Source organism: Leucopleurus acutus (assembly GCF_964270905.1).
Source record: "Leucopleurus acutus genome assembly, chromosome: 13".
Classification (NCBI taxonomy): Eukaryota; Metazoa; Chordata; class Mammalia; order Artiodactyla; family Delphinidae; genus Leucopleurus; species Leucopleurus acutus.
This window is the reverse complement of record NC_139155.1, coordinates 68,483,391-69,624,467: the sequence shown is the minus strand read 5'-3', so window position 1 is coordinate 69,624,467 and position 1,141,077 is coordinate 68,483,391. Positions and strand designations below refer to the sequence as shown.

General features: G+C 43.3%; 7 protein-coding genes across 14 annotated transcripts; 2 read left to right on the top strand and 5 right to left on the bottom strand.

Moving 5' to 3' along the window:
* Window positions 1-204,738: 204,738 nt before the first annotated feature.
* Window positions 204,739-247,783, bottom strand: MN1 (MN1 proto-oncogene, transcriptional regulator; the record flags this gene model as incomplete). The annotated part of the gene is made up of 2 exons (XM_082853084.1): window positions 204,739-204,920; window positions 244,030-247,783. 2 exons carry the CDS (start codon window positions 247,781-247,783, stop codon window positions 204,739-204,741), a joined length of 3,936 nt encoding a protein of 1,311 aa, XP_082709210.1.
* Window positions 247,784-291,621: 43,838 nt separating this feature from the next.
* On the bottom strand, window positions 291,622-353,554 carry PITPNB (phosphatidylinositol transfer protein beta). Of its 2 annotated transcripts, XM_082853363.1 has the most exons (12): window positions 353,478-353,554; window positions 348,783-348,813; window positions 345,843-345,988; window positions 335,490-335,581; window positions 334,819-334,826; window positions 334,221-334,295; window positions 332,549-332,632; window positions 313,240-313,317; window positions 300,345-300,455; window positions 298,446-298,568; window positions 294,776-294,861; window positions 291,622-293,589 (listed from the first exon to the last, which is right to left on the bottom strand). In XM_082853363.1, exons 1-11 carry the CDS (start codon window positions 353,495-353,497, stop codon window positions 294,814-294,816), a joined length of 816 nt encoding a protein of 271 aa, XP_082709489.1. In that variant the 5' UTR covers window positions 353,498-353,554; the 3' UTR covers window positions 291,622-293,589; window positions 294,776-294,813. The 2 variants fall into 2 exon arrangements, with proteins under 2 accessions (XP_082709489.1, XP_082709488.1); XM_082853362.1 differs by lacking the exon at window positions 294,776-294,861.
* Window positions 353,555-396,205: 42,651 nt separating this feature from the next.
* Window positions 396,206-989,667, bottom strand: TTC28 (tetratricopeptide repeat domain 28). 2 transcript variants are annotated; one of them, XM_082853188.1, is made up of 22 exons: window positions 989,496-989,667; window positions 950,235-950,513; window positions 690,852-690,999; window positions 680,688-680,960; window positions 679,664-679,794; window positions 561,678-562,185; window positions 502,532-503,873; window positions 500,736-501,259; window positions 497,038-497,147; window positions 495,188-495,317; window positions 492,840-493,058; window positions 490,494-490,659; window positions 437,456-437,596; window positions 426,432-426,576; window positions 416,353-416,532; window positions 413,987-414,707; window positions 411,518-411,642; window positions 409,014-409,245; window positions 408,344-408,420; window positions 406,111-406,240; window positions 402,889-402,996; window positions 396,206-401,674 (listed from the first exon to the last, which is right to left on the bottom strand). In XM_082853188.1, exons 1-22 carry the CDS (start codon window positions 989,595-989,597, stop codon window positions 400,047-400,049), a joined length of 7,419 nt encoding a protein of 2,472 aa, XP_082709314.1. In that variant the 5' UTR covers window positions 989,598-989,667; the 3' UTR covers window positions 396,206-400,046. The 2 variants fall into 2 exon arrangements, with proteins under 2 accessions (XP_082709314.1, XP_082709315.1); XM_082853189.1 differs by lacking the exons at window positions 950,235-950,513; window positions 989,496-989,667 and adding an exon at window positions 803,649-804,602.
* Window positions 989,668-994,520: 4,853 nt separating this feature from the next.
* On the bottom strand, window positions 994,521-1,033,328 carry CHEK2 (checkpoint kinase 2; the record flags this gene model as incomplete). The annotated part of the gene is made up of 15 exons (XM_082853192.1): window positions 1,033,192-1,033,328; window positions 1,031,685-1,032,012; window positions 1,022,797-1,022,921; window positions 1,022,531-1,022,678; window positions 1,019,542-1,019,632; window positions 1,016,831-1,016,939; window positions 1,013,958-1,014,011; window positions 1,007,929-1,007,990; window positions 1,006,307-1,006,406; window positions 1,004,530-1,004,616; window positions 1,003,377-1,003,540; window positions 1,003,035-1,003,150; window positions 1,001,931-1,002,016; window positions 995,432-995,512; window positions 994,521-994,610 (listed from the first exon to the last, which is right to left on the bottom strand). The coding sequence occupies exons 2-15, from the start codon at window positions 1,032,004-1,032,006 to the stop codon at window positions 994,521-994,523; spliced, it is 1,635 nt and encodes a 544-aa protein (XP_082709318.1). The 5' UTR covers window positions 1,032,007-1,032,012; window positions 1,033,192-1,033,328.
* A 1,191-nt stretch (window positions 1,033,329-1,034,519) lies between these two features.
* Window positions 1,034,520-1,060,627, top strand: HSCB (HscB mitochondrial iron-sulfur cluster cochaperone). 6 transcript variants are annotated; one of them, XM_082852807.1, is made up of 6 exons: window positions 1,034,520-1,034,781; window positions 1,035,885-1,035,981; window positions 1,036,324-1,036,413; window positions 1,037,036-1,037,180; window positions 1,040,308-1,040,355; window positions 1,060,457-1,060,627. In XM_082852807.1, exons 1-6 carry the CDS (start codon window positions 1,034,546-1,034,548, stop codon window positions 1,060,513-1,060,515), a joined length of 675 nt encoding a protein of 224 aa, XP_082708933.1. In that variant the 5' UTR covers window positions 1,034,520-1,034,545; the 3' UTR covers window positions 1,060,516-1,060,627. The 6 variants fall into 6 exon arrangements, with proteins under 6 accessions (XP_082708933.1, XP_082708932.1, XP_082708934.1 ...); XM_082852806.1 differs by lacking the exon at window positions 1,060,457-1,060,627 and adding an exon at window positions 1,048,223-1,048,654; XM_082852808.1 differs by lacking the exons at window positions 1,036,324-1,036,413; window positions 1,060,457-1,060,627 and adding an exon at window positions 1,048,223-1,048,654.
* Window positions 1,060,628-1,069,689: 9,062 nt separating this feature from the next.
* CCDC117 (coiled-coil domain containing 117) lies at window positions 1,069,690-1,082,727 on the top strand. Its single transcript, XM_082853426.1, has 5 exons — window positions 1,069,690-1,069,971; window positions 1,070,648-1,070,698; window positions 1,076,606-1,076,830; window positions 1,077,305-1,077,442; window positions 1,079,708-1,082,727. Exons 1-5 carry the CDS (start codon window positions 1,069,790-1,069,792, stop codon window positions 1,079,943-1,079,945), a joined length of 834 nt encoding a protein of 277 aa, XP_082709552.1. The 5' UTR covers window positions 1,069,690-1,069,789; the 3' UTR covers window positions 1,079,946-1,082,727.
* A 778-nt stretch (window positions 1,082,728-1,083,505) lies between these two features.
* On the bottom strand, window positions 1,083,506-1,089,720 carry XBP1 (X-box binding protein 1). The gene is given in 6 exon segments (XM_082853025.1): window positions 1,083,506-1,086,055; window positions 1,086,362-1,086,469; window positions 1,086,472-1,086,507; window positions 1,087,324-1,087,452; window positions 1,088,281-1,088,377; window positions 1,089,457-1,089,720. Coding segments are annotated over 6 exon segments (1,164 nt in total). The 5' UTR covers window positions 1,089,693-1,089,720; the 3' UTR covers window positions 1,083,506-1,085,497.
* Between the last annotated feature and the right edge of the window lie 51,357 nt (window positions 1,089,721-1,141,077).

The window sequence follows — 1,141,077 nt, the reverse complement described above, 5'->3', positions numbered from 1 at the left end:
CCTTTATTGCTGTGTCTCAGTTTACAAACACGAATGGGGTCTCAGTGCCCCCCACCAACCTGGTCTCTGCCACCACGAGGCTTAAACGCCATCCGGCACGTATAGCTCTTCCCAAGGAGGCGGGGGAAGTGAGAGAGAGAGTAAGTATTCTTCATTGCAGCCAGCAGGTCCTTCCCCGTCTGGAGCATGGTGTCCCCGCCACGAAGAGGGGAGATGCAGAGGACACATGGAGCTCCGGGGCCGTCTCTGCTTGGAGGGAGAGTGCTGTGTCCTGGGAGCCACCCTGTTTCCACCCGTGAGGGTCTCCAGCTCTCATAAGGCCCAGCCAGACTCCCACAGGCGAATGGTCATTGGCCAGGGGCCCCCAGGGCCTTGACTTCTCAGGGAGAGTTGGGATGGGTGTTCATTGGGGCCTCACCTCGATGGGCTGGCTGCCAGCACACATGAGCAAGGGCACCCAGGAATGTGGCAGAAAAGAGACTGGGGCAGGAACACAAGCATTGTCGTTGGCTCCTGTGTTATGGCCGGCAAGACTCCATTCTGCTCTGGGCCTCAGTTTCCCCAATTCTCATCCCATGGAGAGGAGCACACCTACTCCAGCAGGCTGCTGTGAGGGTTCAATCCACAAGTAGATGCCTATCCTCAAAACAATAGGTATTCAACTGTGTGATTATTAGTCGCAACCAAACTATTCTACAGACAGGAAAGCGGAGGCCCAGAGAGGGCAGGTCATTGGCACAAGGTCACACAGCATGCGAGACCTAGCCCATGTCATCCATCTCAACCCCCATTCGAGGAAAGGAAAGAACCTGCTCCATGGGCATGGAGACCGTCAGCACGGGAACACCCCATTTCTGTCCTTCAACCACAGACGCCAAGCCCACCAGGCATTGAATTAACTCGTCCTTTTGCAAATGATCCCCGACAGAAAACTCCTCCAGAGACAAGGGAAAATATTTCCCTCAAACCTATTTACTTTTCAAATTTCAGTTGCCATAACAAGTCGGCACAACTATTTATGTGAAATCTTCGCCTTCCAAGTCTTTTCGAGCACCACGCTCTGCAAAGAGTTCAACTCGGCCCTTTCAATAACAACACATTTTTTCAATCAATTTGGGTCTGGGATTTTTTTCTCTATAAACACATAAAGTATGTTGTGCAAAACTTTTAAAAGCTAACAGGGAAATGCCGCGTTTTATAGACCCATTCTTCTCTGATGGCCCCCAATAGATCCTTTCTGAAGCATGATACTGACAGAAAGGACAGGCCAGCTTGGGTTTTTTTTTAAAAAACGTCTTTGAATTGTTTCCACTCTTGGTCATCCGCAGAGCACCTGGAGTCGGCGGGGATTCTGGTGAAGAGCCCTGAGCACCGGCTACAGCCCAGGCCCTGCCCCTAACAGACTGTATGTCCTTGGAAAAGTCAGTGCAGGTCTCTGGCCTGGAAAGGGGCACACTTGGTCGAGCTGGGCCCCCGCCCAAAACCGGGGGTGGAGGATCTCCCGGGGTGGCACCCTGTGTCTGAGGCATCCTGCAAATGTCCTGAGATGATGACAGCCACAGGTTTGCATTTTCCGAAACAATCCCAGCTTCAGATTTTCTGTTCCAGGCTCCTTGTGAGCCTTTGTACAAGCTGTTCCTTTTGCCTGGAATTTCCCCTTTGTCAACCTGTCAAGTTGACATGAAGGGGCCCGCGCTTGGTGTAATGCTCTGCTGTGGCTGTCTTGAAATTCTTAAGTATTTTTGAACAAGAGGCCCGGCATTTTCATTTTGCAACTGGCCCCTTGGATTCCATAGCAATTCCAGTCAGTCTTTATTCTAGTACATTGTGTGTATCAAATCATTTAATGCTGGACAACTCTTTAAAGCAGGCATTGCTGTGATATCTGTTTTACAGATGAGGAAACTGAGTCCCAAGAGGTCAGAGGTCTAAGATCATCATCATCCCTCCAGGTCCCAATGCGAGCTGTTATGCATTAGGCGCTATTCCAAGCACTTTTCCTGTGTTACCTCATCTGATCCTCTGTGAGCTCTGACAGAGCTCTGACAGAGCTCTGTGAGATGGAAACCATTATGATCCCCATTTTCCAGAGGCACAGAGAGGTTAGGTAATGTGCTCAACATCACACAGCAAGCAAGTGGAAAAGCCATGCTTTCCCTATGAGGCCCATTGGATCTCTCCCTTACACGGCAGCAGCAACTTCCTCAATGGGTCCTGGGCCCTGGGCTTACCCCTTCCAGCCCATCCTCAGGATAGTAACCAGAGCCATCCATCTCCCGTAACCTGACCTTCCATCATGCCACATTTTGGTTGCAAATCTTCCCACGGTCCCAGGGATCTCAAGAAACATCTAACCTCCTTAGCCTGACCATTGAGACCCTCAGTGATATGACCTCTGCTGACCTCCACAGCCTCAGTGTCCCCTGCAGCTCTCGTGCTCCTGCCATCCAGATTGCCTGCAGTTAGATCTCTGCACACATCAGACTGCTTCCTGAATTCTCAGGTTAGGGATCCTACCTGTCTGGTTTCCTACACAGAACCTGACACACAGGCACTCTAGAAAATTTTGCTGGACTGAAGCGACCTGTCTAGGTAGAGCCCATCAGGATAGAGCCCAGATCATATAGGGCTTCATACTTGACACTCCCAGAGCCAGGGATGGCTTCACCCGCAGAGCTCTTCACCCGCAGAGCCAGGAAGCTCACTCCTCGAGGCCCCTCCAGTCCAGCTCCTTCTCTCTGTCCCCTGCCAGCCCTCCGGCAAGGGCCGCCATTATTGCTTACACAGATGCCTGCCCCCCCCTTGCCCCCCATTTCTCTGCCTCCAGGCATGCCCCTTCCAGTCAGTTCTCCAAACTCCAGCTGGAGAAACATTTTTAAAACACAGATAGAACCATTTCATTCTCTGCTTTGCACCCAGCATTCTCAAAATGAAATCTGAAAAGCTAACGGGGCTGAGAGGCTTCCATATCTGCCCCTGCTGACGTCACAGGCCATGTGTCCACACCCCAGCCACCCCAGGCCACACGCAGCAGCTTCAGGCCTCTGGCTTCATAAGCCATTCCTCCTGGCTTGGCTGCCCCAACCCTGGTTTCTCCGTTTTGCCGCAGCTGAACAGTTTTTCTTCTGGAAGCTTTTCCTAACCGTTCCTCTTCCCTTCAAAGCAAAGTCAGGCTCCTCCTGGGCTCCTGCCACCCCCTGTCCTTCCCCATCAAAATATGTGTCACATTATTGTAAGCACTGGTCTGCATGTCTGCCCCCTGTCCCCACATTGAAGGTGAGCTTCCTGAGAGCAGAAGCCATATTTTGTTCCTCAATGTACCTTCCACGCTTGGAACATAGAATGTGCTCAGTAAATAGATGGATCGATGGTGGATGGGTAGATGGGTGGATGCGTGGATGGATAGAATGGTGGACAGATGGATGAGTGGATGGATGGATGGATGGTATGATGAATGGAATAACGGGTGAGTGAATAGATGCATGGATGGAAGGATGAATGGAATGGTGGATGGGTGGATGGGTGGCTGGATGGGTGGGAGGGTGAATAGATGGGTGGACAAATGTGCAGACAGATGAAAGAAAACCCCAGAAACCATCTTTTAATAGTTAATATTTGGATGGTAATGTACTCAAAGTTCTGAGCACATAGCAGGCCGGCAATAAATGTTTATTGAATTGATGGTTAAATGAATGTCCGAGGGCAGCTGGTCATCATCCCACCGTAAGCACCTGTTTTTCATCTTGTTTATTCCATTCTCTCCTACCTCCATCCTCAATCTCCCAGCCTCCCGTTGTTTCCAGCAGTTGTCATGTGACTCCCAGTGGCCAAGCTCCCCAGATCCATGCCTGCACATTAATTATTGAGTGATATAATCCAAATTTATCTAATGAATTAATAATAGGCCATAGGGGTATTTTAATAATGAAATATTTGGAGTTATGTTTTGATAATTGCAGGAGGCTTTCATAATTACCGCACGACCACGGAAATAAGATCAAAATCAATTAGGTGGTATGAAATGACACCCCAGGAGCACCCCCTCAAAGCTTTAATGGATAGACCTACCAGGATGAGGAAGATCAGTTGCTCTCTGAGCCAGCTAAGGCCTGGGGTCAAGGCCTTTGCAGGATGCTTGAGCTGGGGAGGGATTCCAGGAAGGACAAGGGAAGAAACATCACTGAAATACATCAGATGTTTGAGTCACAAAGTGCTTTAAAGGCCAACAGAACAAGCATCTGCTTTTACAGATGAAAAGACCAACGTTCAGAGAGGAACCCTGACTCACCAAGGCAGCCTCAAAATAGAGAGCCTGGACTGCATCTCCGGACTCCCAGTCCAGGGCTCTCTTGGCCCTGGACCACACGCTCTCCCTCTTCTGCCATGACACAGCCCTCAGTGGTTTGTCTGAGCCCTGGCCATGCCTCCAGTCTCAACCCCTGCGACTCCCCAAACCACCTAATGTTCATGAACTTCGATTTCTTCACACTTCTGTGCCTTTGCCTGTGCTGTGCCCTCTGGCCAGGGCGCCTTCCCTTCCCACACCCAACCTCTAGGTGTGCCTGGCAAAGCGCTCCCGGCGGGGGTCACTCCCTTCCTCCTGGCCTCAAGGGCCCCCACTACACGGTGACTGCTCATCTGTTTCCTCTGAAAAGACTGGGAACTCCTTTAAGCCAAGGGCAAGTTCGCTGTGTCTCCCTGGGACGTTAACACAGGGGCCTGACAAACAGTAAAGGCACAATATAGGTTTATTCAAAGCCAGATGGTGGACAGGGAGGGGGAAGAGAGACGCGAAAGAAGGGAAATAAACAAGGCAAGTTTGTTCTGGAGTTATTTCCACAATGTGTTTAGCCGAGGCCACCAAAAGGACATTTGGGCTTAAAAGTGCTAGTTTAAGGACATCTCACTGGATATTTAAGCAACAATAAAATTAGATACATGAAAGCAAGAGAAATCTTTTCAGGAGGACACAGAATGCTAATGATGGCAGATTGGTATTCTAAACCACCACCCTCCCCCTCAATCCCCCCACCAACCCCGCGCGCACACACACGCACAGTCAAGAAGCCTGGGCTATTGACCCTGAGGTCCTTCTCTAAGATGCGTCCTCAAGAAGCCACTTGAACTTGCTGCAGACACTGCCCAAAGCGGGTCTCCGGGCAGAGCTGACAAGCGGCAGCTGGGGCTGGAACGGGTGTGACTGTGATCTGTTTCTTCAGATGCCGTGCTGATCCCACCACCGGTAACCATGGAGCCCAGTTTGAACTGCAGGTGCCAGCCAGGTTTGGCCATCTTTATCATTTATGAGCCAACAGTCAGGTCTGGGGGAGGAGGAGTTTGGCAACATTAAAGCACCACCACCTCCCGCCCCCTTCCCCGCCCCATTTCCAAGCAGGATCTATTGACTCAAGCTCTGAGCTTTATTCTGAGAGGCACCATAGCACTGCCATTAAAAACACAGACTCTGGAGCCAGACTTTTAGGGTTCAAACTTCAGCACGGCCACTTACGAGCTGTGTGACCTTGGGTGAGTCTCTTAGCCTCTCTGTTACTTAGGGTCACTATGGGGAGTAATGAGCTGATTTACCTAAATGCTAGATTAGGGGGTGTCTCTGTTCTCACCTTCTCTGTTAAAAGCACCTTGATTTGCAATACCCTCCCTGACTCTCAATGTGGATTGGATGCTACGGGCCCCGCCCACCAGTGCAAGGACTTGGGCACATCCCCCATAACTAGCCAATCAGCAGAGTCCATTCCTCTGGCTACAAGGATTGGTCTGGATTAAGCCCTCGACTCAAGCCCACCAATCAGAACTAAGGAGGCTCTTCATCAAGGAATATTAGCTAGTACGGCTGTTATGTAATTGTGACAAAAGATGACTCTCCAAGTTGAGCCTCTCTAGAGGACGGGAAAGGCAAGGGAACTAAGAGGGTTGGGATCCTTATGCGGAGGACACCAGTGCCCTTCACGCCTGTTCTCCCCAGCAGGGCCAGGTTAGGAGGGCCCTTGCTAGCTCCTGTTCTAAGATGGAGTAAAACAAGTGATTCTGAGCATGGGCCTTGAGCCTGGCAGGCCTGGCCTGATCCCAACCCTCCCTTCCTAGATGTGGGACCCTCATCTCCCACCCCTCAGTTTCTTCACCTGGAAAATGGAGATGACCAAGAACCCTGACCCTGGGAAGGTCCTGAGATTTCAGGGAAGTCAGGCGTTGTCCAGGGCCTGGCACAAAGAAGGGTCTCGGGCAGCGAGGCTGGCCATTACTAACATGCCCATCCTGCCTTCTCTTGCAACCGGCTGTTACACATCTGTCTGCTGCCAGACTGGGCTCCTAAGGCAGGGCTGGCCTGGATGGTCACTGCACCCTCAGCATCCCGTGTGAGGCCAGGGATGGGGGGGGAGGGGATGAGTGAAGGAACAGAGGGAGGGAAGGAGGAAGGGAGGGAGAAAGGAAAAGCGCATGTGTCTTTATGACACTGAAAGCCCAGCTGCTCCAGAATCAGAGTATCTAGAATGGGAGACAGAAGACCAGTCTAAAGCCCTTTACTCTGCAGAGACAGAGCCCAGAGAGAGGCGGTGACCTCCCCAGGGTCACACAGCAGAGCCTGGCTGAATAGGCCCCAGCCAAGAGCGCCCCCCCAACTCCTGCAACCAGCCTCCAGCTCCCCGACATCCCGCCTCCTGTTTCCCCCAGCCCTCTCCCCCCTCACCTCTCCCCCCCCGGGCCAATCCCAACACGCAATGCCTCTTCCTGTCTGGAGAAGACACCGCCCCCAAGCCAGGTGCTCCCCTCAGGTGCCTCCTTCCCCAAATGGACTGGGCCCCAGAAAACATCCTGGAGCCTCCAGGCTTGAAGGAGCAAGGTGACTCAGAGCCAGGTAGGGGGAAGCTCAGGGAGAAAGAGGCTGGAGGCTCTGGGGGAGAGAGTTCTTTGTAAGTGAGTCAGGCAAACAAGCTTCTCTCCAAATAATATCAAGAATCTCTTGGCCTGAACTCAAGTATGCAGGACACGAATGTTAGTTTCCTGTAATTGAACTTGCAGGACCGAAGCCACACTAGCTAGGTTCTGATCTCACCTGCCATGTAACTCACATCATGGAGTGACCATGGCACACAGCCTCCGGCTTCACTCCTTTTCTGGCTGCCCAACCGGGGAAGCCTCTGTCTAGTTTGGGGTGAGGTGGGGCGTAGGTCACGGGTCACCAGTTCTTCCCAACCAATTGCTTGTATCTGAGGTTCTGACTTTTGAAGTTATCATTCCCTCCTCCAGGTGATAAACACAGAATGCTTCCCTACCACAACGGCTTGATGCAGGGAAAGAGAGGGGTTACAGGAATGCTAGAGGAAAAGCTTTGGGTCTTGTTTCAAAGGAGCATCCCCCTTTCCTGCCTGTCTAGTGTGTGCTGCCCCAGAAGCACACCTCCGACAAGCACAGCAGTGCAAAGGATGTAAGAGGGTCGGGAGTGAAGCGAGGAAGGGAAAGGTTCATTATCCAGCAAGATTCTGCTGTGAGCAGCTGGGGCTCCATCCCCCTGGGAACCTCTGGGAGACCTGTGGACTATGCCTGGAAGTGTCTCACCCAAGGAAGGATGGAGCTGGGGTATTTATCCTCCATCTCCCATAGGGCCTGCCATTGGCCAAAGGGTACTCCCCTGGTACATTAATCCCTGTCACTTCATCAGGGAAGGACTGGCGTTTGGAAAACATGGGGTGGGCCTGCATGGGGATGGTGAGAGCCAAGGGGTAATGGGTGAGCACCCCGGTGTCTGCTACACTCACACAACCAAGAAGAATAGCCCCTGGCCTGTGCACAGAGCTTTTAGCATCTGCACAGTACTCACCTGTAATTCCCCAGCATCACCTGCAGACATCGGTACCACCGCCATGTTACAAATGAGGGAGTTGAGGCCCGGACCAGGGAAATGCATCACCGATAAGAGGCCAAAAGGGGGCCACAAATCCAGGTATTTGGCCTCTAACCCCAAGAGAACCAGCTCCAGAGTTGGCCCAGGCCCCGGGTTCAAACCCTGGTCCACCTCTCTTGGCTTCACGATGCTGTGCTGAGCTGTAGACTTCACTTCCTTTTCACCTCTGTTTCATCATCTGCAAAATGGGGACAAGATCAGCCCCCCTCACAAAGCCAGTGTGAAGGTCCCCCAAGGGAACGTGTGCAGAAGGGCTGTGGACCGGACCCAGCGCACAGTAGGTGCTTGGTAGTCATTTCTCTTGGGGCCCCTTTTTGGCCCCATCTGCTTCCCGCCGAGTCACTCCGGGGCTGTGGGCCAGGCCACAGTTATTTCAGCGAACACTTACAGAGCCCCTGAGGTTGTGTTGTTCTCCTGCTGCTGTTGCCTGTGAACAAGACAGCCTGGGACTCCGCCCGCGAGGGAGGCAGGCAGGTAAAGAGAGAATTCAGTAACACCTGGAAGGCTGCATGTGCTGCACGGGAGGCTGGGGAAGGCCCAGGGAGGGTCAGGAAGCGTGGAGGGGGCTGGGGAGGAGTGAGCTCACAGCAAAGGCCAGGCCGCTGGGTCTGGAGGTAGGCTGGGGTGGGAGCAGCGTGGAGGTCTGAAAGCTAGAGGTGGCAGGATCAGGTTTTTAAACCCCCTCCGCTGCTACAAGGATGCTGGTCGGAGCTGACCAAGGAGGACCACCTCTTAACAGAGATGAGCAAACATGGCAGCCCGGCCTGGGTAGGGGGTGGGCAGGTGGGCAGAGGGGCTGTAGTTCCAGGGCTTGGTGGGTCCTTGGGGAGGCAGGGAGGGCAGTCAAGAGGCTTCAAAGACAGCCTTCATTTGGGAGCCTGAGCCCAGCTCATTGCAGGCCCTCGGCTGACCCTGCCTGGGCTGTCCCAAGACCCAAAGCACCACCCCTGTGGGCCCCCCACCCCTGCCTGCCCCTCAGGGCTGTGACTGTGGCCCACGGGCCCTTCCACCCCCCTCGGCTCCATAGTCACTAACTTGCTTGGGTCCCACGCATTTCTCCCATCATCAGATATGCAGACAACCCCCTCCAGGATGAGCTCTGAGACCCAGCTCCTGATGAGAGGAATCGGAGTCCAGCCGAGTAAACAGACCCAGGCAATGAACGCATGCCTGGGAAAAATGTAGATAAGTGATGGTGGGGAGGACTTGTTTTTGGAGATGCACCCACTCAGCCCCCAGGTTCTCTGGCAGGCACCTAGATCCATTTATCCATTGTCTGATTGTCAGAGGGATCTCCCCACTGGCTGTGTCTTTTCTCTCTCTCGAAATCCAAAAAAGAGGGGATATAGGTATACGCATAGCTGATTCACTTCGCTGTACAGTAGAAACCAACACAACATTGTAAAGCAACTATACTCCAATAAAAATTTATTTTAAAATAAAGAAGAAAAAAAAACCCAAAGAAACAAGGAACTTTGAATTCCTAACCAGTTTGAAGGCTTCTCAGCAGACCAACAGGAGACCCACTCAGTGGGTCTTAAGTGGGTCTGCAGGGATCCTTAAGTCAGAAAGTGGTTCCAGCGAAGAAAAACACATTGAGAGGTGGTTCCAAAAAGCACACGCTCACAGCAGGAGCGTTCAGATTAACCTTAGATGCTGTCCTTGCTTGCGTTGCGTTGTTTTGCTTTGCTCTGGTTTTTTGCAACTTGAACAAGGGGTGTTCCTTCACTTGCAGAACTTTTCCTGGGATGAGTGGATCTTCCAGGGATGGGATTCCTCCCCTGCCAGACACCACGTGGAGGCAAGGGCATTGCTGGGAGGCCGGATGCCCTGCTGACCCGTGACCTGATCCTGATATGAGTATGATGGAGACACCTGTCATGTGCCTGGAGCAAAGTCCAGGAAGGCAGGCTGGAGGGTCAGAGCCTGGAACGAACCACCAAGATCCTGGAGCGATGGGGAAGGAGGAGAGGAGGAAAAAAGCTGGTGCAGGGAGATAAACTGAGGCCCAAGGAGGTTGGGTGTCAGCCAGGAATTCAGGTTACTCGATTCTCACCTTTTCCCTACCATTCCTTCTTTCTTATTGTATTCGTTCATTCATTTATTTTGTAGTAGTCGATATGCTATCATGGTTCATAATTCAAAAGGTACAGAAGGATATACACTGAAGAGTCTGTCAGTACAGTTATCCCTCAGTATTTGCAGGGCATTGATTGGTTCCAGACTCCCATGGGTACCAAAATCCACAGACGCTCGAGTTCCTCATATAAAATGGCGGCAGTATTTGCCTATAACATACGCGCATCCTAGTCATCTCTAGATTTCTCATGATACCTAACACCATGTCAATGCTATGGAAATAGCTGTAAAGACAACGTAAATGCTGCATGAATAGTTGCCTTCGAACGGCAAATTCAAGTTTTGCTTCTTGGAACTTGCTGGAATTTTTTTCCTGAATATTTTCCATCCTAGGTTGCTTGAACCTGCAGGCAGATGCAGAACCCGCGTACACGTCAGGGGAATTGTATGGGAAGTGAGTTCTATCTCAATAAAGCCGCTGAAAAAAGAAAAAGTCTCCCTCCTCTTATCGCCTGGACACTGGTACCACTCTGTTTTCCTGGAGGCAAGCCCATGACCTATCCTTTTCTGCTCCGTCCGTTCCTTCTTTAGACTTTGGGTGGATCTGGGGTAAAAGAAAATTGATGCTGCCGAAATAAAAGCAATGAATCTCTCTCTCTCGCTCTCTCTCTCCCCCCTCTCCCCCCATCCTGACATTTAACAAGCACCTACTATGTGCAACCGTTCCAACATCCATCATCTGTTTCAAACTTCACCACCATTTACTGAAGCCGCGAAAGTTAGTTCCACTTGCCAGGTGAGGAGGGAAGTTGAGCAGAGATTTCCCTATTCTGGACATAGCATATAAAGAGAATAATAGAATACGTGGTCTTTTGTGTCTGACTTCTTTCACTTAGCATCATGTTTTCAAGGTTCATCCATATGTTGTAGCATGTGTCAGTGCTGTGTTCCTTTTCATGGCTGAATAATATTCCATTGGTGTGGCTGGACCCCCATTTGGGTTATCTGTTTCTCTGCTGATGGGCATAGGGGTTGTTTCTACCTTTTGGCTGTTGTGAATAATGCTGCGTTCATTTGCAATTTTTCGTGTGGGCATATGTTTTCATCTCTCTTGGGTGGACTCCTGGGAATGGAATTGCTGGATCATATGGTAACTCCAGGTGTCATTGTTTGAGGAACTGCTGAACTCTTTTCCTAAGCAGCTGCACCTTTTTTTCATTCCCCAAACTTTCAGAGGTACCATTTCTTGAGGCAGGGGCCCACGCAAATCATCTCACCACAAGCTGAATCCCCACCACGAGCTGTGGAGGAGGTAGACAGGACTTTCGCCCCATCTTCCAGATGAGGAAACTGAGGCTTGGAGAGGTGGATCCGCTGGCCCAGGTCACCCAGCCTGTGTCCAGGATTCCAGCTAACTGGCTGGCCCTAACCAAGCCACCAAGGAGTAATGTTTTGGAGGCTGACTTGAGAAATGCGGGTGGAGGAGATTCCAACTCCGAGGGGACCCTCCGTCAGGCCTGCCAGGTGATCCTGGAGCCATTTACCCTGGGGCTCAGCCAGCTAAGAGGGAAAGCCCTCGGGGGCTGTAACAGAAGAGGCCAGTCTTGGGGCTCTGCTGGGGCAGGTGGAAAAGCACAAAGGGTTCTTTGTCCTGCCCCATTGTTCAGACTCCCAGCCGGCCTCGCTGCTCCCCTCGGACCACCAAGGGACTCACTGGGTCTGCAGAGCAGCTGGGGTGTCTCGAGTTCTCCAGGGGGCCCCCTGGGATGGGCCCAAAGATTCATTAGGGGCTTGGGTATATTGGGGGATTAGTAAATACTCAGTGTATGGGAAAACATCCCCCCGATTTTTTTCAGTTGTCTTCTGCCCTTGATGTAAAGTTCCCAGACACACACGCTAACACAGAAAATGAAATAGCCCCAAGGACGTGGACACTCGGCCTCCCACCCTGAGCCCACAGCCATGTCCATAGCTCTTGTGTATCTTTCCAGAAAGTTGTCCTTGCTTGTAGACAAAATCATATGCGTGTGCGTGCGTGTGTGTGTACATGCTGGGTTATTTTTCATATCCACCTCATGTTTTTCTGCTGCTCTTTGCACCGGGAGATCATTCCATCCCCCCAAGAACAGCGTCTTCCTTCTTCTCAGTGGCTGTGGTACTCCATCTACAGAAGCAGTATCCTTTATTCAGTGAATCTGCATTTAAGTTTTCCCAATCTTTCCGCTACTCCAGCTGACCTGAATGTCTTGCACACGGACCTTTGCACATAAGTGTGAGAACGTCCTGTACACCTGTGAGATGGGCCATTGTTTTGCTCCCCTGTGGGGTGGCCCCATTACATCCTCCCCAGCGTGGCGTGGGAGCGCCCGTGTGCCCAGCATCCTGCCAGCACAGGACAGCATCAGCCCTTTTGTTCTTCTTTACTTTTTCCGTATAAAAGAGCACACCTGTCATCAGAGTCTGGCTCAGTGGATTTTCACAAAGTCAACACCCCTTATAACCAATGCCCAGATCAAGACCTAGAACATTCCAAGCCCCGGAAGCCTGCTTATCCTTCCCCTCTCAATATCACCCTGATCCTTGGTCAGTCCTTTCTGCTCATTAAAATCCCCCTTCCCTATCCAAGCTGCTTCGTCCACACTGGCCATGCCAGTGTCACCCCAAGCATAATCCAGAAAACTTAAAAACAAAAGTGGCCTTTTTTGTTTTTAAGGAAGAGTAAATTGGTAAGAACAAAGTTCAGCTAAAGCCAGTTCACAGCCCTTTTTTGCCCAGGCAGGAGATGCTGCAGCCTGGGCTCGGGCAAAGCAGCAAGGATGGGGAAGAGAAAATGAACTCGAACAAGTCTGGGGGTTACGCCAGCAGCCGTGATGGCTGAGGGATGTGCAGGCAGAAGGAGGGGAGGAGAGGAAGATACAGGAGCTATATGGGGGAAGCACTTACTAGCCTCCATCACCCCACGAATCATGTGATCCTGTGCATGGTGCAAGTGTCCAGAATGCATATAACCAAGGGAAGGAATTGAGGGAGAAGCAGCAATATTGTTGATGGCAGGAGGTGTGTATGAGGGGAGAGAAGACCCCGCATGACCGACAAGGGTGGTTATTTGTGTTTGGCACTACAGGAGAAACACCCAGGACATTTGAGAATCACCTGGCCCAGTTGTCCATCCAACTGAACAGAGAGTTGTTGTGTTAATATTGAACAGTGGCAATGGGATGTTTCTAGAGGTTTCTCCTGGCTTGGGGGTGGAGAGGGTGCACACAGGCTCCAGACTCAAAAGCCTGCAGGAGACTTCTGGCTGCATGACTCAGGAAACTTGGGTGAGTCTCTTCATCCCTCACAGCCTCAGTTTTCCCTTCTGTGAAATGGGACCATAATCTTGACCTTGTAGAAGTACCTCGAAGATGAAGGGAGACGTTTGTGTGTGAGATGCCCACCAATAGGAACCATGGGCCAAATGGCAGCCCCTTTGTGGGCTTCTGAAAAGTCTCTCTAGATCGGCAGCCAGGAGTTCTTCTAGTTTGTTGATTTGAAGAACTTTTCCCCAGAGGGTGACTCTGTGGGAACAGAGGGAGGCGTTCCAGGGTTGGGGAGACACATTTATGACTCTGAGTGATGCCACCTCCAAGTCTTATTGTCATAAAGAAAGTTATTCAAACACAATCAATTAGGCACCCGTATTAGCATATTTCTCATTGTAATACAGCCGCAAAGAGGAGATCCTAGAGGCTGTTTATTGCCGTACTGAGCTAATATTTGTTAAAGTGATTAATATGTTTTTCAAACATCTGGACAGGCGTGGCAGGCGTTATTTATCTCCACTGGCTGGAGCCTGAAAGGGTGCAGGGTGGGAGTCCTCAGAGAGGGGCACCAGGTAGGGGCCTCGGGGGGGCCGCTGAGGACAATGTCCACCTCTCCTTCCCTGCTCGGGCCTCACCCCTTCCATTGTCCCCTGCCCCCACCCCCCCAACCCCGCCTTGAACTTCCTGGTCTACTGACCATTCCCATCAGCATTCAAGGGCATCTCTCACTGTAACAAGTAAAGACCCTGGAACCCCTTCTCCACCAGCTCCTCTGACCTCCCCCCGCAACTCTTTTGCCATCTTCCTCCTTCTCTCCAAAGCCAAACACTTCCAAAGAACACTTCACCCTCCCTACTTCCTTATTAACCTTCCAGTCCCTGCTTTAAAAAAACTCATTCTGAAATATGAAAAGCATACAGAACTTTCTAGAACAGCACCGTCCGAAAGAACTTTCTGCAGTAATAAAAATGTTCTCTAGCTGCACCATCCACGTGGGAACCACTAGCCACATCTGGCTAATGCGCACTTGAAATGTGACTAGTGCGACTCAGCAATTTATTTAAGATGAAATTTCAAATTTTATTTACTTTTAATAAACTTATATTTACATTGAAGTCCCCATATTTGGTGAGAGGCAACCGCATGGAACCACTCAGCTCTAGAAAGTCACGTAATGAAAGCTGCATACCCATCGCCCATCAGCTTTATCAAATGTCTACATTTGGTCATATCTGCTTCCGATTTTTTTTAAGTAATTAGATGTTATGGATTTGTTTCCCCCTTTTCTCTAGTGAGTTAGTCAACTGTCTTGAATATTTATGTCTCAGTATTTATCCTTCCCATTCATGTTCTTATGCTTTTACTATATATGGATCCACTACATTGCAATAGTTTTCACGTTTTAATACTTTATATACACGGTAACCTATTCTGGGCATCATTCTGCAACTTGCTTGTTTTGTTTTCCAGATGGGCACAGCACTGGTTCATTTTCGCCAATGTATAGTATCCCACTGTACAAGCATCCTGCTGTTTAGTTCTCATCTTAAGGAGCATGTTACTAACAACACTGTAATGAACATTTTGGGACATATCCCTTTGGGCAACAGGCTAATGTTTCTAGAGAATATTCACCAAGAAACAATAGTTCGGTCAAGTTACAAAGATTTAACTTGACTAGATACTCCCAGATAGCCCTCCAGCCTGCTTGTGCCAACTCACGCTCCCACCAGCAGCAGAGGAGAGGCCCCGCTTCCCTGCAGGCTCATTGACACTTGGCATTCTCAACTTTTAAAATTTCTGTTAAGCAGATGGGTGGTATCTTGTGGTTCTTTCCCTTTGTATTTCCTGATTACTGGTGAGGTTAAACATCTTTCATGACTCAGTCATTTGGGTTTTCTCATTTGAGAACTGTCTGGTTGTACCCATTGTCTATTTTTCTACTGGGTGGTTGGTGTCATTCTTGTTGATTTGCAAGAGCTCTTTACATATTATGGATTCAATCCTCTCTCAGTTATATGCGCTCAGATACCTTTTTCTAGTTTTTGTCTTCTCTGTTAACTTATTTATGAAGACTCTGATTGAAAAGAAGTTTTTAATTTTAAGATAGTCAAACGTATCCATCTCTTTGTTTGGGGTTTAAGTTTTTTGTGCTATGATTAAGAAATCTCCCCCTAGCCCAGGGTTATACAGATTCCAGATTTCCATCTGGAATTTAAATTTTTTTTCCTTTTTGTATTTAGATCTTTACTGCATCTTGAATTCATTTGTTTGTGTGTATGTGTGCTATGTAGTTTGGAATCCAAAGTAATACTGTGTCTATTAATTGTCTACACTGCATAATAAAGTTACATACAAAATTGATTGTTTAAAAAACCACACATTTACTATCTCACAGTTTCTGTGGGTCAGCAGTCTGAGCACAGCTTAGCAAGAGCTTCTCCTTAGAGTCTGTCCCAATGCTATAGTCAAGGAGTCTGCTGGGGCTGAGTTCTCATCAGAGGCTTAACTGGGGAAGGATCCACTTTCAAACTCCTTGGATTATTGACAGAGTTCATTTCTTTGCAGCTGTAGGATTCATGGCAGCTTATTTCTTCAAAGCCAGCAATGGAAAGAAAGAGAGAGGGTGGGAGAGAGAGAGAAAGTTTAGGAGAGAGAGAGAGGGACTGCCAGCAAGACAGTCTTATATAATGTAAGGTGATCAAGAGAATGACATCCCATCCCCTTTGCCATATTCTATTGGTTAGAAGTAAGTTGCTGGTGCTGCCCACACTCAAGAGGAGCGGGCTGCACAAAGGCCTGAAAGTCAGGAGGTGGGATCAAGGCATCACCTGAAAGACTGTTTTTTGCATATTGACCATCATTTTCCAGTATTCTTTTTTAAAGACTTTATATCTTTAGAGCAATTTAGTTTCAAGCAAAACTCAGAGGAAAGTACAGAGATTTCTCATAAATATCCCCCCCCACATGCATAGCTTCCCCCATTATCAACATTCCCCCACCAGAGTGGGACATTTGTTACAATTGATGAAACTACACTGACACATCATTATCTACCAAGGTCCACAGTTTACACTCTAGCTCACTCTTGGTGTTGTACATTCTATTTGTTTGGACAAATGTGTAATGACATGTATCCATCATTATGGTATCATACAGAGTACTTCCACTGCCCTGAAAATCCTCTGTGCTCTGCCTGTTCATCCCTCCCTCCTCCAATTCCTGGCAACCACTGATCTTTTTACTGTCTCCATGGTTTTGCGTTTTCCAGAATGTCATATAGTTGGAATCATACAGTATGTAGCTTTTCAGATTGGCTTCTTTCACTTAGTCATATGCATTTAAGGTTCCTCCATGTCTTTTCGTGGTTTGATAGCTCATTTCTTTTTAGTGCTGGATAATATCCACCAGTATCCTTTTGTAGATGGCCCAATCTCTTCTCCACTGACCAGTAATGCTTTCTCCATCACGGATGAATTTTCCATAGGCGCAGAAGTCCGTTTCTGGTCTCTTTTATTATTGTTGGTTTTTTAGTGGGTTTCCTGCTCCTACCATCCCTCTGAATATGCTCTAGCTTGGGGTCACCAATGTTGTTGAATTGTACTGGGTCTTTCCAGACCTCACCCCACTAGACCCCTCAGAGGTATTGGGTACCATGGACATTTCTTCCCCTCTTGAATCATTCTTCCTAGGCTTAAGGTGCCTTGTCATGGGTCTCCTATGCCAGCTGTCCCTCCTACCTGACACGGGGGTCCTGGAGTCATTCACCCTTTGTTCACTCTCTCAGTAATCTCATCTGCTCGTGGAATTAAATGCCATCTTCGTGCTAAGGGGCTCAGTCCCAGGCTGGTGCTTCCCGGAACCCCACGTCTGTGTAGCCAGTGGCCTGTTAAACTCCACCTGGCAGATTCGTGGCCATGTCAGACAACATACCGCCCAGGATTGGGGCTTGATTCCACCACTCCCGACTTCCCTGGTGGTCCAGTGGTTAAGACCCGGAGCTTCCACTGCAGGGGGCACGGGTTCTATCCCCGGTCGTGGAACAAAGATCCCACAGGCCTCGCAGTGCAGCCAAAAAAAAAGAAAAAGACATATTGATTCCACCGCCCCCCACAAAAGGCCCCCATCCCTCATCTGCCTCTAGCAAGAGGTCGGTCCTCCATCCCCTCCCGCGGTCACCTCATCCTGGGTCCGACCACCTCCCTCCATCTTCCCAGCTGCCACCCTGCCCGAGCCACTGTCACCTCCCACGTGAGTGCCTTCAGTAGCCTCTCAGCTTCCACGCCTGCCCTCTTCAGTCAATTCTCCACACGGCGGTCAGAGCAATATTTTCAAAAACATAAATCATCTCACATCATCTCCCCACTTAAAATCCTTTCCAGAGCTTCCCACTGCTCTTGGAATGGGATCCAGATTCCTCAACATGCCCTCAATCAATAGTGGGCTGTCACCTCCTCTCCGACCCCATCCATCACCACCTGCCCCCCCATCCCCCCTCACCCCACCCCCGCTGGACTATGGAGATGATCTGATTATTTCTCTAAGGGGGAGATTTTGGGGGTGGTCCAAGGGGTCTGGAGGGAGAAGTGTCAAATTTCCCCTCTGAGTGGCAGGACCTGGGCAGGGCCACGTACCCCGAGGAGGTCAGGTTAAGCGGCACTATTTACTTTAGCCCTCTCCACAGTATGTTTTGGTGGTGGGAGAGAGTTATGAATAAGCTCTTAATTCCAGGGAGGGCGTGGGTCAGCTCTCCGACAGCGGCGTTTATTGACGTTCAAGTCTGCTCCTTTGCCCAGCGCCCCGAGACCGAGGGGCCTGTCTGTGGCAGGGCTGGTGGCCCCAGCTCACCTGGACAGGGACAGGCCTACCTGCCAGCTCTCTCCATAGTGACACCAGGGTCTCCGTTTTTCTACCAGGACCAAGCATCCGGGGTCCCAGGGAGTAAGCATCTGAGAAAACTGTCATGAGCAAGGAATGACCCACAGCCCCTGCCCAGGAGGGAGAGCCCCAAAATCAGCGCCGCCTGAAGAACCAGGTGGGCGGGAGGTCGATGGGGCTGTTTGAAGACCTGTCACCTGGTCAGGCTGTGTTTTCACTGGGCTGATGGAATCCTTGGGGCCAGAGAGGGAGTGAGCCCGGCTCGTAGGCCTGCTGGCTGTGTGGCTTGAGGCCAGTAGGTTTCCCCTGCTGGTCCTCAGTTTCCCCATCTGTTTCATTGCCCTTCTGTTCTGTGGACAGGGATGCAAGCACAGTTTACGGCATCCTGCAGCCCCATGGAGGACTGAGGCACTTTCAAAGGGGAATATTTGGGAATGGAAATCAAAAGTTCAGAGAGAACAATTTATATGGCATTCTTAAAATGACGAAACTACAGTGTTGGAGGACAGATGAGTGGTTGCCTGGGGACGGGGAGAAGTTCAGGATGGGCCCAACCCTAAAGAGGTCACACAAAGGAGCTTCCCCACGGGTGGAGCAGTGCTGCATCTTGACCATGGGGGTGGGGGCGGGGCTGGGTATCCATACGTGACAGCAAGTTGCATAGAACTCCACACACAGGTTCACGTACAAACTGATGAAAACACAGTAAGGTCCTGTGGTCTAGTTAAAAGCTTGTACTAAGGTCAATTTCCTGATTTCGATTTCGTGCTCCAGCTCTGTAAGATGTCCCCACTGGGGGAAGCTGGGGGAAGGGCCCACAGGACTCTCTGTATTATTTTCACAACTTCTCATTTCAAAATTAAGAGTTTTAAGAAAAAGTTCAGAGAGGTCATGGATGTGCCCAGGGCCACACAGCAAATTGAGAAAGAAGCTAGAGTTAATACCCAGGTGTCCTGACAGTCAGGTTCTTAATGATCTTCCCTAGAACAACAGGCATTCAGCAAAACAAAGATAGGTGAGTCACAGTGATGGCAGCATGAGAGAGGAACTAGAGGATGTGGTGATGATCGGAGTAGTGACCACAGTAGCAGCTTCCATTTAGTGAGGCCTGACCCCAGGCCAGGCATCTTGCAGGCAGCCTTACATATATGATTCCTGCTGCCCACCGTGGCCGTCCAAGGTCATGCTAACTAGGCTGAAACTTGAACCCAGCCCCTCGGGCCTGTCTCCTCTCCAAGTGAGGTCCTGGCTGACATAAAGGACAGCGGGAAGACCGATGACCCTGTCTGGGATCCTGAGCTGTCCAGGGGTGGCTTTGGCACTGAGTGGTCCCGCCCACCTCACCTTCATCCTCGAGCCATCCTGATGGAGGTCAAGGGCCAGGACAAGGAGGTGTCCAAATAAATAAACGAACAAGTAGCCATGTGACACTGCTGCTACAAGGCTGTGGATGCAGGAGGAATCACTGGCTGGGGAGCCCCAGGTCCTAGTCAGCCATGTGCCACCATGGGCTGGGTGCCTGGGAAGAGCACATCCCTCTCTGGCCTCAGTTTTCATCTCAGGAAGTTCTGGAGGAACTTCCCGCTCAGATCCCACATCTTCTCCAGGTGGGGATGTTTCCAGCTCCCCAGACGGCCTGACCCATCCACGTCGGTGTGGCTAGGATGACCCTCTCCTGCCGGGCGGGGCCCTGTATTCGTGTCTTGTAGCTGCTGCAACAAACAAACTGCGTGGCTTGCAATAATAAGAACTTATTCCCTCACAGTTCTGGAGGCCGGAAATCTGAAATCAAAGGGTTGTCCGGGCAGCGATCCCCTCACAGCCTCCGGGGGACCATGCCTCCTGGCCTCTTCCAGCTTCTGGTGGCTCCAGGCATTCCTTGGCTTGTGGCCACCTCCCTCTCCAACCTCTGCTTCCGTCTCCACGTGGCCTCCTCTTCTCGGTCTCTCCTCCAGCGTCTTTTATAAGGACATTTGTCATTGGATTTAGGGACCAGCCGGGTAATCCAGGATGATCTCATCTCAAGATCCTTAATTTAATTGCATCTGCAAAGACTCCTTTTCCAAATAAGGGCATGTTCACAGGTTCCGTAGGTTAGGGTGTGGACATATCTTTTGGGGGATTCTTCAACCCACTATAGACACTCTACATCAATCATGCCTGAGCCTAGGAGAGACCATGAGATCCTCCTGCTTCAACCCCAGAGGTCTCCCCACGCTGACCTGGCCTCCTGTGCCCCCTTGTGCCCTCCGCTGCTTCCACAGGGCCTTTGCACAGGCTATTTCCTCAGCCTGGGACTCTCCCTCCCCCACTTGTCACAGATTCCTGCCTGATCTCCTCTCTGCTCAGATGCAGCTTCCTTGGAGATGCTCCTCCATGTTGGGCCAAACTCCAGCTATAAGTCCTTATAAGACCCAGAACTTCTCCCCTGTAGACTCATCATGGTTGTAATTTTAGCTTCACTCGTGGGATTCTTTGCTTTGTGTCTGGCAGGTGGGCTGACGTCTCCATCAGGTGCAGGAGGCACAGTGCCTAGGGCCACAACTACATTTACAGGCCCATAAACATTCTCTCTTTTAAAATCAGAAGAAAAATATGAAGATAATCCAGCCTGGAAAACAACACAGTCGGAAAGTATACTTTTTTTCTGCTTGTTATTGGGGAAGGGGGCCATGAAGGCAAAGCCCCCAGGGCCCACAGAAGTCATCCTGCAGCTCTATGAGTGAGGCCCATGCGCCCATTGTTGGCACATCGCATGCACATAGTAGGTGCTCATTAAGTGTCCAAAAGGAGACGGGAGCACGAGAGGGTCCTGACACATCGGAGAGGGTGGGCTCAGAGACCTGGCTTCAAAACCCTATTTTCGTCCTCAGTTGCTCTTGGCCTGGGACAGGTCACCTCCCTTCTGGACTGGTTTGCCACCTATAAAATGAGAATAACCACACTCACCCCTCGACTTCTCACGCTCATTCGCTAGGCTCAAGAGAGACATGCGTTTGTGTCAGAGCCTGGCGTAGCGGCTGGCTGCATGAGCCTGGGTCATCGCTGGGATTTATCGAGTGCTGACAGTGCACCCAGTGCCATGTTCAGCTCTCACCACATCCTCTCCTGTAACTGATGCTCTGTGTCCCCTTTTTACAGATGAGAGACTGAGGCTCAGAGAAGGGAAGTACGCACGAGCAGCCACTCAGCTGGACAGTGGTCACGCACCCCGACACAGGTCACTCAGCTGGCGAGCGGACACTGAGATCCAGCAAGCGCTGGGCTGGGACTCAGAGGAGGTGTGGTCTCACTGCAGAGAATGTTCTCCAGCAGCAGCATGGAGAACGAGACGGGCTTCCTTGGGGCCTGGTTGGCGGTAGGTCCCCTGGAAACCACAGACGTCCATTCCCCACTTCTGAGGGGCAGTAGATGGTGCGGGGGGGTGGGGAATGAGTGTACTTGCCCTCTTCAAAAAACATCCATTTTGGGCTTCCCTGGTGGCGCAGTTGTTGAGAATCTGCCTGCCAATGCAGGGGACACGGGTTCGAGCCCTGGTCTGGGAAGATCCCACATGCCGTGGAGCAACTAAGCCTGTGTGCCACAACTACTGAGCCTGCGCTCTAGAGCCTGTGCTCTGCAACAAGAGAGGCCGTGATAGTGAGAGGCCCGTGCACTGCGATGAAGAGTGGCCCCCACTTGCCGCAACTAGAGAAAGCCCTCGCACAGAAACGAAGACCCAACACGGCCAAAAATAAATAAATAAAAATAAAGGAATTCCTTAAAAAAAAAAATCCATTTTGAAATAAGTATCTAGATCTTGGCTTTTGCTATAAGCAGTGGTAACCTGTGTGTAATACAGTCTACAGAAAAACGGGAAACTTGAATTGGCTTTGGAGAGAGGAGAGGGGAAAACAGCTCTCCCCAGCAAAAGAGCAGCATGGGGAAGGTCTAGTAGAGGCAGATATGCAGCTCAAGGAAAGAGAGAGGAGGCCAGGTTGACCTCACCCCAAAATGTGCCCAAAGCCCTGATTCATCCTCTGCACTGGACTGGCCACACAGTGGTCAGGGGAGGCAGCAAGGAAACCATGCAATGTTACCACAAACCCAGACATCCCAGCTCTGTTCCTTACTTGCTGTGTGGCCTCAGGCAAGCCACTTCTCTCTCTGAGCTTGGTTTCCTCATCTGTGAAGCGGGGTCAGTGTTGGACCTCCCTTTCTATGTCACCGGGAAGAGTGAATGAGGCCCTAGATGGACATGTGCTCAGTCAGAGGCCCAGCGTATGCCAAGGGACAAGTAAGAGGCAGGTTGTTGATCTGTTTTAATGAAAAGGCAAAGCTCTTTACCACCTGTCTTCACCCAGCTCTGTGGACAGTTAGACATTCTGGGCTATGATGGGAATGGACATATCAGAAGGGGCTCAGGAGGGTAATGTAGGAGTTTATAAAAAGGACGTCAAGTACTATGAGGAAAATAAGAGGGAGATTGGAGTGACTCGGGCAGTGAGGACAGGAGGAACTGTAGCTGGGGTGTCAGGAAAGCCTCGAATTGAGATCTGAGTGTTGAGAAGGAACCTGCCTAAGGGCAGCATGATCCAGCAGAGAGAACAGCTGGGTCAAAGGCCCCAAGGTGAGAAGGACCTGGGTGTTTCCAAGGAATAGAAGGAAGGTCAGTGTGGCTGCAGCACAGTGGACAGGACCGGTGAGGACTGAGGTTAGAGAGTCATCCAGAGGCTGGGTCATGAGGGCCTTACAGGCTGGCGTAGGGTGGGTTCTGTTCCAAGTCAAGGGGAGTTATTGGAGAGATTAGGCAGCCTGAGATCTATATTAAAAGCTCTTTGGTCCTAATGGTTTGGAAGGTAGCAGAGTGGAAGCTGGGAGACCAGTGAGAAGGCTGATGCCATAATGAAGGTGACAAATGAAGGTGTCTGGAAGTTGGGGGAAGAGCAGATTCCAGAGACTTCATGGAGGGACCTGGGATAGGATGTGCTGGTGGGTAGTGGTCCACTTGCCTACCATGTATAACAAACCACCCAAACCTTAGGGGCTTAAAACAGCAACCCTTTTACTGTTCATGACTGTGGGTCAGAAGTCCAGGCAGGCTCAGCGGCGACAGCTCGTCTCTGCTCCACATGGTGTCTCAGGGGCCCACTTGTACAGCTGCATTCAGCTGGGAGCTGGGCTGGGCTGGAAGGTCGGTCCCCCAAAACTCCACCCACATGCCTGAGGCTTTGGGGTTGGTTGTTGGCTGGAGCATCTCGGTTCCCACTAGGTGGTATGTCTCTCCAGCAGGATAGCTTGGGCTACCTTCCATGGCGGCTCAGGGCAGCACAAGAATGAAAGTGGAAACTGCTAGGCCTCTTGAGGCCCAAGCCAGAACCCACACAGAGTCACTTCCACCACATTCTATTGGCCACAGGGAGTCACAGGGCTGAACCCAACATCCAGGGCAGGGAAACAGATCCCACCTACTAATGGGAGGAACAGCATGCATGGACAGGCAGGGAGGAAACTGTGGCGGCCCTATGTGCCAAAGACTAGCCAGATGGGATGTGGATGGATGGGAGAACTCAGGACAACTCCTAGGAGTTCGGCTGAGCTGCTGGGAAGACGGTAGTGCCGTTAATCAAGATAAGGAAGATTGAGGGAGAAGAAGACTAATGGCAGGGAAGAGAGTCAGCAGTTCTGCTTGGGCTCTGCTGACACTGAGCTGCCAGGAGGCTACCTGGTCATCCAACCTAACAAACAGGGCTGCATGTAGAAGGGGAGGGAGCTCCTTCTGTTAGCTCCTTCTATGTGCAATGATGCTGAGAGTTAGCAATGATTAGCTCCATTTTAGAGATGAAAGAGTCTGAGGTTCAGAGAGGTGAAGTGTTTTACTCACAGTCACCCAGCAATTTGGTCTCAGATTTGGAATTCGAATCTTGGTTAAGAAACAGGAAACATTTTATCTAACTCCTGTTGCTCCCCATGGACCCAAGGGGCTGGATGGGACAGCTGCCTTTCTATTACAGATAAAAACAATAACCTAGTCTTTGTTTAGGTCTCGCCATGCACCAGGCATTGCTAAATTGTCATCCCAACAGCCAATCCTATAGAGTGGCTACTCTTATTGTCTGCATTTTATAAAGGAGGGAACTAGGGTTCAGAGAGGGAAAGTGACTGCCCAAGGTCACACAGCAGTCATGCCTCAGAGATAGAACTAGAACCCAGGCTTGCCTGATCCCACAGCCCAACTTTCAACTACTCACCTTGGCCTTCTACCATCTTTGACACAATCATACTCTCATTCTGGACTCATAACGTAGCCACTCCAAGGACCTTGACCCAAGAATCTACACCAGGGGTTGGCACACCACAGCCCACCATGGGCCAAAAACAGCCCGCCACCAGTTTTTGAAAATAAAGTTTTATTGGAACACAGCCACCCTCATTCCATTACATATTGTCTGTGACTCCTTCTGTGTTGTAGTGGCAGAGTTGAGTAGTATAGAGACTGCAAAACCTAACATTACAGATAAAAGTTTGCTGAGCCCTGATCTGGAGTTAAGGATGGTTGGATCCTGGCTTCTCATTATTGAAATTAGGAGAATGATGCCTAAAGGAGGGGATCCCCTTTGCTGAGGCCACACAGTGGCAGGGCAGAGATAAGAGCAGAGGCCTCATGACTCAGCCCCTTATCTATTTACCCCAAGAAACAGTGCTGAGATGTGGGCCCAGGACAGGTGTGAACTGGTGGGAAGGCAAGGGCAGCTGATGAAGACTCCTTTCCTGTTGAAGAAACGTCTCTCCTAGTCAAGGGGAAAAGCCCAGCCATCTCGGCTGCTCTGACTTTTCAATCCAGCTGGTTTCAGGCAACTCTCCCACCCTGTTCCTTCCTCTCCAGCTCCAAGGCTTCCGCACATTCTAGAAAATGTAGCCCCTGACCTTCTAAGTCACCAGGCCCCTCCAGCCCCCAAGGGAGTGCCAACTCGGCAGACAATGAAAAGTCGATGAGAAACCCAATCTGGGCTATCAGGTGGGCAGCTCGGCCAAGGGAGGGCCTCTCTCTCCCCCAGATGGGCCAGATCCCTTTCCCTCTCCCAGACAGCGCATTCCGAGCACCAGTTGGATCCTCCCAGCCGAAAAGAAAAGTCCTTCAAACGTTGCAGGGGTTCCGAAGACTTTTTTTTTTAATGTAACCCCCCAAACAGTGGCTTTTCGAGCCACACACAGACTGAATCAAGCTCCATTTGTTTCCAGAAGGCCGAGGGGCAGTGGTTTGGAAAAAAGAACCTTCTCTGAAACTCACGGGGAGGCGAAGCCGGGGTCAGAGGGCACATTCCGATTGCTAAGATGCATTGACAAGGGCCTAGGCCCCCCTCGGCCCTGCCCAGAGACCTGAGGAAGGGGAGGGGGCTGCTGTGGGGGTGAGAGGAGGGCTCAGGGGCCTCAGAAACGTTCCCCCGAGTGGGCCACAAAGAGTCGAAGGGTGACCCCTCCTCCCTTGCTGGCCCCCCACCTCCTGCAGATATGCCAAAAAAGAATCCCCAGGTCTGGAAGGAGCAGAGCAGGGAGGTTTAGCCATGGGACTTTTTTTTTTTCTTAATGGTTGGTTTAGTGAGTTGAGTTTTGCCCCCAAATTTTCAACTGGGAGGAGAAGTGATGAACCAGGGTGAAAGCTGGAAATTTTTCTTGCCATTTGCAACAGGGGAGCAGACGTGGACTGGGAGGTCTTGGTATGAGTCCAGGCTTGGCCATCGAGGGCTGGGTGACCTTGGACAGCTGTCTATACCTCTCTGGGCCTATTTCCTCAGTGTCAACTCACATCCGGTCCCTGGGTTTGGACCATCCACTAAGATGGTGACAAAAGGTGAGGCCACATGTGTGGTGACTGGCACACACAGAGCAGGTGCTCTGAAATGGTGAAGGTGGAGATGGGGCGACCGAGGGGCCAGGGGTGGGCAGATGAGGCCACAGTGGAGGCAGGGAAGCACCCAGACCCGGAAGGAAGGGTTAACCTTGTGCCATGGAATGGCTCAAATGGAAAGAAACTCAGAGAGCGGTTTGTTGAAATACCCTTTCCAGAGGGGAAACTGAGGCCTGGGGCACACATGGCACGTCGGTGAATGAACCCTTGGCATCACCTCATACCCAACCCATGGTGTTCTGGACTCACCTTGTCCAGGTGACACTTTGACCACATGCCTTGTTCCAGCCCTTTAAATCCTTCCACAACAGAAGAAAGGAGTGGGGGGGGGGGGTGCCTAAAAAATTAAGAAATGGGGATAGAAAGGTTGCCTTTCTCTCTACAGAGGGTAAGCATTCACAGCCCACATGTTCTGGCCTCAGCTGGGGCTAGTGGGATGCGTGGGAAGTATCGCAGAAGATGGTAGCCCACGATGCAAGGCGAATTCGCAGGGGTGCAGCTGTAGGGTCACGCCAGGTGGGGGCGGCCAGCGAAGCCTCAGGTCCTCATCCTCCACAGGCAGCCAATCCCGACAAGCGACTCCCGGGGGTGCAGGGGGACAAGGGGACAGAACACTGGGGAGAGGATGTGAGAGGCACTTCCTGCGTGTTGGGTCGTCTACCTGCTTGGGGCCATTTCATCATCCTAATAACCCTCCAGGCAGGCTGTTGATGCCGTGCCCTCCAGACCCAGGCTCTCAAACACTCTGTGATGGAGGCCACTCTCACCTTGATGAGCCATTTTCCCCATCAGCCTGTCCCAGGGGTCTACTGATAGTGCCACATCCCCTGGGAACAGCGCTGAGCTGGCAACAGCAACTACAATCCTCTCCCCCCTTGTCTGGGAGACACCTGAGTGCAGGTATGTGCACTCAGACCTGTGTCCAGGTCTCCTCCTGCTTCCTGCCTCACATAGAACCAGGTGACGCAGGACTTCCTCCAACAATTAGATGTTTGAAACTCATCTCTACTGACAAATACTCAAGAAGCAAGCTCGTGTACTTGAGGGGAAAACAGGATAGTGGCTCCTCCCAGGACTTGAGACCCCACAGGACAAACGCACCATCTTATTTCCTCCAGTGAAATTCTCAAGGTTGGAAATGATGGAAAGACCCGCAGAGGTCAGCCCTGGCCTGTGGCTCTTTCCTCGTATCGTGGCATGTGTGTTATCTCTGCCCCTGCACAGCGCCCGGGGCCTGGCCTGGCTCACTAACCGTGGGTACCCCCCTTCCAGTGCTTTTAGGGGAAACCTGTACCACCAGCCACCCCTCAGGCTCCTTGGACTCACCGCTCCTCCCCGCCCCCCAACAAACTTGTGTTCCTGGTCAAGCCAACCCACCTACTCCTGGACCAAAGCAACAGCCTCAGTTCCTACCTGTGTGTCCACCATCCCACCTGGAGCTCCTCCCACCGGGAGTTGTTGCTTTCCCAATGCTCTGGACTGCTCCTTCCTTGACAGTTTCCCCACCAGTCTCTTCTGGGACTCTGTCAGTGGGGACCATCACAGTTCCACATGGTGGGCTGGTGGGAAGATCCCGGGGCTGTGAAGCGGACCCTGCTCCCGGGTGGCTCTGGGGATCTGCACTGTGGAAAGGGTCCCCAGGACATTCTAATGCAGGCAGAGCGCCCCGGGGAGTGTGGAGGTAATACCCTGAAAACAGTCTCATGCACATGCAAATGAGCGGCAGAGCCCATCGTAGCCTGATCCACAGCCCTTCATGGTTTGCAGCATGCTTTCCCTTCCTTCATGAGAGCTCCCTGGCTCTACCAAGCAGCCTCCCAAGGCAGGGAAGACAGGGATTCTTATCCGCTCTCAACATAGGAGGCTCCTGAGGTCAGAGAGGACCAGGACTCAGCTGAGAAGGGCGTTGGGCAGGAGGCAGAGGCAGCTGGTGGAGGCCCTGACTCAGGGGAGCAAATCCTGGATCTGCTACAGATTAGCTGTGGGACATTCAGCAAGTGGCTTCATCTCTCTGTGCCTCGGTTTCCTCATCTGTCAAATGGGGATAATAAGTTCCTACCTCCTGCCATACCGTAAGGATTAAATGAGTCAATAAACATAAAGCACTCAGGGTCTAGCACATGGAAAACAGGACTACTAGTTCCTATCTTCATCAACATCATCATCACCAGCCCAGCCCCCAGCCAACCAGCAATGGGACCTCGGCTAAGTCCCCTTTCCTCTCTGGACCTCACAATGATCCTTGATGGTCTCTAGCAGCTCTGTGTGTCCACTGTTCCTGCTTCCACACCCAAAGCACAGGCCAGAAAGGGGGTGGAAAGCGGAGTTCACAGAAGCCCACAGAAGCCCACGTCTTCTTTTCTGGGTCTTGGTTTCTCCACCTACTAGGTGAGGAGTTGGGACAAGGAACTCCTGGAGAAGCACAGAGCCCAGTCCTTGCAATACAACCTCACCAGGGTCCCAGACACTTTGTGGAGCTCTGGGGGAAACTGAGTCACTGGCCTCAACTGCCTCTCGGTGGCGTCCTGGTCCCAAGGCCAGGACGGGGTGCAAGAGGTTAACCGCCCACAGGCCGGGTGAAGGGAGCCCCAGAAGTGCCGCCTCCAGACCCCAGTTTCAACTGCCAGAGCCCCGAGGAGAAGAGCCCCCGTGTTTGCATCGACAGCTGGGCCAGACTGTGAGAGCAACCGACGCTCGGCAGGACCTGGAAAAGTCGGCTCATCCCGCAGCCGAGCCAGGCCAGCCTCCTCGCTGGGGTCCCTGCTCCGCCACCCGCCGCCCCATTACCTAAGCCCCACACAGGACATGATCGCATGGCCCGGGGCGAGGGGCGCAGCCGCAGGCAGCCCAGACACGGTGGCCATTCATGGAGCCACCCCCACCCCGGCTCAGATGCAGCCCTGTGCACTCAGAGGCATGGGTGCCGGGCTTGGAGGACACCTGATGAGGGTGAGGGGCAGGGCAAACCCCAGAGCTCCTGGCCTGGGAGGAAGTGTGCTGTCATGGGGGGTGTGAGAAACAGGGTGAGTTAGGAGCAGGGAGAACTGCCCCTCCCTCGCCTGAGCCCCTGGAAAGGGGGCTTCACTGAGGGCCCCGGGGTGGGGGGCAGGAGGCTGAGCCCATTCGGGAGCTTATCCAGCTTTGGGGAGCATCACGGGTGGCTGCAGAGCCAGAGGGACATGTGACCTGGCTGTTGAAGGACAGAGAGGAGCTGATCCATCAGACAAAGAGGAAGGTCCTCCAGGTGGAGGGAACCACGTGCACAAAGGCATGGCCATGGGAGGCCTTACCTGGGGCATCACTTTTTTTGAGTGGGAGGGAGGTGGGGTAGGGGGAGGAGTTTTCCTGCAGGGCACTGGGGTCTGAGCCGCAGACTTGGGGTCAGGCCTGCTGGAGGTGAACCTCTGCTCCCCCCTCGCCATCCGTGAGACCTCAGGCAAGCCAGTCAGCCTTGCCTCGGTTTCTGCATCTGTAAAATGGGCACAATCAGCAGGTTGCAGAAAAGATGGACTGTTCCTGACTCACCGTAAGCCCTCACGAACGCTCAGGCCTCCCTCCTGTGAAATTCTGGGTCTCCATCCTGGCACCGAGTGGGGGTTAGGAGACCGGGCTCTTGTCCTGCCCCATGGAGCCACGTCTGAGGCCTCTCTGGCCCTCAGTTTCTCATCTCTGAGATGGGATTGTTCCCTTGCCCCTTATCATCCTCACTGATAAGCCTGGGATGGGAAATCAGAAGTTGCTTTGCCAGTAGATGAATTTCTATTATTACTGAGGCCCAAACTGGGGCTCTGGGTTGGAACCAGCCTGGGTTCAAGTCCTCACAGCAAGTAGTTTTGCCTCTCTGTGCTGAGAGTTTTCTCATCTGTAAGATCAAGGCCATTGCAGCATCTGTCCCACCAGGTTGTGTTGTGGGTTAAATGAACTGGACCAGAACTGGCCTACAGGTCTCCTCAGCCTATAGACAACTGGGCCCCAACCCCGGAGGGTTGTTGTTCAGTGATACTGATGTTGCTGGTCCAGGACCCACACTTTGAAAACCACTGGTCTTAATGCATGTAAAGGCCAGACATAATGCTGAAGACACGGTACATTTCTCTCCAAATTATAGCTCTGGTCATGCTACTAAAAAATAATAATAGTAATAATTGTCCTCTTTCAGTTAGAACTTCTGGCCATGCAGACCCTGGAATTTGACCCAAACCCTTGTGCCCAGGCCGAGGCCCCCAGGTCAGCAGGGATAGCCCCTGACCTTCCCAGGACTCCTCCGACCTGGCCTGCTATCGCTCCAGCTCTGACCTCTCAGGCAAGAAGGAGGTAAGACAATTAGCTGCTGGGGAGGTGTGAGCTGGTCTCAGGCCCCATCCCCTCCCACCCGCCTGCCCTCCACTCCCCCTCAACCCCCTACCACCCCACAGCCCAAAGACCTCTGAAAAGAAATCCTTTTTATCTCTCTTTCCCTTTGTCCTGCCCAGGGTGGGGCTGTCACTGGAGCCATCTTCTATCCCCGGACAGGCTCAGAGCCCATCCCTCCTTTCCCTAGGAAATGCGCCAACCAGTTAGGAGATTCAGACATTCATACTCCACTCCAGGGTGAAGACCAGCTTGCTGGCTGCACATGACATCCTGAGCCACAGGTAACAAACTCAGAAAGCTTAGGGCCAAACAAGGAAGGGAAATGCATAAAAAGAACAAATGCGAGACAGTAGGGAGTAGTGGTGACTACGGTCACCTGTAGAGCACCGGCCCTGCCTGTAGGGAGCTATTGCCATGCAGGGATGTGCACTCAGAATGCCCACTTCTTCTTAGTTCTTTGAGAGAAGCTGGAACTGCAGATTTTTTTTTTTTTTTTAAAGTAAGAGCTGCTGACCTTCCAAACCCTACATGAGCCAAATGAAAAATATCTGAGGGCTGGATATGGCCAGAAAGGCCATAGGTTCATGACCCTATTCCAAGCTAGTGTTTCCTGCAGACCAGGAATCCACAAAATGATCCCTGATTAAAGGGTTCCCTGGTCCCCTGGTCGATATTGCTGGGCAACAAGTCATTCTTAACCCCCTCTGGGAGTCCCAATGTGCATTAGCATATTAAAGGCTCTGAAAAGGTCTGCAGGAAATAGACCTGATTAACTTTGTGAGGCCCAGGAGAGCATTAATGCTCCACAGGGCCTGTCCTGAGACATAGCCCCTCCTAGAGCTGGGACTTCTGCAGTGTGCTCACCATTTCAAAGGTTCATGGGCCCCTGGGGTCCATCTGAGCCCGGAGTTAGGAAACTTCTTCTTTCATCGGCTGGCCCAACAATAGTCATGGAGACTGTTCTGGGCCAGGCGTGGTGTGACCTCCAGGGACACAATGGTGATGTCATAGGCATGTGTCCCTGCCCTGCCTCATGAGCCCACACCTAATGGCCCCTTTGTCCAGGTTGGTTCCTGCCAGCAACTCCAGCCTTCCCATCACACAGCATTCATGCACATATAAAGCCTTTGTCAGCCAAAAGCAGGGGCTGATGGAAAAGCCATCAAGACCTGGTTCTAGCCTAGGGCTGCTGTGGACACACTATGATACATCTGGACAACATTTAATCAACAGTACTGACTGAGCACCTACTAAGTCCAGGCAGTGAGCTCAGTGCCAGGGGCACAGCTGCAAATAAGAGAGATCTCAAGACTTGGCCCCTGCCATCATAAGGCCTGAAGTACAGAGAAGGAGAGGAAAAAACAAAGGAAGATGGGGAGACAGTGGGGAGGGAAAAAATACAATAATTCCAAGAAAATGTTTCAAGTTTCACAAAAGATATAAACAAGAGACTGAAAGAGAGAATGTAATGAGCTGGGAAACCTAATTTGATGGGGTGGTCAAGGGAAGTCTCTCTAAGGAGTTGGTATTTATACTGAGACTTAAAGGGTGGGAACAAGAGAACCACAAGAAAGTTTTCCAGGTGGAGGGCACTGCCTGGGCAAATCCTCTGAGGCAGAGCAGAGCAGAGCAATAATCACAGAGAAAAATGGCATAAGATGAGATTGGGAGGTCAGAAGGGCTCAAATCCTGTAGTGGCTGTGGGCTGTATCAGCTAGCTATGGCTGCATAACAAACAAGCCCCTAACTTGGTGCTGTATAAGAAGTACCATCTATTATTATAGCTCACACTCTGGGGGTCAGCTGGGGACGGGAGGTGCTCTGCTCTACATTGAACTTGGCTGAGTCACTTGAGCTGGAAAAGCCTTGCTCCTTATGCCCCTCATCCTCCTCCTTAGACCTGGAGGGCTAGCCTGGCTATGACCTTCTCACAGTGATGGCGGGAGCATAAGAGAACAAGTGGCAGCTGCAATGCTTCTTGGGGCTTGGACTTGGAACTGACGTGCTGTTACTTCTGCTTCATTCTATTGACCAAAGCAAGTCACCTTTCACGGCCACCTTTGTTGTGGGGGGGGGGGAATGACATCCCACTAATAGTGAGGATGGTGACCACCACGAGACGGAGAAAAGTAGATGAAGTCCAGAGCCATTTAAGGGCAGGATCAATGGGAATGTTGCTGATGGATTGGATATAAGGAGTAAGGAAAAGGGTAGAATCAAGTTTGGCTGCTGAATTTCTCCCACAGCGATGGGGTAGACTGTGGGAGGCAGGAAAGGCTAGTCACGGGGGCCCACCCCAGCCTGCTCTGGCCCCTGGCTTCCTCGTCTGCACCAGGAGAGGTCAGGGGAGCCCGCCAGCCAGCCCCACCCCAGCCAGAGCCCAAGCTTCCTGCACCCGTGTACAGTGAAGATCAGACGGCCCTGCTGTGATATATGACCCCCATAGCTCACAGCTGGGCTGCCGCTGGGATGATGTGTTGTTACCATCCATCACCTCCTGACGGGCACCCAGCGCCAGAATTCGGCAGCTGCCCTTCACCAGGACACTTAATTATAAAGGCCTGAAATTTTCCCCTGCCGGCCCGGGGAAATAAAGCCTTTGTTTACCAACTGCAAGTTGGGAGGCTCCCAGGGGAGAGCCGATATATCAGAGCAGCCTGGCCGAGGCAGTGCGAATCCTTTGACCTGGTGGGAGGGCCGGAGGCTTCTGGGGAGCTGTCACCTCGACCCCCACTGACCGCCAGCCCTGCTCTCCGGCTCTTCATGGGAATATTGATCCCAGAATTTCTATGTCCTCTCACCTGTGCTGCGTGTGAATTTGCTCAAAGCCAACTCAGTGCAATGTTCTGGGCCCCTCTTCTGGGCTTGCCAGCCTCTCCAAAAACCCTCGGAGTCTTGGGGGTAGCGAGAGGGTACAGCAGGACATCGAAGACAACATTCAGTGTCACTGCTCACAAGGATGTGAGTGCCCCTGGCCTAGTTCTCAAAGTGTGGTCCCCGGACCAGAAGCCTCCGCCTCTAAATGCACGCTGTCAAGGTTCATCCCTGACCTAATGAAGCAGCAGCTCGTTGCTGGGGGCTGATCCAGCAGTCTGTGTTTTCACAAGCTCTCCAGAGGATTCCGACACACGCCCGTTTGAGGACCACTGACTAGTTCACTCCCACCCTTCATTTTGCCTCTGGGTTGTCAAGTTTCTAGAGAAGGGGGCTTGGCTTGCCCCATATGACCCTGAAAACAGGGACAGTGGGGACACTGGAGCTAGGCTTCCACACTCCCCAGGTCCCTGTGTGCAGCCCCAGGCTAATGGATGAGAATTTCTGAGCCTCAGTTTTCTCTTCTGTAAAACGGAGGTAAGGATGCTAACCTTGTGATCTGTAGTCAGGGTTAAATGAGGAAAACCCCTGCTAACCCAGAGGTGCCAGGTGAAGGTAAGCCCTTCCCTGGATCTCCCCACACTCGGGGCATGGCCACTCCCTCCCACCCTCACAGAGGGGCCTCCCCAGCATTCCTGGAACCCACCTGCTGCAGGAAGGTGATCAGTCCTCCAGGGGACAGCGTCTGGAGCCCTAGCCTTCTTGCCTCCCAGCCCTACACACACACAGTTTTTTTCAGCCTTTTCTTCACATCAACACTGGAGCCAGGACTTGAACCCAGGTCCTTCTGGCTCCCTGATCTCTGGGGCTCTTTCTACCAAAGGGTTGAAGCTGGAGAAGAACAGATCTCCTCCAGGGAGAAGGAAGGTTGTTCCCCGCCCTGTCAGACCCTGGAACAGGTGCAGTGGGAGAAGGATGCAGGGGAAAGCTGAATTTGGTCCTTGCCAGGTGATCAGCCCAAGAAATGTCTTCCTGCAGATCTGATCTCCTCAGTGGAGACATCACTGTCAGAGAGGATCAGGGAGGGCTCTGCAAGCACCCAGGCCCCACCCAGCAGGGCTGAGCTTTTTGCACTGACATGGACCCCCTACACACACACACACACACACACACACACACACACCCTCCTGACTGTCCCCCGCCTCATTCCAGGGGACTGTGGGGCCTGCCCTGACGGGAGGAGGTGGTTTGTGGCTGAGGGACAGCCCACAGGGGTTGCAGGCCACTCCCCAGCACCATAAAGTAACATGTGGAGAAACCAAGTCACAGGGCCTGAAAGACATCCAGCCAGATGGGTGTGGATCACGGCCTCCTGGCCTCCAGTCTGCACTCCACAGCCCACTGGCTGTGTGTTTCTGGGCAAGTCACTTCACTCCTCTAAGCAGTGGAGTCTTTGTCTGCCACATGAGAATGACGACATTCCCCCATTGGGTTGATCCAAACCAGACCAGAATGGGGATGACCAACAATGACAGATTCCAGCCCTAATATTTGATGTGGGTCCCTTGTCGCATTTCAGGAATGTGGCTTGTTAGTGATCTCTGTTCTCCTTTCAAAGAAAATTTTTTTTTGGCCACATCACGCAGCTTGAGGGATCTTAGTTCCCCGACCAAGGATTGAACCTGGGCCACCGCAGTGGAAGCGCAGAGTCCTAACCACTGGACCACCAGGGAATTCCCTAAAAGAAAAATTTAACTAACTATTCCATTGTCTTTGGATTCTCCCAGAGGCAGGCCTCGAGATGAGTAGTTTACCTGGTACACGCACGGTAACCCTTGCTGAAGAGCAGAAGAATGAGTGAGAGAAGAAGACAGCTGTAAAGGATGTGTTATCACAGGCAGGCACCGCCATGGGCTCCAACCCACTGGGGAGAACTGGAGATTCTACAGACACACACCTCAGAGGTATCTCACCTAAAAAGGGAGGGAGCTGGGGTATTGATACACCAGCTCCTATCTGTTAGAGGCTGAGGGCTTCCCAGGGAGGGGGGTTATTAATTAACAGCCCCTTCTTGCCTGTCCCTTGAGAGGGCAGAGCAAACTCTGGTGGCCAGACAAACCCTCAGACAAAGAGCTTTTGGTGCTGGGCATTGGATGTGGCTGGTGTGCCCAGAAACACTTAGTGCCAAGGGATACAGGTAGGGCCCCAACAGTACAAGTCACACACTCCTTCCTGCTCCACGTGGAGAAACACTTTATCTATTTCAAGACCCAGCTCAGAGTACAACTTCCTCTGGGAAACCTTCTCCAAATACCCAAGGAGAACTGGAATGTGCCTTCTTGCAGCAACTTTGTCTTTCTACCACGAGCATTGCTTTCATTCATTTGCTAGATGTTTCTTCAAATGCATCTGGGTACCAGGCACTGCTCGGGCCTCTGAGCACACTGCACTATAACCCTTCTAGACTTGCCTCTGAGCACTAGACCATGAGTTCTCTGTAGGCGGGGCTGGGTCAGATTCATGTCGGCATCCCCAGCAATGAGCACACAGTAAACACTCAGTAAGTGCTGGCCGATCTGAACTTCAAGGGAAAAGCAAATCTGATGCTACATGAAAAGCACTTGGCTTGGTATAAAACCTGCTGAAAGAAAAGTTCTGAAGGAATAGCAATTAATGTTTGGGTACAAGCTGCGTGAGTCCCTCTGAAACACATCACCAGCCCAATCTGTACCCGCCTCGCCCCAGGTGCTCCAAAGGACAGAGCCTGCATCCCCTTGGGAGCCCCCAGCACAGGAGCCATCTGAAATTAGACCTGCCCTGTGGGCGCTTAAAATTAGAAGGACTTTGCATTCCAACCTGCATGCCAACAGGTGCCGAGCAGCAGTTCATGGACCAAAATAAATCTGGGACTTAAACACTGGGACTTAAAATTAGATGAAGCCTCTGGCTTCAAACTGCTGTCAGCATCGGGCAAGTTGTCTTCAATAAAGGATTGAGAGGAGGTAATCCAAACCCCTCAGTGTCTGAACTCTGGAGTCGAAGGGAATCCACAGGTACTGAATGAAAATCTACTTGTCGCCAAGTCTGTGCCAACAGTCTGGCTTGAGTTTTGCAGCTGATATACACAGTGGTGCTGGGAAACAGCACCATCCTTATTATTATGCCACCTGGCAAATGACACCACAGAGCTTCATTCCAGGGACTTGTTCAAAGGCCCCCAGATGACAGAGCAGGGTTTGAGCCTCTGCTTCTCCCTCTCTGCTCCTCGCTGGTTTCAGGGAGCCAGATCACCCTCACCCATTTCTAGGAGGATCCCCACCTACCAACCCTATTCTACTCCCTAAGTAGCCTTTGTTTGGGTCATGTCACCTGCCCTTGGCCACACTGATTGGGTAAATCGATGGCATCCACCCTAGAGTGAGCCACTCATTGGCTGGTCAGGGACTTATGGGGTCTGGCTGGGAAGGATGAACTGGACCGTTCAGGTGTCTCCTAGGAGAATGTGCGCTGAGCAAGTTTCCTAAGAGGAAAGGATGCAATAGACCCTACTGAGGTGAGAGAGGGACGGGCAGTGCGCAATGACTTCGGCTGATGTTACGGACCAGCGGGCCATGTCGCACTGCATCCTTAACTCATCCCTAGGAATTTCACCCCCTTTTACAGATGAAAGTAATTGCGTTTGGAGAGGTCACCAGGTGACCCCAGAGATAAAGACGAGGTCTGGGTTCCGAAGTCCTCCAGCCTAGGGGTGCCCATTTGCATGTGAGCGTGTGTGAGAGTGGGTGTGGGTGTGTGCACAAGGATGTGAGTGTCAGCCAGGGGGGAGGACACAGGGAGGACTGGGGATTCAGAGAAGGTGTGGCCCGCAATGCTGCTGCAGTGGGCACCCCACCCCTCTGGGAACCTCTACACGTTTCCTCTGTTTTCCAACAACTGGGCCAACTGGGCTCAACCGGAAATGCTGTTCGCTGCCTGGGCACCCTGGCCTGGCAGCTCTGCCGTCACCAGCTACTGGCCTGCCCTCCTGAACAAAATAATCAGTTTTTGGAAACAGCCCCCTCGACTCTCAAATCCTGGATCATCCACAGAATGACCCTGAGTCAGCTCTAACCTCCTTGAACCTCAGTTTCTCCGTCAATAATGTCGGAGAAATCATGGCTCCTTTTTATAGATTGCTCCTAAGAAATAAACATGTGAAGTCATTGCTCAGTAATTGTTGGTTTCTTTGATATCCTAAGATAAGCTTTGTACAAGGGATCCAGTAAGACTGGGTTCCACCTTTTCACTCAGCCACGGACACTCTGCATAACTTCTGGGAAGTCCCTTGTCCTCTGCGGACCATAGTTGTTCCCAGTTCTATAATAGAAGGGTAGCCCGAGTTCAATCATTCATTCCTACTATATACTATTGGGTCCTGCGCTCCACAGGATAGGTGCGTGGAAGAAGAGGCGTCTGGCTGACTCCTTTCTTTCTTGGGAGGTTGCAAGAATCTAAAGAGAAAAGGGGTCCACCTCGAGTGTTCCTGAGGTCTGTCTGTCAACTGGCTCATTGAATCCAGAGCCCACAAGTGTGTGCACATCTGCACGGGCCTGTGTAGACACGCAGAACACACACCCAGCAGAAGACAGGGTTTGACAGGCCCAGAGACGGTGTCTTGCGGAAAAGGATTAATTCGAGAGAAAACAGGAAGCAACTCCGAATGTTCAAGCCTCCCTGAACAACCCCATTCTTTTTCCACACTTTATGAAAATGAGATCGGACGGCGGAGGGCAGGGAGGCGTGTAATGCTCTGGCTATTTCCTGCCGTCCTTCCCAGTGCCCCAGAGGCCCAGACCGAGTGTAGTTATCTCCTCCCTGGCTGGGAGGGGGTTAGTTCAGAGCCAAAACCACCAAGATACGGGGAAGAAGCATGAAGAACGATACAAACAAGCCAGGCTCATGACTCCAGGCCAACAGGAACAGAGCCAGAAGCTCTCCCCAGCCCCAGCCCTGATCCAAATGCTGGCTGGTCCCCCAGCTGTTGGCTGCAGAGGTGATGGGGGTCCAGATTTGGGATCTGAGCCCTGCTTCTTGAGTGAGACTGATGGGGGAGCTTGTGTGGGAACCTGAGGAGAAGCAGGAGACGGGTGCATTGCTCTCTCTCTCTCTCTCTATCTCTCTCTCTCTTCTCTTGGGCGTCTCCAGCTCCGCCATGTAAGAGTCTCAGAACCTACCTTTATACCTGTGTCTCAGCATCTCTCATTACCTCCATCATGTCTGTCTCACTTCCCTGTCCGAGTGTGTGTGTGTGTGTGTGTGTGTGTGTGTGTGTGTGTGTGTGCATCCCCAGAATCTATCTTTGGGAGTCAGAATCTCTCTCTCCCAAACAAGTAGGGGTAAGCTGCCAGGATAGCTGGAAAATCCAACCCTATAAAAAAAAACTTGCTATGAAACACAAATTCAGATGAGACCCCCTCTTCTACCACATTGACAAAAATTGAAAGATCAACAATGTCCTTCATTCAGGATATTATAGTAAGGGCACAGCAAACAAGCACTCTCAAAAACTGTTGATGAGAGTAAAAACCGGTATTATTTTTTTGGTGGGTAATTTGGCAATATCTATAGAAATGTTAAATGCACACACCCACTGACCCAGCAAGCAATGTGCACAAAGAAGTATAAGGATGTACAAGGCTACGATAGCATTGTTTAAGCACCATTGTTTGTAATAGTAAAAAAATTGCAAATAATCTACAAATTATTTAATGAGGAATGGTCAAATAAGCCAAGGTGTAGCCATGCTGCGGAAGTTGTGGAATATTATGCAGATTTTAAAAAGAGTGAGCTCTATGTATGAGTCAGGGCAGGGAAAGATGTCCATAAAACAAACAAAGCTACATGATACATTAGTTGGCATAGGTCGGGCTATGCTGCAATAACAAATATGCCCCAGAACTTCAGGGGCTTAATACAAAAGAGGTTCATTTCTTACTCATACAAAGTCTGATGTAAGTTCAGTCCTTCTCCAGGGTAGCCACCCTCCATGCAGTGACTCAGGGATCCAGGGTGAGTCCACCGAGGGGCTCCACTCTCTCAATATCGGCCCCATGCTCACTACAGCAGGAATGGGCATAAAGGGTTCACAACCCCTCTAGCACACATCGCCCATTGGCTGCAGGTCACATGCTCTGCCTAATTGCAAGGAAATCGGGGGAGTACGTAGATATTAGGTGAACATTAAAGGCTCTGTCAAATATAATGATTACACCTAAAGTACAGTCTCATGTATGTGGAAAAGCTAAACCATGCTGGGGAGTGTGGGCGATAGATGAAAACACTTTTAAGAAAGATCTGGGGACACATAGTTTTTCAGGGCAGGAGCCCGCTGTGTCCCCCTTTGCCTGGCAAAGCAATAAAGCTATTCTTTTCTACTTAAAAAAAAAAAAAGATCTGGAAGGACATATCAAGGTATTGAATGAATTGATCTCTTGAGAGGGGAATAGAATTGGAATTAATGGGCTGGGGCATGATGGTCCCAATTTTACTCTGTGTTCATTCATATTGATTGATGCCAAAACAGCAGAAGCCTGGAGAGGCAGAGAAATGGAGCCCTTGTGACCCTAGTTGAACATCTGGATCAATCCATTCCTGAAGCTTATGCCAATGACTGTAGCCAGTGTTTTTTTACTCCCTACTCCCCCTGATCTTTTGTGTTTTTAATTTTTAAAATTTGTTTTGGTTTGTTTTGCTTGAGCCTCTTAGAGGATGGGGTTTTCACCTGGACTGCTAGATTCCGATGCCCACCCTCTTAACCCACCTATAAGGTACCCTGTCCTGGGCACTGGAGTCAGATGGGAACTTAGGTATTGTTTGCTCCAAACCCTTTCATTTCACAAATGAGGAGACCAAGATCCGAGGAAGCCAAGTGACTCACCTGAGGTCACAGAGAGGCCCACCTTGCATTGCTGTCTATACACCCCAGATCTTTCCACAAAGCCCCCCACGTTTACCTAACCTTGGTCCCTTGCGTGGCTCTGGGGCCCTGCAGATGTCAGCGTCACTTCTGATTTTTAGCACATGATGACTAAGGCCCACCCTGGTACCCTTGGCTGTGAACTATGTCCTGAACCATTTGTTGCCAATAGCAGTCCAAGTGCTGACACCGAAGACTGATTTCGTTCCTGTTTCTTTTCATTGAGTGTGGAATCTAATGACATCATCCTCCCTCCCTGGCCTTCCAGTGGATTTGTTCCAGTGGGAGAGAAAGGCAGAGAGTTGCCACTGACCCACTGCAAGAATTACAGGTGCCCCACAACCCAAATGTCCCGCCACTCAAGGCCTCCAAGCCTCAGGTCCCACGCCTATAAAACGACAGTAACCATAGCACCTGCCTCACAGGGTGTTGTCAGAATTAGAAGAAATTTCACGTGCGAGAGCTAAGCGTGCAGTGGTATGAATACCACTGTGTAAAGGCCAGTGAGCATCTTCCTCATCTTCCCTTGATGGGGCCCAGCCTGCTAGGGAGTAAGACTTTGGGCCTGAGATTTAGGAGACATGCAGGTTGGCCCCTGCTGTGTCACTCATTTCTCTGAGCCCTAGAAAATCCCCTCCATGCTGAGCCCCAGTTTCCCCAATCACAAAGTGAACCAAGGTTCTCTAAGGACCTTCCTGCCCTAATAACTGGACTGTCGGCTGGAGGAACAGCATTTAGCTGATTGCTCTGAGTCCCTGCACACCTGCTGGGTACCAGGTCTGCGCCAAGGTCCCTCCATCCATTAGCTCACCAGCTCTGGTGGGGTGGGTACTGTCGCCCCGATTTTCAGAGAAGGAAAGTGAAGCCAAAGAGACCCAGGAAGTCTCGCTTTGCCGTCCTGCCCCAAGGTTCCTTGACACGTTCCTAAGCGAGCATATTAGATTCTATTCCAAGCTGCAGCAGGCTCTTCAAGACGTATTCTGTTTCCTTGGATTGAGAGTCGTCCCCCACTTCCTGGTGGGGAGCCCCCAAGTCCAGAGATCTTGATGGCCTTGCCCAAAGCCATAGGTGAGGGGCACAGAACAGGAGTCCAGGGCGCCTGACTCCCGAGAAAGGATCCTTTCCCCCAGACCACGTCGTTTCTTTTGGATTAAGAAAGCCCTTGGCTCTCTCCAGCAGCAAAGCCATCAGAGCTGTTTTCAGAGGCAAGGAAAACTTTATGATTTTTGAGATCAGGAGGTGGGAAGAACTTGACTCTGAAATCCAGTCTCTCTTGAGCTTCGATAACTACCAGTGGTGACCTTGAGAATCACCCAAACTGAAGAAGAAAAGAAATCTGGAGTTGCCCTTCAGCCAGAGGCCCTTCTGTGTGATGACTCAGTCAACAAACTTTGACTCCACCCAACCCCGTGAAGAGCTGCTAAGAGGTCCTAGGGGCACCAGGAAGAACCCAAAATGGGTGATGCAGCTGTAGGAGTTACTAACCATCTAGCCCATCCCAGGCTCAAACCCGTGGCTTGGCCACAGATAGTGGGGCTGAACGGCAGCAACTTTCTGGGCCTCTGTTTGCTCATCCGTGAAATGCGGATGACAGGACCTAGCACGTAACAGGTACTCGGTAAATATTAGCTCTTGTCATTATAGCCCTGGGGCCTCGGTCACCTCCTTTCAGTCTAGTAATAAAAAAAAAAAAAATTTAAGATGTGGATAGAAACAAAATGACAGCCTTTGAAGGGTCTCCCAAGGAAGATATCTGAGAGGTGGCTGCTGGGGTCGCCCTCTCTCCGAGGGTGTCCAGGGGTGGAGGGTCCCCCCTTCCTGCACTCCTCCAAGCCCTTAGAGTCTGTGTTGCAATTTTTCTAGCTCCAAAGATTCACTGCAGAGGCTGAACTCCGGCCAAGTGTGGACAAAAGACACTTGGGAGTGGCTCAACCCCACAGAAGGGAGACGGGAGATGGGGGTGAGGATCCTCTGGGCCTCCAGCTGGACCCACGGCCACACCCCGGACTGGAGAAGGGGGTGGATTTTTTAAACCAGCCCCTGATGCCCAAGAGACATGAACTTGAATTCTGGCTCAGCCGCTTAACGGAGTGACCGAGGGCAAGTCCCTGCCACTCTCCAAGCCTCAGTTTCCCCATCCCGTGGAGGGCGTGGTGCAGGCTAGGGGAGAAAATGAGTGTGACTATGTGTCGGTGAGTGTGCACAGCACGGGCAGAGAGCTGAGCGGGTGTGAAGATCTGAGCAGGGTTGAGGGCCAGAGCAGGACTGGGGTGAGGCCAGCCAGGTGCCCAGGGCACAAGTTTTAAGGAGGCGCCTAGTCCCAGCCCTGGCGGGGGTCCTTGTTGCCATCACACCAACACCCCTTGGATTGCCAGGTATGAAAAATGAGCCGGAGCCTCCCGGCCTGGCCACCACCTGCCAGCAGCCAGCACTCTCCATCTCCATCCAGCCTCGGGCGCCCCCCTAGGCAGGAAGGAGTTAACTGGAGGCCCTTCCAAAGCAAACAGCCCAGAACTCAAAACACATGGGGACCCCACGCCCCTCCTCCCTCCCTCCCCTCCCCCAAGGCTGCCTTTGTGTAGCTTCCCTTCCCCTGCCCCTTCACCCTTGCCCCTGGCCACCAAGTCCTAGGGACTCTGCCTCCTCTGTTCCCCCTTCCCTCCTCCCAACCTTGTCATCCCCAATCTGTTACCACTGAGGGTGGAGGTACCAGGGCCACCAGCTGACCTGCTCTCTGTGCTTCCTGGACACTCTCAGCCTCCCCAGGCCCTGGCCCCCACCTGCGCGGGGAGCACCCATCCATAGACTGCTCCATCGCTCTGCTGTAGGAGCATCTCTTTCTGTGGTCATCTTTGCAGCCTCCGTTGACTCTGAGAGTGGAGGTGCCTTAAAATGCACACATCAAACTATCCATGTACCCCACCCTCCCCTGCCCAGGGGGAATCTGGCAAGAGCTGGGCTGACAGCAGCTGAGACGGGGTCTGCACCTCCTGACTGGGCAAGTGCAGCCCCTTCCTGGGACTGCGGTCCTCCTGGAAAGTGGAGTCTTGAATGCCCGGCCTTCCTCGGGGCCTCTGTGAGGATGGAGGGAGACCTGGGGTGGGCAGGGACGGACTGCAGGGGTCTTAGCATCTTGGTGTCTCTACTTTCAAGGTTTTTTGCTCAGATGACACTCTCCAAGAGGGAGGCTCTAGCTCTTAGAATCCCTGCCCCCCTAAAACAAGGTACTGATGATGATCTTTTAGTAACCGTGATCATATGAATATTTTATTGATCCACACTTGCACTCCAGTTCCTGGCTGAGCCCTTCCTAATCATTTTATTTATCTACACGACAACTCTGAAAGGCGGGTAATACTCTCCCTGTTTTACAGATGAGGAAGCTGAGGTTCGGAGAAGTTTATAAATGTGTCCAATTGCATTTCTCTTTAAAGAAGAGAAAGAGGACTCAGAAGTCCAGCTTGCTCTCTACCACCCTCATCATTTATTAGTTGCCAAAAACAAACCAACAAAATCCTTTTCTAGGGGTTAGAGAAGCTTCCAGTGTGCACCAAGGAGAGGGTGACCTGCAGGTACCGAGGTCAGGGCTGACAGCCCACACAGGTAACCAGGGGGGTCAGAGTCATTCATTTCCTTATTCATAAAAGTGTTTTAGGGCTTCCCTGGTGGCGCAGTGGTTGAGAGTCCGCCTGCCGATGCAGGGGACACGGGTTCGTGCCCCGGTCCGGGAAGATCCCACATGCCGCAGAGCGGCTGGGCCCGTGAGCCATGGCCGCTGAGCCTGCGCGTCCGGAGCCTGTGCTCCGCAACGGGAGAGGCCACAACAGTGAGAGGCCCGCGTACCGCAAAAAAAAAAAAAAAAAAAAAAAAAGTGTTTTAAAACTGATCTGGCCTGGGATGCTTTAGACTGCGCACAAGGCAGCGTGTCACCCTCACAGCCACTGGCAAGGTAGATTCGACCTGCCCATTTTACAGATGAGGAAGCTGAGACCTAGATCAGGGGAGGAACTTGCTTGAAGTCGCAAGGTGGTTATCTGAACCCAGAAGGAGCTCTCAGTTCCCTGACTCCCAGGCTGGGATCCCATAGTTCAGCAGAGACTGTCAACATCTATATCCCCTGCAAAGGCTCGTTACAACACAGACTGCTGGGGCCGCCCTCAGAGTTTCTGAGTCAGAAGGTCTAAGTGGACCCAAGAAATTGCATTTCTAACAAGTTCCCAGGTGAAGCCGATGTTGCTGTCCCAGGAACCCTGCTCTGAGAGTAAGTGACTGGAATGACAGCCTGTCAGGCATTTTGAGGAGTTCAAAAGGAGAGATTTGGGGTAGGAATGGTGGTACCCCCAAAATCATTCCACATAAGTTATTCCACCTAGCCAGTTGCAAATAGGTCCTCCCATTCTGCAGCTGGAAAAACTGAGGTTCAGAGAGGGAATGAGTGTGCCAGGCCCAAGGTGACATGGCTGAGGCTATAACTAGGCCCCCAGGAAAACATGGCTGCCTGATAGCTGGGCTCAGTGCAAAATGCAAACGCAGGACTCCTTGTTTGAAAATGTATTAAGAATTTCAAGACAGCAACAGCAGAGCGTGAAACAAAGTGTGGGGCCCTTCGGAGCATGGGATTCTGGGTAAGAGCAGAGGTCCAATGCCATGGACTGGCCTGTCCCCAGGTCTCCTGGCTGCACCCTATACTGAGTCCCCAGCTGAGAGTCTGCAGACACAATGGGGGTCACAAGATGCCCCCCAGATCCTGGCCGCAGCTGCTTTCCCAGGGAGCAGGCTGCACCATCCATCCACCAGGTGAAAAGAGCCCAAGGTAGCCGCCTGGACTGGATTTCAGTTTGTTTTCTTTAGGTGGAGAGACACCGCGCGGGAAGCCGACCTGGAGGAAATCCAACCCCTGAAGAATTTGGCCTGTCCCGCCCCGGCTCCCATGGGCCCCACAGGCCCCTCCCCTCCCACCCTCCCCCAAGTCTGCATCTTATTCTTAAGCATTTTAGAAAGCTTTGTGAGCCCGGGGTGGGGGGGCTGGGGGGTTGGGGGTGGGGGGGCAGCTGGACAAAAAAGGGGAGAAAATTATTTTAAAAGTCACTGACCAAGGAGATGTAGCCCTGAGGAATCACTGAAGAATGGAGTGGTTTTTATAGAAAGAAATGAGGGTTGAGTGATGCTTTCCTGAAATCCCCAGCACCGCACAGGTTGGGTTGGCATCATTCAAGGTCGTGGGGGGAGGGAGGAAAGGAGCAAAGGCCTCCCAGGAGAGGAGACCCTCCCCACTACCTTCCTGGCCCCCACCTGGTCCCCAGCTGCCACCAGGCCTCCTCCCCGCCCCCCCCCCCCCCCCCCCCCCCCCGCCAGGAGACACCTTTGCAGCCCAGATTCAGGTGACAGGGAGAATGTTCCAGGCTATGTATGGGCTGGGGCCTTGAACGAAGCCACCTCATCTCAGATTTCCAGGGGAGGATGTATAGAGATGCCACCTTCTTTCCAGGGACTGTGAAGGGAGGGGACAAAAGCCAGCTACAAGGCAAGACACCCAGCAGCATCTCCTTTGTGTCACCAGGCCACGTGTGCATGTGTCTGATGTGTGTGTAGGTTCATGACGACGGTCCATTGACCGTGGTTATCTGGGGAAGGGGTGGGAGAGAGGGTGATTTTTGTTTTTGGCACTAAACTCTCCCAACAGCTTGAATTTTTCTAAAGATACGTATGTTCTGGACCTTTATGTTAAATTGTTAAAATATTGTCCATTAACCAATGAATGGATAAATGGAGTACCATGCATTCATTCAGTGGAACATTATTCAGCCATAAAAAGGAGCAAAGTGCTGACACATGCTGCAACGTGGATAAACCTCCGAAACATGATGCTGAGTGAAATAGACCAGAAGCAAAAGGCCACACATTGTATGATTCCACTGATATGAAATAACAAAAGTAGGTAAATGCATAGAGACAGAAAGCAGACTGGTGGCTGCCAGGGGCTGGGCGGGGAGACAGAATGAGGAGTTTAATCTCCAGACTGCTTCACGGGTGCAGGGTTTATTTTTAGGGTGATCACAATGTTTTGGAACTAGAGGTGGTGGTTGTACAACACTGTGAATGTACTAAAGGCCACCAAAGTGTTCACTTTAACATGGTGAGTTTTACGTTATGTAAATTTCACGTCAACTTAAAAAAAAAATTGAACGTGAAAGGGGACCCTTGGTGCACCCCTTGAGGGGCTGCTCGGCGGGATCTAATGAAGCTGGACAGAAAGCGGCACGTGGGCCCCAGAGACCCACAGGAGGTTGCTGGCAGCGGGCTCTTCTTAATAACCCCAAACCAGAAACTACCCAGACGCCCATCAGTAATGGATGGAGCACAGACTCTGGAAGATTCGCAGAATGGAAAACTCCCCAGCCGTGAAATGAACAAACTACCAATAACCACAACCACAGGGGTGAATCTCAAAGATGCAGGGTGAGCAAAAGAAACCAAGGCATAAAGAACACACACGACTCCGCTCCAGTGAAGTCCAAGAACAAGGAACCTTCGAAGTCAAGGTACCGGTTACACCTGCTGGAGGCGGGGAGCGACTAGAAAGGGAGAATAATTCTCACAGATGGAGTGGTTTTGAGTGTTCCCTGCAGCCAGGCAACATGGCAAGCACTCTCTGTGCACTGAATCCTCAAATGTTTTTATACCCGTTTCACAGATGAGGAAACTGGGGCTCAGAGGGCTGAAGTCTTGTGCTCGAGGTCAAGCAAGGAGCGAAGTGGCAGGTTGAGGTTTGAATGCAGTTGTGCTCGGTTCTGGAGACTTAAACACTACGGGGACTAAAAGATTTATAACAGCCTTCAGATGGAACTTGGACCCTGGGTCTTTCTAAAACCAAAGCTCCATGCTCTTACCCCCAACTTCTAAGTTCAGGTGTATAAAATACTTAGCACATAGCAGGAGTTCAATCCATGTTGGTTATTATTATCAATAACAGTGGTAGGACTTCTGTAGCAAGAGGTATAGGCAAAGGACAGCCCAGTCTCATGATTAGTGGTGGGTTCAGCAGCGTACAGTCAGTCTAGGGACAGAGGCCCATAGCCTGAGAGACGGCAGGCCAAGGTGGGTTCCACACACCAGAGCCCAGACCCCTGGCGCCTGTCTTCCCAGAGCCCCCAGACTCTCTTTTCTTAGGTCTTCTTGACCAACTGGACCAACATGCACAGGCCACTCCAGGCCTGGGTCAGAAGGAGGCAGAGCGTGTATTTAGAGAGCCCAGCACGGAGCAGCTGTGGGGCTGGGACCAGTGCAGTGTGCTCTGAGCTACTCCACCATGAAATGTGCATTGAAAATACCTCCCGATCAATCAGAGGCCAGAGGTCAGTCTCCAGGGACAACGTGCATTCCCTGCATGCTCAGACGTCCCTAGCAATTTCACAAATGAAAATTGAGAACGCCTTGATTACCTCTCCTGGGACAGACAGGAAAGGGCTGCCCTGTGTCCCCTTCCAAGGCAAGTTTCTCAGGCTGATGATGGCCATCTCAGGCATGAAAGAGCTGGAGATTGCCTCAATCTCCAATGCCCCCATTCTACAGGTGCGGATACTGAGGCCCAGAGGGGGAAATGGACTTGCCCAAGGTCAAAGGGTGAGAATTGGAGGCAGAGTCAGGATTCAAAACCATGTTCCTTGACTCCCAGGCTATTTCTCTCTCGGCCAAAGTTCTCACTGTCCTACCTAGACGGTCTTTGAGTCATTCATTTCACAAACATTCACTGAATACTAACTATATACCAGGCTCCATGCTAGAAGCCAGGAAGACAGCAGTAAGCAAGCCCAGGCATGGTCCCTGCCTTCGGGGAGCTGATAGCCCAGGGTGATGGAGTTTCCAGCTGGTCACCTCAGTAAGCACACTCTCAGTCTTGGAAATTCAGTCACCTCAGCTTCATACACATTTATGGGGCCCTTCCTACATGCCCAGCACAGTCCCCAAAGTGGGGAATGCAAAGATGAAGAGGACACAGTTCAGGATCCTAGAAAATCCAATCCATTGGATACTGCCTGTATATCAATAATTATGAACTGATGAAAATGAGTGATGGCTGTTAAAACAGAGCCAGTGCGCCAGAGCTGGGAAGGTTAACCTTGGAAAAAAAAGGTTAACAAAGGCGTCTTGGAAAAACAGTCATCTCTGCTGGACAGGACGTGTCATGTCAACCTCAGCCAAAGGGTCTCATTTCAACCACCCTCTTCTGGTTCAAACCTCCAGTCTTAGGTTCCCCCCAGATCTGACCTCACTGGCTCCCCAGCTAAATCCACACTGCATTCTGGCTGATCTCTCAATTCCCCACCCCTAAATTCCTTCCTCTCTTGGGGGTTGGGTTGGCAGGAGCACACATCACGGGCCACCCGGAGACTCTCCTGAAATTGCAGGGCTGAGTCAGGTTGGGGCAACCCTGGGCACCCCACTTCCCAAGGCTGCCCTGCTCCCACGTGACTATCCAAATTAGGGCTTCTCTGCTAAGAAGTGATAGTGGTCCCCACCTCTGCGGGTCATGAAGCCCTTTTATGGCCCCATTGCATCACTTCCCAGAAACCAGCCTTCCTGAGTTGTTCTAGAATGTGCTTGCAGGAAGGGTCCCACTTCTGAGCACATCCTTACACAGGCACAGAACCTTACAATTTGCACATCACTCATGACCTCACCTCTCTTGGCCTCAGTTTTCCTCTTCTATAAAATGGGGGCAATCATAGTACTTACCTCATAAAACAGTGCATGAACAGGCGCCGTTCTAGTGGGGGGCGGGGGGAGTGCAAACAATACAAATGATAAATAAAATATCAGAGTTTGGCAGGAAGGGGGCGTGAAGGGGCATCTGGGGATGGTTACAGGGATGTGTTTGGTTTGCCAAAGTGTGCCAAGCAACGTTGACGGTGGGGGCACTTTTCTAAATGCACATGGCAATTACACTCCAATAAGCTTGAAAAATATACATTAGAGGTTAGGAACTGATAGGTGACATATTTTAAAAACAGAGCTAAGGGATAGCGAGTGCCAGGGTGGGTGGTGCAGGCTGCGACTTTAAATGGGGGTGGTGGAGAGGTCTCCAGGGTAAGGTGACATTCCAGCAAAGACATGAGGCAGGTGTGGGAACTAGCCTTTTGATTACCTGGGGGAGAGCGTTCCAGGCTGAGGGCAGGGCCAGTGCAGAGGCCAGCAGGCAGAAGGCAGCGAGGGGAAGCTCTTGATTTATTGATAGCGCGGTTTCTTCATTTTCCTCTTTGCTTTTCACATCAACAGCATGAAGGAGCAGAAAGGTATGCCCCCTTTTTATAAAGAGGAGACTGAGGCCCAAAGAGGGGGGGGCCTTGCCGTGATGTCACTCAGCAACTGATTGGCAGAGGTTGGACTCTGGGGCGGGTCATCTTACTCCATTCCAGCTGGTGAGGTGGGCAGGGAGCAGCTAGCAGCACCCCCAGTCTCAGGGCACAGCAAAGGAGGACGCCCCTCTCGCCACCCCCCACCACCTGCCCCAGAAGGCTGCCCGTCTCCACGAGCCCCGCCCTCCACCTCAGGCCCCGCCCCCATCCCCAGGCCACACTCTCCAGACCCGCCTGTGATCTCACTGCTGCTCTTGCCAAAGCAGCTGAAATCTTTCAGGTCTTGGCTTGGGTCTGCTGGGGAGGCTGGAAGTGGGGGCGGTGCTGGGGAAGGGGCTGGGGAGAAACAAAGCCTTCCTCCTGAGAGACAGTTTGTTCTCCCAATGGCTTGTTGAAAATGTGAGGCTTTCATGCTTCGGGCTCAGAAAGGAAAGAGGGGAGACAGCGGAAACGTTACTCTTGGACATCTGCGTCCCCAGAAGGAGGTGGTGCGGCAGGACGCGCACCTCCTGCGCCCTGCGGAGTCTGTGGGCAGCAGCGGCGGGAGCTGGGGGTCAGAGGGGATCCCAATCGTGTTGCATTCACAGCTCCACCATGAACTTCCCGCAGGTGACTCTGCCACTCTGGGCCTTGGTTTCCTCATCTGTAAAATGGACATGATAATAGTTCCTTTGTGGTGGGATAACAAGGACAGTTAGTGAAATCCCTCAAGCACTTAGCACAGAGCCAGGAACAAGCCTGTGCTCCGTATACGCAACTTATAGTAATTATTTGTGTACATGAGGTTATTGTTGTTGCAGTGATGCTTTGAGTTTAGGATGATCCAAATCAGGAGTTAGTCCCAGGGGGTTAAACGGCTTGTCCAAGGTCTCACAGGACCAGCTACATGATTGGGGGACTCAGTGCACAATGAAATGCGGGGCCCTGCGTTCAAAAATGATCAAGAATAGCAAGATAGCAACAGTGGTGCATTAAACGACGTGTAAGGCCCTCCTGCACGTGCGGCCTCATGTGGTTCTACAGGTATGAATACATCGGTACGTGGAGACATTTGTGTCCAGGATCAAGGTCTCAAAGAGCTGGAGTCTGGCCCTAGAGCGGGTCTCCACCACAATCACCTCTCTTCCTAACTCCTTCTCGGCCCAGCTCTTCTCTATGCACCCAGGACACCCAAAAGTCACTCCTTTGACTCTTTCCAGAGCCCATTGGCAAACATATTCTCGTGGGTGGCAGAATGGGGTTGCAGCTGAGAGCAGGCTCACAGTTCCTGGACGCTGGCTGTGGCAAAGGTAAGTTGGGACACCACAGCTAACGTGTGGCAGATCACATCCGCTAAATAGATGCTCACAGTGATGACCAGGCTCGTGTCACCTCTGAGTTAGGGAGGGCTCTATGGCAAGCATTCCACTGGACAGAGGGGACAGAGGGGACAGAGGGGCCAAGGGAAGCCCAGGAGGGTTGAGGTCAAGTCAGAACACCCACAGCAGGGTCAGAGCTGAGTCTGCCCTCCCCCAACCCCACCCCCGGGATTCTGAGTCACCCACTGGCCCATCCTTCCCTCTCCGCATACTTTTCCAAGGTCAGGGACTTGATCCGTCTTGCTCAATGTTTTAGCCTCCATGCCTGGTAGAGTGCAAGCTATCAGTAGGAACTAGCTGAATGAATGAATAAATGAATGAATGAATGAGCCACTGTGGCACCAGACTCTAGGGTGGCCCCCCAAGATCCTCACCTTTTGATATTTATGCTCCTGCATAGTCCCCTCCCCTGGAGTGAGAGTGGGACCCATCATTTACTTCTCACCCATAAAATACAGCAAAGTTGATGGGATGTATAGGATTAGCTACGTAAAATACAGCACCTGTCTTGCCGGAATCTCCAGGTCACAGACTGGCTTTGGATGAGCAAGCTGCCGTGGTGTAGGCTACCTGTGTTGGGAGGCCCACGCGGCAAGGGACTGTGGATGGTGTCTAGGAGCTGAAGGTGACCTTTGACCAACAACAGAAAGCTGAAGCCCTCAGTCCAACAGCCAGGAGGAAATGAATTCTGCCGCCAGCCTGAGTGATCTCGGAGGCAGATCTCTCCCCAGTTGATCCTCACATGAGACCACAGCCGAAGTCGGACACTTTGGTGGCAGCTTTCTGAGACGCTTAGCCGAGGACTCAACTAAGCCCTGTCGGGACTCCTGACTCACGGGAACCATGAAACACACAGAGGAGCTGTGACTCGCCCAGTGTCTCACAGCTGGAGAGGGGCCGAGCCAGGATTGGAACCAAGTCCTCTTGCCTCCAGAGTCTTTTCTCTGAAATGCTGCACCCAGGAGACTGGCTACCTAATTTGTGGGGCCCAGTGCCAAGTGAAAAGGCAGGGGCCCTTGTTCAAAATTTGTGAATTTCAAGTCAGTGACAGTAGAGCATTAAACTGAACACAGGGCGCTCTGTGATAGCACAAGTCACATGCCCATGAAGCTGGCCCTGGCTACACAGGTGACGTTAGCTGCCATTATTCTTATTACAATTTCCTGCTCCTATGTGCCTGGAAACTTCAAGTCAGGGAACAACGAAACAACTGAATTCTGGAGTCGCAAGAATCTTGGTGATGCCGTAAGTACAGAACAGTCCCCGTGCCCTCAGATCCTTGCTAGGTCAGGACCCAGAGGATCGGAAAGAATACAAAATATGTTGGCAAATACAGAGTGTTGGAGCTGGAAAAGGGCATTAAAGCAACCCATTTTACAGATGTGGAAGCTGAGCCCCAGAACGTGGGAGTAGCTTTCCTGGTACCCGGGACCCCTGGGTCCCCCTTCACTCCTGAAGACAGTTCTCTGGGTCCCAGGCTCTTCCCATTCAGCTGACAGGCCTCCCAACTTCCTCTGCCTCTAGTTCCCTGGGGCGATTCTTCATTCCATTGTCCTCCTCGCGGGCCCCTCTTCTCCCAAGCTGTGCGCCTCTCTTAGCTTGGTGCCCCAGGAGAACGGTACCAGCGGCTGCTTAACTCCAGTGATAACTTTCTTCTTTAGAAAGAACGAAGAGGGGAGAGGAGATGGAGGCAAACATCACCACTCTAAGGAGGCCCTCGTCAACCTGTTAAGAGTGAGGAGTTTGCTTTTTGTTAATATTTTTTCTGCATGGCGTGCTGCAAATAAGAACATTCAGAGAGCAAATTGGTGTCGTATTTATTGCTGTTGACGCTTCAGCAGCACTAAGCCAGTCACAACAGAGAGGCCACTTGACTACAAGCTCAATTCCGCCTGGTTAAAGAGATCAGGGTTCCGCTTGGGGGCTGGGTTTCATCAAGTCAGCGCAGCACGCAGCCCCCAGAACACCCAAGCTAATGGCGTAACAGGATTGAGCCTTCTGTATGCTCCCCACATCCCCGTGGGATGCTCGGGGCAGGCACTGAGCTCCATAGCTTCCAGTGCCCACCAGGCACCAACCCAGGCCCAGCAAGGTCTTGTGTCTCCCCTGCGCAGCCAAGCTGTGCTCTCAGCACTGCAAGATGCTGCCAGCTACCTGACTGGGGCTGCATGAAGTCTCAGAGAGGGGTCGTAACTTGTTCAGAGTTCCCAGATGAGAAGGGCCCGAGAGAGGGATCTGAACCAGGTCCAGAGTCCTTCCTCTTAATTGCTACACCCAAGGCTGCCTTCCTAATTGCGAAGCCCAGTGCAGGGTCCCTTGTAAGTCATGCACCAGAAGGACAGGGGTGCATCTTTGAGCAGAAGATTGGACAGACAAGATATCAAGGGGGCCACCTGGGTTCAAATCCCAGCACTGTCGTTCCTGGCTGGGTGGTCTTGGGCAAGTGGCTTATCCTCTCCATCCATACCTCTATTTCTTCATCTATCAAATGAGTAAAATAATGAGTACCTAACTCGTAGGATTATGAGAATTTAACTGAGGTAATACACAGGAAGCCCTTCAGACGGTCCCCGATCCATAGTGAGAACTAAACAAGCATGGACTGTATCGTGATTGGGAAGGTCACGGGTCTGGGACCTGCAGCCTGGACTTCGCATCTCGAGTGAAGTCGGGTGGGCCGCTTCAGCCCTGTATTCCTTATCTGTACTCAAATGTGGGGAACAGCTTATGCCTATGTTCAGGGGACTGCAAGGGTTAGCCAGGGTGGGGAATGTGAACGGGTTTTGGAAGCAGCTCTGCACAGATGCTATTATTGTGACCCCGACTTGGGGCTTCTTCAGAAACAGTGTCATATGCGGCTGGTGAGGGTGTGAACTGTCTTCACCATTTGGAAAACAATTTGGCGATATGGCAGCAAGGGAAAGAGGCACAGACCCTCTGACCCAGCAATTCCACTCCTAGAAATACACCCGAAAAGTGTCCTGGCCCTTGTGCTCCAGAAGATGCACACACACATGCTCAGAGCCGTGCTGGTCAAGAGAGCTCCAAACACCAAACTCAGAAAAAGAAATCAGGGATGTGGTTACCAGAAGCGGGCGTGAGGGGAGGAGGAATCAGAGGAAGGTGTAAACTTCCGGTTGTAAGATAAATAAGGACCAGGGATGTAATGTACAACAGGATGGCTAGAGTTACCACTGCTGTGTGATAAGTAGGAAAGTTAAGAGAGTAAGTAGCTCCTAAGAGTTCTCACTTTAAGAAGAATTATTTTTTCTTTTTATTGTATTTATATGAGATGATGGATGTTAACAGAACCTCTGGTGGTAATCGTTCACAATAGTTGTAAATCAGACCATCCTGCCGTGCACCTTAAACGCATACAGTGATGGGCGTCAGTTACTTCTCAATCAAAAATGAAAAAAAATTTGAATAAAATTTTCTTTTTTAAAATTTTTATTGGAATATAGTTGATTTACAATGTTGTGTTAGTTTCAGGGGTACAGCGAAGTGAATCAATTACACATATATCTACTCTTTTTTAGATACTTTTCCCATATATGTCATAACAGAGTATTGAGTAGAGTTCCCTGTGCTATACAGTAGGTCCTTATTAGTTATCTATTTTATATACAGTAGTGTGTATAGGTTAATCCCAATCTCCCAATTTATCCCTCCCCTCTTCCCCGCTCTGGTAGCCGTAAGTTTGTTTTCTATATCTGTTACCCTATTTCTGGTTTTTTTTTCTTTTTCTGTTTTGTAAATAAATTCATGTGTACCATTTTTTAGATTCCACATATAAGCGATATCATAAATTATTTTTTTTAAAAAAAGAGACCTTGAAGTCAGAAACCACCCGACTTCGACGCCCATGGACAGGAGAACAGACGAACCAATCGTGAGATAGTGGAGGGAGAGACTGCACCCAGCACTAAAACGGAGTGCATCACATTATGAAGGGGTAATGCCACAGAGTTCTTTGGTGGCGACAGAACAGTCTTATACCCCTGATTGGTATGGTGATCATTCAGATCTACACAAAACTTCACAGCACCATACACAAGAGGGGAAAAAATTTTAAAAGCACTTATAAAAACTGGCGACCTGGGGATAAGGCCTGTCCCTGAGTTAGGAGTATCGTAGCAACGTCAGTTTCCTGGTTTTGATCATCGTACTGAATAGGAACTGACCACTGGGGGAAGCTGGAGGAAGGGTACACGGGGACTCTCTGTATTATTTTTCCTACTTCTTGTGAGTGTTCAGCTATTTCGAAATAAAACCTTAAAATGATTAATGAATGAATCACAGCACAGGCAACGGCATGAAGGACTCTCAAAAACAGAGTGAGGAAAGAAGGAAGCACTCAGTACGATTCCATTTACACTGAGTTTTAAAAGGGCCACCCCTACCATATATTATTTCAGAATCTTCCACGTGTTGTAAGTCACTAGCTAAGCAAAGAGCCACACCTGAATGCAGAAGAGGGACTCACCTGGACAGCAGGTAGGGGACACGAATGGGGACGGGTCCGCAGGCCCTGGCAGCACGGGTAACATTCCATTTCTCAAGCTCAGGGGTGAGGAGGCTGTTTGTTTTGCTTTATATTGTCGTAGGCCGACGTTATACGTTTTATGCACATTAAAATATCTCGGTAAAAATAAATTTTTTAAAAAGAGTTTGATCATTGGGGTCAGGAAGGCCTGGGTCCAGTGCTAGCTTTGAGCCTCAGCAACCCAAAGTGACCTTGGCCAAGTCACTTCACCTCCTGGAGCCTCCTGAAACCCCATAGTGTTCCGGGGAAGCTCAAAATCAGATACGTGTGTGCTGGCTTAGCGCGGCCCCGGAGCGTAGCAAGGCATCAAATGGCCACTCAAGTACAGCTCCGGCAACTCCAGTTCGATTCCAAATCCCCAGGTCTCCAAGGGTCTTCCACGTGGAGCCTGACGGGCAGAAAGACAGATAACCCTGGGTGCCTTTCCTGCGGAAGTGCCCTCCTGGAGCTCCCGGTGTCTGGGCCTCTCTTTTCCATGGGGACTGGGCAAGGCCTGCGGTGACCATTTCATCCAATTACATGGCCCTGTGATGACCTCACCCGTGTCTCTGAAGTTTTATGCTGGGAAAGGGGACGTGCATGCTCTCTCAATACCACCCTTCCCCAGCTTGTCTCTTCCACCCAGAAGGAGGAGGCACCCTGAGTTGCTTAGACTTGGAGCAGAGGCTGAGCCAGGATTGCTAGTGGGCGGGGTCACTGGGACCCTCTTCTCTATTTCCCTTCCTCATGGAAGGGTCGGGGTCTCGTATTGCATGGAAACAGCCAAGCTGCCTTGTTTCCTCTCTCTTCTCTAATGTACCCACGTAGGTGCAGACCTTGTTGGCTTTCTCTCGTGTGTCTTCCTCCTTCACAGCAAACTAGTGCAAGGCCAGCTTCAGCATTTGACTTGGTCAGGCGATGAGCCCCTTAGACCCTACATGCAGATCCTGTGCCCCAGCCTAGCTGGATCAAACCTCACTAGCAGCCATATGAAATTCACCTTCCAATCTCCCTCTTCCCATCCATCTCTCCTTTAAACATCTTGTCATATTTATAGCATTGTACAATTTAATTCCACTCCTCAGAAGGGCAGACTTGGTTCTGTGTTGACTGAAAGCCCAAACACCAACTGAGGCAAGCTTGACCACTATTCACCTCTCTTCACCTGCTCTTACCACATGGTCAGAGGCTCAGTTATGAAACATTACTTCCATTTAGAATAATCCTCCATCTTTTTTCCCCTCCTGCTTTCAGCTCTCTAAATATGCGTGAATAGAAAATGTAAATACATGTAAATATAATTCTGTGGTCATTTGTGTTCAGGATTTAGAATTTCCTCCTAGAGGGAAAAGGCCGGAAAGGAAAGGCTTGTAAGCACAGGCTGTGCTTCATTAAGAAGCGTGTTTGGGGTGGCGATCACTTTTCTCTAACCTAGACGAGCCGGCTGGAAGCTGACCTCGGTACATCCTGAAATTTCATCAACTCCTTTCCCCCCCCCAGAGAGACCCCTCCCCCACCAAAACATAGCCCCTTCCTTCCTGCTTCCCCAAGGACCTCCAGGGGTCACAGGGACTGAGTGAAATAACGCTCCTCTGCTCCCATCCGCGGGGCTCTGAGCTTCCAGACGGCTTTAGATGCCTGGCAGTCTGCCCGCCCGGTACGTGATGGGGCCCTAGGTCACAAGCAGCGGGGCTGAGGCCTGACGCTGAGCCGCTGCCTGAATGGACAGAAAGGAACCCTTGTCTTCATTTCAGCAACAGACACACTCTGCATCATGAGCAAAACTGTTTCGGAATATTAACAAACAGGACACCAATAATAACGCCGATCAGCGCACCAGCTCTACACGCTTGCTCACTATGTCCAGGAAAGCTGAAAACCAGGGCAACTGTTTATTGGGTGTTTATTAGATGCTAACATTTTACAAACATGTGGGTATCCAATTCTCACAGCTGTCCTATTGAAGGAGGGTGGATTACTCTCCCCATTTTATGGATGAGAAAACTGAGGCTCAGAAGAGATGGGCTCCCTCATCCGAGGATACCCACACGGTACAGGGTGGTGCCTGGCATTGTACCTGGGGCTACACCTTTCTCTCTATTCCGAACATTCACTGCAGCGTGATGTCAAAATGATGTTTCTTCCTGGATTTAGCTCAACAAGGAGGCACCCCCAGAGCTGGAGCCTGTGGTGGGTGACCCAGGGACTCCCACCTGCCCTCCCAGCCCCTGGTGCGTTCATAAAATTCCAAGATTCCCAGTCAAGGTTCATCCCAGCAGAGCCCTGTTAGGAAGCTGTTGCCTGCCAAACCCCCGGCGTATGGGTCAGCCCAGCCCTTATAATATCAGAAATACGGAAACTAACTTGCAGACTCTCCCCCTGCCAGCCCCAAGGTCAGTGAGCTTGGGGCTGGCAGGGTACCCCCAACGCCCGGCTTTGTGCAGACATTCAGGGCCGCCATGATGGTTTCAGTTCTGGGCGGGCCCTGCAGGAGGCAGAACCTTCTGATGCTCTCGACTTAACCTCTCGGCCAGAGTCGGCCAGCCTTCAGGGCACTGGGCTGCTGGTGGAGGGTCCGTTTAACCTGAGCGGCAAAGCCCCCTTCAGCTGGCGGGACATCAAAACCCACACAAAATGCTTCCATGTGATGCCAGCCCTCGGCCTGTGTCCTTCACGTCGGATTAATCCCCGGGCTGCTCGGACAGACATGTCCTCCCAACTCCGCTTTCATGTTTGCCCACAATTTCAATGTCATCACACAAAATCAAGGCTAATTGTGAACAGACCTCCCCCACCCCCCTGCCCTGCCTCCCCTCCCCCCTCCGCCTTCCCCGTCCACATCTGGATCCCACAACCTCTCCGGGGGCCTCGGAGACCTGCTTAGGCTGCGAACTCTTAGAATCTAACTTGATCCCCCCCTCCTTCCCTTCTTCAACCTCCTAAATATAGATATTGGAAAGTTCTTTTCTTTCCTTTGCCATTGACTTGGTCATTTTCTGAGACCACCCTATGAATTCTCCACTTCTCTCTAAGTGAACAGCCGTGCTCTGGCAAAGCCAAGGGAAACCCACCTTCAGCTCAACCAGGAGAATCTACCCCCTCTGCCTGCCGGTCACATCCCACTCCCCAGACCCCCAATGCATTTTGCATGTGCGGGAGCCCATCATGATGCACTAATATACTCCCCCGCCCTTACCCCTCCCTGTGCCCATGCATGAGTGACACGTCGCCCACAGCAAAGGGGCATTTCCGGCTTGACAGGGCTTCCCAGACGGAGGGAAGGAATTTGACATAGAAGAAACAAAGGTGTTTGCCATCCTTGGAGAATTCCAGGGGAAGGAAATGTCTTTGATGTTTGCAGGTGACTTCTTTGGATGGGGATCTAGGGCGAGAGAATCTCCAGATTCTGAGAGCAACTCAGAGGTGGGGGGAGGTGCCCCCAGGCACCCAGGGTTCCACGGAGGGAAAGATCCCTGGGGACAGAAAGGTGGGGAAGGGGGTTCCAAGCACCGGTCAGGGTCAGCTGTGTGCGCCCAGGACCCCCAGGGCAATCCAAAGAGGAGATCCATGGTTGTAGTGACATCTATCCTCTCTACTGAAAAAAATCAGAGTTTCAGAGTCTGAAGTGTGCTCTGAGACCACCTGGGTGCCCATTGTGCAGAGGAGAAAGCTGAGGCCCAGAGAGAAGAGAAGGGCTTGCCCAAGGCTGGAGAACAGGGTGGTCCTTCGGACCCAGGAGGGTCTTTGCCTAATGTTGCTTTTGGGAAAAGATGGCGATGAGCACCACTGGTGACCGGTACTGGATACTGGGGCTCCCAGAGAAGGCAGCCCACCCCGGACAAGTCCAAGAGGAGACACAAAGAATCTGAGTTTGGATTTGTGCTTGGCAAACACTACTCAAGCACGGGCCCGATGGCCCAGGGCTGGGTCTGCAGGACCAGGCAACACGTGCACTAAGATTTAGCAGAAGAGCAGGGCAAAGGGAAGGAACGTGGGCTCCAGAACCAGATCCCCTGCGCTCAACCCCACCTGCTTGACACACTCGCCCACCGTGTGGCTGTGAGCAGCAACCTAACTTCTGTGGGACGGAGTACGTTTCCACCACCACCATCACAGCACCAGGCCCATCCTGCAAACCAAGTGTCTAACTCAAAGTAACCCATTTAGCTCTAGTGCAGTCCTGGGCTATCATCGTCCCATTTCCCAGATGCCGAAACTGAGGCTCTGGTGTACATAAGGACACACGAGAAGTCAGGATTCCAACAAAAAACACAAAGTGTAGCTTATTTTATACAACAGTTTGCACCTCTTACTCCCCTACCCCTATACCGCCCCTCCCCCCCTCCCCTCTCCCCACTGGTAACCACTAGTTTGTTCTCTATATTTGTGAGTCTGCTTCTTTTTTGCTATATTCAGTAGTTTGTATTTTTTAGTTTCCACAATAACTAGAGTATAAGCTTTAAAAATTGTGAATCACTATACTGTACACCTGTAACTTATATAATATTGTACATCAACTACACTTCAATAAAGAAACGTAGTTATAAACCAAAAACACCCAAAGTGATAAGGTAAGTGGATAGGATGCTGTGAATCATTTAATAAACCAATGAATTAATAGACAGGGGGATGCGTGATTGGATGGGTGCATGGACGATGAATATACATTTGCCCTTCTCCCAGGCTGTAAGGCACGTTTTGCTTTTTCCTCTTTGGGTGAAACTCGGTGCTCATGGTGGAGAAGTATTTCCACTTTATTTTCAAGGACCGCAGAAGGGAATTTAAACTCACACTCTCCCCTATCGCCCACATCTGCCAAGCATAGGGCCGAAGCTGCGCGGACAAATGAAATTCTGACAAAGTATGTCACGGGCTTGATGCCTCTGTCACTGAGGGGAAGAGGCGCACATTTGAATGTGGGAGATGTGCCCCAAGCTTTCGAATGACAATTGTGCAGTTCCCTCCAACTGTCCCTCTGACCTTCTGCCGGCACCGAAAGGCTCTCTCCTGTAAACATCCCCCAAATAGTCTATCTTAATAAAAGCGCCTGTAATGGAGACGGAGTTAATTTCAAATGGTTTCCTCACCGTTTGTCTTGTCGGCCAGTTGCTGGGCAATGGCTAGAGTCAATACTGTCTGTGCCCGGTGGGGTCCTGCAGGATTCATGTCCCCGGGTCAAGATAGCATGATGCTGTGTAATGAAGCTCTGAGGAGCCCAAGTGGACGATTTCAGCTGGCGCTGGACTTGACCTCAGCGCCCGCACTCTAACTTCTTTTCCCTGGGGTTCAACAGCAGAAGGGGGGGCAACTAGATGACCACTTTACAGATGTAGAAACTGAGGCACAGAAAGAGGAAACAGGAGCCTGTGCTCACCTAGAAAATTGTCTGGAGGCCCGGAAACTGTGTTTTCCTTTCCTGAGCACGCATGCCATCGCAAGCTGGTGGCTTGGCACTGCAGATGCAAAGTTCAATAAACTGCAGCGAGAACCCCCCCAGGGCTCCCTACACCCAGTGAGCAGAAAGAGTGAGGGCTTTGGGGACAGAAAGATCTGGGTTCAGATTCCATATTGGCTGCCTCCTGGTTGGAGGGCGTTGCTTAACTGTTCTGAGTCTCAACAAGAAAAGTCATAATATTTCACAGGAAAGTTTTGAGGGTCAGATGGCTTTGCATGGGGATATAAAGGCCTCACACAGTGCCTGCCGCAGAGGAGGCCTCACCAAGTGTAAATTCCCTCCCCCGATCCCTAATCCAGCGTCTTTTCACCCAAACCCCTCTGCCTCCCTGTTTTGTCCAGGCCTGAGCCTGCCTGCTGCCTGACCCCGAACCTTGCAGATGTGGCAAACGAGGAAAGCATTAGGATCACCGGCGATCGTCTGCGCGGCCGTGTTTATGTTTGCGATAAAAGCAAGCAGGTGCTGACAATTTAACTAATCAGGTACCATCCTGGCCCCAGACACCCGCCGTCGCTCCTCACTGTGGGCTAATCTCTGCTTGGCCTTCCCCGAGCCTGCAATTAGCCTGGTCCCCCGGCCCTGCACATGGCTCAGATTACCGCCACAGGATGGATGAATGGACAAACGGACAGACCCTCAGTGGTCCAAGACCGGCAGCGTGGAGCTGAGACCTTCTCAGACCCACATCAACAGTGACATCAAAACAGGCCACTTTCTTTCTCTGGATCCGTCTTTTGGAGTCAAGCCTGCTAAAGAGATGGGCTCTGACTGGGGTTTGCACGGGGGCAGATGAGCAACTTCTAGAAGTTGTACAGTCCCCAGGCCCTCAGACAAAACCAAGTCTGGGTGAGGCTATGTCCCCAGAATTCAGCTTGATCAACTTGGCCCTACTGAATCTGACAGAATGATCTTGAAACCCACAGCCCTTAGCACAGTACCAGGCACACCATCCAGGGACAGAAGTTCATCGTCCTGCTTGCCCGACCCTGCATATATTCCCTGTATGACTCCAGACACACCTTATCAGCCAGTCTGGGCCTCAGTCTCCTTATCTGTCTAATGGGTGGATTCGACTAGAGGAGGATTTCTTAACCTCAGCACTACGGACCATTGGGGCTGGATCTCTCTTTGTGGTGGGGCCAACCTGTGCAACACAGAATGTTTAGCAGCATCCCAGGCCTCTACCCACGAGATGCCAGCGGCAACGACCGCAAACGTCTCCAGACATCACCAAATGTCCCTTGGGTGGGGGTCGACATCCCCCCAGTTAAGACCACTGCAGTAGAGCAGGGTCTGTTCTCCACCCTGGCTGCATCTCAGAATATCTGGGGGACTTGGACAGGGAATGATGCCTTGCTTCCCTCCTCCAAGGAATGCAGCTGATTTGGGGTGGCCCTGGGCACCTGGGCTGTATTTTTTCAAGTTCCCAGGGTGATTCTAATGATCGAGTAGGTTTGAGACCAGCAGGTAGGGCTAAAAGAGCATGAAACTCCCCCTTTTCTGGGCAGAGTGCTCCCCGAGTCCAGCCCCACATCCCCCGAGAGGCATTGCAGGCCTCTTGGGACCACCCAGAACTACCCATCCCACCTCATGTGTGGCTCTTTTATGTTTCTTAGCAGACATTATTTAACCAATTCCGAGTTGACCAGAATCCAATAAAATGCAGGCCCTACAACACTTTCACAGCTAATTGGTTTGACTGGTACATTGTAAATGTGTGAAGCGACTTCAGTGAGGGACAGCAGGGACCTCGTTAACCTTTCCTTGGGACTCAGCTCGTTTGTGTGTCTCTCACAAGGTCCATCCCGCCCCTGGGGTGCATTTCTCCTTGGCCATAAAGGGGACTCCAGAGCTCCCAGCTCCCCTCCTGCATAGGGCGCCCCAGGACCACGGCCTCCTGGGTTCCGATCTCGTCCTCCTGAGGTGCAGTCCCACCGGCCTTCCTGACCCGGCCCCACCCTCCTCCCTCTGCCCCTCCTCGCTGCTCCGCCTCCTGCCATCTGACCAGCTCCTCCAGGGTCCAGGCTGTTCCTTGAACAGTCAGCTTCTCTCCCTTCTTGTAACCTCACCCATGTTGTTCACTTGGCTTAGAAATCTGTTCCCGGCACCTCTGCCAGCCTGATGGCTCTCCATCCCTCAGACTGCAGCTCAAACACCACTTTCCTGGGAAAGCTGTCCCTGCCACTGACTCAGTGCCAGCAATCCCCTGCAGGGGCTTGTCACCATCCGTAATTAGGGAAGTTGATCTGGGTTCCTCTGTCTCTCTGAATTCAGCTAGGGGCCCCTGGAGGGCAGGCAAAGGTCTGCCTGGTCAACCTGCCTTGGAGGAAGGTCACTGCGCCCGGCCAGGGGCTGGGCACCGGAGCAGAGAGCCAGGGAGCTCCAGCCTGTGAGCTCAGGGACTCCCATCGCATGCGGGGTCGAGTGAGCCCACAGTTGGCGCCAGGGAGCATCGTGGCTGGAAGTCTACTTTGCGTGCGGATCCCAACCTGGCTGCTTCCTGAAAACGTGTGGAAGCAACCCGCACCGTGTCTACTAGCAGTGGATTCGCTCTGGGAGTCAAAATGCTGCAGTGATGGTGGAGGCCATGTGAGCATTAAAACCAAAAGGCGAACCCCTGTGGGCTGCCGTGGGATGCTGGCTGACTTGGGCCTGCTTCTACCTAAGGACCTTGAAGACGATTTGAATAGTGTAGGCAGCTGTCCTTTTGAATATTAATCTCTGCAGAAGGGATTCAGGCACATAGGTTTAAAAAATCCAATGGCACTAAAAGGCTTTTGAGCCAAAACAGTGATCCCTGCCCTGGATCTGCTCACTCTCCACACTGCTCCCTGCAGGCAGCTACTCTCAACATTTTTTGCTGTTTCTTAACTCAGTATTTCTGAATATTGTGTATATTACGCGTCTTGCTATTTCAATTTTAGCTGTATAAAAATATTACATATACCTTTATTTTTCTTTTTAAGGAGAGGCTTTACAGTCCAACAAACATTGTGTGCGATGCCCCACTCCAATGCTTCCTCGCTGTGGTTGGTTTCTTGAGCTCTCTGAGCCTCAGTTTCCTCAGCTGTAAAATGGGGAGAAGGACGCCTATCTGGTTCGGTGGCTGGGATTTAAAACAGGATGATCGTGTAAACCTGGCACTCCAGGAGCGTATGATAAACTGCAGCAGTAGTTCACATTCACGTCTCAGATCCCAGATGAGTCATGGGGCCTGCTTCCTGCCCTCACCTCTTAGAAAACTAGGAGCTCCGTGCCTGGCACACTGAAGGCCTGAAAATGACAGTTCCCTTTCCCTATGCTCTCAAAGTACCAGAGAGGAGAGGACGGCAGAAAGTTCTCCTCCCCAGACCCCAATTCACTTGACAAATGTCTGCCTTTGACCTTGTCCTGAGCTTGCCCAAGCCCAGTTCAGAGCGCCCCTCCTCCACGAAGACGCCCATGATCCCCAGACTTCTTCCGCCTCCACAGCCTTGAGGACCCTCCAGCGAGGGCGTCGACCACCCTTGTCAGATGCAAGTTGTCCCATCCAGATCTGGTTTCGCCCCAGCATCATAAGCCCTTAAATACAGAGACCTCTACTATTCCCTCCTACTCAGGTCCCTTCAACAGAACAAACACACAGTAGGGCAGCAGCCAGAGGATGAACGTCCCATGTGGGATCCACGTGGGGCCAAATGCCTCTTCTGATATAGCCGCTCAGAACTCTGGCCACTTCTTTTTTCTATGTCTGCATTCCCTCTTCGGCCAGCCAAGTGTTTATTGAGCACCTACTATGTGCCTGTTTCTCTCCTGGGGGCTGGGGACAAAGCAGTCATTTATTCATTCATTCAGACACAAACATTTATTAAGCACCTACTATGTGCCGGGCAGCATGGTTGCAGTTGTTGCAGTGCAGACAAGGTTCCTGCTCTCTCAAAGATGCCTTCAGGGCTTCCCTGGTGGCACAGTGGTTGAGAGTCCGCCTGCCGATGCAGGGGACATGGGTTCGTGCCCCGGTCCGGGAGGATCCCACATGCCGCGGAGCGGCTGGGCACGTGAACCATGGCCGCTGAGCCTGCGCGTCCGGAGCCTGTGTTCCACAACGGGAGAGGCCACAACAGTGAGAGGCCCGCGTACCGCAAAAAAAAAAAAAAAAAAAAATGCCTTCAATCACATCTATGAAAGAAGGTCATGTGCTAGCACCCGGCACAGAGTGGGAGCTCGGGATACAGTTGCTGAATTGAATAGAAAGTCCTATTTCTACCTTGTGTAGATTATATCCACATGAACTGCTCATGGGTTTTCATTGAGAGCCAACTGGTGCATGGGCCCTGGACATGTATGATCCATGAGATAGGTACCCGCCTCCCCACTTTACAGGGAGGAAACCGAGGTTCAAGAAGGTGAATTATCCGAGGTGACCCAGGTAGAAATGAGACACAAAGTCAAGTCACTCTGAGTCTAGGTTCCTCCCTGCACGTCAGTTGTGACTCTTTTCTTTCTCTAGATTTTACTTTCTGTTTTGGGAAGTTGCTGTCAACTTCCTGGCTGCCCAGGGCAGTGAAACTCCTAGGTGATTGCGTGGATTCTTGGGTGAAGAGGATTTGGAGTTTTTGCCAGAAAAGTGAATCAGAGACTATGACAAAGCAACCCCTAGGTCTCCCTACAATTACAGGGACCATCCTGGAAAAGGAGACCGAGCATGTGGGATGGAAGTGAGTTCAAATAGAACAGACCGGTCTGTGTGGAAGTGAGTACCCTGTCATGAGAGGTATCCAAGCACTTGTTGAGGACTGCAGAGTGGAATTCCAGCAATATGAATTGGACTAACAGAAACAACTACATTTATTAATTATAATAAATTATATTGATTACATAACATCGAGCCAAGAAGGCATTATTATCTATCATTGGCAAACAGGGAAACTGAGGCTCAGAGAGGCCGAGTGTCTTAGCAAATTGCCGAGCTCCCAGCCCTGCCTGTCCAGCTCTAAAACCATGTTCTAAACATTCCATGTAACGTGACCCACGAAGTCTCTACCTGCCCTTAATGTTTGTGGTTACCTGCTTACTGTGGTGTGCGGGAAGGGAGACTCAGGTTCAAGGTGGGTTGAATGGAAGGCATCTAAGAGGTCTATCTGGCTGGACCACAGGGCCTTTGCAGAACCATGGCAGGAACTGGATATTGTAGACCCCAAAGGGCCATGAACCACAGAAAAAAATCAGTTCAACTCAGGCCCTGAAGGTTTCCCCTGCCCCTAGCTGAGTTCCTGGGGAGGGATGCGGTGATCAAGCTCCCCGTCCAGACAGGAGGGGCCTCCTGGGGGCATCGGCCTCCCTGTTCAGCTGGCCTAACGTTTTCTATTTAAATGCAAATTTTGACTTTTCACTTGGCAGCTAGCAAAAGTTTTTTGCGCTGGAATGAGGGTCACGATAATAATTTATCCACTGGCCTTTTTCTAACAATTATTATTTGTTCAAGGAAGAGGGCATAGGCCCCAGCGACTGGGGGAAGGGGCTCATTGCCAGCACACCGGGTGGCCTGCAGGTGTCAGGGGCAGAGGCTGAAGCTCTTTCCCTGGGGCACCAGAGGCAAGATGCAAGCAGAAGCAGCCCGCCCTGGGGACCCCAGCCCCTGGGGCATGCGGAAAGGAAACTGGTATTTACTCAGCCCTGAGCCCTGGGTTGAGGCCTGAGTAAGCCTGAGGACTTCTTGATAAGCAAAGGTTGGTTTCAGGGAGCTCCCAGTCTGATGATGGGGACAGAAAATGAAATAGACCATTGCAATACAGGGTGCCACAAACTTGGCACTGAGGCTGGGGCCCAGTTGAGGCTAATGAGCCAGCTGGAAGGTCTGGGAAGGCTTCCTGGAGGAGGTGACAGCTGTTCATAGTCTTAAATATGATGAGGGGTCAGCCAGACTATTTTCATATTCTGCTGGGGAGAGTGTCCATTGGTATCCTCTATGGGGGATAATTACATAAAATCTATCAATATCATAAACTGGCACTTTCAGATCTAAGAATTTATGCTAGACAGTTTCTCCCATATGCACACATAGATGTATAAGGCTATTCAATGAAGTATTTAAGTAACAGCAAAATAGTGGAAACAACCTAGATGCCCATCAGTAGGGGACTACATACATAGATGATGATGCAGTCACACTGTGGAATACTATGCAGCTGTGTAAAATGAACACAGGCACTCTTTGTTAACTAACATGGAAGATCTCCAAGTTATGGGGAGTGAAGAAAGACTCACTGAGTATAGCAGATTTTGCGGGAAAGGCAGCAGGTAGATAATCTTTTTAAGTATTTTCTTACATTTGCATAAAATGTCTCTGAAAGGACTTGTGCAAACCGAACACTGGTCTCCATAGACCAGGAGGTTTAAACAACAGGATTTTATTTTCTTCCAGTTCTGGAGGCTGGAAGTCCGAGATCAGGGTGCCAGTATGGTCGGGCTCTGGTGAGGGCTCTCTTCCTGGTTTGCACACGGCCACCTTCTCACTGTGTCCTTGCGTGGTGGAGGAACGGGTAGTGGTGAGGGAGCGGGGGAAGAGAGCTTTCTGGGGCCTCTTTTAAGGGCACTAATCCCATCAGACCACAGCCCTGCCCTCCTGATTTAATCACCTCTCAAAGGCCCCAAATACCACCACACTGGAGCTTAGGGCTTCAGCATATGAATTTGGAAGGGGTGGGGGACATGAACATTCAATCTCTAACATCCTGCCAGCAACTCCACTACAACAATGTCACCACCTCCAAGGGACAGTCTAGGTGACAGTGGCTCAGGGAACTGAACAGACTTGCCCAGAGTCTGCAGGAAGTGCATGGGAGAATCAAGATTCAAACCCAGGTCGAGGCTCCACCCTTACCCCAGTCTTAGCATCCCACATGGCCTCTGAACAGAACTGACTAGGGAAATTCCTCTGTCCGGCCTCCTGCATCCCAGCAGGCACAATGATGGCAAAACCCAGTCCATTGGTGTGAAGATGGGGCTGGATGGTTCTCAGGCTCCTCTGCCTTGGGAGCACCTGGAAAAAACAATTTGGGGCAAACGGTCTCCCCAGAGTCAGCAGGGGCCACCCTGACCTTTTCTGACACCTGACCCAGCTCAGGCAAAATCCCTGGTTTGCCGGTCTCTCTTCCAGCTGGAATCTCCCTGCCTGGGCACGTCGTTTGCCTTGTCCACGCCAGACTCCAGCACCCATCACAGCCCTCGGCACACAGCAGATGCTCAATTAATGTTTCGGTGCATGTCTGAATCCCAGGGTCAAGTCATGACCTGGTCTGTTGCCTCCTCCCTAGCAAGGAGAAAAGATCATCAAGCTTCCACTTTTTTACAAAACATAATAAAAATCCATCCATCTATCCCAGGGTTTCAGTAGCAGGGGCCGAGAGACCCGGCAGGTGAGCCAAGTTGTGCCAGGACAGGCTGCCCGCATCAACCCCACTGTGAGCCACTGATAAGAGGGGCTCGGCGGCCGAATCCAGACGGCTTGTCCATCAGCCTATTAAACACCATTCTTACAAGTTTTTTTTTTCCTTCTCCCTTTTCATTAATACGCAGGGTGAATAGAACATTGAATAAAAATCAGCCCTTTCCGCACAATTGCAGGATTGAAAGGTAACTGTCAACAGAAGGATTTGGGTGACAAAGGGACCGGTTTCGGCGCTTAGCAAATGATTTTCGGCTTGTCATTTCAATGGTCTGTGTTTTTCAGAGATTGTGGGGTGGGTTTTTCTCTTTTTTTCTTTTTTCTTTCTTTTTTTTTTGAATAGCATTTATTACCACGCTTTAAAAAAAATTTTGTGTTCTCTTTGCAGCCGCCTTTCCTTCACAGATGCTGTGTTTCCCCGCTTCCCAGGTCTTCTGCATGCTACTTCCTCCAAAAATGAAATAAGATAAAATAAGACACACAGCGGATCTGGGAGACCAAGGATAGGAGAAGACGTTTTGTGCGGAGCGGCTAGTGTGCAGGTGGGGAACAGAGGACAAGGGGCCGGGCGGAGGGAGGAGGGTACCGTTGGGGACTTCAATGCTGATCTGGGGCTCGGCCCGGCCAGCTGTGGCCTCAGACCTCACTGGTGGCCACCTTTCTCTCTCAGGGTGGAGATTAGTGACTCGCCCTTAGTCCTCTGTTCCTCTGGGGAGTCAACGTCCAGCAGCCCCATTGCTGGCCAGACCCCACCATCGTACACAGAGCAGCTTACAAGGGCTCCAGGGCTGTAAAGATTGTGAGTCACGTGCTGTGATACGACGGCCATCCAGCAAAGTTCTGCTATGACACTCATCCCTTTAGACACCTTGACCTCAGCTCTCCAAATAGGGAAAAATACAGACAGGATATATCACTGAAAGCGCACACCATCAGTTAGAATATCACAATAGTGCCTTCCACACCTCCCAGGAAAAGTAAGCATCCTTTTAAAGAACTTCTTTAAGAGGACGGGACCAGGAGTCAGGATGAAGCCTGAGAGGTCCAGCTGCAGCTGGGCAAGTCTGTTTCCATCCCTGGGACTCCGTTTTTCTCATCTGTGAAATGGGCCAGTGGGACCCAATAGAGGCTCAAAACGTTTTTTTAAACCCCAGAGCAAGAGATCATTAGCCATTAGGAAAATGCAAATTCAAACCACAATGAGATATCACCACTCACCTCTCTGAATGGCTAAAATAAAAAACAGCAACACCACCAAATGCCAGTGAGGATGAGGAGAAACTGGATCGCTCGTACACTGCTGGTGGAAAAGTCAAATGGGGAAAACAGACTGGCAGTTTCTTCCAAAAGTAAAGACTTCGCCATACAACCCAGCAGTAGCTCCCCTGGGCATTGATCCCAGAGAAATGAAGACTCAATTCTCACAAACAACCTACAGGAATGTTTATAGCAGCTTCATTCCTGATAGCCTCAAACTGGAAACAACCCAGATGTCCTTCTACAGGTGAAAGAATCAACAAATTGTGGTACGTCCACACCATGGAATACTACACAGCAGTGATAAGGAAAGAACTATGGTGACACACAACCTGGATGAATCTCTAGGGGGGTCTGTCAAGTCAAAAAAGCAAATCCCCAGCACTTCCCTGGTGGTGCAGTGGTAAAGAATCCGCCTTCCAATGCAGGGGACGCGGGTTCAATCCCTGGTTGGGGAACTAAGATCCCACATGCCACAGGGCAACTAACCCTGCGCGCCACAACTACTGATCTCATGTGTCTCAACTAGAGAGGAGCCCGCATGCCGCAGTGAAGACCCTGCATGCCACAACGAAGACCCAATGCAGCCATAAAAAAATTAATTAAAAAAAAAATTAAATACACAGCAATTTTTTTTAAAAAAGAAGCAAATCCCAAAAAGTTACATCCTGTAGGATTCCTTTCAGATGCCATGGTTAAGCTGCTAAAATTAAAGAAATGGAGAAGAGATGAGTGGCTGCCAGGGGCTAAGGAGGAGGTGGGGGTGGGAGGGAAGTGGGTGTGGCCATAAAGGGGCGACAGGAAGTATCCTCAGGGTGACGGAAATGTTCTGTATCCTGACTGTCAATGTCAGTATCTGAGTTGTGATGTTGCCCTAGAGCTTTGCAGGATGGCACCATCGGGGGAAAATGGGTAAAGGGGACATGGTATCTCTTTGCATTATTTCATACAACTACATGCGAATCTTCAGTGACCTCCAAATAAAAAGTTTAATTAAAAAATAAAGATTAAAAATCACAGAACCCATTTTACAAATAGAATGTTCTGCAGACCAAGATGTATGTCAGGTGGACGTGGAGATGCCCTGGTTGAATCGACGTCCTGGCCTGCAGCCTCCCTTCTGTCTTCCAGGGCATCCACAGCTTGAAAACCCATCAGCTGTAGGACCCCCCAAGGCATCCCCAGCTCTGGAATCCGCAGGTCATAGGAGGTGTCATTGATGGGCATGCCAGCCTCGGGTTCCTATACCTCACCAGTTTGAGCTCCGGAAGCCCCTTGTCCCTTTGGCTGGTGTGGCGACTCACCTTCTGGGCCCTGTGAGGGTTCCAGGCTGGAAGGGAGTGGACAAGACATGCGAGGCCCAGGCAGGGGTCACAACACAGTCCTGGAGCGCTGGGCTCTGTCCCCGCCCTCCTGTGTGTCTGGGCTCCCTGCCACTCCCCCACCACCCACCTCACGAGGGGGCTGTGCTGAGCCTGGCAGAGTGTGGGACCTCCCAGAACAGGGGCAGGAGGAGTGCCCACCGCGCTGGGAGTCAGCGCCTGTCTCCTCCCCTGGCTCACTGCACGGCTGGATAAGGGTGCGTCCCTTCTCTTGGGCCTCCTGCATCATCGTCTCTACCTGAGAACACACTAAGTCCCATCACCAGTGTTTACTGAGCACTGCTTCTGTGTGGGGCGCTGTTCCAGGTGCCGGAAGGGCCCCATGAACATGACAGGCTCAGCTCACTCTTCAGTGGAGAAGTTGGGTGTTAAACCAATAAACAAGTAAAGGAGGAAATCTCACAATAAAACAAGGTGATAGAGGTAGAGGGAGTGATTGTCAGTGGGGGGGTCAGGGGCGGGTGTTCTCTGTGGAGGGGAGGTTTGAGCAGGAGACAATCATAGGAAGGTCCGGGGTAAGGACTTTCCAGGGGCCAGGAGAGCACATGCAAAGGCCCTGAGATCCATGCAGGCTCTGCATGTTTCCGGAACAGAGACAAGGAAAGTGTCTCTGGGATGGTGGAGGTGAGGGCAGCACTGCAGGACCTGAGGGGTCTGGGGGCCAAGGGTGGGGAGGAATCCAGTTTTCCTTCTCAGGGCAGGGGGTAGGCATTGGAGGGGCTGAGCTCATGAATGCTTTGAAAGGATCACTGTCTGCGGTGCAAAGAGTCTAAGAAGGCATGGACAGGATGGGACGTCCCAGGCCAGGTTGAGCAGATCCCATGAGCACGTGAGGTGCTGTTAACACACACGACCTCTCGCCAGACCCTGACCAGCTCAGACTTGCCAGCCCGTTGGTTCAGCCCAGCTGATGCCAGTGGCCTGGACTCTCCAGGTGTCCTGAGGACAGTCATGACAGAAGCCCCTCGGGGTATCCCCAGTGGTCACGGCCCAGCCTCTGAGTAGGGTTAGGGCTCATCTTTCTGGATTTGGGGTCCCTCCCCCATGGAGGGCTCAGAGCCTCCTGACGTGCTGCCAGCTGCCGGTAGTGCTACCTCTGCCATCCCCCTGCACGTCCCAGCATGCTCTGCACCATACAGACTGGAACCACAACTACAACCCCAGGTCATCTCTGAGACAGGCTGCATATTATTAGTACTAGCAAGTCAAGTGCTGTGATTCCTGGGCCTCGGGAGGAACTGGCTCCACGTCCCACGCGTGTTGACAGGTAGAGTGGAACTACAGGCTGGTGAAGAGTTTGCCTGTTCGTTTCTGGGGTTGAAGCAAACTTCTGCCGGCCTCTCCCCACCCCACTCCTCACACACCCCGTCTTCCAGACGGAGCCTCTGCTGCCCAGCCCCGGGCCCCATGCTGGGTGGGAGACACCCCCTTGCCTCCTGTCTCTTGCTGGCAAGCTTAGACTAGAGCCCCCAGTGTGGTCCAGTCGTGGTGACTGATGGTCAGACCTGGCATGCTGTGGGCCTGGGAACAGCCCTAAGTTCCCTTCTGTTCCCCGGGGCATCACTCCTAATGATTACGATGGTTATTGCCTGCCACGTGTGTTAATTAACATTGGAGGAATAGAAGCATGGATGGATGGATGGGAAGGAGAGAGGGAGGGATGGAGGAAGGGAAGAAGGAAGGGCGGACAAGTAGATGGATAAATGAATGAATAGATAAGGGGATGGATGGATGGATTCTTTCAGAGCAAAACTCAGAACCCCACGAACTTATCTGTGTGATTTGCTCAAGTTACTTTCTGTCTTTGAGCCTCAGTTTCCTCAGCTGTAACCTGGGGGTGGTGATGTTAGTTTGCTGTGAGTCCTAAGAAAATCAGGCATATAAAGGGACTGGTCCAGTATTCGTCACGCCGTTCTCAGAGTCTCCTGGAGGTGGCTCATCTGACACATAGTAGGTCCTCAGGAAGCTTTGGGAAGGGGGTTCACTTTTAGGCCTAAGATCCCCTGGCTCTCTTTGGGGCTCTGAAAGCACTTTCCTCAGTGGACTCGGGGGAATTTCTGATGTTGACTCCCACCGGGGGGTGAGGGAAGCCAGGCTAGAGCACGGCCCCTGCTCACCTGAGGGTAAGGCAGACACCTGCCCCAAGTTTTGTCCTTCTCAGGAGTCCAAAGGCCTGGAGGGTCCCAGCCCAGCACACATCTACTAGCGGACATCCCCGCAGATGGGACCCAAGGAAGAAAGAGAAGCTGCAGCCCTCTTCCTCCATCCTCCACTCCAGGAATTAGAGAAGGGAAACTGCAGGAGCAGAAATACATCCATGCACTGACCTCTAGGGGACCAGGCACAAGCCCCCAGCCACCCCAACCACAGTGAAGGGGATATTTGGGAATCTGGGGAATTTTCCAAGCAATTTTCAAACCCACTCTGCTTGGGTCAAATTTAGGAAATTTTCCGGGGCTGGGTATCACCTAGAGAGGGGCGCTGCTTGGATAAGACCACGCTCGTGGTCATGTGAGTGAGCCGGGTAGATGAAAAGAAAGGCATGGAATCATTTTTCTCAGCTCTTCACCTGCTCTTAGCATGCTGTCAGGGGCTCTGCTAGAGAGACTGCCACATTCCAGGCTGAAGCTGCCCCATTCCAAACTCCCCAAAGGTTGCCCTATGAATGGTCCCAGCTCCTCCTATCCAACCCTTCCTTCCAGAATAAAGCAACAGAGGATTCTCTTCTCCCCAAAGATGCATCCTCTAACAGGGGCCCTGGAAAAGGCTCTCAGAGTAATTGAATAATCCCGACGAGTGTGAACAGCAGTGAAGGAGGCATATGGAGGAGGAACCCAAGGTGAAATTTATTTCTGTCAACTGGTGGTCTATTTCCCTGTTACTATTTCCTTGTATACAGATAAGGAGTTATCTTAAATGACCATGTCTTTTTCAATTTGTACTTAACAGTCAATCCCATTTTCCTTATATGATACTATCTCAGCTGGATGAAAAATGCATTCAATAATCCCTAAGGATCTTCATATATCAATATCAAATGGTCTGAAATTGACCTGTTATAAAATCCAGTCCTTCAAGCTAGCTAGAGACTAAATCAAAAAGAAGCAAATTTTAGCGCTCACGGTGTTTTCCGTAAACCAACTGCTCCAGCACGGAAGCTCACATTTCCCAGGGCTTTAATGAGAACAAATTCTCAACATCCATTAAAAACCAAAAAAACACCTGAAAGAAGTATCTGGATTATTGATACAACTGCCTGATGAATGGGGCTTCTCAGACAGATGGGCCTGGCAGGAATACTAAGGAGCAGAGGGTGGTCAACGAGATCCATCCAACAAAAGTTCTTAGGAACCTGAGGTTTGTGGCCCAAGAATGTCATGGACCCCACAGGGGAGGAGCTTGGGCTCAGGAGAGAAGGCTCAGACGCACACCTCGCGAAATTGTCTGTCCATGTGCCTTGATCGCTTCTCAGTACTAAGTACGTGATAGGCGTTCTTGCAAAGTTCCTCTGATGCCTAAACAAGAGTCACTGTTCACAGCTCTTCACCTGCTCTTAGCAAGTCATCAGGAGCTCTGCTAGGGAAAGCAAGTTTCCTCCTGGCCTCTTAAGTCTCCCAGATTCAGCCCATTAGTAGCTGAAATGAAAGAAATTTTTATATTCTATCTTATGGAATACTCAGATGGAAAAAGTGAGGCTCAGGGCAGAAAAGGGACTTGTCCAGGGCCACAAACCTAGTAGCAGAGCTAGGGTTCAAGTTCAGGCGCTCCTAACCCAGAGATTATACCCTTAACCATTGTACATTTTACCCCAGTAGATGCTTAATTCACATTTGCCACTTAGAGGAGGGGGAGGGAAGGAAAAGAGGAGAAGGATGGTGATACAAATGATGCTACAAAGGATCTGGGCTCTTTGGAGTCAGAGAGAGGTCCCTGTGATTGGGGCGATCAGGGCAGGCTTCCTGGGAGAGGTGGGTTAACCAGTGCACAAAAGGGGAAAGATGGCGGAGTGGATTCTGTTTGACAGCCTTATGAGATGCCTTTGCTACCAACTAGGAAATATGTGGGATCTGTAGGAAACCAGGATGGAGAAGACAGAGGTTCTGTCTTCAAGAAGGTCCAGGTCAGGACTGAGGTCACGACAGAGGGAGGAGAATACAAACCTCCAATTTAGATTATCCCTTCTATGAAAGGGGGGTGGGCAGGAGAATCCAACAAGCCTGGTGCAAATTCCAGTGTGATCAAGTCGGTGACCTTGGGCAACAGACTTTATACTTCTCCGAACCTCTCACGTTGGTATTTAGAAAGTGGGACAATAAAACCAACCCTGTGTGGTTACAAGCATGAAAACTGTGTCAAGAATTCCCCCCAACCCAGCAATCCCACTACTGGGCATATACCCAGAGAAAAACATAATTCAAAAAGACACATGCATCCCAACGTTCATTGCAGCACTATTTACAATAGCCAGGTCATGGAAGCAACCTAAATGCCCATTGACAGACTAATGGATAGAGAAGATGTGGTACGTATATGCAATGGAGTATTACTCAGCCATAAAAAGGAACGAAATTGGGTCATTTGTAGAGACGTGGATGGACCTAGAGACTGTCATACAGAGTGAAGTAAGTCAGAAAGAGAAAAACAAATATCATATATTAACACATATATGTGGAATCTAGAACCAGTTTGCAAGGCAGAAATAGAGGCACAGATGTAGAGAACAAATATATGGACACCAAGGGGGGAAAACAAGGCGGGAGGGAGGGGAGTGTTAGGATGAACTGAGAAATTGGGATTGACATGTATACATTAATATGTATAAAATAGATAACTAATAAGAACCTGCTGTATAAAAATTAATTAATTAATTAATTAAATTGAAAAGAAAAGAATTCCCAACACATCATAGGTGCTCACAAAATATTGGCTCCTTTTCCATCCTGGGTGGAAAGTCAGCTCTGTGAGGTCAGGGATAGCATCTACATTGTTCACTGTTGGGTCCTCAGTGCCAGAGAAAACAGTGCTCAGTGAATATTTGTCTAATGGATAGATAGATGACGGACAGATGGATATAGAGAGTACCAAGCTCTGGACACCAGGTCAGGGACTAAATATTCTGCAGCCCTGTCCCCTCCCAGGGGAAACATCATCCTGCTCTTTCAACCAGGGAATCAAGAGCCAGGAGTCATTGCTCCCCAGCCCCAGACCCTCTCCCTGCTCCTTCTGGATCTTTGACCATAAAGGTACCAGGATGCCATAAATCCCCACGTGGATCCCCAAAGTGTATGAGTGTATGTATGGGTGTATCCTGCTAGCATTAAATCTGAGAAATTAAAAGAACAGCCAGATAGCAAATCTAAACGCATCCCTAGCCAATCCTGGAGAGTTTGATCAGCCAAACTCCCGTCAGGGGTGGGGTGGTGGTAGGTGCAGTGGGGGCCGCCCCCCAAAAACCTTCATTCAATAAATAGCCTCTGGGCTTCCCCGGTGGCGCAGTGGTTGAGAACCTGCCTGCTAATGCAGGGGGCACGGGTTCAAGCCCTGGTCCGGGAGGATCCCACACGCCGCGGAGCAACTGGGCCCGTGAGCCACAACTACTGAGCCTGCGCGTCTGGAGCCTGTGCTCCGCAACAAGAGAGGCCGCGATAGTGAGAGGCCCGTGCACCGCGATGAAGAGTGGCCCCCGTTTGCCACAACTAGAGAAAGCCCTCGCACAGAAATGAAGACCCAACACAGCAAAAATAAATAAATTAATTAATAAACTCCTAGCCCTAACATCTTCTTAAAAAAAAAAAAAAATAGCCTCTGAGTATATAAGAAGTGCAGCCAGCCTAGTAGCATCATCGTGTACCAAGCACTTGGTGAGCAGTTTGTGGGCATCCACTTACCCAGGCACCACAGCAACCCACGCTGGCAAAGGCTGCTCTTTCTTACCACCCATTAGGGGAAAAAGAGGCACAGGGGCTTAAGGAGCCTTCTGAGGAGACATAGATGTAAGACAAAGTTCAGCCCCCACGGAGTCTGCCATCCAGCTAAATGGACATTGGCTACAATTCCACAAATGTTGGTGTATTGTGGTATATTCATGTATCCATCACAGATGCTTTGGTGGAGATGCCTATGAAGAAGCTGCTGGAGCAAAAGCAAGGAAGGCATCCTGGAAGAGATGGCATCTAAGGTCCAGTCGTATTCAATAGTAATGGCCACATTTACTGGAAGTTTCCCAGGAAATGGGTCAAATGATATTACTTTACCTGTGAAGATATTTGAGCCAAAGGATAATTGAGCTCTTTAACCTCTAACCATAACACCCTCCAGAAGCTCCCCATCAGACTCAGAATACAATCCAAACTCTGTAGCCTGTGTGTGGTCAGGCCCCTGACCATCCCATGCTCTCTGCCCTTCACCCACTCCACTCCAGCCACAGTGACCTTCTGCCCATGCCTTGAATACTCTTAGATCTTGTCTGACCCAGGACTTTTGTACGTGCTGTTCTCCCTGCTTGGAGTGGCTTTTCTCCACTTTTCATGTAACCAGCCTTCTCTCTTCTTTGGATCCTAAACTGAAAGTCCTGACCAGCCCTCCAACATAAAGTAGCTGTCCTCTCACTTTCCATCTCAGCCCCTTGTTTTTTCCCTCAGGGACACTTATAACTAGCAGGTATTTTACTCACTTGTCTCCTGGCTTGTCTGATCCGTCTCCCCCACTGGACTGTGGATTCCGTGGGAGCAGGTATAACCTCTGTCTCAGCCACGCGCTATACCCCCAGCCACCATCATACAGCAGGCGCTCAATAAGACTTTTCAAATGAATGAATGGATGAGTGAAACAACGGATTCCAAATTTGAAAGACTAGTATCAGGCGGAGGAATCAAACATCAGACATCCCTTGTGTGGCTCTAAAAGACTGAGCCAGAAAAGATGAGGGGGGTAGACACAGTATCGTTACAAGGGTGATCTAGCCTATGAGAGAGTGAGAGATGGCGTCCTGGAGACCAGGAGTGTGCTGGATCAAGGGAATAGCAGGCACGGAGTCTTTTCTCCACACCAGGTGTTTTTCAGAGTGGCCCCGAAAACACCCGCATCGGTATGTCTGGGAAGTGGAAACGTGTTAAAAATACAGATACCTGGGCCACCCTCCCAGCAGGCAGAATCAGAATCTCTGGGGCTGGGGCCTAGGCATCTGTATTCTCACCAGCTATTATAGGAGATTCTGAGCCCATCAGAGTTTGCGGAATGCTACATGTCTCAAAGTCAGCCAGAAATTCAGAACCAAACTGAGCCAAGAAGCAAGTCGCTTCCAACAACCTGGTGCTCCGGCATCTCTCGCTCCCAGGTCTCTCTACCCTTGAGCATCAGTGCATCTCAGGACAGCCCTTCCTCCCTCAGGTCAGTAACTCCCCACTTTCTGAGGACACCCTGACAACCCCGCCCTGTCTGGTTCAAACAGACTTGGGCTGCTCCCAGGTCTCCACGCTGAGCCTCAGGAACTTGCTAGATCAGGGAGAAAGATCTGCAAACATGATGCAAACATCACTCATCCTGTTTGGTGGCGGGAGAGCTTTTCTTTTGAAAGAGGGGGGAAAAAGTCTATGATGATTGACTGCATTTTTGCGTCTTCCAGCCATTTGTTGCCATGCGATATAGACATTTGCCTGTCAACAAAAACGCCGTCAGTTTTACAAACACACTTATTCCACTGGCTTCACTGGGGGGAGTGTTTTGACTGGCTTCACTTGTTGAGCATCTGTGCACTATTCTGCCCCGACCAGATGCAAGATAGAATCAGGCTGCCCCAAGTTTTCTCTTCCCAGCGTATCTCCATCCCTTCCGACCAGCAGAATCTGACCAACCTAGGGAGTGGGTCCATGAGAAATGGGTGGGATCAGGAAACCAGGCCCGGAATCATACCAGATCATCTCCAGGACTTGCATGAGTCACTTTCCTTCTCTAAGCCTCAATCTCCTCCTCTGTAAAATGGGAATCAGCCCCCAACATTCATTGTGAAGATTAAATGAGATCATTTATGTAAAGGAGGTAGTGCTGTGAGGTAGCCAGCCTCCAAGAAGGCCCCCAATAATCCTTGGCTTCTGCCACCATGCCTTTTTGTAGTTCCTTCCCACACGGAATTGAGCTAGCCAGCGTGACCAAGAGAACACGGTGGGCACGATGATGTGTGACTTTTGAGGCTAGGTCATAAAAGCCATCAGAGCTTCTTGCATCACTCCTTCTGGGGGAAGCCAACCACCATATTGCAAGGATGCTCAAGCGGCCCTGAGGATAGACCCATGTGGAGACCAGAGGTACTGAAGCCCCTGCCCACCAGCCAGCCATGAGTGAGCCACCTTGGAGTTAGACTTTCCAGTCCCAGTCAAGACCTGAGAGATGACAGCCTCAAACGTCTGACTGAAACAGCAAGAGAAATCCTGAGCCAGAAACACCTAACTCAGCAGCTCCCACTTTCCTGATCCACAGAAACTATGAAAGATAATAAATAATTATTATGGTTTTAAGCTACTGAATCTTGGGGGTGATTTATTACACAGCAATAGGTAACTGATACACACAGTAGCTGGCATGCATATATTATGGCTATACGTAAAGATAAATATTGCCAATGCTTATTGCTTCCTGTACGCCAGACATGCTGCTCAGTAATTTACATACATTTACATATCTCGTTCCAGCCTCACCCCACACCTGTGAGGTAGACTCCAGCATGAAGCTTGTTTTGGAGACAAGGCTCAGAGAGACAGAACGGCTTGCCCAAGATCACACAGCCTGAAAGTGGCAGAGCCGGGGTTTGAACCCAGGCCTTTCTGACTCGAGAACAAAATTCTGAATCAAATTCTTCATCATCATCTCACATTCCAGAGAGCAATATGAATTGTCATTAGATCACTATTATTGACTTTTAAAGAGATGTTTTTTCCCCATTGGGAGACTAAGAGAAAAAACAAATTATCTTTGAGCCCCCCCCCACGCAGTCCTCCATGGCAAATGGGACAAATCCCAGACTCCCCTGTCCTCAGGACATAAAGTCAGGTGGCCTCAGGTGACTGTTTGGAGGAGGCACAGAGATGGGTGGAGAGTCCCAGGGCCCCTCTATACCCCCACCCCCCGGTAGGGACAGCCCAGTCTGCTGCCTGCACGGCCTGCCTGCCAGGGCTGCAGGGGTTAAGGAGAACCGCTCGGCTGCAAGAAAATCTCTCCAATGGTGTTAGAGCAGGGGAAAAAGGCAAAATGATTGTAAATTCCGCCAGGGGAATTCTGCCATGCATCCGGCTCACCTTTCGTGGACCCCCCTGCCGCCCCCCGCCCCGCCTGAGAGGATAACTGACCTTTGGAGGGAAATAATGAAAAGAAGAAATTCCTTGGAGAAAATAATGTGTCCGGGCCCCAGTAATGAGATCGGCTCCTTTTATGTTGCCATGGTGACGGCAGTCATTTTATAATACAAAATACATGAATGGGTGCGGGCAGGGGCAGCCTCGACAACCGAGGGGGGCCCCTGGGCGGTGGGGGTGTTGGGTTAGCCTCTTGCAGGCTGTGGTCTGGGGGTCGGGCCACGGCTGGGGTCAGGGGCCACCGTGCCTCATTTCCCTGGAGAAGCAGGCCTGGCTCCGGGGGTCTTCTCAGGCTGGGGGCCTGGGGGGCGACATCAGCCTCCAGGACTGCAGGAAGTGATGGGGGGCAGCCAAGGCTCTGGCATATTAATAATATTGACAATAAGCCCCCTCTCCTCTGCATGTGTTTCTCTAGGACAAGGTTACTCTGTCCCTGCCTATGAGGGAGGAGACTGCAGCTCCATTGTACAGATCAGGAAACTGAGGCTCAGACAGGTGAAGCAGCTTGCTCAAAGTGACGCGATAGGGATTCCAGCCCAGGTATGGCCAGGGCCACAGTTCGGGGTTAAGACTGTGGACTCTGGGTGTCGGCTGTGAGGGGGCACAAGGGAACTTTCCAGGGTGTTGGTGACGTGCTATGTTTTGTCACGGGCCGCGTATGGATATAAAAATGCGTCGAGCTCTTGCTTAAACTTTGCGCATTTGATAGTTTGTAAGTTAAACCTTAATTTTTAAAACGTGTTTGTGGGGGGCAGGGGGGCACGCACATCTCACACAACACGAAGATGAAGTGTGTGCTCTCTGCTGTCAGCTAGACGGAAACTCAGACCCTAGCCCTAGCCCCAGCTTCTTCCTCTGGTCCCCCGTCCTTACCTGTAAAATGAGGCAATAACGTGCCCACCTCCTATGGTGTCGAAAGACGTTACACACAGGGTGGACTTAGCTCATGACCTGGGATATAAGGAAAGCCTGAAAGTGATGCTAAGTGTTTTCACTCTTCTGCTGTGTTTTCCATGTTATGATGACAATCACGACAGGAAGAACAGGTGGGGTCAGGAGACCTCCAGAGAAAGAACAGGAAGAGAGGAGGAAAGGGGAAAGGGAAAGGATAGGGAAGAGGAGAAAGGAAAAAAAATGCAGGAAGGGGAAGAGGAGAAAGTTAGGTAAGAGGAGAAGAGGCAGTGGGGCAGGGGGTGCAGAGCTGGGAGTCTAGAAGAACTGTTCACTCTTGTGCTGTGTGGCCTTGGGAAAAGTGCTGTCCCTCTCTGAGCTGTGGCTTCCTCGTGTGTGAAAGGATTATCAGGGAGGCCCAGGGTATACACAGTAGGTGTGCAGGCTGCTGAAGGAGGAGGGAGGGAGAAGAGGAAGGGCCAGGGTACCACCCTCCTCAGAGTGTGTTTACCCCCTGCCCCACTGCCCCAACCCTGGCCGCAGCTGCCACTGTCTGTCTCTCCCTCGTCCTTGAAAACCGGTTCTGAGCTGTCACCAACCATGGGAACCAGAGTCCAATTCCAGCAGGGACCCTCTGAGGGAAACACAGTGACAGCCCTTAAAATAACAGCCCGGTCAGCTTTTTATAGGTCTGTCTGAGCCTGAGCGAGTTGTACAGGGAACAACTACCGGGATCCTTGTCTGAGAAGAGATATTAGGAAAGGCAAGTGCGGTGTCTGCGGAGGACCTGAGGCCTGTTGTAGAGGGAAGGCCTGGAGGACAGCATCACACATCACCCAGTGGGCTGGCCTTCAGTCAGAGCCAAGTCGTGGGGCAGCCCGGCCCAGGCTCTGACCTGGCCGCTTGCCTCTCAGTGAAGCTGGGCTACCTTGGTGCACCCCTTTGTCTCTCTGGAAAATGGCCTTAACATCCAAGGGCCAAGAGTTTCCTGTACCAAAGTCTCTGAGCACCACGCATCTGTTATTTCTATTAAGTCTTGTGAAATGTGGTCAACCCCATCTTACAGATGAGAAAACCAAGGCTCAGAGAGATCAGGTGATGTGCCCCCAGGTCACCCAGCCGGTGCGAGGCTTGACGGGGATGTGGGCTCACCTCTGCCTTACTCAGGAGCCCACAGTCCTGAGACTGTGGTATTCTGCCTCCCAGGTGACTCCTTGTGAGGAGGGGGCCAGTCTCGCATGCGACACACAGTCCTGTCTGTACGCAGCTCTGTGGCCTTTGTGTCCTTGCCCTTGAAATCCCCACACTGGATGGGAGACCCTAGGATGAAATGGGGAGAAGCAAATGTTATATCAAGGGTGTTAACCTTGGGGCCAATTGAACGTTTCTGGGAGAAATTCCATCTTGCTGGTAAGTAATCCCTGAGAAAAATATCTTAGGGCAGAAAGGAAATGTCAGAAGAAGCCTGCTAGTGAGAAGACAGAACAATCTTTTCATTCCTGTGTTCTATTACATGTTGCTGCTGAAGGAGCTGGTTACTTTAAATATAAAAAGTTATCCAGCCGAGATTTGCAGGACCCAGTTTCTGAGCCCAGTCTTGCCACTTGCCTGGCAGCATGATCACGGGCCTCACTTTCGCCATCTGCAAACTGGGAACTAGGAGATCTTTGGGATTCCTTTCTTTTCTAAGTGTCAACAGTCCCCATAACACCCTTGTGCGGCCAAGCTGGCCGTGCTGTCCCCATTGCACGAATGTGGAAACTGAGGCTCAGAGAAAGCAGAGGGTCAGCCCCAAGTCGCACAGTGGCTTCAAGCTGGACTCAGCCTTAGGGATCCTACCTGGAGAGCAAAGCTTAGTCCCCTGGTCTTTGGTCCCTGCACGGTGAGAGCCTGGTGACCTTGCAGGGCAATGGGTCCCTTGTGGGTGCCTGGGTCCTCTAAACCTGGGGCTGGATGTGGTGTCACAGAGACATCTGGGGGTCACCTGGCAGCCCCCTCGGCCTCTGGGTCTCTGAGACCTCCTGGGGCGTCGTGCACATCTGGCTGGCTGGAGGGAGCCGCAGCAAACATCTGGGGGAGAGAAGGAGGAAGGGGCGGAAGGAAGCTGACGCTCCCAGGGTCTGAGGGACAGAGTCCTGGCCCTGATCCAGTGAGCCAGGTGAGCACTTTGGTTTCAGGTCTCGGAATGTGTGTATGAGTTAGTGCAAGTGTGAACATGTGTGCACATGTGTGCATGTGTCTGTGTACGTGCATGTACCGTGTCCGTGTGATTTTGTGTGTGTACAAGTGGGTGCGTGTGTGTCCAGGTGTGCATAACGGTGACTTAGACGTAAAGACTGGGCTCAAAAACCGGCTCCACCATTTCCTGGCTGTGTGACCCCAGGCCAGTTGCTACACTTCTCTGAGCCTCTACATCTGAGATGGTGGGCAGCCGATGTGAACAGCTACCTCCTCCAGCTCGTGACGTTTGTTGAGTTAGTGCACCGAGAACGAGCAACACCAGCCCACTGCAAAGGCTGCCTAACTGGCCACGATCATTCCTCTTTTTTTCCTGCCTGCTGTGTCTCCCTGTTGCTCGTGGGCCTGCCTGCCGCCCCTCTGTAAATTCAGGAACCGCCTGCCACAGGAATGCCGTATTTCTATCATCTCCCAGACAGCATCAGCCTTTTCAGAGCAGTTTCCCTTTGGCTCGCGGCCAGGTTTCAGAGTTTTACGAAAATTCCCAAGACCTTTTGCCGTCTGGACTTGAGAAGACGGGGCTGCTGGGGCCAGGGAGAAAACGCAAGGCTACCGAAGGCAGGAAACAAGCTACATTCCTGGTCCCAAGGAGGTACGGCTAGGCTGGCGGGAGGCTCCGAAAGGCCGGGACATTCTTCTCCGAGTTAAAAATATGCAGCACGTCAGTCGAGGCACAGGCCTCTGTGAACTAAATCCATTCCGGAAAGCAGCAAGGTACAGCAGCACCTACGCTTCAGCCTGAGAAGCAAAGGAGGTGGGTCGGCTCCAAACCCCCAGATGGCCTGTGTCCACAGTATCGATACTCCAGGAAGCAGCATCCCTTCTACTGGGTCCACGTATCCTCAGCCACTCTCTCTGCAGCACAACACCCATATCTGGGGTTCAAATCCCAGCTCCACTCCTTCCTTGCTGTGTGTCCTCTGAAGAGTTGCTTTACCTCTCTGAGCTCCAGTTCCCTTAGATTTATTGTTATTGTTTGTTTAAAGCTCTTCTTTTTTGGCTGTACCACATGGCTTGCAGGATCTTAGTTCCCCAACCAGGGATCGAACCTGTGCCCTCGGCAGTGAAAGCGTGGAGTCCTAACCACTGGACTGCCAGGGAAGTCCCTCCCTTAACTCTAAAATGGGACCAATAGATAATCAACAAGCACCTACTGTATAGCACAGGGAACTCTGCTCAATATTCTGTAATAACCTAAATGGGAAAAGAATTTGAAAAAAAATAGATACATGTATATGTATAACTGAATCTCTTTGCTGTACACCTGAAACTAACACAGCATTGTAAATCAACTATAGTCCAATATAAAATTAAAAAATGTTTTAAATGGGACCAAGAAGGCCTGCCTCCGAGGATAAACAGAGATAGTGTCTGTGAAGCTTGGCCTGCTCTCATTTCAGAGTTAGGCAGGGCCCATCCCTGGGGGAGCTTTGCCTCTCCTGATGCACACCTGTTTGAGCAGCAGGGGATGCCCCCAGACCTCCCAGACCTGGGAGGCAGGAGGCCTGAGCTGTGCTGGCTGTGTGGCTTTGGGCAAATCACTGACCTTCTCTGTGCCTCTCTCCATGAAATAAGATAGTTGAACTGGATCAGCAAGTCCCAAAAAGAGCTTTAAACATTGCAGTGGCCAAGACATGGTGATAGGTGACACGCAGGCAAAAAAAAAAAAAAACCAAAAACGAAACAAAAAAATCTTTTCTTTTTGTTTTTTGGTCATTCTCAAATATTTGTTTTAATATGTCTTAAAAATATCACCACTTTTGTCCTGGGAAGTCATGGAACTTGCTGCTAAGGCTGAGACTAACATCTTTTTTAAGTGACTTAATGTGAAGTTGATTTGAAACATGACATTGGATAAACAGTGGAGCAAAAAAACATCAGGGTGATCCAGGAAGGACCAAGGTTGGGGTCACACTCCCCAGATAGTCCGCAGAGGAGTTCAGTTCAAATTCTGGCTTCTTCCTTTCCCAGCTTCAAATCCAGGAGCAAATCACAGTGCCTCTGAGCCTCAGTTTGCCCCACAGTGTGGGCCCCAGCGGGCAACAGGTGTGGGTGTGCCCCCATGTGTACTGGGTGTGTGCCCAAGAGCTCACATGCCTGTGTGCTGCTGCGGGTACCGCACACGAGTGGGCCCCAGGGTGGACAGTGTGTGTGTGCCTGAACGTGTACCGTGCACATGTGTGAACAGTGGGGGTTACTTGGGTGGGTGTGGACAATCTCTGATAAGGTTTCATGCTCACCACCCCCGAGAACTCCCATCACATGTAGAAGAAAATCTGAACTCCACACCTGAGCCGCAGGACCCACTCTGTCCTACCATCTCCCCTCTCCTCACGACCTGTGTCCTTGAGGTCCTCTCTTCTGGAACATTCTGTCCCCCACCCCCCAATCTTCCCATGACCAGCTCCTTCTCATCCTTCATGATTTCAATAAGGCCTTGTATTGGGGGGAGGGTGTCTCCCTGACCTACTCCCTATCTAATGATAACCCCCCCACACTATCACAGACCTTCACCACCACACCCCTGGTTATGTCCACCATGGCCCTTCCCCCATATGAACGATTTTGTTCCGTGTGCTTTGTTTTAGATTCTTTGAAGAGTTTGCCTCCCCACCTTAGACTGGACGTTCCAGGAGGCTCTCATCTGCCTTTCTCAGAGGTGAGAAGAGGAGCATAGCATGACCTGCTCAAAATACAGTCACTGGGCTGAACTGGATTGAGAGTGTGTGTGTGTGTGTGTGTGTATGTGTGTGTGTGTGTGTGTGTGTGCGCGTTTAGGGCAGATTGCGTGCTCCCGTGCTGGTGTCTATGTCCTGTGTCTGTGTCCATCTCGACCCAGAGTTAGCCCGTGTATCTGAGAGAGTGAGTGTGTGTATCAGGGAAAGGTGTCACGGAACTAAATCCACTGGCCGGAGTCTGGGAGGTGCCTCCTTGCCTCCACCCTGTGCAGGTTCCCTGGTTCCATCAGGGAGCTGTGTGCAGAACCCCCAGGTGCAGGGGTAGAAAGGCACCCACCATGGCTGGGCCCCCATATCCTGGTGCCCGGACTCATTTTCCCTTCCCTGCTCCCTCCCAGGTGGGTCCCACGAGTCATCCCCAGCTTACAGAGGAGAACCCAGGGCTCCCTAGGGGAAGCCGTGCCCCCAGGCACCCACAGTTTGCAAGTGGGAGTCAGGATCCAAAGCTAGGCCCTGGGGTCTGAGCCCCCAGGGTCCTACTGCCCAGGCCAGAGTCTTCCAAGGAGATGAGGGGAGGTCCAGGGAGAGAACTTCCCCCTCTCCAGCCCCCACCCGGCGTATGGCGGCCCATCCCCACTCGTGACCACAGCACCGACACAGAGACGGGAGCAACAGCTGGTTGCTCAGCAACACCCGGATCCAGATGTAGGAGAGGCAGTCTCTCCCAAAAGACCCACCTTGTGAAGTCAGAAACCCTCCCAGTGTAAACAGAACGCGCTGCTCGCTGCTGGGAAGGGGCTCACTCATGACTCCGCCTGCTGTCCACCTGCCCCTCTGAGCTCACGAAGCCATTCACCTGCATAGAAACAATTACGCCTGTGGCTCTAAGCAGAGGACAGGAGCCCGAGGAAAGGGGACCAGGGAGAGGCAAGTTCTGATAGGATGGGGGCCTGGAGAGATGATTCTGAATCCTGCCTGCTCAGCCTCTTTCCTAGCCAGCCCCAACCCCTGCCTTTGCCTCCACGGAAGAATTTTCTAGATCCCCGCCTGTGTCCAGTCTGCCCCACTCCGGTTCATGCTGCCCACCTGACATTTCATCTTCCCTAAAATCACTGATCTGGTGGGAAACCGAGGCCTGGAGAGGGATGTGACCTATCTAAAGCTAAACAGTGAATTTTTAGTAAAGTTGGGAGGTGTTCGGGCCTCGTAAATCTGTCTCACTGAAGGTGGGGGAGGGGATGCAGGGTCCAGGAGGAAGAGGGGCTTTAGAAGGACAGGGCCTCTGGGAGGCCAGCCCCACTTCAGACACAGGGTAATGTGATGCACGGGAGAGGAATGACAGGGGCGCTGAGGGATCTCAGGGAATAAGTGTACCCATCAGTCACTATAGATGCCCAGCCTTCTGCCAGGAATCAAAAAGGAAACCTCTAGGGTGGGAGTGTCAGGGCAGGCACGGTGGGCTCTGTCCCCTCATCAGAGGGGACTCCCTCATCACCCAGGCCAGTCCAGTTTCCCTCAGAGAGGCAAAGGCTTTGTCATATTCAGGTTGGCGCAGAGAGGGTCCAGACACGCTGGGGCGGAGCATCTCCACGGGGAGGACTGAGGCACAGCCGATGGGGAGAGCCTGGGTTTTCACTCCACCCTACACAGCCGGGAGGAAGATCTCCGGCTGGTACTAGAGGGAAAACCCCAGAGCTCTGGTGGGCTCAGGGTTCTTGCAAACACCCACATTAATGGGCTTCCACCCAAGGGACCCGCCCAGACAGCAGACAGAAGCAGCTGCTGGGTCCAAAGAGCGTGGAAAGGGCCAAAAGTCCAAAAGTCGGTGGGCTCAGAGTGGGGCCCATATCCAGCGTTGCCCCAGCAACCCCAGACAATGGCCTCATAAACAGGACAGGCCCAGGAGGAAGCAGGCCGGGAGGGGGCCCTGCTGCGGGGGGGGTTTCTGGCAGAACCTGACAAGTTTGAGGAGCCAGAAGCCAGTGTGACGCTGGGAGTGAGGAAGCCTGAACACAAGTGGGCTCAGAGCCATCAGGCTTGGGGCAATTCCGTGGGAGGGGACCCTGGCCAGGGTCCAGTCAGCAGTGCCAGACACCCAGAGCTGGGAGGGGCCTTAAAAGTCCCTTGGTCAAACCCTTTCACTGGTGCCAGGAGCCATGTCAATGCTTTGTCTAGAATCTGCTTGCATGCCTCCAATGACAGGGACCTCACTCCCCATTTCAGGTACAGACAAATCTGTTGAATATTGAGCTTCATCAGCTCCATCCATCCATCCCTTGGACCACCCTGATCAAAGGCTAAAAAATGCTCAGGTCCCCCTTTTCTCTAAAAATAAATGTATTTATTTTATTTATTTTATTTATTTATTTTTGGCTGCGTTGGGTCTTTGTTGCTGCGCGCAGGCTTTTCTCTAGTTGCAGCGAGCGGGGGCTACTCTTTGTTATGGTGCACGAGCTTCTCATTGCGGTGGCTTCTCTTGTTGTGGAGCATGGGCTCTAGGTGCACGGTCTTCAGGAGTTGTGGCACGCAGGCTCAGTAGTTGTGGCTCGTGGGCTCAGTAGTTGTGGCTTGCAGGCTCTAGAGTGCAGGCTCAGTAGTTGTGGCTCATGGGCTCAGTTGCTCCATGGCATGTGGGATCTTCCCGGCCCAGGGCTTGAACCCATGTCCCCTGCACTGGCAGGCAGATTCTTAACCACTGCGCCACCAGGGACACCCTCAGGTTCCATCTTGAATGGAGCTGAGGTGACATGCCGCAGTGTGTAAGTCCAAGTTCCCACACTGGGCTGGTTCAGGAAAGAGTATTTACACAGGGCAGCCAATAGCAGTCAGAGAAGCAATGCTTGGGTGTCAAGACCAAGGGAAGACCAGGAGAAAAGCACAAAAGCAGGAGACAAGGTCAGGGGTCAGAATGATGGGAGCAGGTAGAGGTAAGGATGGGTTAGTGCATGGCCCAGGAGAAAGGCAGGGAGTAGAGTGGGGAGTCGTGGTCTCATTGTTATGTCCTGTAGGACCTTAGTAGGGGTGACCCTGAGGGCTTCACAGAGCCAGATTCGAAACCCTGCAGGGTGGGTGACAATGGCCCTCCGTGGGTTAGGTCAGGGATGACAATATTTCGCAGTCCCCCACAGCATCCTTGCAAGGGCAGATACAAACCCAGTTTGCAGATGGGGACACTGAGGCTAGGAAGTATCCGAGGCAAAAGTAGAATGTGGGTCTTCTCATTCCACGGCCACCCTTCCCCCATTACATTCCTCTAGAGGGCAGAGGAAGAGGCTGGAGCTGCCTGGCCCTTTGGGGACCATCTCTCGGGACTGCTAAATAGGTGGGCTGAGCCAGAATGTGAAGGATAGGAGTCCAAACTTGCTCCTGCAGAGGTGGGACTCCACTGGGGCAGGTCTTAGGAAGGTAGCAAAGAGCAGTGGAGAAAAGCAGTGGCTGAGGCTTGCTCAGCTCCTCACTTCCTCACTGTGTGACCTCAGAGCAGTGACCCAACCTCTCTGAGCCCCCGTCTCCTCATCTGTGACACAGCAGTAATGAGTAGCTGCCCGTGGGGTTGTTGTGGATGTGATGAGATGTGTGTAAGTGCTTGCACACAGTAAGTGCTCAATAAATAAATGTAGGTTCTCACATCTTGAGAAGAGGCATCTCTCCAGCCTGCAGCTGGGTCCTCCACCAGGAGCCTCATCTCTGACCCTCGACAGCCCTCCCTCTGCCATGGGCACAGGGGTCCAGTGAATCTCAAGCCAGCACCAGCAGGGCAAGGTGAACCAAATCCCTCTGGCCATAACCGCTATGATTTCTCACCAATTCTCTTCTCAGGGACACATTTTCCCAGCTCCCTGCCAACAGCCTGTCCTGCTGCCATTTCCTCAGTGTGAGGAGAGGAGCTGATAATTTACTAATTTTTTAAATTTATTCACACTCAGGGCTGAAGAAAGATGGAAGCCCCAGAAATCATGGCTTGCTCTCATCCATCCATCCATCCATCCATCTATCCATCTATCCATCCATCCATCCATCCATCCCTCCCTCCATCCATCTATCCATCTATCCATCCATCCATCTATCCATCATTCCACCCACCCTCCCATCTACTCACCTTTCCATTCACCCCCCTATCCACTTATCTCTCACCCTTTCACCCACCCACCCATGCACCTCCCCATCTACCCACCATCCACCCACCCCTCCTTTCTTACCCAGTGTTCATTGAGCCCTCCTCTGTGTGTCCCACTACTGAAAGATCCGCAGCTGAACAAGACAGACCAGGCTCTACCTTCATGGAGTTCACAATCTGGCAGATATCAATCAAATAATCAATTGAATCAGTGTATCTCGCCTCTAACCCATTCCCCCCTCTGAATCCAGAGAGAGCCTGGGAAAACCCAAATCCCTGCCCCCCCTCTACTAGACTGGGGAGAAAATACCTTCTCAGTCACCACTGCCAAAAATGTAAAGAGTTACAGCCTTTTAGAAAAGCAATCGTGCTACATTCCTGAAAATGTAAAAACTACCTTAGGGCCCAGCAAATCCCCCTCCTGGGAGTCTGTCCCACGGAAACAAATGCACAGCACTTAAGGCCGTGGGCTTGAGAATGTCTCCTGCAGGACAGTTCGTGGTGGCAAAAAATCAGAGAGGCAAACCAAACAAATGCCCTTCAGTCAGGGAAGGGTGAGGGCACGGGGTGCGTCTGTGCCACAGAACATTACACAGCCCTCGACAAGAGGGAGCAAAGCCAGCTCCAGAGGTGACCAGGAGACCTTCTGAGTGAGCGAAGCGAGGTGGAGAAAAGCGTTTGCAATGCGATCCCGTTACTGTAAAAGGAAATTGATCACAAAGCCTCACGTGTGTGTTTGCACGTGTCCGATTATAACGGTGGGAGCACTGGGGACACGTATGACCGTTGAGGCGGAGGGATTAAGACTAGGTTGTTAACTTGGGTGACCTGGTTGGGAGGAGGAGGGGGGAAGCCAAAGAAAAAGAAAAAAGGAAATAAAACTGTCAGCGCTAAAGAAACGCCTACACGACAGGACGTTCACGCAGGTATATAAAATTACACACGTGGGTAACGTATAAAGGAATTAAACACAAAGATTGGACAGACAGAAAACGCCAGTCTATTGGAGCCCCCCCTCCTCTGGCCTCCTCACCGCCTGCAGCGTGATGGATTCCCGACCACGCCCAGATTCTGCCGAAATCCAGACCTTCCTCATGCTGTTCTCTCTGCCCGGGATGCCCTTTCCTGCAGCTACGTCACAACGTGGCCTCTTTTTGAGGATCCTCAAGAGATGCTTCTCGAGCCTTGTCAAGGCCACGCTAGTGAGGGCCTATGGTTGACCAGCCGTAGGGTGGGCTTTGAGAGGGGACTTGCGGGCTTCGTCCCCACACGGCCCCGGCTCTGCTCTTCTCTGCTCCACTGAGCGTTGTTCTCTCCAAGTGTCGTCACCTCCATCCAAGTCTGACTCCCCTTCTAGACCCTCAGCCGCGTTTGATTCATACCATTTTACCGAGGAGGAAACTGAGGTTCAGAGAGGTAGGATAATATGCCCAGGATCACACGGATGGGGAGGCAGGATTTGAATCCAAGACCCTGAGCCTTAGGTCCGGCCTCCTTCCTGGGGAGCCGCTCCGGCCTCTCCTTGGAGAAAGAGGACAAGTTGTGAGTTTGGTTTAGGCAAAGTCGTATGAGGGTTGGTGTTGCCTATCTCAGGTGGTTCCTTGCTCAGACACATGCTCTGGAGTTCGGGGCTGGGGGTTGAAGCAGCCATCAGAGGCCCCAGACATGGTCGGGACCCCTCCCTCGTGCTTCCCAGCCAGGAGATGCCCTCCCCCCGCCCCCAGCCTGTGGCCATCACCCACTCACCTAATATTTACCTGCCTCATTAAACACCCTCTTTCCAGCACCTTCCTGGCCTCCCTGCCTCCCAAGCTGAAAAAGTACAAACGTCGTCGCCTTCAGGGCAGGTCCATAAATCACCCGGGTTTGGCAGGAACACTACTGTGTCCCTGTCACCTCTGGCTGGGAGGCAGAGGGCAGGCCCTGCCAGGTTTCAATCATATGCTCCTGTGCTTGGGCTCTGCCTGGTTATTGACACCAGAAGTTTCCCGAGAGCTTGGGGATAGAGGTTGCCTCAGCAAAGCCTTATCGTTAGGAACCTCGGCAAAACGGGCAGGCTCAGGGGCTATAAGCCATTGTAGGGCATCGTGGTCCACCAAGATCTCCAAGTGGGTGAGTCCCAGCCCAGAGAGGGGGAGAGCCTTGCCTGAGGCCACACAGCAATCTGACCAAAGCAATTCCCCAGTAACACAGGGGATGGCCACCTCAAAAACAAAAATCATCACCACCATCATCATCATCATCACCATCATCACAGCCACAGACCATCCTGGGGCCCTTGCTAAGCTCCCACATGATGCTCTTACACGAGCTTCCTTAGAACCTAACACACTTGGGCCATCTCCCCATTTCTGCCTCCCCCAAGTACCCCTCCTAACTATTTATTTTATTCATCTTTTTTAAAAATTACCTTGTTTGGGGCTTCCCTGGTGGCACAGTGGTTGAGAGTCCGCCTGCCGATGCAGGGGACACGGGTTCGTGCCCCGGTCTGGGAAGATCCCACATGCCGCGGAGCGGCTGGGCCCGTGAGCCATGGCCGCTGAGCCTGCGCGTCCGGAGCCTGTGCTCCGCAACGGGAGAGGCCACAACAGTGAGAGGCCCGCGTACCGCCAAAAAAAAAAAAAAAAAAAAAATTACCTTGTTTTTTCCAACTTCAGCCTCATCTGAAGCAACAATATCCATGAAACCACTGGTAAGATGTGCTCATTAGATTTGTGTCCAATATATATGAAAACGAATACATAAATATGAAAAATAGAAACTTCACTCATCTCCTGTCCTGCTTGCTGGTGAAAGGCAGACCACCCTCTGGCAAACGCTGCGTCCTTTTATTTAATCTTCACAATGATACTTTGTGGTTGGTAGACTGCCCATTTCACAGATGAGGCAAACTGAGGCTTGGAGGTAAACAAGGGCTTGGTTAACTGGCCCAGGAGAGGCAGAGCCAGGATTCAGATTAGGGCTTGTGTGAATCCAAGGGTAGGCTCAAAGCCCATCCCTCGGCTGCTTCTAGAAGTCAAGCATGCCAGGAGGCTTTTAGATCTACTCAGTAACCATGGATAATTGGAGGTGAAAGCAACGACCCCATCAGCCCAGCTCCCATTTCACAGATACAGAAACTGAGGGCTTGGTGGGCAGATCACCCATCCGCAGGCAGGCCCCGCCTCTTAGCCTCCTCCCCAACCCCCCACAGCCCCATGGGGTCTTCCCCAGGCTGTTTCTCCTCCTTGCACCCTGCCTGATGCCTACCTTTTGCTTCCTGTGCTATCTGTTTTGCTTCCTGAGACATTTGTCATATTCCGAGATATGACAGGGGCACAGAATTCATGGAACAGCCATGTCACCCCTTTGGAGCCTTGCAGTCCCAGCCTCGGCACAGGCTGCCCCTTCTCCTGGGGTGCTCCTCACCCCAAACTCACCCATGGCCGCTCAACCTAAACGCCCCTGCTCTGCAAGCTCCCCTGACCACCCCCTCCAGGTGGGACGCCCCGATTTTCTCTTTCGTCCCAGCCTTTCTCTTTATGTTTTCACTTTATCGCCATCCAGCACAATTTGGAATCGGGATTGCACTGGTGGGTTGATCTGATTAATGTCTCCCCCAGAACCAGGAGCTCCAGGAGGGTAAGAGGCCTGTCTGCCCCATGCCCTGCTGTTTGCCAGCTCCAGGCACCGTCGGCCCTGAATAAATATTTGTTGCATGAATGAATGTATGAATATATTGCCTCGAGGACTAGGACCCTTGTAAGTCTTACTGTACTCGGCACCCAACACAGTGTATGACACATAGGAATTCCAGGAGGGTCTGTAGAGAAAGCAGAAAAGAGAGAGGGAAGGAGGGGAAGGGAGGGGAGAAAAAAGAGAGAGAATGAATCCTCATATTTTAAAATAGGCTGAAGCCCAGAGAGGGAAAGAGATTTGCTCCAGATCACACAGCAAGGCAGCAGCCAAGTCGCCAGGTATCAGAGTCCCTCAACACAGCCCCATTAGTCTGCTCGCTCTCCCATCTTCTGCGCACACATCAGGACAGCCTGCAGCAGCCTTGCACTGGGAGATGGGGAGGCACCCTGGCCGGCAGCCGGCCAGAAGCCAGATAACACAAGCCCAGGCCTCCCAAGTCTCCCTCCCCTGAGCGACGCAGTCCCAGCTGGAAAGCCGTCTGGGAAATCGGCCCTCTTGTCACAGACAATTGAATTTCAACCAATTTATCTGTCAGGACAGCACTCACAGACCCAAATCCTGGAGCTTGTGACTGTAGTCAAAATACACCCCTGACGCCCTCCCCATATGAATTATGGGCCAATGTCACAGGCAAGAGGCTCCCGCTGACCTGCTTCCCTCTCTTTGCAGATAGGGAGGCTGCAGGCCGTGGCCAAGAGGGTCTTAACTCACTGTGGACGATCCCTCTCCAGCAGCTGGAGGGTTGGGCACTGGGGTGACACCTGGCTGGTCCCTGCTCAGGGGGCAAACATGCCCTATCATGTGCCAGGGTCTTTATCGATGCTACCTTCCTCCACCACTCTGAGAGCTGGCTCTAATGTCACCCTTCAGACAGATGGGAACACTGAGGCCCAGAGAGTTCCATATCTACCCAAAGCCACATAGCTAGAACGGGAAAGAGTCAGGATTCGAACACAGTTCCCTGTATTTTCTCATTCAGCCTCCTCTGCACCTGCAGGCCTGGGCTGGGGCAGTGTATGTGGCATCAAATCGTGCAGGTGTATGAGTGTGTACACGTAGTAGAGGAGCATGTGTGTGTGCACATATATGCATGTGCCCCATGAGTGTGTGTGTGAGCAGCCTGCAATGTGGACACATGTGTGTGAGGGGTCCTGGTGCATGTGCGTGTACATGTCAGTGTGCCTGCTGTGTACACTTGCGGGTGTTTGTACAAACGTCATGTGGACTAAGGCTGGTGGTGTACAGTCATAAACGGATGACTGGGTGCATCCCTGTGCATGTGTGTGTGGGCTTGTGTGTGCACGTAGGCATGACCGTGACGGGCGCATGTGTGTGTGCACCATACCTGGGTATGAGCGTGAGCTCACGTGTATGTGACAGTGCATCCCTCCACGTGTGTCCACATGCAGGCATGCCTGAGGTGTGTGCACGTGTGTGCAGTCATGAATGAGTGCTGTGGAGGGGACGTGCCCCTGTGCGCATCGCCATCCCGGGGCAGCCTCGGCCGCAATCCCCGGAGGCCAAAACACTGGGCCTCCCCTTTCCTTTCAACGCCTCTCAAGCAAAGGGCCGGGCTCCATCAATACTAGGAGGACTGGAATATGTTCAGGTAGTGATTTTCATATAAAAAAACGACAGCCTCATCCATCAGGCCGAAGCCAAGGTCATCACAGCCTCAGGATTAAACACACACAGTGGCTTGTTTTGGCATCAATCACATGCATTTGATTTGGTCCAGGCTGGGTGAGGGCAGGTTATGTAAGAGCAGCCCAAGCTGGTCACTCTCATCACTGCCCATGTCAGGCCTGGGGCAGGAGTCCTGCTCGGCAGGTCCCTGAGGGGCATGTGCTGGGGGGCTAGTGAAGCGGGGGTCAACAGATGACCAGAGGCCCGAGGAAGGCAGAGACTAAGGGAGGGAGAGACTCACGCCCCAGCCCTGCTGCTCCCTGCTGTGTGTCTTTGGGCAGGTCGTTTGACCTCTCTGAGCCTTAATCTATGGGGATACTGGTCTCACTTCACTGGGATGATAATGAGATTAGGTGAGATCACGCAACAAGGGCCTGGCTCTGCACAGGGCACAGAGTAGGAGCGCAGCCCTTGTTCCCTGTTCTTGTTGCTCTGGAAACCAGCTCAGATCTGGGGGGGAACCCCACCCTGGAGAGGGCACCTGTCTGGCCCAGCTCACTTTGTCTGAACCAACACTGCATCCCTGGAAGCCACAGCTTCATAAAAGTACTGCCTCCTAAGGCTTTTGTCTGGATTCAGTAAGATCACCCATGAAAAGCGCTTGCCGCGCGCACAGTGCTCAGAGAATGTCCAGCTGCTATTATTACCATCATCATCAACAGCATCATCGTCATATCTGTTGCTTATGGACGTAATTCCATCTGCTCTTCCTGTGAATTTAGTGCCAGCCTTTCCCACCCTTTTCCCCTCTTCCCTCTGTCTCCCCCTCTCTCCCCATCTTATTGGTGGCTTGCAGCTTCTGGGGCCCCACTAGGCAAGACGCAGGCTCTGGGAGCAAATGTTGACTGAGGTTCCTTGGAGGCACTGGCCACAGTGGCATTCAAACTCTCAGACCTCAAGCTGCACTTGGAGTGGGGACCCACAAGGGAGAGGGGTTGGCGAGGGCAGTGGGAAGGGGGTTCCTTCTGAACCAACCAAACAACATCCATCACCATGGGAAACCGGGAGCTGGAGCTCTCAGGCCCTGGAGGAAGCAAGAGGGCAGCCCTACATTCAGATTCCAACCTGCCCTCTCTGAGCCTCAGTTTCCTCATCTGTAAAATGGGGCTGGCGCTAGTACTCGGTCACAGCACTGGTTGTGAGTCGCCTTACGTGTTTGTGACCATTGGGGTAGGGGTGGTCTATTGACCATCTGCCACACACACCCCACTTCCCAAGCCCACAGGGCCTCAAGTGCCGACTTGGAGATTTGGACAGTGCCTCCTGGTGAGCTTGGAGCTCCGTCATGGAGACATGTGGCCAGAACTAAAGGCAGAATGTGTTTGGCTTTGCCTGGTACCCAGACCACACTGCCCATGGTGCCCTGCAAGTTCTTTTTTTTTTTTTTAATGAAGTAATTTTTCCCCGACAACCCCATCTCACTACCTCACAGCCTCTCTGCATTAGGAGCTGCACTTTGGTGAAGGTGAACATGTGAAAGGCACCTGGCCGCTTGTGACTCTGCAGCCCCCTCTGGTTGATAATACAGACCAGGAAGCTCAAATGGCCAAGGCAGCCGGGACCGGGCCTCCATCTCTTCTTGTCAGGCCCCATGCCCTCCGCCTCCTCCCAGGCTGGGGTCCTCAGGGGGCTGCAGCTCACTGCTCCCCATCTCTCACCCGCGGTGGGCTCCCCACTCCCCTTTCTCCTAACACAGAGCCCCCGTATGTGCCCTCTCCAGCCTCTATCTTTCCCTTTTGCTTTGGACCTGGAGCCTCAAGGCCATTTTGCAAATGGTTTTGCTGCTGCTTCTCGAACTCTCTCAACTGGGGTTGCCATGCCACGATTCTGTTTCTCTCTCCTCCTCTTCCTCTCTCCTCACCTCTGCGTGTCATCGCTCCCTCCCTCTCACTCTTCTCCTCTCCCAGATTCCCAGCCAGGTCTCCCCAAATGCAAGGCCTGGCCCATCCCAGACAGCCCTGGGTTCGAATCCCACCTACTCCTCTTCCCAGGGATAGACCTTACGTAGGCAAATGACTTCATCTCTCTGGGCCTCCTTCTCTCTAAACTCAGGATATTAAAAGTCTCTACCTTTTCCAATGGTTGAGAGAATTTCAAGAGAAAGTGTACCTGCACACAGCAGATGTGCTATACGTATTTACGGCTGTGGTTGTGACTGCTGGCTCTCCTGCCTTTATTATTGTTACTATTATTATTATTATTAATCTCAGGCAAGTATTATTATTACTATTACCCTCAGGCAAGTATTATTATTACTATTACCCTTAAGCAAGAAAAAGCTGGGAAGGGTGATCTGGGAAGATGGAACAGTGAGGTTAAAAGCCCCGAAAGGTAATATAACATGGCTCATAAGGTGGATTTGGGGGAAGAGACCATTTAGGCCTCTCAAAACTTGTAAGAATTATCAAAGTCCGCAGTGTGATGGGGAAAGATTGGTTTCTCCTGGGAAGCCGGGCCACATCTCTGTAAATCACCCCTGGCTAAAAGGAGCCAGGGGAGTTGGGAATTCCTTCTCAATTTCCACCAAGCAGCCTCCCAGGCCTCCCTCTTCAAAATAGAGCCCAGATTCCAGCGCTGGGAATGGTGAGGCCCAGCCAGCTCTGGAATGCAGGAAGTGGGGACCTGGGACCCCTCCTCGCCTCCTGCTTCAGACAGAAGGACGAGAAGCCTGGGGCACAGGCACCCGGGAAGACCAATTTCCCTTCCATAGTCTGTCCCATTCCCAGCCACCAGCCCCCAGTGGGCCCTGCTTCTCTCCTGCTCAAGAACACACCATGGTTGCCCACTGCCTGCCAACCACAGTCCAACTCTTCATGCTGACATTCGAGGCCCTTCCCAGGGGGCTTCCCTTTGCTTTTCCACCTCATTCCCTCAAACCTCCTCCCTCTCACCACCCACAAATCTCCTACTTTAGCCACAGCAGATTCTCCAGTCTTTCCCAAATGCCTTCCAGTCTCTACACCTCCAGGCCACCTGCATGGGCTGTTCCCTCTGCCTAGAATCCCATTCTTCCCCCTACCCTCTGGAGAACTCTTAGTAATCCTTCAAGATCCACTCCAAATGGTGCCTTCTCAGTGAAATTGACGCAGGGTCAGCCTCCTTCCTCTGCATGTGCCCTCCCCTAATTCATTCACCTCTGGACACACACCTATGGTATCACCCATGGAGACACAGGATGTCGCAGCTAAAAGGGCCCTTAGGAGTCAGCTGGTCCTAGTTCTTCTTTTTAGCAGCAGAATCCTTCATTCAAACAGAATTTTTCAATGGAATTCCAAAGTATAAAATGAATAAACATAGCTCGGCCCCAGTCGAAGTGGGATGAGAGACCACATTAGTTGGGACTCTTTGGGTAGTAAGTTACAGAAACGCAACTCAAAACTGCTGAAGCAAAAACAAGAAATGTATACGCTCATATACCTGAAAAGTCCCAGGACATCAGGTATGGCTGGATCCAGGAGTTGAAAAGATTACATTGGGAATCTGTTTTGTATTTTGGTTCTATTTTCCTTTGCATTGGCTTCATTCTCAGACAGGCTTTTCCCCAAATCGTGAACAAATGGCCCCCAAAGCTCTAGTCTCCCATCCCCCTGGCTCAGCCACCCCAAAGGAAAAAGAGTCTCATTCTGAAGTTCCAGCAAACGTACCAGGAAAAAGCTTCATTGGCTATGATTGGCGAGATTTGAGCCATGTGATTGCTCCAAACCGATCACGGTAGCCAGGTCAGTATGCTGCTCTCACTGGCCAATCCTGGGTCACTGGCTGCCCTCTCAAGCCAGGGGCTGGTTAACCTCTTCAGAACTATATGAACTGATGACAAAGAGGGAAGAGAGATTGTCCAAGGTAAAATCAGGGTGCTAGCATCCCCAAAAGGAATATGGACAGGCTCTCCCCAAATGATACCCACTCCACTGAAACAGCACCCATTCTCATCCATCTGCCTTTTTTATAGCCCCCAAGACATGTTCTGAAGCCCTAGGGCTTCTGCAGGACATGATTTGAAAACCACGTATCTAATACCATTTTATAGAAAAAAAAAATTGAAGGCCCAGAGAGGGAAAGTGGCTCCCCAAAAGTCACACAGCACTCTCCATCATCACATTCCCAATTCCTTGAATGTGCCTATGCCTCCTTGATGAGTCTCTTCCCCACTGGGTCTGTAGCATCTCCATTACCAAGTTTGGCTGAAAGGATTTGTCAGTTGTCGGCTTGCTTGTCTAACTAAATTAATGCTTTACATTTCTCCTCCAGTTTGCAAACTTTTTAAAAATTAATCCCATCATTTCAACAAGTGTAACAACTAAATTATCATCTTTACATGATTAAGGAGCCTGCCGCGTCTTCTCTTGGCAAACACTGCATGCACATAATTTTACTAAATGTAATAAACCAACCATAGAACTATTAATTTTGCCATGGTATTCATAACAATTAGAAACGCATGAACCTTAAAATGATAAAAACTGAATGGAATACTGAAATTGCAGGAAATCCCCAATCCTCCCTCTGCAGGCTGAAGATGATGTCACGAGATGCAGATTAGGGTCGAGAGACAGAAATTGAATGTCATTTGCCTCTTAGCTCCATTACAACACATCCAGAATGAGACAGGCCAGAGTGGGACCATCTGGCTAAATCGATGAAGCATTCCTCATAATCTAGACATCTATGAGGAACAACATATCAGGAAAAGTCCCTGCTTTTTCAGAGCATTAATAATCTCTAAGAGTGTCCAGTCCTGGAATAGCTAATACATGGCAAAGGTACCATCACCTCACTTCCCACACCCCTGGCAGACATTATTCATTGATCACAGCACTCTTTCCTGCCAAGTCTAGACAGCTGGGAATCTCAACACAGCACTCCAAGGCAGGCATTACCAATCAATCACAAGATGATCTTAATTTAGTCCAATCTCAAGAGTTTACAGGGAGAGAAACTAGGCTGCAGAGAGGGAAATGACTTGGTCAAAGTCAAATAGAGATTCAGGTAGAGTCTAAGATAGAAGCTGGGATGCTGTGGCTTTATTGCTATAGGTCAGGAGGCTGAGCCCTCGCTGACAAACTGCTCCTCTTTCAACCTCCTAAAGAGAAAGCTCTCCCTATAGACCACTAGTGGATCAAATATCCCATCATCCCCTCTCCTTTTCCTCCTCCCACAATTTTATCAAACCTATACTAACCCTTTTCTTTCCTGCATCATTGGTGGAACTTTCCTAGAGAACAGTTTGGCAGCCGGTGTTTCAAAAGGTTCAAACATCAAATAAGCTCTTGCTTGAAATTCCTAGAATTTATCCCAAGAACTTAGACAAATGCCCCAAAAGCATGCTCACCATGGTATTGTTTTAAATGGAATAAAATTGAAAAAAACTCATAATTTAAATTATTATTTTAAAAACATTTAAAATGAGATATTTGTTAACACTAAAGATAATCACAGTATGTTTGTAGTGAGAAATGCAGCTTTTCAAACAGCATATATCGTTTGGTGTCATTTCTATAAAGAATGAACACCAACAGACATATACATATCCAGGGTTGCCATACACAGTTGCCCAGATTGTACACTGGACAACTACAGTCACTCAGAACACAATATTAATGTTGCCCGCTGGAGTTGGGCAATGCCACATCCCTGCATATAGCTTAAAAAATATGACAGGTTATTTACCAAAATGGTAATAGTGGCTATTGGGGAGGGGAGATATTTAATCTTTGTTGTGGTTTTCTAGTATTTCTATAATGAACATGGCTCACTTGTGTAAAATGTATAAAATAATAACCCTTTCATAGCACTTTTGTGGCTTGTGATCCACTTATGAATTATCCTGGCTTATTTCATGACATAGCCTGGCTTACTTTGGGGGGTTCGTGTGTGTGTGTGTGTGTGTGTGTGTGTGTGTGTGTGTGTGTGTGTGTGTGTGTGTTTATTTTGCAATATTAAATAAGCATTGATGGAGGACCCATGAGGCCCAGGCATTGTGCTAAGGATGCAATCTCAGCTTTCCTGAATTTCAAATCTGATGGGAGGGGCAGACATCAAGCAAATGCCTGCAGATCGCTGTAGGCCAGAGCCAGGGTGGGGGGGTGGGGTACAGCTCCCTGCCCTGGTGTGCAGGGCCAAAGGCATCCTTGGGGGGGTGTTCTGTAAGTTATATTACAGGGCCGCCTTGCCTCCCCACTAGACCAAGCACCTGAGGGCACATACTGTGCCTCGTCAACATTCTTAGACCACAGAACCCAGAAGCCCAGACACACTCCAGTAGAAGCTGGGGCCGGCCAGCTTCTAACATGAACCCTCAGGTGCAACACTGAACCCAGGGCCTGGAACTCTCCGTAACACTCAGTTTCATACCACAGAGCTTTGCAACCAGCAGACCTGCCTGGGAGTGAATCCAGACAATGACTGAATCTCAGTTTCCTCATCTGTGAATTGGGGAGAATCACAGGTTCCTAACTCCTGAGGATTCAATGAAGTGAAACAGGCAACGTGGAATGAATGCAGGGCCTGGAGGAACTGTTCCATCGATGGTAGCTTTTATTATTTATTGTTACTATTATTATATCAGGGCCTCAGCTGATGAAAGGACCAGACACCAGCCCCCCCTCCACCCTTCGGGACAGGGCTAGAAGGGGATGAGAAAGAAAGCGCTTTCGCAACCTGTCTGTGGACAGAGGGCGGGGCGGCTGCTGGCAGGAGATGTGACCTAGATATTTCCAAGGTTCACCTCCCTTTGTGTCCCCTTCCTACCCATCCAGTTTCCAAGTTTTTGGCCCCAGACATTTTTCCCCATACACAGCAGCTCGTTTCCTCTGAGGAAATTGCCGTCTGTGCATCTGTGACCCCCACCCTTCAAGTAAAATTGAGGTGATCCGAACAGGTCTGCAAATTGGCTTTTCCCTCCCTGGCCCCAGATGCTTCTTTGACAGCCAAGAACCTCCCGTTTCCCTACTCAGAATGTATGGCAAGGCCGGTCCGAAATGAAAGGAGCTGGACTCAGTGTCGGGAGTCCGGCTCTCCACCCAGCTCTGCTGTAAGACCATGGCAGGTCCTCCCGTCTCTGAGTCTGCCTTTCTGATACTGTACTGGTCTTGGCTTCAGACAACCTCAGTGTTGGATACCTCCCTCCTCCCGGCTTGGAGCAATTTCCTTTTCAGGCCCCCATGCCTTTGCACAGGCTGCCACACCTTCCAAAGAATGCCTTCCCCAGGCAAGGTTCCCTGCCCTGTCCGCCAAACAAGATTATGCCCATCTTTGCCTGAGAATCTCCCCTGAACAACCATACACTCCCAGATGGTGAGCCCCACTTTATCCCTGGCCCCTAAGACCGTCTTTGCACAGGTAGGCCCCGCCACACCCCAGCCTGGATCTCCAGACCGCTGGGAACTACCACGTGCCTGGGCAAGCCCCACCCCCCGTGCCTGAGACCACCTTTTCTGAGGATTTGGTGGACCGGCAGCTGGAGTCATTCCATCCTTCAGTGAACACGCACCCAGTCCGAGTGTTGGGCTAAGGTGTGTGGTAGGTACCAGGGGTGCAAAATCGGGTAGAGCCCAGCCTAGTCTCCAAGGAGCTCCCAGCCTGGGGCAGGAGGACAGGAAAGCAGATCTTTCCAATATATCATGGCTTCCAGGGAGAAAGGGCAGCGTTGACAGGTAGAGGTACAAGAAAGAAGAGTGGGAGACTGAAGGCGGTTTGGTCATGAGGCTGGGACTCAAGTGAGTGATGGGGGCTGTGGAAGAGAGGTGGGGCCAGTGGGTGAGCGAGGTCCACACCCCAGAGCTCCTGAGAAACCTGCGGAAGGATGTGAAACAGGGAGTGAGCTGCATTTTGGAGAGACACCTCAGGCTGCCGTGTGGAAGACGGACCGCGGAGGCCAATGCAGCCGTCACAGAGAGAGAAGAGGGGGGCCTCGAGGGGCTGGTGGCCATGGGGTGTGGAGACGCAGTTGGAGTCGAGATACTCGGAAGGTAGAGGCTCCAGGCCTCGGGGATAGCTGTTAGAGTCTGGCGGAGAAGGGAAGGGAGGCGCCCAGGGGGCCTCCAGGACCCTCTATTCATGAGACAAACGGCGACCACAGAGGAGGTGGAGGAGAGAAGGGGAGGGCACAGTGGGTTCAGTATGGAACGTGTTGAATTCAAGACATCAACTGTCTACAGCTAAACACATCACATGCTCCAGAGCAAACAAAGCAGCTGACATCATGTTGATCAGATGACTCAGTACATGAAGGCCCGCAGAACGGGCGTACGCAGCAGGAAAGTGGAACAGGGTTACAGGCAGGTTCTGGACTCCGGTGCCTCTAAACCCCCAAGACTGGCCAGATGCCCTCTCAACCAGAGACCTCTGCTAAACAGAAGACCACATTCTGGGCACAGGGGCCTGGGAACCAGGAGACCTGGGCCTGTGTTGGGCTGATTGTGTCACCTTGAGCAAGTCCTTTTAGCTCTCTGAGCCTCCTGGGGTTGCTATGAGGATCAGAAATAAAACGGTGTGTGTGTGAGAGGGAAAAAGGGAACTTTCTCAGGGGGTCGTGGAAAATGCCAGGCGGCTCATGCTTGGTATTCTCATCAGTTTTATCAATGACCCCCCAGGTGCCAGGCCCGTGCCCACCCAGCGGGGGCTGCAGCCCCGCCGCCCCCCGGGGCCCAAGCATCCTTGGCTCTGCTCCACGAAGAGCCTTCTCCAGCCTCCCCGAAGACGACGCTCCCCAGAGATGCCCGAGCCTCCGTTTCTGAGGAATTGGAGGAAAATCTGTGCGAACAATGTAGTCAAAACAGTGTCGGCCGGCGTCAAGCCGGCCGGAGTGAACGTTACCGGGGACTCAATCGTGCTCCTTATCTGGTAGTTTGTCCTCAAAAGGGAGCTCTAGCCTCGCTGCGAACCCAATAAGTCTTTCAGTTTGACTTGAAACCTCACATTTTTCCTCTTTAGAAAATGTCACCGGCATTCCTCTGTTTCATTACTCTTGGTTGCCGAGGCCCTGGCCGCCGGGAAATTGCTAGCAGAGGGAGGGTGCCTGCACCCACTGTCATGGCTGGATCTGGCCCCAGCTGGCAGGCCTGCCTCTGCTGGACATGGCCTTCTTTACCGTGACTGGGACCCTTCCCAGGCTGGCACCCCCTACCTGGCTGGAGAGCCCTAGAGCCCGGAATCTGTCCTACTCCCATCTCCCCACAGTAAGCCCAGCGAAAGCCCCCAGAATCCTCCGCCTTCAGGCCAGTGGACCTCAGCTGCCCCTCTGCCAGGCGCTGACCATGTCTTGCCAAATCTGTCTCTCCATCTTTGCCTTTTATGTCTCCATCTCTGCCTCTTTTTTCATTCATCACTCCACTTGTGTGTTCAACAAATATACATTGAGCACCTACTATTTGCCAGACACTTTCCAGAAGCTGAGGATATCACAGTGAGTCAAGGTCCCTGTGCTCTTGAGACAGGTAGTAAGCAAGGAAGCAAATACATATATGCAGTAGATTATATTTTCCAAAGGTGGCCATACAATCTCTCCTGTCTACTCAGGAGGTGGAGCCATGTCCCCTTCTCCTTGAAACTGGGCAGGCCTTTGTGACAGCCTGACCAACAGAGCAGGGCTGAAGTGTTGCTCTGTTACTTCCAAGGCTGGGTCGTAGCAACCTCATGCACTTCCACCGAGCTCTTTGGGGAGACTCATCATGGAGCCCAGCCTCCATGCTATAAGGAAGCCCAAGCAGTTCGTGGAGGCACCCACATGGAGGGGAAGAGAAGTCCCCAGACAACGGCCATCTGGTCAGCCATGGGAGTGAGCAACCTTGGACGTGAATTTCCCAGTCTCCAAACCAACTGTTGTAGCCGACACCACATAGAGCAGAGAGGAGTCGTTTCTGCCGAGCCTTTCCCAATTGACAGACTCCTGAGTCAAATAAATGATTGCCGCTGTTTTAAACTACTAAGTTATGGGGTAGTTTGTTACACAGCTACAGATAGCTAGAACGGCCTATGAAATAATAAGGGGTGAGGGGTAATGATGAATGCTAGAAAGAAAAATCAAGCCAAGTGAGGAGAAAAGGAGAGTCAATGTGCGGAGCAGGGGGAGGTGAAGCATGGCAGAGATGGGCCTTCCACCTAGCCCCACCTGGTCCCAGGGGCCAAGATGTGTCCACCAACCCCATGGACATGCTGGGGACATGTCTGCTAAGGAAGGAGGAGCCTTACAAACAATCTCACTCCCAGAATGCAAATTCCAACCACAAGGCCCCCAGCCTCTGCTTGCATACTTCCAGAGATGGAGAGATCACTCCCTAACCAGGCAGCCCTGCTGGGACAGGCTGTGAGGACGAGCTTCCTTCCACTGAGGAAGGCCTGCCTCCCTGCACTGCCCTCTGGGGACTTGGGAACACAAGATAGGGACATGGGTCCCCCTGACCACCTCTAGCTCCAGCCACATCCATGGTAGCCCCTAGAGAAAAAGACCACTGGGACCCTATGAGCGTGTTCAGGAAGGGATCACACAGGGGTGGAGGACACGTGGCAGGAGTGTATGCAGAAGAGGGCTCCTTAGCCTCAACCACCACACCCCTGAAATTGTAGCAAAATCATGCCCACATGGTCACAAGCTCTTCTGAAGGAACAGTCCACCAAGGGGTTCCTGACCTCCACCCCACCCCACCCCCAAATGTGAACAACTCCCGAAATAAAGGTTTTGGAATCACAAAGACCTGAGCTTGAGTCCCTTCTAAGTGACACACACTTACTGTGTGGCCTCAGGCAAGTCACTGCCCCTCTCTGAGCGGTCAACGTCAAATCAACGAGCATGTATTTGTGGCCTCCAGCAGCTTTTCCAAACTCCACTGGTTTGTGTGCCTCCAGCATGATTTCTGACCTCTCCATCCTTCCTCTCTGTGGTGATCTACTTAGTATTTTTCTCTAAATTGACCTCCTTCTTTTGCTGAAATAAACTTATTTTTAAAGAAACTTTCAGTCACCACCTTAAATGGGAAATCAACATTAGATGCCATAAATAAAAAGCAACCCTAAAAATGAAGAAAAACAATGCCACTACTTAGAGACAAACACTGTTGCCCTCCCGGCCCCCCAAGTCTTTTCAATTAGCAAACCTTAGAAAGAAGTGTCAAAGACACATTAGCACCCAGGAGAGATGATCCCTGGTATTGCCGGAAGGTTGAAGGGAGCCACCTTCTCACCGCTGGTTTGGGAAGCAGCTGCAACCTTCCTGGCCCCGGGCAGGTGGTCCAGCCCTCAGGAAGCTCTGAGGTCCTTACCTACAGTGACCCAGGCAGGGAGAAGGTTATCTAAGGGGTCCCGATAATGGCTTTTTGTCCAAGCCCCCCACCAAGCCCCTCCTGCAGGGGCAGGAGGTCCCCAAACTGCAGAAATCAAGGATGGCTTTTTGGGGACAGTGGCAATGTGTCACCCTATGGACCGCCATAGGCCTCAGAGGCACTGTCCACCAGCCGGCATGGCTGCAGCCCAGCCCCAGAACATGTGGGCAGTGGAGGTTTGGGGGAGGGGCAAGCCTCCGGGACCCAGTGGGGCTGCCGCATCCTTTGCTGCGGGAGCCTGGCAAGCACCACCCATCCCTCACCCTCCACACAGGCACACACTGGGCCTTGGTTTGTCTAGCTCCTTTGTTAACAGGTTGTGTGTCCCTTAGCCTTGTTTGAGCCTCAGGTTTTCCCCCTCCATTTCCCTTCTGTACAGAACTAACTTATCCACCAGGCATGGTAGTCACAGAATCTAGGGCTCACGACAGTTTTAGGGGCTTTGAAAATGTTTTCATTTCTTTTAAAATCCCAAGGGAAGGGCTTCCCTGGTGGCGCAGTGGTTGAGAGTCCGCCTGCCGATGCAGGGGACACGGGTTCGTGCCCCGGTCTGGGAAGATCCCACATGTCGCGGAGCGGCTGGGCCCGTGAGCCATGGCCGCTGAGCCTGCACGTCCGGAGCCTGTGCTCCGCAACGGGAGAGGCTGCAGCGGTGAGATACCCGCGTACCGCAAAAAAAAAAAAAAAAATCCCAAGGGAAAAAAAAATCTTTCTGAAGATCACGTTTTAATGTCTAAAATTAATATTTTCATCTTTATACCAACTGTCATAAAATATAATGTTTAACATTTTTTAATGGAGAAAGAGGCCCACAAAAGCCATAATGTGGCCTCTGTAGAAAGGGGAAGAAAAAAAGCACCTGCGTGAAAAGCCTTTGGCCCGAGACCTGGCACCTGGTATGTATCCAACAAACCCTTTTATTGTTCTTCTTGCGTCGGTGTGGTTCTTAGAGGGATGAGCACTGGTTTAGAAGACAGGACGCGGGAACTGTTCTGGGCTCTGTCCCCTTCTGTGTGACCTTTGGAAGCTGTCCCCTGGCTGGCCTCATTTTCCCCAGCTGTTCAGTGAGGGTCCCGGAGTCAGGCATCCTCTTGCGACTCACTCTCTGCCTTTCTGCCTGGGGAAGCAAGAAGCCCCACCCCCGGGAGACAGACCAGCTGGCAGCAGCGGGACGGCCCACTCTTCAAAATCATCTCGTCCCCTAGTCAAGTAAATATTACAGTTTCAGACAATAATTGTGGCTTCTCTTTTTTGTTGTTTATTTTTTTAATTCCCGGATATTTGACTTGGCCGGGGCCTGGCTCCCTGTGTTTTCACTTGGCCATGTCTGATTCCCTCTCCCAGCACCAGAGTTCCCTGTAGGGATGGGCCACACGTCTTCCAGGGGGCTGGCAGGCACGGTGTGGGCCCCGGCAAAACTCCTGATGGAGTTTGCAGAGTGTAACCACGGTGACTGCTTAGTGAGCACCCACTCTGTGCCTGATGCTGTTCCAGGCCCTGGGACTCTGCTGCAACAATCAGAGGCATCTCTGGGGAGCTTCCTCCGCTCGCTCACGGGGCAGAGGGTAAGGCAGATACAGAACAAGGAAAGCACATGGGGTGGGGGTGGGGACCATGAGGGCCGGCCAGGGAAAGGGTGGAGGGGGGGAGGAAATTCCTAAGAAGACAAGTTCAGATGAGTCAGCAAAGGTCTCCACTAAAAGTAAGGGATGTTTAAACATCAAGGACACATGCATAGCTGTCAACTAGGAGGAGAGGGAGGGAAGGGCACCCTAGGCAAGTGCAACAGAATGTGCGAATATTAAGGTGCTTTCCGGCCCAATGAGGGAGGTCATCCCCATTCTCCAGGTGAGGAAACTGAGGCTCAGAGAGGTCACATAGCTGGTAATTGGCAGAGGCGTCACTTGAACCCAGGGCTGCCTGTTTCCAAAGCTGGTTTGTAACCGCTAGGCTATGCTATTCCCCTCCCCCCAACAGCCTCCATCCTTCCAACATCCCCACCCTCCGCTGGCCTCGCTGGAGGAAAAGGTCAGAACCCACATCATCTACTGGGATTGGTTTTGGGGTCTCCAGAGAGGCCATTACCTCTGTGTAAATGTAACTGCCAGGTCCTCAAATGCCACCATCAGAGCCATGAGGCCCGTTGCCTACAAAATGTGACGCCCCCTGCCCAAGGAGTCCAGTGGCCTAGTGCTCTCCAGGTGGGAAAACTGAGGCTCAGTCCACTGAAGGCTTTGCCCAAGGTCAGCCAGTGCCGGGGGGACAGAGACATGCAGCTCCAAGGCTAGGCCCCTGAGCCCCAGCCCTGGTCGTGGGCAGGACACCCCTTCCCCAGTTCCTCAGCTCGGGCCCCAGCCCCCTCCCTTCCCCCAGGACAATAGAGCCTTTCACAACCAGACAAAGGGAAAAAGTTTAAAAGGCGAGAATTTCGTTTCCACTAAGGCGAAGGGGGTGGGGCGGGGGAAGCGGAGGAGCCTGGCCTGGGGAGGAGCTGCGGCCGCCTCAGAAACACACCGGTGTGTATTTATTCATGTCTGACACAACACAATTTGATTTTCCACATAAAAGATCAAATAATATTTCAGTTACAGTTAATTACACAGCCCAAAAGCACATCAAAGAACGGTCCGCGTCAGCCCAGCCCTTGCTTCACTGCGCCGCGTGCGCCCAGATTTCACGCCCGGCTTCGAGGCGTCTGCAGCATGGAAGCTCCGCGGTTCACAGCCACATGGGCCTTTGAGGCTTGGCTGGGGTCGCCAAGGTGCCTCCTGGGCCCTCAGGCCCCTCGCTGGGCTCTCCGGACTGTCCCATTCCCAATTGATGCCTGGTCTCCCCACCAAAATAGTAGCCCTGGTGGCAGTGTTTCACAGGGCCAACTTTCCTGCAGAAGAGAATCACCCACAGTGACACCACCTCTCCCCCTGCAGGCGGGGGAGGGAGCAAGGTGGGCACCATTATCCCCATGGTGAGAGCTTGCTGGGAGCAGTGCCTGGGGGGTGGGGTGCAGAGACCAGGGCTGGGACCCCCAAGAGAAGGGGGACCTAGATCTGCTCAGATGGCAGCTCTGCCAGAAGAAGGGAAGACCCCCAAATGCAGGGCCTTCTCCCCCGACCCCAGACCCTGAAAGAGCCCTGGGCCTGGAGCTGGAAGCAGGGCCTCCCAGGGCCAGCCACTTCCCCTCTGTCAGCCTGTTTCCCTTCTGTGGGCTCAGGACCACTATAGGAGGCTCAGAGGACACAGCCTCGCTGGTGAAGTTTCCCAGCTGTGGGCACTGGGGGAACGGGGGTGAGAACGGCTGGCAGGGGCAGAGGGAAGGCAGGAACTATTCTGGGGCCCTCTCCCCCCCGCACCCATGCACCCGGGCTCAGACGGCAAACGACCATCCTGTTTGCCAGACAAAGATGTTTCCTGTGCTAGCTGCAGCCAGGCTGAACCCGTCCGGTGCCCACCGCAAGCTCTTCCCAGAAGCCTCTGCTTTTTGGCCACCTTGGAACTAGCCCCGGACACCCCACCTGGCTCCCACTGCACCCCTCAACAACCCCATCCCACCAGCCTCAGGTCCCTAGTGCCTAAACAAGGGTCAGAATACCCAGACTTCACAAGGCTGAGATGATCAATAAATTAGATCAACCAAGTAAGGCCAGGCACGTGGTAGGTTCATGCTTCAAATCAGTGGCTTTGACTGTAAGATGCTTCTCACATTTTCTGGCACACAGCAAGCCTCAGACAAAAAGGAGTATTAGAGCAATTGTGGATGACGATGGCCCCATTGCTGTATTTACCGTCCCATCCTCAGCACTCAGCAAGCTGTTCTGTGAACAGAGGGTGCCTTAGGGGTGTGTGCTGACCTTTTACCTTGTCACCATTTGTTTGTTTCCTTGAGGGCAGGGCTGTGTTTTATTTACCTTTGTGCCTTGCATATATGCAAATATTCACAAGTATTTATTGAATGGACGGTGGATGGAAGGATGGATGGATGGATGGACGGATGGATGGATGGATAGGAGAGTAGATGGATAGGTAGTTGGAAAGAAGGATGAGTGGATGAGGAACGGATGAGTGGATAAATAAAAAGAAACCAAGGGTGAAAAAATACTTTTTGGCTGTAGGACTCAGGAGTCCTAGGTTCACGTGTGCCACCTCTGAGGTCATCCTCTCTGAGCCTGTTTCCTCATTTGTCAAATGAGACTGGTGACTCTGCCCTGACAGTTCCCTGGGAGGTCTGGAAGATTTCTCATGAGGCTGGTGGAAATTACCTCCTAAACTGGAAAGTGCTCTGCCGTGGGCAGGTGGTGGCCAATCCTGAGTCTCTTAGGGTGGCAGGCAGAGAGGATGAGCCCTGAGGTGGGGCAGCCTGGCAGGTGCTGGAGGCATTGAGGGCTGACACCCTGGTGAGCTCTAATACCCCGTGGCTGCCCTGATGGGCAGAAGCTCTTGCTCTAGTAAAATTTTATGGCCTCTGAGAGCAGGCAGAGAGCTGCCAGCAGCAGTTCGCTGGAAATTTATGGCTGGCCTCCTCCCTCCTAGCCTGCCCTTCCTCAGCCCAACTCTCACCAAAACTCAGGTCCCACAGAGACCTGAGCCCTTCAGTGGGGCAGGGGAAGAGGGGCTGAATTAAGAGAGGTTAAAACATTGTGGTTAAAGGCAGGGTGGATGCGAGCTGAAAGACCTGGATCTGAGAAGCATTTACTTGGCAAGATTGTGCAAAAGACATCACGCTCTACATGAGGTTACAAACTGCCTGTTATCTAAGGTCCCTTTGGGGAAAACAGGAATGTGGCCACAGCAGCTGCAATTGTCTCTTGTAGTCCTCAAACACGTCTTTTCCCTCCCACCACAGGGCCTTTGCACATGCTGTTTCCTCTGGGGGGCGGGGAGGAACCTTCTCCCCAAACAATGATTTGCACAGTTAGCCAGGATGCACATGTAAAGCTGACACATGTAGCCACGTGTGCATGACGCATACGTGAATGAGTGGGTTCCTGAAGCCTATGTCCATGGCACACACGTGGGCACGTCTCTTGTACAGGAAAATCCGGGGGCCTGGGGCTGGGGTGGTGGCGATGTATACATGTGTTGCAAGGGCTGGGTATGGCCGCAGGTGGGATGGGAAAAGGGGCAGATCTTCCATTTCTGGGGGCTGGCAGGTCCCCAGCACTGCATAGCCTGTTTGTGCATTAGCCCATTAACCCAACATGGGGGTGGGCGGGCAGGTACTTGTATTATCTACATTTCATAGAGGCAGAAACCTAGGCATCCAAGATCTCGCTGGGGAATTTGAACCCTGACCCTAGAGGGGCTATAAGAATCCCCATCCAAAGCTGGGCTGGCGAGGGGCGAGTCCTGCAGGGGCTCCAACCCCCCCACCCCCACCCCAGGCACTGCAAGCGCGGAGGATGCACCTCGAGCAAGCAGGGAGTGGAGGGACCCACGGGGACCAGGCTGACAGTCGGGTGGGGAGACGGGGAGAGAGAAGGACCAGCGAACTAAGAGAGCCTGGGAGGGCGGCGGGCCGGGCTGAAGGGCGGCCCCGCCCCGGGCCTGCCCCGCCGCCCAGCGCCCCGTTGGCTTCCGAGGGTGGCGCTCTGGTGGCGCGAGGCCGGAATGGTCAGCAGCCGTCAGGCTGATTTACTGGCGCTCCCCGCCCGCCGCGCGCCGGCAATCAGCCGCTGCCGCCAGATCTATTATTGATGAACTTTCCGAGCCCCGCTAATTAACTGCGCGCAGCCTCGGCGTGGCGGCTGAAATACGGGCCTGGATGCTCCAGCCAATGTCACGGGCGCCGTGCCCCCTGGATGTGTCCAAGAACGGAGGGTGGACAGGGGGCCGCCCAGAGGAATCTCAGCTGGCTCAGACCCAGCCCCTCCCTGCCCCAGAGGCCCGCCAGGCTCAAGCCAGGACCGCCCCCCTCCTCCACCCCCCAGCAACCTGCTGTGTGACCTGGGGCATGACGCTTAACCTCTCTGATCCTCAGGCTCAGATCACCTACAACATGCAGCAGGGGACTGGACCTGAGAGCTCTTCAAATGGAAGGGGTATTATTATTCCTGTTAGTCGTGTGAAAAAAAAAAAAGACTGAAAGGACAGTACAGTAGTTAAGGTCACAAATTTGGAGCCACAGAGACCTGGGTTCAAATCCTGGCTCTGCTGCTTCCCAGCTGTGTGACCTTAAGCAAGTTCCTTCCTTCTCTGAGTCTCAGTTTCTGCATCTGTAAAATGGGTTGCAGCAGCCCTTGTCTGTGGTTTTTGAAGGTGTTAAGGATTGTGTGGCAGCTAGTGCACAGATGAGTAGACAGTAGGTGCTCAGTCATGCTGCCATGCTCCCTTCCCTCTGTGTTGAAAAACAGGCACATCTGGCCTCCCGCCACCGACAGCCGCTCCGGGGTTCCCAGCTCCCCCTCCGTCCTCTTGAAAACACCTGTGCAGACCCCCTTTCCGGCCTCGTGGAATGAAAATTACGTAAAGAGGCCCACACTTCTCCCTTGCAGACGAAGACTGAAAAATAAAAATTCCAAACTGTCCCAGGAGGCAGCTAGAGGTTCAGGAAAGACCCTAGCAGAGACGCCTCCCCCAGGGCATGAGGGCTGGTCCTCCGGGATCCCAGTTCATCCTCACAGCTGGTCGAGAGGCAGGCAGAGGTCCCAGGTAGGTACCCCATTTGCCAGAAGGGAAAACTGAGACGGTGAGGAGCCAGTCTGGCCCCCTAGACCCAGAATTGCCCCCTAGAGTGTGATGTAAGGATGCCGAGGGGTCACAGGAGTGACCAGAAGGGACCAGAAACGTGCTTAGCTCCTTCCTGGAGACCAGAAGGTTGTGGGCAGGGAAGCAGATGCCACAGAGTGGGCTGGCGGCTGTTCACAGACATCGAGACAAACGCCATTGAACGTCGGGATGCCACAAGCCTCGTGGTTCTCTTCCAAGTCTCCTGATATGGCACGGAAAGCCCCAGCTGGGGGCTGCTGAGTCTTAAACATCTAACAGAGGGAGTTGTCAACCTGGGCCCTCAGAACAAGCCACCACTGCCAGCTAGCATGAAATGCACTTGCATTTCTAAGTCAGTAGTTAGTTTTCCTTTATGGCAAATTGTCAATTCAAAATAGTGATCGAAAGTTTTGAATTGAAATGAAAAGGATATCCCTTTAAATACATAGTAAGTGAGAAACAGTCCAGATGAGGTGCAGAGAAGGGCAATATTGGGAAGGAGGGATGGCAGCTGGGAAGCGTGTTTTTTCTCAGCTCAATAGATGGGTAGCTTTTGGGCCTCCCCTTCCCCCAGGAGGGTGCCCACACGGGCCGTTCACCAGCCTTCAGCTAACATTTAGTAGGTACCCGCCACGTGCCCGGTGCTGGGCTGGTGGCTTGTGATACAGATATGGCCCTGCCCTCTGGAGCTCATGGTCCAGCAAGGAAACCAGTACATCAGATCCTCATGGATGGTAATGAATGTCCTGAGGACCCAAAGTTGTGCTAGAGAAATCAAAGGATGGGTGGGGGATGGATGGGGGGATGGACAGGAAGGCTTGCATACTTAAACACTTAAGCGGGACCCAAGGGACGAGAAGGTGCAGGCTTCGTTGAGAGCAAAGGGAACAGCAGGTGCAAAGGCCCTGAGGCAGGAAAAGGCCATCCCTGCCCCTTGGAAGAATTGAGGATGGAAAGGGGTGGGGCAGTGGGAGATGAGGTTAGGCAGACCTTGAAGGTTCTGGGGAAGATGTGGGGTTTTGTTCTGGGTACAATGGGGAGCCACTGGGTTGTTTTTATTTTGTTTGGTTTTTCTTAATCAGGAGAGTGACCTGCTCCAGTTTGAATTTTAAGCAGACACCCCCACCTCCAACCACTGTTTGGACGGTGGACGGAAACGGTCACCATGGAGGACGGGAGGTCAGGATGAGGGGGCTTCAACTGGGCTGGTGAAAGCAGGTACAGGAAAAGGGTCAGATCTGAGGGTTATACTGGAAGAAGGAGCAGCGGGACCGGGTGATTTGTGTGCCGCTAACAGATATGTATGAAGCACCTACTATGTGCCAGACCCCAGGCTGGGCACCAGGGAAACACTGAATGACACTGAGAAGGAATCCCGTCCTCGTGGGGCTGACTGTCCAGGGGGGGCCCACGTCACAGATACACCCACATCTGTGAGTGCCACACGCACGCACCTGCACACACCTATACAAGCTCACTCTCGCCCTCTCCCGGGCCCACGTGCACACACACATACACACGCCTCAGGCACCCGCATGCACACGCCTGGCCCTGATCACGTTTGCACACGCGCACACACGCACAAATTCATCAGCTTCGCTTATAAAAATAGCCTCGGTGATTACACTTCATCGGGCTGACGTTGCCAGGGAATAATTGAGATCCCCTCGCTCCTGCTTTACCAGGTGATTCATTGAGAATGCACTTCGCCCTCGCCTCGGCCCCGCTGAACGCTGCGAGCACTAAGAATACTTTCTTTTATTGTAACGAATGACATTTGAATTCATTTTCCTGCCCATTATGCGCCGAGACGCCAGAGACTGAGTGGTTATTACCTGCCCGCCATTATGTAACGTGACAGAAATCCGCCACGGCTCACTGCTGTCGGATGCCTCTGGGGCCCCCGACCCGCAGGTCTCCTGGATAAGAGGCGGCAGCATCGTTATGTGAGCTAGGTCCCCACGCGGCCACGGAATCGCCACGTGGCTTTGGGCGAGTCACTTTGTTGCTCAGGGTCTCAGTTTCCTCATCTGCTCAAAGAGGGTGAAAGGGATGAGCTAGATGACCTTTGAAGGGCTTTTCAACCCTCCTGCATGTGATCTGGGTTCAGACGAGGAGCTTGGTCTCCTCCTAAGCACCCCGTCCTTAGGGGGTGAGGGCGGTCTTTGTCAAGGTTGAGAGAGTAAATCCTCCCCTATGAGGCTCCCCTCAGACCCTGGGGGTCCCCTGGAGCCCCTCCAGCGCCCCTGGGGTGTGTGGATGGGAGGAAGCAGAGAGGGTTTCCAGGCTCCCTCCCCTCCCGGACACGGCAGCCCTGCTTCTCTGATCTCTGAGATCCTGGAAGATTTTGCTTGAACCACAGTATCACTGCTAAATAGAAAATATCAGAATAACAACCAAGCCAGGCAGAATAGAAGGAGAGGGGAGAGCAGGAAAGGAGATCAGTGTTTCTCCAAGGAAACGCAGTGCAGTCACAGCTGGCGTTTCAATGCGTCAAGGATGAATTTTCCAGTTCCTGAAGGGAAATCAGTAGTTGTTTTCTTCCATCATACAGGCGTCACCCCAAGAATACAGGCTCTGGCACTGCGGAAACTTGACAAGCAAATTGGGGGGCTGCTTCCTTCCCCATCCCCAGGGGTCAGAAGGGGGCCCAGCGCTGGGAGGGAAGGGTAAAGGGGGCCACTTGAACCCTGGCTGCAGAGGTGGGCACCACCTGGAGCACACTGGCTGAGCCCGGGACCTATGGCCCCACTGCGGGCCCAGAATTCCGGGGACTGCTGGGCGATGCCTGCGGGGTACCCAGGTATCCCTCCCGCAGGCTCTGGCTACGTGGGCACATCTATCCGGGGTTCTTCCTGAGGGCAGCCTGGCATTCCGGGCCCGGCCACACACACAGAGGTGACCTTCAGGCTTCCTCGAGTGCATCCCCAGCCCCAAATCACACTCTTCCCGTTCCACCCCCGCACTCGGGCCTCACCTCAAATTGTCACACTGTAATAATAAATGATGTCGCCCTCTGTGACCCTGTCACCGAGGACCCACAGGCTCACTGAGGGTCGTCATGAAGCCACGGTATGAGCACTGGAAGGCCTGGGAGGTTTTCCAGGGCCCCGGCCCTTTAGAAACAGGTGCTGGTTTCTAACATTGTTGTGAAGTGTCCGAGTGGCTGTCGAGGATTTCCTACGAAGGCCCGGTGATGGGACCCACGGGCAGTCCAGTGAAACCTGAGTCTGACAAGACACCACTGCAATTTCGACCTTAGTATATTCAGATCCCACGATGGGAGAGAAGCGTACAGAAAAAGAAAAGAATAAACAGGCAATGACAGGGATTTTTCCTACTTCTTAACAACTTCTAGTGTGTCTGGTGTAGTTGATTTTATCTGCAAATGGAGAAAACCTCCTTCACCTGGGATGGGGTCGGGGTATACTTCCCTCTCTCCTTCACCCCTACCCGCCCCCCCCTCCCTGCCTACAAAGACTTCCCCTCTCCCCTCCCCTTTGTGCCCTGATGTCTGAAAATCCTTTAACCAATATTGTTTGTTTGTTTACAAAGCTCCTTAGGTCATTATCAGGTCTAATACCCCCCCCCAGCCCCACCCCACTCCCCATCCCTCCTAACCCCTGAGCATCTTCTCCTATGGGTCCTGGGGGGCCCCTGAGGGCATCAGGGGACTTTGCCCCAATCCCAGCCTTTGGGGAAGCAGGGTTTGGCGGCAGAGAGAGGCTGTGCAGGCCAGGACCACGTGGATCCTGAATGCTCCATCCAGATGGGGGTGGCCGGGCTCCTTAATACTCAGAGTCCAGAATTTATTTCCACAGTGAAACAGGAGAAAATCTCCTGCTATGTCATGGATTAAAATTCCAGATTTGACATCTTGGTCATGGAGCTTTGAATTGATGGTTAAAGCATAACCCAGAGCTGGATAGTAAGAACCTGGGGCTCCTGGCACTTGAAACCACATGTTCTCAAGGAGTTGTGATCTCTGAGTTTTGGAAGATGTGAACTCTTCAAATTGGAGAACTTTGAATCTAGACAGTAGAGACCTTTCATCAAAAGGGTTGGAGGGCTGCCTGGTCATCATCCTATATGTGATTTCATAGTTTCACCAAGAAATAACGTGTGTTATTTCTTGTATCAGATATAATACATTTATTGAATAAATTTTAGAAAATACTTATAACTGTAAAGTCATGAAGGAAAACCACCTAAAATCAGCAAGTCTGGAAATCACCAAGCTAATCATTTTATTACCTTTAAATTTTTTCTCCATACACACATTAGGCATCTTTACACAAAATGGGATAACATGGATAATTTGACAACAGTAAAATGATCTTTCCATGTTGTTAAGCATTCATTCATGCACTCTCCTTGGACAAATTATTGAGCATCTACTGTATATCAGGCACTGTCCTAGATCCTGGAAATATAACAGTTTAAAAACGAATGGATGAACTAAATCCTTTCCCCCATGGAGCTGACGTTCTTCTGTTACATCCTGTTAACCAATGGGCTGGTTGTATGATATTCCATTGTGGGGATGTAGCATATTCATTTAACAAATCCCTTGTGGTTGAGCAGTTAGTTTACTTCTTCTCAACGTTTGCTGAGATGAACATGCTTTTATAGCTGAATCTTTATGAGACACTGTGATCATTAATTTCTTAAAGATGGAGCCCTAAAAGTGGAAGGGCTGAGCAGAGACATAAATAGATATTTATATACAATGCTTTGGATGTCTACTTCCAAATTGCCCTCCAAAATAAATTGTATCAATGTGGACTTTCCCGAACAAAGGAGGAGGGGACATGGTAGGACTGGGAGGAGAAAGTTAAGGAATTTCTTAGTCTTAAGAAGCAAAAGTATGTGATTGTTCCCAAGACGTTGAAAGCATGAGTTAAAGGCCGTTTTCTATGAGACAGGAGGCAGGAAGAGAAGTGAAGGATGAGGAAACCCCGTCAGTGCAACAGGGACACTTCCTTTCTCGCAGATGTCTTTGGAGATCCAAAGTCACTTGTGTGTTTCCAGAACACAACACCATGCTCTCCAAGATGTGCTCAGCCCAGAAGGATATCTATATATATATATCTTCCACGTCATATATAGTCAGGGATACCAAGTCTCAGAAAGATAAATTATGCGAAAAGAGATTTTTCATCCCAATTTTTGAAACGTCTTTGACAGTTCCCTCTCTGACTTCCTGACCTGTATTACATGGGATGCGGACCCAGAGGCCCACCCATCGCGGGACAGGGACAGGTCCTGGGGAAAATGCCAGGGAGTGCTTCCTTCCCCCGTGATGCTGTTTTCTTCATGGCAATGTGATTTCAAAGTACGTTTGGTAGGAGCCTCATACATGGGAAATTGGTATCGGTTGTCACAAAATAAAAGTAATCATAAAAATGAGTGCAGTAGCAACGTGTGACTAAGTTCCAGCCAGCTGCCTCTGCCTGCCACCTCTCTGGACTGCCGCCTGGTCCCTCTTGGTTCAAAAGGAAGATAAGCAAGTGTCAGGGAGGTGTGAAAGCTACCACGGCACCCAATTCAATGCTTGCTTCCACAGCAAGTCAGGACCAAACAGGAATTTACAAAGGGAATACATTTCTCACTGGGGTTTGATGCTCCTCATTGCCGTGTCCAATGTGCCATTTAACAGCAACCCTTGTCTCACCGGCAGCATACGTCCCTCGCTGTGAAATAAATACAGGCAGACCTCGTTTTACTGCGCTTTGCAGACAATGGTGGTTTTTTGGGTGGGCGGGGGTGGGGGGGGTGGTTAATTTTTAATTTTTTTTGCAAACTGAAGGCTTGTGGCAACCCTGGGTCGAGTGACGCCATTTTTCCAACAGTATTTGTTCACGTTGTGTCTCTGTGTCACATTCTGGTAGCTTCCACAATATTTCAAACTTTTTCATGATCATTATATTTGTTATGTGATTGGTGATCTTTGCTGTGACTGTCGCAAAAGGATTACGACTCACTGAAGTCTCAGGTGATGGTTAGCATTTTTTAAAAATAAAGTATTTTTTTAATTAAGGTATGTATATTTTTTTAGACATAATGCTATTACACACTTAATAGACAATAGTATAGTGTAAACATAACTTTTATATGCTCTGGGAAACCAAAAATTTCATGTGACGTGCTCTATTGCAATATTTGCTTTTTTGTGATGGTCTAGAACTGAACCCGCGATATCTCCAAGGTAAGCTTATGTGAGGATATCAGTGCTTCAAGGGGAGTTTCTTCTATGTCCTGCCCTGTTCCAAGCACTTCACTTCTATTAGCTTATTTAATTTCCCATTTTGCAGATGACAAAACTGAGGCTCAGAGAGATTAGATGACTTGCCTGAGGTCACACAGTGTGTGCAAAGCAAGAATGAGATTTGAACCCACCCAGGCAGTGTGGTGTCAGAGACCTCACTTATGATCACTAGATCATTCTTCCTTCCTGGTGAGTGGGGAGCAGGGGGTTTGGGGCCCATCCAGAAGTCCTGGGTCCCATTCCCTCCCAACACCTTCTAGCTGAGTGGCCCTGAGCAAGTCCCTTTCCTGCTCCTAGCCTTAGTTTTTCAGTCTGGGAACCAGGATAACACCTGCCATGGGTGCATGGTGGGTGGAAGGCCTCTGGGCTCTGCAGCCCTGAGAGGGTTAGGGAGGGAGGGCTCTCGTCAAACCCATCAGGGAGGGGAGAGAGAGGCCATCCTGGAAGGAGGGGGTCTAGGGCTGCAGGACTAGAGCATGGCTGGCTTGTTTTCTGGCTCTGAGTGGCTCTCAAAGAGGAACACTGGGCATGAGATGAGCACAGCTGCCCTTCATCAGAGTGAGAGCCCCACCCCTGGGACCACCTGGCAGGGTCCATAGTCACCTGATGCCCACATACAGGCCATTAGGTACATCCCAGAGCTGTGCCCTTCGGTCTAATATAAGAGGTCCTCTTCTTTTTTGATCCTGACAACCTTGCACCCTAGCGGTTTCGCATACCCTCTGAGCTCTCCCCTCCCGCCCCCGACCAACAACAAAAGGGAGCATTGGGTCTATGAGAACAGACGAGGCTGGTCAGGAGACCCAGGGTACAGTCCAGGGCCTGGCAACCTCACACTGTGCCACCTTCAGCAAATCCTCTCGGAGCTCAGTTTCCTCATCTGTGAAATGGGAACAGCCCAGGGTCGATTGCCTACTGGATGCCTCCCACCTTTGGGCCTGTGATTGCATTCGATTTTATCCTCAGAAGGGCCCTGGGAGGTGGATGTGTCCCACAGAAGGTGACTCAGTTACTCAAGGTCACACAGCCAGGAAATGGCAGAGTTAGGGGTCCCTCAAGACCCCAGTACCCACGCTTTTCGGAGGTGCTCTGAGTTAGGGCCCAGCTCATTCCCCAGCGAGGCAGGTCCGCTACCTTGCTCCCTCCCAGCATCTGAAGATGCTTCCAGCTGGGGCTGAGCAAGGTGCTGGGGAAGGAGGTTGTGGCTGGGTCCTCAGAACCCACTGAGGTTTTACAATAAAACAACCCAAGGAGACATCTGGCCACTCTGCCCTGGATAAACCTCACATCAACCCCGTGTGGAAAGGAGGACCATCTCCATTCCACAGGTGAGAAAACAGAGGCCCAGAGATTTTAAGCAATTCACCCAAGGCCGCTGTATTGTTTCCTGTTGCTGCTGTAACATATCACCACACATTTAGGTTGAGAAAAACACAAATGTATTATCTTACCGTTCTAGAGGTCAGCATCCCAAAATGAGTTTCATGATGCTAAAATCAAGGTGTCAGCAGGGCTACATTCTTCCTGGGCATTTTAGGAGAGGACTGGTGTCCTTACCTTGACCAGCTTCTACAGGTCTCCTGTATTCCTTGGCTCATGGCTCCTTCCTGCATCTGCAAAGCTCATCACTCTGACCTCTGCTGCTCTCATGATATCCCCTTCTCTGTCTGACCCTCCCCCCTTCCTCTGGTAAGGACCCTCATGATGACATTGGGCCCACCCAGATAATCCAGGATAATCTCCCGTCTCAAGATCCTTAACTTCACAGTCTCTTTTGCCATATAAGGTAGCAAGTTACAGTTTCCAGGGATTAAGACATGGATGTCTGGGGCAGGGGGTGGGGGGTGGGGGGCAGTGCACTATTCTGCCTTCCACAGCCACACAGGAAGAAAATACCCAAACCAGTTTGAACCCAAGCCTGACTGGCTCCAAAGTTTGTTTCCGCTCCTCCCAGACTCCACAAGTCCCTTAAGAATGGTAGACAGTGCTGTCAGATAAAATACAAAATTAATACATTTTGTACTATAAGTATATCCCCAACATTGTATGGGATATACTTATACTACATTTTATTTCTTGTTTATCTGAAATTCAAATTTCACTGGGCATCCAGTGTGTTTTTATTTACTAAATCTGACAACCCTAAAAGCCAAAAACTATCTCAGGAAGAAAAGAAGCACACGTATGGGAAGATCTGGGTCTAAGTCTTAGTTCCAGCCAGGGACTCCTTCATTTCCCTTCTCTGAGCCTCAGTTTGTCCATCTGTAAAGTGGGGATGTAATGGTACCCCCCCCAACACACCCCCCCCCCACAAACAGATGGCATGGATAGCACAAAGGAGAGAGTGTTTGCACACTGCAGAGAGCTGTGCCCACCCGAGGAGCCTGCTCTACCACTAGCGCCCCCCCCGCCCCCCCGCAACCAATCCACTGGGCAGGGAGAAGAGGTTATTCCCAGGGCCCAGCCCAGATGGGGCTTAAACTCCAGTCAGACAGGAGCCAATTTCCCCAGCTCATTATCCCCAACCAAATTAGGAGCAGCCTGGGCTGCGCCACTCCTGGCTTAATTGGGGCTCACAGATGCCCTTGCCCCTTGCCTTCTTTCTTTTCCCACTCCCCTGTCCCCAGCCAGGCCATGCCTTGAGGGAGCCAGAGGTGCCCAGGCCCTGCCACCTGGGCCCTTGCAGACGCCCTGGTGTAATCAATTAGAGCCAGGCCAGGCCGAGCGCATAATGGGGCACCGCTGGGCAGCTGGGCCCTGCATTGATCCCAGCCCCTGGTGACCTCCAGGGAGGCAAGGCAGCCAAGACAGCCCCGCAGATGGCGGTCTCCAGGGTCCTCTGTCCTCAGCCCGACCCAGGGCTGGCTGGTGGATGGATAGACAGGCCTCTGCTCCTGGTGGACCCCAGATGAGCCTGGGAGGCTGGACTTTGGTGTTTGATCCCCCAAAAGAATCAGAAATATTCCGGAAATACTGTCCTGCTGGGGTCCAAGTATCCCCCCCAACTGGAGCATCTTTCATCCCTCCAAGCCCCCGGATGCCCCCTGTGGCCCCTATTCTGACCAGGCCCGGCCCCCCGAGGGGAGCCACGGCAGAGGTTCTGAATGCAGCCGGGCAGAGGCAGACGGGAGCTTTCTTTGAAGAATCCACTCCCGGGGATTCCCCGGCTCCCTTCCCATCACAAAGATTGGTCAGACTGGCAGGGGGCACGGGGGAGGGGCCGGCGGTGGCCACCGGACTCCCATCTGGGGACCATGAGGAGGCCTGGGGTGCGGGCGGGGGGGCCTCTGCCTCGGTTGCCACCATAGATGCTGCCTGAGTCCCCACCCAACTCCCGTCGCCCCAGGAGGGAGGGGCGGAAGCTTTGGAACCTGAGAGAGTATGCGATTGTTTGTGTATGTGTGTATTTGCCTGTCCATGTGGCATTGTTTTCTTCCTCTGGGTGAGCCTGTGTATCTAAGAAAAGACCTGAGGGCTTTGCTTCCTGCCTGGGAGACTCCAGGCCCTGGAACACCCCAGCCGCCTGCTGTGGGAGCTTCCCTGCCCAAGAGCGGGTGAAATACAAATTTGGAAAGACAAAGTGATATAAAAAGAATAAAATAAAAATCACCTCTAGTGACACCACTTAGAAACGTGCCTGAGTGGAAGTGCTCACCTCACAGCCCTATGGGGCAGTTACTGACAAGAGCGCATTTTACAGATGAGCAGCGTGAGGCTGGGAGAAGCCAGGGGTCAGGGCTGAGGTGCCAAGTGGGGCTGCCGAGACCAGATAAAAGCAGGCATTGAGGAGAACGCTGCCCTGCAGACAGAAAGGAACTTAGGTTTCCCTTTGGGGCTGAATTTTTTAAGTCACATGCCCAGCGCAACAATGTTTGTGGAATTGAATTGAACCCAACCCAAGAAACTCTAGCAGGCTTTAAGTCTCACACCTGCCACCAACTGGCTGTGTGACCTTGGGCAAGTTCCTCACCCTCTCTGGTCTGTTTCCCCTCAGCACCACTTCTTCCAAAAGCTTAGATCTCAGGGAGGATCCATTCCATTCTCCTTCCTGATACAGGACTCACCCCCTTTCCCCTAATAACCAATGAGAGATCTGCCCAGCTGCTGCTTACACTCCTCCCCAGATGGGGAGCTCACACCCTCCACAAGCACCAGGTTGCCCTGTTGCCCAGTTGAGCCACACAGGAAGGGCATAGGGACTCAGAATCCAGACTGCCTGGGTTCTAGACTTGCCTCACGTCATAGTAGCTGTGCCTTACTAACCTAGCAGTGCCTCAGTTTTCCCATCTGTAAGATGGGGATATTTAATTCACAGGACTTTAGGTGATTACAAGAGATCCACTCTGCCTCAGTAGCTGCCTTTCATGCTACATGAAATGCTGTGCATCCTTCCTGCACCCACGCCCCCAAAAAAGGAAGCGTTGGAACCGAAGAAGGAGGGTGTGGGGATGGATAGTGCCGGCCACAGAGCGAGTACTATCGAAGTGCTCATTACTATTATCACTCATAGAACCCTTCCCCGTGTTCAGGTGCATCCTCCTCCTTGCCACTTCCACTTACTAGTCCTCAAGCAGGAATGGTCTCACCCACTTGACAGATGAGGAAATTGAGGCCAGAGGGAGAAAGCTACTGGCCCAGGTCACCCCTTGGCATCCTGAGCAGCAGGGTTGCCGCCCCTCTAGGGGCTGGTCCTGCACCGTGTCCGTCTTTCCTTGCCTGTCTGAGGCTGAGCGGGTATGGGCTGGGAGGCCAGAGAGAGGGGGTGGGGGCCGAAGCCCCACTCCCCAGTCAGGGACATGGTGCCGGGTGAGTGGGTTACAGTCCATCCACCAGGCACAGGCTGGCTAATTGCCGACGCGCAGCCGCTGCCCTGGACCATGACACAGGCCCCTGACAGACATGATTTATGAGGGTCCTCGGCAAAGCGGAACCCACTCAATTGCCTATTACCTCACTTAGCAGACACCTTGTCACCGCCAGAGAGCCGGGTGTTAAAAATATAAACCAGGCGGCCGGCAGGCCCTGCACACCGGCCCTCCACCTGCTCCGAGCCAGATAACTGCCCCCTCACCAACCCCCACTGGCCAGGAGGCCTGCTGATCTCCAGCCAGGCTGGGGTTTGGGAGAAGAGGATGAGGCAGGATTCGAGATGTGGATGTCATCGGGCATCAGCATCTGGGTGGGGAGCAGGACGGCCAGAGCAGGGATGGGGCTTGAATTTAGCGTCTGTGGGCCCAGCCCCCTCCATGCAGGAACCGTGGCTGACCCAGATGCCTGTGTTGTTGTCAGGGACAGAGAGGCCCTGAGTCAGAACCTGCCTCTACCCGCTACCAGTTCTCTGACCTCAAGAGACTCCCTCAGCCTCTCTGGGCCTCAGTTGCCTCATCTGTAAAATGGGTTATCCAGAGGATTAAATGAGTTAATACACAAAGTGCAATTAGGAGAGTGTCTGGCACATTGCAGACGCCCAGGAGTATTGTCTCTGTAATATTCTTTTTCTCCTCCTCCCAAGCTCTCAGCACTGGGCCGGGCACTCATGGGTTCTAATCAATCAATATACCACCATCATCACTATCATCTTCATCATCATCATTATCACCACCCTCAGCAGCAGCAGCGTCACCAACATCACTCAGGAAGATGGGTCAGGCCGTTCCTGGTAGTGGGAGCCATTCATCTTGACGATCACATTAACCCCTGACATTCACACAGGTTTGTAAAGCTACCAAGAGCTTACCCTGTTGCTGTCCCACTTCCTCCTCCTGGTTCTGAGGGGACATGGAAGCCCAGAATTCTCTCCAGCGTGGCTTTGAGGCCATACTCAGCAAACTCGCCCACTGCTTCTCCACCACTTGTTGTGTGACTTCTGTCCAGTTTGGTCCCTCTCTGAGCTCTGGGAGGGGTCAGCTCGGCTTCTGGGGGTGTCAGTGCAGCCCCAAGTCAAGGAACCACTGCTCAGTGGACAAATGGCCTGAGGTCCTGGGCTGGTGGCCGGCATTCCCAGACCTGACAGGACCTATCAAATTCCCTGCCCCAGAGCCACACCTGCTTCCGTCATGACTCACCCACCTCCCTGGGGCCCCAGCCCAGGTCCCTCAGCCACACCGGGGTTTCAAACCAACATAAAAAGAAGCCACAGTTGAGGTTTTTCAACAAGGTCATATTTTCATTCAGCAAATATTCCAGCTGAGATAGAGGCAACATGTCCTCTGCCTCAAGGAGCTCACACTTCAAGCAGTAGGATAGTGGCTTCAATTGGAGCAGGGGGCTCTGCAGGGACAGACAGGGACACTCACAGCAGAGGCACTGAAGCCGTGATGTGAAGGAGGCGGAGGGAAAAGGGGAACTAGCTATAGGGGAAGGGGGTCTCAGGTAGGAGGAACGGCACATACAAAGGCTTGGGGTCTGGAGAAAGTGCCAAGAACTCAGTGCAGCAGGACTGGAGCAAATCGAAAGAAGGGGAAGGTGGCAAGAGAGGGCAGCATTTCAAAATTTCCCACATTAGAGGGCAAAGCCAGGGAAGGATTCAGTCACGTGGGTCCTTCATTCATTCACCTTCTTGGTCATCCAGCAGTTACTGCTTACCTACTCCCTGCCAGGCCTTGTTGGGAGCTGGGGAGAGGGAGACAAACAAGGGATCACATGAGACAGGTGAGGGAAGTCCAGAGGTCACGGGTAGAGCCAGTGGGGAAGGCATCAGGGAAGACTGCCCGGAGGAGGGGGCCCCAAGCAATCTAGAAAACGCCTCCTCGCGCCTCTAAACTGAGCTCAGGTGTCAAGGGCAATATCGGTCCCAAAGTTCTCCCTGCTGTCAAGGGCAAGGAAAGTCCAGAATTCTCTGGTAAGCTGGATATTCACTCCTTCATTCATTGTCCCAAGCAGAATGACAGGCAGAGAAAACTCAGACCCAGCTCTGTGCTCAGAGTCCCCCAGTGCTGCTGGGAGGGAGACAGGCGAGAATAAACAAATGCAAATCGGTGTCAAGGGTGATAGAAGGTGGACACCCAATACTAGCTGGCAGAAGAATCACTTGGGAACCTTGAAACAAAAAGGCTTCCAGGCCCGGCCTCAAGCCGCTGACTCTGCCTCTTGGGATCAGGGCAGGGAATTTGGATCCTAAAAACCCACACTGGCTGGAGAGTGCTCAGCCTGGCACCAGCCTGCCGACTGTCATTTCAGAATCCGGCCGTGCCAGGAGCACCGAGTCCCTGAGTGTCTGGGCTGATCAGGTGGCAGCCAGGACTGGCTCCTGCTGACTTCGGGTCTTATTTTAGCCTCTGGTGTGTCCCCGGGAGGCCCGATGGGAGGAGACTGGGTATTTTATAAGGGGGATTTGCACGGGTATTTTCAGTCCCAATGGAGGGTCAGGTTGGCCCTAGCCGGCCGGCCCTGCAAGAGAAGAAGCCAGGTGCTGAAATAGAATATGACCCACCGCCCTTCACCCACCCTGGAGAAGCTGGTCCCCCTGGGCCCTGGGCTGGGGGCTTTGCAGTGAGAGATGGGCCAGAGAAGCCCACGTGGGCTGTGTCAGACCTGTCACCTGGTGGTTCCAAATAGCTTGCGACTCCATGGTCGCAAAAGAATGGCCAGGCAGGTGGCATCGTCCCCTTTGCACAGGTGCAGAAACTGAGGCTTGGAGAGGCCAAGGTCAGTGTCATAGACCAACTCAACACCAAGTCCTTGTGACAATGAACTAGACTTTTGCTTAAAAGGCAGCCTCAGTGTCTAACACCACACCAAGCTGGTGATTAATAATACTTGTGACAGGCAGCACTTACACGGCCTTGTACTAAGCACTGAATACATTTTATTACTACCTCATGTTCATCCTCATGACCACCTACAAAGCAGGTACTAATAGGGTCCCCATTTGATAGCTGAAATAAAGCCACTACCCAACTTGGGAGTCAGGCGGAGGGTCTGTGGAGCCCTGAGCTCCCAGTGACCCTTTCCCTCCCCAGACCACCTCCCCAGATCCTGCCAGCCCTAATTCCTGCTCTGACGGGCCCCTGAGGCAGAGGCCAGCAAGGGGGTTAACAAGATACAAGAGGCACAGCATCCTCTAGGCTTGGTTATACCTGCCAGGTGGAAGCCGGCAGTCTAGGGTTGATAGGCAAAGCCGGAAGCCTGGGTTCAAATTCCAGCTCTGCCCTAGCCTAGCTGTGGTTCCTTAGAAAGGTCTCCGGCCTTTCTGAGCCTCAGCTTCCCCTTCTGAGAAGTGGGAACATGTCTTCCCACCCAGTCTACCTCCCAGCATGGAGCATTGGGTCAAGTGAGCAGGAAAATGCTTCCCTGCATACCAGGAGGGGCTGGGAGATGCCCGAGGCCCCCCAGCTGGGCAGGGAGCAAATGGGCCCTTACGAATCATACACCACTGTCAGAGTGACCATTAAGGGGGAGCCAAGGACCAGTGGGGGCAAGTTAGCAGTGCCAAGAGGCAGCAGGCGAGAGCTTTTCTGACCCACGGGCTGGCTGTTCTCAACAACAGAAGCGGGGGAAGCACAGGGGCTGGAGTTGAATCCAGGCTCCTGCTAACCAGCTGGGTGACCCTGGGCTCATCACTAAGGCTTTCTGAACTCTCCTTTCTCCTCCTGGAAATGCGGACAATCATAGCAGGCTTGTCACGAGCACCCAGTGAGGCAGGGGGTGTGGAGTTGCCTTTTTACAGGGGAGGCACCAGAAACTCTGGTGGAGTGAAGGGACTTGCCCGAGATCACAGTGAGTTCCCGATGCCCCTACCCAGCCCACGGGTCTGAGGAGGGAGGGTCAGGGAGCATGGGGATCAGGGAAGGGTCCCCAGGAGCCTGGGCATTGGAAATTGCAGGATTGGCATTTGCAGGAATAGCCCAGAAGGGCACTCTGGGTGGAGGATACAGGCAAGGCAAAGGCCCGGAGGCTGGACAGCAGGGAGCATGCGTGGAGAACAGCAAGGCATCTGGGTGGCTGGAGCTCAGGATGAGTGAAGGTCTGCAAATAGGTGTGTGGAAGGTGGCTTTTCATCCGTGCATGTGTGTGTGCGCACGTGAGCGTGAGCGTGTTTTTTCTGCCATGGATCCCCCGTTAACGTGCCGGGTATTTGTTTGCTCAGTTCCGGCTCTCCCGAGCCCCCTGCTGCCTCCTTGCTCCCCGTTTGCCAGTCCGCTCTCTCTCCTTCTCACGGGGGCTCCATGGGTCACTGAAACTGAAACAAGCCCCTGCTCTGATCGTTAAACCAGATGCCCAGGCCCCACCCCGCCTGGGCCCCATCGCAGGTCAGAAGGAGCGATGGAGCGGCTGGCGAGGACTCGCCCCAGCAGCATCGGGCCATGGGGGGCCTCGGTTCCCAGAGGGACAGGGCCAGACGAGGGGAAACCCAATCCCTGACACATGGAGATCATTTGCAGAAGGAACAAAATCCACGACCAGCTCCAAATGGACGCAGTGGGGAGGGAAGGGGGGACTGGCTGGGGAGCACTGCGGCCAATGGGAGAGGGGCCGAGGCAAGCTGTGGCTGGTGCCAGACCAGGTTCCAAGGCTGGGAGACCCAGGCCAGGCTCCCACCCTCTCTGGGCCTCCAGGTCCCCCTCTCAGATATGGTGAGGACTAAGAGAGACAGCTCACAGCCGTACCTGACCCTGTGCCCAGCACACAGTCAGCCTCAGCAAACGGAGTTGATATATAGATGAGGCAACTGAGGCCCAGAGAGGTTGTGTGACTTGCCAAAGGGCACACAGCGAGTCAGCATAGGACCAGGACTGGAATCTCTCAGAAGGCTCTGGGGAAATGATATCTCCACAGGGAGGGGTCAGAGGCGGGTGGCCACCATTTGCCAGACTGGACACGGAGTGGCCTTTGTCCCCCCAAGAGCAGCTTCCCCTTCTACTCATTTCACTCGGAGCCCGAGGACCCCCAGAGTGGCTCCCACCTGTTTTGTTTTGTTTTTAATTTGCATGTGACACAATTTACCCATTTGAAGTGTAAACTCAAAGCGTTTTGGTATATTATATAATTAAACTTTTTAAATTGTGGTAAAATACATATAACATAAAGCTTGCCATTTTAAACAATTTTAAGTGGACAATTCAGCAGCATTAAGTACATTCATAACGTCATAATCTTGTGCAACCATCACCACTATTTTCAAAACTTTTTCATCACCCCAAACAGAAACTCTGTACCCATCAAGCAATGACCGCCCCCCCATTCCCTCATCCCCGCAGCCCCTGTTAACCTCTTTTCTACTTTCTGTCTCTATGAATGTGCCTATATAAGTGGAATCACACAATATTTGTCCTTTTGTGTCTGGCTTCTTTCACTTTGGGTTTTCAAAATTCATCCACATTGTAGCATGTGTCAGTATTTCTTTTTTTTTTTTTTTTTTTTGCGATACATGGGCGTGTCATTGTTGTGGCCTCTCCCGTTGCGGAGCACAGGCTCCGGACGCGCAGGCTCAGCGGCCATGGCTCACGGGCCCAGCCGCTCCGCGGCATGTGGGATCTTCCCGGACCGGGGCATGAACCCGTGTCCCCTGCTTTGGCAGGCGGACTCTCAACCACTTGCGCCACCAGGGAAGCCCTTTCATTCCTTTTTAAGGCTAAATAGTACTCCATTGGATGGATAGACCACATTTTGCTATTTTCATCTGCTATGGGCACTTGGGCTGTTTCCGCCTTTTGGCTGCTATGGGTGATGCTGCTGTGCACATGGGTGAGTAAGTATCTGCTGGAGTCCCTGTTTCCAAGTCCTCTGGTTGAGTGAGCGCCTAGGAGTGGAACTGTTGGGTCACAGGGTGACTCTATGTTAGCTTTTTTGAGGACCCGCCAAACTGCGACTGCACCAGGAACCTGTGGCCCCCTGGCTCGGAGTCCAGCCCGTGAGAAGATGTAGGGACCGTGTAGGGACCGTGTCCCAGCCCTGGTCACCTCTCACCTGAACCTTCCCGGGAGACTCCTTGCCGCCCCACCTCTGCCTCAGCTCCTCCAGCCTGGGGAGGTCATCTCCAAACTCTCGTGCCCCAAGGCTGAGCCATACATGGCTCCCCATCGCTCTCTGGATAAAATTCTCAGGCATGGTGCCCTCCACGGAGCCCTGCTGACTCCAGGCTGGGTAGGGGTCCCCCCAAGGTCCCACTGCTGCTCTGTCCACCCACCACAGCACTTATCTCGTACACTGGGCTTTCTACTGACTCACCTGTCCCCCTACTTGGTGGAGAGCTCCTCGAGGCTGGAGACCGTGTCTAATGTATGTCTCCTCGTGGTCCTGAATATAGGAGGTGCTCAATAAATAAGTGTATTTCATAGATGAAGAAATGGGGCTCAGAGGAGGAAATTAACCGCCCTGAGGACACAGAGCAGGGAAGCGAGGGAACCTGAAACAGGTTACCTTCCAACTCAAGAAGAAGGTGGGTGTCAAGTGCCTGGCACATAAGTGATGTTCAGAACATATTAAGTGCCAGTTCCTTCCCGTTCCTTGCCTTGGGGAGACTAAACGAACCTGCGTCCAGCCCAAGCCCTACCTCTAACTCGCTATGTGACCTTGAGCAGGGCTGTTGCCCTCCCTAGGCCTCAGTTTCCCATCTGCGATCTGGGGGCTGGAATTCGAGGCTCCTCCAGACAGCCACCACCCCCCACCTCCGAGCGGATTCCTAACAGCTCAGCTGGACCTCTCAGCCGGCCCCTCCTGCCCACAGGTAATTAGAGGAACTCAGTGGGGGTCGAGGGCAGGGGGAAGCCCCAGCAGGCAGCTCCTTCCTCAGAAAGGGGCCCCTCAACGCTGCCTGCCCAGCCCCTGCTGTGAGAACAAAAGGCCTTGTGGACGTTCAAAGCAAGGCACCGGGCGGGAGGCCAGCGTGGGCGGCCGCAGAGATGGCCACGGGGCTCGTGGCGGGGATGGCCGGCAACTGGAAGCTGTCCCCATCCATCAGTCAGCGGTGACAGCTCCCGGGGCCCTGCGGCCCCCTGCAGCCCAGCCAGCTGACCATCCCGGCTACAGCGGGCCCTCCCTCCCCCGCCTGGCGGCTGCAGCCTGCTGACCTGAATAATGGAGCTGCCTTGAGCCTCCAGCCACAGTGACAGACACCTCTCTGACCCAGGCCTCTCACACGCTGCCACTGAGGGTTACTTTCTCGGCCACAGCCCTGGCCACTGGCCCCCAATGTGGAGAGAGAGATGTGACATTCTGATGGGGCCGTGGAGCCTGGGGCAGTGTGGCCAGGGGTCTGGGTGTCCAGGAGATGACCAGAGCTTGGCCTTGCTTGCTGCCAACCTTCTGTGTGACCCTGGGCAAGACCTGGTGCCTCTCTGGGCCTCGGTTTCCCCTTTTGTGAAATGAAGGTGTTACATCCCAGCTCCAGTGTCTGCATTCTGTGATGCTCAAGTGTCCGGGGAGACAAGTAAAGGCAAGGGTGACGTGAGCCAGGCGGCCTGGTTTCAGATCTCGCCTCTGCTTGCCCTTGATGTGTGACCCCAGGCAGGTTACTCAATGCCTGTGAGCCACTTCTCCTTCTCTCCTGTAAAAGGAAGACTATCCCCTCACTTCAAGAGATAACTGTGAGGCTGAAATGAGATCACAGCCGTAAAGCACTCAGCGCAGGGCCTGGCATGGAACTTACAGACACAGACCATCAACCACGTGACTAGTTAATTATTGTGTCGTGAATGCTGGGAAGGAAAAAGAGTAAAGGGTCCAGGAAAGGGTACTGAGAGGCAGGGTGGGAGGTAAGGCTGGAAGAGCATTCTGGGCCGAAGGAACAGCTGGTGCAAATGCTCAGAGTTAGGACCAAGATGGGCAGTGTTTGAGGGATATGATGGAGGCTACTCTGGATGGAGGGGAGAGATGGAGGGAGGGGGACCAGGCAGTTTCGAGGGTCTGGGTTTGCTGGATGGCCTTGGGGAAACTGCCTGACCTCTCTGGTCTCCACAGCTGTGTCTGTTACACAAGCTCCATGCTGGGATCTGCCTCATGGAGTACGAGGAGGAAAAGGAGGCGATGGGCTAAAGTGCTTGGAAGAGCCCTGAATGAACTAAGCACTCAGGACCTGGAAGCTATTTTGTATCATCGTCATCCTCGCCATCGTGCAGCACATTGAGTAGTTTGACGGATATTATTGGCTTTCTGTCACCAGGTGCTTATCTTTTAGAGAACACTGGAGGCCAGGGGTGTCGATGGGTACAAGATAGTTCCTACAGCTTGGGTGGTAAGAGAAAAAAAAAATTGGAAACAACCTAAATGTCCATCAGCAAGAGGATGACTCAATGAGTCATGACATATTCATACTGTGCACGAGTCTATCGCAGTGACAGTGTGTCAACTGGAGCGTCACGTATCAACAAGGATCAGTCTCAAACGAGGATGTCGAGCCAAAAAAGCAATCATGGAAAACACATATGGGATGCTCGCATGTATAGAAAGTTTTAAAACATGCCAAGCCGTGCCACAGACCATGTGTGGATACACACGTAGGTGGTGGAAATGAAGACCGGGTGGAGGCAGTGATAGAAACCAGCTCAGAGAGTGGTTCTCCTGGGGGGACTGGCCACCCCAAGGCTCCCTTTCTGTTTCCTCCGCTTTAGTCTTATTATTATCTGACATATGTATTTTAACCTTTTTGTTTATCATTAGTGTTCCTTACAGGAATGTAAGCTCCATGAGGTTAGGGATCTTGTCCTGATTAGGTCTGTGCTGTGTCCCCAGCGCCTAGAATGGTGCCTGGAATAGAGTAGGCTCTCGGTAAATACGAACTGAATGGGAAGGAGGGAGGGAGGGGAAGAGGGAGGGAGGGAGGAAAGAAAAGATGCTTGAGAGGGAATAAATTAGCATTGCAGAGAGAAACACAAGGCCTCATTATATAAAAGAAAGCACCAGAACCCCAGGTGAAACCAGAGCGTGGCTTGAGAAAATGGAGAAAGACCACCCCCTCTATCACTTCTGCCCCGAGGGTCCCCGCTGCCCCACATCATGACTCAGGGATCCCCACGCACCTGACACCCTCCCTGGAGCTGGGACGGGACCCTGTGGTACGAGGGCAGCCCTTGCTCCCACCTATTGGGAAAGAAGGCAGGACACGGGGTCCATGAGGCCACGGGGAGTCCGCCTGCCTGGTATGAAAGAGGTTCGTCATCTCTGAGTCAGGGTAGCCCAAGAAGTACAAAGGCAGTGACACTGGGCCCAGAACAACTGTGTTCTTTACCATCATGGTCTCCTCCGATGGCCTGAGGTCAAGGTCACCCACCCGACATAGACCCACCAAGCCAGACACCGTCTGCCCGCAAGCCCAGGTCCTCTGGGTTCCCCCCTCCCACAATTTCCCAGGCACTTTTCTCATCCCTAGTCCCTGTCTCTCCCGGACCCTGCAGCAGCCTCAGGGCTCATCCCCCTAGGACCACTCTGACCACTCCCAACCCTCTCCTACAGCTGACCAGGCCCCTCTCCTGGCCCTGCCTCCACGGCCCCCATGACCCTGGGGCTGCGGTCTGTGCCACAGCCAGAGGCCCTGCCTCCTGCTTCCCAGAGTCACCCCTCCAGTCCCCCCCCGCCCCACGCTGCGGCAGTTGCTTCCTCAGAGGTCCCCTCCCTCTTTGCACACACTGTTACCTTCACTCCTTTTCCCCTCCCCCTCCCCCTTTGAACCCCCCAGCCACCAACCCTGGATGGTTCCTCCTTGTCCTTCAATAACTCAGCTTATATGTAAGTCCCCACACCACCACCACCACCAGGAAGCCTTCCTAGACTTCCCAGGCTAGGTCAAGTTTCTCCTGGGGGCTCTCCCAGCACCCTGGGTTTCCTGAGACAAAGCCTGTTGGGCTTGGAAGTGTGAGCTGCAGGGGGGCAGGAACCATGTTCTGTTCATAACTGTAACCGCAGTGCTGGGCCCAGGGCGGGGACTGGTTACATACCTGTTGAAGGAATGAATGAATGAAAAAACCACACCCATCACATCTGGATTTAAGTCCCAGGATCCTTTGGAAGGTCCAGACACAGGTATTTAAAGCCGTCTGAACTCAAGGCCTCCAGGGGTCTGCACAGCCCACAGCCCCTTCTTGCAGAGAATAAAGATGGAGGAAGTTTATCACCTATTCCGAGCACTCATCCACCCCGACCTGTAATTCCCCCGCCAAGTAAAGTGAGCATTACTAACCCTTTTAAGCCTTCAGCCCCACTGAAGCACCTACTTGAATTAATCCCTACAACAGCCCCAGGAGGAAAGTGTGTTCATCATGCCCCTGTTTCCAGATGGGGAAACTGAGGCTCAGAGAGGTCCGATGGTGTGCCCCGTGTCACACAGCTAACTAAGCAGAAGAGGCAGACTGAGACCAGCCTTGAGGATTTCAGTGGTATGGGGAGGGGAACTTTAAATAATAGCTTTTTCTTTTTCACCCTCTTTATATCCTTACAACTTCCTGCCTTTGGCAGCTCCAACACATGCCCACCCCCCTTCACAGCAAAGGGAGTGCAGACGTCGTGAGATCTCAAAGAGGCAGGGAACACCGTCAAGGCAGGTTTCTCATAGCAGCGTTTTCTTTCCATTGTGTTTATTTTTGAAGACACCTTCTGTTGACGGCCACTGATACTGATTTTCTGTTATGTTCAGCAATATAAAGCTTCCTTTTAAAAATCTCTTTGGGTGCTTAAAGTGAGTGACTTAAAGAAAATATTAGGTAAATAATACAGGTGGTAATGAGTCATCCCCCAAATCCACAGATATTACCTCTTCTTCTATCATATGTCAGTGTGATGTCATTGCCTCTGCCCTGAGGCAGAAGGCGGGAATTTTTGCCTGCTTACTTCATGGATTTATCCCAAGTGGCCTGGAACAGTGCTTGGCACATAGTAGGTGCTCAATAAATATATGCGAAATGAAGACGGTGGAGATACAGGAGTGGGGTATTGAAAACTTGTGGAGCCAGCCCCTTTCTCTGCGATTGTAAAATCCTCCAATCCAGATATTCTATTGTTGTCCAAGTTTCAACAGACCCTGATTCTGGAGTCCTAGCGTGCTGGGAACCCAGGATCTGGGCTCTGTGGTTCTCCAATGCCATCGTTCTCCGTTCCTAAGGCCCTCTGCGGCTCAGATGTGTACGCGGTCACTCTAAGACCCTAAGAACGTGGCTGTAATCGTGTGATGCTTGCTATGAGGCAGCCAGGACCAAGGCTGCAGAAGCAGGTCCTCTGGTGATGCTGAGAGAGTGAGGGGGATGGGGGGGTGAAGAGGAGGGGGCAGACACTCAGAGAGAAAGAGGAAGAGGAAAAAGCAGAGAGACAGAAAGACAGAGGATGGGAGTTGGAAAGACAGAGAGCAGAGAATTGACAGAAGAGAGAGAGAGAAGAGAGAATGGAGTGAGGGGAAGACAGAAAGGAGAGAAAGAGAGGTGGGGAGATCCGGAGAAAGAGAGAGAAGCCCCCACCTCCACACACACCTGGCCCCTCATGAACCTGCCCTTCCTGTCCTTCCCCAGAGGGAGGGGACAGGCTGACCTAGCCCACCCCTCCCTGCCAGCTGTGGGTCCTGGCTCTCCTCCCACAGGCGTGGTGATGTGTGGCCTTGCCCTCTAGGAACGAGCTTGCTGAAGGAAGAGGCGGCGGAACCCCAACAAGCATGCGGACTGGGGAAGAGGGATGTTCCTGTTTTCCAAATGCAGGTGCTACTGCCAGCGCTTCTGAGAGGGATGCTGCCTAAGCCCTTCCTCTGAGCCAGGCATGCCTTAGGCACCATGCAGGCATCAGCTCCTGTGATCCTCACAGCAGCCCCGAAAGGTAGGTATGTCGGTTCCATTCTAAAGAAAAGAGAACTGAGGTGCAACAAGATTCTACATCTTGGTCAGGTCAGTAAACAGAGCTTACTAAAGACTGGACGAATGGATGAGTGGATGGATGGATGGATGGATGGATGGACAGGTAAATGGGTGGATGGATAATGGAAGGATGGTTGGATGGATGGACAGGTAGATGGGTGGATGGACGGATAGAAGGATGGGTAGATGGATGAGTGAGTGGGTGGACGGAGGGAAGGGAAGGAGAGAGAGAGGATTGTTTAATGGATGACTACAGGACAAACAGCGCATCCTCATGAAGGGTGCCTCTGCCCTTTTCCAGAATCTTCCAGTCATCTACCACCTTCTTCATCCCGATCCTGTCCAAGACACATCCTTATAACGTAATATCAAGATAATGACTGCAAGGAAGAACTGTAAGGAAATAAGAACAAAGCTTCAAATACTGGTGAGACCTGCCAGACAAGAGGAAACCAGCCCCGAGAACGTAAAGAATGAACAGCTTAAGGAAAGGCCTGAAGTGGGAACCTAGTGGAACTGGGCGTATTTAAGGAGCAGGAAGAACTGAGGGCCGTGGGGCTGAGGCCTTGCAAGTAAGGAGAAGAAGAAGCCATCATGGGTGGAGTTTGCACTGGGTTTGAAGCCATGGGTTTCGGACAGAGGACTGACCTGACCACTGACACGGTGCCTGGCTCACCGTTTCTCCCAGGGGAGAAGGGGCAGGGATGGGAGTAAGAGACGGAGCAAGGCGAGAGAGGGTGGTGAGGCGGGGGGGCGTGGGCAGAGGGGGGGCTTGGGCACATCTGGAGGTGGAATTGTCAGGTCTTGGAGATGGGTGGCCTGTGGAGAGCGGGCCAGTGCAGGCAGCAAGGGTGAGGACGCTCAGGCTTCTGGATTTCAGCTCTGAGATCATGGTGGGAACGTAGATGGCGCTGGAGAAGCCTGTCCGGGATTTTAGGTGGCATGGCAAGTGCTCTCCCATTTATCCATCCATAGAGACACGCTCACGGGGCACCTACTATGTGCCTGGCCATGCACTGGACTCCCAAAGAATGTACCAACTTCCCCACCTCCCAGCCACCCAGCACAGCATGTACCCAACCGGGTTCCCACCAGCTCACCAAATCCCCTGGGAGTGACAGGGCCAAGTGTCCAGGGGTGTCAGATTCTCCCCCTCCTCCCCCCGAGACCAGCTGGCCCGATGTCCACGGCACTGGGCCTCCCAGGGGGCAGGCGGGCTCCTCGAGTGGCCAGTGCCCCTGGGTGCTAATCCCTCCCCCTCCTCCTGGACAGGCACACAGGGGACTTACACAATGGTGGCCCAAGTCACCCCCAGGGTCTGTGCCCTCATAGTGGAGACAAGAGCTACCAGCTGTGTGACCTTGGGCGGGCCACATTCCAGAAATTATCACCCCTAGAAGGCGTCATCTGTTGACCCCCATTCACACGGCACCTTCTGTGTGCCAAGCTCTGTGGGAACAAAAAAGACCCCTTTTTTTGGTCCCCCACCAACATCCTACCCAGCAACAGATTAATCAATGGAGATTTCTAGAGCTAGGGCTTCTGGAGAAACTCAAGAGAAGCTGTAGTTCATCACAGATCACAGACACCCTCACTTTGCACACCACCCTCAGGACAACCAGGGAGACGTGGGGAAGTTGAGGTCCATGGAGCTGAAATGTCCTTCCCAAGTTGCACAGGTATCATGCCAGCATCTTACGACTTCTAGCAAAGTGCCCATGTCTTGGCATCAGCTTTATCTGACCAAAAGAGAGGCAAGTGGCCACGTGGCCTGGAGGCTCTTGGACAGAGAGGAATGACTAAGAAATGGGATGTGTTCCAGGAGGTGTCCGACAGGGACTTGAGAGTCTCTTGCTCCTCTGATCCCCCTCCTGACCATTCCAATCCTATCCCTTCCAAAAAGGTTCTGAGAGGTCCCCAGATCCCACACGGGAGCCAGGTTGGAAAGATGAATCTGTCAGAGTTACACAAGGCTTTGCCTGTTGCTAAATTTAAAACTGCAATGTGAACCTCGGGACAGAGTAAAAACACTTGGGGGAAAAACTGGGGCCTAATGGAGAGCTTCAGACACCTCCCCAGGCCCTCTGAGTACGGCAGAGGGAGGTAGTTCCCAGGTGGACCCAGAGAGAGGCTCCCAAAGCCAGCCGTGCAGATAGCAGGAGAGTTACCAGCCCGCTTTGCAAGCCTGCCCTGGTTGCGTGAGATGCTCTCTGCTCTCTGGTTCCTGCCTGGAGGGCATTGTTCCTGATTCCAATATGGAAGGAGAGAGAGAGAAAGACCCTCCATACTGGCCCTTGAGGCAAATACTAATACTTTTTGCAGAAGGAGCAAGTTATTTTTCCCTATAAACACCTCCACACAAATGAAGGTATTAAGTTCATGAACACTGATATGAAATGTTTGGAGCCAGCACAAATCCATACCTTACAAATGTCTCTTGTCTACTAGGTTTGAACTACACATCGTGAACGTGCATTTCACATGGATGCACGCAAGTACATAAAATATGGGCATGTGTGTCTGCACATGTGTGTATAACACTCGCCCACATGGCATGTGTGAACATGCAAGTGCAATGAGCACAATACATGTGCTCGCATAAAATGCTGGACCCAATTCGCTGCACACATGCACACACGCTCCATCACCACCATAAGTAACTCATGTAGAGAGCTAACTGTGAGCCAAATACCATTCTCCATAGTTGTATATATGTTACTTATTCTATTCTCACAAGGTTAAGCACTATTATCATCCCCATTTTACAGAGGACACAACTGAGGCTCAGAGAAGGTAAGTGGTTTGCTAGAAGTCACACATCTGCTGAGTAGCAGAGTTGAGATTTGAACCCAGGCAAGCTGGCAGCAGAATCCATGTTCGTAACCATGGAGATACAAGGGCCCTTGCACATACATCAACACACACAGACATGCACTGAGCATGTTTCTTCAGCTCGTGGGATAGACACACACACACACACACACACACACACACACACACACTGAAATCAAATGTGTGAGAACAGGAGGGAGAAAGGCCCTAAGGTGTGGGGACCACAGGGCCTTTGCACCACATTCACTCATCCAAGAACCTGAAGGAGGAAGGAAATTTAGGGGTGTAGTGAGAAATGAGGGGCAGACAGTTTTAGAGGCAGGGTCAGGATCAGGGCTTGGGGGAATCACAAGGTCAGGGACAAACATTTGTGACCTTCCCCCACCCACAAGGCACTCCATCTTCTTGCCCACCGAGCCCCAGGCCCACCCTGCCTAAACAAAGGCTCCTCTGGGCAAGGCCCCCCTTGCTGAGAGAGGGCAACCCCAGCCCCCTGGCCCTTGGCACTGCCAGGGTACAACCCAGTCCCAGTCATGCACTGCAGGGGGGTCTAGTGGCTGCTCTGTGGGCAGGGAGGTGGCTGGAGTCCTTGCTTGTGAGGAGGGGAATGGGAGGGAAAATGGTTAAAGTCCTCCAGGAGGTGAGAGGTGTGCCTGCAGAGAGCACAGGCTGAGGCCTTGGTTTGGACCTCCACGACCTTGTCTGTAAGCTGGAGATCGTCCTAAAATACGGACCGCACCATGCTTAGGAGGATAAAGTGAGCAAACACGGGTACAAGGCTTGGCCCAGTGCTAAGTTCTCACCTATACACACTATTAATATTCAGTACCATAACCGTCATCACTATATACCTTGCCTCTTGACCTAAAGGGAGCCAGCCCTTGGGGGGAGAAACCCAAGGTGCAGAGAGGGGAAGGGGCAAGGCAGAGGGGAGGGGGCAGCAGCCAGCCCCACCGCAGAGCCCCCTCAGCCCCTTCACTTCCTGGGCTCTGCAGCAGGAATAAACGCGGAAGCAGGAGCTGGGGGGCTGTTACATGCCGGCAGGATCCACACGCTGGCGCGAGGCTGCCATTTCTCGGATGGGGAAACAGAGGCACGCGCCTCACAGTCACCTGCACAGGATGCCAGGGTCAAGTAAACAAGGAGGCTGGCGAGTCTAGCATCTCCTGCTCCAGCCAGCCCCCAGGCCCTGTGCCCCATTGCTCGCTTCCCCCTGGGTTCCAGCTCCAGACGGTGCCATTCTCTTCCGCTACCCAGATGGTGCCCATCTCCTTGTCTTGAGGGGTTTTCTCCCTTTTCTTTTTTCTCAGCTTCCTTTCCCCCCCCTCCTCCCCCAGTTCGAAGGATGAAGGAACAACTCCCTGGATGGCATGTGAAAACAAAAGTGGCTGCTGTCAGCCAGCCCTGCGGCGGCTGCGCCACCCAGAGCTGGGGGATATGGAAATGAGCTGATGGGTATGCAAATGAGGCTCCTGGGTGTTTTGCTTGGAAGCAGCCTGGGCGGGACCAAGGTGGAGCAGGTGGGAGAGGCTGCTGGGAAGCCCTCCTGGGGGTCCTTCCCCCAGGTACCAGGCTTCTCCAGGTCAGCCTCCCCCAGGGAAGTTTTCCCTCACTGCCCCGGCCTCTGCAGCACCAGATACCTGGACAGCTGTTGGGGTTTAATCATTTCTATTTGTGTAAATAAAATTAATTTTCTGTTTGTTATCTTATGGTGCAACCCTCGGCTAGTTGGATTTTTTTTTTTTAATCAAATTTGGAGTGTAAGTTTGGGATGACTTAACAAGATATTCCTGTGTGGCAGCTGAGTTAAGTGAGAACACCATGGTAAGGTGCCGTGGATGAAAGATGTCAAGGTGTCCCGTCAGAGCCCTGGGCTGAGTCCCAAGAGCAGGCTTTTTAATGCTGTGATGCAGGGTGAGGGTGCCAGGCAGGGCTGCAAAAACCCTCCCCAGCAGTGCCAGAGTGGGATGGATGGAGGAGAGGTGGGTAGAAGGCAGGATGGGGCAGAAGGATGGGTGGATAGGTGGAGGGAAGGAGGAAAGGAAAAGTAGAAAGGAGGAAGGGAGGAAGGATAATAGATGTATGGATGGATAATGGATGGATGGAAGGATGGATGGATGGGTGGATGGATAGGTGGATGGAAGAATGAAATGATGGAAAGATGGGTGGGTGGAAGGAAAGAAGGAAAAGAGGAAAGAAGGAAGGGGAAAGGGGAATGGAAGGTGTACTAGTTCTCTTGGGCTGCCATGACAAAATACTATAGAGTGGGAGGCTTAAACAACAGAAACGTATTTCCTCACCGTTCTGGAATCTAGAAGTCTAAGATCAAGGTTCTAACCAGTTCAGTTTCTGGTGAGCCCTTCCTTCCTGGCTTGTAGATACCTGCCTCTGCACTGTGGCTTCACAGGACCCTTCCTCTGTGCATACCTGGACAGAGAGAGAGAGAGAGCTCTCTGGGGTCTCATCTTTTAAGGACACCAATCCTATTGAATCAGGGCTCCATCCTTAGGATCTCATTTAACCTTCCTTAGAGACCCCACCTCCAAACACAGCCGTACTGGGGCTTAGATTTTCAATGTATGGATTTGGGAGGATACAAACATTCAGTCCACAGGTAGATGGGTGGATGGATTGGTGGATGGGGAAGCTTAACATCTTCCCTTTTTCCTCCATTTATCCAGCAAGCCATCCTGAAGCGTTTGCACTGAGGGTCAGTCTGGGTACTGGGGTTATAAAGGAGAAGGAGGCAGGCATGGTCCCCACCTTCACAAATCTCACAGAATAGCTGGACTCTCCCTCAGCAGAGGGCCTAGCAGAGAAGGGCCAGGCTTCAGGATCTGACCTGCCTTGAGGCTGTCACCGTTACTGGCTGAGTGACCTTGGGCTAGGACACCTTGTGGTTCACAGTGTTCAGAGGAAAGCATATATTACGGAGCCACCAATTCAGGAAGGTCACACTTCATCCCCGTGTCTGGTCGCCACCGCAGACAGATCCACCGTGTGGTCCTGGACACAGTCCCTCTCTGGGCTTCTGTTTCCTCCTCTATTAAGTGAGGAGCTGGACCATGTCTGGGTCCTTCCAGCTCCCTAGATTTCTCTTCCTCTTGCCATGCTCCCTTTACCACTGGGGAACTCAGCAGAAAATCTAGAAATTTTATTAGCCCACTATTTGATGTAGCCCAGGAGCATAGTACCATGCTTATGTCACAGCTGTCAGCCAACACCAAATCTGGCCACCATCGTGGCAGTCATTATCAAATACGGCCATCATCACTGAGACTACCATCATCATCATCTGAGGGTCCTTGTAGTAGGCTCAGAGGTCCTCGCTCCCTCCCCACACCTCCAGTGAGTACTCCTGAGCTCACAGCCTGCTCACAATGCTTCACAAAATGTGAACACAAACGCCCTGCCAGCACCATAAGCAGGGCGTCCTGGTGGTCACAGTGCCAGGCCTGTGGTAACCCATTTGAAAATCAATCTTTCCCAACTTTCTGCAAGGTGACCCATCCAAGAGAGCAAGGGAGCGCTGGACAGGGAGTCAGGCACCCCGAGAGACAGGCCCAGCTCTGTGGCAGGGCTACCCGTGATCCCCACCCCGTGCTCCAGTGCTCTGTCTAACCCCAGCTGTGCAGCCTGGGCACATCACACTAGGCCCTGGGGTTCATTTTCATCATCGGTTCAAGGGCTACAGAGCTTCTGAAGATCCACTGAGGCAACATCAAACAAGTTCCAGAGACGAACTGGGGGTGGGGTTAGAAGCCCCTAAGCTGAGCAGTGTCTCATCTCTGACTCGGAGATGCCAATCTTAATTCCAAGAGTGTAAGACTCTGGGGCCTAAATTTCCATCCTCTCTGCTAAATTCTTGTTTCATCCAAAACTGTTTCTCAGGAGTTGAAGCAGAGAGAAGGGCGGTTTCTGGTGAACCTCCTGGCGCTCTCAGCCCCCTTCAGCACCCCCAGACCCCCAGGGGCCAAGCTGCACCCTGGCCCTCCTCCAATGGTTGAGGCAGGTAGTGAGGCTGCAAAGGCCCAGGAGGCACACACAGGTGAGGAAACAGGTGACAGATCATTAGTTAGGCCTGCAGTGGGCAGAGAAAGGAGGCCCAGTGGCAGATCTCTCTTACTGCCTCAGGCCGGGGGAGGGCAGGAACAGAATGGGGCTGGAGAGAAGCCTGTTCTGCCCACCTGTGTTTCTGCCCCTCAAGATTTGGCCTCACCAGGATCCCCACCCTGAGAAGTCCCAGACACGCACCACCAAGGTGGTGGGGACAGAGAGCCTGCGTAGTGGTCAGCAGGTGAAGAAATCAATAATAATATCACTGTTGTTATTATATTAGCTAATGTAATCATGGCCAAGATGTAGTAAGGCTCACTTTGGATTCAGACAGCTCTGGGTTCAAACACAGTCCTGCTATTTAATGACCTTGAGGGCCTCTTTGCCCCGTGAGCCTCAGTTTTCTCATCTGCGAAATGGGTATAGAGATCATTCCCAATGGTGAGATGTGTTGAGACATTCCCACAGGCCCAGCAGCAGCCTGGAGAACACTGCTTCATTTGCCTTTCAGAACAACCCAAGGAGACTGGTTCCCACTTGGTTATTCCCACTTCAACACAAGGGGCCTGAGTGGTGAGACAGGAAATAACGGGCCCAGGATCACACAGGGCAAAGCTGGAATTCGAACTTGGGTCAGCCTGACTCTGAGTCCCAGCTGGTTACCACCACATCCCCGCCCATCTACCAAGCACCCCACTGGGTCCCAAGCAGAGCATATAGCACAGACCTTGGAGACAGAGATCCAGGAGTCCCAGAACTGGGCTCTGCTGGGTGGCTTTGGGGAGGTTCCTCAGCATGTCTGGGTCTCCTCTGCCTCATTCGTAAAATAGAAGAACTCGTTGTGCGTTGCAGGTTGGGTGCGAGAGTTAGGTAATTCACACGGAAACCCCCGTTCATACTTGGCAAAGAGCTGGCTTTCCCTCCGGTTCCTCATCTCTGCCCGCAGGCCCACCCCCCTCTGCCCACCATCCCAGCCCCCACTCCCTGGACCACTGCATCAGCGCACAGCGAAAGCCGCTGCCAAAACAACAGAACCCCATTCTCCCAGCGGCAGGTACCTCTTATCTACCGAACGCTCACGATGTGTGCAGCCCTCACCTCACATTAACCTGGGATGGCCTCGGGACAACCAATCACCACCTTACTGACGGGGACGGAGAACGCCAGCCGGGCCCACAGGACTCGCCACACACCTGGCGATGTGACCAGGCCTGCCACCCACACACGCCACGTGGCCTCCGTGACTGACCACTGCTGATGTTTAAGTGACCCTCCACATCAGGCAGAGGAAGATGGAAACTGGCCCTTAAAGAAGGTTCCACTGAGACCCCATTTTCTGGCATTGGGAACCGAGGCCTCCAGGTGCTCAGACATTTGGTGAGCTCTGTTTCTGTGTCAGGCGCTGGGGATCAGGAAAGCTGAAACACGGGAGGAGCCTTATTTTCAAGGTCACATATGGGGGGAGTAGGGACAGTCCAGGCTGCCTTAGCCTCCAGCCAGGATGAACAAGGTGTGTAGGCAGCCAGAATCCAGCTGCTCCAATCTCACCTCCTCCCCTTCCCAGGGGTGGATGGACACACGTTTCTTCCTTTGTCTCCGTCTCTGCCCAACCTGTATGCCATCAATCCTCCTGCCAGCCGTGGGACAGCCCAGCCACCTCCTGTCTCTGGCTGTGCCCGGTGAAGACAGTTATACTTCCGGGTGTAATTACTGCCCAGCCGTCTCCACTGGGTTCTTCAAATGGATTTCCCAGTGATTTAAGATCTTGTTCCTATTCTATCAATAAATGAAGTTCTCAGGCCCACATTTCGATGCAAGCAGTCCTGAGCCTCTGGAAGGCGAAAAAAATATCTCATCGCTAAAATGCAATGTCTCATCGAACAGGATTCTGTGACTTACAGTTCTCTCCTCTTCGCTGCACTTGAATATTAAATGTTGTATTAATAGCTCACTCTTAATTATCCATGAGTAATGTACTACGGCTCAGAAATTAATGAAGGGAAGGACCCAAACGAGAATATCTCCCACTCCTCTGGGTGCCGCAGGGTGGATGGGAGGGGATAGATTTGCATGTGATTTGCATAAGCTACAGTGGGGTTGGTGGTCCTGGCTGAGAGGGTGATAGGAAGACGTGGGCTCAAATGTGGGGGACTGTGCTGTGGACTCAGTCACTTTCCAGCACTTTCCAAAGAGAGAATTCACTTCTCTCACTCCCACCTCCCAGCTTTTACCCATATCATCCCCCTGCCAGGAATGCTCCACCCACATACCTCAATCAATAGGACAGAAACTATCACAATACCTACTATTTGAGGCCAATTCATCTCTCAGACACATATACAAATGTATTTATATACCTAACACGCATGTACAAATGCAAATGTCCATGCACACATATTCACACACACACACACACACACACACACACACACACACACACACATTTGCTACCATTCAAGACAAAGTTCAGAAAACAATCTGGTGGTTCCTCAAAAAGTTAAACCTAGATTTACCATATGACCCAGCAATTCCTCTCCTGGGCATCTATCCAAGAGAAATGAAAACACATGAACACAGAAAAATGTACATAAATGTTCATGGCAGCATTACTCATAATAGTCAAAAGGTGGAAACAATCCAAATGTCCATCAACAAATGAATAGTAAACAAAACGTGGTGTGTATTCATACAATGGAATATTATTCAGCCACGAAGAGGAATGACGTCCTGATGCATGCTACGATTTAGATGAACCAGGAAAACCTTATGCCGAGTAAAAGAAACCAGTCACAGAAGATCGTGTTGTATGGTTTCGTTTATATGAAATGTCCAGAATAGGCAAATCTATAGAGACAAAGTAGATTAGTGGTTGCCAGGGGCTGGGGGATGAAGGGAGAGCTAGGGGTACAGGGCTTCTTTTTGAGGTGGTGAAAATGTTCTAAAATTCATTGTGGTAATAATTGTACAGATCTTGAATATACTAAAAACAACTGAATTGAGCACTTCAAATGGGTGAACTGTATGTGTGTGAATCATATCTCAACAAAGAAGTTACAATAAAAACACCCACATATTTATATCCTGTCCTATCTAGGCCTTGGCATACGCTGTTCCCATTGGTGGGAACACCCTTCCCCATCTCCCTTCCTCTGACCAGTGGTGTCATCCCCCTGGGGGCTGAGAAGCAGAGCCATGGGTGGGGCACGTGGGGTCTGTGGAGACCCGTCAAGCAGGCCAGCTGCGCCCCTGCTGGGCTGTGTGATCCTGGGCAAGTGACTTCGTAGCCCCGCAGATATGTTGAGTCTGAGCGTGTGGGGCAAGTGAGAGGAAGGCACTTGGTCCAGGCTCTGGCCCCACCTGGGTGCCCAGTGAGCAGTGGTCATCAGGCGGACTCCTCCTGCCATGACACCGAGGTCAGAGGGTGACTGGGAGGCTGAGCAAAGCAGGGTACAGCCAGTCCAGCTCTGGGTGATGCCCGGAAGCGGGGGTGACACCGGGGCCTTGCAAAGCAGGCAGGCCTTTGGCCAGGTGAGGGAAGGGATTTGCTGTTCCCATCCCCCTGCCGTGGGGGCAGGCAGTCCCCCACTCCCACAGGTGCAAAGCACCCTTGGCCTGTGGCCCAGCTGATGGACCCACCCACTGTGCACTCCTCCCATGCCAGGGATGTCAGAGGTGTGGGAGTAGGGGAGCGTCCCTTCCCCAGGAGGCTAGACGTACAGGGCCATGGCAGACTGCCAGCCACGGCCCCACAGCAGTCAGTGACCTTTCAGAACGTGGATCCAGTCACATCCCTCCCCTGCTTAAACCCTCTGCTCACCTCTAACGGTGGCCTGTGTGCCCTGGTCCTGCCCGGCAATCTGACCCCATCTCCTCCTCGCTCAGCCAAGCCATCCTCCAGGCCGTCTCCCTTGCTGGTCCCCCCGGCCTTCTCACTCCTCCCATCCCTTCTGCCCCAGCTCAGAGGTCACCTCCCAGAGAGACCGTCTCTCCCTCCACTCCGTCTTCTCCACCTCACTCTGCCTTCAGCTCCCATCCCTCTAATCGCAAACTGCAACCGTTCAATCCTTCGCCTGATAACCAGGATTTTGCAACTGCCCTCGTGGAGCAGAAGTTTCAGGACAGCAGAGACTGAGTATGGTTCAGTGCTGATCCCGCAGGACCCAGCCCAGTTCCCGGCATACAGATGGTGCCCACTAATGATTAGCCAATGAACATGCGAGGCAGGCAGCCTGGGTTCCAGCCCTGGGGCTGCTCCTGATTTGTTGGGAGACATTGAACAAGTCACACCTCCTTTCTAGATGACAGGCCTGGCCTTTTTGAAGCAGAGGAATTCTCCTTTATGATGAAAATTTTGGGTGGCCCTGCAATATCTAAAGCAGCCCAGACACAGTTGCTCAGAGGGGAGGGTCTGGGATCCCAGGTGCCCAGTCCCTCCTTTGCCATCCTTCCCTGCAAAACTGTGGGGCTCCTCGGATGCCAGGGACTGGTCATCTTCCATCAGGGATCCCCACACTTGGAACATCCCAGTGTTGTGTTTATATCCACATGGACTTCTATCAACATGACATAAAACCAGCACTTCCAGGATGAGGCCAGCTGTGTAAAGAGAAATATGAGGGGTGCCAAACACACCCAAATGCCAACCTTGATTATTCTGATGGTAGAAATATAGGGGGGTGGGTTCTTCTCCTTCATATTTTGATCAATTTTCAAATTTTCCACAATGAATAGTTCTTTATTCATCAGAGATAAAAGATTACTTAAAGAAAAAACTCTAAAAATCATCTGAGAATGCAGGGCTAGATAATTTCTCAGGGCTCCTCCAGGTCTAGAAAAGGCAGTGAGGAGCTTGGACGAAAGAAGGCAGGAAGGACCCTGGTCGTTTTTGAAACAGATGAAGCGCAGATGGGGAAATTTCAGGGAGTACAGCAGCCTGGTGGGGCAGACACCAATATGTGTTCCTTTATTATTTCTCATTCAAGGTCCGCAGAACCCTCCCCTCATCTTGGCCACAGGCTTCTGATTTCATTCATTCATTCATTCACTCATTTTCTCCCTTAACTCACATGCACTGAGCTCCTCCTGACCTTAATGTTGCCATCTGAGAAATGGGTATAGTCCTAGAACCCACCTCTATGGTTCATTGTGAGAACTAAAGGAGTCTCCAGATGGATGCCAGGTACCTGGCACTGAAGAAACTCAAAATACACATGCTAATATGAAGAAGATGAAAAAGAGACATATAGCTTCACCATCAGGGACAAACCCAGACATTTTGGTTTAGTTCCTTCCAGATATGTTTTCTCTGCACAGGTTTATAGAGATAGAGATATACAATGAAGTTTTACAATGGGATCATGTGATAGTTCTATTTTGTAATCTGATCCTTTCATTTAATAGCCTGGACCTTGTAACATCAAATTCTCTTTGAAACCTGATGTCCATGGCTGAACTTTATTTCAGCATATAGCCATATCCTAACATATTCAAGCAATATTAGTAAAAATTAGTGAACAATAAGAAATAGTAAATAAACAGCAAATAAGCAACCATGGTTTATTTTTGTGTTGGTCTTTTAGTTTGTTTCTACTTGTTCAATATAAACAATGCTGCAGTGGGCATTCTTGCTGATAAATCTTTGTCCACAAAAAAGAAATGTTTTAGGATCTCCAAAGAAACGAATCCCCAAAGCTGAGACCATAAATAAGCTTCCCTGAGTGTTGTTGTCCCCATGATATGCTAATAGAGAAGCCGACCAACACTTTAGGAGCATTTCTTGAGTGGCAAGTGTTATCCTGTGCATTTGACCCAGTCACTGAGTCTCCACAATAACCTGCGAGATGGGTACTCTTACCCTTATTTTCCAGATTAGGAAACTGAGGCCCCAAAATTATAATATCACCTTGCACTTGTAAAGCCTTTTCATGTTTAGTTACTTTAATGGATATGCAAAATATTAGCTAACTGCTCCCCTGCCAGTTACACGTGATTAAGCCTATTTACCCCCACGGTTATCCATCGCCAACACTGGGTATTACAATTTGTGTCAGTTAGCTATTTCTGCGTAACAAACCACCACAAAACTCAATGGCTCAAAACATAAGCATTTTTTTTTTCCCATACATGGGCCGCTCACTGTTGTGGCCTCTCCCATTGTGGAGCACAGGCTCCGGACGCACAGGCTCAGTGGCCATGGCTCACGTGCCTAGCCGCTCCGCGGCATGTGGGATCTTCCCGGACCAGGGCAGGAACCCGTGTCCCCTGCATCGGCAGACGGACTCTCAACCACTGCGCCACCAGGGAAGCCCCATAAGCATTTCTTATTGCTTCTGTGTCTACAGGTCAGTTAGGCAGTTCTACCAGGCTCGCTTCTGCACCACTGGTTGGCTTTATTTGCTTTGAAGGGGCATTCTCATGTGTCTGGAGCTTGGCTCTGCACCACATGGTCCCTCATCCTCCAGCATCCTAGCCCAGGCTTGCTCACAGGGTGTCAGTAGGATTCCAAGAGAGCAAGCAGAAGCTGCAAGGCCTCTTGAGGCCAGGGCTCAGGACAGGCACAGCATCACATCTGCCACATTCCATTGACCAAAACAAGTCACATGACTGAGCCTGATACCAAGAGTGGGAAATAGACTCTATCTCTTGATGGGAAGAACTGCAAACCTCATTGCAAAGGGAATAGAAACAGGGAGGGCCAGAGAATTGAGAACATTTTTGTGACCAATTTATCGTATATTTTTTTAATCATTTAAATTGTTTTAAATTTTTACCAATTTTGTAACTTAAAAAAAATTTGTTTTAATGTGTATTTTTGGATCACCTATTACTGAGATCACCCTTTTCCCTCACATCTGCTTATTGGCCATTTGTCACTTGATTCCTTGCACCCAAACACTAGTCTTTACATCCGCCCTGACCACAGTCCCCTTGGAAGTCCTGCTCGTGCCCCTTCTGGAAGCTGGCCGTCAACCCCACACATCAACTCCTCCTTCCCATAATGAATAACCCAGGAGCCTGCAGGAGAGAGAGCCGTGCCCAACCCCCGGCCGCACTCCCCGCTGGGCAAGCCCCGTGATGACACCATCCATCACTGTCACCCTCGGTGGCTGGGCGCCCCAGGCCCAGCCAAGGAGGGGAGGAAATGCTGCCCACAGCTCAGTGGAGCCCTTAATGATTACGTCAAGTGGCAAGCCATTTATTAGTCTCCTTAGTGGCCAAAAAAAATAAGACCTGAGAAGCCGGCAAGAACATTGGGGGACTGTGGTTTAATTTTTTATGACGGCGTCAAGCCTCAAACACTGAAGGGGATACAGGCCTTGCTGGTGGGGGGTGGCGGGCAGGAGTTCTGGGCTCTAAGCCTGTCTCTGCCGATAGACTGTGGGCACAGAGAGTTCGTGTATCCTGTCCAAGGTCACACAGCTCCTAGGCCAGGTCTGCGTCTGTGTTAACAGTCCCTGTGTTTTACAGTAAACTTCCTCAGACCCCTTTTTGGAGTTTGGCGGGTGGAAATCAGCTGAGTGGACACAGGTGGGGAAAAATATAGGGTGCTCTGGAACGGGTGAGAATACCAGGGCTGTAGTCCCCGCCATGTCACTCCCCGGAGGCTCACTTTTTCTCATTTGTGAAATGGGCTCGACCAGATTTCGCTTTATGGACATGTGGTCTCTGCGGTCAGAAGGGCTCCACACCAGCTTTCACATTTTGCTGTTGTCTTCTCGATATTTGTAATAATTTTATTTGAATCTGTGTTTTGTAAATGAAGTCTGGTGGGATAATGGAGGGTGAACAGAGGACATAGGCAGAAAAAAGGGAAGGTTTTATATTTTAGTACCTTTATGGGGACGACTCCTGCTTTTTGAATAGGGAGCCCTGCATTTTTATTTTCCACGGGGCCCCGCAAATTACGTAGCCAGCCCTGGGCAAGACGACCCCTCCCTGGCTTCGCCTGGCACCTACAAAGCTCCCTGCTCCAGATCCCCCTTCCCCGCTCGGCTCCCACCTCCACTTGGACCTGGGGGAGGCATCCTGAGAGATGCCCCCTCTTACTCCTGCCACATCCAGATAAGCACCAAGTCCTTCCCTTCCTCCTCCTTCCCTTCCCTGCCGCTGCCTCTGCGCCAGCCCAGTCCCCCAGTATCGCCCCCCTGGATTGTTTCCACCTGACCTCCCCCAACCCCACACACTCGCCTGCCAGGGGCAAGTCAAACCACAGGACCCCTTCCCTGGTTCCCCAGGCTTCCCGACTGGACCACCACCTCCCACTCTGGGCTCCAGACGTTCCCCACCGACCACTGGCTGGCAGTTCCCAAGTTCCCAAGTCTTGTATTCCCCACACCCTCTTAACAACTCGTATTTATTGAGCATCTACCATGTACCAGGTCTCATGGATTATCTAAGCACCTTACGTGGATTATCTCATTGTCATCCCATGATATAAGCACCATGAATATCTTCAAATTACAGGTGAGGAAACGGAGGCACAGAGCAGTTCATCCACTTGCTTCAGGTCACACAGCAAGTGGCAGAGCCAGGATTTGACCCCACAGATCAGCTCCAACACCCACACCCTTAACCATCATAGGACTTCTCTCCTGTACCTTAGTATAAGCCAAGGCTTCCTCCAGGAATGCCCTTCCTGAAAGACTTAACCTGCCCCCACGTATTTGCCAAATTGGTGAGTGAGTAAGTGATTTTGCCCCTTTCTTGCTGTGTGGCTTTGGGTAAGTCACTGCTCGTCTCTGGGCTTCGATTTCCCCTCACATCCAAAGAGGGTGAGCCCAGACCCACTCACTGAGCAAAACTGAAGCTTCAGATTCACTGGGATTGGCCACAGCTGCTGGGAGGAAGCTACACAGAGGTAGCTGCCCCTGGGGCCAAGGTTATATCTGGGCCATGACTAAGCGTGCTCAGCCCTGCCCCATCTGTCTGTCCACGTCCGTCACTATGGGGAGGGGGTGGAGGGCCATGTCCCTGAGCTCCAGCCCCACATGACACCTCCTCCCAAGAGGGTAGAGCTGGGTGGCTCACCCTGCCTGCTTCTCCGTTCCACTGTCCTACTGCATGACTGCAGCCCCTCCAAGGCTCACATCCTTCCTTCCTGGGCAGGAAGAGCCAGGAGGAGCCCTGGGCTGATCCCAGCTCCCCCTCGGCCATGACCTTGAGAAAATCCTCTGTGCGGCCAGCAAGCAGATATCCATTGTCCCGCTAATCCTGCTACCTGGTGCCAGGACTCCGTTCACATTATCTCCTTGAACTTTCCCCACAAGCCTAGGACTTGTGTCCTCATATTGGATCCATGTCACAGAGGGGGAAACTGAGACATGCTGAGGGGTCGGGACCAGCCGGAGGTCAGACAGAGGCTGTGGCTGGAACCACTGGGCTTTCCTGCCCACCTTGTGCAGGCACTGGGGGCAGTGGTGACCCAGGGCAGACACAGCGCCCACCACCCTCATGAGGCTCCTAGGAGCCAGTGCACTCAGTGCAAGTGACACCTGTCACTCTTCCTCGTCAAGGCAAAGGGCCTGCCTCAGACCCAGCCCCTTGCAGATGGAGACAGACAGGTGCCCATCTCCCTGCCCAACCACCCATGGCGAGCACCTGACTTCTTCCCCCTTTCAAGGTCAAGCTGTGTGACCTTAGGCAAGTCACTCTGCCTCTCTGGGCTGCCCTTTTCGCCTTCATCAACAGGCGTTACAGATGCCATCAACCACGTGGCTCATCTGGGTGGAGCCTCAAACAATCCATAGAGGTTGGTGGGTGATTCCCATTATCCAGATGTGGAAACTGAGGCTCCGAGAAAAGGAAGCTACTTGCCCAAGGTCAGGAAGTACATTAAGGGCGCAGCAGAGGATGTGGGTGTCCACAGGGCATAGGTGCTTCCTGCCCAGAGCTGAGGCCAGGGCCAGCCAGAAGGGAGGGACAGTAACCCTTTCCTGGCCATGCTCCTCCCTCCCCCCATCCTCCCCCTCCCCCCTCCTGAGGCCTCCGAACAAAGCTGCCTTTATCCAGACTGTAGCTGCATTCCTCAGTGACACATGAGGACAAAGGCGGGGGCCACCGGCAGCGGCAGGAAAGCCCTACCGCCCCAAACCAGTCTGCAGCCTTCCCACGCCCTGCCCCCACCCGCAGGGCCTCCCCGGGGCCTCCAGCCCCGCCCAGGGGAGGTCTGGGAGGAAGCCTGTCCGGGCCTCGGGCCTTGCCTGCCCCCACTGGGCTGGGCTGTTCATCCTGGTGAGGAGGTGGGCTCATGCAGCTGAGGCCTGGGTCCCTCCACAAGTCTCCTCCTCTCTGGGCCTCTGTTTCCTGGTCTGTGAAATGGGGGTGGATGTCTGGGAGGGCTCAGTGAGATAATGCATACAGGGAAGGTGATTATTGCTGTTATTACTTGTTTCCCATCTGCAGCCATTTCTGAACTGGTTTCCGTCCACTCTCAGAGCTTTGCACATGCCGTTCCCTTCTACTCCTCCCCTGCTTAACTCCCACAGGTGTTTCCCTAAACACCCCCTCCTCCAGGCAGCCTGCCCTGACAGCCACCACCCGCAGCTGATTTAGGGGCCTCCTATGGGCTTCCGCATGCCCTGTGTGTCCCCATCACAGCCCCCAATGCCCTAAATTATCTTGTTTACGGACGTACTGTCACCCCCCACCAAGCTCAGAGTCCCTTAAGGGCAAAACCACAGCTGTTTTGCTCCCTGCTGTATCCCCCAGAGCCTGGCATGGGCCTGGCTTAGCCCTGCCAGTGCTTGTGAGGTAGATGGGTGTGTGTGGTGGATGGATGGGTGGATGGATGGATGGATGGATGAATAGGTAGATGAGTGAATGGGTGGATGAGTGGATGGATGCCTAGTTGAGTGGACGGACGGATGGGTGCGTGGATGGATGTGTGGGTGAAGTAACAGGTGAATGTGCAGGACCCTATTTTCTGGACGGAAGGAAGGAAGTAAAGTAGTGGGGTGAGGACCCTGGGTGGGAAGGAAGGGCAGGGATGGTTCTCTCTCCAGCCCACCAGAGGATTGTGGCAGTTTTGGGGGGGGGGGGTTCTCTGAAGCCAGAGCTGGCCCCTTAATCCCACCCCATCTCCATTTTGCCCTGCCAGTAGCAGAGGCTGAGGCTGCAGTGTTTCCATGAAAATAAGAAGTGCAGCAACCTCTCCCATTCCACCCCCTACCCTGGTGCAGCTCTACCAGGAGAATGAGCTCCATTCTGCCAGCCAGAGCCTTCCAACCAGATCTGTACAATTTGGGACCCAGACATTGCTAATGACCCACTCACCTCATCTCCACATTCCTTCTTGGAGCACCTTCTACGTATCAGGCAAGATAGAAAGATAGAACTGAGTCCAGGTTCCCCAGGAACTCACAACCTGGGTGGGTCTTTGAGAACAAGCCTTTGAGATGATCCAACCAGACCAGAGAGGGACAAATATTCACCCAAGGTCACACAGCAGGGTACTGCAAAGTGAGAATGAGGACCCAAGGTTCTAGACTCCTGGCCCGGTGCTCCTCTCTCTACAGCACAGGTCCTGGTGGGGAGAGAGGCTGGGTAATAGAGACCAAGAGAGATGGAGATGGAGCGGGACGAGAGAAGAAGAAATTCTGAGCTCCTACTGCGTGCCAGGCTGGTGTCAGGCATTTCTCTCCCATCCAGGGTGTTGGGACACCCCCCACCCCCACCAAACAGTCACGCTTGGAGACTGGCTTTATCATCCGCATTTAGTAGACAAGGAAGCTGAGGCGCTGCAGGAGGGGTGGGACTGGGATTCAAGCCCAAGTCTGCTGAGTTTCAGAGTCTGGTCTTTTAACAACCAAAGGTTGCCCGTGGATTATTTCACACAGAAAACAAAGGCACTGGCGCTGCAAGCACCTGGCTCATAGTAGGTGCTTAATACACGTGGTTAAAAGAAGGGAGGAAGAAGGGAGGGAGAGAAGGCTGCCCAAGTACTGCTCACAGTGGAGGGTGGAGGGAAGGATCTCACACAGGACAAGTCCAGGGCTGCCTCGATGCAGGAGCACGGGGTGTCCTCCCTGGGGTCCCAGAGTGACCACCTTTCAGTGCGAGCAGCCCCACCTGGGCCACCACGCCCAGCCAGCCCCGGCCTTGGGGTCAAGGTCCCCCAATCAGCAACCCCCAGCCCCGGGACAGTCTTCAGCCTGGCTCCAGCTTGGATGTGTGGCTCCAGGGAAGCCGGTGGCCTTTTAGCTGGACATAAAGGCTGTGTCTAAAAACAAACAAACGACTTCCGGAGCAGAGGGCAGGGAAGCGGTTCCAGTGGGGTGTTTGGGCAGCACATCGGCCATTCAGTCAGACCCGCTGGGCTGTGAGGGAAACGGCAGAGAATCAATCATGGGCCATGTGTGTTTGCTAAAGGACGTGTGTGGCTGTGACAGCAGCAGAAGCCCCCGGGGAGGCCCCCCAGGGACACGTGTCCACCACCTGGGCCGAGGCTGCTGAAATACAGATTCCCAGGCCCTGGACCACAGCCCTACTGCCAAATTGCCCGAGTTGCAGCCTAGGACGCTGTAGTTTCTTTGAGGGTCTCCCAGACACTTCTGGCGAGCAGCCACGCTTGGGAACCCCTGGGTCCCCCAGCAGTAGTTGGGGCCACCCCAACTCCGGCCGGGTTTTGGTTGCTCTATGGGGTCAGAAAGGAATGCTGGGGCTGAGGAGAAAGCCTGTGTGCTGGAGAAGCTGCCCCCTCCCTGCCCCAACCCTGAAGCCGTAAGCAAATTGCCTGAACCCAGGCTTCCATCTTGCAGAAGCGTGGCCTCTGTCTTCATTCCAGGCAATCCTTCCTCCCATCACCGTCCTCTTCTGCAGCCCTGGAACCCACCCCTGTCCAGCGCCACAAAAAGAAACCCACGGGACCAAGAGACCCACTGCACAGATGGGGAGAGTGGTGGAGAAGGGAACATTGGTCCAGAACCACCCAGAAAGTCTATGGCAGCCCTTACAACCTGGGTCGTGGGTGAGGGCAGCTTAGAACCCCAGACTCTCAAAGTGGCAGAGGGCACCCATTTTATTCAAGTCCGTGCCTCCCGCCATTTACAGATGAGGACACGAGACCCAGAAAGATGTGACTTGCCTGGGATCACATTAAGACCACAATTCAGGTTTTTTGACACAACCCTGTTGCTCCGGATGGTGTAGCGGGCATTGGAGTTAGCGGTGAAGAAGAGTCGGTTAATCAAGAGTTAAATCCTTCATATGCTTGGCCTTGAATCATACGTAAATTGTTAAATTTAATTGTTAAATTGAATTAAGTTCAATTTGGTTAAGGTGAACCTAACTAAACACATTGGCTACCCCCCTCCCAAGGGGGGAGGTTTATAGGATGAGGGATTCCTCACACCCCCGGCTTTGAGGTGTGTCTTCCCCAAGCCAAGACCTCACCTCCCATCCCACACGTCCCTCTGGGTGTGAGCACCGACAGTTCTAGCTCCTGTGACAGTCACAAACTTCTACTTCATCTGGAGTCTGACAGGAGAAATCGTAATCTGTCTCAACGTGGAAGGAAATACTGGCTACACTGGATTTATTGGGACATGGCAGTTGACTGTACGTGAATTTCCCCTTACACGCTTGTCCTCCCCATAAGATGTGATCCCATTGACTTACTGGCAATTAGAAAAGAAACAAGAGAACCGGCATTTTTTTATCTCTACCAAGGGATAGCCTATATGCATAGAAATGCACACGTCATGAGTGTACAGCTCAACAAAGGTTCACCAAGTGGACATACCCAGATAACCAGCCCCTGGAAGTCCCCCCACATCCCCTCCTAGTCACTATCCCTCAAGCATAAGCACTATCCTGACTTACCTCATCATAGATTACTTTCCCCTATTTCTGCACTTTTTGTATAAGTGGAATCATACAGTACACACTCTCCTTTGTTGAGCTTCTTTTGCTCTGCAAGGTATCTGAGATCCATCCATGTCCTGCGGAGCAGCAGTTCATTCATTCTCTATGCTGTACGTTATTCCATTGTGCAACTGTCCCACAATGTATCCATTTTACTCTTGACGATCAATGAGCTTTTGCTGTGTAACAAAGCATCCCAATGCTTAATGCCTTAAAACAACGGCCATTTATTTAGCACATGCTTCTGCTAGTTGATTTGGACTGGGCTCGGCTGGGTGGTTCTTCTGGGCTGGGCTGGGCTGGGCTGATCGCAGCTGGGCTTGCTCATGTGTCTTCCATCTGCAGCTGGGGCTGGAGGGTCTAGGATGATGTCAACTGGGAAAGCTTATCTCTGCTCCACCCGTCTCTCGTCCTCCAGCTGGCTAGTCTGGACTTTTCACATGGTGACCACAGAGCAAGGAGAAGTGTGTAAGGGCTCTGGAAGTCTGGCCTTGGAAGAAGCACACATCATTTCTGCCACATTCTATTGGCCACAACAATAGATTCAAGGGGAGAAGAAATAGACTCTGCCTCTTAATGAGATGGGCTGTAAAGAACTGGAGCTGTTTTGCAATCTACCAAGATGGGCATTTAGTAATTTCCAGTTTTCAGCCAAGATAAATAATTCTGTTGTGAACATTTTAGTGCATGTCTTCTGATGACAATGAGATTCATTTCTATTGGGGATTTTCTTAGGGGGCGGAGTTGCTGGGTTATCGAGAATGCTTTCACTCAGCCTACATAACTATTTGTCAGGATGAACAGAAGCTGCTACGAGATTTATCTTAAGGAAATCCCCCAGAGGGGCATGTGCACATTCTGAAGCCCCTCCCGCCTCCAGACAAGGCCCTCCTCATGCAAGACCTGCCCCATCACCCTCTGTATTCCATTGAATAATGCCCCCCTTCTCAAAATTCATGTCCACCCAGAACCTCAGAATGCAGCTCTATTCGGACATAGGGTCTTTGCATAACCACGTTAAGATGAAGCTCTTATTCGGTGATCAGTGTCCTGAGAAGAGAAAGGAGGGGAACATTTGGATACAGAGGCAGAGACACACCAGGAGAACGCCTGGTGAAGAAGGAAGCAGCGATTGGAGTGATGGGTCTATAAGCCAAGGAATAGCAAGGTTGAGGCAACCACCGGAAGCTAGAAAAAACAAGGAAGCATTCTCCACAAGAGCCTTCAGAGGGAGCACAGCCCAGTGAGCACCTTGATTTCAAACTTCTAGCCTGCAGAACTATAAGAGAATAAATTTCTGTTGTTTTATGGTACTTTGTTACAGCAGCCTTGGGAAACCATCTTCTTCCTGCTCTGTCTTCTGGTCCAGAGCAGGAGCAAAGGACAAGTTCCCTTTTGCCCCTTGTACTTGACCTTTTCATGCTGCTTGGTCCCCAGGGTCACACGTGTAAGCACGTTACTCAGAAGATTTATCCCAAAGCACGCACAGGGCACAGGCCCCGTGCAAACACTTGCTGCTGGTCTGCTGTGATTTACTCACAGATTATGCTCTGATGCCGGGGGGGGGGGGGGGGGGGGAGGGGGAGTGCAGCTGACGAGCCTCTTTCATATATCAAAAAGGAAATCCTGAAGACATCCCTATAAACGCAGCGGGGAGGAGAACCTCCCGACGCCATAAAGTTACACGATGCGGTGGAGTCAGATGGGCCATCTGCTTTGCTCCCCAATCCAGATGCTTACAGCAGAGTGGCTTGCTTCTGAGACGCCATGCATACCCCAGACACGCCGTTCTCCCACCTACTCTCTGCGCTATCAGCAGCAGGGCAGACCACAGGAGAAGCCCATCAGGGCATGGAGTGGATCTGAATTATAAAGCAGAGCATGTTCAAACCTTGGCCACGCCACTGCTGTGCCATGAATCCTGGGCTTGTGTCATGCCTTCTCTGAGTTTCAGCCATCCTATCTACAAAATGAGGATGCCCCCCAAGTTCACAGGGTTGAGGGGAAACTTGAATGAGAAAGTGTCCTGCCTGGCTCAGAACATGGCAACACCTCCCCTGCACTACTTACTGCTAGATGGCCTTACCAGGACTCCTGGTTGCAAGTAACAGAAACACAACTCATTGTAGCTTAAGAAAAACACAAATAAGAAGAATAATTTATTTTCTCACACGTATCTGAAAAATTCCTGAAACTACAACTTCAGGTATGGCTGGATCCAGGGTATCAACAATGCCCACAAGAAATTTCCTGTCTCTCTTTTTTCATTTCTTTTTTCTTTATTTTCCAAGTTTATTGAGATATAATTGACATATAACATTGTGTAAGTTGCTGCCTGTCTCTTTCAAGTCAACTTTCCTCCTGATGCACTTTGTTCTCAGGCAGGCTCCCCTTGGGGTAGCTAAGCAAACCCAGCAGAAGAGAGATCTCTCCAGTAGACCCTGGACTGACATGAGAAAATTCTGATTAGCAACAAGGATATTAGGAGGTGGGAACAAATGCCCAGACTCATGTAACAGGATATTTGTGAGATATTCACCACTGCTTTTTCACCCTAGTCAATCTTTGCCTCCTCTCCAAAGAAAACGTGCTCATCTACAGGCCCATGCCTTCTGCTTACTAGATGAGGTTCCCATTGTCTTCCATGGGGTACTGTCTCATCTCCCTCTGCCCCCAGCCCAGTTGCTGCCCTTTCTTCTGGGATGACAATAATCACCTTTGCCTGGACAGTCTTCTACATGGTCTATTATAGTCAGAATTTTGTGCCCTGGGTCCTTTAAGGCTTAGACTACTGAAGCTCTGAAGCCAGAGTCTAGCAACTTAAGACAGACTTTTGAAATCAAAACGCCACAAACTTAACTCTTTTTTATTCTTCTTTGTTGTTAACATCCATCCCAGGCCAGAAAATGTCCTGTGGCTGCCTGAAGTGGAGGAAGGATGGGTGGGAGCAAAGGAGACATTCGTTAATGTATTGAAGCGTCACCCTGACCCGCTCAGCACAGTTCCCACACGGAGCTGGGGCTCGCTCTGAGCCAAACTGCCTGACCACAGTCTCCTCTCAGGGAGGAGACCCCACCCCAACGCAGCTCACCTGGGTCTCTCTCTCTCTGCCCTCCAGTCAGTGGAAATACCTTTTCCTCCACGACGCCCTCCTTGGTTTGCCCAAGTGAGAATGATTCCTCTATTTCCTTCCTTCTCCATGCTTTAAGCAACCTGGCATTTACAATTTAGTGTTATAGCATGATAATAATATGTCATATGAAATCTGAATATATCTCACTTCTCCTAAAGACCCTGAGCTACTTGCCAGCAAGGGCCTGTTTTATTCTCCTTCGTGTCCCTGACACCTGGAACCCAGTAGCCACCCTGCTCCCATAAGACAGAGGGAGTGACTTCCTTATTTACTCCCAGAGCCACTGAGTGAAAGTGAAAGTCCCCAGGAAGCAACTTGAGGAAAGACTTTGAACCATCATAACTGCAGAGATGCAGCGGCCTGCCTCCTTAAAGGGTGAGCTCCCTGTCACTGGAGACAGACAAGCAAAGGCAGCCTGGCAGGGACACTTGAGAAAGGATTCAAGTATCAGATGGTCAGTAGGTTACCTAGAGTCTGAGCAGGAGAATTGGACAGCCAAATGAATGAAGGAAGGAATGAAGGATGGAAGGAAGGAAGGAAGTGATCTTTCACGTATCTTCCAGTTCAAGATCTCTCATAAGATTCCAAGTCCTGCTGGTCCAGGAAATCTGTCTGTTCTGTTTCATCCACACTGCCAGAATGACAGAAGGCCAGGGCTCCGGGCTGAAATGTGCAGCCCAAGGAACAGACAGACAGAGCTTCTGGGACCTCCTGGCCCTAGGTCAAGGCAACCCCAAAGATCTGGGCTTTCCCAAGAGGTGCTTACAAGGAGCAGCTCTCACCCCTGCAGAGCAAGGGAGAACTGAATCTATTTGCTGGGGGTGACCCCAGACTAGGCTCCACCTGGAATCCAGACAGCCTGGGGGTTTGGGGGGCAGCCCTGGGGGTCCCTTCAGGGCCCCCAAGGAGTTTAGCCCCAAAGGCATCAGGAAGCATTTGAAAGCCTTCCCTGTGCTAGTTACTTTCTGCAGGAGTCAGTCCAGGGAAGTGTTTGGAGGAGTGCCTGGTACACAGTGAGCGTTAAATAAATGTTTGCTGGCATTACCTTTGTCACCTTTGTCACCCTTCACGGTGACTCCATGCATCTGTTCATCCGCCTAACATTTATTACACGCCACTGCCCTGCACGATAATGAACAAGAGAGAGCCACATGGAGAGTTACAACAGACATCAACCTTGCCGGGCGGAGCTTCCAGTCTGGAGGGAGACCGACGTCACCCAGGAAAGACACCAACAGAAGAAATAATGCCAAGTCGTATGTGCTACGTACAAGGTGCCAGAGCTACTAGAGAGAGCCCGGGGGCTTGACCTGGCCTGTGGAGGGGCAGAGTCCGGAAAACACCCTCTGCCTCTTTCTCTCTGATTTTTCAGTCTGCTCTGGGGCGCACTTTCAGGGCAGAGGTTCCCCTAGATGAACCCTTCATCCTGGTGAGTATCCAGAAGCAGACTGAAGCTGGCAGTTCCAGCCTATTCCAGCGCCCACGGGCTGGTCCTCCCCTCCCCGGGGCTGCTGCAGCCACCCTGCAGTGGGGGGGGGGGGGGACTTGCTGAACTAGGAGAAGTCACCCCAGAGGGGTCCAGTGGCCGCAGGTCAGCGGGCAGAGTAGAAAGCAAGGCTGGTCTTGGCACTTCCTGGACCTGTAGCCCAAGATGGAATTGCCCAGTCCCCGGGCCACCTGAGGAAGCGTCCCGACCCCTATGTGTGTCTTGCTGTGCACACCAGTAGCTGAATCTCTTCCTGTGTACCTCTGCGTGCAAACCGTGTGGCTGTCTCAATTAGTTGGGGCCCTGGGTTCCCCAAAACCTCTCTCACTAGTCGCTGGTGCTCTGTGGACCTTTCTGCACGATTGGTTGACTATCACATCAACCTTGATTTTGTAAAGGCCTTAGAATGAATGAGGGGCGGGCATCTGGAAGGGTTGATCCGAGGGCTGAGAAGGGGGGATCTCGTAAACCTGGCATTTTTGAGACCCCCGAAGGAAACCCCATGGAATAGGCCAAAAGTGGCAAATCCCTCACCTCCATCGGCAGCTTACCTCATTGAAGGTCGTCTGGCTGTGTGCTCAACTGTTAGGAGATAGAACTAATGGAATTTTTCCATAACATTCTGGAAAGAAGGCTATCAGTGACTGCCTAAACATGGTCTCCTCGGGGATTTAATAACACAGTTTAGCTCTCTGGGGGTGAAATCCTCACTTTTTCTAACATACGAGCTTATCGCTCAATTTTCACACATTTGAATTCCATATCACGCACACACATCTGTAACATAAAATTGGGGTGTTGGAGGGAGCTGTGTCCTCAGCACAGGGCCTCCCCCAGGGCTTGCACAGTGCTGCCAAAAGCCCAGGGACCCTGGAGGTCTGGGAGGAGCTGGAATTGAGACCAGGGCCCAGCCCCCAGCCCCCAGAAAAGTCTCCTCAGGGAGAAGACCACCGGATCTGGAGGCCCTGAGTCCACCCCCAGGAACACAGGCCGGCCAGCCTCTACCTGCTGTCTGCATCCAGCCCCAGGAGCAGGTGCCGGGGGCATCTGTCCCTCCATGAGCCCCCAGAGGAACGAGGGAAGGGGTGGAGTCTATAAGGAGCCCGTCTTCCTCGGGAGGCCAAGGGCACCCGGGACGTGGAAATTAAAAAGGGGGAGGGGAGGCCCAGCATATTAACCTCCTTAATCTTTCATTTCTGACACAGATTGTGGTCCCTCATTTCAAAGAATTTCAAGCTAATGTCTGGAGGGCAGAAAAATCTATTTCCCAATATGCGGCTGCAGCTTTTTCACCAATCGACTGCCCTTCCTGGTACAATCAGCCGAGCATTGATTTTTTTTTTCTTTTTTTTTTTCCTTTCTCTCTCTCTCTCTATCTGTCTCTCTCTTTTAATCCTAGAGCATCATCCAAAAATCTATCAATACAAACAATATCTTTGGAGAAAATACCAGCAGTCCCAGGCTGCTTCTCCATTAACCCCAACGATTCTGGCCTGAGATGGTGGGGCCACTTCCGGGACACCCAACTCTGGGGTGTCCCTTCATTTGTGTCCCTTCTCAGAATGTTAGTCTCTCTGAGGATGTGTGGATGTTGGAATCTTTAGATTCCCTGGGTTGGACCCTTTAGCCCTGGAGCTACAAGAGGTGATTTCAATGTAAATTAATTTGCATTAGATTAAAAAATACAGCTTCTCAGTCAAATGACCTACATCTCAAGAGCTCAAAAGCCACGTGTGGCTCGTGGCTACCATATCAGATAGCATGGGCCTAGAATATTCCTAGAAAGTTCTGCTTTAGAACGGGTTTCAACACATTTTTTTCTCTACAGAATCAGATATTTTTTACTTTGTGGACCATACAGCCTCTGTCGTAGCCACTCACCTCTGCCGTCGCAGCACAAAAGCAGCCACGGACAATATGTAAACAGATGGTTGTGCTGCATCTCAATAAAACTTTATTTACCAAAACAGGCAGTGGGCCCGGAGTCCGGAGTCGGCCCACAGGCCAGACTTTGCTGATTCCTGCTTTAGCGGCTTTTTCAGAAAACTTAAGGATCTCAGAAAGTCAGAAAAATTTAGAACACTAGAAAGGGGCATGTAGGAGCTGTCAGGGGCTGGAAATATTTCTTATCTTGATTCAGGTGGTGGTTATACAGGGGAAACGTAATCTTTGTGCATTTTATTGTGCACAAATTGTCTCTCACTTTTAAAAAATCTTTAGAATGTTAGACTGTCTTAGGGGGATAGTATGCCTTGGGGATACGAGGCAGGACTTGGAGCCAGAACCCCTGGGGATAGGTTTGTGGGGGGTATGGGGCTGGGCACGGAGGTCTCTGGTACCCCAAGTCTCACTTTGGCCAGAGCGACTCCCATCTTCTGTATTTGCATATTGGGTTTCTGAGTAAGAATGTGACTGTGGAAGGTCCAGCTGCTTTTCAAGAGTTTGGTAACTTCTGCCTTTTGGTCTTGGAGTCAGAGTATTTTAGCTCAAAGCAAGCAGCCGAGTAGAGGGCTAAAAGCACAGACTCTGGAGCCAGAAGAAAGGTTTGAATCCCAGCTCCAGCTGTGTGACTTTGGGGCAGTCACTTCCCCTCTCTTTGCCTCAGTTTCCTCCTCTGTAAAATGGGTTTAATGATAGGACCCGAATTGCACGTTGCTACAAGAATAAAATGCATTCATGTTTGAACAGCACTTTGAACTGTGCTAAGCGTCTCATGTTTGCTAAAGAAAAAGGATGTTGGAGTCTGTCTAGGACCACCTCCTCATTCCTCAAAGATTCCCTTAACAATCTTTACTCACGGAGATGCCAGGCCTTGAGAAAGGGGAGTCCTGGGCAAGTCTAACAAACACTCCTCTCTCCTTACTCCCAGGTCCCACCCACTTCTCACCTTCCAGCTGCCCCACAACACAGGTCCCTGGAGCCAGTCCCGACAAAGATCAGCAGCTCAGCGGGACACTGAGCCCTCAGCAGGACGCTCAACCGGCCCTGCTCCAGGAGCTGCCAATGTCTGATGTCCCCTGGCTGAGCTGGAGAAAGGAGAGGTCACCCTGTCCCTGACCTGGACCTGGCTGCCTTCAGCATCCCTGCACCTGCCCTACTCCCTCTCCCAGGACTTGATCCTGCTCCCCGTTCCCTCACAGCTGGAGGAGGCCCCACTCCAGGGCACGCAGGTGGCCTGAGGCTCTGTTCCCGCAGACATTCACCTGCCCGTCCATCCTGGTGGCTTCTTGCCCCTGAGGATCCCTCACCCTCAGTCAGTCACTCACTGAACAACTATTTATAGAACACCTACTATGTACCAATTTGGCTCCCCAAGGCCACAGGGAAGAAGAGAAACACAGTCTGCCCTCATGGAGTTCGCATCTAGTGGGGGAGACAAGAAATAAACAAGTAGAGATCATTTCACCTGGAGATCAGTTCAGAGAAGAAAATAATCTGGGCAGATTGGGAATGGATGTGGTCAGGGAAGGCTTCCTGGAGGAGGTGATAATGACACAGACACCCAATGGAGGGGAAGGAGCCAGACATGCAGATCTATGTGAGGAGCATTCCAGGCAGAAGGAAAAGCACATGAGAACAGTGAGGGCCCTCAGCTCGCCTCTTTCCTGCCTGCTCAGCTGAAACTCTGTTTTGATCTGCAAATGAGCTACTAGCTACCATTCATAGACAGAGCCTGGTGGTTACCCTCTGAAGGCTACAGCTGCAGGGATCTGGGTTCAAATCCTGCTTCAATCACCTCCTAGCTGAGTGATCTCAGACAAGGCCCCTCCCGGGCCAAGACACAGTTTCCTCAGTGGAAAATGGAGAGGCTCCTGCCTCTGCCAGGGGCTTATAGTGAGGGTCAGACTGAGGGTGGAAAAGGGCTTAGCACAGTGCCTGTCGCAGAGTGAGTGCTCAGTCAACATGAGCCAAGACAGAAAATCCGTCACCCCTGACACCAGGCAAGGCCTAATTATAGATGCCCAGAGGTCACTTTTCAGCCCCTTGTGAGTCAGGACCAGGACCAAGGAAGCTTAGGCCACCCACCCGAGGGAGGTTCTCCCTCCGGTCACATGGTCTCTGCTCACAGGCTGGCCCACTCCCATTTGTTCCCAGCTCTGCAGGACCTGGACCACAAGAGGCAGCACCAGGCAGCTGACAGGGCAAGGGACAAGGAGCCCGGCAGGAGGGGAGTGCCTCAGTTTCCCTGTCTGCTAAGTGGCGCCGTCAACGGAGCCTACTCCCCAGAACTAAATGAGGATTCAGGGATCTAGCACCTAGGAGGGGCTCTGTCGACCTCCACAGCCCATAGCAACGCACACAGACATGAACGCCGTTGTCATTTGGATAGATTTTCCCTCGAGGCTTTCTTTTCTTTAATTCAGCAAATAGATGTCGAGCCTCTTGGTGTGTGTCTGGCTCCGGGTTAAGTGCTGGATGGACAAAAATGCCCACAACAGCCACCCAGGGGTTTGCAGAGCCGATGAAGAGGGTCCGCGAGGTTGCGGGGTCATGTTTAACCTGCTCAAAAAACAAACTAGAGGTTCCGGAATGAACAAGCTTTTTTCTTTGTTCATCTGCTGGTTTGTTTGTTCAGCCTCGTAGGAGCCAGGCCTTGTCCATCAAGCCTTGGTGTCTGAAACCTGCTGGGGGGTGGTGGAGGGTCCCCTTCCCCAGCCCAAAGTATGGGACCCTCTGCGTGACCCTGGCCTCCAAGATGACCGGATTCAACTCGAGATCTGAGTTCAAGTCCTGGGTCTTCCCCTGCCCCTCTGTGATACCTTGGGCAAGGCATGTAGCCATGCTGTGCCCCAGTTTTCTCATCTGTGGCATAGGTGATGGTACTAATAAAAATGCTCCGTTGGGGCTATTTAGGGGGTAGTTGTGCTCCGTGTCCTGCAGGCTCCAGTGGGAATCAATGGTCTCATTACTGTCTGTCTAGGGGATGATGGTGATTCCAGCTCCAACATCATCCCGGCTCAAGGAGGGGAGACATATCCCTACACAGCCCCCAGTTCCAGCCCACTGGATGACTTTGGGCAGGACTATCCCACTCTCAGGCCATTTCCAGGTCACCCTCTGGAAATGAGGGTGCGGGACTAAGTGGAGGTGACCACCAAGGAGTCTTGCTCTCTTTCCATATCATAGAGTTGTTGCTGGGAAGTGGCTGATCAGGCTGGGACTACAATTCCCAGCACCCCTGGCATATAGGTAGGGTCATGTGATTAGCTCTGGCCAATAGATGGCGAGAGGAAGTGGTGTGCATCACTTCAGGACTGATGTAGTTAACAAGTGGGTGTGTCTCCCCAACCTTTCTTCCCCATCTGCCAGCTGAAGAGGGTGGACTCCAAGCCACATGTTGAAGATGGTAGAGCCACAAGATAGAAAGAGCCTGGATGCCTGAATCACTGCATGCTGAGGGCCACCCACAGCAGTGGGCTGTGACATTAGCAAGAAATCAACTTTTATTGTGTTAAACTACGGAGGCATCGATTTTATCCCTTAATGCAGCCAGCATTGCCTTAACTATTACGTATACATTACACGTATATTTTTTCAGCTGTATATGCATTGTCTGCTTTAATACTCAGCAAACTTTTAAACTTAATTTGTGCCAAGTCTGGAACAATCTGGGCTAAGTCCTTTGCACATATTTTCTTCTTTGTCTTAACCACAATTCTATAAGGTGGACTCACAGGATTATTATTATTCCCACTTTATAGATGAGGAAACTGAGACTCAAAAACATTCAGAAGCCTGCCAGGGTCATCAGCTAATAAACAGAAATATCCGGATTAGAACCCAAAGTTTACATTCTTGGTTGCTACACTCCTCGTACCCCCCCCCCCCGCAACCCCACTGCCAGAGAACCCACTAAGGTAGCTATTACAAGCCCTGATTTACAGGTGAGGACGCCAAGTCTCACAGGAGGTCCATAACTTGGCCATGGCCACAGAACTAGTAAGAAGCAGTGACTGGCTTAGAACCCAGAGTTGTCTGGCTGCCAACCTAGTGTGCTTGCCTTACCCACACTGCTGCCTCGGCTGCCCTCTCCAGCGGGCATTTAAGCCCTGACCCCATTTTCACTCACCAGCATTACCGTGCCATGGCTGAAGGCAAACTTGGCAACCACAGAGCCTGTTATGATGCTAAATAAATTTTTCTCTTGGCAGCCTTGGCACTTATTAAGCACCTGAGAGGCTGTTAGTGCCTCGTGCTGTCCAAAACATTCTTAATTACTGCCTAATGAAGATATCTTTCATTGTAGAAAAGAAAATAAGACAGATGAGAAGGGGAAATGTTCGTGCATGCAACTTTCGGGTCCTTCATTGTGCATTTCCCCTAAGCCATCACATCCCCTGGATCTCGGTCAGGGAAGCGGGTAAAGAAAAGAAGATGGAGGGAAACTGTCACTGAAAGAGGCTTTGCTTTCCCCCAGCAATGCGACTTCCTGGACTTGATCTGGAGGTAAACTAGAATGAGTGAATGGTGAAGATGGACTTACATGGCTTCTGGTCACAGGAGTGTTGGTCATAACGAAAAACTGAAAACATCTGAAATGCCCACTGACAGGACATGGATTAAATAAACTCTGGTGTGTCCATGCAAGGGAGTCCTATGCAGCTATTAAAAAGAATGACCTGGAGGGCTTTGGGCTGATATGGGACGATCTGCAGAAAAAGCAAGATGCAGAACAATAAACTTCCTATGTTCCCACTTGGGTAAAAACAAAAGGACATTTGTTATCATTCCCAGCATCAAGGGCTTAATATACCACATTTATTGCTTCACTTAACCCTTTCAAGAATCCTATGATGGAGGAACTGTTACCATCCACAGATCAGGGGTGATGACATCGTGGCAAACCAGGCAGAATCAAATGCTAAACCTCCCCAGAGAGTACCAGACACACCCTCAGACACAGCACCCAGGATTTCCACAGATACAGCCATGCCAAAGATGAGCTCGCAATCCCAAATTATAAACCGTATGAGAAAGCAAACCACCACACAAACGCCTGGCAAGACACAGGAGGAACTGACGGTAGCTGTTGCCTTTGAAGAGCAGTAATGAACCAATGAAGTGGAGCCAGGCTGTGGCTTTTCACTTAATACACATCTAAGGCAGGTTGAGTCTCTTAAAGTAATGAGTTTATACTGCTTTCCTCTTTCCATTTTAAAATAAGAGATACCTGAGTTGAAAAGAAAAAAAAGGAAGGAATGCAGGAGAGTGATGGGGAAACAGGGAGGGAGAGCAGCTAGCTTTTTGTGCCCCCATCCCCCCTACAAGACCGCTCCCCGACTCCACCCTTGCCAACTGTGGCTGTAACCTCTGGTTTTACTGACGCTTCATAGGATAGGGCCGGGAACCTTCCTATTTGCCAATGATGTTTTCATACACAGTGATCAACCACTTTATCTAAAATCCATACTTGGGGTCCATGCCCCCAGATTGCCTCCAACAGAAGGGAAGCCCTTTTTAACTCCTCTGCTGGCATCCATCCATCACCAAGCTCCTTCTTTCTACCTCTGAAATATTCCTCAAGCCCCACCACCTTTCTCCTTCCCCAATCTCTCCTCTGTCCAGAAACCATCTCAGGCCTTGCTGAGAACACTGTTCTCCCAGCTCTTCTGCTGACCCCACTAGCCCACCCTCCAACCAGCAGCCCGAGTGATCTTCCCAAGATACAAATCAGATTACCCCCTGCTTGAATTGTTCCATCGGTTTCCCTCATGCTCAGAATAAACTACAAGTCCCTGGGTGACCTGCTCCCCACTGGCCAGTCCTATGTCATCACCTACTTTGCCCCTTCTACCCACCTCCACTCACTCTGCTCCGTTCACACTGGCCTCGTGTCAGGTCTACGATGACATCAGCTCAGGCCACATGAACAGAGGCATGTTCACTGCCCAGTCACCTTTCCCTACAAGGAATCTCCTTTTCATCTTTTAGATTCAGCCTAAATGCCCTTGCCCTTGGAAGGCCTCCCTGCACCCACCTACAGGTGCTACGGTTACCTGTGATAAATAGAATAAAACGGCCCCCAGAGATGTCTGTGTCCTAATCCCCAGCGACTGGGAATATGTGACCTTACCTGGCAATAGGTTCTTTTATTTTTCAATTTAATTTATTTATTTTTGGCTGCATTGCATCTTCATTGCTGCACGCAGCCTTTCTCTAGTTGCAGCGAGCGGGGGCTACTCTTCGTTGTAGTGCACGGGCTTCTCATTGCAGTGGCTTCTCTTGTTGCAGAGCACGGGCTCTAGGCTCACAGGCTTCAGTAGTTGTGGCTCGCAGGCTCTAGAGCACATGCTCAGTAGTTGTGGCACACGGGCTTAGCTGCTCTGCGGCATGGGGGCTCTTCCGGGACCAGGGCTTGAACCCGTGTCCCCTGCATTGGCAGGAGGATTCTAAGCCACTGCGCCACCAGGGAAGCCCTAGCAATAGGTTCTTTGCAGATGTGATTAAGATAAAGGTCTTGAGATGGGAAGATAATCCTGGATTAACTGAATGGTTCAATGTCATCACGTGGGTCCTTATTAGAGGAAGACAGGAGGGTCAGAATCAAAAAAGGTGATGTGATGACAGATGGAGGATGGAGCCATGAGCCAAGGAATGCAGGTAGCTTCTAAAGTAGAAAAGGCAAAGACATGGATTCTCTCCCTGGAGCTTCCAGCAGAAACCATCTCTACTGTTAAAAATAAGACACCAGACCCCAAATGAAATCTCTGATGCTAAGCCCCGTATCACCAAACCTAGATTAACGTAATTACAGTTTCAGCTCTACCAGAAATGGAATCTTAAACCAGTCAATCAGGAATCACCTGATCAGCACTAGTTAGGTTATCTGCCTGATAGACTCCATGCCCTAAAGGAAGGTAAGCTTGCAATAACCAACTTGCGTTTTTGTCCAGGACAACTTCTTTGTTCCTGCTCCTTTCTACCTGTAAACATCTTCTATTCACAGCTCTTCAAAGCTCCTCTCTACTGCTACACCAGAAGCTGCCCGATTCATGAATCACTGAATAAAGCCAGTAAGATATTTACAATTTTACTCAGTTGAATTTTGTTCCTTAACACTGCTGACATCTTGATTTTAGAACCTCTGACCTCCAGAACTATAAGGGGATAAATGAGTGTTACTTCAAGCCACTAAGTTCATGATAATTTGTTACAGCAGCAACAGGAAACAAATACAGTGCCCCCCTGTATTCCTCAGACCTGACCCTCTCCGTATTCTCCAGGAACGTCCAGCTGCCAGTCCCAGCATCACTTATCTGAGGGTTTTCCAGACCTGCAGAAGGCACAGCGGAAGTGCTGGGAAACTAACGTGTCTGGGAGCTGGTATATAAACACCCCAACTCCCACTCCCTGAAGGGGACACACCTCTGAGGGGCTCTACATGCCCCCCCATGGGTCCTCCCATGCTGGAACTTCACTTGCCCATATGGTAACTGGCTCAACTCACCCACCCTCTATGAGCTGTCTTCCCCTTCCTGTCTCACTGCCTCATTCCTCTTTATGTGCTCTCTAAAATCATCTCTCAAATAAATCACTTGCCCAAACCAAACCAAGTCCCTTCCTGACCCATTTTCTCTCTCATCACCCCCTCCTCTGCCCTCCCAGCGCCTAACACAACTGTAATCCCGTGTCTTCCGGCTGGGAACGTCAGCCCCATGGAGGCAAGGCTGTGCGCCTCTCCTTTACCATGTGTCGCTGGAGCCTGGCACAGGGCCTGGTGTGCTGGGCACCCTGGATAAATGTTTGTCGAGTGGCTGAAAATAAATCAGCTTTTTAGATAAAGCGGAGCATCCTCCGGAAACCACAAGGCACTCACACTGCCAGCAGCCTCCTAACTAGTCCTTGGGGGCTGCTTTAATGGAGCCCAAGTTCCTGCTACAATTAGCGGCCTCCATTTGCATGCAAATAACGGAGAGGCCAAAATACTCCAGGGAGTTTGTTCTCCTAAATGGATTAAATGTGCCCCCTGCAACTAGTACCTGCTAGTACAAACCAGGCTTCCTGACCTCTGTGGGTAGTACTAAGCCCCCCGGGCAGGGTCACCAACTCCTGACGAGGGGCTCCCAGAAAGGTCTCTCCTCTCAGCCAAACTCTCTGGCCTGCCCTCCAGGGCTTTTCATGGCTTTGCTCCTGCTGAGCTTGCTTGCCTCGACTTCCTTGTCCCAACTTTCCCTCCTCATTCCAGCTTCACCAGACCAGTCAACAGTTCCGCTTTAGCCTCTGCACCTTTGCACATACTGATCCCTCTGCCTGCAACATCATTCCTCTCTTTCTGACCCTGGAAAATTTATGCTCAATACTCAGCTAAAATGTCTCCTCCTCCAGGCAGTCCCTCTGTCCTGAGTCTGTCTCTGGTTCCAACCTGTCATTCTGGGTCCACCTCTGTCATCGGCCTGGGAGGTTCTTGAGGGTGGGGACTGTGTCTGACACCCTCATGGTCGGCCAGCACCCAGTACCGGGAAGTCCTTTGGAGCCTCACACTTTAAAGTCCTGAGCCTCGGTTTCCTCAACTGGAGAATGGGATCATCACGCAAACCTCTCAGCACCGTGGGGAGGAGGAAATGAACGAGGTACGTGAAACCCCCCATGGAAGATGCACAGGTCAGGAGAAGCCACTGGCCACCCCTCCCCGCAGCCTGGGAGGCCGAGCAGGGCTAGACCCCACCTGGGGTAGGGGTGAAGGTGACACCTGTGTGCATCAGACTCCTGCTGGGAAAAAAGGCAACAAGTACAAGTGCAGACCATTTACTCCTCCGGGCCACCTTCCTCTTCCATCCTCCCCGTGACCCTGCCAAGCCGTCCCTGCCAGGTTAACACTCGCTGGCCTCATACCACACCGGGCAAGAGACCAAAAGGAGAACTTGTCCCCAACCCGGGGCCAGCTGTCCTCACAGACGTCACAAGGCTGGGCACAGGTGAAAACTGAGCCCAAGAGTCACTGAGGCTCCTGCCTCCTGCCTGAGACCTGGCCAAGACCGAGACAGAAGCAGGCAGGGCACCCCCAGTTCCTGAGGGCCTCCTGGAGCCATGAGCTTCCCAAACGCCGGCCCAGTGAGGTGTGTACCCACTCTACAGATGGGGAAACCAAGGCTGAGTGTCGAGTGATGTGCCTAAGCTTTCACTGATAGCAAGTGGGGGAGTCAGAATGTGAGCCCGTGTCTGTAGGACATCCCGACCCTCCATGCTTCCTAAACTTGGCAATTTCTACTGGTGGTGTGTTCAGCCAGGGAACACCCTCCCCAACCCCCATGTTCGCACTTTTGTTCTGTGTGTACAGCCAGGAGGCCTGGGAGGAATGGCAAATAAAGATGTGGGTTCTCACTCAAGGCCCCTGGGGAACGTCTGTCTCCACCAAGGGTCCGAGGGCTCCTCCTCTCAGGACCCCAGCTGAGCTGCCCCTCTAACTCACAAATGGAGGGGACTTGTGCCAGAGGTTGAGCCCCAGTTGACCCAGCTGCTGCCTGGGGAGGGTCAGGATGAGGCCCAAATCTACCCTCCCACCCATGACCTGCATTTATTGAGTACCTACTGCGTTCGCCGCCCAGGGCATGGCTTTCTGTCACTTCCTTGCATGTGCCCTTCATGATCCCACCTCCCAGACTTTGCACTCGCATATCCTCCCTCATCCTCTCAGCGCACATCCATTGATCCTTAGGACAGAACAGGGCAGAAGATGGACACAGTCCTTGCTCAATCGCCACATAGAGGAGGCAGACAATACACAGGTAAGCGAACCAATTGCTAAATAAGTAAATGTTGGGTGAGGCATGGGAGAAGTGACCTGGGCACCGTGTAGAGAGCACAGCCCATGGGGAAGTCAGGGAGGGCTGCCTGGAGGAGGAGGCTCCCGAGTTGAGAGCTCAGAAATGAGAAGGAGCTGCCATGCAAAGTTCATGGGTGAGAGGAATAGAGTGAAAGAAGGATTTGCCTAGCCCCTGCTCCATCAGTGTCAATCTTAGTGTCTGCCTGGCTCTCCACTATGTGACCATACCATCCTTCAGCTGCTGATCTCATACTGCAAAGCCCTTCATAGTTTACAAGGCACGTTCCTACTCAGGACCTTTTTAGCTCCTCACATCTGCCCTGAGGAGCATAGATGAGGAAACTGATGCTCAGAGAGGAAAATGTCAGCCAAGGTCACACAGCCAGGTGTCCCCCTCCTGGTCCAAGCCCCTACCCCTCTCCACCTGCCTCTCCACCTTCTCCAGAGGGCAGTGGCTGGAGGACCCTTGCCCACACCCCTCCCAAGCCCACCAGCCTCCCGGGAGGGGAGGCGGTTCTGCACCAGCCCATATATAACCCACTCCACGTGCCTTCTCTGCATTAATAAATGGGGAACCAAAGGGTTATAAATCCTGGGGCTGCCAATGTCCCTGGGACCAGCTCTTTCTCTGGCCACGCACTAGTACTTTTTACAACCCATTAATTAGTCCCTCTAATAAAGTTTGACAAAATGATAACTTGCCCATAAAAAGTGTTGTAATAAATACATTTTCCCTAACTTTCAGCCATTCAAGCATGGCCACGTCATAAACCCTCTGCCTTATTGTCTCTCTATATTTCTCCATCACCATGGAAGTTCAGCACCTGGGGCCTCATGGACCCCGGATAAGCCTGGGCCTGACTACAGGTCCCTGGCATCTCCAGGGAGACAGTCATGGGCAGCCCCACCCCTGCTCCCAGAGCTGCAGTAGCTCCCACCGCCCAGGACAACGGTCCCCAAACTCCAGTCCCGCCTTCCTGAGTCCTGCTTCATCCACGGGGCACCTGAAGGAATAGTGTCTGGACATTATTTTTTCTTCAAATTGATTCCCTTACATAAATCTATTTTGCAAGAAAACTTTATATCATCATTAGAGGAAACTGGAAAAGCAGAATAACAGACCCTGAAGAGGAAATAAAGATAAATCCAATGAAACAAAAGGATGTCGCTAAGTCCCAGGCAACTAGTACTGCTTTTTGCTTCACACGCTGAGCCAGGGACCTGCCTGCTCTCTCTCTGAGGTAAGTGGAGGTCAGCCAGAGCTAGAGAGGCACCTCCACACATGGGCATCTCGTGGAGACGTTCTCCTCAGTGTAGACAGAGGGTCTGAAAGAGGATTTCAGGCACAACACCTTCTCCCTCGGAAAACCTCTGTGGTTGAACCCGGTATGCCACCCAAGAGGGGTTTCACAGCTCGGGTGGCACCCAGGTGGGCCTGGGGGTGGGAGGGGCTGGAGACCCGTCTGGAATCCCCAGGTGCATCGCCAGCCCACCGTGTTTCAGATCAGTAACATGAGACAGGGTCCTTCACATTTTACAGAAAGTGGACAGAACAGCCATCATTCATATGACAGAGTAAGAACCCCAAGGTGTGGTTTGTGGGGTGCAGCCTGGAAGAGTATCAACGTTCACTCTCAATCCCCCGAAATCATTTGTCCCTTCCCTCCTCCCCGTGGAGGAGAATTTAGGACTACTCCTAAGCTTGCCATCAGATCAGCACTGACCGCTGACCTGCCTGGGGTCCCCAGATTCCAGGCCCAGGATCTCTTAGACCTCCACCACCCCCCATACCATCCTGGCAGCAGGACCGGGTCACCATCCGCCTCCGGGCACCCAGCAATTCTCGCTCCTATCACCTAAGGTGAGGATTTGGACGTAGGGTTGCTATTCTGCATCTGTTTTTGCACCTGACCCTGCACGGAGGAGGGGCCCAGTCAGTGTTGCCTGAATGAGTGGCAGGGACAATTGGGGCGTCTGGTGATGAGTCATCCCCATTTCACAGATGAGCAAAGGAAGGCCCAAGAGTGGGAACGACGGGGCCAGGGCCCCAGTGAGCCTGGAGCAGAGCAGACACTGAAGCTGCCCCTGCCCCTGCCCGGTGCTGCTTCTCCTGTGGCCACAAAAACCAATCACTGTCCACATCTTGCGACCCAGCCCCCTTGAGCCCACCTGGACAGGCAGGGGCTTCCTACTTCCGTGCTAACCTCAGAAATTTGCAAATCCACCAAACCAGCACCCCTCATTGTTAAACTACACTTGCTGACACAGAGAGCCCAGCCTCAGGCCCAGGCCCTCACCCATCACAACAATGGCCTTGAGTTCTGTGAGCCACGTTGATGGCGGGCGCCCTGCCCACGCTTGGTCCAGTGCCCCAGGTGGGAACTGCCCATTTGTCACTGCTGAGCCTCTCAATAATCCTTCCCAGATGGGGTGACTCTGCCCATTTAACAGGTAGACAAACTAAGGCTCCAAGGGGTGAAGGCACAGCCCCAGCCCCAAACACATTGGTCCTCACCCCTGAAGGATAATCATCAGGGTTGGCCCTGTTCCGATAGTGTTGCACAGGAAGCATGACTTGTCTGCCACCCAATGACTAAAATCCCACCATTAGTCTCACCCATTTGGTATAAAGCAACGTATTGCCTGAAAGCCTCCTTGGCATAGCAGCAAGGGAGTCTAGTACAGTAGAAAGAGCCTTGGATTAGGAATTAAAAGAACCAGGTTCTAGTGGCAGTTTTTCTATCAACTCTGATCTCAGCTGAGTCTATCCCACCACCTATCCTGGCCTCAGTATTCCAGGAGTAGAAACAGGGGAGGGGGTTGGACGAGAGCGTGGTTTCCCATGGTGTGCCCTGAGAGATGATTTTAGGGAGACATGTGGACCCAGCGTTAAGAATTACCTAATGAAAACACTGTCTCCTTTCTGATCACTTCCCAGATTTCTAACAAGAAGAAAGTTTCAGTTTGGTGCTAATGTGTCTTTAACACCTCCCCTTCGGCTACCTCTCTTTTTAACAAAAACTCAGCAGGGCTGAGAGCCCTCTGCAGACTGCAACGCCTGGCTGGATTCTCAGAGAATTCGCTCTGCTCTGTTTTCATTGTATTTTGGTTTAAGGGTGCCCTCTATTTAGGGCAAGTGAAACGCACTTCCCGTTTACTACAGCAGTATAAAATGTCTTTTGTAAATACACTCCTTTGAGTTGAAAGAATGAATTGACATAAAGAAAAGCATTGAATAAATGGGAGCATTGGTGGATGTGAAATCGGGGAGACTGGCAAAGTGGCAGATGAGTGTGGATGTGGGGGAGACCCCGGTCCAGGGGCTCTGTCTGGGGCACATGGGGGCAGCTGCTACCTGGCCAGCTAGTCATGAGCAAGCCCTCGCGTGACAGCTTACAGAAGCCCAAGCATGGCTGTGGTTGATGCCGCCCATGCCTAGTGACCCCACTTTATAGGCCCTCGTCCACAGCCACATCCTGTAAGCACCCAGCTGTCAATCACAGGCTGTGATGGGCATCTTGCCGCCATCATTGAACTGTGCCTTACTCCTAGCCTGGGAGTGGGGGAGCACATGAACCCCACCTGCCAGAGGAGGAAACTGAGGCTCAGAGAGGCTGAAGGACTGGCCCAAAGTCATACCGCCATGTATTAGCGTCCTGTGGCTGCTCTAACAAGTGACCACACACTTGGTGGCTGGAGACAGCAGACCTCAATTCCCGCACGCTTCTGGAAGCCGGAAGTCTGAAATCGAGGTGTCAGCAGGCCCACAGGCTCTAGGGAGAAATTGCTTCTTGCCTCGTCCCGTTTCTGGTGGCTCCAGGGCTCCTTGGCTTGTGGCTGCATCACCCCAATCTCTGCTTCCATCTTCCTGCGGCCTCCTCCTCTGTGCTATTTCTTCTTCTTCTGAGGACACTTGTCATTGGATTTAGGGCCCACCTGAATCCAAGTTGATCACATCTGGAAATGCTTAACATAATTACGTCTACGAAGACTCTTTTTCTAAATAGTGCCATTCACTGTTCCCAAGGGCATCTTCTGGGGGGACTGCCATTCGATCCACTATAAGTGGGATCAGGATTGAGGCCTAGAATGAAGCCTCCTGGTTCCCTCCACTACACACACACACACACACACACACACACAAACACACACACACACGCACACACACCCCCCCCAGAGCCTCCCTCCCCTGCCCATGCCATCACGGGCTGCCTGTCCCTCCACCCTCATGCCCAGGGACAGGGGGCTCCGGGAGCAGCGGGGCCCAGCTCTCAGGTCAGCCTGGTCCTGCACAAGCCCATGTTCCTGTTTAATTAGGACAGAAGACTGAACTCTGCTCAATGATACCAGCGTCAACCCACCCACCTGCCTGGGGACCCACCTCTTTGAGGAAATTTGTGGCCATAATTTAGTGGGAAAATTCTGGCTACCAGCACCTGAGCTCTGACAATCACCCAGGCACATTAAACCCACCTGCTGATGCCCCTTGATGCCAGAGCCACCCTTACAGAGCCTGTAAAACAGGGGGTGGCAGAGAATGGGGGCCCTCGTGGGAGCCACTGAGCCCCCAGGACTGCAGCAGCCTCTGGAGCTGGGGACAGAGGCCTGGGTTTCCTCCCAGTGCTGCCTAGCTGGGTGAGCTGTGGTGGGCCCTGTGCCCATCCTGGGTGCCAGTGGCCTGGCGGCACCACGTGGTGGGGGGGCGTTGCATGGAGAAGCAGCAGCAGCATCTCGGAGATGGTTAGAGATGTAGGAACTCAGGACCCCACCCTGACGGCAGGCCCGTGTGAGCACAGTCATGTTGGAGAAGCATCAGCAGAAAGCACAGGTCAGAGCACAACCCACACAAGCGCAAAGCACCCAAGAATCCAGACACCCCCACGGCCCCCACCCAGCTCATAGCCCCGGCCACACGCGTGTGGCCTCCCCTGCACACAGAGACACACCACACTCTGCTCCCCACCTGGTGCACACACGCCCACCCATGTGCACTCCAGGCTGCCCACGCACAACACACACACACACATGCACCTGTGCGCAACCCGTGCCCCACGCCCAAACGTCTCCCTGATGGTGGAATTTCAGGCAACCGAGGAAGACGGTCTGAAGCTTCATTCACGTGCATTTGTTCATTCAGCAAATGTGTACTAGCCAATGACCAGATGCCAGGCACACACCAGGTGCCCTGTGCGGAACTGAATGTGGAGATGAGGAAGGAGTCCCTGGCCTCACTCATGGTCCCTTTGTGTCTGATCGATGCAATATCAGGTGGACATGCACAGTGATGGGGGGAGGGGAAAGGGAGGGGGAAGGAAGAGAAGAGGAGGGGAGGGGAGAAGGAGGGGAGGGGGAGGGGGTAATCAACCCCGCCTGTGGGGAGAACGTGGACCAGAGAGACTTTCCAGAAAAAGACACCAGAGCCGGATCTCAATGAATAAGTAGGAATGTCCTTGGCAGACAAAGTGAGGAAGAACATTCCTGGCAGAGGGAACAGCAGGAGCGAAGGCCTGGAGGCATAAGTAGATGGCTCAGTGCAGGCAAAGGTGCGGGGTGTGTGCCATGCCCTGATGGGAGTCAGCCTCCCAAATAAGACTCGAGCCCTCCCATCCTCTCCACCCTCTGCCACGTCACCCCCGCCTCTCCCTTGGACCCCAGCAGCAGCCCCTCCTGAGCTCTTTGCTGGACTCCAGTCTTACTCCCTCCAGACCCACTCACCTCCGTCGCAGAGGCAGGGAAATTCCTAATATGCAGATCTGATCATATCACCCTCTGCATAAGCTCTGCCTTTGTTGCCCAGTGCCCTCAGACTAAAGACCAAACTTTCCAGACCCCTCAAGTTCTGGCCTGGTCTTGTATTCAGTTGCATCTGCCATGCTGCTTCCACCTTCCACAGAGCACACCTTGTATGTGCTGTTCCTTCTGCTTGAGAAGCCCTCTCCCAACCCCTTTCTAGAGTTGTCAAACTCCTACTCATCCTGCAAAACCTATGCTGGCAAAGGTCTCCTCATCCACAACACCTTCCCTGACCTTTCAGCCTAAGAAATGCTTGGGAAAGGAGAAGTAATTAAGCCTTGGGGTCAGATCTTTAGTTGTTTCTCAGCAATTCAGACTCCAGGACAAGACAGGGACAGGAACGAGCACGAGAGCTAAGGTTCAAATACATGCACTAGGTGACTCCAAAACTTCTTGCAGTTTTTCTTTCTTCTTTATTTTTAAATTAGAGATTCATGTCTTAGAGGTTAAGAAGCTCAAAACGTTTTCAGTGATAACCTTTCTCAGTGCCATTAAGACTGCTACACTGATTTGACTTTTTATTTCCTCAGACATGAGCTTTTAAAAAGCTTAGGATAAATGAAATCCTATTTCACGAAGAAGATAAATATACAAAAGCCACTGCCCTGTGGCACTGACTAGATTGAGGACAGAGGTAAATAATACGCAAATAATAATAGGTAAATAACAGCAATAATGCTAACACAGGCTACAGTCTCCTTGAAGGGGTGTTGTGGACAAGGTCTCTGACCACAAGAGAGGTTACTCAGATCCTCATAAAACAACCTCAGACCACTGAGGCAGGAGGCCACAAGCTGAACTGGGATGTGGGGAGATTCCAGAGGCTGATGGAGGGGGCTGTGGCAATCTAGGAGGACTTCTTGGAGGAGGGAAGCCTCTCCTCCCCTACCTCAGTGACCTCCACTCCCTCCTATGACAACAGATAGGCCTTCTGTCTGCCCAGATGGGACCTGGGCCTGGGTTTGCTGGCTCCTGACCCACGTAAATCGCCCTCTGCAGCTAGTTCCAGTCTCCTGCGCTTGATCAAGGCAAAGATGCACTCAGAAGTGAAGTCCCAAATTAGGTTGTTTGGAATTCCTAACCAGTGCAATTAACAGATCCCAAACACTGTTAATTATGTTTCCCATGGCCAGTGTACACAGAGGCTGATTGATCCGCCCAACACTGCCAATTATGGAGGTATCAAGACTCCTGGGGGGGGCTCCGAGCAAGGCTTCAAGCAGACCCACCAGCATGCCTTTGGGGTGTGGCGACAGCAGGGTCAAGCTGGCCAGAGCTGGACACTCAGACCCAGAGAGCAGGAGGCCGTGAGACCATGTCACTTGAGAAGGAGCAAATGTCCTGATTTCTGTGTGCTCTACTGTGTGTGAGCATTAGAGTGTGCATGTGAGATGTGTGTGTGCAGGATACGTGACTGCAGGTTCACGTGTGCAAGTGTGTGCAGGGGCGTGACTGGAGGGATCTTTGAGGGCGTGAGTGTATGTGTTTGTGTTTGAGGACTAGATGTCACTGTGAGTGTGGGTGCTTGTAGGTGTTGCGGACCAGGCTGAGCGTGGGAATGTGTGTGATATGTGTGTGTGTGAGTGTGGGGCCCAACCAGGAGCTCACAGACTACTGGGACAGATAATGTTCGTGGAGTGTTTCAAAAGAGAGATGTATGGAGTGACGAGAGTGTGTATCCACTTTTTTAACTCTTCCTACTTAAAGAAAGTTCTTCCCACTTTCTTTATCTCCATAGTCCAGAGGCAAAGAACAAACCTCCCCCTGGAGAAACGAGCACAGAAAAGGGGGTGTTTTTAAAATCAACTTATTGGATGAATGAATGGGCCTTGGACATCCAATCCATGGATATCACTCAGGCACAAAACTGTCAATCCCATGCCCGTGGCAGACATCACTAATCAATCCCAGCATGCTTTGCCGTGGAGCATTGATTTGGTTTCTATATTCTCAAGTCAACAACCCAGCTAGCCACCTCCAATCAATATCGACACAGAAGAAGAAATGAGATTTAGTTGAACCTATCTATCTTGCAGATGAGGAAATAGAAACAAAAGGAAGTCCCGTGAGAAGTCCATATGGACCAGCTGGTGCCCTTTGGCTGCCTGATTCACCCAGCCTCTCTAGAAGCTCCAGAGAAGCCCTTGTCTAGCTGGACAGGCAGGGATGCCAGAGAGGAGCACAGCTGGGCAGCTGGCGTGGGCTCCTTGCAGCACTGCCCTGCACGTCCACGCTGTGATCGCCGCTCTGGCGACGTCCCTTCTGTTTTCTGTTGCCTGCTCCCCACAGCTGCTCTTTTGAAAGCCCTGCATGGGAAGCTGTTGATGTGTCTCTCTGTTCCCTTTTCAAACCATTGTCCCCTCATTGGCTCCAGCCGTGTTCTTCTCTTGGCCGCTTAATTAACAGTATTATTAATGCCAAGAGGAAAGAGTCACCCAGCTCCTTTCTCATAGCAACTCATGCCTGTGAGTACGAGCTGCAGGCAGACAGGAAACAGGGGCTGATGCCAAGAGATGCTCCCCTCCCTGCCTCTGGGGCCCTTCACTTGCCAATGCCCAGCTGGACCACTTGGCCCCACCTCCCAGGGGCAGCCATCGAGGGTCAGGGAGGAGATGGTTTGCAGCAAATCTGTCTAGAGGTGCCCATGCCTGGTTGATAAACCCTGCTCTGAGCAACGGGAGCAAGTTAAATCTTTGGGGAGAGGGGTTAGGGCCCCATCTCTGGGATGGGCTCAGAACCCAACAGTCATGCCTTCTACTTGTAGAGAAGAAGCAGAAGTAGATGGAAAACATGCACAGTAGCTGTGTGACCTTGGGCCAGTCCACCACTGTCTCTGTGCTCAATTTCTCCTGGGTAAAAAGTGTTTCCCACACACGTGGTCCTGGGTTAAGCCCCCTATGTGCATTATTATGTCACCTATTCCTGTTCCAGTAATCTACTGCTACATAACAGATCACCCCAAAATCAGTGCCTTAAAGCAATGACAATCATTTTGTCTGCTCATGAACCTGTAATTTGTGCAGGGCTCAACAGGTGTAGTTCACCTCTGCTCCACACAGCATCAGCTGAGACAACTCAACTATGGGGCGGAGGATCAACTTCCAAAAGGGTTCACTCACATGGCTGGCAGGTTGGTTCTAGCTGTTGGCTGGAAGCTCAGCTGGGAGGTCTCCATTCCTCTCTCCAGGCTGCTTGGGCTTCCTCACAACATGGTGGATGGGTTCTAAGGATAAACATCCCAAAAAAACCAGGCACAAGTATCGATAAATGACGTTTTGATGGCCTAGCCTTGGAAATCATACCATCACTTCCACTCTACTCTATTGGCTGAGGCAATCACAAATGCCCATCCAGGTCAGGGGCAGGGGACTTAGACTCCACCTCTTGCTGAGGGACTGGTGAGGTTCTCCAAGGGCATGAGAGATGGGAAATAATGTTGGGATCATCTCTGGAAAATATGGTCTGTCACGTCCTTCAAAACAGTTGTGAGGTAGGTAGGATTCTTATTCCCATTTTACAGATGAGGAAAAATGAGGTTCAGAGAAGTTAAGTAATTTGCCCAAAGTCACACAGCTAAGTGAGCTAGCAAAGATTTGAACATATGCAGCCTGACTTGAAAACTTAGGTTTTCAATCATTTTATTTTTCTCTTTAGCTGCAAAATGTTTCTTTCTAATAAAATCTTCTGGGGAAAGATCTGTGAAAGGGGGAGGAGGGAGGCAGTGAGGGGAGAGCTGTGATCACATTTGGTCTTTAGGAGGAGTCCTCTGGCCATGGTATGGGTGATGGATTTGGGGAGAGAGTGTGGCTGGACTGGAGGGGGTTTGGTCATCCTGGGGCTGAAAAGGACAGCACCATCAGCCCTTGGTGCTCAGTGGAGGCCAGGACTCCGGTTAGAGGATGGAGTGGAGGGTCCCTTGTCCTTAGGAAACTCCAACAAGACAGCCCCATGGATAGAAGAGATGTGAGGAAGAGCAGATGACTCATCAGAGCCCCACTCCAGGCTGCCAGCCGGGCTGCTCTGACGTCAGCCTGAGGCCTCTGTCCGCCCGATCATCACTTCCCAGGATGCCTGGGGTGCTCCTTACATGGTGGCTTTGACGTGAACATGTTTTAACTATAAAAAGAGGGGTTTAAAAATAGCCACCTTGTCACGAGGTGTAGGGAAGAGAGACACCCCCTCCCCACCCACAGGAGTGAGGTGGAAAGTCACCATCACGTGGCAGAGCTGTGCCCGTCACTGCCGCCCCCTCCTCACCACCCAGAGCTGCATCGAGGCAACTTTGCGGAGATTTACTGAAGCCCTGAGCTCGGGAATCTTCCTGCTGCTTTAGGCAAGTCATCCTGGGGATCAGTGATATGACGCCTGCCAGCTTCTTTCTCTCTCCTCTCAGGACTCAGCGAGGCTGAAAAGAAATGCCTGCAGTCATCAAGGGGCCAGCTGGTATCCAGGGGAGCCTGGGGGGTTGGGGGTGGCACTCATAGCCTGGCTCTGAACACCAGCGCACCTGGGTTCAAGTCCTCTCCCTCTCCCTTCCTTGCTAGGTGATCTTGCACAAGTGATTTGACCTCTCGGGGCCTTGGTTTTCACATCTGTAAAATGGGTCCCATAACACAAGGAGACCAGAGAGGCATTGGCAGAGGGGGGAAGGGGATGTGGAGGCACCTAGAAGGTTGGAACTGGAATTCCCCACATCCATCACGCAGGTCCAACGAGACCCTACTTCCCATCAAGATGCTCGGCAAAGAGCATGGCCCATGGGGACAGCCTGAGCGCCTTCATGCTGCTTGATTAACGTTCCATTTAGTGAAATAAACAATACAATTACTCAGCTCCTGCAAACTCCACTCTGAGTGGGGTGGACAGTCAGGACAGGCCTTCTGAGTCAAACCTGCTATTAATTAAGGCACTTAAGCACAGCTCTAGAAACCTGTGTCATACCTTCTCAGCTGTTGAAAGGGTGGGTGTGTGACGGGGGATGAAGACGGTGTCTCGTGATCCTTCATTATGGCGCCCGCAAAGAAGGCACAGCCAGAGCTGGCCTAAGAAAGATATTCTCCCCTTCTCCCCCACTGTTACTTCTTGTTCTCTTGGTCCCAATAAATCCATGGGACAAAAGAATGACAACCTCAGTGGCATCCAATGCTGGGCTGGGTTTCCTCTCTGGTCTGGAGCTCAGCTGGCTGTTGGCTGATCTAGTCTGGCCTCGGTGACTCAGTTCTGTTCCACGTGACTTTCATGCTCCAGAAGGCTAGCCCAGGCTTATTCTCATGGCAGCTGGGCAGGGGTCTGAGAAAGAGTAAAACCGACAAACCCTCTTTAAACCCAGCTTGGAACTGGCATAGGCCCATTTTTAACACATTCTGTTGGCTAACACAAGTCACACGGCCAAACCCAGATTCAAGGGATGGGAAGAGACTCCGCCTCTTGATGGAAGAAGATGCAAAGCCACATCAGAAAGAGGCATTGATAGAGGAAGGGGCCTGGATAAAGAACTGAGGTCTTTTTCAATCAATCTAACAGCACCACCCACCCCGCTATAGAATTTACGTGCACCCTCTTGGAATAGCACAGACATCCCGAGTCTGCCATTTTCACACCATGTGACATTTGGTAAGTTGCCAGCCTCGCTAAGCCTCTTTTCCTCATCTGCAAAATGGGGATAAAAATGGAATCTACCTCATGAGGTCATCATGAGAACTAAAAGACGTTGTATTTGAAGTGATGGCCACAGAGTATGTGCTCAGTAACTCTCTGCTCACCATCATCAACACCACCCTCACAGACCAGTAATAAGAGGGTTGAAAACTTGACCTGAGTTTGAATTCTGGCTCTGCCACTTGCCAGCTGTGTAAACTTGGGTGAGTCCCTTAACCCCTGTGCATCTCTATTTCCTTATCTGTAAAGTGGAGTTGTTAATAAATACTACCTCCAAGGGCAGGGTATAATGCAATAAAATGTTCCAGCTAGAGGCTTAGTTCAGTGGCTGATACAGCACTGAGTTCTTGGGAAATAGGAGTGATTATGATCATTAATATCTGTAAATAGGAATGTTAATACTTATCTCAGAGAGCGGCTCTGAGGAACAATGAGGGTAATGAACCATGGAGACACCTTGGAAGCCAGGAAAAGCTTGCATTTATCAACACTGTTTTAGTTTTATGGGACAGAAACACAAGTCCAATTAGCTTAAGCAAAGCAAAAGATGTTCTTGGCTCTTGTCACCAAAAATTCTGTGAGGACAGGTGTGAGGCAGACCTCCAGGATGCCAACCTCACCTGGACATTTCCTTTGTCTTCATCTGCTTCTCTCCTTACTGGTCACCTTCTTTCTTTCAGACCAAACTCTCCACAGAGCAGGGAACAGCTCCCTCTATGGAGGAAAAGGAGTTACCTTCACCCAGCCCAAGAGCAGAAATCCCAGGGAAGGCTCTGATTGGCCCAGTGTAGGTCACATGCCCATCTTTAGCCCAGTCACTGCAGTCAGAGGGTGGGATATTATGATTGGCAGCCCCCATCAAAAGCACGTGTTAAGAAGAGGAGGAACAGATGCCTGGAAGGAAAAGGAAGTTGGATAAAACCAGAATACTTGCTTTGGCTGTGCTTGGCACTCCCCAGTTCTGCCTGCCCCATTTCACAGAGAGAGCCCCTTAAGTTTAAACAAAGTCAAGGGACACAGGTCACACACTGGAAAAAAAACCCTCACTCCCGACACAGTGTGATACTGTGTTTCCCAGAGGGAAGAGTCTCTCATGTCTGAGCAGCCCTGCTCAGCACCTCACCCAGCCTGGCTGAATTCCCCTGCATCTTGGTCCCTGTCCATGTGTCCCTGGCACATTCACAGGATGAGCCGTGGCATTTGGTTCCTCATGTCTGGACCGGTTGCCACAGCCCAGTGCTGCCGGCCATTCTGCTGAGTCTTGGAGTTGTCAAACATCTCAGAAGCGACTGCCCACATATTTTAGGTCCAGCCAAGGCCGCCTGCCTTTGTCCAGCATCATTTGCTGTATATTCCAAGAGAAATTGGATCCACATGGACCAAATTCCTCTACACTCATCTCACATGGGCAAGGTTTTGGCACAAAAGAACTAAGGACTATGGAAAGGCTTCTTCTCCTTCCCTGGGGACCAGAGAACAGGCTCCAAAGCCAAGAGGATGACAAGCTCTCAGCCAAAGGTGCAGTCAATGCCTTCAAAGTCTAAACTCATGTGGTCAGAGAAGGACAAAGGCCACAGATGAGGGAAACCTGTTATCTCGGTGCCCGGGGCTGGGGGAAGGCTAGGGCACAGCCTCTCCGACCTACTGCCTGGAAGCAGGAGGCATGGAGTCCAGAGCTCAGTGCTCAGTTGTTAGGCCAGCCTGGCACCCCACCCCAACTCTGCCATTCTTTAGCTAGCTGGCCATGGGCAAGCCTCAGTTTCCTCATCTGAAAAATGGGGATAAAAATGATGTCAATCCCATACAATAGTGGTTTAATAATATCAATGAAGTGAGGAATATAAAAGTCAATGTCAGTTGATAGTAGTGTTTATGCTATTACCCCCACAATCACCACCACCATAACCAACACCATCATTACCACCATCAACATCATTACCATAATCACCATCATCACCATCATTACGATCATCACCATCATAATCATCGTAATCACCGGCACCACCAGCACCAGCACCACCACATTATCATCACCGTCTCATCATGACCATTATTGTCACCATATCATTACCATCATCAACACTATCTTCGTCACCATTACCATTAGGCAAAGCCTACTTGTCAGACCAGCTCTGCTATCTTCTTCCCCAAAGCCACCATCCTCCTCCAAGTCAATATCATTGTTAGACTGCCTACCTACCTCCAGTCTCACTCTGCCCAAAACCCCTGCTTCTGCTCAAAGCCCTTCCCCAACTCCCATCAGACAGAACAAATCCCAAGCCCTTTTGTATATGGTACTGGGGCCCTTCCCCCTCGAGACCCTTCCCACTTTTGTCACCCACACCCTACAGTCCTAGTCACATCAAATAGTACCCCTCTCTCCCAAATACGCCACACACCCCCAGGCGGCCAGGTCTATACCCCAGGTGTTCCCTCCACTCAGAATGCTTCTCCCTGTTCCCTGGCAAACTCCCAGTGACCTTTCTGGGATCAGCTCAGATGGTTCCTTCTTAACCAAACTGTCACTAAATTCTAGCCAGACAGCACTGCCTGCAGAAGGCTCTGGGCTTCTTTGTTAAAAAGGGAGATGAGTAAGAGGTGGAGAGAGATGTTAAAGACACATTCGCACCCGCAGGAGTCCTTCCCTGATGTCATGGAACTGGGAAGAAATAGCCGTCTCACTAGGGAATTCAAAATGCTTCATCACATGTCCCACTGAGGGGACTGCACCCCACCCTTCAAGACACAGTGGCAGCTGTGACGTGCCCCACAGATGCTTCATGCAGGACTCTATCTCCACAACATCCTCTGAGCAGAGCCAGTCCCACACTTTTAGAAGTTTCGCCTTATTTACGGCTGAAGTTACATCATTTACCCTTCTCCGAAGCAGACATTCCTAGTTTAAATCCCGACTCCGCCCTTTCCTGTCTATTTGAAGGACCTAGTCTCCTCAACTATACAAGGGTTGGTTGTAGCAAAGGACCTCAGGGAACCCTTCCTGTCCTGAACAGGGAGATGCAGGGTGTGAAGCTGGCAGACCTACCTGGCAGAGTTGCCCACCCTTAACATGAGAATAGGAGTTTCCCTGCCAGTTTGCTGGACGCGGCACGCTTTGACCTGTGTGGACAGCGGCCTCCACCCTGTGCCCAGCTCTCGTGGAGACTGAACAGTGCTTTTTGAACAAGGAGCCTGGCACGGGGGAGCCTCCACAAACACTAGCTGTGCATGACTCATGGCTCTTATCCCCTCTGCTCCAAGAGTGCAGCTGCCTTGGGCAGGAGAAGGGATTGGAGAGGGAGCCCAGTAAGGCTAGACGCCCAGAGGGGCCACACCCGATGCCCACTAGCTCCCCTGATGCTCCTTTAAAGCTGTAGCCTTCGTGACAGAGCATTTGGCTGGAACCGTAAAAAATAAATGATTTCAGAGAAAATGCAAATGACACAGGAAAATGAGCTGCAGATGGTGCCTGCCTCCCAAAAGAGTGCCTCCCTGGCCCTCTCTCGGGTCCTACATCAGCACCCCTCATGCTCCCCCCATCCAGCTGACCCACTGTGCCCCTCAGGAGGTGCCCCGAGGGGGCAGCCAAGTGGGGAGGGCCCAGCTGCCTTCCTGAGCAGAAGAGAGGAGGGAGGGGGCAGAGCTGCCTGTCACCTACCTGCTGACCACCTCCTAGTGTCAGGCCCTGCTCTGGAGACACCAGGAGGATTTAATCTGATCCCTCTGCTCCAGGAGGGAAGCAGAGACCCCAAAACCTCAGTGCCTCAGGGGACGACTCTATGTGAGGCTTGCCCATCTCATGGGCTCATCTCCAACCACCCTTTCTTCTCTCCTTCCAGTCTAACTGCCCTGGCCTCCTTGCTGTTCTCGCACACATCAAGCACTTCCTGCCTCAGGGCCTTTGCACCTGCCAGTTACTAGGCCTGAAAGGCACTTTCAAATCTCACCCCCTCAAAAGAACTTCTCTGATCACCTAGAGTAATCCCAACCTATCATTCTTTATTAAAGTACACAGTTCATGTCCTTCATACCTGTTTTCACAACTAGTAACAATGTATTGGTTTGTGCTTACTTCCTACTTACTTGACAGAACCAGGTAAGTTTATTCATCAGTGTTTCTCTAGGACCTGGCACCATGCCTGGAACATAGAGGAACTGAAATATTTGCAGGAGGGAGAAGTGGAATGTTCCCTGCTTGGGGGCTTAAAGACACAAAGAAAAGGCCCTTTGAGCAGGGTTCTGAAGAATGAGTAGGAGTTCAATAGGTGGAGGGAAAAGAGGTAAGGAGGCAAAAAGGGCAGGGAGATGGGAGCATGCAGGCCTGTGACAGTGTGGCCTGGCGGTTCCAGGCCCACAGGGGAGCACCAAGTGACCTGGGCTTAAACCCAGTTCCCCCATTCACAATGACTTTGGGGGAGTCACTTCAGCTCTCTGAGCTCAGACTTCTCATCTTTAAGGTGATGGGGTTCAGAGGATCTGGGGAGAAGACACACAGGCTTGGCCCAGCGCTTAACACACTGTCAGCTGGATAAGCAAAGTCACTGGTATTTTCGTGCAGGGACTCAGTGGAGGAACTTCTAGGCCCCAGGCCTGGGAAGGAAGGAAGGAAGAAAGGAAGAAAGGGAGGGAGGGAGGGAAGAGGGAAGGAAGGAATAAAGAAAAGAAAGAGAGAATAGAGAAAGAGAGAGAAAGAGGAAAGAAAGAAAGGAAAGAAAGAAAGGAAAGGAAAGAAAGAAAGAAAGAAAGAAAGAAAGAAAGAAAGAAAGAAAGAAAGAAAGAAAGAAAGAAAGAAAGAAAGAAAGAAAGAAAGAAAGAGAAAGAAAGAAAGGGAAAAAAAGATAGATCTGGCACATCTAGGCCATGAGCCAGGGTTGTCAGGGATCCTTCAGCTCTGTACAAAGAGCCAAGTTCCAAGGAGAAATCTTGGCTGGAGGCCTGGCCCAAGAATTGTCTGGGTGGGGGATGGGATTTAGAGTCACGTGACCCCTGAGGCTCTCCTTTGGGGTCTCTGGCTCAAACCTCCTTCTTTGCCTACACCTCTCCTCCTCAAGGTTCTAGGCTTTGAAAGTTTTCCCCTGAAACCCTTGCTAACCCCTAAGCCTTTGCCCGGGCCATGCCCTCTTACTGAAATGCCCTTTCTTTAGCTGTTGAAACGCTCAGCAAATTCGCAGCCTGTCCCCAGTGACACCTCAGTCAGATGCTGGCATTAATGTCCCACCCTCTGGCCACTTATCAAGGGGTGATCAGAGTTGTGGCCTCTGGTCTCAGGGTCTGGACAGGGTCTGGACTACACAGTGTCTCCAGGCTTGGAAGAAGGGCCCTGTCCCCAGATGGGAAGTTCCTCAGGGCTAGGATCAGCACATAGTAAATAGTCAGCCAACATAATGAAGAAATAAGCAAGGGTTTGAAGTGCAGCAGGCAGGAAGATTATTGTCCTCTGTAAACTCAGTCCACTTCTGTTCCTCACCAGCCCCCGTCCCCATGAGGCAAATCCCATCCAGCCATGAGGATGCTGAGGTACAGAGAGGTCCTAGTTTGGCTATCTATGACCTCATCTGGGTCCCTTCCCCTCTCAGGGCCTCAGTTTCCCCATCTGCAAGGGAAGCAGTGTCCCTGGAACAGGGCCAGCTTCACAAGCATGTGACGTGTACAGTCTACACACCCCACGCTCACCAGGGCCCCACGCTTGGGTTAATGTTTTGCTGTCGCCGTCTTAAAATTCTTCATAGTTTTATCTGCAAACGTGTTTTGTTAAGTGAAGTCCCATGGGACAAAGGAGAATGTGTGCAAGCAGATGAGACATATATAACGCATGTCCGCTGCTGTTTCTTGTTGCCCGGTACCCGCGTAGCTTTCACGATGCTCTGTGAGCACAGAACTTGGGCAGACACCCCTACATAATGGGAATTCAGTGAGAGACAAATCAAGTACAAGGTAAGCAGTTTGCATCTAAGATTGAGTAAGTGCAGGTGCCGCCAGCCCGGAGAAACGCCCCTTTCCACCAAACTTACTTCAAATACAGAAGGCACTAAGAAACACAGACAGCCAAGGAATACAATGGCATCCTTTCCAATTTGTGTTTACTGATGCCGAAAATGATGGCAAAGGAAAGAGAGAGTAACCCACAATTCCTCTTCATTTCAGTAAGCCTCTCTCCAAAGGGAGAGTCTTGGTAGAATGTGCGTGTATCAAGAAGTGAAATAAAAACAGTTGAGTTCCAAGAAAAAAAAAAAAAGACAGTTGAGTTCGTTTTCAGCAGCATTTCCACAGTTCTGGTTGAAACAAAGTACACATGCATGTACCAAGTACAAATACAAATTGTGTAATTTCGATGATTCCACACATGAACTGAACGCTCTTATATTTGTTCTTTGAACTGGCATTGCACAATATAAAGATGAGTGGTGAAATTCATGCTAATAATTCACAAGTTTAATTTTTCTTAACTTAGACCCACATTAAATAACAAATAAAAAACACCGGAAGTTGAGGGAGTCACCACGGAAGAAAGGGAGAAGCTCTGTATGTTAGTGCCTTTTTGTGTGGTTTTTTTCCTGCCTTTTGAAAAAGGGGCCCACGTTTTTATTCTGCACTGGGCCCCCCAAATTATGTAGCCAACCTATCCTGAATGGTCAAGAAGCCAGCCCAGCTGTGTCTGAGCTCGTGGTCCACAGCCCTTTGTCCTCTATCCCCATCCCAAGCTGGCCTGGCCACCCACTCTTCTCCCCACTACAAAGGGTCAGCTGTCACCAGGACCGAGCTGACCGAGCTGGGGGTGGGAGGTGCTCTCAACCTGAGGTTCACCACATGGCCCATAAGTCAGCATTTCAGACCCCACAACCAGAGGATCAGGTCAGAGCATCTGGATGGGGACCTGGGCCTCTGTAGCCTCTTATATGTCCCTCTGCCCTTGCTCCAGGTGGTACAGCTGCTCACTGAAGGGGGAAACCCTGTTCCAAACCCCAGAGACAAAAGCCACTTTGTTTCAGAGTTCGAGCTGCTACAGGCCTAAAGCATCCAGCTCAGTAATTCAGTTTCTGGAAGCCCTTCAAAGGAATCATTTAGCCCATTTTACAGCTGAGAAAACTGAGGCCCCAGAGGCAGCCTCTCCTGCCTAAGGTCACACAGCCAGCAGGAGGTCCGACAGGACTCAAACCCAAGTCCATCCAACACCCCAACATCCACACAGCACTCCTCCAGCCCCAAGTGGGGCCGGACTCTGGGGGCCACAGACCACTCAGGCCCTGCCTTGCCTGCCGTGAAGTCACTTCATGGCGGGCCTGTTCCCTCACCTTCAAGCTGACCATGACCATGGGGTCCACTTCAGAAGCCCATCACTATCCCATCCCCATGTCCACCTTTAACATGATACAGGGAAAAGATTCTAAGAAAATGTGAGTGTTCGGTGTGCCTAACACTGGCTTCCTCATCCGTAAACAAAGTGTGATGACCCCACAAACCTGCAGGTACCTGTAGACGCAGGCATAGCCATCACTCCCCCAGACCCCAGTGTGAACTCCATGGGGCAGGGGTTTGCTCTGTTCCCTCCTGGGTCCTCCAGACTTGAAGCGGTGTCTGGCACACAGCAGATGCTCAAATATTTGCAGAAAGAATGAATAAATGAATGAGTGAATGAATTATAGCAATAAACGATCACATTCTGTTATATGCAATCCTGAAATCCAAAAGGGCTCTAAAAACAGAAAGTCCTTGTCGAATTCTCATGCCTGGAGGTCCCACTAATCCCACTAATGAGACTATTCCAATGGTTTCTAACATTTGACTGCAGCCCCCCAGGCATGTCACTGAGCATGTGATATAGGTCCTACTTTATCCAAATTTTCTAAGTTCTCCCAAATTCTAGATTTGGAAACATAGCTGGTGCCAGGAGTTCCACACAAGATGGTAGGCTCAGTATCTATATCAACAACATTCAACCCCTTACATTATGAATATAACAGCTACAGGTAACAAGCAGCCACTGTGGACTCTCGGCACCTCCCAGTCACCCCATCTCACAGATGGGTAAATCGATGCTCCCAGAGGCAAGGTCTTCAAGGTCCTGCGGAGTTTGCGTGGCACAAGCAGCCTTGTCAGCCCTTGTCAGTGGCTCTGCCCTCCCCCTCCCCTCCCCCTCTGCCTGGCCTGGGAGCCTCAGTGAGCCCCTTGTCCTCCAAGGGGCTCAGAACTCTTGAGGGTTCCTCCACGGGACAAAGCCTGCTTGGGGTGGCTGGTGGGGCTCCGGAGGCACAGCCAGTAAGAATGTGCTCCCACGGGTGAGATTTCCATGGGGTCAGGCTCCCCCAACACGGCAGGAGGGGCTATAATGATGGGACCAAGGCTGCAGCCACAGTGCTTGGTGACAGTGATCCGCAGTCCCTGCGGCACCCCAGACCCCCACTCCAGCCCCCATCCCACTGGCCAGATCTGCCAGGCTCCAGCCCCAAGAGGAGGGAGTTCCCACCTCCCACAGGAAGGCAGGAGGGGAGGCTCCCACAGCCAGAGCCAGAGCAAGGGGAGGCATGAAAATCAGGAGGTTCCTCCACCCAAGCCTCTTCTCCTCACCTCCTGAGCCAACAGCAGTCAAAAGGATGGGAGATTTGACCAGGACCTGGCCTGGGCGGGGAACAGAGAGAGCACTGGTCCAGTGATTACTGCATGCAGGGCACAGAGCAGGGCAGGCAGAGCAAAAATGACCTGACGCCTTAAACCTGAAAGACCCAAATTGGGCCTGTGCTCTGTCACTGGCGGGCTGTGTACCCTCAGGTAAGTGGCTACACCTCTCTGAGCTTCATTGGTATCATCCATTAGGGGCTGGCCAATCCTGGCCCTACGCTGAGCAGGACTAGGCCCCAGGTTGGGGAGCTTGGCCCAGGTGACCTCGGCCAAGCGGCTTCACCTCTCTGTGTCTCAGCTTCCTTCTCTGGAAAAGGGGGCTCATAATAGAGCTGGCCTCCTAAGCTGTTATTATAACTCATCAGTGGAAGTAAAATGCTTCGATCAAGCCCTCGCACATAGCATCACACGAGTGTTTCCTATTATTGTTCATTATCACTACCTCCCTTTTGCAAAGGGAGAAACCAAGGCACATAATGTTTAATTCCACCACCAAGAGCAGCTGCCATGTACCGGATGCTTGCTCAGAGCAGCCCTGCGCAAAACGCTCTTACTGCATTTAATCCTTGCATCTCTGTGCAGTAGGCGCTAAAATCAGCCCCATTTTGCAGATGAGGAAACCGAGGCTCAGAGAGCAGCCGTCAGCCAGGGAGCAAGGTTTAGAGCTGACGGGCTGTCTGCCACCCAGCCCCTCCCTTCTCCCCGTTACCTCCCACATCATAGAATGAGGCTAACACCCCTATCTGAACAACAAAGGGGACAATGCCAGACCTGGGTTCCAGTTCCTCCTGGGTCCCCTAGAAAAATCCTCCCTAGAAAAACAAGGTAGTCATAGGACCTTGCAGGAAGGGGAAGGTTATTCCTGCTTGCTCAAATCCCTATAAAAAGTACAAATAGAAGAAGAGCCCCATCACCCCCACAGCCAGCCCCAAGCTCGGAGCTCGGAGTTTCCCAAATGTGCAGCCAGCCAGCCACTCACCCCCTGGGTGATCTCAGCCTGCAGACTGCAGGTCCCTAAACTTCACTCTCCCCATTTGTAAACTAGGAAGGATTCCAAGACCGCCTCTCACGTCTACCTGAGCATTGAATGTGCTGGGCGAGCACCTAGGCAGCACTTGGAATACCGCGGGCGATCAATAACCCTTGGCTGGTCAGGTTCTGATAACGGACAAGGGTGTTCCCCCAACTCCCACTGGAGTTCCCCATTTTCACCTTTCCCCCCTTTCTCTTTTGCTCTCAGGGAAGCCTTGCTTTGGGAGGTTCTGAGGCAGGTACTTGCTTAAGCCTATTTTTCAGATGGGGAAACTAAGGCCTGGAGAGGGGAACCTTGGCTGGTTAGGGGGGAATTCAGCACAGGCTTCCTTGCACCATCTGTTCAAAACACACCTCGTGCACCCTGCTGGACCAGGGCCTTCTGGTGGTTGCAGAGCAGCAGGCAGAATTGTGGATGGGGAGTCAGGCAGGCCTGGGTTAGAATCCCAGAAAATGGGGACAAGAAGCCTGGGCTTACGGTTGATGCCTGGGGAGTCCCCAGGCATGTGCTCAGTGAACGGCAGTCAGTATCAGCAGCAACAGCAGCAGTATTCGCAATTCCCTCTCCATCCCTGCAAGCCAGAAATTGTACTGAAACCCCAAACCATCAATACCTAAAGTTGAGCTCCCCGCTCAAGTCAAGGAGCATCACAGCCATTCCCTGGAACCTCCCCTTCCCTGCATCCCCAGACCCTGGTGCTGTCCCCTGGGGCCTGGCAACCTCTGCACACACAGATCTTTGTATCACTTCCATCAGCAAAATAAAGTGGGTTGAACGGCTGATAACCAGTGCCGTTTGAGTGGAGCCATAGACTCAGAGACCCTGGGACACAGGTCAGGCCCAGGTAATAAGGTAGCAAGTGGGGTCAGAAGCAAAACTCTGGAATCCCAGGAGAGAACGGTGAGAAAAAGAGGATGTTTATTTCAGTTCTTGTCTTTTAATGTACCAGAGGAAGAGATTCAGAGGACGGGGACTAGTTTCTGAAAGCCCCTTGCTGTTCTGCCTCTCTACAAACTCTCGGCCCATCAGAACATTATCATCCTGGCCACCTCACTCTTCCTCCAACGTGCCAGAGATACTCCCACCACAGGGCCTTTGCACGTGCTGTTCCCGCTGTCCTGATATCTGCTTGGCTCGCTCCCTGACTTTCTTTGTCTCTTCCCCTGACCTTCTTCAGGGAGGCATTCCTAAGCAATCCCTTGTCACCCTCTATCTCCTTCTCCTTCCTCTATCTTCCGTCTCATAACAGGAGTCATTTATCACCTGTTGTGGGTTTTGTGAGCACAGTCGTGAGTGGCCCCAGGAGTATACATCAGCCAGAGTCAAGAGTCTGAACAATCAGCTCCCACCCCCAGACACAAGCCCCATTCTCCACCTATTAACCCAACAGCAGCCAAAGGCGAGGAGGTCTTCGAGCAAAAAAGAGGGAACCACCAACAGCGCCTTTCATTCGACCCATATCTAGTGCGGTTCCACTGTGTGCCAGGCCCTGTGCTGGCTGCTGCAGATACTGAGGTGAACAAAACAAACTTCCTCCTGTGTGGAGCTGCCCTGACCTCCAGTTAGCTTGGGCCCAGGTCTTGGGACAAGGGACAGTTAGTGGCAGGAGGCAGGGAGGCAGGGTATTTGGTTCTGGCTCTGTTGCTGACCTGCTGCATGACCTTGAACTGGACATTCTGAGCCTCCGTTTCTTTGCGTATAAAATAGAGACACTGGGCTTCCCTGGTGGCACAGCGGTTGAGAGTCCGCCTGCCGATGCAGGGGACACGGGTTCGTGCCCCGGTCCGGGAAGATCCCACATGCCGCGGAGCAGCTGGGCCCGTGAGCCATGGCCGCTGGGCCTGTGTGTCCGGAGCCTGTGCTCCGCAACAGGAGAGGCCACAGCAGTGAGAGGCCCACGTACCGCAAAAAAAAAAAAAAAAATGGAGAGACTGAGCAATGTTTCTGGGAAGCCTGGGGCAGGATGGCACATGAGGTACCCAAATGCAGCCTTGAGCAATCCCCAGCCTCACAATGATGAAGTCACTCCTCTCTCAACTCTCTCCAAGCCTTTCCATTGGTGCAAGGAGTCTCAACATCTTTCAGTCTCCAACATCTTTCTCAGATGAGTTGACCTCATTTTCAAAAAAAAAAAAAAAACAAGTTCTCAGGCCAGGGGCCTTCATCAGGCAACAGTGACATTGTCATGTTTTCAAAGTGTTTATTTTAGAATTATGGTAGGACACACTGATCCCTTTCTTCTAGACTCCCTCTCTTGTCCATTCTTCAGAGAAAGCATACCAAAACTCCCATGTGACCCCCAGCTTAACATTTATCCATGTGGCAAAAGAGGGGCAGCTAAATCAATAGAACAGAGGGTCCAGAAATAACCCCCCACATATACAGTCAAATGATTTTCAGCAAGGGTGCCGAAACAGTCTAATGGAGGAATGGAAAATCTCTTCAACCAATGATGCTGGGACAATTGGATATTCTGGAAATACAGAACTCTTACCTTTGCCTCATGCCATATGCAAACCTCAATCAAAATGACTTCCCTAGTGGTCCAGTGGCTGGGGCTCCTCGCTGCCAATGCAGGGGGCTTGGGTTCAATCTCTGGTCGGGGAACTAGATCCCACATGCCGCAACTAGGAGTTCGCATGCAGCACCTGAGAAGCCGGTATGCCGCGACTAAAAATATCCCGCACCCAGCAGCAAAGATACTGCATGCCGCAACTAAGACCCGGCGCAGCCGAATAAATAAATAAATAAATAAATTTTTAAAATGTATCATAGAAAGCTCAACGTGAAAGCTACGTGTAAAACCATAAAGCTACTAGAAGAAAGCAGGACCCCAGGGAAGACACAAATGGCTCTCACCATAAAAGAAACTTGATAAAATGGACTTTGTGGAACTTGTGAAATTTTAAAACATTGGCACTTCAGAAGACACTAGGAGAAAAACCACAGACTGGGAGAAAATATTTGCAACACACAGAGAAGGGGTTTGTATCCAGAATATATAAAGAACTTTTAGAATTCAATAACAAAAAGACAAGCAACCGAATAAATAATTGGACAAAGGATTTGAACAGACATTTCACCAAAAAAGATATACAGAGAGCAAATAAACACATGAAAGTACATGAAACATCATTAGGGAAATAAAAATTACAACCACAATGAGATATCACTACACACACACACACACACACACACATACACACACACACACACACACACACACACTAGACTGGCTAAGTTAAACAGATAGATAGTAGCGAGTGTTGGCAAGGATGTTACAAGGAGCTGGAGCTCTCAGATGCTGCCAATGGGAATGCAAAGTGGCACAACCACTTTGAAAAATGGTTTGACAGTTTCTTAAGAAGGAAAACATGCACCTCCTATATGACTCAGCCAAAAAGTTGTACACAAGTCTTCATAGTAGTTTTATTCCTAGTAGCCCCAAACTGAAACCACTGACATGCATATCAACCGGTGAATGAATAAACAGTGTTATATCCATACAATTAAATACTACTCAGCAATAAAAAGGAATAAACCACTGACTCATGCAACCTCAAAAGCATTATACAGAGTGAAAGAAATCAGACCCCTAAGAGTGCAGGTTGTTTGATTCTATTTACAGGACATTCAAGATTAAAGAACAGGCAAAACAAAGCAATGGTGATAGAAATCCGATCCGTTGTTACTTTAGGGGTGGGTTGGTGACTGGAAAGGAGCAGGAGGGAACTTTCTGGGAAGTGTGTCATAGTGTATAATATTGATAGAGCTTTGGGTTACACAGGTGTAGACACGTGAGAACACATCAGATTACACACTGAGGATCTGTGCATTTCTTTGTACATAAATTATCCCTCAATTTTTTTAACTGTGAAAAAGGGCGAGTGGGGAACCCTGGTTAAGAAAACAAACCGAAACCTCCTTCCAAGCTGTAAAATGCTGTAGCTGCTGCAGCCAACAGTGTGACAGGTAAACACAGAGTTTCTATGACCAGGTAGTTCTGCTCCTAGGGAGATACCCAAGAGAATTGAAAAAGTACATCCACACAAAAACTTGTATGTGACTGTTCATAGCAGCGCTTCCTACAATAGCCAAAAAGTAAAGACAGCCCTAATTACCTTCAACTGGTGAATGGATAAACAAAATGCGGTATAGTCATACAATGGAATGTTATTTAGCCACAGAAAGCCGTGAACCTTGAAAATATTGTGCTAAGTAAAAGCAGTCTGACAAAAAGGCCACATATTATATGATTCCACTTATATGAAATGTCCAGAATAGGCAAAGCCACAGAGACAGAAAGTACATTAGTGGTTGCCAGGGGCTACCTAGGGTCATTGGGATTGACTGCAAATGGGTATGAGGCTTCTCTTTGGGGTGATAAGAATGTTCTAGAATTGGACAGCAATGATGGTTGCATGACATTGTGAATATACTAAAAGCTACTGAATTATACAGGTTAAAATCATTAAAATGGTGAGTTTTGTGTTATACAAATTTTTATCTCAACAAAAAATTTTTTCCAAGGTTCCTGGGATACCTCATCAGACTATATTATAATTGCCATATTAGGGTCTTATCCCCATTCTATGATACTTTGTTATAAATGCAGAATTGGGTATTCACTCCCAATCACTTCCAGGTCAGGTCAGCCCAGTCTGGTGACAAAAGCTTGGCATCTCTCACACCTTCTATCTCCTTTACAGTGCAGTTGTGGTGCCCCAAGTGGGGTCCTTCCTGCTAATTCCCTCGTCAGTTAGGGAAATCATGTTTTACTCTGGTCTTGGGATCCTTTTCCAATCTTTTTAAAAAGAAAGTGGGATGGGGTATCTTTTTTGTACCACCTCCCAGCTCTGGAAGGGCTGAGGGCCACCTTCCACCTGACTGCTCCTTCATCATCCCCTGTGAGACAGCCCCTCAGCCCTCTGGAATTGTCACGGCTTGGTGGAGGAGACAACCATTCCTCCAACCTGCAAGACACACCAGCCTGAAGCTGGAGTCCCACCCTGCCCTCCCCAGGGCCAACACACACCCCAGTGTTGCAGCCCCATCCGTGTCACATGATTCCCCCCACCAACAATACACCAGTCCGTGGTCCTTTTGGTTCACGAGCCCTCTGAGACATGAATCCCTTCACTCATTCATTCATTTCACACCAGCCTGAAGGTTCCCAAATGCCCACCCCCAGTGGTCACCATTCTGTCACTTTTCTTCCTTTCCTTGGGTACTGAACACCGTCACATACCACTGTCACTTTGAGCGGAGACCTTTAAAATTTGAAGAGATTTTTAAGCTCCTCCAAATTACAGTGAATATAGACGCCATGTCCTTAAAACTTTATATTCTAACAAATAAGCTGTTGACTCTTGAACAATGAGGGGTTTTGGGGTGCTGACCTGTCCTCAGCCGAAAATCCGCATATAATTTACAGTCGGTTTTCTTTATATGTGTTTCCTCCATATCTGCGGCTCTGCATCCATGGATTCTACCAGTTCTGATCGTGTAGCTCTGTAGTGTTTACTATTGAAAAAAATCTGCATGTAAGTGGACCCGCACACATCAAACTCACATTGTTCATGGGTCAACTGTATAAAGAAAACTTTAGGGACTTCCCTGGTGGTCCAGTGCCTAAGGCTCTGCACTCCCAATGCAGGGGGCCCGGGTTCAATCCCTGGTCAGGGAACTAGATCCCACATGCTGCATCTAAGAGTTCACATGGTGCAACTAAGAACCCATGTGCCACAACTAAGATCCAGTGAAGCCAAAATAAATAAATAATATTTTAGAAAAAGAAAACTTTAGAAACTGAAGGGAAGAAATTCAACAAAATTTCTGCCAAATTAGGGTCCATTGTATGTTCAGATGAATAAGGTGAACTCCTATTCATCCTTCAAAATCCTACCTGGGCATGACCTGCTGGAGGAAGCCTTACCTATGCCTCTTACATGGGGTTCATGGATCTCTCAGAGTGACATTCATCCCTTGTACCACCATGGGTTATCGGGCATATCCCCCTCACAGTTACCTGTCAATTTACTCATCTTGTTTATCTCCTCCCTACCACAGTTCCCCCCCGCCCCGTAGACTAAGGTTGTGCAATGACCTAAGTCTGAGTCTACAGTTGCCAGAGTGAAGTTGCTGCCCAAAGAGTGGCCCATAGGACAGCCAGAGCTTTTACAGGGCCTGTGAGCTAGTGCTCATAGTAACCTTCAAGCTAGATGTGATTTGCTCCATTGTAGACAAGAAAATGGAGGTGGGTTAAACCACTTGCCCATAGCCCACGGCTGTAAGCCGAGGAAGCAGCATCCAACACAGAACAGCCCACCTCCAAAACACTGTCAGCTGCGCCGTGAGCTGATCATGGCATGACGTTAACAGTTTATGCATATAGAGCCCTCCCACGGGCTGCGTCCACACAAACCGTCTCCTATAACGACTCCATGAGTTACTCATTTCACAGATGAGGAAAAGCAGGAGCTGAGAGCCTACGAAACTTGCAAGAGGTAACAGAGCTTACTGGGATCTGAACGCCGGGACCCAAAAGAATAACCATCACACAGCACAGCCATCTGGATGGCTTCCCCCCCCTTGCCCCTCCCCTCCCTCCTGCACCAGTGGTTCTCAGCCCCAGGGGTCATGCCCCGCACAGGACATGGGCAATGTTTGGAGACATTTGGGGTTGTCCCAGGGAGGGGGGAGGAGAAGAGATGTTACTGGCATCTAGTGGGTAGAGACCAGGGATGCTGCTAAACATCCTACAGTGCACAAGGCAGCGGCCCCTCCCCCACTACAAAGAGTTATGCAGCCCAAAGATCAATAGTGCAAACTAGAGAAATTCTGAGATGACCCAATTTAGAACAGCATCAACACACACGTGCGCGCGCGCGCACACACACACACACACACACACACACTACATCATCCAGACCCCCATGGAATTTGAAGAGACCCATGGAAGAAGGGGAGGGGGTGGAGAAAAAATGAAGCAAGCCCCGCCCACAAATGTACCACAGTCACCATTAACGTCATATTTATTGTTATTTAGCTGCTCAGGAAAACATATACAGGTATATACAATATGCATGAATACAGAAGACTGCACTTTACATATTTTTTTTAAAAAAGAAAGAAAAAAATAACACTCAATTTCATGAGCTATTGTCACAGTCTTCCAACCAAGCATTTCAGAAATGAATTTCTTTTAAGAGTCAAAAAGATTACAGGATTGCCTAACACACAGCAGAGTTAAGTTTTCATATTTTACATGTGCAATAACGTTTTCATATTCTTTCCCGAAGAGTTTTGCTATGCAGTACCGATTACCAGTGTTTGTGGAGTCTCGTGGGTTGGGTGTGTTTTTAATCTGCTTTTATTCTTTCCATTAAACCAAATTTAATGAAATAACATCCTTTTGCTTAAGGCTATTTTTAAAGCTGTTCAATTCTGGGGTCGTGGGGAGCGAGAAAATTTAAAACTTCAGGGGTTTCCGAGGTTGCTAGGACCATGAGACGATGGCCATATGCTGATGGACTCAACACAGGGCAAGTCAAAGACAGAAGTCAAGACACTTGGCTCCCCGGCCTTAAGCAATTAAGGAGAAATCATGCCTGTTTAAGAAATAAAAGGATGAAGCTCTCCAACAGCTGTACGTTGTGGAATCAGAGGGGTCGTGGAGTTTCGCTCAGACTATGGCTGGCTCTCCTGCAGCCCGTGGCGGCGGGGTGGGGGGGTGCTTTTCCTCACCTTTTCTCTCCTTTGGTGGCAGAACCCGGGGCTGAGTCAGCTCCCACTTTCTTCTCACTGATCAGTTCACACCACCTGTTTCTGCCTGCCCTCTGTGGGGACCGGGGTCAACCCTGGTCAGACTGCCGGTGTAAGAACCTCGGACCGTCCAGACTCAGACCCGAGCCGAAAAAGCCAGCCCAAGGAAAGACAGGAGCGGGGAATGGAAAGAGACAGATTTTTCTGTACGCTCTTCTCCCTTTGCTGAAAAGTTCTTTGAAATAAACAACGTGAGTGTTGTATGGTGAGCCCAAAGCCTTCAGGTCACTTGCTAAAAAAAGCCGGGTCTGCAAATTCTGGGGACGTGGGGCGGGGGGAGGATGGAAGGGGCGCAAGGCTCAAAATGCCACATTTAGCAAGATGCTTGTTCACAGAAACTGAAATCGACTACAAGAGTTACTGATTTGGGTGAAGTGATATCAGTCACTTCTTGTCTGGCCCACCCTGGAATCTGGGTGCCTCCCACCACCCCCATGAGTCACACAAGCCCTTGGGAGTCATCAACAGCACCCAAAGTTGCCCCCCCCCCCCCGCCAACACTGGGCCTCCACTCACCACCGCCCTGGGAGGACCAGGTGACAGGCCTCAGCTGGGTCCAGGGGCCCTGCTTTCTGCTGCCCTGCTCACCCAGCTGCTCCCTCACCTCTGCTCAAAGAAGTTATTCCTTCATGAGATGCACAGGACGTGGCCCTGGTTTTGCAACAGGCTGAGATTAAATAAAAAAGGGGAGGGAGGATTCCTGGGTTTAAAAAAAGACCCAAGAATCAAAGTCACTAGTTCCGGTTCCTTTCTCCCTCCTCTAGCCCTCAGGAGTCTGCAAACCCCTGCAGAGAATACACACAGGCTTGGAGGAGGGGGGCTTGGTAGGCAGAGCCTGGGGGCTCCTTCACTCAACAAGCCCCTCGAAAAGTGCCGGCGAAAGCCTGGTCCTTCCCAGGGATGGGGGGCTGCCCAGGTTGGAGATGGAACGGGAGAAGTGGGGGAAATAACCCAGTCCTGTTCCTTCTTCCCCCAGTGCCTGGTTGGGAACAGATGTCAGGAAAGGTCAGGGCTAAGAATTGATCCTCAACTCCAGCACCCAAGACCCAGCTGACCTGGCCGTAGCAGAGCCGGGAGCCTGCAGCCTCTAGAGGCTCTGCAAGCTGGACAGGCACCATCCCCACGCGGACGAGGGCTGCTCGGCACAGCGTGAAAATTCAGAGCCTGGGCATTTGTACAGAGGCCCAGAAAAGGAGAGAAAACACCACTGTTGAACATTCCGGCTCCTTCCCACAGAGCGGACTGGATACGTCATCACCTCCATGGCAGTGAAAGGCAGCTTCCAGCAGAAGAGAGAACGGAGCTGAAGGCTGAGGGTGTGTTTGTGGGAACGAAAATATATCTCTCTATTTTCTTAGGGAACAGACAAAACAAAATCCCAGGCGGAATACCTAAGGGGGGCATTAATTGTTTGGCTCCAGCCTGACTGATGACAGTTGGGTGTCAATATATAATATTGTGATGACAATTTGACTCTCACCCGGCAATATTCCAGAACTACTAGTCTCCAGGATTTCCATTTTAATAAGCAGTGAACAAAGCAAAAAGGAAAAAAAAAAACAAAACAGGCAGTGGGGAGGGAGGTGGGGAGGAACAAGACTAAAAGAGAATAAAAAAGGAAAGCAACTCTTGTCTTATTATGAAATAACAATACTTGGACATACAGCAGCACGAAAATAAAACGAGGAAAGAGGTCATCTAAAAAACGTATGCCAAGATTACAGAAAAATGGGAATTATCTAGCAGGAAAAAGGCTTCAGCAAAAGTTTGCTAACTGCAGAAGGGTTAACACTGGTAACATACCGTGGCAGACAAATTCCTTTTTTAAAAAAATTTTTTGAGGTTTTTTTTTTTTCCCTTTAAATTAACCCTTTCCGGTCCATATGCCACTAAGCAGGTACCAACCTAGAAAAAAAATCATCCACTCAGCAATAGTGGCCCTTTCAAATTAACAGGGCGGGTAGGGGTGGGGTCAGGTGGAGGGGAGAGAGGAGAGAAAAGGGGGAGGGAAGGGCCTGGTGGGGGAGGGGGTATTTCTTGTCAATTCAAGTTAGGGCGGCCACGAATGTCCCGAATCTGTTGGAAATGTCGGAGTGCAGGGACCGCCAGGTGGGCACGGAGGCTCGGGCCTTGGCATCGCCCACGTCGTCTGTGCAGTGGACAGACAGGCACTGCAAGTGGCTGCCGGGCTGGGTTGCCGAGGCCTTGTTCGGAGGGAGGTCGTGGGCTGCAGAGAAAGGAGGAAGAGAGGATGTTAGCTGTGTGCTCGACTTGCAGGAGGCCCTAATGGGGGTAAAGTGGCAGAAGCAGAAGAGAGGCCATGTCCAGGCCCTCTTTTCATGCCTAAAGATGGTCTAAGGAGATCTAAGATGTTTGGTTCGAATCCTCCTGCCGTCACCCCTGACTTGGGCTGTGAGACCTTAGCTAAGGGAAGACCTCCTGTTGGGTTTGTTTTTCCCCTCCCCCTTGGGAAATAGGAGAGTTAGGCCGGATAAACTCAGGGTTTGCCCATCTCTGATGGACTAGAGTTCCCAAAAGATTAACTGGACCTGAAGTTAGCTGGGAAGGCTTCCTGGAAGAGACACATCCAAACTGGGCACTGAAGGATGTGTAGGAGTTCATCAGATGCAGTGAAACGGAGGAGGGGAGGATTGTCCAGGTCTCGAATACAGCCCATTCTGTTGTCATCCTCCAGACAGACATTTGCTAAGGGCCTGCTACGTGCTGGTAACTTCCTTACACAGTGCCAAACTGCTCAGAGCCACAGAGACTAAGAGTGTGGACTCCCCAACCACACCAGTGCCCTTTGCCCCTCCCCAGCTGCTGCATGAAAGGACTTTAGGTGATAAGGGTGAGGGAGTCTATTCCTCTCCTACACCCTCAATGAAAATCCCCTAAATTTCCTTCTCATTCAGTCACACAGCACCAGAAACAGCACAGACCATAGTAATGTTTGGATTAGACTCACTTGACAGGAAAGAAATTTGACAACCATTCACACCTTAGCACGAATTATATTAGAAGAGAACAAGGAATCGGGAGTCCTGAGGCAGGGAAGGAATGGAGCAGTCATTTCAGAGGACTTCTAATTTACTGCTGCCCAGTGACCAATAGTTCTGTTCTGAGGCCTACTGAATCATGATTATTCTCATTATTCCTTTTTCGGGCCCTGACTCTCAGAGAGGCAAGGTGACCTGCCCAAGGTCACACAGCCAGGATGGGACAGAGCTGGGTTTGAAGATGGGCTGACGGTGAACTTCTGACTCAGCAGAAATGAGAAAAGCTGGAATTGGCGGTGGGGGCTCAGCTCCGGCCGAGGGAGCACACCCAGATACTGAACTCCATGACTGGCCTGCCCTCCTCAGCACACTGTGCAGGCCCAGCCAGGGCCTGGTGCCAAGCAGGAGTCACCCCGCCCATCCCGTCCTCTGGGATCCGCCTTGAGGCTTCCCCCAAGAGCTGAGCCATGGCCTGCAGAGAAAATCCTCTCAGAGGGATGGGCCCAGGCAACCAAGGCCAGGTGTGACTAACTGGGTTTGGGGTCCCCACCCTGGAGCCCCAGAGACACCCAGCTTTGGGACCTGCATTCTTGGGAGGAGCTGGGGCTGGGAGGGAAGATTCTCTCCTTTGCCTCTTCCTTCCTTCATTCAATTAATAAGCTGAGTCCCTACTGTGTGCCAGGCGTGGTGTAAGCCTGCAGATTCCAGCAGGAAACAAGGCACAGTCTTCCTCCTCCTCCTGCATCTGACGGTGAAGCTGGGAGACAGTATCGTAGCACAGTCATCTTAGAGTCACAGACCGCGGCTTGAATCCAAGCCCCACCACTGTGTGGATGGGATCCAACAATCTCCCTCTCTGAGCCTCAGTTCTATTCACTGGCAAAGTGGGGGTGATGCTGAATCCCTTGGGGTCTTGTAACAGATGTCCTGGCATACAGAGACAACCCCAGACAGGGCTGCTGGGACTGTCATTCATGTCTGAGGTAGGGGAGGGGAGTCAGGAGGTGAGGGGTCCTTGCAACCATCTAGAAGCCTCCAAGCCTTGTCCCTTCCTTGAGACTGGCCAGCTGGGCATGTTCCTGCCCATAAAACTGCAGTCTTTGTACCCATTTCATGGACGGGGAAGCTGAGGTTCTGAGCCTGAGGTTCCCAAGTTGGTTAGAGGTGGTGGAGCTGGGATGCTGTGACCCCAGCTAGCTAGAGATACCAGACTCAGGGTCCCCTCACCCACAGTGGGCCCTGGACTCCAGCCATGCTGATGCACAGCCCGCACACCTCTGCTCCTGAGCCCACGCTTGCCTTGCTCCCAGTGACACCCTGCTGCTTAACACCTGCAAAAGGAATTTTGTTCTGAACATTGCGAGATCTAGATTGGGGGAAGGAGTAGCATCTGTCAGAGAGAGAGAGAGATTCTGAAAGGAGTTCCTTATTTCACTTTACACACATTATTTCAAGGAGCCAACGCAACAACGCTTGTGCCCATTTTACAGGTAGGAAACCGAGGCCCCTTGCCAAAGTTTGCAAGAGCTAAACAAAGACAAGACCCACACGTGAGCTCCTGACACCCGGCTCCCTTGCTCTGTGGCTGAAGCACCAGGAAGGTAGACACTGGAGGACTAAGACACTCATGGGAGCTGGGTTTGCTCAGCAGCGGCTCCAGACTGCTCCAAATGGCCACATTTCCTAAAGATGTTTTATTCCCAAGTTACAGACGACTCAAAGGCATGCCGCGCGCCAAAACCACAGACAGCTGCTCTTCTTACTTGGGGTGGATTTAATGAGGGCATCGCAGGCACACAGTTGGACACTTCCGTGTATTATCTAATTCCATCCCCCAGCAAGCCCGGCAGCTGGGTGACCCTTCTCCCCACTTTAGAGCGGGTACCTGGGGCTCAGAGAGGGTGAGGGCCTTGCCCCACATCACAAAGCATGGGCACAGGATTCCCCAGCCTCTGCCTGGAACAAACAAGCAAGTCTGGTATCCATGGGGAATGTTTTTAGGAGAGAATATGACTCTTCAGTTCTTGACAACCCAAGCATGACCAAACTCATCCTCCCGCAGGATTCATTCCAGCTGGGGGAACCCAACACACCCTAGGACTGCGGCTCCCCTGGGCTGCCGAGTGGCTGCCGATAAATCAGTCCCACGGGAGCCGCCTCAAGTCAGGGCCTGCCCCGGCCTGGCCCAGGAGAGGCCCTCCATCCCCACTGCTCAGGGCAGCAGGCATGCCGGCCCCCACACCAGGACCCGGAGATAAAACCGCCCCCTCGCCCAGCTCCCAGGGCTGGGGAGACCCTGGAGGTTCTCAGCGCCCGGCACTGGCAGACACCACAGAACCTGATGGGTGTTGTCCTGTTTTCCACTGTTGGCTGTCAGCCTCCCCTATCAGACTGTGGCTATGTGGGGGAGGGGCAGATTTGGCCTGTTCAGCTCAGCTGGGGCCTGTGCATTGACTGTGAAGGGCCGCTCAGCCCTATTTGACAGATGGGAAGACTGAGACCCCAAGGGACAGGGAGCTGCCCAGGGGTCACCCGAGGCCAGGTCACCAGCTTTGGGACCGGCCCTCTCCTGTTAGCCCAGGATTCCTCGCAGGTCAGGCCGAGGTGGAATCCCGGGTCCCCCAACCTCGGCAGCTGGCCCCCATTTCCTCATCTGTAACTTGGGGATGGTGATTCCCATGGGCCTGGCTCAAGGCAGCTGGGGGAGACCATACAAGAGAAAGAGCTGATGACGGCCTGCCTGTGGGTGGTCAGTTCCTGAGGCAGTGGTGACATTGACTCAAAATGTATAACCATGAGGTGCCTCACCCCGGGCAGCACAGGAGCTGAGATGAGAGGCTTCCTGGCGTGCCTGCCCAGCAAGGAAGGACCATGGGACTGTTTTTAAGGTCATCCCCCTACTGGCCAGAACAGACCACCTGAGTCCCCACGCACAGGGGCGGGGCCTGGAGCTGGGATACCTCGCTCTCACTCCCCACAGAGTCTCTCCCCGCCCTTTCTCCACGTGCACAAGCCCTGGCTGACCCATCCAGCCCCTTCCCAGAAGCCCCTCGCTGAACGCTGCAGACTTGGTATCATGCTATCCAGGTACCGGCTGCTTTGGGCTCACCCTGCCACCAACATGAGACCACATCAGATTTTGTCTTCAGTGCTTCCCTATCCACAAAGGGGATAGTAAATTCCACAAAGGAAAGGAAAGAACCTTGAGCCAGTGCCCAAAAAGTGACCGCGTGGATAACGGATGGAATTCCACTCCTACGGGTTCCACAATGATCATGCCTACCGTCTGGGGAGCACGGACTTCCGTGCATCACTTCAGCTCTCAGAACCTCAGTCCTAGGAAATGGGGGAAATAATAGGACTGGCCGTCATGGAGGCAGTTACGAGGATTAAGTGAAATGATCCATGTAAAGTGCTTAGCACACAGTGCACTCCCACCAGCACCAAGAGGACTGCCTTGTGCGGTTGTCGACCAGCCTGCAGGGACCAGCAGGGCTGGGACGGCTGGCTGGAGTGCTAACTGGGACGGCTGATTGACCCTTTGGCTGGCCACGGCTGAGGTAAAGGGAGAAGGGAAAAGATGTGCATGTCTTTACCTGGGGACATCTCATTGTTAATTTCATTTCTGGAGGTGCCGCCCATGGAGGGGGCTGAGTTTTTTTTAAAGTCAGCAAAACAGGCCTTGTCACTGCCTTGCCCTGCACTCAGTATCCCCGGGAATGGGTTCCAGTTTGGGTGGGCCACATGCTCAGGCATCCTCAGCTCCAGCGGGGGAGGGGGTTGGGGTAGCTGCCGCCCCCCACTCCAGTAGCTGAAGTGCTGCCTTGGTGGTACGCACAGCCACCACTCTGTCCCCAAACCTTCAGAAAGGGGACTTCTGCCGGGCCACCTCCTGTCCCTCTGCCCCCCAGAGGGAAGGCCAGATTATGGGGGTCAAATGTGGGCTCCAAGTTGCACCCAGGTCAGGGGCTCCCTGGGTGCGAATCCAGGGTATAACCTAAGCAAGGTGTTAACCTGGGCTGTAAGATGGGAACCTACTTCACGGGCTTGGAGGACGATGAAGTGAGATCACATGGGTGAAAACTTCAGCACACGATGAGCCTTCAGAAGAGGTTAGCCGCTCTCAGGATTCTTATAGTTACTATACTTTAACAGCCCAGGGCTTTGGAGGCAGGCAGAGCTAATACTGCCGCACACCCGCCTTGTGCGTGGGGCAGTTTCTTCATTTCCTTGGGTGCCAGGGGCCTGCCCCACCCCCTGCCCTCCGAGGCTGGGAGGCCCCCCGGGGTGCGATCCCAGGCAGAGAGGAATTAGAATTCCGTGAGTATTTTTAACCTGAAGCTTATGTAAGGAGCAGTGTGGGCCCCAGAACACAATAGCGAATGACTCTCACAGGCTCACCCTCGCCAGATTCCGACAAAGGGAAATGTATTTTGGTTTTTCCTTTATTTGGACCTGGCAGGGGGTGTAGGGGGGAAGACGCTGGTGTCTGTGACAGCTGCCACTCAGCTGGGGGCTGGGCCACTGGGCCCGGAAGCAGAGGCAGGCCGGCCGGCCTGGAAACCACAGGGCTGAGCCACCTGTTCTCGGCACCTCTGTCCTGCAGCCCGGGAGTCCCTTAGGGCCCCCAGACACATCCATGTCCCCCCAGAAGCTCCTACCTCCTAGCCTCCATCTCCAGGAAAGGCCGGGCCATCACACCCAGGCTGGCTCTGGGCATCACGCTTCCCCAAGCCTAGAGTCGAGCACCAGGGAGGGGAGAGCCTGCCTCCAAAATTCATCCACTGCTCTCCCAGCCCGTTGCCCCTACCCTGGTCCAGGCCCCCACTCCCGCCTGCAGCAACAACCTTGCTGCTCTCTCTGCTTCTACGCTGACCCACACGCCCATCTTCCACTGTGAGCCGGGTGAGAAACTCTGAAGCACCAACCAGAGCAGGCCCCTCTCCTGCTTAAAACTTCCATGGCTCCCCAGTGCCCCCAAGATAAAGTCTCCAGCTTCCCATGACGTGGCCTGCTTCCATCTTGGGCCTCCAGCCTCACCTCTCAGCTATACCGTCTCTCAAAGTATATCGAGATCCTTCCCACCTCCTGATGTTTCTTCCGCCTAGAACACACTCCTCACCTCTGCTGACTCCTACCATCTATCTACCTGGCTGTCAGCCTCATGGTGATGTTTCTCCAACACCCCCCGCTTGCAAATGGCACCCCACCACCAGCCACCATAATAGTAATGATGCCACCAGCGATGGCCTCACTGGCTACAGGGAAGTGCTGACACATCTCCCCGGGCAGAGGGGGAATCCTGAGTTCCGAACCCCTTAGCAACAGGCCACCAAAGATGGAAGACATCATGGGGAGACTTTGGAGTCAGATGACCGAAGCCTGTAACTTGGTCCCTGGCACTTTTCCCAGCAGGGCGACTTTGGGCAAGTCACTTTTCCTCCTTGAGACTCAGCTTCTTTCCCTACGAAATAGGATAAGGTCAGCACCCGGGTCCTCACCGAGTTCCGTCAGGTTCTATCAGGTAAAGGCCACAGCAATCAGAGCAGGAGTAGAGAGTCTTGTCGGTGGCTAACAAAGTCCAAGGCTTTTTTAAGGCAACACAAAGGCCCATCTTCAAGAACCCGCCCCTGGGGATGTGGGGGACCCAACCCTAGTGGAACTGGTCCCCATACCCCAACTGGAACTCTTCTGAAGAGCCTCACAACCCCAAGGAGGACCCCACCTTGGCTGCCTGTCCATGTTCAGTCCCTGGGTCGTGTCCCCTCCTTCAGAGAGCTAGACAGGGTCTGGGGGACTCACCGGCTCTAGCCTCAGAGGCAGGAACAGCGACTCTAAGCCAGATGTCAGGTGGCACAAAGATGGTCTATAATGCCACCAACCGTGCAGGAAGACGGCACACCCAAATTCCCACCCCTCTCCTTCCCCATACCCGGCAGCTTTGGCATGTTCAGAAACCTGGACTCAAATCCTCCCTCCTCCCTCTGAGTCTCAACTCTGCGCTTCACCAGCTCCATGACCTTGGGCAAGCTCAGCTTGCTGAGCCTCAGTTTCCCCACCTGTAGAAGCGGATAACATTCCCACCAGTAAAGATCACACAGGCCTGGCCTGGATGGAGACCCTGAGAGCAGACACGCCCATGGGGCTCTCCAAGGTCTCTCCGGCCCTGGCATGCGGTAGGCACAAATATGTGGATGAAGACTCACACTCTCATCCCAGCTCTCCACCTGCTTGCCGTGTGACCTTGGGTTAGTCACTCCCCCTCTCCAGGCCTATCGGGTCCTCTCAGAAATGAATAGTGGTGAGTAAATGCACAAGCCCCCTGAATCTTTCTATCCCTTTGGGGTGACTGGATTTTACATTCAAAGAAGGCAGGAGGCTAAGGCAGGTGCCCTCCCAAAACAAGGGACCGTAAGATACACTGACCTCAGGCTCCCTAGGGGGCCGGGCCTTGGCCGATCTCATTGGACCAACACAACACCCACGCAGAGAGGGCATTTTACAGGGGAGGAAAACGAGGTTCAGAGAGGGGACGTCACTGGCTCACAGTCACACAGCCGGCCTGTGGCAGAGCCAGGGTAACTCCCAGGTCTGTCTGATGCCAAAGTCACAGGAAAAAGTAAAATGTCGCAGCCAAATGGCAGGTACACCCAGTCCCTCCTCCTCTCTCCAGCTCTCTCGTTCCCACCCCCCTCGCCTTCTTGCTCAGCCTCTCTTTCTCTTGTTCTCTCCCTCCCTCTTTATCTTTTCCTCTCTTCCTCCCCCTCCCCCGCCCTCCCTCCCACCCTCTCTCTCTGGATCAACACTCCTGCTTTTGGGGAAAGGGCCCTAAAGCACACAGATGGGGTGAGAAGGACCCCGGGTGACACAGCAGCCGAGGACAAACCCCGAGGCCCCGTTCAGTGCTTTCCATGGACGCTGCCCGAGCATTTCCACATTGGCCCCATCAGATGGGGGGCAGCACACGGCACACATGGGGGCTCCTGAGGGGCTGGTAGGGCCCCCACCAACCATCGGGAGGCCCCCTGAGGGTGAGGAAGGGGCCTCGCTGCAGCCGCTGGGGTAGCTCAGCCTGGGGAGAGGCTCAGCCGGGCCCCCGAACGCCTTCGGAAATTAATTGGAGTTGACTTGGCTGAGGGCAGCTGTCACTTAGATTGAGAACTGGCTGAGGGCTCCGCTGAGGCGAAGCAGCAAGGGCATCACCGGGACCAGGCTGCTGAGAGCTGGGGGCCGGACCGGGACTGGGGCGGGGGGCTGAATTCCAGGGATCCTCCCCAGCCCCAAAGGAGGAGGCACTGGGGTGGTGTTTGAGGACCAGAGCCCAGGCCCCTCTCCCTGGCCTGAGCGCCTCCAGCAGGCTCCTTCTCCTGGTGCCTGCGGCCACGTGGCCAATGACCTGTGACAGATGCAGCCCTGTGCACCCCCCGAGCCACTCCCCGCCTGCCTGCTGCCGAGACGTGACAGGCTGGGGGGCCGTGAGCCGACCCCTCAGCCTGCACCTTCCTTCCGACAGTGTCCACAGGGGTGCATCAAGGGTGCTTGTGCAGGGGGAGCTCTGCACCGCACGTCCAGAGCACCAGGCTTCAGGACTGGCTTTGGGGATGTTAACTCCTCCCAGCCTCAGTTTTCTCACCCATGAAATAGGGCTGGAGACGGTATTATTCTCATAGGGCTGTTGGGAAGAGTCCAGGGATAATGCAAGCAAAGCGCTTAACACACTGCCAGGCACCAAGGCTGCCCAAGAAATAGTAGCTGCTATTAGTATTTCTAGTATGATTATTATATTGGAGATTCTCTCCAGCTCTGTCTCCAGCAGAGCCCTTCCCACTCTGTTTTCTTGCCTTCTCACCCACAGTTCACCCCCATGACATTGGGCCCAGTGCTGTGTGGCCCTGGGCAGGACACTGTCCCTCTCTGAGCCCCAGTATCCCACCCCTACACTGGGGGCAACTTTATAGAAGGGCCAACACCTCACCGAGCTCCCCACTCTGCCGGCTGTGCGGTAAGCCATTCAACCATTATCTTTATAAAACAAGACAAATATACACATGTATTTCTATAGGATTAGAACCGCATTCCTTTTAGCCCATTGGGGAAAAAAAAAAACAGATTCAGTGACAAGTCTGAATTTTAAAAAGTATGTTTTCGAAGCACTGATGCTTTGGGGGAGGGTCTTGGGGGCATCTGCCCTGGTCACCCATCCACTGGGCTGTGGAAGCTTTGTGCTATTTCCATGGCAGGGAGGCAAGTGGCCCGTAGGCCCAGGTAACTTCCCATAGCGCCCCTGCGTCTCGAGGAAGTGCTCTGCGTGGGGGTCAGTCATGGGACAGTCATGCGCTTAGGAGACAGAAGCTTAGGCTCAAATGCAAACCCTGTCGCTGCCGGGCTATTTGACCCACGATCAGCTGCTTTTGACTCCCCGAGTCTCCATTCCTTCACCTAAAAAGTGATTTTGGTCGTTGCTGCTTTGCGGAGAGGCGGATGAAATGCCTGGTGCCCAGGGGATGCTCGATATCCAGTTACCGTAATCATTTCCCCAAACTCGGGCCTGGGGCAGCCTGTAAGAGGGAATCCTCGAGACGGTGATAAGAGCTAAAGCGTCACAAGCAAACATGTGCTCCCAGCTGTGTGCTGGGCGCTGGGCTCAGGGAGCCCCCAGCCTGGTGGACAGATGTTCTGATAAACACGGAACTGCCGAACAGAGACAATCCCCGTCGGAGCAAAGTGGACCCAGGGGACGGGTGGGGATCCGGGAAAACTTTGTAGAGGAGAGGACACACTAGGGGGACTTAAGGATGAGGATAAAGCTCTGCATCAAGAGAAGCGAGAGGGGGCGCTCCAAGCTCTGCTGTGACTGTTTCAGAAGAGCCAGAGGCCTGCCCAGGGACCCCGATTTAGGGCCTGGGGGACCCAGAGGGAGAGGAGGCAGCAAAGCTCAAATGGAGTCAGTCATGGAGGACTGGAAGCGTTGGGCTTTGTTCCTGCAAAGAGGAGACAAAAAGGTTTTCAAGCAGGGGAGGGGCATCAGGAATCTGTCAGAATTAACAAGAGGCTTGCACCTCATCCATTCCGGCCCTGGCATAGGACACCCGACGTACAAATACACCCCCTTATTGGGGACAAGGTCCCTTGCTCCCCAACTCTAAGCAAGTGGGAGGATTTGATTGCAGCCCCATGAGAATGGTACTCTGACAGAGCTCTGGTCCAGCAGGACCTGCCGTTCCTCCCTGGCAGCTTCTGAGTCAGACGCCTGTAACCCACGTCTCCAAGAAATCCAGGTTGGGTCCTAATCCCAGCCCTGCCACGTCTCAGCTGGCGGCCCAAAAGACTCCACCTCTCTGTGCCTCCACGTCTCCTCCGCACAATGGATGAGATCATCATGCCCTGTGTTTTTACATCAGTGAATCCTCTCTGAGGATACAAGTGGGGAAATTGGGGCACAAAGGGGGCAAGATTGCATCCCAGGTCATCTATTAATGAGTAGAAGGGTTGAGGGCAAGTCACTTGATCCCTCTGCTTCTCAGTTTCCCTACCTGTGAAATAAGACCATACACCAACTGGGCAGTGCTGCTGGGAGATTGGCATTTGATAGAATTAACCAAAAGACAAGAACTAATTAGCACCTATCACGTGTTTGTTCTTTTAAACTCACTCCTTCCTCACCATAACTCTGGACGGCAGCTTCTATTCTCTTAGCCCCATTTCATGAAGAGCCAGCCAGGGTCAGCACACTACAGCCCACAGGGTATGTCCAGCCCACAGGGTATGTCCAGCCCACCGTCTGTCTTTATAAATAAAGTTTTATTGGAACACAGCTATGCTCAAATGTTTACATTTTGTCTATGGCTGCTTTTATGCTACAGTGGCAGAGCTGAGTCATTGTGACAGAGGTTGTATAACCTACAAACCTTAAATACTTACTATCAGGCCCTTTACAGAGAAAGTTTGCCAACCCCTGAACCTGAGGCTTAGAGAGGTGATATCACTTGTCTAAGTTCACACAAGTAGAAAGGAGCAGCCAGGCACCCAGTAGGTGCTCAATACATGCTCCTGAGAAAGGTGTTTGTATGTAAACAACTCTGATCTGTGAGGACTTGCATGGTGACCCTTCGGGAATCAGAAATGTCCTCCCCATTCATGTGGCCCTGGTCTTCCTTCTCTGGCTATAGTGGAAACCGTCCTGCCTTCCTGCTTAAAAATTAATAAAACAGTAAAATGCTGCTTGTAGAGGAGAGGGGTTGTTGTAAAAAAAAGAAGTTTTTTTTAATCATTCAAAAGCACATCCATAAATGCAATGAAAGAGGAGAAAGGTGAGCTCTCTGCAGAAATGTGAGTCGCCCACATCAGGCGGGAGGAGATGGGCAGCCACCCAGCACTCAGCCCCTGAGTACACCCTCTCAGCTCAGCCTCGACTCAGGGAAGGACAGAGCGATGCGTAAAGTGGACGGTGAGAGGCCAGGCAGGCAGAGCATCCACCCCGGGGCTGGGCCAGGACCTTCTCACTGGCTGATCTCATCTATCACCTCAACAGCCCCATGAGGACCAAGGTCACACAGCTAGAAAGTGGAGAGCTGGAATCTAAACCCAGGTCTGTGTGAGTCCAGAGTCTGTATTCTTTTAACCACCCCGTGGCATCTGCTTGGGCTGGGAAGGGAGACGGGTGGAGCAGTAGAAGCTGGTCTGGGCTTGGAAGAAGCTGGTTGGTCACTCCCATCCAAACAACAGGGACCAAAGTTCCTGGGGCGCCCGGCCTGGCACACCCACCCAGGGGTTCCAATAGGTCCGGACTCGGGCTTTCTGGGTTAGAGGTGTGTCTGCCAAAAACAAACCCCAACCTGCTTTCCCTCCACACTGGGCTTTCCTCCCCTACTCCAGGAAGACAAACACCAGCCCTACCTGCAGCTAGCTGTGTGACTTCAGGTGCGTCGCTTGCCCTCTCTGGGCTGCCACTGTAAGTGTCAGGAGTCCCGGCTGCCAGGCCTGTAACTCTATGACCTAAAGAAGCCACCCAAGGGACTTCCCTGGTGGCGCAGTGGTTAAGAATCTGCCTGCCAATTCAGGGGACACAGGTTCGAGTCCTGGTCTGGGAAGATCCCACATGCCGCAGAGCAACGAAGCCCGTGCGCCACAACCACTGAGCCTGTGCTCTAGAGCCACAACTACTGAGCCCCCGTGTCACAACTACTGAAGCTCGTGCGCCTAGAGCTTGTGCTCCACAAGAGAAGCCACCGCAATGAGAAGCACGTGCACCACAACACAGAGTAGCCCCCGCTCACTGCAACTAGAGAAAGCCCACGCACAGCAATGAAGACCCAACGCAGCCAGAGATTAATTAATTAATTAAAAAAGAAAAAAGCCACCCAACTAGGTGCTCCCTACCCTAAATTATACTCTAGACTGATGGGAAATGCTAGCTAACCTCTACCTTGGAATGGCGGAGGGGACAGGCTCGGCCCTGTGTGTTCCTGCTGGGCATGCAACACACACAGTGTGTCTCTGAGGTCAACCTGGGAAGGCGGGGGCCGCTGCATTCCTTCCAGACAGGGAGTGTGGGAAGAGGCAGGCACAAGGGTGGGGGTTAGGTGACTAAGCCGACCCCAGTCTCGCCTGCTGTCACATTTTCCCAGGACCAGACACATTTTGCAACACCTGTACCCCACCTCTTGGAAGGATTTTCTAGATTTGGCCTATGTCTAAGGTATGGAGAAGCAGGATTAAGACTCAGTGCCTCTCCTCCCGTGGCAGAGGTCACAGACCTTTGTCCCTGTGATCTGAGGAAAGCAGAACTGGATCCTAGGAAGACTGGGCTGGCTGGTGCTATACACTGGGGAAACTGAGGCCAGAGAAGGTTAAGTTGGGGGAAGAAGTGTGACCAAATCAGAGGATTCTGGCCTGCCTGCCGAAGCCAGCACTCAGCTGTCTCCTCATTCAGAAGGTTTCACAGTGGAGTTTGCAGTACGCTGTCACCAAGTGGTGGCAATGCTACTCTTGCCAGCTCTCTCCTCTTCCTGGACCACTACTGTCACTTCTCCCTTCACCTAACTAACAAGTCCACTTTCTCCTTACTCAGGTAGGTCTCTCCAAGCCTCTCAGTGGGCTCCAATGCCCACCAGGCTGTAACATCTGGTGCTAACCCCAACTTCTCATAATTGTCCTGTTCTTCGCTACTGCCTCTAGAAGGTGAGTTCCATGAAATCAGGAGCCTTGTCTCTCCTATTCACCACCGTGGCCCTGGCACCTGGCACATAGAAAGCTCTCGACCGATATGTGCTGACTGTACCAATTCCTGGGGGCAGGAACAAACCCTAAAGAATCATTAAAATAAGGAAGATTCAAACCACATCACCTGGGCCTCCAGACAGACCTAAATAGGAACTTTTCAAGGCTTCCTGGGTGCCAATGAAGCAAGACCTCATTAGGAGGTTTGCCCACTGCCCCTCCCCAAAATCTACCGAGGAGGGCCACCCCCTCCAGACTACCCAGAAACGGAGGAACTGCCCCCACTTACTCTCCAGATCCCCAACCCAGCCAACAGACTTCCTTCACAGTCCGAGGTTAGAATTCTCCCCTTTTATTTTAGACCCCACTGGTGTGCGAAGACGGCACAAGAAGCAGGTGCCTTTAATGGAGAGGAAAACGCGAAGGGTCAGCTGACAAATGCCAGCAATTTCCTCCTGCTGGAGGACGATGACACAGGGAGTCCCGGCCACCACCCTCGCTCGGCCACCCTTCCTGCCTACAGACCCTGAGCCTGAACCTGCTGGGATAACCTCTGAGATGAGCTTTAAGTTGACACCAGGCATGGGAATCAGTTAAATTACCCTCCAGGGAAAGGAACCACACCCCAGACACCATTCTACACATTTCTTGCATATCACTGCATGGGGTCCTCTTGTTAAACTTTGGAGGGCGGAGCTGTTATTCCTTTTTTTTTTTTTTTTTCAGTGTTTGCCCTTGGGTTTGGTTTGGCTCATTGTGTGTACACGTGTTATTCCTTTTAGAGGATGTAGAAACAGGTTCAGAGAGGCAGGGTGACTTGCCCAACATCACACAGCTAGGGAGTGACCAAGGCAGGGTGAAGCCAAGTCAGTTTCCAAAGACTTTCTCCTTTTGCCCCACGCCAGAAAGAGAGGGAGAGGGAGGGAGGAAGAGAGAAGGGAAGGAAAGAGTAAACAATGACTCTCATTCTCCTAAAGGCCATCACCTGGCCTTCCCTCTCGGCCCATCCACTCTGTGTCTGGAAACACCTGCCTGTTTCCTGGGGTACCACAGGATGAGGAGATGCTGGCCTCCATGTCATGACCTGACGGGGGGATCTGATCCAGACCAGGCCTTGCCCACTGCAGGGTCTGAGTCCTGGGGAACCAGGCCCCCTGGGGAGGCGAGCGGAGCAGAAGGGAAAAGCATTTATCGTCCTGTGCAGAGCTCACCCACCTGAGCAAAGCTCTTGCAGAGGTGGTTTCCAGCTGCCTGGGGGCAGGTGGCTGCTGCTAAGCAACGGGCTTTCACCCAACGACTTATCCAGAGTTCATGGCACGCTTGGGGTGTAACAAGCTGATGATCTTGGGGGCCGCTACGAATTCAGGGGCTCTAGGACTCAAGAAGTAGGCTGTCCAATATGGTAGCCACTAGCCACATGAATTGTTTTAAATTTAAATAAAATTTAAACATCAATTCCTCATTCACAACTAACCACATTTCAAGTGTTTGACAGCTGTCTGTGGCTAGCGGTTACCGTACTGGACAGTGCAGATAGAGGACGTCTCCATCACTGCAGAAGGTTCTATTGGACAGCGCTGGTCCAGAATTATCATCTACAAAGTCTCTCCTAATCTGCGTCAGCGGCTGCCGTGACTACTAGTTTTCTTACAAAAGGAAAGCCCTATCGTCTTTCAGATAGGAAGCTTCCATAGACTGAGGTAAATTTTGGGCCGGAAGGAGCCACAAGGGTCATGTTTTCCAGGATCATCGACCACCTGGGACTCACACCGAAACTTATTTCCTCTTGAGCTCACGGTAGACATTGCTCATCAGCCTTGGCACTCCCTCCCATGGAACCCAGATACAGCCTCAGAGTCTTTCTCAACACAATGCTCTAGGCAGCCAGAACCAATCCATCCAGATTAGCACTTGACATTGAATCTGTAAATCTGACCTAGTCCAATCACAGAGGGGAAGAAAGTGAGGCCCAGTGAAATAAAGTGACTTCCCTGAGGTCAGACGATGGGTCAAGGTCAGGCTAGGATTAAAACTCACACCTCCTGGGCTTCCCTGGTGGCGCAGTGGTTGAGAGTCCGCCTGCCGATGCAGGGGACATGGGTTCATGCCCCAGTCCGGGAATATCCCACATGGCACGGAGCGGCTGGGCCCATGAGCCATAGCCGCTGAGCCTGCGCGTCCGGAGCCTGTGCTCCGCAACGGGAGAGGCCACAACAGTGAGAGGCCCGCGTAGCGCAAAAAAAAAAAACAACTCACACCTCCTGCTTCCTGTTCTCTCCGTCACATCTCCCCCATGAAAGCTCTGGATAGTCCAAGTTCACAGTCCTCAAAAAAGAGGCCAGGAAATGCAGTGACTAAAGACTAAGAAGAGTGATGGTAATATTAGCGATAATAGTGACGACGCCAGGTTCTTGATCACCTGCTCTGACCCCAAGCCTCACTTCTCACCAGTACCTTCCATTATTCTCATGACAACCTATAATGTACACATCATTATTCCCGTTTTCCAGATGATGAGTAAAGGGAGACTGGAAGACCCACAGGGACCCACCCAAGGTCACATCATCACTAAGTGACAATCACAATCTGATATTGATAACTGGCATTCAGGGCACTCAGCACTGATCGTGCACAGTTCCATAGTCCTCACTCCAACCCAAGACAATCACTGGTTTCATCTTACAAGACACTCCCCCAAGTCCTCTCTGGCCAGCACAGCAGACGGATCCCACAATCCCCCACATTAATTCATGGAATGATCAAAATTGCCCCCATTTTACAGATGAGAAAAACTGAGGTTCAGAGAAAGAAGGTGTTTTGGCCAAAGTCCTAGAGCTGGGAAGTGGTGTTGCTGGGCTTTGAACCCTGGGGAGAAAACACTAAACCTCGGATTCCGTTTCTGGAGGTCAACTATTGGGATCTTCCAGAGAGGTTTGCAGGACAGGACGCATGGAAAAATGCATCTGGAAAAACCAAGGCCGGTACTGCTTGCTGAGGCTCCTCAGATATAAAATATGGGGAAAGGGGCTGCTTGTGTCCTCCTGCTCAGGCCTCGCCAGCACTCTCTACCTTGGGGAGAAATCACCACTGCGGGTTTAAGTCCTGGTGCCGAGCACCTTCGGGGGCAGCTCACACCCAGCCACCAACAAGCCCAGCACCCCAATGCTTCACCACCTCTTGGTATAGAAATTGCATCCAAGACGAATTGTAAGTAATATTTAATTTTATCAAGGATAATTACATGAAATTAATTCAGCTTTACCTGGAAGCACTTTGTTATCATTTGCTTTCCGAGGGAGCTGGGGTGAGTACTGAGGCCCCCCCAGGAGCAACCACGGGAGGGGGGAAGGGAGAGGCTGCTGAGATTGGGACTGAACAAGCAACAGGCATCACAAAGTAATCGAGTGAAGATAACGGCTAGCACTTCAGTGAGTGCCAACTGTATGCTTGTGTGAAATGCTCCTCGTATGATGTCACTTTAACTCAGGACACTCCTGTAGGTGGGCATGTTAGAACACACCCCCCGTGCCCTCCATTTACAGAAGAGGCCACTGGATCCCAAAGTAATAGGAGCAGACATCTATGCGCCATCAAGGAGAGAGCCTGGTTGAAGCCCTGCCTGGCTACTTCCTAGCGGTATGATCTTGGACAAGCCAGCTTGGGCCTCAGTTTCCTCATCTGTCAAATGGGAATAAGGACAGTAAACTGCCCCAGTGGTTCTGGAGAGTCAATAAGATAGTGCAGACGACACACTTAACACAAGGGGCGCTCAGCAGATGCTCAAAGGATGCTGCTGGCACGTTCATCATCGTCATCACACAGCAGCGCTGCATGCAGGCTGGGGCCTCCTGCCTCCACGGGCCCCCGTTTGAGGCTGGGTTGGGGGAGGATCAGGAGAAGAATCTGAAGAAAGCCTAGCTTTCTCGGCCTCCCCACGGAGGCCTCACACACAGAACCTCTGAGCCAAGAAGTACAAATGAGGCCCCGAACAGGCTGGGAAACCCAGCCCGCCCCTCCCCAGGCTCCAGCCCCCAACCTGGCCCTCCAGGAGCCCCCATTTGGGGGCACAGGCTCCCCCGGGCACCAAGAAGAAAAGGGGGCCCCCTCTCCCACAGCTGCTATCGTTGCCAGCCTCCCCAAGGCCCGAGGGGGGTCTGGAGCTGCTCTGAAAGGGCGCCGGGCGCCGGGGGTTCATTCAGCTGTTTTCGGGTGGCTCCAATGAGTTCATTTTACCGCGGTGGAATATTAAACAGCTCCTGGGGAAACAGATGCTGGGCTTTGGCTTCAGAGGGAGGGAGGAAGGGAGGCCACAGGCCGGCAAGGAGAGAATTCAAGTTCCGCTTCAGGCGGCTCCAAAGACCTTTCCAGGCTCGGCTCGGCCTGAGTCGTCACGCTGACCGGTGCCTGGGGACCAAGTGCAGGGCATCATGTGGGAGGCCAGGGTGACACCTTGAATTCCTCACTTCACTTAGGCCTCACAACCACCACCCTAGGAAATAGGAGCTCTACCATGCCCACTTCACAGATGAGAAAACTGAGGCACAGGGTAGCAAAATGACTCACTCAAGGCCACACAACAAAAGAGGGCACCGAGATTCAAACTCAGGCCCCCAAACATCATCTTGATCCTTTTATCTACATAACTACCATTCACCACCCTCAAGGTACCCTCTCAGGGGCACATACCAAGCAAACGGACCCCTGAACAGATGTGGAGCTGCTGGGTGCTGTGCCTCCCCTGTGCTCAGGTTTCCCGCCGCTCTGCAGAGAACGATCCCACCTCCTATTATTCTAATAATCCCTGACATCTGAGCAGCTTTCTTGGCGGCTGCCAAACACGTCTGGGTATATCACTTCCTCGAAGCTTCATAGCAGCTTCCCCATTCCAGATGGGGAAACTGAGGCCCAGCCAGCAGGGTGGATCACAAAGCCGCTGCCCAATTAAAGGCAAAGTGATGAAGCAACCCTCCTATGCTCCCCCTGCAGACTCAAGGTCCAGATTCATCCCACCGCCCACCAAGGAAGTTGGCACTCCCTCCTCACCACGGGAGCACAGAGAGGTGAGGTGACTTGCCCAGAGCCACAGAGCTGGGTTCCAAGGTCAACCCCTAGAACTGGGCTGGGTCAGAGCCCCCCACTCCCAACTCTCACTGGCTCCTGGCTATCGGAAGAGGTGCTGAGCATAACATGGGGCTTCTTCCCTTTGGGATTTCATCAGTGCCTACATTTCTTTTCCTCCGTGATTAGGAATAAATAATGATAATAACAACAAGTAACATGTATTGAAGCTTACCAGGTACAAATCACTGATCGTAAGGCTTAATGGGTATGGATGGGTATAGCCCCCCCACAGAACCCCACGAGGTCGACACTGCCATCATCCTCACTTCACAGATGAAGAACCGAGGCTCGGGGATCAACACCATGTGGTCTCGCCATTGCCCTTGGGCAACTCCATGGGTGATGGAGACCAAGTGGTCTCGAGGCACGAGCTCTGTACTGTTTTTCCTGTTTCCATGGACTGTCAGTGTCCCCATGCTTAGGGGCAGCCTGGCCCAATGGGCAGAAAGATGGGTGTTGGGGTGGGGGCAGATCTGGCTACACCACCTGCCGGCCACACCCACAAGCAGGTCCTTTTCCTCTCTGCACCTCACCCTTCTCGTCTGTAAAATGGGTCAACAGAAGTAGCTGCTTCATGGTGGGGTGAGGATGCCATGGGTGGCTCACAGGAGGCACTGGCACAAGCTCGGCTCTCAAACTGCCCCCCCTGCCCTTTCAATGGCTGCAGAGTGATTAAGGAATCCAAACGCCATCCCTGAGTCAGGCTTCTCCTTTTACTGGACCCTAGAGGTTTGAGGGGGGGTGAACTCCAGTAAATAGGAATCAAAGGTTCAGAACAAAAAGAGCTGGGCCCCAATCCCAGCCCCACCTGTTATCAGCTGGGAGACTCAGTGTGTCACCACGCCTCCTGGGCCTCAGTTTTCCCATCTGTGAAGTAGGATGCCACCTGGGATGCTGACGGGGTTAGAGCAGTGAATTTGGGAGTCACACTGTGACTCCCCTTTCCCCCAACACCATGGGAGTAGTTTTCAGCCCAAAACCCTAAAAACGAAGTCTCAGTGACAAAGTCCCCTGACTCTAGTGAAAAAGAGTAGGAGGAAGCTCCCAGAACCCACAGGCAGGGGCTGGGCTCCAAAGGGTTAAGCTCAGCTCTGATTTCTCCCGAACGGCAAAGACAGCAGCTGAGGCTGCCCCCCTGCTCCCCGCTGCATGAAGCCTGACCCCTGACATTTCCACTCCCAGCCGCACTTGTATTTAAAAAAGGGAAGGAAAAAAATTTAACCATCCACACAGACAAACAGTTTGGGTAGGCAAGGAAGGAGGGGGGATGCTGCAGATTTCCTTTAACTGAGTTCAGTTCACCCCCAAAAACATTTTTTTAAAGAAAGACCTAGAAGGGAGGCAGAAGGGGGAACAGAAGAATGAAAAGGTGGCAGACAAGTTCTCTGGAATCACCGGGTACCACTACATTTTCTGATTAATTAACCCTGAAAGGGGCCTCTCTCCCAGCGCTTCCTGGGGGAGGTTCTGGCTGGCAGAGCCCCGTTTTCAGAGCGGGGCAGCCTCTCTGGGGGGGATTCACTTAGAGGTCCCGGGGGAGCTCAATCCCCTCTCCAGGCCATGCTGCAGTTAAAGCCAAGGATGATAAGGAATTTATCAAATGAGATTTACACAGGGAAACCCTAATTAAGAGGTTAGTCTCCAGTTTAATTGCCTTCAAACCTAGGCAGGCAGGCCCAGGCAGATGGATTTTCAGTCTGACCTCATTAAAAATTAATAATAACCAAATAGAATACAGAGGAAAATCTGAAGTCCACAATGTGGCTAACAAGTAGAGGGGGGCAGGGGGTATGAAGGGCCGGGGACTGGCCTGACCCAGAATGCGCTGGCTTGTGCCCCCTGGGCTGGCCTCAGACCCTGAGCTTGTGGTCCTTCTCTCTCCTCTCTTGCAATCTGGTAGTTCTGGGCTCTCTGCTCCTTGAAGGCTTTTCTCCCCCAGCCCCTGCTCCCCTTGAAGCTGGCAAGCCGAATATAAATTGGAAGCATGCATCTAACCCCAACCCCAGGCGGACGCCACATACCAGACAAAATGACTACAGGCCTTGGTCATCTGGGGTTAAGAATGGTTTTTGTTTCTGGCAGGGAATGTGGAGGAGCCCAAAGGAACTGGCCCGGACAATTGTTCCAGGAATGAAAGGCAGAGAAGGAAAAAGAAGGAGGAGGGGGGAGACGGCAGAGAGGGAGATGGGGCAAACACCTGGGGAACCACAGCTGGAGATGTTTTTCTGTCCCTCGGGGAATGGCCTGCAAAGCTTTTGCACCAGTCTTTAAAACACAAGGGGGACGTGGATGTACCCCACTCTGGGCAGGTAGGATTTTGCTCTTTTATGTACCCTTTTCACTGCCCCCCACCCCACCCAGCTTTGTTTGATTAAACTATAAATTAATGCTTGAGGCAGAGAATCAGAAGAGATTTCTTTCCAAGAGCAAAATCTAGGAAAAAGTCTCCAGCGAGCAGACTTACTCATTGTCACGTGGATCTGGGGAGAAACACAAGCAAGAAGCAAAGTCCTACAGGGTACGGGTCACTTCTGTCCCAAGCCGTTGACCCAGGCCGATGACAAAGTAGCAGGTCAGAGTCATGGGTGCTTCCTCCCAGCCAGGCACAGTTTTGAAGGGTGACTCATGGTTTGTCTTGTACACGTCACCATCCACATACAGTGCGATTAATACGCTTTACATGTTATTAGCATTGCTACTGTGATTTTTCGAAGTTTCCTAACATTAGCAAGGGACTGATTTTCCAAACCTTACACAAACAGAGATGCTAAGAAGTGGGTATGCAGGTCCAGGGTATTGAAAACCCTAAGGGGCTTCAGAAAATGCACGACTTTTATCTCAGAGCTGTTTCTCACTGACTTGCATTCTAAAACATCTAGCCTGCTGTCTGGGGAATTTCTGCCAGCTGCAGTGGCCACCATCGCTACCATCCATGGCACCCAAGATCATCCTCCAAAACTCTGCAGGCAGATTTCCCAGGGTTCACAGGAAAGGAGTGATGCTGTCAAGGGGCCCCCGCTCCCCTACTTTCTGCAGTGTGCCACCTCTTCCCCTTGCAGGTTCTCAATTCCTCTTGCATCTTACTTACACCAGGGTTTAGTGACCACTGTGATGTGCCAATACTGGACTAAGTGCTCCTCCCTGTTTCCCCTGATCCTCACCAAGACCCTGTTTAACCCAAAAAACAGATGAGGAGACTGAGGCCCAGGGCAGGCGGTGAAGGGATAGATGCAGGGAGATGCCGGGCTGCTACAGCGGCAGCACTGACTTCCTGCACTGTCCTCCTCCCCAAGGCCTGGGATGCAAAAGCCAGTTCCAATGGCCAGTGGTCAGGTGACTAACGGAGGACATTCCAGCCTCCTCTCACAGCCCACCAGGGTCAGTCAGGCCCTGATGTCTCTAACAAGCCTTGGCTGGGACAGGGGCTATATCCTGGGCCCCTGGGTCTCGGGCAAGCAGAGCCCATGGAAGGGGGGGATGGTGAGGACCAGTGTTGGGGATGGAGAGAGGGGGCAAGTGAAGTGGGGCTGAGGAATTCCGATGCCCATGGCTCCCTCCCTTTCCTCCTCACCCCTGCAGAGACGGGGGCTGGGACCTTGACCCTGGACCAGCTCCTCTGGAGGAAACCCCCACCATCCCTGCTAGGCCTCAGGAGAATTCGGGGGGCACTGACTCCCAGCCCTGGGACCACATAAGAATGCACCCCAACCGCTGACAAAGCCCCTTCCTTCATTCATCCAATCACTGGGCATCTACTGGCCATGGAGCCAACGCCAGGTCCTGGGGGAAAAATGCTGCTTCGTCTTCATTTTCCACTCCCACATCAGAGCCCCCTGCTCTCCTGGCTAATGGGCCCACCCCAGACCCTCTCTCCTTACACTGGCCAATTTCCTGTGGGTCATTAATGCAACTGTCCTTTTTCTCTATCTATTTACTGGGTAATTCCCTCTCTCAACAGGCGTGGCGTCTGTTTTGTTCACAGCACCGATTCCAGCACGGTGCAGGGTGCAGAGAAAGAACGTGACCGATACACAGGCAGATGCTCCCTGCTCGCGGGGCTCTGACTACTGGGGATTCCAGAATTGACCCACTTGACAGGCACGCTGAGGCTCAGCAAGGTAGCACAGCCTTGCCCCCATCACACCAAGCCACCTCCTGGCCCCCAGGCCTGGGGCTCTGACTGCTGCCCCTTCACCCATGGGGAACAGATGGTGAAGATTTGGATAATCAGTGACATGACTGACAGCTGTCAGGAGGACAGTGTGCAAGACCGGGAGCTGGTCTTTGGTTTGGTTTTGGTGTTTGGTTTTTTTGGCCAGTCTCTGTTTTTATTTTTTATTTATTTATTTTATTGAAGTATAGCTGATTTGCAATATTGTGTTACTTTCGGGTGGGGAGCAAAGTGATGTTTTCAAGCTTCTGTCGGTGAGAAATCAGCTTCTCAGCTCATCCTTAGTGGTTCTGAGCACGGGCTCCCAAGTCAGACAGGCCCAGGCGTGAATCCGCCCTCTGCTCCCCACTTCCCAGTTGGGTGACCTCAGGAAGGTCACCTTCCCTCTCTGAGCCTCAGTTTTCTCAACTATAAAATGGGGCTTGGTGTGATTGGCACTCAGTGACTGCAGCCTGTTAGGATTCCTCTGCAACTCAGAGTCAGGGAGGAAAGCAAAAGAAAACCCTCCAGAAGGTGGACGCCAGGCCAGGGTCACCCGGAGGCTCAGTCTGGCTGGTCCTGTGCCTTCCTGTCCGGTGACCTCTGTCGGGCCTGGAGAACAATGCCTAGGAAAAGAAGGAAACAGTCTCCCTGGGCTCAGACGTGAACCATGCCCTGCCCAGATCAGGGGGAGGACAGACATCCCGCAAGACCCCCACCTGTGGCAGGCTGAGTGCTCCCCTGGGGCCTGAGTCCCCTGTCCTTGGGGAGGGTGCGGACACGCCCTACCCTAACCTGTGGCCCGGCCCGGGTGCTGCCAAACTATTGGAAGAGAGTTTCTGCCTCCTCAGAAGGGGCCAGGCAGGAAGGAAGAGAAGGGAAACACATTTCTCAGCTACTCTGGGCTCAGATGCAACCACCATTAGTCACCATTAATCACACATCTACTGTGTGCCGTGAGGTCCCATCCCTCTTGTGCCCAAGGCCCTCCCCTGCGCCCCCATCAAACCCACCCTCCTGACTTGAGTGTGATGACAAGCCCTGAGTGGTCCGGCCCCTCCTGCTTGGACAGGCTCTCCCCCCACACAACCCCTTCCTGTTTCTGGAACTTGCCAGCTCAGTCCTGCCTCAGGGCTCCTGCTCTCCCCTTGTCTGGAACACCCTTCCTGCAGAGCTGGACCAGACTGGCTCCAGGGTGTGGGAACCTATTGTTAAATATTCAGGAATTCTGCAAGCCGGCTGACAGCTGACATTACAGCTTGACATGGGCCATGGTGGGAGTATTTACACCACGGGAATCGGCAAATGCTCTAAGCCGAACTTTCCCCTCCCTGGAGAGCCAGTTGTTGAACGGCTAGCAGCACACCACTGACTGACTCCTCATGATTCAGGGCTCAGCTTAACCATCACCACCTCACAGAGGCCTCCCTGGTGGCCCCGTCTAGAACCTCTCATGCCCATCCCCTTCTGATTCTCTGTTTGCAGCCCTGCTCACCCTGTGGCATTCTTCTTGTTTGTTGTTTGTCTGTCGGTCTGTCCCCTCCCCTAGAATGCAAGCTCCGTGAGGGCAGGAGCTTGTGCCTATCTGGTTGCCCACTGCATCTCGGCACCTAGAACAGCATTGCCGCATGGTAAGTGCTTGATACGCGTTTGTTGAATGAATAAATATGCCGGGCATTTTGCATTCAGACTTTACTACCATGCTTTCAGTATTATTTTGAACCTCACCTCAATCCCTCACTGTAGTTCAGGGATTCTCAGCCTTGGCACTTTTGGCATTTGGGGCTGGATAATTCTTCGTCGGGGAGGAGGTGGAGTGAGGACGGCCCCTGTGTGCTATAGGATGTTTAGCAGCAACCCTGGACTCTACCCTAATGCCAGTAGTGCCCTCCTTCCCTGCAGCTGTGGCAACCAAAAATGTCTCTAGACACTGGCAAGCATCCTCTGGGAGGGTACATCACCCCAGGGTAAGGACCACGGCCAGGGCCCTCAGGAAGCAGTGTTACTCTCCCCAGTTTGCCACTGAAGAAACTGAGGCTGGGAGAGGTGCTGGGACGTGGCTGAGGGTCCCCTGTGGGAACAAAGAACGACTCCCCTCCAGCTGATTCCAAAGCCCTCGCTCTCACCAACCTACCCTGCTGCTTGCTGCCCCTAGGGCACAGGGCTCAGCAAACCTCTGAGAGGGACACAGGGATTACACCTGTGTTGTGGGTCCTGTAACCTGTGATTCACCTGCCCAAGGTCACACAGCACCCAAGTAGCAGAGCTGGGATTTGAACCCAGGCCTGTGTGACAGCTAAGCCCTCCCACCCTCACCTGGAGCAGGGACCTCGCTTACTCACTCCCTGGCACATTCTCTCTCTCTCTCTCTCTCCCTCTTTCTCTCATGATTGCTCTCTTCCTGTTTAGCCCGAGCCTGCCAGGTTCCTGAGGCCCCACCCGAGGTGCCAGACATGGGGGTCTAACTTCTTTATTGCCAGCTCCCAGACTGTTTATGGCTGGCACAGGCTCCTATCAAAGTGCTCGGGGCCGTGGGTCAGCTCATTTCACAGATTCCTTCCACGAGAAGGCTGACCCTTCCTCATGTGTATCAGAAAACTGTTCCTTCAGAGCCTAGGAGAGCTGTCAAGTGAAAGAAAAATACCAGAGCATTGCTATCCCACCACCAGGGACCCGGGCCTCACCATGGCTGCCCACACCAGGCTGGGGCCAGCTCACCAAGGTCCACACGCAGTCTGACTGCCCCCCACAAGGACAGGGTCTGACGGTGAGGCCTCAGACAGCTGCTGCAGAAGCAGCAGGTTCCAGCCCAGCCCTGCCCTAGGCCATGTGACATGTACTGAGCATGGCCCCAGGTGCCGGGCCCCGTGCTAAGGGCCTGATGTACAGACTGGCGTGGCTCCCCTCCAGCCGGCATGACTCCATAGCCCAGGACAGGTCACATGGCCTCTCTGCTATTCATTTCCTAGCCTTTAAGACAGGACAAATGCTAGCAGCAACACCATCTTGCACTTCGAAGGGTCTTATGACACTACAAATGAAACACCGGGCATACAGCAGGAGGTTAATAAAAGCTGGTGCTGGCACAGCGCTTCCTCATTGTTGGACAGTCTTCTGAGCATCTACTCAGGCATATATTAACTCACCGAATCCTCCCCCACCCCCGCCCCACCCATGAGGTATGAACTATTATCCTCTTTCCCTGATGAGGAAATGGAGGCACAGAGAAGTTCAGTAGCCTACCCAAGGTCACACAGCTGGGAAGTGGAGTTGCTTGGGTTTGAACCCAAGTAATCTGCCAGAGCCTGTGCTCTTAACCACATCATTATAATCATCCTATTATTTAGCTAAAGTCATCCCATTTAGTCTTCATAATACTTCCATGAGATATGCACTATTTTTTTTTTTCCTTTTTTCAATTTTATGAGGAAACCAAGCTGGAAGCACTGAAGAGGTGATAGTCACATAGCTCAGAAGAGTCAAAGAGCCAGGCCTGAAATCTAGGCCACCCATCTGGCAGGATCTGGTGCTACTGTGGCTTCCCCAAGGTCAAGAATCATCTCCTATACAGCCTATACCTCCTGTAGCTCTGAAAGAGGAAGGGGAACAGTGCTGCTGTCATCAGGAATGTGTGTCCTCCATTGGTGCTTCCTACAAAAGGTTTGGAAACTTCTGGTTTAAGAAGACCTGGACTCTGGTTTGCACAGGCTCAGCAAAATCAGATCCTAGCTCCCAGGTGAGGGGTCAAGAGGCAGTAAGGCAAGGTCAAGGCTGAAGTTCAGCTATAGTGCAATCCTTGCTGTGCAGCTGTGCTGTGTGACCTTGGCTGAGTTGCTTGCCCTCTCTGGGCCTCGGATCTCTCGGTTGGAAAACGTTGTGGAGAAGGGGCACAAAAATGAGAAAAGTATTTTTCCCATTCTATAATTTTGCCTAAACGTTCACCTTCGTGCTATTTCAATAGTGAAAATTACAAGCATATTTTCCAGGATATCCATCTACCATGACACTGCAGCTTCACCCTCCGTCATGTCTGGACATCTCAGTTGCCAACACAAATCTACCCAGTATCTCCACATACGCACACCCTGGCAGGAAAAATTGGGTCAGCAGACAGTGGCCCATGGCAGCCGGCAAAATAAGCTCTCAAACACTTTCCACAGCAATGCTGCCGCAAAGATCTGCTGGAATGGACAAAGTAGGCCTTCTAAGAAGTTCTGAACTTCCACTCCTCCCAAAATGGCCACAGAGGCCCTGGCAGAGAGCTGACCCACAGAACCGCCCCTTGGTGGGTGCTCTGGGGCTAAAAGCATCCTCTTTCACAGCTGTCACATAAAGGGGAGCAGGCAGTGAGCACCCAGGCTTCCTCTGAAGCATTGAAAAAGCAGGGGAGAAAGGGACGCACCAAGAGGATGATGGGGAATTCCCTGGGGCAAGAGAGGTGAGCCTCCTACCCAGGGAAGGTGAGGGGTTGAGGGGCACCAAACACAGACAGTTCAAGTTTCAAGACCAGTTTCTCTATCTGTGGAAACCATCAAACCCTCCCAAACGCACCCCAGGAAGAAGGACGAAAAAAACCAAAATGTGGGTGAACCCAGCCCCTCTCCCTGTTCTCAGCCTGAACGTGGACAGGGAAGAGACAGAATCACCATTCCATCCTCTGCAGGTTCTAACTTCAAAAATCTTGCGCACAGAGTAGGGAGGCAAGGGGCCTACTGAAAACTGGGACACCAGTTTTTGCAGGCTTAAAAACAGATCAATTTTACTCTAAAGTTTAAAATGAAACATGTTCCTGTTTGGGAAAAGAATTTCATTAGGAGGAAAATATAATATAAAAATACCCATTTAGAAAGAATATGCTATTAATTCTTAGCACTCTATGCAGAAAGGAAAATTGCATTTTTATCTAAATGGTTTTTCTGCATAAGCCATTTACAATATTCTTTGCCTCTCTATAATAGGCCCTGCTACCATTAGTAGTGGGACGACCAGGCTGAGGACTGAAATCGCCCTCAAACACGTTTAATACATAACCCCTGAAAATCTATTCCAACAGGGACCTCAGCAAACAGGCCCAGCATTCCTTTTTTTAAGGAAGAAATAAATATTGCTGAGGGGGTTGGGAGTGGTGTGCTGATGGGAGAGGAAGGGACAAGATGGTTTAAGTTAAAAGCAAGCGCTCTGGGTCCCTTTAGCCAGCTTTAAAATTGCAACCGATTTTTGGCTGCATGATTGCAACCATTTGACTGCCTGCGTGTGTATCCACCCCAAACACACACACACACACACACACACACACACACACACACACACTCACGGGTTTCCATCAAACAAGCAAACAAGGAAAGGATGAAATTCAGGATACGAAAACAAACTATTTTTAAACACTAAAGCAAACACACCAAGATAGCAATACTGCTATTTTCCCATTAAACTAAGTTTCTCTCAATTTGAAAAGTGAGAATAATCTAAACAATACTTCCAAACAAACTGCAGGGAGCTTGGGTGTTGCGGCCTCCGACGGCTTTAACAATGGAAAAATCCCCTCCGTAGAGAAGCAAAAACACAGGCGGGGATGGGGCCGGTCGGTTTTGCCACGTCCTGCCACGTCCCACCAAACGGGTTCCCCCAACATGCCTGAATGCCCAGTGGTCTCCAACTTCAAAATGCAATACTTTTTCTTTTTTCCAAAAAGTTGTTTTTTGCTTTTTGTTTTTTTAAAAAAAGTCTTCGAGCTCTTTCTCTCTTGGATTTCCAAAATAACTACTTACTTAATACCAAATGTCGGGAAGCTAAATTAATTCATTAAGGAAATGCAAGGGCTGTGATGGACACGGAGCGTGGGGCCCCCTGTGATTTCGCTGCCATGAGCCAGAACGTCTTGGGCTGCTCTCTTCCGGCAAAGCTCAGTCCATAAATTCTCCCTTTCAAACCAGGAGCCCAGAAATGTCATAATTATAGCTGATACAGGTAACAGGTGTGCCCCTCTGTTCCTCCCACCTCTGCCACCGCCTTCCAGACAAGCTGCTGGAAGATTTAGTGGTCTAGTCAGGGGTGTCGTAATTACCGGAAACAATTCTGGTTTTAAGGGTTAGATAAAGACCCTCTCCAAATTTAAGGCCAGACCGATGTCCATTAGACTTTAACGGGCCCACATAAAAAAAGAAATTGTATCCTCATCTCTCCAAATGCCTGTTTTCCCAGCGCCTCAAGTTCATTTCAGGCTGGCCCAGCGCCGAAAATACTCCTGTCCAGCCCTCGCTCTGCAAAGGCAAGGACTCAGTAGAAACTGACGTTCAAGGAATTAAGCAACTGGGGAGGGGAGGGTGGCTCAGGAAACCCATTTGCTCTACAACTGTTAAGCCAAAATCTGTCGTTTAAAAAATAATAATAAAAGTGGAATTTTAACCCATCATCCAGAGATAGAGAGACAGGAAGGCTGGAGGGAGCCCAGGAAGAAAGGGAGGGGGTGTACCCAGCGATGCCTGGCTAAAGAGCCCGCCATCAAGAATGACACACTCTCCCCTTCTGAGACTCGGTGTTCGGAAAGGCCAAAGCTGCAGGCTGTTTTGCTCTGGTTTTCTTTTTCCCAGCTTTCGAGACTTACGCATACTTTTTCTTCCTTCTTTGGAAGTCAAACCACGCGTTTCCTTAAAAGTTACACACACACACACACACACACACACACACACACACGCACGCACGCACGCACGCACAAACACCCAGCACCACCGTTTGTCAAGGAGCAGCATGGAAGGTGCCCCAGAGAGGTTTAAGATTCTTTACTCTTCTCCACGTCTGTGCTCAGCTCCCAGTCAATTAAGAATTAATGCTTGAAAACTTTCCGGGGACCAAGACACCAGAAGGAAGCCGATGGATGTTCTTTGGCCGTGTCCAAGGCTCTGGGGGGCTGAGTTTGTTGGATTGGGCTTTTCCTCCCTCCTCCCAGACAAGTGATGCTTGGAGGGGCCTCGCCCTCCCTTCCTGTCCTGAGGAAGTGGTGGGAACCTCAACTGGGGGCCTTTATTCCGTGACGGCCAAGGGGGCCCATTAGTGCACACAGTCACACACACACACATACACACACACACTTCTAATCCCGGCAAAATGCTTCACACACACTGAGCACAAAATAAATGCTTATTAACTAAACTGACCCCAAATGGTGAAATGCACAAGTAAATTAATCACGCCTCTCCTGGAGGCCTAACAGGATTACAAATTCGGCAAAAATTGACCACACGGAGATCAATAAGCTTCTACTTAAAATTGAACAGGGCCAAAACTTTGCATGAGCTGCTTCTTGGGGAAAAAATTAATTTATTTTTTCGTTTCTTATTAAGACTTCTCAGGCCTGTGTGTGCTCATGTGTGTGTGTGTGCACTCATGTGTATACTCGAGTAGGGGTGCGCATGCCTGCGTGCACAAGCAGAAACCGGCAAAAGGCATCCAGAGCTTTATGCCCAGACAATTTAGAAATAGTCACGGCATAAGGATCGTGAAATTGCTCCTGTTTAAAAAAGCCAAATTTTGGTCCACAGCCTCCCTTCCCTCAAATACTAAACAACCACCAAAAGTTACATCGCAGGAGATGAAAATGGTCAATTTGCTTTGAGCCAATTAGGCCTGCTGATGGCTGGACCGTGGGTCCCCTGAAGGGGAGGAAAGTGAACCTCTAATTCATCCAGCTCCTTTCCACACTCGGCTTATCTCGAGTCAGGGAAATCTTCCTCTTGCTGAATTTGTCATCTACTTGCCTTCCCTTTTTGCCTACTATTCAGAAAATGGAAAAAAATGTATGTATTGTGTGGGAGGGCACTGCTTGCGTTTTAAGACAGTGGGACCTGCCTGCAAGGTCTGTAATAGGCAAGATTATCCCTAAAGAGGCTCAGAGCTGGGAGAGAAGCATCAGTGGTCACTTTACGGGGTCATCAGGGAAAAGGTCACTCCTTTTTCCCACCCCCATCGTCCCTCTTTTATGGAAAGATCTGGGTGCATCTGTGAAACTCTATGCTTCTGCAGCAGGCCTCGTGGGACCAGCTTCTCTGCAGGAAAAGTTAGCCACAGCCACATCACGAGGCTCGATCCACCCAGGGCCCAACTGGGTCTTCATCCCCGCGCCCCACGCCCCGGCACCGCATGGCTAGCTTGGCCACTAACTACACAGAAAGGTCTCTCTGCTAAGAGACCCATGACGTGGTCATCCGCCCCAGGCTGGGTTCCCCACATCTATTTCCCCCATACATCTGCGGTCACGTGGAAGCCCCAGGCCCAGCAGGGAGAGCTGAGCCAAGAACTTTCTGTCCTTTATGATGGCCAACACCAGCCCCCAAGCAATTCCCTCACTCCCAGCCTCGCCCAGGAGGTGTTACTATAAATGACTTCCACACTTACAAATTATTTTCCACTCCTAAACCCTGTGTCGGTAAATATTTCGACTCATAGGGACACACTTCTCCCCTCTCCATCCATCCCTTGATCACCTGCCCCCGCCCCCGGAGAAAATAAACTGCACCCCCATCTCCATCCAGTCTTCCTAACTGGGGCTGTTTCTCTCTCTGCCTTCCGGCTCAGAGGAAAGGACAGAGTGTCCACATCAGGACTCAGGCCCTTGAATTTCAAGGACTTTTCCAACAGCCCATGCGGTCAGGGTAGAACCCGCTTACTTCCCAGTGAACACTCAACCAAGCCTGGCTTTCTCTGGAAGGCTGAGCTCTGGGGATTTCAAAGCAGGCTATGTTTTCTGCCGACTTCCCCAGCCCTTCTCTGATCATAAGATGGTCCCTCAGAAGTATTTTATTCCTGGTGGTTGTTGCCAATCACTCGACAATATTTGTGTTCCCAGATCCAAGGGCATCTGAAAAACACTGCTTCATGGTAACTTTGAAGGGTCATATCTTTTCCGCATCTCACCCTGCCCTGGATGATTGGACGAACAGGGGGCAGGGTGTGTGTGTGTGTGTGTGTGTGTGTGTGTGTGTACAAGTGCGTGTGTGTGTGTGTGTCTCCTCTCATTGCAGGAGCTCCCAAATATGACCAGGGGCACCACCAATGGGTCTCTCAAACTGGGGACAGACAGAGTCCTCCAGTCATACCAGGCAAAGCCAGCTGGGTCAGAAAGGCCCAAGCCCACCCCATTCCAGTGAAAGTGTTGACCCAAGCTCTGAGAGCAAATGAAACCTTCGTGCCCAAACACTCTTTAAATTATCATCAGCAGTTAGAAGGGAAAACTTATTTTAAGTCCTCAGATTGCATCTCCGGGCCACTTAGTTCTCACAAGATGGTCTGCTGGAAGAGAGAGCAGGGTGGGGTAAGGCCCAGAAGGGTCTCAGCACCCAGGTTAGTCCGCATCTCCTCTGAAGGCATGACAATGTCGTCTATTTCTGAGTCTCCCTGGAGCGGGGTTTTGACACGTGCAGGATAAAAACAAGAGCCGGTTCCCTCCAACTTTCCAAACACCATCCGCGTCAGTGGGCCCCAAAGATGCCTTCACAGAAGGGTCTCCTTGTTTTCCTAAATCATTTTCCAACACACCTGATTCACTTAAACTGCACACTAGCAGAGGTAAGTCATACTGAGACCCAGAAAATCAGAGATCTCTCCTAAGAATCGGAATCCCAGGGCCAATTGTTCCATGAAGAATCCAAGATCTTCCACAGAGACGTCAAAGACAGGAAGAAGACAGAGCCTTTGGGTCACACAATCCATCCTACCGGCTACAGAGGAAGTGGGGCGAGCTGAGTTCGCTGGACCCCTGAGCTTTAATGATCAGAACGTAAAAACCTGCTTTCCCCCTACCATGTGAGTTTGTGTTGGGATGTTTATTGGAGGTTCCCCCTCTTGGGGGAAAAGTCTATCCCACATAAGATGCTCCATCTGGGACATTCAGAGAGCCAGTTTGTTATCATGAATGCGCTAAGCCCTCCAAACTGTTAAATTCAATTGCCGCTATGTTTAAAGGGCATCTGGGTCCTTATGATGATGCATGAATTGTGAAAGGATCAGCACACGACCACTATAAAGTTCTCCCTCTGATCCTGCTTGGCGAGGATGCGGAGGTGATGAAAACCTACCAGCTTTCTCAGCCAAGAAGGAAAATGAGAATTTGGGATGCTGGGGCTACGATGGACCCCCCCCCCCCAGCAGCAGGTATCAGAGATGCCAGTTCGAAGTGGCCTTGCGGGGCCAAAACTTGAAGCTATCAGGGCCCACAAAGAGCCCCTTGGATTTCATGATGCTGGGAAGCCTCTCCGCCACTCCGCACCCCATGTCCTTTCTGGGCAAACATCATGTTGGGAGCAGACCCTCCACTTGCTTCCCAAACCTCAGAGGCCACTGATTAAAATGCAAGCCAGCAAACAAAGCAGGCCTCGGAGTCCCGCAATAATTACCCCCCGTGAGAATGATGGCTCTCAAACGCCCCTCCTCGTTCAAGTATATCAAACTTAACTCTGCTTTTCCATCCCGGTCACAAAATAAGTTGGGGGTTCTGGGCCCCTGAAGTGCACATCCGTGGGGTAGCTTCTTACCCACACCCTGAAGTCACTGATGGCCCCGTGAGGCTGCGTGCGGATGTGTGTTGCCCTGTCACTGGAAGATGGCAGAAAATGATCAGGGCCGCCTCGGCACTGGGCGACCCGTCCAGCAAAACGTGATGTGCGAGGGTCCCAGAACCATCTCTTCCTTCCGGTCCCATTCATGAGTTGAGGAGACCATTGGCTGAGCTGTTGTGCACCAGGACACAGAGGGTCCCTGAAGGCAAAGCTGTGACTAATTCAAAAGCCCACCGTCCTCTCCGCCAAGTCGTTGGTACCAAAAGATTACAATAAAGGAGAGGAATTTCCATAAATGAGAAGCAGCGCCCGCTTCCCACAACTGGGAGGGGGTGTGGGGGAGGGGTGGGTGGGCACCGATTCAAAGATTCCTCTCGCGGCTGGAGTGGTGTTAGCTGAACTCAGACAGAGAGACACCTCCACGCGCAAAACTCAGCAAGGGGCGACGTACGTCTGCTACCGAAATACTCCAGATCAAAGTCACCCCCAGCCCAGGAGGCCCGGGAGGCCGAGATTTCATAATTAGGATCTTCAAAATCCTCCTCTATTTTTAGGACTTGCGCTCATTCAGTCCTTTACAGAATCAGAACCTGTCAGCTAAGGCCAAAGAGACTGAAGGTTTAGTTTCTCTCCCTGCCACCGCGCGCCCCCCAACTCTGCTTTTGGAAAGCAGATTAACGGTAAACTAAAGGAGTGGCTGGATGATTTGATGGAAATACACTTGGCCATACATATGTATATGTGCGTACGCTGGGGTGGGGTGAGGGGTTTGGGGGTGGGGGGCTCCTTCCCACGCTGAATTGCATGGGCCCTGCTCTCCTCCTGTGGGCTGCAGATAGACCCAGACCGGACGTGGCACCTCAGCCACACCCTTTCAAGCCAGCCCCCAGACCACTTTGCTGGGCCCCAGGGTGTACCAGAAGGCAAGGAAACTTGAAAATTGTTCCCCAAATGTCTCTCTTCTCAATCATGCACTCATGTATGTATCAACATGTCCGCCACTAGCAATCAAAACCCACACTCAAATCTGTCCACCCAAGACACGCCTAAAAATAGACATCATCCTAAAACAAACACATCACTGGGCAAGTCAAAATCTGACTTGAGTCAAAACGATGAAGCTGGGTTATTCCTTCCCTTCCAGACTGAAGACTTGGGTGGAACAAGCAGAAGGGCATCGAGGGAAGAATACAAGGTGCACCCACTAGTTACAGGGGACCCCCCCCAATAGATTCAGGTCCCCTCTGGCACAAGAGGTTTGGTGTTTTTATATTGCAGTGTGCTTGGGAGGCCTACTTGCCCTTACACACTCCCCGGACATTTGATCCTATTGCATAAAGCTATCGACTTTTAATCTCTAAAATTAACCAAACCGAGGCAAATACAGTATTCCTAACTAGAAATATTTATCTCCTAAATGCTTTCGGCAAAGCATATCACTCCCTGGGCAAAGAACACGACCCAAGGTTATTGTCACTCAAGTGGACAGAAAGGTGATTTTGCTAAAGCTTCCAGCATGGAGTGAGTTCAGGAGATCCTGTGAAATCCCAAGGATACACTCAAGTTTGCCCTTCCAGAGTGGGAAGAATTTCCCTCCTCTAATTTCACCTGGTCCTCCTGGACTGTTTATTAAAGATGTATATTTTATATCAGCAGAGAGTAGCAAGGAACTTCCTGGCAAGGGCAGCCATATTTTCAGGACCTATTAAGATTTTCTTTGGAAATTTAAATACCTCTGTCAGGCAAACAAAATCATATAAGGAATCACAGAATTTCATTTCTAGAAAGAGAAATTAGATTAACCAACCCTCACTCCTTTCCTAGAAATCTCAATAAAATAGAAGTACATTGCAACAGTCTCTTACTTCCGGTCTGAAGGGGCCTCACAAGAAATCTAATTGAATTTAGATTTAAATTAAGAAAGCTAAAGAAAGCAATCCTGAGAAAAGCCTTCAATCTATAAATATTGTATAGATATATATATAGGAGAATATATAAGTATATATTACATATTAGAAGGCAGAGACTATTTAAAATCAAAACAGCCAGAAAAATCCAGTGGCAGGAACCATAAGTTCAACACCAATAAGCTTCAGGCCCTTAGAAATCCTTGTCCTTTATTAATATTTAGTAGAAATGTATAATTGCAGATGTGTGCTAGGTGGGGATTTTATGTCAGGATGCGGGCAAAGAAGACTGGTTTATTACAACCATGAAATATTGAACAAGCACCAAAGAAGAGTAGTAGTATGTCCCAGACTAGCCAGGGAGCAGGCAGACCCAGACCGTCAGCTGCACAAAGGGGGCTATCTGTTTACATTACCCCTGATTAACACCTGCGAAGTTTTGGGTTACATCTTCCGGATGCTGCAAAAGTCACATGAAGGCATGCAACCCGTGCTGGGTGATTTTTGGGGGAAACAGGAGTGCGAGGCTCCATGACTTCCCAAAACCACTTGGAGGGAGCCTTAAAAATTCTCTCCACGGTGTAAGGAGTGAGGGAAATGACTCAGAACAAGAGCACTAGGAGCCCTCCGGCTCTTACCCCAAGCCTGCCCCATGTCTAAGGAAATTCAATGTTCAAATCCTGCCTGACTAGTATTTCTTAGCACTGCTTACTGTGTTCCGACTGGAACACTGAGAGAAGCATGAAATTCCAAAAATTTCTCCCGCATCACTGTAAAAATATCATACCTCCAAAAAGGGCAGAATTGCATGCAGAAGTGTATACAGAGACCTCTCCCGTTTCACGGTGTGTGAAAGAGCGTTTCTAGACATCTCCGGATTTCAAGATAGAGAACAACCAACGGACTAGAAGTTTGGCAATGGTAAACTTATTACGGGAATACAGTTAATTCAAGTTTTGAAAATTGTAAGGGGCTGGGGGGGGCGGGGGACATACTTTTTTAAGCTTAATATCCTTTATCTACAAACTATCATTATTTCTCCTTCCCTGTTTTGAAATTCCTCCATAGCCACACAGCTATTACAAAGATAGGTGGATGATTTTGCAAACTAATTTCAAATTTATGTGATCCTCACTGATTTAATAGATGTCTGAATAGGCCCAAACTCAGGCTGCTTTTTTTTGTTGTTGTTGTTTTCCCTTTGCACAACCTCACCCTTCCCCCACCCCAACTTTGTGCAAACAGAATCTCATGATGAGACGTAGAGTTTTATGATATAAGAGTTGTTTGGCGGGTTAGGAAGTCAGAGGAAGCATAATTTGGAGAGGATTACTTTCCTGGTTAAAAAAAAAAATCATCATCACATGTGATCCTGGCCTAGACTTTGTGAGAAGTGTTACTTGCCAGTAGAGTTCCCTCCCCTCCAAAGGACATCTAAACCCCATAAGACAATCTGGGCACGTCCCAGTGGCTACACAGCTTGTGCAGTTCTAAAGACTTATTCGTTCTCTCCAACCTGAGCACGATCATTTTGTTAAAGACCGACTAGTATTTTGTCATCGGAGCGAAGAATTTCAGAAACAGTGTTAATATTTAATCACATTAGTACTGGCGTGTTTTATGGCGTGGCAAAATAAAATATCATTACAAAATTGGGCTTTGCCTGAAAGGCGGGGGGCAGGCGGTCAAAGAAAGTGCTCGCTGGGGCTGGAACCTGGAAAAGGTATATTCAAAGCTGCTTCATGGCTGATGGGACCCTGGGCATGTGTTTACGGAAAAGCAGGACGCTTTCCTTTCAATTCTTTTTTTTTTCAACTCTATTTCAAAGTGGTGCACTTCACTCTGATTTTCAGCCAGGGCACTCGGGGGCCCGTTGAAGGCTCTGTGTACCTATTTATACAACATATGCAGATGGAGCTGCAGGGTGTTATCATAATGAAAAGTTTAATCATCCTTATTTACTACCAGTAAGGGAGCAGGAATCATATGCAGATACCTTATAAAGCCGTAACTAGCAGCCCCAAGGCTGTAGAAGCTGCGAGTGACCTCAATTCGGGGCTTTATCTAGGAAACTGTCCTTCCCACATCACAGAGTGGAAAACAAAGGAGGTCAAGTGGGTGTCCCTGCCGAGGCTTCTAAGGCGGCCAGCCCTGAAGCGGGTCCCTGGAGGAAGTTTCCGTCTCCCGCATGCAGGGGAGGGCTGAGTTTAGTATACAGGGGAAATCAACCCCAAAGTGACTAGCATCTGTTTCCAAAAAAATATTTTCCTTCGTCTGACTGTAATAATGAAACAAACAAAACAAAACATTTCTTTAACGACATTTCTTCATTCACAGTCTGCATTTTTTTTCTGCAAAGGACATTAGTCAGACTGGGAAGGGAACAGTGCAACACCTTAAAAAAAATCTCGTTAAAACCACCCAATTCCTCTGCACCTAAGGCCCTTCAAACGACTTGCAAGCAAAGCGTTACTGGTTTTTCTTTATTAATTCTCTAAATCGTGGGGTTTCTTTTTTCTTTTTAACTCTTCTCACCCCATTTTGGCCAATGTGGTCTTAATTACTGTGGGGGCGGGGGGGGGGGGGGAGTGTGAGAAGGGGGAGGGGGAGGGGCAGCCAGACCAAGCCAGGTAGAAGTGACAGGGGCTGGGATTTGTGCTAACCAGTTATTGATCGGCAGGCCCGAGATGTTGTGTACAAGAAAATAAAAGAGAAGCGGGGCAGAGCAAACAGGATGCTGGGTCCAACTCCATTTTAAAAAGGAGGGAGGGGGGAAAAAGGGAGAGGCAGCGGAGGGTCCCAAACTAACCAATTTATGGCCTTGCCTGGGAGAAGCCTGGAGAATGCTGATGCTGGCCGCAGCGTCTGCTGTGCATGCTAAACACCCAGCTTCAAATGAGAGAGCGGCGTCCCGGGCTGGGCAGTAGGCGAACAAAGAGAAAAGCAGCAAGGCCGCATTCATGAATTAGAAAACCCAAGCGGGAAAGCTACCCGGGACAGGCGGGCGTGAAAGCCCGGAGTTCTGAGCCACCCAACTCCTGCCGCACTTCCCCTCCCCCTCCTCCCGCCCCCATCCCCTTCTCCTAAAACCTACCATCACCTTAAACCCTGGGTCAAGAGATGGCAAGATGCAGGATGTGGACTAGGAAAACTAAGGCAGAGGAAAAGAACCTTAAGAGAAGGCGAGGATGGGGGATGTATTTTTTTAAGACACGGTTAAATCGCCAGCTACTGACTCCATGGTAACATTCAGCCTGGTGAAACCAAGGAAATCCAGTGAGTAGGTAGGCATTGTGGGGGTGGGGGTGGGGGGTGAGGTAGGAAATGATGTTATGTGAAAAGTCCCCATTAAAAAATAAAATGGATAGCTACCGCAGCCCAGTCGTGTTTGGGTTAAAAAAACCCACTATTATTATTTTATCGGCAATGGTGGTCCATTTACTGACCCCCACCCCACCCACCTTAAAGGCCTCCAGGCCTGGTGGGGAAAGAGTGCTTAGAATGCAAAGGAGAACCGGGACCGGACATCTGTCACCAAAGCCAGGCGAGATATTGACAAACGCGGGTCCTTTGTGTCTTAAGAATATATATCCATATCCCCATACACAAACGAAGCCCTGGCCGATTGGTCTGGTCTCTGCCAAAGTGGACCCCACTCCAGCCCAGGCCCCCCCATCAAATGTCAGGGAGGTGCACTCTGAAGACTGCCTGCCTCCTACCATCCCGACAGGTCTCCAGTTTTTCAATGAAACTCTAATAGTTAAGAAGAGACAAAACAGTTATTCATTAGGAACAAAGGTCAAATTAGGCGTTGCCTCTGAATGATGCTGCAGACACCAGAACTGGTCACTTTTTTTTCCCAAAGACGCTGGCACACAGAAGGGAACTCAGGCTGAAGGTTGGCTGACTAGGAAAAGGTGGGGAGGCATTAACACAGCTTCCCAGGTGTCCTGCCAGGAGGTGGGGGGGGCGGGTGGCAAACAACTCCTGAAAAGTGGAACGAGCCTGAATGTTGAAGGTGAGAAGGGGGTCTGAGTGTGAAAGGGAAGGGGCCTAGTGCTCTGGGCACCCAGTAACTCAGCTAAAACTTGAGGGGCTGGGGCTCTACAATAATCCCCAAAGGGCTTCCGCCTAAGTTGTTACCACCCTCTGGAACCAGAATCTACCTGGCAGCACCTGGGGGGAGGGAAGGGGTCTGCCCACAGAGCCCTAGGTGTAACCAAAGGAAGGGTACCCAGCTCTGAACTGGGCATTAGGAAGGCCCTGCACCCTCCTGACCCCAAGGGACACCACCCTTTCATGGAGCCTTCAAGGCAGAAGCTAAGGCCTGCAATGGGGGTGGGGCGGGTATCCACCAGCTGAGAAAGGAGCAGGGAATGAGTGCATATACCTTCTTTGCTGTTGGGGTTCTGGGGTTTGGCCTTCTCCCAGGGTGCCAGCGTCTTGTCCTCATCTGCGCCGTCCACCAAAGCCTTGTCGGCCGGCAGGTACCAGGTGGCGCTGTGCTCTGCCATCAACGAGTCCAGATCGATGGTGCTCATGGCGCTTTTGACGGCCTCGGAGCAGCAGCTGCCCAGCTCGCTGTCACCATTCTGCGCACCAGAAGCCCCCACAGCACACTCACCCTTCTTGCCACCTTTGAGCCCCAGGGGCTGGTCCTCAGAGATGCTGAACTGCTGCCTCTGCAGCTGGATCTGTGCCTGGAGGATCTCCAGGGGGTGGATCTCGTCAGGCGGCGGTGCGCCGCTGCTGCTCGTTGGGGTCCGGACCTGCTCCAGGCCCGGTGTGCCGGGATGGCCCGTGCCCCCGCCGCCGTAGCTGTCGGGGGTGGAGGTAGAGGTAGACAAGATGCCCAGGCCAAGCGGGGCTGGGGGCGCCTTCGGTCCATGTTCCCCGGCGCCCAACCCGCGGGGAGGGAGTTTGGGCGAGCCTGTCACCAGAGGGCTCCTACTCGCTTTGGCCAGGGCTGGGGGGTTGTCGGAGCTGGATGACACCTCGTCCTCGTTGGCGTAGCTCGTGCTCACCTCGTCGGAGGCGAACTCGCCCGCGTGCGGGGAACTACCGTCCGACTTTGCCCCACCGTCCAGGGACGCCATGAGGTCCGGCTGGTCCCCCAGGAGCAACTCGGCCCCCTTCCCCCACGAAGGCGACGTGAGCGCCTTCTCATGAGGCGTAGGCGCCCCGCGCGCCTCGCCTGTGGAGCTTCCCCCGACGGCTGCGCCTGGCGCCTGCTGTTGCCCTGGGCTCACTCCAGGCGCGCCCCCGCTGTCCGGCGCTGCCGAGTACTTGTCGAAGAAGGTCCCGGGGCTCACGTGACCACTGTCCCTTTTTCTGCGACCCCGTCCCCGGCCGCCGCCCCCGGGAACCGGCTTGCCGTCGTTCCCCGACGTTGATTCCAGGGTGTAGTTGGGGGAGAGGCTGGTGCCATCTCCCTGGGCTGGCGGATTGGGCGGCCCAGAGGCTTTGGAGCCGCTGCTACTGGTCCCCGACTGGCCTCCGGGCCCTGCGGCCCCAGGAGCAGTCCCTCCTGGGAAGTAATCCGAGCCCGGGTTGCTGGCCATGGCCGCGCCGTCGGTCTCGTTCTGGCTCAGTTTCCTCTTGCCCTCGGGCGGGTTCTTCTTGTTGAAGGTAACGTTGAGGTTGGGGGCTCCAAGGCTGGCGATCATGTTCTGGCAGGCTGTGGAGAGTGCAGCCAGGCAACTCTGGCCGAACAGGTTGTCCTTGGAGCTGGGCTTGTTGAAGGAGCCCAGCGAGAGCGCGCCCAGCTTACTGGCCGAGGTGCGCTGGCTGGGCTGGAAATCAGGCTGCTGCGGGTATGCGCCCCCGCCGCCGCCGCCGCCCGTGCTGCCGCCGCCCCCGCCCGCGCTCGGGGGCGAGTTCACGCCTGGGCCGCTGTGCGGCGTGGCCTGCCGGTTCGCTGCGCCGAACGGGAAGCCAGGCTGGCCCCCGAGCGCTGGCGCTGTGAAATCGGGCGGCTGGGGCCGGCGCTCGGAGGGAGCGCTGGGCAGCCCCACCCCAGCCCCGGGCGACTGCAGCTGCCCCAGGCTGGCCAGACTGCCCCCGAACTGCAGGCCAGGGGAGGGCAGCGCGGGCACGTGGCCCTCTCCGGGCATCCTCAGCGGCTCCTGCAGAGAGCCCCGGAACAGTACCCCCGAGCCACCGGGCGGAGGGGGCGGCGCCAGTCCGGGGTCGTGCGGGCCGCAGTCAGCGGGCAGGCCTGAACCTCCCATCCTGCGGGGCAGCAAGTCACCCGGCGGCGGGTGCGGACCGGGGAACCATGCACTCTCCTGCGCCAAGTGCTGAGCCTGCTGCTCGAACGTGCCCAGGCGCCCGGCGCCCGCGCCGCCGCTTTCGCGCTCAAAGTTCGGCTGGGCCAAGCCGCCCACTGGGCCGCTGTGCACCAGGCCGCCCTGGCCCACGTCCCCGGGGTGGCCTAGCTGGGCCAGGTTGGGCTGGCGCAGCCGCTGCTGCTGATTCCGCGACGCCATCTGCTTGATCATGAGGGCCGCGTTTTGGCGTTGCTGCTGCTGTTGCTGCTGCTGCTGCTGCTGCTGCTGCTGTTGCTGCTGCTGCTGCTGCTGCTGCAGGGACTGGTGGTCCGGGGCCGGATGCTGCAGGGGTGGCCCCGAGGGGAAGCTGTCGGGCACAGGCGGCGTGAACTCGCCGGGTAGGCCAGAATAGGCTGAGGGCGAGAGGTGGTTGTCCAGAGCGCCGTTGTGCATGCTGCCGTTCCACGAAGCGCAGCGATCCACTCCCGCGCTGCCCGGGAAGTCAAAGCGCGGCCTCTTGGCCACATTCATGTAGGGGGGTGCGTCGAAATGCTGCAGCCGCTGGTTGGGCGTCTGCTGCGGAGGAGGGTGCTGCATGTTGAATACAGGCTCAGAATAAGGGTGCATGCTCCGGTTCTCCAGCCGGTGGATGGGGTACTCGAACTGCGCGTGTTGGCTGGGCAGCATGGGGCCCCCGTCCTGCAGGCTGCCGCTGGGCGTGCCCGCCTCGCCCTGCTGGGGACGCGGGAGCGCAGGCGGACACGAATTTTGCCGGACCAGAAGCCCAGGCGGCGGCGGCGGCGGCGGCGGCGGCGGCTGTTGCTGCTGCGGAGGCGGCGGCGGCGGCTGCTGCGGGGGCTGCTGCGGAGGCGGCGGCGGGGCCTGCTGGGGAGGCTGCATTAACGGGTGCCTGGAGCCTACTGCAGGCTCCAGACCCACGGGCATCTTGCGGGTCCCGCCGAACCTCTCGAAGAACACTCCGTGCTGCTGCTGCTGCTGCTGCTGGGCGTGCATTTTGGACAAGCCCACCATGCCTGCAGCTCTAGGCATGGCCGAGGCACCCGGGAAAGAGCCCCCGGGAACCTGACGACCCGCTGCATAATGAGGCAGCTGCCCCTCAGAATCAGAGGGGGAAAACATGTCGAAATGTCCCGAGGGCGGCTCGCCCGGGTAATTGTATTCCAGCGAGTCGACGGCTCCTTGGTTCGCCACCCTCCGGGGCTCCAGACTGTGGGAATCGGAGCCACTGGAGGCGGATAGGCCATGGAAGGAGGCGGCTCGGTTAGGGCTCTGGTCCAGCGGCAAGCATGGGGCAGGCACGGCGTGGCCTGAGGCGCCCGAACTGTGGAAGTCCGGGAGGTTCCCAGGTCGCTGCGGGCCGAAGCTCTCCGGCCCCTGGCTCTCCGCCAGGTGATCATAACCCTCGGCGAAGGGCGGCTGGCTGCCCAGGCCGCCGGCCGCGCCGCCGTAGCCGAGCAGACGACCCCCGTGCAGGCACGAGGCCCCAGGATCCGACCCGCCGAAGTTGCCCCCGAAGTGGGGGTGATGCTGGTGGGGGTGGTGGCCTCCCGGGTGGCCGTGGTGCGGCTGTTGGCCTCCAAAGAATCCGTGCACCGGCTGCGCCTGCAGCCCCCCCGCGTGCAACTCCGAGTGGCCGCGCGCGTGAAAGCCATAAGGCTCCATGTTCATGCCCAAGATCGGGGATTCGCCCAGCCCGCTCATGGCAGGGTCCACGGGGCCAGGGGGTCCCCCCGCGTGGAAAGTCGGGGCCTTAAAGTGGGCGTTCATGCTTAGTCCGGCCTCGTTAAAGTTCCTCTCGCCCTGGCCAGCGTTCCTGCTGTTGATCTGGGGCTCGAATTGGTCCAGCCCAAACATACTTGGCGGGGGGCGGGGAGATCAATAGGGCATGACAGCCTGATCTCCGCGGCGCGCCTCCGGCCAGCTACTCGTTCCGGCCCTGGGTTGGGCGCTCCGGGACGCTCAGCAGCGCAGGGACGCAGCGCGCACCGCCACCTCGCCCGGCTTGTGAAGGCTGGGGGTTATCAGCTCCTCTCCCGAAGCTCTCGCTCTGCCCGACGCGGGCCTCTCACATCTTGCGGCGCCGCGGGGCCTCCAGGAGCCGTGTTGGGGGGCCCATGCCCTGGGACGTTAGCACGGCCGCGGGTGGGTTTGCGGGGAGGGGACGGAGCTGCGGGTGACTGAAGACAAAAAGTTAAGTGGGGGGAAGGAGGCGGGAAGGAGGGAGGGAAAGCAGAGCAATCACCTTCTTAAGTCCGATCGGTTTGGGTGGGGAGCCCCTGGACGCTGCCTGAAGCCTCCCGGAGTCCGTGGCGGAGTTGCTAAGGGGCCAAGCAGAGAGACCCTTCAAAGCCGTGGCTGGCGCCGGGGCAAAGACCGAGCGGTCCCTCCCCCCTCCCCCCGGAGTCCCCGCGCTCCGCAGCCCGAGCCTCAGCCAAGCAGGATCCGCTCGCACAGTCCCCGTCGGCCCGAGCAAGCGGCTACTGCTTCTTCAGGGAGTCGGAGGACTGGAGGCTCCGCTCTGCATCACCGGTGCCGGTCCCAGAGCCGAGAGCTCAGCGGGGCTGAGGAGGAGGCGGGTGCCCGGGGTTGAAACCGAGGGTTGGTGGAAGGCGCGGCTCCCCTGTTCCGCGGCGGGTGCGCTGCACCCCGGCGCGCCGCTTCGCGGCCACGTCCGCCGCCTGACGCTTCTGTCCTCCGCTGTTAGGTCTCTGAGTTCGCAGGGATCTCCGCGCCCCGTTCCAGGCGCGGGCGGGCAGCAAAACGAGGGGTTGGGTCGCTCCAAGGCTAGGGTTCCCTGCCTCCCCGCCGAGGTGCTTCGCAAGTCGCCCTCGGACCCAGGGAGGGGGGTGTACGCTGGTTGGGGGCCACGCTGGGCTAGCAGGCTAAGGTTTTCCGGCTGCGCTCTCGGAGCCCGGAATGGGAGGGAGGCGGGGGCAGCTCTGGGGGGTCCGCGCACCCCTCTCCTGGCTGGCGGGGGGGCTCTGCGTGGGGCGTTCCGAGGGTCTCGGCTCCCCTCTCTGTGTCTGCCTCTCGCCCAGAGCCCGGAGAAGCAGCAACAAGTTTTGCATTTCAGCAATCAATTTCAGCCATTACATTTGCACCAATCAGCGCAGCCCGAGCTCCGGGTCCGGGGCGGGGCCCGCTTTTAAGGTGGTCCTGGGTGCTGACTGCTGAGGCCCCCACCACGAACCCGCACTTCGCCAGCTCGGGGGTCCCCAGCGCCGGTCAGCCTCGGGGTCCGGTGCCAGTGCGCTGCGGGCGCACCCTAGCCTCCTCGCGCATCGGTCTGGAGAGGGCGCAGGCAGAGAATGGCGGGAGCTTGGCTTTGTTCACCCCCCTTCCCATTCACCACAGTTCCCAACTCCCCACCCCCAACTGAAGTGAGACCTGCGGTGTGAGTAAGGGGCGGGGAGGTGGGCGGTAAGCGGTGCGGGGCGCTCAGACAATGGGGTCGCCAGGCAAAGATCCTGGACTCACCGCGGAAAGTCGCTAAGTGTCGACTGCGCTTCAGCTGGAGCGAACCCTCGGCTCTCCACCGCTGTCTGATTACTTGTCGCACCCAAGTTAGCCGGACCTCGGATTTCCCTGGAGGTGAAAGCAGACGGGGAACCCCGAAGTTAGGGATCGCCTCCCTCACTAGGGCGCGCACAATTGTTTCCTATCCCCACTGTCTAGGGTTCCCGGTTCTCAATGGCCGGCTTCCGCCTGGAGGAACCATAACCACTGGGCCACTTTATGGGGGGCATATCGGAGGAGCCCAGCGCGCAGAGCCCAGCGCCCCGAGAAGACCAGCGCGCAGAGGGCCACACTGGCCGGCCGGAGCACCCTAGTTCAGGCACCCCGGTCAAGGCCCAGGCCCTCTTGGGGCGCGAGGTTGGCCTCCTTAAGAGATCAATTAAACTGAAGAGCCCAAAGAACGGAATTGGGTTGTGATACTAAAATCAATAGGAGTAATTTAATATCTGCCCTGCTCTTTATGAAATATTTATCCCAATAATCTTAGTTAAAATGTTTAGATCTTCCTGATCCCCACTGAGTGTGCAATCTATCTTGCAATTAGAAGTTGGGAGTTAGAGGTGATGGAGGGTAGAGGAAGTATTTATTCTCTGTGCCTGCATGTGTGTATTTTCCTCCCTAAAGCGTTTGTACGGGAGGAAGGGGGAGCAGGCTTTTAATTTTCCTTGCCATAAAATAGCACGAGGCGATTTTGCTAGCAGACCAGCATTCTTAGGAGAAGGGGAGAAAAGGGAACTTTCTTTGAAGTGCCCCTGATATCGCTATTAAATCTAAATAAAATTAAGCATGGTGTATAAAAATGCCTTTTCCCCCCAACAAAAGAAAGTGTTTATCGCCCAAGACTGCCTAGCGTTTGCTAAATTGCGCATGAAATCTGAAATGAAATAAACGTTATAATAAAACCAACCCCTGAGCCCTTTTTATTTAAAAACCTCAGATTGCACTTCACCGTCGCGGGGCGGGGAGTTAAAAAGTTACCAGGACGAGCGTGCGGATTCATCGCTCCCCAGAGTTACTGCTGGGAAGGCAGACGCTAGGTGTTCCAGAACCGAAAATGCCAAGAAAATGGGCTCAATTTAGACAGAGGGGAGGAAGAAGCAGGGTCTTCAGGGACTCCGGGAGAAAATAACACCCCCCCCCTTCGATAAGAATAAAAATAAAAGCAAACAATAAAAACCTGCAACTTTAAAACTCAGAGAGCAGAAGCAAGCTCAGATCCAAGGCCCTTCGTGGGACCTCCCTGTTGTGGATGTCTACAGATATTTTTTTCCTTTTTGAAATTAAAAATGAAAATTACCCCCACCAAAAATTAAGTCCATAAATAAGCATCCGGGAAGAAGTATTTGTACAGGGAGGTGGAGTTTTAAAAGGATTTTTCTGCAGGATCAGGTTGTTGGTCTGTGATTAAATATTGATTTTGTGTAATTAGTTTTCATGTGAACTATCCTCTTGCTGATAGCTTAGAGGTTTCAGAACTAGAAAAGAAATGGAATTGGACATGGAAATTATTACTTAGCAAAGTGACAGGGAAGTGAGAGCCGAAGAAAAGACTGAGGCTTGGCTGATTTCGGCACAAAGAAATAAAGGGCGTGGGTAAGCCTCCAGTGACCTCCCCACCCCCACCCTGGGGCCCCAGGCCAGAGCCGGGGAGACCCAGAGCCTCCTGGGCAGGAAGGAGACCAGTAGAAGGAATGACTGCCAGAAGGAGGACCCTGCATGGGCAAAGACCTATGCAAAACCCATGACATCTGGTCACATACCTGGTCCAGAGTGGTGGGTTCTGGGTTCTGGGTGCCTCAGGAGGCACCGTTTAAGGGCTTTATGTCTCTGTGTGTCTGGAGAGAACAGGGGCAGTTGGGGCCTGTCTGGAGCCCTGGGTGGGCCAGGTCGGTGGGGAAAATGACCCGCAGACCTGCAGGTCTGGGGAGACCCCGGTTGGGGTGTGCTGTTGGCTGAGGCATGACTTCACACGGGGCTGGGAGAGGGTCCCCTGAACACCTGGGCAGGATTCCTGTGGAATAATTCTGTGGGTTCCAGGGAGGGGTGGTGTGGGAGTATTTTTCTGGGACTGTTTCCAAGAGTTAAGTCTACAAGGTGTGTGAGTGTCTGAAAGCAGAGTGTGTTTGGGCCCGGCTGTGTTTCTGTTCAGAATGTGTGTCTGGGTCACCTTTCCTTAACACTAAAGAATGTTGTGCGGGTGTGTGGCTTGTGCCTGCATTTGTGTCTTGGCCCGTGTGTGCCGGTGCAGGGCACCTGCGCGTGTTTGTGTCCATGCCTGTGTGTGCCCACGTTCCTGTGTCTCTGGGTGTCTCCGTGAGCGTCCCTGTCTGCCCCCCAGACCCATGCTCCTCTCTGTGGATGCCTCTGTGTTTGTACCTCTGTGTGTGTGGCTGCCTCACACCTTGCGTGCCTGCATCTCTGCTCACGTGTATCTGTTTTCTCTGCGAGTGTGAGAGGCCGTGCCCCTGCCTGTGCCCATCTGTGCCGGTGGACGTGCTGGCGTGTGCGCCTCCACGGTGTGGGCGCCCCTGCGTGTGCCTGTGTGTGCATTCTGCCTGTACCGGCCCGCAGCTTCTTTGAAACAGACACATTGCCCCCTAGTGCTCAGACACATTCAAAGTTCCCGCCCGCCGGTGCAGAGCCTGGAGCAACAGGAGCAGCAGGGGTTCCAACCCCGGGGCCTTTCCCTCCTCTTCCCCTTCCTTCGTCCTTTCCCTCGAGGGGCGCTGAGTGTGCTGGCACCAGTCAGAAGGGGTCTCCCGGGGAAGGAAAGGAGGAGACACAGCTGGACTGGGGCCCCAGAGCTGAAGAGGGATGCTCCCAGCTGGTGACAAGTGGGGAGCTGCCCCGAATGGCCCCAGGAGCCCCAGTCCCAAAGGGGACTGCAACTAGTGAGCCCCCCACTCCACAAAAAAGCACAAAACACCCCACACTCAACACCCTTTCCTCAGTAGGCACACAGCCTTCACCCTTGCCCATCAGGCCCCCAAAACCAATGCAGGCACACGCACTCACAGACACACTCACACATACCTCCATAGTGGACAGATCAGCACACTGGCTGCTGGCTATTGAAGCCTCCCTGCTTTACATCCAGGGTCCCATTTCATCCTTGTAGCAGCCCTTCAAGGTTGGGACTCTGAACCTGTTTTACAGATGAGGACATAGAACCTCAGACTGGGCAAATGGCTTTCCCAAAGTCAAAGAGTGGCAGAGCTGGGATTCCAAACCAATCTGCCAGACCCTGACCCCTGGCTCTTAACCACCACCTGTTCTACCTGAATGTACTAGTTCAGGTAAAGCGATTAGCACAGTACGGGGAACGTGGTAAGTGCCAAGAAATGTTGGCTACTTTTATCACTACTGCCATTATGATCATCATTAATATTATTGTGATGATGATTAGCACTATTCTCTGGGTGTCTCTCTACCCCACCACTGTGAGAAATTAGTGCACGTGCATGTGTGTGCAAGCGCACACACACACACACACACACACACACTTTTGTTCTCAGCCCGCTCCCCACTAACCCCCATCCCCTTTAGAGCTTGGAAGCTCACAGGAATCACAGCAGACCTAGTCTCTCTTGCAGGCAAAGTCCCCAGGAGGCCTGGAGGGGAACCTGCTTCCACTGACACCTCTCTCTCCTGAGTCAGTGGTGGAAAGCATGTGAGCTTTGGCATTGCACACCCAGATTCAGATCTTGGCTTCACCACTTCTCATCTGTGTGACCTTGGACACAATACTTTCCTCTTCTGAGCCTCAGTTTCCCCTGCTGGGAAGGGGACTCATAGCCAGTTCAGATGGAGCATAAGGATTGGCTCATAAGGAGACAAGGTTTTAAAAGTGGCACAGAGCATGGCAGATGGCGGGCATTCATTAGATGGTAGCCTCTTATTACCATTAGTATCATTATTATTTCTTCTGTGTTTGGATCCAGGGAGGTGAAAAGCAGAACAAGGATGCCAGAGAAATTGGGTTTATTTAACAAATCAGCCTTGCCTCACCAGCCAGTCTTTGAGAGAAAGAATGACTCTCTTAGGTGGTCACCTCAAACTCTCTCACCCCCGACTGTGCTGGCGTAAGCGGGTGCAGGCTCAGCATCTGTTCAGGGAGCATCCAGGGCTGAAGCCTTTGGGGAAGGTCCAGCTATGGCCAGGATAGAGGATATGGTAGCTGGCTAGAGGTTAGAAGGCATGAGACCTTCATGTAGCCACAGGCTGCCAGTTGCTAGGCAACAGTATCCCCTCCCTCTCTCTATGCATGATGCCTGATATCTTTTGGGGTCTCTTCTCCATTGAATAAATACATATTGAATGCCTACTGAATGTCAGGGTTCAGCCTAGGAACTTGGGGGAAAAGTAGAAGATCCAGTCCCAGCCAGATCAAAGGAAACCTCGTATTCTATGCAAAAGAGACTACATTACACACTATAAGGGATAAAATAACTGTCTTAGGAGAGATGGATAATTGAGAAGTGTTCCCAGAGGTGGGTTTTGAAGGTAGACTAGGAGTTTAACAACCCAACCAGGGTCAAAAGACTTCCCAAGCAGGGGAATCAGATTAGAAGGAGTGTGGGAAGTTTTAGGCAGCACTTCGTTTAGAGTAGGACAAGGGAGGGGTAGGGTCTGAAGCCCAAGATGTCAACAGGAACCAAGATCAGGAGGACCACAAAGGCAGATGGGACATTTTGGACATGGTTCTGGGGAGCCAGCCATGAAAGGGTTTTAAGCAAAGCCAAGTGACATAATCAGAGGCGAGTTTCAAAAGGACCTCAGGATCTCCCTTTTCTTTGCCTTCAAGGTAACCCCAGAAGCCATCTTCACTGGTTTCCCAGAAAACAAGGCCTGGGAGAGGGAAAGTCCCAAGTTTGTCCCCAAGCAGCCAGCACAGATCAAGGCAATACCTGCTGGCTCTCCCACCCCAGGGCTGCTTGCACAGACAAGGGTCCCCTCCTGCCTCAGGGATGACAGATGCTGCTTCCTGCTGAGTAGGACTTCCCACCCTCAGCTGGGGGAGGCCAAGGGGCATTTCCAAGAGAGACATTCTAGGTTCAAAGCCCAGTTCCGCCACACACACAGTTCTGACCACATGACCCTGGGCAAGCCCTGGACTGGAGCTCCATTTTCTGGATCTATAGTAATGCCTGTGTCCCAGGGTGTCCGGAAGGCTAAAAGTGTGGGAAAGCACCCAGCCTACACTCTGTAACATGTACCATATACAATAGATATTCTCACAGTGTATTATATATTCTATTATTATATTATATAGCTACGCTGTGAGGTGGGGTTTGTTAGTTTTCCCATTTTACAAAGGAGGAAGCTGAAGCACAGAGAGGTGAAGGGATTTGGCCCAGGTCATCCAGCAAGTGAAAGGCAGAGTGGGACTCACACCAGCCCCAGTGTGACCCCACCATCAGCCTGCAAACCAGTCCACAGTCTAAACAACTTGGGTCCAGGTCTGAGTCCCAGAGTTTGGGGCTAGGGAGGGGCATGGGAAGGGCCTAAGAAACGCCCCCTCCTCTGCCCCAGGAGTGCCCAGCCTGGGGAGGGATACCCCTCTTCTGCTTCTTCCTGTACCTCCCTGCTTCCCAGAGGCCCCCGGGGCCTGACACAGAGTTTCAATACAAGGGAGCCACTGACCTTCCCCTTGAACAATAGCTGGACAAGAAGTGGCTGTTTCCCAGCTCACCTGGCCGAGTAGGGCCACCTGCACAGGACGAGAGCTCTGGCCACCATAAGGCATTTCGACTTCCCAGGGAACCAGACACACAGGGGCCTGCTTCCAGCATCAAACCCTCCCTGACAACCTAGCCTTCCCTCAGACACACTCCCTTTCCAGGATCTAGCTCAGAGCCAGCATGGACATCCAAACTGCAGGGCAACATGCCTAGCTGTGACCTGGAGGATCAGAAACAGGGCCACTGCCTGGAAGTATGAATAGCAACCTTGATAAGAGCTGCCCCTTATCTGAGCACAGAAGCTCTCCCAGACCTCGTTTAATCTTGAAAGCACTTCCAGGAGGACAGAATCTCCGTTATCCTTGGGAACTTTCTGGAGGCCACGAGGCTTGTCCATGGCAGGGCCCAGTCTCAAGCCCGGCCCATAGGATCCTGAGGCAATTCAGCGGACCTCCCCATCTATGAGGATTTCTCTTCCCCAGATGGCATCCAGCTATGAGCTTCTATTTTCCATTCTCTAAGCGGAGTGCACTGAACCCAGGCCCTGGTCCCAAAATAACTCAAACCAGCCCCACGAGCTGGAACTGAGGCCCCTGGCGACTCCAGAGCCCAGTCCAGCCTCCCCTTGAAAAAGTTCCCATTCAGCAAAAAAAAAAAAACAACAAACAGGCATCATACATAAAGCATCACGCACCACACAATTAGTCAGAAAATGGGAAGTTCGGGAGGGTTCGTGATTATCCAACAAACCTATTTAGCTCGATCCCCCCCACCCCTACGTTTTCTCTCCCTGCAGCAATCAGCAATGTGGGCTCATTACCACCGAGAATCTAGCTGGCAAACCAGCTTCATAAATGGAACCAAACAAGCATACATGATGGGAAAACTTTGGACCAGCCAGTCATTAGCCAAAGCTTTTCAAGTCACGTCTCTGTTGCTCCCCCATCCCCACCCCTCCCCTGCTGGGGAAGGCTGCTGCACGCGATGTCTTCATGGGGCTGGGACGGGGGCTGGGAGAATCACCCCCAAGGCAAGGGGAAGGTCACCCAGACTTGGTCCCGCCGTGCCCAGGGCCAAGGACTTGTCTCCCAGAAGGGACCCACTCTGTGTAGCAGCAGCAGCAGCAGCCACAGCTGCCAGGGTGGCCAGGTAGGTCCCTATTTGCTCAGCACTGTCCCATCCCTCTTTGCTTTCCGTCACCGAGGGGCAGGCTGGTGTGGCTCACAGCATCACACAGATCTGAGATCTGTGACCTGAAACAGGTCATTCCCTTCCCTGTGCCTCAGTTTCCTCATCTGGAAAAGCAGTTGTCAAAGGGCACTTGTGAGGATAGATTAAGTGTCACAGTCTCGCATTTCCCCTAGGAGGTAAGTGGAGGGGTTATAAGGACACGGAGGTGTCCTCTATAGGGCTTCCTGGAAGTGTGAACCCCCGTGTAGGAAATGTACCCCCTCCTCCAATGACTCACAGTAAGAGGGAAGTGGTCTCCAGTCTTGACGGTGTGCTGAGTTCCATGCGGAGTCCTTGCCATAAGGTTATTTCTAATTCCCACAGCAACCTTACAACAGGGTCCTTTGTGTGTGCCCATTTTGCAGAAGGGAATGTAGAGGAATGCACACCGCTTTGGGAAGGAGCGGGGGAGAGTTCCTCCGAAAACAAAGCCCACACCTGTCACCCAAAGGGCCCCAGCAGGAATCAAACAGAACTCCCCAGGGAAGCCTCAGACTCCCCCCGACCCAACCCCCAACCCTGGCACTGAGGCTGTGAAGCAGACCCGGGACCAGTGGGCTTTGAATGCCCTTCCCACTCTGACGAGGAAATAGAGTCCAGAGAGAGTAAGTAATGTGCTTATTTGAGTCAGATCCTTGGAAAAGTTCACAAATTCTCACTGTTTGGTCCGTGACAGTACGAACAGATCTTCTTCTGAACGTTGTTTTTGCGTGTAACCAGGAGGACAGTACCGCCTAGGAGTGAATGGGGTCAACCTCAAGCTCGGCCACGTATAGCGGCTTATAGTGGCCTTCCCTCTCAGAGCCTCAGTTTCCCCATTTGTCCAAGGGGGGAATGATAGCTCCTAGGGTTGTCAGGGAGAGGGGATCCAGCAGAGAGAGCACTTAGCACACAGTTAACACTCAATAAACAGCAGTGCTACTGCACGGAGCAAGGCCCCTGCCGGGCGGGCCGGCTCCCACAGGGCGGCCCTGAGATGGATTGATGAGGTGCCGGTGTCACACTTTTGCTCCCTCTCAGACCCTGGCTGTGCGGTCCCAAGGCTCCCAGCTTGCATCCAGAGGCCTCGCAATGCCAACACGCTGCCAGCTCCGAGGAGGGGCGGCGCTCCGGTGACTCCACCCTGGGTTCTCCAGGCTAGGCCGCAGCTGTGCGAGGCCCACCCTCCCCTGGCTGCCGCCTCCCCAGCTGAGGCCCAGCAGCCTCTGACATTTGCCACCGGGCCACCTGGTAAGCTCCGGGTGGGTTCCAGGCGCCAGCTGCCCCCCCACCCCGATCTCTGGCTCTGATGAGCTCATCTGGGTTTGGTAACTTCCAAAGCAGCCAGGAATGTTTGCTCAAATGTTCCAGGCCTAGCGAGCAAAAGAGCAAAACTCTGCCCTCCACCCCCCTCGAACACGCAGAAAGCAATCTGCTATAACTCAGACAGGCTGGCTTCACCAGGCCCGGGAGATGAATGCGGCGTTATGGAATCTATATCACCCCAAAGGAAAATGCCTCTTAAATCACAGGGAGCCGGGAGAGCACAGGGGCAGGAGGAGCAGTGTTGCTCCAAATGTGGGTCCGTGAGGGAGAGACTGTTACCGGGCACCAGACATCCTCCCACCATTGGTCACGGCCGCCCCTCCTTCGGAGGAGTCTCAGGTGGAGGGACGAGGGCCTGGAGGTGCTTGTCCAACGTGGACGCTCACCGGGGTGTGTGGACCTGCACATACACACACAAACACACACACACATGCACGTGCATGGGCACACTGATCCTATCCCTCCCCACCTGGACAAGAGCCAGGATCTAAATCTGATCAAATCCAGTCACACCTGTCCCTCCTCCGGCTCCACCTACAACGTTAAAACAGCCAATGGATCCCATCGTTTGGGAATAAAGATCAAATTCCTTGCCACAGTCTGCCCAGCCCTGGAGACCTCACTGTGCCCACCCCAGTCTCCCCAGTGGAGTCACACTGGCCCTTACTCTGTCCTTCTTTCTTTCCCCCTTCACAGGACTTTGCAGGTGCTGTGCCCAAGGCTGGAGAGCTCCTTCCTGCCCACACCCCCTTTGCCCAGGTAAGAAGGCACAGCCATCCCTCTGCTTAGCTGCCACATCCTTCGGGAAATCTTCCCAGCCACTTCTGCCAATCAGCCGACTTCGGGATGCTCTCCCAGCCTGAGGAGCAGGGAGTGTGACATCCAGTAAGTAGCATTACCTCTTGGGATCGTTTAATGAATCTCTGTCCACCCCACTCAGTAGCCGGTGCCCGGTGGGCAGGGACTCTGCCTGTTTCTGGGTCCCTGCTGTTTGCTGGTACCATATAGGTACTCCATAGGCATTTGCTGAATGAATGAATGAATGAAATGAGACACTTTCTCTGGGCCAGACAGAGAAAGTGACAAGGTTAGGTCCAGAGCAGCATATCTAAGACTTATTAGGTCAAACCCAACAGATTTGCCGGCCAAGAAGGGCCCTTACATTCCAGTTTTCCCTGTTCAGCCCCATCCCCTCTGTGGCCTTTTTCTCTGGTCTCACTGTTACTTTCCCTTCCAGGCCCAATAAACTCCTATTCACCCTGCAAGGGTCCACTCCGTGCTTGTCGAACTGCAGGTTGTGAACAGTCCGTAGATTAAAAATCATTTAGGGAGTGTGGTATATACATACAATGGAATATTAACCATAGAAAGAAGTGAGATTCTGGGGGCTTCCCTGGTGGCACAGTGGTTGAGAATCCGCCTGCTGATGCAGGGGACACGGGTTCGTGCCCCGGTCCGGGAAGATCCCACATGCCGCGGAGCGACTGGGCCCGTGAGCCATGCCCGCTGAGCCTGCACAACCGGAGCCTGTGCTCCGCAATGGGAGAGGCCACAGCGGTGAGAGGCCCGCGTACCGCAAAAAAAAAAAAAAAAAATAGAAGTGAAATTCTGGTACATGCTACAACATGGAAATACCTTGAAAACATTATGCTAAGTGAAATAAGCCAGACACAAAAGGACAAATATTGTGTGATTCTGCTTACATGAGGTAATTAGAATCAGCAAACTTGTAGACAGAAAGCAGAACAGAGATTACCAGGGGCTGGAGGAAGGGGGCAATGGAGAGTTATTGTTTAATGGGGACAGAGTTTCTGTTTGGAATAATGAAAAAGTTCTAGAAATGGACAGTGGTGATAGCTGCACAACATTGTGAATGTACTTAATGCCACTGAACTGCACGCTTGAAAATGGTTAAAGTAGTAAATTTTATGTTATATATATTCTACCACAATAAAAAAAAAACCATTAAGCTAGCCAAGTAAGTACACAAGTAAGAATTATCTGGTGAAACTTTTGTTTCGTGTGTGTGTTTGTGTAAAATATATTTCCAACGTAAGGTCAAGGTCAAATAATTTTGGAAAACATTGCACTCAGGGGTCACGGATCCTCAGAAGCCTGCCCTGACCTCGGGCAGAGTGACGTTCTGCCCCCTCTGTTCCCAGTCCCCTTTGTGCTGGCTCTCAGCACTCGGCAAGCTTCCCCTTGTGGTCTAATCTCACGTTTATCTGTTGGGCACAAGAACTGGACCACAAGCTCATCAGGGCCAAGGACTATGTCTTATTGCTCTCTGTGCCCTCGAGATGCCAAGTTCAGTGCCTGGCACATAGTAGGTACTCAGCATTTTTTAGAAATGATCAGGGTGTAGGTGAGTACAGCAGTCCCAGCTTCGGATTCACTGTGATGCCAAGTCCCAGCTCTGCCACTGATATGCTGTGTGAGCTCAGACGAGTCACTTCACCTCTCTGGGCCTCCATTTCCCATTAATAATAATAATATTACCTACTATATTTTATTGAGCACTTACTATATGCAAGGCTAAGTGTTTTATAAACATTGACTCATTCATTCAACAGATGCTCGAGCACCTACTACAGGCAGCCCTGGAGATTAAAAGGTGAGCAAGACAAGCAGGTCTTGGATCTTTATCTTTATGGAGCTTTATCTTAGCAAATCCTCCCAGCACCCATTATACAGACAAGAAAACTGAGGCCAGGAATTTTTGTCTGACTCTGAGCCCGGCCTCTTTGCTGCCTCCATCTCCCTACGAGGGTCATGTGGTCACAGCCCCAGGACTAGAGAAGAATCAATTTCTTCCTCGTCCCACAAAGGCTTCATGAGCCCTACTGTGTGTCAGACCAGCCCTGCACTGGCTGGAGAGATAAACACATGAACGATCACTGATGCCTTTATGGGGGAAGCTCTGGGCCTGCAGGAGCACGGAGGAGACCCTGGAGGGGAAAGGGGGTCAGGGCAAGCCCCCTGGAGGAGGTGACACCCAAGCAGAGTGCTGTAGAAGCAGGAAGGGCATTCCAGGCAGTGGAACAGCAAGCCAACTGGGAGGAGCCCCAGATAAGCTCCCTGTTTCCTGCTTGGAGGGCTGGATGGCAAAGCTGGTCCTCGCTCTAGTTTGCGTGTGTGAGTGTGTATATGTGTGTGTGTGTGTGTGTGTGTGTCCTGGATGCACTGGCTGGTGGGGAGGCAGGAAGAAGCAGAGAAGAGGTAAGGGGAGGGATGGCGGCAGAGTGGAGGAGTGGAGGGAACTCAGCTGGAGGGGAGGCAGGAAGGCACCAGCCCTGCCTGGCCCCAGGGAACCCAGAATCTTCATTCAAGACACCCCCTGGCTGAATGAAAGAGCAGGAGAGATCCCTTCCATAGCCACGGCTTCTTTCCCTTGAGAGACAAGGTTAGGACTCCTACAAGAGGCAGTTCACTTCAACGGACTTTAATTGAATACCTACTATGTGCCGGGCACAAGGAATATGATGAATTCAAACAGGCATGGTTCCAGCCTTCAAGGGGCCCACGGTCCAGAGGGAAACAGGTATTAATGTGACAATGAGAAGAACAGCAGAGCATTACAGAACAGCAGAGCATTACAGAGAGGTCAGAGCCCTGAAGGCTCTGGAAGGAAACTGGACAATAAGAGCCCACAGCAAAAGACACTGACTAAACCTGGGGCACAGGGTGAACAAATAAGAGTTAACCAGGTTAGAGAGAGACAGAGACAGAAAGAGAAAGGGAAACAGTGCTCCTGGCAGAGAAAATGGCATACGCAAAGGTCCTGAGGCAGGAAGCAGGATGCAAAGTTCAAGAAATGATCAGAGGGGCCAGAGATGATGACAGGGTCCAGGCCTGCAGGACTCGTTGACCAAAGGCAGCCTTTGAAGATTAAGGGGCAGTGATACCTATTCATTTATTCATTCATTCATTCAACAAATCAATATGCATTCAGCATCTACTGTGGACCCCTCTTTGCTCAGCTCAGTTCTAGGCTCTGGAGATACAATGCTGACTAAAATTGACGAGGACCCAACACTCACAGAGCTGATCCTCTCGAGACCAGATCTGTGATATCACATAAGCCTTTCTTTCCCTCCTTCCTTCCCTTCCTTTCTTTTCTCTCCCTCCTTCCTCCCTCCCTCCCTCCCTCCCTTCCTTCCTTCCCTCCTTCCTTCCTTCCCTTTTCTTAACTTAAGCCATCCTTTCCCACCAATCTCAATGTTCTTATGTCATATCACCAGCTGGAGAAAAATCATCTTTAAGCAGCTGAACACGATGGGTGGTTACCCCATGTGTTAGTGTCCTAGACCTGCCATAACAGAGTACCACAAACCAAGTGGCTTCAAACAGCAGAAAGTTATTCTCTCAGTTCTAGAGGAAAGCAGTCCAAAGTCAAGGTGTTGGCAGGGCCATGCTCTCTCCGAAGGTTCTAGGGGAAGCCCCTTCCCTCCCTTGTCCAGCTTCTGGTGGCTCCCAGAAACCCTTGACATTCCTGGACTTGTAGACACAGCACTTCAGTCTCTGCCTCTATCTTAATGTGGCATTCTCCTTGCGTGTCTCTGTATTCAAATTTCCCTCTCCTTATAAGGACGTCACTCATATTGGCTGCAGGGCCCAGCCTATTCTAGTATGACTACATTTTAACTTGATGACATCTGCAAAGACCCTGTTTCCAAATAAGGTCACATTCACAGGCTCTGGGTGGACATGGATTTGGGGGGTACACTATTCAAATCAGTACACTCTGGTTCTTTTAAATCAACTAGAACGTTTTCCAGCAACACCAGCTTTTTTTCTGATACACACTGGAAAAAACTCACGGATAAAAATTTCATGCAATTGTGTCCAGATTCAGCATGTGTTATTCAATTAGGTGTTAAAATATCTTTTGTCGAGTAGCATCACAAAGCATTTCATTTCAGTCACAGTCAATCTGCATTTCATCTCATACAACATTTAATAGGTTTCACCCCCAATTAACAAAATTTTTTTAAAAAAAAATCTAACTGCAGACTGGTTAGTTTTGAGCAGCCTACACATTTATCATTCACTCAAGGCAGAGGAAAAGTTTGATCGTGATTCACCTCGTTATGGGATACAGTTCGCAAAATATATAGTTACAAACTATTTCATAGATAGTTGTTTTATACTTATAATCTTATAGTATTATAGGAAATGTTTTATAATATTTACTATAATATGTATAATCCATTTGTTATTTTGATCAATTGTATGCTAATAATTACTAAAATAGCTACAATGATAACTCAAGACAGAAAAAAGTACTGTATCTCTTAAAGCTTTACAGTCACAGAAAACGAGACAAATAGTAAAACTTAAAAAAAAATCTGTGTGCAATACTTTGACCTGGAGAGGACGAGGGCTGGGTCTGAGTGGTGACAATAATATTTCTATAGCACATGGCATGGGCTAAAAGAGCCGGCTGAGACCCACTCACCTTTCTGGATCCTTCTCATGCTTGGGCCAAGACATGGCACAGTGAGAAAGATGCAGGACTTCCAGGGATCACCAGCAACTCAGAAAGCACTCCCCACCTGGGCAAGAACCAGATCTCCTGACCCCTGATTGTGAAATTCTTTAGACCCAGAAAATCAGAACCCCCTTCCTGCAACCCCCAGAAGGAGAAATGTCAACACAACTCCTCCAACCAAAGACAACCGCCCAAGAAGTACTTGAAGTCCTGCAGAATCTAATTTTGACCTGGAGGTGACCAGAGCTCGGGGATTAGTTCTGCACACATGTGGGGAAGCCAGGGTTGGAAGAGTCAGAAGGGGCTGCTCTCCCTTGCACATCTCACTGCAGACGTGTCTCCACTGCACCTTGGACATCTGGAGAAACATGAATTCCCCAGGCACAGACGTTTGGGTATCTCCTGGCGGCCTGAGGCATAGTGAAGGCAGCTGATGAGTATGGCTCACCTTGCCCCATGGAAATATATTTCAGTAACAGCAGACCCTTCACCTTGGTTTGATGGGCTCCCTCCAGACCTCTCTGGGGTCCTCGTTGTTAAGACAGGTTCCTGACAGGACCCCACGCTCACCCTGACCTTGCACCATCGGGGGAACCATGTAGAGGGCTTGACACAAGCCCGGGGGGTGGGGAGGGGACACCATGCAAACCCCTTTCCAAGGCCACTGTAGGGGGCATGTGGAAGACAGGCCAGGACTGCCAGAAAACCACAGGCCAACCCCTGTACATCCAGCAAGCCTGGAATCCTCCCAGGACCTCTACTTTCTCACCTGTAAAATGGAGCTGCAGAAATCCTATCCTTCCAGAGTCACTGTGAGAGTCACATTTTTAAAAATGGGGGTGAAATTCCCATAACATGAAATTAACCATTTTAAAGAAAACAATTCAGTAGCAATTAGTACATTCACAATGTTGTGCAACCACCACCTCTATCAAGTTCCAAATGTTTCTATCACCTCAAAAGGAAATCCTGTATCCATATTACTCCTCATTCCTTCTCCCCCCACCCTTCCCCAGCCTCTGGCAACCACTAGTCTTCATTCTATCTCTCTGAATTTGCCTTTTCTGGGCGTTTCTTGTAAATGGAATCATTCAATAAATGACCTTTGTGCCAGGCTTCTTTCCCTTCGTATAATGTTTTTGAGGGTCATCCATTTTGTAGCCTGGGTCAGTACTTCTTTCCTTTTCATGGCTGAATAGTAGTCCATTGCACAGATAGACCACTTTTGTATAGCCATTCCTCCACTGATGGACACTTGGATTATTTCTGCCTTTTGGTTATTGTGAAGGGTGCTGCTATGAACACAAATGTACGTAATGTTGCTGCTTTTTGAAGCAATCTACTACGTGCCAGGCATGGTACTGGGCTCTGGAAAAGCAACAGGGAATAAGCTGGAAACATATCTGCTCCCTTGAGCTCTTTGCAACACAGCACGGGATGAAGTGTGTGAATTATAAAGTGGATTACCTGCTGGGCAGTTCCTCTTTTGGTTCTCCAGCTCCTGGCACAAATTAGGAGCTCAATAAATATTAGTTGAATGAATGAGTGAATGAATGGATGGATGGATGAACCAATGTCTTTGTCTTGTTCATTACTGGATCGCCAGTGCCTGGAACCCGGGCTACATGTAGTAGGTACTCAACATACAATTGCTAAATGATTGGATCTGAAACCCAATACGTAGTCCCACAGAGGCGCTCAGAGCTTTGTGTTCAGAACCGAACACAAATTCCAGCTGTGCCATTCACACGTTGGGTGACCTTGGCCAAGTCCTTCGCCAGCTCCTCATCTAGAAAGCAGGGATGAAGCTAGTGCTCCTTTCCCAGGCTACTGATGGATCACCAAGGCCGGGACACACCAGGGAAGGGGGTTGTCAAGCCCGGCAAGTTTAAGGCCCTGCCGTGTCACGTGGCTGGTTGCCCTTCTTACCACGACAAAAGGCCCAATTTAATCCAGCCGCCATCACTGCTGTGGCAGCTGGGGCACAATGCAGCAGGTTTGTGGCCAGCATCTGCCGATCAGGTTTCGAGTAATATCCCTGCCAGCCTGCCCAGCCCAGCAGACAAAGGTCTCTTTGTTGCAAATATATATTTTTTAAATCCCTAAAGATATTAGCAGTGCTGGGGAGCTCACACTGCAAGCTGGTTCAGAAATTGTTTAAGGAACATGTTTCAAATTTGGGGGTGATTGTTTAAATGGAATCTGCCCTGTGCTTTCTTATCAGGAACAAGATTAGCTCAGGGCAGACTTGGCCCTTGGACCTGGGCTGGGAAATCTCAGTGGCGAAATAATCCTAACAGCCATCATAACAACAAAGCCAGTTGTGATTTACAGAGCCCTGGACAGGTGCCAGCCCACCTATGCTTGTTACTTCCAATCCTCAGAAGTTCCTCAGTTACTTCCAATCTTCAGATTTAGACTTATGCTACCATTCTGTGGATGGGAAAACTGAGGTTTAGGGAAGTCTTGGCCCAAGTGACAGAGCCAGGCTTGAACTGGGTCTGTTGGATCTTCTAAACTGCTTCCCGTGTTCTTTCTTCATGCTGTTGATGGTCACAGACGTAAAGTACATCCCCACCTCTGAGCTTTGTCTCACTGGTCACCCAGGAGGACAGATGATGGCCACTTGACCCCATACGCACCTTATTCCTTCAAGTTCACACAGGAGTACCTCCCTCAAACCTCTCCTGCCAACTGGTCTCACCTCCTCTGAAGCAACTCCACTGGTTCCAGACCATGCCTACCCTTGAGTTTTTAATAAATGACAGTGACAGTTCTTCAGGGCTGTGTGGTAGGCTAAAGCATGCAGACGTTTCCATACCCCTCAGCATCGGGAGAGCACTTGGGTGAAGTACTTGGACCTGGATCAGAAACACCAGCTCTACCTAGATTTTCACAAGCTGTGTGACTGGGGGCAAATTAAAAGCGAATTCAGTTCCTCTATAGTTAAACTTAGAATCACCTTATGACCCAGCAATTCCACTCTTAGGTAGACACCCAAGAGAATTGAAAACAAGTGTTTCAACAAAACTTGGACATGAATGTTCACAGCAGCATTATTCATAATAGCCAAAAGGTAGAAACAATGTAATGCCCATCAATACAAGAATGGATAAGCAAAATGTGGTCCATTCATATAATGGAATATTATCCAGCAATAAAAAAGAATGAAATACTGATACAAGCTACAATATAGATGAACTTTGAAAACATAATGCTAAGTGAAAAAGCCAGACACAAAACGTCACAAATTATATGATTCCATCCATATGAAATGTTCAGAACAGGCAAATCCATAGAAACAGAAAACAGATTAATGATGGGCTCGTGCTAGGAGGAGAGGGGGATAGGGAGTGATTGCTCATGGGTACGGGGTTCCCTTTTGGGGTGATGAAGACATTTTGGAAATAAATAGAGGTGGTGTTTGTACACCATTGTGAATGGACTACATGCCACTGAATCATTCACTTTAAAACAGTTTAAATGGTGAATTTTATGATATGTGAATTTTACTATTTCTTAAAAACTTACTTACTGTCTCTGTGCCTGTTTCCCTTACTTTCACACACTATTGTGAGGATCCAGGAAGATCACATATTTAAAGAACTTGACACCAAGCGAGGGGCAGCAGCTCTTTTATTTTACTTTAATTCTCAGAACTGCTCTTTGGTCCCCTTTGTAGAGCAGGGAGCTAGTACTCAGGGGTGAGGTGCAGCAGACCCCGAAAGCTGCTCTGTCTGGACCTCAGCAGTGTCCGCCCTGTCATGGTTACGTCTCTGGAAAAGAGGACGTTCCGATTAAAAGATGCCATCAACGCCCCACTCTTCGTTGGGTACGTTACCACTGACTGATCTTTTCAGCACAAAGTCAAACCAGGACTTGAGACCCTGTGCCCAGTCTGGCCCTTGCTTCTGACTTTTCTCATCGAATCAGGGCTCTGTGCTTCGCAAGCATGTGAGAAGATTCTCCACGTTTATGTACTGAGAGATTACTCTGTGCCTGTATCAGCTGGGGTCCAGCAGGAGCTGAGAGTGGTGGGGGGATGTGATAGGTTTAATAGGAGGTCATTTGTAGGAGCAAGGGCCAGGGAACATGCCTGCAGAGGAAGTGTGTGCACCAAGCACTTCACACACACAGGTGCATGCACACACACGTGTGTGCACACACACACACACGCTCACCAGGAGGACCCAGGGGACAACACATGGAGGCCCCTCTCATTCTCTTAAAACTGGCCAGGATCCTCTCACTCAGACTACGATCAGTAACTGGTGTGGACACAGGCCATAATTTAAACTTTACCCATGATAAGCTTTGGACCAGTCCCTTCCCTTCTCAGGGCTTCGGTCTCTCCCTCTTTATAAAAGGGGGTGAGTTAGGGTGACAGAAAGCTCTCTCCAGCTTACAGGTCATTGCAATGCTGTCCCCTCTGCCTGGAATTCTCCTGCCATTCCTCTTCCCCAGCTGATGCCTCTCCCTCACCCGTCCCAGCTCACCTGGATGCCACCTCCTAGTTGAAGGCCCAATATCACACAGCTTAGTGCTTCCTCAGGGTACGCATCATATTCACGTGCTTCCCAGATGGTCCATGAGGATGAAGGACCCATCTGCCTAGGGAGCTGCTGCAGCCTCAGCCCCAACCGCAGTGGCTGGAATTTAACAGACGTCTGCAAACATTTATTGACCTTCAGGGGTGCACCCAACCTCTGGTGGCTCAACTTGAACCTGTAGGTTTCTTGATAAGTTTAACATAGTTACCCATAGGACCCAGCAATTCCATGCCTAGGAATATACCCAAAAGAATTGAAAACAGGTGTTCCAACAAAAATGTGTACATGAATGTTCATAGCAGCATTATTCACAATCGCCAAAAGTGGAAACTACCAATGTCCATCAACAGATGAATGCATAAACAAAACATGGTCTATCCATCCAGTGGCATATTATTCAGCCATGAAAGCAATGGAATACTAATACATGCGTGCTACAACAAGGATGAGCTTGAAATCATGCTATTGAAAGAAGTCAGTCACAAAGACCACATATTGTATGACTCCATTTATATGAAAAGTCCAGAAGAGGCAAATCTATAGAAACAGAAATAGATTAGTGGTTGCCAGGAGCTGGGAGAAGGGGAATAGGGAGTGGCTGTTAGTGGGTATAGGATTTCCTTTTGATGTGAAAATGTTCTAGAACTAGTTAGAGGTGATGGTTGCATAACATTGTAAATGTAATTAATGCCAATGAATCATTCACTTTAAAATGGTGAAAATGATTATTTTATGTTATGTGTGTTCTACCATTCACACACACACACACACACACGCACACACACACACACACCTGTATGTCAGTCCCCTTTCAGGAAAGAGGTGACCTGAGAGAACAAGGAAAAGAGCATCAGGAGACATAGGTCCCAGCTAAGCTCTGTCCAACATGCTGGGCGTCCTTGGGCAAGTCAGTGCACCTCTCTGAGCATCTTTGTTCTCCTCTGTGCATCAGGCCTGTTGCCCTTGGCCCTGCAGATCTCACAGGCTCAGGGCAAGCTCATGCAGGAGACCATATTGTTCAAAAAATTCATATCATGACGATGAGAGCAAACAGGAATAGAACCTTGGGCTCCACGCTAACATTGCTCAAGATTCCCTCCTTTTTCCAAAGGGCCCTACTTCACTTTGTTCTCACAAAATCCCTGGAAAGAAGGCAGGCCAGGGCTGAGGGGTGTTCTCCAAGCACAACCTACCAGCGCATCCACCCTGGCCAGCTTTCCAGAGCACACCCCATGGGTGTACCGAGGGGGGCCTTCAGATGCTTGTCTGTGCTGGTAGCTGCCCACCCATCTCACTGACAATATGCCTTGGCAAGTAAGGGCACGAAGTAGCAACAGGCACACCAGCCTCAGGCCCCCTGATGGCTCTGCATGTTCTTTCCCACCCCCAGGCCTTTGCATATGCTGTTGCCTCTGCCTGGAGCTCTCTTCCACAGTATTAGTTTCCTGTTGCTGCTGTAATGAATTACTACAAACTTAATGGCTTAAACCAATACAAATTTATTATTTCAGTTCTGGTGGTTAGAAGTCTTTCCAGTTCTGGAGGTTAGGGTCTCCCTGGGCTAAAATTAAGGCGTATCCTTCTGGAGGCTCTAGGAGAGATTCCGGTTTACTGCCTCTTTGAGCTTCTAGAAGCTGCTGCATTCCTTGGCTCACGGCCTTCTTCTTCCATCTTCAAAGCCAGCAGGATTGTACCTCTCCAAGCATTCTTCCATAGTAACATCTCCCTCTGAACAGAGTCCAGAAGGATTCCCCTTTTTGAAGGGCTCATACGATTACATTGCCCCAGATAATCCAGGATAATTCCCCCCATCTACAGATCCCGAATCTTAATCCCATCTGCAAAGACCCTTTTGCCATGCAAGGAAATGTAGTCCCGGGGTATAGGGATTAGGATGTGGGCTTCTTGGGAGGCTGTTATTCTGTCTGCCACAAGCACCTCCTCTTACCTTAACTAACTCCTACTTATTCAGTGATTCAATGCATACATTTTGTGTGCCTACAATGTCCCAGGCACCGTGCTGGGGAAACAGCAGTGACTAGGACAAATGCAACCTCTGCCGTCATGGATCTCTTAGACTGGCAGGTCTCAGCATAGACAATCACCGCCTCCAAGAAGCCTTCCCTGACTGTCCCAACTTCTCCTTTGGGCTCTCCTGGCCCCCTGTGTCACCCCCATCTCAATACCATCATCTTGTAAAGTGACTGGCCCCTCTCCTCAACTAGGTTCCTTAAGGCCAGGGAGTGTGTTTCATTCACCTGCATCTCATCAGGGCCCCCATCTAGCTCATAGTGAACACTCGGGAAACATTGGTTGAATGGGTGAACTTGGGTTCCATCCCAACTCCACTGCTTCTGGCCACGTGACCATGGGCAATCCCTTTCCTTCTCTGAGCCCAGTGTCACCAGCTCTAAAGTGGGTATATTCAGCAGCACCTGGCTTCAGAACTTCTTGCAAGAATTAAGCCAGACAAAGTCCATAATGCACATAGTAGGTGTTCAACCGAACAGCAGTTCTTTTATCTCTTTGACCTATTTCATGGAGGCAGATTCTGAGTTAAGCAAGCCTTTGGGGTTGATTCCAGGCCTCAGATTTCTCCATCAAAGATGTAGGTTATAGGAGCATTCTTCATAGGCCCAGCTGTCCAAGCCGCACAGTGTGGCTACAGGTGTCACCTTCCCGAACACAGCTTCCTCCTACGGAAACACCACATGCCACCTTGGGAGGACTGGTTAGAAACCTGGAGCTGTCTTGGTTGGATATTCAGCAAGAAAGCAACATGAAAGATGAGAACGTATCTATTTGCACACAGTAGGTGCTTCCATCCAGGATCAGGCAGTGGTGAAAGTCTGGACTTTGGAGTCAGGTAGAACTGGATTCAAATCACCGCTCTCCAGTAATCAATATACTGACCTTGGATAAGTCCCTTCCACTTATCTGAACTTGATTTTTCTCCAGCAAGATGGGGATAAGAAGAGGACCTGTGTGTGTGGAAGAAATAAGATAAGGAAGCACGGAGCACACAGTAAGGACCAGATCATTGTGAGTACAATGGTCAGAGAAAAAACCCATCACCGGCCAGGAGACAGGGCCCCTGGAAATTACACAAGGTTGGTCTCTGATTTCCTGTAACTTGGAGACTCCTACTCAACTCCTAACTTTGGAAAATATTCTCTTAGCGTTTGCAATTCTTGATCTGGGACCAACACTGAAATTATTGCAGCCCTTTTTTTTCTTCTTCTTCTTCTCTTCTCCTTTAGGGGAAACACACACACACACACACACACACACACACACACACACACACACACACACACACACACACACACACACACACACACACACACACACACACACCAAACAGCATCATTTTGCAGGACAAAATACCCCCTGTGCTCCAGAGCGGGCAGCCCAGGCCCCTCTCCACTGGCCTCACAAACACTTACTGTCACTGGTGGTTATGTAAGCGCGGTTTGGGCCTGCGAGGTTGGACGTGGCCTTGGGTTTTAAAAGGAGGCAGAGGAGTTTGGGTGAGGAGACGTTTGGCTCAAGATAAGTCCAGGAACTCAACGCAGAAAAAAAAATCCCCAAGACTCTAATGGAGGGAATATTTAGATGTATAGAACTCAGAAAAATCAAGCCAGAGTTTGGCCAACGTGACTTTCTCAGCCCCATCACGCACGTGGGTGAGGCTCAGAGGCCAAGGGAATGAGGGGTCGGGGGGAGGTTATAATGTGACCCCCTCAGGGGGATAAAGGGCAACATGCAGACCACATCACTCCTGGAAGGAAAACACCAATTCTTAATATTTTCAAAAACTGTGCTTTTGTTCACTGAGTTTCCAGCCCTTTCATTGGGGCCCCAGATTCAATGATTCCTACTGGCCAGTGGGACCAATGCAGGCAAGCAAGATATTTGATCTGGGGAGAAGAAAGCAAGAGATGCAGGGCGCCCAAATGCTCCAGATTTGCCTGAAACCTTCCCAGTTTTAAAACTAAAAGCCTCACATTCAAGGAAACCCCTCAGTCCAGGGTAGATGGGGGCAGTTGGTCACTCTACAAAATAGAGTAATAATGACAACCATCGTAACCATTATAGAGCATCTGCTAAGTGTCCCTTGTCATACTAGGGTTTATATAAATACTGTCACACTTCATTTCCCCAGCTACATTTTCATGTCGATTATGCTCATTCTACAGACCAGGCAACTGGGACTCAGAGAGGGAAGTCAAACAGCAGGGGAGCAGAGGACCATTGGGGGCCCCAACTCGGTAGTTGGGGACCTGCACTTATAACACACACTCCCAGTGATTCTATGAGCAAGTAATTTCAATGTGCAAAACTCAACCAAGCTCTGCTGGGAATGGCCTCGGAACTGAGCGTGGAAAGGCAAGTTCAGTGGGGACAGGCATTTGAGCTGGGGGAATAGCATGAGGACGGGCACAGAGTTGGTGGAGGCTGGTGAGAGTGTAGCTGAATATAACCCCCTCGAGGGACAGAGCAGAAGAGGAGGCTGCTGTTGACAAAGCCAGGTCTGGAGGGCTTGAACACCAGGCTAAGGAACTTTTAATTCATCCTGAGGGCAACTGGGGAGCTGTGGGAGGGTTTAAAGAGTAATGACAAGGTCAAATTTGTACTTTTGTAACCCACCCTCCCAAGTGGGTCCCCAACAAGGGTCTTTCTGCCCAGTGTCGTTTGAGCCAATAGAATGTGACGGAGTTTGGTTCAGAAGCAAAGGAAAGCTTTATTCTCCGATCAAAGAATGGAGGGATGTGAGCTTGAGCTCTACACTCCAGGGTCTCCCCAGCAGGCTCCCCGCCCCAGTGGGCGGGGCTGCTTTATAGGGTCAGCGGCGAGGGGGCGGAGTTCTGCACAGCGCTGCTCACGGCTCCAGATCGCCGTGCTGGGTGCAGCGTCTCTGAGCACAGCCGGCCGCCGCCATCTTGAATTGAGTGTCGCGTGCAGCGCTTCGGCGCACTGCGCGCCGAGCTGACGTGTCTGCGCAGCCGTTTTGCAACAGGAGTTCTGGTCTGAAGTGCCTGGTGCGAGGCCTCTGCACGCAGTCCCCTATGAGCGCGCGAAACTAAACTGACCACAGAGGAAAAGGAGAAAAAAGGTTAGACTTTATTATACCCGGATTCTATTTTTATTTCCCAGGAACTGTTAGTGGGCTTTGCCGGTGACTAACGCCTCCTCTGCCTTTTTCCTGCTACTCATTCTCCAGGGGCGCTGAGGGTGCAGTTCTGTCTTCTGTGACTGCTTCCTGCCGAGCGCGGGCCTCGTGGTGACCGGGTGGAGGAGCAGAACTGCTTCTCTGGCCGCCTTTAGATGTGTTTGGTGTTCACCCGTCCTCGGCCCTGACTGTCCGCATCCCTCAGCAACCCAAGGTGGCTAGAGTGTTACTGAAAGGCATGAGCCCCAGTTTGGGGCCTGTGGGGTGGCAAGTGCATCCCGGGAGTCTGTGTAAACATTTATGATCTTCCGTGTCCTGAGCTGGGGGGAGGGCTGTCAGCTCAGCCTTTAGGGGCGGAAGGCCCTGGGGGAGGCTTCATGCCTCTATGACTTGGGTTTGGGCGGTCACTGCGTGTCGCACCAGCCTTTTCCCTTCTCTCCGTCTGTGCATCCTTCCCCTTCTCTCTTGAATGTAAAGGTCAAGGGGTTTAGCTAAATCTGGAAGGGTCAGGGTGGGCCTGAAGTACAGTAATTGCTTTTTTGACTCTTGAAAGGCCCCTTTGCATTCTGAATTCATTCAAAAGGGTCATCATCCTTTCCTTTCAACGTTTCATTTGGAGGCCTAGGTATTAGATCATAGTTAGGAATCCAGATGTGGCAAAACCCAGCCATCCCCAGGAGACCCCTAAGCTGCAAATTACTTCTTTCCTGGGCTAGGCTTCTCTGACCTTCTGTGAGAAGGAAACCTAGGTAGGTCACCCTAGTTTGTGACACTTGAGCCTTGTATTTGGACACCTTATATCCTTTATCAGCTAGGTGGCTCAGGGTGGTTGCAGTATTTTATCAGAGGCCTCCTTGGTGGGACTGGTGATCAGAATGTTGTCTACGTGTTGGAGGAGGGTTCCCTCCTCCAGCTGTAGATCTTTTAGGTCTTTAGCTGAAGTTTCCCCAAAGATAGTGGGGAAATTTTTGAGCCATTGGGGCAAGGCTGTCCAGCAGTATTGTTGTTTGTGTTGTGTGTTTGGGTCCTGCCACTCAAAAGCAAAAATGTCTTGTGACTCAGGGGCTAACAGAATACAGAAGAAGGCATCTTTTAAATCTAACACAGAACATCAGGTCCTGGTGGATGGTAGAGTGACTGGCAAGGTGTAGGGATTAGAGAGCACCAGATGTATATCATTGATGGCTTCATTGGCTGCCCTGAGGTCCTGTGCCATCCAGTATTCCCCACTGGATTTTTTTTTTTCTTTTGGTCGCACTGCATGTCATGCGGGACTTAGTTCACCTACCAGGGATCAAACCCACGCCCCCTCCAGTGGAAGCATGAGTCTTAACCACCGGACTGCCAGGGAAGTCCCCCCACTGGGTTTCTTTACGGGGAGAATGGGAGTAAAGGCTGATTCTCCTGGTCTAATAAGGCCCTGGTCTATTAAGGTCTAATAAGGTCAGTTAAGCCCTGTATGACGGGGCAATGCCCAAGAAGGCCTCCTGACAGAGAAGGTACTGTTTTCTATTGGCTGTGTACGTTCCGGTTTTAGACGGACTATCAACAGGACTGGCTCCTGCAATTCGTCCCACCGGTCCCTGAGCCCAGCCTTCGGGATTTACTCCAGGGAGGTCGACTTGCCCTGTCCGGGGAGATTTGTCCTCAGCTATTAACGTTGTCATCTCTGCCCACTGTCTAGGGGACGCCAGTCTCCAGTTTGCCTCCCAATAGGTGGACAGCAACTCCCTGTTTATGTAACATATCCCTTCCTAGCAGGGGTATAGCGCATTCGGGGACGGATAGGGAGGAATGGAGTGTGTTCATCCAGTTTGCATTCTAATGGCTCTGTGAATGCTTGTTTTTGGGCCTTCCCACATATCCCCATAATTTTACAACTCTTGTGACCGAGTTTGCCTGATCTGGTGTTCAGAACCAAGAATAGACCATGAAGGGAAGGAGCGAAGTAGCCCAGCCTTGGGCTGGAACCCACCGGATTACCATTCCCCTTTGCCTGAAGTGGAAACAGAGAGGTGAAGTGACTGATGAAAGGTCACACAGCAACCCAAGGTCTCCAGACTTTATTCAGACAACTTTTAAGGCCAGCAGTCCACCTTGTGGGCCCTGCAGGGTAAGAGTTATGTACACTCCTTGAAAACAGCCTAGAGAAGCTGCCCATGGACTCTCAGAAGTTTAAGAAGTTTCTCTGAAAGCTGCCCTCCTGCACACTCAGTCTCAATATCCAATCATTCTGCAGGCATATGTTAAAAGGGCGGGAGCCTCAAGAAATCTCTGGTCTAGAGTCAGGATTGAACGGGTCCTGGAAGCCCCCAGGACAAATCACTTCCTGTGTGAGGCATGAAGAAAGGGCTGCAGGTCATGGAGCTGGGGTCCATGAAGCATGTGATACCACAGTGAACCGTCGCCAGGGCACAATTCATTCCGACATGCAGAGCTGTGTCTGCCTGGAGCGGAGGCTTCGCCGTGTGAGCAGGGGAATAAATAGCCCTGAGCAACACAGCACAGCACACGCTGCGAGGTCTCTGTCCTTTCTCTCTCTGTCTCCTTCCCAGGCTGTGAGTTCCAGGAAGGCGGGGGTCATGTTGCCTGTGTCCTCAGCACCTAACACAGGCCTAGCACACTGTGAGGCCTGACAAATAGTTGTGAGATCAATGAATGGCTGCCTCAGTTGTCTTGCACACCCCCAGGCACTGGAGGCTCACTGCCACCAAGATGGTCTGTCCCTTTGTTGAACAGCCCTGCTGGAAATGCTGTCCTTAATACCACCCCCCTCCAAATGGCAAAATGACAGAGCAAGACCCAGGGATCTCCCAATTTGAAATTCATCCTCAGGAGAGAATTTAAAAGTGGCAAAAACAAATTATCCATATGAAGGTGTTCATTCTAGTGTTGTCTACCATGGTGGAAATCTAGGAGCAGTCTGAACACCTCACAGGTGGCAAAGGTTGTATGTATGTGTATATTTGTGTATACATTGTGTGGATGTGGATGTGTGAGTGTTTGTGCTTTAGTTACTCCTGAGTCAACTATAATGGACAATTAAGCAACCATTAAAAATGCAAACCATAAGAACCATGTAGAAATGTGGGGAATTGTGATCTAACAAGGTTAGGAAAAGCAAAATGCATGCCATGCCTGCAGCCACATAAGCCAAGTGTGTGCAGACAGGACGGAGTGGGAACTTGCAAGGAAGCAAATAGCTGTGGGGTCAGAATGGCAGCACCTTGGGTTGTTTTTAAAGTTTCTTTCCAGTTTTATTCCCTCATCCTACAGATACTATTATTCCCATTTTAGGGATGAGGAAACTGAGGCTCAGGGAGGTGAAACCATTTGCATGTGGTGGCTTCTGGGATGAACCAGGCAGTTAGTTGGCTCTGAGCCCCCTTGTGATCCTATCCGCTGTCTCCACCTGGCCTGCAACTTCCGCAGCCCTCCTGGGACCTGAAGACAAAACTCTTGCCTCCAGGGCCTTCTCTCCTCCTCCTAGACTGTTCCTGCACCCTCACTGTCCCTGCTAAGACTTGGCCTCAAGTCCCCCATCGCAGACCAAGAGGGAGCAATGGCCGGAGAAGCCCCCACGACAGATAAGAATTGCCTGAAAAACATCCACATGGCCACAGCCTGACTTTTGTGTGAGTCTCGGAACAAAAGCCCCTGTGCCCACCGGAGCGGCACTGCCAGTCGGGCAAACAGAGCGATGTGTCACAGCCGCCCGGCGTGGCCATCTGCTCTTTAGAGCGCAATTAAATCTGACGCAGCAATTATGACTTCCCAGTAGGCGACGGCCTCAATAACCACAGCGCGTGCATCCCCAGGCTTCAGGCTCCAGGCTCTGCAGAGAATTCTAGAGCGTCACACGCTGGGTGAAAAGCCCCTTCTTTTAAGGCAAGTGGAAGAAGTAACTTGTGTCTACAGACAGAGCTGGCTGTGCTAGGCCAGGCTCTCATGTTAACTTATTTACTCTTCCTGAGATCTCATTAAGGTACATGTCTTCCTCCCTGTTTCACAGACAAGAAGCATGAAGGATGCTTGTCTGGCTCTGAATATGCCCCTGTCCTCCAGCCCAGGCAAGCAAATACAACTGTCTTCCCTCCCCTACCCCAGCCCCAGATTCTTTGCTTCTGAGTCACTCCTTCAGGAGTTTTCTTTAGACACAAGTCCCGTTTTCAGACATTCACTCAACAAACATTTATTGAGCATTGACTATATGCCAGAATCTGTGTCTGGAGGAAGGGAAGGTGTCATGAGCAAAAAAGACACAGCGCCTGCCCTCATGGAGCTTATAGACGAAAGAGAGAGGCTACATTCAACAGCGCAGGCAGCTATACAGTCTGAACAATGAAAGGAGGGGTACACGATACCATGAGAATGTGGGGGCCATGAAGGGCTTCTCCAAGGAAGTGCCACACGGGCTAAGAGCTGAAGGCAGGTAACAAAGCAAAGAAGTGGGGGGGGAGGGAACAGTAGTCCATGCAGCAGAAACAGCATGTGCAAAGGCCCTGTGGTGAGACCCAAAAAGGTCAATGTGACAGGAGCACAGATGTGTCCGGGGAATAAGATAAACGTTGATAAACTCCTGACGCAAGTGATTCCAGCTAACATTTGCCCTGTGGCCAACACATGCTGACTCTGAGCTTCTTGCACAAAATCTCTAAATCCAGTGCTTCCACGGTGAGGGTATTTCCTTAAAATGGTAGTTGACTGAGGGGGTGTCACACTGTGCCTGGCTCTGTGTGAAGCACTTTGCACACATTATTTCAGTGAGTCTGTGATCTGTGAAACAGGGACCTTTATTACACCCATCGTAGAGATGACCAAAAGTGAGGCTCAGGCAGGGCGTGTGACCCCTCCAAGGTCACAGAGCTTGGAAGCTGCAGAGCTGGGGTCTGAATCCCGGTGGGCTTGGCTCCAAGTCCAGGGCGGTTTCTACAGTATCAAAGTTGCACCAGCTTCAAAATGTTTGTTGGCTGAAGCCAGCCCCGCCCCTGTGCACAGACATGGGTGAGGGATTCGTGTTTGGCTCCACGTCTCTTTGCTGCTACGGCTTTACAGCTTCTGCAGATCCATGGGCTGAGCAACTTCCAGCTGATGAACTAGGTGCTCTCTCGGTGGCCAGTGCCATCTCGCTGTTGGTATCTCAGGGCCTGGCCCCCCCCACACATTATCACTTGATTCCTTCGACACTACCCCCCCAACCTTAGCAGGCATCTAGGCACACTCATTCTGGGTTCCCCTAAAAGCAGGCCCCAAGGAAAGGACTTGGAGGCAAGCACTTTGATTAGAAGGTGATACAGGAAGTAGAATGGGGAGCGAGGAAGTGAGACGGGGGAGAGCCATTGAGGATGCATTCAGGAGTAGGTTTCCACTGTGGGCAACTGGGGCACATTCCTGTTGGGACCTCTGGGAGAATGCGTTGCCCCCACCCACCTAAGTTGCCCCACCCACCTGAGGGGTGAGGGAGTTGGGGTATTTATCCCTCAAAGCCCATCCTGCTATGGCTGAAGGCTGTTTCTGGGGTGGGTGTTTACTCTCCAGGGCTTCTAGCCAGCCTGCCCACTCCTCTGGCCAGAGAGCACAGAGGCTGTCTGCAGGTGACCTCCAGGGTGGGCCGGGAGACATGGCTGGGGCATCGATTACAGGAAGTTTGTCCATCCATGCAGTCTGGCAGGCAGCAAACCTTTCTTGAGGCCCCAGGTGCCTGGTGGTGCTAAGCTCTGAACAGAGACAGCCTGGAAGGGTAGAACAAATGAGCACCTACTGTGCATCAGCTGAAAACTTAAATCCATAGTCTTTTTAAAAACCATGTCACCAGACTTTGCATCCTCTACTCACTGGCTGTGGAACCTAGGGCATGGGAATCACCCTGGAAACCTCGGTCTTTCCATCCACAAAATGGGCGTGACAGTATTCGTTTCAGAATTCGTTTCAGAAAGTTGTTGAGAGGATTAAACTGCAAAGTTCTTAGAAATGGTACCTGGCATGGAGTAAGCATTCTATAGACGGTAGTGATTCTTGTATTTTTCTCTTCTTATCACCATATGTCACAAATCTAAGACACCACATCCCAATTTTAGAGATATTAAAATGCGAGAGAGAAAAACATAACTTTTTAGAATTGATGGAATACAGCATAATTCCTGTTGCCCAGATTGAGGCGTGGAGGCTTGGGGCAGGGATATAATTTGCCTGTTTTTCCCCCTATGTTCCCTGCTTCTGGCCCCCGGACAGGGTCTTCACCAGGTCATTCTGGTGTCAGGTTCAGTCAGACTTTGCTGTTAATGCCATGTTGCAAGAGGAGATTCAGCCCTTTTTGAGCCATGGATTAACTTATTTTACTGCGTGTCAAAGAGAAGCAGAAGTCGGGAGCAATTATGCTGATGGCGGCCCCACCCACCCAACACCCTCCTCCCGGCCTCTGCCAAGATGACTCAGCCCAAATTATCCTGCTAATTGTATCAACCTGTGTGGACTCCCAGCTGAGGCCCTCCTTCCCCCAAACAAGTATTACTGGATACTGCAGGGCTGCAGGCAGGTGGAGAGAGCCCCTTTCTCTGAAATGGACTTTGGACTTTCAGGCCCTTCCACCATTCCTCATAAACCCAGTTCCCACTGCCCGCCCTCCTCTGCACGCATGCCCTGTTGTTGATGACATTTTTGAAAGTTCCTGCTTGGAACAGAGAATCTCTTTCTTTGGTCATCCCTGTTTCTCTCTCTACCCCTGGCCTTGCCCTGTGCTTGTTGACCTGCCTGGGGAAGGAGAGGTATTGAATTTGAAGTCCCATGAGAAAAGGAACTATCTTGCTTTGACATCTGAATCCCACCCAGCTGAGTTTATGGCACAGAGAAGCTCTTTAAGACAAGTGGGTTGAATAAAAGAGAAGAAAGGAAAAAGAACCAAAGAAGAACTTTGGTTATGGAAGAGAAAAGAAGGCCGCCAAGGAAGGGGATGCTATGGCTGAATCAAACTCCTGTAGTGAGAATAAGCAGACAGCAAAACAAAATGGATACAACAGCAAGAACAAGCAGACATACCAATGTTCCATGCAAATCAGGGGATCAATAGAATCTCACAGGGAGAGAGGAGAATGCACTAAGTGGTGGATTTTCACATTTAGGGTTCAATAAAGGATCTTTTGTTGGCTGAGAAAATGCTCCTAGTATATCGGTTTTATGAAGGCAGGAGTCCCATGAATTGAACAGATATTTATTAAAGACCCACTGAGAAGGCAGACTGAGGCTCCAGGGACCCAGGCCCAGGCTGTGCCACCATAGGCTGGGAGATGCTGGGAGCCTGATTTACTTACTTTTAATTGGCAGATGCACAGGGATGAACTGATTCCCTCAAGGACACTCATCTGTGAGCAGCTCAATATCATCATCAGTCTAGACAGACCCTCCCCCCGCAGTCTGTTCCCTCCTTGCTACCATAGACATGGGCATAACATATTTAATGTAACTTCCAACTTCCAGGATGCTTGCCACCCCTTTACGGACATTGCCTTGGGTAGGTGGTTTTAAAATGAATGTAAGTGATAACGTCCTCTGTGGTTCATTTGCAATTTTCTTTTCTTTGTCAGTATAAATTTTCAAGGTTCATCCTTGCCCACTCCTTTTAGCTACTATATAATACTCCATTTTATGAACAGCCCTTATTTTATCTGTCCGTTCCCCCACAATGTAAGTTATTTCTAACCCTACCCTACCAGACACCTCATTTCCTTTTATGAAAATGAGGTACCACAGATGACTTCCAAGTTTCCACAAGCTGGCTGCCTAAAATGCAGAACTCACCCCCAGGAAGTTCACAGTCCGGTTGGAAAAGTCAACGATTTGTACAAACGAGGGATTTCACTACTTGCCTGAACTGGGCGCCAAATATATGTCTTAATTTTCGTCTCTGTTTTTGGCCCCTCTCACCCTGAGGATGCTTTGCAGAGCGCCTGGCACTCCTGAGTGAGGCCAGCAAGTGATCTGGCATGCGGGATGGGGGTGGCGGGGGAGGGGGTGCAGCTCCACTGATTCCGTAAGGGGGCCCAGTCTCGTCCATCAATAGCAGCCCGAGCTGGGCAGCTTCCTGCCCCAGACCAGCAGGACGCACCTCACGTCACGCAGCAGGAATCCTCTCGCTGTTATTTATGTTGGCTGCAAAATCCAGGAAATCGCCACTGGATATATAGCCCAGTGTCTCAGGATTAAATCTTGTTAGCATGAATCTCATTCCCCAGTATTCCCCTGTGATCCAGACCATGGGGCCCACCCGATGGTGCATCCAGGTTGTTGTTACGGGGAAAAAGAAAGAAACCAGAGCCCACTTCGGGGAAGCTCAGAATCAGATCTATGGGCTGGTGGAAACACTGCCATATGCTTAATTGTACTCCAATTACACAGATTCCTCCAGAATCGCTGCTCTGGGGTGGAGAGACGCTAATGGCCATCATTACATTTGGACAGCCCTGTTCGGTTATGCTGTGATCTTTGTATCTACCATGTGGTTCACTGAGAGTCACCAGCCTCCTCTCACATGGGAGAAACGCCAGAGTTACTCATTTGCAAATACTTACTGAGCACCTAGTACAGATCCCACAGGGTTCCAGGCACGGAGGGCAGCGCAAAATTGGCTCTCATGGAACTTCTAGTCCAGTGGGAAGAGACAAGCAATACACACACACAACACACACCATGCAGGTAGTGATAAGTGCTATGAAGGATAAAGAGCTATGACAGATGCGGGGAGAGCTGTTTTGTATAAGGTGGCCTGGGAAGGCCCTCCTGGACATTAGAGCATCTGAGTGAGGCAGGAGAGGGAACTGGGAGGGGCTCTCGTGGAAGTGTTCCAGACAGTGGGAGCAGCCAGTGCAAAGGCCCTGGAGGGGACTCGCCTGTTGTTTTGGAGAACTGGCCCGCAGGAGGCCAGTGTGGCTGGAGTGGAGCGAGGGAGAGGAGGAGCAGGGGCCGGTAGGGACAGAGAGGCGTCTGGCGGGTCACTGTCAGCTACGCAGGGGCACTCTGAGCAGAGGGGGGCACAACTTGTTTGATACTTAAAAGAACCACTCTGGCTTCTCTATGGGAAGAGAAGGGGCCAGTTAGGAACGTCTTGAGCAACAGTCCAGGGAGAGAAGATGGAGGCTGGGCTGGGTTACGGTCACTGTGGGTGTGGTGAGAAGGGTCGGAGTCTGGATGCGTGTTCAAGGTGGAGCCCATAGGAACCAATGCAGGGATGTGGGGTGGGAGAGGCGCACTTGACCCAGTCGGTGGGGACGTGGGGGGCTGGGAGGGGGGAGATGGAGGGGGGAGTGGAGGCACATCTGCTCAGCTGTGCCCCAGGCTCCCTCCACTGCAGCCTGTCACCGGGCTTTGCTTTATCCACTTGAACAAGCATGCTGACAGCCACCAAGCCCAGTGAGTTCAAGCCAGCGGGCGTGACCCCTGTTAAGGTGATCCCTGGGCTCCCTTTTACCTTCGCAGACTCTACTCCTCGTGTGCACTCCCTCTTACCAACGGGATTATCATGAACAGGGTTTGGGACTAGGACCCTGGGTCAACCTCAGTGTTTTCACAGACACGTAAAACCCATACAAATAATCCTTTATGTTGCACCCACTTTAAAGCCATAACCAGGGAAGAGTCTTTCCATCTTTATTGAAAAGACAAGGAAACTACATTAGGAAGCAGCAGGATCTGCTGCCTGAGGCAACTCAGTTAAGCTGGGGGTTGCACTCCGGTGATGGGGAGACCGCCATGACCTGGCTGAGCCCTGTCCAGGCTGAGGGGTGAAGGATTGTGATGCTGGGATCCTGCCAGGGTCAGACACTGGCTCCTACTCCTTCCCCTCAGCTTAGCATGTTTTCTGGGCTCCCTGATCCCCACTGCTCAGCCCGGAGACCTCACACTTGAGTCCGTCTTCATGCACAGCTGTGATTATTTGAGGAGCTGCAGACTTTAAACATTTGAAAGCACTAAGGGATGCTAGGCTTTGATAATCAGGTACGAGGCATATGGCCTCTTGTTCTCTCTGCCTGCAGAAGCTCCCATGACGATTAAGGAAGAAAACAATTCTGTCTTAGGACGTTCACGGTTCCAGTCCATTCCATTTTAGAATTTCTTAGATCTAATTGCTTATTTGTTCCATCTTGGAACGTTCAAGGTTTTCACTCCCTTAAAAAAATATCCTAGATCCAATTCCTGCTCTACTAGAATTTCCTTGATCTAATTTCTAATCGAGTCCACCCTAGAACTTTGGAAAAGTACGTGGGAAACAGGTCTGGGTCACTTTCCCCGGCATGGATATTTGCTTGTATCCAATTATTTCTTCTGTCGGTCTGTTCTGAGTGTCGACTGTGGGCCAGACACAGAGCTGGGAACTGAAGGCAAAAGCGAACTGGGCTGATCCCTTCCCTTGAGGATCTCACAGTGAGGGAATCAAACACTCTACCAAAGAAAGTGATGAGGGTATCGTGTGCTACATTCATGCAAAGTGAGAGAACATGGGCCCTGAGGGTACCTGTGGTTCCAAGCTTCTCAGAATCACCCATGGGAACTGATCAAAACTAGATCCCTAGGCCTGAGCCCTCAGAGGTTCTCATTCTGGGGTCTGGGGTAGGGCCCAAGTAGGGTGACCAACCGTCCTGGTTTGCCCAGATCTGGTGGGGTTTTCCAGGACACAGGACTCTCAGTACTAAAACTAGGATAGTACTGAGCAAACTGGGACAGTTTCTCTCCCTCAATCCAGGCGTGTGCATTTTTAACATCCTCTGGTAATTCAAATGTAGGTGGTTCCCAGGGACCTGGGCGGGTACAGAGAGGAGGCCCTGAGTCCCAGTCTTCCCCAGGGTAGATGGGGAAACATGGCTGGGCTGGGAAGTCCAGGGTGAGTTTGCAAGGGCAAGGTGGCTGGCGGGGGTGCGTAATCTCGGCAGATCAGGCAGTCAAGACTCCCGGGAGTGGAAACACAATTGAGACTTAAGCCCCCGAATCTGCTGACCTAGATCTCTTTCAGAGCATCCCATCCCCCGGCGTGGCGGGCCAGTGTGGGCAGAAATAAAAGTAAAAACGGATTGATTAACCCAACCGGGTGGAGATGTCCAAGCTTGTTGATACCACTGGGCCAAACTTCCCAGCAGCCCCCAGCTGGGCACAGCTGAGCTACGGCTTCCGTGAGCGGCAGGATATTTGGAATCAAGGCTCAACCTTGAAGAAGTATTAATGAAAATGTCACAGGCACTAAAGTCAAAGCAGATGTGAAGCCGGCTACATGGGCAGACATAGCTGATAAGAAACAGCCCAAGAGAGAACAAAATCTCTTGAGATTAGGTCACGGGCAGACCAGAAAAAAAAAAAAAAATAATGACATCAGGGGTCCCCCATGAAAACTCAGAGGAACACTGTCGCTCCTGTGGACAAGCCAGCATTTTTTGTGCTGCTGCGTTATATACTGACATCCCGACGGGGCAGCATTTGGAGGCTTCCACATCAGCAAATAAATATTACGTCTCCATCTTCAGCTAAGCAGAGCTGTGGTGCATTCCTATTACTTCATGTGGATTAACCATCTGGAAGTTGAATCAAGCCACAGAGTAAAGAATGGGATCCAATTTTGCATTCACCAAAATAAGCCGTACTAGTCTCAATTTATGGCAGATGGTTATGCAGTCTCAGCGGGCCAAAAAATCTCTCTGCAAAAGAATAAAGTTTATGCCAATTACTGTAATAGGAACCAGCACAACAACTGTGTGGGTTGACTAAGATCGCAGATATCGCTGTACAGCTCATAAACCGCAGGGGGCCGCGGGAACGATGGGGACCCAGTTAATTCATTAAGATAACGCGAGAGAAATGAGGAGCAGAGTTAGTCATAAAACAGAAATATTTCCTCGCAAATGATGGGAGGGGAGCGAGGTGGGGTGGCTGTTACTGGGATGTGGCCTCGGCTGGGCTGCAGGCAGGGTCAGGGGAATGGTTAACAGGTAATGATGGAGAGAGACTGCCTGCTGCTCGGTGGGAAAGGCGTGGGAGGAGAGGGGTTAAATTTGGGGCTTCTCGGCTCCATTCATTCAAAACAGATCTGTGGAGTGTGGATGACTCCGAGGCAGGCCCTGAGCCTACGCTGGTGAGTGCCGCTAGTGCTCCTGGTACCCGCCTTTATGGCGCTCCCGGCTTGGCTGAGATGGCAGCACCCAGTAGGGATGCTGGCCTATTCGGGAGGTCAGGGGAGGCATCTTGGAGGATGGGGCCCCTGGGCTGAGGTTGAAGGATGAACAGGGGAGGGAAGGGGGCTCCAGGCCTAGAGGGCACCGTGGGCTTTGGTCTCAGAACCTGGAATGAGGCACATGTGGCTGAAGCCTGGAGGTGAGGGTGAGGATGGAGAGGGTTCCGGGCCAACACACAGCGAGGAGGTTGGTCTCTGTCCTGGAAGCAAAGATGGAATGACCTGACCCACCTGCTTTGGGAGAGAGGCCTTGACTGCAGGAAGTACAGCCTCTTTTTAGCCGAGGACAGCTTCTTGACCTATGGGAAGTATGAGAACTTCCTGTTCCCCAGGATGGTGTCAGGGTGAACCTGTGAGCTGGAGCAGAGGAGGCCTGGGTGGAGAAGGGATTTGCTCCGTCCTTGATGAGTCACCCCACCTGAGGAAAGCACTTCCAGGCCCTCCTGGCCAGCACCTCCTCGGGCTGGAGAGAGAGAGGCAGTTAGTTAGTTTGGGGCACATCAGGCTACAAAACAAGTCTGTTTCCTATACAATTTGGGTTCAGTTTATTTATTTGTTTCTAAGTGAAAGCTGTTCGCTTCAAGAATCTTGACATTTGGGGCTAAAAATAAGGTGACCAATGGTCTTAATTTGCCCAGGACTGTCTTGGTTGTAGCAGCCAAAGTTCCATCCTGGGCGAACCAGGATGGCTGGTCACCCTAGCTGATTAGTAGAGCAACCCAGGGGCAAATCCAGTGCTGGAGAGATTTTCACACACTACTTACACATTTGTGTCTCCTGGCCACGTTCCATGTTGGTATTGTTACCCCAACCTTCACTGGCAGGACAGTGAGGCTCAGAGGGGCCAAGACTTATTTGCTGGCCCGTTGCTCAGTAAGTGGACGTGGCAGGCTTGGAATGCAGGCGGCGGATGGCAAAGCCCCCATGTCCAGCGGGGCCTCTCCGGGAGAGTCAGCGGCAGTGACCATTAGTAAACCCCATGGCAGTGGTCATGGTTGCCGACCTCCACATTCTCTCGTGGGTTGACAAGGAAGGGATGGAGCTCTTTGCAAGCAACAGTAATCCCACTGTTCCTCTCCTGGCTAGAGGACTCTTCCGTACTCACTCTCAGGCCTGAGCAAACGCAGGGGCTGCATCTCAGCCTGGTGGCCCAGAGCCAGAGCTGGGTCAGGCTGTTCCCAGTCTCCGATGGAGCCTCCCCACCCCATGGGTGGCAAGCAGGATGGAGAGGGCCAACTAGGGGAGTGAATTCCAGGGCAAATGAGAGAAGCCCCTGCCTAAGGCCTGGCACTAGCATATGTGGGGAGCTTGCCAGCCAGAATGCAGGCACTGACCTCAGTCACACAAGTGGAAAATCTGAGCCTGTTGGGTTGGGAGGTGCCAGGAGGAATCGTGAAATCCCCCCCCGACGGCTTTCTGGCACGCACCTAGGAAGAGGAGTGAGCTCATGGGCCACCAGATGCTGAACTGAAAATTCTTAGCCCCAGTGATAGAAGGCACGACTGGGCATTCACATATGGGGAAGTGCTCTCAAGGTCTCGTGCGTTACAAAAATAGTTTCAAGGAAGAGTCTCTTGTAAAGTGAAATACTGAGGACAATTCTTGGAGGAAAAAACTACCCACAAGCCCGCAAAGCTAACAAAACAACCCTGGTGGCTCCCCTCCAGGTAGTCACAGGCCTCGAGATTTCCTGCAGCTGAAGAGTGATTGCAGTTCTTCTGATTTCTCACCTCAATGGAACAGACGTTGTGTTTCTACATACATCAGAATCATCACTAAACCTTTCCCCCCAAGGAGTTTGAGGGAACTTACCTAGCAGTCGTGGACACAGGAGAACCACAAACCCTCAAATTTCACAGCACCGTCACAGAATTCAAGTATGAGGGGTGGCAAGGGGGACTGGGTGGGTGGGGGTGGAGTGATGCCAGGAAGCCTGCCTAAAGAGGTTGCCTCAGTTGCACATAAAATGCAACATGGGAGTTTCCTGACACGAAGACTGGGGGGGAAATTCAACACTGTTGAGGAAGTTTTCTTGGCTCTGAGCTCTGGGAAGAATCGGTCATGGAATTTTGCTCCTAAGTGGTGGTTAAGAACACAGAGTGTCCTCAGTAGAATTTTTATCGTGATGGCTGCTCCTTATGTTGGCCTTAGTATATGCCACAGGCATGGAAACTTGCAGCTGTCAGACACAGGGAGACGGGACGATGGGCAGTGGTTGTGCGTGACTCCGGAAAGGTCCCTGGATTATATCCCTGGCTCCCCTGCTTTCTGTAATAATACCTAGCAAAACTGCACTTACCTGGGTCTCAGTTTCCTCATCTGTAAAAAGGGGTGATAACAGCAGTTACTTCATAGCGTGGGAGTGAAGATTAAAGGAGGCCATTTACATGTTGTGCTTATTAGAACGATGCCTGACATACACTACTAAGTGTTGGCCGCTTTGGCCGGAAAGAATCTAAAGTAGAGCTCGGAAAACTAGGGCCCTGGGGCTAAATCCAGCCCACCACCTGTTTGTGTAAATGAAGTCTTATTGGAACACAACCCCACCCATTCATTTACACAACATCTGAGGCTGCTTTTAAGCTACAAAGGCAGAGCTGAGTAGCTGCAACAGAAACTGTATGGCCCACAAAGCCCCAAATATTTACTATATGGCCCTTTATAGAAAGAGTTTGCCACCCTCTGATCTAAATGAACGAATGGCTGTTCTGGGCTTGGTCCTAAGCCTCCCTCCAGACTTACTTGAGAGAAGTCTCAGCCTACACAGTGTCTCTCTGGGAACATTTCTGGAGTGACGGCTACGGAACACCCTGGATGGGAAGCACTCACAGCACCTCTTGGCAAGCTGAGTCGTTTCAGGCCTTCCAGGGCCATGGGAAAGTCGAGGCGGCTCTGAGAGAACATGCCATCAGTATTCCAGGCTGCAGGGAGCCGGCGTGCAACGGGATGCCCAGAGGCGAGGCTTTTGTTTAGCACATACATTAATAAACACCGTAAGCCACTCCTCCGTTCCACTTCATGAAGCTCCCTCAGTCTGGAGTGCAAGGCAATTCTGCTATCGGCTGATTAGCAGGTGGTGTCAGAATATATAAGGGATCAACGAGGCGGAGACATGTCAGTGCTTTACTGCTTCTCAGAAATCCAAGGAGTAAACAGATCCGACCCAAAGTTGAGTGTCACTGACTCAGGGAAACTCCGGGCTGCTTTTCTAGGCAAAGGCCTAACCTTACCATGCCCAGTCAGGAGCCACGGAGCCAAGCTCAGGTTAACACGTTGGCAGTGGTATCTAAGGAGCCAGATTTTAACTGTGGAAAATGTATAGGGCATCTGTGAGCTTTCCCATGAGAATAGCATTTTAGTTTAACAGCCACAGATGGTATTTTCTGGACAACAGACATACAGCGATATAAAATATGCCAATCGAGAAGAGTTTAGCTAACCAGCATTATCTTCATTGTATTTTATACATCAACAGCTTTTGTTAGCACACCACAGCTCTACCCTTCAACTTCCGGTTGGGTATTGGCTGGGAATCAGATGGCAAACAGCAGCAACTGTCTTCCTCAGCTTGGAGCCTTTCTAGGGACAGCATCCATGCCGGGGCAGCGGAAATCTGCTCAGTCCCTTTCACCCATCCAACGGCCATGAGGTGGATGAACGTCACTGGCTCCACTTTACAGACAGCAGAGTGAGGCTCTCGCTGGTCACTGGCCTTGACTGCACTGGTCTCTTGGGCCTCACGGAGCCATGCAGGTGTTCAAGCAGGGGTGTAGCACCATCAGGGGCGTTCCAGAAAGTCACCTCTGGCAGAGACTGATTAAGGCTTTCCATGCTCTAGACCAGGTCTTGGCAGCTACGGCCTCACCAGCCAAATCTGGCCCACTGCCTGTTTGTGTAAATAAAGTTTTATCGGAACAGACACACTTACTTTACATATTGTCTACAGCCGTTTTTGCATTGCAAGGGCAGAGTTGAATAGCTGTGACAGACCATGTGGTCTGTAAAGCCTAACATATTTACTGTGTTTGCGGACCCCTGCCCTAGATGAGAGGACAACCCATCGGAGCATGGCTTGGACCAGGATATTCAAGAGGAGCAGGATTTCACAAGCGTTTGGGGGCCCTTTTAAGACTCGGTGGCCAGCTAGGATTTCTAGCTTGGGCAGCACAACCAGTGACACAGTTAACTGATGGGAGAAAGAAGTACATTTAGGGGAAAGAGGAAAGACTTAAGAGTTTGGTCTTAGACTTCTTCAGTTTGAAGAGTCTACCAAAGGTCCTGTTAATGTCTGGAAAAGTGAGGAGGGAATGCGGACCTGGAGCTCCCTCGTCTGTTCTCTCAACGTACTTAGTAGTACCCTGAGCTACCAGAACTGCTACCTCCTGCTGCAGCTGGCTGTCAGGATTTGATTCTCTGAGGGCAGAAATCTGATCTTACTGAATTTTTCATCATACTCCCCTCCACTCTAACCCCAGGACTCAAAGGGGGCCTTGCACAGCATAGGCAGGAATCTGTTGTGGACAAAAGGATCAGTTTCAGAGTCAAACTTTCCATCGGGAGAGGTGATTCTGGGGTACAACTGTGACTCCTGCCCATGAGGAGTTCCTGAGCTCACTTGGGAAGCAAAACATACAGATGTATTAACCAAGGCGGCAGTCTGTTAAGAGCCAAGGGAGGGGTGTAGACTGCTAGAGGTCACTCCAGGTTAAGAAAGGCTGCCCTGGGCTTTGAAGAATGGGCAGGAGTCTGATTACTTGGAGAGAAGGTCTTCTCGATGATCTTCCAGGAGCAGGAATTCTCTAAGCTCTCTCCCTGGCCTTTGAAAACGGGGCACACTGAACCCAAGCCATAGAAAGGCAACTGGTGGGCAACGGTATTTTTAAAGGCTCCCCCCATGATTCTAAGTGGAGCCAATGTTGAGAACCTCTGATTGACACATGCTGAATTTTTTTTGAACCAGTAGCCCTAGCATAACAGAACACTCAAAATTTTCTACTTTCCCTAATCCAATCTGGTTTAAGAACTGGTTTTGAAGGGATCGCTGTTGTTTAATATTTCCAAGTCAGAAGACATAACCCCAAGTGATGCTGGCAGGGTTCCTAGGAAGCACACCCTGTAGATGCTCCAGGGTCAGTAGGACGACCTTTAAGCTATCCCCCAGCACCTACCCTCCCTCCCTCCAATCACGTGCAGTCCCAAACTCTAAAGCTGACAGTGAGGGCAGCATTGAAAGAAATCAAATTTTGGACTCACTGACCTCTACCTCCTAACATTCAGTGGCTCTCAGTGGTATCAGGTGTGAGGGTCTAACAACAGTCAGAACATTCTCCTTCCAAATCGTCAGGAACAGGGAATTCTATGCCGACCTCTTGTCAACTCGACTGCTGAGGGGAAATGGACAAAACAACTGTTAATAAATGTCTCTTACTTCCTCAGAGACAAGATCTGAGGGGGAGGTGGGGCTGTGAAACTTTACAGCTTAGCGGGTTGAAAAGGGGAGAGAAAAGTGAGCTATTTAAAAGCCAGGTGTTAGGTCCACAGTGATTTTTAGATCAACCAGGAGGCAGTTTGGTAAATGGATAGAACAGGAGGGGAGAAATCACACTGAAGAGGACACAACACATGCTAGAGGATACAGTGCCTCAGCCGACCCTGAACACTACAGGGTACCAGGGCCCCAGTGACAGAAAAGGAGTCCAAGACTCGGCGAGGGGCGAGGAGGGGGGCTCCAAGGGTCCCCACTGCCAAGCTGCCTTTGGCCTGGACTTTTGGTTTCTCATCTGTACGATGTGGATGACATCTTAAGATCTCTCTCCACCAATTCTCTACTGTCAAACGACTACTTAATCAGACTGAGCTGTCATCTACCTCTTAACACGCCTGTCTCCCACCCTGGACTCTGCACTGCTGCTCATTCTGGCACCTCCAGGGGACCCGAGTACTGGGCGTGGAAGAGCTCAGCTCACACTGCTGAACGCACAAATGACGGGCCACGTGAATGCAAACACCCTCTGAGATAAAACACTAAGAAAATCACTTCAGAAAGCAAACACAAGAACACCCTGGAAATAAAACATTTTATTAAATCTATCCAGATACCTGGCCACCTCTCTGAAGGTTGAACCGCTCTAGAATGTAAGTTGGCACCACAAGAAAATAGTTGTTACGTGTCCAAAACTGGAAGATTGGAAGTGACCAAGTCCTAAAAGAGGAGATGTAAAACATGGCCCCAAACCAAAAAGCCACGATCTTGAAATGAGCAGAATCTAACAGCAAAATGCTTACTGAGTACTTTAAAAAATACTGTGGATTTTCCTTATTTTTCCCCTTTAAGAATAGTTTTTAAAACCCCCTGAGACTAATATATAACCCTTCTTTACTGCTCAGATTTTAAGGACAAATTAAAAAAAATTTTTTTCCCAGAGTGGTAGTGCTGCAAATTAGAGAATTCTTGAAAAAACAGCAGAGAAGTCGTCCACAGCGTTCTAAACCAGACGTGGCATCAGGGAAACAACCACTCAGGCACACAAGTGGCATTTTGTGATCAAATTTATTTTTTGTTTAAATTTCATTTACTTTGTTTTACTGTAATTTACACAAGAGACTGCCAAGTAAACTAGATATTTTACATTCACCACACATTCCCTCAAATCTCCACAGTTGTTAGAAAAACATTAAAATCCATGCGCTGGGCTCTCATTTCCGTGTGCGTCTAAGCTCCCAATGATGCTACAGACGCCAGCGAGAGTTAAGTTCATTAAAAGGAGAAGGCTAGACTCTTTATTTCACAAAATTAGCAATAATCTTCCTGGCATCACTTTGCAGACAATGATTATGCTTTGACAAAACCTATCCTACAACGGTGCCCAGAGAGTAAACATCAGTCTTGATCCTGAGTACACAGAGGACATGTGCGACGTGGGGTCTGCAGCTGAGGATAAAGGGTATCACAGCGCAGGAGTGATCCTAAACATCCTTGTCTAAGTCACTGTGATCACTTCAGTGGGGACACAGGTCGTGGGAAAATAAGGAGCAGGGAGGGCAGGACTGTCAGCAAATCAGATTACTAATGTGATATGACCACGTAGGGGCTTGTGTGCTGTAGGAGGGACGGGAGGTTAAAGAAGATGGTTTGTGACTTGAAGGCTTCAACAATACCACTCTATTCAAGCTCCCAGGACTGACAGGAGAAAAACTGGATTTGGACAGAGAAAGATAATAAAAATCTTACCTAGCTATTGTTCCTTTCTTTAAAAAAAAAGGAAAAAAGAAAGAAAAAAGGGGCAGCAGCTTCTAACCGTCATTTTCATGATGCTTTTTCAGGATATGTTCTAATGACATCCTACTTGAGAGCACATCCCAACGGGTGGAACTGCGCTGGCCCCTGGCAGGGCCTCCTAACCATGTGCAGACAAGCCTCATGCTGCCTCTGAACCTCTTCTTATCTCAAAGGCAGCATCTCCCCCTTAAAGTATATTTCAACATGAAAAGAGCAAAATGTCATCACTATCTATATTCTACCGTGTAAGCTGTGAGGAATCTAGATCCTTTGCATAGTTTCCAAGCTGTAATTTCAGAAAGCAGTCATTTCAGAAACAAGACTCCATGGAAGTGCTGTACGTCCAATTTTTCTAAACAGCCTACAATCCTATTAATTTCTTTATCAATTTCTTTCTTTGCCTAACAGAAGCCTGAAAATTGTATAGTGTTTGTTATAAATCACAGACTGTCATTTCCATTTTTGCTAGACTTGATGTAGAAAAATACTTGAAATTCAACATACAAAAATCCAATAAAAAATGGAATTTTTTTAAAAGGATCTTTTCCTTGGGGCAAACAAGTAAAAATTGGTCTGTAACTCTACTACTTACTAATAGATATTATCCAGTTTGGCTGTATGATAATGAAAATCCAGAAATAAATGATTATAAATACATTCAGAGTTACATTCCAAATTCCTTGGAATACCAAAAGATTTCTAATAAATTTTTCTGTGGGAGTCTGTTGATTATGGCACTAAAATTAAAATTTATAAGAGACTGATTTAAAAGAACAGAAAAGTAATAAAAGGCTACATATATATATATTGGTCCACAACTTGCCATTTATGAAACATACCAGCTAGTATTACACTGCAGTCAATTTGTCCATTAATGGTATTACTCTGATAATTATTAAAATCTGTTCCAGGTATATATATTGAAAATATTTTCTTTTGCATTCTTGCTGAAGATAGGTACAGTACTTTGGAGAAATTGTACTAATCCCTTCAGTATGTATGTACATATATACACTAGTGTGTGTATTTTGATCTGCAGCTCTACATGCGTTTTATATACAGCTACAGATAGACACACATATATACACACGTGGTTGGGACCTGTGCCTGTGGGCACATAACCACAAGCACACGTCTGGGAAACGTCAACACTGCGAGACATGGTCAGATTCTTCTTCACTCATCACTGGCTGCACTTGTTCCCCTTACTTGACCTTGATTACGTAACTGTAAGGAAAGCGAGACAGTGCAATGTGTTAAAATACAGAGAGACGCAAAAAATGTTAGACTGCAGCTTGTCACAAACATTCTCTTGGAAAAAAATCCTCAGTGTAACAAAACTTCTGGCAGACAATGCACCCCAACTACTGCATTTTTAACGTTTAATCTCTCGATTCTGGTCTTACTAAGGGCATAATATTTTGTTTCATCAGAGGGAAAATAAATTAGAAGCAGAAATAAATCATAGAAACTCAGAAGACCTTAGTGAAAGTAATAATAAATTTTTTAAAAAATTGTAAATGAACACTAAATTTTAAGAAAAGGGCTTTGGAGGAATCCTGGCAGAGTTCATCCATTCTTATTTGGTATTTTTCTTCAGGACTGAACATTTCGTTTCTCCGGTGTTCAATAATTAAAGAGCAGGTAGCACACGTCAGGGGGCAGCCAAGAAACAGTGGGGTAAGAAGTGTGTTCTGTCTTGTCATTTGTCTCAATAAACATCATAGCTCAATATTAACAAATGACGACAGTGTACTGCCGATTTTTGTTTTTCATCCTGGTTTCAATATGTGGGGTAGATTTTGAGGCTCTTTTTTTCCCCTCTAGGAAAATCTCTTATCTAGGCATGTAAATCTGTGTGAAAGAAATAAGACCATAGAAATATTTTACACTGTAAACAAAAAACAGTGCATTTACACATATTAAAGCTAAATATAAAGACTGAACAGTCAACATGAAGGAAGACTTCCTGATATTCAAAAATTGTCAACTAAAATGAATGATTGAGATTGGCCCTTATGGCATGGGATGAAGGATCTTTGACTTTAAATGCTTTTACATATTTCCTTACTAACCACAAATGGTCCTAGTGAGAAATAGGTCAATTAACTGGCTATGGATGAAAACTCAGCTGGTTTCTAGGACAGTGCTGCATGGTGAGTAAGCGTACTTGGCAGCTGGATTCTAACCCATAACACTAAGAACTAACTTAGATTACTAAATTCAATCTCTTCCACAGATAAAATTCTTACAGAATAACTCAGGTGTTCACTGTCGATGTCTGAAATATATACCTCTTACATTCTAAAAATTAAACCATACTTAATATGTTGTCTCCACTCAGCAAGTTAACTACCCATTACCAAAAAGGTATTGGTTTTTAAACATTCTTTTTACCCAGGTCTTCACTTACACAGTTTGATATTGTCTCTGACCCTACAGGGGACTCATCTAGACATCAGCAGCCGACGTGCCTCGGACGGAACCCTTCTTACGCATCTAAACGTAAAATAAAATCATGAGCTGCTGAAATCACAGACTCTAAATTGGGTTAGTAAGCAAGGGGAGAAAAAAGATCTAGAAGAGATTGTGAAGTGACTGCTGCCTATTTACAAGCATATCCACATTAAAAATGAAGTTCCAGGGCTTCCCTGGTGGCGCAGTGATTGAGAGTCCACCTGCCGATGCAGGGGACACGGGTTCGTGCCCCGGTCCGGGAAGATCCCACATGCCGCGGAGCGGCTAGGCCCGTGCCTGCGCGTCCGGAGCCTGTGCTCCGCAACGGGAGAGGCCACAACATTGAGAGGCCTGCGTACCGCAAAAAAAAAAAAAAAAAAAAGTTCCGAGGCCCTTCTGTAGTTACCTTGATCTAAAGTAAATCTTGCAAAAGGCTTTTCTTACCACAGCACAAAAAATGTATCTATTCTCTAATCTAGGAAACAAAAGCCTGCAGACTGATGATGTGAAATTATCAAAGATAGCCAGGGTAAATGAACTGTTCACTAATACAGTGTGAGAAAATGCCCCGATGGTCTGGTTCACCTTTTCATAGTCCCTGGACCAGACAGGAAGCCATGAGGTGTGGCCACCTCTGGCTTCTGAGACCAGTGTCCCTCAAAGGAGTTCTTTACAGGAAGTTTATTAAAAAGAGGGAGGACAAAAGGAAGAACAAGCGAACACAGGAACAATGTATGAGAAACAATGGACACAAGGACAGGCATCAGAAAAGACAGGCATTCACAACAACGGCCTAGAGAAAATTCAATGAGAAAATTAGAAAAGAATGGACAGAAAAGGAACACACGTAATAAACACGTTTCTGAAGCTCAACCCTTCCCCCCTCTCCCGATCCCTCCTGAAGGTCCAGTTGAGAACAGGCATAACGTTGCCCTAAGTACTCCTTCAGTTGCTGGGCCTAACCCCAGTATTCCTCTTCAGGATTACAGGCAGGGGCATTCCTCTCATGCCTAACCTCTTGAGGTGCTACGCCTTCTCTCCAGGGCCAAAACCCATTTGAAAGAAATCCAATTCTTCAGATATTTGTGAGTTAAGAAGAGAATTATAACACATCACATTCTATCATCAGGTGTCAGGGAAACAGGACCTCAAGAAAAGGGGAAATTCCTCCGTGGTGAAGAGGACTTGAAAATGTTACGCCTCTTCAGGAGGCAGGTGTTTTCTGGGTAGGCATTTTGGCCTGTGGGCATGATGCTGCCCAGACTGAGATGCTCACTAACCAACTGTTAGGACTCAGAGCAGCAGCAATGGGCTGTGGAATAAAGCACTCCCCAGTGACCTAGAACAAAATAAATGGGCTTTAACATTAAGATGATCAGCATTTAACCCTGCAATCTGACCTGAAGTATTTTTGAAATATTTAACAAAGATACTGCCATGGATTCCCAGCCCTGAATCAATGACAGATTTCTACCAACTTCATGAGGGAATTTGTCAGTTTAAGCCATGTGGATACAATAATGATGCTTTCTAATAAACTGGGCTTCTGTGTAACACTTCTTACACCTTCTTTTCGAGTGTGATTCCCAACTCACAAGTAACAGATGTGCATGGAGAAGCAGCTGAGCCTGCAGGCCCTCTGCCACAGGTGGCAGCCACAGTCACCACCTCCTGTCAGGGCTCTCCCGTTGGCGCTGTGTTCAGACACCTTGAGACTAAAAACTTGTGAGGGAAGTAAGCACTCCCCTGGGGGAAGACAAGGCCTCGGCCAAGTTCCGTCCGAGGGGTCCAGAGCCCAAACCAGGGAGGGCTCCATTCGTTACCCCTTCAGCCATCACCACTCTTCCTCATGCTATGGATGGGCCTTCAGCATAGAAATCAAAACCAAATGAAAACCTCCTTCCTGAGAGTTCGAATCAATAAATATAAGTCCATTTTCTGTTTCTTCTTGGTGTTGGCAAATCGTTTTTTGGAGATGCCAAGGCTGTACCATAAGCTTAGTGGGAATGAGTGTGTAATCCTGCTGCTTTCTTCTTGATGTTCAGCTGACACCGGCTGCTTGGAGGGGTTGGAGGCAGAGGTGGCAGCTATTACTGGAGCCTGGAGCACCTGGAAGGAGCAAAACCAGGCAAGGCAGGAGGAAAGAGACTAAGACTGGGTGGTGGTGAGGGGTGCTGCTCAGAGAAGGGAACCTGACTCTTGAGAAAGGGAAGACAAAAGTGGGAGAGAGGCATTGGAAGGAAGGTAGCAAGTACCCACGACTTACTCTTGTCCGTTTAAATATTTTGCCTGGGGCCAGCCTAAAAATAAGGGTGTAAGGGATGGTCTTCCATGCTTGCCATCCTATCACCTTACTCCCAAGATCTAGAACTCAGAGCCATACTATTAGTATGAGAAATTGAGGTCAGAGAGGCCTCTATTGTCTGGCCTGCAAACCAAACCCCAATTTATAATGTTGTCACTATGGGAAAACATGTTCCAAATCTCAAAAACTGAACTTAAAAACATTTGGAACAAAATCCATTCATAAGCTGGAGGCTGCTTAAAGTTTACTTTATGTATAAGATAAGGTTAAAACATTTTATTGCCTTATAAAGAAAATATGTCCTGGTCCTCTCAGAAGGTTTGTATAAAGCTAATTAGAAGCAGATCTGCTGTAATCACCAAAAGTAAGCAATTTTAAACACAGATTCTTTACAATGCTATGTGCCAGACAAATAGATTTCCTTCTGTGCCAAAGAACCTGATTTGTTGCCATTCTCCTGTGATTAAATGGAGTTCCTGCCTCACACACAGGCGTTCGTCAAACACTCCCGCCCGCCCACGGGGCTTCCCAAACTGGGACTGCTGGCAGGACTCTGGATGCCTGCATGGAAACCACAGCCTACCCTGGACATTCCTCGGGTTTACTTCCCCCGTGGGGCCTCACTTCCAACAGAAAAGAAGCGCAGCCCAGAGCAAAAGCAAAACCAGACGCATGCAAGAGTAAGTCGGGGAAGAAACCACTCTGGGAGAAAGGGGGTGCTCTTGAGCTGCAGGGCCGGCTCTCTGGTGCGGGAGGAGCTGGGGTGGGCTTAACTTTGAGAAACGGCATGCAGACCTCCAGCCCAAGGATCACCTGAATTTCTGCCTAAAGCTTGTAAGAAATAAGGAGACACTGCTAGTTGTGGGATGGGAGGAGGCACTTCTGCAATCAATGACAATACTACTAGCCTTAATCTTATCTACAGAATAGCGAACTAGGACTTACTGTGCTAGCATTAATAACTTACTGCGATAACAAAATGACAAAGGCAACTTGGCCTGATAAAGTGAATGCCTAAAAGGACTGCGAACCAGGCACCAGCATGGACAACCAATGCATGAAAAAGAATACAAGACCACTGAACATTTTACACGTAACGAATTCTGGATCAACAAAGTTCTAATTTACTTTCACGAAAGATGCTCAACAAAAGAGAAATCAGAATAAAAGGATATTAGTGTCTAAGAAGCTGGGTTTTGAGGATACAGAGATTAAGAAATGGCTTTCAATAACACTTTTCCTAATTTTAAGTCTATACTTATTAAGCACACAGTTTTAGAAAGGGGAAAGTAGAGAATTGCCCCAGAATGGGAAGTCTTACTGTTTCTAGTTCTTTCTGAGTTTCATCTTCCATTCTCCTAATATCTTCCATTGTCAGATCAATCCACTTGTCAATCCAACAAAAAAGCTGGCGATGAAAGTTTGTAAATATCCTTTTTTCTTGCTTTTAAAACAAAGAAGAAAATGATTGTAAGACGGCAAAACTCTAACATAACATATTAACTTTATGTGCCCCAATTAACCCATGAAATCTACATATTCTTGGTTTGAAAAGACCACTATTTCAATTAGTGAAAATCTTAATTCCATCCTATTAACATTTTGTAAAACAAAATAAAAAGAAAAATCTCCCTTTGAAATGTGAAACAATCCTCCTTGCAAAAGCAGAATGATTTACCAGAAACTGAAAACAAATGTGGTGGGCATTCTGATCCAACACGAACTCCTGCTAGACCCGACTTAGTTTTACCTTTTTCTAATGTCAGTGACTAAAGGTCAACTTGATTTCTTCTGCTATAAAATCATACACTGTCATTCTTAACTTCTCTGCAATTCAAAGAAATATTGTGATGTAGAATACAACATGTACTTAAAGAAGAGAGTTCTGGGTTCTTTAGAATAAAATGTTTTATTAAATTAAGAATTCTTATATACTCTCCATTAATTTTTCTGCTCTATTGTTATTAGGTACATACACACACATATATATATATTTAGTGGCTTTAACATATATAATGAGTGGCTTTAATTGCTGGATTATTTAAGTTTTACTACACTTTCCCAAGAAGCGAGAAAAGTGCAATAAACAGTGAATACTTTAGTACGTTTGGACAATCGACTTAAATTTTTTTTTCCATGAACAGGATGGACTTTATCAATTACATGTGTACCTTCTATTTATCAGAACTGGATTGTTAATCTATTATTGTGATCCAAGAGGAAGAAAAGAAGCCAGTATTTACAGAGTGCCTACTGTGGCCAACAGCAAGCAGGCCCAAGAATAATGAAAGTTTCCAGCACTTTAAGATCCTTTTTTTTTTTAAACATCTTTATTGGAGTATAATTGCTTTACAATGTTGTGTTAGTTTCTGCTGTATAACAAAGTGAATCAGCTATATGTGTAACATCCTTTTTTAAAAAATATGTTAGAGCAGTTACAGTTTAAAAGTAGAAAAGTTACAGTGAAACTCAGATGCAACTAGTTGTGGGAAGTTCAGAGATATAACAGGGGCCTCTATATAATGATAATGGAATGAACTATTCACCCTATAGGAAAATTAAATACCAAAGAAACTTTCCATGTTCCTCACACGTTTACAACCATGTGTTTCTATGCAACTGCAATTCTCCCCTCTTTCTACATCAAAATACTTGTGTTACTTTCAGTTGAATAAAGAAGACATAAAAAAGAGGTAATTAGAATCTGGATCCTCAGATTATGTCACCCTAGGTTCAGCGTAACTATTCTCAGTGAGGATCTCTGAAGAAGACATCCCACCAGAAGGTGGAAAGTGCACAGGGCACAGAAAGTGTGTGTCAGGAGAGACCTGTGTGCAGGGGCTATCAGCCGAGCTGGGACAGAGGAGCCTCAACATCAAGGCATGGCCTCTCCCTCCAGCCAGTGCCAGGACCCTGGGTACCCTTGGAGACATGCTGGACGTGGAAAGGGCGCTCTACAGAAGAGCTGGGCAAACCATCAGAAAAGCACTTTGCACCAAAAACCGCTATGCTTTTCTCCAAAGAAAGCCCCTTAAAAGCTCTGCTGGCATCTGTTTTTGCTGTTTGTAGGCAGAAAAAGGAGGGCAGAGAGGAATTACACAGAGGGGCAATAATTTCATCTAAACAAGAAGGAAAAAGTGGCAAAAGAGAAAATATACCATTAATAGCTACTTCAACTCTTAACCTAAATTTAAGTCACCATCCTCTGAACAGACTTTACCTTCTGAATGAAGTTTTCTACTTTGCTTTGCAGTCCCCACCACTTGAATTTGATGGTCACCAGCTTATAGGCACACATCTGAGGACAGTCAGGGTTGCTTGCCAGCTCCTTCTGCATGAGGAAAATTGAAAATGGGCAATCATGACTTAAAATTGACTGTTGTGTAACAACATCACAGACGTACATGAAGAAAATTACAATCTCATATGTGTTTAATTCAGGTATTTGGAAATTTGAAATCGTTTTAGCAAAAGCAGCAGTATTCCCCTGCTGCAAACCCTCCTTCCACAGACCAAGTTACTTCCTGGCTCTACAATTTAATAGGCACAGTGCTCCGCCTCAAATTACACTATTCATATTTCAGATTAAACACCAAATTCAATTCACAGCATATCAATAGTGAGCCTTTAATAGTAAAGGTTCTCGTAACACCATTATCGCACTCCCACCGTGGATGTGGTGAGGTCTCATCCATTTTATTGAGCTTCAATAAAAAAACCATGAGGAAGATTAGTCGTCTTCTTGTCTTCAAACACTGGCAAGTGGAGGGGCACTGTTTTTTGTGTTTTTTAAAAAATTTATTTATTTTTGGCTGTGTTGGGTCTTCATTGCTGCGGGCCTTCTCTAGTTGCAGTGAGCAGGGGCTACTCTTCATTGCAGTGCACAGGCTTCTCATTGCGGTGGCTTCTCTTGTTGCAGAGCACGGGCTCTAGGTGCGTGGGCTTCAGTAGTTGTGGCTCGCGGGCTCTAGAGCGCAGGCGCACAGGCTCAGTAGTTGTGGTGCACAGGCTTAGTTGCTCCGCAGCATGTGGGATCTTCCCGGACCAGGGCTTGAACCCGTGTCCCCTGCATTGGCAGGCAGATTCTTAACCACTGCACCACCAGGGAAGTCTGGGGCACTGTTTATTAACTGAGGTATTTTTCAACCGAAAGCGGGGACATTTAAAGGGATGTAGCAGCAAAAGTGATCTATAATTATCAAGTATTTGAAGGCAAATCCCATACATCCGGACTTTAACTTCCATAAATCATTACAACTCATAGTTTAAATGTAGTAGAGAATCAAATCAAGAGTTAGGGTGAAAAAGGAAAAATATTAAAAAAAAAAAAGCAAGGGAGAGAGAGGGGGGACTATGTGGACAGAAAAAAACAAAATAAAATGTTCGCAGTTTACTTTCATAAGAAAACATGAAAAAGCAATTAGAATTTGGATCCTTAAAACATGTCACCCTAGGCCCAGAGTATAAAAACTTACTCTGGATTTTTAGGTTCAGCATAAATAAATAAATAAGTAAATAAACAGGTAGAGAGAAGGAGAGAGAGGAGGCAGAAAAGGGAGAAGAGGAGGGAAAAAACAAATACGGCAAAGTGCTAACAACTGTCCAGTCTAGATGGAGGTGCTTACTGTTCTATTCTTTCGGTTTTTATGGCTGCTTCTGAAAATTTTCATTATAAAAACTGGGTGGGGGGGGATTGCAAGCTATAGTATTGCTGATGATTTCTGTGAAACTTAGTGCAGGCTACTGTCCTAGTAAGCACAATATACTAGCATGTTTACTTGGGGGAGAGGGGTGAGTGGTGGGGGAGGGGTGAACCAGGAATTCACCACACACATCAGTGTCTTCACCATGGACCCACTTAGCACCACTGTTCTCCCAAGGTGGTATATGTGGGAGACCGATCCGCTCCCGAGCTGACCAAGAAGAGAGCCTGGGACGGGCCCAGAGCAAAGGCAGCCACCAACCTGCCTCTGGAGCTCCCAGTCTAGCATGGAAGGCAGGTATGGTTCAAAGAATCCCAGGTGGCAGAGGCGGACTGCAGGTATGGTCTAGGGGAAGGGCCATCCAGTAAACTCTCAGCCCCAGTTCTGGTGTAATTCCAAGAAGAAAGCTATGTCTCAGGACTGTTATAAAGACTAAATAAGGCAGAGTATGCTCCGTGCTTAGTTGGTGGGACTCGGAGCTTAAAACAGATTAGTTCTCCCTCCCTTATTCTTTCACAGAGTTGTACCTACCACCTTGAATTTGCAAAACAATTTTAAAATAAAGTTTCTCAAAAGAGTAGAAAGTTACGGGGACCCTTTTTATAAAAACTAAATTAGAGTGAAAAGATTAAGCAGCCTTTTACAAGCGTTCTTCCCTTTTTCACCACTGTTCTTAGCTTCACACAGCACTCAAATTGCAGAGCTGGCGTCAGTCACACTGTGTGCCACTATCACTTCTTGTCAGCTTGCACTCATACACACCCCCCACTTTCAGTAAGTTCGTTGTGTGTGAACAAATATTACTTCCATTCAGCCACACGTACATAAAATTTTAAAATTATGAACTTCTAGGTCTTATTCTAAAACCTCAAGATTATTCTTCATTTACACAATCATAGCAACCAGACCACATTTCCCCCCCAAACTCTCAATAATGTTCCAGTGTCAAGTGAATTCTATGATACAATATGTGAAAAAATTCTATTTTGGTATTATTAATAGGACTCAAAGCCTGTAGAGTCCTGCATGACTGATCAACTTTTCTCAGAAAATGTCTTCTGTAATAACATTTCATCTTCTGAATAATGACCTGGTACATGGATTAAATCAATGAGGCAACATCACAAGCATTTAAATACAAACATTACATACAGCAGACAGTCCTTCTGTAGGTGAGTTCTATGTCAACAGAAGGACTTGGCTAGCTCAGCTCTAATTTTCCAGTTTCCTTCCCATTAAACAGAGTACCAATGTGAAAATTCAGCATGGATGTGTACGTGTGCACATGCGTGCACACACACATACCCATACTTTATGAACAAGTTTAATTCAGCAAGTATTAAGTGGGCACCATTTACAATCCCATTTGTGCTAGGTGGTATTAGAGGACACACATGTGGCTGGTAGAGAGGAGAGTGACTATGTATAAAAATAATGATGAAACCACTATCCTTGAACGAACAATCCCTATCAGAAGGGACACACCTCTGAAGTGGACACTGTGGCCCCAGACTAAAATCACATATTTGTAACTCCCCATCCCGTCCCTGACCTGCAGACCCAGCACTTAAGCTGGGCTCTGGTATCTCTAAGAGCAGTCCACAGCCTTCCCCAGGATGTAGCGAGCTTCTCAGTACCCAGCCTTGTTGAAATAATGACAAGGTTGGCCTTTTACAGATCATTTTTTCAATAAGCAGTGAGCCAGATTGGAGGTACTCTCTAATCCAATAAGTGTCACTGACATGAAAATTTCACATGAAATACAATTTGGGTGTATGTAGAATAAGGCACTTAAAACTGTGAGGTACACCTGCCAAACGGTAGTGCTAGACTCGGAGTAAGGGGACTTGGGTTGCAGTTCCCATTATGCAAAGTAACTTCCCATGTAACGTGGGCAGGATCCTTTACCTCCCCAGGCCTTAACTTCTCTGTCAGTAAAAGCAAAGGCTGGGCTCCACTAGAGCTTTTCATCTTCCACTGACGTGCCACTAAAAGCAGGGGTGAAGGAGTTGAGTGTGAGGGTTGGGGTTGGCCCAGGGCTGCAGTGGGTAAGCTCATGTCCCTGACATTCAATGGCTTGTCTTACAACTTCCTATAATTTTGCATTTTATTCTGTAATATGCTTAGGCTTAACAAAATATCCTCCTGCCCACCTACTCAGGCTGAAATTTCCTCTTGACTGAGAACCTCTGATGCACTACTGATTAGTCCTAAGATACCTTCCAGATGGAACATTCCAAGGTCCTATTAATTACGGGCTACTGAGAGCTTCGTTCTCAAACTCCAAATCATTGGACACCTTGTGCTAAATGAAAACCCTGGGTGTTTCTAAAACACCAACTCTTCAGAATTTCCCCACCATTTTATAAAAACAGCAGGATGAAGCATGGCTCTCATTAAAGAGTAAGCTAAATTTAATACACACATGCCTATACCAAACTGGGGCTCCAAGAACAAAGCACACACGCGTGACTTCAATAATTACCCAAGTTTGTTTCTCACATTCTTTCTAGTGACTTTGGCAAGCTGCTCAAACTAATTAAAGTACTACTGGTAATTTACAAAGTAACACTGGTCTATAGCATTTAGTTTAAAAACTGTAAGTGATGGGACAACAAGAACCAGTTCTCTGAGCTATCTTCCATGGATCTAAAATGTACATTCAGTCTCAATTTGATTTTTCTTTTCCATCCAATTTACAATTATTAAAAAAAAAACTGCAGCGAAGAATATGTAAACCAATTAAAAAAATAAACCAGTGAACAAACAGCCTGCTGCCTTTATTTCTTGGCCTAATTCTCCACAGTATCAATACTCTAGTGTGAGGTACAGAAGGTGACTTACAGAAACACAATCTCAAAGATCCCCGGGAGAAAGATGAGAACATAGAAACTATATATTTTCATCAGCTATCATTATTAATATGTATGTGATATTTAAGGTCTCACCCCAATTCTAAAAATGACTTATGCAATTCACTTCTTAATCTGTGCTGTGGTCTTAAAACTAGTGATTAAATTAAGAAAATAGCTTTAAAAGTCTCTTTTGGGACTTCCCTGGTGGTGCAGTGGTTGAGAGTCAGCCTGCCAAAGCAGGAGACGCCGGTTCGATCCCTGGTCCAGGAGGATCCCACATGCCGCAGAGCAACTGAGCCCATGCGCCACAACTACTAGGCCTGCGCTCTAGGGCCCACGAGCCACAACTACTGAGCCCGTGCGCCTAGAGCCCATGCTCCGCAACAAGAAAAGCCATTGCACTGAGAAGCCCATGCACCGCAACAAAGAGTAGCCCCCACTCGCCACAACTGGAGAAAGCCCGGGCACATCAACGAAGACCCGACACAGCCATAAATAAATAAATAAACAGACAAACAAATAAATAAAAGTCTCTTTAATGATGACACAGAAAATAGTAAACTTGACTACATGTGGTAAATAAAAGGTAAAAGAATCCTTCTGGCATAATCTTTCTGGGGTGGGGTCTGACACTATGTAGTTAAAAAGTTTTAAAGCTGCTCGTATCCTATATATACCATACACCCTTTAACTTGATAATTCCACTTTCAGAAATGCATCCCAATTCATCAGGTAAGAAAATAACACTAGATTTTTTCAGAACAGCGAAACCTTGGACTTACTAAACACCCACTGAAAGAGAGTTGGTGAAATACCTCATAGTTCTTCCAAGCAATCGGCTACTATGCATACAGCCATTAAAAACCATCTTTTCAAAGAATGTGAAGAAAAAGAAATCATAATACCAATATAAATAGGTATCTATGTATAATATAAACATCTACAGCAAAATAAACTGTGAATTAAGAAATATAACAAATAGCGGTAATTAAATGCTGAGACTACAACTGACTTTTATTTTCAAAACTTCATAAATATGTATTATTTTATAATCAAAAAAAAAATTAACACGCTTGAAAAACAGACTCTAAAAAAGTTTTTGCCTTCAGCTGAGTATTTTAGGACAAAGATTTACTTCACCCTAAATTATCTGGGTACTATTTTAAATCTTCATTCATCTTTGACTATAAACAATCTAAATATTTTCCTGCTTCTTTTCTTTTTGATGTTTCATAAATCAAAGCTAAATAAAATCAAGCTAAAAGCTGAATTAAGATCTTTAATACGTAACTTTAGGTCAGCCCACATTTAATTTTTCCTCATCTTAAACTTCTAAAGCAAAAACAAGGTATACATGTAAAGTATTATCAGCTTCAGAGTTATCAGAAGTATTCTTGTGAAAAAATGTGTAACCTTTAAAAAAATGTGAAAAATCTCAATGGGACAAGTATTTGCGACCCCGCATTCAGAGCCGTGTTTTAGAATCCAGAGAACCCAAAGGAGTTTCAGCCTTCAGGGAGCTTGCTGCTGGCGCAAAGCAAAGTTTCCTCTTTGGCCTTAAACAATACAAATGTTTTCTGATTCTTTCCTCCTCCATCATTTGAAAAAATAACCCCAAAGCAAATAAAGGCAAAATCTGAATTCAGATCATTCACACCTAATTCCAATCCAGCCCAAACCTAACACTTCCTAACCTAATGTAGCAGTAAATAAAATTATTCTGCTAATGAAAATACAAGTTTTATACAGATTATAGCATGAAAATTTAAAAAAAACAATCGAAAATAAAAGGTAAAGAATGGTTGGTCACCAAAAGATAAGAATCAGAAGTTCTATAAAAAATAAAGTCATGGGCTAACATAAGAACCCAAAATGATCACCCATCTCTACACGATTTTAAATTTCATCTGTAATACTAGCTCGCTGTGAAATGTTTCCAAAATTGTATTTAAATAGTTTGTGTATTCACTGAATTCCTTACATTTCACTTTTCTAACTATAAATGAAACCCCTAAGCTCAAATCATGTTTTTAATTTAACGACACATATTAGGTTACTCTGAGGTATGTGGATGAGGCCTAAGGGAGAGTAATGTATACTGAAGCTACACAATGTAACTAAACAAAACGCAGGGTGTTTAATTGGAACGGTGAGCAATCAGCCCATGCTCTCCACAAGAACTACTTCCTCGTATCTGTGACAAACAAATACACACAAATGCAAAAGAGGGGGAAAAAACCACCCAAAGGCATTCTGCAAACTCATTTCCTAAAAATGTAGTCCTCTCACAGCTTCATCCTACATGTCAACTGCACATACACTTTTTCCTATTTAAAATGTGTTGGGATAAAGACAGAATAGGTATAAGTTACATCTAACCAGCGTTAATATTTTGCAAGGACACAGCAGTTTTTATAAGGCTCATGCTCCCTTCATATTTCAATTTTTCAATTTTAGGCAATCTGAACGCTCAATTTCAGCTGCTGATTTCGTAATGTTAAGTTTCCAACCCAGAGTTCACTAAGAAAGTTAAAAATAAATGCACTGCTGTGGCTGTTGCCAGCGCCCCCATCAGTAAATATCAACACACGATTACAGAATGTATGTGGAGTATGCGTACCGAAATTTCAAGCAAAGCCTGATGCTACAATTCACAGCCATTCCCTCAATTTGGTTTAGATTTTGGTAGCCATTTGGACAGACCAACACTGGACATTATATTCTCTGTAAGTACATGGCAAGTCCAACACTGATTTTTATTTGGTTTAAGATAGTTAACTTGAATTCAGCAAATACTTACTAAGTATCTGTAAGTATCTACTATGAGCAAACCCCGTGCTCAGCACTGCACATACCAAGTGAGCCGGACACAAAGCCTACGGCTGAGAGTTCAGAGAGTGACGGGGGGACGAGGAGGTGGGGGAAGGAAGGGAGTATGAACCCGTGAACCGCCACCCTGACGCAGGACACACCAAGTTCCATGAGCAGGTCATCAACAAAGGACTCGGAAGGGTTCAGGGCAGGAGATTCCTAACTGGTTGGGCAAGTGCTAACTGTTAAATGGAAGAAGTAAACGTGGGATAAAGTTCAAAAGATTGAACTAATCGTAGGTTAAACTAATTTCACAAAAATAGACAGTAAAGCTTACTGCCTGTGAGAGAATGACCAGTCACATTTTCCATGCCTCCAAACTTAGTATTTTTGTAGCTCGCACCCATTTTACTAATCAGAACTTTACTGAGCATGTGCTTCATGCTTGTGTCCAATTACTCCAGGAGTGACACCAAATACAACTGAAATCACAAATTCACGCTTCAAGTGAAACTCATGAAAACTTTATGGCCCTGACTGTCAGGAAGACACTCCGCAAGAGGCCCACCCTGTCAAATCACTCCTTGAACCTGAGTGAGACATCCCATCCATCCACGCCTAGTCCTTCGGCTCTGCCTGAGAACAGAGGCATTCGGTACCCGAGATAAAGCTAGAACTAATCATGTACCGCTCCTGGGGCACTTAGCTTCTGGAAGACACAGAACGGCTTTTTTGGGTCCTCTTAGGAGTTGCATAATTGATACATACTAAGGGCAAAATGCCTATTTTTTATACTGAATTAAAAACCTAGTTGCCAAACCAAGTACTCAAAAAAAAATGAGCCACGTTCTAAGGTCTGCTTTAGTATACATAAGCCACAGTGTGGTCCACTAGAAACTAATTATTAAGCCTCTTTATACCACCCACTATGGGGTTTCAAACGTGAGATTACAGGGAGGGAGCACGTTTAAAATGCCTTCACATCCCTCCTGGACTCAGAGCCAGGTCTAGATGAAGACACAGGAGAGCGCCCTCAGCCCTCCTCCTCCTCGGGCGGCTCAGTAAGAGACAGTGCTCGTTAGCCTCTAGAGGACGAGGATGGATGATCTGGGCTGCCTTCCTGCCAGTCTCTACCTCAGAGAGATTTCCACTGAGGGGTTTCAAATTCTCCCTCATCCCCTACTTCCATTCTTCCCATCCCCAGCCAACAGAACCTTGTGGTATCTCTACTTTAGGCCACAGACAACCAAAACTGCCTTCTTTTCACAGGTGTGGGGGGAGAAGAGAAAGGAGTCTTGGCAGCACAGCAGGAAACCAATCAGCATCCCCATAACCCAGAGATGGCTGCCCTCCAGAGGCTTGGAGAATCCAGAACGGCCTCCGCCATAAGTCCAAAAGGAATCTAAAGCGTGACCGCGCAGGTGAACTGTACAACAAACTGCTCTGCAAGGCCAAGCTCCAACTGCCAGAGCTTTTACATAAAATTGAATTAACTGACACAGAAGACAAACTGCACGTGTCTTTATGATTAGAAAGAGAATATTTACATAAAGATATATAAAAAGATAATACAAAAGCCACCACAATTTCTGCATCAACTTCTTTACTCCACCTGATCCCCTAATACCCCAATGTTCAGACACATGTCAAGCACTGTAAGGGCTCTGCAGATGCTTCGGCAAAGCCTCTTACAAAGACCTTTATAGGCCTAATTATTAACTATCATATATATGTAGACGTAGAGGCTGAAGTCTTCATGAGGCATCTGGATTAAATGAAGAAAAAAATGAGACCTTGCCATAATCTTCAAAAGTGTTGTTTCAGTTGGTTAAAATGACAACTCCTCACCTCATCAGAGAAGGCAAACTGGAGAGCTAAAGGAATCCACATGCAAATGGGTAAACCATTGGTACTGGTAGTCATACCAACATCACAACCCCTGAAACATAAAATGAACCAAAACATGGACACGTGCACACACACACACACGCACACACACAGACACACACACGTGCATGTGTGGTGCTACACAGAGACGTTTACATCCATGAGAAATGCACAATTTTGCCTTGAAGCAAAAATCTTTATAGGTCATAAATCACTCTCCTATTACTATGCAGAGTCACTTAATCAAGTGTTGAACCCTAAATAACAAAATGTAATTCACATGCTCAGATTTTAAAAATTCTTTTTTTAGAGGGAAAATGAATACGTATACAACTAAGGTCTGCACCTCTGGGTTTGTAGTTTTCAAAAAATAATGTATCATACCATAAACTAAAAAAAAGTCTGTACTCCTAACACATACAGGTAATATGAAAATCTATTCCCTGGCAATCCCGTGATCCCCTGCTAGCAAAGGCTCTCTAAACTGTGTGGCCTCTGCTTTATGGCTGACCCGAGTCAAGCACTCATTAAGCACTCATAACCACGAGGGGTAAGGACAGGTGAACCAGGACGTGTTCGGCAATCCCCAGACACCAGAACCAAGGGAACCCTGGACACTAGACGAAGAAAAGGAATAACTGTGTCGTAAATAGGGTAGCATATTCACTGACCTCATTAACCCCAGGAGATGATAGAGGATTTTTATTTCCAAAGACAAAAGCATGACAACAATGATAAAAGCTACCATTTATTGTGCACTTCCTCTCTGCTGGGATTATAACATTCATTATTTAGTCCTCACACAAACCTTCTGAGGCAGTTACTAATATCATTCCCATTTTAGAGGTGTGGAAACCGAGGTTCAGAGTTAGGGTTAAGTTATTTAAGTCACAACTTGTGATAGATTCACGATGGGTTTTTAATGGATCTCCCTTAGTGCCACTGTCACCTAACAGATTCCCTGACCACTGGAAACGTATGACAGGTATTAAGAGAAGAATCAAATTCTGGAAAATACCATGAATAAGAGAGCCACACAACTGCCATGATGCAGGAGGGCAAAACGGTGCAGACTGGTGAGCCGGGATCTCTGGATTAAGAGCCAGAATCTGCTATGTCTCCATGCCTTCCTTACACATCTCTGTGACTAGCACTGAATCAGGTGCTACAGAAATGGCAGACGCTTCTCCTGTAACTATTATCCATATTTCTCTGGCCAAGTTTCTAATCTATAAAGTGAAGCAGCTGTATTTACCCCACAGGAAGGTTGTGAAGATTGAATACAACCTTGTCTAATGCCTGGCACCAAAAAAAAGCTTCTTTTCCCTCAGCCAGTCTGGTGCAGACAAGCATTAAATACTGCAATGATTCAGAAGGAAAATATCACTGTGGGATAAGTAAGGGAAAGTTTCAAAGCGATCACGGGGTGTGCACTTAGCTGTGACTACCCTTTGGAATGTGTGCTGGTAAGGTGAGTCTCCGCTGAGGGGTATGGAGGGCCTCTGGAGCGGCAGAGGAACCACCAGGCAGCACTTGGACTGGAGCATTCTTCTATACGATCCTGGGTGAGTGGGACCAGAACAGGGTTTCTTCTTCCTTTTTGCCTTAAGTACCATGTATTTCTTCCCTATTCTCATATTTCAGAAGTATAGAAACCTTCAACTATTATCCTTCCCTGGTGCTCCCTTTGGTGCCAGGCAAATAGGGCCTGCTGAACAGCTGCAGGAGATGCTGATAAGAGCAAGTCAGTCCACAGGTTCCTGTTTTTCTGTATGTTGTATCATCAGCTAGTCAATCCTTCTTACTCTTTAGTTTCTATCTCAGCAGTAAGTGATGCTTTTAAGGCCAGTGTTAAATCTCAGAGAAAGACTTCTCCTCTGACTTACTCTTGACTCCCTGAGTTATTTCTGAGATCACAGTAACTCACTGAAATTCAGTTAAACAGTAACCCAACTTAATGAGAGTAGCTGCACCTACCATCTTTTGGCTCAAGTCAACAACCGACAGGCAAATAGGTAGAATGGTATCACTACCAGCCAGCGCTCTCCCTGAGAAATAAGCTATTGTTTAACCCCCTCACCACACACACACACACACACACACACACACACACACACACACACAAAATGGGGGCAATAATTTGCTATACTGCAACCTGAAAAAATGCAAAATTTCACAATTTCTAAAAACGAAACCTATTCTAGAATTTTAAGTAACCATTAATGGATAATAAAAGACAAAGCAATGTTAGTTAAAAAGGTAAAAATCATAAATAAAAAAGCAGTAAAACTCATATTCCAAGTTCCTAAAGGTTGGAAATCAGGTAAAAGTCATAGTGTCAAACTACCCTTGCTGCCTGTTATAAAACTGGTTAGGAGGTCCTACAGGAAAGATGTGCACCCAGACACAATAGCCCACCACATAATATAGCATCACCTTTTCAAGTTTATACCTGAAAAATTGACAATTTGAAGAAAATTCAACATTTAATCCACCTCCAAGTCTCAATTTCATGGCCCTCTATTCCCTGAAAACTATCATCAGCTAAAGAGCTGGTACTTATTGGGGCCAGAAGACCTTTGAGAAGATATGGCAACCTTAGAAGCAGACACCTGCTCTAGCACAGCACTCTCTTTTAAGGCCCGTGTTAAATCTCAGAGAAAGGCTTCTCCTCTGACTCAGGGTGAGTTCTAAAGTTCACAGTGAGAAATCTTGAAAAGGGGTGGGGAATTTTTTTTTTTAAATCCATGAGAGTAAATTTAGAACATGCATACTGAACTTGTTCCTTAATTTTTTTTTTTAAGTGACATATATCACTTTCTGGGTATTAAAAGTCTCTAGTCATGGCCATTGAACTGAGAGAATCTTGAACCAAACTCTATCCAGAGAACAAATGTGAAAATAATTATGAATCATTTCTTATAGAAGAAAGTCAGACTCATTCTTCATTTTAATTGATGTGCAAGACTGTCCAAAATAGTCCAACACCCATGGAGAACCACTCACTGGGTTCTTCTTGTGGGGCTGTTACAGTAATCCCCTATCTGCAAGCAACGACTAACAGTATTTAGTTGTCGCTTGCAGATAGGGGACTACTGTAACAGTAATCCTAGACATCATTTATCGATGACCTGTGACTGGCTTCAGCATAAACAGATTGGTTACCAAGTAAAACGCTGTTGGCGGAAAATCTGCTCTGGGCATGTTTAGGTTTTTATGCTCCTCTTCTCCTGTCAAATTAGCTGTAATAACTTGCCATCAACACATTAAGCCTTCTCTAAGGGGCTGTCATTTAGTTTAGCGGATGTCTTTAAAATCCATTATATTTCTATAGCAATTTAAATTATTACCCTAACATTGCTTTTCTTACTTCCATGAATAAAGTAAGGATGTGCTTTTTATTAGAAAACAACTACTTGCCATCAAAATTGTTCTCTGGTACCCTGCTTTCCGAAATGTAACTATTAAAAGGCCAGGAACATGAGACCAGGGAAGGGGAACTTGTTCAGTTTTTACCAAGACTAAATTTAAACTATCAACCTTCACTTAACATGGATTTTTGTACTGCTTCAAGTCTCAAAAGAGAACATTACAATCCCCAAAGACTAAATCACTTGTCTCTTTTAAGAGTTATCAGAATAGCATTATGCTGAAAGTGACAGCCTGGCTCTGTTCTGTTTGTTAATGCAGCACAGACTTGCTGGCCAACTGCAACTGGCTGTGAGTCCTTATCACAAATAAAACTATTTTTGTGCCATTTCTGTTTTTCACTTAAACGTCACCAGCTCTTCCAGACTCAGGACCTGTCAAGTATTCTGTTGCCAAGACTCTGCCTGTCAGAAAGGTCAGCATCCAGTACCTTCCAGTTGGGTCCCAAAGGGCCTCTCTTGGTTTTGACTGACTGGAATAACGCTGGGTCTTCATCAGCTTTGTAGTCCTGCAAAGCAAAACAAAGTCAGAAGCAGAGAAGAAAACCAGAGAAAATTCTTTAACCTTGCCAGAACAGTCCTCTGCAGCTACTAAACACATGACAGAAACTGATGGGGCTTACTGTGCTTTGCATAAACGCAGGAAAATGTTTCTAAACGATATTAAGTTCTCAGTTTGGTTCTCTTTGCTTTAAGCTTTTACCTTGTAGCAAAACAACTACATAATAAAAAGTAATAAAAGTCCTGACTAACAGTCCACCATGACTGGTTGCTGGATAGCTATCTCTAAGAAATCTTCCAAAACTTTTCAACAGTTTCAGTACTTTGATATATTATATATTCAGTACTTTGATATACATATAATTACACTCAAGAAATAAAGCTGACCCATACCAGTTTTCACAACACCCCTAGATGAAGACACTGGCCTCTAATGCCTGCTGGAGAGCAACCCCCATGACTGCGAACACCGATCAGAACCACGGATGCTGTGGCATCCCCTTGAGCTCTGCCACGGCTGGGTCTGTGGCGGATGCCTCAGTTAGGAGGCCAGCCACTCCAAAGCCTTGTTCGTGGAGAGCCATGGGTACACAGGCAAACCTCCGGGACTACACTCATGTCAGCCCTGCAATGCCAAGTGAGGTGAGCGAGGGCTTTACGACTCTATATGGGACTCAGTTATATCATGCCATAGGGAACAGCCCTAAAATCTAGGTTTTATAGGAGGTTTTGGTGTGTAAATACTGTTTCCCTTAATATCCTCTTTCTGATAGAATGGAAAACATGAAAGGAGTAAACCTTTTTAATCCTATCTGCTTTACAAAAGTTCTTTGGTCATTACACACATACATACACACAATCTACAGATAGAAATTAAAAAACTACTTTTGAAGAGCTACCATCCAGATTTTAAAAAAGAAATGAGTTGTAACAGTAACAGTGAACAGAGGTCAGTTGAAAATACTACAAAAGGAGAGCCCCTTTCTTCTTGAGCAGAATTTTTAAACCAGGGGTCCTTCACAGCATTTATGTAGGGACCACATACTTTGAGAAAAATGCCCAGACAAGTCAATATGAAAAAAAATCATTGTTTTAGAGATAGGGGCAGTGCAAGCACTGAACACATGCCAAGGCATAATACAAACTTTCAAAATCAAAGAAAACATGCTGAGAAGCAGCCAATCAAGACTCAACAGTTATTCAGTAAATGCATATGACATGTTAATAATTCCTAAAGAGAAAGTTATAAATAAATTACGTGAGGAAGGAGAAGAGTGAGGTTCGGGTAGACAACAAAACTTTAAAGAAAGATAACTGGGCAAATGTGTGACCTTGAACTCCTAACCGCTGTCTTCTAAGAAGCTACAAAAAGGTCCCCCAGAGGGTTAAGATGATTACGCAGGCAAACTCGGCTGGCCATGCTGAGCCTTACTGCTAAAATACGCAACATGGCGCAGCTACAGGCACGAGGTCAGTCAGCACTGTCCAGGAATGACAAACTGGGATGAGCCAACTGCAAGGAGTCAGACAACTGGAGTTAGCTGGTGTGTCTGGGCACATCAGCAGAAAGTTCAATTACTGTCAGCTAACATGAATTCTTAAATTCCAATTTAGAACCCCACCCTAAAAATTAACAACTTCACTGCTGACTGAGAAAAGAATCAACTGTACAGGTGGTCTCAAGACCTGGATTCACAGTGAGAAATCAGCTGTCCTACTAGCAAATACTTGTAACCCCATTTTCTTCTAGGTCAGAGGCTTGGAAACCCAGAGATAAGCTCAGTTTCCTCCAAAACTGAAAATATTTAACATTATATCAAATAATCACTTTTGACATCCTCTCCCTCGATTCAAGGACTATTTATTGAACAGCCATCACAGAAAAGGTGCATTACATATGCACCATGCAGTGCACAGGATGCTAAGCTAAGAGGCAGTCTAAGGGATCTAAGGACACAAGGAGAGCCAACACCTGGTTCTGGCTCCTAGAAAATCAGTCTAGCTGGGAGCAAAGCAAGAGAGACAAAGAAACGGTAATCGAAACCCCAGGGGCTACATGTTGACTGCCAACAGAGAATGGAGAGGAGAGTTATAGAAAGAATTGAAACCAACCGACACCAGCCAAGGAAATGTATTTTTAAAATGAGTTTTAACATCATGTTTAAAAGTAGAAAAATCTTACTGCTAAAGAACACTGTGTTAAATTTTTTTATGATAAAATTTTAATTATCTGTATAATGCCCAGAGGTCTGACCAGTGTTTAACATTTAACAGTTCATCCCATTTGAAGGAAAAATACTTCCTTTTTTCTTTTTTACTAACTGGGGTGTGACCTTACTGGGGGCATGATGCTCAAGTTTTTGTTTTTTACAAAATTGAAGATATTATGGAGCCTGGCATGAGTTGAATAGTAAACACCACATTTCCTGAATCTAAGAGGCTGCCAGTTACAGGATGCTCCATTATTTTATGTACCATTAAGAAGGAAAACACTAAGCCAATAAAACATGCCACAACTGGAAGACAAATCTGACGAAATAGAGACTGCAGAACTATCTCTGAGGATGCTAAACTCACCAGCTCCAAGAGAAAGAAGAAGCAAAAGCCACAAAGCAAAGTGTACACACGTATCAGTAGGGCTGACAGTACACAGTAAGGGTAGCACATAAACCAAGGCAGAACTAATTTAAGAAAAGCGAGCTTGGTCTAAAAATTGTACCAGCATAAATTATTTTCATGTAGAGGTAAACTAATTAAGGGGTGACTCACCCCAGGAGCTGGGTCTAAGCATGATTACAGCACCAGTGAATGTGAAAATGTAAGCCGTTGGATTAGATGGACTTTTGGACAACACTCCTTTCTCCTTCCTAACCCCACCCAGCTCCATACCACGGCGACACCTTAAGGGATTTTCAATGCCTATCTGACATAGATTCATTAACTGAAGAACATGGAATAACACTTTAAAAGTTCTCCACTCTGGACCTAATATACTGATCCTGAAAGTTTATTTCCGAGCCTTCATTATTAGTGCTGTTCACTGGATAACTTTTCTGAACTACGGATTCACAAAATTATAGAGGTGAACTGCACCTTGAAGACCACCCAAGTCGCTTCAATTCACAAATGAGGAAACCACAGTCCAACAAGAAGGTGGCAATGGCTCCCCTACCTGAGGACTTGAACACAAGCCTTCTTACCCTCTGTCCTGGGCTCATTCTAGTCCAGCACACAGGAGGACAGCAGAAGGGTGTCCACAAAAGCCAGATAAGCAAAACACATTTCAAAAACACCAAGAAGCAGCAGCACCAGAGATACCAAAGTGGATTTTCCTATAAGGCATGAGTGTGTGCATATAAAATATCACACATACACATATATACATATATCTCCAAAGCTAAGTCTTCCCTCTCCGCTTTTTTCTCTTGAATACAAAGCAGCAAACATTAAGGATATACTGAAAATGCAACAAAACCCAATTATTAACAATAGCACCTTAACCTTGACAGATGAGGATAATGCATCTTGTCAAAACCTAGGAATTTTTTTGTGCTTTTTAATGTTAGTTTGAATACGTAAATGTTTAATCAGTTGAATTAAGTAGCAAGATATTAAAAAGCAGGAAGCAGGTGTGGTTTTAACAACCTCAGTTTTGTATCTCTATAACAAACATTTAATTTTTTGAACAGTATCTTTTTTGCTACAATTTTATTGTTGGGTAGCTAGTTTGGTCTTTCTGTATATGAAAACTGGCCAATTTATATCCGTACCACAATGAACAAATATATTCCTTCATGTATGACAGTTTCAGCATACAGAATGCAACCTCCGCTACCAATTATAGCTGCAAATGAGCAATAGTGTGGAATGAGACAGCCTGCTGGCTTTGTTAGTATTCTGTCTCCTTTGGGATCCCGTGGGGAAAGGGGAGGCTCTGATGAAGAGAAGCCCTTGGCTCATGGTTTATTGTGCTTGCCACCAGCTGCAGACTTCTCATCTCATTAGTTCTTTTAGAATACTGTGGGTGAAGACAGCTGTAGCCTACTTGAGTCTTCAGCTCCTGGGTATTCTGAAGGCTGAATTTGCTATGCACTTTCTGTAATCCTTGGGAAAAAAAAGAAAGCAAATTCACTAGGCCAAGGAAATGTATTTTTAAAATGAGTTTTAAAATCATGTTTAAAAGTAGAAAAATCTTATTGCTAAGGTGCACTGTGTTTAAAAATTTTTATGATCAAATTTTAATTGTCTGTATAATGCCCAGAGGCCTGGCCAGGATAAGGAAGGGTTTAGTAAAACCATCATTATCAAGTTAGGTGTAATGTCCCCAGACACAGCTTGCTCCACCAATGCTAGCGCCTGAACAACAGAAAAACACAATGGTATCAGCATAAGGTAGATTCAGATAAGTGTTAATACAGCTCTATTTAATTGAAAACTCTTATTTAAGTAAAAAAGGCAAGTCAAGACACCCTTTGGAGAACAAATAAAATATGGTAAATAAATGGGTTACTGAGACTCTATGCTAGAGCCATAGAATACATTAATTAAATTCTTATAAATAACTGTTTTCTGTCACTGGAATACAAAAGTTGGGCTACCTCTTGGGTGTACATCTGTTACTCACTACAGTTCTCAATAGAAACTCTCAACAGAAACCAGATTCATTTTGAAGACAAAGAATATTAGTTTTACGGGGCTTCCCTGGTGGCACAGTGGTTGAGAGTCTGCCTGCCAATGCAGGGGACACAGGTTTGTGCCCCGGTCCGGGAAGATCCCATATGCCGCGGAGCGGCTGGGCCCTGAGAGCCGTGGCCGCTGAGCCTGCGCGTCTGGAGCCTGTGCTCTGCGACGGGAGAGGCCACAACAGTGAGAGGCCCGCGTACCGCAAAAAAAAAAAAAAAAAAAAATTAGTTTTATGAAACTTTTAGCATAGTGGCTGTCCCCCAAAATGCAAGTAAAAAATCTGTGCTGAGCCAACCCAATGTCCTAGAGCCAGACTGAACTCATGATTATAAATGGGGGAGTGAGGAGGTGATGGGGGTAGGCTGGTAAGAGCTTCTTAACAGCTTGTGGAAAAATTGAGATGAGCTCCAGATACCAGAAACTGCTTAAAGAACCATGCCTGGTTACCACAGGTGAGGTTACAGTAAACTAAGGAAAGGAAAAGAGTGCCCAATCCACATGCACTAGCAACTCCTTGACACCTGCTCTCCCCAAAGAGAAACAATTCTACAGGGTAAACAAAAACTTGAGAGAGATATTAGGATCCTGCAGCCTGCTGTAAAATGCCTTCCTTTAGCACAAGATGATTAATTAGGTGTCTATTCAAATAGCTCAAAGATAATCATTAAGTCTAAAATGCACAGGTATTGCTGCTCAACTTAGCAAAGCTCATTTCTTCTAATCACATCCTAAAAGTAAAGACCAGGATGGGGGAAAGAGCTGAATTAAACATGTAGATAAACAAACATCATCATTTATTAGCACTGCCCTGTATTTTCCAGTACTGTGGCACTTAGAAAAAAGGAGTTCCCAGATCCTATCACCATTGACCCAGTGCATAGCTAACTGGAGCTGAGAAAACTCAAGCCAGACTCTAAAAGGGAAGTCCATTTAAAAAAAAAAAAAAAAAAAAAAAAGTTTGCATTAAATTTTGCAAGTAACAGAGGTGTAAAGAGAAAACATTTACTAACTTGTTTAAGAAACTCATTTCAACAGTTATTTTCAAATAAGCAGTTTTCTTTCCTATTTTTAATCACATCTCCCCAGTGACTCCTCACCCTTTCAGGTTCCCATAGAGTACCATTAATGTAGTATAAGTAAATCTCATTAATTCAGGTCCTACCACCTTGGAATTCATAATAATTCGGACAGGGGCTAGACTGAAGTTTATCTTTGTATGATCTATGAAAAAAAGATTCGCTACACAAATTAATAGAGTAACAAGATCTCAGGAGGGCTGTTTAAACAGTTCAGAAGTGTTTTAGAGCAATTCAGAAGCATTCATTTGCATATAATTATTATGCTAATTACAAATCATTCTTATCTATTCATTAAAGCAGATTCCCAAAGGACCACTAATTGTCAATAACTTGTTGGCCTAGTTTCTGTTACTGAATGTACCTCAGAGGAACAAAACTGCATTAAAAAATATTCTCTAATTCAACACTCTCATTAATCCTTACTGGCTTTCCACCAATGAATCTTTAAAGCTGAATTTTTAAACAACTGCCCTGAGAACTGAGAAATGCAGTCAAACCTACACACCCAAACAGAACACTTTCTTGTAATCTTTTCAATCTCATAGAGACGCTGCACAGAGACCTGGGGTGGGCGAGCTTGGCGGACAGGGGAGGAGGACAGACGCTGTCAGCAGAGCTCTGTGCTGAAAGGTGGCCACAGCCTAGAGCACTGCTGGGCTAGAGCACAGCTAGAGTAATCACCTCCTCCATTCCTTCTCATCTTGTCCGAATCACAGCCAGAGCCTGCCAACACTGTCATGTTTATGAAGGCAGACCCCCAAAGCCTTTGGAAGGTTGCAAATCGATAGAGAAAGAGAAAAAAACTCAGAATTTCAGTTACGAAAAGAAGTTACAACCAAAAGCCTGATGTGACAGTCTCCATCTCCTACAACCTGGCAGGGAAACTAAATAGTTGGGCTCCAGAGGCTGGGTTCCTGGAGAGCCCAGGGCTGGAGGGTACTCCCCAGCCCTCCTCTCAGGGGTCAGTAGGCTACTGGTTTGGATAAGCCTGTGTTTCATACACAAATATACAATATATTTGTTACTGTTACATTATATTTATTATTATATGTTTATATAGTATAGCCTTTAAAAATGAAGACATTTTAAACTCTTAAAACCAATGAAATAAGTTTCAACATACCAACAAGTCAGTTTTATTAAAGATGATTGTTAAATATATATTTTAAAATTAAACTGCGTATGCCTAAAACATAAACAATATGTTTAGGAAAGTTTTGCTTAACATAAATGCATTTACTTCCTTAAATGACAGTAGATCACAGAACGTATTACATCAAATTCCTTACACTAAAATGGGAATGTCCTTTTGAAAATTCACAGGGTGAGCCCTCTCCAGTAAAATGTCCATTTTGGTTCATGATTTGGGCTTCAGGCACAGCTGCATCTAAATCCCAGGACCCCATTAATTCCATTAGCACCAATTTAACAAACACTAAATGGGAAATAATTGCAGAAAAAATTTTAACTTTTTTTTTTTTTTTTAACAGCAAGAGCAAAATCTGATAAGCAGCATCATTCTTGCTACCATTTTAGGAAAACTTACTTATGTTCCAGGCACACACTTCCTACTAGTTAACCCTCACAACCTTGGAACAAAGTTACTAACATTGCCACTGGGGGTGAGGAAGTGAAGTTCCTTGCCCAAGTTCACGGTGGCTGAGCAGAGCCGGGACTCAGATGCTGCTCTGTGGACACCCAGGCACCACGAAACTTTACTGCAAAAATGTGATGTGATTTACACTTCATCACTTGATAAGACTCAAGTACCCTAAGGGATGTTTACTCCCACTCGGTCTAGAGAACCTCTCCTTGAGGGCTTTACACTGCTGAAAAGGGCTTTTATAAGGAACAGACTTTAAAAACTTGATTTGGAGCTGTTTATGCTAATTTCTTTAAAAATATCTGCCGTTAGCTGCTCAGAAAAAACCCATTTTCTAACTCTTACCAGACAATTTCTCCCCCCTAGGAACTACTTCACACCTGACCACCTCCACCACACCACCCTCCCTGCTTTTTTTTCTTTGAAATCATGGAAGAGATTAGAAGTAAATACCAATAACAGGTTCTAGTGGAAAAAGTATTTTCTGCAACATAAGCTTGTACACACAGAGTTTTCAGAGAAATTTAAAAATTCTTGCTAAGATTTAAGCAAGCATGAAATAAGCAATGTGCTCTTTTCCCACAAGAGGGCACTGCCATCCAACTATGCCTTCAAATACACAGGACATTCTCTAAATCCACCACTGGATGCAAATCTAAGTGTTCCAGAGTACTTGACCATGTAAGGCAGCAGAATAAAGTGGGAAACATTTTCACATTTCTTTTTAATAAGAACCATGCTTACACTTATTTATATCTTCTTTGAGAATGGAGAAAAGAAAAAACCCTCTGTAACTCACTACGAAAAGGATCTTGACAATGATTTGCTTCACAGCACAGCGAAGGGAGACGAGATAAGCCTTTGACAAGTGAAGTTTCTTAAGCAAAAGCAAAACCACCATTACCTCAAAACCTGTACTTGAGTTGTTCTGTTTTATTTTCCAGAGGTCAAGGATGCTACTACTACAAGTCAGGAGCTGGATCACAGCTCTCACCTCTTTATGATGCACGCACTTTAATAAAGAGCTTTTGGAGCTCTTGCACATATACCGGGGATAAGTTACACCCTTTCAAGATAGAAATGAGTGTCTAGGTTCATTCTAGTGGCAGAAGGGAGAGGTACTCTACTGGGTTGAGTGTCTGCTCATGCCAAGGAGACCTGAAGCATCTGGCAACCACAGGCTCCTCGCACTTGCTGGAGCCCGGCCACAGACTTCCAATAAACAAAGGCTCTCTTCACGGCTGAAGAATGGGGCAGCCACAGCTCTGGGAGGCAGAAAGCCCTTCTTAGGAAGTGAGAGGCAACAGCTGGAACAAAAGTAACATCTAAGATGCAGGCGCTCTGTGAAAGCTGTGGGCAACAATGAACTGGAGTGACGGTCAGCGCTGACCATTTAGGGTTATCAGCTACCAATGGTTAATTCTGAAGTCTATTAGATTGACCCCAAAAGTGTCACTTTTGTGGCTCAAAAGCTGACAAATATTAACAATTTCATATGGTCTGATCAAATATTTAACTTTTTCCAGCCGAATTTCATGTTTCTGATTTTAAAGAGAAAAAATTTTAATCTTATAAAGATTATTTAGAAAGCATATTTTGTGATTCTTACATTTCTTTAAAATTATGAAGTTTTTTTTTAAAGGCAGTGCAATAAAGCATATGTTGCCAAGACTATCTACTCAAATGTGTAACATCTGGGTACTGTCTCACAGAATGTCTGATCAAAAGAAAAGATATGCCCGAATCCTTCCTAGAGCGCAAGAAACAAGCACTGCTTAAAAGTGTGACCAAAACTTACATGCCTAAATAAATGAAACCAAGTTTCATCAGCTTTCCATGGCTGACATTTAGGAAAAAAGTATGTTTAAAACGAGCAGTAACTTTAAAACAATACATACTCATGGTTTAAAACAATTATGAAGTGCCAGATTGTTCAATACTCAAATAATGGAATGGCGTTCAAAGTGACAACAGCTAAGTGGGTGGAAAAGGCAAGTCTTACATGTTCATTTCCAAAGGCAACCAAGATTTCAGAAAATCAGATACAGCTTAGCGTACTTCTGCTCTCAACTAAAACGGGCCCACCAAAACATATTCGCCAAACAAATGGATCATAACCGGAGAACAAATGGTCAGTGCTGGAAAGAACAAGCAAAAAGCACAAACTTTAAAAGCCAATTCATTTTCCTGGAGACCACCATCACCACAGGACTCCTACAAGTGGCTTGGATGAGCCCAACAATCCCATTACTGCCTTTGGATACGCAATTAAACGGTGGGGGCTCTTCATTTAGTAAAGTACTAAACTCCAAATCTAACATCTTGTCAGCCTTTGAACCCGGCCTTTGCAGGCACCCTGGAGCCCAGCACTGGTCTCTATCAGTTGTGAGGAAAAAAGCTCTTTGGTGGAGGGCACTCGACACCACCAGACTACACAATCAGAAAAAATGAACTCCAAGTCACTTAGAAACACTTTTAACATGTTCACTGATTAAGAATCTTGCAGGCTCTTCAGACAGATACAATTATTAGTTTATCTGGAAAAATATTTACCACGCCAACACAGAGCAAATAGCAAGTTCCAATAAATGTTTGCTAAATGAACATGAATATATGAGTGGTGCTCACTGTAAGTACGCACACCAAAAGACATCTTAGGGTCTCCAATCCTTCTATTCTGTTGTATGTATACAAATTTCCAAATATGCCAGAGTTTAGCAGTTATGGATGGAGGTAACAAAGGCCACTGACGAAAGCTGCTATTTCGGGGGGCAAGAGAAGATGGATGGAAGAGCCAGCACTTGCTTGTTTTAAATACATTGAGAATGCTCTTAATCAACATAATGCAAAGGAAGGAACAGCATACAGTGAGATGTTCTAGAAAAATAAGTCAGCAGCCCTGCTTTTGAGTCCATTGGTAACGTGGCTTGTGGGAAAGTTACAGCACTTCCCTGAGCTGAAACTCCTGAACAGTAAAATTAGCGACTGGTGTGAATGTTTTGGGACCATGGCCTCCAATTGAGGTTCCTTCTGCTTCCAAAATCCTAGAAGGAGAGTGCCCCCTCTACAATGTTGACCAGAAACAGCATACTAGAGCACTTCCCAAGAGTGAGCAGAAATCACCTATAGAGCTGGACAGAGACAGCCCAGGGCCTGGAAGGCTCCGACCTGGGAGAAGGAGAATTTACATCTCTAACAAGCTGCCCACGGGCAGACCGTGCTTAAAAGGAAAGCGTTTTGGCCAAAGTCCTAGCTTAGGCCTTAGCCACAACGTTCCCCAGAGGGCCTCAGGGGCCCTAAAAAGAAGCTTGTAACCTCTAAAGAACGTTCAGAGAACTGGACCAGTGGGCAGATCCAGCCACAACTGAGATCCACACATGTACGGCCTTGTGGCCGTGGTGGGGGTGTTCTCCAAAGGAGCCCAAACAAGTGGGGAAACTACATAGGCTGGAACGGAGCAGAGGGGTTCCAGGCCCCGCGAGGGAGTGAACTTTATGAGCAGCCCTGGCCTCTCACCTGGGAGTTCCCGTGTCCCTTGGGGTAGCAAGGAAAGAAGCGGGACTAGTGAGGGGAGCCACACTTTGCTCCAGGAGCTCCTGTTGAAAAAGCTGCTCAGGAGAAGTTTTCTACTGGAAGGAGATGGCACAGAGCCGTCTGGAGTCCAACAGTGGCGACCCAAGGAGCACAGCCCAGGGAGGGAGGTTTGGCTACTGGGGGCAGGCATCAGGGCTGAAGGCATAGAGCTCTGAGTCCAGAGTGTGAGATACCTCCTTTCCACCACTTCCCGGGGCGCGGGGTGGGGGACAATCGCAAATGTGGAGAAAAAAAAAAAGGACTTGGGGTAAACACAACACGGCAACCAAGGCAATTATACTCATGAGCATGTAAGGATAAGGACCTGAAAGTAACAAATGGGACAGAGGGGGGTTAAAAAGGACAGAAGAAGGAAGAGATATGTATGAAATCTGAGCTTTATCTTAAGAGCACGAGCTTCCTGGGTCACTCACAATGAAAGTGCCCCTCTGAGCTCTTTGAGGAGTCTCCACTAAGGATCTGATCAATCAGACCACACCTTGCACATCCTTTCTGTGACCCAGAAACAATATGGGTTTCTACCTTGTGTGTCTCTTCCTTTTAGGAATACCATCTTCAGTGAAACAACACTAAGGTTAAAAACTGGGCAACTCTTGGCTTTGAAATGCCTCATTTGGGAAAAACCTTTCACCTTTAATTAATACACCCTAAGATGATGAAAAAGGGAAAAAAATTATTCTCTCTTTAAACCTGATGCATTTTAATTTGGCACAGATCTATATTTTTCAACTATATCTCCCAAACTTTTATGCCATTAATATTTGCTTATTACTGACATCTAAAAAGCAGATGTTCAGCTTTATCAATTTTAGACCTGTGAGCCTTAAAAATTTGAATTGAACATTTATTTCCACGAAAAAAAATTATAAATTATAAAAATAAAGTCCCATAGCATGTACTTCAGAGGAAGCATAGACTACAGAGGAAGGCTGATACAATCCTTTCCCGGTTACACATAAATACCTAAAATGTGGTTCCAATTTCTTTTTCTTTTCTTTTCTTTTTTTTAAATTGTGCTCATTTTCTTTCAAATTACTTCCAAAAACGAAGGTCTCTCTGATGTTAATCATGTGTACACTTCGGCTTACACTTTAAAGACTCTTCCTCTCCTGGGAAGTGACTTTTGTATACAAATCATGGAAAGCTACTTAGACAAAGTGCTGGAGATGATTAAAAGGGGCCAGATTCAAATTCATACCTTAAAAAAAAGCAGAAGCAGATGTCAACTGACTCATTTGTGTATATTTTGGAAATGAGTTGAAGATATGCATGTGCATTTCATCAGGACATTTAAAGAATTCTCAACTTTTTATTGTGGTTATGTATCAACAGCGACTTTAGAAATTAAAAATACTTTAAAACTTGTATTCTGGTGTTTTACGCTGGACACCTTGACTCCTTCTTACAATCTGATCTAACTGAAACACTTTTTAATCTGACAGAAAGGCATCTGCTCATTCAGAAAGGACACAGTTTTTAGAACTGAAGGCACATCACATATACTTCATGATCCAGAATTAGTAAAGAAGGAGCTAAAGTAGCATTTGTCCATTTAATATTTGAACAATAAAAACTTCATTTCCTCCAAACTGTCTCCCCATTGCCCTGCTTTTTTTTTTCACACCACAGAGGAAAAAATCTGCAAATTCTCTTTGACTGATCAAACCTTTACTGAAGAGCTCTCTGCATGTCAGGCGTTGAGCATCTTGTTAGGTCCTAGAAACACAGAGATGATCAGTACAGTCCAGGCCCCCAAGGGGCACCCAATTTACTGAGGAAGGCTTTTCAAGAGTGATAGCTGGGTTATATTTGAAATGGGGGAGGGGCAAGAAGCTGAGGGGAGGGGACGGAGGAGATGTGGGGGCAGGGAGTGTGTTCTGATGGAACGTGATTGTGCTCAGTGGCTGCTGCAATTACAAGCAGAAGGAGCCTTCCCTCTAAAAGGATATAACATCTTAATACTTCACTCCAATGCCTCTTTCCACTAAAACAAGAAATCCGTTTTGCATGGTAGCCAAAAGAAATTGGGTGGGGACATTTAAGCAGAAATCTCAGACTGCTCAGCTCGTTTCATTAGGCAGTGCTGTTATCTTCTAGAAAATACCAGAGAATGGTGGCTATAGTAACAGTCCTATGCAGACTTCCCATAAGTCATCAAGGAAAAAACCAAATAACCCATAAATTTAAATGTATATATGATTTCTGTAGCAAATTACTCTGTGACTCTGCATCACAGTGACAGTTTTTACAACTCCTTGTTCCTAGAGTTAGTTTGACAATGTCATCCTTCGATTATGTAAATATGTCAAAGCATCCACCCAAGTATTCAGTTACACTGTGGGTCTAATCACATCCCTTCTATGCATGGTGAAGTACAGTGCATAAGCATGACCAAAACCCAGCAAGTCTACAAGGAGAGCAGCACAGCAGAGAGAGTTAAACGCTAAAAGCAGTCAACAGTTACTCTCAACTAGAACAACGTTCAGGGCTCTGTTTGTATTAAATCCAGCTGCAGTGACAGAAACCCGCCACCAGGTGGAGTAAAAAGATTCAAGCTTCACTTCCAACTTCCTGGTTTCTTAACTCCCAACCATTTCACATTTGTCCTGATTTGGGAGAGTTGACTACTTATCCTCTCAAAATACTGTTTTTACTTCTTTTACTGTTTTACTTCTTTTACTGTTTTTACTTCTTCTTCGACTGTTTTTACTTCTTTTAAAGCAAGTAATATGCAGGACAGAAATTCAACCATTTCAGACGTTTTAAGAAAATTTAGCTCATTCAAGTAAAACCAGAGTTCATTAAAAACAAAATAAAAACCAAGGAATTAGACTGAGACTAAAACCTCCAGGAGTTAAGGTGCCAGGCTGAGCATGGAGAGGTGACTACACCTTCAGGTCTCCCTACTGAAAATCCACCTCGTTGGCCCATGCACAGTTAACCAAGCTCCCAATTCTAGCATCACTTTAATCCTTAAAGAGCAAACTTTAGGTACTAAAAATTGGCCACTGGTATGGCAGACGTATCCTAAGATGACCCTATTCCCCCAGTGAGTCACAATCTTGTGTAATCTCCTCCCCTGAGAACAGGTGGAAGCTGTGACTTGCTTCTAACCAAGAGACTATGGCAAAGGTGATGGGCTGTCATTTCTTTGATTAGGTTACATTACACGGCAACTCAGTTTGTGGTGATCTGTCACGTAGCAACAGAAAACTGAACACTGAGTGAGAACATCCCCCCCCAGTCCACTGGGCATGTCTCTGCCAGACCCTGACTCTTCTACCCCATCCCCCTGCCATCTCATCTAGCTGCTCCCGTTTGCTGAAGAATCACTGTCACCACCATCTTATACACACTTCTTGACCTCTATACGTAAGCAAGCAAATACATGCATATAGATATTATCTTTTTCCCTCCACATTATATTGGAAAGGATACCCTATCAGTACAAAAGATTCACTCCCTTCTGGTGACTACACTGAACTCCACCATACGGGTGGAACCACGTTTTTCATCAGCTCCCCATCGATGGAGAAACATTTAAGACTTCAGACTGTTTCCTTATAAAAATCTTATGCTTATACATTTGGTACTTCACATTGAGTAGGACCAATTCCTAGAAGTGGAATTTTGCTGGGGCAAAAGGCACGTGCATTTGCAATTCTGCAACAGAGGTTGTGCGACTTACACGCCCACAGGGAATGTATGTGAGTGCCTGATTCCTCACCCCCCGCCAACCCAGGTGTTACAGGTTAGTTTCTTCATTGCCCTCAAGCTCATCAGGTTCATCTGACACCTATTCACAAGTCACCACTCTGTGAAGAGGAGATGGGTTCCTGAACACAGAACAAGACACAGCAAAGAAATGAACAAGAGCTGAAACTCAGCACAGGGGAAGACTGATGCCAACGAAAGTGAAATCCCCCGGAGGCAGATCCTGCAGGACACACAGGCTTTGGACAGAGAGGAAGGTTCCCAGAAGGGAGGCCAGAACAAGAAGTGTGACGTGGCCAGCGGCAGACCAGCTTGAGGAGAGGAAGACAGTGCTCAAGTGGCAGCTTGAAAAGAGACAAAGCAGACAGGGCCTCTGCTCGGAAGGAGTCAAGTCAGTGGAAAGAATACTGGACTGAGTTAAAATTTCCACTTCAGGCATCAGCTCAACGACCTTGAGAAAAACGCAGTTTATCTGGCCTTAGTTTCCTTACTTGTACAATAGGACCTCCCTGTTTAGCCCTGAAACCAAACTATGTGTAGCTGCAGAACTGTGTTCAAAGTAAATCGTATGGTGAAGACTAGTGTAAGACATGCAGAACTGTGCTGGGAGAGGGGCAGAGGGAACTTCCCAGCCCCATGCTCTAGGCACTCATCCTAACAACCAGACTGGTTTCCAAGAAACTTAGGGCTCTGCAAAGCACAGTTTGAAAGCACTGAGGCCTAGGTAGCTAAGGTTCCCCCTTCAACTCTATTATTCCAACCTCTCCCTCAGCGTTGGATAACGCACCTGTACCTCTGCTTATATTCTGCTTGCCTGCAATTCACTCATTCATTCAACATACATTCACTGAGTACCTATTACAGCCCAGGCACTGTTCTAGGAGCTGGGGAAGCAAGGGTTAACAGTACAGTACAAAGATTCTTCCCTCTGGGGTTCAATTTCTATTTAGAAGGGAGAGAAAAAAACAAACAAACATACAACAGAGCAAGCTGGTAAGAGGGAAAACTGCAGTGAGAGTGGGGGTGGACCGCTCCACCCATCAAAACGCTACTCGTCGTCATATTATGACTCTTCCTCAGTCTTTTCAGACCTCTGTCCTCACAGATCATTCCTTTTCTCTGAAATCCTGATGCACTCTGGACCAAGCACACACCCCCACCATTTGTTAACTATTTCACTGTACAGGGTTTGTCTCACCCAGAGTGTAAGCCTCTTGAGGGTACTGTACCATCTTGAGGAGCTACCGGGGGCTATGCCAGCAGCACAGACTGAGCCCCACGATATAAGTTGACTGCTATGACAACATGGCCATTTCAGAAATGCAAGTGCGTTCTTAAAGCTTCCTTTGACACAGTGCGCTATAATTTCCAAGGAACATGAAAGTGCAGAATCAAAGGAACAAATTAATTCAACAGAAAATCAAACTGGATCTGGCAAGAAGTAAGGAGAGCCAGGTGGTCCAGGTGTTTGCAATAGGAGCTAATCCTAATGCAAACATTAACTAGTGGAGGCCAAGCAGATGGGGGTGGAACCTGAAGGGAGAGAGTGGGGCAACCATCTGTGCCAGCAGAGGGGAAGGAGGAGGCTGTGCAGAAGGCAGAGGCAGAGCCCGAGCCCCATGACTCCCCCTGCTCCGCCCACCTCAGCCTTCACATGCCCCCAGGCAGCTCAGTGCTCTGCCCCTCACCCCAAGCCCCAAACTTGCAAGGGCACCCTCACCTCCCACCACACAGAGTTCCCCTCTCTCCTTTTATAGCAGAAAATATGCATGTTAAGGTTCTTTCTTTCTTTTTTTAATGTCAAAAGGTTTTGAGAATCCCTACACGATATCATTTGTACTTGTAGTTTCCACAACTGAGAAAACACACAAACAAAAAGCTACTGTGCCACACATGTTCACAGTGGCACTATTTACAATCGCCAAAAGGTGGAAACAACCCAAATGTCCACCAACAGAATAATGCATAAACAGAACATGGTATTCATACACTGGACTATTCTTCATGCATGAAAAAGAATGACAAAATGACACATGCTACAAGGTGGATGAACCTTGAAAACATTATACCAAAGTAAAAGAAGCCACAAACAGAATGCCAGATATTGCTATGATTCCATCTATATAAAATATCCCAAACAGGTAAAACCATAGGGGCAGAAAACACTTAGTGGTAGCCAAAGGTTGGGGGGAGGGAGCAGTGAGGAGTGATGGGTAGAGGGTGTCCTTTCGGGGAGGTGAGAATGTTCTAGAACTAGATGGTGATGATGGTTGTACAACACTGTGAATGTATTAAACGCCACTGAGCTGCACGTTTAAAATGTGTGAAGTGGTAAATCTAATGTGTATTTTATTACAATAAAAAAAGGTACTGTGAATTCAGTAAACTTTAAACTAATCTTTAAGGTGTAACTTGGAAAACAGGAGCTATGAACGGTGAAAAACAAAACCACACATACATATGTGAACACTTATTCACTCCCCAAACAATGCTTGGTGTACAGATTCTCAGAACTCCTGCTAAGAATAATGACAATAATGGCGAACATTTATTAAAGCAGGCACTGCTCTAAGTGCTCAAATTTAATCCTGTGAGATAATCAGCCCCATTTTTCACAACATAAATCAGGAAGAGAGGTTAAGTAACTAAATAGCCAGTAGGTAGCAAGACCTCAGAATTTGAATCTGAAGCCCATCTAGTTTCAGAGTGTATGTTCTCAGTGACAGCGCCATGGACTCAACAATGCAGACCCCTCTCATCTGGGCCCAATCCATTCTCTCTCACTATCTATCCCCCCCACCCCACACACACATCCTTCCAAAAAGAGAGCCACCTGCTGAGCCTCTGCACTGTGGTGCCTTCCAGCCAGAGCCCCTGTGGCAATGCTGCTATCGTGCATCCCGGGCCAGCAGTGCCTTCCCTCCTCTCTGGAGGTGAGGCTGCGGTGGAAGGAAGGGAATGAGGGCCTCCAGGGCTCTTGCACAATCAGCCTGAACTGTTCTTTCCCCTTGCACTGTTGCCTGCAAACATTGTTTGGGAGCCCATTTTAGCCTGAGGACAGGAACAAAGAACTACTCTTGTGCCCCCGGCAAAATCAAAGGTGCCTTGTGCTCTGCTGGAGAACAAGGTGGAATGCAAACCTCTGAGCCACAAGACTGGACCGTTTTGCTTGGCCAGCACAACTTAGTCAAACACCCGCAATACGATCCGAGTGCCTTCACCCAATCCCGGTGGGCAGCACTGCTGCTCCAGGCATCTGAGCTACCCTGACCTAGCCATCAGTGACCCACTCCCAGTGATCTTTCACCCTATCACCACACTCTTTAACATACACGAACTCATGGCTGGAAGAGGTACCAAGAGAGATAAAGGGGCCAAACAGACACCTGAATATTGTTTTTAAAACAGAACATACATTCATTTCTAAGGATAAAGAAGTCCAATATAACTTCAGAGGTGGAAATATCACTAAAACGGAATAACTTCAAATCACAGCATGACTAAAATTTAAGAATTTCTATGACAAGAGTCCCTTATCGGTGCTCACACTTCTTATCAGGGAGGGGGCCCTAAACAGAACAGGACCTGGCCTAGCAGAGGGTCACTGCTGGCAGTCCCAACCCCAGTGATTTCTGAAAAAAGGTCGAACCTTTGTTTTTGAAAGCTTACCTTTCAATTTCAATGGCAAAACCAGACATTTACTATCTGGGTTATTTCTGTTCAGCTTACAACACTGCTCAAGTTCAGGGAATAAGCACAAAAATGAAATGGAAAGGGATCCTAACCTAATGTGCCATGCTTTGCCATGACAAACCAAGGGGTGCCACTCTTACTGCAAAGCTTTAGTTCTCCAGACTAGCAGGAAGAGGGCCACCGGTTATTTTAGCACGTAAAAAATCCACAACTGTACCCCACACACTACAAGAACTGAGTTCACATTTATAAACTGGGGCAAAGTAATAACAAGGGTCTTAATTGCTGGGGTTGGGGTGAGGACTAAGGGTCCTTACTTTTTGGGAAAAAAATTTTTTTTTAATTAAGTCAAAAGTCTATAGAGTACAAATAATTACATCTAGTAAGACTCAAAAGAGAAAGCTACACAACTGTTAGACTGGGATATTCTACCATCAACCATTTCCCACAAATGACAACTTTAGCCCTGAATTACTGAAAATTTGTATGTAAATTAAATTTTTGCTTTCTTAATCAGACTTTAAATGTATAAGGGACCCATAGTATTTAAAAAAGCTCAAGAGAAAATTCTTTTGTAAAATAATGTTATTTTTTTCCCCCCCAATGAAAACAAACTCCTATGTATATCCTGGGTATACTGGGATTTCTCAGAGGGATCACTTGTACAAAGGTGAAATCCACACGAAAAAACAAATCACCTTCTCTCTTATTCTCTGATCTCTTTTGCTGCTCTGATCTCTTTTTGGACCCAGACCTAAGTTCCATGCTTATTTCAGTGTAGAAAGGTAGGTCATACCAGAAAAAAAAATAAAACAATTTTTAGATGTAAAAGGCAACAGGTTAAAACGTCATCGAGTTGTACATCATACTTACTGCTGGTTCAACTTGACTTCGATCTGCAATATCTATGTGGACAACTTCAACAGTTTTCCATGTGTTCGGATCTAAACCGTGTACCTATATATGACAAAGAGAAAGGAAACAAAGCAAACTGTTAGGCAAAACTACTACACTTACATACATAATCTTTTATCTTTAGACTCTCGGAGTACATTATGAGGAATAAAAAAAATCCAAATTGCTATTTCATTAAATTAGTTGTCTGACGGCTGGAGGGATCTCAAAATCTTTTACCCCTGTAACCCCAAATAATAAGTGGGGGTGGGGGAGGGGCAGAGGGAAGGGGATAATGCCAAATTAACAGAAATCGGTCACCATTATTTTCTGGTAGCCCTTAGAGATGATTTATACAAAAAATGTACCTGACCTATGTTTAACCCAAATGGTACATGACAAAGTCCTTGTAACCTCTAAGTCCTAGACAAACAGAAGGTGACATTATAATTACATTTTAAGAGGCTGCACTGTATGGTCTAAATCCTCTCCTGTATTTGATTATCCTAAAGCTATTCAGTTTCAGTAGGATGTCAATTCCTCTATACCTCATGTTGTTCAATCATTTATTTCTGAAACTCCATCTATGAACCCATAAAGAACTGTTTAAAAACTGCCAAAGATACGCCCATTTGAAAACTAAAAATGGCAAATTAAATCATACAGACTAAAGCATACCAAAATATCTCATTTCGATTAAATTTTAGAGCTACTGTAAAAAAAAAAACGTGAAAAGTCAAATGATCATCTCGAAGAAAAACTCAAGTCAAATACTACAAATTATCATTAAAGTTCTACTGATTGGCACCAATAACATTAAACCACAGGGAGAAAAGAATCTACAACAATTACCATAAACTTACTTTCCCATAACAGCATATCATAAGGTTAGAACGGTAGTTCTCAAACTGGAATGCCCACCAGAAAATAGACTGCTGGACCCCATTTCCAGAGATTCTGATTCAGTGGGTATGCAGTGAGGCCTGAGCCGTCTGCATTTCTAACAAGTTCCCAGATGCTGCTGCTGGTCCAGAGGTCACACCTTTGAGAACCACTGGGCCAGGGCATCAACCTATACCAGATGCCCTCCCAAGTTCCCTGCCAAACCTTACAAGTTAATGACTACACTGAGTCTTAACTGAGTTTTTGGTAATTTACTTTAGGGGTAAATGTGCACCAATTTGTAAAAGGCAGGAGCTTGTCAACATTTCTGTAAATCAGTCAAAGTACCTTCTCCCTCCTGCCTTTTGGCCATTTCTCTGAAATCAACCCATATTCCAGCAAAATGGAATGGAGGTGAAAATTAAAGCAATCAATTTTGTTATGCAGAGCAGCTCTGGCAAATACACAGATGAAAAGATGAAAAAAATTATCTGTGAATTTTTATCTATGCTCTCCCTGTCCCAGGAAAAGAGAAGTGATGATAAAAACAGCAACCTCACCAAAGTCCACTCACACACCAGGGCAAGGGACTGACAAGGAAGGCCCGTTTGTTTCTGGCTGTGTGCTTGCCTCACGGCAATCTGACACACACCCCGGTGTGGCCAGGTGCTCATCTAAGGCAGGTGGCATCACTTTGGTGATGACAAAATGACTACAGTATTCCCATTTCCAGGGCCTTCTACACTGAAAGCCCAGAGTCAAAACTTACATTTTCTAATGTTCCCAAGTCTGGTTTGTGCCATGTTTCAATTTTAATGAAGAAGTCATCTTTCATATATTCATTCTGCAGAAAACACAACAGTAAAATGATAGTGATCTTCCACTGGTTCTTGGGGCTCATGTCTGCAGGAGCTTTCCCCAGCACAAGTATCCATGCTTTGACTCTATAGGAAGACTGACATAGGAACACTGGTCCTCAAGTGACAAAGAACCATTAGCTGCCTACTTTTACAGACTTGTCAGGCCAACCAATTGCTGCATGCTTTTAAATAATGTAAACAACCCTGCGTGTCATACAGCACACAGGGCTAATAGTAAAGAAGCTGTGAGGTTTGGCGAGTGAATCTGGCATTCAAAGGAAGTAGCAGAAGCAACATAAAGTGAATAGGGAGAGTTTTGAGGCAAGGTTGGAAAGAGCCCCTTAACAATGGAGCACGAGGTGGAGCGCGAGCTGCTGCCAGGAGCACCGAGGAGCAGCCATGCAGCAGTGGGCAGTTTTAAGAAAAGAGCAGGAAATAGTTGAAAATATTACTATGTAAAGCAAAGTTTATAGATGAAGAGTATGTGACACAAAGAGTTTTACTCACCGTTACAACTGAGGCATAACGAACAGGTAGGCGACAAAAGGGGAAAAATGTCAGAATATTAATTGGAGCCAAAATAGTCTGTCACAATATTTAATGTCACAAAGATTAAACTACCTGCCAACACAGAACATTTGGTTTATATCTGCAAAACACAACTTCTAAACAGTGACACTATAGGATACTTTAGATTGTGGAATCAATAATCTAATTTTAAAACAATGGTAAAAGAATAATGTCACAAAAGCAAAACATCGTTTATAAGTCTAACTTAGCAAACAACAGGAAACTGTTTGAGGAGTCTGTCCGTCATATTCTTCCTCTACTATGTGGCAATACAAGTAAAATACTGTTGAAACTACATCAAATGACACTTGTGCATGAGAATCACCTTTAAGGTTTCTGTATTCCTTTTATTTGCTCCCCGTGGAGCCTGCTTGGTCAACGGAGGACCTCAAGGTGCCTGTCATCTGGGAATGAACACGTGTCCCTCACTAGGGCCTGGGGGCAGGACCCAGCCCAGCTGCCTCTCTGCCAGTGCGTGCAGTGACTCCCCGACAACCCAAAGAAGGCCTTGCTTCGTGTTACCTTTCTCTAAGGCGCGGGCACCGCAGTCCCTTTCCTCATTAGCCGCAGGGTATAAGGGTGAAACGGTTTCTGGGAACCAGACTTACTTGTTCTACAGTAGGGGTATGCGTTCCAGGCTTTCTCGTGAAACACCAAGGAGCCCTCGGGAGCAATCATCCTCACGAATGCAGGGACTTTGCTTTGAGGAGAGAAATACTGGATATATTTTCAACAGCACCATTAATTCTTTGTTGGCTACTATCAGACTGCTTCAAAGAGTACTCAAATATAAAATTATTGTTTTTTAAAATAGAAGCAATTCTTTCTTATGGCTTTTGACCTACTCCCCTAATATGAGATCTAAGGGTTAACTGAAGCTATTCAACCTGCACATAATACAACACAGAAGTTCTCTCCTGCAGTTTAGGCTACACCACATTGTTTCTTAATGCAGTATATAGTTGCCAAAATAAGCTAACGACTCTGAATAAAAGTCCTTTAATACATTTTACAGAATAAACTTAAAGAAAAATGATAATGTGAAGGATCCATGTACAGAGTAAGATATTCAAATATGTTCAAGTATAACATTTTGTAGACTTGGAAAATGAATGTTAATTGCTGCCTCAAGTATGGTCAGAGTAGATGGGTTAAATATGTAATTAATACATGGTGAGTTTCTGCAAATTCATGATAATCAGGAAAGATTCCAACAGATAAATGGGCAAAGGACATCCACAGACACACCACAAACAGAAAACACAACTGGTTAACAAACATGGAAAATCAGTTTTATCAGTCTTCAAAGCAGTACAAATGAAATGACCATTTTACTGATCGGTACCTACAGTACAGAAAGCAGTTTTACATGCACAGGCTTTCCACAGGTTGGATTCAAATCCCAACGTCACCGCTTAGAAGTTGTGTGACCTAGGGCATATTACTTGGCGCTCTTAACTTCCTCCTGTGTTGAACGGACTTCATACTATCTACTCTGCAGGGTTATTGAGAGGATTCCATCAGACAGAATCTGTCATGTGTTTAGCAATGGTGCAGTGCAGTGAGAGCCCACTAAACGGTGGTTACTGCTTTTTAATTATAATTTGACATGCAGCTGGGTGCTTTCACGTGCCTTTCTTCACTTTAATCCCTCAATAACACTATGAGTTAAGCACTAATTCATTATTTCATGTAACCAGCATTTAAGTGGCTGAATAACTGTATGTCAAAATGATATCCTCCAACTTGAAGCCCTGCGTATATTTTTTCCATCAGAGCTGCTTTCTGACAACTTTCAAGCACAACTTAATTTCCTAAACTAAGAGAAAGAACAAACTAAAGATACATGAGACCCAGAGAGGACTGCTAGCCCCATAGTAAGATTGAGCAGTTGACCAAAGATATTCCTATGTTGAATTTGGGAGACTAAGCAAGGTAGATGGAATGAACTCCACACCAGCCAGAGAGCTGCACAGCTACAGTAGTGTGGACAGTCCTTTCCTTGCCTCTGCAGTACCAAGAACGGTACAGTTTAGGAATTCCCTACAGTTTAACTCACCTGATTTAATATGCATTTTAAAAAATGCCGTAACTCTTAAATGCCTTGTTTACAGACAGATGAAATAAATGTATTCCAACCAAAAAAAAAAAAAAACAAAAAAAGACAGGACACATGAAAATAATATCACATTAAAAGTCAAGGAAAAAAAAAAAAAGTCAAGGAATCTCTAAGCAGTCCAAATTATTTCTTCCATTGCTAAAAAACTGGAACCAAAACTCCTTTAAATGTAGGAGAGGTCTAATCAGGGTATAACATAATACATATGGGGAATGTTTTATAATACTAGCTACAAGATTACCTGTCATCTGAGAGAATGACGAACAGATTATATCAGTGGTTCACTTGGTCAACTTAGAAAAAGGCAGGAGAAAGTAGCTGTGTACCAGCTCAGAAACATACTCTGAACTATTCTATTTATTCCTATAGTGCCCAATATTCTAAAAACCTTAATATTCATCAAGTTTTAAAATTTGCTGACACAAACAAGAAAATTGGCAGTCAGTTACTGACGGCCAGCATGAGCCAAATCTGTAAGGAAGTTTTAGTGTTTCATCGTCTTGCTTCCAAATGCCTATTGTCTTATTTCCAGCATGCTTTTTCTACCATGCGAATTCCAATTCATTTTATGTTTTGACTTAGTTAAAAACGACCAAACCTTTGAGCTAGTTTTGTTTCAAATTTACTGGTTTTTTACGTTTAACATGAGAACATTAACATACATCTCTCCTCAATGAATCTGACTAAGTTTAGGGAAAATGTATAAATGGAGAAAATAAAACTGAATTTCACTTCTACTTTAAAGGAGAGGAATTTTCATTAATGGCAACTTTAATATATTCCTAACAAGGCAGGTCAAGTGTGCCATTCGTACACAACTGAAAGCACGTACCTTGTTTTCCACCTCAGTATCACTTAGGAAGTCACTCTAGTTAACATGCAGGAAACTCTGTTTTGGAAGCTTAGAGTCTCAGAAAAGGGACAAATATTAACCAAATTAACAAAATAGAGCTAGACCTTCAAAAACAAACAAATTAAAAAGGACATTCCTCCTCTTATTCCCCCAAACTAGTCACAAAATGTTGTCCTCATGATAAACCAACATGCATGACAGTGCTTACCTCAAGGTAAACACATCTCGATTTCAGAGTTTAAGAGTCAGCCATAGTATAATGTCCAGATGCACAAAGGTACTTTGCCAATACACGGCCCTTCCCCTACCCCATCTCTGAATACAAAATAAGAATACTTAACTTCAGGGTAAAATTCAGCTGAAGTGTTTTATCAGTTGTGTTATCAATATTAGGATCTAACCTCAATATACCAATGGTTGTGAACCTATCTGTTGTGCAGTAAGACAACTTCGTCATAGTTGCAGAAGAAAACAAAGGGCTTATATGATTTAAAAGATACATAATAAATGACCATTGTGTACACTGAACTTCTGATGTAGGAGCTTTTTAAAAAATCTTGTTCCTGAGATAAATAATACCTTGGCAAATCATTTCAAACTGCACTTTTTCCAATGAAATGTTTACATCTTCTTGTAGACAAAACAAACAAAACCATTCAAAGTTCCATTTTTCCATCCTTCTCCATCCTACTGTGGATAAACATCAAAATGTAGAAAAACATGGGGAAGAATTTGAAGACTACATTAATTTGTCATAAATAATCTTTCATTTTATAATCAACTAAAATATACCTTAAAGACACTGGAGACCTCATTCATTCATCCACTAAAGTATTTACTGCCTGTCCATTTTGCCAGGCACCATCTACATAATGGTGTACAAACGGGGACAATTCTTACCCAGAGCTCACCTTCCAGGGAGGGAAACAGAAAACAGGCCAGCAAACAACAAATGACAATGAAAATTACCTTTCCTGAAGGCTATGAGTTTTAAGGAACATAGCAGTGGGCAAGTGAGTACCTGCGGCAAGGGTACTCAGAAAGGCCTCCCTGAGGAAGTGACACTACAGTGGAGACTGGAGGGTGCAGAGGGCCAGCTACATGAAGAGACAGCGAACACCAGAGCAGGCAGAGGGACCAGCATGACCAAAGGTCCTAAGATAGCAAAAGATCTGGTCTGCTTGGGCCGCTCGGGAGGCCTCCAGCATGGTGAGACTGTAGTGAACAAAGAACAGAGGAATACAAGACAAGGATGATGAGGTGGGCAGGGTGCAGACAGATCACATGGGGCTCCTCTCACAGGCCTAAGAGTTTGGATTTTATTCTTTGTATGATGGGAAGCTACTGAAGGCTCTAAGGAGGGGAATGACACAATGTGATTTAAGTTTTAATATCATTCTGGCTTTGTGTGGAAAATTAAATGGAGTGGGCAAGAATGGATGGCAGCAAAAGTTAACTAAAAATGGATTAAAGAGCTAAATGAAAGAGCTGAACGTATAAAATTCTTAGAAAAAAACATAAATTGAATGTCAAAATTAGAAGCTTTTTAAGCCTCAAAGGATATAAAAAAATGAAAAAGACAACTCACAAATGGGGGAAAAATACTGCAAATCATGTATCTGATAGGAGACTAGTATCCGGAATATATGAAGAACTCTTACAATAAAAAGCCAACCCAGTTTAAAAATGGGTAAAAGATTTGAACAGATATTTCTCCAAGGATCTACAAATGATCAATAAGCATATGAGAAGATTCTCAACATCATTAATCAGCAGGGAAATGCAAATCAAAACTACAATGAGATACTACCTCACGCCCATTACTATGGCTGCCATTAAAAAAAAAAAATTCCAAAAATAACAAGTGTTGGCAGTGATGTGGAGAAAATGGAGCCTTCATACACTGTTGTTGGGAATGTAAGATGGTACAATCACTTCGGAAAAGTCTGGCACTTCTTCAAAAAGTGAGGAGTTACCGTATGCAATTCCAATTGTAGGTACATGTACATGTGTATGTACATACCCAAGAGAAATGAAAACATATGTTCACAGAGAAACCTGTACACAAATGTTTATAGCAGCATTATTTATAACAGTCAAAAGAATGAACAGCAAGAGATGAATGCAGGGAGGCAACTGGAGAAGTCTGAGAGACATGGAGCTTGCATTAACGCAGTGGTGCTAGAGATGGAAGAAAGGGAGAGATATAAGGGGGAAAAAATTAAAAACTGACTTAAAATTCCCCAATTTGTGGGAAAGGAATAAAATCGCCAGACACAAACTGAATAACTTCTGGAAGGTATAACAAGACTCTAAAATTCAAGAGAATTATAAAAAACAAAAGGAGAAAGAAGTATTTTTCACAGAACAAAAGGAAAGTAGGTATGAGAAATGAAATATACCATAAAGAAGAAACTACATTGGAAAATGTCTGACATTCTTCTGAAATAGGATCACTCCTGATGTAGAAAACTTTGAACTATTCAAATCTTAAGACTCAGGCCTATATACAGAGAAAAAAATTATGTGTTGACAGCTAATTCTCGACTAAAGAACGAATTACTCTACTTGGCTGATATTTATTAATTTCTTACTATACTTACTCAGTGATGCTCATATCTCTGTGAAACATCATATGTAATCAACCTTTGCATTCTCAGATGATTTAAACTTCTCATTTTTAAACACGAACGTAACTTAAGTTCCTGGCAAATGACTCTTGTTGCTACAAAAATGAGCTCTTAACTTGAACCACATGAAACTTTTAAACAATGATTTTCAATAAAACCTCTGCTTTGACCTTTGAGGAACGAGGCCATTTTGGAGCTGATAAATCTTTATGAATTCTCCATCATCCAGGACTGAATGAAGTTGGCTAGATTATAATGCTTATGGGGAATAAAAAACAGTAATGCTGATTTTCCCCAAGAAGGAAGAGAAAACAATAGCAAAAGGATTGGTCAGTGTGTCTGTATGAGGTCTCAGGACAGCTGCGAGTTTTTCTCTGAAATACCATCTTAAAAGCTGCACCACATTTCCTTGACCAGCTTCAAAATTCTTCAACCAATAAATTCTGTCTCACCTCCCTACCATCCACTATTAAGGGTATATTAAACAACCTTAGGAAACGTCCTCAAACTTTTTTGGCAAATGGGGTATACAACAAGACAAATATGTATGCATACAGAAATACCTGATTAGGTGTCAAATGGAGAAGTGACAAAATGTGATGGTGTTTAGGGAAGAAGGATCAATATGAATGAAAGTAGTCAAGGAATGCACGGGACAGATCTGAGCTGTGCTCAGGAAACCAAGCAGGTTATGAGCAACCTGACAGGGGCGGAACAGGTCACTTCTTGAGGACAATAAAGAGATGGGCTTGCTTAGAGCCAAGGGTTTTTACTTTGGACAGAGTTATAACAATTGGAGATACATGGGTAATCTTGAGTAAGTACCTTGTTAAGTTCAACTTTATTTTGGATAAAGACTGGCGACTTTAAAGACTTAGGAGAAAATGGGATGTGGTGAAATCCATGGTCTTGGAAGAAATTTCTCTGTAAACTCTTTTGGAGTTCACTTTAGGAAATGGAAAATTTCCCCCCACAGGGCTCAGCAGTAAAGAGAGCGATAAAGAGGAGCCACAACGCCTCCTGGGTTCCTGGGCTATCTCTGCTACCAAACAGCAGTGACATATCAGCCAGCTACTGAAATCTTAGTTACTGGACCTAGTTTCCTCACTAGCAAAGGTTGACATGGGGAATGAATGAGCTCCCACCTAGAGCACTTACAGTGACCAGAACACAGGAAGTACTAGATCCTCTGCTTAGAATCACAATGGGTGAACACTCACTATAAGTTATCAAAGGAAATGGAAAGAATATCATCCCATAAGAGGACTATTACCTGAGACTCAGGGAAACCAGACATTTGAAATGTCCCTTGCGATGATCACTAAATTTTGTATTTATTTTATTTTTATGTAGGAAAAATATACTACTCAACCTCTACTGTAAGGCTGGTAGCCCTGAGAACTCCTTCTTTAACGTAGCATGTTATGGATGTATTAAATTTTGAATTTTTTAATACTTCACCAAGATTGTTTCTCAATCTTCTGGCTGAGATTAAGTGTGTATATCTTACCATGAAGTGTTTTTTGCTGAAATGGGAAAGCATACTGACCAGGGAATTCAGAGACCTCGATAACACTTGGTAAAGCAGACCTCAGAATTCAAGTGTCCCAAATGTAAAGTAAGGTGCTGGCAGCCTCAGCCAACCAACTTACCCAGCAAGGTTTGCCAAGTCTGCAAGCCTGTCTATCAATGCTATACAGTGACAGTGCACAGAGCACTATAGGTTTCCCAATGGAATAAGTCCTGGAAAAGGGAACATATATTTCTGGACACAACTTTAACTTCCTCAGGGAGAGAGAACTCTAAAACTCTCTAGGGACTGTGGGTATGTCTTCAGCATGCTGAACGGATGCCCTTGCAGGACACTGAAGTCTGATGGGGCTGTACTGCCAGTCCTGGGCCATGCCTGTGGTCTTTCCTCCACAGGCAGGCCTGAGCACTTGCTGCTAAACGATTCTTTACCCTTCCATAACAGTTATCCTGGGGCTACTGTGCCTTCAGTATGACACTGATGACTTTGAGCGTGGACATCTGATTGCCCTTGCTCCATGACCTCCCCCACGGGACCACGGTGACAGTGGGTCCCTGTTTTGTCTTTATTAACAGACAGCTTTTTTATTGTTTTTCATTACCACCAGAGTGGCTATTATCTGCCACACTGCCTGAGATCCATTACTGCCACCTTCTTTCCTTCTTCCCTTTCCTGTCTCATGCCTCTCCACGCTTCCATCCAGAACTGCCATCTCAGTGTGACAAGGCCAGCCTTCTATGAGCATCAAATAGTCCTCACCATCCGATCAGACCCCATCTCACCCTTCTCATGGGACACCTGTGCTCATCAGTGCAGGCCCTTGAGACTGTGACTTGTGACCAAAAGAGCATGGGATTAGAAATCACAGAATCCAGGCTCAGTCTCCATCCCACCACTTACTACCTGTGTGACTTCGAGTAAATATGAAACTTAGTGCCTTCTTATGTATAATGTGTATACTGCCCATGTCTCAGGACTGCAATGAGGATTAAAGGAGTGCATGAAAGGGTGAAACCAAAGGGTACTGTGTGGAATGATTTCAGCTCCTTCTAGGAATGAAGAAGCAGCTCCAGAAGCCAGACTGTGCTGGGAGGGTGGCCTCCACAGCCAAGGTTTTCCTTTATTTAATTGCCTGAAAGGAATTCCAAACCTCATCCCAATAATCCCTCCAGAATAATAGTATCTCTTGCACTAACCATATTTATACAGCCCTCTTGAACTTAACAGATCCATTATGTATGGCTGGAGTGTCACCTAAATCAGATATTTCAAAATTAATATTTATCATTCTTTACTTTCTCATTAAACAAAAATACAGAAGAGTAAAATAAATTTAAATCACCCATAACTCCACCACCAAGGGAAAAACATTCTTAACATTTTAATGAATCTCTTTCTAGGCATTTTTCTGATTAACTTTTAAAATTATATACAACATATTATTTATGTACAAATTTAGCAACTGGTCTTTTCCATGTAATAATATATCAAACATTTTCTCAATATTCCAACTCTTAGTTTTCAAACGAAGGATATTTTGAATCTATTTCAAGTGTATATGGACATCACAGACCAACAGAAAATTTTACATATCCAATTTTTGGTTTATTTTAGATGCCCCAGAGAGTTGAATGTTTATAATAAAGGGAGTTTTTATATATTGGTAAAATTCAATTAATGAGTAAATATAAAATGCTAGAAAAGTAAGCTGAGTAAGCTGAGTAAACATAAGTAAATTCAATACTATAAATATTATATAGGTTATACCATCTAGAATGCTAAAATTCTCTCAAATGGCACATTTTTAGATATGCTTAAGGTGCTAACAAATTAACAGAAACCATGAATAACACAGTCTTTATGGATAACTGATTAATCAAAGTTACTGCCTTCATTCAAACCTGCATCAGAAACAAAGAAATGCTGTGTTCTAAGCGAAAATAAAACTAAAATTTAAGGTTCTACAAAGTGATGACCCACTTTATATTCATGTATCATTATAAATGAAGCAATAGCCTCAAACGGAGAAAATATGAAAAATACTAATAATCACAACTTATCTGCAATTTTAAAAACCTCTATAAAACCCTGGCATTAATCAACATGAAGAGAAGAAAGCCAAGAGCAGAGCAGATTCCCTCTTCTTTGATAAACGGAGGACACTACTGACAAAAAAAGACTCTTAAAAACCATTACTGATCTTTCGCCCTTGGATAAATATTGGTATGCATTTTCTATTTTAAAATATTTATGCCAAAGACAGAGATTAGACTGCCAAACTTAGGAGAATGTGCAAAAGAACCTCTGCAAACAAAAGAGATAAAAACAGTGAACAAAGGATTTGAAGGGTCAAGTCACACAGGAAATTCAAAAGGTCAAATTAATATGAAAAGACATTCAACTTCACTAAGAAAAGAAATGCAAATTTAAACAAGGGGCTATTTTTTTGTGTATCAAATTGACAAAAATTAAAAAGATAGAAAAATATGGGAAAACAAATGTTCTCAAACTCTTGGAAGGCAATCTGGCAATAATATCAAAATTTTAAAAGAGCATGGACTTCCAGCAATCCTACTGTAATGAATTTCTCCTAGAGAAATAGTAACCTAAGGCATAAAGACTTACAGAAATACTACCTGTAACAGACAAAAAGAAAAATACCTAAAACACCTAAATCAACCTACCATTTAGAGAATGGTTAAGTAAACTATGCTTATGTCCACACCAAGAAATTTTACTCAGCTTTAAAAAGAATGGAAAGGGCATTAAATAATAACAACATGAAAGGATGCTCATGATATATCACTGCATGAAAATTAATGCAAAGTGCATAACCATATGTATGGTATGATCCCATTTGCTGTGGGAAACAATAAATGATACAAGTGACATATTTCTATGTTTTTTATTAATTAATTTATCTATTTTTGGCTGTGTTGGGTCTTCGTTTCTGTGCGAGGGCTTTCTCTAGTTGTGGCAAGCGGGGGCCACTCTTCATTGCGGTGCGCGGGCCTCTCACTATCACGGCCTTTCTTGTTGCAGAGCACAGGCTCCAGAGGCACAGGCTCAGTAGTTGTGGCTCACGGGCCTAGCTGCTCCGCAGCCTGTGGGATCTTCCCAGATCAGGGCTTGAACCCATGTCCCCTGCACTGGCAGGCAGATTCTCAACCACTGCGCCACCAGGGAAGCCCTCTATGTTTTTTAAAAACTTATTTGAATACGTATAGAAAATGATCTGTAAGGATAAACTCTAGGCTGTTTCTAGTTTCTCTCTGGAGTTATGGGTGTGTGATGATGTGAGATGGGGACTAAGTTTTTAATTTATAATCTTCTGTTTGAATTTTTTAATAAGCAGACAGATCACTTTATAATTTAAAAATAACTAATAAAGGGCTTCCCTGGTGGCACAGTGGTTGAGAGTCCGCCTGCCGATGCAGGGGACACGGGTTCGTGCCCCAGTCCGGGAAGATCCCACATGCCGCGGAGCGGCTGGGCCCGTGAGCCATGGCCGCTGAGCCTGCACGTCCGAAGCCTGTGCTCTGCAACGAGAGAGGCCACAACAGTGAGAGGCCCGCGTACCGCAAAAAACAAACCAACAAACAAAAAAAACTAAGAAAGGGGGAGAAACACTCTCAAAAAATTAAAATGCAACATATTAGCACAATGAAAAAAAATTTTTTTTGGGGGGGGTCACATTACAATTTTTTAAAGCACCTCAGCACATCTACTAGTGAGTTAGGTAGTTACATACTGAATAAGTAGGCTGGGTAGTCAAAGCGTGATTGTTTAATATGATGACTAAGCACCAAATGTGAACACCCTACTTACCTCTTCAGGTGATAAATTTTGTGTGTATACTGTCCCTTTTCTCCATCCTTTTCATAAGGTTCATTCTTTAAGACTTCAATTCCTTCTCCACCACCAGTCTCATTCTTACTGGCTTCTGCAACAGAGTAAAGCTGCCCAACCTGATACTGAAATATCAAAGAGTACAGAATTTCAATAAGTCAGCATAAATGCAGGAACTTCCTGTGCTAAAATCTTATTGTAGATATAGAAAAGCACGTCCAAACCATTTAGCACATGTGTTCTATATGAAAACATGACTCAAATCAGAAATCAACATGTTTAGAGAGACAAACACCAGATGATCATACAGCTTCAAGAAACTATAATATTTTACAAGATTTCCATTATTTAAGAAAACTGTTGGTTACAAATATTCTGGTGCTTTAACATGTACTATCCACTTATCAAGACATCTTGACACTTGTTTCAGTTTTTTGAATAATAAATACACATTTGTATTTTCCAAAGCATTTTCATATCTATTATACCTCATTTAGTTTCACAAACTTCTAAAGAAGGTATGGAAGGAACATAATTGTTACTTCGCCAAATAAGAAAGCAGAGCAATCAGAATACCGTTCTCAATAATGAGGAGGGATATACAGTGTAACAATAAAAGCCTGCAAGTACAAAGAACCATTACAGTCTAAATTTTAGTACACCTCTGGGGTGTTCTTTTCCATGCTTATGTACATGACATGGCTGATTTGGCCCTTGCCCACCTAAACACAAACAGTACTGGGTATCCGGGGTCAGAACAGTTAATTGTGAAGTTCTCTAGTAAACAGAAACTGTTTTTAAAGTATTTATAAATATCCAAGTATTACCATAAAAGGCAAGAAATTGCTGATAGTGGTTTCTATTTCATTTTAAAGTGAATGAGAATTCTCAGTGGACTTCACCAATACCTGTAGGTGGGCAGTATTGTTCTATGCCAATCTGGAGTTTCTAACAGTTCCAACAAATGATAAAAAGCAAAGTTCTTGTGTTCTAATTTGTTCTAGTGACTCAATCACGGCATTATCTCCAGTCTCTACAAATTTGGCTAAATTTCTTCCTTCCAATGAAGACAGCCTTGAAGAAAGGTTTTTTTCTTTTTTAAGCATATTTTCAAAGAAAAGCTACCTCTCAAAAGTAATAATTCAAAACTAACATTTTATTTGAGGAATAAAAAAACAGGGGTGGTTGTAAGCTTAGTAAATATTCATATCTAAAAAGCCCATGGGAGTATGATGCTATCTTGCAGGTTAATTTACACACACACACACACACACACACACACACACACACACACACACACACACTCAATTTGGAAAGATTTCTTAAACGCATCAAAAAAGTTTTTGTAGAGATTTTAGACTGCAGAAAGGGCTTTTTTCTTTTGGTTTTCATGATACAACACCAGGGTTAGTCCAGTAATGCTACAATCCTTACGTCCTTCAAAATATACTTCTCAACACTGTGATATTTTGAAAACATGATTAAAATGTCTCTAAGCCAGAGGGTAAATTTGATCTTGGTCAGGAACAGAGTAACAAAAACTTACACAGGAAGGACAACAGTATCCAAAAATATGCTATTAATGGACTGATATTTTGCCACATGCTACTAGGCTCTCATTCTCATTTTTAAAGATAACTTAAAGACAAGAGGCATGTTTTATTAAGTCCAAATATAACAAAATGCTGAGATTATTCTGGGTGACAATACTAAGACTCAGAAACTAGCTGAAACCAAAAGAAAAAATGAACAGAAACAAATGTCAATTTCCACATTCAAGTTCAAACAATTGTACAAGTAAAGAACAGGGGTGCCTGGCTTGTCTCGAGTGTTCTAATTCACTTTAATACAGAAACCTCAGGCACTACTGAGGTACATGCGGCTATGTTCAAGTCTACATGAAACAGTGACACACAGCTACTCCTTTTAAGTTCCTGCATTTTATTTTTTTTCTGTCTGCCTTCTGTCAGCTGTCACGTCTTAGGTTATCAGTTTGTTTTGTCCCACTTCCAATTCACTGCTTCTAATCGAGTGTCAGCTCTAGGAAAACCAGATAACCTAAGAGTGCAAGCTGTGCGCAAGTTACAGAAGGACCCAAAGGCCTTTATGGGTTTTCCTACACGTATCTTGATTTCTCAGAAGCTGTCTCTGCTTTTATCCTCATTCCTGGCTATACTACAGAGAGCTACAACTGCAGGACATGCAAGTTCTGAATAGGTGATGCATTTCTGTACCGTGCAGATCAAGGGAGACAATGATCTCTCACGGTTCTGTGGTCAGACTGTGTTGGGAACACTTTTTCAGTTGGGAGCAACAACTACACCACGTGCAGTGAGCGGTGAGACGAGCTTGTGAGAAAGTCTGGAGATCACATTATATTAGGCCAAATGAATGTGCTGGGAATGTTCAACCTTGTGACCTCACGCAGAGAAGATGGAACAAAAGGGACAGGAGGAGGAGAGAGAATTGTCCAAAAACTACCCTGAAAGGTCACCATGTGCAAGACAGAACAGGCTTACTTCTCTTTGCTCAAGTGGAAGGAACTGTAAACAACAGGCAAACTTTATAGGAAAGCAGATTTTGGTTTAAAGTAATGACAAATGTTTAAAATATTTAACAGTAAAGTAGGCTGCTTCTCCAAGCAGCAAGTGACTTAACCCTAAAGTGCCTAAGTTGAGGCTGGAACCTTCTTTCTCTGGGATACTATAGATAGAACTCCTGCACCAGACAGGAAGTTAATCTACATTCTGAGATCCTTCCAAAACAAGGCAGTGTTAACAGAAATTCATTTACAATTAATTATCTCTAACACATCATAATTCACTCTGTCACATAAACTGCAAAGTAAAGGTAAATGAATACAATGAAAATATGTCTTTAGATTAGCGTATCAAAATAAACTGTGTAAGCAAGACTTACCTCCTGAACCGAACATGGCAAAACCACACGGCTAAAAAGACAAAAGAATAACAAATATGTTAAACATGAAATAGTTGGCTTTAAAACACAGATCTCCACGATTAAAGAGCTTTCGTTTTAAATCCAATGATAGCTTAGTACAAGATGTTGTTTATGGAAGAGGGTCTTTGCAATGACTACAGCTCTAAATAAGAGTTTTTAAATGGGGGAAATAAAACTACCCATTCCTGGCTCTCAACAATCACTTGCATTTAGCATCCTCATTATACCAGGACCCCAAAAACGCAGTTGTAGAGATTCTTGTGAGGAGTAAAGGAACAAGAGAAAACTCATCACTGAACATTGCAGGGTACAGGATATATTATTTGTAGACTGCCTGGTCAGGTTGTCCTTGTGAAACTTTAAGTATGGTTTCATTCTCCATCTATGTATTATGTATTTTGTTTTTATGATACTTTCTCCCAGAATACATGTCTTGAATCTCACGAATGAATGCCTCCAAAAATTGTTCCCCACTACCCAATTATTCCTCAATTTTATTGAGAAAAACAAGTAAAAGGTCCTTTAGACTTAGTAAGAAAAAACTTTACCATGGAAAATACATTGAACGTTATAAATATAACCCCTTTTCAATATAAGGTTTCTGTGTTTGATCTTGTCCAAGAGTTTGTTACTGTACATACAAAAGGACCAGTATAGAGGCATAATGCTCCTAAAGATGAATTCGAAAAAAGAATTCTATGATGTATTATTTTATATATCAGGATATTGCATTTTATCTCCAGATTTTTATAGGGAAGTACCCTCACACTTATTTCCACAATAAGCTCTGAAAACCAAGGCCATCCCTGAATATCAAATGTCTCATGATAGTAGCTGGTGTCCAAGATAGCAACTTTTTCTTTTTTGGCCTGGTCATTCTTAGACTTTTCCCTCCTAACCATCAAGCTACCATAGCAGTGCCATTTAAAATCTTATTTAACTCTTTCTACTATGAGGAGAGAAAAAAAAATATGGCATTCACCTCAATTTTCATTTTACAGAAAATTCCCAGTAGTTTTCCTCATTCCAACTTCTCTTCAGCTCATTTTTCACCTGTTTCTCTCTCCTTAGTCTCCTCAAACAACGATGCTTGAAAGCCCACATCACCTTAATCTCCAACACGTGTAAAACACGTCTCCTGTTATTCCCTCCTCCTTGACTACTGGGGGTCACTCATCACTCTGTCATTCTGATAATGGTCATCTAAAGACAACGAACATTCTCAAAGTCACAATGGTTACTAATTTTTATTCTCATCAAGAATAAACTTGTTATACAAAATCCTTCCAAACCTAATCATTTTAGCTGTCTCCTCAGGGTACACACTAACTTGCTCACTGCCTCAGTAACAGAAAATGAACTAGGGTGGAGGCAGGGGGAAGACTATGATACAGGCTGGGAGCATATTTTGGGAGATACAGACAAAGATACAGTTTGGGAGCATATTATCAGGGTCTGGAATACAATGGTAAGAAATCTATTAAATTTATTAGACAACAAGGAATCCTGGAAGGTTGTTCCAAAAGGTAAGTGACATAACTACAGCTAACCTGAAGGCGTCATCTGTAGGTGGTTAAAAACATTGAGAAGCAGGAAGGTGAGAAAAAGCCATCTTTTGGGAGACAGGGCAAGGATGTACAAAGGTCCAAATGAGGATGCTGGGATGCAGAGGAAATGGAAGGAAAGAACAGAAAGGAAACAGTTAAAGACTTCCCTAAAGTTTCACAAAACCAAAGAATCACTGCTGAGTAATTTTAACAACTACTCACTAGTAGGAAGATCCCTATTTTTATATACTAACACTTTCAGGGAAACTTACTTCACAAAATGAAAATGACTGATAAAGATATTATGAATGAATGATGAGTCAAGTAACTTCTTCAAGATTTGCTTAAGAAAAAGTAAAAGAGAAAAGAAACAGGCTTTGATTTTGTATTATTATTCTAAAAGCAGTATTCAACTTTTAGAGCAATTTGAAAATTTTCAAACTTCTCTGAAAATCCTTCTAAAATAATTTTCCAGATCGAACTACAAATAGTTCTTTAAAACCAGGACTTTTACACTAATGGCAATTTCATCTATTGCTTAAGCAACAACCTGAAGGGAACTCCCCAACCTGAGAAAGTTATTTCTAACCTTTTAATTCATGTCAAAAATAGATGGCATTTTTTAAGACAGCAAACATTTGCCAAAGTATATTACAGTTTACCAACATCTTCACATAGGAATGACCTATTCATTGCTCCTGACCAAAAACAATTTTAGAAAGTTGACGTGTGAGTAGGAAGAATCATTTTTTTTGTTAAACAACACTGAGTTCTTACAGTGTGCTAGACTAGATGCTGTGCGGTACCGGGAATACTTAAATAAAATAAGAAACAGCCTCTGACCTCAAAAAGTCTAGGAGGAAAATGGGAATTCCCTAGCGGCCCAGTGGTTAGGACTCCATGCTTTTACTGCCAAGGGACCAGGTTCAATTCCTGGTTGGGGAACTAAGATCCCACAAGCCACGCCTCAGCCAAAAAAAAAAACAAAAACTCTAGGAGGAAAAAAAAAGTCTAGGGGAGACATACATGAGGAGTGAACATTAAGAAATGTAATTGTATAACTCCTCCAGAAAAAGTATTACACCTTGAACACATTTCAACACTTGTTACCTCGGCACATTGAAATTTTTATAAAGAAAGTAATGATTCACAAAAAGCACAGCATGCAAATTCCCAATGAGAATTTCTTTCCATGATTTAGCCTGATACTACTCACATAACTGTCAAAGGGATCTACTGAACACTTAATTCACATTTTAGGAGGGAGGAAATAACTAAGAAAAATGACTAGATCTATGACCTAAAATCAGTTCTGCAATGCACTTGCTATGTGACTTGGGCCAAGTCAATTTCCTCCTGTCTTATTTCCTCCAGAAGTCTTAATATCTGCCACTTATCAGTTACAAAAACTTCGGAGTAATAAATGAGATAACACTTGCATGATACATTGTACAAACGACTTGGAAGAAAAATTTTTATAAATCCAAAGTTCAATACTATAAATAAGCTTTAACTGAAAATGTGTCTTTTCTCAGGATCCCTGTCACTGAATAAAGTTATAATTTTTCATTAATTTATTTAACAAATATTTATTGAACACTTACTATGTGCTGGAGACTATTCTATGAGCTGAGGATGTGAGAGTGAGCAAAACAGACAGATTCGTGGAGTTTACATGCAGTGAGAGAACACATCTAGTAAAATAAAAAAAATAATCATTGTGCTGCATGTTAGTGGTGATAACTGCTATGGAGAACAATAAAGCAGGGAAGGCAAACACCAAATGGGGGGGGTGCAATTAGATATTCAGAGAGGGATTCCCTAAGGTGATATTTAAGCAAAGACCTGAAAGGAGGTGAGTTAGTGAGATGAGGGAAGAGCTCTTCATGCAGAGGGAACAGCAAGCAGAAAGGCCCCGAACTGAACTTTTCCTGGAGTAGTGGAGGAACAGCAAGAAAACTTGTGAGCTTGGAAGGGACAAGGGAAGGGACGTAACTGAAATCACAGCACAAAACAGTGTTAAGACCTCCTAGGCTATAGTAAAGGCATTGGCTTTTATTCTCAGTGAGATAAGGAGTCTGAAGGATTTTAAGCAAAGAAGCAACAGGAGTGACTTTTTAAAAGAAGTTTGAGAACTAACACTAAAAATAAGCTGTCCGAAGTTAGCTAAATTAAGCCAAGAATTTTAAGAGTTTAAAATCAAAAGAGCATTTGAAAAACCCAAGAACGGGCCACACTCGAAATCCCTAGTTGCCCAAGGGATGCTGACAACACGAACCAGCTGTGACAGCTGAACATTCCCTACCAACCAGATTTCCTGTGATATTCACAATCCCTGCCGGTAGGAAATGCCATAACTTTTCAACAAAACCACTTCGCCGGTCTGATGCACCTGGAAACCCTTTTATCTGACCAACCACATGTTAACGCCTCATCTAAACCCCGGGAAGTACACGGAGCCCAGAGTGTCACCCCATCTTAAAGATGTAGAAACTGAGACTCAGAGCAGAAAGATGGCTCTCCCGTGAAGGGAGAGCTTCACTGCCCAGTGAAGAGCATGTTTTCCGGACTCCCGACTCCAGCATGAACTTCAGGGCACCTACGTCCCACCTCCAGCCCCGACACCAGGGCTACCTTTACCTGGCAAGCCCACCTCCCGCGGGTTACAGACAGGCTCCACCCCGGACGAAAACCCACAGACCCATCGCGTCTCCCCCACCCTTGGGCTTCGGCTGGGTCCCACCCGAGAGCCTGGGGATGGGCCCAGGTTCAGACTAGGGTGAGGGGTTAGGGAGAGAAGGCGGGTCCCAGCGGAAACTCCCGGCCGCGCCTTCCTGAGCCACGCGCTGCAGCTGAGACCCTGCCGCCTCCGCCCCTGGGTGGGGAGAGGGCAGCACTGTTACCACGACAACGCCAGGGGGGCCTGGGGGCGCGCCGCGGAGGGGCCTAGAGCGGGCCGGGGGCGCGGGCCGGGGGAGGGGGTGCGCGCAGGGAGCGGCCGGCCCGAGGCTCGCTCCTTCTTAGGAATATTCCGCCACTTCTCAATCAATGATTCTCCCACCACAGCCGTCCCGGAACCTCGCTCACGCCCACCGATCCTACTCACAATTCTTTAATCAGCACCATCTTCCCGGAACCCCTTCACAGCTGCCGCCACTACCTCTACCACCGCCGCCACCGCCGCTACCGCCTCTCACGGCGCCTGCGCGGCCCCGCCCCCTGCCTCCCGGGCCGCTGCGGCGCCTGCGCGTCCACACCCTTCCGCCACGACCCGTCACGTCAGCGCGCGAGAGGAGCCGCTCGGCCCCGCCCCAGTTCCGCGCCCCGCCCTGGGCGCGCGAGTCTTCTACTGCGGCTGTGCGGCTCAGCGCGCGCTAAGCGCGCGCTCGGTTGTCTCGCGTCGGCGATTCCGACCTTCAGTCAAGTTCTCTCGAGGTGGCTGTGCAGCCTACGCTCTCTGGTGAGTTTTCCAGTCGGTTCCCTCGAAGTCGTTTTCTGGTGACCAGAGCTAAACTTTCTCTCACTGCTCTTGAGAAGGAGGCCCGCCTTCTTCACAGACCCCTCACTTCAGAAGTCCGTGTTAAAGACTCGAGACGGGTCGGAGAGGGGTTGGACGGGTGGGCGGCTCGCGCGCCGGTTCCACGAGCCCAGAACCAAGCCGCGTACAGCTGTGGCTGCACGAGTTCCCAACGCCCACACCCCCTGCCCCCGAATCCGGAATCCCGCCGTGGCTGTGACCCGACCGCAGGGGCGTCCGACCCTCCCGACCAGCCCCCCGGGGGGAAAGGGGGTGCGCGCCCTTAGGTCCCGGAAAGGGGGCCTGTTGTGGGGAGACGCTAGCGGGTCCCGGTGAAGGCCCCACACGACTCGGGCGCCAGCCTGAAAGCCAGGAGGTGGCCTTAGGAGGAGTTGTAGCGCAGGGTCACTCGCTTGCTCTGTGCTAGTCTCAGGTCTAGGCCCTGGGATACACCTGGAAGCAAAATAGACACTGTCCGTGCCCTCACTTGGAAACAGAAGAGAGAATTTGGCGTAGTGGTGAGTGCTCTTCCATGAATACGGTAACAGGGTAGAGGCGAAGGCAGAGCAATCAAGGGAAGGACTCTGCGGAGGCCACGGTTGAGCCTGATGTTAGCCCAGCCTGTGAAGATGGGGGAGGCATCCCAATTAGAGGAAAATAGACCGGGAGGCTGAAATACGCTTAGAGTAGTAGTTGAGGAGCAGGTGGAGGCCAGGTGTGGCTAGGACGTCTTAAGTGTGCGGGGCAGTGGGGGAATAAGCAGGGACTAAGCAGCTAGGCCATAGTAAAGAGTTTGCGTTGTATGCTAAGAACCATGAGAAGTTGTTGAAAGGTTATTAAAGGAATTTTAAAAATCATTAAAACACTTCTACATAAATTTATATGGAATACACCCAGGGGAGTTAGGGCTGCCTCCAGAAAAAGTAATAGTAGTGAAATATTTGCCTAAAGCTGGAAACTTCTCCTAAGGCAGTCGCTGGGATCCACTGAGTTTCTTTGATGTGTGAAGCACTATGCTAGTTATTGTGATGGTGAAGATTCAAGGAAACACATGCTCTTACTTTCAGGGAGCTTAGAAACTAGGAGCAGCTTCTGTTGATTGGGAATCTGTTGTATGCCTTCTGTCAGTATGCTTACTGACTTTTTTCTAGATAAAAGTAGATAAAAAGTTGAGGCATGTAGACAATATTTAGGACAAATAATTGTTCTCAGTTATGGGAAGAAGGAGGTTATGGTCAAAACATAGAAGATACTTAAAGGTAAGAACAGACAATCTACAGGTTTGAATACTATACCAATGAATAAGAGCACTGGTAGATTTTAAGGTCCAAGGAGGCAATATTAGTTAAGTAGTCATTTTAGTGGTTTCTCCCCAGATGTTATGCAGGCTGAAGATATAAATAGCTTTAAAAACGTGAATAAAGTTGTGGTTGATGTGCTTAATTAGTCATTAAGAAAAATTAGAACGTTGCAGAACATTTCTGTAACTTCTGAAGTCTTCCCACAAGTGTTCACTAATTCCATTCTCTGCATAGTACAGGTGCTGCTCATAGTAACACTCCTATGTTTGTAAAGTAAATGAAGAGATAGTGTGCTGGGTGGAGCATAAGTCTGAACTAGTGTACAGCATGGACATTGTCTCCATTCCCCATGTAAAGATGCATAGTAAAACAGTCAATTGAAAACCACAAGATACAGACTTCCTTGGTGGTGCAGTGGTTAAGAATCCGCCTGCCGATGCAAGGGACAGGGGTTCGAGCACTGGTCCGGGAAGATCCCACATGCCGCGGAGCAGCTAAGCCCGAGCACCGCAGCTACTGAGCCTGCACTCTAGAGCCCACGAGCCACAACTACTGAAGCGCACACCTAGAGCATGTGCTCCACAACAAGAGAGGCCACTGCAATGTGAAGCCCAGGCACCGCAGCGAAGAGTAGCCTCCACTCGCCGCAACTAGAGAAAGCCCATGCGCAGCAACAAAGACCCGGTGCAGCCCAAAATAAATAAATTAATTTAAAAAAAAAGGATAAATTAGCCAGTTTAGGTGTATGTATTTGTGGGCAACAAAAGATACTAATTCAGAATTAACTAGGTTGATAGAAAATATGAAATCTGTATACCTAAATACCTGTACATCTGCTTAAGAGAAAAAAAGGCAGAATGAGGGAATATTGAAGAAGACTAGAGAGTAGGAAAGACGAACCATCACCCCAAAATGACAAAGAAGGAAATATAAAGCAAAAGATTATGACACATGAAAAAAAATAAGCTAATGGATTGTGTGGCATTTTCTTGTTTTAAAACTAAAGATGTTGAATCTTATGCATTTTTGCAAATATGGACATACGATGGGATATAACTTATTAGTAATTGTTTCTGGATGTGGAAAAGATCCACCCTCTTTTTTAAGCCTGATACCTGTTGTCCCTTGTTCTAACTTTCATTCTTCAGCAAAGGTAACCTTTACACACAAGATGTCTAATTGAATTTAATTCTACAAGCCTCATAGAACCACCAGTCTCATTACTTCTCGTATACAATTTGGAACAGAGCTCGTTACAGTAAGGATGATGGTAGATTTTACTGAGGCAAACCAATGAACACAAGCAATGTTTGGAACATTTATGCACTAGTTGATAAAGTACAACTCTGGTCAAAGAAATTTGGATGGTCCTTCAAATACTATAAGTGAATATGGCCTGTTTTTTCCCCCCTAAGGAGACGTTCTTAACCTGGATCCAAAGGCCTTTTTGTGTGTGTTCCCAGGGAATTTGTGAACCACTGAAATTATATACATAATTTCATGTCTATGCACATTTTTCTAGGGGAGATGTCTATAGCTTTTATTTGCCTTGCTTACTCTGCAGTTTGCCATCCTGTTTTCTTTATCTTCTCCCCATTCCAGAAATATCTTGATTGAGATACTTTGATGAAAACCAGAAATATTTCCAAGAATGCATTAATATTGTCAAACATTAGGGCATACGTCATAATATTGTACTGCTGTGGGAGAGACAGGATTGGACCTTGCAGTGGAAAGCCCTTGGCCTGAATCCTGGCTCTGCCACTAGCTGGCTCTGTACCTAAAGAGCTACTAATATCTACAACATAGATTTGTTGTGAGGAATAAAAGTATGAAGTGTCTCTTACACATTACCTGATATGTATTAGGTGTTCGGTGAATGGGTATCATTTTAAAACTTACAGCTTTCAGAGAGCAGAACTGTAATTTAAATTAAGATAGAATTAAGTTCCTCCCCTCTCCATCCCTAGGGGTAACTAATGTATGAATAGGAATGCATATATTGATATATGTACATACATTCATATATGTATTGATATATGGCTGTAATTTACTCTTTCACCTGCAGTGTATAGTGTAGATTTCTGTTCTTCTCTATTGCACCAACATTTGGTATTGTCACAGTTTTTCGTTTTTACCACTTAATTGGTTTAAAAATGCTGTCTCACTCACTTTGTATTTTTCTACAGGGAGAGGATCTTTTCATGTTTACTGGCCATGTTCTTAATCTTTGCTCATTTTCCTGTTGGTTTTGATTTTTCTTTTTGATTTGTAGAAGATATACACTATAGTCACTTTGGACTCGAAATTTCATGTTGATTATGTGCACTTTATATATTTTCTTTCCATATGTGGATTGTTGTGTCACTTTGTTTACAGCAAGATTTCTCAACCTCTGCAGTATTGACATTTTGGGTCAGATAATTCTTGGTTGTGAAGATTGTTGTGTACATTGTAGAATGTTCAGCAGCATCCCTGACCTCTATCCACTAGATGCCAGTAGCACCACTCCAGTCATGATGATCCAAAATGTCTCCAGACATTGCCCATTGTCCCTGGGAGCAAAATTGCCCCTGGTTGAGAACCACTGGTTTCTAGTGACTCTTGTGCAGAGTTATTTATCTTTAAGAAAACTTTATTCCACTAACATTTTTTGGGTTTATATTATACGGCAAGTCCTAAGTGTTTCATATGACCTAATGCTAACCTTAGCCCATTTACTAATCACAGCACATAGAAAATAGGTACTATTATTATCCCTGTTTTACAAAGGAGAAATCTTGCTTATGTCTTCTAATGTAGAGGAGATGTTAATCAACTTTACTGAGCTATAATTTACAGACAATAAAATGTATCCATTTTAAGTGTACAGCTTGAAGTGTTTTGTCAAATATTTATACTTCCGGTGATCCTTACCAAAAACAAGATATGTGACATTTCCATTGTTCTAAAAGGTTTCCTTAGGGACTTCCCTGGTGGTCCAGTGGTAAAGAATCCGCCATCCCTAGCAGGGGACTTGGGTTTAATCCCTGGTCAGGGAAGTAAGATCCCACATGCCGTGGGGCAACTAAGCCCGCACGCCACAACTACTGAGCTCGCGTGCCTCAACTAGAGAGAGAAAACCTGCACACCACAACTAGAGAGAAGCCCATGCACTACAATGAAGAGCCTGTGGGCCGTAACAAAAGATCCTGTGTGCCAAAACTAAGACCCGACGCAGCCAAAAAATAAAAAATTAAGATAAAATAAAAGGTTTCCTTGTGCCCCTTTCCATTCGGTTCCCCCACACTCCCAGCCCCAGGCATGCGCATAACTGCTTTCCATGACTCTAAATTAGACTTGCCTTTTCTAGAGTTTCATATCATTGAATGATATACAATTGACCCTTGAACAATGCAAGTTTGATCTGCGCGGGGCCATTTATACACAGATTTCTTTCAATAGTAAATATGGTATGATCCTGGTTGGTTGAATACACAGATGCGGAAATTCAGATATGCCAACTGTGGGACTTGAGCAGCCTCAGATTTTGTTATTCGCAGCCAGTCCTGGAACCAGTTCCCCGTGGTTACTGAGAAATGACTGTACCATGTCCTTTTTTGTTTCTGCCTTCTTACACTCAGCGTGTTTTTGAGATTCATTAATGTTGTGTGTAGTTCAGTCCTTTTTGTTGCTGAGTGATTCTCCTTTGTATGGATATATCAGATTTTGTTTATCCGTTTACTTGGTGATAGACTTTTGAGTTCTTCCCAGCATTTGGCCAGTATAAGTAAAGCTACTATGAATGTTTGTGTGGAAGTCTTTCTGTAGATATGTTTTCATTTCTCTTGGGAAAATTTCTGTTGAATTATGAGGGAAGTAGACATTTAACTCTAGGAGAAACTGCCAAGTAGATTTCCAAAGTGGTTGTGCCATTTTACATTCCCACCAGCAATGTATGAGAGTCCAGTTGCTTCACATCCCCTTCAAAACATTTTAGCCATTCTAGTGGATATGTTGTAATATCTCACTGCAGTTTAATTTGCATTCTCCTGAAGACTAATGATGTTAAGCACTTTTTCATTTGCTTATTGGTCATTTGTGCATCATTTGTGAAGTGTCTGTTCAAATCTTTTGACCATTTTAAAATTGGTTTTCTTTTTATTGAGTCATAACAGTTCTTTATATATTCTAGATATAAGTTCTTTCTCAGAGGTATCTGTTGTGAATATTCTCTCTCAGCAGCTTACCTTTTCACTTTCTTGATGGTATATTTCAAATAGCAGAAGTTTTAAATTCTAGGAAGTCTAAGTTATTTTTTCTTTTATGATTCATGCTTTTTGTGTCCTACCTAAGAAATCTCTGCCTACCTCAAAGTCACAAAAATCTTATTTTATAATGTTTTCTTCTAGAAGTTTTAAAGTTTTATCTTTTACATTTAAGTCTGCATTCTATTTCAAATAAGTTTCTTTTCCTCTTTTTTTAATTGTAAAATATACATAATTTATCATCTTAACCATCTTTAATTTTTAATTTCATAATGTTGTGAATCCATCTCCATAGCTCCTTTCACCTTGTAAAACTGAAACTCTCTGCCCATTAAACAATAACTCTCCATTCCCCCTCTCCCCAGCCCGTGGCAACCACCATTCTACTTTCTGTCTATATGATTTTGACTGCTGTAAATATTATATAAGTGGACTCTTTAAGTCTTATCCTTTTGTAACTGGCTTCTTATTTCACTTAGCATAATATCCTGAAGGTTCATATTGTAGCATGTGTCAGAATTTTCTTCCGTTTTAAGGCTGAATGATATTCCATTATATGTACATACACGTTTTCCTTATTCATTCATTGATGGACATGTGGGTTGCTTTCACCTTTTGGCTATTGAGAATACAGGCATACCTCTGAGATAATGCAGGTTTGGTTCCCAGCCACTGCAGTGTAAAGCGAATATCACAATAAATTAAGCCAAATGAATTTTTTGGTTTCCCAGTGGATTTAAAAGTTATACACTATACTATAGTCTATTAAGTGTACAATAACATTATGCCTAAAAACATGTACACACCTTAATTTAAAAATACTTTATTGATAAAAATGCTAACCATCACCTGAACCTTGAGTTTTAATCTTTTTGCTGGTGGAGGGTCTTGGCCTCGATGTTGACGGCTGCTGACTGATTAGGGTGCTGAAGGGTTGCTGAAGGCTGGACTGGCAGTGGCGATTTCTTAAAATAAAACGACAGTGAAGTTTGGCGCAACAATTGACTCTTCCTTTCACAAATGATTTGTCTGTAGCAGGCAATGCTGTTTGGTAGCATTTTACCCACGTTAGAACTTCTTTTAAAATTGGAGTCATCTTCTCAAACCCTGCTGCTGCTTTATCAACTAAGTTCACACTAAATCCTTTGCTGTCATTTCAATAATCTTCATAGCATCTTTGCCAGGTGTAGATTCTGGCTCAAGAAACCACTTTCTTTGCTCATCCATAAGAAGCAGCTCCTCATTCATTAAAGTTGTATCATGAGATTGCAGCAATTCAGTCACATCTTCAGGGTCCACTTCTATTTCTCTTGCTATTTCTACCACATCTGTAATTAATTCCTCCAGTGAAGTCTTGAACCCCTCAAAAATCATCCATGAAGTTTAGAATCAACTTCTTCCAAACCCCTGTTAATACTGATATATTGACCTCTTCCTCCGAATCACAAATATTCGTAGTGGCATCTAGAATGCTGAATCTTTTCCAGAGGTTTTCAGTTGACTTTGCCCAGATCCATCAGAAGAATCACTATCTATGGCAGGTATAGCCTTAAGAAATGTATTTCTTAGTAAGACTTGAAAATTGAAATGACTCCTTGATCCATGGGCTGCAGAGTGGATGTTGTGTTAGCAGGCATGATCGCAACGTTAATCTCTTTGTATATCTCCATCAGAGCTCCTTGGTGACCAGGTGCATTGTCAATGTCAGTAATATTTTGAAAGGAATCTTTTTCTGAGCAGTAGGTCTCAGTAAACCATGTTGTAACATGTGCTGTCATCCAGACTTTGTTGCTCAGTTTATACAGCACAGGCAGAGTTGATTTAGCATAATTTTTAAGGGTCCTAGGATTTATGGAAGGATAAATGAGCATTGCCTTCAACGTCAAGTCACCAGTCGTGTTAGCCCATAACAAGGGAGTCAGCCTGTCTTTTGAAGCTTTGAAGTCAGGCATTGACTTCTGCTCTCAAGCTATGAAAGTCCTAGAGGTGATAAAGATATTCTAAAGTTTTAAAGTTTCACATTTTACATTTGAGGCTTTAATCTACCCGGGCTTAGTTTTTGTGTATGGTGTGAGGTGTTGAGATCCTGTTCCCCCCCGCCACATGGATAACAAATAATCTTAGAATCATTTATTGAAAGAAATGTTTGTTATTGTTGAAGTGGATGTTTGATTTTCCCCATTTCGTACTTTATAGCAGAATGTGGCTTAACAAGGTAGCCAGTAGTATCATGAGATTCAGATAGTACTTTACAAAGAGGGGCAAATGATACTTAAAACAGTAGTTTGAGAAGTTTTTATTTTTATTTCTGCACAACTGTGCTGGGTTGAATAACTTCCATAATCCTGTGAATTTTTGGTTCTGTCAGGTGAGGCAGTGACCCTGCTGTATTTAAAGACCGTATAATTTTTGTTGTGTGCAAACATCTTTTAAAAGCTATTTGATGATCACCTGCATATATGCACGTGTGTTACCTTCCCCTCTGGATCACTTCTGTTAATGCCAGCATGTTACCATGGAAAGAATATTGGCTTTGGAGCCAGAAAAACTCTGGCTCACCATTTATGGTATCTGAATCCTATTTGTGATACAGTAATAATATATGATTTAAAGCATAAGATTAAGTTGAAGTTTTTTTTAAAGCATACATAATAGGCACTGTACAAAGACTGGTTTTCTGCTCATTTTCCTAGGCTCCATATCTGAAGAGATGTTAACTACTCCCACTTCCTCTACCTTCTAACTAGGATTTTCTTTGTCAAGTTTTCACATCTTTTTTCTTTTTTTTTCCTCACGTGGTTAACAATCTTAGCATCATTTACTGAAAGAAGTATTTGTGATTGTTGAAATGGATGTTTGATTTCCCCCATTTCACACTTTATAGCAGAATGTGGCTTAACAAGATAACTAGTAGTATCATGAGATTCAGATAGTACTTTACAAAGAGGGGCAAATGATACTTAAAACAGTAGATTGAGAAGTTCTTTATTTTTTTCTTTCAGGTGAATTGATACTCATATGTAATGTCCTTCTAGCAATGCTTTTACCTTTTATCTGATATTCATTTAGCTATACCAAGTTACTTTGGGTTAGTACTCTCCTGGGATATCATTTTGTCTTTTTAAACTTGTTTATTATTACAAAAGCAATTATATCATATGCAAAGTTGGAAGCATGTAATGAATTCCTGTGTGTCCATCACCTGTCTTCAACAATTATCAATTTGGCTTTCCTGTTTCATCTACTCTCCCTCCCCAGTTTATTTCTTTGGAGGGAATTTTTTTTTTTTGCGGTATGCGGGCCTCTCACTGCTGTGGCCTCTCCCATTGCGGAGCACAGGCTCCGGACGCGCAGGCTCAGCGGCCACGGCTCACGGGCCCAGCCGCTCCGCGGCACGTGGGATGTTCCCGGACCGGGGCACGAACCCGTGTCCCCTGCATCGGCAGGCGGACCCTCAACCACTGCGCCACCAGGGAAGCCCCCCTTTTCTCCATTTTGTTCGTCTATTTTTGGGGAACTTATATGCTTTTGTCTATTTCAATTATTATTCTAGCTTTTATAACATACATGTAAAGTATAAAAATAAGCAGTATTTTTACTCTCATTAATAATACAAGGAGTTTAGAATAGTCTAACTTTGAATACAAGTTTGAACAATACACTGGATTTTATATTGGTCCCATTCTGTTTTTCTCTTACAAATCAAACATTTTTTTGTACCATTTTATACAATCAGTATTTTATTTAGATTTGCCCATATTTTAATCAGTATATCTGCTCATCATTCCCTTTCACATCTCAGCCCTTCCATCTTAGATAATTTTACTTTTGCCTGAAATTTGTCTTCTAAAATTTACCTTAATAAGGGTCTATCAGTGGCAAATGATATTTTCTTTGTCTGAAAATGTCTATATTTTGTCTTCATTCATAAAAAACACTTTGATAGAGAATTCTTGGCTGAGATATGTTTTTTCTTGGCATATTTGAGATACTATTGCCCTGTCTTCTAGCTTTCATTGTTGAAGTAAAGAAATTAGTCATCTAATTCCTGGTCCTTTGTAGGTGATACATCTTTCCTTTCTAGCTTTTTAAGAAAAGGTTTATTGAAATATAACATACATACAGAAAAGTGAAAAAATCATAAATATATTGTTTGGTGGATTTTCAATAATAAAAACACTCACAAAACCACACGCAGAAATATAAAGATAGCATTACCAGAACCACAGAGGTCTCCCTTTGTAGCCCGTTCCAGTATTTACTATCTAAAAATGGTCCCTGTCTCACCTTATATCATGATAGGTTAGTTTTTTCTTATTTTGAACTTTTACATAAATGGAATAATGGGCTTTCTTTTGTGTCTGGCTGCTTTTGCTCAGCACTATGTGAAATTCTTCCACAACAGTTTGGTTCATTCTCATAGAATATTCCATGTTACTGTTACTAGTCATTTGAGCTGTTTCCAGTTGTTGACTGTTATGAATAGTGACACTAATCTTTTAGTGACATTTATACTAACTTCTATTGTGTATATACTTAGATGTGAAATTGCTTGTAGTAGGAACCTGCCTAATAGTTTTCAAAAGTGGTTATGTCATTTTATGCTCCCACCAGAAATATATGAAGGTTCTGATTGTGCCATAAACTCATCAGCTTTGGTGTTCTCAATCTTGTGGCTTTAATTTGAATTTCTTTGATGACTAATGTGCTTGTTGGCCATTTATATATCTTCATTTGTGAAATATCTGTTCAAATCTTTTACCCAGTTTTTAATTGAGATGTAATTGACATATAACATTAAATTAGTTTTGGGTGTAAAATAATGACTCGATATATGTATATATTGCAAAATGATCACCACAATAAGTCTAGCTAACATCCATCACCGTAGTTACAAATTTTTTTCTTGTGGTGAGAACTTTTAAGATTTACTCTCTTAGCAACTTCCAAATATGCAATACAGTATTATCAACTATGGTCTCCATGCTGTACATTATATCCCCAGGACTTATTTATTTTATAACTGGAAGTTTGTACCTTTTGACCCCCTTCACCCGTCTTGTGCAACGCTAACACCCCCTACCCCCCAACCCCTGCCTCTGGCGATCACCAAACTCTTCTCTGTATTTATGAGCTCTGTTTGTTTGTTTATTTAAGATTCTACATATAAGTGAGATTATGCTGTATTTGGCTTTCTCTGACTTATTTTACTTAGCATAATGCCCTCAAGGTCCATCCATGTTGTCCCACGTGGCCAGATTTCTTTTTATGGCTGAATGTTATTCCATTTTTAAAAATTTAAATATGTGTATGGCATTTTCTTTATCCATTCATCCATTGATGGACACTTAGGTTGCTTCCGTGTCTTGGCTGTTAGTCTAAACAATGCTGCAGTGAACATGCGGGTGTATATATCTTTTCAAATTAGTGTTTTCATTTTCTTCAGGTAAGTACCCAGAAGTGGAATGGCTGGATGATATGGTAATTCTATTTTTAATTTTTTGAGGGACTTCTATACTGTTTTCTACAGCGGCTGCACCAATTTATATTCCCATCAACAGTGCACAAGAGTTCCCTTTTCTTCACATCCTTGCCAACACTTGTTATTTCTTGTCTTTTTGATGGCAGCCATTCTAACAGGTGTGAGGTGATCTCTCATTGTGCTTTTGATTTGCATTTCCCTGATGACTAGTGATATTGAGCACCTTTTCATGGTATGTTGGCCATCTGTATATCTTCTTTGGAAAAATGTCTATTCAGATCCTCTGCCCATTTTTTAACTGGATAGCTTATGTTTTTTTGCTGTTGAGTTACATGAGTTCTTCATATATTTTGGATATTAACCCCTTATCAGATGTATGATTTGCAAATATTTTCTCCCATTTAGTACATTGCCTTTTCAATTTGTTCATGGTTTCCATTGCTGTGCAGAAGCTATTAAGTTTGATGTAGTCCCCCTTGTTTATTTTTGTTCTTGATGCCTTTGCTTTTGGTGTCAAATCCAAAAAAAATCATTGCCAAGACTCATGTCAAGGAGCTTACTGCCTGTGTTTTTCTTCCAGGAGTTTTAAGGTTTCAGGTCTTATGTTCAAGTTTTAATCCATTATTTTACCCATTTTTTAAATTGGATTATTTTTGTCTTGAGTTGAGAGTTGTTTTTTAAAAATATATCGTGGATATGGGTTCTTTGATATATGTATAATTTACTTAATGTATTGTTTACTAAATGGTGGGGTCTTTTTAAGGAGCAAAATTTTAAGTTTTAAATTCAGTTTATCAGTTTTTAAATGTTAGAGTTCATGCTTTTAGAGTCCTATCTTAAGTCTTTTCCTACCCCAAAGTTGCAAAGATTTTTCTCTTACATTTTCTTCTTAGAAGGTTTGGTCTTCCATCCTTTTCAAATTTTTGTCTGTGGTGTGAAGTAACGGTTGAGTAAGGGTTTACATTCATCTTTTTTTTTTTTTTTTTTTTTTTTTGCAATACGTGGGCTTGTCACTGTTGTGGCCTCTCCCGTTGTGGAGCACAGGCTCCGGATGCGCAGGCTCAGCGGCCATGGCTCACGGGCCCAGCCACTCCGCGGCATGTGGGATCTTCCCGGACCGGGGCACGAACCCGTGTCCCCTGCATCGGCAGGCGAACTCTCAACCACTGTGCCACCAGGGAAGCCCCACACTTTAATTTTTTAATGGTATGTCTTTTCTTTGATTTACATTCTGCATATTTGTGTCTTTTATTTAAAGTGTATCCCTCACAGACAGCATCTAGCTGAGTCTTTTTTATCCATTTTGACAACCTCTGCCTTTTGGAATGTTTAATCCACTAAAAATTAATGTAATTTTTGATATTGTTGTTTATTTCCTTTATTTTTTGTTTTTCTGTTTCTGCTTTTTAACTATTCCCCTTTGTATTTTTTTTTTTTTTTTTTTTTTTTTTGCGGTACGCGGGCCTCTCACTGTTGTGGCCTCTCCCGTTGCGGAGCACAGGCTCCGGACGCACAGGCTCAGCGGCCATGGCTCACGGGCCCAGCCGCTCCGCGGCATGTGGGATCTTCCCGGACCGGGGCACGAACCCGTGTCCCCTGCACCGGCAGGCGGACTCTCAACCACTGCGCCACCAGGGAAGCCCCCCCTTTGTACTTTTAAAAGTGGTTACTCTAGGAATTAAAATATATAAACTTTTTTTTTATAATTTACTTAGAGTTAAAATTTATGTACCACAGCATATAAAATATAAGAATCAGCCAGATAGGTTCATTTAATCCATTTCTTTGTAAAGGTCTGTTTCCATCTGGTATCCTTTACCTTCTGCCTAATGACTTCCTTTAGCATTTCTTATAATGCAGATCTGCTGACAATGAATTTTCTTAGTTTTCTTTTATCTAAAATTCTCTATTTCACCTTAACTGTTTTTTTTTTGGTTGCCTTGGGTCTTTGCTGCGCGCGGACTTTCTCTAGTTGTGGCGAGTGGGGGCTACTCTTCATTGCAGTGCACAGGCTTCTCATTATGATGGCTTTTCTTTGTTGCGGAGCAGGGTCTCTAGGTGCGTGGGCTCAGTAGTTGTGGCTTACGGTAGTTGCTTCACGGCATGTGGGATCTTCCCGGACCAGCGCTTGAACCCATGTCCCCTGCATTGGCAGGTGGATTCTTAACCACTGCACCACCAGGGAAGTCCCTCACCTTGAGATATTTTTACTGGATATAGAATTCTGGATTTATTATTTTTTATTCTTTTGGAACTTTAAAGATGTTGATCCATTGTTTCTTCTGGGCTTTATTGTTTCTGATGAGAAGTAAGCAGACATTTTGAATCATTCATTATTCCTTGCATGTAATGTGTTTTTTTCTTTTGGCTGCTTCAAGATTATTCTCGTTAATTTTGATTCTCATCATTTTGATTATGGCTGTGCCTAGGCATATTTTTCTTTGTGTTTGTTGGGGTTTGCTGAGCTTGCAAGTTTATATCTTGCATATTTAGTCAGCTTTTGGCCATTATTCATTCCTTCAGGTATTTTTTCTTTTGTATTTTCTCTCCTTCTAGGAATCCAGTTACATACATGTTATACTTTTTCATGTTGTCCCGTAGGTCCGTGAGGCTCTGGGTTTTTTAAAATATTTTTTCTCTCTAAATATTGTCTAATCTCTGTTGATGTCTCTTCAAGTTTCATATATCCTCCTGTTATCTTCATCTGCTGTTAGCTCATCCAGTGAAGTTTTCTGTTCAGATATTGTAATTTTCAAATCTAAAATGTCTAATTTATTCCTTTTATATAGTTTCTACTCTGCTGAGATTTTTTTTTTTTTTTCCTTTGCTGTATGCGGGCCCCTCACTGCTGCGGCCCCTCCCATCGCCGAGCACAGGCTCCGGACACGCAGGCCCAGCAGCCACGGCCCACGGGCCCAGCCGCTCCGCCGCACGCGGAACCCCCCCTGCCCCACGGACCAGGGCACGAACTCGCGCCCCCCGCATCGGCAGGCAGACCCCCAACCACTGCGCCACCAGGGAAGCCCCTCTGCTGAGTTTTTATCTTTCCATTCCTTACAAGCATATTCTCCTTGATGTCCTTGAACATAGCTGTCATAGCTGCTTTAAATTCCTTGTATGTAAAGTTCAACGTATGGGGTCCTCTCAGGGTCAGTCTCCACTGAATGTCTCTGAATATGGTTCACATTTTCCTGTTTCTGTTTATGTGGAGTACATTTGGATTGCATCCTAGACATTGTGAATGATATATTGTAATGACTTTGGATTCTGTTATGTTCCTAAGAGTACTGATTTTTTCTTTTTAAAAAACCAGACCATTAGGTTGGCTGAACTGAAACTGGAAACTCATCTCCTCCACAGTGGGCAGCAGGTGAAATTTTTCTTTAGTTCTTTTAACCTTTTAGGGCCACTTGGAGTCTGCTTTTCATATATGTGCTTCAGGGATTAGCTAGAGATTTGGGCACTGTTTATAAACACTTTGGGGATACTTATTTTTTGCTCCCTCCTTTGTAGCATTTTCCTCCTTAGGAAACGGCATTTTCCATTTGCCCTGAAATCTTTCCTCTGAGACAAGAAAGTAAGACTATCAAGTTTTTTATCTGAGCCTCTTGGCATGGCACGGATCGGGTCCTGCCCAGCTAGAAAATGGAAAGCTCAACCTCCACTACAGAATCTTTCTGCTTCTGATTGCTCTCCAGTGCTTTTAGGGAGTTGTTGGTGTTTTGTTTTGCTTCTGTCCAGATCTTATAGTTGTTATATGTAGAATTATTATTCCAATAAGAGTTACTCAGTCATGATTAGAAGCAAAATCTCTGGGCTCTTTGTAATGCATGAGCTTTATAGATGCTCATGTGAGGAGAGCAGTAGGCCTTCATGAGTACCTATTTTAAGAGATGAGTTACATGACAGGCAGACATAACATTAGCCGTGACTTTACTCCAGAGTTCGGCTGTTAGATTTGGCAGTAGTAACTGAACCAGGAACCCTTTATTAGAGTTAGTTAGATCAGGTTGTTAGGTCAGGTCAAAGTATTCCTCCAAACTGTATGTATTGAGAGCACTGCAAACTTATAGGGCAAGTAGTTGCAACAGCGTCCAATTTCATATTCATATAGAGTGCAGAAAGGCAAAAGCCCATTTCATCTGGTCAGTAAATGTTAAATCACTCTGATAAACAGCTTCAGTCCTTATAAATGATCCAAAAATAATATATAATATAGAATTGTGATGGATTGGAGTGTGCCCAAGGAAAAGAAAATTACCTACAATATTAGTAAGTTCAAGAAACATAACCATCTGTGGCTTGATGGAGGGGGAGTGTAACATAAAGATGTATGATGCCATTTGTAAAACTAATTTCTCTTTCCATTTAACCTCTTGTTGCCTAAGAAAATGCAGCTAGTAATTAAGATACCATTTTGGTCTTGCTTGTAAATGCTGTTGCCTTCATTAAATTTCACACTTGTGAAAAGGAGCTATTAAGAGACAGCCTAAGGTAACACTTTTTGAATAACTAACTTTGTTAAAAATACTTTTCCAGATTTCTTAACAATAAAATGTAATTGCATTTTCTGTTTTCACTCATGTGGAATCTTCTCACATGTTATCTGTTAGAGATAAGACTTGGTGATAGAGGGAATATTCTGTTAAGCCCAAGTAGTACAGTGACTTTGGAGTTCTCCTTTCCTTGCCATTTGTAATAAATAAAGTTTTCTGTTTTCTCTAATTTTTCTTACAATTCACTTCTCATAAGGTTTAGCTGGTGTCAGGGGAGAGATTCCAGAATATATACTATTTTGAAAGTGTCAAATTTTAAAAGATTTGTTATTGAATTAAAGTGGTTAGGAAGCAATCAGTAAATAATCATTGAGTCTGTATTGAAGTACTAGAGTACCTTGATAGCATACCTATAAAGTTCAAAACAAAACAGGGTGGGGGGAAGAAGAAAAGAAAGGAAAAAAATCTATATAGTCTTTTTATTGTTGATAGTAATACAATCATGGACAATGGAAACATGTTCTACCTTATAAAAATGGGTACATAGTAAAGTTGTTGCTGTTGTGTATGTGAACAGTGAACTTCGTGTATGACATGTCTTTGTTTCACGTGTTATGATTTTTTCCATTGGAATTCTAAGTCTTCACTTCTGTTACTGGTCTATCATGAGTATAGTTTAATAGATGAAAATGTTTTTAGATTAAACGGTAGTATAACCCTCAAGCATTCCTGTATCAGGTTACCTGAAGACAGATCTTAATTCAGATGTCTTTATTAGCATCTCTGTCATATAGGCGAAACAGAGAGTGCTTCTTTCTCTCCACTCATTTTAAGTACATTTCATGTTTTTAAAAAGTGACCATAGTAACATGCTCACTTCTGAAGTTCTTTCTCCAAACAGATACTGATATGAGCATTCTCCTCTGTTTGCATTAATTTTAACCTAAAAAGACCATCTTGAAGAAAAGATGTCTAGTTTTATCTTTTAGGTTTATTTTGTCCTTTACTTCTTTCTAGGATTATCAATAGAATGTGCTGTTAGTGTGGATGAATTTTGTGATGTGAATACTTGCTACAGAGAACAAGACCAAGACTCTAAACCTACTTTGAACTCAAATGTAACATGCTTTTGAATCCAACAATTTTTGATCTAGTTTGAAATCAAATTACTACGTTGTACAGTTGAAAGTGTTTTCTTCAGGTTAATACACAAAAATCTGTAACCTTTATGTATGTACAGTAACCACCTAGAAGATACACTGGCATAGAAATTCTCATTTTCAGTAGCAACAAAAAGAAACACTTAAGAATGAAGTTAATGCAAAGGTTTAAAAGCTATATGAAGATAACTTTAAGATAGTCCTAAAATATACAAATGTGGACTTGAACAAATTGAAAGATATTCTGTATTATTGAAAAGGATGTTTCAGTATCACAAAGTTGTCACTTTCTCCCCATGTTAAAAAATAAACACAATTCCAATAAAAAACTCAAGTTGTTTTCGTCAGGACACAGAAAGATTAATTATAAAATCTATATGGAAAAATAAACAAACAGGCATAGTCAGGAAATCCCTGAAAGAGAAGAGCAATAAGTTGCGTGTAGCTAGCCCCACCAAATATTGAAACATACTCTAACTATAAAGCCTCTAAAATTAGAAGACAGTGGTGTGGTAATACCATAGACAAATCAATGGAACAGGATAGAAACTCCAAACTAGACTTTCATACTTAAGGAGATTTGGTGTATGGATATCACCATCTCAAATCACTATGGAAAAGATGAACTTTTTAATAAGTAGTGTTGCGATCATTGGATAGCACTTTGGAAAAAAATAATATTGGATCTAAACCTCATACTGCACACCAAAATACATTCAGGTGGGTCAGAGATAAAACAGTTGACCCTTGAACAGCATTGGTTTGAATTGCAGTTGGTTGAATCCATAGATGGGGAACTGCCAATAGGGAAGGCCATTTGTAAAGTTACATGCAGGTTTTCGACTGCAGAGAGGGTCGGCACCCTTAACCCCCTCCTCACTGCCCCCCACCCTCCGCGCCATGTTCAAGGGTCAACTGTAATGTAAGAAATGAAACCATACAAGAGCTAGAAGAAAAAAAATGGATGAATTCCTTTATAACTTGGTAGTGTCAAAAGCCTTTCAAACTCTGACTTGATGACTACATAAAAATAGCATTTGCATACCAAAAATACTATCAAATCAATGGCAAACTGAGAAATAGTATTTGCAGACTCTGTCACAAGGGGCTAATCTCAATATACGAGGAGCTCTCAAAAAATGAGAGATCAGAAACCCAATACAACACTAGGCAGAAACTTGAATATTCCAGTTCATAGGAAAGAATGTCTGATGGCATTTGAACATATTTAAAGATGCTCAAACCCACTCATAATAAGTGAAGTTCAAATTAAAATCACTATGATGTGATATAGTGAAGTACTACTCAGCAATAAAAAGGAACAAACTGTTGATACCAAAATTATGCTATGGGAAAGATGCCAGACACAGAGGCTTCATACAGTGATTTCATTTATATGACATTCTGGAAAAGGCAAAACTGTAGGGACAGAAATGAGATATGTAGTGGTCAGGGGAGTAGGGGTGGTGGAATGGGACATGAGGGAACAGTTCAGAGTGATGAAAATGTCTTATACTTTGGCTGTAGTGTTACACGAATATATGTTCGTCAAAACTCATCAGACTGTAACCCAAAAAAGGTGGGTGTTATTTTGTGTAAGTTATACCTGAATTTAAAAACAATCAAATAAAAAACACACTATGGTATCATTTCTTACCAGTTTATTAAAAAAATCTAAAAGTGTTACGGTTGGAGATGCTGTGGAGAAACATTCTCATGCCTAGCTGGTGGTAGTGCAAAATGGTACCACCTTTATGTAGGGGAGTTGGTAACATCTAACAAAATCACATGTGCATTTATCCATTGGCCTGGCGGTTCCATTTCCAGGAGTCTACTTTCTTGCTGCATAGGTCCTATCTCATCAAACGATAAGAGACTGCTGTTGTTAGTTGCTTGTGTATGCTATGGAGATTTTATTTAATGCATATATATGCAAGTAGACATTAACATTTTGCCCCTTTCACACAGATTTCTGCCTCATTTACACACTGTTCCATACTTTATTTTCTTCACTTAAGATATCTCAGAGATCTTTATATATTAGTACATAAAGGGGAGCCTATTTGTAGGGTTTGGGAGTTTTGTTTTAAAAAAAGTATTAACAGCTTCAGAATATATTCCATTGGGTATGTAATTTATTATGTAACTACTCTTCTTCTGATGGGCATTAAGGTGTCTTTTTTTTTTTTTTTTTTTTGCAGTACCCAGGCCTCTCACTGTTGTGGCCTCTCCCGTTGCGGAGCACAGGCTCCGGACGCGCAGGCTCAGCGGCCATGGCTCACGGGCCCAGCCGCTCTGCGGCATGTGGGATCTTCCCGGACCGGGGCACGAACCCGTGTCCCCTGCATTGGCAGGCGGATTCTCAACCACTGCGCCACCAGGGAAGCCTCTGAGGTGTATTTTTTTTTTTTTAATACTGTCTTGATATTACAATGCTGCAAGGCAAAACCATTTCACATGTTTGCAATATATTTGTAGGATAAATTCCAAGAATTAGAATTGCTAGGTAAAATGAAAGGTACATGTTTAATTTTGAAGAGTATTAACAAATTGCCATCAGTAGGGATCATACCAATTTTCACTGTTACCACTGATGTATGAGAATGACTATTTCCCCTCAGCCACGCCAGCAGAGTTTGCTCCCAAGTCTTTGGATTTATCGTATTTTAGTTTTACCCTTTGGGTGGTTTTCTATTAAGTTGCCAACCTTATACATTAGAGAGATTAAATCTTTTGTGATATGAGTTACAGATATTTTCCCCACTTTGTCAGTTGTGCTTTGACTTTGCTTTTGGTGGGCTTTTTTTTCCTCCATATATAGAAGTTTCTTATTTTTATGACGTTAAATTTCTTTCATAGTTTGTGGATTTTTTATTTCTTTTTGAGGCCACATGCTTTTTTTATTTTTTAAGGAGGGGAAATTGGGTAATTAAATTTATTTCTAGTTTGATTTATTTTTTCCTTTTGGTTTTATTGAGTTATAATTGACATACAGTACTGTATAACTTTACAGCATAATGACTTACATATATTGTAAAGTGATGACCACAGTAAGTTTAGCTAACTTCCATCATCTTGTATAGATACCAAAAATAGAAGAAAAAAAATTTTTTTTCTTGTAATGCAAACTTTTAGGATCTTCTCTTTTAGTAACTTGCAAATACATCATATGGCAATGTTAATTATATCATCATGTAATACTTTACATCCCCAGTAGTTAGTTATCTTATAACTGGAAGTTTTGTACCTTTTGACCACCTTCATCCAGTACCCCTACCCCTACCCCTACCCTTCACTTCTGGTAACCACAAATCTGATCTCTTTTTCTATGGGTTTGGCTTTTTTGTTCTGGGTTTTTGGGAGTTTGTTTTGTTTTTTAGGTTCTATACATAAGTGAGATCATACAGTGTTTGTCTTTCTCTGACTTGTTTCACTTAGCTTAATGCCCTTGAGGTCCATCCATGTTGTCAGAATTGGCAGGATTTCCCTATTTTTATGGCTGAAAAATAATTCATTGTATATGTCTGTACCACATTTTCTTTATCCATTCATCTGTAGGTGGATGCTTAGTTTGTTTCCATGTCTTGGCTATTGTAAATAATGCTGCAGTGAACATGGAGGTGCAGATATCTCTTCAACATAGTGATTTCATTTCCTTTGGATATATACCCAGAAGTGGAATTGCTGGATCATGTGGCAGTTCTAGTTTTAATTTTTTGAGGAATCTCTATACTGTTTTCCGTAGTGGCTGCACCAATTTACATTCCCACCAGCAGTACACAAGGGTTCCTTTTTCCTATATTCTCACCAGGACTTGTTATCTCTCATCTTTTTGATGATAGTCATTCTAACAGCTGTGAAACCTCATTGTGGTTTTGACTTGTATTTCCCTAATGATTAGTGATGTTGAGCACCTTTTCATGTACCTGTTGGACATTTGAACATCATCTTTGGGAAAATGTCTATTCAAGTCCTTTGCCCCTGGGAATTCCCTGGCGGTCCAGTGGTTAGGACTAACTGCCAGGGCCTGGGTTCGATCCCTGGTCAGGGAACTAAGATCCCACAAGCCATGCAGCATGGCCAGAAAAAGAAAAATCATTTGCCCATTTAAAAAATCAGATTATTTGTTTTTCTGTTATTAAGTTGTATAAATTCTTTATATATTTTGGATATTTACCCCTTATCAGATACATGGTTTGCAAATATTTTCTCCCATTCCGTAGGTTTTCATTTTGTTCATCATTTCTTTTGCTGTGCAGAAGCTTTTTAGTCCCACGTATTTATTTTTTATTTTGTTCCTTGTGCTTTAGGTGTCATATCTAAAATATTGTTGCTCAGATGCACATCAAGGAGCTTTTTTCCTATGATTTCTTCTAGGAGTTTTATGGTTTCAGGTCTTACATTTAAGTCTTTCATCCATTTTGAATTAATTTTTGTGAGTGGTGTCAGATAGGGGTTTAGTTTCATTCTTTTACATGTAAATGTCCATTTTTCCCAGCCCTATTTAGTGAAGAGACACTCTTTTCTCCATTGAGTTTTCTTGGCTCCCTTGTCGAACGTTAGCTGGCTGTATATGCATGGGTTTCTTTCTAGTCTCTCGATTCTGCTCCACTGGTCTATATGTCTGTTTTTATGTCAGTGGTATACTGTTTTGACTACTATAGCTTTATAACATAGCTTAAAATCAGGAATTGTGATGCCTCCTGCTTTTTTCTTCTTTCTCAGGATTGCTTTGGCTCTTTGGGGGTCTTTTGTGGTTTCATATAGATTTTAGGATTGCTTTTTCTACTTTAAAAAATGCCATTGCAATCTTGATAGTGATTGGATTGAATCTAGACGGCTTTGGGTAGTATGGACATTTAAGAATATTAATTCTTCCAATCCATGAACACAGGATATCTTTCCATTTATTTTTGTCAGTTTGTGGATTTTGAGTTCAGTTAAAAAGGCCCTTCTCAGTCTAAAGTTATTAAATAACTTTACATTTTACTATTTGATTCATATGGAATATATTCTGGTGTATAGTGTTCTTGTTTTTTTAAATAGTGAGTTATATTAACAGTTTATTGAACAACCTATTTTCCTCCTAGTGATTTGAGATATCACCTTTACCACGTATTTGCTTTTCAAGTGTTAGTCTATTTCTGTTCTTTCTATTTTGCTTCATTGGCCTTCCTGTTACATGCTAGAACCACACTTCTTGAGGCTTTTACTATTTTATATGGCTTGTCCTGTTATTCACTTATTTGTTTTTTAAAAAATAATATATATATATATACACATTTTTCCCCCCTCAGAGTTTTACTACCTTTTATATTTCCAAATGAACTTTAAAGTCATCCTATCTAGTTGAACAGCAACAGAGCTCTCCAAAACAAAACTCAGTACTAACCAGAAGCTTATTTTTTTAGATATATTTTCTTCCTAAACAACACATAGCATACCATACACTTTGAATACTGGAATTTTTGGCTTTACATTTGAAGGATTAAAATACTCAAAATAACATTAAATAAAGCAGCAGTAGCTATAATAAATTGCTACTGTATCATAGTAGTGTCTCACAGCATCTATAAAAGCATTCACAATTATATTCACTAAGTTGCTTTTAGCAATTAGCAATGTCTCCCTCCTTGAGTATAACTGTTTACTTCTCTGAGTAGCCTGCATGTGTTCTCATGAAGCAAAGTTTCTTGTCATAAACATCCTTAAGTATTGGCTTGATGCTATGATAACAACTTTTAATCTCCTATTCCTATTGTGTTCCTCTATCCCTTATCATACCACTTACTTAGATCAAACTGCGTCCATTAAAACACAGTTTATAGGTATTTTGAAAATCCAAAAGAGTCAACTCAAAAAAACACAGAAACATAGCCAGATATAAGCAAATTTTTTAAAACTTAGTAGTTTTTTCTGTATGTTATATCAGAACTAACAGTTTAGAAACTATAATGGGAGAAAGACCTCATTTGCAGTAGCAACAGAACTATAAACTATCTAAGATTAATAAGTTTAACAAGAAATATGCAGAGATCTATTTGAAGAAAATTGTAAAATTTTAATAAAGAAAATGAAAAACATTTGAATAGATGGAAAAACATACTTGAATGGGAAAACAGTATTGTAACACTTTCCTAAATAATATTTATACTTAATGCAATTCCAACAAAAATGACAACAGAATCATTTGGAAGTTGAAGAGTTTATTTTAAGAATAAAACAGGATTTTTTACTTTAATAAGTTTATTTTAAAGTTCATCTAGAAGAAGAGAGCATGGAAAATTTTGAAGAAGCATGAGAAAGATATTCTCTGTAAATATTAGAATGCACTATAGAGCTGCAGTACTTTAAATAGTGCGAATATCTGGCAGAAACAGATTGGATTTTTTAAAAAAGAAGAAACCACTAAAGTACCAGAAGCAAATGGGGGGTTTTTCCAACCATTTTATTATGAAAAATTTCAAAATTCAGAAAAGTTGGAAGATTTTTAAAGCAAACACTTATATACTCAGCACTTAGATTTTTAGTGTTTTTGCTGTGTCACATACATATCCATCTATTCATCCCTCAATCAATCTAATTTTTTTATTCATTTCAAAGTAAACTTCAGATATCAGTATTCCACCTAAATATTTCAACATGTACAGTTGACCCTTGAACAACTTGAGGGTTAAGGGTGCAGACCCTCCAGATGGTCCAAAGTCCACATATAACTTTTATAGCCTGCCCTCCTTGGTTCCTTATCTGCAGATTCAACCAACCATGGATTGTGTAGTACTGTATTTATCATTGTGAGAAATCCACATGTAAGTGGACCTGCACACTTCAAACCTGTGTTGTTCAAGGGTCAACTGTATATTATTAACCAGAGTTCAAGAAAATGTGGCTTGCACATTTATAATTTTGGAATTGGGTCTACCCTTGTAAGCATATCATAAAATTTAAAATTTTAAAGGAAAAAACCAGCTATATTAATAAAAAAATGGAAGTTAATAAAATGCAATCAGATTGCCAAAGGTTAAGATTCAAAACATCGACAAAACCCAATCTGGTCACAAGATGGGGAACCAAGCAGCCTCAAGTGTTGTTTGTAAGAGTATGAATGAATTCAGCTTCTTTGAATAGCAGTTTGGTTACATATATCTACATATAAAATATATAAAACCTTTGACCTAGTAATCTCACTTAAATTTATTTCAAAGAAACAGATATACTAGGTTTTCTAAGCACTAGTTATAAGTGAAAATTGGAAATCCAAATATAAAATAGGGAACTGATAAAGTTAATTATGGTAATGTATACTGTAGTGTCTATGAATCCATTAATAATGATAATGGTGAGTCATAGAAAAAAAACAGAAAATTGGCAGATGTAAATCCAGCCATGTGTAATTACATTAAATATGAATGGAGGGACTTCCCTGGTGGTCCAGTGGTTAATACCCTGCGCTTCCAGTGCAGGGGGTGCAGGTTTGATCCCTGGTTGGGGAACTAAGATCCCACTTGCTGTGTGGCATGGCCAAAACTTTTTAAAAAATAAATAAATGTGAATGGAGTAAATAGTCCAACCTCAGACAAGGTTTGTTAAACTGCAAGATGCAAAATATATGCTATCTACAAGAGGCTTTAAATTCAAAAACACAAATATGTTGAATACAAAAGGGTAGAAAGGATACACAATGCAAACAACTGTAAAAGAGCTGGAGGAATTGTATTAATATCAAGCAAAATGGACTTTTTAAAATACTACTAGAAACAAAAGAGTAACATTTCATAATGATAGAAGAGCCAAAAATTCAGAAAGATTTAAAAAGTATAAATACACCTAACAACAGAGTCCTGAAATATATGAAGCAAAAACATAAAATTCAAAGGAAAAAGAGATAATTCAACAGAGTTGTAGCGTTCAATACTCTTCTCTTAGAAATGGAAATAAAAACAAAAAAAAACAAATGGGACCTAATGAAACTTCAAAGCTTTTGCACAGCAAAGGAAACCATAAACAAGACCAAAAGACAACCCTCAGAATGGGAGAAAATATTTGCAAATGAAGCAACTGACAAAGGATTAATCTTCAAAATTTATAAGCAGCTCATACAGCTCAATAACGAAAAAAAACCCAATCCAAAAATGGGCAGAAGACCTAAATAGACATTTCTTCAAAGAAGATATACAGGCTGCCAACAAACACATGAAAGAATGCTCAACATCATTAATCATTAGAGAAATGCAAATCAAAGCTACAATGAGATATCATCTCACACCAGTCAGAATGGCCATCATCAAAAAATCCAGAAAGAATAAATGCTGAAGAGGGTGTGGAGAAAAGGGAACACTCTTGCACTGCTGGTGGGAATGTGAATTGGTACAGCCACTATGGAGAACAGTATGGAGGTTCCTTAAAAAACTACAAATAGAACTACCATATGACCCACCAATCCCACTACTGGGCATATACCCTGAGAAAACCATAATTCAAAAAGAGTCATGTACCACAATGTTCATTGCAGCTCTATTTACAATAGCCAGGAGATGGAAGCAACCTAAGTGTCCATCATCGGATGAATAGATAAAGAAGATGTGGCACATGTATACAATGGAATATTACTCAGCCATAAAAAGAAATGAAATTGAGCTATTTGTAATGAGGTGGATGGACATAGAGTCTGTCATACAGAGTAAAGTAAGTCAGAGAAAGACAAATACTGTATGCTAACACATATATATGGAATCTAAGAAAAAAAATGTCATGAACCTTGGGGTAAGACAGGAATAAAGACACAGACCTACTAGAGAATGGACTTGAGAATATGGGGAGGGGGAAGGGTAAGCTGTGACAAAGCAAGAGAGTGGCATGGACATATATACACTACCAAACGTAAGGTAGATAGCTAGTGGGAAGCAGCCACATAGCACAGGGAGATCAGCTCCGTGCTTTGTGTCCGCCTGGAGGGGTGGGATAGGGAGGGTGGGAGGGAGGGAGACGCAAGAGGGAAGAGATACGGGAACATATGTATATGTGTAACTGATTCACTTTGTTATAAAGTAGAAACCAACACACCATTGTAAAGCAATTATACTCCAATAAAGATGTAAAAAAAAAAATACTCTTAGTAATTGGTAGTGAAACTAGACAGTGTCATCAAGGATGCAGAAAACTTGAGCAGCATTATCAACTAACTTGATCTAACTGAAATAGATCTCTACCCAACAGTGGTAGAATACACATTCTTATATAGTGCATATGGAGCACTATTATTAACAAATTTTTCAGGATTGAAATTACTCAAATTATGTACTTCAGTGCAAGAGAATTATATTTGAAATCAACAAATTATTATTTTCGATCACAACAGAATTAACAGTAGAAGGAAACTTGGGGAATCCCTTAATACTTGAATATCAATATACTTTTTTTGTTAGCAGATATTCATTTTTAATTATTATTTATTTATTTATTTAGTTTTGGCTGTGTTGGGTCTTCGTTTCTGTGTGAGGGCTTTCTTCAGTTGCGGCAAGCGGGGGCCACTCTTCATTGCGGTGCACGGGCCTCTCACTATCGTGGCCACTCTTGTTGCGGAGCACAGGCTCCAGACGCGCAGGCTCAGTAGTTGTGGCTCACGGGCCCAGTTGCTCCACGGCATGTGGGATCTTCCCAGACCAGGGCTCGAACCCGTGTCCCCTGCATGGGCAGGCAGATTCTCAACCACTGCGCCACCAGGGAAGCCCTCAATATACTTTTAAGTGATCCATGAGTCAAAGAAGAAATAACAAGGAATGTTATAGATTACTTGAACTGAGTTAAAATGAATATACAACATTAAAAATGTATGGATGCAGCAAAAATAGTGCTTAGAAAGTTATCGCTTTAAATACCTTGGTAAAAAAGAAAGATCCAAAAGTAATAACCTAAGCTTCCACCTGAAGTTAGGAACAGAGGATTAAATAAAGCTCATGTAAGGAAGGAAATAATTCAGAACAAAAGTCAGTGAAACAAAACAGAATCAAAAGAAGGGATTTCCCTGGTGGTCCAGTGGTTAAGAATCCACCTTGCAATGCAGGGGGCGCCAGTTCCATCCCTTGTCTGGGAACTAAGATCCCACATGCCGTGGGGCAACTAAGCCCGTGTGCACAACCAGAGAGCCCATGTGCCGCAACTACAGAGTCCACATGCTCTGGAGCCCATGCGCCACAACTAGAGAGAAGCCTGCACATGCACCACGATGAAGTGAAGAGCCCATGTGCCACAATGAAAGATCCTGCGTGCTGCAACTAAGACCCGATGCAGCCAAAAAATAAATATTTTTAAAAAATAAAAGCAAATCAATGAAACCAAATAATAGTTCTCAGAAAAGATTCTAAATATTGTCTTTTGCTATACTAACCAAGAAAAAAGAAGATACAAATTACCAAAATTGAGACTGAAAAGGGGACATGATTATAAACCCACATAAATTAAAAGAATTGGAATATTATGAACTTCTTTAAGTTCATAATAGACATTAGATAACTTAGATATCAGAAAAGACAACTTAGATGAAATAGACAAATTCTTAGGAAAACACAAATTACCATAACTAAGAAGAAATAGTAACTCTGAAAATATATATATTTAAGAAATTGAATTAGTACTTAAATATCTTTCAGCAAAGAAAAGCTCCAGTTCAGATGACATTACTGATGAATTCTACCAAACACTTAGAGAAGAATTAATACCAGTTCTTCACAAACTTTTCCCCAAAACTAGAAGGGGACACTTCACAATTTATTCTTTGAGGCCATTGCTACCCTAATACCAAAAACAGACATACATTACCGAAAAAGAAAACTATAGACCAACATCTCAAATACAAATGCAAAAATCCTCAACAAAATGCTAGCAAACCAAAGCCTGCAATATATATAAAGTATTAAACACCAAAAACAAGTGAGATTTATTGCAGGAATGCAAGGTTGGTTTTAACATCCCAAAATCAATTCTTATAGTGCTCCATATTAATAGAAGACAGGACAATAACACATGATCACTTCAGTAGATGCAGAAAAGGCATTTGACAAAAGTCAGCATAACTCGATGATAAAAAAATCACTCCAACAAACTAGGAATAGAAGGGAACTTCCTCTGTGGTAAAGGACATTTTAGAAAAACTATCATCATACTTAATGAGAGAGAGACTGAATGATTTCTCCCTAAGATCATGAGCAAGACAAGAATGTCTGTTCTCCCCACTTCTGTTCAATACTGTACTGGAGGTTGTAGCCAGGACAGTTAGCAAGAGAAGGAAATAAAAGACATCCAGACTGGACACGAAGGAGAAAACCATCTCTATTTGCAGATGTCATGGTCTTGAATATAGAAAATCCTAAGGAATATACTAAAAAACTATTAGAACTTAATAATCAAGTTCAACAAGACTACAGGATACAAGACCAGTATTCAGAAATCATTTGTATTTCTATTCACTTGCAATGAACAAACCAAAAATGAAGTTAAGAACATAATTCCGTTTATAGTAGCATTGAAAAGAGTAAAATACTAAGGAATAATTTTTTTTTATTTTATTTATTTTTGGCTGCGTTGGGTCTTTGTTGCCGCGTGTGGGCTTTCTCTAGTTGCGGCGAGCAGGCTTCTCATTGCAGTGGCTTCTTGTTGCACAGCACAGACTAGGCGTGCAGGCTTTAGTAGTTGTGGCGCGTGGGCTTCAGTAGTTGTAGCTCACAGGCTCTCGAGTACAGGCTCAGTAGTTGTGGTGCACGGGCTTAGTTGCTCCGCAGCTAGGAATAAATTTAACCAAAAAAGTGCAAATTATATTGTATTAACCTGCTAGGAGTAGTGTAACAAAGTACCACAAACTGGGTGGATTAAAAAACAAAATTTATTGTCTTATAGTTCTGGTGGCTAGAAGTCCAAAATCAGGGTTTCAGCAGGGTTGGTTCCTTCTCAGGGCTGTGATGGAGAATGTATTCCATGCCACTCTCCTAACTTGTGGTGGTTTGCTAGTAACGTTTGGCCTTCCTGACTTCTGCTGCAGCACCCTGATCTCATGGTGTTCTCCCTGTGAGTGTGTTCTGTCTCTGTGTCCAAATTTTCTTTTTTTATAAAGATACCAGTCATACTGAATTAGTGTCCACCCTAGTGATCTCATCTTAACTCATCTCCATTTCCAAATAAGATCGTATTTCCAGGTACTGGGGGGTAGCATTTCAACATCCTTTGCAGGGGACACAATTCAACCCATAACACTTAACACTCTGAAAGTACAAAACATAGAAGTTAAGGAAGACTTAGATATATGGAAAGACATTCCATGTTCATGGGTCAGAAGACTTAGTATTTTTGAGATGGTAATATTACGTAGATTGATGTACAAATTCAGTCAATCCTTATCAAAATCTCAACTGGCTTCTACACAAAGATTGACAGACTGGTCCAAAATTTATATGGAAGTACAAGGGACCCAAAATAGCCAAAACAATCTTGAAAAAGAACAGTGTTGAGGAGACTCGTATCCTGACTTCGAAACTTACTGCAAAGCTATAGTAATCAAGCAGTGTATTACTGGCAAAAGGGTAGGCATGTTGACTGTGAGATGTATATATATATCGGTTCCTGCCCCCAGTTCCTGGCACAGAGCTCCTAAAATCCTTGTAATTTTCTTTATAAGAGCCTAGGAACATCTTTTGTTCTAATATTTGGTCTTTGACCCCAGTTCCTGACAAAGGGCTCCTGAAACTCTTGGTTGATAGGAGTGTCTTTTGTTCTAATGAGGCAACTCTGGGTGCGCTCCTGGATGAGAGCTGGTTGCCAGAGAGACCAAGCCATGATTAGAAGCTTGGAATTTTCAGCTCCATCCACCATTCTCTTGAGAAGGGAGAAAGGCTAAAAATGGATTTAATGCCTACATGACGAAGCTCCCATAAAATCCCAATAGTATGGGGTTCAGAGAGCTTCCAGGTTGTGGAACACAACCATCCAGAAGGGTGATGCACCCCAACTCCACAGAGACAGAAGCTCCTACACTCGGGACCCTCTCATACCTGGCCCTATGTATCTCTTCATCTGGCTGTTCATCCATATCATCTGTACTCTTTACCATGTTGTTTAATGAACTGGTAAACATGAGTAAGTGTTTCCCTGAATTCTGTGAGCCAATCTAATGAATTAATCGAACCTGAGGAGGGGATTGTTGGAACCTCCCATCCAGGTGATAACCTGAGCTTGAGACTGGTGTCTGAAGTTGGGGTGGGAGGTGCAGCCTGGAGCCCTTACCTGTGGGATCTGATGCTGTCTATGGGTAGATAGTGTCAGAACTGAATTAATTTGTGGAATACCCAGCTGGTGTTGGAGATTTGCTTGTTGTTGTGGAGAAAAAAACCCACACTTTTGGTGACCAGAAGTATCAGAAGTGAAGTGTTCTGTGTGAATAGTAAAGGAGACTCACAGGAGAGAAACACAGTAGGGAAGAACTGAGTTTTTCCCTACATAGGAAGGAAAAAACTGAGATTTTCCACTATATAAACCAATGGAATATGATTGAGAGTCCGGAAATAAACTCACACATATGTGGTCAACTGTTTTTTGACAAGGTTGCGAAAACAAGGATGCAAAAGAATAGATTTGGACCCCCTATTATATACAAAAATTAACTGAAAATGGATTAAAGACCTAAATATTAGCTAAAACTATAAAACTCTTAGAAGAAAACATAGGCATAAAATCATTGTGACCTTGGATTAAGCAATAGTTTCTTAAGATATGGTACCAGAAGCACAGGTAACAAAAGAAAAAACGAATACAGCAGGTGCTTCCAAAGACACTGTCAAGAAAGTGAACAGCAACCTACAGAATTGGAGAAACTACAGGCAGACCTCATTTCATTGCACGTTGCTTTATTGAGCTTCACAGGTACTGCATTTTTTAAAATTGAGGGTTTGTTGCAACCCTGTCAAGCAAGTCTGTCGGCACCATTTTGCCAATAGCATTTGCTCACTTCAGTTCTCTGTGTCACATTTTGTAATTCTTGAAATATTTCAGACTTCTTCATCATTATATTTGTTATGACGATCTGTGATGTTTGATGTTACTATTGCCAAAAGATTATTACACACTGAAGGCTCAGATGATGGTTGGCATTTTTTAGCAATGAAGTATTCTTTAACTAGGGTATGAACATTGTTTTTAAAGACATAATGCTATAGCACACTTAACAGACAACAGTAAACATAACTTTCATCTGCCCCGGGAAACCATAACATTTGTGTGACTTGCTTTCTTGTAATGTTTGCTTTACTTTGGTGGTCTGGACCTGAACCTGCAATATCTCCAAGGTATACCTGTATTTGTAAATTATATTTGAAAACAGGTTTCTATCTAGAATATATAAAGCATTCCTACAACTCAGTAATAAAAAGACAACCCACATAAAAAATGGGCAGAGGATCCCAATAGATATTTTTCCAAGGGATACACAAATGTCAATAAGCATATGAAAATATGCTCCACATCATCAGCCATCGGGGAAATGCAGATCAAAGCCACACCCACTTCATACCCACTAGGATGGCCATAATCAAAGTGATAGATAATAGCAAGTGGTGGTGAAGATGGGAGAAATTGGAAACCTTATATACTGCTGCTGGGAATGTAAAATGGTGCAGCCACTTTGCTGCTTCATGTGAACTATGGAAACTAGGCCAGTGAATCCAGAGTGCTTCGCAAGTTAAGAAATTTAGAATATCCAGGATGTTTCCGTAAGTCATACTGAATGTTCTTGTTGGCAAATTATTCTATGATATAATGCTCTGAGAAGAGAATTCTAAGCTTATTTGGAAAATAAAAGTCGGGAAATGTTTATCTGTTAACCATATTCTAATCCTGATTAATTAAAATGTTTACTTTCATGATATTGTTTAAAGGTTCAGCTTAATTTTCAGAAAATGAGAAGTGGAGATACTATTCACTGACATTTTGCCCTTTAAAAAAACTTTTTAATACAAGATTAGCAAGATATTAGAGCTGTGGTTAATTGGATGTCTTTCAGGGAAATAAACCGTTAAAGTTTATGAGTCACGTTAACAGAAAGCCCTGTCAGTTCCACCATTTCCCTTTATCAGTTCATTCTACAATAAACATAAAATCCTCTGCCTGGAGTTCAGAGCACAGCAAGGGAAAGAGGAAAAAGCCAAAACAGAAAATCCAGAAAGTAGTAAGTAGGAAATGTTCAGTAACCTTATGATCCTCAAGCTCATGACAAGATGTCCAGTGCTTTAGTGCACTGCTGGGACCAGCAGAATTTGGCTGTGGTGAGACTCCTTCTCAGTGGCTTAGTAACTCATCTGTGGTCTTAAAGATTCAGGGATTCCCCAGATATGTTTTCTGGAAGGCGTCTCAAAGCCGTTTTAGTCATTCAAAAAAAAAGACGAAAGCAAGCAACAGCATCATTAAGGGCTTTGGCCCTTTGTGTGGAAGGAGTCACTTGATCGTTCCTAGGTGCCTGGGCAGCTAGTGGAAGCCTCAAGAAGGAACACAGTGTGGGACTCAGGCCCAGTCTCTGAGCACAGAGATTGGATGCCACTTGTTGCTAACATAGATTCAAAGAGAAGAGTGCCGTTGCAGCAACATGGATGGACCTAGAGATTATCATACTAAGCGAGTAAGTCAGAAGGAGAAAGGCAAATACTATATGATATCATTTATATGTGGAATCTAAAATACGACACAAATGAACATATCTATGAAACAGACTCACAGAGAACAGAATTGTGGTTGCCAAGGGGGAGAGGGTGTGGGGGAGGGTTAGATTGGGAGTTTGGGATTAGCAGATGCAAACTAGTATATAGAGAATGGATAAAAAACAAGGTCCTACTGTATAGCACAGGGAACCATAGTCAATATCCTGTGATAAACCATTAATGGAAAAGAATATGAAAAAATATATATGTGTAACTGAATCACTTTGCTGCACAACAGAAATTAACACAACATTGTAAATCAACTACACTTCAATTAAAAAAAAAAAAAGTGCCATGCAATGCTTGCTGCTCTGTACCATCCCTGCTTGGAGGAAACCTTGGGAGGAGGCTGTGTGAATGATCACAGACAACAAAACCCTCGTGTGTGTGTAATTCACTTATTTCCTTCCTCTGACCTCCTCATTACTTGACACTTATTTTTGCTTTTATGGATTCTGTGCTTTTATTTTGAGCTTCTCAAAACCTTTTTGGAAGTTGAAGAATATGTATGTATTTCTTAACACATTGTTGTAATAAAAATATACAAACTGATATACATAAAAACAGGTTCTTCATGATTTATGGAAAGCATTATGCAAATTATATTGCATGTGGGTTTTCTTTCAAAAGAATTCTTTGATTACAGATTTTCAAAGAAAAAATGTCATTGTTTGCAACTTATTCTTCAAAAAGAATATTCTAAATGCCAGATGCTCTTTTGTGGCCAGGAAGATGTATCAAAAACATATCCTTCTGTAGAAACCTCAGCATCCTTCTGTGAATTCTAAAAGTTTGAAAAGTCACATACACAATTCTGTATATGTCAGGATCTGGGTAAGAATAGGGGACAGAGAGCTGGGAATTGGGATGATCGCAGAAAGCAATCTGGCATCTACTCAGTCAGTTGTGAAGTCACTGGCATCTTTAGAATCCTGTACACAGAACCACTTTTACTGATTTAAAAAAAAAATAAAATCAAAGTAACCATTCTTTGGCCTCCATAGCCAACCTAAAGGAATTTTTCACTTCTCCAGCAGTTGTTTTTACCCAAAGACTAGGAAAAAAACAGCTCTACCCTGTAACCTCTGATAGAAAACTTTAGATGCCAAAATGTTCTCTTATCTTTTATACTCATCTGATGTGTGTGCATGACTCCTGAGTAAAAATACAATTCTTGGTTGGTAGGCTAGTTTTTTTTATGAAGTTGGATATATACAGCTGTCTTACTAGTCATTTCTGGATGACCATCCCACTCAGTCTTTCAAGAGGTATTAGAGCTTTATCAGTTACTCAAATCTGGACTAATTAACAACTTGGTCAGGTTCTAGATGAAGTTGATGACCTTGCTACCCTGTCAGAATCAGCTAAATTATCATCTGATATCACCTGCACAGAACTTTTTATGAGTACGTTTTTCAGATAACTGGTGGTATTCTAAAATAAAACATATTTTGGTTTTTATTTTAACCACTTTGGATGAAAATTTTTCTACTTAAATTAGTAAATTTTTTAATATAAAAGTTTCAGGTTTAAAGAATGGTAAATAGAATAACAATGAAAACCCATGTGCCTACCATCTATCCTAGGAAATAAAACATTATAAATAAAATTGAAACTGCTGGTATATTCCTCCCAGATTATATTGTCTCCGTTATAATTCCCATGCATATCTGTAATAGATTAATTTTACTCATTATTGTTGATGGGTTTTATCTGTGTTGGTGTGTGTAGCCCTAGTTCATTCTTTATATATATATATATATATTTTTTTTTTTTTTAATTTATTTTTGGCTGCGTTGGGTCTCCATTACCGTGCAGGCTTTTCTCTAGTTGTGGAGAGCCGGGGCTACTCTTCATTGCGTTGTGCAGGCTCCTTGAGGTGGCTTCTCTTGTTGGAGAGCATGGGCTCTAGGCGCGTGGACTTCAGTAGTTGTGGCACATGGGCTCAGTAGTTGTGGGTCGCAGGCTCTAGAGTGCAGGCTCAGTAGTTGTGGCGCACGGGCTTGTTGCCCCGCAGCGTGTCGGATCTTCCTGGACCAGGGCTCAAACCTGTGTCCCCTGCATTGGCAGGCATATTCTTAACCACTGTGCCATCAGGGAAGTCCTAGTTCATTCTTTTTCATTGCTCTACTTCATCATTTTCTTCTTGGTGGGTATTTAAGTTGCTTTTAACATTTTACTATAATAACACCCTGATGGACCTTCCCATAGGTCTATTCTTGTACACATGTATGAGTTTCTCTAGAATAGGTATTTAGGAGTTCAACTACTGAGTCATAGAGTAGAAATACCTTTCATAGTTATCAAGTTACTTTCTAAAATGTTTATGCAATTTACAAGCCAGTTGTAGAATGTCTTTCAGTTTGAATTTCTCTGATGTTTCCTCATGATTAGATTCAGGCTGTACATCTTTGGCAGGAGTATCACAGAAGTAATGCTGTACATCCAATGAGGACCTTTATAAAATGGCACATGATTCCAAATTGTCCCATTTCTGATGATGTTTATTTTGTTCACTCGATTAAAATGATGTCTGCTAAGCTTCTTTATGTAAAGTCATTCTTTTTCTCTTTGTAATTGGTAAATATTTTATGGAAAAGTATTTTGAAACAATGTAAAACATTCTGTTCTCCACATCCACCTCAAGCCATGATGGAATAACTGCATCCAGACTTACCACTACAGCTTAATAACAAAAAATCTGACAGAATATGGGAAACAGTTTCTTGACCTTGGATCCTAGGCCATGTGGATGTTGACCTCTCAGATGAGGTGAGCCCCATGACTGCCTCAGCTTGGTGCCCGGAGAGAGTTTCCAGGCCTTATCACAGGGAAGGGGAATTTATATAAGCTCAGAGGTCTCGGTAAGTGAGGCTGAGGATTTGGGGAGGTCGACATGGCTGGAATTCACAGGACAGTGTCAGAGAGCAGAGAGCAGCAGGGAGAGAGCTCTGGAGATCTGCAAAGGATTCTACTCGAGTCTTCAGCACCTTTGTGAGGCTGGGGATAGAACCACCATAATGAACAGAAAGGACAGTTTGTGGAGCTCACAGGGTTGGGAATACAGTAGTCCCCCCTTATCTGTGGTTTTGCTTTCTGTGATTTCATTTACCCACAGTTAACTGTAGTCTGAAAATATGAAATGGAAATTCTAGAAATAATAAGTTTTAAATTGCCTTGCTCTTCTGAGTAGCGTGATGAATCTCACTCCATCTGCCCAGGACGTGAATCATCCCTTTGGCATATCCACACTGTATATGCTACCTGCCTGTTAGTCACTTAGTAGCCCCTCTTGGTTATTAGATCGACTATCGCAGTATTGCAGTGCTTGTGTTCAGGTAACCCCTATTTTACTTAGTAATGGCCCTATTGACCTTTAAAGAAATTATTGACAGGAGACCTAGGAAAAAACATAGTGTATGTAGGGTTCGGTACTTTCCTTGGTTTCAGGCATCCACTGGGGGTCTTTGAATGTATCCCCCTCAGATAAGGGAGGACTACTGGAGTGATGTGATGCTATGTGGTTTGTACTGCATTACAGAGAACTAAGAATTGACCACTAGCTTTTGCAACATTTTGGATGTAGCTCCTAATCTTGTGTTGGGGACAAAAGCGTGATTTGAGGGGGTGGTTTAAGAGAGAAGAGGAAGAGTGGAAGTGGTGACACTGAGTATAGAGCAGTCGCTTTGTTCTGAAAGAAGCGGAGAAATGGCATGTTTGCAGGACGGGGATATGGGGCCACACGGGAGAGATCACAGCACGTTAATATGCTGATAGGAATGATTCACCTGAGAGGAAAAATCAGTGCGGGAGAGAGAGGGAGGATTATTGACACGCTGTCCTTCAGCGGGCAACCAAGAGCGGGTCTAAGCAAGTGGAGGTGTAGGCCCTGGAGAGGGGCCCAGATGTCTCCACCTACAGTGATGGAGGGGCAGGCTGAGCGTAAGCCACAGGAAGGGATGTGGGGCTTCTCTTCTGATTGATTCTATTGCTTTTTTTTTACATCCAAGCATCCAAGATCATAGAGGCCCCTCACTGGATGGCCTTAGACTTAATGTGTTCTTCCATTTCACGTGTGTTTCTTATTCCTTTGCTGTCGTTTCCGTCTTCAGTTTGCCTCCTCTACAGCCTTCCTTCCTGCTCTACTTCTGACTTGCTCCTTTTATACCATATGTTCAAACATCCACAGCTCAGGCCATTAAATCGAAAGGAAAAAAAAGTCCCATTTAAGTTAACCCAAGTGGGAAGTAACTGAACATTGAAGTGGAGAGCAGCCTGGAACTTAGCTACTTCAGGGACTTTGTCTCCCTCAAGGCGCCTTTGCATCTGCTCTTTTCTCCTTTCTCCACTGCTGGCTTCCTCTGCTCACTCAGTTTTTGCACCTTTGCACCTCTGGCCTGCACATGGCCATGCTGGCCACTGACCTCAGTTTACATCCCTACCTTTGACTTTGGCTTCAGCTGCAGAGACCTGATCTAGACCTGGACTGAAATCATGAGAAAAGGAATCTGGTCGCAGGGGTTTTTCCTAAGGTTCTGACCTCCCACAGGATTGGTGGCCCTGCTCAGGACTCATCAGCTGCAGCAGGAGAGTAGAGTCCTTCCACATAGAACACCTCTGCCTCCATATGCTGTCTCATCTCTCAGGCTGAGCCAAGGCACTTCTTAGCCGGGGCACTGGGTGGGGAGGCACAGTGATTGGCATTTTCATTCATCAAGCTGTTTGGACTATTTGTAATACAGGAGAGAACAGAATCTAATTAAGTGAAGTGTACAAAGTTTATTTTATGGACTTTTTAACATCTATTTTAACTTTCTGCTTGTTTATTTTTTATTGGCTACATTCTATTTATCACAACAAACCCTCAGCAAATATTTGTAGAATGAATGACTTTCGAAATGTTAGGTAAGAACTGCCTCTTTTTTCTTAATTACATTGCAATTTTATTTTATATTTGCATTTTTGGTTCAAAAAGAAAATGGCTACAACTTCAGAAAGATCTGGGGACTTCCCTGGTGGCGCAGTGGTTTAGAATCTGCCTGGCAGTGCAGCGGACATGGGTTTGAGCCCTGGTCCCGGAAGATCCCACATGCCGCGGAGCAACTAAGCCCGTGCGCCACAACTACTGAGTCTCTGCTCTACAGCCCACAAGCCACAACTGAGCCCGCATGCCACAACTACTGAAGGCTGCGCACCTAGAACCCGTGCTCTGTAACAAGAGAAGCCACCGCCATGAGAAGCCCGCGCAACGCAACAAAGAGTAGCCCCTGCTCGACGCAACCAGAGAAGGCCCGCGCACAGCAACGAAGACCCAACACAGCCAAAGATAAATAAATAAAATAAATTTATTTTAAAAAAAGAAAAAGCTCTGTATATGGGAAAAAAGTCAGACTTTTGGCAGAATGCTGCCAGACAGATCAGAATTCAAACTCATTTACCTGTCCGAATTAACTAAAAGGGCAGACTTTGAGCCCTACTATTGGGACTTAAAGTTATTTTAGAATTTTAGAACTTCTTATTTAATATAAATATATTGAGAATATTTATATATTTAAGAACATTTGTTCCCTTAAGCCCAAATGCACAATTGCTACAAATCTAATAAATATCTTGAGATTGGATGCAAATTCATTTGGGAGGCAAAATGTTTCCTCAATGCCAACATGTCCCTTTAATGTATTTGGATCCAGATGTTTCGGCCTTATTTGCTGGAGTGGATGCAGCATTAGACTGTCAGTTCCCTGTTTGCCATTATTTAGTATTAGAGGCTGTTAAGCATGCATACTCATTGGGAAAGTTGAAGAAAGGCTTTAAATTGAAAAAGGTACCAAGCTGTGGTCTTTGTCCAGACATCCTGAGGTTAAAAACAACAAAACAAAGTGACTATAAATAAAGCATTAGAATACTAATATTAAAAAGCACCACAGGGCTTCCCTGGTGGCGCAGTGGTTGGGAGTCCCCCTGCCGATGCAGGGGACGCGGGTTTGTGCCCCAGTCCGGGAGGATCCCACGTGCCGCAGAGCGGCTGGGCGCATGGGCCATGGCCGCTGGGCCTGCGCGTCCGGAGCCTGTGCTCCGCGGCGGGAGAGGCCACGGCAGTGAGAGGCCCGCGTACCGCAAAAAAAAAAAAAAAAAAAAAGCACCACAGTAGCTAAGAACAGTCTTGGTAGTACCTGTCTTTCATATTAGCTGTCAGTCAAGGTCCCCAGCACATAACTAGATCTTCACTAAGGGCCAGTCTCTCCTTCAGGGAAGCATCTAGCAAAGCATGTATTCCATAACTGAACATGCAAATTCTCGAACATTAACAGATAATATAAATTATATTTCCTAAGGTAATAAACACCACACGATTGTGCTAAAAAATCTTTGCATGGTGCTGTGTTAACCTTGCGTCCTTAGATCTACGCTACAGATTATTGTACTAAAGTCAATTTCTACTTTAACATTAATAGGGTATAGTTCTCACGTTGTTTCTTAAGAAATGATAGAACTGCTTGGAATTTCCCTTACATTTGCATACATATTTCATTGTTCTTATACTAGGAGTGTAATAGATTTGCTTCTTGTCTAATTACAATGTAAACTGTAGAATTCAGCACTCCAGTTCTCAGGATGGTAATGTGCTCTGTAGTTTCATGCTGATTGGTTTTACTTATATGAATGTGTTTATAGATGCTTCTTAGGGCCGGAGCTCTGGCCCTTAAGAATACCATGTGCGTGTTCATCAGTAAAGATAAGCACCAGTGACTAATAGATAGATCCGCTTTCAATCTATGTTTTCCTAGTTTTAAAAACACAAGGATTTAATGGCCAGTATTTTATTTCGGATTTTTATGTCTAGATTCATAAATGAAACGGGCCTATCCTTTTCTTATACTATCTATTGACCTTAGAATTAAGAATACCATCATGGAGTGATTTTAATATCTTTTATTTTTATATTTTCTTCAACAATTTGAAAATACAGAGTATCGCTGGTCCCTGAAAGTTTGGTGAAGTACATGTAAAACCATCTGGGCCTGTATATTTTGGAGAGTTGAATAAAGGACAAGGAGTTAGGATTACCATTTTAATTTTATGGGCTCTGGTTTTTTTAAGTTTTCTTTTCCTTCTTGCACTAGAGCTTTTAATAGTTTTTCTAAAGGTTTATATAATCTAATTTATTGTTGTATAGTTGCTAATAACATTTTTCACTCATTCTTAAATTCCTTATGAAATAGTTTGTATGTGTGAACAAGGAGATGTATGTTACAGTTCTTTGCAGTTGAAGTCACTTGCTTATCACTCCTGATTCTAGTTCCATTGCTTCCCTCCCCAAAGGTGGCACCACTCCTGCATCTGAGGTCCATCGTTCCCTGCATTTTTGGATTCCTCAACTACATATCTATGCCTAAAACATACTAGGTATTATTTTGCATTTTCACATATATTGGCATAAATGTATTCATAGTATTTTCTTATTGATTTTTGCTGCATCTTTAGCTGTAACCATTTATCCTTTGCTCTGTCTCAAATACACACACGTGTGCATGCATGCACACAGTCAGCCTTCCCAGGAATTGGTGTATTTTTTCTTTTTGGCAGACTTTACCCTTCTTGATCTTCTGTACTATCTTTTTTTAAATTAATTTCTGACTCTTGTTATTCCCTCCCTTCTTTTCTCTCTGGGTTTTTCCTTCTCTCTGGGTTTCTCTTGTTATTCCTTTGCTAACTTCTTGGATCAGTCACCTAGCTCAGTGGCATCATTCTTTATGCACTTGTACCACAGCACTGGCTATTTAGGATGGCATCCCTCCTCATTGGTTGGGGCTTAAACAGTTACATGTTTAAAATTAACCTTGAAAATAAACATTTAGGGCTATAATTTTTTTCTTTAAAATGCCACGTTAACTGCATCCCACTAATTTTTATGAAATTTTAAGTTAATTTTATTCTTAAGCTATTATATAATTTATATATTTCCTGAAAGTGGCATGTAAGCAGAAATAAAAATAAGTATATATATTTTACTTTATCAGGTGAAAATGAGATTGTTTGTAGTCTATTGTGCAAACTTCTGGTCTTGAGTAGAACAAATAAGAAATACCTCTGTCACTAGTAAAAGTAAACCCCAGAAACTCCCAAGGTGGCACTGGAGGCATCTATCTGTTTAGATACATAATATTTTCTCATTTCTATTATGAATTCCTCTATGGTTCATATGTTATTTAGTGCATTTTAAAATATCTAAGTGGTTGGCAACTTTTCGATTATCGTCTTGTTATTGATGCCTAACTGAATTGTATTCTCATTAGGTTGGTGGTAATGATATTGATTGCTAGAGGCCAGAACATGGTCTATTTTTCATGAAATATATTGTGTGTGCTTATGAAAAATGTTGATTCACTATCAGAAACTAGGTTCTCTCCAAGTCATAAGCCTGTTTGCTGATTGTTTAAACCCACCATATGTACTTTCTAAATATTTGTCTAATTAACCCATCAGGTACTGAGAGTAAAGAGTAATATCTCCCATTATAGTAGTGTAGTTTTCCAAACTTGTAGTTCTGCCAATTTTTACTTTATGAATTTTAAGGCTATAATGTTAGCTGCATACAAATTTAGAATTTTGCCTTTCTACTAAGTTTTTTTTTAACATTAGCAAATGGATCTTTGTTTTTATTAGTGCCTTTTACTTTAACATCTATTTTACTGATTCTTTACTGTCAGTCATTTGGGGCCCTTGTGCTTTGGTAGTTGGGTTTTTTCTTTTCAAACAGCATTTTTTTTTTAAAGAACATGTGGCATGTTGCCATCATCTGTCAGGCTCCTTTTTAATTAAGTTTAGTTCACTTACATTTTTAATGATTACTGATTATCACTGATTTTTAAAATTTATTTCATCTTTCTTTTCTCCTCCTTTTAAAATAGTTTTTGTTGTTGTTCCCTCTTTTTTCTTTTAAGTCAACTAAGTTTCTTAAAATTTATTTCTCCTCCACTAATTAGTTTGGTATAATCCTCTATTTCTTTTTTTTTTGTGTGGTTATGCATACTTAACATACTGTCTCTAAAAATCTACTTTTCTCTTCCCAAACAAATAACACTTTAACTTCCTTGTTTTAATTTTTTATTGCTACCCAAATGAGACATTACTCTTTTTATATAATCAATACTTGTTTTGATTTTTTTTCACATTCACCTAATTCTGTGTTCATTATTTCTTCTTGCTTCTCAGACTTTCACAGGTAGGACTGTTTTCCTTTCTGAAATACAGTTGTCCTTTGAACAACGTCTGGGCTGGGGCACCAAACCTTTGCACAGTAAAAATCTGCATATAACACATAGTCCGCGCTTCTCATATGTGGTTCCTCACGGCTACTCCATATCCGTGGCTCCACATCTGCACATTCAGCCAACAGTGGATCGTTTAATATTGTAGTATTTACTACTGAAAAAATTCCACATATACGTGGACCTGCGCACTTAAAACCTTGTTGTTTGAGGGTCAGCTGTACTTCCTTTGGAAGTTTCTTTTAGATACAGGGATCTAGTGGTAATGAACTCTGTCTACAACCATAGAATTTTCTGTCCTGCAACACAGAAGATCAGAAGCATTTAGCCATCTAAACCACTACCACCAACCGGTACCCAGCCCTCGGGGCCAGATGAGCTGCGTGCAGGTCCGCTCTGCTGTGCGCTTTCTCTGGCTCTGCTCCTGGCAGACGTGAGGCTACAGTGTGTTTATAAGGATAAACTCCAGACAGAAATACATGCTCATTAATGACACATGACCACTTTGTGTACTGCAAAGAAACCTAGGAAGTGTGGAAAATGCATAGAAAGTGATTCAGATACAGTACTTAAAACCAAAGGAACTCATGCTTTAATAGACACTGAAATCACAAAGGAAGGCCAAGTGCCTTAGCAATCTCAATAAAAATATGAAGTTCTTTTTACAGGGTAAATTTCATAATATAAAAAGTTTAATGCCATCTGGAAAACTGTAATTTACAAAAAAAAAGTCCACATAGGCCAAAGATGGCTAACACTGCATACAAGGGGCATGAGTGCCAAGTGGGGAAGGCGTCTGAGGAAGGGAGATGTGACCACGTGTGTCCTTACATGGAACATCTTTGAAGGGTCTGGCACAGACAAGGGCCCAGTTCACAAAGCACATGGACAGTTCTTTTAGGTAAAACAACAAAATATGTGATGAAAATTATACATTTTTCACATTCTGCCTACTTACTAAATGCAAACCAAATTATTGTGTGGCATTTTTTCCAGCCTGAACTGAAACTAACGAAGTGACTGTTCTCCTTGTGGTGGGGGTGGTGGCAGGACAGGCACTGAGCTGGGGACTTGCCGAGGTGACCGCCTACCGGGATTCACCAGGACAGACAAGCACAGCGAGGACAGCGTGTGCAGCAGCGCGTGGACCAGGGACCGTTTCAAGTGGATGGAGGTGAGAACTTCTTCATTTTACTACACACCAATACCAAAACGCATCAAAATGTAAGCTTGAGTAGCTAATTTCGTCTTGGTATATTGACTTAGTTAAAGATCACTGAAGTAGTTGCATGGTTCACTGGTGAGAAGTAAGACAGATTCGACTACCTTGCTTTGTGGTCATACCAAGGTTTCTAGGAGAGGGAGATTTTATTGCTTGTATTTGGTGTATTTGCATCTGATGGAGTAGAGTAGGGGCAGGGGTTCCAGTTTCCTGAGCTGAAAAAGAAATAATATCCAATGCTGTCTGCATACAGTGAGGAAAAATATTTTTGTAAATTTCACCCACACCCATCGACTCCTTCCAAGTGGGGCAAAGAGCCGAAGACTATGCAGGAGTCATTCGCTTCCATCCACATGGCTCAGGTTCCCACGCATTCCTATCAGTTTTATCCACAGCCTGACACTCACTTTCCCTAGATTGTAGAAACAAAACATTATGCTAATTGTGTTTTCTGTCATCTATACCAGGAGTCAGCAAACTTCTTCTTAAAAGGCTAGATATCTTAGTTTTTGTGGACCAAGAGGTAAAATCAAAAATATTATGTAGGTATTTATTTATATAAATATTTTAAAATGTGAAATCCATTCCTAGCTCATGGCTGTAAAAATCTGGGCCTCTGACCAGATTTAGCCTGTGGGTCATCATTTGCCAACCTCTGATCTGTACAAAGAATTTGCAAATTATACAATCTCACATAATTTTTAAGTGCATACTGTTTTCAAGGTAGCCTGAAAAATTCACCTTGATTTTACATCCATTTCACTTGTATAGAAAACACCAAGACTGACAGTAAACATAAAGAAGCGGCGACTCTACAGTGATTTTTAGATTGGTCCTATTATTTCATCATCTTTGCTTTTCTTCCTTGAAACTTGTATCTAGGACCAAAAAAAAATCATATATTCCATTTGGCTTTTCAACATGAAACCTACAACAACAAATGTATTTAGGACTAAAACCAGGTTAGGGTCCACGAGTCCTCCTCGCTGGCTTGGTAACCACGGGGAAGCCGTCTGGGTGGTGGAGGATGTGCGCTAGAGGGAGGCCTACAGAGTTGTGCCCTCGTCCTCAGGGATGGAGCAGAGACCCGGCCTTTCCTCCAGGGCTACTTGGCACTTGGGAAAGAGGCTGAGAGTTGCTGAGAAAGGAACAGCCCAACTATCTATATGTGGATTCAGAAATTTACTTTGAGGTTTATTTCTTGTTGTTGACGAGACCTGATTTTTCTATCTAAATGCACAGTGCTATAAACTTGGCTTTTATTTGCTACACTGGTACTTTTGTTACCATTTATAAAAGACATAAAGACAACCTCTTAGTTGCTTGCTTCTTTATAAAGTATTTTTCTTCCAGTGTTGGGATCAGGGTTAGAATGGGACATACTTTTGCTTTTGTCAACATGGCTGTTGGGTTAAACACAAAAAGCTTCTATGACATAGCTCAGGAGAGTAAGACAAATTGAATAAATATTATCTCTTCCTCTTTTCAGAGTACAGTGAGGAACAGGGCAACTAACTGGTCAGTGTATGTTTATAAAGTGAGATCCTATCCAGGGTTAAAAACTCCCTGGAGGTCTTGATGTTAGTGTCCCTCCTGCCAGGCCCCTCCTGTCCACTCCCTGTGTGGCTCGTGTCCTGGGACAAGAGGCTGCCCACCGTTGTATGATGGGCCCTCAAAGTGAGGATGGTAGGATTTCAATTTTAGAATTACCTAAAAGAGGCTTATGTAAATTCTCCAACTAAACTTAGGACTAACATGATTTTCAGCACTTCTTTTCTTTATTTAAATATGTTAATGGTTACCCCCACCTAGACTGTTCTTTTGTCTTGTCCCAGCTGGCAACAGTATCAGTGAACTGACATAGCTATAGGAAAAGTCCCTCTTTTTTTTTTTTTTTTTCCTATGACAACACTTTTAGGAATATCTCTTTCCCTGTTCAGCAGTAATTCAGATGTATATCCCAGCAGAAGGCCCCCTGCTTCTGAGGCTGTGGACATTAAAGTCTTCTGTGTGAGGGGGAGGGGATTTGTCCTTCGGACCACAGGAGCAAGGGGCACTGGTCACACTAAGATGAGGGTCCAAATGCAGCTCACAGATGTGAGGTGCTGGGATTGTGGGAACCTGGTGACAGATTTACACAGAAGGGGTTTTAGAAACCTGGCGTTGGGAAAAGATAATAAAATTAAGCAGGTAATAAAGGGAATAAGAGCTGGAAGGCTAGATTCTGGTTAAATCTAGTTAGCCATGGGATTTTTCTTTTGTTTTTTTGTTTGTTTGTTTTTTGGTTTTTTTTTTTTTTTTGCTTATAAGGAAGCTGAATAATTTCAAACTCCCCCCTCCAAACTTGATAATTGCTTATTGAAGACTATTCAAAATTTGACATTTTAAAAAACTTTTTGAGCTTTTAAAAATAATAGCTATAAATGCAAAGTACTGTTGATAATAAAACCAAGTTGTTTATCCACGTACAAAAAAGGTCAGTAATGTTTTAAAAGCACAAAGTTGCATTTTTAAATCACAATTGCATAGTTCTAAAATGCCTGCGTAAGAGTTACATAAATTTTTTTAAGAAAATTCAAGTTTGGTTGACAGTGGGGCCCCAGGGACATTTGTAGCCCTCAAAGAGCAGAGTTCAGGATGTGAATTATTGCCTTGTTACTCTGATGTTACAATATCATGAGACCAAAACTGCTACAATTTAATTATAAATCATTGGCATTTTTAAAACCAGTATCCTGTTTTTTGGCTACTATAACACTTTCATGTAGAACTCAACTTAGAGAGATTTTTATATACCCTACCCCCAACCAGCACCTGAAAGCCTTAAAAAAGCTCTGTTTGTATTTCTATGTATAAAAGGTACTGCATATATACCTCTTAGCAAAATATGTGCTCCCTTTCTCTCCCCACCCCAGAACCATGACCATTTTTGTACAAAAATTCTGTTGAAGAATCGCATCAAAGATGAGAAGCAGGGAGTTCCAAGGTAAACATTTGGTGATGTGTAGAAAATTCCATGAGCCTCCTGTACCAACCCCACAGAAGTCCTGGCTTTTGGTGAATCTGGCCCAGAGTCCCAGAGGGGCTACCAGTGTGTGTGTGTGGCATCTGGGAGTGGTGGCGCCCGCGCCCCGAGAGCACCCATGCTGGGGCGGCCACGTTCAGGAGCAGGCCAAGTGAGTGCGCAGAGCTGGGCTGTGGGCCGCTGTGCTCCAAGCCGGTGTTGGTGGGTATAAAAGATGTTTTAGCATTTAGAGGAAGGAAAAAATCTTCCTGGGGACAGAAACTTGTAGCCGTTTCCAGAAGGAAGTCTCAAAGGGCGCGTGGGCACTGCGGCAGGAGGGCCGGCGGGCAGCGGCAGCGTGCTCAGCGAGGTGGTCTCCGTATGCCAGTGTCCGTTGGGAGGGGCTTTTGGGGGTGTTTCCCCACATTGCTGCAAAGACAGCTCCTTAAGTTCCAGCTTGTCTGCTCCTTCCTCCTTCTTGCTGTGCCGAGGTGACAAGTTTAATAGACTGAGGACATCTCTCTTGGAAGTCATCGTTCCAGGGGTCCCCCGGAATATTTTCATTGGTCCCGTGGAATGCTGGGGTGTGCTCTGCCAAAACATCTTCAGGTTGTGTACAGCCTGCACCTTCTCGTCGATGGCTGCCATCTTCAGCTTGTCTATGTCGGGAGCGTCAGCTGGACTCGAGCGAGCGGAGCCAGCTGAGGAGTAGGAGAGAGCTGGGGACGGTGCACTTCCAGCAGGAGACTGGTGGCCTGAGCTCGGGGACATGTTCCTTGGTGATTTGGAAATGTGAGCACTGTAAGGAGAGCTGGGATACTTCAGCTTAAAGAGAGGCTGGTCGGTCAGGGAGGTCTGGGAGTCAGAGCCGGGCGACGGCCGGCCACTGTGCTGGCTCGGGCTGTCTTTGATGGACGCCTCTGAGGCGGTGGGGCTGCTGTATCCTGAACTCACCTTGGGTAGTGAAGAGCTTCTGGCTGGGGGCTTTGGTTTGATAGTAACTGGCGACGGCTGGCTCTTCTGGTGGGAGAGGGCAGGCCTGCTGAACGCACTTGTTTCTGACGCTCTGAAGACAGCAGCGCTGTTGGGCACGGAAATGCCATCTTCAGGATTAGTGCCCTTACCTTGACCACTACCCCTCTGAAGACGTTCCACCGCAATGAGATGGCTTTGTGTCTCCTCTAGAATCTTCTGGGCCAACTCCTGTGGATCGAGCTTTGGGTTGCTTTCTTCTTGGGATTTCACGGTACTATCTGTTTCTGTACTAGACTGGTCTGATTCTCCCGTATCTGAACTTGCTAGTTTTCCAACCTTCTGGAAGGGTGAGTTTGGGCTGGGAATCAGAGTCATTTTAACTGGAGAGTTTGGAGTGCTTATGCTCCCCTTGGAGCTTACCGAAACTTTCACACCGCCAGCTGTCCCGACGCGGGACTGTTTGTGATCTGGTGAGAAGCGAGTCTGTCTGTTTTCTTGGTAGGCCGCCAAAGGCTCAGTGCTGATGATGGAAAACCCTTCGTATTCTTCTTCGTCTTTGCTGTCTGCAGGGCGAGTCGGGGGGGACAGCTGGCTCCGAGGCAGGGTGGATCGCTGTGGGAAGGCGTTCTTGGACCGGTCGTAGTCCTGCCTTCCTCGAGGACCTCCGCCCTCTGACCCACCCTCAGGCTTGGAGACAAAGCTCATTGAGGAGGCGATGGAGCTCAGACTGTACACAGAGATGGCATCTGAGGCTATGCTCTCTGCACCGGTGGGAGAGAAAGGAGGGTGCTGGTAGCCCAAGGGCAGAGCATTGGAGACAGACTGGGCTGAGGCCAGAGACTCCAGGGAGGACGAGCTGTCAAGGCTGAGGCGCTTGGGCAGCTCAGTGGAATCTAAGACAAAACATAGGCGCCCAGAGGACAGTTAGAATTCTGTATGGTTCTTATTTTTCTTTCACAAGCATCTTTATATGCATAGAAGCTAGCAAAGCATTATGCAAGTGTTACTTATACACAACTTGAATTCATCTTATAAGCCTGAAACACACAGTCCTGTTGGAAAAAGTAAAGCTTACACTGGGGACAAAAACACCCCGAGAGTGCCCACAGCCCCGTGCGCTGCAGACCCCGCCATGTGCCCATCTCCACTCTGCTCCCTATCTCACGGGACCCCATGGCAGCCTCCTGCTCTGAATGGGGCGATCTGTGATGCCCCCTGTCCTAAACCCTCATGCGCCATCCCTTCCAGCTCCGGCCCCATCGCTCCACACCCCAGCAACCTCCTCTCCGCACGGCCTCTCCTCCCAGCTGCTCTTAACCCACTCCAGTCAGGCTTTCGTCCTCCCCAGTTCATGTAAAGGTTAACAGTGGCCACCAAATCTGGTATTCTGCACAGTCAATCACACCTGGCCCTCACGGACTGATCCTTCCCGGGCCCCTCCTTATCTCTGTGACCTCTGACCCCAGGAGCGCCCACAGGACACGGTCCTCTTCCCCTCGGACCTATGTGCACATTTATGTCTCCACACTGGACTCGTCTAACTAGCTGCCTATGAAGGTGTCCAAGAGGAAACTCAGACCCCTCCCATTCCTTCTGCCACTTTCAAGGTCTCAGCAAAGGCAGCCCCATTCTGGCAGCTGTTCCAAAGAACAGGGTATCACCTTTGGCCCTCTCTCTCTGAGCACATTTATCAGCAGGCCCTGCTGGTCGCCTTCAAGCCTTGGCCACCATCCGAGCCAGCATTTAGCCTCACTTGGCCTCTTGAGAATGGCAGGCAGGCTTGCCCCAGGGTCTGAAAAGTGCCTCGCAGGCCTGGCTCTGGGCACCACTGCTCCCTCATCATCTCTGCTGCGATGCCACCCTCACTTCCTTAGTCCCTTAATCTGCACATTTTCTGCAGAGCACATGGTGGCACCTCATCTAACATATACTACATGTATGCTCATCGTAAGTTGAGTTCCACGAGAGCAGAGAGTTTGTTTACTTGAACATTCCGTAACACACAAAAAGGTTCGTTCACTTAATTCTTCCTCTTCCCAAACCATAATCAGGGTCATGCCCGTGGCTCCTGGGGGCCACGTGGGGTGGCGCCACGTGGAGCTCTTACCGAAGAGCGCGAGCAGGGCTTGGAGCGCAAAGTGCATGGTCCGTCGATTGGCTTGTTTCCCGGTTTTCAGGATTACTTCCTCCTGACCAACCTCACAGAGATCAAAACCTATAGAAACAAAGAATATAAACACCTGCTTCCTTAGGGAAGATTCCATGTCTTAAAAAGGATTAGGGCTCCTCATACAGTCCCAGGGGAACCCCTGCAGACCCCTCAGAAAGCCCCGCCTGGGCCCCCCCACCTGCACGTCAATCATGTGAACGTCAAGTCATGTGAACGTCAAGTCACGTGAACCAACGGGGGCCAGCTCTGCGACCATCACACCTGCTCAGCGTGGCTCCCCCTTGCTGTGTGTGGACCTCTGTCCCTTTGTAGAGCGCTGAACTGCATTCTCCAGAGGAGAGGGTGGGAATTAGTAAGGCTCATTAACACTTGTCTCCATTCTTTTGCAGAAGAACAGTCCACTTAAAGAATACTGTCCAGGACAGACAATGGCCACTCCGTTCGGCATTAGGTCCAATATTTAAAGCTAGCGCAGGGGAAGGTGGAAGCTTCTCAAGGGCAAGGACAGTGTCTCCATGTGTGGTCAGTGTCTGCCACAAGGGCTCTGAGATGAGCTCTCTCTGATGCTGCAGAATCTGCTGTAGGCTGAACTGCCCTGCAGGCACTCCACTCCTCTCTGCCAGAGCCTAAGGGGCTGCTCCTGAGCCTAACAGTTCTAATGAGACACGGAGCTGGCACAGCCAAGGGCAGGAGCCTCCTGAGCAGGAGGCTGCCTAACGAGCTGTTGCCACGGCACTTAGACTCATCAGGGGCCGTTACAGAGGCAGCCAGCACGTCTCCCGGGAAGAATGTAGGAGGAAGAAGCCAAACAGACACCACAGCCAGTGCTGCGTCCATAGGCGGTGCCACGAGCAAGGAGTTAGGGCCTGGGAGCCTCAGCATGGAACGTCTTCACTCACCTCCTCAGCGGATCACTGAGCTCTGCCTGAAACAGTGCAGATGCTCGGTGCCAGCAGCCAGGGGGCAGGCCCTGTGATCCCAGGCCCTTCCCCTCCTCTGACCTCACAGTCTTCCCACAATAGGGACCCATGACACTTGATGGATGACGGAGAGCATCCGCCAAAGGAGAAATCTGTCTCTGCCTTTTTTATTCTTGTAACTCTGATATTGGTTCTGACACTACCATTCCTTTGGGAATTAGATTCAGTAGAGTAGCCACTCAGCATTCGGGTTGCTATGGGACATTTTCCTCTCTGAACTCAAAAATAAACAGTCCCTGAAAACAACAGGAAGGTCTCAGGGAACTCAGCACTTTGAAAACGAATATCTAATAATATAAATGTAACATTTTTAGTTAGAAAACTCTATCAAAGTAATTTGAACTGGTTGCTCTAATAGAACTGAGTCGTCTAAATAAACCACAGCTCTGTGATGGGTGTGATGGTGCCAAGGGCTGGAGCGGGCGCTTCTCCCCAGTCTCAGTCCAGAGGACTTAGAAATCAGAAGTATGTACACCCAACTCACCCCTTGAGTATCACTGGGATTTGCAAAGTACAGAGACGTAGAGGAGCATCAACAAAAGTCACCTAGGATCCCAACACCAGAGAGAGCCAGTGACACACCTGGCAAAGGGGCATCAGAAACAGCCTGTCCACAGGGGAGGAGGGCTGGCTCTGTCACACCCGCACTCGAAGGGGGGCTGAGGCCCTGCTTGAGGACAAGAGCTTTTCTTTTATACAGAAGGGCCTTGGCTTCGTTCTTGCCTCACCCTGCAGCCCGTCACAAAGGTGAAGAGACCAACCTGGGTGTGGACCTGATCTTTCTCACCCTTGCTCCATCTGCTCCTGACTTACCTATTCAGATATAAATTTACTATGTTTACACCAAGAAGCCTATGTTTTAAGTCCACAGAAAACAAGCAAATAGTACAAATCATAAAGGACATCAAAGCATCTACTCACAGGGGATTTGGAGCCCCTGCGGGGCTGTGTGGCTTTCCCCCTTTACCTTCAAAAACAAATGGAGCCTGCCCTAAGCTGAGTTGGGCTGGGAAAGGTCATCTACAAATGGACTAGCAAAGATGGCCCAATACTGAATATCCAGGCCTCCCAAGCAGAAGAGAAGTTCCTTAAAAAGGAATCTGCCCTGCCATGTTTGACGGCTGGTCCCTGTACCAGTGAATCCAGGCCACGTCAACCTCCAAAGACGCCCCACTCCATCAGGTTAAAAACCAAGGGACTTCCACTGGCCTCACAGCCCCAGGATCTACCCCATCCTCTGTCTCATTTGCCCCCGTGTCCTCTGCACCTTGCCCAAGCTCACAGACACTCTTCCCTTGGCCTGGATCTTTCATCCACAGGCTCTGGGCCTGCCAGCCTCCCTGCCTCCACCCCTCCAGCACATCACTGTGACCCCGATGCTTTTGTCTGTCATGGTGCTTCCTCACCTGAGGTGCTCCCCTTAGATTAGGTCTTTCTATGTCTGTCTGTCTCCCCCTCTAGCATGAAAACACTGGTAAGAGGGCAGGGCTTTTTGTCCTTTGCTCACTGCTGATCCCCAGTGCCTAGAACATTGCCCGACATAGAACAGGTGTTGAAAAACAAAAAATGTGTGGAGTGAATGGCTCTCCGGCAAGTCTCACAGGCACTTAAGTGGGGCAGGAGGAGAGCAGCTTAGCCTCTTAAGATGTTTTATCAACAAACGCACCTGTGGTAAGAAAAGAGTGATATTGTTGGGAGCTGCCTCAGTTGGGTTACAATGCTGAAAAAGGAAGAGTGTTCTGGATTGAAAGAGGATCCTGAAATAAGCAGTTCTAGGTCCCTGTGGTCAGTCAAAGGTGGTTTCAATTGTATTTTTTTCTGCCAAGTTCCAGTAGCCAGTGATAGGGACCAATATTGAAATCATTATTTTATGACTTGACTATTTTCTTTGATCATGCCCTGACTCCTAACAATACTTGAATCTAACAGATTCATCTTAACGCAATGACTACAAATGGGAGAGAGGAAATCATAATGTAGGGAGAGTGGGACAAAGCTGGAAGGCCATTTGGAAATTGCGCTAAAGCACTAGAGTCTGCATTAGCTATTTTTAAGTAATAAACTAAGAAAACACTAAGACCCCTGAGTCTATCAACTTTACCCAATAAAAATGAGAAAAATAGGTTTTTTAAAAAATAGAATGAAAGAAGCCAATGAAGTCAAGGATGCTCCATCCTACCTAGAGCCGCCAGGAATTCGTGACATCCCGGGAGCCGCCACAGCTGGACGCTGATGGAGACCTGAATGGGGGCTGATGCGAAGTCCTGCTCCTTCTCGCCGGCCTGCAGCTGGACCAGCACCTGGTGGAGCTGAGCGGGGAGAGCGTCAGCGTCCGCTGCATCTGGCCCCCAGGGGTTTGTCCCCAAGTTTCTCTTGTGTCACCTGTCATTATCGCTAATGACCTTACACGTGGGTAGCATCTGAAATTCTCTTTACGGTGCCTCCATGCCTACTGTCCTGCTGTCCTCTCTGTGGGAGCTCGAGGCCCAGGCCCCAGGCAGGATTTCTGCTTCCAGCCTCTTCCCTCGCACACTGGCCACGGGGCTTTGAGTGCAGGAGGGGACTCGGGGCCTAGAGGAGGGGTGGGGTCTCCCAGACACAACCTGCTGAATGTGTGAACTCCACCCGGGGCCTCGTGTGGGTTCACAGTGTGTTGCTCCTGCCCCTGCTGTTCTGAGGGAACTTGAAAGGTCAAATCAAGAGCACAAGAAGGGTGGAGCAGGAAAGGGGAGCCAGAGCGGAGACGGGGCAGACCACCTGAGCCAGCGGCACTGCCCCCCCAGCCTGAGCGCGTGTTGGCGAGACAGCAGTGCCAGGGGGACCTCGGGGTGGGCGGGTTGAGGGGCTCACCTGACAACAGTGCTACTCAGAGTGGTACTCACCATTCCAACCATATTTTTAACAGCCTTCGGCCAGCAGATTATAAGAAGAAGAAAGAAAAAGAGAGAAAGAAGAGAATTTAGACTTAAGCACAGGTAGTTACGCAACACAAGCTGATCACTGCTGTAGGAAGCACCACACCGGGCCCGCGGCTCTGACCCGGAGGGGAGAGGAGTGAGAGTCAGCAGGGACACACAGGAGAACGCACAGCCACGCCCAGGCCAGACACGCGCTGGGGGTGGGGGTGGGGCCAGGGTCGGCCAGGCCCTGCCCTTCCTCGCCAGGAGAGGGGGAGGGGCACAGTGGGCGCGGATAGGCCACTCTGTAGAGCAAAGTCCACTCTGGTTCCAGAGTGACTCGGAAATGCCTACCATCCCCCAGCCACTGGGGGCGGCCCAGGACGCTTCCCTGTGCTGCCACCAAAAGCTAGAAATTAAGCTATTGGCTGTTTGGATGCTCAGCCTGGCCCTGTAAATGTAACTCTAGCTTTCTCTTTTTGTAGAGCACAGGCTTGTAGCCCTCCTGGGTTCAGGATGTTTAAGTGTCTTCCTGATTCTATTCAACAAGCAGGTCTAACACACTTGCTACAAAGTAGCAGAAACTCAGTGAAGGGGCCAGATGAGTGAGCTATGTTCCAAATCCAAGCTGGAAACCACCCCAGGTAGGGGGAGGCTCCAGGAACCAATCAGATTTGCAGAGGTTAACCCTAGATGGAGCAGCTCTATTTCCACATAGAAACAGTTCTGCTCAAATGAAATCTGCTGATATCTAATAACGTGTATTTTTCAAATTATTACACTGTAAGGTGACCAGAGAAAACTGCTCTGTACTCTTTAGGGGTTGCTACACTGTCACCCCAGTGCTTGTTCCAGACCCTCACTGGCCAGTAGGAAGATCAGAAGCTCTTAGGCCAAGTTGGGAAGGGCCTACATGATGCTAAGGGTTAGAATCCTGCAATTCTCTGAATTAGATCTACATTCTCCTAAAAGAAAGCACTTTTTGAAAAGCTGCTAAGCAGTATCTTTCATGAGACTTGACTTTGTGTTCACCGCTGTGCCTCAGTGGTGGTTTTGTTTCAGGCAGGGGTCATACTTTGATCTAAGAATAAGTATTGGAGCACCTGTAGCCACCCTGACGGGATGGCCCTACACCTGCTGGCTTGGGTAAGGTGGCTGCCACACTTGTCAATCAGCAGAAACAGTCGGTGGTTAGGGATGATAAGGTGCAGGAGACCACTGAATGGAGAGTTCAGGAAATGCCCTGAGATTACAGGTGACTGGGGCCCCTTAAGCATCCTCTGAGGCCCTTGGGACTCAGTGCCCAGGGAGGACACTGGGAGAACTTGCTCCTCTGTGCCTGCACCTGCTGGAGAGGGCAGTTCTACTCCCAGCCCTTGCCTTTTCCTTCTCATTACAAAAGCTGAAAAAAAGCAGTGAGGCATCACGTGCAGGTTCCTATTTGGGGCCAAATCACTGTCTTTCCAACCCAGCACAGTCCTCAGACCTGGGCTCAGCTGTCCTGGCTCAACTCACCCGGCTGATGAGCTGCTCGCCCGTCTCTGAGGCAGTGATGAGCTTGCAGAGGGCTTGGAGGGCAGGGTTGGGCAGACCTAAAGCAAGGAGGAGGCAGGCGTTATCCGGAGGGGCCTCTGCACCCACAGTCCTGCACCTTCCGAGGGGAACGCACCCCAAACGCTCAGCTTTGGTGGCATTTTCAGAAGCTCGGGACAGCCAGACGTGTGTATCCGTGTCTGGCTTGTCTTTGAGAAGGGCAGATGGAGGCAGGGCCAGTCCTGACCTTGCTGTGTCCTCCAGGCATACGGTCACATGCCAGGACCCCAACTAGTCGCTGAGGCAGCATCACCCGCTTCGAGTGAAACACAAAGGGCAGCCCTGAGCATCTGTGCCCCGTGTCACCCTGGGGTCAGCCACACAGCTCTGTCAGATCCAAAGCTGCTGAATAAATGTTAATAGCAGCTACTATTTGCCCAGCAAGACCTCACGTCACCCCAGGAAGGGGCAGAGGATATGTTGCCATCAGATGGAAACACTAGGTCAGGAGCACTCCTTTCCCCCAGATCAGGAGGAGTCTGTGTCTGGGACTCCTCAGCACTTCTCAGGAGACCCTCGCTCCTCCCCACCTGAGACCCAGCAGGGACCGCGGCCACCCACTGCCCTGCCCAAGCTGTCAGCCAAGACTCACCCAGCAGGGACTGGATGGTGCTGCTGCACTGCTGGAGCCGGTCGCCCGGGTCGGAGGTTGGGAAGAAGACGGCTGCTGGCAGGCCACTGGCCGGGGGGTCCAGCCGGAAGCCCACAGCGGTGAGGAGGGCCTGCCAGCCAGGGATGCCGCCCACTTTGTTCTCCACGCTCTGCTGGGATGTGTACATGGCGTTGCGCTGCCCGTTCTGAATGCGCTGCAGGGACTTCTCCACCTGCAGGGGAGAGGGGAGTGAGGTGCCACTCTGCATGGGGTGGGCGGGGGGGGGGGGTACCCTCTTTTCTCTCCAAGTGGCTTTGGGGGAACACAAAGCCCGTGTGGGAAGCTCTGCAGGGCTGGCAGCTGCCACCAGGCACCCAGGCCTGAGGACCACACTCTGCAGCAGCAGCCAGTGTCTTGCAAGGGAGGGGCTGCTACCATCAGAGCCGAGGGCTGGAGGCTCAGAAGAGTCCTGTCCCTTCCTTAACCCAGCTCCAGGCTGTCTTCCACAGACACTGAAGTGACTTGTCTGAAAACCAGTCTCCGGCCAGGGACCTGCCCCAAACCCTGCAATGGCTGCGCCTCGTCACTAGGATGAACCCTCAGGCCTTCAGGACCCCCTCACTGCTCGTGCACCTCACACACACCAAGTAGTGCCCACCGTGGGGCCTTCGTCCCCCAGGCCTCCGACTCCTCCTTCATCCTGTAGCGCTGACCTCTGTGTCTTGTGTCCACCTGCACACGGGCCCCTTCCACCTTCCAGGGCCTAAATCAGTGCTGCCAGGTAACTGCCACCCTAACTCTCCCAGGGAGCGTCCACAGCACCTGCAACAGCCGCAGGCCTTCCCTCGGCGGTTTTTCTAAGGGAAACCTCAGTCCCTCTGAGATGTCACCTGCTCTGGGGCACATGTGCCGTCACTGGAGGGGAAGGAGAGTTGTCCAGGATGTCACTTGAGACTTTTCTTAGAGTAAAACCCTGGGATGCTGGGGGCTGACATCAGAGGCTGGAGGAAACGCACGTTCCCGGGCAGGACAGACAGGCAGCCAGCTGGCTGTCCCCTGGGCTAGAAGGGCGCTAGAGACACTGTCCAGTGGATAGTTAGAAGGAGGAAAAGACTGGTGAACTTGACCCATGGCCCCTACACTCACCCCAGAAGATGAAGCCAAGAAGAAAGAGAAAACCCTTAGATGTACTCGAGGGGCCTCAAGGCCGAATGGGAGCGAAGAGGCCTGGCTCTTGCTCCACGGCCTGGCCTGGGAGGAGAAAGCAAATGGGCTACAGCAAGGAAGAAGGGCACCTCTCGGGGAGAGAGGGCCCTGACAAGGGTCCTAGTGCTGAGCAACATAAAGGCTCCGTGCAGCTTCCAGGCACAGGTTAAAATCAGTTGAGAAAGTCTCCCCCCAAAATTCTCAAAGCACAAGAGCACGTCCACCCAGTGGCAGGCAGCGTGGGTGCCTTGCGTCTGGCCCAAGAGCTGTCAGAGGTTTCAGGCTCCAGCATTCTTGTTCACACACTGATTTCTGTCAGGCCTGAAAAAACCTCCTTCAGGCAGACCTGAGCTTAAGAAATGTCCGTGACTGATCCCTCACTGGTGTCCACACAGAGCTGATGCCCAGCCTCATGGGCCGCAGCGTTCCCCTGGCCAAGGGAACATGCCCACCCAGAAGCCGGCCCCAGCCCACTGCCAGGACCTGTGGAGAAGCCTTCACTGGGCCCTTCCCTCCTGAGCACAGGCAGAGCCGTGTGTGCACCTCTAAGCTATGGGGTGGCTGTTTGCCTTGGGTTTGGAAAGAGCTCGGCTGTGGCGTGGGCTGTCCCCTACCTCCCCCTGCCTCACAGGGTCTAGGCTGGGGCTGCACTGGTCTTTCTGGCACAGAACTCCAAGGAAGCTAAGAATTCTAAATTATCTGAAACTGCCTTCCAGGTTATCAAGGTGGAAGGGTGGAACAAGTTTTATGGCACTGTTTCCTGGCCTGATTTATTTATAACCTTTCAATTCTGTAGAAAATGGCCTGGGGCCTCTGTGTTCTCACCAGGGCCCCACCAAGAGTAGGGCTGGGCTTGGACTCTTCCAACTGCATTTAGGGAAAGGCCAGTGTCCTTTGATTATAAAATACCAGTTCTCAGTTACTGGGACCCTATTGTGTGCCAGCTACTCACCTTTTCTCTAACCCTCACGAGAACCTTGAAAAGGTAAAGTTTTATCCCCCCTTCTACTCGAGGAAGTTGAGGCTCGGAGAGCAAGGTCACTTGCCCAAAGCCATGGGGTGGAAGCACCTGTGGTCAGGCCCTGCTCCAGGGCCCCCCTTGGCCACCCCCCACAGGGTCTGGGCGAGGATGGCTGCAGCCATCGGTGTGACACTGCACACTGTGCCCACCACACAGACATCTGGGGACAACGTCCCCTCCACCTGCTCACGCCCCCCGGTGCTGTGGGATCCCTCCAGCTTCGCCCTGCTCCTTGTGCATATCCGGCCGCCTCCCGCAAGGGCCCTGCGCCCCTTACCAGGTGCAGCAGCACTCGCAGGGCATCCCGCGCCCGCTCTGGGTGCTGGAGGATCTCGGTGAGGGCCTGGCCGATGAGCGAGGAGGGACTGTTGAGCTTCACATCGCTCCCGATGAGCAAGAACCCTGTGGGGAGCCCAGAAAGCACCTCAGAGTCGCCCTCATCCAGCCCAGCTGGTCTCTACAGCTCATCTGTGCCACAGAGAGAGAGAGGCGTGCCAAGGACAGCTGCTCCACGGGCTGGACCGGGACGGCTAACTCACTGGGGCAGTTTGATACTCTTTTGCTGGGTGAGCTGCTCAGGAAAGCTGCTGAGGTAACTGCGCAGTGAGCAAGGCAGGAGAAGGCTGTGTGGCCCCCAGGGGCCTCCCTGGCTTGGCCACCATCCCGAGAAATGATCTGCCTTGTTCTCCCTGAAATTAATCTGTGTCGGTCCGGAATGTGCCCGGGGATGGAGGGGCGGGTGTGCCTGACTCCTCGGGGCCACCAGACGAGGGGACAGGAGGAGGTATTTCCCAGTTGTAAGACGAGCAAACGGAGCCTAGGCTGGGGAGGAAGGAGCCACACGTCTGCCTGGATCCTGTCACCCTTCCTCTTCCCCAGCACCCACTTCCATAAGCAGGGCCTGGGGGAGGTACACAGCGGAGCAGCCTCCCCCAGCAACTTTAGGACCAACCTTCCCCAAGTAATGGAGGGGAAGGATTTTCTGAGAATGAATGTGCCAAGCCTGTTTTTAAGGGTAACAGGGCAGCATCATTAAACACCATTTCCCACAGAACAGAGTTGACTTTTCTATCTATTGTCTGTCACTGAAACTAAACAATGACAAAAATACCACGTCCGTAAGATGGGAAGATGGGAAGATGCGGGGTGGGGTTGGGAGGCCCTGTCAAGAATAAATGGCCAAGCACAGGGGCTGGGTCCCCACAAACCCTGCAGTACATTCTGCGGGACCACATGGTGCTCAGAGCCCCTTCTGACTGCTGAGAACAGATATAAACAGACACCATGTGCTGAGAACAATCATGGAAACCACGGGCGTGATCGCCTCTGATTTCCACATCTCCTGGCAGAAGAAGTCTGGCAACATGGCCAGGCCCAAACCCGCAGGGCCTGCCTGCCCCGTGCCTCGCAGATGGAGGGCCCAGTTCTGAGCTGAGGGCTGCCAGAGAGGAGGCCTGCTGGACCAACTGAATGTTTCTCTTCAGCCACGTGAGGAAACAGGATAGATTCTGCTTTGAATTTTGAATACCTTTTTGAACAAGACCACAGCTATGAGGTGTTTGTGAAGTAAACATGTTCCACTCCTCAACAACATGGCTCACCCACCCGGCACCAGCCCTTGGCCGTGGGCAACTTCAGCGCCACGCCCAGGGCGGCCCCCGCGGGCTCCTGTTTGCTGGCCACTGGGCCCGGGACGCCACGGCCCCGCTTCAGGGTTCACCCGCCTTTGGGGAACGACACCAGCAACCTCAGCTCACGTCAACTGGATTTACTTTGAGGGGAAGAGTAAAGTGAAAGTCATTTTGTTCCCAACTTTTAAACATATAAATGAATGGTATATTTTTTTTGCCATTAAAACAATAAAATGTAAATGTTTGAAAATAGTATTTTTGGTGTTCCTCTGCTTCTCAAGGTTTAAGACACTTATTGTGGCATTGGTGGGATTGTCTTCTGCTCTGGAGGTCCTGGGGAGGTGTAGGGGCCAATTCAGAGAGACCACCACAAACTGAAGGATCATGAAGTGTGTCAGCAAAGCGGCCCTGCCGCAGGAGAGGCCTGGGTCTCAGCCTGTCGGGGAGGGTCTCCCGCATGGGAGGGTCCACAGTGGGTCGCAGGTCATCGCACAGAGCTGAGCGGCAGACCAGATGTCACAGGGAACATGCTCCCTCCACCCCCAGGCCCTCATGCCCCTCACAGGGCCCTGCGGTGGGACCAGCGGGCACACACGCCGCCGGCCCCTCATGCATCACAAGACGTTCAACCCACTCCTCAGACTGTCTCAAATGTGGACAGGGAGATGCCAGCACCACCACCGTCATCCCCTTGGTACCACTGAGGACGCTGAGCTTCAGGGAGGGTAAGGAACATGTCTCAGGCCACACAGCCTGATGTGGAGCTGGACCAAACCCAAGTCCTCCAATGACCAAATCTCAGGTCTTTCTGAACACACTGACTGCTCTTTCCTACAGTCTGGGATTTCATATGAGGGCTGTAAAATGGGTCACCCAGTATACACGACATCAGGAGGGGCCTGACATGTGCTCTGATGGCAAACTCTTCTGATGCTCCTGCTCACAAGGCCACTTTAATGCCACAGTGAGGAGAGGCTGACTTGGCTCCGCCAGCGAGGCCCCCTCCCTGAGCCTCTCCGCACTGTCTTTCCCCAGCACCCCCCCCGCCCCCGTCCTCACACCCCACCGCCCCTGACTGCGCCCCCAGGCCCTCTGACAGGTGCCCGAGCCCCTACCTGCCCAGTTGGAGGGGTGTGAGAAGGCCTTGCTGCTCTGCACCACCTTCATGGCCTCACCCAGGGCCGCGCTGGCCTTCAGGCCATTCAGCAGGGACGAGTACAAGGCGTGCAGGAACATCTTGGAAGCAGCCACGGGCACAGGCCACAGAGACACGAGGACACACTGTGCGCCGGCCGCCAGGAAGGCCCGCGTCAGCGCGATGACCCCGTCAGCTGTGACCTTGCTGTTGGACTCCTGGGAGGAGCCGAGAACCACTAGCTTCACAGGCAGCCGCAGGTCCAGGACGTCGGCGGCTGTGAGCAGCAGCTCCTGCAGCGGCGGGCAGTCCGAGATGCTCTCGCCGTCGCTGGTGTCATCCTGCACCCGCAGGGACTCAGGGATGGTGTAGGGGTGGCCGAAGGAGCTCTTGCTGCCAGCGGGGGTGCCTTCCACACTGGGCGTGAGGACCAAGGCCGACAGTTTCCAAGAGATGTGGGTGGCAAAGTGGACGCACTCGGCCTGGGTCAGGGCGCTCATGACCCGCTCTTTGGTGGCCACGCTGCCCACCAGCGGCTGGCAGCCCAGCAGCTCGGACACCATGTAGGCCTCCTCCTCGGCTGACGGCATCGGGCCCCACAGCCACCTGTCCATCACCGCCGATGGGAGCTTGGGGTTGCCAACTACAGCCGCCATGGACGTGGAGCTGGAGTAGGCGGGAGGGTTCTTCCGCAGGTGAGACTGGAGGGGAGGGAAGACAGCGGGCCACCCATTAGGGCTTCTCTGGGGCAGGCAGACGCCAGCTCTCCAGCAGGGCTGCATCTAGCGTGGCTCCACCCAATCTCCTGATAACTTTGTTCTCTCTACTTTTCAAGACCTTTTTGACACAGGTGCATGTCTGACTGAGAATCACACCTGCTGGTGACAAGCTCTTGAAAACAATGAGACCAGATAGATGGCAGGAAGACCCCTTGACGTTTGTCAAGCCGGAGGGGGGTGGGACAGGGCATGTAGGAGGTGAGGGTGTGCAGGGCAGGATCTCCCTCCCACAGGCTCCCCTGTGAGCCCCTCAATCAGGGGGAACCCACTCCTAATGCAACAGGGGCTCTGAGGGGTGATTTTGTTTAAACTTGCAAAAAGCAAGTCGCAGGGGAGACAGGGCCAAATTAAGTCCTTTAGAGGCACTACAACTGGAAAGATGAATAACATCACTGAATTATAAAATCAGCATAAAGAAGCCCAACAAAGTTCTGATTTTCCCCTACGATGCCTTCTGATGTTTTTTGGGGAAAACATCACGTATCAAATTATTTCAAATAATTTTTTGGTGTTTCCACCTGGTGATGCCTTAAACTGGGAAAGAGAAATGCCTCTCGGGTGCCTGTTGGGAGACGGGACTCTTCCACTCTCTGGTTCATCTGTGCCTCCCAGGGTGCCCTGGCAGCAGGAGAGGTGAGTCGACCCTCCGTGCCGGATGGCACACAGCGGGCTCATGGATGGGATTCACAGTCAACCATGGACATGAGGAAAACTTGGAGAAAATCATTTCTTTCACCTTGAACTGATTCTGTCCCATGAGAAGTACAATTCAGCAACAAAAACAGTCATAACTAAGATCTCCAAAACCCGTGAGGCAGAAACTGACCTGGCTGGAACCATGCCAATGACCAAGGTCAACGGAGGCCAAGGCAGGTCCCGTGGGGGCCGCCCACGCCCAGGCCTGGGGCAGGAGTGTCGGGGCAGGAGGGAGCCCGGGTCTCTGGGTATCTGGGCGAGTTTAGAGAAGGGAAGAGGGCTCAGGGCTGGCTCTGAAGGCCCTCTAGGTAGGTGGGCAGCGCCAGGGGTGGCTGTGGGCTAAGCCCTGACCTGCGGCGGGCCACTGTCACCCCCTTGAGTCCACAGAGTTCATCCCACACTGATTTTTGCTGAATGAGACCCAAGTCCTGAAAGCCACCCATTTGTTTTCGGTTCTTTGTTGGCCTGTGGGGCCCCTGCCCACTTGACGCTAATCCCATCTGTCTGCCCTCCGTGCCTGCGGCCCCTCTGCTGGGCACACTCGGCGCCCACTCAGCGGTCAGCTTGGCGGGTGAGCGCGGCCCCCAGGGCGTGACCCACTTCCTCAGACAGGCGGCATGGCCTCCAGCCTGACTCAGTTCTGGGAGTAGCTCCCAACCCTGGTGTCACAGCGAAGCAACGCAGAGAGAAATGACACACATGGTGGCCTCCTGGGGTGGCAAAGGGTTCGGGAGGCTGTCCCCCTGCCTTCGGACGGATCTGCTCCAAAGTCACCCCACCAGCCGCAAACTAGGGAGTCCACACCTCCTCCTGCGGATGCCAGCCCAGCCAGAGGGACGGCGCCCCAAACACCCAGGCGGGCCTGACTTACCTTGGCCTGAGGACCGAGGGAGCGGATGGAAGGGACGGCGATGAGGGCGAAGCGCTCGTACAGGTACTCATTGGAGGAGCTTCCCTTCAGGAGGGCGAACGGGATGAGGTAGAGCTCCCCCTCGAGAACCAGGACCAGTTGCCGGTGCCGGCCCACAGGGCCGCTGGAGTGCATCAGGCCCTGCGGGGTGAGTGGAGCAGCTGACACACCCAGCAGGGGGGACGCCTGGGGAGGACCAGGCACCCCCGCCCCCAGGGGGGCCGCTCAGGGAGTGGGGGCGATGGGCGGGGCTCCCTCCCACCTGCCTCACAGGCGCCACCCGAGGAGGAGGGTAGAGGAGCAGGGCCAGGAGGGAGACTGCTGTCACCCGTCACGAAGGGTGTCCCACAAAGACAAGGATCAGCCCGGGTCATCCAGATGTTTCTACAGATGGCAGGGGATTCATGCAAAGGGCAGCTGTCCCAGAAAGCACTCAGTGAGTCATGGTGCACCCGATGGACCAGGGCAGGAGATGCTGCGTTGGCACAGGGACCCTACGGGCAGTGTAGGAATGACCCTGTCACACAGGCAGTGAGGTCTCAACCAAAGTGGGACGTGCTGTCCATTTCAGTGGACAGGAGGCGAGAGAACTGGTGTGCAGACAGAAGCTTTGGGAACCAGGATGACATCCCCGGAGGAGAAGGGTTCCGGATTCCAGGACCTCAAGTCACCTGAGGCCTCTGTGTCCCTCCCCCGAGGACAGGATGGCCCCATGGCCCCAGGCTCTGCAGGGGCTGTCCCCACTCGCTCCCCCGGTGCTGGCAGGGAATCTGACACTGATGGGACCCCCATCACTCCTGAAAGGCCCAGGTGGGGACCTGAGGGAAGGGTGAATGCATGCGGACCCAGAGCAGACAGACACCCCTCACGCTCCAACAGAATTGCTCATAGGAGACTAAGGCCGGATGAATCCGGATAACACAAGTGGCAATGACTGTGAAAACCAGACTAGACATAGGTTAAGTGTGAATAAAGAGATGAAGCGGCCACAGGAGCCTGCAGGGAGAATGTGCAGGGCCCACAGACCGCGGGCACCAGGTGCCAGGTGCTGGGCGGCCCTGAGCCCTGGGGTGCTGGCTCGGGGGAGGGTCACAGCCGGGTCCCCCCCCCCCCACATCCCTCTGTTGCCCAAGCCACTGCGCTCTGGAAGAGCGAGTGTCCACAGCCGCGCTGCTGTGGGCACTGGGCTGAGGGTGCAGAGGGCATTCAGCTAACCCAAAGGGACACGCGCCTGGCGGGACATTCTGTCTGTACAAACCCCCTGGGGCTTTCTTTTTTTTTAAAATTCTAGATGCATCTAAAGAAAGCAGAAGTAAAAATTACTGGGCCAACTGTTTCTTTTTTTTCTTTAAGAGCTACTTTCCAAGAAAAGGTAAAAGTATCGCTGTACAACCCAGGAAGGAAGAAGTAGGGTGTGCACAGTGACCACTCCAGGGGTCAACTCCTGGGCTCCGTGTCCCCACCGTGGGCCACACCGAGGCCCCTGCCTGGCCTGGCACAGGGAGGAGGCTCTGGAAGGCCCTCTGGAGGGCAGACTGCTGGCTGCTGCAGTGCACCCAGAGGCCCTGGGGGCCGGGCCAGAGCAGCTGGGCTGATGGTACCCTGATCTCGGGGATGGGTCAGCAGCTGTGACAGTGACAACTGCTCGCTGCCCAGCCAGAGCACTGCTGCCCGGCACATGGGCAATGGGGTGGCTCAGGCCACCTGCCATGGGCAGAACCAGACCCATCCTCGCCTGATCCGGGGTCACCAAGCATCACTGGACGGGGTGGCAGCCCTACCCCTGCAGACCTTCCCTGGACTCCACCTGCCCGGGCGCCAACCCTGATAAGTCTCTGTCAGGTGTCATTCCAGAGGTCACGGGCTTCACGGGGACACAGCACTCTCAGACAAGTCCCCAGTCACGACAGCACCTGTCACATGAAGTGAAGGTAGTTGAGGGGTGCTGGGCCAGGTAAGAGGCTGGACGCTGCTTAGAGAAAAGGTCCACAGGCAGCGTGCCTTTGAAGGGACTCTGCTAACTCCGCCCACAAGACTGTCTTGTCTGAGGCACAAGCCTTAAGAGGGTGATGTCACGTCCTGGGAAGAGCTCAGGTGTCTTCTGCGACGACTGATTTCAGATCTCTCCATCAGCCACTAGTGTCTAAGGTGGGGGACTGGGCGATGGGGAGCCACGTCAGTTCAGGACTCAGTCCCTGCTCGAGAGCTCACGATGACGCAATGTCTCAGAAAATAAAACGTGCACAAGAAACCACTACTGAGTGAGACCACGGAAGTGTAAAACGCCAGCCCCAGAGGGTGGGACACGATGCTGGGCCCGCCCCCCCCAGCTGCTGCTCTGCACGTGAGGGTGGGGAGGCCCCACCTGGGCAGATGAGGCCCATGGGGCACACGGAGGGCAAGGCTGGAGAGGGACTCGGGAGCCAGATGGTGGAGGCCTGAGGCTGAGCGGGAGTGTGGCTCTCGCAGGCTGTGGGGACCTGCATCCTCTGCTGCGGAACCTCTGATGAAGCCTTGAAAGGCAGCCTGCACCAATGAGACGGGCTGCACGCGGTAATTCAGACGAGGAAACGCAGCGGAGAGAAGGGGGCAGGACTTGCCAGGACTTGAAGAGTGGCCTTAGCAGCGAGGAGAGGGAAACGCCTCTGAAACTCTAGCCTGGGAGCTTGCGAGCCTGTCTCTGAACAGTGTACCCGAATTCATAGGTCCAGATCCTCCCGGGACAGCACCTCGCCGCAGGTTCTGGCCTGGCACGCACAGCCCTGGGTGAGGGCTCCAAACGGGACCCTTGTCCAGCAGAGGGGAAGGAGGTGGGTGGTGGCAGACGGGCTGCATGGCAGACGGGCATCTCTGGTTAAAGGCAGCGGGAACACTGACCGAACGTGTTGGAACAGGGCCCCTGAAAGCTGTCCTCTGCATCCTGCCTCCAGGACACACGAGCGTCACCCTGGCACGGAAGGATCAGCCATAATCCAACGTGAACTTAAACACAGAGAGCACAGTCATGTCTATGCAAGCTACACCTCGTCTGTTAGACGGAGAAGGAGAGAGAATTCAAGGAAGCGCTATTCTGCGCCTCCGTCTGCCAGTCTGGGAAGGGCTCGCTGGCTTCTGAAGCCCTGGGTTTGAAGGACAAAAGGGCTCCGCATCGCCCCCCACACCCGCCACGAGCACAGTCCAACAAATGCCAGCAAGGACCCCGACTCTCTGACCCCTACAGTTTCCAGAAAGGTGTCTTCTGAAATAGAAAACACCAGGCCAAGTGCCCTAAAATCTGTTTATTCCCCCAGGAAGCGTGACCCTGCCTCTCGCAGCAAACACGGCTGGAGGGCTCGCGGCGCCAGGCCGGCCGGGCTGGAGGGGAGGTGGGCAGTGAGAGGACGAAAACGGGCGAAGCCCAGGCTTTGCAGAGGAGAGAGGGCTCCTCTCCACAGGGGGCTCCAGGCGGCTGTTATCAGCTCCCACCTCAGCTCCCAACGCCCTGTCCTCACCTGCTCTTCACACGCTGCTTCCTGCAGCCGGTTCTCCCGAGCGAGTGACACGTGCTGCCCTGAGGCGTGTGTGTGAATGCGTGCGTGCGTGCGTGTGCGTGCGTATGCGTACTAAACGCAGCCCCGCCGTGGCCCTGCCATTGGTGGCTCCTGGCCTCCTCCCAGCCGCACTCGGGGGTGGCCCGGCTGACCAGGGAACAGCCCGCTCCCGGGGAGTGGGTGGAGGGGGAACCACACCTCATCAGTGTCCGTCCTTCCTGGGTTTCGCTCCCTCAGCCCAGGAGAACCACACAGTCTCCTGTATCTCACAGTTACCCCTTCACCACAGGGAACAGTCTTGATACTGATCTCCCCTAGTTAACCTACCTGTGCTTTCTAGCTCCAGACCAGACCCAGACCCTCTGTTGAGCGGGGTTTGGAAGGTTGGAAAGCCTTGCCCAGTGACCAGGAAGGGAAGGCACATTCCGGGAGAGGCCTTCGCCACGGGGTCTGGGCCCGTGTGCTGGGTCGGGAGCTCTGGGGGACCCAGAACTGCTAGATGATGGGGTGTGTGGTTAGGGGAGAGGTGGAGGGGGTTCTGAGAACATCGACAAGACTCTCACCTCCCTGCCCCTCAGTTCCCGAACCCACGGGACAGCACTGACGCCGCACCCTCACAGGCAGCGTGTGGGGCTCTAGGCGGGCCCTCAGCACATACACGTCAAACGTGAATTCTCAACTGCCTCCAGGTGCTTTAAGTAAGAGGAACACAGGTCCTATTATTCATACTATTCTTTCCTGCTGGGTCTCGATCATTTTTCTGGTACAACTCATTCCCTTTCCCTCCTGTGTTTGTAAACATGGCCAAAACACGTAAATGGCCTCTTTGGAGCATCCAGCTCCACATGGAACCCAGGGACTCAGGGATACCGCCATCACCACGGTCCTCCTCACCTGCACGTCTCCACCACCATCATCCACAGCTCTTCACTGAGTATCCACCACACCTGACACCTGTGAAACCCACCGCCGAGCAGTTACCCTGACGTCCAATTTCCGAGTCGGCAGTTCCCCCAGGCAACCCCCACGGGTCCCAAGTGTTTGCCTGGGTGGTGAACTCTGATTCGATCACCATTTTGGTTAATGGGATCTCCCATATACACTCATGGTGACCTGGGGGGTGCTGAACCGTTTGGAAAGCACCAATATCAAACATGATGTTGCATGCGTCCCAACTTTGGCTTAAGCACTACGTGCTCTGGGCACAGCACCAGGGTCCAGAGGAGCAGCCTGCAGCCCCCATATGCGGGGAGTTCCATCTTCACGGAAGGACAGGAGGCCTCTCAGAGCCTTGCAGCATCACAGGCCAGAGAATGAACAGCCCTGGTCACCACGGGGGAGGGCAAGAAAACTCCTGGGTCCATGAACTTTCCAGCAGTTTAGATCTGGGATGAAATGGACTTCACTATGTACAACAAGGATTCCAGAAGCAAAGAGCTGACTGCTGGGAATCTGGATACCCCAGAACCCTGTACAGGGCTTAGGATTTTTTTCCTGACTTATATTTTTGATTGAGTGAATTGATCAAACAGAACTTTTTAAGGTAGAGAAACCTTTTATGTGACGCTTCTGAGAAATACTGGTGTCATGGATGGTTGTATCAGTCTCAGTAAATATCAAAGTTGTTCAGAAAAAAACCCTGAAACCATGACTAAAAGCTAACAGGATTGTAGACACTGTATTCCAACCAGAAACGCAGAGTCCAAATTCGACCCACTCAACTGTCCTCTCTGAACAACAAAAAACAAACCACTGGTTTGCCTGGAGATTCTGAGAAGGGGCAAACCAGAGGAATCTGGCTACAGGAGGTGCATGACCAGTGGCCAACCAGAGCCAGAGGGGCCTGCCGGCCACCCAGCGTCCAGTCTCAAAGAGGCCTCTCTGTAGCCGAAATGGTGAAAACGAGCCCACACGCCCTCAGTGGAAGGCGTGCCTTGGCTCCCCCAGAACCTACTGGGGTCAGGCTGAGACGGGGGCAGCTGAACATCAGCTCGAATCGACCCAAGGGGCCCTGACCCAGGTGAGAACACCGCTTGCCTGGCAGGAGCTCGCTGATTGGTCTGGCGCCCTCACCACTGCTTCAGCAGTCCAGACAGCTTGTGAGTCGTTGCCTCCGTTTTTCCTTCTCCTAATCAGCTGTGGTGACACTTGTGGTCCTTGGGTGACGTCTGTCCTATCCATGTGAATGTTACCACAAAGTCCCAAACAGAAATCAGACAGCCTGGAGGTGCCCATCTCGTGGGCCTTGTCCCCCCTCCACACTCTGGAGTCAAGGTCGGACTGTTGTGTGACGAGCCGTCGAAGATGACCTCCAAAGCCTCCAGTCTACTTACAAACCAGGCACCTGACCAGTCGGTCTCATCTACCGGGTAAGGATAAGCTAGGTTATCACACCGCTTTACAAGAGTCCCTTTCCCCCAGAGCAGACATCACAGTCACGACCTGCCAAAGCCAAGCTCTCCTCCTGGTCAAGCCCCTGGCAGAGCCAGACCCCTACCTCGAGTTTTCAGAGGAGAGGTCCTGGGCCATCCTGGAGATCTGGTGTCTAGGAAGGCAGTTTACCAACCTAACCGATGTGAACGGCAAGTTTTAAGTCAGTTTCTGGGGTCCTGAACCAAATAACTCCGCTTAGCCTGGAGGCTTCTTTAGTCAAGAGCAGAGGGGGACGAGGGGGACTGTTACTTCTGACCAGAGTCGTTCACTCCTCCTACCTGTCCTATCATCTTGGCTTTGACGACTGTAAACTTAGCAAACAGGGAATTTAAATAAATGGAAACAATTATAAGGATGACAGAGACTATAACTAGAACAAGCCCAGGGACTTGTTAAATCACATTTAAAGAGTGATTTGACCAAATCCTAGGGAATTTTAGACTCTACACCTGGGTCCTGAATGCTAGCAGCTTCTGGCTTTGGATGAAGCCCCGTCTGCACACTGAGGGGTAATTCGGGGCCTGCGCTTCACGTGGAGCAGCCCTGGGGGCACGTGGTTCTGCGTGTCCCTGTGGCGAGTCCAGGCTTGGGCACGAGTTACTACCCTTCACTCCACGGTGACGAAGAACGAATGCCACGGACACAAACTGGGTCCCGGTCCCTCTCACACTAGCACGTGCCACTTTGGTGACATTTTCTCCTTTGGGTCTGAGACAGGATTTGACTTAATGTTTGATGATGGCTCATGGCAGATGGAACGGGGCCTCCTCAATGATAACTGGACATGCTCACCCGTCCTGACAGCAAAGGACAGTGTGCTTCAAGGAAAGAGCCAAGGCAGTGTTTCCCTTCAGCTAAATTAAATCAAGTCCTGGTGCAAGCCTGCGGTAAAATATTATTCTGTTCCACTTTTCATACCGTCTGACCTAGTCCCTTAGCAACAGGACTGAGGCTAAACAAAGGCAGTTGTTCAAATAATTATACGTCCCATGTGAAGAGGCTAATCGTTTTAGTCTTGAAGTGTCATTAATTCATAATCTTGGACTTTTGGTTTTGATTTGTATTTTCACTGAAAATGTGAAGAAGGCCTGGCTCTGTCTGGCAGCTGACAGCGGCGGGAGTGGCGGACGGTGCCGTGTCGCCCTCTAGTGGCCTCCGGAGCAGGGCGGGAAGCAGCAGTGGTAGTCCTCCGCCAGGCAGTGCGCTGAGCGGGAGCACAGTCCATGAGCATCATACCCGGCAAACCGCCCCCGCCCCGTCTCCTCTGTGCCCGGTGTGCGCCCGGCTGTGCCTGGCACGTGTCAATAAACACATGAATGGGGAAGGAACTCCTGATTAGATCCCAGCTCTTCGGTGAAGTGGTTTTACTGAACCGCAGTGAGTCCCATTAGTCAGCCAAGGGGAAGCTCTTGCCCTGATCATTTACTTTAACGACCTCTGAAAGGTTTTACTCCACATCTCTCGTGAGGCAGCCTAACTCCTTCACTGTGTTCAAACTCCTCAGTCACAAAAGGACTAAACATCAGGAACTAAATGCTTTCAAACTAAATGCCTCACTTCAAGACGAGACGCACCCCTGAGGGTCACACCCGTTCACACATGCAGTTCCCAAGCACAGAGGGGCTGCCGCAGCCTCAGGACGCCGGCACGCACGTCGGGGGGCCGGGGTTTCCTTCCTTAGTCAACTGTATAAAGACATGACTTCGATCACAGTTCTAACTCGTTTGGGGCTCGAGTCCATAAATCTTCCCCCTCCCGGCACCCCCGGAGGAGCACAGATGTCCAGACACAAGCAATCACTAATCCCACTGGCATGTTTATGTTCTTTAAGTCATAGGGGAAAGTCCTCAGAGAGAAAAACTGTCTAAGAAACACAGGGCAGAGTTTATGAACTCATGGGACCCCTTCAAGGATGACTCGTGGCTGTAGCAGCCTCTCTCCTGGGTGGAAACGCTGCAATGGATGGAGGGAGGGGTTGCCTCTCTCCGCCCCCAGCCTCTTCCAGCTGCTCTCCACCCCGAGGATTTCTGTCTTTGATACAAGGGAAGAGCCCCTTCCCTGGCCAAAAGGGGCGGGTGTCAACCAGCGAAACAAACAACGCTCAGGTGTGGGTCCCCTGCAGGCACTTCGTTGGACTTGGGATCTACCCAGAAGTAAGCCGGAACCAGCACCGGGCTGGTTGACAGCGTCGGGGGCTCACAGACTCAAAGCGCCTCCAAGGCAGGCCCAGCCCCTTCCTTCTGCTTGATAACCTCTTGGAAAGCTCCCAGCTGCCACAAAAGAGCGGCCACAGAAAACCCATTAGCTGACTTCTGCCTTGGGTCTTCTGTTTTGTATCCAGACTAGACCCAAAAAACAAATGCAGCTTTGGACCACGTACCATCTATAAATTTTACTGAGTGCCAACATGCACCAGGCCCCGTAACAGCTGCTAAGGACACAGAGATGGCTCTGCTCGGTGGCATCGTCCTCAATTTCTAATGAGGACACAGGTACTCAAGGAGGGGTACCAGCTTGGCCAAGGTCACCTAGCCAGGAAAAGGCAGTGCTAGACGTGAGTCCAGGCTTCCAGCTCCTAGAGGCTCTATGCTTCCCTCCACCCCCATGTCCCTGAGCGAGGGAAGTCCAGAGGGCACCACCAGGCAGTGCAGCCTCCTGAAAAATATTAGGCAAGTTGACACACATCCTGGGAAGGCCAGGCCAGGAGATGCACTGGCATTTCCTGAGGGTGAAGGGATCACTGTCAAGGTGAGGACACCTTGAGGATGCACCTCACCCCTGTCAGTCGGCTAAAGTGCAAGAGAGCTGCTGATGGGCCACTCCAACGCCTGTGAGACGAATCTCCCACCTGGCTGTGGGGAGCTGCTAGGAGGGACACACAGGCTGGCTCCCTGAGGGCCCATCAATCCCCACCCTTCCCAGCTGAGAGCTGGGACCCCCAGGAGCACAGCCTCCACTTGCTGCAGGGGCCTGTTATGAACTGGATGCTTGTGTCCCCCCCAAATTTATATGTTCATGCCCTAGGCCCCCAGTGTGATGGTATTTGGAGGTAGGACCTTGGGGAGATAATTCAGTTTAGATGAGGTCATGAGGGCAGGACCTCCATGATGGGATTAGTGTCCTTAGAAGAAGAGGAAGAGACCTGAGTGTGCTCACTCTCCCTGTCTCTCTGTCTCTGTCTTTCTCTCCATCACGTGTGAGGACACGTGCAAAAGTAGCTGTTTTCAAGCCAGGAAGAGGTCTCCCACCAAGAATCTGGGATTTCCAGCCTCCAGAACTGTGAGAAATAAATGTCGGTTGTTTAAGCCCCAGTCGGCAGCATTTTGTTACAGCAGCCAGAGCTGACTAATACCCAGTCGCATACAAAAGCATCTGATGGGCTCACCATTCAGATTCACAAGATCCCTGAGCCCTTTGGCAGCCCTCCCCCAACACCCTCCCGCCAGTTACAGAGCCACGTCTGGATTGAAAAGTGATGTGCAAAGACTAGGGCCACAGAAACCTGTCAGTAGCCGCGCTCAACCTTCTCGAGAAATCACAAGTGCAAGGGTGTCTCTGCCACTGGGCCCTGTGGTGGAGTGAGTCCTGACAAGGGCAGAGGCCAAGGGTCTGTTCTCAACAGGAAGCGGCCCTGGGCTTGAAGCTGCTCAGGCGAGACCCTCAGATGAGCAGTGGGTGGGGAAGCGCTGACTGCTGAGGAGATGGGGGAGATGCATGCAGCCCTGCGCCACCAGGCCTCCCCAAGTCTGACGAGCAAGGTGGGAAGAAGCAGCATCTCATTTGCACCTGAGGTCACAGAGGCCAAACTGACCGGCCGGCCAGTAAGGAGCCGGGCTGGGACCTGAACCCGGATCTGCCTGCCCACTTGGAGCTCAGGGCCCATCCACTAACCAGCAGCCAACCCAGAACACACGTCCACTTGGGCCTCTGGACGCTGACCGAGAAGTTGGACAGAGAAGCCCCATGTCTGGAAAACCTCTTCTGTCTCAGGAGCCTGTTTTTTGTCTGGGGGGTGTGGGGGTGCTGAGCGGGAAGTGATGCGTCCTGACGCCAAGGAGCCCTGGGCCGGGCACTTACCCCTTCCATGGGTGCCACGAGCAGGTCGTACAGAGCGCGGAGTGGCGGCCTGGCGAACGAGCTCTGCCTCCTGGGAAGAGAGGAGGTCCCGTCCTTGACGGGCGACGTGGCGTTGCCGACCAGGCTGGTCATGCTCTGGCAGCTCCTGGGGAGAGAAGGACAGGGGTGACGTCGGGCACAGGCTCCGCTCCTGTTCCTGGAGAAGGGAGCTGGGAGGCCACCCAGCAGGACGCGCAGGCCTCCCTCCCTCTGGCCTTGCCCCCTCCCCCTCAGGTACTGTTCACAGCCCAGTGAGCACTGACAGACACCACAGGGCGGACCAGCTGCACACAGCAGCTTACATGGCTGTGGAGTTTTTCTGCATAATCAAATGTCCTGAAGTGCTCCTCAAAGGATTTAATTACATCCTTGCATGGAGCGACTGGGCAGGCAGACATGAGGACCATGAGAATCGGGGCAGCCACCAAACTGCTCGGAAGACGGTGCCCCAAGACCACCTAACGTCCAGGGCGTTGGCCTTGTTGGGGCCAACGAGGATCCTGTTGGCCCCAGCCTGGGCTCAGGTCAGCCTCCGGCCCCCACCGGAGCCCCAGCACAGCCCGAGGCCCCGCATGGGGGGTGGTCAGCTCAGGAGCAGCTGCAGGGTTTTGTTTTCCTTTTTAATTTATGTTCCAAAGTTTCCAAGCAGAATTTTATTAGTACAGGTGGTATTTTCAACCCCAAGGACCCCAAGTTTCACACTCCCAACACAGGCCAACAACATCCACTGAGTCACTGATGCATTGAGGAAATGTTTCCTGAGCGCTGGCTACCTGCCAGGCACTGACGCAGGCCCTGGGGACCAACAGAGGACAAACGGCACAGGTGAGCAGAAGAGATGGCAGGTTGGGAAACAAACCCATCCCCACTGCAAGGACCAGGCTGCCCCCACGAGTCTTTCTGAACCAGCCCTTCGGCGTGGTTAGCGTGGCCTCGGCACAGCCTCTGGTGATGGTCTCCACATGACTATCGGATAGTCAGTGGTCTCTCAACCTTGATCCAGACACTGTGCAGTTCTGGAGTTTCTGCTATGCACTCAAGGATCTTAAGGCAGAGACCAGGTCTCACACCAGACACATGGCCAAGTAAGTACTCTTGGCAGTGGCAGCTCTGTGGTTGTTACCTAAGGAAAAGCAGAACGCGGCTTTCCCTCCTGGGCCAGGCCAGGATCCATGACCATCTAGAGAAATGATCTGAAAGATGCGTTTGCGTTTTTGAGGCATGGCTTCTGTCCCTGGCCTTCCCCCGCCCTTTGTGGTGTTCTCAGCAATGTCCCACTTCTAAATCCTAGGGTCGTGCCAAGCCAGGCTGTGAGCACCCTCAGCCCCTACCCTGCTCCTGCAAGAGAAGAAAGAGGAGGGGGCTCGGAGGGCCTGCGAGCCCGCTCATGGCCGCTCCTACATCACCCTCACTCAGAAAGCATGTAATTACAAGCGACTGGGGCTGCGGCATGTCTTTGCCATCAGAGCCAGTGAAGCACAGATAACCCTGCAGTGACACTCAGAGGCTCACTTAATTCCCTGGAATACACGGCAAAGAGCATTGCTCCCCTGAAGGAGAGAGCACCAAACGGCCCTCCAGAGATGTGCTGGAGTGACGCGCAGTGTCTGTCATGGCACCGCGTGCTCCTATACACGGCCTGTGTGTGCTTGCAGCCTGGGGAGCCCGGGTTGCCACCAGAACAGCACGGGGGGGGGGGCGTGGCAGGACTGCAGCACCCTGCCCCACACACCCCTCACTTCACTCCTCAGACATGTGTCTCCTGGACTGTGGGCTTGTTACCCGACTTGAGGCACCTGAGTCTGATTAATCTGGCCACAGACATCCAGGGAGTGCCATGTTCCCAGACAACGGTGTGGCCACAAGTCCTAACAGTGACGGATGGGGCGCTCCACAAACCCCAAGGCCCTAAACGAAATAGCTCCTACTGGAGACAGAGACCCAGCTCCACATCCTGAGCTCCCCTGGTACAAGGAGACCAGCATGACCAAGCTGCACAGGGAAGGCAGGAGGGGGTGGGGAGCTGTGCGATGGACAGACCTGTGGGCACGGGTCCCAGCCTGGGGCAAGTCTCTCGCCCTCTGGGCCTCACTTTTTGCATCTGCAAAAAGGGAAAATGCTGCAGAGAGTGTCAGATAGGGGAGGATGGCTGCAAAGCATCCAGAACTTGAAAGGTGTTGGGAGTCTCAGCTGATGGGACGATGAGTGAGAAGCCCTGGGCAGGAGGGTGGGAGTGGGCTGGGGTGCCTTTTTATTGAACCCACGAAGTGCCAGAGGCATCTAAAGGGGCCCAACAATGCTAACCCACTCCACACGCATCACTACCCCACACGGGGGTCCACAGAGGGGCTGACCCATGGGTCCCGGCACCGGGCTGTATGTAGGGAAGGGAAGAGCGCCAGCAGAGGTCCGGGGCATAAGACCCTGACTAGCTGCTGGTCAGGCAGAGCCGAGGGAGGGCTTTCTGGGAGAGGACCATTTGCTGTGGGCACAGGGGACGGTCTGGAGTTAGACTGCCAGTGGACAAGGAGGGGGAAGGCTGTTCCAAGCCCAGGGAACAGCACAGAGGGAGGCACCGGTGTTGGGAATGGAGCACTGGGGTGCTTGGGGCAGAGTGTTGGGGGCAAATGTATGGAGGGTGGGGCTGCGGGCTGGAGAGTTGGAGAGGTGAGGCGGCAGGGCGGCTGGCCCACCCCCTTCAGCACCAGGCCTGCCTGAACAGGAAGCTCCTCCCCCAGGCCGATTCCTTGCAGGGCTCATCAGAGGAAGGCCTCCTGCTGGTCTCCAGGGCTGGGACCAGGCTGGGACTCAGTGCCCTCACCCCCGGCCAGTTCAGGTGGGAAGCCAGTCGATGTCCTTGGTCAGGGCTGGTAAACACACGGCCGATCGCTGCACGTGTTGCTTGGTGGAAGTTTCCAGGGACACTCTCTCTGGGCATCTGTACGCTTCTGGGGGCTGGGGGGTGGGCTGGGTCTCAGGCTAGGACCCACCAGGGTCACAGTAGCGAGCAGTGGTTTCCTCACCTCCACAGAGCTGCCTTGGACAGACTGCAATCAACAAGCTCCCTGTGTGTGTTGCTTCTGCTTTTGCTACAACATTCACAGTGACCTAGAGCGGCTCTCATAGGGGTGCGCCTGCCCGGAGATCTGCACAAAGGTGTGCCATATTTCAGAGGAGCTGAGCGGTTAAGCTCCTTCCCTGAGCCGGGGGGGACGTTCCCGGACAACACAGCTGCCGCCGTGTGACTCTGCCAAGGCATGTCACTTCCGTGCTCCCCACTTTTCCTTGCTTGTAAAACGAAAGGGGTACACTAAATGCCTTGCAGTTCTCTTCTAGTTTTAAAAAATTAAAAATCCACTCACTCTAGGAAGCCATCAAAACTGCGGTGGCTCTTTTAACTGCTCTGCTGGCCACAGCCCTAGAGCCCTCCCTGAGCTTGCCCGTGTCGGCGGCAGGGCGTGAGCACAGCCCTCCGGCGCTGCGATCTGGAAAGTCGGCGTCGCCAATGCACGTCCCGGTGGTCGGGATCTAGAGTCACAGCCAAGCGGCCACGGCCCCCTGGGCTCTGAACCCCGGGCCTGAGTGGGTGACAGGAGTGAGCAGATGTGTGGGATGGTCCGCTCCCTGCTGTCCTCCTCCTGGCATTGTCGCCACGGCCCAGTGCATCCGTCACACTGCGGAAGCACGGCCACGGGGTGGGGCCTCGGCGATGGCACTGCTCTGACTTCTGCGGACCCTTTCAGCCTGGCTGACTTCTCTCTGCCTGGGCAATCTGGACGCAGATGAGAGGATGGTGCTTTGACAGGGTGGAAACGTTTCCCTGTGGCAAGAGGGTGAGCTGCAGGAGGGGCTGCGCCCCTACTCAGGCTCCTGCCAAGCCTGCCACACCCACATATCGCTCTCAGGACCCTAGGAGGTGGGGAGGTTCCTCTTCTACAGATCAGAGAGGCCAAGAGCCTGGACGAGGTTGCTGGCCAGGGCAGGGTCAAGCCTCCCACCTGCCGGGGAGGGAGGGGTTTTATTGTGTCTTCCCAGCATTCAGGACACACTGAGCAACCTGCACTTGCCTCCGATCCCTGCCCTCCCTGCTGCTGGGTCCACAAAGGTGACGTTGACAGCGGGCGGCCTCTCCCAGATTTCGTGGGAGCAGGAAGGAGGGCCGGGCTCCCGGGACTCCCAGCTGCTCCGCCACGCGGCTCCAGCAGGGAGCGCTGGCTCGCTTTCCTTGAGGCCTCCATTTATTGCCAGGGATCCCATCGGGCTAATTGACAGTCCAGCTCTCAGCAGAGAGGATTTTCTCACACCACATCGTGGTCTTTACCAGCTCATTCCTCAGATGATGTTTATTAATCTACTTCTGGAGAAATATTCGTTTTCTCTGCGGCTCGGCCATCTGTGTGGTAATGGGAAACGGAGGGACTAAGCACGCATCCAGGGAGACCGGAGGCAGGCAGGCAAGGGGGGAGCCGCCTGGTCTCTGCACCAGCAGGACGCAGAGCTACGAGGTGATATGTGGAGCGCTCCCGGGCAGGGCAGAGGCATCGGGGTAGTTTATGTCTCCGGAATGATGACAAAAGCCAGGTGGTCTGGGTAGCACTTCCGGCTCATGAATCTCCCTGCAGGGATGAAGAGATCTATTCCCCAGGCAGGGGGATTTATAACTGCCTGGGCCTGCAGAAGACCCTGTGCGCTGGAACTCGCTCGGGCTCACACGCTGATGCGCCCCACGCCGAGGCCCCTGTCTGGGGCAGGCGTGTGCCTACCGGGCGTCCGGGGAGGCCGTGGGACACCTGGGGGATGTGTGCTTGGAAGTCTCAGCCCGAACTGCCGCACTCAGCACAAGCTGGTTGCCCTGTCTGCTGAGGAGGGGAGTGAGGTCACGTGCAGAGTCAGTGTATCGGGGGGGACCCACCCCAACACACACACTGGTTTCTCAGCTTTCACAGTCAAAGATGGAGAGCGAGGAGAGCAGCGGACATGGGGGAGCAGGGGCTCAGCCCCCCTCAGGTGAGACTAAGGGAGGGGCCCCACCCAGGCTGAAGACCCCAGGGATGGTGGCAGCCAGCCTGGCCCAGAGATCCTGCCCGTCCCGCCTGTCTCTCGGCACAGAGGGAGGAGCCCAAACCTAAGCTTGGTGCAGCCCAGAGATTCGCAAGGACTTCCCAGGGCTCCGGACACACTTCCACCCAGAGGCAGGACTGCGAACAGGCCTCCCTTGTCTGAGGAGGGGCAGGGACCAGGCAGAATACAGGGGAGCAGAGAGGAAAGGGGCATTTCATGAAAGCATGACAGGCGAGCTGACCGAGGAGCCCGCTTTGCTCTTCCAGGTGCTGCGAAGCGGGGATGCCTGCCTCGCAGGCTTCCCTCCTGTGCCTTGGAGGGTCTTCTCCTTTCCCACCTTTCCCGTGTCCTCCCCTCTGTGCTCAATTCCCTGCCAGGCACTGGGGTCCTTCCCATCTGACAGGGCTGCAGAGTGAGCTGAGCCAGAAGCACTCACCGGGGCACGTCTGGCATCTTTAGGGCAACTGGAGGGAGAGGACAGGAGAGAACCATGGGACAGGGGGCTTCTTCTGGGGTGGGCCAGGCCAGGCTGACCCGTGGCCATCACTGGAATCCTCCCACCAGGCAGGTCTCACCTGCATCCCCCACACCTCCACTGTCACAGCTCAGTAAACAGAGACTCTAGGTTAAGCATCTCACCTAAGACCCAGGTCATGGGCAGGGCCCTGCTGGCAATGCAGTCAGGCAGCAGGGGGCTGGGGAGTCCAAGGCCCAGTGCTGCCACAGCCTCAGGCCCTGAACCCTCGTCTGGAGTGCCCCGTCACCCAGATGGCAGACGCTGCACTGAGCGCTTTACTCCAGGCCGTCTGCGCGGGGCGCACCCAGGTCAGGCTGCGCAGGGTCAGGAGAAAGAGGAGGCCCCCCGCCACAGCGCTGAGCTCATTCTAAGTGCGGCCGCTTTGCCCAGGCACCTGGCTCCTCACCTTCTCTGAGGCCTTTATCACATGTTTTCACTTTCCAGTGGCCAGTTCAGGAGGCTTCCTCTCTGTGCTCACAGCAGCAGGGTCCCGGGCCTGGGGGGGATCCTGCCTCCACTCCTCGAGAGCCCCCCACCTTTCTCACGGGGGCCTCCTGCCTCACAGCCAAGGAGCTGGGAGCGGCCCTGGCAGACAGAGCCGAGCTCCTGTTCCATGGGCACCTGCTGCCTGTGAAACCACTTGGGTTCCTTCCTTCCCACCCCCAGCCCTGACCTGGATGCTCCAAAATCCCCTCCGGGGCTCTGAACTGCATCTTCTGAGGGCACAGGGGCTGGCCGGCCTGAGATTTGAACAAGTACCTGGGTTTTAAGGTACCAGTGGAAAGATTAATTGGCAAATCCATTATATTCAAGCAGCCAGAGATGCCTCAATTCAATTAAAAAAAAAAAGGACTCTGATAGCATTCAGTGACTCTGCCATGAACATCCTCACATGAGGGCTGACTCCTCGGGGAGATGAAGGCTGTTAAGTACTGCATTTTAAGTACTTATTCAGTAAGCTGTCGGTGCTTTCTGCTTGCTCACCTACCTAAGCACCAAGCACCTGGTTCACTGCTCTGGTCCCTCCTCGGGAGGTGGGCTCAGGCAGAGACCCCTGCTCTTCCAGTGATGCCAACTCCTCTCAAGCCCAGGGACGAATCTGGGCTGCACGAGGCTTCTCTTCTCTTGCTCTTGGGCTCTCCTGGGAATGGTGGTCAAGGGCTGTGACACACGTACCACCAAGGGGCCTGGGACTGCCCTCCTGCAGAAACCACAGCCGCTGCCCACCCTGCTCTTTGCTGCAATGTGCATGAGGCTCCATGGCCAAGCCTGGGGACGGTTGCCTTGGAAAAGCCTGATGCCCAGGCCAGCCTTGCACAGGCTTTGCCTGCTGACCCCATTCAGGGCCCAAGCTGGGCAGTCATGGGGGGAGGGGCTTATTATGTGCTCAGGGATGGAGAGAAGAGGACCCTGTGTGTGGTGGCCTGCCCAGCTGATGCTAACACAGAAACCCCCTTTCCAAAGGACCTTGCACCCATGGGTGATTTGTGGGTCCAAGCATGTCCCCCCACAAACCTGTGGAGTCTCACTCGTTTATCAAGAACCCCAGAGCTGTATTAGTCAGTGTCGTCCAAAGACAGAACGCACCGCCTCGGGAGGTGGTGAGCTCCCTCTCACTGGAGGAGTGCAAGCAAAGGCTGAGTGATCGCCTGGCAGGAGCATTAGATGGGTGGGGATCTGGAAGCTAGAGCACTGTCTTGGGACATGGCCAGACACAGATCCTAATGCTCGCTCTGTCGCTGAGCCCATGTGACTCGCCCATTGGGAAGGCATGCCTCTGTGCCACACTAGGCGTGGGCACCCAGACCACACCATGGCGGCCCCTCTCTTTGGTCCCACAGGATGGTGGTGCCTCCTTCTCTTCCTGCAGGACCCCCAGTCTTGGTCACTGACTCTCTTGGAGGACCCCGACCAGGCCAAGGAGGCTCACTTGCCGATTCGCCCACCTGGTCTTCTTTCGGGTGTGTGTGTGGCTGGGGTGCTAGCTGGAAGCTGCAAAGCTGAGGGAGGGCTCTGGCCCCCTCTCTAGAATGGGGAGCCCTGACACTTCGTTGCCCTCCGCTTTGGCTGTAGCCACTGATGTCTGGGCAACAGGAAAGCCCCTGTCTGCACCATATCACACATACTGCCATAAAGTGAAAAAGTAAAGACCTAGCACGCATGTTGCACCAGTGGTAGCAACAGAAGTCAGAACATTTCTCTGGGATTCTGGTCCTAATTGATCCTGGCTGGGCGCACCTGCAATGCCAAGGCACAGCCCTAGGACCCAGAATCCAGGTGCAGCTGAAAGCCTGTCCTGCTCCTCTTCCTCTTTTCTGCAGCAAATGTGATCTGCTGACTGCCCCCAGGTTCAGACACACACACACACACACACACACACACACACACACACGCACGCACGCACGCACGCACGCACTGGCCTTCCAGCCCTCAGCATAACTTCCCAAGCATTCTGCAGGATGAGGGCTAGAGCCCTCTCTGGGGGCTGCTGCTTTGCCCAGTGGGGGCCCCCAGGGTCAGGTGCTAAACGAGAGAAGACTGCTCATTTCCTCACTAGCAGTGCCTGTCCTGGGCTCGACATGCAACTGTGTTTTCTGCCAAAGTGCACAGGCAAGAAGAAAAATAGTGGCTGTGGAGACCTCAAGAACGAAGACCAAGCTAGCTGTGCAGTGTGGGGAGAGAAAGAGAGAGGAAGAGGGGGAGAAAGAGAATTCTAAGGCCAAGTCTCACTTGACTTGCCTCTGCTGCAGCAGCCTCATTGCCAAACCAGTCCAGCAAACTGCCTGGAACAAAAGAGCCAAACAGCCCATGAATCACGGGGCTGGAGGGCCCTGCAGAGGGGAGCTGGTGCTGCTACGCACACGGCTGCTTCCACTTCACCTCTGTGGGCTCCAGGGACAAGCGCTCTGCCGTCCCAGCCAGTGACAAACCAGCCCACCTCCTGGTCACGAAGGGGCAGCAAGAAAGGCCTGCCTGGGACCCCATGCAGGGCAGGGCAGCACACAGGCTGGCAGGGCAGCTGGGAGGTGGGACCTGAAACACAGCTTTTCACCTGCTGCGGGGGCAGGTCTCCACCCACCCAGCCTGTGCGTGCCCCTCAGCTGCGAGACTCGAGGATGGGCTGGAAGTTTGCAAGGGCCCACACCATCCTAACTGACAAGGATACCCTGGCCTATGTGGGTCACTTGGAAGGATGGAGGCCAGAGACCTCTCTTCCTGGGCTTGTCGGGAAACAGCAGAGAGCACACAGCATGGCAACTGTCCTAGGCCTTTGGCTCCCTGCACTGAAGCTGAAAGAATGCAGCCTGTTTCCCCTCATCTGATCTGCCCTCAGAAGTCTCTAGAAGGTCAGGATTGGAAAGGTGTGCAGAGACCACTTCTAACCCCTTTGTTTTCCTGAGGGCAGGCCTGAGGCTTCGAGCAGGTCAGGCCCTGATGAGGGAGCTGGGCACAGAGCAGCCAGGCAGCGAGGCCCAGGCTCCCGTGCTGCAGGCCTTGCTGCCCCCTCCCAGCCTCAGGGCTGGCCCAGTCCTCAGCCTGGCCCTGGGCACAGACCGCATTGTTTAAATGAACCAATGAACTAATCCATGGTATTGTGCTCACTGGACCTACCCCAGAGCTGCTCAGAAAGACAACAAACATTTCCCCAAAGCAAGCAACTCCATGATCCAAAATTCACACCACCTACCATCCAGGGGTGATAAGCTAGGATCCCGGGTACACCTGGTTTGACCCCTTTCTTGCCTTAGCACCCGAGGCCCTGGAGGAGGGGCTCCTGGCCGCAGGCACGCCTGTGATCAGGCTGGCCATGGATGCCTGACGGCCTGCCGCTGGCTCTCTCTCTCTTGCGAGCAAGGGACATGAGGTGGGACAGGAAAAGAAAGGGCGGGTGAGGCTGCAACCCACGGTGGTCAACACCTGTTCCACAGGTACATACAAATTTCATCCCTTCTAAAGTTTATCCACCCACATTATCATAAGAATCCAAGTTTAGCACTGTCCTTCACACCTAAAACAGTAGAAAGTCAGCACGAGTACATGTGCGTTAGGAAGCCTGTCATGTGTTGTTCATACATTAACTCCTCAATTCCCATGTTAAGGGAACCCTGAAAAGTAGGAAGCTTGTTCCCACTTCAGCAACGAGGAAACAGGCTGACAGTGGTGAAGTCACCTGCCTAGGGTCCCACAGCTGGCACGCGGCAAGGCCAGACCTGAGCCCCAAGCTCTTCGCGCCCTAGTTCACAACCATGGATCACAGCACCAGGCAGAGTCGAGAATCACCTGCCTCAGAGGCCGAGGAGCAGCGGCAGAGGGCGGAACCAGGCCCGACCCACCTCCCCGCACCTGGTCCTGTCCCTCCACAAAATTAAAGCCACGAGGGACACCTGCAAAGGGGGCAGGGCCGAAGAGGAAGCTGGGGGTGAACCAGACTGAGGTTCTGGCGTCCTTTCAACCAAGTTGCCACTTCCTACAGCCCCAGCTCCTGGCTCCTGTCCCATTCAGATTGCCCCTGGGAAGTAAACACACGTTTGTCACCGTGACAGCACAATAATGAGAGGAAACCAGGGCCTGGAGTAGGAGCAGACGGGACACACAATGCCCCCCACACAGGGCAGCCCGGCAGAGGCCACCTCCACCCAGAGCACAGTCACTCCCTCCTGGGTGCCCGGCTCGACCTGCTGCCCTTCAAAGGCAGGGACCTCAGAGAGTCTGGGATGTCTTTCTAGAAAGGTTTCTCCAAATGTGACTCCCAGGTTGTTGTCAGGCAACCAAATGACAGCGGGACAGGTGCCCCTCAACCCCAACCGCCTGCCCCTGTTTATCTGGATGCAGCTCGGCTGTCACCCCTGGTGAAAAGGTGCAGGGGTGTGCTGGGTGGCAATTTCAACCCTGACCCATCTCGGAGCCGCTGAGGTCTATCTGGTCAAGTAACGGGGAGATGGGGCCTGGGTCTGGACGGGCTCTCCCTCCAGCAATGCTGGCATCCACTCTTCCGGGCCTCCCTCAGTCTCAGGCCAGGAAGGTCAACACAGGGGCCTGGCCGTGAGTTACTGGCAAAAGCTGGCAAAGAAGTATGTGAAGCCACTCTGTGTGGCTTCTGCCTGGTGTCTGGGAAATCAGCTCCGAGGTCACGGGAAGAAGCGGCCGACTGTCCCCTGGGCCTCCCGTCCCAGCCAAGGCGGACTGTCACATCAAGCCTGCTACCGCTTCCTCCCCTCACCCGGAGGGGCTGCTGTGACGCCCAGGCCCCGGGGAACAGGGGCCCGGGAGTACCACGCTCGCTCCTGCAGACTCACATCCCAGCCAGAAGCCCAAGCAGCCAGAAGGAGCATCCCCCGAAAGCACGCTATTCACACTGCCGGGCCGCCCTGCCTGGCACCAGCCCAGGAGGCAGGGCCACACATACCTGTTAAAGAGGTTGTTGCGGCGAACCATCCGAAGAAAGCCAGTGGGGTCGGTGACCGAGTTGAGCCTGTTGTTCATCTCCTCAAACTGCTGGTCCATGATGTCTCCGGCTTCACTCTCTGTCTCACTGCTGGCACAGGCCCTGTGGGGAAACGGCAGAGAAAGGGCGCTGAGCACTGCTGCAAGCCTGCTCCGAGGCCCCGTCAGTTCAGCACCCAGCGCGGCCCCGCACGGCACCTCCTGAGTCCCTTCCTGCTCCCCTCAGCCAACGCCCTGCCCACTCGTGTCGCACTCCGCTGGCTGCATCCCCTGTGAACCCGCTGCAGGAATGGGCTGGGCCGGCACCCAGGCTGCACTCCATGCATCCAGCGTGTGCCCGACACAGACCGGGTGCTCAGCCATCATTTGTTGTGTCCTGACTACCAGCCGGGAGCTCCGCCAGTGCAGAGCTTGGGTGAGTGTGCTGAGTGGCAGGAGCCTCAGTCCATTCCAGCCCAGAACCAGTAATTAAGCACCTACCTGTGCCAGGCACCATGCCAGGTGGGGGCACACACAGCCCCCAAAGGCATTCTTCCAGACGAGGAGACAAACATGCACACGAGTGGCTGCAGTGCCAGGCAGAGGGGGACTTTGAAATGTAGGCTTGAGAAACGTTGCTGACTGGAGCCCATTTCCAAGCTCAGCATGAGGGTGTTATAATTTTTGAATTAATAAATTCATATTTCCCCCGTGACAGACTGTAAAAGAACATCTCACAATGGATTTTAAATAAACAGAAGTACCCAGAAGTGCCCTGATTCATCAGTATGATTAAAATAACAAAGGGTATATTAAACGTAAAAGCTGTGCCCTGTGGCCCTGCGAGGCCAAGACAGACGTGATGACATGGTCACAAAGGTGTCCGAGGGGGCGCTGGCCTCCGCCGGTCCTCACGGTGTCCCAGTCCACCGAGGCTGAGGCTCAGCGAGGGCAGACCTCTACGTGGAGCCCCGTCCTCCTTCAGCATCCTGATTACATGCAGCCTTTGTGGAAATGCTGAGTGATGTCTGGCCCACAGACGACACCCAACCCACGTGGCGACTTTGTTTAAAGTCTCCTGCTGCCTAAGGAGCAGAGGGGAAGAGTGGAGAGTGCCAGGCACCGGAGGCAGAGGACAGACGCACAGACCAGCCACGTAAGCCACTCACATGCTGGAGAAGTGGGATCTGGAAAGGAACAGACTTCCTGCTGCCCAGAGGGAAAAGGCTTGGCGCCTTGAGATTTGGGTTTGGCCCAGGTGAGCATGGCCTGCTTCAAATGGCTAGGCTGGTGAGCCCGTGGCATCAGGATTACAGGCCAGAGAAGGGGAATGACCCCCTCACCGGGTCGTCACAGAGACAAATGAGACGCAGCGTGTGAAGCTGCTCAGTAAACCTGAAGGCTCTAAGCGAGCGGCAACCCTGGTGAGATGTCCATCTTATGTGTCAACCTGACTGGGCCCTGCGGTGCCCAGACATTCGATGAAACATTAGCCTAGGTGTGGCTGTGAGGGCGCTTCTGAGAGATTAACCTTGGAACCAGTAGACTGAGGAAAGCAAACTGCCCTCCCCATGTGGGTGGGCCCCATTCAATCCACTGAGGGCCTGAACAGAACAAAAAGGAGGAGTAAGAGAGCGCTCCCTGCCTGCCTACCTGTCCTCGAGCTGGGACACGGGTCTCCTTCCCCTTCAGATGTGGACAGGTTGGAACTTACATCACCGGCTCTCCTGCGTGTCCAGCTCGCCCACGACAGATCTGGGACTTCTCAGACCTCATAACGGTGTGAGCCAATTCCTCACAATAAACTTCCATGCATGTGTCTGTGTGTGTGTGCACGCACGTGCCCTATCTGTTCCTCTGGAGAACCTGGCATCAGGCACCAGATTCCGACTCAGCCGTGCTCCTTGCAGAAGGTCACGCAAACGTCCCATCACTGGGAGAGGATCTCAGGAGCCGGAGCCCCAGAGAAGCGTCAGGACTGGGGCAGTCTTCAAGGGCAGCAGAGAGGTATGATTTCGGAGCCAGCTGCTGTCCTTCGTCCCAGAACCACACCGATGGCTGGTAAAGGCATTAGCCTGCCTTTCTTCCCAGCCACACAATCCGGACAGGACCCTTCAAACCCAGCACAGTGCCCAGCATACAGCAGGTACGCAAAGAGGAACTGCTGAACGAATGCCTACACTGGAGAGCATTTTACAACGTGCAAAGTATTTTTACACAGATTTAATCCTATCTGTCCAACAAGCCTGTGAGGCAGTTCTCGTCATCTCCACTTTATTTCTGAGGAGACTGAGGTCTGGAAAAGCTGAGGAACTTGGCCAAGGAGCACTAAGTGGTAGAGCCAGACCTGACCTCCCCGCCCCTCCCCCTCTAAGGCTCTAAGTGTGGGGTTTGACTAGGGGAAGGAAGGGATTGAATACAGGAAACTTCCGAGCACCTAAACAAATCACCATGGCTTCCAACCTGTTGGAGAGCAGGAGCATGGTTTTATTCCTCTTGCCACCCCACGGGCGTCAGTCGACAGGGTGAGCAGCTGAAGGCTTAAAATGCTCCCTTGGGAGCTGAGGGCCCTTCACAGAGATGCTGGTAAATATCACTCAACAAGCTCTTCTGTCCAGGGACACATTTATCATCTGAACGCGACGGCCTGCTTGGAGCTGAGAAATCTGCCTGTCATTCGGTGCTTTGCAAAGGCGAGAAGAATTGGCTGGAACCGGTATCGGCCTCCATTATCTTGCAGCTCCGCTCGTGCTGTCAGCTGCGGACTGAGCCCTCAGAATCTCATACTTAATGGGGTTGTTTCCTATTTCCTGACCCTTCAGAGTATTAACACTGAAGGGAAAAACAAACAGGCGATGTCAAAGATAAGGGAATCTCCCATTTACAAAGCAAGACTCATCTATACAGCAGGGATCCCGAGTGTCTTGCCATCAACGGTTGCCATATCACAATCACAGGCCCCTCATTTCTCTGAGAGACTTTCTAGAGATGGCACATCAGCTAGTCTGATGCCATTCACTTTGATCCAGCAAGGATTACTGAGCGGGACCTACGTGCAAGAACCACAAAGGCCAAACAAGAGAGTCTCACTACGCCTGCCTTCAAGGCACATACCAACCTGTATGACTAGTGACTACTGGCTAAGGTGGGTTAAGAAGGAGGCAGGAGGGTATCAGCCTATAGCCAAGAGAGGGAGGGCATAAGAGCTTTCCTGGAATTAGCTGCATCTGAGCGGCATCTGAAGGATACAACTTTGACAGGTAGAGGCTGGGATGGTGGCTGGGAGTGGAGGGATGGAACAGTATGAGGAGGTGTGGAGATAAGACAGTGTGGGGACTCTCTGGGGCCCAGGGAATAGCCCAGGTGAGCTGGAGGAGAGGGAAAGAGTGGCAGAGAGGAAGGAGAGAGTGGTGGAAGGCCTTGAACTTGGAAGGCAGTAGAGAGCTGTCAGTCCAGGCCTCTAAGCAGGGCGTAGTGGGCTCAGGGCTGCTGTCTGAGAGACAGTCAACTGGCCCAGACTGGTGAATGCCAATTACACGGGAAGGAGAAAGTCAGGTGGCTATTACCAGCACTTACTCAGAAGCAGCCCTGAAGGCCCGGGGTCGAGCCCAGTGGGGGCTCTTTGCCCCTCACACCTACTAGAAACCCCATTCTCAGGAGTTACTATTGTGTTAATACATTAATGTACCCTGGGTCTCAACACGCCAGGTAAGGCAAGCTTTCCACAAGCCCTCGGGCTCTGAGATCTGGGTAGTGGCTCCCTCCTCTGCCCCGAGCTCCCATCCCCCGTCTCCCTACAAATGGACAAGGCTGGCTGTAAACCCACCTTCCTGGTTCCTCCTCATTCTTTGCTCTCTATTATCACCAACAATGGTTCTGCTTGTCCTGTGGTTGGGCCGGCTATCTCATTAGTCTGGACCTGTGAACTAGGGTGGCAAGGCTGAGAGTGAGGAAGTGAGAACTAACAGGAGAAACATTACCAAACAGAGAACTTACCTTCCTGAAACTCATTGAAGGGAAAGGGTAAAAGACAACTAGCAGTTAATTTATGGCAGACAGAGACACTGAAAGTAGAAGCTAGTCTTAGTGGAAGAGGAAGGGGTTCAGTTTGGACATGCTGGAAGTGCAGACAGGACACTGAGTTGGTGATGCCAAGTATGTAGATACTGATTCAATTATTTAGATGGTCTTCCTTCCAGAAGGGCCGGAGACTATTAGAAATCCAAGTCTGGTGCCGAAGAAAGAGGTTGGGACCAACTGTTTGATATCCCATTCATTTATTCACTTAATAAATGTTATTAAGAATTTGTTATAAATATCCTGCTATACCACGTTCTGGTTCTAGGTAAAATGGAGTAAAAACACATTCCACCCCACCTTTCCGACTGAATACAACTATAAATTCTTGATGGGCTGCACAGAACAGGATATCTGAGGAATGTGAAAAGTAAATAATAACAGGCAAATGAGGGAGGAAGCCCAGAATTCAAAGTGCCACCAAATCAGTACTGAGCTTCACACTCTTTGTCCCTGTGAAATCCATCAGACAGGTCTCTCTGAAACCCCCAGATGTAGAAGCAGGAATCAGTGTGAACAGAGACCTCCAGGAGACGCCCTCTGTTTCTGGCTCAGAGACACTACAGAAAATCTCCCATTTTTCTTATTCTTTCATTTCTGTTCTCATGTTCCAGGCCACAAACAAATCCTGTCAGTTGACCTACTCTAAAATAATTGCTAATGGAAGTCATTCAGATAGAAGGGAAATGACACCAGAAAGAACTAGGAACATCAGGAAAGAAGGGAGAGTAACAGAAATATCAAATGTCTGAGTAGATATAATAGACTATTCTTCTCCTAACACTGTCTGCTGGAGTTTTATTTATTTATTTTTTTTATAAATTTAGTTTTATTATTTATTTATTTATTTTTGGCTGTGTTGGGTCTTCGTTGCCGTGCACGGGCTCTCTCTAGTTGTGGTGAGCAGGGACTGCTCTTCATTGTGGTGCATGGGCTTTTCATTGCGGTGTTTTCTCTTGTTGCGGAGCATGGGCTCTAGGCGCATGGGCTTCAGTAGTTGTGGCACGCGGGCTTCAGTAGTTGTGGCTTGCAGGCTCTAGAGTGTAGGCTCAGTAGTTGTGGCACACGGACTTAGCCGCTCCGCGGCATGTGGGGTCTTCCCGGACCAGGGATCAAACCTATGTCCCCCGCATTGGCAGGCGGATTCTTAACCACTGCGCCACCAGGGAAATCCCTGGAGTTTTAACGTAGGTAGATGTAGTATGTAAGACAAATACAAGATGGGGAGGGGTGCTGGTAAAGGTTCCCATATGGTGATAAGACTTTTATATTTCTCTTGAATTAATAAAGTATCAATAGTAAGTAAACTGCAGAATATAAAAAGTATATATATATTATAATCTCTAGAACAACTATTTTAAAAGCTACAAAAAGAAACATAATCAAAGACACATGAGATAAATTAAGGGACTTCAAAAAAAAAGTTCAAATAACCCAAAATAAGGCAAGAAAGGGAAAACAGAGGAATGAAAAACAGAGACTCAAACGAAAAACTAATATTAATATGACATACATAAATCCACACATATCAATAATTATATTAAAAGTAAATGGTCTAAATACAGAGACTGACAGAATGGAATTAAAAACATAATCTAATTAAATGCTTTTACAAGAAATTCTCTTCAAATATGATACAGGAAGGTTTAAAGTAAAAAAGATTTATCATGCAAATAGTATTCAAAACAAAGCTGGAGTGGTTACGTTAATATCAAAGTAGACTTCAAAGCAAAGAAAATTACCAGGGATAAAGAGGGACATAACACAATGATAAAAGGGCCAATTCACCAGGAACATAAAATGGTTCTCAATGTGTATTCACCTATCAGCAGAGCTTCAAAATACATGATATAAAAACTTACAGAACTGAAAAGAGAGGTGGATAAATTGACAGGGATTTTAATACTCCTTTCTTAGTAGTTGACAGAACTGGTAGACAGAAAATCAACAAGATACAGAAGAACTGAACAATACCATCAACCAACTGAATATAATTGAAATTTAGAGAAAACTCTACCCAACAAAAGTACAACACATATTCTTGTCAAATGCATGGAGAATATTCCTTAGAATAGACCATACCTTGGGTCATAAAACCACCTTAACAAATTTTAAATAATGCAAAATATGCCCTCTGCCCACCATGGAATTAGATTTGAAAGCAAAAAAACAAAAGTTAACAGGAAAATCTCCCAACACTTGGAAACTAAACAACACACTTCTAAATAACTGTCAAAGAAGAAGCCTTAAGAGAAACTAGGAAAATATTTTGAACTGAACAAAACTGAAAATACAACATAAATTTGTGGGACATAGATAAAGCCTTAGAGATAAGTAAATAGCATTAAATGCTTATATTAAAAAAAAAAGGGCTGAAATGACAAGAAGGTGGGGGTAGCAATACTCATATCAGACAAAACAGACTTTAAAACAAAAGCCATAAAGAAAGATAAAGAAAGACACTATATAATGACAAAAGGATCAATACAAGAAGGGATATTACACTCATCAACATAAAGGCACCCAATATAGGAGCACCTAAATACATAAAATGAATACTGACAGACATAAAGGGAGAAGCTGATGGGAATACAATAACAGTAGGAGACTTCAACACCCCACTGACATCAATGGACAGATCTTTCAGACAGAAAATCAATAAGGCAACAGAGATCCTAAATGACACAATAGAACAGTTAGACTTAATTAATATTTTCAGGACATTACAACCAAAGGCACAGAATATACATTCTTTTCAAGCGTACATGGAACATTCTCTAGGGTTCACCACATACTAGAACACAAAACAAGCCTCAACAAATTTAAGAGGACAGAAATTATTTCAAGCATCTTTTGTGACCACAACAGCATGAAACTAGAGATCAACCACAGAGAGAAAAACAAGAAAAAAACGATTACATGGAGACTAAAAAACATGCTACTAAAAAACCAATGGGTGAAATCAAGGAGGAAATTTTAAAAATGCCTCAAGACAATAAACACACAACCATACAAAATCTATGGGATGCAGCAAAAACGTCCTAGAGGGACGTCCATAGCGATACAGGCCTTCCTCAAAAAAAGATAAAAATCTCAAATAACCTAACCTACTACCTAAAAGAATTAGAAAAAGAAGAAACAAAACCTAACGTCAGCAGAAGGAAAGAAATAATAAAGAGAGGAAATAAATAAAATAGAGATTAAAATAACAATAGAAAAATCAATAAAACCAAGATCTGGTTTTTTGAAAGGATAGACAAAATTGACAAACCTCTGGCCAGGCTCACCAAGAAGAAAAGAGAGAGGACCCAAATAAACAAAATAAGAAATGAAAAAGGATAAATAACCAATACCACAGAAATACAAAGAAGCATAAAAACAATTATATGAACAATTATATGCCAACAATTTGGACAATCTATAAGAAATGGACAAGTTTCTAGAAACATACAGCCCACCAAAAGTGAATCAAGAAGAAATAGATACTTTGAACTGACCAATCACTAGAAGTGAAATAGAATCTGTAATAAAAAAAAAAAAAAACTTCCCTGCAAACAAAAGTTCAGGACCAGATGGCTTCACTGGGGAATTCTGCCAAACATACAAAGAACTTATACCAATCCTTCACAAACTCTTCCAAAAGACTGAAGAGGAGGGAACATTCCCAAAGTCATTCTATGAAGCCAACAATCACCCTGATACCAAAAACCAGACAAAGACACTACCAAAAAAGAAAGTTATAGGCCAGTATCTTTGATGTATAGATGCAAAAATCCACAATAAAATATTAGCAAACCAAATCCAACAACACACAAAAAGGATCATAACCATGATCAAGGTGGATTCATTCCAAGGTCACAAGGAAGGTTCAACATATGCAAATGAATGTGATACACCACAATAGCAAAAGACAAAAACCACATGATTATCTCAATAGATGCAGAAAAAGCATTTTATAAAATGCTTCATCCATTCATGATAAAAACTCTCACCAAAGTGGGTACAGAGGGAGCTTATCTCAATATAATAAAAGCTATTTATGACAAACCCAGAGCCAGCATAACACTCAATGATGAAAAGCTGAAAGCCTTCCCACTAAAATCTGGAACAAGACAAGGATGCCCACTATCACCACTTCTATTCAACATAGTATTTTGGAAGTCCTAGCTACAGCAATCAGACAAGAAAAAGAAATAAAAGGCATCCAAATTGGAAGGGAAGAGGTAAAATTGTCATTATATGCAGATGACATGATACTCTAGATAGAAAACCCTAAAGACTCCACACAAAAACTATTAAAACTGATAAATGAATTCAGCAAGGTAGAAGGATACCAGATTAACATACAGAAATCTATTGCATTTCTCTACACTAACAATGAAATATCAGAAATAGAAAGTAAAAAAAAAATCCCTTTTAAAATCCCATTAAAAAAATACCTGGGAGGGCTTCCCTCGTGGCACAGTGGTTGAGAGTCCGCCTGCCGATGCAGGGGACACGGGTTCGTGCCCTGGTCCGGGAAGATCCCACATGCCGCGGAGCGGCTGGGCCCGTGAGCCATGGCTGCTGAGCCTGCGCATCCGGAGCCTGTGCTCCGCAACGGGAGAGGCCACAACAGTGAGCGGCCTGCGTACCGCAAAAAAAAAAAAAAACCTGGGAATAAACCTGACCAAGGAGGTAAAAGATTTATATGCTGAGAACTATAAAACATTGATAAAGGAAACTGAAGATGATTCAAAGAAATGCAAAGACATCCCACGATCTTGAAGTGGAAGAATTAATATTGTTAAAATGGCCATACTACCCAAAGCAATTTAAGATTTAATGTGATCCCTATCAAATTATCCCATGGAATTTTTCACAGAACTAGAACAAACAATCCTAAAATTTATATGGAACAACTAAAGACCCAGAATTGCCAAAGCAATTCTGAGGAAAAAGAACAAAGCTGGAGGCATAACCCTCCCAGACTTCAGACAATACTACTACAAAGATACAGTAATCAAAACAGTGTGGTATTGGCACAAAAACAGACATATAGATCAATGGAAGAGAATAGACCACACATGGTCAGTTGATCTTCAACAAAGAAGGTAAACATATACAATGGAGAAAAGATAGTTTCTTTAGCAAGTAGTGTTGGGAAAGCTGGACAGCTGCATGTAAATCAATGAAGTTAGAACTCTCCCTCACACCATACACAAAAATAAACTCAAAATGGCTTAAAGACTTAAAGACATGACATCATAAAACTCCTAGAAGAGAACATAAGCAAAACCTTCTCTGACATAAATTGTAGTAATGTTTTCTTAGGTCAGTCTCCCAAGGCAAAAGAAATAAAAATAAACAAATCGGACCTAATAAAACTTATAAGCTTTTGCACAGAAAAGGAAACCACAAACAAAAGGAAAAGACAACCTACGAACTGGGAGAAAATATTTGCAAACGATGCAACCAAAAAGGGCTTAATTTCCAAAATACATAAACAGCTCATACAGCTCAATATCAAAACAAAAAAACAACCAATCAAAAAATGAGCAGAAGACCTAAACAGACATTTCTCCAAAGAAGACATACAGATGGCCAAGAGGCACAAGAAAAGAACTCAACATCACTAATTATTAGAGAAATGCAAACCACAACTACAATGAGGAATCACCTTTCACTGGTCAGCACAACCTTCATCAAAAAGTCTACAAAGAGGGCTTCCCTGGTGGCACATTGGTTGAGAGTACGCCTGCCGATGCAGGGGACATGGGTTCATGCCCCAGTCCGGGAGGATCCCACATGCCGTGGAGCAGCTGGGCCTGTGGGCCATGGCCGCTGAGCCTGCACGTCCGGAGCCTGTGCTCCACAACGGGAGACGCCACAACAGTGAGAGGCCCGTGTACAGCAAAAAAAAAAAAAAAAAAAGTCTACAAAGAATAAATCCTGGGGCTTCCCTGGTGGTGCAGTGGTTAAGAATCCGCCTGCCAATGCAGGGGACACGGGTTCGAGCCCTGGTCCGGGAAGATCCCACATGCCGCAGAGCAACTAAGCCCGTGCACCACAACTACTGAGCCTGCGCTCTAGAGTCCGAGAGCCACAACTACTGAACCCACATGCCACAACTAATGAAGCCCGTGTGCCTAGAGTCCGTGCTCCGCAACAAGAGAAGCCACTGCAATGAGAGGCCTGCGCACTGCAAGGAAGAGTAGCCCCCGCTCACCACAACTAGAAAAAAGAAAGCCCGCATGCAGCAACAAAGACCCAACGCAGCCAAAAATAAATAAATTAATAAATTAATTTTTTAAAAAAAATCCTGGAAAGGATTTGGAGAAAAGGGAACACTCCTACACTGTTGGTGGGAATGTAAATTGGTGCAGCCACTATGGAGAACGGTATGGAAGTTCCTTAAAAAACTAAAAATAGAGTTACCATATGATCCAACAATCCCACTCCTGGGCATATATCCAGAAAAGACAAAAACTCTAATTCAAAAAGAAACATGCATCTCAATATTCATAGCAGCACTATTTACAATAGCCAAGACATGGAAGTACCTAAATGTCCATTGACAGAGGGATGGATAAAGAAGATGTGGGGTGTGTGTGTGTGTGTGTGTGCGCGCGCGCGTGTGTGTGTGTATGTATGTATATACATATGTGTATATATATACATACAAACACATATATATACACACACACAAAGGAATATTACTCAATCATAAATAAGAATGAAATAATGCCATTTGCAGCAACATGGATGGACCTATACATTATCATACTAAGTGAATTAAGTCAGACAGAGAAAGACAAATATCATATATCACTTGTATATGGCATCTAAAAAAATGATATAAATGGACTTATTTACAAAACAGAAACAGTCTCACAGACATAGAAAACAAACTTATGGTTACCAAAGGGGAAAGGGGGAAGGGATAAATTAGGAGATGGGATTAAAAGATAAACACTACTGTATATAAAATGAACAGCGAGGACCTACTGTATAGCACAGGAAACTATATTCAATATCTTGTAATAACTATAATGTAAAAGAATCTACAGAAGAATATACATATAAATGAATCACTTTGCTATACACTTGAAACTAACACAACATTGTAAATCAACAATACTTCAATTTAAAAAAAAGAAAAAAAGGGCTGATATTAATAACTAAGCTTCCACTTTAATAAGCTAGAAAAAAATAAAGCAAAATAAACCAAAATAAACAGAGGCAGTAAAATAATAGAGCAGGGATCAACGAAATTGAAAAGATCAATGAAATTAAAACAATATCTTTTATAAAAAATGATAAAGCAAGAAGTTGGTTCCATGAAAAAAATTTTAAAAATCAATAAAATCTCTATCCAGGCAGACCAAGAATAGAAAAGGCAAAATTTATCAATACTGGGAATGAAAGAGGAAATGTAACTATTGACCCCACAGAAATTAAAGGGATAAAAAAGGAATACTACAAACAACTCTACACATATGGATTCAACAACTTAGATGAAATGGATCAATTACTCACAAACCACAAAGTACTAAAATGCATCCAAAATGAAATAGATAACCTGAATAGTCCTATAACTACTAAAGAATTATATTCATAGTTGAAAACCATCCAAACTAGAAATCTCCAGGTCCAGGTGGTTTCAATGGCAAATTCTACCAAACATTTAAAGAAGAAATAATGCCAATTCTACACAATCTCTTCCAGGAACCTGAAGAAAGAACACTTCCCAACTCATTTTATGAGGCTTATATTACCCTGATACCAAAGGCAGACAAAGATAATATGGGGAAAAAACCCCTGCAGACCAATATTCCACAGATCAAATGCAAACAGACATAACAAACAAAAAGTATTATACACCACAGTCAAAGGGGAGTATGGTTATTCCAGGAATGTAAAGTTTGTTCAATATTTGAAAAATCAATCAATATAATCCACCATATTAACAGACTAAAGAAAAAAATACATGTTTAAATCATTTGACGCAGAAAAGCATTTGACAAAATCTAACACCAATTCATAATGAAAACTTACAAACTAAGAATAAAAGAGAACTTCATCAACCTGATATAGAGCAGTTACAACAAGCCTACAGCTGATACCATCCTTTATGATGAAAGACTGAATGCTTACCTTGGGAACAAGGTAAGGATGTCAGCTCACACCATTCATATTCAACACAGTCCTGGCAGTCTTAGCCAGTGCAAAAAGGCAACAGAAGGAAATAAAAGAGTAAACAGATTGGAAAGGAAGAAAATAATCTACTTACAGAAGACATTACTGTCTATGTAGAAAAGACTCTATGCAAAAAGACTCCTAAAACCACTGAGTTTTACAAGGTCGTGGGATACAATATCAACACAAAAAACTCAGCATTTCTATATACTAGCAACAAACAATTAAAAAATGAAAATTTTAAATGGTTCCATTTATAATAGCTCCAAAAATAAAATACTTAGGTGTAAATCTAACAAAACATGTATGGTATGTATGCTGAAAACTACAAAATGTGATGAAAGAAATCAAAAAAAGATTTAAATAAATGAAGAGACATACCATGTTCATGGATTTTAAGACTCAACATAAAAATGACAGCAATTTTTCCCAAATTGATCTATAAGTTTAATGTAATTCCAGTCAAAATATCAAGCCATTTATGTTGCTGTAGAGAAGCTGATTTGAAAATTTATATGAAAAGGCAAATGAACTAGAGCAGGGAAAGCAATTTTGAAGAAGTAGAATAAAGTTGGAGGGATGACACTGCCAGATTTTAAGACTTGCTATAAAGCTACAGTAACAAAGATAGTGTGGTATTGGTAAAAGGATAGAAATATAGATCAATGAAACAGAATAGCGTCCAAAAATAGACCCATCTGAATATGGACAATTAACTTTAGACAAAGGTGCAAAGACAGCTTAGCAGAGGAAGTTCTTTCAATAAATGGTTTGGGAACAACTGGACATCCACATACAAAAAAATGAACCTTCTAAAAATGAACCTCAGACTAAATCTTACACACTATACAAAAACTAAGTCAAAATGAATCACAGATCTAAATATAACAATGTAAAACTATAAAACTCTTAGAAGAAAATATAGGAGAAAATTTTTGTGACCTGGGGTTAGTGACATATTTCTTACATTCATTTCACCAAAAGCATGATCCAGAAAGAAAAAAATTGATAAAACTGATGTCATAAAAATTAAGAACTTTCGCTCTGTGAAATACACTGTTAAGAGAAGAAAAAGACAAGCTATGGACTGAGAGAAAATATTTGTAAACCACATATCTGTCAGAGGACTTATATCTAGAATATATAAAATATCTAGAATATATAAAGAACTTTTAAACTCAACAAGAAAACATACAGCTCAATTTGAAAAATGGGCAAAAGACTTGAACAGTCACTTTGCCAAAGAAAATATAAGGATGGCAAATAAGCACATGAAGAAATGTTCAATATTATTTTGCCATTAGAGAAATGCAAATTAAAAGATGTCACTACACATCTATTTGAATGGCTCATATTTTAAAATGCTGACAATATCAGGTGCTGGTGAGACAGATCAACTGGAACCCTCATATACTGCTGGTGGGGATGCAAAATGGTATAGTCATTCTCAAAAATACTTTTCAGTTTCTTATAAAATGAAATACGTATTTACCATATGACCCAGCAATTCCACTCCTGAAGAAATGAATTTATTTACCCTATTTACCCTAAAGAAATGGAAACTTATGTTACATAAAAACCTATCAATGAATATTTATAGCAGTTCTAGTCGTAACTACCCCAAACTAGAACCCACCCAAAGTTCCTTCAGCAAGTGAATGGATAAGCAAACTGTGGTACCTCCATAAAATGGTCGCCAGGGGTTAGGGGTAGAGGGAGGTATAGGATATAACTATAAAAAGACTATAAAAAGACAGAGTTATTTGCGTTATGGAACTTTTCTGTATCCTGATCGTGGTGGTGGTCACACAAATCTATACATGTATTAAAACTCATAGAACTGACACCAGAAGAATAAAATTTACTGTGTGCCAATTATCCATTTATTGCCTCTGTGCTCCAAATTCACCCTGCGTTGCCTGCTCTGAGATAATGGACCACAGCCCTTTAAATATTTTTTCCTCTGCCAGCGGGCAGAGTTCTGAGCATTGTCGGTAGGCAGCTCTGGAGAGACAGGCAGGAGGAAGGGGTTCTGCCCTCCTGCTTCTGCTGTGCTTGTTCGGCGGGCTCCGCTGGGCAGGTGCCTTCTCCAGTGTCCGGCAGCCTCCAGTGGCCATCAACTTGCCCTGGTGACTACCCCTAGGGCGGTTCTGTAGTGGACTGAGACACCTCCCTGTGAACAGCTTCCCACAGCACCCTAGACAGCATATTTCCAGCAAATTCTGAGGGTGGATTTCCAGCAAGTTCCACTGGTGTGGCACCACAGCAACTTCTCTGCCACTGAGTGAGCCATGGCAGTGCCTCTCCAACAAGGTCCTCAGACCTTGATGGGGGAGGGTTGGGCTGGGGCCTTCCTCCGCAGGTACTCAATCTCAGGGGTAGTGACTGCTCCTGACACCTGCTATTCCTGTATTCTTTAGAATACTTTTACTATCCAATCCCTTTTCATTCTAATCTCTGTTAGAGTATCTATCTATCCATGTTCAAATTACTGGGTGGTTTCTTGTTCTTACTTTGATCCTGACTGATACATACCATATGTTAATTAAAAAACATATACTAAATCCTGCTATTACTAAATTCTGAGAGGAATTCAGAAAAGCAAGATAAACTTTGGTGCCACGCATTCATCCATCTGGCCATCAGGTCAACCAACCCTCAAAACCATTCATTGTGCAACCAGTGTGTGCCAGGCCATTAGCTGGGGCTGGGATCACTCCAAATGAAGACAGCCTCTAACCGTGACAAATTAATCTCTGCAACACAAAAAATAAATTATTACATAGTACTGTGTATGTGTATAGAGATAGATTAAATGAAGTATCAGCAGGGGATGAGAGAGAGAGAGGGGGGGGGGCCAAATATGAGAATATGAATGGATAAGCAGCCAGTGGTTGTGCAGAGAGAGTCCCTGGAGCACTTGGACACATGGCCTGGTTTTGGTCACCCTTCTGATGGCCATGATCTGAAACAGAAGGAAAGGCAGAGAAGCACCGGCTTTGCAGACAAAACTGGTGGTCACAGTTCAGCAAAGGGGAGACCAGAGGTCTGGAAGGACAGAAAAGATGTGGGCTGGGTGGCAAGGTGGGAGAAGAGGAGATGGGAGGCTGCACAGCACTGGAAAGTTGGGGCTGCACTGAACGCCTTTCTCCCTGTTCTGCCCACATTCCAGTCCTGTTGGCCCAGCTCTGGACCCTTGGCCTGCCTGCCTGTCCTGCTCCCTGGGCCTGATACTATCTCCCCACCCCTGTGGCTCCCTAGGCCAAAGGATTCTGGCTCAGACTTGCCTCCCTGGCCCTTTCCTGGATGCTCGACAGAGGTAGAGTTCTCTGTTCTTGCTCCAGGCCCCTGACTTAGCATTTGCCCAGCAGCCAGAGTCTTGGCTGGACCTCGCCCCAGCTCCCTGCATGGGGACGGGCGGGAGGTTGAGGTTTAGATCATTTTGGTCATGGAGAACAGCGAGGGCAAAGGTTAAAGTCAGGACAAGCTGTCCTAGGTGCAGGACGGCGGCACGGGTCCTGGTGAGGGGCTGAGAAGGGAGCTGGAGAGTACAGCAGGTGGGCAGTGGCTTCTCCATGGTGCCCACCTGCCCTGCCAGCATCTGCTCCTGGGACCCTATGAGAAGACCAGCGCCCCCTGCTCTGGGGAATATAAATCATGCTGCCACAGAGCCATGCCAGAGCTGTCCTATTCTCGGGGACAGGGCTTGGCTAGAGGCTCCAGAGAGGATTTTCATTTGTAAGCACGGCCTCCTGATCTCTCCAAGTACATGCTCTGTCATCCCTCTGACAGCTGTGACTGAAGCTCTACACAAGTACACTTTAATTTATGTTTCAACAACCCTTTGCTAACTCATTCCTTCTTCGCCCTCCCACCCTGTCTCTAGGCTTCTTTTGCACTGGTAACCAGTTACTTGCCAAAGACCAACCACTTGCAACCCTGAAGCTAGAACAATGGGTGAGAAGCCCCATCTTCAGTTTCGGGTGCACAGGTCAGAGAGGCAGCTCCTGTGTCACTAGTCCTATGTCTAATGGAAGCAGCTCAAGGGCAAGAAATGTCCCTTCTTTCAAAACAAAGACCTCTTTATAACTGAAAAAAATTTGAGGAGGCAAGAGTTAGTTCATTTGCTGCCACTGTGTATAATCATTTTGGGCTTCCTGATAACGAGGCCAGGTCTGACTGTGCCAGCACCCTGCGTTACAGGAGTCCAGAGCTAGGTGGCAGAGAACGTCTTGGAGATATGAAAAGATGCACAGAAGACAGGTACCATGGGCATTTACTGGGCTTTGCACAGCCAGTCAGCCAACAGCTGAAAAGACCAGAAGCTGAAAATCCCAGAAGCCACTTAGCAAGAGTCTCAGAAACTAAAGACATGCGACTTTGGGAACTCAAGATTTCTGAGACCTTTGAAATTTTCCCATGTGAATTACTTGCTACTCCCTGTCTGTCTTTTCGTAGTGATTATAAGTGAAACTTAAGATGAAAAGAGCCTGGGGCTTACTTTTAGGGACAGCAAGGAAAGGAGGAGCTGGAGAAGGCGCGTTCTCCTCCGTGGTGTCTCATATAGAAGAACCAAAGAAACAGAGATGCGGATGTGAGGCTTTAAAGCAGGAGAACAGGCTATAACTTCAGGACGGGAGGAGGTGGTGGCGTAGTAGACAACTTTGGGGCATCTGCCCTGGTCATAACGATTCTACTTCTAGAAATTGCCTCCCTGATCCATAGGGCCACAGAAGAGAGTTCCTAGCACCAAGTTTATACCTGATGATGCCCACTGCTGACTGGACCAGAGATGGACACTTGCTCTAAGCGAGCCAATCAGATTCCTTTCCCGAGGATTCATGTGTTGGAATTCAGGGAAAGCTGAGGGTGACTTCCTGTGGCTGTGAGCACAGCAGCTGCTTAGGGTGGCCCTTTTCCCACTCTGGGACTAGAAGCAAGGAGCAAACCGGAGGGTCTGCAGCAGGGGGTGCACAAGGAAGTGGTTGAGCAGTGATGGGAACCAGGCTGCCCCGTGCAGCCCAGGGCTCCCCACAGCTTTCCTTTCCTATCCTAAGCTTGCCCTTGGGTTTCACGGGACTCCTCGTCCCCATAACCTTATTATAAATCCCCCTTTTTAGTTTAAGCAAACTTTTGAGAGGATTGTTGTTGGGGGACAGGAAGAGGAGGATTGAGAGGTGTCCTTGGAGACCTCTGTGGCCTTACTGCAGAAAGCCGGTGCCACAGCTGCCCAAGTTGCCCTGGCATCATTCCACATTGTGGGGTACACAGACGATAGGCCAGCAAGAGTTCAGTGGGTAGGAAGAGTGTGAGCTGCACACCAGAGAAAGATGTGCCAGAATCACCCGGGAGGGCAGGAGCAAGGTGAAGGCTATTTTCAGAAGACCCTTCCCAGTGAGGCCACTCATATCATGTACCAGACTTCACAACCAGAGGGATTTCGTACAGCAAGAGCAGACTCTGAGGTTAAATCCACTGGTTCAAGTCCACACTACTGGTGTCCCCCGTCCCCCCGCCTCCCCCCACCCCACCACAGCATTCACTGTCAGCACTGCCCAGGGGTATTGCTGTTTCTTATCAGAAAGTCAAAGTCACTGTCACCCACTCATCTTGCTGGAAATGCTTATATTAGGATGAAACTAGGTTTAGTTCCTTGCTCCTCTACTTGACTCTAGAAATTACTTTTCTTTGCGTCGTCTCAAGATGGTAATCCACAGTATTATCTAACAGTAAGTATTTACAGAAGAAATCTTCTGTTGGTCTGAAGACAAATGATTATATTCACCTTCCAGGAATCTACACACACACACACACACACACACACACACACACACACAATCAGTAAGTTCTGATATGTGCTATGGTTGTTAAAGTGATATTAAAAGTCCTCTTCCGAAATGCCTTCTTAAAGTGATCATTTGAATTAAAAACAAAAGAGCCTCCTGCCTTTGGGATCCAGAACAGTTCTAACTCAGAAGCACTTTGTGAATACCCTGAGTATATCACGGCCTGGAATTATCTAGTCTGCACTTAAGAGGAGGAACATGGGTTTTTTTCCTAGCTTTTCTTCCTTCAGTAAACACAGTGATCAAACAAATGAGAAGGTTTCACTTCCACTACTAGCTCAATAGCCTCTGTGCAGCAGGATGGAAAGACTGTAATCAATTGGAAGGTCCCATTACTTGGTCTCTCATTTTTGAAATCTCTGCTGAGAAAGTGTTGGCAATAGAGAGCTCTCCTGACAATGCAACTCCAGAACCCTCTCCACTGTCAATTTGGCTTCATCACATCAGTAAAGACCCTTTCAGCCAACAAAGACACCGTGTGCTGTAGTGGAAAGAGCCAAGGCCCAGCACTGGGGAGACTCAGGCTTGACTCCCCCTCTCCTGGTCACCACCTGTAACTCAGGGTAAGCAAGCCTCTCTTCTAAAGTGGGGATAATGATGGCACTGCTGAAATGATGGAACCAGCAGGCAATGGACGCTTTTCTCCTTCCAATTCTGCCAATACATGTGTGCACTGCATGAGAAGGAGACACACATTCACAAGCCCAGGGACATCCAGGAAAGAAAGTCATCCTGACCACACAGAATTGCTTTGAGCACCAAAAGAGAGCATAGGTGAAGCCCTTTGTAAAAGGCAGACTGTACAGTTAAAAGTTATCACTGTGTTGTACTACAAGCACTTAATAGGATTTTTAGCCACATCAGTATGTGCTTTCCTTGTTGAAAACGCCAAAAGCTAGGGAAAAAATAGTATTGTGGCAATCTCGTGTACTTTCTTTTAACTCTAAGTAAAACATACTTGAGGTAAATATTTAAATTGGTTTAAAAGGAAACAAAGTGAGGATGAAAAAGCCCCTCTGTCCCCCCACCAAGTGAACACTGCTCCCATCGTGTGGGCAGAGAAGCCTGTAGGAAAGCCGCACGCGCGCATGTGCATGCGTGTGTGTGTAGGGAACAGAAGGTCAGAAAGAGACCTTTTTAACTGAGGTGCTAGTTAACATCACCACTGAGGGGCAGGCGCTCTGCCTCAGCTCCCCATGTGCGGATGCCCACAGGAAATGGCTCTGAGAACCTGTCCTAGGACTCTAGGTCTCTTGGGTACCCAGCAAGATCAAGGGTCAAAGAGAGCCCAGAGAGTAGGGGGTAAGGAGACTCATGAACAGATTCTTTGGTGAGAGCTCCCCCCACACAGTGAGTCCCCATCACACCCTCTTGGGCAAGGAGTGAAGGGTGCCTCTCCCACCTCGAGCCTGGTGGGGGTGTTTTCAGGGGGTACCACTCACAGAGCCTGGAAATGTGCACCTTGAAGCTGGGAAAGAGACTGGAGGAACAGGAGCCCAACTCTTGCTGGGGGAGGGAGGGTCTCACTGTCCCACTCTTGCCCCTGCCCGGCTGGGGAGGGACCAGCCGGCACTGCTAGAGTTTGCTGGGGTTGGGCCCACTTGTGGTCCACAGGGAGGGGACAGCGGACATGACTCATCTCAGCTTCTGTCCAACAAGGCCACCTGGAGAGACCCGAGGAAGTGCAGCACCGGCTGCCAAGGGCTGAGAAGGTATCTCAGGGAGCATGCATGAGAAAGACGGAGGACTAGAGATGCATCACATGGGTCCAGCAAGCTGCAGGGCAACTCCAAAGAGCCTTCAAAGGGCCCACAAAGAGCAATACTCCACTTTAACCATGCGTCAAACGCAACACTCCCAAAGCCTCCTACCGAGCAGGAACAGTCTCCTTACCTGCCCTCCCGCCACCCCTTGCGACAGCAGTAACGGTGGATGGAGGCCTGTCCCTCACCCTCAGCAGCCTTCCAGCCCAAAGCAGGCCCAGGCGAGTGTCTCCTAGGCCACAGTGGGACCAACCCTGGCTGCTACAGATGACCGCATTCAGGTTAGTGGCCAGTGGAATTTAAACGGGCTCCTAATTTACTTGATAACAAGAGTGTATCCTGGGCTTTCTTCTCTTCTGGCCCAGGAAACCATCTTGCCCTTAGCCATGGAGTAAGGAAAGCATCCTTATCCTTTCCCTGGATTCTTTCCTAAAGTCAAGCTTTTGCTCAAAATTGAGGAGAGAACTGCCCTGCTCCTTCCCACTCATCACGGTGGGGCCGGGCACTCAGAGCCCATCCTATGCAACAAGCCTCGGGGTGGCAGCCACTCTATCTAGGCTCGAGATGTTTTCTGCCAGGAAAATCCACAAACGAATGGGTTCCTGCTCTCTGAGCAGTGAAGTAAGGGAGCTAAAGTGTCAAAAACACATAGTCCCGGACAGGGTGCGCTCATTCTCCCAGATATTCTGAAGGCCTGCATGGTGCAAGATGCCAAAAGATCCCCACAAAGTGTAAGAGTCTGTGGCCTCAGGACCCCCCAGCCTGGGGGCAGGGAGCCGAAACGCAGACAGACTTGACTCTACCACAAGCCAGGAGCTGCGAAGTCTCCAGGGCAGGGGGACTGGGGGCTGCAGGGCGGGGGAGTAGTCAAGGAAGATCCTTTCCGTCCCCTCAGAGGTAGCGGCACTTGAGACGCACGTTGGAAAGATCCAGAGCTGGGGCAGGTGGGGATGACAGAGTGGAGTATCTGGCGGGGAGGAGACAGCTAAAGTAAAAGGATAAAAATGGCATTAAGGAAAAATGCATAACTATTGTCAGACTAATCTTCCTAAAACCAGCACCCTGATTCAGCATTAAGTGTGTGAGTGCCACAGATGCTGTCCCAGGAGACGGGGTGCAGACGCAGGCTGTTCAAGGTCACTGTCATCTGGCACATGTCCGCCTTTCAGGTCTCTCCTCCCACCACCGCCTGAGACAAGCCTGCTCCATCCAGACCAGGGAGCGCTCCAGTCACGCCCACACCGAGCAGCATGCCACCTCTCGGCTTTGCTGGAGCCGTGCCCTCAGCCTGGACCCCCCTCCACACCAACCCCACCCTGCCTCCACACATGGAGACCACACCTTTCTCTCAGAGCCAGCTCAGAGGCCTTCTCCTCTAGAAAGCTTCCCTGAACACCTCTCCATCCCCTGCATATTTCTAGGTGGACAACTCCTAAGGTCCAGACAAAGGAGCCTTGCAGCCGGCTCATCTTCACCCCGCGCTGGACAGACAGGGGTGGAGGTGCGGCCCTTTCTCACATGTCTCCGGCCCTCACAAGGCCTAGCACAGGGCAGAGCTCAGCTCCTGGGAGACACATCTCAGCACCAGCACTGCACCTCCAACACCGCGGAGAAATGCTTCACTGCAAAAGCCACCCACAGGTTAGCCTCAGTCCCCTCCCAAGAGAACCGCACCAGTCACTGGAAAAGCAAAACGTGCACCTTTAAGTAAACAGTGCCTACAGCAACTGTAAAGTGCCTTTCTTCCACTTCCTTCCTTGAATCTTGAACTTTCTTTATGTGAGGTGACCAAAGAAAGGCGGAATTGCTACAGAAAGGATTGTTTTTAAAGCATGGTTGGGTTTGGGGCCAGAATTCTGGAGCGCCAGAGGACCCTGTGCCCTTGGAGGCTGGTCCCAAATTCCCGGCACTTTCTATAACAGGGCGTGGCTATTCTTTTCCCACCCTGGTTGGAGACTAAGGGCTCACGATGGCCCTGCTTCACTTCGTCACGGAGCATGTGAGGGTGTCCACAGCGTGTGGTGGTGAGGGCACGAGATGAGTGTGTGTGTCACTGTGAGAAGTGAGCGTGTCATGTGATAGCTGTACATGTGAGGGGTGTGTGTTGTGAGGGTAGGTGAGGGTGTGTGCAGACAAAGCATTCTATCAGGGGAGTGGCTCTAGGCCCTTCCCCAGGCATCTGAAATAAGGTACCCATTCTCATCCATAGAGCCCCCCAATTCCCAGTCCAAAGGGTAACAGAGCTAGGACATGTTCTTAGTAACAGCAGAAGGCAGTAACTGAGCCCTAGGGCCCTGATGTTGAGAGGGAGACTCAGAGGAGTGCAGGCACCTGTCCTAGGCCCCATCAGGAATAAGCAGCAGCACTGGACCCAGGAGCCAGGGGGGTGCGAATTCAGGCCTATGTCTTCCCATGCCACCATCCCTGCCTCCACGGGCTTGGAAGCTGACTGACCCAAGGAACATCCAAGGCAACTGGGGACTGTGGAGCCCAAAGTCCACAGAGGTGGTTCCATTACCTCAGCCCTCTCAGCACCAGCCCTTCCCATATGCCCTGCGTGCCTTTTAATTTCATTTGATCCTATGTTCTTGCGGAAAACACAGACTATTATAACTGAAAACGGTTTTCGAAGATTACCATGAGGTCCATTTCCCTTGTCCACTAAGAGCCAAGAAGGTCTGTGGGAGGAACATTTGCATCCATGACAAACACCCTACATATTATCTAGGATCATGTATACGTGGAGGGACTGACGGCCGGAAGCTGAAGTGTGGAGTGTGGGTGTTCCTTTACCAGCTGTTAATGAGAGACCTGCCCAAGTTGGTCTTTAAAGATTTTTGTCTCCTACAACTGCACTAATACAAATTATATTAAAAAGCCAAATGAGCCCTTTAACAAATGAAAAAGAGATGAGGGTTTAGGATAATGAGAATATTATAGCAAAGCTCCTACTGTGTCTGCTTGTAATGGGAGCCCTGCAGCTAGACCTGCATGTGATGCTGTAAGAAAGCCCCTCAGAGTTGTGACGAATGAACCAGCCCTAATATGTCATAATGGAAATGCATATTCCAATGCAACACAGTCTCCTTAATGAGGAAAACAGGAGGGGCTGCATGGTAGTTTTATTTATAATCCTCTAAATCTAGGTAAATTGCATGCATTTGAAATTTATATACAAATTATGTCACCAAGAACTACCAAACCGAGTCTGTTTAATAGGTCTGGGTAAAGAGACCAGTGGACAGAGAAGGTCAAGGCGTGGCTAAGCACTGGGCAAAGACCGTGGGAGGGGAGTTCTTTTTCATGTGGGGCACAGTCCCTTAAAGTTTCTAAAATCACTTCTAAAATCACTCCCTATTCCTGAGATCTTTTGTTAAGATGTTTAATTAAAACAAAGAAACAAGTTGAGGGGGAATGTGACTCCTATGCTTCTAGGAGGAATGGTGAAAGGTCTCTGATTTCCCAGACTTCTGTGATAATTTCTGAATAGTCATAGTTACGTTTGTTATTGCTTAACTGAACTTTGGGTGGAAACAGTTCCCTGTTCACTTGCAGTGTTTGTTTCCTGAGGAGAAACACTGGTTTTCTGAAACAAGTCAAAGTGATACAGGATTTTCCTTTGTTAAGGATTTTCCTTTGTTAATATCAAAGTCTTTGGCCTGGGGGTGGGGGGAGAACTTGTTCCCGTGCTCTCTCTCTCTCAGCAAAGCATATTTCCTTCTCTCTCTAATTGGATTTTCTAAAAGGATCCGTTTCCACTCCTCTATTCCAGATGCTTGCAGTACAGCACTGTACAAAAAGCCACTGGCTGGTGGTGTTCTTGTCTTTTTCTGCCACATTAACCCGGTAGGGGGTTTAACAGCTCGAGATTTTGAAAAGCTGTTGTCAAGTCGTGAAAGCCCCCAAATGCAACTTAAATGGTTATTAGCTGGTGGGAAACGTCTCCTGCATTCTAATACCTCCATTTAAATAACAATAATAAATAAATAATAACAATAAGAGTAAACTCCATGCCTTCGCAGCCATGATTATACCCTACCACCCACAGTCCATGGCTAATTCACAAAGGGCCTGGGGGTGAGGGTGCAGCTTTGGCTGGCTGGACGCTCCTGATTTTGCAGCCAGCCAGCAGGGGTCGCCCAAGCCATTTAACAGCTAACTCAAGCTTCCATGACACCGTGGATAATTCCTTTAAACAATCCAAAGCATAGACAAAAGAGCCAAGGGGGTTCCTTGCTCTATTAAAAGCCCTGAAACACATGTATTTGCCAAATGGAAAGGTGCAGAATTAATTGGAAAAGAGATGAAATTTGTATTCCTTAGCAACCTTGGGGGGTTTTGTAATTAATAAATATTTGTAAAGCCTTTGACAAATATGAAGTACCATATATGAGCTAAACAAAACAAGCTTTTGTGAGCATCAGAATATACCTGTGGTACATTCCATATTAGATCAAAAGACACAGAAGTTAAGAATAAGAGGAATGATAACAGTGCCATATAGTGACCCTTTATCACGTGCCAGGTATTTTCCCTGTTATTGCTTTCGTCATGATGATCTATCAAGGAAGATATTATTATTATGGCCATTTCATAGGCTTTTGTCAAAAGCCCCTGAAAGCTCTGTGAGATTCGGTCACTTGCCCCAGGAAGTCCAGCCAGTAAGTAGAAGAGCCCAGATTCAAACTGGGCTTTACATCCAACTCTTCCCAACTCCCAAACTGGTCTTCTTTCTACAGCCCTCTTGTATAGCCACCATAACAAAATGTATGAATTCCTCATGCCAGGAATTCTCTAAAGGAAAACCTATCACAGAAAAAGAAAAAAAGGACCAGCCATTTTTAGAATTAATGAAGTACAAACTGTGTAAGTAATATGAAAAAAAAAAAGAACTGAGTTGGCTATGGGGCTTCTAAAATAAGGTCTCAAGTGGTTTTATTTCATTATGTATATTCAATACTCTATAAACTGTCTACAGATGTGAAAATGATAGTAAATATGTTCTGCAGTCTTAATTGCTAAACGATTACAAAGTAACTAAACAAGAGGTGGCATGCTGCCCTGTGGTTTTATTCTTCTCTTTCCGGAGAGCAGAGAAATCATAAAGTCTTCTCTGACACAACAGGTTTCTATGGTTACACGAGACGTAAATATATTATATGTCCTGTGCGACGTGAAAGGACCAGGCAGGCATGCTGTGTGTGCGGCAGACCCCCAGAGGGATAGCACTCATGTAGATGGCACTCCACAGCTAGCTAAATATTTGTTTCCAGGTTTACAACAGGGTAGGAGCAGGAGTAAAAGCTGGTGGTGCTAGAGAGACTATCTACAGAGCTTGGTGGATGTATAGGCATGTTGGTCACAAAGAAACGCAAAGAATGAAACGGCTTCTGCTGTGTCAGGCATGAGAGCCAGGCCTTAGTGAGCCGTGGGAGGCAGAGGCTTTATCCACCGCCCCTCTGGATGAGGGTAGCCTATCTTCTCCCATGGGGCATCTGCGCAGAATCTACATGGATCCAAATTATTCTGCTGGTGGTCTGCTTTTCTTCTTTTTTTTTTTTTAACTTAAAGAAGCATAACTCGATAGTGGCTGCTGAGAAACCAAATAAGAAAAGTCGTTTCCATTCAAGATAGGATAGGGTTGAGAACTGCCACCTCTGAATCCAGGATTTACTACGTGTATCATGAAAAGTGACGAACTGCAATAATCTCCATCATTAAGACTGAGGGTGGAATACTGGAAACTCCAAATTCAAAGACCAAGGATAATAACAGCTTAGATTTCTCCAGAGCTATTTTTATTGCATAAATTGTGAAGCAATGCTAAATGGAGAAATGCTGTTGCCCACTGAGCAGAGTCCCTAAGACCGTGAACTATGGTCTCTCCCTGCTTAACCCTGAAGTGTTTCACAGATCACCTGCTCTCGACTGTACATACTTCAAGGGGCCCTGGAATCCAGGAAAGCAGTTACTGGGGTAGCTACGTTTCTTTTTTATTTTTTAGTGATGAGAAAAGAAAAGGAAGGATAGGCAAAAAAATCCCTAGGACAAAAAGAGGCAAGCTCTTCTGGAGAGACAGTTTTTACCTGAAGAAAGTCCTCATTGGTACCTTTTGGAGAAAAAAGTAATGCCTCTTGGTGGACAGTTTTGCTTTTAAGGTTTTTAGAATACATTAAACAATTCTTTTAAATGTAAATATAATCTGATGCTTGTTAGCCAGAGGAAGGCTTATAGAAACCCCAGTTAAAGGGGATGATCTGAGTTAGGAAAATAGCATATGGACCCCTTTAGGAGAAGAAGGGGGCACATATGCTGGGTATCTGGCCCTCCCAGAGAGAAAGTAAGGAGGCTAGTTTCCTCAGCTGTCTTCCAGGATCCAGAAACGTGGCAAAGGCAGGAATGGAGAAGGAATGATGAGATGGACCAAAGTGAAGGCTCTGGTGATCCCAGGATGGGCCCACACGCAGCAGAGCACTTGCTGAAACAAGGCCTCCTAATGAGTAGCTTGGATTGATTTGAAGACAAGGAAACATCAGGCTGAGGCTGTGTTAAAGGTCCCTCCCGGGTTTTGGGCCATTTCAGCTGGCTTCCATCTACACCAAACACAATGCAAAACCAATACTTCCAGGCTGAAATATAGGGTTCCAAATGGGTTATTTGGATTTCATTTAAAAATCAGGGTTTGAGCCTGTCTTTGGCCCAAATAAAAGGAGGAGGAGGTCAGAACCAGATCAAGGATGCAATAAGGCTGTTACAAAGGACAGAGCAGAGAGGGTAATGGCTTCCAACCAGTCCACTAGCCGTCTTGACCCTTTTAAGTCATGGGATAATCGTGGTGAGCAGCCGGCACCCCACTGTGGGCTCCCCTCCAGCACACATCTGCTGCCAGCACCAATCCCCAGCTCAGGTCACTCTACATCCTTGGAATGTTCCTCCCTCTCTTTGGACAACTTACATCTCTCCCCACCGACAAACTCTGCTTAATATTTACCTCCTCCATGAAGGCACTCCCACTGACTAATCCCAATTGGCTTTAGACCCTTTCATCTAAATTTAGTATTCAAGGGTTTGATTACATAAAATCTAAGATCACTTGCAGCTCTAAAATGTTATCCATAGTTTAACAGAATAGCTGAAAAAACAGCCATAGTGCTCTTTTACCATAGTAAAGAGAGGGTCCCTGTCTTTGAGTCCAGTGGGGTTTCTGGAGTGCTATCCTGCAGCAGATCTGGGCTGGGTTCATACAATTGCATCAGTGTGTTTGGAGACGTTCAGCAAGTCTGACGGTGCGTAAAAGCAATGATAAATCAATGTGCTTACCAGACAGTGCTGAGTTAAAAGAGCAGTGAAAAAAAGGTAATGTCTATTCTTTCATACATTCAACAAACATTTGCTGAGCCCCTTCCATGTGGAGACAAAATAGGGAGTTAATACAGACACTGTCCCTGCCTTTCTAGTCAGGGAGAGACACATAAGTGACTACACAACAACAGTCCTGGGTAACAACTGCACAGAGGGACACTCAAAACTATACTCTGAGTCCTCAAGAAGCTATGGAATGATTAGTGAAGAGATAAGATAGATATACAGAGAGCAACTCTACACGTGTGAGACAAAATGGGATTGAGAGAAATGGTCTGCAAGTGCCAGTGGTCTTTGGAAAACAGGAAAAAGAGGCATGGTGCTGTAGACTTAGAGAAGGTGAGCCCTTGAAGGACACCGAGGATTTAGATGAGAGGAAAGAAAAGCAAAGGATGATAGACCTTTGTTGTGTGTCTACCATAGATTAGGGGCTGTGCTAGGAACTTCCTGGACACTCTCATTTTAAGGCTCACAACAACTCTGTGAAGTAGAGATCATAATCCCCATTTTACAGATGTGAAAAGTGAGTCTAAAGAATGTTAAACAACTTGTCTAAAATGGCATAGTTAGTAAGCAGTGAGGCCAAGATTTGACTAAGTTTAATGCTTTTCCATCTACCCATCCACCCTCTCTCCCTCTTTCCCCATCATCACCATTTACCCATGCAAATCCTGCCTATCCAACACCCGTCTGTCACCTATCCCGTCATCCCTAGACCCCACTCACATTCTTTTTCCCATTGGCAACTGTTCTAATGTGTTTGTTGTATATCATTTTGCCTGAATTTCTTCCCCCAAATCTGGATGTAGGTATTTTAATCATGTTAATAATATTGTATTATATACTTCCTCCTCTTTCTCATTTTTCCACTCTATTTTTAAGATCCATATGTCCATGCTTCACTTCTACATTTTCCCAAAATTTCATCATGAAAGAATTAAACATATAGAAAAGTTGAAAGAATTTTATAGTGAATACCTAAATACTTACTGCCTAGATGATTTTATCATTAACATTTTAGTAAAATTTCTTGATCACATATCTATTCAATGATTTTTCTCTCTTTCCATTCATCAATTCATTTTGTATTTTGGATGCAATTCAAAATAATTTTACAGACTTCAATTAAAGTTCCCCTCAATACTTCAGAAGGCATATTATTAGCTAGAGTACAATTATTTGTTTACAGTTTTTAATGTGAAATTTATATATAGTAATGGAATAAAAACAATTACATGAAATGAACTACACAGATCTTCATTATGGATTCAGTGAGTTCTGACAAAGGCATGCACTTGTGTTCGAAAACCCGATCAAGATACAGAACACTACTTTCACCCTAGAAATTTCCTTCATGATTCTTCCTAGTCAATCTTTGCCCTCCCCACCCCAGAGGCAGCTGCTGTTCTGATTTTTTTCCACCATAGTTTAATTAAACCTGTTCTACAACTTCATATAAATAGAATAATATATATACTCGAGATTATATATATATATATACACTCTTCTGGATAAGGCTCCTTTCACTTAGAGTATTTCTGAGATTCATCCATGCTGTTATTTGTACTTGCAGTTTGTTACTTTTTATTGCTGGGTACCATTCCATTGTATGACTACAGCACAGTTTGCTTAATCGTTCTCCTATTGACAGACACTGAAACTGTTTCTAGTTTGGAGATATTACAAATAAAGCTGCTGATAATATTCACGAAGAATTCTCTTTGTGAACATATATTTTCATTTCTCTTGGGTAAATATCTAGGAGTGAAATTGCTGGCTCATAGGGTAGGTATATGTTTAGTTTCGTAAAAACCGTTAGAACTTTTTCCAGAGTGATTATATAGTTACAGTAGCTCCAATAATACATGAGTGTTCCCATTGCTCTATATCCTCACCAACATTTGTGTTGTCAGTCTTTTAAATTTTATCCATTTTGGTGGGAATGTAGTGTTATCTTCTTGTGATTTAAACTACATTTCCTCAAAAACTAATGATGTTAAAAAAATTTTTTTTGATGTGCACACTGCCATTCATATAACTTTTTGTGTGTAAAATTGTAGGGTTTTTCTTAAGTATTTAATAGAATTAATCAGTGAAACCATCCAAGCTTTAAGTGAGTTTGTTGTTGTCATTAAACGGTTTTTTATTGAATTAAATTTCACTAATAGATGTAGGTCTATTCATATTTTGTTTCACCTACTGTTGGTTTTCATAAAATGCATTTTTCAATGAATTCTTCCATTTCATCTTAGTTGCAGAATTAATTGGTATGAAGTTGTTCCTAATCTTCTTTTATCCTTTTATTGTCCATAAGATCTGCAGCAACAATGCTTCTTTCAGCTCTTACATCCATAATCCATGTTCTCTCTCTTCTTAGCCAGTCTCACCAGAGGTTTCTGCACTGTTTGCTCTTCTCAAAGAAGCAAGTTTTAGTTTTGTGAACCTTTCTATATCATTTTTATGCTTTCTGCTTTCACTGATTCTGCTTTTATCCTTGTTATTTCCTTCTTTCTACTGTGCTCTTCTTTTTCTAGCTTCTTTAGGTGTAAACATAGGTCACTGATTTTACATTTCTCTTTTTCTAATATAAGCATTTAAAGCTATAAATTTTCCTCTATGTATGTTTAGCTACATATTGTAAATTTTGATATATTTATTTTCATTATTATTTATTAGAAATATTTTTAAATTTCCTTTTTGTTTTCTTCTCTGACCTATAAATTATTCAGAAATATGTTTAATTTCCAAATATCTGAGGTCAGAACACATACTCTATATAATATTTCAATCATCTTTTAATTTGCTGAGATTTGTTTTATGGTCTACCTCGTTGAATGTACCATAGGCACTTGAAAAGAATATGTACAGGCAGACCTTGGAGATATTGCAGGTTCAGTTCCAGACCACCGCAATAAAGCAAATATCTCAATAAAGTGACTCACATAAATGTTTTGGTTTCCCAGTGCATATAAAAGTTATGTTTACACTACACTGTAGTCTATTAAGTGTGCAATAGCATTATATCTAAACAATGTCCATACCTTAGTTAAAAAATACTTTATTGCTAAAAAATACCAACCATTGTCTGAGGCTTCAGTGAGTGGTAATCTTTTTGCTGGTGGAGGGTCTTGCCTCGACATTGATGGCTGCTGACTGATCAGGGTGGTGGTTATTGAAAGTTGGGATGGCCGTGGTGACTACTTAAAATAAGACAATGCTTCAAAACAATTATAATAGTGACATCAAAGATCACTGATCACAGATTACCACAACAAACAGTAATGAAAAAGTGTGAAATATTGCTGAGAATTACCAAAATGTGACATAGAGACACAAAGTGAGCAAATGCTGTTGGAAAAATGACGTCAATAGACGTGCTCAACGCAGGGTTGCCACAAACCTTCAGTTTGTAAAAAATACAATATCTGTGAAGTGCAATAAAGCAAAATGCAATAAAATAAGGCATGCCTATATTCTTCAGTTTGGGGATGTAGTGTTCTACACATATAATTAAGTAAAGATGATTGGTGTTTTTGTATCACCTATGGTTTTTTTGGTTTTTGTTTTTTTCTAATTGTTCTAGCAATAAAAAGGGGTGTTAAAATTGCCAAATACAATTGCAGAAATGTCTGTTTCTCCCTTTAATTCTGTTAAATTTTGCTTCATGTAATTTGAAACTTTGTCATTATGATTACATTTATGATTTTTATGTGTTTTGGGTCAATTGATCCTTTTATAATTAAGAAATATCCCTCTTTATCTTTGGTCCTACTCTGTCCTGAAGTCTATTTTACCTGACTGAAGGCACTTCATCCTTCTTTACGCTTACTTTTTGCATGGTATATCTTTTTCTATGCATTTACTTTCAATCTATTTATAAATAGCAGATATTTCAGTTCTGCTTTTTTAAAAAGCTATTTGACAATGTCTGTCCTTTAATTGGCGCATTTAATTCCTTAATATTTAATGAAAGTACTAATATGTTGGATTTAAACCTAGCATTTTATTATTTTCTGTTTGTTCCCTGTGGGTTTTTTTCTGCCTTTCCTCCTTTCCTACCTCCTTTAGGATTACCTGAATGTTTTCTAGAATTCCATTTTAATCTATACTGGCTTTTTACTCTGACATCATTTGTCGTGTACAGTGGTTGTGTGGGGATTAGAACATGTATCCTTAACTTTTCAAAGTATCGCACAACTGGTCCATTGAACACCATCTCCCACTTTCACTGTATAATTGTGATATGTATAGCAGCTATATTCAATATGCACACCATAGGACAATATGATTTTTTTGTTTATTTTATATAGTCTTATGCACTTTTTTAAAAATAAGGGAAAACTAGGTCTTGTTTTTACCCATTTATTTTCCATTTTTGACGTTCTTCTTTCTTCCTGAAGATTCAAGTTTCCACCCAACACTAATCTTTCAACTGGAAGAGCTTCTTTTAATACTTCCTATAGTACAGGTCTTCTGATTATCAATATTCAACTTTAAAAAAAAATCTGAAAACATATTTATTTTGCCTTAATTCTTGAAATATTTCTTTTGCTGTTCCTAACATTCTGGATCAATGATTTCTTCCTTCAGCATTTTAAAGATGTCATTCCAATGTCTTCTGCCCTCCATCCTTTTGGATGAGAAATCCACATCACTCAAATCACTGTTCCCTTCCATGCAGTGTGTTGACTTGCTCTAGCTACTTTCAGAATTTTCTCTATCTTATTTACAAAAGTAAATATCTTATTTATTTTGCTTGGGGTTCTCTGAGATTCTTGAATTTTTAAATGTATGTCTTTCACCAAATTTGGGAATGTTTTTCTTCAAATATTTTTTCTACCTCATTCTCTCTCTCTCCTTTTTTTCTTGGACCCTAATTACAGGCATGTTAGATCTTTTGGTATTATTCCACAGATCTGTGAGGCTCTATTCTTTTTTTTCTCCAATCTATTTTATCTCTCTTTTCTTAGGATTAGATACTTTCTATTGATCTATCTCCAAGTTCAATCTTTCCTTTGTCAACTCCAATCTGTTAAGCCCATCCAGTGAGTTTTAAAGTTTAGATATTATATTTTTCAGTTTTAGAATTTCCATTGTATTCTTTTAAAAAGTTTCTCACTCTGCTAAATTATATTTCTATATTTTGTTTTATATATTTTGCTTTATATGTATATTTGAAATATACTCGATAATATATTTTTATATATTTTATATACTTAAATATAATATTATTCTTATATTTTCATTCACTGTAAGCATAGTTTATTTAACATTATAAATGCTTTGAAAACTTTGCTAATTCCAACATCTGAGTCAGCTCAGGGTTGACATCAGTTGACTATCTTTTCTCTTAAAACTGAGTTATATTTTCCTGGTTTTTTGTATGTCAAAATTGTTTTCAGTGTATCCAGGGTATTGTGAAAGCTATGTTGTGAATTCTGTTACATTCCTCTAAAGAGTGTTGATTTTATTTTTTTTAAAGCAGGCAATTCACTTGATTGGATTCAAATTAAAAATTCTGTCTCCTGAGTGGCAGTTCAAATCTCAGTTCAGTTCTTCTATCTTTAGACAAATACTGTCCTGTGCATTTGCAGTTCAGGGGTCAGCCAGAGATGGGGCAGAGTTTATACACAGGCTGTAGTTGCCCTGGGTACTGCCATTCAGTTCTTCAGACCAGAAGGGTGTCATGTTTTACTGGAGTTCTAAATGCCAAATGTGGCTGCTGACTGTGGTCTGACCTTATGCTAAAAGCCATACACATGGGCCTCTGTGCCATCCCTTTCTTCCAAGTTATGACTCCTCTCCAGAATCCGTATGCCTCTGTTCACTCTCAGTACCTTCAGGTACTTGGTATTTTTCTTCCCCACAATTTTGGTTGCTATTTGTGGGAGGAGCTTATTTTACCATACTGGAAGTGGAACCACTGCAACTGCAGTATCCACTGCTGCACTCAGTGCCACGGCGCACTCCCACTGCACTTGCCCAACCCTCTACAGTGATGGATGCTCAGGCTGACTCCAACTCCCCATCAACACAAACGACACAGTCCAGGGCCCTTTCTCCCATATGTCTCTGTGGTGGGAAGGCATCTGGACGGAGATACCTTCACATCCTGGATGTGAATCTGGTACGTGAGGAGGAAGAGACAAGAATAGCACAGCTGAGAGGAGGCTGAGTAAGAGCTGGAGTGGGGACCCATGCAGGAATGGGTCTCTGCAGCCTCCATCAGGGGAGCAGCAGGATAGCCATGGTTCAGGAGGGCTCTTGTGCCCACAGAGAGTTTGTTGTCCCGGATTGCACAGAGACTGGGTGCAATTTTTTGGTGTCCTTTTTTCCGCACACATTTGACAGGATATGAACCAGGAGAAGCATGGTTGGCAGGGTTGGACATGGAGGTGAAAGGACAGACGTGGGCTTATTACTTTTCCTGTGGACAAGGGAGGGGTATAGTAGCGACGGCCGCTTTAAATTTAGTTTGCAAGGCTGCTTCTCAGAAGACTGGAGATGAAGGAGTGGAAGGAATGTACTAGAACTCCATGTCTGCGGGTTTGGTGTCTTGGGAGGCTCATGGTATCACTGACACACAAATCAGAGGGAAAGGGATGACTTCAGTCTTGGATGGAGTCTCTAAATAACCTCCCGGGCCCCTCTAACTTCAAACCTCTCTGATTCCATGTTTCCGAGTGTGGTTTTATGATCATGTTATGTTCTGAAGCTCATTTGTGTTACTTCTATGCCTTCAACTTGATGGTAACATCCTGAAAGCAGGAAGCAAGCTTTTACTTCTTTAATATTCTATGGTATTTTAAACTAGAGCTTGACACTTGAATTTTTATCATCTTTTAATAACTGCTAATAATCAAGACCCATGTTCATTTGCTGGATCTTTAAATAAATAAAATATCTGGGGCTTCCCTGGCAGTACAGTGGTTAAGAATCTGACTGCCAATTCAGGGGACACGGGTTGGAGCTCTGGTCCAGGAAGATCCCACATGTCCCAGAGCAACTAAGCCCGTGTGCCACAACTGCTGAGCCTGTGCTCTAGAGCCCACGAGCCACAACTACTGAAGCCCACGCACCACAACTACTGAAGCCCGCACGCCTAGAGCCCGCGCACCGCAACGAAGAGTAACCCCTGCTCGCCGCAACTAGAGAAAGCCCACGTGCAGCAACGAAGACCCAATGCAGCCAAAAATAAAATAAATTAAAAATTTAAAAATAAATAAATAAAAATCTGTATTATGGAGATAATAATCATTTCTGCTCTGGCCACCCAACCTGGGGATGCAGCACTTCATGGCAGAAATAGACACAAACTGGATTTGAATTCCAGTTCTACCACTTTCAAGTTGTATAACCACTGGCAGTTTACTTCATCTCTCTGTGTCTCAGTTTCCTCAACTGTAAAATGGGTGAATACCAGGCATTAAATATATGGCAATAAATGGCATACATAAGGCACCCAGCATAACGCTAAAAGAGAGGAGGGCTCAGAGACTAGTTACAATGAAATAGTTTTCTTAGTATAGGTCTTTAATAACCCTTCACAATATTGCTTGTTCGAATATTTTATTGAAAGCAAGAGACAAAGTATTTCTAAAATCACAACAGATTCCATTACAACTCAAAATATACAGTAATGGAGAATCCATGCCCCTAAAATCAGGCTTGCAACACTGGACAGAAGTATGAACACAAGGGGAATCATCTCTAATCTAATTCTGCCACCGATCAGCTATAAGACACGATGAAAAGCCCTTACTTTCTCTTCACCTAAGTTTTGTGAACTGTAAAATGGGAATAATAATACCTGCTCTTATCTATTTTCTAGATTGTAATAAGGGTAAAATGAGACATGGAATAAAAATATTTCACTGCTATAAAATGTCATGTAAAATTAATATTTTATTGTTAAACAGGCCTAATTACACCCCTCCCCCAAATAACTTCATATACTTTCAATATCAGCTATATGTTCAGAATGAAGGTGGCAAAGTAGTTTTACCACACCTATGGTCAAACACTATCACTGCCCTCAAGAAGCAAGAGACAGGGACTTCCCTTGTGGTCCAGTGGTTAAGACTCAACGTTCCCAATGCAGGGGCCCGGGTTCGATCCCTGGTCAGGAAACTAGAGCCCACATGCATGCCACAACTAAGAGTCTGCATGCCACAACTAAGACCTAGCGCAGCCAAATAAATAAATAAATATTTAAAATAAATAAATAAATAAAACTAATTCATGCTTAAAGAAAAAAAAAAAGAAACAGCAAGAGACAGACGTATCAAAAGTAAATGGGTGAGATTTTCTCTGGGAAGGTACCCGGGAAACTGGAACACTGGCAACTCTGAGGAGGAGACTTAGGTCGTGAGAAAAAGAGACGGGAGGGAGACTGTTCACCATTTTCTCTTTTGAACCCTAGAATTTTGTACCAAGTACTAGTTATTCAAAAACTAAAATAAAAATGTGAATAGGGGATACATTTAAGAGAGCTATCAATGCATCAGTGCATCATTTTGATACATTACACACAAGAATGTGTGGCCTTCCCTATCGCATCCAGAAACCAACAACGCCTCTGGTATTCCAACCAGGCCACCCCCCTTGCACGGCGTCTTGGCAGCAGCTGCTAAACCTCACGAGGCCAGCCAGGACGGACTCTGACCACACTGGGTATTTCCTTTCAGTGATTATGGACACACGTTCTCTTCCCAAAGTGTCATATGCAAGGGTAATTATACTTCCCACCAAGATGAGATTCTTCCAAAGAAGGAAGTGAAAACCCGTGGATGCCGAAGAAAGTACTGGTTCCTCTGTCGCAGTACACAGTCTACATACTTAGTCCTCCACTGACTTAGCATATGCTCCGAGGTCACTGAGAATCTGTGACCGAGGCGAGCTGACATTCTTTCCAGACTGCTCTGCCATATAACATTATTATTCTTCATAAAATTATCGGGCCAACAAGGGTCAGGCATGCTAACTGTGATCATTTTTCATTTAAGAAACACCCTATAAGGCCAAAATAATTTAAGAAAACATGTTTTCTATGGTTAAACTGAGGACGAATGAGCTCCTTTGACAGCTGTGCTGCTGCAGTGTTTAAAGACAGCTCAAGCCTCACAGCCTCATCTGCCCTTCAGAAAACGGAGACCATTTCTTCCTACTGTCTTCTTTTTTTATTTTTACTGACACCATGGCAAAAGTATTCAACTTTAATTCTAATAGCGAATAGGGTAAAAAGAGCATTTGATACCATTTCATATTGCAGGCTGTCACGGAGTCAGGCCCTGGCCCTGGGTTTAAAGAGAAGGGATTTTGGTTTGGACTATGCACAGCTAAAACCTTGCTTGTCCCCTGAACATTTACCCAAGATAGGCTATTTTCTGCCAACACAATCAAAGACATTACCAGGAAATGTACATATTTTATACTTGACTTACTCTTACGGCATTTGCTGGACCAAATCAGAATATTAATTTTCTGGTTTTCTCTAGAACTAGAAAGTGGGGCTTCTCCCTTGTATGTACAATATTTCTAGGTTGAAGGCAGATGCTCAACATGACTTTTAACTGTCCAGGAGGTTTTCAAATGGTTCTCTTTTCCCCTAAAATAACAGACCATGTAGAATATTTAACCCAAGAGCCTCAGAGAGAACAGGGCAAAATGATCTTGAGTTCTTCTTGGACAATTTGGACCATGTGCCTTTCTCAAACGCAAACCTCCTGCCCTGGCTTTGGAGTGACACCACCCTCCATGGCCACACAGCATCTGGCCCCTTCACACATCTCCAGCCTGTTTCTAGGGGTGTTTGGGTCAAAGTTCTCCCTGTACTTGATATTCCAACTGTGCTGCCCTCCTTGCTTCTTCCTGCATGTGGCAGCTGTCCCAAATCCCAAACCTCAGCTTGTGTTGCACACTCCACCTGGGTTTCACACTGCCTTGCCGGCCTGGCAAAAACTCACTGCATCACCAATGCAGCTCAAGCAGCACCTCCTCCAGGAAGCCTCTCCTGACTAAGCCCTCCTGGAGGCACAAGTGGCTCCTGTGACCTCTGTGTGCCTCTCCCACTTCTCTCATAAGTGACAGTGGCAACTACATGAAGGCTTCTTATGTGCCCAGCTCTCTCCTGCTGTTTTTCAGGCATTATCATTTTATTGTTACAAAAAGTCCATGAGATTAAATTGCTTGCCAAAGATCATGCAACTATAAGTGGCAGAATCCAAACAGGGCATATTTGCTTATCGTCTCTCTCCTTTTAGATTGAGAGCTCCTTACTGCAGGAAATCTATTGGTTTCATCTCTGCAACCCCAATACACAGCAGACAACCAGACACATAGTATACATTGGACAAATGTTTGCTGAATGAATGAATGTCTCAATAATTGGATTTCTCACAAATTAGAGTGACTGCATTATTTCTTGTAATATGAAATACTGAAAATTCCAACTTCAAGAAAATAAAAGACTTGAAAATTGGGGGGCAGGTAAACTTGGTGTCCACCAGAAGATGAATGACCTTTGTGAAACTTTCATCTGTGCTTTTGAGTGTCTCTATTCATGACACCCACAAACCTACTGGCCTGTGAACTCCTAAGGACAGGAAACGTGTCTTTTCTCTGAATTCTTGGGGCCAGATACAGTAACTGGCATTATGGGGATACTAAGCAAATAGCTGTTGAACAAATAAACGGATAAAAAATTTCAAACTCTATTTGAAAGGCTAAATTACTCAGAAAAAATGCTTCTAAAACTGTCCACACTATATTAATTGCAAACCCTTCAGAGCTGTTCTTTTAACTAGAGTTGCATCACACTAAGTGACATCTCCTTCCTTCCTTCCTTCCTTCCTTCCTTCCTTCCTTCCTTCCTTCCTCCCTCCCTCCCTCCCTCCCTCCCTCCCTCCCTTCCTCCCGGCCATGCCACGCGGATTGCAGTATCTTAGTTCTCTGACCAGGCATCAAACCCATGTCCCCGGCAGTGGAAGCACAGAGTCCTAACCACTGGACAGCCGGGGAATTCCCTGCTGCCTGTTTCTTATCCCACTTTGTTTTCTGTTTGTTTGGTTTTTGTTGTTGTTGTTGTTGTTGTTTTGGCCACACCTCACGGCATGTGGGATCTTAGTTCCCTAACCAGGGAACGAACCCACGCCCCCTGCATTGGAAGCACAGAGTCTTAACCACTGGACTGCCAGGGAAGTCCCTCTTATCCCACTTTGATTTAAGCGGCTTCAGATTTATCCTGGAACCCACATGCCCAAGCCATGTAGAAGTTAAGTAGATCAGTTTATTCATATACTATTGACTTAAATTTAGCTCATCTGAAAGCTTAGTGTTACACAGAAAATAATTCAGAACTTCATTATTACAGCTCAAATTCCATCTCTATAAATACTGTTACAAATCCCAGGCAATGCCCATCTGTCTCAAACATAGGAAAACTTCTATTACAATCAGAGACTTTGCATGAACCTTGGCAAATCTAACAAAAGCTTATCCACGGTAAATACTTGCCTCTTGAGAGAGACAAATGGCTCTGTTGGAAAGAGCAATAGACTGGAACCTGGAGGCCTGGGTTCAAGTTCCGACTTTATCCTTTAGCTTTGTGACCTTGGATAAGTCAGTCTTTGAGGCTCAACTTCCTTGTCCCAAAAAGAGGTATCCTAATAGCTGTCCTTCCTATCTCCAAGGGCTACTGTAAAGATTATCTGAAGAATATATGTGAAGATGCCTGGTAGATGTTATATAAAGTCCACCTATAGAACAGGTGGTATTGTTATTGTTAGAGCTGATACCTCATTCCATTCTGGGCTTGTACACACTTACTTCTCTCCTCTCCTCTAGTCCCTGTGGACAAAGGGTTTAAACCTCTGAAGTCTCTATTTCCTTATAGCTGTTTCTTTCTTTCAAATGAAGTCAAATATACAACAGATGCAAGTCTGTTTCAAGGTTGAGCTAAAATCACCAAAGCAATTATTTAGGGAGAGTTCAGGGAATTGTATGTAAGATTAAACAATCACTTTAACGTTTGAATGGAAACTAGGTAAATTCTCAAGGACTGCTGAATTACTTCTTTCATGATATGGCTTGATATGTACTCTTTTCATTTTAAGAAATACCTTGGGTAATGAAGGATTTATTTTTTGAAAATATTCTTTAAGCCAAAGGACTTTTATTTCTCAGTGAGAAACCATTCTCCTTGCTTTCAAATTCACCTTAGTAAGATTGTTTAAATGCTGTGTTGGATTGCACTGTGACAGAATATTTCTCTACTTTTTCATCTTGTATATTTTTCTACATTTCTCTCTGCTCCATTTTACTGCTGAGACCAATGAGACTGGAGAATACCCAGTACTTGGAGACTCAATGGAAGTTTCCAAAAGGGGAGGGGACAAGTGTACCAAAATCTCCGAAGGGACAGCAAAAGTCTGGAAAGGCAGTGAATGGGTCATTTTCTGTCTGTCTTTTTCTCATCCTCAAACAAAATCATTTGAAAACGCAATTCTAGAGCCCCAGGAGGTATAGCACTCTGATTCTGAGAAACCCTTTCTAAGGCCCACATCTGAGTTCCAGTTCTACCATTTAACTAGCTGTGAACCCCCGACAATTCCTTGAATGGCTCTGAGTTTCTTTAGGCTTTCTGCTATGTAAAATGGGACCACAATCACCACCTCAGAGGATGTCGCAAACATCTAGCAAAGTATGTATGCCTGTGTCCGGCACATGGCTGCTATCAGCCACAGAGGCCATTTCTCTCTTCTTTCCCAAAAGAAGCAAGCTGAGTGGTTCTAACAGGGAGTCAGAGTTAAAACATGAGCATTAACTTGGCATAACAGAGCACTCAGCAAGGCGTTGTATGCATCCTGGCTTGTCAATATTATTTAGCAGTGTAAGATGAAATCAAAGTTGCATGCATATACTGAAAAATCCTACCTGCCATGGGAAACTGAAACAATTCGTATTTTACAGAACCTGGATTCTCTTGCCTATTTGACTAATTTTCAAAGATAAGTTAGACAAACAGCTTTTTTCTCCTTGTAAATGTCTTCCAACTATAATTCTCTATCCTTCTAAACTTAGCCATTTCCAACATTCAAAAACACTGTAATCCAAAGTCCTTACTCACTATAAACTCTGTAGAGTTTTTCTCTCCAGGACTTAAAAGTCAACATTGGACTAAAGGAGGAGGAAGCAGACAAGAAGAAAAATAATAATAAAGCATTCCCTTATGCTTGATTGAAACAAAGGTTGTATACACACACACACACACACACACACACAGTCCCCCCCTGCCTTTTTTTTTTTTCTCATTTCACTCTAGTATTAAGTCCAGTTTGCTCAATCTGTGTCCTTCTTTGGAAATTTTTTTTTCTCGTGTGTAGCCAGATCAATTCCAGCATTGATGGGAAACTTTCCTAACTTCAGCATTAACATAACTATGAATTGACAGTGTTTATATGGGAGAAAAAAAAGGTAGGTCCATTTCATTTAGTCATTCAATGACTATTTCCTGAGAGCTGACCACGTTCCAGGTACTGTACTGATGGTGGATCAGACAACCCAATCCCTCCACTCAATGGACTTCTAGTCTGGTGAGAGAGGGAGACATTACAAAATGAACTCCATACAATAAATAATACTGTGATTAGGGCAGCCAAGAATGAAACCTACAAGGCGCTGAGATAGAAGGAAACAGTAGAAACCCACAACACTAAAACTACACAGACCTAACAAATAGCTTTTTTGGAAACCCCAAAAAGCTGTCTTAGTTCTCTACAGGGATGTGGCACCCAAGTCTGGAGTGGCTAGCTAAATCAATGGCTAGGAAACCAACGTTGTATATCACTCGGTCTTTCCATTTAATCTTCTCAAGAAAGGCCGTCTCCAACCTTGAGGTGATAATCAATACAAGACACATACAGTGTCAACCTCATCAGTCTAAATTAGTAAATGTATATATTAACTTACAGTGAGATCTTAAAGTTATCCCGTGGCTCTATCATTTCTTGGATGGGATGTGTCAATCCAACTTCTAGTTTTAGGTGGAAGCATCCACTGTTGCTTGATCCACCTGTGAGGCTGGAGATGAGGACACAGAAAATGAACTGAAGCCCATATCAGCGACAGGTTCGCAGGAGGCCCTGGAGCGGAGGCAGGGAGGGGACGAGGGCAGGACAGCTACGGCCGACTCCGGAGAAGAGAAGGGACCCAGTCCCTCTGAAAAGCAGGAAGCTTCTATGAGGGCTGCCAGAAAATGAAGTGTTATTTCCTGATGTCTCTAATTAGCAGGGGGATGAGCAGCACACACAGGAATAAAGGAAAAGACTAGTTTACGATGATAAATTTGTCTCCATCAGACAGTATGTTTTTGGAAGTGGCAGGTCCTTAAATCAATTCTGCCACTCCCTGTTTATTAACAGTGACTCCTCACTGCATTAGCATAAGTCTATCAAAAGCCAGCAAAGAACATCTCATTACTTTTGAAGCCTTAACTAGTTTAATGTGTTACTGAGACTCAGGTAAGTTTCATGTGCTGGCCTAGGGGCCAAGTTTTGTAATGTGGATGTTAGTTCAAAGTCCGCACTAATTATCTGATCTGGGTAAGTCCACCTCTTTGAGTGTTGAGGATAATATTGTGCTTTCACAGGGGTAGAAGTGGGAACAAAAGGGCTACAGCAACATGAGAAGTAACTATGAAACATGCTCTCACTTGTGTCATGCTCTGCTACATTGATGATGCCACACTGACCTTACATTAAGGATGCTATACTGACCATGTGCTCAGGGGAAGCAGTCCTCCCAGCCCCCAGCAGTTTGTTCTCTCCCTCCTTTACTCATCCACTCATCCAGGGAACATTCATTGAGGGCCTCTTAGGTACCAGGCACTGTTAAGAGCTGGAGTGTAGAGATAAGACACGATCACTAGACACAATCACTATTCAGGGACATCACCATTGGGACTGAGCCAATTTGTCCTATTTAATTCTAGTTACCCAACTAGTATACATCAGAGTGCTATGTACTATGTGCCCAGACTTTTCTAAATCCTGGTTGAGAGTAGAGACAAGGGGAAAGCCCCAGCACGTATCCCCTACCTTGTCTTCTCCCTTTAATACTTTCCCCCACTTTGGCTTCTACCCACCTGTGCAAGCAAATCCTGCCTTCAATGTGTGCTTAAGACTTCCAGGAAAAGCGATGCCCCGGGAGACAGAACTCCAGGGGATCCCACACTGGCAGAAGAAGACAGTAATTGCAAATTCAGGGGAATGTGCATGGTGTGGAGGTGGGGGGGGACAAACCTGGCCCCTGTGGGAACAGAGGGTTGACTCCAGGAGCTGGAGTGGGATGAGCTGTATGGAACAATGGGGCCTGATGACCAACTCATCTCAGGGACTCCTTGGCCACCAGCATTCCCTGTAGGCTATGATGTGTGCAGGAGCAGTCAGATGACAGTGGAGCTTTTGGAAAACTTCTCAATCAGCAGAGGGCCAGGAGAACTGAAGGAGGAGGAGGCGGAGGCAGGAGGCAGACAGCCAGGCTGGTAGCGTGGACATGTTCTTACAAGAGCCTGGCCCAGAGCAGAAGAGAAGAAAGGGGGATTCTAGAAGCAAATGGGTAAGATCAGAGCTAGTGACAGATTACATAAACAGCAATGAAGGGGAGGGAAATTTAAGGACACATGATTCAAAGGCCTCAAAATTAAGGAATTTGGGGGGGAAAGATGGAGACTTTAAAATAAATAGGAAAAACTGGAAATAAAGGTGAAGCAGATTGGGGTGCTACCTGAGAAAAGGTATGACTTTGGATGTGCTGAGCCTGAGGTGATTTCCAGGGGACCTGCTTGTATACAGGGGGAAGGTCAAGCCTAGAAATCAAGTGAGACACTGGGCCAGGCATGCACATCTGTGTCCGTGAGGAAGACTACATTTCCAAGGGAAAGCCCAATAACCAAGTGTGAGCGAGGGGAAATGCCCACAGTGTCAGAGCAAGAGGAAGATGAGAAGCCATCAGAGGAGACGGAGGAGCACTTGCACACCTGGGTGTGCGCTGTGTTCAGAAGGGAGAGAGAGAAGCAGAAAGTGGTCCACATCAGAAGCTGCAGGGAACAGGAGCATGAAGCCTGAGAGAACATCATCCCCGTCTCTCCCCAGTCTCCAGGGGCGGTAGGAGTGGGGGGCTGGGCCACTGTTCAGCACACAGTCACTTCGGGAGAGACTCCCATCCCATCGCTGTCCCGCTTGGTACGTGACTTGCTTTAGCCAATGGAACAGGAGTGAGCGGTGAGCAGGGCTTTAAATGTGCCTGATTGTTTTGCTTGGTCTCTTGTGATCCTGACTTCTGCTCTGAGTGTTGTCTGGTCACCACCAGTCACAGAAAGATGAGACACAGGGACCTAAGCCCAACAGGCTGCCTAAAGCAGAACCACTCCAGCTGACCTGCAGACCCAGAGCAAGGAATACATGTTTGTGGTATAAGTCTCTGAAATTTTGAGGTGCTACATGGCATTACTAGAGGAAAACCTCACCAGCACAGTGTGAGTTGTGGGTCTGACACAGTAAAATGTGCTCCTTTAAGGACGGCACCTCTCCAGGGCCTCCTTACCACTGTGCTCAAATGATAAAAGTACAAAGGGATGAAAACAATACCTATTTTAGCCAGTTCAAAGAGGAACGTGGTGGCTATACTGAGGCTATTTTCCCAAAGCAAGATAAGTCAAGAGTTATATATTAAATGTCTTAAATATTGATTGTTAGATAAAGCTACACAGAATCAATCAGAAAGAAAAGGCCAGGGAATTTCACTGGGGCAAAGGGCAGGATGTACAAAGTCAGAGATATTGAGATTTGATTAGTTCAAAGAATTTTTATAAAATTGGTTACGGCAACAGCCAGCCAAGGTTGATGTGGACCTGAGGGGAAGCAGTGACTGGATTGGTCAGTGGATTCACCCCACCCCTTCTCCCCCAGCCCTTGTTCTAACATAAATGTTGTTCCAAGCTTTGGGACCATGAACAAAGGATCTGGGGCAAGACATAAAAGTGTCTGGTGTCCAATAGTGCCCTTGCCAGGGCTCCATGACACACACCAGAGGGGCCCCTGCCCTGAGGCCCAGGTTGCCGAAGTGTCAGCCCCTGGCCCAGGGAAGCCCAGGCCATTCACAGTTCCAGGCCCGGGGGCCCCACACTTGCTCAATGACAGGCACAAACGGTTTTCCCTGTATCACCACTGTCTGCTTTTTGTCTTCAGGCTGATTCTACCATTCACCAGATTATCCCTCCCATGAATAATGGGAAAACTCATATCTAGCAATTTCAAGAACTCTGCTTTTAAAAAGTGCATGAGAAATACAAAAGGGGATTCAACTTAGGCTATTTCAGAGGTCATACAGAAAGACCAGCTACACTTATTCTTCTCGCTAAGCTGCTGAATTACACTAAGAAGCTTACCAGAGCCTTCTGTACTCATTTTGTACTCAGCTCTTTGGAAGGAATCCAAATTCAGGAATCAGGGGCATAAGACCAGAGTCTACAGAGCATTCCACTCATTTCTGCAGCTGTGTCTCTTCAAGTGCTCTAATCCCTAACCTGGCATCATCTTTTTTTCCCCCTCAAACAGATACAGCTGAGCCTGAGTGAGTCACCTCAGAGATAAGGCCTGCCCTTTGGAACTGAGCCGTGTCACAAGAAGACAGGACATAAGAGATTCAGCCAGGCAAACCCACCCTATCAGAAAGGGAGCCGGACTTGGTATCTTACAAGAAAAAGGTGGGCCTCTGGAGGCAGCAGCTGAGCAGCTGTGACGTAGAGACTACAATTCCTGCAGCAAATGATGGGAGCCCTCCTCTTGCAACAACCACTCATCACCTGACCGCCTTGGCCCTTTCCTTCCTCCGTGCCCTTGCTGGGTGAGGAACTGCCTCTGCCTGTGATGGCTCCTCTCACTCTTCAGGGCCCAGCTCAAATGTCACCTCCCAGGAAACCTCTTGAACTACTGCCTTGCCCCCAAGTAGGCAGATCGAGGCATGGCCTTCTTTTTTAGACCTTTACCATAGCATTTCGCACATGGTGGATTGATAATTTACACATCTGTTGCATGTTCCACACTGTGAGCTACTGTAAGGCCAAGAATTCCTGCCATTATTCATGCATATATTTCCAGGCTCAGGACCAGCTCTGGCACAGACTGACTACATGCTCATAATATATTTTCAAAATGGCACTACCCTAATTTAGAATGCAATTGGAAACTCTTTGTTTTGAAGGACAAAATAAATGCCCCAAAATATTATATCCACTTTTATTCCACAGAATTCTGAAAAAAAATTTGGGGTAAAAGTATTTGATTTGTAAAATAAAACCTTACTAGTTTGGATTAATTGGGAGGTCAGCCTTGATTAGCAATTTGCCAGAATTAGAAAATATTGTAAATATAGTGGGGTTTTTTTTAATGAATTTATTTTTGCTGCATTGGGTCTTCGTTGCTGCACATGAGCTTTCCCTAGTTGCGGCGAGCAGGGGCTACTCTTTGTTGTGGTGCACAGGCTTCTTCTCATTGCAGTGGCTTCTCTTGTTGTGGAGCATGGGCTCTAGCACGTGCAGGCTTCAGTAGTTCTGGTTCGCAGGCTCTAAAGCGCAGGCTCAGTAGTTGTGGTGCACAGACCTAGTTGCTCCACGGCATGTGGGATTTTCCCGGACCAGGGCTCAAACCCGTGTCCCCTGCATTGGCAGGCGGATTCTTAACCACTGCGCCACCAGGGAAGTCCCGTAAATATAGTTTTAAACTTTCAAAGGCGCACTGTAATTTAAAATAAACCAACGATGTAGCAATGACCAGTGCTTGGGTACTTGCTTAAAAGAACAGATACAAATAATTTAAATCAGTTTATCAAGTATTCATTTATATCCACTAAATGTGTCCTAGTTGCAATCTTGCTTTTGCAATTCATTTGTTTAAAAAAAAACGGGTTTTTTCCCCCTCTTTTAGTGGAGATGGCGGGTGGGAAATCTCTTTGGAACTGAATTAATCATAATCTTTGGTTCATCATTGATCAATGAACAGCCTGTTTTCATGTATTTATTGAGTAATTTTTAATAATGTAATAAGTACTCACAAACCCACCAGCCAAAACAAAAAACAGAGAATAACTGACATCTAATCATTTGTTGCCTCTCCTAGAGCCTATCCTCCCCTTCCCAGTCTAAGGCTAGTGCCATCCCAAATCCCATGGCCATCATTCCCTACCTGTCCTTTCCACACAAGTTTTATTGCATCTAGCTATATTCCTAAAAGCATATTTTTATTTTATTTAACTCTATCAAAAGGATGTTATCCTATAGGTAGTATTTTGGGACCTACTTTTTCACTTAACATTATACTTCTAAGATTTAGGCACATTTTGGGGTTCAGTGTGACTCATCTCTTTTGTCTGCTGCCTAATATTCCATTTGGGGACTAACTGCTCATCCATTCTCTCACTGATGGCATGTGGGGGTTTCCAGGACTTTGCTATTGTTTACAGTGAAGCTCTGAAAATTCTCGCTCATGTACAAGATCCTCTCTTGGATATTACACCTAAGGTGTGTACCTGGGTCAAAGGGTATGCAAATACGCGGCTCAGAAGGTGACGCCAAACCATCTTCCAATGCATCATGCCGATTTACTTTCTTCCCAGCCACATATAATATACCCTGTGGACCCACATCTCCTCCAACACTTGGGATTGTCAGACTTGTTAACAGTTGCCCTGTGTTATCAGGCTAGAACCAACTGGAGTCATCAGCATTTATGAATTGGTGCAATCTAAATTAATACGTGTTTTGAAATAAGAAAATACGTTTGATTATAAAAATAACTTTCACTGTAGAAAATTTAGCAATATAGAAAAGCACCAAAAGAAAAAAATCGTTAACAGCTATAGTTTATCAAGGTTTCATATTCATTTACAATGAAGGAACATTTACCCTATTATCAGGGCAGTCTACAATTGCAATTTATTTAGAACCCCCAAAGAAGCACACCTTTCAGACCAGACCTACCACTGAACACGGCCCTGCTAGTGTTCTAACCAGTCAGCCCCAAAGTGCCACTGCGCCATCTCAGGTGCCCAGGAAGCAGCAAGACTCTGGCTAAATATCAGAATTAAAAGTTGAAGATGTGCTCTGAAATTCATAACATCTCTCTTATGGGAGTTTCGTATTCTATACGGTGGTTTCAATCTATGCCTCTTTTGATTTGGGAAGAAGGGACTGGAGGTTCTTATTAAACACTTAATAAAAGCAGTTCTTTTATTTTAAATCCATTTTCAGAAACTCCTTTTTAGCACTGTACTTCCTTTTAGCAGCAAGATGCCGTTAAGGACAGCAAAAATGGTCTGCAGAATAACAAGGATATCATGGCCAGACTGTGGGTAATTGAATGAAGGTGTTCCCCCAGGCACCAAGACTCAATTTCTAGGGGCACACTGTGTACTTTACATCCACAAGAAAAAGAGAATCAGTGAGCCAGCCCAGCATAAGCACAGAGTCTGCTCACAGCACACCTTCTGGTGACTAAATTTCAAATTCACTGATGTCTCACTGTGGGCCAGGCACTGTGTTAGACAGTGAGAATTCAGAGAGAAGGACACTGCACCTGCTCTCCATGGCATCACCATCTGCTTGGGAAGACACACAAATCAGGTGATTATGAAACAAGGAAGAATGAAATAATTGCTATTGGTAGCGACCACAGAGAACAGCAAAGACTGATTTAGACTTACAGGGATTGGGTGGTCCTGATAGAAACAGTGTGAGATTTGAACAGGGATCTAAAGGGAGATTAGACTGTCTACAGGAAAAGTAGAAGGACAGTTCTGGGAGAAGGGAGAAGTACTTCATTCACAGAATCAGTTGGCTGGTCACACAAACTTTTAATAAACATCTACTACGTTGCAGGACTGCCTGAGGGCCTGGGTATGAAGAGGTGAATAAACGTGACAGTGAAGCTTCTGAAAGTCCTTTTTGAGGAGCTATCATTTAAGTAGGAACTTGAAGGATGAGAAGGAACCAGTCATACCAAGAGCCGTGGGCAGAACTTTACAGAGAGAAGGAAGGGCATGTGCAAAACTTTAAGATGGGAAAGCCCTTGATTTACCCTAGGCAGTGAATGGAGGCTGGGGCAGCCACAGGGAGATGCCAAACTGAAGAACTAGAGGTGTCATTCAAGGGGCAGACAGAAGCCAGATCACATGGGCTTACAGGCCAGTGTGAGGAATGTGAGCTGGAGTCTGAAGACCATCAGAACCTTTGAAGGGATAAAGTGTGATGGGGGAGCTCTAGGATGGGTGGGAAAAAAAGGAAACACAGTCCCAATACATCTATGAAAGGTCACTCTGACTGAAGGGGACTGAAAGGCCGTGAGAGGGAGCAGAACGGGCAGAGGGGAGGTAGCAGCAGTGGTTCAGGGAGAACTTTGACCCAAAAACCCCTAGAAACAGGCTGGAGAGGTTCGAAGGGGCCAGATGCTGTATGGCCATGGAGGGTGGTGTCACCCACAGCCAGGGGCAGGAGGTTTGCATTTGAGAAAGACACATGGTCCAAACTGTCTAAGGAGAACTCAAGATCTGCTAATGTGGTGCATTAGAGTGACTGATTTGGGGGAGAAATAGTTGGCCTTTAGATATATTAGACTAGAGATACCTGGAAGATACCGAGACAGCTTTGGTTAGGGGGCAGCTGCAGCTATAGATCCAGAGGTTAAACATGCCTGAGCTAGAGTGGAGCGGGGAGTCACAGGGTACATTTAGAGAACAGAGAGGAAGGTGTGGTAGCTGGAACATGGCGCCCACGAAGAGGCAGGAACAGAAAAGAAACCCAGATTGCCCTCCTACAACTAGATCGTGGTGTCAGGCTCCAAAACTTGGATTTTATTCTCTGTAAATTGAAATTACAGAAAGGTTTCTTTTTTTCTCTTTGAACTGCAGTGTTGTTTATACATGGCTATTTATTTTTGACTTTAAAAATAATACATGTTCATTGTTAAAAAACTGAAAATAAGGAAAAGTACAAAGAATAAAATACCAAGCATCTATAATTCCATCATCCACCTGTAATTGCCCCTAACACTATGGGCTATTTCCTTCCAAGGACTTTTTCTTACTTTCCATATCAGTATTTTGTATATATTACAAAATTTGAATTATACTATATACAGTAATTCTAATCTTATTTTTTCACTTACTGTTTTGTCACAAATATTTGACTATATGCTTAAAAATTCTCTGTAAACATGTTTTTAATTGCAACATAATATTATATTGATATAAATAATATTATATCTATATAAAATAATTTGACATTCAATAATTATGGATATTTCAGTTGTTTTCTTCTATAATATATAGAACTATTATAAATATTCCTATGTATACATCTTTACTCCATTTCTAAAATGAGAATTTTGGGGTCGAAAGGCCCATTTTTAAGATTTCTCATACTATTGGCAAATTATTTTTAGAAAGGCTAAAACAATTTATATCCCTAGAGTATGAGACTGTTCACTGCATCCACACTTTAAAAATATTTACTAATTTTATAGATGAAAACTAATTTAGCTGTCATTGAAATGTTTTCTTGAAACGGAGGCAGAAGCCAGTCTCACAAAAAACTCCACTTTAGTGAATTCAAACCATGCCACTAAAGTATTCAGTTTTAATATCATAATCAAGAACTTGAGTTTAAGTTCACAAAAGATGAACCAATTTCTAATAAGACTAGTCCAAAGCAACAGAAAAGACCTCACTTCTGCCTTTCAAACTGGGGATCGAAGCTACTGAGGGCAGCCCTCCAAATTCATCCTGAGCATCAAGCCACTCAACATCCTAGAGACCTCTGAGGACTCATCCCAACTTGTGAGCTTTCTGTACAAGGTAGAGGGGAAAAGATTAAGGGAAAAGATTAAACAGAAGCAAGTTACAGTGCTTCCTCTCTCCCTGCCATTGAAGAAGAGCTGAACTATAACCCCAAAGTCATTTTTTTAATTCAGAAGGCACCAGGAAGCAAACTTAGTCAACCTCCAGTATCATATAAAAGAACTGCTGAGGGCTTCCCTGGTGGCCCAGTGGTTGAGAGTCCGCCTGCCGATGCAGGGGATACGGGTTCGTGCCCTGGTCCGGGAGGATTCCACATGCCGCAGAGCGGCTGGGCCCGTGAGCCATGGTCGTTGAGCCTGTGCGTCTGGAGCCTGTGCTCCGCAATGGGAGAGGCTGCGACAGTGAGAGGCCCGCGTACCACAAAAAAAAAAAAAAAAAAAAGAACTGCTGAGGCACCATGGTTTGGAGTTAAACCATGGTGTCCAACAGGAGGGGTGCTGGGAAGAGTCAAAGGGTAACCCCCTTCCTTCTCATGATGAATTTTAACCTAGGTACATGAAAATTGGGATCAAGAGAAATCTGTATTTTCACACAGACTGAGCCCTCTCAGTGGTTTGTGTGGACTGCAATGCCCTGGCTGTGGCCACCACACTGCAGTAAGAGAGAAGCGCACCTCTACACGGGCAGGGTTTCAGATGGCAGGTATCGCACACCCGGGTCCCTTCACAATTTCATCTCAGTTCAAGCTCTGGACTGTGGCCTTACAAGCTTGAAAACCTGCTGTTGTTAATGTGCTCAAAGAGGCTTTGCCTCTTGGGAGCTCATTTTCATTAACCAAGGTCGCAGAGTGGTACAAACCAGAATGCCAGTTTGTTAGGTATATTTTATATCTGCAAGTATATGTCATGAGAAACCAAATGATAACCAGAAAGCAGAGGCCTGAACAAGGAAGGGACGGGGATAGCCTGAGAGGTCTCCTCCTGCAGACCTTGCACATCCTGCCTGGGGTGGCCGTCATTTACTTTATTTCTCATCATCCTTCTGAGCTCAGCTCAAAAACCCCCTCCTCAAGGAAGCCTCCCCAACTTCCAGTATAGGTTTCCCCACCCCTGCTTATACATTTTCACTACGCCCTGCATTTTCATTTAAACACTTACAATGATTTTCATTACAAGACTATATGCTCTGTGTCTACTTTCTTTCAGTTCCCTGAGAGCAGGAGCTATTCCTGCCTCATTCATCACTCTTTCCCTCATCTCTAGTAGACACAGCATATAGCAGACACTCAAATATTTGCAGAAGGGAGGGAAGGCAGGAAGGATGAGAGCATAATGACAGCAAAGTCCACCACAAGAACAGCCTTCCAATGGGACTTGGAGTCCCTTAGCCAAGATTCTCTCCCCCTTTTCACAGTGTCAGAAATGGGCACTGCCACAGTCTGCCCTGCTTTTGCTCCCTTTTTTTGTGTTTCTACTGCTGGCCATCCCCTCCCCTCTAACACTCACTTTGGATATGCAATACCTTTGATCAGGTTACAGATTAGTCAGACTAGCCTAAGCGCCTTTCTGTCTGCTGAAGTAGTTCTGTGTACCCCTGGCCTAACCTATTTTATGGTCATTTATAATTAAATCTCAGGGAGTAGCCTTACTTTCCAAGTTCGCGGGGTTCCCACACTGTGAAGCCCCTGTGAACACCACACCATTACCCAGTGTTAAGGATAGGGATGCTCCAGGACGCACGGCAGCCGTGGGAGAAATAGGACAACAGTGTGTGCATGTGGCTGACGCCTGTTCATGCTTCATAAAAACAGAAGCTAGAGATGACATTCTTACATGCTTTGGCTATTGTCTCAAGTATGATATTAATTTTGATAATTAAAAGCAGAACAAGCACCGGCCCGGGAGTCTGGGTGAGATCTAGATTGTTTTGATCCCAGCCTGACACTCACTGTCGGCAAGTCCCATTTCGGTGCCGAATAAGGAGTTGGCCTAGATGACCACCAGAGCCCCTTCCTGCCTTGACATTCCATTATCGAATGGTTACTTTTCATCTAAGAGCTTATCTTAGACTTCATAAACACCCAAAGATCAATCCAGCTGCTGGCAATGACTACCACACACTCGGGGAGTCTGAGTTAAGCATCTCTAAAGAAATCACAGCGATATCTTAGGATTTTCATGATTACAAAAGAAATCATTCAAGAGAAAAGCAGATGTCCTTGGGACCTGACACCAGTTCACACAGCAGATTTTCTGACACGGATCTTCTCAACATTTGTTAATCACAGGATGAGGGACTGAGATGCCTGGGAAATCTGGCTATGACCCAGCTCTAAGGGACTCTCTTCTTTCCATTTTCCCAGAAGCAGGGTGCTTGTGTAAATTATTTTCTATATATAAAATAGCCAATCACGATAAGACATTTCCATGAGTATATAACTTTTAAAATATTTGCAAAAAAGCAATTTTCCTCCCCATCCTCGATATTGGGAGTTCAACTTCCTTCACCTCAGCCCCTCAACGCACAGATCCTGTCACTGGTAATACGTTCTCAAACAGGCGTTCAGCTATAGTACAAACAAACTCATCATGAATCTGTTTATAACCAAAAAAGCATCTCAATTTTAATTAGCTAATATGTTAAATTCGAAGTCGTGTTTATGTTTAAACATTCTACAAACCCATCTTAGAAAATGGGCATGTCTGATAAGGCCCTTCCTTGTCTGAAAGGAAATTACCAAAAATAATACAGACATCCTGCTGAGGGGTTTGCACTCCAGAGACATGTATTTGTTTCTGCTGCAGCAACTGTGAATAGACTGAGCACAATGTGTGAATTCTAGAAGATTTCTTCCATTAGCTCAAGTAGGACGTTTACAAAAGAGAAAACAAACGAAAACCCCTGAGATTATATCTGAAGGTGGGATTGGGAGCACCGCACTACTTGCCTTGAGTAGTAAGATTCCACACCCAGGGCCTCCCGGACGCTGGCGATGTGCTGCTCTAGGGCCGAGCTGGTGGCTGTTGGAAGGGCTGTGCTGCTGCCAGCCTGGAAGTCACTGGAGTTTTCCACCGTGTTGTCTCCCAGGTAGTGTTCGTGAAACTTCAGAATCCCTGAAACAAGACAGGCACAGCCAACATTATACATGATTGGGGTGGGGGAAGGGAAGGCGGAGGACAGTGGGCAGCAAGGTCGATGCTATGTGACCTCTTTGACAAGAATGCTGTCCTCCAAACCATGTGAAGAAATCCTGAAATCCAAGGTGTCAAGAGGGCTTTCAGAAGCCTGGTCACTACGCTTTTTACAGCTTTCACCAGAAGGTTTGGTGCTAGAAAACAGGGAATTCAAGACAGGGCTTTTGATTTTGACGACATATATTCAGAAGCTCCTGGAATGATGATTAGTTCACATCAGTTCACGTATTTCAAAACAGATGCTTCTCAGAAGCACCAAACAGGGAAAGTTTCCTTTCAGGAATAGTGCACGAGCATGCCATGGTGCATTCTCCTCAGAAACTGAACTCCTGACAAAAAATATAGCTAGCCAAAAGGAAACTGTGTTACTCAAAGACCTTTCGTTTCACAAAAGCAAATCAAAATAAATATGTAGTGTAAAGGCCAGATAAAAAAATTTTAAACCATCTTTAAATAAGACCAACTGGTCAATGGTCATTAATGGATTAAAGGAGCAAAAAATGATAGCTGTATGAAACTGAGGCAATCCGTAGTGGTTTTCTAGCAATAAACACAGGACATATTCTCAAATGGTGATGAGGTATGTCAGCCCTGGAAAATGCTGGTTCTCTCTGATTAGATTAAAGCCCTGGTGAAAGCTTCAGAGTCTCATTAAGAGCAAAGAGAAATGGAAAGAGAAACAATAGAAACCTCATTATACATGGCTCATTGTTACAGGGATTTGGATATACCACCTGTCAAATCATGTTCCCAAAACATAACCACCACCAAGAGAAAGAGCTCAATGCCTCCATCATCAGCTGTGTCCTCCTGAGCGTCAGGGCCCTCCGGGGGCTGGGATACACGGGGATTCATCCCACAGTGCACGACGCTCAGCAAGTCATCATGAACACCACAACTTAAAACCTTTAGCATAAAAAGGTCAGAGGCAAGAATGTTCTTTATGGAAAGCCCATAAAAAACATGGAATTAAGGGTAAAATTATAAAAAGTGAGGCTGGGGCTTCCCTGGTGGCACAGTGGTTGAGAGTCCGCCTGCTGATGCAGGGGACACGGGTTCGTGCCCTGGTCCGGGAGGATCCCACATGCCGCGGAGCGGCTGGGCCCGTGAGCCATGGCCGCTGAGCCTGTGCGTCCGGAGGCTGTGCTCCGCAACGGGAGAGGCCACAGCAGTGAGAGGCCCAGGCACCGCGGAAAAAAAAAAAAGTGAGGCTGAAGCATAGAACATACAGGCATTCTCAGAATGTAATCAGAACCCAGGAAGCATCTCAGATCTGTCATCCAGCCATCATTTTCTTTTTAAATCAAAGGGACAGAAACGTAATCAAGAAAATCTTGTCAGTTCTCCTTGGCAGTTGAACTTTTTGAAATTGGCTTACACATATTCAAGAAGCCCATTCTTCAAGATTCCCAATTATAAGATCCACTTCCCCAGTCAATAAACTCTAATTGGATCTGGTGTGTCTCCAGCATGGTAAAACCATCAGCATTTTGTTATGCAAAAAATATGGCCCTAACAGCTAATTAGTGGTTCTGTATTTAGTGAAACTGTTAAAGCCTGAACATTTAATCCTGATTTAATCAAAGGGGATTTTTACTTCTGAAATAGATTTACAAATGAACTGGTTAAAAATGGGTTTTGCTAAACTCAGAAATTTCAAGCATAAGACTTCATTTATATACTGTGACAGAGTTGCCATTATCATTTTAGTCTCTTTAACTGTACCATGACAAAGGGTCACAATTATTAAATCATATCTAGAAAGAACTCATTCGGACTTATTACTTTATTAGCTAATGAACAACAGCTGCCTAAAAATAGGGCTGCTGGTGAAATTAATCCTCCTGCTCTTAGTCGTCCTTGATAAATGCTTCCACATTCACCAGCGAGGAGCCGTGATTTCTTGGGGGAATGAGAAAGCTGGGCTGTCTTATTAATTGAATGCCCCACCACGGACTACCACCGTGGCGGAAGATTTGCTGAAAGCCGACATTAGCTCCTTGATCTGATCTATGGTAATGCACCTCTCCCACCTCTATTCACTAGACTTTCACAACCTAGTGTCTTAATTGCCCTGTTCCCACAGAAAGAGATCTTACCTGCCCCAGGAGCAAGCAGCCAGCTGTACAGGTAGCCCGCAGCCAGGGAATAGTAAAGCACTAGTCCCCTCTGGCCATTAACCATCTCTAAGATCTGATCAATAGTGACTGGGGAGTAGGGGTCGGAGTCCTGCTGTCCTGTCTGCCGTTCTACCAGGAGATCTGCAAACGCCCTTGTCCGTCCTCTTTCTGCCACGGCCAGGGCTTCATCATGATGGCCTAGGAGACAAAGGGATAGGCTGGGAGTCCACGGGGAGTATGATTATCAGAGAGGGTTATCAGGTACAGAGACCCCGGGCAGGCAGAAACCCCATTGCCTCTCCACGTCAGCGTGTGGCAGACTCTCAATGAGACTGTTTCAAATTCAACCCCCTGCCTCAGATGACAGGTGCAGTGACCACTCTACTCAAACCCCACATTTTCAGATTCCACCCCACCATAAGCCACCGGGCTTCCCTGTCTGGCAGCCACACCACAGGAAAGCTGACTGTTCAGAGCAGCCATCCTCAGCCCTGCCCACTCTCCCCCCACATCCTGAGTTACTCCCCGGCCTCCTGGCTTCTGACCCCATTCACTTGGCTCTTTGGACCTGATGTTCTGCGCTCTGGTTACCCTCTCACTTCCTTGCTCAGCTTGGATTCTGATTTGGCCTTGGCAGATGAGCCCTCTAGGACATGGCTCTTGACCACCTTTCTATTTCTCCTCGATGCAGCCCCTCTGTGCATCACATTGCCCAGCCCTGTTTCCACATTTTCCACCAAATTATACCTCTGTGCCCTCACACATGCTGGTCCATCTGCTCAGTGTGCCTTTCCCGTTTACTGAAAACAAGGAATCCCAATAGCTGTCTTGCCTATCTCAAAGACTAAACGAGGCCCTATATGTGGAGGTGGGTGGTAGGCATTATTCAAAGCACAGTATATATAACAAGTGACATTATAATCACTAGAGCTGATACCTCATTCCATTCTGGGCTCCCACACACTTGCTTCTCGTCTCTTCTCATTCCCATGGGCAAAGGGTTCAAACCTCTGAGGTCTCTAATCCTATGAAACTGCTTCTCTCTTTCAAGCTTTTCCTCAGTCTTTGGATCCAACCTCTAATCCCACTTCATCTAAGAAACTAGTCTGTAATCTAGTTTAAAAGCTAATGCTCAAATATGACAGCACAAAAGATAAAGCAACATCCTTTCAAGTTAGGATTATTAGAAGGAACACAATGCAAAGGATCTGCTTACATCATAAATATACAAATGGAAGAGTTGCTAGAACTAAGGTCCAAAGAGAGGGCAGGCAGAGGCAGGAGACCAGATGCTGCAGCCCCAAAGCCCTTCAAGGATGCCCTGCTTCCTACAGTCTGAGTATCAGTAGAAAGCGGGGATTTGTATGTGTGAATGCAAATGTCTTCTTTTACCCTATTAAGTTATTAACTGGAACAGCAGGGACGATTTCTGTACACATTGGAAAACTGGCCCCAAAGTGCTAGACAGACTTAACACTGTGATTATAGTAGATAATAAACTGTAATCGCAGGCAATGAGCACAGTTAATAGATACATTTTTCAAGGGGAAATTTGAGTATTCATACCCATAAAGCAAAGGACAGGTTATTGATAAGGCCTCAACATCCAACTTCAAAGACATTGTTAATTCCAATGAATACCTCCTTAACCCAAGTTCTGGGTTGGGGAAAATGGTCTGCAGAGATGGACAGGCTTGAGGAGAGGGAGAGGATGGGGTTGCTGGAATAGGGTGGGGCTGAAACAGTTAAGGTCCGGGTAAGGGAAGGTGGATACTGTCCCAGTGCAATGCAGCCCACAGGCCTGGGAGCGTTGTCACTGACTATGTCACAGCCTTGGGGGCAGACAGTACAAACATTTATTAGACAGCAACATTAAAAGATGTGTGGCAGTAAAATAGGGAGAGACCAGTGTCTTCTCAGGTACCTGCCCCCAGGTACTAATGGGCAGAGGGAACCTGGTGGGAGCTCCTGCTTCAAGCATCCCTGTCTCCAGGACACCTTCTCTGGCTCCTGGGTCTGTCTGCCAAGCCACTTCGTTCCCACAGCACCCGAGTCCCTTTTACTCTAGTGCCAATCACACCCTCCTGGGCTCCTGACTTCTGTCTCCTGATAGGCTAAGAGCTTCTAGAGGTCAGGAACTGGGGCTTCTTGACTGGCACTAGGCACACACAAATATTCGTTGCTTGAATGAACGAATGTTCAATGGCTGCGTTGTGGTTGTGGCTTCAGTCTGCTGTGACAACAAATCATATTTCATCACAGCACTCACGAAACGACTCAGACACAGGGGTGCGCGCACACAAGGTGGGAACCCCCGCTGCTCTCACCGAGGCTGACGAGCACTCGCTGCAAGGCCTGGTAGGAGGATGTCTGCAGGTCAAAGAGGGAGAGCTTGTAGTCCGTGCTCAGCTGCACCTCGTGTCGGATCGTTTCAAACAAGGCTGATGCTCTATAGAGCTGCAAGGAGGGGAAAAGAACGTTATCTGTTTTCCAGAAACCACTGTCTAGCCGTTCACCGACTAGGGACAATTTTTGCTCACATCTTGGTACACAACAGAAAAATTGTTTTAAGAGATTTAAAAAATTGTTTAACAATTTAAGAAAAATTGTTTTAAGAATCTTTTTTTCCAGGTAGGTCTTTGTGGACCTGAAAAGGCATCAATTAGATCCTACTCAGTAAATTATAGTTTGTGTAATCAATTTTTGACAGACAAGGGGATCTAAAAGACAGGGGTTATAGACTCACAGTCTGAAACTTGTGGGAAAAAATCAGCTATGAACGCGATCAAGTGCTGATTTTGATTAAAACAAATGAAAAGCCTCTCCTCTTGTCATCAAGTAATTCACCACCCCAACGCCTCACAGTACAGAAGGGCTGGAACGGGAGCAGGTGAGGGGGAGTCAGGCAGGAGACGCCTGAGGCTGGGGGGAAACCCTGACGGCAGCCGCGCTCTCAGGAGGAAGGCTTCTTGCAGGCAGTTCAGCTGAACCAGATGCTGCTCTGCACAGCAGTGCTCCAGGGAGCCACATCCACTCACAGGCACACCCTGGGACCAGACACACGACACTCCTAAGGAGACACTGTCCTGCTGCTCTAAGGGGACCACAAGGTCAATGGGACAAGGCCTTTCTCTGATATTTATATGTGGAAACAGTATCAAATTTTTAATTCATGCAAATTTAAAGAATAGAATTCTAAGGCTAAGGGACTTAGACTAGGAGAGAGGAATGTATTCCCAACCCTGCCACTAATTTGCTAGGTGACTTCTGGTAAGATTCGGAACCTCAGTTTTTTCTCTGTAAAGGATGGTTATCACTCTACCTCACAGGGTTATTAAGGAATAAATCCAGTCAGTGAAAGTACTTTGAAAATTATAAATCGCTATATCAGTACAAACTTTAATTTTTGAAACCAGAAAACTAGAGAATTAATTCTTTAAATTGTAAAACGTCATAACATCCCAGGATGCTGTGGCACAAGTTCAAGCATATCATGTCCTCACTCCCTGTGAGCACCTACGACAGGAGCCTGGGTTCACCAATCCCTGGCCCCCTTTGCTAGCGCAGCACCCTCCACAGCAAGCGCTGCCTAAGCAGTTGAGAGTGTGATTTTAGATGCCATCTCACAATTCCTCCAACCTGACAGAGGAACCCATAATTCCAGGGATCTTTCTAATTTGCAGAGCCGGCACAGAGCAGGTTTCTCTTCAACTATTTGTGTGCATGCAGAAACATGAACTTTGTGTGTGTGTGTGTGTGTGTGTGTGAGAGAGAGAGAGAGAGAGAGAGGGAAGGGAGGGAGAGGAAGAGGGGAGAGAAGCATCTAGTGATATAACTAGAAACCCACAAAGACAGTAAATCCAATAATTATGAATTCTTGGATTATTTACTTCTGTCATAAAATGTATATAATTTCATATTAAGGTTTAATGAGGAACAATAGCACATAATACAAGAATTCCAAAGAAATTATTGAGAAATCTATCATACAAGTGAGTAAGACTCTTTACTATGGTTCAACACTTCTGGGCTGATACAGGCTGGAAATCTTGAATGTCAAACCCAAGAGCACAGGTCAACACCCTCTAGCAAACGTCATCACTACTAGGATAGTAATCCCAAGGTCTTCCATGCTTCTAGAAACAAAATCCACTCGGGACAGGGTTCTCCTGCTCACCTGATGTTGGGCTTCCTCCAGGTTCCCACTCGCCCAAAGGGAGAGGCCAAGACCATGGCGAATTTTGGCTTCATCTTCTCTTCGGCCCAGCTGCTCTGCTAACCTTAAACCTGAATTCAGATAGAGAAATTTTGAGGACACATAAAAGACAATTCCATCCTGCCAAGGAGTTCTGGAGCATAACTCTGGCTCAGGTGTATATGAAGAGTGTTAGCAACGCAGCTAGTTAAAATGCAGGACAAAAGCAGAATCAGCCAGGGCAGAGTAAGCATTTTTTTCAAATTCTGTGTTGGTAGTGACCTTTCCAGATCACTCCAAGTTGCCCCAGCAAGAGCTCAGGTGATGGCTATCAGCAGGAGACAGGTTTGCAGGGCAGGCGGAAACACTGAAACAAATGGAACCTAACTGGCAGCCCTCCCAGCTGTGAAATCCCTAGCTTTGCAAATGAAAACTCCTGGCCTATAAGTTTACCTAACCCAATTCTCTGGCTGGCAAAAGTCTTTCTTGAAAGTTCCATAGTCAAGTACAGAAGCCCAGCTACTACTCTTTCCTATCACATGTGCACAGCATCCAATCAGTGTTGACGAGAGACACATCAGATGTCCTCCTGGAAGCAGAATGCTCACACCGCCTGACCCTGCCTTCTGTTACTGAGGCCGCTGAGGCATTTCGCATCCAATCTGCCTTTCCTTTAAGGCTGAGCCTTTGATGTGCCTCAGCGGGGTTGCAGAGCAAGAGCTATTATGAGTTGAAAGCTTTAAATGAGATTGTTCTCATTCTAATGGCCTTCAGATAGGCACCTGCAGTTTGGGTCACTTACTCACAGGAAGCTTCTGGATTTCAGGACATCAGCAACCTCCAGAGCTTTGTGGGAGTCAAATCTGAAGGCAACCATTTATTGTATTGGCCACTAAGCAGTTCTCGGCATCACTTTGCCCTCATTATCCTGCTCTCTGTACATAGGAGTTAGCTTGTGCAGAGACAGCAGGAAAGCTCCCACACTACAACTGCACACACCAAGGAAGGACTTCTTCTTTCTAATCTAATTCAGGGTGCATGGGAGCCTGTCTCTGAGCATGCTGGGCCCACACAATTTCAGACTTTCGAAAAGGAACTGAGTCAGTTGAGAGGCTAATAAAAGTGATACTCGGGTTCAAACTCATAAAATATCATGCATCTCAAAATGCACATAACTCAGAAAACTTAGAAACAGCAGTTTAAATTATGTCACAGGGTAACAAAAACAATATGTATTTGCAAATTATTCACATTTTAAAATACTTCATAGAGTAGGAACAGAAATAAAAGAAATGGTTCTTGGGTGAAAACCAGGAGGAGACCAGTTGTTTTAACCTTCAACAAGCTAACCATGTTCATTCAGCAATATAGCTCTCCCTGCTAGGCCTGGGCCTCTGAGTTGGAAGTCAAAGTCATTGAGGCAGCTCCTCCAGAAGGTATGTTCTGTGCAAGGCGGGACTTGACTTTGCTCCCTGCTAGATCCCCAGCGTGTAGGACACTCCCTGGCCCATAATCAAAAGTTCAACAATGAAGAGCTAAAAGCCCACTGGACAGACATGGTATCTGTCCTTCCCCAGTTTCTACCTGCTTCTGCCTCTTAGGAATCTGACCCACCTATCCAGCCCTCCTGGAACCTAGTTTGCCAGAAACTAGTTACATGACTCCAGGTAAGTCACCAAATTGCTCCAGCCTCCCTTTCTTCAGTTGCAAAAAGAAAAGAAGCTGGATGAGACCAGTGGTTTTTATCACGGGTAACCATACAAATCACGTAGAGAGCTTGTTCCAAAGGCTCTGACCAGGCCTGCCTCTGAGATTCTACTGCATGTGGGCAGGGGGATGCTAGTACACAGGCCTGTCTGAAAGCCAGGAGGGAGATAGAGTACCGAAGTGGTTTCCAACTGAACTGTCCCCTCACTTCAAGAGGCTGCAGACCCAACTCAGAGCACTCAGAAAGGGCCTCCCAGGTGTCCTGCACCTGAAACAACTTATGCGAAGAGGCATCTGGTCAGGTCCACGAGGTACACCAGACTCTCTGGTAGAGCACATCCACGAAAAAGACACTGTGGAAATGGCGCGATAAGAATTTAGATCTCTGCAAGACTTAAAATTACAACAGTAAAAATAGAGTTTTCCATAAGTATAGAATTATGTTACAATATCTCAGGCAAAGCAGCTGCTTCATGAAAATAACATTTCAGGAAGTACCAAAGAACACAGTTGAAAGGTGGTCATACACTGGGTCTGAATTTAATAGTTTTCACATATTCAATTGAAAATTGCCCCCAGTCTGTTAGAATTTTACCAGTCTAGTTTCAGGAAACCAAAAGCCACCTCTCATATTTAATGCACTGAGGCAGAGCTCCCACTGAGTGGGAGCCAAATCATGTCTGGGAAGTGGCTTCTAGCCTCTCAGTAATCTCTCAGCCTGCAGGCCAGAGCAAGCCTGGTCTGTGCAGAGGACCACAGCGACCATCAGCCCCTGGCCCATTCTCCACTTCATGTGCTGCTTCCCTCTCTCCCAGCTTCCAGCTGGGGATCAGAAGTAATCGTGGACATGACTGCCCCAGCCCTGCTCTGTTCTTGGGAGGTTGAAAGAACTGCATACAAGGTCTTGTGTGGTTCCTGAGGTCAGGAAACCTGGGCTGAGCCCCATGCCACCACTGACTGACCGCATGGTCAGGATCAAGCCACTGTAGTCTCTGAGCCTCAGGTCACTTAGCTGCCAATGGGAATAAAAAGATACAACTCTCATGGTTACTATGAGAATGAAATCCAATTAGATAAACTATGTATGCCAAAAAATTTTGGAAACTATAAATGACAGTTTTTGCTTGAAATCAGCAACCATTTCCTTTTACTAGTGAGCCAAGAACACCGTATCTGCTGTTTTTCCCTCCCAGGATGACAGGATGCCATGTGCCCGTGTGAGAGGAAGTGCTTTCCAGAGGAGGGTTCCAAAGGGGTGGAGGGCAAACACACTGCTGTGGGCCTCCTGCTTGGTGAGGAAGGAAGCATCCAAGACCTGACTGTGCGCAGGTAACTGCATGGAGCCTGCCGGATAGGAGAGGGGGTGGGGGGAGGGGGTGAAAAAGAGGGGAGGGAGGGAAGCAGTCACTTTCTGGGCCTGCCTGAAATAAGCCTACCGTGGCACCAGCCCAGCACGGTGGGTAACCAGCACCAGGAAACCTGGCTGATGGCTTGAGAGACCCTCAGACAGGTGCTTCTGGATTAGACCCCGGCTGCCACATTGAAATGGACTTCTACACAGCTTTGATACAGCTTATTTTCTAAAGGGACAATGGGCCCGGAACAGCTGTGCATTTTTCCTCTGATTCAGGCCCTTAACTTGTACACTATTAGATCTAACTTGACCTTGTGTAGAATGTGTTTTTTACTCAGTAGAGGGCTCTGAAAAGCAAGGAGGGTGTCAGCTCCTTGGACAGCTGGCAAGCAGAGCGAGACAAGCTGGATAATGCATCCTGGACAGTGGAAAGCCTTTGTACTACTAAGGAACACCCAGTGGGGGACACCATGGTTTTGGAGTTGAACTGATGATGTGGTCTCTGAGATCCTCACTCCATGCAGAGGTGGCCACTCACACCGTGCACACCTCCCTCTGAGCGGACTGTGAGCTCAGTCTCAGGGTAGACCAAGAAGCCGTGACAGACCTTTTCACTTACCTTCCTGCAAGTACATGACTGCCTGGGAATAGTTCTGCAAAGCATGATGGGTCCTTCCAAGGCTACTATAAGACACCGTCTTGGCCACCAAGTCGTTCATCTGTGCAGCGATGCTCAAGTGCTGTTCTTGATAGACCACGGCCCTCTCAAAGGTGCCCAGGGACTCGTAGGTCAGGCCCAGGTTCCCATAGGCCCGTCCCTGGCACGTGGGGTTGTTGGTTTCCTCTGCTATCTGCAGATCCAGCTGGTGGTACTGCAGGGCTGTATCGTATTCCCCCATCTGCTGGTAAACGCCCCCCAGGCCACAGGCAGCATCACTTTCCAGAGCTCGGTCTTTCATCTCTCTAGCAATGTTCAGCTGGCGTTCAAGGCAGGAAATGGCTTGTTCGTAATTCCCTAATTGGCTGTGCAGACTTCCCAGCTCTCCATAGGCCTGGGCTTTATTAAAGGCCTCCCCGAGCTCGTGGGCAACCACGAGCCTCTTTTCAAAGCACACAAGGGCTTGCTGCAAGCTCCCCATTGCCCTGTGGGGGATGTAGACAGAAAAGCAATGATATTATTTTGTGCAGGTGCAGACATGCTAAAGCCCCTGAGAAAATGAAAAGCATTTGTCACTGTCACTTACTATAGAAGCTCTTAACTTCTCTTCTAGCTAAAATCTATCATGTGCCCTTAGAGTGAGATGCAGGGGAATTTCATAATCTGGAAAGCAATTCAAAAGTCATCCCTTAGTGACCTTCCCAAGAGCTTGAGATTCAATGGGATATATACCCCAGAGGAAACATAAAATATATTAATAGGCACAATGATAGCAAGTGAACTGTTTGGTTCTTTGGGCCTCCCAATTTCCACTACTGCTTAGACTATGTTTTTGAAATCACTTTACAATGGCTATAAATCTTTCACCCTTAGCTTCTCAGAGCACTCTGTGGGTGATGATTTAGTCTGACCCTTGCCCTTCCTCCACTCCAGGAGACCTAATCCCCTGCCTATCTGGAGAGGCCGTATATTCTGCAGACACAGACACCTTCTTGGGTTGCCCACGTTCAGAAGGAAAGCACCACCTTGGACTGTAACAGTGTATCTTTTTGTGCTGCTAAGAGATGACACGATAAGAGTGAGAAGAGCATGGATTCTGGCGGCAGACCAAGCCAGTTGTGTAGGACACATGAATTCCTTTTCCTGAGCTTCAGTTTCTGGATGCTAATAAATCCCACATCCCATAGCAGATGATAATAAATGTAGACTAATACGGGATTGCTATAAATATTGAGCAAGATATCTATGCAAGGTGGCTAGCATGACACTATATGTTTATTCACTGCCACTATTATGAGGTGGCTTTCCCTAAAAGCAACAAAATGGGGTCCAGGTAATTGGTGGGTATAGGTGTTATATTAATGAACACATCCATATAATGTGAGGGGCATTCAGAAAATATAAGTTAGATCTATTCATTCATCTTTCCCATTCCTATTATCTCTTTTATTCTGCTCATTATGATGTAGTCAAAAAGGTAGTGCATTTGGAGTCAGAGAGCCCTGGGTTTAACCTCAGCTGTCCCTTTTAAGCTGTGTAATCTTGGACATAAACTCTGGGCCTTAGTTTCTTCCTATATAACATAAGGGTAAAAATATACCCTGCTAATTTCACAGAATTATTGGAGGAACGAAATGAGGTATGCATGGAAATGATTTGTAGTCAATAAGCTGCCATGCAGACATTAAGTGGCCATTACTTTCACAACTGCTCTTTGTGCAGGTTTATCAACCACATTTGTCCTCTGTCATTTTTACCTGTGTCCATTTCCCAGGCCCCGGTAAGCCTTGGCTTGGTCTTGCATGCGATTTAGACTCTGGGCAACAGATAAATATTGTTCATAGTACTTTATAGCTTCCTCATAGTCACCCAGGGCCTCGTAGCAATCCCCCAGGTTGCCATAGGCCCGGCCCCTGTCGAGCACAGACTCATTTCCACTCAGCTGCTGCAGCATGGCCAGCTGCTGCTCAAAGTAGCCGATGGCTTCTTCCATCACATTCATGTTCATCTTTGTGATGCCCATGTTGCCATAGACCTGAGCTTCTAGACTCGGATCTTTCAGCTTCTGCCCTAGATCCAGCTGCTCTTCATAACACTTGAATGCCATCGTGTATTTCCCAAGGGCCATGTAGACGGCTGCCAGGTGCCCATGAGCTCTGCACTCTCCCGGCAAGTCACTCAGCTCCTGATATACCTCCAGTTCCTGTGTGTGATAACCCAAGGCCTTGTCGTGTTTCTGGATCATTCGGTATGCAGTGCCCAGGGCTGCATATGCACTGGCCTCCAGTCTTCTGTCCTTTACATGGTGAGCCAAGCCCAGCTGCTGCTCATAGAATTTTATTGCACCACTGATATCTTTTTTACAGATGAATATATCGCCCAGGTTCCCCAGGGCTCGAAATTTAGCCTGGGAGTTATTCAGGGACTGGGCTAGGGACAGTAAGTACTTCTGACACTCTTCGGCTTTGTTAAAATTCAGCAGAGCCTTGAATGCTAAGCCCAAGTTGCAGTAGGCTTTTGCTTGGCTCAATTTGTCATGAAGGTCTTTGGCCAGGGCCAGATCCTGCTCATAGTACTTCACCGCCTCCTGGTAATTTCCAAGGCAGTAATGGGCGTAGCCAAGATTGTGGCAGACCTTCCCTTCTCCTTCCATGTCTTGAAGCTCGGGAGCAAGCCGGAGGTACTGTTCGTAATAGGGGGCGGCCTGGACGTACTCCCCTCGAGAGCAGTGGAAGTTGCCCAGGTTGCTGAGGGCCCGGGCCTCGCTCTGGATGTCACGCAGCTCCCGAGCGATGTTCAGGTGGTTCTGATAGTGCTGCAGGGCCCGGTCGTGGGCACCCAGGGCCTGGTAGGCCACGGCAAGGTTCCCGTGTGTGGACGCCTGTGAGGCACGGTCATTCACTTCCATGGAGATCTGCAGCTCCTGCCGGTGGTACTTGACAGCCTGGTCGTACATGCCCAGAGCATTGTAGGCATTGCCCATATTCCCGTAGGCACGGCCCTGGGCGGCATAATCACTCAGCTCCTGGGCGATGCACAGGTGGGTCTTGTGGAGTTTCAGTGCAGTATCATAATCACCTTTCATCTGGTGTATGATTCCTGAAAAAGAGAATAAAACAATAGAAAAGGGTTGAAATGACTGATTAGCAATATAGAAAAAATGTAATTTGCAACTCGATTTATACTCAAATACAATCCAGATGAATTAAAGAATTTAAAATAACAGAAGGTAGAATTAAATATTTATCAGCTCTCCAGAGGGGGGATAGCTTTCTAAGCTTCAAAGCAACAGGAATTTAAAAAAAAAACTGACAGATTTGGTTACAAAAATAATAAGTTTTATACTATAAATATATATCTAAAATTAAAAGGCAAACACAATACTGGAAAATATATGAATTATACAAAAAAATTCAATAGCTATCGTGTATAAAGATTTCATTTGTTTCATTTAAAAAAAAATCAAGACCCCAATTTACTGAAATAGGCAAAAATAGTAAAAGTGAGCAGACAACTCACATCCAAGGAAATACAGAGTAACCACAGGGGAAAATGTTAATTTCTTTTAATAATCAAAGAAATGCAAAATAAAGCAACCCTGAAGTACCCTTTTACTTCTACTAAATTAGCAAACAAAAAATTTAAACAATACCCTATACTGACGAGGTGGCCCTGAAGCTGCTAAACACATCAACTGCTGGACACAAACGGGAACAGCCTTTGGAGGAGCAGCATGGCGAGAACCACACACGGTGCTGCTCAGACCCTGCCATCCTGCTCAGGGGAATGTCTTCTAAGGCAATCATACAACAAATGCAAAAGCTGTATGCATAACAATCTTCACTGCACCATTATAGATTAGTGGAAAATCAGAAACATCTTCAATGGCAAACAACTTGGGGATTTTATAAGTACATTTTGGTATATCAACTCATCAGGGGATTATGCAGTCATTAAAAAGATAATTACGAAGTCTATGCAGAAAAATGGGGAAAAAAGAGTTCTTGCAATAATGTTAAGTGGAAAAAGCAGAAAACAATGCTGTACGCTCCCTCACAATGACTAGGAAAATGAATCTGTGCACATGGACAAGACCTCGAGGGTATTATGCAAAAATAAAAACAGTTGCCTTGTTAGGTGATAGGATTTGAATGGTTTTTGTTCCAGAATTTCTTGTAATTCTGCTATCTAGCTTTTACAGTCAACAATAACAGCACTTCAAACAGCCCTCATAAACTATGCTATAGCTGCTAAGCTAAGCTGTTGTTTTTACAAGCAGTTCAAAATGAGATATATCATAAATATCATAAATATAAAGTAGTTCCAAACGAGGGATATAATAAAAGTAACTTGGGAAGCGCCTTTAAGGACAGCCTGGTTCATTTCAGTTGGGGCTGGGATGGGGAGGCACAGAAAAGGTGGAGGGATCTAGTATGCAAACAGGTTTCTCTTCGCCCTTGGTTTTGAACATGCTTTTCTGTGCATCAACGTGTGAACTTTGCACTGGTGACCAAAACCTGCAGAAGTATAAGAACTCAAAAACACCAAGATGGGTTGCTAAAATGTCTGAACTGAAAATAGAGGCACTGAGAAAGCAAGCTATCGAAATCCAGCCTCTGCAATTTGCTTATCTCTACACCTTTCCTTCCTTCCTTCCTTCATTCATTTACTTACACACTGACCCAACAAATATTAACTGAATATTTATTGTGTACTAAGCCTTGTGGAGGGCAGCACACAGGGAGAGAAATGAAGACACGTGTCTGCCCTCAGAAAGCACACAGGGTCATAAGGGAGACGGTCATGAAACAAATAATGTCAATACACATAATAAAAGCTGAAGTGAGCGGGGCGTGGGAGAGAGAGGAGCATGCCAGGGCCACTCCTCCGGTCCTGACTTCCTCCCCTGCCTGCAGTGGAGGTCTGCCCTGTCCCAGGAGTCGTGCTGAGCTCTGGGTCCAGCCATCTGTATGACATTAACTGGATTTAGGCAACTGGATAAATCATTTAGCCTCTTTGAGCTTTTCTTAGTTCATCTATAAATTGAGGAAAATAATAATCTTGATACCAACCTTAGAGGATAGTAATGAGGATCAAATGAAATAATGTATGTGCAAGTGCATTGTAAACTATAACGTGAAATTCAAATATTAGTTACTGAAATTACTATATGCTTCTAGGGGAGGGAATTCTTGAGGTGGTAGAGATTAAACAAACTATGGTAATTCTTCTGTGTATTTTCTTTTATGAGTAAAATATTTCATAGTTTAAAATAAGCAAATCATGGTACTCTATATTACGGAATAACATGGTGCCATTAAAAATGGTGAAGTAAAAAAAAACGATGAAATAGAAGTTTATATACTGACATGGGAAAAATTATAATATATTAAGGGGTTATATGGGCACAAACAGTACACTTAATAAAAACATTAATAGGATGTATGTATATACATACATGTTTATACTTATACATACAGCACACATTTTTTACAAAGGTAACAGTAGTGATCTTTGAGCGGTGAAATTTTGCTTATCTGTGTTCTAAATGGTTTTTCTATGATGAATGCACAACACCTGGTTAAATATTACTCAAATTTTTGAAACTCTGCTCTAATTAGAGCAACATTCCTGAGGACTGGAGATGTCACTGGCGTCCTAGCTGGAAAGGTCAGGTTTTCAGAGCCTGTCTCAAGGTTAGAAACTCTAAGCTGCCAAAAGGCACTACCTTAGCATCACCTGAAGGAAGCCCTCTTAGTGACAGAAACATTTCAGTTCTGAAGACCTGAATGCGGCCTGTATCCCTAAATGGCTTTTATCTAAAGAAAAAACTTGTAGGTTTCAAATTTCCAAGTATCCTTAGCGGAAATGAATCATTTATTCCCTCTCTCCTCAGCTTCTGCATAAGGAGGAATAAGGGGCAAAATACCTGACCCGCCATGAGTGCAGAGTCATGAACAGAGCCAGAGCTGGGGAGGGCAGCATGAGTGCCCACACATCCCTCTGAGCACTTTCCCCCTAGCAATGCCTTTACATTGATTTTTTTTTCCCACAGCTTTCGGATTTCACTGCAATGATTTTTTTAAGCCAATATGATCACTGATTGGTTGCTAAGGTGGTGTTAAGAGGAAGCAAGCAGTGTGGGACCTTCAGAGAAGGAAACTGAGGAAGCTCAGGTTTTTTGTATGCACCCTACTGCTAAAGAAACAGGTCACCTGGCTAGCACCCCATCCTCCCCACTTGTACCCCATCCTATAGGAAGCTGGCTAAGTATCTGGAAGGCACACTATAATGGAAAAGGCACAGAACTTTAAGTCAGAAGTCCCGTTTTACAAGCCTGGCTCCCACCTCATTCAGCTGAGTATCTTTGAGACCCTAAGTTTCTGTCTCAGAGCCTTTGTTTTCTTTTCTTTTCTTTTTTAATTGAAAACTTTTTGGTGTTTTTGGTTTTCTTATTAATAAGGCCAGGTTATAATCATCTCAAAGAAATGGTATGAGAAACACAGTCGTGTACATCAATAGGCTTTGCTAACTATCGCATGCTTCCTAAACACAGTATGAACGGTATTCAGAGAGTGAGCGTTCAAAGGAAAAGTAATTCCATTTCTCTTGCTCTCAGCGCCTCAAGAGTCTGGCTAGTTAATAGGGAGCAGTTGGGATGATAATGGCTACCCAGGGTTCAATGATTTGTGAAAGAAACTGCCTGCTGGTTACAGCAAAATGATCTGACCCCCAGCCAGTTTGCCCACACACTCCCTTCCGCCCCCGCCTTCCCCCTCAGCTGACACTTCCAAGGGTCTCTAAAGCATAGGAAGATTCTCAAAGCAAAGACTTCCAGACACAGGCAAGGGTAGAGGAGATGGGCCGGCTGAGGTGGGAATTTTTTCTTCTGCCCTTGTGTCCGCTCTGTCCCAGCCGCTGCCAGCCTGGAGAATTCTGAACGGAACATTACACACTCTTGGCAGCTCTTCTCTTTGTTGAAGCAACATAAAAGCAGCCCTGAGAGCTGCCAGGAGAGTGACTGCACATGCTGAGGAGATAATCTGCAGATCCTCCTTCCCTTTCGAGACCACAGCTTGATTTTCCAGGGCTGTCACTCAGATGAAGACTTACAGAGGGCCTGTCAGAGGGCATGCTAGGTGACAACGTGCTGCAGGGAGGGGAATTAAATGAAGATTAGTGGGCAGAAGATCCTCACAAAGCCCAGTTCTCACAGGGCATGTAGAGAAATGACACATGCTTATGGATTTATACATCCATCCCCACAGTAAACCTCCACCTATGCATCAGGAATGGTCACTGCCATAGGAATAATAAGAGCTACTGCAAAGACCTGTTGTGAGGGCCAAGGAGTCATGCTTATGAGAGGCTAGCACAAGTGCCTGGGACATAGTAAGTGCTCAATACATTTTGCCTCTATTGTTAACCATTACCAGCAAAGATCAAGGGAGGTGTGAACAGGACAAGCCTAACAGAACTCTACTGAAACTAGAATAGTTAGCATCTTAGCAGTGAATTCTGGCAGCCTTTTCTCTTGCAAATTCTCTAAAAGTAGGGCCTCATTGTACTTCTACAAAGGATGCGTGCATTCTTCTCATTTACTTAAAATATTATTATTTTGATTATTAATAGTACACGATCCAAATGGGGCTTTAAGAGCTCATCTATTCTTTCCCACTGCTTTTAAACCGGTTGAGTTTGGCTACATTCTAGCCAAATCACTAGCTATTCTCAAAGGAAATATCAAGTTTTGGGAACTGCAAGAGTCCTCCTAACTTTGTAAATGACATGACCCTGGCCCAGTGAGAGGAAGTGAGTTAGCGACAGAGCAGAGAGAAGGACTCTCGACCCACAGACCTTCAGCTGTGCCAGCCCACCTGCTTTCAAGATAAGCAGAAGACATAAAGGAACTGTATTTAGTCTCACTAGGTGTGACACAGGACAGTAGCTATACTTTAAGAACTTCTCATCTGCTAGGAATACTTATGGAATTACTTACAGATGAAACAACACAGTGTCTACTATTTGCTTTAAAAGTACTCCAGCAGAGGGGAAAAGTAAGTATATGTTTGTGTTTATGAAAATAGATGAAATGATTTTAGCAAAATGTTGATAATTGGGGATTGTTGTCATATGGGGATTCATTATACTATTTTCTCTGTGTGTATATGTACGTGTCTGAAAATTTCCATAATAAAAAGTTAAATCAAACAATTGAGATAGGCAGAGAGGTCTGTAGCTCCTTTTGGATCAGGAAACTCCCTCATAAGTAAGTCCCAATATGGACGTTTAAGTTTACTTTTCGTCTTCGGGACCTTAGTAGAAAAAAAGAAACCAGCTGGTCACCAGCCTCTACAGCTATACCAGACTCCATACGTATCCTTCCCCAGGCTGGGAGGAGGACATGTGTAGACAGAACAACACAGCGCTTTGTCCCTTTGCCCTGATTTGTTTATTGTCATGATATTTAGTTTTGTCTTTAATTTCAAATCGTCTTAAAGATAGGGTGATATTGGGCTTCCCTGGTGGCGCACTGGTTGAGAGTCCACCTGTCGATGCAGGGGACACGGGTTCGTGCCCCGGTCCGGGAAGATCCCACATGCCGTGCAGCGGCTGGGCCCGTGAGCCATGGCCGCTGAGCCTGCGCGTCCGGAGCCTGTGCTCCGCAACGGGAGAGGCCACAACAGTGAGAGGCCCACGTACCCCCCCCCCCAAAAAAAAAAAAAGATAGGGTGATACTTTGTCTATCAAAGAGGCAGAGTGGGAAGGGATGGTAAAAACAGCTGAGAAAACCTGCTCCACAGAATATTCTGCAGCACTGCATATTCTCAGCTGCTTCTCCCAATCCTCCCCCTCCCCAGAAGGGGCCTCAGTTTCTCCTGGGGACCCATTATTCCAAGTCCGGACATCTCTAGGTTCCCTGGACCCTCTCTCTCCCTCTCAAGTTTCCACATAAGAGTTCTCTACAGTGTACTTAAAATATCTCAAAGCTTGGGGTGGGGAGGAGGGGACAGATCTGGTTAGTAAACAAATGTCTACAAAGGCACAAGAGCATAGTGCTCTGTTATAAATACAACCAACCGGATGTCTTAACTAACTCATTTTCAGGTGACTATGTTCCCGGAGACGAGTCTCCATTATTTTTGCCAGTGGAAGACAGCAAAGGTATAGATATTTTTAAATGTCAGATCATTCCAAAATTGCTTATCATATGATTTCAGCTACAAGCATTTTCCTGGTAGGTAAGCTTTTCCGGAGAACCTGTGCCTGGCTCTCTACTTGATGATCTCATTCACTCCTCAAACAATCTTGCGAGGTCAATATGGGGTTCAAGAACCCTATATATCAAAAATCAGGCCCATATGGCTCAAAGTGGCAGGACTGATACAGGAGCCTGGTTCTTCTGACTCAGGAGTCCATGTTATTTCACTTCCTCCCCTTCTGTAATGAAGCTGGCATGCCTCCTAGTGAAAGGTGGTCATGATTTTATACCCACTTCTTCTTTATTAACATTAGTATACTGTCATGGCAAACCAACCCTCTGGCAGCTATGTAAAAACAGACCGATGGGCTGGCTAAATTTTTTTCTAGAGCAGAGAGGTATACATCAGAGACCAGAAAACCCTAAGAGACTCTGGAATGTAAGGGGAGGAAGCAGATGTAACTGCCGGTGTGGGCATCACCTCCAGAGAACTCTTGGGCCATCATCTGCCTCTTCTGCCCTCATTTATCTTAATTACATCTGTCTACTTTTTCTACCAAACCCACCAGGCTCTTCCTGTTCCTCCAAAGGGTAAGTGAAGTTAAGAGCCTGTTATCTTCTTTTGCTTCAACAGCAATTTAGGATGTCTTCAGTGACATTGAGAGTACAGTGGCACTTCTGTCCCAGATCCCAACTGCCCTTCCCTTCTGTCTCAATCCTGAGGAGGTGGCTATAATAAAGCCGAGGAAATCCTTGCACGTGCCACCTCTCCCTCCCACAAACACATTTCACTGGAAACTACCTGTCCTACCACCCCCCAGCTTTACTGAGGTATAATTGACAAATAAAATTATATACATTTAATGTGTACAATGTGACTTGATATGCATATACATTGTGAAATGATTACCACAATCAAGTCAATTAACACATCCATCACCTTTTTGTGGTGAGAATGCTTAAGATCTACTCTCTTACAATACAACATTATTAACAATAGTCACCATGCTGTACATTAGATCCCTAGAACTTATTCATCTTATAACCAAACTTAATAAAATGCAGTCGAAAGAGAAAGAGAGAGGCACTAGCTGCTCCATCCCCAGCCCTCAAGGCTTCCCTTAGGGTGAACAGAGACAGAGGCAGCTCCTCTGTAGTCCCCTCCTGCCACCGCCCCAAAGGCCTGGGCTGAGTGAAGGCGACAAGAAGCCAGCCTGGAGCCACTGGAGCTCACAAATACTTCACTGCCTTCATACATGGCCCCACTTCCTACCTTCCCTCGGATAGTTAAAAACCAAGACTGCAGGTGAACAGCTCAGTGATTCCCTGGGCCTGTACGGCTGTAAATTCTGAGGCAGTGGGGAAGATTAATTGTGCCATGAAGTAGTGGAAGTAATAATTAAACCTATTAAAAAGAAGGTGGCTGCAGAGGGGGCTCTGGAGATGGATGATGAGGTAGGAAGTGCTAGGCACAGTCATCCTTAACGGCTGTGACCAGGCCACTGTGAGGGAACTTGGTGCGAAGCCCAGAGCAGAGTGAAAAATATGCTGGGCCTGCCTGGCCAAGCCTGGCCATTAGTCACTGTTTGGAAAAGGCAAAGTATGCCTGGTTTTCATTCTGGTTCACAATAAGAGGTGGGAGGCACCCTCATAAGTTAACAATGCAGAGAATGTTACAGGGAGTTAGTTTCAATATGAAACAAACATTTCTTTTGTTTCAAGCCCTGGGGTAGAATCACTGAAATGCAGAGATAGCTGCTTCTGCTCCTCCCTTGAGCTGAGCCTCTAGACACTGGACAGGTCCCACCTCCCTGGAGCACCTTCTGAGGGTTCCTCCGGCCTGTAGTGTAAAGAACAAGCCAATTAAAACAGCATTTACGAGCTTTCCGGATCCAGGTCCAGCCCAGCCATCCCTGCCCCGTGCTCCCTGCGCTGTGCCAGCCACGAAGCAGCCCCCTTGCCCTGTTGCTCACTCCCACGCTGCCTTGGATGCCTGACTTTCTCGTCCCACTCACTTGGCTTGGCCTGCGTTTCTCCCCATTCTGAGATGGACTTTACTAATGATCACTGTTCTCTGGTTCTCTTCTACATCCAGGTATCTATTTTCCCACTCATTAGAAGTTAGGCATGGCCAAGTGTCTTGCTTTGCCCCATGAAATGTGAGCAGAAGTGATATGTTACTTCCAGACAGAGCATTGAAGGGCTGGAATACAATATTCCACACTCCCCTCCCCTGCCCCACTGACTGTGGAAGCTGTGTGTTCCAGATGGCACTGCTGTAGGGAGACGGAGCCACGGCAGGCCTGGATTACTGAGTTGCCCCAGAGGGCTACACGAACCTGTGGTAGGCTGTGCATGAACACAACACTTTGTTGTTCTGGGCCACTAAGACTTGTGGGCTGTTGTTACTGCACCAGACCCTAACACATCCCGATGGATGTGCCTTCCAATATCAATACTCCAAGCCTTGTCAAACCATACAATTTCAAACTGTCCTAAAAACTCTGTGTCAGAAGAGAGATACCTATTAATAGACATTTATTTCATGAGTGGTTTTGGGGTCATCCACACCTCTGGATGTTCTAAATTCTAGCCCTGGATCAAGTAAGACCACTAAAATCTATAAACTTGAACCAAATTACCTTCGACTCACACAGAATAGGCTTAAGTGAATTGAGGTTTAATCTTAATGCCCTAATTAGTTGATTTGTTTTTTTTGTTTTGTTTTTTTTTTTTGCGGTACGCGGGCCTCTCACTGTTGTGGCCTCTCCCGTTGTGGAGCACAGGCTCCGGACGCGCAGGCTCAGCGGCCATGGCTCACGGGCCCAGCCGCTCTGCGGCATGTGGGATCTTCCCGGACCGGGGCACGAACCCGTGTGCCCCGCATCGGCAGGCGGACTCTCAACCACTGCGCCACCAGGGAAGCCCAGTTGATTTGTTTTTGATTCAAGTTTGACAGTAGAAAAAGCGTACTGAAATCTATTATAATCTTTTCTGTTAAAATTTTTTGACAGGTATAAATTTTGTTACCAAATTCCCTTATATAAAACCTCTCTTGAGAGATTTCTTTCAGAATTCTGTTTTCCTTCCTCTGAGGAATTCTATGCTCCTATCTTTTGGGTAAGGAGAATTATGTGTTTCTGTTTTTGCTTTTTGTCACCAGGAAGCTCTGACTCGAATATGAAACTGTTTAACAACTAAATATTTTAGCCTTTATGGGCTGCATGTTTAGGCTCTTTTCTTTAATCTTGGTTTCCTACTTTTATTTGTATTTTCTTGATTTTCTATTTCTAGTGTATCATCATTTGATAAGTTAAGTAAAATCCTTTATGGAATGAAACAAGTTATAAACAAGGAAGCAATCAAAAACCCCTTCCACATCTGCTGTATGCTCAGCTGACTTTACCTCAGTAATCTGCCTACCCCCCTAGCCTGTCACTTCTTGACTTTGCTGCAATTTGTTTCATTGGTCTTGTTCTACCAGCTTTAATAACCCAGAAATGCCAGTTACTTAGAGACAGTACTTTATGATGGAAAGACATTGCGACCAGAATTAGAAGTTCCCTATTCTTGGTTCTACCACTTCACTGTTTCACGCTCTTAGGAAAGTTACTACTTCTCCTGGCCTCAAGTTTTCATCTATCTCAGATGGCTATTATGAAGATCAAATAAACCAGTGAATACCAAGGTGTGATACTCCATTTTCTAGGGTATCAGTATTATTCCAAACAGCTCAATTACCATAGCGCTTCATATTATAAATAACAAAATCAAAATATGCCACTCCCTCTAAAATTATTTTGCTACAGAATATAATTCACTTTACCTTAAGATGCCGTCATATTTCCAAAGCGAGTACACCAAAGGGAACTTGATACCAGGTCATACCATCTAAGGAGAGTGCAAAATCAAGGGCTCTGAGAATATTAGAGCCAAGCTCTGCATGTGATGAGAGAAATGGAGCCCATTTCCTTATGGGTCTCAGTGTGTGCATGTGGGAGAGGAGGCCCCCCAAGGGCATCTAGAAATGTAGAGGGGCAATTTGGGTTGTCAGAATATCTGGGGGCCCACCATGGCAGGCTGTGGGTGAGGCCAGAGGTACCAAACAGCCTGCACCATGTGGGTAAGTCCTGCACAATGAAGAACCACTGCATCCCCAAATGCCAAGAGACTACATTGACAAACACTGGATGCTGAGGTGATTTCATACCCTGGCACTCATTAATAATCTGAAAAAAAAACTTCACTTCTGTACTGTCATATAGTTGAAGCTGTTAAAATAAATCAGCAAAACTAATAAATTAGGAAGTCTTTTGGCTGGTATCCAATAATCTAAGCAAAAGACTAAGAAACTGGAAACCCTAATTTTAAAATCTGGTGTACTGGGCTTCCCTGGTGGCGCAGTGGTTGAGAATCTGCCTGCCGATGCAGGGGACACAGGTTCGTGCCCCGGTCCGGGAAGATCCCACATGCCGCAGAGCGGCTGGGCCCATGAGCCATGGCCACTGAGCCTGCGCATCCGGAGCCTGTGCTCCGCAACGGGAGAGGCCACAACAGTGAGAGGCCCGCGTACCGCAAAAAAAAAAAAAAATCTGGTGTACTGACTGATTCCCTTTACCAGTTTCTTACCTGTGAAATATAATTCACTGAGAATATAAATCAAAAGACACCATATATGGGCTTCCTCCCAATTTCATTATGATAATTAACAAGGAAGAGGGGAACCTTTCCCTAAATAATGAAAATAGTAGTAGCAGTAATAATGACAATAATATACAAAATTCTCCTTGCTGATCTCATTCAATACTATGACAACAAGAACCGATTACGTGACTCCCAAATATGCACTTCCAGCTTAGCGTTCTCTCCTAAACGTTAGTCTCATAAATCTAACTGCCTAATGGATATACTTCAGATAACCTAAAACTCACTGTTTCCAAAAATGTTCACTGAATTATTGGACAGAATTAAATCTAACATTTTACGGCACTTGTCAGTTTGCAAAGTCTTCAGGCCTCCATTATCTTATTTGACTCCAGGACAAAGGCAGGGTAGCTGGGCCTGCTTTTGAAGACACTCACAAAGGCCACATGGTCACTAAGTTATACAGCTAGGACCTGAGCTCAGGCCCACAGCCTCCCAACCCAGCACTTTTCCCCTGGATTACTTCGCTCCTCTGAAAGTCTGAGGCAGCAACTGCTACAGAATTCAACTGTACAGTCTGCAGTGAGGACAAAGCCCTTCTCCTGAGGCCACATCATTCTGTCAGCCCAGAGAGGACGAGAGGATGGCATGGTCTGCCCAGACCAACAGGAAGCCCTGGAAACGAACAGGGAAAGGGAGGAGGAGCAGAAGAGCTGGCCAAAAGAACAGCTCTTCAAAATGACTTCACTTTGCAAATTCAATTGCAAAGACAGATGGATTTTCCAGCAAGGCTGGAGAGCAAATTATGAAATCTGCTTTCCCAAGGCAATCGGGTCTGAAAAGCTTCATTTTAAAAATTCACACTGGATAGAAAACTCAAACTCTATGATTGTGTGAAGTGTTCTAGCTAGATTAAGCATAATGCTATCAAAACAAGTGATTCATATATTCTGCTCATTTTTCTATTAGAACATGGGCTTTTGGTTAGGGCAATTTCAAAAACATGGAATGGGATTGAAATTGTGAATCCGTTTACTGCTTTCAGTTTTTTTCCTCTTTCTGTTTAATTGAGAGGAATTTACTTAGGAAATTAGAGGCTCCTGAGGCTGGCTCACTCATGCACATCACAGAAGATTGAAACGTGTATTCCTCTTGTGAACCGCTTTAAATGGGAAACCCCATTTACCTCCTTTATTCAAGGTGTAAACTCACAGGATCAGAGAAATCTGTAGAAATCACCTAAACTTGGGCTTCCCAAAACATCTGTTCGTTCTTGGCACACCTCAACCCTGCTACATCAGGAAGGGGTGGGTCCTTGTCTGTCTATCCTGCCAGACCAGTCCCCTGTCCGTCTACACTCCTATCTCCAGCCAAACACTTCTTCCACGTACATATAAATAGAGGAACCACTCAATCTCTCCCCCTCTATCACACACAGAAACACTAATGCAGAATACTACTGCTGTCGAGACCCAGAGCAGACAACTTTAATGCTTTTATGGCTTTCTTTTTGTCCTTTTGGCATGCATATTTTTACATTATTTAGATTCTATAATCAAAATTGAACATAATAATCTCAAAAATATTTTTCAATTATAAAAATAATACATATTAAAAAAATGTTTCTAGCAGACCACAAAGTTTGGCTCACCCAACATTCATTTTCACTTCCTCCTCCTCCCTTGCTACCTCTGAATATGGAGCTGGAAAGCTAAATATTCACTTTCCCAGCCTTCTTTGCAGTCAGGGTTGGTTAAGTGACACTACTGTGGTCAGCAGACAAAAGCAGAAGTCTGCTGGCATTTTAGAGGAAGTTTTTGCTTTTCTGATAAACGGGTACAGAAGCAGCTGGCTCGGCATCCTTTGCTTCCCCTGATTTGAACAGGTCATGATGCTTGGAGCTTTAGTAGCCACGTGTAACCATGAGGCATAAGAGACCAGTGTGAGAATTGCAGAGTAACAGTCCCTGTTACCCTTAGCCTCTGAACCAACATCAGGTGCCTCACACTTGCTGTTTTATGAGAAGAATAAGTCCTCATTTGTTTAAGCCACTGTAAATCATATTTCCTCTTTTTTAGCCAATGGATTATTGTTACTATATTCAATGTAGAAAATATGAAACAGAAAAACTATTTATTTATGTATGTATCTATCTACCTACCTATCTATCTCACTTCATGACTGTCTGAGATAATCATTGCTAACATTTTAGTATAGTTTCTGACAATCTGTTTTTGTGTTGGTGTAGATTGTTTCATTTATATTATTGAGATCATACTATATGTACTGATTTTTAAACATAATTAAAACTAAACCAGCTTCTTAAAGGAAAATAATAATAAAAGAATTTTGATGATGATATCTGCCATTAGGTCTATGCTCTAAATTAGGTCATTTAATATGGGTTTAAAGGATGTAGACAACCATTTCTCAAGTTTCTTGGTAATGAAAATAGTTATTATGTTGCTCTCTACAGCTCTGCTTTGTAGAATAAAAACTGTTCTTAAGTTCAGTAACTCTTCTGATAGTTTTTTTTTTTTTTTTTTTTTTTTTGCGGTATGCGGGCCTCTCGCTGTTGTGGCCTCTCCCGTCGCGGAGCACAGGCTCCGGACGCGCAGGCTTAGCGGCCATGGCTCACGGGCCCAGCCGCTCTGCGGCATGTGGGATCTTCCCAGACCGGGGCACGAACCCGTGTCCCCTGCATCGGCAGGCGGACTCTCAACCACTGCGCCACCAGGGATGTCCTCTGATAGTGTTTTAACAATGCAAAAATAAGCCATTTTTAGTAAGTGCTGGGACAGAACTACATCAGTTATAGCTTTCGGGGGTATCACACTGGACAAGAGGTTTCATTTGAAATGGGGGGTAAGGGATGTGGCAAAAGAAACAAATTTTCTGGTGTTGGTCAGGAGCCAAAGGGCAGTTGGCAGGTACACGGCAAGTTCAAACTTCTCTTGGCAACAGAAGCCACCTCACAATACACCAGTCAACTGAAATGTGGGAGCAAGATGAGAAAAAGACCCCTCAGAGCCCTATACTAACACTTCCTAATTCTTGTCTTTGTTTCTTGGTTCTTCTCTTCTATATCCTGATAGAGCTCACTCTCTACTTCACTGATTCAGCTTCCCACCACACAGTTCTACTTTTATTTGCAGATTTTACATTTTTAGGTTCCCTGCGCTTCTTCCTTCTATCACCCATCTTCTTTATCACCTGATCCTTTTTTCCATATTAACCTGCTTTCTTCTAGTTTTCTACTCCCGTCTCATGTCTTTTTGCATCTACCAAGGATGCCAAACTCATGTAAACTTTTCTCCTAGTTCCTATGGTAAACAATATTTAAATGTCCGCTTACCTTCTGAGAATGACTGTTGCCTCTCCCTTATTTTGTAGCAATTTTTCATTTATCTCTATTTTTTCCTGTTTAACCTTCAAATGAAGCAAGCTCTATCTAATATTTACTCATAAATAAAGTACAGAGTTTGTGCTCCAGTGGGATTTGGCCTCATCCTCCATGTGCTTGGGCTCTAGCCAAATCCCGGTCCCAGATCTATCATTAGATGACAGAATGATGATGTACGTAATGCCTCGCTCATTTCCCAGTGTATAATAATATCCATTTTAATAGTGAAAATTATTGAGGACTTACTATGTGCCAGGCACTATTTTAGACATTTTACATGTGTCAGTGTGATTCTCACAAGAGCATATGATTTAAGTACTATAATTATCCTCACGTTCCAGACGAGTCACAGAGAGGCTAAGGAACTTGCCCAAGGTCATATGACTAGAAAGTAGCAACCTGGGATTTGAACCCCGGCAGCCTGATTCTGGAGTTCAAGCTCTTAGCCAGTATATTTGATAGCATTTAATGGCATCTGGGCAATAAACCAAGGCTTCTGTGAGCAAGATACAGGTAGAGAAGGTGGGATTTGGGGAAGCACTATCTATGCCTGGTGACTTCTAAATCATCTCTAGATCACTTACCTGAGGCTTTCACTTCATCACCTTGGGATGGAAGTGTGTGTGGGGGTAACTCTTTAGGACAACATCCCATAGGTTCTCCAGTACTGAAAAAAGGGATTCTAAACTGGGTGAATTCTAAACTGCTTAACCAACCTCATCTTCCATGTCTCACCAGTCTGAACCCTCCACTCCAGCTAGCTCTCTTCTGTGCTCTGCAAAGGAGTAAACTGAATACACTGCACACCCGAGAGAAATAATAACAGTGGCAATTACGGTGACTGAGTGTCACACAGATATCGCCTCCAAAAAGCTCACCGTGCTCTCATCTCTCTCTCCCCTTTATCTTTATAGCATTACTCGGGGTGGGGGGATGCAAAGTTATTAATCATTCATTTTCCAGATGGAGAAATTGAAATACAAAGGGGAGCAACCTACCCAAAGTCAGACAGCTGGTTACTGTTAGTATGAACCTGGTTCCTATCTCATCTCCTTAGGATGAGGTCCTGTGAGGCCTCCAGAGTAAAAAATAATTTATTCATCTCTGTTGGCTGGGACATAATTTGCTAAAATGCCATTATCACTCGTTCAGCAAACATTTACCGCAGTGCCATAGTGGGCATTGGGGATGAGAGACAATGATCATGGGTTCCTGCTCAGGACCTGGTCGGGGAGGCACGATCACAATATGGGGTAACAGGTGTAGGAACGGAGGCACCGCAAACAACACACAAAGCCCCCTAGCCACTAGGTGCTCGCTCGAACGACCACTGATGCCGCCAAAGGCTCTGCTACATGGGGGAAAAAGAGAATAAAGAATGCTTTTACACCTTGAACTCTGGTAACAGAAAACAGTACAGATCAATACTGTGTAGGCTTTACAGCAAGAGAACTCATATTTCTTTTTATGATGTGTTTATCTGTAATAGTTCCTAAAGGTCTGTTTGAAAAAAAGGATTATCACCAATCATTAATAAAACAGGTTAATCTGCTTAACAATGACTTTAAAAAAATGATTAATGAAATTTATTCAGCATAAAAATATGTACATAATTAATTCACACATGCTTTAAACATACCCATCCATTAAATTACAAAAATGTTGCACAGCTCATTACAAAAAACTGGGTAAGAGACAAAAGGATAAGTTTTCTATTATGAGGCATCTGCATAAATTAGGTGAAAAAAAAAGCCACACTGGAAGCTTAGAGACTGCACATACCCATCTACAATCCTTAGAGGAACTGAGGAAATGGAAATTAGAAAGCAGCAAAGTCACTATATTCTTTATCACTGAAAGACATTGTACCCCAGAGGTAAAAAGCAACAGACGAAACAAGAGAGAATACTTTGGTCCTAGAGAGGATTGGAGAGGAATGGAGAGAGAGAATGAGTTTGGCTCCCTGTCCGAGCAGGTGTGGAATGACTGAGTGCAGCACGGAGCGGTTCCTCCGTTCAGTCTGAAGTAATGAACATCCCATCCTGATAACAGTTCCTAACTACATAATGCCAGGGGTTGCCAGTGAAGGACAAGCATGGTTCCCCAAAAAGAGAACTGGCATTTCTTTAATATAATGAAACAATCTAATCATGATATTGTTTAATTACTGGGCTGGACCCTGGACATACCATTCAGATTCATCAAAATCACAAATGTAACCATAGTTGGGCTTGAACATGGAGAACTATGGGTTTCCACTGTTTCTAGCCCATTTTGGGCAGTACTTCCAGTCTCTCATGGCATTTGAGGTCAATCTGTGTCCCACGTTCCTCTTCAAGTCCCAGACTCTACAGCAGTTCACCTAAACAGGTGACTCCAGCAATCAGATTGACTAAGTAGGTCTGTTGGCCTCAAGAGTCACTCACTAGTCTACACTGTGTAAATTTAGACTGAAAAAGGAAAGGTTCTATGCCTTACCCTTCTAGTGGGAAAGGCTGCCATTATGTAAATATAGGGTCATGGCAAAGTAACAAAAGTAATCAAGAGTAATTTTGTGTTTTCTGAACCTTGCTTTGGGAACAGCTGTGTCCCATGAGACACTAAAAGATGTCGTGAGACTCATGTGTCTTCTGTGGTCAAGTGAGTGTGAAACATACAGGACTTCTCAAAGCTTTTCATATGCTAACATGCAGGATACATTTCCTGGAGAGAGATCTAGTATCCCAAATTATTTGATTACAGAAAGACAGCCTTATCTACATCTCCTGGAAGAGAGGTTCTATAGAACAGTTTGTGATCTTGCCAATTTTTAAAATATTCTAATAAAGTGAAACACTATTGCTTAGATTGATTCTTAAAAGGTTTGATAAAACTGTAATCATTACAAAGTTAAGCCCGATTAAAAACATTAGCTACCAACAGGAGGAACCAGTGGGTCACCAGGCCTGGGAGACACAGGTAACTCTTCTCTAGGCTAGCTTGGGAAACACTCTCTGTCAAGGGTTGAAATCAGCGTTTTGCTAAAATTTTGATATATGAGAGCATTTACAACTGAGGGTCTCTAATGCATACTGCATTATTTCACTGCATGCAAAGATACAGCATAAGGAATACAGCATTATACTTATTAGCCCGAGGTGGGGCTTTTAGGTACCTTTTAAAGTAGGAAAATGGTAGCAATAAACCACCAACTTCCCCAACCCCTGCTCCCCCCAAAACAACAAAGATGTTTCCTCGACGTTTCTCTAGTTGCACACTGTCCAATACAGTGGCCACATGTGGCTACTGAGCACTTGAAACGTGGCTAGTCCAAACTGAGATGTGCTGTAATGTAAAACACACCCAGGATTTCAATTTTCATATTGATTAATGTCATTAATTTTCATATTGATTATATGTTAAATGATAGTATGTTTTATGTAGTGAGTTAAGCAAAATATGTTAATAAATTTATTTTCACCTTTTTTACCTTTTAAAATGTGGCCACTAGAAAAATTTAAATTACGTATGTGGCTCACATTATCTTTCTAGTGGACAGTGCTGCCCTGGCCCATTTGTCTACCCTTCAAGACAGTGAGCTCCGTGAAGCAAATGACTCTACCTTCTTCATTTCTGGAGCCCTGGGACTTAGCTCAATGTTTGGCTCACATCAGAGACTCCAAAAGTCTTTGTTGAACTAACTCGAATTGCAGCTCCAGCAAATAGCTTACTTTCTCTGAACCTCAGTTTGCTCACCTGAGAAACAGGGTAAGGTGAGGATTCAATGAAATACTTATGTAAAGCAAACAGCCAACCTCTGTTGCCAAACCATGGAGCTGGATTCGAATTCTGGTATCTATATTTAACACTTCTGTGGCTAATAATGAGATCCACTTGCAGACCTAAACACGATTTTAAGTAAGTGGTCGGAGATGAGGGCCAGGCTGTGTGAGGAGTAAGAAAGGGGAACTTTGCAATCATCACAAAGATTGGAAAAGATGCTTACTCTGCCTTTAGACGTTTAGCAAGATCTAGATGGCCCTAATCAACCTCTCTCCCTGAACACAATGAGGTTATTGCACGTAACAATGCATCAAATGCTTTAGGTATTTATACCACCACTCCAGTATTCTTGGTGCTGGCAATCTAAAAGTCTACCCAGGCAACAAGTGAACCAAGGCAGGTGAGCTATTCCCAGTGGAGGTCCTGTCAACAGTGCCACATAGAGAGACATTTAGCCAGTCTGTAAACTAGTGGGTCTCAACTTTGGGGAACACGTTAGACTCTTAGAGGGAGCTTTTAAAAATCCCAATGTCAAGCCCAGACCCCAGACCAATTAAATCAGAATCTCTAAGGTGGGGTTGCTATGGTCTGCATGTTTCTAACCCCACAAAATTCCTATGTTGAAATCCTAACTCCCAAAGGTGATGGTACTGGTAGGTGGAGCCTTTGGGAGGTGATTAGGTCATGCAAGTGAAACCCTCATGAATGAGATTAGTGCCCTTTTAAAAGAAGCTCCAGAGGGATTCCTAACCTCTTCTGCCATGACCCAGAAGAGGGTCACCCAACCTCACCCAAGCATGCTGGCACCCTCACCTCAGACTTCCCGACTCCAGAACTGTGAGCAATAAATTTGTGCTGTCTATAAGCCATGCAGTCTGTGGTATTTTGTTACAGCAGCCCGAACACACTAAGACAGTGGGCATCAGCACTTTGTGATGTTCCCCAGGCAATTCTAAAACCAGCCAAGGCTGAAGTCCACTGTGATAATCTCTTTCTCATTCTAGCATGTTCTTAAATGAGGAAAAGGCAGAGGCTCTGAGATCAGGGGGCTCTAGCACTTCCTGGCTGTGTGATTTTTTTTCTTTCTTTGTTTTTAAGTTTTATTTTTACTTATTTATTTATTTGTTTATTATTTTTGGCTGCATTGGGTCTTCATTGCTGCGTGGGCTTTCTCTAGTTGCAGTGAACGGGGAGGGGGGCTACTCTTCCTTGCGTTGTGCAGGCTTACTGCAGTGGCTTCTCTTGTTGCAGAGCACAGGCTCTAGGCACACGGGCCTCAGTAATTGTGGTGCACGGGCTCAGTAGTTGTGGCTCGTGGGCTCTACAGCACAGCCTCAGTAGTTGTGGTGCATGGGCTTAGTTCCTCCACGGCATGTGGGATCTTCCCAGACCAGGGCTCAAACCCATATCCCCTGAATTGGCAGGCAGATTCCTAACCACTGCGCCACCAGGGAAGCCCTGGCTGTGTGATCTTGGGAGAGTTATTTACTTACCCTCAGGAGCTTCATTTTCTTCAGCTGTCAAATGGAGCTAATAATACCTCCCTCGTGGGTGTGATGAGGATGAAATGAACATGATCACCTGTGCAGAGTGACTGGTGTGCACTGGGGGCTTAAGGAACCACAGTTGCGATCACTGTCATTATTCCCTCACCTCAAGGGAAATGATTCCTGTGTGTGGTCAGGTCAGTATCACTTTCTCCTGTGTTCATGCTACGCTGGCAGGGGAGATGATGCACATAAAGTACTTTGCGGGCCAAGGTTTCTCAAACCTTAACGTGCATAAGAATCACTGGGTACCTTGTTACCATACAGAAGCTTATTTGCTATGTCTGAGGTGGGGCTGAGAGTCCTCATTTCTAATAAGTCCCAGGAGATGAGACGCTACTCATTCATGGGCCACAGTTTGAGTACCTGGACTATAAATGGTAAAGCTCTTCACTGAAGTAGAGTGCTAATAGTACTTCCTTAACTTACCTTTGGGAAGTATCACCATATTACCTACTCTCTTCAATCTTCAAATGTTTTTATTTTGAGAGACTTTATAGCAAGTTTAATGCCTATAAAGGAACCAGTATACTTAGAGATCCTATATGAAAAACTTGAAGGTTTAAGCTCATTGTTTTTCACCTTATGGTTCTATTCCCTCCATTAGTCACCATCTGATTGAACTTAATAAACACACATTTGAATCACAAGTGTGAAAAACACACTTACCCTCCTATTTCTTCCTTTGCTTGCTCCTGAAGAGTCAGAAGATTCATTACAACCTCCAAGGTGCTTTGGGCTTCTTCTACCGCTTTGGTAAAATAACAATAAACTCTTTGATGTTTCAGAAACTTCTCCAGCTTTATCATAATGATGGTGGTATTTCACAATGTCAACAGTTTCATTTGAGCATAATAATCTTAGTCCTGCATGTGCTCTATCTGAATGATAATGGAATTTTTGTTCTATACATATGTATCCAGCTTTACATATAAATATGTCCTCAAAAAATTGAGCATGAGAAACTTCTAGGTGAATCAAACCATATTTTAGATGTAGAAAAGTAGCTGGCTATTTAAGGTTTCTATGAAAGATAATTCTGAAAACCACCCTTGAAAGTCTACTTTGTCTTTTGGAAAATCTGGATTTCGATTTTTTCACATAAGTGGATTAAATCACCTCAATTAGTGATCACCTCTACAGTGGTTCCTCCAGCCCTATGGATTCTGGGTATTGGGGTTTTGTTTTTTGCTTGTTTTCTCTTGGCTTAGCCATGAATCTGTTGTGTGATCTCAGGTTAGTCAATAAATCTCCCCAAACATAAGTCCTCTTATCAGTGAAAAATATTCACTTTCTTATAAAGTGAAGGAATTAGACTGAATAATATTTTATAAAAAGCCTTTCCAGTTCTAACAACCCATAGTTCTAAGATGCTTTTAATGGTAGGATACACCAATATTCTCATTTTCTAACATGACTCTGACAATGTTTGGCAGCACCCCACTGACAGCTTTATTCGGGTCACAAGCCAAGTGCACCAAGGGCAAAGGATGCCTCAAACTCTTCAGCAAATACAAGTGCAATAGACTATAGCATATACCAGTGGCTCTTGAAAATGGCTCCAAGTGCTTCTGGAAGTCAAGGAGGCTGAAGAACTAGAAGAGTTCACCAGTTCTGGCATCCAGACTCGGCATTTTGAAATTGCAGAAGCAAAACTCAGTTAAATTTCTCGATAATCAAGCTTTTGATAAGAGCAAAAAGACTTTGTTCTCAATCCTGGCTCTAACCTTAAATGACTCTGTGATCTTTTCTTTTTTAATAGCTTTTATTTTGAAATAATTACACTTTCCCCATTCTCCACTGATTGATATAAGCATGTGATTTTTCTTCTTGAGCCTGTTAATGTGATGGCTTACATTGACTGATTTTCAACTATTGAGCAAGTTTTGCATTCTCCGTGTAAACTCCTCTTGTCATGGTATATAATTCTTTTAGTATGTTGCTGAATTCTAATGGCTGATATTTTGTTAAGAATTTTTCATCTGTATTAATTACCTATACATGTATGTATATATGTATATAATTCTTTTAAATGTCTTTGCCTGGTTTTGGTATCAGGATAATACTGGCTTCACAGAATGAGTTAGGAAGTGTTTCCTCCTCTTCCATTTTCTGGAAGAGATTGCAGAATTCATGTTAATGCTTCTTTAAATTTTTGGTAGAGTTCTCCAGTGAAACCATCTAGGCTTGGAGATTTCTTTGAGAGGAGGTTTTCAATGAAGAATTCAATTTCCTTAGTAGTTAGGACTTAGTAGTTAGACTATTCAAATTATCTAGTACACATTGGGTAAGCTGTGCTGGTTTGTACTTTTGAAGGAATTAGTCCATTTTATGTAAGTTGTCAAATTATGGGTGTGGAGTTGCTCATAGTATTTCCTTATCCTTTTGATATTTGCAGGATCTATAATGATATTCCCTGTTTTATGCCCAATAATAGTAATCTGTGTCTTCTATTTTTCTCTGTCAGTGTTGCTACAGGTTTTCCAACTTTACTGATCTTTTCAAAGAACCAGCTTAGTTTTATTGATTTCTCTATTGTTTTTTCTGTTTTCAATTTCACTGATTTCTGCTCTTACATTTATTATTTCCTTCCTTTGGCTTGCTTTAGGTTTATTTTGCCTTTCTCTTTCCAGTTTCTTCGGGGGGAGCTTAGATTATTGATTTGAGATTTTTCCTCTTGTCTAACATAAATATTTAGTGCTATAAATTTCCCTCTCAGCACTACTTTAGTTGATTCCAACAAATTATATGTTGCATTTTCGTTTTCATTCAGTTTAATGTACTTTTTCATTTTCCTTAAGACTTTCTCTTTAACCCATTTATCATTTAAAAGTGTGTTTAGTTTCCAAGTGCTTGAAGATCTTCTACCTATCTTTCTGTTATTGATTTCTAGTTTGATTCTATTATGGTCAGAGAATATACTATGATATCAACTGTTTTACATTTGCTGAGGTTTGTTTTATGGCCCAGGATACATATGGTCTGGTTGCTTTCAAGATTTTTTTCTTGGTCTTTCGTTTTCCAAAGTTCGACTAGGATGTGTCTTGATGTAGATTTCTTTGGGTTTTTCCTATAGAGTTTGCTCAGCTTCTGAGGTTTATATTTCTTGTCAGTTTCAAGAAATTTTCAGCCATTATTTCTTCATATTCAATTTTAGCCCCTCTCCCCTCTTTCCAGGACTCAAATGACATAAATGTTGGATCTTTTGTTACAGTTCCACATGTCTCCAAGGTTCTGTTCATTTTTTTTTTCCAGTCTCTTTTCTCTCTGTTGCTCAGATTGGATCATTTCTATTGTTCTCTCTTCAAGTTCATTGATTTTTTCCTTTGTCCTCTCCATTCTGCTACTGAGCCCATCTGTTGAGATTTTTATTTCAGTTACTGTACTTTTCAGTTCTAAATTTCTATTTGATTCTTCTTTATACATTCTATTTCCTTGCTGAGGCTTTTCATTTTTTCCATTTGTTTCAAAACTGTTCATAATTGCTCACTGAAGCACTTTTGTGATGTTTGCTTTAAAAATCTTTGTTAGATAATTCTAACATCTGTGCCATCATGATGTTACTGTCTATTATCCTTTCTCATTAAGTTTGAGATCTTCCTGGTTCTTGATATGATGAGTGAGTTCCAACTGAAACCTGGTATTTTTAGATATTATAAGATTCTGGACCTTATTTTAATCTTGTGTTTTAGCGCTCTGACATCACTCTGGTGGGTGAAGGGGGCGGTACCACCTTATCACTACGAGGTGGGGGAAGAAGTCCAGTTTTCTCCACTTAGCCTTCTGAGGGAACTCACTACCAGGTAACTTATTACCTTGTCATTCTTTGCACCCTGAGGTCCCTAGCTGGTCTACCTTCTCTCTACCTTTCTGAGCGTTCTTATGTTTGTTTTACATATAAGGTTCAGGATTTTTTAGTTGTACTTGAGGGGATGGAGGAGGCATTTCTTGTTTGCAGGATGGGATGAAAGTTCAGGCCTCTACCTATTTCACCCTGGCTGGGAGGGGTAGGGTCATCTCATTATTGCTCCCCACATGGCCTCCCACTGACACCATGGAGGGGGTGGCCTTGTTACTACTGAGAGATGGTGAAAGTCCTGACTCTCCAATAAGCCTTCAGAGAGGAGATGAGAGAGGTACCTCATTACTGCTGGTAGAAGCCCAGGCTCATCATGTGTTCCTCACTGACATGGAGTAGGAGTGGGGGGTTAGTAGCCTTATTACTACTGATTGATGATGAAAATCTTGACTCTCCACTATGTCTCCTCAGACCCCACCTCAAGAAGGAGAGGGAGGAGTACATTGTTACTACCAGGTGGAGGTGGAAGTCTAGGCTCCCCACATGGTTTCTCCTCCTACAGAGCTGGGAGGTGGGGGAGATTAAAGTTTCACCTGGCAGGGATGAAAGTTCTGGCTCCTCACTTGGCCTTCTCTGGCACTACCTCAGCAGATGCGTTGAGATGCCTCGTTACAGCCTGGCAAGGGTGAAAGTTTAGGCTCTCCAGTCAGCCTTTCCTAGTGGGGGAGGAGCCTCAATTCTTTCTATGGTGTTTTACTGGAGTAGAGCAGATTGTCTAAAAGTTTTCTATCTTGGTAGACTGATCCTTCAGCTAGAGAAGCTTTTCTTGGGGCTTATTTTTTAATGCACTCATGGCAGTTCCAGGTTGCTGGCTTCTCCAATGTCCAGTCTGGGGTATATGAAGCAAAACGTGAGACAGGGAACTCACCATTATGTTGTTTCTTGGGTCCTGAGGTTCCCTAGCTCATCTGCTTTTTTCTCTCTACCTTTCTGAGTCTTATGTTTGTTTTATATATAATGTTTAGAGTTTTTAGTTGTACATAGAAGGAGAAATAGGGAAAGTATGTCTACTCCATTCCCTTAAAAGCAGAAGTTGGTGATGCAATCTTGAGTGAGTCATTTCACCTCGCTAATAAGGAATTAATGTGCCAGTGCTTAACCAATGGAAAGGACTCAGTAAATGATGATTAAAGTAATTCAAATGAAATTGAAATGTCTTAAAATGAAGACACAGTTTCATTCATGCTTTGGAGTGAAGAGAAACTAAGAGTGAATCAGGTCATGTGTGTGTGTTTGATTTCCAAACAAAAGAAACCTATAATTTTTTAAAAACTTACCATTTAAAACTAAGACAATGCTTATTCACGTTATAAAAGTACTCTTTATGAAATAAGCAGAGTGGTTTATTAAATCCATTAATGAACTAAATTTCAAAAAATTTTACCCTCCCAATGGTTTATGTCCAGTTTTTGCTAAGCCGAGTTGTTGAGAAGTAAAACCCCAGGGCTAAGAGGAGCTCTGGAAGCCAAGTGAAAGTGCAATCTGGGAAAGGGTGTCAGGGGTGCAGACAGGGAGGGGAGCTCAAGTAAACAAAGTACAAGGCAAGGTGGACAGATCTGACATTTAGAAGATCACTGAGACTTTAGCAAAAGAAATTTAAAACAGTGGTAGGGGAACAAGCCAGATTTAGGGTGTTGAGAAGTAAGTGGGAGTTGAGGAAGAAGAACCCGAGAGGAAGAGGAATAAAGAGATGAAGCCAAGTTTGAAAGTGAAGGGGAGGAACTACGGACATTTACATCCTGATATCACTACTGTAATTGTTACTATATTAGAGTCATTTCCAAAGAAAGATCAAGAAGACTTAAAACAGAATGGACATATGGAACAAATACAAAGAAGAAATAATTCCAAAATTGATTACTCTTTTAACTATATCAAAGACTGATCTGAATAGACTATTAAGTAGTACTTATTCTAAAACTATCTTGGTGAAGGGCCAGTTTGGGGATTCTTTGCTTTTTACAATCTATTGCAAACTAATACTATTATAAAATGCAACAAAATATCACAGCAATGTCCAATTGCTATAAAGGTTTCAAAACGCTTACCCTTGCTTTCTTTCCTTATCTTCTTGTGGACAGGGAATAGATAGTTCACGGACTGGCACTGGCTCAGCTTACAGCAGTGCTGCTCTCTAAAGCTGGACTCAGGCTTCACAGACCTCAAATTCAAAACCTGACATCTCAGCCAAGCTCCAGATGTCCAGGGAAATGTCTAACATGAGGGCATTCCATTTCTGTGCCCCTGCTTGTATTAATCAGGGTAGGCTAGGCTATGCTGTCACAAAGAACATTCTGGTCTCAGAGGTTTACCACATGTGTTTCTTGCTCACTCTGCATATCCAAGGTGAGTCAGCAGGAGGCTCTATTCTGCACACCCACCACCCCAGTGGCTGCGGCAGAAAAACAGACACTGAAGAACTCCATGTGTGCTTTCCACAGCCTCACATTTTATTGGCTAGAAGTAGTAACACCCGTATGTCAAGGAAGCTGGGAAACTTCAGCACACCGCTTTAACCATAAGCAACACAGAGGAAGGTCTGTTGAAGTTCTACTGTAAATCAACTGGTGGAGAACTACTTCTCTCTTCCTCTCATTCCTCCAATGTACTGGGCAAAGAGATTTGGAAAGGGACGGTGACTCTTACTTAACCAGTATTCTCTTGATTATGCTGGCTTTTTGCCCAAGACTAGCTACTGATGCTGCCTTTATGAAGGCATCGAAATGCTGCCCTCATTTGTAAGGGTCTTGTACAAGTTCTCTGGAGCTCTGTGGGGAGATCTACCCACTGCGCAATTCCCTGATGTGGAAACCCTCTTTTGGATCCCATCCACAGAGTTACACTCCAGAGCTTTGTGCTGCTAGGGTCTGCTCATCCAGAGGTAGCCCTCTTGGGAGGGATTCTGGAGAACTGTCTCAAACCAAATTCTTTACTCCTTGGTCCATGGGAAACTAGTGTGTGCTTGACCTGTCAAACATGGGAATGCAGTTCTCCACTACTGGCCCCTCTCTTCATCTTTCTCCTCTCCCTTTCAGTAAGGTACAGAGAGCAGACCAGCAAGTTCATTATGTAGTCAGACATGTGTCTGCAGAATGTGACTCCCATTTCTGCAGGTACCTCAAGCACTGTGAGTAGTTTTCTTGGAGGCCCCTTCTTGGTTTGGAGGGTAAATACTGTCCACTGGGAGGTTACGTTTGAGCATCCTCACAATATGGCAGCTGACTTCCCCCAGAGTGAGTGGTCCAAGAGGGAGAGAGTCAAGCAGAAGTTGTATCCTTTTTATAACTTTGCCTCAGAAGTCCTATAGCATCATTTCTGTCATATTCTATTATTTAGAAGGGAGTTATTAAGTCTGGCCCACATTCAAGGGAAGGCAAATTAGGCTCTACTTTTTGAATGTAGAAGTGTTAATGAATTTGTGGACATATTTTAAACCACAATTCTCCTTAAAAACTTTCCAACTTTCCAGTCTGTGGAATGAACTATAGTATAAACCAGCCAGAGTCTGAATCAAACAAATGTCTGACACAGAAATCATTACAATCTCAAGATACTGTCAAAAGCTGTTAGAACTCTTTGCTTTTATAAATAAGGTAGAGAGGGATGTACTGCTAGACTCTTAGGAAATGAGATCCAAAACTTCAAATGCTCCAATAAATCTCTTTCTGCACAAATTTTTAAAAACACTGAACAAATGTTTATAAAGTATTTGCACAAGGGAAGCTTTAATAACTAATAAAAGAGTTGAAGGTATGATATTCTGTATCTTTCCTATCTAGTAGCACCATCAAGATGCCTACTCCGGCAGAAGCCCATCTCTCCATCTGCATGGGTGATCAAAGAAGAAAACAACCCAGGAACACACTGCTATTTAGAACTGTAATGACACTGATTTTGTCAAAGCAGCTCTGGCTTTAATAGTTTGGATAAATCCTGAGGCTTATCAAGGCCTAACAACTTGCCCAGAGATAACCCCACAAACAGGATATGAGCAACCCTATGGCCCTCTGACTCTACAGCCTGAACTCTTAATCACTAGGCGGCATTGTCTCTCCTAAACACCAAAACATAACTCAATATGCAGGAAAGATCTGAGCTGGCTTCTATTCCATTAAAAGGAAATCAATATCGTTGAACTGAACTCAAAGATACGAACAAAAATAGAGGATAGTTCAAATGAACAAAGAATAACAATGACCACTACTTCTCAAAATACAGATACTTAAAAAGACAAACATGAGCATGAATCATGAGGCTGCGATGTTTCCTGTCTGTTAACTATTAGGACTATAGAACAACTGCTTTCGTCCTGAGTTTGGGGGGTGGGGTGGGGTGCAAAGGGGATGGGGTGGAGTTGAGGGCACTGATGGAGATGCAGTGTTAACCTGCTACTAAAACAAGCACATTTTTATTTTTTTCTTAGATTCCATATATATGTGTTAGCATACGGTATTTGTTTTTCTCTTTCTGACTTAACTTCACTCTGTATGACAGACTCTAGGTCCATCCACCTCACTACAAATAACTCAGTTTCGTTTCTTTTTATGGCTGCGTAATATTCCATCGTATATATGTGCCACATCTTTATCCATTCATCTGTTGATGGACACTTAGGTTGCTTCCATGTCCTGGCTATTGTAAATAGCGGAGGAAGGGTAAGCTGTCACAAAGTGAGAGAGTGGCATGGACATATATACACTACCAAACGTAAAACAGATAGCTAATGGGAAGTAGCCACATAGCAGGGGAGATCAGCTCGGTGGTTTGTGACCACCTAGAGGGGTGGGATAGGAAGGGTGGGAGGGTGGGAGACGCAAGAGGGAAGAGATATGGGAACATATGTATATGTATAACTGATTCACTTTGTTATAAAGCAGAAATTAACACACCATTGTAAAGCAATTATACTCCAATAAAGATGTTAAAAATAAAATAAAATAAAAATAAAACAAGCACATTTAATGAATGCCTTCTGAGGGTCACACATATACAATCTACAGGCTCAAAAGGCCTGGTGCCAGGCCTTCAAGGAGCTCATAGCCTACATGGGAGGACAGACATGGAAAGAAATAAGAACACCACGCCGTAATACAAGAAACACCAGAAAACAAAACATGGTTCTGTGAAATGAGCAACTGCCTCCAGGCCCCAGCCAGCTCCGTTTCTGTGGTACATTCACAAATCGAGGAGATGGTAAGGAGAATAAACCCACAATAACAAGGATAGGATGCCCTTAATCAGTGCTCTTGTTCCAATTAGAGACAGTTTAATCAGGACTTCTTTTAGGAACCATGAGCACCAGATGAACAATTTTAAAATATGAAACTGTCAAAAATTAAAGGGCTTTCTGTTGCAGGAAGGAGATTAAGGCAAGTAAGCCTGGTATGAGGAAGGAAAACACTACAGAAACCTGTTTGCCCAGGCATTAAAAGCACCAGACTCACACTGCTTGGCCTCAAACCAGCTCTGTGATGTAAATCCCTCAACTCCTCTGAGCTGTGGTTTTGTTTTGCTTTCCTAACATTAAGGGGACTGGACTATACAATCACTACAGCCCCTCTCTAGCTCTAAAATCTGGGATCCTAGTGTTCCAAGGAAAGCCTCTTTCCCCTCTCAGGTGCCATCTCCCCTGCAAGGTTCTCACTGGCTTCAGGCCTTGAGCCGAACCTCCTTTCTCTCCTCTCCTGACTTACCTCCCACACACGACCAGGATCATAGCACCAGCCGTAACCTCCTCCCACCAGCCGTAATCTTAGAAGGATCTGCCGCATGGCAGCAGCTCCCATGCTAAGGAGGGTCGTCCTTCCCTGCACGGTGACCCAGGGGAAGCTTTCTCATAAGCTTGAATCTGGGTGTAGTCCTGGCTTCTGGGTGATCTTGGACGGGTGAATTCCCCACCCACCAGGGCAAGAGGGTCTGCCCTGACTCTCCGCAGGGCTGTTAATGGGGGTTGTTAATGGGGACAAAATGAAGTGATTCATAAAGCAATGATGACCATGATGACTGAATGCTGTGAATTCAGGGGCTCCTCCAGCCGGAAGTCTTGCCAGGACAGAACTGTGTGCTTTATTGCTCCCTGAGAGGAAACCTGATGGAAAACAGACACAGCCTTGAGGCTGATGTGCCTCTGAATCTCTCCCCAGAGCAGCTAGTGGCTCTAGAACTAATAAGGTCCCAGCGGATTCTTTCTCTAAAGAAGCTTTTGATGTTACTGTGAACTGACAGTAATGCTGTCCACATCAATCCCATTATCATAGTCTCCAGAACATACCACATTAGAACTCTAACTATAGAACTTTTCTGTCACTTCCCACTTAGGTCAACATTCATGCCACCCACTGTACCATGTAGAGTTCTAAGAAGTTAAGATCTCTATCCTGTTAAAACTGACTTCTGGATTCCCCCAGATGAGTTTTATGGGACTGTGCACATTTAATGTAGTTAAAGTACCCATGGGCCTGGACTTTCCAGAAATGGCCAATTTCATGCAATCTTCTTCTCAATAAAGGCAAAGATTAACTACATGTATAACTAAGTATAATTAATTTTTCTAACTCCTTTGGATATTTATTCATATAAATAAATTCATAAATCAGATTTAAATATTTTTTCAGATCAGATTCTTGAGTCTTGAATTTTTACTTGGAAAATATGATTACTGTAGATATTGTAAGCTCTGGGTTAACCTGCATGGTCAGAGAATATAAAGCTGTATTCAATTTTTAACTACAAAAGAAGAGGAGGAGGAGGAGGAGGAGGATAAAGAATAGCAACAAACACCAAATACATTCATGCAAGCAAGAAGATGAAACTAACTCAGAGAGGTCCGACAGTGAGTAAGTTATAATGATGGAATTCAAACCCAAGTTTGGCTCACTCTGCTTCATTCATTCAAGTTCACTCTGCTTCATTCACCACCTAAAATATCCCAGCGGGCACCCTGACTCCCTCCTTCCTCTCCATCCATTCGCTGTCCTTTTCTGTCCTCCTTCCCCAGCTTTATTTTCCTGCACAGTACTTATTTGTCTGTTTAAAAATATGTCTCCTGTACTGGAACGTAAGCTAAGCAGGGATTTTTTTTGTTGTATTCACTGCTTTATCTCCAGTGCCTAGAACAGTGCTGGAGACATGGTGCTCACTAAATATTAAATAAACAAAAGAATAAAGTATCCTAAGTGCATGTGTTTTTCATCACATCTCACTGGAGGGTATAGTAAGAAAGCAGATATGTACATACATACAGACATATACATTCTACTTCATAATTCTGTCCATGATCTGGGTGGTATGGTCACAGAGTATGGTCACAGAGTCAAATTGGTTGTGGAGAAAACTCATCAATCTTTTTACCAAGAGAAAAGAGCAGCTGTGTCCTAGAAGTTGGAGGACACCCTTACATCTGTAGCAGCACGTTCTTGCCCATACTACATTTATGTCCTTTGTTACAAGAATTAATATACAGTACTCTTTTCATGAAGAGTCCAAAAATTTGGTAAGATGATTTTTATCTTATTTTTCCATACGAAGAACAATTTAACACCAAACACACCTCCCAGATCCTTCATACAGTTAATTCCACAACCACTAAACTTATTCTGACTCACCAACAAAAGCCACATCAACATGGGAGCAAGGGATTCATTTACTACACCAAAACAGTCTCTTCAGAACTTCTGAAGTAACTGCAATTTTTGGTCATTTAAATAATTTTGCATTTAATGTAGGCTCTATTTCTAGATCTTTTTGAAATAGTTGGAAGATATACCTAATAAAAATACATTTCAACAGAAAGGAATTAAGCAGATTATGGAGCTCTTGGGTCATCACCCTGGGAAGGTAAGACTTTAAAAAGGAAGTGATGCTTCCAAGGGAACATCATTAGGGCACATACCTACTTTATTCAAGCAAAATGAGTGTCCAATAAATGTTGATTCACCAATCATGTATACCTTTCACATAAGAGATACCCTGAGATTTAAATCACATACCCAATATTCAGCAATGTGGCCTAGAATCAAGGGGTGAACCATGGGGGGAGGGAGATATGCTCTTCTTCCTGATACCTGTAAGCAGAACACTGCTGAGCAGACCCATTTGGTGTTTTTATAATTACCCAAATTCTCTTCTTTTGTCAAAATTCATTCTCAGTAACAGCTTGAGCAATGTAGCAATCGTGCTCTGAAATGACTTGTAAACCACAGACACAAATATTTGGGCCAAGAATGTGGAATCCATTGCTGTCACATTCCATTATTTCTGGTGGAGCAATTCACTAACATTTTGGAATCTAGATCATAAATTATGCAGAGCCTCAGCAAAAGAGCTGAGGACACAAACTGCTGTAATAAAATTCCTGTTACTGGAGCCATAAAAACAGAACAAAAGAAAGGCAAAGAAGAAAAATCAGGGTTGGACTTTTCTGACATTTCTTGTCCGCCATTGTTAATGCTTTCACAAAATGAAAATGTAACATTCGGGAAACCATCAGACAAGCCAAAAATGATATGATGGGCATACTGTCATTTATAAACACCACCACCACTATGAGATTCCCCAGAATAAAGTGAGCTTTGTGAAGAAAGCTTGAATATTGACATAAATTAAAGTGCTTAAACGTACAACAGAGCCATCTGTACATTTTTCATGATTCTCAAGAGGTGTGAAATGTCCTTCAATCACAGCACCCAGGCAATGGTCGAATTTTCTGTTGAGATATATTATAAAATGTCAGAGGGAAAGAGCTCTGAATCGCCAGGTCATTTCTCCTCTCTGTGGAAACTGAGGTAATGGCAGAGCCAGAACTAAAACCCCATCTCTTGACTCCCAACCCACTGAGTTTCATCTTGCAGAATGATGCCTTAAGCATGGTAGGTGTTCAAAAATTATTTGACGGGCAGATGGATGAAAGAATGGGTGAATAGATGGGTAAATGGACGAATGAATGAAATAAAAAACCATCCTCTATGGGTCAATGTCAAAGAGAACATACCGTTGAAATACTTTAGAAATAAAATAAAGAACTGAAAAGCCAGTTGGATCATGCTTAGCAACCGTTCACAATGTGACTCCAAGAATTCTTTCTTTTCAAGTATAACTTGAGAGCACTGACATATGTATGTATGCATACATATGTATGTATATGTGTGTATACTCCAAAAGGAGTAATGAGCATGAGAACAAACATAGGCAAACACGTTTCTTAAGCAGGACTGCTATTATTGGGCAATATTTAGTATGACTCCCTTCTTCAAGGTGCACCATAAACGAGGGAGAACAGAGGAGGTGAAGGGGGAAAGGTCCCAGCACAGATGGATGAAAAGTCAGGCATGTACTTTTTGAGCACAGTACTGCTTCTGCAATTATTACAAACATATTTAGAAGAAAACAAAATGCTTTTCAAGATAGAAGGTCTAAAATATTAAAACAGGAAAAGGGGGCTCAGTACAAGTTAAAACCATATAAGGGAAGAAAGTTGTTTTTTCACCAGGATAGGAGGAAATTTTTCTTCTAGCAAATCCCAGAGCACAAAAGAAACTAGCTCCAATCATCTGTCTAGGTTAGGAATCTTCAAGTTTTCTACAAAGAAGAACTGCTTTAAATTTCCCCAGAGCCTTAACATCACTCAGAGAAGGAGGGAAAAGGAGTACAGAAGAAAGAAGGAAAACAGCCTAGTGGTGCCATTAGTGCCCTGAGGCGTGGGAAGTCTCAGCGCAATACCAGACACGATTTCTGAGCCTGTACTGTGTGCCAGGCACAGTACAAAGCGCTCACATACATTGTCTCATTTAATCTTCACAAGAACTCTACCCCCACCCCCACCCTGGAGATTCTACTCTTAACTCCATGTTTCAGATGAAGAAATTGAAGTCTGAAGAGCTTATATAACTTTCCCAAAGCCACACAGTTCATAAATGGCAGAGCTATGATTCAAACCCAGTCCGGTCTGACACCAAGGCTCAGGTTTTTCTGTCTCCTGGCTGCCACAGTCTCCCTCCCCTGAGAATCCCAGAAAGCCATGGCTTTACCAGGCTTAATACATGGTTTGGAAATCTACCAGGTACACCTTCAAGTTCTTTCAAGACTGTGATCTGAGATTGCTGGTCAGAGTTTCAAAAATCTGGGTTTACCATTACAAAACAACTGGCAGTTGTTGTCTTTCTTTGGTAAAAACCTTCTGGAAAGCCAAAAATTGCTGTGCTATGGTCATTCCTTACCCAAGTCTGTATTTTAACATCCAGGTAATTGAGATGAGTGGAGACATCTGTAAGCTGATTTTAAAAGAGACAAATCTCTTTGGAGCATAAAAACAGCAGAATCATTTACTGAGTGCTTGCTATGTGCTAAGCATTGCTCATCAATTCACGCAGCATCAAGGACTAACAAGTAGAGCACTAAGCCCTAGGAATACAAATGCATCAGAGGGGGAGCCCGCAGCTTCTCCAGGGGCCCGCAGCTTGCAGGAAGTCAACCACGCAGAGAAGTGCACCCCCTGCTTGTCAGGCACGGGGCACTGCAAGGGTGCCAAAGAGCACCCATGTGGATCCTGGAAGCCTCCTTAGAGGCAGGGTCTCCTCACAACACCTCAGGATGGAACCTGCAGGTCAGAAAGTTTAAGTAATGCAAAGGGGCACAGCTCTGAGGTGGTCTGTGCTCAGGTTCGCCTCACTTCAGAGCCTTGCTCTTCGCATCACTTGCTGTGGCCTCGCAGGAAAATATGCTCCTTAAAGCTTCTGTCACAGGATTACCTTTGTCTTACAGGGCAAACACTAAACAAAACCCTACACTAACTTCTAGGTTCTCAGTAGAGTCATATTGATATGACTCTTATTTAGTACCTAACAGTCATCAAAGCATTTTCATGTTCACATTTACACTTTGAGCCTAATAACCATCTCGTAAAGAACAAAGATATTATATGGTGCTCTTCTTTGCATGTGAGAAAACTGAGGCCCAGGAAGGGGAAGCAACTTGCACAAGTTAAGGTTCAGAGCTCAGTCTGGGGCCCTTGAATGTCTAGCTCCCAGTCCAGCCAATCTCCAAGCCACAGAACCTTAGCTTATCATACCTGCTTGAGTTTTTCCTTTCTTGGTATCTCAAACTGCTTGCCTTACTCCAAAGATCAATGAACAGTGTGGCAGATTTAGAATCTGGGGTCAGGTCTCTGTAGTCAATGTTTTGGTTTGGATGTTTTTTTAATGGGTCTCTTTCATTTGAAATGTTTCTTATCAGGAAAACGTCAGGCAGGGATATCGGAGAGTTTGTCAGCAAGAGAGGAAAAGATCAGAAGTAGGAGTGATGTCACCAAGATGGCAGAGTGGGAAACCCCAGCCTCTGTCCCTCACAAAGATCAATAGAGAGCTATCCATGAACAAAAACAGCTCTGGGGGAGCTCTGGAGTCCACTTACGAAATTTCAGCAACATACTGGAACAAAACAATTTCAGAATAATCACACAAAAAGTGAAGGAAGAGCAGCTTCGACTTGGCTGCATCATCCCATTCCCGAAGCCAGCATTGCTCAGTACCAAAAGGGAACCCTCCAGCTAGCAAGAGTTCCTTTTGTTGAGAAAGGAAGAGTGGAGTGAGCATCTAGCTTCCCCAGCACCACATGAAGGATGTGTTTCCATTTCACTCCACCCAGAGACCAGCAAAAGCTTCGATGTACAGAGAAGACTAGGAACAAGGAAGAAGAGCAGGGGCTACCAGTATCCACCATGCAGCAGGAGCATCTGCACTTCCTAGTGACCTGCTCTGTAGACAACCCCAGCACTTTTACCACTGAAGAGACCAATGACCAGTGCAGCTGCCATGGACCACCTGTGGATTTCGCTGGATGTCATCCCACAGGTATTCGTGTTTGCTGATGCCAGCCACCTGAGTGCCTCTCTACTTCTTCATCAGAGCCCGGGAACTGCACAGGAAGCCAGCCCCAGCCTCTGCAGCTGTGCTAGTGCAAGAAGCCAGCCTAGACCCCTGAAGCTGACACCCACGACCGTGCACATGCTCAGGGCTAGCCCCTCCAGCCATCCATCTGCACAGCCCCAACCCTACCCTCAGCCCCGGCCTCTACTGTTGTGCACACAACCAGAGGGAGGACTGTGCAGCCATGAGAGAACATGCCAAATTGTAAATGGATTAAAGTTTCTAATCAAAAGGCACAGACTGGTTGAATGGGTGAGAAAACAAGACCAACTCTATGCTGCCTACAAGAGACTCACTTTAGCTTTAAGGACACATATAGGCTTAAAGTGAAGGAATCAAAAAGATATTCCATGCAAATGGAAACCAAAAGAGAGAAATGGTAGCTTATATCAGACAAAACAGACTTTACATGAAAAACTGTAACAAGAGACAAAGAAGATCATTATTTAATGATAAAGGGGTCACTTCATCAAGAGGATGTAACAATTGTAAATATATATGCACTGAACATAGGAACACCTAAATATATTTAGCACATACTAACAGATCTGAAGACAATATAATAAAAGTAATGGACTTCAATACCCCACTGTCAACAATGGATAGGTCATCTAGACTAGAAATCAATAAGGAAACACTGGACTTAAATAACACTTTAGATCAAATGAACTTAACAGACATATATAGAACATTCCACCCAACAGCAGCAGAAAACACACTCTTTTCAAGCACACATGGAACATTCTTCACAATAGATCATGTGTTAGGTCACAAAAAAAAAGTCTCAGCAAATTTTAAAAGACTGAAATTATACCAAGAACCTTTTCTGACCACAACAGTAAGAAACTAGAAATCAATAACAGGAGGAAAACTAGAAAATACACAAATATGTAGAAATTAAAAAACACACTCCTGACCAACCAATTGGTCAAAGAGGAAACTAAAAGGGAAATCAAAAAATATATTGAAACAAATGAAAATGCAAACACAATATACCAAAACCTATAGAACACGGCAAAAGCAGTTCTAAGAGGGAAGTGATAGTGATAGCTTATCACTTTATAGTGATAAGCACCCACATTAAGAAAAAAGGAAGATCTCAAATAAACAAGCTAACTTTACACCTCAAGGAACTAGAACAACAAGAACAAATTAAGCCCAACGTGAAGAAGGAAGGAGATAGCAAAGATCAGAGTAAAAATAAATAGACAACAGAAAAACAACAGAAAAGATCAGTGAAACTAATAGTTGGTTTTCTGAAAATATAAAGAAAATTGACAAACTTCTAGCTAGATTTATCAAGGAAAAAAAAAGGAAGCAGATCCAGATAAATAAAACTGTAAATAAAAAGGAGACATCCTAACTGATATGACAGAAATACAAAGGACTTTAAGCAGTTACTATGAACAAATACCATGAGACACTGATGAAATAAATCGAAGAAAACACAAATAAATGGAAAGATATCACATGCTCATGCGTTGGAAGAATTAATATTGTTAAAATGTCCATACTACCCAAAGCCATCTACAGAGTCAATGTAATCCCTATCAAAATTCAAATGGCATTCTTCACAGCAATAGAAAAAACAACACTAAAATTCATATGGAACCACACACACACCAAAAAACCCAAATAGCAAAGAAATTTTGAGAAAGAACAAAGCTGGAGGTACCACATGGTCTGAGTGCAAACTATATTACAAAGCTACAGTAATCAAAACAGTATGGTACTGGCATAAAAAGCAGACATATACACCAACAGAACAAAATCAAGAGCCACAAATTAAATCCACACATATATGTCAACTAATATTTGACAAGGAAACCAAGAAAACTCAATGGGGAAATAATGACAGTCTCTTCAATAAATGGTGCTGGGAAAACTGGATATATTTTATTCATAGAAGAATAAAATTGGACTGCTATCTTACACTATTCACAACAAATTAAGTGGAAATGGATTAAGGATTTAAACATAAGAGCTAAAACCATAAAACTCCTAGAAGAAAACATAGAGAAAAAGCTCCTTGACATCAGTCTTGGCAATGATTTCTTGGATATGACACCAAAAGCATAAACAAGAAAAGCAAAAGCCAACAAGTGGTACTACCTCAACCTGAAAAGCTTATACACAGCAAATGAAATAATCAACAAAATGAAAAGGCAACCTAAGGAATGAGAGAAAATATCTGCAAACCAGATATCTGACAAGAGGTTAATATCCACAATGTATAAGTAACTCATATAATTCAATAGCAAAGAAACAATCTGATTAAAAAATAATCACGAGGGCTTCCCTGGTGGTGCAGTGGTTGAGGGCCCGCCTGCCAATGCAGGGGTCACAGGTTCAAGCCCTGGTCCGGGAGGATCCCACATGCCACGAGCAGCTGGGCCTGTGCACCACGGCTGCTGAGCCTGCACTCTGGAGCCCATGAGCCGCAGCTGCTGAGCCCGCATGCTACAACTGCTGAAGCCTGCATGCCTGGCACCGGTGCTCCGCAACAGGGGAGGCCAATGTGGTGAGAGGCCCACACACCGCGGCAAGGAGTGGCCCCCGCTCACCGCAGCTGGAGAAGGCCCATGAGCAGCAACGAACACCCAACACAGCCAAAAATAAATAAAATAAACTTATAAAAAAATAATAATCATCAAGAGGGTCTGAATGGACATTTTTCTAAAGATGACAATTAAATGGCCAACAAGTACATGAAAAGGTGTTCAACATCACTAATCATCAGGTAAATGCAAATCAAAACCACAATGAGGGGCTTCCCTGGTGGCACAGTGGTTGAGAGTCCGCCTGCCGATGCAGGGGACAGGGGTTCGTGCTCCGGTCCGGGAAGATCCCACATGCCGCGGAGCAGCTGGGCCCGTGAGCCATGGCCACTGAGCCTGCGCATCCGGAGCCTGTGCTCCGCAATGGGAGAGGCCACAGCAGTGAGAGGCCGGCGTACCACAAAAAAACAAAAACAAAAAACAAAAAAACAGAATGAGATATCATTTCACACCTTAGTTAGAATGGCTATCATCAAAAGAACAAGAGAAGGCTTCCCTGGTGGCGCAGTGGTTGAGAGTCCGCCTGCCGATGCAGGGGACACGGGTTCGTGCCCTGGTCCGGGAAGATCCCACATGCCACGGAGCGGCTGGGCCCATGAGCCATGGCCACTGAGCCTGTGCGTCCGGAGCCTGTGCTCCGCAATGGGAGAGGCCACAACAGTGAGAGGCCCGCGTACCGCAAAAAAAAAAAAAAAAAAAAAGAGAGATAACAAGTGTTGGTGAGGATGAGGAGAAAAGTGAACCCTGGTGCACTGTTGGTAGGAAGGCAAATTGGTGCAGGTACTATGGAAAACATATGGAGGTTCCTCAAAAATTAGAAGTAGAACTACCATATAATGCAGCAATCCCACTTCTGGGTATTTATCTGAAGATGAAATCACTATCTCAGAGAGGTATCTGCTCCCATGTTCATTGCAGCATTACAATAGCCAAGACATGAAAACAACCTAAGTGTCCACCAGTGGATAAATGGATTTTTAAAATGTGTTTTACATACATACAATGGAATGTTACTCAGCTATTAAAAAAAGAAGGAAATCCTGCCATTGTGACAACATGGATGGACCAGGAGGGCATTATGCCAAGTGAAATGTCATACAGAAAAAGACAAATACTATATAATCTCACTAACAGGTACAGTCTAAACACTTGAGACTCACAGAAACAGCATACTGATGGCTACCAGTGGCAGAAGAGTGGGGGCCATGGGGAGAGGTTGGTCAAAGCGTACATAACTTTAAGTTATAAGATGAATAAGTTCAGGGGATCTAATGCATAGCATGATGACTAAAGTTAAATACTGTATTGTATACTTGAAAATTGCTATGAGAGTAGGGCTTTAATGATCTCATTACAACAACAACAAAACAGTGATTACGTGAGGTGGAGGGTGTGTTAACTAATCTTACTGGGGTAAAACATTTTGCAATATATATGTGTATCAAATAATCACACTGTACATCTTAAACCTACACAATGTTAAATATCAGTTATATCTCAATAAAGCTGGGGGAAAAAAGAGATGAAGAGATCAAATAACAACATGTATTGCTGGCCCCAGATAACCACCTTCAACTTTCAATAGATGAGAATATTCTGAAGGGTAAGAAATGCTACATATTTCAGTAGCATTTTCACCTTTCTCTTAGCATCTTCCCACACATGATATAAACTATGATGATGAAAAGGATGAAAACATTTTTGAGTGTTTACTATGTGTCAGTCATTGTTCTAAGGGCTTCACACATATTAACTCACTCAATCCTCACAGCCATCTTGGGAGATTGGTGCTATAATTATGCCCATTTCACAGATGAAGAAACTGAGGCAGAGAGCAACTAAACACCTCGTCCAAGGTCACAAAGCCAGTAAGTGGCATAGCTGGCATCTCAAGCCAGGCCATCTGATTTCAGCAGTAAGGCTCTTTACAAGTACACCAGATATAGGGTGACTCTATATCCTAGATTATCCTGCTGGTGCTTGGGACTGTCCCAGTGATAAATTCTATAGTCACCCCAGCTATACAACACTGTAAAAGCCATAACACTGGCAGTGAAGGGGAGCCATTTGTGAGTGGGGCTTCTTAGTGATCAAAATGGAGAGAAATCAGCTTATGAGCTGAGTGGTTTATATGTCACCAGGATAAAGAAAAAGAACAGTTCAACAGGATTCTTATGCAGAACGTCATAGCCCTGAAGGACAGAAGGGGAGTAGAGGAGAAAGATCATAAAAGTGTTCACCGAAAGATTTAGTGCATAGGTGCTTCTTATTCACTTTGTCACACACAAAGTAGTATGAGTTCTTCACTGCTGACAAAGAGAATGTCTTTCTCCATCAGGCATTTAAGAAGTACCAGGAGCTGTCAAGGCAGACATGCCAGCTCACCGGATGGTGCCACAAACTGGAAAATACCATCTGTTTTGTTAAGGTTGACAGTCTGAAATTTCTGGTTAAACTCCAGATCTCCTTGTTGTGAAGGGCTTGATAACTTTTAGTCCATTACCTTCTGCTTACTGAGTCACAGAGCATATTATATCTCCCTCCAGAGCACTCCAACAGCTGGGCCATGTTATAAGCTGTCTTTGTCTTATTCGATATTAAATAACAGATTTGATAGGACCTTCCTTTTGAATCAGGGAAACTCAATTACAGAATTGCTGTTGTTTCAAATAAGTGGCCAACTCTGACATTCTGGCTCAAGAACACAAATCTGTTACTTTTTTGCCACTGGGGCTGTTCTGATGAGGGCTTGGACACATAACAACAAAGCATTTACTTCACTTTTTAATTGCTCTTGGAAACATTCTAAATGGCACCAATGCAATTTTTACTTGAAAATGAAAAGTGTTTGCTTCCCAGAGTAACTTAACTCTTCAAAGGAGGGCAGAAAAGACCACTTTTTGAAATCCCTTGAAAACTGAGAGCCTGTCTGTACTCAGGAGCTAACAAAGCTGTTTGAAAGTCAAGTGGGGACAGGCTGAGTCAGCAATACCAACTAAAAAGTCGCATTTCGGCTTTAATCCAATTCAACAAATGCATTTTCTGCTGTGTCAGAGACAGCCTTAAGAAGAATTTCTGGAACAACATGCTTAAAATTGTTCTCGATGAAAGCTACTTTTTGAAGGCACCATGAAATTACTAATTATGCTGAAGAGAGTCTTAAACATTTGCGCCTCTTGTGTATTTCATGCTGGGAAAGAGGGGTGAGTTCAGGTTGTGGTCTATGAGAAGCCACATGTCTGCCTGGCATTGGTCTGAAGGTGTGCCTGTGTGTGCCCAGCATGAAGTGGGGATGAGTGAATGAGTATGAAATGAAGCTGTGAGTGGACTTTCTTGGTGGCGCAGTGGTTAAGAATCCGCCTGCCAATGCAGGGGACACAAGTTCGAGCCCTGGTCCAGGAAGATCCCACATGCCGTGGAGCAACTAAGCCTGTGCGCCACAACTACTGAGCCTGCGCTCTAGAGCCCACGAGCCACAACTAAGGAGCCCGTGCACCACAACTACTGAAGCCCGCGCGCCTAGAGCCCATGCTCCACAACAAGAGAAGCCACCGCAACGAGAAGCCTGCGCACTGCAACAAGAAGCCTGCACCCCGCAACGAAGAGTAGCCCCTGCTCGCCACAACTAGAGAAGGCCTGAGTGCAGCAATGAAGACCCAATGCAGCCATAAATAAATTAATTAATTAAAAAAAAGAAGCTGTGAAAAATGCTGATTTCCAGTTTTTTTCCAGTTACAATGTCAAACTGTCCTAGCCACTTCAAAATGCAAGAGCTTCAGCTCTTTCCTAAATAATTGTAGCCACTCCCTTTGGAGAGGCAGGCAGCATGACATAGTATAAGAACACAGACTTTAGATCCACAGAGCTCTGGGCTCAAACCCCACACACTTGCTGTGGGACCTTTGACAAGTGAATAACCTCTCTGTTCTTTAGGTTATTTCTAAATGGGAATAATAAGCTCAATCTTTCTGAATTTTTAAATGAAACAATGAAACTGCAGAGGAAGCTACCTCAAGTATAGTGTTAGCACACTGGAGGCATTCCAAAAAGTGAAATGACTTTTATTATTATCATGACTTTTATGCCACTTCAAAGGTGTGTTGGAGAGATCACAAAGGCCTTTCATATATTCTCTAGGGAAACTGTAATTTGAATACGTAAAAAGTGAAACTAGTATCAGTTTCCTAAGACTAGATGATAAATGCAGAGGACAATAAACTGCTAAGTTTATGCACTTAAAAGAAGAGAGAGTGTGATATCTTAGTGATTTTCTTGTCCAGAAATAATAAATATTACGGTTCTTCAAACCTGCACAAAAGGCCTCATTTTAGCCACGCTTTGGAAACTTCTTAGATAAAGATCCAAAAAGGTTAATATATTATTTAGTTTGCCTGCTACTCAGACTGCCTCATTTAGCTACAGGGCAAAACACTATGTAAAAGAAAGAGAACTATCTGCTCAATTCAGTATCCCTACTAGCTGTAAGGAGTAAAATTAAAATGGTGTCATAATACCTAATCACCACCTGCTGGTTTAACTATTTCTCAAGCTGATTACATTTTTGGTTCATTTAAAAGCCTTTAGGACTCACATTCCAGCTTCCATATACATCGTTTTTCCATGAAACTCCAGTTGTTAGTTCCTGGCATTTCCCACAGGGCTTGGCTCTTGTCGCCCTTCGTCTACTCAAGATACATGTATGGCGTGGCCACTTATCAGCCACTAGGAAATAAGGCCACAAAAAAGCAAAGAAATATACCCTGTCCATTCTTGGCATTTATGATCTAGTTGGTAAACAATTATGATACTTAATAAGTGCCATATACAAAATGTTAGGGAACACAGATGAACACTAAGTTTCCTAGAAGAGCCTGAGAAGCTTAAGAGTAATGTGACATTTGACTGAAGTATGGACAAATAAGCAAGACTTCAAAGTTTTCACAGAAGGAGAAAGATAACTCAGAGCAGAAGAAATGGCATGAGGAAAGGCACGGAGGAGTGACAGAGCGCAAAGGTTTGGAGAACAGTGAGAGTGAGGGGTGAGGGGGCAGAAAACGGCGTTAGTAACATAAATTGGGACCAGTTCCTTAGAGAAGTTTTCTGACACCCCCACCTCAATTAAAATTACACCCAATGTAATAATTTCTGAAATCACTAAGTATTTCTTCTCCTTTAAGCACTTAAATTTGTCTTCCACACAGCCACTGGCAATAGTTTTTGGCACATAGTAGGCGCTCAATAAATACTTTTTGAATGTTCAGCGTTGTTGAAAAATATATATGCCAGGTGTAAATGGAAAACCTCAGCTTTTTCCATCCTGTGTAGGGAAAAACCCAGTTCCTCCCTACTGTGTCCCCCCCTCTGAGACTCCTTTACTACTCACACAGAACACTTCACTTCCAACACTTCTGGTTACCAAGTATGATGGGAGGGGGGGTTTCCCCACAACAACAAGAGAGTCTCAGACACCAGCTGGATGTCCTACAATTCGACTCAATTCTGACCCTGTCTACCCAGAGCTGGCATCAGATCCCACAGGTACGGGCTCAGTCTCATAAGACCAGCCCCCCACCCCTACTTCAGATGCCAGTCCCAAGCTCTGTGCTTCTGACCAACTGGCCATAGATTGGAGGTTCCCACAATCTCCTCCTCAGGTTTGATTAACTTGTTAGAGCAGCTCACAGAACTCAGGGAAACAGTTACTTACAAATACCAGTGTATTAAAGGACATGATAAAGGATATAGATGAACAGCCAGATGAAGAGATACATAGGGAGAGGCTTGGGAGGATCCTGAGTGCAGGAGCTTTTCCATAGGAGTCTCTGTGGCGTTGGGGTGCATCACGCTTCTGGTGTGGATGTGTTCCCCAACCTGAAAGCTCTTTGAACTCCCTACTATTGGGATTTTATAGGCTTCTTCATGGAGGCATGATCAATTATTAACTCCATTTCCAGCCCCTCTCCTACCTCTGGAGGATGGGGAGGGCAGGACTGAAAATTCCAAGCTTCTAATCATGGCTTGGTCTTTCTGCTCCCACATAGGAGCCCACAGAGAGTTGCCTCATTAGAACAAAAGATGCTCTTAGTGCTCTTATCCCTTAGGAAATTACAAGGGTTTTAGGCGCTCTGTGCCAGGAACTGGGGGCAGAGACCAATATACATATTTTCTATTGTCTCACACCAGGCCAAGGATTTTGGACTTCATCCTGAAGGTAATGGGGAACCACTGCAGGGTTTTAAGCATATAAATGATTGAGTATAGATAAGATTGAGCACTTGGGGTTTTGAGAAGGTTACCTTGGAAGCCATGTGGAAAATGAACTGAAGGAGAAGCTGGGAGACCAGCTTGGCGGGATCTGTTGCAATGATCCAGGCAAGAGTTGATGGAAGGCTGAAAACACAGCTGGGCAGATACAACAGAACTTGTTTGGAGAGGCAGAATTCTCAGGACTTTTGACCAACTAGATCTGGGCTACGAGGGAAGGAGGCAGGGGTCCCAGGCTAACTTTGAGATTTCTAGGTGGGGCACTGAGTTTGTGCTGCCATTCTCAGAAATAGGGAATACACAACATGAAATCACAGACTTAGAGAGAGGCCTATTTGGAGCAGATGGAGCTGTCTAGGAAGCAGGAATAGAAAGACATCAGAGACGGAAGTAAGGTCTGGGTTTGGGGAATTGGTATATGGTGGTGAAAGCCATGGGCATGGATAGGATCAAGAAAGGCATACCATTCCAATTCTACTCCGCCCCCAGGATGCAATGTGTTTTTAAAAGTAAACCTTTAGGGGCTTCCCTGGTGGCGCAGTGGTTGAGAGTGCCTGCCGATGCAGGGGACACGGGTTCGTGCCCCGGTCTGGGAAGATCCCACATGCTGCGGAGCGGCTAGGCCCGTGAGCCATGGCCACTGAGCCCGCGCGTCCGGAGCCTGTGCTCCGCAATGGGAGAGGCTACAACAGTGAGAGGCCCGCATACCGCAAAAAAAAAAAAAAAAGAAAAGTAAACCTTTAATTAAAGTATAATATATAGTCAGAAAGGTATAAAATTTTAAGCATACAATTCAACAAATTTTCAAAAGTGAGCACAGCCATGTAACTACCACCCAGATCAAGAAGTAGAACATTATCAGAATCCCTGCAATGAATTTACCATCAGAGGCATTTACTGCCAATACTGTATTGGTGGCTTAGAAACCTGGAATCATCACCTGTAACAATAAGCTGTCTTTAAACAGAACTCACCATGAAGAAGAACAACAGAGGTGATCTGAATGTCTAAGAGACCTGGTTCTAATGCTCTACTTTTTCCACTGTTATTTAATTTTCTCAAAAAATTAGTCAAAAGTAAATTCCTCCAGAGTCACCTCAAAACAGATGGTTTCCTTAAAGAATGAACATGAGACTAAAAGCACAGCCAAATGATTCCAGAAGAAAGACCCCCCCAAAGCTCACTGCACTCACGTGGCATAGGTCCAATATGAAGTGTCCAGCACAGATGGCAGGACCCAGGGTCACATCTGCACCCACCATTGTTGGCAAAGCAAATGGCTACACAGGAGCTGCTACAGATGGAAAGACTTAGGGACGGGCAGGTGTGGGAAGTGCCAGTGCCAGGTATGGGTGGCAGGAGCCAAAGACTAACATCATTGCGAGGCTGCCCTGCTCACTGCATGGTGCCAGGCAGCACTGCTCACAAGAAACAGCCACACAAGAAGGGCTGAAGGTAGAGTGAATGCCAAAGTGGCAATACCCCCAGAAGGCCCACCTAAGTCTGGTGTTCCGAATGGTGTTCGGAAATCAACATTCTACAAAGTGATCCCTCAAATGTTCCCTTCTGAAGTCCTAACAGAAGTGTTATCAATGCTCAGGACTGGGCTGCCTAATGGGAAATGCCCCCATGGGGGCCTTTTGACTCATACACCTATTCAGCCTCACATGTTCATAATCATTTGTGTAAAGAAGAAAAAACCTCCAAGCACTAATTAGAAAGACAGAGCTGTTGTATTTTCCTCCTGATCACCTTATCTTCTTTATTCAGTTCTTGAAGACTCAGCTATTAAAAGAAATTAAGTAATTCATCAAGCCCATTTCAATTACCTGCTGCTGATAACATCAGATTACAATTAGCATCTACAAATGAACCAAGTGCCAACTGCCAAGCTGAAACATAAGCTAATTTACTGCTAGACTCTGCCTGCTGGAGACAGAACTCTGGGACCTGGCAGTAAGCATACACTTCATTATTCTAACAACAGTTTTGCAGCCTCTCCTGCAACCATCCAAAGTGCAGCTCTGACCAAGATTTACTGCTCCGTCTGCCGCTGCTCACATGTTTACAGACGTGCTGTATCTGTAAGCAAATCACAGCTCCTTTTAAATAGCAATGTCTAGACAAGCAGGGTGACAAATCTTGACCTAAAGGAGAAAATAAATATTATTAATATTTATTAGGTACTGATAGGTGTGGGGCACAGCACAGGATGTGCATGTCACAACTGTAATGAGGGTCTGAATCATTTTCTGTGAGTCCTCTAGTGCTTGATCAGAAAAATCTCCTGCTTTTGTTGATGCTCTCCACTTTTCATTTCTCCTTTCAAACAGGGAAAGTACATTCTTGTTACTTTCTTTTAGATGTCTAGAAAAATCTGTTTCAAGCTCTGGGACACATTTTTCCCCTTTTCATGACCCGAACAGGAACTGCTTTGAAAGAAAAGCAGAGGTGTGTGGTTTGGCTTTCTGTATTGTGGACATTATTAGACTTTGACAATCTGTGTAGTCTCGTCTACGCTTCTCAAGCAGAAGAACTAACAGTTCAATAAATGTGTGGGGTTCAGAGGGGGCCTGTGGGCTGTCGTAGAAGACAGCACACAGACCAGGGTTTGGATCTTGCCTCCGCTGCTTATAAACTGTATGATTCTGGGCCAGTACCTTTACTTCTGTGCCTACCACATAGGTTTGTAATGGGGATGAAATGAAATAATGTATGCACAGTATCTAGCTCAGTGCAAGTAATCAACAGAAAATAGATTCTCTAGGAGAAGAAGAGAAAGGGCTGTTCCAAGGTGACAGGGCCTGTACTTTTCTGGGAGCACTGGCTGTCTTGTACATGGGCACAAGCAGGGACCGCTGTTGCAAGGTGGCCTAGAGCCCTTCCAGTGGTGTTTCTTCTTTCTCATCTTTCCTGTATATGGAGGGTGGGGGTGGGTACAGAAGAAACATCTTTGGCTTTTAGCCCTAGGCTGAGTGATCTCAGCACGGCTCCCACTGGAATCTACCATTCTAGTGGAAATGTTTCCTCATGGCAGGATCTGTGGACATGGAATCAGAGACCTGAAGTCTAGCCTCAACTCTGCCTCTACAACCCTGGGTGAGTTACAGACATTCATTAATCTCTGGATCCTCGTCAGTGAAAAGGAATAATAATAATTTAACTCATAGCATACTTGTTTGCTATTAAGAAAGGCAAACAAGTACTGTAAGACACAAATATAATGGAACTGCATTGCTGAAGCAAGAATTTCTATGTGAGGCCTCATGGACTCTTCAACATCTTGAATGGTTACTCTGAACATGGTTCCATAATCATACTGTGGATTTTCAAAGAAAAACACCTAATTAGTGTAAATTAAATACTACCTACAATTATTATTAACATTTTACTCGTAAAGCTAGACCTCTTCTCCACCTAAAGAAAACCCAACATATAAAAACTGAAATGTGAAAAGCAGGTAAAAGAGAGTGACTGCCATATTATAGAATATTTTTCTCTTACAAAAGAAATTTATTATAAGATTTTTTCAGGATACTGTGTTTTACATGTGTTCACAGTATTTATTGAATATTTAATTCATAAAATGTAATCAGGAATACTATATAATTAAGGTGCAATGTGTGTTTGTTATGTATACAACATGTAATATTGTTCCACCTTTCTTTGGGAATTCAAATTTTTCTGATTTAGATTGCCAGAATTTAATTTTTAAATATAATTTTTATAAAAGTTACTTAGGTGATATTTCTTAAATCCTAGAATTAGAACAGCTGAGAGTCACCATTTCTGGTGACTATCATTTTGCTGCACTATAAATAAGAGGAATGATGTAAACCCACCAGAGTTGCTACCGAACGTTTACTTCAGCACATGACTACCAGGTTGGTTTGAAAACATGGAAAAGAAAAAGCCAAGCATCATTTTATGAGATCTTAATACATCTTTTATGCTACAGGTCTCTTGAAATTAAATGGGTCAAGATTTTTTTTAACCTACCTGGGCTGTGATTTTCTCATATTTAAAATTAATTAATACTCTTGACCTCATAGGTTTGTGGAGATGATTAAATATGAAAATGAATACAAATATGTGACATAGAGCAGGTCTCAATATATGCTTGTTAAATGAAAAACCATAAGCTCCATGGGGATGGGAACTATGTCAGTTTTATTCATAAAATATAGCACAGTGCCTATCACATAACTAATGTTCAATAAATATTTGTTGAGCAAATGAATGATTAAGTGAACAAATGAATTAATGAACACTAGTCCCACACTGATATATTTAAAATACATAACCAACAAGGACCTACTGTATAGAACAGGGAACTCTGCTAAATATTTTGTAATAACCTAAATGGGAAAAGAACTTGAAAAAGAATAGATACATGAATATGTATAACTGAATCACTTTGCTGTACACCTGAAACTAACACAACATTGTTAATCAACTATACTCCAATATAAAATAAAATAATTTGAAAAAACACTAGTCCCATTTCCCTTTCTTTCCCAAAAAAGCTACTTTGTAGACAGCAAATGTCTTTTTGACTAAAAAGGTACAGATATTTTAAAATTGTGAATTATTTTCCATAGATAGATTATTAGATATTTCACCCTAGGCCTTGGTGGGAAGCACTTTCCATCTCTCATGTTTGACCCAATACTAGAAACAGAACAGCTCTTACACTGCTGTACATGGGAAGTGGCTCCTACAATGTGTTCAGTTTTGTATGTATTCTAGGGGCATGGTGGCAAGCTAAGTGGTCACCATCATCCAGAAAGAGAAAGAAAGAAAAGGAAGGGAAGGAGGGAGGAAGGAAGAAAGGGAAAGAAAGGGAGATAGAAAGTGAGAGAGAGTGCAAGAGAGCAAGTAGGAAAGAAAGAAGGAGGGAGAGAGGGAGGGAAGGAAGGGGGGAAGGAAGGGAGGAAGGAAGGGAAGGAGGGAGGAAGGAAGGAAGCAGCTATCCTTCTAATTATCTCCCGTCTCATTTTCCTAATTGCAGTTTATCTCAAAGTAAAATGAGAAGCATTTCTGCCTGCCTCCCCAGTGAATGAGAAGATCTGGGATGATCAGAGCGAGAGCACTTTAACTGAGGCTTTACTCTGATGACCTACTTTGCAGCCTAACTGAGATTTGACTCCAAACTGCCTAAATTAGAACCATAAAGGCGGCTACCAAAAAAACAGAGGCTACAGAAACACTGTCATGCAACTACAGTTGTTTTGAGCATAAAAGAAAAGATGGACATTTTCCAAGCCAAAATTTACATTAGCATTATTTTCACAAGTAAGACATACTTAGAAAACGTCTAGGCTATTCTTTGTTGTTCATAAGAAATCTAAAGAGTCTAAATCATTTCTACTTGTTTTATTTTAAAGCATCTAAAAGGTGGATAGTAAATATTAGTATATGCTGACCACCAAAGGATAAAGATTTCTCATCATCTCTACCTTCTCTTTTTCTCCATCTCCATAAGTTCTATCCACTACCCCTCAGATGTGCACAGAAAGCTTCTAATGTCAAAAAACCTTCTTAGTGACTCAAATCTCATTCTCCCTGGCTTCTCTAAGCCCTCCACATCCTGAAGCTCTCTTCTTCCTGAACTCTACCTGGGTCGCCTCCACCCTCTGTGATCCTGACTCAGTCTCCCTGACTGGCTTTCCTCCCTTATCTCATAGATGTCATTAGGATGATGCCATCTTAATACTTGTTTCCAATTCTATTTGCTCGTGTTACATTGAGAGAAATACATACTGGGCATGTACAAAACAAACTTACCACGTTTGATAAAGAACTACTTTGGGGAAGTTCCTCCTCTCAGCTTTCCTGTTTCTTTCCAAAGGCATCACTGTTCTTCCAATCACTGGGGCACAACATCTTGGCATAAGCTTTGACTCATTCAATCTAACCATATAAACACTGAGTACTCACTGTGTCTAAGGGGTTATACTCAGAGATACAGAGACTGTGGAGTAGAATAGTGTTTATACTTCTACTGAGTTTTAATCCAGTGGAGGTAACTATACAAGTACACCAATAACCATATTTTACGATTGAATAGAAATAGAATAAGAGAAATTTAAAAAGTGGACACAGGACTCAGACAAGGCAAAGAACTTGTTATCAAGAGAGGCTTCAAGAAGTGAATAGTTTAAAAAAAAAAAAGAAGTGAATAGTACTTGGGATAATCCTAAAAAGATGGGTAAACTTTAGATAAGCAAGATAGGGACAGAGAAGTTCTTCTAAGTAGAAGAAATAGCTTGAGAAAATACATTAAAGCAAGAAGTATAGCCAGTGTGGCTAAATTAGGGAAGATGGAAAAACACAGTTTTAGGTAAAGAGCATGTACAGAGGAGTAGTAGAATTAAAGAATGGAAATCGTGATAGTCCCCATTTTAAGGTACAGTTTAGGAAGGTCAGTCTACTATTGGTGTGTGGGATGGAGGAGGCATGGGAGGGAGGGAATGGTAGCAAGGAAAACCCAACTAGTTGGTTATTGCAACAGACTGGGCAACAAGGAAGGAGCAAGGGAAAGAAAAAACCTTAATGAGAATACTTACTTCACAACTGTTAGATTGAGTGTCAACTGAAAAAAAGGGGGATGGGGTAAGAAATCAATGATGACTTTAGATTTCTAAGTCAGGACTGTATAATGGGCTGGATGATCCTCCCGCTCCCCGGTCCCCAGTCTCTGCATTCTAATCCCAGGAACCTGTGAATGTTACTTTACACGACAAAAGGGATTTTGGAGGTGTGATTAAACTGTGGATCTTGGGAAGATTATTCTGGATTACTCAAGTGGGCTTGATGTAATCACAACAGTCTTTTTTTTTTTTAAAGAGGGATACAAGAGGAGTTAGGACAGAAGAGAAGGCAATGTGATGACTCAGAAGCAGAGATTGGAGTGATGCGCTCTGGAATTGGAGGAAGAGGCCACAAGCCAAGGAATACATGCAGCCATTAGAAGCTGATTCTCCCCTAGAGCCAAGAAACCAGGCTTGTTGACATTGACCTTAGCCTGGTGAAATTAATTTCAGACTCCTGATCTCCAGAACTGTAAGAGAAAACATTTGTGTTATTTGAAGCCACTAAGTTCATGGCAATTTGTTACAGCAGCAATAGTGAATTAATAGAGATAACTACAAGAATGGGCCTGTCATCAACAGAATAAGGAAAGCTAGGAGAAGCAGTTAATTTAGGAAAAAGATATTTCACATTTGAACTCACAAACTTGGACTGATCAGCATGAAAATCAGAAGAAGCATCTACTAGGCATATGAAAATGATCTCAGGCAGGAGGTCAGAGCTGGTGAATATAGATTTAGAAACAATGGACACTGAAGCAGTAGTTGAAGATTTGGTGGTAAAAATGATAGAGAGATACAAAGAAAGAACGGGAAAGAATCAAGGAACAAAATACAAGAACTCCCATATTTAACAAGTGGCAATACAATGGAAAAGAGCCATTAAAAAGAATGTAGGGAAACTGAATAATGACACAGAGGGAAGCCTAAGAGGGAAGGCGGAATAAAAAAAGCAGGTGGCAGAAAAGCACATATGTTATGATCCAAGTTTTTAAAAAAGGAACAATCTGTACACACATGTGTATATTTACATATATGATTATACTACCATGTGTTTATGTGCATAGTAAAAAGGTCTGGAAAGAGTCTAACCAAGTTGTTAACAGTACTTAACTCTGAAAAGTGGGACATGGGAAGGTATGCAAGGGGGTGGACCGGGGTGGACCTCCTTTTTCTACTTTATATACTTTCATACCATAAGAATTTTTTACCAAAGTAAGTACTGTCTTCGTAACTTTTAAAATTGTTCATTTTTAAAAAAGAAGGATAAGAAAAGCCAATGAAGATGGTACAGAAAGAGCAGCCGAGAAGAAAATCAGGACAGTGGTGCTTCACAGAAACTAGAGGAGGAGAGAATTTCAAGGAAAACTTAGTAAAGGCTGCCAAATGTTGCATACTGATTAGGGAAATTTAGAACTGTCAAGAGATCTCTCAACTGAGCCATCTGGAGATCACTGCTGATCTTTTTCAGGGGACAAAAGGTGCAAATCAAATTGCAATGGGTTAAACATGGATAGGAGGAGTTCTACTTCCAGTAATGGAGGAGTACCTCCTTTCAGAGCCACCCTCCTATAGATAAAAACTATAAAGTCTGACAGGGGGCAGGGCAGGAGGGCTGGCATGGAGGGGGCAGGAGGCCAGCATGGAGGAAGCAGGGGGAGGAATTTATCTAAAAACACTGGAGTGCAACCAAAAGCAGTGAGAAACTGTAGGGAGGTTGGAGTTGACTCTTTGCAGAAGGGAAAGGCATTGGGTGAGTTTCCCATTTTTGAAATGCCAGAGGACATTTTGCAGGGGCAGGGACCAGAGGGCAAACCCCATTAGTGCCGTGTGTTGAGGCTAAAACTCAGGTAGAAACACACTGTCTTTCTGGCTTGAAGAACCAAGAGAAAAAAATCCCAGAGAGAGCCAAAGTGGAGAGCCGTGGATTTGTAATTCTACACAGATCTCTGTTTAACTCATGAAATATGCATGCGCAAGGCCAAATCTAAGCAAGCTGAAAGACCTGAACAGAGATTTTAGCTGCTACCCAACACAGGGAAGACAGAATTTGGAGCCTGAAATAAGTCAAGTTAACTGGTAAAACAACTACAACAAAAATCAATACTATTAAGAGAAATATATCAGAATCCAGAGTCTCTATAAAGTATCACTGACAATGTTGGATATAATCCCTTTTCAAAGAGTACATTAAAATGTGACTAACAACTCAAAACAAAAGGCAATCAATGCACAACTCTGTGACTATACTACAAACCACTGAATTACACACCTTAAATGTATAAATAGTATACTATGTGAATTATATCTCAATCAAGCTGTTAAAAAAATAACAACATCAACAACAGGCAATCAATAGGGTCTAACTCTGAGATGACCCACATGGAATTAGCAGACAAGGTTTTATAAGCTTTTGTAATAACTAGGGCCAGTTGTGTGAAAGAAAATATACATGTAATGAATAAACACATAAATCTTAGCAGGAAAGCTGAAATGTTAATTAAAAGAACCAAATGGAAATTCTAGAGCTAAAAATATAATATATATCTAAATTTTAAAATGCACCAATGCAGTAAAGAATTAACCTTGCCCAGAGAGGTCCAGCCTTTGCCCCTGGCTCTGGGAGATAATTTCGAAGCCCTCAGAATGCCCAACCTAAGAGTCTTTGAGGGTGTTGACCATGCCAGAGAGTCGACGCTAACAGTATGATTTACAGTGGGGGCTCTCAGCTCAACCTCCAGAGGGGCAGGAAACTAAGGTCACTCATGCAGGTGGTCAACCATATCTCTGTGACCAAGATCCAATAAAAACTTTGGAAAAGAAAGCTCAAGGGAGTCTCTGTGCATACTGTCACATATTGCTGCTTGGAAGAGTTAGCACCATCCATGACACAACTGGAAGCTTTGTGCTTACAATTCTCCTGAACTCTAACCCATGTGCCTCTTCCCTTGGCTGATTTAAATCTGTATGCTTTCTGTAATTTATCTGTAATAAACCATAACCATGAGTATAACAATAACTTTCAGTGAATTCTGTGAGTCCTCCTAGTTACTGAACCTGAGGGTGACCCTTGCTTGCTGTTGATGTCAGAAGTGAGAGTAGTCTTGGGGAATCCCAAACTCTGCATCACCAGATAGGTTTATCAGAAGATTGGAGATGACAGAAGAGTTAGTGAACTTGAAGAAAGATTAACAGAAATTTTCAAATCTGAAGAATACAGAGAAAAAAAATTAAAAACATGAACAGAGCCTCAGCAATATATAGGACAAAATCAAAAGGCCCAAAGTAATGCAGAGAGATAAATAGAGAAGAGAGGGAGTGAACAAAAAGAAATATTTTTAAAATAATAGGTAAAAATTCCCTAAATTCAGGCAAAAATATATATGTGCTGATTCAAAAGCTCAAAGAACCATAGGAAGGAAAAAAATACAAAGAAAGCCACATTTAGGCATATCATAAACTGCTGAAAGCCAAATTTAGAAGAAATCTTGTGAACTGTCAAGAAAAAATTAGCATACACCATACAGATTATTAATTCCACTGACTTCTTATCAGAAATAATGGGGGCCAAAAGACACTGGAAAGACTACTTTAACCCACTGAAAGATAAAAAAAAAATCTACCAACCTAGAATTCTGTATCTAGCAAAAAATATCCTTCAAGAATGAGGTGAAATAAACACATTTTAAAGTAAACAAAATGAAGAGAATTCATCACTAGCAGACCTGCATTTTAAGAAATGCTACATGAAGTTCTTTAGGCTGAAGGGAAATAATACCAGATGGAAACTCATATCTTCAAGAGTGAATGCAAGTACAAGAAATGATAAATAAGTGGATAAACAGAAAATATTATTTTTCCTCTTAATCATTTAAAATGATAATATAAAATAGAACAACTAACATTGTACTGTGGAGTTTAAAAAGAATATAGGTGTAGTAATAAATGTGACAACTACAGCACAAAGTACAGGGAGTGGGGAGTAAGTGGACCTACAAGGTCATAATGTACTTATATTTTACAGGAAGTGGTACAATGGTAGCTCAAAGTAAACCATGAAAAGTTAAGGATATATAATGCCATTCTTAGAGCAACCATTAAAAAAATTATGCAAAGATAGAGCTAAAAAGCAAATAGACAAGTTAAAATAAAGTCTATATGATTAAATTTACCCATAGACAGCAGGAAAGGAAGAACAGAGAACAAAATATAAATGGGACAAGCAGAAAACCAACAGTAAAATAACAGACCTAAATCTAACAAAACCAATAATTACATTAACTGTTAAATGATGAAATTCTCTAATTAGAAGGCCATAATTGTGAAAATCAATAAAGAAGCAAGACCTAGCTAGATGTTATCTGCCATTAACAAACTAAAGACACCAAGAAATGGAAAGTAAAGACAGAAAAAAAATGGAAAACACAAAAAGTAAGCATAAGAAGGTAGGAGTGGATATATTTGTATCAGATCAAGTAGTTCAAGAAAAAAAGACATGACCAACGATAAAAAGGGACATTTCATAATGATAAAAGGGCCAATCTGTCAGAAAGACAAAAATGATCATAAATGAATATTTGCCCAAAGAGAAAGCTTCAAAGTACATGAAGCCATGTTTCACAGAATTAAATGGAAATACAGACAAGTCCACACTAACAGTTGTAGATTTTAACAACCTCCTTCTTAGCAACTGACAAAACATATAGACAAAGAAATCAAAAAAGACAAAGATGATCTGAACACCACCATCAACTACCTAGACCTAAACAACATCTGTAGAGACACCTATTGCAATCCTACAAAGTATGTTCTCTGACTGCAATAGAAGTAAACTAGAATTTGATAACAATAAAGTTTCTAGGAAAATCCCAAATGTTTTAAATTAAACAGCACTTCTAAACAACACGGGGGTTAAAGGGAAATCACAAACAATTTTAGAAAATATTTTAAACCCAACGAAGGTAAAAACATAATACATCAAAAATGATTAGATGCAGCTAAAGCAGTGTTTAGAGGAAATTTTATATTTTTAATGCTTGTATTAGAAATTTAAAAAGTCTAAAATCAATGACCTAAGTTTCAACCTTGAGAGGCTAGAAAGAGGACCCAAAGAAAGCGGCAGGGAGAAAATGATAAAAATGAGACCAGAAAAATGAAATTAAAAAATAGACAAGCAATAGAAAAAACTTAACAAAAGCAAAAGCAAGAAAATTGATAAATCTCTAGCTAGAATGACCCAGAAAAGGGGGAGGGGGTTAGTACAGGTACAAAACACAAACTACCAATAACAGAAATGAAAGAGGACATATCACTATATATCTTACAAGCATTAAAAGGAAAATAAGTAAGTATTATAAACAACTTTATGCCAATAAATTCAACAATTTAGATGAAATGAACGAAGTCTTTGGAAAATAAATACAACTAATCAAAATGATAGATTTCTGACACAAAATGATAGAGAAATATGAATTGTCCAATATGCACAGCCTTCTACACTCCAGGTTTCAAGCCCTCCAACCTATCCTATGTGCCACTGCTAGACTTGTCTTCCTTAAATATCTAGTCAATGTTCTCACTTCTACATTTCAAAACCTTCAGGAGTTCCTGTTCACTAACAATTCCTTGCCTAGTTTTCATAATAATCTTCTACCATCCTCTAGCACATTCCTGAGGGCTAATCATGCCACTATCCCTCAGATATGCCAACCTATTGCATCAAATTCTTCTTTCACATACTCCTTGCCATCAATGCCATCCCATTTCTGACCAAATCTCAGCTATTCTTCAAGGTCCACCTGGGCGTCATATCCTCCAAGAAGCTTTCCAGACTATTCCCAGCCCTCAGGGCCTCCCTTCTGGGAATTTCATGGCTACACAACATCATTAACACTGTTGTCCTATGTATTAATCTTATTTTCCCAACTAAATTATAAGCTCTTTGAGGGCAAGGATTTTTTTTCAAACTTCTCTATCATGTAAGGCAATCATTCCAGGATTCAGCACATAGTATGATTCAATAAATACTTGAAATCTGTTGAATGAATATATCATACCAAGAACTTATTTCTATGGTTTTTATCAGGCTCTCTAGATTCTCATTCTGATCTCAATACCATCTTCAGCATTATCTCCAGGGATTTGCCAGACTTTTTCAAACAACCATATTCACGAAACATATGGTTACAATAAGCGGAGGTAGAGGGGAGGGAGAAGTAGTGCTAAAATTATATAAAGAGAAATAGGGTTTTGTAGGTCACAAAAGAGAAGGGGACTGACTTTTACAGTGCATTGCCACTAATATCCGCTAAGCATATACTAATACGAATAAGGTCACACCGTCTTCTTGTCCTCTCCCCACCCTGAGTCCCTGTGGACATAACAAACCATGGGCTCCAGGCACAAGGATGAGTTCCGCTTATACTTCTGAACACATCTGTTCCTTTCATTCATTATGTACCAACATCTGTTTGGGTACCAAGAAAAGATAACAATATCTTCTAAAAAGTAGCCAGTTACTAATACTTATCACCTCTTACCATTCCATATAAATTCCCCCAAATCTATAAATATCTTAACTGTAACCAAGTCCTATCAAACCACAGACTGCAAATCTATCTTATTTAAATTTTTCAAAAAATAATTCTACATTTACACTATAACTATCAACATCATTTGTGAATACACATACATTGAGGGGAAATAATACATTCCCTTTGGGGTTAAAGTCACCAAGTAAAGAACTCCCTCTAAACAAAAATCCTCTCAAATTCCCTTTCATTGATGACTTCCTAGCTAGCTTCCCTTTCATTTAAACCAAACATAGCTTTGTCTCTTCACTTCATCCCCCTTCTCTCTAATTAGATAAATCTGGTCGTTCTTCTCTCTAGACAGATTAAAAGGTTGGGGTGTTTTGTTTTTCCAGTATTTCAGAGTTCTAATCCTCAGAGCACTGTGATGACAGAAAAGATCCTGTGATTTAGAGCAGGCAGGCTCCAAGGACATATATCTGAAGGAAATATAAAACACACACAATGAGGAGATACTTTTGAATATAAACACACAGATTCCTGTAAAAGATAGTGCGTTACTCCAGCTATTTCTAGCCCTTGGCCCTGACCCTGGGTCCCGCAAGCAATCCTGTCCTTACCCAGATTGGAGGATGCTCGCCCCTCTGCAGCCCGGTCCTTGAGATCCTCAGCGATGCCCAGCTGCTGCTCATGGTACTGTTTAGCTCTCTCCAAATCCTGCATGCACCTGGCAGCATGGCCCAGGCCAGCATAGGCCCGCATCTCAATGGCCTTCTCCATCAACTCCTGAGCCAGCTCCAGCACGTAGTTGTGGTAAGACATGGCCTTGTCAAAGTTCCTCCTGTAGTGGTAGGCACTGCCCAGATTGCTGTAGGCGCGGGCCTCTTCTCGCTTGTTGCCCAGGTCCTTGGCTATCTTCAGATGCTGCTCATGGCATTGCACAGCATTCTCAAAATCACCCATGGCAATATACACAGCTCCCATGTTACCGAGTTCTCGGGCTTCAGAAAGCTCATCTTTGGATTGCTTGGCGAGAAGAACACACTGTTTGTGACTGGCCAGTGCATTGGGGTAGTCTCCAATGGCTGTGTACACGTGGCCCAGACTGCTCAGGGCTGATGAAGCTGCCTGGAGAGAAAGGATAAGGCAGAGAAAAGAAAGCACATCAGAAAATGGCTTTGGTTTGTTTCAGCAGATAAAATGTTAGAGAGTTTGCTCATAACCATCCAAACCTATTTCTAATGGTGTTTCTATCACTGGTCTGCAGACCTATGCAGAACTGAAAAAGAGCACATCCAAACAGCAAGTTCCTAATAAAAGACAAAGGCAATTTAATCAGTAATATTCAATACCGAATCTCATAGAAACAGGTTGTGTGCCATATAACCTTCATCTTAGTTTAAAGACTTGACATTTCTAATATTGTGATATTATATCTCTGTTAATAGCTATTAACCTCTGCAGCATAAGAAAATGTTGAAGAAAATCAAAATTAATTATTACATGTAATATAGCATAGGAAATTCATAGGAGAAATCCATGCTAGGCTCTTTGCACTCAAAGAGTGCACTCAAATTGCATTTCTCAATTCTTGTCTTCTCCCAAAGCAAATGGATACATTAACGGCAAGGGAGATCTTTAGATTGATGATTGATAATTTTGTGACCCAGGACCAATGGAGGGTCCTGTTCTCTTATCTTTGTTAACTCAATGTGACTTCATCAGTGCTGGTTACTGTGGAAGGCTTAGATTAGATGAGCCGCAGAGGAAAATAACGGGAGTTACAACTACATCTCTGAATGTGGTAGTCCCCACGGGGCCTCACCACCCCTTTTTAGGCTCACATTGCTCTTCGAGCTTTGCTTTCCTTGCCTAGAGGCTCTCTCTTCTGACCCCAGCCTCTGTGCAGAAAGATGCTATCTTCCTAGTCCCCTCACACTGCTTGCCACTCAAGTAGTTCTTGTCTAAAGAAAAGAACATGAGCCCTTTTTGTCTTAAAGGTTTTAATGAAAATGACTCTATATTGGCATAGTGAACCAAAGGGAAACAAAAATAACAAAGGAGATGTTACACGGGTTCTAGAATCTTACCAAGTGCAGATAGTCTTAGATTCTCGTCTTTAGTTTCTAACTCCTTTGCAGAGACATAAAAGGGAAGTTACACCGAGCTCTCCTGAGCTTCTTTTCATTCAACAACTTGCCTATCCTTCCCTTCCTTCACACAGTGCCTACAGCTAGAGCCACGTAGCCCCCTTTCTTCATGATGCTCCCTCTTCGTACCATGAATACGTGATCCTGGCAGAACAAAGGGTAAACTCTGTCACAAGTAGGCAAGTGATCTTCACCAGGGCCTCCAGGCTAGGGAATAACAACAAGGGAAGGCCATCCCACCTGGTGTAAGGGTATTTCTTTATCAGATGTGTTCTATATGCACTTCAGAACACTTTTATTAATATTTCATAGTTGAGTGATTTGCTACCTTATTTCTTTGCCTGCGAAATAGCAGTTTTGATCAAAATGACTGAGACTGACCATCTTTACAATGCTTGCAAACTGTGTATCTGCAAAAGGTTCCATATAGTTTTAAGTTGCTTTTATCATTTCACAGATGTTCCAACAAAAAGCTTGGGGAAAATAGAGAGGAAATAAACACTTAGAAATGTACTTTTGGGGTTTGTCTTTTTTTTCTGAGTGGTGGAGAGCAGAAACAATTCCATGAAAATCACAATCCTGTAGCAATGTGATTCTGGCAGATGCAGCAATGATGTCACCCAAGAGCATGCCACTTGGATGTGTACTGGCCTCAGGTTCCTACTTCGGGAACCTCTTCAGGATCATAAGTTAAGACTTCTTGTTGGCACAGTGCACACAGGCCTTTCTACTGCTCACAACTCCCCTCCCCACACCCGACAATCTCCTTTCCTCCTTTGCTACAGGATGGGGGACTCAGTCTCTTTCCTTTCCTTCTGTAATTGGCCCTCCCCTCCTTACTCTCTGAGGTCCTTCTGTGCCCAAGCCAGGCTAGAGAGCAGGACACAGTCCACAAACCCTCCCACCTGCAAATCTTTGCTGCCCAGAAAGTAGAACACATGGCTCTTTCACTATGGAGCTAGTGTGACTTAGAATCAGACACCCTTGGTTCAAAACTGCACTGATGTTTACTAGCCCTGGGACCTTCAGAAACTTAACTTCTCTGAGCCTTGGTTTTCCAGACAGAGGTTTCTAGGTCCCAGGAACTGAGTGTTTTCAAACTTAGCCATGAGCCTCTGTCAAATGTGTAAACCATAAATAATTCACTAGATAATTCCAAATAGTAGATCTGGTTGGAGGCAATGAGCCCTTGAACACTGTAGGGAATAGATTAATAAGGCCTGGGGCAGGCACAGCGCCCCAGGCATCACTGTTCTTAGAAACTTGTGGTATGTGGCAACTCCAAATGACAGCCCAGGGATCTTCTGCTTCTGGTTCTTCATTTCTGTAAATGCCAGGGAGACATAGGAGCTCATTTGCTGAAGCTCTCCCAAACATAAGGAAAGAGAGTATTGGGGCATTTCCCCTTTAGGGCTGTGAGGAAAGAGGGAAGGACTACTGCATTAGCTCTTCCCTGGCACCTTCCAGTTACAGGCAGCGCTATCAGGCTGGGACTCTTCACGCAGGTGTCCTGGAAACCGGCAACTCTAGAAAGGTCAATATAGTTTATGAAGCACACATCATAGCCTCTGAAATTAGAAAGGCAGCTTGATGTAGTATAAGAATGGAATAGAATTTAGAGTCAGAGGCCCTGGCTGTGTAACCCTGATAAGTCATGTCACTTCTTCACCTGTATTTTCTTTATATGTAAACCGTTCTGACAATGACAGCATATGTACTTTCCAAGGTTAGGATGGGATCATATGAAGCAGTGCAAGTGAGTGTCCTGAGTAAACTGTAAAGTTCTCTGTAAATGCATCACTAAGGTGTGGATGGATGTTTTATGACTGCAGGCCGTCTGGGCTGAGCTCTGTTACCAAGCAGAAGCTAGTAACGGCACCAAAAACATCAGTCATTACAACCAAGCATCTATATTCCTATATCAGTTGCCACAGGACATGAAGTCCAGTGTTTTACAGCTGCTGGGCAAATAACATGTGATCATATTTATCAGCTAAGTGAATTACAAATTAATCATTTGTCTTTGTTCCTGTTCCTGTGGAATAAGCTTAGATCTGAAACATGGTTTCAGGCTGTTAAGGAGAATCTGAAGACCCACTATCTACAGGGAAACACAGGCCCCACCTCAAGCAGATGCTGTACTTGCCACTAAGGTTCACACTGCCTTTGTATATTAATCTCTTTGAGATTTTTGTGCTAGAATAGCAGCAGCTGCTTCCCACAGTGGAAACATTTTGGAACATCTGTATTTGAATACCAAAATGCACACAAACAGTTATGCTAACAAACTCTCTGGTTGGAATAAGACAATACTTTTCTCTTTTTACAAGATATAAATTACTCATGTTCTTGCCAAAGCATGATTTCCAGCTGCAGACTTAGCACACAGGAGTCATTACCCCTTGCTCTGTGCCCCAAATATTTGTGGAAGAACTGCACCTGATGAGTCAGTTTCGTGGGACATGGAGCTAGAGAAGGAAATTTGCTCATATTTTTTCAAACCACCTTTAAGGACTTTCAGTTTGAGACATGAAATAGAGAAAGTTTAAACTACCCAAAAAACCACATTGATGATACTACCATTAAACATTATTTTGCAAAATTAAACGTGTTCCTCACAACTAGCATGTTTTTCCCTTTATTGTATGTATTTTATAAGAGTTATATTTTGTGGGATGGCTAATGCACATATAGAGAATATCTGATATAACTGCTGATTGACTAATTGCATGTAGTTTTAAGAAAAGGGGAAATGCACCCACAGCTAGTACCAGAAATACAGTTTTTCATCTTCACTGTCCAAATCCACATGCACCTTGTATTCCTTGCCAGTTCAGTGCCCACGAACCCAAGGTACTGGGTTAACCACCTGCAACCCAAGAGGCAGAGGGATATAGAAGAATAGGGGCAGACTCTGGAATCAGGCATGCATGGGTCCAAAGGACAAACTGTGTGATACTACACAAGTTCTGCAACATCTCTGAGCCTCAGTTTCCTCATCTGTAAATGGAAATATTAATATCTCACAGTGCTCTGATGAGTACTAAATAAGATAGAACTTGTAAAGAGCCCATTTCAAGGCTCACAGAAGATGCTCAAAAATTTTAGATTTTCATTTCTCTTCCTACCCTAACTTAGCTTTATTCATTTCAAAGATGTGGTAGAAGATGACCAGAAAATAGAACATGATGTTATATGTCACCACAACTAAAAAAACGACACAAGAAGTGTGCCCCACTGATGGCAGGAAGGGTCATTATTTTCATACGCTAAAGCATATTACTCGTATTACTCTTCTGCAAGTGTAGACATAAGAAACTTCACCCTTTATTCCGGGGCACTTTGGAATCATTGGTATATCCAACACTTAGTGTTGGTAAAAGCACTTTAAGTGGTCAAAGCTTACACGGATATTGGAGTGTTTTGGGGTCTGTTGGTTGGTTCATTTGTTCATTCATTCATGTACTCAAGAAAATTCTCTAGACACAAACAGAGTCAACTAATTTTTGACAAAGGAACAAAGGTAATTCAGCGGAGAAAGGACAGGCTTTTCAAAAAATGGTGCTAGAACAACTGGACATCCACATGCAAAGAAAGTGAATCTAGACACAGACTTTACACTTTTCATACAAATTGACTCAAAATGGATCATAGACCTAAATGTAAAATGCAAAACTATAAAACTCCTAGAAGATAAGAGAAATTCTAGGGAACCTAGGGTTTGGAAATGAATTTTTAGATAAAACACCAAAGGCATGACCCATGAAAGAAAGAATTGCTACGTTGGACTTCATTAAAATTAAAAACTGTGCCCTGTAAGAGATACCATGAACAGAATGAAAAGACAAGCTACAGACTGGGAGAAGATATTTGCAAAATACCTATCTGACAAAGGACTTGTATCCAAAATATACAAAAACAAAAAACAAAAAAAATTAAAACTCAACAAGAAAACAACCCAACTTTAAAATGGACAAAAGACCTGAACAGATACCTCACCAAAGAAGATACAGTTTTCCCTCAGTATCTGCAAGGTATTGGTTCCAGGAACCCCCATGGATACCAAAATCTGCAAATGCTCAAGTCCCTTATGTAAAATGGCATGGTATTTGCATATAACCTATGCACATCATCCCATATTCTTTAAATCATCTCTAGATGACTTATAATGCCTAATGCAATGTAAATACAATGTAAGTAGTTGTTGGTATATGGCAAATTCAAATTTTGCTTTTTGGAACTTTCTGGAATTTTTTCAAATATTTTTGATATGTGGTTTGTTGAATCTGTGGATGCAGAACCCATAAATATGGAGGGCCGACTGTATATAGGTGGCAAAGAAGCATATGAAAAGATGCTCCACATGATATGTCATCAGGGAATTGCAAGTTAAAACAACAATGAGATACCACTACACATCTATCAGAATGGTGAAAATCTAAGACAACTGACAATATCAAATCCTGGTGAAGATGTGGAGCAATAGGAACTCTCATTCATTGCTAATGGGAATGCAAAATGGGACAGCCACTTTGGAAGATGGTTGGGTAGTTTCCTACAAACCTACTCAAACCATATGATCCAGCAATCATGCTCCTGCATTATTTACCTTAATGAAATGAACACTTACATCCACACAAAAACCTGCACGTGAATGTTTGTAACACCTTTATTCACAATTGTTAAAAACTGGAAGCAACCAAGATGTCTTTCAATAGGTGAATGGATAAATAAAATTTGATACATCCTTACAATAGAATATTATTCAGCACTAAAAGGAAATGATCTACCAAGGCTCAAAGAGATATGAAGGAAACCTTAAATGTATATTCTTTAATGAAAGAATCCAGTCTTAAGGGCTTCCCTGGTGGCGCAGTGGTTGAGAGTCCGCCTGCCGATGCAAGGGACACAGGTTCGTGCCCCGGTCTGGGAAGATCCCATGTGCCACGGAGCGGCTGGGCCCGTGAGCCATGGCCGCTGAGCCTGTGCATCCGGAGCCTGTGCTCCGCAATGGAAGAGACCACAAAAAAAAAAAAAAAAAAAAGACTACACACTGTATGATCTGAACTACATGACACTCTGGAAAAGGCAAAACTATAGAGAAAGCAAAAAGATCAGTGGTTTCAGCAGGCGAAAAGGATGGATCACAGGGGATTTTTAGGGCAGTGAAACTATTCTGCATGACACTATAATCATGGATATAGGGCATCATACATTTGTCATAACCCATAGGCTGTACAACACGAACAGTAAACCCTAGTGTAAACTATGAACTTTAGTTAACAATATTATATCAATATTGGTTTCTCAATTGTAACAAATGTACCACACTGATACAAGATGTTACTAAGAGGGGAAACTGAATGGGGAAGAGAAAGGGAACGTGGGAACTCTGTACTAGCTGCTCAATTTTCTGTAAATCTAAAACTGCTCTAAAAATGAAGTCTGTTAGTTAAAAATTAATAAATAAATTGGAGTTTTCCTCATTGGGGGAGTGGGTAATTCTAGGAAATGGAAACAGCACAAGCAAAGGCATGAAGTATGACAGAGTGTGTAATGATTAGAGACCAAGAAGCTGGTTAGACCTGGGAATGGGGATAGTGGTTGGAGGGGAGTCTGGAAAGGTGGGTTTGGATGAATTCTGTCTGTCCATCAATTTGTAAAATCTAATGCATTTTCCATGTATGTTGTTTCATTTAATCATTAATAACAATCCTTTTAATTGTGTGTTATTATTAAAGCCATTTGTGAGATAACGTTAGACTCAAAGAGATAAAATGACATGCCTAAGAATACACAATTGATAGCACTGATAGCAAAGCCAGGGTTCAGGTCCACAGACATCAGATTCTAGCTCTCGTGCTCATTTAACTACATACAGTTTATCCTCTATTGAAGAATTTACAATCCACCCAGGGAGCAATAACAGCCACAGGTTTAAGCAGGGGACTGACAAGATCTGATTTATACTTTCATGTATATCCATGAAGTAGCTGAAAAGGAGGGAGATTGGTAGTAACGACAACAACAAAATGCTTAACTAAAATAACAACTAATTAGAATACAGTAAGATCAATGTTAAGCACTAATGATATTAGGGTAGGCTTTAGGGATATTCACAAATATGCTGGCATCTCTGTTTCGAAGCAGGTAAGACTGTACATCACTGACTGCATGAAGTCAGGTGTGAGTGGCTACGCGACCTTCTTTGGCCAATAAATGTGATCACATCCATGTAAAGCTTTAAGAACCAGTACATACTTCACCACATTTTCTCTTCTCTTTGCTACACACTGCTCCATCAAAATTGAAATTTAAGTGACAATCAGCAATGTGGGCCTGTAATGAATACACAGCGGGCACAAGAAATAAGCCACTAAGATTTGGGAATTTACTGTTATTGCAGCATAACCTGGCCTAGCCTGACCAGTACAATACTGAGCATAAATTAATAATTTTCATGTTCCAGTCACTATAGTTATAGTTAACACTATCTAGTGGTTCAATTATTTGAATTACCATAGGTTTCCGGGTGATGAAATTTTAGTCATTTTTATAGAAAAACTAAATTTGAGGAGAGTTAGGTACTAAAACCAGAAACTTAGCTAATCTTTAAAAATCTGTATTAACCCAGATACAAGGGTCTACCTGGTAGTAATTTACCCACATTGCAGATCTATTTAGCGGGAATCAATAGCCACCCAAACACAAACCTGTAGAAACAAAAGACTGAATCATGTTCTGTGCGGTCTATACACTTCCTACAGTCTTAAATAACATTCATTCCCTATCTAATGAGTGTACTATAGCCTGAAAAATCTACCCTTAGTCAGCAACTGAGTTGATAAAGTAATTCTGTATAAAAAGTTAAATGACAGCCATGAATGTCTAGAGTTGCTTACTCAATAGCCACACAAAAACAACTGTACAAAAATAATCAAAAAATGTACAATCTATAATGTTGAGGATGTTGTCCATGATTCCATCTGATGTCATCTTTATAAGGACCAGTGGAAAAATTTCTTTCAGATTTCAATGCAGCTGCTATGGTTTTATCTTAAGAAAAATGTGAATCATATAAGCGGTCATGTTTACCTTTTTGTTTGAGTCACCAGGAAGCTTATGATTTAATACAGAGCCTCCTTTTAACAGCCAGATAGAATCCCATAATATGTTCAAACTCTACCCTGGCTTCAGCATATGATATGATCCTAATCCTCTCATTACTCTGATTTCTTCCCTTTGCTGTTTTGTTTCCTGCTCCCACAAATCCTTCTTGGATTACAATAGAGAAAAAACAAATCAGCAAAACAAAAACAAAAAACAGTTAAATGTTAAGGCTCTTGGTAGGGAGAAAGCTCCTGAAATGGGATCTCTAAGAATTGTGAACTCACAGCCACAGCCTGAAGAAGAGATTTAAATACCACACAAACAGGGAAATTTTTAATTACATGGCCTTCAGTAGTCTTCAATCATTTCATGCTGTACATGCTCAATAACTGCTGTTGGGTTTATGATAATCAGTCCAACCAGTTTGTCCCAATTCCTAAACTTAGCGTTGGAGGAATATTCTGCAGTTGTTACTAAAAAGTAAGACAGTGATTTGTGTACATCTGAATTCTTTCTACCATATTACTGTACCATAGTTGGAATAGTTGGTATGAATCTATTACTATGAGCTTAGAGAGAAGTTAGTGACAGTTATAGCTTCTCCATAGGTAACCTGTCAGCTTTTCCTAATACTGTGGGGCCAGAGGAGCTTTCACAATAATTATTTTTATCAGAACTATATTAGGGTTGGAAGAATAATACAATGTCAGAAAGATCTATTACCTAGACCTAAGAGTTGCTATCACAGGTGATAAATTACTTATAATGCCCAGCATTAATATAGCAAAGTTTTCAAACCAAGTATTTGTAAATGTCCTTTGCAGATGCAAATTAACAGATTAATAAGGAAACAAGCTTTCTTGTTTGAGAAGCTGGGATGACAGATTAGCTATTAAGAGCAATTTATAGGTCATAAGATATGAAAGTTGGCAAGAAACACTACCTCTGCTGGCTCTATAAATAGTAAAACTGCATTTAGTTTCCCAAAGGTATCCTGTTAGACATTTTAATTATACCATAAAAACTGCCAGAATTTATAATGAATTCATTTTTTTTAACTTGATGCTCCATGTAAACTTGATTCAATACAACAGGCATCTGTGCTATGTGCTGTAACTGCCAAGTTGCAGCCAATGCAAGAGTGTGTGCTACTTCCTCATGAAGGACTGCAAATGATGAGGTTGATGCTGAACGACAGAGGAAAGAAGATGTTCCTCCCTAACATCTCTTCCAGGTTACTTAAGGATTCTCCTCCCTCCTTTACAACTTAACACCTTCCACTGCAGCCATATGCTATCCCTTTAGAGAGATTTTTATAAAGAATTCCATTCTACATAGCTCTTTGGCCACAAGATGATGACCAAGTAATAATCTTAGAGTCTTGGTAGTCCTATTAGGGAGCTGAGTGTGATTGGGGATAAATTCTCTCACTCACTTGAAATAATCAATTAAGATGATTTTTGGAAAGTTATTTCCCACTCTCAGTTTCACCTACATCTTCAGTTTTATTTGGGGGAGTGACAGGCAGATAACTTAGTTTCAAATTAGTTTTTTACGACATAACTCACTCAAGTTTCTTATGTAATAATTTGACCTGGGTTAAGAGACATTCTACCATAGTGCTGTTTTAGTCCAGTCAAAACTATTCCATTCCACACTTGCCAGCCAACCTGAATTTTAGTAGACTATAAAACATCATTTTGTAGGGAGTTGGAATGTAGTCAATCACCCTTTGAAGATCGAATCATAAAATCTGGCTTTGGCTGAGCAGGATATAATGGAGAAATGTGGAGAGAAAGAAAGATGGAAAACACATATGTGTTCAAGTACAAATACAAGAGGCAGAAGAGACATTTCTTGGAAGGAAGAAAACCCAAGAAAAGGACAGCTTATTTGCTAGGACAAGCAGATAACAAGTTAAACAAGAAATCTTTTAATTGGATGGAAAGGAGTCCTCAAGGATCCTGGAAAGATGTTAGCAAATTAAGAAACAACTGAGAACTTCTGCTACCATCCATGAAGGAATATCATTATGGCCCTCCCACTTTAAAGAACAGGCCCTAATGCAGGCTGAGGGCTTCTGAAATTCACGGCTTCTAACTGTTCAGGAATAAATGGTCCACAATCTCAGCTCTCTGTACTTTCCCTCAGCCTGGCAGATTCAACTTCTATCCCTGTTGGATGATTCCAAACTCAGATTTCAGAATAAGAGACAGAGGATTTTAGAGCTGGAAGAGGCCTTATAGATCACCTAATTTCATTGGTTTTCAAACTTTGTTTAAATCAAATTAAAAATACAGGGCTTCCCTGGTGGCGCAGTGGTTAAGAATCCACCTGCCAATGCAGGGGACACGGGTTCGAGCCCTGGTCCAGGAAGATCCCACATGCCGAGGAGCAACTAAGCCCGTGCGCCATAACTACTGAAGCCCACGCGCCTAGAGCCCATGCTCTGCCACAAGAGAAGCCACCCAATGAGAAGCCCGCGCACCGCAACGAAGAGCAGCCTCCACTCAAGGCAACTAGAGAAAAGCCTGCGGGCAGCAACAAAGACCGAACACAGCCAAAAATTTTAAAAATTAATTTATTTTTAAAAATATATTAAAAATACATGTGATTTACGTGATTAAAAGTGTTGTTGTTTAGGTTACTTAGACTAGGATGCACTTTTCTCCCCAGCACCCTTGGGAGAATCTATGGCACCCTGCAGGTTTGAAAACCACTTACCAATGTTACTTCCCAATGTCTTTAGATATAGAAACTAAGACCAAGAGATGTCAAGTACCTTGGCAGCAGGTCAACCTGCTAATGACCAGCAAAGGCAGGACTAGAGCCCAAATCTTCAGGCCCCCAGCTGTTACCCTCCTCACTGTGCTTTGCCTGCATTCCATCACACCATCTCACAGTCACCTCAAACTCAAGCCCTCACTGCCTTTCCTAAGTCTGCCTTGTGATTTCCATGATTAATGAAAGAAGTGAACGTTATCACTATTTCTTCCAACAACTAGTTAAAAGCTCAGTGTTAGCACTGACTTTTTCCTTTCCTTTGGCCCTCATATTCAGCAGCCACCCAAGACCAGCTTTATTAGACTTGTGAAATTATAATTTTACTAGTTTTTATTTAATAATCTTCACTTTAATGCCAATTATTTATATAAGAGAACCACTTAGAATTAATTTCTGACAGTGTTATTTCAAATAATAAATATTATCTTCAAAGTTATGTGACGATGTTAACAGATGAGGTTTGTAATATATTTTAAATACATACTGCTCTTCCCTCTAAAATCCAAGCCAGCTATTTAGTGACAAATTCAGTGGCAAACTTTAATAACTTCAGTAAAACTTTAGTAACTTTTCTAACAGCTACTGATTCTGTCTCCTGAATAATAATGAACTTAGTAATTCCAGGGTAACACAGCGACTAGAACTGTCTAGGTTTAAATTCTGTCTCTGCTGGACATCTTCCTGACTCTTTGTCCTTGTTTCCTTACCTATAAAGTAGAGGTAATGATATCTATCTCTTGGGATGGTTTTAAGCATATACTTAAAGAGCTTAGAATTGTGCCTGGCACATTACAAGTATTTAATTACTGCTAGCTGTTATTATAGATGCTAAATACCAATAAAATTGAGTAAATTAATTTTAAAGTCATATATTTACATTAATTTAACCTGTTTTGCACATTTATTTAAAATTTAAATGTACTAAATTAGTGCCTGCCTTCCTCTCTCTCATTATATTAATTTAAAAACCTGAAAATGTCATTTCCCTTGTGTGACATTTGTCACTGTTCCTTTGGCACAGAAATTATTTGGGCATGCAAGCACATAAACATTCCTTTTTGGGAATCCCCAAAGAAAGAAGACATCACACCAAGATCTAAAAAAGGAACACAATAAGTTCACTGAAGAAAAACTAAAATTTTAATTAAGATCCTAAATGACATTTTAAAATATTAGCTTATTATAAAAATATCCAAACTGATAGGTTTGGATTAAATACAGGTTACACTGATAGAAAAAATTTTTAATTACAACTGTGACCAAATTCTTCATCCTATTAGTTATTAAATTTGTTTTTCAGTGGTATGCTTGTTTGGATAAAAGTGAATATCAGAAAATGTACTAAAGTGTTAAAGGAACTATGTTCTAAAGCAAAAAGACATGATTCATATATTTTCTATTTAAAGCAATAAGAAAAGATGCAGGATATGGGTGAAGGGAAGAGGAACACAGCATGCAATAGGTCAGACTGGGCCTTCTTGAAGCCAGGAGTTGTCTTATTCATCTCTGAAACTTCAGAGTCTATCATAATGCCTGGCACATAGCAGACACACAGCAAACACTTGAAGAACAAACCAAACTGATAGTCATGGGACTTTCAGTCTGCACAAGGATATAAAAGAAGAAAACTCCATCCTCCAAGGTAAGAATGCCAGAATGAATGTGTGGTACCAATACCTTAACCTCTAGTTCTATTTAAGCAAAATTCTGATGCACTAAAACTTTCCTACAGCTCTAAGAATAGGAGGTCCATAGACACAGGTGTTTCTCAGCTGCCACTTTGGTGTCTGTATACCTAGAACTCACAGTCCTTCATCTCTGTCCTTGTTCTTCTACCTGCTGCTGCTCATCTAATCAGTCACATTCATGCTAAGTCTTATGAAATCTTCTCCCTTTTACCTTTAAATTGTTCACATGAGACATGAAATGATTAAACAGGAGCAACTATTATTTTTATTATAATACTATTTTTCCTAAGAATGATTATAATGGTACCCCCAATTGGAGTCTGGGAATTTAATCTGGAAGCCATTGAAATATTTCTTAGAAAAAATATATCACAATAATAAGTATGATTATTATTCATTGAGAGCCAGCCATCCCACATTTCATCAAATCAAAGTTGCCATCAATTTAAGAAGCACTTTACAATATGTACCACAAATAAAGGGACCAAAACGTTACAATTAAACAATGAGAGAACGCTTTCTTATGGATTGTAAAATCATCCTAGAGATTATCATACTAAGCGAAGTAAGTCAGAAAGAGAAAGAAAAATACCACATGATATCACTTATATATGGAATCTAAAATACAACACAAATGAACATATCTACAGAACAGAAACAGACTCACAGATAGAGAACAGACTTGTGGTTGCCAAGGAGAGTGGGGAAGGGAAGGATTGGGAGTTTGGGATTAGCAGATGCAAACTATTATATATAGGATGAATAAACAACAAGGTCCTACTGTATAGCACAGGGAACTATATTCAATATCCTATGATAAACCATAATGGAAAAGAATATGAAAAAGAATATATATACGTATAACTGAGTCACTTTGCTATACAGCAGAAATTAACAACGTAAATCAACCATACCACAATAAAATTTAAGAAAAAATTTTTTAAATCATCCTGATTTCAGAGATACTAAAACACGAAAAAATGTGTATTTCAGAGTCAATAAATTATGATATATCAGGTGCCTTATATACATCATCCCAAATCCCCACAAGACCTCTCAGAGGTAGGAATTTTTACCTTTATTTTGCAGATGAGGAAACAGACCACATTAAGCAATTGCTCCAAAGTCAAGGTAACTAATAAAATGACAAGGTTGGGTTTTAAACGTAGGCCTACCTGACTGCAAATCTGAATATTTCCATCATACGGCACCTCCTCCTCCAGAAATCTCAGACAATAAATGAGGAAAACAGCAAGAGCACTTGTTCTGAAAGGGACTAGTTATTATTGCTGTTCACAATTAGGTGCTTAGAACAGCTTAGCAGGCAGGTGTTTCTAATTTGCAATATTTAATAAAAATGGCTATTGTCAAATTCTATCACAACTGGATACAGACTCAGAATTTTTCCAGAACCAAAGGAAAAAATAACCTGCAACAATTACCCTACATTGTTGTTTTCTGAGTAAAATAATGTTTTACTCTCTACCTCCTAGATATAAAAACTACCTCTGGATGGCTTCAAGTTTGCCAACCAACCTTTGAGTCTCAAAAGAGATGTATTTTATTTGATTAATATTATCCTCAGGATTATATATAAATGCTGAGATACGAAATGAAAAGTTTAGGAACGTGCCAAGTCTAGGACTGGTTAATGTGTCTGGCATGCCTGAAAAATTCCAGAAAGCTGCTCCCAAATGTCTGCAATTACAGGCATTCGAAAGATGTGTTATGATTCAGGTTTAAGTTTATTCCATTTAGGGACAGAGATGGTTTTCAACAGTGATATTGGGCTATGAGTTCAGGCAGGACCGTTTAAATGTGCCTTAGTAACAATGTATGTGTGCTGGGAGAAAGAAAGAACAGGAAAAAAGAATTAGCCCAACTTTTCGAATGGCAGGGTCTATTTCCAGAAGGTTCCATTCAAAGTATTATGGTATTAAATAGAAACTGCCGTAAGTTGTATAGTTTTATGGAAACCTCAGAAGCCTCTTTCTGAAAAAATCTGGGATTAGAATGGATTGGTTTACCTTGCTCATAGTAAATGGTGAAAGGGGAGGTGATGATTCGGTCACCGTTAAAGAGAAAAAGCAGTGGGAAGGAGAAGATGAAGTGGTGAGTGATGACACTTCTGTCGATGCCCCCTTCCAGATGGGGGTGGAATACAGCCTTTTCCTGCTCTGGCTTCTGCCCAAGAAAGTAGCAGCACATTTTCCCCAAAATAAAGCACATGTTGTATCATATTTTATTACACGTAAAGCTTATTTTACCTAATTTTTATAGTTCAGAAGAAGAGGAAATGAAGGAGAAAACAGGAGGATAAATAAAGTTTTGCTTTCCAGGTTCTAAGGTTACTCTACTGGTAGTCACTTCATTCTGTGCTTACTTATGTGCCCGAAATCTAAGAAAACTAGATAGAAATGTGGAATAGAGGGAGTCGTTAAGTGAGAGTAAGGGTTAAGATTAACCTCTTGTGTATAGAAGGGATGCAAAATAAAGATTGGAAAGAAGTGGGAAAATGCCAGTACTAAAACATTAATCTACCAGAAATAGTTTTTCATAAATGTGAAAGTGCGACAACTTGAATTTAATTTAAAAGAAACACAAAGCCTTGATTTGCATTCAGTGAGTTGTCAAAAAGACAGAACTTGGATTTTTTTAACCTAATTTTTAGTGTAACAAAATTAAACTTGCTGAACCGGTGATAAAAGGCAAAGGCCACTATCCACAACCACTCTAGGCTCCAGTCAGGGATTTACCCGTCTTTTACAGCAGCATCCAGATGTGCCCAAGTGAGTTACATTTCCCCCGGGATGCTTCCTCTAACATCTTCTAACAAGATAAATAGTGGTCTTCACACTTCTCATGGGTGCCATCAGAGGCAAAAAACAGAATAGTGCTTTAAACATGTGTTGGGTACTTGAGAGCAATGTGGTGATTAAGTCAGCTGGGGGCATCAAGGATGTGCTTCAGGGGGTTGGTAATAAGAGTCTGGGAGATATATTCATCATTGGATACTTAATAAAATCCTCCATATAACAATGCCTGCTAGGAATTCTAAGTAACTTGAGCATACTGTGAATACCAGCTGCATTCAAAGGAGACTGGCCTCATCCAACGGCAGAATCTAGAATGGCATTGTAGGCACTTTGCTTCCAGAGACATCAAGAAAATGAATGTTTTGAAAAATTAACAAAGAAGAGTTAAAATTTATTTATTCACTCATTCATTCAACAAACATTTGAGAGCCTACTATGTCCTAGGCCCTGGGAAGATAAAGACAAATGAGACAAGGCATCTGCTGCAAAGTCACTCCCAGTCTGGGAAACAGACTGGAAAAAGTAGATGCAATAGACCTCTGGGTGACTAGGACACATAGAAATCCCCAAGTTTCTCAGCTTCTGTCAGAAATCTCAGTAAAACAAGAGTGAAAGAATAAAAAACCCTGCAAACCCATAAAAACAAAAAAATTGAGAAAGATGCCAGCAGAAGACAGATATCCACCAAATTCTGGAGGATGGAAAGCAGATGGATGAGTGGTAATTGATTTAGTAGGACAGGGAAAACGGAAACTAAACTGCCTACAAGGAGGAGCGCCAAGTCCAGCTGCAGAAGGCTGGAAAGAAGCAGGAGTTGCGCACAGAGGCTTCTGAAGTTCAGGGGAAGGGATGCAGGGTTGAAACAGAGGATGGGATATAAATTTATATAAGAAGCAATGAGAGCCTAAATCTGCTCTCCCAATCTGGCAAAAGATGGAAGCCTACTTTCTGCAGATGTTTAGAGATGAAGATAGAAGTGAAACGCTATACTAAAAATCGGGGAGATCAGTAAAAATCTGCATTCTGAATGGAGAGATTCTCCTCACCCAGCACCCCTCTCCACATTACAAGTCCCTTTGCTCTGCTCAGTTTCTGCTAAGCTGGCAGCTACATGTATATCTTCTGGCAGCGGACTAGAAGTTTCTGGGGAAATTGGTCCAAAGAAAAGATGTGCACATACTAACATGAGGGGATTCCCCAAATTAAAAAAAAAATTCTCTGTCTTTTCAACTTGCATTGAAGACCCACCCAACCATACGGAGGCTCTCATCAGTTCTTAGTGCCTCACTCCTAATGTGCGCAGCTGGCCAAAGATTACCAGACACTTGAGGAAATCTCTGACATGAAAGACAACAACCAAAACAAAGAAACAAATTAAGAGTGAAGAGATACAATTAGAGGATGAAAAAAAAACCTTTCAAAATAATATCTTCAGGGACATAGCATACTGCAGCCATGAACACAAAGTACCACACAGAGGAACATTCAGAGAGAAGGCTTCAAAATTTTAAATGACAGCAGAAAATAAGTGTATGAATTAGAACAAACTGCAGAAGAATATTACATCACAGGAAGTAGAATTTGAAACAATAACAAAGAAACAGAAAAGAGGGAGAAGGAGAGATAATCCGATTAGAGAATCAACCCAAGAAGCCTAACATCTGACTAATAAAGCTCTAGCCGTGGAGAACAAAGAAAAAGGACAGGAATAAACAGTCAAAACAAAATTTTTAAGAAAATTTCCCAGGGGACTTCCCTGGTGGTGCAGTGGGTAAGAACTAGACCCCACACGCATGCTGCAACTAAGGAGCCCATGAGCCGCAACTAAGGAGCCCTCCTGCCACAACTAAGACTCAGTGCAACCAAACAAATAAATATTAAAAAAGAAAGAAAGAAAGAAAATTTCCCAGAAATTTTACACATGAGGCCTAGACAATGAAAAGGAAGGAAAAAAGCCCACTATGAACAGGAAATATTCCAGAGAAAAAAATCTGCTAATAAACAAATAATTAGGAATCAGAGTAGCACTGGGCTTCTCAACAGCAATTAAAAGCTAAAAGACAATGGATCAAATACTGTCAAAATTCTGGGAGAATATCATTCTAATCTAGAATTCTATTCCTAGCCAAACTGTCAGTCAAGGTTGAGAGCAGAATTAAAGAATTTTCAGACATTTAAAGTCTCAAAAACTTTACCTATCATGCATCTTTTCTCAGGGAACTAATGAGGGTGTGCTCCAGTAACATATGGGTATAAACCGAAAAAGAAGATGCAATCTAGAAAACAAAGGCTACAAGACAGGAAAGAGGCAAAGGGAATTCTCAGAATCACAGGGGAGGGCAGCTGTGCAGGGGCCTACAGAGCAACGGGTTAAGTTTGGAGCAGTACAGAAAGGCCTGCAAGAAGGATTTCTCCAGAAAAAATAAAAGGTTTAGATTATCTGATATGTTTGGCACTCTAGAAAGGAGTTTTCTAGTTTAGTTGGGAAGTCTTATGTTAGTGACTGGCACACAGAAAAGCAAGCAAAACCACAGCAACAACAAAAACTAAAGTAGTAATTAATTCTGATTTTGCAATAGGGAAAGATCACTGGGCAGTGTGAAGAATGGACTGTGGCAGGGGCAGGACTGGAGGCAGGGGAGATAGGTTAGGAGTTGAGTGACAAAGTGTGGAAGAAGTTACAGGGCTTGAACCAGAGCATCAGTAGTAGGGATAAAGGTGAGGCCAATTTAAGGGAATGGAGAGCTAGTAGGGTAACTTCTGATGCAAGTTCAATCTGTAACCTTAACCACACAGTCTTGCTGATGAACAGCTAAGGCAAAAAGAGAATTTTAAAAGGAAAAAAAAAAAAGGGAGCATCATCATAATCAGTTAATTAACTGGGTGGAATACTAAGCATTGCTTTTCTCATTAAGATGCCTAAGTAGTTTCAGGAGGACTCAACAAATCTAGCTACTACTAGACCACTGTGCTGGCCCTTCATAAGCAACAGGATTAGGTAGGTATTGTTATTCCCCATTTTACTAATGAGGCCTGGAGAGGTGAAGTAATGCACCCATGGTCACCCAGCTGAAAAGTGTCAAAGGATTCAAACCCAAGCCAGCTGTCCCCCACAATCTAGTCTCTTAACTGCAGGGTTCATTCTAATAACTACTTAATATAATAATTAACTGCAGGGTTCATTCTAATAACTACTTAATATAATAATTATCACCTCCTGAGTACTCTGTGTCAGGCACTGGGCTAAATATTTTACATGTGTTAACACATTTAATCTTCAGAACAATCTTATGAGATAGATACTAGTATCATCCCCATTTCACAGGTGAGAGATAAAGTGATCTGCCAAAGGCCATCTAATTAGTAAGTGCTAGGATTCAAGCCCAGTCACTCCAGCTTATTAAGAATGAGCTGCACTATAGGGTGCTGCCTCCTGTACCATTGGACCATATCACCTCTGAAGTTACCTTGATTCCTCTAAATCTCCTTCTTTCCCTAGATCCAGTAATGGGCAACGATGGGCAAATCTTACTGAGGTATGTATGTCTAACGTAGCACATGGTGGCCTGGTGGCCAGCAAACATGCTTTATTTGGTTCACACAGTGTTTTTTTGTTTCTCTTTTAATTAGGAAATCTCATACAAAAATCCAGGTTTTCAACTTCCCTAGGGAAAAAAAAAAAAAAACCCAGACCTGACAACACCAACTCATATTCTCTCTCACACAGGAAAAACCACCTAACTGAATAATGGCTGTCCCTGTCAAATACTGCATGGATGCGTTTTCAAGTTCTCCATAGATTCCACCACTCCCCACATCAAACACACTGCATTCATTTGCAGTACTGCCTGGCTCCCTTGGGCATCTGCCTTTTGAGACCCCTATTCTTACGTCAGACCTTTTGCACCCTGGGCCTCTTTATCTCACACCTGTATTGCTTTAACAGCCTCTTTACAGGTCATCCAGCCTCTACCCCCTCCATCTACTACTCCATTAATTTCCCTAAAGTGTAGCTCTGATTATGCCATCCTTTGCTTAAAAACTTTTGATGACTTCCCAATGCCTACTAATCCAACCCCTAGGGTTGGCAAGTAATGATTTTCACAATTATGATGCCAACCTTCTTTTTTACTATTATCTCCCTCCTAACAATCCAGACGTCCTGGCATATTTGTTGCTCTCTAAACATCCACCTCATTTCCTGCTTCTAGCCCATGGTCCATATTTGTGTTAAATTTTTAATGATAAGAAATATTTAAGTGCAAGTTTATTTTTTCAAATTATGCTAGAGGCTTCTTTAAAACTCCTGGTTTATAAGATCAATGGAGAAATAAAGGATTATCAAGTAAATGGAGATGGAACAATTGGTTAAAAATATACAATTTTTTAAAATCAGATAGATTAAAAAAGGTTAAACATAAAAAATAAAACACAAAAAACTAGAAGATATAGGAGATTACTTAATCTCTGAATGGGAAGGGCTTTCTAAGCCTAGAAACAATAGAAATCCCAAAGAATAAAATCAAAAGATATGACTGAATAAAACTTTAAAATTTATTTATGTCACAAACATCATAAAGGAAATTAAATGGCAAAAAAAATCCTGAAAAAAATATCTGTCACAAATAAGGGATGAAAGAACATACAATTTACCAAAAGAATGTGGAAAAAAAATCAAACATGAAAAATTCATCTTCATTAGTAATTAAGGGAACACAAAAGAAAAGATTCAATTTTCAAAAAGCAAAGAGTAAAAACATAATTTAAAAAAACTCACTGTATTGGTGAAAATGGAGTGAGGCGGGTACTTCAGGGCACTGTTGTAGGAATATAAACTGGTGAAGCCTTTCTGAAAAGCAACCTGACAGAACAAATCAAAAGCCCCAAAAATGTTCTTTGACACAATAATTTTTCTTCCAGACTGAAGACCAGGAATTTTCAACTTTGGCACTATTGATATTTCGGGCTGCATAATTCTTTGCTGTGGGAGTCTGTCCTGTGCACTGGAGGATGTTTAGCAGCATCCGGGACCTCCACCCATTAGATAACTGGTAACAACTCTCTCTCACTCCACTCTTTAGGAAGGATACACAGCAACTGGACAAAAGTATTACTTTAGAAGAAAAAGGGGGAGGAATAAAAAGTACATTCATTTTACCTGTAGTATTTTTTAAATTTACTATGAGAATCTACCCATGTATATTTTTTGTGTGTGTCTACTTGCTTTTTAAAATTTTTTAATTTTCTTTTTTACACAGCAGGTTCTTATTAGTCATCAATTTTATACACATCAGTGTATACATGTCAATCCCAATTGCCCAATTCATCACACCACCACCACCACTACGCCCACTGCCGCTTTCCCCGCTTGGTGTCCATACGTTTGTTCTCTACACCTGTGTCTCAATTTCTGCCCTGCAAACCGGTTCTTCTGTACCATTTTTCTAGGTTCCACACATATGCGTTAATATACGATATTTGTTTTTCTCTTTCTGACTTAACTTCACTCTGTATAACACTCTCTAGATCCATCCACATCTCTACAAATGACCCAATTTCATTCCTTTTTATGGCTGAGTAATATTCCATTGTATATATGTACCACATCTTCTTTATCCATTCGTCTGTTGATGGGCATTTAGGTTGCTTCCATGACCTGGCTATTGTAAATAGTGCTGCAATGAACATTGGGGTGCATGTGTCTTTTTGAATTACGGTTTTCTCTGGATATATGCCCAGTAGTGGGATTGCTGGGTCATATGGTGATTCTATTTTTAGTTTTTTAAGGAACCTCCATACTGTTCTCCATAATGGCTGTTATCAGTTTACATTCCCACCAACAGTGCAAGAGGGTTCCCTTTTCTCCACACCCTCTCCAGCATTTGTTGTTTGTAGATCTTCTGATGATGCCCATTCTAACTGGTGTGAGGTGATACCTCATTGTAGTTTTGATTTGCATTTCTCTAATAATTAGGATGCTGAGCAGCTTTTCATGTGCTTCTTGGCCACCTGTGTGTCTTCTCTGAAGAAATGTCTATCTAGGTCTTCTGCCCATTTTTGGATTGGGTTGTTTGTTTTTTTAATATTGAGCTGCATGAGCTGTTTATATATTTTGGAGATTAATCCTCTGTCTGTTGATTCGTTTGCAAATATTTTCTCCCATTCTGAGGGTTGTCTTTTTGTCTTGTTTATGGCTTCCTCTGCTGTGCAAAAGCTTTGAAGTTTCATTAGGTCCCATTTGTTTATTTTTGTTTTTATTTCCATTACTCTAGGAGGTAGATCAAAAAAGATCTTGCTGTGGTTTATGTCAAAGAGTGTTCCTCCTATGTTTTCCTGTAAGAGTTTTATAGTGTCTGGCCTTACATTTAGGTCTCTCATCCATTTTGAGTTTATTTTTGTGTATGGTGTTAGGGAGTGTTCTAATTTTATTCTTTTACATGTAGCTGTCCAGTTTTCCCAGCACCACTTATTGAAGAGACTGTCTTTTCTCCATTGTATATCCTTGCCTCCTTTGTCATAGATTAGTTGACCATAGGTGCGTGGGTTTATCTCTGGGCTTTCTATCTTGTTCCATTGATCTATATTTCTGTTTTTGTGCCAGTACCATATTGTCTTGATTACTGTAGCTTCGTAGTATAGTCTGAAGTCAGGGAGTCTGATTCCTCCAGCTCTGTTTTTTTCCCCTTTCAGATGGGAAAAGAGATGACATGCCATTTTTGTTTGCCTTTTTGACCACTGCTTTCTAAATTTTCTACCACAGCATGCACTAATTTACAATTCAAAACAGTTTTGCTTTTTAAAAATCCTAGTCTTAGCTCTGTTCCAGGAGAGCTAAGGCTAGCATCCAGGTCTGCTGAGAGCCAGTGCTCATGGCAGACTCTGTTTGCTAAGGTTTGAGGCAGTCCCCATTGCCATGGGGCTGGTCCTGGCAGAGGATAAGCCCAACCCAGCCCCATATTCCAGCCTCATTGTGTGGGGGTGCTGTTTTCCTGCCCTGTGTCTCAATCCTGGCTGCCTAAGCCCGGGACACTCAAGTGCTTCTTTCCTTTCCCCTCTTCCTCCCACTGGGAGGCCTCTGGGCCTCCCTTTGTTCCTTGGGCCCTGAAGCCCCACCCATAATATTGAGAAAGATGGCCCCTGGTGGAGTGAAGGGAAAGGCCCCTTCAATCCCGAGCCACATCTGGATCCCCATCCTCTCTAGTGTCTGCAGAATTTTTCTACCTGCCCCCTGAGCTGAGGCTCATGTGAGCCTCTGTGCCCAGGGTCCAGAGGGGAGCCTCCAGCCAGCAGTTCGCTGTCCTCATCAGCCACAGGATGGTTCTCACTGCCTGGACCTCCATCCCTGCCACCTCCAGCTCATCTGCCCCTGCCCTACCTGTCACTTTCTCCCAGGGGGAGAGAGTGCTGCTCTGAGGTTCTGTTTAGTAGGCTGGGCCTGGCCCTAGAACCAGGGCGCCTCTTGCCTACTCCTTCACTTTTGTAAAGCCAACCGTTTCACCAGAATAGTATTAACTCCTGGTTCATTGTAGTACTGGTCCAGCTGCCTTGGGCTCCTTTTCTACATTAATAAAGAAATGAGTCAAAAAATAAATAAATAAATAAAATAAAAATCCTAGTCTTATTAGCTCTGAGTTAAAAAGAACAGTACCAAAAGAATAAATTAGGGCTTCCCTGGTGGCGCAGTGGTTGAGAGTCCGCCTGCCGATGCAGGGGACACGGGTTTGTGCCCCGGTCCGGAAAGATCCCATATGCCGCAGAGCGGCTGGGCCCGTGAGCCATGGCCGCTGAGCCTGCATGTCCAGAGCCTGCGCTCCGCAACGGGAGAGGCCACAACAGTGAGAGGCCCGCGTACTGCAGAAAAAAAAAACAAAAAACCGAAAGAATAAATTAGGACCAAATGGGGTCAAAGATAGTGTGGTATATGGCTCCTCTTTACAAGGCAGTTCAAAATCCTGGCCTCCAAGATCAGACACCAGGGTTGGGAAAGAACTGTTTAGAACTGGGTTTAGAACTGCAAGGCTAGGAAGATAGCTCCTCTGAGAGCTTAAGAACAATGGGAAGGCATTTAGGGCCCTGAATGGGGAACAAACAAACGGGTGTGATGCAGTCTCGAACATGCCATCTCCAGCTAGCAACTAAGGAGCAATATAAACAGAGACTAGTTAGAAGGCTGGAAATGGCCTGGTAGGAAAAAGACTGCAAACTCTGCTGAGATAAGCAGCTGATAATAGGTTCTCAGAGACTTGTTCTACTTGATTTACAAGTATAAAGTCATATTGTATGTTACTATGCAAATAATTTTTGGTTGTTTTTATTTTTAAAAAAGCACAATTATATTTCTTAGAAAATCTCTATCTTCTGACTTATCTATTTATGAATAAAAAATGATACTAACTCAGCATCCACTATGTGCCAGGCAGCTGACACATGTTGGCTTACTTGAAACTCAACACACTAGGGTTGGATGGTGTTATCTCACTTCAAAGGTTGGAAAATTTAGGATCATTTAACCAAGTCAGGTCATTTAACCAAGAGCACACAGTGAGTAAAGTACAGGAGCAGCCCTTGATCAATCTCAAAATTAATTCATTCAAACGACCAAAGCAATATTTTTGAGCATCTATTACCTGCTAGCTAGGCCGGGGATACAACAATGACTGTGATAAACTCTGCTTTCATGAAGAGTGCGAGGCTAGTGTACAGCACAGACTTCACACAAGAAATTACAACACAGTGTTTGACGAAGACTGGGGAAGTGTAGGAGATGAGGTGAAACAGCAGAACTCAACCTCGGGCAGTGATCAGCGGAGGCCTCCCAGAGGAGCAGATTTAAAATGAAGCCTGGGCCAACAGGTATATGAAAAAGTACTCAACATCACTAATCATTAGGGAAACATAATTCAAAACCACAGTGAAATATCACCCACACCTGCTAGAATGGCTTTTATCAAAATGACAAGAAACAACAAGTGTTGTCAAGGATGTAGAGAAAAGGGAAACCTGGTGCATTGTTGGTAGAAATGTAATTTGGTGCAGCCACTATGGAAAACAGTATAGAGATTTCTCAAAAAATTAAAAAGAGAACTACCATGTGATCCAGCAATTCTACTTCTGAGTATTTATCTGAAGAAAATTAAAACGCTAACTTGAAAAGATACACACCCGCCATGTTCACTGCAGCACATGGCCAAGACATGGAAGCAATCTAAGTGTCCACTGATGGATGACTGAATAAAGAAGATAGATATAGAAATAGATATAGAAATAGACATAGATACTCATATATATCTCAGCCATAAACAAGAATGAAACCTTGCCATCTGGAACAACATGGATGGACCTTGAGGGCCATTATGCTAAGTGAAATAAGTGATCTCAGTTACACATGGAATCTAAAACAAAACAAAAACAAAACACAACCAGGCTCACAGATACAGAGAACAGACTGGCAGTTGCCAGAAGCAGGGGTAGGCGTAGGGATGGGGACAAAAACAGTAAAGGGGGGGGGGGTCAAAAGGTACAAACTTCTAGTTATAATATGAATAAGTCATAGGGATGTAATGTACAGCATGGTGACTGTAGTTAATAATACTGTATTGCATATTTGGAAGTTTGCTAAGACTGATCTTAAAAGTCGCATCACTAGAAAAAAATTTTTCTATGTATGGTGACAGATCGGAACTAGACTTATTGTGATGATCATTTCACACTGTATAAAAATGTCAAATCATCATGTTGTACACGTGAAATTCATGTATTTGTTATATATGTCAATTATACCTTGATTTTTAAAAGGGAGGAAAAAAAAGAAGCCTGAAAGACGTGTGAGAATTAGAAAGATGAGGTGGGGCAAGGTGCAGAGGGAGAAGGACAACAAGCAAGAGGCAAAAAGAGAGCATGAAGCTTCCAAGTTACTGAAGGAAACTCAGTATGGTTGAGTCATGCAGTGCGACTGAGAGTTGTGAGAAAGAAGATGAGAGAGGATGACAGGGACAGCCGGGAGCACCCAACAGGCTAAAGTAAGCAAGGCCCAATTTGGGTTTCTGAAAGATGTGACTATAAGGAAGCAAAAACTTGGAAGGGAGCCAGCATGGGCATAGAATTATCAGTTAAGTGGCTGTTCATAGAGTCCAGATGAGAGATGAATGTAGTCAGAACAGGGGTGATGGCCCTGGGATTAGAGAAGTGAGCAGACACGAGGAACACTCAGAACATAGAACTTAACGGAATTAGTATTTGTACAGAGCTTCAGAGGCCAAATGAAATAACCTTCTCTGAGTGCACATTATGTGCTCAACATTTCAAACATGTCCTCTCTAGCCCATGACAATCCTATGAGGTAGTGTTTTCCTCACTTCACAGAAGAGGCAGGGGCTCAGACAGATTTCATAACTTGTCCTCAGTCTCATGGTTGACAAGTGGCAGGGCTGGGATTCAGACCTTAGTCAGTCTGACTTCATAAAGCCCCAGCTCTTTACAAAATACCATACTGCATCTGAATAGATTCAGAAACTTTAAACTTCTGCTTTTATTCAATAGTTTAAAAACAAAAGAAACAAGGATAGGAAAAAGAAATTTCTTTGCATCATCATTCTGTACCTTAGATTTATGAAGCTATAAACATGTCAAACTAGCAGGGACCTTTGTCATCAGAGGACTATAGAGTTTTATAGCTGTCCTAGAGGGGCTTCCAAGGTGCCTGCATTGTCTAGCTCTTCTGTCCTTCCAATGCAAGGGCCACCAAAGCTTTGTGTCGTAATTTAGGACTGGTTTTCTTTCTGTTTTTAGTTTTTTGAAATTTTCAAACAGAGAAAAGTAATATAATGAATACCTATGATTCAACTTTAATAAATCGTAATGGTCTCCCATATTTGCCTCAGGTTTTTTTCTTTTCTTTTTTATGGAAAATAAATATTACAGATGCAGTTTACCCCTTTCTTCCCTTTCCAGAGTAACCATTATCCTGAGTCTGGTGTTTACCACTCCCATGCATATTTGATACTATTACTGTGTACTATGAATCCACAACAATTGTTAGCATTTTTGTATGTTTTCAAATTTTATAGAAATGGTAACATACTGCATACATCATTCTGTAGATTTTATTATCTACATGTATTTGCATTATTTGTATTTTTTGGTAGAAGTCAACATGGTAAAGTGAGGCAAGCACGGACTCTGGGAGAGCCAGGTAGACACTATGGCTTTTTCACTTAAGCCCTCAGGGAAGTTACTGAACCTTCCAGAGCTCCAGCTTCTTGATTTGTAAAACAGAGATAAAGAGCTACCTTGCAAGGCTATTGGGAGGTATAAGATAATACCTATCTTTAGGCCTGGCACTAAGCAGATATTCAATAAATGTTAGCCATTATTTGCCACAATAGTATACACTCAATAAATAGGAGCTATTTTTATTGTAACCTGTAGAAGTTCTTTATATTTGTTCAAGAATCCTAAGCCTTGAATGGCCCCAAGGTCCCCAGTGTCTGACTGTGCTCGTGTAACAGGAGGTGTGATAATTTCCAGGTCAAGTCTCTGTGAATTTTTACATAGTCCCCTATCCAGCTGGGCTTGGCTTGTTTATTTTAATGGTACAATTAAACTGCTAATTCTTTGATCTCTACCAAATGCCATTCCATATGACTGTGTATAACTTGCAGAAGTCTTTTAAAGCCTAATCCTGCCCCCCAGCCCCAGCCCCTTCACCTCTCCCGTGGACAAACCCATCCCACTACAATTCTGTGTTATCAATAAATTTAATGAGCATTCATCTGTGTTTTCAATAAAGATGCTAAACATGGGCTCAGGGCTGACATCAGTAGAAGCATGGTGGTGCTTATATAATCTCGGCTTCACCTGTCACAAGGAGATTGATATTGTGCCTTCAAAAGCCCTTCTGATTATGTTATTGCTCCATTTTTAAAGAAAAAAGAAAAATATGTTTATTCATTGCCTTATTTTTAATATCTCAGTCTGACTTATGCTTAATTTCTGCTGGTCAAAACTTCACCCATTCTTCATGATTCCTCTCAACTACCAACTCCTTCACAAAATCCATCCTGACTCCCCACCTGCCGCAAAGGGGTAATCTCCCTCTCTCTCTTCTGAATCCAGAGCCTGCGCCTGTTGCACAGAGCTCAGCACGTACTTAGCCCTATGCAGCACTGATTAAACTGCAAGCTTCTCCAGGGAAAGACATCCTACTTCTCTCACAGGAGTTAGAAGAGCTTGTTAAGAAGGTACTGACTGGAACTCAATAACTATTAGGACTTGGTACACTGTGGTGGGACAGCAGCCAATATGCAAACGATAACCACCACTGAGTGCAGGCCAACCCGCTGATTCTGATGTCCACATGGATTCAATCTCTCTGCCTAAAGGTTATTAGTAATAGCTAAAATCAGGAACCTCTGCCATGCCTGGTCCTTTATATGCATCAATTCTATTCTTTTTTTTTTTTTTTTGCGGTACGCGGGCCTCTCACTGTTGTGGCCTCTCCCGTTGCGGAGCACAGCCTCTGGACGCGCAGGCTCAGCGGCCATGGCTCACGGGCCCTGCCCCTCCGCGGCATGTGGGATCTTCCCGGACCAGGGCACGAACCCATGTGCCCTGCATCAGCAGGCGGACTCTCAACCACTGCGCCACCAGGGAAGCCCATCAATTCTATTCTTATATTAATCCTGTAAGAGAAGTGGAATTGTCCCCATTTTCCAGACTGCAGTGAACTATAATTGAAATCCAGGTCTGTCTAACTCTGAAGCCCATGTACTTTCCACTTCGAGTGTCCAACATTATAAACACTAGTCTGACTCTCATGGCTCTGCAAACCGGCTACCCTGCCACATGTAACTGAGCTTGAGGCAAGGAACACAATGAGTAAGTCAGTTGGGATGCCCTCAGACACAGCCAAACAGTAATTCATAAAAAACACAATCTTTCCCAAGATTCCTAAGCCTCTGGTCCTTCCATCCCCCAGAGAAAATCCCAATATCCATTCAAGATATTAATTATGATAAAAAATTATTAAATAGTCATAAATGCTAGACACTACAGGGACCACTAGAAAAACACTGCTATATATCGTCACTCTTATTTGAAGAAAATTAAGTGTCTAAATGATGAGGACTCCTGGTAGCAGTAAACACTACTTTATTACTTGCATTTTCCCTACCCTTCTCTTAAAACTGTATATTATTTATTCTCTTGGATTTCAGATGAAAGGCCAAAAAATAAAATGTGTTCCAGTAAAATACGATCTTAGTGGAGAGCATACCACCAACTATCAGCCTTATCTCCATCATAAGGGTCCTTGTAAAATACTACCTACAGTGTTTTCATGTTTCTTTGCTCCTTCTTAGACTGAAACAGGGAAAAGAAGGGCTTAAACCTTTTATATGAATACAGTGAAGATAAAAAGATGCTTTTTTACGTTAATGCTAGAATCACCCCCCCCACACACACACACACAGAGACAGAGAGAGAGAGAGAAAAGACTCTATTCAACCTAATTTATTTCTACATGGTAGATCTGGATATTTTTTCCTTATAAATATCCTCAAATTTCAAGACTCATTTTTTTCTCAGAACTTCTGTTCAAGGTGGTATAGCACAGTAATTAAAACATGTGACAAGACCAAAAAAGATCATGTGCACCTTGAAACCCAGACTAGAATTTACACCTGATGATAATTCTGCCCAGCTGCCCCACACTTCAGGGTCAAGTTGATATTAAATTTTAATAAAATGAAACTTCCATCTAGTGGTTTTCTAAGGACTGAGGGAAATGAGATTAACATAGGAAAATATCAGACAGATGAATGATTCACCTATTTGACTGATATGAATTAAATGAGAATTTTCAATGATGAAGATGTTAAATGAGTAACAGAATAAAACATTTGGTGGGATAAATATATTCAAATTAAACATTTGAGAACATCTGAAATGAAGGTTGATTTCCTATATCAGGGAAGGAGCCCACATAAGCCCAAATCTTCTTCCTCTCCCCATGCATGAATTCATTTAACAAGCCACAAAATCATTTATTTCACCATTAGAGATCAGGCTTAAATGGACATAACCCCTTGGAAGGAGCACCTTGATTTTCATGAAATAACACTGATTTATTTCCACCCCACCTCCCACCCCACAACACACTGATGCATGCTGAGGTTTAAGTATCTGATGAGTAGAAGAGGGTTACTATAGACTGTCTGCACAAACCTCTAAATAGCCATGGGATGTCAAAAAAGAGGGGAACATTACTAGAAATTGGGAAAGGGAGAGGTTAGAGTCCAAGGATCTGAAGCAAAACATTTAAAATTCCACCTAAGTCCCTTGGAAGCCAGCTTGCAAAATCTACCCCCGATTTTTCTAATTATGCACTGGGTCAGCTGTGAATACTCTGCAGTAACTGCTAATTAAAATACAAAAGCCCATGATCACGGACTGGTAAGTGACGGTAAATGCATGCATTTACAAAAGATGGGAGAAACCTAAGAAGATTTTGGTTAATAAATGCTCTAGCCCCCTCGCGTTTCTTTGTATAAACTATTGGCTCACTGTGGGCTCTGACTCAAGTTATAGTCATACAGCACCTCCAGATCTTTTGTTGTTTAATTCTTTGGAGAATTAACAAAATGTGTCCATTTTCTGATCATCTTTCAACGTTAATAACATTAGATGCTAATTACAGTGTTTGTGCTAGCCCAAGCAGCAGTTAAGTGTCCAGAGCTAGTAAAGACAACCTATTCTATCATTGCTCAGAGGTTAGGCCAAAAGGGAAAATTTAGCCGACTCTGCTGAAGCACAAATCTGGTTAACATGTCCCTTGCAGTAGATAAGCTCTGATTAGTATTTTCTCTGTTAAATCATTTAAGACCTGAGAGCTGCATTTTGCCTTAAATAGCACTAGGGCTTCATAAACAAAAGAGATGGGTCCTCTTACCAGGGGTTTGAAAAAATCATTGAATGCTGGCTACAGGGAAGCCAGAAAAAAGAAAACTGACACATTTCTACCCTGGGAGCCACACTACATTCTAGTTGCCATCCTCATTAGTACTTTACTCAGCACTATTGCAAGAAACAGGCACTCAAAAGTAATTTAAGTGCAACTGACTCCCGTTGTTACAGATAATGGGGGAAAGTCTCCACTCTGGGGGGCGGGGAGTTGGGATCATCTATTACTGTACGTTATCTACAAGTTGAATATAGTACCCTTAGGAGGAAAATTCTGAGTGCAAATAACAAGTCACTAAGCCCTTTGAAGAGGATGCCACTTGATTTTGTGGAGGCCAAGTAGCTGTAAAAGGGGCACAGTATATGGGCCTTCAATAAGTAATTGTTTACTGCTGTGACATAGTACAATCACTATGGGTTAATTCATCCTGAAAATCACTGTAGCATTCCACTAGAGGAACACAAAAACACTGACCCTGAAACACTATCCTTGACTACATGGTACACTGAAAAGGGCAAAAGGCCACACCTTTGCAATCAGATAGATGTGGAAATGAATCTAGACTCTACTACTTATATGTATGACCTTCAGTAAGTTATTTATACCTCTGGATCTCAGTTTATTCAGGCTATAAGGTCAATAATACCTGCCCTTGTAGATTCTTGACAATGTAAACTCCTAGCAGAGCACCTAGAACACAGTAGGTGTCCAGAAGAGAAAGATTTTTCTAAGCTCAGCATTAGAACCATAAATATCGACATCAAAGTATGGGCTTCAGAGACACTGGAAAGCTGAACGCAGAGACATGATTCAGGGACGCATAGGAATGTTCTCTATTTTCTCTCCATCAAGAATGAGTTGGCCTTGCTTACACTAAGCCTGATGGAGGATCCAGGAGAACACTACCTTTGTAAATATGTACTTAAAGTACATATACTCTACATGTAAGCTCTTCTGGAACAGTGATGAAACCCTCAAAATAAAAAGATGTGAGTCATCAAGTTGTATACATTAAATATGTAGAGTTTTGTGTATGTCAATCATGCCTTAATAAAGTGGTTTAAAATAAATACATAAAATATGATATTTCAAAAAAAAGATTGTAGGGGCTTTCCTGGTGGCGCAGCGGTTGAGAGTCCGCCTGCCGATGCAGGGGACACGGGTTCGTGCCCTGGTCTGGGAAGATCCCACATACCGCGAGGAGCAGCTGGTCCCGTGAGCCATGGCCGCCGGGCCTGCGCGTCTGGAGCCTGTGCTCCGCAACGGGCGAGGCCACAACAGTGAGAGGCCCACATACCGCAAAAAAAAAAAAAAAAAAAAAGATTGTAGGGTAGGAGGTACTCAACCTGGCAGAACTTGACTTGCACAGGGATTGTCTTAGGAAGCTGTGTGCCCTGTAGGCAACCAATGGGCAACAAGAACCCTACGATGCACCTATGACTACTCTGCATAGCTACTTGCTCCCACGAGTCCCACACACATGACACAGTAAATCTAGAATTTGCAGTAGGTATGTGGCTGTGTGTATGTGGAGTCTCTTCCCTTCATTCTGTAACCTGCCTAAAATGCTGCAAGTGCTTAAATAAATAAAGGACACGTGGACTTCCCAAGAAGCGCCCACTGATATCCACGAATCCTAACTTCTTAGTAAGTGAAGGCCAAGTAACTTAGCATTAGTCAAGCCTAATGGTGCTTTTCTGTGGTTCGAAGTATTCTCCTTCACCAGCCCTGGCCACAAAACTCCATACTACATTTGGTTCTTCATCCACATAATAATGTGACTAAAACAAAGAAATGGCAGAGATGCTGGAATTGCCATACACTTCCAGGGTGGGTCAGTGAAAAGGGCACCACACTAGAGGAATCAGAAGAACCAATTTCAAGTCTCAGCTTAATCAGAACAGTTTCTAACGCTTTTGTGCCACAGCCAGAAAACAACGGAATTCAAAGATTCTGGAAATCTATGAATAAAAATAGCCACACACCCACATATGACCCTTTATGACCTCCCCTAGTTTACCAGGCACAGTTATTGTCCACACTTACACAAAGGTAACTTGTCTTTTTCTTCATAAACTAATATCCTATGAATTCAAGTTACAACAATCCATGGTCTTCTAAAATATGGTATTTTGACCTCTAACCAAATATATACATTTCAAACTTTGAAAGATGCAAAAAGGCTGCAGTCAACACCTGGAACTAACTCAAAGAACTGACAGACCTGAAACCAATTTCAGCCTCTGAGAAAAGGTCTGTTGGAAAATTGTGTGCTCAGATTTGAGACTGAAGATACTTATCCTCTACATACTAGAGGGTCAATCTCCAATCATTCAGAAGAGCAATTGCTCATTAGAATCATCTGGGACCTGCCAGGGAAAATTACGTGCTTTGTAGCCACTGACTCAAAACAGATCAGTTGAATTAAAAGGTTTCTCAGACACACAGCCTTGTAAAGCAGGCTTAGCATATACACCAAGAGACCACGGCTCTCACAGTTTCATATTTTCACACCAAGTGATCTAGAGATGAGACTTCTCTGTACTTCAGTCCCCTTAGCTATAAAAAAGGAGACTGGATCAGATAGTCATGTGGTGCCTTCTAACACTGCAATCCAGTACTTGGTTCAATCATGAGGGTCACCGCTGTGCTACCATTTTCCACACTACAAAAGGAAGGTAGAGGGTCCAGTGACGGATCACAGTAATTGGGCTTTACTGTGAAAAATAATGCCTCCCCTGCCCTTTTTGTTCCTTGTCTCCTAATTTGGCAGTTAATTTTCTTCCCCACAATAGTGGCCTCACTCTGGAATTTATCTCTAAGGAAATAAAAGCAAGGCCATCTCAAGCTGACAAATCTCTAAAGTGATTTTGAAGCATGCACACCTGTGTGAGGATAGGTCTGTGGGTGTGGGTATGTTGGGGTTGGGTCAGAAGACTAGGACGCTAGTGATCATGTGCAAAAGGAGGATGAAACCATCTTCTCCACTTATCTTAGCGATACTATAAGAATCAAATGAAAGAAGGACAGAAAAAGATTTGTTAGGCATAATGCAAGCATGAGGCATGTTTTTATCAACTTTTCTTACTCTTACATACAACAGGTACCTTGAAATCAGAGAGAAAAAAGCCAGACTTGCACAGAGTACAGGCTTGTTAAATTGTAACTGGCTACAAAGTTAAATACCAAAGAACACTGTGAATGAAAAGCATCATACAATAGACAATCTTTGTTTAGCCCTTACTATACAGCAGACCCTGTGGGCTGAGAACCACACGCCTGGGTCACTGCCGCATCCTCAGCACCCAGCAAGCGGAGCAGCAACGGAGACAGAAAGAGGCACTCGACGTTGGCAGAGTGAAGGAGCTGCTGAAGAGATGAGAGTGCAGTCTGGACACCGGGCACATAACAAGAGCAGTAATTATCATAGCTGATGAGAGAGAAGTTCACATCGTCCGGGCATGAAGGCGGGAGTGATCAGTCAAGCTGGACTGGGTTCACTGAGTGGGGGTGGGGTAGAGAGAAAGTCAGAAAAGCCTCAGGAGAGGAGGTGAGCTTGGACTGAGCGTTCAGTGTACAGACTCACTCGTAAGTGTAACTGTCCTTTAACCACAAGGTGTTTGGAGTGAGACATGTGGTAACACGTAAGTTGTGTGTTGTGAAGTGGGGTACAGTAAGGAATAGATGTGTTTATATCATCTTTGCTATGTGTAATCCTACGGTGCTGAATTTATATGCCTTACATGGTCTCGTTTACAAGTTTAAAAAAAACAAGGCAAGAGGTAGTTACCGAGGAAGAAAAGATATTGGCAGCTTCTACCAAGGTCCAGCAAGACCACAGTTGTTACTGATCCTGAGGTCCACTAAAGATGTTAATGACAGCAAATATCATTTTCAAGAATAAACTCCATGTGATGAAAACTCAAGTTTGGAGAAAATATTAAATACCCTCAGATACAGGCAAGAGATTTGCTGTAGTCAGTTCTAGCATATTCATTAGGTGTCATTAAATGGTCCAGGTCGGAGAACTCATTGCTCCTAATAGCTGAATGTTAATGACTATACAAGATATACATCATCCTGAAGCTGTGGTCCCAAGAATCACTCTACGATACAGGAAAGATGGAAGGGGAGGAATTAACAACCCCAATTTATATTGCTTTCAAGATTGCAAGGCTAAGGAATTATTTCAACGGCAAGTTTGATATGCAACTACATAAACTGGTCAGTAAAACAGTCTACAGTTTTGCACCATTAAAATTGAGTGTAACTTGCCAGAAAAATCTACAAATGACCTAACAATAAATTCACACATGAGTATAAAATGAGTTTTACCACATACCTATTTGTATCAGTTCAGCCAAGTCATGTCTAATTTATGAATTCCATTCAATTAAAAGGAATTGTGGTGATGGAGGAAAGTGGTAATTGTATATAATCTATCAAGGTGAATAGTTTGAATAAAGGTGAAACAGGTTCAACATCATTAGTGACAGGATTATGCATCGCTTTTTTTTTTTTTTTTTTCCTGGTACGCGGGCCTCTCACTGTTGTGGCCTCTCCCATCGCGGAGCACAGGCTCTGGACGCGCAGGCTCAGCGGCTATGGCTCACAGGCACAGCCGCTCCGCGGCATGTGGGATCTTCCCGGACCGGGGCACGAACCCGTGTCCCCTGCATCGGCAGGCGGACTCTCAACCACTGCGCCACCAGGGAAGCCCAAGACCATGCATCTTTAAAGTGCCTATAACATTTCACTTTAGTTTCAGAATAGACATGTAGGTACAGGAAACAGAGTATAAAGCATCAGTTCTAAAAAAAACACGTTTTGGTCTCAGGACCCCTTTGTACTCTTGACAAGTACAACACTAAAGAGCTTTTGTGTGTGTGGATTTAACATTTCAATATTTATTATATGAGAAATTAAAACTGAAAAATTTTAAATATTTACTAACCATAAGTATAAACCCATTACAGGTTTAATATAAATAACACATTTTTATGAAAACTAACTAGATCCTCTAAAACAACAACAAAATAATGAAAAGAGTGGCATCACTGTATGTTTTTTAAAATCTTTAATACATGCTTAATGGAAGACAGCTGGATTTTCATATTTGTTTCTGTATTTAATCTGTGGCAATATGTTGTTTGGATTGAAATATTTGAATAAAATCCAGCCTCACACATATATGTAATTGGAAAAGGGATAATTGCAGATATTACTCTTTAATACCAAAACTTGACAAAGTACCAAAACTCGACAAGTGATATTTTTTAAACGTTAGCTACAATGTGGAATCTGAGACTATATCAACAAAGTTTTTGTACTCTGTTCTGTTAAAATACATTGGTGTATCTTGCACTTTGAATGGACCTTTCACCTACTCATGACTTTGTACCATCATGCATTGGTTATTTGCAAATATTGTTCATTCAGTCTTCAGATCTTCCAAATGTTGACACATTTCATTATACAATATTGAACACTCACCACCAATCTCATCAGAAAAATCTTTAAGTATTGGGAAATTGTCAAGCTCACAGTTACAGTGGTGAATACAAGTTTTCCAAAATTCTAACTTTTCCTTGAAGCCTTGAATTGAAAATAAATACTGTTTTCCTTGAGGCAATAGGCTCATTCAGTTTTTTTTTTCCACTCATATATTTTTGATAAAACCTCGCCATATATTCAAGTCTGGGTGACCACAGTTTTTTTGTCAGTTATTCTTTTAAGTAAAAAATGTGCTCCATGAAAACAAACAGCCACTCAGCCCACAAATCAAACAACTGCACACGTACTTTTCTTTGAGACAGCCACAGTATTTTGGTTGGTATGTAGCAGAGTTGATTTAAAAATACCACCTATTTAGTCACACAGAATATTAAAAAGACATGTACTCAAGGGTTGAGACTCAATAAAATTAATGTTTTTTATTGCTTCACTGAGGATATTCTTAAGTGAAACTGGCTTTTTTTCCTTTTAACTGCAAATTTATGGCAGTGAAGAATATAATGACATCTAGTAGTTTGGTGCTACTGCCCAGATTCATGCTAAGATGCCAGCAGTTTTTCCACCATTGCTTTTGTACCACTGGTGCAAAAAACATCAAAATGGTTTAAAAATAAAACAACTCAAAAATAACATTTTAGTATTAATATGAAACTAATTTTGACCTCATGAAGTCCCTGAAAAGATTTCAGGGACCCCAGGAGTCCATGTACCAAACTTCGAAAACTGCTGGTGTATAGGAAAGACAGCTCTGAAGGCATGAGGATTAAAGTTCTGTCTCTCAGACTTATTAGCTGTGTGCTCTTGGGCACATAACTTATCTGGCCTTAGTTTGCTTACTTAACAAAATGAAGATTGAAAAGAAAAAAACCCTCATTTTATAGACCTGCTGTGAAGATCATATGAGATGTGAAACAAGTACCAAGTACTCAGTAGGTGTCTACAAAATATTCTTTTTTAATTCTCTTTCCCCTACATGAAATGGAGATTAGCCTATTTTCAAATATATTCAAAAGCCAGGAGGTTAAATGATTGAAGATCAGAAGAACTAAAATAAATGGAAAAATTACTATGAGAATGATGCATAAGTAACAGATCAATCTAATACTGTTATGAAACTGATTTTTAAATGCCTTGGACAAATGTTTATATTTTCTATTAGTAAGCATTTGTGAACTGCCTCAATTTCAAGTGACGGTACTCACCCTGAACCACTTATTACTGCTTCAGACACTACTGACACCTTCCCCAACACTCTCAAGAAAATCTTTTAAGAATTCAGTTTTTTCTTTGTTCTCTGCTACACACAAGGTTACACTCAATATAGTCTCCATGATTTTATAGTTTTCCTACCCCAGCTGCTGGATCCCATCTGGTGTCCTCTATCTAGGACACCTGCTTCAGGAATGAGACAATTAAGGTGATGAACCATTTCCTTGCAGAAAATAAAAATTTCCCATTTCCTTAGGAACGTTAGTAGGAGAGAGAAAAATGTTTAATAAAGCACAATTACACATCTAATTACCAGATATCAAGTATTTAACTAGAATAGACATTCTATTGGCTGTATCTTGTTTTGCTCCACTGAGACATTGTATTAGTTATCTATTGCTGTGTAACAAAATTACCACAGACTTAGTAGCTTAAAAATAACACACATTTATTATTTCATGGTTCTTTGAGTCAGGAGTCCCAGGCACTGCTTAGCTGGGTCTTCTGCAAGGGTGTCAACCAGGCCTGGGTTCTCATTTGGAGGCTCAGGTAGGGAAGAATCTGCTTCCCCTCTCCTCATGTGGTTGTAGGGAGTGCAGACTGCCTTCAGCTCCTCAAGCCACCTGCAGTTCTTTACCACATGGAGTTCTCCAACATGGCTATTTGCTTCCACATAGCCAGCAAGGAAGAGACTCCAGCATGACAGATGCTACAATCTTGTATAACATAACCATGTACCATGTATATAACCATGATCATGTATATTCTGGCACCGTTGAAATATTCTATTGGTTAGAAGGAAGTCACAGGCCCCACCCACATTCAAGGGGTGGGGATCTTACAAGGGCATGAATATCAGGAAGCAGGGGTCAGGGGAATCATGGGGACCACCTTAAGAGTGTTTTTACCATAGACATATTGCAGCATACTATGTGGCTAGAGGGGAATAAGAAGTTGGGAAGAGCCAAGATTAGGGTGAGAAGAACCAATGAGTTTAACGAGCTTGACAGTTATGGAAAAGGAGGGGTACAGGCTTATTACCAATATAAATTTATGTCCATAGAGATGCAACAAATCCAGACAAGAGCTGAGATAATACTAATATACAAGAAGGTCTGAGTTGGTGAGTTGGATATCACTGTAAGAGTAACAGGCGCTCACAATAAGCAAGTGACAATGGTGTGGCTCTGGGAAAGTGTCAGTTGGAAATCTGGGAATATGGAAAGAAGAATCTAGGCTTGAGAAGGATGACTGCTAAGATAGATGCAGTGTCTGGGCTCTAGTTGAGGAGGCAAAGGCTTGTGAAGCAAGCTCTAGCTCTGGGAATCAGAGAGCTGAGTAAGAAACCAAACAAAAGCCCAGTCACAAGGACCTGGTGAACAAGAATACAGTGTGGTTCCAGTTACAGAGCTCAGGGAGCTAGGGAGCTAGAGAGCATCTGGGCACACCACAGTTTAGGGCAGCAAGACTAATTGTAGATCCCACTGGCTAATAACCCAAAGCTACCTTAGCTCCAGAGACTGACTTAGGGACTGACTAGGGAGGCTGAAGTTTAAGGTATTGGTGTTGGGAGCTTAGCAAGAGAAGACAGGAACTGGCTTTGATGGTTCTCCATCACTTACGACACTGGGTGGGGTCTGAATGCACAGTATAGTATGAACACCACCATAATCCAGCCTCAGTCTGCCCATCTATGTTGACACTCCTTAGATTGAAACTACTGGACTGGCCTGCCATGCTGTGAACCTGGCATGAACCTGCATGCCTCTGAGACTCATCCTCTGTTTACCCCGCCTGGAATGCCCTATCCCCTCCATCTCCATCTGGAAAATTCCTACTTGCCTTTCAGGACCTAGTTCAAATGTTACTTTCTCTGTGAAATGTGACCACTGTCCAGGCCACTCTTGCAGCACTTACCCAGTTTGATTCTTTACTCAGTGTGTCTTTACCCTACAAGGCTATGGGTATGAGAGGGAAAAGGTTACATCTAACCATTCAACTTTGTATCCTTCCCACCTGGAATAGTGGTGGGGCTTGCATGGTTACTCAATAAAAATTATTGAAACAACAAATCCAGGAAGCAATTAAATCACTCTTTATTGATCTTGCCTTAGGAGCCTAATTTTGTTCCCCCACCCTCATTGACACCCTTCTCATCCCTTTGCTACACACCCACTTCTTGCAGTATTGACGGGAGCTCTGTGTATGTCTGGGTTCACATAACTGCTGCTCTTTAATGAGCATTAATGCAGTTGAAGCCTGACAGAGAGGGCTGAAAAAACAGCACTAAATCTTTTATGGACAAACTGCAAATCTGCATGCACAGTCAGACATTTCCCTTGTTGACCCTGAGCTCTGATCACCAGATGTGAGAGGTAAAGCAGAACACAACACCCACATGTTTTCAAAAGAGAGTAAATCCCAAGTGTAGTTCATGGCTGCCACTGTGGGCAACCCAGAAAGTCCACATGACCTGAAGGTGATTCTAAGTCCCTCTCCCTCTGCTGACAAGAAAAACATAAGTCTTGGCACTTGGTATCTTTAGTGTCTGAAGCTCAGTAAAAGTATTTCCTCTTCAAAATTCATTCTGCATGTGAGAATGGCTTCCTTCTGCCCTTGCATGTGAGACTTTAATGACTAAACCTAATGTACAAGCACAAAGCTGGATCACAGACAGAGCCATGACTATTTCTAAGGCTGGCTATTGAGTTCGGCACTAAATAATGTTCAGAAGCTGTCTGCCTTCTACTGGGCAACAGAGAAAAGGGTTATTCATCATCATCAGACATGCAGAACAGTATCAGTCAATTCTTTTCTGTGCTGAAAGATTTTAAGTTGAAATGAATCTTTCAAATCTGATTGTTAATGCTCAAGATGACCCCAACAGGGAGTGGCTGGAAACAAGGCCTCAGCTAATTTGCATGATGCCTTTTAGGCCTCTTAATACAGACATTAAACCCTGGAAATGGGAACAAATTATGCACACATCTGATCATTTTATTTTAAAATATGCACAGATCCATGTTTTAAAATGGCCCTTTGGCCTATGACAATGAAAGAACTTCATTCATAATGAGGGACAAGCATTAGATATGCAGAGAAAAAAAGAACTAATTTGCTTAATATGTCCTTAGAGTTGGCCTTGTGGAGAGAATGTGTCCAGGAACTGGACGGCCCTTCTGTCAAGATACCCTCAGCATAACACTGAACACAGTAGGTGAATCCTATGCAGGGTGTCAGCTAGAGCCAGCATCTCATGTACCACTGTGGCTTGTCTGCTTGCTCTTCAGTCCTTCCTTCCATTCCACAAATATTCATTGAAAGCTTACTCAATGCTATTACTACGATAGATTCCTTCCTCCAAGAATAGAATTTATATAGTAGCATAAGTAAGAAATTAAAGACGTAATAAAGGAAGTTTTAAACCACATAAGGCGAAGGTGACAAAGTCCCTTTGGAAAGCATACTTGGCTTACTTCTCCAAAAAAAGAAATCGAAATTGGAAAAATATTTACTTCCACTGTTCATTGTTAAAAGTTTAAGGAAAGCTATTAAAATGATTCTGGCTTTTATAATCCATTTCCATGAGCTTCAAACATCTGTGCATTAGAACTTAATTATTTGAACTGGATTTGATCTGTTTTTACATCTCCACAGTTGGCCACAGCAGTGGAACTTCCTGAATGATTAGAGCTTGAACTTCCCAAAGAGATTTCTCTGAAAAGATCTCACTGTTAAATGACAAGAGGTATTTTATAGAAAACAAATACAATTAAACAAGTGGCTAAGTTCAAGATTTTATGTGTACATGATATCTATGTGAATAAACATTTTACCACTATACCAGAAAAATGAAAAGAAATGGCTTTCTAAATTAATGCAGTAAAGTGTACAAGAATGTCACAAAGGTTAACATTATGAAGAAATAAAAATTCACCCATATCCTGATATTAAACCTACCCTTTTACATGGCCTTTGGCTTTTGGAGGGCAAATCCCATCAGACCAACTAATGTTTATGCAGATATTTATAGTTTATAAAACACTTTACCTGTTATTTCTTTTAAGCCTCTATTGCAATGGTTCTTAACCAGGGTGATGCTCCCCCCAACCCCAGGGCACATCTGGCAATGTCTGGAAACATGTTTGGTTGTCACAACTGCAGTAGGGGTGGGCAGAGGTCAAGGGTGCTGATAAACATCCTACAAGGCACAGGAAAGCCCCCCACCGCAGATAATGATCCAGCCCCATATGTCAATGCAGAGATGGAGAAATCCTGCTCTAAGCAGTGCTGAGCTTTAAAGTGCACATGTATCACTTGAGGTCATGTCAAAATGCAGTGTCTACGGCAGGCCCTGAGATTCTGCATTTCTCTCTGCTCCCAGGTGATGCTGATGGCTGATCAAAGGAGTATCAAGGTTCTGTAGATCACATGTAGTATTCAGTGTGCCTATCCTATGCAGCCCTTCTCAAGAACCTGCTCTCAAAGCCCATAGTGAGTGGGCTACATGACTCCAGCCTTCCAGCCGTGGTTCTTATACCTCAACGGACCCCAGAACCCAGCTGAGCAATCAGATGACCTAGGAATTTGTTATCAGGCCTCGGGGACTCTAGAAGAGTTTCTGCTGAAAGCTAGGAGCTAGCAATCAATTCTGGGAGCCAGACACTAAGGAAGAGCTAGGTTTCAGGATGGCTTTGTGTCTGGTCCATGTGCACAGAGAAACAGAAGGTTCTGAACTAGGGAGGGAAGGCAGGAGAGGAAGAAGAAGGGAGGGTGGCAGTGAAGGAATGCCTGATGAGAGACAAATATGAGTGACCTCACCCTGGTTCCAGTCCCTCCTGAGGCTCCAGCTGAACTTCCTGCCCCAGAATTCATTAGATACCTCTACATCCTGTGATTATATTCCTTTTTTTTGCTTAAACTAATTTAAAGAGGTGTCTTCACTTAAAACAATTGATTCCTGACTAAAGTGTGTTCACAATGACTGTCCTCAATGCTGTAGTGTTAACTATGGCTCAGAGGTTAACAAACTTACCCAGTGTTAGTAAGAACCAGTAAATGGCAAAGCACAAGTTCTTTGCCTCCAAACCCCCAGCTCCTTAAACTACATAGTCTGCCCTTTAATGATCCCATAATAAAACGCGAAACTATGCCACATCTCACAGCAAAACAAGAGTGACTCAAATGTTCATTCCATGATTCCAAGTTACTCCTTCTTGCTTCCACCTGGAGGAATGTCTCCAATTGACTTTTCAAATTGAGATAAACTAACTTTTCTGCCATGGACAGGCAATAACACGAATATGAAGTAAAAGTATAACAATGATCTGAGGAAGGGTAGAATTGCACAGATAATTCAAAATAACATGCAATTTATTTACTTAGGTAATTGACAAAATAAATAGCATATATTTGAAGTAGAACTTGATAAGCTTTGATATCAACACCTGTGAAACCATCACCACAGACAATATAGTGAACTTATCCCATCATCCCCAAAAGTCTCCTCCTGCCCCTTGGTAATCCCTATTCTTTTGCCCCTCCGCGCTTGCCCCGATTCCTAGGCAACTACTGATTTGCTTTCTATGCCTAAAGATTTCCAGAGTTTTATACAGGTGAAATCATATAGGGGGAGGTTCTTTCATTCAACATACTTATTGAGACTCATCCATGTTGTTGCATTGCTTTTTATTGCATGCTTTTTATTAGCGAGAAGCATTCCATTGTTTGGATATAACCACAATTTGTTTATCCATTCACGTGTTAATGGACACTCGGTTGTTTCCAGTTCTTTTGGCTATTACAGATAAAGCCGCTATGAATATTCATGTATAAGACTTTGTGTGAACATGTGCTTTTCTTTTCTCTAGAGGAAATACCTCAGAGTTATATGGTTGGGTCGTATGGTAGGTATGTGTTTAACTTTTTAGGAAACTGCCAAACTGCTTTTGAAAGAGGTGGTACAATTTTAAATTCTCAGCAGCAGCATATACAAGTTCCAGTTCTTCCACATCCTCATCAAAACTTGGCATAGTCAGACTTTTTAATTTTAGCCATTCTAATAGGTATGGAGGGTTTTAATGTGCATTTCCCTAAAAACTACTAATGTTGAACATCTTTTTATGTTGTTTTTGCTATTTGTTGCCATTATTTGATCAAGTGTCTGTTCAACTCTTGCCAATTTTTAAATCGCTGTTTGTTTCTTTTTATTCTCTCAACAGTGTCTTTCAAAGAGCAGAAGTTTTTACTCCGATGAAGTCCAACTTATAGATTCTATTTCTTTAGTAAATACAGGGCTATCCAGGTCATCTATTTATTAAGTGAGCTTTGGTAGTCTTTATCTTTCAAGAAATTTGTCCATTCCATCTAAGTTGTCAGAATTATTGGGATAAATTGGCATAAATCATAATATCCCCTTATTAACTTTTTAATATTTGTAGTGATATCTACTCTTTCATTCCTGATACTAGCTATTTGTGCCTTTTTTCCCCCCTAATTAGTCTGGCTAGAGTATCAATTTTACTGATTTTCTCAAAGTACCAGCCTTGAGGTTTATTGATTTTCTGGGGTTTTTTCTTTTTTCTATTTCATTGATTTCTGATCTTTATTATTTCCTTTCTTCTGCTTACTTTCAGTTTAATTTGCTCTTCTTTTTCTAGTTTCTTAAGGTGAAAGCTAAAGTCATTGATTTGAGACCCCCTCCTTTTAATAATATAGCCACTAATGTCATGAATGTCCCCCAAAAGTGCTGCTTTAGCAGCATCCTACAAACTTTGATATGTTGTGTTTTCATTCAGTTCAAAAAGCTTGGTAATTTCCATTTTGAATTCTTTTTGGTTTTTTTATGATTCATGTGTCTGAAAGAATAAATGACTGACCCAGGGACATGGAGTGAAGAAGCAGAGCAGCTGGAATTTGAATCCAAACCTACCGAATTCCAAAGCCCATGTCCTTAATCACTATGTAGTTACCCAACATGGCAAACCTTTTCATGCCTCCATATCTTCATACGTGGGCTATTTCTGCTGTAACACTCTTCCTTTACCTAACTTCTAATTGGCTTCCAAACTCACTTCAATCACTACCTATCTAGGAATAACAGTGAAATAAAAATTTTAAAAATAAACAAATAAACAGAATGAATGCTAATATTTGTTGAGGGGTACTAAATTCCAGACAATATACATATTCAATCCTTACAACAACCCTGTATGATCAATAGTAGAATTTCAATCTTAATTCTGAAGAAATGTCCCAGGTCATAAACTGGTAAATGGATAAGTGGTGGAGGTGAGATTTAAACACTTTCTAGCCCCAAGTACTACTGGGAAGTTTGGAAAGGCCAAGGAGGATGGTACCTAACCAAAGACATGCATTAGAACTCCCTAAAGCTTTTCAAAAATACACATGCTCAAACCAGTTGCATTTCTATGTATTAATAATGAACAATACAAAAAGGAAATCAAGAAAATAATTCCATTTACAATAACATCAAAAGAATAAAAATAACTTTTAAAATAGTAAATATAAATTGAATAAATAAATTTAACCAAGAGACAAAAGACACAAACATTGAAAACTTTAAAATATTACTGAAGGAAATTAAAGAAGACATAAATAAATGGAATGACATCCCATGTTCATGGGTTGGAAGACATAATATTGTTAAGATGATAATACCACCCAAAATGATCTGCAGATTCAATGCAATTCCTATCAAAACGTCAATGGCACATTTTTGCAGAAAGGGAAAAATTCATCCTAGAATTCATATGGAATCTCAAGGGACCCTAAATAGCCAAAGAATCTTGAAAAAGAAAAACAAAGTTGGAGAATGAACGCTTCCTAATTTCAAAACTTACTAGAAAGATACAATAATCAAAATATTGTGGAACTGGCATAAAGACAGATATATAGACCAATAGGATACAACAGAGAGCCCCAGAATAAATCCTCACATATATGGTCAACTGATTTTCCATCACAGTGCCAAAACCATTCAATGGGAGAAATGACAGTCTTTTCAACAAATAGTGCTGGGAAACTGGATATCTACATGCAAAAGAATGATTTGGACCCTTACGTTACACCATATATAAAAATTCACTCAAAACGGATCAAAGACCTAAATGTAAGAACTAAAACTATAAAATTCTTAGAAGAAAACATAGGGGGAAATCTTCATGACCCTGGATTTGGCGGTTGTTTCTTAAGTATAACACCAAAAAAGCACAAGCAATAAAAGAAAAAAATAGAGAAACTGAACTTCATCAAAATTTAAAACTTTTGTGCAAAGAACACTATCAAGAGAGTGAAAAGGGCTTCCCTGGTGGCACAGTGGTTGAGGGTCCGCCTGCCGATGCAGGGGACACGGGTTCATGCCCCGGTCCGGGAAGATCCCACATGCTGCGGAGCGGCTAGGCTCGTGAGCCATGGCCGCTGAGCCTGCGTGTCCGGAGCCTGTGCTCCGCAATGGGAGAGGCCACAACAGTGAGAGGCCCACGTACAGCAAAAAAAAAAAAAAAAAAAAAAAAAAAGAGAGAGAGTGAAAAGACAATTCCCAGAATGGGAGAAAATATTTGCAAGTCATATACCTGATGAGGGATTGATATCAGAAGATATAAAGAACTCCTATAACTAACTCAACAACAAAAAATAAAGAACCCAATTCAAAAATAGCTAAAGGACTTGAACAGACGTTTCTTCAAAGAAAATATACAAATGGTCAACAAGCACATGGAAAGATGCTCAACATCACTAGCCATTAGGGAAGTGCAAATCAAAATCATGATGAGATACCACTTCATACTCTTTAGGATGTTATTACATGTAAGAAAGGGAGGGAGGGAGGGAGGAAGGAAGGAGAGAAGGAAATAAGTGTTGGTGAAGATGTAGAGAAATTAGGACCCTTGTGTACTGCTGGTGGGAATGTAATAGTGCAGCAGCTGTGGAAACCAGTCTGGCAGTTCTTCAAAAAGTAAACACAGAATTACCATATGATCCAGCAATTCCACTTCTAGGTATATACCCAAAAGAACTGAAAGCAGGGACTTGAACAGATATTTGTGCCATGTTCATAGCAGCATTATTTACAACTGCCAAAAGGCAGAAGCAACCCAAGTGTTCATCACAGATGAATGGATAAACAAAATGTAATATATACACATACAATGAAAAATTATTCAGACTTAAAAAGGACAGAAATTCTGATACATGCTACTACACGGATGAATCTTGATGACAGTATGCTGTGTGAAATAAGCTAGACACAAAAAGACACATATTATACGATCTCCTTATAAATAGATATCTAGAGGAGCCAAATTCATAGAGAAAGAAAGTATAATAATGGTCACCAGGGGCTGGAGGAGTGATGGGGAAGGGAATGGGGAGTTAGTGTTTTAAGGGCACAGAGTTTAAGTTCAGAAGATGAAAAAGTTCTGGAGATGGATGGTGGTGATGGTTGCATTGCACAACAATGAGAAGAAACTTAATGCCACTGAACTGTACACTTAAAAATGGTTAAACTGGTCAATTTTATGTTATGCTTTACCACAATAAAAAATAAATTTTAAAAAGTACACATGCTCAGACTACACCCCAGATTTGAGGAGAGTCACTCTAAGACAGTGAAGATCCCCTCTACTGGTAGGAGACATTTTAAAATTTTTATTTAAATCAATAAATGGAATATAAATATTTCCCAGATGGTTTAAAAATAAAAACAACCCCCAATAAGATAATAAAGTTAGTTTCAAAGGAAAAGATAGCTAATCTTGTATCTCTTGAATAGAATATCTACTGCCTTTAAAAATCACACAACAAATAAGTTCTCCATTTGGCTTTAAAATACAAACCAAAAAAGTTAAGTCAGGCTAACTAAAATAAAGGAGGGACCATGTGGATCAAGAAGATAATTAACTTTTAACAGCTATCATAAAGAACTACTATCAACTGTTCCCAGCAAAAGCCAACTCCAAAACTATTAAATTCAACCTGGTAGCCCTATTCTAATATAGACATATAAAATATGGAACCAACTAGCTTATTTAAATACTCCAGATTCAACTAATTTCACTATTTTCATTTTTCCCCTAATCATTTATTTGTGATTGTATAATTAAAGTCAAGCAGTCCTCAGAAAAATGTTATAGGTTAGCAGGGTGGTTAGGCAATAAGCAGGTTCCTAAGGGCTGCTAGTCATAAAAGTTTATTCGCCACCAATCCCTTCAATTCTACAACCATATGAATCAGGAGTTAAGACTGATCATCCAGGGTGGACAGAAATAACTCTGAAGCCTCATTCTGAGTTCTCTGGGTTAGACACAGCATAACTTCTCAAAAATGTCCTCTTCTACCAGATATAGATGACAGTGTTTTCCCTGCTCAATGAGAGGATTTTGAAAATTACAGTTCCATAAAACATTTTGAAATGCTTAAATTCTTCTTGAAGAAAAATCTAAAGGAAAAATTCTATTCCTAATGACTGCCTCATGATATGGTAATAAAAAGGATGCACACATACAATGTGTCTGGGCTCCAGACGGAATATTCACATAGTGGGAACCTGCTCTCCAGCCTGGTCACCAGCTGACAGACACCAGTTGGAAAGGAAAGAATGGAAAAAGCCATTGTGGCAGTAGCCTGCATCCTGCAACAGCAGATTCTGACTGGCATCACTTCTACTGTGAAAGGTAAAAGAACTTGACAAAGAAAAATGCAGGCTCTTTTTCTGCTTGCAATGGCCACAGCAGCCCAAGTGGCAGTATGATGTACAAGAGTCAAAGAGTGAAAGCCAATATCTGTAGCCATGGAAAGGCCCCTTCTAGCTAAGCTGAGACAAAATTTCACGTGGATAGGCAGCAGTACTCATAGAGCGCTGTTGGCTGTAAAAGGCTTATTGATCCTGCTGAAGTGTTCTGCAGGTTATTAAATCTAACTCAAGAGATCCAGACAAGACTTATTACTATCCATTCACAGGTGACTGCAACATAAGACTGCACCTTCACAGTAGGGGGAAGTTTTTTGTCTTTTCATTGTCCAGAAAAGAAAACAACCCTCTTATTCTCAAGTGATACCTGGACACCACAGGAGATTCTTCAAAGGAGATTCTTCCACAGCATTTCCTTCACATGCCATGACAGATTCATCCGGAAGCTTTTACTGTATTACAGAGAGAGGCTTGGAGGGGTTCAGAGAAAACAGGATATTTTCCCTTGGAAGTATACCCTATAGTGTGCCAGCTGGGAAGGGCCTGAAAATTAAGTCAAGTGTGAGTTGAACAAAAATTTTTTCTTTATGGGAGGAGAAGCTTCCCATAACTGTAAACTACTGCGCTCTCATTCATTCCAATCCCAGGATTCTACTCCTCCTTAGCCAAGAGGAATGACCTAATGCGAAGTCTAAGTGGAATTATGCAATTCTTTGTGTGAGTTTTAGGCAAAAATGTTTAAGTAAGAGAGACATGTGTGCCTACATGGGAAGTGTGTACTGGTACAAATGTATCAAGTATTTTACAGATATGAATTATAATAAATATTAACATTGGTGATCCTTCTATTTGCATGTATTTAGGTATATTCTAAAGTTAATATCTCTAGCTTTCCTTTCAACAACCTATTCATGCCACAAACACTGTCTACAGACCTAGCACATATATTACTGCACTACAGACAGAGGCAGGAGGGTGAGGGGCAGGGAGGAGAACGAGCAGATGAATTAAACCTGGTCTTTGCACTTGAGGAACCAACAGTCTACAGAAGGAGATATATATTGGGTTGGCCAAAAAGTTCGTTCGCGTTTTCCTAAAATCTTATGGAAAACCCAAATGAACTTTTTGGCCAACCCAATAAAACAAATGGCTATATAATATGATAAGCACTTTAATACAGGAGCTTAGGAAACTCAAAGAGAAGATCCTAACACCTGAGCCTGGGTTTTGAACAGGAGAAAGGAGAATGAGCCTAGAGTCCTATCTCTAAATTTTAATTCTAAATCCCTGCAGAAGTCAAAATGCACAGCTTGTATCTAACTCTTCTAACTCCTCCTAGAATCACAAGATAAACCCAGTACAAGAGGGGCTGGTGTCTGCAGATCACAGCTGGGAAGAGCTCCGGGTTCTGTTTGTTTTACAAGTCCTATGGGGGGTCATGGAATGTTAGCAGTTTACACATGTCTGATGGGGAGAGGCTGTGCAAGAGCCATCAGGAACTCAGCTCTAACAGACCAGGCCTGGCCATGAGAAAAGTCCATGAAAATAAATGTCTGGAAGGAAGATATTTGTTATTCCAAGGATTCAAAGAAGTCAAACATCGGGTCATTTACCCCTCTAATCATACATTAATTCCAGCCTTGATAATAGCAAAGAGACAATGGAAAATGGTTTGTTTATATGAAACTTAAAGTATCAATCAATGGCTTGAAAACTTAAGGGACATTTTCTTTCTGATTGGATATAAGGCTTAAATACTTATTCCGGACTTACACACCTAGGGGCTACAGTGGTGCATAATGTCTGAGGAAGTATCCAGCAGAGAATTAGGGGCCATGGATTCTTTTTTAAGTATTAACCTATAACCATGTAGGTCAGATATTGGTTTTCTTATATCAGGCAAGACAATGACCGGGCATGCCAGCCCACAAGTCCTTTCTAAGGTAAACTGCTTCTTCATCCCAGCCCCTGCTGAGAGCCATAGCTGGCCATGTTGAGTACCAGAGTATTTCAACCACCCCTCATAGCTGATTGAATCAGGTGTGGGAATCTGACTGAAAGACAGCCAATCAGTTGGATGACCAATGACCTGTTTTGTGGTCTGGAATGAAAAAAAGAGCACCAACCAATCAGATCAATCCACTTTCAGGAAATTAAACTAATAAATATTAAGAGAATTAGGCAGTTAAAAGTGAAACTAAAACTGAGAGAATGCATAAAAAGAGAAGCCTCATGAGGCAGCCTTGGGGGCATGGGTGCTCATGGCAAGGCCAAATGATGACAGATTCTCAAAGAGCAGCAAAGATCTAGAGAGAACACAGAAGACATTAATTGACCCATCAGATAGAGAAAGCTGGTGGTCCTAACTGGAGTGTCCATTCCAGGGTAAATGTATCCTCATAATAAATCCCCTTTCACTTAATGTGTTTTTCACAGATTTTTGCATCTTGAAACGAAAAAAATCCGAGTACAGTTTTCATTTTACAAATGAAGAAACTGAGACTTAATGTAATTAAATTATTGGTTAAGTGGTAGAGCTAGGACTGATTCCTGTATGTGGCTCAGGACAGAAAAGTAGCATAAACAGATAAAATAATTTGACTAATATCTTTTGCAAATTTATGGCTGTTTTTTCTTTCTTTTACTTAGGGTTCCTTTCATGACATTACATTGTTTAGTTTCTTAAAATTTCCATTTTGATTTGTATTTCCTTTTATTGCTTTATATTTATTTAATACAATATTATTTGAGCATTTAAATTCTGGATTTTTTCAGTGATAATTTTGGAGAAAATTAAGTACACTGGTAGAAAGAACAGTTCCAAGTGCTCCTCATCAATTTATATTTGAATTTTAGACAATTTTTCTCATACTTTATGACTTTTAAATTACAACATATATATCACATAGTTATGCTCAGATTTCAATTAATTTACCTTCATTATAAGATTTCTCTACACCTCACAAAATGCACATTTTATTAATGTATTATTTATACACTCTTTGAAAATATTACCATATTATTTAATACATGAATATTTGTCCATTATACAACTAGTAAAATAGTGGAAAATAAAATAACAAAAAACAACCCAGGGGTTAATTCCCTTGTTGAACGTATATATTCCAAGTATCCTTCAGACATTAAAAATTCACCAGCAATACATCACACCACTCAAAGCCATGTGTGTTATTTGTTACAAGAGCACAAGGAGCCATAACTAATGTGCATTCTACAGCCTCATACATCACTAGCTAAATGACAATGGAAGAATTTGCTAAAATTGTTAAGGAAAGGGAATTCACTAGGATCTCAAACTCCATTTTCTATTATGCTAGCCTCATCTTCTAATCTACAGACTATATAGAATTAGAGGCTGAGATCCCTTGAAGTGTTTATCCATACATAGTGAAACAAGGGAGTGAATAAAACCCTTGAACTCTAAGAAACATGCTAAGAAAACACCAAAAATACATAATTTACTTCTAAATTAGAACTGCAATGCTGAATTTTTCCTGTGGGGTTGTGAACTTACAGGTAATAAGTCCTTAAAATATACTCACTGATAGACAATCAGCCAATGATTACCTCCCAACTTGAGTCGTGATCTTTTACATTACCTCCAAGGAAGGTGCTCTTAGGTATTACAAGTGCTTCCTCTCTAAGGCTTTTTTGATACATGGTATTATAAGGTTTAGTCATATAATATTAGAAAAGGAAAGACTGTTTGAAGTGTTTAATCTAGCCCACTCATATAGCAGATGGGAAATCAAAGCCCAAAGAGATGAAACAACTTTCCCAGAGTCAAAGCTACTCCCAGTCCCCATATTACTTTCTCTTCATCCAGACTTTACTGCTTCTCCAGTTACTCTCATTAGATCCTCATTCGTTTTTTGATTGTGTGGGGTTTTTTCCCTGTTCTAAATTAGGCAAGACCAAGAGACCAGGGAAGGAAGTAACATTTGGCCTAGCATTTGACGTCTGGTCTTCGCTCAACTCCGAATAGGAAAGAAGCTTCACCCCAGCTGAAACTCTACAGTAATCACTGGCAAAGTTAATCAGTCTCTAAATCTCAAATTTCTCCTTTCCATTAACAAGTCCTAATATTCAAGGTGAAACACTGATCTAAGTGAGAGTTTAACTAAAGTAAGATAAGAGTAGTGTTCAAATATGGGCTTTCAAACTTATAAAGGAAGACTAGCCCTATCAGATATGAAAACATACTAGAAGTCTCTAGGATAAAACAATGTGGTATTGGTACCTGAACGAGCAGAATGAACAATGGAACAGAGTACAAAGTCCAGAACCAATGCAGTACATAAGGAAACAGGATAATGGTAGCATCTCAAGACAGTGAGACAGAGATGGACTTTTAATAAATGTTGATGGGGAAAACTGAATAGCCTTGGGAAAATGATAAAATGAGATCCATACCTCTGACCACAGACAAAAATAAACTCAAAATGGATCATAGATAAAAATAATATAAAAACTGCAACCATGTGATTGTTCTATTGTTACCTTGGTTAGGTCTGGAACTACATTTCCTAGATTCCTGTTCCTTATGTGGTTTCAGGTTAGAGGAGGCCAAAAGAGGAACTTATGGGAAATTTGGGGGGGTGAAAGTGAGCAGTAGCTACTACTCTCTGAGAGTCTTCATGATCTGACATGACGGTGAACAGAGAGGCGCCTAGTGTGTTCAAGCTTGTCTTCCTCCTCTGCTCCATACCCAGATTTTCTTCCTAACTGCTGGTCTTGCTGACCAACAGCAGTCCCAGGTCCTTCCCCAGAGGCCGGGCAGTAGACAGAGGCAACAGCTTCCCCACAGACCCTTCCATGAATTCCCCCTTCACAGTCCAACGTCAGTAGCCAGACACGCTCAGCTTCTTAGATTCTTCCACAAGCTCCAACTAGTCCACCTGTGCCAGTGCTTCAGGAGGACAGAGTGTGACTTTTCCACTCAACCTCCAAACCCCCTTCTTGACCTTCATTTCCTTAGCTACTCCCACATTTGTATAGTTCTAATTCCTGTATTAACTCCCTTATCCCCTAACACTCACTGTGGATTTGCTTGCATGACTGATATAACTACCAGTCTTAGAAGTAGAATTCCAAGGTAATAGAATGAAAGGGAATCTAGAATTAGTTCTCTGATCTAACTATACTCAAAGGCATTAGGGACCTTTTTGCCAGTTTTGAGTGGGATACTAAGTGTATGGCATATAGAGGCAAAATAGATTATAAAAGTATTACCTGGAATCACCTGATGTCAAGTGCCAATAAAGAGGAAGACTTTGGATGACCAAGAAGCTGCTGCCATGGTAGATTATTAGTGGAAATAAGAGTATAAAGACTGTAGGTTTGGTTGCTCCTAAGGATGGTAGAGAACTTGAAGGAAGAAAATTATGAACTCAGCACTTTAAATTTCTAGCCCAAAGTCAGGGGAAGGATCCAGAAAGCTTCTATGACTGTCCTGAAAGAAGTCCTTATTTTCTAAAGCCAGGTTTAAGATTTCTGAAAACTAATTACAACATAGACTGAGAAGGAATGCGACCCTGAAAAATAGAATGAAGACATATAGGCAAATTCTGATGAAACTGAGGACCTCAAATTGCAAGGGTTAGTCTTCCTTTGCCTGACAACCTATAGTGAACATCCTCCCCTGAAGCAATTGCCTTGAAGAAGATGCTAATCTTGAGACCAGACCCCAGCACCATCACCTCTCATTGCTTCTAGACTAGGGTTTCTCAGTTGTGGCACTATTGACATTTGTTGGGTAGGAATGTCCTATGCACTGTGGGATGCTTAGCAGCATGCCTGGCTTCTATCCACTAGATTCCAGTAGCCCGCACTCCCAGCTGTGACAACCAAAAATGTCTCCAGACATGGCCCAAACTGCCTCCAGTTGAGAACAACTGTTCTATGCCAATAACTTGTCTCAAGTCCTGGCAGCTCCAGGGGTCAGGTACAAAAGTGTAACATGTGGAGGTAGCAAACACCAGTAGAATTATAAGATTTTACAATTCCTATCAACAGAAACCTGAGGACTACATGTAAGAAATGATCTTAAGGGTGTTAAGATGAAAGGAATATAACGCAGGACAAATTTATTCATGGAAGTTCACTGAGCTCAAGCAACTGGGAGTGGGTCTAGCAATTTGGATGTGATTGAGACTAAATCCTGAAATTTTCGTCTCTCATTTGTTCCTTTTTTCCCTTTTTATCTTGCCTTCCTCTGGGTCAAGTGAGCAGTTTTTAGAATTTTATTTAATCTCTTCTATTGGCTTATTACTTTCTCTCTTTCTTTTTTCCTCCTCCCTTCCCCTCTTCTCCCCTCCTCTCCTCTTCCCTTCCCTTCCCTTCCCCGCCCGCCTTTCTCTCTCTCTCTCTCTCTCTCTCTCTCTCTCTCTCTCTCAGTGGCTGCTCTCACAGCCCTCTTTGACTGGGATTCTACAGCAGATTTAAGCCCAGATGCCCTAAGGCATCCACTGTATGTCATGATTTTACTCTTCTCCTATGCATCGTAGAATGGTACTAACTACATTTCATCCTTAGGAGAATTGAGGTAACAGTTACTCAAATAATTTTCTGTGTTCTGATGTTGAGACAAGGAACTCCAGTTGAGAAAGGCTGCTGGGTCTACACCATACATCTTTAACTTATCAGGGTCCACCTTTAAATATTACACTGCTTCATGAATAATGTGAGAACTCTACAAGAGTACACTTTCATTTCCCCCTTCTTGTCCTTTGAGCTATTATTATAATACATTTTACTTCAACATGTTATAAGCCCCACAATACACTCCTATTATTTCTGCTTTACACAATTATCTTTTAAGTAAATGAAAAAATGATGGGGAAAAGTCATTTCTATTTATCTGCATATTTGCATGTTAAGCTCTCTTCTTTCCTTTGTGTAGATTTAAGTTTCTCTCTGGTATCATTTTCTTTCCACCTGAAAAACTTCCTTTAACACTCCTCTAGTACAAGTCTGCTGGCAACAATTTTTCTCAGCTTTTGTTTGTCTGAAGATGTCTTTATTTCATCTTCATTTTTGAAGTGTATTATTGCTACATACTGTTTTTTTCTTTTAACACTTCAGAGATGTCATTCTATTGCTTTTTTGGCTTGTATTGTTTCTGACGAAAAGTCAGCAATCATTCTTATCTTTGTTCCTCTGTATGTAATGTCTTTTTTCTCTGGCTGCTCTTCAGTCACTCTCTTTATCATCTGTTTTCAACAGTCTGATTATGGTATGCCTTGGTGTGGTTTACTTTGTGTTTATCCTGTATGGATGGGATTCATTGAGCTTCTTGGTATAATTTTCACACTATTAGGAAATTCCTTAGTCTTTATTTCTTCAATATTTGTATGCCTTATTCTGGGAATTCAATTACACATATGATAGACCACTTGACATGTCCAATACACCACTGAGGCTCTATTCATTTTCCTTAGACTTTTTTCCTTTTCTTCAGTTTGGATGGATTCTACTGCTCCATCTTTAGAGGCTTTTTTTTATCTTTTCTTCAGCTGTGTCTAATCTGTTATTAAGCCCATCCAGTAATTCTTCATTCTCAGTATTGTATTTTTCCAATTTAGAAGTTTCATTTGGTTCTTTCTGATGTCTTTATTTCTCTCTTCATTATATCAAAAGTTTTCTTTTAAATCCTTGAAAATATTTACAACACCTGTTTTAAAGTCTGTTAATTCCATCATCTGCATCACTTATTTGCAGATCAATTTTTTTTTTTTTTCCCCGGTATGCGGGCCTCTCACTGTTGTGGCCTCTCCCATTGCAGAGCACAGGCTCTGGGCACGCAGGCCCAGCGGCCATGGCTCACAGGCCCAGCCGCTCCGCGGCATGTAGGATCTTCCCAGACTGGGGCACGAACCTGCGTCCCCTGCACCGGCAGGCGGACTCTCAACCACTGCGCCACCAGGGAAGCCCCAGATCAATTTATTTTGAGACTTCTTTTTAAGTTTGTTAGTTGAAATAATGTGTCTGGATATATATGTATCCTTGTTATGATTTCTATTCTAAATGACTTTTTACGTTAATCAATCAATTACTGGTACTGACTGAGTTAAATAAGTTTCAACTTTATTTACCATGTACGACAAATAGCCTGTAAAAGGTAGAAGTAATAATAAGCAGATTCATTTTAGATAACATGCTAAAATTGAACGAACATCAGATTGAGCAACCATGCTCTAACACAGTGCTTCTCAAACTGTGGTTTATACATCAGTCCTGATCTGCAAACTGTTTGTTACTGGTGTGCACTGACACATGTACAGAAATTGAGAGTAAGTATTTAGAAATATTTTTATCAGTTTGACAGAGTAATATTATGCCTATTTAATCTAATAATTTAAAAATCGGGGCTTGTATCTTTTATAAAAATTTTATTTCATATTTTTCTGTTTTTTTTTTAGGAGGGTTGTATTTTACAAATGTGTCCATTTGTGATAAGTTAGAAATTTAAGACTAATCCTTACCCACAGAGAGTTTGAAAAGTACTGCCCTAATACAGTGTAAGCTTTTTTGCTCCTATCATGACTGCAGACTACAGAGCTAGATAAGGAAAGATCTGAGCCAGCAGGGAAATTCTTAAGAGTTTCAGGCTTAAGTTACAGGGAATGGGGAACAGATATCCACTGTACACCCAGCTCACTGCTTTAGTGACTTCACAAGCTCTGTGGGGTGGGAGGGGGCCAGATAAAATGAGTGTCCTCTGGCACAGAAAAGACAAGCAAGCTAAGATAAAGGTGAACAGGAGTAAGGAGGTGGGTGGTGAGACAAGGATAGAGGAGTAAATGCAGAATAGCTTTTCCCCAAAATCTCTTGAACTATTCAATTCATTCAACAAATATTTATTGAGCACCTATTACGTGACAAGCACTTCTAGAGGTGCTGGAGATATAGAATGTACAACATAAACAGAAATCTTTGCCCTCATGGAGCTTATATTCTAGAGGTGAGATTTCAGAGATGTTAAAGTGTGAAATATAATATATAAGCAATAAACATGGCAATAAGTTAGATAGCGCTAAGTTCTGAGAGGAAAACAAAGCAGGGCAGGTAGATAGGCAGGATTGGGATAGGTTTGAGTAAAAACCTGGAAGAGGTGAAAGAGTGAGCTAAGTGGGTACCTGGGAGAAGAGCAAAGGGAAAGCACAGAGGCGAGATGGAGACCAACTTTACCAGGCAGAATGCTTTCACAGGGACCATGTGGGTTCCACTCAAATAAATCTCTTCCAACCACCGGGTCTACAGTTACCCTTTGCCTCCTTTCAAGTACTGGGGAAAGATTTTACTGAGAAACAGCTTACCTTGATTTTCGAATCAAAAGGTAGGCAAAGAATGATTTTGCTATAGAGAGGAATAAAGCTCATGTAAACACACCACTACACCTAAATCAGTGAACAGACAGATAAGTGCTACTGAATGACTTAACTGATTGCAAGATTGTCCTCTTACTAGTAAGGTATAAAGAAGGCAAATGAAAATCTGAGAAAGCTTCAAAAGAGAAACCTAAAGCTCCACATTTTCTTTTCCCCAAGTACTAAATACATGCTCTGAATTCTCAACACCTCTGCTTCCAGGGGCTCTTGATACATTATTCAATGTTTTTAATTCATGACAAATTATGTCTAAATTTCCTCGCTCATGTTTATTTATGGGACATTTTTATCTTGTCATCTTTTTTCATGTACCGGGCAAGCAAGAAGAGAACATCCAGCACAACATACCCTTCAGAAAGAAGCTAATGGCACAATTTGGTGTCAATTTCACAGCTCAGTGAAGTGAAAGTGATCTAGCTGGCCATCCACATACACCTAGGAGGAGGTCTACTGAGAGTACCCAGCCTTGATGTTGCTTGTGTCATGCCTACAAGCAAGATAAGTTCAAGTGGAGACATTATGTATTAAGAGAGAAAGCAGTTATCATTCAGATGCCCTCAGAGCTCACTAGAACAGAACGTAGAGAGAGGAGGCAAGCCAGACCTTTCATTTTTATATTGTGGAAAGCTGTTTTTTAGAAGTCATGCTTATATTCACAAATGACAGGGAACAGTAGCTTCCCTTTGGGGTTTTGATAACATTTAGAAGCAGAAATTTTCTTTAACAGAAGCATGAGAACTGAATAACTATTTTAACAGTTTTCCATGCTTCATGATGGGAAAAAAATCATAGACTTCCAGCTATATTTAATACAAAACCAAAATGCAGTAGAAAGATTATGTAGCTCCTATTATTAACAGCAATACCAATACGATTTTTTGCTAGCACACGGTAATGACTCCATTTCACCCTTAGTCCACTTTTGCAAAGTAAAGGGGTACAATTAATGATTTTCCCTGTTTTGTAGATAAGGAAGCTGAATCTGAGGTGACAGTTAATAAATGTAAAAAAGTCAAAACTTAAACTCTGGTTTTTAGAGGGCAATTAGACTAGACAGTCTCTAAGGCTCTCTTCCAGTCTTTAACATTCTGTGAGGAGCTAATCTTGCCACTCTTCATATATAATACATTATATTGCTACTTACTTGTTTCATGTGACAGTATTTCATATCCCACACAGACCCTAGCATAGCTGCATATGGTAATGATCACAGTGAACGAGTACTTGGCGTTTTATGTGTATACATTATCTCACTGAATCCTCACACTAACCCGATGACATAGGGACTATCTCCACTTTCAAATGAGAAAACTAAGGCTCACAGAAGTTAAGCCACAGGCCAATCACAATCTAGTAAGTGGTGGAGTTCTGCTTTCACCCCAGGTCTTGGACTTTGAAACTCCTGTTATTCCCATTGTGCTATGTGGCCTCTTGAAAAAATGACAAGTAGAAGGAAGACCAAATATAGCAAACTAGTAAAAATATAAGACAATAAAAGGTGGGGATGCACTACCCTCCAGTGAAAACCATTTTTAAACTGTTGTGCATACCTGCCAGCACCTGGCTAGGAAGAAGATGCACTTCTTGAAAGTAAACAGCATGCAAGCACACACAGAAGCAGTGAGAAATTCGACTAGACCCTTGGCTGAGGACAAGATCTGTTCCAACCTGGGCAGCCATGCCAAATACCATGGGGAAACAAGAGCATTAGGATACCAGGCACTCTTTTTAAGATACTACTTTCCTCCTAAGTGTAAACAAGGTGATGCGGCTGCTAGGTGCCTGCTAGGACCGCCAGAGACAACACCCAGTAAATAGTGTCTCTAGTGACAATACCCACGAAGGAAAAAGATTGTACTGTTTGTATATCTGGGCTCCTCAATCATGGAAAATTGAGGGAGTCACACTGCCGGCCAGTTCTTCAATGTGAACTTTCTCATCGTGTGGGTGCGTAAGGCCCTGGGATAAGGAGCATAATGAGAATCATATGTGACTGCCTGAGTGAAGCTCAGAGCCGCTTAGCAGGCAGTTCAAGTCAGTTCAAGAATCACTAGTGGCTGCTTCTGCACTGCTCAAGGCACCAGACTGGGCACCTGCGGGCAGGCAAGAGAACAAACGCCAGCCAGACTTCAGGCTGCCCACACCATGAGACAGAGACAGAAACGTTATTTCAATACCGTGAGATAAGAGCTACCCATGACAGATGGCATCTCACCATTCTCTGAGCACACAGAGCAGGTGCAAACCCAGACTGGGGGAAGAGAAATAGGGAAGGCTTGCTGGGGGAGGTGATATCTGACCTAAGTCTTATAAAATGAGAATGCTTCATGTTGACAAAGAAGGCAGAGAAATACTTTTTCAACAAAAGGAACAAAGAAGCAGAGGTCAAGGGAAGGCCAAAAATTGTATGATATATGTGGAGAGCTAACAGAATTCTGCCTCCTAGAGGTAATGGAAGAGGACGAGGCTGCAGAGAAGGCAGAGCCCAGTCTTGAATGACTTTGACTATCATGAGTCACTGAAGATTTAAGCAAGGTAGACACATAATCAGATTTGTATTTTAAATACCTTCTCCTCAAGAAGCAGCTAGTAAAACGCTGCTTCTTTACAAATGAATCTGTGAATTGTTAAGAAATAATATCGTTGTATGATAAACATTCTAAAAGAACTAGGTCACACTGTTTGTTGCTTACTTGTAGCAGGGCCTGAGTGCCAGTCAGTATCAGTAAGTGGCCTATGATAAATGACCCATTCAACTCTGCAGTAAGGCTGGGGACAGAGAGGGGTCTGAAGTGTCCCTAATGGAAACAGCATGTGTTCTTGTATTTGTATTCTCTGAACACACCACATGTGGTGCCCACACATGGCTGAAAACTCCAGGAAACCTTAGAGCCCCCATCTATCTCCCTGACAGTTCTCATTGTAGCCAGCCTGGAAACCAGGGGCCAGGCTGGGGGTGGAATTTACTTTAATCTCTTCAACTTTCTCAGGTTCTTATTTGCCATGGAAAAATGAGAGTTAATTCCAGAGGTGCTCTTTAATTAAGGAGAACATTAGAATTTAAGACAGATCACAGTTCTCAACACTCAACCATCAAAATATTGTGAAGGTAACCAATACATACCCTACTGTACGCACTACCCAAATAAAGAGGGTTGTTTTTAGTTCAATAGTTAGTAAAAAGGAGGAAAGACTTGGAATATGATCCCACTTTTCTGGTTGCAGCTCTGTCCTTCATAGTAGACACCCACTGAAGCCACATCAGAGTTAGCTCTCCACTGATGTTTACTTGGGAAGATTGAAAGGATGCTACCTGAAGTGCCCTATAAACCTATAGGGGCCTTCCATGGCGCCAAGAATTAAAGGTCCACACTCTGATTTCAAATCAAAATTTTCTTGCAGGTTTGTTTTCTGTTTCCATGAGGGCTTAATTTAATTATTCACTCGTTTAGCTTTTCTAACTTTTCCATATAATAAGACAAACTAAAACTTAAAGCAGTATGGGGCATTCAGCAAAGGGAGAAAATGCAGAACTACGAAAATTTTTCCTTTTATTCCAGCTTTACCATGTGAGTAAATATGTCCTTCCAACCATAATGAACATGTTAATTAATAATAGGTAGGACTCATAGAAATAACATTAATTCTTTAATCCCCCAAATTCATCAATTTGCACTGTTACATAATTCTTTATATAGCCTGATAATTTATTCCCAGGAAAAAAAAACCACAGTAAGAAGACAAACTAAGTACCATAACTGGTGAAGGCAGAATAACACAGAGGTTGAGAGTACAGTTTTTGAAGTGAGACAAACCCAGGTTTCAAATCCCAAGTCTGCCACTTGGGAGTTCTAACCCTGAGTTTTCTCATTTGTAAAATGAGGACAAGAACAGTACCTGCCCCACTGGGTAGCTGTGAGGATTAAATAAGTGAATGTATAGAACGTTTTTACTTCAATATCTGGCACACAGAAAATGCTCAATATATGTAAGCTCTAATTATCTTTATCATCGTTACTTCTCAAAGGGTAGCAAGGTGACTCAGCATCCCTGCAGATCTTAGGAGCAGGTAGAACAAAATCTCCCACAGGTAATTTTTTTTAAAGTACAGCTTTAAAATTAATTTTGAATTATGTAAGCAGTACATGAAGACATTCTCCTTTGCCAGAGATAATTTAAGTGAATTCCTACTTGGAGTCAGAGGGATGAATGAGATAATGTCTTGCAATCTCTAGTAGCTCTAGGAACTGACGAATTTCCCAAGGACAAGGGTAAAGGGCAGCACCTCCACCAGGACTTGTAATGTCACTGGGACTCAGCCAAGCTTCACGTCCCCTGTGGCAGGGCTACATGCCCTCCATGGCCGCCTTGAGCTCTCACTGAGACGGGCAGGCCCTTAATGGTAAACACATTGTCCAGCAAAATGAGAGGATGGATGTGTTTCCAGCTCAGGAAACTTAATAAAAATTCTTTATCTATTTTATTGAAAACTCAGTTCTGAGACATTACCTCAGAGGTCAGGCCTGAAGACCAGCCACTCACTTGCTATTTCATGTTGAGACCAATTCACTGTGCCTCCGAGCAGCATCTCTGAGGTTTCACTCCTCTTGTTGTGATTAAAATAAAGACTCTCAGCCACTTAAATATAACATTTCAATTAATACTCAACTAAGAAGTTAATTCTACACATAAGAGAGGTGTCTAATGTAAGTAACTGACAAATCGAGGTCCTGGAAGACAGTTGTGCAAATTCATAAACCATTTTCAATATTTCAAAAGCCTCTAGGAAACTGTAAACTGTAATTTAAAATGTCATGTTTCCTCGCTGTGCCTGGAATACCATCAGTATAGTCACAATATTACTCATACTGATCACTTCTGTGTGAGGTTTTTCCTTTTAATGCCCTAGAGGACATAAACAGAAAACCACTTCCAGGCATCCTTTGGTTTATTTATCCTTTTGCTATATTTCAAAATTCAAAACTCTACTTCACTCTTAAGATTTCAAGTTTACTTTTCTTATTATTCTCTCTATATCAACACTTAAAAATTTTTTTTTGTTTTCTATAACATCACTTTTAAAGAGAGACTTTTATAATGTTAGCTTATACTCACTTAAATGCATTAAACTACATTTATAAATTTAATGTATTCAGTTCTCTTAAGTTCCCTAGTTACCTGACTGACAAACAAGCCCTTTCAAAGAGTATAGGTAATTCTTATAAATAAATGTTCAAATATGATAATTCTTGGGCTCTCTAAAATATTCCAATATAGTTTATAAATTTAGAGTTCTAACTCAAGATCATAAGTCTAATCAATTACTTAAATATATTAAGAACACAAGGCTGACCCATTGATCTAATAGGCCAAATTCTCTTAAACTTTAAAGTACATATTGCCTAACACAAAAATATTAATACTTGGGTTTGAATCACCTCTATATTTCAATATATAATTCTGAAAAGATGCTTACACCTAAGGAAATGATTATGCCATCACGAACAAAATTGAGTTATCTTTGGAAGCAATTTCAGGTGTTAAGTTAGCTAGGTAAGGCTGCATGGCAACTGAGAGACTGGCTGGGATGCAAGTTTACAGACACAGATATCAGGGAATTATTCTCAGAACCTGATGGGAAGGTGGGCCCCTTTTTGCAGTTGGCACATAACAGGTTACAGAAGCTAAAGAGGGAGGCAGTCATCTACCCCAGGGGCTCAGGGCTTGAGTTATATCATTATCTAATTTTCAAGTCATCATCTAGGTGGCTGTGCCCTTGACAGGAAAATGGACTCTGGGTATCACAAGACAACATGTGACTCAATGGTCACAGCTTTTAAGAAACATGGCCATGACAGGTTTTGATTGGCATTAATTTTAAAATGAGAGAGTGAACTCATTATTATTTAATATTGAGTTTGTTTGAAAGTCCAACTTTTAAAATATGGGGGACTAGGGCTTCCCTGGTGGCGCAGTGGTTGAGAGTCCGCCTGCCGATGCAGGGGACACGGGTTCGTGCCCCGGTCCGGGAAGATCCCACGTGCCGCGGAGCGGCTGGGCCCGTGAGCCATGGCCGCTGGGCCTGCGCGTCCGGAGCCTGTGCTCCACAACGGGAGAGGCCACAGCAGTGAGAGGCCTGCGTACTGCAAAATAAATAAATAAATAAAATATGGGGGACTAGAAGGAGTCACAGATGGAAAACATATCAGACCCTTTAGTAAGGAGAAGTTTGGCAGCTACTGGTTTAGAAAAAAGGTTGGCAAAATCCTGCCCATCACATAATTTTGTAAAGTTTTACCAGAACATAGCCATACCCATTTATTTACTCTCTATGGCTGTCTTCATGCCACAGTAGCATTGCAATGGTCTGGCCAAGAGAAAAAAAAAACAAAACAAAAACTGAAGTATTTACCATTTGGCCCTTTACCAAAAAAGTTTGCCAACACCAGGTTTAGAGGAATAGCCACAGAACTGGAAATGAGAGAGCTGGACTCCATACCTAATTCTGACACTGTTGGGAGAAACAAAAGTACAATATGTATGAATTACTAATAAAATGTAAGTGATTCACAAATATATGGTGGCATATATGGTGGCAGTCTTAACCAATTTATTTAACCTGTTTTTAGCTGTGTTTCATAGCCTAATGTAAGGAATAGTAATATTTACTCTAATCCATGATAAGAAAACATGAGAAAATACAGACTTTGAAACACTAAAAGGGCTATGAAATAGGGTAGTCCCATTCCACTATCCATTAAAAAAGTATCTTGAGAGGGGATATATGTATATGTACAGCTGATTCACTTTGCTGTACAGCAGAAACTAACACAATATTGTAAAGCAACTATACTCCAATAAAAATTAATGAAAAAATAAAATTTAAAAAAAGAAATGCTTAGCTTCTTGAAAAGTACTTAAAGCTGAGTTCAACTGACTTTTCTTTTTTGTGTATTTAATAATGTATATTTTCCTTAGTATTGAAAGTTTTTAAAATAAATTTTTAGATGGAAAAAAAAGTATCCTGAATCTGAATCAATTAATTTCTCCCCTCTTTCTTTCTCTCAGTATTCCATATTCCATGTGATTAAAAGCAAAACAAACACACACCAAGACCACGAGCATTTATCCTAGACCCCCAACACAACTGGTTATTAGCCATGTCAGCTAGCTGTTCTTCACTCAGTTACTAATCTTTTTTCAGAAGAGGAAATTAAATTGGATTATATGCAGTGAGGACACAATTCCGAAATAGCCACAGAATGATTCAGTATCATAATTTGTGCACATGAGAGGGCTACACGGTAACATGCTACATCTCTCTTTCCAGAACAGCCCTGGGCCAGTATGGAGTAATTTCATTTCTGTATTTTGCTCCAACTCATTTGACAGGCAATTCCAACAGATTTTCAACAACTCCTGTCCCATTATCCAGGAGTAGTGACAGTCATTGGCTAACATCAGCTACAACTCCCTACGAAAACAGAACTGCAGAATTCACTGTGAAAAATGAGATGAAGACTCCCAATCATCATTTTAACCTGCCACACCTGCTATTCTGTAGTTCAACTATTGAAATGTACTGAGTTGAGAATGGCTGCAAGATCAAAAAAAGGAGGGGTGGAGGCAGATGATGGTATATATTTCTACAAAACTGAAGCCAGATAGTTAAGCTCTAACTGCCATGACTAAGCCCATAAATGCAAATGATGTTGTCTCATCTTCCTAGCAGCATTTATCTAATTGAAACAACTGAAACCAGAGAGAAACTATTCATTTGCAATAAGCTGGATGCTCGGATCTTTTTTTTCTCATTTCACACTGCCAGGTTCATTGTCATTGGCACTGCTGAAGTCTTTAAAGGTGTGGACATTAGCGGAAAGACTCAGGTTTGTGTTCAAAGGTCACAAAATACCTGGCACCATCCTCTGGCAGAACCTGACTGACTGTGGGGACAGGTGTGACGGTAGTTAACCCACCCGGCAAGCCTAGATCAATGTTCTGCCCCTCTGCTCCTACCCCAACAGGAGTTATTAGTTACATGGTTCAGCTACTGGTTTTAGAAACACGTTGACTGATTCATTACCAGCTGTAGCAAGCCAAAGAACAGCATAATGTGGGCATAAAGATACCCAAATATACACCCTTCTTGTTAAATGCTGAGACAGGATTTGAGTACTCCAGTGCTCACTCACTCAACGGCTATAGTTTGTTGTTTTCTGAAAAAGTCACACCACTTTAAAGACACCTACAAAAAGTTTACATATTTCAGAAAATGGACTGAAAAACAAAATACTACAAGAAAATTATAAGTACTCTTGAGAGAGAGTATATATTTCTGGGAAATTTTCTAAATATAAAGCAAAGGCCACCACATAAAATAACATACCTATATAATCAAATGATTATTTAAAGGAATACATTTCAATGATGTAAAGGAAACAACTGTTTAGACTTCCAAACAATTTTAGGTAAATTTATGTTTTGCATATCTAAAACTCAGAGAAATAGTTAGAGTATGGCATTTTCTGGCACTTATTTTCATTATGGATTGAATCTTCAAGAGAGATTTTATTCACATTCCAAAAAACTAAATCTGCAAATTACCTAAATCACCAGTAAGTAACAAAAGAATGTCATTGCAATGCAGTGACTTATTGCTCTCTAACATCATATTATATGTTATACATTTATTTGTCCACTATCTCTCACATGTGAATAAAAACTCCATGGGACAAGGACTTTGCTGTCTTAGTCACAACTGTGACTTCAGCATGTAGCACACAGTACTGGGCACATAGTAAGTATCCAATACATACTTGTTGTATGAACAAATGAATGAATAATGAGGACCTTAACCATGTATGGTAGTAGGGATAGAGAGAATACTGATTTTTAAAATATTTAGGAACAATAAGAGCAATTCCTAGTATCTAACTAGACAGTGGTTGAAGGAGAGGAGGCCTGATTTCCTGTTTGAATGACCAGGAAAAAGGGGACGTCAGTAAGTGACATCAGGAATTCATGGAGAAAATGAGTTCTGCGAGGTAAGTAATGAGTCCAGGTTTAGATAAGCTTAGTTTGGGGCACCTAAATACACGTCAGTGAGCCTCTAAATATACAACGGAAGGATAGGGTAAGGTTGGAAATATAGTTTGGTAATAGTTATTATCATAAAGATATATGGGATCATACAAAGTGAGAATGTGGAGAAGAACACAGTGAAAAATAAACTTGAAGAACATCAACATTTGGTGAGTGGGAAAAGCCCAGGAAAGTGAAGAAATACCAACAAGTACTGAAAGAATCAGAAAAGTCAAGGAAGAATAACATTTCAAAAAGACTGCTTATTCAGGAATACTGAATGTGCAGAAAAAGTCTGGTAAGACAAGAGGCTGAAAAGTAACCTGAGATTTGATAAAATGGAAGTCAATCGGTAGCCACTGAAAAAAGGTTGAGTATATAAGGGAAAGAAAAGATGTACTGGAATAGTTGAAGAGTGACTGAAGCCTAGTGTAGCCCTCCTTCCATTAGAACACATAGAAATGTCAGATATAATAACATGTTAAAGTCCCCCAGGTGCAAGAAACAGAGGAAATGCAAAACCAAAATATCAAGTATAGGAGCAAATACAGTGGTGGCCCAGGGTCCATCTGATGAGGAATAATACCGAATGGGCTGGAGGAACCTGGTCTTCGGTTCACAGAAGGCAGAGAACCAGAACTGACACTCTTGTATAAAGCAAGGACTCTGAAAAGGCCTTCTCCCTTCGATGAAAAGGGGACTAAAAAACTATCCTTGGAAGACATAAGGAACCTAGTCATCTGTCTTCTATACAGAAACACTGTATCAACCTAAGAAATTAAAACCCCAGACCCATGGTATACACAACTGTGGAGTATGAATTTAAATCTCACAAATTGTATAGACTCTCAAAAGAAGAAATCAACACTGAGAACAAGTCGTAGACCAGGGAAACCCCAGAGTTTCTTCAGCAGAAGCAAATGCAAAGCCAATCTGTAGGAACACTTCCGCAATCACTCCCAATAAAGATGATCTTGCAATTTGAGAAAAGCACGGATCACACAAGAAAGCCATTTACCAAGAGGGAGTCACAAGACACAATAAACTGAGAATTAGCACCCCTGAAAAGTGACATAACATAACTGTGGTTGTCATTAGTGCTGATACCAAATATTTCCAGCCCTTTGCCTCCAGGACATATAAGATTGCACCTCTTGGCCAACCTGCAAGTAACGTGTCACTTCCAGTGTGAGACCCTCTTTCCACTCTGATATGACAACTGGAGATGCTCAAGATGGTGGCTGACCTCTCAGTCTGGGTCTCTGAGTGACTATAATGAACAGAGACTCTCTAATGACCTGCAAAGAACATACAGCATAAACAAAACATGCAAGTGAGTTGTTGTAAACCACTGAGATTTTTTGGTTGGTTGTTATTGTAGGATAACCTAGCCTGTACTGTCTGAAATGAAAATAATTTAGAAAAGCTAATAAAATAAATAATTTAACATGATCAAAGAGGGTTGCATAAAAAAGGAAGAATGACTAAAAAGTCAGGAAGCGTTGGTACCAAGTGTAGATTATGTTTTTGAGAAATGTGGCTCACCTTGGTGGTAAAAAAAATAGCATAGTAGCTAAAAAAGAACACAAGGTCAAGGGAATTTTTTTCCTAAGATAGGAGAGACCTGAAGATATTCATAGGGCTAATGGTGAAGAGAAAGAGGTTAACATAAGGGATAAAGACAGAAAGGAAGAACTATATATCGTTTATTCACCTCACCTAAGCTCTTTAAGCAAATCTTACAGGAAGTCTTAGCTGATTTTTACCACCATTGTCCTTACAGAAATCCTACTTCCTTTCTTTATACTAATTAAATCCTACATCATTTCTTTATACTTTTTCTTCCTTTGAAGAAGACAGCCCCCAAATTTTTCCCATAGAATAAAATAATTGCCCTCTATACTCTTATTTTAGTCCTCCCATTTTCTACCTTCTTTAGCAGAAACCAACATACTATAAATTAACACACTATAGTTGGAATTAGTCAGTGCCCTAAAGCGGTGGACTTTACTTAGCAATGCCCTTGTAACCGGTCTCTCAGACAGAACTCACGACTTTTGGTGCATAATTTGCACCAAATGTGAACAAAGGCTGAAAATATGAACAAAGGTTTACTGTGCACAGGTCAAACAATGGAATTTGATGTTATAAGGGAAGTTCTGGTTCTACGATTACACCCAACCTATTAGATAGGATCTTCACAGTTATATTTTCAGCATTTTATATATGTTCTTTAGCCTTAATCTTTTCCTTCCTTTACCAGGACACGTCAAAGAAAGTCAAACTGAGGATAAAGATATACTATTTTGAGCAGGGCCAATAGTTTTCCATCTTTATCTCAACTGTATTAGTTTATGAGACCTACATATCTTTTTGTTAATATTAGCACTTTTATATTTAAATTTCCCACTAATTTTTATAAAATAAGGGCAATATGCAATAAAATATACAAATAATTACACGAACTCATGCACAACAAAGATGGCAATAGGAGAAAGCATTTGCAATGTCTAAAACTGGCAAGTGACCTGAGCTCTAGAGCACAGCAGGGCAGCAACCCCAACACCGCCACCGCTGACAGCAAAATGTCTAACAACTTACAGAAGAGGGAACTTAAAGGCAAACAAGAATGTAAGCAGATGCTCGAATCGGCTAATAATGAAAGAAATGCAAATTAAAACAATGAAGAAGCATGTACAGTTTTTAGACCAACAAAAATTAGAATGTTGAAGAATGCCAAGTGCTAATGGAGATGTAGGACACAGGAATACATATGTGGAGATAAATACTGATACAGCCACTCCAGGGAAGAATCTGGCAGTTTTTGGTTAAATCTAGTATATGTATATTCTACTACCTCACACTTTCACCACTGAGTATATATTCCAAAGAAATTCTCATCAGGTCCAGAAGGGAACAAATCCAAAGGTGATCTTCAAAGTACTGCTGTGGTGGTGGGAAGCTGAAGACATTCTGGTGTCCATTATGGGAGGCTCAATTGGTAAAATGTGGTGGATGTGCACATATCACAGATAGGCAATAGCTCTTTAGAAGCAATTTATTACTGCTGTAATTGTTGTAATTTTTCTGTTTAGCTATCTGTCTTTTTCTCTGGACTATGAGCTCTTCAAAGGCAGGGACTGAATTTTGTTCATCTTTGTATTGAAGTCATCATACACTGTTCCTAGCCTATAATAGGTGTTCATTAAATATTTAATGAATGAATAAAAATGGATTTAATAAAACTTTTAAGATGCAAAAACAAACAGTGTATACAATGTCTCAGAATACAATTTTCACTTCTACATAAAACAACAATGTGACAGTAACTGCAATAATGGTGGTGATTTAACATTTGGGGTTTTTTTTTTTTTTTTTTCCAGTTTGGACTCAGAGTACCACAGACAACAAAGTAATTGATGTTAGTTCAAAAATACTTAGGTATGTCACAAAACTATGAGAAATGGCCCTATCTCTAGGATATAAGACAAATGCTAGAAAAATCTAGTCCAGGCTGTTTCAGATATCCTCAGATCAAGTCATATTTCTAAGAAAAAATGTGTTGCATGTTCAATGGATGGAGCATCAAATATAAAAAAGACAGCTCAATGGGTTTGCATTATGATTTTTTAAAAAAAAGAATCAGCTAGCCACCTTTATGTATGATGTCTAGAATCTACTAAGAGCAGCTATAATGGAAATGTCAGATGAAAGTACTTCACTATTTGCCTTTAAAAGGGTTATGCTGCATTTTAAAGACATTTAGATATTTGGCATCAAAAACTGTGGTGACAGGGTCACATGATTTCTCTCAGAAGAAATCATGAGGAGAGGGGAAAAGGGCACAAGGAGACAACTGTCTGGTAGTAGAGGCAGAAAGTCAGTTTTCAGCCCCAAACCCTCTACTCCTGAGGTTTTCTTCCAATCACAACAAATCAACTGTCAATGCATTTATTAGAAAAATGTCTTCCCACAATTCTGGTATTTTCAGGTAATGCTGTGTTCTCTTGGATGAATGCTTCAGAGAAAAGACAGGAACAGATGTGGAAGACGTAATAATTTATTAGGAATTAGCAGAGCTTGTGCTTTGTTCAGGGCAATCACATGTCCCAAAGCATAATCTCATGAGACATAAACATACTTCTAAATAATTCTCCTTTTATGAAGCAGGAGTGGAAGAACTGGAAAACTAGTAGTTGTGATTTTTGTACTACAACATGTTGCATTAAAGGGGACAAATTTTAAACTAACTCCCGAGGACACTATTGTATTCATTTTTTTAGCTAATGAAACAGAAGTGGTATATTTTACCCATCTGGAAAAGAGTGAGGTTAAAAGTTTTTCATTTGTATGTCTTTGATAAATACATGATAGCAGAAAGGAATCCCAACAGCTAAAAAATAAAAGTTCTATTTCTTGGGGGCAAGAACTAGAATTATGATTATAGTCCTAAATCCCCAATTTAGCCTTCTATTATTTTTTGAAAGACCAAAAAGGAATTCATTTTTAATATGAATTTGGGGGGAAAAGGTGAAATTATCAAAATCCAGAAACCAAATGAACAAGCTTTGCAAAAACAACAACAACAAAATCAGTCACTGGAAAAACAGTATCCCCCAAATGAATCTGTTCTTTCTATAACTTGTTTGGCATGATTTGGCATCCTGTAAATATGTACTTAAAGAATGACAGGCCAGTGTTTTCCAGACTCAGGACCACTCTAGACTCAGGGCTCACCGTCAAGCTGCGCCAGAGGGCTGCCTGTCCTTTCATGTGACACTGGCTGTAATTACAGGAGAGCCTAGCATACTAAGATGAGCACCATCACTCCTATTTCAGGAGCATCATTCCTATTTCCTCCTATTCCCCTTCTCATCCTTGGTGCTGAGAAGGATATGGTCACCACATTCACGGTACAACATCATAATATGACTCATTTCCTTATACAGGGACTTTGTAGAGGGGGTCCTTCTGCTCCACTTGTGCCTCTGCTCAGCCCACTTGGGATGGAGGTGGTAAACATCTGTACGTTTCTTCCTAGCCTCAGGAATACCATCCTAATTTAGATGCTCGATTTCTTCCAAGGACAATTAGCTCATTCAACAAATAATTATTTTTCAACAAATAATTATTCAACAAATAATTATTGAGTAGCTATTGAGTATCTACCTTGTGTGAAGCAGTATTTTAGATGTTGGGGATACAACAGAGAACAAAATACACAAAAAATTCTGTCATTGTAGAACAACGTTCTAGTAGAAGGAAACATAATAAAAAAATAAATAAGGCAATGATGTAGTTAGTATAGTAGAAGACATTATGTGCTATGGAGAAAAACAGAGAAGGAAGGGTGGGTAGGGAATACCTGCGTTGGACCGGATGACCTGAGCAGGCCTCCCTGAGGAGGTTCAGCATGCCTGGAGCAGGTCAGGGAGAGCCAAGAGAGGAGGTTCGAGAACAACAGAAGATCAGGCCTTGAAGAGTCTTGGAGGCCACTCTAAGAATCCTGGCTTTAATTCCATGTGAGATGGGAACCTATTTCAATGGTTTTGAGCATCAAAGAGATGAACTCTGTCTGTTAGTAGGTGTTCCACTAAAAAGAATTCAAATAAATTTGAGTCACGCTCCCTACTTAATAAACCCTCTCTAATTAATCCCTTTATGATTAACAAAGTACATTAGCACATTTAAAGGTCTGAGAGCTCCTACAGAAAGACTCCTACTAAGCTTACTTTTTAACCTTGGATATCACACACCTACTATGCCCATACAATTCTTTGATTATTCAAATATCTTACAGAATACAGTGAAGAATACAGGAAATACTGGGGTAGATCATCTTTAAGGTCCTTTGAGATCTAACATTCTAAGATTTTTTAATCAGAAATATTTTAATAGAAGTGTCCGAACTAAATTGATATTACACAGGGTCAAGAAAATTGGTTATGAAAAACAGATGAAATAACTTGGGGCTTTAGATGTCTATTCTTTCTCTCTCTCTTGCTACAGTGAAGTAATAACAAAGAGAAGGAAATCATGAATACTCGGAAGCAAAATCAGGGCTAAAATCTCCCTCAACATACTGTGATACCAGGCAAAATCAAAGTTAAAGTCATCAGTTCAAGCAGAGACCCCCTCAGTGGCTCTCGTCTGTCGCATAAGCGTAGTTTTACAGCTTGAACTATTAACAACTAACACAACCCTGAAGCCATTTATATCTGACACTAATGTTTATCTCAACTACTGACTTTGTAAATTAGACTTTATGCAAACAATAGTTCTGAGCCACTAAACTAGAAAAACAGAGTTTTCCACACTGCAGCAAGGCTAAATTAAAGTTACATTTTTCAAAGCAATACATTCATTTTGCAATTTATTTCTCTGATCTTCTCTTATTCACATCATAGTATCTCAAACGTCTCATATATCCACAATATCACTTAGTCACTAAAACTTAATATAAACTAACAGCCTATCTCTATAGCTTCATATCTGACACAATTAACTATGAGCTTTATATATATATAAAATCAGTCTTAATGAAGGGACCTAGACTGACAGATCTAGGCATAAGACTTCTACTTGCTAAGGATCCCAAGGAGTAACGTATTATACACAGATAACTCAGTTAAGCTCTAAGGCAGAGAGCCAAATATTAGCCTAAGGGGTCTAACTTTTCTCTCCTAAGGGCAAGCAAAGATGACAAGTATGTTATCCCACAAGCCCCAGTGGCAATGAAGAACCAGGGCTTTTCTCATGGTGAAGGGTAGTTCATAAGACCTGAGAATGACTACCAGAAGTCAGCCCCTCATGAGATCAAGAGAGGTGCAATATGGTTGACAAGTGAGCATATTAGATGCAGGGTGCAAGCCAAGTTACAAAACCTAAATAAGGAGTGAGAGGCAAGGATGGGTCAGGAATTAGGACTGGCAAAGACAAGGAAGAGGAGGGCAGACAAGCAGAGAAGGTGGTCTGGAAGAATTCCAGAATAAGGGTTAAGATATGCAAAGTGGTTTCTAAGGAAGCCGCAGGATAGGTTTTCATGGCGAAGCTTTATGTTGGGTGTTGAATAAGATGAATAAGAGATAAATCAGACAGTTTCTGGCATCAAGAGATAAACAACAATAATAATGGCTAACATCTATTACATCCTTACTATGTACTATACATGATGTTAATGTGTTATGTGCATTTAATCTCTTTAATAGCCCCATGAAGTATTTACTGTTTTTATCCCCATTCTACAGATGAGTAAACAAAGGTTTAGAGAGTGGTTGAGCAGCTAGCTCGAATTTTTTACAGATAATAAGGCTCTACTCATACAACTTAATAGCAAAGAAAACCAAACAATCTAATTCAAAAATGTGCAGAAATGTCTATGCAGATAGACATTTTTCCAAAGAAGACATACAGATGGCCAACAGGTACATGAAAAGATGCTCAACGTCTCTAATCATCAGGTAAATACAAGTCGAAACCTCAATGATATATCATCTCACACCTGTTAGAATACCTGTTATCTAAAAGACAAGAAACAACAGGTGTTGGCGAGGATGTGGAGAAAAGGGAACCCTTGTGCACTACTGGTGGGAATGTAAGTTGGTACAGTCACTATGGAAAACAGCATGGAAGTTCCTCAAAAAATTAAAAATAGATCTTATGATCCAGCAATTCCACTGCTGGATATTTATCCAAAGAAAATGAAAACACTAATTCATGTTTACTGCAGCATTAATTACAATAGTCAAGACATGGAAGCAACCTGAGTGTCATCAATAGATGAATGGATGAAGAATATGTGATACACACACACACTAGAATATTATTCTGCCATTGCAAAGGAATTAAGGAAGATGGCAGAAGAGTGAGACACAGAGATCAACTTCCTCCACACAGATACATCAGAAATACATCTACACGTGGAACAACTCCTACAGAATACCTACTGAATGCTGGCAGAAGACCTCAGACCTCCTAAAAGGGAAGAAAGTCCACACGTACCTGGGTAGGGCAAAAGAAAAAAGAATAAACAGAAACAAAAGGATAGGGACGGGACCTGCACCAGTGGGAGGGAGCTGTGAAGGAGGAAAGGTTTCCACACACTAGGAAGCCCCTTCGCAGGCGGAGACTGCGGGTGGCGGAGTGGGGAAGCTTCGGAGCCGCGGAGGAGAGCGCAGCCACAGGGTGCAGAGGGCAAAGTGGGCAGATTCCCACACAGAGCATCGATGCCGACTGGCACTCACCAGCCCAAGAGGCTTGTCTCCTTACCCGCTGGGAGCTGAGGCTCAGGCTTCGGTTGGAGCGCAGGGACAAGACTCGCGGCGGCGTGAACACAGCCTCAAGGGGTTAGTGCACCACGGCTAGCCGGGAGGGAGTCCAGGAAAAAGTCTGGACCTGCCAAAGAGGCAAGAGACTTTTTCTTCCCTCTTTGTTTCCTGGTGCGCTAGGAGAGGGGATTAACAGCGCTGCTTAAAGGAGCTCCACAGATGGGCGCGAGCCGAGGATAACAGCGCGGACCCCAGAGACGGGCATGAGATGCTAAGGCTGCTGCTGCCGCCACCAGGAAGCCTGTGTGGGAGCATAGGTCACACTCTCCACACCTCCCTTCCGGGGAGCCTGTGCAGCCTGCCACTGCCAGGGTCGCGGGATCCAGGAACAACTTCCCCGGGAGAACGCACAGCGCACCTCAGGCTGGTGCAACGCCACGCCGGCCTCTGCCGCCTCTGGCTCGCCCCGCACTCCGTACCCCTCCCTCCACCCGGCCTGAGTGAGCCGGAGCCCCCGAATCAGCGGCTCCTTTAACCCCGTCCTGTCTGAGCGAAGAACAGATGCCCTCCAGCGACCTACATGCAGCGGCGAGGCCAAATCCAAAGCTGAACTCCGGGAGCTGTGCAAACAAAGAAGAGAAGGGGAAATCTCTCCCAGCAGCCTCAGGAGCAGCGAATTAACTCTCCACAGTCAACTTGATGTACCCTGCATCTGTGGAATACCTGAATAGACAACGAATCATCCCAAATTGAGGAGGTGGACTTTGAGAGCAAGATTTATTATTTTTTCTCCTTTTCCTCTTTTCGTGAGTGTGTATGTGTATGCTTCTGTGTGAGATTTTGTCTGCATAGCTTTCCTTTCACCATTTGTTCTAGGGTTCTATCCGTCCGTTTTATTTTTACTTAAAAAAATTTTTTTTTCTTAATAATTATTTTTTTATTTTAATAACTTTATTTTATTTTACCTTGCTTTATTTTCTTTTCTTTTATCCTCTTTCTTTCTTTCTAATTTATCTCCCTTTTATTCTGAGCCGTGTGGATGAAAGGCTCTTGGTGCTGCAGCCAGGCGTCAGGGCTGCGCCTCTGAGGTGGGAGAGCCAACTTCAGGACGCTGGTCAACAAGAGACCTCCCAGCTCCACATAATATCAAAAGGCAAAAATCTCCCAGAGATATCCATCTCAACACCAGCACCCAGCTTCACTCAATGACCAGCAAGCTACAGTGCTGGACACCCTATGCCAAACAACTAGCAAAACAGGAACACAACCACACCCGCTAGAAGAGAGGCTGCCTAAAATCATGATAGGTCCACAGACACCCCAAAACACACCACCAGACGTGGACCTGCCCACCAGAAAGACAAGATCCAGCCTCATCCACCAGAACACAGGCACTAGTCCCCTCCAACAGGAAGCCTAAACAACCCACTGAACCAACTTTAGCCACTGGGGACAGACACCAAAAATGCCGCTAACTACGAACCTGCAGCCTGCAAAAAGGAGACCCCAAACAAAGTAAGATAAGCAAAATGAGAAGACAGAAAAACACACAGCAGATGAAGAAGCAAGATAAAAACCCACCAGACCTAACAAATGAAGAGGAAATAGGCAGTCTACCTGAAAAATAATTCAGAATAATAATAGTAAAGACTATCCAAAATCTTGGAAACAAAATAGACAAAATGCAGGAAACATTTAACAAGGACCTAGAAGAACTAAAGATGAAACAAGCAACGATGAGCAACACAATAAATGAAATTAAAAATACTCTAGATGGGATCAATAGCAGAATAACTGAGGCAGAAGAACGGATAAGTGACCTGGAAGATAAAATAGTGGAAATAACTACTGCAGAGCAGAATAAAGAGAAAAGAACTGAGGACAGTCTCAGAGACCTCTAGGACAACATTAAATGCACTAACATTCGAATTATAGGGGTTCCAGAAGAAGAGAAAAAGAAAGGGACTGAGAAAATATTTGAAGAGATTATAGTTGAAAACTTCCCTAATATGGGAAAGGAAATAGTTAATCAAGTCCAGGAAGCACAGAGAGTCCCATACAGGATAAATACAAGGAGAAATACGCCAAGACACATATTAATCAAACTGTCAAAAATTAAATACAAAGAAAACATATTAAAAGCAGCAAGGGAAAAACAACAAATAACACACAAGGGAATCCCCATAAGGTTAACAGCTGATCTTTCAGCAGAAACTCTGCAAGCCAGAAGGGACTGGCAGGACATATTTAAAGTGATGAAGGAGAAAAACCTGCAACCAAGATTACTTTACCCAGCAAGGATCTCATTCAGATTTGATGGAGAAATTAAAACCTTTACAGACAAGCAAAAGCTGAGAGAGTTCAGCACCACCAAACCAGCTTTACAACAAATGCTAAAGGAACTTCTCTAGGCAAGAAACACAAGAGAAGGAAAAGACCTACAATAACGAACCCAAAACAATTAAGAAAATGGGAATAGTAACATACATATCGATAATTACCTTAAATATAAATGGACTAAACGCTCCCACCAAAAGACACAGATTGGCTGAATGGATACAAAAACAAGACCCATATATATGCTGTCTACAAGAGACCCACTTCAGACCTAGAGACACATACAGACTGAAAGTAATGGGATGGAAAAAGATATTCCATGCAAATGGAAACCAAAAGAAAGCTGGAGTAGCAATTCTCATATCAGACAAAATAGACTTTAAAATAAAGACTATTAGAAGAGACAAAGAAGGACACTACATAATGATCAAGGGATCAATCCAAGAAGAAGATATAACAATTGTAAATATTTATGCACCCAACATAGGAGCACCTCAATACATAAGGCAAATACTAACAGCCATAAAAGGGGAATTTGACAGTAACACATTCATAGTACGGGACTTTAACACCCCACTTTCACCAATGGACAGATCATCCGAAATGAAAATAAATAAGGAAACACAAGCTTTAAATGATACATTAAACAAGATGGACTTAATTGATATTTATAGGATATTCCATGCAAAAACAACAGAATACACATTCTTCTCAAGTGCTCATGGAATATTCTCCAGGATAGATCATATCTTGGGTCACAAATCAAGCCTTGGTAAATTTAAGAAAATTGAAATCGTATCAAGTATCTTTTCCGACCACAACGCTATGAGACTAGATATCAATTACAGGAAAAGATCTGTAAAAAATACAAACACATGGAGGCTAAACAATACACTACTTAACGAAGTGATCACTGAAGAAATCAAAGAGGAAATCAAAAAATACCTAGAAACAAATGACAATGGAGACACGACGACCCAAAACCTATAGGATGCAGCAAAAGCAGTTCTAAGAGGGAAGTTTATAGCAATACAATCCTACCTTAAGAAACAGGAAACATCTCGAATAAACAACCTAAACTTGCACCTGAAGCATTCGAGAAAGAAGAAGAAAAAAAACGCCAAAGTTAGCAGAAGGAAAGAAATCATAAAGATCAGATCAGAAATAAATGAAAAAGAAATGAAGGAAACGATAGCAAAGATCAATAAAACTAAAAGCTGGTTCTTTGAGAAGATAAACAAAATTGATAAACCATTAGCCAGACTCATCAAGAAAAAAAGGGAGAAGACTCAAATCAATAGAATTAGAAATGAAAAAGGAGAAGTAACAACTGACACTGCAGAAATACAAAAGATCATGAGAGGTTACTACAAGCAATGCTATGCCAATAAAATGGACAACCTGAAAGAAATGGACAAATTCTTAGAAATGCACAACCTGCCAAGACTGAATCAGGAAGAAATAGAAAATATGAACAGACCAATCACAAGCACTGAAATTGAAACTGTGATTAAAAATCTTCCAACAAACAAAAGCCCAGGACCAGAAGGCTTCACAGGCGAATTCTATCAAACATTTAGAGAAGAGCTAACACCTATCCTTCTCAAACTCCTCCAAAATATAGCAGAGGGAGGAATACTCCCAAACTCATTCTATGAGGCCACCATCACCCTGATACCAAAACCAGACAAGGATGTCACAAAGAAAGAAAACTACAGGCCAATATCACTGATGAACACAGATGCAAAAATCCTCAACAAAATACTAGCAAACAGAATCCAACAGCACATTAAACGGATCATACACCATGATCAAGTGGGGTTTATTCCAGGAATGTAAGGATTCTTCAATATACACAAATCAATCAACGTGATACACCATATTAACAAACTGAAGGAGAAAAACCATATGATCATCTCAATAGATGCAGAGAAAGCTTTCGACAAAATTCAACACCCATTTATGATAAAAACCCTGAAGAAAGTAGGTATAGAGGGAACTTTCCTCAACATAATAAAGGCCATATATGACAAACCCACAGCCAACATCGTCCTCAATGGTGAAAAACTGAAAGCATTTCCACTAAGATCAGGAACAAGACAAGGTTGCCCACTCTCACCACTCTTATTCAACATAGTTTTGGAAGTTTTAGCCACAGCAATCCGAGAAGAAAAGGAATCCAAATCGGAAAAGAAGAAGTAAAGCTGTCACTGCTTGCAGATGACATGATACTATACATAGAGAATCCTAAAGATGCTACCGGAAAACTACTAGAGCAAATCAATGAATTTGGTAAAGTAGCAGGATGCAAAATTAATGCACAGAAATCTCTGGCATTCCTATACACTAATGATGAAAAATCTCAAAGTGAAATCAAGAAAACACTCCCATTTACCATTGCAACAAAAAGAATAAAATATCTACGAATAAACCTACCTAAGGAGACAAAAGACCTCTATGCAGAAAATTATAAGACACTGATGAAAGAAATTAAAGATGGTACAAATAGATGGAGAGATATACCATGTTCTTGGATTGGAAGAATCAACATTGTGAAAATGACTCTGCTACCCAAAGCAATCTACAGATTCAATGCAATCCCTATCAAACTACCACTGGCATTTTTCACAGAACTAGAACAAAAAATTTCACAATTTATATGAAAATACAAAAGACCCCAATAGCCAAAGCAATCTTGAGAACAAAAAACGGAGCTGGAGGAATCAGGCTCCCTGACTTCAGACTATACTACAAAGCTACAGTAATCAAGACAGTATGGTACTGGCACAAAAACAGAAAGATAGATCAATGGAACAGGATAGAAATCCCAGCGATAAACCCACGCACATATGGTCACCTTATCTTTGATAAAGGAGGCAGGAATGTACAGTGGAGAAAGGACAGCCTCTTCAATAAGTGGTGCTGGGAAAACTGGACAGCTACATGTAAAAGAATGAAACTAGAACACTCCCTAACACCATACACAAAAATAAGGTCAAAATGGATTAAAGACCTAAATGTAAGGCCAGAAACTATCAAACTCTTAGAGGAAAACATAGGCAGAACACTCTATGACATAAATCACAGCAAGATACTTTTTGACCCACCTCCTAGAGAAATGGAAATAAAAACAAAAATAAACCAATGGACCTAATGAAACTTCAAAGCTTTTGCACAGCAAAGGAAACCATAAACAAGACCAAAAGACAATCCTCAGAATGGGAGAAAATATTCGCAAATGAAGCAACTGACAAAGGATTAATCTCCAAAAGTTATAAGCAGCTTATGCAGCTCAATAACAAAGAAACAAACAACCCAATCCAAAAATGTGCAGAAGACCTAAATAGACATTTCTCCAAAGAAGATATACAGATTGCCAACAAACACATGAAAGAATGCTCAACATCATTAATCATTAGAGAAATGCAAATCAAAACTACAATGAGATATCATCTCACACCGGTCAGAATGGCCATCATCAAAAAATCTACAAACAATAAATGCTGGAGAGGGTGTGGAGAAAAGGGAACACTCTTGCACTGCTGGTGGGAATGTGAAGTGGTACAACCACTATGGAGAACAGTATGGAGGTTCCTTAAAAAACTACAAGTAGAACTACCATATGACCCAGAATCCCACTACTGGGCATATACCCTGAGAAAACCATAATTCAAAAAGAGTCATGTAGCAAAATGTTCATTGCAGCTCTATTTACAACAGCCCGGAGATGGAAACAACCTAAGTGTCCATCGATAGATGAATGGATAAAGAAGATGTGGCACATATATACAATGGAATATTATTCAGCCATAAAAGGAAACGAAATTGAGCTATTGTAAGTGAGGTGGATGGACCTAGAGTCTGTCATACAGAGTGAAGTAAGTCAGAAAGAGAAAGACAAATACCATATGCTAACACATATATATGGAATTTAAGGAAAAAAAATGTCATGAAGAACCTAGGGGTAAGACAGGAATAAAGACACAGACCTACTAGAGAATGGACTTGAGGATATGGGGAGGGGGAAGGGTAAGCTGTGACAAAGCGAGACAGTGGCATGGACATATATACACTACCAAATGTAAAATAGATAGCTAGTGGGAAGCAGCCGCATAGCACAGGGAAATCAGCTCGGTGCTTTGTGAACACCTAGAGGGGTGGGATAGGGAGGGTGGGAGGGAGGGAGACACAAGAGGGAAGAGATATGGGAACATATATATATGTATAACTGATTCACTTTGTTATAAAGCAGAAACTAACACACCATTGTAAAGCAATTATACTCCAATAAAGATTAAAAAAAAAAAAGGAATGAAATCTTGCTATTTGCAACATGGATAGACCTTGAGGGCATTATGCTACGTGAAATAAGTCAGAAAAACGAAAAGCATATACCGTTTTATCTCACTTATATGTGGAACCAAAAATAAATAAATAAAAGCCAAACCAAAACAAACAAACAAAAACCCAAGCTCATAGATACAGAGAACAGATTGGTGGTTGCCAGGGATGCTGGCAGGCGGATGGGCAAATGGTACAAACTTCCAGTTATACAATAAATAAGTCATGGGGATGTAATGCACAGCATAGCAATTATAGTTAATAACACCATATTGAATATTTGAACATTGCTGAAAGAATGTCTTAAAAGTTATCATCACAGGAAAAAAAATTTGTAACTATGTATGGTGACTAGACTTATCGTGGTGATCATTTCTCAATATACAGAATTAGCAAATCATCATGTTGCACACCTGAAACTAATACGTCAATTATACCTCAATAAAATTTTTTTAAATTATAAAACTCTATTACATTTGTGCTTTGCATATTACATTATATACAATAGTCCAAAATAAGGATGTCATGCCTAGTGACACAAAAATGAAAAGCAACCAAAAAAATCAGCAATATGTACATTATTTTTTCTTTAATAATAAACATTCAGTTCTGAACTGGGACAATTTCACAACATACAGATGCCATCTGCCTTTTATTTCATATAATCATTCTACTTTCCTATATCTACACTATTTAATAGGTTCCTATGTCCATTCTGATATACATGTGAAGCAAAACAGACAAAAGAATGTAGTGCTGTGTATTCTTAATGGGGTGTTGTTGACAGATCAGTGAAGCTGGGATGCATAATGTTCTTTCATGAAACCTTCCTCAGAGTCTATCTGGCAAGAGATGACATTGACGCAGCATTTAGGGAAGGCTAACCAGAGAGGATGAGCCTTGATCCCAGTACAAAGAGAGTAGGAGACTAGTCAGGCTAGAGGATAGGCTACACACAGAGTAGCAGTAAATTACAGTGGAAAGGCAAGTAGGAGCTGGACCAGGAAGGGCCAGAGTTAAGGAGTTTAAACTTTGATTTGTGGCCTATGGTGAGTCACTGGTGGATGATACAAGGAAATGCTATGTTTAGATTTGCACTTTGAAATTCTGCTCTGAAGTCTTTGGGAGGATGGGTCAAAAGGAGGGAGAAGGGAGAGAGAAAGACCAACTCAGAGATTGTTGTCCTTTCCATCATTTGTGGAACAACACGGAACACAAATTAAGGGAAAGATAATGGGGGTCTGCATGATGGTTTCCTGGAAAGGAGAAGAAAAGATATTTAAAAGAGATACATATATATCTCATTTATCACATATGATACATATGAACACGTGTGTGCGTGCATGCGCACAGGCGTGTGTGTGTGAGCTTATACAGGGCCTGAGGACTGTCTTGGCTGTGGAGAATATGAGAGGCTAGTATGACTGCCGGGTTCCTGCACTGGACATCAGGGGAGCCAGGAGAATCAGAGAGACCACGTGGGAGGGAGAGAAGCTGAAGAGCTTGGGTTGAGACCCGATGCGCTGAAGGTGTCTGTAACACACGCTGGTAGAGTTATATGGAATGAAGTCTGAAATATGGATTTGAAGCTTAAGAGCAAGGTCTAGGATGAAGATGTGATTCTAGTGATTTCTGAGTGATTCCTCATTTTCCTTCACAGATGACAGTACTGAATATTAGGTTAAATCATATGAAACTATCAGTATTCTTTTTGATCTACTAAAATGGCAATTTCAATAAGATAATCTACTTCATCCATGAGCTCTTTGGAAATATGACAACATGTGAATATACAGTATTTGTAAAATAGAATCTGTAATAGATGTTTCACAAATAGTCTGGAAGAAATAAAGCAATTAACATACATCTATGTATCCTGTGCCCATTGTTTGTTTAAGTGTGACTCTGAGAAATTATTATTATTAGCAACTTGCACAAAACATAATTAATGGAACTGTAAGACTGATGGATTGCTCAACTGTAATTTCAAGCAAATGTTTTGTAGGGTCATGCATACCATGTTATCCATCCTGTGATTTTTCTGCTTATGTGAAGAACTAGTAACTATGCATAGCTTTTGAATGGCTTATCAGTGCTCACTAATTTACTCCCTCCCAATCAGTCTTTGTGGAAGGAAGAAATGAGAAGAGGTGGGTACCAGATCACTTGCTGAAATACTTCCTCAAATAAGGCACCTCAGTTTCCACATATGTAAAGCAAAGATAATATTCTGTAATTTTGTGGCTTATTGTAAGGATTAGAAGAGATACTGCATGTACCCCATGGGACATAAGAAAGGCTTAGTAAATGGCAGCTGTTGTTACTATGTCACAGATTTGCGAAATGACCAGCAGTACTACTCAAAAATCATCTCCTATGCCAGATTGCTGATGAGTGACCTATACCAACTTACCTATACACTTAAAATTCTTGGGACAAGACAAATATTAGGGAGAGTAATGTTGAAAAATTGAAAGTCATTTGGCCAAGATAACATAGTAAATGACACAAAGACTCAGAAAAACCATGCAGTAACCACTGAATCATAAATATCTTAGAGTAGAAAACGGCCTTTAAAAGTTATCTCATCAACACTCCTTCAACAGCACCCGGATAGGAGTGAGAAAGCCCAAGTATTTCAGGGATAGCAATAATTATTAGAGTTATTAAAAGGGTTCTTCTTGTAGGTTTTTGTACAGATTAAATGGAAAAATATATGAAAGTGCCGGATAAACTGATTCTATTCACCTTTTGTCCTGTTCTTAAGACATGGACAGTAAGTTAACGGGAATCATATTGAAAACAATACATATTAAGGAATTTGTAACCTGGGTATATCATTTTCAGATAATTAAGCCACCACACTGTGGTAGAGTGATTACACTGATAGTCCCAATTCTTCACTCCTCTCATGGAGGTCGTGGTAACCACTCAAGGCTCAGTCAAGTTCGCTTGCTTAGGCCAATAAAATGTGCAAATGTTATTCAAGCAGAAGCTTGACAAGAACTTGCTGCTCTGTCTTTATCATAAGAGCATGCCCAGGGTGACCCTCTGGAGAATGAGACACATGGAACAGAGCCTGCCCTATACGGTGGTCCCAGGGGATGTCTCAGATATGTGAGAAAGGCAGGGCAAGGTCAGGTAAGCTGCCTGCCAGCATCCTGCTGATTTCAGCTGATTGCAGACATATAAGTTAGCCCTGCTGAGCCCAGCTCTGATCAGAGATATATAAGCAAAAATAAATGTGTATTGTTTTAAACCACTGAGGTTTTGTGGTTGTTTTGTCATAAGGCATTTCTGTAGCAACAGAAAACTGATATACATGATTATTAATCATGTGAAAATTGTTTACTCACTAACTCTATAAAAGCCCAGACTCCACCAGAATGACTACATAACAGCATCTCAACTGACATGTGTTTTGTGTGTTTGAACAAGGGTCTGGGAAATCACTTTTCTTCGGGTGTTTGTAAACCGTTAGATTTTAACAGAGTTTCATCAAACATGGGACCTTTCCTATTATACTACTTTTAAACTCAAAATCAGAAGGCTTCAATGATACTGAGTTGCTAAGATTATATCCATTTGAAAAAATCTTGTTTAATAGTTGACTTCCTAGGTGCATGTAGGGGAGTAGCAGGTTACTGTACTAAACCCTGGGCTAAATGCTTACAGTATCTTTCCTATTTCCAATTTCTGTGATTTCTCATTTTATACCTTGATAGAACCCAGTTGCCTAACTATACAGAAACATTAGTTGCTAGTGGGAAGAAAAAGCAGCTGGATTTCTATTCCTATTTCCTGGAAAGTCTCCTCCAGTATTCAAGAGCCTTATCTTCGCATATCAATCTAGAAGAAACTTTATAAGCTGGGAAATCCATTGCTTTTAATAGCCACACAGGACACTAAAACAGCCAGGTGCCAGGGCAAATCACACTTAGTAAACGGGAATAAAGCAAGCCAAAATATCTGTTTCTAAAATTTGGTAGGAGAAGGACCCAAGTCATTGCTTTCTTATGATCCTTCACCTATGTCCAATTCCTTCTGTAACCAAGAGAAATAAAGTAGAACAAGAAGAAAACATGAATGTCTGAGAGTCATAATACTGAATGTGCTAAGACAAATAAAATATTTTGAGTTCTTCAGAGAAGATCATCATAGTAATTAACCTAGTACTATTAATCCTATTGTTCGATGACCACACAGGAGTTAAACCTGCAGAACTTAACCGGAAGTGGGCATTCTTCTGACATAATAAAACCTATAACACGAATTAATTTTTCTAAATTCAAATGTCTTTGCTCAAGATTTCAGTAACTGTTTTTCGAATCTCTCTAAAATGATTCATTTCCCGCATTTCTAAGTAATAGTACAGGACAGAGATCAAGTCCTTTGAGACTAGAGCTGGTCAGCTGCAGTGAAATCCTTTTACAGACATTTTCAAAGTTTAATAACAGATATTTTATCCTATTTAAACCTAAAGGGCATGTCAAAGCCTAGTGTGCCATCAAGAATGAGCTAACGGGTTCTTTTTTGGTCATTCAGACTGGAGATGCATACTCTATACACTCAAGAGATTAAAAGCAAATGGAGGGACTTCCATGGAGGTCCAGTGGTTAAGCCTTCGCCTTCCAATGCAGGGGGTACGGGTTCGATCCCTGGTAGGGGAGCTAAGATCCCACATGCCTCAAGGCCCAAAAACCAAAACATAAAACAGAAGCAACACTGTAACAAATTTAATAAAGACTTAAAAAAAAATGGTCCACATAAAAAAAGAAAAAAATCTTTAAAAGCAAATGGAGTATACGAACCAGATTAATGGTCTGGTCCCTGCAGCCCTAGGGGAGAGTTTACTTAAGATGAAAGCTTTGGATGCAGAACCAACTTTTTACATTTAACAAAGGTTCTCACTCGAATGGCCCCCATAATAGTATTAGTACTGAAATCCTCCAGCTTATTCTTTCCAAGGCTGCTAGAAACAAGAACATTGCAGAAAAACCTGACCCAGATTACTGCCTGCAGTGGGTACAGAAAAGGAGTGCTACAAGTTCAACAGCAGAGACAGGGTGGGGCATATGCCAACAGAAATCCTTTTAAAACAATGATTCATGAGGTTAGGGGAAAATCTTTTCATCCAGGTCACTGAAACACATCTCTGCAGGCAGATTTACTTCAAGACTCATCTGTGTTAATGATATATGTGGGAACGAAAGCCAATTGCCACGGTAATGCATATTTAGTAGCAAGAACCATTGAACCAGAGCAGGCTCTGTGACATAACTAGTTTGAAAATATGTGATTCTAAGAGAGACTCAGTTTTCCTTTCAAGTGGTAATGAGAATTCCAGATCTTCTACAAATATGCATTTAATGGGAAATGCAATGATCCTCACCATACCTTTATGTCTAATTCCCCTTTACAGATTACTTTTTTTCCCCTTTACAAATTAATGAAGAGCTAGTTTTTTGTTGTTGGTGGTGGTGTTCCTTAACTAGACATCTAGTTTCTTAGATGTTAGCTCTTAGATACCCTTCACTGAATCAGTCTTTTTGAGAAAAGCAGTAATATTACTTCTTCAGTCAAAGTTATTTAATTTCTACTTCTCTATTTTGGCAAAAAAGAGTAACACATTTATTATGACAATCTATTTTTTTCTGATCCATTTTCTATTACTTACAGAAAAAAACCTTTTACACTTATGATCATGAAGAAAAGACACGCTATCTTTAATAAAATGCCTAATACAGGTCTCAGCGTGCTGGCCAGTGAATGCTTGAAAACTGCCAACACCCAGCAGCCTTCTGGCAGCGTTCGGCCTTCTAAAAGCTGTTCTCTGGCAATAGTCTTTCACGCAAGCACTAATTTTATTATAGCTAGTTTATGATTTTCCCTCATTTCCCTGCTATTTTTAAACGTGGGGCTGTAATAGGAGGCGGCTAGAGGCCCAAGAGATGAAGGAACCATTACACACAGGCCTCTGTGGTATCAGTGGCCTTTGGAAGCTAAGGATTCAAATGCAATGTCAAAAAGTATTTGAACACAGGGTCCCTCATGGGAACTCTGCCCAACGAGAAACACATTGCTTTGCTCTCTGCATTTTCCTTTTAATTTCTGCTTTCAAGTCCTTGTGGCCTCTCAACACTCTTCCCAGTTTTGTTCTTTAAAGTTATTTTTGTACATTGCTCATTCTAGCCAGACCTATTTAGCTACTTTTAACAACAGTGTCTTGAGGGATGAGTTTTTGACATTTTGCATAACGTACCAATAGTGATTTCTGTAACACAACAAAACAACATATGACGTAAACAAGACCTTACATGAAGAAATACCAAATTTACTTCATGTCATTCTACATGTAACTTTGGGATGCGAGCTTTCAGGAAGACTGGCTCTGAATTTATGCTAATCAGAAAAAAAGTTTGAAGAAGTAGAGTGGTTTTCAAGGATGGTTTACTGGGAAAAAGGAAGATATTTATGAAACAGTGGGGGGGAGAACCATGTGTTTTTCTTAGAGACATACTTTTAATAACTGAGATAAGCAGAGCTCTCACATAGGAAATTGACTATCAAATGCCCTGAACCCAAACTGCATCATCCCAATCAATTTCTTTAATCAAAAAAAGCCCAAGATATAACCCAAACTGCACGTTTATAAATACCAAAGCACCCTGACTTTCAGTTGAAAGAAAACACAGGTGGAAGAGCAGGGACTGATCGATGATAAGAACACTGAGTTGGGAGTCAGAGGGGCTGTAGACTAGTTCCAAATCTACTTCTAATCAGACCCATAGACAACCCATGCACCTTGGTTCTCATCTATAAAATGAGAAGAGTGCTACAGATTATCTCCCTAAGTCCTTTCCACCTATAAATTTCCATGTATCTAGAATTCTAACAGGTCCCTCCCAGACCTAGATACAAATGAATCACTGGTTTACTTCCTGTTGCTTACCTGAACTATCTTCATTATTCCTTTAATTCTTGTGAAAAAAACCAAGAGGCAAAAGACAAAAAGAGACACATTAAGGAAGCATCTGAATCATAAAACTACATTAAAAAAAGAGCAAATATTAGAAATGTTACTCTTCAGGGTTACATTTATTCCAAAACAAAATAAAGAGAGATGAGAAAACTCATAAGCACACAGAAGTATGGCTCTGGCAATATTATTAAATAGTAATAATCTCTGGATCAGACATTGCCTAACAAACGTACTTTATATGGAGAAGCTTAAAGCCCAAAGCAACACTAGAATTCTTTTTCAGACTGTCATCAAGTACAGATTACATTCTGTCATTAAAAACAAAACACTTTAAAGTAGCTTTTATATGTACAGAGGTCAAACGCTATGCAGAATTTATTCCCCATAATGTCCTTTTCTATTTACCTATTTCCATTTCCTGTGGTTCACTTTCTCTAACATAAAAACTAAAAGGCAAACAGATATGCAACCCAGATGCTACCTTATATATCCTTGTACAGTATGAGAAAGTGGGTGATCAAGCTATGTTGCCATACAGCCACTGTCAATGGCTCCTCTGTGGGATCCATAAACTAGATCAAACTCTAGCCAGAGTCAACTCCATTCATTCTACAGTGTATCCTCCGAACTTACAAGTTTATCCTTTGTAAGAGAAGCTAGCAACTTGACTGATAAATAAGATTAAGATTATTCAAACATTCTAAAAGTAAACTGCAAAAGTCCAAAACAATATTCTTTGGTTTAGCACCCTTTGACTCTATGTGATTCTATAGTCATATATACCTTATTCTTCTCTGGCATAACCTCTGAGCTGAGCTATTGTAGTTAATAAATACTCCTCTATAGCATGATAGATGGGCATAATCTGGTAATGTTCTTTATGAATTATCCATTCTAGATTGGAAAACAATTCATTTTACATGTAGAGTCTAACAAAAGGGGAAAAGATAACTTTAGAGTCTTAAATGTGAGTGTATTAAATAGCTCAGATGGGCTTCATGGATGTGCCTGCAGTTTGACAATGTTATCATAACTTCAAAATGTAAGCTCTTTTCTCATAATATGAAGTCCATCAGAGCACTATCATCACTCAACCAGATCAAGGTTGAGTTGATTTTACAGAATGCTGGTTAGACACGGTTTATGACCTCAGTAAATGAGTACAAGACACAAATACTATATTACCACTGATGCAGTGTAAAACTCAATGGACTAGAAGTTGGGAGTCCTTGAAATGAGAACAGCTACTAATGGGCTGTGTGTCCTTAGGTCTCTCTGACTCAGGGCCCTCACTATCTCAGCTATAAAATGAGGACAAGTTACTCTTTAAGATTCTTGTTTGGATCATCTCAATAGATGCAGAGAAAGCTTTCGACAAAATTCAACACCCATTTATGATAAAAACCCTCCAGAAAGTAGGCATAGAGGGAACTTACCTCAACATAATAAAGGCCATATATGACAAACCCATAGCCAACATTGTCCTCAATGGTGAAAAACTGAAACCATTTCCACTAAGATCAGGAACAAGACAAGGTTGCCCACTCTCACCACTCTTATTCAACAATCTATAGATTCAGTACAATCCCTATCAAGCTACCAATGGCATTTTTCACAGAACTAGAACAAAAAATTGCACAATTTGTATGGAAACACAAAAGTCCCCGAATAGCCAAAACAATCTTGAGAAAGAAAAACGGAGCTGGAGGAATCAGGCTCCCGGACTTCAGACTATACTACAAAACTACAGTAATCAAGACAGTATGGTACTGGCACAAAAACAGAAATATAGATCAATGGAACAGGATAGAAAGCCCAGCGATAAACCCATGCACACATAGTCACCTTATCTTTGATAAAGGAGGCAAGAATATACAATGGAGAAAAGACAGCCTCTTCAATAATTGATGCTGGGAAAACTGGACAGCTACATGTAAAAGAATGAAATTAGAACACTCCCTAACACCATACACAAAAATAAGCTCAAAATGGATTAAAGACCTAAATGTAAGGCCAGACACTATAAAACTCTTAGAGGAAAACATAGGCAGAACACTCTATGACATAAATCACAGCAAGATACTTTTTGACCCACCTCCTAGAGAAATGGAAATAAAAACAAAAATAAACAAATGAGACCTAATGAAACTTAAAAGCTTTTGCACAGCAAGGGAAACCATAAACAAGACGAAAAGACAACCCTCAGAATAGGAGAAAATATTTGCAAATGAAGCAACTGACAAATGATTAATCTCCAAATTTTACAAGCAGCTCATACAGCTCAATATCAAAAAAACAACCACCCTGTCCAAAAATGGGCCGAAGACCTACATATACATTTCTCCAAAGAAGATATACAGATTGCCAACAAACACATGAAAGAACGCTCAACATCATTAATCATTAGAGAAATGCAAATCAAAACTACAATGAGATATCATCTCACACCAGTCAGAATGGCCATCATCAAAAAAATCTAGAAACAATAAATGCTGGAGAGGGTGTGGAGAAAAGGGAACCCTCATACACTGTTGGTGGGAATGTAAATTGACACAGCGACTATGGAGAACAGTATGGAGGTTCCTTAAGAAACTAAAAATAGAACTACCATAGGACTCAGCAATGCCACTACTGGGCATACACCCTGAGAAAACCATAATTCAAAAAGAGTCATGTCCCACAATGTTCACTGCAGCTCTATTTACAATAGCCAGGACATGGAAGCAACCTAAGTGTCCATCAACAGATGAATGGATAAAGAAGATGTGGCACATATATACAATAGAATATTACTCAGCCATAAAAAGAAGCGAAATCACATTATCTGTAGTGAGGTGGATGGACCTAGAGTCTGTCATACAGAGTGAAGTAAGTCAGAAAGAGAAAAACAAATACCGTATGCTAACACATATATATGGAATCTGAAAAAAAAAAAAAAAAAGGTCATGAAGAACCTGGGGGCAAGATAGGAATAAAGATGCAGACCTACTAGAGAACGGACTTGAGGACACGGGGAGGGGGAATGGTAAGCTGGGACAAAGTGAGCGAGTGGTAGTGTATATATGGACATATGATAGCTAGTGGGAAGCAGTCGCATAGCACAGGGAGATTAGCTTGGTGCTTTGTGATCACTTAGAGGGGTGGGATAGGGAGGGTTGCAGGGAGGGAGACGCAAGAGGGAAGAGATATGGGGATATATGTATATGTATAACTGATTCACTTTGTTATAAAGCAGAAACTAACACACATTGTAAAGCAATTATACTCTAATAAAAATGTTCAAAAAAAAGATTCTTGTTTGATCCAAAAGTTGTGATTCTAAATAAATAACCATCAGGAATCTAAACATTCATTAGTAAAAAGCAAATAATAAACTACTCCTAGTCATGACAGACTAGTTTGTAGCAGAAGAATTCATTTGCCCAGAACAATTAGGAAAAAAATGGATTAAAAAAAAAATCCATTTAAGGGCACTAGAGTGGTATCAAGGCACTCAAGATTTGAGACCAAAATCCAGGGCAAAAGGAGACTCACTGAAGTGAACATGACATTCTCTGGAGAAAATTTCCAATTTGAAAGAGTCATGGGCAGAAAGTTGAGAGGTCAAGCATAAAGTGGTCACTATGAAGCACAAAAAAGTAGCAGAGCTTTCAGCAATCATATGGGACTAGGGAGATAAAACCTAAAGTTAAGGACTTACCAAGGAAGTCAGGATATGGCCAATATTACAGAAAAGCGAGCCCAAGAGTCTGAGCCATCTTTATCCTTAAGATAGTCACTATTTTATAACTACCACACACCCCAAAGCAAGAGAAGTAAAAAGTAATTGCAATAAACCATGTTAATGGCATTCCCATGGTACTGGTAAGATAAAAATAGAAGTTTGGAGCCCACAACAGCTGGGCCCTGGTAAGTACCTCAGGCTTAAAGTTGGGACAGTGAAGGACGAAAGCCTGGGAGGAAAATTGAACCAGAAATTGATCTGATTAAACCCCAGCTCGGAAATATCTCATTCTTGCCTAGATTAAAATGATCTACTCCTGCTCTAGATGCCAACAAGATATTAAGAAAAATTCTACCTAGAGGAACATAACAACATTGAGATCTCAATATTTTCATACACAATGGTGAGCAGTCAGTAAAAAGCTGAGCCAGGCACAGTATAAATAGGACCAAGAGAAAAAACAGAAAAAGAGAAACAAACCCACAAATGATTAGACATGGAATTTAAAATAATTGTGCTTTATATGTTCAAGAAAAAGATAAGATGAAGAATTTCAAGAGAACTGGAATCTATAAAAAATAATCAAATTGATATTCTAGAAAAATAACTGAAATTACAAATGTAATATACAGGCTTAACAGCAAGTCAGATATAGCTAAAGAGAAAATATTTATTTTCTCTATATTATGAATATAGCATAGTAGAAAATATCTAGGCTGAAACACACAGAGATAAAAACTTCCCAAAGATGGAAAATACAGTATAAAGCATAAGAGACAAATGGAACATTATGAAAAGGTGTAAGTTACATGCAATTGGACTCCTAGCAGGAGGACAGAAAAAAATGGGGTGGAAGCAATACTTGAAGAGATGATAGCTGAGAATGATTCAACACTGATAAAAGCAACAAGCCACAAATTTAAGAAGCTCTGCAAACTTCATACAGGATAAATACAAAGCAAACCACATCTAGGCAACTTCATAGTAAAAGTGATACAAACCAAAGACAAAAAGAAAAAGTAAGAAGAGGGAGAAAAATAGACATCTTCAAAGGATCAACAGTAATGCTGAGACAGACTTTTCAATACAAAAAATGGAAATAACCAAAATGAAGTGTATATATTCATATAATAGAATACTCTATAAAAATGAGAATACATAATAGTACTGCTACAGGTATGAACAATAACGAATCTAACAAACATTATATTCAGCAGCAGAAGCCAAGTACAAAGGATATATTTTATGAATCCATTTGTATAAAGTTCAAAAACAAGAAAAACTAACCCACACTATTATAAGTCAGAATAGTGGTTATCCTTTGGAGTGGGAGACAAGAACCAGACTACTGGGTTGCTGGTAACAATCTAGTTCCTCATCTGGGTAGAGGTTAGATAGGTATATTCACTTTGTGAAAATTCATTTAAAAAATGATTTGTGTACTTTTCTGTGTGCATGCTATACTTCAATACAAGTTTATTTAAACAATACACACATTAATGTATAACAGCAGTCCTTGAATTGCAAATTCTTTTCACAAATGATTCATATACAACTTCTTTCCTCCTTTCCTCCTTTTTACTCACTGCTTAATGTATCTTCAAACTACCCCATTCTTTGGGTTCAGAAGACTCTCAGGAATGAGACAGTCTTAAAAATAGGAGCTTCAGCTTATAATCCATCTAGAGATTATGAACTGATTAAGGTATTAATGGCCAGGCTGGGAACTTGATTGCAAAAGACATCTGTTTCTATGAGGAACCAATTTTAAAGATAAGCCAAACAAAAAGAATTTAAGAGAAGAGGGAAAGAATTGTTTATTAAGAGTAACAAAAGAGACAGAGAAAAAGAGAGAGGGAATGGACTGCAGGAAAAGATTCTAGTAAGGAGCATTAGGAAATGAGTAATATGATAAGGTGGTTCAATAAAATAAATACAGAAACTTATACTTCACAGTAAGGGGTCCATTTGTGATAGATTTGAACATTTATCAATCACTAGAAGAACAAGAACTTTAAAACAGGATAGACTATTTAGGTTGCATTACGTAAGTTTTATAAGAAATTCTACATTTCTAGAGGAACTTTCAGAAAATCCATCAATCTGGTATAAACGCTTTAGCAAAGCCCTTCCCCACCTCATGCATATTTCACTTGGAACAAAGAGAGGGCCCTTAAAGTAAATTCCTGCCACCACCATGAGTTTGCCTAAAACAATAAAATCATTATGTGTTTTGTGAGACAGACTGTTAATAAAGCAATCTTATTGATTTGGCAGTTCTTTTTTCTAGTCATTTTCTTACAGGATCTCATATGCAGTAAAAGTGGCTTTATAACTGAACAATGTTAGGAACCAGAAACCCAGTACAGGGTTTTTTTTTTTTTTACAGGTATTGAATATTCTTCCACTCCAGTAATTTAGAAAGGAAACTCTTTATCAGACTCTGCTAAACCTTGGGAAACGGTCACTGATAGAAATATTCATACATGACCTTGTAATTGTTCTTACATGGAAATTCTCTTTTCTTCCTCTCTTTTATGAAAGAAAGCACTCCAGCTGCTTTTCTGGAGTAAAGGTATTCTGCAGTAGAGCAAAGTAATAGGTTTTTAACCTATTGTGGGAGAAGAGGAAGCTTAAAAAAATTTTTTTTCAAACTTGTCTACCGCTCCACTCTCTTATGATGCTGAGATGGTGAAAACATCAAATCAGTAGACGGAGTATAAGCGGGGAGCTGGTAGGTTTGGTTTAGAGATGCTGGCCAAGTCGTTCTTTTTTTTTTTTCTTTGGCTGTGTTGGGTCTTTGTTGCTGCGCGCAGGCTTTTTCTAGTTGCAGTGAGCAGGGGCTGCTCTTCGTTGTGGTGTGCGGGCTTCTCATTGCGGTGGCTTCTCTTGTTGCGGAGCACGGGCTCTAGGTGCACAGGCTTCAGTAGTTGCAGCATGCAGGCTCAGTAGCTCCAGTACATGGGCCCCAGAGCGCGCGGGCTTCAGTAGTTGTGGCACATGGGCTCAGTAGTTGTGGCTCGGGGGCTCTAGACTGCAGGCTCAGTAGCTGTGGTGCACGGGCTTTGTTGCTCCGTGGCATGTGGGATCTTCCCAGACCAGGGCTCGAATCCATGTCCCCTGGATTGGCAGATGGATTCTTAACCACTGCACCACCAGGGAAGTCCCAGCTATAAGATTTGATTAGATAAATAGGTAGAGTTATGATACTGTCAAGTATACATAGTAACTAGAACTTCTCTAATAGCTTTCACGGCTAGAGGAGGAAGATGAAGATGATGAGGATGGTTGCAGCGATTCCTGCGGCTTACCAATTGACCACACACTTTATGCTAAACACTGTGCTAAACATTTTATTGCCTATTATCCCTATTTTAGGGATGAGGAGATTGAGGCTTAAAGAAATGTAAGTTACTTACTCAAGGTCACATAACCAGATAAGTGTCAGTGAGAACTCAACCAAAGTCTATTTGATCTTAATCACATTCTGCTCATAAATTCCAATCAGCATAATCAATTCCTTATATGCCTAACATTTCTGGAGAATTTGGGAATGCTTATTGATCTTCAAGATTTATTCATCCTGTAATATTTTAACCTCTTGGTGTGCCTAGAAAACCGCCTAAAAGATAGTTAAAAGTAAAAATTTAGGCTTAACCAATTACAAATTCTAAATAGAAACAGTTTAATTAGTGAAGTGTTATCAGAGACTAAAATGGTAAAAATTTAAAGGATTCTTAGCACTCTCAACCTCTATCTTCCAGGAAAGGCCCAAAGATGTGCTGTAACACACCTCCAGAAACCAGTGGACACCTGGCTAGTCTGCAGAAAAATGTGGATTAAGGAATAAAAGCAATAAGCAATTCAACGGTGATTTCTTTGGCATGTGATTTCTCTGTAGAAAAGGAGAACTTTGAGATTCATATGTGTTTTATGGTAATTAAAGAAAAGTGCTTTTATTCAGGGGGAATAAAAGATTCTGATTACTGCTTTGAAAACCAACTTTTTTTTTCCCCAACAGTGAACTAAAATTGAAAAATAAGAAAGGATTCCTAATTTGGATCATCTGTAGCAATGGATGGGAAGGGCATTGTACTTACAATCTACTTTCATCAGATTTTAATTGTTCTAACTCACCATAACATAAAATTAAACAAATCTCACTGATGTCCTTACAAATTAAAATGGACTGTAGGAAATTATGGTTTTTGTTGTTGTTTTTGTTTTGGAAATTATCTTTTTAAAAACTGGACACACAGGATAAATTTCATTTCAGCAAGGATTAATGATTTGTACCAAAATTTTATTCCAAATAGCTAGCAGAACATATTTCATATTGTCTTCCAAAGCCATGATTCTATCTCTTACCAGCTGTGTGGCCTAAAGAAAAAGCACCCATACTCTTTAAGCCTTCATTTTCTCATCTAAAAAACAGAAATAATATCACTAATTTGCTTCAGTTTCTGAAGTTTCCATGGTCCCTAGAATAGATAAATCCAAAGTTAAAAATCAAGGAAGTGCAAGATAATCCAGCAGCTATTCTGTCAGGACAGCTCACCACCATCATACTGGAATGACAGCGTCTTAGCATTTACACATGGTCATCAGTACCTTCAGAAACAGTAGCACTCACACTCCTCTCCGTCCTTGGATGATGCTGCAGTCTCCAACATGTCACATTCTACCTGTCTCTGAGTCTTTTAATTTTGACTCTTTATGCTCGTATCTCTCAACTCTTGGTTCAGTTTGCAGTCCCTCACATGGGGAGCACATGCATAATCAAGCAAAAGGCTTTTTGTATAGCCTAGGGAGCCTGTCTCTCTGGGAAATTACTGAACTATATCAAACGATACAAAAATCCATTCTTGAAATCCAAAAAAATGCTCTGGGGTTTTGTGACAATGAAGTAATGTATAAGAAAATAAGAAATGTATTTGTAAATGGTAAACATTAACCACATACATATAATAATTAATTAGTTATCACTGATAATCATGATTTCAAATGACTAGGACTCTGTTAACATTCTACAAATTGCATCATTATAGAGAAAATACTTGACAAATTTAGGATCTTTAGAAATAAAGTGCCACATAATGACAAGAAAAAAAACTATTCCTAAATATAACAACTTTAAGGAACTCACTGTTGATCTTGGGGCAAGTCACTTCATTTCTATAAGCTTCTTATTCCTTAGGATAAAAAGAGAGGGCTAGATCCGGTGATTTTTATTAAATTGCATAAAGTACTTTTTCCATGGGACCTACATCTTACTCCCTGCCCCAACCTATCAGCTTTTTGCAAGGAAGAGGTGGCTCCTCACAGACAGTGTTATAAGAAAAGGCCACTGGCCATGCAATCAAGGTGAGCACTCCCACCTTCACTGAGGCAGACATGATGAGATTGCCACTCCCTCCTTCCGCTTAGACCATCCAAAGTGCCCTAGAAGGCTAATGTGCAATTCATTGGTTTCTGACATTTAGTTGAAACTGGTTTCACTCATATATGAATATTTTGCTGTGATGGTATTCCAGGACACACTGTGCATGTATAGCCAGGAAGGAAAGGGGAGGTGTGGTGTGATTCTTTTTTTCTTGGCGTTGGGGGTAGGGTGGGTAGAGACAGGGGCATCCAGTGAAATTTATTCCACATGGGTCAACTCCTACCAAGAGGTCTGATCACTGGAATTACTGCTCATCCCTCTTTCATCACCAAATCCCCTGTTTTTTCTAACATTTTTATGGTAAAAAATTACAAAGACACAGAAAACTTGAAAGAATTACACAATGAATAGCTACATATTCACATTAGGATTCTGCAATTACTAATATTTTATTAAATATGACTTTGCTAAATGTGCTTTATCACGTATCTATACATCTTTTCATCAATCCATTTTTGGATACAATCTAAAGTAAGTTTCAAATATTAGTATACTTTCCCCCAATACCACAGCATGTATGTCACTAACTAGAGTTCAATATTTACTTTTCTATTAAAAATTTACACATAGTGGGCTTCCCTGGTGGCGCAGTGGTTGAGAATCTGCCTGCTAATGCAGGGGACACAGGTTCAAGCCCTGGTCTGGGAAGATCCCACATGCCACGGAGCAACCAAGCCCGTGAGCCACAACTACTGAGCCTGCGCATTTGGAGCCTGTGCTCCGCAACAAGAGAGGCCGCGATAGTGAGAGGCCCGTGCACCGCGATGAAGAGTGGCCCCCGCTTGCCACAGCTAGAGAAAGCCCTCGCACAAAAAAGAAGACCCAACACAGCCATAAATAAATAAAAATAAAAAAAGAGTTCCAATTTCAACGGTCAGCTACTCTTAAAAAAAGAAAAAAAAATTTACACATAGTGAAATGCATAATTTTTAAGTGTTACCATCTGATGAGTCTGACAAATGCGTACATCTAGGTAATCCAAACATACATTAAGAGAGAAAACATTCCCATCATCCTAGAAAGTCCGTTCATAGCCCCTTCCAGTCAATCCTCCCAAAGGCAACCATTGATCTGTTTTCACCACAGATTAGTTTTGCTGTCCTAAAGCTTGTTGCTAATGGAATCATAAAATATCAATACCTTCTGTGTTTGACTTTTTTCACACAATCTTATGTTTTTGAGATTCATTCATTTTGTTGTATGTATTTTACAACTATACAGCAGTTTATATATCCATTCTTCCACTGAAAGAACACCTGGGCTATTCTCAAGATTTTTCTATTATGAATAAAACTGCTATAAACATGCTTACACACATCATTTTGTGGACTTATGTTTTCAATTCTCTGAGGTAAATTCCTAGGAGTGGACTTGCTGGACCACAGGGCCAGTGTATGTTTCCATTCTAAAGAAACTGCAAGACATTTTTCTAAAGTGGTTGTACTGTTTCACATTTCCAACAACATGTGAGAATCAAACATATACATCCATGTATGCATGCATCCTACAATTTAACGTTATAATTTTGCTTTAAATAGATATATACATAGAAAAGAAATAGAGTCATCCCTTGGTATCTGCAAGGGATTGGTTCCAGGACGCCTGTGGATACCAAAATTTGCAATGCTCAAGTCCCTTATATAAAACATAAATCAATCCAGGATGGTTGAACCTGCAGATGCAGAACCCACACAGATAAGGAGGGCCAACCATATGAGGAAAAAACTTAAAAGTAGTCTTTTATACTTCTCAACATACGTATTATTTCTGGTGCTGTTCCTCTTTTCCTGAAGATCTGAGTTCCCACTGGATATCATTTTTCCATCAGCCTGAAAATCTTCCCAAAGCATTTCTTATAGTACAGATCTGTTGATAATTTTCTCAGTTTTCACTTATCTGAAAATGTATTTTAGTTTCATTCTTAAAACATATTTTTGCTGGTTATGGAATTCTGGGTAGATAGTGGTTTTTTTTTAATTTTATTTATTTATTTATTTTTGGCTGCATTGGGTCTTCGTTGCTGCGCGCGGGCTTTCTCTAGTTGAGGTGAGCAGGCGCTACTCTTCGTTGCAGTGCGTGGGCTTCTCATTGCAGGGGCTTCTCTTGTTGTGGAGCACAGGCTCTAGGCACATGGGCTTCAGTAGCTGTAGCACACAGGCTCAGTAGTTGTGGCTCGTGGGCTCTAGAACGCAGGCTCAGTAGTTGGGACGCACAGGCTTACTTGCTCCGTGGCATGTGGGATCTTCCCGGACCAGGGCTCGAACCCATGTCCCCTGCATTGGCAGGCAGATTCTTAACCACTGCACCACCAGGGAAGCCCCGGTAGACAGTGTTTTCAGTTTTAGGTTTTTTTTTTTTTCAGCATTTTGAAAATTATGTTCCACTGTCTTCTCCATTCCATTACTTCTCATAAGAAATCAGCCATCATTTATACTGTTGCTCCTTCTCTTTCTAATATGTCAGTTATCCCAGTTACTTTCAAGATTTTCCCTTTATAATTGGGTTACAGCAGTTTGACTATAAAGTGCATAGGTATGGTTTCCTTTGTATTTATTTCTTTGAGCTTAGCTGGATTTTTAGAATCTGAAAATTTATTTATTTATTTTTACTAAATTTAGGGAGATTTTAGCCACTATTTCTACAAATATTCTTTTTTTCCATTATTTTCTTTATCTTGTCTTTCTGCAACACAATTATACATAATGTCCCACAAGACACTAAGGCTCAGTTAATTCTTTTCAACCTATTTTCTCTGATTTTCAGGTTATATAATTTCTATTGACCTGTCTATAAGCTCATGCCTCTTTCTCTGTCATCTCTAATATTCTCCAATTTCTGCCACTTTTGGTCACTCTCCAGTACCTTCACATAATTGTTTGTTTTACAGTTTGCTTAGACTTCATAATTGTTATGTGTAGCTGAGCTGATATAAGCTACTTTGCCATTATTAGAAACTGAAACTTCCTTCTTTCCCTGTGTATCTACAAAGAATACAGGTGATTCTACTATAATTAGCAAGTACTATGGAAAAAAGGTGTTCTATGATTCACACTGATGTACTTTTTGTCTTCTGATTAAAGACTGGAGCCACAAGAGACTCTAGTAACACTATTCAGTAGAACTTTCTGAGACAATAGATTTTTTTCTGTGTTATCCAATATGGTAACCACTTGGCACACAGACTACTGGGCACTTAAAATGTGGTTATTGTGTTTGGGGAACTGATTTTTTTTTTACTTTATTTAATTCTAATTAATTTAAAATAACCACATGAGGCTAATGGCTACTGCATTGGGCAATATGACTCTAAAGATCATCTGATGTGATCTTTCTGTTTACAGATGATGAAACAGCACCTAAGAGTTTCCAGAAGTGGCCTGCCCATGATACATGGCTGCTAGTGGCAAAACCAGGATTCCAATTTAGATCTCCCAATTCCTAGTCTGAAGCTCCTGCTACTCTGTAGAGGAAGAGAATGCAAAATACTATGGCTGGAACAGGACAACCGAAAATATAATAGGTGAGTGATGATAAATTAGAACTTTGAAAAAATATAGCTGGAAAAAATGGAACAGCTGAGAGCAGAATGATTTGCAAACATATCATACATTACACATACATACACACATATTCACTGGGTGTGCTCATTTCTTTTAAGGTAATAACTGTTTTGTTAGTAGGAGAAAAAGAGCCATTTATAACTCATTACAGGCCCAAAAGGTCTGACTCAATTTATACAAAGTACAAAGAGCACAATCAAGAAGTTGATGTCCTACCTCCATTGTTCACCAAGTGTCCACTTTCCAAGTCCTACAGTCTTCAGTGACTTGAAGAGTTACAGCTTAACACTTATTTGTTTCTCAAAAGCCTGTAAGACACACACCACTGGAAAGGTTGCCAAGCATTCCCCTCCTGAACTTAATACTCCCTATGAGGATACGGCTCTCTGCTAAAATGGAATGCGTTTTACCTTTTAACCACTCTCCTATACTACTGGAAGTAAAATAATTACCTCACTACATTCTTTCTCTCTGTCTCTGTCTCTGTCTTTCACACACACACACCCCACAAACCTTTGTGTTGATTTCATACTAGCACTACTAATATACTAATATACATGGTGTAGAAAAATGTCTGCAAAAAGGTCCAAGATAAACAGCATTGTTTTTGGAGAAAGTGCCGTGGTCAGGATGATGTCATAAAAAATCAACTAATCAATTTCCTGTACCACATCCTGAAGGAAATCCAGAAGGCTCAATTTTCTCACAGTCGAGTAGTCTTTCTGGGGGGACATTAACTGTTCCTGTGAACCCACAGGTAGTAAATTGATAATGATTATTATTTACCTTAAATCTTCAAAATTACAAAGAGTGAAATTTCATTGTAAAAGATCTTTAATGTGGGAGGCATTATGAAAATACAAAAAGTATCCTTATTAAATGTGAATTTCAGATTTTAGTTACTGACAGCAAAGAAAAGAAAAAATGAGTAAACTTAGTTGGTATTTACTACTGGACTTCAAAATGCTTCCTCTCCAGATCTGAGTAAAACAAAGACCACCCTTCCCAACAGCCAAGGAGAGATCACTCTTTACCTATTATACACCCTCAGTGCTTTTCCTCCAGGCAACAAGCACTCACCAACACTGGGCTGGCACACCGCAGGAGACCTGCCAGATTTGAGCTCCTTGAGGGCACGAACAATGGCATATTTAGCTGTATACCCAAAGGCATTATAGCACCTGACACAAAGTAAGTGCCCAGTAAGCATGTGTTGAATGAATGAATGAGATTATCAATATAAATAAGCTATTCTCCTTTCCCTCCAGAAGCTGCCAGTTAAAAATGAGAAGACCACCATTACAAACAAATAATCAATAAGCACCATAACTGAGGTATCCCTAAGGGCTGTGCTTTGCCAAACAATTTGAAAAAAATCTAAAGATTAATAAGAAGTGCTTCTGGCTTTAGAACAGCCTTTGTGGTGAGCAATTTGGGAAAAACTTTTAATTTAAAATATGCATAACACCTGTTGACCCAGCAATTCCACTTGTTACACACTACACTCGTCCTAAATGTATACAGACAGACTTGTAAAAGGTCTTTTTTCCTGCAACCATGTTTGTAAAAGAAAAAAAAAAAACCTCCCTGAACATTCCATCAGCAGACAAAGGGTACATCCATAATACATATCACTACACAGAAGTTCAAAAGAACATGGTTGATCTGTATGTGCTAACATGAAAAGAGGTTCAACACTATTAAGTGAAAAAACATTTGGTAAACGTATCATATTCCCACCTATGAAAAACAAAACCATAATAGAAAATGGGCGGGGGGCTTCCCTGGTGGCGCAGTGGTTAAGAATCCACCTGCCAATGCAGGGGACACGGGTTCAAGCATTGGTCTGGGAAGATCCCACATGCCGTGGATCAACCAAGCCCACACGTCACAACTACTGAGCCTGCGCTCAAGAGCACACAAGCCACAACTACTGAAGCTCACACACCACAACTACTGAAGCCCACGCGCCTAGAGCCCATGCTCCGCAACAAGAGAAGCCACTGCAATGAGAAGCCCATGCACCACAAGGAAGAGTAGGCCCCACTTGCCGCAACTAGAGGAAGCCCACGTGCAGCAACAAAGACCCAACACAGCCAAAAATAATAAATAAATAAAATAAATAAATTTATTTAAAAAAAGAAAGAAAATGGGCTAGAGCCATGCTGTCTAATACAAACATAATAATTTAAACTTTCTAGTAATGTAAAAGAAAAGTGAAATTAACATATTTTATTTAACTCAATGTATCCAAAATATTATCACTATGTTGTCATCAATATGCAAACTAAGTAATGAAATACTTTACATTCTTTTTTTCATTCTAAGTCTTCAAAGTCCAGTGTGGATTTTACATTTATGGCATATCTCAATTAAAACTACACACGTTTTAAATGCTCAACAGCCACATGTAGCAGTGGCTACCAAAGTGGACAGTGTAGGTCTAGAAGGATACACTTCAAACTGGTAACAGTGGTCACTTCTGGAAAGGATTGTGTTTAATCTTTCACATCAATAACTAACTCATGTATTACTTACATAATGGTAAAAACACAACACTAGGGCTTCCCTGGTGGCGCAGTGGTTGGGAGTCCGCCTGCCGATGCAGGGCATGCAGGTTCGTGCCCCGGTCCGGGAGGATCCCACATGCCGCGAAGCGGCTGGGCCCGGCTGGGCCCGTGAGCCATGGCCGATGGGCCTGCGCGTCCGGAGCCTGTGCTCCGCAGCGGGAGAGGCCACAACAGTGAGAGGCCCGCATACCACACACACACACAAAAAAAAACAAAAAACACAACACTAAAAAACCAAGCAGTATGGGAATATAGATGGCTGAGCAAATATACCTATTCCAAGAGTTACTGAATATCTAGGTAGAGTAGGGGGGACCAGGGAAAAATAAAATTTAACAATATCATTTACAATAACACACCCATGTGTGCGCATGCACACATGTACACACACACACACACACACACACAAAAAAAAAACCTAAGGATAAAACTAAAGGAAGATATGCAATAGTTCTACATTGAAAACTATAAAACATTGCTGGAAGAGAGTTTACAAGGCCTAATAAATGGAGAAATATACCATGTTCATGGACTATGAAATTCAAATATATTTATAGATTCAAAGCTATCCCAATCAAAATTCCAGGAGGATGTCTGAGTGAAGGGAGGGGGGACTATAAGCTAATTCTAAGACAATATATGTTTTATATATTTATATAAATATATACTTGCATATACATGAATGTAAAGAACCTGGAATAGCCAAAACAATTTTGAAGAAGAACAAAGCTACAATAATTTCTAGAGTCATTAAAAAGCTACAGTAATTAAGCAATATGCTATTGTCATAAAGATAGACAAACAGATCAACAGCACACATCACCTTGTTTCTGACAAAAGTGGCACACAGTGCAATCTTGTGAATATATGGTGCTGGGTCAACAGGGTATTCACATGAGGGAAAAACTGAACTTTGATACCTGCCCCAAACCAAACACAAAAGTAAATTCCAGGTGGCAGCAGAGCTAAATGCAAAAGGTAAACAATAGAGCCTCATAGAAAAATATCTTCATGACCTTGGGATACATAAACATTTTCTTAAACAGGACACGAAAGGCACTAACCATTAAAGAAAGGAATGGTAAACCGGCCTTCACCAACATTGGTATGATATTGGGTAGAAAAGATAGAAATTGAGAAAGAGAGCTTTTTTTTTTTTTAACATCCTTATTGGAGTACAATTGCCTTACAATGGTGTGTGAGTTTCTGCTTTATAACAAAGTGAATCAGCTATACATATACATATATCCCTATATCTCCTCCCACTTGCTTCTCCCTCCCATCCTCCCTACCCCACCCCTCTAGGTGGTCACAAAGCACCCAGCTGATCTCCCTGTGCTATGTGGCTGCTTCCCACTAGCTATCTATTTTACATTTGGTAGTGTATATATGTCCATGCCACTTCGTCCCAGCTTACCCTTACCCCTCCCCATGTCCTCAAGTCCGTTAGAAAGAGAGCTTTAGTGAGCAGAGACAATTCAAACAAACCTGGATAAGAAAAACACTGCTGAGGAGTCTAAGATAAGGTCTTCTATGCAGAGGGACCATAATAAATAAAGATACAGAGGATAAAGTATACGGCACGTTTAACAAAGTATGGCAAGTAGACTTGTATGAACAGATTATAAGGTGTTTGACACGCAAAGCAGCTGAAGAAAAGTAATAGGAAAAGGTTATGAAGGGGTTTGGACTTTATCTTAAAGGAAACAAAAATTTGTCAAAGGCTTTTAAGCAGGAAAATTACACGATCAGGACTAAAGTTTAGAAGGGTAACTCAAAAAGCTCTGTAGTTGACGGACTGGATACATAAGAAACTAGAATCAGGGCAGAGTTAAAACAGATTTCACAAATTAGAATATTTACATACTCCAGTGTGACAAGAGGTATGCAAAGCTCCTAACAAACAGCTCTTTTTCAAAGCGTATCCAGTTTACTTGAATATCTGGGGGAAAACAATTTTACACTACAATAAACACTGATGTTATACAGGCATATGCAACATTCATCATTTAAATGATGATGACAATGATAATGCCAATAATAATGCTTTTTTGAATCTTTATGTCTCAGGCATTCTTTAAAGCAAGCCCTTTATATAAACTAACTCACTTAATTCTCACAACAATAAGCAAGAAGGTACTATTAGAGTAACTTCTATCTAACTACAATATAGTTATTTACTCAGACATTTTGAATTTCTATATACCTTTTTACTTTTTATTTATTTTTTAATTAAGGCTTAACAATCCCTTATATTGCTGATGATAAAACTTGGTACAACTACTTTGGAAAACTGGTAAAAATCTAATGAATCTAAACATATATATGACCAAACATTTAACAGATATAAGTGCTGATGTTTACCAAAAGATATATATGTTTATAGCAGCTTTTTCATAACAGCCAAAAATCAGAAACAACTCACATATCCATCACACTTAGAAAAGTTATGTAATTTTCAGGGTCAGAGTAATAAATGGCCAAGCCAGAGTGCAAGCCCAAGGCTGTCTAATATCTAAATTCACACTCTCAGCCACTACCCTACACCTGAAAGAAATTATTTATATTCCTATGGCAGTGGCTTCAGGCTATGCTCATAGATCCAGGAGAGTGTTAAAAAGTATAGAAAGTTCTGAGAGGAGGCTACTGCAAAAGTCCAGACAAAAGATGATATGGCAGAAGGAAGGAGGCAGAAAAGGGATTTCTTTTATAGAAAAGAGAACCCAGTAACAAATCAAACATGCTAGTGAGGTGGCTTGGGCAACAGGACAAATGGTGAATGCAGAAGTAGGCAGAGATTGAGGGCTAAGTCAGGCATACTAAATTGAAGACGGGTGCCCAGGAGGCATCTGGATAAAGAAATATGAAGCTCAGGAGAGAAATCAGACTGATAAAAAAAACTTCAGATTCATCAGCATATGTGCATATCAGATTCCCTGAATAGAGAATAAAATCTCTAAAACAATATAATTAGTGTATTCTTCTGACAATTAATATTAGCTCACAGGAAGGTCTCTGTGGCCATCTGAAATTAATTTTGAAACTGTTAAAGCAGACAGAAGGTTAGTTAGAATGAAAAATCCTGTGGCGAAGGTATCACCTCTACTATTAAGTATCTGAGAATAATTGTACAAAAGAAAAACATTTTGCTTTTTAAGGTAAGTGGCCAAAGTGGTTTCAGGCTGCTATCTTGCTACTTGGGAAAATCTTAAAATGTATTATAGCAAAGATGTAAGAGGCAGAAAGATGCAGCTTGGTTTTCTCACCAATCATAGCATTCATAGTGGTTAATTTTTGCTTCAAAAGGCAGCTTCCTGTATTTTATTTCAATATCAAAATAATGCAAAAGGAAAACCAAGATAAAATTTGAGGTCACAGATACAATGTAAGAGTAGAATAATCATTAAAAAGTACATCCTCTGAACTTTTTATACTCAAAGGGTATGATTGCTTTGGGGGAGAGTTCTCAAAGTTCTAACCAGTGCAATAATTAAGAGAAAAAAAGTAGGGGTATAACATAAGGAAAGAAATGCACAAAATTATCATTATTTGCAGAAAGTCTGCATTACAAGAAAATCCAAGGGAATCAATAAAAAATACTGAGCTATAATGACAATTTTCACATAGTCAATTACAAAACGTGCAAAGTAAACACCTTCCCTCTTTGGCATCAATAACTAATTTTCAGAAAAGACACAATGGAAAAAATATCCCATTTCCAACAATATATATTAAATATCTAGGGAAAAACCTCCCCAAAAGTGTAGATCAGCAAGGGGAATAAAGAGTAAATGAAAGAACAGACAAGCCTCTTAAATAGAAGATCAACTATTGAAACGACATCAATTTATCCATAATTAACAAGTAAATTTAATACACTTCCAGTAAATACCACAATTGGAGAGTCTCCAAAATTGGGCAAAATGCTTTAAAAATTCATTTGATGGGGGACAGAGAGACAAGGATATCCTAGACATTAAAAATAATAATAATGATATGGGACTTGTAGCAGATGTAAAATATATTATAAAGCAACAATAATTAAAACTATGCATTAGAACACAAATTGCCCAACTGCTCAGTAGAATGATACAGCAATGCCCAGAATCAGATCAATATAAAATAACCAATATTGCAATAGAAAAACATATTTTGAGTATTCAAGATCTTTATAAAAGAAATTTTTAAAATAGTAAACCCAGTAGTGACCAAAGAAATGCAAATTAAAACAAGAAGATATCTTTTTTTCTTTTTTTTTTTTTGCTGTACACGGGCCTCTCACTATCGTGGCCTCTCCCGTTGTGGTGCACAGGCTCCGGACGCGCAGGCTCAGCGGCCATGGCTCACGGGGCCAGCCACTTCGCGGCATGTGGGATCTTCCCAGACCGGGGCATGAACCCGCATCCCCTGCATCGGCAGGCGGACTCTCAACCACTGCGCCACCAGGGAAGCCCAAGATATCATTTTTTTAAATATCAAACTGACTTTTTAGTTTTAACAGTAATGCCTAGTGTTAGCTAGTGCAAGGAAATGAAAGCTTTTACACACTGCTCGTAGAACTAAAAACAGATACAGCCCTTCTGAGAGCAATTTAGCAATAAATATCAGAAGCCTTAATGTGTTTTTTTCTAAGCAAGCCCACTTCTAATACATTAACCAAAAGAAATGATGAGAGATATGTTCAAAGATTTATCCATAAAGATGTTTTTCCAGATTTTATAATACCAAAAATTTTGTAACAAACTAAATGTATAACAGTAGGGGGAAATATTAAATAAATTATGATAAAGCCAAAAGACCTTCAGTAGAACATTTAATAAAATGAAGAAATGTTTAAAAATAACTGGAAGACAGGCCAAGATGGCGTACTATCAAGACGTGGAATTCGCGTCTCCTCACAACTAGGGCACTGGTGGGGGACCACGGACACCTAAGGGGATGGGAGGAATCCCCAGCAACTGGGTAGGACATGGGGTGTGGGGGGAGTGAATCGGGAGGAGAAGTGGAGAGGGGAAGGGACTGGCGCCCCTGAGGGGCAGCTGGGGGAGGAGAAGGAATCCCACCCCCGAAGGGGGAAACTGGGAACCATTGGGAGGGCAGAGGATCAACAGGGAGCCGTGGCCAGGTTTCCCCTGCCCACTTAGACCCCTAGGAACCTGCTGAGTTCCCGGGCCTGATCCTCTGCCCACTGAGGCCCCCTCCAGCCCGCATGGGTCCTGAGGGAGTGGGAAGGAGGGAAGGGGGAGCAAAAGTAAAGGCTGGACCAGGACTGGCATGACTGAGGGGTGGCTGGGGTAGGGAAGAAGTCCCTACTCCCAGCAGGACCCACCCACGGTTAGGGGTTCAGTGGTGATGGGGGAGACGGTGAGGGAGGGGTGAGAAAGAACATAAGGGAACGGGCCAGTGCTTTCCCTGTTCACTTAGGCACCGGGAAGCACCTGGGCCTAATCCTCTGCCCTCGGAGCGTCCCTCCTGCCTCAAAGAACTCAAGCCCCGCACCTACACCCCCACCCAGGTCCCCGTGCCTCCATACTCGGAGACGCCCTCCAATGAGCCGGGCCTAAATCCCACCCACACACCCTCACTCAGGGACCAATTTCCAAACTCCTGAACTCCACACTCCAGAAGCCCTCCCTTCCACATGCTGCCTCTCCCCTTCTGCGCAGGTCCTAAGCAGAGGCCCTGCCCACACTTGAACATCACCTAGGCCCAGTCCCACCCTAAACCCCACCCCTGCCTAAGTTCCACCCCTCACCTAACCTCCACCCCCATAGCCAAGGCTTTTTTTCTTTTTTCCTCTTTTAGATTGGGGTTCTGTTTTACCTTGTTGATTCACTGTTGTTGATTCTTTTATATTTTCATTTCTCCTAATCTTTTATTTTTCTAATTTTATTTTATTCTTTATACTTTGTTAGTGATCTCTCCTTCTGGCTTGTTTCCCCCACCCCCACCCTTTTTTCTTTTTTTTCTTGTGGTTTTCTTTTACCTTGTTGCAATTGTTTCAATTATAGTTTTATTTTACCTAACATATTTTTTATCTTTCTAATTTTATTTTGTTTTCTATTCTTTGATATTGTACTGCTCCTTTTCTCTTTCTTTCTTCCTTTTTTTTTTACCGTGCCACAAAGCTTGCAGGATCTTGGTTCCCAGGCTGGAGGTCGGGCCTGAGCTCCTGTAGTGGGAGCTCCAAGTCCAAAACCCTGGACTAACAGAGAACCTCAGACCACAGGGAATATCAATCAGAGTGAGGCCTCTTGGAGGTCCTCATCTCAGCACCAAGACCCAGCTCTATCCAACTGCCTGCAAATTCCAGTGATGGATGTCTCAGGCCAAACAACCAGTAAGACAGGAATACAGCACCACCCATCAAAAAGAAAAGAAAAGAAATGACAAAAAAATATGTTACAGAAGAAGGAGCAAGGTAGAAACCTACAAGATCAAATAAATGAAGATGAAATAGGCAACCTACCTGAAAAGGAATTCAGACTAATTACAGTAAAGATGATCCAAAATCTCGGGAACAGAATGGAGAAAATATAAGAAACATTTAACAAGGATCTAGAGGAACTAAAGAGCAAACCAACTGTGATGAACAACACAATTACTGAAACTAAAAATACTCTAGAAGGAATCAATAATGGAATAACTGAGGCAGAAGAACAGATAAGTGAGCTGGAAGATAAAATGGTGGAAATAACTGCCAGGGAGCAGAATAAAGAAAAAAGAATGAAAAGAATTGAGGAGACTCTCAGAGACCTCTGGGACAACACTAAACGCACCAACATTCGAATTATAGGGGTCCCAGAAGAAGAAGAGAAAAAGAAAGGGACTGAGAAAATATCTGAAGAAACTATAGTTGAAAACTTCCCCAATATGGGAAAGGAACTAGTCAATCAAGTCCAGAAAGCACAGAGAGTCCCATACAGGATAAATCCAAGGAGAAACACGCCAAGACACATATTAATCAAACTATCAAAAATTAAATACAAAGAAAAAATATTAAAAGCAGCAAGGGAAAAGCAACAAATAGCATACAAGGGAATCCCCATAAGGTTAACAGCTGATCTTTCAGCAGAAACTCTGCAAGCCAGAAGGGAGTGGCAGGACATATTTAAAGTGATGAAAGGGAAAAACCTACAAGCAAGATTACTCTACCCAGCAAGGATCTCATTCAGATTCAATGGAGAAATTAAAACTTTTACAGATAAGCAAAAGTTAAGAGAATTCAGCACCACCAAACCAGCTTTACAACAAATGCTAAAGGAACTTTTCTACTCAGGAAACACAACAGAAGGAAAAGACCTACAAAACCAAACCCAAAACAATTAAGAAAATGGTAATAGGAACATACATATCGATAATTACCTTAAATGTAAATGGATTAAATGCTCCAACCAAAAGACACAAACTGGCTGAAGAGATACAAAAACAAGACTCATATATATGCTGTTTACAAGGGACACACTTCAGACCTAGGGGCACATACAGACTGAAAGGGAGGGGATGGAAAAAGATATTCCATGCAAATGGGAACCAGAAGAAAGCTGGAGTAGCAATTCTCATATCAGACAAAATAGACTTTAAAATAAAGACTATTACAAGAGATAAAGAAGGATACTACATAATAATCAAGGGATCAATCCAAGAAGAAGATAAAACAATTGTAAATATTTATGCACCCCACAAAGGAGCACCTCAATACATAAGGTAAATGCTACCAGCCATAAAAGAGGAAATCGACAGTAACACAATAATAGTAGGGGATTTTAACACCCCACTTTCACCAATGGACAGATCATGCAAAATGAAAATAAATAAGGAAACACAAGCTTTAAATGACACATTAGACAAGATGGATTTTTTTTTTGCAGTACTTGGTCCTCTCACCATCGTGGTCTCTCCACTTGCGGAGCACAGGCTCCCGACGCGCAGGCCCAGCGGCCATGGCCCACAGGCCCAGCCGCTCTGCGGCATGTGGGATCCTCCCGGTTCAGGGCACGAACCCGTGTCCCCTGCATTGGCAGGTGGACTCCCAACCACTGCGCCACCAGGGAAGCCCACAAGATGGATTTAATTGATATTTATAGGACATTCCATCCAAAAACAACAGAATACACTTTCTTCTCCAGTACTCATGGAACGTTCTCCAGGATAGATCATATCTTGGGTCACAAATCAAGCCTTAGTGAATTTTAGAAAACTGAAATCATATCAGGGATCTTTTCTGAACACAATGCTATGAGACTAAATATCAATTACAGGAAAAAATCTGTAAAAAATACAAACACATGGACGCTAAACAATACACTACTAAATAACCAACAGATCACTGAGGAAATCAAAAAATACCTAGAAACAAACAACAATGAAAACACGACGGCCCAAAACCTATGGGATGCAGCAAAAGCAGTTCTAAGAGGGAAGTTTATAGCAATACAATCCTACCTCAAGAAACAAGAAAAATCTCAAATAAACTACCTAACCTTACACCTAAAGCAATTAGAGAAAGAAGAACAAAAAAACCCCAAAGTTAGCAGAAGGAAAGAAATCATAAAGATCAGATCAGAAATAAATGAAAAAGAAATGAAGGAAACAATAGCAAAGATCAATAAAACTAAAAGTTGGTTCTTTGAGAAGATAAACAAAATTGATAGACCATTAGCCCCACAGGTCAAGAAAAAAAGGGAGAAGATTCAAATCAATAGAATTAGAAATGAAAAAGGAGAAGTAACAACTGACACTGCAGCAATACAAAGGATCATGAGAGATTACTATAAGCAAATACATGCCAATAAAATGGACAACCTGGAAGAAATGGACAAATTCTTAGAAAAGCACAACCTTCCAACACTGAACCAGGAAGAAATAGAAAATATAAACAGACCAATTACAAGCACTGAAATTGAAACTGTGATTAAAAATCTTCCAACAAACAAAAGCCCAGGACCAGATGGCTTCACAGGCGAATTCTATCAAACATTTAGAGAAGAGCTAACACCTATCCTTCTCAAACTCTTCCAAACTATAGCAGAGGGAGGAACACTCCCAAAATCATTCTACAAGGCCACCATCATTCTGATACCAAAAGAAGATAAAGATGCCACAAAAAAACAAAACTACAGGCCAATATCACTGATGAACATAGATGCAAAAAACCTCAACAAAATACTAGCAAACAGAATCCAACAGCACATTAAAAAGATCATACACCATGATCAAGTGGGATTTATCCCAGGAATGCAAGGATTCTTCAATATATGCAAACCAATCAATATGAAACACCATATTAACAAAGTGAAAGATAAAAACCATATGATAATCTCAATAGATGCAGAAAAAGCTTTCGACAAAATTCAACACCCATTTATGATAAAAACTCTCCATAAAGGGAACTTACCTTAACATAATAAAGGCCATATATGACAAACCCACAGCCAACATCATTCTCAATGGTGAAAAACTGAAACCATTTCCTCTAAGAGCAGGAACAAGACAAGGTTGCCCACTCTCACCACTATTATTCAACATAGTTTTGGAAGTTTTAGCCGCAGAAATCAGAGAAGAAAAGGAAATAAAAGGAATACAAATCAGAAAAGGAGTAAAACTGTCACTGTTACAGATGACATGATACTATACATACAGAATGCTAAAGATACTACCAGGAAACTACTAGAGCTAATTAATGAATTTGGTAAAGTAGCAAGATACAAAATTAAAGCAGAGAAATCTCTTGCATTCCTATACACTAAGGATGAAAAATCTGAAAGAGAAATTAAGGAAACACTCCCATTTACCATTGCAACAAAATGAATAAAATATCTAGGAATAAACCTACCTAAGGAGACAAAAGATCTGTATGCAGAAAAGTGTAAGACACTGATGAAAGAAATTAAAGATGATACAAACAGATGTAGAGATATACTATGTTCTTGGGTTGCAAGAATCAACAGTGTGAAAATGACTATACTACCCAAAGCAATCTACAGATTCAATGCAATCCCTATCAAACTACCACTGGCATTTTTCACAGAACCAGAACAAAAAATTGCACAATTTGTATGGAAACACAAGAGACCCCGAATAGCCAAAACAATCTTGAGAAAGAAAAATGGAGCTGGAGGAATCAGGCTCCCGGACTTCAGACTATACTACAAAGCTACAACAATCAAGATGGTATGGTACTGGCACAAAAACAGAAATATAGATCAAGAGAACAGGATAGAAAGCCCAGAGATAAACCCACGCACACATAGTTACCTTACCTTTGATAAAGGAGGCAAGAATATACAATGGAGAAAAGACAGCCTCTTCAATAAGTGGTGCTGGGAAAACTGGACAGCTACATGTAAAAGAATGAAATTAGAACACTCCCTAACACCATACACAAAAATAAACTCAAAATGGATTAAAGACCTAAATGTAAGGCCATACACTATAAAACTCTTAGAGGAAAACATAGGCAGAACACTCTATGACATAAATCACAGCAAGATACTTTTTGACCCACCTCCTAGAGAAATGGAAACAAAAACAAAAATAAACAAATGGGACCTAATGAAACTTCAAAGCTTATGTACAGCAAAGGAAACCATAAACAAGACCAAAAGACAACCCTCAGAATGGGAGAAAATATTTGCAAATGAAGCAACTGACAAAGGATTAATCTCCAAATATACAAGCAACTCATGCAGCTCAATATCAAAAAAACAGCCCAGTCCAAAAATGGGCAGATAACCGAAATAGACATTTCTCCAAAGAAGATATACAGATTGCCAACAAACACATGAAAGAATGCTCAACATCATTAATCATTAGAGAAATGCAAATCAAAAATACAATGAGATATCATCTCACACCAGTCAGAATGGCCATCATCAAAAAATCTACAAACAATAAATGCTGGAGAAGGTGTGGAGAAAAGGGAACCCTTTTGCACTGTTGGTGGGAATGTAAATTGATACAGTCACTATGGAGAATAGTGTGGAGGTTCCTTAAAAACCTAGAAATAGAACTACCACATGACCCAGCAATCCCACTACTGGGCATATGCCCTGAGAAAACCATAATTCAAAAAGAGTCATGTCCCACAATGTTCACTGCAACACTATTCACAATAGCCAGGACATGGAAGCAACCTAAGTGTCCATCGACAGATGAATGGATAAAGAAGATGTGGCACATATATACAATGCAATATTACTCAGCCATAAAAGGAAACGAAATTGAGTTATTTTTAGTGCCGTGGATGGACCTAGAGTCTATCATACAGAGTGAAGTAAATCAGAAAGAGATAAACAAATACTATATGCTAACACATATATATGGAATCTAAAAAAAAAAAAAAAAAGGTGAACCTAGGGGCAGGACAGGAATAAAGACACAGACGTAGAGAATGGACTTGAGGACACGGGGAGGGGGAAGGGTAAGCTGCGACGAAGTGAGAGAGTAGCACTGACATACATACACTACCAAATGTAAAATAGATAGCTAGTGGGAAGCAGCTGCATGGCACAGGGAGATCAGCTTGGTGCTTTGCGACCACCTAGAAGGGTGGGATAAGGAGGGTGGGAGGAAGATGCAAGAGGGAGGGGATATGGGGATATACATATGCATATAGCTGATTCACTTTCTTATACAGCAGAAACTAACACAACACTGTAAAGCAATTATACTCCAATAAAGATGTTAAAAAAAAAGTGGAAAATATTAATGAAAAAACAAGTTAAAACAGTATATAATAGGATTTCAATTCTTCTGTGAATACATATGAACAATTATAACTGCATATATGATCAAAAGATTATACCCAAAATAATATTAATAGGATGGTAAGCTTACAGTTGGTTATTTTCATGTATTTCTTATGTAATTAGATAAAACTAATAAATATCACCTTTTAAAAAAACGATGCAGACTTCCCTGGTGGCGCAGTGGTTAAGAATCCGCCTGCCAATGCAGGTGACGCGGGTTCGAGCCCTGGACCCGGAAGATCCCACATGCCGCAGGGCAACTGGGCCCATGCACCACAACTACTGAGCCCACGTGCCACAAATGCTGAAGCCTGTGCTCCTAGAGCCCATGCTCCACAACAAGAGAAGTCACCGCAATGAGAAGCCTGAGCACTGCAATGAAGAGTAGTTCCCACTTGCCGCAGCTACAGAAAGCCTGCGTGCAGCAACGAAGACCCAATGCAGCAAAAATAAATAAATAAAGTTCAAAAGTCAATTTTAAAAAAAACCAAGAATCTGTGACTATATATATAATATATATAATAGGATGGTGGAAAATATCTGTTCTTTGCTAAAGGAATAAACTATCTTATCACTCAGCAAAACGTGACTTACCTGCTGACCAGGTTTTAGAACCTCATATGGCAATTTCTACATCTCACTTGGGGGCCAGCTTGATTTCTACCTGTTTCACAAACTTCCTCAGGTCTATATCAGTCTCTGTTTCCTCTGGAATTCCAGAATCTTGGCAGCAATTGAGTGTTCTCCTTTTTAATACCTATCACAACCCTATGTCCCTAATTAAAAGTCTTTCTAGCTTATCCAGTAATCGAGCTAATATATACACCTCAAAGGTTAGGAAAATGGGGTATAAATTCAGCTATCTGTCCCTGCACTAAATGGCTCTATCTAGATACTGATGCTGTTTTAGTTCTTAAACCTGGCTCTCACTTCTTAATGCCATCAGTATATCTGCCTCTAGAAATCTGAACTTCTTTTCATTCTCTTAACATCAAGAAATCAGATAATCTGGCTTATAGGAAATGTTTGTAAACTAAGAGTAAATAGGTAAAGAGAAAAATGTTTAGGCAACTCTCTTGAGAATAAAACTGCCAAAAATTCACTGCCCTTGGAGCTTTCAAAGGCTTTTTTTCTGATACCTATGGATGAGAGAGACTTTCTAGGAGTCCAGCTTTCCCAAGGGGAGATTCCAGCATGCCACTGAAGTAAAGGTTTTTTTCTTTCCCAATTCCTTTCTAGTGCCTGACTGTGTTCTAGAGACATGAAGATGCTGGGTCATTTAAATAATATAGTTAATCTCCATAACGTCCTACAGTGACATTCTGAGATGTAAATGTATCTAAACGTATTTCCCAACACACAGATTAATTCATAAATTTATTGTTGCCTCTGCTATTAACTTCATTCTTATTTATAATATTATATTATTACTACCATTTATGGAATTCCAGGTACCATGCTAGGTACTTTACATGTATTATTTATAATCCTATCACAACTGTGTATGGAATAAACAGAATCATCATTTTCTGAATAAGAAATAAGAGGCAAAAAGAAGTTAAATAATAACTTCCCCAAGATCCCCAAGCCAGGATAACTGAAGCAGGGATTCAAATCTGGGTCTGTCTCCTACCAAACCCCACCCTCTTTCCACTCTGCAGGCACCATCATGTTGCATCTACTGGATATCAAGTTTCTGAGGATATTTCATTTCATTTATCTAGAAAAGACTAGGATGATATTTCTCTATCATTACGATTCAGGTCTCTCAGTGAGACTTAACATGCTTCTACCACCAGAGTTAAAAATCCACCAAAGAAACAATGTGAAGGATTCACAGCAATAATACTCCATCTCAGATAAAGCATAATGTGTACTTATTTAATTTAATGAATATATCATAATGATATAGCTTTTTGCTAATTTTACATATATCCATAGCACATTTGTAGAGAATAAGAACAATGTATCTGACCAAGCTGCTAGATCCTGAGGTCAGAGACCATGTCTCATTTACCTCTATATCCCCAAGTCCTGTATGTGATAGATGTTCAACACCTCGTTGTTGATGAAAGTTAGAAGCAATCATTATCAACTCCTGAAAGTAATATTTTAAGATACCTAAAACATTTTGAGCAGCCAAAAAAGACCCCATGTTTCAAAAAAACTGGTTTTGGTCTGCAGGTAAACTTCCTACCTCTCGATCCTTGAGTTTCATGGCAAGCACCAACTGATGCCTGTGGTTAGTGAGAGCCTCCCGGTAATTTCCTTTGGAGAAGAATGCAGAGCCCAGATTCCCATGAGCTCGGCATTCTCCTGTCTGGTCACCTGAATTGGGTTTAAAAAAAAAAAAAGATAAAATTTATCTAAGTTACAGCATTATTTATAATATATAATGGCCATCCTAATTCAACAGCCACAGATTTACTAGCTAAGATTTCACTTGCCTTCTTTTCTTCTTCTAAAAGACTCTATGTAGGAAGTTATGGTCCTAGAAGTTAAATCTCTGGACAACTGTTATTGATGTTATAACATACAACTGCAGTCAGGGACATAAGTGTTCTGGAAATGAGAGGTCATTTGTTTCTGAACAACCATCAGCTTGTTGGTTCAGTCACTTTACTCCACACCTACCATAATATGTTGCTTCTTTACAAGTATGCTGATGGTAGACCCACCATATCTCTTCTCTTACTGCAATCCTCCAAGTCCTTGAATAATCACTGTGATGATTATCATAAACCACATTTTTTTTTTAAATGAGGAAACAGCAGCACAGAGATTAGGCAACTTGCTGAAGGTCACACAGCTAGTTAAGTGGCAGAGCCAGGATTCTAAACTCAGCGGTCTGGCTCCATAGTCCACAGTCTTAACCACTGCACTGCACTATTTCATCCAACAAAATGATGGTGCATTCTACTGTAGGCAAAAATGAAAATTAAGGTCAAAGATTCACCCACAAATCTATCATCTGAGATATTAAATCTGTGAGCCCATATCTCTGAGGAGGCAATGAATATGTTAATCCATATCTTTTGGCCTTTTGGGAGCTTGATGCCTTGTTAAATGAAAAGCCCTAAAGACCTAAGTACTCTAAAACAGAGAATGTTCCCGAGGTACAATCACTTTTCATGGCACATATTACTCCCATTCACATCAGGTTAATCAGCTTTCTTCATTTCCTTTCTGTACTGAAATAAAGGAGAAAAGCATAACTCTACCTAAGGTCTTGGCTACATCCAAGTCCTGCTGCATGTATCCAGTGCTCTTCTCTGTGTTTCCGAGAGACCAGTAAGCACTGCTCAGCGCAGAGAAAACGGAACCTCTCAGTTTGAGGCTGCAGGTGCCAATCTTCAGAGCGGCTTCTAAGACAACCACAGAGGCCCCATGATGGCCAGCTGTCAGGAGTTCTTGCCCAACCACAGACACGACCACAAAGGGACTCTTGTCCAGTTTCATTTTCTGAAGCTGTTGATAAGTGGGCTCGAGGGAGTCTGAAGAAAAACAAAAGAAAATAAGAGAATATAGGCTTATACACAAAACAATCTTTTCCAATACGCTCTAGAAACAAATGTTTATCATACCTTTTTATGGCCTGTTTCAGGTACAAACTCTTCAACCTTTCAATCTAGCACCACCCTTACTGTCCACTCATTCATACGACTGGGTAACACCAATGTCTTTCCAGTAATTTCCTTACATCACTTTCACATGCATACACCACACTTGTCCTCTCTTCTGGTCTTTCTTTGATCAGGACCCACCACTTTCCCTGAATGGTTCTCCCTTCTCTGACCTCCTGCCCTCTCAAAATATCACAGGCACATCACTCAAGTCCCACCCCTACTATATACAGGCAGACCTCAGAGATGCTGTGGGTCTACTTCCAGACCACTGCAACAGAGGAAATATCACAATAAAGCAAATCACATGAAATTTTTGGTTTCTGTGCATATCAAGAAGAAAAAAGAAATCGTCTGAGTTTACTAAGGTAAGATGAAAGACAAAATTAATGTTTATCTCATTTTATTTTCATGTTGTGGAAAGGACACAGATTAGGGGTCAGGAAGCCACAGGGAGATTCTTTCCATTTGAAGCTAGGTTTCAAAGTGGATGACCTCTAAGCTCCTTCTTCCTCCTCTTATTTTTTTTTTAAAAGACTGTTGCAGAGCTAATGACTATAACCTTACAGTGAGGTAGCACTTGTAACACTTTTGTTGTTAGCTTTCCTGAAAAACTGTTTCACATTAGTTGTTCCACTGTGCCTATGTGGGGAAAAAAAAAAAAAAAACTATTGAAAGGTTGGTCTCTTTAAACTGTGAATCTCTCAGCCAACAGTACTGCATTAAAATGTAAGTTTTACAATTTATGACTTCAAATCTCCACTTGCCACTAAGGAGCTCTCATCCGAATCAACATTACCACGGAAACCTCGAAACCTACTGGTGCCTAAAGCATTCTTCCCTTCAATCAGATCACTAAACAGAGAACAAAGAACATTTTTACACCTATCAAGATGCAAGCAGTACACAGTACCAGTAAACGTTTGCTAACCAATAGGGTTAAATACAGGCACAAGAGCCCAGGAATTGCTAGAACAGGAAAAGAACAATGCCACACTGAAATAACTGTGAGCAGAACTTTGGTGGTATCCACTGATGGATTTGGCAGCCAGTGATGATCACACATTAGCATCCCAATGGCCAATTAGCAGAAGCAAAAATAACAGAATTTTAGAGCTGAAAAGACCTTGAAAATACCCTTATTTTATTTATTAAATTTATTTATTTATTTATTTTTGCAGTACACGGGCCTCTCACTGTTGTGGCCTCTCCCATTGCGGAGCGTAGGCTCAGCGGCCATGGCTCACGGGCCTAGCCGCTCCGCGGCATATGGGATCTTCCCGGACCGGGGCACGATCCCGTGTCCCCTGCATCGGCAGGCGGACTCTCAACCACTGCGCCACCAGGGAAGCCCTAAATTTATTTTTATTTATTTTTTTGGCTGCGTTGGGTCTTCGTTGCTGTGCGTGGGCTTTCTCTAGTTGTGGCGAGTAGGGGCTACTCTTTGTTGTGGTGTGAGGGTTTCTCACTGCGGTGGCTTCTCTTGTTGCGGAGCACAGGCTCTAGGCGTGCAGGCTTCAGTAGTTGTGGTGCGTGGGCCCAGTAGTTGTGGCTCACGGGCTCTAGAGCGCAGGCTCAGTAGTTGTAGTGCACGGGCTTAGTTGCTCCGCAGCATGTGGGATCTTCCCGGACCAGGGTTCGAACCTGTGTCCCCTGCATTGGCAGGCGTATTCTTAACCACTGCGCCACCAGGGAAGCCCAACACCGTTATTTTAGAAATGAAGAATCTGAGTATTTAAGTATTGAGTATTCACGCAAGGTCAGATAGCTTGGGACAAAGCCAAGGCAAGAACCTATTGCAGGGCTCTAAGTCCAGGCTCTCTGATACTATACCGGGCAAAATTCTTGTTCACACAAGAAGTCAATTCCAGCTGATTTTAAGCAGGGAAGAAATGCACTGAGTGGCTACTGGGAAGGGTGGAAAACCAGGCCTCCAGACCCACAGTCAACTTTTGTGAACAAAAGTTCCTGGTGAAGGCAACATCACCACTGCAAGTAAACACAGGACATTGCAGCTTGTAATTCTGCCTCCACCACTACTAAATGCCACCCTTGGAAAACGGATGTCACTATTGCCACCTGCCACCACTGGAACAAATTCTGTATATCCTTTCTTCTTTTAGCCTTTAGCTCCTAATTCAAAGGTGGAGTCCCAGCTGCAAAGGAGGATGCGAAAATTAGGATCTGATGTTTTCAACTTTTATAGTGGAAGGCAAGGAGGCAGAAGTAAAAGACAGGGAGTTCCCAAAACACAGGAAGAGTGTTCAGACACAGATGGCACGAAATGACTGATGGCCAGCAAAGATTCTACTTTTCAGCTGGTGATTATTTTAACCATTGCAACCATGGCTAAGTTCAAAAAAAGGGCCATCCAATAGAGCCTCTAAAACTACACAATCGTAGAAAGAAGAGAGAACATTGCCACAGTTAGAGGACCAAGGGAAATACTTGGAAGATTTTCAAAAGAAAAGGAAATCTTCATTTGTACAAATTTTTACTAAATAAAAATGAAACGGAAGGATTAAGAGGTAAAAGATCAAATTTCCATTTGTGGTATATAGGAAAGAGACTATACATATATAAAAAGATAAATTATAATGCAAGTTCAAATACAGTATATGTTATAAGAGTTTGGAAAAGGGAATGATTATCAAGGGTAATCAGAAAACTTCATAAAAACAGAACCTGATTTCTTAAAGAAAGGGTAGGACTTAGACAAGTCTTTGTACTTTCTTCTGTGAGTAGAGGGTATTTTAGGCAGGTTTGTCCTAAACAAAGGTGCATGGAATGAAAGATAGGTACATGGAATGAAAAGGAATGATGAACAGGGCAGCTTAAATGGCCCAGAGAATATTTATGGGGAAGGAAGCTGATGTGGAATAACACAGAAAATACTGAGCTAAGGATAAAGAGACCTGGATTTCAAAGCCACATAACCTTACTTTCCTCACTTTGTCAAATGTATCACAATTATGATTGTGGTGATGGTTACATAAATCTATACACGTTATAGATAAGTATATGTCAATATTAAATACATATGTGTATATACATGTAAATGTATCTATGTTTGCATCTGTGCATGTGTAAAGATATATACACAAAAAGTCCATTTCACTTGATGTAAATTAAAAAAATTTTAATGTCAAACTTCTCTGCTTTGGGCTGTAATTACGTCTCATTTGTCCATACTCACTAATCAGAAGGTCTGGTTAGCAGTTGTACACTCATTTGATAAATAAAAGTGGTAAGATAAGTTTTTTTTTAATGTATAAAAACTGTATAGGCTGCAGAGTGAAGTAAGTCAGAAAAAGAAAAACAAATATCGTATGTTAACGCATATATGTGGAACCTAGAAAAATGGTACAGATGAACCGGTTTGCAGGGCAGAAATAGAGACACAGATGTTGAGCACAAATGTACGGACACCGAGGAGGGAGAGTGGCAGGGGCGGGGTGGTGGTGGTGTGATGAATTGGGAGATTGGGATTGACATGTATACACTAATATGTATAAAATGGATAACTAATAAGACTGTGCTGTATAAAAAATAAATAAAATAAAATTCAAAAAAAAGAAAAAAAACTGTATAGGCTGGATTAGGTGATCTGTAAGATTCTTCCCAACTATACTATTCTATGATTCTAATTCCTATTCTACAGTAAACTTAGGCTGTTAGCAAAAGGACTAATTGTGCGATTTTCTCAGGCTAGATGGAACAGAGTTTTGGCAGCCTGTAGATGTAAAGATGTTTTCCTTTATAGAAATCATGCATAATATATAAAATATCCAATGTCAAAACAACTTCATAAGAATGTAAAGGCACTTTGCAACAATCATTGAACACCAGTTATGTGCTTTCAAAATGTAAAGGCTTTAAGAATTTAAGATAAACAAAGTCACATTTCCTGACACTTGAAAACCTTGTAAGAATGTAGTAGAAGCTAATAATAAACAAATAATCACACTCAACTAAAAGATATACTATATTTATTTCATCAGTTCTGCATATTTATTCACATTTTAACATTTCTGAATTTGAGATTTAATGTCCATGAACTCAATGGTGCCTCACAATGGTTGGTTATTTCTATGTCTAAATGGGGCTAAAAGAATCCTTTCAGTTTATATAAAATAAAAAGTTAAGTGATAAGAAAGAAATTTACTTATCAGCATTTTATTTTTTCTTAGTAATATATAAAATAATGACACAACTTTCAATCCAGATTTCTCAGCATTGGTAGGATGTGCTACGGGACCACAGAGGAGAAAGGTGCTAGCCCTACTCAGGTAGGTCTAGGAATGCTTTCCAGAGGTAATGACATCTGAATAGAAATCGGAGCTATGAGAAACTAGTGTTTTCCAGGAACTGCAGGTAGTTTTAGCTGGGAATATCTTGGTAATGAGAATAAAAGAGAAGATCTTTTATACTAAGGTAGTTGGCCTTTATCTTGTAGACAATGGGGAAAATGCAGAATTATGAATAAGAGAATGACAGATCAAACTTACACTTTAGAAAGTTCATTCTGGAAGGGAAGCAAAGCATGGACTGGTTTGGAAGAGATAACAGCCAGGAAAACCAGTTAGAGAAAAAGTCCTGTATTTGCAATGACAAAACAGATGGACAGCAAGGGATAAATTTCAGACATATTTAGAATTTTAAAATTTACAGAATTTGAGGAATAAATGCATTAACAGGCACAATGCCTTATTCCAAAGTAATGATACTCTACTGACTGTCTCCTATGAATCACCTTCAAGGTAACTAAAATTTTTACAGACTTCAATCTGTCTCAGGTACTATGAAGACATTCTGGAGCCTTCCAAGTTATCCTTATAATATTTAATTAGCATACATGACTAAAAAGCTTCAACTTTCCTAAAAACCTGGTGATACCACTACCAATTATTACTGGATATAATATAATACTGTACTGCAAACTCAGAAGACTGGAAGAAACAATTCTGGAATGAATCTCCAAAACAGGGATCCAAAGAGAGAACAGCAACCACTGACAAGGTAAGAAGGTAACCAAAGTATAATGAGAGTAAAGTATAGCCCAAAAACCAAAATTTAGAGGTAAGGTTCGTAATATCTAATTATTTTTAATTTTTACCTTTTCTTAGGCTAATTCCTTAGAGGGGAAACTAAATTAAAAACCACTGGGCTTGTCACAAAAGGACAAATATTGTATGACTCCACTTATATGAGGTACCCTGGTAGTTGCCAGGAGCTGGGGCGGTAGGGGAAGATGAGGAATTATTGTTTCATGTGTACAAAGTGTCAATTTGGGAAGATGAAAAAGTTCTGGAGACAGATGGCAGTGATGGGTGCACAACGCTGTAAATATACTTAATACCACTGAATTGCATAACTAAAAATGTTATGTACATTTTACCTTAACTGGAAAAAAAAAACAAAAAACTTTTGGTTCACACTAAAAGGAAAACTTAACCCTCCCCCCAAAAAAAGAAAATAAAAACTGACATGTTTAGCTCTTTGTCTAAGCTACTTCATATTTTTCTGGGTTCATTTGTGAATTTATTTATATCCTACTTCATTACAAAAGGATTCAAAGGCCTTCTATAGAAATAAGGTGGAAAACACAGAAGTCAGAGTGAGTGGAAAATAAAGTAAGGAAAACTCAGCTTAGAGACTATAAGCCCTGGCACACTTCCTAAAGGTGGACAGGACACTAAGCTCTAACGCTTCACAGAGGACAAAGCAAAATAAAGGATCACTTCAGATAATTCCCAGACCTTTTAGATAAAAATACACCAATGCTCAGGAGAAACGCAGTTTTTCCAGGCACCAAGTGCTCAGCAAAAGGACCATGTGTGCTGTGCAGTGTTTGTTCCACACCCACAACACAAATACAAGAGCAAGCTTACCACTGCTGCTACTTCTCTCCACAGAGAGAAGAAGGGCATCACACTGCACAGGGAAACTGTCCTAAAGGGGCCTGCCTTTACATGCCAAGGCTTGATTCTCAAAACAATTATTAGGGGACTTCCCTGGTGGTCCAGTGGTTAAGAATCCGCCTTCCCATGCAGGGGACGCAGGTCCAATCCCTGGTTGGAGAACTAAGATCCCCGCATGCCACAGGGCAACTAAGCCCATGCGCCACAACTACTGAGCCTGGGCACTCTGGAGACCGTGTACCACAACTAGAGAGAATCCCACACGCCGCAACTAGAGAAGCCTGCATGCTGCAATGAAGAGCCTGCATGCCACAATGAATATCCCGTGTGCCACAACTAAGACCCAATGCAGCCAAATAAATAAATAAATATTTTTAAAAAACAATATTAGGAGGTACTTATTATCACACCCCTTTTACAGGTAAGAACTGAGGTGCAGAGAAAGGAAGCAACCTTGCTCAGTCAAGGGGATAGCAAATGGCAGTACTGGAATTAGAGCCCAACCTTTGGGGGAAAAGTCAGGTTTTTTTTAACATAACATTTCAGAAACAGGCCCTCTGTGCAAAGTGACTGCCACTTAAAAGAGAATCAGAGGGAAAGAGTTACCAAGGGTGGACTATCAGGTAAATAAAACGTGAGCCCCAATTTGACTCTGAGAGAAAAGCTTATATATTCGAGCCATTTTCTACCAGTACTTCATAAAATCAGCTTCCTGGATCTTCTGAAGCTGGTAGAAACACCACGACAGGTGATAGCCTATAAATGTAATAGTCTTTAGATTACCAAATTAACAAGAGGATAGAAAATATACACAAGAGAACCCTCAGCAAGAAGCAGCCCTAGCGTCTTCAGAGGAACAAATAAAGGTAAACAGTCTCACTTCGTAATTACATTATTAAATCTGCGGTTGGCAGTAGTACTATGCTACACCATCCAAATTTACATAAACATTTATAGATACAATGAACTGAAATTGCTGAAAGACTATCTAAAAAGGAGAAATGGAAAATAGTAAAAGGATAATTTAAGGGTCATTAAAGAGTCTCATTTTATATTAATACTTATTTGGACATTTACATAAATGATTTAAGGGAAATACATTACATATAGTGATGTAAATATATCTACAGGAAAAGTAGATTATCTGATATCTGGTTGTTGAGCATGAATGAAACCACAAAAGTAAAGTAAAAAAGACTTAATGCAGTTAGCAATATAGGCAACAACAAAATTTTAAAAATCAAGTAAGTTCCAAAGTGGATTAATATATTTATTTGGGAACAAGAGTATATTACTATAGATTAGCCCTATCTTTAAAAAAATCTTGAAACGTCCCCAAAAGGCCAAACCACAGGAACGCTGTGCACATCGTGGGAGCTTTGTTTGCTTACAGAAGCACTGGACGAGGGAGCTTCCCTATTGCGTCTCAGAACTGCAAAACAAAAACAACTGACACAACAGATCAGACCTACATGTAAAGTGTCCTGGACTGCACAGTTACGCAACAATGGCAGAAACTGAGAACGCTGCAGGAGGCTAAAATAAACAGTGGGTAAAAAATGGGCAGCAAATGATGACAGATTTTGTGAATTATAACCATATGACAAAAAGAGAGGTCATTAAGATGTTAAATGATGCACAGAACAACCCTGTGCAAAGCAACAGTCTTTCTATAAAATGTTGATGAGAAAAGCCCACCTGGAATAGCTACAGTGGTAAAGGCAATACCAAAAATAAGTAAGTTAAACTGCTTTAAGGAAAGAGAAGAAAATATTAAAGTACTCCAGGCACCTGTAAGATGCAGCTTTTTCCAGGGTCGCCCTTAGGTCACTCAGTATAAGATGGGAAAGAACATGGCACAGAAAACCCTAAGGCTGAAAGAAGCACTGAGCTATTTCTTGCAGTGTAAGAAGATTTTCTTATATTTATCTAAACAAATTGCTTCAAAGGCAAAACGGTAAGTATGATTCTGCTGATCTCAACACATTCACTCCAGTATACTAAGGCAGTGGCAGAAATACCTCAGAATAAAGAAGGGATATCTTCACGAACTAAATAAAAAATGTTCCATGTAAATTACTTGCAGAGGGATATAGGGAGAGAATGAGAAAATACTAGAAAAATGGAAAGGAGAGACAGATTGATCTTTTTTGTTGTCCATTCCCCCCCCCCACCCCCAAGTCATGGAGCTCCAAAGTACATCTGCTTTAAGTCAGAGTTTATTAACAGCAGGTACCCCAGTGGGAAAAGCCATTAGGTTCCTGCAGCAAAGACTCAGCTTTGTATGGGGTTATAAAATCGCATGAAGAGAGGCTTCCTTTCCACTTTTTTTCTAGAACATGAAATCTTCGCTTTCAGGAAAGTTTTTTTTCTTTTTTTTTCTTTTTCGGTACGCAGGCCTCTCACCGTTGTGGCCTCTCCCGTTGCGGAGCACAGGCTCCGGACGCGCAGGCCCAGCGGCCATTGCTCACGGGTCCAGCCGCTCCGCGGCATGTGGGATCCTCCCGGACCGGGGCACGAACCCGCGTCCCCTGCATCAAGAGGCGGACTCCTAACCACTGCGCCACCAGGGAAGCCCAGGAAAGTATTTTTTTATAGCTATGAATTGCTCAGAGGCCATACGAGTACCATTTAGTTAATCAAACTTTTACTTAGCACATATTTTGAGCCAAGTACCATACTAGCCTGTATATTAAAATTATCTAATGCTGCAAACATTTTCAAAACTAAATAAATTACCTAATGATACTGCCACCAAAATTTTTAGGTTAATTCAAAAACGTACCATTTCAGAAACAAAAATAGAGTTCTGCTTGACGTCCCTAATTAGTGTGGAATGTCATTAGCTGTCTACTATTTGCCATCAACCTGCCTTAGTGTCTCCATCACTCTGCAAAGATGACAACTGGTGTACACTTTCAACCCAATCTTCCCAAGAACTCCTTCCTCAAAAATCAATGTTTCTCGGGCTTCCCTGGTGGCGCAGTGGTTGAGAGTCCGCCTGCCGATGCAGGGGACACGGGTTCGTGCCCTGGTCCGGGAAGATCCCACATGCTGCGGAGCGGCTGGGCCCGTGAGCCATGGCCACTGAGCCTGCACGTCTGGAGCCTGTGCTCCACAACGGGAGAGGCCACAACAGTGAGAGGCCCGCATAATGCAAAAAAAAAAAAAAAAATCAATGTTTCTCAAAGGGAAGCCAATCTGATTTGAGCCTTAGAACTCCTCCAACCTCCACAGTACTATTTTCAATCTACTGTTGTCCCAGAATACCAATTGGTATAATACAGAAGTAGTATAGGAGAAAACCATATATCTACCATGTTTCTCTCTCTTTCAAGTCAACATAATCTCTTAATGCTCCTCTGAAAAATGTTAGACATAGCCTACAGTTAGATCCATATTTCCTCTCATGAAATGTTTAATGTCTTCTCTTATCTGTTTATTTCTAGATGGCATATTGGTCCAACTGAGCAGATCAACTTACTAGTAGAGGTGTTTTGGTTTAGAGGTACAAAATCTTAGAACTACAAAAAACATAGGGATTCCTAATGTAACCCTAAAATCCAGAGAATTTGATTCATTTACCCAGTCATACAGTTAGTTAACAAAAAATTCAAAATATAATCTAGGTCCACAAACTTCCAGTGGCCTTACCACCATCCCATTGTTCTTCATTAATGTCACCTATTGATAGTGATTCCTTGTCTTTCTTGTTCTAAAATATCCAATCTTAGCTAATTTCATAACCTATCCATTCTCAATGCCTGAGTCTAAAGTCTTCAAAGGCTAGAAATGTTCTAATGTAAATTAGTGTTGGACCAAATACTTTCATCATATTTACCTCTCATGGGAGATTTCATGGCTGCTTCTACCATCCCCACCAGAAGCTGGAGACTCTTGGGGTCCTGAGCCAGCCCAGATGCAAACGCTGCCAGGGCATCGGCATGACGTCCAAGGTACTGGAGGGCAACACCCTGTCGGAAGTATGCCTGCAAATAAAGAAAAGATAATGCATGTTTTACTTATACACAATGCTCCACCAAGGCTGATGAGGATTCTTGATTAGAACAACAGGTCGGCAGAACTAAACTTGAGGTGGTCCTGGTTCAAAAACCTAGTAAAGTGTTTATAATCAAATCTGATTTCTCTGAACATCATAAAATGTAAGCATACTTCTTTCAGACAAATTACGTTTAGAACTTTCATTCTTTTCCCTTCCAGAACACATTGATTTTATCACATTCTTTGGTATTTATTCACATAGTACTTTTACTTTTTTTTTTGATGATCTTTAAAATCTTTTATCCCAACTTTAATAGCATAAGCTCCTCAAGGACAGGGGTTTGGAGATTTCTTTACATGTCACCAAAGTATCTGGTATAGCGCAAGACAAATGAGAGATATTCAAATTCCACTTATTTTATACTTCTCCTCATTAATTAAAGGGATAAATCAATATGTGATTAGTATTAAGATAACTGTAATGAGTAACACAACATGGTTACATTTTATGTGGTGTTTCAGACATAATATTTTAAAACTGTTATTAAAAATACATGTGCTTTGCTTAGAAACAGAATAAGATTGCTGTCCTTTGTATTGTTTAATTGGATTGGTTAAAAAAACTAGTATTATCAACTGTGAATATAAGGAAACAACCCTCCTTCCAGCTAATTGCAGAAAGGGCCAGAAAATTAATAAAATATTTAAACTTCAGAATGATCTTAAGAATGTGTAGTTTGTTTTTGAACACAGAGTAAAAACAAGTAAATGATCAATGTGTTACCAGTATTTAACCAGCAAAGGACCTTGTACCCGATTAAATAACACATAAAACTGACATATTATTAATGCATTCATGCTTATACGACACCTGCTTCTAAAATACTTGGCCACCTATTTAGCTTAAATACTTTTACAATACTCTATGTTTGTAACACAAATGTAACTTTTTCAGTCCAGTATACTTTGCAATTGTAACAAACTGTATTCATGGAATATAAATGAAGTTTCAAACAACTCCTAAAACAACTACTCAATTAATTTAATATATAATTTTATAATTTTATATTATGCACACATACAGAGTGAAAGAGAGCAACTTTCATGTTTATAAAACATATTTACTTATTTCATTTTTGTAACTAAACTGTGAGGTAATGTAAGATAGGCAATACTATTCAGTATTTCTATTAAGAAACAATCCATAAACAGAATGAATACTCAAATTATTATGAGCTATTCAGATTTCTATTAGTTTAAACTACTAGCAGCTGTTAAAACTCAGACTCCAGTAAGACAATAACCTGTAAATGCACTTTCATTACTAATTGATAAGATCACTTCCTTTCACTGGACTCAGCCACTTTTTAATCTTTAATGTCTTTATACACATTTTTCACCACTCTTTTCATTTCACATTTTAGGTGATTTCTATAATCCAAGAGGCAATATGTACCACATTCCAACTAAAATTAACTATAGTTTACATAATTCTATATTAAAGCTAAACTTAAAAAATGTATTTATATATGTGTGTGTGTGTGTGTGTGTACTCTGTAACCTGTAAACTCTATTATTTATGGAGAGAGACAAAATGTGTCTGTAGTAATGATTTCAGGTATATATTTTAAGAAACACAAAAATCTACTGTGGTAATCATTTCACAGTATATGTAAGTCAAATCATTATGCTGTACACCTGAAACTAATACAGTGCTGTAAGTCAATTAAATCTCAATAAAACTAGAAAAAACACAAAAATTTAAATTAGTCTCAATGAATTTTGATAATTTCTTGCATGTTTAAAGCAAAGCATTATCGTTCATTACTTCACTGAGAAAATAACTGATTTTCCTATCTGCCAATGAAATCACCGAAAAGTATGACATCCACTCCCCATGCACGTATCCACTCCCTAGTAGGTAGGCAAAGTTCAGCGTTAATGGCAAGTTATGGTGTCAAATACACAAAGGAGTTAAAGAAGGGCATGCAGGTTTTGTTTTCTTAGGACACTCATAAATTAGATGAAAAAAGGTATGACTGGATCATGCTGCTCATAGTCTCGGCTTCCTTTCTCCAGAAGATTTTGAAAAGAGATATAGGTGAGAAGGCTCCAAGGTCTCCCTTGATCCTCCCTTATGTCCTTCCAGAATCCCCAGCCCAACTTTATAAGATTTTCTCAGTTAAAAGCTTAGAGTTGCATTCTTGTCAAGATAGCATAATGAGTCAAGCTCTGACATATCCCTGTACCTAATTTACAAAGTGGGGCTCTCCCAACTTACTCTCATGCAATATTAATTGCATGTATGAATAGCTGTTGAATAAAAATTAGTTATCTATACTTCTGTGAGAGATATGCCACTATGGAGCTCAAGCTGATGATGATAAAACCTAGATTATGGGTTACTGTGATAGAATAAATCAGCACAGTGCCTGACATAGAGTAAATACTTAATAAAGTGAGCTATTTTGATTATTAGTTAATGAGAAAATAATCATAACAAGAAAATATAATTATAGACTAAGAGAATATAAGGAGAGTCTAATAAATATTGAAAATATTTCATTATTCAATATAATATTATCCAATTCCTATCACTGTTTTATTCACTCCTCCCCCTTGCTCCATATAAGACTGCTGGCAACTGGGAAATTCACAGCTGTAAGGCTCCCAGACAAAATCTGAACCACCTGACTAAAAGAAATTGATACTAACAGGTCTTGGGAGATGTAGCAGCCACCCAGAGGATTCTCCACCAGCCTCTTCCAAAGCAAAGGTCAAGAAGTGCTGAGTTTCACAGCTGTTTACTATAACTTCAAGAAGATTGATGTAACCTAATTTTTCTCTTACTATCACAGGTTTCATAGGAAGCAGCGTCATCTGAGAAAGGGGCAAATTTGGGTCACTTAGGACTGAGGAGAGGCAGTATATGTGCAGCACACCAAGGAAAAGTGGGGCCTATGAAGAAACGTTGAACACTTGGTGCCCAGCCAACCTCAGATAACACACCCCCTGCCTCAGCACTCCCCACGCATATACCCACATCCTGGTCACTGGTTATGTAGCAGATGGAGAAGGGAAGGCAATATGGACTGACTATTGAGAGCACCTAAACCCTGAGAACAATGGTATTAACCTGAAGCTTTAGCCAAGAAGAAAGACTTAGGGTTAAGACTCTGCGCTTCCAATGCAAGGGGCACGGGTTCGATCCCTGGTTGGGGAACTAAGATTCCACATGCCACGCAACTAAGATGCCACATGTCATGCAGGGCAGCCAAAGGAAAAAAAAAGACTTATAAGGAGCTAGTTAATACACTGGACTAAAGGGGGCATGCCTAGATTTTAAAGTGTTGCAGAGTCATTCATATATTTTTTGTTGTTCACCACAAAGAACTTTCAGTGATTATTCTACACATGCTACTTAATCTCACAAATAACAGAAATACAAGTAGGTTACAAGTATAAGTTTTCATTCCTTCCATCCTGCCTTCAATTAACATTCTCTAAAAATCTACAGCACCTGTCACTGTGATGTGTACCACAGGGCTTGTACCCTCAAGTGCTCACAGTCTAGAGGGGAAGAATATAAAAAGCTATAAATGTCTTGACTGCTACCTACAGTAACTGTTTACTAATAAGGTTTGTAACATTTTAGCAGGAATAAAAATGTAACTAATCACCAAAGTATTTATGCCCTTTTGTTAAAACTGTTAGTATTTGGTCTTTAATAAGTGGACATTCTTCTCATCTCGGAGAGTTTGCTATAGTCTAAATGTCTGTGTCCCTACAAAATTAATATGTTGAAACCTAATTCCCAGTGTGATGGTATTTGGAGGTAGGGCTTTTGGGAAGTGATTAGGTAATGAGAGTGGAGCCCTCATGAGTGGGATTAGTGCCCTTATAAAAGTGACCCCAGAGAGCTCCCTCTTCCCTTCTACCACATGAGAACAGGCACAGCAAGAAGACAGCCATCTATTAACCAGGAAATGGGCCCTCACCAGACACCAAGTCCGCCATCACCTTGATCTTGGACTTCCCAGCCTCCAGAACTGTGAAAAATAAATGTTATTTAAGCCACCCAGTCTATGGTATTTTGTTATTGCAGTCCAAACAGACTACGACACGGTTAAAGTAAAAACACTCAAAGGCTAAACATGGGAAACAGTAAGCCATTCACCCTTCAAGTACCCCTGGAAGCAATGAAGGACCTTTAAGTCTTTTCTTTCAACATTTTATTACTGGGTTCACAATTCTAAATCATCACTGAACCCAATAATAACCTAAACTTCCTACTCTCCCATGGCTCAAATGAGTAATGAGGTAAATTCCTATGCTCATAGGTACACATGTATATTTATAACATAAAATATAGAACAAATGTATATAATATGTAATGATATATAAAATTAAAGACCTCCTTGGTGGCAAAGAGGTTAAGAATCCGTCTGTCAATGCAGGGAACACGGGTTCCAGCCCTGGTCCAGGAAGATCCCACATGCCGTGGAGCAACTAAGCCTGTGTGCCACAACTACTGAGGCTGTGCTCTAGAGCCCACGAGCCACAACTACTGAGCCTGCGTGCCACAACTACTGAAGCCTGCATGCCTAGAGCCCGTGCTCCACAACAAGAGAAGCCACCGCAATGAGAAGCCTGCGCACCGCAACAAAGAGTAGCCCCCGCTTGCCACAACTAGAGAAAGCTCATGCACAGCAACAAAGACCCAAAGCAGCCAAAAATAAATAAATTAATTTTTCAAAAAATTGTTTACTTATATGTACAATACAATCTATTACTTAGTTCAAGTGCTCCTAAATATTCTGCCTTTGATTTAATCTGTACTTTTAAATGTTATACTTTAATGTTCCTAACCTGTCTTTCACTGTTTGAATTTGAAATTTTTTACATCTTCTGAAGAATAAATATCTCTAACTATAACCTGCTAGCCAATCCAATCATACCACCTGCTACCACATCATCACCATCTTTGTCAACCATGTTTGTAAATTACATAACTATTTTACTGACTTTTCCTTTATTATTTTATTTAAAAATGAGTAGAGATTGGGAAAATAGAAATGCTGATTCTAGTTTTTAAAAAGCAGCAGCATTAATCTATAATTTAACCACAACTGGGTCAAAAATGAAAATGATTACAAGGTGCCAAAAGCAGAAAAGCTTTAACATCACTGGATGAACAAAGAACGGCTAACTATGCTCATTTTTTATGGAAAAGATAAAATTAGAGAACATATATATTAAAAAATGATTCTTAAAAGGAAAGACATGATTTGAGATTTTATTTTTCAGTTCTCTAGGAATTAACGCTTCCCACTCACTGAACATGTTGTTTAAGATTTGTATATTTGTTTAAGATTCTTGTTTAAGATTTGTATATTTGATATTCTCTTGTTTAAGATTTGTTTAAGATTTGTATATTTGATATTCCACATATTTGACTTTCATATACTTTTTCAGGAATGCATTATACAGGAAAATAAGACTGCTTGTATTACTTAAAACATATCCATCGTACAAGTAAAATGTAAATAAACACATATTACCCACTATAAAATTTATAACATATTACAAATTATATATTATGTCACATTAAAATATGACATATAAAAATGAAGGGACAGAACCCATGTCCTCAGTAGGTTTCCACTGTTTCGCATGAAATAGGCACCTATATGAATACATAAGCACAAATTATTTTTGTAATATATTTTGTTATATATGTTCATTTAGAACAAGGGAGAAATTAATAGAACTTTCTACAATGATGGAGCTGTTCTCTCTACTAATAACATTAGCCTCTGGCCAGCCACATGTGGCCATTGAGCACTTGAAATATGGCTAGTGTGACTAAGAAACTAAATTTTAAATTTCCTTTCATTTTAATTAATTAAATTTAAATAGCCACAACTGGCTAGTAGCTACTGTATTGGACAGTGCAGCTCTAGAGTTTGGTATTCCTTTAACAAACTTCCAAACACAAAGTGAAAGGGTATATACTAAACAAATAAAAATAACTACTACAAAAGCTTTGAACTGAAGCTATGTGACTTACTCCCAAGGCAGCTGTTGCAGAAGAGAAAGTACTCATAAGGCTGACATTAGAATCCTATCCCAGCTGTTTTTTAGCTGTGTGCCTTTAGCCAAGGCACTTAACTTCACCCAAATTCATGTGCCATTTCCACTTACAGAGAGGATGATAAGGATGACCTCAAAGGGTTGTAACAATGATTGCTAACTGATATCACATATGATATATGAAGAGTGGGTACATTTTTAAAAATTGAAGTGAATTTCTCACTACTCACTCTCAGTTTGGCATTTGCTATTTAATCAGGTGGCTCATCTGCTTTACCAGCTTGCAGAATAGAAATTACTTTTGGTAAAGTGGGTGAGGGGCTGACAAAAATTAGGTATAAAACAAAAATTAATGATTTTAATGATAACCTTCAGTCATTAAGGAAATAGTTAACTTATGTTTGGCAACTTCCACTTCAAAAGCCTATAAAGTAGGTAATACGTTTAAGGGAAATTTTACATCAAAATTGCTTTTAAAAATGTTTACACTTCTGAGGGCTTCCCTGGCAGTCCAGTGGTTAAGACTTCACCTTCCAATGCAGGGGGTGCGGGTTTGATCCCTGGTCATGGAGCTAAGATCCCACATGCCTCAGGGCCAACAAAACCAAAACATAAAACAGAAGCAATATTGTAACAAATACAATAAAGACTTTAAATAATGGTCCACATCAAAAAAAATCTTTAAAAAAAATGTTTACACTTTTGGCAGCTGATTGGTAGGCTTCAATTATCTAGTAAATTTGTTATTTGGGAAAAACATCATATGCAGGTTAAATAAAGTCCTTTGGCCTAGGTGGAAAAGAAGAAAGAGGTGGCAAAAATAGATGACCAAAAATCTATCTGTAGAAACATGAAAAAGTCCTTCCTCTCAGAGACTTTACCCTGATCACTGATTATTAGAATTACTACAAGGTGTTCTGAGGCCCAAGCCTGACACCTATTTTAGAATTAACAAGAGCCCAGTCTTATCATGTCAGTCTTGCCACTATAAATTATCATAACTTTTAGTGCACAGATGTTTTATTTTCCAAAACCCTTTCTAGCTATCATTTGTTGAACCTCTACTCTGTTAGCTGTTTTCCATAGTTTATCACTGTTTTCCATAGTTTATCACTAACTGTTCTCCATAGTTTATCACTAACTCTTTTCCATAGTTTATCACTAACGCTCACAATATTCTGCAAGAAGTTCTTATGACAACTATTACACAAAAGAGGTGGTTATGAAACTTGCCCCTGCTGCCAAAAACTCTTTCCACTATCCCACACTAGCTCTTTGATAAAAGAATTAATGGTGTGCAATTAACCTCTAAATCAAGCTTTTTGTTTGGGAATTCTTATACTTGCAAAATCCAACCTATGGAGGCAGAAATGAAGGAAAATCAGAAATGACACAGAAAATTTATGAACATGAATATTTAATCTCTATTCCATTAGCAACCGTTGATTGTAGAACAATTTTTAATGAATTGAATGGAAGGAAAATTCATTTCATTAACCTTTCATATAAATGTATTATTATTGAACTAAACAGACCACTGTACTTGCAACTCAGTTCGATGTTAATTAGATTACAAGCATGAGGCTTTAAATCAAAAAGAAACAAAAGGAGCCATCAGCAAGCTTCTCAGCCAACACTTGTTTGTTTGCTGGTTAAAATGGATTTTTACCTGCAATACAATTTGCTATGCTTCTTTTATTTTCTGACATTTTCAAGTGGATTTTCTTTTGCTTCTATTTGCTGACACTTTATATTAAAAATAAAAATAAATAAAACCTTGAGAATCAGCAAAGAACACATTCTTCATGTAGCAATGTTTTACCTGCTCAGCTGGGAGTAATCATTCCTATCTCTCCAGAAAACTATGCTTCTATTTTTTACTAGTCTGTCTTATCGTATGCTGAAAGTACATGCAAGAGATTGAAGGCTATTTTAGAAAACACCATTATTTAGTTTGCAACCCAGAGTCAGAGGCTCAAATGGCCTAAACGTAATGTTCTAACCAAATCTGCAGCTGTGAATTGTTTTTCTCTTCAACATGGCTTTTGGTACATTGAATATCAATTTCTAAGAGAAATCTGCTCTCAAGCATAATTGTTTCATATCATATCAACTTTTTTTTCCCAAAATTAGTTTTAAACTAATTATATCAAAAGTGTTAAAGTAACAAGTTTATGGGAAAATCATATTTTGAAAAGAAACCAGAAATCTGATAAGCAGTTAAAGATGAAATGACAACCAGGAGTTAAATAACTAAGTAGGTGTCAATTTCTAGCACTGGAGGAATTCCCAGTGTTAAAGTTTATGTCAAATTATAAGATGTGTCTACCATCATCTGGAGTTTCCCTTTTAAACTTTAAAAGTAAACAATGAAAGAAGTTTGAAGTCCCCTAGAGTAATGGTTCTGAACTGCCCATATCTTGTGCCTTCACTCTATGGGTGTGGCATAGGAGGAGTGTAAAGTCATGCCAAGAAGAAAACCAGGGAATTTTCTGAACAATCACCAAGAAATCACCTGGCTTCAGCATGAGTTCTGTGCCCATGCCCTACCAACTCTCCCTCTACCCCAGAACACAGAGCATGTGTGCCTTCACACATATAGACTGGTCCTGGGGAAAGTGCTAAAACCAGAAGCAAAATGGAAAAAAAATAATGGTGAGCAGAGAGAATTACGAAAAACACTGACGCCAACAATGTGGGAATTAAAGGATTCACTAACTATTGAAAAAAACACTTGGTATCTCACCTACCATAATGTAACTCTACCCAAACCATGCAGAAGGTCAAAGTCATACAATAACATAACATATCTCCTGAAACGTCAAATCTACTTGAAGTTTCTGGGAGAGAATCTTTTTAATTAATAAACTTTGTTTTTAGAGCAGTTCTAGATTCACCACAAAACTGAGTGAAAAGTACAGAGAACTCCCATATAACCACTGTTCTGACACATGCATAACTTCCTGCACCACAGTGGTACTTTCTTATAATCAATGGAGAATTATTTTTATATGAAAATTATAGAAGAAAATAAAAGAGTTCACATAATTTTTAAAAACATAAATAAATACCCATCTCCGTTCCATCTATAGCCCCAATCCTTGGAACAGTACCTCTCTTCTGACTTTTTAGGTATTTGGGAAAGCAAAGTTTCAGAAGTGCTGCCTAAACCACTGATAGCCTTTACCTTTGTCAATTGCTAGCTCACACAAAGAGTGTCCAGAAAAGAATATGTATTGGGGAGAGGGACATGACAGGGTGACATGAGCAAGTGGTAAGAGCAGGGCTGAAAGGCAAGAATATATGCCCCAAAAAACTTACACAAATATTTCACACATGCTTTTCTAAACAATAAACTTCACAGTCTACCTCTTTCCCCTTCCTATATTAGGTAATCTTTCTACACTGGCACATGTGTTAAGGTGCCACACATCAAAATGAAAAACAAGAAAAAGGAAAATGTCTGCCCCTCAATACCTACCAGCACAAAAACATAACAATACACTTTATATCTTTTCAAAAGAGAAGGGGTTCCATTTCTAGGCAAGATAGAGTAAGCATCCGATCTCTCCCACTGAATACAACCACATCCTGGAAAGACTTCATGGAAGAGCTCTCTGTAAATGGCAGCAGATGAATTGAGGAAGGAGACCAGAATTCAAAGCAGTACCAAATCAGCAATGGGTTTTCTGTTGGTCTGTTTATTCTTCCTATCTGGTATCACCCATCTTGGATTCAAAAGCAGCTTAAAATGAGGAAGTACTCATTGGTGCAAACAGAAAGCTCTCCAAGTAAAGTCCTCTTCTTCTGGTCAGAGAAGCAAGAAAGAGAACTCCCAAGGGTCAGAAAGAGTGGAGAAATCCCATTTTTAAAATCCTCTTTCCATTCTTTCCCAGTCCACACCCCAGGCAAACCAACAGTGCCAAGGACAGTAACAGCAGTGGCTGCTGGGCAGGCATATAAAATTCTGAGGAAGAGGACCCTCATCACAGGAGCTGTGGTCCCCAGAGCTCAGGATGAGTCCTAATGCTTTTTTTTCTCTCTCTCTCTCTGCCCTCTCACTACTTGATGCCTCATAAAGACATGGTTATAGGACATGCATGGCAGAGCAGGGAAACTAAAGCCCTAGTTTTGGCTAGAGGATGGGAAGGGAGGAGGGCAGCCAGAGAGCTGGAAAGTGTTGGGGAATTTTTGAAAAGACATAGGAGGGAGCTTATGAGAGATCCCATAAAGAGGTGTTTGGATCTGACCTTAAATAGCATACCAAGGCTTTGAGAACTAAACTACAGAACAGACTACCACCTGGTTCTCAAACTGGCCATTGGGTGGTGCATACAAAAGAAAGGTCCCAGTAGAACTACAAAAACTCTGAAAACTTAACGGACTTTGGAACCAAAGTCCACAAAATATGGGCTGAGACTTATAGCCTGAACCTAACCAGGTAAATTGTCTATTAAAACAAACTATATTCTTCTTAAAATGTAAACAAGATGCAATGAATAATACCAAAGCATTCAGGATATAAGCAAAATTACTTGGTCTATGAAGAACCAAAAAAATCTCTACTCACAAGGAAATAAGGCAATAAACAGATGCCAACTCTGAAATGACACAGAAATTAAAATAATCAGGCAACTATTATATCCATGCTGCAAGAAGGGCAAGTAGTCTTGTGAAAAATGGAAAGACAGACATTCCCAGCAAAGAAATAAAAGATATAAAGAAAAATCAAATAAAAATTTTTAAACGTAAAAATACAATAACTAAAGTGAAATATTTAGGAATGGGCTCAATAGCACAACTTTGATTACAGAGAAAAGAATCAGTGAATTTAAAGATAGACCAAAAGAAATTACCCAATCTGAACAACAGAGAGAAAAATAATTGAAAACCAAACATATTCAGAGCCTCAGGAATATGTTGGGCAATAACAAAAGCTTTAATATTCATGTCATTGGTATCCCAGTAGGAGACGATAAGAAATGTGGAACAGGAAAAAAAAAAACTTGAAGAAATTATTTTAAATTTCCCACAATATGTGAGACACAAACCTTCAGATTCAAAGTCGGCAAACCCGAAATAGGATTAACCCAAAGAAATCCATGCCTAGAAGCATCATAATCAAAATACTGAAAACTAAAAACAAAGAGAAACATCTTGAAAGCAGTCCGAGAAAAATACCATATTATTTGCAGGGAAATAACATTTCAAACGACTGCAGACTTCTCATCAGAAACAGCAGCGGAAAGACATTTTTTAAAGGGCTGAAAGAAAAGAAATGTAAACCTGGAATTCTATACTTCAGGAAAACATCCTTCAAGAATGATGTTGAGGGCTTCCCTGGTGGCGCAGTGGTTGAGAGTCTGCCTGCTGATGCAGGGGACATGGGTTCGTGCCCCGGTCCAGGAAGATCCCACATGCTGCGGAGCGGCTGGGCCCGTGAGCCGTGGCCGCTGAGCCTGCGCGTCCGGAGCCTGTGCTCCGCAACAGGAGAGGCCACAGCAGTGAGAGGCCTGCGTACCGCAAAAAAAAAAATGATGCTGAAATACAAAGAACTATGAAAACTTAAGAGTTAAAAAACAAAGGGGCTTCTCTGGTGGCACAGTGGTTAAGAATCCACCTGCCAATGCAGGGGACACAGGTTCAATCTCTGGTCCACGAAGATTCCACATGCCCGTGCACCACAACTACCGAGCCTGCTGATAGAGCCCAGGCTGAGCCCACGTGCCACAACCACTGAAGCCCGTGTTCTAGAGCCAATGCTCTGCAACAAGACAAACTACTGCAATGAGAAGCCCGTGCACAGTAACGAAGATCCAGTGCAGCCAAAAATAAATAAAACAAATAAATTTTAAAAATAAAAAACAAAGAACCCAATAAAAAATGGGCAACAGATTTGAACAGACACTTCAGCAGAGAGGATATTCAGATAGCAAATAAGCACAAGAAAAAGATGTTCAACATCATTAGCCATCAGCCAACATTAGTCAAGAAAATGCAAAGTAAACCACTATATACCTATTTGAACAGCAAACAAACAAAACAAAGACAATACCAAGTGCTGGTGAAGATACAGAGCAACTAGAATTCTCATACACTGTTGGTATAATGCAAATGTCTGGAAAATAGTTTTTCGGTTTCTTATAAAGTAAAATACAGATTTACTATATAATCCAGCAATCATACTTCTAGGTGTTTATCCTAGAGAAATAACAGACGTTCACACAAAACCTATACATGAATGCTTACCACTGCTCTATTCATAATTTCCCCAAACTGGGAACAATCCAAATATCCTTCAAACGGATGAACAGATAACTCTTTTATTTTTCAGGTCTGATTTTTATTACTAGCATTTCGCCCATTTGCCAACTACTCCAGACAGGGTCAAAGTACAACCCAAATAAAGTCAAGGGATAAATCTATTAAGATCAATTCAGGGTTGTGAGTCATGTGAATGATTTAAAAATTTTAAAGGTGTTTTGAAAAGTAAAATGATGCTTTGGGCATCTCAATGAGAAGGATGCACAAACACACACAGACAATACACACTGCAAACCCTATAATGAAACAAAAAGAATACTTAAAAATGAAATGTACTTTGTATAAAACAAACAACAAAACTACCATGGAAGTAGAGTTATTTATATAAACATTATATTTATATAAATTATTATTTAAAGTAAAGCCGAAAATATGAAGTTATGAGATTAAATATAAAAAATGGATAGTAATATGTATAGTTAATCTCATTATTCACAGATTCTATATTTGTGAATTCAACTACTTACTAAAACTTATTTGTAACCCTAAAATCAATACTCCTGGTGCTTTCATGTTCATTCAAGGACAAGTGCAGAGCAGAAAAAATCTGAGTCACCCAATCCACATATTCCTAAAACAAGCTGACACTTTGTCCTCTTACTTCAGCTGTCATAAGTAAACAAGTATCCTTTTCACTGGTGTTTTCAGTTTTTGGTTTTTGTTTTTTGTTTTTGCGGTACGAGGGCCTCTCACTGTTGTGGCCTCTCCCGTTGTGGAGCACAGGCTCCGGACGCGCAGGCTCAGCGGCCATGGCTCACGGGCCCAGGCGCTCCGTGGCATGTGGGATCCTCCCGGACCGGGGCACAAACCCGTGTCCCCTGCATCGGCAGGCGGACTCCCAACCACTGCGCCACCAGGGAAGCCCGTGTTTTCAGTTTTAAATGGTCCCCAAGTGTAGTGCTAGAGTGTTCCTAAGTACAAACCTGTTATGTTCCTTAGAGAGAAAACACATGTGTTAGATAAGCTTTGCTCAGGAATGATTTACAGTGCTGCTGGCCATGAGTTCAATGTTAATGAATCAACAATATATATTAACTCAGGTATATTTAAACAGAAGCACACATAAAACAAAGTTTTATGTTGATCAGTTGACAAAAATGTTGTGACCAGAGACTTGCAGGAACCTAACCCTGTATTTCCCATAGGAGCAATGGTTCAGTATTTGCTCAACTAACAGAACATAATAACCACCTTGAATAACCAGAACTGATTGTTAATTTTAATTCGAGGAAAGGAAACCATTTTCGCCTTGGCTGTGACACCCAGTGAAGTGGCAAATGTGCAAGAGCTCTACTGTTCTTTGCTCTCTCCTGGAGCTCTAGGGCAGGAAGCAGAGAAAGAATGGATACCTATACCTATGCGTAGTGGTACAATTACTAACAATAACCATAATAGCTACTACTCATTAAGTGCCTCCTAATTTACCAACACTCTTCCAGGTGCTTTACATTCATTCACTCATTCTTTAAACAAATATTTGCATGATTAGCTCCATGCCACGTCCTGTGCCAATGAAACCCAAGGGAGAGAAGACAGACAGTGTCTCTGCACTTCTAAAGCTCATATCTAGTGCAAGAGGAAACAAATACACAGTGAAAAAATAAAATAAGTTGTGAAAGTACAATAAAGAAACAAAACATGTAGAGTAATAAAGAATAACTGGTGGGGGAGACATACGTTATTTTAAAACATACCCATAAAAGGTACCATTTAAGCTGAGAGTTAAGAATGGTAAGAAGCCAACCAAGGAAAGAGCACTGCAGGAAGGGGTGCAAAGGCCTGAGACTAGAAAGAGTGTAGTATGCTCATGGAATTCAAAGAACCCCACCTCAGTGGGAAAGAATGGCATGAGATGAGTCATTTAGTTCCCATAATGACTTTGGAAAGTAGGCATTATCAACTCTATTTTTAAAATGAAAAACTTGAAGAGTTCAGAGAAGTAAAGAAACTTGCTCAAGTTGCACAGCTCATGGGCAAAAAATTCAATCAGGATGGATTGATGCCAAAATCCATACTCTTTCACTTACATCATGCTGCCTCCCACTTTCTTCCTGCTATCCTATGACTCACCCCCAAAGATTCTCCTGTCTCACTAAGGTAGATATATTTATATACCTTAAAGAAAAATAACTAAGTCACAGAAATGTAATAAATAGGACTTGATGTCAACAAGTACAGTTGATATATGCTCTTTCTCTGTCTGTGTACATCCTGGGACCTTATGCACTTCTAAATAGTCACATCCTACTGCTGACACATGTTCAGTAATTACGTTATTATCCTCATTACATCTCTGTAACCCCTTGATGCCAGTGCTTTCTCTCAATCATGAGCTAATCTAGCTTTCCCCTATGAGACATGAAAAGAAAATGGCTTTTATTTTTATAGATAGAAAAACTAAGGTAAAGAAAGGTTAAAGTTCACAATGTCTTCCTCTTAGCACATCACAGTTACCCTAAACCGGCAGTTCTGTTTTGCACATAGTATTTACAGAGATTTAATCCTGAAAGGGTCTATGCCAGGGATTCAGGTTTCCCATTTTCCTTCTTTGTTTTTGTTTTCTTAGGTAGTTATTTATGTGACTGTCCTCCTAACTAAATGGACCAATCTGGGCATAAACCATTTTCTATTTTCTCTGCTTATAGAAAGGAATGGTTTATTTCAGCACTGCAGATAACATCTTGAGGTCTCAGGAGGATGACAAATTGAAACAGTATCTTTCTTGCCTAACATTTCTTACCCAAGAGTCAAGTGATGATGTTAAGGAAAAAATTTCTCTTCTCCTGACAATTTGTACTTATTTTCTTAATAGCCCTGCTAAGATTCAACGAATTTCAGTTTGCTTAGAGCCTACTTAGTACCTGCCAACAAGCACAGGATGCTTTCATTCATCTGTGTAACAGTCCTATTGGTGAGGCATTCCTATAAAATTATGGCAGCAATTCCAAACCAGAAACAGCAGAAATAGGGTTAATGAATTATCTTTCAAAAGAGCCATCAGAATAGCACAGCAGTTCTTACATAACTAGAAAACTTAATAAATTATTTTGATTGAGAAATATTCAGAAATTTTATTGAGGTGTAATATCAATGTGCAAAAAATTACCTGTTCAGTGGTATTATCTGTATTTTACAAAATCATGTGAAAACAAGCACAACAACTGAATACAACTGCATAACTCTACTAATAAATCTATGTCTTGGTAATTATGCACAAAGAATAACATTCACAGACAACTGATGCCTCGACTGGCTAAACAGTTCCAGATTAATGTTGTTCTTTGACCTGTTAGATTCTTCTTGCACATAATTCTGGTGTGCTATGTGACAGGTACCTTTGGTGCAGCAATGGTGTGATTCGCACCTCTTCCAAAGATCACAAATTGCTAACATCGTACCCTCTATCCTTTAAGCTCTCTTTCTATAAAACTTTTAAATTGAAACATTATTTTCTAGTATTATTTGTTGACAAGTTTTAAACTGCAGAATCAAAATGATTTCATATTTTTAATTAAATTCATCTTTGGCATTTTTCTGTAACTTTAACCTTTCATCAGTAACATATTCTCTAACTACCATGTATCACGTATTCAGTGCTACAGAGATATATAAGAAGAGATAATTAATCTCAGCTTTCAGAAAGCATATAATCAACTTGGGAACATATGTAAAAGCTGCAAATTAAATAATTAAAGAATTGTTTCAAAGTAACATATGAACAAGTGCATATAAAATTGAATATGGATCCTCCCCAATTTACAGAGGAATTGTTTTCTAAAAGTTCATTTTCAAGCCAGTTGTTCAGAATGTTTTAAGCATCTTTCCATTAAAAAAAAATTATCCTGTAAAGGGTAGTTATATATCCAGCCAGTTCACAATGACCTACTTCATAGAAAATGCCACTGGATTACAAGACTAGCAATATTACAGAAAGGAAAAGAAATGGAACTGATATTCATTAGTATGTGACAAGCACTTCCACACAAGTAATCCTATTTAGTCTGAATAATCCTGCAAGGTAGATTATTATGTCTTCCTTTAAAGATAAGGACCCTGAGGCTGATAAAGGTTAAATAACTTGCCCAAGGGAAGAGCTTGTAAATGACAGAACAGATTCAAACCCAGAACTGCCTGGCTCTGAAGCCAGGACTCCATTCCTACAACATGCAGCTTCCCTTTAAAACAGCATTTATAAGGGAACACTTTTTCCGTGTTCCAAATGGGAATGTCAGAAATACATTTCACAACCCGAAAGCTCCTGAAATGCAGAAACAATGATTTTTCATCTTTGTATCTCCAATGTGGTGTTTCACACAGAGTAGTTACCCAATGATTACTGAATGAATGAGTGAACAAACAAACAAATAACAAATTAACAGAAAATGAGTTCTTCAAAAGCAGGGTTTTTTTTTTATTCATATCTAAATACATATAGCCTACCATAGACATATAGTCTACCCATCAATAAATATATTAGTAAAGAATTCCATCCTGCTAGCACACCTCTCATTCTGCTTTTCCTAAATTTGTAATCCTGACTGCTTCCAAATTCATTCCTTGAACTCAATGTCCTTCAAAATCTCAGTTCTCTCCTCCTTCCTTTCCTTAGACATTGAAATCCAGAAGACTAAATCTATATTTACATCTCTTACGGGCTCAGCAAGCTCCCTAGCCAGGACAGATATGAATTTAACCTAGTAAGCTTTACCCATAATGCTCTTGGACCTCGGAGTTTGAAAAAGATGCACAGCCCCTTGGGGAGAAATTATCCAAACCAGTATCAATGAAGTGGATTTATTTTGTCCAGAGGAAATGCAAATGAACTTAGTTGCATCAAGTTCCTGAAAGTACACTTCTTAAGCAAATTAAGAAACCCATTTCAAGTTGTTTGAAAGGAATCTTGGCTGACACTTGCAAATGAGTCTTCTACAGAGAAGTAGCTCTGATTCCACAGCTTTTCATTTCATATGGTCTTAGAGATGAATATTCAGATCCCACATCAACATTTAATGAAATGGATAGAATCCCAAAGGCTTAAAAACTAGCTTCCACTTCATAATCTGTCATTCTCTCTACCTTCTTTCAGGATACATTAATTTTTTAAGAAGTTATTTTAACTAGCTTCTAAGATACATTTTTAACCACTACAAGTTCAAAAATGATGTACAAAGCCCCTAATTTAATTGGTATCTTATGTAAAGAATCCTTATTAATTATACAATTGTGACTATAATTAAATAAAAATATAGAAGTGATAGAAATAAAGGTTCTGAAGTTCTCACATTAAAAGTCCTTGAAAAAAAAGACAAATCATTTTCTTAAGCTCCCAGAGAGTACACTTAATATCCTATCCAACCATGTTGATTATTTTCAAAATTATCCTGAATATTATTAATGGCAAATGTTAAACTACCAAATATCCTGTACTATTGATAAGTTCTCTCTGATGACACGTCTCAGCAATTTCAGTATATACACTGTGAAACAAGAGAACCAGAAGTCCTTTCAAGAAAGAACAACAAAATCTTCATTCCCTTCAGCAATTGGCTCAGAGCAATGAAACAGAAATACGTGTTTTTAAAACATACTTTATATCCACATTTAAATGCCTAATTAATCCTAATAATTAAATGCAGCCACTAACCACTTTCTTTGCAAGACCTCTTTTTTATTCCCATAAACTCTGGAATTTAATAGAAATCATTGTGTCGTTATGGCCAGGGTAATAAATGCCTATTGGTCAATAAGCTCTGAACCTTAACAGGCAGTTAACTAATTCAGTTGGAAATAAGACCAATAGGTCTAATGGCCTCTAATTTCACTGCAGGAGTCCAGTCTTATGAACTATAGATGGTTTTCATGAGCTCTTCCTACAGCAGAGAACAGCAATTTAAATGTAAAAGACATGCATTTGAAATTCAAGTGCTTACACTGATTTCATTTGCCAGTGAGACCACAGATCAGAAGAGGTCCTTCCAGAAGAAATATTTAAGTGCAATAAGTAGAGCCAATGCAAACAAAAATAAAACGATTTTAAATTACAAGAGGTCAATTTAGTCTATTTGAAAATCATTCAAATTTTCTTTTGTTTATTTCAAACAATCTGAATAATTTTTTTTTAACTGGACAAAAGTAACAACTGTACAAACACCTTGTAATAAAAACAAAAAGGGAGGCTTAGAAAGTTGATCTCTTCCTGCTGTCTCACTCATCCTCCCCTGAGAGTGAAGGCTTCTAGATTTCAACATAAATAGATATAACAGTATACAGATATCAGTATACTTGAAATAAAATAGTTTGGAGACATTAGTATCCACTCAAAACCTGATCTTTTCAGCTGTTTGTCTCACACTGCAACAGCAGAGAAAGCATTTCAAGCGATGAAGTAAGAATGTCCCTCTGTCCTATACCAGGGGGTGTCTTCCATATGAAAATGAACTAGGTTATGTTCACTGTTCTGCTAGCATTCAATTCTGACCTGATCATTTTGTGCCTCTATCCACACTTCTATAGTAGCTACACTTATGCCTAACAGGAAAATCTCTTAAATTACACAATTGGGCTCCTTATTCCTATGACATTTAACTTAAAAAGCATTTACATGCCAAATTTTTTAAAATCCTTATACTTATTCATCACTTACTTTGTCAATTATGGTGAAAGAAGTTAAAGTTCTTTGGCCTAATTTTATACCAAACTTCTGACAAACCTAAAGAAAACAAATCACTGTATTTTCTAGCCTCCAGTTCAATCATAATCACATTTAGCCTAATCTTCCTGATCACACACTAATTAAGACAGTGATAATATATGGTAATGAACTAGAACACTAGACAGGTAGTAAAGAAACCTTGGGCTGGTACTAGCCTTGTAAATGACCAGTTATATAAATTTCAATTACTTTCCCTCTCCCAGCCTCAATTCCATCATTTCTAAAGTGAGGGGTTGGGTTAAATGATCTCTTAAGGGTCTTTAGAACTGTGTAACATCCTAAAATCCTGTTCTATGAAATGTAATCTTCTTTAATTATTTATAGAGTGGTTAACTGCTGAGGCGTCCTAAATTTCCCCTTAATACTTCCACATTCACTATCATTTGGAATCTTGTGATTATCATACTTGGTTTCATTTCAATGTCTCTTTTTCAAACATTTTTTTCCAAAAAGAAAACCTAACATAAGAGTCCTGGATAAGATATCTGCCACCACCATCCTTCCCCCAAGGCAGGGCAAGCTTTCCCTTTTAACAAAAACACTTGCAATTGGCAAGAAGGGTGTGAGCCAGTCTATTTCTTTCCATGTGTTAATGAACCACCTACTGCCAAATGGAACTCTTTCCTTACTTCCAGACCAGTAAACACCATTTTCTGATGATGTAAAATGACAAAGTACTAATTAGAAGGAATCTAATATGAAGTCACAATTTTCATTAATTGGAAGTTATTAGAGTAATTATTAACAAGTCACATTATCATTAGACCAAAGAAAATGACAAAATTGATTTATGCATTCAAGAGTCTCTAATAAATAGGGTCCACAATTAAGGTCCTCTATAAAGTGACCAGAGTAGAGAAAATAACATTTTACAGGTTTAATGAATGCTCTGAAAATATCACATTTTTTTTATTGTCCAGATGTCGTTTCCCAGCGTTAAATATAGCCTGAAATATTGAATTAAACTAGATGACTAGGAAGAGAAAATACTTTAAAGTCTCCAAAGAGTACAACCTGTAGCATCTTCAAGAGGCTAAAACAATCCTAATGATGACTAATGCCCTGAGGATCCCAAGAAGCATCTAACTCTAAGGTCAAAAGAGTACTGCCTTTGTTCAGCTCCCTAATTAAGATGAATTGAAGATAAATGCAAACAAAAATTGTGGGCATTTGGAGACCAATACATCAAAACAATAGAGGAAGAAAAAGAAGCTGCTCAATTAATTGCAAAGTCGTAACAACATGAGTACATTTCATGTTTCTTTTGGAATTTGTCAGACTTCCTAATTCTTTCCTTAGGGGTTTTTGCAATTTTGAACTAGCTCAGATTATATCATAAACACGTTTTAATGTTAGTCAATTTTGGTATGTATTTGTACTCTGAACATACTTCAAAACTCTGTAATAAAAAGTTACTGATCCGAGGAATTCCCTGGTGGTCCAGTGGTTAGGACTCTGTGCTTCCACTGCAGTGGACACGGGTTCGATCCCTGGTCGGGGAATTAAGATTCCGCAAGCTGCGTGGTGCAGCCAAAAAAAAAAAAAGTTATTGATCTTTGTTTTATAAAAGTTAAAATTGTTTCTTGTGTTAAATTCCCTAATTGCTACATATGGACTAGGTTAGAGAACTATGTTCTCAGAGCATAATTAACATGCTAATGTGATGGTGCAATAAAAACTTAATATTACTAAAAAATTATTTTACAGTTAATTTCATAATTTAAACTCAAAATTTTTATGCTAATATATTTATCACATTAGTAATCAAGTAAAAACACATTTCTCAACTAAAAGGTAGAATAAATTTCAAATGTTTCTTTCAAAAAAATTTAAACTACATTTATCTTGTTTGTTTGTTTGGTTGGTTTTTTTGGCCTTACCAGGGGGCTTGTGGGATCTCAGTTCCTCAACCAGGGGTTGAACCTGCGCACTTGGCAGTGAATGTGCAGAGTCCTAACCATTGGACTGCCAGGGAATTCCCTACATTTATCTTATTTTAAAGATTTAGGGACTTCCCTGGTGGCGCAGTGGTTAAGAATCCGCCTGCCAATGCAGGGGATACGGGTTCGAGCCCTGGTCCGTGAAGATCCCACATGCCGTGGAGCAACTAAGCCTGTGTACCACAACTACTGAGCCTGTGCTCTAGAGTCCGTGAGCCACAACTACTGAGCCCACGTGCCACAACTAATGAAGCCCACACACCCAGAGCCCGAGCTCCGCAACAAGAGAAGCCACCGTAACAGAGTAGTCCCCACTTACCACAACTAGAGAAAGCCCGTGTGTAGCTACAAAGACCCAATGCAGCCAAAAATAAAAAAATAAATATTATTTTTTAAATGATTTATATTATTCTAATTAAAGAATATATGTTCATTCCAGAAAATTTAGGAAAAATAAAAAGCATAACAAAAATTTAGCTCATCCTTTAATCTCATTACCCAGAGATCATCACTTTCATTTTAGCTTATATACTGCCAATATTTTTCTATTCAAACATATATTATTTTACAAAATTTGGAATTTCTCTAATTTTTTATGTTGGTTTAAATTGATTTAAAATAGTCATTTGGTTATATAAACGTCACAGATAAAAGCGGACAAAGCAAGATGAAATTAATTTATAAGACACTTAGATTTTATATATGTATGATACATGCAAAAAAGTATGTGTAAAATTATATGTACATGCATATATGTGTAAAAGCATGTGTTAAAAACATATCTTTCATACAGATCCAATCAAATTTGTATATCAGAGCTGAAGGCATACCACAGTTTTATCAGATAAATGTATCCATGCAGCATGTCTAATTTGTAGAACAAACTGTTGATCGTATTATAACTATATAATGGAAACTAGCCAGATAAGAGAAACTAGAATAGCTTAAAGTATAAAGTATTTTTCAAATGAATGTGAGAAATTAACATACACAAACTCAGACCTAAACTACAAATTTTATTAGACCCATGAGAGGAAATTCCAAAAACCTTTTAATTCACATCAGCCTCTGCTACTAGAGAACCAGGCTAATTCTCACCAAAAAAAAGAAAGTTAAGCAAAAGAAATATTTTCACTGTGACAACTTCTAATTGGTGGCAAAGGGAACATACATACACATGTAAACATAATGAAAAAGTACAGCACCTTATGAATGATGCATATTAAATTACAGATTTACTTAATAGTAAGAACCATCTCCAAAATGCATAATCCACAAAGTTGTTTAAATATAGATTAAAATACAATAGAGATTAGACAGAAAATCCTGGATGGGGAAAGTCACATGCGTCTTTAAAAGTTTGTGATACAGAGGAGTAACACTGTCCTAAACCTAATTCAAGAATTCCAAAGGATTACTTTTATCGAGCACAGGTAAGTCCTTTTTGTGAGACTTGTCGAACGTGGCACTGGAGATGAATATAATTTAATTTGGAACATGTGCAACCATCTATAAACATCTATTGGAGTCTGTATGCAGCAACATTTTCACTGAGTTATGTATTCTGCACACCAGTACAGCTGCTCTATAGCTTTCAAATGCCGATATAAAACTAGCTTCTACCTATTTAAAAAATTACATGAACAGTAAAAACGTGGATTAACCCAGTGTTCTGGTATTTTTAATTTCCTTGGGAGCATACAGAAAGGACAAAGAAAAGAATTATTTATTTCAACATTAAGTATATGCTATTGCTTATACATGAACATAACCACATATGTATATATCCCCAATTACCCTTTAGCAGTATTATAAAATTCAATACAAACAAATAGCATTTACTATTTTAAAACAGCCTTAGTCATTCTACTAGTCATTTGGCTTCTGCTCTATGTCTACGAAAAAGTGTGCTAACCATCACCAATCCTGTCATCACAGGTCCAGAAATTTAGTGTGGTGTCTTGCAACACAAGTCAGAAATTAGACTACATTTAAAACAAGTGCCTTCAAGCTGAGTCTTAAAGAACAGCCACTGACCAGAGAGAATAATGAAACATTCACTACCTGAAGCAACATTACCAAGAAAAGAACAGCAAATTCAACCATGCTTCCTTTAAAATAATCTCAACTCAAAATTTCTTCAGCTTTCCTTTCTGATTAAAATAATCAGATATTAAGGTCTTTCTGAAATAGGCTTAAGAATTAACATACAACAAATACCTTGTTGCTAGTATTAAATCATGATACCACCTGTCAAACTAAAGAATCTGAAAGCATTAAGGAAATTGTAGGACTGAGTCTCTAACATGTTTAAAGATTTGGAATGTTTAAAGAAAACATAACTGAAAATAATAAATCCATTCTTCCGATTGGTATGATTAGCGATAAGAATTATTACAATTAACAACCACACAGGCACTCCACTTATGCCCTATTCTCAAAGTTATTTTATAATCATCCTAATTCTATAATCTGCATGAAATAAGATATAGCCCATTGGGATAGGGAAGTTTCCCAAAGGGGTGAGAAAATGAGTCTCTCTGACCTTAATTAGGAGGAGAAAGGGAGGGTTTTTTCTCTCCTTTCATCTCCAAAGGAGCTGGAAAGGCCCTGGCCCCACGTGAAACCAGAGGTTGAATTCTTTTATGAATAAGGAGTGGAAGGGGAAGTAGAAGAACATGGGGATACCCTTACATATAGGACACTTGACATAAATCAATGCTCTCAACCACCCTAAACCCATAAGAATTACCAATTCATTTTTCTAGTGAGGGAGAGGAGCCTCTGAGAGGCTGAGCAGCTACCCCATGTCACACACACTCAAGCAATTCAGTTGGGATTCAAACTCAGATCTAACTTCAAAGGCCCTGCTCTTTCCATGGAAGTATGCTGCTGCCCTGACTGAAGTTTTATTCAGCACAGTTTAGTCATAATACCTTTCTCTATTGAAATAAATAACTTTAATCAGCTGGTCTTAATATCACAGGAACTGAAATTAAAACAAACAAACACAACAACCACAAATATTTGGAACCACAAAGGGATATGTCATATTATAGCCAATAAAGTGCTGGTTTAACAGAACTTCCAAAGCTAGACCCCTGAAAAAAAAAACTCACAGGTAGGGAAAAAAAATAACTGCTGCCAAAATGCTAATAATCACCCTCTGAAGATCCTTACACAGCACGTGGGACTACTGAGTCCTCAAGTCCTGAACCATCTCCTTTCCCAGCCCTCCTTCCCTCCCATTTCCCTCAGCCTCACTCATCTCAGAGAGCTACAGTCACTGAATTAGCTGAGGTGCCTGCAATGACCTTTTATGGATCTGCCTGCCTGAGTTTGCTCACAGAGCCCAAGGCAAGAAACTCTAAATTTTAGTTGTTTTTATTTTTAAGAGAAAACATCATCACAAAAACATTAATGCTCCAGGTACATAAACAAGAAAAATTTCTTATGAAGCTCACTCTTTTTTTTTTCAAAAACTTTTACTGCATAAATATTAGAACTTAAAACCCAGAAAGGCATATTATATTGGTTTTTCAAAGATAACAATGAATTATAAAATTACAGGGCTTGAAGGGATCTTAAGTAGTTACACAGACCATCATCTTTACTTCAAACAAAATTTATTGAAGCATTTTAAATAACAGGGAATTTATTCAATGTTAAAACCTTCTCTCAGAAAAAAAAAGTCAGCATTCACAAGCAAATTATTTCATATAACTAATGTGAAACACTCATTTTCCCTTATAAACTTCTGAGTTCTTATTAAATCTTCGGGGTGGGAGTGGGTGGTAGGGATGGCTTGTGTGAAAGAAAGGAAAACAAACCTTAAATGTCAGGCACTACCCTGGCTACCTTTCATATATGGTATCATTTCATCTCCACAACAATCTGTGAAATAGGTACTATTAGCTCATTTTACTAGCAGATATGAAAGTTCAGAAGGGTAAATAAAATGTCCAAGGCCAGAAGGGAATAGGTGGCAGATTTGGGACATTACCTCAGGTTTGCCTAACTAACTATCCCCCTGTCAGTTCATAGTTGATCATCCTTTATGCCAGAGATTACCAACCTCGTCAAAGTGGTTGTGCATTGCTTTCACTCTAATGTGTCAGACTGGATCACGGACAGCAACTTGAATAGCTGGGGATGAAGACATGTGCTGGCCAACAGCTCTTATTTGAAACACTGGGTCCACTTTATGATAATTGGAAACTTCTAAAAGCCAGGAGGGCCACACCAACTCCAAACTCTCAACAGAATTTGAGAACAAGAGATCCAAGCTGGCTGAAAACGGGCCACAGACTATGGGGGAAAGATCCAAAAGCTACCACCTGCTAGGGCAGGTGGCCGACAGTAGCCCTTGCGAGAGACAAGGAGTGGGACTTGTTGAAATAAATATCCATGAAAACTGCTTAAAAGCCATCCTTGGTATACACTCCACAGATCGACAATCTCTGTAACATACAGGACTTTTTACATACAAACAATGCAGATAATATAGAGAAAGGGGAGCAGGGAGAGAATAGGATAAAAATAAGTGCCCATCCCCTTGTTCCAGGGGATGGGGTAGGAGCTGCGGGAGAGCACTGGACAAGCATACTGCATAGCACAGAAAGAAAGAAATCAACTTAAATCAAAAGGAAAAAAACACAAAAATAAAAACAAAAAACTTAAAAGTCAAAAAACAAGCAAGCAAAAAATTCAAAAAACATTCATTGACGTGATCAGGGTAGAAACAAACTAAAGATTTTAAAGGAAAAGCTCTTGAAAATCACTTTTCTCCTCGGTACATGCTCCTTCTTCTTACCACTCTTCTTCATTTACATGCACTCCATTCGATTTCGTATTTCATCCCTAGAGTTTCGTAATAGAGTCTCACCACAGGCAGCTTGAGAAGCAATCATCAATACATTACTCAGCAACAATATACATGCATAGAACACCTAATGCCCCAGATCATCAAATTTACTCCTAACCTATTTGGAGCAGGTGAGGCCCACTAGGAAGGGCAGTGGGAAGAACAGCACCTATGCAATCTCACACATTGTGAGAGAGACTTAAAGCAATGGGGTTTTGACATCTCCCTTCAGAACTATCAGATTGGCATCAACCAAAAAAATGGCATCAACCATTTTGGCAATCAAAACCAAAAGCAGGCTTGCCACCTGAGTCTGAAGCAAGCAGGAAAGAGCCAAACACATGCCTTTCCACGATTCCAAGTCAGTCTAGATAGAACCTGTACCTTGATTTCAGACAGTCCACCTAGTGCTTGAGGGCTGTGATAGGAGAAGATTCACCCTTGGGTAAAATCTATAGAAGAAAATAACCATTACACTCTTAGATACTAGAAACAACTGTAGAAAGATGTGGTCTCAGGTTGTCAAAAAAAATGTGAAACCAGTAGATAAAACTCTAGCGCTTCCCCACATGCACAGTGGCCTCAAATCCTCCCATCTGCCTCCTGTCCTTGAAAGGTGGAATGTAGCTGAAGGGTCAAGGGAAAGAGATGATATTCAGCACTCCCTGGGGCTCCCAGAGGGTACCAGGTGTGGGCCTAGCCTCACAGGCCTCCAGAGGTTACCTGAGCCCAAGATAGAGCACAGAGATTTCCTAAAATCCTTGGAATTAGCTCTCACCTGAGAGGAAGTAAGCCTTCCCTGAAGCCTAGAAGAACTAGAACAACTTCTCCATATTTGAATCAGAACAGACAGACCTCCACAGGCGGTAGATATACCCAGCTGTTTGGGAGCTGACTTCCAAACATGTGGAGCTTTCATTCACGATCGAATGCTACTTAAGAGTTATAGACTACTTCTAACCAATCAATGGCTTCTGATCCCATACTCCCTGCTCAAGTGAACATGGAGAAACGAAATGTCAGCCTCTTTAAACATGCCAACTGGAAATCAAAGTGAAACGCTGAAGGAGAAGTGACAGCTCAGTGTTTCTAGTATAAATTCCCTGGTGTTCACTCTTAAAAGAATCGTCCCAGTCCTTTCCTGTTTGACATTTCCTTCCTCGCTCAAGCTAAAGTGGGGCCTGTGCATAATCACTGATGAACTAAATGCCCACACAACCACCTCAGGTGACACACACAGTGCACTGACACAAAAAACAAAATCAATAATCTGCTGCTCTATGTCACATGGAAATCCTGACTGCTGTCAGCAGACAGGAGGAGGCTTGGGGGTTGCAGTAGAGACAATTAGAGCCCTTGGAAAAGCAGAGCAGAAAGTAATGAAACCTCCCCAAGTTCATCAGTTACACACACACAAACACGCACGTGTGCGCACATAAAATGAAAAGGCCATGTAGCCAGAGGTCATATTTTTCCAGCCTGCTAAATTAAAGTGACTGAAAAGCTCTGTAATTACATAGAAACAGATGAAATTGTTATCTTAACTGAATTGTAAATGTACTTTAAATGTCATAAGTTTTGATGCAATTTAATATTTTAAATGGACACTGCTCCATATAGTCTCTGATTGTATACCAAGCAGGTGGGGACATAAGCCATGTCCCTTACCATGACTGAACAAAAGCCCATCCATCTGCCTGAGTAGTACAAAAAGATACTACAGAGAAACCAAAGAACAAACCCTCTCTGACTGGAGTTACAGAAAAGAGCACTGGAAAGGAGCCAAGAGGCCCGAGTTCAGTCTCAGCTCTGCCACAGTCACAACCTCCCAGGGCCTCAGTTTCCTTGTCTGTGAAACAGAGAAAAATAATCCCTGACATACTCACGTCACAAGTTACTGTGAGGATAAAATAAGATCAAATAAGTAAAAATGTTCTGTAAACAGTTAGATACAAATGTAAACAATCATTATAACTTATGCCATTATGTATTTGGGGCAAAATATGAAAACAAATCATTACTTACTGTAGCCCAGAAAAGATCTGAATTAACTTTCCACTAATCAGTTGGTTTAAAAAAAAAAAAAAAGTGGATGAATGACACATTCTCAGTGCATTACTATTAACCCCTTAGAGTGCTCAACACTTCTAAAAAAAATTAACTCAACATTACGTTACAATGAAGATGGGACAATAGTCTTCATGTACAAAACACAGACATACCTGTCTAGTATGTACCTAGGAGGGGAAAGAGTAAATAAATATATTGCTTTTCATATCTAATTCATTAGCAGAGACTGACATTAAGCACTGGAGAAAAACAGATCCATTATCTCTCACCTTTCTTGGTCCCTTCCTACACACATTGTATATAAAATAGCAACTAAAGAAGACTATAAGAGCAGTACTAAAGTGGCAAGTTTAAACATTATCTGCATTCCAGATAAAGTACAATTTTCTCAAAACTATATCAACTTATTTTTCTATTATACATTTTGTGTATCTAGCAGATTTACTAGCAATTTTAGGACTCAAATGTATTGTGTGTATGATTAATGCTGGTAAGGAAATCTTTATTTCAGTTTCTAGTCTTTTTAAAGTACTAATAGTTTTTAGTTATCTGTTCATCAAAAAAAAAGAGGTTTTTTTTTCCATGCTTAATGTGTTTTGCTCAAACTCTCCAAAAATTTTCTTTGGAGTTAATCACAAGAATGGAAAGTTTTAGCTTTGATGGGATATTGTTTGAGGTCTGGATTAGGTTAAACTAGAAGATACTTCACACTTTGAGCTGTACAGGACTCCATGGATGGAACTGTATTTCTACAATCATTCTTTCTTGTTATCACAGGCTCCACCAGAATGCTAAGGCAATCCAACACACACACACACACACATCTCTGAGTTAGGGGGAAGCTATCACAGCAATGCTGTCAGAAACAAAGAGGGCTGGAGTTAATGCACTGATAGTGGAGAAACAGAAAATGATTCAAGGAGTATTTAGGAGACCCCCTTGCTCAATTTTAAATCTTAATGCACCATTCTATGCACATATAGGAAACACATAATTCTGTATAGTCCATAAAGGTTGAGAATTACTGTTAAAATCCTCAAGAAATATTTCTCCAGAGGTGTCAGGAAAGGACTGGCAACACTGCACAAAGAGAGTGTCTCCTAACAACCTGTGTTCTGCAAACAAAAGAGCTCACTCTCACAACAAACAGATTCCATTTTATATGTGTAGAGAAAGGATTGTTTAGTCCACTTAAAAAGAAAAATACTACCAAAACAGAAAGGAGAACATCATGTCTTAATATAGTCTTCCATCGTTTCAGCCTTGGGCTCACTTGATCTGAAGAATTCCATATATGCTTTGAGAGGTGAAAAGCCTTTGTGAATAATTGAAGACAAAATAATGAAACCCTAGAACGTCAGAGACATAATATAGTTTTGTAGAATTCATCATGGAGCTTTTAAATTCCCAAATACTACATGCTGAATAATTTATTCCTGTGTCAATATGGGGCCAGCAGATGTTCATTCAGAGCCAATATTAACCCTCCTCAAGCTGAAAAAGCAGGAAAACAGGCTCTGAGATGGAAGGAGGCACTTAGTTTAAGTGAGATTATCTTGGTATTTATGAGAAAATTAAAGCAGCTTTGGAAGTCAAGAAAAAACACACTACTTAGTTGGCAATCTTTTATCAAAGTCTGCTTAGAAAGATAAGGAGCTGAATTTCATGAAAAAACACAAATGGTTGAAACAGGGGGAGCTGATAACACCGCTCTCTCCTTTCAAAAGGGTCCCTGGGGACTTTTCACTGATTCTGTTTTAGTGGCTTATTGATATTTACCTTCCTCTTTGGATCACTAATTCTTGATGCAATTTTGAACTCTCTACTGTGTTTTAGTTTCTGGGTATTCTCCCCTCTATGGCTCACCTCTAATTCTGTTCACTTTTTTAAAAAAGAGAATAAGGCAGAAGAAAATTGAAAAATTAAGCAACAGGGAAGTTTAATGTTTCACCAATGGGCTATTAAACTTCAAAACTGGAAACCAATGCCTTAGATTTCATTCATTCACTCATTCAATACCTAGTTACTGAGAACTATCTCTGTACAAAGTATTATGCCAGAACTAAAAAAAGATGAGATGTTTAACCAAATATTCTAAAGATTTATTAAACAGGGGAATATACACGTACATGTCTAGATATCTGCAGAGGCTTCCAGTCAATATTGTGAAAATGGTGTACTAGGCCTCTGCAGAAAGAGACAGCTCTTGATCTGAAAACACACAATGGGTAGAATATATTAAAACAGTTTTAGGCTACATGCCTGAGCTCATATCCAAGGAAAGGAAATCCCTCAACTGCTAGAAGAAAAGAGGAAATAAAGACAGAATAATGAGCAGGAGGTGAAGCCAATAAAGCTCCCAGGAAAAGTAATAGAATCAGCCACTGGAGGGGCACCCTGATGCCACCTCAGTGACAGGTGCCCAGGTTGCAACTTCACACATGCTGCTTGGTGGACACGAACTATCTGAATAAAATCAAGAATCACCAAGGTCTATGCATGAAATAGAGACTAGGAAAAAACTCTACGTACCACCCAGAATGGTGATGTAGATGGGACCATCTGCACCACAAGAGTTAGGCATAATTCAACAGACTAAAAACTTTTAAAACAATTATTTTTAAAATGTTAAAAGAGATAAAGACAGGAAGAGAAGTAATAACGTTTTTGGTTTTTTTTAAAAAAGGACAGTATAGAAAATGATCAGGCAGATCTGAAAAAGAATCAAATAGAAACTCTAGAAATAAAAGAGGAGGTAGACCTGATTTAGGGGGTGTAGGACCTCAACAGGTGGTCTGAACAGTACACAGCTGATAATTAGAGACTAGGAATATTAACTCAAGGAAATAACCTAAAATTCAGGACAGACAAGGAGATAAATACAGGAAAAAGAGGTTGAGACAAAGAAGACAGAATAAGATAGTTCAAAATACATCTAAGAAGGAACCCAGAAGAGAATAGAGAGAAAAATGAAAGACATAATTGAAAAACAGCATCTAGAACAGACCTTATTTTGCAATGAGAAAATCACAGCCCAGAATTGTCTTCAATCATACAGCATGTTAGAAGAAAAGCTGGCAGCCCACAGATCACTAGCTGATCACTCTTTCGTTATCAAACATCTTTCCAAATAGAGAACCCCATTAAAAAAAAAAAAACATCAGCCTGAAATTTCTTTTAGTTATTAAACTATTTGAGTATTTAAGCGCATCACAGTGCTAAAATCCTTGGATGTTACTACAACTGTTTTTCAAAACAACCCTATTATTATTTTCATTTTACAGATAAGAAAACTGAGGCTCAAAGAGGAGTAACTTGCCCAAAATCATACAGGTGGTGAATGGCAGACCCAGGATTCAAATAAATGCGTGTCTGATTCCAAAAAGTATACTTTTAAAAAAAATTGAAGTATAGTTGATTTATAATGTTGGTTAGTTTCTGGTATACAGCGAAGTGATTCAGTTACATATATGTGTGTATGTGTGTGTGTGTGTGTGTGTGTGTGTGTGTGTGTGTATTTTTATATACACATAAATTATTTTTCATATTCTTTTCCATTATGGTTTATCACAGGATATTGAACATAGCACCCTGTGCTATACAGTAGGACCTTGTTGTTTACCTATTTTATATATATAGTATTTTGTATCTGCTAATCCCAAACTCCTAATTTATCCCTCCCCCACACCCTTTCCCCTTTGGTAACCATAAATTTGTTTTCTATGTCTGTGAGTCTGTTTCTGTTTGTATATTTTACATTCCACATATAAGTGATATCATATGATATTTGTCTTTCTCTGTCTGACATATAATCTCTAGGTCCATCTATGTTGCTGCAAAGGGCATTATTTCATTCTTTGTTATGGCTAAGTAATATTCCATTGTATATAGATACCACATCTTCTTTATCCATTCATCTGTTGATGGACATTTAGGTTGCTTCCATGTCTTGGCTACTGTAAATAGTGCTGCTATGAACACTGGGGTGCATATACCCAAAAGGCATACTCTTAATCACCATATAACAATGCTTCTATAGTGATATAGCTTTAAAATAATAAGGCATCCCTAAAATTTACATTCAAAGATCAATTTAATTACATCATGGTCTCACTGTACCCTTGGAGTATGATCTTTAAAAAATCAGCCCTGTATATTCATGGGTTTTGTTATCTACAAATTCAACCAACTACAAGGGGAAAATATATTTTTTTTTAAATTCCAGAAAGTTCCAAAAAGCAAAATTTGAATTTGTCATGAACTGGCTACTATTTATATAGCATTTCCATTGTATTTAGGATTATAAGTAATCTAGAGATGATTTAAAGTATATGGGAGGATGTGTGTAAGTTATATGCAAATACTATACCATTTCATATAAAGGACTTGAGCATCCTCAGATTCTGGTAATCTGTGAGGGGTCCCAGAACCAATTCCCCCAGATACCAAGGGACGACTGTACTATGAATCAATTGAATATATTGTGTATTGCCTTATATGTTGACAACTATGGGAAGCCTTAAGGATTTTATTTTTTGGAATACTAACAAACTATTTCAATCTGTAATTTTTAACATTTAAATTAATGACTATATTAAAAGCAGATAGAACAAAAACCTATCCTAGGGCTTCCCTGGTGGCTCAGTGGTTAAGAATCCACCTGCCAAGGCAGGGTACATGGGTTCAAGCCCTAGTCCAGGAACATCCCACATGCCGCAGAGCAACTAAGCCTGTGCCCCACAACTACTGAGCTTGCACTCTAGAGCCTGCGAGCCACGGCCACTGAGCCTGCGTGCCACAACTACCAAAGCCTGCACACCACAACTACTGAAGCCTGTGCACCTAGAGCCTGTGCTCCGCAACAAGAGAAGCCACGGCAACGAGAAGCCCATGCACTGCAACGAAGATTAGCCCCCACTCGCTGCAACTAAAGACAGCCCATGCACAGCAAAGACCCAATGCAGCCAAAACTAAAATAACTTTATTAATTTTAAAAAAACAAACCTATCCTAAAATTCATATGGAAATCTCAAGGAAGCCCAAATAATCAAAACAATTTTGAAAAAGAACAAAGTTCTAAGACCCATACCTGATTTCAAAACTTACTACAAAGCTACAGTAATCAAAACAGTGTCATACTGGCATAAAGACAAACACAGACCAGTGGAATACAATATAAAAGCCCAGAAATAAAGCTTCACATACATGGTCAATTAATTTTCAACAAGGGTGCCAAAATCATTCAATAAGAAAAGGACAGTCTTTTCAACAAATTGTGCTGGGAAAACTGGATATCCACATTCAAAAGAATGAAGCTGGATCCTTACCTTATACAATATACAAAAATTAACTCAAACAGGATCAAAGACCTAAACGTAAGAGCTAAAAGTATAAACTTCTTTATTGTTTTTTTAAAGTATAAAATTCTTAAAAGAAAACGTAAGGGAAGAGATTCAGGACACTAGATCTGACAATGTTTTCTTGGATATGACACTAAAAACACAGGCAACAAAAGAAAAAAAATAGACAAATGGGACTTCATCGAAACCAAACACTTTTATGTAACAAAGGACACTATCAAGAGAGTGAAAAGACAACCCACAGAATGGGAGAAAATATTTGCAATTCATATATCTGATAAGGGATTAATATCCAGAATATATAAAGAAGTCCTATAATTCAACTATATATATATATATATATATATAGCAACAACAAATATATTTAAAAATATATATTAAAAATGGGCCAAGGACTTGAATAGACATTTCCTCAAAGAAAATATATACGTGACCGACAAGCATGTGGGAAGATGTTCACGTGCTTGTTAATTATTAGGAAAATCAAAACTTCAATGAGATATCACTTCATATCCATTAGGAAGGCTATTTTTTAAAAAATGGAAAGAAAAAAAATAGATGTTGGCAAAGATGTGGAGAAATTGGAACGCTGGTGCATTGCAAGTGGGAATATAAAATGGTGCAGCCACTGTGGAAAGAAGTTTCACAGTTCCTCAAAAAGTTAAATGTAGAATTCCCATATGATCAACCAATTCCACTTCTAAGTATATACCCAAAAAAACTGGAAAGCAGGGACTCAGACAGATACTTTTATGTCAATGTTCATAACAGCATAATTCACAATATTCAACAGGTAGAAATAACCAAGTGTCCATCGACAGATGAATGGAGAAACAAAATGTGGCATATACATACAATGGAATATTATTCAGTCACACAGAGGAACAAAATTCTGATACATGCTACATCATAGCTGAACCATGAAAATATGCTGAATGAAATAAGCCAGATGCAAAAGAATAATTTATTACTTTATTTACTTACTTCACTTATATTATGTACCTGGAATAGGCAAATTCATAAAGACAGAAAATAGCATAGAGGTTACTGGGGACTGGGGTAACCTAAGAGGAATGGGGGGGTTAGTATTTCATACTAAGTCAGGTACTAAGTTTCTGTTTGGGGTGATGAAAAGTTCTGGAACTGGAGAGTGGTGCTGTTTGTACAACTGTGAATGTTCTTAATGCCACTGAATTGTATACTTAAAAATGGTCAAAATGATAAATTTTATGATATGTATATTTTACCACAACAAAAAAATAAAGAGAAACGGCATGTGACTCACAGTATGCCTCCTCCTAATGTTACTGATATATACTAACATATCATAAACATCTTTAAGAATAAAGAATACTCCTTTACTATCACAAATATGGGTATAAGTATTTAAAAATACTGGATCTCCAAATCTCAAAATAATATGCAGTTGAAGAAAATAATAATTATTGCTCATATTTATTGAGCACTTACAATGTGCTAGCCACCATTCTTGCAAGAACTTCATAACAACATATACAATATATCACATTGTATATTATTATTCTGACTATACAGATAAGAAAAGGGGGAGCCACAGAGGCTAAAATCTATTTGCCATTACACAGAAAAATATTTTTAAAAATAAACTGGAGTTATTTTCTTTACAAAAGTACTTCCCCCTCTTTGGAAAAGGAATTATCACTGAAAGCCTTCTTTTAACAGAAATTTCATCCAACTTAACTAAAAATTCTTAATTTTGCACATAATTTATGCAACCATCTCTACTGCATCAAGAAAGGTACAGCCACACAACACTTATCTTTTTTTAACCAGTAATTTTCTTCTTATTTAAATTTTCTTTTAAAATATAGGTGTTACTATATTTATCCATGCACATTTTACCAATAATTTTTTAACATCTTTATAGGAGTATAATTGCTTTACAATGTTGTGTTAGTTTCTGTTGCATAACAAAGTAAATCAGCTATATGTATACATATATCCCCATATCTCCTCTCCCTTGCGTCTCCCTCTCACCCTCCCTATCCTACCCCTCTAGGCAGTCACAAAGCACCGAGCTGATCTCCCTGTGCTATGCGGCTGCTTCCCACTAGCTATCTATTTTACATTTGGTAGTGTATATATGTCAATGTCACTCTCTCACTTCGTCCCAGTGAGATGAAGAGGGATGAGGAAGGAAACTAATATTTGTCAAGCATCAAATCATGTGCCAGACAATGTACTAAGCATATCTTATCTCATTTAATCTTCTCAACAACTTGTGATGTAGGGATTACTATTCCCATTTTACAGGTAAGGAAACAAAAATATAGTAATCCAAAATACTTCTATTCACTACTTTCAAATTCTGATAAATATTTTATTCAAGTAGAAGCCAATTAATTCCAGTTCCCTAGGAAGTCAAAGAATAGTGGTCACTGCCAAAAGCTATCCCAGATACCTGAAGGAGCCAATATGACAGCTGCCCCTAGCATGCTGCATGACTGAGTATTCAAAAGCCCAACAGATCTCACACCCAAACACAGTGTGCAAGGGCAGAAGATCACCCTATCGTACTACTGAGTCAAGAAAAACGGATTGTGTGGCCTTGTGCTCCAGCACCAGCCCAACAGCAGAAAAGACAGCCAAATATGGATGACACTGAGCCACATTAAGGGGGCTCACACTGCTCTCTCCTACTTGGGTAGAAAGAATAGAATCTAAGGCACCTTCTGTTGCTTTGGAACATGAAAAGTTTTGAACGTCAAAAATGTATAGCAGGGGCTTCCCTGGTGGCACAGTGGTTGAGAGGCCACCTGCTGATGCAGGGGACACGCGTTCATGCCCCAGTCCAGGAGGATCCCACGTGCCGCGGAGCGGCTGGACCTGTGAGCCATGGCCACTGAGCCTGCACGTCCGGAGCCTGTGCTCTGCAACGGGAGAGGCCACAACAGTGAGAGGCCTGCGTACCGCAAAAAAAAAAAAAAAAATATATATATATATATATATAGCAAAAACTATACAATAAATTTTTAGTAAATATTTTAGAAATGATTATATTTAACTTTACCCTCTGGACTAACTTCATCTTATTAACACTTAAATATTCTCAGTTCTCTTTAAAAAACAGAAAACAAACAACACTTCCCTCTATTTTATCTCCCACCCCAGCTACCACTCTCTTCCCTATTCTTCAAAGCCAGTCTTTCGGACAACTTTGTTTCTGTTTCAACTGCTATCAACACCCTCACCTTTGACTCACTCCTCCATACACTCCTATCTGGCTACTCTCTACTCCACACCTACTAAACTGCTCCTGTCAAAGTCACTCTTACCTACACCATGGGGATTGGAAGGTGCCCAGAGAAATCCCTAAGGGCTCTGAAGGGCAGAGTTTGAAAACTACTATACTTGGGTCTGGTTACACATTTTGTACGGAGGCTACATAATTTGTGGCGGCCAGTACAAAGAGAAAATGCGGGACCCCTTGTTTAAAAGCAGGAAAAAGAGTTTTTTCCTTTTTTTCCCCCCTGTGGTCTCTATATATACAAGTTATGATGTTTATTTGCTACTTAATAGTGTATTCCCTAGGGCATGAGGATGTTTGTACGACAATGCAGATTCTCATAGGCACCCAGGCAACACCCACAACTTGGTGTGTAGGGTACACACCAAATCCCACTCCTCCTATGCCCATACCCAAGGCCCTGCCAAGGGTGGAGAGTGGCATCAGTCTCTGGGCAGGGGAGGGGAAGTGGGCAGCTGAGAATTCGTCCCAGGGAAGTGATTAAGAAGTACGAAAACGCTAGATTGTAGAAGCTCCATGCCCCCAGCATAGGTGCCATTGTCCCATCTGACTTCACTCACAAAATACAATTTCAAAGATACAGCTAGGCAGAATGTCAATATGATGACCACACAGCATTAAATTCCAAGCACAGGACCCCCTTCTGAACATGATATTTTAGGTAACTACAATGATTGCAAACCCTGATCCTGGCTACACCACATAATAATCATAATAATACCACCTTACATCTGCATAAAACATCATAGTCCACAAATAGTTTCAATTTAATTTTAACCCCACAATAAACCTATAAATAGAAACGGATAAGTATCTCATTTGACAGATGAAAAAGTGACTCAGAAAGGTGAAATGCACTGCCCAAGGCACGGAAGAGCAGGTGTTAAACCGGCCTCCTAACTCCAAGTCCAGGATTCTTTCTAGTGTAACGTGCTTCCTAAGCAAAGGGCAGATGGGAAGGGACTAGAACACTGACCATTTCTGTGCATGAGCCACTGGTTTAGTCATTAGGTGGAAAGTATTTCTGCCAAACTTCTGTCAATTCCAGTCAGATTTTTAAAAACTTGATCTTTTACTCTATAGAGTTCAATGGCTTTATATAAATATCTAGTCTAAAAAAGAAAAAAAAAAGTAAAAGCAACAGGTGTAAAGTTAGCTTGTACCCCATCCAATATGCACCTTGAGACCACGTCACTCTGAGATACAATACACTTTCACTATAGGAGAGCTGATTCCTTGATTTCATTGGGAGAAAGTTCATCAAAATGCCAGACAGTGACAACAGAGATAATGGGGAAGCATGTAGCTAGGAGATACCAATATCAAGGAGGGAGCTAGTTTCTTCAACCTGACTCTTCCTTACCCACATTCCACATACTTTATATAATTCAATCTTTCCAGATAGTGAAATTGTTGCTAAACTTCCTCATGTTAATGTAAAGGATAATACTTTATTTTGAGACTTGAACTCTCAATTTCCTAATTCAGTTACTCAAAATTCTCCCCTGAAAACAAGAAGAGAGCATTTTTTGTGGTTGAACTAATATGCATTTGTTACAACCATTTGCACTGTCGGACCCTTCACACTGGCTGATCACCCAGAAAATATCCAAGGAAAAACAAGTGCAACTGAATGTTAGATACAAATAGCACAATCTCTCAGCTCACCAGAGCAGAATCTCTCTCTAATACACTGGTCACAGGCTATATTACTAGCTCTTTTTATCCTATCTCTAGGTAGAAAAGCTATAATTTAAACTGACAGCATTACTTGTCATGAAGTCTGTGGGTTTACAATTTCTAAATGTCAGTTTGAACTTCTGACTAGTTCCTTAGAGCACTACTGTTTGTTTCTAAATGAGGCAACTTGTCAGTTCTGCATACATAAAAGCAGTTAATCAGCAATCTGCAGTGCAACACAAGAGGGATCAGCTGGTATGCTAATAGTGAGCCCACAAAGCACCTCCAATTAGGAAAGAAAGCCTTGTCCTAAGCCAGTAATATCCTCATGTATCACAAAATTCATTCTACTACTCAATAGATGAAACATTTCATCCCAAGGAACTTATTATCTTGAAGTAATTGTCTGCCTCCAGCCTGATGTACACATGTTCCCATGGGCCTATAATGGAGGAGCTGCAGGAAGTAAGGACCACTGTGATTCCTGACCCTCCTCTCACTTGTGGCTTCTTTTCAGTTCCCAGTGGGTTCTTATTCTTAACTCCCTCCTTTTTACTATTCTGCTGTGCCCTTTTCTATGTGGCCTTCACATCTCCTGTCTTCAGCTCTCTAAGTAAAATGGGATGGGATCTTACCCAAGAATTACCCTGTTTCCTCTAAACTTTTAGAAAAACTACTGAACTATATAACAAACTCAGTTCCAAAGAGAGGAATAATGATAACTCTAACAATCAGATTATTTCATAAATAAGAACACCCCGCTTCAAGGGTAAAAACATTTTGGCATAATTTTAACTACTAATAGGTTTGAGTCTATGGACTGAATTCTAGAATATGGATTGGAATGACTAAAATTAAATAGTAAGTAAAGGAAATATATCTAAAAGACTTCTTAAAATCTTTCCCATTATCCCTAGTGGCTATCTTAGGTGTTATATCAGGATAATATCAGGAAAAAAAATGTTTGACTGTAGTCATGTACCTCACCCATTTAAACAACCTTTGTGGACTTCCCTGGTGGCGTAGTGGTTAAGAATCTGTCTGTCAGTGCAGGGGACACGGGTTCGAGCCCTGGTCTGGGAAGATCCCACATGCCCTTCGGAGCCGCTAAGCCTGTGTGCCACAACTACTGAAGCCCACACGCCTAGAGCCCGTGAGCCACAAAAGAAGCCACCACCATGAGAAGCCCATGCGCCGCAAGCAAGAGTAGCCCCCGCTCGCCACAACTAGAGAAAGCCCGCGTACAGCAATGACGACACAATGCAGCCAAAAAATAAATAAGAATTAAAAATAAATAAATAAATAAATAATTTTTAATAAAATAAACAACTTTTGTGTAGCTCTCAAATCAGATTTTGAATTGATCAGGCAAATCTGGTTTAGTGATTGGGTGTAGTAAAAGAGCTACCCAGCCAAAATCCAATAATCCATTTTACCTCATATGAGACACATTTTATTGGAGTTGGAGAATAAGTGCTCCTGCGTATGCTACAGGTTTTCGTAGTGGCTAAGACTTTTGGGAGGGAAATCCTTTCTGGACCCAGTGGCATTCACCTGTCTGTCAAGTAACAGGTATGGGCAGATCCCAAGAAACAGAACCTGGTTCATGGTAGGCCCATGTGCCACCTACCAACTGTCAAGCAAATGCACGTTGGTAATCAGAGAAGCTCTGTTCATGGATCAGGATAGGCTAGCCTACTGGGCACCATTCAGCACAGAGGGAAATTCTGAGACACTGGAGTGCCCTCTTACTAATGTTAGGCTTCAATGTCTCTTTATGAAATCATTTAGCCTGGGGGTATGAGACTGACAAGGCCAGGGCAAAGAGCTCTGATCTGTGTGTGCTCAGGCTGCCCCTATTCTGAGCAATACACAGAATATTATATGGTATACCTGGAGATCATCTACTTTAAACCCTCTCTCCCTCCATTTACAGAAATGAAAAGTAAGGCCCAGAAGTCATTTGCCCAAGATGACACAGAGATAACAGAGTAAGGTCTGATTCTAAAACATCTGATGCCTAGACCAAAACTTTTCTCTTCTTCCCTCCCTTCTCCTCCTCCCTCTCTCACTCTCCTTCTCCTCCTCCCTCTCTCACTCTCTTTTCCTCTCTTCCTCCTTCCTCTCCCTATCATCATCATCTTGAAGCAGGCAATATCTTCAAACAAAATCTTAATCAGAAGTCCAATGTACAAAACAGATTAAAAAGGGCCTGGTTAGATTCAGACAGAGAAGGGAGACAGAGTGTATGTGCTAGAATCCTACTTGCTTAAATGAGCCTGCAGCCTCCTGTGGGATCCTGGGCAGAACCCTGTGAATAATGTGCCTGAGATCAGGCAAACTTCTTCCTTAGTAACTTGCAATAAAGCTAGTTTCAAACACTAATTAGGATTGTGTTATTTTTACATAAAATTAATATTCTCTGAAACACTGGTAAAATATACATTGGAGTGGCAGTTATTTTCTTGCATTTGGGTTTTTTTTTTAAGACATCGACATTAAATCTGAAACTGAGAAACATTAATTTTCTTTCAATACCATCAGCACACACGAACAACCATCTGATGTGATAGATTTATTTAGGTGATATTTAAAATTAGGAAATAAAGACATGAGATGACTGATAGTAATGAAACATAAGTGTCATTCCTAAAAGCTACCAGGGAAAAGGCACATGAACCTGACAACACAGAAGCAAGCTTTGGGAAACTTCAGCATAAGACATACATGAGATTACCATGTGCAAACACAAAACATCCATCTTATTCCCTTGGGTGACTTTTCATTAGTGCTAATGGGCTCAGGGCCTCTGTTCAGAGGCTCTTTCTACAGATGCTAGAACACAAATCTTGTTCTCTCTGGTGAAGTCCATTCTCATAAACAAGAAAAAAATGAAATCTATGTGTTGAAATCGACATATGTACACATGCATATTTGTCTGTGTATTACTTCTGATCATTTTTCCCTTTAACTTGAATTTATTGGTCATTAGAAATCCTGCCAAACATTACTGAGTAATAAAATGTAAAATTAGTACCAAAATTAGATCCCACGGACATTTTTAATTAAATCCCTTTCATCAGGATTAAGAATTTTAAAAAACTGTGTAAAAAGTAGTAGTATTGAAAGTCATTCACCACAAGTGACTGTAAAGCAATAATACAAAACACGGCACATATCAATCATGTTTATTAAACACCAATTTGCGCATGGTTAAGTGCTAAATAATATATAAAACTGAACCCAAAAGGAAAGGCATGTGCCCCAAATCAAGCAGCTCCTGATTCAACAACTCTTTCCTCTCCCTTTATGTATATATATGTGGAAAATACCATTCTCAACATACCTTTCCTGATTTTTATCTTCTGTTATTTTCTTCTGTCACTTACTAACTACGTTTAACTGTATAAAGAAACTATGCCAAATTTCAACCAAGAAGTCTGTTAATAAAGAAACCCATGAAAAATATGCAGTTCTAAGATTTCCTATAGCCCACTTGACATTCTGCCCACAAAGGCAAATGAAATCTAAACACCATGTATTTTCTTCTCAATGAATTTTTCTCTTAAAATATTCACTCCTAATTTCCTCTCTCCTTGCTCAATCACCCATTCTTTTTTTTTTTCTTTTCGGTATGCGGGCCTCTCACAGTTGTGGCCTCTCCCGTTGTGGAGCACAGGCTCCGCACACGCAGGCTCAGTGGCCATGGCTCACGGGCCCAGCCGCTCCGCGGCATGTGGGATCCTCCCGGACCGGGGCACGAACCCGTGTCCCCTGCATCGGCAGACGGACTCTCAATCACTGCGCCACCAGGGAAGCCCTCACCCATTTTTTTTTAACATTTTCTTACTTTGTGAGTTCTACCCACTGGGATACAAAGGTGAATTAGTCATGATCCTGGTCCCTGTCTCCTTAGGAGCTCACAGTCTGTTAGGAAAGACAAATGCATGCAGACAATCACAACAGAAAGTAATAACTGCTCAGTAGAGGTCTCTATCTACATTGCTTTGGTGATACAAAGGAAGGAGCAGTTAACTTAGGAAATAAGAGGTTTCTCAGAGGTGGCATTTGGATGGATTTAACAAAGGAGTTGATACTTCACTAGAGAAAGGATAACTCAGGCAGAGGGAAGAGCTTGTGAAAAAGCACAGAGACCAGAAAGCCAATGACACAGTCAAGGAGCAATTTCACACAGTAAAACAGGGGTAGATGGGAAGACACCAGTTATGGCAGGAGATGAACAAGCATAAATTGGGCATGATTATTAAAAGTCTCGTTTATTTTCCAAAGAGTTTTGTCTTTATCTGTTCTTTTGTTTTCATAGCGCTAAACAACACAGCAGAAAAGCGGAAGGGAACAATCCACTGATTTAGACAAAGGCACAAAAGCAATGCAGTAGAGAAAAGAGGGTGCTAGAACAACTGTATATACATGTGCAAAAAAAAAAGAATGTGGATCCATACCTCACACTGTATACAACAATCAATTAAAAATCAATCATAGCCCAAAATATAACATCTAAAACTAAAAAACATCTAGAAGAAAACATAGGAGAAATCTTTATGACTTGGGTACTCCTAAAGATTTCTTATATATGACACCAAATACACAATCTATAAAATAAAAAAAATTAAAAATGCATTTCAGGGCTTCCCTCGTGGCGCAGTGGTTAAGAATCCACCTGCCAATGCAGGAGACACGGGTTCGAGGCCTGGTCTGGGAAGATCCCACATGCTGCGGAGCAACTAAGTAAGCCTGGGTGCCACAACTGCTGAGCCTGCATGCCTAGAGCCCGTGCTCCACAAGAGAAGCCACCACAATGAGAAGCCTGTGCACTGCAACGAAGAGTAGCCCCCACTCACCACAACTAGAGAAAGCCCGTGTGCAGCAACGAAGACCCAATGCAACCAAAAATAAAATTTTAAAAATAAAAAAGTGCACTTCATCAAAATTAAAAACTGCTGCTCCTCAAAAGACAATTAGGAGAGTAAAAAGGTAAGTCAGAGACTGAGAGGAAATCTTTGCAAAGCATATATGTGATAAAGGACTTATGTTCAGGGCAAGAAGAGCTCTCAAAATTCAACAATAAGAAAACAAACAACCCAATGGGAAAAAAATGCTAAAAGATTTAGACACCGGACCAAAGAAGATATATGAATGGCAAATAAGCACATGAAAAGATGTTCAACATCATTAGTCATTACAGAAATTCATATTAAAACCATAATGAGATACCACTATACACCTATTAAAATGACTAAATTAAAAAGATTGACCATACATACCAAGTATTGGCAAGGATGCGGAGAAACTAGAATTCTCGTAAACTGACAGTGGGAATGTAAAATGATACAACTATTTTTTAAAACAGTTTGGCAGTTTCTTAAAAAGTTAAACATACACCTACCATATGATTCAGCCACTCCACTCCTAGATATTTACCCAAGAGGAAATAAAATATATATCCATACAAAGATTTATATACAAATTCTTATAGCAATCTTATGTATAACAGCCAGAAACTGGAAACAATCCAAATTCACATTAACATGTGAATAAATAAATACATTGTGGTATATCCGTACAATGGAATACCACTCCACAATAAAAAGTAATGAACTACTGATATAGCAACAACATGGATAAAATTCAAAATAATTATGAATACTTATGCTGAGTGACAGAAGCTAGACACAAAAGAGTATACACTATATGACTGCATTTATATAAAAATCTAGAAAATGAAAAGTAATTTATAGAAAGGATACTGGTTGTTGCCTGGGGAAGACATTGCTAGGAGGAACTACAAAGGGCACACAGAAAGAAACTTTCAAACATGGTGAATATGCTCACTATCTTGATTGTGATGATGGTTTCATGGACATATACACATGTCAACCCTATCAAATTGTACACTTTATATATGTGTAGTTTATTGAATGTCAATATCTCAGTAAAGCTGTTTTTAAAAAGTATTGAGTATATTCAAACATTAACAATCATTTCATTTCTACCCTGCTTTCATACTTTCTTTGCAAGAGAACTGAGTATGTGAGACAGTACAACAAAGGCACTACCTAAGGTTTGTGGTTTCTGGTAGTTTTCCATATTTGTGACAAAGTTACATATGATAAAGTGAATAAAGTAGACAAGGATAGAATACGCAAGTTGGTAGAGACCAAACTTTTTAGGCACCTCCATAAGAAGTCTGGTGTCTATAAAGTAGCTGCTTTTCCTTATTTTGTTTCCCTTAAACTACCCAAACAATTTATTTAGTTCCTTATTTTTCCCATGACTGCAAAAAATTAGTGATACACAATAGTCTTATTTTTTAATTTTTTGACTATAATGATGAAAAACTACAAAGAATGTTTCCAACCCAGCATGGTAATAGGAGGCTTCAATATTACTGTGAAATCACATTTGAATGTGTATATTAAAACATGTAAATGTTCTGTCTAGTAAGATGAGTGTTTAAACTGATAAAACAGTGGTAGGTACTGAAAGAACGTGCAAAAACATTTTAAAAAATGGGAAGACAAACATTTTTAAAATCTATTTCAAGAGTTTATAAAAATATACCAACAAAATAAATACCCTTCAATACTTTGGCTTTTTCCTCTACGTGCCCTAAAAAAAAAAGTTCTTAAAAAGATAACCATTAAACAATTCTAGAAGGGAAAGAAATCTAGCAGTCCAGAATGAGGTCATATCCTGGCTAAGGTACATACACTTGAAGTTACTTTCTCAAACTACAATAGTATGGTAAGCCAATGTACTTTAGATCTGAATCAAGGACTTAAAAGGATGTCTGGCTTTTCAAAGAGTCACTAGTTAGAGTATCCACTGCTTTTTGTCTGTCTTAAACCACTTTTGAGACAAACAAAAACAAAAAACATCAGCTCTTTTCTTAAAAGTTTAGATATGAAAAGCTAATAAGAGAGTAGTACTATACTCTAAATAGAGTGTGATGATCAGGGACTAGAAATGAACCAAGGTGACTGGCAAGATATCCGGCCCCATTATCAGGGCCGGGGTACTAGTTCTCAGGGGTAGCTTTCTCTGAGTGGACAGTGCAAGAGAGACTCACCAGGCTAGGGAACTCTCATATTGTGAACACGAAAGGGCTACAAATAAGGGCAGCAGACTGAAGCTCTTGCTTATAAATGTATTAAACAGTTGTTGGATTTTGTTGTTGTTGTTTTGTTTTTACCAAAAAACTGTCTCATTCGAGGGATAAGGTCTCACAGCACCGTATGGGACTCTGATGGGCCACAAATAAAACTGGGCTTGTAAACCTCTAGAAAGATAGGTTATAGGAAGATCCAAGGTGTATCATGAAGGTATGTCAACTACAGAAATATGTGAAAAAGGTTATCCACTGTGTGATCAGTTGTAACAAGTACTATAATTAGATTAGCAACAAACCACTCAAAAGATTGAATACTAAAATAGAATCCTTTCTTCATACAGTCCATATACAGGCTCTTCAAAGATTCATGCTTAATTTAAAGTATCTTTCATCAGCTTTAAAAAAAATGTCAGCCTGACCAACTAGCACATATCCTTTTCTTGAGTGTAATAAAGATTTGCGGAAATAAACAAAATCTACAGAACAAGCTGATTTTGGCTTTTAGGATTTATACAGAACTCCCTCTTCCTAAAGTATTTATAAGGCATAGTGAAAATTATTATTTGTAAAAAGTTTAAAGGATAGCTGCATATATATATATATATATATATACCTAAGATTAACAGGAATATACAGTAAGCATGAAAAGAAATCATAGATGTGCTTCATTTTACATTAAAGCTCGCTTCTATTTGTAAATCAAAATGTATCCTTTCTGCGCTGATTATTCTGTTTGTCTTCCTACCCCCACCACTTAACCATACCTGCCCTTGTCTGGTTCCTCTGCCCCAGGAGGCCAACCTCTACGGAAAACTATGGCTCCCTCTCCCCTTGGCTTCAGGTTGGGCTCAGCCAGTGGGAGCACTGGCAAGAAATCAGAACGCAAGAGAAGAGAGGTATCAGAGTATTTATTCCTGACCCCTCTCCCAAAACCCCTCAGCTTTCTCACTCTGCCTCAGTGCAGTTGTTTTCAGTGGCTTCATCCCTCTGCAGCTACAGCTTCTACCTCATAGCTCTTCTTCAACAATAGCAGCTCTCATCAGGCTTTAATAACATTGTTCCTTCCTTTTCTACTTCTGGACTAGGGGAGGTGGTGACAGCTTCCCAGGGGTGCTAATCCCAGATATCTCACTATCATTTGCCAGTTTCCTTAACCCTCCCCAAACCTATGTAAATAGTGTCCTCATTAAATTCTCTTCAGTGAACCCCTGACTTTCTACATACTGCATGTCTTTAAAGCAAGACAGTCCTGTTTTGAGGGATAAATGAATATTTTACATAAAGACTATGCTACCTATTGGCCAATCTTATATTCCCCACCTATCTGAACCTTCATTGTGATACAAGTGACTGCACACACCAATCTGCATTATCACATTTATAATTATATATTTATCCAAAGGTTTCCTGGGAAAAAATCAAATATCTTATCTCAGAAAATAATCATCTATGGTTTCTTAGTAATTAAATAATTTAATAGAAAACATATCATCTGTGAAACTTTAAGATGTTGAATCCGAGGAATATTCAAACTAGTGCTAGTATATGAGTGCTGCATCTAATAAGTATACAGACTGTTTATAGAAGAAAAGCTCAGATACATAAGGAACTCAGCTTTTCAGGGACCTACTCATTCTACTTTACATCATCATTTCTACTCCATCAAAACCAAAAGAAAATACAATGGGTCTTTCCAAAATCCATGGTATCTTCTAAGATAGTTATTAATTCTACTTCTGCCCAGTGACAATAAGTACAGAGTATCCAGAGCACTGAAAAGTAAAAGGCACTCAGCTGGGCTTTTTTGGCTTTAGATTAACTAGTGTTAAATTTTATATCTGTATATTGATAGCTCCAGGTACCTCCAAAATACAAACTATACCCAATATGTTAGCCCAGGCAAACCTACTGTTTGTAGGTTTCCACTGTAATTAGATAATATGTTCTAAAATAAATAAAAATGATTTTTGGTTTATATTATCCTTTACCTACATTAGTAGAGATAATTGAGAGATGAATGCAATATATTGATTAATCTTCAAATTAAACCCAGAACATATCAAGTCTAGCCCCATTCTACAGAAAAAGAAATTTATATTATGATGTGGAGGTGATCCAATCAAGAATTTAAACAAACTAACAGCCAATATTTGAAATGTTCTTTACCTAATGATTTTAAAAATCACAGAATGTAATAGCTAAAAGGAGGCTTGGAGACCATCAGCTAAACTCTTATTTTACAGATGAGGAACTTAATGCCCAAGGTTTAAGTAACTAGTTCAAAATTACTAGTTGGTCTGAACCCTATCAGGACTTGAACTTGGGGGGCAAGAAGATATATGGCTATAAGAAGTATGACTCCTTGAAGGGGAATGCTTAAATTAGGGGGAGAAATTCCGCTTATCAGCTAATTGCTGGATTCTGAATTACCAGTGTAAGCTTTCTGTAATGATCAAGCCAGCTTGGGGAATTTATGTGATTTTCTAATACTTTTAAGGGAACGATGATCACCCGTAGAAGGATGTCTCAGAGTCCAGAGTCTTGATGCTGAATAAAAATTCAGACTCCTCATGCACCCTTGGCATTGTTCCTTATCTCTGAGAACAGGGAGAAAGGTTTGGCTTAGACTCAAAGTGGGAAATACATCATCAACATCATTAAATACTGGTCAACATTCTTCACTGAGAATCTCTGTTCCCTAAATTATAACTCTCTGAGTGGTATGTGTGCCTGTGTGTGTGCCTGTGTGTGTGTGTGTGTGTGTGTGTGTGTGTGTGTGTGACAGAGAGAGAAATAGAAAGAGAGTGAGAGAAAGGGTAGGTTAAAAGAGAAGATAAGCAGAGAAGCAGGCTGTCACAGAGAGGAGATAAAAAAGGGGAAAGCAGAGGAGAAAGCAGAGAGAAGCAGAGAAAGAGACAGAAAGGCAGAGATACACAGAGAAGGTAAAACAGAAACAGTGAGAAACAGAAGCAGAGAGAGAGAGACAGAGATGCAGAGACATGCAGATCAAGAAAGACAGAGAAAAGGAGGAGAGTGAGATAATGAAGCCACACTATAAACCCTTGTTAGACAATGCTGTCCTTGGCACAGAAGCTTTAGCACCGCCTGAGAATTGGTTAGAAGGCAGGAACTCAGGTCTTGTCCCAGGATCCACTAAATCAGAATCTGTATTTTTAAGACTATCCCAGGTAATTCAGACGCTACGACAGTTAACTCTATTTATTCAAGGTCATTTTAACTGTCTCCCTGTAAGAATACTAAAGTATCGGCAAAAACCATGAAATAAATGTTAAAGGTGCTTTTTGTTTTGTTTTGTTTTGTTTCTGAAAGCAAACATGAAGGAACAGAGACATTTTTCAAAATAAGGACTATTTTTCAAAAGGAACACTTGGAAATGTCCATCATTTGAAACATCCTGCCTCCTTTCTTTGTTTTAAATTCCATGTCGGTTATTTTGAGCTTATTGCTTTGATCAGATTTAGCTGTAAGTAATTATATTTAGTCATAGACATTTGATCTATAAATGGAATCTACTAAAGGAATTATCATAACTTCCATGAAATTGGCAAATAGCAGCTCCATTTGATGTGATTCTGAAAAGAAAATGCAATAAATTTACCTACATAGAAGATATTTGCCTTCAAAATTAAAATCTTTCAAGAGTACAGTTACACACCTACGTTTTAAAGAAAGAATTACCATTTAACAGTGTCACAAATATGGATTAATTACTCAATAGTCACTCTCATATTGAGGAAGTAATGGGTAAAAAAATTATGTTTTCCTTTTCATAGATATCATGCAAATAATATCTATAGATTGAAAGCTGTCACTAAGCAAAATAAAAAGAGTAAGACTCCTCAGGATCCTTGCCCTGAAAGAATATAAACTCCATTGTTGATGAGACAGTATGTAAATCTAGACACAAGTAAAATGTTTCCCTAGGAAGCGACATGAATAGTGCAAAAAATACTTAAACAGTTGTTCTCCCATCACTGATATAGTCGTGGTTCTGTAATTTACTAGATGTTTGGCCTTAAGTTCACTGCTTATCTTCTCTGAGTCTCAGGTTCTTCCTTGGAAAACAGAGACAAAGATTCAAGCATCAAATAAGATAATGTACATGAATACATTCTATTAACTATAAGGTGACACACAAATATTATTAAGTAAGCTGTATATTAAAAAGAGTAGGCCACTAAAAATAAATCATGGCCTAGAAAGTTGGAGTTAGGTGGGTTTTTTCAGTTTTAGATCTTTGGTGTGAACTTTACTACTAGTAAAGTTTATAGTCACCATTTATTAAGTCCTAACTCTGTGACAGGCACTGTGCTAAAGGGCTTTATATACATTAACTTATTTAATTCTTCCAACAACCATATGAAATATGTGATATTGCCCCATTTTACAAATGAGGCAACTGAGGATCAGGCAGGCAGAATAACTTTGCTGCAAATTAGTAAAAAGAGAAGCAAGGATTTCAATTCAAGTCGGACGCTATAGACTATGCTCCTAATCACTATACTATTCTGACTTTGAAAAAAAAAATGGTTTCAGAGAAAGTTACTACTTTCTATAATGATTAGAGTATTAAGAATGATATTTTAGGCCTGGTAAAAATAAATAAATACAGGAGGGAACAGGAGGGGAGGGCAGGGGAAGAGGAGGGAGAAAACCACTTTTACTATAGCTCTTGCTTTCTTTTTTTCTTTAACATTATTTATTTATTTATTTATTTATTTTTGGCTGCGTTGGGTCTTCCTTGCTGCACACAGGCTTTCTCTAGCTGCAGCGAGCAGGGGCTACTCTTCGTTGCAGTGCACGGGCTTCTCATTGCAGTGGTTTCTCCTGCTGTGGAGCACGGGCTCTAGGCACGCAGGCTTCAGTAGTTGTGGCTCACAGGCTCTAGAGCGCAGGCTCAGTAGTTGTGGCTCACGGGCTTAGTTGCTCTGCAGCATGTGGGATCTTCGGGGACCAGGGCTCAAACCCATGTCCCCTGCATTTGCAGGCAGATTCTTTGTTTTGTTTTGTTTTGTTTTGTTTATTAATTATTTTCTTTGTGTTTGATTTGGGTTTTTTTTTATTTTTTTTTATTTTTTAACATCTTTATTGAGGTATAATTGCTTTACAATGGTGTGTTAGTTTCTGCTTTATAACAAAGTGAATCAGTCATACATAAACATATGTTCCCATATGTCTTCCCTCTTGCGTCTCCCTCCCTCCCACCCTCCCTATCCCACCCCTAGACCTAGAGTCTGTCATACAGAGTGAAATAAGTCAGAAAGAAAAAGACAAATACCGTATGCTAACACATATATATGGAATTTAAGAAAAAAAATGTCATGAAGAACCTAGGGGTAAAGCAGGAATAAAGACGCAGACCTCCTAGAGAACGGACTTGAGGTTATGGGGAGGGGGAAGGGTGAGCTGTGACAGGGCGAGAGAGAGTCATGGGCATATACACACTAACAAACGTAGTAAGGTAGATAGCTAGTGGGAAGCAGCCACATGGCACAGGGATATTGTTTTGTTTTTTTAACATCTTTATTGGAGTATAATTGCTTTACAATCGTGTGTTAGTTTCTGCTTCATAACAAAGTAAATCAGCTATACATATATCCCCCTATGTCCTCCCTCTTGCGTCTCCCTCCCACCCTCCCTACCCCACCCCTCTAGGTGGTCACAAAGCACCGAGCTGATCTCTCTGTGCTATGCGGCTGCTTCCCACTAGCTATCTATTTTACATTTGGTAGTATATATAAGTCTATGCCACCCTCTCACTTAGTCCCAGCTTACCCTTCCCCTTCCCCGTGTCCTCAAGTCCATTCTCTACGTCTGGGTCTTTATTCCTGTCCTGTCTCTAGGTTCTTCAGAACCTTTTTTTTTTTTTTTTTTAAGATTCCATACGTATGTGTTAGCATTCGGTATTTGTTTTTCTCTGACTTACTTCACTCTGCATGACAGACTCTAGGTCCATCCACCTCACTACAAATAACTCAATTTTGTTTTTTTTTTATGGCTGAGCAATATTCCATTGTATATATGTGCCACATCTTCTTTATCCATTCATCTGTCGATGGACACTTAGGTTGCTTCCATGTCCTGGCTATTGTAAATAGATCTGTGATGAACATTGTGGTTCATGACTCTTTTTGAATTATGGTTTTCTCAGGGTATATGCCCAGTACTGGGATTGCTGGGTAGTATGGTAGTGGCAGGTGGATTCTTAACCACTGTGCCACCAGGGAAGTCCCAGCTTTTGCTTTTTAACACTCTGACTTGTATGTCAGAGAAAGTGAGTCAGAATAAAAAGGACTGGCTCGCAATCTTTGTTTCCCAGACTAGCACAAGCCATTCTCTCCCTTTTTTGGTGCCAATAATAACAACAACTAACATTTACTGAGCATTTACTATGTGCCAGGAACTGTTCTAAGAGCTTTATGTGTATTATCTATTCAATCCACACAAATCTATAAATATTATCTACATTTTATAGATGAGTAAACTAGAACATAAGGAGACTGAATAACTTGGCCTCGAGGCAAGATGGAGTAACAGGGACAAGACTTATTTACCTAATTACTTAAACAACTAAAAAACTGGGGAGAAATATACAAGAAATAACAGTTTTCAGACATTGGGCAAGAGGCAGCAAAGGACAATGATCCCTGAAAAAGGTCTAAAAAAGAGGTAAACCCTATGAGTGCCCAAGCTCACTGCATGGAGAGTTTTAAGCTGCAGCTCTGGGAAGGGGAACCCAAGAAAAGCATAGAAGTCTCCCTTAGTTGAGTCAACAGAGTGGGAAGTTCAAGGAGGCTATGATGGGTAGAATTCATAGGGCAGGATATTGGAGAGAAGAGAGCTACACAGAGAGAAAAGAGGGGCCCCCACACCAAGCCTTCACCTGAGAACTGGGTAGTGCAGCTATGTGAGAAAACTATCCAAGGCTGGGGGAAGAATCACCAGAAAAGAAGCAGGTAGAACACTCTTAGAACTCACACAGGGCCAGGAATAGCCTTCTCATGAGCCAGAGTGAAAAAGCCTCACAATACACAGGACATGAAGTATTCTAAAGGGCACTGCCTCAATAGTGGGGCAAAATTTGCCTAGATAAGGCTGCTCTGTCCCACTTAACAAATGTTAAAAGAGAGCCTCAGAAAAATCAAACCATTTCCAAAATAATTTGATAGCAACAAAGCTCCACAACAAAGTTCAAAAATATTCTGTAAATACAAGAGTGCCTAGCATTCAACAAAGTAAAATTCACCATGTCTGACATCCAATCAAAAATTATCAGGCAAGCAAATAAGCAGGAAAATACAATCCAAAATGAGGAGAAGAATAATTCAATAGAAACCAAACCAGAAATGACACAGATAAGTAGACAAGGATATTAAAAGAGTTATTATAACAATGTTCTATATGTTCAAGAAAACAGAGGAAAACATGGTCATGTTAAGTAGAGACCTGGAAGATGTATTTTTTAAGATATGTATCAGAGGTATAGAGATAAGACCATAGTGTTTCAAACTTAAAAATGCAGAGAGTGTGACTAACATCAAATTAGAAATTAAAGAAAAGATTAGTAAATTTGAAGATATACCAACTGAAATAACTAAAAATGAAACAGTGTTTCAACAGAACATAAGTGAGCTGTGTACAACTTCAAGCAGCCTAATGTATGTGTAATGGGAGTCTCTAAAGGAGAAGAGAAAGAGGAAAGGGCAGGGAAAAAATCTCCTTATTTAAGGAAATAAGAACTAAAATATGTCCAGGTTTAATTAAAAACCATTATTTTTTAAAAAAAACTATTTAATAAAAACTACAACAAGGCACATCATAATCAATGTTCTTAAGCATATTAATAAAGAAAAAAAAACCTTATAAGCATCCAGAGAAAATAAAGATTTTATACAAGAACAAAGCTAAGAATGACAGTGGACTTCTCACAGGAAATCGTACAGGAGAGACAAGTGAAGCAACATCTTTACATCTATGAAAGAAATCTCTAGACTTAGTAAAAATATCTTTCAAATAGCATAGCAAAAATCAAACATTTTCAGACATATAAAAGCTGAAATGGAAAACAGTATGGTGGTTCCTCAAAAAATTAAAAATAGAATTACCATAGCATCTAGCAATTCCACTTCTAGGTATATACCCAAAAAAACTGAAACAGGGACTCAAATAGATATTTGTACATCAGTGTTCATAGCAGCATTATTCACAATAGTCAAAAGGTATAAACAACCCAAGTTTCTACCAAGAGATGAATAGATAAACAAAATATGATATATATAAACAATGGAATATTATTTGCCTTAAGAAGAAACTCTGATACACAAATACACAGGTTCATGCTACAACAAAAGATAAACCTTGAGGACATTCTGCTAAGTGAAATAAACCTGTCACAAAAAGATAAATATAGTATGATTCTACTTATATGAGGTACCTAGAGTAGTCAAATTATAGAGACAGAAAGTAGGATAGTAGTTGGCAAGGAATGGGGGGAAAGCAGGAATGAAGAGTTGTTTAATGGCTATAGAGTTTCAGTTTTTGCAAGATGAAAAGAGTGCTGGTGATTGGTTGCATGACAATGTGAATGCACTTAACACTACAGAACTGTAGTTAAAAATGGTTAAGATGGTAAATTTTATGTTATGTGTATTTTTACCACAATAAAAAATAAATAAAATAAAAAGTTTTTTTAAGCTGAAAAAATTCATCAGCAGCTGACCTGTACTACCAAAAAAAAAAAAATGCTAAAGGAAAGACTGATAAAGACAAGGAAGACAAGTCACATATCAGAGGCCACTTAACGGAGATACGACAGTTAAGTGCAATGTGGGATCCTGGATAATATCCTAGAGCAGAACAAGGGCATTAGGGAAAAACTGGTAAAATCTGTATGGGCTGTAGTTTAGTTAATAGTATTGTACCAATGTTAATTTATTAGTTTTGATAATTATGCTATGCTTATTCAAAATGTTAACATTAAAGAAAGCTATGGGAAGGGTATATATAGGAACTCTCTCTTCTGTTTTTGCAACTTTTCTGTAAGTCTAAAATTATTTTAAAATAAAAAACTTTTTAAAAAGAAGAAGAAAACATGCTTAGCATACCATCTTCAACAAGAGTTAAAAGTTCCCCTGTTAATATAGGTGAATAAAGTCCAAAGTGAGCACATTTTAGATCAACTTAGAGGAGAGACAGGCAATTTTGTTTTGTCTGTTTATTTTTAAACAGGAGTATAGGGGAGAATAAGGTCAACAAACACTGCTGGAACCGCATAAAAATCATGGTCTATATATAACAATAAAAAATGCGTCCTTACCAAAGTTGTGATACCTGTGACAGTAAAACAAATTCCAAAATTAACCCAACAAATGTGGGGATCTAGGTTCATAAGAAATGTAGGAGGAGCCAAGAGAAAGGAAGAGGCTTTTAGGATTGGTTTGCGTAATTCTGTGTGCTGTATGAAATCCAATCACTTATAATCAATCCCTTATGCTAAAGAATAATAATTTATTGGTTAAATTTCCATAAGAAGACAGATGTCTTCCCCCAACTGTTCCTGTCCATGAGATCCACGTATCAATTCTCAACCTTCTTACCCACTTCAATCTGGAGAGGCAGTTTTATGGAGTAGAAACAGCATGAAACTGAAACTACTATTTATTGATCAGCTACTCTGTACCAGGTACTGTTCTAAATACTTTACACATGGATTACCTGATAATCCATTTAATCCTCACAACAAGCCTGAGAAAAATGTACTATTATCCCCATTTTTACAGATAAGTGCTCCAGCCCTGGCTTTTCTACTATGTCACTGGGAAAGTTTACCTTGAATCACAACTTCTCTTGGCCCTCAGAGATCAACACCTGTTAAATGTCGCCGCTAGCATTTGTTTCATGCCTGCCTTACCTCTCCTACTCTGAATTCCTACAAGGTGGGACAGTATTCACCTTGGTATTAGGCATATACGTGCACAAGATTTGCAGTTGCTGAAAGAAAGAATGTTAGGTGAGAAGACTGAACTAACTAGAGAAATGAACCACTAGAGTTTCCTACAGCTCTGCCATCACATTCTTCAAAGAAAAAGCATCAGAGGAAGGAATAGACGCAGGATGAGGAATTTGGGATCTGGTCCCAACTCCACCACTGATTGGCTATGTGGTCTTAGGCAACTCACAAACCTCTCTCTATCTAAGATTCCAAACCAATGCAATAGAAACTATAATATTTGACCTTTCTGATTCAGCATATTGCTATGAGGAATGAATGAGCCTACCTTAGAGGCTTATTGTAAACCTAAAAGAGATAAAATATGTAAAGCTCCTGGTACAAGATCAGTGCCCAATGATATCAGTTCCCTCCCTTCCAACACAAGGATTCAAGGATGGAGCTGCCTTATTAGTAGATGGTGCCTTCCTGTCTGCTGCATTTTAGTAACCTGGCATTTTCACTGTGATGATATTTTTTTGTGGTATCCTACAAATGTTGGTATAGAGTGTGATTCATCATGTAAACTAAAATCACTGCTTGCAAGTAAATGCAAACTGCAAATTACAGAGAGAACAGAGGTTTAAAAATGTACTTAAAAATAATAAAAACTCAAGTGAAGTCACTTAATCCAATATTTTATTGGAAATTGGACCACCTCCAATTTTCTTAAGGGTACCACAGTTTGGTAACAGATGTTAATACTGTTCTTCTGCCAAAGAAAACTGCAAGATTTAAGGACTACTTTTCCCTTTAAAAAATTATATTTATATTTCAAAACATACACCTCTCTGATACCTTAACAGATTAGATTAAAAACTAAGTATCCCTTCGATCTCCATGCTACTCTAAGATATATTTGATGTGTACTGGCAGGAGCACTGGAAGAGAAAGGGTCTATTTGTTATTTGGGTAAAGAATAAAATGGACACCAGTAGATAGCCAGCCTGACATTCAGATTTACAGCCAAAAGGTAAGCATTGTAGAAGCAGCCCAGACCCAACAAGAACTTAATTATTCTATTGTAACTAGCAACATGAGCCTTATTAAGGGATGGGCACAGTAGTCATGAAGCAACATGATTGCTGGTACGATCCAAGCTATCAAAAGGAATAAAGTAAACCATCATCCAAATCAACCAAATGTCAGATTAAAGTAAATTCTCTGCAATTTCCCTCAAGATACAAATATGAATATCCTAATCCACAGTATCAGAGTAGCAATTATGACAACTACTCCAAGGCATTTTATTACTCTCTACTAGACTTGGCAAGAGCTCTGAGATGCTTTAATCAACAGTTGAGCATTCCCTGAACCCCAAGGCTGTTTCTGGCATAAATGATGTGCAGCAAATGATATTCACCTTGTGTCATCTTCAAAGTATAGATAACAGAGTAGATTTGATTCTTTGACAGGATTATCTATGGACCTGACCTTTGGTAACTGTTCCTAAGTTCATCAGCTATCCAACACAAGTAAATGAGCAAATGAACAGGAGAGCTAGAATAAATGACGTTAGACCAAACCCATATCACTGTGCAAATACCTCCAACTTAAAGTCTTAATTCCTTAATCAAAGTAATATGAGAATTAAACGACACCAAATAGATATACAAGTGGCTATAGCAAATGGCTACATTAATATCAGATAAAGCAGACTTCAAAACAAAGAGATAAAGAGTACATTTCAAAATTACAAAAGGGCAAATTCAGCAGAAAGACATTACTGTATCATCATAAATGTGTATGCACCTAATTAACAGAACTTCAAAACACAGGAAACTATCTATTCTTTCTGTCACTAGTTCATCTTCCACTTTCTTGAATCCTCTCCACCAAAACTTCTCTAAGCAAGATCAGTGATCTCCATGCTGTCAAATCCATTGATCAATTCTCATTTTATCTTACTTAACCTACCACTTCCTCACCCTTGAAACATTTTTCTGTTTTGGACACAAGGGCTCCATTCTCTCTCCATTCTTCTAAAATCTACCATCTTTCCAGTTAGGAAATGCATTAGACAAGAGATTGGATGCAGAAAGAGCAGTTGTAATCATTCATCCATTGGCCATTTCTTCATGGTTTCCTTTCCTGGTTTCTGACTCTATCTTCTTTTCTAAATATTCTAGTCCCCAATATGCACTTGGTTTTGACTCCTTCTCTATTATGTCTATTGCTTTACTTACGCACTTTCTTTGATGAAAATGACATTGTTGAGTTTGAGACACTTTCCTTTGCCCACATTGGTGATGTGTTTATCGTAAACTGTCCACATCCCCTTACCTACCTCCATTTACAGTTTGTGATTTTAGGGTAACTGATCATAGTTAAAACCTACAACTCTCAAATTTATAACTGTACTGAATTCCAAACGTGTACTCAAATCTCCACTTAGATGTCTAATAGGAGTCAAAAACTGAAATCTTAATTCCAACCTCCCTTCCCCTCAAACCTCCTTTATCTATATTCTTCCCCTTTCTCAGTAAATGGCTCTAGCCAAATAACTTTGCTCCATTCTTTCTCTCATACGCCTGATCCAATCCTTCAGGAAGTCCAGTTAGTTCTACTTTCAAAACAGATCCAGAACCTGACCACTATGTACCACTCTACCGCTACCACCTTGGGCCAGACCTCCCAATTGGTCTCATGGCCCTTAAGCCCACATAGCCTATTCTCCACATAGCACCTAGGAAAACCCTTTTGAGCATTAGTCTGAACATGTCATTACTTTACTCAAAACCCTCTGATTTCCTCCCATTAGAATAAAATCCTGACTCCTTACCATGGCCTTCAAATCTTACATGATCTGCTCTCCCCTCAACAACCTCTTTGACTTCATCTTCTACCATTATGCTATTCATTCCCTCCAGCCAAATTGTTCTCCTTCCTATTCTGTGAGTACAGCAAGCACATTTCCTACTGTGGGTCTTTACCCTTGATGGTCCCCCTGCTTGGACTACTCTTTTTTTATTCCCAGAAACCACATGGCTTTTCCCCTTACTTCTTCCAAGTCTTTGCTCATACATCACTTCTTAAGAAATGCCTTTCTATGCCACTCAAGATAAAACTGCATCCCATCCCCACGTATTTATGCATTGTTTCCCTCTAGAATATAAACTCTGTGAAAGCAGGGTCTTTGTTTTGTTCAGTGCTGAATCCCCACTGCCTAAATCAGTATCAGGCATATGGTAGATGTGCATTAAATATTTGGTGACCATATGAATATATTCTCTCAGTTAAATGGGTATCTTCAATACTTTCTCTCCCTTATTACCCTCATCCCATTAGTCTTTAAGTTCTTTCAAATCTGTGTCCATTACACTTCTTCACATCCCTCCATTTCCACTACCAACGCTAGTTCAGCCCCCTTCATCTATCTTCTGCAACAGGCTTACCAGTGCTCTTTCTGCATCCAATCTCTTGTCTAATGCACTTCATAAGTGGAAAGATTACGGACTTTAAAAATTAGACAGGTATAGACTTTCCTTGAGCAGTCAATTACCAGCAATGTGGCCTTGAACAAAACATTTGAAATTTTCAGGGTTTCAGTTTGCTTATTTGTAAATGGAGATAATAAAATCTACTTTAAAAAAATTTTACAGACTTTATTTTTTTAAACAATGTTAGGTTCACACCAAGATTGAGCAGAAGGTACAGAGAGTTCCCACATACTCCCTCCATACATAATACCTACTTTTCAGAACTATTATGAGGAGTAAATAAAATAAGAATATAAAGCATGCAATGTTAGCAGCAATGTACATAGCAGGCACTCAACTATTATGAGGGTGTTTTTTCCTTTCCAAACTCTGATCATGTATTCCCTGGCTCAAAACTTTAACTGGCTTACCACTATATACAGATAAATCAAATTCTTCAGTCTGGTATCCAAAGACTTCCACAACTTGGCTCCAACCTAGTTTTCCAGCTTTATCTTTTGCTAAACACCACCATCCACTAGCCCCCAACGCAAATTTTACTCCACCCACAACTCTACTCGCTACTTCTGATCACATTCAGCATTTTCCTACATCTGTTCTTTGCCCCATCTCTGCCAAAAATACTTTTTTCTCCTCCAGTATGTCTGCCAAAACCTGAGATCCTTCTAAGCTCAGCTCAAATCCCATTTTTTATAAGAAGACATCCACAGTTTTACCAGTTGGCATTTATTCCTCTTTCTCCTATACTTTCATGTTATTTTGTTTAGGCCTCTTTTCCTACTCTCTCTTGATAAGCAGGGACCACATTTTATTCAGCAATTAGCACAGTGCTGTGCAATACCTGGCATTCAGAAAAACTCTGTTGAATTCAATTGAACATATTGACTACAAAATCACAAGTTACTCAACATCAGAGGAGAAAACTAAAGATCCATCCCTAGAATATTTATCTTTGAATGAGTACTGAGTCAGGTATAAGTATTCTTTCTATACTATGACTCCATGAAGTATTCTACTTTGAGAACTTTTTTTTAAAATGCCTTGGAATAAAAAGGAAGAAGGGAAGAAGTACGAGGAAGGAGAACACTAAATATCTAAGAGCTATAGAATCTTAAGAATTGTATAACTCCTCAGTAGCATGAAGTTAAATGCTTTTATTTAGCTTCAGCCAGAAAGTTAGTTAGAATAAGAAACTAAAATCAATTTGTCATAAATTGTCCCTTACCATCTCTCTCTGAAGAGCTCTTTTCCCATCTCTAAGTTCCTAGAGCAATTATATTCACATTAATCATCTGATAATCATATCCTGCATTTTGTTACTATTGCAGTATTTCCTTGAGCCATCTTTAAATCTTTCATCATTTAACTTTATTTCTCATATTCTCAACTAGATGATCAATTCCATGGAGGTAAAGTTCATATCTTGCACTTTTAGAGTCTGTTCTGCTACAACACATTTCCACAACACCACTTAGCTCACGTCAATAGAGCATGGAAGTCGTATTGGTTCACATGTGATTTTTTTCTTAGGCAAGAAGAGGTGGAATAGTAGAATAGAATTATAACCTTCAGAAGGAAAAGTAAAATGGCTTCAGAGAGTCTGCTACACAGACAAGGCCCTTTGCTCTACTTAAGGAAAATGAAAAGTGAATGCCTGTATACAGGCTAAGAGAGGCATAATTTCTGGTTCTCATCTCAGGGCAAGTCTTACTTCCTTCTGTGCTCCTTAATGGCAACCCCATTGGCTCAGGGCTCCACTTTGAAATGCATTATCTCACATTTCTGGAAGTCAGCATTTTTTTAGTGCATTTTTAATATCTATGGCAACTTCCACCCATGCTGAGCTACCTGCCTGGGCTGTCCAAGCTACTGTTTTTTTGGTTCCATGGTTCAAAGTTGCATACATTTTGAGTAGTCTACATCTAGCCCTATTTTTCTCATAATCCCTATTATTTTTATATATATACACAAACACACTGCATATATATCATGTTATAGTAAAATGCATGAATATCCCAAGTCATTAGCACAATTATCTTGAATATAACACTTAAAGGTTATTGCATTTAATTCTGAAAACAACTAGTAAAAACACTGTATTTTGCCATTGTTCACATGATCTTAAATCTAAAATCCATTTTCTGTGATTCCTAAACCCCCAGTCCCAACAAGGAGTCCTTCCCTGCTAAGGTATCTATTCATCACACGAAAATCACTACTGAAATTAAACCACTTCTGTTAATATAAGATTCAACTTATTGTTATAAAAAGATCTAACCTGTAACACCATCAGTATGACTCTCAAACCCCAATAAGCAATGTGACCTCTCTGCTTGGTGATGCTAAACTTCTGGACACAATGAATGGAAAAGCAGAGACAAACAGGCTCAGTTTTCTATTCACTTTCACAGCTGCTTGGGCTACTGTCCAATCTCCATAATGAGGGTGGTCTCTTGCTTTGTTTTTATAAAACTGATAGCATGTAGAACACACAGCATTTCAATAGTGCAGCCTTCAGGATATTATATTGCCCCCAGTTGCTTGATTTTTTTGTCTCTCTCCTCCTCAGAATAGTCAGAAACACATTGGAGCTGTAACAGTAACTATGACTCCTACTGAACCAGCTTAAATGATCTACTTATTGTCAACAAGATGAATAATCAACATATCATTTTAAGTGAAAGCCTCCACACTTTGATCTTTAAGACTTGAGTTTCAATTAAAAAACTTGGAGATCAGAAGTATATTGTACTATATTCCCAATCAGGCCTGAGGACGCTCCTTTAACCCAATTTAGAGATGTGCACATATATGTGCATATCTTCAAGGATACAGTAACGTGATTTGTTTTTAACACACACAAATATCTGCCATACATAATTTAGAGAGAGAGAGAGAGAGAGAGAGAGGAAATCAATCTTCCCTCCTTCCTTCCTTCCTTCCTTCACTCCTTTCCTTCTTCTTCTTGAGGGAGGCGGGTGTGGTGCCAGAAAACATTTTCCTTTATAAAACAGCAACAATCCCAATGTTCACTGTTATTGTGTATTTATATAAACACTGTGTAAACAACCCCCATGTCCTTGTAGGGCTATTTCATCTCTGACATATGCTGCTCAACCATATTATTTATATTACAAAATATATTCAAACAAAAGCAACATTTTTAAACACCATGTAACCAAGGCCTAACCACCATTTGGATATGAACTGTGGCTTATCTTTCATCAAAGCAGGCAAAATCAGGAAAGGCACTAATAAATTTCATATTTCTCAGAATCTGAAAAATATTCACAACTATGGCTAATACAGACAAACAAGAAACCACTTTCAAGTTACGCTTTTAGGCCCTAAATCCTGGAATTCTAAAATATCAACTTGAAGGTACTTTAAAGATCAGATATTCCAACCACTTCATTTTCACGTGAGAAAATTAAATCTCATAGCGAGGAAGTGACCAGTATAAAGTCACAAGGCTAGAATCCCAGGTCCACTGATTCTTGAGTGCCATAATGCCTCTTCTCACAGAAAACAATGATTTTAAAACAGATTTTGAAATAAATTGAAGCACTGGTAAAATATTATTGATAGAAACCTTTGGCAAGCTTCTGAAATATATATGCTAATTCAGCAAATGTACTTGGTTAACTCTCTATTTTCTTCTTATAAATTTTTCCATATCTGTTAACACCAATATGACATTCCCCTGCAACTTCAAACAATTTTGGCAGCCTTTTCCATCTGTTGGGATGTGCTCAGAAAATATATGCTACATTAAATATTTACTGAAGTAGAATCACTAGTGAGGCAAATTCATTGGGAAAACAACAAATTAATAGTAACACTTAGTAAGCACTTAAGTGTCAGGCACTATAATAAGTGCTTTACATTTATTACCTAATTTAGCCTTACCGGCCCTAGGAGGTGGGCATTACTAATATCACCATTTTATAGATGAAGAAACTGAAGCACAGAGATAAAATAGCCAGGATTGACTATCAACTAGTAAACTGCAGAACAGATGTTCTAGCTTCTGAGCCCATGCTCTTAACCACTATACTTACAGGGCCTCTTTAAAAGGAAATCATACATTTCAAAAGAAAACAGATTTTTTTTTTGATTAGCTGAAAGTTGAAAGATTAACTAGACTGTATTATTTCATAGAATGATAAAATTTCTTTCACTTTAAACACAAAGAAACTGATACTCAGAGAGGTTAAGTGATTTGTCTAAGGTCACACAGCTGTTTGGTGGTAGAACCTATTTGTCATTACAGTCTAATATTATTCCTCATTGCCCTCCTATGCTAATACACAAGCTAGAGAATGTACTATTTAAAGTAGCAATACTAGGTATCAGATAAATAGTCTAAAAGGAAAATCTGACTTTGGGGAAGTAGAATTTCTAAAGAGTTACACATCAAAGAAAAAGTATGTGTGTAATTTGGTGATTACATGTTCCACAAACAGGCAGAAGAGATTTCACTAGTTCAAAGAAAGCCAAAGGTTACATTCTCCCTTAGAAAATAAGAGATATTTTGCTAGTATTGATTGTCCCTAACTGAACATGGCCCAAACTGAGGCCCGACAGTAAAAGCAGTCCACTGTCTGGCTGTTCCCACTTGGCCACGTAGCTCAACTTGTAGGGCTGTAATTCTGAGTTATCAGTTTGAGGATGCAAGTGTTAAACAAAGCCTACAGCAGCCGCCCAGATCATTTCCTCCTCCCCCCCTTTTTTAATGAAGCCACAAATTCAGTGGAGTCTGGAGATTTAAATTCTAATCATTTTCCCTTTGCCCTTTAACATCAGTGCTCCCAAGGGAAACTTTACTTCCAAGCATTACTATTCTAGGCCCCTGAATCAATAACCCACAGCTCTAAAAGGCAAGAATGCCAAGTAAATGCTGTTCTCTCTCTCCCTCCCCATCCCAATTAAAGAAAATGAAATCTATAAGGCTGTGGAAGAGCCTCCAATAGACATACTATCATAATAAAAACCACTTAGAACATCTCAAACCGGACTAAAAATGCTGCATTCTACTTGCACACAGCAGCCATGAGATAATCCAGCTGACTATGTTTAGGTAGAATACTTCTCAAAAGAAAGCACCTAAATCTGATTGCCTTTTTGTCCCTGCTCCCTATCCATACCCACCAGAAGCACCAAACACTCACCTTGTTCCTGTACACAGGATGAGATCTACCAGTACGCAGCTGGGTCTCTGCATTATTGATACCACTTTGCACAAAGGATATTGGCTGTGCAGCAAACCAATCCAATATTAAGAATAAAAATAATTTTAAATTTCAGTTTAATGAATATTTGTTGACTATCTTTAATATCCGAAACATTGAGTTATATGCTGGGAACAAAGTAAAGGAAAAATATCCAGTCCCTGGTTCCAATAATCTTACTGTCTAGTAAGGCAAAGAGACAAGTGAGCAAACAAAAATCTAACAAAAAAAATCCCTTACAGTTCTATAACCCTTCATAACTTTACAAAAGTTTGTATAAAACTTTTGCATCCTTTATAGCTCACTGATCCCTACAACAGTCCTGAGGTACGTAAGACTGTCCTAACTACTCCTCTTAACAGATGAAAGCACAAATTCAGAGTACAAAATTGCTATGAATAAAAGGCAAGAGGAATAACACACCACAAGGCTAGTGCCAAAGAAAGTAGATTTAATGAAACCACAAATACTGTTGCATCATGATTATATGAGAGAGCTGGCAGTGAACAGCTCCAACAGCAAAACAGCACTGAAAGAGTGATGATGTAAGTAGTATACCAACCAAGGATGCTTTTACAGGTGCCAGGACCACGTGGTACTCTAATTCTAACTCTACTGAACTGCTACTGATTTGTTTAGTGCTGTTTTGAGATTTTATTCCCTTCAATTATATCACAAAATGCCATTTAAAAATATGCCACAAATATATAAATTTTTTTAAAATGTTGCACAAATTTAAAAAGCTGAGAAACATTGACCGAAGAACACAGAGGGGATAAGTGGTGGTTTATACACTTTATACCATCAAGTTTTTGATCTCTCATTCAGTGCTCTTTTCACTATTTTCAGACAGTACCAAGGAAGTCCAGGTCACACAAATTTCCCCTTGGAAAAGACTCCTTTAATAATCCAGAAGGCTTTCAGTCCAGGATCCCTGCATACATCCCAAGTCTCAGCCTCACAATTCACCTCTAGGATCCCACACATCCTCAGAATTTGTAAACCAGGCCTTAACATCTTTTTTAAAATTGCAGTACAGTTGATTTACAATGTTGTGTTAATTTCTGCTGTACAGCAAAGTGACTCAGTTATACATATATACATGCTTTTTTATATTCTTTTCCATTATGGTTTATCCCAGGAGACTGGATATAGTTCCCCGTGCTATATAGTAGAAGCTTGCTGTTTATCTACTCTAAATGTAATAGTTTGCATCTACCAACCCCAAACTTCCAGTCCATCCCTCCCCGCCTCCCCTTCCCCCCTGGCAACCACCAGTCTGTTCTCTATGTCTATGAGTCTGTTTCTGTTTTGTAGATAGGTTCACTTGCGCCATATTTTAGATTCCAAATATAAGTGATCTCATATGGTATTTGTTCTTCTCTGACTTGTTTCACTTAGTATGATAATCTCTAGTTGCATCCATGTTGCTGCAAATGGCATTATTTCATTCTTTCTTATGGCTGAGTAGTATTCCACTGTATATATGTACCACATCTTTATCCATTCATCTGTCGATGGACATTAAGGTTGTTTCCCTGTCTTGGCTATTGTGAATAGCGTTGCTATGAACACAGGGATGCATGTAACATTTTTAATTATAGGTTTGTCCAGATATATCAGGCCTTAACATCTTAAAGGCACCTAGACCAGACTGGACATCCTGAGAGCCCAGTTTAGACCCAGCTGCCCCAAGACTAAATGGTTCCAGAAACATGGGTATTGTCAGGTGCAGTGTAAACCTTGTCAGGCCAGAACAATAGCCCCCAACCCATTCCAAACCAAAGAGGATCTGGTAAGTCCCTAAAAGGGTCACCCTGAGGACTGTGGAGTTCAGTGGTTACACTGGCCCCACATGAGTGCTCAGAAGAGATGGTGAGAGGAGGCAAAGAGAGAGAAAATATGGGGGAGGGGGAAGGAAAATGTGGTGACAAGAACTTTAAGTGTGGGATGGACGTTACAAATGTGCTCCCCCTTCAGTCAGCCTCTCATAGTGTGAACCCTTGGCCATGCTGAGGGTGGTTCTAGTGTGTAGAGCATTACTTTTCCCTAAACATCATGGCCCATAAACACAAGCTGAGTTGGAGCTCAACCAAAGAAATGTTGCTTTGTTCTAACACTGGAGGAAAAATCTGCTGTATTAAACTTACTAATTTCTAACATGGAATTTTTAAAGAGATTTTTCAAGGTAATTTTGATTATTCCATTTTTCACTTTAGGTACTGACCTTGGAACCTGCTGCCCAAGTAAGGTGTAGGTAGGTAGCTTCATAATATTTTTCTCAGGGCAAACATGACTTCCCTATCCCTGCGTATCCCCAGCTTCTTGCCATTATTCCTTCTTCTAATTTCCAGTTTATTATTTCTATATCCTTCTTCCTACTCCAAACTAGAAAAATAGAACTACAATAACTGGTTCAAATAGAATGTGATTCTTTTAAGCTTAAATATGGACTAAAGAAAACAAAAGAGTTTTTATTATTTCTAAGTTTAGTGATTTGGCAATGAAAATTCATTGCATTGCTGATGATCCTAATATATGATGCACTTCAACTCTACCAGACTTTTTCATTTTCCAGCCAACTGTCTCCTGTCAGTCTTTGTTTGAAATTTCTTAACTCCTGGGGATTTCTGCCAAACTCTTAATACCATGAACTCTGCATTATCTCTGTAAAATTTAAATCCCAGGCTGGCTTCCCCAGCCACCCAGCTCATTTCTGAGCTCTTTCCACTACAATCTGTGTACAATCTGAGAATAGAAACTAATTTTATTATCACTGTGAAACATAATGAGGAAGGTAAATTTCTCATAATCGCACAAGTTGATAAATTTATCTTAAATACTATCAGTTAAAAGATAAGTTTGTTATTCTGATGTTTTGTATTATCAAAGTCACTAGATTTAAACCCTTGCCTTGCCTTGCCTGGGCCCTCACCAATAGTCATCTTCATCCACTACCAAAATGAGATGCTATAAGATATTCCTCATCAATAGCCACTTTTGAAGACAATCTTCTATTATAACAGTAGAAGCACATGCATTGCAGAAATTAGAAAATAAAGATGAGCAAAAATTTTCTAAATAAACATTTCACATTTCCATCATTCAGAGATCAGCCCTTTTAACATCTTGAGCTAAACCCTGTTAGGTCTTTCCCCTTGCCCCATACACACATATTCGTATATGTTTTCATCAAAATAACATTATATTCTACACATTCTTCTGCATCCTGCTTTTTAAAGCCTTTGCCTTTCCATTTCAATAAGTTTTCATCTTATCTAATATCCAAACCAAATTCAAATATCCCAGATGACCCCAGCTGGTTTGTCTCAATTAGTATCAAATCTAGAATCATCTTCAACAAATTTTTACTCTAAGCTATCTCTTCCAAGCCTGGTATGACCTGCCTTCTTCCCTTTGCAAATCTGCACAGCTCAAGTCCTTCTGTTCAATATCTCAAAACGTGCTCCTCCTCTAAGCCCCATTACATGTATAGTTGTATATAGTAGTAATAGTAGCAGCAGCAGCAGTAGAAACAATATCACCACCTTTCACCTGGAAACATTTCCTTATCATACACATAAAAAGCTTAATGCAAAGCAAAACCTTTGAGTTAGTAAGCAGCTCATCCTCAACCTGGAAAAAACAGAACCTTCCAGTTAGAGACCATATTACCCAGACTGATCAAGAAGATCTAAATGAATTTGTGACTTAATACATAAATATTGGCTAAAATACTTAGGACAGACCAGATGGTAACAGCAGTAGTGCCAACTCCTCAGGCCACTTATTAATATATTTCTAGTATTACTCTTTCAGCCTTCTATATTCTTTTTTTTTTTTTTAACATCTTTATTGGGGTATAATTGCTTTACAATGGTGTGTTAGTTTCTGCTTTATAACAAAGTGAATCAGTCATACATAAACATATGTTCCCATATGTCTTCCCTGTTGCGTCTCCCTCCCTCCCACCCTCCCTATCCCACCCCTCCAGGCTGTCACAAAGCACCGAGCCAATATCCCTGTGCCATGCGGCTGCTTCCCACTAGCTATCTACCTTACTACGTTTGTTAGTGTGTATATGCCCATGACTCTCTCTCGCCCTGTCACAGCTCACCCTTCCCCCTCCCCATAACCTCAAGTCCGTTCTCTAGGAGGTCTGCGTCTTTATTCCTGCTTTACCCCTAGGTTCTTCATGACATTTTTTTTCTTAAATTCCATATATATGTGTTAGCATACGGTATTTGTCTTTTTCTTTCTGACTTACTTCACTCTGTATGACAGACTCTAGGTCTACCCACCTCATTACAAATAGCTCAATTTCGTTTCTTTTTATGGCTGAGTAATATTCCATTGTATATATGTGCCACATCTTCTTTATCCATTCATCCGATGACGGGCACTTAGGTTGTTTCCATCTCCGGGCTATTGTAAATAGAGCTGCAATGAACATTTTGGTACATGACTCTTTTTGAATTTTGGTTTTCTCAGGGTATATGCCCAGTAGTGGGATTGCTGGGTCATATGGTAGTTCTATTTGTAGTTTTTTAAGGAACCTCCATACTGTTCTCCATAGTTCAGCCTTCTATATTCTAAACAAGTATGTGTACGTAAGAAATCCAACAAGATCCAATTTAGTTTCTTCAACTCAGACTCTGAAACATTTTTAAAAATACACATACTCATCAAACATTGAAAAGGCATAAGTTTTAATTCTTATTTCAAATTAATGTTTCAGCTTCTTTAATTCTCATTTATATTTGGGTTGAGAAAGAAGATAGGAGTAGTAAGGGCAGGAAAAGGGGGGGATCAGGGAGGTATGATAAGAAGATAACACAGGATACTTTACAGTCTAAAAATGAAGCAGAAAGAAACATTGCTAGAGGGCCAGAAAGAAAGGGAAACAAAGGGAAAATTCAAAGGCATATTATAGCCAGTCAGGGAACCAATGAGAGAGAAGCAAATATACAATGGCTGAACTGGCCTTTCCATTACAGGTATCTCCTCAGATTAGCAGTAACAGGGTTACTGCTCACTAAGTGATTATCCAAGACCAAAATAAAAATAAAAACCAAAGCTTTTAAATGTGCTTAAAAGAAATTCAGAGAAGTCAGATTCCGAAATACATGGGTACTCCTCATTCATTCCCAACTGTTTGTTGAAAGCACTATGCTGAGCAATAAGCATGCACATGTCACACATCCCTAATGTCAAGATAATTATTCCCAAATTAATGTTGTCTCTATACCAGCATATCAATAGGATTTTTAAATCATAAAATGTACTTAAGAGGAAGAAGAACAAGAAAAGGAGTGGGGAGGGGGAGAGAGTGGAGGGATGGGGAGAAGGAAGAGGAGCAAAAGGAAGAACAGGAAGAAGAGGATGACAAACCACCAACAACAACAACTTATCACTTTACCCAGCTCAAATAATATTCTCAATGGGCTAAAGTCTCCTAATGAAGATCAAAGTCATCCATTATCAAATTAAACCATTAGACTCACAACAGAACATAGACATAATCAACTAATTTAGAGATCCATGATGCCAAACCTAAATATCAACTTGATGGAGAAGATCTGTGCATTTAACTCACAGCTGCTATGTTCCAGACACAGGATTTTTTTAATTGACCCTTTTTTTTAGATAAAAGCCAGGATCTCCCACCCATCTGCTTACTGGTTAAGTTCCCCTACCCTTAGTCCAAATTTAAAGTCTAATTTCAGTACTAATTACACTTATATATGGGTTCCCAAAGAGTACATCTATCTCTAAACGCTGGTACACTGGAGACTGAAGTCTTCTAACCCTTGAAATGGTAAGAACAGCAAACACAATACCACCACTTTATGCAAGCTTGTCAGAGGAAGCACTGGCATGGCAGGCTTAGGGGAACATCTGTTTCCAGTGGCAGCAGTAGACGGATGAAGGAGAAAAATAAGTTCCTGGTGTCTGCATTGAATAATGCCTAACGCAGTGACTGGACACACAGGGCTCACAAGCATTGTCTTTTTTTTTTTTTTTTTTTTTTTTTTTAATTTTTGGCTGCATTGGGTCTTTGTGGCTGCGCTCAGGCTTTCTCTAGTTGTGGCGAGCGGGGGCTACTCTTCGTTGCAGTGTGTGGGCCCCTCATTGTGGTGGCTTCTCTTGTTACAGAGCATGGGCTCTAGGCGTGCGGGCTTCAGTAGTTGTGGCACACAGGCTCAGTAGTTGTGGCTTGCGGGCTCTAGAGCGCAGGCTCAGTACTTGTGGCACTCGGGCTTAGTTACTTTGCAGCATGTGGGATCTTCCCAGACCAGGGATAGAACCTGTGTCCCCTGAATTGGCAGGCAGATTCCTAACCACTGCTCCATCAGGGAAGCCCCACATTGTCATATTTAAAGCACAGAAAATCAGTTCCTTAAAAATCCTGTGGTGGCACATGCAAAAATAAGAGCTGTTAATACTTTCCTTTACCTGAAATTACCACAGAGTGTTAGTTAAGTAACTCACTCTCTAATTCATTCTGATCATCACATGTTGTTAGCTTGTGATCTTTGAAAACATGTTGAAAGCTCTGCTTTCTGGGCTTCAATGCCTTAGAAGTTTTGGCACTACTTCTTCATAGGCCTGTCTGTAATTTTTTTTTTCATCTTAAAGCACCCAACTACAGGAATTGTGCACCACACCTGTGTCGGACAGATCCAGGTTCAAATCCCAGATCACTACTTACTAATTTCGTGGTCGTCAGCAAGTTACTGACCCAGTTTTAGACTCAGTCTCCTTCCCTGTAAAACAGTCATTCTAAAACCCTCCTGCAGTATTGCTAGGATGTGAAGGAGGCAATGATGTCAGCACAGTGCCGAACTCACAGGAGGCTCGAAGTAAATAGTAGCTATTATTAGTATTAGCGTTGACAACTTTTCTCCTGTTTGTCTATGCCTCTGCTTTACCTCCATCTGCGAAACTGGAAAAGAATTTCAAAAGTTTTACCTCCATCATGCTCTTACAACCAAGATTTTCAGATTTTCTTTTTACTGTAAGTCTAATTATTCTGTGTTCACAGACTAGTAAGAGTCTATACAATCTATACAATCTCCCAGTCTCCATAAGGCAATTTAACCTATGGAAGTAGTCAACCTCAAATGTTACAGATATTGTGCTTTTATATCTTTTAACTGTACATCAATCTGTTCGTTAAGTAAACCAAGAGACATACACAGAAGTTTACCAACAGGCTCTTGACAAACTTATGGAACCCAACACGGAATACAATCACTGCTCTTTGCTACCAGCAGTCACCTATTGCTACTGGGATTAGATCCCCAACATGACTACTACGAGGCTGACACATGGAAGAAAACTGGCCCAAAACATTTTGTTTTAGCCACAGGCTATTAGGTTATGAACAAAGCTGTTACCTCTCTATAATATTAGAGATACTAAGGTCTAAAAGGGGACATGGAAGTGAATGGGCAGATGGATTCCACAATTCAACTCATTAAGTGGACAACTGCCCTGATCCCTGTTAAATATGACTTGGGGTCTAAAGTCAAAGCCTGACTAACATTTGTTCACATTACCTCCTGTTTTAGGCGCTTTGTACAGATACTATCCCAAGTCAGCAAGCTCCATGAAGGCCCATTTTGCCTTTCCTCCAGCTACCATACCCAAGTGCTTCAGGAGAAGCATTAAATCAAAGCCCATCAAAGTTGTCTCTTGACTCTAAATAGCATCCTATCTCACAAAGGCCCCATTTCTTCTGCTTCACATATAACAAGGTTGTGAGAGGCTATAGGAGAGCCTTAGACAGGTTTTGGTTGGCTTCTTGCCATCAGAGGTAAACAGCTTTGTGTGGTTCAAAAGAGTGATGGGTTCCATTTTGTCATGAAAACCATTTCTGCAGCCATTCACACTGTAAGTCTGAGGAGGTCCACCAGAGCTGGGGAGATAGACAGATTTTTTTTAAGTAAAGAAGCATCTGCCCCAAAACCTGAAGTAATAAGCTTCCATCTTCATGTGACTGTGCCTTGACTTTTTTTGTTTGTTTGTTTTTTGTTTTTTTGCGGTACGCAGGCCTCTCACTGTTGTGGCCTCTCCCGTTGTGGAACACAGGCTCTGGACGCGCAGGCTCAGCGGCCATGGCTCACGGTCCTAGCCGCTCCGCAGCATGTGGGATCTTCCCGGACCGGGGCACGAACCCGTGTCCCCTGCATCGGCAGGCGGACCACTGCGCCACCAGGGAAGCCCCTCTTAATTATTTTGATTAGTGTTTTTGAGATTTAAAAATAAAAACACCCGGGCTTCCCTGGTAGTGCAGTGGTTGAGAGTCCGCCTGCCGATGCAGGGGACACGGGTTCGTGCCCCGGTCCGGGAAGATCCCACATGCCGCAGAGCGGCTAGGACCGTGAGCCATGGCCGCTGAGCCTGCGCGTCCAGAGCCTGTGTTCCACAACGGGAGAGGCCACAACAGTGAGAGGCCCGCGTACTGAAAAATAAATAAATAAATAAAAATTAAATTAAATTAAAAAAAATAAAAACATCCTTACGTACCTAAGAACAGGTTGTAAGTTCCTTCGCAAGACCTGGAATATGATTATGTAAAATAGATTAAAGTCAATGGGAAAATGTTATTTCTTTCTACTGGTCATTCACTCAACAAATGTTACCAGTAAACCACAATGTGCAAGCCATTGCTGTAGGCTCCGTGGAAGACAAGAGAGTCGTCAGATAGAGCCTGACTTTAAAGAGAAGCATTTGTAAAACGTGTGTATATAAACAGCTATAGCAGAAAGTAGAAAGTACCATAAGAATATAGATAAAGCACTCCGGGAGTTCAGAGAAGTGATCAATTTCAGTTAACGGACTCATGGAAAAGACAGTGGTAGTGGGACAGTTCAGACAGAGGCTCTTTCACCATATATTAGCATGTCAATTTCTGTGAACTTCTCTGGGTAGCAAAATCTCCAAGATTTGGTATTACGTCTGTTGTTAGTATTCCTATCTATAACATTTCTCCAAGTCACCTCTTCCATTCATTGAAATGAAAATATAAGAGAAAAAGATAAGGATTTAAACTCTTAAATTACAATGAAACTGGTAAAGGGACTGGAATACAAACATAATTCACTCGGCTAAGCCTCATGCCCTTTGTATTTGTTAGCAATAATCCCATAGCAACTAGAGAACACACTTATCTTATTAACGACACTGGAATTATTTTAATTAGTTATCTCCACATGCACCAACTGTTATAAATCAGACTGTTTTGAAACAGTTGTTAATGACTTAACACGGCAAACGTTTTCCTGAATTTCAGGAGGAAATCTATGATTGAGACAGATGGGGAAGAGCCTGTCCCTGCTGTGTAGCAGAGGAACAGCCTTGTGGGCCTAGAAATGCATTTTCCACTGGGATTCAGCAAAACAAGCCTAGAGACACCCAGAAAGACAATCAGAAACTTTGGTAACATCTGCTACATTAAAAGTTCAAAACTGGTACTAGCAAACGTCTAATAATGAAGAAATGCTTCATCTCAGAAACAAGTCTCTAAATTTCAGTCTCAGAACACCTAATAAGAACATCAGGAGTCCAAGGTCTAAGCCCAGCCTTCTGGTTAACCTGGATGGTGCTCTCTACCTCTACTAGACCCTTCCCTCAGACAAGAAACAGGACTCGTAATGGAGTTCTATTCTATGCTTCACGTTCTGTTGGAAATGAGGTTCTTTTCAGTTTACTGTTAATTCATGGAAATGCTTTAAACCTTGGAAAAGGCTGTTAGCAAAATTTACAGAAATATATACAGGGCCCTCTGAGGAGGTACATGCCCTAGAAATTCTATGTTAAAGAGGTATGTATGTGGCCTGCCTAAAGCAAGATGGAAATGTGTTAGAAAGCAACAACTAAAAAGGAATATATTTTATGCTTTAGCAGCTGGATAAGTACTATCCTTTGTGGTTCTTCATAGGTGAGTCTCTGCCTTTCTACTGAAAGCAAATACGCCAAAAAATGGCATATTAAATTCCTTTAACTTATTTTCTGGTCTAAGTAGGAAGAAAAGTAATAGAGTTCTCTTCCAGCCAGTCTAGTCTTTTTCTAGACCTGGGACAAAGATACATCTGGAGAAAGCAAGAGGGAGGAAAGCAAACACAAGCGTAATAATGCTTATTTCCAAGGTTTATGGTACTCTGTACCTTGTATTTCTCCAAGGGTGTGATGAACGAAGGTTTTTCTGTCTGGCATGCCCAGGCTCCCTGGGCTCCAAGGTCTGGGAATATGGAAGAATTGCTATGTGTGTTCTCTCTCTCTTTCTTTCTCTCTCTCTCTCTCTCTCTCTCTCTCTCTCTCTCTCACACACACACACACAGTGTTTTATACAAGGTTTTGCTATTTGGACAAGACAGAAGGTCTTTTGATTATAAGGCTGAGGGTCAAGGTAGGTGTGGCTTATAATCCATTTAACTGCTTCACTGATTAAGTTTTTCAGAGCTCTCATCTTATTTTACAAGAAAGAAAAAACTCACAGTTGTTACCAGGAACAATAACATTTTTAGTCTAGGTATTTTTGTGGTATAATATGCATTGTGATTTGCACATATAATGAATACAAGGACTGAATCACCCTGGTGACAAATGTCTTATCTCCTCTATTTTTCTAGTTCTCACACAGCCAATCACTTCCATTGGTGCTTAATGACCAAAGGGCCAGTCTTTTGACTCTGGCATATTGCCAAGTACACAAGGAAATGAATGCTACAGAGTCAACATCCTCTCTAAGGGATGTGAGTTGGATAGAGAAGTTAAGGCCATAGGGTGTCAATTAACTCTTAAAATGACAAGTGAGAGGTACAGCTGATTCTGTTTAGTAATAGTATTCTAGAAAAGATGTTTGTGAATTCTTAGTAATCTCACTTATATTTTAATAATTTATCTTATAATTTGGTTACATTATGGAAGAATTACTGTAAACTAAGCTATAGCTTCTGTTTTCCCTGTTTTGTAAACACATTTTTATAGGATAGACTTAATAAGATACTAGAAAGCAGACTTAATAAAAGTTGAAAGAATGGAAGAAAATAATAATAAATAAAGGAAGTTTCTAAAATATCACCATTGCATGTGGCAAACACACAACTTTCCAGTTCCACTGAATTGTTTTAGCTCCTCAGGAAGAACAAGGAGATTGGATCAGGTGTCTTCTAAGGTCCCTTCCACCTAGAAGATTCCATGACTCTCAAAATAATGTTTCATTTCAGAATACAATCATCAAACACTATGAGGAAAAAGTCCCAACTTTTATTTTAAAAGCTCAGTTTTAAAGCCAGTACTTTTCTACATCTGCCCGGCAATGACCATAGGCCACCAACATGTGTTGGAAATTAACCTGCAATTAAAATAAGCTTTGCAAGAGACTCCTGAACTATCACCTCAAACTCTTGAAAGAGAAGGTGAACAAGAGAACTGCTGCTCATGTAGAGCAGAACATACAGTTACTAGTCACTTAAGAACCAAGCAACAGAGTATTTCTTGCATAGAATTTCTTCAGATCATGTTTCATTATTCATTAAACTTGGAGCCGAATCCTTTCTGAGCTACCGCAGGGTAAAGGAATCAGTTCCAAGCTTCCAGCTGCAATTTATGACTCTTATCCTTGCTTCCTTGTCCTCCTTGCAATGTTATACAATATCCGCCTTCAAGATGTGGGAGTTTCACTCCACCCTTCTCCTGCTGTGAAAAATTGGTGATAATCATGGGAAGAAAAATAACAATTGTTAGAAAATATGGTTCTAAACTTAAAACTAAAGAAGAGGTCACTCTCATAATCATGCCTATCGTCTACTGACTCCTATATTATTAAAGAGCTGAGAATGTGGAACATGGCTAATTCCTCTTCCACATGATAATCCTTCAAATACTTGAGGACAATATTATATGCCCCTTCCTACTACTAAAGATATCCATTTCCTTCTACCATTCCTCATCTGAAATCGCTGAAAAGCCACAATGTCATCCAGTCTCGTCTGTGGTGGCTAAACTGAGCATACTACAGTTTATCTTCATCTTAAATTACATCTGCTTTATCATAAACATGCTAAATAATGAATAAAAATAAATTACAGAACTCTAGAAAACATTTCATTGTGAGAAGGAACATGGATTGATTGTATTGCTGTGAGAGAAGAGGCAATTGTGACTTCTAAGCCCAGACCTTAGTAATTAATAGATGAGGTCTGGGATCCAGAAAGAAAGAGTTCACTGAAAAAGAGAGTAGTCTAGTAGGTTGGGAGGAGCCCACCAGAGGCTAAAGCAGAATGAGGATAACACAACTGGTATTTACTGAGATACAAACAAGAAAGCATAACTGAAGAGTTTAGGATACACTTGTGAAGATAAAAAGATAAGATGCCTAGAAAGAGAGAAAAATGGTAATTTAGTGAACTAGCAAATAAAGTGAATATATAGGGTAGAATTCTTTGTTTTTCAGTCTTTTCAAAAGAAAATAATTCTATTTTTAATGATGTAACTTCAATATACAACTTTTTCATTAACAGTTTTCCTTACCTTGGATGGAATTAAAAGAAAACACAAAGACAACCCAAACAACTGTTTCTAAAACAGTAATTTGGGTATGCTATGGATAAGACTTCATTTTTACTCAATTCCTTTATTTTCAAGTTTGTTATTTTAAAAAGTGATGAACTAAATTCTCTTGTCTACAGGTAAATTTTTTAAAACTCTAATGAAAACCTGTTCAGAACACATTGGTTTTTTTTTTTAACAGATTCAGCAAAACTCCAGCTCAAACCCTTCTAGCTGATTTTAGATAAAAGTATTATATTTTTATGATGTTTTGTCACCCTTAAAAATTTCTTTCAAGTCCAGCTGCAGGGTCAATGACAGCCACACTTGCAGATCCTAGCTATGTGGAGCCAGGAAAAGCAACTGCAGAGTTATTCAACTCTTAACAGAAGGCACCTCCACCACATTTCAGCCATGTTTATCATATTTAGTCATCTAAAAGCAAGCTTCTTCCAAGAGTCCATTACAAAAACATAGTCTTGGAAAAGATTTTTGGTTCAAAAGATCATTCTTATCCATCTGGAGAACCTCAAAAAGTGGTTCTGGGGCAGAAATTGAGATGTGCTCTAAGTGTGAAATACACATCAGATTTTGAACTCAGTATAAAAAAAAGGAAAAACATCACGTTAATAAATTTTGTACTGATTACATATTAAAATGATAATATTTGATAATATTAAATAAAATATATTATTAAAAAAATTTAAGTGGTTCTGCAAAAAAAATAAATACAGTGCCCTTCCCGCAAGAGTTCATCAGAAAGCAGTGCTATAAGATAGCACCATGTACCCTGACAACTAAATGAGAACTACAACCTCTCCAAAAAGCACAGGATTAAGTGATGCCTGCAAGAAAATACTACTTTCACAAGAACAGTTACAATGTCAGTTTAATGGCCTTCACTACTGATGATCTCCTCAGTTCCAAAGGCAGTGAAAGTAGTGCTTTAAAAATGGAATAGTTCTAAGCACTGTAGGAACTACAACTACTACAACTAGAGCTAGGTAGCAGTATACAAGTAGAAACACATGTAACACCTGAATCATTTGTTTTCCTCACAAGAGATATGAGAAACAGCCAAAACCAAAGTTTCCGGTCTGAGATCTGGCAAACAGAATCATAACACACAAGTCTCCAGAATTCTGCTCTCCAAAAGTTCTAGACCCTGCTGGAGTTTCCTAAAATAAAGACCCCACATCAATGTTATTTCAAAATAATCAAATATTTTGAAGCACTGTAATTTCAAAGCAATAAGAATAGTACAATCACACAAATTATGAGAAGAGGGTAGTAAGGCCAAGTTCTACAAGCAGGTTGACAAGTCACTGACCCTTATACCCTGTTCCAGCTGGAGAGCTGGAGAGGGAAGCTAGGACTTCAAAAGTTTCCCCAAATACATGCCTTGATAAAGGACACAAGATCTGTCTTTCAGACATCTGAAGATCTGTCACGTAGAAGATGAATGAAGGCTGTGCCAGATGGTCAGATTCAACATCTTAGTCCAGCTTTGTTACCCCTTGATTAGAAATATTAGTGCCTCAGTAGTTAGCAGGTCTTCCTGCTACCCCTTCTCCACAGCTGCTTCTTTCCAGTTCATCTTCTACCATGCAGCCATAAGGAGACAGAGAGAGAAAAGGTGATCATGGTTCTCTAAAGTTTGGAAAACATTTCTTGTATTTTCACTGGCTCCTAAACAAAACCAAAGCTCCTCATCCTGGCATACAAAGCCTTTACAATATGACCCAGTCTCTCTTTCCTGCCTTGCTTCCTTATAACTTTCCACCAAACTCATGAAGAACCAGCCACAGTGATCTTCTCCACCTACCAGGTTTGCCAGGTGTTTTCACAATTCTGTGCCAGAATACCCTTCCCCCATCCTTCTGCCACCTGACAAAATTTTACTCCATTTTTAGTGCCAACTCTGCTCTCAGAGTTAAAGTTTCTTACTCTACTGCTCTTCTGTTCATTTCAGTTTTAGCACGTACCGTGTTTCTCTATAACACTTTCTCTGTATTTGGGAATGGTGATGCTTGGTGACAGAATGGGCAGGGAATAGGGCAGGTGGGCTGCAAGCAGACAGGAATGCAAAATAGTTGCAGGCAAACTTTCTCTATTTAAAATATTTATCTAAACCCTTGGTTGTCAGCTTTTAAAAAAATCATCTCACTTGCTGCATTATTTAGATCACTAACGCCTGGGAGCACATTCAGGTAGGTTTCTATAAAGAATTTGGGAACCAACATGCTTAACGACTCCTTTAAGATCAGACTATTTCTAGGCATCTGATGTATTACTGAAAAACAATGTGAATTGGATTTTATTTTCATGAAATACTGAAAGATAAAAGCTTAAATGCTACAATGAACTCTAGTACTTATACTGATACCAGAAGCAGCCTGGAAGGCAGCCACAGGGGTTAAAAGAATCAATTTTGTTATAGGAAAACTTATTTTAAATGTATAAGGCAGGAGGAGTGCATTATACTTCAAAATACCTTGTCAAAATTATTTAGAATCCTAAAGAAACAAATCTACGTTTTTAGAAATTTTCAATTAAGATTGAGGGTTCAAAAAAAACTGGGCAACTTCTCCCCACCATTCCCATGAGCTGTGGTCTATATCTCTTACGATAATACTGACAGCATAATAAAAGGAGGACTATTTGATTTGGGTTGTTCAAAAGCAAAGTACAATGACAGCCAAATGACATAAAAACCAACAGAGAGGTGGAAAGCTATGTTATCTTTAAGCTTTGAAGGGGATATTATAAACAATGAGGAAAAAGATAAACTGCTGACTAATTCAAACTCAGAAACAATTCTCTAACTCACTATGAAACCTAGAAACATGTCAAAGCTTAGATGATCTTAAATATTCTTATTTTTACCTATTTCTGTCTGTCAATCATTAATATGTCACATCCTCTAATTTTGTTTGCTGTGCAGCACATCTGAATGGAACCTTAATTTCTCTTCCACGTAAAATAAGTACACAAGAGAAAAAAGGCTGTACTCTGGCTTGATCTCCTGTGGTTAGAATTCACACCAGGAAATGACCTTTCAGAAACAAACACCCTGCACAGATGCAGCATAGCTCTCTAGAGAGCAGCAGTAAATCTGAAGTTGATCAGACTGTCACTGGGGAGTGCCTGCAGGAAGGAACATTTGAAACATCTGGGATACTAAGCGCAACCCTCTAAAATAATGTAAGGTGATGGAGAATGTGAGGAGAGCCCAATGCGTTATGTTCTTAGGAGCTGGCTCTTATCAGACTAAGATATCTGAAGATATTGAGAAGTCGGTTCCGAGTTGAAAACTGCAGCAGAGTTGGCCTATGGTGGGAAAAGCATTCTCCCTGAAGACAAACCACCCAGAGGCATGTGCTTCAGAGATGCAAGGGCAATGTAGACAATCAGGATGGAACAGGAACAAGTGTCTCAAAAGTGAAGATTGTCTGTCCAAATATTTATATTAGTGGGTGGGAAGGGGGAAGAATTAGAGAGAGAAGGATGGGCAGGACGGGGATGTAAGTCAGTCCCTGAGGGAGGGAAAGTGAATATGCAATGATCTAAGCACCAAAACTGGAGCAAAATTCTGCTAATTGTCCAGTAAATTCACAGTCTGTGTAGTTCAATTTCCAATTCTGTATAGAAACTTCAAGAAACATTTTCCTTTGAAATAAATGGAGTAAAAAGCAATAATCAATACAATACTTACAACTTTTAAAAAACATGTAATCAGGTTGGACAGACTTGACCAATTTACTTTTAATATTTTAATTGCATAATTTGTTGAATTATGGCAAAACCAATGATCTAAAACTGCATTCTAGTAAAATATCTGAGACAGGGTCTCAGAGTCTAATTCACAAGCTTAATTAAAATTGGCCTAATATGAGCACTACCAGATGGATTGAAAAGTGGCTCTGAGATGGAGAAAAATGATAAAGGAAAATATGTCAAATGGGAGGAGGGTCTGCTGCATGTGCCAGGGTTAGTACTGGGTCTGAGTTTAATTAACACATTCCTTAAATGACAAGAGAAAAATAAGATAATATCAGATAAATGAAATTCCCTTGAGGTAAATAAGAGAAATTTTAATTGAAGAAACAATTACAGAAAAGTGGAGGCTATTCTTTGGAGGCATGCAGATAAGCAATTATAATTTTTATTAGAAAAAAATAATATATGGTACAGATTAAGGGAAAAAATCTATCATTTTACTGAATCAGAATTGAAACATATGTTCAATGTGACTCTAGAACTATGGTGAAATCACATTTGGAAATTAATAAAAAGAAGTTTAAATAAAGATTTTCTTATAATAGACCATATCAACCAAAAAGTAAATAAGGTTTGAAACTCCCTTTTATAGAAATGATAATAATGTATTGCTTTACAGTTTCCCAAATGCTTTCACATATATTATGCTGTGAGATCCTCATAACAGCCCTCTGAGACAGGCAAGGTTCCTTATCCAATTTTACAGATAAGCAGCCTGAGGCTCTGAATGGGTATGAAATGTGCCTATGATCATACTAGGTAGGACACAGAAGAAATGCCAGCAAACCTCAATTTGCTGACTTCTATTCCAATGAAAGGAAAGGGATCACATCACTGGAAGAAAAGCTTATGCTACTATAGTCGTAAATCTTCCTTCAGTGCTTTATCAGGCACTTCAGCCTCTAAACTGGGCAAAATCCAAATAATGATGTAACTTATTAAAAGGGCCAAAATAATTTTTAAAAAATATTTAAACACCAAATGCATATATTTTCTATATTTTGCAACCTTCAAAAAAGTTTAAGAATGTTAAAGAGTTCCAACATTTCAAGATTAAAATTTGAATTTTCCTAAATATCTACCTATCTATGAAAGAAGACTATAAAAATTGCCTGATTATTCTTTATGCAAGTATACAGAACTCAAAAAAATACACTGGAGAAGCCAATATCAATGGTTATAAAGAATATATTCTCCATCTCTGGTTCCATTGATTTCAGTGTATTAGATCACAATATTCTATGGATTGATTAGTTGTTTTTTCTCTGCACTTTGAAAGATTTCCTCTTAGCAAAAATATTTATTGAGAGGATACTAGAGGAAAATATCCTACTGGTGCAGTCACAATTCCGTATAGAATTCTGAACAGTCTCACAGGCGCTGCCCCTCCAGGTATCAATCTGAAGTGATGGAAATTACTTGAACATCATGTGTTCATTACATACTGAATACAATTCCCCCCAACCTCCACACCCAAAGAACTTTTACTTTGCTGGAGACAAACCAGAGGAAGATTTGTCAGGCTGTAAAAAGGAACTTGTTGCTGTTGTTGTTGTAATATTCCTAGAATATTCTTTTCTTATGTCCATCAATCTTACTGCTTCAATAAACATGACAAGTTAGGGTGAGCTCCAGAATGGCTTGGCTCAAGTTTCATCACTCCAAGGTTTTAAGTTACCCCTACCATTGCTCACGAGCCATTTGGGAAAGCACAGCACACAACACTGAAACAAAAGAGATAGTAACATGCTCTGCAAAGGAGCTGGGGACACTTCAACCAAACAGGAAGACTGCAGTGAAAGGAAAGATTTAGAACTCCTATGATAAAACTTCATTACATTCATTCAGTCAACAAATATTCACTGAGTACCTTCTCTCTATATAAAGAACACATTCATAGAAAATGGCACATCCATAGCACAGGCATAATATTAATAACTTTCCATAAAGCAATTTTTCAAAGGAGTTTCTTTTAACATAGTCATTTTTTTCCCCAGTTTGGAAAAAATTCAGAAAAAGACACTTGTGCAGTTCCAATAAGGACTGCCTTATGTTGACATGGACCTTAGGAAAAAGAATGAAATCACTGTGTTCTATGTTGGAAAGAAATTCTAAAAAGGCAGACAACATATGGCCGACTTAGATGACTCAGGAGTTTACAAGATTTAGATTCTGTCTACCTACCAAACACTGTGGTAGACATGTTCACATAGTTTTATTACCGAGGCATATGCACATGCATTTTCATTACATTAGTAAATTACAATACCCCAAGTCAAGCTTCCTGACAGAAAAATGGCACTACATTTGATTACTAGTCTACATATCAGGCCAAGCTATGAAAACCCTAGTAGCTCTGAGCCTGAAACCTCAAGCCCTCTCACTACATAGATGTGGACAGTTGGTATGAGTCTTAAGCCAGGAATTACTGTGGCTTTGAAAATATTAGCTATCTCTTGCTCTGAGTGGTACTACGCCATGGTTTCTCTAAAATACGATCAACTTCTTACAGTACTCCCAACACACTAAAATACAGATAGATCTTTATACAGACATTTTGTCTGACTGTGACTAAGAAAACTCAGTTTTAAACAGCACACAAGCATAATCTACAGTGGAGGCAATCTCTCAAGACTTGAGCAAAGTAGAATTAAAAGGGAAAACCTTGAGAAGACAGTAATTGGGCCATTGGAGTCTCTTCTCACTAATTATCCCAGAGTGGCCATTAGCTATGTAACCAAGGAGGAAACTGTGTCAGACTTCAGCAAAGCTGTGTCTTCAGCATCTTATGGAATGCACCCTAAAGCCACTGTGTAATTAACTGCCAGGAAAAATGCTGAGCGAGTAGAATAAAGAAGCTATAACAAATCAAATATACTGCACAGTTCAACCCCCAATGACAGCAGTTGAACTGCTTAGAACTTCAAAATACTCATCAGCATACATTCCCTGTTCAGAATCTCCAGAAAACAGATTTTTGATTAAGAAGCAAAAATACATGCTACAAAAGAGGCTTAAAATTATAGAAATCCTCAGCAATATGACTCACTTTATCTAGCTGTCCTTCATAATGTTACAGGAACACAGCTATCAGTGGTGCTCAAAACATGGGCCACAAGGAACCTGTAGGGCTTTTCCAAAAATCTAAGAGCATGATACACTGTGATCAAACACAGAACAGACCAAAAAAAAAAAACAAAAAGGTGAGTCTTTTGAATTTATTGGGAGTACTCTCCATTAAGATTTTTTTAGTACATTCATCTATTCAACAAATATTCAACAAATATTTATTGAACACCAAAGTGCCTATAGCTAACAATAAACTTCAACCCCACTTGAACACTGAAATTTCAAGGATCAAATAACTAAGCATAGACTGAAACATGCCCATTTATTTTATTTTGATTTGGGAACACAGGAATGAGAGGAGGAAGGCTGTATGTTCTGTGAGCAATGAAAGCTCATAAAGAAGCTTATCTTCCAAACCTGGCAGGGCAGAATCACAGAGAACTTAAAATCAGAATTTTGAACCCTACCCAACATTTACTGAGACAGACTCTAGAAGCACAGTCCAGAAACATATAGTTTTTAAGACTCCTAGTCCTAGATAATTATGATGATTGGCCAGGTTTAGAAATCACCAGTGAATACTGTGTCTCTCTTAAGAATCTAAATAACCCCTATTAAACACGAATCCTAGCCAAGAATCCTATAGAACTATCTGAAGCCATAATTTCTCATTGTATCACCATCTCCTTCTTTCAAACTCACTACCTGACAAAAAAAGAATATCATTGTTTTAAAATACTTTCCTGGGGACTTCCCTGCTGGTGCAGTGGTTAAAAATCCGCCTGCCAATGGAGGGGACACGGGTTCGAGCCCTGGTCCGGGAAGATCCCACATGCCACGGAGCAACTAAGCCCGTGCGCCACAACTACTGAGCCTGTGCTCTAGCCCTTGAGCCACAACTAGTGAGTGCACATGCCACAGCTACTGAAGCCCACATGTCTGGAGTCCGTGCTCTGCAACAAGGGAAGCCAGCACAATAAGAAGCCCACACACCACAACGAAGAGTAGCCTCTGCTCGCAGCAACTAGAGAAAGCCTGCAGGCAGCAACAAAGACCCAACGCAGCCATAAATAAATAAATAAACAAATAGATAGATAGATAGATAAATAAAATACTTTCCTGGGACTTCCCTGGAGGTCCAATGGGTAAGACTCCATGCTCCCAATGTAGGGGGCCCGGGTTCGATCCCTGGTTGGAGAACTAGATCCCACATGCATGCCACAACTAAGAGTCTGCATGCTGCAACTAAGAATGTGCATGCCATAAGTGAGTGTGCAGGCCGCAACTAAGAGTCCGCATGCCACAACTGAAAAAAAGGTTCCACATGCTGCAACAAAGATCCCATGCGCCACAACTAAGACCCAGCGCAGCCTAAATAAACAAAATAAATATTTTTAAAAAATACTTTCCCATATCTACTTGTTGAAATTCTACAGATTATTCATGACAAATTAAAATGCAATTTCTTCCAATAACTCTTCTCTGATCCCTCAGCAGGAATTGTTCCCTCCCCTGTGTTTCACAGCACTTTATAATATGTTTCTTTTTTTAATATAAATTTATTTATTTATTTTTGGCTGCACTGGGTCTTTGTTGCTGCACGTGGCTTTCTCTAGTTGCGGCAAGCAGGCGCTACTGTTCATTAGGGTCATCGGGCTTCTCACTGCGGTGGCTTCTCTTGTTGCCGAGCACGGACTCCAGATGTGCGGGCTTCATTAGTTGTGGCACATGGGCTCAGTAGTTGTGGCTCACGGGCTCTAGAGCGCAGGCTCAGCAGTTGTGGCGCACAGGCTTAGCTGCTCCACGGCATGTGGGATCTTCCTGGACCAGGGCTCAAACCTGTGTCCCGTGCATTGGCAGGCGGATTCTTAACCACTGCGCCACCAGGGAAGTCCTACAATATGTTTCTTATATTCTGCCTGCATTACAATATGTTGCTTACATTGGTCACCCTAACAAGAAGTTAATATCTTTAACAGATGGAACCTCACCTACTGAATCTCTGTATCTATTCCAGCATCTAATTCCTTGCTCAGTGCATGTTCCATACATATTTGTTTAATTGAACTAAACTTATAAACTAGAAGAGAACTTGTCTTTTCTTTCTGTCTGGGGGCATTATTAAGAAACACTGCTGATTCAGGACTCTTGTTGAAAACATGATGTTAAACAGCAAATCAACAGTCTAAATAAGAAAACCACCACCTTCTAGGCATGGTATGTCAGCATTCTGGTTAAACCAGAGCACTCAATTAAAAGGCAAACTGACCATGACAAAGAAATTGTTTATTTCACTTTAAATAAAATCTCAAAGTTATACTCTAAATGTAAGGTTGTACAGCTTTTCTCTGTTTCACTTCTTTCAAGTATTAGAAATATCCAGACAGCTTAGAATGCTATTTTCCCAATTGCAGCTCTAAATGAGACTAAGACTCAGTGTATTTTCAAGAAAAAAGGGCTACAGATGATTATAAGTAAAAGGAAATACCCCCAAATCCCAATTATAGGATATTAATTTAAGATTTATAAGAAGTAAAGTAACCAAGTTACCAATCTTATCATGAAAGGCTGATTTATTTTGTATTAGGCAAGTTTGATTGTAAAAAGTTACATCTTTGATTCTTTGGCAGCTGCTACTGGTGTTTGTACAGCGCTTGTCATCACCCCAGATGACTGCTGATTGACAGGACTAATAGATTTTGTTTTAATTGTAAAAGAAGACAGATGAAAGCTTTTGGCCAGATGACTAACTGCTCATCTTGAGTAATAAACTTGCCTATTTCTCTCCCTCCATATTAAATATCTATTTTTAATTCACTATTAACTAATCAAGTAGGGCTGCAGTAAAAAAAAAAAAAAAAGCAAGGATATAAAAGTTCAAGCGTATCTCTTTGAAAAAACAGGTTTCTTCTTCTAACTTCGATACCAATTAGAAATTACTAAATAGAAACAACCAGGTGAAAGTTAAGTACTTTCCTGGTAGTTTCTCTTCTCTGCAGTTACAATAATTCTCAAAATTACACGTAAAAATTTAGAAAGATTGAGAGGGAGAGCGTGCTCTCCCTGAACTGCTCTCCCTGAACGTGCTCTCCCTGAACTCCGTAACTCTCTGAACTTCTTTTTTTCTCCCTAAGCACCTGAAAGAAAGCAACTTTAATTCTGTTTCTACAATCACAAAACCAAGAAAGTCAACATTTTAAACACAATTTTAGCTGAGATACGCCTGGAAAAGAAAGTAGATGTCTTCCTTCTTTTTGCTATATTTTATATTAATTGATATATATTCAAATCTATAATGCCACATTTTATCCAAAAACTATGTATCATATTTGTGACTGACCTAATAAAAAAATTCTTTACCACTAAAATGGTGTAAGTACAGAGACCTTACTCTGCTACTGAGATGCACGTTACCTGTAGAGGCTAGTGCTTTGCTAACCAATAACCAGATGTTCAAGAAAGACCCACAACATTTCTGGTTTACCTGACAAAGCAATCTATAAAGATGCTCTATGGCCTCAAATTGTGCTCCCATGTATTTTCAAAGTATTTCTTTTTACTTTCTTCCTTCCTTTTGTCCCATATCCACTAACTACAGAAAAGGAATTGGCATATCCTATCCTGTTCCATCCTTATATGCACACATCCAAAAGCATGCTTAACATACATTGTCTTTCAAAATTAAACAAATAAAACTTCAACCCTAGAAACTAATTTGTCTCAATCTAGGAAAATATAAGTAGTAGAGTGAGATCTTTAAAAAGAATTGTTTTGATTCTACTTTACATGGTAATTTACTGACTTTTTGAAGAAAATTACAAATAAGCATAACATCAAAAGAAACAGGAGCAAAAAAATAATAATAACCCTGTATCATATTTCTCTATTGACTAATGAGGTAGGAATGGTTTTTGTCCATCTATATTAGCAATTATTATTAATTTATGGCTGATTATCTACTTAAAGAAGAAATAACACACAAGAAATGATGAAACTATATAATAGTTTAATGCATTTATCAAAATGCCTACAGTTACTATTTCAAATCAAGATGAGTTATAATAAATGCCTAGTCAAGGAAAAAAAGAGCAAGAAGTGTTGTCTAATATAAGCTTTAAACAGATTTGATGGGGATTTTATGGTCTTCAGTTGTATTTCTCCTTAAAAATTCCAATGATTATTTTTAAGAGGAAGGGAGTAAATGAATATAAGTATCTGTTAAGTGAGCAAAACAGAAAATGTTATACTCAACACTGCAATAGTAATAATGCAATGCTCAAAAACATGAAGAGCAAGCTGTCTACCTCTCACTTTATACCTGAATGATGTCCCTGCTAAATGACTTTGATGAGCAATAAGGGGTTCTATATATAAAAGGGCAAACGTATGGATGGGTTTCAGAGGTTAGTGGTCAAAAGCCTTTTTTGGAGTCACATAACTCACACTACAACCACTGATCCTCACATCTTTTCACTTGTGATTTAAAACCTTAAATATACCTAAATTCTATGTAGTCTGCATCTTTTGCCATTCAATAATATTAAATAAGTTATATTTTATTCAGGTCTCAGTAAGAAGCATTTTAAAAGTCAGAGAGAAAGCCCTTATTTCATAAACACTAAAAGTCAAATTTTTATTTTAAAAATCAATTATATATTTTTTAAATGTATTGATAACATTATTAACAATTCCTATCAATGGAGAATACAAATTGCCATTTTCTTATTTCCAGTCACCTACTTCTTCACTCAAAATACTGAAAGCATAGTTCAGTATTTTTCATGAAGAAATACAGATATTACAAACCATGTATCTGATAAGAAAAACATTCCAGATTAATAGTCAAGAACTTAAAAACTGGGCTTCCCTGGTGGCGCAGTGGTTGAGAGTCCGCCTGCTAATGCAGGGGACATGGGTTCGTGCCCCGGTCCGGGAAGATCCCACGTGCCGCAGAGCGGCTGGGCCCGTGAGCCATGGATGCTGAGCCTGCGTGTCCGGAGCCTGTGCTCCGCAACGGGAGAGGCCACAACAATGAGAGGCCCGTGCACCACACACACACACAAAAACTTAAAAACTACTATAGGTCCCTGACATTCCTAAAGATCTCTGGATCATTCTAACACCCCAAATTTGCAAAAGATACTACAGCATATACCTTCCCCCACAAAATTCACTAAAATATGACTGAAATTTTTAGGTGATCCTTTTCAGACCCTTGATGGTTCTATAAATAATGGACTAAAGTAATTTGTGATACCATTAAAATAAATTCTGCCATGCAAATAAACTAAAGTCCATTAAGTTACATCATTACAGTAGCTACATTAACCTTACCTGTCTGTACAAAACCAGAGTAGTGCTTCCAAGTGCTGATGATGGCTACTATACCACTATATAGCACACAGGCCGTCATGATAAAGAGAAGGATGGCAGTGGATGCTGTATAGCAGGGAGAAGTCAGTTTACACTAGCAGTAATCCAAACGTGGGTATATTTATAAAGTGCCTGAATACAAGGTTGCTGGGTAGCCAGCTATGCTCACTCACTAGCTAAGCAACTCACAGGTGGCACATGGGCCACTGTGTGCTTTATCAAGATCACAAATTTCTACTCTGGGATAACTAGAACAATTTAAATCTTAAATCTTAATACATCTGGAAATGCCAGGTGCTTTGGCCTACTTATGTGTAATTAACCTTATGAAATAACTTGAAAAAATACCTAATAAAATAACTGCACATAAAAAGATGCAACGAAAGGTTGTCCTTTCACAAGAAAACTAGGCTCTAAGTAATTACTTGCACCTCACACTTTACATTCCCACAATAAACAAATAAGTAAATAAATAAACGTGTCCTACTGTTCAACATCTTCCTGCCTTTGCCTGTGGTGATGGCCTGCCTGAAACAAAACCCTCTCACCTCCCTCAAGTGTGGGGAACCTTCGCTATTTCCCTCACACTCCTTTCTCAGTGAACTCATGATCCGTAGTACATGCTTCCATTACAATACTCAGAACAATGTATTATAATTGAATATTAATACATGCCTCCCAACTACACCCTGGCAAGGATCACGCCTTTTTTAGGCTGTTTTGAAGTATAATTGCTTTACCCAAGCCATAGTATAAGTCTGATAGCAATTTCCTTTTATTATAGTCCGAGGTAAAAGCATCTCATACCCAATTCTGTGTTTGTGTCTTAGCTGTTTCTAGTAAAGTTCTTTCTTACCACTTGGCTTTGATAGGAGGTGATTTCTCACCTCTGGCCTTTACCATACCAAACTATAACCACATTTAGTCAAACATTTATATCTTTGCTAATTTCCAGTTAGCCCCTATCCACATGTTCCCCTTTCACAAACCTCCTGGATTAGATCAGTAAGGAATGGCTGCTGGCAGCCGTATGCCGTTCAATTTTGCTACCACTAAAGCATGTGAATATTTCATTGTTTAGGCATTGCAAAGACTCTTAGCAAACATTTACTCTGGGTTCTTGGATTAGAAGAACATTTGTGGTAGGCAAAAGGTAAATAATAAACCACAATGCTACTCAACCAGTGACCTAAAAGCCTTTTGACATCTGACTCTATTGCTTACTAAATCATTGTGCATATAAACAAAGATTCAACCCTTTGTTGCTACTACCATTTATATTTCTAAAACACAGTTCCTTCAGTTATTTGGTTTATTTAAAATAAGCTAAAGTAAGGCACGATAGTTCAGTGGCTTGCAAACTAGCATAAAAAGTATCAGAATATGAATTCATGTGTTACTGACTGACTACATACAGCTGGATGCGTCATAATATAAGCTGTCAGGGCTTCCCTGGTGGCGCAGTGCTTAAGAATCCGCCTGCCCATGCAGGGGACATGGGTTCAAGCCCTGGTCCAAGGAAGATCCCACATGCTGCGGAGCAACTAAGCCCATGCGCCACAACTACTGAGCCTGTGCTCTAGAGCCTGCGAGTCTCAACTACTGAAGCCCAAACACCTAGAGTCCATGATCCGCAACAAGAGAAGTCACCGCATTGAGAAGCTGGCGCACCACAACGAAGAGTAGCCCCCTGCTCGCTGCAACTAGAGAAAGCCCACATGCAGCAATGAAGACCCAACACAGCCAAAAATAATTTAAAAAATAAAAATAAATAAACTTATATAAAAAAATAAGCTGTCAGAACGCTGGTTTCCTCCAATATAAGTCTATTATACACAGTTCATCTATAATGAAGCGATACCCATGAATCTTCAGTTCTGTGTCAGAAACAAAAACAAATTCAATATACTCAAAGGCACTCGCTGAATGCCTTGTACAGTCAAGCACTACGCTGGGCACATGGGAGAGGATGAGTAAGAGCCATCACTGCTCTTTAGGGGTTTAAGATCTAGTGGGACAAACCAATATAAACAAGCTATTAATAGCAATGAACAATTAGCTCACTGAAGATATGACTGAAGATAGCTCATCAGTCCCTTCCTGATATGCTGTAAGGCTGATATATGGTGTGCAACAAACACATGTTGAACAAATAAACTAATCAATCAATCAAACTGTAATAACTGCTCTAATAAGGGTAAAATAGTAAAAAAAAAAAAAAAAAGAAAAGAAAGAAAGAAAAGAAAAAGGGACTAATTCCAACTTAGTGGGTCTCAGAGAGCCTCATGGAGAGGAAGGCTTGAATTAGGTTTTGAAGAATGAGTTCCATTTGGGCAAGTTGAGATGAGGTGGGGTACTCTGGGGACAGAGTAAGGGAAACTCTTCCTCACTAAAATAACAGAGCCTAACAATATCTCCGTCTCGCTTTCCCCTGGGGTCCATTCACTTTGATAGTGGCTGTCACCATCTTACTGACACCAAGAGATGTGTTGCTTCCCTCATCAAACTTCAACAGGCACTTGGCAAACATGTGTTCAGTGAAAGACCCAACTAGTGGAAGTAGAGAAAAACAATAATAAAACCTTCCTTTGATTCTCTTCAGTTACAGCTGATGACATTTTCAAAAAGACTCAAAATGCCAAGGTTAAAAAAACTAGGCAGAGAATATCATTAATTAATTATTTAACTAATTCAATTAAATAAGAAGTCTGACTTACACAGTCAGCTTTCCAAATCTATCTTCATATAGTTAGGTGGTTTGCCCCAGGAGTTGGATCAGGTCATTCTAACTCCTAAAATAGCTACATTCTAACCCCAAAGGTTCCCTGCAACTTTCTAAGTTTCTTACTTCCTACTTCCTAAGGTTGCTTTGATATAAAGGGACCACTTGGTGATGTACCATGCAGGAGCTAACTGGAATATTTTGACAAGGCTTAGGGCACACTCCTCCCACTAGACTCCTGTTCTTATCTAAGCTATCTGGGAAGACTAAGGTGAACAGACTCAATGACTCTCCCTGACCTCCCCTTAACCAAGTTCAGGAATGGCCTTTCATCCCATTAGAGCTCCAAAAGAATGATAGCACTCCATCAAAAAAAGTAACCAAACAATTGAACAATTCATACCTTCATTCATGACTTAAAGACAGTCTACTACAGTTCACACAATCACAGGCAGCATCACAGAGATTCTTTTCCTACCACCTCAAACTTATTGGCCCTTAAAAAGTCAGGAAGGGAAAATGTTTTTTCCCAGTTGTTAAATTCACCAAGGGAACTACACCCTCTTATCTAACTTTATATTGTTAAAATTTTTAGTCCTTTAATAATAAAGTGAAACCCTCATAATGTTTTTCAAGAAAAAAGTAGGGAAATGTTTTAAGCACTGTAAAAAATTAAATGTGAGAAAAATAGTTTGGCACTTAGCAATATGTTCATTATCTCTGGGGAAATGTTAAATCCAAGAACTTGATAAGTGGATTTTACTACAACACATTTTAATGACACTTTCTAACTTTTACAAGATAAGTTTTCTTTTTACCTTCCTGCTGCTACGACTATTTTTCTCACATCTCTATCCCTATAGTCGTCTCATTTTATTTCCTTCTCTTGCCTTTTCTTCTATTTCCTTCTAATTAATTTCAGCCATAAGAAGAAAAGAATATTTCCATATTGACTATGCGTATGAATTCTTATACCTAATCCAAAACAAAGATATGTTAAGAAAGCAGTTCCCAGCACATATATTTTCATGTTATTAAAAAAGAGGCCATATTTGGGAAATATTTGGTTGAATAAAGGTAAAGAAGTCTCTCTTCTCCCCTCCATTCTTTTCTTTTTTTTTTTTTCCCGGTATGCGGGCCTCTCACTGCTGTGGCCTCTCCTGTTGCGGTGCACAGGCTCCGGACGCGCAGGGTCAGCGGCATGGCTCACGGGCCCAGCCGCTCCGTGGCATATGGGATCTTCCCAGACCGGGGCACGAACCCGTGTCCCCTGCGTCGGCAGGCAGACTCTCAACCACTGCGCCACCAGGGAAGCCCCATTCTTATTTTTTTAATTATAGGACTACTCAGAACCCTCACAATATGCCAAAGGAGATACTATGTACACCTCTTCTAAATTTATTTAACCATAGAATTTTTTCATCCTCAGTGAATCCAGTAGAATGTACTTTAAGAACAGTTTTCCTAAATTTAAAAAAAATTAAGGAAAAAATTTAATATGGGTATAATACATTCAAAAGGTGTGTATATTAAAGTTTTGGGGAAAAAAGAGGACATTATGCCACAAGGCAATAAAAAAAGGTGGGGTGGTGACTACAGGTAGCACTCATTTTATTAAGATCCAACTGTGAAAACTAATCTGATTAGAGGTGAATATGTAGGAAATGCATTAATCTTCCAAAAGTATTTAAGAGGAAATCAAGCTATGAACAACAATATTACATCATGGAAGTAATAAATGAAATAGGAATGCGGAACTCCTTTAAAATTAGTTTACTTTAGTTACTTTTAAAAATCAGTGTAATAAAAATGACAGGATAAGTGGTGAGACAATCTATACTACAGAAAATACATGGTGGTTATTAACCTAGACAACTTCCACACATAGTTCAATGCTTAGCTCACATCACCTCACCTTCCTTCTTTCTCCTGCTTTTCAAAGTTCCCATAACACCCTATAAGTGGTACTACTGTTAACATATTGTATTGAAATAATTTTCTCATCTGACTTCCTGTCTAGACTGTAAGCTCCTTGAGAATGGGGATATTATACCTGAATCTAACACTTCATAAATTATTAGAGTGCTCATAGTTAGTAACTTAATTAGTTCTCTCAAATTCAGTAATTACTAACTTACTTAGCAAACATTCATAAGGACTAACTGAATATCCAAAATGTTGGTATAATGGAGTCACCATTAAGCATTACTCATTTTTCCTCCTCATGATATAAATAGCCAGCATCTGGCACATAGTAGGCCCTTAATAAATGCATATTGAAATAATCATTCAATCAATTAACCCAAGTTTGACCACAAGTTCAGGTCTTAGTAGAGGGGCAGGATAGTTCAAAATCTAAGAAGAACTCTTTAATCGCTCATGAGTTTTGCATCTCAGAACTAGCTCTACCTGATCCTTCCTAAAAGCTGCTATACTCAAGCCTGGCTTCTGACTGCTGCTGAGTACTGCACCTGGCAATAGGAGAGAGAAATTTCAGCACTAAGGCACCATTCTCAACTCCCTGCAGCCAAAAGAAATTTCTATACAAGGTAAAGAAATAGGTGCTAATTGAAAAACTCAGAATTTTTAAAGCCACCCCAACAGCTCTGAAGACCGAAATCACTTTTTTTGTAGACAATCACAGCCTAACAATGAGTTAATTTCCCATACTTAGCACCTTTGTCACCTATGTAGACATATGTCCGTCACTTCTTTTTCAATATTCTTTCCAATTAATTATATTCTAGTGTAAACCCATTCTTCCCACTCCAATATTCTCCCTGTCTTAACTACATACACGTTATCTTTCCCAGATGGTATAATTAAATACTTAAAAATAAAAAAGTAGTCAGAATTCTGTCTTCACAAAAATGTCCAAAGATACAGCATTTCTTTTAAGCTACAGCAATTACCCATCAGCCTAAAGGCCATCTAAATTTTAAAATCTTCAGGGAGAAGCATGACAGGAGAATGCTCCAAGGATGAGTTAAAGACTCTTTTCACCATACAGACTATGACTTCTTCGGAAGTTTATTCTCCTAGTAGAGATGTACTATTCTTTCACAACTTGCTTAGGATGAACATATAAGTTCTCTCCAACAAGGGCTCTGGAATGTGATTTTTTTAAAATAAAGACTGCATTTAACAGAAATTCAAACAGAAATGTGAATTAAAGGGGTAATTTCAGATGTAGTGAAAAGCTGTAATGTCCATTCAAAGTAACGAAGGCACACAGCATTAATCTCCTAAAAAGATTCAAATGCTATGAGTAGAGCAATTTTATTCCTTGGTAGGAACAAATTAAGATGATTTCCCTTACAGAAATTGCCATAATTACAAGTAATTATCTTGTACTCTCTAAATTTACCACTATAGCACATTCTGCAAATATCATTCCTTTCAAATACTTTATTTGGAAATACAGGAGAGATTGTTGCTTTGTGAATTGTGCTACAGACCTCAAAATGATTGTTTAACAGTTCTACATAATATGTGTAGTAAAGAGATGACATTCTGTAGTTGGAAAGGCTTGAAATTCCAAATTTATGATATTCCTATCATCAGGTAACTAACACTACCCAAAGGATTACAAACATGAGAATGGCAAACATTCAGATATAAACTTGAGTCAAATGTGACTTATGCATGAAACAATGAGGAGAATCATTCTGATGCGCATAGGGCAATCATGAAAAACATGTAAACAGCTGCTGTAGTATTTATAAAAGTCCTTGCAGAGCCAAATAAAATCCCATCATTTACAACCTACTCAGTTCTTCACTTCTCTTTAATAAGAAATTGTGAGAAAGACCAGTTACTCACCAAGCATTAGGAGGAGAATAAGCATGTGAAAACCTAATTCACCATCTTTGGGGCCAATTACTGTCTGGATTTCAGCTGGCATTTGAAGTTTATTCTCCAGCCAAACTGGGATTCCTTACCATGTTGTAAAAACATACTCAGAGCTTGCCTTTCCCTCCATTATTCTCACTGCCTAGAATGGTCTCCTTGTCTCCCTCTAGTAAGTCCACCAAGTCTAGCTGAAATGCCACCCCACCATGCAAACTCTCTTGGTCGACTAATTCCTACCCCAAACTCCAAAACCCTCCCTTTCTTCCACCAACTCAGCTGTGTCCTCTCCTTTTAGTCACTCTCTCTGGTGATACTTAACATATGTCACCTCACATTTCAGACATTTGTGCACTTGTCTTAACCTCCCTTCTAGAGGAAATGTATTTTATTCATATTTACATCTCCAACAGCTTTAATAAATGCTTATTAATTTTATCATTTAAAAGAAATTTGATTTTTAATATTATTATTGAAATAGCCTCTAAAAGGGCCACAGTGTCCATTAAGAAATCATATATTTTTTAAACTCTGAATATCTGGTTCTATTTAATAAAAAATCATACATTTTTATATTAGTGTTTAAAACTCATCCATGGTGATATTATAACCTCTGTGCCTATGAATCTTCCCTAGTTTATTTGGTCAGTATAAATGTTAATTATATTTGCATATGTAATTACATATAGTCAATAACCTATAATTTTTTTAACATCTTTATTAGAGTATAATTGCTTTACAATGGTGTGTCAGTTTCTGCTTTATAACAAAGTGAATCCGTTATACATATACATACGTCCCCATATCTCTTCCCTCTTGCATGTCCCTCCCTATCCCACCCCTCTAGGGGGTCACAAAGCACTGAGCTGATCTCCCTGTGCTATGCAGCTGCTTCCCACTAGCTATCTATTTTACGTTTGGTAGTGTATATATGTCCATGCCACTCTCTCACTTTGTCCCAGCCTACCCTTCCCCCTCCCCATATCCTCAAGTCCATTCTCTAGTAGGTCTGCGTCTTTATTCCCATCTTGCCCCTATCAATAACCTATCATTTAAGATCCTTCCTTTAGCTGGTATCTCTTAAAGTTAGAATTTTTAATTTAAATTTTAAACAAAAAGATAAAGAAATCAACTCACTTTCTCCACATTTTATCCTATTTTAATCAACTTCTAAATGTCAGCAGTATATTCTGTAGACTTATAATAATTTAAAAATTAGCTTTAGGGATTTTACATTCTCATTCATTCTTAATCCAGAATGATGGATGGCAACAACATATTATGAATTCACTTTTAAAAATTAAGTCAGAGAGTTCTGTTCAAATTAATACAATTTACCCACAGTTATAGTTATACTAGAAACACTGGTTCCATAATAGCCCAGTTCTTCTAAATTGTTTGTTTCATGAACACTATAAATGGGATAGCATTTATATGGTTCATTAAAATTTCCTGAGAACCATAGCAATCATCAGAAATAATCAGAACCGTGACAAGTATATTCTGATGAATTTATTATCAATGAGGTCTATTTCATATTTGCGTTAACCTACGTAAACTGTTTGCTTTTCAGATAAGTTATTCTGTCTTTATTGATAGTGATCATTAATTTTTCTTCCCTTACTCTTGGTCCTTTTGTGTCACCTACTCCCACCTAGAGCTGGTCTTACCTTCAAATTACAAAGTACATGGAGTTTGTGGTCAATGTCCTCTATTTCTATTCTCGGCTATCTTTTTCTCCTGTCCCCCCAAATGCTACCCATTAATGTTACTTCTTTTCTACTCAGGGTCCCCATCAAAGTGACCCCATCCTCCACTTCAAACTAGGCCTCTCAGTGACCAGGGACCTGATGTTTCATGAATCCCTCCCTACCAGCTATATCAGGAGGTTATAAGGATCCTGTTTCTGAATGTCTTGCTGGGTGACAGAGCAGCAAAGCTAACAGACAGCAAACAAATGCTACTGTCATATTTGCATTTTACTACAGATTTTTAAAGCATTGGCATGAAAGAATTTTAGGAAAATAAGTCACAGAAAAGGTGTCTGAAAGCAAATAGATTTCTTGTGTCTTCAGAATATATCATCTATATAACTGTCTTTTTTTTTTTTTTTTTTTTTAACAAAACAAGCCCCACCCTAGATTCTGAATTCCTAGAGAAAAGATAGAAGCAGTACAGCCCAGTGGATATGGCCCTCTCCTTAGAGTACCCAGGTCTATCACCAGCCTCTGAATAGCTACATGATTCTGAGAGAGCCAGCTTACCCTACTGGTACTCCACTTCCTAATCTGTAAAATTAAATGCTCCTTAAAGTTCCTCTCATTTCTAAAAAACGTTTTAGTCTCAGTATTATAAATGTTGACTAGCAAGAGCCTATGCTAAAACAAAAAGGGTTGTTTAAAATTAATATTTATGTAGCTGAAGAGATAATGTTTTAGTTAATCAATATATAACTAATTAATATTTAAATAAACCCCACATTCCTTGGTCATTTCTTCTCATAGGCAATCAGCTATAATCCCTAAGATATACAAATCTACCCTTCACATAAACTACTAATACTAGTTCCCTCTACAATAGTTGATTATTATGTGTATATATTTGAACAAGTTATTGAAAAAAAATGCCAAGTCACATACTAAAGCAAAGTCAGAAAAGGAAAAACCGGAGTGGTATTTATCAAATCATTCAGAACGTTTTCAGTCCCTGTGACCAAGCACCCTCAAATGTAACTAACATTCAGTAATCAATAGCATAATAAATATCTCACTTATCAAAAGGTCATTTATTGGGCTTCTCTGGTGGCGCAGTGCTTAAGAATCCACCTGCCAGTGCAGGGGACACACGTTCAAGCCCTGGTCCGGGAAAATCCCACGTGCCGCAGAGCAACTGAGCCCAAGCGCCACAACTACTGAGCCGGCACTCTAGAACCCACTAGCCATAACTACTGAGCCCGGGTGCCACAACTACTGAAGCCCACATGCCTAGAGCCCATCCTCTGCATAAAGAGAAGCCAACGAAATTAGAAGCCCATGCACTGCAACGAAGAGTAGCCCCCACTCCCCACAACTAGAGAAAGGCTGCACCCAGAAATGAAGACCAAATGCACCCAAAAATCAATAAATAAAATAATTTTTTTAATACAGCAGGTTCTTATTAGTCATCAATTTTATACACATCACTGTATACATGTCAATCCCAATCGCCCAATTCATCACACCACCACCCCACCCCACCGCTGCTTTCCCCCCTTGGTGTCCATACATTTGTTCTCTATAACTGTGTCTCAATTTCTGCCCTGCAAACCAGTTCATCTGTACCATTTTTCTAGGTTCCACATATATGCGTTAATATACGATATTTGTTTTTCTCTTTCTGAACTACTTCACTCTGTATGACAGTCTCTAGATCCATCCACGGCCCAACAAATAACCCAATTTTATTCTTTTTATGGCTGAGTAATACTCCATTGTATATATGTACCACATCTTCTTTATCCATTCGTCTGTCGATGGGCATTTAGGTTGCTTCCATGACCTGGCTATTGTAAACAGTGCTGCAATGAACATTGGGGTGCATGTGTCTTTTTGAATTGTGGTTTTCTCTCGGTATATGCCCAGTAGTGGGATTACTGGATCACATGGTAATTCTGTTTTTAGTTTTTTAAGGAACCTCCATACTGTTCTCCATAGTGGCTGTATCGGTTTACATTCATACCAACAGTGCAAGAGGGTTCCCTTTTCTCCACACCCTCTCCAGCATTTGTTCTTTGTAGATTTTCTCATGAAGCCCATTCTGACTGGTGTGAGGTGATACCTCATTGTAGTTTTGATCTGCATTTCTCTAATAATTAGTGATGTTGAGCAGCTTTTCATGTGCTTCTTGGCCATCTGTATGTCTTCTTTGGAGAAATGTCTATTTAGGTCTTCGGCCCATTTTTGGATTGGGTTGTTTGCTTTTTTAATATTGAGCTGCATGAGCTGTTTATATATTTTGGAGATTAATCCTTTCTCCGTTGATTCGTTTGCAAATATTTTCTCCCATTCTGAGGGTTGTCTTTTCGTCTTGTTTATGGTTTCCTGTGCTGTGCAAAAGCTTTAAAGTTTCATTAGGTCCCATTTGTTTATTTTTGTATTTATTTCCATTACTCTAGGAGGTGGATCAAAAAAGATCTTGCTGTGATTTATATCAAAGAGTGTTCTTCCTATGTTTTCCTCTAAGAGTTTTATAGTGTGTGGTCTTACATTTAGGTCTCTAATTTATTTTGAGTTTATCTTTGTGTATGGTGTTAGGGAGTGTTCTAATTTCATTCTTTTACATGTCGTTGTCCAGTTTTCCCAGCACCACTTACTGAAGAGACTGTCTTTTCTCCATTGTATATCCTTGCTTCCTTTGTCATAGATTAGTTGACCACAGGTGTGTGGGTTTATCTCTGAGTTTTCTATCTTGTTCCATTGATCTATGTTTCTGTTTTTGTGCCAGTACCATATTGTCTTCATTACTATAGCTTTGTAGTATAGTCTGAAGGCAGGGAGTCTGATTCCTCCAGCTCCATTTTTTTCCCTCAAGACTGCTTTGGCTATTCGGGGTCTTTTGTGTCTCCAAACAAATTTTAAGATTTTTTGTTCTAGTTCTGTAAAAAGTGCCATTGGTAATTTGATAGGGATTGCATTCAATCTGTAGATTGCTTTGGGTAGTAGAGTCATTTTCACAGTATTGATTCTTCCAATCCAAGAACATGGTATATCCCTCCATCTGTTGGTATCATCTTTAATTTCTTTCACCAGTGTCTTATAGTTTTCTGCATACAGGTCTTTTGTCTCCCTAGGTAGGTTTATTCCTAGGTATTTTATTCTTTTTGTTGCAATGGTAAATGGGAGTGTTTCCTTAATTTCTCTTTCAGATTTTTCATCATTAGTGTATAGGAATGCAAGAGATTTCTGTGCATTAATTTAGTATCCTGCAACTTTACCAAATTCATTGATTAGCTCTAGTAGTTTTCTGGTGGCATTTTTAGGATTCTCTATGTATAGTATCATGTCATCTGCAGTGACAGTTTTACTTCTTCTTTTCCAATTTGTATTCCTTTAATTTCTTTTTCTTCTCTGATTGCCGTGGCTAGGACTTCCAAAACTATGTTGAATAATAGTGGTGAGAGTGGACATTCTTGTCTTGTTCCTGATCTTACAGGAAATGCGTTCAGCTTTTCACCATTGAGAATGATCTTTGCTGTGGGTTTCTCGTAAATGGCCTTTATTATGTTGAGGTAGGTTCCCTCTATGCCCAATTTCCAGAGCTTTTATCATAAATGGGTGTTGAATTTTGTCAAAAGCATTTTCTGCATCTATTGAGATGATCATATGGTTTTTCTTTTTCAATTTGTTAATATGGTGTAACACATTGATTGATTTGCGTAAATTGAAGAATCCTTGCATCCCTGGGATAAATCCCACTTCATCATGGTGTATGATCCTTTTAATGTGTTGTTGGATTCTGTTTGCTAGTATTTTGTTGAGGATTTTTGCATCTATATTCATCAGTGATATTGGTTTGTAATTTTCTTTTTTTGTAGTATCTTTGTCTGGTTTTGGTATAAGGGTGATGGTGGCCTCATAAAATGAGTTTGGGAGTGTTCCTTCCTCTGCAATTTTTTGGAAGAGTTTGAAAAGGATGGGTGTTAGTTCTTCTCTAAATGTTTGATAGAATTCACCTGTGAAGCCATCTGGTCCTGGACTTTTGTTTGTTGGAGGATTTTTAATCACAATTTCAATTTCATTACTTCTGACTGGTCTGTTCATATTTTCTATTTCTTCCTGGTTCAGTCTTGGAAGGTTATACCTTTCTAAGAATTTGTCTGTTTCTTCCAGGTTGTCCACTTTATTGGCATAGAGTTGCTGGTAGTAGTCTCTTAGGATGCTTTATATTTCTGTGGTGTCTGTTGTAACTTCTCCTTTTTCATTTCTAATTTTATTGATTTGAGTCCTCTCCCTCTTTTTCTTGATGAGTCTGGCTAATGGTTTATCAATTTTGTTTATCTTCTCCAAGAATCAGCTGTTAGTTTTATTATTCTTTGCTGTTGTTTTCTTTGTTTCTATTTCATTTATTTCTGCTCTGATCATTATGGTTTCTTTCCTTCTGCTAACTTTGGGTTTTGTGTGTTCTTCCTTCTCTAGTTCCTTTAGGTGTAAGGTTAGATTGTTTATTTGAGATTTTTCTTGTTTCTTAAGGTTGGCTTGTATAGCTATAAACTTCCGTCTTACAACTGCTTTTGCTGCATCCCATAGGTTTTGGATTCTCGTGTTTTTGTTGTCATTTGCCTCTAGGTGTTTCTTGATTTCCTCTTTGATTTCTTCACTGATCTCTTTGTTATTTACTAATGTATTGCTTAGCCCTCATGTGTTTGTGTTTTTTACGTTCTTTTCCCTGTAATTCATTTCTAATCTCGTAGCATTGTGGTCAGAAAAGATGCTTGATATGATTTCAATTTTCTTAAATTTACTGAGGCTTGATTTGTGACCCAAGATGTGATCTATCCTGGAGAATGTTCCATGCGCACTTGAGAAGAAAGTGTTATCTGCTGTTTTTGAATGGGATGTCCTATAAATATCAATTAAATCTATCTGGTCTATTGTGTCATTTAAAGCTTCTGTTTCCTTACTAATTTTCTGTTTGGATGATCTGTCCATTGGTGTAAGTGAGGTGTTAAAGTCCCCCACTATTATTGTGTTACTGTCGATTTCCTCTTTTATAGCTGTTAGCAGTTGCCTTATGTATTGAGGTGCTCCTATGTTGGGTGCAAATATATTTATATCACGGGATTGATCCCGTGATCATTATGTAGTGTCCTTCCTTATCTCTTGTAACATTTTTATTTTAAAGTCTATTTTATCTGATATGAGTATTGCTACTCCAGCTTTCTTTTGATTTCCATTTGCATGGAATATCTTTTTCCATCCCCTCACTTTCAGTCTGTATGTGTCCCTAGGTCTGAAGTTGGTCTCTTGTAGGCAGCATATATATGGGTCTTGGGTTTTTTTTGGTTTTTTTGTTTTGGAAGTACGCAGGCCTCTTACTGTTGTGGCTTCTCCCGTTGCGGAGCACAGGCTCCAGACGTTCAGGCTCAGCGGCCATGGCTCACAGGCCCAGCCGCTCCGCAGCATGTGAGATCTTCCCGGACTGGGGCACGAACCCATGTCCCCTGCATCGGCAGGCGGACTCTCAACCACTGCGCCACCAGGGAAGCCCATGGGTCTTGTGTTTGTATCCATTCAGCAAGCCTGTGTCTTTTCATTGGAGCATTTAATCCATTCACGTTTAAGGTAATTATCGATATGTATGTTCCTATGACCATTTTCTTAATTGTTTTGCATTTGTTTTTGTAGGTCCTTTTCTTCTCTTGCATTTCCCACTTAGAGAAGTTCCTTTAGCATTTGTTGTAGAGCTGGTTTGGTGGTGCTAAATTCTCTTACCTTTTGCTTGTCTGTAAAGCTTTTTATTTCTCTGTCAAATCTGAATGAGATCCTTGCCGGGTAGAGTAATCTTGGTTGTAGGTTCTTTCCTTTCATCACTTTAAGTATATCATGCCACTCCCTTATGGCTTGTAGAGTTTCTGCTGAGAAATCAGCTGTTAACCTTATGGGTGTTCCCTTATATGTTATTTGTTGTTTTTCCCTTGCTGCTTTCAATAATTTTTCTTTGTCTTTAATTTTTTCCAATTTGATTACTATGTGTCTCAGCGTGTTTCTCCTTGGGTTTATCCTGTATGGGAGTCACTGCGCTTCGTGGACCTGGGTGGCTATTTCCTTTCCCATGTTAGGGAAGTTTTTGACTATAATCTCTTCTAATATTTTCTCTGGTCCTTTCTCTCTCTCTTCTCCTTCTGGGACCCCTACAATGCGAATGCTGTTGCATTTAATGTTGTCCCAGAGGTCTCTTAGGCTGTCTTAACTTCTTTTCATTCTTTTTTCTTTTTTCTGTTCTGCAGCAGTGAATTCTACCACTATGTCTTCCAGGTCACTTATCCGTTCTTCTGCCTCAGTTATTCTGCTATTGATTCCTTCTAGTGTAGTTTTCATTTCAGTTATTGTATTGTTCATCGCTGTTTGTTCTTTAATTATTCTAGGTCTTTGTTAAACATTTCTTTCATCTTCTCGATCTTTGCCTCCATTGTTTCTCCGAGGTCCTAGATCATCTTCACTATCATTATTCTGAATTCTTTTTCTGGAAGGTTGCCTATTCCACTTCATTTAGTTGTTTTGCTGGGGTTTTATCTTGTTCCTTCATTTGGTACATAGCCCTCTGCCTTTTCATCTTGTCTTCCTGTGAATGTGGTTTTTGTTCCACAGGCTGCAGGATTGTAGTTCTTCTTCCTTCTGCTGTCTGCCCTCCAAAATAATTTTTTTAAAGTCATTTATTAACCATCTTAAACATCTAAAACATAGCCTAAAACCAGAAAGTATTAAAAAAAAAACCCTTTAAGTAGTCAAAATAGAAAGTCACAGTTCATACTCTAAAGTTCATACACTCATAAGAGAAACCCTCATTTATTCAGAGTCTACTTACTTTTATCTCAGTCACAAGCTAAGGCTCAGTTAGCTGAACTTCTCACCCACCACAGATAGGAAACAAATACATAAAACAGAATTGCAAGAAGTAGGCACATGACAGCAGCATTACTTTGGGCAACATGGAAAGAAAGGTAAAAACCACACAAAGACATCATAAAAGTATTTCTTTTTAAATAAAGTTATTTATTTATTTATTTTTGGCTGCATTGGTTCTTTGTTGCTGTGCGCAGGCTTTCTCTAGTTGCGGTGAGCAGGGGTTACTCTTCATTGCAGTGTGTGGGCTTCTCATTGCAGTGGCTTCTCTTACTGCAGAGCACGGGCCCTAGGCACGCAGGCTCCAATAGGCGTGCGGGCTCAGTAGTTGTGGCTCGCAGGCTCTAGAGCACGGGCTTAGTTGTGGCACATGGGCTTAGTTGCCCCGCGGCACGTGGGATCTTCCCAGACCAGGGATCAAACCCGTCTCCCCTGCACTGGCAGGTGGATTCTTAACCACTGCACCACCAGGGAAGTCCCAAAAATATTTTAAAAGACACAAAAGAACAATCTGGGGTCAGTCAGTATAGGAACAAATAATTCTACGTTCCTTAAAAGCTCCTATAGTAGTGCTGCATTATGCCAAAGTAGAGTAATTCATGTTTGTGATAATAATCCTGAGTAATCAGGAGAAGCTTAGTGCCTTCTGTTTAAGAAGATAGAAAATGTGTTATATATTTTAGAAAATTTCACATTAAAAAATGGTTGAAATTTAACAAGGGCTGGCAGTTAATGAATTAAGTTTGAGTTAACAAGAAATTCACAAGAACACCACAGATAAATATTAGCATAGTGATTTTCCATAAAAACCATGGTGACTACAGAATATTAAAATTCATAACTAATCCCTCAAATACATTTTAGTCTTAATTTCAATATTTATCACCACCATTCCTAACCCCCCAATACTAATTGAACAAAAGTAAATTTCTAGTTTTGTAGGTAAAAGATGGTGAAACATCAGCAGTTTCACATGGTTCAACCTAATATATTTACCAAAATTATTAACAATAAAGTAGTTTGCATTTATCTTTTATTTCTCTAGCCCACCCTCTGTTGGAAAAAACTAATTATTAAGTAATAAAGACCCAAAGTCCACCAAAATGATCATGGGTCCACCATCACTCACTATGACATTTTCTTTCTACTTCTCAGAAACATAATAATCTTATTTATTTATGCCTGAGAATCTCAAGTCTGCAAACACGTTTCCAAAAATATCTGACAGATCTGGGCTTAAGCATTTCAGCTTTTCACAGATAACCACAATTTAACATAATCCTGAAAATGAGTGTGTGCATTTCCATTATGTTCATTTATAAATATTTAAAATATAAAATACGCTTAACAATTAATTGTCAGAGCAATTACGTAATGAACCAGATAAATATAATGGACATTCAAAGTTTTTAGTTATATAAAACAAGTTGGCATTCAGTTTGTTTTCAGATTCAAATATTGTATTTTGATTTTCCTTAAAACAAGGAACGCCTACATTGGACATGTCAAAATAAGGAATCATTTATCAATTTTAAAATCCCAATTTCTTATCTATTGATAATAAATGTTGTTTTGTCAATATAGGACATAAGTTATCCCAGGATGTACAACAAAGTTTCCTTGAAGGTTTCTTCCTTCTCTACTCCCACTATTATCTTTCTAGGTTCAAGTCTACGAATATTGTGTGTTTAGGAGAGTATATATCCAAACACAATGAGTTCCCACAATAAGCTCCTGGCTCCCAACTCCACTTTGTCCCTATTCCAAATGGTAACTGCTCTCTAACTCAGAACTACCTCAAAAATCTGTGTTTCCACAAGCCTGTCTTCCAACTTGATGTAAATCCAAAATATTACCTCCCACAAAGTAAATAATGCTGGAAATATAAGTGCATTCATGAATGGACACTGGCTTACATAACCAGACGTAAGCTATAGAAATTTCAGTCCTTTGATAGTCCAAACTGAGAGACGTCTACCAGCAGAAAGCTTATGTGCAGCTTTGACAGCTGACATCAAGTTTATTTCAGGTACTTTTTCCAGAAATGTTAAGTTTATTACACAGAAGGTGTAAGCCAAAGGATACAATTTTATGTTTTTCCTTACGATATATGCTAAAAGAATAGAATACTCAAAATAACGAAGACAAAATGCTCTAACAGAATAAATAACAAAGTGTGCTGAAAAAAGGAATATAGTTAAAGGGCTCAATCATGTGAGAATACGCCTCTTAGCTACAGAAATCTAAAAGGGGGCACTAACAAGAAAGTACAGGACAAAACCGTCATATATATCCTAAAAATGTCAGTTGAATGATATAATTTTTATAGCTTTCAATGAAACTGCATGGTTTTAGCACATCAATAAAAAGCAAAGTCTTAAAGCTGAGACATACATTGTTATTAATGATATAATGAATTCGCTGTGGAAGTTAAAGCTGACAAGGCTGGCTGGGATTTCAGGTTTTCTCTTGCTTCCGCTGTGTTTTCCACAGCATGTCACCACTGTGACTGACCAGCAAAATGAAGGTGGCTGCTGGCGCCTTTTCTTGAAGTTGGGCCAGTTCAACTCTGTAGCCTCTCACAATGGCAATGTTTACTGGCTAGCTCCTGAACAGTAAACGTGCCAAATCAGATTTCCTCATCATTGACTTCTTTCACTTCGTATCAAGTCTATCAACTATTCCCAGCTTCTCAAATGTCCCTGGAAGTAGTTTTCTATAGATGACCATTCCCTACCAGTTTTACAAGATCCAAAATATTTCGGGCTGAAGGGAATAAAGATTTACTCCAGTGGTTTACAACCATGGCATTGCTGCACTTGTATCTTGTGATCCAGCTGTGAGATGTATCACAAATAACTGTAACTTTTCCCCCCTTTTTTTCATTTGAGGTAAAGTTCATATAACATAAAATTAACCATTTTGAAGTGTACAATTCAGTTGCATTCAGCACACACACAATGTTGTGCAGCCATCACCTCATAACTGAGACTTTATTTTTAATAGGTAAGGAGTTAAGATTATCCCTTTAATGAATCACCCTGACTCATAGTCAATATGGTGTTCTGAGAGGGTAAGAAAAAGAGATAAACTTGCAAGTTAGGCATTTCCAATAACTGGCAAGTCAGAGAATCTTGCCAGCTGGTTGAAGATCACTGACCATCATATTCCATAAACGTTGCATTTTTTCAAATATTCACTCTTTCAGTTCCTACTCTGTGCCTGTGCCCTCAACCTTACACTGATAGAGGCAGACATACTGACAGTTACAGTACAGAGCTATGACTATGGCTCATACAAGTATGGTCAAAGGAGGGTGTGGCCAACTATACCCAGCCATTACGTAGAAAGATTCACTAAGGAGGAGAAGATTGAATTAGTTCTTAAGGTATGACCAGTGACAAAAGGAAGCAAGTTAAGAAGAGTATAAGAAGACATTCTATGCAAAGGAAGAAGTATGTACAAATGCACAGAAGCCCGGTAAGCTGTGTCCAGCTAGATTACAGGGTACCATCATACTAACAGGAAAAGTGTAGTAAGCACATTTTATGTGCCAGACACTCCTTGTAAGCATTTTACATTATATCTTCAAAGTCACACCAAGAGCTAGGTGGCCACTCGTATTAAATAGATGAGACATCTGAAGTACAGAGAGGCTAAATAACTTGGCTATGCAGCTACTAAGAGGCTGTACTGGAATTCAAACCCAGGCAGTCTAGCTTCAGAGCCCATCCTCTTCATCACTATACTATATAACCTACACTACATTCTTCTGTTTTCTTCTCCTCTTTAATAAAATTAATCACTTAAGGCAAGATCTTTTATGATAGAAACTAAGTACACCACAGCACACTGAAGGTGAACGAATGACTGGCATGAACAATGAGAGGGCACCACTAAGAACCCCTTGTGGCTCCCAAACAAACAAGGGAAGAGTGGCAAACTGTATTGAGAGTACAGCTTAATTTATTTCTTATTCTTTTAGATTAAAAAATACACAAAAATATGGGCTTCCCTGGTGGCGCAGTGGTTGAGAGTCCGCCTGTCGAAGCAGGGGACATGGGTTTGTGCCCCGGTCCGGGAAGATCCCACATGCCACGGAGCGGCTAGGCCCGTGAGCCATGGCCGCTGAGCCTGTGCGTCCGGACCCTGTGCTCTGCAACAGGAGAGGCCACAACACTGAGAGGCCCGTGTACTGCAAAAAAACCCCACAAAAACAGAAGTCCTCATATTTCCCCATAACCCAGTCATTTTCTTGCACACTCCCTAGCCCAAGGTGTGTTCACCCCACTTTGGAGACATCTCCTAGACAATGGAGAGACATGGCAGAGTTTTAAGAAGGTGAATAAATACATGTGTTTCTTTAAACAATTACTCTAGAAGGAATAAGAAGGGAAAATTAGAGGAAAAAAGAGACAAGAAAAAGAAAAATCATTAGGATGCCATTTGCAATAGATCCAGCAAATGACAATGAGGCGCTAAACTATAACAGTGGGGAGTCAGATGTGAAAGATTAAATGACATGCCCAAGGACACAAGTCATGGGAACTGCCAGAACCAAAACCTGGGTCTCTAGATTGTATTGATCTGGGAATGGTAATAGACGGATCTGCAGAAAGACCTTTATCATGAAATTTCTAAGACTTCTCTTTAAAATTTCTTTTGTCCACAGTGCTTATTTTTAAGTCTAATTTTATACTATAAACAAACTGTGGTCCAAAATGAATAATATAATAATATCAACTAGCACAGCATTTAGGCAGGTAACTAAGTAATTTGGTATAGCTGTATTAAAATTTGAGACTTAGCTTTCTAATCCAGAAACAAAATGCTTTATCATAGAAAAAGTTCAGGGATTTGAATACACTCTTTTGTAAAAGCAATAAGCTATTCCGAGACACAAATTTACAGGACACAATCCTTATTAGTGAGCTTTGAAATAAATGAAGCTCTATCAGAGAAGTCATTTAAGAAGCCAGATTCACATTATATTAATGTGACAAGTAGAACAAGATAAATACATCATATGATTCTCAAATAACATAATTAATGTAGCTTACATGACATATTCCTATTAATGATCTTTTATTATGTGTGAACAGTAAAATAACATTAGATAAGGAATGAAAAAATCCAATCAGCAGCAGTTTTCCTGAAGGTTTTGACTACAGTCTTATTTACACAGTGTTATCTGATACTAATCAGTGGATTTTAAAGAGCAAAAATCACTTCAGAATTGTAAACAAACATGTTCCTATGAGACGAGCATTTTAATTACTATCATTTCTGCAAATACAAGATAAAAATAACGTGCTGCATGATAGTCTATTAACGTGAGAACATGGGAAAGTACATTTTGCCAGGCCAATAAGGTTATGTTAATAAAAGGATCATGATACTGGATCCAGAGACTGATAGTGTGTCTTAACAATGACTGCCACAGGAGCCTGTGTGGAAAGTGTAGCTGTCCCCTCCCTGAAGTTGTGTACAAAAGATTAGAAGTGAGTGCCAAAATATTCTGGTTTTCTTTAATAATCCACTACAGTCTAATACCTATGAGTCAACTGAAACATTCTGAACCTTTTTACATTTAAAGATCATACCACCCTAAAAATAAATGCAAGTTTTACAAAGCAATAGTTCTTATTTACTTTTACATCAAATAAATATTTACTGAGTAACTATATTATCCCTGCCACCAAAAAAGAGGTGTGAAACGTGGTTCCTGAACTTAAGGAGCTTGAAGAATAATTGAGAGGCTAAGATTAAAAAAGTTTACTATCAGTAAAGGACAATCAGCCTAAAAGGGCACAGATTCTAAATGCTCCAGGAATTCAGAGGTAGATAAAAATCACTGTTTCTTCAGGAAGGGGAAGGAAGAAGAGCATCTTGGTGGTAGTATCCAGAAATGAGGGAGCAAAGCTATGGCTAACTAAGCTCCTCACTGGTCCTAAGAGTGGAACATGATTAATCGTGTTCTGGTGGTTTCTTTGTGAAAAAGGTAGCAGACCCTAATTGAATACTCCAGAGCCCACATCTTGAATTTTAGTATTTAGTTAAACCCAGCAAATAAGCAGAGGAAAGAAGAGTAAAGGACTCCCCTTCAGTCATGTACCCCAGCTGCATGCTCAGTTAGAAACAAAGAAACCTAGAACCTATGGTCATTCTCTCATAGTGAGCCCAGAATTTACAAAAGCCAGCACTGGTAGTGGCTGACAGGGCACCATGATAGCAAGTTACCATCAATCCTAGCCATGAAGCCCAGTTATAGCAAATGCTGCTTGGGGCAGCATTCTATGGATGATCTTCTTAGCTTTGTTAAAATCACATCAATGTAGTATCACTTTTCATCTGTGGTATAAATGGTTTTTATGAAACAGTTTGACAAAACACATAGCATGTGACTGTACCACTACAAGTGTGTTAGCAGACCCAGCCAGAAACCACAGCAATGATCTGATCATGTGAGTATTTTTGCAAGGGTAAAAAAATAAACCTAATCTTTGTAAACACTTATTGGTGTCCTACAGGAGTTGAATATTCTTCCAAGGAAGCTTCCGTTTCCAATGTAGAAGGAAGAATTGTTCTCAAGCCACCACCAAATAATCACACAGTACTTAATGGCTCAGCTTAATTTTTAATCTTCTATGAACTTTGCAGAATTATATCTGATAACATGATGATTTGGGATTATGAATGCAGTGAATAAACACAACCTTCTGGTATAGCAATTTAAGCATCACAGAGTGAGTAAATACTGCAGAGTGAATCCTAACACTTGAAATAGAATCTTCCAGAGTCCAGAAATCCACCTGACTGCCAAGAATAATACTTCCGTGGTTCAAGCAATACCAGTACCCCGAGGGGTTTCCACAGACATAACCACATGAGTTACTGCATATTGGGTAAAATAGAAAAAACAGACATTTATGAATGTATAGTTTGCAGACATCTTAAAAGTACTCACAAATATGCAATTTACAAATATAGAAGAAATTGGGGGGAGGGCTCCAGGAATACACAGCATCTGTTTAAATTTCTTAATTATATGGTTTCTTCTATGGGTTTTCCTCATCCTAACTCTGATTTTTATGGGTGGTAGGGAGAGACGCATGGATCTCTTAACTAAAACACATGAAACCAATATCACTGAAAGAAGCTCTATGAGAACTAATATATGAGAGATTCTGACTTCAGAATGCAGTAGAAATGACTTCGTTTCAAATAGCAAATTAGATATCAAAGAAAACCTTTCAATTCACCAGGCTGTACTGAAGCAGGGTTTGTTAGATTTTCTAGCAATAAAACAAATGCACAATATCTTCTCATGCATTTCACACATGATTTCTATTTCAGCTCTGATGTAAAACATGGTATCACACATCATGCCACAAAGAAAGAGTCAGTTTAGCTAGTTCAAGTAAAACACCAGGCAGCTGCTAACAGAGACAGGTCATGGCTGGGGAGAGGCACAGCACGTTCAGTTCGCTGTTTTCCTTCAAAAGAATGTCAATAAAAAACACGGCCAAATGAGGTATTTGAAGTTGGGGGAAAAGTCCTGCTATGCAGTGAACCACTGGGTTCACCTAACAGCGCCAGTCAGACAAGTTAGCAAAAGAGAGCCCTAGCCAAAGCTACAGCCGCCAACAACTTGAAGAAAGCTGTCTTTCTCCCTGAACGTCCTGGGGTAGCGACCAGTCCCACATTTAGAAACGTTATTTCTGGGACCAATAGCAATTTATTTTGATAGAACCACTGGATTTTTTTTTTCCTTGAGTTCTCAACAAAGGAGCCATATTAGGAAATAATCTCGCAAAAAGCAAAGTGCCCCCTCCCCCTCTTCCCCACGATCGATGCACACACGCCCGTGCACGCTGCCACGCACAGACACACACCCGTGACAATGGCCGGCGCGTGCACTCGCGCGGGCCCACGCAGCCGCCCGGGAGCCCCGCGGGCAGAAGGCCCGGCCGGCCAGGCCCCAGGAGCTCAGGCTGGAGGCCCCGCGGCCCCCGCTGCCCAGGAACCAGCTGCTGGGCGGTTGTGCTAGGGATGCTCGCCCCCCAGCGGGGCCCTGGGGAAGCGGCTGCCAGCGGCTCAGAGCCTATTAACCCCTTGGGGAAGTAGGTGCTACAACACCCACCTGCGGGGACACTGGAATGTGTCGGGAATACAACCCCAAATGGCTCCCCGTAGACGAGGCGCCACCGAGTCCTTAGACCCTGGCAGCTCTTGGCTGGCTCCTGCAAAGCTAATCGTGTGGCTGGCTCCACCGGGCTTCTAAGGCAAAGGGATGTTTCTGAGCTGTCACCCCTGAAGAGTCTGGGCATACCAAGAAGGAAAAACTTAAGAGGGCAATGGACGCAGATCAGAGTTGGTAACCCGTCCCTAAGGGACTGGTGTAAGTCCCTAAAGGGACAGAGCTACTTGGACCTGCCCGTCCAGCAAACTACGGAAGGAGTGGAGGGACCCGAGGGCAACCGCCCCCTGTCACCCCTCCCTGGGTCGGGCATCAGGGCCCCGTCCCCACTCCGGGACACTTACCTTCTTCCGGGGCTGCCATTTCATCATATTTGTACAGCCGATACGTGGAACATCAAGATGCTGGCTGGGGGCTGGGGACAGATGCAGGGCAGCGGCGACTGCAAGTCATGCTGCCTCCCTCCCACCCCCTAATTCTTTCCCATATTCACTGCGAAGGGAAAGAGCCCAGGAGAGTCCAGTCTTTTCGCCTTCAGTTCAATGAAAAGTATCCCCAAACCACGAACACACTTCCCACGGGGCTAGGAAGTCCCAGCAGCAACCAGCGTACTCCTGCCAGAGCGGAGCATTTTCCCCTCAGGCCAGCGCCAGCAAAAAGAGCCTGCGGCAGGGGGTCTCCAAGCCGGCTGCAAAGACCCTCCCTCAGAGAAAAGAGGGAGAACGCAAGCTGCTGCACGAACCCAGCCGGGCTCCTGCCATCCAAACCCCTTTTGGCGAATTCTCCTCTTCTCAAAAAAAGATTAGACAAGCAATCAAACCCTCACGCGCAGCCTGGAGCAATTCCCAAAATTCTGGGTGTATTTCTCGTTTGTAAAATTTAGCAAAGAAAATTCCAAAGATCTGTAATCAGAGCTTCTTTACGCTGTTTTCTCTTCTTTCTTGGATAGCTTGGGGAAAGGATCTGCCCTTCCCGAAATGCCTACCTTCCCTGAACACTGTAAATAGGAAAACTTGGTTTGTGTGTTTAGATTTTTTTTTTTTTTTTTTTTAATTCCCAAGAACCTTAGTGGGGAAAGGCTGGAAGGAAATCCTGCAAGAACCCAACTCCACAGCTCAGTCTGCACTAATGACTTCCTTCCCTTCAGTGTGAGCACAGCCTGCCCAGCTCCAGCCACACAGAGCAAATGGTTTCTGGGTCTTAGTGCCACGACATCTGTTCCAAAGCAAAAAGTAAGCACACAGTTTCAGAGGCACCTAACAGCTCCCAAGGAATCAGAGCCAGAATAGACCTACGGAATAAGGAAACCATTCCAAAAGATCTAGATTTGTGAGTTATATCGAGAGAAAAAAGGAATAGAAAAGGTTTCTAGACAAAAAGCTATATAATCTAAAAGTGTGACTTGAAGGAAAAAGATTTAAGATATCTGACAAAATAAAAATTTTAATCAAGAATAGACTCTGCTTCTCTAAATTTAGCACTAATTTTATTATTATAAAAATATTGCTATCAAGATTGAATTTCATTCAGCTTCTATAAAAATGATTCCATCCTATTTAAGGAGACACATCTCCAAATACAATGTAATTCTATTATTTGTCATCCAACATGTTTAGTAATTCTTCTCTCACCATGAGGCTACTTTGATAGCTGGGAATTGATGGGTAGTGTAAGCTACTAGAATACTAACTGATGAACATAATAATAGCAACTGATGTACCATCACTCCATTGTTTCAACAATATTTAACTTATTAATGTCAGAGTTCTATAATGCATTGGCAGGACTGGCTGATGTGGATGATTATAAGCAGATTGGACACTAACTATATCAGATATATTGTAAATGTCATTAAAATATCCAAAACAGTTAACTAAAACAAATTACTTTTGAGATTTTTTTCTAAGACTGAGAATCTGAAATTCAATGGTGAAATCATTGTCTTTTAAAAAATAATAATATTAATAAATATAGTTAAGCCATGATATATGCATAATAGCTACACACCAACCTTACCTCTCTGCTCAATAAAACTATTAAGTGCCTATGATTCAAGCACCTATTATTTGCCAGCCCCTGTTCCAGATGCTAGAAATATGAGTAAGAGGCTAACCCTGCTCTTGAAATTACATACTGCAGGCAGCAGTCACAAATAGCACCAATACTCTGTATATGTCCTAACATATCCAAATCATTCTGCACAGCTTAACTTGGATATCCTACTAACATGGAAGTTCAATAAATTCCAAACTAAATTCATCAATCTACCCCCAAATCAGTTTCTCTTCCCATCTTTCCTATATCTGTCCATAGCACTGTCATTCTTCCAGGATCACAAACTAAAACCTTAATTAACATCATTCCTATGTCTAATCTATCACGAAGTCCTTTCACTTCTTTCTTAAACATTGCTTTCAAATTCTTACTGCTGATATCTGAGGCTGGAGCCTCACAAAACAAACATATATTAAGTCCCAACTAGGTGCAAAACATCATGTAGGATAGAAAGGTATAAAACTAAGTCCCTACGCTAGAGGAAGTTACAAAGAAGTTAGGACAGAGCTGAAGACCTATAAGAGGACAATCAGACGTTGCGTTGGTCAGTTGAACAAATGAATTACGTGGTAAGTAGCATTCCAGGAGATGGAAGGAGAAACCATTGTAAACAGGGATGGTCAAGGAAGGTGTCACAAAGGAATCTGAAGTAGAAATTCAGTCAAATGCTCTACCACTGAGCTATACAGAGGAGATACAACTCATTCTAGAGCCAAAAGCCAAGGTCCTTACCACAGGCAGTAACGTTCTTCAGGATCTGGACCCGTCTACCTCTCAGAACTCATCTCTTACCCCTCTTCCACTCCCTTTCTCAGCCCCTGCCATACTGGCCACCTCACTGTCCCTTAAATATATCAAGCATATATGTGTTGCACCCTCTGCCTGAATCACCCTTCCTCCAGATACCCTCTTGGATCCCTCCCTTAGTTCCTTCAGTTCAAATATCATATTAGAAAGGCTGTCTCTCATCATTCCTTCTAAAATAATAGCACTATGACTGTTACCTTCTATCTTCCTTACCCTGCTACATTTACTTCATAGCCTTTATGACATATATTTTATTTATTTAATGTCTTATATCCCCAAGAATATAAATTCCAAGGGAGCAGGGACTTTACTCTGTATAATATCAACACCCAGTGAACAGTGCCTGATACAATAAGCAATCATTAAATATTTGTTGAGTGAAATAATGAAAGAAAAAGAAAAGGGAGAATAGTGTGAGCAAAGGAGGCAAGCCCATACAAGATGTATTCAAGATACAAAATATATTGACCTGTCTAAAATGTAAGGCTTAAGGATGAGAACGTTAGAGGCAGAAACTCTGTCTTGTTCAGCTTTGTAATCCTCAGTGCCCAGCATAGTGCCTGGCACAGCAGACGTGTTCAATATTTATGGGATAAAAGAATGAAGGGAGGGTAGAGATTGAATGATGAATGAGGGAAATTCCATTCCATTCCATTCCATATAAAGTAAAAGATACTTTGGCAAGGTATGTTGGAACCAAATGGTAGGGAACACTGTAAGGCAAAGAAATTTGGACTTTATCCTGTAGGATGCAGGGCATTAAAGGTACTAAGAGTAGTCAAGAGGCATGACTGAAGCAGCATTTTTAAGCAATCTAATATAACAAAATATTAACCATGATTTTATGAGGCTGTTTTGTATATAAACCTTTGAATTTTTAAATTATGTGCATAATTAAAATGCTTATAATGACAATTTGACAGATATGATAGATATCAAAACTGAAATTCACAGGAGTTAACTGACCCCTTCAATGCCACCCAGCAAGTCAATGGTAATGGAAGGACTAGAACCCAAGGCTTAAAAACCAACGCCTGAGTGATGGGGGCAGGAACCAACAATTGCTTAGAGGTCAAGATAAAAGTTTCTATTTTTTACTCTGCCTCTAACTTGCTATACAACAAAAATTATCAGAAGGGCAAGGCAGATGACATGAATAAATGAAACAGAGTCAGGTGTAAGATAAAAGGGAATTGTAAGGATTGTAAATCTGGAGAAAGATAAATCATGTAAAAGAGGGAATTGCTACATGCTACATAATGCTAGTCAATTGATGTCATACAGGAATATCAGTCCAACGGTGCCAGATCCTCTAAATTTTCATGAGAAGCTAAAATTTTCCTGATTTTAATTGTTTGCTCAAAAGTTTTAAAGCATCCTAACAGGCCAAACAAAACATGCCTGTAGGTCTAAATTCCATCTGCAAGTCATAATTTGTGACTGTTGATTTAACCACTCAAGGCTTCACTTTCCTATATGTAAATTAAGAGACCTACATGGTTCCTAATCTATGGGGTGGTTTTTTGAGGGCATCTGTGAATCCATATGCATACCACGCATGGTCTGTGGACTGAAGAGCAATCTCCCATGCTCAGATGTTGTTGGACTTAATAAAAGACAAAGTTACTTAAATTGGGGGAGAGGGATTCTGAGAACAGTGGACTGTAACAAAGGAAACAGAGGAAATATATTTATGTTTCGACATAATCTAAGACTTCAAAGTGAAGTTTTAAACTGGTTTTCAATTTTTTAGGTATATTTCCTTTGGGTCACTTATTTATATGGCATTTCTTTCCCTGCTGACTGGTGAGTGTTTCAGCTTTCATTTAGTAGGTACCACTTGAAAGAAGACCATTACCTAGAAGCCTGTAAATATGAATACTATATTAAATCATCTTGCTTTTTTCTTTGTGCCTTTGTTTATTTATTTTGCTTATGCCAAACTGACTTGGTAATTATATCTGAAATGTTTATAGAATTACTATTATACCAGTATACTTTCTCCCTTAGAAATTATTTATATAGAGGTACCAAGCTAACACAGCTCAAAATGTTGTAATTTAGCTTATTGTTTCAAAGATCCAATGTCAACAGTAAGAACACAGTTTCTCAGATATGCAGCTACTAAAAGGCGTTTGTACCACTCCATTTTTAAACATAGCACTTTGCAAATCAATTCCCTAAAGGGAGATACTGTAAAACAGTCTATTAAAGTAGTATTTTCCTCAATAACTTCTTGTCTATTCAAATCTGAACAAAAGCAAGAAAGAGGAAATGAATGGAGAAAACACACCTTTTTTCATTGTTGTGAATTTCTTCAAGATTTCCTAAGGAGTGATATGTCTGACATTGATCACAGGGTAAATGCCCAGAAAAGCTAGTTTCATAGTTATTTACATTTATTGGGTTTTAGAATATTAAACTCAATGTAAAACAGTATTTGGAAAATACATTAATTTTCCCAAAGACCTCTAAATTATTTTCAAGTATTTAAAGAGATATTAGGAAATAAAGGGACAAAAGTGGAAGCATATTTGAGACCAAAAAATTTGGCCTCATTAGTGATATTTCACACAATTGGGTGCTTTCAGAATATTAAAGGTCTTGCTTTGCTAAAAAAAGAAAACTAAAATAACCTGTTGCATAAGAATTCTGCCACACAGCAAAGTAGATGTAGAACCATGCTCCCATTCCTTGGGAAGTAAACTGTTCTACAACATCCAGGAAAAATCACCTCTAACTTTATCCACCTCACTTCCTTCCACTCTATCAGACAGTGTCAGACAGGCTGAAGCCCAATCCTGTAAATTCAACACATATTGACTGAGTACTCATTCTATACAAGGGACTCTACTAGGTACTGTGAAAGGAGACAAAAATAAATCAGATGATTTTTGCCCTTAAGGACAGAGCAGTCTTGTGAGGTTGAAGGAGAAGACAGGTACACAACTAATAAAAATAACAATAACGATAGCAGCTAACCCTACTGATCTTGCCATTCATCTGACTTTGAGAACCCAAGTTCTTAGCGCAAGCTAAGTGCTAAAAGAATGAAATAATTGGGCTTCCCTGGTGGCGCAGTGGTTGAGAGTCCGCCTGCCGATGCAAGGGACACGGGTTCGAGCCCCGGTCCGGGAAGATCTCACATGCCGCGGAGCGGCTGGGCCCGTGAGCCATGGCCGCTGAGCCTGCGCGTCCGGAGCCTGTGCTCCACAACGGGAGAGGCCACAACAGTGAGAGGCCCGCGTACGGCAAAAAAAAAAAAAAAAAAAAGACTATGGGAGCCCTAAAGAGTAATTAATTCTGACTGTGGTAACAGAGACAGGTTTTACAGAAGAGGTGGCATAGTATCCTTTCAACAAGCTGAGACAATGTTTGGGGAGGAACGTGCCATACTGAAGGAAAAGAGCATGAGCCAAAACATGGACGTATGAAAAAATGGGCCACATTAGCAAGTCATCTCACAGATCTGACACATGTAACACAAGGCAAGGCATAGTGGACTTAAGGTTAGAGGGCTGTGAATGCTATTACCTTAACAATAATAATAATAACTATCATCTGTTGAGTATGTGCTAAGCATTGAAGTCTTTTATATATTTTTTTAATCCATTGATTCTTCCTAACACCTTTATGAGGAGGAACTATCATTATGCCCATTTTACAGGAAAGGAAATTAAGGCTAAAGGGTTAAGTAAATTCCCAAAGAATCATGGCTAGAAGAAAGGAATTGGAGTCAAACTCCAAAGCCTTGTTATTAATCCCTGACTTAGAATACAATGATGAGCAGCACAGGGTTTTAATCAAGGCATTAACAAATCTATTTGAGTTTTATGCTAACTCTGGAAGTACTGTGAAGGACAGGAAGAATATGAGAACAATAAAGACAGGAAGGCCAAATAAGTTTCTATTACAAAAGATCAATAAGGGATGAACAGGTCTTGAATTAGGGCAGCATAAGCGGAAAAAGGCCCTTCTTGAGAGACATTTCACAAGTAGAACAGGTCCTAAGAACTTGTTACATGAAAGAGACAGAGAAGGAAGTATTTAAAGATAATCCCCAAATTTTTCGTCATCTTTTAGAAAAAGAGATACCCTACTAACTAAAATATGGATCACAGAAAGAACAGGTAAGTACTAAATTTAGTTTGAGACTTATAGGTCCGAGGTAGTGGTAAGAGATACACAGGAATGTAAAGTAGGTAGGTGGAGGGATTGTCTGGAGGTAAGGATATATATCTATGTCTACAGCTATAGCTATTAAGAGATTTGTGGGTCATTCACATAATGGTGACATGTATAAAGCTTTGGTGTAAAAAGAAAAAAATACAACATAATTCACTGCTCAGTTGGGATGGGTGGGAGACCTACCCAGTTTCCTGAGGCAGCAATTTTTATTTGGCTAATAATGCCTGGTTCAAATAATGCCTGGATCCAACCTTAGATCCACACGGAGTTGTGTGACCCTGGATTAATTCATTTTTCTGTACCTCAATTTCCAACTCTGTAAAATGGAGATAATAATAGCAACTATCTAAGTATGGTTGTTGGGAGTATGAAACTATATATGTAATTATACACATATATAATATAACCTGTATATAATGCTATATGTTTAGCATTGTTGTTATTGTGGTTGTTTTACTATGCTAACCCTAATTTTTTTCTCTTTCTTCATCATACCATGGATTTTGTGTTGATTATATATTAAGGGCCACAAGCTGCCAGAACTAATCTTTGTGTTTCAGTGGTAAAATCATTTTTCTAATGGGATTTCTGTTCATAACAGAGCAACTGGGACCAGGCTTACTCTCCTGGCGTAACTAGAAAACTGGATAAAATACAGGAAAAACACTGTTTTCGTACTGTTTCAGACAACAATATGCACACAGTACTATGAACCTTGAGAGAAGCAAAACAAATGAGGTAACCCCTATGATCACCCTGGATTTCTGCCTGGAGGCACTTTCCGGACCACAGAGCAGGAAGGGGATCCCAAGCAGAGCACAACGGTCGTGAGGAGACAGAGTTCAGTTTGAGGAAGCCAACGAAGCTGGAACATTCCGGGTAGAGAAACGGAGAAAATGAACTCTAAGGGGGCTACGTGGACAGGTGCTCCAGAGATCAACACAGGGGCTTCTTGAGTTCTGGTTGAATACAACGTTGCCCAATGTAGGGCAAAACTCCACAAGGCTAAGTGAAGGGAAGCTGTAAGCAGAACAACTATCAGAACTCTCTAGGGCTGCAAGTCTTTCAAGTTCCAATAGCCAGAGTGGAGGGAATACCTGGGACATTCAGTAGAGACCTCAGAAAAGTCATTTCTTAACAGAAGAGGTTAACTAAAATATACTGTAAACTCACCCTAACAAAGCTTAAAAACAAATCTTGAAAAAAGCACATTTAATCTACAAGTAACTTAACTATCTGGCAGAACAAAGTTCAATACTCTTTGAAGGAAGACAACAAAATCTAGCACTCACTGAAGAAGTCCAGCATTCAGTCATTTTCCAATGAAGCTTATTAAAGGACATGGGCACTAGCCTGGAAATACTTTGTTATCTCTTTGGTAAGCAATTAATCTTTTTTCTTAAATTTTATTTTATGTATTTATTTATTTATTTTGGCTGTGTTGCGTCTTCATTGCTGCGTGTGGGCTTTCTCTAGTTGCAGCGAGCAGGGGCTACTCTTCGTTGCAGTGCGCAGGCTTCTCATTGCGGTGGCTCCTCTTGTTGCAGAGCTCAGGCTCTAAGCATACGGGCTCAGCAGTTGTGGCTCACAGGCTCTAGAGCACAGGTTCAGTAGTTGTGGCAAACAGGCTTAGTTGCTCTGTGGCATATGGTATCTTCCCGGACCAGGGCTCAAACCCATGCCCCCTGCATTGACAGGCAGATTCTTAACCACTGCACTACCAGGGAAGTCCTAATCTTCCATCTTAAGAATACTATGACTGTGTTACAATTTTCTCATATAGATCAGATCAATGGACTATAATATTTTGGGCTACAATCTTGTTACTTCTCTCTACCAGGTAGCCATAGCTATAGGGCATGTGTAATTTTTCTGTTTTATAATTTATCAATCTGGGAGAAACTTCAGCATATGTTATCTTTAGTTAAAATTTAGAGAATTTATCTGGAGTAAATTCAGTGGTCAGATATTTGGGGCAGAATATACAGCTTTGGGTTTATGAACCTTCTTAAAGGAATCCTGAATGTGCAAGGGTAGTAATTACATGTGTGTTTTAATACATTAAGGTTTACTTAATAAAGATGCTTGAACTGGGGGCTTATTTACTTGTGTGTTTTTAACCAACAGAGGCTATATTTCTCTGGCTATGCTTAAAAGGAACACAGGGAAAGTAGATCTCTTTTCAATCCTATGGCAGGAAACAGGCTTTGAGAAAAGAGTCAGTAGAAAAAAAATATTATTCTTGAGGTCCATTTGGAGGCACTATACTGACTTGTTGCTATGAATTTATAAGCAACCAAATGGATCACACTCACCAAATAGACACCTGTTTATGGTTGTTGAACTGCCTGGTATCTTAACTCTCATCCTCTGTTTTGGGGGAATTCCCCATTATCCGAGTCTTGGTGGAATGTAGGAAATATCTCTCATGACAGTAACCAAAGAGGTCAGATAATTACTTGATATCCACCACCCGATAGCTGGGATAAAAACATAATACCTCTGGCAAAGTTTTTTGCCAGAGGGTTGAAAGTGAAGCAAGTGACTCAAAGAATAATGACAGAGAGAATTTACTCTAGCAGGACCCACAGAAACATCCGGTTGCTACGGTCATCAGTGCCATGGAGCTCATCACCATATACAACATCCAGCCGCAGTGGTGGTTCCAGCTCTGGCAACCAGGATACAGCAGTTACTGTGGGCCCATTAATGGCTGAAATCCAGGTACCTTTTGATTAGAAGTCACAGTTGTTTTCTGTTACTTGCAACTAAGAACCGTGGCTGACTCACACAGACACATTTGATTTTGTTTATATTGGGACACAAGTTCTTCTTGCATGAATATATACGCATGAACAGATATGTATGTACGCTGGAGAGCTCCAAGGCACAGTCTTCTGCTCTCTTTTCTGCCTATAATTACTCCCTCAGATCTCAGCTAGTCCCAAGCGTCTAAATACCATCTCTTAATTGATGACACCCATATTTATACCTCAAATTCCTACCTCTCTGAGCTCCAGACTTGTATAAATAACTGCCTATTCAACATCTTCACTAAGACATCTCAACAAAATTCTTGATTTTCCCCCAAGAATCTGGTCATTCTTCAGTCTTATTTTATCTCAATTAATGGCATCTCTATTCCTCCAGCAGCTCAGGCCAAAAACTTTAAACAGTTACCTCTGATTCCGCTCCTTTCCTCGCCCTCAACATCTAATCCAATACCAAGTCCTCAGCTCTCTACCTACAAATTCTAATTCATATCCTACAACTTCACATCACCTCTACCCCTTCTTCTTTAGCCACAGTTGTCATTAATATCAACTGGACTACTACAGTAGCTTCAGTTTGCTTCCTGTGATCCAGTCTCTCTGTGTAGCCAGGATGATCTTTCAATAATGTGAATCAGATCATGCAGTTCCCTGTCTGAAACCTGCTTAAGGCTTCCCTTTGCACAAAGAATAGAAAAACAAAGCCTTTACCACGTCCCACAAGGCCCTCCCTACATCATCTAGCCTCTACCTTTCACCCTCATCTCTTACCATACTTTTTTTTTTTACATCTTTATTGGAGTATAATTGCTTTACAATGTTGTGTTGTGTTAATTTCTGCTGTATAACAAAGTGAAGCAGCTATATGTATACATATATCCCCATATCCCCTCCCTCTTAAGCCTCCCTCCCACCCTCCCTATTCCACCCCTCTAGGTGGTCACAAAGCACTGAGCTGATCTCCCTGTGCTACGCAGCTGCTTCCCACTAGCTATCTGTTTTACATTTGGTAGTGTATACATGCCAATGCTATTCTCTCACTTTGTCCCAGCTTCCCCTTCCACCCCCCCCCCCAATACTTTTCCTTAACTGTGCTGTGGCTAGACCTGCCTTCTTATGTTTCCTTTATGACCTTGGTAGTTGCAGTTATGTCTGCCTGGAAATCTATTCTTCCAGAATAGATATTCCTTCTCAATATTCAAGTCTCTTTTCAAATAATAAGTCCTCAGGGAAATCCTCCTGAACAAAATCAACTACCCTCCCCAAATTGACTACATCTCTCTTACTTCGCTTTGTTTTCTTCAAGCCACATATTACAATTTGAAATTGCATAATTTACTCATTTGATCACTATGTCACCCAACAGAATGTAAGGTCTAGGGAGTGGTATCTGTATTGTTCACCACTGTAAGTCCAGTATTTAGAACAGGTCCCAGCACATATTAAGTACTCATTAAATATTCATTCAATGAATCAGTGAAATTAATGTTGGTTATATGATAAGAATACATAGACTTTCCTTTTGCAATAAAATTTTCAGCATGGTATTTATTCATTTACCAAAGGATACTTGTAAATACATTCAGTTCTGAAAGATACACTCTCCCAGGTAACGCGAGAAGGGGCTTTTCCCGTTAAATCAGTATTACACCCTGGCCTAAGTCTGAACATGATTAATAGAAAAAAATATAACCTTCTGAAAAATAAGCAATAATTATTCTGAAAAATAATTATTGCCCAATAATGTTTTTTATTTAAGAACTCCAGTGCTATCACTTTCTATTTTCATTTGTATTAAAGAGAATCTTACATTAACCCAAAAATGGGTAGATAAAATGATCTTTAAGATAGTTTAATAAATAAATTAAAAACACTTTGAAAACCTTAGATGAAGTACAAATCACTTGTCAAAAGTACAATCTCATTTGTCAAAACATGAAAATGAGAAAAGAGAAGACACAGAAATAACAGGCTCAGAGCTGCCAAACTGACAGGCTGTCTTAAGTGAGATAGTCAAAACATTCATATGCTAATTTTTAAAGTGCTGTCTATCTGGCCATCCATATAAAAACAAGAGAGGGCTTTTTCTTCCTATTTCAAAGGTATATGAATGGGTCATATAGTGGACACTCTGATTACAAATTAAGCAATAGCAATTAAGATCATAAAGAATTTTCTGTTTATTCTGAATGCACATATAAGACAAAAACTAACTTGCATGGAAGGTAATTCAGAAGATCCAACCCCCACAGAAACACTCTTTATCAATTATACCATCTAGGGCTTCCCTGGTGGCGCACTGGTTGAGAGTCCGCCTGCCGATGCAGGGGACACGGGTTCGTGCCCCGGTCCGGGAAGATCCCACATGCCACGGAGCGGCTGGGCCCGTGAGCCGCGGCCGCTGAGCCTGCGCGTCCGGAGCCTGTGCTCCGCAATGGGAGAGGCCACAGCTGTGAGAGGCCCACGTATCGCAAAAAAATAAATAAATAAATAAAAATGATACATTGTCAATCCTTCACACTCAATAAATCTGAAGTTCAGTGGACGCTTTTAAAAAAAAAATTATACCATCTAACACAATTATTGGCAGTCTTCTGCACGTAGAATACGGTGCAAAGGATGACTTTCCATGTTAGTAGCTGGGGTTAGCTATATACTGTAAATTACAAAAGTTGAATAGCAAATAACTACCAAAATATACAAATACTATTTTAACCAAAATATACAAATACTATTTTAAATTATTTTCCTTTTTGATTTAGTATCTTAAAGGATTTTCATGTTCACATTTCCACTAGGTATTCCTCCCTCTTGCAACACTAATAATTCTAAACAAAAGAGCATCTCCTTGAAATGTTCTGTTTACTGGGGTGATGAATCTATCATCAAATCAACACTTTCGTGTATCATCCCACCTGCTGGGATGAGGAATCCAGTCTAGCAATATTACTGAAGTTTTGCTCAAATTTGCTTTGTTAAGAATGTTGGTGTTTCAAAGTGGCGGGGAGCGGGGGGAGTGGTGGTGGGATGAACTGGGAGATTGGGATTGACATATATACACTAATATGTATAAAATGGATAACTAATAAGAACCTGCTGTATAAATAAATAAAATAACGTTAAAAAAAAAAAAAGAATGCTGGTGTTTCCAGACTTGGATTCAGATGTTCTGCTGCTAAAAAAGAAAGTGACACATACTGTATGATTCCATTTATATGAAATGTCAGAACCGGCAAAAAGTCGATTAGAGATAGAACGTCGATTAGTGAGTGGTTGCCAGGGTCTGGGCAGTAGGAGAAAGGAAGAGTGGCTGCTAATGGGTACAGGGTTTCTTTGGCGAGAGATTAAAATGATTTGGAATTAGATAGTGGTTGCACAATTTAGTGAATAAATGAAAAAACACTGAATTGACACTTTAACAGGGTAAATTTTATATGTGAAAAATATCACAATAAAGCTGTTATTTTTTTAAAAGGTGATCAGCTTTCCCCAATTCACAGAAAAATTAAGTTAATACATAATTCTCTCTACTTAAAACTTTTTCTCTCATAAATTTTTTAATCTTTGGCATGAGCTATCACTCACTTTCCAGCACCAGAAAACAAAAGTTAAAAATTAGCAAACTAATGTCAGTATGAAAAGTTGAGAAAACAGATCAACAACATTCTTGGTTAAATGGGTTATTTTATTCATGGACATGTGCTGATGATATTAATTTATTTTAAGTATGTACCACAAAACCATTTTCTGTAATTATCATCTATAGAGCATTTGAAAGATATAATAAAATGTCAATATTTTATAGCATTCCACTAAGAACACCATAGCTCTATATGGTGTCTTGTTTAGACACATTAGAACCAATGAAACAGAACAAAGCTAGTAAGGCCAAATAAAGATGAAACTAATCTGTATCTTTTTTTTTTTTTTTTTTTTTTGCGGTACGCGGGCCTCTCACTGTCGTGGCCTCTCCCGCTGCGGAGCCAGGCTCCGGACGCGCAGGTTCAGCAGCCATGGCTCACGGGCCCAGCCGCTCTGCGGCATGTGGGATCTTCCCGGACCGGGGCACAAACCCGTGTCCCCTGCATCAGCAGGCGGACTCTCAACCACTGCGCCACCAGGAAAGCCCTAATCTGTATCTTTATAACAACATATTCTAGCCTAATATGGTTCATCTATGACTACAAACTCTTAAAAAAGAAAAAAAAAAACTGCACAAACCTTTCTCAACTGCCCCCAAAAAGTAGGTGGAAAGGTTGTTTCTTATAATTCTCACCAACTTTAGCACCACCATTTCAAACATAAAATTTTTAAATTTCAATCCTAAAACACAGTGACTATTCTGTGTCAGAATCAGTTCCAACTTAAGAAAAAGAAATCTTAAAAAAAAACAAAAACAAAAACCTCTGCTTCCTGAAGCAGTCAGATCGTAATGACAAGTAACAGTCACAATTTTCATACCTGCTAAGTGTAATGCTATTTATTTTATTAAACCCTCATTTTTTCTATATCTTAGTCAACTTATTTGGACTTTCTAGGTATAAAATATGTTTCCTGTAAGTATTTTTGTTTTAATTTTATATGAAACCCTGTTTAAACGTTTTACCTCAAAAAGCTTAGAGTACAATTCAAAATAATAATAAAATGCATTTAAATGGATAAAGAACCTAGGTCTGAGGATTGAGACACAGAAAGAGAGAGGAAGGATGAAAGGAAGGAAGAGAGGGAGGGAGGGAGGGAAGAAAGGTAACAAATTCATCCAGAAAGAAATACAAAACCTAGTAGAGTTTAGTTTGAAGGTAGTATGGACTTCATTCAAACTTATATCTAAAAACCACTCTGAAATGGGTGAGACAATTTGAAAAATTCCAGATGTGTCTAAGCCTGGTTTTCAATAACTTTCTCAATAATCTCCCCAAAAATAGAAGTTCTAATACAAACCAGGATTTGGTAAAGACAGAAACATCAAAAGATATGTTCCTAAACAAGAGGCTTAATCTTTTTTTAAAAGTCAGTTTCTGAAAGGTAGTATTGAAATATTTACCCTAATAATAAGTGTAGTCTTGTTTTACCAGATCATTAGCATATCATGCATTCCAGTAAAAAAGATCTCCTACCTGTAGGCGTGTGTGTGTGTGTGTGTGTGTGTGTGTGTGTGTGTGTGTGTGTGTGTGTGTGTGTGTGTGTGTGTTGTGTGTGTGTGCGCGCATGAGCTAGGAGTGGCTTGGGAGTTTTTATATTCCTACTCGGAAGACCTTATTCTTTTTTTTCTAATAGAAAGGTTAAAGAAGGTGAGTGGAACCTGACACAAACTGCCTTGCCCTCCAACCTTTCTCTCAAAGTGCCACCTGCTTCCCTCTTCCAGGTCAGGTCGGTCCACCCATACTCCAAGATCAGCTTCTGCTTTTTGCAAAAAAAGTATATATTAGCAAGCTCTTTTTCTTGTTACTGCTGTTGTTCCATATTAACGAGGCAATTATCTTGTGTTCAATCTCCTAAACTGATGCCTTGGTACCTATTCCTTATCCAAGTTTTTTCTTCCTTGTCTCCAAATACCCAGAAACCTGAACCAAAGCCTGGCTCTTGCCCTCAAGAACAACTTGATACCTGACTTATATACTATCTGACTCTGATCTTTTGTATGTATCTACTATTTTGGATTGTCCTTTGCTCTCAAATAGCCCAGACTTGGTTGTAAGTATCAGTTTCAAGGCTGTCCTTTCAGGAAATGTTTCTTGTCCTGTGGAGGAAGTATAGGGAGGTGGAAGAATACGTTCATTGAGAAAAAGGGTTAAATACCAACAAATTTTATGTTACATATGTTTTACCACAATAAAAAAAATTGAAAATAAAACAAAACAAATAACAGAAGTGAACCTCAGAATATATAGGAAAAGAGTAGCTCTTTGATGAGACCCTAAAAGGAGACACAACTAGGATTATCAGGATAAAAGTTGAATAAATGAAAGAAGCCAGGTCAGAGTTGAAGTATGTTAACGTGAAGGTTTTATTTTATTTATTTATTTTTTTGCGGTACGCGGGCCTCTCACTGTTGTGGCCTCTCCCGTTGCGCAGGTTCAGTGGCCATGGCCCAAGGGCCCAGCCGCTCCGCGGCATGTGGGATCCTCCCGGACTGGGGCACGAACCTGTGTCCCCTGCATCGGCAGGCGGACTCTCAACCACTGCGCCACCAGGAAAGCCCAACATGAAGGTTTTAGGATTAGGATGTTTGAGTCCAGAGATAAAGTCATGGGTAAAGGTTGATTATGGTGAGATACTTTTTTGTTTAACTAGTTGTAGTTATAAAGTTAAAATATATTATGGCAAAATGTGAACAGATAGAAGAGTATAAAATAAAAATTTTAACTCGTCCTCCCCATCCCTGAACTCCTATATGCATATACAAACATTTTTTCCAACTCACATGAGATAATACTTTACATATGGACCTACAGCTTGCTTTTCCACCCAAAAGAATATCTATGACATCTCATGAGCTACCTCCACTAATTTAAAATAGCTACAATTAGGGACTTCCCTGGCGGTCCAGTGGTTAAGGCTCTGTGCTTCCAATGCAGGGGGTGCAGGTTCAATCCCTGGTCAGGGAACTAAGATCCCACATGCCATGTGGCATGGCCAAAAAACATAAATAAATAAAATAAAATGGCTACATCATATTCAAAATACAATAATTTAATTGACCCATTGGTAGGATATGTTTATCTATGGTCTGCCTTTCCAGGAGTATCTGGCACACTACTGTGCTTGTTCTTCATTGTGGCCTCCTTGCCTATTGTCATTATTTCATTTTCTACAGTTACCTTCCAACTGCCTAAAACTTTGTTAAAGATAGGATCTCTATCATTTCAACTTTATACCTCCAATACCTGTAATGGTGCCTAGTACACAGTAATACTAAATACTTACTTTGTTGAATGAATGAATGAATGACCATTGACTTATCCAAAGAAAAATGGCTGGGCTTCCCTGGTGGCACAGTGGTTGAGAGTCCGCCTGCCGATGCAGGGGACATGGGTTCGTGCCCCGGTCCGGAAGGATCCCACATGCCACGGAGCAGCTGGGCCCGTGAGCCATGGCCACTGAGCCTGCGCGTCCAGAGCCTGTGCTCCACAGCGGGAGAGGCCACAACAGTGAGAGGCCCGCGTACCACAAAAAAAACAACAACAAAAAAAAAAATTCTCCCAACTCTTGGCATGAAGAATATCAACTAGAAAAATATAAAGCTTAAACTTCCATTGTTTGGCATGGCAAAGATGCAAGAACTTCCAAAATTAGGTATCAGAGAAGGTGGCTTGGGATATCTTGCCAAGATATCTTAGGTATCTTGGGATACCCTACCCAAGAGGACTGCCTGGAGGTGAGGGGATTCCGGTAGCAGGAGGTTTTAGATTATATCTCTAGAGATAGACATTGAGAGAGGTTGGAAGAGACAGAACTGGAACTTAGTCTCTCATATTAAGATACTGCGATGGAGAAGTTCCTAAAATGTCCTTCAAAATACTCATACATGTGCTTCCATAAGAGAACTAGCACTTGTACACCTGCCAATGGTGACCAGAGAAACTGCAACAATCAACAGTGAGTGAGCTACAAGTGCACCAGTAAAGTGAGAGACATTAAACTCTTTCCATTTCCTTCCTTCTAATACACTGGAAGAGCTAGATATCCAGAAGAGATGGGGAAAAAAATTTCATGATGGACCACTGGCTCTGGAGAAAGGGGAAGGGAAGAACTTTAAACTGGAAATACTACTGGAGTTTTAAATTGAAATTTTTTAAATACCCCAAAGTACACAGAAAGTTATGGAACTGAGAATCTGCCCAGAAAGGGGGATTTGACAGGACGTGGATGAAGGAAGTGATTATAGGAAAATAAAGCCATGTCATGGTTATAGCCCCATAAGCCAGATGCTAATTTACCATATCAGCACCTTTATTTTCCTGATTATGTGCATATCTTTCATAATCTGTTGATGATGCTTACCTTTCAATTTTCTTTAGGAAAGATTTTTCCTATCTATGAAAAAAGACTAAATTTGTGTATGATAAGATTTTATTGGTCTTCATTTGCTCACTTCAAAAGGGAAAAAAATCCTCAGGCTTGTATACTCCTTAGAACAGAATTTAAGATGAAACATCCTCTTTCTCTTTCAGTATCAGGACTTATTCTTTATCTCCACTTTTTCTACTATCTCTAAGTTCCTCCTGTTATCACTTCATATTCAACACTGGAAGAGATGATACTTACCTGGTGATCCCTCCCAGGATTTTTACATCTACGTAACTGAACTACAGCATTCTTCACTGCTTTAATATCCTCTTCCAGAACAGAACGAAGCAATACCACTTGGAAGCCATTTATATTAAGCCAAATTTCAACTCACAAAAGAATTTGAAATGACCTGATATTGTAGTATTTTATAGACTTCACACCAGATGCTTTCCATTTTATAGACTCCCCCAAATTTCTTACTGTTACTCTGTGCCTCTGTGTCCAATGATCATATATTATCAGCAGAACCATAAAACATCATAGATTTACATTTCTGGTTACTCACTTAGGTTTACAAACTTTGGTTTCTCTCATTTGGGAGAAAAATTTTTCTTCAGCTGTCTTACTGAAACACAATCATTAGGGTGAACTCTACATGTAGGAAAATTACAGGAATACAACAGGTCAGAGATAAATAATGAGAAGAAAACCAGAAGCTAACTTTTAATTTTCAAAAATATATATCTAAATTCTAGAAATGGTCAATTATCCAAGTTTATAATAGGCACAAAATAAGTGTTCTCTTGGGATGATTATGTTAGCCAGGGTTAGATTTAGCTCCAGGTAGTAGATAACTCAAAATAACAGTGGCTTACCTAAGAGAGAAGTTTAATCTTCTCCTATATAAACAAAGTCCAGAGATCAGAAGTTCAAGGCTGATATATTATGTCCACTATCATCAAGAATCCATTCCCCTATCTTGCCTCCCCCAATCTTTAATACATGGCTTTCACTACAGTTCAAATAGCTGCTTAAGCACCAGCCATCATATCTACATCCCAGCCATCAGGAAGGAGAAAGCAAGAAAAGCACATCTCTCCCTATAAAGATTTCCTAGCAATTGTACTAGACACTTCTGATTACATCCCACTGGCCAGAATTTAGTTTCATGAATACACACTAGCTATGAGGTTGAGTAGTCTTTATTCTGGGTGGCCAAAGGTCCAGTTAATAACGGCAGAGTTTATTCCATTTAATAACGGAAAAAAAAAAAAGGAAGTGAATACTGGGGAAGAGCTAGCAATTTCTGCCTCAGTGATGATCACATTTTGTTGTTTCCGAGCACCAGGACTTAAGACCTCAGGCAAGTCAATTTCATTTTCTCAATCAAAAGTCTCCCAACGGGCTTCCCTGGTGGCGCAGTAGTTGAGAGTCCGCCTGCCAGTGCAGGGGACATGGGTTCGTGCCCTGGTCCAGGAAGATCCCACATGCCGCGGAGAGGCTGGGCCCGTGAGCCATGGCCGCTGAGCCTGCGCGTCCAGAGCCTGTGCTCCGCAGTGGGAGAGGCCACAACAGTGAGAGGCCCGCGTACCACAAAAAAAAAAAAAAAAAAAAGTCTCCCAACTCTTGGCATGAAGAATATCAACTAGAAAAATATAAAGCATACAAACTTTCAGTTATAATATGAGTAAGTTCTGGGATCTAATGTACATCATGGTGATTATAGTTAATAATACTGTATTATATAATTGAAGGTTGCTAAGAGAGTAAATCTTAAATGTTCTCATCACAAGAAAAAAGAACGGTAATCATGTGACCTATGGTGGTAATCATTTTGCAATATATGTGTTTACACAATGTTATATGTCAATTATACCTCAATAAAGCTGGGGGGAAAAAAGAAATAAAAATACCAGAATGTACAGGGTTATATTGAGAATGCCAAGAGATTCTTAACTTAGACACAGCAGTAAATTTCCCAAGGACTTTAAATAGCATTTGAGCAATGGAAGGAAATAAAACAATGCTGATTTGATGCTCTCTGTTTCTTCTTTCCCCTTGAGATCTTTCCGCCATGTTGCAGGTACAGACATCAAAAAATTCCACTGTAAAGCATCAATGGTATATAAAAGATGGCACACCAAACAAAAGTAAAAAATCTAAAGAAATCATACAGAGTACCAAGAATGTGAAATGTGATTTGGCACTAAGACTAGCAAAGAGCAGCACAGTGTGTGATTAATCCTGCATGGCCACATTTACATCTCTAATTTGCTCATATAAATGCATTAAGCCAGATGGTTTTAGAGACTAGCACTCTGCATATACTCGTGGGTCAGCACCCACATCTTCTGTACTTTACAGGTGCCCAGGCTTTGGCAGGACCCACCCCTCACCCTTCATTAGTTTCCTAGCATAACCCCTTTATTCTTATTTTTCCCCACTTCCCATAATCAGCATTCTCACATCCAATGTCCACCTATGCCAACATCTGCTGTAACCTTGCTAAGTAACATATTAGGAGGATGTGAAGAGGCAACTATTACTTTAACTTAGAACACATTAGGAAGACAATTTTGAAAATGGGCATTTTATTCTGTTTCTGAAAAATTAACACCCCCTACCAAAAATGAGAGTTACATATTTTACTAGTATAAATCCTATTCCATCTTTTAAAGAAAAATCCACACTAATATCTGATATTGTCAAAAATTCAATAAAAATGATAAAACCAAGGCTTTTATTTGTTAAATTCTAGTACTGATTTTCAAGTATTATAATAACTCTATACTTATTGATCTGTTGGCATCTAGTTCCAACCAGACACATCATGTGAGCCTATTCAGTAAGGCAGCTGTGGTAGCAATTTGTTTCTAGACTAACAATATACTGTTGAATATGGTCATTTTCTTATACCTCAAGTGCCAGCAATTAATGGATCCTCAATTAGTTTTCAGTATGGAACTGTCGTTTTAGGAACTATACATGACAAGCGGATATAAAATAAAGATGCGCCTTAAGCATTCACAAGCTTAGAATTTTCGTTATATCCCAAAATGAAAGAAATCTGAAAGAGCTCAGAAAAGACCTGTTTATTTTAAAGAAATAAGGTACAAAGTAAGAATGTTAGGAAAATATGATGGTGTGTCCAAAAGGAAAATATCCTCAAAGATGTGAGTATGATCGGGGGGTGGGGCAGGGTGGGGGGCAACAGACACAATCCTCTCAGAGAAGAAGCTGAATCCCCATGGCAAATCTGCAGCTGCTCTACAAATGGTGGGAGCAGTTAAGGGGGGTATCTTCAGGTTCACAATGAAACAAGGAGAGGCCCAGGGTGCAATCTCAAGACCCACAGGATCTACCTATTTGAGTAATGGGAAAAGCTATTTGAAATAAGCAATCTCACAGAAATATAAATAGTAAAGACACACAACTATCTAAATCTCTGTCTGTGGGTCCTATCTCTCCTCCAACTTTGGATTATCATTTCTTTCTTCCTCTACTTCTTTTATACACATAAGAGTTTACCTCTTATGCTATGTTGAGGGTCACAATTGCAGGATTGTCTCTCATTTGGTTTTGAGAGCAAAGGGATAAAACTCACTAAGAAATCTATTATTTCTTGTTAGAATTCATCCTTCTTGGTACAAAGCACTCCAATTATGATTTTCAAGAACATGCAATTATTCTGTCTTTAGTTATAACTAAATTAACAACCTCAGTTTAGGTACCCTACTTATCCTTCTTTCTCTGAGAACTGCACCTTATCAATAGGATTGAGAGTCTGAAGCTGTGTTTGTTCTGCACCCTCTGGCCATAGGAAGCTGGACCAGTGTTGGACATCTGACCAAGTTAGGGCTTCAAACTACCTTGTAGGAATCTGGAATCAATACTCAATTCTACTACCTACTATCCTATTAGTCTGGACGATTCTCCTGTGAACTCAGGACCTAAGGCTGCCGTTGTGGGTTACATATGCTTGGTATCTGGCAGGCCAAAACAGAGAAAGGTGGTCTTCAGAAAAAACAGAGCAGCATGAACAGCTGCAGATAGAGCAGGAGTGATTAGAGACTGGTAAACTAAATAACAGCTCCCAAAGATACCCAGGGCCTAATCCATGGAACTTGTGAAAATTATGTTATATGGCAAAAAGCACTTTGCAGATGTGATCAAGTTAAGGATCTTGAGCTGGAGAGAGTACCCTGGTTTATCCAGGTAGGCCCTAAATATAATTACAAGTGCCCTTATAAGAGAGAGGCAGAGGGAGATTTTTCTACAGAAGAAGAAGGCCATGTGACAACTGAAGAAAGATGTCATGCTGTTTTGAAGATGGAGGAAAGGGATGTGAGCCAGGAATACAAGAAATATAGCTCTAGGGCTTCCCTGGTGGCACGGTGGTTGAGAGTCCGCCTGCCGATGCACGAGACGCGGGTTCGTGCCCCAGTCTGGGAGGATCCCACATGCCGCGGAGCGGCTGCACCCGTGGGCCATGGCTGCTGGGCCTGCGCGTCTGGAGCCTGTGCTCCGCAACGGGAGAGGCCACAACAGTGAGAGGCCCGCGCACCGCAAAAAAAAAAAAAAAAAGGAATATAGCTCTAGAAGATGGAAAAGGCAAGGAAACAGATTCTCCCCTAAGCCTCCAGAAGGAACACGGCCCTGACAACACCTTGATTTGAGCCCAGTGAAAGTGTTTTTGGACTTCTGAGCCTCCACACTTTTTTTTTTTTTTAGTTTGGGTATAGTTGTTTACAATGTTGTGTTAGTTTCTACTGTACAGTGAAGTGAAGTAGCATTCCCTGTGCTATACAGCAGGTTCTTTTTTTTTTTTTTGCTGTAGGCGGGCCTCTCACTGTTGTGGAGCACAGGCTCCGGATGCGCAAGCTCAGCGGCCATGGCTCACGGGCCCAGCCTCTCCGCGGCATGTGGGATCTTCCCGGACTGGGGCACGAACCCGTGTCCCCTGCATCAGCAGGCTGCTCAACCACTGCACCACCAGGGAAGCCCTACAGCAGGTTCTTATTAGTTATCTATTTTATACATATTAGTGTATATATGTAAATCCCAATCTCCCAATTCATCCCACCCCCTCTTTCCCCCCTTGTTGTCCATATGTTTGTTCTCTACATCTGTGTCTCTATTTCTCCTTGCAAACTGGTTCATCTGTACCATTTTTCTAGATTCCACAAATATGCGTTAATATATGATATTTGTTTTCCTCTTTCTGACTTACTTCACTCTGTATGACAGTCTCTAGGTCCATCTACATCTCTACAAATGACCCAATTTCATTCCTTTTTATGGCTGAGTAATATTCCATTGTATATATGTACCACATCTTCTTTATCCATTCGTCTGTCGATGGGCATTTAGGTTGCTTCCATGACCTGGCTATTGTAAATAGTGCTGCAATGAACATTGGGGTGCATGTGTCTTTCTGAATTATGGTTTTCTCTGGGTATCTGCCCAGTAGTGGGATCGCTGGGTCATATGGTAGTTCTATTTTTAGTTTTTTAAGGAACCTCCATACTTTTCTCCATAGTGGCTGTATCATTTTACATTCCCACCAACAGTGCAAGAGGGTTCCCTTTGAGCTCCCACACTCTTAAGAGAATAAACTTATTGCTTAAGCCACTAAGTGTGTGGTAATTTGTTACAGCAGCCACAGGAAATTAATACAGAGACCATGTGGCCCTAGACAGAGAGTCTGGGAAAATGGATGCCTGAGTTCTAACTGCTTCCTATTTTATTCCTTCAAGTGGCCTAGCTGGCACATCTTGCCATTAGGTTCCACAAAACACCAGTGTTCCACTACAATGAAACCAGTGTTTCACTACAATGAAACAACATTTTGCTAAAGCCAACCAGAGGCTTAGTTAAGATGTAAAGAGGGCCAATAAAGTATAAGGAGCTATGCAGTATAATTTGAAAAGAACCATAATGCATGGTTTCCAGATAAAAATGTATTTGCCACAAGGTGGAAAACAGTGTCCCAAATCTCCACCCCAGTAGTCACTCTTGTAGCTCTATCTCCAAAACGCCTTGCTTTAAAATGAAACTCTCTTTTTACCTGAAAGTGGAATTCCCCAATATAATTGCATCAACGGAACACATCAACATGGATTTGTCAACAAAATAATGTAACGAAGTTTATATTTGGCCGTAAAGAAATAGGACAAAGAAAAGTTACGTTTGCAAGAAGGAACTTGTAAGAGGCTAGAAAATAAAACAGCATCTAAAAAGGCAAAATTTAGTAAGGTGGCTGTGATACAATAAGAAATATTTATTTGGTCTTTGTCTTTGGTCCCTGGCACAAAGTGCCTAAAACCCTTGGTATCTCTGCAGTGGTGAGAGTGTCTTTGGGAGGCAAAAATTCTACCAATGAACCTGCAATGCCTCCCAAAGAGTGTCTTTTGTACGCTAATGAGATGACTGTTCGCTGGGCCCTGGCCTTCAGAAAGACCAAGGTGTGATTAGAGGGTTAGAACTTTCAGCCCCACCCTCTGACCTCTAGGGAGGGGAAAAGCACTGGAGGTTGAGTTAATCACGAGGGGCAGATGATTTAATCAATCATGCCTACATAATGAAACCTCCATAAAAACCCTAAATGGTAAGCTTCTGAGAGCTTCTGGGTTGGTGAATACACTGAGGTACTGTAAGGATGGCACACCCAGAGAGTGCCCCTGGGAAGCACTGTGCCCCTCCCACCATATCTTGCCCAAGTTGTGTGAGCTTTATAGCAAATTATCAAACTTGAGGAAGGGTCATGGAATCCCTTATTTATAGTCAGTTGGTCAGAAGTACAGGCGGCAAACCAGGACTTGCAAGTGGTGTCTGAGGTGACTTTTGTGAAACTGAGCCCTTAACCTTGTGGAGTCTACACTAACTCCAGGCAGTTAGTTCAGAAATGAAATGAATTGTTGGAGCCTCAGTTGGTGTCTGGATACTCAGAGAACTGGTTGTTGGTGTCGGAAAAACTTACACACTAGCAATGACAAAGGTTTTAGCAAGTAGAGAACAGTGTAAGAGAAGTGGGTACCTAGAGAAGGTTAGACGCAAAGCCTGGAGACGATATGAGCAGATTTTCCCCACATTTCAGCCTAAGGCCTACAGATTTAGAAGATCAACAGAGAAACCAAAATGTGCTTCAAAAATGAAACCTATTTTAAAAGCTCAGTACAGAAATTATACTATCCCAACATGAATCACTACATTTCAGTAGAATGAGAGAAGCAGTTTTCCATTTTCAACAATGAGAAACAATCCTTTCATTTTTCAAAGCTTGGAAAGTTGTACTTCTATGAATAATTATTAGTCTATCAGTCTGTTATTTACCTTTTTAATGGTATGTGTGAATAGCTCTTTCTCCTAAAAGTGTTATCTTTCCTTGCAGTACCTTTATGGGATAGGTCTTTGTAGTGCTGAAATTCCTAGTATTAAATCTTCAATTCACATGAAAAGAAAGATGTCATTAGAAACTGTTTGATTACTGATGCATAAAAACAAAATCCTAACATAACAGAAACCTAATCTAGGTTGAAATGCTACAGCTAAAAATCATGGGAAATAAAGATATACTTACCTAGAAAGGAGTCGCTGACAAAAGAAAAGACCTGGGGGAGAAAATACATGCTTAACATAAATTTGGAAGATATTGTATCATTTAGTGAAGAAAAAGCAGAATTCCTGAACAACAGATAACTAACGTGCTCATTTATCTCTTGGAAACAACAGGGAGCATGGAAGGTCAGAACAGGGGAGCAATCACCCAAACAGGATTATTCATGAACTCTAAATGCTTGTCACTAATTACAAATTACCTAGTAATACTGTGAAATGATCAAATAGGTTAATACAGGATTTGAATTAATCTTCCTGGGTTTAAGATTTTCCTCTAATCCACTGAACCTTAGAAATCAGTGAAGTGTGATTTCTGTGTTCTGAGAAAGCACACCGGGAACATTAACATAATATTCCAATCTCTCGCCAGGCTAGTCTCAGATACAACTCTTTTGCTAGGGTAAAAACTTAATGCTTCGTGTTCTGATTTCTATCAGGATCTACCTTTTAAAGAAAGGTCCATTTGAAGTCAGAGAGCCTCTTTGAGCCTCTGGAGGGCAGTGACTGTGCTCAAAGCATCTTTGAGTCTTCAGTGCTTAATAATTGATATGTTTGATAAATGAATGACACAAGTTAATATCTAAAACCTTTCTTCAAAGATTCTGCTTTTCCTATATACATAATTAAAGCCCCAAATACAATACCATACTCTAACCAACTAAGAAACATTTATATCTATCATTCCTTTATTAATTTATATCAACATCATATCTACCATTCATGTTTCAATTCTCTACCCTGGATTATTTCCTTCCTGATGTCCCTATCACTCTTTTTTTTTTTAGTGCAATGACATTTCTTAGGTTAAATGGTTACTATTCTCTTTATATAGAATAATGGTAAAGACTGACTTGTATAGTTTATTCTTTTATCAGTGGGGGTTATGAGCCTCAAGCAGTGAAGAAATAATTCTTACAGGGGATAGGAGGTCAAAAGAAGAGGATAGAAAAACTGTATTCTATTACTTATCTTGGGTGGTTGTTTCACAGGTGTTTGCTTGGTGATAAATTATACATCTTGTTTTGTACACTTTGTGTTTGTAGACTACCACATTTTAACAAAAAGAAAATGTGTGTGTGTGTATCCCCAAATATATAAAAAGAGAAACTGCAACCACGAAATAAGAACAGGTTACTTAAAAGACACACACACACTACAGAGGATCAAAAAGAACTCTTAGAAATTAAATATATAATAAAAATTAAGGACTCACTAGGACAGTAATATGATAAAACCTAAGAAAGTCTCTCCACAAGTATAATGAAAACGAAAAAAATTTGAAAGCAGGAGAGAAAAGATAAGGGAAAAAATTACCAGTCCAGAAGTGCCAATATCTGCATAACAAACATTCCAGCAAAGGAGAGTAAAGAAAACAGGGGGAGGAAATCATCAAAGAAATGATTCAAGAAAATTACAAAGGATATTCATTTGGAGATTGTCAAAGCCCACCAAATACCCAATGCAATGGATGAAAATACACTCACATCAAGGCATCACATCAGAAATTTCAGAACACTCAATATCTTATAAGCTTTGAGAGAAAGGAAGATATTAAAGAGTCAAGAAGAAAGGATTTAGAATCAGAATGGCTTTAGACTTCTCAACAGAAACACCCTATTTAAGCTAGCTTAGGTGAGTGTCTAATCCCTGCAAAAGAATGGCAAAAGAGCCTTAGCTAAAACATTACTAATCTCATTGTGCTTGGGGAAAGCATAATCAAAAAATAAGAAGAGAAAGTGACCCATAATTATTCCTATAAACATAAAACATTTCTTTACATTATAATGAAATAAAAATGAAAAGGTGGGACTTCCCTGGTGGTCCAGTGGCTAAGACTCCGTGCTCCCAATGTAGGGGGTCCAGGTTCGATCCCTGATCAGGGAACCAGACCCCACATGCCACAACTAAGTGCGCATGCTGCAACTAAGACCCGGCACAGCCAAACAAATAAATAAAAATTTTTTTTAATGAAAAGGAATACAGGCTGAAAGTACTAAAATCAATTCACTTAATAAATGTCAAAAATATTCTTACTAAAAAATATATCTATATATATTCTTACTATGGACTGAATTCATATATTGAAGTCCTAACTTCCAACGCCTCAGAATGTGACTGTATTTGGAGACAGAATCTTTAAAGAGGTAATTAAGGTAAAATGAGGTCATATGGGTAGGCCCTAATCCAATGACTAGTGTTCTTTTTTTTAATTAATTAATTAATTTATTTTTTGCCTGCGTTGGGTCTGCATTGCTGCATGCGGGCTTTCCCTAGCTGCAGTGACCAGTGCGCAAGGTTTTCACTGCAGTGGCTTCTCCTGTTGCAGAGCATGGGCTCTAGGCACACAGGATTCAGTAGTTGCGGCTTGCGGGCTCTACAGCGCAGGCTCAGTAGTTGTGGCACACGGGCTTAGTTGCTCCACGGCATGTGGGATCTTCCCGGACCAGGGCTCGAACCCACGTCCCCTGCATTGGCAGGTGGATTCTTAACCACTGCCACCAGGGAAGTCCATGACTAGTGTTCTTATAAGAGTAGATTAGAACACAGATACCAGATACCCACAGAGTAAAAGCCATGTGAAGATAGAAGGAGAAGACTGCCATTTACAAGACAAGGAGAGAGGTCTCAGAAGAAATCAATCCTACTGACACCTTGATCTTGGATTTCTATCTCCAGAACAGCGAGAAAATAAATTTCTGTTGTTTAAGCCATTCAGTCTATGATACTTTGTTATGGCAGCCCTAGCTAGCTAATACTCCTAATACTCTGCTAAAATAATTACTACTAGTTAAACATGGTGGATTAAACATAAGCATTTAGGTCTCCTCTCTCCTAAAATTCCACTAAAATGACATTAAAAGGATTTTATAAATGGCATAAACTCACAATGGAAATAAAAGATCAGAAGATGAGGCAAAAACAGCAAAGTTTTAAAAGCTAGAAAGCAGATGGACAAGTGGTGACTGACTGGAGAGAACCGAAACTTAAGCCACTGAGAAAAGCCAATTTATACTGCAGAATCTCTATCAGGCTCAGGAAGTAGCAGAACCATGTACCTCTGGAAGCTGAGATGAAGACAAGCTAGAAAGTGAAAGATAGGTTGAAAGTCTATTTAAGAAGCAGTTACATTTCCAGATGACTGTTCCTGTCTCTTCTGGCAGAAGCCTGGATAAAGGAAAACAGAGATCTCTGGGCTGAGAGATAACAGGCATGGTTGGAGGGTTCCATACTAAAAATATATGGCTGAATTATAGGCTTATATGTTTGGCTCTCAGAACACTGACAGGCAGTCAAACATAAATCCTCAGACAGAAAAATGGAAGAGCCAGTGCTGGAGAATCTGACTACACGCAAGAAGGGGGAAAAAGACCCAAAGGAATTCTATCTAGTCAGATCACCATGTGATGAAAAGCACAGTCAGTCTCACCCTTGCTTTGAGAGCTTCCATTAAGTTTTATTGTACCTCAGGCTTAAATCTAAGCAGAAAAATAAGGATGGTAGACATTTTTGAGAAAATCATCTCATATAAAAAGCAGACACCAAAACAAACAGAAAGTAACTTGGAGAAATTAAAGAATATGCACATAGATAAAATTTCCAAAAAGTTACCATTAATACCCTTAAAGATAATAAGAGAAAATATTGCTTGAATGAAACAAGAATAGGATGTACTAAAAAAAGAACATTCAGGAGAAAAAGGACATATATACCCACTACAACATGAACTGATCCTGAAAAGATTATGCTAAGTGAAAAATACGGGAAATAAAAATTCACATGTTATATGATTCCACTTACATGATAATGTCCAGAATAGGCAAATTCATAGAAACAGAAAGCAGATTAGTGGTTGCCAGGGGCTGGGGAGTAAGGGGAATAGAGACTGACTCATGGGTAGGGGATTCTTTTGGAATAATGAAAATGTTCTGAAATTAGAAAGTGACAATGGTTGCACAACCTAGTGAGTAAACTAAAAACCACTGCATTATACATTTTTTTAAATGGTGGATTTTATGGTATGTGAATTATATCTCAATTTTTTAAAAACGAATTTTTGAAATTAAAAATATGATAACAGAAATGAAATACTCAATACAAGATTTGAAAGGTAAGGTAGAGGAGATGTCCTAGAAAGTACAGCAAAATGAAAAAATAATGAAATTAGGAGGGAAAAAAAAGTAAGAAAATTAAATGGCAGGCCCATGAGGTTCAAAATCCCAGTAACAGAAATTCTAGGAAGAGAGAATAGAAAAAACTAGAAAGAGGTAAACTGTCAAACTATATGTCTGTAAGTTCTGTAAAAATTTACCTGAACACAGAGAATGAAAACAGATCCACATTAAGGCATTTTGTTGTAAAATCGCAGAATGCTGGGGATAAAGAAAAGATCTTACAAGCTTCTAAGGAGAGAGGGGAAAAAAAAGCTTTCAAACAAAGAATCAGGAATCAGAATAGTACTGGACTTTGCAGTTGCAACAACTAGATAGCAAAGAATCAATGCCTTAAGAATTCTGAGGGAAAATAATTTCTAAACTAGAACTAAATTAATTGTGAGAGTAAAATATCTCTTGTGCTCTCTTTCTTAGGAAGGTACTGAAGAGCATTCTCTACCAAAATGAGAGAATAAACCAAAAAAGATGATGGGATCCAGGGAAAAGAAGATCCAAAAAGGTAAGAAGCAAATAGATTCCCCAAATGATGATAAACGGAAATCCTCTGACAACAGCTATGCAGCAGAGATAAAATAAGAAAGGGAGGAGAGAGCAGGAGACAGGGGCTTAAATTGCAAAGTAAAATACTATTTTGGGGGGTTAGCTCTTATACATGTGTAGAATCAGGCTTAGTTAATCAATCCATCAATAAAGGTTTATTCTTATTTATATTCCAAGTGATAACATAAATGCTGTAATTAAGGAGATGCCACTCAGACACTAAATGAATTAATAAATTATGAATTAATGCTATAAATGTATTTTAAATAAACTGTTTCCACATTTCTAAATGCCGATTTAATGGAAATTTGGACCTACACACTGAAGTATGAATGGGGAATCACTAACCCAAGAACCATAGTGTTCAGGATTGGTTGCCAAGCCTGTCTACTCCTGTCAAATACAGTATCCCCTTCCAAGTAAAAGGTATGAACTAGTTTTTTCCTGCAATAGTTGGCAACAAATTCTGATTTGAATGAAATCAGTTCTTCCTTTGCCTCATTATAATCTATTCTTCTACACAAAAGCCAGAGTACTTGTTTAATTTGTATGATCACTTAAATGTTTGATATACCAAGAGCTATATTTTAGTTATAAAGCAATCCAAGACCAGAACATTGCCAATAATTTGCAGCTACCTCCACCATTCCATCTACCTCCATCCACCTCCCTCCTGCCTGAGGAAATATCTTACTACTGTATTTATCATTTCCTTGCCTTTTTTGACACAGTTTTATCACATCATGCCTGAACAAAATATTATTTAGTTTTGCTTGTTTATTAACTTTACCAATGATGCATATAATTGTAGTTCATTCATTTTCCCTAATGTATAATACTGTAATGTGTGACTATGCACAATTTATCCTTTATCCTTTCAATGGACACTTGGATAGTTTCCTGTCTCTCTGCTATTGTAAACAGTGTTACTCACAAAATTCTAATGCACAGCTCCTAGTACACTTGTATAAGAGTTTCTCTACCTAGGAGTTGTAGAGTATAAAGTTTAAACTTTCAAAATATTGCCAAATGGTTTTAAAAATCAGTTATACCAGTTAATATTCCCACTAGCAAGTTATAACAGTTCCTCATGATAATCATCCCCTGCAAAACTGTGTTAAATGGCACTTCTATAAATCTAGTAGGTGAACATAGTATCTCACTGTGGTCTTAATTTGCATTTCCTTGATTGTAATGAGGCGGTACAATGTTGAAAAGCAGTTTGACAGTTTCTTTTAAAATTGAAATATACTAAACCATATGATTCAGCAATTCCACTTTTAAGTATTTGTTCAAGAAAAATGAAAACATGTTCACAAAAAGACTTGTTTGTATACAAATGTTCATAGCAACTTTATTCATAATAATCAGAAAGCTGGAAACAACCCAAATGTCCATCAACTGGTAAATAAATAAACTGTGGTATAGTCAAACCATTACATATCACATAGCAATAAAAATAAATGAATTTGCTAATGCTTGAAACAACATAGATGATTGCACAGTATAGACATTACGCTGAGTGAAAGGAGACAGATACAAAAGTATGATATTAGTATGATTCCATTGATATGAAGTTCTGGAACAGGTACAACTAATCTATGATACTAGAAATCAGATCAGTGGTCGCTAGAATGGAAAAGAGATCGACAGCAAAGCTGCAAGAGGGCACTTGTTGCAGTAATGGAAATGTTTGATACCTTGATTGGGGTAGTGGTTATATGAGTGTACACTTTTTTCAAAACTCATCTGTGTATTTTACTGCATGTAAATGTACCTTGGACTTACCAAAAACAAAATAAAACATAAATCGATCATGTCATTCCCCAGCTCCAAACCCAACATGGCTGCCCAAGACACTGAATGAATTAGCCTATACCCTCCAAACCTTGCCTATCATTCAATCCCTCATTACTACATTCCAGTCACATTGGCCTTCTCAATATTTATTAGAAATTCCCAAATTTCTTTAAAAAAATAAAATACAAGGTAAAAAAGTAAAGGAGGAAGAATCTAGAAACAGTAATAATCGTAATGTGTGACCTTTATTTGGATTCTAATTCAAACAAAATGCAAGAGAAAATCATTTACAGCATTTGCGTTAGATTGATTGCATCAATAAACTCGATGAATGGCTTTCCTGAATTCACTCCACTTTGTCCTGAATCTTTGTAGTCCCCTCCCACTCTGACTTGCTTTGACCAATGGAATGGTAGCAAAGGTGAGGCAAGCGGAAGCTTGAAAAGCACTCACTCATTCTCACCTGCTCTCTTGCACAATTGGGGTTTGCTCTTACTTCTCTGCTTTCACCATGAAAACATGCCCAAGATTGCTTACTGGAGGAAAAAACATGTGGAGCAGAATCAAGATGGTCCAGTCCAGGCCCTAAATATGTGAAAAAGCCCAACCAAGATCAACAAAATCAACTACATCACCCACAGCTAACCACAGGTACATGAGTGAGTCCCTCCACGCCCAGCTTAGCACAACAGAAACACCCAGCTGTTCCACAGACTCCATGTTTGCTCTTGTAACTTCTGAGGTTTTGTGGTTGTTTGGAATACTGCATAATTGTGACAAGAGAAAACTGATAAAGCATGTTCAGACAACTGGAAGTTCAACACTGACTAGATATTTGATGATATTAAGGAACCACTGTTAATTTTTTTCTAGTTATGATAATAATATTCTGGCCATATTGTTTAAAAGAGTCCTTATATTTTATACACACACTGAAACATTCTTAGATAAAATGATATGTCAAAATAATATGAAGGTGAGGTGGGATGGGAAGGCCTATCTTGCTCAGTTCTGATTTCCCAGCCACTAGAACACAGCTGGCTCACTGTAGGTGCTTAAAGAAAAAAATCAAACCACAGCTGACTGAAACAAGTTTCAAATGCACAAGTTAAGGCAATGAATATAGACTAAGTACAAGGGAGAAGAAACACCTCTCAGGTATCCTCACAGAACTACAACCAAAAGGGGTACTCAATGCAGAGTGGCAAGCTGACCCAATGAAACTGTCTGTCCTGAAAATACACGAACGGTATAGTCAGAATGAGGAGAGCCACTTTGGCTTAGGTTGTTAACTACTAGCAGGCTGGTTTCTCCATAACAACCCTTGCATTTCCACTGTTTGCATCAGGTGTGAGTACAACCCCATTACAGTAACTTTCAGTGGTATGCACATATATCCTCAAAATAAATTCTCATTCAAAAGATAATAAGTATTTCTTTTCTTTGGGACCATAAAGACTTATCTAATCACAAGACAATGAAAAATCTGACCTTAATATGATCTTACACTAGTCACTGCTGTTGCATCTAAGACAATTTCTATTCTAGTGGGCTGCTCTGATTTACCCATTTGGAATAAAACCTCTAATGACTTAAGTATTAGAGCTGATTAATCATAATTAAATAAACATTTTCAAAGGACAATAGGTAACAGATGATAATCAGAACCTCAAAGCTTAAAATGAGAAGTGTGTAAATTCTCAGACACCAACCACAAAATAATCATCTTTGTTCTCTCTCCCCATTCTCCCCACCCCTACATCCAACACCCCAGTCTCTTCATCTTTGCCATTCTGCCATCCATTCTCAATTTATCTTTCATTCCCTTTCTTTTTTCCTCCACACCCATTTCAATCCCTTTTTTATCCCCTCTTTCTTCGTTCCCCTCCAAGCTTCCATTAAAATGAACTCATTCACATTTTTAAAATATTTATTAAATAATATATAAGAAATGAAAAATAAAACTATAAAAAGATATCATTTTTACCTATCAGACTGAGCATCTCCTTCCTGAGGGAGAGAAAAAGGCAAACATCAAGCTCACATTACAGAAGATGAGGCAAAGCCAAATGGGGGTTATCAATATGCAGATTTTACAAGTCTCCAGATGTGAATTGTCAGTCACAATGATTACCACAGCAATCTCACAAAAGCTATATATGAGAAACAAGAGTGCTGCTATAAGCATTCATTCTAAAAGCATTTGTTTAATGAGTTGGGGAAATTTTTGCAAACATATCCAACAATTTTCTCTCTCTTGTTTTTCAGATACTTGTCTCTCTTGTAACTAAACTATACATAGATCCTAAAGTTTTATGCCAGCAATCTTGCCATAAAACTAGTTTTACACTTGTGACCTCACCATCAACTTTCTGGCAATAATATCAGGTCACAGACTCTACAGAAAGACAGAAATATACACTCAGTAGGAATCTTGATATGTTCAGAAAATTAATTAGTATTTGGCATGCCGTTTAAAAAGCCTTTCATTCTGGTTCTGTCAAAAGCAGTCTGGCACATTTCTCTACAATACTAACAATCTGATGATTGGTAAACCAATGTTTTATTTAGGTCCTTTCTACAGTTCTTCAGTGTTGCATTTGCATACATACGTAAGAGCCAAGTCAAAAGCTGAGGTTCTAGATGAGGAAAGGGTATTTCATTTATAGATTAGCATCCTTTAATGCTTTTTTATGCTTTTAAGACTGTTTCCTATCGAATCAGACAACAGTAAGAAAGCAAACCAAGAACAAGAAAGTGCAGTCACGTGTTCACAGCTGCAAAAAAGAGAAGTTACCTTGCAAATTTTCTTATTGTATTTTCAAAATCACTAATTTAAAAGAATAATCACCCCTGACCACATGTCAGATCCTATTTTTTTAAGGGATTTACATACCAAAGAGATAGGTTGATCATCCTCATTCTATAAATGGATAAAATGAGTATTATTAAGGTTAAATGGTTTCTCCAAGGTCACACAGTCAGCAAATAGCAGAGGAGGGATGCACGTTCAGGTCTGATTCTAAAATCCTATACCCTTAACCACTATGCTACTCTTATTTTATTCTTTGTTATATATTGCATTACATCTGTAAAATTTACTCAACATAAAAATCTAGCTATATCAAGACACGTACTTTTGCAAGAATGAAATGTTTCTAATTTTATTTCTGTCACTTATATGACAGGTGACATGCACAGAAATTTTGGTTGTTCATTATTAATTTCCATAGAAATGCAGTTATAATCTACATTTAATAATAATCCTGGGCTTATTGCTAGGATAGTCCCCCATTTTGAGAGATGCCTATAATAGAGAAACTATTGCTAATAATTAAACATGGAAATACGAAACAAAAAAGAGAACACAAGTAAATTAAGAAAAAACAGCACTTTATGATTATAGAACATATATAAAAGGCTATACTTTAGTATGGAAAACACTAAGTCTGGACACTTGGTTATAATTTACAATAATCCAAATTAATCTAGATTCTGATTAGCAAAATGCAGACATGTACATGTGACAATCATTGTGGAGCCCAACAAAGCTACAGAATGAAACCAGGTGAAAAGATGTGAATAGGAAATTTGTTCTATTTTGAAGAAGGGCAAGATTTTCTAACTGCTGGGGTAAAATGACTGAATTCAAATGTTGAGACAGAATTTGGATTAATTTCTTGGTGCTGTTCTCCTTCATTCCCCTAGGACGAAAGATCATGTCACTCAACAGTGATACTTCCAGCCAATTAAAGAATGGGTTTGGGTTGCACCTCCAAGCTGGAAAGATTTCAGCTGTAATATAGGATCCACAACAACGGTAAAGTAAGGAAGAGTAGGTAAAATGAGCTCTTTCACACAGGCAGTCAGTCTCATGGGAAGGAAAGAGCCAAAGAATTAGCATTTCTGAACTTGACAAGTGAACGTCACAGTCACAGAGACTCTATATGCACCAGCAATCGTATTCTGCTCTGTCCCTTATATTACATCAGGTTTTAGGAACTATTTCTAGGTGTGCTCCATGTCAACCAAGGATTTTCCTTCTCCCATATGAACCAAAAACTTCTGTAGATTTTTAGCCTAATCATTGCTTGTTCCCACTCTCCCATTTTGCTCACGTCACAGGGCTAGTGATTGGCAGTCTTATTCACAATACCCTACACAGCAGGCACTCAAAACAAACTGACCACTTTCATTATTCAGCAAGCAAGCAAGCATTTTTAAAATTAATCTACTGAGGTGAAATTCACATAACATAAAATTAACCATTTAAAGTGAATAATTCAGTGGCATTTAGTACGTTCACAATGCTGTGCAACCCCACCACTGCTCCAAAACACTTCCATCACTCCATAGTAAAACTCCATCCCCATTAAGCAGTTTCTCCCCATTTCCCCCTCTCCTTCAGCTCCTGGAAACCATTCATCTGTATTCTGTCTCTATGGATTTATCTGTTCTGGACGTTTCACTAAGTGGAATCATGCAATATATGACATTTGTGTCTAGCTTTTTTCACTTAGCATATGCTTTTAAGGTTCATCCATGTTGCAGTATGTATCACATATTCATTTCTTTTTATGGTTGAATAATATTTTATTGTACATATATACCACCATGTGTTTATCCATTCACTCATTGACAGACACTTCCACCTATTGGCTAATATGAATAGTGCTATGAATATGTGTGTACCTGTATTTATTTGAGTGCTTGTTTTAAATTCTTTTGGGTATATACCTAGGAATTAAATTGCAAGATCATACGGTAATTCTATGTTTAACTTTTTGAAAAACTGCCAAACTGTTTCCCACAGCCAAGCAAGCATTTCTGAGCACCAACTGTGCATTAAAGTCCCTGATCTCATGAAGTTTACATTCTAGTAAGAAAAAAATAAATAAACAAGTTAATCACTAATTTTATTATATAGGTAAATATATATACATATAAGTGTCATGTCAGATGGTGGTAAGTGATATGAAAAAATTAAGCAGAGTAGGGTACAGAGAGTTATGGGAGGGTACTGTTTTATATAGGATGGTCAGGAAAAGCCTCTCTGATGTAAACAACATGAAATGAGATCATTAAGCATTTTTAGAATATCTCAATAGTCAGTGAAACATTATTTATTTTTTAAGAAACATTATTTCTTATATTACATTTTTCCAAAGTAATACTTTCCTCTTTTTGGCTTGAATAACGTTCCTTCCCCTTGTGAATTTTTTCTGAATGTTAATTCAGACTAGTATATTTATGTAAAGATTCTTGCTATTTATTTCGTACAACACAAAATAAAACCCACCTGGTGAATTTTGTTGATCACCGGTATGCCCTACGGTGACAAACCTACATTTCTGATATCATCACAGTTAGAGGTAATCACCAAATAAAATGCTGTGGAATGTCAGAACTCTATAGTAATTTCAAACCATTAATTTCCCAAAAGGATGTAACTAGCAAATTATGAATAACTCAGATAAAGTACTAAATCCCAAATGTGGGGAAAATACACTTCGCTAAGGGTTAGGAACCCCAGTTCTACTTCCTGCTTTACTACCTTGGCTAAGTCAGTTACCTCCTCTGTATCTCAATTTTCAAAAAGTGCAGTGGGAGTGGGGGGACAAGAGATGATGTCTAAGGTCCCTTCCAGTCTAAAGTTTAAGAAATACATTTGAGTAGTATATCTGGAAGCCTCTAAGAGGGAGCTAAAGGATCGCAAACACAGCTGTGCCTTGGCTGTCTTTAGTCAATTTAGTTGAGTGAAAAAATGGCTATCCATCCATATCGGACCTAGAGAATAGCCCCAGTTTAAACAGATGAATTGAGAAATCAGAAGTTTACAGCCCAAAACAAGGATCACCGTCCAAATTGCTAAGGAATTCTAGGATCAACATAATATATACTGAAGGGTAGTAATATACAGAAAGAATTATAAGTAATATACAGAAAGAATTATAAGCTTCTGTATAGTACTATACAGAAAGAATTATATTCAGCACAGAATATCATAAAGCTGTCTTCTGAATGCCTAGTACATGCCTGGTATAGTTAGGCAAAATATATATAATATATATCATTATACACATGTATATGAACATATATAGAAATACATATCTAATATGCATAAGCATCCTCACTCCCATTTTACACATGAGAAACTAAGACTTAGATCAAGTAAATGTTAACGATCACACAGACAGACGTAGTAAAAAAAAAGTGGGATTCTGATCCAGACAGGACTGAATGACTCAAAGTGCGCTATCACAGTGAAAGATCTTAACAATATGACTGAAGATACCATTCTTCACTTAAGTTCTTAATATTTTATTTATATTAATAAACCTAGGATGTAAACAAAACCCAAAATCCTAGCTAAAATCAAATCAACTTCCTTAAGTTTCTTTATCTAAAAGTTGCTTCCATTATTCCTACATTCTAAATTCAAAACTATCTTTCAACTACTTAATTGACTTTTCTTTTCTTCACAGACAACATATCTTTTAGAACAAAATTCTCCATAACATATTTTCTACCTACACTCTCTCCCCAGGTGATTTCATTCAGTCCTATCATCTACATGCTATGACTCCCAAATTATATGTTGAGCCTTAACCTCTCCATTGAGGTGCAGACTCTCATATCCAATGGCCTCCAAAATGTTTCCAGTTAGATGTTTCAGAGCATCTCAACTTGAATAAAGACAAGACATAATTTTATCTTTTCCTTGCCATATCTGTTCGTTTTCTAATCTTCCTATTGCAATAAATAGCACCTCTATCCAACCGATCACTCAAGGCTAAAACTTAGGATTCATCCTTGATTCTTAACTTTCCCTCCTCCCCATATCCATCCTATCACCTAGCCCTATCAGCTCTACCACCAAAATATATTTAGAATCTGTCCTCTATTTTTTTTTTTTTTTTTTACTAATCAGCACTTTTTAAGGTTTTTAAAAAAAATTTTATTGGGGTATAAATGATTTACAACGTTGTGTTAATTTCAGGTGTATAGCGAAGTGAATCTGTTATACATATACATATATCCACTCTTTTTTATTAATTTTTTTTTTTTGGCCATACTGCGTGTCATGTGGGATCTTAGTTCCCTGACCAGGGACCAAATCCACGCCCCCTGCAGTGGAAGCGCAGAATCTTAACCACTGGACCACCAGGGAAGTCCGTAGAACCTGTCCTTGTCTCTTCTTCTCTACTGCTCACCACCATCACTCACTCAAACTACGCAACAAGTCACCACCATCACTCACCACCATCACTCACTCAAACTATGCAACAAGAATCACCTCCTACCTGTTCTCCCTTTCTGACCCCCTATAATCCGCACAGTAGCCACAGTGATCTTTCCAAATCACTGATCAGATGATGGCACTGCCAGGCTTAAAACTCTTCAATGGCTTTCTACTGCACTTCAGTAAAACCCAAATGTCTTGCCATGTCCTACTACAAAACCTCATGACCTGGTCTCTTACCACACTCCCTTACATCATTTCCTATCATAACTCTTCAGTCTCTGTGCTCCAGCATGCTGCTCTTTCTGTACCTCCAGTACAACAAGTTCATTTCTGTCTCAGGGTCTTTGTATTTGTGGTTTTCCCCTATCAGGAAACTTTGTCCCCAAATCTTTATGAAGCTAACTCCATCTTGTTATTCAGGTCTCAGTTTAAATGTTACCTCCACAGTGAGACCAAATCACTACCTCATCAAATAATTTATTTCTTTAGAGCATTATCACTATCTAGGATTATTTTTCTAGTGTATTTATCTAGCTTCCTCCCACAAAATTGTAAGTTCTTTGAGAGCAGAAATCTGGTTTGTTCTGTTTATTGTTGTATCCCAAGTACCTCAAAAACAAAAAATCCCTATTGCATAGCATGCACTTGATAAATATTTAATAAAGAAATGAATAAATGAACAATATTGACACAACAGACATAGTATCAATATTTTTTACAAGTCAAAATTATTGCTATACTACCCTATCAACTTGAAGGTAGAATCTATGTCTAATTCATCTTTCCATTTCCAGAGAACTTATACAGCACCTTGTATTATTGTAGGTTCTCAAAAAAAAGATTAAAATTAATGAAGGAAACTTTGTTCTAAAGTGTTTAAATATACTTAATTATATACTTATACTTAATTATATATACTTATATTGATATTTATTGAGCATTTAGTACATACCAGGCCTTGTTCTAAATGATTTATGAACGCCTACCAACTCTGTGAGATAAGAAATACCATTATTCACATTTGATTTGATATGCCTAACAACTCTGTGAGATAAGAAATACCATTATTCACATTTTACAGATGTAGGATCTAAACAAAAAGAGCTTAAGTAACTTGCCCAATGTAACACAACTACTAAGTAGCAGAGCTGAAATCTGAACCTAGACATTCCTCCCCAAGACAAATATTAGTATCAGCTAATTGAGGATTCTCAGAAAAAGCTTGCCATTTTATCTGTTTGAACTCATGACTCTTCAGAGAATTTGAGGTTCTACTAAACTTAAGTAAGCCAAAAGTTTATTTAGGTCATAGTTGTGACATAATCATTACTTGATATTAGAACAGAGTAACCTTCCAGAATAGTTTTCTCTGCTATGAGGTCCAGAGCAATGCCAGAAGAATCTTTGAGCAATGAAAGAACTGTACAGCATAAACTTAATTCATAATCACTGGAGGAAGAAATTGGGTTTATAGCTTACTATTAAGTACATGATCCAGTATGAAATTCAACAGCGTACTGAAGAAGTGTAAAAAATTCTTAAATGTTTGGCTAATATAAAAAAGTGATATGAAATATACTACTTCACAACAGGAATTGTGAAGGTTATGAGGTTAGTATGAGTTAGTATAAGGTTATGATTTTTCATAATATATAATTCAACTTTGTGAAGACTGATAAGCAATATCCTTTTGTCCTTGCTCTTCCAAAGCTGCTATAGTCATTATGCATCACCCCCAAAATTTTATTGAAAGTTTTATGATTCTAGCACTTGAGAATATCAAACTTTTTCACAAAAACAGGCAAACCCCGTAGTTGGTCATTTTTAATATCTGGAGCTCCTCCGATCCTTCCCTGGAAGCCTAAGGGGTAGACAACCTCAGCAATGTTCCCTATACTCACGCCTCATGTCTGACTCTACGATTATTCTCTTCCCTGGCTCCCCAGGTCCTCTACCAAAGATCTACCCTATGGATATTAAACTCATGATAGACTGGGGCCAGAGAGGAAAACCCTCCATAAGTCTAAGCCCAAAAGAACCTCGAATGACAAAATTATATAGATTTGTACCGAAATAATTCAATGAAAGTATATAGTAAGAAGAGTAAGTAAGCAAAAGGTAAAGAGAAAAGAATAGCAGATAAACCTCACAACTATTCTCAGAAATCTGAATACTCTTCTGGGTTATCTTAGAATCCTCAAACAAGATTTATGTGTCTGATCTGTCTCCTCAGCTTGACACTAAGTACACCGAATAGCATCACATCTGTAAATCTCCTTAATAAAAATATCTGTAAACTGCTCCCCCTAGAATGCTCCTCAAAGTCCAGTATATTTTTACTACCCTGTCAGTTTTCTGCCATGATATTATGACAGGGTTATTTCATTTTAAAGGTTACCATTCCTTCAACTGCCAGATATCAGCTATCACAGGAGCAAATAATGGAGTAGTATTTCTGTAATCTACATAGAGTCAACATTTTTTTAAAGGTTGTGAGTGAATGAAATGATCAAACAATTCTAAAACCCAGTCTGATGAGAAAATTAGAAAAGACTACCAAATCTTAGGAAAAATAAAATCCTTCCATTGTTAAACTAGTATCGTATCATGACTGAATCAAGCCATTTCGTTATATTTCATTTTTAGTTATATGGAAGTCAATATACTACATATATTATAAAATAATCTGAAAACCAAAATAATCTATACAAGTGACTTTTATATTGCCTTTATTTAATTTTAATATTAGAATACAAACTGCTATCTTAACATGACGTATCTGCTTAATTCCTAATTAACTTCATTTCCATCCATTCTTTCCCATATCTTTTCTCGTTTGGTTAGCTTTAAATATACTCATGCCAATTCTCCATGTCTCACCAGCATGATTAAAAATTTTTTATACAACATTGGTATGGGAAATGATTGATAACAATCTTATTTTTTTCAGACTGATTCCTTGCTGGGTCTGTGGGGTGGTAAAAATGTTAAAAGTGATTTAAAAGCTAGTTTTTCTGAAATCCTACTTTTTCAGATGAATATCAAAAGAGAAAGAAAATGAGCATGTAGTCATTTATCTTTAAAATGAGAAGTCCACACTGTGAAAATAAAGAAAAATACAAAGAGACTGAGTAACAAACTGCTCTAGCCATTTCCTGCCAAGAAATTACATTTGTGATTATAACTATCAAAATTATAGAAAACAACTCCCTGTTCTTCAAAAAGCACTAAAATATGGCTCCAAAATCATAAGTATTATTAGTTTTAAAATGTAAAGGTTTTAAGAGCAAAATCATGTTATTAATAAATTTAAGTAGTGAGCTGTTATGCTGGAAGACAACTGTGGTAAGATATACACAATACTAACCCATCTTGCCAAAAAAAGACACAGAGTAATAAAAACAAGTATAAAAGAAAATTGATTAAATCACTTTAAAAGAGGGTTTGATGCTTTCAAAATTCTTTAGTATGGAATTTTCTTCCTATGGGATATTGTACAAATGTCTTTGTCTTGTCTAAAGTGTACTAAAATTACAAATACACTCTCATACTGAGGAAAATTGCTTTTACTTATCAGGTTGAAAGAAACAAGGAAGCCTTGGAAAAACAGATATTTCCAGGGAAGAAAAGTAAAGCAGGAAAGTGAAGGTGTAATAAAAGGACTATAATCAGAGATATGGGAGGAAGACAAACTGCATTAATTAATTTTCTTTAAGAAATGAGACTAGCTGCACACTGAGATGAATTGTCTCATTTTGCCAAGTGTCCCAAGTGGCAAAGTCAAACAAATAACTCTGTAATTCTTCATCAAGTTTAACCATTTGAAGACTGCCAAAGTGGGGTAGGGAGAATCCTTCAAATCTCATGAGAATTACAACTAATCAACTTTTTTACATGTAATTTTCAGTATCTTCCTTTGTTGAAATAACCATGTACCAAATGGAAATGGTATAAAAACAGAGCAAAACCAAATAAGATAAACAGCAGGAAGGGTATACTCTTCATGGGAGGCCAAACTGGACAGAGCAAAGCCTTTCAAATCCCTTAGAACTGGGTTTAAATTCTGACTCTTCCACTTCCTAATTAAATGACTATGTCATTTGTTTACTCTCTCAAGTCTCAATTTCCACAAATGTACAAAATGAAGGATACATCAGTTCTGCAGGAATGTTGTGAGATTAAAGATGGCTGTGATTTAAATATCATATACATAAAGTACCTAGCTCTTTCCTTAGTAAATGTCAATTCCTCCAATAAAGTACACAAGTCAGGCAAATATTTATTTAAACATTGGGATATACTTTTAAATGATCAAAGTTTTGAGTATACTGTGTGATCTTCTGAAGCCAAATGACTTTCACTCGACATTTAGTTGAGAAATTTAGTCTTCAATTTTTATGTATTGATACTTTCATACAGAGGTATAAACTTATGGAAAGATTTGTTGTAAATTTCTTTTTCCTTTAGACATAACTTTTTTTTCCTCAGCCCCACTAAAAGATAAAGTTTTAAATCAAAGCCTAGATTTAACAGTACACGGGGCATTTTTTCCAAAATGAAAATAGCTTTATCATTTTTATCATTATAAAATTACTAAATTATCCTGATTTTTAAAAACTGGATATTACAAAAATATCAGAAAGAATAAATTTTTGAGATCATTTGAAATCCTTTCACCTAGAGATAATAGTGATTAAGATTATGACTTCTAAACACACACATACCCCCATCTTAGACTTCTTTCTCTGTATAAATGTATATATAGGTTTTAATAAAAACTAAGACAGTAATACCCTTTGAATAGGTTTTGGATGTCTTTTTTTTTTTTTTTCCTGGCCATACCGCACAGCTTGTGAGATCTTAGTTCCCCAACCAGGGATGGAACCCAGGTCCCGTGCAGTGGAAGCTCGGAGTCCTAACCACTGGACTGCCAGGGAATTCCCTGGATGTCTTTTATTAACTGTACAAAATCATAAGAATAACACTGAAATAAATAAAACTTCAACAATACCAACACCTTAAATGTTTCTATTTTTGCCACTTCCATTTCTAATGCTTGTCCATATAAATATGAAACTGAAATAATTATAATCATAAAAGACAATTTTATATTCTTTCTTTATCCATTGTAAGCATGTTCTATGTTGCTACATGAAAAAACTTAAGTAGAATACAGCAAATGAGATACTTTGTCATAAGAACTAATATCAAAGTATCCTTCCTGATTGTGATTTATAAAGCCAATTCCTCATTCTTGGAAATGATCGTTTTAATAACAAACATACCTAGCTTTATTTTTTAAGGTTTTGTACTTTGTTGCTATGGAGATTAAATGCAATGGGAGGTGAAAACTCTTGGTAAACCTGGATTATATGAATGTAACATATCATTACTATCAGTCGAACATAGTAGGTTCTGAAGGAACATTTCAAGTATATATGCTGTCTCTTGATATTTGTAGGAATTAATTTTCTAGGACTTTTTTGTTCCATGGCAAACAAGACTCTTCCTCTATTCTAAAAATAGATCATGATATGTTATAAAAAATACATTTTAATATATTTCTGGGTTTGCAAGCAAGTAAGGGAAAGCTCTAAGGGGGAGAAAGGAAGAAGGAGCTGAGATAGAATAGGAGGCACAGAGGAACTAAACTTGGATGAACAGAATGAGAATCTCCTGCCTCAAAATTCAGCCCAGACTCTTGAATGATGCTAAAGATCTATATGGTCCCAGATCTATAGAATCCTTAGCTTCAGACAGAAATAAATGCAAATTCTCCCTGAAATAAACAATCCCCAATTTAGGCCCTAAGGATTCTCACAGATTAAGTTCAAATATGCACTAAGAATTTGTTTTTAAAAATCACTAAACCACTCAAGGAAATAAGCCACCATGAGTGAGAGTAAAAACAATACTACAGATTTAAACTTCCAGTGTATTATTGTTTTTTATAAAAGAAAGCTATATTTTATCACTACATTAAAAGATATTTACCTTTCCACAAGGTCAGAATTCAAATGTTTTATTTGTGTCCTATGACACAACCATAACTATCAAGGATCTGAAGAACATATTCCTCCAAAATCTCACCTTGAAAGCACTGAAATCTCACCCTGAAATTTCATCCTTCATAAATTGAAGCTTGATTTTTAAAATAGCCATGAAATTAAAAACAAACAAACAAACAAAAACATTCATCTCTATCTTTTTGTTCTTAACTGTCTAAGCAGGGATCAAGGGAAACAATAGCCCTTTTTTTTTTTTTTTGAATAATTAAGTCTACATTACAGTATGGTTAGTAAAGAAAGGCTAAGTTACACCACAGCAACACAACCGCCAAATCACTGAGGCTTTAAGTAAGAAGGTTTTTTTCCTGCCCTCCCTGCAGGTCCACTGCTCTGCTCTTTAGTCCTCACACAGGAATACAGGCTGCAAGAGCTTCTATCGTGTAGAACAAGACAGATCACAAGATAGAAGAGAACATGGCACATGGCAAATTGTGAGCCTATCCCTTGACATTTACTTGGTCAGAGCAAGTCATATGACCATGCCTAAATTCAAGGGGTAGGGAAGTACCAGCGTACCACGTGCCTAGAATGAGGAGAACCAGAAATACTGAACAGCACTAAGGGACACCACATACAGTTATTTCAACTCACCTCCATTAGCAATATAAACAAAGAAATGCTGAACTGAATGCAGTTGAAAGTTTATGTAATAATTCCACTGCTAGGTTTCCGTGGAGAACTACAAGGTGGTCTCAGAGAAGTGTGGGCTTGACAACAGCCTCAGGCGTTCACTGTTTCAAGACACTAGGCTCCCTTATCAATTGAGTAAATGCAGCAGTTATCCGGGGCTCTACTCTTCCAAGTAATTTACCCCTCTTACTTAATGTTTCTCTAATCAGAGAAGAAAATGGTTGACATACCACAATAGACAGAAGTCAAATAAAAATCACCATTATATACTGTGTACTTAAAAGAAATTCCTCTGATATCACTAGCAATGCCTTTTTGCCTAAAACATAAAAGTCAATCATATAGTAGTTTAAGCCCCTTTTAGTCTAGAAGGTTTTTTTAAAGACATGGGCAATAAAACTGTCAAGCTTTTAAACTTTAGGAATGATCTTTGAAATCCTCAGCCTTGTCATTTCTTCCTGCCCCCTTGCTTCTCTCCCTCCTATCTCTTTCTCTCTCTTTTTCTCCTCATTGAAGGTAAATGATAAAAGATATTTTTAAGAGTTTCTCTTAAGGAGAGCACTGTCTTGGTTTAAGAAAATATCCTAATATGTAGATGGTTTGAAGAGGGTAAAGTCAAGATAGCCAAACTGTTGCTCATAAGAAGTTAATGGGATCTAGGGGAAGATGGCGGAAGAGTAAGACGCGGAGATCACCTTCCTCCCCACAGATACATCAGAAATACATCTACATGTGGAACAACTCCTACAGAACACCTACTGAACGCTGGCAGAAGACCTCGGACCTCCCAAAAGGCAAGAAACTCCCCATGTACCTGGGTAGGGCAAAAGAATAAACAGAGACAGAAGAATAGGGACGGAACCTGCACGTCTGGGAGGGAGCTGTGAAGGAGGAAAACTTTCCACACACTAGAAGCCCCTTCGCGGGCGGAGACTGCGTGTGGCGGAGAGGGGGAGCTTCGAAGCCGCGGAGGAGAGCACAGCAACAGTGGTGCGGGGGACAAAGCGGAGAGATTCCCGCACAGAGGATTGGTGCTGACCAGCACTCACCAGCCCGAGAGGCTTGTCTGCTCACCCGCCGGGGCGGGCGGGGCTGGGAGATGAGGCCTGGGCTTCGGTTGGAGCGCAGGGAGAGGGGTGGCGGTGTGAACACAGCCTAAAGGGGTTAGTGCACCACGGCTAGCCGGGAGGGAGTCCGGGAAAAAGTCGGGACCTGCCGAAGAGGCAAGAGACTTTTTTTTCCCTCTTTGTTTCCTGGTGCTCTAGGAGAGGGGATTAAGAGCACTGCTTAAAGGAGCTCCACAGATGGGCGCGAGCCGCGGCTAACAGCGCGGACCCCAGAGACGGGCATGAGACGCTAAGGCTGCTGCTGCCGCCACCAAGAAGCCTGTGTGGGAGCATAGGTCACACTCTCCACACCTCCCTTCCGGGGAGCCTGTGCAGCCCGCCACTGCCCGGGTCTCGGAATCCAGGGACAACTTCCCCGGGAGAACGCACTGCGCGCCTCAGGCTGGTGCAACGTCACGCCAGCCTCTGCCGCCGCAGGCTCGCCCTGCACTCCGTACCCCTCCCTCCCCCCCAGCCTAAGTGAGCCGGAGCCCCCAAATCCGTGGCTCCTTTAACCGCGTCCTGTCTGAGCAAAGAACAGAGGCCCTCCAGCGACCTACACGCAGCGGCGGGGCCAAATCCAAAGCTGAACCCCACGAGCTGTGCGAACAAAGAAAAGAAGGGGAAATCTCTCCCAGCAGCCTCAGGAGCATCGGATTAAATCTCCACAATCAACTTGATGTACCCTGCATCTGTGGAATACCTGAATAGACAACGAATCATCCCAAATTGAGGAGGTGGACTTTGACAACAAGATTTATTATTTTTTCCCCTTTTCCTATTTTTGTGAGTGTGTATGTGTATGCTTCTGTGTGAGATTTTGTCTGTATAGCTTTGCTTTCACCATTTCTCCTAGGGTTCTATCCGTCCGTTTTTGTTTATTTTTAATTAAAAAAATTTTTTTCTTAATTTTTTTTACTTTAATAACTTTATTTTATTTTACCTTACTTTATTTTATTTTCTTTTATCCTCTTTCTTGCTTTTTACTTTATCTCCCTTTTATTCTGAGCCGTGTGGATGAAAGGCTCTTGGTGCTGCAGCCAGGAGTCAGTACTGTGCCTCTGAGGTGAGAGAGCCAACTTCAGGACACTGGTCCACAAGAGACCTCCCAGCTCCACATAATATCAAACGGCGAAAATCTCCCAGAGATCTCCATCTCAACAACACCACCCAGCTTCACTCAATGACCAGCAAGCTACAGTGCTGGACACCCTATGCCAAACAACTAACAAGACAGGAACACAACCACACCCATTAGCAGAGAGGCTGCCTAAAATCACAGTAAGTCCACAGACACCCCAAAACACACCACCAGACGTGGACCTGCCCACCAGAAAGACAAGATCCAGCCTCATCCACCAGAACACAGGCACTAGTCCCCTCCACCAGGAAGCCTACACAACCCATTGAACCAACTTTAGCCACTGGGGACAAACACCAAAAACAACGGGAACTACGAACCTGCAGGCTGCAAAAAGGAGACCGCAAACACAGTAAGATAAGCAAAATGAGAAGACAGAAAAACACACAGCAGATGAAGAAGCAAGATAAAAACCCACCAGACCTAACAAATGAAGAGGAAATAGGCAGTCTACCTGAAAAATAATTCAGAATGATAGTAAAGATTATCCAAAATCTTGGAAACAGAATAGACAAAATGCAAGAAACATTTAACAAGGACCTAGAAGAACTAAAGATGAAACAAGCAACGATGAACAACACAATAAATGAAATTAAAAATACTCCAGATGGGATCAATAGCAGAATAACTGAGGCAGAAGAACGGATAAGTGACCTGGAAGATAAAATAGTGGAAATAACTACTGCAGAGCAGAATAAAGAAAAAAGAATGAAAAGAACTGAGGACAGTCTCAGAGACCTCTGGGACAACATTAAACGCACTAATATTCGAATTATATGGGTTCCAGAAGAAGAAGAGAAAAAGAAAGGGGCTGAGAAAATATTTGAAGAGATTATAGTTGAAAACTTCCCTAATATGGGAAAGGAAATAGTTAATAAAGTCCAGGAAGCACAGAGAGTCCCATACAGGATAAATCCAAGGAGAAATATGCCAAGACACATATTAATCAAACTGTCAAAAATTAAATACAAAGAAAACATATTAAAAGCAGCAAGGGAAAAACAACAAATAACACACAAGGGAATCCCCATAAGGTTAACAGCTGACCTTTCAGCAGAAACTCTGCAAGCCAGAAGGGACTGGCAGGACATATTTAAAGTGATGAAGGAGAAAAACCTACAACCAAGATTACCCTACCCAGCAAGGATCTCATTCACATTTGATGGAGAAATTAAAACCTTTACAGACAAGCAAAAGCTGAGAGAGTTCAGCACCACCAAACTAGCTTCACAACAAATGCTAAAGGATCTTCTCCAGGCAAGAAACACAAGAGAAGGAAAAGACCTACAATAACAAACCCAAAACAATTAAGAAAATGGGAATAGGAACATACATATCGATAATTACCTTAAATGTAAATAGATTAAATGCTCCCACCAAAAGACATAGACTGCCTGAATGGATACAAAAACAAGACCCATATATATGCTGTCTACAAGAGACCCACTTCAGACCTAGAGACACATACAGACTGAAAGTAATGGGATGGAAAAAGATATTCCATGCAAATGGAAACCAAAAGAAAGCTGGAGTAGCAATTCTCATATCAGACAAAATAGACTTTAAAATAAAGACTATTAGAAGAGACAAAGAAGGACACTACATAATGATCAAGAGATCGATCCAAGAAGAAGATACAACAATTGTAAATATTTATGCACCCAACATAAGAGCACCTCAATACATAAGGCAAATACTAACAGCCATAAAAAGGAAAATTGACAGTAACACATTCATAGTAGGGGACTTTAACAGCCCACTTTCACCAATGGACAGCTCATCCAAAATGAAAATAAATAAGGAAACACAAGCTTTAAATGATACATTAAACAAGATGGACTTAATTGATATTTACAGGACATTCCATCCAAAAACAACAGAATACACATTTTTCTCAAGTGCTCATGGAACATTCTCCAGGATAGATCATATCTTGGGTCACAAATCAAGCCTTGGTAAATTTAAGAAAATTGAAATCGTATCAAGTATCTTTTCTGACCACAACGCTATGAGACTAGATATCAATTACAGGAAAAGATCTGTAAAAAATACAAACACATGGAGGCTAAACAATACACTACTTAATAACGAAGTGATCACTGAAGAAATCAAAGAGGAAATCAAAAAATACCTAGAAACAAATGACAATGGAGACACGACGACCCAAAACCTATGGGATGCAGCAAAAGCAGTTCTAAGAGGGAAGTTTATAGCAATACAATCCTACCTTAAGAAACAGGAAACATCTCGAATAAACAACCTAACCTTGTACCTAAAGGAATTCAAGAAAGAAGAACAAAAAAATCCCAAAGTTAGCAGAAGGAAAGAAATCATAACGATCAGATCAGAAATAAATGAAAAAGAAATGAAGGAAACAATAGCAAAGATCAATAAAACTAAAAGCTGGTTCTTTGAGAAGATAAACAAAATTGATAAACCATTAGCCAGACTCATCAAGAAAAAAAGGGAGAAGACTCAAATCAATAGAATTAGAAGTGAAAAAGGAGAAGTAACAACTGACACTGCAGAAATACAAAAGATCATGAGAGATTACTACAAGCAACTCTATGCCAATAAAATGGACAACCTGGAAGAAATGGACAAATTCTTAGAAATGCACAACCTGCCAAGACTGAATCAGGAAAAAATAGAAAATATGAACAGACCAATCACAAGCACTGAAATTGAAACTGTGATTAAAAATCTTCCAACAAACAAAAGCCCAGGACCAGAAGGCTTCACAGGCGAATTCTATCAAACATTTAGAGAAGAGCTAACACCTATCCTTCTCAAACTCTTCCAGAATACAGCAGACGGAGGAACACTCCCAAACTCATTCTGCGAGACCACCATCACCCTGATACCAAAACCAGACAAGGATGTCACAAAGAAAGAAAACTACAGGCCAATATCACTGATGAACATAGATGCAAAAATCCTCAACAAAATACTAGCAAACAGAATCCAACAGCACATGAAAAGGATCATACACAATGATCAAGTGGGGTTTATTCCAGGAATGCAAGGATTCTTCAATATACGCAAATCAATCAATGTGATACACCATATTAACAAATTGAAGGATAGAAACCATATGGTCATCTCAATAGATGCAGAGAAAGCTTTCAACAAAATGCAACACCCATTTATGATAAAAACCCTGCAGAAAGTAGGTATAGAGAGAACTTTCCTCAACATAATAAAGGCCATATATGACAAACCCACAGCCAACATCGTCCTCAAAGGTGAAAAACTGAAGGCATTTCCACTATGATCAGGAACAAGACAAGGTTGCCCACTCTCACCACTCTTATTCAACATAGTTTTGGAAGTTTTAGCCACAGCAATCAGAGAAGAAAAGGAAATAAAAGGAATCCAAATCAGAAAAGAAGAAGTAAAGCTGTCACTGTCTGCAGATGACATGATACTATACACATAGAGAATCCTAAAGATGCTACCAGATAACTACTAGAGCTAATCAATGAATTTGGTTAAGTAGCAGGATGCAAAATTAATGCACAGATATCTCTGGCATTCCTATACACTAATGATGAAAAATCTCAAAGTGAAATGAAGAAAACACTCCCATTTACCACTGCAACAAAAAGAATAAAATATCTAGGAATAAACCTACCTAAGGAGACAAAAGACCTCTATGCAGAAAATTATAAGACACTGATGAAAGAAATTAAAGATGGTACAAATAGATGCAGAGATATACCATGTTCTTGGATTGGAAGAATCAACATTGTGAAAATGACTCTACTACCCAAAGCAATCTACAGATTCAATGCAATCTCTATCAAACTACCACTGGCATTTTTCACAGAACTAGAACAAAAATTTTCACAATTTGTATGGAAACACAAAAGACCCCGAATAGCCAAAGCAATCTTGAGAACGAAAAACGGAGCTGGAGGAATCAGGCTCCCTGACTTCAGACTATACTACAAAGCTACAGTAATCAAGACAGTATGGTACTGGCAAAAACAGAAATATAGATCAATGGAACAGGATAGAAAGCCCAGAGATAAACCCACGCATATATGGTCACCTTATCTTTGATAAAGGAGGTAGGAATGTACAGTGGAGAAAGGACAGCCTCTTCAATAAGTGGTGCTGGGAAGACTGACAGGTACATGTAAAAGTATGAGATTAGAACACTCCCTAACACCATACACAAAAATAAGCTCAAAACGGATTAAAGACCTAAATGTAAGGCCAGAAACTATCAAACTCTTAGAGGAAAACATAGGCAGAACACTCTATGACATAAATCAGAGCAAGATCCTTTTTGACCCACCTCCTAGAGAAATGGAAATAAAAACTAAAATAAACAAATGGGACCTAATGAAACTTCAAAGCTTCTGCACAGCAAAGGAAACCATAAACAAGACCAAAAGACAACCCTCAGAATGGGAGAAAATATTTGAAAATGAAGCAACTGACAAATGATTAATCTCCAAATTTTACAAGCAGCTCATGCAGCTCAATAACAAAAAAACAAACAACCCAATCCAAAACTGGGTAGAAGACCTTAATAGACATTTCTCCAAAGAAGATATACAGACTGCCAACAAACACATGAAAGAATGTTCAACATCATTAATCGTTAGAGAAATGCAAATCAAAATGACAATGAGATATCATCTCATACCAGTCAGAATGGCCATGATCAAAAAATCTAGAAACAATAAATGCTGTAGAGGGTGTGGAGAAAAGGGAACACTCTTGCACTGCTGGTGGGAATGTGAATTGCTACAGCCACTATGGAAAACAGTATGGAGGTTCCTTAAAAAACTACAAATAGAACTACCATATGACCCAGCAATCCCACTACTGGGCATATACCCTGAGAAAACCATAATTCAAAAAGAGTCATGTACCAAAATGTTCACTGAAGCTCAATTTACAATAGCCAGGAGATGGAAACAATCTAAGTGTCCATCATCGAATGAATGGATAAAGAAGATGTGGCACATATATACAATGGAATATTACTCAGCCATAAAAAGAAACGAAATTGAGCTATTTGTAATGAGGTGGATGGATCTAAAGTCTGTCATACAGAGTGAAGTAAGTCAGAAAGAGAAAAACAAATACTGTATGCTAACACATATATATGGAATTTAAGGGGAAAAAATGTCATGAAGAACCTAGGGGTAAGACAGGAATAAAGACACAGACCTACTAGAGAATGGACTTGAGGACACGGGGAAGGGGAAGGGGAAGCTGTGACAAAAGGAGAGAGTGGCATGGACATATATACACTACCAAACGTAAAATAGATAGTTAGTGGGAAGCAGCCGCATAGCACAGGGAGATCAGCTCGGTGCTTTGTGACCATCTAGAGGGGTGGGATAGGGAGGGTGGGAGGGAGGGAGACACAAGAGGGAAGAGATATGGGAACATATGTATATGTATTCATATCTTCCCATATGAATTCACTTTGTTATAAAGCAGAAACTAACACACCACTGTAAAGCAATTATACTCCAATAAAGCTGTAAAAAAAAAAATGAAGTTAATGGGTGGCTTCTAGTTAAAGATAACAGATTAAATATAAGTAGTTAGTGCAAAAAAAAAAAAAGACTGTAAAACTAAAATGAGAGAGTTTGTCATAAATCCACAAGGAAAAAAAAAAAGAACCAACCTGGAACAGAAAGAAAAACAGAGCAACAATAACTTGGAAGCTGTAAAGTCAAAGAACTAGTTGTAACAGACTAAGCGTATCCAAGAAAGTTAAGCCAACAGTAGAGAAAGCTAAGAAATAACCAATTTACAACAATGAATCTCCCAAAGGGTTGGGAAGCAATAGCACCAGGTACTTCTGAAAAAAAAGATGTGGCAGTTGGTTTAAAAATAGGACTGGGGAATTCCCTGGCGGTCCAGTGGTTAGGACTCCGTGCTTTCACTGCCAAGGGCCCGGGGAACTAAGATCCCACAAGCTGCGCAGCATGGCCAAAAAAGAAAAAAAAAAAAAAAGGAAAAGGAAGGACTGGCTGAAAATCTGTGTAAGAAGCTCTGGAATATAGACTGTGGTCTCTAAATATCATGTCCCCAAAAAGGAACAGAATTCCCTAGCGAAATGGCTGATTCCAGGTCTGAGACAGAAAATGTACAAAATGTGCCCAAAACATCTTGTCATTCCAAAATACAAGATAGCTTTCAAAGATCATTGGAGTCATGTCAAAGGACTCAGAAGCCAACTTGAAGAGGCTTCAAGGCCCAAAGATTGGTCACTGACAAGGATAATAATGGTAACAGACTGACACACATTGAGTCCACTTAAGTACAAGGGTCCATGATAATAATTGAAAAAAGAAAAAAAATTCACTAGTCTCCTTTGGAGGACATGAAGGAACCAATTCATAACTGTGAAAATAGGAAAAAAAGAGAAAGAAACATTCATCCTGCTTTTCTATAGGAACCACATCACAGGTAACCAAATAACTGATAAGTGGAAGACTGCTTTATAGAAGTTTTCTAGCTAATAAACGCAGATGGAATAAAATTATTTACAGTATCTTCATTCTGCAACCCCAAATTCATTTAAGGATCTAGGCAATGATCATCAGTGGCTGCTAACACAAAAAGAGAAAACAAGGCATTAGTGCCTCATGATAGACTTATGCAACAACACTTCTGAGGTAGTCTCCCCACCCCCCAAATTGCAATAAAGAGTCTGACAAAGCATCTAAATCCAACTCTCAGGGTTTTTTTTTTTGTTTTTGTTGTTGTTGTTGTTGTTGTTTGCGGTAGGCGGGCCTCTCACTGCTGTGGCCTCTCCCGTTGCGGAGCACAGGCTCCTGACGCGCAGGCTAAGCAGTCATGGCCCATGGGCCCAGCCGCTCCGCGGCATGTGGGATCCTCCCGGACCAGGGCACGAACCCACATCCCCTGCATTGGCAGGCTGACTCTCAACCACTGCACCACCAGGCAAGCCCCAACTCTCAGTTTTTAGGAGACAGAAGAGACACCATAACCACAGGGATACAATCAGCAAAGTCCAGAATGAAAAACTATATGACAATTGACTCTGTTTCTTCAACAAGTATTTGCCAGGGGAAGGGAAAACAAGAGAGCAAGAGAGCCAGAGTGATTGAGAGCAAGGGCACATACAAGAGAAAAAGAGAGAGTGAAAGTGAGAGAGAGAGAAATTAAGAGACTTAAGAGCAATATATGGATATTAATTTACATCATGAGTCAAACAAACATGCTATGCGGTGGAAATAGGACCATTACTGAAACAATGAGGGAAATCTGAACACTGATTAAACTATCTGTAAAGAGAAATGACTGTTTATTATTTATGTGTGATGATGATATTGTAATTATGCTCCTTGTTTTTAAAAATACCTTTTTCCTTTAGAGATATATATAGAAATATTTATGAATTAAATAATGATGTCTAGGACTGCTTCAAAATAACAGATAAAAAATGATTGGACATGAGTTAGTAACTATACATGCAAAGTGTTCTCTCTCTTCTTGTATATGCTTGAAATATTCACAGTGAAAAGTTTAAAAAGCAGTTAGATACTCCCCTACCCAGATACCTATTTTCAAACTATGTCATAACTCCTCCCCCTATACCAGCAGAAGATAGCACAGATTTATCCTCTGGAGAGGTTAAAACACTTGGGTCTCTGATATAAAGGACACCAGGAACAGTTAGGTGTAGGATACTGCGTGAAATAAGAATTACTTGAAAGTTTACTTGGTGAATGTTGAGATTCTTCTCTAACCTCCTTCTCCTACTTGACTTCAAAAGCATTGGAAGTCAGAAAAATACCCCTTGGGCCAGAAATTGAAATAGTCTTCACTATAGAACCTCACAAGCCCAACATAAGAGACCTAAAAACACTGACATCATGAGTTCCTCCCAGGGAAACAGCCCAGTCACTCACTCTGTGGTGATGACTTGGAAGAAACAAACTGAGGGAGAAAGTTTCAAAACTACCCTTTGAGAGATGAGAAAATATTACATTTAAAAAACAAGAATGGATGCTAAAAAGAAAAGAGAGACTAACCAGAGAACAAGGGTCTTATAAAAAATAAGATAGAAATGAAAAAACTAAACAGAAGGGTTGGATGATAAAATTGAAGAAATACTGCAGAAAACAGATTAAGGAACAAGAGAGATGGAAAATGAGAGAGACAAATATCAGAAGATTAGCTAATGAGATTTGATATCTGAATAAAAGTAGTTAAAAAAAGAAAACAGAGAAAACCATAAAAATGAAATCATTAACAAAATCATTCAAGGAAATTTGCCAGAATTAAAGTACATGGGTTTTTAGATTGGGAGTTATCCATCAAGTGTCCTGCACAGCTGATGAAAACCAATTCTTCCTAGACAACAATTAAGATTCTATACACTTCCTAAGAAAGTTTCCATATAAACGATAAAGGTTTTAAATTGCATCAGGATTCTCAACATCAAAAAGAGAAGAGGACAATGGCTAAATCAGTTTCTTCAAAATTCAGAGGGGAAAATAATTCCCAACCTAGAATACCATAACCAGTCAAACTATTCATCTCCTGTGAGAGTAAAATAAAGACATTTTCAGCAATGCATACAAATTTTCAGCTATAAGATGAATAAGGTCTGAGGAGCTCATGTAAAACATACTGACTACAGTCAATAACACTGTATTATATAATTAAAATTTGCTAAGAGAGTAGAACTTAAGTGTTCTCACCAAAACTAAATAAATAAATATGTGAGGTGATGGATATGTTAATTAACTAGGTGGGGAGAATCCTTTCACAATGTATACATATGTCAAATCACCACCATGTACTTTAAATATCTTAGAAATTTATTTTTCAGTATCTTGATAAAGCTGAAAAATAATAATATATCTTACTTCTAACACCTTTCCAAACAATACAAATAGGATGTATTGAATAAATATTTGTTCAATTGATGTGCTAACCCTTTGGAGAGCCTGCAAAAGTGAGAGAAGTCTCCAGGAAGGAACCATCACCACCTAAACCTAAAAGACTGCCATGAGCTGTCTGACATCTACAACATGTGTCTAATATCATCCATTCACATGTTCTGCTGTTAGAATTCCACTGTCAGTGCGTTTAAGGTCATTTATTTTAATCATTATGTCCATGTGGCTTTATCAAGCTTGCTCACAAAGCAGGAAGAATTCAAAGGTGATGTCAGATACATGTAATAACCTTTCAAAACTATTTTTCTTATAGAAGGATCCATTATTACAAAGAGAAAATAATTACCAAATGGTAACAACAGAAGTAGTCTAATGTAGGTCCAATTTATCCTTAATATTCAGATTAGTTTTATCTTTTTGAATAATATAAAATCTTGCTAGGACACAGCTAATTACATTAAAGTCTACAATATGCAGAAACCTCAACATTTACAATAGACAATTCCTTATCACAGTAATCCCATAACTTTCATTAGCAGTAAAAATGTCTATTTGTTAGCATTAACAATCTTCTGCATTATTCCTGATAACGTGAGTTTCATAAAGCTGTACGAAGAATAAAGATTTAGTTAACAACTTCACAAAATGAGACAGGAGGAAGAGAGACTAGAACAGATCACTTGAGGCACTACACTCTGTGGTTGGAATAAAAAAGACATATAATACTCTGTTATACTTGCCTTTCATTTGCTTGCAACATGAAAAATTGGGTATCTTATTTGACTAAATTTCAGAGGCCAGAGGAATATTTCTTACTAGCATGAAATTTGAACATTTTGGAAAATATTCTTCCATCTATTTCTAGAGCTTTTGCAAAAACTCACTAAATATTTGTACAGCACCTACTACATGCCAAGCATTGTATTAGGCACTAGATATACCAAAAACAAGGAAAAAATGCACCTTAAACCTTACCTCACACCATACATAAAAGTTAACCCAAAGTTGATCATGGACCAGATGTAAAATCTAGAACTATAAAACATCTAGCAGAAAATATTCACAGTCTTTGAGTACACAAAGATTTCCTAGACATAACACAAAAAGCATGAATCATAAAAGAAATACATGATAAACCTGACTTTACCAAATTTAAAACTTGTTCTTTGAAAGATGCCATCAAAAAATCAAAAGGCAAGCTACAGACTAGGAGAAAACATTCTCATGCATATGCCTGATGAAGGACTTGTATCTAGCATGAATTTTTTAAATCTCAATAATAATAAGGAAGCAACCCAATTAAAAATTGGGCAAAAAATCTGAACAGATATTTTACAAAAATAGATATACTAATGGCCAATAACCACAGAAAAAGATATATAACACTACAAATTCATCAGGGAAATGGAAGTTTAAAAACACAGTAAGAGGGGCTTCCCTGGTGGCGCAGTAGTTGAGAGTCCGCCTGCCGATGCAGGGGACACGGGTTCGTGCCCCAGTCTGGGAAGATCCCACATGCTGCGGAGCGGCTGGGCCCGTGAGCCATGGCGGCTGAGCCTGCGCGTCCGGAACCTGTGCTCCGCAACAGGAGAGGCCACAACAGTGAGAGGCCCACGTACCGCAAAAAAACAAACAAACAAAAAAAAAAACACAATAAGATACCATTACACATTCAAAAGAATAGATACAATTAAAAAGAATGGCAATGGGTCAAAGGACAAATCACAAGGAAGATTAGAAAATATCTTAAGACAAACAAAAATGAAAATACAACATACCAAAACTCATGGGATGTAGTGAAAGCAATGCTAAGAGGGAAGTTTGTAGTAATAAATAAATTTAAAAAGAAGAAATATTTCAGATAAAAACCTAATTTAAGGGCTTCCCTGGTGGCTCAGTGGTTGAGAGTCCGCCTGCCAATGCAGGGGACATGGGTTTGTGCCCCGGTCTGGGAAGATCCCACATGCCGCAGAGCGGCTGGGCCCATGAGCCATGGCCACTGAGCCTGCACGTCCGGAGCCTGTGCTCCACAACGGGAGAGGCCACAGCAGTGAGAGGTCCACATACCACACACACAAAAAAAAACCTAATTTACATCTCAAGGAACTAGAAAAAGATGAACAAATTAAACCCAAAGAAGGAAGGAAATAATAAAGATTAGATCAGAAATAAATGAAACAGAGAAAAGAAAAACAACAGAAAAATTCAACACAACTAAGAGCTGGATTTTTGAAAATATCAACAAAACTGAAAAACCTTTACATAGACTAAGAAAAAAAGAAGACTCAAATAACAAAAATCAGAAATGAAACAGGAGACACTACACCTGATGCAACAGAAATAAAAAGATTATAAGAGACTACTACAAACAGTTATATGTCAACAAATTGGATAACCTAGAAAAATGGATACATTCCTAGAAACATACAACCTACTAATACTGAATCACAAAGAAATAAAAAATCTGAACAGAACTATAACTAGTAAGGAGATTGAACTGGCAATCAAAAACCTCCCAACAAACAAAAACTTCACTAAAGAATTCTAACAAACATTTAAATAAGATCTAACAGCAGTCCTCCTCCAATTCTTCTCAAAAATTGAAGAGAACACTTCCAAACTCATTTTATGAGGCCAGCATTACCCCCATACCAAAGCCAGACAAAGATACTAGAAGAAAATAAAACTACACACCAATTGATGCAAAAATACTCAACAAATTACTTGCAAACTAAATTCAACAGCACATTAAAAGAATTATACACCATGACCCTGGAATGCAAGCATGGTTCATCATATAAAATTATTCAATGTAATAAAACACATTAACAGAATGTAGGACAAAAACCACATGATCATCTCAAGTGATGCAGAAAAAGCATTTGACAAAATTCAACACCTTTTCATGATAAAAACACTCAATAAATTAGGAACAGAAGGAAACTACCTCAACATAATGAAGTCTATATATGAAAAGCCCACAACTAACATCATATTCAGTGGTGAAAAATTAAAAGTTTTCCCTTAAGATCAAAAACAAGGCAAGGTCGCCCACTCTTACCACTTCTATTCAACATGGAACTTTAGGTCCTAGCCAGAGCAATGAGGCAAGAAAAAGAAATAAAAGGCATTCAAATTGGAAAGGAAGAAGTAAAATTATCTCTGTTCATAGATGATATAATCTTACACGTAGAAAACCCTAAAGATTCCATAAACAAACAAATTTTAGAACTAATAGATGAATTCGGCAAAGTTGCAGGATACAAAATCAACATATAAAAATCAACTAACAATGAAGAATCTGCAAATGAACTTAAGAAAACAAGCCCATTTAACTAGGTAAATTTAACCAAGAAGGCAAAAGATCTATATAATGAAAACTACAAAACATTGCTGAAAGAAATGTAACATGGCACAAATAAATGGAGAGACATCCTGTGTTCATGGACTGGAAGACCTAATATTGTTTAAATGTCCATACTACCAAAGGAATCTACAGATTCCATGCAATTTCTATCAAAATCCCAATAGCATCCTTTGCAGAAATAGAAAAAAAAAATCCTAAAATTCCAATAGAATCTTAAGGGGCTACTAATTGCCAAAATAATCTTGAAAAAAAAAAGAGGCCCCACATTTCCTGATTTCAAAACATATTGCAAAGCTATAGTAATCAAAACAGTGAAGTAAAGCATAAAAACAAACACATAGACAAATGAAACAAAACAGAGAGACCAGGAATAAACACTCATGAATATAACCAAATGATCTTTGACAGAGGTGTCAAGAGCACAAAAGTGGGAAAAGACAGTCTCTTCAACAAACGGTGGTGGAAAAACTGTATATCCACATGCAAAAGAATGAAGCTGAACACTTACCTTACACCATATACAAAAATAACTCAGAATGGATTAAAGGGCTTCCCTGGTGGCGCAGTGGTTAAGAATCTGCCTGGCAATGCAGGGGACATGGGTTTGAGCCCTGGTCCAGGGAGATCCCACATGCTGCAGAGCAACTAAGTCCGTGTGCCACAACTACTGAGCCTGCACTCTAGAGCTCGCGAGCCACAACTACCAAAGCCCACACACCACAACTACTGAAGCCCACGCACCTAGAGCCCGTGCTCTGCAACAAGAGAAGCCACTGCAATGAAAAGCCCACGCACCGCAACAAAGAGTAGCCCCCACTCACCACAACTAGAGAAAGCCCACGCTCAGCAACGAAGACCCAAAGCAGCCAAAAAAAACAAAACCTAATAGTATGCATGGGAGGAAGTGTGTCACATATGTGAACAAAAGAAAGAATTACCCAAGAATGATTATAGTATCATTATTCATAATAACTAAGACCTAGAAACAATCCAAATATCTAACAACAGGGTGTAAAAGTAAATTGCTGTATATTCAGCAATAAAAGTAAACAAACTACTGTTACATGTAACATAAGTCAATCTCGCAAACATACAGTGAAGCTAAAAGAGCCAAAACACACCAAAAGCTACGAAACAATACATATTGCTGGATTCCATTTAAAGAAAGGTCAATATCTATTCTGCTAGATATCAGAATAGTGGTTACATTTAGAGAAGAATGAGGTGGGTAAGGACTGGGAGAGCAAAACGATGTGCTTCTAAAATGTTGGTAATATTCCATTTCTTCAATCTGAGTGGTGGTTATATGAGTATGTTCACTCTTGATTCACACTCATGATTTTACACTTTTCTGTATGTATATTATATGGAAACAAAATGGAGTTTTTTCATGTTAATGTGGTTCAGAACAAGAGAAGTGGCGGTGAGAATGGAGAGCAGAAGATGGAATTTTTTTACTTGCAAATGCTGTATCTGATGTAATAAGGGATACAAAATAAATATAGAAGCAAGACATTACTTCAAAACACAAATAGCTTATATTTCACACTCCTATGTAGAAAGAAGCTTCACATTTTGAATCTCAGAATGTCTGTACTGCAGATCTGATAAAAGTCAGTTTGAAATATATGATATTTATTCCTATTCTACATCTTAACAAGATCTCCTCCAAGAACAACTTTTACATACATTTGAAGAAATCCTATTTGTTGATCCAGATTTTTAAAAAATGAATTAGAACCTTACTGAGCAGTTCTTTCCCAAGTAAATTTTGAAACTTCATATTTTCACAATAATGCAAATAGATGAGCCAGGAGGCTTTTTTTTATGCTAGTCTTTTTGCTTTTTTACATAATTTATGCAATGTTGGAGAATATACTTTTTAAAAATCATCACTTACCTATTCATTTTTTTATAACTATTCTCTTTTGATGCAATGAATTTTTTAACTGCCATTAAGTTTTTGGTTTTACAGTATGTTCTGATGCTTTAAGTTAAAGAGGTGATTGGTACTAGAAGCATTCTCTAGTATCTATAAACGCATTATGTTTTTTCACCAAATCTTTTAAGACTTACACAATTAATACAGTATTCTCATACATGTTTCCCAACAGAACAGAATAGCATTACTATTTTTGGTGATGGTCTATAACTGAAGCCTTGAAAATTATCTGATAACAACCAGTTAAGAGAGAATTGCTAGAATGGGAGAAAATATTTGCAAATGAATCAACAAAGGATTAATCTCCAAAATATATAAACAGCTCATGCAGCTCAACATCAAAAAAACACAAACAACTCAATCAGAAAATGGGCAGAAGACCTAAATAGACATTTCTCTAAAGAAGACATACAGATGGCCAAGAAGCACATGAAAAGATGCCCAACATCACTAATTATTAGAGAAATGCAAATCAAAACTACAATGAGGTATCACCTCACACTGGTTAGAATGGGCATCATCAGAAAATCTACAAACAATAAATGCTGGAAAGAGTGTGGAGAAAAGGGAACACTCTTGCACTGTTGGTGGGAATGTAAATTGATACAGCCACTGTGGAGAACAGTATGGAGGTTCCTTTTTCTATTTTAAAAAACGAAAAATAGAATTACCATATGACTCAGCAATCCCACTACTGGGCATATATACCCAGAGAAAACTATAATTCAAAAAGACACATGCACCCCAAGGTTCACTGCAGCACTATTTACAATAGCCAGGTCATGGAAGCAACTTAAATGTCCATCAACAGACGAATGGATAAAGAAGATGTGGTACATATATACAATGGAATATTACTCAGCCATAAAAAGGAACGAAATTGGGTCACTTGTAGAGATGTAGATGGACCTAGAGACTGTCATACAGAGTGAAGTAAGTCAAAAAAAGAAAAACAAATATCGTGTATTAACACATATTTGTGGAATCTAGAAAAATGGTACACATGAACTGGTTTGCAAGGCAGAAATAGAGACACAGATGTAGAGAACAAATGTATGGACACAAAGGGTGGAAAGCGGGTGGTGGGATGAATTGGGAGATTGGGATTGACATATAAACACTAATATGTATAAAATAGACAACTAATAAGAATCTGCTGTATAGCACAGGGAACTCCACTTCACTGTACAGCAGAAACTAACACAACACTGTAAAATAACTATACACCAATAAAAGAAGAGAGATATTTGCTGTTTCTACACTGGAGCACCAATATCTGTCTAATATGGCCAAACCCCTGTTATCCCTGCATCTGAGAGAGTTGCAGCTTGGAAAGTGTTTATCTACTGACATCAATATCACTAAATATCACTCAGTGACTGGCAACACATTAAGAATTGTGCAAACCCCTTTCTAAATCATAAAGGAAAATGTACAGGTAGCACCCAAAAGTCCTTCTACAGAGCTTTCCACAAGATTCTGACAATTAAGCTGTTGATGCAGAAATCCTGGATAATGCAGATCTTCTCCAATTTTTATAAATGTCAGAGAAAAGGGATTGATCCTTCAAACCAAGAATAAAAGCAAGCATATCCTAGCTTGGGTTATATATATTGTTAATAAAAATTGATCACATAATACCACAATACCCATAAAAGTCCATGGCCAGCTTTGGGCAGCATTTTTATTTTTGCATTTTTTAATTTAGATTGGCCACTTGTATTTTTTCGTATGGCTTCACACATTGCCTCATGGAAGGTAGTAGGTACTAAACAGTTTGTTGAGTTTTTCTGCTAAAAAGCATGAGATTTGGACCCTGACCCCTAACTACCTCACCAGACTTCTTTTTCACACATTCTTTGTGCTCCAAACACACCTATAATTTTGGATTCTTCTGCTGCTCCTCCCACCTCCTCCGCTTTCTTCAGAATTCAGATGAAGTGTCTCCAGGGAATTCTGGACTAGGTCAGGTCTTCCTGTTGTTTGCTCTCATTTTACATTGTACTCCACACCATTAATCACAATTGTAATTAAATAATTATCCTGTGATTGATTAGTTTAATATCTGGCTCTCCCTGGAGATGTAAGTGCCATGAGTTTTCACAATTTTAACCCCAGGGCCTTTAACAAGCAGAATCAAAATGAGTTTTTGTTGATAAATAAACGAGTTTGAATCCTAGCTGTACAACTTACTAGGTAAATTTGAAAAAGTCACAATATCATTAAGCTTCAGTTATTATATCTATGAAACAATGATAATGAAAAGGCTACCTTACTGAGTTGTTGGGATTTACGGTGAACTCTAAACTTTAAAATGTTGTATAGGGCTTCCCTGGTGGCGCAGTGGTTGAGAGTTCGCCTGCCGATGCAGGGGACACAGGTTCGTGCCCCGGTCCGGGAAGATCCCACATGCCGCGGAGCGGCTGGGCCCGTGAGCCATGGACGCTGAGCCTGCGCATCGGAGCCTGTGCTCCGCAACGGGAGAGGTCACAACAGTGAGAGGCCCGCGTACCGCAAAAAAAAAAAAATGTTGTATAAAAATGTTAATTTATTATTATTCTCAACAAGGATATTCCACATCATATTATAGCTAATGTTGTCTTTAGCTATATCTTAATAATCTAAGCTAAGGTCTTCAAAAAATCGTACAGATTATCAAGATGCTAATAAATAATGGAACTGACAAAAATTAATAAGTGGTCATTAGTTCCAGTCAGTAGCATCCTATGACAGATTCCAAGCACTGATCTAACGATTGCCAGTTTCATAATAACTTTCCATCTCACATGAAAGCTGGCAGGCCCACTGTAATTCATGCCTCAGAAAGAAGCATTTCCTATGGAGTCAGCCTCAGACGAACAAATACACCAGTTAAAGTGTGGATCAATAGTGGAAAGATGAGCTTTTCCAATTCACTCACAACTATGCTTGAGTCAATAGACTCATGTAAATCAATAATTTGTTATTTTTGCTACATTTACAGACTTGCTCTTTAATATAAACCTGGCAATAAAACAACACACATTTCTTTTCCTGTGTTCTACAATGAATATGGTAAGGGAAAAAAACTATTTTCCCTCTCATTTGAGTAATAAATACAAATCAAATTGTCCATTAACCTCTTTCAGGTATCTCTGGTAACTGTCTTCATGAAAAGACTTTTAAAAAATATACGTAAACAACTAAAAGCTAGATACACAAAGCGCAATTATTAACCATATGTAGGGCTTCCCTGGTGGCGCAGTGGTTGAGAGTCCGCCTGCCGATGCAGGGGAAACGGGTTCAGGCCCCGGTCCGGGAAGATACCACATGCCGCAGAGCGGCTGGGCCCATGAGCCATGGCGGCTGAGCCTGCGCGTCCGGAGCCTGTGCTCCACAACGGGAGAGGCCACAACAGTGAGAGGCCCACGTACCGCAAAAAAACAAACGAACAAAACAAACAAACTAATCATATGTAATTTTACATCTTGGGTTATATGCTTCTCCTAGGTATTCCTATAGTATCCTATATGTGTGTGTAAATATATATGTATACATGTGTGTATATGTGTACATATAAGTATGTATATTCACCTCACATCAACATACATACATTATAAAGTACAATACACACACACACATATATATAATGTTAACCCTTGCTCTACTGTATTATAATTATGTAGTATTTATCTGTATCCTCTCCTAGAAAGTGACCTCTTTGAAGGCATGGTCAATGTCTTTTCAATCTCTATTATCCTCAGCACCTAGTACAATGTTTCAACATAATAAACATTCAGTGAATGTTTGCTAAATGGATTTTACACCTTCTCTCCATCATAATATTTTTCTGACACCTGATTCACAGTCAGCCTCGGGGGTTGTCCATTCCCAGCTCTGAAGGAAGACATGCTCTTAATAAAAAATGCTTTCCCGATACAATGTCTTGTTTCCTTGAAGAAAATCCAGTGGAAGCGGGAAGCATGATGTAAAGGTGAAATAAAATTGTCTATGAGCTGATAATTTATGAATTTTTGATATTGGTTCATTATACTATTCTCTCTACTTTTGTATATGTTTGAAAATTTCCATTATGAAACTTTTTTAACTGAAAAAAAGTAATTTTCCATATGAATTTTACATATCATGCTTCTTTGAATATTTTCCCCTGAAAATTTTTTCTTTAATAATCATACTCAGGACAACACAGTTAAGTAGTGGTTATTAACCAGCCCACACTTTGAATTTCTGATGTAAAGTCAGGAAGATATTAGTTCTTGCTTTTACCTACAGCAGTCATGCTGATACAGAATGAAAAGAGCCAACATGACAGTTACTGTGTCAAGTGATAGCTTCAGCTACCTTACTATTTAATCCTACCCACTGCTTCTTTGGTTAAAATTTTAGGAGCTGAGAGAGAGCCCGGATAAGCTGGGACAAGCTTTCTGGAAAAAAAAAAAAACACCAAAAAAAAAAAAAAATTATTTGAAATGGTATATTGACTTTTTCTATTCCAAAAGTAAGCATTTCCTTTTAAAAACAAAAACTCAATTCTCATTAAAAATGAGATTTCTAAAAACATTTTAATGACATGAGAAAATCTCATGCTATTAAAGTAAAAATAGTCAATAAAATGTTAATTTCAAAGGGTTTCCAAATTTTATAAAAATAAAAATATACATCCATATCTATATACACACACACATATGCTCATGTATTTATGTATGTATACATACACAGGAAAAAATCTAGAAAGAAATATATCAAATATTAACAGAATTCTGTTATATATATAAAATATACATAATAGTTTTTATTTTATTATTTACTATATGTTCTAATGCCCTATAATGGGCAAATATTGCTTTTTTCTTTCAGTTTTATTGAGATGTAACTGACATACAGCACTATATATGTTTAAGGTGTACAGCATAATGATTTTGTTAGGGGAACCACTGACCAAAACCACCTGCCCTGGCCAGGTCTGATAGTAACCACTTGCATGAGTTATTTTACAACAGGACGCCCTCATACGGAACGCGGAACTAACAAGCTACCACCAACTGGAAGAATTCGGGAAAGGTCAAAAGGACAGAGAAGGTGCCAGTCCGTATGTCCTACCACCCTCCCAGAATCCTTCTCGCTGGGATCCATCTTGGCTGAGCGATGCACGCGCCACCAGGAAGGACCTTGAGTCAGAATGATTGGCCGAAACAACCCGGAAACTAACCCCATCACCGTAAAACCGAAGACTGCAAGCCACGTGGCGGAGCAGTTCTCCTGGGTTCCCTTATGTTGCTGCTCTCCTAGGTGCCCCTTCCCAATAAAGTCTCTTGCTTTGTCTGCATGTGTGTCTCCTCGGACATTTCCAAATGTTAGACAAGCGCCCACTCTCGGGCCCTGGAAGGGGTCTCCATTCCTGCAACAATCTGACTTATATAGAACATGAAATGATTACCACAATAAGTTTAGTGTACATCCATCATCTCATATAGATACAAAATTAAAGAAACAGAAAATAATGTTTTTTCCTTGTAATGAGAACTCAGGATTTACTCTCTTAACTTTCATATGGAACATACAGCAGTGTTAACTGTATTTATTATGTTGTACACTACATCCCTAGTACTTATTTAAAACTGGAAGTTTGTACCTTCTGACTACCTTCATCCAATTCCCCCTCACCCCCCACCCTTCTTTTATTTTTATATGATTTTAAAATCATACCGTTTTTGAGGTGGTCTTTGTATATAATACAAAACAGTTTTAAGATTTTAAGATAGCATATATTCAAGCTTAAGAAAAACAACACTGGACTTTTACTAAGGACACTCTGAATAAAATAACTGGGTACTTCACATTTTTTGCATCTCCGTGTATTCTTCTATCTTACAGGTTGTAAATTCCCAATAGAAATCAATTGCCTTATTTATTTGACATATCCATTACTGACATATCCATATACTGTTAGAGCATAATGTCTTAAATAACAGTAATGAGAATAATTAAAGCACAACAAATATATCCTTTCTGATATATTAGTAAGTGGAACAATGATCAGCAGTACGAATCTCTCAGATAACCCTGTTCTACCGGGAAAAAGAAAACAATTTGGCAAGTTAGCTAAATCAATTAATCATTTCCATCTGCTACAAACCATGCACACTAAAATACTCTCCCAGCTTTACTTAATGGAGAAAATGGAACTTTCATTTGGTGTTCATATCATATCAATAAAAAGAACATGCTGAATAAGGCCTTCCGAATGGACTGCTTTGAGAGCCAACAAAAGGCCGGAAGCTGGAGAATTAAGAAGAGAAAACCTTATAGGGAGTATTCGTACTTGGCAGCTACTGGTGATTTGATCAGGCTCGGGACAGAACATTCTTGTTTTACTTTTCTGTATTTTCATAAAAATGATTTTTCCATTCCAACACTTACATATGCCTGTGCACGGCAGTGAGAATAGTATTCAGTGACTCTCAATACATATGGTATGCATTCAATGACATCATTCACGAATACATTTGCCAAGTAGAACCTCTCCTATAGACCACCAAAATACAGCTTCACAGTCCCTGTGGGGCTAAGCGAGTAGTTCCAAAGCAACAGGTCGGTCCTGCAGAATGGAGAGGTTATTAATGTTTCATCCCATATATTCCATACCCTCCCTATCCCCTAATAAATAAAAACCTTTGTAATCTTGTAATGTATTCATCTTTTATTAACTCTTTCACTGTTGTTTTGCATAGTGAATACACACTTGATGGCTCTTACTGCTACAGTACTCTGGCAGGTGTTGTTTACTGTCTTTTTATGCAAGAGATTACAGAGTGAATTTTTATTATGAAGATAGATGAAAATTACTATGCAAGTTGTAAATCATAATTCATGTAACTGATATTTTTATTAATGATTATGAAATAAAAATCAAAGCAGCTTTTTTATCAAAGAAAAGCTTTCAATAATATTGACTTTTCTAATTTAAACATCCCATTTAAAAAAAATTTTAAAGATTATATAATGGATTCATGATCTTTCAACATAGTTAAAAACCTCAATAATACTTTTCAAAGAGGTATTAAAGGCCCTGCTTAATTACTTTTCAAACCAGTGAAAAAATTAGAGGAAAAAGCAACATTACTCACATAAAATTTTTTCCAGTGGTCTATGACATAACCACATGTAAGTACAGTATAGGAAAACTAAAGTAAAAAAGATATTGCTGAAAGATTTCAGGTGGGGTCTTGCTTCACAGCATGCTGGTTACCTGAGGTAGTTTAACACAAACTGTTCAGGGTTTTAAGGCAAATGTCAAGAAACCTAATCTCTGGGCAATGCAACCAAGTAGAGCACTCTTTTTTGAAAGGCCTCAGCATCTCTTTGTTTAGCTAGCATTTCTCACATAAGGCTGGGTTACAGGCTAACCACTATACATGGGGTCTGAAATATCATAAATTACAAAATAAGCCAGGTATTACATAACAAACGTATTATATCTTTTTATAAAAATGGATAGCTACATTTCCATTTAGAAAAAATTTCAGTGAAATCATGTGATTTGCAAAAGAGATGTAACAAATTATTTACATTATTTGTTTTAATGTAAATAATAAACTAATATGGCGATGCTATGAATTTTCAGAGGCATGAGCATTCCTACTAGATATTATGATACTTCTTAAGAATTGTGTAAGCATTTCAAAACCAAAATCTATTTAGAAATGTATGACCCAAAGATGATTCTGAAAAATCAATGATTAAAGTGTAAAATCCATGCCATGCCATGCTCCAGGATAATAGAATAGGTTTCATATGTTATCAGTAACACTTACTACAACTCACTACTCAATATCAAGTAGATAATACTCACTACAACCTATTTTATAGTTGAGGAACCTGGGCTCAGAGACAATAAATATCTTGCCCAGGGTTGCAGAGTTAGTAAGAAGCCGAGCTAGGTTTTCAAACCGAGTGTTACTGACTCTAAAGCTTCCCAGCTTTCCTCTATATGAAACTGACCACATTTAAAGAGACTTACTATAAAAGTATAAAGCTCAAATTCTCTAAGGACTAGTTAGCAGAGAAGACTGGGACTGGAACTATAGTTTCCATAATATGAAAGTAAACAGGATAAAAGCAGAATTTTCCAGCATTCTTTGACAGCCAAAAGTAATGATAAATCTATTAACTAAGATCAAAGACACATTCTAACTATTTGATTAAAATATATGTAATTCAAAACACTAAGCAAACTACTCCCTAACCCCCAATATTTACTGGACTCCTTGATACATTCCACTGCTAAAATTCTGTTATCCAGTGTTTGAGGAAAACAGTCCCCTAAAACCAAGAGATAAAACTGCCTTCCCAAAAGTAAAAATTGATGGGTCCTAAATATTAAGACAATCTAGTGTAAATAAGTGGCTAAAAGAGTTTCTTTCAATCAGTTTTTGCCCAACATAAAACAGAGCATCATTAAAGACGTGGTACACCCAAGAAAATTAGCAATCTAAAGTGAAAAAGAAGATTTCCACAAAAGATACTCAAGTACCTCCCCTCCCCTCCACCTCAAAAAGGAATACAGACAGAGAACTCGAGGCAGAGCCTAGAGGAGACAGAATCATAGCCAGTGAACTTCCAGCTGGGTCCAGCATACAAGCCAATGGCAAGGCTATCTTTGTGGTAAGGAAACTCTTAAGCTCCTAAGCTACAGAATGTCTCAATCATCAGACTTCCCAACAGCCAGGTTAACCTAAAGTCCCACAATTCATCCTGACTGGAAACATTTCATAAGGTCATTTAAATTTCTTAAAAATACTTGTTGAATACTTATTAGAGCAACATTCTGACTATTCTAATTAGGACTGCTTTCAACTCTTTACTTCCTCAACATTGCTTCAAAGCTTACTAATGTATTAAATGTGAATTCATACAAAGTGACTGTTGAGCAATTTTTCCCTTTTCTGAAGTTCTTCGGAAAGAGCATTTTTTCAAACATTTATTAAGTATCTACTACAAATATTAGATATATTATGCTCAGCAATTTTTAGAAGATATCTTCAAATATTCCTGTCATTGGCTTTTTCTGGCTTCAGCATGGAGATTTCAGATTCATGAAAATGAAGACTGCCATAGGGTTTCAGTTGCATGGGCTTCAGCAAACTGAGATGTTAACTGGTTTATTTTTAATAACAGATACCTGTTCTAAGATCACAGATGACAAAGTTCAGTTTTTAAGAATTAGTATATGTGATTAAATAAGTATAAACACATACACACAAACAAACCAAACTCATGTTGAAGCAGCGTGTCTGGCAGAATTCATCTATCAATTAGGAAGGAAGGAAGAAGATCTCTAAATATTCAAAAATGATGTGCTTTATCCATTAGAATCTTCTAGGCCCTCATTCAGGCCCTAAAAAATAAAAATGGTGGAAAAATTGAAGACCATACTATAGTCCATAGAAAAGAATATTTAGTTCTTCTTTTCCTAACTGTGTTAACTAACTGGCTGTGCATCTGGGCCAAAGCACTTAATTTCTCTGGACCTCAAGTTCATTATGTATAAAATAAAGAAAAGAGGCTTCCCTGGTGGCGCAGTGGTTGAGAGTCTGCCTGCTGATGCAGGGGACACAGGTTTGTGCCCCGGTCCGGGAAGATCCCACATGCCACGGAGCGGCTAGGCCCGTGAGCCATGGCCACTGAGCCTGCACGTCCGGAGCCTGTGCTCCGCAACAGGAGAGGCCACAACAGTGAGAGGCCCGCGTACCGCAAAAAAATAAAAATTTTTTAAAAAAAAAGAAAGAAAAGCTACTTCAGCTACCCTCTAAAGTCCTAAGATGGTATTCTTATTTTTAAAGACATTTTCAAGACCCTTGGTTATCTAGTTTTCTGAGCAATAGCAGATCAAAAATAGTCAATTACAGAAAGAAGAGGAAGGTATAACAAGAAGCAAACCATTGATAATGGCATAACTGGCAGCTGACAAAGGAGGAGGTGACTGAAGTATTTTAACAATCAGACCCAGGAACCCTCACAATAATCTGAGTCTGTTAGGAATAGAAGAAAACAGCTGTTCTAGCTATAGACTATTCAAGGGTCTTATTTCTATTATGGCACTTCAATTTTGCTTTGGTCATTTTACTGAACTAGATGATGAAGAAAAACAGACAAGACAGAAATAAAATTTATCACTTTCAAGTGCTGACAATTAAAGACACAAAACTACTTGTGAGCTTATGTTCTACTTAGAAAAAATTAAAAAGAAAGTGTGTCCTTTGAGTACATCTGTAAGTTAGACACTACTTTACAGTTATAATAACCCTATTAGGCAATAAGACATGTTTATTTACACAAGAACCAGTTTCTAGAGTTCCAAACGGATGTATGTGAGAAAAAACACCAGATCTGGGGTCATATATTCTGGGTTTGAGACCTAATTCTACCCAAAAGCAGCACATGAAAGACAAAAGACAAGTCATAGTCTTTTCAAGCTCAACTCTTAATTGGAAAATGAAGAAGATAATAATAATACTTATCCTCACAAAATTGAAAGGATCAAATGAATTGAAATCTTTGAAAGTGTTTCACAATTACATAAAAGCCTTTCACAAACTAGTGTCTCACATACACATCTTACAAATCTCCATCTCCAAGGTTTGGAGTAATTCACATCAAAACTTTACCTTCTTACAGAGAATAACTGGAGATCAACTGCATAGATATGAATAAACTATAAAAGTCAGTATAAAATAAAATAAGAATTAGTGTTTCTCTGACCAACACTGCTTTGACCCACTCATAAACAAAAGCAGAGAGATTACCTAGTTAGGTCAAATTACTGATTTAAGGTATGATGGAGTGGCAGACCAACTCTCCCATCAAAAATACTCTAAAATATCTAAATAATATATATTTTTAAACTGTTTAAAGGCATCAGAGAGAGCTGATAAAGGAACCAGCATTAGAGCAGCCAAGATTTCAGAGAGGAGAAAGGAACTGAGGTGAGCTGATATTCTGCTGCCTCTCTTTCCCTGCGGGTATTGCTAATTCTGGACAAAGGTCAAGAGGCTGAGAATCCATCCAGGCTTTCCTCTCCAGAGGAAAGGTTGCTTCTGGAAAACACAGAAACATGCAGAGCTTTTGCTTGTCTCCTTGGACTAGTAAAACAAAATTAGAAACTTGAGGGGCCAAGATCCCAGAGAGAAGAGGGAGGTAGAGAACTAAGCCTGACACAGAGCCAGCTTTCTCCTTAAGACATCTGCTAAACAGTGCAGGACAACAGCCTAAGCAGAGAGCCTTCAAAAAGCAGGAAAAAGTTTTCAGCAGTCTCAGAATGCTGAGGAGACAAGAATTAGAGCTCAGAACCCACGGAAAGAAGCCCTGATGAACACACAGAGCTCCTCATAGAAAGTTCTAGAAGGCAAGCCTCAACTCAATATCTCATTGGATTAAGATGATCAGCCCCACTTTATGTGCCTACCTGAGGAAAGAAAGAACCTCTCCAAAAGAAAACATTATCTGAAGACTCACGAATTTTTATATACAATGGCCACCTTTCTATCAAAATTTACCAGATATGCCAAGAAAGGCAGACAACCAAGAGAATCACAGGCAATTGAGAAAATAGGGTTAAAAAATAAGAATTTTTAAAGTACCATAATTAACATGTTTAAAAAAATGAAGAAACAGATGGAAAATATTGAGAAAAAGATTGAGAATTTCAGCAGAGATTTAAAATATTAAAAATATAAAACGGAAAGAGTAGAACTGAAAAACTACTAAAATTAGAATTTAATAGATGAGTTTAACAGTAGATTACTGATGAACTAGAAAGCCAGCCAACAGAAAATTAATTGAAACAGGGACTTCCCTGGTGGTCCAGTGCTTAAGAATCCACCTTCCAATGCAAGGGATACGGGTTCGATCTCTGGTAGAGGAACTAAGATCCCACATGCCGCGGGGCAGCTAAGCCTGTGCGCCATAACTTAGAGAGCCCGCACACTGCAACTAGAGAAGCCCACGCACTGCAATAAAAGATCCCGCATGCCCAACGAAGATCCCATGTGCCGCAACTAAGACCCGACGCAGCCAAATAATAATAAAATTAAATTTAAAGAAAAGAAATTGAAACAGAGCAAGAAAAAAAAATACTAAATAAAGAATGAAGTACTAATACATGCTATGATACAGATGAGCCTAAAAAACAATCTAAGAGAAAGAAGCCAGGCACAAAAGACCAGATACTGTATGATTCTATTTACATGAAATGTCCAGAATAGGCAAAACCACAGAGACAGAAAGTAGATGAGTAGCTGCCAGAACCTGGGAGGTTGAGGCGGGTAGGGAAAATACAGAGTGACTGCTAGTGGGTATAGGATTTCTTTTTGGAATGATAAAAATGTTCTGGATTTAGATAGTGGTGATCCATGCATAACTATACAAATATACTAAAAATTACTGATTTTAAAAAGGATATAATGGCATGTGAATTATATCTCAAGAAAGCTGTTATTGAAAAAAATGGAACAAAGCTCAATATATGACTTACAAGGGACACACTCTGAATAAAAAATACAGAAAGATCAAGAGTACAAGGATAAAAAAAATTGCAACATGTAAACACAAACCAAAAGGCTGATATAACTACCTGAATATCAGACTTTAACAAAAGTAATATCATTCAAGATAAAGAGAGACATTTCATAGTAATCATTTTTTTTTAAGATTTTTTTTTTTTTTTTTGCCTACATTGAGTCTTTATTGCTGTGTGCGGGCTTTCTCTAGTTGTGGCAAGCGGGAGCTACTCTTCGTTGCCATGCATGGGCTTCTCATTGCAGTGGCTTCTCTTGTTGCAGAGCACGGGCTCTAGGCGCATAGGCTTCAGTAGTTGCGGCAGGTGAGCTCAGTAGTTGTGGTGCATGGGCTTAGTTGCTCTGCAGCACGTGGATCTTCCTGGAGCAGGGCTTGAACCCATGTCCCCTGCACAGGCAGGCAGATTCTTATCCACTGCGCCACCAGGGAAGTCCCCATAGTAATAATTTTAAAAGTTAATCCATCAAGAAGATATCACAATTCTAAATCTATATATATCCATATGATAAACTGGGTTATTATTCAGCAAATATATATATCCCTCTTCATCTCACTGAAGGTAGTCTCTCCACTCTCTTTAATGTGAGGCTTGGCCAGGTTACTTGCAACAGCCAATGGACTATCAGTGCGCATGACATGAGCAGAGGCCTTAAATGTATCTGCACAATTTGGACTGAGTCTCGTGCTCACTGATCTACTATAAGAAGAGAATGACCCAGATAGCCTTACCCCATTAGCAGGAGCTATAAAACAATGCCACATGAAGTAGAAATAAATTCAATCTGCAGCCTGAAGCAAACTACCCAGTCAAACACAGACCCATGAGCAAAAAATAGATGTTTATTGTTATATGCCACAGAGATTCCTGAGGTTGTTTGTTATGCAGCAAAAGTCAACTAACATAACACAATACTATATCAAAATATATAATGCAAAAAATTGACAAAATTAAAAGGGGAAAGCAGACAAATCCACAATTACAGTGTAAAACTTCATACACCTTTTTTTTTTTTTTTAGATGTTGGGGGTAGGAGTTTATTAAGTTATTTATTTATTTTTGCTGTGTTGGGTCTTGGTTTCCTTGTGAGGGCTTTCTCTAGTTGTGGCAAGCGGGGGCCACTCTTCATCGTGGTGCGCGGGCCTCTCACTGTCACGGCCTCTCTTGTTGCGGAGCACAGGCTCCAGACGCGCAGGCTCAGTAGTTGTGGCTCACAGGCCTAGTTGCTCCACGGCATGTGGGATCCTCCCAGACCATGTCCCCTGCATTAGCAGGCAGATTCTCAACCATGCACCACCAGGGAAGCTCCATACACCTCTTTTAATGGCTGATAGAGCAAGCAGACAGAAAATCTACAAAAACACAGAGGAACTGAATATCCAGCTAGGTTTATTATAACAAATTGGTATAACATCTCCTTGGTTAATAATAAAATTGTAATCATTTTAACAGAAAAGATTGCAGCAGAAGGTATTACCTGTCATATTCTGATCAACAAGGCTAAAACTGAAGTACAAGTCCTATGTATAGTTGACTTTTAGATTGAAGTTCAGCTTTAAAAAAATGTGACCTTCAATGCCTTCTTCACAGGTTTGGGATAAAGTCATGTACAATGCTTAGGCATGTAAAATACTAAGTATCACCTCATTTTTATGCTTCCCTTCAAAGCTATACTTCCCCCAAAATATTGTCCCCCCAACTTGGTTAACCCCCAACTTTCTCAAACCCTCTCTCCCCCTTCACTCTTCCTCTCATGTGAATATAGTATCTAGCAGCACCATTCCACTGAAACCACTTACCAAAGCCAACAATATTTCTCTATTGCTAAACGCAATGGTCACTTCTCTGAAATCATCTTATTCAACCTCTCACTTGCCTTTGACACATCTGACTGTCACCCTTCATTGAAACGATGGTCTTTCTCAGTTCCGATGACACTACACTCTCCTGCTTTTGCTCCTATTGCACTGGCAGCTTCCTCTCAGTCTCCTTTGCTGGCTCTTCAGCTCAGTCTTTAAATGCAGGTGTTATACAGGATTCAGTACCAAGCCCTATTCTCCTACTGAAACTACACATAATCCATAATAGTCTCATCCTATCCCATGGCTTTAAATACAATTTATATGATTCCTATCTCCAGCCCTGACCTCTTCTCTGAGCTCCAGATTCACATATCTGACTGCCTATTTGATATTTCCCTTGAGTTTATTAGAAATATCTCAAATTTAACATGTCCTAAACAGAACACTTGATTTCATCCCTCTCCTTCCTGAGTCTGTTCCTTCCCAACAGTTAACAAGGACAGAAACCTCAAAGACATTTTTGCCTTCTTTTCTTTATACCACATTTCATTAGCAAGTCAGGTCAATGCCACCTCCAAAATTTATCTCCTACATCTACACTTCTTTCCATCTTCAATGCTATACTACCAAAGTCCAAGCTATCATCACATTTCACTTAGACACCACAGTAGTCTTTTATGTCCTCATTTCCAATTCTGGCCCCTTTATAAGCTATTCTCCTCCCAGCTTCCAGAATGACTTTTTAAAAATGCAAATCACGTAATGCCACTTTCCTAATTAAAACCATCAAATGGCTTCCTACTGCTCTTAAAATAAAGCTTCTATATGGTCTGACCCTGCCTACCTGCCCAATTTCAACTCCTACCATGCTGCCCCCAAGCACTACACTGCATCATGGAGTCCCTCTGTTAGTGCAGAGAGCAAATAGAATTTTTCTTACCTCAAAGCATTTGTGCTCCAGGTTCTTCACAAAGCTGGATGCTTCTTAGCTTCCAGGCCTCATGTTAAAAGTCATCTTCTCAGAAATGTCTTTCCTAAATGCCCTATCTGTATTAGGTCTCTCCTGTTTTTCTCTAATACTCCATATATTTACCTCTTAGCATTTATCACAACTTATTTTATTTATTATCTATCTTCTCAACTAGTACATAAATATGAAAAGTCTGTAATCACAGATTCTGTATCTATTTTTTCACTGTTGCATCACCAGTGCATAAAAGAATGTCAAAAATAAAGCAGGTACAACGTGAAGCTGATAAGTGCCATTAAAACGGGCCCAAAGACACAATCCCAGTTACCAATGCATCAAAAAGAATAAAATACCTAGGAATAAACCTACCAAATAAGGCAAAAGACCTGTACTCCAAAAACTATAAGACCCTGATAAAAGAAATCGAAGATGACACAAACAAATGAAAAGATATACTGTGTTCCTGGATCAGAAGACTCAATATTGTCAAAATGACTATACTACCCAAGGCAATCTACAGACTCAGTGCAAATCCTATCAAATTAACAATGGCATTTTTCACAGAAATAGAACAAAAAAAAATTTTAATTTGTATGGAAACACAAAAAACCCCGAATAGCCAAAGCAATATTGAGAAAGAAAAACAGAGCTGAAGGAATCAGGCTCCCTGACTTCAGACTATACTACAAAGCTACATTACTCAAAACAGTATGGTACTGGTACAAAAACAGAAATATAGATCAATGGAACAGGATAGAAAGCCCAGAAATAAACCCACACACATACAGTCAATTAATCAACAAAGGAGGCAAAAATATACAATGGAGCAAAGAGAGCCTCTTCAATAAGCGGTGCTGGGAAAACTGGACAGCTACATGTAAAAGAATGAAATCAGAACATTCTCTAACACCATACACAAAAATAAACTCAAAATGAATTAAAGACCTAAATGCGATACCAGATACTATAAAACTCCTACAAGAAAATATAGGCAGAACACTCTTAGACATAAATCTCAGCAACATCTTTTTGGATCTGTCTCCTAGAGTAATGGAAGCAAAACCAAAAATAAACAAATGGGACCTAATTAAACTTAAAAGCTTTTGCACAGCAAAGGAAACCATAAACACAACAAAAAGACAGAATGGGAGTAAGTATTTGCAAATGATGCAACTGACAAGGGATTAATCTCCAAAATATACAAACAGCTCATATGGCTCAATATCAAAAAAACAAACAACCCAATCAAAAAATGGGCAGATCTAAAAAGACATTTCTCCAAAGACATACAGATGGCCAAAAGGCACATGAAAAGATGCTCAACATCACTAATTACTAGAGAAATGCAAATCAAAACTACAATGAGGTATTACCTCACACCTGTCAGAATGGCCAACATCAAAAAGTCTACAAATAGGGCTCCCCTGGTGGCGCAGTGGTTGAGAGTCCGCCTGCCAATGCAGGGGACATGGGTTTGTGCCCCGATCCGGGAAGATCCCACATGCCGCGGAGCAGCTGGGCCCGTGAGCCATGGCCGCTGAGCCTGCGCGTCCGGAGCCTGTGCTCTGCAACGGGAGAGGCCACAACAGTGAGAGGCCCGCATACCGCAAAAAAAAAAAAAAAGTCTACAAATAATAAATGCTGGAGAAGGTGTGAAGAAAAATAAACCCTCCTACACTGTTGATGGGAATGTAAATTGGTACAGCCACTATGGAGAAGAGTATGGAGGTGCCTCAAAAAAATTAAAAATAGAGCTACCATATGATCCTGCAATCCCATTCCTGGGCATATATCCAGAGAAAAACATAATTCGAAAAGATACATGCACCCCAATGTTCATGGCAGCACTATTTAAAATACACAAGGCATGGAAGCAACCTAAGTGTCCATCGACAGATGCATGGATAAAGAAGATATGGTATATATACACAATGGAATATTACTCAGCCATAAAAGGAATGAAATAATGTCATTTGCAGCAACATGGATAGACCTAGAGATTATCATACTAAGTGAAATAAGCCAGAGAAAGACAAATATCATATGATATCGCTTATATGTGGAATCTAAAAAAAAAAAAAAAGATACAAATGAACTTATTTACAAAACAGAAATAGACTCACAGACATAGAAAACAAACCTGTGGTTACCACGGGGGCGGGAAGGAGGGATAAATTAGGAGTTTGGTATTAAAATATACACACTACTATATATAAAATAGATAACCAACAAAGACCTACTACAGAGCACAGGGAACTATACTCAATATCTTGTAAAAACCTATAATGGAAGAGAATGTAAAAAAAGAATATATATATGTATATGTATGCATATATATATATATATATATATGTATATGTATAACTGAATCACTTTGCTCTATACCTGAAACTAACACATTGTAAATCAACTATATTTTATTAAAATTTTTAAATAATAAAAGAATAAATAAAATAAAAGGGGCCCAAAGATCCCTGTTCTCAGGTATTTAGTATATTAATTTTAAAATAAATAATTCGGTTTAAGCTCATGGCTGATTTACACAGATCTTTTCTCACTATAGCACTAATGAGGATTGACAATTCTAAAATCCAAATTCAGAAACACTGGGGTCTTCCCACTCTGTTTGCCAGGAGACCTCATTGTTGAAGCTTGGTGTGTTTGCTCCCTTCCAACTCCATGCTATTAAAAGCTAAGTTATCTGTGTGCTTACTGTTACTAATAGAAAGTTTTCAGTAAAAAGGGTGTGAGCCTGTTTAAAAAGAAAACCTGCAGAGCCTGAAACAGCTGCCACCATCACTGGGACAGGATTGGCCTGAGCTCTGAGGACACTCTTCCAGGTAGTACTGAAATCACCAATGCTCAGCCTGGGCAGTCACAGGGATCTACCCTTCGGGCACCTCAGTGAGGACAAACTTGCTCTAGTTCTGCTCTCTCAGGCTCTCAAAGGGAAGTCAGGGGTGGTGGGGACGAGGAAGGAAAGTCAGTATCTGAGAGGCTTCTATGTGCTCGGCACTTCACGTATGTTGTCTCATTTAGCCTTGAAATGGCACAATCAGTCAGCTGTATCATTACACCCATTTTATAAACAAGGACACAGACCCTCAGAAAGATTGGGGGCTATATTCATGGTCACACAGCTAGCAGAGAAAATAGTAGAGCCACGGTTCAATGCCAAGCCTATTGTTTTGTTTTGTTTTTTTCAATTTTATTTATTTTTTTATACAGCAGGTTCTTATTAGTTATCCATTTTATACATATTAGTGTATATATGTCAATCCCAATCTCCCAATTCATCACAGCACCACCACCACCCTCCGCCACTTTCACCCCTTGGTGTCCATATGTCTGTTCTCTACATCTGTGTCTCAATTTCTGCCCTGCAAACGGGTTCATCTGTACCATTTTTCTAGGTTCCACACATATGCGTTAATATATGATATTTGTTTTTCTCTTTCTGACTTACTTCACTCTGTATGACAGTCTCTAGATTCATCCATGTCTCTACAAATGACCCAATTTCGTTCCTTTTTATGGCTGAGTAATATTCCATTGTATATATGTACCACATCTTCTTCATCCATTCGTCTATCAATGGGCATTTAGGTTGACAAGCATATTGTTAAAATGACCACATTCTTTCCAGAAAACCTAAAGGAAGTGAGAAAAAAGGGCAACCAGCCTGAATATGATCCAAGGCAAGTCCTGCATGAAGCCTTAGCAATGGATCATCTATAAACTTCCAGCAGGCCCTCCATCTAATTTAGGCTTTATCCAAAAGGCAGAAACAACACTCTCTAAGGCAGTACTTTCCAAACTGATATGGAAACTTCTTGGCAAAGAGGCAATGATGGCGAGGAAGCTCAAACCATTAAAAAAAAATGGTGCATCTTCCTGTAGTATCAATTTTGCTCACTGTATAGTAACCAGAATCGTCTGTTATTAAAACAAATACCAATATGTTATGAAGTAAAATACAAAATTCACATGAATCATTAGGTTTAAAAAAGAATTCACCCAGTCACAGCAGCCAGCTCTGACCAAACCTCCCAAGAAGTAATAAACTCTGTCTTTAGGGATACTTTTATAGAAAAATTTAAGAAGCATTTAGGCAATTTATCCTACCTTAAGACAATTTAGGTAAAGTGAGGGAAAAAGAACTATGGTTTTTAATTTTTTATTATTTTCTCATCAAAAAAAAAAGAAAATTTAAAAGGCTAGCTGATAAACAGAGCAAATTAGACATCTAAGGAACAAGATAAAAGTATAAGTTTTTAAGCCAAACAAAATCACAAAGAACTGGACAAGTTGCCTTTAAGTGAATGCAACTAAACACAAATTATATAGAAGATCATATTAATAATTATTTAACAAGGAATGAGATAATGATGATCTTGCCCCTCCATTTTTCATTTTTTTCAGTTCCTTATAATTTACCAAAGCCCGAGGTCTGTTGAGTTTCAGGAGAAAGAGAACTAACTAGCCAAACATTATTTATATGGCAGTCTCCCTGTGCCTTTTGTAAACCACTATCAATAAAAACTTTTAAGCCTGCAATACTATGTGGCAGGCAACTATGGAGACTAATCATAACTTATTATATCAAGACCTAGATTAAGATAAATCAACCTTTCTAGCTTCATTAGTAAGTCACTTCCCTAAAGGATCTGCTTTAGGAAAGTAAAAAGCTAATGATGCCATTATTTAATAGTTTTTTGTCCACTCTTATCAATCTATGCAGTCATTGTTGAGCACACATTTTCACCATTCAAAATGCACCACAACAGTGGCAGCTATGAAGGTGAGAGCTTCAAGCTTAATAGTTGACCTTTTTTTTTTACATCTTTATTGGAGTATAATTGCTTCATAATGTTGTGTTAGTTTCTGCTGTACAACAAAGTGAATCAGCTATATGTACACATATATCCCCATATCCCCTCCCTCTTGCGTCTCCCTCCCACCTTCTCTATCCCACCCCTCTAGGTTGTCACAAAGCATCGAGCTGATCTCCCTGTGAATAGCTGACCTTTCATACAAAATTTTTCTCTGTATTAGTGAATTTTCTTCTTCCTTTTCAAAAATATAATTACTTCCCTTAGGCTTCCTCCTCACCACCAAAACATGCTCCTTTACTCAAAAAGCTTTCCCCTACCACCTGCCACACTGTCTGAAATCCCACACCACCAGTGAAGTTACTTCTTAATGCAAGCATGATTTTCAGAAAGACCATTTTACTAAGAAAACATATAATTGGTGAGACCTTATAAAGATCAAGAATAACTTTTCAAATACAAACATTGATCACTTACTATGTGCTAGCACTGAGCTAAATATTATTTTCAAATTTAACCCTCATAAGAAACCTATGAGATAAACGTTATTTCCATTTTAGAGAGGTGAAAACTGAGGCTCAGAGAGATTAGGTTATTTGTTCAAAGTCACATCTATAAATAGTAAAGCAGCAAACTGAAGCTAGATCTGCTTGACTCTAGGACCAAAAGAGCTAAAATCTTAAAAAGTAGGACCTAAAGAAATTCAACAGAAAACAAGTGTTTTTATGGTAATAACAATAATAGCAGTGGCAATACTAATGATTTTTGTAAAGTGCTTAATAAATTCCAAACAACTTTACATTATCTTATGTTGTCCCTCCTTTTCCTTCTTTTTCCCTTTTCCTCTGCCTTCTTAAAATATTACATAAAGGCAAAATAGTACTTAGTAGGAAAACCTGGAAGGAGGAAGAATATGAAAAAACAGATTCTGAATAATTCACAATTTCATCAATATTTACCCTTATTTAAAATTATTTTTAATAGAATCTCATTGAATTTTTAAAATCACTTTCCAAGGGTGATGAATGAACATGAGTAAGTAATTTACCCTCAAAAAATTAATAGTAGCCAGTAAATATATGCAAAATGTTACCCTTACTAGAAATCAAAGAAATGCAAATTGAAAAGAAACCATTCTTTACCTCACAAAAATATGAAGTTTTTTTTTTTAATTATAACCTCCAGCATTGGCAAAGGCATGGCGAAATAAGCACTCTCATATGCTGCTGATGAAAATATAAATTAGTATAACCTTTTTGGAGGACAATTTGGAATTACATATTGTTGGCCACAAAAATCATAACACTCTTGAACCGTGTAATTCTAATTCTGGGAATTTATACTAAGGAATAATCATAGGCAAAGACTCATGCATGTATTATTTTAATGTGGAAAAATTGGAAACAATCTTGATGTCCCCAAATAAATCATAATAAAATTATAATATCTGTATATAATGAAACAGTATTTAATTATTCTAAGTCACATTTTCCAAAAGTTTCTATAGCCATGAAAAAGTGCTCAGGACACACCAGATGGAAAAAATGTTTATTGGACTTACTCCTGGGGGTTAAATTATTTGTAATGTATCTTTAAAATGATCTACAACTAAAATGTGATGTATTTTTAAAAATCTTTTAATCCGAAGTTTTGTTTTTACTAGTTATTCTCTAGTACAGATTTTTCAGGCAGAAACACATTCACATCTTTTTTAATGGATGACTAAAATTAGGATCACTCTGGGGAATGGGGAAAAATATTTAAGCTTAGACAAGAGAATTCATTTTTTCTTTTATAAATAATTTTATTTGTTTAAATAGTCTGATTATCTATATTCCATGAGGTTTCCAATAAAGAGGACATAAATACTACAAATGGAATCTGTGCAGGTGCCAGGAATATAACAAAGGATTCATTCTCGTATCCTGAGTATTTATTAAAGCCTCAAGGGAACATGAAGATAAATCTGAAAACCAACAAAATACATATTTAAGAAGAATAAACTGACCTATTAAAAACCTAAAAGTATTTTTATTTAATAATTTCATAACAAAATACTTACAAATATTTGTATAGCTTTTTAGATTGAAATAAATCCAATTTATTAAAAACCTACTGACAACCTACTATGCTCCATGTCCTATAAGAATTCATCACAAAAATGAGACAGCATACCATTTTTGCACTTAAGAGACTAGAATTACAATGGACAAGTCAAAACACTAATTATAGAACATATTTTTGGCTTCCTATACTAACACTATGAACAAAGTTGTGTTCATGCTTACATCTTTAAGTGTGGGACATGCACTGTGGAGTGGAACACATGCATTCAAATACTAGCTCTGCCATATGATCTCAGTAAAATGAGAACCTAAGATTCAATATCCTTGATATGAAAAACTACTAGAGATAATAACTACCTAGCTTTAAGGTTGAAATAAAATAACACATTACATTTGATATATGGTAAATGTTCAATGTATGTTAGATATAATTATTCTAACAATACCTTTCAGAGCTTTAAGTTTTTCTTTCCACAATAAAAATGCAGATTCTACTTCCAGTAATGGCAGAGTAACTTATATGGACCCTCTCAAAATAAACATCATAAACTGTGAACAAACTATACAAAATATTAAAAGGAAGATAACAACTGAAATCAGACAGAAGATGGAAAGGAGTCAACCCTTGAAGTAAGAGAACTGCAGCTGAAAAGAATTGTTAATATATGGCTTTTCATCTGAGAGCACTCCCAGTCCACACAGCACAGGGCAGCTAGAACTCAAACAGAAAGTCAGTCTTACTGGCCCGAAGGGTTAGAGGATGAAATTGTCTCTCGGCTGCTAATTCACCCTTCAATACCTGTTCCGCAATAATGAATGGAATCCTCCTTTACAGTCAACATATAGAGCTTTCTCAGTAGAGGGCACTAGAGGACCACTACAAGAGGAAGGAGCTCTGATTTTTTCCTGGTTGGGGCACAGGGGAAGAGTGGTGTCAGTATGAGGACATCTGGCAGCATTCTGCCCCCAGCCAAGTGCTAAGAACGTGCAGTCCCTTAGCAAATTCACAGTCCTCAGCTCAGGCTGGTGATTACCTTCCTGCAGCCCTCTCAACACACATACAGCATGCCCCATGTCTGCTGCCCACAGTGGTGCCTCAACTCCCTCTGCTTGCTCCTTCCCCTGGAGGTTTGCTTCCTACAACCATCTCAATGCCACATGCCTACCTATGTAGACACCACGTACTCTAGGTCTCCTGCATGCACTGGTGCCCCCACTTCCTCTGGATTCCCATCCTACTGGTCACCAGAGTGAGGTGACCAGTGTAAGGCTTGCCTGTGCCCAAGAGTTGCTTCCTGCTTGCCTAGAAACTACAGACCAGTTCTGGCCCAGGCAAACTGGAAACTCTGCTGCCATCCAATGGGCTATAGCTACACCTTCTCTAATAAGGTCTCCAGCTTTGGGGAAGGGACACCCTTCCAAGTTTGTCCTTTCTTGGATATTCTCCCTAAACTTTAGGATACTCTAGAGAGTCCTTTTAAATCTCACAGACACACTTTTATCATAGCTTAATAATTCTTTATACTAAACTTCCCTGTTTAAATTACTGTCTCCTGACTGGAACCAGAATGATACAGAATTATTACAGGGTGTGGCCCCAGAAAATAGACTCCTAAAGATGAGATTCTGGGATTGGTCTGTTTGGGCCCTCAGGTTTGAGGGAAGTATGAGCTCCTTGCCAATAGAAAAATGGGATGTTAATAACCCAGAGTATACAGTGGTGTCACAGCTAATCAAAACATCACCTGTGGTTGTTTGTAATAAAGTGCCAACTAAAGCAAGTGTCAAGACCTTCAAGATGGCGGAAGAGTAAGACATGGAGATCACCTTCTTCCCCACAAATACATCAAAAATACAGCTACATGTGGAACATCTCCTACAGAACACCTACTGAACACTGGCAGAAGACCTCAGATTTCCCGAACGGCAAGAAATTCTCCAAGTACCTGGGTAGGGTAAAAGAAAAAAGAAAAACAGAGACAAAAGAATAGGGACAGTACCTGCACCTCTGGGAGGGAGCTGTGAAGGAGGAAAAGTTTCCACACACTAGGAAGCCCCTTCACTGGCACGGACAGGGGGTGGGCTGGGGGCAAGCTTTGGAGCCACAGAGGAGAGTGCAGCAACAGGAGTGCAGAGGGCAAAGCAGAGAGATTCCCGCACAGAGGATCAGTGCAGACGAGCACTCACCAGCCTGAGACGCTTGTCGGCTCACCAGCTGGGACAGGTGGGGGCCAGGAGCTGAGAGGCTCGGGCTTCGGAGGTCAGACCCCAGGGAGAGGACTGGAGTTGGCCACGTGAAGACAGCCTGAAGGGGGCTAGTGAGCCACAACTGGCCGGGAGGGAGTCAGGGAAAAAGTCTGGACCTGCCGAAGAGGCAACAGACCATTGTATCAGGGTGCGTGATGAGAGGGGATTCCTGCTCCAAGTGCCCACAGAAGGCAGAGCACCGCCTAAGCAAGCTCCAGAGATGGGTGCAATCTGCGGCTGTCAGCTCGGACCCCAGAGACGGGTATGAAATGCTAACGTTGCCAACGGTGCCACCAAGAACCCTGTGTGCAAGCTCAGGTCACTACCCACACCCTCCTGGGAACCTGTGCAGCACGCCACTGCCAGGGTCCCTAGATCCAGGGACAACTTCTCCGGGAGAACACACGGCTCGCCTCAGGCTGTTGCAATGTCACGCTGGCCTCTGCCGCTGCAGGCTTGGCCCACATTCCAATGATGACTACTGTACCCCTCCTTCTCCCCAGCCTGAGTGAGCAAGAGAACCCTAATCAGCAGCTGCTTTAACCCCCTCCTGTCTGGTGGGGAACAGATGCCTGAGGGCAGCCTACACGCAGAGGCAGGGCCAAAACCAAAGCTTGAACCCCAGGAGCTGTGCAAACAAAGAAAGGGAAATTTCTCCATGCAACCTCAGGAGCACCGGATTAAATCCCCACAATCAACTTGATGAACCCTGCATCTGTGGAACAGACAAAAAATGGTCCCAAAACTGAGGCAGTGGACGTTGGGAAAAACTGTAGACTTGGGTTTTGCTTTCTGCATATGATTTCTTTCTGGTTTTTATGTTTATCTTAGTTTAGTTTTTAATGCTTGTTATCATTGAAGGATTGGTTTATTGGTTTGGTTGCTCTCGTCTTTTTTTTTTTTAATTTATTTCCTTTTTTATAAATATATATTTTTTCTTTTTTCTATTTTTCTGAGTGTGCATGTGTATGTTTCTTTGTGTGATTTTGTCTGTTTAGGTTGCTTTTACCATTTGGTTTGGGGTTCTATCTGTTCATTTTTTTTTTTTTTAATCCTTTTTTTTCTTCCGAGCTGTGTGGCTCGCAGGGTCCTGGTGCTCTGGCCAGGTGTCAGGCCTCAGCCTCCGAGGTGGGAGAGCTGAGTCCAGGACATTGGACCACCAGAGACCACCTGGCCCCACGTAATAACAATCAGCGAGAGCTCTCGCAGAGATTCCCGTCTCAACACTAAGACCCAGCTCCACCCAATGGCCGGCAAGCTCCAGTGCTGGACACCCAATGCCAAACAACTAGAAAGACAGGAACACAACCCCACCCATTAGCAGACAGGCTGCCTAAAGTCACACTAAGTTCACAGACACCCCAAAACACACCACTGGACACAGCCCTGCCCACCAGAAGGACAAGATCGAGCCCCACCCACCAGACACAGGCACCAGTTCCCTCCATCAGGAAGCCTACACAAGCCACTGAACCAACCTCACCCACTGGGGGCAGACACCAAAAACAATGGGAACTACGAACCTGCAGCCAGAGAAAAGGGGAACCCAAACAAAGTAAGTTAAACAAAATGAGAAGACAGAGAAATATGCAGCAGATGAAAGAACAAGGCAAAAACCCACCAGACCAAACAAATGAAGAGTAAATAGGCAGTCTACCTGAAAAAAGAATTCAGAGTAATGATAGTAAAGATGATGCAAAATCTTGGAAACAGAATGGAGAAAGTACAAGAAACGTTTAACAAGGACCTAGAAGAACTAAAGAGCAAACAAACAATGGTAAACAACACAATAAATGAAATTAAATATTCTCCAGAAGGAATCAATAGCAGAATAACTGAGGCAGAAGAACAGATAAGTGACCTGGAAGATAAAATAGTGGAAATAACTGCCACAGAGCAGAATAAAGAAAAAAGAATGAAAAGAATTGAGGACAGTCTCAGAGACCTCTGGGACAACATTAAATGCACCAACATTTGAATAACAGGGATCCCAGAAGAAAAAGAGAAAAAGAAAGGGTCTGAGAAAATATGTGAAGAGATTATAGTTGAATCCTATAATCCTATAGTTGAAATCCACACAGGATTTCTTTCCCTAACATGGGGAAGAAAATAGTCAATCAAGTCCAGGAAGCACAGAGACTCCCATACAGGATAAATCCAAGGAAAAACACACCAAGACACATATTAATCAAACTATCAAAAATTAAATACAAAGAAAAAATATTAAAAGCAGCAAAGGAAAAGCAACAAATAACATACAAGGGAATCCCCATAAGGTTAACAGCTGATCTTTCAGCATAAACTCTGCAAGCCAGAAGGGAGTGGGAAGACATACTTAAAGTGATGAAAGGGAAAAACCTACAACCAAGATTACTCTACCCAGCAAGGACCTCATTCAAATTCGATGGAGAAATTAAAACCTTTACAGACAAGGAAAAGTTAACAGAATTCAGTACCACCAAACCAGCTTTACAACAAATGCTAAAGGAACTTCTCTAGGCAGGAAACATAAGAGACAGAAAAGATCCACACAAACAAACCCAAAACAATTAAGAAAATGGTAATAGGAACATACATGTCGATAATTACCTTAAATGTATATGGATTAAATGCTCCAACCAAAAGACACAGATTAGCTGAATGGATACAAAAAAAACAAGACCCATATATATGCTGTCTACAAGAGACCCATTTCAGACCTAGGAACACTTACAGACTGAAAGGGAGGGGATAGAAAAAGATATTCCATGCAAATGGAAATCAAAAGAAAGCCGGAGTAGCAATTCTCATATCAGACAAAATAGACTTTAAAATAAAGACTATTACAAGAGACAAAGAAGGACACTACATAATGCTCAAGGGATCAATCCAAGAAGAAGATATAACAATTGTAAATATTTATGCACCCAACATAGGAGCACCTCAATATATAAGGCAAATGCTAACAGCCAAAAAAGGGGAAATCGACAGTAACACATTCATAGTAGGGGACTTTTAACACCCCACTTTCACCAATGGACAGATCATCCAAAATGAAAATAAATAAGGAAACAGAAGTTTTAAATGACACATCAGACCAGATGGACTTAATTGATATTTATAGGATATTCCATCCAAAAACAACAGACTACACTTTCTTCTCAAGTGCTCATGGAACATTCTCCACATTTCCAGGAAAAATCATATCTTGGGTCACAAATCAAGCTTCGGTAAATTTAAGAAAATTGAAAACGTACCAAGTATCTTTTCCGACCACAACGCTATGAGACTAGATATCAATTACAGGAAAAAAACTGTAAAAAAATACAAACACATGGAGGCTAAACAATACGCTACTAAATAACCAAGAGATCGCAGAATAAATCAAACAGGAAATAAAAAAATACCTAGAAACAAGTGACAATGAAAACACGATGATCCAAAACCTATGGGATACAGCAAAAGCAGTTCTAAGAGGGAAGTTTATAGCAATACAATCCTACCTCAAGAAACCAAAACATCTCATATAAACAACCTAACCTTACACCCAAAGCAATTAGAGAAGGAAGAACAAAAAAAACCCCAAAGTTAGCAGAAGGAAAGAAATCATAAAGATCAGATCAGAAATAAATGAAAAAGAAATGAAGGAAACAATAGCAAAGATCAATAAAAATAAAAGCTGGTTCTTTGAGAAGATAAACAAAATTGATAAACCATTAGCCAGACTCATCAAGAAAAAAAGGGAGAAGACTGAAATCAACAGAATTAGAAATGAAAAAAGGGAAGTAAAAACTGACACTGCAGAAATACAAATGATCATGAGAGATTACTACAAGCAACTATATGCCAATAAAATGGACAACCTGGAAGAAATGGACAAATTCTTAGAAAAGTACAACCTCCCAAAACTGAACCAGGAAGAAACAGAAAATATGAACAGACCAACCACAAGCACTGAAATTGAAACTGTGATTAAAAATCTTCCAACAAACAAAAGCCCAGGACTAGATGGCTTCACAGGTGAATTCTATCAAACATTTAGAGACGAGCTAACACCCATCCTTCTCAAACTCTTCCAGAATACAGCAGACGGAGGAATACTCCCAAACTCATTCTACGAGACCACCATCACCCTGCAACCAAAACCAGACAAAGATATCACAGAAGAAAAGAAAACTGCAGGCCAATAGCACTGATGAACATAGATGCAAAAATCCTCAACAAAATACTTGCAAACAGAATCCAACAGCACATTAAAAGGATCATATACCATGATCAAGTGGGGTTTATCCCAGGAATGCAAGGATTTTCAATATACGCAAACCAATCAATGTGATACACCATATTAACAAATTGAAGGATAGAAATCATATGATCATCTCAATAGATACATGAAAAGCTTTCAACAAAATTCAACACCTATTTATGATTTAAAAAAATTCTCCAGAAAGGAGGCATAGAGGGAACCTACCTCAACATAATAAAGGCCATATATGACAAACCCACAGCCAACATCATTCTCAATGGTGAGAAACTGAAACTATTTCCTCTAAGATCAGGAACAAGACAAGGTTGCCCACTCTCACCACTATTATTTAACATAGTTTTGGAAGTTTTAGCCACGGCAATCAGAGAAAAAGAAATAAAAGGTATTCAAATTGGAAAAGAAGAAGTAAAACTGTCACTGGTTCCAGATGACATGATACTATAAATAGAGAATCCTAAAGACACTACCAGAAAACTACTAGAGCTAAACAAAGAATTTGGTAAAGTAGCAGGATACAAAATTAATGCACAGAAACCTCGTGCATTCCTGTACACTAACAACAAAAAATCTGAAAGAGAAATTAAGGAAACACTCCCATCTAACATTGCAACAAAAAGAATATAATACCTCGGAATAAACCTACCTAAGGAGAGAAAAGACCTATACTCAGAAAACTATAAGACACTGATGAAAGAAATTAAAGATGATACAAACAGATGTAGAGATATACCATGTTCTTGGATTGGAAAAATCCACATTGTGAAAATGACTATACTACCCAAAGCAATCTACAGATTCAGTGCAATCCCTATCAAACTACCAATGGCATTTTTCACAGAACTAGAACAAAAAATTTTACAATTTATATGGTAACACAAAAGACCCTGAACAGCCAAAGCAATCTTGAGAAAGAAAAACAGAGCTAGAGGAATCAGTCTCCCTGACTTCAGACTATACTACAAAGCTACAGTAATCAAGGCAATATGGTACTGGCACAAAAACAGAAATACAGATCAAAGGAACAGGATAGGAAGCCCAGAGAGAAACCCATGCACATACGGTTACCTTATGTTTGATAAAGGAGGCAAGAATATACAGTGGAGAAACGACAGCCTCTTCAATAAGTGGTGCTGGGAAAACTGGACAGCTACATGTAAAAGAATGAAACTAGAACACTCCCTAACACCATACACAAAAATAAACTCAAAATGGATTAAAGACCAAAATGTAAGGCCAGACACTGTAAAACCCTTAAAGGAAAACACAGGCAGAGCACTCTATGACACAAATCACAGCAAGATCCTTTGTGACCCACCTCCTAGAGAAATGGAAATAAAAACAAACAAGTGGGGCCTAATGAAACTTAAAAGCTTTTGCACAGCAAAGGAAACCATAAACAAGATGAAAAGACAACCCTCAGAATGGGAGAAAATATTTGCAAGCGAATCAACAGATAAGGACTAATCTCCAAAATATACAAGCTGCTCATGCAGCTTAATATCAAAAAAAACAAACAACCCAATCCAAAAATGGGTAGAAGACCTAATTATACATTTCTCCAAAGAAGATATACAGATTGCCAGCAAACACATGAAAGGATGCTCAAAATCACTAATCATTAGAGAAATGCAAATCAAAACCACAATGAGGTATCACCTCACACCAGTCAGAATGGCCGTCATCAAAAAATCTACAAACAATAAATGCTGGAGAGGGTGTGGAGAAAAGGGAATCCTCTTGCACTGTTGGTGGGAATGTAAATTGATACAGCCACTATGGAGAACAGTATGGAGGTTCCTCAAAAAACTAAAAATAGAACTACCATATGACCCAGCAATCCCACTACTGGGCATATACCCTGAGAAAACCATAATTCGAAAAGAGACATGTACCGCAATGTTAATTACAGCACTATTTACAATAGCCAGGACACGGAAGCAATCTAAGTGTCCATCAACAGATGAATGGATAAAGAAGTTGTGGCACATATATACAATGGAATATTACTCAGCCATAAAAAGAAACAAAATTGAGTTATTTGTAGTCAAGTGGATGGACCTAGAATCTGTCATACAGAGTGAAGTAAGTCAGAAAGAGTAAAACAAATACTGTATGCTAACACATATATATGGAATCTAAAAAAAAAAAAGAAATGGTTCTGATGAACCCAGGACAGGAATAAAGATGCAGATGTAGAGAATGGACTTGAGGACACAGGGAGGGGGAAGGGTACACTGGGACGAAGTGAGAGAGTAGCATTGACATATATACACTACCAAAAGTAAAATAGATAGCTAGTGGAAGCAGTTGCGTAGCACAGGGAGATCAGCTCGGTGCTTTGTGACCACCTACAGAGATGGAACAGGGAGGGTGGGTAGGAGATGCAAGAGGAAGGAGATATGGGAATATATGTATATGTATATCTGATTCACTGTGTTATACAGCAGAAACTAACACAACATTGTAAAGCAATTAGATTCCAATAAAGATGTTAAAAAAATAAATTAAATAAATAAATAAAATAAATAAATAAAGCAAGTGCCTAGGTAACTCAAGTGGCTGATGTACTTCACAAATTATGACAATGACAAGTATAACGACTGTATTATGGGATGAATTCTTTTGACTACATTTCAGTGCTAACAAAGAGAAAAAGGACAAATTCAAGTCTGTTGACTCTCAGCGCAAGTCATGGTCTGAGATTCACAGAGCTTCCATAACAGCCCTAAAAGAATCTTTTATTCCATGTAGACACAGGGAAGATCTTGCTAAAAATCAAACACAAAATATAATTGTATGGTTTACTGAATTCATAGTCTCACCAAATTTCTCAAGTGAAATTTAGGACACTGATTAAGAATGGGATACTGAAACTTGAAATAGGAAAGTTTCACGTAAGAAACAGTGAGGCCAAAAGACAATGGAATATCTTTAAATGTTGAAAGAAAAAACTGCACATCTAGAATTCTATATCCAGTGAAATCATTCTTCAAAAATTAAGACAAAATGAACTTATTTTCAGAAAAATTAAAACTGAGAGAATTTATCATCTACAAGCCTTCCCTCTGAAAATTCTAAAAGAGGTTTTTCAAACTGAAGGGAATTAATACCAGATGAAACACATTTTGGGGAAAGAATGAAAAGCACAGGAAGTGATACATTTGTGAGTAAATGCAAAAAAAAAATCTCTTAATTTCTTAAAGGACACATGACTGTTTACAATAGCTTTTGTTTTTTTTTAATGTTTAAATTTTTATTTTGAAATAATTTGAGACTTAAAGAAATGTTGCAAAAATAGTACTGAGATTTCCTGTGTATCCTCTATTCAGGCCCCCCAAAACGTTTTATATAACTATAGTATAATTATCAAAATCAGGAAATTATCATTCATGCAATACTATTAAGTAAATGATAGACCATTTTCTGTTCCAGGATTCAATATAGGACTCTACTTTGCATATAATTGTAATGCTTCCTTAATCTCCTCCAATCAGTACATGACTGTTTAAAGCAAAAATTAAAGCACTGTATTATGGGGTTGATAGTGTATGGTTCTATATATATGACAACAATATCACCAAGGAAAGGGAGGTGATAAACAGAACTACACTGTTGCAAGGTTCTTATATTTTACGTGAATTGGTACCAGTAGATCTCAAGAACGCATATTATAATTCCTAGAGTAGCATATTAAAAACTGCAAAGAAGTTAGCTAAAAAAGTCAATGAAGGAACTGAAATATTTAAAGTTGATATATCATAATTCTGTAATATTTAACACGATGCAGAAATATTTTGATTCACATTATACCAGTGATTTTGCAAATCTATCAGTCTATTTCCAGTGGAAATAAATTTAATTTGCTTTCCAATCTCTATAATACCAATCATGCTTTGATTTTTTTTTCATTTTTCAAACAGACTGCTTTAAAGAGAATAGTTTGAACACTTGTCTAAAGTATGCATGGAAATTAAACTGAAATAAATAAATAAGGAAACACATAAATAAAAATACCAGGAACATGAAATCAACACAAAATGGTAGAAACTTGAATTTTTTTTAAATCTCAGTAAATTAAAAGAACATAGCTATTTCCTTAACATAATAAAATAGATATATGTATTTATAGAGATCTCAACCTAAAAACCAGCATCATATTTAATGAGGAAACTTTAGAAGTATTCCCACCAAAGTCAGGAAAAAGCCAAAAACATATTCACTATCACCATGATTACTTAGCATTGTTCTAAAACACTTCATGCAGTTAGCTAAGAGAATGAAACTTTAAAAATTGGGAAGTTAAAGTTATATTTGCAAATAATATGGTTGCATTCCTAGAAAAACTTTTTTAAAGGCAACAAAATATTAAAACTGATCTTCAAATAAAAAAGCAACAACTATTTCTTATAAAGGAAGAAATTATTCCATTTATAGGAACAACAAAAAAAAGATGACTGGGCTTCCCTGGTGGCGCAGTGGTTGAGAGTCCGCCTGCCAATGCAGGGGACACGGGTTCATGCCCCGGTCCGGGAAGATCCCACATGCCGCAGAGCGGCTAGGCCCGTGAGCCATGGTCGCTGAACCCGTGCATCCGGAGCCTGTGCTCCGCAACCGGAGAGGCCACAACAGTGAGAGGCCCGCGTACCGCAAAAAAAAAAAAAAAAAAAAAGATGACTGACCTAATAATCAAGTTATCAACAAAAGTACAAAAGCTACATGATAAAATCTTTAAAACTACTGAGAAACACTGACTAAATGTAATGACCTATCCTATCTTGGATAGGAAGGCAATGCTATAAAGACATCAATTCTTTGATATACAATTTTATTGTTTTATAAATGTAATTCCCTAAAATTATCAACAAAAAATTTAAATTAGACACCTTGATCTTTAACAAAACACAAACATGCAAGTAAAACTGGAAAGATATTTGAAAAAAGGAGTAATGGGGGGGGGGGGACTTCCCTGGTGGCGCAGTGGTTAAGAATCCACCTGCCAATGCAGGGGACACGGGTTTGATCCCTGGTCCAGGAAGATGCCACATGTCACGGAGCAACTAAGCCCATGCACCACAACTACTGAGCCTGTGCTCTAGAGCCTGGGAGCCACAACTACTGAGCCCATGCGCCTAGAGCCCATGCTCCAGAACAAGAGAAGCCACCACAATGAGAAGCCCGCGCACCGCAAGGAAGAGTAGCCCCCACTCACCACAACTAGAGAAAGCCCACATGCAGCAATGAAGACCCAACGCAGCCAAAAATAAATAAATAAATAAAATTTTTTACAAATAGGTATAGGGTTTTCTTTTGAGGTGAAAATGTCTTGGAACAATAAGATAGAGGTGATGGCTGCATAATATTTAAAATGTACTAAATCCCACTGAACTGTTCACTTTAAAATTGTTAATTTTATATAGTGTTAATTTCACCTCCATCTTTAAGTGCAAAATATTTGAAATAAATAATTTTTTAACAAAACCTAAGGTTGGGGCTTCCCTGGTGGCACAGTGGTTGAGAGTCCGCCTGCTGATGCAGGGGACACGGGTTCATGCCCCGGTCCGGGAAGATCCCACATGCCGCGGAGCGGCTGGGCCCGTGAGCCATGGCCACTGAGCCTGCGTGTCCAGAGCCTGTGCTCCGCAACGGAAGAGGCCACAACAGTGAGAGGCCTGTGTACCGCAAAAAAAAAAAAAAAAAAAAAAAACAACCTAAGGTTGAACTCAAATTAATGTCGAAGAAACTACAAAATGCCACTTCAAAGAGTACTCCACAAATTTAATGGTCTATTCAGACTTAATCATTATATCTGACAATTTGGTTTTACTTGAATAAAGGAAGTAATGATTAATTTATTAGTGTTTACATTCAAATGACATTAACATAATGCTTTATAGGCACTTGTTATATTCTTGTCTGAGATAGTTTTCCACACTTTCTCCACCCCAACACTCTGAACATCTGAATAACAGTACACAATGCATAAAGAATAGTGATTCACTGCAACAGAGATTCTCAACTGGCTAGTCATATCTACCTAACAGGGAATATGAGAATACCTCAAATAAGAGAACATGTACAAATTTCAAAATATCCCATATCATTCTGATCCCTCTCTCCCCATACACATCTCACCTTGCCCCAACTGTGCTACCAATCTTGAGAACCACTGCTCTACAAATTATATATATTCCAATGCAAAAAACTAAAGTAGAAACAAGTGTGTTTAGGTACTATTTGGGGGTGCAGGTACCAGGAGGGAAGTGATAAACAGCCTTCATCAGACTCTCAAAGAATATACCCCCCCCCAATCAAAGATGAGGATCTTTGCTTTATTCAATGAGGCTCATCCATATACAGAACAGTACTTAATAATCCACAGCAGAGAACAACTATTACTTCAGCTGGAAAGACAAGAGAAATCATATACCTGGGTAATACTTGGCTATGCTCTGTCTCCAGCAAAAGAAAATTAAGAACAATTTTAATCTACCAAAGTTTCCATACAAAATTAAATGTCTCCAAAATGTACCAAAGAAGGCACTTTATGATACCTGGCAGGAATATTAAAGAATTAATAAGATAGTGTGCTTGGAGTAGTAAGTCCTAAAAGTACTTGAACACTATCAAAAGGGATTCTTTGATTACACATTTGATACACTCTTAAAACATACTTAAATATTCACATAATCCATCTTTCAAAGAACTGGATCTGATCCAAGAGTTCCCAAATGAAAGGCAGCTATAATGGAATCTGCACATCCCAGCCAACTTCTGGAAATGCCATAAGAATATAAAAATCGCTCTTTACTAACTGCTTTCTAATTTCAAATTTTGTTTTGAGATTACATCTCACAAATCATGACTGAGAACGACTGATTCAGAGTTGGAAAAGTATATTTACTATTAAAGATGGAAAAAATTCAGAAGTGCTTAAATAATTTTAGAAGATGACAAAATTTCTCCTGCTATATAATGAAATGATTAGTTAATATAATTGCAATAATATTTTTGGATTTTCCCTTAATGGTAAATTTCTCCCTCTGTACACCATTATGGCTCCAGTCAAGAGGGTTGGACAAATACTACTTTGGAAAAGAAAGGGCTATGAAATAATGTTCTTCCAAACATTAGGAAGAAAAAGAAAGTCTACCCCTTCCTCTCCTAGTATGTAAACAAGAGAAAAATCAAAAGCAGTGGGAGGTTTTTGCCTAGCTCTCCACATTAAACCCTAAGAGAAGACCATCATGCAGGATGGTCCTGGGGCAATACAGTCTGGTAGAAGGAACAGCAGAGGCTTAACAGAGGAAAGTAACAAGTAAAGGAGCTTGAGGCAATAATCCTGACTACCCATGGCCTACATATAGAGAGAGGATCCAGAAGTTCCATAAGCTCTAGAAACATCACTCCCAAAGGAAAAAAAAACCATCTCAGCAGTCAAATTAGTCCAGGACAAGACTGGAGAAACTACCCCCAGCAGATACCAGTGAAGACTGGTACAGAATTCCAAGATATTCTCTACCACTATCACAAAATCAACTAAGGACCACACCCCATAGCACTTAAACAGCATGCTGAGGCACAGCAAGCATAAAAGGATAGGGGGACAGACTATCTGAAAGACTGAGTATATACCTAAGAGAAGCTGAATTACCTAATGAAACAGATGTTAACTGTCAAGTTTAAACTAATACTCTGCCCTCTCCTTGCCTATCACTACCTGATTGGGTAAGATGCTTATAAGAAAGATTAGAGCTATCACAAAAAATAAAGAAGCTGTATTTTCTTTGAGCATCTGAATGTAGGATGAGATATTTTCAATCCAGCTACACTAACAATGCTTATTAATTTAGTTTTTTCTCTTTTTTTTATTTCATTTTCCTTTGTTTCCATTTCATAAAAACAAATCAAGATTCAAAACTCTATCATAAATATCCTCAGGTAAGACACTACATCCATGAAACAAGACAGGGTAGTTTAAAAAAAAGGGAGGGAAGTTCTCAGAAATTAAAAATAGGTTAGCAAAAACAAAAGGCTCAATGAAAGGCCGGGAAGATAAAACAGAAAATATCCTACAAAGCAGAGCAAAAAGACAAAATCATAGAAATAAAAAAGACAAGAAAACTAGAGAGTCAATCTAGGAAATCTGATATCTGTAAAAAAGAAGTGTCAGAAAGAGAATTTTTTAAAAACATTAAATGGGTCTAAATCAACAATAAAGAAAAGAGAATTGATGACATGAGTTTCCACACTGAAAGAGATCATCAAAGACCCAATACAGTATTCTTAAAATACATCACCAAGAAATTTCATAAAACTATGAATAAAAAGAAAATGCTTTAAAACTTCCATATGGAAAAACAGGTTTCACACAAGGATAAGGATTCAGAATGTCTTCTGATTAAGAAAGACTGGTAAAAGGGCAACCCAGGCAGAAGACCATCAAAATCTAACAGAAAATTATTCTAACGTAGTATTCTACAACCAGTCAAAATATCAAGTGTAAAGCAGAAGAAAAAGGTATTTTTCAGATTTACACTGTCTCAAATAATTTACCTCCTATCCACTCTTTCTTAGGAAGCTACTAAAGAAAGTACACAACCAAAACAAGGAAATAAATGCAGAATGAAGAAGATAAGTGACTGGGAACCAGGATTCAACACAAGCTACAGGCAAAGGGAATTTTCAGACTGATGAGGAAATGAGACTCCAGATGACAACTGTGTACGTGGGGGAAGAGCAACAAGTCCTAACTGAAACCAGTCAGAAGAGATGTCCTCCAGAAGATGAACAAACGTCATTAAGAAGGTGACTGACATAGCACAGGGAGATCAGCTCCATGCTTTGTGATCACCTACAGGGGTGGGATAGGGAGGGTGAGAGGGAGACGCAAGAGGGAGGAGATATGGGGATATATGTATAGCTGATTCACTTTGTTATAAAGCAGAAACTAACACAACATTGTAAAGCAATTATACTCTAATAAAGATGTTAAAAAGAAAAAAAAAAGGTGACTGAACATTCAGTGTGCAATGAGAGATTTAGAGAATTAGGGGCTATTTGGGAATGGAAAGGAAACAAGAAAGGAAATGTAATCACAGTATACCAAATGATTCAGCTGTGAATGGCCTTTTCAGAGTAACACTAACATAATCAACTCTAACCTACACAAATTTATGATGTAATTATATTGGGAGAATAGGAGTACAAGAAGTGTGCATTTGTGCCAGAAAGGGACAAAAGAGTTAAATCCTCATCTTTCATTTCGGGAAGACAATAGATAATACTTTAAAATTAAGAAACAGCAAAAGTGGTGATGGTTGTGCAACAGTGTGAGTGTATTTAATGCCACTGAACTGTACCCTTAAAATTGGCTAAAATGGTAAATTTTATGTTATGTATATTTACCACAATAAAAAGGAAAAAAGGTAGAAACAAAAGCATATGGGAAGTAAATTACAAAACAAAGTGCTAAGAGAAGTACTTTGTTGCCTCTAAAAGCACAAGAAGGGCTTCTCTGGTGGCACAGTGGTTAAGAATCCGCCTGCCAATGCAGGGGACACAGGTTCAATCTCTGGAAGATCCCACATGCCACGAAGCAACTAAGCCACGCTCCACAACTACCAAGCCTGAGCTCTAGAGCCTGCATGCCACAAGTACTGAAGCCAGTGAGCCACAACTACTGAAGCCTGTGCACCTAGAGCTCATGCTCTGCAACAAGAGAAGCCCCCACGATAAGAAGCCCATGAGCAGCAACGAAGACCCACTGCAGCCAAAAATAAATAAATAAATTTATTTTTAAAAAAAAAAAGAGCATGGGAAGCTAGATGGTTAGGGGAGGGTAAGGAGAGGCAAGGCACTGCAGGGGAGTACAGGAATCCCTTGAGTCTTTAAAAGAGTTATACGGATAACTGTGATGAAAATGAAAGCTAAATTTTAAAAAGTAATCAGAAAATTTTAAAGCATGCATATATTTTTCTGTCTGTATGGATAAGATTTAGACTACTCTTTTTTTTTTAATAAATTTATTTATTTATTTTTGGCTGCACTGGGTCTTCGTTGCTGCACGCAGGCTTTCTCTAGTTTCAACGAGCAGGGGCTACTCTTTGTTGTGGTGTGCAGGCTTCTCACTGTGATGGTTTCTCTTTGTTTCAGAGCACGGGCTCTGGGCGTGCAGGCTTCAGTAGTTGTGGCACGTGGGCTCAGTAGCTGTGGCTCGCGGGCTCTAGAGCGCAGGCTCAGTAGTTGTGGCGCACGGGCTTAGTTGCTCCGTGGCATGTGGGATCTTCCCGGACCAGGGCTCGAACCCGTGTCCCCTGCATTGGCAGGCGGATTCTTAACCACTGCGCCACCAGGGAAGTCCAAAACTACTCTTTTCATTTGCTCTTAAAGTACAACATACAAAATGATATGCGTGAACATGTGAGGAAAGCATATGTCCTGAATAGGTCTATGCTCACAAGAATATGTTTATGCCTATTACTCAAAGCAAAGTTGCATGAGGCTACATGTAATTTGGGGCAGTAGCCAAATTAAGCAAAATAAAATTGTGCAGAGTAAATCTCTAGCACCATCTCTTCCACCTATCTGAAATTTCTATATCATAACTGAAGCCCTGGATATATATTCTAATTGAGAGAAACAATCTAGATAAGTGAATTTAACATGAAATTATGTAAATTCTCCCTTAGCAATTTAGATACCACAAAACCAAAGTTTATAATAACTCAGAAAAGACATTCTTTTTAAACATGTTTAAAAATTAAGGATTGGGCTTCCCTGGTGGCACAGTGGTTGAGAGTCCGCCTGCCGATGCAGGGTGCATGGGTTCGTGCCCCGGTCCGGGAGGATCCCACATGCCGCGGAGCAGCTGAGCCCGTGAGCCATGGCCGCTGAGCCTGCACGTCCGGAGCCTGTGCTCCGCAATGGGAGAGGCCACAACAGTGAGAGGCCCGCGTACCGCAAAAAAAAAAAAAAAAAAGGATTAATTTCCTGTGTTTTCAAATCAAGACTCAGCCATAGTTGTTTAAGTAGTTAAAAATGCACTGCAACTTAACCATGGCAAATAATTTAGATTGTGATAGCCAGTATTGGCAAAAATGTGGAGCAAAAAGTACTATCAATATTCATCCTGCTGGTGGCAGGGAACAAAACTTTGAAAAGCAATTTTGCATTATATAGTAATGGTGAAGACGTATGTCCTCTGCAACCAGCAATTTAACTCCAACAGAAACTCTTTCATAAAGAATTGTTCACAGCAACATTCAGAATGTTTATGGCAGCATTGTTCATAATAGTTAAAACCTGTAAAAACAAATATAGAAATTACATAAATAGATTGTAGTATGCTTGTAGTAATGGAATTTTATAAAGAAGTGAAAATGAACAAGCTATGGCTACATTCATCAAAATGGATAAATATTAAAATATCACATTGACCTAAAGAAGGAAGTCACAGAAGAATAATTACAAGATCACTCCACATATGAAAATTTCAAAAACAAGCAAAACTAGGTAATATATTGTTTAGGAATCTACATATAGATAGATGGCAAAACTGTAAAGAAAAGTAAGACAATGATTTATTATAAAAACCAGAAGTGTTTACATTATTAGGAGAGTGAGATGTACAGAGAAGAGCACACACGTGGCATCTAAAGTACTGGTAATGTTCTATTTCTTTTTGGGGTGGTTAGAGAACTGTTCACTTTATAATTAATCTTTAAAGTTAAACATATTTTATGTAAAGTTATATATTTTTATGTATAGTTATACAGTATTTCACAAAAAGTAAAGAAAAATTAATTCTATAAAGAGAAAGACATTAAAACATCAGGAAGAGCTAAGTGTATTGCAATTAATGTGAACCTATTGTAAATAACTTTTTTATTAATTCATTTTACCTACTAGCACTTAACAGTGTGGTTCATAATGTGAACTGTACCTAAAAGTAACAGAAGTTTACATTCCTTTATTACTTCTTTTTTTTTTTTTTTTTTTTTTTTTTTTTTTTTGCTGCATTGGGTCTTTGCTGCACGTGGGCTTTCTCTAGTTATGGCAAGTGGGGGCTACTCTTCGTCGTGGTGCACGGGCTTCTCATTGGGGTGGCTACTCTTGTTGCAGAGCACGGGCCCTAGAGCATGCGGGCTTCACTAGTTGCAGCACACGGGCTCAGTAGTTGTGGCTCGCAGGCTCTAAAGTGCCAGCTCAGTAGTTGTGGCGCAGGGGCTTAGTTGCTCCACAGCATGTGGGATCTTCCTGGACTAAGGATCAAACCCGTGTCCCCCACATTGGCAGGCGGATTCTTAACCACTGCACCACGAGGGAAGTCCCTATTACTTCTTTTTAACTTTAAATACTTGATTCAGTTCAACAACTACTAAGAACCTATTATGCACCAGGCATGGATTAAGCACTGGCAGTACCAGAACAGAGAAGTCTCAGTCCACTGCACTGCCCTCAAATGGCATGGGGACACAGACATACAAACAGATAAATATTTTAATTAATATCTATTTTTCCCTGATGATTAAAGCAACATATTCTCAGTATTTAAACCTTCTAAACTCTAGGAAAGTAAAAATGAGGTAATAAAATACATCTATTATTCCCACTACAAAAATGTAACCACTCTTAACATTTTGTATATACTGTTGTAGCAGTCACTGTAATTGAATCCTTTTCATCATAGATCCTTATCACCCTTGCCAATGCCTGGGCCTGAAACCCAATTCTAGGCTGTGAGAAATAAGGCTGGGAACTTCCAGGAAAGATTTTCACACTGCTAAAGGAGTGATAGGAAAAGAGAGTTCCTCTTCACCCTCTGGAGGCTGTTGTCTGGAACTGTTGTGGGCAACTTGCAACACAGCACATTCCCTCATGTGGATGAACTGAAATTTATAGACCACCTACCTAATATAGGACTTTGGGGTGTTTTTAGTTTTTCATTATTTTTAAATAATGCTGTGATAGACATCTTTTTTGAATAAAAAACTTTGCCTGTACTTTATATTCTTTCTTTTAAAAAACATATATATAAATAGGCAAATAATTTCAATGTATTGTGTGATAAAGACAGTGATAAGGATACATATAGAGTAACAAGGAAACACAGAGAAGGGGCACTCTGTCCAAACTGGAGATAGTTTTTGACTTATTATTTCTTCTCTACCAAATAATAAGTAATGATATAGGCTGAAAGGATAACCACACCTTCCTATTTTTCTCTTACAGTGCTGTTACTTTTAGTATGATTCTTCTGCAAATCTTAAGCTACCATGTCACCTTTTTATTTTTTCCTCAGTGAATATTTTCACTTTTTTCCAGTTTTATTGAGATATAATTGACATACAACATTGTATAAGTTTAAGGTATACAACATAATGATTTTATATGTGTATATATTGCAAAATGATTACCACAATATGTTTAGTTGACATCCATCACCTCACATAGCTACAGTTTTTTTTCTTGTGATGAGAACTTTGAAGATCTACTCTTAGCAACTTTCAAATATACAATACAGTACTGTTAACAATAGTCACCATGCTGTTCACTAAATTTGCAGAACTTATTTATGTTATAACTGGAAGTCTGTACATTTTGACCACTTTCACTCATTTACCCACCCCCAGACCCTCACCTCTGGTAACCACCAATCTGTTCTCTGTTTAAGGTACCATGTCATCTTGCACTATCTCTTTACCTCTCTACAGAGATTCCCTTTACACTGTATTCAATTTATTTTGTCAGGAGTCCCCATTTTTATACAAATTTCAAACATAGCTATGTTTAATAAAGCATTTACTAGAGACATTATAAAAATAATATTTACCAAATACCAGTAATGTACTGAACACTGTATAAAATCTAGAATTAAAAATTCTTCCTACTGAATATAGAATTGTAACTATTTTCACCTGACTCTACTACTCTTCTTTGACAAATCTGCTATTCATTCCTAAAGTAATTTATAAAACATGACATTTTGGGTCTTTAGGTTTCAGTTATCTAACTTACTCTAAAAGCATTGCAAAGATTGTCTTAAGTCCCAGAGGCTTCAAACTATATTCTCTTGGAATAAATGAAAATTCGCATTTCTTCAAATAAATTTTCTCATTCTATCATTGTCTGATTTTGCAACGGTGCTCTTCCTCAAAAATAATTAAGAAAACTATATTTATATGAAACAAATTTTACTTTAAAGAATTTATATCATCCCTTGAGATAACTAACATACCCTAGAATGTCACAAAATAGGACTATGGTAGTGACTTAAGAAACAGCAGTAAACTCCAAGGAATAAATATATAACATGTTATGATTTAGTGAAGAAAAGTCTAATAACTATTCAAAGTATTTAAGGAAACTAATAACCATGAACAATTATCAAACACATACATACAATCTGTAATTTCAACAGGCAGGAGCAGGATACCACTCACAAATAAAATTATATGATTTTTATCTACGGATATCACTGTAAGAACATTCTTCCTTTTGTCACATGGCTACCTTCCTAGGTATCTATGTTACTTGCCATCATCTTATTAGTAGTCCGTACATCATAAACAACCCACTGGTGTATGTGGCATCTCAAGTAACTGATATAAGGCCTAAAACAGAGTTATGGGCTTTATAAATTTTTGAAAGGATGTATTATTTAGAATGCTTTGACAAGCACAATGTTTTTATCTCAAAGTAATATTCAGTATTAAGTGGTGTCTTTTTTTTAAACAAAGCAATATTATTGAAATAATTTTGTGGCCCACAAAGCAAATGTTCATATCTACAATTACTACCCATTTTTCTTAGCTAAGAATAGATGGTTACTATACAGATTTTTAGATTTATTTTATCTGAATATATCAGGATGATTACCTGACCAAGCTCTGTCCCAGTGTTGGGACTTAAAATGCCTTAAATATTTGCTACAACAATAAGGGGCAATGCGAAGATCCCAGAAAACAGAGGAAAAAAATAACTGTTTCTTAGTGCCACCAAGAAGATACAGTAGACTTTAAAAGTTTCATGCTTAAGCACAGAGCAGCCTTCAAAATTCACATAGATTATGCCTCACAGAGGATAAGTAAACTGAACTAAATGATCCAAGATGTTGAAAATGCTTTCATACTTCTTTCAAGGAAGACCAGGTTGGTAACAACACTATAAAAACAGTCTAATAGCTGCAACTGTGTATTACTTAAGGAGGACTAAGGTGAGATGCCATCTAATCACTTTTTAATATCAAAGTAGTAAATGTAAATGTGCAAATAAGAAAAGGAGATTGAAACCCATGAAATGGTATATGCCGAATTTCAGGATAACCCATCATGACTGGAGAACCAGTGAATCCAAAAAAATGCATTAAAAAGTTTTACGTCTGAAAAATTGGAATGCAACTTTTTCACAAATTAAAGACAGATTGTAAAGGGAGGGTTGCAGTTGGAAAGTTCCCTGCTCATCAAATTAAAAACAAGAGCTCTATTCATAAAAATAAAAAAAAATTAGAAAAAAAAATCTTATGTGGTCAAGTCACATTCTTTGTTCTAAAGTTTTTATGCAACTAGGGGTGAGCATTCTACTTGTGATTCATAAAGAAAAATGACCAGTATAACAGGGGCTCCTAGAGCATGTGAGTACATTCTAGGTGATATGTAAGTAGCCATTTAAGATACCATAGGAAAGGAGAAAACACACCCTTAATACTTGGAGGAAAGAGTGTGTTCACATGACCAACAGCTGGACTTGATTAAAAAGAAATACCAGGTTAGGTTCTGGTGGTTCTCCCATAGTTACATGACGACACAAATGAGAAATGCTACATTTCTCACAGCCTGTTGCCTAGTGATTTCAGTGCCTGCTTCCTTATCCACACTCACAATGCAACCACTTCTCCTCCCTTTCTTCCTCTATAGCATTTCAGTATTCTCATTTTACAAAATCATTATTTAAAAGGACATAATGAGAAAACAGAGCAAGTATAAATAAAAAGTCAGTTTCACTTATAATTTGTGATTCATTTTCACTTTCACAAGCATGATAAAATACAAACTAAACTTTCCTTATCAATATGTGTACAAAAATACTTTAAATAGATTAAATTGTGCTGGTACAGTAGAATTCCTGCCTTCTGAGGACTGAAAGTTAAAATGCTGGAGAGGAAGCAAGTAACAAATGTAACACATCTTTCCTCAAAATTAACTTTGCAATACAGCAGAAGGTTAATGCAGAATGTAGTAATATGGAAACAACATGGTTTTATTGAACTGTGAACTAAAGAGTTACATTAAATACCCACAATTCCCTGTGAAAATCTCTTTGTTTTTCTGCTTGTCAGCACCTGCATTTTACAGCTGCCTCCTTCGGTATGGACCCTGTCTTGTGGAAGTTCAGGAACTTAAAACATTAATATCCAGAAGCTTAAAAATCACAGCAATAATAACTTATTCAGATGGGAATAAAACAGTCACAGCATCCTTGACTATAGCCAAACAGAAAATAAATCTAAAGACTGGAGATAACTATTTACAGAATATAAGGATAAATATATCTCTTCTGACTCGGCAAGTTCATTTATACTTGAGAAATTCGTTTAAGCCAAAAAAGCAGATGGGTTAATAGCAGGTTTGAGGTATTTACCAAAAGGTTAAAATCCCAAGAAAACGTTTCCCAATCACTTATTCTTTTCTCTTAATAATAAAAGAAAACACCACTTTTTTCTTCTGAGATAAATGCTTAACATGATGCAAAAAGGATAATTTTCAGCAATATTCCATTTCTTTCTCTCAATCAATGAGATTGCTTTTACTCCTCATCCATAGTCCAACATAATGACAGAAGTAGCTCCTACCTTTCCTAGTGATCACTCCTGGTGATCTTTCAAAGTATTCCTCAGTTCAAATGCAAATCAAAACTACAATGAGGTATCACCTCACACCTGTCAAAATGGCCATCATCAAAAAATTTACAAACAATAAATGCTGGAGAGGGTGTGGAGAAAAGGAACCCTCCTACACTGTTCGTGGGAATGTAAGTTGATACAGCTACTATGGAGAACAGTATGGAGGTTCCTTAAAAAACTAAAAATAGAACTATCATATGACCCAGCAATCTCACTACTGGGCATATACCCAGAGAAAACCATAATTCGAAAAGATACATGCACCCCAATGTTCACTGCAGCACTATTTACAATAGCCAGGACATGGAAGCAACCTAAATGTCCATCAATAGAGAAATGGATAAAGAAGATGCGGTACATATATACAATGAAATATTTCTCAGCCATAAAAAAGAACAAAATAACGCCATTTGCAGCAACATGGATGGACCTAGAGATTGTCATACTAAGTGAAGTAAGTCAGACACAGAAAGACAGACATAATATGATATCACTTATATATGGAATCTTAAAAAAGGGTACAGGGCTTCCCTGGTGGTGCAGTGGTTAAGAATCCACCTCCCAATGCAGGGGACACAGGTTCGAGCCCTGGTCCAGGAAGATCCCACATGCCACGGAGCAACTAAGCCCATGCACCACAACTACTAAGCCTGCGCTCTAGAGCCTGTGAGCCACAAGTATTGAAGCCAGCACTCCTAGAGCCCGTGCCCCTCAACAAGAGAAGCCACCACAACGAGAAGCCCACGCACCACAATGAAGAGTAGCCCCTACTTGACACAACTACAGAAAACCCGCACACAGCAACAAGGACCCAACTCAGCCAAAAATAAATAAACAAATAAATTTATTTTTTAGGAAAAGGGTACAAATGAACTTACTTACAAAACACAAGTAGCGTCATGGATGTAGAAAACAAACTTATGGTTACCAGGGGATAAGGGGCTGGAGGGGAAGGATAAATTGGGAGATTGGGATTGACATATACACACTACCATATATAAAATAGATAACTAATAAGAACCTGCTGTATAGCACAGGGAACTCTACTCAGTACTCTGCAATGGGTTATATGGGAAAAGAATCTAAAAAAAAAAGAGTGGATATATTTATATGTATAACTGATTCACTTTGCTGTACACCTGACACTAACACAACATTGTAAATCAACTATACCTCAATAAAAATTTAAATAAATAAAGCATTCCTCATTTCAAGGCAGCTCCAGCTTCTCTCCAGGAGCCTTAACTCTTCCACTTAACAATATGAGCTCTCTAGCATCATCACCTCTGCTTCCTTTGCTCAACCGAGCTAGGTCTGGTACAATGCCAGTCTGTTTCCCTTTTTTAAAATGTCTTGAATCTAGATCAGCACTGTCCAATAGAACTTTATGCAATAATGAGAATGTATCAATAATATGGTAGCTATTAGTCACATGTGGCTATTTAATACTTGAAATGTAGCTAGTGTAACAGAGGAATTAACTTTTTATATTTTATTCAACTGTATTTAACTTGAATTTTTTATCAAGGTATAGTTGACATACAATATTATATTAGTCTCAGGTGTACAACATAGTGATTTGACATTTATATACATTACAAATTGATCACCACAATAAGTCTAGTTACCATCTGTCACCACACAAAGTTACTGCAATATTACTGACTATATTCCCTATGTTGTACATTACACCCCCATGACATTTATTTTATAACTGGAAGTTTGTACCTCTTGATCCTTTTGCCCAACACCACAGGCCCCTCCCCTCTGGTGACCACCAGTTTGTTCTCTGTATCTGTGAGCCTGTTTCTGTTTGGTTTTCTTTGTTCATTTGTTTTGTTTTTTAGATTCCACATTTAAGTGAAATTATACAGTATTTGTCTTTCTCTAACTTATTTCACTTAGCATAATATTCTCAAGGTCCATCCATGTTGTCCCACATGGCAATATTTCATTCTTTTTATGACTAATATTCCATTGCATATATATACCACATCTTCTTTAACCATTCATCAATCGATGGACACTGAGTTGCTTCCGTATCTTGGTTATTATAAATTATGTTGTAATCAACATATCATTTTCAATCCCCAGAGAAAGTTCCACCAGATTCCTGCCTCTCTAGCGTACACTCTAAATTAGTCAATGAGTCTCCTCATAGGACCCAGGCACTTTACAAGCTGCTGCCTCTGTGCTGGAACTCAGAGCAAGTGGGTTTATCCGCAAGCCCTTCAAAAATGAAGTCTCGGTTTCCCACAGCCTTAGAGTTCTCTTGGATGAAAGCTCCACTGGTTTCCAAAGCCAGATGTTATGGGGACTTGTCCTCCCAGTGCAGGATCCCTAGGCTAGGGAGCCCGATATGGGGCTCAGACCCCTTGCTCCACAGAGGGCACCTCCATGGTTATGATATTTCTCCTGCTTATGGGTCACCACACCAGTGGTGTGGGTTCTGACTAGACCATGTCTCTACCCCTCTTACCCATCTCAATGTGGCCTTTTCTTTATATCTTTATATATTTGGTTGTAGAAAATCTGTTCTGCAGAAACAGTTGTTCTATATGTAGTTGTAGTTTTGGGGTATCCATGGGACGAAGTGAGCTCAGGATCCTCCTACTCTGCTATCTTGATCCGGACCTAATTAAATTGATTTTAATTTTAAATAGTCACATATGACTAGTAATCTACCATATTAGACAGTACAGATCTAGAACAAGAGTGCCTTTTTCCCTACCAGAAATGACTTACTTTACCATGCAAATGATGGAGAGCTATTAAAAGACTGAATTTACATTTTAGAAAGCTTTTTCTGGCTGCTTTAAGGGAGTATGATTTTAGGGATTGAGAACAGAAAGTAAATGCTGAAGGTCTGAAAGGTGCTCATTCGATCTGGCAACTAGGAGATCACTGCTAATTTTAGACTGAGAAGTTACGGTAGAGTAGCAGAGTTGTAAACCTCACTGGAGAGAGAGCCTGCAAATACAAACCATTCTTCAAGAAATCTGGCTCTGAAAGAAGAAAGGAAGTGGGGAAAAAACATCATGAAGAACCCATCATGTGCCAGAATTTGAAAGAAGGAACTTCACATTGATTACTCCATTTAACTTTACTTAATTCTCAAAACAAATTTGTAGTAAACCTCATCTCCATTTATAAAAAGCCTCAAAGGGGCTAAGTATCTTGCCTAGGGACACACTGATGTGGCTAGGATTATAAAACTAGGGTCTTTTTCAGGCCAAAATTCATTCTCTTAAAGGTCAATACAGAACTGACAAGAGAAATGCAGGATTGAAGCAGGATCGGTGGAAACATTAAGGATGAGAGTGATAGAGTAATTGATGGAGCAAGGCTCTGTAGGAGATAGGCAGAAATGGAACTCAGTCTAGGCAAGAGATATTAACCTTGGATGAGAACAGGAAAATCACCTCCTCTGAGATGGAAAGATAGAAATCAAATGAGTGTGAATGTGTATATGTTTATAGTACAAGGGGCTTAGGAATGACAAAAACAGATGAAAATAAAACCTGATGATCTCTATTTTCCCTGTGAAGCAGAAGGCAAGATCTTCTGTGAGGAGATGAGAATAAAAGTTTAAAGATGATGGTTTAATCTAGCCGTGATGGGAAGAAACAGAGGAATGGATGTGAGACCAGAAAAGGTACTTCTCTTTTATCATCATCAGTCCTTTGATCTATTTTTTTTTATTGAAGTATATAGTTCATATACAATATTGTGTTAGTTTCAGGTGTACATCAAAGTGATTCAGTTATACATTTTTTTTTCTGATTCTTTTCCATTATAGGTTATTATAAGATATTGAATATAGTTCCCTATGCTGTAAATCCTTGTTGTTTATTTTATGTATAGTAGTGTGTATCTGTTAATCCCATACTCTTAATTTATCCCTCCCCCCTCCTCTTTCCCCTTTGGTAAACATAAGTTTGTTTTCTATGTCTGTGAGTCTGTTTCTTTTATACATAAGTTCATTTGCTTTTTTTTTTAGATTCCATACATAAGGGATATCATATCAGTCCTTTGATCTTGATGTTTAGCTAATATTGGGTAGCTGACACATTAAAAGCATATGTAGAAAGTTCTTAAACTAATGTTTTCTTACGTGCAATCAAAATTCTTTTGACACATAATTTTCAGCTATATTTTTTCCAAATTTTTATTGTAGTAAAATAATTTAACATAAAATTTACAATAGCTATATTTTTTCAAAAATAATAGAAAGGTATGAGGCATCACCTTTCACTGAACTTGTCACAAATTAGGGGAAACTAAATGTGTTTGATAATTTTTCAATTAATGCTAAAACCATGCATTTGCTCCATAATTTGAATTTTTTATAAAGACCTTTCAGATCATTTATCTTAAATTCTGAACTGTAAAAGAATCCTCGTAATTTAAACAAACATTTAAAGATAAATACTTTTTAAATTTCTAACTATGAGTGATTCTCCCTAAAGTAGAAAAAATATACTTATATGTATATGATGTTATATAATGTTATTAAGAGTAAAGTATAATTTAAAGTACGTATAAAGCTGTAAACTTCAATAATAAAGCATTACACTTTCTGTCATTAATGACTAGAACTAATTTATCTTTAAATGTCAGTTAAGTTTGGGAGTTCCCTGGTAGTCTAGTGGCTAGGATTCGCAGATTTCAATGCCGTGGCCCGGCTCAATCCCTGGTTGGGGAACTGAGATCCCACAAGCTGCGCGGCACAACCAAAATTTAAGCTTGGCTATGATAGAAACAAAGTTTAAAATTTTAAAACATCATAAATAATTCCTGGCTTCCATTTAGGATGTAGAATGCTGAAGAGTTGCTCCCACTCTTACAACAAGGAAAAAATGGATAAGCTAAACAAATATAACTTTTCTGGAAACCGTTAGAGAGCTAAGGTTGTAGGATAACCAACTACCCTGAAATCTAAGGAAAGACAGATGCCTCCAAGGAGAAATAGGAGGTGAGAATTTGCTTACCTGGAGCAGATATCAGGTAACTACACACCTGGTAGAAAAAAATCGGCTAAAATTGTTTAAAAATTGCTAATAGCTCAGTGTGTGGGCTAGGAGTGTAGAACCCATGGGAGCCACAGAAAAAGGGGAATTTGCACTCACTCACAAGTTCTTCTCTAGAGGCCTTACCTGGTGCTGGAGAAGAAATGGGGAGCAGGGACAATGTGAGAAACCAGAGAAGGCCTCCCTTGTGGTGCAGGCCCAGGGGAGGGAAGCAGCAGCTGCTCCAAGAAAAGCATGAAGCCCCATCCAAATCCTTCTCCCCTACAGAACAAAAGCCATAAGGTGACTGAAGCTGGGAGAGGGAATCAGAAGACGTGAGGTGGGGAAAAGACAGCAAAATGTTCTAGGTCCAGACCATTTCCCACCTCTGAGGGGACTTGGGTCATGAACACCAAGAAGGCCCCAACACAGTAACTGCCAAAGGCTGAAGCTGAACCAGGACAGGAGAAAACACCCCTTCCCTGGCCCCCAATACCAAGTTAAGAGGTACTGAGTAACAAATAGTGGCAGATCTACTGCTGGGGGAAAGGCAAGAACATGAAAAGGACCCTCTCTGACATGCAGGTACAAAGGGAAGCTGAGGGTAGATCAGACTTTGAGAAAAAAGTCTGGTAAACCAGCCCCCCAGCTAAGCACAAGGTAACACTAAAGGAATTTGAAGCCTGTGGTAGACTGAGGATAATAACAGCAACGACAAAACCAAAACTCAGCTGAGCTTCTGACTAACCTGACACAACTCCTACAACAAAGGCCAAGCGAAAGAAGAGGCATGACCCTTTCCAGGCATAAATACTATTGACTCCAGTGTCTGCTGTTCTACACAACATGTCTGCTTTCAAACAAAACATGTAAGACTCACAGAGAACCAAGAAAAGATAATACACTGTCAAGAGACAATGCAATCAACAGAATCCACCCAGATATTAAACTAACACATAGGGAATTTAAAACTACTGTGATTAACTACTGGAAGGGACCTTTTTCAAAATGACAATAGTTGAAATGGAAAAGGCATAGCTTTATGTCTATCTCCCCAACTTGATTCTTAGTTCCTTCAAGGAAAGAGCTAAGTTCATTTCTCTTTGCTTCCCTAGCATCAATTACAAATACCAGCAGATCTGACATTAGCACAATAGTACAAAAAAATGAAATACCTTCTTGAACTTGAAGACCCTCAACCACCAGTAGCAGACAAGGCACTATAGATCAAACTCCATTCTATACCAGGGCTATAGAAAAAGCTTCCGTTTTGGATGGACTTTTGTACCTTTACTCCTTTACAAACTGACTAGGAATGCCTAAACCCAGGGTATGTATGCTGCTCGTGGGGCTCTTGAAAACCTGTTCATTCATATTTTGAAACTGCCTTTTGGTTAGTTATTCTCCTCCAAAGACTAGAATCCCTAAATAAATGATTTTTAAAGTAACATCTCAAAAATAATTTATGAGATATATTTATATAATCTAGTTCATGTTTTCAGATCCTAGAGAAAAAACTATGCATCTTTCACTGAGCTTCACCCTTAACTTCCATATATACTAGGCTCAAGCCTTCTTAGCTCTCATTTCTCTTTTACCACTTTAGGAAAATAAAGTGGCACTGAGATACTCTGAAATGAGTCCCTCCAATTCTTACCTCAGGCATTCCTAAATCCTCTAGTTTATCTAAATAACCTTGCTGTACATTCTTAGTGACACTTTCCCTGAAAGGGACTGTTGTACTTAAATCCAGTTTTATGAAATCTATGGGGCTTTCAGTAACTTCCCACAATTCTCACTATCTGAATTACAAAAATAACAAAGATCTTGAAAAGATTCCTATAACTTCCTATTTGATTTCATGAGCATCATCCAATTTCTAAGTCTTCTGGGAGGCCTCAGTAATCTTCTCCATGGAAAATTTAGAACAAATTTGCAAGAACTACCAAAATCTCCAACAATGATGCAAAATATCTGCTTATGCAATGAATGAGCAGGATTGATGAACCTTTGCAAAACAATTATAGAAATTGTGATTTTTTTTTAATTTTTCAATTAAAGGACATTTATAGAATGCTATCAGCAACTTCCACACCCCCTTAAACTAAGTCCACTACTTCCAGGAATGATATTCACAAAGCATCTTCTGATATAATATATTGAATACATTTCCTGTATCCTGATCATGCTCAATGACAGTTGACCCAATAATGAGTTATATTACCGCCTGCAAGATGCCACACTCTTTTGTCTATTTCTTCATTGCTCATCACTCCTCCTCAATCTCCTTTTTGCTTGTTGTTTGCCTTCTCCCTGACCTCTAAATGCTAGAATACCTCCAGACTCAGTCTTAGACATCTCTTTTCTATCTCCCCTCGGTTATTCCATCCAGTATCATGGATTTAAATACAAATTTGTATCTCCAGTTCATATCTCTCTCTAAAATCCCAGGCTCATATATTTAACTGCCTACTCAACTTTTCACATGGATATCCTTCAGGTATCTCAGACTCAACATGTCCAAAACTGAGCTCCTGATCTTCCCAATCCAACTCCAACCATAACCTTCTGCATCTCAGGTGATAGCAAATCTATCCTTCCCGTTACTCAGCCAAAATGCCTTGGAATCATCCTTGACTTCCTCCAAATTGTTAGAAAATACTGTTGGCACTACTTCAAAATAAATCCAGAGTCTGACTACTTCTCACTACCTCCACACTTCCACCCTTATTTCTCGCATAGATTACTTCAATGGCTTCCTAACAGGTCTCTTATTCCTATACCCCACAGTCCAGTCTCAACACAGTAGCCAGAGTAATCCTCTTAAATAGTAAGTTAGATTATTACTTCTCTGCTCACATTTCGTTTAGAAAAGCTAGAGTTCTTACAATAGCCTACAATGACCTACATGATCTGGTCCCCCTAATGTCCCACTAATTTCCTCTCTGCTCGCTCCTCTCCAGCCATATGAAATTCCTTCTTTAAATGCACCAGGTACCTCCTGCCTAAGGGGCTTTGCTTTAGATGTTCCCTCTGCTTAGAGTACTCTTTCTCCAGATAACTTCATGGTTAACTTCCTCACTTCCTTTAAACTCTTTGCTCAAATATTATGTTTTGCATAAAACCTACACTCACTCTCACCCTCTCACCAGCACTACCTTTACTTTGCTTTCTTTCCCCTACAGAACTTATTACTTTCTAATGTACCATATATTGACTTTTATTATTGTTTATTTCTCTCCTGTCCCATTAGAAATCTCCATCTCAGTTGATGACAATTTTTTCTCTTGGTTCACAGATGTATCCCAAGTTTCTACAACATTATCCAGCATAAAATAGATACCCAATTAATATTTGTTGAATGAAAGAAACAAAACTCATAAGCCAGTGGCCTGTTAGTGACTAAGGAATGATAAAAGACCACAACTACTAAGAGCCATGAGGCCCTATTCTTTCTGTTCAATCTAGCCTAACAAATAGATTATAAACCTACTGGTCCTGCAAATAATAAGTCTTGCAAATTATGGCTTCACGTTGTTCCTAAGACCATAAAAACATGAATTTAATCCAAAAGGGACCTTATCCCATTGCAGATTTTTGGTCTATATGTAGTATTGAGAGTAAACTCATTGTTTGCAGGTAAAACCAAGTTTAGAAGAATTATAAATTTAATTCTACTTTAGAAAGTAGAATTAAAGTTCAAAGCTTCAAAGTGACTTTGAATTTGTGAAATGGTCCATAAAAAAAACAAAAACAAAACAAACAAAAAAAACAAAAAACAGGGAATTCCCTGGCAGTCCAGTGGTTAGGACTCAGCGCTCTCACTGCCGGGGCCCAGGTTCGATCCCTGGTTGGGGAACTAAGCTTCCGCAAGCCACGTGATGTGGCCAAAAAACCAACCAAACAACAAACCAAGATTGACCCTTAACAGGTAAAAATATTCTTAATAATAAAAAGTATACAATTTTAAGTAAGATTCACATAGAGCTCCACTGTCTACAAACTGTTTTCAGAAAAAAATCTTATTTGATCCTTACATCAATCCTGAGAGATGTATCATCACCAACCCCATTTCATTGATGGGTAACTGAAGCTAACAGAAGTTAAAAGAATTTCCCAAGGAGACTTAGCTAATAAGTAGATTCCTAGATTCAACTCCAGGTCCATATATCTTTTTTTAAATTCTGAAATAATCACAGATTCACAGGAAGTTGCAAAAATAGTACAGAGGACTCATGAGCCCTTAACCAGGTCCCCCCCAATGGTTACATCTTATATAAGTATTATATGATATCAAATCCATGAATGTACTTTTTAATATAGTATTTGGGAATGATAATGGATCACAAATGATATGATTCAAAGATTTTTTTAACTCAAATGAAAATAATTTACATAAATAAGCTAAGAGGTAATTCCTAGGTATATACTATTTTGTTCTGATAATTATAGGAGTATTACATTCCATTTTGGGTATTTATACTTAATAACATAAACATTACAACAGAAAGGGATTTGAAGATATGATTAATGGTAAAGGAAGGCAAAGTTGATTTGATAAACTTTTCTTCATTTATGTGATTTGTTATTATGATGCTATAGACCAATTATAAAGACATCTCTGCTCTGGCTAATCCACAAAAACTCCTCTTGAATCTCACTAATGACCATCCTTCAATTTCAAACCTGGTAGATTTCTTTTTCCTCCTCCTTATCATCCTCATGACAGTATTGTTTACATAAGAATTTATGGAAACTTTCTCCATCATTGGCTTTTAGGACACTGCACTCCCTTGACTCTCCTTTTTTGTTGTCTTTTTTTGTTGTCTCTAATCTATTGCCTTTTATCAAAAACCTCAGACTCCTTTCGTAGAGTACAAGTCAGAATTACAGTCCCATCTGGGACACAGCAGTTTTCCCAGGTCAAAAATCTCATTGGCCATTGTCTGGGTAACTTAGCACAAACCATCCACTCTTCCAAGACTCCTCTACATTTCTCAGAAACCCCTTCCCTGTATCGATCTGGGTTAGACTGTACTAGTGAAAGGAATGCATGTGAGATATGGAAAGAATAGACGCCATTACATTACCTTTTGGAGTGGCTGGAGGCAGATGTTAGATTCATAGTAGCTTTGGGGCAAGTGCTTGAGAATCACCTGCTTTATTGCTGCAGCCCAAGACACATGACAGAAGCATTCTCAAAGATACTTGACGGGCTTCCCTGGTGGCGCAGTGGCTGAGAGTCCGCCTGCCAATGCAGGGGACACGGGTTCGTGCCCCGGTCTGGGAGGATCCCACATGCTGCGGAGCGGCTGGGCCCGTGAGCCATGGCCGCTGAGCCTGCGCGTCCAGAGCCTGTGCTCCGCAGTGGGAGAGGCCACAACAGTGAGAGGCCCGCGTACCACAAAAAAAAGAGACAGAAAAAAAAAAGATACTTGATGATTGCAGCAATTTCCTAATCAGCTTTTGAGACCCCTGCCCTCAGCTCTTCCAATATTCATGTAAGCCCTAATTCCCAGATTTAAACTCTTATTCCTAAGATAAATGCCTTTATTTTCCTAAAGATATTAAATATCTTTAATATTATTTATATTATTTATTATTATTTAATATTATTAATACCTCTTAAATATTCCTAAGATATTTGCCTTATCAATTCCAAACTGTTAACAACCATAAAGAAATAGATTAGGTATAGATATACAGATATATTTATATATCTATCTATGTGTAAATAGATATATAGATATATAAAATTTTACTTTTTGTTGCATGTATATTTATATGTAGATATAAATATAAAAGGAGAGATGTATATATCTATGAAATACCTGGGAAGGATATAAAACAACAAGAAATTTTCTCATTCATTCACTGGTATATTTAACAACCACCCTTGAAAGATACAAAGATAAAAACAAGAAGTCCCCAGTGCTATAATTAAGGCACAGATAAAGTGCTGGAAATTGTGATGAGAGACATCTACGCTGTACCTAAAACTTTAAAGACAATATGAGTTTTAGAGACCATTTAGTCTCCAGCATTATTGTTTAATTATTAATAGCTAATCTCATCTCTCATCCCCAAGGAGAATTATAGCTTTTTAAAAAAATATTTATTTATTTATTTTATTTTTGGCTGCGTTGGGTCTTAGTTGCAGCACACAGGATCTTTGTGGCAACATGCAGGATCTTTCACTGAGGTAAGCAGGTTCTTCATTGCAGCCTGGGGGCTTCTCTCGAGTTGTGGCTCATGTGCTCAGTAGTTGCAGCGTGGGCTTAGTTGCCCCATGGCATGTGGGATCTTAGTTCCCCGACCAGGGATCGAACTCATGTCCCCTGCACTGGAAGGCAGATTCGTAACCACTGGACCACCAGGGAAGTCCCAAATTATATCTTTTTTGACCTTATTGTGAGATAATTCCAACATTTAATAAACCCTGAAAGTAGCAGACTAGTCAGAAGTATAATTTGGGAATTTCAATAAAGTGAAGATTTTAATCAGGGATTACATAAATTACCACAGTTTACTAGATCTTTTAACCTAAAATACACATTCTGGGGAATCTAGGATGAAGCATTAGAATATTTTCCCTAACTTCCAGTACCAAAGTCATTACCAACTGGTAGTATCTCTCTCCCAGAGAATTCAGGGTTTCTATGTGGCTTTTAGAAGAGAACAGGAGTTTTCTTTTTCAATTCTTGTAAATCACAATGGGGGAAAAATGTTCCTTACACTTATCTGTCAATGAGCCCCAAACAACTAATCATTCTAAAGAGAACTCTTATTCTAGAGTTTCAAGTATTTTTAAAAGGATTTTCTCAAGTTCTGGATTTCAGAAAATGAAGAGAACAAAAAGCAACCTAAGCAACATAAAGCTGTGCAGTTTTTAGTACAGATGATAGTAATGAGGGTGTAATTATCATAACTGTAAGCAGATAAAAGTTCAGACAATCAAGCTTTAGTCAAAGACTGTATTTCTAGAACTAAACAACAGAACAGTACCTTATGTCACTGATCTATTTAAGCTACCCGAGTTGACAGCATGGCCTAAACTATTCATGTGCTGACTCTACATGTATTGGTGTAAGGGTAGAGTACCACAGGAGGAAGAGTAGGGGTTTCACAACTTCATATCTCCATAGAGAATGTAGAATGCCTTTTACACAGGCATTCCACATTTTAAAGTTAATACTGGGCTTCCCTGGTTGCCCAGTAGTGGTTGGTTAAGAATCCACCTGCCAATGCAGGGGCCACGGGTTCGAGCCTTGGTTAAGAATCCACCTGCCAATGCAGGGGCCACGGGTTCGAGCCTTGGTCCGGGAAGATCCCACATGCTGCGGAGCAACTAAGCCCGTGCGCCACAGCTACTGACCCTGCTCTCTAGAGCCCACCAGCCACAACTACTGAGCCTGCGTGCCACAACTACTGAAGCCAGTACACCTAGAGCCCGTGCTCCGCAACAATAGAAGCCACCACAATGAGAAGCCCGCACACCACAACGAAGAGTAGCCTCCACTCGCCACAACTGGAGAAAGCCTGCATGCAGCAACAAAGACCCAACGCAGCCAAAAATAAATTAATTAAATAAATAAATAAAGTTAATACTAAACATTAAAATCAAGCCTCATACCTATTTTGAAATTAAGTTAAAATGCGGGACTTCCCTGGTGGCGCAGTGGCTAAGAATCTGCCTGCCAATGCAGGGGACACAGGTCGAGCCCTGGTCCGGGAAGATCCCACATGCCACAGAGCAACTAAGCCCATGTGCCACAACTACTGAGCCCGCACTCTAGAACCCGTGAGCCACAGCTACTGAAGCCCATGCGCCTACAGCCTGTGTTCCACAACAAGAGAAGCCACCACAATGAGAAGCCTGTGCACCACAACGAAGAGTAGCCCCCACTCACCGCAACTAGAGAAAGCCCGCATACAGCAATGAAGACCCAACACAGCCAAAATTAATAAATAAATAAATATTTCTTTTTAAATGCTATTTCTCATCAACTCCATGTAATTTCCAAAAATTCGTAATCAATGAAACAATGTGCCAAACCACCTTCAGAAAATATTATCTAGCCTTTCAGCACCCATATCTTTGCCACAGAGGAGTAAAACCAGTTTTAAGTGTCCATTGGTGCTTTCAGAGAGCTCTGAAACTAGTATTCCCAGCAGGATTTCCTAAAATTTCACTGATACAATGCATTGTGTAAAACAACTCCCAAACACCCTCTACAGCAGAAGACCTCTGTAAATGGCATCTTTCTGTTTCTGTAAAAGTATCTTTATTTAAAATATTTCAAGTTTACACAAATCCAGTATTCATTTACAACATTTGTTGAGCACTTACTACGTACCAGGCACTATGGACCTGGAACACATACGTGAACAAGACAAAGTTCCCACCCTCAAGAAATTCACAGTCTAGGGATACAGAGAAGGCTAACAGTCAGTTATAATACAATGTAATCAGTCAATACTTAGGGTAGGGATAAGGATAGAGTATTATGGGAACACACATAGGGACCCCCAAGAAGAATCTATAAATGCCCAAATGCTCCACAGTTAAGAATCTTTTAATTTTCCATACCTTATAAAACACTGTTGCTGGTGTTTAATATAAAAAACCCTTAAGGATAAGTGGGATGTAGGGGTAAAGCATTTAAAATAATATTCTTTTTGATGACTGCCATCCCTTATTTTGTGAAGATGAATGACCCTAATTCTCTGAAGTAGGACTCTTTAATTATATAATGAAACATGAAGCCCTCTAAGATCTGGAAAAAAAATTGCCATAAGTTGAGAATCACTGATGCAGCAAACCACTGTTAGAGGTTTAAATATATCTTATCCCTTAGTACTTTAGGCTAGAGACAAAGGTTGAAATTCACTGTCAAAATAAATTTAAAGTAAGATTCAATTTAAATTTAGAATTCCAATCGATTCATAACTTTTAGAGAAAATCTATAATATAGCATAGGACAGTATAATACAGTATAAAGTGAGGTACCCCTGTGTGTATAACAATCCCTAGATATCATTACACTTCAACTACTGAAAGAGATAGGATCCTCTCTTTAGGAAGGAAGAACTCTTAAACACAAGATAACACAATACTATGGGAAAATGAAAGTCAAAATATTTGTTGCAGCCTTCACTATCTGATCAATAAGAAGGGAAGTCTCTACATGGTAAATCAAGTCACTAATCACTAACAGACTTACACTGCTATTTAGCTTGCCTAAGCACACAATCTTCTTGGTATACTACTGCCTCCTGGGGGTTACAGTATATTACTACTTTTCTGAGAAAACTGGCATAAACAGAAAACACAAATATTATTTTCTACTAAAAACATAATACAAAAGGTTCATGTCAAATAACAAGTAGGCCTTTCCTAAATAATCTCTATTTTTAACTATCATATTTATTTCTATCTGAATAATTGGGAACAAAGTACCTAACAAAACTTAATTATAGAAAGTGGTTGTTGATATGATTAAGAACATCAGGACTTATACAGCATTTTGCATTTTTAAACCACTTAGCCAACATTAAATGATTAATCTTTAGACCATTCTTGAGGTCAATATCACCACCATCTTTTTACAGAAAAGTAAACAGCAAGGTTAAGTGAAGTATCAGAAATTGAAGAACTAGTCAGTTCTCTAATCAGCAAAGTGCCACAGAATGGTTTAATGTAAAATATGAAGCATTAATACATTAATTCATCTCTAATACCCCATGACCTATCTCTAGGAGAAATTACTCTTTTAACTGTGGCCCCATAACATTTTATAGATCTCTCTATTATAAGACTTAACACTTTTGTATTATGGTTATTGAATTGGCAGTCTCTGTAACTAAACTCTGTACCTCCACAGGACTTTGCACAGTGTCTAGCACATAGCAAGACACAGTAATGAACCATTCTGGCATTTTCCAGATATTAAAGTCAGGGGCTGTTCTGGACACAGGGGATTCAGCAGTGAAAAAGAAAGCCAAGCTCCCTACTCTCATGGAACATGCATTCTAGGAGGCAAAGGCAGATGACCAAAAAAAACAAAAACAAAAAACTATCAGGTAGTAAGAAGAGCTATAGAGAAAATAAAAGTAGGGTAATGTGACTACAGTTGGCTATGTAGTTACAATAGATTAGGCAGTGATATTTAAGCTGGTATCTGAATATAAAAAATAACCAGCCATAACTATATGAGGAAAAGACAATTCCAGGTGGCAAATGCCAAAGTGGGCAAGAAATGGAAATATTCAAGGAACAGGAAAAAAAAAAAAAAAGATCATGGTTACAGCAGTGGGCCAATGAGTGAGTGATAAAATATGAAATCAGAGAGGTGGGCAGGGGCCAGATCATGGCTTTCTTGGGCCATGATAAGAATTTTATTCTGAGTGAAACAGAAAATTCTTTAAGGCTCCATAATATGCATTTGCCAATTTGAATTGTTGCATTTGTGTAGTTGTAGCACTAAAGGAAAAGTAGTTCTGAGAAAGGAAAATTACTATGCTATTGGTTAGGGAGTCTTTCTGTTTTAATAAATTACTTTTTAGTGAAAAGTTATTTTATAATTAAATCTTCAGACTAAAGGATAAAACAGCAGTGTCTACTAACATGTTAATAGAAGTTAGAATAATGAGATTTTGACAATCATTACTGGAAGAAATTGAAGAGCTCCTGCATAAACCACTGTACATTATAGATGACTATAGTAGGATCTTATGCTAATCACTTATTAATTTTGCAAAGCCTAAGATCTCCAAATAGCTCATGATGAGTGCCAGACAGACATCTGGAGAGGAGGTTCTGAGTGAAAGTATGGAAGTGTCATTAAACATAATAAATCTCTTCCTCTTACCAGAGAAACCAGAATGAAAAAAGTAATATCCATTTAGAAGAGAGAACACTTCTCACCATGTTAACTGAACAAAATACAGCAATAGCCTAAAAATTAAGTGCAGGTTTAAATTTCACCTGAGATGATATAGGTGCTGTGGAAGCCTCAAGGCTAATTCCAAGCTACACCACCAAGATTCAGTTAAATTTAACCTCACAAATAGTCAATGCAGAGAAAATATTATCATTTGCACATTCTAGGTAGCAGGTTCCAGCACATTTGATATATTATACTTTATGTATTTTCTACCTTTTTAATGTGTTTTTATTTTTATGGTAAAAAATGTAACATAAAATTACCATCTTAGCTATTTTTAAGTGTACAGTTCAGTATTGTTAAATATATTCACATTGCTGTACAACGGATCTCCGGAACTTTTTCATTTTGCGAAACTGACATTCTATACCCACTGAACAACTGCCTGTTTCCCCCTCCCCATAACCCCTGGCAACCACCATTCAACTCTGTGTTTCTATATCACTTCCTGGTGTTTTTTACTTATAATATTACATTGTAATACTATACAAGCTCCTACAAAAGCAACTATGTATACAAGCTTTTGAGTTGGTATTTTAGTTGGTTTGCTTTTGTTTAAACACAATTTCATCCCTGTTTCCTAAACCAAAATGTGGATAGTAGAGGGCTAAGAATTGCCTCCAATATGTAGGCAAGAACACAGAAGTGACCAGGAATTACACTGTAATACACACTACACTATTTCCAATCCACCATGAATATTAACAAAATTATTATAGAGAAGTAAGGTTACTGGCCACTATACAATGTATTTATATGGAAAAATACATATAGTACATAGGAAGAATGAACACTGGACTTAAAATAAAAAGACTTAAGTTTGAGAATAGCCTAATAGACAATAAACAACTTTTCTTTTATTTTTATATTTTATCAGGAACTTCCACATACAACAATTCATTTAGTTAAGTCACAATCATTCCAGATGTTTTCTTCGTCTGTAAAAGAGATAAAAATGCCTACCATACTGACCTCATAAGGTTGAAACAAGGAAAAGAATGAAATAATAAACACAATTTGAAAGTTGTAAACACTTCACATATATAAACTGTCTAAAGATAAATCAAAAAATGTATCACTTGTAACCAAGAAATAGTTAACACAGTGCTATGTATGCAATTAATATTTACGAAATATTTGTCAAATAATTTATAGAGTGTCCTGAATATGAAGAGACAGCAAAATTTCCTCTATCCATTTGGTGCAAAGAAAATGAACTGTCTTAAATCTGCTAATGGTGAGGTCAAAGTTAAAAGAAAATCAAAATACAAATCTAGAGACTGCATATAATAAGAACAAAAGGGGCAGGATTATAGGTGTGGTTATTCATGATACAGAACAGTGAGCCTTTAGAAAAATATACTATGTGTAACTTTTTCCAAAAGTACTTTTGTTATGAATTGGTGATTTGGTAAATTGAACAACTATCAGTGGAATGCTTGTTTGATGAAAATTACAAAGGCACAACTGCAGGCAAGATTCTGTACAGGACAAATTAACACTAAAATCAAGAACACAAGTACTTCTCTGTGACATTATATAGTTACAAAACTATGTGGAATTTACATGAAGAATTCTATATCTCATTCCTTAAAAGGTAACTTGTATTAAATTTGAGAACATAATCAAGAAAGCCATATAAAGTCATTTATTTCCAGCTCTGAATTGTATGAGTTAGCCTATAATTGCCTATACAAATAAAATGTAAGAGGGTTTTATTATCATCTAGTAGGTAGGAAAGGCATTCTCAAATTCTGAACCTCTGGTAGCGAACCCTTTACAACCACCCTTTAAATTCCTCCCCCTTTTGAAAGGAATGCTTTGTTTATGACACTATTTGCTAAGCTACAATCAGTTGGCACAGTGGCTCATAAACCTGCACTGAAGTTGATCTGATTCTAATGGATCAACAAAATCAATCACAGTAATTCTGTCCATGACGAGTCCAGATAAAGCGGGGGGGGGGGGAGGGCGGGTTCCATGTCAATTAGAAAAAGGCTATAGTGTGAGATTTTAACATGATTATAAGTACCATGGGGTATAAAGGTCCTGCTTCAATTAAATACTGACCCAAAGATCAAAAGTCACTTATTCTCCAGGTGCCTTTGGAACCAGAGCAACAAGCTGTCCTTCAGAATACAGCAAGGTGGCAATTATCCAACTAATTTCAAATCTTTTGGTCAATAAGTATCATCAGTTATGATACTTCCATTCTTCCTTTCAACAAATATTTATTGAAGGCCTACAATGTGCCAAGCACTTACTATCTTGATCACCCAATAGAGCCTACAACAGCCATAGAACCTTCATATAAAAATAATGGTATAATTAAATCTTCTTAGCCTTTTTTCTTTTTTTTGTCTGAGTTGGGTCTTTGTTGCTGGGCGCGGGCTTTCTCTAGTTGCGGCGAGCGGGGGCTGCTCTTCGTTGTGGTGTGCGGGCTTCTCATTGCAGTGGCTTCTCTTGTTGCAGAGCACGAGCTCTAGGCATGCCGGCTCCAGTAGTTGTGGCACGCGGGCTCTAGAGCGCAGGCTCAGTAGTTGTAGCTTACAGGCTTAGTTGCTCCGTGGCATGTGGGATCTTCCCAGACCAGGGCTCGACCCGTGTCCCCTGCATTGGGAGGCGGATTCTTAACCACTGTGCCATCAAGAAAGCCCCTTCTTAGCCTTTTAAAAAATAATTTATGTTCAGAACCATATACTTCATAAATGCATTAACTAGATATAATAAAATTTGACATGGAGTATGTGAAAGTAAATGTAGGGAACAGAACCAGGGAGACACTTAACATTCTTTCCTCTTCTAATAATGAGATTAGGTAATATGCATTGAATAGTTATCATTATACTTGAAAAATTTTAATCTTTTCAAAAAATGCACATATACCAACTCAACCCATCAAACTACTGAAAGTCAGAACAGTCTTAACTATAAATAAACACAAGAGGGCGCACAAGTCTGGGAAATTCATAAAACCAAAGGCAAGTCACATTTGCTCAACCATCTACACAGGCACATGGATTTACAAAGGAGTCTTCGTGTACATACTAGAGGCCAATTGCAATGAAAATATTTCCCTTTCTCAATATACTCTCCAGAAATCAAATCACTGCTTCTCTTTGTAACACAAATTCCTTATCCAAATAGATTTTAAACTTACATTTTAGTATTTTATCATTAAGAAAAAGTATGGGGACTTCTCTGGTGGTGCAGTGGTTAACAACTGCCTGCCAGGGACTTCCCTGGTGGCGCAGTGGTTAAGAATTCCCCTGCCAAGGCAGGGTACATGGGTTCGAGCCCTGGTCTGGGAAGATCCCACATGCCGCAGAGCAACTAAGCCCATGTGCCACAACTACTGAGGCTGTGCTCTAGAGCCCGCAAGCCACAACTACTGAGCCCATGTGCCCCAGCTACTGAAGCCCACATGCTTGGAGCCCATGCTCTGCAACAAGAGAAGCCACCGCAATGAGAAGCCCGCGCACCGCAACGAAGAGTAGCCCCTGCTCGCCGCAACTAGAGAAAGTCCGCGCGCAGCAACGAAGACCCAATGCAGCCAAAATTAAGTACATTTTTTAAATAAATAAAAATTTTAAATAAATAAAAGAAAAAGTATGACTTTTAATCAGAAGTGTATGTCACCTTTTAATCTAACTTCTCCTTGGAAAACCTACTATTTAGAAGCTAGCCAACTCTTAAAATGCCTATTTTCAAATAATTTAAAGCCTCTCCATTTAATGATTACAATCATAATAAACTTAGTTATAGGAAACAGGCCTACAACTTTTGGAAACTGATGCAAATTTATGTCATACTAATACCAGCTATTTAATTCTCGAGTAGTTAATATTCTGTCTATAACATTCATTCCAAAATTCATTGCAAGTCGCTCCCAAATAGACTATGATTTCATTAGTTCACTCCCTCATAAAATAATAAGCTACCATCTGAGAAGCTTCTGTATGTAAAGCAATCAGACTAAGATTACAGAGCCTACAGGCAGGAGCATAATCCAAAATAACTGCAGAGCACATTCAGCCTACCCTAAGATTCACAGCAGAATATACTCTATACACACACACACACACACACACACACACACAGTTCTAGGTATGTAACTCTATTCAGCTTTATATAGTCCTAATGCAGGCTGTGACACATGAAATTATTCTGAATGTCAGTAGTTTCGTATGTTGCCTACGTCCTACACAGAAGACGCAGCTGAGTATTACTTATCCCATACACATTACTATGTGAAGGAAACAAAAAAGAGAGATGAACTGGCTGCTAGGATCAAGAGAGTCAGGCAAAAAGCCCAGACCAGGAGCAGTGAGCTACACGTTAGGTAGTATGGGCAAAGGCTGACAATCCAGAACAAAGGATAAGGATTATTTCAGCGATCAAAAGTCAGGGCACAAATCAAGGAGATAACAATCAGGAACCCAAGACTGGTCAGAATCCAGTCAATTAAATAAGTTACTTGTAATCCAAGCAGGTGGTACAGACCTGACACTGCAGTTTATCTATCTGAACTAGATTCCTAATATACTTCTTGCCAGGTACTTGATCCTGGACCAGAAAGGAAAGGGCATCTATAAAAAATATTACTGGGGCTTCACTGGTGGCGCAGTGGTTGAGAGTCCGCCTGCCGATGCAGGGGACTTGGGTTCATGCCCCAGTCCGGGAAGATCCCACATACCGCGGAGCAGCTGGGCCCATGAGCCAGGGTCACTGAGCCTGCGTGTCCGGAGCCTGTGCTCCACAATGGGAGAGGCCACAACAGTGAGAGGCCCGCGTACTGCAAAAAATATATATATATATTACTGGAGCCTCACTGAAATTTGAATACAGTCTGTAGATTGGATAGCACTATTGCATCAATGTTAATATCTTGATTTTAAGTGTTATACTGTGGTTATATAGCAGGGTGTTCTCAATACATACTGAAGGATTTAGGGGTAATGGGACATCATGTCCATGATTCACTCTCAAATGGTTCAGAAAATACAATAATAACTATAGGTAAAGAAATAATTATAAGCCAAATATGGTAAAATGTTAACAATTGGGGGATCTAGATGAAGGACATATATCACAACTTTTCTGCATGTTTCACATTATTTCAAAATTAAAAATATGAAACTATATAAGTAAATAAAATTTATAGATGCTTTGATAATGGAATGTAGCATATTTTAAAAGAAATTTGCACAAAAAATTGCACAATTTGTATGGAAACACAAAAGACCCCGAATAGCCAAAACAACCTTGAGAAAGAAAAACGGAGCTGGAGGAATCAGGCTCCCTGACTTCAGACTATACTACAAAGCTACAGTAATCAAGACAGTATGGTACTGGCACAAAAACAGAAATATAGATCAATGGAACAGGATAGAAAGCCCAGATAAACCCACACACATATGGTCACCTTATCTTTGATAAAGGAGGCAGGAATGTACAGTGAAGAAAGGACAGCCTCTTCAATAAGTGGTGCTGGGAAAACTGGACAGGTACATGTAAAAGTATGAGATTAGAACACTCCCTAACACCATACACAAAAATAAGCTCAAAATGTATTAAAGACCTAAATGTAAGGCCAGAAACTATCAAACTCTTAGAGGAAAACATAGGCAGAACACTCTATGACATAAATCACAGCAAGATCCTTTTTGACCCACCTCCTAGAGAAATGGAAATAAAAACTAAAATAAACAAATGGGACCTAATGAAACTTCAAAGCTTTTGCACAGCAAAGGAAACCATAAACAAGACCAAAAGACAACCCTCAGAATGGGAGAAAATATTTGAAAATGAAGCAACTGACAAAGGATTAATCTTCAAATTTTACAAGCAGCTCATGCAGCTCAATAACAAAAAAAACAAACAACCCAATCCAAAAATGGGCAGAAGACCTAAATAGACATTTCTCCAAAGATGATATACAGATTGCCAACAAACACATGAAAGAATGCTCAACATCATTAATCATTAGAGAAATGCAAATCAAAACTACAATGAGATATCATCTCACACCAGTCAGAATGGCCATCATCAAAAAATCTACAAACAATAAATGCTGGAGAGGGTGTGGAGAAAAGGGAACACTCTTGCACTGCTGGTGGGAATGTGAAGTGGTACAGCCACTTTGGAGAAAAGTATGGAGGTTCCTTAAAAAACTAAAAACAGAACTACCATATGACCCAGCAATCCCACTACTGGCCATATACCCTGAGAAAACCATAATTCAAAGAGAGTCATGTACCAAAATGTTCATTGCAGCTCTATTTACAATAGCCAGGAGATGGAAGCAACCTAAGTGTCCATCATCGGATGAATGGATAAAGAAGATGTGGTACATATATACAATGCAATATTACTCAGCCATAAAACGAAACGAAATTGAGTTATTTGTAGTGAGGTGGATGGATCTAGAGTCTGTCATACAGAGTGAAGTAAGTCAGAAAGAGAAAGACAAATACCGTATGCTAACACATATATATGGAATCTAAGAAAAAAAATGTCATGAAGAACCTAGGGGTAAGATGGGAATAAAGACACAGACCTACTAGAGAATGGAGTTGAGGATAAGGGGAGGGGGAAGGGTAAGCTGTGACAAAGCGAGAGAGTGGTATGGACATATATACACTACCAAACGTAAAATTGATAGCTAGTGGGAAGTAGCTGCATAGCACAGGGAGATCAGCTCGGTGCTTTGTGATCACCTAGTTGGGTGGGATAGGGAGGGTGGGAGGGAGGGAGATGCAAGAGGGAAGAGATATGGGAACATATGTATATGTATAACTGATTCACTTTGTTATAAAGCAGAAACTAACACACCATTGTAAAGCAATTATACTCCAATAAAGATGTTAAAAAAAAAAGAAAGAAAGAAATATCTGGGCAACTTCCCTGACAGTCCAGTGGTTAAGACTCCGTGCTTCCAGTGCGGGGGACACAGGTTCAATCCCTGACCAGGAAACTAGGATCCCACATGGAACACGGAACAGCCAAAGGGGAAAAAAAAAAAATCTAAAGTAATAAACTCATGAAATTATTTTTAAATAAAAAGTAAAAAAACAAAAGAAATGAAATGCTTTGACAATAGAGTATATTACATCTCAAAAAGCATCTACACTGATAAACACATGGAGCAATTCTAACCTCAATTCCTAAAAGCCTCACTGGACTTCAATTAACATGAAAAAATATTTTCCTCAAATTAATGAGACTGTGTTCCTTCCAGAGAATTCAAATGAAGGTAGTAATGTACACATTCTAGAAAGCAACCTGCAGGTAAAATATTTTTTAACCTTTTAAAATATAATAAGTAAATAAATATAAAAATAATGTTTTTAGTAGCCTTCTTCAAAACTGAAACAGTTTCATCTCCTATAAGTGAAAAAAAAGATCACTAAATTTAATCAATGACTAGCTTTACTCAATGACTTCCAGTGTTGCTATAGTAATACAAATATAAAAAGAATTCCAATTCTGGTAGTAGTAATACTTCAATTTCCAAAAAAAAAGATTCATTTTTTACACATACTGGCCATCTACCAATCTTATCATTTAAAAAAATTTTTTGGAAAAAACACTTCTTTGCCATTGTTTCTGGAGTTGCTTTCATAACTTCTAATCTGAAACGTTCCTTTGAGACTATTGGAAAATACTTTAATGAAATGACTGTGGAAACCCCTAGGAGAGTTTTCTCTTTTCATTAACATAAAAAATGCTACCATCATTTTATTACAGAACAGGACAAACACAAATCTTTAGAAGTTGAATGACCTAATACATTTTGAACAATATCACCCACAAAGCATAAAACTACAGCTTAATCAACTGTCAAGTATAAATGACAACGCTTTCACTTCATTTAAAACAATGCATTCACATTCCTTAGTGATAAATTCGTACCATCTGGGAGCTGGAAGTGAAACTTGTTACTTATCATGTGTTTATACCTTGGTCATTAGAACATTCTTGAAATGAATTATGACAAACAAACCTGAGACTTTAATAACTGAGCTCCTATTTCCTGAATTTTGTTTACAGCAAGACTTCCCTTCTTGCCACACTTCCTGAATCATTTCCTAAGGATAAAGCACCCATCTTAAATTACTTGGTTCTATCCCACAAAAGGCTGGTTTCCAAGGAGATGCTGTGGACTCTGCATTACTTCAGGCTCACATTTATGAGAAAAATTCCTCTCATTAAACATTGTGATTTTCATATAAAATTAAAACTTAATGTATAAATAAGTAAACAATGACCAATGAGCTTAAAACTCACTTCATCAACAAATATAAAAAGCTACCAATCAAATGGTGGCAACTAGGAAATATACTTTTGTTCGTCATCTTTGTAGTCTTTTCTGGAATAACAAAGAAACAAAGACTACATTGTGCCCTCTTAGATGCACCCAAGAAAATAAAGAAACCCTCAACCACTTTTACCTCATCTCTTACTACAGATTTTTATCTTCTTCTTAAATTAAAAATTAAAAATATTAAATTGGCATATTCGTAATGTGGAATATTATATAGCTGTTAAAATAATTAGGTGTATAAATTGAGAAAAATAAACACATTACAAATCTAACATTTAAAAAGTATGTAGGTATATGTGTGTGAGCATATGTATGTGTATGTGCATGTAGAGTTGTACATATATCACAAAATATCTCAAAAAATATTTAAATTGAATAAAAACAGTTAACTCTAGGACTGGAATGGGGTATGAGGAATGGAATGAGAGGAATATAATTTTTATTGTCTGAGATTTTTCCAAAAGTAATTTTGAATTACTTCTGTAATTATAAAAAAATTGTGTGTGTGAATGTACAATTTATAGATTAATCCAAAACACCTGAAACATAGCTTCAAATGCATACAAATAATAAGCCTGTCATAAAATCATGTGTTTTAAGACATACGAGTTTAGGCCTGCAGCACAGCTCACCTTCTGTCTGCCCACCCTGCCTCCTCCCCTCCCTTCCATAGGGTCTCTCCTGGGCCACTCTTTAATAAACATCTTGCACACAGGAAGAAAAAAAAGACATATGAAATACTGGCCTATATTAATAACAAGAAACCATTTATTCCCAAAGATAAACTGGTAATAACATTTTTTTTGGTAATCAATAACATTAAAAGAAGAAACAGCTGACTGTGATGGATTTCACTTATGGTAAAATATAGAGTCCACTTAAATTTAAAGCAAGTGTTATATTCTTGCATATGAAAAATCCCATTTCCTGATTATCATTCCAACTGTCTACCAAAAACTTCTGAATAAAGTCTCACCTCCTTAAAAGCCAGAATTATGCAAGGAAATTATGTAAGGAAGATGGTCAACTTTATTGTGAATTTAATATTTGACTCGTAACTTTGATTTTAATGTCATGAGACAGAATGCACAGATGTTAAGAAAACTGAAGTTAGATAAATAGAGTTTCTAATTCTGATTTTTTTTCTTACTCTCTGACTGTGGACAAACTGCTTGAATCTCTCTGATCCTCACCTTACCTATGAAATAAAGAGCGCCACCTATGATGATTGTTATGAGAATCAGTGATAGCCTTACAGTTATGACATTCAGTGAGTTTTTACAAAGCTTATCCCACGTCCTTCAATTTCTTTCCATTCCCTACCAGAACTCTAGTCCAAGTTAGCATCATCACTGGTCTGCCTGCTTCTGCTTTCACCCTTCTACTTTCCATTTCTCTCACAGTGGTTTTTTATATTTTTCCATAAAGAAAATTATGAAGAAGCACTTCCAAAATAGCAGAGTAAGGACCTCCAAAAATCTGCTTTTCCATAAAAGCAGTGAGAACATTAGCAAAACTTTTCAAAATCAACTTTCTCAGAATTCTGGAAATTAACCAATGACTTGCAGCAGCCCAAGAAGTGTTTCTTCAAAAGAAACAGCTGAATCTCAAAGAACAACAAGTTTGTGGGGTTTTACCCTATACTATTTTTATCCCCTTCTCCCAGCTCTGTGGTAAATGTGAAAACCAAGCAGCCTCCCAAGCAAAATACTTGTGAAAACCAGAAGCTTAGGAGCCAATGGTTTGGAGCTTTCCAAAGCACCCTATCCCCAGAAAAACACCACTATCTGACCTGTCTGGCAGCTTCTTAAGAAAGCTCCAATCATAGGACTTTATTTGACCTGACTCAGAGATGGCTCAGTGCAAACAGCCCTCCTCTCAGGGCATGTGTCAAACAAAAGCAGTGGCAATTGCTTAACATCACAGCTGCCTGAAGCTGCAATACAAGTTGGGTAAACAAGAGGCCAAAGAAAAAACTTAGAAGAAAAATCTGGAGAATCAGATGTTCATAGGAGGCTTTGAAAAACTCCAAAATATTCTTGGGAATCTAGGAATGTGCACAGCTCTGTGCATGCTCAAGAAAGAACTGAGAATGTACTAATCTCTCACCGCTGGCTGAACGTGAGGTTTTACACAAGCAGGAAGTGAAGGCTAAGACACAGTTGCAAGTTGCCAGAATGTTGAAAGTATGCCCCAACACAGAGAACTCTTCAACAAAGCCTGGGAGAATTACTGGTTCAAGGCATTTAAGGAATCTCTGTCCAATCAACAGCTGACCACTAAGCTAACCAAGCAGAAACTTCAGTGGCTACACATGACAAAGAATATAGACTTTAAAAAATTAGTACAGGAAAGCCACTAATTCACAAAAGGCAGGAACAACAACAAACAGCAACAATAAACCCAGGGAGGGGGGACAACAAGGGAACTGATTTTTTTCAAAGTTGCTACAATATGTTACTTAAAATGTCCATTTTTCAATAAAAAATTATGAGATACCCAAAGAAACAGGTAAGTATGGCCCATACACTGCAAAAAAAAGCAGGCAAGAGAATCTGAGGAATCCCAGATGTTGGACTTAGAAGACAAAGATTTTAAGTCACCTATTATAAACATGTTCAAAGTACTAAAGAAAACCATGTCTAAGGAATTAAAAAAAAAAAGCCTGAGTACAATGTCTCAGTAAATAGAGAATATCAATAAAAAGGTAGAAATTGTTTGTTTTAAAAGAAAATGGCATAGGGCTTCCTTGGTGGTGCAGTGGTTGAGAGTCCGCCTGCCAATGCAGGGGACACAGGTTTGATCCCTGGTCCGGGAAGATCCCATATGCTGTGGAGCAGCTGGGCCCGTGTACCACAACTGCTGAGCCTGTGCCTGGAGCCCGCGAACCACAACTTCTGAGGCCCGCGCACCTGGAGCCCATGCTCCACAATGGGAGAGGCCACCACAGTGAGAAGCCCCACACGCCATGGCAAGGAGTGGCCCCCGCTCACCGCAACTAGAGACAGCCTGCAAGCAGCAATGAAGACCCAATGCAGACAAAAATAAATAAATGTATTAAAAAGAAAAAGACAATGGCATAAAGCAATAATTATAAGATCATGCTGAAGGGCTTATAATGTATAAAGATGTAATTTGTATGACAATAATAGCACAAAGGAAAGAGAAAGGAATGAAGCTATATCACAGCAAAGTTTTGTATACTTTTGAAACTAAAGTTGATATAAATTCAAACTATATTATTTTAAACAAAAATGTTAATTATAATGCCTAGGAACCAAGAAAATAACTAAAAATATATACAGTAAAAACAACAACAATAACAGGGGAATGTAAATGGTATACTAGAAAATATTTAACATAAAAAAAAAGGAAGTAGTGCAGGGAGAGAAAAAGATATATAGAAAACGTATGAAAGACACCGAAAAAGTCATATAGAAAACGTATAACAAAGAGGCAGGTGTAAATCCTACCTTATGAGCAGTTACATTAAATATAAATGGATTAGACACTACAATCAAAGGAGAGGGACTGGCAGAATACTTTTTTTTTTTAAACAAAACCATGATGTAACTATATGCTGTCTACAAGACACTCACTTTAGTTTCAAAAACACAAATAGGTTGAAAGGAAAAGTAAGAAAAAAGATATACCATATAAGCAGTAACCAAAATAGAAATGGTGTGGCTATGTTAATATCAGACAAAATAGCTTTAAAGGCAAAAATTGTCACCACAGACAAAGAATATTTTGTAATGATAAAAGGATCAATCTTTCAGGAAGACATAAAATCATAAAAATATTAGCACCAAACAACAGAGCTCCCAAAATACATGACGAAGAACTGACAGAAGTGAAGGGAGAAATAGACAATTCAACAATTCAACTTCAATACATATTCCACTTCCAATAATGAATAGGACCATCATCATATTAACAAGAAAAAAGAAGACTCGAACAACACTATAAACTAATTAGACCTAATGCACATCTAAAAAACACCCCACTCAACACAGCAGAATACACATTTTTCTCAAGTGCAGATGGAACATTCTTGAGGAAAGATATGCTAAGCCATAAAGCAAGCCTCAATAAATTTAAAATGACTGATATGACACAAAGTATGTTCTCCAACCACAATGGGATGAAATTTGAAATAAATAACAGAAGAAATTTTGGAAAGTCACAAATATGTAGAAATTAAAGACACTCATAACCTTTAACTACACTGACCATAAATTAAATATGTTATCCATCTAGTTAAAATCTTCTGATCACATCCCATCATTCTTTGAATAAAACATTACAGCCCTACAAATGGCTTAAAAGACCAAGGCCCTACATGACCTTGCTCCTGGCCACATCAACAACCTCATCTCCTACTATCTCCTCTTCACTCACTCATTCATTGTGCTCCACTGATCTTCATGCTATTTTCTTCAATTAGCCAAGTTCAAATTAGCTGTTTACTCTGCCCAGAATGCACTTTGCCCAGATCTTCACATTTAGTTCTTTCAGGTCTCATCTGAATCTCATCTCCTCCCATAAACTCTCCCATAATTCTGTCATTCTCTTTTCTCAGTACTCTTTCCCTTTAGTCTAGTCTTTTTTAAGTCTTCTGAGCACTTGTCACTTTCAATCATTTTCATATGTATTTATTACTCTATTTTCTTCTTCTCCCCACTAGAATGTTAGCTGTAACAGCCCTGTTCTTGGCTGAATCACTGAGGTTTAGAATAGTGCCTAGCACATAGAAATGCTCAATAAACAATTTTATTTCTTGCTGAAATTATAAAAAGGACACATACCCCAAAAGTGCATAACAAATGCATACTATCATCTATAAAAATGCAGCATTATTTTGTGCATTTCTGTTATTAAGCTCCAAGGCATTTAAAACACTTTCTTTTACTTGTAATGACAAGTAAAAGGCAAATAAATTGCAATCTCAGACTCTGGTTTATACCACAGGAATCTGAAATTGAACAGTCTGCTCAACATTATTTGGACATATCATGTTAAAACTTGAAAGAGAATTCTGAACTCTTAAGATTCCTTAATTAATTAACTCCTTTGTCCAGGAAAGTAGTATAGTATACTGATTAAGGAAAAATTCTTTAGAATCAGACAGACCTGGGTTAAAGTCTAACTCTTCTAGTTACTAACTGGATGTCCTGGACAGGTTATTTAACCTCTCACTGAGTATAAACATTTGCTTTTGCAAAGTTAGGATAATAATATGTACTTCATGAGCTTAATGTGGTATAAAATTGATATCACAAGTAAAAGAATTCAGACAACACTTTGGTAAATAAGCATTCGATAAGAGCTATATTTTTTTACTATTATAATTTAGGTAAACTAAAAGGAAACATGAGGCCATGATATTTCTTAATATTTTTTATTACATATAACTCTGTCATCAGGTATAATACCTGACAAGTAAGGTATAATACTCTGTCATCAAGTATTATACCTGATAGGATTCTGCCATCAGGTATAATCAATGAATGAGAATATGAGAAGAGCTGTACAGAACGAGGAGGTATTTACGGTATGCTTTAAAATTAATGGGTAAGTCCCACTGTGAAACTTTTCCTTATATAGTGTTATACCACATGAAGACTATCATTCCTCTGAGTTTCTCTTCCTATGGTACCTTTGAAGAATATAACTATTTCTGTAACTCATAATTCACACTAAAATAATAGTAACTACTTCACAACTAACTCGTCTGAAAAAATGTGATTCAAGAAAATTCCAAAACAGAAAGATAAAGGGTAAGAAATCAAACTAAAGTATATACAACTAAAAAGTGATATGATATTTTAGGAATGAGGGTACATGAGGGTATGTGCATCATGATTAGTGACCAAACATCATTTGTTTCAAAGTCTGTCAGCGATTGGTCACTGTACATCTGTTATTCAGCCCATACACAAGCAGCAAAGAGGTAGTTGTGTTGCCTCCTTATCTCCCAGTGATAAACTCATGTGGACATTTTATAAAAATGAATTTTTGAAAGAGAGAACTGACCAACAAAGATGAGTGTAGCAAAGAAATAAAAAGTGACAACACTGAAGGTAAAATTCAAGTCAAATATAAAAGGAGCTATAGGAGAAAGAGCTGACTGTGGGAATGCTGACACACTCACTGTTCAAGGGATTCAGTCAGAAGAACTTAGTGACAATGAACTTAAGGACATAAATGAAGAAAGCAGTTCTGACAAAAAAGCTGAAAATGTTCCAGAGAAAGTGATCTGGTAAAATTACTGGAATTATAGGAATTCTCAGAGATATTTCACAAAACTGAAAGTACAAAGATTAAAACATTAGAAGCTGATCCAAATTAGAAAGCCATATGAGAGTTTGCCATGGCATATTGTCACTGGCATTTGCTCACTCTGTATTGCGAATTACATGATGAGAAGAAGGCAGTAAGCACTGTTCAAATAACTCTGGATAAGCTTTTTATAGAAAAATAAAAAATAAATATAGTTTTAATATTTTCCATTCCTTATATTTAATATTTTATATTCCTTATTCCTTATATTTAATATTTTCCATTCCTTATAATCTACAATAAGAAAGTTTTTAATATTTTGACAAAACCCGGTAAAGGTCACAGAACAATCAAAATTACTACAAGGATCACACTGCAAGATTTTTTAGCTTGCACAGTTGTTTCTGTGGTACTGTGCTACCATGAAAAGCAAGGAGTGCCTGTATATGCTGTTTCCATTATACTATGCTATCTTGCTAAACATACAAAAGGTTTCAATGTGGGAGATTTGAAAGAAATGTTAGATTGCTTCCAGAACTGATTAAAAAGTAGACTAAAACTATTGAGGTCTTCAGCTAACAATAAAAAAGAACTTCTAAACATCAAGGTGGGGACTTCCCTGGTGGCACAATGGTTAAGAATCCGCCTGCCAATGCAGGGGACACGGGTTCGATCCCTGGTCCGGGAAGATCCCACATGCTGTGAAGCAACTAAGCCCATGTGCCACAACTATGAGTCCATGTGCCACAACTACTGAAGCCCGCGTGCCTAGAGCCTGTGCTCCACAACAAGAGAAGCCACCACAATGAGAAGCCCATGCACCACATGAAGAGTAGCCCCCACTTGCTGCAACTAGAGAAAGCCCACTTGCAGCAACAAAAACCCAACACCGCCAAAAACTAATTAATTAATTAATTTAAAATAAATAAATAAACATCAAGGTGATAAGTTTATGGTCTGTGACATCTGCATCCTTAGAAGTCTTCAAGAAAAAAAATGCACAATTATGTCTCCTGATTTTCTCATTGATTTAAATACTGAGGTTTAAAAAAAAGTACACAGCAATATCAGGACTATAAAATAAATAAACAACAAACTTTCAAGGGATTCTCAAGCTAGTTTAAGACTCAGATACATTCAAGTGACATGTTTATATAACAATATAAATAATTAATTAAGTGAACTTAGCAACAGACAATGAATGATATTCACAGAAGCTCAATGTGGCTTCCAGGAAAAAGTAAGAGTTGACAGCCATAAAAAAGAATGACAGCAACCAAGGCTGGACCTAGAGATTATCATGTTAAGTGAAGTAAGTCAGACAAGGAAAGACAAATATCATATATCACTTACATGTGGAATCTAAAAAAATGACATAAATGAATTTACAAAACAGAAATAGACTCACAGACATGGAAAACAAACTAATGGTTACCAAAGGGGATAGCAGGGGGAATGGGAGATAAATTAGGAGTTTGGGATTAACATATACATACTACTATATATAAAAGAGGTAAACAACAAGGATTTACTATATAGCACAGGGAACTATACTCAATATCTTGTGGTAACCTATAATGGAAAAGAATCTGAAAAAGAATATATGAAATATACATATGTGTGTATATAAATATAACTGAATCACTTTTCTGTACACTTGAAACTAACACAGCATTGTAAATTAACTATACTTAAATTCAAAGAAAAAAAAAAACAAAAGTAAGAGTTGACCTGGACCTATCCTATGAAGCCCAATAATACTGGGAGCAGGGAAGAAAACTCCAGGCACAGAGTTTGGCATAAACAAGAATTAAGAAGAAAAAGGAAAAGACTGGACCAACAAGAGCAGGTTTATCAGCAGAGTAGCAAGAAAAAAACAGGGAAATGTTACCACTTGTGCAGAGTCTTGAATATCAGGCCAATTGGCAATGTGAACAGGAAGTTTTTGATGAGAAAACTGTCACAATAAAAGGTTATCACAACAAAATAAGAATGAAACTATAAGAACCTGGACTATAATACTAACTATGGAAATAAACTGTATAAGATATATATGAAATATATTTAAGAAAAAATGCAGAGGGGTTATTGACCAATTTGATAGAATGAAAAAGGAAAAAGAGATAAATAACCTGAATGTGTGAGACCAGGTAACTAGGAACAATGACCCCAATGAGAGAATTCAAAACATCAAGAAAGCCACCTTGTCCAAAAAAGCAAGATGAGTTTGTTGGGGGGATCCACTGACCATGAAGAACCTTCGATCACAGAAAAGATGTCACTTCTGCTTCCAGTAATGACTGAGCAAGATCCTAGTGGATCCACTCCCACATAGAAAACAACTATAAAGTTTAGACATAATACAAAAAGAAGCTACCTGAAAGCACTGGAGAGTAACAAGAAGCCGGCAGATTCTGGAGGAAGAAAGCTGTGAAATGAGTTTCCATTTTCAGGGTGCAGAGATGAGGTGCTGACTGCAGGTCAGCGGGGCAACAGGAGTGCTGTCTTTCTGGTCTGTGGAATCAGAATACTAAAGCACAGGAAATCATAGTCTTTGGCCAAGGAGGAAGGGGATTCCAGAAGGAAAAGAACCAGAAAAGGGATACACAAATTCTGTCTTCCAACATCTTTGGATAACCCTTCAATTAACATGCATGAAACAAATTCAAAGCAGTTCAACTAAAGACAAAATATCTGGGGCTTCCCTGGTGGCGCAGTGGTTGAGAGTCCGCCTGCCGATGCAGGGGACGCGGGTTCGTGCCCCAGTCTGGGAAGATCCCACATGCCGCGGAGCGGCTGGGCCCGTGGGCCATGGCCGCTGAGCCTGCGCGTCCGGAGCCTGTGCTCCGCAACGGGAGAGGCCACAACAGTGAGCGGCCCGCGTAACGTAAAAAAAAAAAAAAAAAAAAAAATATCTGTACTGAAGCTGGAGCTTCAACTCAAGAAATAAAGTATGCAATTCTATTCTGACCAAGAGAATTACTGGCCAAACAACAACTTCAACAACCACAGAAAACAATGGAAAACTTTCTCAAGAAAAAAAAAATCAATTCCAAAAGTATTCAAATAAACCAACAAATAGTCAGAAAAGAGTAACAGAGGAACAAAAACAGAGAAGACAAACAAATAAAATGGTAGAGGCAAAATCAACAGCATTGATAATCATGTTAAATGTTAATGGACAAAGATCCAATTAAGAGACAGAGGCTTCCAAAACTGATTTAAAAAGCAAGACACAATTATATGCTGTTCAAAAGAGATGAATTTTAAATGTAAAGGCCCAGAGAGATTGAAAATATATGGATAGAAAAATATACATAATGCGAAAAGTAAGCAAAAGATGTCTAGAGTGGCTATATTAATATCAGACAAAACAGATTTTAGGACAAAAATTAGTATCAGAGATAAAGAGGGACCTTGCATAATGATAAAAGGATCAATAAGACATAATAATAATAAAAGTATATATGTTAATAATAGAGCTTCAAAAAACATGGAGCAAAACTTGACAATATTAAAGGGGAAAATCACCAATTCTAAAATCTTAATTGGAAGAAAAAGGAAAAGACTGGACCAAGAAGAGCAGGTTTATCATCAGAGTAGCAAGAAAAAAATGGGGAAATGTGACCACTTGTGCAGAGTCTTGAATATCAGGCCAATTGGCAATATGGAACAACAGAAAGTTTTTGATGAGAAAACTGTTACAATAAAAGCTTATTACAACAAAATAAGAATGAAACTATTTTATGAATAAAGTGAAACTATCTTTATTTCAGCAATTGATGGAATAACTAAACAAATATAAGTCAGCAAAGTCAAAGAAGATATGAACAACACTATCAACCACCTTGACCAAGTTGATATCCATAGAATTATACCTCACAACTGCAAAATACCCATTCTTTTCAATTGCTCATAGTAGGTTCACCAAGATAAATCATATGCTGGCCATGAAACAAGCCTCAGTAAATTGAAAAGCAGTAACATCATACCAAGTATGTTCTTTAACCACAATGGAACTAGGTTAGAGATCAATAATAAGATAACTTTAAAAAAAAACAAATATTAGGAAATTAAGTAATGAACTTTAATAACTCATGGATGAAAGAAGTAATCATAAGGAAAATTAGAAAATATTCTTAACTGAATGATAGTGAAAACATAACATGTCAAAATTTGTGGGATACAGCAAAAGCAGTGACTGGAGAGAACATTTTAGCTTTAAATGATTACATTAAAAAAGAAGAAAGATTTAAAATCAATGGCCTAACCTCCCATCTCAGGAAATGAAAAGGAGACCAAACTAAATGTAAAATAATTAGAAGAAAATAATAAAGAGCAGAAATTGATTAAAGAGGAAATGTACAACACTGAAAATCAAAAAACCCAACAACTGATTGTCTAGAAATAAAATTGATAAACATCTGGGCAGACTAATGAGATAAAAGAGAGAAGATACAAATTAACAATAGCAAGAATGAAAGAAAGGGCATCATTATAGTTCCTACAGAAATGGAAAGTATAATAAAGGAATGTTATTAACAACTTCATGCCAATAAATTTGCAACCTAGATTAAATGTAAAAATTAACTGAAACAAAATACCAAAACTAATCTAACAATTAGAAAACTTGAATGGCCTCATATCAATCAAAGAAATTGAATTCATAATTAAAATCTTCCCACAAAGAAAAGTCCAAGTAAAGATGACTTGACTGGTCAATTCTATCAAATACTTAAGGACAAAACAGTGCCAATCCTACATAAATTTTTTTCAGAAAACACAAGAAGAGGGAACACTTCACAGCTCATTGTATGAGGCCAGTATTACTTTGATACCAAAACCAGCAAAGACATCATGAGAAAGGAAAACATAGATCAATATCCCTCATAAACACAGATGCAAAAATTCTTAACAAAATTATAGCAAATCAAATTTGACAATATATAAAAGTGATAATACATAATGACTAAGTGGTATCTATCCCATGAATGCAAGGTTGACTTAACATCCCAAAACAAAATCAATTTAATTTACCACATTAACACACTAAATGAGAAAAAATATGTATTATAATTTCAACAGATGAAGAAAAATTTTGACAAAATTCAACACTCAATTGTAATAGGAATTGAAGGGAATATCCTCCATCTGATTAAGGGCATCATCATCAACAATAAAAAGCTCACTACTTTTGCACTAAGATAAGGAATGAGTAAAGGAAGTTTGCTCTCACCATTTCTACGCATAATCGTAATGGATATCCTAACCAGTACAATGAAGCAAGAAAAAGAAATAAAAGGCTTATGCAAAAAAAAAAAAAAAGGAAGTAGTAGAAATGCAGATGACATGATCATGTACAGAAAAGATGATCATGTACAGAAAAGATCCTAAGAGATCTGTAAAAAGTCCTACTAGAACTTAGAAGAAAACTCAACAGGGTCACATGACACAAAGTAAAAAAATACATTTTTTCTACAGACTAGCAATTAAAAATTAGAAAATAAAAAATTTTAAATCCATTTATAATAGCATCAAAAAACAAAATACTTAGGAATAAATTTAATAAAAGATGTGTAAAGACCTGAAAGCTACAAAAATTTGTAAAGGGAAATAAAAGAAAAACTAAATAAATGGAGAGATATACCATATTTATGGACTGGAATGTTGAGATAGCAATTCTCTCCAAATTAAAAATTCAATGCAATCCCACTAGTTTCCTAGTAGGTTTTTTGAAGAAATTGATAAGTTGATTTTACATTTATATAAAAATGCAAAGACAGAAGAGCAAAAACAACCTAGAAAAAGAAGAATAAAGCTAGAACACTCACAGTATCTGATGCTGAAACTTAAAACTACAGTAATCAAAATAGTATGGTTTTGATAAAGATAGATAATAAATCAAAGGAACAAAATAGAGAGTCCAGTAAATACCCCAATACTTTTATGATCAAATGGTTTGTGACAAAGGTACCAAAGATAATTCAATGGGGAAAGGATAGTCTTTTCAACAAATGTTGCTGGAACATGGTTATCTATATGGAAAATAAATAAACCTTGACCCTTACTTCATACAATACCCCAAAACTAACTCAAAATGAATCACAGACTTAAAGGCAAAAAGTATAAAAATCCTAGAAGAAAAGGTAAGAAAAACTTTATAACTTTGAGTGAGACAAATATTTCTTAAACAGGACACAGAAAGAATGAACATATACAGACAACAGCTAAGAGGCAGTTGGAGATAAGGTATCATAATGGGACTGGGCTTATTCTTTTCTGAGGGTCGGGGGGCTCTCATAGTGCTTTTGCTCATACTTCTTTTGCAGCCCATATAACGTCGAAATCATTCTTTCATTCAGACAAAATAAATGTGAATAAAAAACTCTCCAACCAACCTCTGAAGCCCTTGCATCTTAATATAAAAAATTAACTTTTACAGAGAGAGAGAGAAATTGGAAGGTATGTTTTACCACATCAAACTAGACAACAATGACATTTCAGAGAAAGATTTCAGAAAGGATCATAATGAAAAAGTCAGTTAGAAAAGTCAAAATTAAAAGAAAAAGGAATTGATAAAAATTTACCAGGCATATCTTCATGACAGAGAGTATAAATGAACTTTCTTTTACATAATGAGTATATTCCCAGAAAAGTAAGTATAAAAGCAAGTTTTTATAAAATGCAACTTTTTATGCAGTAGTAATTTCTTTATAAATTAATTTTATTATGAATCATTATACAGAAAGACCCTTCATGATTTCAATAACAAACCCTAATTTATATTTTATATAATTCTAAATGTTCCTAAGTTAGATTGCTTAAAGCCAAATATGGAGTTGAAATATTAATGCAAATTATAAATATACAATAAATTTACTTATCATAAGGGGAAAAAATCAGAGACTAAAACTTGACATTATCCAAAAAAGTTGATTTTTCATCTATAGTCATAAAAGTGCAACTTTTCAGCCATTTTCTGTGTAAAAATCACAAGAGGTTGACAAGAGAAAGTAGAAATGACATAGAAAAAGGAAAAAGGTAAAAGTTTATAGCTATTCACAAATATTAAGAAGGACACAAGTTAAGTGGACCACAATAAAAAAGGAATGAAGATACGTGATCTGAAATTTAACTTCTCTGTATTTATCAGGCTCTTTACATCAATCACAGTCTTAAAAAAAAAAAAAAAGAAGAAAGAAAGAAAAAGAGAAGACACAGGCCAAGCCTTGCTAGAATAATTTACTAATTTGAACATTTAATAAAAATGCACAATCATAGCTATTATACACCAAACACCAAGTATGTACAAGTAACATATTATCTCTACCCTTAAATAACCTTACAAGATAGGTATTATCATCCCATTTATCATAACCCCAGAGAGGTTAAGAGATTTATCCAAAACCATATTGTCATTAATAGAAGAGAAGGAATTTGAACCTAGGTCTGTCCTTTGAAAACAGCAATCTAACCCCCAAATGTTGGCATACAACAATTTTTGAAAACAGATTTTGTTTCATTTACAATGATTATACTTATAAAAGAAATCCTTTAGGGAATTACAGAATACTAAACAACTCATAAGGTAGCAGCAATACTAGAAATTCCACTGAATGAGGCCAACAATACCTACCAGAATTAAGGTAGAAAGCTATGACTATAACATATTATTAAGACAGTAAGAATCTTTTTTAAACTTCTAGGAAATTTCTATTAACCTTTGTTAACCCAACAGAAAGCCAAAATTAGGACGAAATGGTTTTGTGGTTCAATAAAAAAAAATCTCAACACTTCAAGTCACATCTTAAGAAATCATTTCTAAAATAAACTGGGGGTTAGGAGGTGAAGAGGCACAATGAAAATAAAGTATATACAAAACAAAGATAACAACTCAAGACAAACTATTAAAGGGAATATAGATAATTACAATGATTTATTAGGAAAAAAAGTTTCTCTGATTAAATAACATTCTGAAAATAAGCAGTCATTGACAGGGAATAAAATTATTTTAAATTGAAGGAAAGAAACACAATCATAATACTCCATCTAAAACATCTGTGCAAAAAAGAGATGTCCAAAACCTATAGAAATAACTAAACACATCCTCTCAAGAAACTGAGTGAAAAAAAAATTTATATCTCAAACATACAGGAAAAGAATTAAACTTAGACATGTAAAGTGTACTTCCAATGCATAAAAAAAGGAAACTATTCACTAGTGTACCAGCTCAATGAAGCCATTCCATATCTTGCTGAAGTAGACTCTTAAAAAATTTATAACTGCACTCAGTCAATAAAGTGTTACATTAAAATAAGAAATCAGCACAAAAGATTCTGTGAAAGTAAATGAAATTTCTACCTTTGGCCATTTGGGATTGAGAAGTCGGGCTTTGATTGCATCGTCCAGTGCCTTGTCATACTGCTGGATTTTCATATAGGCTGCAGATCTATTGCTGTATAAGATGCAGTTCTGAGGGTCAACAGCTAGGGCTTCATTGTACAGAACAATAGCTGTGTGGAAATCTCCATCATGACAGGCCTGATTACTCTGACGAACTTTCTCAACAAATTCAGCTTTGCTCAGCACTGGTCCATCAGGACTTCTCCGGCCAATAGTCTTAGCACCAAAGAGAGGAATCTACAAACAAAGAAACTTTGTGAGACAAAGTTTAGATAATCCAGAGAGGTTCCTTGTCTGAATTTCAAGAGAACATGGACATTCTTCATAGTCTGCTTTATATTATAGTTAACTTTTGTACCGTGAAAGACAATAAACTTTCCAAGAAGCAGCCAACATAATACCTTAAATACAAACGTATCACTATATATGTATGTGTGTTCATATATATACATATAGTTATAAACATACATATTTATACATGTATATATTTTTCTATTAAGAGAATGAATGAATATATGCAAAAACGTACTCAGGCTTTTCCTTGGCAATTTAAAGTTATACTAAGAAAAAAAACAAAAGGGACTTCCCTGGTGGCATAGTGGTTAAGAATCTGCTTGCCACAGTGGTTAAGAATCCCCCTACCAAGGCAGGGGACACAGGTTCAATCCCTGGTCCGGGAAGATCCCACATGCTACGGAGCAACTAAGCCCGTGTGCCACAAGTACTGAGCCTGTGCTCTAGAGCTCATGAGCCACAACTACTGAGCCCACATGCCACAACCAGTAAAGCCCACGCGCCTAGAGCCCATGCTCCGCAACAAGAGAAGCCACCGCAATGAGAAGCCCTCGCACCACAACGAAGAGTAGCCCCCGCTCACCGCAACTGGAGAAGGCCCGTGCGCGGCAACAAAGACCCAACGCAGAAAAAAGTAAAATAAATTAGTTAATTTTTTAAAAATCTACAAACAATAAATGCTGGAGAGGGTGTGGAGAAAAGGGAACCCTCTTGCACTGTTGGTGGGAATGTAAATTGATACAGCCACTATGGAGAACAGTATGGAGGTTCCTTAAAAAACTAAAAATAGAATTGCCATATGACCCAGCAATCCCGCTACTGGGCATATACCCAGAGAAAACCATAATTCAAAAAGACACATACACCCCAATGTTCACAGAAGCACTATTTACAATAGCCAGGTCATGGAAGCAACCTAAATGCCCATTGACAGATGAATGGATAAAAAAGATGTGGTACATATATACCATGGAATATTACTCAGGCATAAAAAGGAATGAAATTGGGTCATTTGTAGAGACGTGGATGGACCCAGAGACTGTCATACAGAGTGAAGTAAGTCAGAAAGAGAAAAACAAATATCGTATATTAACGCATATTTGTGGAATCTAGAAAAATGGTACAGATGAACCTGTTTGCAAGGCAGAAATAGAGACAAAGACATAGAGAACAAACATATGGACACCCAGGCGGGAAATGGGGGGTGGGATGAACTGGGAGATTGGGATTGACATGTATACACTAATAGGTATAAAATAGATAATTAATGAGAACCTGCTATATAGCACAGGGAACTCTGCTTAGTGCTCTGTGGTGACCTAAATGGGAAGGAAATCCAAAAAAGAGGGGATATATGTATACATATGGCTGATTCACTTCGCTGTACAGTAGAAACTAACACAATACTGTAAAACAAATATATGCCAATTAAAATATATATATATATATAAGCTATGCTAAGTTATCTTTGGATATAAGACTGTGAGTTATTTTCTTAAAATTTTCTCTTACCCAAATGTTGGGCAATAAGCATATATAAGTTTTAAATTTTAAAAAAATAAAACTTTTTAAAAATAAATTTTCATGTACCAATGAATCTTTTTAGACTGGCAAATTTGGTAACTATAATTTTGCTACTACCATGGAATTTCAAAGACAAACATCAGTTTTTGGAGATCACCAAAAAGAAAAAAAAAATCTGATATAAATTGTATCTTGGCAATTTAAGACCTGTCTTTGACGTTGATTTTTCCAAATCACTAAGTTTTCTATGACTTTATAGCAGTGACTTTAAAATGAAAGGGAGTGAATGAGTCAAATGTTATTCATTTTTAAAACAGGAAAATTATAAACTGCATTAGAGTCCCGAGGATAGAAGCTTAAGACAGCAGTATCAAGAGAGACAACTTGCAATTTCAAGCAGGCTTGCCCTAAGTGAAATTACAACAACAAGTGTGATTTCCTTCCCGGTGTCTTCCTTTAAGACTCAGTCCAGTCCCTCTATTCAAAAGTGCATAATATTTTTTTTCTTTTTTTTTTTTTTTTTTTGGCTGCATTGGGTCTTTGTTGCTGCGCTCGGTCTTTTTCTAGGTGCAGTGAGCGGGGGCTACTCTTTGTTGTGGTGCACAGGCTTCTCATTGCGGTGGCTTCTCTTGTTGTGCAGCATGGGCTCTAGGTGTGCGGGCTTCAGTAGTTGTGGCACGCAGGCTCAGTAGTTATGGCTCGCGGGCTCTAGAGCACAGGCTCAGTAGTTGTGGTGCACAGGCTTAGTTGCTCTGCGGCATGTGGGATCTTCCCGGACCAGGGCTCGAACCCGTGTCTCCTGCATTGGCAGGCGGATTCTTAACCACTGCAAAAAGTGGATAGATCTAATATGTGACACATCAACATGCACAAAAGTAATATATCCCTCACAGAGGTATTTGCATTAAAAAGAGCAGACTTCACAGAGAGCAGGAAGAAGGCAGAGCTAATCTCTCACACAGGCAACCAGATTTTTTCCTCTGCTTATAGGGAGATCATATCCTAGATTTCCAGGACAATTTAAAATATCCTATAAGTTTCAAATATCAGTGCCCAAGTTATATCCTTCAACTACCTCATATCAGAAGTGACCAATAATGTACTCTAGTTAGGGTTTTGTTTTTTGTTTTTTATTTTTAATTATGATCATGAAACATACTGCTTGAAAGTGAATGAACTATGGAACATTTACCAAACAACCAGGATTTTCCTAAACAACCTTGATGTTTATTTATTTCATCTGCATCATCAAATTAATATGTAAGACAGTGACAATGTATAAGACTGATTTCATTTTGGAAAATACAGTCATCATGACTCTACTTAAAGGCAATACTAGCCATAAGTCATAGAAACAAATTCTACATTTGAAAATTCAGGGGTACAACATAAAAATAGCAATAGCAGCCTTTAAAAGTAAAATCGTTAGGTTCACACGTAGCCTCAAAGTGAAAAAGACATGATCCTACTATTACAGCATTCCCTGCTTCCCAGGGTAATTTGGTTCAATGCCAAAATAGATAAGAATCAAATTAAGAAAGAGTCCGCATTCTATTACCTCCATATACAGTAACATAAAGTAACATTTTCCAAAACACGTTCCAAGGAACCCTAGGTCCTCAGGAGACTAGGATAAACAAAGTTAAATTAAGTTTCTTCTTTAGTGGAAGACCTCTAAGAGCTTCTATTTTGCACACCGTGAATCTGAGAGAAGAGATACCATACATTATAAGATCAAAGTATCTTTTTGGTGGAGTACCTAGCTGGACCAAAAAATGCTTGAAACACTGATGTAAACTATTAAATATAAGGCCTCTGAGAGCAAAGAAAAACGCCATGGAAAAGTCAATGCTAGCGCAGAAAGATTATAAATACCAGAGAAGAACTCCAACACCATCATCAGCACCAAGTACTCACAAATTTAAGAGAAAATGCACTCTAGTTAAGTGTCCATAGAAGTATCTAATTTGTCAAAATATGCCTGTATCTACTCAGCGGGTTACAATGTGGTCCTTAGGAGGCTAAGAAATAGCCATTTTTGTGTATGGTTTTTTAAAAGGTATATAATTTGCCTAGTCCTTCTCTATCATCTCGGCAATTGATAAACTTGGCAATACAGAGAGATTAAAAAAAAGACTTGCATATATTTCTCACATTATATATATATAGTACTTGGAACAAGCAGCCATATTAAATTCATAGACTACTAGGGTGAATATACAGTACTACTTAAGGAGACAAAGAAAAATAAAATTCTGAAATACTCATTTAATTCCTCTGATATTCTTCCTTTCCGCATATATTTCATATAGGTATAGTTTATGGATGTCAACATATATTAACATTGTTGATATTTTCTTATGACCTTCTGAAAAACTCATCTTAAAAGAGTAGAAGGAGTGTCAATAACATATGGACCAGGGCTTCCATGGTGGCACAGTGGTTAAGAATCCACCTGCCGGGCTTCCCTGGTGGCGCAGTGGTTGAGAATCCGCCTGCCGTTGCGGGGGGCGCAGGTTCGTGCTCCGGTCTGGAAGGATCCCACATGACGCGGAGCGGCTGGGCCCGTGAGCCATGGCTGCTGGGCCTGTGCGTCTGGAGCCTGTGCTCTGCAACAGGAGAGGCCCCAGCGGTGAGGGGCCTGCGTACCGCAAAAAAAAAAAAAAAAAAAAATAGAATTCACCTGCCAATGCAGGGGACACAGGTTCAAGCCCTGGTCCAGGAAGATCCCACATGCCACGGAGCAACTAAGCCCATGCGCCACAACTACTGAGCTTGCGCTCTAGAGTCGGTGAGCCACAACTACTAAAGCCCGCACACCAGAACTACTGAAGCCCACGTGCCTAGACCCCGTGCTCCACAACAAGAGAAGCCATCGCAATGAGAAGCCCACGTACCACAACAAAGAGTAGCCTCTTCTCGCCACAACTAGAGAAAGCCCGCACACAGCAGCGAAGACCCAATGCAGCCAAAAATAAATAAATTTAAAAGAATAAATTATTTTTAAAAAAGAAAAATACTTATCGTCCTTTATATTAAAAAACTACAGGCGCTTCCCTCGTGGCGCAGTGGTTGAGAGTCCGCCTACCGATGCAGGGGACGCGGGTTTGGGCCCTGGTCTGGAAAGATCCCACATGACACGGAGCAGCTGGGCCCGTGAGCCATGGCCACTGAGCCTGTGCGTCCGGAGCCTGTGCTCTGCAACGGGAGAGACCATGACAGTGAGAGGCCCGTGTACCACAAAAAAAAAAAAAAAAAAAACTATAGGGGAATCAAAGAATTAACTGTTTAAGATAAGATAAAATTATAAAAGTACTAAAAGGAAACACAGAATTTTTTACCATGTAAACTGAGGAAGGCATTTCTAAGTACAACACAAAACCTAAAAGCATAATAAAAAACACTGATAAATCTGACAACATAAAAGTTTTAAATATCTGCATAGAAAAAATAATTTTTAATTAAGCAAAAAGATAAGTCACAAATCAGTAATAAAAAAACTATTTGTAACACATGATAAAAAGCTAATTTGCTTACTATATAAAAATCTCCTACAAATAAATCAGAAAAAAAATCTAGTGGAGGACTTCCCTGGTGGCACAGTGGTTAAGAATCCACCTGCCAATGCACAGGATGCTGGTTGGACCCCTGGTCTGGGAAGATCCCACATGCCACGGAGCAACTAAGCTCATGTGCCACAACTACTGAGCCTAAGCTCTAGAGCCCGCGAGCCACAACTACTGAGCCTGCATGCCACAACTACTGAAGCCCACACACCTAGAGCCTGTGCTCCACAACAAGAGAAGCCCCGCAATGAGAAGCCCGTGCACCATGACGAAGAGTAGCCCCCACTCACTACAACTAGAGAAACCCCGCGCATAGCAACAAAGACCAAACACAGCCATAAATAAATAAATAAATAAACAAACAAATAAAATTTTTAAAAATAAAATCTAGTGGAATAAATGAACAAAAAATATGCACAGACAGATCATAAGAAAGGAAATCTATATGGCTTTTAATCATATTTTTTAATGTGTGGTTTCTTTTATTTTAAAAGAAAATCAAACCTCAAAATATCATATTTCACCTCTCATACTAATGGAAAAAAATTATCAGTACACTTTAATAAGGGAACAAAGAAAAAGTTCCACCCATACATTGTTGGTGGAAGTGTAAGCTGAGGTAATTATAGAACAATTTAGGAATATTTATAAAAATGTAAAAGATACATACCCTTGGAATTCTAGAAATTTTTCCTACTTCTGGTAAATTAGCCTGCAGATACATTAACCTATGTAAACAAAGTTACATACACCAGGATATTCATAACAGCATCATTTGTATTAGCATGAGGTTAGAAATAACCACAATGTTGGACAATAGGAAAATAGATAAATTAGTTTTAATAGATCCATATAATTGATACTATAAAGCCAGCCAAAAGAATGAGGTAGATTTTATATACTGTAAAGTTATGTAAAGTTAGAAAAAATCAAGATGCAGAACAGAGAGGTAGGATATGTTATCTTCTAGGAAATAAGTGGGAGGAATAATGCATATACATATACATACACTTGCATACTTACATACATTATGGATTAATTATGCCAGAAACAATATAAAAACCAGTAGAGTAACTGTCTCAAAAGAGTTGTTCGAGGACTGGAAAGTAGAGGTAGTAGGGAGACCAACTTTTCAATTTTGTACTGTCTGATATTTTACTATATGCATATATTACCTACTTTTTTAAAACATGAAAAAAATCATTCTGAAAACAGAGCATAGCTTACTTTTATATATCAAGGTATCCATATATGGTTGTAAAATATGTTCACTTTCTAAGGGTATCTGGCTAAGAAGATGAAAGGGAATTAAAAACCAGCCTTTGCACCCTGGCCCAGAGCTACATAAGCCTAGAATGGAGGTAGCACTTTCTTACAAAGTCACTCTCTACTCACCAAGCTATTCTTATGGCTAGGGAGTAAGATCTTTCTTGAATTCACACAAAGGCCAAATATGGATAAGCTGCTATATATTAATTATGTATTTTTTAAATAGATGATAAGACAATTCACTGGAGAATTGACCATATAATAAAAGAACTCAGTGTACATTCCAAAATATATGTAGAATATATAATATATATTACATGATATATAATATATGTATTATATATAAACTATATAATACATGAAGTTAAGAACTTTGTGGATGGGTTCCAAGATTTGACCCACAAATGACAGAAGAAGCTGAAAGAAAAGTCCATAGAAAATACCCAAAATGAAATATACTCAAATAGAAAAAGGAAACAGGGAAAAATGATAGGTGCATAAGAGACAAGAGGAACACGCCAAAGAGGTCTAACACACATATAATTGGGATCACAGAAGGAAAGAAAAGGGATTCGATGCAATATTTGAATACGTCATGACCAAGAATTTTCTAAAACTGATGAAAGACATCAACTCAGAATACTGAACCCACTGAACTTCATCCAACCTCAAGCTATCACAAAGAAAACTAGACCAACACACATCACAGGCAAACCACTAAAAACCAAAAACAAAGAAAATGTTAAAGCAAACAAAGGAGAAAAAAAGACACATTATCTTCAAAGGGCCTACAAGCTGCGAACTCAACAGGAATGATGGAAGCTGAACTAGCAGCTAGCCTACAATTCTATACCCAGAGAAAATATTATTCAAAAATGAAGTGGGGGGCTTCCCTGGTGGCGCAGTGGTTGGGAGTCCGCCTGCTGATGCAGGGGACGTGGGTTCGTGCCCCGGTCCAGGAGGATCCCGCATGCCGCCGAGCGGCTGGGCCCGTGAGCCATGGCTGCTGAGCCTGAGCGTCCGGAGACTGTGCTCCGCAATGGGAGAGGCCACAACAGTGAGAGGCCCGTGTACAGCAAAAAACAAAAAAAACAAACAAACAAAAAAATGAAGTGGAAATAGGATTGATCCTACATTACTGGTGGAAATTAAAATGGTTCAACCATTGTGGAAAACAGTTGGCAGGTCTTCAAAATGTTAAACATAGAGTTACCATATGACCCAGAAATTCCACTCCTGGGTATCTACCCAAACGAATTGAAAATGTATATCCCCGCAACAACATGTACACAAATGTTCATAGCAGCATTATTCATAATGGCCAAAAAGTATAACAACACAAATATCCATCAAATGATGAGTAAATAAACAAAATGTGGCATAGCCACACAATGGAACCAAAAAAAGGAACAAAACACTAATACACATGAGAATATGGATGAACCTTTAAAACACGATGTTAAGTGAAAGAAGCCAGAAACAAATGGCCACGTTTGTAAGACTCCATTTATATTAAATGTCCACAGTAGGCAAATCCATAGAGACAGAAAGCAAATTAGTGGTTGTCAAGGGCCAGAGATGGGGGAAATGTAACACCTAACAAGTACTGGAATTCTTTTTGGGGTGAAGGAAATTTTCGGGATTAGACAGTGGTGATGGTTGTGAACATACTAAAATCCACTAAATTGTACAATTTTAAATGGTGAACTTTATGGTGTGTTAATTTTTAAAATGTAAAATAAATACTTGTTCAAACAAACAAACACTGAGGGAATTCATCAACATCAGGCCCACACTAAAAGAAATACTAAAAGAAATACTGCAGGAAAACGATCTTAGAGAGAAATATGGAAATGTAGAAAAGAAGGAATAATACTGGTAAAGGCAAATATATGAGTAAATACAAATGAACATCAGCTATACAAAATAGTAACTGTAATGTGAAGTTTAAGATATATATAAGACAGAGCCTGAACCAAGATGACGGAGTAGAAGGACATGCTCTCACTCCTTCTTGTGAGAACACCAGAATCACAAGTAGCTGCTGGACAATCAGGAAGACACTGGAACTCACCAAAAAAGATAACCCACATCCAAAGACAAAGGAGAAGCCACAATGAGACGATAGGAGAGGCGCAATCACAGCAAAATCTAATCCCATAGCTGCTGGGTGGGTGACTCACAGACTGGAGAACACTTACACCACAGAAGTCCACCCACTGGAGTGAAGGTTCTGAGCCCCATGTCAGGCTTCCCAACCTGTGGGTCTGGCAATGGGAGGAGGAACTCCTAGAGAATCAGACTTTGAAGCCTACTGGGATTTGACTGCAAGACTTCGACAGGACTGGGGGAAACAGAGACTCCACTCTTGGAAGGCACACACAAAGTAGTGTGCACAGTGGGACCCAGGGAAAGGAGGAGTCACCCCAGGGGAGACAGAACCAGACCTACTGCTAGTGTTGGAGGATCTCCTGCAGAGGTGGGGGGTGGCTGTGGCTCACCATGGGGACAAGGACACTGGCAGCCGAAGTTCTGGGAAGTAATCCTTGGCGTGAGCCCTCCCAGAGTCTGCCATTAGCCCACCAAAGAGCCCAGGTAGGCTCCAGTGCTGGGTTGCCTCAGGCCAAACAACCAACAGGGAGGGAACCCAGCCCCACCCATCAGCAGCCAAGTGGATTAAAGTTTTACTGAGCTCTGCCCACCAGACCAACAGTCAGCTCGACCCACCACCAGTCCCTCCCATCAGGAAACCTGCACAAGCCTCTTAGACAGCTTCATCCACCAGAGGGCAGACAACAGAAGCAAGAAGAACCACAATCCTGCAGCCTGTGGAACAAAAACCACATTCACAGAAAGATAGACAAGATGAAAAGGCAGAGGGCTATGTACCAGATGAAGGAACAAGATAAAACCCCAGAAAAACAACTAAATGAAGTGGAGATAGGCAACCTTCCAGTAAAAGAATTCAGAATAATGATAGTGAAGATGATCCAGGACCTCAGAAAAAGAATGGAGGCAAAGATTGGGAAGATGCAAGAAATGTTTAACAAAGACCTAGACGAATTAAAGAACAAACAAACAGAGATGAACAATACAATAACTGAAATGAAAACTACACTAGAAGGAATCAATAGCAGAATAACTGAAGCAGAAGAATGGATAAGTGACCTGGAAGACAGAAGGGTGGAATTCATTGCCAGGAAACAGAATAAAGAAAAAAGAATGAAAAGAAATGAAGACAGCCTAAGAGACCTCTGGGACAACATTAAATGCAACAACATTCGCATTTTAGGGGTCCCAGAAGGAGAAGAGAGAGAGAAACGACCAGAGAAAATATTTCAAGAGATTATAGTTGAAAACTTCCCTAACATGGGAAAGGAAATAGCCCCCAAGTCGAGGAAGCACAGCGGGTCCCATACAGAATAAACCCAAGGAGAAACACAACAAGACACACAGTAATCAAATAGGCGAAAATTAAAGACAAAGAAAAATTGTTGAAAGCAGCAAGACAAAAACGACAAATAACATACAAGGGAACTCCCATAAGGTTAACAGTTGATTTCTCAGCAGAAACTCTACGACTCAGAAGGGAGTGGCATGATAAATACTTAAAGTGATGAAAGGGAATTACCTAAAACCAAGATTACTCTACCCAGCAAGGATCTCACTGAGATTCGATGGAGAAATCAAAAGCTTTACAGACAAGCAAAAGCTAAGAGAATTCAGCATCACCAAACCAGCTCTATAACAAAGGCTAAAGGAACTTCTCTAGGCAGGGAACACAAGAGAAGAAAAGGACCTACAAAAACAAACTCCCCCCATAAAAACCCAAAACAATTGAGAAGATGGTCAGGGTTTCCCTGGTGGCGCAGTGCTTGAGGGTCCGCCTGCCGATGCAGGGGACACGGGTTCGTGCCCCGGTCCGGGAGGATCCCACATGCCGTGGAGCGGCTGGGCCTGTGAGCCATGGCCGCTGCACCTGCGCGTCTGGAGCCTGTGCTCCATGATGTGAGAGGCCACAGCAGTGAGAGGTCCGCGTACCGCAAAAAAAAAAAAAAAAAGAAAATGGTCATAGGAACATACATATCGATAATTACCTTAAACATGAATGGATTAAATGCTCCAACCAAAAGACACAGGCTTGCTGAATGGATACAAAAACAAGACCCATATATATGCTGTCTTCAAGAGACCCATTTCAGATCTAGGGACACCTACAGACTGAAAGTGAGGGGATGGAAAAAGATATTCAATGCAAGAGGAAATCAAAAGAAAGCTAGAGTACTCATATCAGACAAAATAGACTTTAAAATAAAGACTATTACAAGAGACAAGAACGACACTACATAATGATCAAGGGATCAATCCAATAAGAGGAGATAATAATTGTAAATATTTATGCACCCAACATAGGAGCACCTCAATACATAAGGCAAATAATAACAGCCATAAAAGGGGAAATCGACAGTAACACATTCATAGTAGGGGACTTTAACACCCCACTTTCACCAATGGACAGATCATCCAAAATGAAAATAAATAAGGAAACACAAGCTTTAAATGATATATTAAACAAGATGCACTTAATTGATATTTACAGGACATTCCATCCAAAAACAACAGAATACACATTTTCTCAAGTGCTCATGGAACATTCTCCAGGATAGATCGTATCTTGGGTCACAAATCAAGCCTTGGTAAATTTAAGAAAACTGAAATTGTATCAAGTATCCTTTCCGACCACAACGCTATGAGACTAGATATCAATTACAGGAAAAGATCTGTAAAAAATACAAACACATGGAGGCTAAACAATACACTACTTAATAACGAAGTGATCACTGAAGAAATCAAAGAGGAAATCAAAAAATACCTAGAAACAAATGACAATGGAGACACGACGACTCAAAACCTATGGGATGCAGCAAGAGCAGTTCGAAGAGAGAAGTTTACAGCAATACAATCCTACCTTAAACAGTAAACATTTCGAATAAACAACCTAACCTTGCACCTAAAGCAATTCGAGAAAGAAGAACAAAAGAACCCCAGAGTTAGCAGAAGGAAAGAAATGATAAACATCAGGCCAGAAATAAATGAAAAAGAAATGAAGGAAATGATAGCAAAGATCAATAAAACTAAAAGCTGGTTCTTTGAGAAGATAAACAAAATTGATAAACCATTAGCCAGACTCATCAAGAAAAAAAGGGAGAAGACTCAAATCAATAGAATTAGAAATGAAAAAGGAGAAGTAACAACTGACACTGCAGAAATACACAGGATCATGAGAGATTACTACAAGCAACTCTATGCCAATAAAATGGACAACCTGGAAGAAATGGACAAATTCTTAGAAATGCACAACCTGCCAAGACTGTATCAGGAAGAAATAGAAAATATGAACAGACCAATCACAAGCACTGAAATTTAAACTGTGATTAAAAATCTTCCAACAAACAAAAGCCCAGGACCAGATGGCTTCACAGGCAAATTCTATCAAACATTTAGAGAAGAGCTAACACCTATCCTTCTCAGACTCTTCCAAAATACAGCAGAGGGAGGAACAGTCCCAAACTCATTCTATGAGACCACCATCACCTCACCCTGATTCCAAAATCAGACAAGGATGTCACAAAGAAAGAATACAGGCCAATATCACTGATGAACATAGATGCAAAAATCCTCAACAAAATACTAGCAAACAGAATCCAACAGCACATTAAAAGGATCATACACCATGATCAAGTGGGGTTTATTCCAGGAATGCAAGGATTCTTCAATATATGCTAATCAATCAACGTGATACACCATATTAACAAACTGAAGGAGAAACACCATATAATCATCTCAATAGATGCAGAGAAAGCTTTTGACAAAATTCAACACCCATTTATGATAAATACCCTGCAGAAAGTAGGCATAGAGGGAACTTTCCTCAACATAATAAGGGCCATATATGACAAACCCACAGCCAACATTGTCCTCAATGGTGAAAAACTGAAACCAATCAATGAATTTGGTAAAGTAGCAAGATACAAAATTAATGCACAGAAATCTCTGGCATTCCTATACGCTAATGATGAAAAATCTGAAAGTGAAATTAAGAAAATACTCCCATTTACCACTGCAACAAAAAGAATAAAATATCTAGGAATAAACCTACCTAAGGAGACAAAAGACCTGTATGCAGAAAATTATAAGACACTGATGAAAGAAATTAAAGATGATACAAATAGATGCAAAGATATACCATGTTCTTGGATTGGAAGAATCAACATTGTGAAAATGACTCTACTACCCAAAGCAATCTACAGATTCAATGCAATCCCTATCAAACTACCACTGGCATTTTTCACAGAACTAGAACAAAAATTTTCACAATTTGTATGGAAACACAAAAGACCCAAACACAAAACACAAAAGCCAAAGCAATCTTGAGAACGAAAAACGGAGCTGGAGGAATCAGGCTCCCTGACTTCAGACTATACTACAAAGCTACAGTAATCAAGACAGGATGGTACTGGCACAAAAACAGAAAGATCAATGGAACAGGATAGAAAGCCCAGAGATAAACCCATGCACATATGGTCACCTTATCTTTGATAAAGGAGGCAAGAATGTACAGTGGAGAAACGACAGCCTCTTCAATAAGTGGTGCTGGGAAAACTGGACAGGTACATGTAAAAGTATGAGATTAGAACACTCCCTAACACCATACTCAAAAATAAGCTCAAAATGGATTAAAGACCTAAATGTAAAGCCAGAAACTATCAAAATCTTAGAAGACAACATAGGCAGAACACTCTATGACATAAATCACAGCAAGATCCTTTTTGACCCACCTCCTAGAGAAATGGAAATAAAAACAAAAATAAACAAATGGGACCTAATGAAACTTCAAAGCTTTTGCACAGCAAAGGAAACCATAAACAAGACCAAAAGACAACCCTCAGAATGGGAGAAAATATTTGAAAATGAAGCAACTAACAAAGGATTAATACCCAAAATTTACAAGCAGCTCATGCAGCTCAATAACAAACAACCCAATCCAAAAATGTGCAGAAGACCTAAATAGACATTTCTCCAAAGAAGATATACAGATTGCCAAAAAACACATGAAAGAATGCTCAACATCATTAATCATTAGAGAAATGCAAATCATAACTACAATGTGATATCATCTCACACCGGTCAGAATGGCCATGATCAAAAAATCTAGAAACAATAAATGCTGTAGAGGGTGTGGAGAAAAGGGAACACTCTTGCACTACTGGTGGGAATGTGAATTGCTACAGACACTATGGAGAACAGTATGGAGGTTCCTTAAATAACTACAAATAGGGCTTCCCTGGTGGTGCAGTGGTTGAGGGTTCGCCTGCCGGTGCAGGGGACACAGGTTCATGCCCCGGTCCGGGAGGATCCCACGTGCCCCAGAGCAGCTGGGCCCGTGAGCCATGGCCACTGAGCCTGCACGTCTGGAGCCTGTGCTCCTCAATGGGAGACGCCACAGCAGTGAGAAGCCCACATACCACAAAAAACAAACAAACAAACAAAAAAAAAACTAACAGAACTATCATATGACCCAGCAATCCCACTACTGGCCATATACCCTGAGAAAACCATAATTCAAAAAGAGTCATGTACCAAAATGTTCACTGCAGCTCTATTTACAATAGCCAGGAGATGGAAGCAACCTAATTGTCCATAATCGGATGAATGGATAAAGAAGATGTGGCAAATATATACAATGGAATATTACTCAGCCATAAAAAGAAACGAAATTTAGTTATTTGTAGTGAGGTGGATGGACCTAGAGTCTGTCATACACAGTGAAGTCAGAAAGAGAAAGACAAATACCGTATGCTAACACATATATATGGAATCTAAGAAGAAAAAAAGGTCATGAAGAACCCAGGGGTAAGACAGGAATAAAGACACAGACCTACTAGAGAATGGACTTGAGTATATGGGGAGGGGGAAGGGTAAGCTGGGACAAAGTGAGAGAGTGGCATGGACATATATACACTACCAAAACGTAAAATGGCTAGTGGGAAGCAGCCGCATAGCACAGGAAGATCAGCTCGGGGCTTTGTGACCACCTAGAGGGGTGGGATAGGGAGGGTGGGAGGGAGGGAGACGCAAGAGGGAAGAGATATGGGAACATATGTATGTGTATAACTGATTCGCTTTGTTATAAGGCAGAAACTAACACACCATTGTAAAGCAATTATACTCCGATAAAGATGTTAAAAAAATAATAATAATAAAATAAAATAAAGAATGTTTCAAGAGACAAGGAAGGACAATATATAATTATCAAGGGATCAATCCAAGAAGATATAACAATCATAAATATACATGCCCCAAACACAGGAACACCTCAATACATAAGGCAACTGCTAACAGCTGTAAAAGAGGAAATAGACAGTAACACAATAATACTGGGGGACTTTAACACCTCACTTACACCAATGGACAGATCATCCAAAATTAAAATAAATAAGGAAACAGAAGCTTTAAATGACACAACAGACCAGACAGATTTAATTGATATTTATAGGACATTCCATCCAAAAACAGCAGATTACACTTTCTTCTCAAGTGCACATGGAACATTGTCCAGGATAGATCACATCTTGGGTCACAAATCAGGCGTCAGTAAATTTAAGAAAATTGAAATCATATCAAGCATCTTTTCTGACCACAATGCCATGAGATTACAAATGAATTACAGGGGGAAAAAAGTAAAAAACACAAACACATGGAGGCTAAACACTACATTACTATATAACCCAGAGATCACTGAAGAAATCAAAGAGAAAATCAAAAAATACCTAGAGACAAATGACAGTGAAAACACAACAATCCAAAACCTATTGGATGCACCAAAAGCAGTTCTAAGAGGGACGTTTATAGCTATACAAGCCTACCTCAAGAAACAAGAAAAATCTCAAATAAACAATCTAACCTTACACCTAAAGGAACTAGAGAAAGAAAAATAAACAAAACCCAAAGTTAGAAGAAGGAAAGAAATCATAAAGATCAGAGCAGAAATAAATGAAATAGAAACAAAGAAAACAATAGCAAAGATCAATAAAACTAAAAGCTGGTTCCTTGAGAAGATAAACAAAATTGATAAACCATTAGCAAGACTCATCAAGAAAAAGAGGGAGAGGACTCAAATCAATAAAATTAGAAATGAAAAAGGAGAAATTACAACAGACACGGCAGAAATACAAAGCATCCTAAGAGACTACTACCAACAACTCTATGCCAATAAAATGGACAACATGGAAGAAACAGACAAATTCTTAGAAAGGTATAATCTTCCAAGACTGAACCAGGAAGAAATAGAAAATATGAACAGACCAATCACAAGAAATGAAATTGAAACTGTGATTAAAAATCTTCCAAAAAACAAAAGTCCAGGACCTGACGGCTTCACAGGTGAATTCTATCGAACATTTACAGAAGAGCTAACACCCATCCTTCTCAAACTCTTCCAAAAAATTGCAGAGGAAGGAACACTCCCAAACTCATTCTATGAGGCCACCATCACCCTGATACCAAAACCAGACAAAGATAATACAAAAAAAGAAAATTACAGACCAATATCACTGATGAATACAGATGCAAAAATCCTCAACAAAATACTAGCAAACAGAATCCAACAACACATTAAAAGGATCATACACCACGATCACGTGGGATTCATCCCGGGGATGCAAGGATTCTTCAATATACGCAAATCAATGAATGTGATACACCATATTAACAAACTGAAGAATAAAAACCATATGATCATCTCAATAGATGCAGAAAAAGCTTTTGACAAAATTCAACACCCATTTATGATAAAAACTCTCCAGAAAGTGGTCATAGAGGGAACCTACCTCAACATAATAAAGGCCATATACGACAAACCCACAGCAAACATCATTCTCAATGACAAAAAAGTGAAAGCATTTCCTCTAAGATCAAGAACAACCAAGGATGTTCACTCTCACCGCTGTTATACAACATAGTTTTGGAAGTCCTAGCCACGGCAATCAGAGAAGAAAAAGAAATAAAAAGAATACAAATTGGAAAAGAAGTAAAACTGTCACTGTTTGTAGCTGACATGATACTATACATAGAGAATCCTAAAGATGCCACCAGAAAACTACTAGAGCTAATCAATGAATTTGGTAAAGTTGCAGGATACAAAATTAATGCACAGAAATCTCTTGCATTCTTATACACTAATGATGAAAAATCTGAAAGAGAAATTAAGGGAACACTCCCGTTTCCCACTGCAACAAAAAGAATAAAATACCTAGGAATAAACCTACTTAGGGAGACAAAAGACCTGTATGCAGAAAACTATAAGACACTGGTGAAAGAAATTAAAGATGATACCAACAGATGGAGAGATATACCATGTTCTTGGATTGGAAGGATCAATATTGTGAAAATGACTATACTACCCAAAGCAATCTACAGATTGAATGCAATCCCTATCAAATTACCAATGGCATTTTATACGGAACTAGAACAAAAAATCTTAAAATTTGTATGGAGACACAAAAGACCCTGAAGAGCCAAAGCAGTCTTGAGGGGAAAAAATGGAGCTGGAGGAATCAGACTCCCTGACTTCAGACTATACTACAAAGCTACAGTAATCAAGATAATATGGTACTGGCACAAAAACAGAAACATAGATCAATGGAACAAGATAGAAAGCCCAGAGGTAAACCCATGCACCTCTGGTCAACTAACCTATGATAAAGGAAGCAAGGATATACAATCGAGAAAAGACAGTCTCTGCAACAAGTGGTGCTGGGAAAACTGAACAGTTACATGTAAAAGACTGAAATTAGAACACTCCCTAACACCTTACACAAAAATAAACTCAAAATGGATTAGAGACCTAAATGTAAGACTGCACACTATAAAACTCTTAGAGGAAAACATAGGAAGAACACTCTTTGACATAAATTACAGCAAGATCTTTTTCAATCCACCTCCTAGAGTAATGAAAATAAAAACAAAAATAAACAAATTGGATCCAATGAAACCTAAAACTTTTGCACAGAAAAGGAAACCATAAACAAGACGAAAAGACAACCCTCACAATGGGAGAAAATATTGCAAACAAATCAACAGACAAAGGATTAACCTCCAAAATATATAAACAGCTCATGCAGCTCAATATTAAAAAAACAACCCAATCCAAAAATGGGCCGAAGGCCTAAATAGACATTTCTCCTAAGAAGACATACAGATGGCCACGAAGCACATGAAAAGCTGCTCAACATCACTAATTATTAGAGAAATGCAAATCAAAACTACAATGAGGTATCACCTCACACCAGTAAGAATGGGCTTCATCAGAAAATCTACAAAGAACAAATGCTGGAAAGGGTGTGGAGAAAAGGGAACCCTCTTGCACTGTTGGTAGGAACGTAAACCGATACAGCCACTATGGAGAACAGTATGGAGGTTCCTTAAAAAATTAAAAACAGAATTACCATGTGATCCAGTAATCCCACTACTGGGCATATACCGAGAGAAAACCACAATTCAAAAAGACACATGCACCCCAATGTTCACTGCAGCACTATTTACAATAGCCAGGTCATGGAAGCAACCTAACTGCCCATCGACAGACGAATGGATAAAGAAGATGTGGTACCTATATACAACGGAATATTACTCAGCCATAAAAAGGAACGAAATTGGGTCATTTGTTGAGTTGTGGATGGATCTAGAGACTGTCATACAGAGTGAAGTAGTTCAGAAAGAGAAAAACAAATATCGTATATTAACGCATACATGTGAAACATAGAAAAATGGTACAGATGAACTGGTTTGCAGGGCAGAAATTGAGACACAGATGTAGAGAACAAACGTTCGGACACCAAGGTGGGGAAGCCGCGGGGTGGGGGGGAGGGTGATGAATTGGGTGATTGGGATTGACATGTATACACTGATGTGTATAAAACTGATGGCTAGGGCTTCCTTGGTGGCGCAGTGGTTGAGAGTCCGCTTGCCAATGCAGGGGACCCAGGTTCGTGCCCCGGTCCGGGAAGATCCCACATGCCGCGGAGCGGATGGCCCCGTGAGCGATGGCCGCTGAGCCTGCATGTCCCGAGCCTGTGCTCCGCAACGGGAGAGGCCACAACAGTGAGAGGCCCGCGTACCGCAAAAAAAGAAAACAAAAAACAAAAACAAACAAAAAAACTGATGACTAATAAGAACCTGCTATATAAAAAAAATAAAATAAAATTTAAATATTAAAAAAAAAAGAACCAATCTTATAAGCAGACCTTTTTGGAATAGTAGTGTCAGTCCTCCTATGTTAACTCTTTTCTGTACAGCCCTATTTTGGCATTTACATTTTAAGTAAAAAAAAAATTTAATACCAAAAAAAAGATATATATAACACAAAATATACCTACAGATAAAAGATATATGTAGGTGTAGATAAAGATATAGGAAATAATAAGTGGAGTTAAAATTCTCTAAGGTAAAAATTAATTTTAAAAATATAAATAAATAAATAAAGTTCTCTAACAAAGCATTTCTCAAATCTTGATGTACATATAAATCAACTAAAACATCTTGTTAAAATACTGATCCACTAGGTTTAGAATGAGGCCTGAAATTTTGCCTTTCTAACAAGCTCCTGATGATACTGGCATTGCTAGCCTATTCACCACACTTTAAGTTCCAAGGTTCTAGTAGAATCAGGTAAGTTATGAAAATATTAATTCTATGACCATGATTGATAGGCATTTTGTGAGAAGTGAGCCAGTGAATAAAAACCACTAAATGATCTTACTCCTGTTAAAATACCCATTTTTGTAAAGGTAAAATCATGACTCTCATACAAATAAAAAATGACACACATCAAAGACTTTATTTAACTCATTAACTAATGAGTAAACCAGTAAAACATTACAACCAATTAAATTGAATTAAATGTATAGGCAATTAGAAATGCTGAATTGAATTTCTAAATAGATGTTGATTAAATAAAATTCATATTTTATGGCAAGTCAAAACAAGTTTAAATGTAAAATTTTTCTGCTTCTTTGGGCCTCCTCCCTCCCCTTTAGTGGGTATTGTGCATCTGCACTACCCAGACCTCCTTAGGAGATAACCTTCCTTCTTAATCTTATAAGGAGTCTCAATGACCCATGACCCACTACTCACTTTGAGTCTGTTTATTTGTAGCACTTCTTCCTTCTAATTATTTCATGGTAGGTTTCTTTTGATCATATTTATTTCAATAAAAAATAGTTATCTTTCCCTGATTCTAGTGTACTTCACTTTGGGACTGCCATGGGTGACCCACAACGCACTATTTACTTTGTAAGTGCAGATCTGGACTGTGTGAACTGTTAATACATCATTTGACATATAACCCTTTGTCCCAAAAACTTATATAACTGTGCTTTGACCTCCAACAGGCAAAACAGTCCTCAGAGTTATTTTGTGAAAGACTGTCTGCATGTTATAATCCTCAGGTTGGCTCCAATAAAATTTTCCATTTCTTTCTAAGACTACTGATTAATTATTTCGTCGACAATGCAAACTGCCCTTCAAGGAGGAGGAAAGTGAAATCAATCATCCCTCCATCTGGAGAGAATAATTTGCATTGCTATCACTTATCTACAATGCATAGAGCTACAGAGTAGTTCAAAGACAATGAAAGGTGCAAATTTCATAGAATCAGACAACCTACAAGAGCACACTGCATTCCTAATAACCTAGTTTTCCACTGAAGATAGGCAGTGATCTTTTTCCAAGTCCATTTCAAGTCCTTCACAATTTTTCCTGACAGTCCCAAAGTGAAGTACACTAGAATCAGGGAAAAGGAACTATCTTTTATAAATATATGCAAAATATGATCAAAAGAAGCCTGCCATGAAATAATTAGAAGGAAGAGGTTCTACAAATAAACACACTCAACCCAGCAGGAACCTAGAAATGCATGAAAATGAAAATATAATTCTCTGTGTACTCAGCACCATTCAAGGGAGAGTGAAACCTAGGTCAATGTACAGAAGTACAGGATTCTGAACTTTACAGTCACCAATACTCACAAAACCTACACTGTAATCTAGTGTAAGAGTTGAGATTGGCAGGAATGATCCTTATCAACTGACAAGTGTTCTCTGAGGTGTAAACAAGATTGTAATCTGACTCCTTCTCTCACCTCCTTTTTTTTTTTTCTAGTTTTTCTTTTTTTGTTTTTGTTTTTTTGTTTTTTTTGCGGTACCCGGGCCTCTCACTGCCGCGGCCTCTCCCGCTGCGGAGCACAGGCTCCGGACGCGCAGGCCCAGCGGCCATGGCCCACGGGCCCAGCCACTCCGCTGCACGTGGGAACCCCCCGGACCGGGGCACGAACCCGAGTCCCCTGCATCGGCAGGCGGACTCTCAACCACCGTGCCACCAGGGAAGCCCTCACCTCCTTCTTTTTAAAGTTAATTCTTAGAATTTGAAAGAACTTTTAGAAGATCTAAATCAGGGCTTAGGAAACTTCAGCATGTGATCCAAATCAACCCACTACCCATTTTTGGAAATACAGTTTTATTGGAACACAGCCAAACCCTATTGTTTATATATTGTCTATGGCTGCTTTTGTACTACAGTGGCAGTTTAGTAGTTGCAACAGAGACTTGTGTAGCCTATAAAGCCTGAAATATGTACTACCTAGAGCTTTATAGGAAAAGTTTGCCAACCTCTGATCTAAATCAATCATTGACAATACTTTCTTGACCCCCTTTAAGCATCAAAACCTTTTTCTGATCTCTTAACTGTCCATTTTAAGACAGCTAATTGAGAAAATACAAAGAAATAGCAAAGGCTACTCTTATTGCCTTTATTTATTTTATTTATTTTATTTTTTAAATTTTTTGGCTGCATTGGGTCTTCATTGCTGTGTATGGGCTTTCTCTAGTTGCGGTGATCGGAGACTACTCTTCTTTGCGGTGTGCGGGCTCCCCATTGCAGTGGCTTCTCTTGTTGCAGAGCACAGGCTCTAGACGCACAGGCTTCAGTAGTTGTGGCACATGGGCTCAGTAGCTGTGGCTCACGGTCTACAGAGAGCAGGCTCAGTAGTTGTGGCGTAAGGGCTCAGTTGCTCTGCGGCATGTGGCATCTTCCCGGACCAGGGCTCGAACCCGTGTTCCCTGCATTGGCAGGCAGATTCTTAACCACCGCGCCACCACGGAAGCCCCTTATTGCCTTTAAATACATGTAAATTTTGTGAATCAAAACAGTATCTAGGGCTTCCGTGGTGGCGCGGTGGTTAAGAATCTGCCTGCCAATGCAGGGAACACGGGTTCGAGCCCTGGTCCGGGAAGATGCCACATGCCGCAGAGCAACTGAGCCCTTACGCCACAACTACTGAGCCCGCGTGCCACAACTACTGAAGCCTGCACGCCTAGAGCCTATGCTCCGCAACAAGAGAAGCCACCGCAATGAGAAGCCCACCACACCAGAAAGAAGAGTAGCTCCCGCTCACCGCAACTAGAGAAAGTCCACACACAGCAACGAAGACCCAATGCAGCAAAAAATTAAATAAAATTTTTTAAATTAAAAAGTAAAAAAAATACAGTATCTATACATATTTGAAAAAAAACAGAGGCATGGGTAAACAAGTTATTTTATTTACTCAGTCTACAGATAGTCTACATATGAATTGAACCATGACCTCCCTTAGACTCCACAAAACAGTAGGAAGCAGTGATCAAGGTTTCCTTGCTACAGAGAATAAAAGGTTATGCTGGTTAACCAATTCTGCTATCTGTTATCAGAAATAATGTCTTGATAGCAACTACTCTATTGTTTTTGCCAGACATCTTTCAAAATGTGGTGGGCTTATACAAGCATACTTTGGTAACATTGCCGGTTCAGTTCCAGACCCCTGCAATAAATCAAATATCACAACAAAGCGAGTCACATGAATTTTCTGGTTTTCTAGTGCGTTTAGTGCATTTTTCATGAATTTTCTGGTTTCCTAGTGCATTTAGAAGTCATGTTTACACTAAACTGTAGTCTATAAAGTGTGTAATAGGATTATGTCCAAAAATATATCTATATATACCTTAATTTAAAAATACTTTATTGCTAAAAATGGTAACCATTGTCTGAGCCTTCAGTGAGTGGTAATCTTTTTGCTGGTGGAGGGTCTCGCCTCAGTGTTGATGGCTACTGACTGATCAGGGTGGTGGTTGCTGAAGGCTGGGGTGGCCATGACAGTTTCTGAAAATAAGACCACAGTGAAGGTTGCCTCATCAATTGACTCTTCCTTTCACGAACCATTTCTCTGTAGCACACAGTGCTGTTTGATAGCGTTTTACCCACAGTAGAACTGTCAAAATTGGAATCAATGCTCTCAATCCCTGCTGTTGCTCTATCAGCTAAGTTCATGTAATATTCTAAATCCTTTGTCACTTTCAACAACCTTCACAGCTTCTTCACCAGGAGTAGATTCTCAAGAAACCACTTTCTTTACTCATTTATAAGAAACACTCCTCATCTGTTAAAGTTTTATCATGAGATTGCTACAATCCAGTCACACCTTCAGGGTCCACTTCTCATTCTAGTTCTCTTGCTGTTTCTACCACATCTGCAGTTACTTCCTCCACTGAAGTCTTGAACCCCTCAAAGTCACCCATGTGGGTTGGAAGCAACTTCTTCTAAACTTCTTTTAATGTTGATATTTTGACCTCTTCCCACGAATCATGAATATTCTTAATGGCATCCAGAATGGTGAATCCTTTCCAGAATGGTTTTCAATTTACTTTGCCCAGATCCATCATTAGAATCACCATCTATGGTGACTACAGCCTTACAAAATGTATTTCTTAAATAATAAGACCTAAAAGTCAAAATTAGTCCTTGATCCATGGGCTGCAAAATGATGTTTTGTTAGCAGGCATGAAAACAACACTAATCTCATTGTATATCTCCATCAGGGTGCTTGGGTGAACAGGTGCATTGTCAATGAGCAGTAATATTTTGAAAGGAATCTTTTTTTCTGAGCAGTAGGTCTCAACAGTGGGCTTAAAATATTCAGTAAACCATGTTGTCAGCAGATGTGCTGTCATCCAGGCAGAGTAGATTTAGCATAATTCCTAAGGGCCCTAGGATTTCTTGAATAGTAAATAGCATTGGCTTCAACTTAAAGTCACTAGCTGCATTAGTCCCTAATAAGAGTCAGCCTGTCCTTTGAAGCTTTAAAGTCAGGCACTGACTTCTCTCTAGCTATGAAAGTCTTAGATGGCATCTTCTTCCAATAGAAGGCTGTTTCATCTACATCAAAAATTTACTGTTTAGTGTAGCCACATTCATTAATTATCTTAGCTAGATCTGGATAACTTGCTGAAGCTTCTACATCAGCACCTGCTGCTTCACCTTGCACTTTTATGTTATGGAGACAGCTTCCTTCCTTAAGTCTCATGAGCCAACCTCTACTTGCTCAGACTTTTCTTCTGCAGCTTCCTCATCTCTCTCAGCCTTCAGCCTTCATATATTTGCAGCCAAAAATAAATAAATAAATAAATAATAAATTTGTTTTTTTTAAAGTAGCATGTCATTAAATAAATAAAAATAACCGTGCTTTGGTAGAGCAATCTTTTCATAGTGCACTCTCCAGAGACAAAATACTTAAGCATCACACCTTGAAACCTGAAGATTTCATCTACTGGAAAAGACACCTCCAGAAGAGCTCTCTTCAACCTCACTGCAGAGGCCCCTATCAGGTACTGCTAACCAATCCTTATACCACCAAATTTCAAGGAACAGACTCTTGGATTCATGCGACACACCTAAAGAAAGCACCAAACCCTGAATGGACCTGCACCATCATCTGGTGATCTGAAAGTAAAGATTTCCTGGAATTGAAGCAGATGACATCTGATGAAACAGCTTTCCCAAGATACCTGGACCAAGCCTGTTGAAAGTTTGCCACCAAACCTTTGATGATAACATAGCACTTCAGATGATCTCCAGTGTCTGTGATCTTGATGACATATGGATTTTAGATAAAAAGTACCTGAGAGTTTTCCCTCCTAGCCCTCCTTGTTACTCAAATACGACATAATTAACTTTCCAATATGTGTACTTTCCCTCCAACATGAGATACTACACCCAGGAAAGAAACCTCAGTTAAATGGAGCTGGGAGACCAGAAAGGGGAGCTCCCATACCCTGTAACGATAGCAGAGCCCAACAGGAAGAAGAAAGGTTCCTCTTCTTTCCTGGCAAGGACACAACCACTGAAAAGCCATGGACTCCTTTACTACTGTCCTCCCAACTTCCTCTCTATAGAAGTGTTCTCCTTTCCTTGCCATGCGTGCTCACCATGGATGCCCACCCCAAACTGCAATTCTCTGCTGATCCCAAATAAACCCATCTTTGCTGGAGAAATATCTGGCAGTCTATTTGTTTTAGGTCAACAATAGTAATAACAACAACAAAACACAACACACACACACACACACACACCCCCCTAGCATTTATTTAGCACTTACTATGTGCCTGGAAGTGTTTTAAATAATATATACATATTAATTCATTTAATCCTGACAACAACCCTGTAAAATAAGCAACGGTAGCATTCTCACTTTATGGATAGGACAATAAGGTACAGATCTCATGCTTTTGACACTACATATGCTACAATGCCATGATACACAACTCTCTAAATTTAAGGCAGCCTTTGAAATGCAACACTTAAGCACAACTTGCTTACATGCTTTTTAAAGTTCATATCTGGACTTTCAGCTATAAGGGAAATAATTTTCTCACATATGGAGTGATTTTTTAAGACTCTTGGTTGAGAACATCTGACCTGACAACACACACAGGACAAAATGGGTAGAAAATCAGGCAATGAAATCATCTTCCACACTGCAAAATAAAACTACTACCTTCACTATTGTCCCATTCAGAAATCAAAAGTAAGGTAATTCATGGTAGGTATACACAATTTATTTTATAAATTATGGTTTCTATTTACTGAAGCTCAAAAATATCTTGGGCTGAGAATATAAAATTTAAGAGTTCATTATCCTTAATTGTAAATACATGTCTTACATACAAACTTTGTATAAGTGGAAATTTAATAAAAGTAACTTTTATTTTCTGCAGTATTGTTAAACATAATATGTGTTTTTAGTGTCATGATTTTTAAAAGCCAATGTTAAAATACTGCTGTATCTAAACTCATTATGAACAAAAAGTGATAAAATACACAAGAAACAAAACTTTTTTTAAACATTTGAGCCAAATTGACACAAATTCACTTTCACAACTCCCTCTATAAAATCAATCAAAATGCTATGACAATGGTGGGAAACCAACCACATTTTGAAAAAAAATTAACTAGCAAACACATCGACTAATTCTCTCTCTTCCAACTTCAACTAGAAATATGTACTCTAAAGTAGAAGAGTAATCGTATTTCTCAATATCTGCCAATTTGTTTACAACCCATCTCACAAAGGATAAAAATTTTAAATCCTTCTCTAAATAGCTTTGAGTTCACAAATAGACATGACTTAAAACAAAGCAGTATAGGGAATTCCCTGGTGGTCCAGTGGTTAGGACGCAGCACTTTCACTGCCGGGACCTAGGTTCAATCCCTGGGTGGCGAACTGAGATCCCACAAGCTGTGCAGTGCAGCAAAAACAAACAAACAAAAAGCGGTGTAAAACTGTCTCTAGACATTCAATTATTTCAACTCTTTCCTTCAAGAATAAGGAAAAGCTCAAAAATTGATATTTATTAAGTAAATACTTACATTTTACTCTCTCAGGAAGTTCAAATGAAGAATATATTTCTGGAATCCATTTTTTTTTAAACAATCAAAAACTTCTTTCAGGAAACTAAAATTATACGTTAATTTCACAAACCTGACCTTGGGCTAAAATTCTGAATCAATAAATGACTTATAGTATTAATTTTGCTTTGTTTTTAGTTAACAACTTTTAATTTGCATTATAAAGACTGATTCCCTTCATCAATAAATAAGGAAGATACAAGCTATGATTTTATTTTATAATTCCTTTTATTTCAGAGATGCATATGAAATTAGAATCACTCCTTTACTATCTTAAAAACTATTATTTTTATATAGACTCATTTCATTTAATACTTTTCTTCATTATCTGGTTTAATTCCCATTATTCATTCAAGAATCCTTTATGTCAGGTACTCCATTAAGCATTAGTTTAATAACAGCTTTATAACTTTAAATACTTAAAAATAAACTGCTTACATTGTAGTTAATTTTATCTTTTGATTGATGAAAAGTTGCAAGATAATAAAATGAAAGAATAAACTTAGTATCAAGTACTCATTCTTTGGCTCTATCATCTTTATAGGGACTCAAATTCCAGAATACTGTGCCAACATAACCTTAAACCCCACAATGAAAACTAGATTTTAACAAAATATCCAGGGGAATTCTATACTGCTATTCTGCAACAAGTCTAACATTCAGTAGCAGAAGTTCTAATTGATGACTATTTCCTTAATGATCGTTCAAATCAAAGATAGTCTAGGGCAGTGGTTAAGAACGTAGACTCCAGAGCCAAACTACTAAATTAGAATCCAGGGCAACTCGGCTTCCTAACTGTGGAGCTTGAGTAAGTTACTACTTAGTAACCTTGCTGTATCTCAGTTTCCTCATGTGTAAAACAGTGATAATAATAATAACTACCTTATAAGATAGTTGTGAGGATTAAATGAGTTAATTTATGTAAAGGACTTAGAACAGTGCTTAACACATAGTAAGCACATGTTAGTGATAATAATCTGAAACCAACAGACCTTATACTTATGGAAGGAACACACAGTACTCTATAATTTACATGGTTCTTCCAAATACACCTAACAAAAATTTTATTTTTTTATGAAATATATTTGGAATTTATGACCAATTTCCTGAACAATTTCTATAAATGGTTTTCATAAATCTTTGTGGAGATTAAGAAGCAATGAATTTGGGACTTCCCTGGTGGCACAGTGGTTAAGAATCTGTCTGCCAATGTAGGCGACACGGGTTCAAGCCCTGGTCTGGGAAGATCCCACAGCCGGCAAAGCAGCTAAGCCCATGCACCACAACTACTGAGCCTGCGTGCTGCAACAACAGAGGCCTGCACACCTGGAGCCCGTGCTCTGCAACAAGAGAAGCCACCACAATGAGAGGCCCACGCACCGCAACAGAGTGGCCCCCGCTCTCCGCAACTAGAGAGAGCCCGCGCGCAGCAACAAAGACCCAAAGCAGCCAAAAATAAAAAAAAGAAAGAAGCAATGAATTTAAGAAGAGCATTATTTGACAGTGGAGCAACTTTTAAAAATCCTGTTTCTACATAAGCTAAAACCATAAGGATCCAAGACAGCACTCTACACAAACACATTACATACAGAACAAAAGCATTTGTGGCAGTGTTTTTAGTACTTTTTTAGTATCCTCTCAGGAAATTGTGCAATCCCCTGTCAGATACTTTTCCCAAGGACAAGAAACTATACACAGGACCAAATGTCCAATAAAGGTGCCTGAATTCCAAAATAATATTAGTAGCATGCAAACTCCTGAGAGGGAAATGGGAATGACCAATTAACTCCAAAATAAAAGGTACTGTTTCAACCTAAGTGTTTGCCCTTATTAAATATATACTTTTCAGTATCAAACTGTACTAACAAAATTTCAGGAAACTAAGCTCTTAGTAAAAGACGGTCACAGGGTTAAGTCTTATGGAATTGATGGCTTCCTCTGCTCTACAATTTGGCATAATATCTCATAAGCACTTGGAGGTTAACATGCTTGCATTAAAAATGTTGTCACCAGCTTCGCTGGTGACGCAGTGGTTGAGAATCCGCCTGCCAATGCGGGGGACACAGGTTCAGGCCCTGGTCCGGAAGGATGCCACATGCCGCGGAGCAGCTGGGCCCGTGCGCCACAACTACTGAGCCTGTACTCTGGAACCGAGCCACAACTGCTGAGCCCACATACCACAACTGCTGGGGCCCACATGCCTGGAGCCCGTGCTCTACAACGGGAGAGGCCACCGTGATGAGAGGCCCATGTACCACAGGGAACAGTGGCCCCCGCTCACCGCAACTAGAGAAAGTCGCACACAGCAATGAAGAACCAACGCAGCCAAAAATAAATAAATAAATTTATAAAAATGTTGTCACTTACAGACCTGTGTTTTCTGATAAGATTTTCATTGTTTTTGCTCTTACATTTAGGTCTTCGATTTATTTTGAGTTAATTTTTGTGTATGGTGTGAGGTAGGGGTCCAAATTCATTTTTGCAGGTGGATATCCAGTTGTTTGTTGTCCAGCAACATTCACTGAAAAGACCATTCTTTCCCCCATTTAATTGTCTTCACACCATTGTTGAGAATCAGTTGGCTGTAAATGTGAGGATTTATTTCTGGACTCTCAATTTCATTGACCTGTGTTATTCTTAAACTAGTACCACACTGTCTTGACTACTGTTGCTTTATAGTAGATTTTGAAATTGGGAAGTGTGAGACCTCTAAGTTTGTTCTTTTTCAAGATTGCCTTGGCTCTTCTGGGTACCCTGCCTTTCCATATGGATTTTAGGATCAGCTTGTCAATCTCTGCAAAAAAGGCAGATGGGATTTTGATAGGAATTGCACTTAACCTGTACATCATGTGGGGGAGTACTGCGATATTAACATGGTTAAGTCTTCTGGTCCATGAACATAGGATGTCAAGATTAAACTTATTATTTTAAAACGACACTCCTTAAACTGCCCAGTCCAACTGCTAAAATAAAACAACCAAGAAAAATACCTTCAGCCCCAAAGAACTGAATCCATTCCAGCTTTACTTGATGCTGCAGAGTTCAATCACAAAAGAAAGAAAGGTCACACAAGAGATCCCAATAATAATTTTTAGAATGTTTGTCCTTTAAATCTAATAACTACCCTCTTCTCTCATCTCCACTTGCTCCTACTTTCTATTTATTTGGATGATTCTTTTCCAATATGTCTTTTCTTTTACCCTATTCTTACTTTCCCCTCCTCATCTTCAAAAATTATTTTTTCTTGCATCTATAATCTAAAAATGGGCACCAATGGCTTTCTATATGCATGATTTGGCAAAATATAAGTATCAAGGTTTCTGACTTTCCTTTTATGATGACTGACAGAGGGAAATAATAATCAAAGTAAGTTTCATCTTCATCAAAGTGATGTTCTTTATGCAATTCTGGAAGTGCAGAGAATACTGATAAGAAAATTTTCCTACCATTTTCTGAACTAAGTCCACAGTACGTTGAAACACTACTATGGCAATTTTTGAACTTCTACTATGGCAAACTTAGCCAGTGACAGCCTGGAAATGCCAGATATATAATCATGAAAAGGAAAACTATATACAATAAGATGCCTTCCATATTTAACAGTCACAGCTAAACTTTTTTTTCACTCTTGCAAAGCTACAACAGAGTCAGGTTTGCTGTTTTACTTTGACCACCTGCTATTTCTTAGCAACCTGTTCTTTATCCACAACATAGTACCACATCCTCATTACAAACAGTTATTTGTCAGCTAGAATCTCAAGAACTCACATTTCAGATTACTGCAATTTAACTTTACACTATTAATTATTAAATAATGCATGTTCTCCAGACTGAAATTTCCTCTCCTAGAGGTAATACAGCCATGAGATAAAAAGGGGTTTTTTGGTAGTGGTCACAGTAAGGGCAGTTAGAGCCATACTGTGACACCTGCTTCCCCCCTTTTACTGTTCTACTCTCTAGTTACTGTTACTGCTTGTTCAATCTCCCAATACTACTTTTGATCTCTAGTAAAACGGACTAGTCTCTGATCTCTAGTTAAAGAATAGAAGGATATTATAACTGCTTTCTGTTTCTCAACAGCAAGAAAATATTAATGATAAAACAAGCCTTTTATCGCAACAATAAGTAGACATTACCAGTGGTATAATATAGCCAAAATATTTAACTTGGATCCATCAAGTCTTTTTATACAGCTTCTAGTTTACAGGAAATAAAGAAACAAGGTAAATGGCACCACATGGAAGCTACCAGACAAATCCAGAAGATAACTGCAGGACAACTGGTTTGGTCTTCCCAGTGACTCAGTCATGAAAAAAGGGACCATGCTACATTAAAAGAAACTTCAGTGACATTAATTAAGGCATGATCCTGGATTAGATACTGATTTTGACATAACAGCTTCAAAGAACATTCTTAGACAGGCAAAATTTTTTTTTTAAATAAATTTATTTATTTATTTATTTTTGGCTGTGTTGGGTCTTCATTGCTGAGCACGGGCTTTCTTTAGTTGCATCAAGCCAGGGCTACTCTTCATTGTGGTGCACCGGCTCACTGCGGTGGCTTCTCTTGTTGTGGAGCACAGGCTCTGGGCGCGCAGGCTGCAGTAGTTGTGGCACATGGGCTCAGTAGCTGTGGCATGCAGGCTCTAGAGCACAGGCTCAGTAGTTGTGGCACACAGGCTTAGTTGCTCTGCGGCATGTGGGATCTTCCTGGACCAGGGCTCGAAGCCGTGTCCCCTGCACTGGCAGGCGGATTCTTAAGCACTGCACCACCAGGGAAGCCCCATAGGCAAAATTTTTAATATTGTCTGAGAATTTATTAAGAGGAAAATTTACTTAAATGGAAAGTTGGTGGGGAGGGGGGTCACTGCCTAAAAAAAAAGGTTTCAAAACAGTATCTATATAATGTTCACCATACAATCCAGCAATCCCACTCCTAAACACTTACAAAATATATATATATGTGTCTATCTGTATGTCTTATGAAACACACAAAGACTTGTATGTGAATGTTCATAGTAGCTCTATTCACAATCACTAAAAACCAGAAAAAAACCCAAATGTTCACTGACTAGTAACTGGATAGCAAATTGCAGGACACATACATTGGAGCAGTACTCAGTAATAAAAAAGAAAAGTCGTCTACAACTTTTACTGTAATGGTGATTATACAACTATACATATTTGTCAGAACTCATACAACTATACACTTTAAGTTGATAAATTTTATTTTTTTTATAAATTATACCTAAATAAAGATGATTTTAAATATAATTAAAGACATTTTATACAGTCTTATTTAAAATACCTATATACATTTGTCTGTATGTGTGCAAATATTGTTATATAGAAAGATGTACAGAAGAAGTTCCAGAAAGTTATGTATTAAGGTATTAAGAGTAGTAATCACTATATTAGTAATGTTACCGGGGGAGGGGGTATTTTTGCTCGTCTTATGTTCTCTAATTATATACCATGCACACATGCAGTTTTTGGAATAATAAAAGGCTGTGTTTTTGTTTGTTTGTTTTATTTATTTATTTATTTTAATTTATTTATTTTAAATCTTAATTGGAGTATAATTGCTTTACAATGGTGTGTTAGTTTCTGCTTTATAACAAAGTGAATCAGTTATACATATACATATGTTCCCATATCTCTTCCCTCTTGCATCTCCCTCCCTCCCACCCTCCGTATCCCACCCAACTGGGTGGTCACAAAGCACCGAGCTTATCTCCCTGTGCTATGCGGCTGCTTCCCACTAGCTATTTTACGTTTGGTAGTGTATATATGTCCATACCACTCTCTCGCTTTGTAACAGCTTACCCTTCCCCCTCCCCATATCCTCAAGTCCATTCTCTAGTAGGTCTGTGTCTTTATTTCCGTCTTACCCCTAGGTTCTTCATGACTTTTTTTTTCTTAGATTCCATATATATGTGTTAGCATACGGTATTTGTCTTTCTCTTTCTGACTTCACTCTGTATGATAGACTCTAGGTCCATCCACCTCATTACAAATAGCTCAATTTCGTTTCGTTTTATGGCTGACTAATATTCCATTGTATATATTTGCCACATCTTCTTTATCCATTCATCCGATGATGGACACTTAGGTTGTTTCCATCTCCTGGCTATTGTAAATAGAGCTGCAATGAACATTTTGGTACATGACTCTTTGAATTATGGTTTTCTCAGGGTATATGGCCAGTAGTGGGATTGCTGGGTCATATGGTAGTTCTATTTTAAGTTTCTTAAGGAACCTCCATACTGTTCTCCATAGTGGCTGTACCAATTCACATTCCCACCATCAGTACAAAAGTGTTCCCTTTTCTCCACACCCTCTCCAGCATTTATTGTTTCTAGATTTTTTGATGATGGCCATTCTGACTGGTGTGAGATGATCTCATTGTAGTTTTGATTTGCATTTCTCTAATGATTAATAATAAAAGGCTGTGGTTTTCTGGGTTTTTTTAATACAGACACTTTGATTTAAAATTTTCTTGGGCTTCCCTGGTGGCGCAGTGGTTGAGAGTCTGCCTGCCGATGCAGGGGACGCAGGTTCGTGCCCCGGTCCGGGAAGATACCACGTGCCGCGGAGCGGCTAGGCCCGTAAGCCATGGCTGCTGAGCCTGCGCGTCCGGAGCCTGTGCTCCGCAACGGGAGAGGTCTCAACAGTGAGAGGCCCGCGTCCCGCAAAAATAAATAAATAAATAAATAAAATAAAATTTTCTTACAGGGACTTGACTGGTGGCACAACGGTTAAGAATCCGCCTGCCAGTGCAGGGGACACAGGTTCGAGCCGTGGTCTGGGAAGACCCCACACGTCTCGGAGCAACTAAGCCTGTGCGCCACAACTACTGAGCCTGCGCTCTAGAGCCTGCAAGCCCCAGCTACTGAGCCCGCGTGCCACACTACTGAAGCCCACACACCTAGAGCCCGTATCCGCAACGAGAAGCCACCACAAAGAGAAGCCACCACAATGAGAAGCCCGTGCTCCACAACAAGAGAAGCCACTGCAATGAGAAGCCCGCGCACCACAACGAAGAGTAGCCCCCCGCCCACCACAACTAGAGAGAAAGCCTGTGGGCAGCAACGAAGACCCAACACAGCCATAAATAAATAAATAAATTTGAAAATAAATAAATAAATAAAATATTCTTATAGAAATGTCTGTGAGATCAATCTGTGGATCTGTGGGTTATAAATTTAATTATAATTGTGATTCTGAAGGTAAGTTTATATTGTTTAAATAATATTTACAGTATAAACAATTATTTTCTTTGGTTCGTAGTGAATACACATTCAATGAACATATGTTACAAGCATCATATCTGTATTATATTGTTGTCTCTGGTTTCCTCCTGCACAAAATAGCAATCTACTCCAGCTACTGAAGAAGCACCAAAATAAAAATAATACTATTAAATTTCAATTCAAACATCAGCCTTTGTCTCTAAGTTTTTTAAAAACAGCAATCATTTTATGGCTGAATAATATTCCATTGTATATATGTGCCACATCTTCTTTATCCATTCATCTGTCGATGGACACTTAGGTTGCTTCCATGTCCTGGCTATTGTAAATAGTACTGCAGTGAAGGTGGATGGACCTAGAGTCTGTCATACAGAGTGAAGTAAGTCAGAAAGGGAAAAACAAATACTGTATGCTAACACATATATATGGAATCTAAAAAAAAAATGGTTCTGAGGAATCTAGGGGCAGTACAGGAATAAAAACGCAGATGTAGGGTCTTCCCTGGTGGCGCAGTGGTTGAGAGTCCGCCTGCCGATGCAGAGGACACGGGTTCGTGCCCCGGTCCGGGAAGATCCCACATGCCGCGGAGTGGCTGGGCCCGTGAGCCATGGCCGCTGAGCCTGCGCGTCCGGAGCCTGTGCTCCGCAACGGGAGAGGCCACAACAGTGAGAGGCCCGCGTACCGCAAAAAAAAAAAAAAAAAAAACACGCAGATGTAGACAATGGACTTGAGGACACGGTGAGGGGGAAGGGTAAGCTGGGAAGAAATAAGAGAGTAACAGTGATATACATAAACTACCAAATGTAAAATAGATAGCTAGTGGGAAGCAGCTGCATCACACAGGGAGATCAGCTCAGTGCTGTGTGACCACCTAGAGGGGTGGGATAGAGAGGGTGGGAGGGAGATGCAAGAGGGAGGGGATATGGGGATATATGTATACATATAGCTGATTCACTTTGTTGTACAGCAGAAACTAACACAACATTGTAAAGCAATTAGACTCCAATAAAGATGTTAAAAAATAGCAATCATTCAAAAGAAATAAGAATTGTAATCAACAAACTTAATGAAAAAATACTGCTTCTGCTTTTAGTAGAAATAAGTAGTAAAAGAACAGGACATTAATAAGAACTATGGGGTAAGAGCAAACAGCTTTCAGTTATATTTTTATTATTTTTAATAATACATACAAATACGTTGTCAAATATCATATAGAGCAGCCTAGATTTAGCAGCCTTTTACAATACAACTGTGTGGTGTGAAAGACTGTTTCACTGTTCCTCAAACACTCACAGGGATTTCTTGGGTCACAGAAAAGTGACGGGAACAGGAAGAGGTTTGAGGTTTTTGTTTTGTGGGGGGGGTTTTTTGGTGTTCGTTTTTTTTTTTGGTCTGAGGTTTTAGGTTTGTTTATTTTGGGGGGGGAGGGTCTTTTTTTTTTTTTTTTTTTGGTTTGGCAGTTTTGTTTGCTTTGGGGCTTGCTTTTAAATAGAGTTAATTAGCAAAAGAACAACAAAGTACCAAATCCCTACCACACGCAAGGCATTGCTCTAAATATCTACCTACATACATTCTCTTTTACTTAATTCTTTGAGATGGATATTACTGTCCCATTATACATATGAGAACACTGGATATATAACATTAAGATTTGTCAAAAACTCAACTAGTAAGTAGCAGAGCCAAAACTTAGAGATATGAACCTGGATTTGCATCCATGCTTGAGTTTTCAAAGACCATTCTTCCTCACTATTTTCGAGGAAAGATCTGAAACAGAAAATTGGAACAGACTACCACTAAACGATGAAGCTAAAAGATATATCCAAAACTCAACTGTATTTTTTCTATACACTAGCAATGAGCTAGTGATGAACAATGATGTGAAATGAAATGTTAAAAACAGTACCATGTACAACAGCATCTAATAGAATAAAATAAATACTTACAGATAAATTTTTGGAAGAAGTGTAAGACTTGGGCCTGAAAACTATAAAACATCATTGAAAGGACAGATTAAACACAATCTCTATAAAAATCCCAGCTACTCTTGGGCAGAAATTGATAAGCTGATCCTAAAATCCATATGTAAGGGACCCAGAAAAGTCAAAACAGTCTTGAAAAAGAACAAAGTTATAGGACTTACACTTAATTTCAAAACCTATTACAAAGCTACTGTAACCAACTAGTGTTGTACTGGCATAAGGATAGGCAATAGAATAAGATTGAGAATCCAGAAAAAAACCTAACACATATTCAGCTGATTTTTCAATAAGGGTGCAAACACCACCCAATGGGATAAGAACAGTCTTTTCAATATATAGTGCTGGGACAACTGGATCACAATATGCAAAAGAATGAATTTGGACCACTGCCTTACACCATATGCAAAAATTAACTCAAAATGGATTGATGACCTAAATATAAGGACTAAAAACATAAAATTCTTAGAAGAAATCATAGGGGTAAACCTTCATGACCTTGAATTTGGCAATGGATTCTTAGATATGACACCAAAAGCGTGAGCAACAAAAGAACTTCATCACAATTAAAACGTTTTTTGCAACAAAGGACACTGTCAAAAAAGTTAAAACACAACCTACAGAATGGGAGAAAACATTTGCAAATCATATACCTAATTTAGTATCCAAAATATTTTTAAAACTCCTACAACTCAATAATAAAAAGACAAATAACCCAATTAAAAATTGGACCCCCCCCAAAATGGACAAAGGATTTGAACAGAAATTTCTCCAAAGATATACAAATGGCCGATAAGCACACACAAAAAAATATGCCCAACATCATTAGTCATCAAGGAAATGCAAATCAAAATTGCAATAAGATACCACTTAACACCTACTAGGATGGCTAAGTTAAAAAGACAAACCATGGGACTTCCTTAGTGGCGCAGTGGTTAAGAATCTGCCTGCCAGTGCAGAGGATATGGGTTCGATCCCTAGTCCGGGAAGATCCCACATGCCACAGAGCAACTAAGCCTGCGAGCCACAACTACTGACCCCGTGTGCCACGACTACTGAAGCCCGTACGCCTAGAGCCGGTGCTCCACAACAAGAGAAGACACTGCAATGAGAAGCCTGCACACCACAACGAAGAGTAGCCTCCGCTCGCCACAACTAGAGGAAGCTAGTGGGCAACAATGATGACCCAACACAGTCAAAAATAAATAAAATTAATTTAAAAAGAAAAAGACAAACCAATAACAAGTACTGACAAGATTGTAAAACTCTCATACACTGCTGGTGGGAATGCAAAATTATGCAATGACTTAGGAAACAGTCTTTCAACTTTTCAAAAGGTTAAAATAGAGTTACCATATAACCCAGCAACTGGGATATGCCCAAGAGAAATGAAAACATATGTCCACACTAAAGCTTGTACACAAATGTTCATAGCAGCATCATTCATTATAACCAAAAAGTGGGGGGGAAAACCTATGTCTATCAATGCATGAAAAGATACAATGTGGTATATCTGTTCAATTAAGTATTATTCAGCAATAAATAAATGATACAGGTACAACATGGATAAACCTCAAAAACACTGTGATAAGTGAAAGAAGCCAGTCACAAAAAGACCACATATTGTAAGATTAATTATATCTCAACAAAGCTGGGGTTTTTTAAGACACTTTAAAAAAAAAAAGTCATGGGGATGCACAGCATGGTGACTATAGAACTATAACACTGTATTGTATATCTGATTGTTGCTAAAAGAGTAGAACTTAAAAGCTCTCATCACAAGAAAAAAAACTGTTAACTATGTATGGTAATGGATGTTAACTGGACTTACTGTGGTGATCACTTTGCAATATATATAAATATCAAATCATTATGCTGTACACCTGAAACTAATATGTTACATGTCAATTATATTGATATCTCAATTAAAATAAGGAATTTTTAAAAAGACATGTGCATGAACTACAAAAATGAAACGCTGAGAGAAAAAAAGCACCTAATTTTCAATTTTTCTTCTTCATATGCATATTCCTAAAATTTTGTCTTCCTATACATTCATATTTTGTCCATGAACAACAAACTACTGAAATTAAATCAAGTACTGAAATTCAAAAAACATGAAAAAAACAGCTCCTGAAATATCAAATAACTTTCAAACAATTCTACTTTAGCATTGACTCTGAACTAAACATAAATCTCAATTTCAAAATACCACATAAAAATTACAAATACTCAGAGGTTTAAGCAAATTGCCAACTTTTCTGAATAAACAGTAATTCAGATTTGCTTTGATGAAAATGTAAATATTTACTTGCCTGAAAAGAACAAAATCCTATAAGTCTAGTGTTCCCAAATGATGAAAAGAAAGAAAAGTGCAATTTTTTTATTCAGAATTTAGTTTCAGAATTAATTTTAACCTAGCTAGGATTATACATAGTTGATGGTTTATACTAAGCAAGGTATACCTTGCTTTTGCCTAAAATATACTGAAAAGAAGGCATTTATAAACAGTTACAAAAGTTAAGTTGGGACTGAGAAAAATCACATCATACAGTAAATGTGACAGAGATAATAACTTCAAAAAGCTCCTGAAAGTACAAGAACTCCTATTTTGGAAACTCCCTAAGTCATTTAGTCTTTCTACAAATATGTACTGACCATCTACCATGTGCTAAGCACTGCGCCTGATACCAGGATGCCATGGTGAGCAATGAACAGATCAGGTCCCTGCTCGCAGGAGGCTTACACTAAAACAGTGCTTGTCAAATGTGCCTGATATAATCACTCAGGAGCTTGTTAAAAATTCAAAATCTGCTCCTCTGCTTTGGAGACTCTGAGTCCTTGGGCCTGGGGTGAGTTGTGACGCCTGTATATTTATCAAGCGCTCCAGATTATTCCTATGCCCTGGCTGTTTGGAGAGCCCAATGCTCGGGGGCATCCCATCCCATCCAGCCGGAGCCACACCTCCGAAGTCCATTTCACTCAACTTCCTTCACCCTGACCGATAAATACCCCAAACACACCACCACGCTGAGATGGATGTAAAGCATTCCAAAATCACTCTGTGCTGAGACACCGACAGACTTGCTTCCTTCCGGGAACGGACAGCTCACTGCCTTAGACTCCACCTGGGGCTGTCTGCACCTGAGCCTCCCGGGGCTGGCCGACACCTGTCTCCTACCGGCTGCGGTCTACCTCTCCCGTGGGCCCGGGTCACAGGCAGCCACCGCCCAGCGGGGACGGAGGCAAGGGACTGGCACCGCGCGCATTAGGCGCCGACTGTATACGGCCCCCCGTGCGCGCACACACACTCCCGCGGAAACTGAGGCGGGCAGGCAACAGCCCGGGTCCCGCTGCCGAGCGGCGCGAGGCAGGGCTCGAACCCGGACGACGGGGCGGGTTCCGCTTCGCGGGCGCTCGTCAGCCGCCGAGGCCCGGCCCGGCTCGCACCGACGGAGTTTCACAAAGAAAGTCTCCCGGCCCGCGCCCCTCACGCACTCACCGGAGGCGGCGCCGGCGGTGACTCGGGCTCCCGCCGCCTACGGCTCCGTGCCGGGGTCGACCCCGGGGTGGGCTCGAGCGCCGGCGGCGGCGACTGCTCCATCTCCGCGGGGCCCGGGCCGCGTCCGCCTCGAGCTAACGGTCCCGCCAGCTAGTCGCGCGCGCCGGTCCCGCGCGCCATGTTCCCGCCGTGCCGCGCGCCTCCGCGGCGACCCCCACACCCCCCCCACACCCAACACCGCGCACGCGCGCATCGCCGCGCACGCTCCCCGCGCGCCTCCGCGGGTCCCCCCGACCGCGCAAGCGCGCACTCGCCGCGCCCCTCCCCGCGCCCTCCGGAGCCGGCCGCTGTTCCCAGCGTTGCGCCCACCCCCTCTGCAGCCGTCCGGCCGGGCCAGAGAGCTCGCGGTTCTGGGCTGGGCGCCGCCACCTGCCGCACTGCGGACGACGCCGGACCAGACCCTTCGGCACTGCCCCTTTTGCTTCACCTACTTGGGCTTGAGGAGATGGTCCAAGCCAAGAGGGAATTATCCCAAGAAGTCTGGGGGGAAGACGCCGCTAAGGTGATGAGAGCCCCATCGCGAAGGTGTGTGAGCACGTGAGCGAGCCTAAGTAGCACAGTTGATGTCCATGTCCCTGGAAAGCCGGACTCAATGGAGAATCCGAGTTCGAGTCCCGCATCTCCACTCACCTTTGCCTGATTAAGGTCAGGTCTCCAGGAGCCTGTTTCTCCTTAATCGGGAACGTCCAGCAAGTTAGGAGGACTTGAAATAATCCAGATAAAATGTCAACACCGCACCTAGTGCTCACCAAATGGTAATCCGGTGACAAGACCTCTTAAGTAATTTTGTTTTATGGTCAAGAACCAAGGGCCCTTGAAAAGGGAAATTTCGGTTCAAGTCTTGCCTCCGGTTCTTGCAGAGAGCCTTGATCTCTAAATCTGCAAAGGGAGGAGCAGCACAGGGTTGAGGTGAGCTTTCCGATGAGGCACACACCTTTCTGAGCACAATGCCTGGCACACACCAAGCTATCCAAGTTTCAGTGGTATAATTCCAGTCCTATCTTCCAGGACTCCTAAAGTTTAGTGAAGGGGGCTCTGATCCCAAACCCTGTGGTATAATTAGCTGGGAGGGGGTTCGCTCAACCTTGGGGCTGGAGGAACTTAGTTCCCACATCTTCACTTTCCATTCTCTGCCCCAAACCTCTCTGGAAACCCTAAAGTTGGCACAAAAACAACAGCAGAGAATGTTTTCACTTGTAAAAAAAAAAAAAAGAAGAGTGCCTGAGGGTCTCCTGGAGTTTGTAAGTGGTTGAATTTATTAGTCTGGCCTTTTCCAGACACAAGTGACCAAAAATTTTTAAAACAAAAAAAATTTTTTTTAATTTAAAAAACTCAACCTGGAGTAAAACAATTAAGGGAATAATTGAAAAGTCTTGGGTGGTACCTCACTTAAGGCATAGCTGGATCCAGGTGCTCAAACGATAACCTCAGTGTTTCTACAATCTCTCAGCTCCGCTTCCCTCTGTGATGACTTCATTCTCATGCAGTTCTCTCCACATAGTGTCCTGGGCAGCTCCTAACTCACACCTACCATCATGGTAGGGTGAATAATGGCTTCCAAAGATGTTCTCATCCTAATTCCCCAGAATATATGAATATGTAACTTTACATATTCATAGCAGGAGCTGTTTCCCAGTAGTTCCAGCCAAAGTCTTGGATTTTCTTTCACTGGACCCATTTGGGTCACGTGACCTGCCTGAGCCAATCACAGCAAGATTGGCCAGATCTGACTATATGGAGCCCCTCTAGGAAGGGGGTGGGGTTAACCCTGCCAGAAGGACCTGGGGTTGGGGCAAGTGGGAAGAGGGATTCCCCTCCCCCAGAATAAATAGGGTTGCAATTACCATAAGAGGCATCAGGTTCAGGACAGACACAAAGTACAGCTCTCTACTGCACCATCATCAAGGCACCGGAGGTCCACCACCAAGCAACATGCCTGTTCTTCAAAAGGGACTGGCAGTTAGTTCAGTCACTGGGTGGTACCCCTCCACCTCTGCTCCCACCACCCACCCCAGACCTGGCATTTCCCAAATCTGTTTTGTCAAAGGCATCTCAGTTATCCACCCATCTTGTGTGAACCCAAAAAAGGTAAACAGGTGATGTTACTTCCTTGCTCAAGAACTTTCTATGGCTCCCTCTGGCTATGTATGTGACCCTCCCACCTTTAATGATAGAAGCCAACGCTGACAGATCCCCTACCAGGCACTTTAAATGAAACTTCCACCACTGAATCCTCAGAAATGCCGTATTAAGATGGTACTCTTATGGCACCCAGTTTACAGATAAGGAAATAAAAGCTCAGCAATTAGAAGTAACTTGTCCAAAGCCAAAGGTCAGGAAGTTCAGAGAGCTCAGATTAGCACAATATTGCTCCCACTAATGATGTTGCCATCCCAGCTCCATTTGCTCACATTTCAAAATCCTGTGCCCACCTCCAGCTGGGTGGGCAGTGAGAGGAGCTCTACCAGAGGAGCCTCTAGGGACCCCTTTGTCTTCTATAGCATGCGGGGTGTGGGGGGGGAGGCAGACACCTAGGTACCATCTCCCCCTCTATGACTTCAAGGGATAGGGAGAAAGAATTCCCCAAAAAGAAAACCGGAGTATAAGGTTAAGAAGAGGAAGTGGATGCTGGGTGTCCCCATATTGGCAGCTGATGTCTCCCCATTAGTAATGAGTGTATTAGCTTCCTCTGGCTGCTGTAACAAATTACCACAAATTGGGTGGCTTAAAATAACACACATTTATTCTCTTAACTTTTGTAGGTCAGAAGTCTGAAATCAGTTTCACCTGGCTAAAGTCAAGGTGTAAAGTAAAAGGACTGGTTCCTTCAGGAGGCTCCGATGGAAGAATCCATTTCCTTGCTTTTTGTCTCTCAGCTTCTAGTGGCTGCCTGTAGTGGCTTGTGGCCTCTTCCTCTGTTTTGAAAGAGCACCACTCCATCTCTTCTGACTCTGACTCTTCCTGTGTCCCTCTTAAAAGGAACATTGTGATAACACTGGGCCCACCTTAATAAAACAGGATGGTCTTCCCATCTCAAGATCCTTCACTTAATCACACCTGCGAAGTCTCTTTTGCTATGTAAAGTCACGTATTCATAAATTTTGGGGATTAGGATAAGAACATCTTTGGAGGCCATCATTCATCCTACCATGGTAGGTATAATCAGAGAGCTAATACAAAGTGCTCTGGAAACAGAGAAGGGCTCGCTGACTACCCCAAGAGGGAAAGATGCCCTAAGAAACCGCAGCCTTCACATTAAATATTCAAATGAGCTAAAACCCATCTAACTTGGCAATCTCAGCCTCATTCCTTTAAATAGGCAAACCACCTAAATCCCCATCTAGCCCTCAGCAACAGGCCAGCCAAGCCTCAGAATGCTTGCACACCCTTCTAATTTCCATTGCCAACCACCACCCTCATTGCCTGAGGCAACATCTGTGTGCCCCTCACCCTCCCCTGGCTGGCTCACCAGTGGCATCTGAACCAAGACACTCAACTCATGGCATAGTCAGCAAGCTACAATGTGGCCTAGCATCAGTCAGCCAAAGTTACAAAAGAAGCAAAATCAGTGGGTCAGAAAGAGACAAGAAGAGCCAGCCATTAGAACTGCCTGGGCTCCTGATGGCTCCCAGGCCCAGCCCTCTGTAAGGTTGAAACAGATCCCCTTTTCCATGAAGTAATTTGAATGGGCCTCTGTTCCTTGTCACCAAGATGTCCCAGCTTCCACAGATCATGGCGTTGTACCCATTCATCATGACTGAACATACTGGCATTCAAGATTTAGAAAGCAGTCTCATGTGAGTTTTGTCAGTGTGAGTCAACATCCCTGAGTCTGAATGAATAAGGGACGGAGGAGATGAGGAACATGAATTTGAGTCAGAAAGCCCTGGGTTGGATCCCAGCTCTGCCACTTCCTAGCTGTGTGACACTGGGTAAGTCACCTTACTCCTTCAGCCTGGGTTCCTCACCTATAACATAAAGGTGATCAGAGGACCTAGCCCATAGAATCACCAGACAAGAACAACCTAGGGAGGCGCTTTACACAGGGCCTCCTTGGTCATCATTGGGTCAACATGACATGCCCACATGCCTTAGTCACATTTCCAAAATCCAAACAGCTCTGAAACTGGGGAGTCCTCCATAACTCTCGTGGCAGAAAAGATGGACCTGAAGTGACATGAAGCTATTTACAGTTTTCTCTATTCCTCTTACTGTGAATATTTGCTGCAGAAATATTAAAGTGTTTGGTTATAGGATTCAGTGGGGTATTACGTATAAACACAGTTGATGTGCCTGGTCCTCTTCCTAAAATCAGGAAATTTTTGAATTTCACAACTTATCTGGCTCTGTGGTTTCAGGGATGATGAGGGTGAGAATGGGACTCTAAACTGACCCGTGGGGGAATTCCCTTGCAGTCCAGTGGTTAGGACTCCACACTTCCACTGCAGGGGGTATGGGTTCGATCCCTAGTCAGGGAACTAAGATCCCGAAAGCTGCATGGCCAAAAAAATAAAAATGAAAAACAAAATTTTAAAAAATTAAAGTTAAAAAAAAAAAAAAACTGGCCCATAGTAGATGCACCAAGGTACCGACCGTCTTGTAAGGACTCTGGCCAGTCTCGACAAACCCCACCCTGACTCACTGTGCCCCATCCCCTGCAACTTTAGGATTTGTATGCCACTCACCCAGGGATACATCCCAAGAAACCTGCCTGGTTACAGCCAAGGAAAAGGCACCAGAGGAAAGGCACACAACTTCAAATATGCACACACTAAAGGCGTGTAATTAAGAGCTGATCAACAAGCAAAAGCACAAAGCCCAGGTTCCATTACATTTTGAATTGTGTATCAATGATTGTGGAAAAGCAACTGTTCCCACAATGAAAATACAAGCTATGCAAAACAGATTTAAACAACATGGCAGCTGGGTTCAAGAAAGTACATTTCTTTCATGGTCAACCGGTGTTCACGAGACAGCAGCACAAACAGCCAGGCGCTTTGTGGGGTCGGCATCCTCTGCTTCCCCTTCAAGAAGCCGCTTTTGACTTGTAGAAGGCTGAAAGTAAGGGAAAAGAGAGAGATGTTCAAAGAAAACCTCTGGCTTGGTTACAATTTACCAAAGTTTCCCTATATACTTCCAGTAAACTTGGAGCCTTTCATGTGAAACTCCTAGGACCAAGAATACTGGTTGTCCTCATTGACTCTGAATCCCCACCACACCCCTCCCAAACTCAGACACCCTTATCGGACTGACATTTCTCTCCCTTGGGGCTTCCAACCACTCAATGATGTCTATTCAAAGTAAGAAGCATAACCAGCCTCCTCTTGGTTGTCTTCTAAATTAGGAAATGTAAAGAGACCACAATACCTCTCCCAGGGAGCCTCAAGTCTTGCTCTTTTGTGGGAAGACAATCTTTTTTGTGTCTTTGTTTCCCCATTTATAAAATTGCAAGGGAGCAGTAGGAAGAGGAGTGTTACCGAAAGAAGGCAGGACAGGAATGAACAGATATTAATTGATACCTACAAAGAACTTTAGAGGAATAAGATTATAATCAGAAATCATTAACCACTCCCCCAAATTTTAAATTTTTCAGCAAATTTAAATCTGAGCCTCTAATAAGTCTTCCAATCTTGCCTTACAGGAGACTTCCTGAATAACCCCTAGCTGTGCTTCTCTAATGCATTAAACATGGTCTTCATTATTAAATCTTCTAAAGGTGCCAGAGCAGATCAAGCTGAAACAAAGTATCTACTACATTATTCCTTACCAAAAAAATGTTAAGCAATCACTGCTAAAGAGACTATTCAAACTCCTTATCCTCCACTCATTTGACTCTTCAAACTTAGCCTACATTTAATGACCATGATCCAGAATACCTGGGCGGGAACCTGGGGCAGAGTCATCGACTTTTCTTCTTCAAAAAGCAAATTCTTAAATTTTCTCTTCATGTCCTCATCCTGTGAAGAAATGAAAAACAAGTAGGTTGTGAATGAGGGAAAGAAAGCTCCTGAAAGGCAGGGCTAGGATGCCCCTGAAAACAGGGAAGTAGGCTAAGATGGGGATGAATGTGGAGAAAAGGGAAAAGTCTAATCAGCAGTCGGTGCTCAGTCAACACTGGCTGAACCAAACCCATACGCTTAAGAGCTCCGGGCGAATGTCTACTACTAGTAGACTGACTAAAACATAATGAGCCACTGTCACCTTTCCATTATATAACTATGTAACAAAAGGATTGGTTGACTAAAATATACTTACGGAATTACATAATTTCATCTGTGAAAACAAGGGAGCAAAGAAATAGTTGCTTATCCAAACCTGTCATATAAATTTATTTTCATTATATGATCCTTGAAAATCTGTGGTAGAAAATGCATTACACTATGTCGCAAAGCCCCATCAAACTATTTCAAATGGTTTCAAGTGTTTTGACTAGTGTTAAGGTAGGAGAGAATTATTAAGGACTTGGTAAACCGAAAGGTGATATACAAATAATAAAAATAGAAGTAATTATTATCAATAGAATATAGCTGAAATATGATAAAATCTTCTGAAAGAGCATTTTCTTGGTTTTCACTATATTTTAATTTCATTAGCAAATAAATTTTATTTTGCAAAAAACAAAACAAAACAAAAAAACTCCAGGTGGGTCAGAGAGAACCATAGACCTTAGTAGTCAATCTTTCAGAGCCAGCATCCCAGATCCTGAGAGATGGCGATCAGGAGGTCAAAGGCTGGGGTTGGCTCCATGCTGCTCCCCAGATCTTTCCAGGAGGTCCCCCCTCCCACTGCCAACAATGAGACCAGTTACCAGGGCCACCCTAACAAAGCAACCCTGCACCCGAGAAAAATTCACCCAGCAAGCACTGCACAAGTTGCCAGAAGGACTTCAAGCCCACAATATCCCAGAGCTAATGAGAAAAAAAAAGTGAACAGGTGTTTCTTGCTGCTGGAGAGGGAAATGAGGGGTGGGGCAGGGTACACAGAAAACTCCTGCCCACCTCCATGAATAATCACTTCTGCAGGGCTCACTTCTGCATCTGGGAGCCCTGAGAGGTGACAGCCCTCCCTACCTTCAGAAAGGTGAAACACCCAGGACTAGGACTTGGGCTTTGGGGCCAGCTGAAAGCTGAGCTCAGCCACTCACAAGTAGCATGTGCAGAATACAGACCCAGAGCAGCCCACTTCCAAATCCTCATGTACTTTTCCATCCAACCCCCGCTCCACTCCTCCCACTACGCCAAGTGCACCATGGTGGGTGCGGAGAAAGGACCTAGGAGTGAAGGCCTTCAATATTCAGCAATTTGATGGATATAGAAAAATTAGTGCTCGAGGATGAATTCACCTGTTCTACATCTAGTAGCTAGAATCACCTGCTTCCATCACTGTTTATTGCATCATTCAGTGTAGCTCCCCACTGCCCAAGTGCCAAGTTCATCTGGATTCCACTCCACACTGTCCTCTAGGATCTCACTTCTCAGCAAGGCCACTCTCAAAGGTCCATTCCTTATTTCCTCCTACACCTGCTTACAGCCTCCGCCAGAAATGCCCTCTGTGCCTCCCTGCCCACCCACCTCCCTCATTCATTCAGTGAACAGTTGAGGACCCTTAGATGCCAGGCACTGTAATAAGCACAGGGGCCTCCATATCAGAGGGACCCAACCAATGTTGAAAATGCTATTCCCCCGTCGCTGTGGCAACTGAATTGTGATTGTCATGGCTGAACTATGTGAGTTATGACTGAATTGTGCCCTCCCCAGACCCCATTTATATGTTGAAGCCCAACCCCCAGAATTGTGACTGTATTTGGAGACAGGGCCTTCAAACAGATAATTAAGTTAAAATGAGGCTCTTAGCTTAAATATAAGACATGACACCATAAAACTCCTAGAAGAGAATATAGGCAAAACATTCTCTGACATAAATCATACCATTGTTTTCTTAGGTCAGCCTCCCAAGGCAATAGAAATAAAAGCAAAAGTAAACAAATGGGACCTTATCAAACTTACAAGCTTTTGTACAGCAAAGGTTTTGTTTGTAGTTACAAACAAAACCAAAGGACAGCCTACAGATTGGGAGAAAATATTTGCAAATGATTCGAGCAACAAGGGCTTAATTTCCAAAATACATAAACAGCTCATACAGCTCAATGACAAAAAAAATCAAACAACCCAATCAAAAAATGGGCAGAAGACCTAAACAGACATTTCTCCAAAGAAAACATACAGATGGCCAACAGGCACATGAATAGAGGGATGCAAATCAAAATTACAATGAGGTACCACTTCACACTGGTCAAAATGGCCATCGTTAAAAAGTCTACAAATTAAAAATGCTGGAGAGGATTTGGAGAAAAGGGAACCCTCCTACACTGTTGGTAGGAATGTAAATTGGTGCAGCCACTATGGAAAAACAGATGCAGGTTCCTCAAAAAACTAAAAATAGTTGCCATATGATCCAGCAATCCCACTCCTGGGCATATATCTGAACAAAACTATAATTCAAAAAGACACATGCACCCGTATATTCATAGCAGCACTATTTACAATAGCCAAACAACCTAAATGTCCGTCGACAGATGAATGGATAAAGATGTGGTGCATACATACAATGGAATACTACTCAGCCATAAAAAAGAATGAATAATGCCATTTGCAGCAACATGGATGGACCTAGAGATTATAATATGATATCACTTATATGTGGAATCTAAAATATAACACAAATCAACTTATCTATGAAACAGAAACAGACTCACAGACATGAAGAACAGACTCGTGGTTGCCAAGGGGGAGTAGGGGTGGGAGAGGGATGGACTGGGAATTTGGGATTAGCAGATGCAAACTATTATATGGAGAATGGATAAACAACAAGGTCCTACTGTATAGCACAGGGAACCATATTCAGTATCCTGTGATAAACCATAATGGAAAATAATATGAAAAAGAATGTATACATATATATAACTGAATCACTTTGCTGTACAGCAGAAATGAACACATTTTTTAAAATATAAATTTATTTATTTATTTACTTTTGGCTGCATTGGGTATTTGTTGCCGTGCACGGGCTTTCTCTAGTTACAGCGACCGGGAGCTACTCTTCGTTGTGGTGGGTGGGCTTCTCATTGCAGTGGCTTCTGACGGAGCACGGGCTCTAGGTGCACGGGCTTCAGCAGTTGTGGCTCACGGGCTCAGTAGTTATGGCTCACAGGCTCTAGAGCGCAGGCTCAATAGTTGTGGTGCACAGGCTTAGTTGCTCCGTGGCATGTGGGATCTTCCCGGACCAGGGCTCGAACCCGTGTCCCCTGCATTGGCAGGTGGATTCTTAACCACTGTGCCACCAGGGAAGCCCAACACAACATTGTAAATCAACCATACTTAAATATAATAAATTTTTTGTTTAAATTGGGCTCTTAGGGTGGGGCCTTAATCCATTATAGCTGATGTTCTCATAAGAAAAGAAGAAGACACCAGGGATGTAAGCACACAGAGAAAAGACCAAGTGAAGACACAGAGAGAAGGCAGCCACCTGAAGGGCAATGAAAGAGGCCTCAGGAGAAACCAAACCTGCTGGCACTTTGAAATTGGACTTCCAGCCTCCAGAATTGTGAGAAAATAAATTTCTATTGTTTAAATCACCCAGTCAGTGGTACTCTGTTATGGCAGCCTGAGCAAAGTAATACTGCTATGTCATCCCCAGGCCACCCTGCCCTTAGACAGTCTCCACACCGTGTGAACTTGTGGGTACCGGAAGCCCTGTGGGCAGTCCTCATCCTGGGGATCCTCCATATTCTGTGCCTACCCTTATTACCACATGTAGCTCACTGCTCTGTAGTCAGGGTTGGCTGCCACCTGGACTGTGTATCCACAGTGCCTAACAGTGCTTGACACATGAGCTCCTTACCTGTCCTCTGAAAGCATGAATGAATGCATGAAGAGATGAAACCATGCAGCCAAACAGAAATGACCACAAGCCTATTTAAGCCTGTATTTAAAAGAAGTCATCAGTTGGGAATTCCCTGGCAGTCAAGTGGTTAGGACTCAGTGCTTTCACTGCCGGGGCCCGCATTCAGTCCCTGGTTGGAGAACTAAGTTCCCACAAGCCATGGCACAGCCAGAAATGAAAATAAAAAGAGTCATCGGTAAGCAGTAATCTGAAAAAGGAGATCATTACATACCACAGATAGAATGTGTATCTGTAAATACCCTTCCTTTGAGATGTCTACAATCTATTCAAAAATGTGACATTGTAATATGCCTCCAAGTTAAGCAGGAAAAAATCCTCTATTTCAAGAAGTAAACATGGACTTCCATGGTGGCGGAGTGGTTAGGAATCCGCCTGCCAGTGCAGGGGACATGGGTGCATGCCCTTGTCCGGGAAGATCCCACATGCCGCGGAGCAACTAAGCCCGTGCACCACAGCTACTAAGCCTGCACTCTAGAGCCCACGAGCCACAACTACTGAGCCCACATGCCACAACTACTGAAGCCCGCGTGCCTAGAGCCCGGGCTCCGCAACAAGAGAAGCCACCGCAATGAGAAGCCCTCGCACCGCAACGAAGAGTAGCCCCCTCTCGCCGCAGCTAGAGAAAACCCACGCACAGCAACAAAGACTCAACGCAGCCAAAAATAAATTAATTAATTTAAAAAAAAAAAAGAAGTGAACATGAGGTCAAAGGTGGGTATAAGGGATGCTCCCAAAATTGGACACTGTTAATAACAAAAAAGAGATCAGAATTCACATTCCAAACACTCAGTCCAGTGCCAGACCCATAAAACCATTTAGTTTCCTCAAAAACACTGAATTTTCCCAAAATGAAACCTAAACTGTCACTAGCAGGTGATTTTTGTGGGCACTTGGCATCCTCGTCCTCACTGAATGTTCACTCCGCCTTCTGCTGCAAAAATAAAATGTGGACAAAAGAGTATTCAAGTGAGACCCCTGTGGCAGGGTTGAATTTCACCTTTTCCTTAGTTGTTAACAATTTTGAGACAAAAAGTACAAGAAAAATAGGCTATGCTTGTTTGTACATTTTGGGCAGATGTAAACCCTGTTCCCAGGCCTAACTGGCAAGCTCTGTTTTCTTCAAGATTAACACAGCTCCTCTACCTCCATATCTGGCCCCCAAGAGTTTCCCTATTAAGGCACATGAAAAGAGCCAAGAGGAATGTTTTCTTTTTCATCAAAATTAAGTCCCCACATGCAAAGGCACCCTTTATTCCAAATTCCTTTTCTCTAGGGTCCTGCAGTTTCAAATCTGTGTGGTCTATTAAGTGCTAAATCATCTGACAGATTTTTTTCTGGAGGGACTGCTGTTTCCAGGGCAACATCCCAAACACATATATCTACTTTTTGTTTCTTGTAAGGATTTCTCATTCTCAACCTGAGCTGGCCTGAGCAGAACTGTTCGGTGTGGAGGGCTGGAAAAGAGAAAGAACGAGGACACTCTTCCCAGAGCTCCAGAAGCACAGTGCTGAGACTAGATGGCCCAAGGAGTTCCTGGACTAGAAATTCCCACAGTATGTGAGCCTCCAGCTCAAACAACCTGGTTAAGTCCCCCATCCCCACAGGAAACAGAGACCAAATGAAAGTTAACAGAAAGGCATATGGCTGTGCTAAAAGGAACTCCACTTAACAGAAGACCTGGCATCCATCAAAAAGCCTGCCCGAGGCCATAGTGAATTCTAACACCAAAGACTAGCCCACCAAAGCCACTAAGGACTTCCAACCCTGGCAGCTCGAATGAGATCAGTACATAATCTAATGGCAGCCACAACCCCCAGCAGGGACACAGAGGAAATGCAGACTTGAAAGGCACAGGTGACAATCTGCTAACGGCATGCTGCCTCACCATGAACGAGAAGTGGGACCCCTCATGCCCGATCACTTGGGCTTCAGAAGTAGCCAGATTCTACCCCAGCGAGGCTGCTCCCCTCCTCCCACCCCTGCTTCCCTGATCTAAGGTTGAAGATGGCTGGAATGCAGCCCATCCCGCCCGTCTGGGGTACGGTGTTTGAGAGAAGAGAAGGACATAGCTAGGGTGGAAATTTGGAGCTAGAACAATCTCTCAAAGGAGCACAATGGAACACAACTGAACCGCAGACACAGGGAAGCCAAGTGGAACCAGGACAGGCCATAAAGTGAGCTTGTCTATCCAAGTCAAGTTGTAAAGGTTGCACACAAACACGAGACACACCCACGCTCAGACCCACAGACAAACATACACATACCGACACACCTAAACCTCAGTCTTTAAAAATTGCATTAAACAGACCCAACAAAGCAAACGTATGTTTTCATCCTCTTCCCCATCTCTCAGGCACCGTTCAGGGCTGCCCGGGTATTTTAGGCTGGCAGGCACTGCCCCATACACACCTGAAGCCACGGGTGTCTTAAAGCTTCTTCTGTCGTAAAACGTGCCTTTGGATCCACTATCAACAACTTCTTGACGAGGTCCAGAGCTAAAGCAGTAAGATAATTTGGCAAATCACAGTGAGAAGGATAAAGGCATTAAATCAACAAAATTAGAGTGTGCCAGAATCACAGGCCAACATCCAGAAAGAGGAGAGAGGGGCTGAGGTCATTGTGATCAGTAGGCATGGCCCCCTAATCCTCCCCACTCTGTATTTGTCCACGTGCTCTAGAACACCAGGAACGACCATGATGCTCCCCAACACTCCCTGCTCAGACATCACAACCTCTTAGCTCTCCGTCCCTACTCTCCTTGCTGGACTCAAGTTCAAACTAATTAAAGATGAATTTCCCCCAATTCTAAAACTCAGGATGTTCAGCCAACTCTCTCCAAGACCCACAGAGTGATGGTGAGAGCTCCTCGGCCAGCGAGAGTTCACTCCTTGAAATACCAGGCTTGGCAGAAACAAAACTTGACAGCCAGCAACAAGTGGAGGCTGGTTGTATATTGCAATATTATTCCTTAGACACTGTGACACTTAGCACAATCATCTGTGGTACATAGTTTTAGTTTTCTACTTTTTCTTTTTAGAATTACAAAGTTACCTTTTTAAATTCTAAAATACAAAGTAATTACATTTAGCTCTTGCTGTGCTTACTAATTCAAAGGAGACCTTGTAACTAAAAAGTTACCCATTATTTTGCACACTTAAATAGATACCAGGCACAGTGAGCATATTATACTTAACCCTCACAAAACCTCTTAAGGTAGGGGTTGATTGTGCCCCTTTTACAAATAAATGAAATGGAGACCCAGAGATGTTAAATAACTTGCCTAAGGTCACAGAGCTAGGAAGTAGCAGACCCGGGACACAAGCCTACATCAGCCTGGCTCTGGAGCCCAAGTTCCTAATAATTTCCTTTGCCTCTCAAATGGTGTAAAACTAACAACAGAAAATAGGAACAGGATTGACAGGAGAAAACATCACAGAGTTTGAAAAGAAATTCCCACCACGGCACACACACATTCTAGCAAACCACAAATTCTTAACCCTTTCGTATCCATACCCTTCTCTGAGACCTCTGACCAGACTTCAGGAATGAAGTTGCATTTTCCACTGGTGATCTGATCCTTCAGTGACACGTGAGTCTTATGCTCAGAGAAAGGTGGATACCCACTAAGGCTTAATATTGGTAGAGAGAGAAAGGAAAAGAAATCAAGTGGCATTCTCAGTGGCATTCATGGATACATCGATTTCTTTTTCAGCATCATGAAAAATTAGGTGTTGCTTTAAATTGATGGTCAAAATAAGTGACCTAAATTAAACACAAGCTCTCGACCTGGACACATTGCTGATTTCACCTAAATACCTCCAACCAGAGTCTGAAGAGATGAAAACTTTTTCTTACCAAATGAAAAGAATAACTCCTAAACTCCAGCAGTCCACAGCACGGTTATATCCAGCAGTCCCAAAAGAATTAAGAACCTCAGGAGCCAGGTAAGTGGGGGTACCACATAAGGTTCTCATCAGAGAGGTCTCCCCCAAAATCTTGGACTGCCCAAAATCAGTAATCTAAAGTAAGGACAAAAGGGAATCACTTTTAATGACATCATAAAATAAAGAGTAACACAGTCTGCCAGTCCCAAAAGACATGCAGATTAGAACAGTTCCTATCCTACGGTTCGTGCTGCCATTAATCTGGAATCTACACATTGATGTTTTGGTAAGGTAATTTTAAACTCTGCAAGTTATTTAATTTTGCTTAAATGAAAATTCCTGAGCCAAGGAACTTTAAGGCCCAGGTTTTCTCAACTTAGATCTGGGTTTTCTGTAACCTTACGAAAGGCTTATAACCGTAAACAGACACTAGAATTCTAATTAGTTATTCCTGGTTCTCCTTAGACCCGGTTTCTCAACCTTGGCTGCAAACTGGAATACCCGAGGAGCCTGAGGAAAATATTTACACCTGGGTGCCATCTACAGTGATTCTGAGGTGTAGGCTTGGTGTCACAGTTTGTTTGTTTTTTTGTTTTGTTTTTTTTTTTGCCGTATGTGGGCCTCTCACTGTTGTGGCCTCTCCCGTTGCGGAGCACAGGCTCCAGACGCGCAGGCTCAGCGGCCATGGCTCACAGGCCCAGCCGCTCCGCGGCATGTGGGATCTTCCCGGATCGGGGCACGAACCCATGTCCCCTGCATTGGCAGGCGGACTCTCAACCACTGCACCACCAGGGAAGCCCTGTTTGGTTTTTTTTTAAAATCAACAGAGGAATCTAAAATGAAGCCAGGATTGGGAAGTGCTGTTTTAAACAGAGGGGATGTGTTTCTCCCATCTAGACCCCTACTTCCTCCCTCTGAAGATGAAAGTGGCTTATACACAATGGAGCTCAATAAATGCTCATTACATCTGGATTGGAGCAATACCATCTGATCTCTAAAAGAATTGCTAAAAGTGGGAAGGTCAAGTTCTCTACCTTTTTATGCTCCTACTTTTTACTTGATGAATTTAAAAACAGTTTCTGAACAGAAATCTACTGGCTACATATAAAACATACATTTCTTACCTTTATAAGGCAGTCCTCTTTTTGAGATGAGAGTAGAACATTCTCTGGCTTTAAGTCCCGATGTATAATGCCATTTTCGTGAAGGTACTGCATAGAAAGACAGGCACGACCCTTAGATATATCGAGTAGTATGTAAGGGGGGAGAGAGAGAGAGAGAGAGAGAGAGAGAGAGAGAGAGAGAGAGAGAGACACACACACACACTTTACAGCTGGATGAAACTGTAAGCCATGTTACTCACAACCATATTCCCCCAAATCATAGAAAACCACTGGATAAATGGATTAGTGTTTACAAATTTGTTTGTAAGAAACTCTTTAAAAAAGTAGAAAAATGGGGCTTCCCTGGTGGTGCAGTGGTTGAGAATCCGCCTACAGATGCAGGGGGTGCGGGTTCGTGCCCCGGTATGGGAAGATCCCACATGCTGCAGAGCGGCTAGGCCCGTGAGCCATGGCCGCTGAGCCTGTGCATCCGGAGCCTGTGCTCCGCAACGGGACAGGCCACAACAGTGAAAGGCCCGCATACCGCAAAAAAAAAAAGTAGAAAAATGAAAAAGGCAACTTATGACAGTAGACATTTTACTTCACTCTTCAAAATAATAACTATCCCTTCATATTGGCAGAAACAGAAGATGTCAATTTCAATAATAAAAATGTAAATGGATGATATAAAATATTATGAGACCATCTTAAACTATAAAAATTCCACCAAAATAGTACATTTGGTTATTCCATCCCTGAGAATATTTTTAAAGGGACTCTGTAAAGTACACATGTGTAGATTATCTGTTTGAACACCCAGAGTTAACATATTCCTTGATGCAAAGATTAGTCTTTGAAAACTATGGCTGAAATAGAATGGTGATATTTCTTTGTGTATTCATTTTTATATACTAAGTCATATTTCTTTAGGAAAAATAAGTTTCCCACATCCACTGATCTGTACTCAATTCATCTTAATATTCTTGGTATAATATAAGGTTGGGAACAAACCATTAAGAGAGTAAAGCACTGATTAGGTATTTATGGGCTTCAATTTTCTCTGGATATCCCTCTGGCCTAGAGGAAAAATCCTCCAAGACACCTCCACTCATCTGGTGAAGCCCCCAGGGTGGGCACCCAGGTAGACCAGCCCCTGGAAAATCTCCCTCAATCCTCACCCAATGCAAGAGCTGCTCCCAATCACTGCGTCTCTTGCACACAGTAGGTTCTCAAGGGAAGAGGCCTTGGCAGGGAATCGCCACAACCAAATCTGGGTTGAGAAAGGGTGATGTTCTCTGAAGCATGCAGGGTGCCATCAGCTGTTCCTCCACCCAACACTTGCCCCGAATATTGAAGAGAAGGCAGAGCATGTCCTGCCCGCGTGCCTGCTACAGTTAACAAGATACTACATGTGTAAGAAACCCCTAGCACTGTGCCACAGGGGTGTGATCTGTCCTCATACCTGCCCAGCTCCCCCCTTGAGAGGTAAGGGGGATTTTTGCAGGGATCAGGCAGCAGTAGAGATCCCTTCCCCTCCAGGAATACCTCCAAGCTAAAGAGAGGCCATGTGGGAATGTGTTTATTTCTTTAACTTCGTTTTTTTTTACTCTCTTAAGCCTCACAGCAAGAGCTTTCTCATCTGAGTCAAAGGGGTGGGATGTTTTTGCCAAGAATGGAACAACCCACACACACACTCTGTTCTCTGGGTTTTTATCCCTGGTCCCTCATCTTCTGCCTAACTGGGAGAGTAACACTTAAAAGAAAGTACACTCTCAAAAGCAGCAAGGGCTTCTCTTACCTGCACAGCCAGGAGCATCTGGTAAAAATAGAGTTTGCATGTAGCTTCTTTCAGGCGCTTATTTCCGACCACCCTATCAAACAGCTCTCCGCCTTCCATCCTGAAACACACAAGCAAAGCAGGGGGTTCATTCCTGGAGGGAAACTCACTTGGAAGGAAGAGAATAACACAAACAAAGCAAACTCATTAAGACAAGCAAAGTGTTCATTCACTCGACTCCCATTTGTAAAAGCAGTAAGGTAATAAGCCTCGTCCACAACAAAGATGTGCCCATTGGAAACTAAGGAACAAGGAAAGATGGAGGAAGAGCATGGTGGGAATTGCAGACGCTTGGGGAGCTTTTAAAAAATCTGATGCAGTAGATCAGAGGTGGGACCCAGGAGTCTGCATTTTTATTGTGCACCCCAGGTGGTTCTGAGATTGGTGTAGAGGAGAAAGCAGGAACCTACAATCAACTGGGGTCTGAAGCCCAGCTCTACCACTTCCCAGCTGTGGGACTTTGGGCAAGTTACACAACCTCTCTGAGCTTGTTTCTATCTCCTCAAAAAATGGGGATAAAATCCCACCTACCTTGATGGCTGTTGTAAAAATTAAGAGATAACTGATGTAGGTAAAGCACCTGGCACAGTGGAGATGCTTGGCAAGATTATTCAATCCCTCTGCAATTCAGTTCTCATTTCTGTAAAGTGGACCCAAAAACAGTAACTCACCAGTAACTTGTAAGTAATCTGGATGACAGGAAAGTTAAATGAGTCAATCCCTGTGACGTGCTTAGAGCAGGACTTGGCTCATATTAAGTGCTTAATTAGTATCAGTTACTGTTATTGTATTACTATTACTATTATTATTAAAATGTTTTAACTAGATCCAGTCAAATAACAATCTCCTATTTCATAGCAACAGATATTCCCTTAAGTACAAGGGCTGTCCAGTCTGTCCTAGTGCTATGACTGGGGCTGCTATTTACTCTATAATCTTAATGGTCAGCCAGCATAGCCACTGTTTTCCGCTCAGGAGTAAAGCCTTGTCTGTCTGCCATGACAGCCACTCCCAGAAACACTGCACATTTATGCAGAACGAACATCAAAACGGGTCTCTCCAGGAATGAGACAGGAAATTATTTTAATCACACCAAATAAACCTGCAAGAAAACCAGCACCTGAAAGATACTCAGGTGTCACCATGCAACCTGGTACTATGATCCCAAGCAGCAAGGGCCACCCAGGCCAGTTATTTCAGAGTAATAATATGCACCTGTGTTCGAGCACCTAGTGTGCCAGGTGCTCTGCTGGGGGATTTCCAGCCCTCACAGCATTTGAACCTTATGCATCTGTGCCTGGGGTTATCATTATTACCCCAATTTAACACAGGGAATATGAGACTCAGAGAGGTGAAGTAAACTAACCCATGGGTAGACAGTCAGTCACCAGCAGAGTAAGATTCAAACACAAGCCTCAGATCCACATGCCTTTGGACACACTAGAGGGATTTTAGAATTGATACTAACCCCCCACCACATACATACACTGAGGGTCCCCAGGATGGATAAATGCAAGCCACCATTAGGCTCTTTGGTGGCTTATAAACGTTTAAATGGAAACAAAAAAAAGTTTACTACTCACAATTCCAAAACAATATAATAATCTTCGGCATCAAAAAAGTCTTTAATCTTGATGATACAAGGCTAAAAGGGGAAAAAAGAGGAAAAGTAGTGAGAAGCTCCCCAAGAGGAAAACCCCAAGAGCAGAACTCAGGACATCCACCCAAGGGGTCAAGGAGGCCCAGACCAGGCCTCTGGCCCCCTGCCTCGGTACACTTTGAATTCCACGCACAGGGGAAGGCAGAACACAGCACAGCTGGCTCCTGAGTGAGAAAATACAAGAAACTCTCCACCCCACCAAGCTGGTAAGAGAGCAGTTCACGCTTTGTATACAAGGCTGGTGCCAAGGAAGGGAGGCCAGTCTCCTCCCAGCCTTCCTCCTCACTGACCCCCAAGCACAAGGACTCAAGGACACCTAAGGAACCTGGGAGCCTAGCAGGTAGCATGAATAAAGGGAGCAGGCCAGGTGGGGAGCCCAGCCATCCTGCCAGACAGCAGGGCTATTCAGCTCCAAGCAACTGGCACCACAGGGCACCCCATGTGGAAAGATCCTCCATTTTCCAAGAGAAGAGGGAAATTCCAGTTTCATACGAACTCTACAGCACATCTGTGGGGTGGAGGGGAGAGACACACACACACATCTTTGGCTCATAGGTTGTGACCTCTGATCAATGCTGGGTGCATTTGCTGAAGAACAACAGAGAATAGTATTGTACAGTTTAAAATGCATATTTAATAGAATGATTTTATACTTCGAAAACACACCTATTGTTTTCATAGTACAAATGACTGACAGTAAAGCTAGTGGTCGGGGTAGAAAAATGATGTGGTGAGTATCTATTAGGGACATACACTCCCACCCAGCAGAGAAGAGGGTTGTGGTTATGTCTGAATTAAAGGGAAGGGCTTCCCTGGTGGCGCAATAGTTAAGAATCCACCTTCTCATGCAGGGGACATGGATTCAAGCCCTGGTCCGGGAAGATCCCACATGCCGTGGAGCAACTAAGCCCGTGTGCCACAACTGCTGAGCCTGCGCTCTAGAGCCCATGTGCCACGACTCCTGAAGCCCATGTGCCTAGAGCCCATGCTCCGCAACAAAAGAAGCCACCGCAATGAGAAGCCCATGCACCGCAACAAAGAGTAGCCCCCACTCGCCACAACTAGAGAAAGCCCGCGCGCAGCAACAAAGACCCAACGTGGCCAAAAGTAAATAAATAAATTTATAAAAAAAAAAAGAATTAAAGAGAAGAGAGCTGTAAGATTTTTACTTATTTATTTATTTATTTTTGGTCACAACCTGCAGCATGTGGGATCTTAGTTCCCCAGCCAGGGATCAAACCCGTGCCCCCTGCATTGGCAGCACAGAGTCTTAACCACTGGACCGCCAGAACAGCAAAACCTGCCAGAGTGATCTTGCTACAAAGCAAATTTCATCACTTCCATCACTGATTAAAATCCTCCAAGTAGGGACTTCCCTGGTGGTCCAGTGGTAAAGAATCTACCTTACAATGGCAGGGGACACAGGTTCAATCCCTGGTAGGGGAACTAAGATCCCACATACTGTGGGACAACTAAGCCCGCACATCCCAACTACTGAGCTCAAGCACCTCCACTAGAGAGCCTGTGTGCCGCAAACTAGAGCCCATGCGCCGGAATGAAACATCCCACACACCTCAGCGAAGACCCCACGTGCCACAACTAAGACCTGATGCAGCCAAACATAAATTAAATAAATAATAAATAAATCTTAAAGAAAAAATTCCTCCAAGTGGTATCTCCCCATGATGAACTGTTAGACAGTGGTGAATGAATGCCCCACAGCCTCCCCAGCACGATGGATCTTGGAAATACAATGCCGAGTGGAAAAGGCAAGAGTGGAAAAGGCAAGTCTCGACAGACATCAAAGAGTATGAGGTAGATTTAATTGTATGGGCAAAGTTTTTGTTGTTAAATTAATGGTGAGTTCAAAGGTGTTCACTTTATTGGTTTGCTTTATAATTTACACTTATTTTACACATGTCAAATATTATATAATTTTAAATTATTTACAGGAAGAAAGGGAGAAGAGTGAGGAGGAGGAAAGGAAGGGAGGAAGACAAGAAAAAAGAAATCCTTTAGCACCTTGCTGCCTAGAGGCTAAATTCCAACTTCTCAGCAGGGATTAGCAAGCCCTTCAAGACCCAGCCTCGTCCTGTCCCCACCCACCACCCCAACCTCATCTCCTGCGACCTGTCCCAGAAATCCTCCTTTCCAGGCCACAAAACTCCCGGCCCACCTCAGATTCTCTCCCTGTGTCACACTTTTGCTCACACTACCCTCTAGGCCTGGTGACCCAGCCTTCTGGAACACTTGGCCTCAGGCATCAAGCCCCATCTCAAATGTCCCCCTTGGAATTGAGATCCACACTTCCTGCAGTGGCTCTAATCTGTGTTGCCCCACGAGGAAACTGACACCCACCACAAGTCTCCTTTCACTGCATGGGCTGAGTCAAGTCTTATTTATCTTTCTGAGACCAACACTCAGCAGAGCAGCTGGCACACAGGAGACACCCATATGCTGCCCAGATTAATACCATCAACATCAATAACAGACACACCACCCACTGAGCGTGAGTCCTGCCAGCCACGTTTTGGTCATGGAATAAACAGCCATGGGGTCAGGCTGAGAGCAAACCATTTCCACCTCTCCTTACCTATGATCATATCATAGTATACTTGGCTCTGCATGACCATTTGTTATTGTCACAATAATGGAAACACTGAATATGCACTGTAGTATTACATTAAGAGGAACAGAAAGGAAAGGAGAGCTGAAATTCTCATATAACAGGAAGGCAATGAGCTATTATCATTAATAAACCAAGAGAGAGCAGTTTATGTGTATTATGTAGAAATACAGAGGTAAAGTCTTTAAAAATCACCCCGATGTTCACTGCAGCACTATTTACAATACCCAGGACATGGAAGCAACCTAAATGTCCACCAACAGAGGAATGGATAAAGAAGATGTGGTACATATATATACAATGAAATATTACCCAGCCATAAAAAGGAATGAAATAGTGCCATTTGCAGAGATGTGGATGGACCTAGAGACTGTCATACAGAGTGAAGTAAGTCAGAAAGAGAAAAATAAATATCGTATAATATTGCTTATATGTGAAATCTAGAGAAATGGTACAGGTGAACTTATTTGCAAAGCAGAAATAGACTCACAGATGTAGAGAACAAACTTATGGTTAGCAAGGCGGGACGGGGAGGATGGGATGAATTGGGACTGACATACATACACTATTATGTATGACATAACTAATGAGAACCTACTGTAGAGCACAGGGAACTCTACTTAATGCTCTGTGGTGACCTAAACGGAAAGGAAATCTAAAAAAGAGTGGATATATATACGTATAACTGATTCACTTTGCTGCACAGCAGAAACTAACATAACATTGTAAAGCAACTATACTCCAAAAAATATTAATTTTTAAAAAATTCTTAAAAAAAAAAAAGCTGAGGGCTTCCCTGGTGGCTCAGTGGTTGAGAGTCCGCCTGCTGATGCGGGGGACACAGGTTCGTGGCCCGGTCTGGGAGGATCCCACATGCCACGGAGCGGTTGGGTCCGTGAGCCATGGCCGCTAAGCCTGCGTGTCTGGGGCCTGTGCTCCGCAACGGGAGAGGCCATAACAGTGACAGGCCCGCGTACCGCTAAAAAAAAAAAAATGTGGCAAGAGTTTTAAAATGCAGGGAGGGAGATGCATGTGATATTTTGATAAAATGAAAAGCAGAAGAAAAGACACACACATGGAAAAGGAATAGGAGATGAGAGGAAGGAATGGAAACTGCTTGGTCTGCTTGGCTTCATCACTGGCAGTGCCCTTCTGGGAATGGGTGGGGCTGGGAGCTGACAGAGCAAGAACAGGCCCCCACTAGATGGAGCCATCATGGGCTGTCTCCAGTCCCCACTATCTCCAGGGCCATGGGCTGCAGCTGTCATAGCTGAAAGTGTCTCTCAGAAACCAGAAGCCACCAACCCAGACCCTCCACTTAGGTCCTACAGGGCAAAGAGTAGGGAATTACTGATCACTGTCATTCCCCTAGTGTGTTCCCTGTGCTGAACCTTTATGAACACATCTCATTCAAGTCTCACACTGACCTTTGAGGTAAGTATCCTACTGTCTCCACTGTACAGATGAGGGAATAGAGGCTCTGCAAAGTGAAATGACATGCTCAGAGCAAGGATGGGAACCCAGGTCTGTCTTCCCACTACACTGAAGCCACATAAGAGGAGGGATGACCAAGTCCATCTGTGCTCACTGCCCGGAGCCTAGAAAACAGGCTGGCACAACAAACATTTGACAATTGATAAATCAACACCGGACTCCAAAGGCCAGGGTCTATTGGACTCTGCTAGGCTCTACTCATTGTCCCCAAATATCAAAACACACTCATGAGCCCATCTTTGTCCCCAAAGATGTCCCCAAACATCAAAATGCACTCATGAGCCCATCTTTAATTCCCAAGGGCTTCCAAGTGCCCCTGTAAATTGCCAACAAATACCTCCAAAGATCTCTTTTAGGGTTTTAAATTCCTCTCCTCTGAAGCGGACATTGGATTTGTATAAATGTTATGTTTGGGGATCTTCTGACATCAGAGAAAATTCTCTGAGGATTCTAAGTGTTTATCTTTGGGGGATGTTTGAAGCAACACCACCCCAGAAAATTAGAGGGCTCCTCTCTTTAACGAGATTCCAGATCCCATGGAAAAACGAGGTGAATGCAGGGAAGAGGAAGAAGTTGCAAGGGCATTAGAAGAGAGTCAAGCAGGAAGGTCAGCCACTCACATTCTTATGGGTTTTTGGATCCATCACGAGTTCTAAAAGAAGCTATTGAATTACTGTGTCCCTGTGATGTTGTTCTTAGTTTCTATTTGCTGTTAGGACGGTCTGAGCAGGTCAGAGAAGGGAGCAGAAACCTTTTGTTGTTTGGAGGTTAAGAACCAGAATCAGACAATCCTTAGCTGGACAGACTGAAGGTTTCATTTCAAGTTTAACTCCAGTGCCTACCTAGCTCAGGACTGCATGGGGGCCCATGAATTAATGACAAAACAGAAAGAATAAAAAGGAAGATGGGATCAATCCCACTAGTACAACTTTCTCTTCTCACATCTTTAGGTTCTTTCCATTGAGACAAGGTCATCACTGCACAAAAAAAACAAGAACTATTTATACTCAATGAGGCCACAGGCACCGTTTAATCATCCAGGATGTTGTCGTACTTATTGGATACCCCTGGATTCATTTGATTTATTCCAACTGAGGTGAATGGAAATCGGCACCATCAAGAGGTATTGGGTTGTGAAAATTTCAGGTATAATTAAACAAAATGTATCAAATGAGCATTGTCTCCACAAACATAATCAGTTGATCAAGCACCCATAAGACATTATATTTAGGAGACTTACTGTGTCTTTTGGTTCAGAACTAACTCAGTGGAAATATCACGTAATTGTTTAATCATAAAAATCTTTATAAAGTATTGTCCTTTCACGGGGAGGGGGAAGGGTAAGCTGGGACAAAGTAAGAGAGTGGCATAGACATATACACACTACCAAATGTAAAACAGATAGCTAGTGGGAAGCAGCCGCATAGCACAGGGAGATCAGCTCAGTGCTTTGTGACCACCTAGAGGGCTGGGATAGGGAGGGTGGGAGGGAGACGCAACAGGGAGGGGATATGGGGATATATGTATATGTATAGCTGATTCACTTTGTTATACAGCAGAAACTAACAGAACATTGGAAAACAATTATACTCCAATAAAGATGTTAAAAAAAAAAAGTATTGTCCTTTCAAAATTTCAGGGTAAAGCTCTTCCCAGCTAAATGATAGCTAAACACATGCATGCATGCATACACACACAAACACACACGTACACACACACAGTTAAGGAACCCAGGTTAATACTAGCTTTATTACACTGAAGTGCTTTGCACTCTCCCCATATTTTGACAAAAATGAATTTAAGTATGGGTCATTTTTTATGGCAGTACTTACATGATTTAGTTTTTTCAAAATTTCTATTTCTGTTTCAACATTGAGTGCTGGATCCTTCGGGAAAAAATAACATTAGAGTTTATTAGTAATAATGATAACCAATATTCAGAAAATATTTACAGTTCAATTTAGCTAAGTAAAGGCTGCCTGGACTTCCCCAGTGGCGCAGTGGTTAAGAATCTGCCTGCCGGGGCTTCCCTGGTGGCGCAGTGGTTAAGAATCCACCTGCCAATGAAGGGGACATGGCTTCAAGCCCTGGTCCAGGAAGATCCCACATGCCGCGGAGCAACTAAGCCTGTGCGCCACAACTACTGAACCTGCGCCCTAGAGCCCGAGAGCCACAACTACTGAAGCCCTCATGCCTAGAGCCCATGCTCTGCAACAAGAGAAGCCACCACAATGAGAAGCCCGCGCACCGCAACGAACATAGCCCCCACTCACCACAACTAGAGAAAGCCCGTGCACAGCAACAAAGACCCAATACAGCCAAAAATAAAAACAAATAAATAAATAAATTTATTTTTAAAAAAAAAAAGAGGGCTTCCCTGGTGGCGCAGTGGTTGAGAGTCTGCCTGCCGAGGCAGGAGACACAGGTTTGTGTCCCGGTCCAGGAAGATCCCACATGCCGCAGAGCGGCTGGGCCCGTGAACCATGGCCGCTGAGCCTGCACGTCCAGAGCCTGTGCTCCGCAATGGGAGAGGCCACAACAGTGAGAGGCCCGTGTACCGCAAAACAAAAAAAGAATCTGCCTGCCAATGCGGGGGACATGGGTTTGAGCCCTGGTCCAGGAAGATCCCACGTGCCACGGAGCAACTAAGCCCGTGCGCCACAACTACTGAGCCTGTGTTCTAGAGCCCGCGAGCCACAACTACTGAGCCTTCACGCCACAACTACTGAAACCCGCCTGCCTAGAGCCCATGCTCCTCAACAGGAGAAGCCACCGCAATGAGAAGCCCACGCACCACAACGAAGAGTAACCCCTGCTCGCCACAACTAGAAAAAGCCCTCGCGCAGCAACAAAGACCCAACATAGCCAAAACTAAATTAATTAATTAATTGATTTAAAAAAAAAAAAGGCTGCCTGAGTTCCAAATTCACCACTATTCATACAGAGAAATCAAGGCGCAGAGGTGGATGAATTACACAACTCACCTAAAATCACCCTACAAAATGCTTGGCAAATAGTAAGCATTCAATAAGACCAGGCTCTATGCCAAGCTCTTTATTTAAACGGGTCATCTCACGTAAGCCTCATAATCCAAGTGAACTGGGTTCTAAAAGTATCCCAGTTTCACAGGTGGAACAACTGAGGCTGAGAGAAAGGAAGCCACTTGCTGCAGTTCCCACAACCAGAAACAAAGTGTGTTTCTACTGTTCTCACACTGACCTGGTAAGCTCTGCTTGTCTCATCAACTGAGGAATTGCTTACATTCATAAAAATGATACAACAAACAAAAACCATAGACAAGAAGGTATTCAATTAAAATGTGTAAAGAAAACATCAAGTCACATTTCTAATAATAGAGCAGACCCAGGTTCCAATTTCAAGTGCAAGCTGAGATATTTACTGAGACTCTAAGGAGAGGAGGCTTCAGGGTAGCGAAGTTGCTCTCCGTTACAATTCCAAAAGGATGACTCGAGTTACTCAACCTCACGGGCTACACCCTCCACAAGCAAAGAGGATATAGAATTACATATTTATGTAAAATGGACTTCAGCGAAGAAACCCAGATGTTTAATTTTAAAAACCTGCCTCTTCCTGTAAGCCGGTAAACTTATTACCAAATCCGGGTGTACTCTGATGATGGAGAGGTCTAAAGAGTCCGATAGGATTTGAAAGATGAAATTAAGAAGTAAAATTGTGCTCCAAGTCATTAAGAATCTGGTAGGTTATTTTCTTCCCCCCAAAATGGGAAACAAATCCAGAATCACAGGGGAAAGATCTATAACAATGTGAACACTGAAAGGAAATTCCTCTTGCTGTGTGAGAATGGCATTGTCTAGGGAGAAAAAAAAAAAGAAATTGATCTTTAAAGAATGTTAGAGTATAATAGCCAGAAACAGCTGGCCACAAAGAAAAACGTGATTAGAGGCTATGTTTTACATTACTTTGTTGGGTCATGTGTTGAAAGACAAATACACTTGGCCACTTCAGCAACGCATAAGCGTGTATTACAGAAAATGTAATAAAATGAATGGTTACCATATAAAGAGACTTAAAATAATTTAATTAAGATTTTAAAAAATCTATAAACATGAAGGTATTTATTGCCACGTTATCAGGAAGAGCAAAGAATTAGAAATTACCTAAATGACCTAACTTATCTAAATGATCAACCAGAGAAGTGGCTGAATAAATTATGATAAAATTGGTGAAACAGAGACTCGATCATCAAAAAGGATATATTAGGGAAAAGTATATATATTAATGTTTATGTGAAAAAGCAAAATTGTATACACAATATGATCTCAACCATCTAGAAATAGAAATTCATAGGAACAAAGACTAGAAGGAAGGAGAAAACTGAAAACAGCTGTGGGGTTACAGTGGTGGGGATATGGCTGGATTTTTTTTTTCCTAATTTCCTTTCATTTATTGTAAAAACAGTCTTGTAACAACTTGGAAGGGGGAAAAAAAGCAAAAACAAGTTCCTGCTATGTGTATTATAATGTATAACCAAATATTTTTGGAACCAAATTATCTATAAGTAAGTGTTTAGATTAGTTGAATATACTCAAAAATTTTCAATGTTCTTTGATAAAAATTCTGAGCAATAAATCCTTCCTGACATTGAAAATCACCACTCTAAAATTATTTGGGGAAGGTAAGAAGTGTTAAGAATGACCAAACAGCCACAAACAAGGGTACTTACTGCCTCTCTCTCGGAGCCAATAGCAAACTTCCTTTTGCTGATGATCTTTATGGCTACTTTCTTACATGTCTTCCTCTCGAAAGCTAGCTTCACCTCACCACAGGCGCCACTACAGGGAAAAACACAGCAAGTGACGTGACGGTCAAAATGTTTTTAATCCTGAGACCCACCACTCCTGAACTGGCCTCAACCATTTCGAGTTAAAGACAGCCCATTGTCTCTGTTTTCAGAAACCTCACCAGTGTAAAATGTCAAAGGCATAAGTGAATAGGGACCATCCAGCAACACTGAGTCAGCTCCAAATGCCACTTTTTGAGCTGAGTCATATAGACTTAGGTCTTGCTGTCACCCCAGACTGTGAAAGTCTCAGAAAGACACTAAGAACAAATCAGAGAGAAATGATTTATCCCAGGGGCCAGAGAAAGACCAAATACAACCAAGTCCAAGTTAAAAATGAGTGCCTGAAACAAGTAATAGTAAACAGCAACTGCAAATGAATTACTTTCACTGATCCATTTCTCTTCTTTCTTATCCTCTGTCTTCAAAGGAAGTGCGTAAGCAGTCGATGCCATGAATTGCACCCAAAATAAAATCACAACACATAAGAAACCAAAAGTGCACCATGAATCTGCTTCCAGCAAGCTCCTGAAGATTTGCAATTATTGGGATGCTAAAATGGAGGAGGACTGCTACCCAGGATGACACCCAGTACAGTTAATCAAGCATCAGTCACCCATTACCTGCCACAAGTAGACTTTTCTAACCACTGTGGGTTGGGGGATGGGGTGAGGGGGTGGCCAAGACATCTTTTTTTACTATGTGTTGTGTATATACATAACAAAATTTGCCATTGTGATCATTCTTTTTTGTCAATCCTATTAACATGAACAAAAATCGCATTTTATTTTTTTTGGTTTTGTTTTGTGGGGTTTTTTTTTTGCTTTATCTTAAAGATTCTTTTTTTTTTATTGGTGTATAGTTGCTTTATATGCCATTATAATCATTTTAAAGTGTACAATTCAGTGGCATAAAGTACATCCACAATGTTGTGCAGCCATCACCTCTATCTAGTTCTGGAAATTTTTCATCAGCACAAATGGAAACCCCAAACCCATTAAGTGTTCACTCTCCTTTTTCCCTGCCCCCAGCCCCTGGCAACCTCTAATCTGCTGTCTCTATGGATTTGCCTGCTCAGAATATCTCGCATCAGTGGAATCATACACTATGTGGTCTTTTGTGTCTGACTTCTTTCACTTGGAATGTTTTGAAGGTTCACCCATGCTGTAGCATGTATCAGTATTCCATTCCTTTTTATAGCTAAATAATAGCCCATTTTATGGATATATCACATTTTGTGTATCCATTCTTTTGTTGATGGACACTTAGGCTGTTCCCACCTTTTCGCTACTGTGAATAGAGCTGCAGTGAACTGTTCGTGCACAAGTTTTTGTTGAACATCTGTTTTCAATCTGGGGGGTATATACCTAACAAGGGGAATTACTGCATCATATGGTAATTGTTTAACTTTTTGAGAAAACATCAAACTATTTCCCACAGTGGCTGCACCATTTTACATTCCCAACAGCAGTGCATAAGGGTGCCAATTTCTCCGCATCCTCACAAATACATGTCACTTTCCATCTCTTTATTATGGCCATCCTAATGGGTGTGAAGCAGCATCTCATTGTGGTTTTGATTTGCACTTCCTTAATGACTAATGATGCTGAGCATCTTCTCAAGTGGTTTTTGGCCATTTCTGTATCTTCTTTGGAGAAATGTCCTTTGCCCATTTTTAAATTGGGTTATCTTTTTGTTGTTGAGTTGTAAAAGTTCTTTATTCTAAATACTAGATTCTTATCAGATATATCATTTGCAGTATTTTCTCTCATTTTATGGCTTGTGTTTCACTCTCTTGATAGTGTCTTTTGAGGCAAAAGTTTTAAAATTTGACGAAGTCTAATTTTTCTATTTTTTTCTTTCGTTGCTTGCGCTTTCGGTGCCGTTTAAGAAACCACTGCTGGGACGTCCCTGGTGGTGCAGTGGTTAAGAATCCGCCTGCCAATGCAGGGGACATGGATTGGAGCCCTGGTCTGGGAAGATCCCACATGCTGCAGAGCAACTAAGCCCATGCGCCACAACTACTGAGCCTGCGTTCTAGAGCCCGTGAGCCACAACTACTGAAGCCCTCACACCTAGAGTCCGTGCTCCTCAATAAGAGAAGCCACCTCAATGAGAAGCCCACACACCGCAATGAAGAGCAGCACCCCCTTGCCGCAACTAGAGAAAGCCCGCGTGCAGCAACAAAGACCCAACGCAGACAAAGATAAGATAAAATTTAAAAAAAAAAAAAATGCAGTAAATGTTTCTTTATGGAAGGTAATGAAAATGTTCTAAAACTGATTGTGGTAAAGGCTTCACAGCTCTGTGAATATACTAAAAACCACTGAACTGTATATTTTTTAATGGGTGAATTGTATGGTATGCAAGTTATATCTCAATAAAACTGCTTTTAAAAAGTTATCACCAATAAAATTTATAAAGAAAAACTACTCAACTGATCATTATAAGTCAATAACATATCTATCACAAATAAGTACCCTACAAATGTTATGAATACATAATGAATGCCATAAAACCAGGAACAAAAAACTAACCAATGACAAAAGTTTAGAAAGAAATTAAGTGCAAGTTCCATAAGAAAAAAAAATTACCTTCCAAGAGTTTTGGACATGATGTATTCGTCTCTTAATTCCTTGGGATAAACTGACTGATCATCTACAGTCAGATCAAAAAATACAAAAACTAAGGAAAAAATGGCAGAAATAGGTCTCATTAATCCATTTGATAAAGAAAAGATAAATGGTCCTATAACTTAGTAAACATATGGAATATAAGACAATCGTTCTTAATTCCATTTAACATCTAACCCCAAAGAAATCATTTAGCTAGGCTAATGCATGTCGTGAAACCCTTGAAAAATGATGACAGACAAGCTTCATTCCACAATGGAAACACACGGCATCATTCTCACTATAATGCAGGAAACTCATACATAAATGCTATTCTTATTCTTTGACCTCAGAACAGTTATCAATTGCTCAGGCCCAGAAGCAAAAGGCAATTAGTTTGAATCTAGAAAATATGTTCTAGGCAAGTAAATATCCCAAAGGAATCAGGCCAGAGGTCACATACTAGTATTATCTTCTCTCAACCATTTCTACCTTTACCTAGCTGGTATTTTATAGTGCAAGCCACCTTGAACTTACTTGTAAAATTAACTAAATAACACTTTCCAAAAAAATCCCCTTTATTTCTTCATTATTCGGCCTGTAACTCAGAAAAAGAAAACCAAAAAACTGCTCATTTCATAATTTAACCATCCATTGGGCCAAACCTGCAATCAGTTATCAAACATTCCAGTTCTACAAAGTGGTAAATTTTCAACTGCCTATAATATCTGGAAAGAGTGAAATTTGTTAAGACCCTTGAGTTTCTCAGATTTCAGGTGATGGGTCTTGACCTCCCTGGAGTAACCTAGAGATCCAGTCTCTGGCATTTAAATCTGAACCAGCTCAGCATGCTTCAATCCAGGCTGGTCCCCAGAAGGCAGACAGCTGCCTAATGAATGAGACCTGCTGGCTACCTAGGATACAACCGTTCCTCCCTGCTTATTGATACTGATGAACCTAGATGTTACAGTGACACTTGAGAATCAGGGAATTTGAGGGGCTCTGGAGATGTATTTTCCCAAGTGTCGAGGTCTACTTCAGGGGCTGTAAACTCAGTTGCCTACACAAGCCAGGAAGGTCATACACACAGGTAAGGCTGGAGTGAATGTAAGATATGGAGCAGTGGAGACTTGAACAGGAAAACATCATCCATCTAAAGGAGGAAGCCTCTACTTAGCACCTGCAAATCCTCAAATTAGGGATAATATGCTCAAGTATGGCCAGATAGTCCATCTTCTCAAAGAAAACTGGATTTTCATATTAAAGCACAAACATCAGCAAAGGCCTAAAAGAATGTCAATAGGCTGAATCAGTCTGCAGAGTACCAGTTTTGTTTTGTTTTGTTTTGTTTTGTTTTTGTGGTACACAGGCCTCTCACTGTTGTGGCCTCTCCCGTTGTGGAGCACAGGCTCCGGACACGCAGGCTCAGCGGCCATGGCTCACGGGCCCAGCCGCTCCACGGCATGTGGGATCTTCCCGGACCGGGGCACGAACCCATGTCCCCTGCATCAGCAGGCGGACTCTCAACCACTGCGCCACCAGGGAAGCCCCAAAGTACCAGTTTGATCGATTTCCATCACGGCCAGCTTCAGCTCACATAACACTTTTGTTCAAATAAGAAAAGGTGCCCTTCAGATAGAACAATTAGAAAAAGATGGCACACCACTTGTCAAGTAGAGGACAGGCCACATTTCAGCAACCAGTTGCCCACCTCAACCAGGTGCTCACAAACAGCAAAAGCCTGTGCAGCTGTCCTGACTATAATTATCAGACAGGAAATAAAAGTTAGAAAACAGGAGAAACTAAGGCAATCATAAAATGTACTACAGGATGTCCAGAATAGCCATAATTCTGAGATGCCAGTCTGAAGACTGGTTGCATGAGAATCACCTGGGCGGGATTTTTTAAATCCCTGGAACTAGTGGATCAGGATGTATGGGACAGTGCCTCTGGGAATCTATATTTTTAAGGTGTTATCCACACAAACACATACCATTCCAAGTCGCTCAACTCTCAGATAGTTTTGGGAAGTTCTGTGAGTTTTTTTTCAAATTAAAGAAACGAGAGTATTCCTCGTGTCCAAGATTTCAAAATCACTGTGAGCTATATTTAATTCTGTAGGTTGTTTTTATCCACACCGAATAACAACTGTTCATTTTAGATGTGATATTCATGAAGTTTTAGGAATAAATGCTTATAAAATACTACCCGATAATGATGATAAACATCTCCACTTTCAAAGGATAACCACGTCATATTTAAGAAGGTGGAAGGTCTAAATTGAGATTGTTACAGAAAAACCCATAGCCTAATGCCGGGTTATATATAATAGTTCAATAAATATATGCAGAAATTAATGACCGAAAGGAATAAAGAAAGGGAAGAATAAGGAAGGAAGAGAAAAAGAGGGGGAAGGGATGAACTAATGGCCTAAAATAACAACTCATAGATAGCTAAGACAGATGTGATCAAAGTGAATCAATTAATGAATGATAACTAAGCAAAATGATAATTTAAAGCATATGGCTTTAAATAAAACTAATCAAACCAATTAAACCTTAGAAAATCTGTCTTAATAGAACTTTTGATTGTTAAAAAATGCAACTAGGGGGCTTCCCTGGTGGCATAGTGGTTGAGAGTCCGCCTGCCAATGCAGGGGACACGGGTTCGTGCCCCAGTCTGGGAAGATCCCACATGCCGTGGAGTGACTGGGCCCATGAGCCATGGCTGCTGAGCCTGTGCGTCCAGAGCCTGCACATCTGGAGACTGTGCTCCGCAACAGGAGAGGCCACAGCAGTGAGAAGCCCGCATACCGGGGAAAAAAAAAAAAAATGCAACTAGGATTGAGGTGAATCTTGAATACTAATCTACTTACTTTATGTACCTAACCATACTCTGCAAAGGACACAATGTCATTTTTCCTTTTATACAGGAAGAAAAAATTCCAGTAACCAGAAGATAATAATATTACCTTTATTACTCCATACTGAAAGTGCAATTTCAGAATTGTTATTCAAAGGAAGGCGTCTTCCTTTCCCTACAAGATCTCTATTTACAAAGGTTCCATTCCCACTGTGATCTTCTATGTAGGCGATGTAAGAGTTTTTAGGACCCATTTCCTAAAACAGAAAACATTTTATTTCAAAGTTTTACTGGTGGAGTGTTTCAGTGGGGAGACAACTAAGAGTGATGTCTAGATGACCAGTTCTCCCAAATGCATGGATATTTGCCACCTACTCTGAAGATCCGAAAGTGCTTCTTGCTGTAAGTCCGGTATTTATCGGTTCTTTTCAGCAGGGGTTCATCAAAGCAGTATTCACAGTTTCTATCTCTCCCAAACCAGTAGCTGTCGTTAACACACTCTGTAACACAAAAGCACACCCCAGAGGGCTGTTGAATTTCATGTATCAAACACCTTTAAAAACTGTTCATAAAATCTGCTTGTAGGAAAATAGTCTAAGAAGGCAATCAAAATTACAGATTTGTCCATCAAGATTTTATAAGACTCAAAATCAGTGGGGAGAAAAAAACCAAATATTTCCAACGAGTTTAACAAATTATGGTTTATACATAGCCATGAAATGTAAGCAGTCATTAAAATTCTCAAATAATTTTTAATGACTTGGAAAAATACTTATGATATAATAATAACTTCCTACTTATTACTCTCCTGAGGCTTCCCATCATACTTAGTATGAAATCTACACTCCGCATGGCAGGCTAGATGCTCAGGATCTGGCCCCTGCCTCCCTCCCAACTTCACCTTGTACCTCTCCCCTTGATCACTACACTCAGCTCCACTGGCCTCCTTCCACTGCCCCAAATATGCTGGGTTCAACCTCCCTTGTGGCCTTTGAATTCTTCATTCCCAGTGATTTGAATGGCCATCTTGCCTTTTGTGTCTGCAAATTATCATCTTCCACTCAGCTTTCTGTATAAGCACACTCCCAGCTCACCACCCACTCACCATAATCACAAGAGCCTGTTCTGCTTCCCTCTATAACTGAAAATTATCTTGATTATTTGTATATTGTCTCCTGGCATCCCCCTATTAGAACAAATTCCAGAAGGGCAGCCTTGAGTCTCTTGTTTACGAATACAGCTCCAGCACCTAGGGCAATGCTTATGGTAGGCAAGCAAAATGTTCACGGAAAGACAGACTAGGGAAAATATTACCAACTCATGCCACAATCAAAGGACTAGTTCCCTAATATCTGTAAAGTTGATGGAAACAAACCAAATGTCCTACAATGGATGAATGGATAAACAAATTGTGATATCACAAATTGTGATATTTACATACAATGGACTATTTTTCACCCATAAAAAGGAATAAAGCTAAAACTCATACATCTACAACATGGATGAACCTTGAAAACATTATGTTAAGTGAAAGAAGCCAGACACAAAATGCCACAGACTGTATGACTGTATTTATATGAAATATCCAGAATAGTTAAATCCATAGATATGAAATGCAGATTGGTGGTTGCCAGGGGCAGAGGAGGAAGGGATGGGGAGTAACTGCTTAATGGATATAGTGTTTCATTTTGGAGTAAAGGAAATATTTCAGAACTGGACAGAAGTGGTGGTTGCACAATGCTGTGAATGTACTAAAGGTCACTGAACTGTTCACATTAAAATCGTTAATTTTAGGGACTTCCCTGGTGGTGCAATGGTTAGGAATCTGCCCGCCAATGCAGGGGACATGGGTTCGATCCCTGGTCTGGGAAGATCCCACATGCCATGGAGCAACCAAGTCCATGCACCATAACTACTGAGCCTGTGCTCTAGAGCCCACAAGCCACAACTACTGAGCCTGCATGTCACAACTACTGAAGCCTGCGCGCCTAGAGCCTGTGCTCTGCAACAAGAGACGCCACTGCAATGAGAAGCCCGCGCACCGCAGCAAAAAGTAGCCCCCACTCGTCGCAACTAGAGAAAGCCCACACACAGCAACAAAGACCCAATGCAGCCATAAATAAATAAATAAATAAATAAATAAGTTTTTTAAATGGTTAATTTTATGTTATGTGAATTTCACCTCAATTCCTTAGTTATATGTGCACACACCCATTGGTCCAGAAATCCCACTTCTAGGAATTTATCCTACAGACAGAATCATATGTATTACGAAAGGACATAAGGACATATGTACAAGGTTATTCACTATAGCATTATTCCTTTTTTTTTATAAATTTATGTATCTATTTATTTATTTTTGGCTGCATTGGGTCTTCATTGCTGCGAACGGGCTTTCTCTAGATGCGGTGAGCAGGGGCTACTCTTCGTTGCGGTGTGTGGGCTTCCCATTGTGGTGGCTTCTCTTGTTGCGGAGTATGGGCTCTAGGCGTGCGGGCTTCAGTAGTTGGGGCTCCTGGGCTCTAGAGCACAGGTTTAGTTGCTCCGCAGCATGTGGGATCTTCCCGGACCAGGGATTGAACCCATGTCCCCTGCATTGGCAGGCAGATTCTTAACCACTGTGCCACCAGGGGAGACCTATAGCATTACTCTTATAGCAACAACTTTAATGTCCATTAGTAAAGGGCTAGTTCAATAAATTTATATATCTACAAAAGAAATGGGGATCTTTACATTCTGATAGAAGAATGTCTAAGATACATTGTTAAACATAAACAACAGGTTACAACCAGTGTGTTGTAAATTACAGTTGGTATAAATAATAAAGGGGGGAAAAAGAACACATAGATACTTAGTTGCTTATATGTGCACCAAATATTTCTGGAAGGCTACATAAGAAATCAGCAATCCTGGGAGGTAGTTGGGGGAAAGACAGAAATTGGATGAAGGCCTTGCACCTGTTTTCAATTTTGCACCTAATGCAAATATAACCTCTTCAAAAAGTTAAATTAATCGCTTAAAGAGTTTGCAGTCTGGTTGGGAGACAAACAGGGAAGCAACAACAATACAGCAGGTAGACTCTCGAGGGAAAGCACAGATGCAAGGCTGTGGCAACTCTGCCTGGGACTATCGAAAAGGCTTCATGAGGCAAGACAGGAAGGATAGATTGAACAGCCCTTTGGAAGGCAACATGGCAGTACCCATTACAAGGTAAAGCCATGCCCATTCTATGATCCAGCAACTCAACACAGGCTCTACCCTAGAGAGACATTTGTCCAAATGACCAAGGAGACAAGGACATTCATTGCAGTCTTGCTTGCAGGAATAAACACTGGCAACAACCTAAGCATCTATTAACAGGGAAAGGTATAAATGAACCATGGTATTTCTACTAGAAACCAGGAGCTTCTGGGACAGTTGAGAAGGAAAGGCATGGAGATTTTATCAGGACACCAACAGTCCAGGGAGGATGGACAGAGAGTGGAAGGGGAGGCTGCCCATGGAAGAGCCTGCTCTGACCTTGGCTCATTAGAGGAGCCCTCAGGAAAGATGTGTGGAGGAGGGCAGGGACAGCAAGGCAGGAGGCAAAGGGACCAAAACTCTCAGTGAGGCAATGAGGAGTAAGAACCCCGGGAAGATGGGCCCCTTCTCCTAGTAGTGAAGAATGGGGCACAGTTGATGGTGACAGGAGAGAGGAACATCACAAACAAGACAAGGATGTCTGCTCTTAAAACTTCTATTCTGGGGCTTCCCTGGTGGCGCAGTGATTGAGAGTCCGCCTGCCGATGCAGGGGACACGGGTTCGTGCCCCAGTCTGGGAAGATCCCACATGCCGCGGAGCGGCTGGGCCCGTGAGCCATGGCCACTGAGCCTGCACGTCTGGAGCCTGTGCTCCGCAACGGGAGAGGCCACAACAGTGAGAGGCCCGCATACCACAAAAAAAAAAAAAAAAAACACTTCTATTCCATGTAAGAGATTCAAGCCAGGACAGTTAACAGAGGGAGGGAGAGGGAGATGAAAAGCCAAGGCATCCATATTGGAAAGGAAGAAGCAGATCTATCTAATCCTATTCACAAACGACATAATCTTATATGTAGAAAATCCTAAGGAACCCACTAAAAAAGATTAGCCCAAATAAACAAGTTCAGCAACATTACAGGATACAAGATCAATATTCAAAAACCACTTGTATTTCTACACACTAGCAATGGACAACCTAAAATGAAATTAAGAAAATAATTCCATTTACAATAGCATAAAAAGAATAAAATACTTGGGAATAAATTTAACAAAAGAAGCGCGAATCTTATACTCTAAAAGCTACAAAACATTGTTGGAAAAAATTTGAAAGACCTATGTAAATGTGCATGGATTGGAAGACTTAATGTTGTTAAAATGGCAAAACTCCCATACTATACACAATTCCTATCAAAATCCCAGCTGCCTTCTTTGCAGAAATTAACAAGCTCAAACTAAAATTCCTATAAAAAAGCAAGGACCCGGGCTTCCCTGGTGGCGCAGTGGTTGAGAGTCCGCCTGCCGATGCAGGGGACACGGGTTCGTGCCCCGGTCCGGGAAGATCCCACGTGCCGCGGAGCGGCTGGGACCGTGAGCAATGGCCGCTGAGCCTGAGCGTCCGGAGCCTGTGCCCCACAACGGGAGAGGCCACAGCAGTGAGAGGCCCGCGTACCACAAAAAAAACCAAACAAACAAACAAACAAAAAAGCAAGGACCCGGAATAGCAAAACAATCTTGAAAATGAAGTACAAAGGGCTTACTTACATTTTGCAGTTTCAAAACTTACTACAGGACTTCCCTGGTGGCACAGTGGTCAAGAATCCACCTGCCAATGCAGTGGACACAGGTTCAAGCCCTGATCCAGGAAGATCCCACATGCTGTGAAGCACTAAGCCCATGTGCCACAACTACTGAGCCTGCACTCTAGAGCCCACGAGCCACAACTACTGAGACCGTGTGCCACAGTTACTGAAGCCCACGTACCTAGAACTTGTGCTCCGCAACAAGAGAAGCTACCACAATGAGAAGCACGCGATGAAGAGTAGCAATGAAGAGTAGCCCCCACTCACTGCAACTAGAGAAAGCCCACGCGCAGCAACAAAGACCCAATGCAGCCAAAAATAAATAAATAAATAAAAATTTAAAAACTTACTACAAAGCTATCATAATCAAGACAGTGTGGGGGCTTCCCTGATGGCACAGTGGTTGAGAATCTGCCTGCTAATGCAGGGGACACGGGTTTGAGCCCTGGTGTGGGAGGATCCCACATGCTGCGGAGCAACTAGGCCCGTGAGCCACAACTACTGAGCCTGCGCGTCTGGAGCTTGTGCTCCGCAACAAGAGAGGCTGCGAGACTGAGAGGCCTGCGCACTGCAATGAAGAGTGGACCCCGCTTGCCACAACTAGAGAAAGCCCTCGCATAGAAACAAAGACCCAACACAGCAAAAATAAATTAATTAATTAATAAACTCCTACCCCCAACATCTAAAAAAAAAAAAAAGATTAAAAAAAAAAGACAGTGTGGTACTAGTGAAAGGTTAGGCATACAGATCAATGGAAAAAAATTAAGAGACAGAAAATAAATCACATTTACAGTCAACTGATTTTCAACAAGGTGCCAACACAATTCATTGGGGAAAAAATAGTCTTTTCAAATGGTGCTAGGACAAGTGGATATCTACATGTAAAATAATCTAGTTGGAACTTACCTCACACCATATGCAAAAAGTAACTAAAAGAGAATCAAAGATTAATTGCAGGAACTAAAACTATAAGAAGAAAAAATGGTGATAAGGCTTTGTAACCTTGGGTTAAGCAATTCTGTCTAGATATGACCCCAAAGCACAAGAAACGAAAGAAAAAATATAAAAATTGGACATAATTAAAATTTAAAATGTGTGTGAATCAAAGAACATCATCAAGAAAGTGAAAAGAAGTGAATGGGGGAAAATATTTGCAAAACACATATCTAGTAAGGGATTTATATCTACCATATAAAAAAGGACACTTACAACTCAATAATAAGACAAACAATCCAATTTTAAAATGAGCAAAGATGGGGATATATGTTTATGTATAGCTGATTCACTTTGTTATAAAGCAGAAACTAACACACCACTGTAAAGCAATTGTACTCCAATAAAGATTTTTAAAAAAGTAAAATAAAAATGAGCAAAGGATATGAATAGACATTTCTCCAAATACATAAAAATGACCAATAAGCACATGAAAAGATGTTTAACATCATTAGAGCCATCAGGGAAATGTAAAACAAAATCACAATGAGATACCACTTCACACCTACTACGATGATGAAAATCAAAAGACAGATATTAAGTGGTGGCGAAATGTGGAGAAATTAGAACCCTCATACATTAGTAGTGGGAATATGGAATAGTGCAGCTGCTGTGGAAAACAGTTTGGTGGTTTCTTAAAAACTTAAACATGTTATCCAGCAATTCCACTCCTAGGCACTAAATACCCCCCAAAAAATTGAAAACAGAGACTCAAACAGATACTTGTCACAAATATTCATAGCAGCATTTTTCAAAATGGCCAAAAGGTCCAAATGTCCATCAACAGAAGGGATAAAGAAAATGTGATATATTTATACAATATTATTATTCAGATATATTATTCAGACATAAAAAGAAACAAAGTTCTGATACATGATACAACATGAATGAACTTTGAAAATATTATGCTACATGAAAGAAGCCAGATACAAAAGGACAAATATTATGATTTCACTTAAACAAAATATCTAGAATAGGTAAATTCAAAGACAGAGAAAATAGGTTAGAAATTACCAAAAGAACTCAATGGGGAAAGGATTATCTCTTCAATAAATGGTACTGGGAAAACTGAATAACCACATGCAGAAGAATGAAATTGGACCCCTATCTTACACCACTCACAAAAATTAATTTGAAATCGATTAAGGACTTAAACAGAAGAAGTGAAACCGTAAAACTAGAAGAAAGCAAATGGTAATTATGTGATGTGAAGGAGGTGTTAGCTAAGGCTATGGTGGAGATCATTTTGCAATATATAAGTGTATCAAACTGTACACCTTAAACTTACACAATGTTATATATGTCACTTATATATGTCTCAATAAAGCTAGGGGGGAAAAGAAATTACCAGAGGAAAGAATTTTGGAAATAGATAATGGTGATGGTTGCACAACATTGTGAAAGTACTAATGCCAATGGACTGCATACTTAATGGTTAAAATGACAAAATTTTATGTTATATATATTTTATCACAATGAAAAGAAGTAAACATTAAAAAATACTAAGGAATAAAGTTTTTAAAGTGCAAGACTTGTACCCTGAAAACTACAAAACACTGTTGAAAGAAATTAAAGAAGACCTAAATAAATGAAAGCTACCCCATGTTCACAGATTGGAAGACTTAATACAGTTAAGATGGGAATATTACCCATATTGATCTACAGATTTAATTCCAGCTGCCTTCTTTGCAGGAAGTGACAAGCTTACCTTAAAATTCCTATGGAAAAGTAAAGAACCATAGTAGTCAAAATAATCTTGAAAAAGAACAAATCAGGACTCACTCTGGATTTCAAAATTTACTACAAAGCTACAGTAATCAAGATTTTGTGGTACTAGCATAAGGACAGACACATAGATCCATGGAACAGAACTGAAAATCCAGAATTAAACCCCACATTTATGGTCAAATGATCTTTAATGAGGGTGTCAAGACCATTCAAGGGGGAAAGAGTAGTCTCTTCAAGAAATAGTGCTCGGGGGGCTTCCCTGGTGGCGCAATGGTTAAGAATCCACCTGCCAATGCAGGGGACACGGGTTCGAACCCTAGCCCGGGAAGATCCCATATGCGGCGGAGCAGCTAAGCCCGTGCACCACAACTACTGAGCCTGCGCTCTACAGCCTGCGAGCCACAACTACTGAGCCCGCACTCTAGAGCCCACGTGCTACAACTACTGAAGCCCTCATGCCTAGAGCCCATGCTCCACAACAAGAGAAGCCACGGTGATGAGAAGCCCATGCACCACAACGAGGAGTAGCCACCACTCACCACAACTAGAGAAAGCCCACGTGCAGCAACAAAGACCCAACACAGCCAAAAATAAATAAATTTATAAAAAAGAAAAAAGAAAGAAATAGTGCTCGGACAACTGTACATTCCCATGCCAAAGGATGAATTTGGACAATACCTCATATCATGTACAAAAATCAACTCAAAAGGGATAAGAGCTAAAACTGTAAATTATTTAGAAGAAAAGATAGGTGTGAATCAATAACAAATAATAACAATAAAATATTATAGCTTCTCTTTATTGAGCAATTACTTTATGCTGGTCTCCCTAACAAGCTCTTTGTGTATGTAATCTTAAGTTTAAAGGAGATACACCCAACTTCACCCTAACTCACCATTTCTGTGTCCCACTCACCATACATCAGCCCTAAGCCTAGCTTAAATATATAGCTTAAATGAGCAAAAATTAGCTTCAAATGCTTACTTCTAAATTTAAAGTTGTATGTATGAATATTGCTATATTATTTCTCCATTTTTTACTGTTTTTTCCAAGTCATCAAAGTTGCACGTGACATAAAAGGGAAGGGTGAGTGACAAGATACAAAATGGTACATTAGCCATTCATTACTTTACATTATTATTTTCTATTCCATTAATGTCAAGTTCTTTTTTTTTTTTTTTTTTGTAATGAAGAGGTCATTTTAATTCAAAACAGAGGAAAAATGCTACTTAAAACATACCGAGAGCAAAGCCTTACTGTTGGAACCAGGTGTCAGAGAGGATGAGTATATTTAAACAGCAAGGTTGGCTATTTGAGATAAAAATAAGTAACAGGGAGTCAACAAATAACCTTCCCCATTCTGAAACTGTAAAACTGATTCTCTGAAACTGCTGCACCACCAGCAGGAGTTAAGTGGTGAAGTTTCTGTGATTAGATGACAAATGTTTGCAAGCTTGCATGAATCAGCGTTTTTCTAGGGAAAAGATCCACAACCCTCTTCAGATGGACAACACATGGCAGACACCCAATTAATGTTTGTTGAAAGTATAAATGAAGGGGCTCTACAGCAAGTAAGAGCCTGTGCACAACCCAAAACTGCTTCCTTGGTTCCATCTTTCATCACCTGCAAACTCCAGAATCACTCCAGGAGTGTCTTGAGCTGTCTGTTGCAACAACTTTCTAAAACTGTTTTTCTGAACAAAATATTACAAAGGGTCTTACCGAGATTAGAGAATCCATCCTGAAGGGCCCATAATCGAGCCCAAGGGGCAGGGACAGGCTCCTCGGGTTCTTGGTCCTCGGGAATAGAATAGAGTTCCTGCGTGGACACTGTGTCTAAGGAGCTCAGCGTACCCGAGCTGGAGTGAGAGGACTGGCTGGACGTGGGCACCGTGCTGGTGGAGGAGCTGGACGTGCCCTGGGACTGTGAAGAGGAGCCGTGTGGCTGTGAGGAGGGACCGTGGGACTGCGAGAAGCCACCTTGGGACTGTGGGGAGGCACTGCCATGCGGCTGATGACACTCCACATCCGTCTCCCGAGACATCACCACCTCAAAAATAAGTGTCCAACAGTAAGGTGAATTTCAAGGAACAAGACATCGTAAACGTCAAGAGTAAAGGATGGGTATTTTACAACAGCCAAAAAAAAAAAAAGATCCAGGATACGCATGCTCTGCAAAAATTAAAATTCTAGGGCTTCCCTGGTGGCGCAGTGGTTGGGAGTCCGCCTGCCGATGCAGGGGACGTGGGTTCGTGCCCCGGTCGGCGAGGATCCCACATGCCGCGAAGCAGCTGGGCCCGTGAGCCATGGCGGCTGAGCCTGCGCATCCGGAGCCTGTGCTCCGCGGCGGGAGAGGCCACAGCAGTGAGAGGCCCGCGTACCACAAAAAAAAAAAAATTAAAATTCTAAGAGTTTAGACCTATCATTCTTCTGGGCTGAGCTTTTCATCACATCATTTTCACCTGATAAGTTTTTGTGTGACAGCCACAACCACAGAGGACAGAAACAAAGAAATTATTTGAAGGCTGTAAACAAGTAAAAAGCAATGAAACTGAATTGGGGAGGGCGAGAGACTCATAACAGCTTACACTCACCCAATTTTTTAAAATTAAAAATGGAACCTAAAATGTATTCGTTAATACAATCAACACTACACTTAAACTTCATATGTATTTTTGAAAAAGAAAGAAAGGGAAGAGTCAGGTGGTTTGGCATAGACTAAGAGAAACTCTACAGAAATTCGCTGCATCACCCCAGGGGTGGCTATTTTATACATAAAATGTCACTGTTGCCCCCGCTCCCCCAAACCAGCTCCTGGAGGGTAGGACCCAAGTTCATTCTAGATTCCTTTGACTCCAAACTAAGAGCTGGGCCACTTAAAGAGGCGAAACACAAAGACTGCTCTAAACAACTCCACCTAGCCCTTTGTGATGCTAATTAACTATGGGGCTCACCTTTTCAGCATCCTAAATGGCCTCCCAGCCCAACAGAAGCCTGAAGAAAACCATTTTGAGACACAGAAGACCATAACAGAGGTTCCCACCCCAGCTTTATAATTAATTTGATAGACAGTTAAACTCCAATAACAGAACCTACAGTAAAGTCAAAGTAACTTTCAATCCCTAACTTTAAATCCTTAATCTGATTTAAAAAAAAAAAAAAAGTGCTTTCTCTCCTGAATCCCACACTCAGGCTACCCCTCAAGGATAATATAGTAAACATGACTCACACTGATTATTGCATTTACACAGCTTTCCAGATGCAAAGGTCCTGATGAGTTTTCCTGTAAGCACACCAGGGAGGTAGGTGTTGCCAGAGCTAGGTCCGCCACTTCAGGACCTGCTGCTCTAATACCACCTCAGCCGAGCTGTGTCCTCCTGCAGCTTCTTGAGCAAGACTTCTCTGCCCTGAAAACTGGCAAAAGACAGTGTGTCAAAAGGTAGCTGCTATCATCGTTCATGATAAGAAGGGTCCACCAGGCCAGGACTACATTGGCCTCTGCCATGAGGAAAAAGCATAGTGGAGAGGTTATAAGCAAACAGATCTGGAGTCGAGTCAGATGTCTAAGTCAACTCTTTGCACGACCTTTACGTAGATCGCAACCTCTCTGAACCCAGAAAAGTAGATAGAGCTTGCGAATCAAATGAGATGATGCATCAACGTTCCTCCCCCCACCCCTCGGTAATGCTTGATAACTGGGAATTCCAGGCCCAAAGAATCTGAAAGCAGGAAAAGGTCTTACAAGTGCAACACAGTTTTTTTCTTCCAATAGAGAAACTGAGTCCCAAGGAAGACTGGTGCCCTCCTACCCTACCCTCGCCACCCCATCCCCCACACCTCCTTAGGGACACTCGCAGAGCATCTTCCTACACAAGTCGGTGTGTTTCCAGTTCCTGCAGCGCCTTGCAGCTAAGAATGGGTTCTTAGTAAGCATTTTCCAGATTGAACCTAAATATGGAAATAATTACTAACACCTATAAAACTCTCTACAGAGCAACTTCGCTCTCATTTTGAAGGGGACAACTTTGTTCTTTCTTATCCTTTACGTCTGGGCCAGTTTCAGCTTTAAAGTTACAAGGGAAGTGACCTTCACCTCGAAATTTATCTACAAAGAAGGAAGAGAGTCGTCCACGCATTCCTCTCCCCCTTCCCAAGCTCAAACACAGTACAAAACGGAAGCTCGGGAAATTCAGCTCGCAAAAAGACCCTGAGGACAGGATTCGAACCCCTCAGTACCCAAGAGAAGGTCCCACTATGACTCACCGCGAGCCCACCTAGCACCGCACACTCTGAGCAGCCGTAGCCAGCGGAGTGGCGCTAAACCCGCTGATACAAACTCCACCCTCAGCCAATCAAAACACCCCTCCGCCCCCGCCGGACCAATGACAAACAGCGGATGTGGCGGCCCACATAGCCTCAATGCTTTCTGGGAGTTGTGGTTTAAAACGCAGAGCGGGACTCAAAATCCAGGTTTCCCCCGGGTAGTCCCGCCCCTTCAGCTTCCCGGCCAATCAGCAGCACCAGTCTGGTCGACCACTTTCTCTCCCCAACAGGTGACCGCGGGGAGGCCGGCCGCCAGCCAGATGTGGTGCGGAAGAACCAGGGCCTTGCTCCGGGTGTCGGGGTTATGGCCGAAAGGGGTGCTCGGGAGGAGACCGCTAAACTGCAGTGCTGCGTCACTGGCGGGAAGCAACTCCCCCCGGTGTTGGAACTGCGGCGGCCTAGGGGGCCCCTTGCGGGGGGACCGGTTCTTCTGCCCTCAGTGCCGCGCGCTGCAGCCACCTGACCCCACGCGAGACTACTTCAGCCTCATGGACTGGTAAGGGAGGCGGTTTCGGGAAATGCGTCTGGGCGTGCGAGATGGAGGGCTGGTCAGGCTAAGGGAGGAGAAGGCGGGACCAGTTACATGGGTAGGCGGAGCCCTAGAGAACAGGGGCCGGGGGTGGGGCCTGGGAGAAGGTGGGTGGGATGTGTCGGGAGAGGAAACCGAGGGGCCGGACTGAGCGGCCAAGCTTTGTGGGATGATGAATAGAGTGGAGCGTGGACTGGTGGGGCGAGGAGTGTGATTAGGGGAAATTGAGGTTTGGAGCCTGCAATGGAGGGAGACTTGAGGGGCGGGATCTGAGAGAAGGAAGTTCAGAGGTGGGGCCTGAGGGAAGGGTGCTTGCGCGGCCCTTGGCGGATGGAGTCTTGAGGAATAGGTTCAGAAGGTTTCAAGTTGGGTTGAGACTTTTAAGAAAGAAATAATGAGGTGTTATCCAAAATGAGAGAGTAAGAGCAAAGAAAAACTTAATGCTATGGGCAGAGTCTAAGGGAAAAGTGAGAATTGGAAGGTCTGAGAAATAGATGTTTTTTCTGTTTACCTCCGAAGGTTGAGGAGCTTGGAGAGGTGGTGAAGTTTGGGCGAAGCTAAACTAATGAGATAGGGCACGCTCTGGGAATAGAAAGCGAAGAGGATTCGATTAAAATAAAGTGAGAGGTAGAGATGAAGGGACCTGGGCCTTAGAAAAATAGAGTGGGATTCAGGAATGCCTCTTCCCCGTAACTCTGGGCTCTGGCCCCACCAGTCACTGAGCACTTATGAAGGGATGCAGTAACACTGCTCTTTACGTTGTTCAAGCATACCAATCTTGTTCCCCCTTCAAGGCCTTTGCATGTTCCCTGTGCCTGAATGACTCTTTCCTGTGATCTTCAGTTACTCCTCATCATCATTCAGGTCTCAGCTCAAATGTCATCTCTTTGTCCACCACGTCTACCATTCTCTTATCCTATTCTGTTTTCCTTTGCAGTACCTACCACTTTTTGAAATAGCTCTGTCTATATGTTTATTGCGTCATGCCCCATGAGAACAGGAACCAGGCCCATACTATACAAATCTATAAACATTTGATGCATGAATTTCATCTCCTGATTTCCTTCCAGCAACCGCTCCTTCAGAGTTGACACTGCAAAGCTCCAGCATAGGTACCAGCAACTACAGCGTCTTATCCACCCAGATTTCTTCAGCCAGAGGTCTCAGGTAGCCTATTGGCCACCCATAATCACACCCAAACACGTGTGTACCCTGGGTGGGTGGCAGTGTCCTTATGGTTATCAAGGACAGAGCTGGACAGCCAGCTTCACCCTGAGGTAGCCTGACCCCAGCCATCCAGATGCTGGACCTGTCTTACACTCAGAGCTTTTACCTGATTTCCCAGCAGAATTAGAACCCATCACATGAAAATAAAAACAGCTTATCCCATACTGGTTCTCCTTTGGTCACTTCCTTATGTGCTTGCCCATCAGTATTTTATGAAACAGTTTGTGAATGTAAGATGGCCTATTTGCATGGTAATATGACTATCTTCATTTCCACTTACAGACTGAAAAGGATTTCTCAGAGAAGCATTCGACCCTTGTTAATGATGCCTATAAGACTCTTCTGGCCCCCCTGAGCAGGGGACTATACCTTGTAAGGTGATTTTCCCACCCTTCTATCATGACAGCCTGGTCCCATTGCTCTGTAGGACAGCTGCTCCCCTGTGTTCAACAGAAGAGTGCTTGAGACCCGAGCTAATCTAGGGACCCAATGATAATTAACCTCAAAGATACTATTACATGAGTATAGTTTTCTCTGAGTATGTCTGTAAATCTTACTTGCCCAATTGCCTTTTTTTTTTTTTTTTTTTTACCATTTTCTATAAATTTCAAGGATTAGATAGTGCTGGCTTTTCGGGAAGAGTAATTTTTGGTTTTTTGTGGGGGAGAAGTGAGCACCTTAGAATTTTAGGATTTAATAGAATTTTTACAAATATCTAATTCAACCTCCTTCCACTTTTTTCCCAAGTGGAAGAATGACTCCCCCAAGGTCACATAGTGCCAGGTAGCAGGGAGTGATCCCATCCCAGCACTCCTATCTCAGTCTAACTTTCCAGTACCCTACCCTCACACTTTCACTATTGAGACAGTTCAGGTTTTCCCTGTGAGTGGCATTCTGTTCTGAATGGTGAGGAGGATTTATGGTGAGGAGGATTTATGACTCTGGCCATAGTTTCTTGAATTAAACTTATTTTCCCTGCTTTATGCCCCAATAGCTAAAGCTCTGTGGAGTAGAGATTCCCGAAGGGACAGATTATGAAATGGACAGTCAATTCCTCATGGAAATAATGGAAATCAATGAAAAACTTGCAGAAGCTCAAGGTGAAACTGCCATGAAAGAGATGGAATCTATTGTCAGAGGTAAAAGATAAAATACCACCGACTGCATTTTATTGCTATTTTGAGTACATGTAGGGGTTAAGTGAAAAATGGATATAAAGACTACATATTGGCCTTCATAATGATTCAGGAAATTTTTTTTTTCTTGATTACGCTGAAACCCATTTTGTTTAGAGGTTAGGCTTGCAAAATTCCTAATTCTCTGGAAGGCGGACTTAAACCAAGAATGTAATAGTATTTTGCAGATTGCTGTGCTCCTTCCCACCATGACATCCTTTGGATATCTCTGACAAGAAAAATAGGCCTCAGAAGTTCATGGGAATGCCCAAGGTCACACAGCAGATATAGCAGAGCAAAGATTGAAACCTTGATCTTATGATCCCATATTGCTTTACTTTCCACTTTATTCCATAGTGTATCAGTCAGGGTTCTCCAGAGAAACAGAATCAGTAGTGTATGTGTATGTGGAGAGAGAGAAATTTATTTTAAGGAATGGCTCATGTGATTATGAGAGCTAGCAAGTTCAAAATATGTAGATAGACTAGCAGGCTGGAAGCTCAGGCAGGACTTCTATGTTAGTCATGAGGCAGAATTCCTTCCTTGGGAAACCTCAGTTTTTGCTTATTACCTTCAACTGATTGGATGAGGCCCACCTATGTTATGGAAGATAATCTCCTTAAAGTCAACTGACTGTAAATGTTAATCACATCTACAGAATACCTTCACAGCAACATCTAGACTAGTGTTTGATCAAACAATTGGGCACCACAGCCTAAACAAGCTGGCACATAAAATTAACCATGCCATATAGAAAAGGCTCCAGGTTTCTCATTCAAATTATGCAGATATGAACTTTCACAAATGTTATGGCATGCCTACTGTATCAGGCACTGTGCAGGACACTGCGGATACAGCAGTGAACAAGAAAGACATGGCCTGGGCCTTCTTGGAGTTTATATATTCCAACTCAGTGTGTTCCAAATGGAAGTCATGAGCGTCTCTCTTCTGCTCCTCTGCTGATGTTCGCTTTCTAAGTGAATGACGCTCTGCGGTTGTACAAGTCCAAAACACCGAGGAGGTGTCCTTCACAACTTATTCTCCCTTACCCCCATAGACAGTCCATCACCGAGTCTTGAAAAGCTGACCTTCTAAATGTGTCTCAGATCCATCTATACATTTTCACTGCCACCACCCTGTCCCAAGCTACCATTCTCTCTCACCTGGACAACTGGAGTAACTCCACACTGGTCCGTCTCTACCTTCAATCTGATATATTCCTACCCTGTCACTTGTGTGATCTTTTTGAAACCCAAATCTAATCATATCACCCTTGGCCTTGCTTAAAAACTTTAAGTGGCTCCCCGCCCCCTGCCTCAGGTTAAAGAAACCTGCATGGCTTGGCCTCTGCTTCCTCCCATTTGCTCCTTCCACTCCAGCCACACAGATTGCTTCTAGTTCTTCATCTGTACCTTGTAACCCCCTACCCAGGGCATCTGCACATGCTGTTGCTTCTGCCCGAAACCCTCTTCTCCTCTACCCCATCTATTTAACTCTTCCTCCTTCAGATCTGGGGGCAATCCTCACTTCCTCAGAGAATCTGCAGACGACCTCTCTGTCTATACCTTTTGGTCGTGGGTACCTCTCCTTTGTAGGATTAATCACTGGTCTATGTGAGATTACTGGACCAATATCAGCCTCCTCTACTAGACCAGAAGTTCTACAGAGGCAGAAATTGTGTCTTCTTTTTGCTTCCCTCACATCCTTAGCACATGCAGTAGTACTTGGAGTATAATAGGGACTCAGTAAATATTTGTCAAGTGAGTGAATAAATAACAAACAAAGAAGTTAAAAGCAGTAAAATAGAAGTTGTGGTGGGGGAGCTGTCAGCTAGGGTTGTACCAGCAACATTAGGGCTGGGTGGTGTTGGGGAAAGAGAAACTCGGGATTTTTAGTCAGAAGGCCCAGCTGCACGGCTTTGGAAGGCAGAGGTTCATGAAGCTCTGGGTGAGGTGGACTTGGGTTCAGTCCCAACACTGCCACTGACTTTTTGTGTGACCTTCAGTAAAGTGACTTCACCCCTCTGAGCTTCAGTTTCCTCATCTGTAAAATGGAGATAATATTAGTACTGGTTGTTGCAACAATTAAGTTGAAGCATGTAAAACACTTGACACAGTGTCTGGCCCGTGGTAAGTTCCCAATAAATGGTGGGGGTTATTTCTAGCTCTATAGTTAACATCTCGTTTTGAGCAGGTCACTGACCTTCATTTAGAGTAATTCCTAAATTTCCTTTTACCTGCTAAGGCCCAGGTAATGTGAACGTTCAAGCGCATGAGCTAGATAGTTTTGGGGTCAGGACTTCAGAGCCTCCAGGCTCCTAATCCAGTGTTCTTTTGTCAACACCACGTTGCTACCTGAGAAGCGAGTTTGCAACCACTGGACCAGAAGTCAGTTGACTTGGGGTCTGCTCTTAGCTCCTCCACTCACCAACCATGTGACCATATATGTTCTCCCAGTACCTGTCATTGCTTACCATGGGGATATAATGTATTTGAAAGTGCTTTGAAAGCAGGCACCATATAAATGATTGATACTGTTTATATCTGAAAAAGGCACTTATCATACAATTTTCCAATGAGGAGACAATAAAAATGTGAGGTAGCTGTCCTTTACTTCATCTGGCATCTTCTCACTTAAGGTACAATATGATCGAAATGTTTCATTTTCCTGAGAGGCTGTATAATTTGCTAGTAGTTGCCTGACACACTCTAATGCCCTGCTGATAGGCAAGTCCCGCTTGTTAATTTTCTCCTAGCTGAAATCTGGAAGACTCAGAGTGCCTTGTGGAGATAATCTAAGGCACTTCTTTGTCTTTTTTTTTTTTTTTTTAATGCTTCTATAGCCATTTTGTGAGCTTTGGTGATTGCCCCTCAGACCTTTCATGGATAGAAAAACAGTGTAACTAAGATCAGCCAGAGCTGCACTAAACAGGAGCTGCCATCGTGGAACTGTAGAGACAGGTTATGAGGCCTTACCCTTAAATCCAAACTCCCTGCTCTGTTGTGTTCACAACAACAAGATGACAAAGCGTTGTCTTCATATTATGAGTCTATTTAAGTAGAAAAATTAAGATAATGTTTTTCTTTTTCAGCTAAACAGAAAGAATTGACTGACAATGTGAGCAGAGCTTTTGAAAGAGGTACTTCCTTCATTTCTTGACTTTCTTAAATATGGAAAGAAATTGTAAGCACTGAGGTATAACCATCCATTCAATAAGTAGCTATTATATGCCCATCCTATGACAGGTACATGGGAGCTATAAAATATAGATGAGTCTACATTTCTGCCTTCAAGGATTCACAGTCTTGCTAGAGAAACAAGGGGTGTGCCCAAACCAGTGATACGCCCATTGAAGATTAGATGAGAGAAAGTGCTCCCATTTCCCTTTAGCAAGTAGGAGAAGATAAGGTGAGGGATGTGGGCTGAAGCCAACACAGGCAGGCTCTGAGGGCAAGGCTGCACAGTCAACATTTGGCAAAGCCCGCACACCCCTTTCTTCTGCAAAGCCCAGGAGGAGAATCCCATGGCCGAGCAGTGCCCAGATTGCAAATAGGGCGTGTTCATCCTTGTCCCCACTGCTCCTGGCTCTCAGGCTAAAGAGACTAGATCTATTTCTAGCTATTTTTAAGCAAGAACAGCCTTCCTCTCCATCCTGACTTGTGCCACTCCTTAAATAAGAGCTTAATAGCCCTTTGGCTTAGGGATCGTTTGACTACAGAAAGGAGAACGCAACTCATACTAGCCCAGATAAAAAGAGGTTACTCTAAGGAATCAGGTCTATCTCTCAGAATCCAAAGTCCCTGAGATGAGTATAGTATTGTGTGATAAGAGCTTTTCTAGAACAAGACCTGGGAACCAGAAAGCAGTCTGGAACCAAGACTGTGGTCCTGAACTTGGTGGCCTAGCTGACCACTCCGTCCTTCTCCCCACCGCTATACACCAGTTCCGTCTGCTTCCTTATTGGTGTACAGTGCTCCAAACTGGCCTCCCCCACTGGATGACTCCTCAGTCCCCCTTGGTCTATTACCTCATAAGAACAAGGCCTTTTACCATCTGACTAGAGTCTTCTAGATCCAATCTAGATTCCTGGGAGGGGGGATTTGATTGCCCCAGTTTGAGTCAGATGTCCACTCCAATCCGATCACTGAGGGCCAAGGAGATAAGCTTGCACAGTGTACTGCCTACTTTGTAGGGACTGTAGGAGTTTATTCTGAGAAGCAGGCAGAAGGTGGCAGGGAGGGAGGGGTGTCTCTAAAAAGATGGGTAGGAATATAGATTAATAGCAGAAAAGACAGGAAGCTGGCCCAACGTATCTGCCTGAAATCCATGTCCCCAGCCTACTGGTTAAGATGGTCAGATTATGTTCCACCAAGTTCCTGTTATACCTTTGTGGGCTTTTATTTTTTTAATTATAAAATACAATTTCTTAAAGAATGAATAGTACATAAGTACAATGGAAGAATAACAACAGAAGAAACACCCATGTCCCCACCACCCAGATTAAGAAATAGAAAAAAGGTGCTCAACATCACTAATCATTAGGGAAATGAAAATCAAAACCACAGTGAGATACCACCTCACACCTATAAAGATGGATGCTATTAAAAAAAAAAGAGAAAATAGCAAATGTGGGCAAGGATGTGGAGAAGTTGGGACCTTGGTGCACTGCTGGTGGGAATGTAAAATAGTGCACCCACTGTGGAAAACAGTATGGCAGTTCCTCAAAAAATTAAAAATAGAATTACGGTGCAATCCAGCAATTCCATTTCTGGGTGTACACCTAAAGAATTGACAGCAGGAACTCAGAGAGATGCACTGTCACAGATAAACAAAGCCAGATACTAGTTAACGTGGTAAGGACAGATTTGAATCAGTAATAACTATGGTGATAGGGAAAAGAGTCCAGCGTGAACTGAACTCAATTTCGATTTGTACAAAGATAACTGGGCATTTTAAAGGAAGAATGAGGGAGTAGGGCAGGGGTGAACAGGGGCTCAGTAGAATTGGGGAAGTGAAATATTACAAAAAGCGGGAAGAAGGAGTTGGTCCTATGAAACCCATCTGGGTTTGCTAATTGGCCCTTATGGAAGTTAGGCTCCCACCCTCCCACAGAGCCTGGAGACAGGGGCCCTATCATCAGGTGTTGACTGGAACAAACAGCAAGAAAGAGACAGAAGAGACCTTTCCTCTGAGCGACATAAGTCCATTTCTCACTCAGTCGTCTTTTGTTTATGAAGGACTAGCTGAGCCATCTGTTGAGGCCTGATAGTAGAGGATATTTGGGGGATGACATGAGCAAATGTGCATTTAATGAGGAGCATCTCTATGGAAACGAAAAGGAAAACAAAGGTCAATGTCTGGAGCCGACTATAACCCCAGTTTCTGAGTCCAGAGGGCAGCCACCTGAGAAGACACTGACCGCTTAAGCATCTTTAGGTGGTGGCATGAGGACAGCAGAGGCAGTCTGACGCGTCTCCTGGCTTATAGTTTGAATGTTTGTGGTGATGGCAGAGACATCAGCATCCCAGTCATGGTTATTCCCCAGAGCACAGTGTGGAAGGTGTGCGCTTTCTGAGTGGCCCGTGTACCAGCAGCTCCAGGCACAAAGGTTGCCCGTGATTCGTTGTGATGAGTTCTTTGAAGTTTCTATCAAGTCCTCCAGCTTCAGCTTGCAGGACTTTACCAGATCCTGGAGGAAAGGGGCAGCTATAAGACAACCTGAGTCCCACTGAGGATCTGGGCAGTCAGGTTTTAGTTCTTAGTGACAGTAAGTCAGGAGGGAGGGAGGAACATTGGAAACATTGGTTTGGAAAGTTGTAGCCAGATGTTGAAAGAAACTAGAAGAATTGAGGATTTGCTGAGGGCCGACAAAATGTGTAAGGATCCAGTTCAGTTTGCAAGTAGATAATAAAACCTCAAAGACAATGAACAGGACAGGATTCTGATCACTCGCAAGGTTGTGTTATTCTTTTCCACTGAAACATAAAATTTCTCTCCACAATCACCCCTCTTTTTAATCAAAGATAAAGTAACATTGTTCTTATTTACAAAATAAATTTAGTTTCATGAAATTTGGCCTGATTATTTATTAAGTGCAGCAAGAATGGTAACTGACCATAAAGGCCTTTTTAAGTTTTCCTAATGGAACTTTTTACAGGCATAACTGGTTTTATTGCACTTTGCAGATACTGCATTTTTTACGAATTGAAGGTTTGTAGCACTTCTGTGGTGTCAGATGATGGTTAGCATTTTTCTGCAATAAAATATTTTTAATTAAGGTATGTACATTGTTTCTTTAGACATAATGCTATTGTGCACTTAATAGACTATAGTACAGTATCAATACTTACATGCACTGGGAAACCAAAAAATTTGTGTGACTTGCTTTATTTCAACATTCACTTTGTTGCAGTGGTCTGGAACCCAGCCCCCAGTATCTCTGAGGTCTGCCTGTATCTCAGATTAGAATCTGCCTGGAATCTCAGATTAGACTTGAAAAACCTCTCTGCTAGGAAGTCAAGCCAAGATTTCTCCATCTGAATTCTTCACCTGCATTACCTATAGTTTAAGGTGAATTCCTGTCTTCCCAACGTCCCCCAAATATTCTAAGATTCATGGGCCTGCCGAGTGCCCTTAATCACCTGTAAGGCTGGGAACCCTGTAAACCAGATACCAGGCCAGTTTTTGCAATAGGGCTTTGAAAGCATTATCTCTATAAAATCAACCTTATTTCCTTAAAATTGATGACTTTATGCATCATTTTCAAATATGACATTCCCGTCAAAGCCTTATTTTTAATTATGTCCTATCACAAAGAGGACAGATTCTTACTGAAGCTATGCAAATAACTATATTGCCGTGAAAACAAGAATACTCAACAATAGTTTCTAACTTTTTGAGGGATCAGGCAGGGAGAAGAAGATGTTTTAATTTTGTTTACAAAAGTGTATAATTTACTAGATTGTTAATGAGTCATAGATAGCTTAAGAGAAAAGGAAAGGGGATTTCCTCATATTAGAAAATAGAACATTTAAAAGCCAGCAATAGTTCGAATAAAAAATTATAATCAACTTATCAGTTTACTCAATCCTATGTAGTTAATTTTGTTCTGCTTGATCTTGGGTTAGCAGTTTCATGAACCCATCAGCTTTTTCATTAGCATTTTGGAAATTCTGACTTGGTCGACTGATTTGAACTCAGTAATGTAAGCAATGCCATCAGAAGCCTGTACCACAGAGTACCTGGTACAGTACCTGTTTATTGATCACAAGTACTCTGGCTTATAGCTGGTTGTAAGAGCTTTTAGGAAAGCATCAGAGTAAGGTAACAACCATCCATGGATAGCAAAAGACTTAAAATGGCCATAGTTAAAGATCTGATGAGAGGTTATTATAAAAATAACACAACTGAAAAGGAAATCTAGTTGTTTCTGTGACATATCACATTTTAAAATAATAACTGGGCGATAACATCTTTTTTTTTTTTAAACAGAAGAAATTTATTTTCTTACAGTTCTAGAGGCTGGAAGTCTGGGGTCAAGGTGCCAGCGTGGTTGGGCTCTGGTGAGAGCTCTCTTCTTGGCTTGCAGATGGTTGCTTTCTTGTTGTGTCCTCACATAGCACAGAAAGAGAAAGAGGAAGAGGAGTAAGAGAGAAAAAGAGAGAGAGAGGGGGAGAGAGAGAGAGAGGAAAAAGCCCACAGTTTTTTGTTTTGTTTTGTTTTTTGCGGTACGCGGGCCTGGGCGATAACATCTTACCAGGAAGCCCTGGGCGATAACATCTTACCAGGATATATCATGGATAATGAGGGCATTGACAAATTCTAAGAACTTTGTACAATTTCTGAAATAATAACATTTAACCCATATAAAAATAACCTAGGGAAGGTTAAGTATCTTTTCTTTGACACTGCTTCCATTGTAATTTAATATATCAAATAAACCTACTCAGTTTAACATCTCTCTTTTTACAAGGTGAGAGAACAAATCCTTTGAGGTTTTCCAGGGGACCTCTCAGAAACTTCAAAGTCAGTTCAAAATCAAGAAGACTTTATTGGGCTTCCCTGGTGGTGCAGTGGTTGAGAGTCCACCTGCCGATGCAGGGGACACGGGTTTGTGCCCCGGTCCAGGAAGATCCCACACACCGCAGAGCAGCTAGGCCCGTGAGCCATGGCCGCTGAGCCTGCACGTTCGGAGCCTGTGCTCCGCAACGGGAGAGGCCACAGCAGTGAGAGGCCCGCGTACCGCAAAAAAAAAAAAAAGTATGCTTGCGTTATATTTAATGTTAACAACTCTGAAGACATATCCATTTTATTAAACCAAGAACATCACACTAGTTTTATTTACCAAAGATTTACCCAAATTACATGGAATTGAAAACATTTGAGTTGGTTCTTATATTTCTGGAAGTTTTAGGAAGATTTATTTTATGTAAGTACTCATTTCCCTCTAAGCAAATTAGGATACAGTTCCTTCAGAGGATTTTATAAATTAATTTCATAATACCATCTGAAGGTAGGGAAATATATGTTTATGTATATGTATAGATATATAAATATACAGACAGATGCAAATAGATCTTACAGGTTTCATTAAAAAATTCTGTCATGAATCAGGCACAAATAAGATAATATAAAACTCACTTTATGTGAGGTGATGGATGTTAACTAAACTTTTTGTGGTAATCATTTTGCAATATATACATATATCAAATCATGTTATACACCTAAAACTAATATGACTTTATGTCAGTTATATCTCAGTAAAACTGGGAAATTAAAGAAAAAAATTTAAACTCTCTAGTTTATATGGGTAGTTCTCATTTTTGCTCTATTTTATATATTTATCTGAATTGAGTTTCTGGCAGATGGAGCAAGTTTTAAAAGTTGCCTGCTCAACGTGAGTTGTAGAGGTTTTTTAAAGGTTTTTTTGGTTTGGTTGTTTGTTTTTTTGTTTTGGGGTGGGGTTTTTTTGCCCTGATATATAATCTTAGTGGAGTCTGTGGACTAAATATCTGTTTCCAGTTAGCTTTTTTTTTTCTTTTCAGCTTCAGGTGGTTGCTTTTGGAGGTACCTGAGTCCCTTGCAAGCCCCTGATGGGGACAGGAGGCCCAAAAGTCCAGTGCTTGTAGGGAGTTGGGGGGCGGGAGTGGGAAGGGAAAGGTCTGGTAGGATGGACAGAGGGACTGAGGAGGTAGGGGCTTGAGGGGGGCATATCAAAGGATGCGAGAGAAGGGAATATGGAAGGTGGTGAAAGGAGGGAGGAGGAGGCGAGAGGTCTTAAAGGAGCCAGTGTGGGGAATCTTAAGTCTCTCAAAGAAGCCAGAGAAATTCCAATTTTTCCTATGTACAGGTAGACCACAGAGGTACTACGGGTTTGGTTCCAGACCACCACAAGAAAGTAAATATTGCAATAAAACAAGTCACATGAATTTTTTTTTCCCTGCATGTCAAAGTTTGTTTACACTAATTGTAGTCTATTAAGTGTGCAGTAGCATTATGTCTAATAAAACCAATTAATTAAAAAATACTTTATTGCTAAAAATTGCTAACCATGCTCTGAGCCTTCAGTGAGTCATAATCTTTTAACCATAGAAACATCAAAGATCACTGATGACAGATCACCAGAACAAATATTATAATAATGAAAGTTTGAAAAATTGGGAGAATTACCAAAGTCTGACACGGACACGAAGTGAGCAAATGCTGTTGGGGAAATGTTATACATAGACTTGCTCAACGCAGGGTTGCCACAAACCTTCAATTTGTAAAAAACGCAGTATCTGCAAAGCGTGATAAAACAAGATCTGCCTATAAAGTCACAGCAGCAAGAAAAGAGGTAGATCAAGCACCATGGTGACACACAGTCAGTAGAAGTTCAAGAAGGAGGAGGACTGACAAGTTCCCATGGGAGGAGCAGGGTCAAATAGAACATAGAGGCCTCTCAAGGAGCCAGGAAAAAGAAAATGTCCAGCCCGGGAGTCAATCCCCACTCAAAACGAGGAGCTGGGGCTTCCCTGGTGGCGCAGTGGTTGAGAGTCTGCCTGCCGTTGCAGGGGACACGGGTTCATGCCCCGGTCCAGGAAGATCCCACATGCTGTGGAGCGGCTGGGCCCGTGAGCCATGGCCGCTGAGCCTGCGCGTCTGGTGCCTGTGCTCTGCAACAGGAGAGGCCACGATAGTGAGAGGCCCACATACAGCCAAAAAACAAACAAAAAAAAAACGACCACTGCCTTCAAGCCCCTGGTAGGCCCTTTGTAATTGCATTCCCCTTCCCTGGTAGCAACTATTCTCCTGAATTTTTGTACTAACCATTCCCTTGCTTTTCTTGGTAGTTTTAACCATATATGAATATAACGGTGTATTATGTTATTACACATAAATCTAAGGGTTTCTCAACCTTGGTACTACCAACATTTTGGGCCAGATAATTCTTTGTCATGGGGGGCTGTCCTGTACACTGTAGGCTGTTTGGCAGCACCTCTGGCCTCTGCCCACTAGATGTCAGTGCCACCTCCCCAGGGTGACAACCAAAAAACGTCTCCAGACATTGCCAAACATCCCCACAGGCGAGAAATCACCCACAATCAAGAACCACGGGTCTAAGGGCATCTTTCCAGAACCTGCCAGCCTCCTGGGGGCAGCTCTGTATCACAGCACCTGGCACAGAGGAAGCACCAGGTGCTTCCACATCCTCGTCAGGGTTAGACCACTGTGTATGATAGGGGAAAACTCTTAAAACACAACTTAGTTATTGGGTATTGTCCTGAAGAAGAAGAGCAGCTTCTCATTTAAAGTCTGAATCCTGTGAAGAAGCATGCTTTTGCTCCCTTTGGTTAAGCCCTTTATCCCCTGAACAATCCAGATGTTTTCTCTTTCTCAAATCTACTGAGTAATTGATCAGCCTTCCAGAGCCCAGGGCTCAGCTTTGATCCAGCTGCCTTGGATAATAGAGTGATTTTATTCTTGCTTGAAATGAAGCCTCGCATTAATGTCTCTCTTTATTTCAGATGATTTTGAAAAAGCCAAGGAACTTTTAACAAAGATGAGATACTTTTCAAACGTTGAAGAAAAGATTAAGTTAAAGAAGATTCCCCTCTAATGGTTGCTAATTTTAAAGTTTTAAAAATAAAGTTCTTATCTATTTCTTTTCTGGACTCTGCTGATTCAGAGTAGAGGTGTTTCAACCGCTTTGACCATCTTTCTTTTCTTTCTTTCTTTTTTTTTGGCTATGTTGGGTCTTCGTTGCTGTGCGCGGGCTTTTCTCTAGTTGCAGTGAGCAGGGTCTACTCTTCGTTGGCGGTGCGCGGGCTTCTCACTGTCATGGCTTCTCTTGTTGCTGAGCACGGGCTCTAGGCACGCTGGCTCAGTAGTTGTGGCTTACAGGCTCTAGAGCTCAGGCTCAGTAGTTGTGGCACACAGGCTTAGTTGCTCCGCGGCATGCGATATCTTCCCAGGCCAGGGCTTGAACCCGTGTCCCTTGCATTGGCAGGCAGATTGTTAACCACTGCGCCACCAGGGAAGCCCGCTTTGACCATATTAGTTAAACCTGTGGCTCAAGCATTAGTGGACTGCAAAGCTTGTCATGTCAGCAGAAGCACAGCCCAGCCAGGGTTTGAGTGATCGGTTCTTCATGGGATACTTGATGTACCATGTTCCTCATCTAGGCCTGTGGATAAGGAGGTGGAAATAAGGCCAACTCGAGGCCCTCGAGGGGAGGGGAGTTTTTCTGCAAAGGGCCAGTAGTAAATATTTTAGGCTTTGTGGGCCATACCACCTCTGTTGCAAATAAACTCTGCCCTTGTAGCACGTTATTTACGAAACAGGCAGTAGGCTAGATTTGACATGGGTTTGCCACCCTCTGCTGTAGAACCACATCTTCCTTCCAATGGCATGACGTTCACAAATAAAAGTCTTGTTAGTGTGTCCTTCAAGGAATTCTGTTTGGCAACCATGCAAAGCTGCCTGAGGGTCTCTTTGGTCTACACTTAAATACATAAATGCATTTTATCTACATGAAATATAGATAATATTATCAAGAATTAGTCTGGGAACTTCCCTGGTTGTCCAGTGGTTAAGAATCCACCCACCAATGCAGGGGACACGGGTTCGATCCCTGGTCGGAGAACTAAGATCCCACAAGCCGCGGGGCAACTAAGTCTGCATGCCACAACAAAAGATCCCGTGTGCCTGTAACTAAGACCCAATACAGCCAAAAATAAAAGTTAGTTTTAAAAAGTTAGTAACTGTTTTAAAAAAAAATGAATTAGTCTGGTATTAAACACTAACCACATGTTCAGCTCCACCTTGGTGGAGTGGAGCATTTTTAATTTATTTGTGAACAGCTGCTCTCCTGTCACCGGAAGCAGCTTCCCTTCCCTTTTTGGATCTTTGGAAATTCAGTTGGAAGTTCTTGATTCAATTCCAGAAGAAAAAAAAAATTTTTTTAAGTCTCTGGATCAAGGAAGATTAAAATAGAAAATTCCTATTAAAAATTCTGAGAAACAGCATTCAAATTCTTAGAGAGAATTGCTTGTTTATAAGTGAAAAAATTCAGGGTTCTGAACCAAGCTTTAAATACTACTCCTAGAGCTTTGCATCGTCCCTTGTCATTGTCTAAGAATTTATATCTTGTGAATCCTGATCCAGTTATACTCAGTTAACATTTCAGGATTTATGGATCTTCTGAAGGCAGATGAACCACAGCAGCTGTCTGGCTTAATGGTACTGGGGAATATCAGTACAATCTCCAGCCCCCTCACAGTTTACAAGAAGAGCGAGTTACTTGTCTGAACACACACAGGGAGTCCTTTAAGTAAATAATTACAAAGCAAGCAAATGTCCTGATTACTTTGGGTGCTTCTGAAAAGAAGGAGAAAATGAAAGTAGTGTTTGAAATATGCCTGTAGACATTCTTCCATCCTTCGGAACAAAGATCAAAACCGAAACAATCTGACCACAAAAAGAAATCAGATAAACAAATTTGCTTCAAACAACATCTTTGGAGGAACTTCAAAGAAACTTTCCCTTACCTGTTGCCATCAGCTGGAAAGGCCACTGGATCTCCCAGCAAACCATTTCTTTTATTTTTCTTTTTCTTTTTGGCCGCACAGCGCGGCATGTGGGATCTTAGTTGCTAGACCAGGATCGAACCCATGCCCCCTGCATTGGAAGCATGGAGTCTTAACCACTGGACCGCCAAGGAAGTCCTGAGCAAACATTTCTGATTGGGGGAATAAATTTAAAAGACTTTATTTCTGAGACATGGCTTCTGAGTCAGTGGAATTACTTATTTTTCCCCTCTCTTCCAAATTCTTTCCCTTTTAGTCTAAACTCCAAGGTTAGCTGGACTTCTAAATCCAGGAGCCCTTTCAAGTGTTCCCTGACAAAGCCCTACGGGAGGGATGCTTCTAGACCTCTGAAAGGTTAGCAGCCCTATTTGGGTTAAAGTTTCTGACTGAGTTAAGGAAATTAAGCACCTACCTCCTAACCCCACATCGTTCTTAATATGGCATCAGAACAAGTCGGAAGTTTTGACTAATTTGTGACTGCTCCAGTGTCAAATAGGCCTGGTGTAGGGACTGAATGTGTCCCCCTCAAAATTCATATGTTGAATCCCTAACCTCCAGTGTGGCTGTATTTGGAGATGGTGCCTCTAGGGAAGTAATTAAGGATAAATGAGGTTGTAAACGTGAAGCCCTGGTATTATAGATTAGTGTCCTTATAAGAAAAGACACCCTTGCTCAGTCTTCCCACACTCATGCACCCTGCAGGGAAAGGCCCTTTGAGAAAGCCAGGGAGACACCTACCATCTACAAACCAGGAAGAGACTCCTCAACGGATAGTGAAACTGACCCTGACAGCACCTTGATCTTGGACTTCCAGCCTCCAGACTGTGAGAAAATTAATTTATGTTGTTTAAGCCACCCAATCTGTGGTATTTTGTTACGGCAGCCTGAGCAGACTACTATACCTGGGGTTTTTTGTTTATTTGTTTGTTTATTTTATTTATTTTATTTTTGACTGCATTGGGTCTTCATTGCTGCACACGGGCTTTTCTCTGGTTGCAGTGAGCGGGGGCTATTCTTCATTGCAGTGCGCGGGCTTCTCATTGTGATGGCTTCTCTTGTTGCGGCTTCTCTTGTTGCGGAGCACGGGCTCTAGGTGTGTGGGCTTCAGTAGTTGTGGCATGCAGGCTCCATAGTTGTGGCACACGGGCTTAGTTGCTCCGCGGCATGTGGGATATTCATGGACCAGGGCTCAAACCTGTGTCCCCTGCGTTGGCAGGCGGATTCTTAACCACTGTGCCACCAGGGAAGCCCCTACACCTGGTTTTGAATTACAGCTCTGCCACTAATCTGCTATAAGTCCATGATTGTGCTAAGCTTCATTTCCTCATCTTTAAAATGGTGATAATAGTAACACGCTCACAGGGTCATTGTGAAGATTAAATGGAATAAATTATGCAAATTGTTTAGCCTAGTGCATGGCACATAAGCACTCAAATGTGATTTTTTAAATGGTAATGACTACTTTTGTTTTTATTTTGGCAACAAAGTCATGCCTTTTACTGCAGAGTAAATATTCCCCTTTCAACAAAGTTTCAAGCACCTACTTTGTGTAAGAGAATGCTCTAACCTGAGAGAGTAACACAGAACAGTGAGATGCTTCCTGTCTATTTGGGGAGAAGACTTTTACACCAATAACCAAAACAATGTTAAAAGTTCCCATTTGCTGTGCACTAACTGTGTGCCAGGCACTATGGGCAGTACTTTGCATGATTCCACCAAAGTAAACCCAATTCTTCATTTTACAGATGAAGAAGCAAGCTCCCAGAAGGTAAGAGAGTCAAGAGCAGGGATTCAAACCCAGGCCTTGTCTGCAAAGCCTCTGCTCTTAGGGAGGCTGAACCGGCCAAGATTAAGTACCAGCCAAGGGGACTAAACAATCTTTACAAGAGGGGCCATTTACCAGGGCCTGCTCCATGCCAAGCCAAAGCAGGATTTGATCCAAGTCTCTGTTTCCAAAGTTTGCACATACAGCTTCACTGGGCACAGGGAAAGATCACTCCCAGGTGTGGTAACCAGGGAAGAAGTCTTCAGGGAAGAGGGGAAGTGGCATCCAGACAAGCAGAGAGAGCCTGTCAGGTGTCCCCAAGACCACCCCCAGTTTCAACGACTCAAGGGGAGAGCCCACAGGACTGGGTACATAGTCCTACTCATGGCTATGATTTATTACAACAAAAGGACACAAAGTTAAATCAACAAAGAGAAAAGGCACATGGGGTGAAGTCTGATGGAAACCAGGCACAAGCTTCCAAGGCTCCTTTCCCTAGTGGAATCACAGAGAACACACTTAATTCCCCGGCAACAAGTTGTGACAACACGTGTGAAAATGCTGTCTGCAAGGGAAGCTTGTTAGAAACTCAGTACCCAGAGTTTTTCTTTGGTGCTGGTCACATAAGCACTCTTTGTCTAGCATGTGCCAAAATTCCAGACTCCAAGAAAGAAAACAGGTATTCAGCATAAATTACATTGTTTGTACAAACAATTTAGGCAGAGTGAGCCATTCTTATCAGTTCTGGAAATAGGGAAACCCTCCCCAAATCCAAGTTCTCAGACACCAGCCAAGGGCCAACCTTGTATGCAGGACTTTATAAGGATGTGCAATTTGGGGGGTGCTGGGTTAACTCTTTTCTGTACAGAAGTCAAGGGGCCGTCCTGTCACAGTTGAGGGAATTATATAACAAGGAATCTATAATCAGAGAGGAAAGCACCTCCGTTGCAAAAGGGCTTTTTCCTGTCTCCGTGGCCTCCACCAGGCAAAGAGAAAGATGCTGCTGAGTGGACAAAGCAGTCATGCCACGTAGTGTGTTCAGCAGCAATTGACAAATAGCTGCAGCAGACTCAGACCTAAAGCTTTCCTTTGACAAAGAATTCCTTTGGTCCTGTCACTTTTGATAACATGTTGGATATATCAGATGTGGCCAGATGAAAAAATAAAGAGAAGACACCATCTTTTCCTTTCTAGGTATCACTGTTGGGAGGCAAGAGAGACTCAGCCGAGTTCAGAGGGGTGAGGGCTCCAGGGAGGAAACACACACGGGTGATGGTGGCGGAAGTGGCTGCTATCAGAGAGGGGTGAGGTCTTTGAAGAATTGCGAGCTGCCACAACTAGAGAAAGCCCTTGCACAGAATCGAAGACGCAACACAGCAAAAATTAATTAATTAATAAACTCCTACCCCCAACATCAAAAAAAAAAAAAAAAAGAATTGCGAGCACATGCCCCATCTCAAAGCTGGGGAGGAGGCGGAAGATGCTACTCAACCCTGGTAATTGCTGCCATGGCGAGATTCAGACGTGGTGTTGACAATCTCTGGATTGTTTCAAGAGAAGCTGGAACTGGGATTTTAACAGGAAATTTCCCTGGGGCTGCCTGTGGAAACACCAAGAAAGAGCTAAGTCAGCTGGGGAAAGGAGAGAGGTGAGAAAGGGCTGCAGAGGAAGTGATATGAGAGCAGTAGGGTAAAAAATGAGACAGTTCACCCAGTGAACCAAGGAAGGAAGAAGTTAGGTTACAAATTATATTTGTGATACTGCAGATTTCAGAGAATCAGACAGAATTGGTTTTTGTATCTGGTAGTTCCTCTTACTCACTGTATGACCTTGAGCAGTTAAGTTCTCTAGGTTTCATTTTTCTCATCTGTAAGACAAGGATAACCATAGCACCAACCTCAATCATGACGAAGTACAGATCTGACATCAGGAGGGAAGAGAATATAAAATAATGCACACAAAGTGCTCAGCACAAGGCCTGGCAGTACACTCAGCAAATATTAGTGGGAAGCATAGAATGAGATGGGGGCAGAGAGGAGGGGTCCCTAACCTTGACCAGTGAGCTAAATCTTGAAGGATTAGAGGCATTTGCATTTTCGAGTAGGTTAGCAGGAGAAATGGCATGCATGCAAGTAAAGAAGAATCTTACTGCAACAGGGTGAGGGTGGGAGTGGGAAGGGGTAGAGATGCTGTTGAGAAGGAGGCAGCCACATCAGGAGAAGCAGTGTAGACATTGGAGTAAAGGAGACCCATCTGGGGACTTCGGTAGAGTTGAGAGCTGATGGTTCCTTAACGAAGGCAGCATTATGGTAAGGGGACAGTAAGGGGACAGATTCAACAGCATTCTAGGAGATGGGACCATTAGGACTCGGCAGCTAATAGGGCTCTGATGAGGGCTGAGTCAAGGGGACTCAAGTGTCTGGTGTGAGCACTGGGGGGATGGAGAGGCCTTGACCCAGGAAGAGGGGCTGCAGCTTGCGGTGGGGGCCGCTGAGCTCCACTTGGGCAGGTTGTATTTGTGACCTTGGAACTTCCTATAGATGTTCGATAGGCACCTGGAGGATGGCTTACAGCTGAGGAAGACTGTCTGGGCAGGAGACACAGATCTGGTGGGTGGGCATTTAATAAGCACGTTACGCTGCGCTTCTCACTGAATCCTCAAATGGGCCCTTTCAGGCAAGAACTATCATCCCATTTCATGGATGGAGAAACTAAGGCTTTGAAGAGCAGAGTAGCTCTTCCAAGTTCACATAGTAATAGTTTGGGGGAAAATCAAACTCGGGTCGCTAACTTCAGAAAATGGGCAGCTGGTACACAGTGTAGGTTTGGGAAGATGAAAAAGTTCTGAAGGTGGATGGTGGTGACGGTTGCACAACACGAATGTGCTTAATGCCACTGAATTGTGCACTTAAAATTGTACACTTAAAAAGGGTCAAAATGGTAAATTTTATATTATATATTTTACCACAATAAAAAAAAAAAAGAAAGAAGGAAAAGTGGTTCTGACCACCAATTATATGGCAAGTGTTGGCTGAGGAGCCATCATTTCCCTCTATGCTGTTTTTATGTTTGCTTTCATCCCTATGATAATATTTTCTATTTTGTCTGGCTTCCTTAGTTTCAAATTCTCAGAGGAGAGGAAACCTCACTATAATACCTATGGATCTCTTAGTCACAAGAGTTACCAAATTCCCTAGGAAATTTGGTATATATTAGGTATACATATATATATTAGAAAAAAATAGCACATACCAGTAACAAGCAAGGTAGTTTGTAACACACACTGACCTAAGCCAACTCGGTCATGCATAACTATAGGGTTCCTTTCAGTAAGTGTCAGAAACCACCAAGACTATGAGATAGGTGAGGTTGGCTATTCCCCCACTACCTTTCTACTGGGTTTGTTTTTTTTAAAAGTTGCATTTAGATATATATACCCTGAAGCTCACCCATGCAAAATGTACAATTCAATGGTTTTTAGCCTATGGAGCTGTGCAACCATCACCAGGATCTAATTTTCTTTTTTTTAATTTATTTATTTATTTATTTATTTTTGCCTACACTGGGTCTTTGTTGCTATGCGTGGGCTTTCTCTAGTTGCAGCAGGCGGGGGTTACTCTTCGCTGAGGTGCACTGGCTTCTCATTGCAGTGGCTTCTCTTGTTGTGGAGCACAGGCTCTAGGTATGAGGGCTTCAGTAGTTGTGGCATGTGGTCTCAGTAGTTGTGGTGCACAGGCTTAGTTGCTCCTCGGAATGTTGGATCTCCCCAGACCAGGGCTCGAACCCGTGTCCCCTGCATTGGCAGGCGGATTCTTAACCACTGTGCCACCAGGGAAGTCCAGGATCTAATTATGAAACATTTTTGTCACCTCAAAAAGGAGTTTGTACCTTTCCCAACCCACCTCCCCTTCCCCTCCCCACCGCCTGCTCTAGGCAAATAATAATCTGTAGATTTGCCTAGTCTGGACATTTCACATAATGGATAAATGGTCATTTGTGACTGACTTCTTTCACTTAGCATAAATGTACACGTTTTTCTGTGGGCATATATTTTATTTTTCTTGGGCATATGCCTAGGAGTAGAATTTTATATGGTAACCCTGTGTTTAGTCTGTTGAAGAATTGCCAAACTGTTTTCCAAAGTGGTTGTACCCTTTACAATCTCACCAGCAGTGTATGAAGGTTCCAATTTCTCCACACTCTTGTAAACTCTTGTTATTGTCTTTTTAATTTTAGCCATCCTGGTAGGTATAAAGTGGTATCTCGTTGTTTTGATTTGCATTCCTGACTAATGTTGTTGAACATATTTTCATGTACCTACTAGCCATTTGTAAATCTTTTTTGAAGAAATGTCAATTCACATCCTTTGCCCATTTTAAAACTGGGTTATCTTTTTACTTATTTATTGGCTGCGTCAGGTCTTAATTGTGACACACGGACTCTTCATTGTGGTGCACGGGCTTCTCTCTAATCGTGGTGCTCGGGCTTAGTTGCCCCGTGGCATGTTAGTTCCCCGACCAGGGGTCGAACTGGCGTTCCCTGCATTTTAAGGTGGATTCTTAACTGCTGGGCTACCAGGGAAGTCCCTGGGTTGTCTTTTTATTGCTGAGTTGTAAGAATTTTTTTTATGTTTTCTGGATACAAGTCCCTTATTGGATACATGACTTGCAAATATTTTCTCCCATTTTGTGAACCATCTTTTCACTTTCTTGATGATATCCTTTGAACCACATTTTTTTTTTAATTTTGATGAAGCACAACTTATAAATCTTTTCTTATCCTTTTGGTGTCATATCTAAGAAGCCATTACCTAACCCAAGGTCACAAATATTTACTTCTAAATATTCTCCTCCATTTTGAGTTAATTTTTATGTATGATGTGAAGCAGAGGTCCAACCTCGCTCTTGCAAGTGACTATCCAATTGTCCCCAAATCATTGTTGAACAGTCCATCCCCCCCACATTGAATTGTCTTGGCACCCTTGTTTAAAATTAACTGATCATAAATGTAGTACATTTCTGCATTCTGAATTCTATTCTGTAGATCCATATGTCTATCCTTATACCAGTCCCCCACTGTTTTGAAATTGGAAAGTGTGTTGAGAAGCTGGAGCCGGTGTATTGAATTAAATATACGCAGATTATGACCTGCTGAATAAGGGGGCACAAACCACCCACTTGGGATCCCCAGGTAGTTCCCTCAGCATCCGAGCTCCCACTTTGGGGAAGTGAAACCCACGGGGTGATTTTGATTAAAGGCAAAGTTTCAATATACCCACAGAAAGGAAGTAAAGTCACAAGAATTTTCACTTACAGATCCCAGAAAGGGAGGTGGTTTACAATGAGCTGGGGGAAGGGCAGTCCTCCATCCCAGGTCAGGAGTAAGCAGGAGATGGAGAGCAGGGTAGTAAGCACCTATTACTTATTAGGTAGTTGGGGCGGAGGTGATTAACTTTTTACAGGCTTAACTCTCAAGTGGTTACTTTAAGAGGTGCCCTGGGGAAAGCAAAGTGGGAACTTAGCAGTGGGGATGCTAAACTCAAGTCCTTATCTAGATGTTCAGACTCTGGATGTGAGCAAGGTTATCACATTGTAAAATGCCTGGGCAGCAGCTCAGAACTCTGTGTGTTCTCATCACAGAAGAGATGTTGAATGCACCAACTTTGTTCTTTTTTAAGATCATTTGGCTTTCTGGGTCCCTTGCTATTCTGACACCAGTGCAATACTGCAGTGTAATTCTGACACTAGCCACCTACAGTTAGCATCAGACTCCACAAGTTTAAGGGCACAGGATTAGGTCAAAAAGATTTCCCTTATTTCAGATGCCAGCATCACGTGGGGTCCTCAGGCCACCTATACTTATGACAGACCAGCTACAAATCCAGGAGGTTCCCGTGACACCTCTTAGGTTCAATAATTCACTAGAATGATTCACAGAACTGAGGAAAAAGTTATGTTTATGATGACAGTTGCATTGTAAAGCATACAAATGAAGTGACACATAGTACAAGGTATGGTAGGGTCCTGAGTGCAGAGTTTCCATGCCCTCTCCCCATGGATTCAGGGTGTTTCACCCTCCCAGTATATCAATGTGTTCACCAATCAGAAAGCTCCAATGAGCTTTGGTGTCCAGAGTTTTTATTGGGGTTTTATTGTGCAAATATTATTGATTGAATCATTGGCCATGTGGTTGGATTCAATCTTCAGTCTCCCTCCTCTCCCTGGGGGCTGGGCTGGCTCAAAGCCACAATCCTCTAATCACGTGGGTAGTCTGTTTGGTGACCAGCCCCCATCTGGAGTCACCTCATTCATTAGCATAAACTCAGTAGTGATCTGAGGAGCTCATGAATAACACACACACCTATCACTCAAGAAATTCCAAGGGTTTAGAATCTCCCTCCAGGAACCAAAGACCAAATTCTTTTTTTTTAATTAATTAATTAATTAATTTACTTTTGGCTGTGTTGGGTCTTTGTTACTGCACATGGGCTTTCTCTAGTTGCGGCGAGTGGGGGCTACTCTTCATTGCAGTGTGCAGGCTTCTCATTGTGGTGGTTTCTCTGTTGCGGAGCACAGGCTCTAGGTGTGTGGGCTTCAGTCGTTGTGGCACACGGGCTCCATAGCTGTGGCTTTCATGCTCTAGAGCGCAGGCTCAGTAGTTGTGGTGCACAGGCTTAGTTGCTCCGCAGCATGTGAGATCTTCCTGGACCAGTGCTCAAACCCATGTCATCTGCACTGGCAGGCGGATTCTTAACCACTGCGCCACCAGGCAAGTCCTAAGTATTTTTCTATATTATCTGAATAGTCAAAATTTATAACAGGGTTGGAACTATGTTAAGTAATTGTATGTGGCTGATCATAATACTCCATCTAAAATATCTGTGCAAAAAAGAGATGTCCAAAACCTATAGAAATAACTAGAACGCATCCTATCAATAAACTGAGTGAAAAAAAAATTATATCTCAAACATACAGGAAAAGAGTTAGACATGGAAAGCATATTTCCAAAGCATAAAAAAAAGAAGCTATTCACTAGTGTACCAGCTCAGTGAAGCCATTCCACATCTTGCTGAAGTACAGACTATTAAAAAATTAATAACTGCACTCAGTCAATAAAGTTTACATTAAAATAAGAAATCAGCACAAAAGATTCTGTGAAAGTAAATGAAATTTCTACCTTTGGCCATTTGGGATTGAGAAGTCGGGCTTTGATTGCATCGTCCAGTGCCTTGTCATACTGCTGGATTTTCATATAGGCTGCAGATCTATTGCTGTATAAGATGCAGTTCTGAGGGTCAACAGCTAGGGCTTCATTGTACAGAACAATAGCTGTGTGGAAATCTCCATCATGACAGGCCTGATTACTCTGACGAACTTTCTCAACAAATTCAGCTTTGCTCAGCACTAGTACATCAGGACTTCTCCGGCCAATAGTCTTAGCACCAAAGAGAGGAATCTACAAACAAAGAAACTTTGTGAGACAAAGTTTAGATAATCCAGAGAGGTTCCTTGTCTGAATTACAAGAGATCATGGATATTCTTCATAGTCTGCTTTATATATATATATATGGTTTTTTTTTTGTTTTTTTTTTTTGTGGTACGCAGGCCTCTCACTGTTGTGGCCTCTCCCGTTGCGGAGCACAGGCTCCGGAGGCACAGGCTCAGCGGCCATGGCTCACGGGCCCAGCCGCTCCGTGGCATGTGGGATCTTCCCAGACCGGGGCACGAACCCACGTCCCCTGCATTAGCAGGTAGACTCCCAACCATTGCGCCACCAGGGAAGCCTTGCTTTATATTATAGTTAACTTTTGTGCTGTGAAAGACAATAAACTTTCCAAGAAGCAGCCAACATAGTACCTTAAATACAAATGTATCACTATATATGTATGTGTGTTCACATATGTACATATAGTTATAAACATACATATTTATACATGTATATTTTGATTGAGAGAATGAATGAATAATTGCAAAAATGTACTCAGGCTTTTCCTTGGCAATTTAAAGTTATACTAAGAAAAAAACGAAAAGGGACTTCCCTGGTGGCGTAGTAGTTAAGAATCTGCCTGCCACAGTGGTTAAGAATCCCCCTGCCAAGGCAGGGGACACGGGTTCAATCCCTGGTCCAGGAAGATCCCACATGCCATGGAGCAACTAAGCCCATGCACCACAAGTTCTGAGACTGTGCTCTAGAGCCTGTGAGCCACAGCTACTGAAGCCTACGTGCCTAGAGCCCATGCTCCGCAACAAGAGAAGCCACTGCAATAAGCCCGTGAACCGCAATGATGCAATGAGAAGCCCCTGCTTGCCACAACTAGAGAAAGCCCACGCAGCAACAAAGACCTAATGCAGCCATTAAAAAAATTAATTAAGTAATTAATTAAAAATAAAATCTGCCTGCTAATACAGGGGACACGGATTTGAGCCCTGGTCCAGGAAGATCCCACATGCCGTGGAGCAACTACTGAGCACCACAACTACTGAGCCTGTGTTCTAGAGCCCACGAGCCACAACTACTGAGCCTGTGTTCTAGAGCCCATGAACCACAACTACTGAGCCTGCTTACCACAACTGCTGAAGCCCGCGCACCTAGAGCCCAGCTCTGCAACAAGAGAAGCGACTACAATGAGAAGCCCGTGCATCACAACGAAGAGTAGCCCCTGCTCACCACAACTAGAGAAAGCCCATGCACAGCAACGAAGATCCAACACAGCCAAAAATAAATAAATAAGTTTAGAAAAAAAGAAACAAACCAAAATACAAACCTGTGCAGAAAATATGATTTCAATTATGTGAAGATGGTTGCACTTAAGAAATTAATGAAAGGGACAAGATCAAAATATTAACTATGCTGAAGACCTAAATAAACATTTCTCCAAAGAAGACATACAGATGGCCAAGAGGCACATGAAAAGATGCTCAACATCACTAATTATTAGAGAAATGCAAATCAAAACTACAATGAGGTATCACCTCACACCGGTCAGAATAGCCATCATCAAAAAATCTACAAACAGGGACTTCCCTGGTGGCGCAGTGGTTACGAATCCACCTGCCACTGCAGGGGACACAGGTTCGAGCCCTGGTCCGGGAAGATCCCACATGCCGTGGACCAACAAAGCCTGTGTGCCACAACTACTGAGCCTGTGCTCTACAGCCCGAGAGCCACAATTACTGAGCCCGCGGGCCTAGAGCCTGTGCTCTGCAACAAGAGAAGCCACTGCAGTAAACATCCCGCGCACCACAACAAAGAGTAGCCCCCGCTCGCTGCAACAAGAGAAAAGCCCGCATGCAACAATGAAGACCCAACTCAGCCAAAAATAAAATAAATTAAAAAAAAAAAAACTATCTACCTGCACACCTGCCAGATTTCCCAGAGCAGAATGCCTCATTCCTGATCTCTGCCCTGAACTCCCTTCAGAGTGTGTTGAAAGTCAGCTATTGCAGTGGCTAATGACCTAATCCTTATAAAGCTGGATGGTGAGTGACATTCTTTAGTTAGTATTTGATTTAGGCATCAAGGTAACACTGGCCTCTTATAATGGATTGGGAAAATTTCCCTCCTCTTCTATTTGCTGGAAGAGTTTGTAAAGTATTGCTGTTAATTTTTCTTTAAATATTCAGTAGATTTCACTGGTGAAGCCATGTGGACCTGGTCTTTTCTTTGTAGGAAGATTGTTAATTACTAATTCAGTCTCTTATTATAGGTCTATTCAAAATTTCTGTTTCTTCTCAAATCAGTTTTAATTTGTCTTTCTATGAATTTATCCATTTCATATAAATTATCTAATTTGTTGGCATACATTTGTTTATGATTTTCCCTTATAATTCCCTCTTTCATTCCTAATTTTATTAATTTGAGTCTTTGCTTTCTGTGTCTTGATCCATCTAGCTAAAGGTTTGTCAGTTTGTCAGTTGTGTTAGTCTTTTCAAAGAATCAACTTTTAGTTTCCTTGATTTCTGTCTATTTTTTTCTACTCTTTATTTCATTTATTTCTGCTCTAATCTTTATTATTTCCTCCCTTCTGCTTGCTTTGTATTTAGTTTACTCTTTTTCTAGTTTCTTAAGGTGGAAGTGTTTATAGCTAAATTTCCCTCTAGGCATTGCTTTTACTGAATCCCATAAGTCTTGGTATATTGTATTTTTGTTTTCATTCATCTCAAAGCATTTCCCAGTTTCCCCTTGGATTTCTTTTTCACCCTTTGGTTCTACTAGGGTTTTTGGGTTTTGTTTTCTTTTTCTACTAGGTTTTTAAAATAAATTTATTTTATTTATTATTTTTGGCTGTGTTGGGTCTTCGTTGCTACGTGTGGGCTTTCTCTAGTTGCAGCAAGTGGGGCTTCTCGTTGCAGTGAGTGGGGCTTCGCTTGTTGCGGAGCACAGGCTCTAGGGCACGCAGGCTTCAGTAGTTGTGGTGCGAAGGCTTCAGTAGTTGTGGCTCGCAGGCTCTAGAGCACAGGCTCAGTAGTTGTGGCACACGGGCTTAGTTGCTCTACGGCATGTGGGATCTTCCCAGACCAGGGCTTGAACCCTTGTTCCCCATACTGCGCCACCAGGGAAGCCCTCTACTAGGTTTTAATGAAAGCAAGTTTCACAAAAAATTCTTCCTTCAGTAAGGACATTTAGCAAGCAGGTACAAAATAGTGATACGACTTATTCTAGAATCTCCAAGTCCCAGCTCTGTTCCTCTTTGTTTCTCCAAAATTCATTACACAAAATGTTTATCTGAGGCAAATGAAAAAGTATTCCAGTGGCAGGGTATGACCAAGAACCCTCCCCACCAGTATGGAGCACAGGACTAGTTAAGAATCAAACCGAGAATGCTATCTTGAGTACAAGAGGGTGAAGGGCTCACTAGATTTTTATACCTTATTAATGCCAGGATGAAGACACCCCCAAAGTAATTCCAATTAGTCCACGTCTTAAACACCACTCATCTTATCAATGAAAAACTGATTTCAGCATTGATAATGTTAATGAGCAGAAATTCTAGAGTTCAGAAAAGGGAAAGACAGCTGAAGCACTTGTAAGAGTTGCCTTTAATTGAATCTCCTTGCCACCCAGGAGTGTGTATTGTGGTTAGGGAGGAGCATACCTGCCTTGGGGTGGACCAATGTCAACACAAACATTCCATCACACAGTCTGTGGAGAAATAATAGAAAGAAAATTGTAGGTCACATTACAGTGTAATGCATGGGAAAATATCTCTAGATAAAACTTTATAAATAAATTCAGTTTTATTTTTTTAAATACATATCAGAGCTGTGAGAACAACACATAATGAATAGCTAAGAATGAGTATGGGAGCTCCTCCATTGTTCCTCGGGACAATGTGGAAACAAGGCTGTTGCTTCAATGCCCAGACCTATTGCCCATTTATTCTGCCTGAGTCATGGGCACCAAGGAAACCAGCCAAGGTCCTGGGCATTCTCATTGATGCTAACCCCAAAGAGCTGTGTGAAAATCCTTCATTTCCTATTTTCAAGCCTACCCCTGGCAGAATACATTCTCCAGAGTACTCCAAGAGCTTCAAGTAGGCCCACTTGTCATTCCCTGCAATCTATAGTACCTCCCCTCTTATGCCTCCAAAAGCATCACAAACATCTGATATGCTGGATAGGTCGGTTTGGATGCAAAAGAAGGAAGTTGTCACCAGAGAGATGGAAAAATGTATGCAAAAGTCTGGAGGTGAGAGAGAAGAAGCAAGAGGAAGTCAATAGAAAATTGAAGAAAATCCAAACTGCTGGATGCAGACATCAGGTGGGGATAGAGATAAAGCTTGGGAGGTGGGAAGGGTAGGGAACCTGAAGGAATGTGGAGTCTAGTAAGGAGGTTGGACCCTCTTAAGAGTAATAGAGAGTCATAGAAGGGTTTAGAGGAGGGGAGGAGCACATCAGGATTGCAGGGTGGACAAATATCTCTGGCTCACGGGCTGGAGGGCAAGAGTGGAGCAGGGAGACCAGCTAGGAGGCTCCAGTAGGGAAGAGAAAAACAGAGCTTCTGGGGCTTCCCTGGTGGCGCAGTGGTTGAGAGTCCGCCTGCCGATGCAGGGCACACAGGTTCGTGCCCTGGTCTGAGAATATCCCACATGCCGCAGAGCAGCTGGGCCCGTGAGCCATTGGCCGCTGAGCCTGCACGTCCGGAGCCTGTGCTCTGCAATGGGAGAGGCCACAACAGTGAGAAGCCCGCGTACCGCCAAAAAAACAAAAAAATAACAGAGCCTCTGGAGTCATGGCGATACCAATATCCCAGTTCTTCTGCAAAATCCTAATTGCCTGCACGAGGAAGCTGCCACCCTCTGGGACTGTGCTTACCCGGCAGGTGGGAGTATCTGCCATTTCCTTCCTCTTCTGCTCCAGGCTCCCTTGTTGATGTCAACCCAAGAAGCCATGTGAAGATACCTCATCACTGCCATCAGTGCTCACCAGGACAACGCCAACAACCAAATGACCCATTAGTCAACAAATGATGACCAAGGGAAAAAGCAGACGGGAGGTCTAGACTAACGGAGACTCAAGAGACAGGCAAGGGCTTCCCTGGTGGCACAGTCGTTAAGGATCCGCCTGCCAATGCAGGGGACACGGGTTCAAGCCCTGGTCCGGGAAGATCCCACATGCCGCGGAGCAAATAACCTGTGTGCCACAACTACTGAGGCTGCGCTCTAGAGCCTGCGAGCCACAACTACTGAGCCCGTGTGCCACAACTACTGAAACCCACATGCCTAGAGCCCACACTCTGCACTGAGAAGCCACCGCAATGAGAAGCCTGCGCACCGCAACAAAGAATAGCCCCCGCTTGCCACAACTAGAGAAAGCCCACGCACAGCGATGAAGACCCAACACAGCCAAAAAAATTAATTAAGTAAATAAATAAATAAATTTTTAAAAAGACCAGTAGGATATTAGAAATGAAAAAAAGAATTAAAAGAAAAAAAAGAGACAGGCAAACCTAATACGAGGTTGAACTGTGATGCCATCAAACCAACAGAAAAAAGACATGTGGGGACACTTGGAAAAATGTGAATACAGATGAGATGATTTTAAAGAATTATTAATTCTGTTTAGGTGTGATAAAAGCATTGTGGTTATGTTTTGTTTGGTTTTAAATATTTGTTAGAGATAAATGTTAAAGCGTTTACAGATAAAATACAAGTCTGGGATTTGCTTTAAAATAATCATGAAAAATTCCCGTGCCCTAACACAGTATTTCCTATTTACATATTACATCCTTTTTTATCCTCATACGCACACATTTTTTCCTGGCCTGTAGCCATAATACGCCAATTCTTTTATGATCCGAGAACAAATGCTGCGTTTGAGAAGGGGCTCCTCTATTTGGAATGTCATTGGCAACACGTGAACGTACAAGTTTCACTCTGTCCTTGACAGCCAAGGTCGTTCTCCTTTTTTTTTTGTTTGTTTTTTTGTTTTTTTTTTTCGTTCTCCTTTTTTAAGCAGGAGCATTAATTTCTTAGGGATTGTGATGGTTAATTTTATGTATTAACTTGATTAGCCTAAGGGATGTCCCAATAGCTGGTAAAACATCATTTCTGGGTGTGCTTCTGAGGATGTTTCTGGAAGAGATTAGAATTTGAATTGGGGAACTGAGTATTGCAGATGGCCCTTCGATGTGGGTGGGCACCCGCCAATCCACTGGGGGCTCTAATAGAAGAAAGAGGAGGAGGAAGGGCAAATTGGCTCTCTCTTTCTGCTTGAGCTGAGACATCCATCTGCTGCCCTTGGATGTCGGTTCTCCTGATACTCAGGCTTTCGCACTCAGAGACTTACACCATCAACCCCCTGATTGACAAGCCTTCAGACTCAGGCTGAATTACATCACTGGCTTTCTGGTTTTCTAGTTGCAGATGGCAGATGGTGGGACTTCCTGGCTTCCATAACCAAGTAAGTCAATTCCTGTAATAGGTCTCCTCTTATATATATATATATCCCAGGATATATCCCTGTATATCCTATAGTTTCTGTTTCTCTGCAGAACCCTAACTAATGCAAGGATCTTCCCTCGAATATGCATTTGAGGATCCTCAGCAGGAAAAAAAAAAAAAAGTTTCTATTTGCTTGTGGAAAGCGGTAATGATATTCCTGGTTTTGGAATCAGTCAAATCTTTCCAGAACCATCATTACTAACTGTGAGACCTTGAGATTTGTCCTTCACCTCACTGAATCTTAGCCTCTAATTCTGCAAAGTGGTGATATTAACACCGTAGTACAGAGTTGTTGTGGAGCCAACATGAAATAGTGCCCTCAGCACAGTGCCTGGTACATAGTAAGTGTTCAATAAATGCATGCTGCTGGTGGTGTTTGCTTCTTTCAGCCTCTTGTTTTTAACCTCATGTCCTAGTCCATCCGGGCTGATATAACAAATATCATAGACTGGGTGTTATATAAACAACAGAAATTTATGCTCACAGTTCTGGAGGCTGGGAAGTCTGAGATGGAGTCACCAGCAGATTCAGTGTCTGGTGACAACACATTCCTAGTTCATAGATGGCCATCTTTCTGCTGTCCTCACATGGTAGAAGGGGCAGGGGAGCTTCGTAGGGTCTCTTTATAAGGGCATTTGTGAGGGTTCCACCCTCATGACCTAATCACCTCCCAGAGGCCTAATACTATCCTAATACTATCATATTGGGGGTCAGGATTTCAACACATGAATTTGGGGGGACACAAACATTCAGTCCATTGTACCTCATCAATTGTTTATTTCAAAAACATTTATCCTTTATGGCCTAATAAATAGTACATATTCATTGGAAAAGAATAAAAACTTATACCCAGAAAGTGTAAGTTCTAGTATTGCCATCAACATTTTGGTTTGGTGTCTTTTCTTCCAGAGGGGATGAAGCCTAATATTTTTGTATTAACATCTTGACGAGGTTGTTTCTTGCTAAGCTCTAGTAACTAATGACTATTAATTATGTAGACAAATTACTCACCCTCTCTAAGTTTGGTTTTGCTGTCTTTATATAGAGTCATATGAGTATCTGTGGTCTAGTTGCTATAGTGCACAGCTCTTATGTGTGTATTGGACACTAGCACACAGGTACGTGAGTGTGCACATACACACAAATAAGAAAAAAAGACTGGAAGGATATTCATAACAATCATGCTTCTAATGGGATGCTATTAAGGCGATTTTTATTTGCTTCTCTAACCTTTTATCACCACTTCAACTAATTTTTTACTAAGAACCTGTGTTTTTTTCCGCATGCGCAGGCTCAGCGGCCTGGCTCACAGGCCCAGCCGCTCCGCGGCATGTGGGATCTTCCCGGACCGGGGCACGAACCCGCGTCCCCTGCATCGGCAGGCGGACTCTCAACCACTGCGCCACCAGAGAAGCCCCTGTGTTAGTTTTAAAACCAGAAAACTTTTTTTTTTAATAAAAAGATAAATAAGATTAGCCACCAGGAAAAAGGAGTCAGGAAGGCATTGTCTAAGTGTCTGTATGTCTCTGACCCACCAATCCTATGAGAGGTGAGCCAGAAGTCACCTCTAGGAGGCAGGCCTGGATTGTCACTGAAAAGAAGAGATGCTCTCAGTAGCCACTGTTAAGTTCCATAGCCATTCTCCCCAAGTTAGTGTGGGAGACAGTGCACAATGATTCTGGTTTTTTCTTCCAGAGGTCCGAAGCTCCATGTAGTCTCTCTCAGACACATTATACTGAGGCTTTCACTGATTCCCCCAAAGCACTTTTTCCAGGGAATTCAATGAGATGGAGCAAAGCCTAGAAGTTTAAGGCAGGATCTAGGGTCTCAGACCTGGGGCTAAACACTGGCTCCATCACTTATAGCTGAGGGAATTGGGAACCATAACCTGCCTCAATTTCCTTATCTGTAAAATGGGGGCATAAAAGCATCCAATTTAGCATTATTATGAGGAATACTTGACTTTATCTGGGTAAAGAGCACCTGCAAATAGGAAGTACCTAATAAATTATTAATTCTAATACATTGCTTGATAAGGGGCATGCAACTTAGTATAGAATTGTGAATTAAAGGATAAAAGAATGAATTTGGATAGACATTCAAGAAATATAATTAGGTGGAAAAGAAGTTTCAGAATAATATATAGAGTAGGACTCCCTTTTATAAATGTATATTTGTATGTCTATGTGTATATAACATCATCTGGATGGATTTTTTTTTTCAGGTGAGGAATGAGTTGACCATTTGTAGAAGTGACCCAGGAGAATATCTTTTATATCCAGTTGAGGTAAGTAGGGTGTTACCTTAAGGAGGCAAAACTGCATTGTAAATGTCAGTAAGAAAACTTAAACTGAATCAATCATATTACATTAGACAAAGGGGTCCATTTACTTTTTCCCAGACTACCATGAAGGCAATGGAAATGGAGAAAAACGAAGAGAAATCTGGAGGCCTTTCACGAGCCCATAGGACTTGCTAACTGATTAAATATGGGGGGGGGCGGTGAACAAAAAAGAGGCATCAATGATGATGCTTAGGGTTTTGGTTAGAAAGAGAAAAGCTTCTTCTAACAGCTGAAACTGGCCTGGTACTATCAGGTGGACCCTGGTGTTCCCTGTTAAACAATTTCACAGAACATCAACATCAAACAGGGACAGAGATGTGACTTCTATGGATCAAGATAAAAGCAAGACCCCTTTGTAATCCTGTCTGTAACCCAATCCTAAACATTGTCCAAAGCACAAAATGACCAAACATCTCCCATCCTGGCCAATGCAAGGACTGTTGCTTCTTTACCAACTGTAGGTTTAGCCTCCCTTCATTCCCCCCACCTTCTAGGAAAGATTAGCTAAGATAACCATAGAATTATCTCTGTTTTCTGACAGTATTAAGTCCAGAGCAAAGCCCTGCTTCTTTGACCTGCCCCCAAATCCCCCTATGACACACAGAAATCCTATAGGAAGCCTTTCCTAACACCCTCTTACTGAGACACTCCCTGACTGCAGCAAGTCAATAAATCCATCTTTGGTCAATTACAGGTGTGTTCTTGGTGGTCTTTGGCTGAAGGGCATTGACTTTGGTATAAGTAACTCAGACTAGATGATGGTGCCATTTCCTGAGATGGGGAAAATGATCGTGATCAGTGGTTGTGGTGACAAATTCTGCTAGCCCTTTAGCAAGACTTTGTCTCTGGTGTCCCAGACAGAGCCTGGAAGTCTTGCCAGTCCCTCTCAGAAGAGCTCTAAGGTTTTCCCTCATCCTCCATGCTGTTCCCTCTAAGGCATCATCAACTTCATTTACATTAAAACACAGAAGGAATTACTAGCTGATTTTTAACGTATACTATGTGCCAAGAAGTGTCCTAAGGGCTCTAGATGTTTTAATCCATTTAATTCTCCCATCGGTCTTATGAACATAGGTACTACTGTTTTCAGGTTTTCCTACTGAGAAAACTGAGGTACAGAGGTTCCATAACTTGCTGAGTGAGGATTCGAACCTTTATCATATTCTAGGTTGGCCAGGGCCATCCTCCAGCCCCGGAGACTCGGACAAGCAGCCATCTTGTTTGTAGTCCTCAAGGACTTCAACTCCCGGCAGACCTTGCGTCAGCAGTTCTCCACACACAACAAATCCCGGCGTGCCCCGGGCGGCTTGGGGTGGAGGGTTCTAGAAGGCGTGACGTGGGGTCGGGAGCGGGCTCAGGAGCGGGCGCCTCTTGGCAGTCGCTGTGGCAGCCGCTGCCGGGTCTGGGGCCGCGGGCAGCCGGGGCCGCGGGCGCAGCCTCCTCACCTCTCCGGCCATGGCCGCGCTTGGCCGGCCTTTCAGCGGCCTCCCGCTGAGAGGCGGCTCGGACTTCCTACAGCCGCCACCGGCTTTCCCCGGCCGGGCCTTCCCGCCGGGGGCGGACGGCACCGAGCTGGCCCCGCGGTGGGAACCCCGCGCCGCCCCGAGCAGCCCGGGCGGGAGCGCGGCGCGCGGACGGTGAGGATCTCGGCCGGCGGGCGGGCGGGCGCGGGCTATTTGACCCTCCCCGCGACCTTCGGCGGGGGCTTCTCAGCCCCAGGTTGCTGATGAGGATACTGAGCCCCACAGTCGGTTACCGTTAGTCGCCTGAGGTAGCAAAGCGCGGGGGTCCGCTTCGGACCCTGGCCCCCCTGCGTCCTGGGAAGTGAGGAAACGGTCCGAGCTCGCCCAGGGCGTGCGAGGAAGGGAGCCGGGTCGAGCCGGGTCGAGCCGGGCCTGGAGCTGCCGTGGGCGCGCACTCGCCTCGCTCCCTCCAGACCGCGGCGGAGCCGCCGCTGCTGTTAACTTTCAGCGCCTCTCGGACATTGAGTTTTCTCATCCGCAACTTGGGACAGAAGTGGGTCCTCCTAGTGGGATCGTAAAATAAAGTGCTTAGCCCGGTGCCTGCCCCGATACGTTTTCCCTACAGTGGTCCCCCTCAATTTATCTCCCCCGGTCTTGACCAAATGAGAAGTTTAGATTTCAGTCTCTATACCTGACTGACCTTGTGACCTGTATATCCATCCCAGTCGGCAAGGAAGGGGACCGCTGGTGGGAATGGGGTGGGCAAGATTATCGGAGCCAGAAAGTGGATGCTGAACGCACCCGCTCAATAAATTTCTCAACTGACTGATTTTCTGGTTTGTTTCAACAGTGTTTCAGTTCACCATAGAAAGAAACACAAGCGAGAGGAGGAGGAGGATGAGTAAGTTTCAGGTGCCTTTTATTCACTTAACGGTCACTTAATTTAACCTATTTTATATCCATGACTATTTGCTTTTAAGTGAAAGTGTGAAACATCAGGTGTCTGAAAGGAGGTCCAAGGAAATGATAACATGGGTTACGTTTTAGAGAACGGAGCTGGGCAGGTCAGAGGGAAACTTGTCACTCTGTAAACAATTGTATAGCTTGGACATGGAAGCAACCTAAGTGTCCATCGACAGATGAATGGATAAAGAAGATGTGGCACATATACACAATGGAGTATTACTCAGTCATAAAAAGAAACGAAATTGAGTTATTTGTAGTGAGGTGGATGGACCTAGAGTCTGTCATACAGAGTGAAGTAAGTCAGAAAGAGAAAAACAAATACCGTATGCTAACACATATATATGGAATCTAAAAAAAAAAAAAGGCTCTGAAGAACCTAGGGGCAGGACAGGAATAAAGACGCAGATGTAGAGAATGGACTTGAGGACGTGGGGAGGGGGAAGGGTAAGCTGTGACAAAGTGAGAGAGTGGCATGGCCATATATACACTACCAAATGTAAAATAGATAGTGGGAAGTAGCCGCATAGCACAGGGAGATCAGCTCAGTGCTTTGTGACCCCCTAGAGGGGTGGGATAGGGAGGGTGGGAGGGAGACGCAAGAGGGAGGAGATATGGGGATATATGTATATATATAGCTGATTCACTTTGTTATACAGCAGAAACTAACACAACATTGTAAAACAATTATACTCCAATAAAGATGTTAAAAAATATATATAAGCGATTGTAATGTTTGAACTTTGAGCCATGTGAATATTGTTATATGCACAAAATAAAAGAATTCGCAGAAGGCTCTTGAAGAGTCTTACACTCCTTGCTCCCAGTTCTCCCCAGAAGTTACCCTTGTTGCCTGTTTCCTATGTCTCCTAAGGAAGATAATGTAAAAATTTACAAGTTTATGACTGTATATAGTTCTGGTTTTTTACATTGTAAGTAAGATACTGTTCACACTGCAACACATCGGATCTTTTCATTTTACTCTCCTGTAGCTTGTTGCATATGGGCACATAGAGTTCTACCTAATTTCTTTTTCAACAGGTGAGTGGAATTCTATTGTAAGGCTAGGTACAGATAATTAACCAGTCTCCTAGTGATGGATTTCTAAGTTAATTCTAATCTTCGTTATTACTAACAAATCTACCATGACCACCATTCTTTTTTTTTAACATCTTTTATTGGAGTCTAATTGCTTTACAATATTGTGTTAGTTTTTGCTGTATAACAAAGTGAATCAGCTATATGTATACATATATCCCCATATCCCCTCCCTCTTGCGTCTCCCTCCCACCCTCCCTATCCCACCCCTCTAGGTGGTCACAAAGCATGGAGCTGATCTCCCTGTGCGATGCAGCTGCTTCCCACTAGCTAGCTATTTTACATTTGGTAGTGTATATATGGCCATGCCACTCTCTCACTTCATCCCAGCTTACCCTTCCCCCTCCCCACGTCCTCAAGTCCATTCTCTACGTCTGCGTCTGCGTCTGCATCTGCATCTTTATTCCTGTCCTGTCCCTAGGTTCTTCAGAATCTTTTTTTTTTTTTAGATTCCATATATATGTGTTAGCATACGGTATTTGTTTTTCTCTTTCTGACTTACTTCACTTTGTATGAAAGATTCTAGGTCCATCCACCTCACTACAAATAACTCAATTTTGTTCCTTTCTGTGGCTGAGTAATATTCCATTGTATATATGTACCACATCTTTATTCATTTATCTGTCGATGGACAATTAGGTTGCTTCCATGTCCTGGCTATTGTAAATAGTGCTGCAGTGAACATTGGACCACCATTCTTTTTAAGTTCTTTGTATATATTTGCAAGTAGGTAAATGGATTCCTAGATGGGAAATTGCTGGATCTTAAAGTATATACATTTTGAATTTTGGAAAAAGTTGTTGCCAATTTATACTCCTTTGACAGTGGGAATGCCTGTTTCTCCATCTTCTCAGATGGAGATTTTTTGATCACCACTTAACTGATAGGTAAAAAATTACATCTCATAGGCAGACAGTCTTAAAAAAAAAAATGAGTAAAAGATTTCCCCAAAGGGGATATCCAAATGACCAATTAAATGAAAAGATGTTTGACCTCATTGGTCTTTAGGGAAATGCATATTAAAGACACAATAAGATACTCCACCACCAGATACTGGAGGGTTCTGTAGCACCAGGAACTCTCAAACACTATGGATGAGTATGTAAATTGCTACAACACTTTGGGAAACAGTTTTGCATTATCGCATGAGTTGAAGATGCACATACCCATTTACCCAGCAGTTCTCCTCTTGAGTATGTACATGTGCTCATCAGGAGACATGTACAAGAAAGTTCATAGCATCCTTGTTCATGATAGCTCAAAATTGGAATGTCCCTGAACAGTACAATGGATAAAGTAAATTTTTTGCTGAGTTCAATTCAGCAAAAAAAAAACAAAAAAACCCCACATCTATCAACCTAGATGTGTCTGACAGTATGAGCAAAAGAAACATCACAAGAATGTATATGTATACAGTATAATTCCTTATATATAAGGTTCAAAACCAGGCAAAACTAAAACCTTGATGATTGCATATCTACATGATAATGTATTTTTTAAAAAATGAAGTGATTACCATAAAAGATAGTATTTACCTACAGAGAGGAGGGAGTAGAGTACCATTTTGGGATTCTGACAGCAGTCTATCTTGTATATTATTTTCATGGATTTTTTTTTTTTTTTTTTTTTCCCCTGGTACACGGACCGGGGCACGAACCCATGTCCCCTGCATCGGCAGGCGGACTGTCAACCACTGTACCACCAGGGAAGCCCCTGGATTTTTGTTTCATAATTATTGTATGTACTTTTATAAGTGTAGGCATTTTATAATTAAAGAAATTAGATCACTGTTTTAATTTGTATTTTGTAAATTATAGGCGGTGTTGAACATCTTTTAAGCCATCTGTGTTTCATTTTGTGTGAATTGTTCATGTTTCTGCAAATTTTTTATTGGCTTATTGGTCTTTTTCTTGTTAATCTATAAGAAATTTTATTAAGGAAGCCAGTATATTATATATGTTTTGTTTTCTCCAGATTTGTTGTCTTTCAACTTTGTGTATGTTCTTTTTTTTTTCTTTTTTTGCCAGCAGAAACTTTGAATTTTCTCATCTGGTTGATACATAGACTAATGAGACAGTAGATTTGAATGTTGTCTCAGTTTAAAAACACTTCTGGAAAAAAAAAAAACAAAAAACACTTCTGGGACTTCCCTGGCAGTCCAATGGTTAAGACTCTCCGCTTCCAATGCAGGGGGCATGGGTTTGATCCCTGGTTGGGGAACTAAAAATCCTGAATGCTGTGGCGTATGGCCAAAAATTTTTTTTTAAATAAATAATAAAAAACCTCTGGACCAGACAATATTTATGTTCTTTATAGCCTTGGGATTACTGTAGATACACAGGGACCTCTTTGCTTTTATCTTTTGGGGTTCCTTATAGGAGATTATTGAATAAAGGGTTCCAGTGTCATAAATAAAAAGTTTGAAGTGTACAAACAATTGGCTTTAAAAGTTAACCATCTTTTATATAACTGATTCATTTTTTTGTGAAGCTGAAACTAACATACCATTGTAAAGCAATTATACTCCAATAAAGATGTTAAAAAGAAAAAGTTAACCATCTTTGATATACACGTGGAGAGATTGAGGCCCTGAGACTGGACAGTTGGATGTCAAATACCTAGAAGTGTGCTGCCCGCCTGCCACTTCCATAGCTCTTATCAGAACTTTAAAGTCTTTTATATCCCATTTTCTTTGGGACTTAATCATCATTGATCTCTAAGTATTTGCAAAGTGGACCTAGAGGCATGAAATAATTTAGCCCAAATTATGTTGGAGATCAGAGATCAGAACCCAGCTCTGATACTCAGTTGCATTTAAAGATCTTTTTAAATATATATATATATTTATTAGGCTGCTCCAGGCCTTCATTGCAGCATACAGGATTTTTTAGTTGCGGCATTTGAACTTTTAGTTGCGGCATGCATGCGGGATCTAGTTCCCCCACCAGGGATGGAACCCAGGTCCCCTGCACTGGGAGCATGGAGTCTTACCCACCGGGCCAGCAGGGAAGTCCCTCAGCTGTATTTAATAGTTGAATTGTTAGATATTCTAGATTCATTCTGCTTTTTCTTACATGACTTTTTTTTTTTTTTTTTTTTTTGGCTGTGTTGAGTCTTCGTTGCTGCACGCGGGCTTTCTCTGGTTGCAGCGAGTGGGGGCTACTCTTTGTTGTGGTGCAGTGGCTTCTCGTTGTGGAGCACAGGCTCTAGGCGTGAGGGCTTAGTAGTTGTGGCACGCGGGCTCAGTAGTTGCGGCTCATGGGCTCTAGAGCACAGGCTCAGTAGTTGTGGCGCACGGGCTTAGTTGCTCTGCGACATGTGGGATCTTCCCGGACCGGGCTCAAACTCATGTCCCCTGCATTGGTAGGCGGATTCTTAAGCACTGAGCCACCGGGGAAGTCCAACATGACTTCTTACGTCTATAACTTTTTCTTCTGCTTTCGAAAACATCACATACTTTATCCAAATACTACAGAAATGTTTGATTTATGGATAGACATTCTTAATACTTTCTTATGAATTAAAAATAATTATACACGAAACATCTCATTTAATAATTGATTCCAGTCAAAAATCTAGGTTCAAGAGAGCATTATTATTTGTCAGATTTTATATTGCCAGAGACTTGAATGTTGATTTTCATAGTCTTGACATGAAATAGAAATTTCTTTCTAAAATACATGCTTCTTCCTTTGACTCTTAGTTTAGAATCAGAAGCTGTGGTAGCCATTAATGAATTTTTTGGTTGCAGAGCTGTGTTCTGGTCTTGAGATTGTGCTTGGTGATGCCCAGGCAATAATGTACTTTTGGTCTAAATACTCAAATAGAGCAGGGCAGGTTGTCTATTTAACTTGCTTCAGGACAGGTCTCAGCTAAACACCAGGCAGGTCATAGTGCTTGCAGATACTAGTTCGTGGTAAGAGCTTGAACAGTTGAATTTCCCTAACAAGGCAGGAGGTTTTAGTGAAAGTGGCAAAGAGGTAGGATTCAGGGTCTGTCTCTGGGGTCTGGTACCCAAAATATCAATACAACTCACCTTACATGACACTTTGGAGGGAGCACCTTAGTTTGCGAGGTCCTAGTTTCCACATGTGCAAAACAAAGAAATTGGATTTGATGAACTCTAAGGTCTCAAGGAAATACAAAATTTCTAGGAAGTGAGGATAGTTTACGTTGCAAGGCAGGAGAAAAGTGCACCCCATTATTAGGGACCCATAGGGCAAATGACAGCCTCTGCCATTTTTGGAGAGAACCAAGAAATCAGCAATATCATTTGCATCTGTAGTACTTGCTGCAGACCTGATGAAGCGAATATTTTTGCCCTAAGGGAATATAGGATGCCTGCAGATTACCTCCTCATATGCCCAGTGTAGTGGAGCAGCAGCAATTTGAAAAAATATGGCTGGCACTGAATTGCTACTTTGTGATTTTTGTATTCTTTACTTCCCACTTGACCTTTCCAGAGCTGAATAAGTAAGAACGACTTTAAATTCCCACAGCGAACACTTCTAATCTGGAAAAGCAAAAATCTTGCAGTTGCAACCTAATTTGACAAATGTCGGGAAGGGAAACATCTCAGGGAGGCTGTGAGAATGACAGAAAAGAAAATGTGTGATTTTCCATCTTGTAATCACACACTGTCAAAAATTAGAGGTTTTTCGTAGAAGAATTTGATTAGAGATGGGGGGTGATACACATTTCATTTATATTAGCCAGGATTTTCATTGATTTTTTTTTTTTTTTTCAGTTGTCCAGTAAGAAAGAAAAGGCTAACTGAAGCAGGGCTCTGTGCTGGTCCTAATGACTGGATTCTTTGTGCACATCAGGATATAGAGGGTCATGGAGTAAATCCGTGCACTAGTGGCCTTTCTGCACCTGGCATGTTAGATGTTATTTGTGAAGAGATGGATCAGACAACAGGGGAACCACAATGTGAAGTTGCCCGAAGGAGGCTTCAGGAAATTGAGGACAGGTAAATGGGCAGCATATATCTAGCTGCTTATTATTGTTCCTATGTAACATCTCTACTCTTTCAAGTTAGTCTAATTCATCATTTGGTGATTCCTTGATCCTCAATATATCAGACTATAAAAATCAGAAAGCTCAAAGTATACACTTTAAATGTTAAAGTAAGTTCTTCTCATAGAACTGTACTAAATATTTTCACTTACTATCTCTGAATATTACTTTTTGGTATGAGGGTTTTTAGGGACACATTCTTCAAATTTGATTGCCTCTAATGTAAAACATTTTGGTTAAATGTTGAACAGCTCTTTTGTGTATACTTTTTTCTCTCAGGTATAGTCTCATATTTTACTTGATATTTTGCTGTAGCACCTGTTGGGTTTATCCTTGTTTTTATTTTTTAAATTTTTTCCAATTAATAAATATATAATAGCTTAACTAAATAATTTTTCTTTCTTCCTTCGCTTCTGTCTTTATTTAGAATAATTGACGAAGATGAAGAAGTTGAAGCTGACAGAAATATTAACCATCTTCCCAGCCTTGTCCTTTCTGATACCATGAAAACAGGTTTGAAGAGGGAATTTGATGAAGTCTTTACAAAGAAAATGATTGAGTCCATGTAAGTTTTGGTTTCTGGTTTCCATTCAGTTATGATCTTGGAGGGAAAACACAGTCTCTAGACATTTCCTGATCGCCAGCCAAGTGAAAGCATAGTACGTTTGTATTTAGCCCAAGTCGGAGACCTTTTCTTAGTTCATTGGGGTGAGCAAAACGCTACGCAAGCAGGAGTTGGCTGCCTTGTGTACTCAGCCCTGGGTTGTTTTGAAGTCCCAAAATGCACTAATAGTCTAATACTTGGAAATGGGAGGATTGGCAAGAAAGAACCCATTCTCATATGTATATGTGTAGCTGATTCACTTTGTTATACAGCAGAAACTAACACACCATTGTAGAGCAATTATACTCCAATAAAGAAGTTAAAAAAAAAAAACCCATTCTCTCAAATACCTATGATAGGATGTAGGAACCACATTTCAAAAGTACCTTTTACCTGGCTCTCTCGGTTATCTAGGACCACTATTAGGACCTAGGAAACAAAAGTCTCCCAGCAGTCAAAAAAGTTATCACAAAGGCCACAATCCACAGCTCATATTCTTACCTCATAGTGTGTAGCCCCTCAGGCCTTTAGCTCTAAGAGCCATTTTGCACTTAGTTTAGACCCAGTTTGATCAGCTCAGTTATCTGGTTTCCTCAGTCATCAGAGTAGAAACACAAAAACAGCAGAACAGACAAACTCATAGTAGTCAATAGTGACAGTACAGTGTGAGAACAGGATAGGCAACTGGAAAGCAAACATAAGAACCTGAAAAGCAAAGCAGCCTGGAGCCCATTTACATAAGAACTAATGATAGCCCTGTAATTCTTGTAGTCCTTGAGCTTAGATGATTTCAAGTGGTCATTACCGACTCTGTCAAGTACAGTTGTCTCTTAATATCCACGGGGGGATTGGTTCCAAGACCCCCTGCGGATACTAAAATCCAAGGATGCTCAGTTCCCTTATATAAAATGGTCTGAGGGCTTCCCTGGTGGCGCAGTGTTTAGGAATCCACCTGCCAATGCAGGGGACACAGGTTCGAGCCCTGGTCTGGGAAGATCCCACATGCCACGGAGCAGCTAAGCCCTTGTGCCACAACTACTGAGCCTGCGTGCTAGAGCCCATGAGCCACAACTACTGAGCCCGCGTGCCATAGCTTCTGAGGCCCGCACGCCTAGAGCCTGTGCTCTGCAACAAGAGAAGCCACCACAATGGGGAGCCCACACACTGCAACGAAGAGTAGCCCCCACTCGCCACAACTAGAGAAAACCACGCAGCAATGAAGACCCAACACAGCCAAGAATAAGTAAATAAATTAATTAATTAAAAAAATAAAATGGTCTGAATCAAAAACCCACAGATACAGAGGGCCAACTGTAGTAGGCAAGTTATAAAGTGCCATTTAGATCTTGCCTAGAAAAGACTTCAGATAGACTTGGTACTCAGTGAGGGTAAGTGTCAGATATCTGAAAAATTCTCTTAGGATACAGTCCCACTGATGCCAGGTAGATGAGGCAGTATTGTCTTTAGACACAGTGGGTTCCACTGCTGCTCGATGTTAGCACACAAGGGTTTTGCATTAGCCTCCTAGCTTGATCTTATAATTCTGACTACCCAGCCCTTAGGGTGGGTAGATAGTTTAGCCAAGAGTAAGCAGGTCACATTGCCCTCCAGCCTAAAACATAGCACTTTCTGCTCTTGGTAGTTTTCCAGAAGCTAGCCTTGTGTGTGTGGGGGGGGGTGTGTTCTTCATTGTTTGTGTTTTATTTTTCCTTACTTGCCCTTGGGTCCCAGAAACCATCAAACCATCACTAGATGGAGAGGGCAGCGAGGGGGTGGGGTAGGCACAGACAGTGGCTTACTGCAAAAAGCATTATGTTTCATAGCTGTACTAAGCAAAAGGCATACTGAGATATTTTTAGTGTGTTTGGCCAATGTTTCTTTTTCATTTATAATGGTTTAGTACAAGATAGTAGCTCACATCTGCTAATATTAACCACAGTTTAAGAAAACACTATAATAAATCAAGGGCCTCTGTTTTACATGTTGAATGTTTATATTCTAATCACAGCATCAGTACAACCAGTTGGTTTGCTTAAAAATGCATGCAGAACTGTAAAATTTAATGTACTTGAGTGGCCTTTGTAAAGATCAATTTGGATTGTCATAAATCTCCTATTTAATCCCATCCGTTTTTAGATGTTAGGTAGCAAACATTAGTTTTTCAATGTATATCTTTTATTTTCATATTATAAAATTATTGATAAAAATCTGTATTTTATGTCTTAGGAGCCGTCCTTCCATGGAGCTTGTGCTCTGGAAACCTCTCCCTGAACTCCTTTCTGATAAGCCAAAGCTGTCATCTAATGCTAAGAACTACACAGGAGAGAGCCAAACTAAGCATGCAGCTGCTGGCACTGCCTACCCTCAAAGAACTGAACTGTTCTTGGAACCTCGGCAAACAGGGTTGCCTGTTTACACTAGTTTGGAGACAGCTGCTTGCACAGAAGAAGAGATGGAACTTTAGACACCAGTTTCTATACTAAAGTTGTCAAATTTTAGAAGGCTTATGTGTTCAGTCATGAGCCTGCTTGTACAGTATAGGGACTTGAAAGTTTTGAAACGGGTGTAATAGCTCCACCTGTGATTTGGGGTGGGACTCTCATTTTGGGTAGCCATTTCTTGAATTCAACTTTTGCCAAGGAAACTTGTCTCAAGAGAAAAGCAGTTTTCTAGGGGTCTTATTAAAGGAATAAGGAGTACATTCTGCAAAGTCAAGTGTAGAAGCTATATGTGTAAGCATGACTTTTAAGTCATCTGTCACATTGTTAATATCATTCAGATACTTGAGTTGAAAAAGATGCATTAAGAAAGTAGGATGCTCTCCTACTATGTGTACTTCAACAGTCGAGCCACAACTTCATCTGTAGTTATGAGCTCTGTTTACAGTGGTGACTATATATGATTGGGGAGAAGGAGAAAGGAGGCAGTAGCTTAAGCCTATGCTGGGGAAATTAACAGAGGCTCTGAAACCTGTATATTAGTTGTCAATTCATTGTAGCTATATTGATTAGCCAGTAGCGTTGTGGCTCCCCTCTTTGCCTCTGAAAATGGAATGAAAAATACAAAGAAAAGGTTTTTCCTTTGAGGCTCTTTCGCCTTGTGCTACTGTTGCTCCTTGGTTTCCCTTGCATAATCGATAAGCCCAGCTATTCAGTAATGTTTACAGCTTAATTAACTTTGAGTGATAGTTTAAAAGGTTGTGAGGTAAACCATGTGCAAATTGGCTCTGAGAGAAGCATCCCTCAGGTAATACTGGGGCAGTGCTGTATCAGCTAAGCCCAGCATATAACTTCTGTAGTTAAAAAAAAAGTTGTGCCTGTATAAGCAAGTTGAGTTTTTTAATGTTAATTTAGAAAACAGTGACTGAATAATTAGCTGAGCACATATGGGCAAGTGACATTGAGATTTACTGAAATAGCCAGTTTGCCTATTGTTTCAACTATGGTGCAGTAAGCCTAAAAGTTAGAGAATAGCTTCCTGCTAGCAGGAAATCTTCATCTTGAGGACCTTAACCAGGCTCAAGGCGTCCTCTGAGGGTAACCAGGATTGAAGTTTTTTATTTCTCAGGAAGAGCTCTTCTGCGTGGCAAGGACTCAGTAGTACGAAGTAAAATGACAATTTCTTTAGTGCTACAGAATATCCACTATAACTTATTGAGTGTAATACTAGCTCTTTTATCAGACAATGGGAGACCACCCCAGTTCTTTCTGTTTTGTTTTCTGGGTTTCTTTTGCCTTTGTTGGAATCAGATACCTTGTGTAGAAAACATGGTTTATGCCAAGTAGAGGTGACTTTAGGAGGCAGCTCCCAGGCAATTTTGAAACCCATGCCGAAGTCCCTCCCCTTTTTACAGATGGCATAGAAGTCACAAGTCTGTTAACTGGACTGTTTCTTCTCCTGCCTGTTGTTCCTGCTTTCTCTATTTCTGTCTGGATAGTCAGGAAAAGATTTAATGTTTAATATTTAAACAACATATTTAATGTCTACACAATAAAATTATTCAAACTTCAAACCAGTATTGAAACAGTTGGAAACCAGCTAATAGTTTCTTAATCTCAGATTTAGAGATGAATGTAAACTGTATTCTGTTGAAACGTGCAAGTGTTTGATTCATGCCGTTTAAAAAACTCCTGCCTCTAGGTAATTGTTAATGGGACCAACTTGTAAAGTTTGTAGCCTTAAACCTCCATGCATTTGTTCTGCTACAGCTCAAAAACATGAAGTGACTGCCTGGAATTTGGAGTTAGTCCCAGTGTTCAGGTGAAGGAGAGGTGACAGCTTTCCAAAGAAGGACCCAAGCACACTAACACTGTCTTCTATAGGGATTGTTGGGCAGGCCTGGGATCCAGGTCTGTACAGTGAACAGGAGGAAAGAAGAGCTCTGAAACAAGGCTCAGATACCACGGGTATATGTAGGAGAGAACTAATAAGATTCTGTTAAGATCCAAGCAGAACTTGTTTCAGAAGTCATTTTACCTGACATGATCATTATTTCTGCAGGAAACATGGATGTTCAATGCTCCTTTTTAAACTTTATCCTGCATATGTTTGTACAAAAATTGTCGTCTTCATCCATGTGGTGCTTACTCATCTGAGCCGTCTCCACAGTCCCCATGCCTCTGCTTTGTTTTTCTTTTGTAGAGTAAGGCTTTTGCTTTTGCCTTAAGGTTTCCCTAGGGAACTCACAGGTCTTCATTTTGTACAGCTTCTGCAGCATGGATCAAACATTGGCTTACTATGCTAATGTGTGAAGAGAAAAAATTATCTAAAGCAGGTGAGCTTTAATGAACAAATGTGTATTTTCTCTGAGTTTGATTAGGGTGTGTGTGGTTTTGTTTTTTTTTATTTCATATGAAGAAAGTTAAGTGCGGTTCTCACAGATATTAATCAAATAAAAATTGCTACTCATTCTTGAAAAGGTGCAAATGTAAAATTTTAAAAATGAGTAGAAACTAGAAACAGAAAAATGTTCACCAGTGGGTTCATTAATTATTTTGTATCTGGAACTTGGTTTTGTTTTTTAATAGTGATAAGGATGGTGGAGTACTTGGAAAGTTGTGGAAGATGCTGTTAATTTTACTTTAAAATGAGAATCTGGTGTTTTTGTATTTTGTTTTCAATAAAACTTAAGTGTTTTGGACTATTTGAGATATTGTGTTCCTGCACTTAAGTAAATGAAATCAAGTTTGGGACCTTTAAAAATAGGGAGTAGGAAAATTCCTCTAGATGTCCAGTTACATGGTCATTCCTTTCTTGAGTTGACAGGTCACTGGGTGGCGGTATTGCGTGCATATTTACAACCATTAGTTGATAAATGTGGATCCCTGATTTGTGGGCAGGCAGAGTTTGAGTTGCGGCTACAGAAAACTCAGGATATTGTTTTCTTTACCAAAATTTGGAAATCATAGCTAAAAGTTATCTTTTTATAGATTTGTAAACTAAGCCTAAGTAGATAGTGACAATTTAGTATAATAATCCAATTCACCAGGTCCAGGGTTCCTACTTGACCAGTGGTCTTTTTACAGCAATACCTAACATGTTTAGGTTTCACTGAAATAATCTACAATAAAGTATGGTTCAGGCAGTGTAACTTTAAACTCCTTGAGGGAATATAGTTTTGTATCAGTTTGGTTCAGATATTCTACTAGTGGCATTTGAGAGATGAGCTACATGCAGTTATGTGGTGTTAGACTATATAGCTCCAGCAAGACAGGAATGTTGTCTTTCAGCGACTGGTTAGTGGGTAAACAAGCCAGTCTTCCTGTCCCTAATTAACTTTAGAAGTTAGTTAGAGGGTAAAGATTTAATCTTAGAAGATTAGAATTTGATGCCATAAAATATTCTTGGAGTAGGAGGTATTAATTACCTCTGCCTACAGTTCTGTCCCTACTTTGCCTGCTCCAGTAACACACCTAGTAGAAAAGCAGAGAAGCACACATTGGTGTTACAAGGCCCAGGGAAATGGTGTACAGGTATCTGTCACCTGCTGCTTTGAGTTATGGACAACCTTCTGCATTTAACAGAAATCTTGCTTTGGTTTTGCAGAGAAAGATGTTTTTATTTCTAACCATTCCATTTAGTGTTTCAGTATGAAGATAGGATATCCTGAGTGTTTAGTAATTTTCACCCATCTGTGCAGGAAATGAAAACTCAGTCTACACAGGTTGTGTCCTGTGTGTTATTCCTGTTGTACAGCTGTTTCTTTCACGTGATGTCATTGAATGTAAATTAGTTGAGCCCCAGTCTTCAGATGCTTGTTCTATAATGTTGAAAGCTAAAATGTATCTGTAATTACATCTGCCTACACAATCCCTAAATAGATTCTCAGCACTTGTTTTCAGTTCTAGAAAATCTGATGATCAGGTTTTTAATTGTGGGGCAGCTGGTGGATTGTTCTTACACTTACAAAACAGAAACTCAGATTAAGCAAGTTTGCATTGCCAAGTACTAGGATTGGGCTCTGGTTTCAGCAACCAGGGACCTTAGGCTCTCTTGCCTACTAGTATGCTTGTGGACATGCCCCCAATCACACCAAAGGCATTCCCTTGTACTTGGCTGTAACCATAGCCTGCTTTGCCTTGCTGCTGGGGATTCTTCGAATCCCATCTCGTTTGGTCTGCTCACTCACTCTGACCTCCCCAGAGGTAGTCAGTAAACACTGGCATAGAATGCTGGCATGGGTAAAATAATTTCTATAAATTAGGGGACTCCTTTAATATCTTGTAAGTGGATTCCCAAGGAAAAGATGCACCTTGGATGATGAGGTTATCAAGTCTGTAGTTTGGGGGTTGTAACAGGTTCATTCTTTTGTGAAACATATCCTAGAGTGTATATAATTCTGTAAGAGATTAAAACCCTTCCAAAGTGGATTAGGAGATAACAGTTAACTTTTGGGTGCTTGGGACGGTGCCTGGCATATACTAAGTGTTTATAATGCATCGTCTCTTTGAATCCTCTAGCAGCCTTTAGAGATACTATTATACCCCTTTACAGATGAGGAAATGTGGTAATTTATGCCCAGGGTTACCCAGCTGAACTGGTGGCAGAGTTGAACCCAAGGAGTTGGAGTCTAGAAAATCCTCTTAATCTCTATAATAATAGCAAAAGTATTGATATTTAATGGCATGTCCTTCTCTAACATGTTAATAGCAAAAGTTAAGTGTTCGAGCTCTGCCATTTACTAGCTGTAATACTGGTCAATTAGGCTGAAGAAACTGTCTCAAATATAGTAACTGCTCAGTGTTTACTTCAGGTAGCCAGGAATTGAAGCAGGCAGTAATTAAGGGGGGAAAGCCTTCAGTCACTTTAAAAAGTGGCATGCTCACTGAAGTGGGATAAATCACTACCATGGCAAACAGTGAAAACCGAGAGAGAATAACAACAATAAGACTTGAGGTTCAAGAAGGAATCAAAGAACAAAGACACTGCATTGTACTTTTTAACTGAACAGGTAGTTTTAAATAAATGGAGAAAGCACCTTCCAAAAGTTACACTAGCAGGGAAAGATTCCATCAAGCATTTACATAGTAAATTTCTATTTTACAAAAGATTCTTGATCTTTACTTGAACTGTACATGATGAAGGAAAAGGAGCCCCCTCAGGTAGGTGTCCTCTCTGCTTGCAGAAGCAAACTAAAGGACCTAAGATCAGAGGCAAGCCTGGGATGCCAAGATGGGTAAAGAGAAATGATAAAGGGCCATTCGTTAATTCCATGTCTAAGACACTTTTCTAGTGATGCTTACGTAAATACTTTAGGGCAAACCACTGCCCTTAAGATAAAGGTACAACCTCAGAATCTCTAATTCTGGATTATAGTAATGTATCTGTGTACCCTGGACTGCTGAATGTCAAAAGACAATACTTGGGGTGACCTATGAGGTTTGAACAAATACTTTAGAGGAATTCTCTAGGACCATACACCCTCTACTTTGGCTTTCTGAATGAAGCACAGGCTTCTGTGCTATATCCTCCAGCAGTGTAATAGTCAAGAAAAGGGCATCAGTATTGGATCACTCCTTAGACACTAATCAGCTGGGGAAAGAGTTCACTGGCAAAAGTGTCCTCCCAGGAATGGTCTACACCAAGCAGAGAGGACATGTCACTCAAGGGAGAAGGGGAACCCTCATAGCTACAGTCACTATAAGCATCCAGTAGGTAGGAAGATGGCTTCAGGCAGTGGCTGGCTGAAAGCAGATCTGAGATACCCAGCTCTGGAATGAAGTCATCTTCTACAAGTTCTTCCTTTACTGAGACAGTGAATTCAGGGTGATCTTTCTCTGAGGGACTGGAAGGTGCTTCCTCAATTTTCACTACCACATTAGCTTGGCTCTCTGTCTCAGAGGGTATCTCTAAGACTAGGGGCTTTGTATATATGTGGTCAAAACGAATCAGTTCATTAATGGCTTCCAGCTTGGCTGATGACGTCCCCAGGGATGGAGAGGGGGGTGCGGGTAAGGAACTGGGTCCTTCTGGGTCGACTTCTGGGAGCTGCTCCAGGCTGGTAGACTCTGGAGAGGGACATCTGAAGAACATAACTGGGTCCAAGTTGAACAAAATGCCCAACAGGATATCAGACTGTAAAAGGAAAAATTAAATGGAGTTCAACTATTAGAATGCACTGAGAATCTACCTTAGTGCTAGGTTCCAAAATGTAAATTAATCATTAGGCTATAGGATGACCTCCAGGACCCACCAGACCCATTTATCTATACTCCACTCCATGTCCTAAACCACCTGGAAATAGGAAGGTAGTTAATGTTCACCTCCAACTCAACCGAAACTACCTTCTCTGCCCTCATATGTCTGGTTAGGGATGTCAGGCATCAAACAAATGGAATTAAATAGTTATACACCTCTTTAGTAAACCTGAATAAGCCCTACCTCAGAGTCTGAAGAGTCAACACCGTCAGAATCCATGGGGAGATGTTCTGGAGGGGTGACAACTGGGCCTGCACCTGCTGCAGAGGTGCACGTAGTCTGAGTGCTGCGGACTCAGCAGACCCGGCCACCGGCCTCGCTCCATTCCCCTGGGAGGAAAGACCATAGTGAATGAACAGCTCCAACAGCTGAGAGTCCCCAGGGAAATACTTGCCAGGAAGCAGTGATTCTTGACTTTCAAGAAAGCTAGAAAACTATTCTTTAGAGCCGAAACCTTTCCCTTAAACCTTTGTTATTTCCATTTTCTCGAGCCCTCCTCAAGAAGAGATAAGAAAAGGAAGGTAAGACTAACTTCATTGTGATTTTCTGTACAATGAAACATTTTTCTTCCCCAAGCAAAGATTCAGGCAGGACCAATATTCTTAAATAATATCTTACTTATATTCTCAATAACGTTCCTAGTAATAAGTTCTATAGTGAATTTCAGCCCAGAATCTTTTTGGATAGTAATTTTTTTAAAAGTTTGTCCTAAACATTATCTTCTGAGTAGAACTGCCCTACTGTCAACCTTAGACCACTTAAGTATTATCACTGAACTTGCCATGATTCGTAAATTAAAACCCATACATCACTCTTCTATCAGAAAGGTGTCACTATCACAATGAATCCCTTCTCTTCTCAATCATATTCATCAAAGAACCACTATAATTTCAGTAGCATTCAAAGTCAGGTTTGACTGGCTGTCTTATCCTGGTTCTCCTTAATGCTGGCATGGTAGATATATCTTGTCGACTACTGGCATTTGTTAGTACTTGCTCTTGGAGAGTCATGTAACTTATTTTAATTATTAGGACTTAGTACTATTCGCTACACTCTTGAAAAATGAATAAGTATCATTAAAGAAAGAGGTCATGTCACTTAAAACCAGTTCTCACATACGGCACCAAATAAAGGACATGACTTACTTTGGTCTCTGCCTCCTCTTCAGTCACTAGGGCATCCATCCCCAAGCGCTGTCTCAATTCCTGGTTCTCAACTATGAGGCCATGAGTTTTCTCTCGTAAAAGCTGATTTTCTAGCAAAAGTTTTTGGTTCTGGAAGAAAGTTCAGAAGAGGCTATTAAGACATCTAATTCCTTCACTTAAGAATCCACCTGACAGCGTTTCACTACAGTAGGTTTCCTTTCCTTCTCCCGGGTCTTTTGGAAAACTCTATGCTTATGAAGTTGTTCACAGTGGGTATTAGAAGGCAAGGTTATAATTACAAAAAAAAAGCTATTTAGGAAGTGCCATCTCACGGGGTCACATATAACACAATGCCCCCAACTACTAATAGAGACTTCAACAAAGAGTGACTTGTGGCTTTAATTTAGTGACTTGTGGCTTTTAATTTTAAATATGACGTTTAAAAAAATCCTATCTTGAACTGGTGGGTAATAATAAAAGTGGTAGTGGTGGGCTGTAAAATCAACATGTTAAAAAAAAAGAACACCACAAATAATGCTTATGTATTCAAGATGTGTAACTGGCAACAATTTAAGTTTAGGTAACAAGTAGACCCTAGAAGGGGAAGGGAACCGTTAGTGGACTTTCGGATAAGCCAGAAAAGGTCTCAACTTTAAGCAATGATTTCCTATCTGCTTTTACTAATTTTTTAGTACTAACTGATAAAACATTGTTGTAATGTTGTAATTCACCAGCTTTGAGATACAGCTAGCACCAAATGCCAAGAGGGTCAATCATTTCTGCTCTCATCAAGCTTCACCACTTAACCAACTACCTATCTACCCTAACTTAGATTAACTAAAAGTTTAACTTTTAATTATATGTCCAATTGTCTTCTAAAGGAGATGAAGCAACCATTAACCAAGGGAAAGATATACAATGGATAAAAGATACGAGTTAGGCCTTAAGTATTTTTACCTCTTCTTCCAAATCTACCACTTGTTGCTCCAGCTCACTCATTCGAGCTTTCTTTCGGTCTCTGGCAGTCTGAGCTGCTACTCTGTTTTTCAGTTTCCTGAGAACAGAAAGAGATATACCACACTGAGTCATCTCAAACCTTATTTATATCTTTATTTGAAAACTTGGCCAGCTGGTGCTTTCATTTTAATTTACAGTATAAGGTAGACTAATGGTAAAATACACTTCAGGCTCCTCCCCTCAAGAAAACAAAACCAAAAAAAAAAAAAAAATCAGCCTTCTGTGGATCTAGCTTGAAGACCTACTTTACTCTCCCCCATACTGAGTCATCCACCTCCGTCTCATCCCTGGCCACAGCACAAAGGCTGGACACAAATATTATTCACCTTGCATCATAAGATATTTCCTCCTCCCCTTTCTACTCCCCCGTTGCTTCCTGACTCCAATCCCCTCAAACAGGATCCAACCTGGACTGATTAAATCTAGTAAAGGCTGCAATCGCGCTAGAACATAAACCCTCCCTCCCTAAACCCAACTCAAAAGAGGGAGAGGCTGATGCGACTTTCGCCCTGGTGCTGAAAGCCTAGGCCCGTGTCTACTCCAGGAGGCACTTCATAAATCACACAAAGCACAATGATCATAAGAGAACTAACATTTACGGAGAACTAAGTACTAGGCATTTCTCAATCTCCCCAGCAGCCTGAAGTAGATACCATTTTAAGGATGCAGAGGCTGAGTTTGACTAGTGAGCCTTACAGCGCTCCCAGCCCCCTTCAACAGCTGACATTTCAGTTCCGTGCGCCTCCAAAAAAAGTAGGTTAACCAATTGGCTTCATGTCACAGCCCAAGTTCAGAAAAGCTGACCACGGGTTTGTGGTCACAGCTAGAGGGCCTGGAACCCAGGTACCCTGATACCCAGCTCTGGTTATCTCTAATCAGATAGAAAAGAAGTAAATAAAAAAGGCCTGCGCAGCTCTGGACTCCACCCAGCGCGGTGGATCTGCTAGTCCAGACTTCCTGCCCCGCCCCGCGCCACGCTGGCACCGGAATGGCCCGGCCACCAACGCCTGAGCGCTGCGGACGGTCAGCGCGGCCCCAGGTCCCTGTCTCGCCTTCGAATTCGGTCCCAGACCCCAGGCCCTCGCCCTCCGGCTCCGCGCCTCGACCCTCGCCCACCTCCGCAGCGCCTTCTCCTCGGGGCTCAGGTGCGTGAGGCGCTGTCGTTTGCGCGCCTGGGGCGGCCCCCCGCTCGCCGCCTCCGGGCTGGCCCCTCGCTGGCCCGGCACCATGACCGGCAGAGCCCGGCCGACCGGGGCTCCGGCGGCGGCGGAGGCGGCGGCGGGCTGGCCGGACAGAAGCAGAACTTTGGGTGCCCCGGCGGCCGGGCTCTGCGCGGCTGCCACCACCACCATAGCCGGAGAGTGTCTACGCGAGTACGCGTCTCCGCCGCCCAGCGGGCCGGTCCCACCGCGCCCAGCCTTTCAACGATCGTGGCCCTCCGCGATTGGCCAGCGCCGAGTGACGCAGGCCTATCTTGGCTCCCATTGGTCTGGCCAATCCGGAGGGGGTGGGGCCAGGGCGTCCAGCGTGGCGGCCACGGTGCCGGGCATTTTTCGCCGGAGTGACGGGTAGGCGTAACTCGGCGCTGGGAGGGTGTGGGGCACCGGAGGGCCGGGTCTAGGGAAGCCCCGTGCTTGTGAGGAAGGGTCCGGAGCCAGGCGGAGTTTTCTCAATAAATGGAATTTCCCCCTTAGGCTGACGCAGAGTTTAATTCCAAACCGAGAGATTTCCAGACCAATTTTTACGGAGACTAACAGATTTTTACCCGCTCCTGACAGAATTGTATCTTGTGCGCCACTTAGGGCCCGGAGCTGAGCAGAAAATCGAAAGACCAGCGCGAATCGGGGCTTGGGTTAGAAAAAAGCCTGCAAAGAAATTCCGCGAAATAAGTCTTTAGGGAATGAGATCGCGCGTTTTAAAACTAGGTTTAACTCATAGTGAAGGCTTAATAAACCTTACGTGGTGTTCTCTCAGAGTGGCAGGAATACGTGTAATTTCATTTTTCTTTGCATCTCTAAACTTTCTGCTATGAGCGTACATTATTATTATTATGAAATGAAAAAATGGCATGTATAAGACATGAGGGGAGGTTCAGGGCTCTTGCCCGCGTGTTGCGGCGCAAAGGGGCGGGGAGGGGGGAGGGGGACTTGTGAAAGAGGGGCCTCCGAACGGTAGCTAGGGACCAGTTTAGACACAGGAATATTAAAATGGAGAAACCCGAGGAAACACCCCACACGGGCATTTTCACTTTTTTGAAGCAAATTACAAAATGTTAAGTTCCCTAGAATTACAAAGCAATACGTTCTTTAATAAGTAGTTACAGCTTCCTCAATGCCCAGCACTGTTCTAGGTTCTAGGGATGCAGAGATGAGTAAATCTCCTAGCTGGTGGTTGGAAGATATGCAAAAAGTGAAAAGATAGAACCCTTCCAGGTAATTCTTCGGTGTTACTAAGTCAGGTTAGCTCTTCAGTTATATTTTGGTGGGAAGAAAACAGTATGGGAAGAAGGAATGAATGAAAGCAATTCAGTCTTTCGATATATAGGCCCTTTCAAGGGCATAGTTTCCGTCATTCCCAGGACTGGACTGTGAGCCTCCTAGTATTTTCTTCTCCAAATTGGCAGAGTAAATCAATGACTTTGTTTAAACTGAGCTGGCCCAGCTCAGGCCATCCTGAACACAGGCTGCTTCTGTGGACTGGGAAAGAGATGGGGGCTAATCAGAGACCAGGACAAAACAGCCTGCCTCCTTTTTAACTCCCATCAGCCTTGAGCTAGCTGGGTCCTAAAGTGCCTGCAGGGGTGGGAGACTCTCTACTGGCCCTGGGACCTTTGGGGAGAATTCTTCAGAATACCTTCTGGTTGAGACCTACTCGTTCCTGTTAAAGGACCTTGGAAAGCTGTAAGAGGTTCTGAGAAAAGTCATGTAATTGTCATGCAGTCTTTAAGTTAATATTTGTGAATGCCAAAAGAATGTCTGGCACTGTGTAAGAAATCTCAGAGAAACTAGAAGAAATTTAAATCATTTAGACATAAAAAGAAAATGCATGAGGCCTCTATTAGTCCATCATGGTGTAAATGAGTAACCATAAGGAGAAGGTACAAGATGCTGGGGCAGAGGAGAAAAAGCCAGTGGATTGCATTTTAGTCTTGGTTAATTGGGTAGAAATGGAATGTTGAAATCGACTCCCCCAGCTTTGTTTTCAAGGCTTTCATCTTTTTGATAAACATGTTAAATCATACTCAAAAACAGTAATTGGACCCAGTGCAGATTGCTGTCTGTGGAATCGTGAACACTCGTGTCCAAACCTTTAAACAGTTTTATATCCTCTCTGTAACACTTCTCTGATAATTCTTGCATCAGATGCCAGTAATATTTTAAAACAGTTACTAGGCACTTGTGATAAGAGCTATAAAATGTATAAAATACAAAGTTCTTAGTCTTTGTGAAATGCAAGAAACAGTAGAACATTAAGTCTAAATAAGTAAAAGAACTACACCAAATCCAGTAGCAATCTGAAACTAAAATTCAAGAACTGATCTCTAATATGGTAGCCACTGACCACAGGTGGCTATTGATTCTTTTTCCCACCTGTCTTTTTCACAGTCTCCATTCTAGCACTCTTCACTCACATCACTCATGCTTAATCTTCCCAAGGCGCACTGCCCTGAGGTAGAAAAATCTCTGGGGCTTCGAACAAATAGACCAGTCAAGCTATTGGTGATGAGATTGAAAAAGGAAATGACGCTCATCACTGAGTATCAATCCCTTTCCAACTCCATTGGTTCTAATTCCTTGTTTTCAACAAAATTGATGGAAGATAAGATTGAGTTGTCAGCTGGGACTGGAATACAATAATTTTTAATAATAGGTCATTATGTGACTTGGCTTCTAACTTAAAAGATGTTCAAACAATTGAAGGACATCGTTATAACAAAATGCCTTCCTTCCCCATCCATTTAGTTATACGAACAATGTTTTGGGGCACTTTTTTTAATTAAAAAAAGGAATAAAATTAATGCTGAATCCTGCCTCACTATAGCAATAAGTATTGTTAACCCACTGATACATGGCGCAAAGATACATTTCCAATATTTTACTATGTTTAATAATTATCAAAATTTGGAATATTTGTTGTTTTGATAAAATTTGTACTGATTTTAATTGTTATGGTAGCTCCATGTAGAATAATTTTTTATGGTTTGAAGAAAGCTTTAAAATATTTAAATGTGTATATTTTTATGCAAGGTAGCCTATTGGGTAATCAATAGTAGACTTTTAAACATAAAACTATATTACATTGAGATAAAAGTCTGTAAGGAAAGTAGAATGGAAATATAACTTAAGAAAGAGAAATAAGGGAAGTTTTCTGGTTCTTAATAAAGAGCTTGTTGATTTTTTTTTAACTTTTGATTTTGATATAATTTCAAACTTACAGAAAAGATGCAAGAATTGTACAAAGAGTTCCGGCAGACTCTTCACCCAAACTTTTTTTTTGGCTGTGTTGGGTCTTCATTGCTGCACATGGGCTTTCTCTAGTTGCGGTGAGCAGGGGCTACTCATCATTGCAGTGCGTGGGCTTCTCATTGAGGTGGCTTCTCTCGTTGCAGAGCATGGGCTCTAGGCACGCAGGCTTCAGTAGTCGTGGCATGTGGGCTCAGTAGTTGTGGCATCCGGGCTTAGTTGCTGTGTGGCCTGTGGGACCTTCCTGGACCAGGGCTTGAACATGTGTCCCCTGCATTGGCAGATGGATTCTTAACCATTACGCCACCAGGGAAGCCTGCCTCATGTCTTTTCTGATGTTGACATTTTTGAAATGTATGGGTCAATTATTTTGTAGAATGACCCTAAGTGTGGGTTTGTCTGATGTGACCTCACGATTTATGTGTTTTGGGCAGGAATACCACATAGTGATGCTGTTTTCTTCTCGGTGCATCATATCAGGAGGCAGGAGATGTCAATTTGTCCCATAACCAGTGATATTAACTTTTACCAATTGGTTAAGATGCTGTCTCCTAAAGTTAATTAGTAGCTTTTGTACTTATTAATAATACCTATTTTGACACTGGGGTGTCATTGCTTCTAGGTTGTCTCAGTGGATAGAACTAGGAAATAATATTTGTATATATATGTGTATACATACCCACATAAAAAGATATAGAAATATATAGATGTTTGTATGTCTATACCTATTTTTATATCGATCTATCTTATATATTAAAAACTCATGAGTGCACACCAATAACTCCAACTCCAATTCAACACCAAAGGGTTTGTTCTAGCCTTCCCTCTTCATGATTTTAACTCTGTTCTCTGACAATAAGGAAACAGATGCCTATTAAATTCTCATGTATACAAATGTATGTAATTAATCTATTGGCAATGGCTGGTTGAATCCTTGGCCCCAGAATATGCAAACCTCCTCACCCCAGCCAGCTAGCTATTCTTGGCCAAATCCTTGACTCATATTTCCAAATGTGTGATGATGGATGGCAAATAACTGTGGTATTTCGATTCCATTGAACACAGCTAAAAGAGTGATACAAAAGTTTTACTTTAAAATGTCAATACTCCCAGTTGCATTAGAAATGACATCCATTGCAACGAATATTTAAGCTTATCATGAGAAATTTTAGATGTTTAAAATGTGGGGTGTATTTAAAATGTGGTATCTAGTTTTACTAAATTATTTTAGGGACCATGTGAACAAAAAAGTTTTAAGACCATTGTAGCAGAAGAATAGAACCAAACCATTCGGAGAGAGAAACAGAGGACAAAAGTGAGCCAGTGAGAGACAGAGAACAACAATCATTCCAAACATATAAGAAAAGAGGAAAACACAAGAAACATGGTAAGGAGAAAACATGAAATAACATGGTAGGAATACGTCCAAATATATAAATAATCAAAAATAAATATGAATGGATTATATTCCCTTCGAAAAAGAAGGAGACTCTGGTTTAAGTGAAAAATCCAAATTCCAGCTATATGCTGTTTATAGGAAATACACATAAAACTAAACAGCATAAGAATGGAAAATGGCTCACCAGGCAAATGTATATAGAAAACAAGCATATGGAGCAACATTTGTATCAGACAAAATAGAATTTAAAACAAAAGCATTTAAAAAGCACAAAGAAGGGTGTGTCATGTTGATTAAAGGCACAAGTTATGAGTCATGCATTTTATAAACATAGCATAATTTTGAAATGTATAAAACAAAAACTGAAAATAAATGGTGAAATTGACAGATCCACAATCACAGTGGGAGACGAATACACCTCACTCAGAATCAACCAATAGAGCAGACAGGAAAGATGTGAATAGCACAATTAACAAATATGATCTCACAGAGAACTTTCCTCTCCACCAGGAACATGTACAACATTTGATGTCATTTTACTCTTGCAGAGTGAGATTGATCTTTGTGCTTCAGGGTTTAGAAATGGAATTGTTTCCAAGTTTTAGCTTTTATGAATACAGCTGCTGTGAGCACTTGTGTACAAATCTTTGTGTGAAAAAAATCTTTGTATTTTCATTTCTCTTGGGTAAATATTCAATACCCATTGGGGAAACTGCGGGATCACGAGGTAGGTGTATGTTCAACATTTTTAGAAACTGCCAGCTTCCCAAAGTGGTTTTATCATTCGACATTTCCACCAGCAACGCAAGGCGTTCTTAGACTACTATAACAGATTGTTATTTAACTCTTTCATTATTACCCAACTTTTCATTTGTTTATGTTGCTATGTTTTTTTCCAACTGGATTTTGAAAAGCTCATTAGAAACAGAAGCATGTGTTATACTTCTTTGTGTTTAGTATAGTGCTGAGTACACATTAGACATTCAATAAATATATTTTTAAATGATTATTAAACTGTTAGGTTGTCTGCAGTGCGCTTTAAAAGACAGAACATCTTTTAAATTACTCTGGCAGACTGCTACATAATACCATTTTCTTGAAAGCAGAATTCAACACAAGGTTGGTCTATCTTGGACTTATTACTAAAGCCTGGAATGTGCTCATTTTAAGGCACTAAGGCAATATTTCTAGTTACTTACATGGTATCTATTCTACTTTCTTATTAAAAATAATAATAATAACGTTTGTTCAGGGTGCCTAGCTGAAAACACTCAGCTTCCGGATTCCCTTGAAATTATGAGTAGCTGTGGAATAAAGTTCAGGCCAATGTATAAGTGGAAGTTCTAGGCAGAGAGAATTCCAGGAAAGCTTGTTAAATGGAGAAGACTCTACTGGGATGCCTTTCACCTTTTTCCTGTTGCCCCTTTCCCCCAGGCAATGCTTCTTCTTGCCTGGAATGCTGATGAAAGTTCAAAAGGTTGAGACAGTTCAGCAGCCATCTTGCAAGCATGAGGAAGGAAGCCACAAGCTAAGGATGTCAGAGGGGAAAGACAGAGGAGTCTGGGTTCCTGATGGCATCATGGAGTGACCATCTAGCCCTGACCTAGCTCTAGACTGCCCACTTCCAGATCCCAAGTTACGTGACAACTAGAAATATCATGGTGGCTGGGTTTTTATTACATGCCATACAACACAATCCTCACTTTTACAGGCACTTACCATACTGCCCTAAGTTAGTTTCTCCAAATACCGTCTTTGTTTTTCTCATGAACAGGCTACTAGTATGGCTGAGGAACTAGTATGCTTAAGTATGGCATCAGGAAATAGGTAGATCCCAAGGACATAATTTTTATCAGTGGCACTTTCTTCTGACACCAGGAAAAGAGATGAGTCACTTAGCATTAGCATCACTATTTTGTGGCCAGAAAAATTGAGGTCCAAAGGGACAAAATAATCATTTTAAGGCTGTAGATTACTTTTCCAGCTTATCTATCTGTCCCATACTTCAGTCCTACCGTTTTCCTGGAATGCCCTTTTCCTCTCTCTGTTTACACCATAGTTTCTCAACCTCAGCATTACTGACATTGGGGCTGGACAATTCTTTGTTGTGGGGTGAGAGCTGTCCTGTGCATTGTAAATTTTACTAGCACCCCAGGTCCTACTCACAAGATGCCAGGAGCACCACCCACTCTTCCCAGTTATGACAACCAAAACTGTCTCTGGACATTGTCAAATATCCCTGAGAGCCAAGACCTCCCCCAGCTGAGATCCACTGCTCTAAACTGTGTCAAACATCACCCTTCTGTGCACCTGCACAGACTTCCAGCAACACACCTGTGATACTTGGCAGTACAATCCACCTGTCTTGATCTCCACATTAGACTGTGAGCTCCCTGAAGGCAGGGACTGCCTCTGGCTCATCTTTGTAATCCCCTTGCTCATCTACTAAATAGATTTTTAAATGGTCCAGGAGAAGAATGGGAACAGATTTCAGGAATCCTGGCTTCTTGATGCCATGATTTTGACACTCACTCTTAAAGACTCCAGTGTCCCACGCCTTTGCTTGGTGTCATATTTTACAGGCTTCCACGCTGTAAGTCAAGATTCTAGCAGGAAAGAGCTACGTTGCTCATTGTTCTAAACACAAGTTAAATGGAAATGGACAGCAAAAATTGTAAGACAGGGGCTTCCCTGGTGGCGCAGTGGTTGAGAATCTGCCTGCCAATGCAGGGGACCAGGTTCGAGCCCTGGTCTGGGAAGATCCCACATGCTGCGGAGCAACTGGGCCCGTGAGCCACAGCTACTGAGCCTGTGCGTCTGGAGCCTGTGCTCTCCAACAAGAGAGGCCGCAACAGTGAGAGGCCCGCGCACCGCGATGAAGAGTGGCCCCCGCTCGCTGCAACTAGAGAAAGCCCTCGCACAGAAATGAAGACCCATCACAGATAAATAAATAAATTTATTTTTTTTTAAAAAATTGTAAGACAACTTTTCATACTCTCACAAGGAGAAATGAAAAACCCTTAAACGATAGGGGAAAGAGCAAAGGTCTATATATACTATTTTTGTTTCCTTAATGGAATCAAAGTTGCATCTGAATCTTGCAAAAAGTGCTACGTACACCCCTCACCCAGTTCCGATTTCCCCTGATGTTGTCCTTTTACACGACCATGGTACATTTGTCACAACTAAGAAACCGACCTGGATGCACAGGGATTCAGTACCCTCGAGAGATGGATGAAGTCTTTTGGTTTGCTAGGACTAGTGATTCTAGTGCTTTTAATTTCATGACTGTTTTCAAAGGCGGACGTTTTTGAACCGTTTAAGTAACGTTGAGACGCCAAATGCGTGGGCAGGAAATCCTCCTGGTGGTGTTGGCGGATGTTTCCTTCAATCCTGCGGCTGCCCACCCCTTTCTGGAGAAGAGTTGCAACACTTCTTATAGTTCATTTGTGTGTATTAGGGTTCTAAGAAATTCAGTACTCCTTTGGCTTCCACAAAACACTGTAGTTCACTTGCTCGGTAAATTAAACAGAGCCTAAAAGGGCACAACAACAAAAGGAAAAGGTTCGTTTGAAAAGTGAAAAGATATTGCGCGCTCTCTTTTGCACTTGGCATTGACCCAGAGCAGTAAATGGCTCAACATTTGGCTTTGTCTCCTTAAAGAAAGCACAAACTCTCCATTGTCGGTACCTTTATTGACACCAAGGTTCAAAGGTGGCAAGAGAAGCAAGTTTTATCTTACTTGAAAGAAGTTTAAGTGCTGTAGGCCCCATTAGTACTAAGAGAATAAACATCAGTTCACCGGCTTTGAACTTTTTTTAATAAACTTTTTTTTTTTTTGGTATAATTCTATATTGACAGAAAAGTTGCAAGGCCGGTACAGAGAATTCCCATATGCTACCAACCCCCAACCTGGTTCTTGTTTCCCCTAACGTTATCAGCCTACACTACCATCGGTACATTTGTCAAAACTCAGAAACCAACACTGACACAGTGCTATTAACTAAACTCTAGACTTTATTTGGATTTCAACAGTTTCCCTCTTAAAGTCTGTTTTCTGTTCCAGGATCCTGCCTTAGTTTTGATTACTTAGCTTCTGTATGGAACATCTATTTTTGCAAAATGTTTCATGACTAATTTCAGTAAATGATATTTGTTTGAAGTGCTGGATTTACTCAAGTGCAACCTTCCCAGACACATACGTACCCTGAGGCTCTAATTCCAAAATAACAGCAACTGAATCCCTCCCCCACTGGTGAGGTGGCCTTGCCTTTAGGTGATGCTGTGAGGTTTTTCATGACCTGGCTTGTAGGAGACTAGATTTCCTGAGAATGGCCCAGGGTCTCTCAACATTAAAAAAAAAAAAAAAAAAAAATCCTCTCTTTTATTTATACTGACTTTGTACATCTGATATTCCTGTGGGGAAAGACAGCAAGCTGTACATATTCTGTTGTCTCATAAACTTTTCTTTTTTTCATGACAACATCCGGGATTTATGTGATTCCAAGAGTCAGCTGGCTAAAATATAGATGAAACTCCGGTGTGTTGAATAAAGGAGATACGAGAAGAGAAAAGCTTTGGGAGCGGAGGAGTAGAATTATGATTGCCTCTGAGAATACTGGGACAGAGACCATCCATCTTCCATTTCCAGACACTGTAAGAACAGTCCTTATAACCTGGGTGCTGGGAGCCTGGGCTTGTGACACAGATGGATGGACATCAGGCAGGTTTTCGGCTCTAACATGCACTAGTTAGGGAACCTTGGATAAGTTACTTAACCCCTCTGAGCCTCAGTTTCCCTGTCAGAAAAATGAGAATCAAGAGTTGACCAAGATAATATATTAAACACAGTTCATGACACAGAGAAAGCACACCATGCATGTTAAGAATTATTGTTACCGGGGGCCATCCACCTTAATGCCGAGTACCATTCCCACAATCTTCCTAGTTTCCCATTAATCTCATCCTTTCTTCTGTCTTTTGATATTTGGCAGCCAGGAAGTTTGACAGGTCCCAGAAGGTTAAGTAGAACAATGGTGGGTCCAAATCTTTAAAATATGTCTGAGTATAAAATTTGATCACTGGTCACAAGCAGGGACAGGGTCCATGAAGCAGGAGATGTGTCATAGCAATGGACACCAGGCGAGTTTTCGCCAGCTGCTCCCTCCCCCAACAAGAGAACAAAATGCCCACTTGATCCCTGGGTGGACTGGACCTGGCCATGGGCTGCTGATGACCGGCTCTGTCAGTGTGACCTAGGACACCATTCCCAGCAGAGGGCAGCAAACATTTCCTGGGTACACAGACCCCTGACCTCTGGTGAGATTCCGGGGCAGGGTCTGGATGAGGCCATCCCTGGGGGTGGGGGACTTGAGCTGCTCTTCACAGAACAGGTGAGCCAGCCTGCAGGATCTGGGAAAGAAGAGGTTGGATCTCCAATTTAAAAAAGGAAATGTTGTTTCCTACTGAACACAATCATTTTCTGTTTGGAAATGAGTCGTAATTTCCAGGCTAGAGTTCCAGAATTACAGAGTTTATTATAGTCCTTAGCACCCACAACGTGCTCCCAAAAGCCCTTTGTCATGGTCTGTGCCAGAGGTGGGGGACCGACCACTAAACTTGAACAGGACAGTGGAGGTTAGTGCTTGACTCTGCTGGGTGACCTGGAATAAACCATGAACCTCTTCAAGAGTTTTTTTTTTTTGAGTGGTTCTGAAGCGCCTAGGGGCAGGACAGGAATAAAGACGCAGACGTAAAGAATGGACTTGAGGACACAGAGAGGGGGAAGTGTAAGCTGGGACGAAGTGAGAGAGTGGCATGGACATATATACACTACCAAATGTAAAATAGCTAGCTAGTGGGAAGCAGCCGCATAGCACAGGGAGATCAGCTGGGTGCTTTGTGACCCCCTAGAGGGGTGGGATAGGGAGGGTGGGAGGGAGACGCAAGAGGGAGGAGATATGGGGATATATGTATATGTATAGCTGATTCATTTTGTTATACAGCAGAACTGTTATACAGTTGTTGTTTGTTTTACTAGAAAAGACAGGAGTGTACATGAAAGCAACCTAGCAGAGTGCCTGCAACACAGGAAGGAGTTTCTTGCATTTAGTTCCAGGCTCCCATCCTGGAACAAAGGCAGCCCATCCCAGCCTGAGCCTCTTCACTTCACTTGGGAGGCCCTGACTTGGTATCTGAAGGAGGATGACAGCAGCAGAGACAACCCCCTGTTTGAACTCCCCCTGCCCACAAATGGCCTCTTTGGTGCCCGGGAACAAAGTGCAGGTAACCAGAGTGCCCACCCACCAGCCTTAGACCCCCATCCAGGGCAGCACTGTCCAGGGACAGGTGCATCCACTGAAGGAACGAACACAGATTCTCCGACATCCCAAAGATACATACTGGGGGACAGGAGTTCTCTAGAGTCAGTTTCCAGGTGACCGGGTGACTTTATAACGTAAAGGGCCTGTGAGTCTGACTTTTTCTTACCTTCTGGAACAGAGAAAGGGGGTGAGAAGATAGCGGCCCTGGGTACAGCTTTGAATGGGAATAAACATTTCTCAATTGAGGTGTTTCATCAGTGTCTTGAAAAATCAAATTTGTTCAGGCTTGCAGGAAATGGATTGTCTAAGTGTCACTTTAAAAATTTGGTGGGGGGGAATTGAAAACAGTTTTCTAAAGGGACTCCCCTACACTTGATCAGCAAATGTCCCCCACCCCTCCAGGAACCAGGACAAGAGAGAGCAGTTTGTACTGACTTGAGGTTCTCCTGAAAATTTCCACCCTTTGCCTGTGCTCAAACATTTGCATTCAAGGATTTTTTAAAATTTATGTGTCCACATGCAATAAACTGATATTTCCAACGTCATGATCAGAACCACAGCCAGAAAACCTTGATTTGGGGTCATTCATTCATCCCGAAAGCTGTGCCACCTTTATCTTCCCTCGGGGAGCAGAATCTAGAAGAGGAGAAAGATAATAAGTAATTCTAAGGTAGTATAACTGTAACCAGCCCTTAGGAGTGGTACCGAGGAGCGAGGACCTAACTCTGTAGGGCCATCCGGGAAGGCCTCATAGAGGAGGCAATATTCGTGAGAGCCTTGAAGGATGAGTAGGAGTTTGCATAGGATTTAGCTTTACTTTTTCCCTTGCCACTTCTCTCTGCTAGAGCTAGATGCCACCTGGACCCTGAGCTAGAATCTCAAGAAAGCAGTAATAGTTCACCTGGGGCTAAAAAAGACCTGAAACTAACACAACATACATGTATTCAACCTTTGACACCTGCTACTATTCCTGAGACTAAGTGGATAAGAAGATCCTTCCGGATTTCTGTATACTTATTTCAACTCTCCTGGGACATCCTTTGTCCCTTTCCTACTCTCATCCTTAGTCTCCTTCAAGACTTCCTTGGTATTTTTGTTTTAACCAAGACCTTTTCTTTAAAAATGGAGGCAGGAGCGAGAGATAGAGAGAGAGAGAGAGAGAGAGGATTCCCTCCCATCCTCCCCACCTTCCCTTGTTTGGCTTTAAATTCTGCCCAGTCACTCTCTCCCTGGTTCCTTGCTGTGCTTCTCTCCTTAAAGGAGTCAGAAGGGACTTCTGGGTGTCTGAGCTCAGGCAGTGCTGTCACTCTCCCGAGCCCCAGGGACGGGTTATCTCTCGGGGTCAGGAACCCCGTGGGAACCCGGGGTCCTAGGACCGGAGGCTGTGCCCCCCATCCCCTGCAGCTCTCCTCACTTTGTACAATGAGGTAGCTGACCTTTTCCATTTCATCTTGTTCTTTTTTCTCTGCACCCCACTTGGTTTGGCAACCATGAATCAACCTGTTTCCTCCTTGGCATTTCTTACGTGTATCCCACTGAAATTAAAAACTCAAAAGGAAGAGGCCTCGTAGACCTTGAAACGTTCAGCTTACTTTCTGGCCTTGGCCGCTGGCTTGACTGGTCCCACCTGCTCTCCTGGGAGAGTGGGCAGCTGACGAAATCCAGAGGCCTCGAAACCTCCCTTAGAGTAAGTGTTCTTGTTTGCACATCCTGGTTCAAAAGCCGGAACCACTGGTTGGAAATCAATCAGGGAGTAAAGTTACTAAATTAGTGGATCTGCTTCAAGCTTCAGGCAGTGGCCTTCCTGAGAAAGGCAGAATCTGCATGTTTCTTTCACAGATTAAAACCTCTCTTGTTTGTTTACTCTCTACTTCTGAAAGTTCTTGGAACGCTTTTCCAGGAAGAAGCCAGGTAATGGGACATCGGGAAAATAAAGAACAGTAAGCCTTGTTTGTATCCTCCTTACTCCCTTTATTTTCAAAGGAACCAACATGAGGATGTGTGAAATAAGTCAGTATTAGGAACATTAGCTAATGAGTACAGGACGTGAGCCAGGAACTGTGCAGAGCCCTTGGCATCTACTCTTTAATTTCTGCAAGGTAGGAATTGGCTCATTTTCTCAGAAGAGGAAGGAGTTAAGCCCAAGGTCACGTGGTAGAACTGGGATTCAAACTTAGATCCCTGTGACTTCGGAGATTGTCCGGTTTCCTGGAGGTTGCACAGGCATGGAAAGAACCCAGGCCTGGCCTATTGCTTTTAGGACAAGATGCTTCTGAGGCAACCCCCACCTTCAGTGATTTGCATTGTATCTAAGAAACTGAAAACCCAAGTCAAGGTGTCTGAAACCAGCAAAAGAATATTCCTTTCGGTCCCTGTTCCCCTCCATCGTTGGGGGTATAGACTAGGTGACATTTACTGTGCAAACAGCAGACTGGGATCCAGGCAGAGTCCACACCTAGCTGAGTAAATAGCACCTAGAGGCCCAGGCAGGGCACGCAAGGTCCCCAGCGAGGCCTCATTTTGAGAGGTAAACAGGAGAAGGGGTCTGTGGGCTGGGAGCCGGGAGCGCGGAGCGCTGGTCCTGGTGCTGCCACTTTTACTTCTCTGCCCTTCATCTGGAAGTGGAGGAAATCAACTCAATGATGTAGGAATCTGGCTGCAGGGGTCAGTTTGCCTTGGGCAGTGCGGCCTGATGGGTAGGCCTGTGGAGGGTAGAATCCAGCTCCCTGGGTTCAAGTGTGAGCTTCACCACTTACAAACTCTGTGACCCTAGACAAGTCCTTAACTTTTCAGAGCCTCTGTTTTCCTATTATTCATCCAAGAATAATAGTAGGACCCACCTCACAGGGTTATCAAGAAATCAGAGTCAGAATGCACAATAGAATTCTAGAATATTCCATCCTGGCTACAAGAGTTCTTTCCTCTGGCTTTTTGTTGTTGTCGGGGAAACTGAGATTCAATTCAAGCAATAGTTAACAAACAAACAAACAAAAAAAGAGTTAACCTCTTAGAGTTAAAGCTTAGTTCAGGGCTGGTATCTAGGAAACAGATGTTGGGAACTATTAGTGATTCCCTAATTCTGCAAATATTCACTGAATGCCTGGCACCTGCAGGGCTCTTGTGTCCAGGAGGAGATGCGCCCAAATGGTTATGACACAGACGTAACAGCATCATGCAGAGGATAAGGAAGCTGCCCTGATGCTTCAGAAACTTCTCTGGAGGCCCAGACACAGCAAAACTCATGGGAGAATGTGTACTTTGTGGTCACCATAGCACGTTTTCAGTCCCGACGTGACACAGGTCAGCTGGATAATCTTGGAAAATTTACATAACTTCTCTGAATGATTTCCTCCTCTTATGATGGTTAGTTTTATGAGTCAATTTGGCTAAACTATAATACCCAGTTAGTCTGTTAAACACTAATCTAGGTGTTGCTGTGAAGATATTTTGTAGACGTGATTAACCTCTGCAATCAGGTAAAGGGGATCATCTGAGCGGGCCTCCTCCAATCAAAGACAGGCCTTAGGAGCAAATCCGAAGTTACTCAGAAGAAGAAGAAATTCCTTCTCAGGCAGCACTGGCTTCTGCCCAGTTTGCAGCCTGCCAGTCTACCCTGCAAACTTCAGACTTGCCAGCCTCACAACCACATAAGCCAATTCATATATATATATGAGTCTTTATCTATATACACACATGTATATGACTCATCCCTCCTCCTGGTCCTGGTTCTTTGGTAGGAGGCAAGCAGACACGCTTCTTCCCTTTCTCCTGCTCCTCTCAGTTTTCCCACATCTAGTTGTGAAACCACAGAACTTGGACCTGGAGGGCCCCTAGGGGCTGTGTAGTCCACCCTCCTCTGCATGTGGATGAAGACATTCAGACGGAGAAGACCTGTGATTTGTCCCAGGTCTGGTGACTAGCACTGAAGGCTGCCCTGCAGGGTCGGGACAGGGATGAGACCAGAGAGACACTTGCCTCAGGTGCAAAATTCAAGTGAAATTCAGTAATCAAGATAAAGAATACTTTGATGCAATTTTTTTTTTTTTTTTGCGGTACATGGGCCTCTCACTCTTGTGGCCTCTCCCGTTGCAGAGCACAGGCTCCAGACGCGCAGGCTGAGCGGCCATGGCTCACGGGCGCAGCCGCTCCGTGGCATGTGGAATCTTCCCGGACCGGGGCACGAACCCACGTCCCCTGCATTGGCAGGCGGATTCTCAACCACTGCGCCACCAGGGAAGCCCTGATGCAATATTTTTAAAAATCTAAATTGCTGCAAAAGAAATCTGTGATGAACAAAGTATCCCATTTTTTGTTACTATTTTTTTAATGTTTTATATTGGAGTATCCTTGATTAACAATGTTGTGTTAGTTTCAGGTGTACAACAAAGTGATTTGGTTATACAAGTATCTATTCTTTTTCAAATTCTTTTCCCATTTAGGTTATTACAGAATATCGAGCAGTGTTCCCTGTGCTGTACAGTAGGTCCTTGTTGGTTATTTTAAATATAGTAGTGTGTACGGGTCAATCCCAAACTCCCAATCTATCCCTTCCCACACCCTTCCTCCTGGTAACCATGAGTTCGTTCTCTAAGTCTGTGAGTCTGTTTCGGATCAGTGTTGTTGGTTTTTCCTTGTGCTGCATGCTCCATTGAGGTTGGCACAGCACCATTGCCCTGTGTCCACTGGGGTCTTTGTATTACACATGGCGTCACGTGCTCCCTGTGGTGCTGTTGTTATCATGCGTGTGCTTTCCTCTGGCCACTGAGACCGCACAGAGGCGGCCAAGGGACTGAGGGGTTTTCCCGGACGCGGGACTTTCAGTGCTTAAATTGGAAGAGTCCCAGCAAACCAGGATGGTTGGTCACCTATCAGAGAAAGACGCAGGGACCAGATCTTATGCACTTTTGTGTCCCTGAGCCACTTGATTGCACTCAGTAATTTTTCTTGACTGAGTTTGCCCTTTTTGGCAGAGCGCTTGGCAGGCACTCAGCACATCCCTAATCCGTTTCATATCTGAGGCACAGAAAGGAAAAAGGGACTTGGCCAGGACCCACTGGCTAATCCCTGGTGTTCCTGTGCCCAGCCCGCCTGCCTCCTGAGTGTCCGGCCTGCTGCTGCTCACCCATGATCGTCCGCCGGGATTCCTGAGATATGGGTGTAACTAGTGTAACCGGTAAAGGCTTAATTGCCTAAAACCTGCCCAGGAGGCTGATGGTCTTTATTTTTTTAAACAAGCACTAGATTTGGAAACTCTATGCCTAGACACAATGGTCCTTTTGCTTCTAGGATCAGTACACCCTGCCTTCAGCTAACAGACTTGGTGTGAGTTTCGGCCACTCAAAATGGATGTTCTCTTGCTCTCTGTCCATCCCCCTGCTCTACCAGTCCCTGCTTCACTCACATGACTACCCAACCCTCTTCATTATAGGGCTTCATTAATCCCTGTTTACTGATGAGCCCACCTGATGTAAATTCCCCCTATAAAGGGCAGCCTCCTTCTCCTCCAAGCAAGGAAGATTACTGCTATGTCCTTCCTGCTGTCTGCTGTACATGGTGGCGGTATTGCTCCAGGACACTTTGTGTAAGATCCTCTGTCCAACAAGTCATTGATGTCTCTGAAGCTGTCTCCAGGCTCTTTCTTTGGTCTCAAGGCTGGGCAACTACAAGGCTCTCAGGCCTGCGAGGTGCAGCCCAACACCTGGGAACATTCCAGGTAGGTTGCTAACTAAACAGCCTTGACTCGGTCACCTGAGTCAAGACCCCTGACTGCCTTGGGCCCGAGTTTCCTCAGTTACCAGACGAAAGCCTTGAACTTGCTATTCCAGGAGATAGCAGGGTGCCTCTGTGAACATCAGTTTCCTCATCTGTGAAGTTGGCATCATGATACCTTTTAAGGTAATTGTGAGGATGAAGTGGGATGATGTATGGAAACCGCCTTGCACAGTCCCTTGTGGGAGGTCATTTGTTTTCCTTCTTTCTAGTTCTGCTGAGTCTAAAGTACAGTGATTTTATGATTCCACTTTTACAATCAGTAGCACAGTTCATTTATTTCACTCCAAAATGTCTTATTGTTCACCTACTGTGTGCCAAGCATCATCTTGGATATTAGGTGCTAAGCACGTGATGGTGAGCAAGAATCTGGTTAGAAAACATCAAAATTATCCAGAAATCTCCTGCAAAGAAAGAACGAGCAAAAAGACCGACGGCAGAAAGCACCTAGAGGTCAGAAATCATCCCTGTGATGAGCCATTTTAGATTGAGTAGCTGCTACTTAGCAGGTGGTCACAATTCTCCCAAGTGGCTGCTATTCTTGTATTTAAAACACCTGCTGCTGTTTCCAGGATGCTAACATTTACTTTGGTCTTTATGTCAATGCCTTTTGTACAGAGAGCCAGCTGTGGGGCTTTTCTGTTTCAACATTGTCCCTGAATTGTGCTTTGTTGATAAGAAAATAAACACCACTTGCTAAGATAGCACCGAGCAGCCTTTAAGACTGGTTGGAGCAGGAGCCTTCTGCTCAAGATGAAGAATAGGTTTTCTCTTGCTGGTGTTAGGAATGTTGTCCTTCTTCGTGGCTTGATCATGTGGCTTAATTTTACTTTACCTAGTGTTGCTTCTGTCCTGCTTTCCCTTCCTTGGAGCCCTTTTTAATAATTCCTCTCTACTTGTGGGATTTTACCAGACATTTGAGGATTGATGAGCCATAAAAAGTAAAGGTTAGAGAGCAGATGAATGGTTGCCAGGTGCTGGGGGTGGGGAAGAACTGGAGGGTGAGTGCTTATTGGGGGCGTGGTCTCCTTTGGGGGAGTGATGAAACTGTTTTAGAACTTGATAGAGGTGGTGGTTTCACAACATTGTGAATGTACTAAATGCCATGAAACTGCACACTTTAAAATGATTACTTTTATGTTATGTGAATTTCACCTCAATCAAAAACAATAAACGTTCCGAAGCCAGATACAAAAGAATATGATCTGTATGAATCAATTTATCTGAAGTTTGGGAACAGGCTTGTCTCTGGTGATAGAAATCAGAACAGGGGTAGCCGGGGAGGAAAGGGCATGACTGGAAAGAGGCACAGGGAACTTTCTGGAGTGATGGAAATTGTCTGCATCTTGTTTTGGGCAATTGTTACAGAGTATAAATAATTGTCCAAAAGTACCGAATTATATGTTAAGATTTGTGCATTTTATTGATGTTAATTATACCTCATTAAATTTTTTTTTAATTTTTAATTAAAAAATGAAAAGGTGGGGAATTCCCTGGTGGTCCAGTGGTTAGGACTCCAGCTTTCACTGCCGAGGGCCCAGGTTCAATCCCTGGTCAGGGAACCAAGATCCCATAAGCCGCGTGGTGCAGCCAAATAAAAATAAAAGAGAACCCAGCGATATTTTTTTAACATTTATTTATTTTTAATTAATTAATTTTTGGCTGCATTGGGTCTTAGTTACTGCGCATGGGCTTTCTTTAGTTGCGGCCAGTGGCAGACACTCTTCGTTTTGATGTGCGGGCTTCTCATCACGGTAGCTTCTCTTCTTGTGGAGCACAGGCTCTAGGCACGCGGGCTCAGCAGTTATGGCACACGGGCTTAGCTGCTCCGCGGCATGTGGAATCCTCCCAGGCCAGGGCTCGATCCCATGTCCCCTGCATTGGCAGGCGGATTCCTAACTACTGCCCCACCAGGGAAGTCCTGGTCCCAGCAATATTTGATTTGACAAGTTTCCCTGGAGTCAATTCATCCGTTTTTTAAAAATTAATTTTTATTGAAGTAAAGTTGATTTACAATGTTGTGTTAGTTTCTGCTGTACCGCAAAGTGAAGCCATTATTCATATACATATATCCACTCTTTTTTAGATTCTATTCCCATATAGGTCATTACAGAGTATTAAGTAGAGTTCCCTTTTTTAGATTCTATTCCCATGTAGGTCATTACAGAGTATTAAGTAGAGTTCCCTGTGCTATATAGTAGGAATTCATCCGTTTTTAAAGGTGTTGCCCTGAAGAACTGTTTGCTGGTACTTCATTGCTTGTTTTATGAGTACAGTTTTTGGAGAGGAAGAGGTTGCATTATTACTCACTTGTGGGCATATGGCTTTTGTACACACATAATTTCATTTCAAAGAACTCTATGTGCTTTGAGCTAATGGAGCTGGGTCCTGAGCACAATAGTAGATTTAGCCCTCTCTGGAGAGGGGCTTTGAAAAAGCAGTCACCTGGGGACTTCCCTGGTGGTCCAGTGTTAAGACCCCATGCTTCCAATGCAGGGGGCGCCGGTTCCATCCTGGTCAGGGAACTAAGATCCCACATGCCATGAGGCACGGCCAAAAGATTAAAAAAGAAAAGAAAAAGTGGTCACCAGCCTCGTTTTGTAGTCAGATGCTCTGGGTTTGACACTGCCTCATCTATCTGCCTCAGCCACTTGGTAGTTGTGTGACTTTGGGCAAGTTGCTTAATTTCTCAAGGCATGCCTTCCTCCTGGGGTAAAAGCAGGAATGATAACAGCCCCCCTAGCAGCACTGTCATGAGGACTGAGCCAGCTGATCCCAGAGTCCAGCACAGGGAAAGGTGTCAGAAAGCATGGCTGTGTGAGTAGGATTGTCAGGTAAAATGTAGAACATCCAGTTACATTTGAATTTCAAATAAACAACAAATAATCTTTAGCATATCAGTGTTATGCACTGAATGTTTGTGTTTGCCCCTCCATCCCCCAAATTCACACGTTGAAGCCCTAACCTGTATTTGGAAGAAGTAATTAAGGTTAAATGAGGTCAGATGGGTGGGGCCCTGATGCAATAAAGTTAGTGTCCTTAGAAGAAATACCAGAAAGCTGCTCTCTGTTCTCTCCCATCCTCTAAAGACACAGTGAGAAGGCTGCCATCTGCAAGCCAGGAAGAGAACTCTCACTAGAAAATGAATTAGCCAGAACCTTGATCTTGGACCCCTAGCCTCCAGAACTGTGAGAAAATCATTTTTGTTGTTTAAGCCCCCACATCTATGGTATTTCATTATGGCAGCCCAAACTGACTAGTACAAAGCATGTATCAAATATCATACTGTTTATCTGAAATTCACATTTAACTGATCATCCTGTATTTTCATTTGGTAAATCTGGCAACCCTATGTTTGAGGCATTATAGAAAGCCTTGTCATCATTAAGGGAAAAAATGAAATGACATATCTGGTGAAAAATAAACAGATTCATTCTCTGAAAAGTTCACCTGTGGAGCTAAATTTAGATTCTGGGAAAACTGAGCCTCAGAGACCTTAGATTTGGGGACCCCCGCAGAGCAGAGGATGGAAGTAAAACTCTGAACTAAGAACAAAGGGATTAATGGAAAGTCTTCAGAACAAATGGTTAGACTTCCAGGCCTCATTCCCTCCCCTAGTCCCAGACAATTTATCCCCAAACAGGAGTTCAGAGGTTCTTCTCCAGAAAAACTGAATTGTCCCAGATAAATGACTTACATGCCCTGTCATTTTGGGAGTCCTCAAACGAAAAAGACAGGCTTTCCCTTGATCACGTTACAGGGAAAACCAAATGATTGACAGGCCCCCCCCAACAAATACAGAACCTTGAATCAGGTTTCTAGTTCCTCCATTCTTTTCTTTTTTAAAAAATTATTTATTTATTTATTTTTGGCTGCATTGGTTCTTCGTTGCTGCAGGCAGGCTTTCTTCAGTTGCGTTGACTTCGTTGCAGTGGTTTCTCATTGCGGTGGCTTCTCTTGTTGTGGAGCACAGGCTTCAGGCGTGTGGGCTTTAGTAGTTGTGGCATGCAGGCTCAGTAGCTGTGGCTCGTGGGCTCTAGAACGCAGGTTCAGTAGTTGTGGCACACGGACTTCATTGCTCCGCAGCATGTGGGATCCTCCCGGACCAGGGCTCGATCCCATGTCCCCTGCATTGGCAGGTGGGTTCTTAACCACTGCGCCACCACAGAAGCCCAGTTCCTCCATTCTTAACTTTGAACTGATGGCCAAGGATCCTTAGACATTTGAGGAAATTCTTCACTATGAAAGCCTGAGAACAAAAGAAAAAGAAAAAGGAACCTGAGAAAACAGAAGCAATGCAGGGGGTATGAGAAAACAAAACAACAACAGTAATAAACAAGTAACCCCAAACCTAGAGTCATTATCCTCAGAGAGGTAGGGAAAATATTGCCATCACTCCAGAACAGGATGTTATGAAAAAGGAACAAAATTTAAAAAGAGCTCTTGATAAGAAGAAGTATGATAGCTAAAATTAAAAAGCAACAACAAAAAACCCCAGAAAGCTTGTAAGGTAGAGACAAAGAAATGCCTGGGGGAGTAGAACAAAAAGACAAAGAGATGGACAATATGAGAAAAAAAAGTATTCCCTATTGGTGGCTCAATCCAGGAGGTCTAATATCCAACTAATAGACGTTCCAGTAAGAAAGAACAGAGAAAATGGAAGTGTGGAAATTATTGAAGAAGTAATACAAAAAAAAAAAAATTTCCCCAAAGTAGAGGCTATGAAGCTTTATCTTTAAAAGTGTTTTCTGACTACCCAGCACAGAGAATGCAAAGAGCCACAGGAAGGCATTTTTACATTCAGAACACCACGGATAAAGAGAGAGTAGTACATTTCTAGAATGAAAAACAATCAAATACAATAGACTGGAAATCATAACGGATAGAATTTCTCAACAGCAACATTCAGACCTTGAAGTCATGGTCAACGTCTTCAAATTTTGAGGAAAATTATTTTCAACTTTGACTTCGCAACCCAGCCAAACCCACTAATCAAGTGTTAGGATGGAATAAAGAATTTCTTCAAACATTCCAGGACTCAAAAAGTGTATCTTGCAGGAATTCCTGGCAGTCCAGTGGTTAGGACTCGGCGCTTTCACTGCTGTGGGCCTGGGTCGATCCCTGGTCAGGGAACTAAGATCCTGCAAGCTGTGTGGTGCAGCCAAAAAAAAAAAAAGTATCCTGCCATCCCATAGAATGGGAGAAAATGTTTGAAGATCCTATATCTGATAAGGGACTTGTATTTAAAATATATAGTCTATTATAATTTAATAATAAAAAGACAAGCCATTAAAAATGGAAAAAGGATCTGAGTAGACATTTCTCCAAAGAAGATACACAAATGGCCAACAAGCACATGAAAAGATGTTCAACATCATTAGTCATTTAGGGAAATGCAAATCAAAAGCACAATGAGATATCACTTTATACCAACTAGGGTGGCTTTAATTAAAAAGACAGAAAATAACAAGTGTTGATGAGAAGGTGGAGAAATTGGAATCAACTCTCACCCCCTGCTGGTAGGAATGTTAAATGGTGCAGCTGCTTTGGAAAGCAGTCTGCAGTTTCCTCAAAATGTGAAATAGAGTTACCCTATAACCCAGCAATTCCACTCCTAGGTATATACCCAAGAGAAATGAAAACATGTCTATACAAAAACTTGTACACAAATTTTCATAGCAGCATTATTTATAAGAGCCAAAAAGTAGAGACAACTTATGCCCATCAACTGATGAGTAGATAAATAAAACGTAGTTTATCTCTACAATGGAATAATACTTGGCAATAAAAAGAGTTGAAAGCAGGGACTCAAGATACTTGCACACCATGTTCATAGCAGCATTATTCACAAATAGCAAAAAGGTGAGAGCGACCCAAGTGTCCACTGATGGATGAATGGATAAACAAAATGTGGTCTATACCTACAATGGAAAAGGAACGAAATTGTGACACACGCTCTGACACAGATAAACCTGGAGGATGTTATGGCAAGGGAAATAAGCCAGTCACAAATGACATGAGGTCCCCATGAGTAATCAAATTCATAGAGAAAGTAGAACAATGAATGCCTGGGACTAGGGGGAGGGCAAATAGGGAGATGTTTAGTGGGTATAGTGTTTCAGTTTTACAAGATAAAAAAGAGTTTTGGAGACTGGATGCACAACACAATGTGAATATACTTAACACTACAGAACTGTACACTTAAATGGTTAAGATGGTAAATTTTATTATGTGTATTTTACCATAATTAAAGTTTTTAAGTAAAGTGCTGATACATGCTACAACATGGATGAATCTTGAAAACTTTATGCTAATTGAAAGCAGCCAGTCGCAAAGAACCATGTACCGTGTGATTCCATTTATATGAAATGTTCATAACAGGCAAATCCATAGAGGCAGAAAGTAGGTTTGTGGTTGCCCAGGGCTTGCGTGGTAGAATAGTGAGAGGGGTTGGGGGTAACAGCTAAAGGTACGGAGTTTCTTTTGGCGTGGGGATGATTGTAGTTATGATTTCACAACTCTGAATATACTGAAAACCGTTGAATTTTACATTTTAAATGGATTAATTATACGGTATGTAAAATTTATGCAAATTAAAGATGTCCATATGTAAAGATGTCCACTGCATATGTTTAGGGCACTACAGGCCAGATGTGCTTCAGGAAAATAAGAACGTGTCCAAGAAAGAGGAAGTAATGAGATCCAGAAAATAAAGAACTCCCACGCAGGAGCGGGTGAAGAGAATCTGAGGAGGACGTTTGTACCACAGGCTAAGGAAGCAAACAGTCTACATTGGAGCAGGAAGGCTCTAGATAGGAACAACAACAACAAAAATCCACAAAAGCATTTGGGTAAAAAATTTTTAAAAAAAGCAACAATTACATAGAAAAGTAAGAAAATGAAAAAAACAAGGTTGTTATCAAGTACAGGAAAACGAAAAAGTTCCAAAAAGAAAGGCGATCTAATCATCACAGACTATGTGTCTCAGCTGTGACTAATAACAATCATAATAACTCACACCACTAATAAAAATGGTGACATAAAATATATCGGAAGAATGAGGGGCAGTGGGGGGTGATGGTAAAAAGAGAATGAATTTCTCACCTGCAAGTCAATGAAGGAAGTCAAAATAGAACAATATAAGGTTATTATTTACAGAAATGGAGATAAACCCATGACATAACATGAAGTAATGGCAAGGAAGTTGCCTCTGAGGGGTAAGACTCGGGAGAGGCGAGAGGTAGGGTAGGCAACCTGGATTTTGTTGTAAGCCTTTTAAGTCTGCCTTGACTAAAAACAAAACAAGCTATATGCACATGTTACTTAGAATGTAGTTTAAAAAGGGAAACCTAGAATTAGAATGATCAAATCGCATGCCTACTGAACATTTTTGCATGCCTATTTCCTATTCAGGAAAATGGGGGGTACTTTTAGAGCTCAGAGCACCGAGATGGAGGAGGGAGGGGAAAATGCAAGAATTGGAGGTGAGGTGCCCCACACAGAGACACTCTCTTTCACCTCCAGCTGTGTCTAACTCCTGGGGCCAGCCTCATTTCTTGCTGCCCTTCTCCCTCTGAGGTTATGGATTCCAGGTGCCACACAGTCCCACCGCTCCACCCCCCACCCCCGCCCCCAGAATGTTCTTGCTTATCAATCCCTGTGTCTATGGGAATCTTCCCAGCACTGCATCTCGCTGGCTCAGTTTGCTTGCTCTCAGATGACCATCTTGGCTTCCTAGCTGACCTTGCCCCAAACTTACTTTTCTGAACATGACACTTGGGACTTCGCCTGCCTCTCTGCATTTGGGGTTCAGACTCCGATTCCTCCATACACCCCACAGCTGCAGACCAACCGCACCCAGCCCGGCTCCCGAAGGCCTAGCCTAGGGAGAATCCAGGATCCACCTGCATGACCAAGAGGGAAAGTCACCTCTAGAGAATCACCACAGCTCTCTGTAGTCTCAGACCCCTCACTGGTAACTTGGGAGAGATTATTCGTGTTGTGAAGATTCAAGGTGTACAGCAATTCGAACTGTGATCGGCACAGAGTGGGCCTAAGGAAATTATTAGCCAAAGAAACACTGAAGGAGCATTTCTAGTCAGGCCAAGAAACAGCAGCAGACAGTTGGCTTTGGTGAGTGCGTGGGCAGCGGGACAGAGCCAAGACTTCTGGAAGTGAGGCCAAGCTGAGTGAGGGTCTCAGATTTTAACAGTTCTTAAGAAAAAACCAAAGCATACAGAACAACAGCTGTGTGCATAATTGGATGGTCTTCTACACCCATCCCCGGGACTCTGATGCCGTTTGGCCACACCTAGAGACTCACTGTCGTGGCCTCTCCCGTTGCGGAGCACAGGCTCCGGACGCACAGGCTCAGCGGCCATGGCTCACGGGCCCAGCCACTCCGCGGCATGTGGGATCTTCCCGGACCGGGGCACAAACCCGTGTCCGCTGCATTGGCAGGCGGACTCTCAACCATTGTGCCACCAGGGAAGCTTGAGACTCACCATCTTTAAGTGCAAGACCAAAGCCTGTGTTCATCCAGGATTCCTCTTCCCTGTTCCCCTTCCTTCCATTTCAGAACATCCCCAACCCTGGGCAGATCTGAGCTTTCTCATCAACCTCTCAGTTGTGCCTTGACCTGCAATGTGATAAAAGACTTCTTGCTTTACTTTCTCTAGAGACATCTCCACGTATCTTTCTGTTGATACCTTCCTGACACTCCTACTATTTAACAACTGAGTCACTATTTCCCTTGGGAAATTCCTACTGACTCTGAACTTCCTTGACTTTACAATCCTTTTATCAACATCTTTTCATTTCACTATTTTTTAAAAAGCCTCTAAATACGGTGTTCATGACTATATTGAAATTTCTCAGGTACTGTAACTTGTTTATTTCAAAGGCCGCTGCTTGGAGGGCTGAGTATCTTTAAACCGCATTAAGATATTTGACTTGGATCCATTTTTCATGATAAGCTAGTACTTTACTGATCCCAGACTTTCCAGTAGGTCAATTTTGCCAAGGAAGAATATTTGCTAAGGAGTGACCATCTATTACCATCCCCCAAAGTAAGAAGGGCATGATCTCAGAATAGAAAAAGGTCTTTTAAATTTAATACATTAAACTTTTTGAAAAATGCCCCACATTGTGCATATTTTTCTCATTTCTCTGCTCTTTTTGTGGTTTGGCCACCAGGAGCGCAGAGGCCAAGGTGGAGGGCGGTGACACTGCAAAGAACTGCAGGGCCATCTAGTGGCCATTTGTTCTCACTGTATGTGCAAGTGACAACTATTCCACAGCTCCCAACAAAGGTTAATTCCCCCCCAGGGCTTCTGGCATGAGAATCAACCTTGGTCATTTTGTGGAATTTCTGAAATTCATTTTAAAAACGTTCCTACAACCTTAGACTTAAAATTATTGCCTCAGAATAAATCTGAAGATTGCGTTTCCAGCCAGTAAATGGTGATTCTGAGCACTGTTACCCAAGTCAGACAGGCCTGGGTGAGTTTGCTGTCTGGGTGACTTTGGGCAAGTTACCCAAACTCTCTGACCCTCAGTTTCCTCTTACACAATGGAGATAACAGTGGACAGGACTGTTCTGAAGACAAAGGAAAGTGTACATGGTGTGTATTTGCCACTGTTCCTGACAAGTAAACTTCTGCTATTAATTTGTTCAGTGCTTATAGAAAGACAGCATAGCCCAGGTAGGGACACAAATCCACCCAACAGGCTCAAGTATTGTAAAAGGCTCACTATGAAGAGCCCAAGCATTGTCTCAGAAATCCTTTACTTCCTCTCAATAGTGTTTTATAGGTGTTGTTCGTTGTTTTTTGTTTGTCTTTGTTTTTTAATTTAATTTTTATTTTATATTGGAGTATAGTTGATTTACAATGTATTAGTTTCAGGTGTACAGCAAAGTGATTCAGTTATACATATACATATATCCATTCTTTTTCAGATTCTTTTCCCATATAGGTTATTACAGAAATATTGAGTAGAGTTCCCTGTGCTATACAGTAGGTCCTTGTTTATCTATTTTATATACAGTAGTGTATATATGTTGTTTGTCTTCGTAAAGAGATCATATACAGCTTTTTAATACTGATTTCTAGGTATTTTACTTTTGATGCCATTATACACGGTGCTGTTTTACATTTCATTTTATAATTGTTGCTTGTGTGTAGAAACGCATCTTTTATATCAACCTTGTATCTGGCAAACTTGCTAAATTAATGTCTTTATTTTAATAGTTTATGTTTAGATTCATTTGGGCTTTCTACATGCACAATCATGGGACTACTGAATACTGGTAGTTTTACTTCTGTCTGTCCATACCTTATGCCTTAATTATTGCCTCTCGAATGGCCTAAAGGACCATGCTAAATATTTGTGATGAGAGCAGATACCTTGGTCTCCTTCCCCGTCTCAGAAAGAGAGCTTTCAAAGTTACCATTAAGTATATTTGCTAAAGGTTTCCAGAGGGTCAGGTTTAATGGGATGTCTTCTGCTTTCTAGACCTTTCCACATGGTGACTCCTATAGATAAGAACTGAGATAGTATAATTCCAACTCTTAACAGTGGTTCTCTCAGAATGGGGGAGAGGTTGTATGACATTACTTACTAAGATATAAATTACTTTAGCATCTGAATAATTTAGCATGAACCTAGATTTCTTTTGTCATCAGAAAAAATAAAGCCAAAGGACAATTTAATTAAACCAATGTAACATAACAAGCATCAAACAGTAAAATAGATCATTCTCAGACAAAGTTTTGTGAAGATATGTCCATGTACATATTTTTCAATATTCCTTTCCCATCAGCACATCCTCAGACTCTGCTTAGACTATTTCTTTCTAATTCACACTGAACTGCAGCGTGTAGGGAGATTTGGTCTCTGGGGTAGATGCTGTTGGTGCCCTGCCCACTAGGAAGTGGTACACCCTCTTCCTAGCTGCTCTGGGTGTTGGCTACTAAAAGCTCATGGCTCCATCCTTCTCTGGAGGATTCTCTTAGCTAATGGGATCTGCCCTGCCAGGAGATGCCTGGGAGGTTACAACACACGACTGGCCGGGGTGGCCCATGGCCAATGGCTGACTAACAGGGTGGGATATAAAGCCCAGCTCCCTGGCCTCAAGGCGGGACAGACTGCAGTGTAATAAATACCCCCAGCTCCCTGTGGGATCAGGCTGTGGTTAGACCTCTCCCGAAAGCACACATTTTCTTGGCTTCCTCCCTGGCTCTGTCCTGCTTCTTTCACTTCCTTACAGGTTCCTCCCTAGGGTCCTTCCTCAATAAATCACTTGCACTAGAATCCCTGCCTGCTCCAGGCTCTGCTTCTAGGGAAACCAACCTAAGCCTCTGAGAGTAGGCTCCCTTTGTCCAGCGCCCACCTGAGTCATCTGTGACTTGGGTGGGGGGACGCGGAGTTAGGCAGCCAGGGAAGAGCAGGGGGTGATGTTGTGGTCAGAGCAGGGGATACCCAGGAGGGGCAGCCATGGAGCACCAGGAGGAAACACGTGTGAGAGGGAAAGTGGGGGCTGATGCTACATCTGCCTGACTCTAAACCCTGGATCTGTAACTATGACCTTGGACTACTCTTCACTCTCTGCCCATACTTTCTAAAGTTTTAAACTGCAACTTTTCTAAAAACCATAAAAGGTGTCTGCTTCATCAACACAGCTTCTAAAGTGTTGGCTGTAAGTTCAGCGCCCAAGAGGGCGGCTGCTCCGACGGGCCTCCGCTGCAGCTGCTGAACTGGCCCACTTTGACTCAGGTGCCAGACCAGTAGGTTGGCATGGAAGGGTTGGTGTTGAGACAACAGACTCTTTGTATGGAAAAAACCAGAATTGTCTCCCTCTGTCCCATCAGACCATAATGAATTTCAGATGCATTAAAGCTCCAAAGGTGAAACATTAAACTTTACAATTTTATTTTATTATAAATTTATTTATTTATTTTTGGCTGCATTGGGTCTTCGTTGCTGCCCACGGGCTTTCTCTAGTTGTAGCGAGCAGGGGCTATTCTTTGTTGCGGTGCGGTGGCTTCTCTTGTTGCGGAGCACAGGCCCTAGGCGCGCAGGTTCAGTAGTTGTGGTGCACGGGCTTAGTTGCTCCACGGCATGTGGGATCTTCCCGGACCAGGGCTCGAACCCATGTTCCCTGCATTGGCAGGCGGATTCTTAACCACTGCGCCACCAGGGAAGTCCCCAAACCTTAAAATTTTAACAAATATATTTGGAATGTCAGAGTGGAGAAGGACCTTTTAAATAAGATGCAAAAAGTGCAAACCATTAAAGAAAAGATTGTCAAATTTGACTGTATCAAAATTTAAGACATCTGCGTGACAAATTGCATTGTAAAGGGAAAAGTGACGGTGACTGTTTCTGACTTACTACATGCTTCGTGTTCACAGTGCTTCTGCCTGGAGAGGTATCTCACCCTTCAAGCCATTTCGTCCTCTGTAGTCTGTGACCGCCCATAACTAGGTGAGACTATGAGCTAGGCCAGACGCTCTCCAGGTTCAAGGACTGGTGAGGCAGATGACTTGGACCAGCTGCCAAAGAGCTGCATGAAGGAGACAGTGAGATGGAAGGTACCCCCGGCCATGGATTTAGACCCCTAGTCCCCAGAGGTGCACCGGAAATCCAGTGGCCTCAGCTTTCCTAGTGGGAGGAGGAATGTTACCCACCAGAGTGGTGTAGAACCCTAGTGGGGGGCATTTGTCTCTTTTTATTCTGGAAGAGGGACCTAGGTTAGCCACTGTGCCATGAGCCTGATATTGGTAAGTTCAAAATTCCTTACAAAGCTCAAAATGCCCCAGTCACCGGTCACTTCTGCATTTTATTCCTTGCTGCCCTACTAAACCCACTTGAGGTTTCAATGCAGCAGGGCTAGTCTGGGCTACCACAGCCTATAGGTATTAAAAAATTGAATCGAAATTTTCAGTTACGGTAAAAGGAAACTATCAAGCTCTCTTTAGCCCGCAGTTCTCTGGGGTTGTTTTGTGACTTTAAAACTGCCCTTGGAGCATCTGAGCAATCAGCTTAAGCTCTCTGCTTTCCATAGATCCCCTTTTCAAATATACTAGCCTTCAAGAAAAGGAGGTAGGATTTCCCTGGTGGTGCAGTGGTTAGGACTCTGCACTCCCGGTGCAGGGTGGTGGGGGACCCGGGTTTGATCCATGGTCGGGGAGTGGAATCCTGCATGCATGCCGTGGCCGGGAGTTCACATGTCACAACTAAGGAGCCCATGAGCCACAGCCAGGACCCAGCGCAACCAAATAAATAAAATAAATAAATATTTTAAAAAAAGAAAAGGAGGTGACGTCTTAAGGCAAGTGACTATGGTGACAACTTTACACCACACTGTGTTGCTAACTCTGATCATGATACGTATTTTTTTTAAATAAACGTAATTTTTAAAGAAAAGTTTTAGATATACCAAGAAAAATTGCAAAGATAGTACACAGAGTCCCCACACACCCGACACCCAGTTTTCTCCTATATTAACATCTTAAACATCAATGTGGTATATTTGTTACAATGGATGACCCATAGCAATATGTTTTTATTAACTAAAGTCCATACTTTATTCAAATTTCCTTAGTTTTTACCTAATGTCCTTCTGCTCCAGGATTCCATCCGGAAGACATTGTATCTAGTAATCATGTCTCCTTAGGCTGTTGTTGGCTGTGACAGTTTCTCGGACTTTCCTTGTTTTTGATGACCTTGACAGTTTTGAGGAGTCCTGGTCAGGTATAATTTTATGACGATTAGAGCAGAGTTATGAGTTTTTAGGAGGAAGACTCCAGAGGTAAAGTGCCACTCTCATCACATCCAGTCCAGGGCACACACTTCCAACATGAGTCATCACTGTTGGTGTTGACCTTGATCACCCGGCTGAGGTGGTGATCCACATTTCTCCACATTTCTCAGTGGGGACGAGGGAGTAACAATTATTGAGGGTCAAGTATGTGCTGAGGCCATTTTGTTTTTACCCCGTTTAGTCATCAAAGCAACTCTGCAAAGTACTGTTGCCTCACTTGCCAACAGTAGGATGGCCAAGCCTAGCTGCTGGGGGTGCAGGGCAAGCTGGCATCTGGGGCTGAGGGCTTCTGAGGTGGGAAGAGTGTTCTTCCAAGATTTACCTAGCAGGGAACTCCACACACACAGAAGGGGGAAAGGGACTCCTCCTCCACACTGGGTGGAGGGGAGAAGAGGCCAGGACATTCAGGACATGAGTTTGAACTTCAGACTTGGTTCTGCAGGCATCATGGAAGTAGGATTTTGAGAAGTCCTTCAATCCAAAAATCTAACACAGCATATGGTGTCATGAAGATGCGTCGCTCAGCTCTTCTGCTTCAGGGAGCATCACTGACTGGCCGCCCAGGTGCTGCCCTCTGGGTCCAGCCTGCATTCACACCAACGCCTCCCAGCCAGTGACACAGCAAGTGGGGCTACTGGTGCACGCCCATTCCTAGGAGACTCGGGACACCTAAAATAGGCAGCATTGGCTCCAGGCCTCCCCGTTGGCATGGCTGAAACTTTACTAGAACTGCATGGTCATCTGAGAGTCTTTTCAGCCAGCCCTCCTTCCAGCCCCTCCCTTTCACACGTTTGAGACCTGCGTGGAGGTCTAAAGACTCTCCTTTCCTTCTCTGTCTCCTCCCCTTTAACGTCCCCAGCTGTTTCTCCCATAAATCTCTCCCACGTCTAAGCCTATCTCACTGTCTGCTTCTTGGAAAATATGACAGACGCATCTGTATTTTGGGGACTTTTTGCAGTAGAAGCAGCCATTGTCCAGGATGTGGAAATCCTTTCCATTTTCTCAGCTTCACCGGAGAAACTGACAGTCACCGCCAGCAGGTAAGCAAACGTTTCAGAACCTGGTGGCCAAATGTAGACATGGTTGAGATGGCATGTTGAAAGCAACAAAGATTAAATGAAAATGTGAGTTGTAACTGGCTAGAGCCTAATAATAAATTAAGTTTGCCCATATAAAAACCACTCCAGGGACTTCCCTGGTGGTCCAGTGGCTAAGACTCCACGCTCCCAATGCAGGGGGCCTGGGTTCGATCTCTGGTCAGGGAACTAGATCCCACACGGCACAACTAAGAGTCCACATGCCACAACAAAGATCCCATGCGCTGCAACTAAGACCTGGTGAAGCCAAATAAATAAATATTTAAAAAAACAAAAACAAAAAGCACTCCAAGTGAGAGAGGCTATAGCAAAGGCAGAAAAATTCATGCAGGTCCTACAAAAAAGCTGCAAGTCGATAAGAAACATAGTTTCCTGAGGTTCTTACAGTGCTAGCTTTGCGCAAGTCCATCAGAGACAAGGGCCAGGTAAAAATCAAGATGCAAGGCCTTCCCTGGTGGCGCAGTGGTTGAGAGTCTGCCTGCTGATGCAGGGGACATGGGTTCGTGCCCTGGTCCCGGAAGATCCCACATGCTGCGGAGCGGCTGGGCCCGTGAGCCATGGCCGCTGAGCCTGCACGTCCGGAGCCTGTGCTCCGCAACGGGAGAGGCCACAACAGTGAAAGACCCGCATACCGCAAAAAAAAAAACAAAAAATCAAGATGCAAAAATAGATCAATTGGACAGCATCAAAATTTAAAACTTTTGTGTGTCAAAGTGCTTAATTTCCAAAATATACAAATAGCTCATTCAGCTCAATATCAAAAAAACAAACAACCCAATCAAAAAGTGGGCAGAAGACCTAAATAGACATTTCTCCAAAGAAGACATACAGATGGCCAACAGGCACATGAAAAGATGCTCAATATCGCTAATTATTAGAGAAATGCAAATAAAAACTACAATGAGATATTGCCTCACATTAGTCAGAATGGCCATCATCAAAAATAATAAATGCTGGAGAGGGTGTGGAGAAAAGGGAACCCTCCTACACTGTTGGTGGGAATGTAACCTGGCTCAGCCACTATGGACAACAGTATGGAGGTTCCTTAAAAAACTAAAATAGAGTTACCATATAATCTGGCAATTCCAGTCCTGGGCAGAAAAGATGAAAACTCTAATTCAAAAAGATACATGCATCCCAATGTTCATAGCAGCACTATTTATAATAGCTGAGACATGGAAGCAACCTAAATGTCCATCAACAGATGAATAGATAAAGAAAATGTGGCACATGTATACAATGGAATATTACTCGGCCATAAAAAAGAATGAAATAATGCCATTTACAGCAACATGGATGGACCTAGAGCTTATCATACTAAGAAAAGTAAGTGAGACAGAGAAAGACAAATATCCTATGATTTCACTTCTATGTGGAATCTTAAAAAATAATACAAATGAATTTATTTACAAAACAAACAGACTCACAGACATAGAAAACAAACTTACGGTTATCAAAGGGGAAAGGAAGAGGAGGGATAAATTAGGAGTTTGGGATTAACAGATACACACTATTGTATATATAAAATAGATAAACAACAAAGACCTACTGTATAGCACAGGGAACTATACTCAGTATCTTGTAATAACCTATAATGAAAAAGAATCCGAAAAAGAATATATATATATTATATATAAGATATATACATCAGAATATATATATGTATATGTGTGTGTGTATATATATATAAAAAACTGAATCACTTTGCTGTACACCTGAAACTAACACAACATTGTACATCAGCTATGCTTCAATAAGGTGTGTCTGTTGGCATCGAGGAGCCACAATACAAGCCCTCGGCTGCCCAAATCTGGGCTTTCTGTTACATGAGAAGAATAAGGCCCCCATTTGGTTAAGCCACCATAAGCTGGGCTTTCTGTTACATGGAGCCAAACCAATCCCTAGTTTATTCAAGGCCTGAGAGAGCAAGATATGTTAAGCTGCGGAGCTAGAAGTGGTTCAGGGGACTGGAGAAAAGGGGCTGTAGAGATGATGGGGTTGGACACGTGCAGGGACCAGATCACAAAGGGCCTTTGATGTTTTGCCTAGGGATTTGGGCTTTATCCCGGAGGCTTCTGTTCCTTAAACCTGGATAATGTATAAATGGGCTTCTTTAAAAGGAAGATACTTCTTCCTGCCCTCTCCTTGCCATAGTATTCACTGAAAGTGCTTTTATGATAATGCAGAAACAGAACACTAGCTGTACACTCCTCACAGAGATATAAAACCAAATTTGCAAATAAAAATTAGTTGTCAACAATCTAATGTGACAGATGATGTTGTTTTGTTTGTTTGTTTTTTTGCCCGCACCTCACAGCAGGTAGGATCTCAGTTCCCCGACCAGGGATCTAACCTGTGCCCCCTGCAATGGAAGCACGGAGTCCTAACCACTGGACCACCAGGGAAGCCCCAGATGGTGTTGCTTTGCTCAAACTGTATTACCACTCAAAACAAGGAGGTGATGCTGACTGCAATGGCTCAGTTCTTTACACGTGACCCGCTTATAGTCCAGTGGGTCAGGCTGACGCTATTTTCCCACGACTTTTCTCTGAGTATCGACCCCACCTGGTCTTTGTAATGTGCGCTCTGGAGTCAGGCTGCCCGGGGTAGACCCGGGCTCCTACCACTTACTAGCTATGTGCTTTGGGCAAATGACTTCTCTTCTCTGAGTCATGGTTTTCTCAGGAATAAAATGGTGTGGTGATGACACCTATCTCATAGGGATAACAAAATGAAATAATTTGTGTAAGATGCTTAGAACAGTGCTTGTATTAGTGACAGCAGAAGTGCTAGGAGGCAGAGGGGGAGGAGGGAAAGGAGGCTCTGAAACCTTCCACTGTCCACCCTGCTGGGATATCACCAGCCTTTGCTTGATGCGAGCATAAATCTTAAGCATTGAGTCCAACTCTTTTCTTTCCTCACTGGCCCATGACAATTAAAGCAGTGCTGTCTCATCTCCATGAGGATCAAACACAAACAAAAACTTGAGCATTGTGTTGCTCATTTACTCTGTTCACCTAAATTTCTGCCTCTCTGACTTCTGGCCACCTATGGACAAATGAGAGGTGAACTGAGCCAGAATATTTCACTGTTGGTGTGAGAGCTTTCAGAGCTCTATTCTCTGCTGTCATGACAACCAGCAACATTCAAAATGGGGGCTACTTTGGTATTATGCTGGCTTTTGAAGGGAGGTGGTGTGGAACAAAGCACCAGCCAACATATAATGAATATGTAGCTAAAGATAGTAACTTTATTACAAGACACTGAGGTTTGGAGTCTGTTTGTTACTGCAGCATAATCTAACCTATCCTGTCTAATCCAGGCACTGAATTTGAGTGGCAATGCTATAATATAAAGAGGTCATGTGGATGATCCAGAATACGTTTATATCAAGTTTTTTATATTATTAAAACAGAACACTAAAATGGTCATAAACATAAAAATATTGTGGTTATATAAGAAAATGTCCTTATTCTTAGGAGATGTATTTTGAAGTGTGTAGGAGTAAAATGTTTTCATATCTGTAACTTACTTTCAAATAGTTCAGCAAAAGTGGAACAGAAAGATAGGGAAGAAGGTTAATAATTTGTAATTCTAAATGAAAGCTATATAGACTGTTCTTGACACTCTTCTGTGGATTTGAGATTTAGAGAGAAAATGATCACAGACAGCTCAGGGAGCCCCAAGAATACATCATTAGCTCTTGGTTTCAGAAGCAGCTCTTATTAGTGGGGGACACTGAAGTATTTTCAGTAAAGAAGGGGCAGGATCATATTTTCAGTCCAAAAGATCAGTCTGGCAGCAGCAGGTGAGCAACCTGCACCAGGTTTTGGCTGTGATGTAAGTCAGATTGACAGTGGGATGGGGAGGAGGCTGTGGATTTGGAACACCTGCAGGAAGCAGAGTGGACAAGGCTTGGTAACAGCTTGTAAGTGGTAAGTGGGGGATCAGTTCCTCTCCAAAATTCAATTTAATTAATTATAATTAAGGAAAATTGAAAATTCAGTTCCTCAGCCACACTTGTCACATTTCAAGCCATACTTGGCTACTGGCATAGGACTAGACAGAGCAAATAGAGCACGTATCCATCATCACAGATGTTCTCTTGGAATGTGCTGGTCTATACCTTTCCCACTTCATCATACTGCTTTCCCCACCCTCTCTCAAAGGAATCCGATGTTGTTCCCTGTTCTCTAGAAGCGCACAGACAACCAGATAACCAAAGGATTTTAATACAATGTTGCGATACAACAGCAAGATGTGGAGAGCTTTCTGTGAAACTTCAGAGAAGGAAGCAAGCATTTCTGGGAGAAAGTAGCATTAGTGGAAACTTGCTGATGACATGAAGGTGAGGAGAGGAGTATGGGGAGGCCTGGCAACCTGATGGAGCAGGATCTTTGCCTGCTTGCGGGGAGAGAAATATTGAGGATGGCCTCTTGACTCTCTATCAGCCTTTCCCCAACAGATCTATAGCTTCAGTATAATCCCAGTCAAAATCCCAGCAGGTGTGTGTGTGTGTAAATTGGTAAATTGATTGTAAAATTTATATGGAAGTGCAAAAGACCTAGAATAACCAAGGTAATAGCAAAGAAGAGCAAAGCTAGAAGACCTGCACTACCAGACATTGAGACCTTGTAAAAAGCTGCAGCCAATTAGACAATTTGGTACTGGTGCCAGGTGGGCCAACAGTCCAACAGATGGAACATAGGGTCCAGAAACAGATCCTCACATAGTTCATCACCAGATTTTAACAAAGGTGACACTGCAGGGCAGTGGGGAAAGGATGGTATTTCAATAAATGATCTGGGTGAACTTGGTTTCTGTATGGAAGAAAATGAACCTTCACTCATACTTCATACCATGCACAAGAATTAATTAGGGATAATCACAGACTTCAACTTGAAACAAATCAAGCATCTAGAAAAAGATATAGAAGAATGTTCCATGACCTTAGGATAGGCAAAGATTTCTTCAATAAGGCACAAAAAGCACTATTAATATGAAAGACTGATGAACTGGATGTCATCAGAATTAAGGACTTTCATTCATCAAAAGACAACACTGAGGTGCTTCCCTGGTGGCGCAGTGGTTGAGAGTCCGCCTGCCGATGCAGGGGACATGGGTTCGTGCCCCGGTCCAGGAAGATCCCACATGCCGCGGAGCGGCTGGGCCCGTGAGCCATGGCTGCTGAGCCTGCGCGTCCAGAGCCTGTGCTCCGCAACAGGAGAGGCCACAACAGTGAGAGGCCCGCATACCGCAAAAAAAAAAAAAAAAAAAGACAACACTGAGGACTTCCCTGACGGTTCAGTGGTTAAGACTCCGTGCTTCCACTGAAGGGCGCACAGGTTTGATCCCTAGTCGAGGAACTAAGATCCCGCATGCTGCATGGTGTAGCCAAAAAAAAAAAGACAACGCTGAGGGTGGGAAGGTAAGACACAGAGATGTAGAAGATATTTATCATAGATATATATTGCAAAAGCCTCATATCCAGAATATATAAAAAACTCTTACAAATGAATAAGAAATGACAGACAACCCACTTTTTTGTATGGGGTAAAATACACATAATATAAAATTCGTCATTGTAAATTTTTTTTTAAAATATTTATTTATTTATTGGGCTGGGCCAGGTCTTAGTTGCTGCATGTGGGATCCAATTCCCTGACCAGGGATCGAACCCGGGCATCCTGCATTGGGAGCACAGAGTCTTAACTACTGTGCCACCAGGGAAGTCCCATCGTCATTGTAAATTTTAAAGTATACAGTTCAGTGGCATTAAGGACATCTACAGTATTGTGCAACCATCACCTCTATCTAATTCCAGAACTTTTCCATCACCTCAAATACCCATTAGCAGTCACTCCCTATTCCCCCCTCCCTCATCCTCTGGTAACCACTAGTCTGCTTTCTGTCTCTATGGATTTGCCTTTTCTGGATATTGCATTTTCTGGATATTGCATATAAATGGAATTATACAACATGAGGCCTTTGGGGTCTGGCTTCCTTCACTTGGCATAATGTTTTCAAGGTTCATCTAGGTTGTGCTTCATTCCTTTTCTGGCTGAATAATATTCCATTGTATAGTTGCACTACATTTAATTTATCCTTCATCAGTTGATGGACACTTGGGTTGTTTCCACATTTTGACTATTGTTAATAGAGTTGCTATAAACATGCGCATACAAGTTTTTGCACAAGTGTGGACGTATGTTTTCAATTCTTTCGGGATATAACTGAGAGTTGAATTGCTGGGTCGTATGGTGATTCTATGTTTAACCTTTTGAGGAACTGCCAAACTGTTTTCCACAGGAGCTACGCCTTTAGACATTCCCACCAGCAATGTGTGAGGGTTCCAAATTCCCTGCATATTTATTATTATTATTATTTTGTTCTAATGGCTATCCTAGTGGGTGTGAAATGGTACCCCATTGTGTTTTTTGTTTTTGTTTTTGTTTTTGTTTTTTTTTGCAGTACGCGGGCCTCTCACTGTTGTGGCCTCTCCCGCTGCAGAGCACAGGCTCCAGATGTGCAGGCTCAGCGGCCATGGCTCATGGGCCCAGCCGCTCCGCGGCATGTGGGATCCTCCTGGACCGGGACATGAACCCGCGTCCCCTGCATTGGCAGGTGGACTCTCAACCACTGTGCCACCAGGGAAGCCCACCTCATTGTGGTTTTGATTTGCATTTCCCTATTGACTAATGATGTTGAACATCTTTTCACATACTTGTTGGCCATTTACATATCTTCTTTGAAGAAGTGTCTACACAAGTCCTTTCCTCATTTTTAAATGGGGTTGTTTGTATTTTTGTTGTTGAGTTGTAGGAATTCTTTATATATTCTGGATACTAGACCCTTATATATAATTTGCACCTCCCCTTCTGTGGGTAAACAATCCAATTTTTTAAATGGGCAAAAGAATTGCACAGATATTTCACAGAAAAGAATATCAAAATGACCAATAAACTCATGAAAAGTTGCTCACCGTCTTCATGAGAGAAATGTAAATTACAACCACAAAGGGCTAGCACAATATACTCACCAGAAGGGCTAAAGTGAAAAAGACTGACATACCAAGTGTTGGTGAGGAACAACGGAATCCTCTCCTTCTGTTGATACCATGTTGATACCGGGAACATGCGTTGATACCGCTTTGAAAAGGTATTCGGCAGTAGTTACTAAACCTACATATATGTATACTCCATGACCCAGCAATTCCATTCCTGGGCACATACCCAACAGAAGTAAGTGTTACATCTACCAAAGGACATGTTCAAGAATGTTCTCTGCAGCTTTATTCATAATGACCTCAAACTGGAAACAACCCAAATGTCCATCAACATAAGATTCCACTAGTATAAAGTTTAGAAACAGACAAGATTAATCCACAATGATGGAAATCAGAATAATGGTTACCCGGGAATTCCCTGATGGTCCAGTGGTTAGGACTTGGTGCTTTCACTGACAGGACGGTGTTCAATCCCTGGTCGGGGAACTAAGATCCTGCAAGCCGAGAGGCGTGGCCAAAAAAAAAAAAAGTTACCCTTAGGTGGGTACTGACTGTCGGGGGCCACAAGTGAGTGTGTTTAGATGCTAGAAATTTCATATCTTTTTTAAAAATTGAAGTATAGTTGATTTATGGAAATGTTTCACATCTTGATCTGGATGGATGTTCCACAAGTATGGTATATGTACACTGGCACCATATCAGAAAGACTTTTCCTCACCACTTTAGTGGAAGTAGTATATTGCCTCCCCACATCCTGATACTGTGGCCCTGTCTTATTTTTCTTCACAGTAATTATGACTACTCAACTGTCTTAGTCAGCTCGGGCTGCCATAACATAGTACCACAGACAGGGTGGCCTAAACAACAGACATTTGTTTTCTTGTAGTTCTGGAGGCTGAGAAGTTCGAGATTCAAGGTTCAGGCTGACTCCGTTTCTGGGGAGAGTCCCCTTCCTGGCTGCGTGCTGCTGCCTTCCCACTGTGTGCTCACATGACCTCTTTGTGCATGAGGGGACAGAGAGCAAACAAGTGCTCTTTGGGGTCTCACCTTATGAGGACACTAATCCTACTGGATCAGGGCCCCATCCTTATGACCTCATTTAATCTTAATTAGTTCCTTATAGGTCCTCTCTCCAAAGTCACACTGGGGCTTAGAACTTCAATATTAGGATTTGTGGTGGGGGGACACAAACATTCAGTCCATAACTGATGCCCTGTGTTTGGTTATTGCCCTGTTTACCACCCATCTTTCCAAATTAGAATCTAGTCTCCCTGAAGGCAGGGATTCCATTTGGGTCCATTTGGCATCCCCAGAACCAATAACAGTGCCTGGTACAGAGGAAGAGCTCCATAAGTGTTTGTTGAGTGAATGAAAGAAGGAAGATGGGGTGGTGGTCACAGCAGCCTAGTGCTACTAAGCTCAGTGTCTGGAACATAGCACAATAGGTAGTAAGGCCACCATCATTATTAATCCTCGGGGTACACCACCCAAAGTTCTTGCCTTCAAGTAATTTGCATTCTAAAACAAGAAAAACATTTATGTGAATTTGTCTGTCTTATATCGTGTTCTATATTGGGTTTTTGAGAAAATTATTTCTTGGATTATCGCTTTATGGTAGGCATCCAGAATATGGGAGTCCAAGTTTAGGAGTTGGTTCTAGTCCTGGCTTCACCATTAAGTTACTGTACGTCCTGATGATTTCTTTTCCCTCTGTGGACCTTGCCTTCCTCAACTTCCTCTCTAATCCAATAGGATTAGTGTCCTTATTAGACTTGAAATGAAGGGTTTTGATTGAATTAAGATCTCTAAGGGCAGTTTTTTGCAGCTAGAAATTGTTACAACCCCCATAGTGTGCTGTTCTTGTTTCTAGCACTAGGGGGCGGTCAGAACATTGGAACGCATTCTGCTATTGCAGTTGCGTGCTGTTAGATGCAGGGGTTGATGCAGAAAGATGATTGCTCTCTGCTTTGGTTCCCCTACCTCTTCTGAAACCTTAAGCTCACAAACCCGAACCTTCTACAGGGATGGCTGGAGACTCAGACTTCCATCAAAGGGAACAGGGCTGAATCGCCCATGAATCTTGGATCTGTCATGGATCACACATGTAGTTGGAGGGAAGGCATGTGAGTGATAAATGGCCTGTGAATGACAAATGGACAACCAGAAGGAGGAACACTAGGGTGTAGACTGAGATTTTGTTTAGAAGAGAAAACAGTTTAGCGATACTGTCTTGCTGTGATGTACCGATAAGACCAGCACGTGATAGGAAGGTCCATTGAGGCCATGCATAGAGAAGAAGAGCCACAGCCTGAATGCGAGGAGAGCATGTACGCAACTTTGCCCTTGACCTTCAGAACTTTGCTTGGAATTTTCACATCCAGGTACAGAATGTGGCTACATTTAGGCACAAATATCAGGTTCCTCTAAGGAAATTTGGAATTAACTAGGGTTTCATTCCTGAAAGGTATGTCCATTGTATGATGTAGCCACCATCCATTTAAAACCGGATGCAAGTAAATGTGTCCTGTTAGTACTACTGGACTAGAAGTCAGAAGACCTGCGTTCTGTTCCTGGCCTCACTGTTTATAAACCTAACGACTAAACGTCTCAGAACCTCAGTCCCTCCACCTATAAAATGGGGATAATTTTATCTACTTTACCTATCTCAGGTTATGAAGGTCAAAGACCATATACCTGAAACTACATTGCAAAGGGCAAATACACCATACAAGTCCAAGGGAACGTGATACGGATTTTTGTAGGGACCCTTTTGGGGTTCATATTTATCAACTTTTTTTTTCCTCTTCTTTCTACTTTAAAAACATTTTAAAATTTTTAATACAATTTTTAAAGGTTACTTTCCATTTACAGTTATTACAAAATACTGACTATATTCCTCATGTACAATATATCCTTGTAACCTATCTTACACCCAATAGTTTGTACCTCCCATTCCTCACCCTCTCCCCACTTCCCTCTCCCCACTAGTTTGTTCTCTATATCTGTGAGTCTGCGTCTTTTTTGTTATATTCACTAGTTTGTTGTATATTTTTTTTTAGTTTGTTGTATTTTTTTAGATTCCACAGATAAGTGATATCATACAGTATTTGTCTTTCTCTGACTTCTTTCACTTAGCATAATGCCCTTCAAGTCCATCCATGTTGCCGCAAATGGCAAAATTTCATTCTTTTTTATGGTGAGATAATATTCCATTGTATACATATACCACATCAGCTTTATCCATTCATCTATTGATGGACACTTAGGTCATCGTGGACTCAGTAAAGGAATGCCAGATTTCTGAGCTCTAATGCATTGTTGGCAGAAACAAAATCAGAGCAGCTCTCCAGAGATCTACTGGGCAAAATGAATCAAAAGCCTTTTAAAAACGTGCATGGGGCTTCCCTGGTGGTGCAGTGGTTGAGAGTCCGCCTGCCGATGCAGGGGCCACGGGTTCGTGCCCCGGTCCGGGAAGATCCCACATGCCGCGGAGCGGCTGGGCCCATGAGCCATGGCCGCTGAGCTTGTGCTCCGCAACGGGAGGGGCCACAACAGTGAGAGGCCCGCGTACCACAAAAACAAAAAACAGAAAACAAAAAACGTGCATGTCACACACCCACTAGATTAAGATGTGTTAAGATGAAAAGGCACACAATACCAAATGTTGGGGATGTGGAGCAGTTGGAGCTCTCGCATGCTGCTGGCAGGAGGGATGACTGGGACAGCCACTTTGGAAATCTGTTTACTGAAGTTGGCAATATACACAAATTTTATGACCCAGTAGTGCCACTCCTAGGTATTCACTCAACAGAAATGTGTGCATATGTTCACCAAAAGGCATGGACCAGAGTGTTCACAGCAGCACTCTTTGTAATAGCAGCAAACACTGAAAACTGCCCTGAAGCTCATCAACAGTAGAATGGATAAATAAACGGGTATATTTGCACAATAGGATTCTATTCAGCAGTGAGAATGAAAGAACTAAAATTACTTACTGCGATAGGAGGAATCTTATAAATGTGTTGAATTAAAAGTGCCGGCTCAAAAGACTATGTGCCATGTAATTCCATTTATATTAAGTTCAAAAACAGGCAAAACTCATTTGTGGTGATGAAAGTCACGAAACTGGTTACTCTTGGGGGAAGGTAGGTATTAAGAAGGCTTCTGGGTGGGGCAGGATAATGTTTTGTTTCTTGGTCTAGTAGCTGGTTACACAGATGTGTTCATTTTGTAAAACTTCATCAAGGTGCACGCTTATGATTTTTTGCACTTCTCTGCAAGTAGGTTAATATTTGATAAAATAATGTGTACGCCCCCGACCCGGAAACTTTAAAGAGTTACATTTTTAAAATAAAATATTTATTAAGCAAATATTGGTGATAACTAGCTTAGATTCAACGTTGTGTCACTTTGCTATAGTATCTTTTTTAAAAAAATACAGTCACTACAGTTTTCTTTTTATTAGAATTTAGTTAGTATATCTTTTCCCATCCTTTTATTATTATTTTTTAAATAGCTTAATACCAGCTTTTGTTTTTAAGATTTTTTCTTTTGATGTGGACCATTTTTTAAGTCTTCATTGAATTTGTTACAATATTGCTTCTGTTTTCTGTTCTGTTTTTTTGGCCGGGAGGCATGTGGGATCCTAGCTCCCTGACCAGGGATCAAACCTGCACCCCCTGCATTGGAAGGTGAAGTCCCAACCACTAGACTGCCAGGGAAGTCCCCATCCTTTTACTTTTTTGGTGAATTTTTTTGGCCATGCAGGGATTGAACCTGTGCCACTGCAGCGGAAGTGCAGAGCCTTAACCACTGGACCACCAGGGAAGTCACAGTGAATTTTTTTTTTTTTTTTTTTTTTTTTGCGGTACTTGGGCCTCTCACTGTTGTGGCCTCTCCCGTTGCGGAGCACAGGCTCCGGATGCGCAGGCTCAGCGGCCATGGCTCACAGGTCCAGCTGCTCCGCGGCATGTGGGATCTTCCCGGACCGGGGCACAAACCCATGTCCCCTACATCGGCAGGCGGACTCTCAACCACTGCGCCACCAGGGAAGCCCCTATATTTAACTTTCTGAGGAACTGCCAAACTGTTTTCTATAGCAGCTGCACTATTTTCCATTCCCACCAGCAATGCAGAGTGTTCAATTTCTCTGCATCTTTGTCAACACTTGTTACTTTCTGTTTTTGTTTTTTAAATCATGGCCATCCTAGTGGCTGTGAAGTAGTATCTCACTGTGGTTTTGATTTGGATTTCTCTGATGGCTAAAGACATTGAGAATCGTTTCATGACCTTGTTGGCCATTTATCTATTTCTTTGGTATCACCTCTTTTAAAAGTATGTAATATTTGATGTGCCAAAATATATAAAGGATGATACAATAAACGTTTACCTGTGTTTCCACCACATGGCTCAAGAAATAAAACATTCTCCAAGCTGCAGGATTCCCTCTGCATCCCTTCTCGTTCACTTCTCCCCCACGTGAACCCTATCCCAAGCCTGATGTCTATTATTCCCGTGAATTTCTTTATAACTATATTACACCTATATGTATGCCCTACCAAAAAGTAGTATTGTTTTGCATGTTTGTACAGCTTATTTAAATGAAATCATGCAGTGTCTCTTCACCTTTTTATTTAGCATTTATGAAACAACCAAGTTGAGGCATGTAGCTTAGTCCATTCACTTCCCCTGCTCTATGCTGTTTCATGGTGAATGAACCACATCTATCCATTCTTCTGTTAATAGTCATTTTCTCCCCAATTTTTTGCTATTACAAACAATGCTCTCTGAGCATTTTGACTCACCTCCTTGTGTGCATGAGCACGACTTTTTGCAGATATATGCATGTAGGCGTGTGAGTGCGAGGTGGTTTGGGGCAACACATCTTTCGCTTTACCAGATACCATGAAATTACTCTCCAAACCCACCGTGCCAACTTACACGCTCCCAGCAGTGTGAGTTTCTGTGGTTCCACATCACTAACCGACACTTGGTATTGTCAGCCTTTTTAACTTTTGCCAACTGATGGCCGTGAAATGGATCTAACCATGGTTTTAATTTGTGCTTCCCTTTCCATCAGTGAGTTTCTTCACACATTTATTGGCCGTTCACATTGCCTATTCTGTGGCTTGCCTGATGGTGTTGTGCCCACTTTTCTATTGGTTGCTTATCTTTAGCCTATTTGTTCATAGATGCTCTTTAGGTCTTCCTGATACCGATATTTTGTTGATTACGTATTGCAAAAATCTTCCCATCTGTGGTTTGTGTTTTCCCTTTTTAATGATGTCTTTTGTTGAACAGAAGATTTAAAGTTTAATTTGTCTCTCTTTTCCTTTATGGTGTGACTTGTTTAAGATATATTTTCCTACTCCAGAGTCAAAACAATATTTGCCTTTTGAAGTCTTGCTTTTTAAGTTGAGCAATTTAATCTTCTTGGAATTGATTTTTGGGGATGTTGTGATGCAGGGATTCCCTCCCCTCATTTTTCTATTTGGATAACAAGTTGTCTGTTCACCAGATGTTCAATAATCAATGACAATTGGCTAATGTCATTCCACTACTTAAAACCCTTTCGTGGTTCTCCATGCCATGAGGAGAGGCCCCAGTTTCCTTGCTTCAGTCTGCAAGGTCTTGCACATACTCCCTCCGCAAAGTTCCCTCCTCACCTCTCACCATTCTGTGCTCCAGCCACATGGACCAGGCTCTCTATTACCTCGGGCCTTCACTGGTTTTGTTCTCATTACCTAGCATGTCCATATTCTTCTGGTCTCAGTTAATATTAGTTGTGGTGGGTTGAATGGTGCCCCCCCCCCCCGCAAAAGATACATCTACCCAGAATCCGTAACTATGATCTTATTTGGAAAAAGTGTCTGTGCAAATGTAATAATGTTAAAGATCTCAAAATGAGATCATCCTGGATTACCTAGTAGACCCTAAATCCAATGTCAAGTGTCCTCATTAGAGACAGAAGACAAAAAGCCACACAGAGAGAAGAAGAAGGCTGTGTAAAGATGGAGGCAGAGTTGGAGTGAAGCAGCCACAAGCCCAGGAACTCAGGCAGCCACCAGAAGCTGGGAGAGCCAAGGAAGGATCCTCTCCCAAGAGTCTTTGGAGGGAGCATAGTCCTGGGGACACCTTGATTTCAGACTTCTGGCCTCCAGAACTGTGAGAGACTATATTTCTGTTGTGGTAAGCCCCCAAGTTTGTGGAAATCTGTTCCGGCAGCCCTAGAAGACTCATAGGGGTGGGTAGCTGGAGTGGGGGCGGCTGATGGATGGGGAGCCCAGGCTGGAGGGCTGGAGAAGATGAGGTGGGTAGCAGGATGCAGCCTGTCCAAACTCTCAGCCAGGAGGAAGTCCACTCCCTCACTTCTAGGAAGAGGGCACAGCGGCCAGGGAGAGGATGTAAGTGACAGGGCCACAATGGAAGGAACCTTGGCTCCCAGTGTCCCCAGTGAAATGAATGAATCCACTCCAGACCCCTTGAGATACCTCACCTACAGAGGAGAGAGGCAGGAGGGACCCCGGGGAGGCCCAAGGAGCATGGGGCAGTGAGGGAGTGGACACTTCAGCCACCACAGTGGGCCGGAGAGCGGCAGACGAGTCTCAAAGACAGGCTAAGGGCTAACCAGTGCGTAATTAACGGCAGAATAGGTAAGGTCCGGGGGCAGCAGTGCAGAGGTGGATGCTTGCAGACTAAAGGACAATTCCAGGACGGGGCAGAGGGAGGCTTGCTGTGTCTTTGAGCTTCTTTGATCCCTGGGCCACTTTGGTGGAGACAGAGCCTTGGGCACCAACAGGGTCATGTCTGTTTAAACAAAATTAAACACTGGAGGTAAATCATTAACTCACTGAAGAAACAGACAGGAGCGTAGGCCACTCCAGCACGAGGACGTGAGAGCCGCCTGGACGTTAAGAAGTCCCACTTATCAGGAGAGGCCGCCACTCAAGGTTCCCACAGGCTGGTGGGAGCATTTTCTGAGCAACTTCTCTACAAAGGAGTCACAGTGCAGGTGCTTTGTGGACAGAGGCATGGACAGTCAGAATCTGCCCTCAGCTCAGAGCTGGGGGTACCAGAGCTCGCAGCCATCACAGGTAGCCATGTGCCACCATGGGTATGCCATCACCGTGCCCTCCACGATCCATGATGATCTCATCTAATCCTCATGCCGACCCTCTGAGGTAGGGTGAGGACTGCCTACATTTCACAGACCAGGAAAACCAAGCCCAGAGAGGGAGAGAACTTGGCCCAGTCATACAGCTTATCAGTGGTGGGGAAAACAACAGAGCTGGCTTTAGCAAAAAGGGGAATGAATTAAGGTTCAGGGTGTGTTTAGGACGTTAAGGGCAGCAAGCATAGCTGAGCCTCTTAAAAGACAGGGGCCAGGACTTCCCTGGTGGCGCAGTGGTTAAAAATCCGCCTGCCAATGCAGGGGACACGGGTTCGATCCCTGGTCCAGGAAGATCCCACATGCCATGGCACAACTAAGCCCGTGTGCCACAACTACTGAGTCTGCATGCTGCAACTACTGAAGCCTGTGCGCCTAGAGCCCATGCTCCGCAATAAGAGAAGCCATCACAATGAGAAGCCCGTGCACCGCAACAAAGAGTAGCCCTGTTCGCCACAATTAGAGTAAGCCCGTGCGTAGCAATGAAGACCCAACACAGCCAAAAATAAATAAATAAATAAATAAATAAACAAATTTTAAAAAATGGCTTATGAACGTCCCACAAGACTCTGTAATGATATATGTAACTTGTTAAAAAAAAAAAAAAAAAAGGACAGGGGCCAGGACCAGCAAAGCCATCAGGAGGCCAGGAGGCCACTGTCCCCTTCTCTCTCTTTTTCTGGGATTACATAGTCTCCCAACTCTACTTCTAACTGAACATTAATTTTATTCCTCCCTCTATTTTTGGGTTAAGAGCAAGGGTGATAGCATCAGAGCTGGGTCCAATCCTAGTCTCACCATTTATTACCTCTGCGACCTCAGGCACACATGCCACTTCCCCACCACTAAATGGGGTTGCTGTGCTTCCCATGGAGGGATCAAAGGTGATAACACGTGCAAAGCCCTTGGCACAAAGTCTGGCACATAATAAATGCTCAACAAACAGGAGTTGCTCTTATTATCTCACATGGTAGGAAACAGCCTCCCCAGCCCTCCCGGCTCCAACACTGCTCATCAACTCACTAGCACCTGGTCCTGACTTCTTCAGTCAGAGAACCAGTTATTGCAAGGGAGGGTGCTTTTGTTCAAACAGTCTCAAGTGAGTGTGGATTAACTTTAAGAAAAGTGGAGATGAGGGACTTCCCTGGTAGTTCAGTGGTTAGGAGTCTGCCTTCCAATGCGGAGGATGTGGATTCGATCCCTGGTCAGGGAACTAAGATCCCATGTGCCATGGGTCAGCTAAGCCTGCATGCCACAACTACTGAGCCCGCGGGCTCTGGAGCCTGCGCCACAACTAGAGAGAAGCCCATGCGCTGCAACAAGCATCCCGCCTGCCACAATTAAGACCCAAATCAGCCAAATAAGTAGATAAATAATTTAAAATAATAATAATACCTTATAAAAAAAGAAAGAAAAGTGGAGATGAGAAGTTGAGCAGACTAGTCAAAAGGTTTCTATTACAGAAATTTCAACTGCAAGGTCTTGTTGTCAGAAAACTGGTTGGCCGACCTTTCCAGATCCCTCCATTGTGAACCCTTTGGGTGTGGAGGGAGGGCAATCAGGCCAAGGGAGTAGCAGGATGAAGGCTTAGAGGTGGTTGCTGACCTATAGGCTGTGGAAGGTGCAGAAGAGGCAGGATGGTTTGAATGTCAGGACTTTATTTTAGCATAGACTGAAGCTATTCATTCATTTTAGCAAATATTTATAATGTGCCAACTGTATGTAAGGCATTTTGGCAGGAATTACTGCCTAAGTGAAAGGCATAGTCGTTGTCCTCAAGGAATTAAACGGTCCAGTAGGAGGAAACAGACACACAAATGGAGGAATGTTGTCAATGTGATCGAAACTCTAAAAGGGATCTGCTTAAGGTGCCAGGAGAACAGGGGAGGAACACCTGTCCATGCAGGGGTAGGGAGCCGGGGAAGGAGGAGGTGACTATGGCATCTAGTTTTGCCTTTGTGGGTTTTGCCTGCCCAGCATCCATTCCCCCTCCAGTCATCAGTCAATCTCAGTCCCTGTGGCTGGAAGGGACTGACCCTCTTCTCCAGGTCCAAAGAGCACCTTGAGCCAGGCCTAATCAATCAGCATAGTCCATCCCCCTGGCCATAGTGATTGGTTCACTGCGGTGTATGTAAACCAGCTCTGGCCAATGAGAGTCAAGTTATGACGAGGTGGAAACGAGAGTAAATAAGCTCTGCCTTCCCTGGGAGTGTTGGCAACGTGGATGATGTGAGCCTGGAAGACAGGGGTTGCTGAGTAGAAACTGAGAAAAATGACGTCATAGAAGAAAGCAGAGCTAAGAGCTGGAGGAAGAAGGTGCTTGATAACATCCTTTGAGCCCCTGAACTCAGCTGTGTCTGAAACCAAAATTATCTCTGGACCTTTCGGTTATGTGAATCATTAAATCCACCCCCCACTTTTTTTTTTTTTTTTTTTTTTTTTTTTTTGCTTAAGCCTGTTTGAGTTGGATTTCTGTTATAAGGGAAAGGATTATGTTTAGTCTCTCTCCCATCCCAGACTTACAATTTTTTCCTTTATTCAAACAATTCTGAATAACAGTTTCTTCTGTACATTCCAGGGGAAAAAAATGTATACATACATATATGTTTGTTTGTTTTACAGAAATGGATATCTAACCATAAGATACCTCCATCTCATGACCCTGCCTTCCCCCATTGAGTTATTCATCTTGAATCCCTGGCTTTCCTTTTATATACTTTAATTGCATTAATATATAATGCTGAGGTTTTTCCCAAATCAGTTACTTTTAACTTTATAAAAGGATATCACAATGAATATAATCTTTGCGGATCTTTTTTTCACTTAATATTATATTGCTAATATTCATCCATATTGTTCTAAGTCATTGAAGTTTACTTGTTTTGACTGGTATAATATTTCATTGCATAGATATGTCAGAATTTATTCATTTCGTTCTTATGTTGATGTGCATTTGGGCTATCTCCCAAGTTTTTGCTCTTGTGAGTAATGCTTCTCTTAACATAATTCATGTCACATTATACAATAGCCTATAGGTTATTTTCAAGGTCCTAGTTTTCATTTCATCCAAAATGAAATTCAGTGGGATCATGGGTGGTATTCTATTATTAAAACTAATTAGCTAACTAAATAAAAGTGGGCCATGTATGGACCAATAATGTGTGTGCCAAGGCTAATTTAATTCTATATACCTGAGGACCAGAGAGAAAAATAAATTGGGAAAATACTGTGTATGTTATAATGTACACTGTATTTTGTATGTAACAGTATGTCTTGGAACTCTTGCTGTATCAGTGCATATAGCACATCCTATATAATTTTTAACCTATACAGAATATTCTGTTAATGGACATATCATAATTTAAATACTTAAAAATTTTTATCATGGAAAATTTCAAACATACACAAGAGAACAGCAAAAGGGAGTTCCATGTATCCAACACCCTGCTTCGGTAATTATCATCATCTGGCCAATCTTGTTTCATTTGTACCCCATCCCTGCTCCCTCCCCCAGTGCATTATTTTGAAGCAAATCTTGTCTACCTTATCATTTGTCCATAACTTGCGCTCTATTGGTGAACACAGGTTGTTTGCACTCTTTGGCTTCTATGAACAGTGCTACAGTGAACATCCTTATAAATAAATCTTTACAGCAAGTATAAGGGAATCTGTAGAATAAGTTTACACTAGTGGGCTTGTTTGATCCAAAGGGCAAATGAATGTTAAATTCTGATAGATTTTGCCAGATTGTCTCCTAAAGGGGTTGCCCCAGTTCCCACTCTGCATCATCAATTCTTTGGTATCTTTTTTTAAAAATATATTTATTTATTTATTTATTTGGCTGCACCGGGTCTTAGTTGTGGCATGTGGGATCTAGTTCCCTGACCAGGGATCAAACCCGGGCCCCCTGCGTTGGGAGCATGGAGTCTTAACCGCTGGACCACCAGGGGAGTCCAGTTCTTTGGCATCTTTTAAACCTCTTTCTCATTCAATAATGAGAAATTCATTTCAGGTTGCTGTTTCTTGATTTTTCTCTTCTTCCTTCTATCTAAGATAAAAACAGGAAAGATACACAGAGGCAGGAATAAGTATGAAAGGCAGAAGTAAGGGCACTCATAAAGCTGTTCTTGGGAAAGGACTGTCAGCTCCTTGGTGCCTGAGCTGTGGCTTCCAAGAGCCTCAAGGTTCCAGCTGACCAGGGCAGGAGAAGGTGGCACTGCTGCAAGCCAGTGCCCCAAACACACAAACAAATAAAGCAGAAATGTGGGACTTCTCTCTTCCATAGCACTTCTGTGCCCAGTGTCTAATTGTTGCCAGACAACACTCGTACATAAATGAGGAGATGTCGAAGGCTGGGGAAAGCTGTACTCTATAATTTGTGTCCATCTATTAGCTTGTTGTGGGTTCTAGGTCTTGGTTTTCTTATCTGTCAAACAACACTTATATGATTTCTAAGGTGCCTTTGAGCAGTAAAATGTGAGGCCTCTCTGAATTCCATGTCACATTTTGGAGATTACAGTTTTGTTGTTTTCTATGTAGTGAGCTGTTTCCTCCAAGTTTTCTCAAATTGAAATGACAAGGAACTCTAGTCTGAGTATGTACTCATTCATTCATTCATTCATTCATCCACTCAGTTAATATATTGAATACTTCTTTATTTTAGATCTTTTGTTTTGGAATTCTTTCTT

What these genes read in the sequence shown, in the direction of transcription:
- PITPNB (XM_082853362.1), bottom strand. Translation starts at nt 353,497, where the DNA reads ATGGTGCTGATTAAAGAATT. An exon ending in CTTTGGGACCCAACTGGAAG is followed by an intron (nt 300,456 to 313,239) that starts GTACTGGATGCT and finishes TTCCTCATGCAG; the next exon opens with AAGGAGCTGGCAAGCAACCC. An exon ending in TAGAAAACTTCATTCAGAAG is followed by an intron (nt 298,569 to 300,344) that starts GTAAAGTCTGTT and finishes TTGTTTTAAAAG; the next exon opens with CAAGAAAAAAGGATATTTAC.
- TTC28 (XM_082853188.1), bottom strand. Translation starts at nt 989,597, where the DNA reads ATGGAGCAGTCGCCGCCGCCGGCGCTCGAGCCCACCCCGGGGTCGACC. An exon ending in CCCTCGGTCCTCAGGCCAAG is followed by an intron (nt 414,708 to 416,352) that starts GTAAGTCAGGCC and finishes CCTCCCCTCCAG; the next exon opens with TCTCACCTGCGGAAGAACCC. An exon ending in AGCCCTGCTCGCGCTCTTCG is followed by an intron (nt 401,675 to 402,888) that starts GTAAGAGCTCCA and finishes GTTTTGTCTTAG; the next exon opens with ATTCCACTGAGCTGCCCAAG.
- HSCB (XM_082852806.1), top strand. Translation starts at nt 1,034,546, where the DNA reads ATGTGGTGCGGAAGAACCAGGGCCTTGCTCCGGGTGTCGGGGTTATGG. An exon ending in TGAGCAGGGGACTATACCTT is followed by an intron (nt 1,036,414 to 1,037,035) that starts GTAAGGTGATTT and finishes ATGCCCCAATAG; the next exon opens with CTAAAGCTCTGTGGAGTAGA. An exon ending in GAGCAGAGCTTTTGAAAGAG is followed by an intron (nt 1,040,356 to 1,048,222) that starts GTACTTCCTTCA and finishes TCTTTATTTCAG; the next exon opens with ATGATTTTGAAAAAGCCAAG.
- CCDC117 (XM_082853426.1), top strand. Translation starts at nt 1,069,790, where the DNA reads ATGGCCGCGCTTGGCCGGCCTTTCAGCGGCCTCCCGCTGAGAGGCGGC. An exon ending in GGGAGCGCGGCGCGCGGACG is followed by an intron (nt 1,069,972 to 1,070,647) that starts GTGAGGATCTCG and finishes TTGTTTCAACAG; the next exon opens with TGTTTCAGTTCACCATAGAA. An exon ending in CGAGAGGAGGAGGAGGATGA is followed by an intron (nt 1,070,699 to 1,076,605) that starts GTAAGTTTCAGG and finishes TTTTTTTTTCAG; the next exon opens with TTGTCCAGTAAGAAAGAAAA.